This window comes from Chiloscyllium plagiosum, unplaced genomic scaffold (genome assembly GCF_037043375.1).
Source record: "Chiloscyllium plagiosum isolate Xiang-an unplaced genomic scaffold, Cpla_swu_hap1 HiC_scaffold_25, whole genome shotgun sequence".
NCBI classification, from domain to species: Eukaryota; Metazoa; Chordata; class Chondrichthyes; order Orectolobiformes; family Hemiscylliidae; genus Chiloscyllium; species Chiloscyllium plagiosum.
Window position 1 is genome coordinate 16,914,717 of NW_028270163.1, and position 1,153,433 is coordinate 18,068,149.

Consider the following 1,153,433-nt stretch of genomic DNA (forward strand, 5'->3'; position numbering starts at 1 on the left):
TAACATTCCTGGACATTCCTGATGAAGGGTTTATCCTCAAAATGTTGACTATCTTGCTCCTTGGATGCTGCCTAGCCCGTCATGTTTTGCCAGTGCCACACTTTTCCATTAAAATAGCATGAATGTTACAACATCTCAAGCCTGAGTTTTGCCCAGGTCTTGCTACATTTGGACGCTGGCTATTTCAATATTTGAGGAGTTGTGATTAGTGTACAATTATCATCAAACATCCCCACTTCTGACCTTAGGATGGAGGGAAGTTAATCGATGGAAATGGTTGAGCCCAGCACACCACCCTAATGAACTGCTGCAGAGATGTCTCCTCCCACAATCTTGCTTTGTGCATGGCATGACTACAAGCAGTGGCGAGTTTCTTCATCTCCACACCCTCTTCCATCTCCACCAATTCTCATTGACTCCAGTTTTGCTGGGGCTCCTCGATATCACTAGGACAAATGCTGCCTTCATGTATCCAAAATGTCGACTTCTCCACCTCCTTATGCTACCTAGCTAGCTGTGTTCTTCCAGCCTCCAGCCTGTCTATATTGATGTATTGTACAGTCACTCTCACATCACTTCTGAAATTCAGTTCCTCTGTCCATCTTTGGACCAAGGTTATAATGACGTAAGGAAATAAGAGGTCTGGACAGAACCCAAACCGAGAATCAGTGAGAAGGTTTTGCTGCTTGATAGCAGTGTTTATTACATTTTCTATGACACCTTTGCTAATGATTGAGAGTAAATTTATGGGATAGTAATTGACCAGTTGGACAGTACTGCTGTCTGTGCAATTCATGTTTGTGAATTTTCCACCTTGCTTGGTGCAATTGCTGTCCTGTTCTAGATCCTGCCATCATCAGGCCTGATCAGGTTCTTATTGATTAATTATCTTTGATTTAGCCATTGTTCAAACATTCACAAAGTTATTGTCCAGCCCGTATTTATGTTGCCTTTGGAAGTTATTGTTAATTCCATAACCATATTTGCCTTTTTCATTTTCAGTTCATTGTTCCTAATGTATTGGTCATTCTGATATGCATGGTGTGAAATTTATTTTCTTTAATGCCTCAGATGTTCTCGCTATTAATTTGAAATTCCAAAATGCATTTTAAATTAAATTTTGCTCTTATATAAGCGCTTCTCAGAATGCATCATCTGAAGTTGCTTCACATAATTAATCGTTCTGGATCTGCAGTACCTATATGAACACAAAGGTAGAGCAAGCATGACAACAAGATGAAGTGAGTCAGCATTTGAGACATGTCCTCCAGATGAAAATGGAAGAGAAAGGGACCAGAGGTATTTTAGCAGAAAATATTGAATGAAAAGCTATGAAACACTGCAGAGTCAGGTGGAAGACTGCACAGTGCCTGAATCAGATATAAGAACACTTCATATTTGTTTGTTTGTTGTGGAAATGTATCTATACCAGGGGGAAAAGTGGATGAGTCAAGGAAAATGACTGGATTAGTGATTAATGATATTCCTCCTGCACCCACTCTTAGTTAATGCAGATATATAAACGTAAGTGAGCTGGTAAAAAGAGAATGTTATTTATCATCTGTGATTTGATATGATTTTAAGAATATATTGCTTTGACACCTGTGATTTCTGTGTATTGTATTCACCGCACCCAATGTGACTTAATCTACATTGGAGAGACCAAATGCAGACTGGGTGACCTTTTTGTGGAACACCTCTGGTCTGTGCACAGGCAGGGCTCTGACCTTCCCATAGCCAATCATTTTGACACAGCATCCTACTCGCATGCTCACATCTATCCTCAGCAAGCTGTAGAGTTCCAGTAAATCTCAGCACAAACTGGAGAAACAACACTTCATCTTCAGACTACAGCATTCTGGACTTAATATTGGGTTCAACACTTTTAAATTGTGAACCATTTCCCATTTCTTCCTTTTTTTAGCTTGTTGTATTCTGTTATCATGTCCCCCAACTCCACCCAAAACTCCACCCATTCCAGGTGGACTGTCTGTCCTTTCAAGTCAGACAGGAGACAAACCATTGTTCTGACATTCTCACATCACTTAATCTGAACTATCAGCATCTTTTTCCCCACCAGTACCCTACACCCACTAACCCCACACACCCCCCTCACCTCCGCTCCAAACCTACAGCATAAATGTTACTGCCTCCCCACTTCACTTCAGCTCTAATGAAAAGTTATCTAGACTTGAAACGTTAGCTTGCTCTCTCTTCACGGATGCTGTCTCACCCACTGTGATCTCCAGTATTTGATTTTCAGTACTGATTCAAGCACTTGCCGTAATTTACTCCTAATAGAGTCATAGAGTTCTACAGCACGGAGACAGGCCCTTTGGCCCAAACTGTTCCCTGCTGACCAAAATGTCCGTCCACGCTAACCCAATTTCCCTGCACTTGGCTGATATCCTTCTAATCCTTTCCTATCCGTGTATTTGTCCAAATGCCTTTTAATTGTTAATGTACTCACTTCAACTATTTCTGCTGGCAGCTCATTCTATCTGCATACCAACCTCTGTGCAAAAAAAGCTGCGCCTCAAGTTCCTTTTTATTCTTTCCCCTCTAACCTTAGACTGATGCCCTCTAGACCTCGATTCCCCAACCCTGGGAAAAAGGCTGAATGTACTCACCCTATCCATGCCTCTCATGATCTTATGTACCTCAATAAGGTCCGCCCTCAGTTTCCCATATTATAAAGGAAAAGGTCCTAGCTTGCCCAAACTCTGTATATATCTCAGACCATTGAGTCGAGCCAACATCCTTGTAAATTTTGTCTGCACTCTTTCCAGTTTAATAACATCCTTCCTATAACAAGGTGACCAAAACTGAACACAATACCCCAAATGTGGCCTGACCTGTATAACTGCAACATAACTTCTCAACTTTGAGACTCAGTGCCCTGACTGATGAAGGCCAGTTGCCAAAAGCTGCCTCCACTGCTCGGTCTAATTTCAGAGAACTGTGAACCTGAACTCCAAGATCACTTTGTTCCACTACACTCCTTAAGGCCCTATCATTCACCATGAAACTCCTGCCTTGATTTGACTTTCCAAAATGCAAGACCTCACATTTATCTAAATTAAACTACATTTGCCATTTCTCGGCCCACTTCCTCACCTGATCAGTATCCTGCTGCAATTTCAAAGCATGCACTCAGAGCACGTGTAGATCAACTGGCAGACGTTTTCTCGGACATCTTCAACCTCTCCCTATAGCAGGCCACTGTCCCTGCCTGTTTCAAGAGGGCTAGCATCATCCCTGTGCCTAAGAAGGCTCATGCAGCAAGTCTCAATGACTACTGACCAGTGGCCCTAACTTTGATGGTTATAAAGTGATTTGAAAGGCTGGTTATGGATTAATCAACTCCAGCCTCCCCACTACACTTGACCCACTCCATGTCACAACAGATCTATGTCAAATGCCATATCACTTGCCCTTCACTCCTTCCGAGAACATCTTGACACCAAAAACAGCTACTCATTGACTCATCCTACTCATTGACTATGGTTCAACCTTTAACACTATTATCCCCTCGAGACTGAACTTAGTGATCTCGGACTTAGCCCCACTCTCTGCAACTGGATCCTCAGTTTCCTGAACCACAGGCCACAATTAGTGAAGGTTGGGGACAATATTTCATCCTCACTAACACTCAACACTGGAGCCCCCCCAGGGGTGCATACTCTGCTTCCTATTGTACTCACTGTATACCCATGACTGTGTCGTCAAATACCAGACTAATGCCATTTACAAGTTGGCTGACACCACCCCCATAGTCGATCGAATCTCAGATGACGATGAAACAGACTAGACGGGACGTGGAAGACCTAGAAAAATGCCAGCAAAACCAAGGAACTCATTATTGACTTTCAGTGGGATGTTACTCATGCCCCCTACACATTAACAGCACAGAGGTGGAATGAGTGGAGAGTGTCAAGCTCCTGGGAGTGGTCATCCACAACAAGCTTTCTTGGACTCTTCATGTGGATCCAACAGCGTCTCTTCTTCCTCAGCTGTCTGAGGAAATTTGGCATGACAGCAAATAGCCTTGCCATCATTTATAGGTGCGCCATCGAGAGCATTCTTCTGGATGTATCACTACCTGGTATGGCAACAGTACCATTCAAGATTGGAGATGGTTACAGAGAGTGGTGAATTCGGCCCGGAAAATCACAAAGACCAAACTCCCATCTATAGAATCCATCTACCAGGCCCACTGTCAAGGAAAGGATGCCAACATTCTCAAAGATCCATCCCACCATGGCAATACTTTTCTACAACCTCTACCATCAGGGAGCTGTTTTCGTAACAGTTTTTACCCTACTGTTTTTAGAATACAAACCCTTAATATTTGCCTGTACCTGTGTTTTTATTTTTGCCACTGTTTACCTATTATTTACTTATCTATACTACTTATCTCTGTGATTTACCGGTATTGCTCACAAGACAAAGCTTTTCACTGTGTCTCGGTACACGTGACAATAAATTCAATTCAATTCAATTCAATTCAATTTCTCATAATCTTCCTCACTATCCACGATACTACCTAATTTAGCCATTAGCAAACCTACTAATCATGCCTTGTACATTTTCATCTAACATTGATTTAGATAACAAACAGTAATGGGCCCAGTACCAACCCCCGAGGCACTCCACTACTCACAGGCCTCCAGTCCGACAAACATCCTTCCATTATTACCCTCTGCTTCTGAGGGCAATTTTGTATCCAATTTACCAGCTTGCCCTGGATTCCATGCAATCTAATCTCCCAGAGCAGCCTACCATGTGAAACCTTAACAAAGGTCTGACTGAAATCTATATCGACCACGGCGAAAGTGAGGTCTGCGGATGTTGGAGATGAGAGTCGAGAGTGTGGTGCTGGAAAAGCACAGCAGGTCAGGCAGCATCCGAGGAGCAAGAGAGTCGGCATTTCGGGCAAAAGCCCTTTATCAGTAATGATGCTATGAGCTGAGGGGGTGGTGTGACAAAGTGTTCTTGGATATATCTGGTCAGGACCAGGAGATTTATCCACCTTCATATGTTCTAATACATCCAACACCTCCTCTACTGTGATATGAACTGTCCCCAAGATATCACAACTAGTAAGGTGGGGGGTGGGACCCAGGGAGATAGTGAGGAAAGAGATCGATCTGAGACAGGTACAGCTGAGAACAGAAGTGAGTCAAACAGTCAGGGCAGGCAGGAAAAAGGTAGGACTAATAAATTAAACTGCATTTATTTCAATGCAAGGGGCTGAACAGGGAAGGCAGATGAACTCAGGGCATGGTTAGGAACATGGAACTGGGATATCATAGCAATTACAGAAACATGGCTCAGGGATGGGCAGGACTGGCAACTGAATGTTCCAGGATACAGATGCTACAGGAAGGATAGAAAGGGAGGCAAAAGAGAAGGGGAAGTGGCATTTTTGATCAGGGATAGCATTACAGCTGTTCTGAGGGAGGATATTCCTGGAAATACATCCAGGGAAGTTATTTGGGTGGAACTGAGAAATAAGAAAGAGATGATTACTTTCTTGGGATTGTATTATAGACCCCCCAATAGTCAGAGGGAAATTGAGAAACAAACTTGTAAGGAGATCTCAGCTATCTGTAAGATTAATAGGGTGGTTATGGTAGGGGATTTTAACTTTCCAAACATCAACTGGGACTGCCATAGTGTTAAAGGTTTAGATGGAGAGGAATTTCTTAAGTGTGTACAAGACAATTTTCTGATTCAGTATGTGGATGTACCGACTAGAGAAGGTGCAAAACTTGACCTACTCTTGGGAAATAAGGCAGGGCAGGTGACTGAGGTGTCAGTGGGGGAGCACTTTGGGACCAGTGACCATAATTCTATTCGTTTTAAAATAGTGATGGAAAAGGATAGACCAGATCTAAAAGTTGAAGTTCTAAATTGGAGAAAGGCCAATTTTGACGGTATTAGGCAAAAACTTTCAAAAGCTGATTGGAGGCAGATGTTCGCAGGTAAGGGGATGGCTAGAAAATGGGAAGCCTTCAGAAATGAGATAACAAGAATCCAGAGAAAGTATATTCCTGTCAGGGTGAAAGGGAAGGCTGGTAACTATAGGGAATGCTGGATGACTAAAAAAATTGAGGGTTTGGTTAAGAAAAAGAAGGAAGCATTTGTCAGGTACAGACAGGATAGATCGAGTGAATCCTTAGAAGAGTAAAAAGAAAGTAGGAGTATACTTAAGAGGGAAATCAGGAGGGCAAAACAGGGACATGAGATAGCTTTGGCAAATAGAATTAAGGAGAATCCAAAGGGTTTTTACAAATATATTAAGGACAAAAGGGTAACTAGGGAGAGAATAGGGCCCCTCAAAGATCAGCAAGGCGACCTTTGTGTGGAGCCACAGAAAATGGGGGGAATACTAAATGAATATTTTGCATCAGTATTTACTGTGGAAAAGGATATAGAAGATATAGACTGTAGGGAAATAGATGGTGACATCTTGCAAAATGTCCAGATTACAGAGGAGGAAGTGCTGGATGTCTTGAAACGGTTAAAGATGGATAAATCCCCAGGACCTGATCAGGTACCCGAGAACTCTGTGGGAAGCTAGAGAAGTGATTGCTGGGCCTCTTGCTGAGATATTTGTATCATCGATAGCCAGAAGACTGGAGGTTAGCAAACGTGGTGCCACTGTTTAAAAAGGGTGGTAAGGACAAGCCAGGGAACTATAGACCAGTGAGCCTGACCTCGGTGGTGGGCAAGTTGTTGGAGGGAATCCTGAGTTATAGGATGTACATGTATTTGGAAAGGCAAGGGCTGATTAGGGATAGTCAACATGGCTTTGTGCGTGGGAAATCATGTCTCACAAACTTGATTGAGTTTTTTGAAGAAGTAACAAAGAAAATTGATGAGGGCAGAGCAGTAAATGTGATCTAAATGGACTTCAGTAAGGCGTTCGACAATGTTCCCCATGGGAGACTGATTAGCAAGGTTAGATCTCATGGAATACAGGGAGAACTAGCCATTTGGATACAGAACTGGCTCAAAGGTAGAAGACAGAGGATGGTGGTGGAGGGTTGTTTTTCAGACTGGAGTCCTGTGACTAGTGGAGTGCCTCAAGGATTGGTGCTGGGCCCTTTACTTTTTGTCATTTACATAAATGATTTGGATGCGAGCATAAGGGGTACAGTTAGTAAGTTTGCACATGACACCAAGATTGGAGGTATGGTGGACAGCGAAGAGGGTTACCTCAGATTACAACCGGATCTGGACCAGATGGGGCAATGGGCTGAGGAATGGCAGATGGAGTTTAATTCAGATAAATGCGAGGTGCTGCATTTTGGGAAAGCAAATCTTAGCAGGACTTATACACTTAATGGTAAGGTCCTAGGGAGTGTTGCTGAACAAAGAGACCTTGGAGTGCAGGTTCATAACTCCTTGAAAGTGGAGTCGCAGGTCGATAGGATAGTGAAGAAGGTGTTTGGTATGCTTTCCTTTATTGGTCAGAGTATTGAGTACAGGAGTTGGGAGGTCATGTTGCAGCTGTACAGGACATTGGTTTGGCCACTGTTGGAATATTGTGTGCAATTTTGGTCTCCTTCCTATCGGAAAGATGTTGTGAAACTTGAAAGGGTTCAGAAAAGATTTACAAGGATGTTGCCAGGGTGGGAGGATATGAGCTACAGGGAGACGCTGAACAGGCTGGGGCTGTTTTTCCTGGATCATCGGAGGCTGAGGGGTGACCTTATAGAGGTTTACAAAATTATGAGGGGCATGGATAGATAAATAGGCAAAGTTTTTTCCCTGGGGTCAGGGACTCCAGAACTAGAGGGCATAGGTTTACGGTGAGAGGGAAAAGATATAAAAGAGACCTAAGGGGCAACTTTTTCACACAGAGGGTGGTACATGTATGGAATGAGCTGCCAGAGGATGTGGTGGAGGCTGGTAAAATTGCAACATCTAAGATGCATTTGGATGGGTATATGAATAGGAAGGGTTTGGAGGGATATGGGCCGGTTGCTGGCAGGTGGGACTAGATTGGATTGGGATATCTGGTCGGCATGGATGGGTTGGTTCCATGCTGTATATCTCTATGACTACATGACACTACTAACTTCCCCAAGGCCCCAGGTTCCCAAGTCTTCATGTCTTTCTCCATGGCAAACACAGAGGAGAAATATTCATTGAGGACCTCGCCCATCTCCAGCGGTTCTGCACAGACATGTCCACTTTGGTCCTTGAAGGGCCCTATTCTCTCTCTAGTTATTCTTTTTCCTTTAATATATTGAAAATACCTCTTTGGATTCACCCTAAATCTTCTCAGCCAAGTACACTCCTGCAGTTCCTGCATATCTCTAGGGATTCCCTTGATCCCAGCTGCCTGTATGTGAGCCACGTCTCCTGTTTTTCTGATCATAGCCTCAATATCTCTAGTCATCCAGGGTTCACTATTCCTGTCAACTTTACCCTTCACCCTCAAAGAAATATATAGACGTTGAACTCTAGCTATCTCACTGTTAAAGGCCTCCCACTTGCCAGAGGTACGTTTGCCTCCAAACAAATTACTCCACTCAATTCCTGCAAGCTCCTGTCTAATTCCACCACAGTTCACCTTGCCCCAATTTAAAACTTGAACCTATGGACCAGTTTTGTCCCTCTCCATAACTATTTGAAAATTAATAGAACTATGGCTATCAGTCCCAAAGTTCTCCCCACTGTCATCGCTGACACCTGTCCTGCCCTATTTTCCAACAGTAGGTAGTATTGCCCCTTCTAGTGTAGGACCCTCTATATATTGCTTGAGGAAACATTCCTGAACACACTTAACAAAGTCCACCTCATCTAAGCCTTTAACACTCTGGCAGTCCCAGTCTATGTTAGGAAAATTAAAATTGCCTGCTATGACAACCCTGTTGTTCCTGAAAGTCTCCCCAATCTCTAATTTTGCTAATAGATTGGTAACTACAGAGGATATCCAGTATTCTCTGCATTCCTTTCACTTGGAAGATAAATGTTTATTCAAGAATATTTTGAGATGCTAAGAAATATTTCTTAGAGGATTCAGTGGATGATTGAGTTTATATTTCATATATTTTAAGTAAATAAAACTTTGCTCAAGTTTGCCCTCAGATTTATAATTAAAGAAACTTAATAGATGCTGGAAAGTTGTCTAAAAGTGAATTAATACATTGATTACTTGTCTAGTCAAGTTAGGCAATTAATTTTGTACATCTTTGCAACAGTCAATTGAATATTCATGGAAAGCTTTCCAAAATATTCAGCTCAAACTTTAGTTGCATGTAATCCACTTGGAAGTATCAGATCTGTTGTTGTGTCTTTAGTTCAGTCTGAGAGACCTGATACTCACTAGTCTGGACACCATCGAAGGTACATAAGGTTAACCAGTTATGGAAAAGTGAGGCCTAATTCAGTAAACTTGGGGAGCCATTTTACACTTTGGCATAGTGCTCGCTAACTGTCTAATTTTGAAAATGTTTTTGTTCTAGGATTCAATTTCTAGAGCATCATTCTATTTACAGTTAGTTATGTTTGCTATACTTATGTAAAAGGCAGTGATGAATTTACAGGTCAAATGTAAGTCTATAAGTTGGTGCCAATAAATTAACAAGTCTCATTCATAATTCATAACATTCATTTAACTGAACTCCATCTTTTTAAGCAGTTACACACACACGTAGTTAATATAAACAGATGAAACTATTTCTCCCACATAAAATAGAAATTGTGGAAGCTCAGCAGATCCAACAGCAACTGTGGAAAGAAATCAGAATTAACTTCTCAGGTCGAGTGACCCTTCCCCAGCTCTGAGGACAGATGCTGCTGACCTGCTGAGCTTTTCCAGCAATTTCTGTTTTTGTTTCTGATTTACAGCATCCATAGTTCTTTCAGTTTTTAAAAAATTTTCCTAACCTTTTTCCCCTTATCCTGTGCAGCACTTCCAACTGAAACAGATTACAACTGTTATGGGTGAATTCCACCAGTTCTGCAAATTGCAATCTTCTCAAATGTTTGCATCATGATACATGTATATTCCTGAACTGCTGCCGGTGCATTTTGGTGGCGCCTTTAACACATGAGGGACCAGCTCAAGAAGTGGCCTTCCCTGCACTGTATGGGGACATTGTTCCACGAGTGACAAATCGAATTACAGGATAGCACAAAATCCAGTGAGCACAGCTACTCCGAGCCATCCAGCTGTTTGGTTGAAGATGAACTTAAGGGAATTTATATTTGCCAGGAATATAAATTGGAGAGACTGTTAGGTCTGAAGATTGATAAGTCGCTGGGGTCTGATGGTCTACATCCCAGGGTACTGAAGGAGGTGGCTCGAGAAATCATGGATGCGTTGGTGATTATTTTCCAGAGTTCAATAGATTCAGGATCAGTTCCTGCAGATTAGAGGGTGGCTAATGTTGTACCACTTTTTAAGAAAGGTGGGAGAGAGAAAGCAGGAAATTATAGACCAGTTAGTCTGACCTCAGTGGTGGGAAAGATGCTGGATTGTATTATAAAGGATGAAATTACAACACATCTGGATAGTAGTAACAGGATAGGTCAGAGTCAGCATGGATATATGAAGGGGAAATCATGCTTGACTAATCTGGAATTTTTTGAGGATGTAACTCTGAAGATGGACGAGGGAGATCCAGTAGATGTAGTGTACCTGGACTTTCAGAAAGCTTTTGATAAAGTCCCACATAGGAGGTTAGTGAGCAAAATTAGAGCGCATGGTATTGGGGGCAAAGTACTAACTTGTATTGAAAGTTGGTTGGCTGACAGGAAACAAAGAGTAGTGATAAACGGCTCCATTTCGGAATAGCAGGCAGTGACCAGTGGGGTACCGCAGGGATCAGTACTGGGACCGCAGCTTTTTACAATATATATTAATGATATAGAAGATGGTATTAGTAATAATATTAGCAAATTTGCTGATGATACTAAGCTGGGTGGCAGGGTGAAATGTGAGGAGGTTAGGAGATTACAGGGTGACCTGGACAGGTTAGGTGAGTGGTCAGATGCATGGCAGATGCAGTTTAATGTGGATAAATGTATGGTTATCCACTTTGGTGGCAAGAACAGGAAGGCAGATTACTACTTAAATGGAATCAATTTAGGTAAAGGGGCAGTACAAAGAGATCTGGGTGTTCTTGTACACCAGTCAATGAAGGTAAGCATGCAGGTACAGCAGGTCGTGACGAAGTCTAATAGCATGCTGGCCTTCATAACAAGAGGATTGAGTATAGAAGCAAAGAGGTTCTTCTGTAGCTGTACAGGGCCCTGGTGAGACCACACCTGGAGTATTGCGTGCAGTTCTGGTCTCCAAATTTGAGGAAGGACATTCTGGCTATTGAGGGAGTGCAGCGTAGGTTCACGAGGTCAATTCCTGGAATGGCGGGACTACCTTACACTGAAAGACTGGAGCGACTGGGCTTGTATACCCTTGAGTTTGGAAGACTGAGAGGGGATCTGATTGAGACATATAAGATTATTAAAGGATTGTGGGACACTCTTCCGCTGATGGGTGAGTGCCGAACCAGAGGACACAGCTTAAAAATACAGGGTAGACCATTTAGGACAGAGATGAGGAGAAACTTCTTCACCCAGAGAGTGGTGGCTGTGTGGAATGCTCTGCCCCAGAGGGCAGTGGAGGTAGTCCTTCTTATAGCAGTGAATATTAAGGGTACGTTTAGTAGAAGTCTTCAAAATTATAAGACACTTTGATAGAGCAAATGAAAAATCAGAGCAGAAGTAAACTATCTGGCTCCTCAATTGTGCCACCATTCAAAACTCGTGATGATCTTCTGACATTTGAATTCCACAGTCCCATTTACGCCGTTAACCTTCAATTCCCTTGTCGAAGAAGAATTTACCTTTAAGAATACTGAATGATTCTGCCTCCACTGCTTTCTGACAACCACCTGAGAGAAATAAATTCTTCTTTTCTCTGTCCTGAAAGGGTAATCTCCAATTTCACAACAGTGCCCCTCATTCTGACCCACATAAAACACACATTCTTTCCATTTCATCTTGCAAAGACCATTCAGGATCTTGTATGCTTCAATTAAGTCATCCATTCCACTTCTAAACTCCAACGTCTGATCAACCCATCCTCATAAAGCAACCCACCCATTCCAGGTAACAACCATGCAAACCTCTTCTGAACTGCCTCCAATGCGGTTCCATCCTCCTTTTGCGAAGACGACCGAACCTGCATACAGTCTTTGAGGTGGAGTGTCCCACTCAATATCCTATTCAGGTGAAGAATGACATCCTTATTTTTAATTTCAGCTCCTTTCATGATAGAGCATAGTATCCCATTGGTTGGTGCTATATATACACGCTAAATTTGTGACATATGCGTGAGAACACCCAAAGCCCTGTGTGTTTCTGAATTTGATAGTCACTTGAATTTAAGTAATATGCTTCTTTTTCATTCTTCCTGTTAAAGCAAACAACTTCACATTTTCTCAATTTTGTTCCATCTGTGAGGTTGCTGGGTGGCTCAGTGGTTAGCACTGCTGCCTCACAGCGCCAGGAACCTGGGTTCGATTCCAGCCTTGGGTGACTGTCTGTGTGGTGTTTGCACATTCTTCCTGTGTCTATTTGGGTTTCTGCCGGGTGCTCTGATTTCTTCCCACCAGGTTAGATGTGTTGGCCATGCTAGATTGTCCCATAGTGTTCAGGGATGTCTAGGTTAGATGCATTAGTCAGGGGTAAATGTAGGGTACAGGAGGGGAATGGGCCTGGGTGGGTTGGTCTGCTATGGTCTGGCGATGGAGGAGTCCAAGGACCTGCATGTCCTTGGTGGAGTGGGAGGGGGAGTTGAAGTGTTGAGCCATGGGGTAGACCAACCAACCCAACCATCCTGTGGCTCAACGCTTCAACTCCCCCTCCCACTCCACCAAGGACACGCAGGTCCTTGGACTCCACCATCGCCAGTCCATAGCAACACGACAGCTGGAGGAAGAGTGCCCCATCTTCCGCCTAGGAACCCTCCAACCACAAGGGATGAGCCACGGGATGGTTGGGTTGGTTGGTCCACCCCGTGGCTCAACACTTCAACTCCCCCTCCCACTCCACCAAGGACATGCAGGTCCTTGGACTCCTCCATCGCCAGACCATAGCAACACGACAGCTGGAGGAAGAGCGCCTCATCTTCTGCCTAGGAACCCTCCAACCACAAGGGATGAACTCAGATTTCTCCAGTTTCCTCATTTCCCCTCCCCCCACCTTGTCTCAGTCCCAACCCTCGAACTCAGCACCACCTTCCTAACCTGCAATCTTATTCCTGACCTCTCCACCCCCACCCGCACTCCAGCCTATCACCCTCACCTTATCACCCTCACCTTAACCTCCTTCCACCTATCGCATTTCTAACGCCCCTCCCCCAAGTCCCTCCTCCCTACCTTTTATCTTAGCCTGCTTGGCACACTATCCTCATTCCTGAAGAAGGGCTCATGCCCGAAACGTCGATCCTCCTGCTCCTTGGATGCTGCCTGACCTGCTGCGCTTTTCCAGCAACACATTTTCAGATTAGTTATACTAACCAAATAACATAGATTTAAGAGAATTGCTAAAAGAACCAAAGGGATGATGACAAAGAGCTCTTGTTTTTCACAGAATTATAATATGGAATGTGATCAGGAAAGAATCAAGAAATATAATTAATTGGATAGCACTTCCAAAAGGCTAGCACATTGACAGTGTCCCAAAAGGGTTTCTCCCACTTTTACATGAATCTGTAATTTTACAATTTGAAAGGCTCAGTAAAAGTTAGGACTGTAAAGAAGTCATAGTCAACTCAATATTAACTCTGTTTTTCTTTCCATAGCTAATTCTTGCTGAAAATTTCAGGTGCTCTTGGTTTTCATTTGAGTAAAATTAGTTTGTATGTGTCCATTGACTTTTGTTCTGGGAATTCATTAATTGGGCTAACATAATTTACATAGTTATTAGACATGTTACACAGGACTTGATAATGATAACTGCCAAAATGGTTTAAAGCTAAAGTAGTAACTTTGTGATGAGAGGACTATTGCGCTGTTTGAGGTCCAGCAGCATGGAGAGCTGATTAGAGCACAGCCAGCCTCAGTGTGATACACACCAATGTTCTATTCACCCAGCTGGCTAAGTGCAGATAGGAAGCTTTTCTCATGAATAAAAATCTAGCTATTAAACATTTTGAATTATCTTGGACAAACAGACTTTAACTTATTCTTTCCCGTTCCACACTCTTCCCTTCCCTCTACCCACATTGTAGCTTAGTTAAGGGCTAGAGTTCCCTGTTTACATTCGGTCTGGATTAGATTACTTTACAAGATGCAAGCTTTGGTCTACATATTGCATAGATTATGAATCTTGCAGATTCCAAGATAAAAGATAATTAAAAATGACATTTTATTCTGTTCATCTCTACTATTCATCTCTAACTGTTGATATACCCTGTATCATTTATATTTCCAGTGTATTTGTTCTCAGTATCACAAATCAGCATGAAGATGGTGTAAAATCTTGTGCTGGGAGGTCTGTTGTATTCTTTTTATTATCATACATTACTTGTAAAGCACTGGAGGGTGAAATACCGTTTAATGTCTATCCTAGCTTTCATAAAATCTTGAAATCAATCATCCTTTTTAATGATAGTGAGGTTTTTCGAATCTCTGCTCGTTGAGCAGTTTTCTAAAGTTAGTTGTAATGTATACACTGCTTAGCATTTACAAACTAAGAAAGTGCCATCTTGTTGGGCTCCGAAGTAATCATAACTTACTCAACTGCAAACATTTATTCTTTGACCTTCTCAGTAAAAACCCCTGCTGAACATTAGAAGCTACTTTGTCCTTGGTACGTAAATGAACTAATGATTGCAACTTCTGTATGTAATTCTGGAATATTGGTTTCACTGTTGATGAAATTACAAATAAGTTAATTGTGGCCATTTACCTGCTCTGTTGGTTGGGTTATTTTTCCAACCTTTGTTGTAGTTTCTCATTCTTTCCAATCTAGTAGATTGTATTGTATCTTTTATCATGTATATTTCTTCTTCTCACATGGGTGACAGCATCTGGGAGCCACCATCCTTTGTTTTAACATGCTGTCTCTGTTTCACTCTCATCCAAACACATTTAGAAATTCAGATTATACTCTTTTCCCCGGCACATTTCTTTATTTGTTGATCAGATTTGGTCTTGGACACTTGCACTATTAAAATATAACACCTCCCTTATCTTAATCTTCAGCAGATGATGCCTTTGAACTGATGAGTTTTAGCCCAGTGGCGAAGCAGCCCCAACATTCTGATTCCTGCTTCAGAGAGATTGTGAATGCAACTTCTGTTGTGTAACAATGGATGCTGTTAAAGAACTTGAACAAACACAATGTCAATATCATACACCGTAACTGATTGCTGTGACCCTCAGGTTGGAAGCATGGTGAACAAAAGTTTAGCCCACGATTTATGCATCATAGAATCCCTACAGTTTGGAAGTAGGCCATTCAGTCCATAGAGTCCCTACCAATCCTCTGAAGATCACTCCACCCAGGCCCATTCCCTTACCCTACCCCTGTATTTCCCTTGGCTAATCCACCTAGCCTGCATATCCCTGGACACTATGGAACAATTTGGCTTGGCCAATCCACCTGACCTGTACATTTTTGGCCTGTGGGAAGAAACCAGAGCATCAGGAGGAAACTCACACAGACACAGGGAGAATGTACAAATTTCACACAGTTGTCCAAGATTGGAATCAAACCTAGGTTCCTGGTGCCGTGAGGCAGCAGTGCTAACTGCTGGGCCACTCAGTCAACAAAGATCAGGCATTCAACCAGGGCCTGGGATTGAGGAGGTTGTAAATCAGGACCCAATAACTGGGGCCTGAAGTGCATGGGATGACATGGGGTCCAATGCCTGGGTCAGGAGCAGAATTGGGGTGCAGAATTCTGGTTTGTGCCCCTGCACACAAGTGCAAAGTGAGAGCCAAAACTGTCCCACAACTCCGTTCGGGCTTTTCCAGTAAATTGTCTTCAGTTGGTTGCAGCTGGATTTCTGGAAATGTTCTCTGCCAGTTTCGGAATGAAGCTAGCAGGGGAAATGTGACTATATGACCTAGGTGTAGGGACAAACATTGCATTGCCTCTATGACTGCAGACTGGCCAGGAAATGGTCCAAAGGAGGAGAGTGCATCTCCTATGTGAATAGAGGAGGACAGAGGAAAGAGCGTCTTGGACCCCGTGAAACTGGCCACCACTTCAGGCAGTGGATTGTGGGACTTCTCTTCTGCTTCAAGCAACTTCCTGTCACAACCTAAGGAACCACAAGTCTTCAATCCAACTCATACTCCTCAACATAAAGCCTTTTTTCCCCAACATTCAAAAATAAACACCACCAACAAAATGTGCATATCTTTTACACAACAACACATCTGCTGACACAAACAACAATGAACTAGCCATCAAGAAGTGACAGAACGTAGGTGCCCGTATTTAGATAAGTGCCCGACTCACTTCTACTCCAATGCCTAGTGCTGACTTTGGGAAAGGGAGACTATCGGTGGCCATGTCTCTTGAGAAGCTCTGGGCCAAGAATGCCTGACTTTGCTCTGCACCCACTTGACATGGGTGACAGCATCTGGGAGCCACCATCAAGGTGGAGTGGCAATGGGGAGAGCACAGAAGTTATTATTGTGATAGGAGGTCAAAAGATTCATGCTGCATGGAGCTAGTGGTGCTCCTCAAGTTGAGCAACATCAAGGATCCCAGAGGTGTATTCAAACTTTCTGGCCTACTGTGTGAGCCATTTCAAATCTACCCCCACGAATACAGCATTCTGAACATGCGAGTCAGCCACTGGGAATCTCAGCCTGAATTACTGCTACAGCATTGAGCAAGTCAAGAGATTTCCACCTTTGTTGCAGTGTATGTGAGACAGTGGCCTTGAGAGTCTTCATTACAGTTTGATCAGCTGGTGCTAGGGTGGCAAGGTGGCTAAGTGGTTTGCACTGCTGCCTCACAGTGTCAGGAATTTGGGGTTGATTCCAGTGTTGGGTGACTGTGTGGAGTTTGCATGTTCCCCCTGTGTCTGCCTGGGTTTCCTCTGGATGCTCCTATTTCCTCCCACCATCCAAAAGTGTGCAGGTTGGGTGGATAGGACGTGCAGGGTCCAGGGATGTACAAGCCAGATGGATCAGCCATGGTAGATACAGGGTGACAGGGATAGGGTAGGGGGTCTGTATCTGGATGGGATGCTGTCCAGAGGGTTGATGTGGACTTGAGGAGCTAAATAGTCTCTTTCGGAAGTGTAACAATTCTATGATTCTGTGCTGTTACCAAGCTGACCACTATGTTCTTGATGATAATGATGTGTTCTGTACTCTGCATAATGTCTTCTTGGGAAACATATTTCTCTGTGCTCCAAGACAATGTCCAGATGGCTACCAATGCACAATGTCACAGCCAGCCTGGAGACAGTAAATCAGTGCTGGAGTCTCTCAGCCCAACACTACATTCTGTCAGTAACATGAGGTGGGTTAATGAAAATTGTGTTCTGTTCATCCATTTGAATAGGTTGAAACATGTCTCAAACCTCCATCATCATGGCTAATAAAACAAATACTAGGTTCTTAGGTCCATGTCCTTGTAACACTTCAAAAACAATGCAAGACGTTCAGCTAATTCAGCCAGGCTGAGATATGTTGAGACTTCAGTTGAGCGTAGTTTGCGAGATTTAAAGTTTTCTGAGGTCCCAGATGTGCTTCAAATATATTACCTTATTGTGTAAGCACGTATATTTTAATAATTAGAATGTACTTGTCTTTAAAAGCTTGTGAAACTGAGTCTGACATTGTAATGCGCATTCACACAATTGGTGCCCTGCTCAGTGCCTCATTTAATGGAAGCTCCAATTTGAGAATTAGATTGAGAAGACAGCACACCCACTACAAGAGAGTCTTGATTTTCTATTCATTATGTTCATCACCAGAACATTGGGAGTGTGACAGATTGAGCAAATGGACTGCCATGTTCAATACTCAAATTTATGTTCCACTTGACTAAACGGTTTTGTCATGTAAAATTTACTGTGTAGAGTAACTCTGGAGCCTGGCCCAATCTAAAAGCAGAGGATCCTGGTGGAGGGTGTCTCATTTGTGATCTCTAGTTGAGTCCTAACACCACATGTTCACAGTACAAGACCACGTTGCTCAATACTGTAGTATAAAGTGGGCAATTTTAAAACTGTCTCCCAATGTTCATTTCCAATGACATCAAAGGACAGATGCAGAACTATTGGATGATCTAATATTGTCCAATTTACACCATCAACCAGAGTCTGTTATTCCCAAAATGTTTACCATGAGATCAATGTGCTAATTGTCTTACCCCAATGCTAGAGCTGCTGTGCTATAACTGCAAAATGTTAAGAGTTGAAAATGCATCTTTATTCATTGGATGTTCTGTAAACGAAGACGATATTATTCATGGATAGAGAGAAGACCTTCAGAGTTTTGTTGAGTGAGATTAGAATATGATGAATGGGTTGCAATCTTTAACTAAAATCAATAAGTTTCCCAGGGTTTCAAAACAAAAGAGGTCCAGAAATGACTCATACCTTAATCTTAAACAGCACTGATAAATGTTGTCTATTGTGAAAATTTAAGGTACTCAGTATTTTATAAGGAATATTGTAGGCAGCAGTTAATGAGGCTTTCTGATCATTGTTGGACTATGTCAGGCACTCGCATAAGACTAAGAGCTGTACATATTCAGAAAAAAAATCATTTATTCAGCAAAATCGCTGACATTTCACAGTAGAGTCATTGCACAAACAGTATCCCACATGGGAAATAATATAATGCAACTCATGGGCCCTATTATATATTGCCAGCCTGTGCTTATAATACATGTAGCTGGTTCTCATTTATTGTAGAAATCTTAAATCATGCCAAACCCCATGGGCTTACTGTGATCTTCTTGAAAAGGAGCAATAAAATTGCAAATTAATTAAATATATTAATTTTAGTTGCACACACCAAGTGGACAAGATTGTTCAGAAATGTTCAGCAAACAGACAGATTCGACTTTGTCATTGATTCTGTTTCCCCTAAGATTGTCCAGGAAATTTAATTTTAAGTAAATGTATTTTTGATCAGTTGAATCTGGAGAATAAAGGCTCCCGGATTTAGTAAATCATAAGTTACTGCTGTTAAACTTTAAGTTGTTTTATTTTATTTGCAGCTTTGCTAACAGAAGTCAACATGCATTTGGACATTGATGTCTTTGTAACAAATTGGAGATGCACACTTGTCCAATTGACCTTGACCACATTTATTGCAGGTGGCCTTTGCATACTAATTGTCATTAACTGCATGTAGGTTAACTTCTCACATCCATAAGAACAGATCTTTCTCTTTCATTGAGCAACATTTCTCTTCAGGGAGACGTGTAAGCCTTGGGATTTGGAAATATGATTTTGAAGACATATGAAAATCATTAATTTCCAATATGTGCATCTTTAAATGACTGAAGCCTGTTAGAATATAAGGAAACACTTTAACATTCCAGAGAGTAATTGACTATTCCCAATGCTCCTCTGTACACCTTTATTCCACATATGATGAGGCTCCTTTCTATATAATTCCTGAAACTGCCAATGGCGTTGCCTGACTTGCAACAAAACATGTGCGTTTGTTCTGATTAATTAATTACTTGAATAGTGTCAACCCAGAAGCAAGACACAATAATATTCTTTGTTATGGTATTCATTAAAGGAAAGAGATATTCTCCCCTGATGGCTCTCATGCCTGGAGAGTTACTTCCTCAACATTCTATGATGGGATTAATCATGCCCTACTGAGGGAAGTCACCAATGAATCTGTCTTTTTACCACATTGGTTAAAATGGCAGCTGTAATACCAATAATTGAAGCATTTGGAGAAGGTTAGAGAAGCAGAGATTGTTCTCCATGGAGTAGTGAAAGTGACTGGAGCTTTAGAAGAATTATTCCAGATTTGGAGGAGATGTGATCAGATTGGTCAGGGGAAACAGTTTCCTTTGGCAGGTGGGTCGCTAAACAGAGGGCTCAAATACGAGATAATACAAGAACTGCAAGAGACATAGAAACTTTTTTTTCCTTTGAACTCAGTGAGTTGTAGTGATCTGGAATGCATAGCCTCAAAGTGTGGTGAAAATAGTTGTTAACTTACTAAAAGAATTTGGATATGATGCTGAATTGGAACAAAATGTTACTCAGCGTTGAGTCAGAAGGAATGGAATGGAACAAACTGAAGACAGAATGGATTGAATAGTCACCTCCTGTGTTGTATGATTTGATCTTTCTTCTTTGCCAACATACAAATGCTTTAGTAAGTTTCAATAACATGGTGCAGAAAATCAAGTCGGAAATTGTTATTGATTTTTCACTGTCTGCCATGTCCTAATAATGCTCAATTGTGCTTCAAGCCAAACATCATTTTACACTTATTTGGTCCCATGCTCCTTAAAGGTGAGGTAATGAGAATCAGCTTTCCTTATTTGATTACTGAAGTACTAAAACTAATTGGACAAGCAACATGTTCTATAGAAATGACACAGTTTCAGTGCACATTTTTGGCTGAAACAAAAATTAATCAAGATGTTCTCCTTTCACAAGGCATTGCTGAGAATTTAAACAAAACAAAAGCCTTGCTTGAAATCTTCTTATGTACTGTATTAATGTTTTAACCTTGGCACACTAATGTATGTCATGTTCCTTACTGTCCTATGTTATCTATTATTGACTAAATGCATCATTTGATATTTAGATTTCGAATTAAATGATGCATAAAGTCATTCTTGCAAAAGATAAGGGAATGAAAGGATTCTAATACCCATCTGTAAGAATGTCCTTTTGTCATTCAGCCTAAGCAATTTAATTTGGTAGTTATCTTGGAGAAATTAAGGCTCTGTGTTAGTCAGTCTTCCAAAGAAAGGAATACTGCCTTGAGCTATGAGGATTTATTCTGTGAAATATGAAGCACTGGCAGAGTATCAATAAATACAACACATTGAACTGGTTGTATGTTTATTCAGAAGAATATTCCAATGACCTTGCGAACCTTTAATATCTACTCCCAAAGGAACAAACCACAAGAGCACACATCAATTATTCAGCTTAAGGAATCTGAAAATTTGGGGTGTGAGTATGGTATATATATATCAGTACAAATTGTCCAGATTTGCCCTTGATCTTTTATGGCCATCTACCAATTTCTGGATGATTAGATTCCCTACAGCATGGAAACAGGCCCTTCAGCCCAACAAGTCCACACCAACCCTCCAAAGAGTAACCCACCCAGACCTATTTCCCTCTGACTAATTCAGCTAACACTATGGACAATTTAGCATGGCCAATTCACCTAACCTGAACATCTTTGGACTGTGGGAGGAAACCCACACAGACACACGGAGAATGTGCAAACTCCACACAGTCACCCAAGATTGGAATCAAACCTGGGACCCTGGAACAGTGAGGCAGCAGTGCTAACCACTGAGCCACCATGCTGCTTCAAGATGGAGGGCAGAAGAAAATTGTGGTTCTAAGAATTGCTCCATTTTGTTTTGAGGATTTTTTTAAAGTGTTGGAGCGGATTTCCTGGATTTCTTGGACCGGTAATTACTGTTTCATAAGTTGTTGCATTAGTTTGGAATTTTAGAACAAAACAATTGCCATCTTTTCCAGTCTTCATATCTGGGTTGGCTCACTGTCAAAACCCTAATCCAGTGTTCAGAACTGCATTCATAATTAACTATAAAATAAAAGCTTTCAGGGCAAGGTCGAGGCAATGGTAAGTGCTGTGATCCCAGCTGATGGTGATTCTGATCATGTGATTTGATAGACCATAGATTTTATTTTCTAATTTGTTCATTGTTGAACTCATTCAATGAACATGTTCACACAAGGTACTCAGTGTACTTATAATAAAGAAAGATTATTACATAAAAGTAAAGAAAGCTACATGTATACATATGGATAACAATTTGGAATGACCTTAGCATAAACTGATAAAAGGAAGATAAAGCTCACCGGAACGAACTGGTGTTGTGCAACAAACCAGATTTGATCAGGGACCTCAAAGTAAAGGAGCCATTAGGAGGTAGTGACCATAATATGATAAGTTTTAATCTGCAATTTGAGAGGGAGAAGGGAGAATTGGAAGTGTCAGTGTTCCAGTTGAACAAAGGGAACTATAGAGCTATGAGGGAGGAGCTGGCCAAAGTTCAATGGTTCAATATCCTAGCAGGGATGGAACAACAATGGCAGATATTTCTGGATATAATGAAGAAGGTGCAGGATCATTTCATTCCAAAGAGGAAGAAAGATCCTAAGGGGAGGCAGGAGCAGCCATGGCTGATGAGGGAAGTTAAGGACTGTATAAAGATAAAAGAGAAGAAATATAATATAGCCAAGATGAGCAGGAAGCCAGAAGACTAGGAAATTTTTAAAGAGCAACAGGGGATAAGTAAAAAGGCAATATGCAGAGATAAAATGCGGTACGAAGGCAAACTGGCCAAAAATATAAAGGAGGATAGTAAAAGCTTTTTAAGGTATGTGAAAAGAAAAAAAATGGTTAAGATTAAAATTGGGCCCTTGAAGACAGAAATGGTGAATTTATTATGGGGAACAAGGAAATGGTAGAAGAATTGAAAAGGTACTTTGGATCTGTCTTCACTGGTAAGACACAAGCAATCTCCCAGATGTAACAGTGGCTGAAGGACCCAGGGTAACGGATGAACTAAAGGGAATTTATATTAGGCAGGAAATGGTGTTGGATAGACTGTTAGGTCTGAAGGCTGGTAAGTCCCCGGGACCTAATGGTCTGCATCCCAGGGTACTTAGAAGGTGGCTCTAGAAATCGTGGACGCATTGGTAACCATTTTCCAATGTTCTATCAATTTAGGATCAGTTCCTATGGAGGGTGGCTAATGTCCCACTTTTCAAGAAGGGAGGAGAGAGAAAACAGAGAATTATAAATCGGTTGGCCTGATGTCAGTGGTGGGAAGGATGCTGGAGTCAATTATAAAAGATGAAATTATGACTCATTTGAATAGCAGTAACAGGATAGGCCAGAGTTTGCATGGATTTATGAAGGGGAAATTGTGCTTGGCTAATCTTCTGGAATTTTTCGAGGATTGACAAGGGAGACCCACTGGATGTATTGTACCTAGACTTTCAGAAAGCCTTGATAAGGTCCCACATAGGAGATTAGTGAGCAAAATTAGGGCACATGATATTGGGGGCAAGATACTGACTTATATTGAAAATTGGCTGACTGACAGGAAGTAAAGCGTAGTGATAAATGGGTCCCTTTTGGAATGGCAGGCGGTGACCAGTGGGGTTTGGTGCTGGGACCACAGCTGTTTACAATGTACATTAATGATATAGATGAAGGTATTAAAAGCAATATTAGCAAATTTGCTGATGACACAAAGCTGGGTGGCAGGGTGAAATGTGAGGAGGATGTTATGAGAGGGTGACTTGGACAGGCTAGGTGAGTGGACGGATGCATGGCAGATGCAGTTTAATGTGAATAAATGTGTAGTTATCCACTTTGGTGGCAAGAACAGGAAGGCAGATTATTATCTAAATGGAGTCAAGTTAGGTAAAGGGGAATTACAACGAGACCAATGTGTTCTTGTACATCCATCAATGAAAGCAAGCATGCAGGTACAGCTGGCAGTGAGGAAAGCTAATGGCATGCTGGCCTTCATAACAAGAGGAATTGAGTTTAGGAGCAAAGAGGTCCTTCTGCAGCTGTACAGGGCCCTGATAAGTCCTCACCTGGAGTAATGTGTACAGTTTTGGTCTCCAAATTTGAGGAAGGACATTCTGGCTATTGAGGCAGTGCAACATAGATTCACAAGGTCAATTCCTTGAATGGCGGGACTATCATACGTTGAAAGATTGGAGTGACTCGGCTTTTATACACTTGAGTTTAGAAGGATGAGAGTGGATCTGATTGAGACATTTAAAATTATTAAAGGATTGGACACCCGTGTATCTGCTGATGGGTGAGTCCAGAACCAGAGGACACAGTTTAAAAAAAAGGGGTAAGCCATTTAGAACAGAGTTGAGGAGAACCTTCTTCACCGAGAGAGTGGTGGATATATGGAATGCTCTGCCCCCCGAAGGCAGTGGAGGCCAAGTCTCTGGATACTTCCAAGAAAGAGATGGATAGAGCTCTTAAAGATTGTGCAATCAAGGGTTATGGGGATAAGGCCGGAACAGGATACTGATTGTGGATGATCAGCCCTGATCATAATGAATGGTAATGCTGGCTCAAAGGGCCGAATGGCCTACTCCTGCAGCTATTGTCTATTGTCTATTATCTAATATAATTTACAGATACTCAATCTTAGGGAAGTATCATTCCTGTCTTCACTTTAAAATTTATTGCTGAATTGATCAAGTCACACACTCGTATTTCATTTTCAGAACACTTTGCACATTCACTAGATGTGATTCTCACCATCTCTCCCTGTGACACACAGACATGTTAACTCACTGACATTTCTATGACTATCTTGACACTGCTAGAGCAACCTAACACTTCTTTCCAGCTCAGATGCCTGAAGACTTCCTCTGAAACTGAACTCCCCTTCTGCTGATATGGATCTTTTCCTCTGAATTCAATGGAGGTATCCTAAGCCTTTTGCCTCTTAAGACTAAAATTTCATTTAGTAGACATTTCAAGAAATTGCTTAATTAAGCAGTTTATCTAATCATTTAGTTTAATTCACATGATTCATTGGAAAGGCTGTCTTGCATTAACTATTCCAAATGACTTTCTGAAATTTTTTTTTTAAAAAAAGCACTGAAAGCCAAAAATCTATTTCCTCTACTTTAGGAAATAAGGATTTTCCAAGCCCCAAATAATGTGATCAGCTGGGAAATGTTAGGGACATCAGAAAAATAAGATTCTCAAATGCTGAGGGGAAAAAAAATGGTTGATCTTTCACAGAAAGTTTAAAGGCAAGATGAGAATCTTGTTAGTAAGTGTTGAGAGACACATTGTCATGCATTTGCATCTTATTGGTTCATACCCTTGCCTCTTTTAATTGCAATTTGCTGTTCTCCTACATGCCAGAGAGAAACTAGAAGCTACATTTCCTAATGTGGAGGTATGAGCAGATGCCAGGCATGCTCCTCTGAGGCTCCAGCTTGGCCTCTGGCTTCCCAACAGCCTCCTTCTTCTCAGACCATGCTCCATGGTTAGCAATCAGATGCATCACACACCCCCTTGCAAGTGATGATGTTCCCATGTATTCCTTGGCCTGCTAGTCGCAGGTCATGGGTTTGCAAGGTGCTGTCCAAGGATCTTTGGTGTATTTCTGCAGTGCATCTTGTAGATAGAACATACTGCTGGTAATGAGCGACAGTGGTGGAGGGAATGGATACTTATGCATATGAACTACTTTGTCAAATTTCTTGAGTTTTATTGGAGCTGTACCCATCAGGCAAGTGGTGATCATGGAGTCATAGAAGTCCGACAGTTTGGAAGCAGGCCATTCAGCCCATTGAGACCATACCGATTCTTCAAAGGGCATTCCGCCCAGAAGCCCCCACCCTATCCCTGTAACCTTGCAGTTCACATGTGCTAACTCAGCCTGCATATCCCTGGACACTATGGGCAACTTAGCATGACCAATTCACCTAACCTACAAATCATTGGACTGTGGGAGGAAACTGAAACACCCGGAGGAAAGCCAGGCAGACACAGGCAGAATATGCCCAAGGCTGAAATCAGGTCCCATACGCTGTGCGGCAGCAAAGCTAACTACATGAGCCAACATACCACGTCTATTGAGCCTCTGCGCCACCCCTGGGAGTAACCATTATACTCCTGACTTGTGCTTCTGAATTGCCCTACCTTTTAGTGCAGACACTAAATCCTGGCAGCTTGTTATGGTTGTCAGCAGTGATCTGCCAAAGGGGTGGACATGTTGGGCTGTATGACACTGTACTGCATCAATGTCACAGCTAAATATGTGTAGGAACATGTACAGAAAACACACTGAATGTGGTTCAACCAAGGGCCATACCTCAACATCTAAGGGGTGTAGTCCTCAGTCAAGTTGATGGTGATTGCCTTCAGTCAGGAGTACCAACACAGAAGTCAGGGTCATTTCTGGCCTTAGGTTAGGGGCTTAAGCACAGTCAGTCAGCAGTTGGGGCATCCTGAGTCAATGGGTTTGTATTGCTATGGTCAAAGGTTTGGGCTGTGGTCAGTCTGGCAGGCCCAGTTTAACCAATCTGGGGATCAGTGCTAAATCATTTGGGGTACCGCAGAGACAACAGTCAGGGATCTGGTCACTGATAATCGAGGGGGATTATCAGACACCATCACTGTGCTGGGCAGGTTAGTGACGGAATTACGAGGATTGGAGGCTGTTTGCTGGCATTTAGAGAGAACAATACTCGTGAAGGGGACAACTCAATATACAAGAATGGATTTTTTTCAAGCACAGGAGAGCAAAGAGGATACAGGTCATTGATAGTCACCACCAAGCTGACTTTGATGAGAAGCAACAGTACATTACTGTGTTTGGCATGACTAAGCTGTATACTTAGGGCTCAGCCGTAATGTGGGGAGATGAGCAGTTAAATAAGTAGGTTGGGTGGGAATGTAGCGAAGGTCAAAGCTGATGAGGTTGATTTGTGGGCAAGGAAGGAACATAAAGATTTGTGGGGAGGTGGGGGGGGGGGGTGGAATGGTGTCACCTAGTCACCGAGACACACTGAGCCTGCAACCCTCTCCATGTAACTTGTCATCTTGCATCCTCATCGTCATTGAAATGGAAAATGGTTGCCACCATATCCAAAGTGGGTGGTGTGTGTGCTTTTATTTCTCTGAGAGAGGGGACTACATGTTTGTGTAATGTGAGACCCTTGAAAGGCCTCCAGCATTGAACAGACAGTATAGGTAACTGTTATAGCAGAATCCTGCATGTGAACTTGGTGCATTGGCCTATTGTGTTGCCTCGAAATCTGGCCACAAATTAGCTTGACATCACGCAACATTATAAATTAATCCCTCTAAAGACTGTGAAGCTCAATTAACATCATGTGGACTGTAAAGATTCACCTTAGGTTCCATAGCCTGCACATGGTTCGGGAGCTGCTCATTTCACACATTGAGTTATAAAACATCCACACCACTATCCAATCGGCAGTGCTACCTTTCAGGGTGATGTAGGAGCTGAGGTTGAGGGGTAGAGGTTCACATTACTGCTGCCACATATTCAACCTCCTACTGTCTGTGCATTAAAAGGTTTGAGCAACGCATGTCTGAATCAGAGAAAAGTTGTACAATGGAATGGCAGATGGAGTTTATTTTAGATAAATGCAAGGTGCTGCATTTTGGAAATGCAAATCAGGTCAGGACTTAGACACTTAATGGTAAGGTCCTAGGGAGTGTTGCTGAACAAAGAGACCTTGGAGTGTGGGTTCATAACTCCTTGAAAATGGAGTTACAGGGAGACAGGATAGTGAAGGTGTTTGGTACACTAGCCTTTACTGTTCAGTGCATTGACAATAGGAGTTGGGAGGTCATGTTGCAGCTGTACAAGACATTGGTTAGATCACTTTTGGACCACTGCATTCAATTCTAGTCTCCCTGCTACAGGAAGGATGTTGTGAAACTTGAAAGGACTCGGAAAAGATTTACAATGATGGTGTTAGATTTGGAGGGTTTGAGCTACAGGCTGAGTAGGCTGGGGCTGTTTTCCCTGGAGCATCAGAGGCTGAGAGGTAACCTTATATAAGTTCATAAAATCAAGAGGGGCATAGATAGGATGAACAGTCAAGATATTTTCCCTATGGTAGCGGAGTCCAAAACTAGAGGGCATAGGTTTAAGGTGAGAGGGTAAGGACTTAAAAGGGTAACTTTTTCATGCAGAGGGTATGCAATGAACTTCCAGAGGAAGTGGCAGAGGTTGGTACAATTATAACATTTAAAAGGCATCTCGGCGAGTACATGAGTAACAGTGGTTTTGAAAGATATGGGCCAAGTGCTGGCAAATGTGCTGAGATTAATTTAGGGTATCTGGTTGGCATGGATGAGTTGGACCGAAGGGTCCATTTCCACGTTATACATCTCTATGACTCTGTGTCCATGTGGAGGAATCCTACTGGCCTGTTTATGGTGGGCCTATGTCTCACTGTTTCCAGGACACCTTCATTCTGGATTGCAGCTAAAATGATGATGATGATGATGAAGAGTGAATGTATATTGACAAATATGATAATGTATTTACAATGAAGCAACACCTGTGCAAGCTATATACCCTCTTAAGGTTTTCTTTTGCCTTTCCATCCCACTAAGTCTTTGTGCAGTCTGAGGCTAGATTGCTTGCGAGATTGCCCTATGCAGTGGACATTGATGGCCTTGGAATTTTGAGTGGGTAATCCCAGGGCTGTTTGTCAGTAGAGGGCTCAGGCATTCTCAAATGCAGATTTACCCTCCTTGGATTCAACTCCCACAGGGTTGGAGATTGCAGGCAGCGTAGGACTGGAGGAGCCAGGCATCTTGGATTGTCCTGAGGGAAGACCTCTGGGTGATTTGTATGTGGGTGCCTACTGGAGTCAGGACAGTGTGAGTTAGTTGAAAGTTGCATGCAATACTGAGAGTGGGAGGTGAGGACAGTAGGAGAGTTAAAGTGATTGTGAGGGGATAGAGGGAGGATAGTAGCATTTATCCTTGCATTGTGAAGGAAGTAATTGATCTTCTTTCTGCACTACTTGGTATTCTTCAACTGGCGTACATGGCAAACACAAAAAAAGGCTGGTAGAGTCCAGAATGTTGGTCTCCATCGGGAGTCATGAGCAAGATAACAACCCTCATGTCACATCCCCTAGTTCACTGGGGGCTTCAGCTTCCCGTCAGTAAATCATGGTGCTATGTTGCCATTATTGACCATCACCGGGACAATTCCTCCAATGCTGCAAACGTGAAGCCCAGCTCCTGATAGATGATCTGGTGCACAGCTGGGCCTTAATAATGGTGCTGGTGGCTGCAATTCCAGACTGTCCCAGCAGGAGGCAGTGTTTACCCTATTGGTAACTGCAAAATAGAGCCAAAGCACAGCCATTGAAGAACAGTGGACACTGTACATGATAAGGTGAGCAGCATTGAATTGTGAGAAAACCCGCAAGGGGTCACCGACAGAAACCCTTCATGGACCTCCCAAAATTTGACAGGAAGCTGATTTTTCTGAACAAAAATAATTATCTTACAAACCTTAATCATACACCGGAGCGGCATGGTGGTGCAGTGGTTAGCACTGCTGCCTCACAGCGCCAGGGACCTGGGTTCAATTTCCGCCTCGGGCAACTGTCTGTGTGGAGTTTGCACATTCTCCTCGTGTCTGTGTGGGTTTCCTCCCACAGTCCAAAGATGTGCAGGTTAGGTGAATTGGCCATGCTAAATTACTCATAGTGTTAGGTGTAGGGGAATGGGTCTGGGTGGGTTACTCTTCGGAGGGTCAGTGTGGACTTGTTGGGCCGAAGGGCCTGTTTCCACACTGTAAGTAATCTAATAATGAAGCTAAAAGCATCTATTAATCTTCGAGGGCTTCTTCTCTACAGCTACAAAATGATGTGTTTTGATATTTATTTACACCCTCTCCACAATATTACTTATATTGATATCTTGTAATCCAATCATACTCTAATTTTCTTCAAGCAATTTATATCTTCTCCATCTAATTGAATTGGCACATTTCATCCTTTTCAATTAACCATATCTCACTAAACACATCAGAGAGTTGCTTGCATTCCAGCTTGGCCCAAGCTCTGATTTAAACCAGTCTCGAGGCTGGGGCTAAGACCTGCTCATTTCACCCTGACGGATCACTGTGTGACTCTGAACATATGTAATGTAACAACCTGACTGGAACTGGAGCCATTGCTATTTGGAAGTAAAACTTGAAGTAGCTTTATTCCTGCTCTCATCGCCCATTTGTACTAGTTGTAACCATAGCAACTAACTAAACAACTGTCACTGAGCCTTTCTGTAGTATCAATGTCGCCAACAAATGCAATAACATTACACAACTGAGACAAATTAAAATCTGAGCCTCTCAAGTTGTTTTCAATATCCAGGAGCTTGCTACCCGTTACTATGGCAACCAATTGACTGTGTTCACCTAATGTGCTTGAGGATTTATGATCAAAACTACATGCAGCAAAGGTCCCAATTATTTTATTACATCACACGGTCAAGATGATATCTACTGCCTGAAGGTGGGGCCAATGGATAATGAAATCCATAATGAGTCGGACAAGGAAACAGGTTCCAAAACCAGAACATGCCAGCCAGAACAGAGGTTGAACCCCGTACTGTTGTCACCAATTGGATTCATACTGGGCAGCAGCCAACTGTGGCAAGGCACCCTCAACCCTCACCCCCCACCCCACCCTGAGGTGTCCAAGTTGTTGTGGTATCACACACTTGTGCATGTATCTTGTACTCTGGAGCTAAGGAAACTGATGATACAAGTTTCAATAGTCTCCAGCGCATGGCTGAACGAAAGTTACTCCCATCTTACTGCCTGCCAGTGATGTTTGTTGGAAGTATTTGCAAATTGACGATTTACCTGTTTGACTGCATTATGACTGCACTTTTCTTGACCATCAAGCTCTATAGTTGAATCCAAAGCTCCCTGACTGCTCTGGAAACTGGATGTGTTTGCAACATTTGTATTCAATGAGTTAAACAGCTCTCCCACTGAACCTGATGTTTCTTAACTCCTGCGTGGCACAATGTATTGGGTACTTTAAAAGCATTTCCAACCCCATTGCTAATGGGAAAGAAGCAGCACTCTACCTCAATGCTCCTAATAGGCAAAATAGCTCAGGTATTAAGCAAAGTTGGACATATATCTTCCATTTATTCATTGCTGCCTTGTCTAACTCCTCATTAGAAGTCACATTAATACCTCTTACCAACTTTATCTCAAGCTTTGAATAACAAGATCAAACATATGCGACCAAAAGCATAGATTGAATAGTCAATTCCCTCCCCCTCCATCCTCCCTTGAAGGAGGAATACTGGACTCGAAACATGACCTCTGCTTTTTCTCTACCAGACTTGCTGAGTTCCTCCAGCAATCTCTGTTTTCTTTTCAGATTTCCAGCACCCAGAGTTCTGTATTTTTTGTTTGACCAATTGGTTAAGCCTGGGTATTGACTTGGAGGTAAAATAAACAGACAACGTCAAAGCTAAGAGAAGCTAAGCTGGGATAAGCATGAGTGCAAGCATTGCCTGATTACAGAGATAGTTTAAATAACCGATTGCCCACTTAGGAACACACTTGCGTTTGTCTAGGACATATCTAAAATTTGCAACAAACCTGCAAATAGCCTACAATGCCTCACAAAGTGCCAATATCAGTTGTCATCTTTAGCATCTCACTGTTGTCCATTCTTTCTGGGGCAAAGGCCATTTTCTGGTTAAGGGACGGTGTCTTCAGTATGTCCATTCTCACTTGCTCTAGCATCTTGGTCAAAACAAGACCCTTGGCTGATCGCAGTCCACCTCCACACCTTCCATCAACTCAGGGCACTGGGTGAATAACAGTAGTTTTTCCATATCTCTGGTTGCTGATAGTTAAGTCATCTCAGGCTGGATATTGAGTGGGAACAATCTTCTTCTGTAACGTTTAAGTTCCAGGCAATATTAAAGCAGCTATCAATTTGTAAAATCAGGAAAGGTGATTAGCCAAGGTCTTTTCCCTAAGGTAGGGGAGTCCAAAACTATAGGTTTAAGGTGAGAGGAGAAAAATTTAAAAGGGACACAGAGGGTTGCGTGTATATGGAATGAACAACTATAGGAAGTGGTAGAAGTGGGCACAATTACAATATTTAAATGACAGTTGGACAGGTACAAAGGTTTAGAAGGATATGGATCAAAAATAAGCAAATGGGATTAGTTTAGTTTGGAAACCAGGTCTGCATGGATGAGTTGGGCCGAAGGGTCTGTTTCCATGCTGTATGACTCAAATTTCATAATGGGCAATGTAAATAAAAAACACACCAGCAGAGCATCACTTGTAATTTTTGTTCATAGTATTTGAAATGAGTGCTCTAAGATATAAAGAAAACTATTTACTATCACCATGGAGACTAAACTGAAATGTTATTGTCTCGCTGTGAAAAAAATTGAGATAACAAACCAGGAGGGCTCCAGCTTATTGAAGAATAAATTCAAGAAACTTATGTCGATCAAAAATAAATACATATAAATATGTCGGTGTATAACCAGAAAAATTGTAAAATACAAGTACTCAGAACACACACACCAACACACACACTTATATATGGAACTTCACTCCTTCCCCCACTCCTACAACTTAGCTAAAAATTTTAGTTAAAGAATTCAAATCTGAGCATGAGGATTTGAATATTTATAATATGAAAATGAAAGAGAAACAAAGCTCAGGTTAAGGGCCAACAGCTCTGACAGTCACACAATTAGTGTTAAACCATGCACAGCACAGGGCAGATACATCAGGCAGGCAGTGCTCCAAGAGTGTATTTCAGTGGGAGACCTTTTAACTGCTCAACACTGAAAAGGATCTGCAGTCGAGAGTGAAAACAAACCTGTTTCAGTTTGAAGGTTTGTTTCTTGCTGGGGTGTTAGTGCTGCAGCCCACAGCCAAGCTACCACTTAGCGTCACGATCAGCTTCCTGTCCGCTGAATGATTTCTTCCTGTAAGGTGAATGGAATCTTTACTCCCCACTGCAGCATTAAAAGAGTGCTGAACTCTCAGAGGAGCCAGCTTTGAGATAAGACATTAAAATGGGACACTGTCTTCCCTCCCAACTGAATATGAAGACACATTGACATTATTTCAAAGACGTGCAAAGGAGCTCTCTCCTAGCATCCTGGAAAATATTTATTCCCCAGCTAACATTTATATCTAATCATTAACCTTTGCATATGGAAGCTCATACTGTGCCAATTGGCTGCAGTATTTTCCTCAGGATGATGAAGGCACGATGGGCCGAATGGCCTCATTATGCACCGTGACAATTCCGTGATTACAACATTGACGACACTTTGAAAGGAGTTAATTGTCTGGGCCGGAACATCCTGAAATCATAAATGAGTTGTGTAAATCCAACTGTTTAATTTGTTACTTTTTCTCTTTCGCTCTGTTCTCCTTTCTTTGTAGGACAATGTCTGCCATTTTGAGAAAATGCCACTGGCTTACACAGCCTCTTACAGCCCCCACAAAACAAAAACTGAAAAGCTTGACTGGCTGTATCCCCTGCTTGTAAGGCTAACCCTGGCTTTACCTGCAAATGTTTCTTCGAAAGTTCAGAGATTTCTGGGGCTTTTGTCAGCATAACAGCTACAGCATGGACTGGGCTGCAGGGAATCTGTGACTTTTCCACTGTTACCCACGACAACTCTATCCATAAACAACATTCCTGTTTGAAGGCCCTTTCTGGAAATGGACATACAATCACTGGCTACAAGGCTGCAATTTCACAGAATGTAACTCCTTGTGATTGCAATAACTCTACAAAGGCCAGTATCCCATCACCAAGTTACTCTTTATTTACATTTGCATAGTACATGACATGGATTCAGCTAGCTCAGAGTCAGTCTCTACAGTGAACAGAATCACTGACACTCCTGTTTATATCTGTCAGCTAGGGCTCCCTGATTAGACCAGCTTAACAGCCTGAATCAGGGAAATCATATTCTATGTAGTCCACCTGGTTAACCTCTTTCCAATCACTCCAGTGAGTGCTTTGGGTGTTGACATCACAGACTAGCATCCACCACATTTATCAATGTTGTTCCAGATGAGCTGAACCAGATGTGACCTACTGATAGAATTGTCGTGGTCATCTAAAACTTAAAAATGGAAGTGATCTAAAGATGGATCTTAAAGATTTCAAGTGGTGAGCCTCTGAACTAGTTCCTTTGTTTAAGACAGTGGGTAGCATCCCTCCGGCCCCTGAACTACATGGACATTAATGAGGAACTCTGGAAAATCAGGTAAGATTGGCAGTAATGAGGTTCTTGACATTGTGAGGAAACAATCTGGTTTCTCCAGGGAGATGTTGAACAGTGAGACAGCAATCTCCCCAGTGAATGCCAGTGTTCCTATCATGAGTTGGAGATATCGGTGTTGGACTGGTGTGTACAAAGTTAAAAATCACACAACACCAGGTGAAAGATCAACAGGTTTAATTGGAAGCACACTAGCTTTCGGAGTGTCGCTCCTTCGTCAGGTGGTAGCGGAGGGCTCAATCCTAAAACACAGAATTTATAGCAAAAATTTACAGTGTGACGTAACTGAAATTATACATTGAAAAATTGATTGTCTGTTAAGCCTTTCATCTGTTAGAATGCCGTGATAGTTTCACTACTTTCATGTGTAAATCACAAAACCTTTTTTTAAGAAGTTGCATTCTCAGATTAGCTGTTAACAATAGTGACAGCTAGACAAAGTGTCAGTATCTGAGCTGGTGAGGGATATAGGAGGCAGCCTCGAACCCTCTGAGTTATCTGAGGTTTCTTCCTCAAAAGGCCATGCAGATTCTACCAATGCCTGCAGGAGACTAGAGAGGGAAGATTAGATGAGGGAGACACCGTGGTGAATAGGTAATGAGGCGAGCCTTGGAGACCAGCACAAGAAGTCTCGCAAGGACTCACAGAACCAAATCCTCTGTGAAATTCAGCAGAATTGTCACCTTGCCGATTTCCAGTACAATGTGATACAAAGATGAGTTTTAACAACCGGGTTATGTTTCAGCAGTGTGACTTTCCATTCAGATAAAATGGAAGAATGAAGTGGGTCATGTGACCTTTTTCTAGATTGTACCTGACAACAAGCCTGGATGGAAATTGTCAGGGAAGGAAAAAACAAAGAATTTCAAGCAGTAAGAGAAGGGGAAAGCCTTGGATTACGAACAAAGGGGAAAGTCAAAAAACCAAAAATGAGCAGCATGGTGGCTAAGTGGTTAGCACTGCTGCCTCACAGCGCCAGGGACCCAGCTTTGATTCCACCCTTGAGCGACTGTCTGTGTGTACATTCTCCGCAGTGTCTGCGTGGGTTTCCTCTGCTCCTCCCTCACTGCAATAATGTACAGGTTAGGTGGATTGGCCATGCTAAATTGTTCCCATGGTGTCCAGGGATTTGTGGAATAGGTGAGTTATCCATGGGAAATATGGGTTATGGGGATAGGTTGGGGCGTTCTTTGGAAATTTGGAGCAGTCTCCATGCCCCAACTGGCCTATTTCTGCACTGTCAGGATTCAGTAAGCAGGGAGACTTGATGATTCAGCTTTAAATCACAGCTGGAAGTTTGCAGTCCCACACCAGTGGGTTTGAAAAGGGGCTTGTCAAATGCACTGTGTGGCCTTCCCACTGAAGACCTGCTACCACGACATGTCTGCCATTTTACAGCAGTCATTAGCAGCTTCACCTTCCCAGACGAAAGTGTGGACTGCAGATGCTGAAGATTAGAGTTGAGAGTGTGGTGCTGGAAAAGCACAGCAGGTTAGGCAGTATCCGAGGAGCTAGAAAATCGACGTTTCGGGCAAAAGCTCTTCATCCGGAATGAGGGGGCTTTTACCCGAAATGTCTATTTTCCTGCTCCTCAGATGCTGCCTGACTTGCTGTGTGTTTCTAGCTCCACACTCTCGACCCATCACCTTCCCAAACAAGGGGGTCACGACCCCAGTTGAGTCACAAGATAAGATTTTGGAGTCATTAGTTCAGAAGAAGCAATGGTTGCCATGGATCCCCATCAGCTGCCTAGTCCTGTTTAAAATGTGCACCTTTCTTTGTGAAATTGAGGTTGTAACCTAATTGAACGCTTAGCGAGACCCAATTCTTGCTGTGTGAGAGAGTCTGTGTGAAAAGGTAAGTGCTGACTTTACTGAGATTTTGATCAACTATCCCGTGGAGAATGGGAGGGAAGGCTAGAGGGGGAAAGGTGGTCAATGGAGAAAGAAATGGAAGGGAGAAATGGGGATGCGGTGAAGGGAGAGAAGGGTGAAATGGTGGTGAAAATAAGAAGGGACACCAGGGAACATGAGAAGGGGAAATGGATGCACAGTCCTGTTCAGTAACCCTTACACCACGCCCTCCAAAGTGGTGAAATTTTCATCTGGGGCCAAAAAAGACAGGCAGGAAAATCGACTTATTCTGGGAGAAGTTTGGGAAGCATAGGCTGGGGCTACTTTCGCTGGAGTGTCGGAGTTTGAGCGGTGACCTTATAGAAGTTTATAAAATCATGAGGGGCTTGGATAGGGTGAATAGTTATTGTCTTTTCCCCAGAGTAGTGGAGTCCAAAGCTCGAGGGCATAGATTTTGTGAGAGGTGAAAGATTTAAAAGAGACCTAAAGAGCAACTTTTTCACACAGAGGGTGGTGCATGTATGGAATGAGCTGCCAGAGGAAATGGTGGAGGCTGGTACAATTACAACATTTAAAAGGAATCTGGATGGGTATACAAATAGGAAGGGTTTAGAGGGATATGGGCCAAGTGCTGACAAATGGGACTAGATTAGGTTAGGGTACTTGGTCGGCATTGACAAGGTGGACAGAGGATTCTGTTTCCATGCTGTACATCTCTATGACTTTATGACTCTGATAAAAGAAGTTGCTGCTTTCACTGATGTTAAAAACTATTTCACAAACACGCTGATGGGAACAAACACTGAAGTTAAGAACGGGAAAAACCATTTATATATTGCACATATTGTGCTTTTGGGGGGAAAGAAATTGTGGAGACCAGCTTAACTGGCATTAAGAAATTGTGATGAGATACTCTGTGATGTTGACCTTCATATTGCTTAAGAGTTCTGGGATTTTAAAGCAGATTTCTTTTGTTGTTCATCTGACTTCTAAGGAATAGCACATACAGTTATTCTGATACAGTGAAGAACAGCAACTGGCCCAGGCTCCTTCAACAAAACCTTCCAAACCCACAACTGCTACCACCCAGAAGGACAAGTCTAGCAAGTGCTTGGGAACATCAACATCGAGAAGTTTCCCTCAAAGTTGCTCACCATCATGACTATAATCACTGTTAGTTAGAGGAGAAGAGGTAGAGGAGAGGTAGTGGAGATTAATGTTGGCCATTCCAGTGACACAAACATGCTACTGATGAAATAAATAAAACGCTTTGCATCATTTTAAAAGGTCATCATTTTACAAAAGCCCATAAGTAGACTCTGGGATCCTACTGTTCAGCTTATTTGTTTAATTGGATGAAAAGACAATTCTATTTGTTTTCTGGATCTGACCCATTGCAAGGACACCATAATTATATCATTAAGTACAAACAAGCTTTTAATTCCAAAGCTCTGAAATGGACAATATAATCAAAGTTGACAGCACTAATCCTGAAAGACCCCACTGCAATTTTATTTCAATCAAAGCAGACAGCACTAATCCTGAAAGACCCCCACTGCAATTTTATTTCAGGATTTATTTTCCAGTCGTTTTCCATTTTTTATTTTCAACCATTTAAAAAAAATGCATAGCTTTTTTTCCCTAAACAGAAGAGACCTTGAATCCATCAGTGCACTTTTAATGTTGCTTGCCTCCACTTTATGACTTGCATTTCCTTTTCCTTTGAAAGTCTTAGATAGTGCCCCATTAAAGGAAAATGTGCAAGAACAAACACACTATCTCAGCACTCAGACGGAGGATCATATTAGTGACTGGTTTTCTGCATGGAACTAATTTAATATGACATAAGGTTTAAAGAGTTACTGCCAAATGTCAACTGAACTGTGTGTTCTGCATTAGAATTCACATCTTTGCCTCAGATTTACCTTCAACCAATTATTCTCTTAATTATGATGGACCAGTAAGTCTGCTCCTTCACATATCACCATGGGAAAAAAGTGAAATAATTTCTTGCCTGTTTAATGCTTTCTAAAACTGACAGCTGAAGCTGTTCACCCTTTATAGCTCCCAGCAAGAGTTTCTGCTCTTTGTAAAATTATTTAAATTTCTACTTTAAACACCCTTTGGAACCTTTAATCATTAAGTTGAAGGAAGTGTGAACATCACTCGATTCCCTCACAACATCCATCTACTTTCTCATACAGACCTCAATATTGCACATATCTTGCTTATCCTGTCAACTTTTGCAATTGTTCTGAAATCTGTTCCTGGGAGCTCAAAGACTCAGTTGACTGGCTGAGTCAGTAATAAACCACGACCTATATACCTGGAGATTATTTTTTTTTTAAATGCTACAATGTGATCCAGCAAAAATAAATTGACTGGACAGAAAGGATTTGTGCTAAAGCTGCTATTTCAGTGCTACTTCAGCTCAGACTGAGGATGGACAGTCTCCTTTCTCTCTCTCGATTATCACGGCTTTAATAAAGTGGATTTACACAGCCTGAGTTAAATCTACCTTACATACTTCTGGGCTATAATTCTCACCACCATTGAAAGGAAGTACTAAGGTGGCCAAAGTAAAGACAGAAAATGCTGGAGCGACACAATACACCTGGACTTTTCTATAGAACTCTATTTTTCTCTCCACATATTCTACCAGACCTGCTCAGTTTCTCCAGCACTTTCTGCTTTTATTTCAGATCTCCAGCACTTTATTTTTAATTCAGTGGGGTCTGGAGCTGTCAGACTGATTGCACGAATGAGTGCTCTTCTTGGAGAATGAGTCCATTTGTTGGTGCAAGATATTCATACAGTTGTTGTTATCCCTGATCCAGAAGTGCAAGTTGTGGACTCTGAATGACAAAACAGATAAGATTCCATTCTCCAGTACCCTAATGAGCAGCAAATTCCTCTTTCCCTTCTACTTTCATGAAGCCCAGGACCACCAAGGGACAGATGAGTGATAGCAGGATTGGGCTGAAGGGGTCGACATTCAAGGGAGAATGTGGGAGCACAGGTTAGCAGCGGTGTGACTTTCAGCAGGCAATCCCTTTGCCAACAATCAGACCTTCAGTCAGACATTAAGCAGCTTTGAAGGAGGGACCCCACCCCTGAAACTTATAAGCAACCCTGACACTTTTTACATTCCAGGTACATTCCTCACCCACAGCTGGCTGAATACCAGTGGTAGTGGCATGGGACACTGAGGTAGGCTTAAGTTGTCTACTTAAGGTTCTCAGTTGTCAGAGGTGCAGGAAAGCTATTGTGCTTCAAACTTAATCCGGGCAAAGGCTGGCGGTTCCTCAATCACCATTCTCACACCCAGAAAATGCCCCCACTACCAAATTCACCTCAGGGGAACATCAACATCCACCCTTGGAGAAGGATGATGTCAAGTCGAATGAAATACATTAGAATTGTATGTCAATAAAAACAGAGGTTTTGATAAAATGGACACGAACCTCCAGTTCTTCAGTCCTGTGTAGGTTTGTTGCAGTAACACACCCTGAATAAAGCCACAGAGACAGAAGAGCCAGAACCATGTTCAGATCAATCAGAGTTAGATTAGAGTCCTGCTTGGTCTGTGCTTTTGTGGCTAAAGGCTGGATGTTCTCTGAGCAGCATCTGATTTATAATGGTAATGAAAGCTTTTTGTTTCTGTCTCTGATGTAGCAGTGAACATGCAACATATTTCTGATAACTGTATTATCAGCATATATCATTAGGGTTGCAAAGGGATACAGGTTACAAAGGGATATACATAGAGTAAGGGAATGGGAGAAGATCTGGCAAATGGAGTATAATATGGGAAATGTGAAATTGTCCATTTGGCCGGAAGAAAGGAATGAAACATTTGATCAACAGAGGAATCTCAATTATCTGAACAAGATGGGCAGGCACAATTTTGTTCGGATAATTGATTATTCGTTTAATCGATTCAATGCCTTTCCTCTGGGACTTGGAGTTTTCTATTAAGTCTGCTCCCTATTCAGGAGACCAGCAGCAGCACAGCGCACGCGAACCCTTGCCTGCCCCCAACACCACCCACTGCTCACCCGCCCCCAAACTCCGTGCAACACCGCCCCCTGCCCGCCCCCAACACTGCTCCCTTCATGACCCCTGTCTGCTCCCACCCCCCGCGTTACTCCCCGTCCACTACCATCCCTTCTGCCCCCAACCCCTCTCCGGGCTAGCCGGACTGGACATCAACAAGACTGCTGCTGCTGCCATTTGGGGGGTGAGTCTCCAAATAGCATACACACACATCTTTTTAATGTAACTTTTTGACAGGTTCCACCTTTGTCCTGTACAGGACAATGTTAGAGAGATTATCTGGGGAAGGGGAGTTTAGGGTATACACCTGTGTAGAACTCCCGGGAATGTGTAGGAAGAGAGAGAGAGAGAGAGAGAGGGGGGGTGGGACGTCAGTCATTCAAAGATGGTGCTTGCGCTCCCATCAGTCTAGGACTGTTCTTGGTAGCACTTTTAATCACTGTAAACAAAAGATGCAATCAGTGTTGGACACATGTCTTTGATGGAATGTTTCTTTTGGGACGTCAAGATCTCCTTCAGATAATCCAATTTTTGGATAATTGGTATTCGGATAATCGAGGTTCCCCTGTAAATGGTGAGAGATTTCAGAGCTGTTAGATGCAGAGGGATCTGGTCGGCTGAATGCATGAATCACAATTAACTAGTGTGTAACTACAGAAGGTATTAAGAAAGCTAATGGAGTATTATTACTTATTGCAAAATGAGTACAGAAGTGGGAGGTAATGCTTCAGAGCACAGTGTATTGGGGCGACCACATCTGAAGTATTGAGTACAGTATTGGTCTCTTTAATTAAGAAAGACTGTAAATGTGTTGGAAGCAGTTCAAAGAGATTTTGTGAGATTAATACTTAAAATAGGTGGGTTGTCTAATAACAAAAGGTTTGACAGGTTAGATTTGTATCCGCTGGACCTTAGTAAGGAAAGACGTGATTTAACCAAATCATTTTAAGATCCTAAGTGATCTTGACAGAATGTATGTGGAAAGAACAGATTTTTCTTGTGGGACAATCTAAAACTAGGGGTCAGTGTTTATAAATAAGAGTTATCCACTTAAAAAGTGATATATGTTTTCTCTCAGAGGGATTTGAGTCTTTCGAACTCTCTTCCTCAATCAGCAGTTTGAAAGAAAGCAGAGGCTTGGAATATCGCTAAGCAAGATGTGAATAGATTTTTGATAATGAAAGGGGGTAAAATGTTATTAGAGTTAGGTGGAAATATGGGGAAGTCAGGACAGGCATGATCTTATTGTTGGCAGAGAAAGGGCGGAGTGGTCCAGGTTTGTTCCTAGTTAATTTATTTGTACATATGGTTATTTGTATCAATAATCACAATGTTGGTGAGGAAAACTTCTACCTTCCTTTTCGGTCTTGGTCATCTTTTGATATTGAATTGTAGATTTCATGAATGTCTCAATTATTGAAGCCTTCAAAATAAATCGCTAAAATACATTAAGTGTTCCTCTCTGAATGTAGTGTAAACCACTGCATCATAATCCATCAGATGAAAAAAAGATTTGTGCAGCACATTTATCACTTATGGCAAAAACATCAAAGTGTCTTCTGGAAACAAATCATTCAAAATATTTGCAACATTCCATGCATAAACTCATTCTATCCATGTGTTTTATTTTGTATGGTGGGGTGAAATGAATAGGTGATAAATGAACAAAAGACAGTAATTTGCAATGAAATGCCATCACAGAAGGAAATATGTCACAGACCAAGGACTTTACCCTTTCAAATTGTGCAGAGAAATCTCATCGTAGTTCTGTGACGTTTGAAGGTTAATGTTCCATTTCGAGGTAACACAATAAATTATACCTTTCACTTTCTCTTCCGCTTAAATTCAGCCTCTATAAAATCAGGAGCATTAAAGCATCACAAAAGCATGATACCTTGTCATCCGTCTTGCATTGCAAACAAATTGACAGCTTTATTTTACATTACTTTTCACATTGGAGATGGGGGAATGATGATTACAGTGGTACTTACCAGTGTTGATATTATAATTACTTATTTTGTTACTTAACTTTAATGATAAAGTCTGAAGTATATGAGGATAAAGCTTGCATATGACGTAAAGCTCAGAAGAGTCACAGGCATTGAGAATATCAGGGGCTTCAGGAGGTTAAACAGTTTGGTGAAATGGAGAGACATATTTGAAGTTTAACAAGAGGAGTGCAAAATGATACTTTTTTTGATAGGACAGATGATATAAATTAAACGATGCAATGTTAAAAGAGTTGTAGGAACAGAGACAATAGGGTGTGCATTCAATCTTTGAAGGTGCTAAAAGAATTTGAGAAGGCTTTTGAAAAAGCAGAAGGGACAACCAAGATTATTAACTAATTATTAAGTACGAAAGCAAATGCCTTGTACCAAACTATTACTGGGTCTCTGGTGAATGTTGTGTTCAATTCTTAGTACAACGCATTCAGAAGGATGTCAAAGCCTTGGAAAGGGTGCAGAAGGAATTGACCAATATGGTACCAGTGATGAAAAATGTTGGTTATGTGGTAAAACATGGAGACATTTGTGTTGCTTTCCATAGGGTAAAGATAGTTCGGAGGAAAGTTGGAAGCGGTGCTCCAAATCATGAATGGTCTTGATAAAGTAGCTAAGCAGAAATTGTTTCCAGTGACAGAAGAGACACTAACCACTCAGAAAGAAAGTAAAACAGTTCAATTGGTAAATGAGAAATACTGCTTTGTCTTGTTGTGCACACTTCAAAATGGAGGACCGGTAAGATCAGTATGTTGACTTTGCAAAGCACATAGATTTAATACAATTTACACAGGACGTTGCTGCAACCTGGAATGCACTGTCTAAAAGTATACTGAAAAAAGATTCAATTCTAACATTAAAAAATTGTAGATAAAGGGAAAGGAATTACAAGGTGATGGGGATGGAGCAAGGGAAGAAGACTTGTTGGATACAGGTCGTTCTGCTATAACATGGCAGTTGTGTTCCTTGGCAAACTCACGCTAATAAAATCATGCTATGTAGAATGTCAGCAACATAGAACCAGATATTGCCCCATGCTGTTGTCTATCCATCATCAACCACTTTGGCAAGGTTCCCGAATGAAGCCAATGTTTGATCCCCTCATAATTCCCTCTATTGACATTCAAGATCCTAGTTTTGGATTCAACTATTTCACTCTCCACCTTAACGGAAAATCTTATCACATTAGCATCAAGGGAATCTCAACAATTTTTTTTCTCATGACAGAAGTCATGGCGAGAATAGCTTGTTCCTCACAGATTGGTCAAAGAAAACATCACATACTCTTGCAACTCCACAATACTAATACTAGTTTGTTTTGTCTAAATGTAAATTGAACTCACTCATGGTAACACTCCTCAGCAGGAGGCTGAGTTGAATCCTCCACTTGGTATTTCTGGCTGATGATGGGTGCAAATGCTTCAGCCTTTTACACTGATATGCTGGTCTCCCCCATCATGGAGACTGGAAATATTGTGGAGGGTCCACCTAATTGCCCACTCCAAAGCATAACATCCATGTGACAGGATGGCAGAGCCAACATCTGATCTATTGTTGTGGAATCTCTTAGCCTTTTCCATTACTCAGTGCTTCTGCTGTTTGGCCAGCAGGTAGTCCTGTGTTATAGCTTGGCTACTACTCCTGGCATTCCCTCCTGCACTCTTTGCAGAAAAAGCTCTCATCTTGATGATAATGGAAGGTTGGGGGATGTGCTTCACCATAACTTTACAAACATTGATTGTGATGCTGTTGATGGCATGCTGTGCTTATTGAATGCCCAGCTTTGAGTACTTGATCTGTATTTAGTCTATTCGGTTTGGAGTTGGTGGTATTGCCGCACAACATGAGACTATCCTCAATGTGAAGACAAGGCTTGGCCTCCTCAACAATTGAGCAGTGATCATAGATATTCACTCTTGTCAGTTGCCTCCTCACCCGCTGCAGGCTAGCAACCACGCCCATTAAGATTTAGTCAGCTCTGTCAGTACCGGTACTACCAAGCTGTTCTTGCTGATCAATGCTGTTAATTCCCCAGCCTCTGTGTTTCTTCCATATGCCTTGAGAATTACTAATTTATCAGCCAAAGGTGAAAATGGGGGATGATGGTGGTAGCTGATAATCAGCAGAAGGTTTCCTTGTCCACATTTGACATGATCCCATGAGAACTCATGGAGTCCACAGTCAATGTGGAGGACTCCCACTGCTTCCTGACTGTGTACCATTGTAATGATAACTATGTTGGGTTTATTCTGTTGGTGAGTTCAGGACAAGCCAGGGATGGTATCTGGGACATTGTCCATAGCGTCTGATGCCATGAAGATGACTGTTGATTAACTAGCCTGTGAGACATCTGTCCCAATTATGGCAAAAGCCTGTAGATGTCAGTAAGGAGGACTTTGCATGAGCTGTGTTTGCCGTTGTCATTTCCTGAGCTTAAGTCAATGCCATGTGGTCTATTCTGTTTGATTCCTTTCTCTACTGTTGCAGCAATTTTCATAGTACTGTGTGGCTTGTTAGGCCAGTGATGGGGAGAAAGTGAGGTCTGCAGATGCTGGAGATCAGAGCTGAAAATGTGTTGCTGGAAAAGCGCAGCAGGTCAGGCAGCATCCAGGGAACAGGCGAATCGACGTTTCGGGCATAAGCCCTTCTTCAGGGCTTATGCCCGAAACGTCGATTCTCCTGTTCCCTGGATGCTGCCTGACCTGCTGCGCTAGGCCAGTGATGGGGCTTGGCAGTCACATGTAAGACAGATCAGATAAGGATGACCGATTTATTTTCCTAAAGGACATCAGTGAATCAATTGTATTTTTTTAACAATAAACACTATTAGACTTTTTTTTAAGAGTGGAACTGCCGTAAGATGAATAGCAACAGCCAATGCCATTACACTATGAACAGACGGAAACCCAGGTCAGATGCCTGATGCCCAGGTATTCTGAGGATTGACACTCATTGTCGCATTGCCATACCATGACTCAGCTCTGCAGTTGTTGGTGCATCTCCCAAGCCTGGCTGCTGCAGAAATGTAGAGCATCCATTGAAGAGCCCCATTGTGGCACTGTGGATTGGGGAGGACTGGACACACCCCCTCTTTATGGCACTACTTATCAATGTGATTGACTGGGGTGTGTGTTGGGGTGGAGGGGTCAGTTCTGTGATTTCCTAGGAGTTATATTCAATTTTAATCTGTCTACGATTTTCTGGGTAACTATCCAGGTCAGTGTTTGGTATTTCCCACACTAGTTCATAGTCAAAGGCTATTGTGCATGTTCCCACAGAACAGGCAATTTGTCCTTCTGATGTTCAAATTTCTTGGGCAATTCCCACAGAGGCCAGGATTTATAGGAATTTGTTTGGGGTTACAATGTGCATCTTCGTTAGGATGTTGGGGGATTATGAAAGGTGAGTTAATAAGGTAGTCTCAGGGGTCAATACAAACCAGCACACAAGATAACAAGAACAAGTTTGGGAGAATTGCAAAGACAAATGCGTGTAAAATCCTTGAATATCAAATGCTATAATAAATTGCTATAGCTCTAGATCACCAGCTAAAACTTGTAAACTTTGGGTGTTTCTCCAAAGAGAATGGGATCTTTGAGAAAAATCCATGATGACACTAACACGTTTTAGCTGATGATGTAGAACATTAGCTACATTACAATAGTGTTAGATACTAGATTGTACACTCATTTCTCTCTTCCATTGAAATGTATTACAGCATGATTTACTTCAGGTTCCAAACTATCTATTTTTTTGTTTTGCTCGTATGCTTAATTATTTATTTGATTTCTATAATATACAACATCGATCTGATAGAAACCTAGTTTTCTTCCTTGGATACAGGAAGTTTATACATAAATATGTGATTGTGCATATACGGTATGAAAGAATTGGGCAAAAACTCCTGATAGAAAGCTATTTAAGTTCAAGTATTATATTTATACATACTCATTAACTTCAAAATATCTCCAAATGTAGTTAATTACTTTTAGAAGTGTGCTGGCATTATTATGTTGTTCTGCTCAAGGTCATTTTCAGGATATACCACTTTCAAATAACACAGATATGATGTGACACTTTGAAATATACAGTGCATTATATAAAACAAATAATCTGTAGTGCTGTCACTGTCAGAACAACATTTAGAAATAAACATTTTTTCAAGGAACCAACTCTTGTCCATTTTTATTTTTATTCTATCATACACTCCTCATTTGCTACAACGTTAGTTTATATGGTGAATATTTCTACCATGATCCTATTCTTCCTTAACTTGTGACTGCTATCTTGTTCCTATTTACCCTTGATACTATCCTATTGTTTCACATTTTAAGTCTCTGAACCATGGAGACTAGATGTAGAATTCAAGATGCTTGTTGGGACCTCACAGAAATTCCTAAGCACTGGCATCTGTGGGAATTGCCCAGGAAATTTAGACTTTGGAAAGGCAATTCTTCCACTCTGTGGGATCAAACGGGATCCAACTCTGAGCTGGTGTTGGAGACTTCAAATGGCTTTGACTTACTTGGACAGTTATCCGTAAAACATTGAGCAAATTAAAATCTGACTTAACCCCTGGGTTACTACATCACTGAACCATCCCCCAACACCAGTACTTTACATTCTACCTTTCACTGTATTTCTCTATGTGTGGCTCTCAAACACCATTCTTTCATCAGACCCTATCAGTTCATGCACTTCGCTCTTTGCTTGGGTCTGTTCCTGATTTTGGAAGAAAGTGATGACTGCAGATGCTGGAGATCAGAGTCAAAGAGTGTGGTGCTAGAAAAGCACAGCGGGTCAGGCAGCATCCGAGGAGCAGGAGAATCTTTATGGCTTCAAGGCCGAGGAGATGACCTGGGGGATGCAGTGAGAGAGAAAGACTCACTGAGATCCTTGTAGAGTGAGGAGGAATAGCTTATGTCCGAAACGTCTATTCTCCTGCTCCTCGGATGCTGCCTGACTGGCTGTGCTTTTCCAGCGCCACACTCTTTGAGTCTTCCTGATTATGTCTTTTTTTTCCTGCTCTACTTTCCATAACTGTTGAGAATGGCATTGAGACGAAAATCAGGAAAAGGTTTTGTCAAATTCAACAACATTGCAGCACAATTCTTTGTGTCTCAATTGCTTTTTCTAATTAGTTCCACTCTTCACCCTTTCCCCATATTGTTGCAATTGTTTTGTCCTTCGAGTATTTATTCAATTCAATTTAAATATTATTATTGACCCTGTACCAGATAGTGCATTCAAAATTCTAATTATTTGTCACATAGAGAAAAGATTTTCCTCTATTTGTCTAAGGTCCTTTGGCCAGTAAGCTTAAATCTTGACCTCTCAAGGTTTGAGCTATTGCAAAAGGTTTAATTTTATTTACTCTATCTAAACGCATCATGATTTTAAACACTTCTATCAAATGTCTTTTTAGTCTTCTTTGCTCTAAGGAGCTTTTCCAGATTGTACACAACAATAATTCATCTCCTTGGGAATTATTACAGTAAATCTCTTCTATGCCATCACATTCTTCCTAATGTATGGTGCCCAAAATTAGATAGAACACTTCAACAAACAAAGGAAACCAATCTCTATGTTTTTCATAAAATCCCTTAGTTTGGGAGTGGGCCATTCTACTCAGTGAGACCACACTGACACTCCAAACAGCTTCCCACACAGAGCCACACCCCATCCGATCCCCATAGCCGACATATCAGTGGATGCCACGTGTGGCCAATCCACCTAACCTCTACATCATTGACTGTGGGAGGAAATCGGAGCATTCAGAGGAAACCCACACAGACATGGAGAAAATGTGCAAACTCCACACAGTCGTCCAAGAGTGGCATCAAGCCCAGGTCCCTGGTGTTGGTAGGCAGCGATGCTAACCACTAAGCCACTGTGCTGCCCCTTTGGCATAGTTCTTTGTCCTGATTGACATGGATCTGAAATTTAAATGGAGGAACCTGGTTAAATTTGGTATGTGATGGTTTTCCTACTTATTTAGCTGGAGTAGATCAGTAAGGATAACTCCACACAGAGTAGATCAGTGAGGATAACTCCACACACAGAGTAGAACAGTAAGGACAACTCCACAGACAGAGTAGATCAGTGAGGATAACTCCACAGACAGAGTAGATCAGTAAGGATAACTCCACACAGAGTAGATCAGTGAGGATAACTCCACACACAGAGTAGATCAGTAAGGATAACTCCACACACAGAGTAGATCAGTGACGATAACTCCACATACAGAGTCGTTCAGTGAGGATAACACCACACACAGAGTAGATCAGTGAGTACAATTCCACAGACAAAGTATATCAGTGAGGATAACTCTTCACACAGAGTAGATCAGTGAGGATAACTCCACACACAGAGTAGGTCAGTGAGGATAACTCCACACACAAAGTCGATCAGTGAGGATAACTCTACAAACAGAGCAGATAAGTAAAGACAACTCCACACACAAGGTAGATCAGTGAGGATAACTCCGCACTCAGTATAGACCAGTGAGGATAACTCCGCACACAGTAGAGATCAGTAAGGACTACTCCACACACAGAGTAGATCAGTAAGGACAACTCCACACACAGAGTAGATCAGTGAGGATAACTTGACAGACAGAGTAGATCAGTGAGGATAACTCCACGCACAGAGTAGATCAGTGAGGACAACTCCACACACAGAGTAGATCAAAAAGGATAACTGCGCACACAGAGTAGATCAGTGAGGATTACTTCACACACAGAGTACATCAATGAGGATAACTCCACAGACAGACTAGATCATTGAGGATAACTCCACACATAGAGTAGATCAGTAAGGATAACTCCGCACACAATATAGCTCTGTAAGGATAACACCACACACAGAGTAGATCAGTGAGGATAACTCTACCCACAGAGTAGATCAGTGAGGATAACTCTGCACATAGAGTAGATCTGTGAGGATAACGCCACACAAAGAGTAGATAAGTAAGGACAACTCCACACACAGAGTAGATCTGTGAGGATAACGCCACACACAGAGTAGATCAGTGAGGATAACTCCGCACACAGTAGAGATCAGTAAGGACAACTCCACAAACAGAGGATCAGTAAGGACAGCTCCACACACAGAGTAGATCAGTGAGGATAACTCGACAGACAGAGCAGATCAGTGAGGATAACCCCAATCAATAGAGTAGAACAGTAAGGACAAATCCACACACAGAGTAGATCAGTAAGGATAACTCCACACAGAGTAGATCAGTGAGGATAACTCCACACACAGATTAGATCAGTGAGGATAACTCCACACACAGAGTAGATCAGTGAGGATAACTCTGCACACAGAGTAGATCAGTGAGGATATCTCCACACACAGAGTAGATCAGTGAGGATAACTCCACATACAGAGTAGATTAGTGAGGATAACTCCACACATAGAGTAGATCAGTGAGGATAACTCCACAGAAGAGTAGATCAATAAGGACAACTCCACACACAGAGTAGAACAGTAAGCACAACTCCACACACACAGTAGATCATATGGGCAACTCCACACACAGATTTGATCAGTGAGGATAACGCCACCCACAGATTAAATCATTGAGGATTACTCCGCACAGTATAGAACAGTGACGAAAACACCACATTCAGAGTAGATCAGTGAGGATAACTCCACACACAGAGTAGGTCAGTGAGGACAACTCCACACACAGAGTAGATCAGTGAGGAAAACTCTCCACACAGAGTAGGTCAGTAAGGATAACTCCAAAGACAGAGTAGATCAGTGAGGATAACTCCGCACACAGAGTCGATCAGTAAGGATAACTCCTCACACAGAGTAGATCAGTGAGGACAACTCCACACACAGAGTAGATCAGTGAGGATAACTCTCCACACAGAGTCGATCAGTAAGGATAACTCCTCACACAGAGTAGATCAGTGAGGACAACTCCACACACAGAGTAGATCAGTGAGGATAACTCCACACACAGAGTAGATCAGTAAGGATAACTCTCCACAGAGAGTAGATCAGTAAGGATAACTCTGCCCACAGTATAGCTCAGTGAGGATAACTCCACACACAGAGTAGATCAGTGAGGATAACTCCACACACAGAGGAGATCAGTGAGGACATCTCCAAACAAAGAGTATATCAGTGAGGATAACTCCACAGACAGAGTAGATCAGTAAGGATAACTCCACACACAGAGTAGATCACTGATGATAACTCCACACATAGAGTAGATCAGGAAGGATAACTCATCATACAGAGTAGATCAGTGAGGATAACTCCACAGACAGAGAAGGTAATTGATGATAACTCCACACATAGCGTAGATCAGTAAAGATAACTCAGCACACAGAGTAGATCAGTGAAGATAACTCCTCACACCGAGTAGATCAGTGAGGACAACTCCACACACAGGGTAGATCAGTAAGGATAACTACACACACAGAGTAGATCAATGAAGATAACTCCACACACAGAGTAGGTCAGTGAGGACAAATCCACACACAGAGTAGATCAGTAAGGATAACTACACACACAGAGTAGATCAGTGAGGATAACTCAACATACTGAGTAGAATAGTGAGGATATCTCCACAGGCAGAGTAGATTATTGATGATAACTCCCCGCATCAAGTTGATCAGTAAGGACAACTCCACACACAGAGTAGATCAGTGAGGACAAGTTCACACACAGAGTAGATCAGTGAGGATAACTCCGCACACAGAGTAGATCAGTGAGGACAACTCCACACACAGAGTAGATCAGTGAGGATAGCTCCGCACTCAGTATAGACCACTGAGGATAACTCCGCACACAGTAGAGATCAGTAAGGACAACTAGACACACAGAGTAGATCAGTGAGGACAACTCAACACACAGAGTAGATCAGTGAGGATAAACCCACAGACAGAGTAGATCAGTGAGGATAACTCCACAGACAGAGTAGATCAGTGAGGATAACTGTACAGACAGAGTAGATCAGTAAGGAAAACTCCACACACAGAGTAGATCAGTGAGGATAACTCCACACACAGAGTAGATCAGTGAGGATAACTCCACACACAGAGAAGATCAGTGAGGATAACTGCACACACAGAGTAGATCAGTGAGGATAACTCCACACACAGAGTAGATCAGTAAGGATAACTCCACACACAGAGTAGATTAGTGAGGATAACTCCACACACAGAGTAGATCAGTGAGGATAACTCCACACACAGAGTAGGTCAGTGAGGACAACTCCACACACAGAGTAGATCAGTGAGGAAAACTCTCCACACAGAGTAGGTCAGTAAGGATAACTCCAAAGACAGAGTAGAACAGTGAGGATAACTCCGGACACAGTATAGCTGAGTGAGGATAACTCCACATGCAGAGTCGTTCAGAGAGGATAACACCACACACAGAGTAGATCAGTGAGGACAATTCCACAGACAAAGTATATCAGTGAGGATAACTCTTCACACAGAGTAGATCAGTGAGGATAACTCCGCACACAGAGTAGATCAGTGAGGATAACTACACAGACAGAGAAGATCAGTAAGGATAACTCCACACACAGAGTAGATCAGTGAGGATATCTACACAGACAGAGTAAAGCAGGAAGGATAACTCCACACACAGCGTAGATCAGTGAGGATAACACGACAGACAGAGTAGATCAGTGAGGATAAATCCGCATACAAAGTCGATCAGTGAGGATAACTCCACACACAGAGTAGGTCAGTAAGGACAACTCCACACACAGAGTAGATCAGTGAGGATAACTCGACAGATAGAATAGATCAGTGAGGATAACTCCACGCACAGAGTAGATCAGTGAGGATAACTCAAAACAGAGTAGAACAGTAAGGACAAATCCACACACAGAGTAGATCAGTGAGGATAAGCCCACACACAGAGTCGATAAGTAAAGACAACTCCACTCACAAGGTAGACCAGTGAGGATAACTCCGCACACAGTAAAGATCAGTAAGGATAACTCCACACACGGAGTAGATCAGTGAGGATAACTCCACAGACAGAGTAGATCAGTGAGGATAACTCCACACACAGAGTAGATTAGTGAGGATAACTCCACATACAGAGTAGATCAGTGAGGATAACTCCGCACACAGAGTCGATCAGTAAGGATAACTCCACACACAGAGTAGATCAGTGAGGACAACTCCACACACAGAGTAGATCAGTGAGGATAACTCCACACACAGAGTAGATCAGTAAGGATAACTCCACACACAGAGTAGATCAGTGAGGATAACTCCACATACAGAGTAGATCAGTGAGGATAACTCCGCATACAAAGTCGATCAGTGAGGATAACTCCACACACAGAGTAGATCAGTGAGGACAACTCCACACACAGAGTAGATAAGTAAGGACAACTCCACACGCAAAGTAGATCAGTGAGGATAACTCCGCACTCAGTATAGACCAGTGAGGATAACTCCGCACACAGTAGAGATCAGTAAGGACAACTAGACACACAGAGTAGATCAGTAAGGACAACTCAACACACAGAGTAGATCAGTGAGGATAAACCCACAGACAGAGTAGATCAGTGAGGATAACTCCACAGACAGAGTAGATCAGTAAGGACAACTCCACACACAGAGTAGATTAGTGAGGATAACTCCACACACAGAGTAGATCAGTGAGGATAACTCCACACACAGAGTAGATCAGTGAGGATAACTCCACACACAGAGTAGATTAGTGAGGATAACTCCACACACAGAGTATATCAGTGAGGATAACTCCACACATAGAGTAGATCAGTGAGGATAACTCCACAGAAGAGTAGATCAATAAGGACAACTCCACACACAGAGTAGAACAGTACGCACAACTCCACACTCACAGTAGATCATATGGGCAACTCCACACACAGATTTGATCAGTGAGGATAACGCCACCCACAGATTAGATCATTGAGGATTACTCCGCACAGTATAGAACAGTGACGAAAACACCACATTCAGAGTAGATCAGTGAGGATAACTCCACACACAGAGTAGGTCAGTGAGGACAACTCCACACACAGAGTAGATCAGTGAGGAAAACTCTCCACACAGAGTAGGTCAGTAAGGATAACTCCAAAGACAGAGTAGATCAGTGAGGATAACTCCGCACACAGAGTCGATCAGTAAGGATAACTCCTCACACAGAGTAGATCAGTGAGGACAACTCCACACACAGAGTAGATCAGTAAGGATAACTCTCCACAGAGAGTAGATCTGTAAGGAAAACTCCGCCCACAGTATAGCTCAGTGAGGATAACTCCACACACAGAGTAGATCAGTGAGGACAACTCCACACACAGAGTAGATCAGTGAGGATAACTCCACACACAGAGTAGATCAGAAAGGATAACTCCACACAAAGTGTAGATCAGTAAGGATAACTCCGCCCACAGTATAGCTCAGTGAGGATAACTCCACACACAGAGTAGATCAGTGAGGATAACTCCATACACAGAGTAGATCAGTGAGGATAACTGCACACACAGAGTAGATCAGTGAGGATAACTCCACACACAAAGTAGATCAGTCAGGAAAACTCCACACACAGAGTAGATTACTGATGATAACTCCACACATAGAGTAGATCAGTGAGGACATCTCCAAACAAAGAGTATATCAGTGAGGATAACTCCACAGACAGAGTAGATCAGTAAGGATAACTCCACACACAGAGTAGATCACTGATGATAACTCCACACATAGAGTAGATCAGGAAGGATAACTCATCATACAGAGTAGAACAGTGAGGATAACTCCACAGACAGAGTAGGTAATTGATGATAACTCCACACATAGCGTAGATCAGTAAAGATAACTCAGCACACAGAGTAGATCAGTGAAGATAACTCCTCACACCGAGTAGATCAGTGAGGACAACTCCATACACAGGGTAGATCAGTAAGGATAACTACACACACAGAGTAGATCAGTGAGGATAACTCAACATACTGAGTAGAATAGTGAGGATATCTCCACAGGCAGAGTAGATTATTGATGATAACTCCCCGCATCGAGTTGATCAGTAAGGACAACTCCACACACAGAGTAGATCAGTGAGGACAAGTCCACACACAGTGTAGATCAGTGAGGATAACTCCGCACACAGAGTAGATCAGTGAGGACAACTCCACACACAGAGTAGATAAGTAAGGACAACTCCACACGCAAAGTAGATCAGTGAGGATAACTCCGCACTCAGTATAGACCAGTGAGGATAACTCCGCACACAGTAGAGATCAGTAAGGACAACTAGACACATAGAGTAGATCAGTACGGACAACTCAACACACAGAGTAGATCAGTGAGGATAAACCCACAGACAGAGTAGATCAGTGAGGATAACTCCATGCATAGAGTAGATCAGTGAGGATAACTACACACACAGAGTAGATCAGTGAGGATAACTACACACACAGAGTAGATTAGTGAGGATAACTCCACACATAGAGTAGATCAGTGAGGATAACTCCACAGAAGAGTAGATCAATAAGGACAACACCACACACAGAGTAGAACAGTAAGCACAACTCCACACACACAGTAGATCATATGGCCATTCCACACACAGATTTGATCAGTGAGGATAACGCCACCCACAGATTAGATCATTGAGGATTACTCCGCACAGTATAGAACAGTGACGAAAACACCACATTCAGAGTTGATCAGTGAGGATAACTCCACACACAGAGTAGGTCAGTAAGGACAACTCCACACACAGAGTAGATCAGTGAGGAAAACTCTCCACACAGAGTAGGTCAGTAAGGATAACTCCAAAGACAGAGTAGATCAGTGAGGATAACTCCGCACACAGAGTCGATCAGTAAGGATAACTCCTCACACAGAGTAGATCAGTGAGGACAACTCCACACACAGAGTAGATCAGTGAGGATAACTCCACACAAAGTGTAGATCAGTAAGGATAACTCCGCCCACAGTATAGCTCAGTGAGGATAACTCCACACACAGAGTAGATCAGTGAGGATAACTGCACACACAGAGTAGATCAGTAAGGAAAACTCCACATACAGAGTAGATTACTGATGATAACTCCACACACAGAGTAGATCAGTGAGGATAACTGCACACACAGAGTAGATCAGTAAGGAAAACTCCACATACAGAGTAGATTACTGATGATAACTCCACACACAGAGTAGATCAGTGAGGACATCTCCAAACAAAGAGTAGATCAGTGAGGATAACTCCACAGACAGAGTAGATCAGTAAGGATAACTCCACACACAGAGTAGATCACTGATGATAACTCCACACATAGAGTAGATCAGGAAGGATAACTCATCATACAGAGTAGATCAGTGAGGATAACTCCACAGACAGAGTAGGTAATTGATGATAACTCCACACATAGCGTAGATCAGTAAAGATAACTCAGCACACAGAGTAGATTAGTGAAGATAACTCCTCACACCGAGTAGATCAGTGAGGACAACTCCACACACAGGGTAGATCAGTAAGGATAACTACACACACAGAGTAGATCAGTGAAGATAACTCCACACACAGAGAAGGTCAGTGAGGACAAATCCACACACAGAGTAGATCAGTAAGGATAACTACACACACAGAGTAGATCAGTGAGGATAACTCAACATACTGAGTAGAATAGTGAGGATATCTCCACAGGCAGAGTAGATTATTGATGATAACTCCCCGCATCGAGTTGATCAGTAAGGACAACTCCACACACAGAGTAGATAAGTAAGGACAACTCCACACACAAAGTAGATCAGTGAGGATAACTCCGCACTCAGTATAGACCAGTTAGGATAACTCCGCACACAGTAGAGATCAGTAAGGACAACTAGACACACAGAGTAGATCAGTAAGGACAACTCAACACACAGAGTAGATCAGTGAGGATAAACCCACAGACAGAGTAGATCAGTGAGGATAACTCCATGCATAGAGTAGATCAGTGAGGATAACTCCACAGACAGAGTAGATCAGTAAGGATAAATCCACACACAGAGTAGATCAGTAAGGATAACTCCACACACAGAGTAGATTAGTGAGGATAACTCCACACACAGAGTAGATCAGTGAGGATAACTACACACACAGAGTAGGTCAGTGAGGACAACTCCACACACAGAGTAGATCAGTGAGGAAAACTCTCCACACAGAGTAGGTCAGTAAGGATAACTCCAAAGACAGAGTAGAACAGTGAGGATAACTCCGGACACAGTATAGCTGAGTGAGGATAACTCCACATGCAGAGTCGTTCAGAGAGGATAACACCACACACAGAGTAGATCAGTGAGGACAATTCCACAGACAAAGTATATCAGTGAGGATAACTCTTCACACAGAGTAGATCAGTGAGGATAACTCCGCACACAGAGTAGATCAGTGAGGATAACTGCACAGACAGAGTAGATCAGTAAGGATAACTCCACACACAGAGTAGATCAGTGAGGATAACTCGACAGACAGAGTAGATCAGTGAGGATAACACCATGCACAGAGTAGATCAGTGAGGATAACTCCACACATAGAGTAGAACAGTAAGGACAAATCCACACACAGAGTAGATCAGTGAGGATAACTACACAGACAGAGTATATCAGTAAGGATAACTCCACACACAGCGTAGATCAGTGAGGATAACACGACAGACAGAGTAGATCAGTGAGGATAACACCATGCACAGAGAAGATCAGTGAGGATAAATCCGCATACAAAGTCGATCAGTGAGGATAACTCCACACACAGAGTAGAACAGTAAGGACAACTCCACACACGCAGTAGATCATATGAGCAACTCCACACACAGATTAGATCAATGAGGATAACGCCACACACAGATTACATCATTGAGGATAACTCCGCACACAGTATAGATCAGTGAGGAAAACACCACATTCAGAGGAGATCAGTGAGGATAACTCCACACACAGAGTAGATCAGTGAGGAAAACTCTCCACACAGAGTAGGTCAGTAAGGATAACTCCAAAGACAGAGTTGAACAGTGAGGATAACTCCGGACACAGTATACCTCAGTGAGGATAACTCCACACGCAGAGTCGTTCAGAGAGGATAACACCACACACAGAGTAGATCAGTCAGGACAATTCCACAGACAAAGTATATCAGTCAGGATAACTCTTCACACAGAGTAGATCAGTAAGGATAACTCCGCACACAGAGTAGATCAGTGAGGATAAGCCCACACACAGAGTCGATAAGTAAAGACAACTCCACTCACAAGGTAGACCAGTGAGGATAACTCCGCACACAGTAAAGATCAGTAAGGATAACTCCACAAACGGAGTAGATCAGTGAGGATAACTCCACAGACAGAGTAGATCAGTGAGGATAACTCCGCACACAGAGTCGATCAGTGAGGATAACTCCACAGACAGAGTAGATCAGTGAGGATAACTCCGCACACAGAGTCGATCAGTGAGGATAACTCCACAGACAGAGTAGATCAGTGAGGATAACTCCGCACACAGAGTCGATCAGTAAGGATAACTTCACACACAGAGTAGATCAGTGAGGACAACTCCACACACAGAGTAGATCAGTGACGATAACTCCACACACAGAGTAGATCAGTAAGGATAAATCCGCCCACAGAATAGCTCAGTGAGGATAACTCCACACACAGAGTAGATCAGTGAGGATAACTCCACACACAGAGTAGATCAGTAAGGATAACTCCACACAAAGTGTAGATCAGTGAGGATAACACCACAGACAGAGTAGATCAGTGAGGATAACTCCACACACAGAGTAGATCAGTAAGGATAACTCCACATACAGAGTAGATCAGTGAGGATAACTCCGCATACAAAGTCGATCAGTGAGGACAACTCCACACACACAGTAGATCATATGGGCAACTCCACACAGAGAGTAGATCAGTGAGGATAACGCCACACACAGATTAGATCATTGAGGATTACTCCGCACAGTATAGATCAGTGAGGAAAACACCACATTCAGAGTAGAGCAGTGAGGATAACTCCACACACAAAGTAGAACAGTAAGGACAACTCCACACACAGAGTAGATCAGTGAGGATAACACCATGCACAGAGAAGATCAGTGAGGATAAATCCGCATACAAAGTCGATCAGTGAGGATAACTCCACACACAGAGTAGAACAGTAAGGACAACTCCACACACACAGTAGATCATATGAGCAACTCCACACACAGATTAGATCAATGAGGATAACGCCACACACAGATTACATCATTGAGGATAACTCCGCACACAGTATAGATCAGTGAGGAAAACACCACATTCAGAGTAGATCAGTGAGGATAACTCCACACACAGAGTAGATCAGTGAGGAAAACTCTCCACACAGAGTAGGTCAGTAAGGATAACTCCAAAGACAGAGTTGAACAGTGAGGATAACTCCGGACACAGTATAGCTCAGTGAGGATAACTCCACACGCAGAGTCGTTCAGAGAGGATAACACCACACACAGAGTTGATCAGTGAGGACAATTCCACAGACAAAGGATATCAGTGAGGATAAATCTTCACACAGAGTAGATCAGTAGGGATAACTCCACACACAGAGTAGTTCAGTGAGGATAACTCGACAGACAGAATAGATCAGTGAGGATAACTCCACACACAGAGTAGATCAGTAAGGACAACTCCACACACAGAGTAGATCAGTGAGGATAACTCGACAGACAGAATAGATCAGTGAGGATAACTCCACGCACAGAGTAGATCAGTGAGGATAACTCCACACACAGAGTAGATGAGTAAGGACAACTCCACACACAGAGTAGATCAGTGAGGATAACTCGACAGACAAAATAGATCAGTGAGTATAACTCCACGCACAGAGTAGATCAGTGAGGATAACCCCACATACAGAGTAGATTAGTGAGGATAACTCCACACACAGAGTAGATCATTGAGGACAACTCCAAACACAGAGTAGATCAGTGAAGATAACTCCGCAGACAGAGTAGAACAGTGAGGATAACTACACACACAGAGTAGATCAGTGAGGACTGCTCCGCACACAGAGTAGATCAGTGAGGATAACTCCACACACAATAGAGATCAGTTAGGATAACTGCACAGACAGAGTAGATCAGTGAGGATAGCTCCACAAACAGAGTAGATCAGTGAGGATAACTCCACAGACAGAGTAGATCAGTAAGGAAAACTCCACACACAGAGTAGATCAGTAAGGATAACTGCACCGACAGAGTAGATCAGTGAGGATAACTCCACATACAGAGTCGTTCAGTGAGGATAACACCACACACAGAGTAGATCAGTGAGGATAACTCTACAGACAGAGTAGATCAGTAAGGAAAACTCCACACGCAAGGTAGATCAGTGAGGATAACTCCACAGACAGAGTAGATCAGTGAGGATAAGTCCACGGACAGGTAGATCAGTGAGGATAACTCCACACACAGAGTAGATCAGTGAGTATAAGTCCACGGACAGGTAGATCAGTGAGGATAACTCCACACACAGTAGAGATCAGTAAGGACAACTCCACACACGGAGTAGATCAGTGAGGATAACTCGACAGACAGAGTAGATCAGTGAGGATAACTCCACACACAGAGCAGATCAGTGAGGATAACTCCACAGACAGAGTAGATCAGTAAGGATAACTCCACACACAGAGTAGATCAGTAAGGACAACTCCACACACAGAGTAGATCAGTGAGGATAACTCCACACACAAAGTAGATCAGTGAGGATACCTCCGCACACAGTAGAGATCAGTGAGGATAACTGCACAGACAGAGTAGATCAGTGAGGATAAGTCCATGGACAGGTAGATCAGTGAGGATAACTCCACACACAGAGTAGATCAGTAAGGATAACTCCACAGAAAGAATAGTTCAGTGAGGATAACTCCACACGCAGAGTAGATCAGTGAGGATAATTACACACACAGAGTAGATCAGTGAGGATAACTCCACACACATTTAGATCAGTAAGGACACCTCCACAGACAGAGTAGATCAGTGAGGATAACTCCATACACAGAGTACATCAGTGAGGTTAGCTCAACAGACAGAGTATATCAGTGAGGATTACTCCACACACAGAATAGATCAGTGAGGATAACTCCACACACAGAGTAGATCAGTGAGGATAACTCCATACACAGAGTAGATCAGTAAGGACAACTCCACACACATAGTAGATCAGTAAGGATAACTCCACATGCAGAGTAGATCAGTCAGGATAACTCCACACACAGAGTAGATCAGTAAGGATAATTCCACATGCAGAGTAGATCAGTCAGGATAACTCCACACACAGAGTAGATCAGTCAGGATAACTCCACACACAGAGTAGATCAGTGAGGATAACTCCACATACAGAGTAGATCAGTGAGGTTAACTCCACACACAGAGTAGATCAGTCAGGATAACTCGACACACAGAGTAGATCAGTGAGGATAACTCCACACATAGAGTAGATCAGTGAGGATAACTCCACATGCAGAGTAGATCAGTGAGGATAACACCACACACAGAGTAGATCAGTGAGGATAACTCCACATGCAGAGTAGATCAGTAAGGATAACTCCACATGCAGAGTAGATCAGTAAGGATAATTCCACATGCAGAGTAGATCAGTCTGGATAACTCCACACACAGAGTAGATCAGTAAGGATAACTCCACACACAGAGTCGATCAGTCAGGATAACTCCACATGCAGAGTAGATCAGCAAGGACAACTCCAGACACAGAGTAGTTCAGTGAGGATAACTACACAGACAGAGTAAATCAGTGAGGATAACACAACAGACAGAGCAGATCAGTGAGGATAACTCCTCACACAGAGTAAATCAGTGAGGATAACTCCTCACACTGAGTAGATCAGTGAGGATACCTCCACAGACAGAGTAGATCAGTAAGGATAACTACACACCCTGAGTTGATCAGTAAGGATAACTCTGTGGACAGTGTAGATCAGTGAGGATAACTCCACACACAAAGTAGATCAGTGAGGATAACTTCACAGGCAGATGAGATCAATAAGGATAGATCCATGGACCGAGTAGATCAGTGAGGATAACTCTATGGACAGAGTAGATCACTATGGATAACTCCACACACAGAGTAGATCAGTGAGGACAACTCCACACACATAGAAGATCAGTGAGTATAACTCCACACACAGAGTAGATCAGTGAGGATAACTCCACGGACAGGTAGATCAGTAAGGATAACTCCACGGACAGGGTAGATCAGTAAGGATTACTCCGCCCACAGTATAAATCAGTGAGGATAACTCCCCACACAGATTAGATCAGTGAGGATAACTCCACACACAGACTAGATCAGTTAGGATTACTCCACCCACAGTATAAATCAGTGAGGACAACTCCACACACAGAGTAGATCAGTGAGGATAACTCCTCAGACAGAGTAAATCAGTGAGGAGAATTCCTCACACAGAGTAGATCAGTGAGGATAACACAACAAACAGAGCAGATCAGTGAGGATAACTCCACAGATGCGTAGATCAGTAAGGATAACTCCACGCACAGAGTAGATCAGTAAGGGTAGCTCCGCGGACATGGTAGTTCAGTGAGGATAACTCCACACTCACAGTAGATTAGTAAGGATAACGTCACAGACAGATTAGATCAGTAAGGATAACTACACATTCAGAGTAGATCAATAAGGAAACCTCCACACACAGATTAGGTCAGTAAGGATAACTCCACACACAGAGTAGATCAGTGAGGAAAACTCTATGGACAGGAAGATCTGTAAGGACGGATCTGCACATAGAGTAAGTCAGTTAGGATAACTCCCAGATAGCTAAAAAGAAACTACCAATCACAGTTATATGCTAATGGAACTTTACGTTGACATTTTTAAGTGTAGCTCATGATGATCTCTCGTTTATCTCATATCGCACTAAATAAGCTCAGTTATAAGAGAAATCACTGCATTTTGTTGTAAATGCAAATAATGTAATTTGAAGGAAAGCTGAAATTTAATCAAGGGTCATTTTCATCACCTATTATCAAGACCATTCTTTTTTACATTTTAATTAAACTTATTAGAAGAAAAAACAATATTAGAGTTTTGTCTCCAAATTATCATGCTGCGCTGGAGTGCATCAACATGCCAGGGAGAATAAGTCATCATCTGATTCATGAGTCCAGAATTTTCATGTGCATCTCTCAGCAGCCTGAGAGCAGTTAACCTGCCTGCTCTCTCAATGAAGAAATATTGCTTTGGGGGTAAGGGGATGAACGAGGAAATAAATGGGTCAGAAAAACCTCTATGTTGGCTTTCCTCTCAAAGCCTTAAATTATTGCAGATCAATTACTCAATGGCAATTGTACAAAAATCCTCACGTTTAAGACATAGAGTAATACAGCTCAGTAGGAGTCCATTGGGCCCATTGAGTCCACAGTGGTTGGCTGTGGAACAATCCATTCAGCCCCATTACCCTGATCTAGCAAGTTTGTTTCCCTCAAGTGTTCATCCAGTTTCCTTTGATATCATTGATCATTTCTGCTTTGTCAGTCTCATTAGCAGTGAGTTCAAGGTTTATACCACTCGTTAGGTGTTTGAAAATGTCCTTCCTAAAATTCCATCTGTATAACTCGATCACAACCTTAAACCTTCTCTCCCCTAATCATTGTGCCATCAGCTAATAGGAACAGCATTTCTTTGTCTACCTTATCTAAATTTGCCACAATCCTGACCACCTTTAAATCTCCTTTATTCCAGTGACGACAGTCCAGTTCCTCCAAGTTAACCTTGGAGCTAAACTTCTTAATCCTGGACTTATTCTGAAAAATCTCCTCTTCACCCTCTCAAGGACCCTGACATCCTTCTTAAATGCAGATGCAGTACTCTTAGTTCTGGCTTAACTAAAGCTTAATGAAGGTTCAGTATAACTTGCCTGCTTTTGTGCTCATTACTGGTGTAAAAGGAATATTTCCAATTCACTAACTCAAACTGGTATGCTGACACATTATAATAGTAATGTCAGCAAACATAGCAGTCATTCTCTGCCAACAATGCTTTACAAAAAAAAAGTAATGGGCTGACACATTAAACTACTTTTGAAAATATTGGTTTTGGAGAGAAGTTGATCATTCCCTTTATAACCAGTTTTGTTTTAAAGAAATTGGATAAATACTTAGCAAATACAAAATGGCATAGGCATATACAGGAAAATATGGATAAATGGAAAACTTCTCCAGAAAACTAATCCAAACATTTTTGTTGAAATTTGTTCTAAAGCAGGTTATTCAGGTCTTCATACAACTTCAGGGCAGACCTCAATGTTAATGTTAAACAATACTTATTAAACTTCACATGTTTTTTTAAAAAAGTTATTCATGGATTGTGGATATCTCAGGTTGGTGGTTAGCTTGGAGGGCAACATGCAGAGTCAGCATTCAGGAATGAAGGACTTTTGCCCAAAACATTGATTCTCCTGCTCCTTGTATGCTGCCTGACCTGCTGTGCTTTTCCAGCACCACACTCTCGACTCACCTCTGCTGTTAGACCCTGTGTTTGATTTTACCTTTTTTTTGCCAAGGGGTGTTTATGGGGCTTGTTGCAGGAATTTGGAACAGCATCATTAAGTTGGGATAGTCCGTTGAGATTTCAGATAGGGTTAAGTTAATCTGTATTCTGTTCTCTTTCGTTTGTGTTTCATTCAGGAATCTAGCAAATAAATTCTGTTTTGTTTAATGCTAAGCACTTGGGCCAGCTGCATCCGTCCTGGAATATCCACCTCACACCTGCTTAAAATAATAAGAAAATTTAGGGTCTGGGCTACTTTCTTGAAATGTTTTGAGGGGGTCTAGCCTGGTCCATAACAATGAGCTGTAGGACCCACAATGCCACAAGGGAGGGAGTTCCAGGATTTTGACCTATCCATACTAAAGGAACAGAGATATGTTTCCATGTCAAGTTGGTGAGTGGCTTGGAGGGCAACATGCAGGTGTTCCCACATATTTGTTATCCTTGTCCTTGTAGATGAACGTGAGTTTGGAAGGTACTATCTAAGGAATTAGGTAGATTTATGCAGTGCATCTTGTGGATGGTACCCAGTGCTGCTACTGATTATAGGTAGTAGAATGTGAATGCTTGTGGATGTGATGCCAATCAAGTGAGCTGTTTTGTCCTGGATGCTGTCAAGCTTCTTGAGTATTGTTGGAGTGGCACTCATCCAGGCTAGTGGATGTACCTTGAAGCTGGTTGGCAGGTTTTGGGGAATCAGAAAATGAGTTACTTCGTGCATGATTCCTAGTCTCTGACCTTGTAGACAATGTATTTATATGGTGAGTTCAATTCACTTTCAGATTAATGGTAACCCCCAGGATGTTGACAGTGAAGGATTCAGTGATGGTAATGCCATTGAATGTCAAGGAACAATGATTAGATTAGAGATGGTCAGTGGCTAGCATTTGTGTGGTGTGAATGTTACTTGGTACTTTTCAACCTAGGCTTGGATATTGTACAGATCTAGTTGCATTTGAACATGTTTCTACTTCAGTATCTGTGGATTTGGGCAAGGTGCTGAATGTTGGGTAATCACTGGCACACATCCCCTATGATGGAGGGAAGGTCATTGATGAAGCAGCTAAAGATGGTTTGGCCTCGGACCTTCCACTGAAGAACTCCTGCAGAGATGTCCTGGAGCTGAGATGACTAAACTCCAGCCATCTTCTTTTGTGCCAGGTATGAATTGGACCAGCAGAAAGTTTCCTGTAATTCCCATTGGCTCCAGATTTGCCAGGGTTCCTTGATGCCACACATGGTCAATGGTGGTCTTGATATCAAGGGCATTCACTTTCACCTCACCTCTGAAATTCAGCCCTTTTGTCCATATATGAATCAGGGTTATAAAGTGGTAGAACCAAGTGTTTCCAGCCAAACCCAAACTGAGTATTAGTGAACATGATGGTAATGCTGCAGAGCTCCGAGTTCTGGATTCACCTTTTTATGAGAATGCTAACACATGAATTCTGAGGTTGCAGTGACAGACTTTTATCCAGTTTTGAGAAACCCCTTTCTTACAATTAAGATAGACTGCATAATATCATTCTCTGTGGAATAACCCCAGGTTTCCAATTTCTTGCATTCATTCCTGCTGCTTAATCTTCAGCAAACATTTTTCTGGCTGATGGATTAATGGCTAAAATGTCACCAGAGGTGCACTGACTCTAACAACACAAGTCTCCCTTCATACTGCATGCAAGTGAATTGAAAATCCATGCATTTCGGTCCATATATGGGGTCAATCTGTCAACTGAATGTCAGAGGAGCTATTCCCTGAGTTAAGCTAACATACCTATAGAAAGCCTTATTCCCTAAGGCTTTCTATAGGTATGTTAGGAATAAAAGAATGACTAGGGTAGGAATAGGTCCAGTCAAGGATAGTAGGGGGAAGTTGCGTGTGGAGGCGGAAGAGATTGGGGAGACACTGAATGAATACTTTTCTTCAGTATTCACTCAGGAACAGGGCATTGTTGTCGATGAGAATACTGAGGCACAAATAAGTAGAATGGATGGCTTTGAGGTATGTAGAGAAGAGGTGTTGGAAATCCTGGAAAAGGTGAAAATAGATAAGTCCCCTGGGCCTGATGGCATTTATCCTAGGATTCTCTGGGAAGCAAGGGAGGAGATTGCAGAGCCATTGGCCTTGATTTTTATGTCCTCTTTGTCTACAGGAGTAGTCCCAGAAGACTGGAGGATAGCAAATGTGGTTCCCTTGTTCAAAAAGGGGAGTAGGGATAGCCCTAGTAACTATAGGCCGGTGAGTCTCACTTCTGTTGTGGGCAAAGTCTTAGAGAGAATTGTAAGGGATAGGATTTATGCACATCTGGATAGGAATAATGTGATCAAGGATAGTCAGCATGGTTTTGTGAAGGGCAAGTCGTGCCTCACAAACCTTATTAAATTCTTTGAAAAGGTGACGAAGGAGGTTGATGAGGGGAAAGCGGTAGATGTGGTATATATGGATTTTAGTAAGGCGTTTGATAAGGTTCCCCATGGTAGGCTACTGCAGAAAATACGGAGATATGGCATTGAGGGTGAGTTGGAGGTTTGGATTAGGAATTGGCTGGATGGAAGAAGACAGAGGGTAGTAGTTGATGGCAAAGTTTCTTCATGGAGTGCCGTCACTAGCGGTGTTCCGCAAGGATCTGTTTTGGGACCATTGCTGTTTGTCATTTTTATAAATGACCTGGAAGAGGGGTTAGAAGGTTGGGTGAGCAAGTTTGCGGATGATACGAAAGTCGGAGGAGTTGTTGACAGTGAGGAAGCATGTGGCAGGTTACAGCAGGATATAGAGAAGCTGCAGAGCTGGGCAGAAAGGTGGCAGATGGAATTCAATGTAGCTAAGTGCGAGGTGATTCACTTTGGGAAGAATAACAAAAAGATGGGGTACTGGGCTAATGGTCGGATACTTGGTAGTGTGGATGAGCAGAGGGATCTTGGTGTCCATGTACACAGATCTCTGAAAGTTGCCACCCAGGTAAATAGTGCAGTGAGGAAGGCATATGGCGTACTGGCTTTTATCGGTAGAGGAATTGAGTTCCGGAGTCCTGAGGTCATGATGCAGTTGTATAAGACTCTGGTACGGCCGCATCTGGAATATTGTGTGCAGTTTTGGTCGCCATACTATAGGAAGGATGTGGAGGCATTGGAACGGGTGCAGAGGAGGTTTACCAGGATGTTGCCTGGTATGGAAGGAAAATCGTATGAGGAAAGACTGAGGCACTTGGGGCTGTTTTCACTAGAGAAAAGAAGGTTTAGGGGTGACTTGATTGAGGTGTACAAGATGATTAGGGGGTTAGATAGGGTCGACAGTATGAACCTTTTCCCGCGTATTGAGTCGGGTATTACAAGGGGGCATAGCTTTAAATTAAGGGGGGGTAGATATAGGACTGATGTTAGGGGTAGGTTCTTCACTCAGCGAGTCGTTAGTTCATGGAATGCCCTGCCAGTAACAGTGGTGGACTCTCCCTCTTTATGGGCATTTAAGAGGGCATTGGATAGGTATATGGAGGATAGTGGGTTAGTGTAGTTTAGGTGGGCTTGGATCGGCGCAACATCGAGGGCCCAAGGGCCTGTACTGCGCTGTATTCTTCTATGTTCTATGTATGGCAGTAGGTGTTATTTAATTGTGTATTTCAAAGCAATCAACTGTGTATTGAGCTATCAACTCCACAGTATTGTGAGGGTACAAGATGCAGATTCAAAATCTAACAAAATTTAAAACTCAGAAAGTTGAAGATGAAAGTACCAGAGTTAAAGTAAATGTTATACAGAAGGTCTCTTGAAAAGAAACATCTCTACTGTAAAATGGCAATTGGTAAAACAAACAGTTTATAGTATCTGAATGAATTTTTCTCAAAAAGAATTACACAAAATGATCTTGCACTTGCTTTTCCTGAAGTATGTAGGTGCCACCATTGAGCAGGCCTATTGTATTTGTGACAAAGATGAGTGCTCTCACCTCCCAGGATTTAAATAAAATGACATTCTCCTCCTGTCAGTAAATAGCTTTAGAGCTGAGACTTATATCTAGTGAAGTCCACCCTGAGCCTTTCAGTAACGGAATTGGGAAGCTATGAGATCCTTCACCTTATTATTGCAATAAATGTTTCAGTCAGGGCAGCAGAAGGAATCCTCCTGAACTTATGTAACAACTGGAGAAAATAAGTACACCATATGCAAATCTATTTTTTAAAGGTAAGTTTACTGATCATACAAAAGCTGAAACGTTTGAAATTTGGAACTGTAATTACTATATTAAAAGGTGGTAAAGATAGCTAGAGGCACATACTGATATGTTCCAGTAAGCCAGGGCATAAAGTATAGCTAGGACCAACAACACAGTAATTAACGCATGCAAACTGCACTGAATCCCCAGGCACCTCGGCTTCATGTGTTTACTAACCTAGGACATATTTCATTCCAGCTGCTTTATCTCTGTTGCTGCTCTAACTCTTCTTTAGTCTGAGAATTTTCTTCCACATGTTTCATCTGATGAATGATCCTTAACATCTTAATCTGAGTTGGTCCTGATACACTACAGCTTAAAGTACGAAGGTACTTTACAAGGTACATAATTTGTATGTAGCAAGGTCGTCATCAGAAGACAAGTGGCTAATTAATAAGAGATGAAATAAAGGCAGTGGAGCGAATGGAGTTTAGCTCAGAAAATCATGATATAGGATCAGCTTGGTAGAATGAAAAATCAAAGGGACATAACCCACTGGTGGGAGTTCTTTATAGCCTCTCGAAAATAGGTCTAGTGCTAGGAACAGATGAATGTAGGAGGGTAATGGAGTAATCGTGGAAGACCTTAATCTTTTTATGGATTGGATAAACTGAATTGCAGTAACAGTGTTGTTGACATATCGGTGGAATGTATACAGGATAGTCAGCTATATCAGTATTCCACGGAACTAACTCAGAACAGGCTTATTTAAGATTAAATACTGTATGATGAGAGTGGGTTAATTAATAAACTTGCAGTAAATTACTTTCTGTGGAAGAGACACCATGACATAATTTTACATTGAGTTTGAAGACGATTTTGTTAAGTTCAAAATTAAGGTTGAAAGTTATTGCCTCCTCCCTGCTTCAACCCTCCACCACCCCTCTCCCTCTTACACCCCCCTCCCCCAACCTGACAAAGGAGCAGCACTCCAAAAGCTTGATTTCAAATCAACCTGTTGGACTATAACCTGATGTCGAGAGTGTGGTGCTGGAAAAGCGCAGCAGGTCCTCGGATGCTGCCTGACCTGCTGCGCTTTTCCAGAACCACACTCTCGACTCTAATCTCCAGCATCTGCAGTCCTCACTTTCGCCTAGTTGATTATAACCTGGCATTGTGTGACTTCTGACTTTATCCCCCCCAACATAGGCGCCTCTACATCATCAGTAAAATGTCTTCGCTATTCTTTTTCTGGTCTGGCCCGTTACAATAGAAGGTAACTGTCTAAATTTGAAGTCTTTTGTCTAGATATTTGGCCCTTTCTAGCAAACCAGATGAATTTCTTATCCCCATCTGACATGCATCACAGTAATTTAATTTAAAATGTATCCTGTTTATTGGTATTCGAGGAACTGAAAGGAAATTTTGATTCTTCTTTGGAATTCAATTTATGCAGAAATGAACATTTTTGACTTTGCTTGCAATCCCAGACAATAATAATTTGTACATCAAAACCATCCAAAGTGCTGCGTGGATTTATTTGTATTTTTTTATCTATAGCACGGCAGTATTTTTGACAAGCTATATCTTATGTTTATGCAATTCTGAATGATTAAACCTTATTTATAAAAGAAGGGAAAGTAACATTTATATGATGTTTTACCATTGATTCTCAAAAGTGTGTTCCAGGCAAACATTTACCATTTTTCATACTACAAACAATGAAATGGATTATTACACCTTTGTTTGACATCTTGGAAATCTACCTCCATTCATATAGTGTCTACCATTGCCTCAGGATATTCCAAAATGCTTCACAAATAATTTAATCATTTCCAAGGGTTGTGGTGTAAGGAAATTCACTAACTAATGTAGGTAAAATTTAAATTAATCAAGTATCTCTTCTGAAAGACCACTGGCAGTTTGGCATTCCCTCAAATGTGAACCTAGGTTGGGTGCCGAAGTCAAATCTCACCCTTTGAGTGTGCTGCCAAGCAAGCAAACACTAAGATTCTCATATTCTCTCCTTTGGCAGGTTTGGTGGTTTGGAGGGAAACTGAGTCCCTTGCTCATTGTCCATAGATCACACATGTGATTAACCTTGGGTGTTGTTTTTTAAATGGCCTCCCATTGTGGGAGGTGAGGAGGAGGAGGCCTCTTCCATCTTTCATTGGAGGCAATCTAGAGAATCATTTGAATCCCTACAGTGTGGAAGTAGGTCATTCGGCCCAGCAAGTCCACACTGACCCTCAGAAGGGCATCCCACCTAGACCCATCCCCCTACTCTATTCTTGTAACTCTGCATTTCCTGGACACTATGGACAACTTAATATGACCAACCCACCTAACCTGCAATCTTTGGACTGTGAAAAGAAATTGGAGCACCCAGAGGAAATCCATACAGACAACAGGAGAGCATGCAATTCCATACAGTTACCCAAGGCTAGAATCGAACCCGGGTCCCTGGTACTGTGAGATAGCAATTCTAATCACTGAATCACCATGCCGCTGAGTGATGATCCCTGCTATGGAAGGATTGTATGATGTGCAAAGGCTAAACAGGGTTTCAACTCTACTAATTAAAATTTAAAAGAATGAGTGGTGATCTCATTGAAACATATCTGTAAAATCTTCCTTACTGTCCTGTTTTGACATTATAACCTTGATAAATTACTATGATCTTGCTGAGGAGGCTTTGACTACTGAGTCAGTATGGGTGGATGTCAGTAACAGGAAAGGGTATTTTTTGGGTATTTTCTGTAGACTCCCTAATAGCAGCAGAGAGATGGAAGAACAAATTGGACAGCAGATCTTGGAAAGGTGCAGATGTAACAGAGTTCTTGTTATGGGTGGCTTCAACTTCCCAAATGTTTTTTGGAACCTCCTAGTGCAGGTGGGTTAGATGGAGTTGATTTTGTCAGGTGTGTCCTGGAAAGATTCCTAACTCAATATATTGTTAGGTCAACTTGGGGGGCGGGGAGGCCATATTGGATTTGGTGCTAGGCAACAAGTCAGGCCAGGTGTCAGATATCTTGGTGGGAAAGCATTTCAGTGACAGTGACTACAACTGCCTCACCTTTACCGTAACCATGGAGAGGGATAGGAACACACAGTATGGGAAGGTATTTAATTAGAGGAGGAGAAATTATACTGCTATTAGACAGGAGCTGTGAAGTATAAATCGGGAACAATTGTTCTGCAGGAAATGCACAACAGAAATGTGGAGTCTGTTTAAGGAGCACTTGTGCGCGTTGGTTAACTCTGTCCCCCTGAGACAGGCAAGGAATGGTAAGGAAAAGGAGCCTTGGATGACAAGAGAAGAGGAGCTTCTCATCAAGAGGAAGAAGGAAGCTTACTCAAGGTTGAGGAAGTAAGGACCTGGCACAGCCTTAGAGGGTTACAGGGTAGCTAGGAAAGAACTCAAAAATGGACTGAGGAAAAGTAGGAGGGGCACGTAAAAGCCTTGGCAGGAAGGATCAGAGAAAACCCAAAGGTGTTCTACACTTAGGTGAGGAATAAGAGAATAATCAGAGAGAGGGTAAGGCCAATCAGGGATAGTGGAAAGAACTTCTGCCTGGAGTCTGAAGAGGTAGGGGAGGCCCGAAGTGATTGTTTTCCTTCAGTATTCACTTTAGAGAGGGACCTTGCTGATAGTGAGAACATGATAGATCTAGTTAATAGGCTTGAACACATTTATATTAAGAGAGTGGATGTGCTGGAAATTCTGGGAAATATCAAGATAGCTAGGTATCTAGGGCGGGACCAAAAAATCCAAAGTTACTACAGGAAGTGAGGAATGAGATTGCTGAGCCTCAGGCGATGATCTTTGCATCCTCACTCTCCACAGGTGTAATACTGGATGATTGGAGGGAGGCGAATGTTGTTCCTCTGTTCAAGAAAGGGATTAGGGAAATCTCCAGTAATTACAGACCAATCAGTCTTACGTCTGTGGTAAGCAAGGTTTTGGAAAGGGTTCTGAGAGATAGGATTTTTGACCAATTGGAAAAACATAGTTTGATTAAAGGTAGTCAGCATGGCTTTGTGAGGGGCAGATCATGCCTCACAAGCCTTATTGAGTTCTTTGAGGATGTGACAAGACAAGTTGACGAAGGTCGAACATGGATGTGGTGTATATGGATTTCAGTAAGGCATTTGATAAGGTTCCCACAGTAGACTCATTCAGAAAGTCATTCAGAAAGTGCTTGATTGACATAATATGTGGTGGGCCATCCCACAGTGTTTAATCAGCAATTTATTACGAGGAGGGAAAGCATAGTGGTAATGTCACTGGATTAGTAATCTAGAGCATAGATTAATGTTCAAATCCCACAAGACAGATAGTGGAATTTGAATTCAGGAAATATTGTGGAATGAAAAGGTAGCCTAATAACGAATAAGTAATCACTGTCAATTGTCACAAGAACCCATCTCTTTCACCATTCTCTTTTACAGAATGAAACTTGGTGTCCTTGCTCTGGCTGGTGGCTCCAGAATAACTCTTAGTTGCCCTCTGACCAATTAGGAATGGGCAATAAATATTGGACTAACCAGCAATGTCCAAATTTCATTGGCAAAAAAAAAATCCACCTCCCTTCAGACACTAGCAATGTTCCCTCCATTTTGTACTTCTGCTCCCCTCCCTGCAGGCTGCTTTATGTACAGTTCAATCCATGAGTTATGCTGTTATGGTGATTGTGGTGTTATAGTGTTATAGTATCACACACTAAAACAGGATAAAGGAAAGGTTGAAAATTGGATTAAATCTTTATGATGGACAACAAAGAGAAAAGGTAAATAATAATACTGAAGTTCCTATTGGACAAGTGAGCACTGTCAATGTTAAATCTTAATTGGTGTTCTCTTAAAATCTGGCTGAAATAATTAGCAATACTGAAAGTACAGTTGAATTCATTTTAATTTGCATGGAGGATGTTTTCCAAATGAGGCTGATTTCACTCAGATGCACTTTTGTGTTTAAAAATATAAAATAATAAAGTATGAAATAACATCAGGCCAACATTTTCCTTTGAAATTTGGTGTTTCCCATTTGTCTGTGTTAACGCGGGATTGTTCATAGTGATGGGCATGGATGTCTAGTGATAAAATTTGTTTAATGTGATCCACAACCTTGAGTCCCAAGCATCAAACAGAACTCTTCAAATGTGTCATTCATATTGTTAGAACTAACAGTAAATAAAGTAATTTCTCTCCCAGAATCTTTTTCTCTAGATCATCATGGTTGGTAAAAAAATTCGTAATGTAAAAGAAGGCCATTCAGCCCATAATTTCTGACTCGTTACTTATTAAAAAAAAGATAGAGTTCCATGCTGATTCCCTTCATCCTGTAAATTCTAAGTTCAGTTTCCTTTCTTAAGTTACACTTGAGTCGATTTCACCTTTTCAAGAAGTTCCAAATCAGATGCTGAAAGAAAGAATTCTCTTTAGAATTTCCCCTCTTAAAAGCTCTAAACTTTCCAAATTCTGTTCAATCAGTCACAATTTTGTGTCTAAAGGGCTTGAAAATTGGGGCAGTGACTGAATCTAAAGAGCTCACACAATGGAATTGTCGACTTTAATTCCTGACCTTGCCAATTTACAGGTGGCCCAGAACTCCTACTCGAAACAGCGTGAAGCTTTGTTAATATATGCTAATGGAGTGATTTGACATAGTTCTGACCCCTGACACAACTCTCCTGTCTGCCCACATAGCTGCTGCAAACTTCTGCATCCACCCACGAGCCACGGGTGGTATCAATCAAAAGGCAGCCACCTTCAACAAATTTACAACAATCCTTACCAGCTATGGGAAAACTAGAAACATTTAGAAGATGGTTTACTTGCGTTAAGTAATTAGTAGTCTTGCTACTTGGACAAATTCATATCATGTGTTCATGCTGGTGCATCGACTGAATTTGTTTCCATAGGATGCTGTGGTTGTTATGACATGGCGGTGAACCCTTCTGTTAATTAAACCAAACAACCAGAAAAGCTCACCTCATCTCATAATCTGTTAACATATGAGTGACTGAGAACTCCCAAAATCCACTATTTTTTAACTCGAAAAGTGAACATTAAACAACAACTATTCATGACTCTAAGACCCCCTTTCTTTGTACTGCATATTATTTGCCTCCAACTCTATAACAATACGCTGTTCCAATAAGATACTTATTAAAATTACATTAACTTAATTTCAAAACCACACAGTAACTGTTGTCTTCTGTGACTTCACTCTTCCTGCTGCTGAATTCCCTGGGCCATTGTCTTTCATTTTACTGCGAGTATGTTTCATATGGAAAGGCATCTTTGATAGAGAGTGTTTCCTAATTTCTTCGATCTATCTCGATGGCAGTTGCTTTTTCTCCAATTTTCAAGATGTCCATATTTCTATATCTAAAATTGGATTGTTTTGTTGTTCGATGTTGTCAAAACAATAAATTCAAACTCGATTGGGTTTTAATATCCTGGGGCATAATTTAAATTGATTGGTTAAATTCAAATTGTTGTCAAAACAGCAACCAAAACTCAGATGTCTGTTTCACAGCCGAATGTTGCATATTTTCAATTTTCCAGTACACTCTGGGATTGCCATCTAGTCATATACACAAATGCTTGTAATCTCTCAGTTCAGAACAGCATTCATTCTCTCTTAAAGGTACAGTACGCGCCTTCAATATCATTACACTATTTATTTTCTGCATGGTTGGGGATTGGGAAGACTGGGGGCAGATAGTTTGAAAATAGGTTTGCCAGAAACATACAAAGCTGATTGCAAACACTTCAAAAGGTATACAAAGAGAAAATGATTAGTGGTGACAAACCAGAAGTTATCGTGGGGAGTAAAGAGATGACAGGCCAGTTGAAACCATATCTTGGTTCATGTCTTTACAAAGGTGAATTTAAGTAGAGTACCAAAAACGTTGTAGCGTGAGAGGAAGAAACTGAAGTAAATCAGTATTTGTAGGGAAATGGTGTTGGAAAAATTGATGGGATTAAAGGCTGATGAATCCCCAGGATTCGATAAGCTAAATCATAGAGGATGTAGAGTAGGGAATGGTTCTAGAAACAATGGATCCATTTGGTGGTCATAGTTTAAAATTCTAGAGAATCTGGAACAGTTCCAATGGATTCGCAAATAGCTAAAGTAACTCCAATATTTAAAAAGGAAGGTAGAGAGAAAATGGAATCATAAACTATTATCCTGACATGGATAGTGGGGAAAATGCAAGACTCCAAGATAAAAAATTTAATAACAGTGCATTTAGAGAATAATAACAGAATTGGACAGAGTTACATAGATTTATGAAAGACAAATCATGCTTGACAGGAATGTAACTGGTAGAGTTAATAAGGAGGAGCCACTGGGTAGAGTTTACTTAATTTTTTTAAAGATACTTGATAAGATCTCACGTAAGAACATAGAACATACTACATAGAACAATACAGCACAGAACAGGCCCTTCGGCCCACGATGTTGTGCCGAACATTTGTCCTAACTTAAGCACCCATCCATGTACCTATCCAATTGCCGCTTATAGGTCGCCAATGACATCCCCCCTAGACCTTCCACCCTTCACCTTAAATTTATGTCCCCTTGTAACACTCTGTTGTACCCGGGGAAAAAGTTTCTGACTGTCTACTCTATCTATTCCTCTGATCATCTTATAAACCTCTATCAAGTCACCCCTCATCCTTCGCCGTTCCAATGAATTTAACCAATCAATTTAAATTATTCTCAACCTATCCTCGTACGACCTATTCTCCATTCCCGGCAACATCCTGGTAAATCTTCTCTGCACCCTCTCCAAAGCTTCCACATCTTTCCTAAAGTGAGGCGACCAGAACTGCACACAGAACTCCAAATGTGGCCTAACCAAGGTCCTGTACAGCTGCACCATCACTTCATGACTCTTGAATTCAATCCCTCTGCTAGAGATTAGCATACAAAATTAAGGTGCATTAGATTAGGGGTAGTGAACTGAAATGGATAGAGAACTAATTGGCAGACAGAAAACAATCAGAGGAATAAATTATCTTTTTCATAGTGGAGGGCAATGACCAATGGGGTACTATAGAGATCAGTGCTTTGACCCCAACTATGTCTCCAAATTTGCAGATGACACAAAGTTAGGTGGGAGGGTGAACTATGAGGAGGATGCAGAGATGCTTCTGTGTGATTTGGATAAGTTGCACAAGTGGGAATTTGTCTGGTAGACAAAGTTTAATGTGAATGAATGTGAAATTATCCACTTTGGTAGCTAAAACAGAGACAATGTTGCTGTCTTCATCTTGCCTATCAAACCCCTAAGAATTTTGCATGTATCAATAAGATAATCTCTCATTCTCCTAAACTTCAACAAGTACAGGTCCAACCCACTCACCTCTCCTCAAGAAAATGTCTCAAAACCAGAATCAAGCTAGTGAACCTTTTCTGGACAGCCTCCAATGCCAGCACATTCTGTCTTCAATAAGGGAAACAAAACTGTTCCTAGTAAATTAACAGTGCTCTGACGACTGCCTTGTATAGTTTTAGCAATAATTCCCATTTTTTCTTTACTCTGTTCCCATTGAAACAGGGACCAACATTCCATTTGCAGTTCCTATAACTTGCTCAACTTGGATGCTAGGTTTGTATGATGCATACACAACAACTCCCAAATCCGTCTGCACTACGGCTTTCTGCAATCTCTCTCTACTTAAATAAAACTCAGCTCTTTTATTCATTCTGCCAAAGTGCATAAACTAATATTTTCCCACATGGTATTTCACCTGCCAACAGTAGACTCTTACTATCATTCTCACTATGTGCCCTTCCCACCTATTTTACTGTCACACACAAACTTGGCAACAGTACATTCACTTCCATCATCCAAGTCATTCATATGTATTGGAAATAATTGTGATCCCAGTGCTGATCACAATGGTGCTTCACTAGATTCAGATTTCCATTGTAAAAATTTCCCTTTCCTCCCAATTGTCTGTCTTCCATCAATAAGCTAGTCATCTATCCATGCTAATATACTTGGGCACTCGTTAAGTAGCAATATGATACTTTTCAAGCACTTTTTGCCTTTTGGCACTTTTTATTAAACAAAAGTCATAATCATCTGCCACAGTCTAGCTTTAATTCAGATGGTTGCAAATGGTAGTTAAATAGGGTGAGGTGACTAACTCTCTGAATGTGCATATGACATCAAAATTGATGGTGTAGTGGACAGTAATGAAGATTACCTCAGAGCGCGATGGGATCTTGATCAGATGGGCCGAGGAGTGGCAGAAGGAGTTTAATTTAGGAAAAAGTGAGGTGTTGCATTTAATAGGGCAAATTAGGGTAAGACCTATACACTTGATGGTAGGGCTCAGGGGAGTGTTGCTGAACAAAGAGACCTTGGGGTGCAAGTTAATAGTTTTTTGAAAGTGAAGTTGCAGGTAGACAGGGTATTGAAGAAAGTGTTTTGTACGTTTGCCTTCATTGGTCAGTGCATTGAATAAAGGCAGTTGGAGGTCATGTTGCAGCTGCACAGCACTTTGATGAGGACAGGTAAAAACAATGAATGCAGATGCTGGAAACCAGAGTCTAGATTGGAGTGGTGCTGGAAAAGCACAGCAGTCATCATCCGAGGAACAGTAAAATTGACATTTCAGACAAAAGCCCGAATACAGGCAGAAAGCCTGAAGGGTGGAGAGATAAGTGAGAGGGAGAGGGTGGGGAGAAAGTAGCATAGAGTACAATAGGTGAATGGGGGGGGTGGGGATGAAGGTGATAGGTCAGGGAGGAGTGTGGAGTGGATAGGTGGAAAAGAAGATAGGCAGGTAGGACAAGTCATGGGGGCAGTGTTGAGCTGGAAGTTTGGAACTGGGGTGAGATGGGGGAAGGGGAAATGAGGAAACTGTTGAAGTCCACATTGATGCCCTGGGGTTGAAGTGTTCTGAGGTGGAAGATGAGGCGTTCTTCCTCCAGGCATCTGGTGGTGAGGGAGTGGCGGTGAAGGAGGCCCAGGACCTCCATGTCCTCGGCCGTGTGGGAGGGGGAGTTGAAATGTTGGGCCACAGGGCGGTTTGGTTGATTGGTGCGGGTGTCGCAGAGATGTTCCCTAAAGTGCTCTGCTAGGAGGCATCCAGTGTCCCCAATGTAGAGGAGATCGCATCGGAAGCAACGGATACAATAAATGATATTGGTGGATGTGCAAGTAAAACTTTGATGGATGTGGAAGGCTCCTTTCGGGCCTTGGATGGAGGTGAGGGAGGAGGTGTGGGCGCAGGTTTTACAGTTCCTGCGGTGGCAGGGGCAAGTGCCAGGATGGGAGGGTGGGTTGTAGGGGGGCGTGGATCTGACCAGGCTACTCAATTCTGGCCTCCAAAGAAACTTGAAAGGATGCACAAAAGATTTACAAGGGTTTTGCTAGGTTGGGGGGTTTGAGCTAGGGGGCAAGGCGGAATAGGCTGGAGATATTTTCCCTGGAGCATCGAAGGCTGAGTGGTGATCTTATAGAGGTGTATAAAATCATGAGAGGAATGGATAAGGTGAATAGTCAAGGTCTTTTCCCCAGGCGAGGGAAGTCCAAAACTAGAGGACATAGGTTTAAGGTGAGAGGGGAAAGATATGAAAGAGACATAAGGGGCAACTGTTTCACACGGAATGTGGTGTGTAATGGAATGAGCTGCCAGAGGAAGTGGTGTAGGCTGGTACAATTACAACATTAAAATGCATCTGCATGGGTATGCGAATAGGAATGGTTTATGGGCCAAATGCTGGCAAATGGAACTAGATTTATTAAGGATATATCATTAGCATGGATGAATAGGACTGAAGTATCTGTGTGTTTTCTGTACAACTCCATGACTCTCAGTCTCTGATTTTCTGTCTATTCCCATAGGAACATTTCAAGCTTTCATGTCAGCTCTGTCCCTGACTGTTCAGTAAGCTTGGGAATTTACAGTATGAGGAATTAAGATTGCACATCTGCAACCCATCTCTCATGGTACTTTGTCAAAAATAAAATGCCATATGATAAAAGTTGTTCATGATAGTACTTCACAGTACTGTCGATATTTTCCAACATTCAATTGGTGAAGGAAAATTTGTTAAGGTGCAAAAATGTACAGATTCTCAAATAGGGGTCCACAACTATTATTGTTCAAGAAGAATAACTAGTTTTAAATTTTCATCTTTAATAATGAGAAAAGTGGGAAAAGTTAACTACGGGACAATGTACACTGGAGCAGGCAGGGGTTGGCACCTATTGAACAGCAGAACAGTCTCAAGGGGCCAAACAGCCTTCCTATTCCCTATGGTCTGTACAGAAAGACACAGTGATGATATGGAATTTTATCAGTGGGGTTGGGACAAGTATCGATCGGATAATAAAGTGAATGAGAGAAGTAAAACATAATGCCATCTCCATGCCCAACAATACTGTCCTTTTCAGTAGCTAAGCAGTCTTAGCTATGTGTAGAATTGTGGAATTCTGTAATCCATAAATAGTTAATAGTCAAGTTCTGGTGGAATTGCATATGGGTCTCCTCATTATGCATACTTAGCTGAGAGTTCACACTAAAAAGGGATTGGGATGATACTGTGGCTTTAAGATGTGTATTTTGTCCTGGTTTTACTTAGAGAGAGACTTTGGGACAGACACCAAGTGGTCTTTGAGATAATAAACAACTTGTGAAGCCTAGGGTGTTTCTCTTTTAAAGTTGGAACAGTCGAAGCAGCTTGAAAGGGTATGGTCAAGCTCCCACCTACAGAACCAGGACTTTTACATTTTTCAGCACCAGTTGGTGTTGGAGTCTCAGCTGGCTGCAATATTCTCTTTCCGAGTTTTCTCTGGATGCTTTCCTCCTGGGCTGCAATGGGACTGGCATGTGAGACAATCTGTTTCCTGAATTTGCCTTTTTGCCAAGGGCATGTTTCTGGGACGTTACTATATTAGAACAGTTAATCACTAACAGTTACTGCATCTAAAATTCAATTAAAATTCCAATAGAGTTAAGTTTTTCCAAGTTTCTTTTCCTTTGGTTGTATCTTAACTATAGTGTTTGAATAAATTGTGTTTTGCTTACCATCAAGCAGTTTGATCAATCAAATTGCATCTGGAACACAGCATCTCACATTTACCTTTGACATAAGAAAGTGTTAGGGTCGAGACGGTTTCCTGAATTTTTTGATTGGATTTGGTCTAGTCCATAACAGGATGATGTGAGTGGTAGGTTGTTTAAGATAGCGGAGGGTAGAACTGTAGACTTAGATTGACTGATATTGTCATGTGGTTACTGTAATTTGTTCTTTTTACAATCTGTTTTGTCAATTTCTCATTGTTTATTTGCACAACCTTCAGAGGTATGCTGTGCTTAAAGCCTTTGTTTGTAATACTTTAATGGCCCATTTGATACTTATTTTCGGTCTGTAGGAACACCAGTGTCTTCAAAGAGTTATTAAATTTGATCTTTTTTTAAATGGTTTTATATTGATTCTGTCCAAAAGAACTCTGGATGAATGAGCATGGAGGGCCATTAATTTGCAGAACAAGTATGAGTGAACCTGGGGCTGGGTAAGATGATGACTGGGAATTGAATTGGCGTAGGGAGTTTAAATATCTTGGAGGTAGATACGGGCATTAATGACATTGAATCTTCATGGGGTCATGGCAGAGGCATGGGGATTGGGGGTGGGGGGGTGGTGATGCAATGTGGGGAGCAAGGGCTGGAGGACTTGAAGTGGGGCCAACTGGGCTGAAGTTCCAGAGAACCAAAAAGGGCTTTCCAACCAGCCAGCCCAGCACTCACCCAATGGTGACCTTCAATTTGCTTTTGGGTCCAATCTCATTCTGGGGTTGGCAAGCCTATCCCCCTTTTCATAGCTGAACTATGGAAGTGAAAATTGAGTCTAACAGTACACATGTCACTGAGGTGAGTCTGCAGAGTCAGGAAATTTCACAACTCAAGCTGCTTGCCCAAAAGGTGAAAGTTTGGTCTACACTGTCTGGCTACTAAAGAGATAAATGATTAATTAATCTATTATAATGGTATTGGTCTTGTGATATTTCTGGCCAGGCCTTTGTAAGATCTTCCCTTCTCTTTGAATGGTGCTGGGAAATTTTGTGTCTGTTTTAAAAGGCAGCTAGGGACTCAGATTTGCATCGCATTGAAAAGAAGGAATTTCCTGCAATATTGGACTCCTCTAGTATTGCACTAAAATGCCATTCAAAATTATATGCCAAAGTTTTGGGAGTGGAGCTGAACACATGCTCACTTAATGTTCTAATGATAATAGAACTGTACTGAAGAGAAACACACTCTTTGATCAAAGTCGTTCATGCCAGTGAAGTTTCCCAAACTAAACTAGTCTCACTTGCCTGTGTTTGGTCCATATCCCTAAAAATTTTTCCTATTCATATACCTGTCCAAATGTCTTTTAAATGTTGTCACTGTACCTGAATCTATCTCTTCATCTAGCAGTTTATTTCACATCCGAACTACTGTTTGTGTGAAGAAGTTGCCCCTAAGGTTCCTTGTAAATCTTTGTCCTCTCACCATAAAAAATACGCCCCTTAGTTTCAAACTCACCCATGTGAGAGAAAAGATCTTTGCTGTTCACCTTATACGTGCCCCTTCTGATTTTATAAACCTCTGTAAGGTCACCTCTCCAACCTTCTACACTTCAGTGAAAAAAGTGTCAGCCTATCCAGCTTATCCTTATAACTCAAACCCTCCAGTCCCAGCAACATCATGGCAAATCTTTTCTGGACCTTCTCCAATTTAATAATATCCTTCCTACATCAGGGTGACCAGAATTGTATACAGTACTCCAAAAGTGGCCTCACTAATGTTTTGTACAACTTCAAAATGATGTCTCAGTTCCTATACTCAAAGATCTGAGCAATGAAGGCAAGCATGCTAAATACGTTCTTAACCACCCAGTCTACCTATGATGCAACTTTCAAAGAACTATGTTCTTTAACCCCTAGATCTCTCTGTTTGACAACACTCTACAGGGTCCTACCATTAAGTGTGTAAGTCCTGCCCTCACATATATCAAAATTAAACTCCACCTGCCACTCCTCAGCCCACTTAGAGCCAAAAGAACTGCAGATGCTGGAATCCAAGGTAGACAAGTAGGAGCCTGGAAGAACACAGCTAGCCACACAGCATCGTGAGATGGAGAAGTCAAAGTTTCTGATGTACTCAGCCCATTGACCCAATTGAGCAAGACCCCTTTGTAATTTTAAACTATACCACCAATTTTGGTGTCCTCCACAAACTTACTGACCATGCCTCATAAATTCTCATCCAAATCACTTCTATAAATGACAAACAAAAATGGACCTAGCACCAATCCCTGCACAACACTGCTGGTCACAGGCCTCCATCCTGAAAAACAACTCTTCACTACTGCTCTCTGTCTCCAACTGTCAAACCAATTTTGTGTCCAATTGGCAAGCTCTCCCTTAGTTTATCATGTGCAGAACCATGTCAAAGGATTTACTAATATCCAAAAACAAAGACAAGGTCGACTACTCATCTAGCATTTTGGTTGCATCCTCAAAAAACTCAATCATGTTGACTCACGATTCCCCACACACAAAGTCATGCCGACTGTCCCTAATCAATCCTTGCCTCTCCAAGTGCATGTAAATCCTATCTCTCAGAATCCTCTCCAACAACTTACCTGCCACTGATGTCAGACTCACAGGCCTATAGTTCCCAGACCTCTCCTTACAGTCTTTCTTAAATAAAGGCACAGCATTCACCACCCTCCAATCCTTTGGCACCTCACCCGTGGCTGTAGATGATACAAACATCTCTGCTAAGGGCAATGCAATTTATTCCCTGACTTTTCACAATGTCTTGGAATACACTTGATTAGGTCCCAGAGATTTATCTACTTTTATGTTTTTTAAGACCTCCAGCACTTGCTCATCTGTAATGTGGACTGTTTTCAAAACATCAATATTTATTTCCTAAGTTCCGTAGCCTCCATTTCCTTGCCCATAGTAAAATCTGACCTGAAATATTATTTGTTTAGTATCTCTCCCATCTCCTGTGGTTCCACACATAGGCAAACCTTGGTGATCTTTAAGGACCCTGTTCTCACCCTAGCTTCTCTTTTACTTTTAATGTGCTTACAGAATCTCTTTGGATTATCCTTAACTTTATCTATCAAGGCTATTTCATATCCCCTTTTGCCCGCCTGATTTCCCTCTTAAAAATGCCCCTACACCACTTTTACTTTTCAAGAGATTCATTTGCTCCCAGTTGTCTCTATCTAATATATGATTTCTTCTTCTCATTCTTGACCAGAGCCTCTATATGTTTATTCAGCCGTTGTTGTCTACTCTTATCAGCATTACCCCTCACTCTAACAGGAATATAATGCTTCTGACCTCTTGTTACCTGGCTTTTGAAAGCCTCACTTGACAGCCCTCCCTTTACCTGTGAAGAGTATACTCCAAACAACTCTTGAAAGTTCCTGTGTCATATCGTCAAAATTGGCCTTACCCAAATTCTTTTACAAGGCCTTTCCTTTTCCATAACTATTTTAAAACTTAGAGAATTATGATCGCTGGCCCCAAAGTTCTCCCCTACTAACACTTCAGTCACTTGCCCTGCCTTACTTCTCAAGAGAAAGTCAAGTTTTGCTCTTTCTCTAGTAGGTACTTCCAAATATTGATAAAGAAAATTTTCTTAAACATTTTTAATGAATTCCTCACCAACAAAGCATCAATACTGTGGCAGTCCCAATCTATTTTTGGAAACTTAAAATCCCCTACCATTACACCCTATTATTCTTACATATATCCAAGATCTGTCTACATACTTGTTCCTCAATTTCCCCCTGACTATTGGGGTTCCTTTCGTACAATCCCATCAAGATGATCATCCTTTCTTATTTCTGAGTTCCACCCATATAGTTTCACTAGATGGTCCCTTGGAAATATCTCTCTAAATACAATAGTAATGTTTTCCTCAATCCACCCCGCCCTCTCTTGTCTCCCCTTCTATCCTTCATATGACATCTAATACTGGAACATTGAGCTGCCAGTCCTGTTCCCCCCTCAGCCTATTTCTGTAAGAGCTATGATGTCCCAGTCCCATGTTCCCATATGTGCCCTGAGTTAATCTGCCTTACCTGTCGAACACCTAACATTGAAATAAATACAGTTCACTTCTTCAGATTTACCTCATTCTCTGGCTTGCTCGTCTGCATTTTCTAATTAACTTGCTCTCTTTCAATTCAGAAGCATCCTCATCTGTCTTTCTGTCTCACTACTACTCGGACTCACTATACCCCTACTCCCTACTAGTTTTAAGGCTCCCAAATTTTCCCACCAGGATATTGGTCTCCTTGTAGTTTAGGTGAATGACCTGACCTCTGACCCCTGACCTCAGGAATATTCTTGCTGCATCCTGACTGCCAGTAACAAATTCAGTGTAATATGGCTGTCACACAATATTCCGGTTCTGCTTCAATGGCCGGAATGTCACAGGATTGAATGTCACATTCAAATTGGTACCTACAAATGCTGTGTCTTTGGATGTTTAAAGAAACTCAAAGACTTTTTAAAATATAGTCAAGTTATAATTTTACAGAAACATCTTTAAAAAAAAGACACCATTGTGTTTAAATTTCTTAGGTTAAAAATATTTAATTTTTATTCACAATTGGGGTAGCATGATCCAGTTATTCTGTTTGACACAAACCTTGTCTGGTAGAGTCTGATTAATGATAAAAATATTTGATGATTGGATCCTGTGAGAAATTACTTTGTTCACTTTTAATCTGATGGGTCACAGATAATATGGTTATAATGCATAACTTAGCTGACAGTCTTGTTTCTTGGTGTGGGATATGGGTTACATTTGTATGAAAGGAAGTGTTGAGCCTGGATACATAATATCATTGATCTTGAGACCGGTTTAGCCTGCAGCTAGATTCTACTGTATTTGTCTGGTTGATACATTTAGTCAAAAAAGTGATAATGTGTTATATAATTGTAACACATCAACATTCACACATCCAAATGCACAAGTTTCAACAATTTCATTTCACTACACTGTGCACGGAATAGTTTTTAATCTGTCACTTGATATTTTCTTGATTGTATGAGTACATTATTATCAATGCATGCAGTGGCTTCACTTTGAAGTTGCAGATTTCCTGATATGTTTGCGGCAGCACAGTGGCTCAATGGTTAGCACTGCTGCCTCACAGCGCCAGGGACCCAGGATTGATTCTAGCCTTGGGCAACTGACTGTCTGAAGTTTGCACATTCTTAACATTTCTGCGTGGGTTTCTACTGGGTGCTCCAGGTCTCTCCTACAGTCTAAAGACGTGCAGGTTAAGTGGATTGGCCATGCTAAATTGTCAATAGTATCCAGGGATGTACAAGATAGCTGGATTAACCATGAGAAATGCAAGGTTACAGGGATGGGGTGAGTCTGACTGGGTGCTCTTTGGTATGGACTTGATAGGCAAAATGAGGAGAAAGTGAAGACTGCAGCTGCTGGAGATCAGAGTTGAAAAATGTGTTGCTGGAAAAGCGCAGCAGCTCAGGCAGCATCCAAGGAGCAGGAGAATCGACGTTTCAGGCATATGAAGAAGGGCTTATGCCCGAAACGTCGATTCTCCTGCTCCTTAGATGCTGCCTGACCTGCTGCGCTTTTCCAGCAACATATTTGATAGGCAGAATGTCCTGCTTCCACACTGCAGGAATCTATGATTCACCAAATATCACATATTTTGCTTTGAAAAGCAACCAGGTATATGGTTTATAAGATTTACAGATTATCTTGTGAAATCCATATGCATTGCTTAAGGCTATCATTACTTTCAAATATTGTGGGATGAACTATGAGGCCATTTCAATGAAGTGCAAGTGTGTATAAGAAAGTATCTGATAAATTCTGTATAAATTCAGTATATTTCTGTGTCTTACAATTGTGTCCTCCACAACCACCTGATGAAGGAGCGGCGCTCCGAAAGCTAGTGCTTCCAATTAAACCTGTTGGACTATAACCTGGTATTGTGTGATTTTTAACTTTGTATCGGATATATTTATGGATTGCATTGTGGTTTTACTTTTGTATACTTTATGACTGTATAACATTATTTATATCTGTTGTAGCTACCCAAAGAAGTTTAGTTTAAAAATAACAGTAATATTTTGCTGTTGTTTACTTTTGTAAACCTACTTTTTGGCTGAATGTTCAAGTTCAGTGGAACTGTCAGTGGTCAGACAGTGGATTGGCTGCCCATTAAAATCCTAGCCAATTTATTTCTGCATTTGAGCCAAAACCAATAAAAATCAGACATGGTGATTAACCATTAACTGCCCATTACTTGCCTTAGCTAACGTTTTACATTATTCCTTTTGGTCTTACATTAGAATTGCATTTATACAAATCCTTCTTTTCAATCTGTAGAAGACCTTAAAGCGCTCCATGGCTAATTAGTTGGTTTGGAATTAAGGCACTATTGTTATGAAGGCAGGAACAACACACAATCAGTGAATAGTGAAGTTGCATAAACAGCAACTGAAATTGATGTTAAAAACTACACGGAGGATGTTACATTCCATTGGGAAATGCAACCAAATTTAAGTTAGGAATACAGTTTAAATGTATGATTCAAAGAGATCACATCCAGAGCTCCTCCAGACAATATGGTGATTTTTATTTCCATCCATGTTTAGATATGGATGAAATAATTTGAAAGTTTTGGAACCATCTGAAAGTGGTAGCTACAGAATGGATTCATTTCTGACAAAATTTTGTCTCACCCTTTGACTCCTGTATAACTCACAAGCAAACTCTCTCATATGCAAAATTTCTATCATGCTCATTAAATAAATAAATCTTTCTTGATGAAGTTACATTAATTCTGTAAAAGTTCTGAAAATTCCCAGGTCATTTAAGTGAGCCTACTAGTTCATTATAAAGCCCATCTTGACACTGCCTGGATGAGCTGCAAGATTGGATGTCAAATTAACTGATGCTCAATTGCGACTTCCAGGAGAGTCTCGCACTACTATCCTGTGAAAGTATGTCAAGACCAATACTCCATATTTATGTTCCTGTTTTGATTCACTGAATCAAAGCACCCTTAACTGATCATTCCCACCAATCCAGTTCCCTTATCACCATGATGCTTGTCTATAACGGCTCCAGTCAAGCAATGCCTTGATTTTAATCTATCCATCTTATTTTTCTAATCTTTTCATGGCCTTGCCTCTCCCTATTGCTCTGATCTCTCCCAACCCACAATTCTCCAAAAATATATTTGCTTCTCTAACACTGGCATCTTGAGTGTCCCTAATTTTATTCATTTGACTTATGGAGGCTGCATCTTCAGCCCTGGAATTCCCTGCCTACACCTCTTCATCTCTCTATTTTGATCAAGCTTTTTGTTAACTGAATTAAAACTTCTTAATGTGGCTTGGTATCATAATTATGTTTTTTAAATGCTGCTCTATGTTCCTTGTGGTGTTTTAGGGGCTCCCAATGAATGATTGTTGTTAGGATGTAAGGATTAGACTTTGCATTGTTATAAACTCTTGGACCATGCTCAGTGTTTGTCTATTGCACAAATATTCCTGCTCATAGTACTTACAAGTCATTATTAGTTAAAGAAGAGGCAGTGAAACTTCAATATGAGGTGTGAACGGTGGAATGACTGAATATCCGTTCATGGAAGAGAAATATTGAATATTTCCATTGTGTTATAAGCAAGAACATTCCAAGAACTTAAGCATCTGGCCAGTTTGATTTTGTTTAAATTGGTTTAATTTTTTTTTAGTGAATCCATAAATAATTATAACTGACAAAGTGAAAAAATGTCCTTAAGACTATATAAGTTTTACTAAACTCATTACAGTTTTGTATACAGTACATACAGAATGTGCTTTTACAGGTAATTAGAACAACAATTAGTTACAGAGAAAACAGTCAAGTACTGCTCATCCTGAAGCTTACTCAATTTTCAACCAATAGTTTGTGCAAAGTAACAGCTACAAAGGTACATTGTCATGTATACTACCATAAACAATCCATAAAATGACCAAAAACACAAAATCACCACCTGTCTCTCTCTTAGCAAATACATTTTCTCCATACTAAAGTAAAAATGTTATATTAACAATAGTTTGTCTTATAGCCAGTTAAATACTTGCTACAAAAACGTCTAATCTGTATTTTTTTTATTAATCAAGATAATTAGCTATTACACTGCAACTGGTTCTGAAGCTAGTTCAAAACTGTGGATATAAAACTTCACCCAAATTTTATATATGGTGAGAAGGCTGAACGGCTGCTACAAATCCTACACGGAAGAGGTACGCAGAAATAAAGATGCTATTTGTAGCAGACCTCACAGGTCAGTTGGATTGGATTAATAATAAGTAGAGTGAACATAACGTGATACAAGTTTCCCAAGGTGGAGATGTGTCCACTTTGCAGTAACTGTCACAGTTTCCATCAAACAAAGCCACAAATCCTTTACAAGACTTGAAAAAAAAGTGTTGTCTGGGTTTAAACTGTATCTAATTAGAGTAGTAAATCTCTAATTGTTTCTCTGCATATCCAATATTGTAATGTAATCACAGCTTCTCAGTGTTCTTCAGTACAATTTAAACCTTTCATACTCAAAACCTCATCCTCCACCACATTGTTAAACAACACGTAGGTTACTTTTGTTTCTGCGGTGTACATATTTAAATCTTTATTAAACAAGCTTGCTAATCTAAAAGATTACTTGATAATCTAATAAAAAATTCAAAGAAAGGAGATGAACAAGAAACCATCAGATTACAATGTTACACATTCCACTATTTCACACCACCTTCCATTTTGAATGATCAGTGCTTATTCCCTAGACTAGCTTACCTTTCCTTTAATTTTTTTGCTGTCTCTGTTATCTTCAACTACTTTTTCTCCCAGATTTCTGTGTATTAACACCAGTAGAAGGATTGACATGGTTACTGAGTCTGCTGGAGGGCATACATTGCATCTAAAAACCTATCTGTTGCAAAATGTGCCATTTCAGATTATTTTCATTGCAACTCCAGTGAATTATCATTGCAAAATGATTTCAGGAAGTGCTGAATGAACTAAAATGTCACAGTGTTAGTTCTCTTGATTTTAATGCTCTCAGTTTTATACTGGTGCTGTCTCATGCCATGTAGACTGCAAAGAATTAGCATGAGCTCCTGGGCTAATGTTATTAATGTTATGCTCCCTTGTTAATATTTAATTTCGAAAAGTCTTTCCCTTCACTTTGTGCTCCCATTTTCAGTCGTGCTCCCTTTGTGTTTGTGCAACTTTACCTCATTGTTAAAGCTTGTTATCACTGGTGCTTCAATCACTTAAAAAATATTTATTTTTCTTGCTGTTATAGTAGAATCAATCTGCCTAGGGAATTTATTGGAATTTGATCTGTCCTGCACAATGGCTTTCCATCAGCCGACAGTGCACTTCGAAGGAAGTCTGCATATTTTATTATCAGAAGTAACAGCAATATATAAAACCAAACTGCATAAAGCATCCTGCTGTCCCAGTTCTGTGACCTCTTGGTCTCAGTATGGTTTTTGTTAAAGGTGGTTGTGAACTAGAAGATGGTGATAAACCTTTTGGTTAAGAGCAACCTGTTTGAAGACTTAGGTCTAAATCACCTGATTGACATGAGTGAAAGATGGGAATGATCTTTAGGATATGGGAATAAACCATGTGCAAAATGAGGCTGAGAGAAGTACAGGAGACTGATTTACAGAGAGAAAAGTACCCAGGAGTGCAATGAAAATGACTTACTAAAACAACATTTGTGATGTAATAATGAAGGGATCTGATGCTCAGTTGCTAAATATGGGGTGTTCCAAATCTCATACTTCCAAACTGGTGGAAACTCAGATTAAACCCATGGTAAGTGGTACAATTATCTCAGTAAATTGAGTTGGAGAAAAAGCATTTTTAAAATAGTTGTCATGCGAGGTCAGCAATAACATTGAAAGGGGTGGGTGTTTTTCACACTGGGGACAGTTTGAGCTCTTACTAATTGTCAAAGGTTGGCTGCTTGTGGACTGAGGCAGTTAATTGATGCCAGGCTTTTCACTCGTTATTCCAAGCTGAGGCAGCTTCACTGTTGGAATGACAACAAGGATGTAATTTACTTTCATATTCCAAAACCACTGCTAGCACAAGTTATCTCAGAACACGATTGATGATGGAAACAGAAGTCAGCTAATTAGCAAAGCAATTATTCAATTTTAAATCACCTACTGTGTTGACTACTCCTTTATTTGAGAATTATTCAAACAATTATGCTGTCTCCATTTTGCATGCCTGATTTGACCCAATTTATACTTCAGAATGCAATTTCTTAAGAGCATCTGCTTACAATCCTCTCCTGGCAGATTCCAGTTTGATGTCCTCATAAACAACCCAAAACACTTTTTTAACATTCCTTTTAAGACTTGCAACATCACTTTAATATTGTCAAATAGATTATAACACCATCTTCTAAATAGTAAGTTGTACTACTATTGTGCTTTAATCAATAAAATGTATATCAGATGGAAAACATCACTTTTATTTAGGTGGTGTCACTATTATTTACATTTAATGTACAAAGTATAACAGAGGTGTACTCTGTCCTTTCAAAATTACCTTTCTAACCTTCTCCAATTTTCGCCCAACGCTACCTCGGACATTGCAATTCTTATCAATGCCATTCTCTCCATGGCAGGGAACGAATTGATTGAGATTGGTCCTTGCTTTCCTAAGTGACTGAAAAAAAATCTGCAGTGGACAACAAGGCACCAGGTTTGGCTGAAAATTGTCCATGAGATACTATCTAACCACTGTCTTTTTCTGTGGGCTCCTTTTATGTTTGTTCATCTATTTCACTGCAATGACACAACAAAGAACTGGATGGGTGTTGTGATGTTATAAGCAATTAGCTACTCACATTGACAGCCACAAGACTATTGTGACCCACAAGAATTAAGATGTCAGAAACACTGCCGCTTCATCTGCTAAGCAGCATCAACTGAAGAGGAAAATATCTCTGGTGAATTAACCATTTTACAAAAACAAAACTGCCTATCTTAAAACACTATCCCAATCATTTGCCTGAATTACACTCTTTTTAAGTTAGAAAGCCTGGATCATTGATATTAGTTCTGCTTATATACTGAATGATAACTCTATATTGAATGATAGGCAGTTAACGTTCTTTAATGGCTTTTCCTTTGCCTGTTAGTCTTTCAAGTTATATCGATCCATTGTTGTGTACAATATTCTCTGCTAACTTGCTGAATGTGTGGTAAATGTCAGTTTATTTAACAGTGGAAACTGGGATTTGAACCACTGTTTCCAAACTTGACAGTTCAAAATATCACTATAAAATCTACTTGACTCGTCCTGCTTTGTGCCTTGAATAAAAGCTAGCCTTCTTTTAGGTCTTACATCAAAGCAAATTTCAATTCTTTGTCTTCATTTGGTTGCAAGACTCTGAAACGCAATCTCTTCCATGTTTTTGGCTAAAATGTAGTGTTGCTGATAACTTTACGACTTGACATATATCTCCATGTGAACATAACCGGAGAAGGCCCGCTGCCTGTCAAGTTTGGAAATTGGATGATGAAAATAACATTTTGCTTCAAATAAAAATGATCTCAACTGCAGTTTTACCTGCAGTACTTCCACTGCTTTGGAACTGGCTAATGAAGATAAAACCTACATTTAATGCAGTTCATGATCACTTCATGGCCAATTTTGCACATAAACCTACAAGTATATTTCAAGGCAGCTGATATGGTACAGATGACCACATCATTGCTGCATCACAGGAACACTTCTACTTGTCACCACAGGTCATTGCAGAGGCAAAAAGACTTATAAAATGTTCACCACTCTACAATAAATGCCTCACTAGGCTAACATTGGTCCAGTATTTATATATAGCTTCAAACATATGTACCACAATTTTCACAAACTTTAACTTTACAACTCCTCAGATTCCACCATCATCCGAGTAGTAGGAGTCTGAATATTTAACATGCTATTCTGTGAGAATATCAATTTTCAGACCTACTCTCAAAACATCCAGTGCACTGTTTTTAGGACATGCCAAGTTTCATTGTCACATTGTGCTTGCAGGCAAATTTTCATAGCAAGCTTCACTGCATATGCAAAGCCTAGTGCCTAACTAAGCAGAAACGTTAGAAGCATCATCGGCGTAAAAGGAAAACAAAGATGAACAAAATGTAAAACAGCAAGGGGTATTTGCTTCAAAATTGAAGGCCATCAAAAAAGCATGAATGTTTTCAAAAGTGCCAAACATGGAAAAGCAATGAATATTTCCAAGAAGATTGGACTGTCTGGAAAAAAAAGGCAAATGACATGGTGCCATAAAAATATGAGAAGCAAGGTTGAAACAGAGAAATGAAACACAAAAGAAGAAGAAAAGATGAGGATAAAGGGCACATGTGGCATAAAAAGTGAATGGCAAGTCTGCTTCTATTACTTTCTATGGGAAATACTGATTTGTCTGAATGACTTATAGTTCTTGGCTATAAACTATTGATGACTAAGAAATGATGATTTTTCATTTATTTCATATCATATTGTCACTGAATTTAGCCTATTGACCTGATTGATGATTTCAGTATTGGAACGATTGGCAGTCCATAATCCAGCACAAACTTGATAACTAAGTTTTAAAAAACGATAAGTTCACTTTAGCCTCTGGGATTAAAGAAAATCATTTGCACAGTCACATGCTCATGGAATAAGCTCAATATTTTGTCTCTATGCAATGTCCTCCAGGATTCTTTCATTCAGCAAAGAAAAACATGGAGTCTTCCATTCTGTTGAGAACAACATCTCACAACTCACGACCACAGATAGAAAATGGCTGAGCTATGCCCAGTAATGTGCAGTTATGTTCTCGCTAAGGTGAAACTATCCAAGGCATCTTACCTCCCTAGGCCTTGAAGTCAAAGTAACCATCTCATCTTTTGAAGGGGCAAAAGAAACACATGGAGGGAAAGCCAGCTGTGTCCCATACCAGTGTATGGAAATGGTCACCCATGAGTTGGTTGACTTATACTGTACATGCTTAGAAGATGAAATTTTTTTTCACATATTTCGGATGATATGGTACAACCTTCCTTTTTTAAAAAAAAAGAATTGAGCAAACACACCAATTCTGACTATTCAGAAAACTAACCTGGTATCTCCTAACCAAAATAGCTTTAATCTCCAATAGTAGCATTAACATTTGGTTAGAAATTCAACCACTGACCTTGTATCTCCATCAGCCCTTTAAAATTGACTACCATACTACATGGCTTCCTTTGATAGAAACTGTCAGGTGACCTGGATGGTATAATACCATCTGTTGTGCTAATGTACCAACTAAAATGAAAACCTTGAATAAAACAAGGAACTGATGTTACATGTCTCTGGAAAGACTGAAGCCTCATATTGGATGCCACTTTGTTTAGATAAAACAAATGCATTTGTTCGAATAACATGTCAGGAATTAGGGCGTGAGTAATTAGTGTGGTCTGATAGTGCCATTGTCCTCTGGCTCACTGACAAATATTCCAGACTCTTGTTATTATGGAATCGGTGATGTGTTTTTTTTTATTAAGATCAAACAGTTACTTCTGTTTTGCTGGCTGTATGGTAATTACGGTGATGTCCTGGGATATAGTGGAGCTGTTCCACTGTGTTGTGCCGACGTGAAGCAAAGGCATGTCGCTTAGCAGCAGTGTGGTTTGTTTGATTTGTATTTAAGGTATTATAAGAAGAGTTTGAGGCACTGGGATGCGAGTGCATTTTTGTCATCTTATAGCGATCTAAGACGGGCGTGGATACAAAGACATCTGTGTGGGACTGGGACAAGGCCCTGGACATGGCCTTTTCACGGAACCCCGAGCGTTTGAGGGACATAACTTTATCGGGAGAGAGCAGAGGGTCCTGGGACTGAAGACGTTCAGCTGATAGCAGTTGTTCATCAGATAGGATGCGCTCGTAAGTCATGACACATTCTTGAGGCACATCTCTCTCTGGAGACAGGACTCTGTCCTGTGACATTGCTCGCATTGGTCGTCTAGGCCTCTCCCTGGTGTTACTGTGTTCCTGGTTCATTTTCATAATGTGGAGAGGCAGGGTTCCTCTCGCTGCCAAGTCTGGAAGGTGTCGCCTTTTCATGTAATATTCATCAATCTCCTTTTCACCTACAGGAATGATGCAAAAAAAAAATCTTTTAGAATGGCTTTGTTATAGTCATCTACTCAATATTTTACATTCCTGAATGATTATAGTTATCACTGTCAGGGCTGCTAGTTCTTCGGTTTTGTCCAATTTTTAAAATCTTTTCCCTTAGATTTCTACATTGTAAATAAAATGCCAGTTGTGAGAAGTGGGGATCTGTTCTTTTCAACTTTTGTGCAGTTCTATGGTATTGAGGCATTAATTAATCCAATCAGTAGTAAGAAAGGCACCTATAAAATCCTCTGCCATTATATCACTTTGAATGTCCCACCTCCACCAACTTCCTTTACCCAACTTTACATTAATTGAAATTTCAGCAGCCCTGATAACAGTTTCTGTTAGGACAATGAAGCCATAATAGATTTGAGACTGCCTTTAATAACATACATATGATTTTTATATCCTCAGTGTACAGAGGAGTTATTTATATTTTCATTTATAAACAGAATTTATAAACATCTGATGCTCATGCAGAGAAATGTGTAATGTTGAATGTATTTGATTGTGAAATGCATGAACTGCCATTCGTACAGAAAAATGCTGACTGTAATGTCTCCCACGAGGACAGGTATCAATGAAAATACATAGCAGAAGCAGACAGGCATCAGTAGAGTAACTGCAACTCTCATGGTACCCTTTGCTCAGTTGTGCAATATGAAACTTGATCTGCCTTTCTTTTTCCCCAGCAAAGTAGTGTTACCATCCCTCGGGTGATTGGTGCCACGTTCTATGGTTAAACCACATTTGTATTGCAGCATTCACTCAGACTTGTATCTCAAGTGTCTGTTCATCTCCTCTGAGCAATGGACCTGAATGAGTCACAGTTCATGTGCAGCTGCAGTAACATTCTACTTGGAACTCCATCTGGCAGTCAACTTAGCAATTTTAAAATGTTCCAGTAAGCCCAGAATTCCGTAAAAGTTTTGAGAGTTTCTAGTAGTGGGAAAAGATGGCCAGAACTAAGTTAGCCATTTGTGTGTGCTATCAGGAGTTCCTAGTGGCTACTAGTTAGGTTCTACCCTATTAGACTCATTAGGCCTTGCTAACTTCTTCATCTCCAGTACAAAATGCTGCATATTTGTTTTCTTCCTTCCATTTTCAGTTCTCTATATTTTCACATTAAAATGAATATTTACTATTGAGGTACAAGTTTGATTCAAGCACTTTTTTCAAAAAAGAATGTGCTTGATCATTGCCTTTCTTTTTTATATTTCCTTCTCTTATCTCTCAATATCTTACATTTTGTGTGATTTCTCCATGTTACTAATTTCAGCTCAATATAGTTTTACCTCTTCTGTTCCAAATTGCAATCGTTGGGTCTTTTCAGTAATTCCCCGTCCCCTATTTTATTCTATTCTCTTCCCTTTTTGCTTTTTCATGGTTCTGTCTGTTTTTCTCACATTATTCTATTTCTTAATTGATGATTTCCGTTGTTCTGTTTTCAGTTATTTCAGTTTTGTTCTGTTATATTTCTCTTTGCACTGATTCTTTTCCATTTTTAGACAGATCACTGTTTTGAATAATGTGAAGGGAATGGTCCAGAAGGTTTCTTTTCATTAGTATACAGGATGCAGGCATCTCTTGCTAGCCAGCATTTATTGCCCATCCCTAGTTGCCCAGAGGGCAGTTAAGAGTCAACCAAATTGCTGTGGGTCTGGAGCAACATGTAGGCCAGACCAGATAAGGTCAGCAGTTACCTTCCATAAAGGATATTAGTGAACCAGATGGGTTTTCCAACAATCAACAATGATTTTATGGTCATCAATAGACTATGAATTCCAAATTTCTTTTAAAAAAAAGTTTAATTCAAATTCCCCTATGTGCCATGATGGGATTTGAACCCAGGTCTTCAGGACTGTGGCTGAGTTTCTGGATTAAAAGTCAAATGACAATACCACTAGGCCATTGGCTCTCTTGCAGATTTTGAATTTCACTTACATACTCTAATTTCTTACTGCTGAACTAAGACTTCTGGTCTTGCAATGAAACCCTCTACCAGACAAAGCAACTTAATAAAAAAGTGGCTTTGTGATTTCTTGGAAATTTTGCTGCTTGAATGGGCTGTGTTCATATTGCAGGGGGCTGGGAGAAGCTTTTTTAAATGGGAGACAGGGGATGGGGAGATGGGGGTTGTGTGAAATGCAGTGGAGAATGACACTCCAGTAGCAAAAGAGTAGTATTCTGAACATTAGGCTTTCCCAAATACTCTGTCACGTTTTGGACAAACTGAAGGAAAAGCCTGCTTATAACCTCCAGGTGGGTGACGTACATAAAAATATGGGAGCAATGTCACTTGTCACCTCAGAAAGCATATTTAGCTGATGTCCCAAATCTCATTTGCCTTCCGACATGTCAAAGCAGCAGTCAACAACAGCATTGCAAAAGGATTGATGCTATAAGGTGAGGTAAAAGTACAGTTAGTATCCCTTATCCATGGAATATTCTATTGACACTACGAGATTGGCCATCAATGAATGATGGTGCACCATGAAGTTGAACAGTTGACACACTTGCTTGTGCAGCAGCTGGGGAACTTCAAGACTGAAGCAGTTGGAAAATAACAGCCATTAATTACCAGATTTGTTTTCCTAGGTATGATGCAAAATAATGTTAATGGAAGATCATGGAACACCTACTTAACCGCTTTAGTGAAGAATACTTGCTTATGTCAGATTTAACTGCAGATTCATAAGATGGTGGAAGGTGTGAGAGACTCTGGTAGGATCTTGAGAAAGACAGATCATATGGTTCAGTTGCAGAAGTAAGAATACTGTTCATCCGAGGCTTTTCTATGGGGAAGAAGGTAGGAAAAGAGATAAAAAAAAGGAAGAATCATGTGAGAACAAGTAAGTTGTCCAACAAATTTTCAGTTAATTTTCTGTCTCTTCTACTACATCCTTAAAGAGCCTGACCAATGTTGAAGTGAGAGCTCCATTATACCTTTCTATGCAGGCATCAGACCCAATATATCCTCGATCTCCACACATCTCAGTGAGGGGTCATTGTAACCAGTGCTGGGAACCCTGGCTGCATTTTCTCTCCTTGGTAATGGGGAAGATGGTGGAAGAGGCCAATGATGATTGAGACTTTCATTGTCATGAGATAACTAAGCATAGACTGGGGAATGAATAGCTCAGGAACACACTATGTGGACTTAACACATTTGGACTTGACCAACAAGTTAGCAAGGAGTTTCAAAATGCTGCTTCACTTATAGATCAAACAGCAGATCAAATTCTATCTTAAAATATGCAGTGTTGCAATCAGCAAATTCAAAACTCTCAACAGCTTCTGTGGATGAGGTAGCGGAAAGTGCAACATTGAGTTACATCCCTCAAATAGTGGAGGCTGTGATGCTGTTAGTGCAGGGGGCAAATGGACACAATAGCTTATCTCTTGTCCTTACATTAAAAGTCACCATAGATTTATCAGACCACAAGATTGATCTCTCATTGGACAGAGACGACTGTGATGGTTTAATTTGAGGGTCACCAAGCAAGATTAGGGGTTGAGAAGGAGAGTCCTTCATGGTAACTTCAGCCAGTGCAGGAATTAAACCATGCTGTTGGCATCACTCTGCATTGCAAACCAGCCATTTAGCCAACTGAGATAACTGATGTCCAGTCCTTTCATTAGATGAAAACTGCAAGCATATTTTCACAGATGTGTCATGGACTCTAATGTAAATGTTACTACAAATAACAGCATTATTCATTACAGATTTATGCAGCTGATCAGACTAGCCAAATGGTGTATGTTCACCACAGCTATATGAGTTGGGGAGAAATTAACTAGAATTGTATGCACAAAATAGACATCTCCAATTCACTTCACTCATTACAGCTTATACAATTACAGAAGCACTGGGGTTAACTAAGAAATACAAATCACTTTTTTGAAAAGCATGCTATTTACTGATGCCAAGAGTGAAGCATTTAGAGACATTTTTGTATCAAGTTTCAGTTTTCCATCTGCCTAAAATGAGGTGCAGTTTCAGATCCAAAACAAACCCATCATTCTGGAAGTTCCCCAGAGAGCACACGTCTCCCAAAAAAATCTGAGTCATTTAATCAAAACGCAGAAACTGGTAAATGATATTGGTAGATCAGCCAAACAGGAGCTATTGAAGGTTTAACTTGACACTGCCTCAAAGAGCTAAGCATATTGTAAGTTAAAGGGAAAATACCAGTTATTGATATTTGTTCAAGAGAAAGGAAACTTCAATGACTACAAATACACAACCTGTAGGACAATGAGAAAAAAAGCCTAATCTTTCCTTTATAGCTGCAACTGGAAATGTGTGAGCTAGAAATTTTAATGGAAAAATTGCATGTAGTCATATATTTATGTACATAATTATGACTGTAATTACCCAGTGCAAATAATCATTAACATTACAAAATATACATATTTGAATATTTAGCATTATTAATTGAATATTGTCCTAGCAAACTCTTACTCCTGTGTGGCAAATGAAAATGCCTTCACAACATATTAGCTGAGTTTACAAATATAAGACCAAACTATGAAGGGTCAGATAGTTAAAGATATATCTATATCTATACACATTGTTGAGGACAATAATAAGCTTGTAAGACACAGCTGGATACTATGGGGTGTTAAGGTTGTTTGTATAATCCACTCAGTGTAGTGCCTGTTGGTGGGATCACCAAGTGATTGCGTTATCAATACATGTGCAAGATAGCCAAACAGTACAATACCATTACCCAAATGTTATCAACAAATGTGTTCTGTGATTGTAGGAAGTTCATTTTTGCTTAGGCTAGCGCACAAAAGAGCAAGTTGATCATCATGAACTCTGCAAATGAAGTAGGTTTTATCAATTGAATGTAATATTATAAAACTATTATCTAAGTGCAATGCTATCGTTAGTAAACGTATTTAAAGTCTTGCTGTTTAAATTGCACAGGGGTCAATGTCAGGAATTAGTAACTCATTTGTTGCAACTAGAGATTTACTTCCAATTTACAATCTGTAACATTTTACCTTCTGAAGTTGGCTAATAGTGAGACATGGTTCTACCCTATCAAAAAGGATATTAATTTATACTTGATATTGAGGATGAATGACATTCTATCCAAATCACAAACAGTACTTCTTGTGAAGTTTTCTACATAATAAGGATTAAATGGACAATATAGTAATGTATTGTTGTGTTCTCCATAATAAATTGTAAATACCCTCAACTAAAATCTTTTGTCCATGATGAAGGGCTTTTGCCCGAAACGTTGATTTTCCTGCTCCTCGGATGCTGCCTGACCTGCTGTGCCTTTCCAGAATCACACTCTGGACTCTAATCTCCAGCATCTGCAGTACTCACTTTCACCTAAAATCTTTTATTATCAATCAGTGCACAATAGTATGAGTCTGATTCTTACAATTTTTGGATAATTGCAGGTTGTGTTAAGTTTATTTTGAGGGATTTCAGCTGTATGGCCAAGAGAGTTTTCTTGCTGTGAGTGATAAAACACACTTCATTAACTAGCCACCCAATCCCCATGACACCCATCATGTCTGGTTCCAGCCCTATCTTACTTCGCAGTATTCTCAGAACAACACACTACTCAGTGGATATCTGCTGAAAGATTAGCATCCCTTACGTTTGCGCCATCTCCAAAAGGCCTCTGGTCACCTGGACCAACCTTGGCATTCTGAAGATGTTTGACAAGGGAATCTGGTACTGTGCCCTCCCTCAGAGATCCAGAGCTCTTAGTGGAAGGGGTGGTGTAAAGGAGAAGTGTCTTACTCCTAGAGGGCCAGCAGAGGAGGCCAAGCCATCAGACCATAGCAGCCGGGTCTGAGATCACCACCCAGGGCAATGCCATCTCCACAGTATAGAGGAACAGCCAGCAGTGCCTTAAGAAGGGCACTAGGGTTAGGGAATGGGTCTGGGTGGGTTACTCTTCAGAGGGTCGGTATGGGCTTGTTGGGGCAGCATGGTGGCTCAGTGGTTAGCACTGCTGCCTTACAGCACTAGGGTCCTGTGTTTGATTCTGGCCTCGGGTGACTATCAGTGTGGAGTTTGCATGTTCTCCCCGTGTCTGTGTGGGTTTCCTCCAGGTGCTCCCGTTTCCTTCCACAGTCCAAAGATGTACAGGTCGGGTGAATTGCCCATAGTGTTCAGGGATATACAGCTTGGGTGCATTAGTCAGGGGTAAATATAAGGTAGTGGGCTACCCTTCGGATGTTCGGTGTGAGCTTGTTGAGCCGAGGGACCTGCTCACACACTGTAGGGATTCTAGAAAAGGCTAAAGGCTTCCCCAGCTGTGCTAGGGGAAGTGCCACACTCTTGTCTATGCCATCTCATAATCGCTCTATCTCTGTTACTGCATCTACCTCCCAACACGGCTCACGTGCTACCATCCCACAGCTGGCTGCAACATCTGCTCTCAACTGTGCTTACTACAGCCCCGAGCTGAAAATGTTTTGCTGGAAAAGCGCAGCAGGTCAGGCAGCATGCAAGGAGCAGGACAATCGACGTTTCGGGCATGAGCCTTTCTTCAGGAATTCTTGAAGAAGGGCTCATGCCCGAAATGTCGATTCTCCTGCTCCTTGGATGCTGCCTGACCTGCTGCGCTTTTCCAGCAACACATTTTCAGCTCTGATCTCCAGCATCTGCAGTCCTCACTTTCTCCTCCTTACTACAGCCCCTCAAACCTCACACTTGTCACTCCGCACGCCTCATCACCTGACCCAGTACTAACAATGATGCCACCTATTTTCATCTCTACACCAGTGATGCTACCAGCTCTCCTCACCTAGTGGGTACCAGCTTCTATGACTCAGTAGGCCTCAAACATTCAGATCTGCTTTCTGATAACCTATAACTCCCAGAGGCTCCCACTCTCCAGGTCCCCATCCAACCCATTGACGTCAGCCTTAACCTGCCCACCTTTCAACCCCAACCCCAATCATGCCAGGTGTGCTCTGATATTGTACCCCCCTCACCTCCTTGAAGCTAGGGTGCTCCTGAACATGGAGAAAGTGAGGATTGCAGATGCTGGAGATCAGAGCTGATAAATGTGTTGCTGGAAAAGCGCAGCAGGTTAGGCAGCACCCAAGGAGCAGGAGAATCGACGTTTCTTCAGCCCTGCTCCTGAACATGGACCATCCCCTCCCCTCCAACCTGCATGACTCCCTTTCCATCCATGCTTTACTGTATTCACTGCAGATACTGTTCTGCCCCCTTCACAGTTAGCATCACTGCTTCCCCCAAGACTGCAGCTCCACTCCTAAAGAATAACTTGCCGGGTCTCATTCCTGCAGCAGTGGCTTCCTTGTCCCCTCCTTATCACTTTTTTCCCTTCAACCTCTGTGGACAGACCCAATAGATTGACCTCGATCTACACCCTGACCAGACAGCCCGAGATGAGAGATGCCTAGACCCCCGATTGGTAGTTGTCCATCTTTCTGACCAAATTAGACCTAGGCCCCCCAGGCTGGCTGCTGTGGAGCCAAAGAACTGACTCCCACAACTGCAGAGGCATGGGTCCTCTGGCTAAGAACATCTTAACTGGATGCCTGGCTATGGACTATCCCTTAGACTGGTCTGGGAAGCTTATCTTGACTTACTGTGCCAGGACCCCCTGACACATGGGTGCCTTCAATGACTTTGGTGAAGACTACTCCTGAGAGACTTCGAGACATAGAGTCATATAGCACGGAAACAGACCATTCAGTCCAACCCATCCGCGCCAACCAGACATCCCAATCTGACTTAGTCTCATTTGCCAGCATTTGGTCCATATCTCTCTAAACTCTTCCTATTCATATACCCATCCAGATGCCTTTCAATGGTGTAATTGTACTAGCCTTCACCATCTCCTCTGGCAGCTCATTCCATACACACACCACCCTCTATGTGAAAAAGTTACCCCTCAGGTCCTTTTTAAATCTTTCCCCTCTTATCTTAAACCTATGCCCCCTTGGATTGGACTCCCATAGCCTGGGGAAAGGACCTTGGCTATTCATCCTATCCATGTTCCTCATCATTTTATAAACCACTATATGGTCACCCCTCAGCCTCTGATGCTTCAGGAAAAAACTGCCCCAGCCTATTCAGCCTCTTCCTGTAACTCAAACCCTTCAAGCCTGACAACATCCTTGTTAATCTTTTCTGAACCGTCTCAAGTTTAACAACATCCTTCCTATATGTGTTTGCTGCACATGCTTGCGTCTGCCATATAAGTTGCTAACATTTAGAGCAGCTGTGAGATTGGCATAGCACTGCCACACAGCAGCTGACCAACAAGGCATGTTGCCCGATTCTTTGACTGCGCTAATTGGCACATCATGGCATAGACACTGTGAGCATGTGGGTATGTGCTAAATGAGCAAGCATGAAGACAGCAAGTGAGCTTCCCTGGGATACAGCCAAGTCTAGTCCATGTAATTGCTCCTTGTTCATCTGGCAAAAGTGAAGACTGCAGATGCTGGAAACCTGAGTTTAGATCAGAGTGGCGCTGGAAAAGCACAACAGGACAGGCAGCATCTGAGGTGCAGGAAAATCAATGTTTCAGGCAAAAGCCCGAAAGTGTGCCTGATGCAACCTTTCAGTGTGACTTGCTGATCAATCCAGCAATACAAGTCTGCGGTTCCTGTGCAGCCTGCAAGTTTATTGAGAGGTGCCATGTTGATTGTGAGGTGTTGGCAAATGCCAGACACCAACATCTGAGAACGATGGGTAAGTACAGTTTGTGCCCATAGACCATGTCTTGAGATTCCGTTTGCCCTGAGCAACATTGGAAGCCCTTCGAGACAGTTGGTGAGTTGATATCGTCGGGCACTTGCACTAATTTCCATACGGGTTTTCTTGACATCGAACTTACTCGGCACGTTTGTTAAGGTGGGAAGCTGAATGTGAATCAGGTGAGTTCGGCCATTAATAAGGTACTAACAAGCTTTAATTCTTCTTAATTGGCAACTTATTGCTGCCTAACGAGAAACCAACCTTGCTACTTACGAAAAGCATAAAAGATGGAGTGAAATACTCTTAACACTGGACTTCCCATTTGATCCTGTCACAATTCTCCCCCACATTATTCATGATTTGGAGGAGCCAATGTTGGACTGGGGTGTACAAAGTTAAAAATCACACAACACCTGGTTATAGTCCAACTGGTTTATTTGGATGTTATTCAGACCACAATACGATTCTGCCCACGGTGTTGTTATGTTTTTATTTATTTACTCATGAAATGTGGCCATGTCAGTCTGATCAGCATTTATTGCTCCTGTCTATTTGCTTTTGAGAAGGTGGTGACAATCTTCCTTCTTGAACTGCTGCAATCTATTTGCTGTAAGTAGACCCACAGTGCCGTTAGGAGGAATTCCAGGGTTTTAACCTAACAAGGGTGAAGGAACTGCAATATATTTCCATAGTGACTGTATTCATGTCATGTAATTGGTTATAATGAATCTGGTATGACCCTCTTGTCTGAGGGACAACTGGGCAATCTTTTTGGAAGGAGATTTTGAACTCTACACCAGTGGTTTCCGGCCTTTTCGGTATCAAGGCACTCTTCAATGAGATTTAAAAAATTCCATGTCACACTTGCGTTTTTTTATTTGAACTGATTTCTCATACTTACTTGCTGTTTTTATGGTTAATATCTTAATTCAACTAGTTTGCAACATAGTGCATACACGAAACTGAAGAAGGATCAATAGCATTAACGTTTCAAATCCACTGGGAAAAAATACATTGGCATCGACTGTGAGCATTTTCAAATCTGTACAGCTCAAGTATTTTTAACTCTTCATGGCCCTATTTCTTTAAGCAGAAACGATGTTTGTTTTACATTGATTTTTATTCTCCCTTTACACAAAATTGAATGGCACACTTGAACAATTCCACAGCATGCTGGTTGAAAATACTCTTCTGCGCATCTGTTTCACGTCAATATGATCATACTTCCACTTTTGAGCTTTTCAGCATAAGTACTGTGCTTTGATTCATTCAGGGAGTCTAACAGGTTGTGGAAACAAGCACTTCTCCGTGCATGCTGTATTCTGGAGCTACAGATGGTGATAGTAAAGGCTGAAAGATTCTTTCCGTCTCCAGGCTGATCAGGAAGCTCTCCTGCTCTTATTGCTTGCCATTGGTGGGCATTGGGAAGAATTGAAGCTTGATACCCTTTGTCCACATTGTGAATACATCTTCCTTGGGCATTAGGGATGGAGTGCAGCTTATACATGGAGTTCCTGGCTTGGAGGCAGGGACACTATCCATTGCATAGCATTACAAATCCCAGATAAACAGCAACTGGTAAAGCAGCTATTAGTAACTCTCCACTGTTTCCATGTTTTCTGTTTGAAAATGAGCACAGATTGTGTACAATTCCATGGTAGGCAAATGTCGCAGTTTGCACTAATTGGATATTTTGCTACAGCAGCATGTGAACTCAAGTATAATTCCATCAGCTAATCACTACACCTGTACAGTGTAATTGTAATGGTACTTTCCAAAAGCCAACACATTGTTATCTCTCTAGGAATCCATTTCCAAACACGGAGATCACAGGGGATAATTCACAATGAAGAATGTGATACAGCAGACATCTAATTATGAAACAGTTCTGAGGACCACTTCAGTTACCAAGGCTGGTTACCAGATTTCAATTCTAAGTAAGCAACAAAAAAGAAACCAAATGTTGTGGCCTTTTAGGCTTTTTGTTGCTTCGTGCTCTCTTACATTCTTGAGCTGTACTGTGAAAGAATTTGCCATTAGGAAAAATGTTTGAAGGAAACATTGTTTTGATTCACCCACTTTTGGCAACCATTTGTTCATGATGTCCTGACTCAAAGTTCCTGAATTATCTTCTCAAAATTCTTCTCCTTTAAGAACGCGAAACGTACCTCTGTTCCTATGCTCCTTTTTTTGAATTTAAATCATAGAACATAGAACGGAGAACATGGAACATTACAGCGCAGTACAGGCCCTTCGGCCCTCGATGTTGCGCAGACCTGTGAAAATAATCTGATGCCCATCTAACCTGCACCATTCCATTATTATTCATATGTATGTCCAGTGCCCATTTAAACGCCCTTAATGTCAGCGAGTCTACTACTGTTGCAGGCAGGCTGTGACAGTGATTCCCTGATTTCATACCCATGAAACACCTTGAGAGGTTTCACTACATAATTGTTTGGAATGTGAGATTTTATAAGATGGTTTAAATCGTAAATTATAATTCAAGTTTGTAAAGTCAACATCTTTTTAATTTATTTTTTTGGACTGTACACTCAAAAGAAATGATGCTATTTCTTGAAACCAATGTGTCTGTGTAAGTCATTTTAAAAATCATGTTTACTGAACACTGTGAGTTGTATACACAATGTTGCCTTTTCCTGAAACAGTGAGGGCACAGACAGACAGAATGGAGCCCATGGCTCTTGAACTAAGGGACAATTGTTTGACAAGACATCTTAATCGCCTCCTGCCAGGTGTCCACAGGCTTGTATGGAAACAGTGCTGCAAAAATGGCTAGCCTGCAGAGAGAAATTATCTTTCTCTCCCTCTTGGATAGAGACGTTTACAGAACAACTCCTGGTAGCCGTACTCACTCACCATTTCCTTATAAAATGCTTTCTTTGCAAATTTCTTTGTTGAAGGGAAAAAAGGGAAAATCACCTTCAGAGACTCTGAAAGGGACAAAATCTCAAGCAGTGAATAAAAGACAGCATTAGGTTGCAAGTCTAATCAGCCAAAAACTAAAACGAATTGGAAGAGACCAAAAGAAAACAATTTATTAACTCTTATGATACAGACTAAAGTTATTGAACTTTTCCCTGATATTTTTCATCCTTTTTCCATCCCTTAATATTCATGTTTGGCCTGTCTTGTGTATCTATTTGTGAAGGGAGGAATTTAAGAAGGGATAGAGTTCAAGTTCTAAATTAGCATTCAGTTCTTTTTCTTCATTTAAAGTAATTTGTTTGTAATCGACAATTATTTTCATCTTAAGCACATATTCTTTTAATCTGAATTAATCAGGTTGATAGAATTTGGCAATTTGGTGGTTTAACCAATTTTTCACATTTATGCTGGCTTGGGGAATGGTGGGGTTTGATTGCAATAGCGCCGATGAGTGAGTAAAAACTGAGAAGATGACCTTCTGTGAGACAAAACATAGGTGTGACCTATTTCAATGGGGACAGGGGCCAAGAACAAGTACTACGGAAATCCACGTGTCAGATTTAATTCCTGAAAACAAAGACAGAGCAGCAGGTTTTGCCATGGATAGATGACTGATTAAAATAATCCCCAAAGAAAGAGAGTGTGTATGAGAAAAAGAGACAGAGGCAGGAACAGCAACTGCTACAATCAGCAGAGGATACAGTGAGGTTTCTCTGTTAGCTACCAGACAGAATCTAGGTGAATGGATATTCTTTGGTCAAAGAGATGGAACCCATGGAAATTTAAGGACATTGGATGATTTGTCCTGTCATGGCCAGGAGGAGGCTTCAGCAGAGTGGGCCTTACCACTGAAGTTGGTTCAGAGATTCTCAGAAGGCTGTCGGAAATGACCCTCAACTTACGACTCAATGGGACATGGAAAAGCAAGCCTGCTAAAAAGTAGATTTGAACTGGTTTCTACACAGTTAACAACACAGGATACCCCTGTACATTGTTAGTTTGACTCAAGTGCATGATATCAGTGATCTATCCTGTTGTATGGGAATTCAGCTTACAATGTCATACGAGCTGCTGCTGATGAAGATTGCTGCCACCACTCCCATTAAATGTAGGAAACTACAGAGCCTACTTGGTCTAGTGTGGCAGAGGAAAACCACTTACTGGTCAAACTGAAAGAATCTCTTCTAGTTAACAAGCTACAGTTCATTGTTTGCTAACGAGTAGCTATTGGTTATATTTGATTCTTGCTTTTTATTGGTTATATTGGTATGTTTGACATTGTTACAGAGAATTTGAGGAGGATTACACCTTAAAGATCCTCAATTTTTCTGTCGATTATTCTACGTGACATCGTCATAATAGGTGATGCTTAGGCCACACAGCATTAACATTTACAGTTTTATATACCACATCTCCTCCTATGCTTTTTTAAATTTCATACTTAATGGTATACACTTGTACATATTGTTACATTGACCATTATATCATCTCCTCCCAAGACTCTGACATTGCAATGGTAAGTAAGTAAGTGTTTAAGAGGATGCCTCAAGAGGACCTACACAAGTTCACTGCAAAGGCATGGACTGCAGAGGGATGGACAACATCATCCCTCTGTGGGTTTCTTAACTTTTCAGCTCTTCTCTGTTTTTGACCATGCTGTGTGACAGATAACTTAAAGCTAAGTGTAAGGATCTCATTCAGCCTCTCACCATGTGCTGCATGAGCAATCAAATAAAATCGACATCACTGCCCACTATGAGCACAGCCACTGACCACACTAAGTCAGCTGTGGCTCCTGATGAAGGTTCCTGCCACCACCTTCTTTAAATGTAGGAAATGCAGGGTGATTCAGAGGAAACCCACTTCCTGGTCTAACTAAAAGAGTACTTTATAGTTAACAAGTTAAAATTTATTGCTTATCAGCGAATATCTCCAGATTATATCAACAGCATATAGAACGAGGAGAATTTGATGATTGAATAATGGCTAGAAAATGGAGTAAAATGACAGGAATTGGATTTCCAAATATTTGGAACAGCTCTGGAGCAGCTGGGACCTAGATAAGATGGACTGGTTACATCTTAACAGGACTGATACGAACATTCTGGAAGGAAATTGGACAGTCCTGTAGAGGAGGATTTACAGAAGATTGACAGGGGAATGGGAACCTTAGAGGGAGCTCAGATTTGAGAGAAGCAAAACTAGGAAAAGTAGATAAAATAATAGCAAGTAAGAATTTGGATGAAGCAGTAGCAAGAATCAAATAGAGTCAAAATGGATAAAAAAAACCTAAATTACAGGCATTCTATCGGTTTGTGTAAAGTATTTACAATAGTGGTGAATATTTGAGCGCACAAATGAAAGTAAACAGATATGATTTAATTGTCATTACATTCATGTGGCTACAGGGTGACTGAAATTGGGAACTGAATATCCAAAGATATTCAATATTTAAGATGAATAGGCAAAAACAAATGGAAGTTGGCTCGCTCTTCAAATCGCGAGTTAAATAAGTAAGAGAGAACCTGAAATGAAAGGATGTAGAATCAGTTTGAACAGAGCTAAGATACAGCAAGGAAAAGTGAACATTGATGGGAGTTATTTATAGACTATCAAATTCTTGTGCTAATGTTGGAAACTTTATAAAAATGATACATGTAACACTTATAATAGAAGATTCATGCGCAGCTTCACTTTGTGTATAGACTAGGTTGATGAAGTCAGCAGTAATGTTGTGGAGCATGAATTCCTGGAGTTTCAATGAGATGGATTTCTAGAACCCATTCTAAAAATGTAAAGGAAACAAATAGGTATTAGGATTTTTAAAAATTTACTGTTGTGAAAAGAGGAAGGGCTAATTAATAATCCTTCCTTACAGAATCCTTAGGGGAAATAGTGGCTATAACATGATAAAATCTAACATTCAGCCTGTATGTGATATAGTATATTCTGATACTTCAGTCTTAGATCTGTACAAAGATTACAAGAGTATGAAGTGCAAGTTGGCTATGGTGGATTGTGAAAATACACTAAAAAAAATTGATGATAGACAGTCAAATGTTATACTGAATGAAATACTACAAAGATAAGCATTCCTTTAGGGCACAAGTATCCAAAGGGCAATTAATAAAAGAAGTTAAAGATTTGAACAGAGTAAATTACTTCCAAGGATGCTGAGGATTAGGAGCAACTTTGGAAACAGCAAAGGAGAATCAAAACGGAGAAAAAGAAATGCAAGTTAGTGAGGAACAGGCTATAAATGCTTCTATCATCAAAAGGAAAAAGATTAGCAAGAACAAATGTAACTCCGTTACAGGTAGGAACAGATGAGAAGTAAATGGTCAGTTTCTTCACTGTTTTCAAAGAAGAGGGTACAGAAAATCTCTCAGAAATATCAGGTCTTCAAGACACTAATGAAACTGAGGAACTAAACAAAATTATTAATAGAAAAGAGACAGTACTGGAAAAAATAGTTGGATTAAAGATTGATAATCTCCTGGATCAGATGAGCATTATCCCAGCATTATAGCCAGCATGAAGATGCAGCAAACAATTAGGAAGACAACAAAAAAACTGGTATTCCTTTCAAGGGGATATGAGTAGAGGAATAAAAATCTCACAGAAATATTGTGTACAGTTTCGGCCTCCCTTATCTAAGCAAGGATAAACTTGCCATAGAGAGAGTTCATTGGAGAGTTGCTACATTATTTGTTGGGAGACCAAACTAGTCTTACACAGAGAGATTGAAGTAAAAGGGTTTGTATTCCCTTATGTTTCAAAGAATGAGAAAGATCTCATTTAAACTTAAAAAGTTTTTATAGGTGGGCGTGACAGAGTGAAGAAAATCTAAAATGTTTTCTTCGGCAGGTGACCAAGGACCAGGGATATGATATGTCATTTAAAATGTAGATGAGGAGGAATTTCTTCAATCAGAGGATAGTGAATCTTTCAAATTCTTTACCACAGAGTGTGATGAAGGTTCAATCATTGAGCAGAATCAAAACAGAAATTGCTAAGTTTATGGTGACGAATATCATTTAGTCATTGGAGGTAGTGTGGAGAAAGAGATCAGGCATGACCTAATTGAATGCCTGGGCAGTATTGAAGGACTCAATAGCGCTTCTCCTGTTCCAATATTATGATATAATAGACAATATGACAAAGACTTTGAGGAGGAACAAGTGTTAGATCTTACCACTTCAAGAACCTGGGTTGTTGAACCCGCAAGTCAATTTTAGATAATAATGGTGATTGGCACTTTTGGCACTTCTTGATGTTAACCCTTTCAAACCCATAGATAGCAGTTTCTTGCCATGATTGACAGATTGACCTCCAGTCACACAAGGAACTAGTTGTGAAGGCGACAACATCTCTATGTCCAAGCCAGTGAGGATGGGTAGTTGTTGGGAGAGGAGACAAGGGGTAGTCGATTTCCAATGATGGTTGGTTGATCAGGTGACCTCCACGTGAGGCCTTACTGTGAAAAGGTTTTGGGGAAGCATGTATGGGTGAATGATCATAGAAACTGCTCAGGTATCCTGGGATCTAAGTGCAAAGGCACTTACCTCCTGAATCTGCCAAGCTTCCACCTTGGTGAAGTTACCTGCAATCCCAGTTGAGAACTTCAGTGATGAAGATAGATTGAAGAAGTTGGGACTGTTCTCCCTAGAGAGAAGAAGGCTAGGAGGAAAATTTGGTAGAGGTATTCAAAATTATAAGTGGACTAGATAGAGTAGATAGGGACGGTCTGTTCCTGCTCATAAAAAAAAAACACGAATGAGATTTAAAGTGATGCTCAAAAAAAGTAAGGGTGATGTGAGACAGTCTTTTTTGCACAGCAAGTAGTTAGGATAAGGAAAACACTGCCTGGAAATGTGGTGAAGGCAGGTTCATTTGAGCCATTCAAGAGGGCATTGGATGATTACGTGGATAGAAACTGTGCAAGGGTATGAGAAGAAAACAGGACATTGGCAGTGGGTAATGATCTTTGAAGAGTCGTTACAGGCTCAAAGAGCTGAATGCCTTCTTTCTGTGCTATCATACATCTGTGATTCTGTGAATAGCTAAAATCAAAAATCTGAATGGCAATAAGGTCCAGAGTCTCATCATTATATTTAAAATTGCAACCTGTCTTCTTCAATCAGATTGTTGTGCACTTACAATTGAGCCTTTGTCAATGTTAGAAATGAGTGGGAGACTGGTTTGCATCAGGAAATGGATTTCTCAGACTGATTCCTTGACCTCACTAAAAACAGATGTGCCTTTTTGGATTAAAATTCAGGTCCTTAAAGCACAAGTTTTACATTTTTTAACTGTATTTTCTGACTTGACTTATCCGCTCTTCCATTCTTCCTAACTTAATCGTCCTGCACAGTGGGCTGGCCTCTCCCAAGGTTTCTCTAATAAAAAGAATGTACTCAGCTATAAAATGGTGTATGTCAGAGAATAAATCCTTACAGTACAGTGCAATTAAAACCTCACTGTAATGGAAAGAGAAATAAACCCATTAACAGAATTGACGTGAACCTGCAATATATTGCATTTCTTTCCATTTATGCTGCAACAGATATGTTTCGAGGTCACAATAAAATTCTCTTAGTAAAATGATTAATTTAAGTGATTCTCACTAGCCTATGTGTGAATTCCCTGAGCTGTAAATGAATTTCATCTGTTCACTCTGACAAGCACACACTTAAATCATATTAACTCCTAGGTTTTCAGCCCTTCACACATCCTTCCCATTACTGCTTTGGCAGCATTTCTGCACCATTTTTTCTCACACTCCAATTCTATGATCTCTTAAAACATGGCAAACTTTTAATTTCCAAACAAAACATTCTTGAAATAAGCTATCTTGTTATATGTGCCATTATTGTTGGTGGCATCTTGTTGTCACTGTTGGATTAATCCAATTAGTGATGACAAAGTGCTGGTTTAACTCAACTTCTCTGTGTTTCAATTTTATTCCTTGAGAAATAGTCCCCAGCACTTTGCTTCATTGGATGACTTTAACAACATAATGACTTCAATGTCTCTGCACTTTTGCTGATTAATGTAACCATACCCTAAAGCCTCATTGCATTTCTACCCAGTTAGATTCTTATTTTCCATGCAGTATAGTCTCCTTATTCTTTCATCCAAAATTCTATGCCAAGAAGACAGCAGTAAATATATCTTGTACTCATGATGCATGATGCCTCAAAACAAGAGCCATCAGAAGCAGTCACAGTTCCATCACTCCTTTACAGATGATATGGAATGACAAAAAAGGCTCATTTTCTTTTGTTTCGAAACATGATATTTCAGATTAGATTCACAGAGATTAACTTTTGCTTATTGGTGAATGGAAAATTAATAGCTGCAGTTTGATTGCTTCCTATTCCTTATACACCTAAAAAGGTGAAGATAACTGGCTTCTACTTATAATGGATGGTTGATCCAATAACCACCAGCTTTCCACCTGCAAACCATGAAGGAACATGTCCAAATTACATTATTGTCATGATTTTGTTTTGTCTCAAATAAACTTCCTTGCAATTAGCTTCTTCTAATCATTTGAGAAAAAAATGCATGTCTTTGTATTATGGTTGTTCATTCCCTTATTCTCTAATCCGTGCTCTCTCAGGAATATATTTGCTGCTCTACTTCATGCATGCAGGTCTGGGTAACTATAGCTTTGATTTTCCGTTTTTCTTTCTGTTTGCAGGTAGGTCAAGTCTTTTGAATCATCTGACATTTCCTAGATGTCCTCAATCAGGCCATTATTTTGGGCCCAATGTACTCCAGGTAGGGATGCACTTCTAAACAGGCAAGATTGTAAACTCAATATTGGGTTGGAAATTAAAACTGGCGCTGTAAGCTTGGAAGACCTGCAGCTAAGGCTATCATCCAGCCAAGGGTTAACTGGAGCTGCAGGCCAGGACTCATAGCTTTTGGGTCATGCAGGATATGCTGCCAACAGGCCAGTTGAACTCAATTAAAGAGGACATGGGGTAGGTGAACTTTGACTGCACAGGAGTCAGGGTATGGATAGATGGTATTGTCATTGTAATAGCCTCTACAAGGCCCATGGGAAAATTAATTAATCCCCCTGTGGTATGTGTGGAGTATGTGTTTCCCTGAAAACAGGAAGTGCCTGCTTAGCCTGAATCTAATCACCTGAGCCCTTTATGGAGCAGGCCCAGTGGGTGTTTGCACTCCCATTTTAGTTATTTGAAACATGTTTTGTTGTGTTTTTAGTTAAATTTCAGCCCTATGCCCCCTGCTGCTGAGGTGTGGGCAGATCGGTGGGCTCCCTCACAGATCCACTCCAGACCAGGTTGGCCTTAAACAGGTCTAGGCAGCAGGCTGTGGAGGGAGTCATATCTGCCAACTGTCTGTCCCTCTTCCTTGGTTATATTCATGCCTGTGTGACATTGGAGAAGGAGCATGTAGTATCCATTAATATTCTTGATGCTTTCAGAGAGAGGTGGGCACTGTGGAAATATGATACTTCATTTCCCATCCAACTACATTTTGATGTAGTCCCTTCCCAGTCTCCCTACTGCACTCCGCTTGACCTTTGAAGGTTTGTATTACCCATAAAAGGCTTTGCTTGTAAAAACTCGATTGGCTATATGTGTGTTTTCCTGGTGGTGGTCAATAGGTTAAAAAATAACAGATAAAGAGTCATGGTGATTTTGGTCAGAGGGAAAGTCACTCAGTTGTGTGTGATAACATTACTCAGTAGAGAGGGGTCAAAAATTAAAGAAGATAAAGTACGCCCTGGTGTTTTTGTGGCATAGTGGTAGTGTCCCAACCTCTGAGCCAGGAGGCCTGGGTTCAAGTTCTACCTTCTCCCCTTGAAGAAGTTGATTAGAAAATATCTGTATGAGATACAGGTGACTGTCTGAGATATGTGACGATTGTGTTTAAAATAAATAAATAAAGCAGACCCATCAGAAAAAGAAAAAAAAAGACCCAAATTGCTCGCAATGGGCTTCACTTGTAAATATCTAATTAGCTACATGGGTGTTTTCTTGGTGGCAGTTTGTGGTAAAAACAAATTCACGGTGATTTTGGTGATGGGAAAGTCACTTGGTTGTGAGCGATAGCACTTCTGGGTATAACAAAAAGCAGATCTAAGGAGTCCTGTGGCACAGCGGTAGTGTCCCTATCTCTAAGGCAGGAAACCCAGGTTCAAGTCCCACCTGCTCCAGATAGCATCTCACTTCACAGGCAGATTAGAAAATAAGATAAAGTAGACACAAAAACAGAAGTTGCTGTAAAAGCTTAGCCGGTCTGGCAGCAGCTGTGAAGAGAAATCAGAGTTAACATTTCGGGATTGGTTCTGATGAAGGGTCACCGAACCCAAACTGTTAACTCTAATTTCTCTTCACAGATGCTGCCAGATCAACTGAGCTTTTCAAGCAACTTCTATTTTTGTTTCTGTTTGACAGCACTTGCAGTTCTTTTGATTTTTTTACTTAAGGTACAGTGGCCTGCGGGTTCTTGCGGTGCAGCGATAATGTCCCTGCCTCTGAGCCAGGAGGCCCGGGTTCAAGTTCCATCTGCTCCTGAGGTGTGGAATGAAATTTCTGAACAAGTTGATTAAAAAATATGGTAAAGAAGACTCAGGGATGAATCTGCAGAACTATCTGTCCCATGCTGGGAATAGCCTTTGTACACCAAGAGTAGGGCTTTATTTTGATTTTTAACATTACGCCTGGAAAGCGAGCATTCCACCCCCAGCTTACATGATAGAATTATGCCTGCTGATACATGAAGAACTGGTAGGAATGATAATTCCATTAAGCTTCAATTTGAAATCACTGAACAATGACTTACTTTAAGACCATAAGACAAAGGAATGGAATTAAGCCAGTTGGCCCATTGAATATGCTCTGCTATTCAATCCTGGCCTATATATTTCTCAATACCATTCTCCTGCCCTTTTCCCCTTACCATTCAAGAATCTCTCTATCTCTGTCTTAAATACACACAATGACTTGCCCTCCACAGCCCTGTGTGGCAATGCGTTCCACAGATTCACCACCCTCTGACTGAAGAAAGGTCTCCTCAACTTGGTTCTAAAGGGTCATCTCTTGACTCTTGAGACTATGCCCTCAGATTCTGGTCTCTCCAATACTTTAACAAATTCTTTCCAAGCATGTTTCTTATGGACTTATTAACTTGCATCTTTAGATTTCAATATTTTGGAATTGGAATGGGTGCAGAGAAGATACATTAGGAAGGTTCCAGGGACAATGGCTGTTACTTACATAGACAGATTCAAAAATCTTAAATTATTTTCCTTTCTGTAGAGCTGATTAGTGGGAAATGTATTACAGGTTTGATAGAATTACTAAAGAATTGCTAAATTGCTAACTAAAGAATTGCTACTGCAAAGAAGAGTAATAATCAGACTACACAGATTTAAGTAAATTGGGTAAAAAAACCAAGGAAAGGTGATTTTTTTTAATGCAGCAAGTTGTCATGATCTTTTTTTTTATTCATTCACTGGATGAGGGTGTCACTGACTAGGCCAGCATTTATCACCCATCCCTAATTGCCCTGAGGCCTGTTAAGAGTCAACCACTTTGCTGTGGGTCTGGAGCCAAGGATAGGCCAGACCAGCTATGGATGGCAGTTTCCCTTTCTGACAATTGCCAATGGATTCATGGTCATTATTGGACAGTTAATTGAGGATTTTCACTGAATTCAAATTCTACTACCTGCTGTGGCAGGATTTGAACATGGGTGCCCAGAACATGACTTTGGTTTCTGGATTAACAGTCCAGTGATAATACCACTGGGCCTCACCTCCCCTCATGCACTGCCTGTGAGGGCAAAGGATGCAGATTTAATATAGCTTGCAAAAAGCATTCAGATATAGTGAAGAAGGCGTTTGGTATGCTTTCCTTTATAGGTCAATGTATTGAGTACAGGAGTTGGGAGGTCATGTTGCAGATGTACAGGACATTAGTTAGGCCACTTTTGGAATTCTGCATGCAATTCTGGTCTCCTTTCTATCGGAAGGATGTTGTGAAGAGGTTCATAAAAGATTTACAAAGATGTTGCCAGGATTGGAGGATTTGAACTGGAGGGAGAGTTTGAATAGGCTTGGGCTGTTTTCCCTGGAGCATCAGAGGCCGAGGGGTGACCTTATAGAGGTTTTATAAAATCATGAGAGGAATGGATAGGATAAGTAGACAAAGTCTCTTCCTGGGGTGGGGGAGTCCAGAACTAGAGGGCATAGGTTTAGGGTGAGAGGAGAAAGATATAAAAGAGACCTGAGGGGCAACGTTTTCACACAGAGGGTGGTATGTGTATGGAATGAGTTGCCAGAGGAAGTGGTGGAGGCTAGTATGATTGCAACATTTATAAGGCATCTGTATTGGTATATGAAAAGGAAGGGTTTGGAGGGATATGGGCTGGGTGCTGACAGGTGGGACTAGATTGATTGGCATGGATGAGTTGGACCAAAGGGTCTGCTTCCATGCTGTACATCTCTATGACTCTATTACTCTTTATATTTGAATAGAGAAGATTGAATGATTGTGGAGAAAGAGCAGAAAGCATCATGAATTGGACAATTCTTTGAAAGAGCCAGCACAGTACAGATATCTTGGGTTGACTCTACTGCAGTGACTCTACTGCTGTTTTAACTGCAAGCACAATGATTTAGTCATTCGAGAGGGCTCATGCAATTTCAACATGGTATTCAGCTTTTCTTTAGATAATTTGAAGCACAAAAGGCAAATTGTTCCAAAAGGAAAAAGAAAGTGGTCAAATAACTAAAATGTTTTAAAACTACAGTCAAATGCAGAAATGATATTCAAAATAGGAATGAAATTTGTTAGTTAGCAAGGACTCTGTTGTAAACCTCAAGTCACAAATATTCATGGTTTGCTTCTGCGAAAGAAAATTATATATTCTCTGTTTTGTCCTTGAGTGATTTTGAGTTAATCAAACTGTCTGATGAACATTTAATTAGTTGTCTTTACAAGGTGCTGCCATATTAAGCAATTCACAGCATGTCTGCATGATAACTATATAAAAAATCTAATGTGGTGCTTTCTGATAAGAGCATCTACGCATATGAAAACCCCTCTTTGTATTAATTAGGCTGAGTTCTTTGAGTGCATTCACCTAAATTTCTTTTCTATTTTAAGAGATATGAAATTGCTTAGATTTTCTTTGAACTAAATCTTGACATCTATTTCCAATGGATGGAAAGTTGACATTCTCTGAAAAACCAATGGCACTATTTGATAGAAGAACATGGGGGTCAACCAGGGATGTCTTGGCCATTATTTATCCCACAACCATCATCACCAGAATAGTTTATCTGGTCATTATCAAATCTCAAATAGCAGACGTTTCCACATTTTCTGCATTACAACAGTACTTAGGCTTCAAAAATATCAGTTGCTGTAAAGTGCTTTTGCAATGTCCTGGGTTGCAAAAGCTGCGACAGAAATACTATAAATTTTCTATTTATACATAAATCCAAGCTGTTTGTAATGCACAGTACACATGAGGAACTGCAGTTGCTCCGTCTGCTGTTCCTAGTTCACACTAATCTTCCCTGTTACATTTGTGAATCAGCAAAAGAAAAACACCATGGAATTCTCGTCAGCACAACAATTGCCTTGCAATATGGGATGTATAATAGATGGCATATTGAAACCATAAATATTGTACGTGTTAGCAGATTTCATATCACAGTCAATTCCTGCTCAGTGAATAGACCAGCTTTGTGCATTTTATTCACTTTGCTAAACTAGGATTCATGCTGAGCTACTAATAAGTATGTCCAAAGTCGACGTTCTTGCATAGATTTTAACAGCATTGACAGATTTTCCAAAATGTAAAGCACAGCACAATGCCACTGTGTTTACTATATGTGAGATTGCCCTTCTATTCTTTGAAGAGCATTCACTGAATTCAGTTATTCATTTTCATAGGCTTGCAAAGTAGGAGAATGTCATAACAAAAATAGTAGAACTCATCTTTGAAGAGCAAATTACTTGAATAAATATAATTAATAAGAGAGAGTCAGCATGGATTGATAAAGAATATCATGTAATTAGATTAGATTAGATTACTTACAGTGTGGAAACAGGCCCTTCGGCCCAACGGGTCCATACCGACCCGCTGAAGCATAGAGGTATGGGACAGACAGGAGAAATCATGGATAAATATTCCAATTAGCAAGATGTAACTAGAGGATTTGCATTGGGTCCTCAGTTTCAGACTGCATTTATAAATGCTATGCATGGTGTAAGGTGTAACTTTGAGTTATGCATCTGGAGCTTTGTGAATGGTGCTAAGCTAGGTAGCACCTCAACTTCTGCATTCATCAGCGTTAATTAATGGATTCAAGTGGGAAAGACCATGACAAACAGAGTTCTATGTGAAGAGGTCTGAGTTCATTCACTTTAGGCCTAAGTAAGAAAGGTGCTCAAGTGTATTTGTTCAGAATCATTCTGAAGAAAGGTCACTGGACCAGATGCTGCCAGATCTGCTGAGTTTCTTCAGCAATTTTTGTTTTTGTTTCAGATTTACAGCATCTGCTGTTCTTTCTTTTTTTTTGAAAGTTTCATAGACAAGGTGTATACTGTCTTGCTTGTTAAATATTAAGGAGAGATCGAATTGAGACATTTGAGGTGATTGGAGCATTGATAGGATAGATAGAATGTATTATTTTATCTTTGCTGTTTGAATCCTGAATAAGGACTTGATATTAAATTGAGTTAAGATAATATCAGACAGGACTTCTTCATGTAAATGGTAATAGAAGGTCAGAGTTTTATCCCCAACAAGATGGGATTAGGCTCCGACCTGAAACACGATTCTCTTGCTCCTCGGATGCTGCCTGACCTGCTGTGCTTTTCCAGCAACATACTCTTGACTCTACACTACTGAGAGTCCAGAGGAGATTCATCAGGATGTTGCCTGGTCTAGAGTGATTCAGTAAAGAAGAGATATTAAATAGGCTGGGGTTGTTTTCTTTTAGAGAAAGCTAAGGATGGACCTGATTGAGGTCTACAAAACAATGTAAAGGTGGATAGATTGGAAGAAACGTTTCCCCTCAGTAGGGTTGTCAATGACTAGAGACGATAGAGTTAAGATAAGGAGCAGGAGTCTTCGAGGGGATTTAAGGAAGTAACTTTTCATCCAGAGGCTGGTAAGTAACAGAAAAATCATTGCTTGAAATGTTATCACAACATTTAAAGAGTTTGCAGATGAATGCTTGAAGTGTTCACAGCCTACAAGGCTACAAACCAAATGAAGAAAAATGGAACTGGGGTAAATACATGCTTGATATCCTGCACGGACACGATGGGCCAAAGAGCCTCTTCCTGAGCTGTACATTCCAGAGCCTGAATCTTATATTTTTATGCTTAAGTCCGAGTTATGTTGGAAATTTTTTTTGGGAGTGTTTGTTGCCACAAGGCCTAACCAGCTCTCTCACCATATCTTACCAAACTCCCCACTAATTGCCTACCATGCATCTATGGCTTCTCTTACATCTCATTTCTGCTGCATTTTAGCACATGCCATTCCCAGATAAACTCGCCACTCACCAAGTATTCTAGAAGAAACCAGAATCCTACATGCTGGGTACCATCTTTAAAAGCCTCTTGTACATGTAGACAAACCTCGCCATGAAGGAGCTGCCCAATATGGTTCCTGGCATTTGCCCCAGACCTAACAAATGGGGGAAACTGGTGACCTGCTTTGCATGCAGGATTCCGTAGAACTTTCTGGATGGGATAGTGTGAATTTGGGGCTTCCTTTTTTCCCTAGGCCAGCAGTGGTGGGCATGATACCAGAATAATTTCCTAAGATGAGGACTGAATATTAATAGGGTGAGTTGTGTCAGTAACATGAAGTTTAACATATGCTCATCAGTTGACATCTTGACATGGCCTGGTGAATATCTTGCCGTGCAGCTTGTGAAAAGCAATAATGATGTTGCATATTGCTCCCAATGTTGAGATGGGACTTGTCACACTTGTTGCTCGGTTCTGCTGCACATTTTATCATAGCCAATGTCTCTCAGATCCTAATAAGGTTCCACCCTGTGGCTGTACAACCCTAGCAAGACTGAGCATTTCTGCATATGAGATATGATCCTGGTGAAACTATAATACATGACAACCTGAATATTAGACAGCAGAAGTTGCTTTTGAGCACAGAGAAGCCGATGGATTAGGTCAAAGCTCTGCAGTTCTTCTACGTCCAGTTGGGAATGGTGGTGGGAAATTATGTGGAGAAGAGGTGTGAAGCATTTGCAACCATCTTCAGCCAGAAGTAACAACTGGATGGCCGATCTTAGCCTCCTCCTGAGGTGCCCAATTTGATTTACTCTACATGATACCTAAAACCTGGTGGTGGCACTGCATATAGGCATGATTGGGGAGGGCCTTGAAAAATCCTGGCAATAGTGCTGAAGACTGAAGTCAATGTGGAAATTCTGCAGGTACATTCTGTCTATAAAAAGCAGGACAAGTCTGGTCTGATCAATTACCACCTCAGGGTTACAAATGGAGAATATCCGTTCTTTTCTTTTTAACCTCCCAGTAGGTAACACAAATCATTCATTTATTTTTAGCATGCTGCTACAAAGCACTTTGATTGAAACACAATGCTCATAAAAATTATGGAGTCAATTCCAGGGTTTCCTTGACCAAATGAAAGAGGAATTTTATTAGTTACTAATCCCAAGAAAATATATACAATATCAGCCATTCACACAAACTCAAATATAATGTTTAAAAAGGGAAGTGAGTGTCCAATAAAATAGGAATATAAAGAACTTGCAGTTCAAAAAGCTTTCAGAAGTCTTGATTTGCTCCAGTTAAACCTGAGACCATAGCTCTTCAGTTGAGTGGTAGGCAATTAAATAACTCAATTGTTGTTGACGTCTATGTCCTCTGCTGTCGTGAAATTTGTAGAGTCCTTGTCAATGAATGGATATTTCGCCAATTTGCTTTTTCACCCTGCATCTTCTTCTGAGAGGCAGAGTGAGTCTTCTAGTCCTTTACAAAACCATTTTCTTTCCTTGTCTGCTCTGCCCAAAAGCAGTTTTCCTTAAATATCATTCATTTATGTGTTCCTACATCTGGTGTCACTGTTTCTTTGGCTGAATAATCTTGATTAGATTAGTTTCCCTACAGTGTGGAAACAGGCTCTTCGGCCCAACAATTCCACACCGACCCTCCGAAGAGTAACCCACCCAGACCCATTTCCCTCTGACTAATGCACCTAGCACTATGGGCAATTTAACATGGCCAATTCACCTGACCTGCACATCTTTGGATTGTGGGAGGAAACCCACGCAGACACAGGGAGAATGTGCAAACTCCACACAGTCACCCAAGGCTGGAATCAAATCTGGGTCCCTTGGCATTGTGAGGCAACAGTGCTAACCACTGAGCCACTGTGCCACCCACATATCTTCACGTAGTGTTCATCCCAATATGTGAACCAATTACCTTAGCCTCCTCCTGAGGCTCCCAAAGTCATTGAAACCAATTTTCAACCAACTTGATTCACTCCAACTGGAAGCACTGGAGTACGATAGCCTGAAGACAATGTGAAAAATCTGCTGAGGTATTTACTGTCTGCAAAAAGCAGAAGAAATCTAATCTAGTCATTTACTACCCCATGGTTCTGCTCCTGATCATTGGCATAAAGTGATGGAAGGAAATGCTGACAGTGCTAGAAAGCAGAAGTTAGATGGCAATAAATTGCTCCCTATTTTTCAGTCTGAGTTTCATCAAGGCTACACGGCTCCTGAACTCATTACAGCTTTGTTCAAATCTGGAGCTGAACACAAGATGTATGGTGAATTGACATCAAGTTAAAATTTGAGTGAATGCAGTATGAGGGAGCCTGAGCAAAATCAAAATCAATGGGAATCAGTGGGGAACTGGTTGAATTCATACCTACTCAAAGGGACACTAATCATCTCAGTTCCAGACCATCTCTGACTTTGGCATCACTATCTTCAGCTGCATCAATAATAAACCTCTCTCTATCATAGGTTCAAAGGTGGGGATGTTTAAACAAAATTTAGTTCCATTTGCAATTCCTCAGATACCGAAGCAGACCATGTATTTGCGCAGTAATAGCTGGACAACATTCAGGCTTGGCAAAAAAAATTTAAGTCACAGAGGTGCCAGCTCATGACCCTCTTCAGCAAGAGAAAATCAAACCATCTCTCCATGGTATTAACATTGCTGAATCTCCAACTTTCAACATCCTGGGGGTGTTATCATTGACCAGAAACTGAACTGGACCAGCCTTTTAAGTTCTGTGGCTACAAAGGTAGGTCAGAGGGTGGAATTCGGCAGGGAGTAACTTACCACCTGGTTTCCCAAAACTGTCCATCATCAACAAGGTGCAAGTGAAGAGTATGATAGAATGCTCTCCACTTGCCTGGATGAATGGAGCTCCAACAACCCTCAAGAAGATCACTATAGAACATAGTATATAGAACACTACAGTGCAGTACAGGCCCTTTGGCCACCGATGTTGCGCCGACCTTTGGAACCAATCTGAAGCCCATCTCTTCTACACTATGCCATTTTCATCCATATGTTTATCCAATGACCATTTAAATGACCTTAAAGTTGGCGAGTCTACTACTGTTGCAGGCAGTGCATTCCACGCCCCTACTACTCTCTGAGTAAAGAAACTACCTCTGACATCTGTCTTATATCTATCACCACTCAATTTAAAGTTGTGTCCCCTTGTGCTAGCCATCACATCGAGGAAAAAGGCTCTCACTGTCCAACCTATCTAACCCTCTGATTATCTTATATGTCTTAATTAAGTTACCTCTCGACCTTCTAGTCTCTAACAAAAACAGCCTCAAGTCAATCAGTTTTTCCTCATAAAACCTTCCCTCCATACCAGGCAACACCCTAGTAAATCTCCTCTGAACCCTTTCGAAAGCTTCCACATCCTTCCTATAATGCGGTGACCAGAACTGTATGCAATACTCCAAGTGCAGCCGCACTAGACTTTTGTACTGCTGCAGCATGACCTTGTGGCACTGAAACTCAATCCCTCTACCAATAAAAGCTACCACACCATATGCCTTCTTCATAACCCTATCAACCTGGGTGGCATCTTTCAGGGATCTATGTAGTTGGACACTGAGGCTCTCTGCTCATTTACACTATGAAAAATCTAACCATTAGCCCAGTACTCTTTATTACTGTTGCTCCTTCCAAGGTGAATTACCTCACATTTTTCTGCATTAAACTCCATTTTCCACCTCTCAGCTCAGCTCTGCAGCTTATTTATGTCCCTCTGTAACCTGCAACATCCTTCAGCATTATCCACAATTCCACCAATCTTAGTGTCATCCGCAAATTTACAATACCAGCATTCTACACCCTCATCTAGGTCATTTATAAAAATGACAAACAGCAGTGGACCCAAAACAGATCCTTGCAGTATACCAATAGAGACTAAAGTCCAGGATGAACATTTCCCACAACCACCACCTTCTTCTTCCAGCTAGCCAATTTCTGATCCAAACCGCTAAATCACCCTCAATCTCATGCCTCCGTATTTTGTGCAACAGCCTACTGTGGGGAACTTTATCAAACGCCTTACTGAAATCCATATACACCACATTAACTGCTTTACCCTCATCCACTTGTTTAGTCACCTTCTCAAAGAATTATGTTTTTCATGATGAAGTTGTCCACTTATTTCAACATCCATTCAACACTTTGAACAGTCATCCATCTGCCAATGATGCATAATGACAGCAGTATTTGTCACATAAAACATATTCTGCATTAACTCACCAAAGCTTTAGCATCTTTCAAACCTGCCATGTCTACAATCTTGACTTGGCATTATATCACCGTTCATTAATTGCTGGGTCAAAATCCTGGAACTGTCTCCCAAATAGCACTGTGAGTGCACTGATTCAGTTGAATAGCAGCAGTTCAAATAAGTTGGCTCAATGGTCGGCACTGCTGCTTCACAGCGCCAGGGACCCGGGTTCGAATCCACCTTTGAGTGACTGTCTGTGTGTAGTTTGCACATTGCCCCCATGTCTGTGTGGGTTTGCTCTGGATGCTGTGGTTTCCTACCACAGACCTAAGATGTGCAGGTTAGGTTGGCCATGCTAAAGTGCCCATGGTGTCCAGGGATGTGCAAGCTCGGTAGGTTAGCCATGGGAAATGCAGGGTTATAGGGTAGGTGGTAGGTCTGAGTCTGGATGGGATGCTATTCAGAAGGTCAGTGTGGACTTGATGGGCTAAATGGTCTGCTTCCACACTGTAGGGATTCTATTATTCTATATGACTCACAATAATAGATAAAAGCTTACAACAGGAGTTCAGCGTTCTTCATTTTATCAGCAGCAGTTGGAGTGGAAGGATCAACAGCAAGGACCAGCGGCCGGACAGGAAGGTAAATTTAAAATAGATAAAAGTTTACCTCATGTACAGGTGGCGCGCACACTGAGCAGGAGCAGACATGGGACTGCTGGGTAAGTGTAGTTTATATTTGGGTGGTTGCTTTATCCGAACACTACTCGGGTAGTGTCTCCCACCCATCCTCCTCCTCTAACTAAAACAAAAAGTCTGTGCACTGGATTGGTAAGGTGACTAGTTTCTTTAATTTTTTTTAGGTTTACAGAAGTCTCGTTGGGAATTTAGAATAGTGGGAATGCAGGTTAGGGCAGTTGAATGTTCCTCCTGCAGAATGTGGGAGGTAAGGGTCATCACTAGTGTCTCTGCTGACTGCATCTGCAGGAAATGCACCCAACTCCAGCTCCTCAAAAACCGTGTTAGGGAACTGAAGCTGGAGCTGGCTGAAGTTCGGATCATTTGGGAGGCGAAGGGGGTTATTGAGAGAAGTTGCAGGGAGGTCATCACACCTCCGGTGAAAAAAGAAGGTACTGTCAGGAGATGGAAAGGGAACCGCAGGCAGTGTGCAAGGATCCTCTGTGGCCATTCCCCTCAACAACAAGTATACCGTTTTGGATACTGTTGGAGGGGGGGATCGACTTACCAGGGATAAGCAATGGAGCACAGGTCTCTGGCATAGAGTCTGTCCCTGTTGCTCAGAAGGGAAGAGGAGCTGAGCATTCATCATTGGGGACTCCATAGTTAAGCGGACAGATAGGAGGTTCTGTGGGAGTGAGAGAGAGTTAAGGTTGGTGTGTTGACTCCCAGGTGCCAGGATTCATGATGTTTCTGATCATGTTTTTGGGATCCTCAAGGGGGAGGGGGAGCAGCTCCAAGTCGTGGTCCACAGAGGCACAAACAACATAGGCAGGAAGAGAGATAGGGATTTAAGACAGAAATTCAGGGAGCTAGGATGGAAACTTAGAGCTAGAACAAAGAGAGTTATTATCTTTGGCTTGTTGTGGTGGCACGTGCTAGTGAGGTGAGGAATAGGGAGAGGAGTTGAACACGTGGCTACAGGGATGGTGCAGGAGGAAGCATTTTGGATTCCTGGATAATTGGGGCTATTTCTGGAGGAAGGGCTCCTCTACAAACAGGATGGTTTTCACATGAACCAGAGGGGTACCAATATCCTGGGAGGGGAGGATATTTGCGAATGTTCTTCAGGTAGATTTAAACTAATTCAGCAGGGGAATGGGAACCTAAATTGTAGTTCAAATCTCCAGGAGGTTGAGAGTAATGAGGTCAAAACTAAGATTTCAAGGTTGCAAGAAGGCACTGGCAAGCAAGAAGTTGGTTTGAAGTGTGTCTACTTCAATGCCAGGAGCATCCAGAATAAGTTGGGTGAACTTGCAGCATTGGTACCTGGAATTTCAATGTTGTGGCCATTTCAGAGACATGAGTAGAGCAGGGATAGAAATGGTTATTGCAGGTTTCCGGGATTTATAGGTTTCAGTAAGAACAGAGAAAATGGTAAAAGCACAGCAGGTGGTGTCTGGTGGGGTGGGGGGCAGGTGGCATTGTTAATCAAGAACAGTATTACAGTTGCAAAAAGGACATTTGAGGACTCATCTACTGAGGTTGTATAAACTGAGATTAGATTAGATTCTCTACAGTATGGAAACAGGTCCTTTGGCCCCACAAGTCCACACCGACACTCAAAGAGTAACCCACCCAGATCCATTCCCCTACCCTGTATTTACTCCTGACTAATGCACCTAACATTATGGGCAATTTAGCATGGCCAATTCACCTAACCTGCACATCTTTGGACTGTGGGAGGAAACCAGAGCACCAGGAGGAAACCCACGCAGACACGGGGAGAATGTGTAAACTCCACACAGTCACCCAGGAGATTTACTAGAATGTTGCCTGGTATTGAGGGAAGGTCTTATGAGGAAAGGCTGAGGACCTTGAGGCTGTTTTTGTTAGAGAGAAGGTTGAGAGGTGACATAATTGAGACATATAAAATAATCAGAGGGTTAGACAGGTTGGACAGTGAGAGCCTTTTTCCTGGGGATGGTGAAGGCTAGCACGAAAGGACATAGCTTTAAATTGAGGGGTGATAGATATAGGACAGATGTCAGAGGTAGTTTCTTTAATCAGAGAGTAGTAGGGACGTGGAATGCACTGCCTGCCAATTTTAAGGGCATTTAAATGGTCATTGGATAGACATATGGACTAGAATAGAATAGGGTAGGTTAGATGGGCTTCGGATTGTTTTTATAGGTTGACACAACATCGAGGGCAGAAGGGCCTGTTCTGCATTGTAATGTTCTATGTTCCATGTTACACAATTGCCTTCTCAAGGACAACTAGTTAGGGAAATAAATTATACCCATTTCAGCAATGTTCACATAGCACAAAGGTATACTAAAAATATCTCTAGACCATTGAGGACACTCTTCGATATGAACACAGAGTGCTGTCAGTTCACGGCTGATCAAAGAAAAAGGATCAGAAATCACAGAATCACTCCCCACTCCCGGGGGTGAGTGAGATCCAGAATGTCAGGAGAGGAGGAATATAAAACAGGGCGCCGCGCGTGTCACAAACAGAAATGCCCACACTGCCTATTTATAATATTTTATGAAGCATTCTATCTATTTTTGTATATTTTTTCACAAACTCAATTAATGAAGCGGCAGGCTTTCTATTGTCATGTCCATTACTACAATTCATCGAAATCTTTAAACACATCATTGACAACATTCTCCAACCATTAGCATCCCCAATCACACACCACAATGCCATCAGTCCTGCTGTCCACCATTCTTTTTAACTTTATTATATCTTACTCTGGCTCAACCTTGTTGTCATATTTACAAAGTGTAAGATTAAAATGTTTCTTTCCATATCCCAAACCTTCATGTCTATTGCTTTCACTTTATTAATGTCTTTTGCTAATGGGCAACACACTGTTGGCCATGAAGATGTCCTTCCTTTTTTATATATGTCACATATATCATTGATCTATTTTATAAGTTTATTGTTCTCATTGTCCCTAAACCCTACATCCTTTAGTAGGAATATTCACCTGTGAAAAGATGTATGGGTAAACTCCCAAAGTAGTTTTAAAATAATTTGCTTCTTTTCCCCTGGAAGCCCCTATTCCTGATGCTATTATCACATCTTCAATAATTTGATTACAGAATTGAAAGGATTGATGAGATCCAGACATTGTAAAGTGTAAAACCACTGAATTCCCAAAAAGAATTGCCTTATTATGTACCAAATCCAATTTCATTTGAGCCTTTTGTAGATATTGCTCAATAGAAAGGGAACCACAACCATGTTGATAAAATGGTTTACGCCTGCTATTTCACATGAAATCATGACTCATTTCATTGACTTCAGTGTGCTGTCATCCCCATAACTGAAGCATATAGAACTCTTAAACTCCTTTACCTTACTCTGGTCTTCATCATTTAGAGAATCCAGGTAATATTCTTACTAATGCACTCCACAAATTGTGGATTTGCACTTATTATCCAATACAGTGCAATTGAAAATCTAGGTATTCATTACTGGGCAAAATGTTGTGACCAGTCCAATTCCTTCCAACTGATCTGTACCACCCTCTTCTCCTTCTGAACTTTCTGTGTCATGTGTCATTTGGAAACCTTGTTTTTCAATTTAGTGCAACTTACTGCATAATGATACTTAAGGTCACATCTAAAGCACACATTAACCATTCCCTGTCATTCCTGGGGTTCATTCTTCTGTTATAGTTTCCCAATACCTGTTGTCCCAGAGGGAACCTGCAAAAGGTTGGCACTAGAATCACGTATATTTTAGAAGGATTCAGTGAATGGAGGGAGGCTGCAATTACAGGCTGCAAGAAGGGAAAGCCAACAGTGAATACAATAGAAGCATCGGCTAAACATGTAAGACAGCAGCTAAGTTTTGTGGATTGGTAAAATTAGGTGAATATATTAAAGGCAAGAAAATGCACTTAGAGTTTGAAAGTAGGTCCAGAAGTGCCTACTGTTCTAGGAAAAGATCATAGACTTGGAAAAGGAACTTTGGGGGATCTTACAGTAGTCCAGAATGAGCGAGGAGTGTGAGTGAAGGTCATGGTTTGACAAGGACAATAAACATAGAATATGATTGGGATGTCACAAAAAACAGATGTCCTTCTGATTGAGTTGTATTAGTGGTTACAAACTGATAAGAGGTAATAAATGATGCCAAGTGAAAAATTGTGAAAAGCTGGAAAGAATTTGGTGTATGTATGGAGGTGCCAGATAGGTGATCACTAGCCTTACCACACATAACTATAAAGCCAGACTATGGAATGAACTGCCAGAGAAAGTGGTAGAGGTTGATTAATTACAACATTTAAAAGGCAACTGGATGGCTATATAAATAGGGAAGGTTTAGAATGACATGGGCAAAATGCTGGCAAATGGGTCTAAATTAATTTAGGATATCTGGTCGGCATGAATGAATTGGGTTGAAGAGTCTGTTTCTGTGATGTACATCTTTATGACTATAGTGGCTCAGGGATTTGAAGAGAGACTTGGGGGGGGGGGGGGGGGGGGGGTCAAATATTAGAATCACTGATTCTACAGTCTGATGATTGTCCTTGGTCTTTTGGCAATATTCCTGGGAATGTAAATCAATTGATAAGAAACTTTTTTCCAAGTGAAACATTCAAAGGGGAGTCTTTTTGTGCTCCCATAAAGAAGCTAACAATATGAAAAGGAAACTGTAAAAATTAAACAAGTGTGTTTATGAGTTGAATAAAACATCAAGGATATGAAACTTCCTATTGCAGCCTGTCCCATTGAAAGCAGATGGTATTTAATCCAAAGTAAACGCAGCAGTGTTTTATTAGCATGACAACTAGCAGGCATTTTTATGATGCACATTAATGATCTTTTATGAGGAGATTCTGCATATTTCAAGCAATGTTTGATTGATAAAATTTTAAGTAACATAGATTAAAATTGTTCAGAATCCTTTAAATACACAGAAGAGTTAATCAAGCAGAACCAGACCGGAGTGGCCTTCAGTTAACATTCTTTCATACAACAGGTCAATTGTATCCAAATAGTTAGGACCAGATCCTCACAGAAAGACGGTCCTAACTCAAAAGTGGAAACAAACCAGTTGAGAAGTTTGATTGGCCAATTGAACTGTTTGCGCACTTAGACCAGATCCAAAACCTGTTGGAACGGAATACCATATTAAATGTATAATGATTCTGAGACCAAGTACAATATTTTATAAATTGAAATCAGGGAACTGCGCACTCAAGATCCAACCTTTAGTTATGCAGAAGATATTACGTTAATCATTCTCAGTGATGCTTCATCCAGCAATCATCTAGATGGAAAATTCCACAGGAAAATTAATCTTATTCTTGGTGGGAAAGAATAATCAGTTGTCCATTTATCAGAAAAGCCAAGAATACAAAAAAGATGGTTAAATGAGGAGTTAAAGATAAGTAAAAGTAAAGGAAATGGGCGTGTACCAGTCTAATATTCTGAAGGAAACCTTATTGAACTGTTCATCGGAATGAAAAAATGCCCATAGAATATTATATGGGAAATCATTCTATTCGGAACAATATTCATTGTACAAAGGGTGATGCAGAGAAAAGTTTAATAATTGACCTTACTAATTTGAAGGAAACATTGCAAAGAAAAGAGAGTTCTAAAAGAAAATGGGCTGAAACAAGTCACCAAATGTTCCTTTATTTCACAAAGTGAAATACTTGCTTAAGAAATTATTAGATGTCTTCAAAGAGGGATGTCTTGCATTCTGATAAGAACATGGAATATTGAGATGAGAATATGGAGTATTGTGTTACAAAAATATGAATATCATTTTTTCTTCAAACGCTTGTAATTTCTTTGACATGTAAAATACATTTTTGAAGAATGGGGATTATGGGATCAGCTAATGGTTGATAATGTATACCATAGGAGAAAAAACACATTTATTTCTATGGTTAATATTGGAAAGATTGGTACTAAACATTAGGAAAATTACAATTAATTGTATACTTACGTATATATTGGATGTGGAATGACAGTCATAAGACTGAGGTGAGGAAGTCAATAAACTCTGACCACGAAAAGAAATATATATGTGTATATTGATTTCATTCTACCCAACTGGCTTTAAATGTACTAACACTAGCTATTTGTTAGAAAAATATGCTTCTACATTAGAGGCTATTGATTATCTTCTCATTCATTTTATTTATGTAACATGTGCATAAGTGGATGCTCGGTTTTTCTATATTACAGAAGTAACTCTCTTTCAAGTGTGACTCCTTAGTTGTAAAGTACTTTGAAACATCTCAAGGATAAATTACTACATCAAAGCAGTTAATTGTTATTTTGTTTAACATTGATGACCTTCACCCAGAGTGAGCATAAAGAAACAAAGGTGACAAGGAGTAACAGTACAATTGTAAACATAGTGTGTTATCCAACTTTGATATGTATAAATTCTGAGTTTATGTTATGTATTTAAAATAATGTAAAAACAGCCTTAATCTGTTGAATCAGCCAGTTCAGAGAATTTATGTCTGAACATTAACTTGTGTTAAAGGGTGAGCAATGAATGAAAAAAATATAATTGATTCAGAGCCCTTTACCTCAACAATGCAAACACTTTATACTTACCATTTGTGGGAGTTCGAGTTGGACTGATCAGTCCTAAATGGTTATAATTGTGTTGATGATTACCTGCAACATAAGGAAACAAGGAGTAAAGCTAAATATAAGCAATTTATATGTCTCTAAACATAATTTTAATTGTGCATGATTGGGAACAAACTTATGCAGCAAAATACAGACTCAATATTTGCACTATCACTGATTTATTGATTTTCGCATTATTGTTGTAATTCACTTGTGATAGGAACAAACAGAAAACAGAGAAAAGTTGCTTTTCCTTCAGTCATCGAGAAAGGTTCCCCTTTATGAACTAAGGTTCCTCATTCAAATAAAGATATAGGGCAGGTTCTTGTAGCTGGAAGGTTGATAATAGGACTTCCAGTTTGAGAGAAACAATAGAAAGGGTCAATAAGGGAAAGGGCACTTCAATATGGAGGTATTCTCCCTTCAACAAATTAAACTGTTGTTTACTGTGGGGGAGACCCTCAGCAGGGTGACCTGTAAATGGTTGTAAACTGGATCATGTAGGGAAGGTACGTACGCTTGCCTGGAGCATGGGTCCCTCACCCTACCAGTCAGCAGACACGTACTTCTGTCCCTCAGCAGAGCAGAAACATGATCGCCAACTGGAAAGTTTGAGTTGAACTCCTCTAATGGGGCACTGAGGATTGTATCAGTACTAATTGCTGGGTAATGCCGCTAACCTCAATTCTGTCTTAATAAAAATGTCACATGAGTGGGATAGATCCAGGGCATGACATAACACCCAGAGGTAGATTATTCTGAATCTGGTTGAAAAAGGAGCGTTGCTCCGAAAGCTAGTGTGCTTCCAATTAAACCTATTGGACTATAACCTGGTGTTGTGTGATTTTTAACTTTGTACACCCCAGTCCAACACCGGCATCTCCAAATCGTGGTTGAAGAATGACGGTGAAAATTGCAAATGTGCAAACTCCAGATCAACTTGGGAGGGGGGGTGGGAGGGATGGTGTGGAGGCATCATTAGCAATTCATAGTCACTTGTAGCTGATCAAAGTAGAATATGTGAGAAATCATTATCACTTAACTGAACTCTATTGTTCAAACTGATTACCATAATAAGCACAGCACAGAATTGAGCAGATTTGTAATTGGAAGCAATGACAACAAGGTATAACATAATTAATAGCAGATTGCAACACACTGGTATCACAACATGAGCAGTTTGAATTTACACAACAAATGCAGCTACAACAATGTCACAGTGTATGGGAACTACATCCCAGACATAATCTTTAATCTAATCACTCAGACAGGGAGGTTTCAGCAGATCATTTAGTTGATATACAGTTGAACACTTTCACTCATCTCCTTTTCTCGTGCTCAGTGACTTGTGTGACAGCTCTACTGTAGCTGCTCTCTAAACAGTTTGACACTGTTGATCTTGTTTACTTGCACCAGTAAAATTTGGCTCCTCTCTCCACGTTGTTGAAAAGTCTTATTACTTCACACTGTTATCAAATGTTCTTCCTTTGTTGCAATGTTTTCAATTGAAGATTCACTAAAAGGTGCAGAAGCAATCCTCAACAAGAAGATGAAGCCAGAATGGAAAGAAAACTGAATCGGAGGCATAATCAACACTCCAACTTTCTGACCCTGCACTTGGTTCTAGTAGTGATGTTTGCCTAATGCGTTTCTTCATATGGTAAATCCATTTGCAGCTTAACAAGGTCTGTGAACCATCAGAATAAATACTATTCATCTGTTGGAAGAGATCATAGTCATTTTTCAGTTTATGCTGATTTCTGAACAATCAGAGATTGCATTCTCAAAGTTGAGCCAGAAGGTAATTTATACAAATCCCACTCCAACTGTTACTGGGGTGCTGCATTGTCATGGGCATTGTTCTATGAATACGAACAATGCATAAGAACAAGGCTTTTCTTGGGATTATGCACGATGAAGAGGAGGGAAAATGTCTGGAAAATATTCAGGCTAGCATACATTCCTCATTTAATAGGGTCAAAACACATAATTTGGCCATTAATGTCATTGCTGATTGTGGGATCTTGCTATGCATAATTTGACTGCCATGTTTCCTTATAGTACAATAGTAAGTACACTTCAAATGCAATTGTTAATGAAGTCCTTTAGGTAATGCCAAAATTGTAACACTTACAAAAAAATTCAAGTAGAATCATAGAATTTTACAGTACAGAAGAGGACCATTCGATCTATCATGTCTGTGCAGACTCCCAAAGTACTACCCAGCTACCTCCTTTTTCATTCTTATTTTCTTCTCAATATCCTTTTGTCATCCAGGGTATTGTAGCTTTAGATACCCCATATTTATTTCTCATGGCTATGTACCTAGCTTGCACCCTATTCATCTCCTTTTTGAAATTCTCTCATTTTTCATCTATGTTTGTTCTTTTTTAACATCTCAATTTCTTTATATTTCCTTACAAAATGAAGGGTTATGCCTGAAATGTTAATTTTCTTGCTCCTCAGATGCTGTGCCTTTTCCAGTGCCACACTGTATCGATTCTTTCTTTACAAGATTACTGGCAAAATTACTTTTTCACTGACTTTTTGAAATTGACTCATTTAACTCCTGATAAAGGGTTTTTGCCCGAAACATTAATTTTCCTGCTCCTTGGATGCTGCCTGACCTGTTGTGCTTTTCCAGCACCACTCTAATCTTGACTCTAATCTCCAGCATCTGCAGTCCTCACTTTCACCTCATTTAATGGATGTCTAACAGTAGTCAGCAATGCTGCTGGGCTAACTTTACACAATAACCAAAATGGTCTGCAAAGAACAGTTTCAAAATGTGTTTTTATGAAAGTAATAAAAGAACACATTCAATGATATTTCAATCAATTGAACACATAATTGCACTTACATCCATTGATAAGTATTGTGAAGCATCTGTGAGAACCTCTCTCTAAACATTCTGAGAAAGCGTCACTGGACTATGATTTGTCTTCGAGGTAATCTCTCCATGCTCCAGGCTCACTGCCTTTATTCCTGATGAAGGGCTTTTGCCCGAAACGTCGATTTCGAAGCTCCTTGGATGCTGCCTGAACTGCTGTGCTCTTCCAGCACCACTAATCCAGAATATGATTTCTCTTCACAGATGCTACCAGACCTGTTGAGCTTTTCCACCAACTTCAGTTTTTGTTTCAAATTTACACCATCAGCAATTTTTTGAGTTTTTATTCCCTCTAAACATACTTTGCCAAAAGACAATTCATGCTCATTTAATATCTATTTCTGCCAAGTCACTTGCTGCCCTCCTTGAAGTACCTCATCTGTATTTAAACAGTCTCTTTGTAGTACAGAAAGTGAGCATCAGTGAATATTGTTGAACTTTTCCGTTGTATAATCATCAGGACATATGCAAAAATGCAAATTTCAAAAGGAGCAACAATTGGACATAGGGACCTGCATCTTGTCCAAGCACTTCACACTTTTTTAATTAAATAAAAGCTTGGAAGAATACTAGTTTGCTGGAGAACTCTCTATGGCAACCCTTAACTTTTCTGAGTGACTTGCCAACCAGTCAGCTTCTTCTTCCATGCTGTTGGTCCCTTTGAAATTTGGTCCCTGGCCTGATGAGTGCAATCTCACAGGGGAGTGATTTCTTCTCTTCCATGCAGCAATGTTTCTCCTGCAGATTGCGAGGTTGATAATAACCAGAAAGAAATCCATTGTAAACTGAAGGCCCAGTACATACCACATTGAATAGGGAATGTAAATATTCCTTCAGTGTTTCTGCAGAACCGTTATACTGTTATACCCCAGATTGAACTCTCTACAGCCTGGTATCATTCCTCTTCTATCTCCCCCTTATTGTCTCCCTTGTCCTCATTCAATGGATTTTGACTATTTCTCTCTGGTGCTGTCCCCTCAGCCAAATGAAAATTCTGCCTTAGGAGTCTTTAACACATCTTTGTCTTATCCCTCTAAGATGGAGTTAATGCGAGATTCAGAAGCTGGGTGACAAAAACTATAAATCATAAATCTTTTATGAAGTTTAGCCTGCTATATTTTCAATGTCATACAAACTCTTGCACAATAATGCCTTAGAATGGAAGACTTAAAACAATAAGAATATTTTACAATTAGTCCCATATGCAAGAATGTTGCAGAAGTGGTCCACGGAAGCAAAGAATGATTCTTCACAATAATGTTCTGGTACAAATGACTTCTGTTAACAAGGGAGGTCATAAATCGCATCAAAAAAACTAATTGCAGGTACATTTTTGAATCTGACCTCAGGTCATAAACAAAAACGATTGATGGAACATAACCTGAAGTAATTACAGTCTGAATCACATCAGTCACCATTGGTTCTGGGTGAGCACACATATTGGGTTTCCTTGTGTTTGTTTTTTGACTTTTAATATGGAAAGAGAAATCAAAGCATTATTTGCTTTATTTTCTTGTCCGCTAAAAATGTGTAACAACATGCAATTTGCCATAAAGGTGAATTAAATTTTTTAATTGAACAAAGCTAGTTTTATGCTTCTTAATTACTTTGTGATGGTGTCTTTATTGTCGATACATCTTGGATCACCTGACACTTACCGCTTCATGAAACATTTTCAGAGTCATGAAGTCATAGAGATGCACAGCACGGAAACAGACCCTTCAGTCCAACTCGTCCATGCCGACAAGATATCCTAAAGTAATCTAGTCCCAGTTGCAGAGAGTTGGCCCATATCCCTCTAAACCCTTCCTATTCATATACCCATCCAGGTGCCTTTTAAATGCTGTAATTGTACCAGCTTCCACCACTTCCTCTGGCAGCTCATTCCATACATGCACAACCATCTGTGAGAAAAAGCTGTCCCTTAGGTCCCTTTTAAATTTTTCCCACCTCACCCTAAACCTATGCCTTCTAGCTCTGGACTCCCCCATCCCAGGGAAAATACCTTGTCTATTTATCCTATTCATGCCCCTCATGATTTTATAAACCTCTATACGGTCACCCCTCAGTGTCCAACACTTTAGTTGATTAATTTATTTTTACAATATTTGGTAGGCAGATTAGAACGAAAGTGAGGGCAGTGCTGAAACCCTTTAACAGAGGAATATGACTGAATTTATTGAGGGCAGTAAATATATGACTAGATGCTTACAATGGTACAAGGAAGTCATGTTAAAAACCCTGTTACTTGACAATTGGAGTGCCTGCTGTTGGAGACAGGTCACATGATGAATGGTCCATACAGAATTAAAAGTCAGTCACCAGTTAAAACAAAGGTGCAAGCTGTATGGATGAGATCATGGACTGCCTTTGTGCTGTCACTTGAGTCCCTCATAACTGAATCCACATGTCAAAACTTTGCTGGTTTTTAACTAAACATCATATTTGTTCATATTTCTTTTGAGTCCATCAACCCAGACACCAGCATAAGTTGGGAACTCCCACCCCCTCATGAAATATTGTCTGCAGTTGTTTCTCACACTGTTTTATCAAAATAAAGTTGCAGGGTTTGAATGTTGATGAGTAATTGAATGACAGCAAATGACTTCAGAGGCATCCATGCTAAGGTGGACCTTTGTCGTTGCAAGTTTTCCAGAAAAACCAGTGGATTGTATACAGAGCATTGTCCATTTCAGATAAAAGACAGGTCTCCTTTCTACAATACATGAAGGGGGTCCTGTGGCACAATGGGTTGCATCTTTGTCTCTGAGCCAGAAGCTCTGAATACTCAAAGGGTGTTCGTAACAAGGCCATACAGGTTGTGTGTTAATGTGTAAATTCTTTCAACATATGAAAATGATAGATGGCAAGAGTGGGAGACATTTCTCGTCATTCATGTGATGCAAAGAAAATCAGAAACTCTGTCATCACTATTCATAGTTTCTGGACTAAAATATACATGGAAGAGTGCACATTGCCACAAGAACTTGGACTTGAGTATTGGTTGACTCTGATGGTTGATCAGCCAACTTGGTCCAACAATGTCTATCCCTGTTCTGGGTGGAGTGGATTTGGGTCCTGTCTCTTTGCCCTCCGTATTGTGGAGGGTGTGGGACTGTGGATCAGTCCTGCCTTAGAGGAGAGAACTGCTGAAACAATGAGGGCATCACGGTGACATTCTGAATAACCTTTGGTCAATATTACTCAATACTGGAGTGCAAACACATTGAGTTCATGAAATCATGATGTAGATGTGAGGAGCTCTCACATCCATACGAGTGCAATCTTGAATACTATGCAATACCACTTTGAAGATATCTCCTCAAATGTTCACTGTGTCAGGAAGGGGTTATGAGCACTCAAGGTTTCTGACAACTTAACTAGTGCATGTGTCTGTACACATGACAGTGCACATTGCAAATCCAAACAGCTAGAAGAATACACAGTATTCTTCCCATCAAATGAAAGACCATGGAGGTTATAAATTATTCCCATTCCAAATGAATTATAGAGGCATAACCTAAAGAAGAGGCTGATCTCCTTTTCAGTCTGCACTTACTTATCTACACTAGTCCCAGTTACTAGTAGCAGACCCACTGCCTTGAATGTTACGCCATTTCAAGTGCTCATCCACATACTTTTTAAAGGTTGTGAGTTTTCCTGCCTCTCCTACCACCCAGGCAGTGCATTCCAGATTCCCGCTACCCTCTGGGTGAAAATATTTTCTGCAAATTCTCTCTAACCTCCTTTCACCTAATTAAGCCCCATCATTACTGACCCTTCAAAGTAGGGGGACTGTTGTTTCCTCTCCACCTTGTCCCTGCCCCATAATTATATACACTCCGCCAGGTCCACCTAAGCGTTTGCTTCTCTAAAGTAAACAACTTGAGCTGACCCAGGGTCTTTTCAGAATTGAAATGATTCCAGGTAACATCCTGGTGAATCTCCTTTTGCTCCCTCCATTGCAATCACATCCTTTCAATAATGTGGTGACCAGAGCCATACATGATACACCAACTGTAGTTGAACAAAAGTCCTGTAAGCTTCAACATAACCTTCCTGCTTTTATAATCTATGCCATGACTGATAAAGACAAGTGTTTTCTATGACTTTATAACTACCCTATCAACCTGCCTTATCACCTTCAAGGATCTGTGGACAAGCACCCCAAAATCCCTCTGTTCTTCTGAGTTTCCTAATGTCCTGTCATTCATTGAGTACTCCTTTGTCTTGTTACTTCTTACATAGTGCATGACCTCAAATGTTCAAGGGTTAAAGTCCATCTGCCATTGATTTGTCCACCTGACCAAAGCATCTATATCTTCCTATAACCTAAGATCTTCTTCCTCGCTATTAGCAAGAAGCTAATTGGCATAGGATCAACAAAATTAAAGAGGTAAACACAGGGTTCAAAGATTGGTATGGGAGAAATGGGTTCAGATTTTCAGGATATGGCACCAGTATTGGGGAAGAAGGGAGATGCTTCGATGGGACAGTCTCCACCTGAATCATGCTGGGACCAGAACTCTGGTGAAATGCATAACTAGAGCTCTGGTTAGGGCTTTAAACTAAATAGTGGATGTGGGGTGGGGTTTCAGTTACGTGGAAAATTATAAAATCAAAGGTAAAGGAGAAGATTAGATTGCTAGTTAGTGATAGGTTTGATTGTTGCCAGAAAATAAAAGGGATGTGCAGATTGTGTGAACATCACATTGTACCAACGAATCACAAAAGTGTAGGGAAATTCAATAATAGAACAAACGTTAAGACTTTGTAACTTAATGGATGAAGCATTTGGAATAAGGTAGATGAATTGATGTTGCAAATTGAGGTACATGAATATAATCTCACAGTCATTACAGAAACATGGTTACAAAGAGATCAAAACTGAGAACTTAATATTCAGGAATATTTGACCTTTCGGAGAGATAGGGGCATGGAAAGTATGATGGTGGCAGTATTATTAATAAGAGATGAAATTAAGAGAATTGTGGGAGATGGTCAAGGGTCAGATGATGTACATTTGGATGAAGGTTGTAAACAGCAATAGAATGAAGACATTAGTAGGGACAGTGTACAGACTGCCAAACAATAGCCACTCTGTGGGAAAGGCTATAAATCAACAAATAATAGGAGTATGAGAAATGAAAAGAGCAATAATCATGGGTGACTTGAATCTTCTTGTCAATGAGGTTAATCAAATTCATAGAGTATATTAAGGAGAATGTCCCATAGCAATATGTCATGAAGACATCGGAGTACAGGATATCTTGAATCAAGTAATGGGTAATGAGGCGAGTCTAATAAATAACCTCTGAGCAAAAGAATCTCCTCGGGACTAGTGATCATAATATGATAGAATTTAATATTCAATTCGAGAGTGAGAAAACTGTGTCTGATGTAAATAAAGGGAATTACAATGAAATTAGGGTAGAGTTAGCTGAAGTGGCCTGCACAGATAGATTAGCAGAAAGGACAGTAAACAAACAGTGGAAGACACTTAAGGGGGTAATACATGTCTCTCAGATAAAAATACATTCCATTAAGAAGGAAAGATTCTAAGAGAGGGATAAACCAACTATGGCTAACCAAGGAACTTAAGGAGAGCATTAAGTTGAACAAAAAAGCAGATAAGGAAACAATGATAGCCTTGAAGAGTGGTAAAAATTCTGGACAAGTGCCAGAGGATTGGAAAATTGCAAATCTGACACCATTACTCAAAAAGGAAGGAAGCAAAAAGTGGATAACAATAGGCTAATTTTCAAACTTCTATTGTTCAAAAAGTACTGGACTCAATAGCAGAACATTTGGAAAGTCATAATCTAAACAAGCAGAGTCAGCATGGCTTCATGAAAGGAAAATCATGTCTGACTAATTTATTAGAGTTTTTTTTGAGGAAGTCTCAACCGGAGTTGATTGAGTGGATTTCCAGAAAGCATTCAACAAGGTATATCATAAAAGGGGTAAGTCATAAAACAAGAGCCTATAATGATTGAGGTAATATATTGGTGTGAATAGAGACTTAACTAATGGAAAGTAAACAGTGAGTGGGTACATGAATGTACTGTAGCCAAATTTGAAGATGGTACAAAAATAGATGGAAAGGCAAGTTTCAAGAGGGATACAAACTAAGAGATATTGCTAGGTTCAGTAAGTGGGAAAATGTTGGCAAATGGAGTATAATAGGGGGAAATTTGAAGCTATTCAGCTTGGAAGGGAGAATAATAGGACAGAAAATTATTTAAAATAAGAAAAATGGCAGCAAGTGCAACATAAGGGGATTTGGGAGTACTTGTACACAAAGCCCAGCCCCAGTCGGTAATCAGGAAGGCTAAGGCAATGTTGGTCCTTTTCTCAGGGGGTTGGAGTATGACAGTAGGGAATTCTGCAGCTTTCCAAGGCACTGGTGAGACTACATGTGGAGAACTGTGAGCAGTTTTGGTCCCCTTAAAGAAGGACATCGTTTCGTTGAAGGCAGTTCAGAAAAGGTTAACTAGGCTGATCCTGGTATGGCAGGATAGTCTAATGACAAAATGCTAAACAGGTTGGGACAAAAATACCGTGCAAGAACTGGAACAAACACTACATTGGACAAACAGGCAGAATACTAGCCACCAGGATACATGAACACCAACTAGCCACAAAATGACATGACCTCTCTCACTAGTATCTTTACATACAGATAAGGAAGGACAACACATCCATCCTAGGACAAGCCAAACATAGACATGCACGAGAATTCCTAGAAGCATGGCATTCCATCTGGAACTCTATCAACAAACACATTGACCACCTCCTGAGAAAAAGAACCGGAAATGACATCACCACAGGAAATGACATCACCAACCCAAACATATAAATAGAAAGCAGGAATCATCAGCAGTGCTCGCCCAGACATCCACTGAAGATGTTACTTATTAGGGGACGAAACATCTTGGAAATGAACCTTCTATCTCAGCAAGCAAACCTACATCCAGAGATTGAGACTGTCTCTGGAGTTTTGAAGAATGACAGGTGAACACACTGAAACATATAGGATTCTTAGGGGGCTTGGCAGGGTAAATGCTGGAAGCATGATTCCCCTCATGGAAAGTATATGAGCAGAGGGCATAGTCTCAGAATAAAGGGGTGCTAGTTTAAGACTGATATTTGTGGGATTGGGGGGCGGTATTGGACAGGATTGGTTAGACGGGGTTGGGGGACGGTGTCGGACGGGTTTGGGGGGACGGTGTTGGAGGGGGGGTGCTGTGTAGGATCTTTGGAACTCCTTGCCACAGAGAGCTGTAGGGGCAGAGTCCTTGTGCATGTTTAAGTCTGAGATGTACAGGCTCATGAGCAGTAGGGGAATCAAGGGATACAGAGAATACACAGGAAAGTGGATGTGAGGAATGTTGGATCAACCATGGTGCTATTGAAGGCTCAAAGGGCCGAATGGCCTACTCCTGTTCCTATTTCTTATCCTTAACCACTTGGCAAATCCTTGTGCCATCTGCAAAATTTTATTATTCCTCAATTTCCCACAATTTCATTTATATAATTTATATACCTCCAGTTACACAAACAGCCTCCTACCTCTAAGCCAATTTTGGATCTATCTTGCCAAGTTACGCAGGATCCCATATGCTTTTACCTTCTTTATCATTCTCCCATGTGGGCCCTTGTCAAAGGCTTTGCAGAAATTGATATGAAGTATATTAATCATACTTACCTCATCTACACACCTGGTCACCCAGAAAAATTCAGTCAAATCTGTTAGGTGTGACCACCCTCTCACAAAGCCATACTAATTATTCCTGATCAAACATTACCTTTCCTAGGAAGATTAGTTCTTTCCTTTAGAACTCTCTCAAATAGTTTCCCTTTTGGAGTCTTATTGATGTGAGACTCTCTGGTCTGTAAATCCCTGGTTTATCCCAATTACCCTTCTTGAAAAGTTGAACCACATTAGCTGTCCTCCAGTTCTGGCCAGACAGGAATAAACAATTTGGGTCAGAACTACTGTGCATTTCTCCCTCACCTCTTAGATCAACCTGGGATATATCATCTGGTCCTGGGGGTATTTCCACTTTCAAGCCTACAAAACCTCCATGTTAATCTGCTCATGAATCTCACAGTCCCTCTCACCAAAATCTGTATCTACATTGTCCTTCTCCTGGGTGAGGATAGAGGTAAGCACTGGTCAACACCCACCCACACCCCACCCCCTCCCCCACACACACACACCCTGCCCAAAACGTCCTCCACACACAAACTGCTCTCTTGGTCACTAATTGGCCTTACTTTTTCTCTAGTTATCCTCCTTCCTTTAATATATTTGTAGAATATCTTGGGATTCTGTCTAATTTTACCCATCAGTCTTTTCTCATTGCCACTCTTTGCTCTTCAAATGTTTCTTAACATCTTCCCCGGCACTTTTTCATACTCCATAACAGCCTCTTGGTTTGCCCCCTTGCACCTGCTAAGAGCCTCTCTTTTCCTTCTGATCCAGGCTTGAATATTCCCTGATAGGGTTCTCTGGAGAGAAGGAAGAGGGCTTTAGAAAGCCACACCACTACCTTTCACTCTCCCCACCATACCTATTCTATAAGAGGTAAAAGAGAAAAATCTACCTTCTTGCTGTTGGATCTTTGAGTAGGAGGTATTGGTCCATAGTCTTTAGAATCCAGAAACTACTGGATTCTAATTGGCCAACAACTTCACTTTTGAGGCCTGCAATTGGCCAAGGTAATTGCCAAAGCAGACCAATCAGCTCCTAACAAGCTGACTGCTGTGGAGTTGGTTGAGTTTTTTCAAAGGTGGAAGTGGTGAGTTAGTAATCACCTAATATACCTACTTAATCTCAGAAAGAAAGGGTCCCGGCCACAATTTATAAATTTGCAGATAACATCAGGTTATATGAGTTGGGTTTTTGGTGGTTAGAAAGCTGGGGTGGAGAATGCTCATTTATGAAAACTGCAACAAATTAAAAGAAAACATTAGCAATTGTTAATTGGCATATACTTGACAAATTATTTCAACACAGAAAGTGGACAGAACTATATTTTAATATCTCATTACTTAAAAAAAAGAGATTTTAAACAGGATAAAGGAGCAAAGGGATCTGGGAGTGCAATAGCATAAACGGCTCAGAAAAGGGATGTAGGTTCATAAGGCCAGCCAAAAACAAAACAAGTATTAGAGCACATAAAACTAAAATGTAGAGAAGTCATCCTAAAATTTTATAGAAGCTTGGCTATACACAGCTGGAGTATTCTGTAGCAAACAGCCAAATCAGAAATTAAGCTCTTCACCTGCAGAATAGCTGGGGTGTGGAACTCACTAACACAGGGAATAGCTGAGGAAAATTTGTTGATGTATTCAAAGTTAAACTGGATAAGCTTATGTAGGAGAAGATAATAAAGGGTTAATGAAGATTAAATTAGATGAGAGAGGATAGGACCAGCTTGAATGGGGCACAAGTTCTGGCAGGACTAATTGAACTGAATGGTCCGTATCAAAACTGTAGAATCGATGTAATTCTATGTTAATATCTCACTTGTGATTTTTGAGATACATGAGCCTCACAGCAGGAGAAGCCCATATGGCCCTTCAGGTCTACTTCACCACTTGATAAGATCATAGCTGACCTGATTATGGTCTCAACTCCATGTTCCTGTCTGATGCCCTGAAACTCTTGATTTTATTGTTGATCAAAAACCAATCTGACTTAAACCGAATATTTTGAACCATGTGGCCTCCAATGCACTCTAGTAAAGAGAATTCCACAGATTAATCAGCCTTTGGGGAAAACAAAATCCTGATTTAAATTGGAAGCCCAGAATTTTTAAAGTGGGTGCCCTTTCTCCAGGGTAAATTCCTCTCGGCATCCATCACAACAAGTCCCCTCGGGATCTTATTTGTTTTAATAAAATTGCCTTTTACTGTTCAAAATCCCAATGGGTATAAGTCCAAATTACTCAACCCTTCCTCATAAAATAACCCTATATCCCAGGCATCAGTTAAATAAATATTCTCTGAACCGTTTCAAATGCAATTTTATCTTTTCTTCAGAAAAGAAACATTTTTCACACAATACTTCAGATACAGTCTCACCCAGGTCCTATATGGTTGCAGCAACACTTCCTATTTTATATTTGATTCCCCTTGTAATAAGCACCAAGGTTCCATTTGCCTTCTCTAATCACCTGCTTCACAACATTGTTTTTGTGTGATCCATGTGCCAGGACATCCAAATCCCTTCAAGCATGGAGTTCTATAGTCTCTCTCCATTCAAATAAATATACCACCTTTTTTTTCTTCTTGACAAAGTTTACAAGTTTACATTTTCCCACATCTATCTGCAAAGTCTTTACCTACTCACTTAGCCAATCCGAATTGTTTTGGTTTTGAATCCTTAAGACTCCAAATGCCCTCTTGCAAATGAACTGTCCTGCCTATCTTTGTGTCATCAGTAAAGTTAGTTGTCATACTATGGTCCTACATCCAAGTTGTTGATTCAATTTGTAAATTGTTGAGGCCCCAGCACATATCGTTGTGGTACTCTACTCATAACAGTTTGCCATTTATCCCTAGTCTCTGCTTCCTGTTAGCTAATCAAACTTCTATCTATGTCAATATGTTGCAACTCACAATTGATCTCTTATGTTGTCACCTTTGGTGGGGCATCTTACCATTTTGGAAATCCAACCATCACAACTACAAGCTTCCCTTCATAGCTTGTTAATTCCTTAAAGAACACTAAGATATTAATGAAACATGATTTCCATTTCCATAAAGCCATGTTGACTTTGCCTGATTGTATTATATCCGCTTTATATCCGCTATTACTTCCTTAAAAATAGATTCTAGCATTTTTAATATGACAGATGTAAGCATAACTGGCTTGCAGATTTTTTGTATTGTGTCTCCCTCTGTTCTCGAATAGACAAATTACATTAATCATTTTCTAATCTGTTGAATCCCTTCCAGAATCAGGAAAAGTTTCAAAAATTACAATCAATGCATCTGCTATACCTACAACCACTTCTTTTCCTGGGACCTACAATGAAAGCTATCGGATGCAGTGGACCTGTTAACTTTTAGAACTAATCTTTTTCTTTGTATCTTTTCCCTAATGATTGTGATTATTTAACTTCCTTCCTCTCTGGTGCTTCTTTATTTTCAAATTATAGAATCATAGAATCCCTACAGTGTTGAAACAAGCCATTTGGCCCATTGAGTCCACACTGCCTCTCCAAAAAGCATCTCACCCAGATCCAGGCCCCACCTATACCTGTAACCCTGCATTTCCCATGATTAACCCATCCAAATTACATATCCCTGAACACAATGGGCAATTTAGCATGGTCATTCCTCCTAATCTGCACAACTCTGGTCTGTGAGAGGAAACTGGAGCACCGAAAGGAAACGCTCGCAGACACGAGAAGAATGTGCAAACTCCACACATACAATCTGCCAAGGGTGGAATTGAATCCAGGTCCCTGGTGCTGTGAGGTGGCGTGCTAAGCATGGAGCACCATATACAACAAAACCAGATTCAACATTTCTGCGCTCTTTTCTTTTTTAAAACATTCATAAAAAAAACTCTTGCTGTCTGTTTTTATTTTGCTAGATAGCTTTCTCTTAAACTCTAATTTGCCCTTTTTATGAGTCATGCTTTGCTGGTTTCTGAATGACCACTAATCTTTATACTATTGCATATATTCCTATTTAATTTGATGCCATTTTTAACTTCCTTAGTTAGTAATGGCTAGTGCATTCTTCTCCGAGAGTATTTCTGTCTTAATGGAGTACCCATGCTGCAATGAAGGCAAAACAGTTGAATGTCCCCCAAAACCTCATTCTGTTGGTGAAATCCTATTATCTAAAACAATAGGAAATGCCAAAATGTAAAATATTGGGCAGAAAATGGAATGCATAGAAATGTTCCTTGAGGTAAATAAAATTACTCTTCAATTGGAGTTATCCACAGAGCTTTTGATAATAAGGGAAGAATTTAGAGTGTAGATTTTGATGGCAATGATTTATTGAAATTCTTCATTGTGATCTACACTTTGTGAGGTAAAATTAGCGGACAGAGGAAGGTTGCAGGTGTAGTTATACCAATAGACCTCTCTGCTTTATTCAAGTTCAAGAAATCAAACATTTCTACAAATTCAAATCTTGGGAGATCTTTGATCACATTCATGATCCAGCAAAATTACATTTATGCAGTTTTATTTTGCCAGGTTCAATATTTGAGCTTCATGCCTAGTCAGGAATTATCCTGGACAAATTGAGACAATTCATCAATATCTCAATTCTTAGTCAGCAATGTCTGTCAACAATAAATATCTTGAAGACAAAGGTGATAGGAATAGCTCTGATGATCAGGTGCAGAAAAATATGGAAATAAAGAACAATATTAGTTTTTGTCGTAAATATTGTTCTTCTCTTTCTTTTACCCCTTGAACAACAACTTGGTAGTGATATTCTCCAATACCAATTTCTTACCATCTCACTGTATGCAATTTTGAGATCTAAAGCACTGTCCCACATGTTGCAGACTGACTTGCTATCCCACAAATGAGCCACAGACTGATTCTTAACACTTCCCTACTGAGCTACAGAAATCTGGATTCCACATGGAGTCTTGGAGAATACATGGTATATTCAAAATGGCAGCTGGACACCAGATCTGGAAGTTAATACCTCATGTCTCATGGAAACTATTTTCACCCTCAAAAATGTGGCTTCTATGCATGGGAAATTTGAACTCAGCAGAACCATTTGAACAGAGTGCAGAGTTCAAACAAATCCAATTTCTGCTGGGTTAAGCTGAGGGTTAGGGTATTATCCCACAACGTGGAATCTTTTAATGTCAACATGATATCTCTTGAAATACTGAGTACTATATAGAACCGTAAAGTATCAATTTACCCAAGTCAGTCCTATAAAAATGATGGGGAAATAATTTGCATGTCTTTATAAGATTAAAAGAAAACATCTTTGATCCGTTTCAATAGCTGTTTGTTGATATTGGACATGAATACCACCATTACACGTGGGGACACCTCCCACCATGTACGTGGCAAGTACTCATGTGACTCAGCCTATGATGTCTATCTTATACGTTGCAGGCAAGGATGCCCTGAGGCATGGTACATTGGGGAAACGGAGCAAAGGCTACGGCAACGGATGAATGGGCACTGCACAACAATCAACAGACAGGAGTGATCTCTCCCAGTTGGAGAACACTTCAGCGGTCCAAGACATTCGACCTCGGACCTTCGGGTGACCATCCTCCAAGGCGGACTTCAGAACAGGCAGCAGTGAAAGGTGGCCGAGCAGAGGCTGATAGCTATGTTCTGTACCCATAGGGAGGGCATCAACTGGGACCTTGGGTTCATGTCACACTACAGGTGACCACCATTGCACTATACACACACACAGATGCTCCTAAACACATTCATACACACACGCACTCCTATACACACACATACATACAGACACAAGTATACACAGACAAGCACACACACACTCCTACAGATACACACACTACCACACTCTCACATGTATCCTCTCACAGACTTAGACCACTTTCCACTCTCTCTCTCACAGACACTCACAACCTTTGCAGAGTTACACTGTACTTTGCTTAAAAATTGCATGAATCCATGTAAGAGTCTGATAACTCACTTTTTAGATTAAAATCAGTCTAAACATTATGGCACAGACAGGGAACACAGGGGGCTAACACCTTCAACATACTTACATCCAGAACCTCAATCTGAGCTACAAATCTTCTCAAAACTCATGAACAAAAGAATTGAATTCTAGGGACAAAGTCAGAGTAACAGTCCTTTAACTCAGTCCTTTAACTTTACAATCAGTCCTCAGCAGAGGCCTCACCTTCATCCCCTTACACTCCCGGATCAATGGGTTCGACACGTGGCTAGATATCGAGTATTTCTTCTGCCTCCTTCGCCTCCGCGCCTACTTCTTCTATAATGACTCTCGCCCACCCTCTGACGACCTCTTCTCCCGCCTCCAACACACCCCATCCACCTGGACACCCAGTGCTGTCCTCTTACCCGCCCTCGATCTCTTCATATCCAACTGCCGCCGCGACATTGACCGCCTCAACCTGTCCACCCCTCTCACTCACTCCAACCTCTCACCCTCACAACACGCAGCCATCCACTCCCTCCGCTCCAACCCCAACCTCACTATCAAGCCGGCAGACAAGGGAGGCGCAGTGGTAGTTTGGCGCACCGATCTTTACACCGCTGAAGCTAGACGCCAACTCGCAGACACCTCCTCCTACTGCCCCCTTGACCATGACCCCACCTCACACCACCAAACCATCATCTCTCAAACCATCCATAACCTCATCACCTCAGGAGATCTCCCATCCACTGCCTCCAACCTCATAGTCCCACAGCCCCGCACCGCCATTTCTACCTCCTACCCAAAACCCACAAACCCGATTGCCCCGGCCGTTCCATTGTCTCAGCCTGCTCCTGCCCCACCGAACTCATCTTTGCATACCTCAACACGGTCCTGTCCCCCTTAGTCCAAGAACTCCCCACCTACGTTCGGGACACCACCCACGCCCTCCACCTCCTCCATGATTTTCGCTTCCCCGGCCCCCAACGCCTTATCTTCACGATGGGCATCCAGTCCCTATACACTTCCATCCCCCATCACGAAGGCCTCCAAGCCCTCCACTTCTTCCTCTCCCGCCGACCCAACCAGTACCCTTCCATTGACACCCTCCTTCTACTGACTGAACTGGTCCTCAGTCTTAACAATTTCTCCTTCCAATCCTCCCACTTTCTCCAAACCAAAGGAGTAGCCATGGGCACCCACATGGGCCCCAGCTATGCCTGCCTCTTCATCGCATATGTGGAACAGTCCATCTTCTGCAGCTACACTGGCACCACCACCCCCCTTTTCCTCCGTTACATCGATGATTGTATTGGCGCTACCTCGTGCTCCCACGAGGAGGTTGAACAGTTCATCCACCTTACTAACACCTTCCACCCCGACCTCAAATTTACCTGGATCGTCTCAGACTCCTCCCTCCCCTTCCTTGACCTCTCTATTTCTATCTTGGGCGACCGACTCAACACAGACATTTACTACAAACTGACCGACTCCCACAGCTACCTAGATTACACCTCCTCCCACCCTGCCCCCTGTAAAAACGCCATCCCATATTCCCAATTCCTCCGCCTCCGCCGCATCTGCTCCTAGAAGGACCAATTCCAATACCGAACAACTCAAATGGCCTCCTCCTTCAAAGACCGCAATTTCCCCTCAGACGTGGTCGACGACACTCTCTCTACCCCATCTCCTCCACTTCCCGCACCTCCGCCCTTGAACCCCACCCCTCCAATCGCTACCAGGACAAAACCCCACTAGTCCTCACCTACCACCCCACCAACCTCCAAATACATCAGATCATCCTTCGTCATTTCCGCCACCTCCAGACAGACCCCACCACCAGGGATATATTTCCTTCTCCACCCCTATCAGCATTCAGGAGAGACCACTCCCTCCGCGACTCCCTCATCAGGTCCACACCCCCCACCAACCCAACCTCCACTCCCGGCACCTTCCGCTGCAACCGCAAGAAGTGCAAAACTTGCGCCCACACCTCCCCCCTCAGCTCCCTCCAAGGCCCCGAGGGATCCTTCTATATCCGTCGCAAATTCACCTGCACCTCCACACGCATCATTTACTGTATCCGCTGCACCCAATGTGGTCTCCTCTACATTGGGGAGACTGGCTGCCTCCTTGTGGAACATTTCAGGGAACACCCCTGGGACACCCGCACTAACCAACCCAACCGCCCTGTGGCTGAACACTTTAGCTCCCCGTCCCACTCCGCCAATAACATGCAGGTCCTTGGCCTCCTCCATCGCCAGACCCTGGCCACACGACGCCTGGAGGAAGAGCGCCTCATCTTCCGCCTAGGAACCCTCCAACCACACGGGATGAATGTAGATTTCTCCAGCTTCCTCATTTCCCCTCCCCCCACCCCTTAACTCAGTTCCAACCCTCGGATTCAGCACCGCCCTCTTGACCTGCAATCTTCTTCCCGACCTATCCTCCCCCACCCTCTCTCTGGCCTATCACCCTCACCCTCACCTCCTTCCACCTAACGTATTCCCACCACCCCTCCCCCCCTACCTTTTATCTCAGCCCGCTTGGCACACCAGCCTCATTCCTGAAGAAGGGCTTATGCCCAAAATGCCGATTCTCCTGTTCCTCAGATGCTGCCTGGCCTGCTGTATTTTTCCAGCACTACATTTTTCAACTCTTTAACTCAAGGCAGCATTCAATCAAATGTGGCATCAAGGGAGCTCTGGCAAAACTGGAATGAATGGTAATTGGGAACAAACTCTCCCTTAGTTGGAGTCATACCTGAAGATGAGTGTGATTGTGTAGGTCAGTCATTCCAGTTTCAGGCCATCTCTGCAGGAGTTCCTCAGCGTAGTGTTCTAGGCTCAACCATCATTAGTTGCTTTTTTAATGACCTTCTCCACATCATTCAGTCAGAAGTATGGATGCTTACCGATGCTTGCACAATGTTCACCACCATTCATGGTTCTGTACATACCAAAGCAGTCCATGTTCAAGTACAACAAAACCTGGACAATATCCAGACTTGGGCTGATAAGTGTCATGCCACTCAAATGCCAGACAATAACCATCTCCAATAAGCCATATTCTAACCACCACCCCTTGACATGTTACCTTCACCGAATTCCCCACTATCAACATCCTAAGGTATTACCGTTGACCAGAAACTCAATTGGACTTGCTAAATAAATACAGTGGTTGCAAGAACTGATCAGAAGCTCAGAATGCTGTGGTGAGTATCTCACCTCCTGACTCCCCAAAGCCAGTCCCTCATCTACAAGGTACAAATCACAAGTATGATGGAATATTCCCCATTTGCCTGGACGAACACAAATTCAAGAACAACATCCAGGATGAATCAGTCCGCTTGACTATCACAACCAAAAATGCTCCTTCCAATGCTCAGTCGCAGCAGTGTGTACTATCTACAAGATGCACTGAAGAAATTCAGCAAATATCCTTAGGCAACACCTTCCAGACCCATGACCATTTCCAGTTAGAAGGCCAAGGATAGCAGATATATGGGAACATCAGCCCCTGCAAGTTACCATCCAAGCTACTCATCATCCTGAGTTGAAATATATCGCTGTTCCTTCACTGTCGCTGGTTCAAAATCCTAGAATTTCCTCCCTAAGGTCAACCTATATGAAATAGACTGCAGCAGTTCAAGGAGGCAGCTCACCACCTTGTCAAGGGCAACAAGGGATGGACAATAAATGCTGACCCAGCTAGCAATGTCCACACTCCACAAGTGAACAAAGATAAAGTTGCATAGAGCAAAGAAGCCCTTTGAAACAGACTGCTTTGGTCCTTGAAGCTCCTAGAGCCATGTGATGGTAGACCCTCATGAGTTCACCCACTCTGCCCAAACCGTCATTTGGGACACTTTTCCTGACATGGGTGCAATGAGCTGAGAGACTTCCAAGCACTGTACATCCAATTTGGAATGAATGTCCAAGCCTGAATTTCGAACAGCTCCATAAAGCTAGTTTCATTCTCTGATGCACCAGACTATTGTGTCATCCTAGGCCTAGAAGAAGATGATTTCAAAATGAAACATGAAGAGGTAAAATATTATAACTTACCATTCAAACAATTCTCTTTTATGCTGTGCAGTAATGAACAGAGATATCTTTAATCTCAATTTATGATAGTTTGTTATATTTGCATCACAAATGTAAATGTCACCGAAACATTAACTTCATAGGGATAATTTTCTGACTACTGCCACCCTTACCATGCAGAAGCAAGCCATTCAGCCAATATCTATCTCTCTAACCTTGCATTTTTCATCTCTAAACCTGCACATCTTTGGCATGTGGGAGGAAACCCACAAAGACATGGATTGAACGTGCAAATTCCACACAGACAGTTCCCGAGGGTGGGATTGAACTCAAGTCCCTGGTACTGTGAGGCAGTAGTGCTAACCACCGAGCCACTATGTTGCTCACGTCCGATTCTGATTTTCCATTGCAACCTTCTCTGATTCAGACTCAATACAATACCAATAGCAATCTAATTTGCAACCTGTGATTAACTATGGACTGGTACCCATTTGGAGAAGAGTCAAAACTCCAGTAGACTTATCCAACTAATTGATTTGGGCCACAAAAAACTCCAGGTAGGCAGATCACGAAAACAAAAGGACAGAATGTAAACACACTGTTTTTCTCAAATGATTTCCTTTGGAAACTTCAGATGCAAGTTTTATTTTTTTCTAGTACCAGATTGGAATACTTTATTTTCAGAGAATGCTATTTTTGGCAAATGTGAAATCATTAAGTGTTTATGAATGACAGCTCAGAATAAAGTGGTTGGCATGGTGGCTCAGTGGCCAGCACTGCTGCCTCATGATGCTAGCGACCTTGGTTTAGGTCCACGCTTAGGTGATGTCTGCATGGAGTTTGCATATTCTCCCAGTGTCTGCATGGGTTTCTTCTGGGGGTTCTGGTTTCCTTCCATAATCCAAAGATGTGCACGTTGGGTGGTTTGGCCAGATTAAATTGTCCACAGTGTCCAGGGATGTACAGGCTAACTGAAATAGCCATGGGAATTGCAAAGTGATAGAGTAGGAGGGTGGATCTCGGTGGGATACTCTTTAAAGGGTTGGTGTGGGCTGAATGGCCTGCTTCCACAATATAATGATTCCTTATTTTTCAAAAACAGGTTAAAACTTGTAAAACACTGTTACATCTCTAAGTATTGATGCATTTGACCCTTTTTATCTGCAAAAGTAAACTGTAGGTTTGTTACTACAGCCTTGATATTCCTGTTCGTGCTATGAATATTTCATCTGAGCAACAACAGAAAGTCAATACAACACATCACCAACAGCAGCTGGTCACCTAATGTATGTGCATTCTTCACATGCACAAAAGCTCTGCTCTTTTCACATAGCAGGCAAGCGTTTGGAGAACTTTCTTGAAGATTCCATGCAGGCGCAAATATAATAGATATATCTTCATTAAAGTTTTAAGCTGCACTAACAAAGCATCATACTTGACATAAGCATGTGAAAAGATGACTTAGTCTGTTGCTCATTACATTTTTGTGAAGCTGCTAAAAAGGAGCCATCCAACATTTTGCAAGCTTACCTGAAAACATTTTACTGAGAGAGATGAAAATGAAAAATTTACAGATAAATGTTATAGATCTGATTTAAATGGATCTGTTAAATCATTAGTTTTGATTGTAAGCTGTAGGATGATTAAGTAACAATGTTTAATACCTTTTCTTGAAATTACTGTTCTTAATTTTAGCTAAGGTGCTGACTGATTAATTTCAAATGAGTTAAAATTAAAATGTAAAATGCAGTTGAACACATTAATCTTTTTCCATGTTATTTTGCATGGTGTATTCTATGAGGCTTTTTGAATTCAATTCTTAGATTGCTGCAGTTTAAGGTATGTTTATGCTTTTATTAGAATTGTTCAGTGACAGAGTTTAAATGTGTACTGTGTGCTTGAGAAATGGGGTTAAATATTCATGGCATCCTCCTGCATTTGGAACATTGTTCCGGGTAATGGGTAATGTGGGAAGGAAGGGAGGTCAGGGCATGGAAGTTGAGAAATTTGACATACCAAGGGATCCAAGTTCTCTGTATCTTTGGGGAAACCTCTGAACGTTTTTGGCCTCCCAGTCCAGATATGCAATTTGTTCCTTATGGCTTGTTGGTTTGGAATATTGGAAAGGATCTCTGAAACAGTCTAGAAAAAAGGAAAAGGAGTGGAGTCAATTCTGCCCGTCATGAAAGACTGGCCTACATATCAACAGAAAAAGGGCACTGAGTTAGAATCAAACTTTTGGTTTGAAAAGTCATCACTTGGACATCACTAATTTCTTTTGCTTCCCTACACCTTTCAAGTACAGGTGCAAGCTGACCTCCCATTTCCCTGATGGATGGTGAGTGAGCACCCCCTTTTCCTTGATGAGATTATTATACAGTTGACTCGTACTTTGCATGAGAACACTTACTGGTTCCATTATTAATCAGCCAAGAGACAGGCCACATGCCTGTTACCGTACTTCATGATGTGTTTTTGCACATTTATACTTTCAGACAACAGTAAATTATATGACCAATGAGTGCCATTTTATTCTGTGCATGTAATTGAGGGCTAAAAAAGTCATATTTACATATCTGAGTAGCAAGGAAATAATTCCATAAATAAATTATAACCAAACTGAGCAAGTTGAAGTAACAGGTATACTGACATGATGATATAAATACCAATGCATTCAGTTCCTTCAACAGGGATCATCATTTTAAACAATTATGATCTTTGTATAGCCATTAAATCTACATTTTTTTTCCCAACATCAGATATGCTTGTTCAATGTTTGGTGAACATTTTTCTTGTGCAGCACCAGTTGGCCATTTTGCATTTTTATTTCCAAAATGGATTTGGATGGTCTCTGTTGCCACAGTGACCACAATTTTTATAACCGTGAATGGTCTAAATAAAACAAGAATTGGAAGAGGCATGGGCGGGTGGGGGGATAACAATAGTGTGAGGGTACAGAGGATAGATTTTTCTCATCAATTCTGTTGATGGGTTTGTGGATAAGGTTTAAAAAAGGCTGTTAAGTTCAGCACTGATCTTACAGAATGGTAGAGTCAGCGAGAGAAGTCAAATAGTCTATTTGTGCTGCTATTTCTTATGCTAATACGATGAAACATATTGTCCAGCTCATACCAAAGGCCTGAAACTTTTCATACGGCATTCACTTCGCAAATGGCTTTATTAAAGTTCCAGGGCATCCAATTCCAGAATATGTCACAGACTGTATGATTTAATTTCATGATGTTTGTATTAGGCTTAATCTCTTGCCTTTTGTTCATTTTAAATGGACATACAAGCAGCTCTGTTGATCTGAGGCCTCTTAAAGGGGAAGAAGCTTTGAACTACAGTTCTTCCAAGATTTATACCATGTTTCTGGAACTGTCATATTTCTTTTAATGATTTAACAATTTTTACTTGCAGCAGCTACTTTGGGACTTTTTTTGGGACTTAATGCCATTGCTCCATAAACTCTGTTTTTCAAGCCAGTGCCAAAGATGAACTACTGCTGATACAAACTTCAGACTCAGGAGATCCATGTCAGAACCTTGTTGTCCACAGTCATCATAAATCTTCTCAATGAAACTGAAGGTCTCTATTATCATAAACTCATCCTGTACTGACTGGTTGTAATCTGAAATGCCCAGCAGTTGATGAATGCCTCCATCAGCAGAAAGATTAATCTCATCTCCCTTCCCACTAAAACTGTCCAACTTCATGACACTGCGGCATATGATAAACTTTTTATGTTCCTGATGTTGGCCTTGTAGATACCTAACAGATCTCTGCTACTCTTGTGCCAGCACTAGGATGTTTATCGCCACTCTTGCCTTAACTAGCCCCAGTCTCTCAACCTCAAAAAGTACCTCCTCTTGGGATGGGTGTGGGCTGTGATGGTAACTTGTAAAGTAGGTGTTTTATGCTGCTGCCTTGTTCTGAGGCTTTCAGGAACAAATGTTTCAAGCCTACAAATAGACAAAAGGTAGAAATGTTAGAATACCAAGCAGTACTCACACCTTCATGTAGGAAAGGATCATGGAGGTAATGTCTGATGGATGTATTGTAGTTCTTTGAGGAGGTAATGAGCAAATTAGATAAAGGAGAGCCAGCAGATGTGACCTATTTGGATTTCCAGAAGGCCTTTCACAAGTTGCCATACAGAAGGCTGCTAAATAAGGCAAAGTCAGCATGGTTTCATCAAATCTATTAGAATTCTTTGAGGAGGTAATGAGCAGGTTAGACCAAGAAGAGTCAGTGGATGTTATCAACTTGGACTTCAAGAAAGCCTTCAACAAAGTGCTGCACGGTAGGCTGAGATAAGGGCCCATGGTGTTACAGGCAAGGTACGAGCATGTATAGAAGCCTGGTAGTCTGGCAGAAAGCAGAGAGTGGGGATAAAAGTGTCTTTCTCATGATGGCAATCAGTGACTATTGGTGTTCCTCAAGGGTCAGTGTTAGGACCACAACTTTTCACTTTATACATTAACAATGTAGATGAAAGAACTGAGGGCATTCTAGCTAAGTTTGCAGATGGTACAAATATAGGTGGAGGGATAGGTAGTAATGCTGAAGCGGGGAGGCTTCAGAAGGATTTAGATTAGGAAATGGGCACAGAAGAGACAGATGGAATACAATTTAGGAAAGTTTGAGGTCATGCACTTTAGTAGGAAGAAGTGAGGCAGAGACTATTTTTTAAATGGGGAAAAAGTTCATAAATCTGAAATGCAAAGGGACTAGGGAGTCTGAGTCCAGGTTTCTCTTAAGGTCAACTTATAGGTTGAGTTAATAGTTAGGAAGACAAATACAATGTTGGCATTTATTTCAAGAGGACCAAAGTATAAAAGCAGAAGTACAGTTCTGAGGCTCTATAAGACTCTGGTCAGACCACATTGAGAATATTGTGAGCAATTTTGGGTCCCCCCATACCTTAGGAAGGATGTACTGGCCCTGCAGTGAGTTCAGAGAAAGTTTGTGAGAATGATACCAGGAATGAAAGACTTAATGTATGAGAAACGTTTGAGGACTCTGTGTCTATACTCGATGGAATTTAGAAGGATGAGGGGGTGATCCAATTGAAACTTATAGAATACTGAACGATGGCTGAATGGCCTAATTTATACTCCTAAGTCTTATGGTCTTATGGTTTAATGGTCTAAATAAGATAAGCCTCCGTGCTGTTAGTGGCAAGGTACTGGCATGGAAAGCGGATTGGCTGACTGCTAAAAGGCAGAGAACTGGGATAAAGGGGTCTTTTTCAGAATAGCTGCTGGTGACTATTGGGGTTCTGTTGGGGTCAGTATTGGGACTACAACTGTTTCACATTATACATTAACGACCTGGATGAAGGAAGTGAGGGCATTGTTACTAAGTTTTCAGATGACACAAAGTTAGATAGAAGGATAAGTAGTGTTGAGGAAGTGGAGAGGCTATAGAAAGATTTGGAAAGGCTAAAGAGTAGGCAAAGAAATAGCAGATGAAATAAAATGTAGGAAAGTGAAAGAAAAGGTTTTGGGAGAAAGAATAAAGAAGTAGACTATTTTCTATATGGGGAAAGGCTTCAGAAATCTGAAGTACAAAGGGACTTGCTAGTCCTAGTTCAGGATTCTCTTTAATATCCTTTGCTTTTTCATACATGAGGTCTACACTTCCTGGTTAATGTCATTTTTTGACTGCTCTTCTAACTGATTTTATGTGTCTTTTATGTTTCTCTTATTATTATTTAAGTGTCTTTATTTCAGCTTTGTCTTCTTCAGTACTGGCATCTTCCACCTCTTTCTTTCATCATTTGTTTTAGTCATAACCTGCGATTTCCTGATTTCTTTGCTGTCCAAAGCTCTATCCTATTTCTCTCTCATTCCTTGACAGATTCTTTAATCTGTTTCCATTGCTCATTCACCTTGGTGATATCTATGTCTTTTCCAACTCAAGCTTTCTTTACTTCATTTCCAAATTCTTCATTTAATTCATTCAGCCTTTCTAAGTTCCTGTTTCTCCTGTGTATTCCCGCCTTAAATCTTCTTCAACCAGAGGATTGTTTCAATTTTCACAACTTAAAAAGAGCTTGTTTTGATGCGTTGTTGTGAGACTTGGACATAAGGGGGTTGCCAATTGGTTTGGATGAAACTGCAAGGAAACAGCCAACATCACCAGAATCAAGGTCAGATTCCTGCAAAGTCATCTGCGGTGGGTGAGCCACATTGACATTCACCTGTCCGAGATTATGTTATGTGGACACCTGACCACTGGGAAACAGAACACACGGGGCCCACACAAATATTTCAAGGACTCCCCAAAAACATTCCCATCTGTATGCTACATCGAAACTGACAGTGGAAACAGCAGTCCTTAGATTGTGACCTCTGTAGATGCTATATTAGGAGTACTACAGACAACTTTGAGACTGAGCATGAAATAGAAAAGGAGGAGAAGGACAGATCCAGCTGCTCCCAGCAACAACTATACCTTCACTTGAGCTCAATGTGGAAGAATCTGTCAATCCCAGATAGGCCTGATTAACAATCAGTGGGTCTGCAACTGATGAATACAACCTTCCTAAAATCTTTGTACATAAAGAATTGCAAGAGACAGATAAGACATGAATTAATTGAATGATGGAATAAACTCAGAGGGCTGAATGGTCTACGCCTGTTCTTACGTCAAGCCTCTGGAGATGCTAATGTGGAAGACATTCACTTGTAAGTTGCAACTTGAGTGCCTTACTGACAATAGATATAATTGGATGAAAAAGCTATATAGCCTGCTTGTGCACTTAGCAAAGTCAAGCAGTTACAGTTTGTGGCATGTATTCTGGGGCTGCCTGTCATTTAAGACGGTTGGGAAATTTTATTGTGCTAATTTCTTTAAACTTGTTAAAACTTATCTGGGCCAGGATTCTGTTGGGTTGACAGGGTGTCATCCATTGCTCAGAGAACTGACAGAGAACCCCTTTTGGTTTTGTGGGGAATGTCTAATGGAATCTGACCATAATTGAATCAAGTATCCTTCAGAGACTGAGTTGATCTTTCCTGGGAATTCCTGCGATAATTGAGACAACTAGTCTGCTAAACCTGCAAGCCAACTGAAAGCCAGCAGTTCACTGTTGCCTCCAGTGTCAGAGGTGTTGTGGTGGCACAACTTCCACAAGGGATCACAACGGGACCTCCAGACCATGGTTGAGCAATAAATGTGTCAGTGTTGAGAGTGTGTTGCTGGAAAAGCACAGTAGGTCAGGCAGCATCTGAGAAGCAGGAAAATTGACGATTCGGGCCGGAGACCTTCATCAGGAATGATCAAGTTCCTGATGAAGAGCTCGGCCCGAAATGTCGATTTTCCTGCTCCTTGGATGCCTCCTGACCTGCTGTGCTTTTCCAGCAACACACTCTCAAGTCTGATCTCCAGCATCTACAGACCTCACTAACTAGTGTTAGGTGAGGGAGGAGGCCAAGGTGGTGGCTTCCAGCAGATCCCTCAGTTTGGCACAATACTCGTCTCCTGTAAGTCAGCTGGCAAACCCAATATTTTCTGGCGGGTACCCTCTGAGGGCACAGATAATCTCCGCAGCTGCCATCTAATTACTAAATCATCAGTAAATTGCGGTGAGTTCAGGGATATTGGGCATCAATTGACTCAGAGATTAATTGACATCCTGACACAACCAGGTTGGAATCTTGCATCATTCCCTCTGCCCTCTGACTTAATCAGGGATTGGATAAGTTGTTCCTGTCGTTGAGAGACTTAACAGCCCTTTGTACCTTTTCCCAGATGAATAGAATCCAGGCTAGATATGACTGGCAGGACACACTGCCATCTCTGCGGAGTGGTGTCAAAGGGATAAGATTGCCTGTATTCACTTCATGTAGTCGTCTACCATGTCAACCGTCAAATGGTGTGAAACCTATAGGGTCATGTTTGTATTTCTATATTATGCTCATCACACGTATATTCTTGACTGTAACCTCTCTACAAAAGATAGGCAGATAATTAGGAAAAATCCACTAGGGATCTTCAGCCTTTCTCTTTTTGTTATAGAGAGACAATTGGTTATACAGATGGAGAGGCACCACTCCACTTCAAGCATGGTAAGGATGAAGAGGCAGGTCCGAGGACTACCTCAGCTGGAACAGCAGTTGAACCTTCACTACCAATATTTTCCTGAGCTATCAGTTTTAAATATGTAGCCAGCTGAGTTAACTGACCCTGTCCACAGGGGTATAAACTATAAAAAAACCCGTAATTTGTAGCTTTCATTCGCCACTGTCATTTTTAAGCTTGAAGTGTAGCTCCCTCTTAAGAACTACATGTTTATGGGTATTCCTTTCTCCAGGTCCAATTAGATTGTCAAATAAGGTTGGATTGTTGCAGGTAGCTTTGGAGAATCATTGAATGAACTATTTCTGGAGGCTAGGTGGAACTGAGCATTTCACTTAGTGCATGGGATGGAGATTGTACCCAACTACTACTTGCCATTTTAAATTCTGTTTTATCTCATCTTTTATAACTCATGGCACATAGCCTTAGGAAGGAGTGTGAGTTTGAATCTTTTACACTGTATACTATTCAAGGCAGAGGAGCAGTGCTAGGGTACTGTCCATCAGACTTCATATTGTTGTTTACATAAGCTTCAGATTTTAGTCCTTGAAGGTACAGATTCCTTTTGCCTTGTTTGCACAAACTATGCAATGGATAAATATACTCTGAGGAAGAGAGAACTTTGATACTGGCAGTCTTGTGCACTAAGCCCACGGTCTGTAACAAGGAATGATATGTATTTATTTTTGATTCTAAATGATTTATTGACAAGTTTCTGCTTGTGACAACACTTCATTTTCTTCTACTTTAAACTCGTCCCCTGTAAACAGTAGGTGGTTGTAGCATGCTTCTGCTTGGACTTTGTGCTAGGCCTACAGTTTACCATGAATGAGCTGCAACTGTTCAACTTTCAGCATTGTGGAGTTGTGTGTGGGAAATCATATCTCACTAACTTGTTTGAGTTTTTTGAAGAAGGGACAAAGAAGATTGATGAAGGCAGAGCAGTAGACATCGTTTATATGGAATTCAGCAGAGTGTTCGATGAAGTTCCGCATGGTAGAATGGTTAGAGTTGGATCACAAGGAGTACAGGGGGAGCTAGCCATTTGGATACAAAATTTGCTTGAAGCTGGAGGTAGAGGGTGGTGGAGTAGGGTTGTATTTTTGGACTGGAGGCTTGTGGTGCTTAATCCTGTGCTTTTCATCATTTATATACATGATTTGGATGTGAATATAGGAGGCATGGTTAATGTGTTTGCAGATGACACCACAATTGATGATGTAGTCGACAGCAAAGAAGGTTATCTCAAAGTACAATGACACTTAGATCAGATAGGCCAATAAGCTGAGGACTGGCAGATGGAGATTAATTTAGATAAATGTGAGGTGTTGCATTTTGGTAAGGCAAATCAGGGCAGGACTTACACAGTTAATGGTAGGTTCCTAGGGAGTTTTGCTGAACAAATGGATTTAGGGGTTCAGGTACATAGTTCCTTAAAAGCAGAGTCGCAGATAGACAGGATAGTGAAGAAGGTGTTTGGTACACTTGCCTTTATTAGTCAGTGTATTGAGTATAGGAATTGGGATGTCATGTTGCAGCTATACAGGACATTGGTTAGACAACTTTTAGGATACTCTGTTCTATTTGAATCCCTCTGCTATAGGAAAGATTTTGCTAAACTTGAAAGGGTTCAGACAAATTTTAGAAGGATGTTGCCAGGGTTGGAGGGTTTGAGTTATAGGGAGAGGCTGAATAGACTGGGGCTTCAGAGGCTGTGGGGTAACCTTTATAGACGTTTATAAAATCATGAGGGATATGGATAGGATGAATAGGGGAGCCCAAAACTAGAGGACATAAGTTTAAGGTAAGAGGAGAAACATTGAAAAGGGACCTGAGGGACGTTTACACGCAGATGGTGGTGTGTGAATGGAACAAGCTGCCAAAGAAAGTGGTGGAGTGGGTACAATTACAACATTTAAAATCCTTTTGGGTACATGAATAGGTGGGGTTTCAGGGGATATGGGTCGAAGCTGGCAAGTAGGACTAGATCAGTTTACAATATTTAGTCAGCATTGATGGATTGGACAGTAGAGCTATTCATACATTGAGGAGGGTAATGGGGTTGGGGATGTGGGTGCTGATATGAGCTAGTGGGGGTGGGATAGTGGAATTCCTCCAAAGAAACTGTCCAATGTTCCCTTGTCAACCTGATAGCTCCAAACAGATTAACTGGTCATTTATCTCATTCTACCTGTGGAATCTTGTGTGCAGGTTGCATGATGCCCTTGCCAGCATAGCTGCAGTAATTTCAATTTAACATTCTCCACCATCTGTGAAATCCTTTGAGGTGTAGTGGGAGGCATGAGATACTATGCAAATATAAGTTATTTTTCCTTCATAGACAACCATTCTTCACACTTCCAAATAATGGATCTGTTAGGGTAATGCATGCATTACTCAATGTCAAATAACAGTTTTGCAGAAGGTTTTGGTTAGATATTTAGAAGATCGTTTGTGATTCTACTGCCAGCACTATTAATTGAGACATACGGCTTGTTTAATTGCACTTTGCATTGAATCATTTATAAACCCAAAAAATCTACAGATGTAAATACAGTTTAAATGCGCATGCTTTTCAAAATAAGACCGCAGAAACAAGTCTAAAAGCTGCAATGCCACAATATGTAAAAAATTAACTAAGTGCTCTCTCTACATTGTTTTTAACAACTACTAATTTCTTTCTCTACAAACATACTTTTCATTTGAACATCAGTTAAGTAGGAAAATTATCTGGTGCAGATCAGTGCCGCATTAAGAAAAAAAAACAAATGCCTTATAAAAATGACCTAACAAGTCTTATATATCCTTGCAAAGTGGAAATGAATGAATGATGAGAGGGCACTGGTTAATGAGTGTGATAATTCAGCAACTGGAGTTGAAGAGATCTTTTGAATGAATCGACAGAATTAAGATTGGGAAAGTCTCATGAAACAGTTAGCATTGAATCGAAAAATTAAAATGAACGAGAGAGGAGAATAGTGAACAACAGGCAGTGCCAATGAAAAGATCAATTGAAGAACTAATAAAACAATAACGGGTTTATGTGGGAGTGATAAAAGTGTTGATGAAGACCTGAATTAGGAGGGTTGAACAGATATTTGACTTCCACTTTATTTTAATTATTACATGTATGCTTCACACCAACCCTTCTCCCCCACCCACTCACTCACACACCCACCAACTCCTTGCCAAGCGGATTGGGCAAAACTCTAAATCAGTATCATGTATGTAACAAGAGAATTGGTATTCAATTTATTAGAGGGGTCAATATGTGATAAGAAGCAGGGCCTGAATTAATTTATCCCTGATTGCTGAAAGAAATTACAGATGTCTGGTATACCCCAAGTAAAACCTGTTGGGAACTGTTGCAGTGCAAACAGTTTGGAAAGAAGTACATTCAACACCCATCCCATTATGCAAAAGGAACAAAGTCAATCAATCCAGTGATCTACATATCAATTTTGGGAAGTTAATGAAAGCCACCTTAAGAGAAGTCCCATGTGAGCACTTAGAAGATTCTTAATTAGAGAGAGTGGTTAATATAGCTTCCAAAAGCACAGGTCATGTTTGACAATACTGATCCAATTTATTGAAGATGTAATTAGAATTATGAAATAGCAGACTTGAGAGAGATCATCTATTCAAATCTCCAAGAGGGTTTTCATAAAGTGTGACATGGGGATTTGTATTACGAAATCTGGCTTCATGTGGGGAGGAAGAGAATGTGGATTAAAATAGGTGAAAGAGCTGTCAGTTAAGAATAGTTTTAAATGGAAAAACAGCCCATTACATATTGGTCACAATTGAAATGCACCATAATTACATACTAGCGACTTTCTGGGCCGAGTGCCAAACGGCCTGGTCTGCGGTGTGTTGTTCTGTTCATTACATTCATTTTTATGATCAAGAAAAACGGACAGAAATCACATGCATTATTTCTTTAGAAGGTACACAGAAGAGCAAGGAAACTGAAAGAAATTGGATAGAATGAAAAATGAGCTAATAAATGGATGTCATGTATGTAAACACACATTACAAATGGGACTTTATAAATGGTCTCCTTTAATTCAAGGTAAAATTGAATAGTTTGTAAAGGGAGCTATGACCAAAACACCTTCCTGACTATCTTCCTAGAGACTAGCTCATGTAACCTCAAAATAAATCTGTTGGAGACAAGACCATGTGATCTGCTTGTTATAGAGACAGAAACTTAAATTAAAATTTATTAAATATAAGGTGTAGGTTGTACTGTCTTGACATGATGGAAAAGGCAACTGGCCTTTTTACATGTAGATTCAGACCTTGAGAGGTAGTCAGACTGAGGGATTTGGGATGCTTCAATACTGAACAGAAGATAAGGACTGATTCTGGGAGAAGCATCATCAGAATGCTAATGAGGATGGATTTAAAGAAATGAGGCTTGTGAAGAGTTGAAGACCAAAATGTCCCCAGAGGTATGCCCAGTAGATTTATTGAAGAGACTTTGTTTAAAAGCATCCAGAAAGATTTGCCTTTGCAGGTCAGGAGAATAGATCCTGTTAAAGCCAGAAGAATCTTGGGATGTTTTTGGTTTGTCGTTGTGTGACAAAATTAATGGGCAATACTTTTACTGATTAGTTCCTGCTAAGTAACATTCTGCTGATGTTCATTTTTGTTTGGGTTTGTCTCAGAAAAATTGTATAAAATATGAAATCTTAATATGACAATTGCTTTGTGTTGATTGCTGAAGAATTTATATCTCTTTGTAAATGTTCTCAGTGTCCATGGGGATTGTAACAACAGGTAAAGAACATGAGAATGTAAAGTCACAAAGTATGGGCAAAAATCAGTCAAAATTCAGAAAAGTTACTATATCATGGACCATGTACTCAGTATAACTTAATCTTTGAGGCATCTTTTGAGCATAGAGTACTGGTATTGCATTTGTTTTACACATGGAAAATTAGGTCAGCAAGTCCCAGTTTTTAGGTCATGATGATCTAGTTAATATGTCAATATTGCATACTCTGCAATGCATTAGCATTCAAACAGGTATTGGTCAGTGTAAATCAAAAGCAGAATGCAAAAAATGTGGGTCAATTTAAGGGAGGAACCAAATAGAACTGAATTCAGAATCTATAGTGGACCTCAACATTGTAATACTTAGTAAAAGGAGATGTGGACAGAAAGAGTATAGTAAAAGAACGCATCGAGCAGGAAATTCAAAGCTAGCTGAAATCAGATTTAAGGTTTACTGTTTTGGACAGCAGCTCAAAGATAAAGTTCTCTAGTTATGGAGATAAATCTAAAGTACATCTTTCAAATATCAATCTTGAGTATGGCCTTGGTTGCACACAGAAGCCTCTCAGGTAATTATGGTAAGGCAGATAAATCCTTTCAAGGTGAAGAAAGAAAAGGAAGTTTTTCAAATTCCATTCAGATAATTTATTAGGTCAATATAGGTCAGAAAATAACTCTTCTTGTGAAAGTTCAGCTTAATTTTGTGCTGAATGTACTTTCCTCTGAAAGACATTCTATTATAGCACATTAGGGACACCACTGGTAAGAGGATGACACTACATGATTGAATTGAATGGATTATTTTTTATAGAGGATCGGTGAGGTGTATAAAATCTTACCAATTTCTTGTTTCTCAACTTTAAAAAGCGGATCAGTGCATAATTGCATGAACAATTGTTATTGCAGCTTTTGAATGGAACTGTAAAATGGGACGTCAGTGCTTTAAACTGCTGCAACCTTCTTAGAGTCATGGAAATTGCTAGCCTTTATATTTGAGCTGGTGAAACATGTTGCGATGTAATAATAATGGTGAAGACTACTTTTTAAATTAAACACACTGAGTGTCTCTCTGCGGTATTTGCAATTGGAAATATCTTTTGACTAATTTTGTTAAGTTGGAAAGGACTTGGATTCTAAGACATGGTTGTTGCACCTGGATAGGGATAGTGCAGCAAGTGAGATGTGGCCAGAGCTACCTTTGTATTTTAAATGAAAATGTCTTAATTATCAACCTCTCCAAACCATACAGCAAAATGTCATTTGGGAAATAATCTATATATTTTGCATTTTAGTTATTCTTTTTCAAAAGAATCACAGAATGATTACAGTCATTGAAAGAGGACATTCAGCACTACTGGCTCTCATATCAAAATGAGTTACCTAGCATTGTTCCCATGTTCTCTTTCTTCGTTTTGACTTTGCAATTTAATCCTCTTTTGCTTGCCTTTATTGAACCTGCCTCCAAAACATTTGCAGGAATCTAATGCTAGATCCTAATCACTTGCTGTGTGAAAAAGATTTTCCTCATGTTATCATCGATATTTCTAACAATCACCTTTCTTCGATAGCCTTTTCTCTTGATCCATCCACCAATCGGAACAGTTTCTCGCTAATCTAATCTGTCCAGCCTCTCATAATTTTGAATATCATTATCAAATTTCCTTTCAGTCTTCCTCAAGCAAAATGGTCTCAACTTTTCCAACCTTTCTTTGTAACTGAAGTAACACAGCTTATTTTAGAAATTTTCCATGCTTATTTTTCCCAAATCCCTCATCTGCTTTCCTCACCTAGGAATCTATCCTTCCTACATGAATATAGGCTGTCAATGTCACTGAGCTATTTGGTAAAAGAGAGCAAAATCCCAAAAGTTTACTGAGAAAACAAACTGCCCTAAAAATGATGAGACATTAGCAGTCCACTTCTGTTACCATACGTTGAAGGAATTTGTAATGACAATTTGCATCCAAAGTAAATTAATTTCAATCGTGAATAATCTTTTCAATTATGCATTGGATTAAGGCATGTTCCTGTGTATGTACATTGAAGGTATATTGTATTGTATATCTTGTTGTACAGAGAACAACTTATTAGTCATTACAAAAGTACTGAACAAGGGTTTTGATTCTGTTTTTTTACCATCTGTGCATGGCCTATTGCAACATCAGAGCAACAATAAAATAGAGACTCAACTACACATCACCTATTTTTCAAGGCTAAACAGTCTTCTGTACACTCTGTATGGCAGCAAGAAATTAGCTTAGTGGAGATGTATTGGCTGGTGTATTGGAAAAAGTACCTGTGCTGGCAGCAAGAATGCTCATCAAGAAGATTTTAAATACACAATAAATGATCAAACTAACTAAACTGTTGCTTAAATTATATCTGAGTAACTTTGTACATTAACTTTGGAATGAACCTAGCTCCTACAATATAATTGTCAAATATGGATAGAGAAGATGCAGAAAATGAGCTATAGCCCGAGGTCTTTTATTTCCTTTGTACCTATTGAAAATGCTACAAATCTGCATGAGAAGAGTAAGATGCAATTGGCGAGGGGAAATTAATTACTTTTTTATCTAAACTATTGTCTTGCAAGTCCAGCAAGACCAACTTCTGATTGTCCCAATGCTTTGTTCTTCATATATTGAACTCAGGAAAGATAAAAAGACAATTATCAGCAGGAAAGCTCATTTCCCAGACTTAATAAATCCAGGTGAAGGCATGAAATGCAATGAATTCAGCACTGGGAATGTGATGGACATCCCATGATCTGCACAAATATATTTGGACTACCACTTAATTAATCAATGTCCTTAACATTATGAAAATCTGTTGACTGATAAAGTGGGTGTTAGGTATCTTGAGTATTAGGAAAAGATTTAATCAGATCCTTCCCTGCACCCTTCGTTTAAAAAATGTACTGTCTTATACGTTTTTGGCGGTGCAAGCTAAGAACAGACCTTAGAGAACAACAAAGCATCTAGAACCTTGCAATGGGATCAATATTAAAAAATATTACAAGAACTTTGAGTGGGTGAATTCAAGGTCAAATCATGTACAGAGAGCCAGGCAGAGGGTGAAAGTTTGAGTTAAGTGAGAGATTGAAAAATTAAACATGAAGATAATTTAAAAATTCAACACTTTTAAAATCTACAGTGGTAATTCACTGCATGAAGAATGAGGACTCCATAGTTTTTAATTGCTTCTTTCTGAGTCAGAGAAGTTGATTGACAGTCAACAACAATTATCATGTCATTAGTACTTCAACAGTTAATTACTCATCTTAAACTTCTGTGGTAAGTTTAACAGGAAATTAATTTGCAAATGTGGCAACATCCTGAAAATCACAAAGAAGTTAGGCTCAAGATGCTATTTTTACAACATATGGTGAAAATTGTCCAGCAATTTCTGATGAATGATAATCCAAAGGTTTTTTTCCCTTGCCCACATGTTACTGCCTGATTGTGAATTAGTGGCGCTGTGCATTGATCAGACTCCTAATGTTTTTAACAGCTTCAGCTCATTTGTAATGTTTGAAACTCACATATGAATGCAGTTTTTACTTTGTGTTTTGAATGTGCTACAATTTACATTTTGTCGAAAATTCAGAACAATTATAAGCCAGCCATTCATGCTAGCATTTTATTTTTGCAGATTTGGGTAGTCCCCTGTTGTTGTATAACCAATTATTAATCTACAGAGAAGCAATTCTGCTTCATCTGACCCTGGAACATACATAGTAAAATTAATTAGATCTTTTGACATTAAATGGGTGCTGTCCCATTTACAGAAGGGTAACACATTGCGCCTTACAATATGCAATGCTTCTTTGATATAAAACAGTGTTTATTGTGCTATGGGTTTAATCACTGCTAGCCATATACTTCAAAGAGCGTAAGTCATGGTAAAACTGAAGATGTTTCCCTGACTTGGTCAATGTTGGTTGTATTTTCAGCTACTAAAGGACTTGCAGTTCTTAATTTCACCTAACTGACACTCCTGCCTGTCTTTTAAAATGCTAGCATCACCAAATTATTTATGGTGCAAATGGTGACACGATGTTGTTGACTGGCAAAACATTCGCTTTAAAATTTATCTCATTGGCAGTTTCTCATTACAAAGACTGTTCATGTCTAAGATTTAATAAAATACCATAATACTCTAAAGCTAGGAACAACATGTTAGCACTTTCTAAATCCCTTGAGTCTGTTACCCTGAGAGGACATGTTTTGTCAAATACAACTTGTTTATTTTTGGCAATAAAGCTTTATGCATATTGACAATATAGCTGGTAATGGTCCACACTTTGAGTCTGCAATGCCTTCACTTGCTTTATTTTTCAAAGCTAATCAAGTGAAAGATGACTCAATCTTACAATTGACATGAGGAGCATTCTGGTACTTATTTATCAATATAGCCCTGCATATCAAATACATTTCTCAGCTCAAAATTGGAACCTTGAAATGCATTTGTCAGCATAAAATTGAATTCTTGCAATACATCATTAAAAGATATTGGACTCCTGGGGGCAATTTCAATATGGACATCTGATCAAACATTTCAAATGATGTCATAAACTACAGAAGCAATGTTCGAGTTGGTTTCAAACTGTCACCCAAAATTAGATTCATGCTTTAAAATAGAAAAGATTGATTTGCAATATGTACCCACAGTTAATTACTTTACATGAGAATGTAATTGTGATCCAAGTAATCCATGTAAAAATAATGTCAATTATATAAGCTAGGGAAGATCAGAGGTTGTTATAGTTCACAGACCTGAGATTTTTGGATTTTTTTTAGTTTTTAAATTTTTTAAAGTTTTATCTTAATACTTTAGACACATCAAAGATGGGAAACTGCACTACATGAATGGAATTCAGTTAAGTCTCACTGGCAGGACTTACATTTTCACCTTAGAAACATGTGGACTCAAGTATTACTCTCAAGACTTGAGCCCACAGTTTAGCTTGATGATCTGGTGCAATATTGAAGGGGTACTATTGTAGATTTTGTATTTTAGAAGAGATGTCTGCTCTGGTGAATGTAAACTACTTTTGGCGTTCATGTGCAGAAAGTAGTACAAACCAGTGAACAGGGACATAAGGTCATTTTAAATAAAACAAGAGAATGTTGGACTTTACCTCAGGGACTGGCATACAAAGGGATGGTAGTTATACTGCAGTTGTACAAAGTTTGAGTTGGATTGTATCTAGAGCATTGTTTCAATTCTATGCACTGAATATCTACTTTAGTGTGGGGGGGGGGCAGGTTGGGAGGTTACAAAGAAGATTCATTGGAATGATATTTGTGCAAAATGGTTTACTATCAGGATAAAATCACGACGTTGTTACAGCCCTGAAGGAGACCATCATGTAGGCCAGCTTTCCAACTAAGCATCTCATCTTGTGCCATTCTCCTGCCTTCTCCCCATAATTTTGTACATTGTTCCTTTTCATGAATTGTGTCATTGCCTTCAAATGCCTTGATGAACCTACTTGACCATGCTTTCAGACACCCTACCTGACGAAGGGCTTCTGCACGAAGCGTCAATTTTCCTGCTCCTCAGATGCTGCCTGACCTGCTGTGCTTTTCCAGCACCATTCTAATCTTGACTCTAATCTCCAGCATCTGTAGTACCCACTTGCGCCACACTTTCAGACCGTCTAATTCAAAGTAAATGTTTTTCCTCAAATCACTTCTATTTTTTTTGCCAATTACTTTGTAACTTGTCATCAGATTTCTTTTCTTGAGTAGCAATAATTTCTCTCATTTACTCTGTCGAGATCTCTTGATGACTTTGAATATTTCTATGGAATCGCCTTTTTCCCTTCTCCAAGTTGCAACTTCACCAATCTATTAACAAAACTGAAATTCCTCGTCATATGTTGCACAGATAATCCTTGAATTCCCTGGACTATGAAGGGTGAGCTAATTAAGGCAATTAAGATAATTAAAGGGCTTGATTAAATAAGGAGGCAGTGCAGAGCAAGGCAGCATAACTTTGAGGTTTGTGTAACCTGTTAATGTGTTTTGTTAGAAGGCACTCCTTCATATAAAAGATTAGATTACATTACAGTGTGGAAACAGGCCCTTCGGCCCAACAAGTCCACACCGACCCGCCGAAGTGCAACGCACCCATACATTTACCTCTTACCTAACACTGCGGGCAATTTAGCATGGCCAATTCACCTGACCTGTACATCTTTGGACTGTGGGAGGAAACCGGAGCACCCGGAGGAAACCCACGCAGACACGGGGAGAATGTGCAAACTCCACACAGTCAGTCGCCTGAGGCGGGAATTGAACCCGGGTCTCTGGCGCTGTGAGGTAACAGTGCTAACCACTGTGCCACCAATGCAATGGGGGAAAAGATGGGGAAAAATTAGGCACTCTGTTCTTCAGAAGACTCTTGAACCCCTGTCAATTCAAAAGTGAAATTTTGAGATTATTATTATTAGGTAAGAATATTGAAAGACATGAAACTAAGGTGGGTTAATGGAGTAGAGGTGGAGATAGGCCAGAATCTAATTGAATGCTGAAGCAGGCTTGGACACTGAATAGCATACTACACATTCTATTTTTCCAAAAGATCCAAGTGCAGAGTGACATAAGAGAATGTGTCTTATCCCTTGTGCCCTGGAAATGGTTTATTCCATAGCCAAAATCATTTAACAATTATCTGGTCAACATCTCATTGCTGGGAGCAAAAACAGAAGTTGCTAAAAACGCTCAGCAGGTCTGGCAGCATCTGTGAAGAGAAATCAGAATTAATGTTTCAGATCTGGTGACCCTTCCTCCGAAAGGTCTCATTGTTGTGACCTTGCAATGCACATATCAGAAATTGTGTTAGTTACATCACTAATTATGCTTCATATGTATTTCATTAGCTGTGAAGTGTTTGGCATGTGGTGCAGTCACCACAGTGCTATCCAGGATCAACAGAAAAAGCTAATTACAAAATATGGTTGTTGGTAAAACACAATAAGGTGAAATATTGACCTTTTTCGGAGATTTGGATTCAAATCCAACACAGACTGATGGGATAAAAATGTTTTATGCTTGCCTTGAAGAATCCTATTTTACAGTCATAATCACTTCCTAGTGGGCATGGGACCATTGCATAAAACAATATCAAATTTGAGTCAATGAGGCCACAGGGTAACCACTGAGGTGGATGGAAAACAAAGTGCTGGTTTGGCTGGGAACACTTGTGGATAGGGGAGTGATTTATACTGCCTTACCCTGCTCAAGAGATACTGATGGTAGAAGCAATGGAAAATGGTCTGTTTCCCAGAAGTAGCAACCTTCATTTCGAGGCATACAATAATTCATAAAAATGCAACCGCTTTCCTTCCAAGCAGCACACCAAATGCAATGGACACAAGATCAATTTCTTGTTTGGTAGTAGCAAGTCTGTTGTTGCTATTAGCAACATGACATCAATCTGCCAATTTTTGAATGCTTGCTGACAGAGATGGAACAAGAACGGTATTTGTGCATGAAACTAATTGAACCTTCGGTTATTCTGAGGCCAGTAAGAGATAATTGCAATCACTGCTTGCATGTTCCAAATGTATACTCTCTGTTTGTAAGTTGTTCATCGAAGCAGAATTTCATCTGGGGTTGTAGTTCAAACTGGATGGTATTAAATCATCTACCAATGATTTCAGCTGTCTGTTTTTTTTCCTTTATTATTCACAGGATGAGAGTATTGCTAGCTAGGCCAGCAATTATTGCCCATCCCTAACTGCCCAGGGATTAGTTAAGAGTCAATCACATTGCTGTGAGTCTGGAATCACATGTAGGACAGACCAAATGATGATGGCAATTTCCTTCCCAAAAGGACATTAGTGAGCCAGATGGGTTATTCTGACAATCAACAATGGATTCATAGTCATCATTAGACACTTAACTCCAGATATTTATTGAATTCAAATTCCATCATCTGGCAGAGCAGAATTTGAACTCAGGTCCCAAGAACATTATCTGGGTCTCTGGATTAATAGACAAGAGTTAATACCACAAGCCATTACCTCCCCATATTAAGTTCCATGTACATCAATCAGGATGTAAAACTATTGCCTTATGTAATTCCACCTATCATTCACAAATGTTCAGTACAATTTTCTATCCCACAATGCCTGAGGTGTAAGCTGTCTTCATTATCGACTTCCATTGGCTGAGGCTTGTTTTTACCTGAAAGTTCAGGGAGACCATAATTCCTTGTGACTTTTTCCTTGACAATATCTTGGCCAATCAAAATTGTCTTGCCAACCACCCTTTCCTCCTGTAGAACAAATTATTGTGATGGTTGAAATTTGGCATTTTTGCATTTGGCCTGATGCATGCATTGTAAAAATCTTCAATAATGTGGCTTTCTTTTCAGCACTGGGCAAAAAAAATCAATTAAATCTGCATAAATATTTTCATGGTTATCTTATTCCTACTTAATATGGGCAATTTACCTCCAATCACTTGCGGTGAGACTTATAGAGACAAACCCACTGTCCCTGAAGTAAAGTCAGAAGGGTTGGTGATAAGGTTACTTGGTTGCACAACCTAAAATGGATAGAGTTCATCACATTCCTTTCATTCTCACAATTGCATTCTGCTATTTCTTCACCTGAAAGGTCTACAGATAGACTTGAATGGAAAAATCAATGGTAGGCCTGGTGTAGTGAAAGGGATAGACAGTGAGATTTGTCTGGAGTTCAGAATTAATTGGAAAATCATACTAACAATTTGTTTGTGAAAATCATGCCAGCTTTACTCTAGCTGCTATTTTAATTCCATGCTATTCCAAGGCTTCTTGTGGAAGACAAAACTTCACCTCCATAGTCACAAAATTCTTCCAACATATGCTCCTTCAAAGCATTTAATTTATTCTGGTTAAATGCCTCAGATGGAACTGTTTTGCATTGTTGACAGCTGCTACTGCAAGGACAGGGACAACAACCAAATTGTCTCCATCCAGATGATGAAAAGTAGTTTGCGCTTCGTTTTCGCGGTCATAGTAACATTCAAACCCAGGGGAAACATTGGAAGTGCTACTACCAGCTGAATGCTTATTTATCTTGCCAGTCTTGTTAATTAGCTTCTGCAAACCAGTCATCAAAATTCGAGAAGAGCAAATCTGTTTTATTTGTCCATTTTGGCTTGGGTGTGTTTTATAACAGCTGAAATGACACCCAAGAAATGTTGTGTTAAGCCAAGCCTGATTGCACAATAAGACAAACAATTTAGAACAAATCTGTTTCAATGTTTGCAAGCAGCCAGTCTACTATCAGTATTGTTCAGGAAGGTTTGGTATCTTTTGTATTGTCTTAAATTAAAGTCTGGAAAGCCAAGGCAAGAATTTTTTTTCTCTGGTGGGACAAAAGGGCTGGGCAGCACCATGGTTCAGTGGTTAGCGATGCTGCCTCACAGCACCAGGGACCCGGGTTCAATTCCTGCCTCGGATGACTGTCTGTGTTGAGTTTGCACATTCTCCCCACGTCTGCGTGAGCTTTCTCCGGGTTTTCCGGTTTCCTCCCAAAGTCCATAGAATAGATTAGATTCCCACAGTGTGGGAACAGGCCCTTCGGCCCAGCAAGTCCACACTGACCCTCTGAAGGGTAACCCACCCAGACCCATTCCCCTACATTTGACCCCTGACTAATGGATCTAAACTATGGGCAATTTAGCATGGTCAATTCACCTGACCTGCACATTTTTGGATTGTGGGAGGAAACCCACACAGATACGGGGAGAATATGCAAACTCCACACAAAGTGGCACAAGGCGGGAATCGAACCCAGGTCCCTTGTGCTGTGAGGCAGCAGTGCTAACCACTGAGCTACCGTCTTGTGCAGATCAGGTGAATTGGCGATGCTAAATTGCCCATGGTGTTAGGTGCATTAGTCAGAGGAAAGTGGGTCTGGGTGGGTTACTCTTCGGATGGTCGGTGTGGACCTGTTGAGCCAAAGGGCCTGTTTCCACACTATAGGGAATCTAATCTAATCAAAGGTAATATATGCTGGAAGTTCAGTATATGTTGAAGAGAGAGTTGTGCTGGTTTTTCTGGTGCCGTGATCACATGTTTCTTGAGGGTAAGCGTTTTTATGTCTAACATTTAGTTAACTCAGGGATTTGAGAAGGAACTTTGCAGAATATGGTTTTCTTCATTGGTGTCTGCTTTATTTTTGCCTCTCCTTGACGATACCATGGTTGCAAGTGGAGAGAGGAATGGGATGATTGGGGTGGGGTGATTGTGGCAGAGATGGAGGGAAGAATTTAAATCTTGAACACCTGGCCATCACTCATGTCTATGGCAGACTTGATGGACCAGCTGGTTTTTCAAGTTAATGTGTTCACAAATCTGCCTTAGGCTGTTACTGGCTGCTATTCATTACTGCGATTCTTTGGTACCTCATTCAAATGGTCATTCAACAACTATGGACTTTAACATTGCGAACAGGATATTAGTTCAGAATAAAGAGAGAACAGAGGGATTGGTAAGCGATTGGAAACACTACAGATAATGAATTCTTAACTGCAGCACACTTCTAAATCATTTCCTGTAGTTTTCCATCCACAGCTATCTACGCTGACAGGCTGATTGACTTGTGATACTTTTGAGTGGAATGGCCTGCAACACAAGGTCACAAACAATGAGACGAGGGCTGGCCGCTCTGAACGGTGATTTGAGAGAGAGTGTGGGGATGTAGTTTTAATTACAAGTGTGGGTCTACTAATGGGATGGGAATAGAAAGTGGTCAGATTAGGGATGGGGGCTGGGAGGGGGGGCTGGGAGGGGGGGCTGGGAGGTGGGCTTGGGGGGGGGTTGGTTTTGAGTCTACTAATTGGTTCTAGGGTGGGGAGCAGACAGATCAACATTAGAGTTTACTCATACCCATTAGGGAGCTCATGAGGCTGGGAGATGCACACTCACACAAACAGTGTGATAAAGGTATTATTTCATGGATTCAGTCTTCTGCGGTTTCATTTACTTGCTAAAATCTTGACGCCAGCTATATCCATCTGACTGTGGTTTAAAATCTAAACCTTGTCAAAATATAAATACTAAAACATTTGAATGACAAAGCTTCCTCCTGCCATTGGATTGGTGGCCTGGACTTTGTTAAAATCCAAAGTAGCCAGGTCAGTGTTCTTATTCAAAACTTTTTAACTTTTAACTTTCCCACTGAAACCAGATCCATTGCAGTTTGAGGTATTAAAATTACTCCTGAAAGTCAGCAGAGTTTCAATGACATGTTGGATGAGTTGGCAAAGGTGAGCCCAAGTTAGTTCCCATCCATACATTTGTTTTAGAAGGAATTGCTGGAAAATGCAGTGATTCTCAATGATTTCATCCTTCTCCTTTTGCTCTCCTCCCTCCACCCCAGAAATGACACCCCTGATTTACTGACATCTTACTGTGACTCTAACTAGCAATGTGTGTCTGGATTAATGGGGATGTGAGAAAAAGAATGCACCACAAGCTGATGAGACTCTTTAATCTCTCATCTGAACTGTTTCAACCAGGTAGTGTCATTTTCATGCGGGGAAAATGAAAACCAGTGAGATTCATTCGATTAAGATAGGACAAATGAACATTTTGTGCAGGATCCATTAGAACGATTGTTTGAAAACCAGTTTGGAGGTCTGCAGTAACTATAGAATGTAGTGATGTGTCATTTCCAATCTTAATCTGCACATAATGGATTGAAGCAATCACATGTGATGATTCACATCTGTTGCTTTATATCTGAAAACATTCAGGGTTTCACTAGGAGCCCTAGTAATTCATCTGAAGCACTGACTTGCTGATGTTAAGGCTGTCAGTACTGCAACAGTCACAGAACTCATTGATGATTAAAAAGAAAAAAATTGTAATACATTATTCTAGCATTCAGAATCGATAATAACATCAAAGTCTAAATCACAAAACCAATGATCATGAAAATCTTACAACAAAAAACTGATATTTCTTTAAATAGAATCAGAGGATCTTAGGTACAGGAGCAAAAAAATCTGGTGCTTGGTGGAGGTCGAAGGAATAGAAGCCCTTACAGTCATGGTTGGGGATGGTGATGAGGTAGAAAACAGAACACCATGAAGATTTACTTTGCAGACGTGGTGCTTGTTGGAAATATCTCTGCTCCTCTTGATCCACAAGCAGTCCTGCAAAGGCACTTGCATCATAGGTTCAATCCCTGTGTCTGCCTTCACTTGCGGGACCTTAAAGTATGTGAAACCTGGCTAGCTGTGATTAAGAATAGAATCACTATTAAAGAGAATTAAAATACCGATGTAGAAAATTACCTTCTGTTCTCACATTGATTGCAACCTCTCATTCTGCCCAATCCATTTGTACTAACTCTTTGAAGGAGCAATCCATAAATGAGAGATCCATTTACATCCATTCCTTTGTTCATTCCCTCTGACCCAGAAATCCTTTCTCCTTCAAGTATTTATCCAATTTTGTTTTGATGAATACTATTGAATCTTCAACATCCAATGCATTCCAGATCCTTATAACATGCTGCAGAATGTTTTCTCCCTCCTCTTACCTCTAGTTCATTGAATTTCTGCCACAGCTTTCAGAATAACCATGAATTTTGTCATGTAATAGTGTTTTTTTAATAAATTTCAAAAAGGGCTGTAGCTTACTGTGGAATAAATTCTACATAAAGATAAAGCACAGCAGGCTGATTGATGTACTCAGCAACTACCGCCTGTTGTTATCAGCTCTGTGTCTTTTATCCATGAGTAGAAACTTGGCACTGACACAGTATTTCTTTATGTACCTCAGAAAGAATTATTTTGAAGTAGGTTCTGCTAGGTGAAGGTTCATGCTGTTTCTGCTCCGCTTGAAGGTTGATTCATAAGTAGCATGCTCAATGTTCAACTGAACCACATCGGATCAGGGAAGTCCGATGTTTTGGGTTTCAGTCTTTTCAAAATTAATTGTTCTTAAATGACTGTGTATTTGTTGTAATGCAGTTGACTGCAGGACTGCTGACTGGGAATAGTAGATGTCAATCGTAGACTGTGCTCCGAATGGAAAGTGTAATAATCAAGGAAATAGGGTAAGGAAAATAGTCCCATATAGTGACTCTCTCACAAGAGAGAGATGATTAGTGATAGGTTAACCCGAGAGTCACCACACCTCAGGTGAGGGAAGGGTTAAGAAGGAGAGTCCTTCACAGTAACCTCAGCCAGTATGGGAACTGAGCCTACACTTCTGGTGTCACAAGTCAGCCATCCAGCCTACTGAGCTAACCAGCTAAGACTAGAAATAGGAGGAGGTCATTCATCTCCTCAGTTATTTACTTAGATCAGAACTGATCTGCACATCCAGCAAACTATCTTAATTTCAAAACATGTAGTAGCCTTACCTAACAAAATACACAACATTTTGGATTGTGGAACTCATTGCTTGGTAAAACAAAAACTTGAGAATTGCTGACAAATGAGATATGCAATGAAATCTTTTCATCTTGCACTTATCAGTTGTAAGAATGTTGAATTTCAGAGGAGGAAGGAAACATCCTGCTTGGAAAAAGGGATTCTGATTGATTGGTCAGTTGGTTCTGTTCTTTCAATATATTGCCATGGCAAATCCACCAGCAAGCTAATGGCCTTCGTGTTCCAGAACTGAGGAAGTTCTCTATTAATTCTGTTTCTTTCACCGCAGTTGTTGCCAGCTGAGTGATTTTAACACTTCCTGATTTATTTTATTCTACAAATCTATCAGTCTTAGATTTCAACTGAACCACCCCACCCCTCCCTCCACTCTCAAAATGTTTTGGGGAAAAGAGTTCCCTCTTAGTGGGGCTGGTGGGAATGGGCGTCCGGACAGTAGTGGATGGTGATGGTGATGAGGTGGTTTAGAAACCAGAATACAAGTAAGGTTTATTTGGCAGATCATGTGCTTGGAGGAAACACATTCTCCTTTCTTAAAGAAATGCTTCCTAAAGTCACCCCTCAATAAGCCACCCCTAATTGTAAGATTACGTCCTCCTTCTGGATATTAACAATAAGGGGAAATAATTCTTCTCTATCTGCCCTTTCAAGAATCATTTGAACAAACTGAATTAGAGTAGATTTCCCCTTAATCTTTTTCTTTATTCGCTTGTGGGATATGGATGTTGTTGGTTGGTCACCATTTATTGACCATCTCGATTTGTTTTTGAGAAAATGGTGAGGTATCTTCTTGAACCATTGTGTCCACATGCTGTAGGTAAACCCACAATGCCCTTAGGATTTTTACCCAGCAACAGTGAAGGAAAAGCAATATATTTCAAAGTCAGGATGGTCTGTGGCTTCCAGGGGACATTGCAGGTAGTGGTGTTTCCATGTATCTGCTGTCCTTGTTTTTCTATATGGAAGTAGTCATGGTCAAGTGCATCCTGTAGATAATACACAAAGCTGCTATTGAGTGTCATTAGTGGAGGAAGTGGATGCTTGTGGATGTGGTGCCAGTCAAGCACGCTGCTTTGTTCTAGATGATGTCAAGCTTTTTGAGTGTTGTTTGAGCTGCACAATTCCAGGCAAGTGGGGATTATTCCACGACATTGCTGACCTTTGCCTTGTACATGGTGGAAGGATTTGGGGACTCAGGAAGTGAGTTACTCATCGCAGGAGGTGAGTTACTCGTCACAATATGCTGAGCCTCTGACATGCTTTTGTAACCACTGTGTTTATGTGGTAAGTCCGGTTGAGTTTCTGGTAGTGATAACTCCCAGGTTGTTGATAGTGGGTGCTTGAATGAAGGTAACACCACTGAATGTCAAAGGGCATTGATTAGATTGTCTCTAATTGGAGATGATCATTACCTGGCATTCTATGGTGCGAATGTTCCTTGCCAATTATCAGCCCAAACCTGGATATTGTCCACTTCTTGTTGTATTTGAACATGGACTGTTTCAATATCTGAGGAGTCTCAAATAGTGCAATCATTGGCAGACATCCCCACATCTGACCTTATGATGGAGGGAAGGTCATTGATGAAACAGCTGAAGATGTTTGGGCCTAGAACACTACCCTGAGGAACTTGTGCAGAGATGGCCTGGAGCTGAGATGACTGACCTCTGACCACGACCATCTTCCTTGTGCCAGGTATGACTCCAAACATTCTGGATTAGTGGTGCTGGAAGAGCACAGCAGTTCAGGCAGCATCCGAGGAGCAGTAAAATCGACATTTCGGGCAAAAGCCCTTCATCAGGAATACAGGCAGAGAGCCTGAATACAGGAACAGAGCCCACTGTGAATCCTCTTGCAAGGATGCCTGCCTTGAAGAAGTTTTCCTCCTACTGCGAATCCTCTTGCAAGGATGCCTGCCTTGAAGAAGTTTTCCTCCTACTGCAAATCCTCTTGCAAGGGCAAGGATGCCTGCCTTGAAGCAGTTTTCCTCCCTTTTAACCCTGACTACAAACATTAGCGAGTTTCCCCTGACATCCATTAATTCCAGTTTTGCGAGGGCTCTTTCATGCCACACTCAGTCGAATGTAGCCTTGATGTCAAGGGCTGCCACTGTCATCTCACCCTGGAATTCAACTCTTCTGTCCATGTTTGAACCAAAGCTATAATGAGGTTCAAGAGGTCAGGAGCTGAGTGGCCCTGGTGGAACCCAAATTGGGCACAGCTGAGCAGGTTATTGCTGAAGAGGTACTGCTTGACAGCACTGTTAATGACATCTTCCATCACTTTACTGATGACTGAGGGTAGTCTGATGGGATGGTACTTGGTCGGGTTGGATATGTCCTGCTTCTTTGTTTAAAGGATACTCCTTTGCAGTTTTCTACAAGGTTGAGCAGATGCCAGTAATGTACTGAATAGGGGAACAGCAAGTTCTGGAGCACAAGTCTTCAGGACTATTGCTGAAATGTTGTCAGGCCCATATCTTTGCTGTATCCAGTGTCTCGAACCATTTCTTTATATGATATGCAGTGAATCAAATTGGCTGAAGTTTGGCATCTGTATTACTGGGCACCACTGGAGGAGGCCAAGACGAATCATCCAATTGGGACTACTGGCTGAAGATTGCTGCAAAAGCTTCAGCCTTATCTTTTGCAATGATGTGCTGGGCTCTTTCGTCATTCAGGATGAGGATATTTATGGAACTGCCTCCTCCAAAGAATTGTTTAATTTTCCACCATCTTTCACAATTGGATATGGCAGGACCACAAAGCTTAGATCTGATCCATTGGTTGTGGAATCGTTTAGCTGTGTCTATCACTTACTTAGAATCATAGAGTCATAGAGATGTACAGCACGGAAATGACCCTTTGGTCCAAATCATTCATGCTGACCAGATATCCCAACCTAATCTAGTCCCACTTCCAGCACCCAGCCCATATCCCTCCAAACCCTTCCTATTCATATACCCATCCAGATGCCATTTAAATATTCCAATTGTACTAGCGTCCATCACTTCCTCTGGCAGCTCATTCCATACTTGTACCAGTCTCTGCGTGAAAAAGTTGCCCCTTAGGTCTCTTTTATATCTTTCCCCTCTCACCCTAAACCTATGTCCTCTAGTTCTGGACTCCCCCCCCGCCGGAAAAAAAACTTTGCCTATTTATCCTATCCATGCCCCTCATTATTTTATAAACCTCTATAAGGTCACCCCTCAGACTCTGACACTCCAGGGAAAATAGTCCTAGCCTATTCAACCTCTCCCTATAGCTCAAATCCTCCAACCCTGGCAACATCCTTGTAAATCTTTTCTGAACCCTTTCAAGTTTCACAACATCCTTCCAATAGAAAGGAGACCAGAATTGCATGTAATATTCCAAAAGTGGCCTAACCAATGTCCTGTACATCTGCAACATGACCTCCCAATTCCTATACTCAATACTCTGACCAATAAAGGAAAGCATACCAAATGCCTTTTTCACTATCCTATCTACCTGTGACTCTATTTTCAAGGACCCTGCACTCCAAGGTCTCTTTGTTCAGCAACACTCCCTTGGAGCTTACCATTAAGTATATACGTCCTGCTAAGATTTGTTTTCCCAAAATGCAGCACCTCGCATTTATCTAAATTAAACTCCATCTGCCACTCCTCAGCCCACTGGCCCATCTGATCAAGATCCCGTTGTAATCTGAGGTAACCATCTTTGCTGTCCACTACACCTCCAATTTTGGTGTCATCTGCAAACATTCTAACTATACCTCCTGTGTTCACATCCAAATCATTTATATAAATGACTTCTTTCTGATCAGCTACTCATTTGCAAGTATTTTCTGATGGGATCACTGAGAAGTGAATAGGAATCAGGATCCTTCTAATAGTTTGATTTCCCTCTGTGGGTTTGAAGTTGTAAGCCAAATTGCAACGGTCTTACTGCCAGCTCAACTACCTCAACACTGCAGGAATCATATTCAGGCTTTTCCAAGAAATTATATGGCACACTCAGACCAGGTGAAGAAAAAGTAATGCAAATGCTCACCAGCTGACCCACTTAGACAGTTTAGGATCTTATTCCATGTTTTTCAAAGGATGTGGCCTTCCCTCATTCCCCTGGAATACGTAGCGGTGAGCTGGTGTCTTGAATTGTTCGCACTAACTGAGATTTAGGTAGACCTGATTTTGATCCACTGACAGTGAAGGATATGACCCGAGGGTGTAAATGTCTCAGATTCCACCTTAATTGGGGCACATGAAGCATGACCAAGTAGCTTAATATTAGCCTAGGCACTGACATGCCTATGAATACATTATTTTGCATATATTAGTGAGCTATAATTATGTCAGTTGGATTTTTCAATACTAGATTATCGATGTCATAGGTTTTAAGCTACAAGGAATAATTTAAGCATTGCACATCAAGTGAAGACATCCTGCTGGAGGCAAAATGCATATTAGAGATCACTCCTACCAATCCTGTTGTTATAGAGAGATATATTTGCTACAGGGACATCGATCAAGGTGGCTTTTCCCTCTTATTCATTCCCTCATCATCTGATGTAAACACAGTTTAATAATTACATCCTTTACGACTTGACCAGCTTGGTGAGTGATGGTGCTAACCACCCACTCTTTGTCATGAGCATTGAAGTTCTCCACCCAAACTACATTCTGTGTCCTTGCCAGTCTCAGTTTTTACACTTTTTACGCTATTTGATTAGATTAGATTAGATTAGATTCCCTACAGTGTGGAAACAGGCCATTCGACCCAACAAGTCAACACCGACTCTTCGAAGAACAACCCACCCAGACCCATTCCCCTACATTTACCCCTGACTGATGCACCTAACATTACAGGCAATTTAGCATCGCTAATTCACCTAACCTGCACATCTTTGGACTGTGGGAGGAAACTGGAGCACCTAGAGGAAACCCACGCAGACACGGGGAGAATGTGCAAACACAGACAGCCGCCTGAGGCTGGAATCGAACCTGGGACCCTGGTGCTGTGAGGCAGCAGTGCTAACCAATGAGCCAATTTGGCACGCAAGTAGTCTTGTTTGGTAGCTTCACGAGGTTGACACCTCATTTTTAGATATGCCTGTTGCTGCTCCCCCTGGCATAGCCTCCTGCACTTTCCTTTGAACCCCAGAGTTGATTCCCTGGCTTGGTGGTAATGGTTGAGTGGGGGATATGCTAGGCTATGAGGGTATAGATTGTGCTGGAGTACAATTCTGTTACTGTTGATAGCCCACAGTGCCTCGTATGCCTGGTCTTCAGTTGCTAGATATGTTCAAAGTCTGTTCCATTTAGATAGTGCCACAAAAGACAATGGAGGGTATTCTCAATGTGAAGGTGGGATTTTGTCTCTACAAGAACTGTGCCATAGCTACTTTTATTGATACTGTCATGGACAGATGTATCTGCAGCTGGCTGGTAGGTAATGTTGGGGTTGGGTACGCTTTTCCATCTTGGTTCCCTCACCACCACTTACGGAACCAGTCTAGCAGCTTTATCTTTCAAGACTCGACCAGCTCAATCAGTAGTGCTGCTGCGGAGCCACTCTTGGTGGTAGATAATGAAATCCACCACCCAGAGTACATCAGTGCTTTCTCCAAGTGTTCATCAACATGGAGGAGTGCTGAATCATCAGCTGGGCAAGGAAACATCAGCAGGATGTTTCCTTGCCCATGTTTAACCATGGGATTTCATAGCGTTCAAAGTTAATGTTAAGATCTCCCAAGGCAATTCCATCCTGAATATATACCACTGTGTCTCTATCTCTGCTGAGTCTATTCTGTCATTGGGACAGGTCGTACCAAGGGATGGTGATGGTGGTGTCTAAGTCATTGTCTGTGGTTTCATGAGTATGACTATGTCAAGTTGTTGCTTGACTAGTCTGAGAGACAGCTTACTCAATTTTGGCACTGGCCTCTAGATGTTAGTAAGGAGGATATTGCAGGGTCGACTTTCACCTATTTCTGTCTTTGTTGATTCCAGTGCCTAGGTCAATGCCGGGTGATCTGTTTACATTTCATTTAATTGTTCAAACTTCAAAGTGATTGACACAATTGAATAGCTTGCTAGGTGATTTCAGAGAGCAGTTCAGAGTCAACCACATTGCTGTGGATCTGCAGACACATGTAGCCAGACCAGATGAGGACGGCAGATTTCCTTCCCTGAAGGACATTACTGAGCCAGATTGGTTCTTCTGACAATCGACTGTGGTTTCATGGATGCCAGTAGATTCTTAATTCCAGGTTTTTTTCAATAAGGTCAATTCCACCATTTGCCGTTGTGGGATTCAAACTGAAGTCCCCAGAAATTTAGATGAGTTTCTGGATTAATAGTCCAGCAGTAATACCAGTAGGCCATTACCTCCCCTCTAGCACCAAGGAAATACAATCCAGTCTATATAACTTGTCATCATCATTTAACCTTTTAGTTGCAGAACCAGTCAAATAGTCATCGAGTTATACAGCATGGAAAAAGATCCTTCAGTCCAACTTCTCCAAGTTGACCAGATATTCTAAACTAATCTAGTCCCATTTGCCAGCACTTGGCCCATATCCCTCTAAACCCTTCCTATTCATGTACCCATCCCCATGGCTTTTAAATCTTGTAATTGTGCCAGCCTCCTCCACTTCCTCCGCAGCTCATTCCATACACGCACCATCCTCCGTGTGAAAACGTTGCCCCTTTCAAATCTATCCCCTCTCACCTTAAACGTATGCCCTCTAGTTTGGGGCTCCACTACCCTGGAGAAAAGACTCTGGCTATTTACCCTATCTATGCCCCTCATGATTTTATAAACTTCTATAAGGTCTCCACAGCCTCCGACGCTCCAGGAAAAGTAGCCCCAGCTTATTCTGCCTCTCTCTGTAGCTCAAACCCTCCAAGCCTGGCAACATACTTGTAAATATTTTCTGAACCCTTTCAAGTTTAACAACATCTTTCCTTAATGAGGAGACCAGAATTAAATGCAATATTCAATTCTATTGTGCCTAACCAATGCTCTGTACAGCCTGAAATTTCACTGCATTCTCTCCAAGGTCCACAAATCTTCCTGAGAAGGGATTCCCAGAATGTCAACAGACCTCAGGTGGGTTCGAATCAGGATTTTATGTAAGGACAACACAGCTTTCAATTCACAGGGAATGATGTTGCCCATGGAACTGGATCTATCTCCCATTCAATAGTTAGACTCTCATGTGAAGATGCTCTTTGGTGATGACATTACTTCCTTGGCACATCTTGAGTTCTTGATAGGTGCCACTTAAATGTAAGTCCTCTCTTCTTGCATTTCTAATGGACCATTATTGCCGGTTCAGTTAGCACCATCAGGAAAGAAGCAGTGGAAAATTGACAGAGGAAATAAATAGGACAGGGGTTTTCTCTGTGCCATGGCTGATACTGTTGCAAATTGGACAGCTATTTGATCTGAATGACAGAGCCGTCAAATTCTGCTCAAAAATGCCAAGCTGAATGTAATAGCTGCTCATCCAGAACGTATTTTGATGGCTACAGGCTTTATGCTGCAATAGGGGCCTCTCAGCTAATTAAAGCACTCCGACACAACTCTTTATTAAATTAGTTCTCTACATCCCAGGCCAGAAAAAAAAACCTGCTGGATCAGTCAGTACAGAATCACAGAGGGTTTAACTATTGTTGTTAACATTACAGCTCAAATATTTCATCTGAATCCCTTGGCCAATCTTCTGCCTGGTAATTCACTTCCACCTGCTGCAGAGAGTGGAGGCTGGCTAGAGTAATCACTGTCTGATGAAACTCAATGGGATTACTCGGTTAGTCTGATCATTTTCTAAAGCCTACTCTGCTAATAATAAAGCCCATGTTCATAGCGATCACATCTCCAGAGGAGTTCAGTGAATAAAGGAACATGTTGGATGTCTCGCAACAACTGCAGCCTTCTGTAGTTCAATAGGGAAGGCAGAATAGGAGATAAGTACTTTCCCACATTAATGTCACTGACTTTTAGCCAGTCAGTATGACTCCAGTATGAAGTAGAAACACTTCACAACTCTCAATGCAAACTGATAATGGCACTTGTTCTGACATTTATGAGAAAAAAATGAACTTGTTTGTTCTTATTGAAGGTAGCAGTTCTGACAAGAGTGAGAAGAGGGAAATGCATGGTTCTTTGACATTTGTCTCACTTCAAGAAAGAACAGTTTCCTTTAGGAAAGACATCCATCAGAAATTACAGTCCAGATTTTGTGTAGTTAGCCCATGTTAGAATGTTTTTAGCAATGTATTACAGGCTAAGGATAAACATGCATATAGCAGCTCTGCTCACAGCACTCCCACTATAACCAGCTTCATTGTGGGGGTAGGCATTTCAGATTTACCTTCCTCCCCACTTTGGACTGAGCAGGGTCCTTTCTGATAAGTAACATGAGTCATGGCACCCCAGAGGGATCATGAACCACACTGGAATCCTCCTCCCAAATTGGGAACCAAGTTGGATAAATTTTCTTTGTCTTTGAAATACATTGACCCCTCACCCTTTCACAAAGATGTCATTCAATCGTTGTCATTTATCACATCGATGACCAAAAAAACGCTTTTCACCACTTCATATCTCCTAATTCCTTTATATTTCTTAATATTGTGTAAATAAACATATAAATGTTGAAAAACGTTTTAAAGATAGATCAGAATATTACAAAGTAACACATATTTCAATTAAACAAGGCTATCACTTCCTTGAAATCTGTGTCAATGTTCAGACCTCAGCCAAGCATTCATAACGAGACCATCTGGCAACTTTATTAACAAAAGCAAAATACTGCAGATACTGGAAATCTGAAATAGAAATGGCCAATCTGAAGAAACTCAGCAGCATAATCCTGGTGAGAGAAACAGAGTTAACATTTTGAATCAGATATGATTCTTCAGTATTTCTGAAGTTCTGAAGAAGAGTCATATCGGGCCCAAAATGTTAACTCTGATTTTCTCTCTACAGATGCTGGTGAACTTGCTGAGTTTGCCCAACATTTTCTGTTCCCATCACTGTATTAGCAAAGCTGGCTGAACAGATGATCAGATATATTTTTTTAAGTGGCTGGAGGTCTGAATAATGATTCTTACAACTGGGCTAGTGAACAGAGGTTGGCCTACTAGCCTCCTGGCACTGTCATCTGCTCAGTTTTGTTGTGCCTTGGGCCTGCTTCTGGAGGTGGTTGGCCCACCAACTTCTTAAGATTTTAACAGAGAACACATATATCAGCATGGACCCATTCTGATGAGGAGAAAAATCTTTTCATTAAGATACTACTGCTCTTTTAAAACTGTGTGGCAGAAACAGTCTATTTTGCAATAATGACATCTACCATGAACAGCTAAAGTGTCCTAAGGCTGTCAACCTTCCTGGAGTCTCCAGCAATTATAAAGTGACCTCCTGGACTTGCAGTGATCAAAGCAGAGACTGTGGCGGCAGATATTAAATTCTGTTTTTTAAAAATATATTCTCATTAATACTTCCATTAATTAGCTGGCGATTGGAATAAAAGGGCATTTGAATCATGAGATGGTGCTTGCAATGGTCAGGTTTTGTGATCAGGAATGTGTTGAATTAAAGTTGGCAACTTGACCATCTCATCCATTCATTACTTGAGCCATAAATATGTAGTTGTCCATACAGGGACTGGACTGTAAATCAATCCAACACACACCTCAACTCAGGTTCCACTCCTATTCTGTAGTCCTTTCCTTTCTGTGGTCACTAATTTCCATTGCCAGGTTTTCATATGCATTCTGAGCTGAAAATGTGTTGCTGGAAAAGCGCAGCAGGTCAGGCAGCATCCAAGGAGCAGGAGAATCGACGTTTCGGGCATGAGCCCTTCTTCAGGAATGAGGGCTCATGCCCGAAACGTCGATTCTCCTGCTCCTTGGATGCTGCCTGACCTGCTGCGCTTTTCCAGCAACACATTTTCAGCTCTGATCTCCGGCATCTGCAGTCCTCACTTTCTCCTTTCACATGCATTCACTTGGCACAAAATGACCAGGAAACCATTACACATATACTCAGGTGGGACACTGGAATCTGTAATGCTGAAACACGCCAGATGGAAAAATTATGGAAGAAAAATATAGTGATTTGAATTGAATAAAGAAAGTGATGGATGATTGGCTTTTTAAAATGTTCAGAGGAAAATATGCATGTAGTGATATTCCACGTAAGAAATTCTCACGATAGGTCACCCTATATGTAATTCTGTTTAAACAAGCACACTCAAAGAAAAATTATGAAAAGCCATTACTTTTATCTAAACCATTGGGAAATTGAGATTAACTCTGGAACTGGAGAAGAAAGAGAATGAAAACTAGAAAGCATAATGTGCTTGTTACAGGAGTTATAGAAAGAGTAATGACTGTCGTTTCGGTGACAGTGGAATTCTGACTCATTCTCATCTACTTAACCATTTGGATTCAGAAGCTCAGTTTAAATGCTCTAACTTCACAGACATAACTAAATTGAGAAGGATGGTTGAATCAAAACAGACTGTTAACAAACTAACAAATAAATTAAGATAGCAGCTGTCATTTTGAAGATTACTTAAAGTTGAAAATTAATTTAGTCTTGAATCTTTGTCATAATTGAGTTCAAATCTTTTGCACTATTAGAAGCTCATTGAATGGACTTTCCTGATGTCCAGGTGCTAACGATGCTAACTTCTGCTATAAGGTTGTGTTCGGTTTCGAACCAGTGAATGTGATAAAACTAAAAGAAAATAGTCATTGAATCAGATCCATCTTGACAGTTCTTCATTCTGCCTACAGAATGAGAAGTTGAAAAGTTACAACGCACCAAATTAAATGACTATGAAATGGTCCATGTCCAAATGAAGCAAGATCTGGACAATATCCATATTTGGGCTGACAAGTGGCAAGTAACATTTATGTCACAACAAAGATTTTCTCTAACAAGAGAAAATCTAATCATCACCCTTTCATATTCAATGCCATCACCATCACTGAAACCCCCATTATCAATGTCCTGGGGTGGTTACCAATGACCAAAAACTCAACATGACTAGATATTTAAGTACTGGAAGATGGAAACTACAGAAATTCACAAAGGCTGAAAAGGTTCAGAAAAGATTTACAAAGATGTTGGCAGGTTTGGAGGGTTTGAGCTAAAGGGAGAAGCTGAATAGGTTGGGACTGTTTTCCCTAGAGTCGGAGGCTGAGGGGTGACCTTTTGGAGGTTTATAAAATCATTAGGAGCGTGGATACAGTAAATAGACAAGATCTTTCCCCAGGGGTGAGGGAGTCCAAAACTAGAGGGCATTGGTTTAAGGTGAGAGGAAAAAGATTTAAAAGGATCTAAGGGGTAACTTTTTCACACAGAGAGTGGTAATGTATGGAATGAGCTGCCAGAGGAAGTGGTGCAGGCTGGTACAGTTACAAGATGGGTACATGAATAGGAAGGATATAGAGGGATATTGGCCAAGTGCTGGCAAATGGAACTAGATTAATTTAGGATATCTGGTTGGCAAGGATGAGTCAGACCGAAGGGTCTGCTTCCATGCTGTACATCTCTATGACTCTGGATCCTTAGACAGCACCTTCTAAACCTGCCACCACTATCATCTAGAAGAACAAGGGCAGCAGATTCATGAGAACACCACAAACTCCAAGTTTCCCTTCAAAGCAATCACCATCTAGACTTGGAAATGTATTGCCATTCCTTCAGTGTCCCGGAGTCAAAATGTTAGAACTCCCTTCCAAATGGCATTGTAGGTCTGCCTACACCAAATGCATTGCAGCAGTTCAAGAAGACAGCTCACTACAATCTTCTTAAATGTAGCTAGGGCTGGGCGCTAAATACCCACATCTGTGAATGAATAATTAAATTAAAAAAGTCAATATGGAAACAGAGAAAATGAAGTATCGTGTGTGGTACTAGTTAAAATATCCAGAAGATTAACTGTCTCAGTGAGTGGAAATCTAGTTTCATTCTAAATTGAAACAAGAGGTCTTGGTCATAGGCTTTATTCAGTTGCACTTTGGCTTTCAGAATTTTTTTATATAGCTGTTTGTCAAATTTTTGAGACATTGTAGGGTTGCAAAATATTTAAAGGCAGAAAGCATGGCAATTCTTGAAGCTTAATATCAAAAATTATAAACTGCTGCACATAGGGAGAGAAGACAAACAAGATAAATAATAATTCAGGCTGGGTTCTGTAGAAATATCAAGGTGGCTTTTCTCTTTGTACACACTGATTGATCCATGCTCGCCACATTTTTTGTATTAATTTCCAGTTTCATACATTTTCAATGTCCTTTTACTTTGAATACATTCCTGTTTATATAGAATTAATCAGTTAGCACTTGATGGACTGAATGACCCTTCTCAAAGTGCATGTATATTTGACCTGTATAAAAATGTGTAAGAAGCAACTTCATTTTCTGAGCTTTGCTTAAAATTAATGTGTTTAAACAGCCACTTTCTAGTACAACGTTTGGATATTGCTGAAGACACAGTCATGTTGATGAAGGTTTTTGTCTCCCATTCATCAAGAAAAACTTTCGTCAGAGTCAACCAATCACTATTCTTTTTCTCTTATTGTATAACTTGATGTGGCCATCTGTAATCGGCCATTCTTGCATTTGTCCTGATGATTGTAGGGGCAAGAAATGGCAACATATTTCTTTTTCAACAGGGCACTAGATTATTATCTGAAAAGGAAAATTGTGCAAAGTCACAGAGAAAAGCAGGGTGTGGCACGAGGTGAACTGCTCCTTCAAAGAGCCAAAACAGACACATTGCATGACTTCCTTCTGTGCAGTAACCATTCTGTGGCTTTATGAACGTAGTGCCTGAAAGGGTGGTCAGCTGTGGCCAAGTGATAGCAATCCAGCCTCTGATTTAGTTTAAAGTGTGCTCCAGTCCCAAACCTGGACACCTGAGTACAAAATCCTGTGAGATTCTACAGGAGTGCTGCTATATGAAAAGTTAAACTAAGATCTGTCACTCCCTTTTATGAATGTATGGATGGAATTGGCTTTTCTTGTATCTGAAGATGAGCAGAGACATTTTCTCTAGTGCAGTGGCCAAAATTTAATTTTCAAGAAATTTTTCCTCACATGGGATGGCCGAATGTCTCCTTACTGAACCTGTTGGGAGTGTTATGGAAAACCTGGAAGTAGGTTTCTTGTGCATTCTATGGAAATGGCTTCATGTCCAAGGGGAAGCCAGTGGTGTTGGTTGCAGGACCAATTTGGGCAATGCTCTGGAAGACAATAGTGCCTAGAAGAGGGACAGTTGATTGGAATGGGGCTTTGTTAGTCTAGAAAAGGGTGGAATCAAATGAGTTTGCCGCATTAAGTTTTATGTGAATGGATTGGCGTCTCGGAGGAGGAACAAAGGATTATGGTGGAAAGGTTGGTGTTCTGAAACTACAGGAATAAAAACCTTGTGCTGTTAGCTTGATGGAGAAGGTAGAGGCAGAAGTCTGTAGGGAGAGGGATGGAGGATTGTGTTGTGAAATTGAGGTAGGTTGCAATGGACCCTGATGGGAGTTGAGTGATGCTTGTTGGGAGTAGGGGACCCAATTTCAGAATCTCCTCAAATCAAATCTAAATCCAGGAGCTTGTTACAAAGCACTCAGCTGCTGAGGCACTCACCCTTCCGAGTCCTCTCCTTGATGGAGTTGCTGGGAATGCTGGCAGGTCATGATTAAAGGTGAAATGTCAAATAACACAATCTTGCCCTGGCAAGCTCCAATCTCAGTTAAAGACAGAAAGATTAAATTTAGGTTGAGAATGGGATACAGACTTTTCAGATTTTAAAACTCCCCACCTACTCCACTCTTCCATCTTGAGGCATTCTGTTATGTTAGAAATGGATTATCTGATTGTGGCCACATTTGCTTGTGGCACTTTGCTGTGCAGAAGTTGGCTCTGTATTTTTCACATTAGAACAATAAGCATAGGAGAGAAATATTCATTGATTGTTAAGCACTTTGGACAATCCAGTCGTGTATATTGATTAATCTGTGCTTGATTAGGTTAGTCAGTTCTCTGCTCTGTGCAACTGTACTTGATTGCTTAAACCTGGGGTTGGAATTAGAGAATTAAGGAAACATAGTTCCAGAACGATCTGAGGCTCTGAGCTAAGATCATGTGTATGGAAATCCACTAAGTTCTGAGAAATTTGTAAGTAATGTAAATAAATCTGTTCTAGTTTTGGAACTAGTGTCATGTCAGCATTTCTCTGAGATGATATAATACACTTTATGGTAGATGCATAATACTGTGGTGATGAAAATTGTTATATAAATGCAATTTTTTTCTTTTATACAGTCACACCATGTTGTTAATCTCTGATTATTTTAGGCTTTGAGAAGCAGGCCAACATTGGAATATTTCTTCAATGATACCTATCCCTCAAAACAATATTTCTCCTTTGCAAGAGCAGGCAGGTTTACTGCTGTCATGGGGGTTTGCTGTGAGATTGACATGGATGTCCAGCATCCTTAAATCTGATGATAATTTCACTTTCCCTTTCATACCAACACTCTTTTCTAACTGTATTTCTATTTCTTGTTTTCTTGATCTGTGGCGAAAGGCAGTATGCAGGAAAATTTGCTTTCTGACTTAAAGTTTGTTACGTTTTGCCTTCAGTATAATCTGGATGTTCTCTCAAATGGCTTGATTTGTATTCCTAGCAGATGCAGAGCCCCATCCTCCATGATCTAAAGTGTACAGCTCTGTCCACGTCACAAACAGGAGAAGCATGCCACAGAATCCACAATTATCCTTTTTGTTATTACACCAGTGGATTTTCACTGTAGGCACCTGCTTTTTCAAAAGTGAAAACACCACACTCAAACTGCAATAGTGGAAAACAGTGCTTTTCCATTTGTCATTGTTTCTTTGAAGGAAACACAGCTTTTCTTTGAGTAGGGAGATGTTACAGTAAGCTTTCTATAAATTTATCACCATATTTTTATCATTTTATCTACCATGAACAAGTAAGATAAGACACAGAACTTCATGCCAAAAGCTTTATTGCATATTTTTGTTCTGCCTGTGCAACATGATCAAACAAGGAGACTTCTTGATCTTCTCCTTTAGCAACATTGAGTACATTACAAATTATAATCATAGCAAAGATTCTAATAAGAGTTACAAAAATTCAGGTAGTGCATAAAGCAATTGAGCAATTTGAGATACGCTTTGCAGGGAGGTGAACAGTGGAGTGCTGGGGAGTAACTGAATGTCCTCAAAAAGTAAATTTATACCTTTGGAGATCTATTAAATTACTAATTTGTAAATTTCTTAAGTATCTTTTTTTTTTTATAAAATTGCAGAATATTTCAACTTTTGTCTTCAAACCATGTATATGACCAGACATTTAATTGCTGCATTTTTACCTTGTGAATTTTAGTTTCTTGTTTGGATATTTGTGGAAATGCTTAAATGTGATTGGCTGCTTGGACAGTGCGCTGCTCCGTGCTGTGAATGTCTAGTAAAGAATGCTGAACCAGTTGTAGTCCGAGTGCATGGCATTTTCATTTGAGAGATCACTAGATTGCTCAGTGAGTCCTTCTTTGTAGTTGGCCATGAGAGCCCTTTGTTTCCCTATAACTGCAAACTCTTGGCTTAAGTTTACTCTGTTCCCAGAATGGGGACCTTTGCTGGACAGAGGTTTAGGCCAGAAATGCCTTCTGTCCACTCATCTACATGGGATCAAGAGTCTTAGAAAATTACCCACAAGCTTTTTAAACAGGGGCAAAAAAATTGCAATGGTCTTTTTCTGTCCCATTAATTTCTGTGAGCATAAGATCTTGTTAAGACTTTGAATCACGGTCATGTACTGCCATCATTAATGGTGTGGTATTTATAGTAGATTTGTAAGCTTAAAAAAAGGCAATCAATAATGTGAGGACTGGGCAGCAAAGGCAATCTTTTAGTAAGTTGTCAAATTACATTGATGACATTTAAATTCAAACTCTGTGTTAACATAAAATGCGTCATCTGCTTTGGCAAGGCAACAAGAGGAAAATGGTTAGCCACAACTTTTATGAAATGTCATTATCATATCCACTAGCAGAACCAGCTGCCATTTTATAAACATGTCATTAACTTCACCTCTATCTCTCCGTATATTTAGCATAATGTTCAGCCAATAGTCAGCAGAGATTTAATTTTTTTTCCCCCATTAACGGATCCTGCCATTTTCAGAGTTCTAGTGGAATCACTATGACAGCAATTGCTTTTATTATTTCTACACTCTGATCAATTCCATTTTAATCTTTGTCAATCAACTCATAGTTATATTAAAAAATGTTCTTTACATTGCACATCACAAATCTTGATCTCATCATTTGGGAATTACATGCATTCATGGTTTGTCAATTATGCTACTAAGCTATAAAGGCAAAGGATTTTGAACACTAGCACAGGGGTTGTTGTAGTGCAGGACATCTGCTTTCAAGTTTCACCTGCTCTAGAAGTGTGCAATAGTGTCTGTCATCAGGTTGATTCAAAAATATCTCTAGAATACCCATAAAGGGAGACTGCTGGGACACTGGGTTGGTAGGAGGCAGAAGCATCATGCTGTCTTATGGGAGTAAATATATTATCAAGAAGGGAATCAGCATCAAGTGCTGTACTTCACCATCTGGTTTGGGATCTAATTAATGGTGTGTGAGATTAAGAAGGAGGAGACAGGAGAGCGAAATGGAAGTGTGCAGTTTGTACCAATTTAGTGCACTCTCTCTGAGGAAAAGAAGTTGAAATGCTGGTAGCATTCTCTCAATCTATGCCAAATGTTGTGAACCAGTTTTATTAATAAGGCACAAAATGAAACAATAAATCAAAGCTCACTTTCGAGAAACACTCTAAGTCATGAGTTTTCAGTTTGAAAATATGAGTTGTGTTAGCACACAGTGAACCATTGCTGACTGTCACGTACAGGAACTGTCTTATTCAGCTGAATGTTGAAAAAGAAGCCAATTCCATTCATACAATAGATATTTATTAGACATTGAGTCAGCTTGATTTTTCTAAGGAACATTAGACTCAGCAATCCTGCAGATGCCTCTCAGGGTAACATTTTCAGCTCAGTGCTATTTGGGTTTCTTAAGCAGCAGTTAATCACAAAGTTATTCAATATTCAAACTCACTTGATATCATTAGTTGGCCGTTGAAGAACACAATGTACATCTTGAGGACACTAAGCAGCAAGATGACAACTGCTGGTTGCCCCCCACCTTTGACAGTGGCCTGCTGGTTTTAGGGGCGGGGCCCTGTTGATAGGCAAAGTCTTCTCCTCTCCCCGTAACCACGCGACGCGATGACGTAATTCGCGTCGTGATGATGTAACTTGAGTCGAAAAACGTCATCGCGTCGCAAAAACGTCATCACGCCGCCGACGCGTGACGTCGTGCTGGAGGCCGCTGTGGATCTTCGAGGCTCCCTGCTCAATGGCATTTGGAGAATTCACTCTCATGTAGTCACCGTTCTTCCATTGACTACAAAAGTTTCATTTTCCATCAGTTTTGTCTGATAGCTGGTACATCTCACAAATTTCTTCAGTTATATATGTGTTCAGATTAATAATCGAGAAATAATCATCCTCTGCAGCTGCCTGCAAATTTCTCTTGTGCTGTGTCAAGCATTTCTGGACAATTTTTCAATGTCTGTACTACAATATGCTTAATATACAGGTACTACATCTTCCATAGTACATAAGCACCTGTGAACTTGAACATTTTCTATTTGCACCTGGTTTCATCGAAGTGCACATTCAGCACCACTTTTTGTTCACTGACTACAGATGCAATCTGTTTTCCTGTCGACTGTTGGTGATATGTAGATTGCTGAGAAGCAAATCACAGTTGAGGAATGCATTTCATTTTGTCACAATCAAATGGCAGACTTACTAGACCAATCAAGATGACAAACTACAAGGGTGGAGGGGGTAATTTTAACCAAATGTGCCCATAAAAAAACTGATAGGATCTTGTGCAATGCCAGATAAACACCTCAACTTTTACTCTACACTGAAGTCACCCACCACACATTTTTTGTCAAATTTCTCTGCCATATTGCAGCTGTTGAATTAATAAGAATTTGAATCTAAGTTTTGTATGCATGTACATGCTGTCATTTACATTTTCCATATTAATATTCAATTGTAAGTTCAGAACTGCTATCATGATGGCTTAAGTACCCTCAGACTTTTTAGCCTTGTTCGTTTCAATTAATTACTAACCAGTTAGGATGTATTCTAATAGACAGGAATTTCAGTAGGGGTTCCACTGACTGAGTGATTCCACCTCAACTGAGCAGATTTTCCAGATATTTTTGACCTTTTCATCTATATCTTTTGTAAAGAAATAGCTCTTGTCATGTTTACAAGTTGGGAATGCTTGCCATTTTGAATTTGAGTGTGACAAGCAAGAAAATACAAATCTGAAATTCTTGTAGTATATAAACTTTCAGGTCGGCAGAAATTTTGTAGTTTGTTGAAGTGTTCTTTCCAACAAAACGATGAACAGAATCACAAACTGTCATACACCTTGTAGTTTCCCATGTCGAAACTAACTGTTGCATAAACTCATAATATCCCAAATTTTACATAGTGTAAGTTTTACGGCATCAGACAACTACAAAGGTTCCTAATTTTACAGAGCAATGACCTGTGCTTCACTTGCAAAGGTATTCAGGCCAATCCTATTGGGTAAAAACAATGACTGCAGATGCTGGAAACCAGATTCTGGATTCGAGTGGTGCTGGAAAAGCACAGCAGTTCAGGCAGCATCGAGGAGCAGGAAAATCGACGTTTCAGGCAAAAGCCCTTCATCAGGAATAGAGGCAGAGTGCCTGAAGGGTGGAGAGATAAATGAGAGAAGGGTGAGAGTGGGAGAAAGTAGCATAGAGTGACCTGGGAGTTGCAGTGGGAGAGGGATTGCCTGAGATTCTTGTGGAGAGAGGCGGAAAACATCTTCAAGGCAGGCATCCTTCCAAGAGGATTCGCAGTAGGGTTAAAATCAACTAGGTAAAAACAATGACTGCAGATGTTGGAAACCAGACACTGGATTAGAGTGGTGCTGGAAAAGCACAGCAGTTCAGGCAGCATCTGAGGAGCAGGAAAATTGACGTTTCGGGCAAAAGCCCTTCATCAGGAATAGAGGCAGAGTGCCTGAAGGATGGAGAGATAAATGAGAGGAGGGTGGGAGTGGGGAGAAAGTAGCATAGAGTGACCTGGGAGTTGCAGTGGGAGAGGGACTCCCTGAGATTCTTGTAGAGAGAGGAGGAAAACTTCTTCAAGGCAGGCATCCTTGCAAGAGGATTCACAGTCGGGTTAAAATCAACTAGGTAAAAACAATGACTGCAGATGCTGGAATTGGTTAGATCTTTTCTAAGGTGACCGAGAGAACTGTCTCAGCCTGCAAAGGCAGTATTATTAAGTATTTTTAAAGACACAGTTAGGTTCTGAAGAAGAGGTGTACTGGGCTCAAAACAATAACTGTTTGTGTCTTCACAGATGCTGAGTTTCTCCAGCAGTCTCGTGCTTAATTTAGATAGATTCTTGTTAGACAACTGAATCAAAAGTATTAGGAGATAGATGGGAATGTGAAACTTGAAAAAATACAGAGCATAATCTTATTGAATGGTGGAGCAGGCTCAAGGATTCAAATGGTCTTAATCTGCTCCTATTTTGGACCACATTGTAATAATAGAGCCCAAAGATATGTTCCATGTGATCCTTGTATTCTAGGTTCATTCATGCTACTGCTGTGTATTATTGGAGTTGTGCTTGCTTTTGGGCAACAACAATTAGCTACATGGGTATAAGTGCAAAATAAGCTTGTAAGATGGTTAGAAATTAATTTACAACATGATAAATCTTTGTGCTACATGATGTTTCCAAATAAATCCTCCATTTATAAATGATAATTGATTTGACTGCTGCATAAACTCTCAGGGAGCTGTATTTTAGTCGTATCTTACTACTTTATAAACAGCACAGGGAATACACGTGGAATTTTTATATTCCCTTTGATCGATATGTAATACGTTTCTGTAAAAATCATGGCAAATTATGAACTATTGGAGTTATTCAAATTGACTTCAATTTTTAAGTCTTGGTTGACTCTGAGTTTTATGGTCCCACATCTTATTGTCCAGATATACAATTTCTTATGAAAATTATCAAACATTCTGATGAAAACAAGACCATATTAACTCCTCAGTTTTGTGTCGTAAATGTATTTGCTATTTGCAAATTGAAAATGTATTCTATTGTTGTTTTCAATTATATATAATTCTCTTTTAGCATTGCTAGTTGCATATGATTGAGGATGGAAATTGCAACATCACACAGAGCTACTGCAGGTCCAGAATCTTGATTCACAACAAAAGGTTGGAATTTTCATGATCTAAGTTCAACCAAACCAGAATATATAAGGAACTCAAAGGCAAATTTTGTCTTGCACAAAGAAAAGCGAAATTGTAAAAAAGCATCTGTAGTTCTTTGTTTTATTTTGTTTTGTCTTGCAAAAGTTGAGTTTCTGTGATCTTTTGCATAAATGTAAAAATCATGCTGTAATTTAGTTCCAAATATAAAATGAGCCACTCTCAAAACTGAATTAAGAACATAAGAAAGAGGATCTGATCTTTGGAGCCTACTGCACTATCAGACAACTAGACTTTCCCTTATCACCACAACCCTTAATTCTCTTGACATCCACGGGAAGAAAAGAAGTAATCACCAAGGTGAGTTTCCACTATTTGCTCCTATTCCTGGACCTTCAGGAAGACTCTTAAAATTACATCGGGGCTTCACTAGGTGATTTTAAAAAAGATTTTAAATTTGTATTTAGTTTATGAAGAAGCTGAATACCGTAAATTATTGAAACTAACAAATTGTTCTGTATAATTATTTCCATTTATTCAATACATGTTTGTTCATGAGTAATGAATGATAATATCTGACCAAAATTATTTCTTCTTGCGATAACTCCCACTTTCAGCTGCATTATACAACCTGCCTAGGTTGTTGCTCTTAAATAATATCAAGGGACATTTTTTGAATGCAAGTGTTTTTTTAAATTCATGTTCTAAATTGCTACCTGATAGTTTTAACACTATCCCAATGATTTTGAATGGAGTAGAAATTACTTGAAGATTGCTGCTTGTGTCCAAAGCAGAGACTCCTTAGCTAAGTACTCCTCCTTTATCAAAGTGTCTTGTTCATGAATTATCAGCCTGACACATTTTTAGGCATCACTGGGTTTCAGCACTCTGAGTAGAATTATTGGATAATTTTGTACGCATTTGATGTCAGCTTCAAGCCCTACTCGTTCTGGAGCAAAAGTGTTGGTGGCTTTGTCTGCTATATTGTATCACAATAATCATTGAGCTGTATCCAGTGAAGGACAAAATGTAAACTTTGTATTCTGATCTTATTCCAGGCAATTGCACCTGTTGTGGCACAGTGGTAGGATCTCTACCCTGGACTGGGAGACATGGGTTCAAGACCCATCTGCTCCAGAGGTGTGTAATAACACTCTGAACAGGTTGATTAGAAAATAGGTGAATTTTTTAAAAATGCTAATCATTGCACGTGTTTTATTCTACTACAATTTAATGCATTCTCAGGCTTATTTGGTAATGTTCTCAAAATTCACCAAACTGGACATTCAAATAAATAAAACACCTTTTAATGTTATGAGTTGATTTAGCAACTCTGGCATTTAGCCATACTGCCAAACCTGACTTACCTGCTAAGGATCAAACCCAAGAAAATTATCCTTCAAACAAGTGATACTTCATAACTTTTAATACCATGTTAGGTAGGTTTAGCATTCCACATTTTTCTTCTAGTGTCTAAATGTATCTTGAAAGCAATTGGAAAAAGTGCAAGTTAAACCCATCTGGAAACACAAAGTAAAACCAAGTAAAATAAGACAAGTTATTTAACTACATAACTTAAAACTTTGTTCCCTCTTGTCACAGACATATCATAGATGCAGTATGTCCAAAACACAAAAAAATGTATTCAGCTTGTTAACAAGGCTTCTTTTAACAATATTGACAAAACCCATGACCTTGAAATACAGAAGGCTGCAGGCATATGGAAACATTGCCATCTCCAAGTCACTCACATCCTTTCTTGATTATATCGGCATTCATTCATCATCATTGATTCAAACCCCTGGAATTCCCTGCCTAACAATATTGTGGGCTAACATATTCTGGAGCAGTCAAGAAGGCTCTGTACCAACTCTGTGATGAGCAATAAGTTATGGCCTTGCTAGCAATGCCCAGATCCCAAGGATAAACTCATAAAAGTAAGCAAGTTGCCATAAGGCAGTACCTTGTTCATGGAATGTTTTCTTGTAAATATCTTTTCTCAGGCTTAGTGGCTTAGGAGACAGACAAAGCATGTGCTGATATCTGTTTGCAAAGCTAGATATCCCCAGAACGGGTTGCCTGACTGTCACCAAAGGCTATAACTTCAAGAATGTAACCATGGCTGAGCAGGAGACTGTTACCACCTTCTATAGTGAATCAGAGGATTTCCAGTTTGATAATCAAGTAGTTTTGTCATATTACAGATGTGTCTTCTACACTTATCAAGTGCTGGAGTCAGACCTCAAAGCCAGAGCTCTTGGCTTTTTAAAAGTTGGTTCAAGGGCTATGTACAGTGTTGAAAAACTGTGGCCCTGGAAAAGCACAGCTGGTCAGACAACATCTGAAGAGCAGGAGAGTTGACATTTCAAGGATAAGCTCTTCATCGGGTAGGTTGAGGGGGTTGAGAGTTAAGTGGCAGGGGGATGGGGCTGGGGGGAATGCGTTAGGTGGCTATCTTCTCCCCCCAGCCCCAGCCCCCCTCCCATTATCTGTCAGCACCCTTGTACACCCCTCCCCCCCACCTTCCTGATGAAGACCTTACGCTCGAAATGTCAACTCTGCTGCTCCTCGGATGCTACCTGATCAGCTGTGCTTTTCCAGTGCCACACTTTTTGACTCTGATCTCCAGCATCTGCAGTCCTCACTTTCTCCTATGTACAATGCTGGCTAGGTTAGCATTAATTGTCCATCCCTACTTGCCATGAAGGTGATAGTGTTGCATTCCTTTCTTGAACCGCTGTAGTTGTTGGAGTGTGGGGTCATCCATCCATGCTGTTAGAGAGGTAATGCCAGCACTTTGACCCAGCGATAATAAAGGAACGGGGATATATTTCAAAGTCAATGTTGAGGAGCTTGGAAGTGTGAGATGTTCCCATACATGTGATGCCTTTGTCCTTCTAGTTAGTGGAGATTGTAAATTTGGAAGGTAAGGAACCTCGATAAGCTACAGCAGTGCTTAGATGCAGGAGCGCTACCCAATCCATCACAAAACCTTCTGTATAAAACCACTATGTATCAATTTGAGGCCAATCCAATAATACTGATTTCTTTCAATGCTCATTCAAACACAATACAAAGAATAATTCTGAAAAGTATAAAATACATGTCTATAAAGCACACGTCACTGATGATATGTGAAGGTCGGCATCTCTTTCTACCTCAGAGGCATCATCCACTTTTAAACTGAAACATCAGCTGGTCTTCAATTCTAACATCGATTAGATAAATGATGGTATTCAATATCACAATTCCCAAAGTATCCTGTATCAGTGGAATGGATTGATCAAGTATGTTCTGAAAGTAAGTAGGCGTTGTTTGATTTCTCATTTTGTTTCTCTAACTTACTCAAGAGAATGGATGTAACAAACAAATTAGAGCTTTATTCGCCTCTTTCTATTATTGGATGTGTATAATTACGCACAATAGGCATACTTAAAAACAATTTTGAACACTAAACCTTAAAGAGAAAGACCCTACAGGAGCTTTGCAATGTCAAAAACTGCACCATCCCTCATCAGCCAGAGGCATCACTGTGCACTCTGCATCCTGAAAGTAAATGAAAATGATTTGAATAACCTCTGGAGCTGCATTATGCTTATACTAACACCCCACCTTCATCCTCAGGCTATTCTCGACACTGTTGCCTTTTTGGATGAGAATCAATCCTTTCTGTGGAGTCAGAGCACCTTATGATGGAGACAGCCAGGTCAATGTATGAATAGCCAAGCATCTACAAGGCTAAGTCAGGTTCAAAATGTTGCCCAAGAGAACTGAGAGGGAAGCGTGGAGAAGAGAAATATTGGTCAATCGCAAAGCTTACAAGACTAACCTGTAAGTCAGTGTAAGGACATTTCGGCACAATTGGAATATCAAGGATCAGAATAAGATACAGAGTATGGACCTTGAACCCTACAGAATTAGTAAGTGTTGCTCACAAGTGTTGAAGTAATGACTGGAGTGCAGCTTCAGAAAATGGTTTACAGTAGGAGGGGCGTTGCTTTAGGTCAGGAGTCTCGTGGATGGTGTGAAGTTCACTCAGAAATGCTGCACAACATGAAGTGTTAGTGTTTGATAGCTCAGGTGAAACAGTTGCAGAGTGATGTGGAATGCTGAACTGATCTGTGTGTAGGTGAGGCCTACACACATGCTCTGGAAAATAGTGCAGGGAGGACCTGCCGGGTGGCAGAAACTGACATCCAACTCCTGGGGCCCCTACTGACGTAAACCCTAATGTGCAGAGATCCCTAGGAAGGTGCCAGTACAGACAGAGAATATCTTGAGCAATGCTAGCTCTCATCCTATTCTTTACTAGTTCTTCAGATTGGTAGTGCAAGAAGAGAACACTGCCATCAATGTGGACTTGAACATTCTAGGCATCATGGTGCAAGTGAGCTTTCTCATCAAGAAACAACTAGCATACAGTCACTTCTTAAAAAAATCTACAAGCTATTTAAGTGTCACTCATAATTATGTATCAATGACAGAATTAAAAGAACATCATAGCTCTTATCCCGTGTAAAGTAACATCTGTCAAATTGACAGCAGAGATCAGAGAACTCGAGCTGTCAAGCAGGGGTTCAGGTGTTTCAGCAGAGTAATTGATGTCTGAGCTCTCAGTTAAGTCTTATTATACAGCCTTGGCTGAAAGCCCCAGCATTCATTACTCTGCCAAAACACTTGAATCTAGCTTAGTTGACAAGAAATATTTTATAATTGACATAAGATCGAGATTTCAAGTGCTTGTAGTTGTTAGTTTGATACATTAAAGGGTCTGGATGACATACATTTCCATTGGTTTGGCTTGTGTGAAAACTGACTTGAAAGTGGAATCAATGAACAACGATACTTGCATGTTCTTTGTAAATATAGGGTTCATTGCTTCTATACGATGGCTAGAGAAATATAGCCTAACACAAGGGCTTGAGGGGCCACTGAGATGTGTGTGATGGTATAGCCTGAGATGGGGACATGAATGTGACATGGAGCTATGTGGGTGAGTGAGGGGATGCAAAAGCTTATCACTTTCTTTATAGCTGGTATGAATCCCCATGGCATTGAGCACAGCACTGGGCCTTTTAAACAGCCTGCCTCTGCATTCAACAGCCTCTGTTGCTCACCTCCTACTTTTTAACTGACTTAGCTGGCCAGACTGAAGCCTTCAGTCAGCCCCGCCAATGAAGATCTTGTCTTCCCTGGCACTTCCTCACAAGATAGATCTTTCTCCACCTTGGGGATGAAAATCCAGCCCACTAATTGAAAGGTGTGTGCCGACATCTTTAAAAAAATTCAGGCTTTCTCACCTGCTGGACAAAAAGAAACTTTTGTTTTCAACAGCATGAGGACACACAACCACAATCTGTTAATGCCAGCGCAAAGTAATTGAACAAAGCCCTATCTCTCTCCTCTCTTGAATTAGGCAGAAGATCAATGCTTTATGGAACCTGAAACAGGAAATGGCACACAGTTCTCCAGCTCTGCTCCACAACACACTGATGAGTAGATCAATACTTTATAATCCTGTCTGTTGGTCCTTGCTGCTGCCTCAAAGACATTACCATTTAAATTGCTCAGTAGGCATAGAAATTATGGAGTTGGAATAAAATCATTGAATTTTCCAAAATTAATTTTATTTACTGGCCTATATAGTCACATACAGAGATAGTAAGACACTGTCCACGAGATTGCACCAGAGCAGGAGTACATGTGAAGCAATTTGAGATCTCTGGCTGAACTCGCTTTCATCGCATACTTTGGGGACTATTAGTTTTCAGTAGCGTTTATCAAATGTGATACATGCGACAAGAGGTTTGTGTCTGAAACATCAGGAGTCTTCTTGTGAATGGATACCCTCCTGATGTTCTGTTCATGAATAATTAATCTACATATAATTACTTCAAGGCTCCAGGATTGCACACTAGTGGAAGGCAGTGAGATAAGGGCAATTGTTGGCCAGGAATAAAAAGCTGATAAAAAAAATTACTGCAACACACTTGAGACCTCGAGGGATAAAATCCCTGACTAAATCCATCTAAATCGCGAATTATATTCACTATCTGTGAAGTGTTACGAATCATTGTGTCCTGAAGCTATAATTCCTGTGACTTCCATCCTCATTTTTTTCAATACATAAACATCAAGATTCTTGTCATTTACATACCAAATAGCATCTCCTGCTAACAATGCGCATTTTATTGCACAAATGCGTGCGTTAATATGAACTCTGTTGTAAGCTTGGCTGACTGCCTTCTTTCTATTGCTACATTAGAAACTGGTATACAGTATATGCAAAACTGAGACTTTTAAATATAATGTCAGCTGCAAAGGGTCAATGCAGAAGACTTACTTGTCCCTTAAAGAATGCACAATGTGACTTGTTTCACTTAGACAATAATTCAGACAAAGGCTTTCTAGAATATTAGAGTAAACAGCACAGTAAGCAGCAACGTAATGCAAAAAATAATCTTAAGTGCTTAGTGACATCAGGAGGCCGAGACTGTGATATTGATCACATCTTTTGTACTTGATAATGAAGCTGTTTACTACTGATGCTTATAATGCTTGAATGCTTAAGCTTGGTGTGGACTCAGAGAAATGTTAACAAATGTGGAGAAAGAGCTTGAAGCTAGACCTGTATGCATGGAGCAGACATTTTAAAGTACTGTGAATGAAACCTGTTACATTTGACACTAATGTAATCTCTGCACAGCCCTGAGATATGAAATAAATCACAGTTACCAAGGACAGAATGGGAGGCCTGGATGGAAAACATATTAAGTAAGCATTACAAGGATTTTTGCTGTTTGAGAATGAAGGTACAACACAAAATGATATTTGGAGAGAGGATAATGGCAAAATGACTGGGTGATTTATTTTCCATGGTGCTGCAGAAGTAAAGGAATAACAAGGTAAGCCTGTGTATCCAGCCTAGCTTAAGTTTAGTGGAAAATGAACTACATCATGACCTTCACTTGACTACTAGGGAATACAGAAACAAAACAAACTTGAGTGTCAGAGACTGAGTTCAGATTTTGAAATTTTCAAAACGATTACATTCTATACCTCTTCCGTACATGTGCCGGTGAGTAGGTAGGACAGTGAATTTGTAAATTAATTTGTAGCAAGCCTGAACAATCATTCACCACTCCATGTAGCTACTTCAAAGTTGTAATACTAATTGGTTTCTGTTGCCAAAAGGGTTTACGATTCAGGGCTTTATTCTGCACATTGGAGAGCTGGATATCCTCGCTTCTTTTGGGCAGCTTGTGGCCTGTAATGGTTTTGCTTTGCGTAAGAGTGACCGCTGTCTACCCATTGATCTCCCTAAATTCTTTTCATTATACACTTGTATCTAGGACTGCCCTCTGTCAGTATTTCATCCATCATTCCTTCACAATCTCTTCTACATGACTGCTGATGTCACTATTGCATTGTGCTGTATGATCATCATTTCATTTTGTCATATCCATTCTTACCGAAGTTTGTCACTGATCTCCACATGTATCCTACTGTCTACATGAAACGAATGCAAAAAAAAAAATTGGAGGTAGGCCATTTTGTTCATAGGCTGAATCTGAATATGGACATGACTAGCATGAATGGATACAACGACTGACATGCTGCACCAGTTCAGAAGGCAATGAAGAGTTAGTCATGTTGCTGTGGAACTGGAGTTACTTAACAATCAAACTGGATGAAGAGAGCAGTTTTTCTTCTATAAACAACATCAATGAATCTTTTGAGGTTTTGCACAATAGCTTCATGGCACCTTTAACCCATTGCAGCTTTTCTCACTTCCCAATTTTATTACTCTGTGTTCAAGTTTCCAATTTCCTTCAACGATTTTGGAGGCCTATTTGTACTGGTTGAAATTCATTGACTTAAATGGGAATCAGACAAGAGCTGGGCAACTTAAAATCCCACGCTGATCCAAAACAGACTTGGTCTTAAATGGAAAGACAACAGTAAGTAGAACATCTATCCTTATTACTGTGTTTCAGCTAGAGACACAGATTTTTGTGACAAGACCTAGACTGCACATGTACTTGATGCCAAAATGTATCTTTAATGCGACTACATCTGAATGCCTGAAAATTAGTATTGTTCAAGTGATAAAAGATCTAATATGTTCAGTGAAATTTCAATCCATCCTAGATTCTCCTGCTCCTGACCCGCGCAATTAAAATAAATACAATTCTACCTGATAGCCATTGAAATTATTAAGACAAGCAATAGCCCCTCCAGTTCATGTCATTTAAATCCAATCATTCATGTGGTAAATGTTAGTGTTAACAAGTATTTCAGCACTGTTTCTTTTTTATCCCCCCATTAATATGTGGAAAATATGATTTTATTATCTTAGAAAACAGCTCGAGGTCATTTGCTGCATTGTCTTTGCTGAAAAATCCCTAGCCTGATGTCAAGTTGCCAAAACATTTATTTGTCAAGCTGTCATGCTGATTTTTTTTCCTTACAGCCAGCGGGCAACAACAACAGACCCTGCTCCCTGGCAAGAAACAGTCAGTAAATTTAGCAACGTGTGCAGGCTGTATTCTCAAGAATATCCCCTGAAGTAAATTAAAGTCCGTAATGCTAGATCATCTTGGGAGGAAATAACATTTAGAAACCATCTTCAATCTTTACTCCTCAGACCCATAATTGTGTTTGACTCTTCAATGGGATTTCTGGATAGTTGGTCCATATTTTGCCTTTGTGCATTTTTCTGCCCATCAAGTGCCAGGAGAGGGATATCTGTTTGCTGACAGCATGAAGTCCTCCACAAGCATGCACAGAACAGGTCAGCAATAATGGATCATTCAGTGTGACAATACAAGCCAACATTGGAGAGCTCTGCCTGTTCTATTTCACAACTCCAGGATGCTGAAGGTATCTTGATGAGATTGGAATGTTTTGCTCTCTTCAGCCCAATAGGAAGGTGATAGGAATTGCTTGTAGATGTATGAATCTTACAGAGGAGTACTGTTGCGAGGAGAAGTACTTATAGTGAAGGAACTCCTCACTCTCTAAAATAAAACCTTGGCACTGTGATTAAGTCAGCAATGTTGTTAGACACATCCCCTTCTTTATATATGTCAGCACATTTTATTTCCCTCCGTTCAACTGTGGACTCCTCAACCCATTCCCTGACAGGAAGTTGTCGGTGGAAAGATCCACCTGACTGGTTTCCCACTGATGGGATTTTGTGCTCATTGCTGGGGAGTAACATTTGAGGGTATGGAAAATAGAATGATCTCTTATTTGTAGATATTGAATAGGTTTTCTCATCTTGATAGTAGACCCATAGCAAAACTTTACTTACAGCAACAAAAATAAAGCAATGCTGGATTCATCTCACTGACCTGAATTCAAATGAAATGGGGGCAAGTATAGAGTTATGTTTCTTCATCACTGAACTACTACTTTGTGTTCAAAATGCTTCTTCAATGTTATATGTGTGTATGGTAAAAAGATTCAATACAAAGTCTGGTCTCGTTTTTGAACATGGTAGCCTGATGACAAGCATAGAATCCCAACAGTGTGGAAGCAGGCCATTTGGCCCACTGAGCCCCTGTTGACCATCCGAGGAGCATCCAACCCTGACCCAACCCCTCACCCTAGTACTGTAACCCTGCAATATCCCATGGCTAACCCACATAGCCCACACATCCCTGTGTATTTTGGGCAATTTAGAACCTAGAACAATACTGTGCAGAACAGGCCATTTGGCCCTCGATGTTGCACCGACCTGTGAACTATTCTCAGCTCTTCCCCCGACACTATCCCATCATCATCCATGTGCTTATCCAAGGATTGTTTAAATCTCCCTAATGTGGCTGAGTTGACTACAGGTAGGGCATTCCACGCCCATACCACTCTCTGAGTAAAGAACCTGCCTCTGACATCTGTCTTAAATCTATCACTCCTCAATTTGTAGTTATGCCCTCTTGTACAAGTTGACGTCATCATCTTAGGAAAAAGACTTTCACTGTCTACCCTATCTAATCCTCTGATCATCTTGTATGTCTCTATCAAATCCCCTCGTAGCCTTCTTCTTTCCAATGACAACATACTCAAGTCTCTCAGCCTTTCCTCATAAGACCTTCCCTCCAGACCAGGCAACATCCTGGTAAATCTCATCTGCACCTTTTTCAGTGCTTCCACATCCTTCCTGAAATATGGTGACCAGAACTGTACACAATATTCCAAGTATGGCCGCACTAGCGTTTTGTATAGTTACAGCATGATATTGCGGCTCCGGAACTCAATCCCTCTACTAATGAAACCTAACACACAGTATACCTTCTTAACAGCACTATCAACCTGGGTGGCAACTTTCAGGGATCTATGTACATGGATTCCAAGATCCCTCTGCACATCCACGCTACCAAGAATCTTTCCATTGACCCAGTACTCTGCCTTCCTGTTAATCTTCCCAAAGTGTGTCACCTCACATTTAGCTACTCCTCTCCATTTGCCATCTCTCAGCCCAATTCTGCAGTTTATCCAAGCACCCCTGCAACCTGTAACATTCTTCCAAACTGTGCACTACTTCACCAACTTTAGTGTCATCTGCAAATTTACTAATCCATCCACCTATGCCTGCATCTAAGTCATTTATAAAAATGACAAACAGATGGTCCCAAAACAAATCTCATGCCTCTTCATTGTCTCCAACAGCCTACCATGTGGAACCTTATCAAAGGCTTTACTGAAGTCTGTGTATATCACGTCAACTGTCCTATCCTCATCTAAATACTTGGTCACCTTCTCAAAAAACTCAGAGGTTTGTGAGAGATGACCTACCCTTGACGAAACCATGTTGACTATCTGAAATCAAATTGCTTGCTCGATGATTATAAATCTTATCTCTTATAATCCTTTCCAAAACCTTTCCTAAAACAGAAGTAAGGCTCACTGGTCTATAATTACCTGGGTCATCTCTACTGCCCTTCTTGAACAAGGGTACAACATTTGCAGTCCTCTGATACTAAACCTGTAGATAATGACGACTCAAGTATCAAAGCCAAAGGCTCTGCTATCTCCTACCTAGCTTCCCAGAGAATCCTCGGATAAATCCCATCCGGCCCAGAGGACTTGTCGACTTTCACTCCTTCTAGAATTGATAACACCTGTTCGTAACTAATCTTGATCCTTTCTAGTCTAATATCTCGTACCTCATTCTTCTCCTCTACAATATTCTCCTTTTCCTGAGTGATAACTGATGAGAAATGTTCGTTTAGCACTTCTCTGATCTCCAGAGGGTCCACACTCAACTTCCCACTTTTGTCTTTAACTGGTCCTATTCCTACCCTAGTCATCCTTTTATTCCTCACATACCTAAAGAAAGCTTTAGGGTTCTCCTTTATTCTATTTGCTAAAGACTGCTCATGTCCTCTCTTTGCTCTTCTTAACTCTCTCTTTAAATTCTTTCTAGCTGATCTGTAACTCTCCATCACCTCATCTGAACCATCTTGCCTCATCAACAAATAAGCCTCCTTCTTCTGCTAACAAAAAATGCAATTTCTGTAGTAAACCACGGTTCCCTTACCTTATCACTTCCTCCCTGCCTGACAGGAACATACCTAACAAGGACACGCAATATCTGTTCCTTAAACCAGCTCCATATTTCCATTGTTTGTATCTCCTGCATTTTGCTACCCCAATCTGTGCATCCTAATTCTTGCCTAATCGCAGTATAATTGCCCTTGCCCTATCGATAACTCTTGACCTGTGGTATGTACCTATCCCTTTCCATCGCTAAACTAAATGTAACTGAATTATGGTCACTCTCTCCAAAGAGCTCACCTACAACTAAATCAAACACCTGGCCTGGTTCATTATCAAGCACCAGATCCAGTGTGGCCTCCCCTCTTGTCGGCTCTTCGACATACTGTGTCAGGAAACCCTCCTGTAGAGATTGGATAAAAACTGATCCATCTGACATGCTAGAGTTATAGTATTTCCAGTCAATGTTGGGGAAGTTAAAGTCCCCCATAATGACCACCCTGTTCCTTTCACTCCTACCCAGAATAATTTTTCCAATCCTCTCTTCCACCTCCCTGGAACTCTGCGGAGGCCTATAAAAAAACTCCAAGCAGTGTGACCTCTCTTCTGTTTCTAACCTCAGACCACACTACCTCAGTAGGCGAGTCCTCGTCAAAAGTTTTTTCAGTTACTCTATCCTTGACTAACAAGGCCACACCTCCCCCTCTTTTACCGCCTTGCCTGTTCTTAATGGAAGATCTAAACCCTGGAATCTGCAAAGTCCATTCCTCACCCTGTTCTATCCATGTCTCTGAAATAGCCACAACATTGAAGTCCCAGGTACCTATCCATGCTGTGAGCTCACCTACCTTATTTGGGATACTTCTGGCGTTGAAGCAAACACACTTCAAACCAGCTATTTGTCTGCCAGCACATTCCTGTGACCATGAAATCCTGTCCCTTTCCTCCCTACTCTCATCCTCCTGTGCACCTCAGGTTCCCATCCCCCTGCTGAGCTAGTTTAAACCCACCCGAATAGCACCAGCAAATTCCCCACCCAGGATATTACTCCCCTCTGGTTCAAGTGAAGATGTCCCACGTTCCCCTGAATGAGCCCCAGTTATCCAAGTACCTGAAACCCTCCCTCCTGCACCATTCTTGCAGCCACATGTTCAGCTGATATCTGTCCCCACTCCTTGCCTCACTACCACGTGGCACGGGTGACAGACCAGAGATAACAACTCTGTTTGTTCTAGCTCTCAGCTTCCATCATAGCTCCCTAAAATCCTGCCTTACGTCCCTATATATGCCTCATCAACCATGAGTCTCACTTGTTCCCAACAAAGCTTCTATCTGACCCTCTAACTATTGAGTCCCCTATGACTAATAATCTCCTCATTTCCCTCCTTCTCTTCTGTGCAACAGGGACAGGCTCTGTGCCAGAGACCTGGGCCCCACTGCATACCCCTAGCATGACAAATCCACCGAATCCACACATTTTTGGAGTGTGGGAGGAAACTAGAGCACCCAGAGGAAATCCATGCAGACATAGAGAGAATGTGCATTCCCTGCACTGACAATTGCCCAAGGGTGGAATCGAACCTGGGTCCCAGGTGCTGTGAGGCTGCAGTGCTTATGGTAATCGTAGTGATTATGTCATTAAACTGGTTATTTAGAGACCCACGCTAATGTGCTAGGGTCAAAACCTGCCATGATGCATCGGGAAATTTGAATCCAACTTATAAATTTGGAAGTAAAAGCTAGTCGAATGATGACCATGAAATCATTGTTGACTGCCATTAACGTAACTCAACTACAATGTTGTTTAGGAGAGAGAAATCAATCATCTTAACCTCATAAGGCCATGAGGCATAGGAGCAGAGGTATGGCCATTTAGCCCCATCAGGTTTGCTCTGCTATTCAACGAAATCACAGGTGATCTGATAATTCTCAACTCATTTTCCTGCATTTTCCCATAACTGTGGATTCCCTTACAAATTAAAAATGTACCTATCTCAGCATTAATATATTTAATGACCCAGCTTCAGCTAGCCTACATGTGACTCCACAATCACAACAATCTTGATGGGTCTTGTAAGAACTGAGGCTAGCAAGGACACAGAATGTAGTTTGGGTGGAGAACTTCAATGATGGTTAGCACCATCGCTGACCAAATTGGTCAAGTCATAAAGGATGTAAATGTTAAATGTGTTTACATCAGATGATGAAGGAACGAATAAGAGGGAAAAGTCACCTTGATCAATTTCCCTGTCGCAAATATACCTCTCTATGACAGGATTGGTAGGAGTGACCTCTAATATGCATTTTGCCTCCAGCAGGATATCTTCACTTGATGTGCAATGCTTAAGTTATTCCTTATAGCTTAAAACCTATGACATAGATAATCTAGTATTGAAAAATCCCACAGACATTATTACAGCTCACTAATATATACAAAATAATGTATTCATAGGCATGTCAGTGCCCTGGCTAATATTAAGCTACTTGGTCACAAAATTAGAAATACTCCTCTTAGCATGTCATGCTTCATATGCCCCAATTAAGGTGGAATCTGAGACATTTACACCCTCAGTTCATAACCTTCACTGGCAGTGGGTCAAAATCAGGTCTACCTACATCTCAGGTAGTGCGAACAGTTCAATATGCCAGCTCACCACTACGTATTCCAGGGGAATGATAGATGGCCAGATCCTTTGAAAAAAATGGAATAAGATCCTGAACTCTCTAAGTGGGTCAGCTGGTGAGCATTTGCATACCTTTTTCCTCACCTGATGGGAGTGTGCCATATAATTCCTTGGAAAAGCAAATATGATTCTCGCAGTGTTGTGAGGTAGTTGAGCTGAGTGGGGCTGGCAGTAAAACCATTGCAATTTGGCTTATAACTTCAAACCCACAGAGGGAAAAGAAACTATTAGAAGGATCCTGATTCCTATTCACTTCTCAGTGACCCTGTCAGAAAATACTTGCTAATGAATATCTGATTAGAAAGATTTTGCATCTTTATGCTCCCTTTCACAACCTCCAGATGTTTCAACATTCCTTATGGCTAATTAGGTACTTTTGTGGAGCAGTTATGCAAGAAATATTTCAGTCAGTTTGTGAACAGCCAGATCCCAAAACAGCAAAATGATAATGACCAGACTGTCAATAAAATAAGTGATGTCATAGCAAAAAAAATCCCTTAACAGAAACAGAAATTGCTGGAGAAACTCAGCAGGTCTGGCAGCATCTGTAAAGAGAAAGCAGAGTTAATATTTCAGGTCTAATGAATTTTCTTCAGAATATTCTTACCTTTCTTACTTGCCTTGATACACTGCTTAGCCCAGGTGTTACTGTTATTGGGATAAAGCTAGGCAGTGATGCTGCAAGTCAAATAAAATCTGCTAATGTTCGTGTAGGGATTGGCTGCTTATAGAAGGGACTCAGTGTCGGCTAAACTCTGTGACCAAAGGTAACAAATTCAAGCCTCATTTAAAAACAAAAATTCAGACTTGTACTCCAGTGCAGCACCATGGGAATGCAACACTCTCAAGGGTGGCATTTGTCAGAAATGATGTTGAATAAAGACCTGGACATGAAAAAATTCTATGATGCTATTGCAAAGAATAACATGGGATTATCCCAGTTTTGTGGTCAATATTGGTCTTTTAAATAATTTTGCCTAAACAATTATTTGGTCATGATAGCATTATGCTTTAGTGGGTTTGTTATGTAAAAATAGTCTGTCACGTTTCCTACATTACAACGTAACTACAAGCCATTCTTCTGTTGCAACATCTCAATGTCAAAAGCAAACAAAAATAATTACCTAAAGAAGCAAATTTGCATTTAAATTATTGGGAGCAGACTGTGGTATGAAATCTTGTGGAAAATTAAATTATTTTTGGCAAATTATCCTAAGATAAAAAATAAAGTCACTGTAGTCTGACCACATTTTCCCATTGGAGCAAGAGACAACTGGTGGTGGTTTAATCTGGGAGTCAGCATGCCTCAGGTGAGGCATGACTATTTTGTTGGTTTGAAAAGGGGAGTCCTCCATTGTATCCCCTGCTGGTGCAGGAATGGAACTCATGCTGTTGACATCACTCTTTATCACAAACTGACTGTTGAGCCGACTGAGCTAATTGACCCTGCAAATTTTTGTACAGAATTGGACATTTTATGTTGGATTTTCTTTTGCATATGGTAGTTTCTGACTTTTTAGTTCAGTTCCCACTGCCTTTAAAATGCAAAGGCATCTCTGCTGATTGTGAGCAATCCGATCACAGTGGTGATTTTTTTTTGACTATTATGTCTATTTTGAAAAGCAGCAACATAAAATTAGCACAGAAGGGAAGGGAAGCAAAATAACATTGCTAACAAAACCTTGTAATCATCTAATGAAGTTTGAATGAGTATTAACTGGGTGAGCCAGACCAGAGGAAGGAAACACTTGGATAGACTATGGATTAAACATTGTGCTGATAGGAGTTTCATTCCGGTCTTCCCCTCATCCGTGGAAATTATAATTAGAATGTTACACAGCACTGGCTCTATCCATGTTAGGCAAAGTGAAAGACAACTTTCTGATGCACAAATTCATTAAAGAATGAAACCCATCAGCTCTCAGGGGGTGGCATCAGGAAAAAAGATCATCTGTGTCATCACTGAAGATGTTTCTCAGACATTATTATTCAGAAAAGACCAGAAGGCAGTGCACATTAGCCTGGAACTATTATATGAGATTCAATACCAGTTATGTCAGATTGTTGTGAAAACAGAAATTTTAAAAAAAACCTTTTTAAGCCTTGTCCGATCTAAGTATGAAAAATAAATACAAGTTGAAGTTTAAAAAGAGTTCAGACAGTTTACCTAATTTGACTCAATGGGTTGAAGAGAGTTGAGGAGTAGTTCTTCTGAAATCCCCACAGGTCTATTGCCCTGGGTTGCACTCTGATGTAGAGTGGAGTAAAATGTGAAAGAAAGCAAAGTGTATTGTTCAGCTTCTGGTTTTAAATGACTATTTTGTTGGTTTAAAATAACATTTGAGCTACTGTACATAGTTTGACATTCTTTGCACTTCTACAAAATTGAACCATGTGTAAATAGAGTTTTTTTACATCGTTCCCAGTGATGTTGAATGTGGCAAGCTTTTATGTGACCTCTAAGGACTCTTCCAAAATAATGGATGATCTCAAAGCATTATTCAAGGTTGAGCAGGGAGCTCTTAAAATGTCACAATTAACATTTCACCCTCAGCCAATAATTTACTATTCATTTATTTCATGGTTGTTTATGCATAAAACAGCTACCCTGTTAGCATACTTCATAGCTTTACTTGAATGTATTTCATTTTATCTGGAATATTTACAAAGTGTCGATGATGGTAACACTGTCGATCTGGTGTATTTGGACTTCCCTTAAGCATTTGATAAATGCCACACAAAACACTTTTAAGCAAGATTAGAGTTCATGGGATTAAAAAAATATGCAGGAGCAATATGCATATGAAACTGAATGAATGACACAAAATGAGGTAGTGATTCATGGACTGGAGTAAGATTTATAGTGTAGCTCTTCCACAGTCAGTTTTGGAAATCCTACTCTTCTAATTGATCTTGATCTTGATGTATAGGGCACGTTATCTGAATTTGTGGATGATTCAAAACCAGCACCATTGCGAACTGTGGCGAATGGTGTAGAATTCCAAAAGGACATAGACAAAAATTGCTAGAACAGGCAAGAAGATTAACTTTGAGAGGAAGAACATGGATAGCCTATCTTAAATAAAGAGTATCATTCAAAGCGAGTGCAGGAACATCGGAGTCTTTGTGTGATGTATATAATTAATTGAAAATGGTAGGATAAATTGGGAGAACAGTTAAGAAAACAGCTAGCACCTGGCCTTTGCCCAGTAGGGGCATAGTGTACAAAAGCAAGAAAAGTACATTAAACATGCATTAAACATTGATATGTGATCAACTGAAGAACTGTATCAAGATTTGAGCTCCACAGGTTAGGAAGAATGAGAGGGCATTAGAGGAGGTACAGAAAATATTCATGAGCATGTTTCTATGGATGAGGACACTCAGTAATGCAGATAGATTGGAGGGTTTTGTTGAGGTGTTCCATTATTATTTGTTCGACCATGAGAGTCTGGTAGATAATCTTATGATCCATGTTCTTGATTGGGTAAGCCTGCATGATGGCTCAGAGCCAAAATAAACAAAAAGAACTAAAACCTGAGCTGGGATTAGGATGAGAACAAATATTTTGTGATTACTGAGCTATTTACATTAAAAGAATGTAAATAATCCTGTTATAGACTTAGAAACTTATATAGACTTAGAATTTATAATCCTATTATGACTTAAAAACAAGTGTCATCTCTGCAATACTTTGAGGGAAACCAAGTACTTAAAATATATCAAACACTGAAGATACACAGCTTTGGAACTGTTAGAAAAGAGGATTGTTGGGATTCTTGGAAAAGAGAAGGCTGAATGGAGATTTGATCAACTCAACCAAAATTACGAGGGGTCTAGACAGAGTAGATCAAGAAAAACTGGTTCCATTTACAGAAAAATCAAGAACAACAGAACAAAAATCTAAAGTAACTGGCAAACATAAGCAATGGTGGAGTAAGGAAAATCTTTTTCACAGAATAAATGTTTAGATCTGAAATGCACTGCCTGAGGGTGTGTTAGAGGGAGCTTCAATTGTGTCATTCAAAGGGGAATTGGATGTGCTGTCTTGAGGGAAAGCGAGAAGGCAGGGAGTAGCTTGAAGTGAATTGGTCCTTTAGAAAGACAACACAGATACACATCAACCGGGCTTCTTTTTGTGTTGTAACAATTCTATTTTCATTGCATTCTATTGAATTCACTGTTGGCAGATTAATTAGAGAACACTTCATATATCAGTTTAAAACAGATTCGACCTTATGTCAACTTAAAATATGCAGTATAATTGATGAAAAATAAACTTAGGCACACTTCAGTGCCCATTCAGCTTTCACTGAATACAAGAATAAGTTCTTAAGGCAAGATATTTGGTAGAGCATAGAGTTTTAGTTGCTTCCGAATTACCTTGTTTTTTTTTCTGTTAACAGTTGATAATTATTTTATAATTTTACTCCAGTTCCTGTTGAGATGCATCTGGTTAATTTATAACTCATTCACACACTGTCCCGCAGGTGCAAACTAAATAAACAAAGCTAGCAGTGCAGAGAGAAATGTAGGTTAATTCCATCTGGAGCACCGTTTGTTCCGACCTCAATACAATCATTGTGAAAGACTGACTGAGCACATGCGCATGACTCTGGTGCACTGAAGCATGCAATATGTGCCATTGCCAATTGTTCACTACCCCTGCTCAACAGACTCAATAAAATCTTATAATGAGAATTTGCAGGTTTAAACATCGTGAAACTATGCCCACCAATACCATGTGTAAGTGCCATGTTCAGAGTTACTGATGAGCTTGCTGGCATTCTGTTCTCATTCTGAGTTTGATTTATTATCTAGCTATTTAAAGGTACTAGGACACAAATTGAAGTTTGCTTCATAGCACAGAAGAAAATGCAGCTGATCATTGCACAGAAGTAATGCAAGAATGCTGCTTTGGAATGTCTATAATATTGAAGTGTTTTGTTCACTTAGGGAAATGGCCAAATTTGCCCTGTTGTACACTGTATTGACCATTACTGCTTTTCTATAATGAATGTATTTTTATACTTACAGCATTAGGAGAGCAAGCAGAACAGTTTATTTCCCAGTGTTAATATTGTTGCATGCGAATCTAAAATTAGTTTAGCAGCTTAAAAGTTTATGAATCTGATAGGCTGGAATATGATGTACTAAACACTCCCTACTCTTCTTACTTGCAAGCATTTAATCTCTTGGAACACGCCTATGACCAGGAGGTGGTCAATTGTGAGCAAGGAAGAAGAAATACTCTGAAAAATGCATCTACATTTTTACCAATGGACCTTTGTCCAAATTTAAATCAAACAAGTCCCCATTTCCCACAGTTTGGGAACCCACAATGATCAATAGGACCTGATTGTACTAATTCAGCTTCTAGAAAATCCCTAAAAGCTCCTTTGTTTTACATACTGTAATGTAAACAGCAATTCTGTTTAATTCTTCACCTTAAAAAGAGGAATTTTCTAAGCTATCCTTTCAGAAAATGCTCACCGATTGACATCTGAGAAGAGAAAAAATAGTTTGGGGTTTTGCATGGCAACCTTTCTGTGAAAGTGATGTTCAGCATTCTAGGAGGTCACCCATTGTTTGTTGTGGCATACCAAGCATTGGCCTGTGTTTTCCAATTGCCAAATTAATTTTGTGTATATCATGATACCATGGGCAAACATCAAGTAGGGTAAGCCTGCCTACTATTTGGTACCAATAGTATTTCTTAAGACCACAGAAAAGCATAGCAAAAATACTAGCATGACCTGCCCAGTACTATCTTGACAATTTTACTGAAATTTGCTCATGACCAACCGTTAGCAATTTGTCTGAGTTGTAAACTAATCTGTCAGTCAATCTGTTCCATCATGCTTGGTACTTGCCAGTTGCTAACTGAACATGATACACGTTTTAACAACTTCATTCTAGTGTCTTGTATTATTTTGGTGTGATCTAACAGAACATTTGGACTATGGAAGTAAAGTAAACTCCATCAAGTTTACCAAATCAAGGTATTTAATTATTCAGTCATAACAGAGATGACAAGGATAAAGCACTGAATGTAATTAAACAACTGATGTCTTAATCACTTGGTAACTTAGGCTGTTTAACTTGACATTGAAAATGTATTTTTAAATCATGCTAGCATGGTTTGAAGGCACTGCATGGTGTAAAGAGAACAGATATCAGTGGGAATGGATTGCATGGTACAATTAAGAAAATAAACTGCAATGGATAGACAAGCCTGACTGTAGCTGTGGTATAATCTCATTGGAATGGATCAGAGATTGTTTATGAAAGTGGAATCACTGTGATCAGCATCAAAGAAAGTTCTGATTACGGACTGGTGGGTGACTTTAAAGAAGAGCAGTAGAAATTGCTCAATTGAGGGTGCAAGATGTGATATGATTGCAAATTTCCCTTTGGTTTTCAGTTCATACCTGCCAGTGTCCAGAAGCTCAGATGACTCATCAGCAACCAGTAACTTTGTTGCTGAGGAGTTCATCTAGACCGAATTCATGAAGACTCTTTGAATGCTAAACAAGGAGGGGTTGAGATTTCACACTGTCCACTGCAAAGTATTGGAGAAATAAATGTGAAGCAGTTGCTGCTAATACTACAATACAGCAACCATTCTAAAGAGTGACAAACATGCCCATACTAGAGATGTTTCAACAGTTAATGGAGCAGTTTTATCAGACAACAAATTATGGCAACATGGTTGCTTAGCAGTTAGCACTGCTGTCTCACAACATCAGGAACCTGGGTTTGATTCCAGCCTTGGCCACCTGTCTGTGTGGAGTTTGTACTTTCTCGTCTCTGTGTGGGTTTCCTTTGGGTGCTCTGGTTTCCTTCCACAGTCAAAAGATGTGCAGGTCAAGTGGATTGGTCATGTAAAATCATTCAGGAATGTGCAGGCTAGGTGGCTTAGCCATGGGGCATGCAGGGTTACAGGGATGGGGTGGGTCTGGATAGGCTGCTCTTCGGAAGTTTGGTGTGGACTTGACACAGCAAATGGCCTGCCTCCACATTGTAGGGATTCAATGAAATACAAGCTTTCATGATGTTTTATCAAACCATTTTTGCTATTAATTCGTGCCTCATGCATTTAGATTTCTGTTTAAGTTTTGTTTCCTTTTGTTAATGCTTCAAGTCTGAATGCTTTATCACCCCAATTACAACTGTTACTTCATAGTTGTAATTTTTCTTCATTGTTTTGTGTGTTAACAGAAATGCATTTATTCCGATTACAACAGTTGGTAAAGTGTCATGAACCATTCTACTTTCAGTGAGTGGTTCAGGCTAAACAGAGTGGTTATTTACAAAGGCAAATCCTTGGTTTGAAGTAGCAGGTGTCAGTAATGATATTGCTATAAATCACGTACCCCTTTCTTTCTTGTTTAGTGAAGTTATCACCTTTGTTTTTCAAGTGAGGTTTGATGGAAATCAAAGACAGATTGACAATTATGACTGGAGCTGCAAAGATGATGGATGCAGATTCTAGGAGATCTTACGAGGGAATTGGAGTTTCTTTCTTAAAATGCAGGATTGAGGAAACAGCGGGGGAATGTGATTAATTTGATTTCTTTTGCAAAGAACCATTATGGCTATAATGGGCTGAATGGCCTTCCATATTGAGCAATTCAACAAATAAAATTTCACTGTCCCTTGAGAAAAAACATAAACCTACAAAATTCGGAATCATACAGTTCCAGTACCCTGGCTTCTCATGTATTGTCTCCCATTGCACCTGATGTTCCCTCTTCTCTTGTGCTCAATCATGTGAATGACCAGTATATTTGGCACCAAAGCAGTAATGTATTCAGTTCTAATTATTGCACTAGACTGGGGCAAGCTTCCTAAGCCTAGTGCTTTTGAGACCCACAACTATGTTTGCAATCATTTAGGGACTAAAGCAAATTGAGAAGTCAAAAGTGGTGCTCTTTTACCTCTTGTTTGCTCAACGAAAATGGCCGATATGTAGGAAAGAAGATTCTAACTGACAGATGAGCACTGCTGAATGCTTATGACCCTAGTAATCGGTATTGTGAATTAATTCTGAATAATCAGGCAATTAGCTTTAAAAATATTCAATTTTCATCAGCACACAAAATGGCTTTCTCTTAGCAGCTTAGGGAGTTCCAGAATCAGTCAATGCTGTGAAAAGTTTCTCGTAGACATTGTAAGGCCACTGTTTCTACACTCCAGTTTTAGCGCAGTATTCATGGCATGATGCTGTGTATCAAACCAATTCAAAATTACATCTGTTGGTCTAGTTTTGGCAGAGGTGAATGGTGAGGCAGAACAAGATTGCTGCCTAATCATAATTTTTCTTTATTCTCCTTCCCCTAAAGTTTATGTGGCCAGCTGGCTGAGATCCACAAGCTCAGTACAGTCAGGGGATTGAACCTTAGAATCGCCTGGTGGGTGTCACAGGAACACAATCATAATGCCTTCATCCATTGAATCAAATGGATTTAGCACTCCGGTCAGCTTGGGAGGCACAAGAATGCCATAATCTACTATACATCACACCACGCATGGCCTGTTCACCAATTGTTCTCACCTTTCAGACCCCTATAGACTCCTGGTCTGACAATGCTTCAATTTTAGAATTCTCAGCCTTCCTCTGAAATCTGTTCCTAATTTCTCTTGCTCCTTATCTCTGTGATTTCCTTCATCTCAACAAACCTTTTGATAGGGCTGTGCTCTTCCAATTCTGGTTCCTTGAGTATCCACTGTTTAAATCAATTTATCATTGACAACTATGTCTTCTGTGACTTAGGTCCAAACTCTGAAATGAGTTACTGAAACTATCATCTGTTTCCAGCTCTTCCTTTTAAGATGCTCTGGAAAAAACAACAAGTTTAGCAACACCTTTGGTCACCCATTCTAACAGTTTCTTGTGTTAAATTTCATTTGATAACACCCTTGTGAAGCACTTTGAGACATCTAACTCTGTTAAACTTTCCATAAAAAATATTTATGAAATGAATAATTATTGTATGCATTCAGGCACATTATAGTTAGTTACCAATATAAGGATGCCTTGGTTTACTGCATTAAGCACATTTTGCACAAAAATATTGGTCACATTCTAATTAAACAAAGATTCTTTTCTACCTGAGAAAAGGGTTGTAAAAGATTCCACAGTGCTATTTGAAGAGGAGAGGGGAACTATTTGTGTTCTTTCGTCACTATCAATCCATCAGCAAGCCAAAATAGATTAGCTGATTACTTAGCCCTTTACCTGCTGTTGATGCTTGCTGTGTGGAAATTGGCAGCTTGATTCATAGAGTCATAGAGAGTCATAGAGATGTACAGCATGGAAACAGACCTCTCGGTCCATGCCGACCAGATATCCCAACCCAATCTAGTCCCGCCTGCCGGCACCCGGCCCATATCCCTCCAAACCCTTCCTATTCATATGCCCATCCAAATGCCTCTTAAATGTTGCAATTGTTCCAGCCTCCACTACTTCCTCTGGCAGCTCGTTCCATACACGTACCATCCTCTGTGTGAAGCCTCTTAGGTCTCTTTTATATCTTTCCCCTCTCACCCTAAACCTATGCCCTCTAGTTCTGGACTCCCCGATCCCAGGGAAAAGAGTTTGTCTATTTATCCTATCCATGCCTCTCATAATTTTGTAAACCTCTATAAGGTCACCCCTCAGCCTCCGACGTTCCAGGGAAAACAGCCCCAGCCTGTTCAGCCTCTCCCGATAGCTCAAATCCTCCAACCCTGGCAACGTCCTTGTAAATCTTTTCTGAACCCTTCCAAGTTTCACAACATCTTTCCGATAGGAAGGAGACCAGAATTGCACACAATACTCCAACAGTGGCCTAACCAATGTCCTGTACAGCCGCAACATGACCTCCCAATTTCTGTACTCAATACTCTGACCAATAAAGGAAAGCATACCAAACACCTTCTTCACTATCCTATCTGCCTGCGACTCCTCTTTCAAGGAGCTATGAACCTGCACTCCAAGGTCTCTTTGTTCAGCAACACTCCCTAGGACCTTACCATTAAGTGTATAAGTCCTGCTAAGATTTTCTTTCCCAAAATGCAGCACCTCGCATTTATCTGAATTAAACTCCATCTGCCACTTCTCAGCCCATTGGCCCATCTGATCAAGATCCTGTTGTAATTGGAGGTAACCCTCTTCGCTGTCCACTACACCACCAATTTTGGTGTCATCTGCAAACTTATTAACTGTACCTCTTATGCTCATATCCAAATCATTTATGTAAATGACAAAAAGTAGAGGACCCAGCACTGATCCTTGTCGCACTCCACTGGTCACAGGCCTCCAGTCTGAAAAACAACCCTTCACCACCACCCTCTGTCTTCTACCTTTGAGCCAGTTCTGTATCCAAATGGCTAGTTCTCCCTGTATTCCCTGAGATCTAACCTTGCTAATCAGTCTCCCATGGGGAACCTTGTCAAACACCTTACTGAAGTCCATATAGATCACATTTACTGCTCTGCCCTCATCAATCTTCTTTGTTACTTAATCAAAAAGCTCAATCAAGTTTGTGAGACATGATTTCCCACGCACAAAGCCATGTTGACTATCCCAAATCATTCCTTGCCTTTCCAAATACATGTACATTCTGTCCCTCAGGATTCCCTCCAACAACTTGCCCACCACGGAGGTCAGGCTCAGCAGTCCATAGTTCCCTGGCTTGTCTTTACCGCCCTTCATAAACAGTGGCACCACGTCTTCCGGCACCTCACCTGAAGAAAAATAAATGACTGAAGACACATAAGAGCAGAGTAGGCTATTCTGCCCATTGATACTGCTCTGTCGTTCAACACAAGCATGGCTGATCAAACCCTTCAATCCCTTTTCCCCAATCTAGACCCATTGCCCTATATGTTGTTGATTATTTTAAAATGTCAACTTCTACTTTAAATATGCTCAAAGATTGAATGGCTACAGCCTTGATACACTTTAAAAGTGTTAGGTGGTGATGTAATGGCATTATCACTGAACGAGTAATCCAGATTCCCAATGTCATACTCTGGTTTTAAGTCATAACACATGGTGGATTTTGAATTAATTAATTAGCAAAAACTGGAATTTAAAAAAAAATGTTGGTCTAATGATCTTGAATTGATTGTCAAACAAACCCATCAGGTTCATTAATGCCTTTTAAGAAAAGAAAATTTGCTGCCCTCATCTGTCCTGGCCTATATGTGTCTTCAAATTGTCATATGGTTGATTATTAACTATCTTGTGGAATGGCACATCAAGATACTTGATTGTGTCTAACCATAACGAAGCCTGATTGAAGGTAATAAGACCAGATAAATCATCTAGCATCAACAAAGATGCTGGAAACTCAACAGTCCCTTATAGACCCTGGAAAGTACTCCTTATGAACATTTTAGAACTTACACCAAAGGTGGAAGAGATATGCCAAAAACTAGCCAAAAAAAAAATAAAGTTGACAAAGACATTCTTATGGAATCATACCTTCGAGATAATGTAAGAGACACCAACATCACCATTCACAGGTATCCCCATTATCAAGGTATCTGGTCAAAAATGAGCAAGGAAATCTCCTGCTGAGCACCCCTTAAACTAACCCCCACCCCCTCACCTGAAAAATCAGTTCTCCTCCATGTAAAACACCAAGTGGAAGAAGCACTTGAGGATGATAAGAGTACTGAATATAGACTGGCTGGGAGACCTCAATGTAGCTCAGAAGGACTACTTATGATTGAGGTGGCCTAGCTCTGAAAGATATAAGTTTTGGACTATATTTGGGCCATAAATTGTGAGGAAACCAAAGGAGGGAAATACTTAATTTATCTCATCCTCACAGACGTAGTGGTCACAGATGCGTTTATCCATGATAGTATTAATAAGAGTGAACACTGCTGAGTCATTTTGCCATTTGTGTGGCACTACCACAGTGGGATAGACTTCAAATAGATTTAGCAGCTCAAAACTGGGTATCCCTGAGGTGCTATGTGCCACCTACATAAGAATTATACTCAATGACAACCTGTAACCCATATGCTTGGCCTATCCCCCACTCTACCATTGTCATTAAGTTAGGTGATCAACCCTAACCTAATGAAACGTACAAGAGAGAATGACAGGAACAGGGTGAACCCACCATGATGCTACAACACAGGATGACTTGAATGCCAAGTATTGTAAGCAGTATGTAATAGATATAGCTCGGAGATATCACAACTGATTTATCAGATCTAAGCTCTGCAGTCCTGCTGCATCCACTTGTGAATGGTTACTAACAGAAGGAGGATGCTCGATAAATATCCTCAAAGATGGGGAGCCAGCATATCAGTGCAAAAGTAAAAGCTAAAGCATTTTCAGCAATCTGCTGAATGAATTATCCCTGGAGAAACTGAGGACTGCAGATGCTGGAAATCAGAGTCAAGAGTATGATGCTGGAAAAGCACAACCAGTCAGACAGCATCCGAGGAGCAGGAGAATTGACGTTTCGAACAAAAGCTCTTCAACAGGAATAAGGCCTGCTCCTCAGATGCTGAGACTGGCTTTGCATTTTTAGCACCACACTTTCGACTCTGAATGAATGATCCATCTTAGCCTCCTCCAGAGTTCTCAACATCACAGATAACAGTCTTTAGCCAACTCAATTCTTCCCTCACCTGATAGCACTGAATATTGCAAAGGTTATGGGGCTTGATTCAACAGTGCTGAATGCTTGTGCTTTGGAGACAGCTGTGCCCCTGCCATACTATTTCCAGTATAGCTACAACACTGGCAATAAAACAGCAAAATGAAAATTGCCAAGGCATACCATGTCCATAAAAGGCAGGGTAAATTGAACCCAGAAAATTCCTGCCTCATCAGTCTGCTCTCAATCATTAGCAACGTGATGGAAGGGATTGTCAGTTGTACTGTCAAGCAGCACTTGCAAGAGAATAATTTGCTCACTGATGCTCAGAATAGGTTTCATTCAGCTCCTGATTTCATTACAACCTTGTTACAAATATGAATAAAGGAGCTGAACTTAAACATAGAAGTGAGAGTGACAACCATTAAACATCAAGACAGCATTTGACTGTGTGTGGCATCAAGGCGCCCTACAAGAATGAACGTTGCTGGGAGTGAGGGGAAAATTCTCTGCTGGTTCGAGCTGGATGTAGCACGAAGGAAGATGGTTGTGGTTGTTGGCAGCTTCAGTTGTTTCATCAATGAACTTCCTTCTATCGTAAGGTCAGAGGTGGCTATGTTCATTGATGACTGCACAATGTTCAGTACCATTTGTGCTCCTTCGATGCTGAAGAAATACATGCATATATTCAGCAAGACCTGGACAACATCCAGGTGTGGGGGGAATGGTAAATGGCAAATAACATTTGCTTCACACACATACCAGGCAACAACTGTTTCCTACAAGTGAGAACCCAGCACTCACTCATTGACATTCACTGGCATTACCATCACTGAATCTCCCAATATCAACATCCTGAGGATTACCTCTGACCAGAAGCTGAACTAGACTAGACATCTAAATATGGAGTCTACAAGAGCATGTCAAAAGGCTGAGTATTCTACAGTGAGTAACTGATCTCCTAACTTCCTGAAAACTGTCCAACATCTACAAGGCACAAGTCAGTGTTGTGTTTGAATATTCTCCACTTTCCTGAATTAATGCAGTTCCAGAAACACTTAAGAGGCTGAACTTTATCTGGGGAAAATCAGCTAGCTTTGCTGGCACCCCATCCAATAGCTTCAATATTCACTCCCTTCACCACTGACACAGCAGTGTGCTGGCACATAAAAAAATGCAGTGCAACAACTCACCAAGACAGGACCTTCCAGACCCACAACCTCGATGAACGAGAAGGACAGGAGCAGCAGATGTATGGGAACACTATCCCTCCAAGCTACATGCCAACCCTATATTGGCATATATCATTGTTCCTTCACTTACACTGGGTCAATATCCTGGAATTCCTTCCCTACAGGTAATATCTCCACTCCCTGTGGAATACAGTACATCAAAGAGGCTGGTCACTTCAACTATCTAAAGGGTAATTAAGGATTGGTAAAATGTCCTGGGCTAGTTAGTGACACTTACAACATGGGACAAGAATGTGTCCTTTGGTCCATCGTGTTTGTGCTGACCATGATGCTATTCCAAACTAATCCCATCTCCCTGCACATGGTCCATATCCCTCCACTCCCAGTTTGTACATACTTCTTAAATGCTGCTAAAATATGTTTATATCACCTCCCCTGGCAGTGTGTCCTGGGCACCTACCACCCTCTGTATAAAAAACTTGCTTAGCACATCAACTTTAAACTTTCCCCTTCTCACCTTAAAGCTGTGTCCCCGAGTATTTTACATTTCCACCCTGGTAAAAAAGACTCTGACTATCCATATCATCCATCCTCTTATAATTTAAATATTTCTATCAGGTCACCTCTTAACCTCCAAAGCTCTAACAAAAACAATCCAATTTTTCCATCCTCTCTTTAATATACTTCAATCAAGGCAACATGCTTTTTTGTACCCTCTTCAAAGCCTACACATCCTTCCTATGGTGTGGTGACTAGAACAGCATGCAATACTCCAAATGTGGCCTAACTAAAGATTTATACAGCCACAACATGACTTTTCAATTTTGATACTCAGTGCCCCATCTGATGAAGGTAAGCATGCCATACATCTTTGCCACCTTATCCACTGTCTTTCCACTTTCTAGGAGCTATGGGCTTGCATCCCAAGACCCCTGTGTATGTCAGTGCTGCCCAGAGTCTTCCCATTTACTGTATACTTTCCTCTTACATTTCATTTCCCAAAATGCATCACCTCACACTTGTTCGAATTGAACTCCACTTGCCATTTCTCTGCCCAACATTGCAACTGATCTTATCCTTTGACAACTTTCCTTTCGACCCACAATTCCACAATTTTTTATGTAATCTGCAGAGTTTCAACTCAGACCACTTACATTTTCATTCAATCCACTTATTCATACTGCAAACAACAGAAGTCCCAGTACTGATCCTTGTGGAACACCACTACTCACAGACCTCCAAAGTCAGAAAAACACCCCTCATGACTAGCCCCTTGTTGTGTATGAACAAGCCAATTAACCAATTCCCCGAGGATCCCATGTGACTTAATCTTCTGAACAAGCCTACCGTGAGGGATCTTGTCAAATGCTTTAATAATGGAATAGGAGAAAGTGAGGACTGGAGATCAGAGCTTAAAAATGTGTTGCTGGAAAAGGACAGCAGGTCAGGCAGCATCAAAGGAGCAGGAGAATCGACGTTTCGGGCATAAGGAGGGTGTGCCCGATGTGGCCTCCTATATATTGGGGAGACAGGCCGCCTACTTGTGGAACGTTTCAGAGAACACCTCTGGGACATGCAGGTCCTTGGCTTCCTCCATCGCCAGACCACAGCAACACGACGCCTGGAGGAAGAGCGCCTCATCTTCCGCCTAGGAACCCTCCAACCACAAGGGATGAATGCAGATTTCTCCAGCTTTCACATTTCCCCTCCCCCCACCTTTTCTCAGTCCCAACCCTCAGACTCAGCACCGCCTTCTTGACCTGCAATCTTCTTCCCGACCTCTCCGCCTCCACCCCCTCTCCGGCCTATCACCCTCACCTTAACCTCCTTCCATCTATCGTATTCCCAATACCCCTCCCCCAAGTCCCTCCTCCTTACCTTTTATCTTAGCCTGCTTGGCACACCCTCCTCATTCCTGAAGAAGGGCTTATGCCCGAAACATCGATTCTCCTACTCCTTTGATGCTGCCTGACCTGCTGTGCTTTTCCAGCAACACATTTTTAAATGCTTTAATAATGTCCATGTGGACAACATACACTGCTCTACCCTCATCAATCATCTTCATCACTTCCTCAAAATAAAAATCAGTCAAATATGCTGGCTATCCTGAATGATTTTTTTTTCCAAATGTGAGTAAATCCTGTTCCTAAGAGTATTCTCCAGTAATCTCCAATAAGGGCGGCACAGAGGCTCAGTGGTTAGCGTTCGATCCCAGCCTGGGCCAACTGGCTGTGTCGAGTTCGCACATTCTCTCTGTGTCTGTATGGGTTTCCTCCGGGTGCTCTGGTTTCATCTGGCAGTTCAAAGATGTGTAGGTCAAGTGAATTGGCTGTGCTAAATTCCCCGTAGTGTTCAGGAATGTGTAAGTTCGGTGCATTAATTGGGTGTAAATATAGCGTGGGGGAATGAATCTGGATGATATACTCTTCGGAGGGTTGGTGTGGACTTGTTGTTCCGGAGGGCATGTTTCCACACTGTAGGGATTCTATGATAATTTCCCTGTTACTGATGTAAGGTTCCCAGCATCTAATTTCTTGGATTATCCCTGCTACCTTTCTTAAAAAGACAACCAACATCAGCTATTCTCAAGGCTTCTGAGACCTCATTTGAGGTTAAAAATGATACAAAGATTTCTGTCAAGGCCCCAGCAATTTCCTCCCTTGCCTCCTTTACTATCTGGAATAGATCCATGAGAACTCTGACTTGTCTACGTTAACATTTTTCAAGACAACCAACAACACCTTCTTAATATTGACATGCCCTAGAATATCCACATACGCCTCCCAATATCCACATCCTTCTTTGTGAATATTGATGCAAAGTACCCATTTAGGACCTCACCCATTTCCTCTGGCTCCATGCATAAATTCCCTCCTTTGTTCTTAAGGGGATTTACCCTTTCCCTAATTAGGCTCTTGCTCCTAATATAAATATAAAATGCTTTAATTCTACTTTTCATTATCCCTTTCAACTCTGCTTATTTGTCATTTATCTTCTTTCTTGCTTCATTTATATTCCTCAAGGGCCTTATCTGATTTCAGTTTCCTAAACCCTACATATGCTTCCATTTTCTTCTTGACTAAACCATCAATATCTCTTGCCATTCAGGATTCCCCAGTCTTGCCATTCTTATCTTTCATCCTCACAGAAATATGCTGATCCTGAAATCTGATCAATTGGCTTTTAAAAGACATGCACATGTCGGATGTCGATTTACCATCAAACAACCTGTAAATAAATTCTTAAACCTAATTGACTATGAACCACATGGTAATGTCTAAAAGACTTCAGAAGTGTCACATCATAATTCAACAAATTGTGAATGTAATAGCATCAGGACCAGATGCTTGTTGAACATGGCCCATTTTGCTTGGATCTGGCATTGCCACTGGAGGCTCTAGCATCTTAACTCTGTGATGCTTCATGTGGTCTGACAATTTAATAGACTGTTCCAACATCAAGTATAAATGTTCTGTATGTTTTATCTATTACTTATCTAATGCTCATTTTAAACCATTGTTTGCCCCAGAACCTATCAGATTACCTGTCAAATATACATTAGCACTGATAGGCATAATATCAACAGGGATATTATGCCTTGTGGCTTTAAACCTTATAACAATGTCTTGCAATAGCTAAAGTTCCAGTCACATTGCAGATGCCCCATTATCAAATAACTACCCACTCTGTATTCAATTAATTACAATTCAACTCATGAATTTAATCACTGTTGATGCAAAACAAGATCTATGCAACACATTCAAATAATGATTTGTGTGAAGTTTTCTCCCATTCATTTCTGGTTTTGACATATTTCACACTGAAAAGTATCAGTCTAGCACATCAGTTATGTTTCACACACTAGCGATTTCTTGCATAAAGGTCACTTTATTCAATTTGCATCTTAAGTTTCAGGAAAAATATCTGAATAGGATTGGGTATTTGTCATTCCATGTAAGTATTGCAAAGGAATGGAGCACGGAGCATGAGAAGAAATGTATTTAGTGCAAAGCAATTACTTAGTTGAATTGGCTTTTGGCTGTAAGATATTATAAAGCACAAAAATAGGGAAATAGTACTGAAATTGCAAGAAGGAATCTGATGTATGCTTGTCTAATATTTAGCTGTCTTGCAAATACTGCTGAGGAAGTAGGGAGGGATGATTAATAATGATGTCCCAACTATTATATGTTGTCGGGCAGAGTTTATGGACATGTTTGTCCTTTGCCTGTTAATTTCACCCTTATATTATCTGGGAGAGAGGTTGGGGAGACAGTAACACAGAGATCCAGGTTAGTACAATGGGTCTGAGAACATATGTTCAAATCCTGCCACAGCAATTGATGGAATTTTAAAATCTTTGGAATATGAAGATATTTCCAGTTGTGGTGATCATGAAATAATAATAATTTATGCGAAAGACACATCTGGCTCACTGACATCCTTGTTTGGGAGAGAAATCTGAAGTCTTTGGTACGTCTTTACCTACATGTGACTCCAGATCCACAGCTTGTGATTGATTTTTAACTGTTGCCTGGAATGACTGAGCAAGTAGTTCAGTTCAAAAGCCCTAGGTGATGCGTAATAAATGCTGGCCTTGCCCACATCCTGTGAATGAATACAAGAAAAGCACATGGGAAGCACTTGCACATCTCATTGCTAGGCAGGCTGCTAAGAGTTAGAAAGTTCACAGCTTTGAATAAGAGTTCAATTGTATGCCACTTTAAGTCACATAAAGCTCCATTTGACTGAACCTCTTAAGTCAGAGCCTTCAAACAGGTCTGACAAGCACATTGAGCCAAAGCACGCATTTGGCTCTTAATCCTACTTACTGGTTGGTAGTCTTGTCTCAAGCTGTCTAACAGACTGATCGGCATGTATTTCATTTTATCTGAGCCGATAGACTGGCAAAGACGAACTCCAACAACCATTTATTATCATGTTTAACGGGAGCCCTGTGGGGATTCAATCAGCTGTACAAATAGACATGCACGGTCACTCTGTTTGGCTGCAAAGACCATTTGTCATCCACTATTTAAGCAATAGTTGAATTTAGAAAAGAAAAGTTAACCTCTGTATTTCTATCAGTCAGTACTTGTGATGGGATCAGGTTTGTCATATATTCATGTTTGGAGACGGTCATTTTCAGCTAAAATAGCAAGACCAAACCCAAAGTGGATGGAATGTAAAAAACTTTTATGATACCAAAGAAAGCACATTTACTATTCTAGTCCAGTATAAAGTGGCAGTCACAATCCTTATTAGTGAACACATGTAATATGCCAAACTGCATGCTAATGATGCATTCACTCATTTGAATGTTCATTAAATAAAAATTGTTGCACAAAATCCTGGAAAGGTGATGAGGCAGAGCAGAACTCTGGCAGACAGCACAAAGTCAAATTTAGGCAGGCACAGGTTAAGTGTTATGTTGTGCAAGGGTAGTGAGGGAGAGCTGCCCTTAATCTCCCACAAGGTATACAACAGGAGATCATCTCAAAAGTAACCCTGGGGCAATTCAGTAAGGTTGACAGTTGAAGCACTGAGAGGTATTAAGCTACATAAAGTGGTATTTATTAAAATTGATGGTTAGGAAAAAAAGATACTAGTTATCACGAATCAGCCCGTTATTATTCTTTCACGATGTCCATTGTGTTAGCAGTCAGCAGTTGGGAGGTGCATAGGAGTGAGCTTTCAATCATATCATTATTCCTGTTTTATTAAAATAAGAGTCCATTAGATTATTGACAAAAAGAATATAGTCTAATCAAGGAATATTCACAGGTACATGAAGAATTGTTCTTTATATAAAGCAGGCATTAATGACGTTCTTCCTAATGGAGTTAATTACATAAGCCAAGACATTCCAAAATAATTTTGCAGTGTAATGGATTAATTAAACTGACAAATAAAGTTTAAAGGAGATGTTAAATTTGACTGCTACAGATTGGATTCTAATTGATTAATTGCAGTATGAAGTATGAAATAAACTAATAATTTTGCAAGGATTCATCTGATTTGCCCTGGTAAAATAACATAGTGATCATCAAAAGCTTTGAATAGAGAAACCTTTGCTTGAAATTACTGAGTGCATAGTATAAAGAGTCAAAGTGCAATGCAATGTAAATGGAAATTGTTAGCATCTTTAAATAATTTGCCCTATGAATTTGCCTGTCTGAAAATAAGTAGAAAGCATTTGTTCCAAAAATATCATCATGATGCTGTTGCAGTTCAAACAAAAATTAGAAACCAAAAGTTGTTTGCACTTAAGTGTTATAGACCCTGTTTTCTCCACATTTTTGATTCCCAATTATTCTTCTTGCTATTTAAGATAGTGGTTTGTGCTGGACATATTTTCCTAGGTGCCATCTGATCCTTTTCATCTCATTTAATTTGCCATTTATCCCATGGAAGCCTAGACAATGGATTTGACCCTGAGTTCAATCTTATACACACTCATATATGTTTTCTAGCAAAGATTGTTACATATGCAATGCACAGTATGCTTCAGAACCTCAAAGGAAAGTCAGTGGCTAAATGTTTAAGCTCTAATGGGAGTGGTGGGGTTGCAGTGAAGGCACTGTTGGATAGCCCTTTGGGCATACCAGCCTACCTGCCTGGCAATCACTGCAACCACACATCTCCCTTTAAAGGAGATTCCCCTTCATAATGGTGGCCTAGCTATGAAGAGAACTTTTATGTTTTAAATTTCAACAAGTGAGACTCAGGATGCCTCTGCCTTTGGGGCATCCTTATTCCTACTTGAACATGCTTTTCTGCTGCCTTTTTGGTGCTGGAGTGCCTCCTATTGGCCTCTTGGCTTTGAGAACCCACTCACCAAACTGGATTGCTAGTCCATCTTCTGACCATCAATTGCCAAACTTGGGGAATGTCACAACTGGATGACTGTTTCCCACACGATATAATCATTACACTGTATTTTGAGCCTGAAACCAGTAGTTAAATCCTGTCCTATAACTAGTCTCTTTTAATACTAGGACATATTTACCGATCTTGCAATCCCAATAAGTGAAAGGCAGTGTAGGTTAGAGAGAGGGCACGATAATATTGTTCTGACTCCCCTTTCAGCAAGGTTGTCAGGCAAGTGTGGGATTGGTAAACTTACCTGACTTCCTATGCAACTGTGTGATATGGGCTCAGTGGTTAGCACTGCTGCCTTATAGCGCCAGGGACCCGGGTTCAAATCCAGCCTGGGGCAAATGTCTATATGGGTTTACTACGGGTGCTCCGGTTTCCTCCCACCGTTCAAAGATGTGCAGGTTAGGTGAATTGTTCATGCTATTTTGCCCATAGTGTATAGGAATATGTAGATTAGGTGTATTAGTCAGGGACATGTAGAGTAATACGGTAAGGGGTTGTTCGGAGGGTCGATGCAGACTTGTTCTGCCAAATGGTCTGTTTCCATGCTGTGGGGATTCTATGATTCTATTCACAATCACAGTTGTAGTATGACAATACCAATACCTGTGATCTTTCTAACAAATGGGTTTTGTTAAACTACTTTTCATTGGATTTATAAAATATCTTGGCCCAACGTATGTATCAGGTGTCAGTACACATATAACCTTTCTCTGGACCTTACTGAATGCTATAAAATCAAAACATATGTTCACCGCCTTTGCTATATCCTTGAAGAATTCCTGTTTTCTATATATTTATATCTTGTTACATAACATCTCTGTAATGGGCATATGCTGTGATTTCTCCTAGCAAAACTTTAAATTTATTTTCTGTTGGAGACTATTCTATCTCATTTTTCTCTTTGTGTGGGTAGATAGTTGATCTTCTGTTTTTCTGTTGCCTAGTACTGTTTCTGCACATTTTCTGAATGTGACCAATTTTCTTACAATAAAAACATTTAGATTTTAAAAATGGGCACTGCTCAGATCTGTGAAGTTTTTTTGCTGCACAACACCGACAATGGCTTTTAGAGCCTGATGTTTTTATTTCCTATCCATTACATTGGCTTATCTAGTGTGCTATTTGTGGTTTTGCACCTTAAGCATTGAATAAAGTCCATAATTCACTACTCTTGAGATTGATGTTTTGCCTCCAGACCTCAGCTTTGTTCAACATCCAAATGGCTTTCTTTAAAATCAGGTTTTCTTTTGGACTGCAGTAATTCTGAAAAAACATCACCAGTAATGTCTATGACAATCCAGTTTCTGTCTTTAAGTCATTTTAATTGCATCTGTCCATCTCACCTTTAGAAAGCATTTATGAAAACTTAATATCACTTAGAGATTCGCCTGGATGTTGCATTCTTGTATTGAAACTTGTTCTTTCTTATCAAAGGCTTTTAATCCCACTTGCATTTGGTTTAATTTACCTCTTGGCAGGCAAGAATGTCATCTGCTATATGTTCATTTGCATACAGAAGTATATTTGTCCAGCTCCTGTCTTAGTGTCCAGTATGGAGACAATACTATGACTCAAGAATTCTCTTTTCCAGAGTGGCCAATTTTGTTTTCTATTTGGGCCTATCTCTGAAATTGAGTCTTACTGACAATATTATTTGAGGTGCCATAGCTTTGTGATGTGATTAGATATTTTATGTTCTTGCAACATTTTTATTCAGCAGTATTGGTGATTTGATTCACTGCTATATTCAGGTGTTTACCAATGCTTTGAGGCTGTAGTGGAGGCTTTAAGATGCTTCAGCGTTTCCTCATGACTTCCACTGCATTCTCCTCAAAACATTTCTGTGTTGGACTAGAATCTTGTACTTAAAATGATCTTGTTTAGCAATTTCCACTGCTCTCTGCTCTGAAAAATATTCAAACTTTCTCTTGTGGCCCTCTAATTTTGTTTCCTCATCTCTCACTTGTGATATTAGTATGCTATGGTGGCAAGACAAGTTTGGGAACTGAAACTTATTTTTTTCAAATCACTATTTTCAACATGAATTATTGCAAATGTTAAGGTTTCCCTTTTTGTACAAGAGAATATTTTTGTTGCTTTAACTCATGCAGTCTTTCATGTCTGGTCAGTTATTATCGCAACTCAGATACAAGGGCAGTCACACAGATGGCTGCCTCACAATCTAGCCTGTATGTTTGCCTTGGAGAATAGATTTTTCTGATCCTATATATTCTTCTTTCATTCATGCATTCTGTGTCATTCTCTGAAGAATTCTTTAGTGTTGACTATTGCAACAAGGTTTGTGGGGTTCACTGCCAATAGTAATCAACAATATCTGTTTCTCTTAAAGTCTTCTGGGTCACTAGCAGGTTTTTGTTTCTTTCTCTATTTTTTCTGGAAGGTCTATCTTCTCTTAGTTGGTACATTTTCAAAATAGTGCTGCTCACTATGTTGTAACAGGATCCACAATTGCCAGCATAACACTACTCACCATGTTATGTTTGTGAATTCCTACAAGGCTGAAGTGTTACAACGTGGGTGAGGATATCTACCTTTCTGATTCATTCAGAAGTGTCTTGGTGAGTAAACAATAGAAAATTTATTGCATTATTGCAATTTACAGTTTACATGAATTTGACCAGTGTAGACGATAAGGAACACAATGGCCTCCCATCTGTCTCCTGCTGCTCTTAATTTATTCTGGCCAACTTCTTGTGGCATCATCACAAGTTGGTAGTGCTTACTGAAATCAAGCAAGTATTATCCCTTTCAGACCCATGTCTAACATTGCCCAGCTAGGATAGTGAGCAAGTGCTTCTGTCAAATCTGATGTCCAACTGCCTACTGACAGTTTGCATACAGTTAGCTGTAAGACTTGCTAGAAAGCAATCCACTTAAGCCTTTGTGTTATGTAGTAACAGTACAACTGGGGAGGGTTGTCATGATGATAGCTGTAAACATTTCTTTATTTGTATACCAGAACATTAAGGCAAAGATTATGACAAGCAGCCTAATTTTACATTTGTTTTTTTAAGGATTTATGTTAGGAATGTCTCTTCAGTTATTTCAGAATTGTTTATTTAATTGTCACTTTTGTTTGGTCAGGTAGGGATCTTCATGTAAAAGCAACCCTGGTTTTTGTGTGCTTTAATGAGAGAGTGGTTCGTGTCTCTATATTAATGGTGAAACCGGCCAAGGGGGGTCCCTGTATGTGATTGTGCTTTCTGAAGAGAATCTTGCGGTGTTTTTTTTTCTCTTTCACACCACATCCAACTGTTTGACATGAAGACAAGGTTATACAGACCAGGAGATGTATAATCTTTGATTAAATCTTTGATTTTTTTTTGAGGTAAAACAATGGGAATGTAAAATCTTAATCAAGGGAAGGTGGGTGCTATTTTTGAGTCTCACCTTGGTATGTGGCAGCTCAACAGAGCAAAATTACACACCAATTTGCTTGCATAATCTGTTTCATTTTCCCAATTTTCTGCCATTGTTCTTACATACTGAGAATGATGACATGGTAAGTAAGTGAGGTGGAATGATCTTGGAGAACAAGCACCAAATGCGACATTCTATCCTCAGTCGTGATCATTTAACTGGTGTGTGAAAATGAAACCTTTTGTAAGTGCTGTGTATTTCACAATCCCTAGGCATAACAATCATGTTCAAATCTGAGTTATGCATATCTGACAAGTAAACATTAGTGTTTCTCATTGTATTACCATGCAGCAAAGGCTACTTTGGAAACTACATTTCATTGAGTCGTAAATCATGAGCATGCCATTTTGTGTGCCTTACTATAAACAATGTCTTCAGGCATTATATATTTCCTTATTTGCAAATTAGTTAAAAGAGAACAAAGAACCTTACAGCACAGGAACAGGTCCTTTGGCCCTTCAAGCCTGCACCAATCCAGATCCTTTATGTAAACCTGCTGCCTACTTTCTAAGGATCTGTATCCCTTTGCTCCCTGCCCATTCATGTATCTGTCTAGATACATCTTAAATGACACTATTGTTTCTGCCCCTACCACCTCCACTGGCAACACATTCCAAGCACCCACTCCCCTCTGCATGAAGAACTTTCCATGTATATCTCCCCTAACCTTTTCCCTACTCACTTTGAACTTGTGACCCCTAGTAATTGAGTCCTCCACTCTGGGAAAAAGTTTCTTGCTATCCACCGTGTCTACACCTCTCATGGTTTTGTAGGCCTCAATTTACTCAACCTCTCCTCATAGCTAACACCCTCCATACCAGGCAACATCCTGGTGAATCTCCTCTGCACCCTCTCCAAAGCATCCACATCCTTTTGGTAATGTGGTGACCAGTATTCCAAATGTGGCCGAACCAAAGTCTTATACAACTGTAAATATTGAGTCTTTTTGTCCAGACGGGTTAGCACAATTTTGTATTTTTATATTGACTTGACAGACTTGGACTGGAATAATAATCTGTGAGCTATGAAACAATCTCTATTTTTCAAGGATGTCATTGAAGGTTGTGTTTTTTTCTGGGCGATATATATATGGTAACATGCAATTCCTTACACTCAACCAAACCAGATCCTCATGCAAAAATGATTAATGTAAAAAAGGAACATTTGAAAGAGAAGTTTATACCCTTTTGAGATGCTGAGATGACAAGAGGGAGGAGGCGAATCAGGTGGAGCATAAATATCAAGCTGGTCCTTTTGGGATGAAAGACCAATGTTGTGCTGCAATGCTGTGTAATTCTCTGGTATGAAGTAGCAATATATTTGATTGCACCAGGACCAGATTAGAGGACGAATGTCTAGATTTAGCAAATCTACTTGATTCACTTTGGGCGACACCATGAGAGGGCTATGGGCAGGCTAGCATACTGTGACCGTGGTAATGCTCCTAAGAGTTCAGTGAGTTTCAACTTGACCCAGTTCATTGATCAAACCAAAATAATTCCCTGGAAAAAGTCTTCAAAATGGTTGCTTTGAAAGCCAGGAATACCAACAATGGTAAATTATGGTGATCTTTTGACGTAGAGCAGTAGCTTTATCTGACTTAACACGTAGCATCCTGCCTGGCAACTCAACACTGTCAAAAGTGGAAATGTGTTCCATTTCTCAGAACTGATACCCTTGGCTGTGATGAACATGAGAATTCAGGTTTGCAACATCCACCTGTCTTCCCCTCCACCACAGAAACCAGCAGTGAACTGGAATATTATCTGACCTCTATAGACAATCCAGTATTACTATTGATGGTTCAACACCTTCTGAAATTTCTCCAGCTTCAAAATCAGCTCTAAGACAGCTGGGTAGAAATTTCTAGGTGTGGAATTCCAGCACAGTAGCAGTAGGGTCCAATTTATGGTGGAATCTAGTCCTTCTGCTTGCCTACCCTCACCCCTCTTTCCCAATGACAGCAGCAGTTCATGGGCATAGATAGGGACATTCTGAAGAATTCAGAACAACTCAGTTAGGCCTCAGGCTTCTTGTGCCCATCGACAGCAGCTGTACTTGAGCATAATGATGGCCTCAGAGAAGAAAAAGGAGCAAAGATAATCAATTCCAGAGTAGTATTAACAAAGTCATCGTGTCACATAAGATTGATATCTCATCATAGAATTCCTTGAACTAAATATAGTAACAAATGTATTGAAATCGCTCGGACTATTTTCCTCACAATGTTTTCATATGAGGCAGATTTAATGAATGCATGCCCCTAGCAGATTAGACTTCCTGCTGGGTGTGTGCTCTTGTCAAAGTGGATGAGTTTTCAGCATTTCATGGGCCAAAAAAGTTATTTGAATTGGCTTGTGCTGAGGCCCGTCAAAGAAGTTTTGCTCCATTTACATTCTAGTGTCCTGAAACCATTCCAAGTTCCCTAAAAAGAAATTGCTGTGGTGTTGAAATGTTATATTGAACCTTAAGTGCCAAATTTATTTAATTTATGTATGAACTGTGTCTATTGCAAAGGAAATCTCGCAAAGAGGTTGCACACTCATTGACTAACTCTGGAAAGGCTGCTTCAGTAATATTTAATACTAAATTAACTGGAAGTGTTAGAATCCTCAGGTCATCTGTGTAAATCTTTGTTTTATTTATACTATCACTTATGGCATTGCGAAATGAAGGAGTGAGTGGGGAAATGAGGGGTTGATTTGAGTGTGGGAAATCTTTCTGCCATATGAGTCTTTTCACTTAACTGAATTAATATGAAAATCCTTGAATGAGCAAAAAAAAAGTTATGATTGAATCAAATTGCCATTTTGATAATTGTCTGAAAAAGCAACTTAGCCATCATCTTACAAGTGGCAAAGACATAAAATAACAAACTAATTAAAGGAAGTATGCCAATTAAAAATTATTCAAGCTTAGTGCTCAAGTTTTTTGGTTCCCTAAGTTGAATTAACATCTCATATTGCATGACTGGAATACTGTTATTTTAGATGTAATGCTTGGATTTCAGACTTTTTTCTTTGTTTCACCTAAATCTGTACTTGTGGAATTATTGCCATCAAAACTAACACCTTTGTGAAAGACAAAGGACATCTTACATATTGCCCATCTTGCTCCTGACATTATATTTTAGCATTTAAATCACAAATAGCTAGATACCCCTTACTACCCCTCGAAGTATCTCTCACCTTCCTCAAAACAGCTTTTAAAACTATTTTTGTGCATTTCCTTTTCTAGGAATCTATGATAAGCATTCTACCATTAGATGGATGAAATGCAGACATATTTAGATCTAGAACATATTGTAGAATGATAGCCGGAAGCACAAAGCACCTGGAATTATTTAGATGTGACAGGCACAAAACCGACCAATTGGAAAAGTTAGGGGGGTAATTAGCTTAGTTGATTCGAAGATCAGACAATAATGCCAATGGGTTTAATCTTCATACCAGTCTGAGTTCTTTCATGGAGGCCCATCTCCTCATTTGCCCTGTGTTTGTTGAGTAGTGTTCCTCAAGCCATAAATAATCAATGGTTCATCTCCAATGGAGAGAGATGCCTGTGAACTATGACTAATTTCCTCAACAATTCCAGAAACTGAACTTTATATAGTTTGAAGGTGAGGCTTTAATTTTGGGTAGTTTCTTGAACTGATAAATTCTATGGCATGCAAAAATATATCTATTTGCATTGGAACCAAGGCTCTGATTGTTCAGATCCATAAGGATACTGATGGTATTTGAGCTGCAATGTTGAAATTGTCTCCAAAAGTACAAGTAATTTTACTGCAGAAAATATTAGTGGTTGATATAGTCTAATGATACCTTAAGCATGAATCATAAGCAATTCAACATGTTGTAGCTCCACAACAAGGTTCTTGATTTGCAAGCTGTCCTACTTGTACAGAATCATAAAACTGTACAGCACAAAAAGGGGACAATTGAGTTTATGCTGCATCCATTTAATCCCATTCTTTTCCCCATAATCCTGAATTTTTTTTCAAATATACACCAGATTTTCTTTTGAACTTTAGTGTTGAGTCTGCTTATAAAATATTTATTCGGCACTGCATCATACAGAAGAACATAACTCATCAGGTACAAACAATGCTCCCCATGTTCCCTTTTGTTCTTGTAGATCAACTTTCAAACCCCCAATATCATTCAGCAAGTTGTATTATATCAAAGCTATTAGAGTTTCGTAAAGAACTGAGGACAAGAATAGCATTCAATTGGAGCAAGTAGGACCAGACAATTATGGTATCCACTGTTGTTTCTCAGTTAGTATGGCAATATAATTTTAAAGACATATTCATGATATCATCACTGCATGTGATCTAAGGGTATAAAGGTTTCAGTCTCCATCTTACCTCCGATCATTTGTATCATGATGTTGTATTGGAAGTTTCTTCTCTGTTTAAATCTTAGCTTTCTATAAACCAGACACTTGTGTGAACAATGGGTTAATTTCTAAATTCGTAACATTGGGACAATTGAAAGGAAGTTATAAGATCACTGCCCAAAGACAGGCAAGTCCCAAACTGTATGTTTAATTATTTTTATGGACTCTAATTCTATCAACCTATCCATTGCCACTCTGCAATCTATTCATGTGTAAGTCTGGGAATGGACAATTTGTGCTCACCACAAACAAATACATATTAAAATGACTTAAATCATATAAACACAATCAAGTTGACATCTGTCTTTGCTTAGTCTAGGAAAACCTGTCCGATTGGTCTTTTATGATCAAACCACATAAATAGTTGGACAGTCAGAAAATTCGTGAATACATCCTTTGCAAAATTAAAAAGAAGGAGAAAGTGAGGACTGCAGATACTGGAGATCAGAGCTGAAAAATGTGTTGCTGGAAAAGCGCAGCAGGTCAGGCAGCATCCAAGGAGCAGGAGAATCGATGTTTCGGGCATAAGACCTTCTTCAGGAATGAGGAGGGTGTGCCAAGCAGGCTAAGATAAAAGGTAGGGAGGAGGGACTTGGGGGAGGGGCGTTGGGAATGCGATAGGTGGAAGGAGGTGAGGGTGATAGGCCGGAGAGGGGGTGGGGACGGAAAGGTCGGGAAGAAGATTGCAGGTCAAGAAGGCGGTGCTGAGTCCGAGGGTTGGGACTAAGATAAGGTGGGGGGAGGGGAAATGAGAGAGCTGGAGAAATCTGCATTCATCCCTTGTAGTTGAAGGGTTCCTAGGCGGGAGATGAGACGCTCTTCCTCCAGGCGTCGTGTTGCCATGGTCTGGCGATGGAGGAGGTCAAGGACCTGCATGTCCTTGGTGGAGTGGGAGGGGGCGTTAAAGTGTTCAGCCATGGGGCGGTTGAGTTGGTTGGTGCGGGTGTCCCAGAGGTGTTCTCTGAAACGTTCCGCAAGTAGGTGGCCTGTCTCCCCAATGTATAGGAGGCCACATCGGGTGCAGTGGATGCAGTAAATGATGTGTGTGGAGGTGCAGGTGAATTTGTGACGGATATGGAAGGATCCCTTGGGGCCTTGGAGGGAATTGAGAGGGGAGGTGTGGGCGCAAGTTTTGCATTTCTTGCGGTTGCAGGGGAAGGTCCTGGGAGTGGAGGTTGGGTTGGTGGGGGGTGTGGACCTGACGAGGGAGTCGTGGAGGGAGTGGTCTTTCTGGACCACTGATAGGGGAGGGGAGGGAAATATATCCTTGATTTTGGGGTCTGTTTGGAGGTGGTGGAAATGACGAAAGATGATACGATGTATCTAGAGGTTGGTGGGGTGGTAGGTGAGGACCAGTGGGGTTCTGTCCTGGTGGCGATTGGAGGGGCGGGGTTCAAGGGCGGAGGAGCGGGAAGTGGAGAAGATGCGGTGGAGAGCATCGTCAACCACGTCTGAGGGGAAATTGCGGTCTTTGAAGAAGGCCATCTGGGTTGTTCGGTATTGGAATTGGTTCTCCTGGGAGCAGATGCGGCGGAGGTGAAGGAATTGGGAATATGGGATGGCGTTTTTACAGGGGGCAGGGTGGGAGGAGGTGTAATCTAGGTAGCTGTGGGAGTCGGTCGGTTTATAGTGAATGTCCGTGTTTCCCTCCCCTCCCCTATCAGCATTCCAGAAAGACCACTCCCTCCGCGACTCCCTCATCAGGTCCAGACCCCCCACCAACCCAACCTCCACTCCCAGCACCTTCCCCTGCAACCGCAACAAATGCAAAACTTGCGCCCACACCTCCCCTCTCACTTCCTGCCAAGGCCCCAAGGGATCCTTCCATATCCGTCACAAATTCACCTGCACCTCTACACACATCATTTACAGCATCCACTGCACTCGATGTGGCCTCCTATACATTGGGGAGACAGGCCGCCTACTTGCAGAACGTTTCAGAGAACACCTCTGGGACACCCGCACCAACTAACCCAACTGCCCCATGGCTGAACACTTTAACTCCCCCTCCCACTCCACCAAGATCATGCAGGTCCTTGGCCTCCTCCATCGCCAGACCCTGGCAACACGACGCCAGTAGGAAGAGCATCTCATCTTCCGCCTAGGAACCCTCCAACCACAAGGGATGAATGCAGATTTCTCCAGCTTTCTCATTTCCCCTCCCCCCACCTTATCTCAGTCCCAACCTTCGGACTCAGCACCACCTTCTTGACCTGCAATCTTCTTCCCGACCTCTCCGCTCCCACCCCCTCTCCGGCCTATCACCCTCACCTTAACCTCCTTCCACCTATCGCATTCCCAACACCCCTCCCCCAAGTCCCTCCTCCCTACCTTTTTTCTTAGCCTGCTTGGCACACCCTCCTCATTCCTGAATCGTCGATTCTCCTTCTCCTTTGATGCTGCCTGACCTGCTGCACTTTTCCAGCAACACATTTTTCAGCCAAAATTAAAAACAAGTCTGTTGCACTAAAACAAGGAGAGAGTAAAGAGACATGACATATGATTCCCTCCTCACCTGATTGGAATAAGTAGCTTTCAAAAATGAATAGGTCAACCATCTGAAGAGAAAGGATTTGAAAGGAAAAAGGTGAGCAAGTAGAATCAGCTTAGTTATGGATTACTTTGCAGGGAGCCAGCATAGGCAAGACAGACTGAATAGGCTTTCTCTGCGCTGTAACCATCTTACAATTCAAACAGTACTTCACACATTCAGTCTTTTGTTCAGCTTTTTGCATTTCTCAAGACAAACCATGAGCCATTACTTAACCTGGAACTTCTTAAACCCATAATTAAACACCTGTTTATCTGAATGTGTGCTTCTTTTAAGAAGTAGCCTAAAACTTCAAAATAATAATTCAGTTACTACAGGAAGAGAGTTCAGTAGAAGGTGAGAGGAAGGGTTCATTCCAGACGTTATGCTTTTCACTAGATTGATCAGCCTGAACACACAAGGGCACAAGGCTGCACTTAATGCTGTAAGTGTCTACGTTTGACTGAACAGATAGGTCCCTAATTGCATTATGATTGCAACTCAGCATCTGAATAACACTTGAAACTGGTCTCCCTTGTCATTTTATTCAATAAAACTTAACTACATTCACTCTCGTCTTGAAAATGTATGAACATAATAGGGCACTGGATGAAACTGTTAATCTTAGAGAAGCTTGAGTTTTTCTATTATCGCTTGGCTTGGGTTTTCTATTTTTTTTTGTACCCCCTTGGCTGAACAGTCTAGATCAAGAGGATATCAACTCAGGATAAGGGGAAAATCATTTGGAGCTGGATGAGCAGAAATATCTTCACTCAGAGGGGTGTACATTTTTGAGATTTCTTTTTCTTAAGGGCTGAACATGCTCAGTCAATAGGTATAATGAAAACTGGGATCAATAGATTCTTGGATAGTAGAGTTGATGTAGATGCTCAAAATGATCTTATTGAATGGCAGTGCAGGTTTAAGGGACAACTCCTTCTCCTACTTTTATTTCCTAAACACCTTATGAGTGACCCACAAAACTTTGAATCCACTTTATTTAATATGGATTCTAGTTATAGTCCATTTGGGAAAATTTCACGATGACATTTTTTCATAAAATGCAGACATAAAAACCAACCATTCAACCAATCTACTCAATCTGCAAAGGAAATATTTGACATTACTTGCAGTCAATTTTGAGTCCATGGATGGAAAGATACAATTATTGCCAAAGGCATCCAGTGAATAATTAGCAAAATGGTCAGAGGGGTTTCTATGGAAACAATGATCAAGTGGTCAGGGGGATTTCTATGGAAACAGTTGCCAGGTATTTAGTTGGTCAAGAGACTTTTTGAGAAAATCTGACAATGCTCCAACTTGATTTTGTAAAAGATCTTTTCAGCTATTGTTAGAGCCTAGATTTGCCATTATCACTAAAACAGCTATTTATTTTTATATAAGTTACTCAAAAAATAAAATAATTATCACACTTGCCATTGCCTGCTACCCTTGGTCCACACATTGTTGCTTCCTGGTAGATTTTTCCTCGTTAACTTACCCAAAGAACTTGTTAAACATAATAAGTTATTGTGTAACTGTACATAATTAGCAGTGAATAATAGTAGTATATAAGTACTCACTATTAGCAGGAAATCAGCAGCAACTCCAGGTGAATGCATGTGTAGTTAAATGCAGATTTCAAGAGGTTGCAACCTGAGTTGTCCTCTTTCTCAAGGGATTTGTCTTTAATAGGATCTCACTGACTGATTCAGTTTCAAATACATTGAAAATCATGAAGTAGCAGCATTTACATGATGACTGGAACTAAATGCGTTGGAAAAAGTTAGGGCTTGTCCATTCCAGTGTAAGTGAACTGTTACCAGTGTTCAAAGTCACACAACACCAAGTTACAGTCCAACAGGTTTATTTGGAAACATTAGCTGACGGAGGAGCAGTGCTCCGAAAGCTAGTGCTTCCAAATAATCCTGTTGGACTATAACCTGGTGTTGTGTGATTTTAACTTTGTCCACCCCAGTCCAACACCGGCTCATTTTACCAATGTGTTAAGTCTTCATCACTGCCTGAAATAGTGGCACTTATTAGTAATGTTACTAGTGTGGAGTCTCAATCAGGAGGAGAAAGTGAGGTCTGCAGATGCTGGAGATCAGAGCTGAAAATGTGTTGCTGGAAAAGCGCAGCAGGTCAGGCAGCATCCAGGGAACAGGAGAATCGACGTTTCGGGCATAAGCCCTTCCTGAAGAAGGGCTTATGCCCGAAACGTCGATTCTCCTGTTCCCTGGATGCTGCCTGACCTGCTGCGCTTTTCCAGCAACACATTTTCAGCTGGAGTCTCAATCACTATTGTTGTAAAGTTTTGAAAATTAAACAGTTCAGCTTTTCTCATTTCTCTTTAGATTTCTTTCACTCTCTCAATTGTATTTTCCTTTCTCTTCCTTTGCTGTACTCTTTGTTCAAGATTTGACATTGAACATTATTTCAATCACTTACAATTTGATTCTGACTTTTTTCTGCTCCACAAGATGTCTTTTGATTGATTAAGGAGATACATCTGGATGAGGAAGTTAGTCAAAACTCCATGTTGTCTTCAGGTTGGCGATGATTCCATATTGAGTGTCCATAAAACACTTAATTGGTGAATGGTAGGCACCTTGCCTGGGATTTAGAACCCCAGGCATTTGCCCTGATAACTTCTGACCTCCAGTTCTCTCTTTCAGGCAGCATAACTAGGAGCAGTGAAGCACCGCAAAGGCTCAGGATTGCTGACGTTTTCACTGGGGGTGGGGAGTTGTAAAATGGCAGCTCCAGGCTGGGATGGTACAAAGTCTGGTGAAAAGATCGAGGTAAGTTCTGAGCAGGTCATCCATTCCTGCTGCTCTGTCTGTCAAACTGGCACTGGGTGCCTTTTCAAAAGTGATTGAGGCTTTTGTGGATTCCATCATCTACCATTGGTTGAATACCCTTGCCATTTGTGTCTGGATGGGAAGATCATTTATGACCATTCTCACCCCAGACCTAATTTCAGTCCACATCCTCCTCCCCACTCCAATTAAGTGTCCCACCTTAATTGAACAGATTTCCCGATCAGGGAACTGGAGGACTCCATTTACACAGATCGCTGCCATGGAAAGACTGCCAACATCATCAAAGACCCTTCACCTCCCAGCAATGATCTCCTGCAACCTCTTCCATCAGGCAGAAGATACAGAAGCCTGAACACCAGCAGATTCAGAAACAGCTTAATCCCAAATGTTATTATACCGACGAATGGGCTCCCTAGCCTCAAATAATGCTGATCTTGCTTACGTTGATGTTGCCTCATCCATGCCCTGTGCAATGTCATTTGTATGCCTCTATCTCAGTCTTTTTGATCTGTACATCCTTGCTTACTGTAATCTGCCTGTACTGCTCGTAAACAAAGCTTTTCACTGTACTTCAGTCCACGTGACAACAGATAAATCTTTCAATCAGCTTCTTCTTTGAATGCTCCCACTTCCTACAGACAGAGTGTTAGCCATGGGCCCCAGCTATGCCTGCCTTTTCGTAGGATACATGGAACTGTCCATCTTCCATAGTGACACTGGCACCACCCCCCCAGCTTTTCCTCTACTACATCGCTGACTGTAACGTTGCCACCTCATGTTCTCATGACAAATTTGAACAGTTCACATCAATTTCACCCACACCTTCCACCCTGACCTCAACTTCATGTGGACCATCTCCAATACCTCCCTCCCCTTCCTGGACTTCTCCATCTTTGTTTCTGGTGACTGACTCAACACGGGCATCTATTTCAAACCCACCAACTCCCACCTTGACTACACCTCCTACCCTTGTTCCTTTGCTAAAAATGCTTTACTTTATTCCCAATTCCTCCGCCTCTGCTGTATCTGCTCCCAGGAGGAGCAATTCCACTCCAGGACATCCCAGATGGCTTCCTATTTCCAGGACTGCAATTTCCCCTCCCACGTGATCAACAATGCTTTCCAGCACATCTCCTCCACTTCCTGCACCTCCAAACCTCACCTCTCCAACTGCACAACGATCAAATTCCCCCCTTTCGGTCCTCACCTTTCAGCCTAGCAGTCTCTGGATACAGCATACTATCCTCCGCCATTTCCGCTACAGACATCACCACCAAAGATATGTTTCCCTCCCCATCCCTATCTGTGTTCCACAGAGATCATTCCCTCTGTGGCTCCCTCATTAGGTCCACGCCTCCCCCCCACCAAACCACCCTCCACTTCCGGCACCTTCCCATGCCACTGCATGAGGTGGACAACCTGTCCCCACATCTCCTCCCCTCCCCTCTCTCAAGGCCTTAAAGGATCATTTCAAATCTGGCGGAGATTTTCCTGCACAACCACCCATGTCATTTACTGCATCCGTTCCTCTTGATGCAGTCTCCTCTACATCGGGGAGACAGGACGCCCACCTGCAGAGCAGTTCAGGGAACATCTGAGACACACACACCAAATAAATCCACCGCCCTGTACCCAAGCACTTCAACTCTCCCTCGCACTCCCCCAAGGACATGCAAGTCCTGGGGCTCCTCTACTGCCAAATCCAAGCCACCCGCCAACTGGATGAATAATGTCTCATCTTCCACCTTGGGACCCTACAACCACATCAATTTCTTTAGTTTCCAAATCTCCCCTCCTCCCCACCTCACCCCAGATCCAAACCTTCAGCTTGGCACTACCCTCTTAACCTGTCCTATCTGTCATCTTCCTTCCCACCTATCCGCTCAACCCTTCCCACCGACCTATCACAATGACCCCCCCCCCCCCACCTACATCTACCTATCGTCTTCCCACCTACCTTCTCCCCAGCCCTACCCCCATCCTCTTACTTATCTCTCAGTCCCCATTCCCCTCCACATTCCTCATGAAGGGCTATGCCCAAAACTTCAACTCTCCTGCTCCTTGGATGCTGCCTGACCTGCTGTGCTTTTCCAGCACCACACTCTGACTCCCCAGCATCTGCAGTCCTCACTTTCTCCCAATCTTTTGGAGCTGTCTGCACTGTTTGTACAGAAGTCCAAACCACCTCTTGAGCATGTTGCACTGGGAGGGTGCTGTGCTGGTTCAGATTTCAGTAACTGCAAGTTTCATTCCAGATACCTATAGCAGCTCTGGAGTGCATGCAAATACAGGCGGAAGATCCTTTATCCAAAATGCTCGGAACCAGCAGTTTTTCAGAATTTGGAATTTTTCGGTTTTCAGAATAAGTGACAGTTTAATAGTGAAATTTTTAAAAATCTTACCAGAGGAACAAACTTCTAAGTAATAAGTGCTTGGCCACCGCCCAACCCCGCCCCCCACACACACCCGTCGCATCTTAGTGACATGCATCGAATGGTTGTCGACTTGGGTTAACTGTTTGCATGCCAACAACCTTGTTAATGAGAAAAAAAACTTCACAAAAAAACTTCGGAGCTTTTTAGTTTTTGGATGTGCGGATAAAGGATCTTCTACCTGTATAATAAGTAGCTAATGTTTTATGTTTGCTGTCCACACAGTCTGAACTGTTGTCTTATTGTTAGCATACTTAAGTTATAGTTGAAAATTTACTACCTGCTGTACCTGCATGCAGGTAGTAAACACTAAACACAAAACAAATTTTGCAGAAAAATGTTGTTTCAATCACGTTACCATTTCTAAAATCTTTTAAAGTGTCCTTTTTGGATATTTTCAGCACCATTTTCCCCACTCGATTTCTTTATTATTTTCACTTGTAACACAGTGTTTGAGGTAAGTCTGTAACACTGGTGTAATACAATATGTACCCGAGCATATGTCGTCAGAGTTTTAAAAGATAGCAATTTCATGAGCTGTCACTGGAAAGGCATCGTACACAGTGGCTGAAACCTTCCAGCATGTCTGATGGTTTGTGCCCTGAGGAGTAATGAAAGGGCAGGAAATGCACCATATAAAAATTTTAACATTTCGGAATGTTTGCGCAGTGACTCCTACTCTCCAGAAACTGTCTTAATATTCAAAGCGATGTGTTGCCAATGACGGACCAGTTTGTATGATTTCTGCATACATGCTGCAGCTGCACAATGGGGAAATGGCTTGCAACGTGACAGCTACCTTAGTGCCTTCTATACTAAGCACGTGTTGCTCCCTCAGGCATTCCATCTTCTCAATGATGTCAAATGGAAGAAAAAAATCTCTTTCATTATCAAGCAGAGCTTGTCATTTTGTTTTGGGAAGATGATAATGTGAGCTGTATAGTTCATGACAGGTGAATGTGAATACATCTCTTGTATCGAGCACTATATATCTCATGCAACTATCAGATCAATTGGTTCTGTAAAATATTTTGCAATGGAAAAGCTGAGTTTAGCTACTATATGAATAGTTGAGGTGAAAGCTCTGGATGTGTTGAAGGGGAAGCTTATTAAGTACATGAGGAAGAAAGGGATAAAGGAATGTGATAATAGAGTTGAAGAAGTAGACTAGGAAGAGGCTTATGAAGGGCATACTGGTGTAAACCGCTTGGTTGAATGCCTTGTTTCTGCACTTTGGTCTCTTTGCAATGCTCTTTCTAATATTGGGATAGCTTTGGCACAGTTGCCTCGACGGCTGGTTTGTGATGCAGAGTTATGTCAACGGTGTTGTGTTATAGACCAGACCGCACCCCCTCAAAATATATTAAGAAGATAGCTTTGACCATAACTTTTATTATTAAAAGGTAAGTGTAAGGCATTGTGTTCCAGATGCAATTCGATTAGTCAAACTACTTGACTTTAAGCAAAACTCACTTTATTTTTACACGACAGCTAAAATACAGACAAAATAAAAATAAAAAAGTGGCTTAACTGTAACTTTATTGAAATGCTTAACAATATAATAGATATTATTACTACTAATTAATTGTTCCAGTATAGTAATATCCCATTAACTCCCTTAGCAAAAGCAAATTCTGGAAAACAGATTGCCTCACATGCAATTCTAACAGCAGGAAGAGAAGCCCAGCTTTTAACTGTAGCAGGGAGAGGAATATGAGCTTCCACACTAACAAATGCAGAAAGCTAAAACTACAAATCCTTGTTCTGTGGGAGCTTAGTCCCACCCATTCAAGCTGCTTCTATTGTTCCAACTTAAAAAAAAACCCAAGGCCTCACAAGCTGTTTACTTTATTGGCTTTGAGGAGACTGCTTTCTGCCTCTCTCTCAACTTTTCTTCATATAAAAAGCACAGAGTACACCTCTTAAAGTCACAGTATTGGCACATTAGGTTCAATTCCCACACCAGCTGAGATTATCAAGAAGGATTCTCCTTCTGAACCACTCCCCTTGCCTGAGGCATGGTGACTGTCATGTTAAGCCACCACCAGTCATCTCTCTGTAATAAATTTCTATACGTAGAGTTCCTTGATGTCACACAGGAATGACGATGCAGTATTATAAACACCATACAAATTCTGTGCGTGGTATTTAATGGAAGAATAGCCGTATCGTCTGATAAGACAATGGTGTCTTTACCTTACATATCAGTGGAACAGATGTTTTAAATTAGGCTAGCAAGCTCTTTTGAAGTGTTTGCCTCTTCCCTTTTGCAAGTTGCTTGAAGCCCAAATACAAGTGTCCCATGCCCATGGTTACAAGCCATGGCGAATGTCAGAATCAACTATGTTTTTCTTTGATGGTGTTACTTAAAGAGGTTAAATATCAAGAGAAAACGGCTGCTTACAGGGGAGGGTCCTTGAGGAAAGAAATGTGTTTCCTCTAATGACATGATGAAACCAAGGGAAGATCACTTCATATTTCTTTTTTCCTCATCACATTGCCTGTGCTCATTGCAATTGTAAATTCATGACAAACTGAAAAGGAAGTACAAGAGCATGGAATGTTGGAAAAGTGAGTAAAGCACCTTCATAGATTCATAGAAACCCTCCAGTGTGGGAGTAGGCCATTTTGCCTATTGAGTCCACACCAACCATCTGAAGAACATCCCACTCAGACCCATTCCCCTACCCTAACCTATTTGTGGGTGGCATGGTGCCACAGTGGTTAGCACTGCTGCCTCACAACGCCTGAAACCCGGGTTCAATTCCCGCCTCAGGCGACTGACTGTGTGGAGTTTGCACGTTCTCCCCGTGTCTGCGTGGGTTTCCTCCGGGTGCTCCGGTTTCCTCCCACAGTCCAAAGATGTGCAGGTCAGGTGAATTGGCCATGCTAAATTGCTCGTAGTGTTAGATAAGGGGTAAATGTAGGGGTATGGGAGGGTGGCGGGTCGGTGTGGACTTGTTGGGCCGAAGGGCTTGTTTCCACACTGTAATGTAATGTAATCTAATCTAATCCCTGTTACCCCACTTTTCCCATGGCTAACCCCCCAGCCTACACATCCCTGGATACCATGGACAATTTAGTATGGTCAATCCACTTAACCTGCACATCTTTGGATCTTCCCTTAGGCTGATCACCACTACAATGCTCAAAGCATAGGACAAACCATCCCACTGATTGAAAAGCTAATATTCATGTGTTGCATTTCAGATCTTTAAACAATGGTTTGCACACAATATATTTAACTAAACGGTCCGTCACTCATGTTCAAATAGTTTATAGTTTATACATAATTCTGCACATCAGTGTCAGATTTTATGCAGTAACTTTTATATTTTAAATACTTCCAAAGGTTTTGTATGGTGCTTATCATTCTCTCTTTCAAATCCTGCATGACAACATCAAGGAACTCTGTGTATAGCAATTCAAAACCCTCTGCTACATCAAAATTAATTTTATGATCATAGATTTGAATTGGAGATCAAAATGAAGGTGAAACACCAAGAGAAAATATATTTAACATTCACACTGTGTGCTTTCTCATCTCTTAATAACATTGACTCGCATTCAAGCAGTACATTGGCAGGATGATATGTGCCATGCATACATACCTAGTTTATGGTGCAGGATCACTACAACAGCACTACAGACTGCTCACACAGTGTGTAGAGATAAGGCTTTGGAGTGTGAAAGTATCAACAAAAATATCCTGTTGTGCCTCCGATGCCTAACTTATAAACAAACTGTCCAGTGTTGATCTACATTGTTTAGGAGTGTAAGGTTGGATCTGTAAGTTTACTAGAAAAGCAGCAGGCAAGGTATTAAAAAATTATAGCAACTTAGTGCCTTTAAACATAAGAAAATATCCCGAAACACTGAGCAGGAACATAACCCAACATGGAATAATGTAATTATGGTTGACAAGAAATATTTTCCAATAAGCAGATTCTTAATCAGCATTAATAGAAAGTTTAGGGAGGGAATTCTACATCTTAAAACCAAAACTACTAAAGTCATAGTCTTCAATGGCAGAACAATAATAATTGGGGGTTTGTAATAGGCTAAAATTCAAGGAGTATGGAAATTTGGGGGTTGTTGTTATTTGGTTTTATTTGTTGTTATACCAAGGACAGGGATAAAGGGTATATGGAAGATGGTGCAATTCGGATGTTTGCATCTTGGATTAAGTTGAGTTTTCAGGGGGTAGGTAGGGCAAAGGTCAGCCAGCATATTGCTATAGCCAGACTTCACTACTCCAAAGGCATGAAGGATTGAGTAGCAGATAAGCAGAAAGGTATGGCCATATTAAAATTCACATGTTTTTCTTATCTTTTATTTCACTTTGTGTACATGTTTCAAAAGTGAATATGTTAACTGACGATAAATGAAACATACTTTTCAGTCCACAGATCATTCTTCTATAACGCACATTTCTTTAATGCGAATTTGCTATAATGCAGTTGATGAATTGGAGACACTAAAGCACGAACTTTAAAAGCGTGTAAAGGTTATAATGCAATTCTAGTCCCATTAGCTTAAATGGTGCTACTATTATACAATTTTCTTATAACATGGGGTTGCAGGACAATGGAACTACTGTGTTCTAGCCGAACTGACTGCACTTAGTTTAGGTGATACATTGTTTAGATTAGAGTGGTGCTGGAAAAGCACTGCAGGTCAGGCAGCATCCGAGGAGCAGGAAAATCGACGTTTCAGGCAAAAGCCCTTCATCAGGCCCTTTCCTAAACTCTGGGTTCCAGCATCTGCAGTCCTCACTTTTGTTCAGGTGATACACTGCCATTTCCAGTAGAGGGCGCTTTATTGATTTGGTTCTGTAATTTACAGTAAGTTGCATTTGCGAAACCCATGAAAATTTATGTCCATGTACAACTGTTAAAGAATGGTTGATGGGATTTATTTGTTCTTACAAAAAAAATCCTGCTAAAGCTCAACTTATATAGGGCCTGAAAGATAAGTTAGGAATCAGTCGTTTGATAAGAACAGGGTTAAGGATGTAGGAGAAAGGGTTCAAGGGTAAGATGAACTCCGAGATCATGAGATGAAGAAAGGAGAAAATCTAGAGAATTTAGTGGACTGTTGAATCTGTGTTTGAAACGGTGTTTTTATTCCTCAGGCATTACTCAGTAATGAATACAGGGAGCATCTGAAGGAAACACTGAAGAAGAGTCATACCAGACTCAAAACGTTAACCTTTTTCTCTCCACAGATGCTGCCAGACTTGCTGAGTTTCTTCAGTAGTCTTTGTGTTTGATTTAGATGTGCAGTATTTTGCTTTTATTTGATGCAATGATACAATAATGAGTTGTGGTACATTCAGCCTCTGAGTGTGTGGGTTGAACTCTGCTGTAGACTGTATTAACCAGTGGAATTGTGAATCTGGATTGATATCCAGTGGGAATATTAGCTTGTGGGAGCCTAGAAAATGCTCCTTACAGGTGGGCTAACAACATTCAGTAGAAACTGATGTCAAATGCTCTTTCTCTACCCTTTCAGATCTGTTCTGCAAATAGATCATTGATCTGCAACTTTAACTCTTTTTACAGAATCTGTCAAGAGGAGATGAGTGTTTGTCACATTTTCTGTTTGTATTTGTGTAGCATGGAGGTGATAACACAGTATCCATGACCCATATTTCTGTTGGGTCCAAACTTTTGGTTGCAGGGATTTCCTGTACACTCTGTGCAATTTCGTGTGGGATAATGATCTGAATGGGTACAGGGAACTGTCCATGGTGCTGCAGGTCTGTTAAACAAGCCTGTGTCATAGTCATAGACATGTACAGCATGGAAACAGACTCGTCCATGCCGTCCAGATATCCCAACCCATTCTAGTCCCACCTGCCAGCATCCGGCCCATATCCCTCCAAACCCTTCCTATTCATATACCCATCCAAATGCCTCTTAAATGTTGCAATTGTACCAGCCTCCACCACATCCTCTGGCAGCTCATTCCATACATGTACCACCCTCTGCATGAAAAAGTTGCCCCTTAGGTCTCTTTTATATCTTTCCCCTCTCACCCTAAACCTATGCCCTCTAGTTCTGGACTCCCCGACTCCAGGGAAAAGACTTTGCCTATTTATCCTATCCATGCCCCTCATAATTTTGTAAACCTCTATAAGGTCACCCCCTCAGACTCCGACGCTCCAGGGAAAACAGCCCCAGCCTGTTCAGCCTCTCCCTGTAGCTCAGATCCTCCCCCAACCCTGGCAACATCCTTGTAAATCTTTTCTGAACCCTTTCAAGTTTCACAACATCTTTCCAATAGGAAGGAGACCAGAATTGCACGCAATATTCTAACTGTGGCCTAACCAATGTCCTGTACAGCTGCAACATGACCTCCCAACTCCAAAGCCTCAAAAAATAAGAACTGAAATAATTGCCCCTTAATTTTATCTCAATAACACACAAATAGATGGAATAGGAGCAGGAGTATGCCATATGCTCATTTTAACAGCTTCCCAATTTAATAAGATCACAACAGATCTGGGTGTAGCCACAAGTCTACATCCTTTCACCCCCAGGTCCCATGAGGGAGAACTTGCATACGCATGTTCTGTTGAATCTTGGTGACTCTTACAGAAGTAGGTGCCAGATAGATAGCCTATTCTGTCTTTTTGGTTCCTCTTTCTTGAAGGGAGATTCGATGTGTAGGTCCGTCAAGAGGTTTGTATGTTACCAAACAAATTACACGGCTTATCTCAGTCACAGTTATTCAGATCATGTTGATCTTTCACTTCACCTATCGTCAATGGGCACAGGATGAGGGATCAATGTTAAATGTTGCCTCATCATGATCTGTGGGTATGCATTGATAGGTGCTCAATTTGGAGGAGGAAGGACAGTGCCAGAGAAAACACATTACGGGCCGCTCAAAGTATCCAAGATGATTACAACCTTCCAGACCCTCAACCTATAGAGGTTCATTGCCGTTGGAACTAATGAGAAAGGTTAGAAATTGCCAGTGGCAGTACTATTGAGCACTTTAACTCATGGAGGCTTCGTGGGACAACAGTAGTGTTTCTATCAGTGGATTCATGTTAAGACTTGTTGGCTACAGATGGAGCATTCACAGTATGGTTCAACAAGCTGATAATTAGCTCAGACGTTTCCCCAGCATTCCCCAAAAACAAATGATTGTGAGTAAAGGTATGTTTTAAAGCAAACTTCAGCTACATGTCTCTGCTGTAGCTCTGTGATTGCAGTAACCAGTCCCTTGCGTTTCTTTAGTAATTGGTCTTGACTGTTAACTGCTAAACTGTGGGCACATTTCCATATTTGTTTTAAAGTAGATAAACAAGACATTGCTTCAAATTGGAGATGGGTATACTAAGTTCCCTTGTAATGCTAATCAAAGTGAGTACAGGAGTTGGGAGGTCATGTTGCAGCTGTAGAGGACATTGGTTAGGCCACTGTTGGAATATTGCGTGAAATTCTGGTTACCTTCCTATCGGAACGATGTTGTGAAACTTGAAAGGGTTCAGAAAGGATTTACAAGGATGTTGCCAGGTTTGGAGGATTTGAGCTACAGGGAGAGGATGAACAGGCTGGAGCTGTTTTCCCTGGAGCATCGGGGGCAGAGGGGTGACCTTATAGAGGTTTACAAAATTATGAGGGGCATGGATAGGATAAATAGACAAAGTCTTTTCCCTGGGATCGGGGAGTCCAGAACTAGAGGTTTAGGGTGAGAGGGGAAAGATATAAAAGAGACCTAAGGAGCAACTTTTTCACGCAGAGGGTGGTACATGTATGGAATGAGCAGCCAGAGGATGTGGTGGAGACTGGTACAATTGCAACATTTAAAAGGCATCTGGATGGGTATATGAATAGGAAGGGTTTGGAGGGATATGGGCCGAATGCTGGCAGGTGGGACTAGATTGGGTTGGGATATCTGGACGGCATGGACAGGTTGGACCGAAGAGTCTGTTTCCGTGCTGTACATCTCTATGACTCTATGACTTATGATGACAATCTCCAGCAGATTTCATCCTCAACTACCCCTCCAGGACTTGGTGAACCGAAGCAGCATTCTCACCTCCTGTTACTTCCATCCACTTTTTAAAAAAATTCATTTGTGGGACTTTAGTGTTGCTGGCTGGCCAGCATTGATAGCCTGTCCCTATTTGCCCTTGAGAAGGTGGTGGTGAGCTGCCTTCTTGAACCATTGCAGTCCACTTGCTAGGTGGTCTGTCTGGTTTCATTTCTTTCTTGTGACCTTTTTAGAGATTGATACAACTGAATGGCTTGCTAGGCTATTTCAGAGGGCAGTTGAGAGTCAACGACATTGCTATGGCTCTGGGATCACATGTAGGCCAGACCAGGTAAGGATGGTAGATTTCCTTCCTTAAAGGACGTTAGTGAATCCGATGGATTTTTTCGACAATTGACAATGGTTTCATGGTCATCAGTTGACCCTTAATTCCAGATTGTATTTTATTGAATTCAAATTCCACCATCTGCTGTGGACGGATTTGAACCCAGGTCCCCACAACATTATTCTGGGTTTCTGGATTAATTGTTGAATGATAATACGACTGGGCCATCGCCTCCCTAACTATTAGGTCATCACCTAGTAAAGCACCTTTATCACAGTTCCTCCTGCAGGAGGATGTCTAAAGCTATATGCTGGGAAGGTCCATTCATCACCATCGTTCAGCCGGTCCCATAATTCACCAGCAGCAGCAGCATTGTTTAAAATCATGGTCAACCTCTGTCACCAGCTGGCGTACCTTTCGTTGCATGAAATGTAAGGTGTCACAGAGGTTGCTGCAATACTTCACTGTAATACAGGAGTTCATATCTCATTAAAGTACAAGGTCAGATCATAGCAGTCTGTCAGCAAGTATCAGGCAAATCTTTTAGAGGGCAGGGTTCCCCATCCTGTCAGATAAGAGTCAGATGCTGTGCAGCCCTTTAATGCTCCATGAGGTGCTCTCTGTGGGAGATGGAACTCTCACTCTTCAGTCAAGTGGAACTCCTGCCATCTTGCAGGGCTGTATCCCCAGCAGCACCAGATGCAATAGTGGTCAGCACTGGGATTATAAGCAGTGCCTGCTGTCGGGAGTCAAGGATCAGATGGTCTCATAGCAAGGTTTTGGAGGTGATGCATGATGACATGAGGAGAGAGAAAGTAGGAACCTTGATGGAAGGGCCACAGAGGGAGTCACCTCTCAGTATGGCAACCCTTTGAGATGGTGGGGAGGGGGGTGTCCAGTGTTTAAAGGTGGTCATCATGGAGGCAACCCCTCAAGTAGACCCCTTGAGTTCAGCCTGCTAGCCTCAAATTTGAGATTGAATTCCTGAAGAAGGGCTCATGCCCGAAATGTCGATTCTCCTGCTCCTTGGATGCTGCCTGACCTGCTGCTCTTTTCCAGCAATACATTTTCAGCTCTGATCTCCAGAATCTGCAGTCCTCACTTTCTCCTCCTCAAATTTGAGATTGGCAGAGAAACAGCATTTAAGTGGTAACAAATTGCTCACTTAAGGGCCTCATCTGGGCCAAGTGTATGCAGGTCATAATAGACCTCACCCTCTTCTCTACAATAGTGGACAGTTAATGGGTGGGAGATGGGAAAGAAGCCTGGGCAATTTGATGGCCTTCTCACACTCTCAATATCCCCAGTGCGGGGAGCATAAAATTCTGTACTTCCTGTTCCTTTGCCCCCTTATCAGCTCTTAAAATTTCAGCTGTGAGGAAGGGAAATCTTTTCTGAATAGTAATGTTAGTACATAGCACTTTAATAACCTTCAGCCTTCCTGAAAACTAATGGTGCGTATTCATTTTAATACACTGCAGTTATCATCAGTTGTTGATCAGTGGGTTGAATATCTCTATTTCATAGATTTATAACAGCTATTATTGTGTCAGGTAGCTACAAAAATCAACCTGGTATTATGAAACACATGAAGGTCACCATTTTTTCAGTCACTCCTAAGTTATACAACTAGATTGGAGTCTGATTAAAGTTTTGTTTGGTTAATTCAATTTACATTTAATTTTGACAAAGACCAAATGAATATAAAAATAACTTCTGAATTGACCAAAAGCAAAATCTATCACTAATGTGATCTAATCACTTCACTTTGATTATCTGGTGTTGCAGTAGAGCAATCTTCAATCAAACCTGATGAGAGGTAGATACAGTGGAGGATGGGGGTGTGCTGAGAGATGCAAACAAAATGTTCTTAAAAAGTCAGAAATTTAAACTCAATCCATTCCTACTGGAAATGGGTTGAATGGCAAGTAACCAAGCTACTCTGACAAGGTGAATGGGTCAACAAGAGCTCTGTGCTCCTAATTTCGTACAATTTATATGTTTAACAAAGGTTAGCCAGCTTTCACTGGTCAGGTGAAAGGAAGTGGGAGAGGTTGGATTTTTGAGGTAATTTACATAAAGTCTGTGAGTGAAACGGAGCTGCAATTTTTCCTGCCCCCACCCATTGTTATTAGCTAACCCGCAGCTGATCTCCCAATCTTTCCCTTACCCCATGTCCAATTTTCCAGTCTCCCTACTTGATCTCCCATTTCCCCTTCTTACCTCCTACTTCCCTCATATAATGTCTTACTCTCTCCATCAAATCACTCAACTTCCACTCATTCCAAATTATCTCCCACATTACTGACTCCCCCACCTGCACCTCCACTTCACTCCCATGAATTTAGACAGCGCTGACACTAGATTCCATCTTCAACTTCCTCTTTCTGACAACCATCCACCTCTTTCAGTCTCTAATTCCTTCATATTAATAGCTTTTGTGTCTCAAACTGAACCCCACATTCCCTCCAGTCTCAACTTTATTTCTAATTCTTTGTGAATTGTGGAGCGAGTGTAAAACTCAAGTATCTAATCTTATTAAACCCAGACTCTTGCAGCCTAAGCAAAGTTACACTTTGCTCAACACCTATCTTTGTGGCTTTACATATTATTACACTACGCTTAGGGCTGGTGTTAGCTGTGGTGTACAGTTTCTGAAGCTGCAATAAGCCACTGGGCTTACAAGTTATCTTTAGGAAAGTTCCAATGATTAACTTGGGTGCACGTTAAAGTCTTGATTTTGTCTTTGAACCATCCTGATTTTTATTTTCCTCTATTCAATAGAATGGCAATCAAAAAGGCAAGATTATTCGATTGTGGATTCTATTCACTAATTTTTCCCCTAAGGATAGATAATTAATCTCATGCATTGTGCTAATAATTTTGAACAGCAAATATTAATTTATAATTCAAACTGCTCTTCTTCAAGTAGTGAACAGACTCAATACAATAATTGCTGATTTCTCAGCTTGTTATAAGCTCAATCCTCAGATAATATTCATACCACCACATTTTTAAGATAAGCAGAAATCTTTAGTGAGGGACAATCTAAATGAATTTGTCAAAAATAACTAACCCATGCAGAGTAGCTGTTTTGAATCTATCCATTTCTCCTGCTTCCTCTCCTGCCTTCTGTTTGCTAGGGAATCATCCTTTATTACATTTTCCTACTGTGTAGCTTGTTCATTGTAGGGGTCAATAATTGTAGTAAAGCTATCTGCAGAGAATTACAAGTCTGATCCAAATCTCATCTATGATACAGATGGCTATAGGATTGAAAACATTGGCTGATTTCTATTCTGTTTCTTACCTTTCCCTCCAAACTGAATAGCTGAAATAAGTTACAATAATCCCAATAGCCTGTCCTGCATGAAATTAGACAACTAGGGCAGACCAAAGATTAAACTGGGGACCTCCCTGACCTGTAAGTCTTTGCCTGAACCAGCTGAGTGTTGTAAGCTTTTCACCATGAGAGAACATTGCAAATGAGCAACAGCCGTACATGGCTGGAGGCTAACAGATGGTGTAGTAAAGACCATCTGATTCCTCAAGGCAATGACAGAGCACAACTCTGATGCTTCATAACCCAGCAGGAATAGACGTGGGTGGCCTCAAGCTCATGATGTTTCTATTCAGCTGGAGGGGGTGCAGGAGGAAGGTGGTTAGGCAGGGAAGAAAGTAGTCAATCGTGTTCTACTGATACTTTTACTCAACCTATGTATTAAACTTCAATTTGATGAGCAGTTTGAATAATGTTTTACCTACTTTAGGTGAGAACAGTCTATGGTTTGAATATTTTGCTAACATTGCAGATTTACATTTGTGAATAATCAAATTGGAAACTCACTGTAACAAAACTCATGGAAATTATCATACTGATCTCCAGGTCTAACTTGCTTTATAGCCACAATTTATCTTCTTTCGCTGTTTGAGACTTCTAAATCTGTGCAACTAAGTTAAACGTAGAAATATTATCACAGTATTTGAACTAATTTCTTTTTAAGTAATCTTTTTATGTCCAGGAAATTACTCATCCATATTTACTTAATCTCAGTAAACTGCAATTTTACATCCATAGGCATGTAGTGAAATGGGTCAGAGAAACCAAACATGCATTTTGTTTCAATGGCAGATTGACCAGTATAGTCAAGCACTTTAACTTTAGGGCAAGATGGCACAGCATGGTTAACGGATTAATGTAATTCAGTGCAATCTGGGCACACACCCCGATGAGCAAAACAAAATTGTGTCTTCTGTCACTGACACCTGTCAAGTGGACTGTGTTGAGCACAGTCCTGAATTATTATGATGCACAACACAACATATAAAACCATAAATATGGTGTTCACTTGTGTTCACTTACTCAATTGACAAAATGTCTGAGGCAGTTCTGAGGGAGAGTCACTCGACCTGAAATGTTAACTCTGCTTTCTCTCCACAGATACTGCCAGACCTACTGAGCTTTTCAGCAATTTCTGTTTTTATTTCTGGTCTACAGCATTTGCAGTTCTTTCAGTTTTAATTTGATTAAAAAGTCTTGGACATCCTGAAAATGTTTTTTATTTGGGGAGTGACAAGAGTGCAGAATATTTTTCATTGTGAATTATCCAGATGTAACATAGATACAAGGCACAGAAAAAGCCATGTAGACCAAGGACTGCGAGTATCAGAAATAAGTCATTCTACCTCTGTGGCCTGTTCCACCATTTGACAAAATCATAGTTGATCTGATTGTGGCTTGACCTCCCCATTCCTATTTGCCGCCCATAATCCTGAACTCCTTTGTCTCTCAAAAATTTATCTAACTCAGCCTTGAAAACATTCAGTGACCCAGACTGTACTTTTCTCTGGAAAAGATAAGTGACACCCTACCAGTCCACTGAGAGAAAATATTTTTCCCCATCTTTTTTTCAAATGAAAGACTTCTGACTTTTAAACAGTGTTACCTAGTTCTAGTCTCCCAGAAATAGGAAATATTCTCTCAGTTTGCATCCTGCTAAGTCCCCCTAAGGATCTTCCATGTTTCAAAAAGATCCCATTTTAGTCTTCTAAACACTAATGGGAAAAGGTCCAACCTGCTTACCCTTTCCTTGTTAAACTAACACCTTCATCCCAGGAGTCATTCAGGTGAACTGACTCCTCCTTAATGTTTGTGCTTTACTCACGTCTCCTGCCACCTCTATTCATCTCACACATTAATACAATTGGGGCCTTTCTGTCAGTAAGTAATGTTTCGTCAAGCACGTCATTGTGAAAATAACACCCCTATAAAAGAATATGAGGTTACAAACTCAAGCATTTTATTCATTCTTGGCCAATATAAAAGTACTTTGAAATAACGTGTTCTTTCTAATGACTCCTACTTTATAGCAATAAAGTACATTGGCAGCACATTGGCCTGTCACTCCAATTCATGACAATGCCACATTTAAAATTCTGGATTTTTTTCTTTAAATAGAATTCATTTGCGGAGTGAAAAATAAAACAAAAGCTCTTTGAAAGCACGGACATTACTTCTCCTTTCTCTCAATCCATAGAAAGACAATTCTCAACCAAGCACACAAGGACATCAATGGCTCAGTGGTTAGCACAGCCACCTCAAACCCAAGTTCGATTCCACTCTTGGGTAACTGTCTGTGTGGAGTTTGCACATTCTCCTGTGTCTGTGTGGGTTTCCTGCCATAGTTCAAAGATATGCAGGTTAGGTAGATTGGTCATGCTAAATTGTGCATAGTGTGCAGGCTAGGGAAATGTAGGATTTTCGGGATAGGATAAGGGGTGTGCCTGGGTGGGATGCTCTTCAGAGGGCTGGTGTGGACTCTCTGAATAGTCTGCTTCCACACTTTAGGGATTCTGTGAATTACTGGGTCCTTCAGTGTGTTCAGTTCGTTGACACACTGATATCTATGAGGAGACGGTGAGGACTGCCGATGCTGGAGATCAGAATTGAGAGTGTGGTACTGGAAAAGTACAGCAGGTCAAACAACATCTGAGGAGCAGGAGAATAGACGTATCAGGCATAAGCCCTTCATCAGGAATGAGGCTTGTAGGCCGAGGGACTGAGAGATAGGGGAAGCTAAGTGAGAATGTGATAGGTTGATGAAAGTGGGGGAGAAGGTGATAGGTTGGAGAGGAGGGCAGAGCGGATAGATGGGAAAGGTGATCCACTCCACCTTCCTCTCCGACCTATCACCTTCTCCTCCACCTTCATCAGCCTATCGCATTCTCAGCTACTTTCCCCTCAAAGCCACCCCCCTCCCATTTATCTCTCAGTCCCCCAGTCCACAAGCCTCATTCCAGATGAAGGGCTTATCCCGAAACGTTGATTCTCCTGCTCCCCGGATGCTGCCTGACCTGCTGTGCTTTTCCAGCAACCCACTCTCGTCACTTTGATATCTGCGCTGATATCGCTTGGTTAAAGAAAGGAAGCCCTGGCCATGCTTCTTTTTGGCAAAGTTCCCCTTTGAAGACACATGGCAAGAATGAGGTTGGCTTCATTTATGCACTATAACTAAAAATAGCCACGTTCTTTGTTGTCTTGTTTGGGCGGCACGGTGGCACAGTGGTTAGCACTGCTGCCTCACAGCGCCAGAGACCTGGGTTCAATTCCCGCCTCAGGCGACTGACTGTGGAGTTTGTCAATTCTCCGTGGGTTTCCTCCGGGTGCTCCGGTTTCCTCCCACAGTCCAAAAATGTGCAGGTTAGGTGAATTGGCTGTGCTAAATTGCCCGTAGTGTTAGTAGAAGGGGTAAATGTGGGGGAGTGGGTCTGGGTGGGTGGCAGGTCGGTGTGGAATTGTTGGGCCGAAGGGCCTATTTCCACACTGTAAGAAATCTAATCTAAAAGAATGGATTTGTGAGAGTGGAACAACAGGACACTTACTGAAACTAATTTAGTATCAATGGTCACAGTCAAGAAGTGGTTGGGGAAGAATATCTCCATGACCATAGGGATGGGAATAGACCATCCAACCCTTCAAGCCTGTCTCTCTTGAACTAGGTCTCTACCGATCTTCACTCATCGAAAGATCTTGGTTCCTCAATGGAAGTTTTTAGCAAGTTAAGTTTTGATCTAACATCAGTGGCATTTTGAGGGAGAAAGTTCCTGACTTCTACTACCCTTTTATGTGAAGAAATGATCCAGATATCACACCTGAACAGTTTGACTCTAATTTTAAGGTTTATGCCTTTTTGCTTTGGATTTACTCATCTAAGGAAATAGTTTCTCCTTATCTACCCATCAACTCCTTAAATCATATTAACCACTTCAATAAGATCACCCTTTAATGTGTTATACACCAGGCAGTTCATCCCTAGTCTGTAGAACATAAAACACTGATAACCTTCATGTGTTGTTCTGTTTACTACCATGTGGTCCCTGATCCCTACACCACCAGAATAAGTATGTGGTCTAATTAATTGATGCTACATACCTATTTTCTGCCTTTTAACAAATCATACGTAGAGGCAGTGGAAAAAATGTTGGACATATTAATTTGGCTTTTCACTCTGAAAATAAAGTCAAATAAATTCACAAATTAATTTTTGTTTACCAAGTAACTAATGAGAGTGGAATACGATTCATGATTATCTAAACAATGGAATAATCATTCAAATCTATCAATGGATATAGCTTTTTGTCTCTGAGTCCTGTCAATTCATTCTGGAAGCAAACTGCAAACATAACACTCTGAGGCTTTTTGTGAAAAATTTGGATTCATATACATAGAATAGCGACGGGCAACGTCCAAAATGAGCCACTATTCTGGATTTTGCTCTGACGTATTGTAACAACCTTAAAAACTGGACACCATCAATTAGTGGCATGCCAATAGGTTAGATTAACAAACTCTCTAGTCAGCAACTGAATCCACCCAACTACATAAGCATAGTAGTAAGCAACAAAGAACTAGAGATGCCAGAGATCTGAAACAAATACAGAAACTCAGCAGGTCTGGCAGCATCTGTGAAGAGAGAAACAGAATTATCGTTTTGAATATAGTGGGCCTTTGTCAGACAGTTCTGATGAAGTCACTGGACTCAAAATATTAACTCAGTTTTTCTCTTCACAGATACTGCCAGACCAGCTGAGCTTTTCCAGCACTTTGTCTTTGTTTCACATAAGTATAGCATGTGTGCCAAACTGTTTTCTCAGTGTTCCTCTTAAAAATATAATCCAGTTTCTGCAAATTCATAGATACATACAGATTAAAGAATGGTCAATAGAAAGTCAACTATTTTACAGAATGCAATTTGCATGGTAGAATTAGATTTCCAACAATATGACTGTTTATGAGTGCTTAAGGAGATTATAGTATATTTATGCTGCTAGTCTATGGGTTCTTGAGAAAATTAGCATTTGAAATGGTTAGGATTGGATCTGGCTTGTAGTGTTTTTGCATAAATTCTCCAGAGTTGCACTTAAAGGGGAAAGTTCCCCAATGAATAGCTGGGGACAGTTTGACAGAAAGCCATATATTAAACAGCAGTATTGACTGAAATAGAATCAATTCTATTTGTTGACTATTTGTTTGTATTGCTCATAGATGGTAATCAGTCACAGAACGCAACACAGGGGAGAAGCCATCGATTGCATGTCAAATAAGAAGGCTGCACTACAAATCCAATCGGCTATTTACCTGAATATTTTCTCCAGTGGCAAAGCCATTTACACACCAACATCTACTGGCGATAATGGACTATCCACTGTCATGGGCAGAAGAGGATAATCAGAGGAGAATTACTGAAGTACTGGTACTTAGCTAGATTTCACTTTCTTCCTAAAAAAAATGAAAAAGCAAATGATGTTTGAAGTGCTGGCCTTTACTTCCCATGGCAAGGAATTTGTTCTTGTTCAAGAGCTTACTTTAGTAAAAGTCCAGAATGATATCCTCAGTGAGATTGTACCTTGAAAAAATAAAGTGTGGCAACAGTCCCTTCGGCCCAACAAGTCCACACCGAGCCTCCAAAGAGAAACCCACACCCCCTATGTTTACCCCTAACTAATTCACCTAGCACTATGGGCAATTTAGTATGGCCAATTCACCTAGCCTGCACAACTTTGGATTGTGGGAGGAAACTGGAACACACCCACACAGACAATGTACACACTCCACACAGACTGTTGCCCAAGGCAGGAATTGAACCTGGGTCCCTGGCACTGTGAGGCAGCAGTGCTAACTGCTGAGCCACCGTGCCACCTCAATTATTCTGAAGTGTTTGATAACTCTCAGATAGAAGCTTCAGTTTGGCTTTTCCATTAGTGGCATCTTTGCATCCATTGTCAGGGAGAAAAACAACAAATGAAGACTGCTGCTGACAGAAGACTTGAATATTTAATAAAGGAATTTTTATTGAGAATTTAGGGGAAGGGACACAAAAGCACATAAGTACAAGTGTAGGCCGAAAAAGGGGAGGCAATGGCCTTGTGATATTAGCGCTAGTCAATAAATCCAGAAACTCAGCTAATGCTCTGGGGACAAGGGTTAAAATCCTGCTATGATAGATGGTGGAATTTGAATTCAATAAAGAATCTGGAATTAAGGGTCTAATTGTGACTGCAAAACCATTGTTGATTATCAGAAAAACCATCTGATTTACTAATGTTCTTTTGGAAAGCCCCCAAAATGCCATTCTTATCTGGTCTGGCCTACAAGTGACTCCAGGCCCACATTAACACGTTGACTCTTAACTGCCCTTTGGACTATTAGGGATAGGTAATAAATGTTGACCCAACCAGTGATGCCAAGATCCCATAAATGGATTTTTAAAAAAATTGTTCAGCATTTAATATGATCAAGGCCAATTGAACATTTCAGTGCCTTTTACTCACCTATTCCCATAATCAGATAGGCCATTGATAATCAGTAATCTATCAATCTTTACCTTAAACATAAGTAAAGATTGAACTCCACAGCCCATTGTGGTAGAGAGTTCCAAAGGTTCACAGCCCACAAAGTAAGAAATTCTCCTCACCATGAACCTCGGTGATATGCTCCTTTTTTTTTAACTGTTTGCATTGGTTCTAGATTTACAAAGTAAGGGAAATATCGGTAGAGTGTGCAATTCTGGTCACCACTTTATAGGAAGCATGCAATTGCATTGGAGGTGGTGCAGAGGAGATTCACCAGGATGTTGCCTGATTTGGAACTCTTTAGCTATGAAGAGAGACTGGATAGGCTTGAGTTATGTTCTTGAGAGAAGCGAACGCTGAGTGGGGACCTGATTGAGGTGTATAAAATTACGAGGGCCATGGAAATGGTGGATAGCACGCAGCTTGGTTGAAGAGTCTGGAATGGACTGCCGAGGAGGATAGTAGAGGTGGGAAGCCTCACAACCTTTAAAAAGTACACGAATGATCACTTGAAATGTCATAACATACAATGCTGTGGACCAAGTGCAGGAAAGTGTAATTAGTGCAGAAAGGTTAGTGCAGTCCGATTTGACTAAAGGGCCTCTTCTGTGCTGTATGACTCTCTGACTCCTGTACTCAAATCCTCCTCCATTAATGGCTGTTGCATGTTTATTTTCAGTGACTAGGACATCTAGGTCCCTTGTACATTAACACTTTCCAATCTCTTATCATTTAAAGAATACTCTGCAGATCTGTTTCTCCTACCAAAGTGGAAAATTTTTCATTTTTCCACATTATAGTCCAACTGCCATGTTCTTGTTCATTCAGTAAGCCTATTCAAATCATCCTGAATCCATTTTAAATCTTGATCACAACACACTTTGTCACTCTGTCTGGAAGTGACCCCATTCATTTTAGGCAAATCATTCCCTTTTATGCACCATAGAAACTTTTACAGTCTGTTTTTATGTTTGTTACTAGGTTGCATTCACATTCTCCTCTCACTATTAGTTTTTTTGCCTTCTTTGCTGTATTTACAAAAAACTGCTATTTTTGGCAACATTATAGGTCTTTGCTTTTAATCTTACTTGATCAGGCATAGGTAACTTACCCTTCATGAGTTTTTGTACCTCGAAGGAATGTATGGTTGTTGTAAGTCAGTTTTAGCTGTAGTTTTAAAAAATATCCATTGCCCACACAGTCATACCTTATAATGTATTTTCCCAATCCACCTTATCCAGTTTCTGCCTCATGACTCCATCATTTCCTTTATTCAAATTTAACACCTTTGCTTCAGGGTAAACTACCTAATTTTCAGGCATAATATAAAATTCTATCACATTGTAGTGAGTCAACCCTGGAGATTCTTTTACACCAAGATTAATTGGCCCTTTGCCTTACATAATACTAGATCTAAAGTACAACATCCTCTTTTTGGCTCCTCAGGATACTGCTCTCGAAAACCATTCCTAACACACTCCAGTAACTCAGCATCCTGCACAACTTTAGTGCACAATTGGTTTACCCAGTCGACATGCACATTGAAATCACCAAGGGTAACTGTGGACCCATGCTACATGCTTTTTCATCTCTTGAATAATGCTAATATTTGGTGGCCTATAAATAACTCTAAACAATATTTGCTGCTCTTTGCTGTTACTTAGCTTCACCCAAACAGATTCCATGCACTGTTCTTATAATCTGAGATCCACCCTTACCAATGTACTGATCCTATTTCTTACTATCAGTGCAACTCAATCTCCTTTTAATTCTTTCCTAGATTTGGAATAACCTTGAATCTTTAGTTCCCAGTCCTGGTCACCATGCAGCTAAACTTCTATTCTCGCAATTAGATAATTAGATGTATTTCTGTTGTGCCTTTTGATTATCTATCTTGTTGCAAAAGCTCTGTGTGGTTGTTGTCATCATTAAATGCAGAAAATCTGAAAGATACTGCACCTTGAATTCAACCTTTTTGACATCAGTGCAGGGGAGAAGTAACCATATTTGAAGTGTACACAGTGCTCAGCTTTATTTCTGCTGTCTTCTAGTCTCTCTAGCATCTTTTCAAATTCCGCTAACCAATTTACTTCCTTGCAATTTAGCTTATCCCTCAGGTTCCCATTCCCCTGACAAGCTGGTTTAAATCCAATGCAATACCACTAGCAAGTCTCCCAGTAAAGACTCCCAGTCTTGTTAAGATGGTTCATCTCCCACTCCTTGCTCCTTGTTCATGGTCACACTTGCCCCAGAACTGGTCCCAATTCCTCAGAAATCTCTTCCCTTCTCCAGCCATACATTCAATTGATCAATTCTTTTTCTCTCATGCTCACTCATGCATGGCATTGGGAGTTATCCAGAGATTTTGGCTGTTGTTAATTTCCTTGCTAACTCATTAAAATCTGACTTCAGGACATAATTCCTTTTTCATTTGTACCAATGTGGACCATGATTTCTGGTCGTATCTCTCTCCCCTAGAAGGATGCCCTGCACCTGTTCCATAACATTCTTGATCAGGGAAGTGTTACATTGGTGTTTTCTTTGGAACTAGGAACAATATACACAGTCAAAAACTGGTAAATCTAACCAGGAACACTTTATTGACGATATTCACATCTCCACATCTGCTTCTAGACTGTACCCAAGCTCCACTTGATAGGTCACCTGATCAGTTCTCTTAAATGGGCAGCACCACCAACTACATTAACACCAAAGTCCCTTTACTTTAAAAATCCCATCAATAAACATATATTAAAAGATTATACCTATTCAACATGCATTGTAGCTAATATGCATACATCATCAAGCACATTTCCAAAATAAAACATGCAAAAAGAAAACAGTCCTTCCGTTGTCTACATTGACATGATCAATCTCTCAGGCGGATGACAAATTCTCATAAATCGTCCCCTCATCTCAGAAACTTTTTTCTAGTGTAGTCTTCCAAGCTTCCAGAGCTCCTGTGGTTCTGCAGGTGTGTCCATCTCTGATTAGTTGTTGTTGCCCTGTGATGCTGCTATTGTCTCCTCCCTGGTTATGGCCAACCCTGGCTCAGAGACACATAACTCATTTGATACTCCTGGCCCCATCTGGACCAGCTTGGTATTCTGAAGGACATCTCCCCTGTTGGTGACATGCGGCTACCAGCTGGTGCATGTGTCTCCGCCAGACCAGCTCATCCCCAGTCTGGACCGTAAATGACAATGGTCCTGTTTGAGCCATTTCTCCCAAGATGTGCAATTCCAGGCCAACTCAGTCTCTCCTCTTTGGAATACCCCATTGACTGTGAGGTTCCCACCCTTCTAGCCATCTCTTCTTCTTGATTTCATTCTACCACCTCTCTTCCAGCGACAGTAAGTCAAACATGTTTCTCAGCTGGTGGTTGAAAGTTAAGGACACCAGTGAACACTGGATTGTCACGTGACATATTCTTATACATGCTGTAGAACTTGCTGATTCACCATCCCAACGATGCGACCCCTGCTTCAAGGTTTGAACCTGGCTTGGCTGTTTGCCACATGGTAGTATTGGAGCTGATCTCACATGTCTGACTCTGTGATTTTCCAGATACTACTCAAACGCTTGCAACACAAATAGTGGACCATTGTCACTCACAACTTGGTCAGGTTCCTGAATCTGGCAAATATTTCATCCAGTTGGTCTATCATTGCTTCAGGTGGTACTGACTTCATGACCACCACCTTGGGCCACTTGGAGTGGGCATTCCTGATCACGAGTAACATCTATCCCTCTACTGGTCCCATGAAATTGGTGTGAATCCGCTGCCACAGTGTTTGAGGACATTCCCATGGTGAAGGGATGACCGTGGTAGCACCTTCCTTACTAATGCACAGGATCCTGCTTTCTCCTCAGTCTGCAAGACCACATACGGCCACAAAAATAGCTCCTGACTATTTCTTCCATTCGCACCATGCCGAGGTACCCTTGATTAATTTGTTCCAGCAACCTTCCTCTAAATTCTGATTCCCCACATTAAACATTAAGCATTAAATACCTGTCTGATACAGATAGCCTCCACCTCCTGGATGGAGAAGGATGGAATTCTGGGAGGTTTCCATGACTGGTCTCCCCTCTCAGGACTAAGTCCACTACTTGGCTCAAAGTTGGGTCATTCTGAGTAATGTTCCGTACCTGATTCACTGACACCAATACATTGTCATCCTGGGAAAAGTGCATAATTTTCATGTTCCAGTCAGTAACATCTTTATTCCGTGTAGTGGCAGCCTTAATGGGGCATCTGTCCTGCCATGCTTCTCCTCCTGGCTATATTTGATTTCATATGAGTAGGCTAATGAAGCTAATGCTTCTCTCTGCAGGCATTCCGTCCAACATTGATGGAATCCCTGTATAAGGCCATAAGACTATCAGACATAAGAGCAGAAGTTAGGCCATTCAGCACATCGAGTTTGTTCTTCCATTCAATCATGGTTGAAATGTTTCTCAACCCATTCTCCTGCTTTCTCCCCATAACCATTGATCCCCTTGACAATCAAGAATCTATCTATGTTGGTCTTAAATACACACAATGACTTGGCCTCCACAGCCTTCTGTTGCAGTGAATTCCATAGATTCATCACTCTCTGGCTGAAGATGTTTCTCCTTATCTCAGTGCTAAAAGTTCTTCCCTTTGCTCTCAGGCTATGTCCTCAGTTCCTAGTTTCTCCTATCAATGGAAACATTTTCCCAACATCCACTCTGTCCAGGCTATTCAGTATTCCGTAAGTTTCAATTAGATCCTCCGTCATTCTTCTAAACTCCATCGAGTGTAGACCCCAGAGTTTTCAAACCTTCCTCATAAGTTAAGTTTTTGATTCCTGGGGCCATTCTCGTGAACCTCCTCCAAATAGGCCAAAAATGGAGATTAAAGGTGTGTGCTTGATCAACAGCATGCCTGCCATAAAAAAAGGGTGAACTTCTTAACACCGAACACACTACTCAATCCTTCTTTTTCAATTTGAGCATAATTCTTCTCTGCATTGTTAGTGACTTTGATGTGAATGCGATGGGCCTTTCAGTAAGGTGTGCAACAGGACAGTGCCAAACTCATAAGATGAGACAACATGTTAACTGTGGTGGCAACTTTGGATCAAAATGCATTAACACTTCCCACCTTTTTAATGCTTGTTTCACATCCCAGTTAGCATCACATTCCTGAATCAATTTCCATTACATTCCTTTTCCCAGTAACCAATGCTGGGGTTTTAGCATCGTTACCAGATCAGACATGAACTTGCTGTAGTTATTTACAAGTCCTTGGAATTATCTCGGCTAAAACACATTCTTTAGTCCAGGGGCCTTCATGTCAGCCTCCATTTACTTGAACACTTCATGTGTAGTCCCTCTTCATCGATTACATAGCCAAAGTATTCTATGGAGTCCCTGAAACCTCGCATTTCTCTCTTTTTACTTGCAGGCTGTGCTCCTGCAATATTTTCAGGGTTATTTCTAAATTTTTCAAATGCTCCTATTTGGTGGATTTAGTAATCAAAATACCATCTAGGTAATACTGGACAACCCACTTAATATTTGATCATGATCTTCTGGAACATCACGCTGACACGATGCCAAAAGAAGGTGCTTGTAGTGGAACAGTCCCCTGTGTGTCATTATCATCAGTGGTGGCTGAGACTTCTTCATGATGCCTACCTGTAGGTAGGTCTGTGACAGACCAATGTTTGAAAATATCTTTCCCCCTGCCAGTCCACTGAATAAGTCCTCAATGAGTGAAGGGGGTTTGATCCGCACTCTTGGCTGGGTTGACTATGACCTTAAAGTCACTCCAAATCCTCACCGTGCCACTTGTTTTTAAGACTGGAATGATAGGAGAGGCCCATTCACTGGTGGTTACTGGTGCCAACGCTGCCAGATTCACCAGCAATTCCAGTTCTGACTCCACTTTAGGCCAGACGGCATATGGTATTGGATATGCCTTCAGACTCTCAGGATATCCCCCAGGGTTCCTTTGTCCAGGACCTCTTGCAAACTTATGTTTGAGTCCGCCAGCCTATTAACCACATTATTTTTTGTAAACATGAGTATCTGAATAATAGAGTATTTGCCTTGTACTATGTAAAGTGGCAATTCTGTACACTGTCCCATAACTGTACTTTCACTGTACATAGCCCTTCAGTGGCACTACTTGTTCCATGTATGTCTGTAGTATAATCTTGGCAGGCTTCAATGGTAGTGCCCCCAACTTCTTCTTATAGACTGATTCAGGGTTCAGGGACATCACTGCGCACATAGCTACTTCCATCTTTACTGTCTTCTCTTGTAATCAGGGAAGAACCCAGAAATGATCAGTTTCACCCCGTTAATGACAGTATGGTTAATTGAAAGAATGCTGACGCTGGGCATTGTATTTCTCCCACAGATTGAGCTGGCTCCCTGTCTACTCCCTGGCTAACATTAACTTTATGTCGTGTCCTCAGGATTGTTTCTTTCTGACTCCCCTTCTCTTATTTGAGTTGTCCCTGGCAATTTTGGGCAATATGACCCACTCACTTCTACCTGAGTTTCTTGAGTCCAACGCAATGGCTACTCTTGCCGCATTGGGCAGCATTCCAGCACTCTGCCCAATTTCCGCTATTTGATGCACCCTGGCGTCATCAACCAACTGGGTTGCTTCGCTGGTGGCCATCTCCATTGTGGTAGCAATTTCAAAAGCTGCCTGGAAATCCAGGTCTCTTCTTATCAGTAGTTTCCGTGGGATGGCTTTGTGTCAGTGGCCATCTTGGAGGATCCTCTGAATTCACAATGTTCTGCTAACTTCTTTAAGGCAGCCACAAATTAGGCGATGGATGCTCCTTTGTGATGTACCCGCTTATACAAATCGAAATGTTCCATGATCATCAGTGACTTAGGTGCAAAATAATTCTTCAATACTTCACATCGTTCTTGGAATGGCTTGTCCACAGATTTCTCTGGTTGTACCAGACTCCTTAGAACAGTGAAGGCCTTTCTCCTGATGGTATTTTAAAAATAACTGTGTCATGATGTCCTCAGCTATTTTGTTCACATTTAGTAATGAATAATTCTTGAGTCCAACACAATGGTCACTCTTGCCTCATTGGGCAAGATGTTCCATGTATAAAGTCCAATTTTCTGACTCTTCATCAAATGATTCCATTGCCTCAATTGTGCTTTCTTGTCAGGTGAGTCTGGTAGCCATTCACAGCCCAAGTCTTTTGGTGAATGCTCCATGTCAGCCACTCCCTCACTGACTGTGATGGTGTACCATTCCTTCCTGGCTTTGCCACAGCCGGAATCCCCTCATGGCCATTTCCAAATCTGGGCGACGTCGCGTCCAGACATAAGACAAACTATGGTTGCGCATTGTTTGTGGGCCAGATCCCACTTCATCTCCAATTGTTATGTTTGTACCTTGTATGGAACCAGGAATTATATACCAGGCAGACAATTGGTAAATCTGAACAGGAACACTCAATTGACAATGTTTACTCTTGCACAGTAGGTTCTAGACTGCTCCCATCCTCTGTCCCTCTGGGTCATTTGACAGGCTGTCTTAAAGGGGCAGCAACCCCAACTACATAACAGGAGGCATACACCATCCAGGAGTCAGGATTACTTTTACTGCAATAGAAATGCCTGACTAATCGCTTGGCCATGGATTCCCATATAATAATTGTTGTTTCATTCTTCTTGCTCCTACACTGTACGACTAAGTCACATGTGGTGCTGTGCGTTTGGCTCTGGTTGCACTCCTCTGAGGAACCATTGCCCTCACTAGTTTCTAAAATGCAATATCAATGAAAAAGCAGATAGATTCTGGGGACACCTTTACTAGCTGCCTGTTGGGTCACGTTCTTTCTCGGCTGGTACAATTTTAATCTGCAGTGTGATCACCACCCTATATGTGCTATCCATATACATGTTAGGAGGTCATGTTGCGGCTGTACAGTACATTGGTTGTGAAACTTGAAAGGGTTCAGAAAAAATGTACAAGGATGTTGCCAGGTTGGAGGGTTTGAGCTGTAAGGAGAGGCTGAATAGGCTGGGGCTTCTTTTCCTGGAGTATCAGAGCCTTAGGGCTGACCTAATAGAGATTTCTGAAATCACGAGGAGCATGGATAGGGTAAATAGACAAGGGCTTTTCTGAGAGTGGCAAAGTCCAAAACTAGAGGGCATTGGTTTAAAGTGAGAGGGGAAAAATTTAAAAGGGACCTAAGGGGCAACTTTTTCACACAGAGCGTGGTGCATATACGGAGTGAGGTGCCAGAGCAAGTGGTGGAAGCTGGTACAATTACAATATTTAAAAGATTGAATAGGAAGGATTTAGAGGAATATGGGCCAAATGCTGGTAAATGGGACTATATTTATTCTGGATATCTGGTCGGCATGGACGACTTGGACTGAAGGGTCTGGTTCCATGCTGTACATCGCTATGACTCTCTGATTGTGTGTGTCTCCATGAGGCATGGAACTACAACAATGTCTCCAGCCGCTTGAGTCTGCCAACTTAAACACAAACAAAATAACCAATTTTCATATTCCGGTTAGAAATGCTGACCAATCCTACTCACCGATCAGATGCTTCCCCTGCACCGATGATGCCATGCCACCATTGGTTTCCATGCAGGTGGTTGTCTTGATTTGCACCTTATTTCCTCTTCCGCTCACTTCTCACTCTTTCAAGGAATAACCCTGAATTAAAACTCTATTTTCCCCCCGCTCTGAATTCCTACTTTGACCCAAGTTCCCAGTTACTTTCTCTGTCTTTGTCTCACTTCAAGGAAATCCCCTTTTTGTGGCCATGTGCCCTACTCTAAGGGTTAAGATTAGATTCCCTACAGTACGGAAACAGGCCCTTCGACCCAACAATTCCACACTTCCTCCAAAGAGTAACCAACCCAGACCCATTCCCCTACCCTACATTTACCCCTGACTAATGCACCTAACTATATGGGCAATTTAGCATGGCCAATGCATCAGACCTGGACATCTTTGGACTGTGGGAAGAAACGGGAGCACCCACACAGATGAGTAGAGGAAACCCACACAGACACGGGGAGAATGTGCACACTCCACACAGACAGTAGCCTGAGGCAGGAATCGAACCTTCGTCCTTGGCGCTATGAGGCTGCAGTGCTAACCATGATTTGAAAGATACATTAAGGCCCAAAAGGACAGGAGAGGTGAGGTCCTTCTGGAACTTATATTAAAGTTCGATATTAATAGCAAGTGAAATTTAGAAGAAGGGAAAATGTAAAGACTTGCATGATTTTAAGATTCTCAGAAAGAATTAAAGTAGACGACAATATAATGAGGCTTGGACTTCAACACATAGAGGATACAAAAAGGAAAAGTTGTGGAAAAGCTCAGATGATGTAAAGTCAATGACAAACTTTTCAGTCTTTTAGTGAAAAAAGTGGAGTGATTATAAATGTAGACTGATAAACTGGTTTAGATATTTTTAGATGCTTTTATTGCATGTTTAATGACAAATTGTACAATTAATAATTCAGCCCCAAAGCTCAGACATTTCAATTTTACCACAGTAGGTGAGGGAATTGCTAACGGCAATTCTTATTTCCTCTCTCTACTACACACCTGCTAAGAAAGTGGCAGAATGGCATAGTACTGTGTGTTGGCTTTAGAATCTGCATCACTCATGATTAAAGTCTGATTAGTTCTGCTCAGGAGCACTGATGTTTGAATTCATTGACTCCAATATTGAATTTTTCTTTGTTACTGTATCTCCTGTACCTTAGGGAGTGCCCCCTCACAGCTCATTCCCTATCTGAGAAGTGCAAGAGTTTAACATTTGTAAAGTGGCTCTTTACACGTGTGTAGTATTTATCCAACAATTGACAGAGTGAAATGAATCATAATCTTTAACACAGATGTAAAGTCTAAATTTATTGCTAATTGTTTAGCTTGAAAATGTTGCTATTGAATAGAACATACTCTGGTTCTAATAACTTCTAATATATTTGTCTTGATTGCTTTGTCAGGGACATTTTACCAACTGAACGTTTGAAATTTGGCTATCTTTTTAATATCTCAGAAACACTGGTCAGGTAATGTTTCTTTATGGAAACAACAGAAATTGAATTAATTACAGTTGACATCGTCTCTGTTTGCAAACTAACTTCAACACGAGTACAGTAAAGGCAAGGTAAAGTAACCATAATTCCAGAGGACGCTATGGTTGCTCTTTCGTTAGTGGGGTGTGAGAGAAATGACTGGTGGTGATTTACCTGAAGAGCATCATTTCTCAGGCAAGGGGAGAGGTTGAGAAGTAGAGTCCTTCATGTTAGCCTCAGCCAGTGATAGAATTTGAACACACACTTTGGGCAACAAAATAGAACATAGAACATTACAGTGCAGTACAGGCCCTTCAGCCCTTGATGTTGCGCCGACCTGTGGAACCAATCTGAAGCCCATCTATCCTACACTATTCCATTTCATCCATGTGTTTATCCAGTGACCATTTAAATGCCCCTAAAGTTGGCATTTCTACTGCTCTTGCATTCCATGCCCTTACTACTGAGTGAAGAAACTACCTCTGACATCTGTCCTATATCTATCACCCCTCAATTTAAAGCAATGTCCCCTTATGCTAGCCATCACCATCTGAGGAAAAAGGGTCTCACTGTCCACCCTATCTAACCCTCTGATTATCTTATATGTCTCAATTAAGTCACTTCTCAACCTTTTTCTCTCTAACAAAAACAGCATTAAGCCCCTCAGCCTTTCCTCATAAGAACTTCCCTTCATACCAGGCAACATCCTAGTAAATCTCCTCTGCACCCTTTCTAAAGCTTCCCCATCCTTCTTATAATGCGGTAACTAGAACTGTACACAATACTCCAAGTGTGGCCTCCACTGGAGTTTTGTACAGCTGCAGCATGAATACTAAAATGTAGAGCTGAGATATGGAGATGATGCACTTACTCTTATTACATCTATTAATAATTACAATAATTGATATGTAGCTTCAACTGTTTCATGGTCACCTTACTTCAAAGGAGTGGGACAGCCTGGTTTTGAACAAATAATATAAACTGATAGTCAGAATTTAGACACGAGGGATACAAAGACTTTTTTTTGGATTTGGATAGTTTATTTTGGAGAAGTTGAGACTCGGGAATTTTTTTTATTATTCATAGAATGTGAAAACAAGAGTAGTGGCCAGCATTTATTTGTCTGTAAGAATGGGAGTGGAGCGACATTTCTAAAATACAGCAGTCTGTATAGTGCTGTTTGCAGGATTCTCAAGGACAGTAATTTAATTCCAATTCAGGATGTGCAATTTGGAGGCAAACCTGGAGATGGTGGTAAGAGGCTGCAACCCTTGTTCCTGTAGATGGTGGAAGGTGAGTGTTGGAAGGTGACATTGAGGAAACCCTGATGAGTTGCTGCGTTGTACTCTTAGACGGAACATACTGTCTTCGCAGTTTGATGGTGGGAGAGAAGTGGATCAAGTAGACTGCTTTGTCTTGATTGATCTTGAGCTTCTTCAGTGTTGCAGCTGCACTCTTCCAGGCAAGTAAATTCCTTTACACAACTGACTTGTGTTGTGGATGGGAGAAAAAACTTGACATTCTCTTCGAACTACTGAACTCCATTGTTTAAGTTCAGTGTTTGACCATTGTTGTCCCCCAGGATGTTAATGTTGGAAGATTCAGGGTTTGCAATGTCAGTGGATGTCAAGGGGAAATTGATGGATTCTTTCTTGTTGGAGCTAGTCTTGCTTGGCACTTACTGGTGCAAATGTTAGTTGTGACTTGTCAGCTCCAGTCTGACTTTATAAGACGGATTGTTTCAGCTTCTGAAATGTTGCAAATGGAATTGAATGTGATGCAATCATGAATAAACAACTTTGCATCAAACTTAATATGGTGAGAAGATCATGGATGAAACAACTGGATGGTAATAGGCTACTGCACTGAAGAATTCCTATAATGCTGTTCCATGGCTAAAATGATTTACCTTCAAAATCAACAACGAACTTTGTTTGTGCCGGACATATCTCTGGTTTGAAGAGACTTTTTTTCCCCTGATGATAACTATATAAATTAAATGTCAATATATGCAGGTAGAGGGCAATGATTTGGATGATTCCCAAGCACATATATATTCATTGAGAGTGGTGCGGAGTAGCTTAGGAGCAAAGACCTGTAACAGTTCACTTTGTGAAACTGAGTGAAGATTTGTTTCTGTTTCCATCAGCAAATGGCATCAGGTTTTCTAATACTATACTCCACCTGCCATGGTTTTGCCTAACCTGTCTATATCCTTCGTCACTTCCTTCCCACCCATTTTTGTGACATCTACAACTTGGCTTTGTACATTCACTTTCCTTACTCAAGTTATTAATGTTTATTGTAATTGCAGCCTCAGCACTGAACCCAATGGCACTCAGCCTTATCCTTTCTCTCTGTCTTCTATTAAATAGCCAATATTCTATCCAAGCTAATATATCACCTCTAACATCATTGGCTGTTATCTTACTAAGTAGTCTAATAAGTGGTGCTTTTATTTGTATAGGTGGTTCATGTAAAGAAATTACTTTAGGTGGTTGGGGCATATTATCCTTATCAATGAGGCAATAGAAGAAATACCAATATATCTCTAGTGATATGTGATAGTCCTTCTGTTCTTGGCGGGGGTTTGGGAGTTTGACAATTAGTTCCAATCTTTCAACACATTTGAATGCTTTACATACAAGGAGAAGAGCTTTCATTAAGGCTTGCTTTCTGAAAAGAACAAATCAGAGTTCCAAGACATTGCATAAGACCACCTGAGATGGCCTTGAATTCTGGGGAATTTGATGTATATTATAAAAGAAAGCATCATAGGAGTGGATGAGATTGCAATCAAAATGGCTGGATGGTGTTACATTTCTCAAGTATTGTTGGAACTTCATCTATCCAGGCAAATTGGGAACAATCCATCATATTCCTGACTTGGACATTAAAGGTGTTTTGAATAGGCAAGAACGTAGTGACTCATCACAGAATTCCCAGTACTGACCTCTGACATCATGTTCCAAATCCACAACCTCTACTACTTGGAAGGACAAATTTTGATTATTGGAGTGCAATAGTTGTTCTTCAAAACTGGACTTGATCTGATGATGCCTTTGGTGATCTGCTTTTTGCTGAAGGTAGACTATATTTAATTAACAGCAGTTGCTACAATGTTTTCTGGTATTAAGGAGGGGAACTTTCTGCATCTTCTTGATGTATTTTGATGATTACTTATGGGGTGGTACTGCAGAATTTGAAAAATCTGTTATTAATAAGACCAAACTTTAACATAAGATTAGAAATCAGACTTCAAGGGGTTTTATAAATTGGTTTAGATATTAAGCTGAATAAGTCTGGATAAACTTTGGAATTAGCAAAGCTGTTTAGAGAGTGCTTAATGAAACATATAAAAAGACATTTTTCTCTGAACATTCTGCTAACAGATGTGTTGAGTGATATCTTTATTTGTGATCAACTTAACAGTAATACTTGATGAATTACATCTACTGATTTCCCTAACCCCACACAGCAATATTGGTGCAGCCATAAATATCAACTCATGACCTGTAAAAAGCACTTTATGAATATGAAATGATGACCAGTTGGGTAGGCATGTGGTGAGAGAGTTCAGATGATTATCAATGGATGATTTGTATCAATTACAAGCTCCAATGCATTCCAATTAATTCACACATGCAAACCTGGAAATGTGCAAATATGCCATTTATCTATTTCAGTTTATCTGAACACAAAACTTTACAGCCACTTGGCATTTTTTGAATGAATTACAAGCTATTTGATTTAAATTTCATGACAAGAACTTGCAGAATCAATCTGAAGTACTTTAACCTGAGGTGAATAAGGGAGTGCAACAAAGGTCCAGCAGATTGGGATCATTTGATTGTGCAATGAGGAGAGATTGATGATATTGAACCTATATATCCTTCAGAGATTAGAATAATGAGAAGTAATCTCCATTGAAGCATTGAGGGAGGAGATGCAGGAAGCATGTTTCCCCTGAATTTGGGATAGGAGGACAGTTCTAGGATGAGGGGACACAATCTCAGAATAAGAGCTAGAACAGAAATGAAGAGTAATTCCTTACCTCTGAAGACAGTCAGTCTTTGGAATTCTCTACCCAAAAGGGCTGCGGAGGATCAGTCATTGAGTACATTCAAGAGAGAGATCAATAAATATTGAGGAATAGGGGGATACTGAGGGAAAATGGCATCGAGGGAGACAATCAACAATGTTCTAGTTGAATGGTAGAGCTAGCATTGATGAGTGGAACGGCCTACTCCTGTTCACATTTCCTATGTTCCTATGTAGAAAATTCAAGAGATGACTTATCTGTATCGTACTTAACAACATCACACATTCATTCATTAAGTCTTGAACATAATTTGTCAGCCAATAAATAATGTGTTACTGGCAGTATTGAATAGGACACATCATAACAGATATTTAAGATCTTCCAAAATATTTGTTTACAACCAGTCTATAAGGTAAGTTTGACCACTGTTCTGTTTCATTCAGGTTTGATATTTAATTTGTGAACATTTCCCATTTGAACTTCTTTCCATCAAGTGTCACAATACCAGTGTGTGAGGGCATTTGGGACAAATACATGATATTGATTTTGATCTTGGAGATTTGGATATTTTGCACTGAAGCATTGAATCCTCTGCTACGTCTGGTGCTATATTCAACCATGATTAATATTTAATAATGAAAATAACTCAGATGTTCGAACATAGCCCCACCCCAATTAAGAAGAGCACAGACCTCAGCTTCACTTATTTTTTAAATTGATGATGATGAGATAAACAAGAGAGTGCCTCAAGTATCCACACAAACTCTTCAGCCAAATGACACAGTCCTTGCATATACTTTACTGGACAGCTAATAATAGTTGCATCATTTAGAGGTGTTTGTTCCCTTGGACTAACCTACACATACTCCAATACTCCAATTACTCACTTAGCTAATCTCATTTGAAATCAATTTTTGGTGTTTAGTCAATGTTTACACTCCATTAATGTTAATGGCAATGAATCCCAATTAATTCCTATTGGCTATTGAAAAACTTCTTTTTTCTTTCTTCAACATGATGCCTTTTATAAAACATCATAAAACATTTTACAGCCAGTAAAATAAGTTTAATTATAATATCCATGGCGTGTAAAATGTGTTAGCAGCTGATTTCCACACAAAGCTCCAATACTATCAGATTACCTGTTTGTAGTGTTTCTTGAATGATGACCATTCACCAAGATAATATAGAAAACTCCCCTACTTTATTTTTAAAAGTTGTAGCATATTGCTGTCATATTAGTTTTTTTATATTCACTCCTGGGACCAGGACATTGCTCACTGGCCAACATTTATTGCCTGTCAGTGTTGCCCTTGAGAAGATGGTGGTGAGCTGCTTTCTTAAATGTGCTCAGTCCAACTCGTCCATGCTGACCAGATATCCTAAACTAATCTAATCTTATTTTCCAGCCTTTAGCCCATATCCCTCTAAACCCATCCTATCCAGATGCATTTTATTTGTAGTAATTGTACCAGCTCCACCACCGCCTCCAGCAGCTTATTCCATACACACACCACCCTATTCAGGTCCCTTTTAAATATTTTCCTCTCAGCTTAAATCTTTGCCCTCTAGATTTGGACTTCCCTACCCTGGAAAAAAGACCTTTGCTATTCATGTCTCAGGAATGAGATTTTAACTTCCAATCTTCTGAGTCCAATACAAGTTATGGGTCATGGTTGACATAGTTTAGGTTAATTTCAAAGAATAGGACATAAGAAGCTGAGGTGGCAAGGCAAGTGAGGAAGAAATCAGGGTCAAAGTAATACAGGTTTTGGGAGCAAAGTCCAAGCAAGAATTTAACGATGAACATGAAGAATTAATTTTGTGGCAGAGAGAGCTAATGTAGTTAAATATTCACATCAATAATGGGGAAGGGTGGTTTTGGGCAAGTTAGACATTATTCTGAGAACCAAAGGGATTAAAGAGTATGGGGAGTAAGTATAAACAGGATACTGAGTTGGATGATCAGCCATGATCATATTGACTGGTGGAGCAGTCTCAAAGGGCCGAATGGCCTACTTCTGTTCCTATTTGCTATGTTTCTACGTAAACGGAATCAAGGATCAGAAGTCAGTGAGAAGAGTACTGCAATGGTTAAATCTAAAGGGAATAAAATTGTATTTAAGAATCTCAGTACCTAGGTTAGAGGCAGAGTTGTTGCTCAACTGTCAGTGTGTAGTCTTTGATGTTACTCAAAAATTTTAGAAAGGGAACTGTTTGATTTGGTTATCACTCTGCCATAACTCCAGGGTATCCATTATTCTGAACATGTTTCAAATAAATATTCCAAGAATTTAATAAGCAAACATCACTGGATCAGATCAGCCTCTAACACTGCCTCCCTGATTTTGTATACATCCTGCTATGTTCATGAACGATTGTCAAGTTTTAATGAAGATCTCAGCACATCATCTTCTCGAGAAACTTTCTCCACAGGCAGAGAAATATTGGATCCCGAGTGATTGAAGAGATTCACAGTTCACCTTAGCAGGGCACCATCTTATTTAGCATGCTCCCATTGTCGTTCAATAATTTAAAAATGAAGCCAGCCAGATACTGAAGGGTATTATCATTTTCACATTCTCCAAGCCTTTTTGTTCTTGTTGGTTAAGAAGTGGACTTTGTGGAGGGAGAGATGGTACAGAAGCAAAAATGACCTCTCAAATGTTGTATGCTTTTGACTATTGTTCTGACTACATTTATGCCCCAACCAACAGAACTATAACAAATTATTTCATTTCTGTGTGTGTGCAAAATTGGTGGTTATGTTCTATACATTGTTACTCTTATACATATTGTTGGCTATAAAGTACTTTGGGATTTCCTGCAGTTAGGAATACTGCTATACAATATCAAACCTTTTAGATTTCAAGGTTAACATTAACAGTTTGGTCACTTATGGAGGAACATTACATTGGAAGCAGTTCAGGGAATATTCATGTGGATGATTCCTGGGATAAGGTGTTTGAGCTATGAGGAAATTTTGAGCAGGTTGGGCCTATACTCATTGAAATGTATAAGGGTGAGAAGTGATCTTATTGAAATATGGAAGATCCTGAGGGACCTTGCAAGGGTTGGGGCTGAGAGGATGTTTCCCCTCATAATAGTGTTTAGAATTGGGGGCCACCATTTCAAAACAAGGGGGTCTCCCATTTGAGACGGATGAGAAGGAATTTCTTTTCTCAGAGGGTCATCATATTTAAATTTTCTCAACTCCAGAAAGCAATGGGAAACCAGTGATTAAATATATTCAGGGCGGAACTGGGCAGAGCATTGATTGGGTCATGGGGGACAAGCAAGAAAAGCTCAGCAATGATTTTACTAAAATGAAGGAGCAGGCTTGAGGGGCTGAATGGCCTACTCATGCTCCTATTCCTTAAATGTTTTTTTCTTGAACAATTTGTCAAGATTATGACTTGATTGCCTCATTCTATGATTGATTTTTTTAAAAGTATGTCTGATATGGAATGAGCTGCCAGAGGAGGTGGTGGAGGCTGGTACAATTGAAAGATTTAAAAGCCATTTGGATGGGTGCATGAATAAGATGGATTTGGAAGGCTATGGGCCGGGTGCTGGCAGTTGGGACTAGATTGGGTTGGGATATCTGGTCGGCATGGATGGGTTGGACCAAAGGGTTTGTTTCCGTGCTGTACATCTCTATGATACTATTATATCACTATAACTTACAATAAAATAAATAATCTGGAAAACACACATTATTTTCTTTCACACAAAATAATGCCTCACACAAATTCTCATTCAATTCATAAGCTGGTGGCATGCTCTCCTTTGATTTAGACAGAAACAACACTTTACCCACCCGTAAGTCAACACTTGGGTTTGATAATTGCACTGTTTATTTGATTACAAAGGCTGGAATTTCAATCTGAGGCAACTTTTACAGTGAGCAGTCACTTGATACTTTGCATTTTCAAAATGACTCATGCTTACATACCCTTGAGCAGTTAAACCATGGGATCCATAAATGCCAGCCTACTTTTCCTTAATTACTAGGACTCTGTGTTGTTGTTAAACATCCTAGAAATGGTACCACTGGGAGAAAAGCTGTTGTCTCATTTCAGCCAGCAGGTTCTGTTGCACCAGTCAGTTGCAAGTGCCAACAATTTACAATGAAGTATGTTAATCTCCAGTTTATGATACTCATGAAATTGGGTTAGGAGCATACTGTGCCAGATGGACTTCAAGAAAGCTACATATCCACTTGTTATATCAGTACAAATGACCTGCATAACAGGAAAATCTTACAGCAATCCATTCTGGGAGCACAAAATGGCTCTTTGCTGAATTTCTTGCATATACCTGGTTTGAAGTCGTCTTGTCAGGGTAGCACGATGGCTCAGTGGTTAGCACTGCTGCCTCACAGCACAGGGACCTAGCCTTGAGCAACCACCTATGTGGAGTTTGCACATTCTCCCTGTATCTGCAATGGATTTCCTCTGGATGTTCCAATTTTCCCCGCAGTCCAAAGATGTACAACTTAGAGAGATTGGTCATGCTAAATTGCCCATAGTATGCAGGCTAGGTGGGTTAGCCATTGGAAATGCAGGGTTACAGGGGTTGGATAGGGAGTGGGATGCTCTTTGGAGGGTCAGTGTGGGCTCAATGGGTTAAATGGACTGTTTCCACACAGTAGCGATTCTATGCAATGCAACACTGTTTCTGACAAAGACTGAATTAAGGGACTGAATTGACCACAGCCTGTAATATTCATACTTGCTCTTTTTCTTTTTAAGTAATTAATTTGATGATAAAGGTGAGAGTTTCACTTTGTCTAAAGACAAACTAATATTCTGCTGAGTCTGTTATGAATGAATGTTGAGCTTTTAGTTATGGAAAAACAAAGAAACTTTTAAAAAAGCAGTTAATTTCCCATTTTTAATTTGGCAGTGCTCCTTGTGGTATTTCAGCCAAAATGAAACATTCACAGGCAGGTCATCATGCCTCAAACTGCTGAGTTTGGAGCAAGGTTGAGGGAGCAGCTGGTCTTTACCCAACCATCAATTTTGGATGTATCTGTATAAAAACACCACACTGTGATGTGAGGTTGCAGTGGACCACAGTCCAAAAGAGAATTCACTGAGGCTATGCTTGTGAAATGGAATTACACACAGGAATATGAGGTGCAAAATGCCCCAACATGGTTTGTCCATGACCTGTGCTTCACAATTGCGATCCTTTGTATCCTGGATTTTACCTTTAAGTAAAATGTGTTTCGCACTTTTTTACAAAAGAAACCTGGAACAGAGAATTTGTCCATGTCTCAATTCCTATACTGCATCATCCACTACCATTATATAGATAAATGAGGTGAATCTGTCTTACCATTGCATCTCTCAAACTTATTCGATATCTGACCCTTGTCTGCATACACAGTAACAATGCCAGACATTTTTGTTAGTTCCACAAAATGTGCTGATACAACAGCTGTGTACCTGCATAGCACAACTTATTGTCTTGAAGCTCAAGCCTTACAGTCTGCTGTTAAAGCCCAAAACGTCCAACAAATTTATACTTGGTACCCATACATCATCAACAAATTTACCACACCAAAGGCAGTTAACATGGCTATTGCCTTTAGCATTCAGATGGCAAAAGTAGGTTACAAATTTTTGATATAATCCAGAAAATGGCGGCTCAGATTCCATCCTTGGAATCTGAGCCATCATTGTCTTGATAATATCACAAATTCTTGGGATCTGTTAACATTCTTTGCTCAGGCTGTCTTTGCATGGATTTATTTTAAATATTTCCTCATTCTTGCATTTAGATTCCAAGGCTTGACAATTCACAGAGCAATTTCCTCCTCAGTTTTCTGAATTTATGAAAGGCATAGTGATTACAATGGTTAATAACACCAGCCTCACTTGACAACATGGGCTCTCGTTGCTATCTGTGAGCATGTGTTGGGTTGGATATTATGTTATTTTTCTTGCACCCTTGACCTCCCATTCCCCAAACCCACTGTTGACCTTTTAGTTAAGGAAGTGGTAACACAAGTTGGTGCCAGCCCTTTGGAAATCCAAACATTTGGAAATTGCACACAATGGAATTCAAAGTGAATTGGATTCAATTTTTGTTCAGTCCTTAGCAAAATCATCATTTAAATGCATGCTGCAAATTTTGTACTTTTGCAAGTGTTTAACCTGACATCCTTTTGTAAAGGTTTTTACTGTTCATTCTTTGATGTGATGTGGATGTAGCTGGTGAACATTCAATGCCCAACCCTCAATGCCTCCCCTTGGCTGCTTCAGAGAGCAGTTAAGAGAGAATGACGATGATTTATTTATTGACACATATATCTGAAGACCAGTGAAAAGTGTTTTGTAGCCACAATCTAGTGCCTTTTTATAATAGGATAAAAATATATTACTGAAATGAAAGTTCATCTTCTATTCAAATTGGGGTCTTAAGTACAGCTTCAGGGCTTCTGCAAGATCTCTGGTCCACAGAGAGTCCTATTCCAGGAACAGCAACGTTGACACTGATACCTAGGAAACCTAATTCTGCCTCCTTACCAACACCACCAAGAGTCCAGGTTCCAGTCCTATAAGATTGCTGAGGATCTGGACACACTTAGATAGATTTCCTTTCCAAAAGTGCATCCACAAACTAGACAGGTTTTCATGACAAATGATGATAGCTTCATGATTACCATTACCGACAAGCTTTTCATTTCAGATTTTTGAACCAAAAAACTCAGAACATTAGCTTGGGCCTCTGGCTAGAACAGTGACATTACCACCACGCCACTGTCTTCCCACAAGGCTTTTTCCTTTACCCTTGGTATTTGTATATCGTGTCACACTTCAGATGCTTAATGTGAAAGTGAACTACCAAATGCCTTTGAATTATGTAAACTGATGGCTCAGTTCATATTTGTCATCTGGTGTGTGACTGAGAACTAAGTCTTGGCGCTTGTTAAGTTGATAGGGTCACAGGAAATGGCACATTATACCTGGTCAAGGGGACAACACTCCACTGGTTGGAGATATTGCTAGCAAAAAGGAAGATGATTGTTGGAGGTTACTTGTCTCATCATTGTCAAAGATTGATTGTTTCAGACCCGTTCCTCAGAGTAGTTATTTGGCTCAAAGATTTTCAGCTGTATAATCAATAGGATGGCATGGTGATGGCACGGTGGCTCAGTGGTTAGCACTGCTGCCTCATAGCACAGGGACCTGGGTTCGAATCCAGTCTTGGGTGACTGTCTGTGTCTGTGTGGAGTTTGCACATTCTCCCTGTGTCTGCAGGGGTTTCCTCCAGGTGCTCCAGTTTCCTCCCACAGTCCAAAGCTGTGAAGATTAAGTGAATTGGCCATGCTAAATTATCCATACTGTTCAGGGATGTGTGGAGTGGGTGGATAAGTCAGGGGTAAATGTTGGGAAATTGTAGGTCTGGGAGGGTTACTCTTCAGAGGATCGGTGTGGACTTGTTGAGCCGAAGGGCTGTTTCCACACTGTAGGGATTCTATTCTATGATATTCTAAAAGGCAGAAGTAGATTTTGCTAAATTGCAATATTCACAATCACTGGTATTGACTGTTTCAGTATCTGAGGAGATGCCAATGTGCTGCAAGACTTGGACAATTCTCTGGCTTGCACTGATATATGGTGCAAGTATGATTTGTTTCCTGAGTGTGAGGGAATGTTCTTCTCCAAGAAGAGAGAATTTAATTGTCTCCCTTGACATTCAGTGACATTACCATCACTGAATTCCTCAACATTAACATGCTGAGGGTTACCATTCTTCAAAAGTTAACTAGATCAGCCAGATAAATTTGGCAAGAGCATGTCAGAGGTTAAGAATTCTTCAGTGAATAATTCACTTCTGTTTTGCCATCTACAAGTCAGGACTGTGATGAAATACTGTCCACTTGCCTGGATGATTATGTCTTCAACAAGACTGAATTAACTTGACTCTATCCAGCTTGAAACAGACTGCTTGATGGATACCTTGTCCATGAACCTAAATATTCGCTCCTTCTACTGCCATGCACAGTATGTGTACTTAGTACAAATGAAAATGCAGCAATTCAACAAGGCTCCTTTGGTTGAACTTTACAGATATACAACCACGTAGGAGGATCAGGGCAGTAGACGTGTGGGAACACCCAATACCTGCAAGTTCACCTCCAAGCCACATACCATTTCGACTTGGAAATGCATCATATCATCACCTCACTGCTGTGGGATGAAATTCCTGGAACTCCCTTCCTAGAAACATAGATGGATATAGCAGTTCAAGAAGATGGATCACCACTAGCTTCTTGAGGGCAATTACAGATGGGTAACAACTACTGTCCCTGATGGCACACATCCCATGACAGAGTTAAAAAAAATCTTACTGCCTGTGAAGGTTAATAAATATGATCGGGATCATCAAAGAATGCTTCTCTGACTGTCACCTGAATGATCATCATTTGTTCATTTGTACAATAAAATGATTATGATTAAAATCCTCTTGTAATTTTGGAAAATCCACACTCCTTTGGAAGTAGCAGCTACTTTGTGTACCAAGGCTTCTGATTAACTGGCATTAACTATTCCTTAATATATCACCTTTTCTTGTAGTGTTTGCCAAATACTTCTCTGTTGTTAGAAAAATGTAACTGAATTCTTTGCTTCATATTTAAAGCCTATCCTCCCCCATTAACTAAACATAAATAAAATATTACAGCAACCATCTACAATTACTTTTGGGTTTTTTTGCATTGGATAATCTCACTTTCTTTCGTAGTTCTTACAATGTTAATGTCAATGTATTACTTTTATGGATAAATTCGTCATTGATGGTTTGACGGTTAGTGTTGTACCAAGCCATCTTTCAAATATTTAAAACAATTTCTTCTAATCCACTTGGGCTATCAAAAAGATTTGAAATAATAAATCTTGGCAGCTGTTTTTAAAAAAAATGAAGGCGGATGATCAAGACTTAGTTTATTTCATATGAACATTAATTCAGACACCTAGTGTGCCTTCATATCTTGCACAAATCCCTTTCTAACCTCTTTCCTATTTAGAGTCTGTGTTTGTTTTACCATTTATGCTTGCTTTTTGTGTTAATTCCTCAGCTTCCACTTTGAGTAACTAAGGTTAGAGATGTTATCACATAAATGAAACAGGCTGAAAGGATGATTCCATTTGGCCACAGAATGAACAGGGGACTGTTACATTTCTGATTGTCACATACTTTGCCATATGATGTTCACAAAATCTCTACTCAAATTCTTCATCTGCAGAAACAGACGTCTGGCCATCTGTTTTGATTAATACTGTTCCCAAATAACCTCACTGTAAATGCTTGGCTTCAAGGCTTATTAATGGACTGGCTCAGCAAGGCTCTGTTTTCACAAGTCGAAGTGAAGTTTTATAAAGGTTATATAACAAGTTATTCTTTTAGAGTCACAGAATTAAACAGCACTGAAACATTCCCTTTGGTTCAACTCATCTATACCAACCAGACATTCCAATCTGACCTAGTCCCATTTGCCAGCATTGGCCCATGTCCCTCTGAACCCTTCCTATTCATATACCCATCCAGATGCCTTTCAAATGTTGTAAGTATACCTGTCTCCACCACTTCCTCTGGCAGCTCAATTCATGCACACACCACCCTCTGTGTTAAAAGGTTGTTCCTTAGATCTCTTTTAAATCTCTGACAAAAGCCTATGGCTTCTAGTTTTGGATTTCCCTATCCTGGGAAAAAGACCTTGGCCATTCGCCCTATCCATGCTCCTCATGATTTTATAAACCTCTATAAGGTCCCCTTTCAGTCTCCGACACTCTAGGCAAAAAAGCCCCAGCCTATTCAGCCTCTCTCTTTAGCTCAAACCCTCCAGTCCGGGCAACATTCTTGTAAATCTTTTTCTGAGCCCTCTCAACTTTATCAAATCTTTCCTATGGAAGGATGACCAGAATTGTATGCAGTATTTTAAAAGTGGCCTAACTAATGTCCTGTATAGCTGCAATATGAAATCCCAACTCCTATACTCAGTGTTCTGACCAATGAAGGCAAGCGTGCCAAATGCCTTCTACACCATTCTGGCTACCTCCAACTCAACTTTCAAGGAACTATGCATCTTCACCCCTAGCTCTCTTTGTTTGGCAACACTTTCAGGACCCTATCATTAACTGTATAAGTCCTGCCCTGGTTAGCCATACCCAAATGCAATGCCTCACTTTTATCTCAATCAAATTGCATCTGATACTTTTGTTGAATTGTTTCTTTAAATGTCTTTTTTTTTCATTATTTGGTCATAGGATATGGGCATCATTGGCTCAGCCAGCATATACTGAAATGCCCAGATGGAATTAAAAGTCAAGCAGATTTCTGTGGGTCTGGGTCACATGGAGGTCTACCAGTATGAATGGCAGGTTTCCTTGTCAGAAGGACATCAGACAACTAGTTGGATTCTATGATCATCAATCGTGGTTACATGGTCACCGTATGTGAACAGTGAAAGGTGGCAATTTTCTCAGAACTGTTATTTTTTCAATGCTACTGTGAAGAAACATTCACGATATTGAACCTATTCCCTGAAGGGTATATTGTTCACTGGACTGCTGACTGCTGGCAACAAAAAAGGAGTTAACGGTAATCTAAGTTTGTTCAATATATCATTTTAGTTGCATGACACTGTAATCTTTTGCTGTAAGTTCTGTGTCTTATGGTCCTGCTCCACAGCTACCTGATGAAGGAGCGACGCTCCGAAAGCCAGTGCTTCCAAATAAACCAGTTGGACTACAACCTGGTGTTGTGTGATTTTTAACTTTGTCCACCCCAACACTGACTCATCCACAACACAACAAAAAAAAGATTTCATCACACCTCTCTCCTCTTGAAGCGAGAAATGTTAACATACTGAAGCTTTCTTCTTTATGGCATTGAATATACGTGTTCATAAGCAAAGGCACCCTACAAAAAAAATGAAAGATCACACAAATAATCCTTTTGTTTATATATTTACTTGTTCTATTTCCAAAGCTATGAAAACTACTTCAACGGGTGATTTTCTGTATGGTGTTTGCACATTCTCCCAGTGTCTGCGTGGGTTTCTTCCGGGTGCTCCGGTTTCCTCCCACAGTCCAAAGATGTGCAGGTTAGGTGAATTGGCCATGCTAAATTGCCCATCGTGTTAGGTGAAGGGGTAAATGTAGGGGAATGGGTCTGGGTGGTTGGTGGGTCGGTGTGGACTTGTTGGGCCGATGAGCCTGTTTCCACACTGTAACTAATCTAATCTAAAGAAAAGTAAGAACATGTGACAAATGAGATTAGCGGAGTTCAACCTTCTCAACACCAACATAACTGAACTCCTTTTTTAACTCTGCAAAGAATATTCCAGCTAAATCCATAGCTTAATTGCTGCTTCTTAATCTCAACTCTAGGTGAATCTTTAGATTCATTTCCATACTTAAATCCAACAGATTCTTACTTTATTAAAATCATTAATGTCATTAACATCAACATGGGCTCTTAGTGTGCTTACATTTTATTTCAGTTCTGACTGAAATCCCTTTTCACTATTTCAATAGAATTTAAATGGTTGTTATGTTCCAATAAATGTCTGTATTATGGTGGCTTTGGTCTTTGATTACTTTTTTCTACATTCCAGGTGGCCCAATTTAATTCTTTGGATGATCCCAGTAGCTTTCTTGCTCTAGGCCTTCATATTCCTTTTGAAATCATTTAATCTTCTATTCATTTTTAAAAATGTGTTCAAGGAATGTGGGTACTGCTGATTTTGTCTACATTTATTGCCTATTCTTAGTTGCCCTGGAGATGGGGGTGATGAGTTGATTTCTTGAACTTCTGTAGTTCTTGGGGTGCAGGCACATTCACAGTGATGTTAGGGATTGATTATCATGACTTCACCCAATGAAATTAAATGGTAGTGGATATGGTGCCAATCAAGCGGGTTCCTTTATCTTGGATGGTGCCAACCTCCTTGACAGTTACTGGAACCACACTTAACCAGGCAGATGGAGGATATTCCCTCACACTCCTGACGAACAATATTACTAATTTACTTTATTTTATGCATGGCAGTGACTTCTGCATCGGGAAGTCAAAGCTACAAACAGTGTCGGCATGCCAATGGCCGTGCATGATCTATGGAGCAGCTGCATTCATATATGACCACACAACGGATAAGGGACGGTGTTCTTGACTTGTACTTTGTATCCGGTGGACAGGTATTCAGGAGGCAGGAAGAAAACATTTAATATGATTTCCTTTATTGTTCAGAGCATTGAGTTTAGGAGTTGGGAGGTAATGTTACGATTGTACAGGACATCGGTAGGTCACGCTTGGAATATTGCATGCAATTCTCGTCTCCTTCCTATAGGAAGGATGTTGTGAAACTTGAAAGGGTTCAGAAAAGATTTACAAGGATGTAGTTATTTGAGGATTTGAGCTATAGGGTGAGGCTGAATAGACTGGGGCTGTTTTCCCTGGAGCATTGGAGGCTGAGGGGTGACCTTATAGAGGTTTATAAAATCATGGGGGGCATGAATTGAGTAAATAGACAAGATCTTTTTCCTGGGGTTGGGGAGTCCAGAATTAGAGGGCATCGGTTTTGGGTGAGAAGAAGACTTAAAAGGAATCTAAGGAGCAACCTTTTCACACAGAGGGTGGGTGCATGTATGGAATAAGGTGCCAGAGGAATTGGTGGAGGCTGGTACAATTATAACATTTGAAAGGCATCTGGCTGGGTATATGAAAAGGAAGGGTTTGAGAGATATGGGCCAAGTGCTGGAAAATGGGACTAGATTAGGTTAACTTATCTGGCCAGCATGGGCAAGTTCTGCTGAAGAGTCTGTTTCCATGCTGTACATCTTTATGACTCAATTATTCTAGTCCTTGCTGTCTATGTTCCCAAACTAAACTTGACCCACCTGCCTGTGTTTGGTCCATATTCCTCCAAACCTTTCCTATTCATGTGCCAATCTCAATGTCTTTTAGATATTGTAGCTGTACCTGCATCCACCACTTCCTCTGACAGTCCATTCCAAAGGCTAATCACTCTCTCTATAAAAATGTTGCCCCTCATGTCCTTTGAAAATCTTTCTCTTCTCATTTTAAAAATATGCACTCTAGTTTTGAACTGCCTTAGGAAAAAGATCTTTGCTACACACCTTTTCTACGTCCCTCAACCTTCTACACTCCATTGGAAAAGGTCCCAGCCTGTCCAGCCTATTTTTATAACTCAAACTCTCCATTGCCAGCAGCATCCCAAACATCTTTTCCAAACCCTCTCCAGTTTAATAATATTCTTCCTATAAGATATAAACGATAGGGAAATTGCAAAATGTCCATATTACAGAGCAGTAAGTGCTGCCTGTCTTGAAACAGTAAAGGTGGATAAATCCCCAGGACCTGATCAGGTGTACCCTAGAACTCTGTGGGAAGCTAGAGAAGTGATTGCTGGGCCTCTTGCTGAGATATTTGTATCATCAATAGTCACGGGTGAGATGCCGGAAGACTAGAGGTTGGCTAACATGGTGCCACTGTTTAAGAAGGGTGGTAAGGACAAACCAGGGAACTATAGTCCAGTAAGCCTGACTTCGGTGGTGGGCAAGTTGTTGGAGGGAATCCTGAGGGACAAGATGTACATGTATTTGGAGAGGCAAGGAATGATTAGGGATAGTCAACATGGCTTTGTGCGCGGGAAATCATGTCTCACAAACTTGATTGAGGTTTTTGAGGAAGTAACAAGGAGGATTGATGAGGGCAGAATGATAGATGTGATTTATATGGACTTCAGTAAGGCGTTCGACAAGGTTCGACAAGGTTCCCCAAAGGAGACTGGTGAGCAAGGTTAGAGCTCACAGAATACAGGGAAAACTAGCCATTTGGATACAGAACTGGCTCAAAGGTAGAAGACAGAGGGTGGTTTTGGAGAGTTGTTTTTCAGATTGGAGGTCTGTGACCAGTGGAGTACCACAAGGATCGGTGCTGAGTCCACTACTTTTCATCATTTACATAAATGATTTGGATGTGAGCATAAGAGGTACAGTTAGTAAGTTTGCAGATGACACCAAAATTGGAGGTGTAGTGGACAGGGTTACCTCAGGTTACAACAGGATCTGGACCAGTTGGGCCAATGGGCTGAGAATTGGCAGATGGAGTTTAATTCAGATAAATGCAAGGTGCTGCATTTTGGGAAAGCAAATCTTAGCAGGACGTATACACTTAATGGTAAGGTCCTAGGGAGTGTTGCTGAACAAAGAGACCTTGGAGTGCAGGATCATAGCTCCTTGAAAGTGGAGTCGCGGGTAGATAGGATAGTGAAGAAGGCGTTTGGTATGCTTTCCTTTATCGGTCAGAGTATTGGGTACAGGAGTTGGGAGGTCATGTTGCGACTATATAGGACATTGGTTAGGCCACTCTTGGAATATTGTGTGCAATTCTGTCTCCTTCCTATCAGAAAGATGTTATGAAACTTGGAAGGGTTCAGAAAAGATTTACAAGGATGTTGCCAGGTTTGGAGGATTTGAGCTACTGGGAGAGGCTGAACAGGCTGGGGCTGTTTTCCCTGGAGCGTCGGAGGCTGAGGGGTGAACTAATAGAGGTTTACAAAATTGAGGGGCATGGAAGGGTAAATAGGCAAAGTATTTTCCTTGGGGTCGGGGAGTCTAGAACTAGAGGGCATAGGTTTAGGGTGAGAGGGGGAAGATATAAAAGAGACCCAAGGGGCAACTTTTTCATACAGAGGGTGGTACGTGTATGGAATGAGCTGCCAGAGGAAGTGGTGGAGGCTGGTACAATTGCAACATTTAAGAGGCATTTGGATGGATATATGAATAGGAAGGGTTTGGAGGGAAATGGGCTGGGTACTGGCAGGTGGGACTAGATTGGGTTGGGATAACTGGTCGGCATGGATAGGGTGGACCGAAGGGTCTGTTTCCATGCTGTATATCTCTATGACTCTATGATAGAGTAGCTCGATGAAAGGGACTTAATGGAAGGGGTCTGGAGGTCTGGCAAGTTTGTGAAGTGCATGAGAGGGTTCCTGAATCCAGTCTGTGGTTCACAATTCTTCTGAGGGGCAGTGAACTCTTTTCTCCAAGAAGCTGGTCTGATAGTAGACGTGTATGTCTGGGGGCAGGGGAAGGGGAGGGAATGCCCCCTCCTTGCCAATGCCAGATGTGAGCTCCCTATTGAAACCCTTGCTTTATGCTGGCAAAAACTGGAATAGGGCTGGTGTCCCGACCACTATTTTAACCATGTCTGAAGTTGGCCTGACGACAAGAAACTCCAACCGAAACCATTAAATCCAGGTCTGAGAAGGCAGTATTTAACAGATCATTCTGAAGCTTTCACTGACTTGCAAGCATATTGGTTTGGATTAAATGCTTGCTTAAGATCTGTGCTGGGATGGTTGATTCAAACTGAGTCACTACTTATTTTGTATAGCTCTGAAAGGGTTAATACTCAGGTGTGCTATAAAATCACCCACTAAAATGGTGTTAGAAGGACTTGGGGGCAGAACAGCTGAGGATCTTGAAGTAATGCGATCTAACATCGGGTCATCTTTACAATCTCTGTAACAATGAGGAGAAAGTGAGGTCTGCAGATGCTAGAGATCAGAGTTGAGAGTGTGGTGCTGGAAAAGCACAGCAGGTCAGTTGCATCTGAGGAGCAGGAGAATCGACATTTCAGGCATAAGCCCTTTATCAGGAATTCAAGTGGGGCAATGTGTCCACCAGCACAGGAGCACAGCATTGTGGGTCAGTAATGTCAGCAGTCTTAACTGTCCATGTGCCAGGCAGCCATTTTATCAGTCACTATCAGTAATCGCTCTGATATGTTATATTTTGTTAACCACAAGAGACTCTTCTATTTAGACCAGGAATTGTTTTCTCTTTCCCATACCAGACCATTTCCTTTATTTAAGCAAGAGCGCGTAGCCTCAAAATTAGAGACAGCAGATTTCAGACTGAATTGAGGAGGAACTTCTTCACCAAAAGACTGGTGAATCTGTGGAATTCCCTGCCCAGTGCAGTAGTTGAGGCTTCCTCATTGACTGTTTTTAAAGATAAGATAGATTATGTTTTTCAACAGTAAAGGAATTGAGGGTTATGTTGAGAGGATGGGTAATTGGAGCTGAGGCCACAAAAAGATCAGCCATGATCTTATTGAATGGCTGAGCAGACTCAACAGGCCAGATGGCCTACTCCTGCTCCTGGTTCTTATGTTATAAATGGCTTGGTGGCAGCAACCATCACCATGAGCAACAGTTCATAAACATTGGAACAACACAACTGTGAAGTGTAAATCTGTCACATCAATAAAAAAATAGAGCAGTTCTCTGTGTTGGCAGATTGCTAATAGTCGATAGGGGAACAAAAGCAAGTAAAGTACTTTGTGGAAAAAGGCCACTGCTCGATTCAGTCTCTGAGTAGCAGGGTAGACAAGAGCATCAGCTTGAAGCTACAATAATGTTGTGTAACAGCAGTTGACTGGCTCTCGGGGTCCATCGCACAGAGATTTGGAATGCAGCAAAGGTCCAGGAGGAGATGGTGTGCTGCCATGAGCAGCTGCTTAAAAAGGTTTCATTGGGCACGAAATATGACAAATGAGGAAATCCAAAGAAGCCAAACAACATCTGGTGAGTTCTTTGATCTGTATCAGAAAGAGCCCGATAGTTTGTCCATCTGGTAAGAAGTAACAGAGCTTGACAACTTAAGAGAGATGGAAAGAACAAGCTTGGATAATGTTAGGCAACAAAAACAACATGCAGTTTGGGAGGTATTTCACTTAATTCTTTCAGGAGAGAAGAAGACAAAGAGAAAAGTTGATTGATTTGATCTCATTGAACATAAGATTATGGGGACAGGTAAATGGTGGGAGGATGTTTTCTTTCACAGGCAATTAAAGTAAAAAGAAAATGATGGGCTGTTTTGTCTTTTGCATGGTCAGTGCTGTTTGGAATTGTGTCCCTCCAGAAAGCAGTGGAGTCCGGGCAATTGACTGTATTCAAGGCTGAGTTAGAGACATTTTTTGATTAACAAGGAAATCATAGCTTGCAGGGAGAAGTAGGGAAGTGAAGTTAAAGCCTCAGTCAATCAGCCATGATCCTATTGAATGTGCAGCAGGCTTGAAGGTTTGAATAGCCTATTCCTGATCCTCCTAGTTACCTGCTGACCCAAGGAAGGTTTGAAGCTGGGTAGTGACACTCAAACTCTCCACAAAAAAAAGTCTTTACCACCTGTGGGAAAATGTTGAAAATAAAGAGCGTATAAAATAATAGACATTGGCTGTTTCAATGGAGTTGTTTGAACTTTGAACATTTTTCATGTTCCAACACAAGTCTTAGAGGTTGTGTTGTGTTTATCCCCATGGCAACAGTATACTCAAAAGATCATCATACTTGTCACTTGCAGTTCATACAGTCAGTTTCAGTTGGGATGGAAATTGATGGATGTTGTGCGGTAGCTTTTTTTAAATAGTGATTTAAATAAGCGGTTAGGTGATTGTTGTGATACACGCTTATTAATATAGAATGTTAGCAAGCAGGGAATGAGAGAGGAATTGACCAAGCAATAATACGATCAGGGTTATGGTGATGCCAGTGGAGCAGCTTGATGGTTCTGCCATCCTTACGGGTGTGGGTGGATTAATGGAGCCGGTTTCCTTCAGGGTTCTCAGTGGGAATGGCTGCCTGTGTGAGAGAGCTCAGCGGGGTGGCTTAACAGCTAAGTGTTTCTTATTGGGAACAGGTGCGATGCTGTTGGCTGTATCTCAGGGAGATCAGTAAAACTGCATGGCAGATTGAGAGCTCAATATCTCATCAAGAGTAGATAGGCTGCTGGTGCCCACCATGAGAGAGAGAGATCTGTAGATCTGTCTGCTGGCTTGATGCCTACATGTTTTTGGAAGACTTGCATAGATGACGGCAGAACTGAGAGGTTATACCCAACACGAAAGATTTAAAATCCTGGAGTTCCTTTTCTCTTGGAAAGAAGAGGATGCCTTGATAGCAATCTTTAAGATTATGATCATTTTAGTGTAGAGAATAAAGTGAAAATGTTTCTGGAGAGAGGCAAAACTAGGATTTATAAATATAAGCAAATCACTAATAAGTCCTGTTGGGAATTCAGGGAAATGTTGACCATATGCATGGACAATCCAATGGAAATGAGGGATGGAGAAAAAAGAAAAGTAAAAATATCTCAACTTTGAAAGGTAGATTCATGCTCAGGGATTGCCCTGTTCAACTTAACCCTGAGCCCGTCAAAATGATGCTGATGGGACTAAGACCCAATTGTGGTGAGATACTGAACAGGAGTGGTTGCAGCCAGTGCAGGTCAAGAAAGAACAGTGTGGGTAATCTCATAATGAACAGATTGTGGAGGATGCAACAGACTTGGAAGATCTGCTCTGACAAGTTCTGGAAAGCTTCCTCCACCAAAGGTTCAGGCAGAGAAACCATCACTTCAGCACATATATGGTTCACTCAACCATGTTCCCCAAAGCAACAAAGCTCACATTCTGAGAATGGTGACCATGTGTGGTAGGTTTGCAGAAAGGAATAATAAACCAGGCATTTGGCAGACAGACCCTATCCTTGAGCCATCACCTTGTGGTGTGACCTGGTTGCTGGATGCTTTATAGAACTGCAAACTGATGCAGATTGAAAGCATCATAACTGCTGATGGAATAGTGGACATTCATCACCATGAAGTTGTGTGTGACTGCCCGTTAACTGCACTATTGAGTTAGGGATGATCCTTGTAGTTGTAATTTGAAATGTGGCACCTGCAAAGCCAGAAATGTGAAAGTGATAATTTTCTGTAGCATGAGAAGACTGATAATCCTGGCAAAGCCACATACCTCTCCCTTCTGTTGCCTCTCATTCACGTCAGAGCATTTGTACCCTTCCAGATGTAGTTGTTTGCAACACTACCTGTTCCAGATTGGAAAAGTCCGGTGTAGCCTAAATATTCAGAGTTATGGCCACCCTGATGGCCACTGATTGTACTTTGAGGTCATAAATTGGGATCCAGGAGTTGTCACATGAGCACCTTCTCAGTGGAACCTAGCCTGGGAATGCACTTCTTTTGGTTTGGGTCAGGAAAATGTTTCCTGAAAGCCTTTCAGTGGATGAGGCACCTTGCTCCTCCCCCATTTGTTTCCTCTGTTTATTTCCCTCCAAAGTTGCAGTACACAGGGACCTACAACAAGGAGCAGGTGGTACCCTGAGGTTTTTTCAAAATAGGTGTATATCATCACACCCAATTTTTCTTAATTCCCCCATTATCACAACACTTTCATCATCTCCAAAAAGAAAATAGGTAGCTAAAACTAACACACATACTGGACACTATTTTAAATGACATTGAAGGCAAATGATTTCATGCCTTGCTGTGTGTATATGAGAGGTGTTCACTGGAGTGCTGAGGTCCAGAATGGTAGGTTGTGTGTCAAATCAGTGTTAGACATTACATGCTGACATGTATTACAATTGCACTATCATTCACGACAACAGAGATTGGTGTGCGCTGCATCAAGACTGTCGTCCATGACAGTTGTTTTTCAATCCAACCAGCTCCAGTTTCACTAAAACTACTAGCAGTACAGAGATTGCTAGAGGTACAGTAGTACTGAACCCAAAGAGGCTCAAGCAAAGCTTTAAATCTTCTAAGATACAAGCGTTGATCCTACTAATACAGGAAATACATTGTTGAAAATAGTCCCGAGTCTTGAGTTGTCACATATTATTAAGGAATTCCTGGCTGGGAATCCAGAGGCATGAGTTCAGATCCCACTACTGCAGCTGCTGGAATTTACATTTCACTTATAAATCTGGAATATCAAAGTAGTCGCAGTGATGGTAACCCATGGTGACCATCACTGATTGTTGTACAAAGCCTGTCTGATTCACTGTCCTTTAAGGACAGAAATCTGCTGTCCTCACCAGTTCTGACCTACATGAGACAGCCATGGGATTGGCTTTTAAGTGCTCCCTGAAATAGCCGAGCAATTAATGTCACTCAAGGGCAATGAGAGATAGGCAACGAACGTTGGCCGTGTCAACGACACCCATGTTCCATCAAAAAAAAATCAAAAACAAATTGATGTCTTGGAGTGTTTGAGACAGCAGTTGAAATTAAGGCAGTCAAATTATCAGAAACGATCATTAAAATGCAAATGATTTATTTTTGTCATCTCAACCCTGACATGGCATCTTAATCATTTCATTACTGTTTGTGCTATAAGCTTTTAATTTTTGAAGTTTTTTTTGAAAATGCACGTTCAAGTGAATTAATTTGTCATCTATTGTCACTCTTGCTTGATTACTGAAAACTATTCTTGGGGGAAGACCATGTGACAGAATCTAGATCTGAAGAAAAGCTGACAGAAATAGGAGTCAAATAGAAAACCTTCTGTGGTTAAAATTAGCTGCAAGGGTGAGGAGGGGGCTGATGGTGGTTGTTGAAGGCCCAAGGACATCACAATAAAGGGGTAATGGCACCAATACATTAACAATGGATGCTGAGCATGTTTATAAAGATCAATTTCATGGCGATGTTAGGTCATATGGGATGGAGACCTGATAGAAATAGGCCTGATAGTGAAGCCTTACTCCACTGCACTTGCATATTAGCTTATGGGTTAGTAATTAGCACTGACCTTGTGTTAAGACCTCATCTATAGTAAGCATTTAGAAGCTGCTAACAATATTCTGATAACTGTTGCCAGAGTTTGCAGGGGCAAGCCTCATCAATCTTTAGCAGCTTCCCCAATTTATTAATTATTAATAGTTCAAGTCAAAATAGTTCCTCCACCATAATCTTCAACAGTAGTGACTCACAAGGCTGCATACTCAGCCCCCTATTATACTGCTTATATACTCTTGGCTGTATGGCCAAATTCCACCCCAACTCCACTTACAGGTTTGCTGTAGCCACCACCATTGTAGGTCAGATTTCATACAGTGACAAGACAGAATTCAGGAATGAGATTGACTGCTTAGTGGCATGGTGTAAAGACAGCTATCTCTCTATCGGTGTCAGCAAAATGAAGTAACGGGTGACTGACTTCAGGAAGTGGAGTAGAGGGTGCGCCCTTGGCTGCATCAATGGAGCTGAGGTGGAGATGGTCAAGAGCATCAAGTCCCGAGGAGTGATGATCACCAACAATCTGTCCTGGTTCACCCACGTCACTGCGATGCTGAAGAAAGCACAAAAACGTCTCTACTTCTTCAGGAGGCTAAGGAAATTCAGCTTGTCAACAAGGACTCATATCAATTTTTATAGATGCACCATAGAAAGTATCCTAGCTAGATGCATCACAGCATAGTATGGCAACTGCTCTTCCCAAGAAACTACAAAGAGTTGTGAGCACTGCCCAGTCCTCACGCAAGCCAACATTCTGTCTATTAACTTCATATATACCTCCCGCTGCACTGGGAAAGCAATCAACATAATCAAAGACCCTTCCCAACCCAGTTATACCATCTTCCACCCTCTTCCATCAGGCAGAAGATATAAAAGATTGAATAGTGCACCATCATGAACAGATTCAAAAACAGCTTCTTCCCCACTGTTATCAGACTTTTAAGTGAACATCCTAAATGTTAATATCGATATGTCTCTCTGGGCTATACACTGTATTCTGCACTGTGTTCTGATACCCTGATTCAATTTGTATGGTATGATCTGTCTGTGTAGCACATAAAACAACATCTTCACTGTATCTTGGTGCACATGACAACAATAAATCAAGCAAACAAACAATCAAAATCTGCATTTACATTGTTAGTGATGTCTGATCTTATTGTGGTTCTTCCACTGTGGACGTTCAAAAATGCAATATTAATACAAAGAATTTAGGCATAGGATGGAGGAAAACCTGATTGTGACTGGGTAGATTAGGTTAAAGTTTTGCATTTTACATTGATTGGCTAAGGTTACCTCGGAAAGGTTGCCTTTAAATACAATCACCAGTCTCAGATGGTAATCTGTTTGAAGGTTTTTCAGCATGTGATGCTCCCACTATGAACAATGAGAATAAATTATGTAGCTAGGGACAGAATAGCCCTCCTTTGGGCAGGATTCTCATATGATATGCCATTAAAGATGGCTAACCTGTGTAGCTCGATTCTTGGGGCTATCATTATGGTGACAATTGGTCAGGCAAGTAATGAATGTAAGGTATCAATCCAGTTGAAAATGTGAGCTTGTATTTGCAAAGAAACACTACCTCTATGCCTTCAGACACATTTTTTCTCACTCACCTAGAACTACATGTACTGTGTTGGATATTCCCTGGCTGCCAGCCCTTGACCTGGTGCCCTGTTAGGTTTTAAAAATGGCACCTGCACGGGGAATCCTGGGCAGACCCAGCAGTGGTGAATACTTCCATCATTGCTGAGTGCACAACACCATGAGCAAAGCACCCAGGCATGGCATGTAGCTAATGAGGTTGGCTGCAGAGAATAATGTGAGATAACGTCTTAGAGCTCAGTGGGTGAAACCATCTGTGAAACTCCTCAAAGTTGACATTTTGACCATTTTTGGTAAAATTCAGTTCCTTTTAGATTATACTTTGGTGGACTTAATGGCATGACAAAAAGTAGTCCTCATATAGCTATCATGATTTGGCTATGTAGCTTCACTCTACGTTGAGTGTCTATCGAAGGAATGGCGATGTATGATTTGTAATAGATCGGTTCCTGTTCTCTGACATGATATCTTCAATATCTGAGTTATCCTGTATGATGGGTGGTTGATGATATGCATTAGGATATTCAACCTGTTCTGTGCCGAGCTTAACCATTACTCATTAGAATGTCATAATGACCTAGCCTAGACATGACAAAGTAGTGTCTTTCCATCAATCCATATGTTTTTATAAAGATCTCAAACTCTTATGCTTTGTCCTTGTTCAAGTTGGGATACTGTCTGCATGTCTGTTAATCACGCTGTGGTACCACTTTCATCCTTCTTTCTAACAGCCGTCATGCACTTATGTTTGGGTGGTGAATGGGGTGGGGTGGGGGAGTAGAACTATGTGGATCTGTCTTCGCAACAGTGAGAACTGCTGCTAACAGTAAGCTAATGAATGTCTTGAGGAGAAGGAGGACATAATTTAACATATTTAACAATCAACAATCTTGGCTTTATCTTTGACTGTCATAGGTTTTAATGGACAAGCTGTCTACAGTCTGTGAGGCCTTTTGACTGAGGGTTAAGAATGCAAAGATTTTAAATGTTGTTCAGTCCATTTCCTGCATGTCTTGGAAGGGTGCACTTTTGATCAGGAGACTGCTGTCCACAATTTGTTGAGGAAAATCAAGCATTCGGAATATTGTGGTGAATTTGTCAACAACCATTGGCCGAGTGATATCCTGTATTTGTCGCATTACTGATGAAGTAGTCCATCACTAGAATGCTATTGTGTCCTTGGATATGGAAAATATCTGTTATAGTCTTGCACAATGGCTCAGCAGAAAACTTGTGTGGAAGGTGTCCTTCACTTGATTGTTGAAGTTAATGGATCAACTTGATCCATTGCAGGCTGCAATCTTTGGTGTTGCAATTGAAAATGTTTGCTTACCTCAAAGTTCATGATAGATTCTAGATTCATGTATCCTGGTCAACCAAAAATAGGAAGTCCTGCTGTATCAATGATGCAAAGGGTTTTAGATGTCAATTCCAATGATCCGTATTTACATTTAAGTTAGATAATGCCATTGAGAGGGATGTTAGACCCATTATTAGCAGTTAGCATTTTATGTGTAGATTGCATCTCACTATACAATTTCTTGACTGAATATCTTGTAAGATGCATAAAGGGATAGTATTTGCATTTACAGTGGTGTCACCTTGGTATTCAGTGTATATTTGTCCATTCATTTTGGGGTATATCATTGGGGTGGCAGTAGAAGATTCAACTTTTCTGACAATGTACACATTGACCACATGTACTGCCTGACTGTAAGTTGCAGGCACCTTTTGGACTCCGTCGACCTGCATGCATGCCAGAATGGAAGTTTGGAAGCATCCTTAGCATTGTATCATAGTAGACTTCTCTCCACATGCTGCTGTAAAGCATAATATTGCACTTTAGGTTCCCTCAGGTAAGTGGATTGTTTGATATTTTAACTCAATGTCATCCCATAGAACATAGCTTTCATATGTTACAAAATGTTATGAATGAACACATTCTTGATGGGTGAGACAAATCGCATCTTCTGACCCTTTTGTTGGTTGCAGTAGTTATTCTTGAGTCAAGTACCTGAAGATTTTGATGACCAGTTATAATTGCTTTGAACCTGCATGCCCCTTCTATTCTTAAGGACTGTCTGCAAATGCATTCCTGAAGGATTTAATGGTGTAAAAGCAATGAACAGTTCCATCAGCCTTTCAGCTAAGTTAGCTTCAGTGAATTCATATTCAACAGCTGCTAATGGTTTGGTCGATTGTTTCACCTGACTGTTGCTTTTATGATAAGCCTATACATTCTGATGTTCACTCAAATTTAAGTTGACCCTCTAAAATCTGGAAAATTTTGTCAGGATCTTTGTAGTCATCGTGAAATATAGCACTGGAGGATTGTACTCTTAATCCTTCATTTCCCAAAGCAATAGCAAATTTCATTAGGGAAGTCAAGCAGTCACCTATTTATCAATCTAAGTAGTAAAGATTAATTCTTCCTTTAAATAACTGAAATTCTGACTATGTTAATGAAGTGCCAGTCTGTGCTGAGGGGAAGTTAATACTCTTATGAATCAGTGCGGGAAAACTGAGGTGAGAGTGATTGATCTTGATATTAAAGCAGCGTTTGGCTGTGTGAGGCAACAAGGAGCTGTTTAAGAAGTCAAGTCAATGGGAATGAGCAGGAATTTCTCCACTGGTTGGAGTCACACTCAGCAAAAGGAAGATTGTTGTGGTTACATAGAGTCATAGAGTTGTACAGCATGAAAACAGACCCTTTGGTCCAACTCGTCTATGTCAACCAGTCTATTATAAATTAATTTAGTCCTATTTGCCAGCGTTTGGCCCATATCCCTCTAAACCCTTCCAATTCATGTACCATCCAGATACCTTTTAAATGTTGCACTTATACCAGCCTCCAACACTTCCTGTGGCAGCTCATTCCGTACATGCAACACCCTCTGAAAAGGTGCCCTTTAAGTCATTTCCAAATCTTTTTCCTCTCAACTTAAACCTATGCCCTCCAGTTTTGGACTCCTCTACCTTGGTGCAAAGATCTTGACTATTCACCTTATCCATGTCCCTTAAGATTTTATAAACTTCTATTAGGTCACCTCTCAACTCCTATGGTCCAGGGAAAATAGCCCCAGTCTATTCAGCTTCTCCCTCTAGCTTAAATCCTCCAACCCTGGCAACATCCTTGTAAATTTTTTCTGAACCCTTTCAAGTTTCACAACATCCTTCCTATCGCATGAAGACCAGAATTGAATGCAGTATTCCAAAAGTGTCCTATACAGCCACAACATGACCTTCCAACTCCGATACTCAATGTACTGATCAATAAAGTTAAAAATCACACAACACCAAATAATACAGTAGTCCAACAGATTTATTTGGAAGCACTAGCTTTCAGAGCACTGCTCCTTCATCAGGTAAAAAGTGGGGCAGGATCATAACACACATAATTTATAGCAAACGATCACTGTCATGCAATTAAAATGATATATTGTTCAATTGTTCAGCAACACTCTCCAGGACGTGACCATTAAGTGTGTATGTCCTGTCCTGATTGGCTTTCCAAAATGCAATACTTCAGATTTATCTAGATTAAACACCATCTGCCACTCCTTGGCTCATCGGTCCATCTGATCAAGGTCCCATTGTACTCTGAGGTAACCTTTTTTGCTGTCCACTACACCCCCAGACTGCAGGAAACCTTTTGGGTCACAATCTAGACCCAACCATCTCTAGTTGCTTCATCACTGATTTTATGTTCTGATAAAATCAGAAATAGGGATATTCAATGATAACACAAAGTTCAGAACTAAACATGACTTCTCAAATATTGATACAGTCCATGGCCACATGATGCAAGACCTGTTCAACATTCAGATTTGGAACAGAAAGTGGCAAGTAACACAAGTGTCAGGCAATTACAATCTTTGAAAATTGAGAATCAAGACATTAGCCCTTGCTGAATATTGGAGTCCCTTAACAACTGAATTTTCCTAATATTTACTGTGTAGCATGAGATTTAATTTAAAAGCTATTACAGCAGTTCTTAATCTCCAAAATTCTAGCATATAAAACAGAAGGGAGAATTACAAAAAACACAGAGACCTCAATACCCAAGCCTAACATCAACAATTCATCTGGTGCCAAATACACCCGATTGTCAGGGTATTGTTTTTGAGAATTAGCTTAGGAAGAATGGTAAACTAGCCTTCAGATGAAGGTGGGCAAGGGACAATGACTATCCAACATCATAACTGGCTGTCCATTGGTCAGAAGAGTTCAGACTATTGACTGACACTACGTAAGCTATCTGCCCCTCAAAATATCATATAACAGTAACTGCCAGGTTCAGAGCAGGAGTACTCAGAATAGGAGGCACTGCAGAAAGCCCAGGAATAACCATGCTGGGGCACTGGAGGACCTGCACAAGGACCACAAACAGAGCAGACTCAGGGCGAGGGGGAGATTTCTCAGACTGCAGGCATTGGATAAGTCCTCACCAAAGCAGATGGAAGACGCATCAGCAGGCAAGACGGAAGATTGAGGGAAGAGTTCCCAATACTTAGCCTGGAGAGCTGGATGCTGTCCCCAGCACTTTAATGAGATTGAAATATTCTGCACCAATAACCTGTTTGTCCTCTGGTATCAGTGAACCATCTCCAATTGTCATGGTTGTACACTAAATAATGTATCATATCTAAACCCCATAAACTATCAGAAAATTACTTACAAATCATTGACTGCCAACTGCGATCACAAAACCTTAAAACAACTCTCCTCAACATACAATGACACTACTAATATCAATGTTTGAATATAGTGGTGGCCAATCACTGAACATTTTCACTTGAGGCTACAAATATACTTTCACCACAAACATGTAAGATTATTTCACCAAAGTAAAAAAACTCTATATAAGATAATTTGGAAAGCTCTCATCTTAAACAGCATATATTCAGCAATATCCCTAACAGATACTAAACCCCAGTGAAGTATCATGGCTACTTTTACTTTAACATTTCTTTTCAACTGATGAGTTCACAAGCATTTCATTTCACTGACTAGTTGTAAATTCACCAGGTATGATTTCCTCCATTTCTCCCAGAGACACACAAGCATAGGTTAACTCATTGACTTACCTTATTGGGCTCTGAGAGAAGTTCAGGGATCTTTTTCCCAGTCCTGACTCTTTGGACTGCTAATTATAGCTTAAGACCTCATTCCAACTGAATACTGTCCTGAATACTGCTGTAACTAAACTGCCTTTCTGCTGGAATAGATCTTTTCTCCTGAACTGAGTCATGGCTCATAGCCCCAGCCTGTTTCTGCAAGTCACAGGAGTACAACTTTGTAAACACTTCAGCAATCATCTCACCAGGTAGCTTATTTCATCATTTAGCTTAACTTGCCTGCTTTCTTTAACTGTACATCAAAATGCCTGTGTTTTTTTTCTTACAAATAAGTCACCATTGCAGAAGTAAAACATGAAGAGCTAAAACCATTTTCATCCAACCATTTTTAGGATCCAACCTCTTATACAATAATATATTATACACCTACATTACAAAACCGAACAGTACATTTGACAGACTCTGTGAATGAATTTGGATGTAACAAATATGTTAGAGCAGAACCAAATTCAGTGTGCAAAACAAATATCTTCACCATGGCTTCAAGTCATGGGTCCTGTAACACACTGACATACACCTTCTAGTGCTTTCATCAGTGCTACTACCACAGCATCTGCATGACCCTATAATAGAATCACATCACAAAAACACTGACATCCTGGAAACAGTCAACATCACCAGCATTGTCCCCATCCTCATGCAAAGCCAACTACATTGGGCAGATCATGTTGCCCAGATGGATGAGAGTCATGTGCCAAGATCACATTGTATGGAGAGCTGAAGACTGATAAATGGGAGCGAGGGCCTCACTCAAACATTTCCAGGACTCCCTGAAGAAATTCCTGTCGATGTGCCATATCAATCATAGCTAATGGGAAATGCAGACTTTATATGCTACATTGGGAGTGCTGTAGACAGCTTTGAGACTGAGCCAAGAGCCAACATAGAAACAAAGAGAAGTAGGATAGATCTAATTGCCCCCAATAGCATCTAATGTTCACGTGCATCTACTGAGGATGAATCTGATGGTTACAACTAGTTCTGAACAACTGCCAGTGAACTTTCAACAAATGAGTACAGTCTTTGTAAAATCTAGTCCATGAAGAAATGTCAAAAGTAGGCTTACTCACACCTGTGAGGACGGCAGCAGTTTCTCGAGGGCAATTGGGGATGAGCAACAAATGCTAGCCTTGCTATCGAAGCTCTCATCCCGTGAAATAATAAAAAAAAACACAGTGAACAGAAGTAGTTGGCTCCATCAGATCACAGCAACAAAGTTTGAGCCCCTAAAGTAAATCTCCTGTGTTTGTTTTGCCAGAGGGTCACTGTACTGTTTGAATTTGCCTGAAAGAAAGCCAGCTGATTAGAATGTACACTGCTACTTGGTCCATGTTTACATGATGTTACTGACCCGCTAAATTCTGATTTAAAATTAGATGTAAAATTCTGTGTGTAAGTCATTTCCCAGGACTCTGCTGCTGAAAATAAATGTGACTTACAAGAAAAGTCTCATTACTGTACATAATAACCAAGTTTAATTAGCCCTTTACTTTTGTGCCCATGGCATTAGAGTAAGAAAGCTGAGTAATCGTCATTCACACTATATGTATGCAGCAAATGATGATTTCCTCTTACTACCCACTGTGGAGTCAAAACACTGTTGTAAATTGGTCTAAAAGGCTTAACATTTTGGATCACCATAATCACCTCCTGGTATGATGGAGTCAGATGGACTTGTGGGCAGACAGCTGAGGATGTCAAATGAGAGAACATTCTATCTGGTCCTGCTCATAGGCACTGTTAAAGAGACTATAATACAGATCTAATTTGCAGTTGGTTGATAATATGCATTAAACTATATCTTGTTCACTACAAAAGACTCTTCTTGTTAGATCAGGAAGTGATTATCCTCCACCATATTAGACCAGGAAGGACTGAGAGCTTTCTATACTTGTAAAGGATGGTGGCAGTAACCTTCATCATGAACAGCAACTGATGCAGCATAAGAAGCTGCACATCCATACAATAAACACTAGCTAACCATATAACAAATTTCTACTACTATTCTCGTCCTGAGCTCTGTGTTCAAGGCCACCAGAAAGCTACTGGGTGAAGAAAGATCAGATAGTTTTCTTTCCCTATGATGCAGATTGATTGATTTGAGACCAGTTGAGTTGATTGATTTGAGAGCTGCTGGAGCAGGAGATAGTGAGGATTGCAGATGCTGGAGTTGAGAGTCAAAAAGCACAACCGGTCAAGCAGCATCTGAGGAACAGGAGAATCAATGTTTCGAGCATAAGCTCTTCATCAGAGTTTCTCTCTCCTTGTATGCCGAGACATGCTGAGTTTTTCCAGCACATTCTGTTTTTATTTTAAATCACCGCCACAACTTATTCAAAAAATAAACTAATAGCCCACAGACATGTTTTCTTGGGTTAATCACCACTGTCAGTATGAGTGCTGCTCTGTACACTAGCTCATGTAACATACGACAAAGATATTGCATAGAAATCTTTTATAAAGATAGAGGCCTGAATTTTCCAATCGCCAGACTGTCATTTCTGCATTGTAAATGATAGCTGTGTGTGGGAATACTGCAAAATCTTCAACACAGCAGATTCCAAAGGAATTTCCTAGCAAATCAAATATTCCTCTTTACTTGGAACCCTCCATTATCTATCCATTTAAATCAAAAAATTCTGAGGATTCTGCTGCACTTAAGTCAATAGTTACACAGAAAAGTTTAGATAATTAAATCCTAATCTGACTCCAGGCTAGCTGTTAAACTGACCCTCAACTGACCATTCACAAGCACGGCTACACCTCTCCAGACCGCTTATGCCCCTCGGATTCTGACCAGCATCCCATCTCCTCAAACATTATATCTGACAAAACCTCCTCTACCTTGCCAGATAAAACACCCCCTCTAACCCCACCAGACACAATACCTTATGCCTGCCATGATCCACTATTAATCTCCACTTAGCTGGCACCCTACCCACCTTGCACCCTGACCCCTACCCACCTGGCACCATAACACCACACATACTTTGGTCTTTACAGCAGCTCTCAAAGTGGCTTTCTGTGATGCTGGACATGTGAATCACAGAATACAATGACAACTGATCTGAAAAGGGGTGTGGTTTGACTTCCCTCAAATATCTTGTACTACCAGAGACCATTAAATTTCAGGTACATTCTCATTTCTGAAAGAGCTGTGAAAAAAACATCATTTTAAGTAAGTAACACCTGTGGTTCCTGCAAATAGGACTGTGAAGGATGTGTACCTGGTTTGACAATGAACCTTTGGCATTTGCTTTTATTAAACCTTGGCAATGAACCTAAACTTCAGCATTTAAAATGGCAGTTTTGCCTTCAGTCACTTCTCACACTGGCACAAGGTGCATGTTTCTTGGCAAACATCCCATCTGAACCTCCACCCTCAGAGACAGCAGTCATTGAAATGACTGGGCTAAGACCTTCCCATTCTGCTCTCACACAGCTGTTGTAAACCCCATCAAACATTGCGCATTGCTCACTCAGAAGTAAATGATATTTTAATGGAGGTGTTGATAATGACTTCTGCTGAATGACAGGATATGGCTGTCAAAAAATAATTTCCTTACTTTTTATTTGTTTGTGGGATGTGGGCATTTATTGTGTATATTTAGTTACTCTGGAAAAGGTGGTGGTGTTGAGTTGCCTTTTTGAACCACTGTAGGTCTTGGAGTGTAGGAGCACGCACAAAGATTTTGGAACAAGAGTTCCAACATTACGACCTAGCAACAGTGAAGAAGTGATGATTATGGTTAGTTTAGTTGGTTAGATCGAGAGTGTGTCACAGAATAAAGCAATAGTATGGGTTCATACCCTATATGAATTGTACGAGTTCATGGAGACCTGACTCCTCACCTCAATCCACATTTGTGGAGTGGCTACTCTCAAACCATCTACAACTAATTGTTTCTCTGCTATGGGGAGAGCTGCCTGGTCCTTTTGTCTTTACTGAGGACTGGATACCTCACGAGTGACAAATTCCAGACAATGGAGGAGTTAACAGAGTTGGTAACATGAATGAATTGAATAAAAACCGAAAGAACCGCAGATGCTGGAAATCGGAAACAAAAACAGAAATTGCTGGAAAAGCTCAGCAGGTCTGGCAGAGTTAACGTTTCGGGTCCATTTCTGAGGAAGGGACACAAAATGTTAACTCTGAAGTAGCTCCACAGATACTGCCAGACCTGCGCAGCTTTTTCAGCAATTTCTGTTTTTGTAAATGAATTGGGTGATGAACTTAGTGCCATCAACTTCCACACTGATAGGTCACCAAGAGACTGATGTCAATGAGCAACAGATGTGGAAAAAAAGGTCGATCTTCAGAGAAAATCAGTGTGATGCAAGAGGACGAGGACGGGAAACAAATACAGAGGACTCCTTGGATATAACTGGGTAGATAACAATGGAATTAAAGACACGGAATACTGGAAACTCTCAACAGGTCAAGCAGCATCTAATAGGTAAACTTCAAACCAAAGCACACAGAGAGAAGAGAACACAAAACTAATCATACTTGGAAATTAACGTACTGCTCATACTGTTCCAGTTTAAGACATACAAGAGGACCCATAACAGTCTGCTTTATTTCCATGTTGTGTTCGTTCTTTAATCTTTTGAGATGTCACTGACCTGAAACGATTATTCTGTATTTCTCATTGTATGGATGCCCAGTCTGCCCAGTTTTTCCTGCATTTTCTGTCTTTTATTTCAGGTTTCCAGCACCTTCGATATTTTGATTTATCATTCAGTAAGAATGGAACTGAGTGAATTAAATCCCACCTGGCTGAACAACACAGGAGAGGTGTTGGAAGAAAATGGTGTGAAGATAATTATGTCAAAGATAGGTCAAGGAGGATGAGGAGGAATATTGTACCATCTCACCATCATAAGATTACTCAGAGTAATATGCCACCAAATGTCATGTTGGTGTGTCTATCTCCCTTGTTCAATCAGATGTGAAACATTCAAAATTCTTTATAACTTTCTTATCCATTATTTTTTCTATACATCCAAAATGATGATTTTATCAAAGTTTCGAACATATATATTTTCACTGCTATCATTAAATTCATCCATTGGATTCTCTAGGTCAGTATTATATTTGTGGTTGAAAGCCTCAGTCTCCACTAGAAGCCTCTGTGTAAATTTAATATTTTGCTCAGTGCTAGTAAAGTTCTGACTTGTATTTATATTGTGTGCTGAACATGTACAGTATACCTCATTTTCCAGGAACCATCAGTGCTACTCATTCTGATGGGATATTTCCTTTAGTTGTTGCGTGTTGCTGCTGAATTCTTTTCTGCAACATTTTGAAAACAACAAGATGAATTTCATAAATATTCTTAAATTTCTATTGATATTTCCAAAATGGAAAGGATTTCTAAGAATGAAAACATTCTGAATAAATGCTTGTTTTAGTTTTCATTTTGTGGTTTGCAGAAAGTTTATAAAACTGAGACAATGAGATATGGTGCACTTCTTCTGTTTTTAATTAAAAATGCTGGTTGAATTTGAAATTCATCTGATTATTTTTAATTGTGCTTTGTAGACCAAAAGGATCAATGCTAATTGCCTGCATGTGTCGAGATTCTCATTTTTAACAGGAATGAGAGAAAATGGGAAAAGGAGCAATTTCTCTCCTTATTCCTTGTTTGAGTCAAATCTCGAAAGCAATGAAAATAACTTTTTAGAAATTCTTTATTTCATGGGATATGTGTTGATGCCGAGATGAGGAATTATTGCCCATTTCTAATCATCTTTGAAGTGAACAATGTGCTCTGCCCTTCCAGATGGCACGTAGGAACCAGTCACATTACTGTCGGCCTGACTGGAGTAAGGATGGCACATTTCCTTCCCTAAAGGACACTAGTGTACCTGATGGGTTTTTATGGTAATCAGTTTGAATCTATTCATAGATTGGATTGCTGGATTACTAGTCCAGGATCTTACCGCTCCACCATGTGGACTGCAGTCATTCAAGAAAGCAACTCATCACCACCTTCTCAAGGGCAACTAGCGACAGACAATAAATATTAATCCAATGAGCAATTCTCAGGTCCCACAGATAAAGAAAAAAGCACGGTTTTGCTGGTGGGGAACTGAAAGGAAAATAGGGAAAGTTCACTGGCTTATTTCCATGTTTGGGAGTCTGGGGTGGGGTAACAAGTGGCGGTGTTGAGGATGAGGTAAGTAATGAAAGAGGCAGCAAAGGTGGTGGGTGAATGGTTGTAATGGCGGAATGGGTCATTTGAGAGTAAGAGGTAGTGACAGAAGAACGGGAAAAACAGCAAGTAAATGTAGGAAGGTGAAAACATTGGGGAAGTGATGGGAGCAAGAACAAAACTTGAGAGAGGCAATAAGGTAGCCATGGACAGCCATATTTTCCTAAAATTTCCATCACAACTGCAGCCTTAAGTGTTTGGTGGCTTCTTTACAATCCCATTTGTCAACTCCTACGTTATAGGATGAAAGAATAGTACAAGCACACAGTGTGAAGCACATGAGGATGGGCTGTTGGGGAAGTTGCAGGGGAGAAAAGAATGAGAGAGACAAAATGAAAGAGGTAACAGCAATATATTAAAGAGAGATGAAGTCTGTCTGTACTCTCAGCATTATGTGCATTGCTTTGGGCAATTTTTCTAGCCAACCTGTTCAGGGATGTTATTACACATGGGGCTTGAACCTAGACCTCCTGGTCCTGAAGTTGGGACATTACCACAGTGCCACAAGAGGACCTGCACTGCTTTAGATGTTTAACAAGCAAATTAAATAAGCCTGTTTTAAGTGAGAATTGAACAGACATACCAATTAGAAGCAACAGACCACTCCAGCCCTCCAGTCTACTCCCCTGTTCATAATCTGTTTACTCCACATCGAAGATATGCATAAGCTTTAATCTGCGTTTCTGAACATGGCTTTATTTTTGTGAAAGAAACATTCTGACTTATTGAAATAATGCTTAATAAATAAGCCATTTGCATTTGTTCAGAAGATTAATGAGTTGAAACACTCACCACTCGTTCACTGACAGTGGACAACAGTCAAAATCTATCCAATGTACTCCTTCCCTGTTCAGGAAGGTCCTGCCTTGTTCGGTGTACAATGGCCCTGATTTCATGATCACTACTGAAGTAACAAATTCATCGCTGACATTGGATAAAGCCTCCACCACATCCTCTGGCAGCTCATTCCATACACATACCACCCTCTGTGTGAAAAAGTTGACCCTTAGGTCTCTTTTAAATCTTTCCCCTCTCACCCTAAATCTATGCCCTCTAGTTCTGGACTCCCTGACCCCAGGGAAAAGACTTTGTCTATTTATCCTATCCATGCCCCTCATAATTTTGTAAGCCTCTATAAGGTCACCCCTCAGCCTCCGACGCTCCAGGGAAAACAGCCACAGCCTGTTCAGCCTCTCCCCATAGCTCAAGTCCTCCAACCCTGGCAACATCCTTGTAAATCTTTTCTGAACCCTTTCAAGTTTCACAACATCTTTCCGATAGGAAGGAGACCAGAATTGCATGCAATATTCCAACAGTGACCTAACAAATGTCTGTACAGCCGCAACATGACCTCCCAACTCCTGTACTCAATATCTGACCAATAAAGGAAAGCATACCAAACACCACCTTCACTATCCTATCTACCTGCGACTCCACTTTCAGGGAGCTATGAACCTACACTCCAACGTCTCTTTGTTCAGCAACACTCCTTTGCGTATTTACCCTCCTTAACATTCAGGATCTCAACTAGTCATCAGGCATTTTCTTATGTTAAGGTGCCATACAGATGTACCTGCCAGTTTTTAACAGTTGGGTATTTGCCTTAATCCTGACTTAAATTTGCTTCTGATCCTGTCTACACATCTACATCTCCTTACTGCAGTGCAGAAGGCATGACGACAAAAGACCTATCGTGATCTCACATTTTCTTTCTTTATTATTTCATAAGATGTGGGCATCAGTGACAAAGCCAGCATTAGTCCATATCCATTTCCTTTGAACTGCAAGAGCATTTCAGAGGGCAGTTAAGAGACAAACACATTGATGTGGGTCTGTAGTCATTTATGGGTCAGACCAGACAAGGATAGCAAATTTCCTTGGAAGGCATTAGTGAACCAGATGGATTTTTACAATTCGAGATTAATCACAGGCACTGTTATTTAGACAGGTTTTCAATTCAAGATTTTATTAATTGAATTTAAATTCCACCAGCTGCCATGGGGAAATTCAAATCCATGTCCCCAGAACATTAACCTGAACATCTGGATTACACGTCCAATGGCATCACAGCCTCACCCATAAGTATACAGAAGGCAAAGAACTTTAAAACCAGTGCAATTAGTTATTGTTAATGACTGCTGTACTGAGTCTACTCAGAAATATCAATGACTCATTAAGAAAATCTGACCTTCACTCCCATGAAGGTTTTTGCCCTTTCACCATTGCCTTCTGGAAGTAATAAGGACAACGCCTCAGTATTAAAATTAGTCTGTCATCGTGTTTATCTTTAAAGCAGATGATAATTATTCACCATCAGGTTTTGCTCACATAGTGGAATCATCGTTCACATTGAAATTATAAATTTATGTTGAAGGGAGCCCCAGATGAACAAACGTCAGGGACCAATAAGATGGTTTTTGCCTTACCTGACAATTGAGTAAGGTTTACAGCCAGAAATGTCATGTTAAAGTTCCAATGCTGTACCAATTACATACACAGATGCACCTTGTACATAAGCAGTCTGATCTCTATAACATATGCCACATGAACTCAGAAATCTGAAGTATTTATGGAAGGTTCAGTTTGACTGCATGAACTTAATTTCAGACACAGTGCAAACTGGACCCCTGCTATACTTGCCTGCTTCCTGTTCTAAGAGAAACCCTGAAAGGTGAAGAAAACAACTGAAGGTGTGATCATTATCTGTTGGCATTGACAGTCTCAGGATAACATTGAGCTCATCACAAGTACAGTATTATCTCACTGAGCACATCCTTCCTAACTGACTGGGTGTCTGCCTACTTGAGAAAAGTTTCCTGGGAATTTATACTCAGCAGAGAGTGAATGAAAACTTTGCAGTGTTCCCACCATGTTATGGGTGCTAATCAGAGAGATGCTGTGCTGTCAGAAAAGTAATCAGTACAATTTGAAACTGCAACCCTTTGTAGCAGCACATTGCAGCTCTTGTGTTTAACTCTGCACAGAGGAACACATTTTGTTGGCAATTTGCAATTTAGTATTGAGAGCGAAAAATTTTTTTATTTCTGCAGATGTTACCTGAGATGATATCTGGAAAGAAAAGATTACACTGAACAGCTTTGTTTGGCCAGTTGGTTTACTTCACCTTAAGTATACCGTCTTTGCTCATTTGACTGAATGCCTTTGTGAGATTGGTGAAGGCAATAACGTGGACTTCTTCTTTCACAGCATTTCCCATTCAGCTGCCAGGCTAAGTAGATCATTCACTTTTGAAATCACATTGACATTCAGCGTAGATGTGCTCAATCAGGATCTCCAGTTCTGACAAAGGGAACATCAGAACTGTTCAGTCAGTTATTGCAATCACTGCAGTCAACTTTGTTCTTGTGCTAAGCCACAATAGTAGGTTCTATCATCAAAACCAGTAAGTTCCTTAGAGCAAAGCCTACATTTTGTGTTCACATTTCACCTGAACTCTTCCAGATGAATGAAAAATCATTTTCTTCTCAGAGACCCATTCTCAGCGAGCTTTGACTCTCATTTGGCAGCGACATCAATGTTCAGCCAAGAAGTTCCTCTTTGATCACAGCCATCTCACCTGTCATATCAGAAATGGTCAAATCGTCTGTAAGTTCCAGGCTCATGGTCCTGACATTGCAGCTCAACATTCGAAGATTTGACTTTTCTATAATGTTTGGTTGTTTTCTTCACCGGCAGGCATGATGAGTTCAGTTCATTTGTGAAGACTCTAAGCTCCAAGCACCAACTGAAATGGATGGACCATGGTGACTCAGTATCTGGCTAGTAGTTGGGGTCTGTCCAATCTATGGTGATCTGTGCCTGGCACAGTGGCTCAGTGGGTAGTACTGCTGCCTCACAGCATCAGGGACCCGGCTTCGATTGTCTGTGTGGAGTTTGCACATGTCTACATTGGTTTCTGCTGGGTGCTCCGGTTTCTTCCCACAGTCCAAAGATGTGCAGTTTAGATGGATTGGCCAAGTTAAATTGCCTATAATGTACAGGAATGTGCAGGCCAGGAGAATTGGCCATGGGAATTCAGGGTTACAGGGATAGGGTAGAGGGTCGGTCTGGGTGGGATGCTCTTCGGGCATGCAAACTCAATGAGCTGAATGCCCTGCTTCCACGCTGTATGATTCTATGGCCATTAGAATATGATGGTCCAATGCAGTGTTGTTCGATTCAGCCTGGGAGCCATTTCTCTTCATAGATCTAGTTGAACTTACCATTTGTGATTGTCTCTTTTGTTGTGTTAACAGTCTGCAGTGAGAGTGGAACATCCTCTCTAGTGCACAAACCTGGGCAAAATTTATTGGGAACCCAAACTGCTCACTTGTCAGGGTCTCCCTCTCTACCTTTCCATTTGAGTCCAAAGGTATGCATTGTGTTTGGCACTGGTTTCATTGCAGAAGTTGTCAGCAAGGTGACATATTGAGCAACCTTTCAGATCTGGGCTTCACTCCAGATTTTTATTTTGTCAGGATTATTCCTTTAACCTTCGACTCTCCAGAGCTAAACATGAGGCAGTGGTGTACAGCTGGGGATTTGGTCCACGAGTGGCAGGGCATGCCCATATGTTGCTGGACCTGCACACTGCATGAGTTGAAAAGTGTGGCACTGGAAAAGCACAGCAGGTCAGGCAGCATAATATGCCCGAAACGTCGACTCTTCTGCTTCTCGGGTGCTGCCTGATCTGCTGTGGCTTTTCTAGCGCCACACTTTTCAACTCTGACTCACTAGCATCTGCAGTCCGCACTTTCTCCTGCACATTGCATGTCTGGGCATCAAGTTTCCTCATGTTCCTCAGAAGCTATTGTCAGGCTTTGCAAAGGGCATAGCCTCCATGGAAATTTAGCCCCAGGCTAAAGCTGTTCTATGATTCAAATGGAGTCAATCATCCGCTAGTACCAGTCCCATTGTCAAATGTTAACTTCATATAGATTAACGATTCTGCCAAGGATCCTACTTGATGAACACACTTACTAACCAACTGGAAGTGCCTGTCCGTTCTTTAAGCATCAAAAGAACAAACAATGTACTAGGTGACTCTGAAGGCCATTAATTTGAGAAAAGCTGGTATTATAGCGTTCTGAATGCTAGCTACATTTTAAAATTTGTTGGAAAGATTCACTGAGCAAAGTAGTGGAATCAAACTGTCACTGTGCATGGATTGTGTGAGAAGTTCAATGAAGTGACTCCACAGGGGACTTTGCCTTTGCTCAATCAAACAAAAGCTTAGAAACTTTGATGATCTTAAAGCCACATGCATAACTATTGTAGTTTTAATTTCGGGGTGAAAAGCATTATGCTATTACCAAGGTGTTCTTTCCAGGACCAATAAAAACAGTATCATAGATTTTTACGAGCTAAGTTGGATGGACCAATAGTTGATGTTGAGTCATTGCCTGTCTTTCCACTGACTCCTTGCTGAAGTTTCTTCAAGCTATCAATGCAGGCTGAATGAATGACAGGGTGTGGTCATCCCTTATTCAACATTATTTCACATCATTAATACTTGAGCAAATTCAGTGTCTGTCTCTTTCACTCTATTGATTTAATTGTGTTTTTTTAATAGTTTCAGAGGCTACACTTTGATTCCAAGTCTTGAGTGTTGCAACTGAAGGGGGAGGTGAGGTATAAAGTGAGCTACAGACCAATGTAATTGATTTCAGAATGATCAATTATTCTCCCGTAAATGGAAGAATGAAACTAATACCTGAAAAAAAAAATTGAACTGGGTTATTGCACAACAATTTTCTCCTACTTATCCATCTCTTCCTCTCCCACACCTTGCTCCACACCCTCCACTTCCATCTAAGGTTGGCAGACTCTCACTGAACTGGTATCACTTGCCAGAAGTTTCCTAGAATTGTTACAACCAGCCTAATCACAATTGTATGTCAGGATACAACTGCAATGAGATAGGAGGGCAAGATGCATGCCATAACATAAATCAAGGAAGATTCCTGGTATATCCTGCACAATGGATCACTGCCTGATGGCACTGTGGACCATGGCACAATCTGACGAGATACAAAGTTTAACAGATTTAGTTCCCAGAGGATGATGATTGACTGTATGTGGGATGACTGAATTCCATTCCCCTAGATCTGGAAGCAGAAACATCAGGTGGTTCCCAACATTTACAAGGATGTTGCCAGGATTAGAGGGTTTGAGCTATAGGGAGAGGTTGAATAGGCTTGGGTTGTTTTCCCTGGAGCATCAGAGGCTGAGGGGTGACACTATATAAGTTTATAAAATCATGAGGGGCATGGATAGGGTAAATAGACAAGGTCTTTTCCTGGGGTGGGGTTGAAGATCTTGACTCCCGGGGAGGGGTCTCTCGGTTCTGTGATCGGTCAAATAATCAACAGGAATACAGTCTGCTTCAGCAAGATTTCACAGATCATTACAACTTTGGGCACAGGTTTGTCCAGCAACACAGAGGTTAAAAGCTTCTGTGTTCCTTGGAGGAACGGCAAAATTCACTTTGAACAAAGGCAATTTTTATATGTTTCTTAAGAAATAGTACCGCCTTAATTGCAGAGTAAATCCAATAAAGTGTAACAAAATGATATAATGGATAGCAGGTTAACCCAATGATATTTCTTGGGAAACATAGTTGTTTACCACCCATTATCTCTTCGCAGTTGCATTTCAAGGTTAGCTGGGATGGTTAGTAATCTCCTACCTAGTTTAGTTAATTCCATACTCTGAAGGCTCCATTGTCTGCCTTATCTTTTGATTCAGTTAGCTCAGCCAGGCAGGAATGCAGCTTTTAGCAGGGCAAGAAACCATTTTAAACACTGTTAATTTGCAGCCTGAAGCCATTTAGTTTTGTAACTTTGCATTAGGAAGCCATTTTGTGGTTAATAAAAGCATGCATAAAATGGCTGCTCCTTACGACAGCCTAAATCCAGATTTTAGATCCTCAGGGGAGTCCAGAACTAGAGGGCATAGGTTTAGGGTGAGAGGGGAAAGATTTAAAACGGGCCTAAGGGGCAACGTTTTCATTTACAGGGTGGTGCATGTATGGACTGAGCTGCCAGAGGAAGTGGTGGAGGCTGGTACAATTTCAGTATTTAAAAGGCATCAGGATGACGATATTAATAAGTAGGGTTTAGAGGGATATAGGCCAAGTGCTGTCAAATGGAACTAAATTAGTTTAGGAAACATGGTTGGCCTGGACAAGTTGGACCGAAGAGTCTGTTTCTGTGCTGTACATTTCTATGACTCTATGACTCTGTGATGACATGTATGAGAGAATGTGTGGTTCAAAACTGGGTTCAACTGAAATGCCCTGTAAATTTGAAATTAAGAATTTAAAGAATTGGAATGAAAAAATCTGAACATAAGAAGCGTTGATCAGATTGATTAGTTCTTAATTTTGAATTTTTCATATTTGTTTTCAAATCCTTCCTTGGCTTTGAGCCTTCCATAATCTCCTCCAACCTCATAACCCTCTGAGCTATCTATGCTGCTGTCATTCTAACTTCCTGTACTTTCCCCATTCTTGCTGCAAAGGTGTCATACTTTCAGTTGCCTAGACTCTAAGCTCTGGGATACCATTCCTGTACCTCTCTACCTCTCCACCTTGATTTTCCCCTTTTAAGAAGCATCTTAAAACCTACACCTTGACCAAGCTTTTCATCATCTGACGTAATATTTCCTCACGTAACTCAATAGTGTACCTTGAAATGCCTTGGGACTTTTCATTATGTTTAAGGCACAGTATCGATATAGAATCCCACAGTAATTGATAAATAACATGCCAATAGTCATTATCTCAGTTGAAATTTAAAGGATCATTACTTGCAGGAGTTTCAAAGGATAGCAATGACAATGTACCTTAGTCAGAATCACCGTAAAAGGTAATTTTGAAACTTTTCACCCCTCAAATTATCATCACACATGTTCGTAGAACAGCCTTAGGAACTACAGATAATACGACTATGAATAAATACCTCTGTAATCATTCACAGGACTTCAATATCACTGGCAAAGAGAATAGCTCTTGATTCAGCTTTCTTGAATGACTATCCATATAATGAAGGTACTCTGAGAGTGCTGTTGGATAAGAAATCTCAGAATTTTGACTTAGTGAGAATGAAGATGCAGTGATTATGCTTAACTAAGATATTATGTGTGACTTAGAGACAAACATGCATCCATTGAACTTGCTGTCCCAGGTGTTAAAACCCATAGGTTTTGAAAGTGCTCTTGAAAGAGCCTTAGCAAGTTCCTGTGGTGTATCTTGTCACTAACACACACTCAATGCCCAGTGCTGGGAAGAGTGAATGTTTATCATAGTGGATAGGGTGCTCTAAGCAGATTGCTTTGTCCTGGACAGTGTTGAGCTTCTTGACCCATATTTGGAGCTCCACTCATCCAGGCACATGAAGGGTATTCCATCATACTCTTGACTTGTGCCTTCTAAATGGTGATCAGACTTTGGGGTGTTTTGGGATGACTTATTAAGTATGGAATTCCCAGCTTCTGATCCATTCTGATTGTCACAGTATTTATGTATCTTGTCCAGTTCAATTTCTGGTCTGTGGTTAGCCTCAAGATGTTCATAGTTCATAGGGGGATTCCGTAATGGGAATTCCATTCAATGTCAATCAGAGCTGGTTAAGTACTCTCTTGCTGGAAATCTTCAGAGTATGACATTTATATGGCACAAAAGTTATACACCACTTATTAGTTATAGCCTGAATGTTGTCCAAGCCTTGCTACAGGAAGGTGCCATCTGCTTCGTTGTCTTAGAGATACGAATAGTGCTGAGTATTATGTGATCATCAGCAAATATCTCAATTTGGACCTTATGTTGGAGGGAATGTCATGATGAAACAGCTTACAATAATTGGGCCTAGAACACTAGAGCTGAAAATGTGTTGCTGGAAAAGCGCAGCAGGTCAGGCAGCATCCAGGGAACAGGAGAATCGACGTTTCGGGCATAAGCCCTTCTTCAGGAATTCAACAAAACCTAGAACACTACCCTTGTAAAGTTCTACACTGGTGTCTAGGACCTGAAACTGATTTAGATGCACTCAGTGTCGATTCCCCAAAGTATGTCAGTTTCAGCTGTAAGATTGTATTCCCATTTTTTGATTAAATAAACAAATGAGCTCACACCATCACTGTTTGAGGTTTCATGCTGGAAATACATAACTTTACGGATTTGCTTATGTGCATGTTTTTCCAATTTTATTTTCAACAATAATGCAGGCATCTCGAATATCTCCCAGTCAAGTTGGGTATTTTAAATGAATATTAATAAGAAACATCATTTATTTAAATTCCATACTGCCCATGGACTTTTATAATTGGCCAGTTGGGAATTTTACATGGACCAGAGAAAATTTGACAAATGTTTATTGAAAATGAACTGTACAAGTTATACATACTAAAAGGTTCTTATTTATTGGCAAAAGTCCGAGTAGAGCATCCAAGACTATCTGGAAGATTCTCAAATGCAGATATCTGGTGGATATTGAATGCTAGGTTTGCCCTTCACACCTTTTTCAACCTTTCCACACCCACCCCCCACCCTGTTAGGCAGAGCAGTCATGCAAACAATTGCCCAAAGTGTTTGGGGATGTGCAGGCTAGTTGGATTAGCCATGAAAAATGCAGGGTTACAAAAATAGGGTTTGGGGGTGTTGTTTGGATCTGGGTGAGACATTGTTCAGGGGGTCATTGTGGACTCGATGGGTCGATTAGCCTGCTTCAACACTGTAGCGATTCTGTGATTCTAAGCTATTCTTCCTCTGGTTGAATTGCCTTCCAGTGCTCATCAACCAGGTTTATACTTGAAAATTGGTCATTGAATTAAGGCAGCAAAAGACTCACAGAACTATAGTTATTATGATGCTGAGAGAGGAGTGAAAAGGACCAGTTAACAAACTCAACTTCCAAAACAAAAATTGGTGAACAGTGAATAGTGATTGCTGATTCAGCATTCTCAGATATCACGGCTTTTCTGTAATTTTTCTCCTACATTTATCCTTTTGAAGAATTATATTGTAAAAATGTTGAATATTTGGTAGCGATGGGATTATTAGATACAGAAATCCTCACTGTTGCTTATAACTCATACTCAGATTTCTTATTTAAATGCTGGGTTATTAAAACGGTCTTGTGCTGCAGTGATAGTGTCCCTATCTCTGGACTAGAAAGTCTTGTTCAAGTCCCACCAGCCACAGAGATATCTCATAACATGTCAAAAGCCTTCAGTTCTTCCCCAGTTGGACACTGCATTTTGGACAGGGCAAGTTGGAAACTAGCATTGAAGCTAAACTATAGATCAACAATAACATCTTATAATTCTCCGAAAGTATTTTTCTGCCTAACTCAAAGCATTGGTCTCTTGAACTCCTCCCTCCTCAACACCTTTCCAATGTTGTCCAGTTGTGTGGGACTGCATTCAGCTGGTTCACTTCTTTAATATCTAAACATGACCAGAGAATCACATACATTGGCTTCTCCATCTGTTCCCACACCACTATCTTTGCTGTTCACCAAGAATTGATCCTCCTTTTCTTCTCATACATGCTTCCCTGGCACCATTGTTTGAAAACAGCGTTCATTTTCACATGTCTGCTGATGACACCCAGCTCAGTCTTGTCACCACCCCTCTCAACTCCACCAGGGTTACCATATTATCAGACTGTGTATCCAACATCTAGTACTCAATGTGCAGAAATGTCCTCCAATCAAATTTTTGAAGACTGAAGCCTTTTTTATAACTCAATTGAGTTCCCTAGCTACTGACTATATCTTTTTTTCCCAGGCAACAGTCTGAGATTAAGCTTGTTTGTTTCCAACCTTGATATCATATTTCATCCTAAACTGAGCTTCAGACCAATCATTTACGCCATCACAACCGTTTCCAATTCTGCAGCGTGGACTAATTCAGCTCATCTGTTGCTGAAATGCCTTTGCTACCTCTAGGGGCAGCACAGTTGCTGAGTGGCTAACACTTGCATCTCTCAGTGCTGGGGACTTGGGTTCTACTGCAGCCTTGGATGACTGATTGGAGTTTGCACATTGTATGCGTGGGTTTCCTCCCACAGTCCAAATCTTATCTAATCTCCCATATTCTAAGCTCTGTCAATTTTGAGATAATCAAAACATAGCTGCCCGAGCTCTTGTAGAATTCTGTTCCCCCCCCCCCCCACTAATTTTATGCTTCCCGATCTATGTTGATTTCCTTTCAAGAAACATGTTGACTTCAAAATTCTCATCTTTGTTTTCAAATTTTTCCATGGACACATTCTTCTCTATCTCTGTAATCCCCACTAGTTCCCTAGCAAATTTGCAATAGATAGCAACCATTAAACTGGGGAGGGATGGTCTTCTGCACAAATTACACCAGATTGGAACCACAACTGCTCTGCCAAGGAAACTATCAGAAGATAACACAAGAACCAGTGTGGAGTTAACAACATTCATAGGAATACCTGCTTCTGAGAAGTGCACTGGCCCTCGCTAAATTTTTGCTTGCTTTGTATTTCAAGTAAAATGGTGTTCGATAGTAAAGCATTCAGAATACACCCACGCAAGACTTCTGCTGCTGGTTTCTGCCATCTATCGGTATGTAACTATGCTCCTCTTTGTTCTTTGATTTTGATGCATTTGTTTTACGAGGTTTCCACCAAATTCAATTTGTTATGAAACTCAGAATATGGAACAGCTAATTTCTTCTCTGATTCTGATGCATCCCCTACACATCCCCAAGGCTCAGTAATAGCGCTGACCTGTTAGATACAACATAGCACCCCACACCACCCACACAATTCATGTAAATGTAGTGCTTGGCATCGGTGGCATTGATGGTCAGTTTGTCTAATATTTCTACAATTAAATGATACTTTTTTGACAGCTTGCAATTCTTCCAAAATTCAGTGCCTCCTCGAATTTTCTTGCATCTCAATGTGTGTTATCTATATGTACAATGCTTGAATAACACTGGGATGTCTTATGCCTTAACTGAGAATAATCTGACAGAGTCCATTAGATGATCTTAGCTAAGTTACTTCCAGCTGAGTGCAGTGTCATAACTTAAACGGTAATGAAACTGTTTATTATGCTGAAAGATCAGCACTGTTTCTGCTGTCCCAACTCCCACACCTCTAATGCCAATGTGAGTCAATTTGTCCACCCACCCTTCTAACAAATACCAGCATCAATTTACTGCAGGAGTGTCTACAGATGCTATGCTCAAAGCCAAGGGTTCACATTATTTACACACAAATGGACAAAAATGTGAAGTATGTGCCTCAGAACACCAATAAAAATATCAAGACTCCAAGTAATAAAAGATGACATTTGAGTGATTCAGTCACAACAGTACATACTGGCCCTGCTGATTTAGCTTGAAAAATTTATGCAGGCATCAGTTGTGACATCAGTCTGATATATTTTTGCACAGTAATTTGCCACTCACATTTCAATTTTTTGCTACATATGTTAAAAGAAAGGCACTGGTCTTCATGCTGGCTAGAAAAACATACCTTGTGTATTTACCCTAGGGACGAGTGATTTTCCATCTATTCTGGAGTGAAGTGAGTGCATTTTTAATTTCACATCTGTAGCCATCAGTAATGTGTTTTGACTGTATATATTGCATTTTGTTGTCTCATGCTGGGAACCTTTGGATCATATTGCTTGGATTCATATTCTCAATTGCCTCTAGGAAATGCGTACTGACATTTTGAAACTTTACAGTTGTGCTTTATTAGCCAGCTAATTCATTAGTTCTTTTATTCTGCAAAAAAATCTTGTGAGAACATTTTCCTCAGTTTTCTGATCTCTTCCCTGAAGGTATGGTTGCATCCCTCTGCGAAATCTCCTGAATACCTTTCATGATATCAGAGTCCAGACGGTGATTGCTGGTAGGCATTTCAATTACAGTAGATGTTAGAATTGAAATCCAGCCTGTATTCAGTGGGCAGGCTCGCTCTGCAGAAGGACAAACAGAGCTCCTTTTTTGTTCAACTGTTCCTCAGCCTGACTAAATTAAAGCACATTATGGTACCAGCTTGCTATCCTGTGACTAGGTTAGTGCCGTGGTAAGGGCGTTTAACTCACAATCTAAAGATTAAGAATTCAAATCCCATCAGGATATATCATAAAGCTAAGTAAGATAAAGCTGTATTTAATTTCATCAATGTGAATAAAGTGCAGAGCTGGGAAAAGCACAGCAATTCAAGGAGAAGGAAAGTCGACGTTTCAGGTCAGAACCTTTCATCAGGACATCAATGACAATCTTGAGATTCCTGAGGTGATACAGCTTTGATTGCCATTATGAAGGGGTCTGCACAGTTAATCTGTGTGAAATGGCTTCTAAAGACATCTGGTAATTCAAGACTATGAATAAATGTGGACTTCCCTCTGTCTCCTGAGAAACACAGTCTTCGAAACAAACTTGGGATTGTTCCAAAAGAAATGAATGTGGCCTGATCAGCATCACCCACATTCCAAAACTAACTTTGCTTTTAAGAACAGTACAGGAGTCTCTGTGTTGAACTGAGCATATTTAGTCACTAGAGGGGAAGAGCAATGGCTTCCAGCTGATTCTTTAAATCTGAAGAAACAAAGACAGAAGTTGCTGGGTCAGTGGTCTGGCAGCATCTGTGGTGAGCGTTTGGAATCTGGTGACTCTTCATTAGAGCAGTTCTGATGCTAACTCTGCTTTCTTCCAACAGAAGCTGCCAGACCTGCTGAGTTTCTCCAGCAATTTCTGTTTTTGTTTCCAGTCTCCAGCTTCCACAGTTCTTTGTTTTTTTTTATTCCCGATTTTAAACCATTGGTTCTGTTTTTACCTTTTTTGTGCCTCACTTCCAACTAAAGGACAAGTGATTTGGCTGATTCAGGCCCAAGCCAATGACAAGTTGACCAACTGACCCATATTTTAAGGGATTAGCCTTTATTTTGATTGTGTCCTGTGGGACACCTTCTACCCTGTATTCCTCGGGGAGACTGAGCCTGCAGACTTCAGAGTGTGGGTTTGGGTGATTTCGGATAGATTCCAAATCAGCCAGCAGAGAAACATTGTGGCTTGTGAATTGACGTGAGATGCAATAAGTTGTATCTGATTCGAACCATCCCCCTCCCAACTCCACAGTTATTCTGGTCTCAGGAACCAACCTGTCACCAACACCTCCACTCACATCCTCGCAACCACCACTCCTGCAGACAGCAGGCTCCACTCTCTGGGTAAAATGACCTCCTTTTACCAGAGACAGGAAACATACAGATGGCTGATTGGCAACACAGTTTCTATGACTTGCCTATTTGACATCTGTCTCAATGTAAAACATAAAGGAAGTACAAATGGGCTGGCAATTTGCAGCACAACACATTCACTTTCCAAATGACCACAGTTAATCATTATCTGCCTATAAAAAGTTTGCATAACAAAGTTTGGAAACAATGAAAGCCTATTTTTGAACTCAGATAGTACATTTTGGATTTAATGATGAATATACTACATATTAAATAGTTTTACATGTACAACTTCTTATCATCTGAATTAAGTTATTGTCAGGTTTACTTGAGTATTCTATATTGTTTAAGTTTTCTTCCTATGGAAAATCATACCATATGCATGCACAAGATATTGATTGACTGATTACGAAATTCGTACAGTGTAGCTACAGGCCATTCAGCCTACACTGACGCTCTGAAGAGTATCCCACCCACAGTACTCTACCCCTGTATTTTCTACAGCTAATCCAACTTGCCTGCACTTTCCTGTACTCTATGAGCAATTTAGCATGGCCAATCCACCTAATCTGCACATCTTTGGACTGTGGGAGGAAATGGTGGGCTGCACGGTGGCTCAGTGGTTAGCACTGCTACCTCACAGCGCCAGGGACCCAGGTTCGATTCTACCCTCGGCAGACTGTCTCTGTGGAGTTTGTACAATCTCCCCATGTCTGCGTGGGTTTCCTTCCACAGTCCAATGATGTGCAGGGTAGGTGAATTCCCCAGCTAAATTGCCCTTAGTGTTAGGTGCATTAGTCAGAGGGAAATGGGTCTGGGTGGGTACAATTCAGAGGGTCGGTGTGGACTTGTTGGGCTGAAGGGCCTGTTTCCCCATTGTAGGGACTCTAATTTAATCTACATGGCGAGAACATACAAACTCCACACCTGAGTGTGGAATCAAACCCAGGTCTTTGACACTGTAAGAGAGCAGTGCTCGCCAATGAGCCACCATGCTGCCTGTGAGTGCTTTCATGTTGCTAATGCCATGGAAAAGATTTAGAAATTACTCCAGCCATGGAGAACAAAACTCCAATGCTTCACATTGCCTGAATACCTGTTGCTGTTGCATTGCCATCAACTTCTTGATAATTTTTGGAAGATACAATCTCCAGGATGTAGGTTTGCTTGCTGAGCTGGAAGGTTTGCTTTCAGACATTTTGTCACCATACTAGGTAACATCATCAGTGAGCCTCCAGATGAAGCAATGGTGGCATGGCCTGCTTTCTATTTATGTATTTAGGTTTCCTTGGGTTGGTGATGTCATTTCCTGTGGTGATGTCATTTCCTATTCTTTTCGGGGGGGGGGATAAATGGGATCCAATTCAATGTGTTTGTTGGTAGAGGTCCGGTTGGAATGCCATGCTTCTAGGAATTCTCATGCGTCAATACACTAAAGACTAAAACACTTAGTAGAAGACTCATGCCAACACAAGAGTATTCCTAGAAGCATGGCATTCCAACCAGAACGCTATCAACAAACACATTGACTTGGATCTCATTTACCACCCCCTGAGAAAAGGAACAGGAAATGACATCAACAACCCAAGACAACCTAAACACATAAATAGAAAGCGGGCCATGCCATCAGTACTTTATTTAGAGGCTCACTGATGATGTTACCTAGTGTGGTGACAAAACATCTGAAAACAAACCTTCCAGCTCAGTGAGCAAACCTACAACCTCAACTTGATCTGCAAATCTTCCCGAAACTCGCAGATACAATCTCCATTTGGATTTTTGTCTGACTCTTCTTGTCCATATTTATTTTTCTCTTGAATTAGTATCTTTTAGTTTGGTTTGTCTCCATGGTTGCTGGAATCTATCTAGTGCATTATTCTAATATCCATTTGGCTTGGGGGCTGGGCTGTGAATGTTGCCAAATTCTTTAATCTTATACTGAGCCCAATTCATCCGTTCCCAAAGAAAACATGTTGCAAATTAGAAAGCAATTGAAAGGAGAAAACTTGGATGATGACCTCCAAAAGCACTGTCATTAAAGGGGATTAAATCTGACTGCTTTCTGAACTGTCAGATCTAGTACCACTCTCTGGTGCATTTGCCCAACGCCAACATTGGTAGAGCTCCATTAGAAGCATTTCCCACGGGATTAGTACTACAACTAGCAGTATAATATTGTTCAGAAGAAATTTACAGAGCATTTATAATTTTCCTTATATGCATTCTTTAAACAAATAAAATAATACTAACATTTTTAGGAATCCTTGAGAGATTGAATTGAGATTGGAATAAATTCAGTTGTTGTTTTCAAATAAACTTGTATTCAACCAATTAGAAAGAAGGCACATTTCTCTGTGCCCTTATTCCGTGATTTTATTTGTAAACACGCTCCTTTTTTGCTCAAAAGACTAACTGACTACGTTGAGGTTTGCTAAATAATCTCTTCAGTTACTAGTCATTCTATTGGTTTGTCACCAACAGCCAATCATTGTGTTGCTGATCATTGAGAACGGTGTAAATGCACCATGAGAGTGTTACAGCTAGAGAGGGTTGAGTAATTATTTCGATGGATGTGTAGGTGTTCTTGAAGGAGAACGTAGGGAGCTAAAGTGGTGTCATTGTTTAGTGCTTCTCTTGTTATGTTTTCTAAATGAAATTTGGGAGACTCTGGTCTCCTCAGGAATCACTTGGAAGCCATGGCTAAATTCTGACCAGATCATCTCCCATTGCTTTTGTGGAAATTATGGAGACTGAACCCTACCAACGAAGGAGACTGAACCCTACGAACAAAACATTTGAAAAGTAAAGCAGAACTGCTCCTAGAACATGTAATACCAGGTATTGTTGTATTATAATTTGACCCAAAAAAGATTGTGCTTTTAAACATTTCTTTTCTAATTGGCAACAAAATGAATTCAGATTATTTGGCCCATAGAATCCTTGCTATCATTATAGTGAACAGGCTTCTTAAACTTTGAAACTGGACATTTATTAAAACTTCAAAAGATTTAACAACAAGCACTAACAAAAGAAACTATTAAAAAAAGAACATTCTACTCCAACCAAGCTAACTAATTTATCTAGAAAATATTAAAAATAAATTGGCTTACCAATTATCGATTTAAAGGGGATGACACTGTATATATACATGCCTAAGGATATTCACAGTTAAGATACTAGTTAAAATGTTATTTTTTTTAATATTTGAATAAAGGCTGTTAACTATTTGGAGAGCTGATTTCAAAATGGCTGCCCTGCAAATTTAAAAGTACGGTTTGGATTGACAAACTTGACAAATTAACAAAAACGTTTGTTTGTACATGTGGAATGTGCATCCAACTGTTAAATGTTCTACTGTATTTTTAATTATGTTGAACTTCATGGTGAAATAAATACGAGTATAGATGAAAGGGTTGTGATCACTAGATCATCATTTTATTTGACTATTTTCTATTAGAGTCATAGAGTCATAGAGCTGTACAACACGGAAACAGACCCTTCAGTCCAACTCGTCCATGCCGACCAAATATCCAAACCCAATCTAGTCCCACCTGCCAGTACCTGGCTCATATCCCTCCAAACCCTTCCTATTCATATACTCATCCAGATGCCTTTTAAATGTTGCAATTGTACCAGCCTCCACCACTTCCTCTGGCAGCCCATTCCACACACGTACCACCCTCTCTTTTATATCTTTCCCCTCTCGCCCTAAACCTATGCCCTTGAGTTCTGGACTCCCCCACCCCAGGGAAAAGACTTTGTCTCTTTATCCGAAACATGCCCCTCATAATTTTGTAAGCCTCTATAAGGTCACCCCTCAGCCTCCGACACTCCAGGGAAAACAGCGCTAGCCTATTCAACCTCTCCCCTATAGCTCAAATCCTCCAATCCTGGCAACATCCTTGTAAATCTTTTCTGAACCCTTTCAAGTTTCACAACATCTTTCTGATAGGAAGGAGTCCAGAATTGCATGCAATATTCCAACAGTGGCCTAACCAATGTCCTGTACAGCTGCAACATGACCTCCCAACTCTTGTACTCAACACTCTGACCAATAAAGGAAAGCATACCAAACACCTTCACTATCCTAACTACCTGTGACTCCACTTTCAAGGAGCTATGAACCTCCACTCCAAGGTCTCTTTGTTCAGCAACACTCCCTAGGACCTTACCATTAAGTGTATAAGTCCTGCTAAGATTTGCTTTCCCAAAATGCAGCAGCTCACATTTATCTAAATTAAACTCCCATCGGCCACTTCTCAGCCCATTGGCCCAGCTGATCAAGATCCTGTTGTAATCTTTGCTGTCCACTACACCTCCAATTTTGGTGTCATCAGCAAATTTACTAACTATACCTCTTATGCTCACATCCAAATCATTTATATAAATGATGAAAAGTAGTGGACCCAGCACCGATCCTTGTGGCACTCCACTGGTCATAGGCCTCAGTCTGAAAAACAACCCTCTACCATCACCCTGTCTTCTACCTGTGAGCCAGTTCTGTACCCAAATGGCGAGTTCTCCTTGTATTTCATGAGATCTAACCTTGCTCATCAGTGTCCCATGTCAAACGCCTTACTGAAGTCCATATAGATCACATCTACCACTCTGCCCTCATCAATCCTCTTTGTTACTTCTTCAAAAAACTCAATCAAGTTTTTGAGACATGATTTCCCACGCATAAAGCCATGTTGACTATCCCTAATCAGTCTTTGCCTTTCCAAATACATGTACATCCTGTCCCTCAGGATTCCCTCCAACTACTTGCCCACCACCGATGTCAGGCTCACTGGTCTATAGTTCCCTGGCTTGTCCTTACCACCCTTCTTAAACAATGGCACCACGTTAGCCAATCTCCAGTCTTCTGGCACTTCACCTGTGACTATCGATGATACAAATATCTCAGTAAGAGACCTATTCTTTTACGGGATGTAGATACCTGGCAAGATCAGCATCTGTTGCCCATCCCAGTCGAGTTGGTAGTGGTTAGATGCCTTGATGAACCATTGTAGTCTATCTGATGTAGGCATCCCTAAATGCTGTTAGTGAGGGAGCCCCAACCTTGGAATCCAGCAACACTGAAGGAATGGTGATGTAGCTCCAAATCAGGATGATGGGAGGAGTTAGGCTCTTTTCTTTAAACTAAGTTGGATGTGATCAAAAAAGCTGGACGGTCTTGTCCACTCAGGGACATTTGGAGTTATCCCATGTGATTATATCCTTCTTGGCTCATTACATATTCACAAGTGGATAAAATGATCAAATTTTGTGGCAGACATTCAGGAAGTTGTGCCTAACACCCGAACTAACTTGGGCTCCAAATTCTGCGCACCAGAATTAAAAGCACCCAGATCATGCTTCACAGTCTACTGCAGCCCAGGAGTATAACTCAACATCTATTTGTGACCCACACCCACAACTGGATGTGACAGATAATTAGCAGAAAATGGCACCATACTTTAACAATGCCTTCCTTGAGGTTCTGCTGAAGGCAGCTGCTGAGGGAAGGAAAGCTCTCTTCCCCATGAATGGAAACCACAGGCCATTCTAGCTGATGTAGGCCGCCTGGATAGAGGTCAGCACCTGCGGGCAGTTGAAGAGAACCTGACTCCAGTGCCATAAGAAACAGAGTGATGATCTGCCCTGCTAGGGTATGTGCCGCTGCCTATTCAATGTTTTTAGCTTCTGTGAAGGTGAGCCAATATTTTAAGATTTCCACATGAGAATGTTCAAACATGGGCTTATTTTCCCTGGAGCGTCACTGAGGAATGATCTTATAATGGTTTATAAAATCATGTGGGGCATAGATAGGGTGAATATTCAAGGTCTTTCTCCCAGGTAAGGGAGTCCAAAACTAGAGGGCATTGGTGCCAGGTAAGAGGGGAAAAATATAAAAGGGATCCAAGAGGCAACTATTTCATCCAGAGGGAGGTGCATGTAAGAAATGATCTGCCAGAGAGAGTGGTGGGATGTGGTACAATTACAACATTTAAAAGGCATCTGATTGTGTACATGAATAGGAAAGCTTTGGAGGGAAATAAGCCAAATGCTGGCAAGTGGGACTAGATTAATTTGGGATATCTGGTTGGGATCGACGAATTGGATCAAAGGGTCTGTTTCCGTGCTGTACATCTCTTTGACTCTATGAGTTTGTACCCATTGGAGTTTGAAGGAAGAAGTCCACCTGCTGGGATCCCCACCTCATGTATACCTTTAGGTTTGGGAGCAGACATGTTTCCCACTTTTGTCCGATAAGATTGCTGCCATGAATGTAACTCCAGTGAGCTGGGGTTTTGATCAGCAGTACTCATGACATGCAAATAAATGCAATACATTTCATAACATCAAACACCTTAAAGGTTGTGAAAACTTAAGAGTCAAAGCTGAACTCCATTGTTGTAAAATGAAAATATTTGCATCCCACCCAAGTAAGATCCCATGGCCACCCATAAAAACTCTGTGCGAGTCTAGAAAACTCCCCCCAAAGATTGGCTTGGAGGGCAATTTGGACAAGATAGTGGAGATTGCCCACCATGTGTAAACACATAATTAAGGATTATTCAGGCTTTTAAAAAACCTTAATAGCATGGGAGGTTTAGTGGAAGTAATCAGACCTCTTAAAAATGCTTTTTAAGACAGTGGGAAAGAGGAGGATATTTTCTTTGGAGTGTGCTCTTGACTTATAGGAGGGAGCTCCGACCACTGCCCCAGCAAATTTCCATTATGGCAGTCTCACATGTTGAGAATTTCTTGCAATTTCTGTTTTTATTGCAGATTAAGTTAAGCCTGTTTTGTTCTTGTATTGAGGTTGTCCATCTTCTTAAAGCCCATTAATCACTGCATTATGCACCTCAAGGTCTGGAACACTTTGAAACTTTAATTTACAGCCTTTTTCATCATCAGAATGTGAATCCTTCCCTATGGCAGTCATTCAAGTTCCACCTTTATTATTAACACATCTGTCTGATTGGATGGCTTTTATCTGGGATGATACTCTTGTGGATTATGTTAGAAGCAAATGTCACAATAGCAATGCCTGCCTTGGGTTTATTGCTCAGATACAGTATCAAGCTTTCCTTGCCATGAAAAACAGGAAATTAAAGTCCTTTCATAGAATTATAAAACAATTCACCAGAGGAAGAAGCCATTCTGCTGCGTGGAAGCGGGCCATTTGGCCCATTAAGTCCACACCAAATCTCCAAAGACCATCTCACCCTGACCTACCCCATAATACTGCATTTTCCATGGCCACTTCACCTAACCTGCACATCCCCAGACACTACAGGGCAGTTTAGCATGCCCAATGTGCCTAATCTGCATGTTCCTGGACATTACAGGGCAGTTTAGCATGGCCAATTCACCTAACCTGCGCATCCCTGGATGCTACATGGCAGTTTATCATGGCCAGTGCACCTAACCTGCACATCCCCGGACAATACAGGGCAGTTTAGCATGGCTAATTCACTGAACCTGCACAGCTTTGGACCGTGGGAGGAAATCGGAGCAACCCCACACCATCACAGGGAGAATGTGCGAAGTCCACACAGACAGTTGCCTGAGGCTAGAATCGAACCCAGATCCCTGGCGCTGTGAGGCAGCAGTGCTAACCGTTGAGCCACTGTGCCAACTGTACTACCCATTTGCCACCCAAAACACAGGCCAGTGGCCTGTAGTATAATTATGGTGTACAGTAAAGAAAGAAAGCTGATCTTTGCAATGCATCTTAATGCAACAAACCTTCACGCGATGCTAAAGAATGATTTCCTGAACTGTAGCCTTTTCTGTTTTTTTAAAATGTGTTTATGCACACCTTGAAATGTTGTGGAGTTTGTGTTCCAATATGATCAGTAGTGTACTTGCTTATTAAACTGTTAGAAGCCTGTTGTGTATTGTACTTGTTTTTGTTGCTCAAAATCTTCACTGCTGACCCTACTTCTGTTTTCAGTTGAGTACAAAATATATCAGACTCTGTCATTTTACCATTGCAATGAGATTGATTTTTTGATCTTGTTCATATTAGTGTACATTAAAGCTGCAATTTGCATGTCATCCTCTGGAGAGCTGCTTCTTTGCTGACTTTGTTTCTACAATCCCACTTGTTTACTCCAATGTTAATGGTCGACATTTACTTCTGAGCAGTGAACAGTAAGAATAAACAAAAATATGTTATTGAAGAGATGAAATCCTGGAGGTCATATTGAATTAAGTAGAGCTAAAGGAACAATTGCAATTTTTTTTTTACAAGTGCAATGATATTTACATCTCTTTTTTTTATTCAGGTCCATAGACTTTAGAAGTTGTGCTTTGGAGTTCAGCAACCTTGGAAAGGAGTGTTTTAGGTTCAAAACCATCTTCCTAATCCATAGTCTCTATTATTATGGGTGATCTCACTTGAGGCACAAATGCCACGAAGCAAAAGCTGCTAATATAACATGTAATCTACCGGTTAAATTAGTTTATATGAAGTTTCAAATTGCCTGCTCATTCCCTCATAGCTCACCTGTTTGTAAAATATCAATGATGAATTCATGCACAAAACAACACAAATGCAGTTTTAAAGCTCAGTCTCTATGTTGTCGAAGGATCAGCAGCACATTGGTTAACAGAACGATTGTGTATTTGAACTTTAATGCAACGAATTTCAAAATGCCAACATTTGAGGCTAAAATAAAATATGTGTATCCTTGGTTCCCATTTACTTTTACATGGTATAAAATGTTACCACCCACATATGCAATTTATACATTACAACTGATAGGGTTGGAGGTCCTGTATAAATGGAGCTGTGAATTTGCGTCATTTGCACTTTACCAGAGTTCTGAATGTGTCATAATCTCAGAACTGCGCATAAAATCATTCAAAACTCTCAAGCACACCCTTACACCCAGGTTGCTTGTGAAAGTTTATGGAAATCCAATGGCTCTTTTACGTGGGCAGAGGATAGCTGAGTCATTTGTACAGCAGCCGTATCTCTAGAGAGAGGGCCATCAGATAATATAGGTAAATGTACAGTTCTGCACACTGAAAGTCATTGTGCAATGTATTACTTTAAGTCAGACCCTGCATTTTATTATGTCAGTAGTATGCATTGAGTTGGAGGATGTGCAACTTAAAAGGACAAGATCATTATACCATGTAATGCAAACTGTTCTATCATACTGAATTGCAACAATGGTGTGACAACTTGTTTCTGTAAACCAGCAAGCTACGATAGCTGTGACACCTTCGGGTCAGTTAGAGGTTAATTGCTCTTAGGCAGATCCTCAGATTAATTAAATGTCAGACTTGCATTTTAAATGTGACTCCTTCAGATGCTGCTTTCTGTTTCTCCCTGGATTAAAATTGCTTTTCTCTATTTTTTTCTATCCCTTATTTTTAGTTGTGACACAGAATTTGCATTTGAAGCACTACAGGGATTTTTTAAGAAAATTTTCTATGGATAATACATGATTACTCTTCCAAGCCATAACCCTATAATTGCAAAGACCACAGTGTGGAACCTCAGAACAACCAAGTGCATGTGGAAGTATAAAGAATTGTACTTTATTGTTTTAAACATGAATCTACACACATCACAGGGAGAACAGTAGGGAAACCTCAGTGCGCACGATTATGTAGATCTGTTCTGAGGAAGGGTCACTCGACCTGAAAGGTTAACTCTTGATTTCTCTCCACAGATTTGCTAGGCTTTTCCAGTAATTTCTGTTTTTGTTTCTGATTTCCAGCATCCACAGTTCTTTCAGTTTTTAGATACCAACTCTGTTTGATCTAGAAGGATGGGAATCAGTGGATGTCCTTGAGTACACAGGTAGGTTGAGTTGCAGATTTTTTTCTTATGTAACAGAGTCCTTCAGGTGTAAATTAAATGCCTGTGATAAATTTCAATGTATTTCTTTTGTTGTGCTTTTTGGATAATTAACCAATGATTTGTACATGACTGCTTGATTCTTGATGGGTTACATCTAAAATTCACATTGCCCCACAGCTTGGGTTTTGGTTTGACATTTCTATTAATTTATATTATTATTTTTAAGCTTGTCTTTACCTTGAGTAAGCATCTGCAATGATCTCATTATTGACCAAGGTCCACTTACCATAAAATGAATTATCCACATCTAATCCCAAATACTGAGCGCATTCCTGCTCTCATTGGATCCCACTGCAAACAGTCTCCTGCTGTGGCCCTGTCTGTCAGAACGGACCATTGTACCTAAGTACTCCGTCCAAACCTATTACTTCCTTTCCAGTTGTATGGCTCGTGGCTGATGTCAATGAAAGTCACTTGGAAACTTTGTTGGTCCTTAGAGAGAAACTGGGATAAAGAGAAAGAAACATTCAACAGGGAAAAGAGAAAAAAATGGTGTGTGAGGGAGAGAGAAGCAGAAATTTGGGCACAAATGCAAAAGAGAATCAGGCTAAGGAGCGAGGGAGAGAAAAACACAAATTGGGAAAGAGACCCTTCACATTGGCCTGTGATACGTGCTGTTTTGTGGGAATCCAGCAGCTTTTTTTCTATGATATGAATTACATTACGTTTGCTTTAAGTTTAGTTTCATAACTTCCTTTGTATTGCAAAAAGTAATAACATTGTATGAAAACTTTGGAAGGAAGTTAATTATATCAGTTACCACTTTAGGTTTGCTTTACTTGATGTTTCTTGTTGCAGTCAATGTTTCAGAAATGTAAAGTTCATCTTTATTAACTTTTCTTTCGGTAAATCTTTGTATTTTGCATTTTTTGTTACTTATTACAAAATAAAGCTCAAATAATTCACAGAATCACACACTGCATGGGAGGAGGCTGGTCAATCTGTTGTGGCAGTGCTGGATCTCTGCAGGAACAAGTCATTTACTGCCACTCTCCTGCCTCCTTTCCGTGTCCCTGCATATTTTCCTTTTTTGTCAGATAACAATCTAATGCCATTTTGCATGCCTCAATTCATTCTACCTTCACACCCCTATCAGACAGCACATTTCAGATCCTAACCACCAGCTGTGTGAGATGTTTTTCCTCATGTCACCACTGTGTCTTTTGCTGCTTACTATAAATTCATGTCCTTTCATTTTCCACCGTGGGAACAGTTTCTTTACCATGACCTTAAAATATCTCTGTCAAATCTCTTCTCAACTGTCACTTACTCAAAGAGAACAATCACAGCTTCTCCAGTCTTCCTACATACTGATTCAGGTTTGTATCTTCACACACACTTTGGAGAAGTGAGGAGGTGTTGGAAGGATCATCAGAGTGATGACACTGTTCACTCCAGTATGATAATGAACTAAGCTTCTGTGGGATTTGAACCCTGCGTTGCTGGCAGGGGTTGTTACTTCCTAAGTCACAAGATTTGATGATGTTGAGCCAAGCAAGTTTGGAAAATGAAATGACATTTATAAACAGTTGGAAAATGTCATACAATAAGCTGTCAAATGATCAGATCTCCATGAACAATTTACATTAGGCAGCACTCCCTCCAGCAGATACATTTGAAAATCGTTGCACTTTACGTAAATCCCTTCATGCTCTCAGCTCACTCAACCTCTGAAATTTTCTCCAGTCCCACTTTCCCACTTGATGATTACACTGGCATTCAATGTTTCCTCTCTTCCTGTGTTCCAGAATTAAGAACCGAGTCTTCACTCATTAAGCTCCTGAACTGTGGGATTATTTCATTGTCTTGTGGAAATATAGCTCTTTTCATGTTATGGAATCTTCCAAAATCTGGTCATTTCATTTGCAGCCTCAGGTGACCCTTTTGAACATGAGCTTGTCTTCTAAGTCTACATCCTTAGCTTTGTGTGGGGTAAAGAGTTAATTGGAACGTTATGTTAAGAAAAGCAACTGAGCATGTGCATAAGGTGCTATTTCATAGTGACATCAGATCATGCAGAACTTCAGCATGAACCAGAAAGAATCTGAAAGATGTCTTCTCTTAGCGTGCCCCATTTATGTTTATGTTTAATAAAATTCACTCCAAGAATCAACCTCATTTTATTATGTGGTGGCAGAAGGTGACCAGACCCACAGAACCAGGACATCACTGTGGGAGTTGTTCAGGGTTGTGTCCAAGACTCAGCCATCTTCAGCAGTTTCAATGTTCTTCCCACTATAAGATCAGAAGTGGGGGATTGCACAATGTTCAGCACTATTTACGACTCTGCAGATTTTGTGTTCATATGTAGAACAACATACAGACTCGGACAGCCAAGCGGCAAGTAGTATTCACATCACACAAATGCCGGGAAATGACCATCTCCAGTAGAGAAACTTTACCAATTGGTCTTTGATCTTCATTACCACTGTTGAACTTTCCAATATCAATGCCCTGGGAGTAACCATTGATCATAAACTGAACTGGACTAACCAATATAATATACTGGGGCCGCAGAGCATGCCAGAAGTGAGGAATTCTGTGATTAGTAACTCATCTCTTTCCTCCCCAATTCCTGTTCACGATCTACAAAGCACAAGTCAAGAGCACAATGGAACACTCTCCACTTGCCTATGCGGGTACAGCTCCCACAACATTCAAGAAATTCACACTATCCAGGACAGTAACCCTCTTGAATGGCACCACATCCATCATTTTCAAATTGTACTCCCTTCATCACTGTGGCAGTGACGACAGTATGTATCATCTACAAGATGCACTCCAATAATGTACTAAGGTTCTTTTGACAGCACCTTCCAAATCCTTGACCTATACTATGTAGGATGACAAGGGTATCAACACAGGGGGACAGAACCATTTGCAAGTTCTCCTGAAAGCTGCTTACCACCCTAACTTGGAACTATGTGGAACTTTCTTCATAGTTGCTGAGTCAAACTCCTGGAACTCCATTCCTGACTATGTGGACTGCAGCAGTTCCAGCAGGCAGATCAATGCCACCTTCTCAAGAGCAATTAGAGATGGCAATAAATGCCAGTGAGGCCCACATTCCATGAACAAACTTTAAAAAAAAAGTTGTATCTAAATTTGGGTTTTGAAGACGTGAATTATAAATTATTCTACAATGAGTTATTTTTCATTCTTACCCTGCATGTGGGCATCACTGGCAAAGACAACATTAATTGCTTATCCTTATTTGTCCTTAAAGATGGTGGTGAGCCTCCTTTTTATCTAAAACTAGCTTGTGAGATTATTTCATAGGGAGTTGTAGATCCTGCCACATTGCTGTGAATCTGGAATTACATATTAGTTGGACCAGGTAAAGACACCAGATTTCTTCCCTCAAGGTTATCATGAATGAGTTTTTTTTTTAAAAGTGAGTACAGTATTTTTTGGGTTACTATTACTGATATGAGACAGGAGGGCATGTTGGAAGAATAAGAATATTTTGTGCATTGTCACTTTAAGGACCCTCTGGGTGCAGACAACTCCCTGCACTACTTGCGTGTTTCCTCACTTTCCCTTGGGAAAACAAAGTAGTCTGAATAGTACAATTTCACCCACATAAATGTTTCCCGCTAGATTGTAAATTGTAGATTAATTTAGTGAATTGAATTGAAATTCCCCAGCTCATGGACTGGGATTTTAATTCGTGCATCTCATTTACAAGTCCAGGTTTAAAAAAAACTCCCACTTGTTAGTACCAAAGCAAATGAGAAAGCTGGAGAAAAACATAAACACGCCATGCCACAGAAATAGAAATTGCTGGAGAAACTCAGCAGGTCTGGCAGCATCTGTGGATTGGATGGGTCACTGGACTCAAAAATCTAATTCTGCTTTCTCTCCACAGATAATGCCAGACCTGCTGAGTTCCTCCAGCAACTTTTGTTTTTGTTTTGTTCAGATTTCGAGTATCAGCAGTTCTTAATTTTTTTGTGGAGTGCCCCATGCCAAATGACTCCAATAGTGACAACCTAAGATTTCTCACTAATGTTGGACAGCACATTCCAACATGCCAAATCTATGGATCCTAATGAAAGCTGTAGAATAAATGTATTTGGGATTTGGATTTAATAGAAGCAGATGGATGTAGGTCATTTCTGTGAAGATACTTGTTTTTAAACAGGTTAGAAAGTAATTTGGAACAGCTACCTAAATGTTTCAATTCCGAGAATGCATGTGACTGTAGTCAGGTGTATCATCAAATCCGAGCTTCAAATATGCACAGCAATGATTTCTAGAATCGGAAGTCAATATTGTGAAAGACACTAGCAGCTAATCGCTACCTTTTGAGTGGCTGCACAAGAGTATTATGGCCAAGTGCCTGGCTAAACCCCTGTATTGTTGGTGGATGTCATGTTTATATTTCTCAGTTTACAATTGACCGAAATCCCATTAGTTTAGACTTCAGAGCAGAAGTTTCAAGGTTTCAGCTCGAACGAACCAGGAGTTCAATTCAGAAGGGAGAAAAGTTTCTCCTAACGAGAGAATCAAGCTTTACTTCAGAGAACCAGTCACCATTGGTTTTATTTTATGGAGTTTTCAAGCCAAGAGAGTTTGGAGAGTCATCTTCAGGTTGTGAAGTACTGAAAATGTTTCAGTGAAGTACTGAAAAAGTTTCATGCCAGTGGACTCAGAAAGAAATCATAAAATTATCTCCACCATCCAAAGAAAATAAACTGGCAGAACTCAGTTCAATAAAAATGTAGAGTTGAGTTGGGAATGAAAATTCTATGCAATTGAGTATTTACAAAAGGATAGTGTTGGGAAACTGGTTGGAACTTTGTTTTGCAGTTCATGTTAAGATTGTCTTGTGGATATATAGCTTTGTTTTTCTTTGTTTCTGTCAAAGTCCTGTATTCTGTTGTTAATAACATCAGTGGCCTCGAAGAAATATTTTTCAGTGACTACTACCATAGCAACACTGCAAAACTTAAACATGTGATTTATCAAGCCAGTTTTCATTCTGACATCTGACTTGTCCATTGGGGTCATAGCAAGACACGTCCAAAAGGTCTAAACTATTGAGCTATGATTTAGCTCTATAATTAGCATCACACTGGAGGTCAATGTTTCTTTTTATGCTTTGAAATCCCATTTAAAATCTCCATCAGGACCTAGTATGGTGAATCCCTGTAACCATTTGTTGGTGTCTGATCAATACTTCCTGATTTCTCTTCACTGTATGTACTTTCCTTTCTGATCTGACTGGTCAGGTTTTGTATAATAAATGTCCATTTTGAGGAAACAATGAATTCACTTAAATTATCCCAGGGTAAATTTGCAGTGTCTATTTAGTTCCAATATTTGTAGTTATTGTGCAATTGAGGCTATTTTAATTTACAATATTGATCAGATAGTTTCGTCCATGCACCATGATCTGTTGATAGATCTAGATCTGATGACAACCTCATTCCTCGTAGAGTTTCTGTCCTGCTTCTTAACTTTTCTTCTTCTTCATTTCTGCTTGAGCTTGTATTTTAATCCAATAAGGTAAAGATGAGAGAGGCATTGTTTTGGTAGCTGGAATCCAAGAGTGTGCTACACCCTGGCCAATTTACTCCATTTCATAGCCAGTAGCTGGATATTTTGCTGCTTCAGTTTGCTTTCAAATTTTACAAAGAACAGACCATCTTCATCTTACTGATTGATTGCTTTGTTATTATAAGCCATTAGCATTTCAATTGTTGTTTGCTGTCTCTGCAAGTGAATCCATTAAAAGAAACATGAATAACAAAAATATTCCCCTTCCGTCAGCATTTATTTTAAAGGTTTGTGGATTAGACAGATTACAATTAATGAAATGTCAGAAATATTCCTGCACACTATTTTTCCTAAATGAAAGGTGCAAACAGCAGGCAGATTCAGTCAGCTCACCTCAGGTAAATGATCGATGTATATGATAAAATATGTGCTAATAAGTCAAGGAATTAAGTAGAAGTCGTTGAGACACTACAAAGAAATAGGTGATACAAAAGTTAATACTTTCAAATTTTCTATCAATGTAGGATCAAACCTGGGAATACAAATTTCCTGGTATTCTTAAAGATTGACAGATAATTCAGGAGTTGGCATCTAGTTAGACTGATGTCATCAGTATTGACCATTTAGCAAGATACAATCAATGCTAAAGAATGCATTTGGAACTGTCTCCAAATACATATTGTCATAAATAGATGACCAATCACTCTTGTGTTACTGAGACAATGGGAGGTCGTATAATGCAACTACTAAGGGTTGAGTAGTGAGAACTATAACTTGACCTTAATATTCTGGGATTTTCCTTGATTACTTTTGATTGTTGAATGCATTGTCATCTCCCAAATCCGTTCCCGTTTCAACCAGACAAGTGTTCATGGTTGAATCTTTACCATTGAATTTCCACTCCTCCTACAGTACAAAAACAGCTCTTACAGGCTATCATTTGAGACTTGACTGTGATTGTTGTAAAGGGGAGCTGTCTGTCCTTATCATGTCTACAGGTCTTTGACACAGTTGGGCATGATAACCCTTTCACTCTCCACCATTGCTCATTTGGGTGGAACTGCTTTTGTCTGGTCCATAGCCTGTGATAGTTTTACTTCACTTCCCTCCAACTTGGTGTCCCTAAAAATTTAGAAATTGTTCTTCAGATTCCTGGATCCAAATTAATAATGTCATTTGTGAACAACAATGGTGTGAGCCCAATGCAGTAGATCAATATTTCTCATCTTTTGCCTGTCTGGCTAACCGTCCTTAACCTCCTCCCACAAGATAGAAAAACTATTTTAATTAGTTTGGAAAGGAATAAGCTTCAGAGATTTGTCAATCACTGAACAAGTAAGTAACTGCTATTACCAGTCATCACTCAATAATAGTTGATCCTAGTTAAGTGAAACTAGTGATGTTTATGACTTCTGCTTGAGGATATTTGAGGGAAGTAGGTTTATTTTTGTGTGGAATTGTGATGAGTAAATCTGCAGTAGACAACAGTGCTGATGCAATAAGTAAGTATATGTTAATTAAAAGATCAGTTAATAAAGGTATACCATCCATCCTGTTTCTCTCTTTGAAATATAATGTAATCCATCTTGATCTGTATTGGCTTTCAAATCGAGATCAGCAGTTCAAATTCGGCCTAGACAGATAGGGTGAAGGTTTCCACTGTCTCCAGTCTCACGTGGATCATATGTAAAATGAGTTAGATCACTCTTAACTGAGGGTGCGTAGCCAACAACAAAAATTCCACGCTACCTAGGATTGTTTTGCAATTTCACTGAGGTGGTTTGCCTAATTGTTAATGTTTGCAATAAGAGACCATTCAGCCCATCTACCCCAGCCCTTTAAAAGAGAATTGTGGCTTAATGCAATTCTTCTGACTGTTCCCCATAACCTTGAATATTGTTTCTAAGTAATAATCATCAAATGTGCTTTTTTTGAATGCCTCCATTAAACATGCTACCACATGTGGTGCCCAAAATATGTAGAGAATATTTCAACTGAGGTCTAATCAGGTAGTCCCCTGATTTATCTGTTATTGCACAGGTAGTGCCCTGTAATTCATACTGTTTCTCCATGCTGTTTGGTCCAAATAATATCACCTAACACTTCATCTTCCATCTATCTGCCCACTCTGCAAACCTGTCAGCACCAATTTAATGTCTTACACAAGTTCAACACAACCTCCTTGCTGTTGTAATAAAACAAAGGACTGTGGATGCTGGAGATCTGAAACAAATTTCTGGAGAAACTCAGCAGATTGGGCAGCATCTGTGGAGAGAAAACAGAATTAAGGTTTCAAGTCCAGTGACCCTTCTTCAGAACTGGTTGTTTGGTCTTTGCTACTGAACTCTGTTCCAATATTAATGAAGCCAAGAATACCATATGATTAATAGATTGTATGTTTTAACTGCCCTGGCACTCCAGTGATTTATGCACAATTACACCCTGATTTACCTGTTACTGCATAGGTAGTGCCCTGTAATTCATACTGTTTCTCCATGCTGTTTGGTCCAAATGGTATCATTTAACACGTCATCTTCCATCTATCTGCCCACTCCACAAACCTGTCAGCACCCGTGTGATGTTCTATAATGCCCTTCTACGATGCTTCAACATTTTGTATCGCCCACAAGCCTGGAAATTGTTCCATGCACACTAACCTCTAGTTGATTAATATATATCAGGAAAAGCACAGGTCCTAAAACTGATCCCTGTGCAACTCCAGGACAAACCTTCCTCCAGCCTGTAAAATATCTTCTAACCATTCCTTTTTAATTCTCATTCCCATATCCATGTTGCTACTGTCCTATTGAGTCCATGAGCTAAGTATCTTTTCTGTCTGATGTATGGTACTGTATTGGACACCTTTTGCAAATCAATATACACTATATCAACAGCAGTAATCTTACTAACTCACTCTTACCTCTTCAAAAACTCTAGCAAATTAAACATGATTTTCACTTTTGAAATCCACAATCACTCTTCCTAGTCAGCCCACATTTTTATTCCATTCAGAATAACTGTGTCTAGAATTTTCCCTACCATAGAAATGTAACTGACCAGTCTTTAATTGTGGCATTTTTCCTCACAATCTTTTTATAAGAGGGTGGTACGTTTGTAGTACTCCTCTAGCATCACCTTTGAGTCTAAGGAAGATTATTGACAATACCTCTGCAATTTTCACTCTCACTTCCTTCAGTAGTCTTAGATGCATCTCTTCTATTCCTGGCATCTTGTCAGCTTTAAGTGGCAAATCCTATCTTTAATTAATTTAACCCCTTCTAATGATTGAGTTTCCTCCTCTGTCACCATGGTTTGAACAGCATCTCCTTCCTTACTAAGATGTTGGAGGATTTGAGCTATAGGGAGAGGCTGAATAGGCTGGGAGTGTTTTCCCTGGAGCATCGGAGGTTGAGGGGAGACCTTATAGAGGTTTACAAAATTATGAGGGGCATGGATAGGATAAATAGATAAAGTCTTTTCCATGGGGTGGGGGTGTCCCAAACTAGCGGGCATAGGTTTAGGGTGAGTGGAGAAAGATATAAAAGAGACCTAAGGGGCAACTTTTTCACAGAGGTTGGTACGTGTCTGGAATGAGCTGCCAGAGAAAGTGGTGGAGGCTGATACAATTGCAACATTTAAAAGGCATTTGGATGGGTATATGAAAAGGAAGGATTTGTAGGGATATGGGCCGGGTGCTGGCAGGTGGGACTAGAATGCATTGGGATATCTGGTTGGCATGGACGGGTTGGACCGAAGTGTGTGTTTCCATGCTGTACATCTCTATGATGATATGACTCTATGTGGAGGTGCCAGCTTTGGAATGGGGTGGACAAAGTCAAAAAACACTCAACACTGGGTTATAGTTCAACAGGTTTATTTGAAACCTCAAGCTTTACGGTTGGACTATAACCCAGTGTTGTATGATGTTTGCCTTCCTTACTGATGTAGGTGCAAAATATTCATTTAACACCTTAACCACATCCTCTGCCTCTAAATATAAAATCCTGTTTTAGTTCCTAATTGGTTTTACTCCTCCTTTTACTACACTTTTTTTTGTTTATGGGCTCATAGGAGACTTTGTGGTTTCCCTTTGTATTAATCCCTGTTTGTTCTTTCTGTTTGCTTTTCCACATGCCTTCTGAACTTCTGTATTTGGCTCAGTTTATGTAGAGTTGTCGAAAAAAACTGCAGCACAACAGCTTTGAATTATTGTGAGATCAAGAAATATTGGTAATGAAGCATTTGAGGAGCCATCAAAGTGACAGAGGTCAATAGTGGGAAGAAAAAGGTAACTTCCCACTTATAACCAATCTTAGTATCTCCTAGTTAGATATGGAACTGGTTAGTTTCAAGTTGAAGCTGCCTCAGTATGACTGCACTAATAGGCTTAACTTGATACTTAACAATGTGGCATTCTACTGGCCCACATTAGCATGGGGTTCCTTTGACACCTTGGCCATGTACTATCAATTACTAGGAAATTACAGAAGAGATCTATGCTGTGCTCTCATTGCCACTGGAAATTCTAGTGACACTTTACAAACTCATTTCCATGTAATATCTTTTTAAGCATCTCCATGAAATTCCTGACATAATTGTTGCATGGATTTGAATTGGGATTCAGAGAATAGTAAAGCTTGGCTGGCATCAGCTTTGAATTTTCTTCCTTAAAAGAATTAAAACTGTTGCAGAATATTGACAAAAAAAATTATAGATGGTCTTTTATTCTTCAAGACTAAGAGGTGCCCTCGCCAATATCTATCCCTCAGAAATATGATAACATTGTCATCATGACATTGTTCACAATTATATATTTCTTTAAAAGTTGGCTGAAAATGGATAGTAGTCTGTAATGCCAATGCAGCCAAAAATAGAAGGATATGTATGCTTCATATGCTTAGTTTGGAATGCCAATCTGTATTGTATTATTTCTGTGGGAGAGAGAATTCATGTTTTGACATGCTATCTTTGAGCATGCATCTCTCATTAACATAATAAGAGCTGGTATGTAATATTTATGTATTGTACATCTTCTGAAGAAATCATATGGATTTGCTCTGTTTCTTTCCCTACAGACGCCACCTGACCTGTTGAGATCCTCCAGCACCTTTTTGTATTCATTTCAGATTCCCAACATCTACATGTTATCTATTTATAGTATCCTACTGTGGCTTTCTTACTCACTGAAAGACCTCTTTACGTAATGGGAAGCCTTAAAGGGGATTTAATAAGTCGCTTTCTGTTCCAGCTCTACAACCCTTCAGCATCTGTCTGATCCTCCAGCTTCTTATAATGAGCCTTGGTGGTGAATCATGGATGAATATTAGATTACAGGAGGCATCACAGCAGAAACAATTGTGTCTCAGGCCAATATTCAATTTCTAGACCAATGAAGTGGATGCCATGATGTGGAAGATGGTATAGACCAAGTTAAACATCACACAACACCAGGTTACAGTCCAACAGGTTTATTTGGAAGCACTAGCTTTCAGAGTGCTGCTCCTTCATCAGATAGCTGTGGAACAGGATCATAAAGCATAGAATTTATAGCAAAAGATTAATGTAATGCAACTAAAATGATATATGAAACAAACCTAGATTGCTATTAAGTCTTTGCATTGTCTTAGCTGAGATGTCACCTTTTTTCATAAAACCTTAAGTTATCTCGAGAATGTGACGTAAAAGAAGTTCTGGGATTTATATATTAATGAACGGAAACCTGCAACCCATTCTAAAAGATGAAAGACTTAACAGCAATCTAGCTTTGTTCAATATATCATTTCAGTTGCATGACACTGTAATCTTTTGCTATACATTCTGTGTCTTATGATCCTGTTTCACAGCAACCTGATGAAGGAACAGTGCTCTGAAAGTGAGTGCTTCCAAATAAACCTGTTGGACTATCACATGGTGTTGTCTGAGTTTTAACTTTGCCAATCCATACCTTCATTAGCCTATCGGGATTGATAATCTTTTCCCCCCTCCACCCCAACCCCTACTGACTAGAATTACTGATTTCAATAGGAGTTCCCCTGCTACACTCCTGACAAAAACAGAACCAGGATCAACTCATTGAACAAGTGACTAAGTATTTCTAATTTGACTATTAATTTGATCATCACATTATTCCATGAAATACAACTAATCTTTACTGTCGGGAAAGACTTACATCTACACAAGCTAGAGTTCAGTGCCCTTGCAGATTGTCTTGGAATCTCTAAAGAATCAATTATCAGTTTGCCGGGTTCTGCTGTGAGCATTACAGGAGAGAGAAACAATAGATGTTTTAAAATAAGAATCTCTTTCTTATATTTTCAAGAATTTTCATGAATTTCTTGAACCAGTTATAAAATTATTGGAGATAGGACATGAGGTGACAGTTTGGTCAGACGGGATAGTTGCAGATGGATGAGCTTAGGTGAAAATCTTGAAGAAAACATTCAACCAGAGTTGACAACCAGAGAGACATGCCAATATTTTAAAGGGTATGTGCCAGGATTATGACAGCTTTTGTTCCAACAGTGATCTAATGCAGGATCAATATCCCTCTCAGTCTTTCAGGTGCCGTAATAATAAACTAACAAGACTGACTGAAAACATGACTCTGCTGCCCTCGACTGCTGTTTTTCATAAATATATTTACCCATGGGATGTGACTGTCGCTAACTTATATGTCCTTAATTGCCCTTCAGAAAGTGTTTGATTAGAAACAGATGCAAAAGCTTTAGTGTCCTCATTGACAAAAATTATTGCATGTTCATATGAGAGTTAAAATGCAGATAATATTTAGTACACATGAGCCTTACAACAGCAAATCTTTTAACTGTGCTTGTAGCTTGAAAATGCAATAAGCTGAAATCTTCATGTTAATGGGAACTTAAATGCAGTGATGAAGTTTACAATCCCAGCATGTGCTGGCATATTGAGTCAATTTTCAATTCATGGACAGGCACATCCAACACTTCTCCACTGCTGTGCCAGGCACATTGGAATCAGAATCTGTGTTAAATTGGACATTCAGGGATTCCCTGCTGTAACTTTGGTGAAGGATAAACAAAATAATGGGAAGAATGGTACAAATAGTGGTCAGGAAATGGTTTGTAATGCTAAAGCATTCAACTGAAGATCAGGCTTTAGAGAATTCTTATTATATTTACGGATCAGGTTGAGTGCAATTCTTTGATTGTCACTTCTTTAAGATAAACCAACATAGCCTATCAAAATTGTTGAAATCTAATCTCTGTATAAAGACTCAGTCAGACTTCTATCACTTCAATTAAACAGATTGATTTATTGATTATTCCAAGAGTACAGGCAGTGCAATGCAAATCATTATAAGATCTCCCCTTCCACTCTGCACATTCAGTTTTCCTTTGTGTTTAAGGGAAGGGTCATTCTAATAAACTTTAACAGTTAACATGCCACACAGCAAGCTACAGAAATGGTTCTGTGACACTCTTTATTTCTAATCTTTGCCCCCAATTTTGAATCTTTTGATATTCAGACTGAAGTTGGTTTGGCCAATGGATTGGAGGTTGTCGATATGCAATAATATGAGATCTTCTCCTTTGTGTGAAAAAACTTTATTGAGCATTTACAGTGGATGGTAAGAGAGGACATCTTACCTGGAACTCTACAGATCCAGGTTCCAATGCCACGTGATCTGATGTTGCTACGTAGTTCCTTTTCCACATGCTTAGTAGCTACAATAGGATACATTTTCCTTTACAAATGCATATTGTTGCGGTTTACGTTTGCCAATCCTTAAGCAATTGTTCCTTATCAAATATTAGGTTTTCGATTAAGAGTGAGGGATGAATGATCGTCAAGTAGACCTCCATGTTTACACATTGGAAACTGACAGGATCTTCATGGGACAAAGATAGAAAAAAGTTCATTTGCTTTAAGTTACTTATTCTGATCCCAACTGTAAATATCCTTTAAAAACATCATCAGCATCTTCAAGTCCTCACTTTTATTGCTGGCAAGCAAATTTAAGCTGTGATTTGTTGTTTGAAAAATGGGTAGCCAGCGGAGAAACATTGAGATCGATCTTCGACCCTAACATTAGCAGCATTTGATTCACTTATCAGAAAGATTGTGAAAGGCTGTGCAGCCTGTTCATATACTAGATTAGAGTGGTGCTGGAAAAGCACAGCAGTTCAGGCAGCATCCGAGGAGCAGATCTTCCTGCTCCTCGGATGCTGCCTGACCTGCTGTGCTTTTCCAGCATCACTCTAATCTAGAATCTGGTTTCCAGCATCTGCAGTCCTTGTTTTTACCTAGCCTGTTCATATGTTTTGGTGGGAATAGTTTTAAGATGCAAATTACAAACAATTTATCCAACCAGCTTTATCCTGCCGGCTGGCTTGACGTTTGCACAACCAATGAGCAAACTTTTTCCTCATAATTGACACCTCCTTGAACCTTGAACTTGCAAATGATTCCTGCTTTGAGTGAGTACCACTGCTTCTCTGGCGACCTTGGGCACGTTTTCGGCAAATGTGAAAATGTTCTTCTGCAGCATTACTCCCTTTTCCTTACTTCATGTGGTTCTTTCTCCTGCCTTCTTATACATCATCCATTTAAAAAAAAATCTTTTTCTTTTGCAACAGTGTCAGCCCCTATAATTAAACTGTAGCTGTGATAATCATCCAAATGGCTTGGCTGTAAAGGTTTTCCTTTTGATGATGGCTAATGACCAGCAACGCAAATCAATTCTGTCCAGAACAATGGTTGTCAGAGCAATGATTAATCTATCACAGAACATTACATTCTGTGCTCTTCTTATGACAGGGAGCTATTGTAAAGCCTGTCTGTAAAGAACCATTGATGATACTAGAAACTTAGCCTCAGGAGACTATCTCTCATGACCCAGTCTAGTAATTGTATTCTTCAAGCCACAAAGTGATGCTGAGGTTGCCCAGATCAGATGCCAATTATGAATGTTTTCCACTTCAGGTTCATGGCCATTGCCACACAACCAATCTCTGTGACCTGAAGAATGCACAGAGTCCCCAATTCCTGTGTAGCTAAGTATAAGCTTCAATTTGCATTGGGAATTTATTCTCAAATGTTATTTGGGCTGGAGATTAAGGTGAAACAGATTATCTCCAAGACTTCAAATCAATGTCCCTTACAGAAAAGATGTTTTTGGAAACAACCTTACTATTGGTTAGAGTGAATCTATCTGAATTGTGTCATTCAGAGTACTAACAATACTACATTTATATATGTAAAAACAACCATCATTCTTTCGTACAGCTTCACAATAACAGACACTTCAGTGTATTAGTGGGATAAACATGAAACTGACACAATAGAGAATCTGGGAAATAAACTGAGAGCAAAAGGGGAAAAAAAGCAATAAGCAAATGGCTGTCAGTAAAATGCGGCATTACCCTAATGAAACTTGACTGTTCATTCACATTGATCTGGATTGCTGTCTGGTGTGCTGAATAAAGACACATCACATTCATAACTTTAAACATGAACTGTATTCTGCAGAGAACCTTCAGTAATGGCCTTTTATTTTAGAGTTGGGCATCAAAATGTCGCTTAGATGGCTGCAGATGGTCATGTGACTCTTGACATTTGTGCGGAAACTAATTGGAGTCTCCAAAATATTCCTAATTGATTGTTGAGGGTGGGGTGTTCGTTAAATGGCTATAAATAGGCAAAACCATTCCATGAAATTCGCACTTCCTATCTTTTTGCATATTTAATCCAACACTCAAAATCAGTGAATTTTCAGACCCACTGTCTTCAGGCTCAATATTTAGCTAAATAAAACAGAAGAAACCAATTAATCATAAGTAAACGTGAAAGGCCGCCAACTCTCCCATTGCACAGCAATGGTTTCAAACTTTAAATCAGTCTCGATGTGCAGTAGAGGTTGATTATTGTGACCAAACTGGTTACAGATAGCAAATCGTAACACTAAAAGAACCAATCCATCTGTGAACATCAGCAGCAGAAAGAGGCAGCAATCTTTAGAACTAGATGCTGCAAAATTTTATATTCTCCAAGCCTTTCCCTTTCCAAATCCACAAGTATCAAAATCTAACAACAAGACCACCGGCAAACAAAATTGTGACCTGCTGGAAAGCCAAGGGAATCCTACAATAATTCTGATGTAGGACTCGAACAATTGAGCCCATTCAATGACTGCCCTTCAAGAGGAAAACACCATTATTACTGAATCTGCAACATAAGCTTTCGTCTTAGATGAGAATGATGAACCGTTGTTTACATCTTGTAACGGTGCACTCTTCTTTCTGCCTAAACGTTATCTCAGGACTCTTGGGGTGAAGGTGTGAATAAATAATCCTCTTTATTTAAAATCCACAAACACTTGTTCAAATTGACTACATACTCGGGGATTTCACATCTTCCTTTTCAAAAGTACACACTGATTTTCGACTGTAAGAGAAGGGAATTGGGATTCCAGATCTCCCTCATCCCTGCCCATAACCTTGCCAACTACTGGACCACTAAAATCCTTTGTTAGTGGAACATTAAGAAAACCTCTCCTGATTATATAGCACATCATCATAAATTGTCAGCTGTTCTCCTCTTGGCCGAGCCCGAAATCACTAAATATATGGAAAGCATACTGTATTGAGTGCTCATCAGGAACTTACAAGGAGCCAGTAGTGCATTTTCCCTGGGATAAGACTCTAAAGTCCTATTCACCAAACACTGCCAATCAAAAAATGGCAACTATCCACTGCAGATACTACCTGCAGGAGTGATGGCAGATACTGTTAATGCATTCACCAGACACCCAGGAGCTTAAGTTTCCAAGGCCAATAGTGAGTGATGGCAAGCTGAGGGCAATCAAGTGGAGATCATGGGAGTAGGGGCAGGGGTGGGGGAAGAGTTGGCAGCAAGGGTAGGAGAATGGTTCTCAGTGTGCACCCCCTCCCTTCGATGGGTCCTTCAATCAGGCATTGAGTCCCCCAGACACATTCTGGGAGTCTGCAAAAAGTGTTTCTGGATGGCACATCTCCCACACGTTGAAGGTTTAATGATCACTTAAGCTTATCAATAGATGGCAGGGGAAGAAGGCCATTCCATGAGCAGTCCTCCTATCAGTTTAATCAGGGCAGAATCAGGAATTGGCAGCAAGGCCCTGACACATCACTCTCCCACATGATTAAAGACCCCCACCACCAAACTCACCTCAGATCATTAAATTTCACCCTCTGCAACACCTAATTGGTGCTTTCCCAGATGAGTTAATGCATTCCACTGGCATTGCAAGTGGTCAGTATAAACTTATCAGGGCACTAGAAGTGGCCTCCTATCTGTGCAAGCCAGACTGTTAGAGGATAAGATGAGGGTCATTCTCCACTTGCCTTCTCCCATTCTTTGTTATTTGCAAACTTGAGGAGAAAGAAAAATAAAACGTGACTGCTTTCGGAAAGGTCCATTACACCCAGTAACAATTCATAATCACCTTCTAAATAGCTGCTGCCCTGCCTCCAAATTAATTCATTTATGAATGTTAAACTGTTGCCATGTGTGAAATTCCTTTTTTGAATTATCAGCAGGTTCCCTGGTGTGAGTGTATTGACCAGGGTTTATTTCGTGAGGCCTACATGGTGTTTGTGGAATTTATCATAATTTGGAAGCAACAAAGGAAATGGCGTTGGAATGATAGGTCTTATTCAGGGAGATGTATGTATCCTGCTGCTTTCCAAAACCCGGAAAATAAATCTCACCTCTTCAGCATCATTGCCCCTTTTTATCTGCTGTACCTAAAGTGATGGAAGATTGGGTTTATCTGCTGCACAGGTACTGCCAAGCCCGTGTCCTACACAATTTTTAGCCAAACACCTTGTTGTCTTACATTGCCACTTTATATTTGGAACTGTTTCTAAGTAGTTGGAGTTTGGGACTAATTCCCAGATCTTCTGCTGGCTGTCCATTTTCTTAGTTTGGCATATACTCTGTTAAGTTTTAATGACACCAAAACTGAGCATTAATGTTTCATTTGACCAAGGTCACTGCGGATTAAGTGAGCACTTCAGAGACCCAGATTACATATAAACCTATTGACTAATTCTGGACGCTTCTCAACCAAGACAGAAATGGATGTTGTTGCTGTGAAAACAATTTTGATGTATTTTCAAAGCTTGATCGTGCCAGCAGCATTTTTGTTCAGCCTCAGCCACAAAAATGTACTTCTCACTGGCTTAGTATAGTGTTTCGTGATCATCTTTTAAAACTGTGCTGCATTGACTGTTGTCACTTTAAGTGCACATTTATAAATCAAATAGGCTTCTCAAACCAGCAATTTAACCACTTGTATTACCAATGCCTTAAGATGTTATTCTGCCTCCACTTGACTTGAGGTGAAATTGTTGTGAACATCTTTCAGTAGTGTAACATTTTATTTCCTGTATTAGTGTTTATCCATCAATGACATCTTTTATTACACATTTACTGTATCACAATTTGTGAGTCCAGCAATACAATACAGTTTAATTTCCACACTACAGTGAGAAGCGGAAATGCAAGCAATATTGAACAATGCTAAATCTTAATGGAATTATTTGTCATTCAAAGCAATTATGCAGGTCAAAAAAAATCCGAGAACTATCGAAAAATATTGACCAGTTGTCATGTATATCTCACTCCCTACAAATATAATCCACAACAACGTGTTACAAATGTATAAAGCATGACTCATTTACTGGAAATCCAACATGTTCAGATTTAACTATATTGTTTTCATGTGGGAAAAATATGAAAATAGAAAAGGATGTTTCAAAGTACTGTATTAGAATTTTTTTTAAATAACAGAATTGAGAGTTGTATTCCTGATTTAAAATACACACCATCTACATGTTGAATCCCAAGGATTTTCTATTTTCGTATTTTTATTTTATTTCTAGATTGCCTACAATCTTACCATTACCTGCAAGATGGAATTGTCCCTCATTCCTGATATCCGTTCCATGATTTTTGGAATGACTTGCTTGCTGGTGCAGCACTTGAACATATACCATAATTTTAATGAACTTTGATACTTAACTCTTCCAGTAATAAACCAGAGTAGTCTGATTGTCTAAAGGTCAGACTCAGAAAGGGCTACAGCACAGTTAGAAGTCCTTTAGTCCACTGAGTCTGGGCCAATCAAAAACAACCACCTAAGCTATTCCAATCCCATTTTTCAGCACTTGACTCATAGCCTTGTATGCCTTGGCATCATTAGTGTTCATCTAAATAATTATGCAGGTTTCTGTCTCTACCACCATTATAGATAGTGAATTCCAGATTCCCACCACCATCTGAGTGACTTTTTTTCCTCTCATCTAAATTTCCTGCCCCTTCCCTTAAATCTATGCCCCCGGTCATTGATCCCTCCACCAATGGGAAAAGTTCCTTGCTATCTACCCTGTCTATCCCTCTCCTAATTTCATACACCTCAAACATATTTCCTTTTAGTCTCCTCTGTTCCAAGGAGAAACAACCCAGTTGATCCAATCTATGTTCATAACTAAAACTCTCCAGCCCAAGCAACATCCTGGTAAATCTCTGTACCCTCTCCAGTGCAATCAGATTTCCCCACCCGATAATGTGGATTTCAGATCTGCATACAATGTCTAGCTGCGGGCTAACCAATGTTTTATACAGTTGAATGTTAGGGATTCACTATATTTTTTTCCCTTGACAATTTTCACCCTCCAAATTCTGATGGCTCTTTATGACTCTTGATGAGCTTGGGAAGTGGATATAAAATTAACTTGACGATAGGAGACAGAGGGTGGTGATGAAGAGTTTTATTTTCCAGACTGGAGGCCTGTGACCAGCGGCCACAGGGATCAGTACTGGGTCCACTTTTGTTTGTCATTTATGTGAATGATTTGAACACGGATCAGAATATGGGAAGAATGGTTAGCAAGTTTGTGGATGACACCAAAATTGGTGGTATTGTGAACAATGAAGAAGGTTATTTCAGATTACAAAGAGATCTTGATCAATAGACTGAGGAGTGGCTAATCGAGTTTAATTTGGATAAATGTGAGATATTGCATTTTGGTAATACACACAAGGACAGGGCTTATACAATTAATGGTAGCACCTTGGGTAGTGGTGCAGAACAAAGAGACCTAGGTGTTCTAGCATCACGGCTAGACAGGGTGGTTAAGAAGGCATTTAGCATGCTTGCCTTCATTGCTCAGACCTTTGAATATAGAGTTGAGATGTTATGTTGAGGTTTACAGGATGTTAGTGAGTTTCTGGAGTACTGTGTGCAGTTCTGATTGCCCTACCATGAGAAGGATACTGTTAAATTGGAGAGGGTTCAGAAAAGATTTACCAGGATGTTGCCACAAATGGAGGGTTTGAGTTATAAGGAGAGGCTGGATGGGCTGAAACTTTTTTCACTGGAGTGTGCAAGGTTGGGTGAGCTTTTAGAGGTTTATAAAATCATGAGGGACATAGATAAGCAAATAGCAAAAAATCTTTTCCCTAGGGTGGGAAGAGTTCAAAACTAGGGGGCTTATTTTTAAGGCGAGAGGAGAAAGTTTTAAAAAGGACATGAGGGACAACCATTTTATGCAGAGAGTGGTCTGAGTGTGGAATGAACTGCCTGAGGAAGTGGTGGATGTAGATCCAGTTACAACTTTTAATTTGGATAAGTACATGAATAGGAAAGCTTTGGAGGGATATGAGCCAAATGCAGGCAGGTGGGACTAGTTTAGGTTGGAAATATGATCAGTGTGGGCAAGTTGGACCAAAGGGTGTGTTTCCATGCTGTAGGACTCTACGGCTCCATGATGCACATGCACACTTCCTGTCCACACCTAAGTTGTGAATGCTAGTGGTCTATTTGATTCTGGAGGCCTAACCTAATTCTGACAAAAGATTGAATCTTGAATGTTCAGATCTGTATGGCTGCTATATGGTATGCCAACCAACTGAGCCATTAAGGGACAGCTGAACCATTAAGTGTATTAACTTGAGCTTTTTGTGGGAAAATGGACGGGATTAAGGGAACTGATGTTCAAAATATTTAACTCACAATCCCATGAAAATTAATTAGATGTTGACATATTCAGTCACCATAGTCTGATGACCCTAATTGTAAATGATCAGAATCATTGCAAACAAAATACAAAAAAAAAGAACCTCATGTACTATAAAAACAGAATTTGACTTATTCTCTCATTGTAAGTCATCGCCAAGACTACAATTACACCCTGATAATGTCCCTCCCTGTAATATGGTGGAAGGCTTATACTTTGATATAAGATTATAACCATGACCTCCCTTCCATATCAAACACACTGCTATGGTCCTGCCAACTGTCTTAGATTTATTAGACAACAACCCAGTAGCATTGACACCATGGTTTTCATGTTCTCAGGCTGCATCCCATTCATTGGTGGAAAACTTGCTTCATTTTTATGGGTAAAGGCTCAACTCAATAAGTGCGGACCCAGGAGAATGTCATATAACTCCCACTTAATCCTTGAGACAATGTTGGATTTTGGTAGACTTGGGATAATTGGTATCAATGGCTCATCAAGCTGGTGAATTTCCTGTACGGGCCCATTCCTGCCTCCAACCAGATCACAATCAGTTTTCCTGTAGCTAGGTAACTGACCAGTGGTCTTCTTGTACAATTATGTTGACCTGATATCCATGTTTCCTTTTGTGATGGGCTGGATTAAATTCCACCCTATAATATGAGTATGCTACACATCTGTACAATGAATTGCACCCCTTTTGTCTTTGTTGGCATAAGCCTTGTCTAAAAGGATTCATAGTGCTGTGGTGAGAAAGATTTCAAACAGACAGCCCTTAACTTTGTTAAACCAGCTCCATATAGATTTTCCATAAATATGATAATTTAAAATACTACAAACTACTTGTCGCATGTCAATTTTTTGTGAAAAGTTATTGATCATTTGGACTTTCTTCAAATTTATTTTCTTGTTAATAGAAAGTGTTATATATTACACAAGGTTGTGAATAGCCATATTCATATAATATCCCATATTGTTTGCAACTTGTACAAAATCTTGTCAGCATTTCCTGCTGGTGTAACTCTCTCTAATTGATCTTCATGTAGTGACAAGTACGTTAAAACAGGGCAATGTTCAGATCAGAGCTATTGATCATTGCCAAGTTTCAAATTATTGTCTAGACAGTGTCTACAATGAGGCTTCAAATGGGGGAGTGCAAAAGCCTCAAAGCAAACTGATCAAGTACTGCATGCCCCAATGTGTGAGAGTCTGAGATTCTACATTGGCCTTATCAGTCATCCCAACTCCCATCAAACCAGAGTGGAAACAAGTCATTTTTGATCTCGAGGGACGGTTCAAGAAGAAGGATGACAAACAGGTTGGCGTGGTACTGAGTTCAAAGAAATCATCAATAGCTTCCTTGGTGTCAGAAAGCCTCATCACAGTTTTCCTTGGAGTGTATAAATGTAACATTGATGAATATGCAGGGAATACTGCTCAGCCATTACCACAAGGCCATAGCTCAGAGGAAAGGACCCATCAATGCATGCTTCCTGGAGAGGACTCCTGCTGGTTGGGGTGGTGGACAGCTTGAGGTTGGCCCTTTAGCCAGCAAAGTGCCACAAGATGTCATACCACCAGACCAAGCCAGCCAGTCCCCAAACTGCAAGCAGATCAGTTCTTTGACCCTGGGGAAAATAGATGCTTACCAGTGCAGGAAGAAAGTCAATGGCCTTCTGTGCTCTGCAAGGTTAAGTGCCACTTAACCTTGTTATCTCATTCTCACTGGACCACCGCTCACTCTAACTCTGCCACTGCACATATCTCTTCCCAAGGTTTATTGTCTACAGCTTTCACATGATCACTCATGCATCATGATCACTCAACTGCTCTCGCCCATCTCATCCTCCCAAACTACAAACCATTCTTGCCTTCCATGCTTCCTAGTCACTCGCTTGGCCACCTCACCATCTCTCTCACTTGAGCATCACTGTTAACTGTTCTTCCATCTCCTACTATCACTCAGTCCCTCCCTTTGTCTCATTACAAGAAACAATTGGTCCATCCTGATGTCTTCACAGCACTGTGACTGACATATTTGTGCACAATACACAATGATTCAAAATGGCAGCTCACCACCATCTTCCCAAGGCAACTTAAGGATGGACAACAAATGATGTCTTGAAAGTGTTGCCCATGTTCCATGAATGAATAAGAAGAAAATATTGGAGCCAGGAAAGTGGTTTGCGCTTCCTCAAATCAGTGTCTGTTTTGGACTAAGCAGCACCACTCAATGACAGGAAGTTGTTTCTAGCCTGCCATTAGTTGCCCTGTCATTGTTCCCTGTGCTCCTGCCTCTGCAAGTCACAGCTGGTGAAGCAAATGGCCCTAAATCAAGTCAAATATGTTGCCTGTGGAGATAGAGCATGAGCAAGTGGCTGAAATAACTCCACAGAGGCCGGAACCCTATCACCAAGTCACAATTTATTTACATATAGAATGTCCTTGACACTGATCCAGCTCTCTCAGAGCCAGCTTTCAGATTGAACAGAATCGGATACTCCTGTCTATAGCTCACCCAATCAGGGAACTCATAGTCTATGAGGTCCACCTGGCTGACCTCATTACAATGACTACATCACTCCCCCTCTGAGTCTAAGGACATAGGCCAGATATTTTTCTTTTTGTAGCTCCTTCTGGAGTGTTTTAGCAGTGGTCAGGTTCATCCGACTATGCCTCTGACACAGGCATTGTGTAACACGCAGGAGCTCACTTCTTGCACCTGAAGGGTCTTGGGAGAAATTCATTCACCTTTTCAGGTGGCAAAGGTGTTGAGGTATTGGCATCCACCATGTCCATCTCAGACTCTGAGGTATCTTCAATGCCTGATGGTTAGAGAGAACGTACGACTTCTGGAATAGTCAGAAAGGCAGTCGAGGAGTTGGGCACATTTTGCTCCCACACTGTTTGCGGTCTCACACTTCATACGGTCCATGTGTTTGTTCAGGACCATTGCACCTACCCGACCTTCATATGTCACGGGAGCTGACCTGACGCCAACCATGCCTCATACCATGCAGAGCCACTCCTATGGTTCCTATACCAAGCTTCTTCCCCTGAAGTAAACTGTCTCTCTTTTTTGGCGAAGACTTTTGTCTGGCAGTGGCATTCCTGATGCCATTGCTGTCTCCAACTCCTAGGTTCTTAAAGATCGGGTTAAACCTGGTGCAGAGTCTTCTCCACATTACCAACTCTACTGGAAGCTATCTCTGTGTTTGAATGAGAGGTGGTCCTATAATCAAATAGGAACTGGAACAGTTTGGCATCTAGTGAAGCTTAGACTGTTTCCTTAAGCATGCCGTCAAAGTTTGGACAGCTCTTTCTGCCAGACCATTGGATGGTGGATGATATGGAGTTGTCCTTAAATGACGGATATCGTTTGACTTCAGGAAATACTCAAATTCCCTACAGGTAAACAATGGCCCATTATCTGTGACCAACATTTCCAGGAGTCTGTGTATTGCAAAAGATGCGCGCAGTTTTTCTATTATCACCCCTATTTTGACGAATGGGCTCTATGCTCACCCATCACTTTGAGCAATGACTAAGAACACTGAGCCAATGAAAGGATTGGCATAGTCGACATATAACCAGTCCACGGTTGACTCAGCCTTTCCCACAAATGTGGGGGAGCTGCTGGCAGCAGTTTTTGTCTTTTTTGGCACTCTGGGCATTGCCCTACCAACACAACTATGTCTTCATCCAATCCTGGCCATCGGATATAATGTCTTGCCAGTCTTCATTTTAGAAACCCTTGGATGACCCTGGTGGGGTTCAGCTAGTATCTGGCAATGACCTTTACTTGGGACAATCATTCTTGCTCGCCATAATAATATGCTGTCCTCTGCTCTCCCAGGGTCCAGAACATTTCAGTTCTGGCTATGATGGCCCATTATTCCCTCCATCGCCACCAGCTGTTTTAGGTTTGCCGGGACTGGATCTTTCTGTGTTCAAAGTGTGGAAGTGTGCCCAGAAAATTTAAAATCATTACAGACTCTTCCAGTGGTGGTATCACCGGTGGTGTATCTGCCAGTGGGAAGCAGTTCAATACATCCGCATATGTTACTTGGCTTCCAGACAGTGTTTCATCTTGTACTTATACGCACTTAGTATTAGAGCCCACCAATGAATTTGACCTGAAGATTTGGGCGGCACTGCCTTGTCCTCTTTAAGCAGACCTTGGAGAGGTTTGTGGTCTTATTACAAATTTATTTCCGGAAAGATTTATCATTGGAACCTCCTGACTCCAAATATTACCGCCAAACCTTTCTTCTCTATCTGGGTGCATTTACACTCTGTATTCGCCATAGTGGAGGATGCATATACTATTGGGTGTTCCTCTCCATTGGGTCACCCATGAGGTATTACTACCCTGATGCCATACAGGAAGACATCGCATGTCCATTCCAGTTATCACTTGGGATCACAATGTGCCAACATCTTAGAGGATGATAGCTGTTTCTTCACTTCCCTGAAAGCTATGGCTTGGCTATGTGACCATTTCCAAGGCTGACCCTTTTTTAAAAGTTGGTGCAAAGGTGCCAGGATGGAGGCCAGGTTATGAATGAACTTTCCATAATAGTTTGCCAGTCCAGGGAAAGACTTAAGGACTGTACAGATGTGGAAGCTGGGGTACATTTGATCGTCCTCACTTTATCCTTCAACGGGTGTTACCCAGTCTTGTTGATTCTGTAGCCTAAGTGGGGCTACCTGGGGCACCTGGAATACACATTTTTCCATTCTTAAGCATATGCCCACCTGGGAGAAATGTCTAAGGATTATGTCCAAGTTCTCTAAGTGCTCCTTATTGGTCTTCCCTGTTTCTCACATGTCATCTAGATAAATGGCAATCTTGATAGACCTTTTAAAATGTTCTCCATCGCCCACTGAAAAATGGCACCGGCTGACAATACCCCAAACGGCAGTCTCGTTTCTTGATACAAATGCCTATGGGTATCAATTGTAGCATCCTTCTGGGCATTCTCATCTGACCACAATTGCACGTACGGATGGCCCACGTCCAGCTTCGTGAAGGTCAGCCTTCCTGCCAGCTTTGCGTATAAATCCTCTATGCTAGGAACTAGGTATTTATCCAGGTGCAAGAAGTGGTTTACTGTTTGTTTAGAAGCCCCACACAGTTGAACCAATCCATCAGGCTTCACAATCGGTATGACCAATGCTGTCAATTCCATAAACTGTCATGTTTTGATGCTTCATTCACTTTCCAGCTCTCTGATTTCTGCCTCTACTTTTGCCCGTCAGGTAAATGGCACTTGGCAAACTCACAGAATCATGGAATTGCTTCTGGTCAACATGCAATGTGCTCTTCACTCTTTTAATAGTCCCTTGACCTTTCTGAAAAAGTTCCAGGTGTTTAATTAGGACTTTACTCAGGCAGCCATTTTCTAATCGAAAATTGTTGAGCCAGTCTAGTTGAATCTTGCTCAACCAATTTCACCCCATCAAGCTTGGGTCTGAGTCTTTTACTACGTTCAGTGGTAACTCAATCAGCTGCTTCTCATAAGAGACCAGAACCAAAGTTGTACCTTTAATCTGTAAAGGTTCCCTGGTATAGGTTCTCAGTCTAGCCGAGTTCTTGTGCAAACCGAAGACTTGGGAGTCCAGAACAAATTTTGTTAAAGGTAGGTTCCACGCTCACTGAATCAGCCGCACCAGTATTGAACTTCATTAGAACCTGGTGACCATTTAACCAGGCATTTATTTTGATTGGTTTTGATTTGGATGTTGATCAGAAATTTAACTGTCCCAAACCAGATGCAGGTGGGCTTTGCAGGGTGTGCACGATCCTAGATACGGGCCTATGAGTTCCCTTACTCAAATTCGGCCTAGTTGGACACTTTTGTCTACTTGAGTCCACATCCTGGCAACAACTACAGTATTTGCTGGCCCAGATCCTGAAGAAAACTTTAACCTCTTGGCTTTGTTTTCAGGTTTTGATGTGGGCCGACTTAGAGTCCCTCTCTTCAGGATATGTCCTGAATGGCATTTACTCAAGTGGTGCTCTCCAAGCTCAGTTGCACTGATGTGGATGTCCACTTCTATCAGAATACCTTGTAGCTGATATGCTCCACTTGCTGCATTTTCCAACAATAAAGCCAACTGTAGTGCCTGTTTGAAGTCTAGTTGTGGTTCAGCTAGTTGGTGTTTTTGCATGGTTACATCATTAATCCTACACACCAAATGGTCTCCCAACATCACATAAAGGGTTAAACCAAAGTCACATGTCTCTGCCGGTTATCTTATCCTGGTCAAAAATCCCATTATAGATTCCCCTGGTTCGCAAATTGCAGAGTAAAACTGATAGTGTTTCAGAATTAGAGGCGGCTTGGGGTCATAATATTCCTTAACTAAATCCGTCAACTCTTGAACGGTTTTTGTACCTGGTGCCTCAGAGGAAGTTAGGCTCCTCATAACTGAAAAAACTATAGGTCCACAAGCCATCAGGACAATTAGTCATTGCTTTTCACCTGCCCAAATGTAATTTGCCCAGGAAAAATAACACATTCTTTTCACATATTAGGCCCAGTCTTCGATGGCAGGGTCAAACAAGTCAAGCTTCCCAAATTCTGGCATGATGCATAACCCAACTCAAAGAAGACTGTTGTGAGCAAATTTTTTCAGGAACGTGCTTTTGTCTCATCACCACTGACATAACTCCACAGAGTCTGGTATCCTATCACCAAGCCACCCTTTACTTGCACATGGAAAGTCTTTAACACTGATCCAGCTTCTTCAGTGCCAGCTCTCAGTGTGAACACTCCTGTTTAAATTTATTAGCTAGGGCTTCCTGATTGGACCAGATTAACAGTCCCAGTCAGGGAAGTCATATTCCCTAGTTCACCACATTACAGTCACTCCAGTGGCTTGCTCACATTATTCAGATGAAGCCTATTGGGCCCAATTTTGGTGCTATACTCAAGGAGGTCTCCAGTTTGAATGTACAGTGGAGCCAAGCTGCTGCCCTTCATGTGGAAACTTGATGAAGTTTTATCACAATGTTATCCTCTTTCAGAATTCACCCACTTAGTATGTTGTACCACAGTAGCATTCTACAAATATTTGTGAAGTTTTCAGGCAATGAAAGATTGGGAACTGAGAGATTGAGACCCATATCCCTAAACACCTTTAATGACATCACAAAGGAATAGTCTACAATGAACTGTTCATGTGGAATTGAATCCATTACATGAACTATTACATGATCAGGGCTGTGACTGAAGATTCAGCTATCCTAGTTACCATCCATAAGACTCCCTGGGCGTACATTCGTCTTACCACTGTTTTGAGAAAATATTGGTCTATTTCCAACTGCCACAGTAAATATATTTTTGTTACCATTTTCCCCAGAGTGGATATCATGGGTATAATAGTCTTGCATTTCAAGCTATTCCATCGTACTGTTAATACATAGAGATACGAGGGCCACCCCAAGTCCATTAAAAATATAATGGCATTGGGTGAATAACCAGCTTGCAATACCATAACCAGTGATGTAACAAAAGTGAAGTGTTGAAGGAGCTTGAAAAATCAGCTCCTAAGCCAAATTTCATGACTTTCTAATTCTTCGACCAGATTGAACAATTCATTAATAGAAAAGGTTTTTCTATTTGTGAAATCACACTATATCCAAAATAAAACTATTGTGTTCTTTGCCATGATTAGAAATACCTTAAAAGCAGACGAAGCAACCCATAATTCCATTTCATCTCCCAAGACAAATTAAGAAATCTATATCTAGACCACAACATATGTAATAAAATGACTCCAACTCATACATATTGAATTCTGATAATAATAATGATATAAAATGCTAAACTTCACATCTTTAACCCTGCATTCTTTGGCAAGTTTCTCTCCAGATTACTTACTGTTCCAAATTGACTTCCCAAGTGACAGCAGATATATTTGATCATTTTCCAAATCATATTGTACAACCCTGAAGATAAAACAAAACTGCATAGAATCCCCTGCGGTGTCTAAAAATGATTTCTGGCTTGGAAAGTAAAGTCACTGCTAACTTTTGCTTTAAAGCTTTTATTTCAGCTCTTTCTTTCAGATAAGTTTAAGTTTCATGGTGCTGTCATTGTTAGTTGATCAGAAACAACTAAATCAGGTTTTAGATTATATTACATTACAGTGTGGAAACAGGCCCTTCGGCCCAACAAGTCCACACCGACCCGCCGAAGAGCAACCCACCCATACTCCTAACCTAACACTACGGGCAATTTAGCATGGCCAATTCACCTGACCTGCACATCTTTGGAATGTGGGAGGAAACCGGAGCACCCGGAGGAAACCCACGCAGACACGGGGAGAACGTGCAAACTCTACACAGTCAGTCACAAACTTACTGCAGCACTATCAGAATGCTGAGATCTTACTGTCACAATATGCAATACTGGGGGTTAGGAGGGGCGAAGAGTTTTGCTGGTACTCTTTCTGGAATACTTGAGAAGATGATTTTCTAGTTAAGAAAATCTCAGCTGGCCATGTCATTGAGAGAACAGTTCTTAAAGGAGAATTGAATAATATTCAAGGGGGACATCAGTTGATGCAAGTTGGAATGGATGGGAGTGGTGGTGTTGTGGATTGTTAACTAGTTGGGGAAATCATTGAGAGTCAAGCCTGATCTGTTAGGTTAATGAGACAAACTTGATGAGTGAGGTTTGGATTGTGATACTGATTGCAAATTGAATTGGAGGTTTGTATTAATTTGGCTCTGAGCAGAATGGATCAGCTGCACAGGTGTAGTATTCCTACCTCTGAGCTGAGTGCCTGAGTTCTAATCTTACTTGCTCCTGAAGTGTGTAATAAAATCTCTGAACAGAAAATATCTGGAAAAAACGAGCAATGGGCTCTTATGGTGCAATCGTGATATATTTACCTCTGAGCCAAGTTCCACCTGCATGTATGTCATAACATGTCTGAACCATTGATTGAAAGTACCCACAAGTTTGACTTTCCACAGAGGTATGTCATAGCTTTTCTGAACAGGTTGTTTAAATTATTTTTAATCAAAGGTCAAATGTCTTAATGCTTTAGAATTCAGCCTAGAGGACAAGAATATGATCTCACGAAAATAAAAAAAGTAGAATGCTTAAGTTAAACATTACTGTCATCAGTTTTCTATGTTTTCTTTTGATGGTTCGATTTCATGTTAGCAATGTTGCAACTTCATAAAACTTACAAGAGACCACCCAACAAACACTTTGATACTATACACATAAGGGAAGTGATGTTTCTAATGCTTAGGATTTAAGAATCAGCACAGATGGAATTATTAACACTACTGTTAATAATTTAGTTAGTGTAGCTTACCTATTACTTCATGCAGTAGCACAAAGAATTTTAAGTCAAGTGCCAGAGGAACTGTTCAAGTCATACATATTTGTTGAGTACTGTTCAACTCTCAAAGGGAACTGGGCACCCACAATGAATATTTGAAAAGTTAATTGAAAGCTCCCTGTGTATGTGTATAAAGAATCTGACACTTCTCAATTTTTCCAGTGTTTAAATAGGCATAGCCTATGGTTACCAGCAAGATGTGATAATTCGGCATTTTATGATTCCACCAATGGACAATAATTTTAATGGCAGGACATCTGACAGCATTTGACAATAATTAGACTTTCCCATGCATTTGAAGGTTTTAAGGTTTTTGTGTGACAAGATGCTACAACTGTGAGTTGATGACATTATATTGAAGCACATAAGTGAACAGAGAAAGCGACTGTATATTAAAGATTGAAACATTGTGAATCAACAGTGCATAGGCTGAAAAGGAAATATACAATAGAGTGTGTGAATTCAACCTCAGATCAGATACAGAAAGTGAAAGACAGTGAATGAATGGAATATTGGACTAAGAGACGAAGAAACAAAGGAAGGAAGAACAAATGATAAACTCTCCAATAACAACTGAAATTAAAAGTTTATGATTATTTTGGAACTTGAGTTCTAAGGTTGAAGTAAATAGATTTCTGTTTCCAGTTCATGAAGATGACTTGTTTTTTTCCAAGGGTCAGAAACTCTTTTTTTTTGCATTGAGTCAAAATGACCATTTGAAGAAAGCATGTGATTTAACCTAAAGCTCAAGCAAATCACCTGGTAAAATAATTGCTGAATGTTTAGTGATCTGAGATATACAACCCAGAGAGAGAGACAGATGAATAGAGGACATGGATAGGTCTAACTCGGAGAGAGAAAAGATCCATGCCAATACAAGAACAGTTAATTATTGGCAGCTTTCACATCATCAGAACTAGAAAGGGGTATTAATCTGTTTTATCAGTCCAGGTCAACAGGACTAGAAAGTAAATCCTGAGCTTCTCCTAGAACTTAGTGAGAAAAAGTCAATGAATTAGCCTGTGTTTGTGTATCTCAGGAGACAGAATAATGGAGACAATCACACCTGATGAATGTGCAGAAATTTACTGAAAGGAAATCTTTGTACCTTGTCAATTAAGTAAGACATTAAAGCATAAGGAAAGCAGTGATACATCATTGATGTTGAGTATTTATAATGGACATTGCTGGGATAAAAAGGTTTAATTCTTACTTCTTATTGTTTACAATAATATCTAAGCAAATTGCCCACAATTTTCAATTGTCAATCTTTTTTTTTATTTCTGTAAGAAACTTATATTCTTTTGTTAAAATTACATTGGCGGTCCCTTTTGAATTTGTATAGTGACTGAACTCCATGGTAATCAAATGGCAAAAGTACTCACATTCTGTCAAACCAAGTTTCACTCTGGGATCTGACACATCTTGTTTTACCAGATTGCATTTAGAATGTTGTGAACAGTTTTGGACTTTGTATCTAAGGAAGGATGTACTACCCTCAGATGGGTCCAGAGGATGTTTACAAAAATAATAATCCCTGGGATGAAGGCCTTATCATATGAGGAATGGTTGAGGACATTAGGTTTATTCTTGTTGCAATTTAGAAGGATGAGGGATGATCTCGTTGAAACTACAGAATACTGAGAGGCTTGGATAGAATGGATGTGGAGAGGTTGTTTCTGCTAGTAGGGGATACAACCTCAGGGTGAAGGGATGATCCATTAGAACGGAGATGAATTTCTTCAGCAAAGGGGCGATAAATCTGTGGAACTCATTGCCACAGAAGGCTGTGGAGGCCAAGTCATTGAGTGTATTTAAGACGGAGATGGAGAGGTTCTTGTTTCTTAATTGGATCAAAGGTTATGAGGAGAAGACAGGACAGTGGGGTTAAGAAACATATCAGAGCCATGATCAAATAATCAAGCAGACACAGTTGGCGACTGGCCTAATTCTGCTCCATATCTTATGGTTTTATGGGATCATAACATACTGAAACGTGAAGAAGTGAGACTCTGCAGTTCTACCAGCTATTTTCCAGTATCTGGAGGTTACCTGGCAATAATCAACACTTATCATACCATTAGAGTCATAGTCATAGAATCAAAGATCACCTCAATTGAAATGGCAAGAATTGAATATTGGTAATGAGTTTAGTTTGTATACTATATAAATACATACACTTAACACTGTTTAATACATTTCAGCACTGAGGCACACAGTGACATTATGCTTTATGAAGTAATGGCAGAGCATCATGATTTGAGCAATAACATTTGGACAATTTGGTTTAATTGCACGTCTCACTCTCACTTGAAGTCGCGGTACAATCCTGTACAACATTTATCATTGAATAACCAAATTCACAAACAGATTAAAGCAAAGTGCTGTTGATGCTGGAGATCTAAAATAAAAACAGAAAGTGCTAGAGAAACTCAGCAGGTCTAGCAGCATCTGTGGAAAGTGAAACAGGGTTAATATTTCAAAACCAATATGACTGTTCATTCTTTGCACGTTTATTTCATTTTTGATTGGAGATTTTGAATTCCCTTTCTTGCTGCCTGTATTTCATAATTTTTTCAAATTATTTCTTGGGGAGTATGCTCTAAAACATGAGTCTCAGCAGGGTAGTTGGGAGCGTGGGAGAGTTCCAAAGCAGATCATTAAGTTATGGTTCATAACATTTTTAGCAAAGAGTCAATTTTTTCTCTCTGTATTCTTATAATGACTTCTTCAAGTTCTGTTAATTGTCATAGTAAACCTAGTTCCTGTGGTACTGATATTAGCTTGCTGTTATTTAGGCAGAAATATGTAGTTTTGTAAATCAATGAAAATTACTGTAATGCCCTTTCTCAGGTACCTATATCTGGTGATTATAATAAATCTGTATTATGGTTTGTTGTCTGGTCCACATTCTGATTCAAGTAATACTCTACAATCTTCAAATGAGCAGACCCATGATGGATTCAATAAGCTGAATAGGGTTTCACACAGGGTTTGCTGTATAACCTAATATTATTCATATAAATAATTCAACTGTTGAAAAAACCTTGCATTTATACAGTGCAATTTATGACCTCAGGTTACCCCAAAGTATTCCACAAATAATTAAATACAATCGAAGGGTTATCATGATGATCATGTGGGAAATGCAACAGTCAACTTGTTCACAGCAAAGCCCCACAATTGCTGTTATATCAAGGACTCAACAATCTATTTTATTGATGGTGATTGATAGATAATGTTTTTTTGCCAGAATACTGGAGAGAACTCTCCTCTTCTTCAATATTATGTCAAAGGGCCTTTTACGTCCACCTGAGAAAGAGATGACATACTGTTTGAATGGTGAAATGGTGTCCCTGATAGTGCATCCCTCAGTACTGCACAGGGGTGCTGGCCTGAGTTATAAGTCCATGACACAGAAATTAAGTGTGCAGCCTTGTGTGTCAGAGTATAACTTCAAAGTAAAGGCTGATGTATAAGGAGCAAGAGCTCACTGAGTGGTCTTCTTATCTCAGTTTAGTATTAAGACACTATCCTCTAGTCCAGTGGAGTATTAGCAATGTTACAGGTCATTTTTTGATGGAGTTATGGTGTGAGCAAGACAAACATAAGTTTAAATTTGATATCTTGGTTAAGATCTAATCTAAAACAGAAGCTCAGTAACACTGCAGCGAAATCAGTTATCAGCTTTCAGTTGGACTCAGGCTACAGAAGAAAATCAATTCAAATGAGTCATCCCTTACATCGTGAGTGGTGGTTGAACAGGATCGAGATCCTGTCAGTTCCCTCCTGTCAGAGCTTCTTACCATTCAAGGCTGCTGGTTGCTTCAAGAACATTTTGTTATTTAAAAACAAAGTGCATGATGTATTTGTTAATTATATTAGCTGTTATGAGTATGTGTGGTTCAGTGTTCTGAAGTGCATCACTTAACACAGTGTCGATTTGTCATTTCTTAATGGCAGGATACTGGACAGGAGTGATAACCTTGGATAAGGAATTTGTACACATGTATGTTTAGGGAAAGGAAGAAGCAATTTTAAACAATAATCATACTATGTTTATACTTTGTGGGATGTGGGCATTGCTATCAAGGCCACCGTTTGTTGGTGATCTCTAACTGCCTTTGAAATGAGTGACTTTCTTGGTCTTTTCAGAGGGTTGTTCATGTATTTCTGTGGGTCTAGAGTCACATGTAAACCAAAACAGGTGAATATGGCTGGTTTCCTTCCTTAAGGGACATTGGTGAACCAGATGGGTTCTTGCAACAATAATATTTGTCATGATCAAACATGACTGAAACTAGCTTTTATATTCCAGTTTATTTATTATAACTTGAATTCCATCAGCTGCTAAATGCACAACATTAGCCTCGGTCTCAGATTAATCATTCAATGACATATATTGTACCTCTATTTCCACATCTTGAGGACTTGTTCTTATTTTTGTCTGTGTGTATTCACTCATTGAATGTGGACGATGATGGCTAGGCCAGCATTTATTGCCAGTCTTTAACACGTGCTGAGAAAGTGGTGGGAGCTGCCTGCTTGAATTGCTGCTGTATATTTTGTGTAGGTGACTCATAAAGCTGTTTGGGAGGGAGTTCCAGGATTCTGATCCTGTAACATGTACCTTCCTGGCTTTACAATATTTCTTTCAAACCCCTTTCTTTCTGGATTCACATTTTACAGCCTTTTCTTCATTGATTGCAAGGCACCTTGAGATGTCTTGAAAGGTGAATTCTTTTCTCACCTCTTTGCTTAATTATACATAACCACCACACTTTGGGTTAAAGCTTCTGCTTAATCCATTCAATTTTTTAAAAAAAATCTTCAACCTGTTGTTAAATCCTGTGCAATAAACTCTAAATCAGCTTTTTCAATATCTTCCCAATCTTGGAAACTTGCAACAGTTTATTACAGTCTTCTCTTATCCAAATCAATCCAACCTCCTTACTGACATAACTTAAATAGCCATAAGACAAAATCACCCTTGGTCCACTGTTCTACAACTTTGAGGGTACAAACATCCTCCTGAGGATCAAGAGACAAAAATCATGGATTTCTGAAAACATTACATTATAAAGGCAATGGGAGAATTTAGAGGACAGCAGCTGTCAATGATATGGGGTACCTCAAAAATGTAACCCCGCATTTCCCTCTTGGTCAAGCGACTGTGGAGAGAAGTTTCATTTAAATGTGTTAAACAAGATTTACAACAATGTTGACAGGGTTGGAGGATTTGAGCTATAGGGAGAGGCTGAACAGGCTGGGGCTGTTTTCCCTGGAGCATCGGAGGCTGAGGGGTGACCTTATAGAGGTTTACAAAATCATGAGGGGCATGGATAAGATAAATAGACAAAGTCTTTTCCATGGGGTGGGGGGCTGTCCAGAACTAGAGGGCATAGGTTCAGGGTGAGAGGGGAAAGATATAAAAGGGAACTAAGGGCCAACGTTTTAACACAGAGGGTGGTGCTTGTGTGGAATGAGCTGCCAGAGGAAGTAGTGGAGGCTGGTATAATTACAGCATTTAAAAGCATCTGGATGGGTAGATGAATAGGAAGGGTTTAGAGGGATATGGGGCAAGTGCTGGCAAATGGGACTAGATTAGGTTGGGATATCTGGTTGGCATGGACAAGTTGAACTGAAGGGTCTGTTTCAGTGCTGTACTATGACTCTGACTCGATTTGCAGGATATTCTGTGAGCCTGCATGCCCTTCTGGAAACTGTTCTTAAAATACGTAAGCGTCAGAGAATTGGGGTTACGATAATATATCTCAAGCTGTAAACAGTGTGTCTCGGAAGTGGGAGTGGAAAATCATTCCAATCATATGAACATCGGCTTTAGCTTAATTTAAATACATTTCTGTCAATTTGAATTGTGAATATTAGGTTATATTCATATAGCTGAGAGAGTATTGTGAGGGAAAATAAGTGAGTTTTATGTTTTTATGGCTCTTTCCAGAAGCGAGATAAAACATTCCTGAATTTCCATTTTCTCACAGAAAATTAAAGGAGGCACCTAATTAGTTTTAAATCTTTGTTCAATTGGAATTTTTAATATTGCAGAATGATTCTTAGTTAGGCTATTTTGTGGTCTTGGCATTATCCTGCCTCACTCTCCTCCTCACAGATTCAACGTTTCATTGCAATTTGCCTCCCATAGCGAGTCACTTGTACATACAGCTTTGCCTAATTCTGATTGAACTTGAGATGGATTAGCATGGCCTGTCCTTACAAGCTGAGGTTATTTTTGCCACCCTGTATCTCGAAATCTGATTTGCATTTTTAATCTATCAATCTCCACTGCTGTGAGAAACATAAACGACACTTAATTCATTAGTAGCTCAGTGAGATGGTTAAGCTTTCCAAGAACGCTTAAGTTTCAATGAACACTGCGACTGAGAGCCATTGAATCATGCTGCTCAAGGGAAAATAAGCTAATTCCAGCTAGCTGTGCTGTTAATCATTGTTGAGAAATCATAGCAGGACTTCCATCTGTGGATTATGATGGCTACCTACTTTAATGACTATTGCTTTAGCCACAGCATGGGTACCCAGAGATTTTGTTGTTAAGGAGCAGTTTCAATTGACAATCACAAACTTTTTTTTTTAGCTATTACTAAAGCGAGGTCCCGTTCTGGTTGTCCTACATTAAGAGGATAAATTGTCCCATGGAAACTAAATATTCCTCCCTCTTGCCCAGTAGTTTTCTCGTTCTCCAGAAGCATCTTCCTCACTTGAAGACCAATTCCACTGTTGCTGGAAACCTGACTGGGCTATGTTTGTGAGTGTCTGAAGACCAAGTGATAAGAAGATAGCACAATCATATCTGATGCTGCCCCTAACTGATACCCAGGCAAATTCAATTCCAATAGAGATTGCTAGACAATCACCAGATGTTGGAATCTTGAATAATTTTACCCTTTATAACAGTGGGACCTATTGGACTGAGGTTTTTGCTCTGGCAGTATTATAGGTTTGATCACCAGTCTTGGGATCAATACCATGTTGCTCATGGCTTATATTACTCACTTGCTCTGGGGATAAAGACACTGAGCCATCAAGAGAACTGGAACTATTTTAAACCTGATCATGAATCTGTGATCCTTAATGAAATTCCTTTTAGCCCCATGGACACTTGTTACCCCAATATTACCTTGTACTGGTAATTTTTTTCAATATAGGTCCACAATATGTGTGCTGTCAGGCTATATAATGGCTACATCACAATCAAGCCTAATCCAGATCTGCTTCCTTCAGGATAGCACCTATAGCAGGAATTCTTGTTCATTTATCCTCTCCGAACCCCTGAGGTGTGGATGTCTAATGACCATGACTGAGATCAGTTCACTTAACAGAACTAAACAGTTGAGGCAGTGTTCTTTCCCATCTGTCTGTTTCTGCAGCTCATCAGACATGCTCATCCAGCCACTGGAAGGTGCTATGGAATGTTCAATTTCGACACATGAAAATTCTTCTAGATAATGTGTTCTCTGATGAATTAACCATCTGCTCAGCATCTCTTCTAACTGAATTGGATTTTATGCCTCAATGCATGTTAGAGTAGTGTTGTGGTTTAAAAATGGTGGGTGGAAACAAATTCCATGATTCTTGCCCCATTCATGTAATATGGAACTTTTATAGCCTCAAGGACACAGTTGTAAGTAGCAGCCCATATTCTACTGCAAGGATGGGCATGTTAGATTCCTACCTGCTATTTTCACACAGTTGAGTCTGTATTAATTCTTTACACGGCTATTAAGGTGACTTTTTCCATTTAGAAAATAGTCCATGCCTAATGTTCCTCCTTTAGTGATGGCCACTCCACTCAACTCTGCACCCTGACTCTCTTGAAGTTTTGGTATGCTGCTGGTATCTTCCCCTGTGAAAACTGATGCACAGTACCTATTCAGTTCCTTCACCATTTCTTTGTTCCCCATTGCAACATCTGCAGCCTCATTTTCCAGCAGTCAATTGTCCACTGTTGTCTCTCTCTTACTTTTAAATATCTTTAAAAAACTCTTGCAATCTTCTTTTATATTACTAGCTAGCTTACACTCAAATTTCATCTTCTCCAACTCCCTTATTGTGTTCATTTTTAAATTATCCTTTGTTGGTTTTTAAAGGCTTCCCACTAATCTTCAGAACATTGTGTGATTTTTCTTGCTTTTGTGCTGTCCCTGACTTCCCTTGTCAGCCATGGTTGCCTCATCTTCCCCTTAGTTTGTTCCTTCTTCCTTGGGATGAATTTCTGCTGTACCTCCTGAATTACCCCCAGAAATACTACAATTATTGCTCCATTGTCTTCCTGCTCGGCTTCCCATCTAATCAACTCTGGCCAGCTCCTCCCCCATGTCTTTGTAGTTTCCATAACATGTGTTTCAAACTTCTCCCACTCAAACTGCAGAGTGAATTCTATCAAATAATGGTCACTGTCCCCTCGGAGTTCCTTCACCTTACACTTCCTAATCAAGTCTACCTTATTATACATCATCAAATCCTGAACTGCTTCTTCCCTTTTGCACTATACCACAAGCCTCTCCAAAAACAATCTCATAAACATTCACAAATTCCTTTTTGTGGGATCCACTACTGAATTGAATTACCACTTCCACCTGAATATTGAAGCTCCCCACGATTATTGTAGTAGTGTATTTCTTACATGTCTTCTGTGTATCTTGATTTATTTTCTTTTCCATATCCTGACTACTGCTAGGAGGCAGGTGCAGAACTCCCATCAGAGTCTTTTGTGTATTATGGTTCCTCAACTCTACTGATGCAGATTTTATGTCTCCCGACTATGTCACTTCCGGCTCTCCATTTGATTTTGTTTTGTACTAACAAGGCAACCCCACCCTTCCTCTGCCCATCTGTCTACTTTCAATGGACGTGTGTCCTTAGATATTTAGTTCCCAGCCCTCCCCTTGTAGGCATGTCTCCGTGATACCCACATCATACTCAACAATTTCAATCTGTGCTACAAGCTCATTCATCTTGTTTCATGTACTGCTCGCATTTAAGTACAACACCCTTAGTCCTCAGATGTCTCCTTATCTGCTGTGCCTGAAATTAGACTCCTGATCCTTTCCACACTCTCTGTCCTATTACTTGCTCTTGAATCTTTAATAACCCTGCTGAGCCATCCCCCTTTAGCATTTTCCATAATGTTCCATGCAACTGAACCCTAATTTTACAAAACCTTGTTCTCCGATTTCCAGGCACACAGTCTAACTCAAACACTTCAATGCAACACAACTGTAACACCATAGCCCTCAGTAATTACACTACATATAAGCAGCTTTGCTCCGTAGAGTATTTTTCAGTGGCTGAAGCTACTTGCAAATCGCTTCGACAGGCATGCATTGGTGAACATTAGCTTTAACTGTCTGTTACAACTGGTCAATCTGACTCTGTCATAGAAATCTGCTTACACTCCATCACTGTACTCTGTTCTTTTTCACATCCTAATTAAAATCTTGTGAGCTATGATATTGATGGCCAGAATCCAATTTTCTGTGTGAGGACCAGCAGAAATGTTTCTGTTCTTGTTCATGCACCATTCTTTGTCTGCACAAATTTCAGGATTGTAACTCACTTCCTCCTGTATCTCAGCATGCCTGGTTAAAGATGTACTTTCCATTCTCTTCTACGTTTTTCTTAACTTTTGATTTCTGTGAACACTGGAAGTACCAGGAGTGAAAATACTGTGTTTTGCGTCCTTGATATAAGGCGGCAATGGATATAAATAAGTCATTTTCTGTGGAGTGTCAGTTATACTGTGCCATTTACGTTGAGGCAACCCAATATTAGTTATGGATCAATATAAACTGTAAAATCTCAAGTCAGCCAATTCTGTCAAATAGCATTATTCCTTCAAAGAGGTAATCTCTCACATCTTCACTGTCAGGCAGACTGCAATATGGTCAAAAGGCAGAATATGAATGTTCCAAAATGGTCTGTTAGACTACCAAGGAATTTTTTTTAACAAATAAATTTCAAATTTAAAAATCACACAACACCAGGTTATAGTCCAACAAGTTTAACTGGAAGCACACTAGCTTTCGGAGCGATTGTCACAATCACCTGATGAAGGAGCGTCGCTCCGAAAGCTAGTGTGCTTCCAATTAAACTTGTTGGACTATAACCTGGTGTTGTGTGATTTTTAACTTTGTACACCCCAGTCCAACACTGACATTTCCCAATTTCAAATTGTTTAAAATAACAGGTTGCCCTGTTGAAAGAAAGTCCCAAGAATTAAAATGAACAGGTGCTAGAACAAGGGAGAGCAACGCTCACTGTGTACTCATGGACATGTGTATGCAGATTCCCACCTGAGATGGAAACAAAGGTGCAGGGGCTGAGAGTGCAAGTCCAACTCGTTAGACATCTTATCACAGCTAGAGGCCATAAATTGGAAACCAATTGCACCAAACACCAGAGAATACAGGAGAAACTCAGCAGGTCTGGCAGCAGCTGTGGAGAGAGAAAAATGTTAATGTCGAGTTCAGTCTGACCTTTGTTTTAGAGATCTGAAAAAGAGTCATACCAGAATCAAAATGTTAACACTGTTCTTCTCTCCATGGACGCTACCAGACCTGCTGAGTTTCTCCAGCATTCTCTCTGTGTTTGTTTCAGGTTTCCAGCATCCACAGTGTTTTGTTTTTATAGCACTGCATAACATGTTGCAGAGAATGAACCTTCCTCCAATCCGCTAACTAGTTACACCAAAACATATTAAGTGAATCCACCTGGTGTTTGATGTCATAAGACCAGAAGATATAGGAGCTGAATCAGGCCATTCAGCCCATTGAATCTGCTCTCCCATTTGATCATGGCTGATGTATTTCTCAAACTCATTCTCCTCTCCTTTCCCTACAACATTTTACTTCTTTATCAATCAAGAACCTATCTATCACTCTGTCTTAATACATACAACGGCTTGGCCTCCACCAACTTCTATGGCTTTGACTTCCACAGATTCACCACCCTTTAAATGAACAAATTTCTACTCATCTCAGTTCTTTACTCAGAGGCTGTTCCCTTGGGTCCTGGTCTCTCCTAATTGTTGAAACATCTTCCTCACATTCACTCTATTCAGTCCTCTCAGTATTCTATAAGTTTCAATCAGAATCCACCCCCCGCCCCTTCCACCACCCTCCCCATTCTTCAGTGTCCTCCATCGAGTACAGACCCAGAGTCCTCAACAACTATGACAACTTCGTCCCCAGGATCATTCTTGTGCACCTCCTCTGAAACCTTTCACAGCCAGCATGTCCTTCATTCCTACAGAGCCCAAAACTGCTCAAAATATTCCAACTGCAATCTGACCAGGGCCTTATACAGCCCCAACATCTTTACCCTCTTCAAATGAAAGCTAACATTGCAATTGCTTCCTACCTGCCACCTGAACCTGCATGTTAACCTTAAGAGAATCTTGAACCAGGGCTCCTATGTCCCTTTGTACCACAGATTTTTGAAGCCTTTTTCCATTTAGAAAATAGTCCATGCCTATTTCCTCTGTAGAAAACGTATAAACTACACTGAATTCCACCTGCCATTTCTTTGCTCATCTCCTAACCTGTCTAAGTCCTTCCATAGCTTCCCCACATCCTCATCACTACTTGTCCCTTCACCTACCTTTGGATCATCTGCAAACTCAGTAAAAATGCATTCCTTTCCTTTGTCCAGATTGTTAATATATGACATGAATAGTTGTGGTTCCAACACTGATCCCTGTGGAACTCCACTAGTCACCAGATACCATTCTGCAAAGGACATCTTTATCCCTAATCTCTACCTTCTACCAGTCAGCCAATCCTCTCTGCATGCCAATAACTCACTCCCTGGGTTCTTATTTAGCAAACTTCTGTGCAGCACCTTGTCAAAAGCTGCCTTGAGATCCAAGCAGATCCTGACAATGGTTCTGAGTTGTTTAACTTGCTCGTTACTTTCTCAAAGATTCTAACATATTTGTCAGGCATGACCTCCCCATGACAAAGCCATGCTGACTCAGCCCTATTTTACAATGCGCTTCCAAATGTTCCATAATCTCATCCTTAATAAAAGACTCTAAAATCCTACACATGACTGAGGTCAGGCTAACCAGCCTATACTTTCCTGTCTTTTGCCTCCCTCCCTTCTTAAATGTTACCTACTTTCCAATCCTCCTGACTCAGTGATTCCTGAAAGATCACCGCAAATGTCTTACCAAATACCTCAGCTATCTCCTTCAGAATCGTGGGGTGTCATTCATCAAGTCAGGGTGATTTATCTACCTTCAGAACTTTCAGCTTCCCCAGCATCTTCTCTGAAGTGATGGTCACTACATTCACCTCTGCCCATGATTCTTTTGGTATGTCACAGGTGCCTTCCACTGTGAAACCTGTTGCAAAGTACCTATTCAGTTCCTCCGCTATTTCTTTGTTCTCCATTCCTCCTTCTCCAGCCTCACTCTCCAGTGGTCCAATGTCCATCCTTGCCTCTCTCTTACCTTTTTATATTTCCAAAAAAACTCTTGCGTTCTTTTTTTATATTACTAGCTTCCCTCATCTTCTTTCTTTTTTTTGTCGTCCTCTGCTTCCTAATCATCTGGCTTCCGATTAATCTTCACGACATAGTATACTTTTTGGTTTACTTTTATGCTGTGTCTGAGTTCCCTTGTCAGCTATGGTTGCCTCACTGTCCCCTTAGTATGTTTCTTCTTCCTTGTGATGAATTACCCCCAGAAACACTTGCCATTGCTGCTTCACCATCTTCCTTGCTAGGCTCCCCTTCTATTCAACTCTGGCCAGCTCCTCCCTCATGTCTTTGTAGTTACCTTTACTTAATGTAATACCATTTTTCTGACTCCACCTTCTCCCTCTCAAACTACACGATGAACTCTATCATATTCTGGTCACTGCCCTGTAGGGGTTCTTTCACCTTAAAATCATGCAGAACAGAAACACAGGAAGATTTACAAAGTGTATGGAAGCCATTGGCCCAATCATGTCTGTGCAAACATTTTGAAAAAGTATTTTTTCTTTTCCCAGATTCCTGAAAATTATTCCATTTCCTAGTATTTATCCTGCCCTTTTTTTTGGAACTTGGCATTATATCTGCTTGCACAGTCTTTCAGCTGTTCACCAATCTATGACAAGTCCATTGTGTGTAAATGGAAATCCTCATTGCTTTGACATAAGAGTATAAGAAATAGGAGCAGGAATTGGACATTGTCCCCCCTCAAGCCTGCCCTGCTGATTTATACGAGCATGGCTGATCTCCCCAGGTTCAGTCCTCTTTTGGGCCAGTTCTCAGTGTCTTCAACTCCTCAACATTTAAAAATCTATCCAACCCTCTTTAAATATTCTCAGTGATCTCGCCTTTGCACCTCTCCAGGTTTACTGAAGTATAAACATTCACTGCTTCCTGACAAAATAAATTCCTTCACATCTCAGTTTTTAACCTGATTCTGTAGCTTTGTCTTCGAGTTTGAGATTCTGAATTGGTGGAAACATCTTCTCGACGTCTATCCTCTCAAGCCCCCTCAGAATCTTGTATGCTTCATTCAGATCACCACTCATTCTTTCAAACTCTAAGAAAGAACTGACCTGCTTAGCTGTTGATTAGTTAAGGAGGTAAAAAATCAATGACTGCAGATGCTGGAAACCAGATTCTGGATCAATGGTGCTGGAAGAGCACAGCAGTTCAGGCAGCATCCGAGGACAGGCAAAATCCGAGGACAGGCAAAATCGACGTTTCGGGCAAAAGCCCTTCATCAGGAATAAAGGGCTTTTGCCCGAAACGTCGATTTTGCCTGTCCTCGGATGCTGCCTGAACTGCTGTGCTCTTCCAACACCACTGATCCAGAATGTTGATTAGTTAACCCCATTCATCTTAGGAATCAGCCAGGTCTTTCGAGTTGTTTTCAGTCCCAGTCCATCCTTTCTGAAATACGAGGACCTCAACTGTACACAGTACTCAAGGTTTGGTTCACTAGCAACATATACAATCACAACAAGACTTCCCTGATTTTAATCTCCACTCCCCTAGCAATAAATGCCAAAATTCCATTTATCTTCTTAATTACTTGCTGCATGCTAATGATTTGTGTATCATAGACAAGGATATCCAGATCCCTCTGTGTTTACTTTTGTTTAAACACATGGATGCAGGCATTCAGCTCCTGTTGACCTTTTTGCCTCTAGTCCTGTTGGCTTGTCTATTACCTTGTCCATTGTGATAAAGACTACTTTACAAGATCCCTCTCCTATTAATACCTTGTTTATCTGATATCTTTACAATGTCCTCCACCATGAAGCCCAGCGCAAAACTAATGCTTTAATTTTTCTGCCATTCCCTGTTCCCCATTATCAATTCTTCTATGGTTCCCATACTCACTTTAGCTTTTTCTATATCTGTAGAAGCTCTTGCTGTTTGTTGTATTATTGTTTGGAAATTTGCTTTTGCAATAGATTTTCTTTATCTTTAAGTCCCCACTTGCTAGTTCCTAAAAGAAAAATCCTAATCCTCTGGCCTACCAGATTAGATCACTCCTTGATGGCTTGACTTAACCATAGATAGTTCATCCTTCTCATCGAATCCTTCTTTTAGACTGGGATAATTTTTTTGTTCAGTTTTATGAAATATCGGATAATATGCCTGCCACTGCTCATCTACTGATCTGCCTTTTAGTCTATTTCCCTAATCTGCTCTGAACAACTGTTTCTTCACACCTCTTTAATTTCTCTTGATTAAGTTGAGGACATTGGTTTGAGACCCAAGTTGTTCTCTGTCAAACTGAAATTCTGCCAAGTTGTAATTGCTACCCACAGAGGATCCTTAGCTACAAAGTCTCTTATTAAATCTACCTCATTACACATTAGTAGATGTATATAGTAGTCTGTTCACAAGTATGTTGTGAAACAGATGGCTTAAAGGAACAATCCCAGGCGCAACTCTCCAAATTCTTCCATGTTACCCTTGCCTATCTTGTTTTTTTCCAGTCAATATGCAGGTTAAAAATCACCCATGAATACTGTAGTGCCTTTCTTAAATGCCTCCATTATTTTCTGATTTATACTTTGCTATACAGTGAGACAATTCTTTGGGGACCTGCAGGCACTCCCTCATGTGACTTCTTTCCCACGATATTCCTTATTTCTATCCAGACTGATTTCATACTAAAATCAGTAGCACTTATATCCCTACTCACCACTGCATCTATACCCTCTTTTATTAACAAACCATTGGTGAGAACCGCGGCCAGAGGACCGCTATAAAGGCCACACCCACTTGATAAATGCTTCGCCTACCAAACTGTTCCAGTGTATAGAAGAGATCCGACCACTCAACCCAATTAAATGCCTTCTCTGCATCTAAAGAGATCACTAATACCTCCTTGTCCTTCTTGCCTATTCTTCTGAAATGTTGAGTACTCTTGAATATTGAATTCTCAGTGCTGTTTGCCTTGCAATTGTGCAATCACAATCAAGATATATTAATATACTTATCTTTGCACCACCAACTCATCTATCCTTTTGAAAAAATATTGCAAACATTCAAGATAAAGAGCCTTTAGCTTTGCCTTTTTACCATCACTATCCATTCTGTTTCTAATTTTGGCCCTTCCTGTCACACTCTGATTATTGTTCACCTCTTAACTACCTTGTATATTTGCTCTCTTGTTTCTTTTTAGAATTTTTAAACTTCTCTACAATTGAACCACCCCTCCCCCACAAATTATTTTCATGACCTAGTTATATGATTTACCCGGATACCAGTTCATCATGATTCAAGTGAAGCCCATCCCAACAGAAGAGCTTTCTCATTGCCCATCTTGTGCCCATGAATCTGAATCCATTTCTCCCACACCAATTTTCGAGCCATGTATTTCACTCCTGAACCGTGGCACTAGTTATGCAACTCATCCTTCAGAAGGCCTCATCTGGGCTGAAGAGAACTTGGAGTGGCAGGAAATGGATCCAGTTGCCATGGCGCATGTAGGTACCAACAACATAATATTAATAGCAAGGTTCTGCTGAGGGATTGCAAGCAGCTTGGGCGAAAGTTAAAAAGCTCAACTGCAAAACTGAAATGCGGCCTGTCAGAAAAAATTATTGGATAACCCTGCTCTAAATGTTCACAACATTGCAAAATAACACCAGCCTTGCTTTTTGAAAACAGAACTAAAAAGCATAACAATTCTATTGAGATCCATTACTGATGTGCATCGCCCCTCACACATGCACATACAACCAAGCCTTTTTATGCAGAATGCATTATTTATGCCTCCCTCAAGAAGCTCTCTCAATGGCTGCTATTATATGGCTGCTGTATTCGTGACAGAAACTTTATTTTGGTATTGTCATTGGTTACATGAGATCCACATATCGGGATCTAACAGCAATCCACAGAGATGTAGCTTTTGGCAGAAGCACTCGTTAATGTTGAAGGGAACTGAAGGAACTAATAGACAGAGGCAAAAAGTAAAGGAAGCAATTGAAGGAAACAGATGTGCTTTTTAGGATGGTGTTTGGGTAATGGGGTATTTACATCTTAGACAGCCTGCAATTACAGTTAAATCAAGAGCGGCAGACAGTTTTTATTAAAGTGTTTCAGGAAAGGGTGTGGCATTAAAGATGAGACTGTACACAAAGCAAGGAGGCTATTAGACTTGATTAAGTGAATTATCCCAATAGTAAAATGGGTGGACCAGTATTTGAATGTCCAGCAGAGGCCACTGAAACCAAGTGCCTGGAAAAAGGGAAATCAGCAAAATGTGATGGCCACTGGGAGCTGTGAAAATGTTTCCAAAACGACTTGGATGTTCCATCTGGGGATGTAGATGTGACTGATCTTGGGCCCACTGTCTACAATGACACAGGCTGCCAACTGCAGGAGGACTCGTTAAAAGACCCACCTCATTGTTTTGGAACTTTGTTTCAGTTGTGACAAAATAAGTTAATTCCAATTTTAATTCCTCACATTGCCTTGCTCACCCACATGCTCCTTCTACTTCATATGTGCGAACACATCGGTACCTATGCCAATCTATGCCCTCTACACAATGTTTACAGCACCTACACCAACTTAGTGCTAACTCATACCAACCCATTCTCATGTGTGCCCTGACCCCCTCTATGCCAGCTTACCTAGAATCCTCCATGAGCAGAGCTCTGGAGTCATGCTGAGAAAAATCAAATAAAGTTCTATGTATCTCATCAATATGAAATAAAAACTGGTAAAACTGTATCTGAAAACATAATTTAAAGGAAGAATTATACACTTGAAGGGCTGACAAAGGTCAAAGACAACTAAGCCTCTTAAAACCATCAATCAAACTGTGAAGTTGCAGCCTCTTCATTGTGATAATGATAAGTTAGGAAAAGTGTCAAGCAGCATAAATCTACATTGACATAGACATTAGGGATGGCTTTCAACATTGAGTTTGTGAAATTGCCAACATGGATTTCTTTCCTAATCATAGAGACAAGGACTGGCACTTTCTTGCCCAAAAATTAAAGGACAGGAGATTTAAACACTTCAACAGTTTGATGGTTTGTTATGATTTTATCTGGTCTTTATGAGCATTTATGCTACTATTAAGGCATGTGGGTTGGGTAAATTTCTGGTGTGGAAATCAGATTTGATTCTTCTGTTCTCTAAATTTAAGTAGCTCAGCTGAGTTTGTGTTCCCTTAATGTGTGGTTCACACTCTCTGACGTGAAAATGGCAACATTTGGAAATGGGGCAGAGACTTCCTGATCTGGAGCGTGTCATTGTTAGTGTGCCACAGGCTCTCCCTGACTCCATGTAAACCCAGCCCAGGGATTCAACAGAAGTGTGATGTGATGTAGCTCCATTTATTTTGTAAAAAGTAGAGTTGTTTACTCGTCACGAGAAGAGTGGACAATGGCTAAAGAACAAGTGCAGAGCCATTGTGTGATAAGTCAATAACTACAAAGCAATAATGTCGAAGCATCATGCAAATATAAATTGGGGACCATCTTAGAACTCAGTGTACATAAAATAATGCTCACCTTATGCAGAGGCCCTTTCTCGTGTACCAATGCCACCTCCACACTCTCTCCAATCCTTTCCCCAATCCTTAAACCATCCTGTAGACTCACATTCAGGGAAGCTTAAAAAAGTCACAATGGTGCTGTTGGGGCTACACATCCTTCATAGATTTTTATTCATTCATGGGATGAGGACATTGTTGGTGGGTTTCACATTTGTTGCCCATCTCAAATTGCCCAGAAAACAGTTAATCACATAACTATGGGTCTGGAGTTACACATAGGCCAGATTTCCTTCCTAAAAGGACATTAGCTTTTATGACAATCAACAGCAGTTACATGGTCACTATTAGGCCAGCTCTTGCTTTCAGATTTTATCAAATTCAAATGTCACCATGTGCCAAGGTGGGATTCAAGCCCCTTTCTCCAGGACAGTAGCTTGGGGTTCTGGCTTGTTACTCTAGTCTCATTACTGCTACACCACCGCATCCCCAATGATTGAGGCAGTGTTAATACTCATTTACTGGTTAAACAATAACTGTGTGATCCAGAATCATATATACAACATAGCCATTCCCTAACAGTTCAGGTTTTGCATAATCAGATATTGTTACAATAATTTTTGTATGATTTCTCAATAATAAATGGACTTTTGTGGGTGATTGCTCTAGTACCTGGTCAAAAGACAGCAAAAATTGGAACCTAAGCTCTTATTTCAGGCAGCCTGCACCAGCCTCAAACACTCTTAGTGATACAGTCAGAGGCAGACAATGTTCTCTCAACTCCACTCCCTTTGGCCCAGTTTCTACCTTATTGTAGTCCAATGCTTTCCAGTGCCACACTCGCCATCTGTGATCACTGTGAGAATGCAAACTGGATGGAACTAACATGAGGTTTGGAGATCATGCCATAATGATGCGTCAGTAAATAAATAACATTTACAGCACAGTAACAAACGGATCTATGCTGCCTCATGATCACTCAGATTGCATCCAGTGACATAATTAAATACTTCACCTCTTCTGCCTTAGAAAATACATTGAACATACCCAAGGGCTGCAAAATATTGTTGTCTACTTGGGCTTTTAAAATGCAATAAATATTTCCGTCTCTTTCAGCACAAATCTTCATTCTTTATCGTAAGCTTTGTGCGGCAAAAGAGAATGCATTTCCCACACATTGAGTAATCACTGAATATGTTGGCTCTGGCATTTGTTCAACTTGTGCACAATTCACATTAAAATCAAATGCATTCTGCTGCCTGGGGTTACTGTTTAATTATACCCAAAGATTAACCTGTGCGGCAAGCTATTAGCGGTTTTGCTATATGTGTATATTTTTATATATATATATATTTAAATTACACAGACTAATTGGTGTATGCAAATACCAACAAGCATGTTCCAAGGACCAATTTACAGCACAAGTTAGTTTGTCTCAATGATGTCATATTAAGCTGGATGCAAGTGAACAATACATTTTTATAGGTCAAGGTGCTTCTGGCTAGTAAAAGACATCTGGTGGGGATGCAGGTTCCATCTCCCTCAGCATGTGCCTGAAAGCAAGAAAAAATATTTTAGGAAGTAATTGGGAGTAGGTCTGGTGAAGGCAACTGTCTGAACTGCAGTCAAAGCTGAGATTTGTTTTTTTTCCTCTCCTGCTGCAAAACTCAGGTAAAGAATCCAGTGTAAGACACCAACAAGGTCAAAAAGACAAGAAAACAAATACCAGCAATTAACAAACTTGCAGGATTTCAATGCACATAGACTGCACAAAGAAATAGAAGCAGGGAGAGGAGGATTGCATGCTGATAAAATGGACCAACACTTGTAGAATGATCACAATTAGTTTTGTATACAAGGCAGAAATGAACAGAGGGCATGTTGATAGGCTGAGGTGAAAGAAAGTAAGAGGAGGCATACGTAGAGCATCACACCACAATGACATGTTGAGCAGAATGGCCTGTTTGTATTATAAATTTTGTGTAATTCCAGTTCATGTGTTTACATTATAAACATTCCTTTTTATCCCCAGGAGTTCTTGAAACAGTGTTGACAGTACATCACTGTTTCAAAAATGATGAACCCTAATGGCTACTTCTGCTGAGATTAGCTGATTTGATATAAACGAGAAGTTGAACATGTTCTCAGGCTAATCAGACACTATTCATTAAGCTAGTGGTGGTGTTGGGGTCGGTACTTTATCTGCTATGACCAGCTGTGTGGCAGAAATGATTTCTGTCATTGCCAGTGTTTACCATATGAGGCGCACTGCTACTTCGGATGACAATTGAAAATGGGGATGAAGCAGCTGGATTTCCCCTGAAATTGATAATTATCATAATGCCAATAAAATAGCAACACTTGATTTTGAATTTTAATACCAAGGACTTTTTATAGACTGAAATGGTATTAATAAAAAACAAAAGCATTGGCTTAAAAAGGCCAGATCAAATGCCTGACCCTACAGATTGGCTAAGCTTGCGAAACAAATGTGGGATAAACAGAAAACAGTCTGAACTGAAATTAACATTTCATCAAAAGACACTGAAATCAGTCAATACAGACAAGCTTGAAAAAGCCCTCGTCTCTTTTTTTTTTATTTACACCTTTATGAAAATGTTCACATGTTGGAGATGAAAACATTAATTGCAATTATCAAGTTAGGAGACAATGAACTCAGACACAGAAATACATAAACAAACTTGGATTTCAAGCACTTGTTTGTAGTAAAATGGAGGGATTGATTTTTAACTGCAGACCTGAAAGAAGCTGGAGAACTCTCTCTCTCTCTCTCTTTCTGTCAAGAAGAAACAGTTCCTGGTAGCAATACTGATTGGATAGAAACATCAGGACACTGTGAATGTTAAAATACAGTCTACAATACTTCTGACTCCTCTTCATCAAAGGCACTGCTTGCCAATGCAGGTCACAAGTTATAAGCTTACATTATATGGATACACTAAGGATTCTGAACTGCATATTTACCTACCTTTGTTGTGTGTGTGTGTGTGTATGTGTGTATGTGTGTGTGTGTGTGTGTGTATGTGTGTGTGTGTGTGTGAGTGTTTGCAAGAAAGCCCATGTTATTTCACAGAGGCTGTATGCTTGATGTTCTGCCTTTCTTATTTTTCTTGGGATTAGTAGGTAGTAATATTGCTGTACCTTTCACCAAGAAAACCTTGCAATTAGTTCCTTACTGTCTTTGGTGAAAGCAATTCACTACTCTTTCATTGAGGAGAGGGTTAACAAGATGCTAAGTAATAATGTTAAATATTTGTTTCATTAAGTCTGTTGAAACAGAGAGCCATTTACCCATTCTCAGCTAGTCATGACATCATGAAAGATTCAACAATATATTGCATTTATATAGCAGCATTAATATCAAAATATGTTTCAAGGTACCTTAAAGCGGTGTAATCAGCCAAAACTCAATCCCATATCTAAGGACAAGATATTAGGAAGGGTGGCAAAAATGTAGTCACAGAGTTTTAGGCAAGGTCTTAAGAAAGGAGAAGGAGATTTGATTTGATCACAGTTCCAATCAAACCGCAACTAAGATCAAACTTTGATGAGGAAAACTTTGATGACAAAAACTATTCTCGGAATCACAAAGAGCCTGCAACAGTAACTTTGTGATACAGTTGGACGACACTGTACTTTTGTAAAGCTCATTGTTTCGCTTTGAATAATATATTCATGAATGAATTAGGTTAGCTAACAGGTAAATCAATTGCAACAAAAAAGTAACAAATAATAAAAATACCTCACACAAAACTACAACTATAATTTATATTTATATAGTCCTTTGCCATCATAAAATGTCACAAGGTGCATCCCTTGGAATTTATTTTCCTTCTTGGAAATACTTATTCTGTACATTTGGAAATATCCTGTTAAGTGTCTGCCACTGCATTCCTATTAACCTGATTTGCCAGATTATTTTCTGTATTCATGTTCTCATAATTGTCCTTAATTACATTTAAAAGCTAGTCATAGACACACCCCTCTCTCCTTAGTGGTGCCTTCCAAGTGAGTTCATTAATTAACATTATCTCATTGTCTTGGAAAGGCAGCCAACATCAACAAAGACCCCTCCCAGTCCAGTTATAATCTCTTAGGGAGATGCTGAATAGGTTGGGGCCATTTTCCCTGGAGTATCAGAGGCTGATGGGTGACCTTACAGAGATTTATAAAATCATGAGGGGCATGGATTGGGTAAATAGACAAGGACTTTTCTCTGGGGTGGAGGAGTCCAGAACTATAGGGCATAGGTTTAAGGTGAGAGGGAAAAGATTTAAAAGGGGCCTAAGGGGCAACATTTTCAAGCAGAGAGTGGTGCATGTATGGAATGAATTGCCAGAGAAAGTGGTGGAGGCTGGTACAATTACAGCATTTAAAAGGCATCTGGATGGGTATATGAATAGGAAGTGTTTCGAGGGATATGGGCCAAATGCTGGCAAATATGACTAGATTTATTTAGGATATTAGCATGGATGACATGGACTGAAGGGTCTGTTTCCATACTGTACATCTCTATGACTCTTCTGTCAGGGAGAAGATACAAAAGCTTAAACACATGTACCAACAGATTCAAGAACAGCTTCTTTCCTATTGTTATTAGACTTATGAATAGATCCCTCAAATTTCAAATCTTATGTTGATCTTGCTTTTTTTGTGCCTTCTTTGTCGCTGTAACTTTGTATTCCTTGCTTTGTCCAGTCACCCTATGATCTTTGTATGGTGTGATCTGCCTGTACTGCACACAAAACAAAACTGTTCACTGCACCTAGGTACATGTGACAATATAAAGCAAATCAAAATGTCATTTCTGGAATAGTCTGCTCTGATTTGCTCCACAGTTTGCTGTTCATTGAAAACTATCCTAAAAACACTCTATGAACTTCTCATCGAGGCAAAACTTTGCCCGTTTGATTTTTCTGGTTCATATGTAGATCAAAATTCTTCATGATTTTTGCCATACCTTTCTGAGAGATTCCTATTATTTCTTACTTTATAATCCATCTTACTGTGTGGTTACTGTTAGTGTTTTTGTACATCACTCCCATAAATGTTAGGGAGCCTGTACACCAATTACAGGAGTCTCAGACCTGTATAACCAGCAATGGTAGAAGATGCACCACCATTGATCCTTTACAGCAGAGGCACTGTTCGTAGTGTGGTTTATTGCATAATAAAAATAAATACAAGTGCAATGCAAGTCAGGCATAATTACTAGGATTATCAGAATATGTACAGAATATATTCTGCTCACTATGAAAGCTGCTCTGTCTAAGACCTCATCAGAAAGGGTGTAGCTTAATGTAACGTGAGCTTAACTTCTTCAGGAACAGTAGCTTATACACATCTCAAGCTGTTTTCCCAATAACTAACCCATCAGACATTCATGTACATGGCTATATTACATTTACTACTGCACCATAATCCCCCAAGTCTTCTCTGCAAGATGATTCTTTATCTTTTGTATACCCTTTATGGATGATGTTGTTCATTGCTGGTCTTGTCATTGATATACTACTTTATTCAGAAGAACACTTGAATTCCTTTACATTCTTTCCTGATCATTGATAGTTGCCCCATAATGGCCTCTGTGGGATCTTTAACCTTATGAATGCACATCATGGAAGACAGCTGCTTTGTTGAAATAAATACTTTATTCCTTGTAGCATTCTGGATTTCTTGACCAGACAAAACATTTCAGATTGGAAGAGGATGTCTCTTTTTTGCAGTATTCTGAGAATTGCCTTTTCTTTGCCATGTTGACAATGAGTTATTGATCAGGCTGCACTTCTGTGTTTGTTTGACTGGTAAAATAGATTTCTTTGAGACCCACAGTTGAGTTACTGAAGGATTTCCACACACTCTTCGTCTTTGACTTTACCATAACATCAAGGCTATGGGCCTAGTACTGGAAAGTGGGACGATTGTAGAATTAATTTATTTTTGGCAATGCAGACTCAATGAGCCAAAGGGCTTCTTTGTATGTGTTTTTATGATTGTATGACTTCTGTTTTAGAAGACAAAGAATTGAACATTTATACCAGCCCTTAAAAGTCTGTGACTTCGTCTATGTTGACAATATTAAGCAGCTGTCAAATGCCAATATAAGTAATTTCACTGGCATCTTCTCTTTCTGTCTGGCTTCTGCAATGAGTCAAGGAAACCCACTAATAATCTTATCCTGATTTCCCCTTGACTGGTTCAACCACAGTTTATTCCTGGGCCAGTGTCTGGCCAGTTGTTTGTTTCAGTATCGTTATTCTCTGAGAGGTTGTTGATCTCCTCCAACTCTTCAAATGAAGTTGAGACATGGAGGGAGGCACAAACGTGATTGTGGACATTGTAAACATTTTCAACTTGTCTTATGCTCCTTGTGTTCCAGTGTAAGTTGTAGCATATCTGTGCTCTGAACAATAATTCCATCTCTGTCGTGAAGTTTAATCTCATTAGACTATAACTTCTGAGAGTACAGCCATGGTCTGATAGGAACTAAATCAAACTTAAAATTTACAGAATGTCCATTTCTTTGTTCATCATGACAACATCTCCAGACTTATCCAACAGCAAGCCAATGTCAACTCCTGCCTCTATCTTACCTTTAATATTCTAAAAGAATTCTTGCAATCTTCTTATATATTGCTACTAGCCTACCCTCATATATATTGTTTTCCCACCTTATCGCTTTTCTCGTTATCCTCTGCTGGTTTTTAAAGGCTTCCCAATCCTCTGGCTTCCCACTAATTCACCACATTGTATGATTTTTCTCTTGCTTTTATACTGTCCCTGATTTCCTTGGTCAGTCATGGTTGCCTTATCCTCCCCTTAGTATGCTTCTTCTTTGGGATGAATTTCTGCTGTGCCTCCTGAATTACCCCAGAAACTCCTGCCATTGCTGTTCTGCCGTCTTCCTTGTTTGGCTTCCCTTCTAATCACTGCTAACCAGCTCCACCCTCATGCCTTTGTAGTTATTTTTACTCAAGTGTAATAACATTCTATCTGATTCCAACTTCGCTCTTTCAAACTTCAGGCTTAATTTATACTATTGTGGTGACTGGTCCCTAGGGTTCCTTCCCTTCTAGTCCCCTAATTAAGACTGCCTTATCAAACCCAGAATTGTCTGTTTTCTAGTGGGGTCTACCACAAGCTTCTCCAAAAATAAATCTTGTGGACAGTCCACAAATTCCATTTCTTGTGACCTGCTACCAACCTGATTTTTCCAATCCACCTCCATATTGAAGTCACCAATGATTATTGTAAATAGAAATAGTGCCTCTCTTATATGCCTTTTTGATATGCCTTGTCTATCTCCTGACTTATTTTCATCCCTAATCCTGACTGCTGCTAGGAGGCATGTATGTATGCCCATCAGGGTCTCTTTTATCTTTGCAATTCAAATTTTAAATTTAATGTTCTTTTGTTATATTTTATCTTGGTATAGCTTACTGGGGTTTCCCACCCTTTTCATTTTTTGTCCATCTTTTCAGTTATCAAAATAAGGATTGCTCAACTTTTGCAGGGTTTTCTTGCATCTGTAGCCAAGATTTCCCCAATTCCTTGGAAAATTCGATACTTTCCCATCTTTCACAGTCTGAAACACCAAGCACTTTCTTCTCCATGAGTTTCTAACAAAGTTCTCTGACAATGGCCCCCATCAATCTTTCTTCTGAAATTGCTCTAGATTTGATGCTTTCAAATGTTTATAGTTTTTGATTATTTTTCTTCTTCACTAAATTTTTTCTGAATCTAACCTTTCAGCTTAAATGAATTACTATGTTTTCCAGGTTCAGCAGCCCCAGTTTAAATTTATTTTCTGGCACTTATGCTGCCCTTTGTAAATATGCCTCATTGTAGATGTGCCTCACAAAGACAAGTGTTCATAGCTAGCATTAGTATTCTCTTCTCACTCTCTTGCTTTTCTTTACTGGTCTTTGAGCCTATTTTCATAAATTTTTCCTCTATTCACTTATGGATATCTAACTTTGCTCCTTATCGCTTCTGTTGATCCCTCTAAATGGCACCTTTTGATAATGCCTCTGTTGTTTTCTAAGTGTGGTTGGCTTTCTCTCATAACCCAAGTTCTTTTTTTTAAATCTTCACCTCTTACCAGCTTTTTGGTGAAGGTTTGTAATTATGTGGTGGTCGCACTGTTCCCTCCTTTCCTGCTGTGCATGATTTGTGTTCATTCTTCAACTCAGGTACGAAATCCTAGGAGGAATTCATCCATGTCTGGGAGAAATTGCTTTATTCTGGATCATTGACATTACAAAAATGTTTTTTAACACTTGCCACTGTAGTCCATACCTGAAAAATCTGTTAGAATTCTTTGAAGAGGTAACAAGCAAGTGGAAGTGATCTATTTGGATTTCCAGAAGGCTTTCGATGAGATGTCACACAGGAGGCTGCTAAATAAGGTAAGATCCCATGGTGCTAAGGGGCAAGTACTGGCGTGGATAGAGGATTTGCTGACTGGCAGAAAGCAGAGATTAGGAATAAAGGAGTTCTTTTTCAGGATGGCAGCCGGTGGCAAGTGGAGTTCCACAGTTGTCAGTGTTGGAACCACAACTGTTCATCTTATATGTTAATGATCTGGATGAAAGAACTGAGGGCAAAGTTTGCAGATGACACAATTGGTGGAGAGCCAGGTAGTGTTGAGGAATCAAGAGAGGCTACAGACTGTCTAGGAGAGTGGCAAAGGAGTGGGGCAAAGGAGTGGGGAAAGTGTGAGGTTATGTACATTGGTAGGATGAATAGTGACATAGACTATCTTCAAAATGGGGAAAGACTTCAAAATTTGAAGTGCAAAAGGGACTTAGGAGTCCTAGTTTAGGATTCTCTTAAGGTTAACATACAATTTCACTTGCCACTTTGGAAGGCAAATGTAATGATAGCATTCATTTCAATGGGGTTAGAATACAAGAGCAGAGATGTCCTGCTGGGGCTGTATAAGGTTCTGGACAGACTGTATTTGGAGTATTGTGAGCAGTTTTGGGCCCTGCATCTAAGAAGAATTTGTTGTCATTGGAGGGGATCCAGAGGAGGTTTACAAGAATGATCCCAGGGATGAAGGGCTTGTCATATGAGGAGCAGTTGAAGCCTCTGGGTCTGTACTCAATGGAGTTTAGAAGGATAATGGGGGATCTAATTGAAACTTACAGAATACTGAGAGGCATGGACAGAGTAGACATGGAGAAGATGTTTCCACTTGGAGGAGAGACTAGGACCCGAAGGCACAGCCTCAGAATGAAGGGACGACACTTTAGAACTGAGATGAGGAGGAATTTCTTCAGCCAGAGGGTGGTGAATTTGTGGAACTCATTGCACCAGAAGGCTATGGAAACCATCTCATTGAGTATCTTTAAGACAGAGATTGGTAAGGGAATAAAGAGTCACAGGAAAAAGGCAGGAGTATGGGTTTGTGAAAAACATCAATCATGATCAAATGGTGGGTTCAATGGCCTAATTGTGCTCCTTTATCTTCTAGTCTTATGTAGTTTCTTGCTATTTGTAACAACAATAAGGAGCCTCGTGCTCTTGTGTTGTCATAGCAACAATCAGTAAACACCATTCAATTACTATCTAGCCTGAAATGATCACTTTTGAATTGGTGGGATTGGTACTGCATTGATGGGCATCAGTGTGCAAAGTAAGGCGAAGCCAGTTGCTGAGTCATGGAGCTCTAAAATAATGAAGTTTAGCATTAAAGCATTGTTGTAAACTAACTGTCAGGATCAATCTGCCCTGCCAACTTCTGACAGACATACACTGTGTACTCATTAAGACTTGCACCCATATGACATCTAGTAAAATTCACATGCGTGCTTCAGACACATTTCAGACATTGAAGGTCACTCACAGCACCACAAAAACAAGTGCTAATGAACCCAATTTGTTGCTAATCAATTCTCTGTGTTAGATTGCCTGCTGCCAAGACGATGAAATTTAGCAGATTCCTCTAAGTAGATTATTAGGCAGTAATCTGATCAAAGGGCTAAAATGGACCACAAGCCACAAGAACTAATCTTCAATAGGATTAATGCCTTATATTCATTAAAACTGATATGAGGTGACCTGTCTGACTGTTTGTTGATACAAAAGATTTTCAATAACACTTCAAACATTAATGTCACAATCGTTACAAGACAGAATTAGTTTATCTAGTGAATGACGTACAACTTAAGGTGTATTGGACAATATTTTAAAATCGTCTCTAGCGAAGGATTAGATTAAGAATAACTAATATTCTAAATACAGATCGAGGAATAATTGAGGAGTGTTTACCAGGCTGTAATTTCATCAAGAGATTTTGTTGGTTTTGAGTAAATCTGAAATATTTTCTAAAAGACATTTGACCCCAAAAGGAGGAAGGAATATGCATTTTGCAGCATTATAGAGCTAATGAAGCATTTGTGAAGTTAAGTCAGTGTTGTAATGTAGAAACACGGCAATGTGCACACAGAAAGCTCTGATGAGCATTGAAGAGATAAACATCCAATTAAATTGTTTTAGTGATGCCGATTGAAGGATAAACATTGGCAGGACATGAGGAGAACTTCCCAGCTCTTCTTTGCAGAATGCTATGTGGTCTACTTGCAGAAGGCAGCTGCAAACTTGGTTGAGCATTTCTTTGAAAGACAGTACCTCAACCTCTTCAGTACGGCAGCAGATTGTCCACTGCGATCACATGCTCAAGTCTTGCAGTGAAGTTTGCAAATACTGCCTTTTTGACTCTAAGGGACTGAGGAAAAGATGATTCTTGATACTTTACAGTAATAAAATGTGGTTAATGCCATTTGCCTTAATGGTTAGGGTGTATTCCTGTCCAAGGTTGCAATGTGTGATTATCATTATTTCTGAGATTCAACTGATGTATGATCCAACAAGACCATATTCAATGGCTAATGTTACCTTATATAGATAATAAGTTCTCTAATTGCAATTATATACACTGAAATAACTTTTATTATTTGAGAGTACCCAGAATAGAGAGTTCAGTATTTCAATGATAATAAATTATTTCTAACCAATTCAGCTTGGACATTTGGAACCAGTTTGGTAATGAACAATAGCATATTGTAATCCAATGTACTTTGACTTTGACTTTGAATTGTGCTTGTTTCATTATAAGACATGTAGCACTTTACCTTGTGTGAATCCATGCTGATTAACCAAATAACTGGTCGACCTATTTGATCCCAGTTATAAATTATCCATTGGCCCAAGGCATTTAAAAGAGCAACTAAATTGATAGTGTTCCAATAAAAAAAAATTAATCAATTTTCCTTCATCGAGTTTCTTCCTTCAGCAATTTGTAAGATTCTCAGTCGTACAATTAATTATATTCCTCCACTCTGCATTGAGGATTTTCTCTAAACATATGTGATTGTTCGTCAGTTACCTCTCTCAATGGTATTCTTTACTAGAATTTGTTGAATAGATGCGACAGGGCTTTGGAGTTGGTACATATGCCCAGTTTCTGGAAAAGAAATGTACTCCAATTGATGTTATGCCAGTATCACAGTGCAAGGCAACATGAAGTTGATTAGCAATTAGATTTTCACATTATTCTATACTGGTTATACATGAACAAAATGGGATAGGTGTGAATTGAGTTTTGTGTCTTCAGTGAGCAACTAAGGTAGGCAACATAATTTAGAGCTGATGCAGGATTTCTATAGCCCTTTGAAAGTGTGGTCAACATTGATTTAGGGCACTGAAACATTCAGATGCAAATCTTTCATTGCTTCTAAGATAGAAGAGAAACATTTAATCTTCCCCATATGGCTGAAATCCTGAATTAAGGCCTGCCTCATGCACTTCATCTGAAGTGACAATGGAAAAGCCACCAAAAACTCCGGACCACCTTTAAACCAGCAGAGTTCGGACCCGAACAGGACAAACAGTACAGACTACAGATTCAAAAACACCAGCAACAGTTCTCCTTCAAGATCCTCCGCTCCAAGCTTGCAGCAATGCGCCGGCACCTAACCTCTCTACAGTCACCCCTGCCTCAGCTGAGGGCCACACTCTCTCAGAATTGCAAAGGACCCACTCTGTACTACATCCTCAGGAGAATTCATACTCCCAACAAACAGTATTTCAACTCCATCTCAAACATCAAAAACTGTAAGTACAACAAACTTCTTTCTACCCACCTCCATAACCAACGCTCCTCAAACATTCCAGAAGATTCCACCCGGCCTCTGGAACTGCTTGGACGCCATTAGCCATGCGGCTGGTGCAGCTGCCACGCCCACGCTGATTGATGATGTCACTTCCGCCCCCATCATGGCCACTCCCACAACCATTTCCGCCCTACATGCATCACACGTGACATCACTTCCGCTCTCACATCATCGCTGATGTCACACGCTCAGTGACTTCCGCCACCCCTACTACCATGTCTGCCACCACATCCGCCCCCACCAACGCCACTCACCTGCATTCTGCTGACACACACCCCACATATCCCACTGTCACCATTCCCACCCCCAGAACCCTGAGGGGATCACCACCCCTGCTCATGACTCCACTCCCATTCCCCCCAACATCACACCCATTCTGGTTACTGGCTCCGCCCCCACTCCCAGCTCCACACCCACACCAGATCCCAGCTACCAGCCCTGCCGAGTTTTCACCATCCCTCCAGTTCTTCCCCTCACTGAGTGCGAACGATCAGTCCTCAGCAAAGGACTCACCTTCATTCCCCTCCGTCCACGCATCAATGAATTTAATACACGCCATGACGTCGAACTCTTCTTCCGCCGCCTCCGCCTCCGAGCTTACGTTCACAATCAGGACTCCTGCCCACCTTCCGAGGACCCCTTCACCCACCTCCAACACACTGCATCCACCTGGGCACCCGCGCTGGCCTATTACCTGCCCTCGACCTCTTCATTTCCAACTGCCGCTGGGACATTAACCGCCTCAACCTGTCTACCCCCCTTCCCCAATCCAACCTCTCACAATGCGCAGCCCTCCAATCCCTCTGCTCCAATCCCAACCTCACCATCAAGCCAGCGGATAAAGGGGGTGCAGTGGTAGTCTGGCGCACTGACCTCTACACCGCTGAAGCCAAACGCCAACTCGAGGAACACCTCTTCCTACCGCTCCCTCGACCATGACCTCACCTCCCATCACCAAACCATCATCTCCCAGACCATACAGAACCTCATCACCTCAGGAGATCTCCCATTCACAGCTTCCAACCTCATAGTCCAGGAACCCCGCACTGCCCGGTTCTACGTCCTTCCAAAGATCCACAAGCCTGACCACCCTGGTCAACCCATTGTCTCAGCATCCTCCTGCCCCACTGAACTCATCACTACCTACCTCGACACTGTCCTATCCCCCGTAGTCCAGGAACTCCCCACATACGTTCGAGACAGCACCCACGCACTCCACCTACTCCAAGACTTCCATTTCCCCGGCCCCCAATGCTTCATCTTCACCATGGATATCCAATCCCTCTACACCTCCATCCACCATGACCAGGGCCTCCAAGCCCTCCGCTTTTTTCCTCTCCCGACATCCCCAACAGCATCCTTCCACCGACACTCTCATTCATTTGGCCAAACTGGTCCTCACCCTTAACAATTTCTCTTTCGAATCTTCCCACTTCCTCCAGACCAAAGGGGTAGCCATGGGCACACGTATGGGCCCCAGCTATGTCTGTCTCTTTGTTGGTTACGTGGAACAATCGATCTTCCGTAATTACACCGGCACCACTCCCCACCTCTTCCTCCGCTACATTGATGACTGCATTGGCGCCACCTCATGCTCCTGCGAGGAGGTTGAGCAATTCATCAATTTCATCAACACATTCCACCCTGTCCTTAAATTTACCTGAATCATCTCTGACACCTCCCTCCCCTTCCTGGACCTCTCTATCTCCATTAATGATGACCGACACTGATATTTTTTACAAACCCACCAACTCCCACCCTACCTCCTGCAAAAATGCCATCCCGTATTCCCAATTCCTCCGCCGTATCTGCTCCCAGGAGGACCAGTTCCACCACAGAACACACTAGATGGCCTCCTTCTTTAGAGACCGCAATTTCCCTTTCCACATGGTTAAAGATGCCCTCCAACGCATCTCGTCCACATCCCGCACCTCCGCCTTCAGACCCCACCCCTCCAACCGTAACAAGGACAGAACGCTCCTGGTGCTCACCTTCCACCCTACCAACCTTCGCATAAACCAAATCATCCGCCGACATTTCCACCACCTCCAAAAAGACCACACCACCAGGGATATATTTCCCTCCCCACCCCTTTCCGCCTTCCACAAAGACCGATCCCTCCATGACTACCTGGTCAGGTCCACGCCCCCCTACAACCCACCCTCCCATCCTGGCACCTTCCCCTGCCACCGCAGGAATTACAAAACCTGCGCCCACACCTCCTCCCTCACCTCCATCCAAGGCCCTAAAGAAGCCTTCCACATCCATCAAAGTTTTACCTGCACATCCACTAATATCATTTATTGTATCCGTTGCTCCCGATGCGGTCTCCTCTACATTGGGGAGACTGGACGCCTCCTAGCAGAGCGCTTTAGGGAACATCTCTGGGAACCCGCACCAATCAACCACACCGCCCCGTGGCCCAACATTTCAACTCCCCCTCCCACTCTGCCGAGGACATGGAGGTCCTGGGCCTCCTTCACTGCCACTCCCTCACCACCAGACGCCTCATCTTCTGCCTCAGAACACTTCAACCCCAGGACATCAATGTGGACTTCAACAGTTTCCTCATTTCACCTTCCCCCACCTCACCCTAGTTCCAAACTTACAGCTCAGCACTGTCCCCATGACTTGTCCTACCTGCCTATCTTCTTTTCCACCTATCCACTCCACCCTCCCCCCACTCCCAACCTATCACCTTCATCCCCACCCCCACTCACCTATTGTACTCTATGCTACTTTCTCCCCACCTCCACCCTCCTCTAGCTTATCTCCCCACGCTTCAGGCTCTCTGCCTTTATTCCTGATGAAGGGCTTTTGCCCAAAACATCGATTTTACTGCTCCTCGGATGCTGCCTGAACTACTGTGCTCTTCCAGCACCACTAATCCAGAATCCGGTTCCCAGCATCTGCGGTCATTGTTTTTACCTTATGGTGACAAGTTAAATCCAAGACCAATGGGTGGAAACCACTACATGCTGTCAAGTTGTTGCATCCAATATATTTGACAATTTTATTCAATATGCTGATTCCAAAATATTAATTCATTATGCATTCTCATTAATTCACTTTCATTGCTCATCCACTCATTTTGATGAAATTTATTATCAATTATTTATTCTGAATGTAATGCATTACTAAATAGTTACTCTCAAGCTGCCAGCTGTAGGTCTAGTAAGTTTAATTCAATAAAAGTGGATACTGCCAAAGACTTTGAAACTAATAGCCGGGATATAAAAATCTTGAAAAGTAAATAACATGTGTAAGGAGGCCCTGGAACAGAAAATGAGAAATTTAAATAGTTTCAAAATGTTAACTCTGCTGTCTGTCCACAGATTCTGCCAGTCCTGCTGAGTTTCTCCAGCAACTTCTGTTCTTGTTTCAGATTTCCAACATCTGTGGTCCTTTACTTAGATATAAAATGGTGATTGTCTCTGTCTATTGATTCGAATAGACTTTTCCCAAGCAACAGAGGGAGAATACATTGAGAAGTGAACATCTAGATTGTGTGTACAGTTCGCGTTGTGCAGTTTTGTGTTTTAAATTGTTGACAATGGAGTCTGTGCTGCAAATCAAATAGGACTGAAACCAGAGCAACTATGACAAACAGAATTAGAGTTTGTATTATCCATTTGAAAGTGTTTGTGTTTGAAAAAAAAAGCCATGATCCATCCCATTCTGGCATAAATAAAGTGGACAATTGGTCCCTGCAGATACAACACCCTACAATATCTCATCACTCTGTGGCTAAATTACCACATGTGAGAATGCTAGTCAATTTAGAATTCTCATTCTTTTCCCTTTCATGTGATAAATATTTATTTCCTAAGCTTTTTTTTAAAAACTTTGTTATTTCCTCTTCTAAGCGGCTCATGACATGGTCTCAGCTCAGCAGTTAACACCATCAGTCAGATTTTGTCACTTTAACTAGGGCTGATTACAAAGCTATTAACAGTAATCACCACCTTTAGTCATTTCTTTTGTTATTAATTCCCGAGTAATTGGCAATAAATCATCCAGTTTGACTTCAGTACACAGATTTGATGAAACAGAATAAGCAGAAGCATTAAAACAGAAATTGCTATAAACGTTCAGCAAGTCTGGCAGCATCTGTGAAGAGAAATTAAAGTTAACATTTTGGGTCTGGTGACCGTTCCTCAGACGGGTCGTGCAGTTTGGTTTGGTTTGGTTTTGCAGTTAACAAAGGCCCAGTTTTTTTTTACTGTATTGTTAATCTTTCTACTGTCTAACAGTATTTTGGATCTCCTCCTTTGTCAGGCAAAAGTGGCAATACAGCCTCAGCTCTCATATCTCAAGAGATACACCTTGTCAGTCAACCTTGTAAAGGAATCTGTTCTCTTTTGACAACAAGTAACAGACCTGATTGCAGAATCTTTAGGGAGTTTACTAATTGACTCTGATTGCTATCTCCGGGTTCCAATTGACTGTTTCTTCAGCCCTGACTCACAGGATCCCCAGAGAAGTACAGAATTGGTTCATTCCACTTGGTTTCCTGCAAGGGAAAGAAGTTTTAAAAAATAGCAATGTTTGGAAATTAACTAACTAGTCATGCTGGATGCTGTTCTGAGGTTTTCAAAATAAGTTGGACCAATATGCATCATTTGCAAGTGTTACTGGTTTTGTCTGAATGATGTCTAAACTTTCCTTGATCAAACTTTGTTATATTTACACAGCCTGTAAGAAGTGCTCTCCGATCCACCCATTTTCCTGTCAGTGTGCCAGGCCAGCTATGTAGAGTTTCTTTTCTGGTTGGGTCTTAATCGATGCTGACTGAACCTGGACTCCGTGTTTGGTGCCTAGTCTGAAGCTGGTACTCCAGTGCAGTACGTAGTACCCAAGTAGATGTGACGGTCAAGAAGGCACAACAATGCCTCCTCTTCCACAGGCGATTTAGGAAATTCGGCATGTCCTCATCAACTTTTACAGATGTACCATAGAAAATAGACTGTCTGGGTGCATAACAGCCTGGTCCGGCAACTGCTCTGCCCAGGACTGTAAGAAACTACAGAAGGTTGTACATAGCCCGGACCTTCACAGAAGCTACCCTTCCATCTATGGACTCCATTTACACATGTAGAAAGTGAGGACTGCAGATCAGAGTCAAGAGTGTGATGCTGGAAAAGCACAGCCGGTCAGGCAGCATCCAAGGAGCAGGAGAATCGCTGTTTTGGGCATAAACCCTTCATCAGGAATCCATTTACACAGCTGGCTGCACCCCCACCCCCCCCCCCCCCCCCCCCCCCCCCGCACCCCCACCACCACCACCATCAGAAAGGCTGCCAACATCATCAAAGACCTATTGCACCCCGGTAATGACCTCCTACAACCTCTTCCAACAGGCAGATGAACTAGAAGCTTGAACACACACACGAACAGGTTCAAGAACAGCTTCTTCCTGGCCTTTATTAGACCAAGGAATGGACTCTAACTTCAAATAGTGGATCTCATTAATGTTGATCTTGCATCATGGACCTCCTGTGCACTGTAACCTGCATGACTCAGTCTGTCTAAAGCACCCTGTGATCTATATGTCCTTGCTTGTTATGATCTACCTGCACTGCTTGCAAACAAAACCTTTTACTATACTTTGGTACATGTGACTATAATAAATCAAATCAAATCAATACTGAGGGGGCATTGTCCTGTCAGAGGTGCTGTCATTCAGATGAGATGTTACCTCTCAGGAGATATGATTTGAAGAATAAGAGAGTTCTCCCAGTGTACTCACTAATATTTCTTCCTGCACCAAAACTTTTAAAAAAGATGGTCCAGTCATTAAAATTGTTCTTTGTGGAATTGTGTTGTGTGAGCATTGGTTGCCAAGTTACAATAGTGATACACTTTAGAAGTATTCAAGGTGCTTTAGGATATCCGAAGGCCACAGAAGGCACTATATGAACCTATCTTTCTTCTGGATGGCTGGCTGTTACTCAATGTTCTTTAAGGCTGGATATTATTATGGTCGAGGTTAAATTTTTATTCGCAGGCAGATACATGGCCTGCATAGTTAAAAATGCTTTAGCACTTTGTTCTCTTTTAGTCAAGTAACCATACCTTATGCAATTTCTATTACACTTTTTAATTGACATAATAAATATCAAAACATGTTCCATTCCTTCACTAGTTGCCATACTCTCCAGGATTGTCCTGATGTTGATTAATCTAGGAAAAAAACATTCTAGAGACATTAAAAAAGTGCATAATATAGAATAAATAGTGAGAAAGAAACCATTCTGCCGAACTAACTTAACCAAAACAGGTATTTCTGCTTCATATATCCTTCTATTCCTTGCTCCATTGAGCATGGGGCTCACTTCAATTGAATACAACACATGCACAAGGAACACTTTCGACCAGCAGTTACAAAACTATTAAAGATGTGAAGAAAGGCTGTTTTATTAGGCAGGGAGGCCAGAGATTAGAGATTGCATTGAAACCTGCAGGAATACACCTAACCATAGCTGCCAATCCCACTGATCACAAGTATTTATAACTAAATGTAGTGGCATATTATAGTCAGTACACTCAACACAGATCAAAACCATTCTAACAATTGTCTGGTCCATATGCCTACATGTCAAACCAGCAGTGCACTTGCCCACTAAATCACCTAATGGATTTTCTTAATTAAAACAATGCATGCTTTCTGCATTTTTGTCTTTGGGAAATCTTCAACTTGTATAAGATTCCTTTTAACCCCATTCAAGAGTAATTACATAATGTAACAGGTAATGTAAGTATTAAAGTTAGTTTAGGAGCTCTGGTAGTACTTTGACAAGAAGATTAAGTAAATTATGACAAGGTCGCCTCTTTCATTTCAGGTAGATAAATCTATTCTCAGTGCTCATCTAGGTATTACTATTTAAGTCTGAATAGATCCCCTTCTATTTGAATGCACAGTGAATCTTTTAACACTATTCTAATTGAGGGAGCTCAAAAATCAAGCAGCTTTCTTTTGTCATCAGAAAACTGTATGTGAACTTTTGTTTTAAATTCACTGGTAGATAATGTAAACGTTTTTTCTGGCTGTTTGCCAACTCATTGAACAGCTAAATGATGTAGGTCCTTGGGTATTGTAAGAACATAAGTAGTTTTAGGATCACAGGAACACTGTTAGATCCATCTATACTTTTGCGATGTTCCCATTGAAAGGGTGGATGTTGAACTATCCTATAAGGGGCATAACATTTAGGCATAAAAAATGACTATGATAATATGATGGCTTAAATCCACAGCCACCTGACAAAAAATACAGTTCCAAGGTTTCACCTTCACCAGTTTCTTGAGGCAACTCAAAATGGGCTGTGCCTTTAAGTAGCATTGTCACTGATTTAATATTGTTGTTGTCTGTTCACTTAGACTAGAAGCTGCACCTGAGACAGATGCTAAGGTAATGTAAGCTCTTTTCTTGTGTAGTGTCTATATTTATTAACATTTGCATTTCTGTCAGACTTCCAATGACATTTCAAAATGTGAAAGGTAAAGTTTAAAAAAGGAAGAAAGGCGTTCACTTTATATTGGATTGGAGTCAAGCTAAAAGCCCCTTTTTAACTATCCCCCATTGATATGCAAAACCTGCTCGGCATCACCACAATCTTCTGCTATGTTGCTGCTTGTCCACTTGCCTCTATTATGTGAACTGAGTGCCTTGCATTTTAGATTGTACCCATTCTAATTAATATTTCGATATTAATTAGGTTATAACAATATTGACCCTTGTATGATCTGAGCTAGATAGCACGTCTTTAATGCATTTTCTCACATGTACCTGTATGATTTTATTTAAAAAGGTGAACTGAGAATAGCCTAGCAAAGGATTGATTAGATGCTGACATTTATGATCTATATAAGCTATCTCCCATCCTTCTTCTTTTTCTAACTCTATTTGCATTGCATCTTCTTCCTCAAAGGCTTAGCCATCTTCTCCTTAATAGCATGTACAAATATGAATAGATACAAATGTCAAAGTTGCTTTATTTCATAATCTGCATGGACCATGCAGCACAATAATCAACACAAATCCAATTTCCTGAGCTTCATCCCATCTCTTTGCTCAAAGATATGGAAGAAATTGTATAGCACAGGAAATGAAAGGTGGAAAGGCTTGCATTTATAATGTATCTTTATGTTCTCAGGATTCCCCAAGCACTTAACTTTGTATTTCTGAAATGCAGCAATTGCTGTAATGTTGACAATATAAGATATTCTCTGCAAATTTCTGTGGGCTAACTTATGTGTTGGTGCATGATCTTTCTTCCAGATTTCTAACTGTTTAAACTGGCTCTTTGTTTTTGTTTCCAGTACTGGGCCACAAGCCCATGTCTATTTGTCTATTTTCCCATCCACCGTTAGGACTGCAATGTTAAATACAAACTGTCTTTGTTTGAATTGTGCCACTACAATTCCAGGGGCATCACTAGTTTTGCCACAACAAACACTGGAACAACACGTGTAGGAAGTGCGCCCTCTGCAGTCATTGCGTCACCAAACGTGGCCTCAATGAAATTGGCTCCCTGTACTCTCCTGTGGATTTAAAGAGAATATTTCCTGCTCTTGTGAACATGATTGAAGGCCATCTTAGTTAACAATGGGCCCATTAGCACTCATTGTAATAGTTGGGAATCCACAAACTAGCCTCTCTCTTCAAACTACTTTTTAAATACCTATAAACTGTGACCATGTTTTGACATCTGTGCAAATAAATTGTATTCTAAAGCTCAATCCTTTTGCATATATCAATTCCACAATCTTTTCCATTGTTGTGATCTCAAGGGATACAATTAACTCTTGAACTTTGTTACTATCCAAAAGAATTTCATGATAACATTTCATGGTTTTAAAATTTATACTGTAACACTAAACAAAGCATTTACGTATAATTTATTATTATATTTTGTGAAGACTTGTTTTTTAAACCTATAGCTCTGAAGATCTCAGCAGATAACTGCCAATTTAATTTTTTCAATGCTGATGAAGTGTTTCCTCATACTTTGCATGGTCTTAATCTTCACTTTTCTGCTGGGATTGAATTAAGGTATCTGACAGCTCTAAGGAATTTATTTTGATTTTCTTCTGTATCCCTGTCTGCTATTTAGACTTCCAGAGTGTACTTTCTCTCTGCCAGAATTCCAAACCCAATCTCTTCTACTAGCTTTACCAGGCAGATCTGACAATTTCAATTTTTCATGAATTTGCACAATCCTACTGGCCCCTTTGCTCCATGCTCTAGCTGCTGGCAGATACACAACTGCTTCCTCGCAGTCTTCCTAGTTGTTTTAAGAGATAAGACCATAGGAAATAGTAACAGGAGTAGGCTATGAAGAACAAAGGATGTGCTGGAGCTAAGAGTCACAATGCAGGAATTGTAAGTGGAACACATAGTCTTAATTCTTCCTGAATTTGGATGTTTCATTATGAATATCAGACCTGCCTGGTAAAGCTAGTGGAAGAGATTGGGTATGGAATTCTGGCAGAGAGAAAGTTGTTAACTATCCCTGTAACATAAGATCCCGTGTTGTTCCAAATAAAACCATCCTCATGTCTGTGACTGGTGCTTTAACAAGCACAGTGGCTTTCAGTCTCCTTATAACACTCCTAACCAAACAGAACAATTACTTAAAGAATCATCCATCATATTTTTCTTCATATTAAATCAAAAAAGAGTACAGTTAGGACAAGAAGCAGCCCAAAAACAGGAAAGCTATCATCTTGTCTATTTCTCTCCCTACAGAAACATTACTTGACTTCATATCCTGACTGCCAGTACAGGTGAAGTATCCGACAGTGAGGTCACAGGGATATCCAGAAATTCATCCCATGCATAAAATATCACTTCATTTAATTTATAAAATTTACCTGTTCCAACTGAAAAGGTGGACCCTTTTGTATCTGTAATCAGACTTCTCAGTTATATTTTCTGCAATGTGTAACCACCACAGTCCTACCCTACCCACTCTTGTTTCATCTTGAGAAACTTCACTTTCTCAGTTTATACCTCATCAATAATAAACACTCCCATTTCTTGTGCTTTCTTTACTTATATAGAACATAGAACTGTCCAGCACAGGAATGGGCCCTTCGGCCCAATATGTTGTGCCGAACAGGACGCCGAATGAAATTAATCCCTCTGCCTGCCCTTGGTGCATATCCCTCCATTCCTTGCACACTAATGTGCTTATCCACCCCTTAAGAAAAAGCAACTCATGTTTTTCTATCCTCTCCTTATAGCTCATATCCTCTAATCTAGACAGCATCCTGATAAACCTCTTGTGCATCCTCTCCAAAGCCTCCACATCCTTCCCGTAATATGGCAACCAGAATTGAATGCAGTTATTTAAGTATGGACTAACCAAAGTCTTATAAAGCTGCAATATGACATCCCGACTCTAGTACTCAATTCCCCTACCAATAAAGGGAAGCATGCCATATGCCTTCTTCTACCCTATCTTTCGGGGATCTATAGACTTGAACCCAAGATCTGTCTGTACATCAATGCTGTTCAGTGTCCTGCCATTAACTATATACTTTTCCTTAATATTTGATCTCCCAAAGTGCAGCACCTCATGCTAACCTGGATTAAACTCCATCTGCTATTTATCTGTCCATATCTGCAACAGATCTATATCCCGCTGTATCCCTCAACACCAGCCACATTTCCACCAATCTTCGTATCATCTGCAAATTACTAAGCCACCCATCTACATTTTCATCCAACTTATTTATATATATCACAAATAGCAGAGGCTCTAGTATGGATCTCTGCGGAATACCACTAGTCATGGACATGCAGCCTGAAAAATATTTTTACACCACTACCCTCTGCCTTCCATGGGCAAGCCAATTCTGAATCCATGCATCTTAATCTTCTGGATGAATCTACCATGAGGGACCTTGTCAAAAGCCTTAACAAAATCCATACAAACAACATCCATTTCTCTAGCCTCATCGATCACCTTTGTCACCTCCTCAAAAATTTGAAACAATTTTGTAAGATATGGCCTGCCCTGCACAAAGCCATGCTGACTGGCCTTAATTAGGTCATGCTCTTCCAGATGTGCCTAGTCTATCCCAAAAAATTCTCTCCAGTAGCTTCCCAACCACTGGCTTGAAACTCACCGGTCGATAGTTTCCTCAATTATTTCTATTTCCCTTCTTGAACAGAGGAACAACTTGCCAGAGCTGAGACCTCTCCAGTGGCTAATGAGGATACAGAGATCTTGGTCAAGGCCCCAGCAATCTCCTCTCTTGCCTCCCTCAGTAACCTGGGGTAGACATGTCAGAGGAGAAAGTGAGGTCTGCAGGTGCTGGAGATCAGAGCTGAAAATGTGTTACTGGAAAAGCACAGCAGGTCAGGCAGCATCCAGGGAACAGGAGAATCGACGTTTCGGGCATAAGCCCGTCTTCCTGAAGAAGGGCTTACGCTAGACATGTCAGACCCTGGGAACTTATCCACCTTAATGCTCTTCAAGAGATCCAACATCACTTCTTTCTTGATCTCAAAATGCCTCAGCATATTAGCATGCTGCACACAAATCTCACTACCCTCCATATCTTTCTCCTGGGTGAATACTGATGTAAAGTACTCATTTAGGATCACACCCACATCCTCTGTCTCCAAGCACATATCCTCCTTTATCCTTAAGTGCTCCCACCTTCCCCCTAGTTATCCTCATGTGTTTAATGGGTGCATAGAATGCCTTGGGATTCTCTGTGACCCTACTTGCCAAGGTCATTTCTTGGCCCCTGCTTGCTCTCCTAATTCCCTTCTTGAGTACTTTCCTGCTTTGCTTATATTCCTCATGGGCTCTGTCCGATTTTAGCTTCCTAAACTGTACAAATGCTTCTTTTGACTAAATTCACAATCTCCCTTGTTATGTAAGGGTCCCTTACCTTGCCATCTTTGTCCTTCCTTCTTACTGGAACATTCTGATCCTGAACTCTCATCAGCAGATCTTTAAACAATTCCCACATCCCAAATGTGGACTTGCTTGATAACAGCTCCTTCCAACTAACACTCCCTAATACTGACTTATTCTGTTCTCCCCCAATTTAGTACCTTTCTGCAAGGTCCTGAGTTATCCTTGTTAATAGTAACCTTAAAACTTAAGGAGTTGTGATGCCCTCCTACTGAAAGTTCAGTCATCTGGTCAGGCTTATTAGCCAATACAAGGTTCAGTATGGCCCCTCCTCTAGTTGAACTATTCAAAGACTGTTTCAAGAAACCTTTTTGGATGCACTTAACAAATTCTGCACCGTTTAAGCCTTTCTCTAAGGGATTCCCAGTCAATACTTGGGGGCGGGGTAAAGGTCATCCACTATGACAAATCTGCTTTTATGATTGTACTCATCTTATTTTTGAGCTCTGTCCAAAAGTGGACAAGGCCTCCAGCATGTCGTTTCTGAATGCAAATGTAACATTCTCCCAGATTAGTAATTAGCAACTCCTCCACCTTTTCTTACTTTCCTCTCTGTCTCGTCTCAAACAACAAAACCCTGGAACATTGAGCAGCCAGTCTTGTCCCTCTCTCAACCACGTCTCTGTCATGGCTGTAATGGCTGCAACATCAAAGTTCCATGTATTGATGCAGGCTCTAAGCTCATCTGCTGTACCGCTAATACTCTTTGTGTTTAAGTAAACACACTTCAGCCATTAGTACCATCATATTCATTTACCTGTCTCTACCTGCCTTTCTTTATGATTTACTGGTCCTAACATGTACCTTCCCCTCGATCCCTCTACCTGCTGACCTGCTACTCTGGTTCTCAGCCCCATGTCACTCTAGTTTAAATTGTCCCAAGTAGCACCAGCACACTTTCCTGCGAGGATATTGGTTCTCCTCCAGCTTAGGTGCAATCTGTCTTGGTTTGTTTATTTTTTGAGATTGTGGACATGTTAGTTAATTCATAAATTTTGTACAAGTAAAACAAGCCATTATTGGTTTTACAGTATTAATAATTTGAATTTTTTGTTCCTGAAGTGTTTTCCTAAACTTTAACTCCATGACTCAACATTCTTTTAATGAAAGCTCAATTATAACATGACATTTTAACATTTATTTAACTGTGGTCTCTGATCAACAGCTGAGGAGTGAAATTACTTTTGAAATTCAAAATCAAACCGAAGTGAAGATGTTTCAAGGATTTTAAATTCATTTTCAGTTGAGGGAAAAAAATCTATAATCTTACTATAATCTTAAGATTATGAGATAAATTAGAAAATAGAGGCAGAGAAAGCAGAGATTGCCGTGCAAATTCAATCTGTGACAGTTGCTTTTATGCAACTGGAAAGTGATTGGAAAGTGCAGTCAACACAAATTGTGCAGTTTCCTAGCTGCATTTCTGAGCAGGGACTCCATGCTAGCCTACACGTTTTCAGGGGGAGTTACAATATGGCTGGAGCAGGCATTCTACAACTACTCCTTACCGAGTGAAGATAGAAAATGGCAGGAGATGACCAAGAGTGAGCCCTGTGATGTTCTGATGCTGTACTGGAGATCTGAATTGAGAAGGTGAAAAGGAAGAAATGCAAACTTCATCCACAGAGAACAAGGAGATCTTCCAGGCAAATCCAAAGAAGCTGGTGGAAGCAAGTAGTTATATGGATCTATGCCAGCAGTCAAATCCTGAGGACCATAATGTAGTGACATAAAAAGCTCACAGATCTCATTGTAAGTAGTCAGGCCTGTGAATGTATCTTCAGATTGTCACATCTGAGGCACCACTAGCCTCAGATGCCACACCCTGTCTCATTTGCCAACCATCTCTAGCAAACTCATGCCTACCATTCATAGCTTCACATTATCCTAACACTTAGCATTACGGCAAGCCTCACATAAACAGATCAAACTTGCACACATTCCATCTCTTTGACCATGAAAGCCACATGACTCAAACAGCTTACGTCACAGTCATTTTAAGTCCCAGCATGTTGGAAGGGGACAGTCAGTACTCTTCAGCCGCTGGCTTGGAGCCTCCATCTCAACATGTTGGTGAGCTCCAAGCATCTGAATTATTCCTCCTGCTCACCTTTTATATCAATCCTATTGGACTCACACCTCCTCAAGTCCCCAACTGTGTATCTATAGACATCTATGCCAGATCCTGGCATATGAGGTGACCAGGTCAGGTGTGGTAATTCACTGCCTCCCCACTGAAGCCAGGGCCTCCATAAAGTGGATGAATTCCCCATCCCATCCCCATGACCCCCTTCTTACCCATCCTTTGCCCTATCCCATCCTTACAGATATTGTTGCCCCATCTTCACAACTGTCAGCCACTACTGCCTGCAGCTTGCAGCCCTCATTCTTGAAGACTAACTTACCAAGTCTCATTCCCATGGCAAAAACTGCCCTTGGCGCCTCCCTCCCATTTGTCCCCAACCCCACCCCATTTTCTTTTCATTTCTATTGATGGAGCTGATGGAATGATTGTGGCTCAACCCCTGGAGTAACCGTTCTCCCCGTGTCTGCGTGGGTTTCCTCCGGGTGCTCCGGTTTCCTCCCACAGTCCAAAGATGTGCAGGTCAGGTGAATTGGCCATGCTAAATTGCCCGTAGTGTTAGGTAAGGGGTAAATGTAGGGGTATGGGTGGGTTGCGCTTTGGTGGGGCGGTGTGGACTTGTTGGGCCGAAGGGCCTGTTTCCACACTGTAAGTAATCTAATCTAATCTAATCTAAACTTGCCAGCTCCAGACAGAGAGTTCCCAGACCCCTGACTGTATTAGTCCTACCCCTTAGATTGGCTGCTATGGGATCTCAGGACTGACCGTGATCAAGTCCCTGGACTGCAGATGTACAGACACTCACTAAGATTGCTTTGAGTAGTCACCTGACTGGACAATCCACTGAGCTTACATGAGAGGCTGCCTTGACCTATTGTGCCAGGACCCCTGGCTGACAGGTATCTCCCTAAAGATTTGAGACATGGCTTTTGTTTGCAACCTGTGTGATGTATTTGCCACATAAGCTGCTGCTACATTGTGGAGGTGTGAGATTGATGCAGTACACCTAAGGCAAGACTGAGGACTGTTGACCAGCAAAGCCAGATGACTGGTTGTTTGACTGCAGCAGTTCGTAAGGTAGGGCATGGATGGTATTTGAAAGCAGTTAAGTGCTGAGTGAGTGAGTGCTAAGACAGCAGGAGATGCAGCCTGTTCCCTTCTTTGAGCTGTGTCCCTCTCCATGAACATAAAGTGTCTCTGCTGTAGCCTTTCACTGCTAGTGTTGCCATCAAGGCAGCATTTAATGAGTGTAGCATCAGGGGTCGCTAACAAATCTGGCATCAGTGGAAATCAGGTAGAAAATATCTGGCACAAAAGGATGATTGTCCTGATTGTTGGAGGTCAGTCACCTCAGCCTTTGGACATCTCTGCAGAAGTTCCTCAGGGTAGTGTCCTAGGTCCAAAGGTTTTCAGTTGCTTTATCAATGACCTTTGCTCCACCACAAAGTTAGAGATGGATATTTATGCTGATGATTGCACAATGTTGAGCACCACTCACACCCCCTCAGATGCTGAAGCAGTTCATATTCAAATTGAGTAAGACCTGGGCAATGTCCAAACTTGGGGTGATAAATGGCAAATAACATGTGTACCCACAAGTGCCACACAATGACCATCTCAAACAAGGAAGAATCTAACAACGTCCTCCTGACCTTCAATGACATTACTATCATGGTGACACTGTGGCACAATGGTTAGCACTGCTGCCTCACAGCGCCAGAGACCCGGGTTCAATTCCCGCCTCAAGCGACTCTCTGTGTGGAGTTTGCACATTCTCCCCATGTCTGCATGGGTTTCCTCCAGGTGCTCTGGTTTCCCCCCACAGTCCAAAAATGTGCAGGTTAGGTGAATTGGCCATGTTAAATTGCCCATAGTATTAGGTGAAGGGGTAAATGTAGGGGAATGGGTCTGGGTGGGTTGCAATTCGCCGGGTCGGTGTGGACTTGTTGGGCCGAAGGGCCTGTTTCCTCACTGTAAGTAATCTAATCTAAATTTGTCACTATCAACGTCTGGGGATTTGCATTCACTGAAAACTAAAATGTTCTTGGTTACTGTGGATACATAAGTGGGTCAGAAGCTAAGAATTCTGTGGTAAGTGATGTATTGCAATCTCCACGTTGCTTGTTCATCATCTATAAGGCAAAAATGTGATGGGATACTTGTCTGGTTGGGTGCAACTCGCACCATACTCAAGAAAGCTCACAGGTCATAGCTAGGTTGGCAGTTGAAACCCATACAACTATTGATGGAATACAAATATTACCTGAAATGCCAATACCAACAGACGTAGAAACAGAGGTTGTGGTTTTTCTGTGGGAGGGAGTGAATGTTTTAGACGATGAATGGGGTACCAATCAAGCAAGTTGTTTAATCCTAGACAATTTTGAGCTTCTGGAGTGTTGTTGAAGCTGCACTCATCCAGACAAGTGAAGAGTATTCCATCACACTCCTGTGCCTTGTTGATGGTGGATATGCTTTGGGGAGTCAGGAGGTGAGCCACATGCCACAGAATTTCCAGCTTCTGACCTGCTGTTATAGCCATGGTATTTATATGGCAAGTCTAATTCAGTTCCTGACCAGTGGTAATCACTAGGATGTTGATGACAGGGATTCAGTGACGGTAATTTTGTTGAAAAGTCAAAGAGAAAGTTAGATTTTATTTTCTTAGAGACACTAGCACTTGTATGGGCTGAAAATGCATGGACTGGTTCACCATCTGAGAGTTCTGAATGACAGAGTGTTTTGCAACCGTCAGCAATCATCCTGAATTCTGACATTATGTCAGAGGAAAAGGAAAGATCCAGCAGTTGAAGGTGATTCAGCCTAGAGCTTCTCTGCCTCAGAAGACAGTAAAAGCAGGGTCTTTGAATATATTTTAAGACAGAGACAGATAGCTTTTTGTTAGGCAGGGGAATCAAAGGTTATTTGGGGTAGATGGAAATGCGGAATTCAAAACACAAAGGATCAGCCACAATCTTATTGATTGACAGTGTCGGCCCAAGCAACCATATGACCTACTTCTGCTGTCATTTTGATTGTTTTTAATGAGATGATTGGTCTGCAAGTATAGATATCTTTCTTTTTGCTAGATATGTCTCTAAACAGTGAAACATTCTCCCTTGTTGCACAAGGATTTCAGTTTTACTTGGGTTCCTTGATGCCACATTCAGCCAAATGCAATCATTACATCAAGAGTAGCCGTTCTCACCTTGGGAGAACTGGTAGCTCAGTGGGTTGATGCATTGTCTCACAGCCAGAGATTCAAGTCTGACTCCAGGTTTCACTGGCCACAGTGGGAACATCAATGACATGGTTCATTATCAGTCTGCTGAGCCTTACAATTAATCCCCACAGGGACAAAGGTGTGTGTGTGAATATACAAAATGAATGAATTACCTTACCTCTGGAATGTGCCCCTGTTTGATCTTAAATTGCAATGAAGTCTGTGAACAAGTGGTCCTGACAGAAACCAAATTGAACACCAGTGAGCAAGTTGTTGTTGAATAAATGCCCCTTGACAGGATTGATGAGGATATCCTTTTGCTGATGATTAATTGTGGATTAATGAGTTGGTAACTAAACCTATTGGATTTGTTCTGTTTACTGTGGATAGAATATTCTTGGGCAATTCCACATCTTTGAGTTGATGCCAAATTGTAACAGCTTGGATAAGAACAAACTGGACTTGGAGCAAGAGTCTTCCTTATTACAGCCAACGTCAGGGCCAATAGTCTTTGCAGTATTCAGTGCTTTCAGCCATGCCTGACGTCAGATGGATTAGCTGAAGGCTGGCATCTCTGGGAAGCTCAGGAGAAGGCTACGTTAGAGCATTCACTGACACTTCTATTAGCTAGAGTGTGGTTGCAAATGCTTCGACTTTGTCTTTTGCACTGGTGTTTGTGTGTGTTCTAGCACTGTTGTCAATAAGGATGTTTTAGAGCTTCCCTGTTCAGTTAATTCTAGATTAGAATGGTGCTGGAAAAGCACAATAGTTCAGGCAGCATCCAAGGAGCAGGAAAATCGACATTTCAGGCAAAAGCCCTTCATCAGGAACAGAGGCAGAGTGCCTGGCCTGCAGGCACTCAGGATGCTGCCTGAACTGCTGTGCTTTACCAGCACCAGTCTATCTGTGACCTTCATCAGATCCATCTAGAAAAGCTTGCAGAACTGAAATATTGGCTATTAAAGTTAGGGCCTTTTTCATCACAGTGGTTAATTCCTCTCAAGCATATCCTGAATTACTTTTGGGAATGATGACTGTATATTGTCAAGCTGCTTACCTGAAAACCTATACTGGGCAAGCAGAAATCTTCCCCAGCTAAAAATGAAATAAACCAAGCAAAACCCAATATCTTTAGTCCCTGTTGCCAACACTGTTTCTGATAGTAAATCCATCCCTCTCCCAGGTAGTTCTCTGCATCTGAAACACGCTTCATGCAAGCTTGGTTTCGTATTCAGAAACAAGTAACTTCCTAATATGTATCCATCCAATCACTAAGACCGTCTGTGTTCAGCTTTGGAAGATCACTTAACATCATTTCAGCCTTAGACCATCTGCTCCTCATCTGTGCCTTTGTTAACTCTGAACTGGACTATTTTAATGTTCTGCTGGCTAGCTGCCCATATCTACCCTCTATAATCCATAGGTCATCAAAAACTCTGCTGCCCTTTCCTTAATCAGTCAAATTCCATTCACACATTTTTCCTTGATCTAATTGACTCCTGGTTAAACAACATCTCAATTTTTACAGCTCTCATCTTTGTTTATAAATCCTTCTATGGCCTCAAGCAATCAGCTCAAAGCGCACAACTCTCTGAGATGGTGCTGATGCTGTAATTCTAGCTTTTGAGCATCCATAATTCAGTGGGTTCACTCTTGGTGCCTTTGCCAACAACAGCCACAGCTTGAAGCTCTGGAATTCCCTCCCTAAATCACTCCATCTCTTTACATCTCTTTAAGACATTTCTTAAACCTACCTCTTTGTTTCCTTATGTTGCAAACTTTGTTTTGTAATGCTCCTGTACAGTGCCTTAGGACATTTTACTGTGATAAATGCATTGTAGAAATGTAAGCTCCAGTGCCTGATTGTCATTATGCCATGGAATTTTTTTAAAACCTATCTAAGAAGGCAGGGGATGGTTTAATCTTTCTTCTGAAATATGCCTGTTCTGATCAGGCAGCACTTCCTTTGCACACCACTGAGGTAACAGTCTATGATATCCTTACATAAGCAGACAACGCCACATACCTTAGCACCAGTAATGCCATCACAGATATGTTATAGATAAAAGTCTCAAAAAATTATTGTTTTTCTATGGATTGGCACCTATCATCCCCCCAGTTGATTTCAGGATGTAGCTTAGGAAAGAAGAAGGGTCTGCCTGAAGAAGGGTCACGGGCACAAAATTTTTAACTCTATTTTCTCTCCACAGATACTTCCAGACCTATTAAGTTTTTTTCAGCAATTCCTGTTTTTGTACTGAAGAGAAATCTGCCACTGAGTGAGTTGATGTCCCTATTTATAACTCATAAACTCAAAAGCGTCAGCTAAAAATGCATTACACAATTCAATGTTCCTTCCTTAAGAAAGCAACATCTTCTTCTAACTGCACCGAGCAATACTGGATAGATCCTCCAGCAGAACTGAAAACTAATTCTGGACGTTTTCAACAAGGTGAGTATTTGTGAAGTCAGGCAATTTCGTGTGGTTTCAAATACAATCTGGCAATCAGTTTATCATTAAATTCAGGCCTTAATTTAGCACTGCTGCCTCACAGCACCAGGGACCTGGGTCCAATTCCAACCTCGGGTGACTGTCTGTATGGAATTTGCACATTCTCCCCGTGTCTGCATGGGTTTCCTCCAGGTGCTCCGGTTTCCTGCCATAGTCCAAAGATGCGCAGATTAAGTGAATTGGCCATGTTAAATTGCTCATAGTGTTCAGGGATGTGTACGTTAGATGCATTAGTCAGGGGAAATGAAAAGTAATAGGGCAGGAGAATGGGTCTGAGTGGGATACTGTTCAGACAGTTGGTGTGGACTTGTTGGACTGAATGGCCTGTTTCCACACTTTAGGCGTTCTATTTATGAAAACAACCCGAGCAACCTGGTAAGAGCAACTTGGGTAACTAACACGACATCAATTGATCATTCGACTGCATCTGAATAACAATACATTAAAATTTGTGATGCAATCTATCCATATTAATGCTCTCATACCAGCAATGCTTGTTTTCATCTTTCCTCTTGTTTGCATTCTTAGCTAGCTAAAACCATTCCTGTTCTTTGGAGTCTTTATCCAAACATAATTTGACTTTCTCTATAACTTTTTGTGCAAGGGAAGTACAAAATTATTGGTAATAAAGCATTATTTTGTGTCCCAATTTAAGTTGTTAATTAGCCATCTCCCATGAGGAACTGTGGGTAAGATCTCTATCAGAAAGAAATGATTAGTCATATAGCTTGGGGAGGCCCACTCTACATCAAGTTTCCCCCAGCCCCACCTCCCTCCCATTTATGTCTCAGCACCCCGGCCCATAAACCTCATTCCTGATGAAGGGCTTATGCCCCAAAACGTCAATTCTCCTGCTCCTCGAATGCTGCCTGAACTGCTGTGCTTTTCCAGCACCCACACTCTCGATTCTCCATCAACCATGGGACAGGTCACAAATCTACTTCAATCAAAGTAGCAATTGAGGCCACACTGTTAACTTCATTGAACCAAATGCCAGATACAGAGCCAATTGAGCGAACTGAACTCTATTTCCCGATTCACATTGTGCTATCTGATCTCCAGCATTATGCAAGTTCCAGTGGTAGCAGGGTCTGTTAACTGGCAATGGGAAAGTGAGCCTAGATTCCTGGTCATAGGAATAACTTTGAATAGCTTGCTGACAGAAGGAGATGCTTTGGGAGAGGTATTTGAGGACATCCAATGCTGAAAGACCATTATGGAAACCGGTATGGAAAGGATGAGGAAGATTGCAGAAAAGAACTAGAAAGAAAGGTTGCTCAGGAGAAGATGTTGGACAGAATTCCACAGAATCTACCATCTCATTTTCTCTTGATTCCTCCTCCATAAATGAGAGTAAAAGAAAGATTTGACAGTCTGTGTCGGTCCATTATTCATTTTTCCGTATCATGACTGATTTACATTTGTACAAAGAGACAAAACTGCATTGTTCATTTCTGAAGAATAGATATCTTTTTGATCTCTGATATAAGAGTGCCAACCTCATGAATGCCATGGGTGATTTTCTGGAATCAGCAGTCAGAACAGATCACAGATCCTTTATTCACTAATGCATGCAGTGAATCACTTTCATTGTGAAGATGATTTCAACATGACATATTACTTGAGCTGCAATCAGCCCATCGTACTGGATATTGATTTTTCTCTGTTAATTACTGATAATCATCTACTGAGTTAACTCAGCTTCTTGCTGAACTGTATCTCTGTCATGTGCAGGATTCAGTGTGGTTGTAAGATATTGCTCTTTGAACAGGGGTAACTGAGTTGACCCACAAAGACAAAGGAATGGCATGGCAAGTTTCTCACTAGTCTATGGCATGTTGCCAACTAAAAGAAGCTTACGACTTATTAAATGTCTTGTTGATGCCAATATACCTTATTAGTGTTCAGTTTTCTATCTTACCAAAATTGTCAAACAAATCAAACATCTAGGAATTCAAGATGAAAACCAAGTGGGCATCTGGTGAATTCACTCACTGTTTGCCCTGAAGGGCATACACATTAGACACTGAGCATCAACTTCTCAGGGCACTGGATAAATGACCCCATGTCCACGGATATTGGAATTCAATGCGCACCAGCTTCTAAGAAACCTCATGGCCCATCTCTGATGCACATACAGGACACTTATGCATATCAATGCTGCATCTTGGGCTGCAGCAGTGACCATCATTGGAATTCTGCAGCAAGGACGTAGTGGGCTCAGGGACACGCACCCAGCTCATGGACCGAACCAGGCTCTTTGCTCACCGTCATAGTGCTCACTCACTCTGAGCGTACCTGTACTGTTGCAGCAGTCCGGCAATGTATCACCTTGCCATTTTGTCCTCCCCCCCCCCCCCCCCCCCCTCAGCTGTACAGCTACATTGTGTTGCTATTTACTGCAGATTCAAAAGAAGGAAGTTCGCCAAAGCTGTCAATAGGCTTCAGTCAAGTGGAAGAACCTTCCTGACACAATATGACAAGGGCCGCCTCCAATACCACGTCAGGGGCTTGGAAATGCTTACTCAGCTACTCCGATAGTCAGAGTCAATGTGCTGCCCATGTACTTCATATAAGGAACGAAGAGCTGAATGTCAGACAGCTCCTCACCTGGCTTGAGTCATTCTGCCCTATTGTGGGGTATTTTCTTCCTGGGATTAAAGAGAGGCAAGTATTAAGGGAGATGAGAGTGGTTGGCACAGCTGTTAGTATTGGTCACTGACTATCTTCCTATATGGTTGTGCATTCCTCTCAGCTAAGACTGCTTTAACCCATGTGGCGCCGTCAGGACAAACAGGCATGATCCACCCCTGAAAGTCCTGCCTATGCACCATCCCATCCAGCAGGACATTGCCCTCAAAGCAGGGCAGTGAATTCTCCCTGTTTGCGATGTCTGGGGTAAATGTCAGGAAGCATGCAGGGCAGCTCCAGATTGACAGTGCTTGTCCAATTACACAACCACCTTCTTGAGGTGTGGCCACAAGTGACGTTGGTGAATTTCAGGACATCTGCTGAGTGTGTAGTTGTTCCGGGAACTGACCGTAGTAAAATGGGGCCAGAATCAGGTATAATGTGCATCGGAGGAGTGGGATTGATAATCAATGAGGTGAGTACATTCAGATATGCTGAGAAAACTCGCTAGATCTTGTCGCAGAAATTCCTCCAAAAATCTCAATGCAACCCGGATTTAGCCTAAAAGCATAATATTCAGGCTAGTATCCAGTTTGCTTTGTAGTGCTGCTGTGATACCACCTGGGACATCCATTGTGTTAAAAGCACTATCATTATAAAGATTTATAAAATCATGAATGGCATGGATAGTCTGAATAGCCAAGGTCTTTTTCCCAGGGTAGGGTAGTCCAAACCTAGGGGGCATAGGTTTAAGTTGATGGGGGAAAGATTTAAAAGGTATATAAGGGTTAACTTTAACACACAGAGGGTGGTGTATGTATGGAATGAACTGCAAGAGGAAGTGGCGGAGGCTGGTACAATTACAACATTTAAAAGGTATCTGAATGGGTTCATGAATAGGAAGGGTTTACAGGGATATGGGCCAAATGCTCGCAAATGGAACTAGATTAATTTAGGATATCTAAATGATGGGCATGGACGAGTTGGACTGAAGGGTGTGTTTCTGTCCTATACAGCTCTATGCCTCTATGGCTCTGTAAATGCTAGTCACTCTTTAGTCACCCATCCTTGACATGAAAGCAATGGTGTGATTTTTGTGGGATTCATGTGAGTTTTTAAAATCACTGTCACTTAAGAATGATGGTCGTGTTATCCTTCATTATTCACACTGTTAACCATACCCCACTCAAAAGCTCCAGAAATCTGTGGGTTCTCAGCACACTTTTGGAATGTTGTTTTAAACAGAAGCCGTGAGTAGAGACTGGATTGTTGCAAAAGCCATTTCTCAACAGTGCTATACTTAGGCTTCACACTTTCATGAGTTTGCATCACAGCCCCATTCAGAAATGCATTGACATTGGCTCAGAAAGAAAAAAAAATCTGTGCTTCTTCATTGCAATTCTCACCACAGTGTATTTTGATTAGCAATGCAGGGGAAAATGAAGAACTTTATCGAATATGAGACTGGTGTACCTGCATACAGCTAAACTAGCACTGGGAATCGCTAATCTCATGCTGTCAGAAAATCTGGGCCAAGGACAGCAATGGTCAAGGCAGTCCATCGCTATCACCTTGACAGCTAGGGGATGGTCAATAAATGCAGGCCTGTCAGCATCAAAAGAACATCTTTTCTAAAAAAAAAGATACATTGCCCTGCATGGTTATTGGCCACCATTTGCCTCCTGAGTAGCTATAGTTCAGCAAGCTGCATTCAATTCAGATATTCTGTCAGCATCATCAGTGAACTTTGACAAGCCTGTGGACCTCATTCCCCAGATGGAGACATATCATGGAACCCCTGTTCACTTTCTGAAGCGATTGAGATGCTGTGAATTTAATATCAACTGCTCAGCCACAGCATGCTCGGGTGCACGAAAAGACTTCCTAACATAGTTCTTTCGTGAGCTGAAAGTGTGCTCATTACTCATATCACACAGCAGCACCTCAACCCCTGAGCCTTTGATGTACTCAACAATTGCGAAGGTGAATTTCAGTAGACAACTGTCCTAGTTAAAGATGCCTACAGTGCAGCCTGCTGTTATTTCACCACATGTACAAACAGAAAAGCTAACTTAACAGGATATGTAAAAATAAGCAGTCGATGAATTTTATTCATTCTTTCTTTCCACACTGCTTATATTAAAGATGCAGGAAGATTGAACAGTATTTGATCAGGGCAGGGTGTCATTGATAGCAAAATAAATGTAATTTATTCAACAAAGGGATGTCTGTGGTTATTTGTGTGCTGAGTAGGATAGAAAATTCATAAAAGCTTTGCAAAATAAAAATAATCCAACAATTGTTAATTAATAACGTTATCAAAAACCTGCCGGAAATTGGAATCTGTGGTGAATATTAAATGTTCATAACCGGACAAAAACAGCTGAAAATATTTACCATCTCCAAATGGTTAATTTAATCAAAGTGATGTTATCTGCAGCTCTCTTCTCTACCAATTAGGTCAATGCCCAGTGGAGTTTAAGATACATTGATTATACAAAGTCAGAACAGTTTTTTTTTCTGTGGGTCAGTTGCTAATATTAGGATTGTTGTTTTAAGTCACTACTTGTTCTATTAGTTAATAAAATGCTCCATGAGACACTGCTGTAAAATTCTGGACAATGAATCTCTGTCTGTAATGGTAATAAATCAGCCAGACTCCAAGGAAGACACAGATCCCAGCAAGCAGATTTATGGTCCAGGCAGGTATTTATGATGAAATGTTGAAGGCCAATCTTTTGAATGATAAGGAATATACATGTCACATTCAAAATAATATCCAAAACTTTCCACTCATTTGAAAAATTGCTGAGCTGTATTGGCTATCTGGCCCTGTTGTATGTCTGTCTGACTGATGTGTTAACTGTTCTTTTAGCTGGTTGACATGTTGACTTTGACTGTTCTTGGACAGTGTACAAGCATAGCTTGTTGGTTCAGCTTCCCAGCCATCTCATTATATCAGGAAGCTTTGAAAGGGAGCCAGATGGATTGGTACCAGCAAGGCAAGAGGCCAGTGCTTCAAAATCCATGTAGAACAAACACTAATCTGGGGTCAAAGGGGCAGAGAAACAGGACAGGACATATGGCTGGAGAAGATCATTTGAGTAAGGTGGAGAGAGGTCATGAAATAATTACTGTAAGCTGAATGATTAACATCATTGTGTGAGAGGATTCGTGGTACCATAATAAACACCAGAAGCTGCTTGACAATAAACCTGTTGTATGAACACAATAGTTAATTATAGAGGTAATGTTTCATTAGGTTTTAATGCATATTCAAAATCAAGTGTCCTGAAATGTTGTGCGACGTGTTTTGCTACAAATAACATCATCTTGGAACTATTTTGAATTAGCCATTGTAGGGTCAGATTAAAAAACAAACTGAATGTTGGAGATACATGCAAACCTGCAAACAAACCAATTAGGAGCAGGAGTAGGCCACTCGGCCCCTCAAGCCTGCTGTGCCATTCAATAAGATCTGTTCTTATTATTCCACATTCCTGCCTACCCCTGTTAACTCTGCATCTCAGATAGTCAGATAAATGGATCCTTTTCAGGTTGACAAAATGTAATGAGTGGTTGCATCCGTCTCTAATTGAGAATCAACCACATTGCTATGTGTCTGGAGTCACCTGGAGGCCAGACCAGGTAAGGATGGCAGATTTCCTTCTGTAATGGACATTAGTGATCCAGATAAGTTTTTCCAATAATCAACAATGATTTCATCGTCATCATTTGGGGTGGTGGCACAGGGACTCACAACACTAGGAACCTGGGTTTGATTCCAGCCTCAGGTGACTGTCTGTGTGGAGTTTGCACATTATCCCTGTGTCTGCGTAGATTTCTTTCAGGTGCTCTGGATTCCTCCCACAGCCCAAAGAGGTGCAGGCCAGGTAGATTAGCTGTGGGAAATGCAGGGCTAGAGTGAAGGGGTAGGGGTGCTCTTCATAGGGTCAATGTGGACATGATGGACTGAATGATCTCCTTCCACATTGTAGGGATTCTATGAGCCATGATTCCAAATTAGACTGTTAATCCCAGATTTCTTTTTATTCAATTCAAATTCCACCATCTAATTTGAACCTAGGACATTACCTGGGTCTCTGGATTAATAATCCAATGATAATATCACTCAGCCATCACATCCCCTTTTGCTTAAGCTACGAAGATAGAAAAGTAAGTTGTCAAGAGGACTCAAGGAGGTTACAAAAAGATAACAATAGGTTGAGTGAGTGGCAAATGGTGAACAATGTGGAAAAATGTGAAGTTGTCCATTTTGTCAGAAAGAATAAATAAAAACATATTATCTAAATGGGGACAGATTTTATAGTGGTCTGAGCTGAAGTGATCTGGTAGCACTCATGCATGAACCACAAAAGGTTTGTATACAAATAGATTTGCAAAGTACTTGCTGTCCTTGAATATACTAATATTTTGTGTTGCATGAGCTAGGACACCCAAATCCCTCTGCATTTCAGAGCTCTGCAATTTCTCACCATTTAAACAATATGCTTCTTTTTGTTCTTCGTTCTGAAATTGATAATTTAACATTTTGTCACATTATACTCCATTTGAAAGATCTTTTCCATATTAATCTATCTACAATCTCCTTACAGCTACCTTACTCCCTCTTTATGACTTACTTTCCTATCTATTTTCATGTCATCAGAGAATTTAGCAGCCATCCCTTCTGTCCCTTAATCCCAGTCATTTGTAGAAGTTGCAAACGGTTGAGGTCCCAGCACACACCATTCATTCCATATTACCAACCAGAAAATTACCCACTTATGCCTGTTTCATGTTTCCCATTAGCCAGCCAACCACCTTTTCATGCTAATAATCAACATCCTACACCATATGCTTTTATTTTCTGCAATAACATTTTATGTGCCAACTTATCAAATGCTTTCTGGAAATCTAAGCACAATCCATCCACTAGTTAAACATGATTTCTCTTTCACAAATCATGTTGCCTCCCCCTGACTACATTGATTTGTTTTCTAACTTCCCTGCGATATCATCTTTAAACTAGAATCTAACAGCTTTCAAATAGCAGATGTTAAACTTAAATGGCCTGGACTCATCTGTTTTCTGCTTCCATCCCTTTTTGAACAAACAAGTTACATTTGCTACTTTCTAACCACAAGGAACCTTTCAGGAATCTAAGGAGTTTTGAAAAATTAAAAACAATGCATCAAGTATCTCTCCCTAAACTCTATCTCTTAAGGCCTTAGAGTGAAGATTGTCAGTTTTTGGGATTGTATCAACCTGAAGCTCTAACAATTTGTTCAGTTGATTGTAATTTACTTGAATTCATCACTCCCTTCTTTTTCTGGGTTTAACAGCTATTTCTAAACTAACTCTACAGTTACTCGATCCTCTATAGCGAGCTGCTGCAAAATACTTCTTCAATTTATCTGGCAACCCCTTTTCTCCCTTGTTAATTCAATTTCTATGAGACCACTTTCTATAGGAATTCTGTGTGGATGCAGAGGATGTAGGCAGAATTCTAAATGAGTATTTTGTCTCTGTCTTCACACAGGAGAGGGGCGATACCAATATTCTACTGAGAGAGAAGGAGTATGAAATATTAAAATAGCCTAATGCCAAATGAAGTACTGCACAGGCAGACACCCTTTGAAAATGGATTAATCTCCAATGACAGAGGATTAACATAAGTCAGGAGGAAATAATGGATGCGCTGATAATAATTTTCCAATCTTTATTAGATACTGGTGATGTATTACAGGACCAAAGGTCTGTGAATATTGTACCATTATTTAAAAAAAAGGTCATGATTTGGAGATGCCGGAGTAGGACTGGGGTGTACAAAGTTTAAAAATCACACAACATCGGGTTATAGTCCAACAGGTTTAATTGGAAGCACTAGCTTTTGAGCACAATGAAGGAGCAGCGCTTTTGGACTATAACCTAGTGTTGTGTGATTTTTAACTTAAAAAAAGTGTGTGTGGGATAGGCAACATAATCATAGGCCAGTGAGTTTGACTTTGACAGTGGGTTAATTATTGTAACGAATTCTGAGACTCAGGAAAAACTGAGAATGTTTCTAAATGTCACTTAGAAATACATAGAGTAATCAGGGACAGTAGCAAGGTTTTATTAAGGGAAGATCTTGACTTATGAACTTAATTGAAGCTTTTTAAGGAAGTAACAAAGAAAATTGATGAGAGGAGTGTAATGATTGTTGGCTGCATTTGTTTTCCAAAGGTATTTGACAAAGTCCCATATGACAAACTGGTCAAGAAAGGAAAAGCTCACCGGATACAGGGAAATGTGACAAGTTGGAATTTAAATTGATTCAATGACAGAAAGCTAAGGTTAATGGTCAATGGATGTTTCTGCAAATGGAAAGCTGTTTCCAACACATTCCACATGGCTCAGTGTTAGGTCCCTTGCTGTTTGTTGCATATTCTAATGGTTTAGACATAAAAAGTGGGGGTGGGCTGCTCTGGATATGTCATTGACCCAAGGATTGTTTATACTGAAGAGGATAGCCATCAACTCCAAAATGATATTAATTATTTATTTGAATGACTGGATGGTATTCAATGTAGAGAAGTATGAAGTAATACACTTAGGGAGGGCAATAAAAAAGAATACACAATAAACAGGAGGATATTTAAAGGGAAGCTAATGGCTTTCCTTTATTGGTTGAAGGGTAGAATAGCAAAGCAGGAGTGTAATGCTTCAATAGAATAAAACGCTAGTAGGCTGGAAGTTTGCCCACAGTTCTGATCACAGCCTTACAGGAAGGACATAATTGCACCAGAGAGAGTGAGTTGAGATTTATAAGACTGAGGTCTGACAATTGCAGCAAAAATTGGATAGGCTAGGGCTATTTTCCTTAGAACAGAGCAGGCCGACATGTACAAAAAGACCTGTTTATCCTAGAGAGAGGTATATTGTTGGGGTATTGGTCTGTGGGGAAGAGAGGGAGAGAGGGAGGATAGTGGTTGGGGTGTTGGGTGGGGGTGGCAGTGCACAGATTTAAGATACTTGGTGGAAAGGTTACAGGGGACATGAAGAAAATCTTTTTCATCTCGAGGGTGGTGGGTGTCCGGATGTCACTGGCCAGTCTGGTGGAAGAGGCAGAAACCTTCAATTCATTTAAAAAAGTATGTGCATCCCCTGAAGTGCTGTAACCTGCAAAACTGCAGACCAAGTGCTGGAGGTAGGATTGGAATGAATAGCCAGGCATTTTTTCAACCAAGGGTTCAAGGATAAATTCTCATACTGTTAACAGCTTTTTTTAACATGTTCATAAAAACTCTTACTACCATTGTTTATATTTCCAGTTATCTTCCTCTCTCATTCTCATTTTGTCCTTCCTTATTAACCTTTTAGTCACTCTGTTAGATATTTTTATTCTGTCCAACCTACAACAAACCAACAATATTTGCTTTTTCTTTAAATGTGACAATATCTTAGCTTTTTCATTAACCTTTGGTGTTGGATTTGGATCTCTCAGTAGCCTTTTTCCTTTTTCATTGAAATGTACCTATGCTGTGTATTCTGAAATATTCCCTTAAATGTCTGTCACTGAATTTCTATTGGCCTACGTTTTCCCTAATTTGCCAGTTTGCTTTGTTTCTACGTCCTCATAATTGCCCTTACATAAGATTAAAATAGTACTATTGCATTCAGTATTGTCTCACTCAAAATGAATATAAAATTCAACTGTATTCTGTTGCTGCTCCCAAATGCCACCTTCACAATGAGGTCATTAATTAATCCTATCTTGGTGCCCAGTACCAGGTCTAGTATAGTCTGCTCTCTGGTTGGCTCCAAGACATGCTGAACATTCCAAAAACTCCTCATTGAGACAACCCTTGCCGATTTGATTTTTCCAATCTACATGAGTGTTGAAGTTCCCCATGATTATAACAGTAGATTTTTGACAATCTCCCATTATTTCTTCTTTTAATACTCTATCCAATTATGTGGCTAATGTTGGAGAAAACCATGCACCATTCCAAGTGTCTTTATATTTCTCATTTCTATTCAAACCCCTCCTACATTCTGATTTTCAGAACTTAGGTCATCCCTCCTTATTCAGTTAGTATCAGTATTAATTAACAGAGCTAGGCCTCCACCGTTTCCAGACTTTCTGATCTTCCGAAATGCCTTATACTTTTCAGTTTTCACATCCCAACCAAAGTCATCTTGTGGCTAGTTTAAGCCGGGCAGTCATAGAATCTTATAGCATGGAAACAGACCTTAAGTCCAACTCATTGGCACCAACCAGATATCCCAATCTGACCTTGTCCCATTTGCCAGCATTTGGCACATGTCCCTCCAAACTCTTCCTATTCATATACCATCCAAATGCCTTTTAAATGTTGTAATTGTACCCACCTCCACCACTTCCTCTGAAAGCTCGTTCCATGCATGCACCACCCTCTGTGTGAAAACGTTATCCCTCAGGTCCTTTTTAAATCTTTCCCTTTTCACCTTAAACCTATATCCTCTAGTTTTGGACTCCCCCACCCCAGGGAAAAAACTATTTACCCTATCCATGCCCCTCATGATTTTATGAACTTCTATAAGGTCATCTCTCAGCCTCTGATGTTCCAGGGAAAAAATCCCTAGCCTTTTCAGCCTCTCCCAGTAACCCAAGGCCTCCAACCCTGGCATCATCCTTGTACATCTTTTCTGCACCCTTTCAAGTTTAACAACATCCTCCCTCCACAAAGGCGATCGGAATTGTATGCAGTAATCTAAAAGTGGCCTTACCAATTTTCTGTACAGTTGCTGCAGGATGTCCCAACTCCAATAATCAATATTTTGACCAATGAAGGCCAGCTTGTCAAATGCCTTCTTCACCACACTGTCTGCACGTGACTCTACTTTCAAGGAACTATGCACCTGCACCTCTAGGTCTTTTTGTTTGGCAACACTCTCCAAGGCCCTAACATTACAGTATAAGTCGTTCCCTGGTTTGCCTTACCAAAGTCAACATCTCACATTTATCTAAATTAAATTCCATCTGCCACTCCTCGGCCCATTGGTCCATCTGATCAAAGTCCTGTTGTACTTGAGATAACCTTCTTCGCTGTCCACCACACCATCTATGTTGGAGTCATTTGCAAGCTTAATAACTATACCTTCTATGTTCCCATCCAAATCATTTATATAAAAAACGAAAAGCAGTGGACCCAGCACTGATCTTTGTGGCACACCACTGGTCACAGGCCTCCTGTCTGAAAAGCAACCCTCCACTGTCTCCTACCTTGAAACCAGTTTAGTATCTAGTTGGCTAACTTCCCCTGGATCCCATGTGATTTAACCCTACTAGGCAGTCTACCATGCAGAACCTTGTCAAACACTTTGCTGAAGTCCAGATAGACAATGACTACTGCTCTTCCCCCATCAGTCTTCTTCGTTGCCTCTTCAAAAATCAAGTTTGTGAGACATGATTTCCCACTTACAAAGCCACGTTGACTATCCCTAATTAGTCCTTGCCTTTCCAAATGCATGTAAATCCTGTCCCTCAGAATCCCCTCCAACAACTTACCCACTACTAACTTTTTTGTGATTCCTATCAATGTTTAGTAATTTATTTCTATTTAGGCTGTCATCTGATCTGTTTTGTTTTGAATGTTATGTACATTCAGATACAAAGTCTTTAATTTTGTACTTTATTTTTGTAACCATTAGCCCTTGACTTATTTGTGCTACCTGCTCCTTTCTGTCATGGTCTATGTATTATTTCTCACATAAACACTTTTCTCTCTCTTCCTTTATCTTGACCCTTTAACATATCACATTTTCCAATTTACTCTCTTCCCACCAATATTTAATTTTAAACTTTCTCTATGTCCCTAGAATACACCTCGCTAGAACATCAGACCAAGAAAAAGTTATCTCAAAGGAACAATTCCCAATTTCCCAATATTGGTAGAGATTCAGATCAGAAATAATTATGAAAAATTCTGTGCACAAATTCTTGTTATATTTTCATAATTGTGAAATAAAGCACTGTCATGAAGGCTCTGCTCTGCTTTTCTAAGTTGCCATTATTCTGTGAAGTCTCACAAAGAGCACCACGCTGAAAGATCCATCAATCTGTTTTTAGTCATTTTGGTTGAATAAGGAATATTGACTATGATACCAGCAGAGCAGCATCTGTGATAATTAAGTAATCTTTTACAATTGCACAGGGTGGTCAGCCTAGACCATGTGCTCAATTGCTTAATTAGCTCTTGAAATCAGAAACATCAATGGTAAATGTAGAGACCATCACTTTTTTTTATATTTTTCTCATTCTTGGTTTGGAACTGTGGGTTGAAGTTATGAATTGAACTTTGAACAGCAGTTTGTTTAAAAGAAAAGGGAGCAATATTAATGTTTTCTGTTGGGAAGTGGCTTGGAAAATAACACAACTTACTCACTGACCAAAGGACACTCTAGATATAACAGCACTGAGCTGTTGCTATGTTTGAGCTGGCAGCTGGTTAGATGTTGAATTGATCAATCAAAGGAGAACCTGTTCTGCTTGGTTGTGGTAGCAAGCATTGATTTGTTTTGGGAGAATTCCAGAGATAGTGCTGCTTGGTTTTGCTGTCACTCTAGTTATCAAATGGTTGAAGGTTCTGTGAAAAAAATCCCATTCTGTAAGGAATACATAAATATTTCTAGAAGTCAGCTAAAATTGTTTGCATAAACTGGTGACTTTCAAATTCAAGTAAGATATACAGTTCTAATGCCTATAGCTAACACATTGTCTAAGTATTTCATGAGGGCCAGGTATCAATTGTCAAAAACTGTTTATCACACTGGCAAATTACAATTCTTAATTTATACATTATCTGTGAGTAGTGGGTATGAACAGAAGACATTTGGGACTTTAGATCATAGATATTACTTAGATTACCCTGTTGTTTATAAGTATTCTGCTAAAGTTGCAACATTAAAAATAAATTGCTAACTTTTGAGTTATAAACTTGATGTCATGGACCTGCTATTTGTCAGAACAATTGGTCAGTTTGAAGGGTCATTGAATGTTTTAATTTCACTGTGTTGTGAATGCAGTGATTGTGAGGCTGATTTGGTTTAATTTGCTAGTCCTACGTCCAAACGTGTAATGTTTCCAAGCAAGCTAAGAGAAAATGACAACATTTCACATTCTACAGAACTGAATTGACCTTTTCTCATTTCATATTGTGCATACTTACATTAAATTGAAATATGACTTCAGTTCTAATGTAAGCTCAACCTAAAAATTCATCTGTGCCTTATTGATATATTGACTATTTTTCAGTATTTTCCTTCATGATTTTTTTTGTTGCATTTTAAGTAGCTGATTTATTCTACCTCTTTTTTACAAATGAGTGTAGTGCAGTTTCATTTATGCAATGGCTGTGAATCTGTTATTAAGCTGCATTGAAACATTGTCTGCAATTCTTTGAAGAATGACAATGGTTGAATGATGCACCTCCAACATTCATTAGCTCTGGGTATTTATCTACTTCAGAATACAACACATGGGAATTATATCTTACGTGGGACAAAGAAACAAAATTTACAGTCTTGAATGAGATACTGATCTAACACACTAGTAAGGAATTGAGATACTGCCTTATATTTTCTTTTCTATGTTTCAAACTAGATTGTGGAACCATGTGACATCTATCGGAAATTGCATTTTTGCTTGCTCCATCACATCAGGAGTGATGCAAACAGCAGATATCATTGATCAAATTAAGTTCTGCAGCTAAGAGTCAAATGCAGTTTTGTTTTTCTGAAGGAACTGTTTCAACTTTGAATAAAATTCCTGACATCCATGAATTTCCATCGTTTTTACAAATTGTTCCAAAGTTATCACTAGGTGAGGAGGGGGAATTAGCTGTCCTCTTTGTAACTCCCCTCTCACTCAATCAAATTCTTTCTCTAGCACACAGCTATGACACTTCAAATAAAGCATAGATTGCTAGAAAATGAGAGAGCCCAATTACCATGGTTTTCTTGAGTGAGAAAAGGGAAACTTTGTTATCTTCTAACCCATGGAAAAAAATAATAAAAATGTGACATTACACACACACACACACATTGGGAGAATAAAAATTTTGCAGTTTAACAGTTGTGAGAATTTTTGAGAACTTAGATTCTTACTTGAGATGATAGTTGATTAATGTTTGTCTAGTAACATTGGTAGTGACAACGTTTATTGATATCCTTGAGTTTCTGTGATTGGTTCTTTTCCCAATTTGCTTTAGAATGGGCACTGTCTTCTGAAATGAGTGACAAGGAGAGGAGGCAAGAGAGAATCTTCCAATACTTATTAACAAATCAATGATTCTTATCTGTGCTGTGCTGCTCAAAAGCAGTTGCTGAAATATAGTTTGATATGTATTTCTCAGTCGAACTCCGTTGTCTTTTTAAGCTGGTTAACAAATTTTGTTTTAGCCTTTCACCTCCAAATACGTGAAATTATGTGAACTAAAACTGGAGATTTAAATATTTTGACCATAACTTGATTGCCTGGTTTCAATACCTTTACAATAGAATGGCAATTTTAATGTAGATGGGTTTACTTGGGTCTCACAAACAATCCAAACAGCCATTTTCCATCAGTATTTGTCCCTCGTAAGTCTCTGACAAGCCTCAGATACAACAGTCAGATGACGGGTGTTAAAGTTTTCATTACAGACAATTTTTGCAAATGAACTACTTCAGCTTGAGAATAAGGATGCTTCAGATGTTACATAAATATTGTATTCTGACCCAACCAAGCTAAAGGTTAGGTTATAGCTCATCTGGGAAGATGCTGGTGTACAAGTAATGTCATTGGATTAGGAGTGTCAGGCTAATTCTCTGGGAAATGTCTGGAATATAAAGTTAGTGACAGTAATGATGAACATGACAACTATCGATGATTGTAATTAAAAACACATCTGTTCACTAATATCCTTTAGGCAAGTAAATTTGCCATGCTTACCCGACTGCAGATTTACTTTGATGTGGTTGACTTTTAACTGACCTTTAAAAGGAAAGAACTAATTTTAAGGGCTATTAGGGATGGACAACATAGGTATATCATGTTTGTTGTTTAAAAGTCATGCATTTGGCTAATTTTTTCAGGGTAAGCAAAATCTGAAAAACCTATGTTTTAATCCATGTAACGTTAAGGTATCTAAACTTCAAACTGAGGAGAACAGAAAGATGAAGACAGCAGGGAGGATGAGGAGATGGGAAACCATCAGATTAAAGAATTGAAGGTGGCTTTCCCAGTTCAAGGACGGTTGTAGAATTGCAGCACTCAGGAATAGATGAGGTAACCATCAGACAATGGAACAGAATCAAAAAAATAGAAGATGATCATGGTGGTTTGCAGTTTGTTGTCTCACAAGGTGAGTGTGGGACTAGGAACTACAAAGCTGAAAGACCAGATGGCAAGCACCTGAAAGTATAAAGCAGAAAACCTGTGGGAACTTACAGCTGCCATTTGATCAAACTGAATACTTAGTGTAAAAGCAGGAAGCAATAACAGGAACAAAGAATGAGGTTTGAACAATAGTGGACCAGAATAGACCTAATACCTATGTAAATGTAGTAAAGAGAAACTGAAACAGAAAATATCAAATACCCTCTTACAGGTACAATGGCTCATACTTCTCTGAATTGAATTCCATTTGCTGCTTTCCCATCTTCCCGCAGTCTTTAGTTTACTTTCTCAAAATCTACCACACTGCTGATCTTTGTATCATCTGCAAGTTTCTTAAATACACCCCAGACATTTAAATCTAAGTCATTAATGTATTTGTTATGCATATACTTACACAATTATTAAATTTGAATTTGATAAATCACCCTGGAATATATAGCCACCCTATCTAAAGGTGACCATGAAATTATAATTGATTGTTGTAAAAACCCATCTGGCTTACTGATTTCATTTTGGAAAGGAAATCTGTAATCCTTTCCTGGTATGGACTATATGTGACTCCAGATCCACAGTAAAGTGACAGACCTATCAGCTTAGCAAGCCACTCAATTCAAAGGTAATCATGGATGAGTAAAACAAATGCTGACCGTGTCCCATGAAAAAAATAAAGAAAATGCAAAGGAAAAGAAGGTTAAAATGTGATGCCAGTGCTGAGTCCTCTGGAACCTCACTGGAAACAGCCTTCCAGTTATAAAAACACCTTTAGCCATTACCTCTTCCTTCCTGTCATTGAGCCAATTTGGATCCATCTTGGCACTTTGCCTTCGATACCATAGGCTTTCACCTTTCTGATCAGGCTGCCATGTGGAACTTTCTCAAAAGCCTTGCTCAAATCCACATGAACTATATCAAATTTGCTCCTTTGTTGTAAAAGGATGTAGGGGACTGAAAAGGTTAATGATGAGGTGTACACTAAACATTGTCCACTATGGTGATGTTGTGTGAAGTTGAGTGGGAAAACAGCTTTGAACTTTGAAGACCTGGAACCAAACAGCCAGGACTCCCTCACAATCTCAATAGCAACACCTATCATACAAATTGTGTCCAGTTGCTATCATGCGATACATTATATCTTGTTGAAGACAAGAGCTTCTTCTTTCAAGTGGCTCCCCTCTACCATGCTAAATTAACTGGGACCTATGGATCCCTACCATGAAGAGCTTTTGCCCAAAACGTCGATTTCCCTGCTCCTCGGATGCTGCCTGAACTGCTGTGCTTTTCCAGCACCACACTAATCCAGAATCTGGTTTCCAGCATCTGCAGTCATTGTTTTTACCCTATGAAAGATGATTGTGCCTATTAATGTACTAAATGTGTCTTTCACTAAGGCCATCTGTGCTGAGGATCCATCTGACAACACCGTCATCCAGCATCCTTGTTCCCTCCCGAAAAACTGTCAACAAACAAGACTCCTTAACAAAACTCAGCTCTGTCCTCAATTAAGCATTGCTTTCCAAAATGACAATGATTAGCATTCCTGGAAATTTGCCAATTAACTTGTCCAGTGTTAACATTTGGTTGACTAGTCTGTAATTACTTGATCCATCCCTTCCTCCCTTTTTAAACAATATTGCAGTGTTAGCAGTCCTTCAGTCCTCCAGCACCAAACCCATAGCCCAGGAGGGCCGAAAAATTATGGTCAGACCTAACTCTATTTCCTCCATTGCTTCTCAATAGACTGGGATATTATCAAGCTCTGGTTATTTAGATACTTTTTAAAGATTCAAAATCGTTTAATATTTCCACTCTCTTTGTGTTTTGACACAATGGGCTGAATTTTCCTATTTACAATTAAAATGCTTTGTTGACTGAGATTCATGTTGCCTGATCGGCCTAGGCTTGGGGTATTGTGTTCAGTTCTGGGTGCTGCAGTTTAGGAAGGCTCTGAAGGTTTTGGACAGAATGTAGAAGAGATTCATGAAAATGGTCTGTAGGGATGAGGAATGTAAGTCCTCTAAATAGATTGGAGAAATTAAGACTCTTTTCCTTTAAGAGGAGATTTGATAGAGGAATTCAAAGTCAAGCAAGGTTTGGGCGGATAGATAAGGAGAAACTGTTCCTGCTTGTGAAAGGCTTAAGAATGAAAGGGCACAGATTTAAAGTAATTGGATAAAGAAGCTACACTGATATGGAGAAACCTTCTTAACATAATAAGTGGAGAAGGTCTGGGATGTATCTCCTGAGGCAAATTTATTCGAAGCATTCAAAATGGAATTAGACTGTTATCTGAGTACCTGTCGAAAGCACTGATTCACTGGAATACTGCATCCATTTCTGTGCACACACTTTGGGATTGAAGTTGCTAGACAGGCTGCAGAAAAGATTTACAGGATAGTTCTGGGTATGAGAAACTTGATTCATGAAGAAAGATTAGAAATGTTTTCCTTGGAGAAGCATATGCTGGAAGGAGATTTGATGAAGGTATTGAGCATCCTGAGAGGTTTGGACATAATACATAGGAAGGAGGATTATGAATCAGAACTTAGAATTAAAAGTGGATGGCAAAAGAAGCAATGGTGATATTTGTAAAATATATTTTCAGGCAGTAAGTGGTTAGAATCTGGAATACACTGCCTGAGACTATGGTGGGAGTTGGGTCAGCGGAATCTTTTCGAATGGAATTCGAACATTATCTGAAGAGGATAAAAATCTAAGGCAGGGGGAAAGGACAAGAAGTACTATTAGCTCTTGACCGAAGCAGGACAGGTATAGTGGGTTGAATGGTCTCCTTATATGCTATAATGATTCAGTGATTCCACACTATAACCCTTCTTTACAGCTGTAATTTTATTTTTGATTCTTTATTGTGTCCCTACTCCTTTTATTACTCTCCTCTCTATTCAATATGATGACTCTGTAACCAGGAATTGTGAGCTGCCACTCCACTTCATCTTTATGGCTTCTTTCATTAATAGACATGATACCTGGCTGTCTGGCTGTGCCGCCACTTGTTCACAGTTTCCAATGGGCTGCTTCCTTTTTACTTTGCCAGCTAGATACCTTCTAATTCCAGAACTGCCTTGCACTGTGAGTGTTACCCTGTGGATTTTAATCACTAGCTCCAAGCCTCCAAATCTTCAATGTCCCTTTAACTCCTCATGAATGGCTTTAATCTGAGCATGAGTTACCACCCATGTTCTATGTCAGGAATGACAGAATCTATTTTCTCTGTGTGAGAGGCAAGTGTTGCTGAGTCTTTTTCTTGATGTCTGCACCACTCAGGTAACTGCAAACCCCATAAGGCAAATTGTAACATCTGTCTGTCTGCTATATTCTTGGGTTGTAGGGAAGCCTCTAATTCGATCTCAAAATGGGCCCTCTGCTGTTTTCCCCATGGCAACACTTTGTATCATTGATCCAAATTTCCTTTTATCTTGGAAAAGTAATTGGATAATTTAAAGTTTAACTGTTAACAACTTAATGACTATAACATATTCATGGGACTTTGGGAAACTCAGAATCTATTCATTGTAGACTTAGGAATTACAGTCATTGTCCTCAAAGGTACGTTCCTTGCATCTTCCTTTCAATAAAGCAAACTGAATCTACCTCAGAGTTCGAACAATTAAGCTGACCTGCACATCTATTAGATAGACGTCAGCAAAGTTCACATGACCACATTCATCTACCCTACAATTAAATCAACAATCTCAAACTGCAGTAATTTTATGAAGTAACAGATAATCCTAAATTATCAGATCCTCATCAAACTCACATTTGTAACACTTGGAATAGAAAAGGTATTCCTGCATATCTACTCATTTATTTTACTTCAAAAATATATTTTATCATAACAATCTTTATATACATTCATGGACATTACAGCAGTTGAATTATGAACAGTCTTTACAAATGGAGAACAAATGAACCATTTCTTACTTGTAGAAAACTACACTTACAACCATTTAAGGCATCAGGAGAACCCAATAAATGAGCGGACCCCAATTTAATTTTGGCAGAAAGTGGTTTTCCCCCACTGCACCTTGGTGGCAGTTACCCCAACCTTTGGTGCATCCCACAGCATGTAGTCCTGGACCGTGGAATGTGCCAGTCTGCAACACTCAATCAAGGTCAACTCCTTGTACTGGAAGACCAACAAGTTTCTAACAGACCAAAGAGCATTTTTCACTGAGTCAACGGTCCTCCAGGTGCTGGGCGGCACGGTGGCACAGTGGTTAGCACTGCTGCCTCGCAGCGCCAGAGACCCGGGTTCAATTCCCGCCTCAGGCGACTGACTGTGTGGAGTTTGCACGTTCTCCCCGTGTCTGCGTGGGTTTCCTCCGGGTGCTCCGGTTTCCTCCCACAGTCCAAAGATGTGCAGGTCAGGTGAATTGGCCATGCTAAATTGCCCGTAGTGTTAGGTAAGGGGTAAATGTAGGGTTATGGGTGGGTTACGCTTTGGCGGGTCGGTGTGGACTTGTTGGGCCGAAGGGCCTGTTTCCACACTGTAAAGTAATCTAAAGTAATCTAATCTAAAGTGCAGCTGATGTTTGTCTCAGTGTATGTCCCAGGGAACAGACTGAAGAGCATGCAGTCCTGCGTCACGGAGTTGCTCAGAACCAACCTTGACAAAAGCCACTGCATTTGTCTCCAGATTTTCTTTGCAAAAGCACATTCTAGGAGGAGGTGTGTGACAGTTTCTACCTCCCGCCATCTGCTTTGAGGGCAGCATGTGGTGGCACACACAAAATGGGCATACATGAATGATCTCTCAAGTACTGTCCTTCTCACCATCAACCAAACAATGTCTTGGTACCCCACCTGACTAGTTATATTCCTCAATTCTATAAGTGTGAAATTAATTAAAAAGTAAAATATTTTAGAATGTTTGTCATCTTTTCCCACAGTAAATGCTTTTAGCTGAATATTACGTATGAATAATATTCCAGCTTTTTTAATTTTGTAGTCCATTCACATTTGCACTCAACCACCAGATTAACAGAAGTAATTCTCACCTGCAGACATGCTAATGTTTCAAATGTTTATCTAAATGGACTGGTTTAACACCTCATTATTCACTAGTGACTGGAATCCTGCCAGTGGAACTGCAGCCAAAACCTTAAACTTTAAAAGAAAACTTGGACCCTCAGCTGTAAATGTCTTATACTGTGATACTCGCTCTACACTGGCAAGGGAATTTTACTGGGGTCTGGAGAATGTCTCTATGTGGCCTTATAGTGTGTAGCATAGTGATAACGTCATTGGATTAATCATTCAGAAGTTTAGGCCAATGTCTCTGGGACACAAGTTAAATCCCATCAATGAGCTGATGGACTTTAAATTCAGAAATGATTGCCTTAAAACTATCTTTTTTTAATATTTGATTTATTATTGTCACATGTACTTAGGTACAGGGAAACGTTTTGTTTTGTGAGGAGGACAGGCAGATCATATGGTATAAAATTCTGAGGGTTTTCGAACAGAGTGAGGAATACAATGTTACGGCTGCAAAGAAAGTCCACAACGAGTGAGGTCAACATTAGATTTGAAATGTGAGTGGTCCAATCAGAAGTCTAATAACAAAGGGGAATCAACAGCTATTGTTGACCCTATTAGTACGTGTGTTTAAGCTTTTGTATCTTCTGCCTGATGGAAGATGTTGGAAGAGATTATAATCAGGGTGGAAGGAGTTTTTGATGATGTTGGATGCCTTTCCAATGGAGAAGAATAGATGGACATCAAATATTGTAGAACAAAACCCATCTAGTTCACTAATGTCCTTAAGGAAATCTGCAGCCCCTCCCTAAATGTAACTCCAGATCCGCAGTCATGTGGTTGCCTTTAAACTGCCCTCTGAAATGGCTTTGTAAGTCATGCAGTTCAAGGGCAATCAGCAATGGAAAACAAGTGTAATGATAACCCCCTCCATGAAAAAAATAACATTTTTGTAAAGTTTTTTTTTAAGGGAAAGTTCCATTTAGCCTCACAAAAGAGCAATATACGTGAGTAATGCAATCTCAGCTGTTTGCTGGCCCCGATCTTAGGAATCACTTGAAAAGACTTACTATATAGAAGATAGAACACAGACAATTCTTCTTGAAAGGTTGAAGCCAGTAGTTATGACCCATTTGAAGCCCCACCTAGAGGCCAATAACTTGCTTATTTTTCTAATCAGTTGTAGAATGTGGGTGTCATTGGCTGGCTGGTATTTATTGCCTGTCCCTAGTTGTACTGGAAAACATGGTGGTAAGATGTTTTCTTGAACTATTGCAGTCTATGTGCTGTAGGTATTTATGTCGGAAAATATTCCATAGCCTTGTGCAGAAGGCAAGACCAGCTAGCCCAAAGAATGAACAACTAGGAGCAGTAAAAACTTTATCACAGGCATTTTAAGGAATCATAAAATAGTGGCATATGACAAAACAGAAGACTTGAGGGAAGTATTTCCAGAGTGTTTCCTAGATGGCCATAGGCATGATTATCAATGGCCGAATGAAGAGGCAAGGGAAGAAAGCAGAAAAGGCAAAGAAACAGGAGTTGGGAAGTTGTAGCACTAGAGAATAACTATACAAGATATGAAATGGAGGAGCCGGTGTTGGACTGGGGTGGGTCAAAGTTAAAAATCACACAACACCAGGTTACAGTCCAACAGGTTCATTTGGAAGCACTAGCTTTCAGAGCACTGCTCCTTCACCACATAGCTGTGGAGCAGGTCCATAAGACACACAGCTCATTCCTGATGAAGGGATTATGTCTGAAATGTCGATTCTCCTGCTCCATGGATGCTGCCTGACCTGCTGTACTTTTCCAGCACCGCACGCTTGACTATAGCCTGGTGTTGTGTGATTTTTAACAATATAAAGATAAGTGAAGGTGGAGAGGATTCAAATACGAGAGCAAGAATTTTGCATTTTTGTTTTGCAGTAGGTAGTGTTCGTGATTATGGTGCCTGTCTTAGTGGCTCTGGATCAGCAAATATTTCCTTGATGGGATCATTTATTTTATTTGTTAATGGATTGTGGGTTATGCTGGTTAAGCCAGCATCCTATAGCCATCTCTGATTGCTCTGGAGAATGTGGCAGTGAGCACCTTATTTGAACTGCTGTAGTCCATCGAGAATAGGGACACCCACTCTTCAAGAATTTCACCCCAGTGACTGTGAAGGACCATGAAGTTAGTATGGTGTGTCACTCAGAGGGGAACCTGCAGTTAGTGGTGTTCTCAATCAAGTAGTATTTATGTATCCCCTAGCACTCTGAAACGTCTCATGGTTAGTAGGATGAAAGCCTTTCTGTTAGCTTTTTGAAATCCCACTTTCCAAATGGGATAATAAGGCCTAAATCAAAAGGACTGTTCAGATTAACCCCTGCACCTCTATGTTTGGTGGCTACAGCAACTGCTATGAATGCACACTTTGAAGCACTGTTCCTGGCTGCAAACCATATAACTAATTGTGAGTTGTTATTTATGACTACTTTGCATTGTTTTACTTATGGTCCAGTAAATGTAAGAAAAAATGACCTCCATTCTCATGACCTCCATTTTACAATAAAACCTGCAAGAAAACGCATGCTTTTGAATCAAACTCCTAATCACCTATATTTCCAGTCAACATTGAATACTCTCACATCCTACATGAATGATCCTACAATCCATTCCTAATGATATGAGCACACAAGTGTGAAGTGTGCCCTGCAACAGTTTCCATGGCGACGCGAACTGAAAAGTTATTTGAATATCATTATAACAACATAAGAAATATTTTGTGATTCCCTCAGAGAACACTCCAACTCAAAGAGGAGTCAACGTTTGGTTGTGAAGCAAACCAAACTGTTACAATGCTCATTGAAATCATTTTCAACACACCATTTTATGGGATAAGGAGAACATTGGAGAACTCAGCAGGTCTAGCAAGTGTTTTCCCATAGCTGGTCATTTTAACACAGCATCCTGGTTGTATACCTACTTGTCTGTCCTTAGCGTGGTACAATGCTCCAACAGATCACAGCAAAAACTGAAGGAGCAACATCTTATCTTCGGACAAGGCACTTTACAACTTTCTGGACTCAATATTGAGTTAAACAGCTTCAGATTGTGAACCCATTCTTTCCCTTTCTTTTAGTTTTATTTGTTACGTTCTCCAAGAGAAAGTGAGGACTGCAGATGCTGTCGAGAGTGTGGTGCTGTAAAAGCACAGCAGGTCAGGCAGCATCCGAGGAGCAGGAGAATCAACATTTTTGGGCATAAGCCCTTCAGCAGGAATCAGGAAAGTTGTTATGTTCTGTGTTACCATGTCCTCTCTCCCCTCCCCCCATCTCATTGTAAATGTCTGTTCTTCCAAGTTAGACACACCATTGCTCTGCCATTCTCACATTCCAATCACTTCATCTGAACTATCAACATCTTTTCTCCCCCAGCATTCCAACACCACCCTCCTCCCCACTATTGGATGAATGTTGCCCTTCCACACTTCGCATCACCTCTGATGAATTATCATCTAGACTCGAAACATTAACTTGCTGTCTCTCCATGGATGCTGTCTGACCACTGTGATTGCCAATATTATTTTGTTTTCAGGTCTAGCACCATTGTGTAGAGAGAGAAGCAGAGTCAATGTTTTGAGTCTGATGTCACTCTTCATCAATACTCTTCTCCATACGCTGCCAGGCCTGCTGAGCTTCACCAACACCTCATACTTTTATTTCAGATTGCCAGCATCCGCAGTATTTTGTTTTTACATTATTTTATATGATAATGAAAATAATTAAGAAATCTTTCATCCTTCAAAAACTACACTTACCCGTTTATCCAACTGGTCTCATTTTATAGGATAGTAGTTAGCAATAGAAGCAGAATTTTGAAAATGTTGATATGATGATATTTAAGCTGCAAATGGGAGTCCATCTTGAGAAACTTAATTCACCAGAATGCAGTCTGAGCACATTATTTTAGATTTGTAATGATAATGGTATTGGTTGGGGAAGGGGGTGGTCAGAACTCTTACAATGTGATTAATGATGCGTTCAATAATTTCCTGTATCCTGTAGTGTTCTGGATGCCCAGAAATAATGGCAGCAGGATTTCAACATTGTGATGACACAAGAAATGAATGAGTCCAGCTCCCATCTGTTCTGATAAAACTGATGGCTCTGAATAACTTGTGGTTCATTGTTAGCTGCTGGGCCCAGTAAACTGAAGTGCTTCACTTTGAATTCAATTGATCCATTTTCCATTATAATACATTCAGCAGAATGCTATCAATTTATGACTATAACCAGGTTCCAATCCCTTTGAATGTAAGAAAAACATGCCGTATTCCAGTCATGAAAATGGTACTCCTACCTGCCTCTTCGTTCTATTCAATGACCCTGCCACAAAATGCCAATAGTCAAATTGGTTCAGATATATCTCTCTGAGCCTGTCATCTGCTGTAAATCACAGTGCTTGCATTGCTCATTGACTGCTTGATTGATTTCAGATTTCGCATTTATATTCCACCTCATTAACTTTTATTGCCTCCTGTGAGTCTCCTCTTGGGTCATGCTAGAGTCAGTGCTGCTGCTCTCTCTGGACATATGTATTCTAAGTTCAGTGATTTTTACAGGATTTGACTTAACACTGCTGTGTAATCAAAATTCATGAGTCTGCGGTCTGCTTGGAATACTGGCTGATCCAGTTTGTTGTTACGTTAGAGATGAAAGTCAATGTTTACAATTTAAAAAGAAATTAATCTTCATTCTCTCTATGTATTCATTGCTGACACGGCATCATTTCTTGCCTCTCCCTTGCCCTCGAAAGGTGGTGGTAGATCACCCTGTTGCAGTTTTTGTGATGGGATTGTGCCCACCATTGTGTTGGGTCAGAAATTCCAAGTCTTTATTCAACATTGATGAAGGAATAGTAAAATATCTGTAGGGCAGCATGAGAGCTCAGTGGTTAGCATTGCTGCCTCACAGCGCCAGGGTTCGATTCCACCCTTGGACGAATGTCTGTGTGGACTTTGCACATTGTCCCCATGTCTGCGTGGGTTTGCTCCAAGTGCTCCAGTTACCTCCCACAATCCAAATGTGCTGGTTAGGTGGATTGGCCATGCTAAATTGTGCATAGTGTCCATGGATGTGTGGATTAAACATGGGAAATGCAGGATTGTCGGGATAGAGTAGGGGCGGGGGTCTGGATGGGATGTTCTTTGGAGAATCATAGAAATAGACTCTTTAGTCCAATTCATTCATGCTGACCAGATATCCTAACCTAATCTAGTCCCATTTGCCACCACTTGGCCCATATCCCTCTAAACCCTTCCTATTCATATACTCAGTCAGATGCCTTTGAAATGCTGTAATTGTACCAGCCTCCACCACTTCCTCTGGCAGATCATTCCATATACACACCACCCTCTGTGTGAAAACATTGCCCCTGAGGTCCCTTTTACACCTTTCTCCTCTCACCCTAAACCTATGCCCTCTAGCTTTGGACTTCCTCACCCCAGGGAAAAGACCTTGTCTATTTATCCTATCCATGCCCCTCATGATTTTATAAACCTCTATAAGGTCACCCCTCAGCCTCCGACATTGCAGGGAAAACAGCCCCAGTCTATTCAGTCTCTCCCTATTGCTCAAATCCTCCAACCCTGGCAACATCCTTGTCAATCTTTTCTGAACCCTTTCAGGTTTCACAACATCCTTCTGACAGGAAGGAAACTAGAATTGCACGCAATATTGCAAAAATGGCCTACCCAATGTCCTGTACAGTTATAATATGACGTGTTAACCCCTATATTGAAGGCTCTGACCAATAAAGGAAAAAATATCAAACGCCTTCTTCACTATCCTATCCACCTTCGACTCTACTTTCTCAAACTATGAACCTGCACTCCAAGGTCTCTGTTCAGCTATACTCCCCAGGACCTTATTATTAAGTCTGTAAGTCTTGCTCTGATTTGCCTTTCCAAAATGCAGTACCTCGCATTTAGCTAAACTAAATTCCATTTGCCACCACTCACCCCATTGGTCCATCTGATCAAGATCCCATTGTACTCTGAAGTAACCTTCTTCGCTGTCCACTACACCTCCAAATTTGGTGTCATCTGCAAACTTACTAACTATACCTCCTATGTTCACATCCAAATCATTTATTTAAAGGATGAAAAATAGTGGACCCATAACCGTTCCTTGTGGTACTCCACTGGTAACAGGCCTCCAGCCTGAAAAGCAACACTCCACCATCACCCTCTGTCTTCTACCTTCAACCCAGTTCTGTATCCAAATAGCTAGTTCTCCCTGCATTCCATGAAATCTAATCTTGCTAACCAGTTTCCCATGAGGAACCTTGTCAAACGCCTTGCTGAAGTCCATATAGATCACGTCCACCACTCTGCTCTCATCAATCCTCTTTGTTACTTCTTCAAAACACTCAATCGAGCTTGTGAGACATGATTTCCCACGCACAAAGCCATGCTGACTATCCCTAATCAATCCTTGCCTTTCCAAATACATGTACATCCTGTCCCTCAGGATTCCTCCAACAACTTGCCCACCACTGGTGTCACCACCGGTCTATAGTTCCCTGGCTTTTCCTTACCACCTTTCTTAAATAGTGACACCACATTAGTCAACTTCCAGTCTTACGGCACCTCACCTGCGACTATCGATGATACAAATATCTCAGCAAGAATCCCAGCAATCACTTCCCTAGCTTCCCACAGAGTTCGACAGTACACTTGAAATGGTCCTGGGGATTTATCCACTTTTATGCATTTCAAGACATCCAGTACCTCCTCCTCTGTAATATGGACAATTTTCAAGATGTCACCATCTATTTCCTCACATTCTATATCATCCATATCCTTTTCCACTACTCGTTTAGTATCTCCCCTATCTCCTGCAGCTCCACAGATAGACTGCCTTGCTGACCTTTGAGGGGCACTATTCTCTCCCTAGTTACTCTTTTGGCCTTAATGTATGTATAAAATCCCATTGGATTTTCCTTAAACCTATTTGCCAAAAGTTATCTCATGTCCCCTTTTTGCCCTCCTGATGTCCCTCTTAAATATATTCCTGCTATCTTTATACTCTTCTAAGGATTCATTCGATCTATCCTGTCTATACCTGACATATGCTTCCTTCTTCATCTTAACCAAAACTTCAATTTCTCTAGTCATCCAGTATTCCCTACATCTACCAGCATTTCCTTTCACCCTGACAGGAATATACTGTCCCTGGATTCTCGTTATCTCATTTCTGAAGGTTTCCCATTTTCCAGCTGTCCCTTTACCTGTGAACATCTGCCCCTAATCAGCTTTTGAAAGTTCTTGCCTGGTACCATCAAAATTAGCCTTTCTCCGATTTAGAACTTCAACTTTTCGATCTGGTCAATCTTTTTCCATCACCATTTTAAGTCTAATAGAATTATGGTAGTTGGCCCCAAAGTGCTCCCCCACTGACGCCTCAGTCACCTGTCCTGCATTATTTCCAAAGCGTAGGTCAAATTTTGCACCTTCTGTGGTAAGTACATGCACACAGTGAATCAGAACATTTTCTTGTATATGCTTAACATGCTCCTCTCCACCTAAACCCTTAACACTATGGCAGTCCCAGTCTATGCTTGGAAAGTTAAAATCCCCATAACCACCCTATTATTCTTACAGACATCTCCTTACAAATTCATTTCTCAATTTCCCGCTGACTATTAGGGGGGCTATAATACAGTCCCAATGAGGTGATTATCCCTTTCTTATTTCTCAGTTCCATCCAAATAAATTCCCTGGATGTATTCCCCAGGAATAACTTCCCTAAGTACAGCAGTAATGCTATCCCTTATCAAAAACACCACTCCCCCTCCACTCTTGCCTCCCTTTCTATCCTTCCTATAGCATTTGTGTCCTGGAACATTAAGCTGCCAGTCCTGCCCATCCCTGAGTCATGTTTCTGTAATGGCTATGATATCCCAATCCCATGTCCCTAACCATGCCCTCAGTTCATCTGCCTTCCCTGTTTGGCCTCTTGCATTGAAGTAAATGCAGTTTAATTTATCAGCCCTACCTTGTTCTCTGCTCTGTCCCTGCATGCCCTGACTGTTTAACTCGCTTGTTTTTCCAACTGCACCAGTCTCAGATTGATCTCTTTTCTCACTATTTCCCTTGGTTCCCCGCCCACCTTCCTAGTTTAAATCTTCCTAAGCAGCCCTCACAAATTTCCCTGCCAGTATATTAGTCCCGTTCCAATTCAGGTGCAATCCGTCCTCTTGTACAAGTCAATTCTACCACAGAAGAGATTCCAATGGTCCAAAAATATGAACCCTTCTCCCCTCCACCAGCTCCTCAACCACACATTTTACACTTTATCCTCCTATTCCTACCTTCATAAGCTCATAGCACTAGGAGTAATCCAGATATTACTATGCTTGAGCACCTCCTTTTTAAATTCCTGCCTAAGTTCCTATGTTCTCCCTATAGAATCTCATTCTTTTCCCTTCTTATGTCATTAATTCCAATGTGTACAATGACTTCCTGCTAGTTTCACCCCTTCCTCCCCCCCGCCCCTCTTTGTGAACATTCTGTACCCTCTCTGAGATATCCTTGATCCTGGCACCAGGGCAGCATCACACCATTCTGACTTTTCGCTGCTGGCTGAAGAAACATCTGTCTGTGCCTCTGACTAGAGAGTCCCCTATCACAATCAAACACTTGGAACCTGACGTACCCTTCATTACATTAGAGCCTGTCTCGATACCAGAAACTTGGCTGTTCATGCTACATTCCCCTGAGAGTACATCACCCCCTATCTTTTGCAAAACAGCATACTTGTTTGAAATATAGTACAGAAGACTTCTGTTCTACCTGCCTACCTTTCCTCCTTTTCCTGGAGTTAACCCATCTACCTGACTGTATCTGTGGCTTTTCTCCCTTCCTATAACTGGCATCCATCAGACCTCCTTGCTTTTGTGAATTTCTTATTGCCTCTAACTGTCTCTCCAACTGATCTATGCAATCTGATAGGATTCGTAACCAAAGACATTCTTGCAGACATAATCATCAGTAAGGTGGAAACTCTCCGTAAACTCATACATTCAACAGGAAGAGTGTATCACTCTGCTAAAGACCATCTTTACTCCTTCACAATCTACAGACCCAGAAATGTTTTTGCTCTAAAAAAACAGTGCTTCAGGCTAACTTAGTATTCATGGTTTATATTTTAAAAATTAAATCAAGAGACAGATCTCAATAAAACATATAATCAAGAAAGAATCCACTCTACTCACTACTGTAGACTTACAGCAAGGTTACACATTAAAAACTATACACCTGTCTGTTCCTGTGCTGTGAGCTCTCCCACAAAGGTTCCTCCAAGGTCAGCTGTGAATTTCGCTATTTGTTAATTTTTCCTACAAGCATGCCAATGTCCAGACATACATGAATGCAAACAGTAACTGTGCAGATTCATTGCTGTGTCAGTCAGCAGTGTAGGTTTCTTTCTCTCTCTCCCTCACTGACCATGTGGTCACTGCCTTTTGCCTGTCATCCTCCTTTTAAAAGTACGATTGTTTTGAACATTTTCCCCCGAAATTCCAAAACAATGCAACAACAAATAAAATAGTAATTGCTGCTCCTGGAATTCAAGGAAATCATCACCAATAGCTAAAATACCTCAAAAAAAAGAGCAGCTCTTACAGCCACCATTTTTTCTTGTCCTGGATATGAAGGCCAAATGCCTGTTTCCACACTGTAGGGACTCTATGGTTCAGATAATGTGCCATCAGGGGGATCAATTGGAAGTGATGGTGTTTGGATAGTTGTGCTATCCTTGACGTTCTCCATGGGAGACGTCTCCAGTTTGGGATGTGCTGTTATAATAGACTAAATGACTTGGTCATTGATTCCTGCTGATCACACAGTGCATTGTAGGTGGAATGGGTAGATATTCAGTCCACTGGCAGCAACACTCGTCAACATAAATTATGAGCATTACTTCTTACTTGAGCTTTAAAATGCAAATTGCCTTTGAGAGACAAGGAAGTGAGCCAAATATCAAAGAGTGCGTAGCCTCTGCCCACAATGCTGACCTGGCCAGTACATGGGGAAAACATTCAAGATATTAATGACTGGGATTTAGGAATGTTGATGTGATTGAAGATTAGGACGAGATGGTTGGACCTTTTGCTGTTCAAGCTATCATTCCTGGGTCCTTCTGTGGTATGAATGATATGTACAATTTGTTTAACTAAGGTGGAATGTTGTAAAAATTCTCCTGTGTTTGATATGGGCTGTATTATATCGGTGAAGCTTTGAGTGATGCTGAACACTGACACTGCAAATGAACTACCCCACTTTTGAAATAAAAATTAAAACAACCGCGTATGTTGGAAATCAGAATCAAAACCAAAAATTGCTGGAAAAACTCAACAGGTCTGGCAGTATATGTGGACTAAGTTAAAAATCACACAAACAGCAGGTTATTGTCCAACAGATTTATTTGGAAGCACAAGCTTTCAAAGCACTCCTCCTTCATCAGGTAGCTGCCTGTGATTTTTAACTTTATCCACCCAGTCCAACACCAGCACCCCCAGAAAGTCTGGAGACAAAACAGTGTTAACATTTCTGTTCTCGTGACCCTTTCTCAGAACTGATTGTAGCAAGGAAAATGTTGGTATATATGCTGAAGATGGGGTGGGGGTAGGGGGTGGAGTAATCATAGGTGAAGATGGAGCCCAGAGAAAGTGGGCAGACAAATGAATGGGTCAAGGTCAATCTGAGAGAATCAATAGCTGCTAATGAGGATCATGAATGGCTGACAATGGGTTGTTTGTGGTAGTGGCCCATGTGATAACAAGGTCTGGTGTGCGGTGGTTGGGGTAAGGACTTGGGAGAAAGTGCTCAGGCCCTAATATTTTTTGAACTTGATATTGAATTCAGGAGGCTGCAAGGTTCCCAAGCAGAAAATGAGGTGTTCTTTTTCCAGTTTGTGCGAGATGATCTTTACCTATTCCTTTGAATGCCCAACTATTTCTCTCTCTCTCTCTCTCTCTCTAAGCTCCATCTTAACCTATCATTGACTCCTTCCTGCTCCCCCCACCATTCTTCACCACATATACCAACCTTTCCCTAGCTACAATCACTTCTGCTTTCTCTGCACAGCTGCTGAGTTTTTTACAGCAATTTCTGTTTGTGTTTCTAGCCCCACTTTTGACCTTGTGATGAAGAATGACTCCCAAAACAAGCAGCCGGAAATAGTTGGGCCAAGGACCAATGTTCCCTGTTTGCTACATAAATTGGAAATGCCACACAGGTCAGTCACAAGCTGTCTGCTTTAAGGAACTGCAGCGCAAAAACACTTGAAGGTAGCATTCACTCAAAAATTAACTCAAAAGGAAAACAAATGATGGGCCTACTGGCTAGGGAGCTTTCCTCAGGAACTCCTACAGCGATATCCTGGGCCTGCTAATAATTGGCATCCATCAAAGATTGCCTTTCTGTTTGTGTTAGGGGTGACTCTGGGCACTGTCAGAGTTTTCCACTTTACCTCCACCATGAACTTTGACCTATTTAGCTCAGGTTCCTTGTTGCTTACTCAGTCAAGAACTGTACTGATTTCAGAGATAGTTATTCCCATCCATACTTTTAGCTTTGCCTTCATTTTAAGATAACTTTTGCCCCTTTTAGTTTTGTTCATCAAACCAATCCCCAAATCCTCTTCAATAAAAGTATCTTGACCAGATGGGCCAATGGGCTGAGAAGTGGCAGATGGAGTTTAATTTAGATAAATGTGAGGTGCTGCATTTTGGGAAAGCAAATCTGAGCAGAACTTATACACTTAATGGTAACCTTGGAGTGCAGGTTCATAGCTCCTTGAAAGTGGAATCGCAGGTAGATAGGATAGTGAAGAAGGCGTTTGGTATGCTTTCCTTTATTGGTCAGAATATTGAGTACAGGAGTTGGGAGTTCATGTTGCGGCTGTACAGGACATTGGTTAGGCCACTGTTGGAATATTGTGTGCAATTCTGGTTTCCTTCCGATCGGAAAGATGTTGTGAAACTTGAAAGGGTTCAGAAAAGATTTACAAGGATGTTGCCAGAGTTGGAGGACCTGAGCTACAGGGAAAGGCTGAACAGGCTGGGGCTGTTTTCCTTGGAGCGTCGGAGGTTGAGGGGTGACCTGAGAGAGGTTTATAAAATCATGAGGGGCATGGATAAGATAAATAAACAAAGTCTTTTCCCTGGGGTGGGGGAATCCAGAACTGGAGGGCATAGGTTTAGGGTGAGTGAGGAAAGATATAAAAGAAACCTAAGGGGCGACATTTTCACGAAGAGGGTGGTACATGTATGGAATGAGCTGCCAGAGGAAGTGGTGGAGGCTGGTACAATTGCAACATTTAAAAGGCATCTGGATGGGTATACGATTAGGAAGGGTTTAGAGGGATATGGGCTGGGTGCTGGCAGGGGGGACTAAATTGGGTGGTATATCTGGTCGGCATGGACGTGTTGGGCCGAAGGGTCTGTTTCCATGCTGTACATCTCTATGATTCTATAACTCTAAAATTAAGCTGCTATTGGTTCCCAGTTTACGTTGCTTTTCGGTTATATCCTGGGCAGCCAGAAACACCCTGTTCCATGAGTGAATTAAAAAAAAAGGTTGGTTGCTAAGAGACATAATAACTGTGCAGGGTTGGACTTTTTCTGTCATTCTCCCATTCACTCCTGGTGCAGAAATGGTCTGGTTTAGTTGAAGAATTCATTGACTGAAGATCTCAAAGTAGAATGGCCAACATCCAGCATTATTATGATCTCTGTAGAGCAAGTTAACTTTAAAATGAATTAGCTCGCAATTAATATCTGAAAGGATGACATGACAAGATTTCATGTTTTAGGGATTTTACTGGAATAAACAGACTAAAAGCACTATAGACAAAACACCTTTTTTTGTAGGCAGCTTATACTTAAAACTACACAACAGAAATTTGCCTTTTCACTTTTAACACAAGTTGAAAAAATTACTTTCATGGGTATACTTTACAGTGTCCATTCAGAAGTCATTAAATTTTTCCGGGCCCTGATCGAAGTTCCTGAAGGTTCTTTTCCTTTCCCAGCCTGGTCTGACCTCCATGACGAGAGTTTTTTTTTAATTTGGGCAATTCTCCTTCTTGTGCACACTCGGTGAATCTTCCAGACTTTGTTTCAAATCTGCATGGATTGGTCTTCCCAATCTGAGTGCGAGCTCCCACTAGCATTCCTTTGCAGTGAAATATTGAAGCTTGTAACCTCCAGCTGATCATGCTATTCCAGATCCTGGCAGACAAAGTTCTGCGTGCATCAGGGATATTTTCAAAATCCTTCCTGTCTTAAAGTTCATCTCCATGGTGGCAAGAATCATATGGGCCTTGTATCCATGTAGGAATGCTGATGAGCTATCCTTCAGACACACTCTGTCTTTTCGTTTGGAAGTACATGAACAGTTTAACACAAAACAGTTTACAGCCCAAAATTTTCAACATCATCCTGGAACTTTGCAGTCTGATCATCATGAAAACAACCCAAAGCCCCCAGCTTTAGTCTTTATAGGCACATCATTGAAGCCTTTTGTTAGACTTCAGAACAAGTCACATGACCCCTTTCAATTTATCCTCAACTGAAGAAAAAAGTTCCAAAACAACAATCTTATATATGTCATATTATAACATTGCACCATAAATGGGCCACTGTAGAATTGTACCAGAGAAAAAAATATTAACTCATTGTGTCTGCCTGATTGGCTAGTTCATTAAAACACCATTAAAATGAGAAGCATGCTTTAGTTTTTGAAAAATAAATTCATTTTTAAATTTAATTCTTAAGCGTATCACACTCTAAATTGCACAGTGCAACTTTGCTGTTTGTTATATATGGATCAGAATAAGTGACAAATATGATTCATATCAGGCCCCCAACTGTGTGGGTTTGACACAGAGTGGGTAGTAACATACAGCTACAGATTGAACACGTCTCACATTAAATGAAACAGGACCATTTCCCAACTTTTAATTAATTCAAAGATTTTCACTAATGATGAATTGTTGGCATCTGAATCCTAGTTTCAGTAAAGCACTGTGATCTTAAGGGCTGGACAAAAGGAAGCTAATATTGGAGGGGGGCTGGTAAGAATGAATCTAAGGTTGTATTAGGTATATATGGGTGTTCTACAGGGAGAGAGAAGACAAAAGGTGACACGTTGCAGTGGTTTTATCATTCCTTTCTATTTACAGTGTTTGGAATTCTATCCATTGGTCTTAGTGTAATCCAACTTCAAAGAGACTGATACTTTAGGATCAGATAATTTCTAAAGAAAATGTGGTTTTAAATTTTTTTAAAAGTGGAATTTAATTTCATTGTTTATATTTCCCTTGTGTGTTTCAGTGTTCTAAGATGATGCTCTATTTCCAGACTTCACTATTTCCACTCTAAAAACAGCCAGTAGAAAGTGTGTAAGTGCAGGAACATCTGTTTATTCTCTCTATGTCTTGATGACAATGTGTAGAAATTGAAACCTTAGAACAATAAAGTCTTCATCCTCATACCAGACAATGTATACCTTTGCTGTAGAGCTTTCTGAATCTCTTCCAGAACAAGGGTAACAAACACTAGTTTACTGAAATATCTGTTCCAGCAGTTTTAGGTGTCATTTCCTGATAACTTCTTTCAGGGTTCTTTAAGAATACTTGGCTGATTTCAAAAGGTATGCTTATCACTGTTTAATTGGCAGGTACAAAAGCCTATTAAAGGATTAGCTCCCATCATGTGAGATAAGGATTAACAAGGAAACATAGAACATCGAAGCAGGAGTAGGCCATTAGCCCTTTGAACCGATTCCACCGTTCAATATGATCGTGGCTGAGCATCCAAATCAGTACCCTGTTCCCACTTTCTCCTCATACTCTCTGGTCCCTTAAAGTTCTCAGAAACAAATGTGTATCTTGCTTGAAAGTATTCAATGTTTTGGCCTCAACAGTTTATTGGAGCAGAGAATGTGACTGGCTCACCACTCTCTGGGCGAAGACATTTCTCCTCATCTCTGTTCTCAAAGGCCTACGCCGTATCCTTAAACTGTAACCTTTGGTTATGAACTCCCCAGTCATTGGCAATGTCTTTCTTACACCTATCTAATCATAGAGTCATACAGCACAGAAACAGACGCTATGATCCAATTCATCCATGCCGACCAAATTTCCCAAACTAAACTAGTCCCACTTTCCTGCATTTGGCCCATATTTCTCTCAACCTTTGCTTTTCATGTATCTATCCAAATGTCTTTTAAATATTGTAGCTGTACCTGCATCTATCATTTCTACATACAAATCACCCTCTGTGTGAAATAGCTGCCTCTCAGGTCTCTTTTAAATCTTTCTCTTCTTACCTTAAAAATATGCCCCCTAGTTTTGAACACCCTACCTTAGGGGAAGACTTTGCTTTTTACTTTATCCATACCTCTCCTAATAGAAATTTTACAGAATTCTATGAGATCCCCCTTTATTCTTCCAGTCATTGGTGAATATAATCCTAACTGATCCAGTTTCTCGCTGTACACTAGTTCTGCCATCCCAGGAATCAGTCTGGTAAACCTTCTTTACACTCCCTCCATAGCCAGAACATCCTTTCTCTGGTAAGGAGACCACAACTACACACAATACCCCAGGTGTGGTCTCACCGAAGTTGTGTACAGTTGCGACAAGGCAACGCTACTACTGTACTTGAATCTTCTTGCAATGAAGGTCAACGTGCAATTTGCCTTCTTTACTGCCTGCTGCATCTGCTTTCTTACTTTCAGCAACTGGTGCAGACCAACAGTCAGGTCTTGTTGTCTCTCCTTCTTTCCCAACCTATCCCCATTCAAATAATAATCTGCCTGTATATTTTTGCTACCAAAGTGGATAACTTCACTTTATCCTTATTATACTGCATTCCATGTATTTTCCCACTTACTTGTCCAAATCACATTCTGCACCCTCCTTATAACATACCTTCCCACTCAGCTTTGAGTCATTTGCAAACTTGGAGATATGACACGTAGTTTCTTGATCTGGATCATTAATATATATTGTGAATAGCTGGGGTCCGAGCATTGATCCCTTCAGTAACCCATTAGTCACTGGGAAAAAGACCCGTTTAATCCTCCCCTTTATTTCTTGTCTGCCAACTATTTCTGAATCCTTTTCAGTACATAACTTACAAGCCCACACGCTTTAATGTTGTATGTTCAGTTTTTCATGGAGTTTTGATTGACATTCATACATTTTGAGAAAAGATTAAGCACTTGAGATTTACAAGCTTTGAATGAGGTTTCATAAAAGTGAATTTGTTTAATTATCAAGCTTGTATGGTGTGATTTAGATATTAAACTTTCTTTTATTTCATCACTATATGACACCTGAGATCTCCAATGGTCGATATAAGAGGAGTTAGCATTGAGTCAGTGTGGAATGTGTAACAGGCTGTAGGAGATGAGAGGGGGGGTATTGGTTGGCATGAAGGGTGTAAACTGCTATTGGGTGTCGGAGGGTTGGCAAACATGGCTTGGCAATGTGATTATGGAGGTGATGTTAGAGTGAATGGATGTGAGGAATGAGGACCAGAACACTGGAGATCTTCCAACACAACTAGAACAAATTACCAGAGAACCACGGTGGACCTTCTAACCTATTTATCTCGGGAACTCCTGTTCCCCCATCTACTAACACTCTGCTTTAGGGGTGGATGGTCATGACTCCATTCAGGGTCCATATATCCCACCCAATCCCCAAACTCCCCAAAATAAAAACTGAGTCTGCCAGATCATTTTTTACTGTGGCAGGTCTGGCATGTCAAGAAATTTTCAAAATCAAATGACATGCCTTGATAACCAAAATCTGATGCCCGCTGATATTTTAGAGGCATAGCATCTCCCTTTTTGTTTTATTAAATCTTCATTTCCACAAAGGAAATTAGAGAAGTTCAGAAAAATGTCACATGTCTGGGATTGAAGATATAGACTTTGAGGAGTCCAGTGAAGATGGAAAAAGATTTGGTCCCAAGATTATGAGAATGTCCTATGGAAGAGGCTTGGGCAATTCATATTCACTAGCGTTTCAAAGAATAAGACCTAAGAAATAGGAGCAACAGTTGACTATTCAGCCCTTAGAGTCTGCCCCACCATTCAATGGGATTATGATTTATCTGAAATTCCTCATGTCCACTTTCCTGTGGAGTCCCTGTGACCCTTCATTCCCCTACTAATCACGTATCTATCTCTGTCAGACTTAAATATAACAAGGACTCCACTCCCACAGCTCTCTGTGGCAAGAAGTTCTAATGTCTCCCAACTTTCTGGAAAAAGAAATTCCTCGTCATCTCAGTCTTAAATTCGGAAGCCTTTATTCTGAGATTAAGTCCTCGGACTCTAGACTCCCCCATAATGGAAAACATCCTCTCAGCATTTAGCCTGTCAAGCCCCTGAAGAATCTCATACGTCTTATTGAGGTCACCTTTTCTGAATTTCAGTGAGTCCCCCAACCTGTTCAACTTCTGTTCATAAGACAATCCCACTATACAGGGTGAACCTTCACTGAACTGCTTCCAACAAAATAATATCTTTCCTTAAATAAGGAGACCAAATGTACTCTCACCAGCATCTTGGACAGTTTTAGTCTTCCCCATTCTTATACTCCAAACCCCTTGAAATAAGGGCCAAAATTCCTTTAGCCTTCCTGATTACCTGCTGACCATGTACTAGCTTTTTGTGTTTCAAAATCCCTTTGTTTTGCAGCTTTTTGCAGTTTTTCCCTATTTAAATAATGCTATGCTTCTGTTCTCTTCACATTTTCCGACATGATACTCCATTTGCCAAATTTTTGCCGACTTATTTAACCTAGCTCTCTAAACTATTTGTATCCCTCTTGCAACTTGCCTTTCCAGTTAATTTTATGTTGCATGCAAATTTGTTTACCTCCATCCTCCAAGTCATTAAACATACATTGTGAACACTGAAGTCACAGCACTGATCCTGTGGAACCTCACTGGTCACAGGTCACCAACCTTTGTTCTCCCTTACTGTTTCCTGCCCAAGTGCCAGTTCTCTATCCATGCTAATATACTACTTCCAACAACATGATTTCTTATCTTATGACTTAATCATTCATGAGGTACCCTGTCATGAAGGCAACCTTCAGGAAATCCAAAGTATGTCTCGTAAATTTGTCAGACACAATTTCCCTTTCATGAAGCCGTGCTGACTCTGCTTGATCAGATTATGATTTTCCAAATGTTCTACGATTATTTCTTTAATAATTGATTCTAATACTTTTACAACAATAAGCTGATTGGCCTGAAGTTATACACTTTACACCTCCTTCCCTGTTAGAATAGGGCTGTCACACTGGCAATTTTCCACTCTCTGGTGCATCTCGAGAATGTGAGTCAATCATTGAAACTTACAAAGTACTTAAAGATATAGACAGGGTAAATGCAAGTAGGATGTTTCCCTTGGTTGGGAAGTCTATAACTGGGGGAACAATTTAAAAGTACTGAAGTCTACAATAGGGTAATGTTTTTAAAATCAGATGATTTTGAATCTTTGGAATTCTCAACCACAGAGGGGTGTGGATCCTCAGTCGCTGAGTATGTTTATAGTAGAAATCAATAGATTTCTGACTATCAAAGATATACAGAGTTATGGGAATGGTGTGGGCAAAAGGCATGGAAGTGCATGATCAGCCATAATCATACTGAATGCTGGGGCAGACTCTATCGACTGAATGGTCTACTGCTTCCCCCAAATTCTGTTGCAGATGGATTTATGCAGAAATATAGATATCTGAGGTTCTGACAATGACTGTGGAATTAGAGTTGATTTGATTGAATTGACCAATTCAGGTTGATGGTTAAAATTGGGGATTTCAAAAGAAGGTTTTTCTTATTATTTCAAAATTGACGTACATGAATTACTAAGAAAGGGTATAGATGATTGCTAGATGCTGGTCCACTACCTAGACCCTACCATAAGCAAGGAGATTGATTATAGTTTAGAAAATAAACAATTTTGTACTTTTCCATCTCCGATTTCTTTTCTCATTCTTCTGAAAGTAATAGTTCATGGCAGGAACATTGTATGGCTGCTAACTACAGTTAGGTAGTGCAGTCAAATAAATCTGTCATATGTGGGAGCTTTGATGGTATAAGCTGTTGTTCTATGGGGCATCGAAACTGAAAAGTGTTTAGTACACATGCTACTTGCACACAGTGTCTATCTCAAATAACCATAAGTGTTAGACAAGTAGCTCTTGTGGCACAGTGGTAGTGTCCTTACCTCTAAACCAACAGGCCTGGGTTCAAGTCCCACCTGCTTCAGAGGTGTGCTCATTATATCCTGAGCAGGATTATTTAAAAGCCTGGGGAACAGACATATTGGCTTATGCTTTTTATTCCCCACACCCACCCTGAACCTTCACTAAGTCTCGAGCTCTTGAGGCTTATTTATAAGACAACTATGATTAACTATGAGAGCCCACACTAGTTAAGTCCTGCAGTCCTGTGTTGGGACACAGCTTTAAATATCACATTCCTTGGAGGAAGCAAAAGAAAATTTAAACAAAAAGAAAAGACGCACACTTGGAAAATATCAAAGGTTGAAGTGACAGATGGGTGCTTACACATACAACAGAATCTCTACTCAGGATATTTTTTAATCAAGCTACTCAGAGATGCTATTTCCCACTTCTGGGGACAGATAGGACTTGAACTCAGGCCTCCTGGTACAGAATTAGCAACACTACCACTGCACCACATAAACCCTCTCAGAATGTTTGTTTAATGCTACCAAATCTGCCGTTAAGCATTTTGCAAGAGTAATCAGGCCATTGATTTGTGCATCAAGACATTAAACAGATGGTGACATTAGACTTCGCCAAATAAGATTTCAGTTTCATTTCATTACACTGTTGATCAGCTTTGAAGGGCCCAATTGAAAACTGTTGAATAATGGTGGATACTGCCCCAAGTCTTTTAACACCTCCATGCAAGGATTAGCAAAGTGCTAGGCAACATATTTGTTTGTTTTGCTAATGTTAATTAATTAAAACTGATAATGATGTTGCAAGAGAGCTAATGACATGTTGATTTAACACATTACTGTAATTATCGTAAGAAGGACAGAGAATGCAATTTTGTTTGTGATCAGACCTCTGGTTTTGGGAACATGTTCTGAGATTTTTGAGGCACCAGTTCCTGTGATGATGTGGTGATTTGTGGTGGCATTGATAAAAGGCTTGGCTGTCAGTTTCTGTCCTACCCAATCCTCATTTAACAGAGATTATATTGGATTGGACTCATCAGTGTATAAGCAAAGGAAGGGATTTGATTTCCTCGGTGACTGTACATGTGTAGCTTTCAAATAAAGTATCCAGATTTTCAGGTCCAATCATGGGAGAAACCCAACAACATTACATATCCAGTTAGAATCACACACTAAACAAAGCAGGAAGCCATTTTGTGATTTACTTTTCCATCAGATGTGGAACTTCAATAGTTTTCGATTGATGGAGTATTAAACATATATATGACCCTCGTCTAAAGGATAAACTGCAATACTCTGTTGTTGTGAGTATTTCAGTTACTGATGGGACTTGAATTATTCAGATTTGGTTTTACTTCAGCTCCTTGCTAACACTATGAGCCATGTTTAATCTGTTTTTCACAGACCCCTATTTCACTTCTACAAGTGTTTTTTGGAAAGGTGCTTATGCTAAAAGTAACTCCTGCAAATATGCTCGTATTACCATGGCAACATAACAGACCCTAAGAATTGTGTTAAATGTGTCCTTAAAATAGAGTCAGTAGCCTGACTAAATGATGGGAAAGGAAATAGGTAACGTTAATTCATCATAAAAGCTTGCACAAACAAGGTATTCTGCAGAATCGGGCAGTGTTAACATTATCACAATTATGCAGCTCTTCCTTCAGCCTTTTCTCAGGATAATGCTCTGTTACTACAGAACTGGAAAAAGAAATCTTGTTATTAACAGCTTCCATTTCACTGGTGAGGCATCAAACTGATCTACATCCAACATACTGCTCTGAAAAGTCTGCTCCCATTTTGGCAGCTGTGACCTTTCCACCACAGCAAATAAGATAGTCCCATAATATTCCAAAATAATAAATACCATTCTAAATAAAACAACCCAAAACATTCTAAACAAAAATATCAGTTGTCCTACCTTCCAATGTTAATGAATCCTTTAGGAGTCCAGGATCCGGATCTGCATCTTTGCCAAAATGTAATAAGTTCCTCCTTAGACCATACTCTACCTGTATATCAATTTTCATTGGAACCCATTCTAAGGTCTTTGAGACAGATTGTTTTCAAGCAACAAACTAATAAACAGGAGTGAACACATTACCTTCACCTATCTGCATTGTGAAGGTAATAAAGCTATCTGCAATAGGGTTAGAAGACATGCAATTAAGACTACAGTCCTAAAAATAGATTGTTAAGGAAGGTATAAAGATATGCACTCTTATTGGAGTTGTGTGAAACCTTTGTGAACAAAGAACTGAGAGGTTTAGGAGTAACGATGGAATCTGGTATGTCAATTGATTTGGAAAGTCAGAGGGACAAATATGACCGAGTGAGGATATTGAGAAAAAAAGGCCTGAACTCTTCTGTAAAGCTGGCCATTCAGAAATTTCTTTGGAATTAAGGCAATGGAAGATGCTTTTAGACATTAATGTTTCTATATCCAATCCTTCATTTTTAATTTCTTTATTTTTGCATCAATCTTGTAAAAGAAAGTGTAGGTATATATTGTCTGGTATTGAACAAGGTAGTTGTTGTGGATGTTTATTGCAAAGACCATTCTAGCTATTTACTCCTTCTATTGAGCCTATTTCCACCACTGTAATATTGCCTGACTACATCCCTGCCTCAGCTCACCTGCTGCTGCTGAAACCTTCATTCATGCCTTTGTTACTTCTCACATTAACAATTCTAACACATACTAGGCAGGCTTCTCATGTTCTATCGTGTGTAAACTGCAGATTTACAAAACTTTGCTGCTTGTGTCTTACTGCATATCAAATCCTGTTCATCAATCACCCCTATGCTTGCTGATGTACATTGATTCCCAATAAAACAATGTCTTGATTTTATTTTCATGGTTGTTTCCAACTTCCTCTTTGGCCATGCTCAACTCTGTCTTGGCAATCCTCTTATGCCCCACAACCACCAAGATAACAGTGTTTGTCTAATTCGGCCTCTTAAGCATCCCCGATTTCATGGTTTGATAACCTGTGATTAAGCCCTAAACTCTGGACTGATTTTTATTTTACATTTCTCATTTATCCTCATTTATCCTTAAAATCTACATAACTCCCTTCCTAATAGTACTGCAGGGGTGTCTACAGCACATGGACGATAGTTGTTCAAGAAGACAGCTCACCACACAAGAAGAATTAGGAATGGGCAACAAAGGATGGCCCAGCCAGTAATGACCGCATGCCACGAATGAAGACATGTTTTTGAAAACAGCTCTTTGAATATATGTCGTATTATCGTTTTCTGTGCCTAATTTTGAGTTGTAACTCTCCACTAAAACCATACTGAGATTTTATCTTACATTACAGATAATATATTATGAGTTATTAGCTGATGAGGAGATGGTTGTATCCAGTGTAGTGAGTTTGTCATGACCTTGCTTAAGTATAATACAAGTCTCAATAAAGTACACTCTAAACGAAAACTCTTGCAAGTAAAATCAATGTAAAACTCCAGGTTAAAGCTAAGCTAATGAGTCCAATTCTACATCAAACTATTATACATGTAAATGCAGAAAATTCACATGAGCTGTATCAGCTTGTGACTATTTAAATGAATATCAGAAGTTTTCAGAAGATGTTTTCAGGAAATGGTGCAAAGATTGAGGAAATTCACATGTATGCATGCTTCTATGTAAAACTGGTGAAAATTAATCACAGGCTAAGGCCACTTATGTGTCATGGTTAAATCAAGACTTGTTTGAGAATTATGTCATCTCAGATACTGCTGTCTTCTGGGAGTTCATAATCAGTGACAATTAATGATGAATTTTCGTGACATAACTTTAAAACCCTAGTTATTTTGACAGTTAACTCTATCTACTGATTATTTGCCTAATTTTACTCAAAGGTTAATCAGCAATTATTAGTTGATTGCTTTGCTGACTGACTTTACTTTAGACAAATACTAACTTGTTCTTTCAGTCGCTTCAGTGTAGTGGATCTTAATGGCAAATTCGTAAAGCAGTTTGACCAGACAAATAATCAAACTCGTTTGTATGAAAATGTTCAGTGAGTCAAAATTAAGAATCATTCACTCCTGAGCATAAACCAGGTCAGCTGTAAAATAACCTTTGATGAGCAATTAAAAGAAAAGGGAAAAGAATTTGTCAATACCTTTGGCTTTTTTTGGTTTCAATGTTGAACATCCAGACATTTTAAAGTTTGAAATTTCTATCTCCTTATCCTTTTCCAAGTCTTTGCTTGTGTATAGTTCTCTAGGTATGAATGACCCACTAGTGTCTTTGGAATGAAAATCAGCTTTAACCTTCCATTACAACAAGAACCACAATTATTGTTGATCCATGTTAAAGTACAAGCTGAGAAACAAGAATATAAAAGAACATATCTCTTAGACATCAGCAGCTGGTAACCAAGGACAAATCTTGGGTTGCTATGCGATTTGCAGAATGGAGTGAGTGGAAGTGTCTTGAGATAAAATATCACGAGGCATCAACAAGTGAACTGCATGATGAAGTAACCTCAAAAAGCTTTGAACCATCCATGGACACCAAGGAGGATTGGCATAAATGAAGAATTGAATCATTGGGATGTGCTTGTGGGACTCACAAAAAAAATGCACACACATAGAATATAAGAACTGAATATTAACTAGCTTTTTATTGCAGTTGGATAGAGAAAACAGCTTAAAAAAAAAAAGACTGTGTGGTTGTTGATTTTGTCATCTGGACACTTAAGGACCCCAGAACATATTGGGTTGTATACTTTATTTAATCCATGAATTAATGGCTAAACAAATTTCTCGGAGAGATTGTGGGCTGGAATTTGTGGAGTCAGGGAGTTTTTAGACCATAAGACATAGGAGTGGAAGTAAGGCCATTCGGCCCAAGGAGTCCACTCCGCCATTCAATCATGGATGATGGGCATTTCAACTCCACTTACCCGCATTCTCCCCGTAGCCCTTAATTCCTTGTGACATCAAGAATTTATCAATTTCTGCCTTGAAGACATTTAGCGTCCCGGCCTCCACTGCACTCTGCGGCAATGAATTCCACAGGCCCACCACACTCTGGCTGAAGAAATGTCTCCGCATTTCTGTTCTGAATTTACCCCCTCTAATTCTAAGGCTGTGTCCATGGGTCCTAGTCTCCTCGCCTAACAGAAACAATTTCCTAGCGTCCACCCTTTCCAAGCCATGTATTATCTTGTAAGTTTCTATTAGATCTCCCCTTAACCTTCTAAACTCCAATGAGTACAATCCCAGGATCCTCAGCCATTCCTCATATGTTAGACCTACCATTCCAGGGATCATCCGTGTGAATCTCCGCTGGACATGGTCCAGTGCCAGTATGTCCTTCCTGAGGTGTGGGGACCAAAACTGGACACAGTACTCCAAATGGGGCCTAACCAGAGCTTTATAAAGTCTCAGTAGCACATTGCTGCTTTTATATTCCAACCCTCTTGAGATAAATGACAATATTGCATTCGCTTTCTTAATCACGGACACAACCTGCATGTTTACCTTTAGAGAATCTTCGACTAGCACTCCCAGATCCCTTTGTACTTTGGCTTTATGACTTTTCTCACCGTTTAGAAAGTAGTCCATGCTTGCATTCTTTTTTCCAAAGTGCAAGACCTTGCATTTGCTCACATTGAATTTCATCAGCCATTTCCTGGATCACTCTCCCAAACTGTCTAGATCCTTCTGCAGCCTCCCCACTTCCTCAGTACTACCTGCCTGTCCACCTAACTTTGTATCATCGGCAAACATTTTGCAGATCTTTGAAATGTTGGGCAGTTCCCAGATGCACAAATCTTACCCAAATTCTATCAGTTCCAATTTTTCCTAGTAGAAGGGGGTTAGGGTGTATTCACACTGGAAAGAAACCCAAAAATTCCAAGTACCATCTGCACTCGGAGCTGAGCTTAAACAAACCACTTTTTGGCCATTGCAAGGGCTATGTGGGAGTCATGAATTCATGGAATGTGCATAAACACTTTTCTGGAGTTAATAAATTCTTGATAATTATCATGATCAGGTGTGTTCTTCAATCCCCTGCTCTTTAAACGGGCAAAAATATTGCTGCAGCTATCTTTGAGGATTTAAAATAAATACTCAACAAGGGAGGCATGATGGCTCAGTGGTTAGCATTACTGCCTCATAGCACCAGGGACCTGGGTTCAATTCTACCCTTGGGTGACTGTGTGGAATTTTTCCCATGTCTGCATGGGTTTCCTCTGGGTGTTCAAGTTCCTGCCCACAGTCCAAAGATGTGCAGGTTAGGTAAATTGCCCATAGTGTCCAGGGATGTGTTGGGTCGGGGTGGGATGCTCTTTGGAGGGTCAGTGTTGAGTAGTCTGCTTCCACACGGTAGGGGTGCTTTTATTAACAGGCTGTTTGATACAGATTAAAATAAATAGCAGCACAGTAGAGTATAATTAGAATTATTAGTTTTCCAATACAATAGAAACAAATGAGCCACAAAACCAATCTAACAGCCCTTATAGTATTGTAAATAGAGAAAATTCCGATTGAAAAATTAACATAGAAGGCTGTAGAGTTTGGCAATTAAAAATATTCAAGGAGAGAGACAGATTTTTAATCAGTAAGGAAATCAAGGGCTATGGAGAAAAAAATAGAAATGTAGAGTTGAAGATTACTAGATCAACCATGATCTAGGTGAATGGTGGAGTGGATTCGATGGGCTGAGTGGTCTACTTCAGCTCCTACATCTTGTGGTCTTAGGAAAAAATGGTTTTGATGAGTAGTGATGAACTCTAATCTGTGTAGTTCACTGATCATGGGAAGCTTTGGGCATACTTGTGGACACCGTGTCTTTTATTTTTAAAGAATTATTCATTTTGTGGGCATTGCTGGCTGGCCAGCATTTATTGGCCGTCCCTAGTTGCCTCTTGAGAAGGTGGTGGGGAGCTGCCTTCTTGAACCGCTGTACTCCATCTGCTGTGGGTTGACCCACAATGCCATTGGGAAGGGAATTCCAGGATTTTGACCCAATGACAGTGAAGGAACGGCGATATGATTCCAAGTCAGGATGGTGAGTACTCTCTTCTCCAAGGACATCCAGTACAAAAGAGAGGCAGCCAGTCTGAATTACACCCCCACCCCAAACATCTGCTGCATAGACCTGTTTATTATTATAGAGTTATTTATCAGCATTTACCCAAGAACTGTTAGCATGTTATTATGGATGATTGTCTGAGTTTAAAAAGATTATAATTACAACTAAGAAGTTCAGTATTCAATTAGCAATTTAAATAGCTATTAAGTATTAGATGTCTTTGATGTGGGGCCTGAATGGAATTTTGTTCGTTTTTACAAGAGATTAACTACTTCAAAAGCTTTGAATGAATTGTATGAATGGGAAGTGTTTCATATTCAATGTGAGAGATAAAAGTTTACTTTTCCCATCTCTAAATGGTGACTAATGTCTGCCTATGGTGGATAGAGGGAGAGTAACTATCAACATGACATGGAGGGGATGGTAGTCTTGGGAGGATTTAAGTGGGAGGCATGATTTGGCATGGAAAGTAAAAGGTGCCATGAGCTGGGGTGAAGATTGTGAAGGATGAGGGATACAGTGCCTAACTGCTTCTGACAATACTAGAACAGAGTCCTAGAGAATCAAAATGAATGTTCTAACCATCCATCTCACTACCTTCCCACCCATGTGGTCACTATGTTTTGAATCCCAGATTGGAGGACTGGTTCCATCATGTAATTTCCCACACAAGCCCTGAGCAAACATTGCAAAGATCAGAGTACCTTTTAACCAAGGCAGACAAGGCGAGTGGGAAATTTCAGGATTGGTAGCCAAAGTCCAGCTAAGTTTGGTTGATTTTATTGTTTTGTTGTATGTGGATATCACTAGCAAGGCAAACCTTTTTGTCCATCCTTAATTGCCCTATGAAGAGACTGCTTTTCTTGAACTATTGCAGACCATCTGGTGATGGTACGTCCACAATGCTCTTATTCATGTATTTCTGTTAAGATGAATTCAATTCCAAAATCCCACTTTAACGCCTAAGGTGGGAATGTCATAGACAATCCCCACACCCTGTTTATGCAGCCATTATTCATTCATGAGCTTTGACCATTACTGTCAATGAACTACTTCACAGAATTACAGAATTATTACAATGCAAAAGGAGACCAATTGGCCATCATGTTTGCATCAACCTACCAATGAATATGTAGATTCAGTTCCATTCACCCACCTTGCCCTTGAACATTTTTTTCAACTAATCACTGATTGCTTTTTTGAATGCTTTAATTGTCTATGCCTCAATCAAAGTTCCAAGCAGTGCATTTCCAGACCCAAGATATTTATAAGTGAAGAAGTTTTTTTTTACACCTTACATTTGCTATATTTGTGAGTCACTTCAAATCTGCACCCTCTGGTTCTCAGTACAGAACTGACAGCAATGGCTAACCATTACTGCATCTGACACTTACAAATCTGCACTTTTGCCAAAGGCCTCTTGATAACAAACAGCAGTAGGAACCCTGACTAAAATGGGAATACTGAAGTCAGTTGCATGCTTGATCACCACTGTGCTTAAATAAGCAGCCAATCAACAAAGGGCAAACTTCAGATCTGGATTCAGCATGGCTCACATGCACTGATTAAACTTGCCAGAATAGAAGTTCTTTGTAAATATTGGGTCTGATACAATCTCAGTCATACAGATAGAGTTCACCAAATATCAGACTTAATATTCTAAAAGACAACAAAACAAGTCAAACATCATGAACCAGGTTATTCCTGTGACCTAATCCGGCATTGATAAAGCCATGATGTGGAGGTACTGGTGTTGGACAGTGGTGGACAAAGTTAAAAATTACACAACACCAGGTTACAGTCCAACAGGTTTCTTTGGAAGCGCTAGCTTTTAGAGCGCTGCTCCTTCGTCAGGTAGCTGATAGCTAGTGCTCCGAAAACTAGTGCTTCCAAATAAACCTGTTGGACTATAACCAAGTGTTGTATGATTTTTAACCATGTTGATAAAAACACACATCAAAATCATCTATTTCACATTATTCGCCAATCATCTGTGTTTCCAATCTCAGCCTTAGGTTTTACTTTTAACATAACATTTTGCTTAGTTTTAGCTATTTTACTTCAGATTAACCTGATAATTTTCTTTTGTAGTCCCTCTGTTTTCACTGTCCCATTTTAATGATGAATTAATGTTATAAATCTTGCTATTTGATTGCATTAACATTTTAACATTTGGTGTTCATGCTTCAAATAATCAGATTGGACTGACCTGTCACACATATATTTTTGTCAATTTTCCTTCTTGTCTTAAAGATTCAAACATGCAAAAAGCTGCTGTTGAATTTACCCTTTAGAGGCACCAATAGCCTAGCAGTAATTGGTCCATAATGTTGTAAATGATTGTACTCTTCAATAAGGCTTAGTGACATGTCAATGCTTTTGACTTTTGACTTTTAGTTGTTTTTGCTAACAGAGGAACATATAAATGCTCTGATCACAAACTCATTCTCTATAGTCGAGAAAAAAAAAAGCTTTTAAACAGATGTTACTGTTTGTGACACTAAAGCAACACTTGTAATGGACAGTTAGTGAAAATATCACAATGAAAACTCTTTTGATCCACTGACCATCATACCAGTGCAATACAGAAATGAATGACCCCACTTCCATTAGGATTTCCGTTCTCCCAGTGAAGGGCCAATCAGTCATGAGTGGCACCTTTTATATTATTGCATATCATTCAACATAGATTTTAAAAATCCCTGTGTAAATTGATACTTGAAATTCTTCCATTATGTTGAAGGCCAATCCTGGAATTTTGTTAAGTTCTACTAAGGCTGGAAGAACAAGTTTTCTTGGTCCACTGTATTCATTGGCAGTGAAATGCTTTCGGTTTCACAAATATGATGTTAGCTAGATCCCAAACTACTAGAACTGGAGGAGCTATATGCTTTGTGAAAATCTGAGATATTCCCCTTCCCCTACTTTTGTAAAGTTGTAAGTAAATGATGAGTGTTGGCCTGCAAGAAAATCAATGTGACCATGCAACTAAACCTTTGCAAAATTTTCGAAACACGCTCCTGCTTTTGCAGTTCTCTAAATCTGTATCATGGGCTGTGGAAAATTCTGAAAATTATTAAGATCCCTGCATTTTTTCTCAATAAAATCTCTACGTAACAGTTACTAGTGTTTTGCATTGAAGACTATGGTAATGTTAAAACAGATAAGGTAAAGGATTAATGACGCAAGTGGCAGAAGTAAAATAGAGACCTGGGTTTCTGCCTTTAATTGATTTTCCGTTCAGTGTCTCCACAATTAATCAAGCAAATCACAGTACTCTAATAGGCATTTAAACAGCTCATAAAAAACATTCTTTCAGCAAATGTTTTCATCAACACTACCATCTATAATATGGTGACCCACAGGGCAAGAAGAAGATTCACTAGCAGTGACAATGCACAGAATATTTGTCATGGTATTTGCCTATAAGCGCTCAATAATGTTGAAACTCCAATACACAGAACTCTACCATGATAAACACACCACTTCTAAATGGTAAATTAATAAATTATCTCTGAACCAATTTGGATATAATAAATATATCCTTGCATATGTCTGTAAGCATCTTATTCATATGTGTGTACATAATATATATATATGAATATTGAATTTACATGTAATGTATTGTGTGAGATAAAAAGAAAATTAAACTGCTATATTAAACAGCGATACCAATTCCAAATACTAAATAGGGTCGTGCTTACAGATTTTCATTTTAGCATAAGTATTGACTTTTATGATACTCCATCAATCCTACAATCCAATTCAGGGTTAAGATTACAAGCAGTAATTATCATGAGGGAGTGGCTAAGAATCTCAAAATCATGGTGTTGAATATGTACAGAGAATAATGTAGAGCATTGTGAATCACTGAAACGAATAGGACAGGATATATTGCCCTTGAAACACTGGAGTGGGTAGGGGGCAGAGGATTACTTTCTGCCCTGAGGATCACAGGGATGGTCAGAAAGGGGACAGTCACAGAACAATTGTACTTTGAGAACATGCAAAAACAGAATTGGAAATTCCCAACACCCACCATTCTTATTGTTTTCACAAGGCAAAGGGAAATGAATTTCTCTCAATATAAAATGACTCCTTCCCTCCTGCTTTTGTAAAAATCATCTATTATCAATACCTAGGAAACACACTAGGTACTTTAAGGAAATGCCTGTCCTGTGTCTAGCACCTCTTTTCTGAAAACACAGCTGCAACCTGGAAGTTCTTGTATCTTACTTGTTGTAAATTATGAACAAATATATTTATTATCTCACAGTGCGATATTAGCATTACATTTTTTTTGCATCAACATGTCAGTTTTAATACAAACAGGCAACTGCATTGCTACAAATTGACTGCACTCCTGCTGAACATTGTCTTCCATTTGGATGGGCTTATTGATGCAAAGCCCAGCAACATAATAAATGAATCCCATGCTTTGTAATCACAACACAAGAAGCTGAAATAGATTTATTACTGCATATGTGTTCAAATACTCATTTTCATTGTCCTGTGCCTCTGACAATCTATACTAAAATTCCCTTTCCTTCTAATGGGCACACAAACATTGCATCATGCGGGAATGTGGACGGCAGATTATAAGCATGAAGCGCTTTTTGCAAAGAAGTGGTTTCTACTGTACCCTTGAGATGTCCTCGTCCCAGTGTCACAAATCCTGAAGAAATGAAGTTATGCAAGTCTGGTCCTCCACTACGATAGCCATGACTGGTGCTTGAATCTTTTCCATGTAGTCCTGTTAGCAAGAGAAGGAGTGTTCACATTTTCCATTATATTAAATGTGGCACAGCTAGACATTAATAGGTATATGGATGCATCTGCACACAGCAATTATGAACCATTACTTATTTATCGTGTAAAGTTGATTATCAGGAAATTAAGATGGCTTCTATTTGCATAGACCATGTCCAAATTAAGTGGCAAAACATCAACAAGCATACATCATATGGATATAATTAAGCCAGCGAACAACTGCCCTACAGCCAAATCATAAATGAAGGTCATAGAGATGCAGGATCAGATTCACAGAATTGTTACAGTCATTCAATCATTGTCTCAGCACTGGCTCTCCAAGTGACCAACCATTGAGTATCGTTCTCCTGTTGTCTCACAGTAACCCTCCCTTCTTCCTTTTCAGATAATAAACCAATTCTTTCATCCATGCCTTGATTAAACCTGATGTGGCCACACTCTCGGGCAGTGCATTCCAAATTTTAACTACTCTTTGGGGGAAAATGTCTTCATTGCTTCTTCCACTCCCTTAAATCTGTACACTCTGGTTTTCGATCCTTACGTCAATCAGGACTGTTTCTCCCTATCTACTCTAATCAGACTATTTGTGATTTTGGATATCTCCATTATATTAAATCCCATCCTCCTCCGAGGAAAATATTTTCAATTTAGGAACATAAGAAAATGAGTGGGCCTTTTAGCCCATCCAGCCTGCTCTCCCATTTAATTAGATCAAAGCTAATCATCTCCTTCAATGCTACTTTTCTATTCCCATTTCTTTTGAAGTCATTAGTCTCCAGGAATCTTCGAGGAGAAAGTGAGGTCTGCAGATGCTGGAGATCAAAGTTGAAACTTTATTGCTGGAACAGCACAGCAGGTCAGGCAGCATCCAGGGAACAGGAGATTCGACGTTTCGGGCACAGGCCCTTCCTCAGGAATGAGCAGAGAGTGTTCAGCAGGAGAAGATAAAAGGTAGGGAGGAGGGACTTGGAGGAGGGGAGTTGGAAATGTGATAGGTGGAAAGAGGTCAAGGTGAGGGTGATAGGTCGGAGTAGGGTGGAGGCGGAGAGGTCAAGAAGAAGACTGCAGGTCAGGAAGGCGGTGCCGGGCTGGAAGGATCCGGCTGAGACAAGGTGGGGGGAGGGGGGATGAAGAAACTGGTGAAGTCCAAGTTCATCCCCTGCGGTTGGAGGGTTCCCAGTCGGAAGATAAGACGCTCCTCCTCCGACCGTCGGGTTGTTGTGGTTTGGCGGTGGATGAGTCCAATGACCTGCATATCCTCGGTGGAGTGGGAGGGGGAGTTGAAATGCTGTGCCACAGGTTGGTTGGGTTGGTTCGTCCGGGTGGCCCAGAGGTGCTCCCTGAATCGCTCCGCAAGTAGGCGGCCTGTCTCCCCAATATAGAGGAGGCCACACCGGCTGCAGCGGATGCAGTAGATGATGTGGGTGGAGGTGCAGGTGAATCTGTGGCGGATATGGAAGTTTCCCTTGGGGCCTTGGAGAGAAGTGAGGGGGGAGGTGTGGGCGCAAGTGTTGCACCTCCTGCGGTTGCAAGGGAAGGTGCCGGGAGTGGTGGTTGGGTCGGTGGGGGGTGTGGATCTGACAAGGGAGTCGCGGAGGGAGTGGTCTCTACGGAAAGCTGATAGGGGAGGGAAGGGAAATATATCCTTGGTGCTGGGGTCTGTTTGGAGGTGGCGGAAGTGACGGCGGATGATGCGCTGTACATGGAGATTGGTGGGGTAGTAGGTGAGGACCAGTGGGGTTCTGTCCTGGTGGCGGTTGGAGGGGCGGGGCTCAAGGGCGGAGGAGCGGGAAGTGGAGGAGATGCGGTGGAGGGCACCGTCGACCACGTCGGGGGGGAAATTGCGGTCCTTGAAGAAGGAGGCCATCTGTGTTTTACGTATTTTGAACTGGTCCTCCTGGGAGCAGATGCGGCGGAGACGAAGGAATTGGGAGAATGGGATGGCGTTTTTACAGGGGGCAGGATGGGAGGAGGTGTAGTCCAGGTAGCTGTGGGAGTCGGTAGGTTTGTAGTAGATGTCCGTGTTGATTCTCCAGGAATCTATCAATTGCTGTCTTAAACATGATCAATAGAGTAGAGTAGAGTAGATTTTATTTGTCATTTCTACCATATACAACTGATACAGTAAAAAAAAGAGACAGAGTTCCTCCAGGACCAAGGTGCTACATCGACAGCACAAACTACACGATTGTACAAAGGGTGGCATAAAGTGCATAAGAAGTGCAAAACATGCAAATTACAGTGTAATAAAAGAATGATAATTAATAGACATTATTCTCGCAGCAATTCAAAGTTGTGGAAAGAATTTCAGATGGGAAAGACTCCGATCATACAGAATTAAGGAGCCTGATGGCTTGGGGGAAGAAACTGTTGCATAGATTCTTCTAGAATCTACCCCTGGGTAAAGAATTCCCAAAATTCACCTTCCATTGTGTGAAGAGGCCAAAACTGTACACAATATTCAGGTGAGATCTCACCAAGGCAGTAAAACATCTTCAATCCTGTACTCCAGGAACTAATTAATCTATATAAATGATATTCCTAACCATGCAGTCATTCTTATGAATCTTGTCTACACTGCCTCTAATGCCTTTATATTTATTTCAAGTGATAGTGTTGGCTTCTTATATTTGGGTAAGGCAGAATTGTTTAAGGGCTATTTCACACATTGGTATCTTGCCACAGAAAATTCCAAATGTGCAAAAGATCACACTGTTTGCTCTTTTTACACCTAACATACAAATACACCCTCTACACATCGATAGCATGGATATATCACGTATTCCCTCACTGATTTTAAATATATAAGAAACAGTATAAAAAGCTATTTATGCAACCAATACTTGCATTTTCCGGCACTGGCTGAAAAAAAATTAATTGAACTTTTGGGAAAAAGTCTTTTAACACAGACACTGAATTGAAAGCAAAAGCTAAATACTGCAGATGTCGGAGACCTGAAATAAAAAGAATAAAAAGTTCTGGGGAAACTTAGGAGGTCTGACACCATATGAGGACAGTAAAACAGAAATAATGCATTAAGCCCAATATGACTCTTCTTTGTAACAGACTAAAATGATTCAAACTTGCAACCAAGTTGCTATCTAATTTGTGTCATTATCTGTTTTATATTCCAATCCCATTGGGAGGGAAACAGTAAAAGCCCATCAAAAACAAAGATCTCAGAGGAATATAAAGGAACCACATTTGTTACTTCATTAGCATAACATCCAGATACCCGACTGGATAGAGACAAACCATCAAACCTAATCATTTGGATAATGAATCCTGGCTAACCATGGGAAAATGAACCTCTGCAGAAATTCTATATCATTCATTCATGATAACTGAGTTACAATTTAGCAATTATTTCAGCAAGAAACAAGCAGTAATCTCCAAACATGCACTAATACTGAAAATGGGACATGTAGTAGTGCTGGTCATAAAATTACAGGCACAAATCTCAGGATTTCTATCCACTAATTTAAATTATAAAAAAAAATTGACTGTGACCAGTGCTCCCTTGGCAGGAGTGGTGTTGGAATAAAGCAATCAGCCTCAAAATGCAACAGTACTTTTTCAGGTTAATATTTTGAAAAGTAAGTAGTCCCTCCAGATGTTTATGCCCTTTCACACCAAACCAATTAATTATGCCTCTGTCTTTTAAACGAAGACGTCAAAACATGTGAAAATCCAATTGCTTGTGACAATTTGTAGATCTATGAAATAGCTACCCTTCTTTTTGTGAATTTGCAATGACATTCTGTCCTCTGAACAATAAAGTTTCTCTTGAATTCTGTATTGTATTTATTTCTGACCAGCTCAAATTTATAACCTCTGATTCTAGACTTCTCGACAACTGGAAAGTGCATGGCATTTTACTGGTGATAAGCTTCCCTGGTTGGAAGCTTGTCAACAATATTCAATATTTACTTTACCTTCTGATTGTGCAGCTTTTGAAACAGATATATAGGTCAGTAATTTCCTGGGGAATTCTTCTGACTTCTTGCTATAACTTCAGCAAAAGGTCAATGGAAACTCCAGAGAAATAGCAAAATAATTTACAATGATGATACAGGGACAAAGAATTTGTAACTTTCAGGAAAGGACTGTTTGAACTGACACTTGGCACTACGAATGCAGAAGTCTGAGCAATGGCTTGACCAGGTCTAAAACATTATGAATAGGTTTAAGAATGTAGGGTTTTTAGTAGAAAACAAAAACAAATTATTTAAGAATATAGGAATATTCAGTTTGAATGTGATTGAAGGTGGGAGAAAGTTCCTGCAGAGATTAAACACAAATTTTTGGACTGAATGGTCTAGTTATAAACACCAACCTATCAAACTATTTCACAATTGACTGAAATTAAGTGTATGTAATTATGAGGAATCAAGACAAAGTGGACAAGAAGGCTTTTTCCATCTTAAGTTGAAGAATCCATAACCCGGAAGCATATATTTTAGGTTAAGAGGTGAAAGGTTTAAAGGAAATGGAGGGCGTATTTATATTATTTCATTATTTATTGATCACTTAGGGATCTTAATTGGTGGCAGATTGAGAGGAAGCCCAGAACATGATGAGTGAGGTTCCATGAAAAGGGTGAGTATCTTGTATAGATATGAACCTGAATTTTAACAGGCAGTTAAATTAGTAGCCAAAATTAAATTAGAATGAAATCAGGAGATAACATATGAAACCTGGCAATGACCTAATGGTTAGTAATGTCAAGGCTTTTGGAAGTGTTTCTCTGTTTGGCTGAAGGAATGTGAGTGTTTGTTTACATCGAGGACAGGTCATTCTGCTATAATGTGCATTTCGATAATGCAAATTCGCTACAATGTGATTGACAAATTGGGGACACTGTTTCTAAAGTGCAAACTTTTAAAGCGTATATTGGTTATAACACGATTGCGACCACATTAGTTTAAGTGGTGCTACTCTTACAGGATTTACAGGATTGCATGAGAATGGAATACTGCATTATAGCAGAACCAACTGTATAAGCTCAGCAGTAACGGATCGAACTGTTACAGTAATTTTGGAAAAGCTGAAGTTTTGTTTAAAACAGGGATAGTGAATTAGATGTGATAATGTGGATTATTTATCCATTGGATGTGTTATTGTCATGCTGTGTTAGTATCATAAGTTTGATACGACAATAAGAAAGTGATCACCAGCAAGCACAAACTACGTTTTATGTCAAAGCTCATTAAATGCAAAAGCATCTTTCCAAGGAGACACAAGCAAGTTTTAATAATTAATTGATCAAACTGACATGGAAAACCTGACACATCTGTGACATTTACCAGTGGCCAAACTGAACATTTGCGAGAGACTGGATAATGTCAAGACTTTGAATGCATAGCTTCTTTGTATGGAAAGTGTATCAAGCAACTTGCCCTCACAGTAAAAATTTAGACAGCACAGGAAGGTTGATTGATCAACAACTAGAAGTTACGATGGAGTGAGCTGCTTGTCTGTTCTGGTCTGATTTTCAGAGAAGTCCTCATTAAAGGGTTCACTTGTGGTTGTAAGCATTGTACGGGAAAGTTTTTTTGGAGTTTTAAAATTATTTTTCTTTAATGAAGAACATTGGCTATATTCCATTGTTATAGCTGCTGTGTATCATTGATATCTAGCGCAAACCCAATGAATCAATGCACTCACCACAGCCAATTCTCCTAATTATTTCCTTTTCTTGCAACCTCTCTCATCATCTCCATGTTGGGGAGAATTGTGCCCTATGATTCTACCTCATCTTTTAAATCATTCATCAAATTTGAGATGGCAATGTTTTGCATCAAAGCCCATAATGATAAACAATCCCCATGGATCTGAGAGTGAAAAGGCACATGAAGGGAAAAACATTTCTGAGCTCTGGTGAAGGGAATAGGATGGGGACGAGCATGGACCCAACTAGTTGCATTTGTTTTTTGTTCACTCATAGGATGTGGACATTATTGGCACAGAGTGCACTGATTACCCATCTTGAGAAGATGGTGATGAGCTACCTTTTTGACCGTCGTGATCCATTTGTTGTAGGTAGACACACAATGCTGTTAAGGAGGAGTTCCAGGATTTTAATCCAGTGACACTAAAGAAACAATTATATATTTCCAAGTCAGGATGGTAAGTAGCTTGCAGGGGAACTTGTGGCAGTGGTGTTCCCATTTATCCACTGCCCTTGTCCTTCTAGGTGGAAGTGGTCATGGATTTGGAAGGTGCCGAATAAGGATCTCTGGTGAATTTCTGCAGGGCATCTTGTAGATAGTACACACTGCTGCTACACAGCCTTGGTGGTGGAGGGAGTGGATTCTTGTGGATACGGTGTTAATCAAGCAGGCTGCTTTACCCTGGATGGTGTCAAGATTCTTGATTTGTTGTTGGAGCTGCATTCATCCTATAAGTGGCCTCTATCTGTGCTGTAAATGTTCTCAGGTTCTTGGGGATGTGAATTACAAAGGAGGACCTCAAGATTATGGAAGGAATTAATGGTACAGGTTTAGGGTTGCAGAGTTCTGAAGTCCTAAGAAAAATTGATTGAAATTGGAGAGACTGCTGTGAATCTTGACTGAAAAGTATTGACAATTCAGGCCAAAGAGAGAATGAGAGGCACAGTTTACCTGAAGAAAAGACAGATATTTGGAAACCCTCACCATTAAGCAATATTTTACTGGTTGTCTGATAATGGCAGCCATCTTCAGAAATTGGACTTTATTGAGTCAACAGTTGTTGGAGGGAATATAAATGTTTGAGTTAAAGACCAAATCAAACTTCACATTGACAATTTTCAAACTGAAGGGATCATGGGAAGTCCATGCAAACTGAAAGAGATGGTCAGGTTAAAAATGTTGATTAAAGAAAGTATAAAAGTTGAGCTATTAATGATGAGGTAGTTGTTGGTTAGATTCTTAAGAAATATGAAGAAACAATTTATCTAAATACTTGAAATAAACAATATTTTCATTAGTAATGCAGAAGAAAGCAAACATAAGTAACAGTGACAAGCCTCTTTGGCCATAGTGTCTAATCTAACTAAGAAATATATCCCATCATTGTACTACGTAGCATTGAAGAACAGGAGCTTTAAATGCCTTTTTTGTCTCTTTGTATTCTGAGGATTCTGATGTCAATTTAATACCCTGATCGCTGTAAGGCTTAAATCAGATTATTCAGGACAGACCAGAAGTGAAACAGAGAACATCCTAACCAGTATGGCTCAGTTGCTTCCGGCATGGCATTCATTTTCCCATGAAAGCTTTACGGAGGCTTGTTTTATTCAATATTATGTCTCTTTTATTAAAACACATGACTTCTATCAGGGAGAATAATTACTATGGTGCAGACACAGTAGTTTACAGGAAAATGAACAGTTGCATTCCAAGAAAATAACGTTAGCAGGACATTTGATATATTAATTGTTATGTTGTTCATTTTTAGATTAGAATATTAACAAATGTGCAGCCAGAGATTTTAAGTCAGGAAGATATCGTCATGCATAATACTGATTATAAATCATGTCAAAGTACAGAGGAACCTCGATTATCCGGCAATTGATTATCTGAATTTCAGATTATCCGGCGAGATCACAAGGTCCCAATGCTTGGCTAAACTGTGTTATCCGTACATTTGATTATCCAAATAAGATATTCCCTGCCTGCATCGTTCGGAAAATCGAGGCTCCTCTGTATATGAATGGCTTTTGTTGTGCAGGGGATGAAGTGAGCAAGTGACTTGGTAAACTGAAGTTACAGTGATAACATCGTCCATCACTTTATTGGTGATCAAGAGTAAACTGATGGGGTGGTAATTGATTGGGTTGGATTTGTGCTGCTTTTTGTGTCCAGGGCACATCTGGACAATTTTCCATGTTGTCGGGTAGATACCGGTCCGGTTACTGGAACACCTTGGCCAGGGGTGCGGCAAGTTCTGGAGCACAAGTCTTTAGTAATATTGTTGGAATGTTGTCAGGGCCCATAGTCTTTGCAGGTCGCAGTGCTTCCAACCATTTCTAGATATCACGTGGAGTGAATCAAATTGGCTGATGATTGGTATCTGTAGTACTGGGACCTAGTAAAAAAGGCTGAGATGGATTATCCACTCGGTACTTTTGACTGATGATTGTTGCAAATGCTTCAGTCTTATCTTTTGCACTGATTTCTGAATCTTCCCCAGCATTGAGGGTAAGTAGTGGACCTGCCTCCTCCTGTTAGTTGATTAGTTGTTCCACCAGTCATGACTGGATATGGCAGGACTGCAGAGATTAGATCTGATCCATTGGTTAGAATCACTTAGCACTGCCTATTGCACGGCTGTTGTTTCTGTTTGGCACACAGATAGTCTTGTGTTGCAGTTTCATCAGGTTGACAACTCATTTTCTACATTTGTTTGGTGCTGATCATGCAAAGACCTCCTGCACTCTTCACTGAACCCAGAATTAGACCCTTGGTTAGCTGAGAATGGTAGAGTGTGGGATATGCCAGACCATGAGGTTACAGATTGCATATGGGGACAATTCCCCTGCTGCTGATGGTCCATGACATCTCGGACGGCATATTTTGTATTGCTTGAATCTTTTGAAGTCTTGTCCATTTATACAACACAATGGAGGGTGTCTTCAATATGAAGAAAGAACTCTGTCTTCACAAAGTCAGTGTGGTCATCACACTTATTGATACTGTCATGGACAGAATGATCTGCGCAAGATAAATTGGTGAATTTAAGCAGCTTTTTAAATCTCTTTTGTCGGTTCCCTCATCACATGCAGTAGGCCATGCCTAGCAGCCATGCCCTTTAGAAATCAGTTGGAAGGCTGCCAGTTGATATTTCCTTTTGACACCTCACCCTTTGCTCCCACCCATCAAACTCTGGGTGAATACTGCATGCTCAATGAGATTCTTCTAATCTCTCGTGAATACCTCAACCTTTGAGGATTGATCTATATTCTTTATTTTTCTTTTAAAAAACAAATAACTTTGAAACAAATATTTTTATTTTCATTTTCCATTGGTGCTGGTGATCTTGCATTATTTTCTTTAAAAATGAGAAGCCCAGAGAAGGGGTCATATCCCAAGGGAGTGGAAAGGCTTGGAAAGATTACTAAAGCAAATTCCATGAGTCAAGAAGTTGGGTTTTAAAGACCTGTAGAGTTTAAGGGTCAAGGATCTCCAGTTTGTAGTCGTAGAAAATGCACGAGTGGGGAAACAATATGTGCAGAGAATGCAGGATGTGTAATACTAGGGAATATACAAGAAAGGACATTTCAGATGCCCACCAACTATTCATAATTTAAACCATAAAGAAGATGGAAGCTAATGGCAACGGTGACGAATCAACAAATGATATCCTTTCTAAATAAATTGCTCCTTTATTGAAAATGGACTTTGATGGTGCTTGCACAGTACCCTTCTGACTATTTATAATCTATGCACTTTGATTCTTTTGCCTCATATATTTCACCTAGTTATGTCCAGAAGTATTTCATTATATATTTCCCTCCTCCATTCTCTCTCTCTCTACAAGAATTAGAACTAGAATTAGATTTTATTGTCATGTGTACTCAAATACAGGAGTACAGTTAAAATTGTACAATGTCATCATTCTCTGGCATTACCTTGGTTACAAAACTGAAATCTAAAAAAAAACAGAAAATATTTTATTAAAAACAGCCAAGTCTGAAGTCTTATCTCCATAAATGTGTTTGGAATGCTCAGCCACCAGAGCAGGCACTTGGGCCTAGCCACGGCCTGGACTCCAGCTCAGCCTGTGAGTCTCAATTTGATTGCCAGCACAACATTAACTATCACATTTGGATTCTTGTCAAATTCACTGCCTGCTTCAGAAGATTCACTCTGTTACTCGATAAGATAAAATATTGGCAGTCACACTGCATTTATAATGTGTCTATTTTTATTTAGAAGTGCTTTTTGAGTATTAGAGTTTTGTATTGTCCAATAGCGAAATAAACAGTGTTCCCTGTGAATTATTTTTAAAATAATCATTCTGGAAAATAATTTGCCCAGAACTGTCAATGAGTTTTCTACATTAAATGCACTGTATTATAAATGTGTCCACTCATTTGTTACCTCAATTATTCCAAACATTAAACATGGCCATAGGATTCTTGGACCAATTCTCTCTCAAGTTCCAGGAAAATTTCAAACAGAATAACAACCTCAATATGCCTTCTCTGCAAGTTAAACAAATACTTTGTAAAATTAGTTCAGGGAACCTCAACCTTGTCCTCCATGACCTCAAATCATCTGCGTTAAGGACTGTTGTGGCAGCATGGTAGTGTTCCAACTCTTGAGCCAGGAGACCCAGATTCAAGTTCCACCTGCTCCAGAGGTGTGTCATAAATCTCTAAGCAGATTAATACAGAAAATCTCTAGTCTGACAAACTCCTGCAATTAAACCCTGGAATTGGTATGTTTGATTTCCAACTATAATAACCATCTCCCTTTACACTAGGAATGACTCCAAGTAGTGTGGAGGTTCAGGGCTATTGTGGTGCAGAGAGATAGTGTCCCTGCCTGTGAGCCAAGAGGCCTCAGTTCAGGTTCCATCTGCCCCAGAATTGTGAGATAACATATCTGAGCAAGTTGATTAGGAAGGACAAAAGAGCTGGTTCCATTCCATGAGGCACCTTGCTGGACCAGAACATAACTTTGATTTGCATCTGGTCAGTGTTGTGTCTGACCTGGGTGTGCTGGGTGGCAAAATTTGAACGAGTTTTTACTTGGCAACATTAACATCCCTCCCCTTGATGAACACCATCTGCTTCATCATGAACTAATCCCTGGTTGGCTTTAACAACCCATTTGAGGTTATTATTTTGTTTGAAAATTTCCTGTGACTTGAGAAAGAATTGGTCCAAGAATCCTATGGCCATGTTTAATTCGGGAATAATTGAGGTAACATATGAGTGGACACATTCATAATACAGTGTATGTAATGGAGAAAACTCACAGACAGTTCTGGACAAAGTATTTTCAAATGGGCCACTGTGTATAAAATACACAGTTTAATTGTGCATAATTTTGAAATATTTTAGTTAACTGGCAATACTGGCAATGTTTAAAATTAATGGTAAACAGTGTACTTTAATAATTAGTTGGGGATTATTAGTCCTTAAAAACATAGAATCGCTATAGTGTGGAAACAGGTCTTTCGGCCCACTGAGTTCACACCAACTGTCCGAAGAGCAGTCCACCCAGACACATGCCCTACTCTTTCCCTCTAACACTGCCTTCCCCATAGCTAATCCACATCCCTATACAGTATGGGTAACTTCGCACAGCCAATCCACATAACCTGCACATCTTTGGACTGTGGGATGAAGCCACAACATCCAGAGGAAACCCACACAGTCAATTACCTGAGGCTGGAATTAAACCTAGAACTCTGGTGCTATGAGGCAGCAGTGCTAACCACTGAACTATCATACCACCCTGTTGTAAAACTATTACAGTTCAGCTTAGAGATGATTCTCCTTCAGAGGGAGTTGAATTTATTGACAAAGTGAATTCCCATTGTTAAAATAAATTTTCATTACTTCACTGATTAAAGACATTATTCCAATTACTATGGAAGAAAAGTAATGTAAATACAATTGTTTGTTTTAGCTATGGGACTTGAGCAGATGTAACTTATAAATTGCAGTGACATCAATGTATATTAAACATCTAATGGAAGTTGGCTGCTAGTGAGTTAAAGATAGTGCTTTAGTTGAACACTTTTAATAAAGTCATAAACCAGCAGAGCAAAGCCGAGATAATATATGTCAGTGAAAGCTTGATAAATGTCCATATTCATCTTTCACTTTTTTTAATACCAGCTGTTTTTGTGCCATCTCTGAGTGAGATTCCAATTTAGTGCTAATTACTTCCAAATTATGGACAGTTTTGTGCTGTAGCCACCCGCCTGCTCGAATATGGATTGAGACAATGTTAAACTAATTTACCACCTTTGACTGAATTTTAGACAGGGAAGGGCATTTTTCTCATTCACCATTTAGGACCTTTTAATATTTGTTTTCTTAAGAAATTAGATCCATAACTAACAATGAAAGGCCTGAAATTATGCTGCAGGATATTATTAACTTACTTAATTTAAGTAAGTTGCCATCTCAGCCAATTTAACTTTCATGAGCTAATTTCAGCATTCAAATGCTTTTGTTGAAATTGTATACCTGACACAGGCTCTTCCTTAATTCTCTCAAATTAGTATAGGTCCTTTGTTTATATTCATTATTCAGTGAGGAAGTGAATTAAAAATCTCTCTTTTATATGTACATCACTTATAACAATTGCTTCTTGTTATGTAACTCACAACCAGCTGGACAATGCACTGTTGTAATAGCATAGCTGGTAGAACACGTAATGTACAGTAATTCTGCTGCCAAAGCTCAGCTATGTTTAACATGGCATGCCACTTTAAGGCCATCGATTTCTATAATCAGTTTAGAGTATGAGTTCAATTAAAGGTTATTTGTTCGTGCTTGGTGCATGTTTCATTGTTAATGACTTGGTGGCTTATAAATTTCTGGTTCGAGCTCAGAAGAAACCAGCAAGAAATGAGAGCTTTAATGTTTCAATCTGTTTTGAAAAAATGCTTTTTTTTGGCACGTTGAAGTAAAATATCTAAAGTGTAAAGGGTTTAAGTTATACGCAAGATCTTTAAATGTGAAGAAAACATTTGAATTTCTTCAATTGTGGTATACTTATACCTTTTTAATATCTATCTTCTCATCAACATTTTCATGAGATACTCTGACACATCTCTGGAGTAGGTGGGACTTGCACCAGGACTGCTGGCTCAGAGGTATGGACACTACAACTGCAGCACAAGAACTCTTCTAATAAACTTTCTTTCATTTCATATATTTTTTTCCTAATCAACCTGCTCAGAGATGTTATTATAGACCCCTGGAGCTGCTGGGACTTGAACATGGCCTTCGTATCTAAGGGTAGTGACACTACCAGTGCACCACAAGAGGGACCACCCTGGTTATACGTGTTTTTATTTAACCTATTTTCTAATGAACCTGCCCAAAGATGTTAATACATACCTTAAGGATCCACCTCTGGAGCAGGTGGATCTTGAAGTTGTTCCTCCCAGTCCAGGCATAGTGACACTACCACTGCACCACAAGAGGGCCCACCCTGATACACTTATATTTTCTAAATCAACTTGTTCAGACACACCAGGGGCAAGTGAAACTTGATTCCAGGCCTCCTGTTTTAGAAATAAGGACATTACCATTGCATCTCAAGAGCCCCTTCCTGATATGTTTATACAGTACAAAAAGAGTATTTAACCGATTTTTCTGATCGACCTGCTCAGAGATGTTATTACATACCTCTGCAGCAGGTTGGTCTTGAACATTAATCTTCTGTTGCTGTGGTAAGGACACTACCACAGTGCCACAAGAGTCCCTTCCTTTTATACTTATATGTTCTTTTTTCCAATTTTTTATTAACCTATTTTCCTAATCAACCTGGTATAATCTTTATCTGAAACATTAGTGAAGGAAAGCAAAGACACTTACCTCTATTTGTGTCACAAAAATAACAAAGAAAAATTAAGAGTTCTCTTTCAAGTTTATGGACCTCATTGCAACTCTTTAGTATGCTGTTTTGTGCAGCAACTGCTGTTTCAAAGTGAAAAAAAAGCATCTGCAGCATCCACCTGCACACATCTGGTACAAGCTACATAGGAGCTGGCATGTGTTGACATGCAGGCAGGAAGCAGCTGCTGGAAGTTTGCCGAGTAGGTAGATAGTGACGTCAATCTATGCTTAACCCTAGTTTGACACCGGCGCTGTCATTCTGAGCTTAGTGCTTCAGTGAATGCCCTCTCTTAACTTTGCACAGCTGAACATGGATTTATAAGTAGGAAAGAGACCCCTGCCAGCTCCACTTAAATGGGTCATTAACTAATTTCAGGTTATTTTCTGATTGATTTCACTTATAATTGAATTATTATCTGAAAAGGAAGAAAAGGAAGTGGGCGGCACGGTGGCACAGTGGTTAGCACTGCTGCCTCACAGCACCAGAGACCCGGGATCAATTCCCGCCTCAGGCGACTGACTGTGTGGAGTTTGCACATTCTCCCCGTGTCTGCGTGGGTTTCCACCGGGTGCTCCGGTTTCCTCCCACAGTCCAAAAGATGTGCAGGTCAGGTGAATTGGCCATGCTAAATTGTCCGTAGTGTTAGGTAAGGGGTAAATGTAGGGGTATGGGTGGTTTGCGCTTCGGCGTGTCGGTGTGGACTTGTTGGGCCGAAGGGCCTGTTTCCACACTGTAAAGTAATCTAATCTAAAAAAAAAGTGCAGAGCTATAGGGAGATAGCAGGGTAATCGCACAATGTGCATTGCTCAGTCAGAGAGCTGGCACCAACACAGTCAACAAATAGTCTCTTCCTATGCTGAAACAATTCTCAGATTCTGTTTACAATCTCTATTATTTTCCTCTGTTTTGAAGCTGCCACTGTGACCGCAGCCAGGTAACAAAATCCAGTGAGGAACTCTGTACTTAAGCTGAGATTTCTGACACACTGCTCCTGCCTGAGGTCAAGGCATGACATCAGTTCCCTGAGGATATTGGACAGATATGGCTTTCTCCCACTACCCCTCCTAAAGATGCAATGCAACATGCAGTAACTGGATAGGATCTGGAATGCACTGCCTGACATGTGTCCAAACACAAAGTGGATAATTGTCTGAAGAGAAAAAAAATTGCAGGACTACAAGGGATAAGACAGGGCAGTAGGATTTAGTGAGCTATTCTTGCAGAGAACCAGCACAGAGACACATGGACAAAATGTCTCCTTCTGTGCTGTAACCATTCTAATTTCCACTGGCTGAGATTGTATGACTTCCATCTCATACAATGATCTTTTGTGTCATGTTGATCAACTCTTGGTTACGCGTTGCCTGGTTTGGCTCAGGAGCCTAACTCTGGTGTTGTAAATGCTGAGCCTTTTGTTGCAGAGGAAGACAGCGAGATGAGAGAGTCCACATTTCACTGGCCTGTTCTCACTATCTTCTTGGCCAGCTGCATTCTTGCTTTTTGTTTCTGTTTGCCTTCTCCGATATCTGCTTTCTGAATCAGCTTCCAGAGGTCACAGCGTTGACAACTGTCTCCCAGTTGTAACACCTTCTGCATAGCACATTTACAGGTGTCCTTGTATCAGAGGTATGGAGGCCCAGAAAATCATGAACTAGTGGCAAGTTCATTGTGCAGAAGTTTTTGTGTATGTGGCCTTCATTCATCTGGTGAATGTGGCTGAGCCAGTGCAGGTAATGTTGGTTTACCAATGAATGAATGTTGATGGGATTATTACATTCCAGGACCTCTGGGCTGGTGAGTTTCTCATGCCAAAAATTGCCGAAGAGACTTTTGAGGAAGCGAAAATGCAAACTGCACATTCTTTTCTCGTGGTTATCTGGGTCTTATGACAATAGGGGAGTGCACTATGGATTCAGGCTAGGTAGACTCACAGTTTGGTATACTCAATCAGGTTTCTGTTGTTCTCACACCCTCTTACTCAGCTTGAACATAACAGCTGCAGCTTTTGCAAAGTATGTATTGAGTTTAGCATCAATTGTGACGCAATCAACGACTTTCAGTGTCACACTCTCAGTCTGATAGATGGCAGTGTGGCAACATTCAGGAACATATAATTTATCTTCCTGCTGCTGATGGCCACACCCAACCATTTACAGATGTAAGAGAGTTTGTCCATGTGCCTCTGAAGGTAATTCTCTTATGCTATAATGGTATTGTCCCTCTCTCTGGGGCAGAAGGCCAGGACTCAAATCCCACCGACTCCAAAGGTGTGTCATAAAATGTTTGAAATTTGTTTTGATTGATTAAAGACAACTACATACCTTCAATTGAGACAGCACTTATTTTTCTTCAGGATACCTGTGGGACAATCATTATGTCCTTTCCTCTGTGATGGGAAGCTTGCGTTAAAGTCCTGCCTGCTCCAAAGATGCATGGTAATATCTGAACGAGTTGATTAGCAAATATCTGAAGATGGTCCTTGGTATGGAATTCTAATGCAGCATTGTCAGTGTAGAGCAAATCTCTGACAATGACTTGACACGTCTTTGTTTTGGAACCAGGTAGGGAAGGCTAAGCCATTTTTTTGTCAGTTCCGGTATGTTACCAAACACTCTCTGTAGACATATAGCAGCAGCAAAGAGAAGAATATGCAATGAGTACTGGCCTGAGATGTAAAAAAAGCTTTGGTTGATCTGTCTGTGGAGGTCATCAGTCCCATTGTAGCTGATTTGTTGTCATGGAAGGAGAGCTCACATTCAACAGCTTCACTGGTTATCTAATCTTTATTCAGCACCTTAAACAGACTGTCTCAGTTCACATGGTTGAATGTCTTGATGAGACTGACAGAGATCACTTTTCACTCTATTTTTCTTGCAGGTATTAAACTGAGAAGAACATATCAGTGATATATCTTCCAGTTCTGAAACCACTCTGGGATTTCTATAGATGTGTTCAATGTGGATTTACAGTCTGACAAGAGCAACATGGACAATTCATTTCCCTATGAAGCTTAGCCAGGAAATGTCTCAACAGTTATTGTATTCACTGTGAACACCCTGTTCTTATACAGGGTGACAATCTTTGTATCACACATATCCTGAGGCACCTTCACACTTCCTCCAGCAGAGACAGAGAAGTTTTATTTCATTCATTCACTCAAGGGGTGGGGACATCACTGGCTGGGCCAGGATTTATTGCCCATCCCTGGTTGCCCTTGAGAAGGTGGTGCTGAGCTGCCATCTTGACCTGCTACAGTACATTGGGTGTAGATACACTTACAGAGCCATTAGGGAGTGAGTACCAGGAATTTGACCCAGCAACACTGAAGGAATGGTGATATATTTCCAAGCCTGGATGGTGAAAGTAAGTTCATGTAAATGATGAATTTGTTCCAGGTTGCTGTGCTTGATGAGTTCAGGTGTCATAGCTACATCTGGAGTTTTTACATTGAAGTGAGATAATAACATTGTTAAGCTCCCTCACCGAGAGTACTATCTCCAGTTCAGTTCTGATTGGAAGGCTCTCTTTGGAATCTAGAGATTCCTTGGTGATAGTGTTCTCCCCAGAGTACAACTCAAAGGAGAGTTAAACCCATCACTACAACTGTTCATTGCTGTTGGTGATAACTACTGCTGCTTTGTTTTCAAGGTTGCCATTTTATTTGCTATTTCCTTTTTGATTGTTTCATCTCTTCCCTTAGCATTCCCTGCGCAAAGGACTTCTGGGAATTCTGGCAATTTTTGCACCAGCTCATCATTGATTAACTGTTGGTCTTTAACTCTAGTGGCTCTTACTGCATTCAGAGTTTTCTCACTCAGATCTCTTCTGACCAAAGAGAACTGACTAGTTTGCTTCAGTGATAGGGTCAATAACAGCAATGTTTGGCTTGAACCAGCCAGCAATTTTCTGCTGTTTCCCATTTGTTGAAATGGTAATGGGATCAAGAAGTATGTTCCATTTTGTTTCTGCACTCCGTGTGGGAATATCAGAGAATGCCTATTCGAGCAAGTTAGGTTTTATCTAGGGAGGGAATATGGCTGACCTTCATAATGAGCATCCATTTCTGCTTTGAATGAAAAGGTTCCAGGGATGTATCCTCAACCTACACAGCAGGGAATGATCTGTGTTGTGGCAGCTATGTGTTTTGAGAATGGTGTTAGGCCATCATATCTGATGATGATCAGACCCAGCCAGTATCAAAACTATTGTCTTGGATTTCTCCAGGACATCCTATGACTTAGATTGAATGAAAGAAGCTGTTAGTTGCAGAGAGTGTTGGCAGCAATATTCAAGAAGTCTTGGTCTGTTCTAATTTATGTTTCCCAAGCTATGATGTCTATTTCAGGACAGCCAGCCCCCTTGATTTAATAGAGACTCCCCCTTAATGTGATCAGATGAAAACAGAGTCAATTAAGCTCCTCACAGAAGTGATCTTTGTCTCCATAGTAGGCACAGAGTTGGGGCATGGATACCCACAAGTGTTTCCCATGGCAAGACAACTCTTACAATGACTTCCAGCCAATAATTTGGCACGATGGACATTTCAGATATCTTAGCTGACCTTAAGTATTCATTGAATCCTTACAGTGTGGAAGCAGGCCATTCAGCCCATTGAGTCCACTCCGACTCCTCCAAAGAGCATCCCACCCAGACCCACCCCCCCTACCAAATCATTCTGCATTGCCCATTGCTAACCCACCTAGGTTGCACTGCCCTGGACACTACAGGCAATTTAGCATGCCCAACCAACCTAACCTGCACATCTTTGGGCTGTGGGAGGAAACTGTAGCACCTGGAGGAAACCCATGCTAACACGGGGAGAATGTGCAGTCTCCACGCAGACAGTCGACTGAGGTCCCTAGTGCTGTGAAACACCACTGAGCCACTGTGCCACCCCGAGCCACCATGCTGACTGCAGTGTAGGTTAGCTTGCACTTGTGCTGACCTCTTACAAATTTGTGTCCTCGGTTACTTCCAGCAGTCGTTTAGCAGCACTTTTTGTGCAGGCTGCGTTATAAGCTATGGGAACAGCGTGATCCCTCTGTGATTCCTATCCCCATTTTCAGGCCCTTTTGCAGTCATATTAAACTTTTATTTGATGTATAAACCAGCTAACAGGCTGGATGATGCTCACATTTCATATGCAGCACAAATGGAATGATGACCACTGCTTTTAGCACATACACTAGAATGGTGATATATTGTAAAGTATTTGTTTCTAAATTAACTTCACTTAGTGCCAGCTGGTCTGACTCCTATAATTGAGAAGTATTGGCATTATTCACAACTATGAGTGGAAAATCTAAAAGTGCTCTGTATGCAACAGCGTTTCCTGTCATTTTTAAAAAGCAATAGAAAAGCAAAGATTCCCCTTTAGTTAGTTAATGGTGTCTAAGAATGAGGATACATCACAGAATCTAAGCAATAGTTACAGTTGTCACAAAATACTCAATCCAGGCAATATAAAGTAATTGAACGATGACAGAATGTCTCCCTCTAAATACAGTGTTGCTGTTGTTAGCCATCTGCTTGACTGAAAGTGATGGCTCTTTGATTTGCGTCACACACTTTGAAGGTCTCAAGAACTGTGAAGAACAACCACTGAGTAATTGGCCTGTTCCTTGTAAGTGTTACTGAATTCTAAAATGAAACAGCAACTTGTGAATCTAGATTACCGTAGAATCTAGTGTACACATCACAGTTTTATACTTGGTCATCCTGACTGGTTGATGGATGGAGACAACTTCACATTTGTACTGTTATGTAGAATATAATAACCTGAAGGCTGATTATTACACTTCTGAGTTACTGGGAAATATGCAGTTACAGATGTCCTGAAATCATCTGAAAGTATCATCAATGGCTCAAACAGTCACTCAGAAAAGACACAACCGACAGTAAATTGTGTGCAGCGGTTCAAGAAGGCAGCTTACCATTGCCTTCTTCTGAGGACTGGGGACTAGCAATAAGTACCCATTGCCCATATCCTAAAGGGGAATAAAAAATACCAGGTAAATTTTGGCAGACAAGAAGGTGGAACATAAGTTTGGCCTATTGATTTTATTAAGTTTCTTGGTTTTGTGCATTGTTATCCAATAAACAAATCCTGGATTTATAGAAGAATTTGACAAAGATGATTGCTCAGTTAACTTACCCAGAGGGAAAAACTGTAAAACTTGAAAATGACACATCCCGATTCAACTCGACTTGTTTATATCAAAATGGTGATCTAATATGACCAACACTTTGATTTACAAGTATGACTGTTCAGTTTTATCGACTGATTTTTTTGTTTCTGAATAGCAGCACATTAGTTGCTTTCTGACCTACTCTTGGAATTCTTATAATCTAGGCTAATCACTCAGTGTGGTTCTGAGGGTGTTCTGCCTCATTAGAAACTCAAATCTCAGGTAAGACACTAGACTGAGGTCTTGCTTTCCTATTCAGGTGGACATAAACACTCCTATTAACCTTCTTCTGGCACCCTGCTCAACATCCAATCCTCAACTAGTGCTCAGTCCAGATTCCCTCTTATCTGTCTGTGGCACCTTTCTATTCTCAAACTGCATGCTGCACTTGCTTAGAAAGCAACAACAACTATTCACAGGGAGATAGTGGTTTAGTGGGGACATTACTGGATTGGTAATCCTGAGGTCCAAACGAAAGCCCTGGAGAACATGGATTTGAATCCCATCATGGTCGCTGAATTGATGAATTGGGAATTAAATCTATCATCAATTGTTGAAAAGCACCTTCTGGTTCACTGATATCCTCCAGGGAAGGAAACCTATCATTCTTTCCTAGTATTGCCTGTATGTAACTCCAGACTCTGAAAGGGCAACAAATGCTGGCCTTACCTATGAAGCCCACATCCCATGAAAGAATATAAACAAACTCTGAAAATAATTAGTTGTAAGACATCTGAAGATATGAAAGGTGTGCTTTAGAAATGGAAGGCTTCCAATTTGTTTATCAATTAATAACTTAATGTATGTAACCTAGTGATTGATTTGTAAAGTGAATTAGATGCTTAACAGGAACTAATCCTTGCTATATCTCCAAACTATGCATGTTAAGGATCCCACGTACCAGTCACTGCTGTACCCCATTACATCCCACTCTGGGATAACCAGATTCTCATGTTAATCATTGCTAATAGGCCTGACCTGGTGGCAGCAAGAGTGTTAGTGGGAAAAGTAGCAATGAGATGCACCAGGATGATTCCCCACCCGCTCTCTGCTGGGCCGAATTCCGTGGAGCAGCCTGGCAAATGGATTGCCTTATTGCTGCAGACAGAGGCAGACAGAATGTAAATAATTAATTAAGGGAGATACCGCAACACTGCTGGAGAGTCTGTCCCCAAAAAGAGGGTGGCAAAGGCCAGTAAGACATTGCCACATCCTTAACGAACCAACTGGATGGGTCTTTGCTCTGATCGAAAGGTTCTGCCAGCCCCTCCTGTCATTTCTTCTAAAATAGTTCATGTTTACAACTCTTGAGGGTGCTGTCTTACTGAAGTGTCCTCACTTTTGCCCTATGTGCTTCAGCAGAGTGTCTACCTCTCACAGCAAGGATACCCAATCTTTAGGTCTGCTGGCTCTCTAGTCAGGCCAGCAGCGTCCAGAGTCCTAATGTCCTGAAGCCCAAGAGGAAATCCTGCTCACTGAGTTTGCGTTGGTTTGGTTCTAATTTTCCATCTCGGCCATTGAAAAAGTATTCAGCATTTCTAGACTTGTTTTTGACATGATTTCTGGTCTGATCAAAACAAAAGCTCGACGAAACCTAAAACTTGTAGAAGTGAAAACAAATGATTGGCCTGGATAGGAAATTGGCTGAGTGGCAGGAATAGAGTCAGGATAACGGGCAGGTATCTTAATGGCAGAACAGGACTGGTATTCCCTGCAAGGATATGTGCTGGGACATCGCCTATCATTTATTTATTAAAAATCTTGAACACAGGTTAGAAAGGCTCATGTCTGAGTTTGTCAATGACACAAAGATAGACAGCATTGTAAGCAGCTTACATCATACAGACGCACTGATAGATTAAGCAATAGCTATGACATTGGGATTTCAATCTGGATTCATACAAGGTCATTCACTTTGGACATAAAAAGGATAGATGAGTGCACTTTCTGAGTTGAGAAAAGCTAGAAACAGTGGGATCCGAAGTGACTTGAGGGCACAGATACATTGATCATTAAAGTGTCATGAATTGGTACAGAAAATAATCAGAATATTTAATGGATTTTTTATACCTCGCTAGAGAGATACCATTTTCACTGGCTGAGAATTCTAACACTAAGCAACTTATTCTAAAATAAAACTTTTCAGGAATAAAATTAGGAAACATTTCTGCAGGGAAGGATTTGCAAAAGTTGGAATTTATCATTTGCAAATGGAAATTGTTGCTAGGCCATATGATAATATAGATCTGACTTTGAATGACTATTGTTACTCAAAATTTTTAAAAAATGGTTAAAAGGCAGCAGCTGGGGTGAGACTGCTGATCAGCTCTAATCTCAGTGAATACTGGAACCAGCTTCTGCAGGTAAATGGCCCTTTCCTGTCCCTATCTTTATAATCAGAGTGCATGATAGCTCTTGCTTCCCATCCAATTTCTTTAGAAAGAAAAGAATGTGAACATGATTGACTGGAGCCCTGTTAAGGCCCGAAGACCGAACATATAAAGGCTGCTGATACTTGCAGAAATAATGGGAAAGATGCACAGAAATGATGAGGAAGTTGCCGAATTATAAACAAGCCCAATTATGCCTCTGGTCACCGACAGACTTGGGGAAGCATAACGAATAAAATACTCAAGCTTGGAAGGACTTTTAAATGAGCCACATATGACATTTGAGGAAGGCAGTCTTCAAGAGGAACTGTCCTCATCTCCCAACAAGAACTTGATCACTCTTTTGTCCCTTCTGTATAAGAAATTTCTGCTCTCTTGGCAGAACTGTTAAGTTTCAATGTCTAATCAAAAGCTTTGGAGTTAGTAAAGTAACTACAGTCTCATTTGATACTTGACCTTTCAGAACCTAAATGAGCAAACATTCCAATGGTATGCTAACACATTTATTGACTTCTGTTGTCAATCTCATGAATTCTTTATTCATGGTGTGTAATATCATGTTATTTCACAGCACCACACAAAAGACCGTAATGTGTGTTCTTATTGTCTCTAACGGCCAATTATAATGCATAAATTGTTTTTCGAAGTAACCAAAGTCCCAGTGAAAGCCTACTGTCTTGAACATAATGATGTTAACTTTTGTTCACTGAGAGGTTCAAATAGGTCTCTGGCATTTATGACATGAATCTTAGGAAAGTTGATTTTCTTTTCTAATTGAGAAGTGTAGATAAAGGAACAGAGTTCACTGCAAGTCATTTACAAGCTGAGAAGAATAGGTGAGTAGGCTAAATAATTCTCTGCTTTTAGTTATGCAAGCTGACAGGTACATTATTGAACAGTGCAAAAAAGAACAAATGTAATTACATCATAAATGTAATATGGAGAACTCAAAGGTGTAAACAGTTTGAACATACATCTAATAAATTACTCAAACCAATAATCAATTACAATTATTTTTCAATGGCTACTTTAAGAACAGGTTGAATTCTTTTTCCTGTATTAATTTGAGGAATTAACCGCAGAATACAACTGCTTTGATCTCTGTGTTCTCCCTGCCTTTCTCATAAGTCTTATGGATAGTTGTAGTCTCCCAAATTACTTTACATATTAGTGCCTCAGAGACCGAACTGAAATATGAGACACTTTCTTGAAAATCACTGGGCTTTAAGTTAACAATATGTTGCTGCTTTTAACATTTGTACAATATGTGGTTGATTGAACTGTGACTGTAGCTCCATGTTCTTTCCAATATTTATGCGCTGAATCAGAAAAACACATTGCAAGTCTTTGATGTGTGAACTGCAACGCATGACATTTTCTTTCCTGCTATCAATTTTCTCTTCTCCATTCAGCGTCTAAGAGCGTTTACTCTTTACTGAATATGGTTTCTTGCAGACCACTTGTCCAACAGTTGGGAATCTTGAAAATTAGCACTGGATGACTATGCAACCTCGAAAACTTGAATCCTACAATCCATATAGAATGGAAGCAGGCCATTTGGCTCATTGAGTCCACTCCAACTCTCCAAAGAGCATCCAACTCAGACCCATACCTTTACCCTATCTCTGTCACCCTGCAATTTGTATAGCCAACCCACCTAGCCAGCATACTATGGACAATTTAGTATGGTGAAAGTGATGACTGCAGATGCTGGAGAGCAGAGTCTAGATTAGAGTGGTGCTGGAAAAGCACAGCAGGTCAGGCAGCATCTGAGGAGCAGGAAAATCGACGTTTCGGGCAAAAGCACTTCATCAGCAATTTAGTATGGCCAATCCACCAAAATCTGTCGATCTTTGGACTGTGGGAGGGAACCAGAGCACACAGAGGAAAGCCACGCAGACATGGGAAAATGTGCAGGTTCCAGCAGACAGTCACCTGAGGCTGAAATCGAACTCCTGTCCCAGATATTGTGAAGCACTGTGCTGCCCCCTGTAGACCAATTCTATTCACACATGATTTGTAAAACAAACATCATTAGAAAGTTCCCAAAATTAGTTAATTTTACTTGGCCTAGTCCAGGTTTATCACCTCTCCACTATTAACCTAGCTGTTGGTCAAGCTCATACACTAAGTGACCCAAAGATGGGGTGTGCCTGGTGCCTAGTGTACATGGAAAAGCTTGCCCAGCTATTGGGAATGAATAGCATTGCTTTTGTACACATGGAATTAAGCTTTAATTCTGGATATAAGTAGAAGAGAGACACTTAAATTATTTGCTCTAATTTAATGACTGAATTACACCTTAAACATGAGATTTTGCCTCAGGAATGTCAGTCATCTGAATCTGAAGGTTAATGTACAACTCTGTAACCACTATCTGCTCGCAGTTATTTATTGTTGAAGTGCTTTCATCTTCATTCTTTGTACCTCTGTTTTCTCCTGTCATTGTGGAAGAGATGTGAGGTCACTGACTGAGATGACAATATGTGGGGTCACATATTAAGTTAATGAAAATTTGTGAATTGGTGGAATGAGGTTATGAGAGGTCATGGAGGGAATAATGAAAATATGGAAGATCATGGAATGAGAAAACTGTCAAGATTATAATGTAGAGAAATCGTACACAGCAAGATTCGGCAAATAACATTGAGATTACTGATTAAGTGACTTTAGTGATGTTGATTGAGTCATAAATGTTGGCATGAACAGCACAGAATACCCGCACCACTTCCACAAAAACTACAATGGATCTACTTTAGAGCTTTCACATTTTAATATGCCATTTGAAAGACATCACCTCAAACAGTACAGCATTGCCCCCGGTCTACATTATATTATCATCTGAGATTAGGTTCAAATGCTGGAGTAAGGTAGCAAAAGTTTGTGATGTTGTGTTGAAAAATAATGATGTGTGCAACTGTGAGATGAAGCAGGGAAGATGTCTGAAGAGAGGATGTGCGCAAGTTTCATCTCACCAGTATTTGTTTTTCTTTGCCATATTGTAAATTTATGATTGATTCACAAAAACAGTGAGAGTGAGAGGTGAAGATAGCAATGTTCAGCTTTGACACTATGAAACATATTCATTCAATTTCTACCATTTTAACCTACATGTTCCAGTTTGATTCTTTACTGAGTGAGCAATCAACTGTTCAGTATTCACTGAAGCTCATTATAGGGAAATTGTGATAGAATTACTGGAGGTTTGTGAAGAAATAACAGGCTAGGTCTACATCCTGCATGTGTTGGAAATGTATGATATATTATGTCATTATGAATTCTGACTCCAGAAAGAAGTGTGACTGTTGAACTAAGTGTTCAATTTGCATTGGAAATTACAAAACATATTAATGGAAATATCAGGAGTGAGAAATTAGGATTGTTTGTGCTTGATCTTTTCAGTGCTACAAGTATTCTTAGAGCTGCAGAATTATGTCTGTGGCGTGTGGTGCTTACCTGTGGAGTGAATTGACGTGGATGGTCGTGTGCAGTCAGTGAGCATACAGAACAGATCAAAGCAAGCTGATCATGCTGTCAATTGGGGCCCAAATCTCTTTGACATCAGAGGTGCTACTTTAGGAATACAGAAACAGGAGTAGGCCATTCAGCCTGTCAAGCCCATTCTGTCATCTATTCACTGCTGATCATCAGCTGCAATGCCATTTCCCATGCTGTCCCTTTATGCCTTGAACTCATTAGTCTCCAACAATCTAATGATTTCAGTCTTGAAGATTTGAGCTTTGCAGCCCTTCAGTGTTGAAAATTTCAAAGACCTGGATATTCTCAGTCAGAATGCCTTTTTTTAAACATACATCTTTTTAAACTTTAGTACCGAGCGTCACGATTCTAGCTCCAAATTCCATTCCCAGTTCTGTCAGAAATATGGAATGTAGTCAAAATCAAACAAGCCTCCGTAGTGCAGCATAGTCAGGGTGAGGTGGGACAAGTCAAATCACACACCCTTTTGTCACAGTCAATGTGTCCTGTTCTGCAATTCAAATGCCCAACAGCACAGCCAGACACCTTTGGCAGCTCCTGTGAGAGGATTATGAAATTCAAGTGTATGGTTAGGATGTTAGTTGGTTAAGGAGTTGGCATACTAGATAGGTAGGGTGGCAAGTAAGTAGGGTTGCAAGTGGGTAAGGTGCCAGGTTTTTAATTGTCCAACATTTTGCGGGTAACTTAACTGAAGCCAAATCTCTGAATCATTTGACAGTAAGGGATTTCTCAGAGGGGCCATCAGAATCTTCTGTTTCCCAGGTGATTTCTTTTCATTTGTTTATGGGATGGGTTATTGGCAGGCCAGCATTTATTACCTGTCTTTAGTTACCCTCAAGAAAAATGGTGGTGATCTGCCTTCTTGAACTGCTTCAGTCTATTTGCTGCAGGTAGATCCAAAATGCCATTAGTGAGGGAATTCCACTACTTTGACTCAGAAACACTGAAAGCACAGCGATACATTTCCAAGTCGGGATGGGGAATGGCTCAGAGAGGAACTTGCAGGTGATGGGGTTCCAACATATCTGCTGGCCTTGTTCTGTTGATGAAAATGGTTGTTGGTTTGGAAGATACTGTCTGAGGAGCTTTAGTAAATTTCTGCATCGTATCTTGTAGATGGCACACACAGCTGCTACTGAGCAACTATGGTGGAGTGAGTAGATGTTTCTGGATGTGATGCCAATCAAGTGGGCAGCTTTATCCTGGATGGTGCCAATCTTCTTGAATGTTGTTGGAGCTGCACTCATCCAGGCAAGTGGGATACATTTCATCACACTCCTGACCTTTACCTTGTGGATGATGCATAGGCTTTGGGTGAGTCAGGATTTCCACCGAGTCTGCTGTGTCTGCAATTCCACAGGGTGCCAATGTACAACTCCAGTCTGTGCTACTCCAATGATTATCTGTCCATCAGAATACCTGTGCTAAATAGTCATCACCTACTGAGTGAAGAGGATCCTCTACATCTCACTCTTAAATGACTGACCCTTTATTCTGAAACCATGCTCTCTCATTCCAGATTCATTAGCCACGAGAAACATCGCTTCTGCATCTATGCTTTCATAAGCTATAAGAATTTTGAAAGTTTCAGTAAGATCACCTCTTGGTCTTTGAAACACCAGGAAATACTAACCCAGTATCCTCAATCTCTCTTCAAAGACAACCTTGCCATCGTAGGGGTTAGTTTGGTGAGCCCCCACTGCCCTGCCTCCTTGAATAGCATCTTCTTTCTTCACTCTCCAACCTCACTTCCTCAGGCCTCAGTCTCTGACCTTGCTCCACAGCTTTGCTCCCCAGCATCAGCTTTACTCTTTACCCTTGGCCCGTGGTGTCCTTCACTGACATCCCTTGCTGCCCTCACTGGCCTTGTTTCTACACCTCTCTGTGCTAGTTCACAGGTCTCATTTCCCTTCCCCTGTCTATCAGCCTGGATTTCCATTCCTGCTCTTGCTTCCTTTAGCATTGCTGACTACTGCCAGTCCCACTGCTTCTTCAATCATAGGCTCATTCTCTCCCATGGTTGTTATTTATAGGCTCATAATCAGCCAATCAGCAGCAAACACAGGAGAGAATCAATCTATGATTGGAGGAGTGGATCCTTGCCATTTGCTATCACTATTTACAGGAAGTGACCTTTCTCTGATTGGTCATCCCCATGAGTTGATTTTCTTGGGGAATTTAGGGTCTTTGGAGGCAAATTCATCTTCTGCCCCTGTGTATTTTGAGCAGTGCATGAGAACAATTTAATCTTCCACTGCTAATGTAACCCTTATTCAAAAAAGACGGGACACAATAAGTAGGAAACCACAGACCAGTTAGTTTAACATATCAGTGGGAAATTGTTTGAAGTAGCAGCAGGACATTTGGAAAGTCAAAATGCAAGCCATCAATTAGCATGGTTTTCTTAAGGGTAAATTGTATTTGATTAATTTCTTTGAATAAAGGACGAGCAAAATGGAGATGAAAAATACCTGGGATTTCCAGAAGGTTTTTGATAATGTGTTGCAGAAAAGATTAATAGACAAGGTCAGGTCACACTAGGTTAAGAGTAACATATTAGCTTGGATAAAGGATTGGCTAACCAACAGAAAGCAGAGAGTTGGGATAAGTGGCTCTTTTTCTGGTTGGCAAACTGTAACTAGTGGGGTGCCACAAAGTTCAGTTCTTGGGCCCCAACCATTTACTATCCATATTAATGACTTGGATGTAGGGATAAAATGTACCAAGCCAAATTTGCAGATGACGTTGAAATTGCTGGGAAAGTAAGTTGGAATGAAGAAATAAAAAATGTACAAATGGAAATGGATGCATTAGGTGAATAGGCCAAAGGTTGTGTGATGCAGATTACCAGTTTATGTAGTTTTGAAATGTGAGTCAGCAGAATTTTCATCAACAGAATAAAAAAGCAATTTATTATCTAAATGGAGAAAAACCTCAAAATGTTTCAGTACAGAGGGATGTGGGAGTCCTTGTACGTGATTGCAGCAAGCTAGTGTGCACATACAGCAGGTAATAGGGAAAATGAAATGTTGCCATTTATTGTGGAAAAAAATGAACTAAAAGTAGAGAGCTGTTGCTGTAACTGTACAAGACATTGGTGAGGCTGAACCCAGAATACTACAGACAGTTTTGGCCCCCTTACTTGAGGAAAAATGTAATTATATTTTTCAATTAAGTGGTTCAAAGAAGGTTTACTAGGTTAATTCCTGAGATGGAAGGTTTGTTTGATGAGGACAGATTGAGCAGTTTAAGGCCAGACTCACTGGAGTTTAGAAGAATAAGGGAAAATTTAATTGCGTTATGTAAGATGTTAAAAGGGATTGACAAAGCAGGCATAGAGGGAATGTTTCCCTTTTGGGACAATCTAGAATGAAAGGTCACAATTTTAGGATAAGGTGTGGCAGATTTAAAACAGATACGTGGAGGAATTACTTCTCTCAAAGGCTTGTGAATTGTTGGAATTAACTACTCTAGATTCTGGTGAGCACTGAGACACTGAATAAATTTAAGGAGGAGATAGACAGAGGTTTAAGTAGTAACTGGGTCGAGAGTGTGGTGCTGGAAAAGGACAGCAGGTCAGGCAGCATTCGAGAAGCAGGAGAATTGATGTTTCGAGCATAAGCCCTTCATCAGGAATCTTGACACTCATCCACACTCTCGACTCTGATCTCCAGTATCTGCAGTCCTCACTTTCTCTACTTTAAGTAGTAACTGGTCAAAGGGTTATGGGGAATGGACAGGAAAAGTAGAATTCATACCAAGATGAGATCTGTCATAATTATATTAAATGTTGAAACAGGTTAGTGGGGCTGAATTGTCTGCTCTTGCTCTGAGTTCTTATATTCTTATGTTAGTGCCCAGATATTGGCTGGCTGGTGCTTTTGCCATAAAAGAAACCACACATTGGCCATCAGAAACTACATCACAGTTGCTACCATAACAGTGCAAACAGAATTGTCCACCACATTCACGTTAAGTGGATGGATAGTAATCTTTGCCAAAGGGCCCCTTGCCAAGTTAGTTCTGGAGTCCTTCATGATCCTTAAGCTTTCTACACTAAACATTTTGTCACATGTACTCTTTTGCTTTTTCCTTACTTAGTAGAGAACAACAAGGCTGCAACTATACAAAAGGGATTGGTTTTAACACAAAAATGTGTGGCTTTGTTATATTGCATAATTTTCCTCTAATAAGTTGCACAAATACCATGTAACACAAATTATATGAGTGCCATAACACATACCAGTCAGCTACCTTTAGGTGGTTAAAGCTTGATAACAGATTGAGGAGGTGAAAAGGTTCAGTATAAAACACAAGGACAAATAATGGTCACAATGTTTTTTCTCTTGTGGAGAAAGTAGCTGAAACTAACTAAGTTCTGTCTTCTTTTTAAGCAGTTCCGAATAATGGTCACTCCTCTGGAATGGGTCTCATGTGGCCTTACATCCTAATATGCTGGTGCCTCAATTGTTTTTGTCATGGTTGTAGAATCCATGTTCTCACTTCTCACACATGCAAATCCCAACTCCATCCTATCCTCTAAATGTTGTGTAGTGACAGGATTGGAGCTGGTGACTGTGTATGTGAAATTGAGTGATGGCATGTTTTCATTAATGCTGCTTTCATGTAGTTACATCATCCCCTGCCTAGGAAGCATTTATGAGTGTTTATTATGAGGAGAAAGGCATATAGATACAACTGCTTTGTACACTGCAGAGGGAAGTGAGATAGACAGCTGCAGTGAATAAGTGTGCAGTGAATAAGCCTGTTGTATATATTAGTGATTTGGACTTAGATGTGGGAGGCATGATTTGGATGTTTGTCAGTTACATAAAAATTGGCCATATAGTTGTTAGTGAAGAGGATAACTGTTGACTCTGGAATACTATCAATGGTTTCATTGTGGGTGGAAAAATAAAAACTGGAATTCAATCCAGAGAAGTGGGAAGTAATGCATTTGAGGAGGTCAAACAAAGCTAAGGAGTATAATAAATTGGTTGCTTTCTTATTATTTCATGGGACGTAGATGTGGCTGGCTAGATCAGCATTTATTGCCAATCCCTATTTGCCCAGAGGACAGATAAGAATCAACCACATTGCTGTAGGTTTGGATTCACATGTAGCCAGATCAGGTAAATATGTTAGTTACTTTGACAAAACAATATTAATAAACCAAATTGATTTCTTTCCAAAAAAACCCAGAAATTGCCGGAGAAACTCAGCAGGTCTATGGAAAGAAAAGGTCTGAAGAATAGTCACTGGACCCGAAACATTAACTTGGTTTCTCTCTCCACTGATGCTGTCAGACCTGCTGAGTTTCTTCAGCAATTTCTGACAATGGTTTCATGGCCATCAGTAATTCCAGATTTTTTAAATTGAAATCAAATTTCTCCATCTACTACGGCAGAATTCAAGCTTGGGTCCCCAGAACATTGGAGAAAGTGAGGAATGCACATACTGGAGATCAGAGCTGAAAAATGTGTTGCTGGAAAAGCGCAGCAGGTCAGGCAGCATCCAAGGAGCAGGAGAATCGACGTTTCAGGCATAAGGCCTGAAATGTCGATTCTCCTGCTCCTTGGATGCTGCCTGACATGCTGCGCTTTTCCAGCAACACATTTTTCAGTCCCCAGAACATTACCTGATTCTTTGAATTAATAATCTAGAAATAATATTTCTAGTCCATCACATCCATTGAGTGGGTTAGAAGAAGTGAGAAAACCTTGAGATCATGTCCATACCTCTTTGAGAAGGTCTGAAGATGTCAATCTTCACTGAGATTATGCAGAGGCAACAGCAAGGTGTAAACCTACAGCCAACTCAGTTACCCAACCCTTCCAGCACCAGTTGCCTACATGTAGCAGAGTTGACAGATTGAGGATTTATCAACCATCTCAGAACCAATGAACTAGATTGGATGGAAGTTATTCTCAATTATTAGGAACTGCACTAAAAAGAGGACAGAAGTTGGCACTCCAGCTATTTTCTCCACAAGAGAAACAACACTGTGACCATTATTTGTCCTTGTGTTTTATACTGAATCCCTTCACCTCCTCAAGTTGTTATCAAATTATATCTTCCTAAATCCTTCTATTTCTCACAAAACATGCTTTTACAATCCATATTCAAAGGAAAATGCAAGCAGTGCATGAAAATTCAATTCGATTCAAGTCGCATTGATCTAGAATGCTTGAAATCTCTGTGCAGGTAATAGTCTCATCAGCTCAGAGATAGAGGACAGATGAATAATCACATTATTCTGAATAGCAATGTTGTAGTATCTGTAAAAGCACTGACCTAATTGATATGATAGCAGACTGAAAAGCACACAGGGAAACAAAGGGGACTATAAAAGGATTGTCGGAAGAAAATCTACAACCAATTAGCCAGCAAAGGGAGATCGAGTAGGGTTTACAAAAGAGTTGCTCTACACTCGTTCTCAACATTACTCAAGTAACAGTGACTTTCTTACCATCCTTGCTGATTTCTTTATTCTTGTGATGGATATACCACTGTCTTATTGAAATGAGAGGCTGGGTTTTCTCAGAGAGTAAATAGTCCTACCACTGGGAGCATGTGGGAGGGCAGTGGGATTCTAGGTGTGATTTTACAACCAAGTAAGAAGCTGCCACAGGACAGCCATGCAATTGACACCAGTGACCCACCTCCCAGAGCAGCCATGCAATTGACACCAGTGACCCACCTCCCAGAGCAGCCATGCAATTGACAACAGTGACCCACCTCCCAGAGCAGCCATGCAATTGACAACAGTGACCCACCTCCCAGAGCAGCCATGCAATTGACAATAATGACCCACCTCCCAGAGCAGCCATGCAATTGACAACAGTGACCCACCTCCCAGAGCAGCCATGCAATTGACAACAGTGACCCACCTCCCAGAGCAGCCATGCAATTGACAATAATGACCCACCTCCCAGAGCAGCTATGCAATTGACAACAGTGACCCACCTCCCAGAGCAGCCATGCAATTGACAACAATGACCCATCTTCCAGAGCTGACAAGCAAATCAGAACGCCAATGGCTACATGAAGGTAAAGGACAAAAACAAGGTAGGTTTTTCTTCTTGCTGTGCCAAACTCATGTAGGTACACTCTGGCAATCCAGCAGTGACTCCACAGCCACAGACAGGGACTGATCACTGAGTCACAGAGTCATAGCATGGAAACAGACCCTTTAGATTAGATTAGTTTCCCTACAGTGTAGAAACAGGCCCTTCGCTCCAACCAGTCTACACTGACCCTCCGAAGAGTAACCTACCCAGACCCATTTCCCTCTGACTAATGCACCTAGCACTACGAGCAATTTCCCATGACCAATTCACCTGACCTGCACATCTTTGGATTGTGGGAGGAAACCGGAGTACCTGGAGGAAACCCAGGCAGACACGGGGAGAACGTAAAAACTCCACACAGACAGTCGCCCGAGGCTGGAATCGAATCTGGGACCCTGGTGCTGTGAGACAGCAATGCTAACCACTGAGCCACTATGCCACTCTTGTCCATGTTGACCAGGTTTCCTAAGCTGAACTAGCCCCAATTGCCTGTAAGTAAAAACAATGACTGCAGATGCTGGAAACCAGATTCTGGATTAGTGGTGCTGGAAGAGCACAGCAGTTCAGGCAGCATCCAAGGAGCAGCAAAATCGACGTTTCGGGCAAAAGCCCTTCATCAGGAATAAAGGCAGTGACCCTGAAGCGTGGAGAGATAAGCTATAGGAGGGTGGGAGTGGGGAGAAAGTAGCATAGAGTACAATGGGTGAGTGGGGGAGGGGATGAAGGTGATAGGTCAGGGAGGAGAGGGTGGAGTGGATAGGTGGAAAAGGAGATAAGCAGATAGGATAAGTCCGGACAAGTCATGGGGTCAGTGCTGAGCTGGAAGTTTGGAACTAGGGTGTGTTTGGCCCATATCCCTCTAAGCTTTTCCTGTTCATGTACCTGTCCAAAAGTCTTTTCAATGTTGTCATTGTATCCACCTCTACCATTTCCTCAATGGTGGCCTCACTAATGTCTTGTATAGCCACAACATGACATCCCAACCCCTGTACTTAATCCTCTGACCAATGAAGACAAGCATACCAAACACCTTCTTCACCAGTTTGTCTCCCCGCGAGACCATTATCTGTGAACTGTATACCTGAACTCCTCAGAACCTCTGTTTGACAACACTCCACAGGACTCTATCATTAACTGTGTAAGTCCAACCCTGGTTTATCTTACTAAAATGCAACACCTCACATTTATCCAAATTAAGGGCCATGCAGACAGCTCAATGGCTCAGTGGTTAGCACTGCTGCCTCACAGCGCCAGGGACCTGGGTTCGATTCCAGCTTCAGGCGACTGTCTGTGTGGAGTTTGCACATTCTCCCCATGTCTGCGTGGGTTTCCTCTGGGTGCCCCGGTTTCCTCCCACAATCCAAAAGTGTGCAAGTTAGGTGAATTGGCCATGCTGAATTGCCCATAGTGTTCATGGATGCCTAGATTAGGTGCTTTAGTTAGGGTAAATGTAGAGCAATAGGGTAAGGGGAATGGATCTGGGTGGGTTACTCTTCAGAGGGTCGATGCAGACTTGTTGGGCCAAATGGCCTATTTCCACACTGTTGGGGTTCTATAAAAATAAGCTGTCCACAATCTTGCTGGGGAAAGCACATGGTAGTCTCCCCATACAGCGGCAACAGCTCCTTGATGTTGCTTAGGTTTCAGCCACTGATAAGATCTGGTTGTAGCAGAAGACGTCAGGCCCCTCTCTGAACACCTTCCATTGTATTGACCAGCTCTTCTGCCTCGCAGCCCATCTCCAGAGGACCAAGATTCTTAACTATCATTTCTACAAGTGTTCTTCGGAGCAACTATGCATGCAACTTCTTATTTCTCTTATGCTTGATCATTAGAGAAGTAGAAATTTTGTTTTACAGTTATTATACCATGATTTAATCAATGAGAATGATTGATATATGTTGCGGATTTTTTTCTTGTGGGTTAAAACATGACCTTTTTATTGGAACATAGTTAATACTGATTATTTATACAGGTCCAAAACTTTCCTCCACCATGAGGCTGGGAGAGGACCATCTCTTAGTAGTCATACGATCTTACATCACCTAGTGATGACATTGGTTATTTGATTTACATCATCACAACAGTCAATGAGCGTGCACATTAAAATGTTGGGCCTGCTCAAGACCACATTTCTGTTCATCAAACCCAACTAATTACTTCAGGAGCTCCCTTGAAAATTTATGACAGCTCCGAGGACTTCGCAATGAACACAATCTGATTATGTTTATTACGAATTTTCATTTTTCTTCCCTCATCCAATATTTGGCTCAAATTCCCATTCTGAATGGGAGAGTCAGTCTGTGAATGGGAAGGCTTCTTTGAGATGCACGCAATATTGAGGCTGATTGACATGCTCTATTCTTATTGGATTCAGTTGTGATGGTCCCGATTGACAAACGACATACTGGGCACTCTCTATATTAGCTCAAAACAGTGAATATTTGAACAAGGTAACTGACTAGTAGTACTTAACCCCCATGAGAGATATCGACTTCACTTTGGAAACTGGATAAAAATGATTATTCTGGAATTTTTTGACTTCACCCATCATAATGTAAAGCAGCTCCTCCCAGCTGCCTTCTTGAGGAATCATCAAGAACTGTCCATATCTACCAATGCTGCACTAAAATTGAATGAGCATTATTGGCCCATGTACTCAAATGAAAAGTTTACAGCACTTACAGTGCCATTTTAGGTACAAAGGTACCTAGGTACAGATTTAAAGGTACCTAGACACAAAGTGCTGATGAGTTAAGAACTATATGTTTCTTACTTCTCATAGACAAACTTTATAGTAGTTCAAGTACAACAATCCTGCATGAAAGTATATCTGAACAGTGCAATGTTTTATGATTCCATATCAGAGGAATTAAAAGCGATCTTTCAGCATCTTGAGTCTATTCCATCATTCAACCAGATCATGGTCGACTTGTATCCAATTCTATCACCCGCTTTGACTCCGTTGCCCTTCGGGCATTGTCCATCAGAAATGTTTTACTATGAAAATTATAAATCCAGTGAGCAGCAGTTTATTTTGTGGAAAGGCGTTCTTTACTTCTACCAACTATAACATGAAGAATTGGTCCCTAACTAATCTTCTGGAAGGCTAGCTCTAGTTTAAAACTCATCTTGGAAGCCTTGAGTAATGAAAAAAGATTATCTCTATCATATCCCATATGCACAATTCCTAGCATTTCAGTATTTAAAAATACACTGCATCTATTGAGCCAAATTAGACAAATTCACTACTTGTCTCCATCAAACTTATCTGTGCTTATTTTGCTCACTCACTTAAGTTATCATCTGATTTTGTATAATCAACAAACTTAGATATATGGGCTTTCTATTTTATTACCTTAATTCCTTAAGAAATATGGTTTGTTCATTCATGTTTTTGCTTTGAATGTGGTTGAGTATTTTAATAAATCTTTGCCAACTAATTCTTGACTCGTGAAATGACTCCTGTCATAAGAATGGAATAAGCTTATCAATTACTATCAATCAAGGTGTTAAAGCTCCAGTGGAACAACGTGTTGGCTGGTGTTAGTGTATAAGTTTATAAGCTTATATGATTTTTTTTGTCCCATAGGACACAGATGTATGAGGTGTTCCTGTTCATGATACACTGGCTCCACCCATAATACTGATGTTACACAGTCTGTGGTTGGAGACGAGTTCTACTCTCAGTTTTGGAGGGACCAGATGTATTTGTACCAACTCCCTAAGATCGTAGTAATTGGGCTTGACGAAAAGTAGCTGTATTTATTGTGATTAAATCTTCTTGTTATCGAAGAACAGAATAGCACCTCTTTTGTAGATCCTCGAAAGTGATGTACCCATTACCATTAATCACTAGATATGATTGAAACCAGGAAAATTCGAAGCAAGGCTGACGGCTGTGAATTACTTCAAGCCACCTTATTGAGTACCAAAAACTGGTGGAGGTGGCAAATACCACAATGGGCCCAGGAGTAATTATCTGGGAAAATATTATAGATATCTGTTTAATTGAAGTTTTTTTTATTTTGGAATCAACAGACAATGATACTCTATTCAAATCAGCCTATGAATAAAATGCACATGAAGAATTTTAATGATGAGAGACCTGTCGGTTTACATATAAAAATCTTTGAGAGTGGAAGTGCAAGCTGATAAAGTTGTTAAAAGGACACAGGGGTCTGTGATTTTATAAGTACAGGCACAAAAGCAAGAAAGTTGTGCTTATCTTTTATAAGTCACTGGTTAATAATTAACTGTAGTGCTGTATCCAATTTTGGATACTACATATTTGAAAGGATGGCAAGGCTTTGGCAAGAGTGCAGAGCAGGTTTGCAAGCACAATTGTATTGAAGAGGTTACATAGAGAGACTGGGGAAACTGAAAATTCTTCTTTAGAGAAGGTTAAAGGAAATTTAAGAGAGGTGTTTATATTGTTAAGTGTTTTGACAGAATGAAAAAGGAAAAAATGGTTCTATGAGCAGGAAAATTCAAAAGGCAAGGACACTGATTTAACATAATTGGCAAAAGAAAGAGTTGGAGGGATGTGAGACTTATCTTTTTTTAATGCAGTGAATTGTTATGCATTGCCTGAAAGGTGATTGCAGCTGCAGTGTAAGGTATATATCCATCTTGTATCAAGAAGTGTTCCAGGTATTGTATCAGTGTAGCAGTTCAATTTCCTACACCAGCTTCCTGTCTATTTGAAGTGTTAAAAAAAAAACTTGACAAATAGGTGGAGAATTAGGAACAATTTGAACTGACTTGAAGCTGGATTGAAACTGCCCAGCTGGATCTGATTCAGACCATAACAGTTAATCACTACAGGAGATTTTTATCTTGTCCATCTGCAGACCCAGTAGAGCTGAAATAGTTTTCCAGCATTCTGAACCAACTATATTGCACTTAAACCCCCACATCACAGACTAGTGTTATTAGAATGTCATCTACCCTGGGGAAATACTGCCACTTTGCCTCTGTAGAGAGTGCCTCTTGTCATTTGAACGATGTAATGGATAAACTGTGCAGAAGCCCACGGCCTATTCATTGTCTGTGCCAAGAAAGGTGACAGAGGCAAGCAGCTGTGAGGCAAGAAAACAATTATAGAGTTCCTTAAAATACAGCACATATCAAAAGGGAACTCTTTGAAGCCAGTAGAAAAGTACGTTCCTGATGTGGCTGAAGGCATTGGAAAGGAAGTAATGAGATTTCTGATATGACCACCATTGTATTAAATCCCCTACCATCAACATCCTGGGGTGACTATTGAACAGATTTTGAACTGAATCAGCTACATAAATATTGTTGCTAAAAAGAAATGGGTCAGAGGTTGGAATTCCATGGCTTTATTCAATTCCTGAATTCCTAAAGCCTGGCTTCCACCTCCAAGGCACAAATGTGATGGAACACTCTCTATTTTTATGGATGTGTGCACTTTTTACAACAGTTAGGAAGTGTAGTAATTGTACCGAGGTTAGCCTAGTGGACCTCATAGAGTATGAGCTCCCTGATTGGGCTGTTAATCTGGTCCAATCAGCGACCCCTGGCTGACAGATATAAACAGGAGTGTAATGTATAAATGTCATTGTCACTGTCTTGTCATATGTGGAACTGGGATTTGAGGTTTGTCCTCCTCTCCCTGTAAAATGGTTGAACAGTAGGGTTCGGGGCCTAGCTTTGCTGCTCCTCTCCCTTGTAAAATTGCTGTCTTTTGTGTACAGCTGTCAATGTTTTTTGTAAACTGTTTTGTAATTTGTTTAATAAAATAAATATAACCAGGAAAAAAAAATAAACAGGAGTGTCTCCCTACCCTCCCCCTCACTGTTTTGATCACACAGCACTGTCCCTTGATGTGAAGGGCAGTGTTTGTCACTGGCCACTCGGGTGTTTTCCTATCTTCCTGGTGGTGGAAATTGAATAAAGATTGGTGCACTTTGTGTCTTTCACTGTGTCTCACACCTACACACACATACCATGGGTGCTGGGGATAAAATAAGCACTACCGCACTTAGGTGGTAGTGTGGGGGTTAAAGGAAAAAAAAAGAAAAACAGGAGGGGTCTCACAAAGAAAATAAAAAAAAAAATGAAAAGACTGTCGAGGGGGCTTGCTGGGTCTGTATTGTCTGCACTTTTGTATGTAACGGTATTGTCTAATGTACAAAAGTCATTGTCACTGTCTTGTCATACGAAAAAAAAAATAAAAAAAAAAATAAACAGGAGTGTCTCCCTACCCTCCCCCTCACTGTTTTGATCACACAGCACTGTCCCTTGATGTGAAGGGCAGTGTTTGTCACTGGCCACTCGGGTGTTTTCCTGTCTTCCTGGTGGTGGAAATTGAATAAAGATTGGTGCACTTTGTGTCTTTCACTGTGTCTCACACCTGCACACACACACCATGGGTGCTGGGGATAAAATAAGCACTACCGCACTTAGGCGAAAAAAAAATAACCAGGAGATTCACAAAAAAAAAGAAAGAAAAAAAAAATAAACAGGAGTGTCTCCCTACCCTCCCCCTCACTGTTTTGATCACACAGCACTGTCCCTTGATGTGAAGGGCAGTGTTTGTCACTGGCCACTCGGGTGTTTTCCTGTCTTCCTGGTGGTGGAATTTGAATAAAGATTCGTGCACTTTGTGTCATCCACTGTGTCTCATAGCTGCACACACACACCATGGGTGCTGGGGATAAAATAAGCACTACCGCACTTAGGTGGTAGTGTAAAAAAATAGAAAAAAAAATTTTAAAAAAATAAACAGAAGTGTCGCTCCTGATCTTCGGGCACCCGGTACGGAGGAGGGAGGGCAGGTCTGAAGACATCCTCGTGGGTCTGCTCCTGGGCCTGGCCAAACTGGCCATTAACAGGTCCAGGCAACGGGCCGTGGAGGGGGTCGTTAGGGCCGACTGCCTGCCCCTCTTCCGCGGTTACGTTAGAGCCCGGGTGTCCTTGGAGAAGGAGCACGCGGTGTCCACCAACACCCTGGAGTTGTTCAGGGAGAGGTGGGCGCCGCAGGGAGTGGAGTGCATTATCTCTCCCTCCAACTCTATTTTGATTTAGTCCCTACCCTCCCCTTCACTGTTTTGATCACACAGCACTGCCCTTTGATGTGAAGGGCAGTGTTTGTCACTGGCCACCCAGGTGTTTTCCTATCTTCCTGGTAGTGGAATTTGAAAAAAGATTTGTGCACTTTGTGTCTTTCACTGTGTCTCACACCTGCACACACACACCATGGGTGCTGGGGAAAAATAAGCACTACCGCACTTAGGTGGTAGTGTGGGGGTTAAATTAAAAGAAAAGAGAAAAAAAAAATAAACAGAAGTGTCGCTCCTGATCTTCGGGCACCCGGTACGGAGGAGGGAGGGCAGGTCTGAAGACATCCTCGTGGGTCTGCTCCTGGGCCTGTCCAAACTGGCCATCAACAGGTCGAGGCAGCGGGCCGTGGAGGGGGTCGTTAGGGCAGACTGCCATCCCCTCTTCCGCGGTTACGTTAGGGCCCGGGTGTCCTTCGAGAAGGAGCACGCGGTGTCGACCAACACCCTGGAGTTGTTCAGTGAGAGGTGGGCGCCGCAGGGAGTGGAGTGCATTATTTCTCCCTCCAACTCTATTTTGATTTAGTCCCTACCCTCCCCTTCACTGTTTTGATCACACAGCACTGCCCTTTGATGTGAAGGGCAATGTTTGTCACTGGCCACCCGGGTGTTTTCCTATCTTCCTGGTGGTGGAAACTGAATGTCTCACACCTGCACACACACACACCATGGGTGCTGGGGAAAAAATAAGCACTACCGCACTTAGGTGGTAGTGTGGGGGTTAAATTAAAAGAGAATAAACAGGAGTGTCAGGGATTCTGTTCACTGAGAGGAGCAGGATCAGGGTCAAGGACTCTACACAAACATTTTTCAGAAAAGGTTGGCTGTAGCAGCAAACATGTTGCAGCTCCAAACGACAAGCTGCTTGAATGGAATTAGGAATTAGGAAGTTTGTAACACTTCAGAGAGAGGAAAGGTGACCCAGTTTGCGCAGTACAATATTTGGGTTTTGAACACAGTTAGAGAGAAACTGCACAATGAAAACGAGAAATTACCCTTTCTCTCTTTCTCTGAAACTGATCTCATTTGCATTTGAGAGTTAAAATTCACTGGAAGGTCACATTGTTACATGGTGGGGAAGGTGTACCCTTAGGACATGTCTGCATCTACACCACTATTTCTTATAAAAGATAATACACCCAACCATCACTGATCCAGGTAAAAGCCCTAGTATCAGTAGCTGTGTTGAAAGTGATTTCTGCTACAGGCCAGCATTTTGACAATGTTTTATTTTTCCCTGAATTTAATTGATAGTTGACCAAAGTTCTTTTGAGATTATATTCTACAGAGTTTTTATATTTTTTTTTCCCTGTTTGTGGTCTGCGTCATTTGCAGATTTAAACCATTTGTCAAGTTTAACATCTTTGTTTGAGTAAGTTCTTTACATCAAAACTAATTTTTTATTTTGATAACTTGAGAAACCTGACTGGCTTCAAATGCTAAGTTATAGACAGTCGAATGTACATTAATGGCAATATGATCTCCTTTTTAAAGTCAAACTCTGCTTTGTCCACTGGAAGAATGGGACAAGGAGAGGAATCAATCCATCCTTGCCAATTTGCTCATTATGCAGGAGGGAGCTGTTTGCTTGATCAACATTCCCATAAACATTCACTCCTTCCATCCCCTCCTGGCATCACATGATTGTAGTTTGTATCAGCCACAAAAATGAACGCACTGCAGAAAATTACCAAAGATTTTTAACAACACCTCCCAAGCTCATGATCTCCATCATCTAGGTGGACAAGGGGAGCAGATAATACATGGGAATAGCACACCTACAAACCCTCCTTCAATTCACACAAAAACCTAGCTTGAACTTAACATCACTATTCCTTCATTGCTGCTGAATCAAAGTCCTGGAACTCATTTAATAGTGATGAGGGCATACCATACAGACTGCACCACTGAAGACAGCTCACCACTACCACGACCTTCTGAAGGGCAATTAGAGATGGGCAATAAATACTGGCCTTGCCAACAACACCCACATAATGTGAATTAATAATTAAAACTGGGGTTCTTCCAATTTCTCTAGGACTATGTTCAGTGTTTGTTATTTTCGCACCTCCTTCACCCGTCTTCCCTTAGTACAGTGAGTCATTCATTTCCATAATGGGCCACCTTCCACTCTCACAATCAAGCAATCATCCTTCCTGCATGAGCCAAGATCAGGGCTGGTGGGGTGTTAGGCATCAGAGACCTCTGCAGATGAGGCCATCATATCTTTTTGCATGATCTACACATTAGAAGTGGATTTTCCATTTATTAGCTCAGGGATATTGAAATAGTTCTTGATTTCGTGCAATAGTGTAAAATGGTAATAATGAAAAGGCAGCTATTTTCTTTCTGGGAGAAAGTAAGCACTGCAGATGCTGGAGAGCAGAGTCGAAGAGTGTGTTGCTGTAAAAGCACAGCTGGTCAGGCAGCATCTGAGGAGCAGGAGAATCGATGTTTTGAGCATAAGCTCTTCATGAGGAATGAGGGGGTGGCCCAAGGGGGCTGAGGGATAAATTGGAGGGTGGGGCTGGGGGGAAGGTATCTGGGAATGGGATAAGTAGATGAAGTAGGGGTGAAGTTGATAGGTCAAAGAGGAGGCTGGTGCGAAATGGTGGGAAGGAAGATAGACAGGTAGGACAGGTAAAGAGAGCGGAGCTGAGTTGAAAGGTTGGATCTGGAATAAGGTGGGGTGGAGGGGAAATGAGGAAACTGGTGAAAACCACATTGATCTCATGTGGTTGGAGGGTCCCAAGGCAGAAAATGAAGTGTTCTTCCTCCAGGCATCGGTTAGTAAGGGTTTGGCAGTGGAGGAGGCTCAAGACCTGCATGCGGAGTGAGAGGGGGAGTTAAAGTGTTTGGCCACGGGGCAGTGGGATTATTTCATGCATGTGTCCCAGAGATGTTCCTTGAAGTGTTTTGCAAGTAGGCATCCTGTCTCCCCAATGTGGAGGAGACAACCAGGAGCATCCATTGCTCCTGATGTGGTTTCCTCTACATTGGGGTGCCTACCTTCCTACTGGGCACTGCCCTCATGACCTATCCTACCTGTCCATCTTCCATCCCATGTATCCGCTCCACCCTCCTCTCCAACCTATCACCTTCTCCCTCACCTTCATCAACCTATCGCATTTCTAGCTACCTTCCCCCAGCCCCACACCCCGCCCCTCCCATTTATCTCTCAGCCCCCTTTGGCCACCCGGTCATTCCTGATGAAGGGCTTATGCTCGAAACGTTGGTTCTCTGCACCTCATATGCTGCCTGACCGGCTGTGCTTTTACAGAACCACACTCTTCAACAGCTATTCTCTTTCTTCCAATTGTTAACGCCATTAAATAGAAATAGAAATAGAAATAAAAACTGGGAGAGATGAAAGATGGGTGTCAGATCTGCTGTCACGTTTGCACAGAATTCAGAACTTGTCCATTGTGCCCCTCTATAGATCTCAATACCAGATAATTGGAAAGGATTCTCTTCTGTCTTCAACCTTCAATAGTCCTCAGTGAAACAGATTCTGCCAGTCACAACCCAGTTTCTAATGGACATCATTCCCATCCAGAAAGTTACATGGATAGGCTGAATAGCCAAGGTCTTTTTCTTCGGGTGGGGAGTCCAAAACTAGAGAGCATAGATTTAAGGTGAGATGGGAAAGATTTAAAAAGGACCTGAGGGATACATTTTTCACACAGAGGGTGGTGTGTGTATGGAACGAGCTGCCAGAGGAAGTGGTGGAGGTGGGTACAATTATAACATTTAAAGGCATATGGATGGGTACATAATAGGAAGATTTTAGAGAGAAATGGGCCAAATGCTGGCAAATAGGACTAGGTCAGATTGGGATGTCTGTTAGGCATGGATGAATTGGACCAAAGGATCTGTTTCTGTGCAACATGACTCTATGGCTCTTTGAATCTTTGGCCAAACTGTGCATGACAACAATTGATGGAATTATTATAGAACCATACCATGTGGCAAAATATACGCATTGCAAGTTCCCATTCATTGCCTCTTCCTTCACGTTCTGCTATTAAACTGTACCTCATTCTTATGTGCACTTTCTAAAAAGGTAATATTTTCTGATTGAACTACAAGCATTTTTTTTTCTCATGGCGTCATTACATTTTTTTTGCAGGATCATGGAAGGGGAGTTTGTAGAATAATAAGCAGATCTGAACCAAACTCTAATAATATCTACAGCGCATGTACATAAGAAACGATGTCACAATGATGTCAATTCACAAGGGGATGAGGCCTGATGGAAGGAAGCACCGGTGAAGCCTTCCTTCAACAAGCATATATATAAAAGTGTATGTATGCCAAAGGTAATAAATAGTAACCGTTTACAATAAGTTCATCCCTCATATATCTCAAGTTCCCAGAAGCACCTATTGATATTGCTACACAGGGAACTGCTGATCAATGCAGTCAGTGCTGTACTAAATGTTGCCAGGCCAAATATATCTGTCACTCACTTCTGTGCTTTCTGAGAATTTAATTGAAACCATCCTTCGTCATAACCAACAAAGAAAGAAAATAAAGACCTCAATATGCTCTGTGAGACTCTAATCCACTGTGTCACCCAAAATCTTGCTCAACATCTTCCTGACTCAGGTTATTAGATACATCCTTAGATTTTACATTACTACCCAGCAAGCAGAACTTCTTTCATCTTCCAAAGCATCCACCTACGCATTTCCACAAATAAGTACATTTAATGAGACTTCAATTACACATAATAGTTAACACTTCCAAACAAACAGTGAATTCATTCTCCTAGCAAAACCAAATTGAAATAGTTCACTCTGTAGCACTCAAATTTCTCTCAGAACTATTTCATTAAGATTACTCTGATGTGAAGGAACGAGTGTTGGACTGATGAAAGTGCAGCGCTCTGAAAGCTAGTGCTTCCAAATAAACCTGTTGGATTATAACCTGGTGTTGTGGGATTTTTAACTGAGATTACTAGCCAAGGTTTCTACTTCATGACTTTAGTTAGTCTGTCCATGGTGCAAAACACATTCTGCCATTTCTGCAATGTCTACAAAGCAGAATCTTTTGGTTCAAACATTCTAATTTAACAGCTAATTAGCGTCAGTCGCAGTTTTCAACATGACTGATGGTGTATTTCCCCATCATGTTTGATTCTGTTCTGTGTGCTCACTGATTCTTTTACATTGTTTGATTGCTTATGCTGTGTGTGTGGAGATAGAGACTGCCTTCAGAGAGAGCTGGGGAAAATTTGGAGGTTCTGCGTAGATGCATATTTGTAACTTTTGTCAGTTGGCAGATGTTTCAAATTCTGTAAATAAACGGTTTGGATTTAGGGCTTCCTTTGTGCTAGTTGATTGCTGTGATATCAAACAGATAAATAAGACAGGTAGAAACATGGACATTGGTAAAAGTAAACAAGAAGTTGAAGCTTTTCGTCCTGCACTCATCAGAAGTAGGACACAAAAAACAGACTTGAATAAAGAGACACTATTTTCTATGGCATGATTGGACCATTATTGTCATGGAGACACAGCAAGCACAATGACTTTGACATCATAAACCATGGTTGAGTGTGATTGCTCCCCTCTTTGGTTATTTATTAAAAAAACTTTTATACTCCAGATCTTTAGGGCCATTGGAGGTTTGGAGCCATTTGGAGGACTTGCACTTGGATCTGCTCCTGGGCCTGGCCAAAGTAGCCATTAACAGGTCCAGATAGTGTGCAGTGGAGGGGGCCATATTTCTGACTGACTGCCTCTCTTCCACAGCTACGTCTATACTCTGGTGTCCTTGGAGAGGGACACTGGAGTATGCACCAGTGCTATTGAATACGTTACAGAGATGAGGGGCATTAGGAGTTTTAAGTACATTGTTTCCAACTCCATTCTAAATTAATCTCTTACCTCACTCCCTATACTTCCCTTTTGTTACTGTTGCACTGCCTTTTAATTGTTTTTTTTAAATTAGTTATTCAGGTGTCTTGGCAGGATTACTTGAGCTTTTGTGGCACAGTAGAAAAATGAGAGCCAAAAAGTTGGCAGTCCACACTGAGTCTGCCATGCCAGATTCTAAAAGGTTAGATATGAATGCACTCTTAGTCACAGACTCAATCAACCCAACTGGTTCACATGCAAGGGTTATGGACAAGGAGGCCTTGGCAATCACATCAGCACATGTCCCATCACAGTCAGATAGCCTTAAAATAGTTTCCAAACTGTGGAAATGACTCACCAAGTCATAACACCATATAGGCTCAAGTGAAGAAGTTCAAGTCAACAATGTGGAATTATCTTGCAAAGATATGCAGGTCATTGAAGAAGAAGAAGAGTTTGTTGGTCGTCCATTGTTAAGAGTGATGAATTCGTTAGATATACTATCATAAAAAGTATTGTACAAGGTAACTTTAAGGAATACAGAAGTTGCAGAGAAAGATTTTCTCACAGAAATGTATCCAAGTACATCAAAAAACCCACTGGGAAGAGAGAATATTCCAGTGTGAGAAAAGTATGGCTTTGTTTCAAATGATTTCTCATTGTACAGACATCTGCTGAGACAAAACAGTGAAAAAGATGTGATCTATGTGACAAGGACTTTGGGACTCCCTGTATGCTTACCAGTTATAAAATAATACACAAGGGGAAAGTAATAGAGAGTCTATATTGTGTAAACCTGACAGCAATGAACCATTACGTGCACATATTTGGTGAATGCTCAGCAGTGTCCCCAGTGAGCAAGATTAAAACATATATTAGAATGCACACATGGGGTAAACTTTATCAGAATTTAACAAGGCTTTCGCCAGATGGGGCACCGAGACATCCATAAAAAGGCACAGGCAAACGTATGATAACTCATAGCTTTCACATCCTGCTGACCATTATGAAGCCATCACTACCAGTTAATGAGACTGTAAGGTGCAAATTAAAACACAGTCACAAACTGAAGTCTAAGAAACAATTTGACATCTATATATTTGTGGTTTACTGTAAGAGGTAATTTCGGTTTAAACTTTAAGATGTGCCTGGACCACAGACTGATCTATAATAAAAGACAAAACCTTTGTTTCTTTTCTAACAACCATTTTATATACTCAAAAGTAGAGTAGTTTAAATTGTGCAGAATGCTGACAATTTGTGAGCTATAGTAAAAGCATGCAGGCTCTTGATTAATGAAGCCATTCACACAGCAGAGAAGGATGAGTCCTTCGCTGATAAGACTCCAGGATGGGAGTACACTTGAGACATCTGTTTAAAGCTTTTGACTGATAAGACTACAGGGTGAGAAAAACAACAAACTTTGGAGACTCTGGAGCCTTTTGTTGCAGACTTTGTGATAAAAATAATGATGTTTTTAAGAATGTGAACCTCATGGCTTGTTGGAGCCAAGGAGAGGAGGGACTTGTCCTATAAATAATGGAGACTTTGTAAGCCTCAGGGCGCCTTTTCTTTAAGGGTGCCCGACTCTGCAGACTTGACTTGTTAATAAAACTTTGTTTTCCTGAATTTGTCTAGAGCGATTATTGAGAAGCGATTTTCGTTTCTAACAACTTGGGGGCTCGTCCGGGATCAACACTCCGGCCGCAAGGGGAGTTGAGGAAGGATATCGGAGAAGGTGCACCCTGCTGAGTTCAGCAGTCCCTGATTCCTTGCTTGTCGCCCCGCGCGGCTTGAGCGAGTGATATCCGGGAGGCTCAGGAAAACAAAGGAGGGGTGTACCCGAGGCAGTGGGGACGGTTAACGATCGAGTAATTTCGGTGCACCGAACCCAGGTAAGACAAAACTTGCGGGGACCGTGTTTCCGGAGGACTGGGTACCTACGGGGTGCCTGTGGATTTTTTTTCTACAGAGACGTGGGACTCAGGAATCTGGAGACCGGGGCTCGCCTGTGAGGGATTTTGCAGAGACCATGTTTGAGGAGGAACGTGTACCTACGGGGTGCCTGTGATTTGTGTCACAGAGACGTAGGACACAGGAATCCAAAGACCGGGGGTGCCTGCAAAGGAACCTGGGCGATCACGGGACTGAAGGTCCGGGAATTGGCTACATTGTGATAGATTATCACGGGAAAAATACGAAGTCCTCGGAAATGGGAAATAAGGGATCTAAGGTGATTAAGGGAAAGGTAGACTTAAACAGGGACAATGACACATACCCCGGGGTACCTGACGATAGTCCGTTAGGGAGAATGCTAAATAATTGGGATCAGGTTGGAAGAAAGGGAAAATCTAAAAGGAAGATGGTAAAATACTGTCAAAAGTGGTCCCTGAAACCTATTCAGGGCGACTCAGTGTGGTGGCCTAGATTCGGTACTGACGAAGACTGGGTCCGGCAAGCCCTCATTTTATATGTCAATTCAAAACCTGATGTTAATCTGGAAGAAAGTGATTATGCCCTTTGTTGGCTGCCGGTTACGATATCTTGTCAAATGCAGGTAACTAATAAAGACTCGAAAGGGCAGAAAGAATGGGACCCTTTAGATCACTTACCGCCGCCCTACGTGACCCCGTCTGCCCCACAGAATGTTCCTTCGGGTGACGACGATTCAGGGGAAGGGGAAGAAGATGGGGAGGAATCACAAACTACCTCAGGGGTACAGACCAGATCTCAAGCTGAAAAGGGTCACAGACAAAACCCTGTCTCGATTGCAAGAATGAATCCACTCCGGGAAGTGCCCATGGGGGGCGAGGAAGGAAGGACGGGATATGTGAACGTCCCCTTGACGAGTACTGAAGTACGGAATTTCAGGAGGGAGATGAAGGGTCTACTAGAGGACCCCATGGGACTTGCTGAACAATTGGATCAGTTCCTGGGTCCGAATACTTACACGTGGGAAGAGATGTGTTCCATCATGAAAACATTGTTCTCTAGCCAGGAGCGTCAGATGATACGACAAGCTGCGCTCTTGGTCTGGGAGAGAGAGGGGGGAGAAGGAGGGGAGCAGAAGTTTCCCCTCACCGACCCCGAGTGGGATAAGAACACGGAGGGAGGACGGCGCAACATGAAAGACATGCGGGAATATTGGATAAAAGGAATAAAATTGCTCGCGTATGTAAGGGTGATCGTGGTGGTCAGCGAATTCTCCAGAGGAAATGGACCACCTTCTTGAAAGCCAGCCTACTGTGCTCTTCCCCAGACTTGAAATGTCCATTTAACATCATTCAAGATGTTTTCATGCTGAAGACATCAAACTGGAGGAACAATATTTTCTATGCAGTTTTTATTTCTCAGTGGTAGGACTAAACAAAATTACGTACTTACAATCCAGAGGAATGATGTCGCCCAAGATTGTGTAATCTTAGTTTGTCACGAAAGTTTAAATACATCAGTGTCCTCAGTGGTTGTATTTCCTCAACAGCTGTTTTTGTCATTTTAACTTGTGTTTGATGGACTCATCAGTGGCATTCACTGGACATGATGCTAACGAAGATGTTGAATGGGCTTTTCTTTAAAATTTCAAAATTGAAGCAAAAAGGTTTAGCTGTACAGCAAATGCTTGATTGTTTTTACCTTGGACCATTTATTCAATTTCAAAAAAATTTCCTCTTTATTTACTCCTGCTATCCAAACAAAGCCTCAGTTCTACTGAGGTAATATCTGTGGGGACCCAGCTATTTGCTGATAACTTGCCCAAATGATTATTGTGTTGCATTTATATAATAAAATATTCAGAGCTGAACCTTAAGTATTTTTGGTGAAGTGCCAGTGGAGTTGAATATTTTTTGGATGACTCTTTAGCATGAGGTCTAGCCAGTGCTATCGCTGTGTCTTATCAACCTCACCTCATTAACTAATTATCCACCAGCATGCTGTCCCTTTTGTCCAGTTTCCACCGTGTCTTATTGCTTGCTATACCTGGAGGATATTGGAAAATTGACTGGCATCACTGGCAGTGATACCATCTTTAAAAGGCTGCTGTCCACTTGGACAAGAATTTAATCCAGAGTTGCCTGTATGATTCCTGGCATTTGCCCTAGAATTGGCAGACAAGGGAACTTGGGGGCCCTCCAGGACAGGGTGGTGCACACGTGAGACGCCCTCTTCCCTCACAACAAGTAGAAGAGTCCATGACACTAGATCATGGACACTAGATCTGGGCGGCACGGTGGCACAGTGGTTAGCACTGCTGCCTCACAGCGCCAGAGACCCGGGTTCAATTCCCGCCTCAGGCGACTGACTGTGTGGAGTTTGCACGTTCTCCCCGTGTCTGCGTGGGTTTCCTCCGGGTGCTCCGGTTTCCTCCCACAGTCCAAAGATGTGCAGGGTCAGGTGAATTGGCCATGCTAAATTGCCCCATAGTGTTAGGTAAGGGGTAAATGTAGGGGTATGGGTGGGTTTCGCTTCGGCGGGTCGGTGTGAACTTGTTGGGCCGAAGGGCCTGTTTCCACACTGTAATCTAATCTAATCTAATCTAATCTAATCTAATCATGCCAGCCTGATCCAAGATGTCCTCCTGGGTCAGTGCAGTCTCAGCTGTCTGGAGGATTACATAGAAATGTGGGAAGAAAGTTAATAGTCTTCTTCATTCCACAAGTGTGAGTGCCATTATCTTCTCTCTGATATCTCACATTCATTCTGTGTAAGCTTCTGTAGCCACCTCTTATCAAGACTTACACTCTACCATTCTTATTGTTGCCTGCATTCACTCACTCTCATCAGCTTAACTCCTGACACAACTAACCTTGTATGTCCTCTGCACTCCCTAATCACTAGCGCAGGACAACAAACCACCTGCAATGAGCGTAACAACTGTGCCACCTAATTTCTTCTCCCATTATATCTGCCTGTCTGTCGTTCAGGAAGAAAAGAACCCACAGTAGAAAGAGTCTAGATGAATGATGGGTAGCCCAACATTTGGCTCCTCCACTCTAATGTGTAGAGAAACCTTTCTGTGACCACCCCGAGTGGCTGGCTGATTGTGTGCAAGCCGCTAGACAGGAGCTGCCCTTGATTTACTGTGTAGGGACCCCCAGAGCGAAAACTATTTCCTTTGAATTGGCTGAGGATGGCTGTCAACTATGAAAACCTTCCTGGCTTTGTGTCTGTGCTAAAATGGCAAGACAATGCATCAGTACTGTGAGCCTGGTATCTCTGGCTGAGGGGGCACAGTGGACAAAGACAATGCACTGCAAGACAGGGTTGCTGTGAACATTGAGATTAATTGAACATTGTGTGAAAGGAGAAAGTGAAGACTGCAGATGTACGAGATAAGTGTCAAAAGGTGTGGTGCTGGAAAAGCACAGCAGGTCATTCAGCAACCGAGGAGCAGGAAAGTTGACGTTTTGGGCATAAGCGCTTTGTCAGGAATGTGTGAGGGAGCTGAGAGATAAATAGGAGGGGGAAGGTAGCTAGCAAGGTGATTGTTAGGTGCAGGTGGGGAGGGCTGATTATAGGTCTGAGTGGAGGATGGAGCAGATAGGTGGGAAGGAAGATGGACAGGTGGGACAGTTCAAGAGGGTGGTGCCAAGTTGGCGGGTTGGATCTGGGATGAGATGGAGAGGAGGGGGGAGATAAGGAAACTGGTGAAATCAACATTGATGCTGCGTAGTTGGAGGGTCCCAAGGTGGAAGATGAGGCATTCTTCCTCCAGGAGTCAGGTGGTTGGGATTTGGTGGTGGAGGAGGCCCAGGACTTGCATGTCCTTGGCAGAGTGGGAGGGGGAGCTGAAGTGGTTGGCCACAGGGCGGTGGGATTATTTGGTGTGTGTGTCCCAGAGATGTTCTCTGAAACATTCTGCGAGTTGGCATCCTGTCTCCCCAATATAGAGGAGACCACATAGAGAGCAACAGACACATTAGATGAGGTGGTTGGATGTTCAGGAAAATGTCTGCTGGATATGGAAGGATCTTTTAGGGCCTTGGATAGAGGTGAGGGGGGGAGGTGTGGATGTAGGTTTTACACCTTTTGTGGTGGCAACATGAAACTATTGTTTGTCTTAGCTTGCTTTGCCAGGAGTGGAGGATGGGTTGGTATGGGACGTGGACCTAACGAGGGAGTCAGGGAGGGAATGGTCTTTGCGGAATGCTCATAGGGGTGGGGAGGGAAATATATCTCTGGTGTTGGGGTCTGACTGTAGGTGGTGGAAATGGCAGTGGATGATGTGTTGTATCCGGAGGTTGGTAAGGTGGAAGGTGAGGACCGGGGGGGAGAGGGGGGGGTTCTATCCTTGTTGTGGTTGTAGGGGTGGAGTTCAAGAGTGGAGATGTGGGAAGTGGAGGAGATGTGCTAGAGGGCATTGTTGACCGTGTGGGAGAGGAAATAGTTAGTGAATAGACTGGAGATATAGCCTGGTCCAGTCCATGAGTTGGGTGCAAATCCCTGAGCACAGGGTTACTTTGCAGCATGAACGTTGCTCACGTGACCTGAACTACAGCAATGAAGTGCAGAAATATTCTGTAAGTGAATCTGAGATGTGTCAAGAGGGTTCTTAGAGGCTGGCACATGTTGGATGCAAATATGTGTGAATGTAAGGTGCATGTGGCCATTACCATGCAGCTTGCCCTGAGATGTTGGTGCCTGGTATCCTACAGGTGAGGTCCTTTTGAGCAAGTGACAAGATATCTGCTCTGACTTCCATGCCGAATTCTCAATATCTGGCTAATAGGAAGCTGAATATTCCTCTTAAACGAGGAATCAAGCGGGCGAAAAGGGGTCATGAAATAGCTTTAGTGAGCAGAATTAAGGAGAATCCCAAAGCATTTTATTCTTATATAAGAAGCAAGCGGGTAACCAGAGAAAGGATTCGTCCACTAAAGAATAATGAAAGAAGGCTGTGTGTTGAACCTGAGCAAATGGGTGAGATTCTGAATGATTACTTTGCATTAGTGTTCATTGAGGAGAGGAACACGATGAATGTTGAGATTAGAGATAGAAGTTTGATTAGTCTGGATCACATTGACTTAAGTAGGAAAGATGTGTTGGGTAGGCTAGAGGTTGTTAAGGTGGACAAATCCCCTGGATCAGATGGGATCTATCCCAGGTTGCTGAGGGAGGCAAGAGAGGAAATATCTGGGGCCCTGACAGATATCTTTGTGGCATCCTTAAATACAGGTGAGTTGCCGAAAGACTGGAGGTTTGCTCCTGTTGTCCCCCTGTACAAGAAGGGTAGTAGGGATTTTCTAGGCAATTACAGACCAGTGAGCCTGACGTCAGTGGTGGGAAAGTTTCTGGAGAAGGTACTGAGGGATAGGATCTATTTATATTTAGAAAAGAATGGGCTTATCAGTGATAGGAAACATGGTTTTGTGCGGGGGAGATCGTGCCTTACCAATTTAATAGAGTTGGTGGGCAGGACGGTGGCACAGTGGTTAGCACTGCTGCCTCACAGCGCCTGAGACCCGGGTTCAATTCCCGCCTCAGGCGACTAACTGTGTGGAGTCTGCACATTCTCCCCATGTCTGCGTGGGTTTCCTCCGGGTGCTCCGGTTTCCTCCCACAGTCCAAAGATGTGCAGGTCAGGTGAATTGGCCATGCTAAAATCCCCATAGTGTTAAGTAAGGGGTAAATGTAAGGGTATGGGTGGGTTGTGCTTCGGCGGGTTGGTGTGGACTTGTTGGGCCGAAGGGCTGTTTCCACACTGTAATGTAATGTAATCTAATCTAATCTAATCTAGTTCTTCAAGGAAGTGACCAAGTTGATGAAGATGAAGGAAGGGCTGTTGATGTCATATACATGGATTTTAGTAAGGCATTTGATAAGATTCCCAATGGTAGACTAATGGACTGGTTTGGAATGGCACCATGGCTGGCACGGACATGGTGAGCTGAGGGATCTGTTCCTGTACTCGAGAATTGGTTGATAGACAGGACAGAGAGAAGGAAACATAGAACAGCACAGTGCAGGAGCGGATCCCTCGGCTCACCATGCCTGTGCCAGCCATGATGCCATTCTAAACTAGTCCCATCTGCCTACACATGGTCTGTATCCCTCTATTCCCTGTCTGTGCATGTGTCTGTCTAAATGCCTCTTAAACTTTGCTAATGTTTCTCCTTCTACCACCTAGCCTGGCAACAGGTTCCAGGCACCGACCACTCTCTGTGGGGAAAAAAACACCTCCCTCAAACTTTTCTCCTCTCACCTTTAAACATACACCCTCTACTATTTGTCATTTCCAGCCTGGGATAAAGACTCTGACTATCCACCCTATCCATGCCACTCATAATTTTATATATTTCTTTCAGGTCACTCCTCAGCCTTTGATGCTCCAGTGAAAACAATCCACGTTTATCCAACTTCTCCTTATAGCCAATACACACTAATCAGGGCAACATCCTGCTAGACCTCTTTTGCAACCTCTTCAGGGCCTCCACATCCTTCCTGTAGAATGGTGACCAGGACTGCATACAGTACTCCAAGTGTGGCCCAACTAAGATCTTGTATACAGTGTATATAAACGTCTTATAAATGGGTCTTACTTGAAGTGGCAGTAGCTAGTGGGTTATGGGAATGATCAGTGCATGGACCCCAGCTATTTACAATACGTAAATGACCTGCAGGAAAGAACCAAATTCAAAATTTCCAATTTTGCTGATTTGACAAAAATGGATGGGATTGTGAGGAGGGAAGAGGCTTTAAGGTGGTTAGATAAGATGAGTGAGTGGGCAAACTTAATGCAGTACAACATGGCTAAATGCAAAGTTATATACTTTGGTGTGAAAAACAGAAAGGCAGAGCATTATTTAAATGGTGATATATTAATAAGTATGGAGGTACAAAGGGATCCTTGTACACCAGTCAGTTAAAGCAGACAGGCAGGTACAGGGAGCAGTTAGGGAGGCAAGTGCTGTGTTGGGCTTCATTGTAAAAGAATTGTGGGCGGCACGGTGGCACAGTGGTTAGCACTGCTGCCTCACAGCGCCAGAGACCCGGGTTCAGTTCCCGCCTCAGGCGACTGACTGTGTGGAGTTTGCACGTTCTCCCCGTGTCTGCGTGGGTTTCCTCTGGATGCTCCGGTTTCCTCCCACAGTCCAAAGATGTGCAGGTCAGGTGAATTGGCCATGCTAAATTGCCCGTAGTGTTAGCTAAGGGGTAAATGTAGGGGTATGGGTGGGTTGCGCTTCGGCGGGGCGGTGTGGACTTGTTGGGCCGAAGGGCCTGTTTCCATACTGTAAGTAATCTAATCTAAAAAAAAAAAAAAAAGACACGCAGCCTCAAAGGGGCACAATTTTACCAAGGCCTTTGGTAATCATCAAAATCCGGAGGAAACCCCTACGGACTTCCTAGACAGGATTAGGAAGAATGTGCAGCAGTTTGCTGGGGTGGACCCTGAGACGGACTTGGGGCAACAACTCATACGGGTAGAGTTTGTATCAAAGGCCTGGCCGGACATACGAAAGAAGTTAGAGAAAATGGATGATTGGGATAGTAAATCTTTAAGTGAATTACTACGAGAGGCGCAAAAGGTGTTTGTGAGAAGGGACGATGAGAAGCAAAGGAAGGCGACAAAGATAATGATGCAAACGGTGCAACAAATGACAGCTGGAAGAAAGGAAAAGGGAGAGCCGTGGCAGAAACAGGAAAGGGGAGAGTCGTGGCAAGAGCAGAGGAAAAGAGAACCATGGCCGGAACAAAGGAAGAGTGGAGGAACGCGAGACCGCGACAGGGAAACGAAGAGGACACTCAGATGTTACTATTGTAATGAAGAGGGATATTTTAAACGGGAGTGCTCCCGCTACAAGCGGGAGGTGAGGTCGGGGGTTCCTACCCTTGGGACAAGAAGGACAAAAGGTGGACTGGTCAGATGAGGAGGAGCAGCGATTTAATATTATTAAAAATAAACTGATTCGAGCTCCGGTATTGGCTTTACCCACCCTGAAGGAACCGTTCCAGTTATATGTTAATAGCGCCGGCGGAATTGCCCAGGGTGTGCTCACTCAGCTGCCGGGAAGTGGTCAGCCCAATCCTGTGAGTTGTACGCCCTCCAGAGGGCCCTGAAGCTGTTGGAAGGGAAAGTGGGGACCATATATACTGACTCAAAGTATGCATACGGAGTCGTTCATACTTTCGGGAAAATCTGGAAAGAGCGAGGATTGATAACTTCCCGGGGAAAGGAATTAGCTCACGAACAAATGATCAGCCTAACGTTGGAAGCCCTGGCGTTACCTACGGAACTTGCAGTAGTCCATGTACCCGGTCACCAGAAGGGGTCGACACCGGAAGCGGTGGGAAACCGGCTGGCAGACGAGGAAGCCAAGCGGGCAGCGGTCGAAAAATCCGTCCAATTGTTAACGTTAATACCGTTGAGGGAGGGCCTCGCTAAACAACCCGTCTTCACCCAGGGGGAGATTGATAAAATGGATCAATTGGGTGCCCGGCTAGATACTAACGGGAAGTGGACGGTTCCTGATGGGAGACAAGTACTGAACAAACAGATCACCCGGGGTATTCTGCACCGATTACACCATCAGACCCACTGGGGGGTGCAAGCCATGTGTGACACAATCCTGAGAGACTATGTATGCAGGGGGATATACACATTAGCCCAACAAGAGGTAGTCGGATGCCCCACTTGCCGGCGTATTAATCAGAAAACCATGCGTTCTATGCCAGCTGGTGGTCAGCCCCTAGCGATTAGGCCATTTCAGAGGATCCAAGTTGACTTTACAGAATTACCCCCAGTACAGAGATGGAAATATCTGCTAGTAATAGTAGACCATTTCACTCACTGGGTAGAAGCTTTCCCAACTGCCAAAGACGATGCACCAACCGTGGCCCGACTGTTGTTAGAGAACATAATCTCGAGATATGGCATAATGGAATCTATTGACTCCGATTGCGGGACGCATTTTATTTCTAAGCTACACCATTTGATCTGTAATGCCCTGGGCATCCAATGGAAATTCCACACACCCTGGCATCCTCAGAGTTCGGGTCGAGTTGAGAGAATGAATGGCACGCTCAAGACCCAATTGACTAAGCTGATGTTAGAAACTAAGTTACCCTGGCCAAAGTGCCTGCCCATTGCCCTAATGAGGATACGTACGGCACCTCGCCGAGATGTCGGGGTTTCCCCCTATGAAATGCTCTTCGGATTACCGTATTGGAGTAAGGTTGATGGATGTCCCACTCTACAAGGGGGGGATGTATTTATCCGAACCTATTTACTGGCCTTATCCCGTTCTTTTGCAGAACTCCGAAGGAAAGGTCTCCTGGCTCAGACTCCGCCGCTCGACTTCCTCCTGCATAAGGTGGAGCCCGGAGATTGGATACTTGTTAAGACCTGGAAGGCCGAAAAGCTCCAGCCGCGGTGGGAAGGACCGTTCCTGGTTCTGTTAACAACTGAGGCAGCTGTTCGAACGAAAGAAAAAGGGTGGGTCCACGCATCAAGGATAAAGGGGCCCGTTCCGCCTGAAGAAGAAAGCACCTGGACATGCGAGCAAGGGGACAAGCCGTTGTCGGTAAAACTGAAAAGACAGCAATAATGAACTCTACTTGGACTGTATTGGTGGGGATATTGATCAGTTTACTCCTGTATGTGGGGGAGGGTGAGGGGAGATGTGACAAATGTCGAACTACAGTAAGACTTGGGATTCGAATCTATTCGGGATCATTTGTGTCCCATTCCTATGTGGACGATAGGTGTTACGATGTGAGTGCACGCCATGAATGTTGGGAGGATGGGAGACCCTATTATCAGGTATATAATAAAGGATACGGTGGCAAAATCCATGGATGCCCTATAAATGACCGCTGGGTGTGTGTTAGCAAAACTGGGAGGTGGGACCTATCCTCCGTGTTGCTCAGGGAGCAGGTTCACAGAATCAAGGAGACCAAGATACAGATCCCTGATCGGGGGTTGGGGAAAGAGCAAGACCGACAGGGAACGGTCGTGCTCCCTAAAGTGCCATCTGTATACGAAGAGGTAGAAGGACAGATTAAACTCCCTGATGTTACACAAAACCTGTTTATTGATCTCACCTCTAGAATAGCCACTGTCATTACTAACCGGACTGCCCTGGCCCTAGAGCTGTTGGCTCAGCAGCAGGATCAGATGAGGGCTGCTATATATCAAAACCGACTTGCCTTGGATTATCTGTTGGCCTCGGAGGGGGGTGTGTGCGGGAAATTTAACCTGACAAACTGCTGTCTAGAAATTGACGATAATGGTAAAGCGGTTTTGAAAATTTCCGATGAAATTCGGAGATTGGCCCATGTGCCAGTACAATCTTGGCGTCCTCTTAGTGGCATCAGATGGTGGGATGGTCTCCTAGGTGGTAGCTGGTGGCGGACGGCGTTGCTGGTGGTTGGGGGCGGCATGATTCTTCTTCTCGTATTACCCTGCCTAACTCCCTGTATTCAGTTTTTAATTCAGAAAAATATTTCCCGACTCCAGGCAGTTGTGGTTCCACAACATGGGACACGGGAACTTAAAGTGATGTTGCTGCGAAAGACCAAGGATTTCCCGGGCCCTTGAGGGAAGGGGGGGGGCTTATCTTGGTCAGGCACATCTTAAAGAAAGAAAAGGGTGGAATTGTAAGAGGTAATTTCGGTTTAAACTTTAAGATGTGCCTGGACCACAGACTGATCTATAATAAAAGACAAAACCTTTGTTTCTTTTCTAACAACCATTTTATATACTCAAAAGTAGAGTAGTTTAAATTGTGCAGAATGCTGACAATTTGTGAGCTATAGTAAAAGCATGCAGGCTCTTGATTAATGAAGCCATTCACACAGCAGAGAAGGATGAGTCCTTCGCTGATAAGACTCCAGGATGGGAGTACACTTGAGACATCTGTTTAAAGCTTTTGACTGATAAGACTACAGGGTGAGAAAAACAACAAACTTTGGAGACTCTGGAGCCTTTTGTTGCAGACTTTGTGATAAAAATAATGATGTTTTTAAGAATGTGAACCTCATGGCTTGTTGGAGCCAAGGAGAGGAGGGACTTGTCCTATAAATAATGGAGACTTTGTAAGCCTCAGGGCGCCTTTTCTTTAAGGGTGCCCGACTCTGCAGACTTGACTTGTTAATAAAACTTTGTTTTCCTGAATTTGTCTAGAGCGATTATTGAGAAGCGATTTTCGTTTCTAACATTTACTATGATTTAGTTGAAAATATGATCATCAGTTAAATGGAGGAAATTGTTCGTATCTGTGTAGGATTATGCTAGTCTGATCACTGATTTTTCTATGCTGCTTGATTGCTTGAGCCTGTGAGTAGAGTTTGTGGGTCATGTGATTGACTCTCCAGACAGGCCTGTATATTCTGCAGACATATAGATTTGGAACTTCACTAAGTTCTAAGTGGTTTAAAGTTGTGTAAATAAATTGTTTGAATTTAGAGTCGGTGCTGCTTTGTTCTGAGGTAAATCAGATAAATTGATATTCAGCAAAGCAATCCAAATATAATGATGATGAATTTCTGAAAAGCAAAGTGGTGGGTGCTTCAAATGCAGAGACATAATATATTTAAAGTGTGTGTGCAGAGGGGGACCTAAGAGGAACAGCATGCGAAGAAATAAATGCAAATGAGAAAATGTATTTTGGTGCTCAGTTAATAAATAACTTCTATTATCTGAAAGTTAAACAGACAGTGTTGTAGTTTTTAGTATATTATAGTTCATTATGTTTGTCAAAGGGGACCTTACTAACACATCTCTGATTAGGCCTTTGGAGATTTTCCACCCAAATTGTTCCCTGCAGGTACTGACTGTTCTCACAGCAAGCTCCAGTACAAATTGTCACTGTTGGGTTTCTGATGATTATCTCAAGCTCTGTCTCTCTTGTAACCACCTGTTATTATAATGTTATGTGTAAGTGAGAATATGCCATCCAGAAAAATCAGATGCTGATGATGTTTCTCTGGGATTATTCCTCTCTGCAGTTGACTTAGTTGAATCATTGATTTGCTAAGAGCAACTGCGAAAAGCATGAGTTCACAGCTGCTGACACCAGTGTTAGGATCATAAAATATAACTCATAGTATTCAGGGATTTGCATACAGACCAAGGCTAAAAAATAAGTGAAAATTGATCAGTCAAAAGAAGCCCAGGAAATTAATCCTGACATGTGAAGACGCAGTATGGAGTGAAACAAGCGTATTGTGAATTTAAAGTTAATAGGAAATCTTAAATGATTTAAATGAAAAGGTTGTAAATTAAATAATTGGGAATACTGCAACTAATTTAGGAAGAAAGGTTATTTCTCTGGAAATCTGTCTTTCTAGCCTAATAAAGGTCTCTGTTCTTTTTTGTATCCACCTTGCCTGCTGTCAGTTTCATTTTGAACTTTGGCAAAATTTTGCAGAGGTGTTCTGACATCAAAGCTTCGACATCAATGCAAATAATTATGATGGTAAAGCTGTTTTTACATAGGTCTGGAGTTTAATTTACTAACTTGAGCATTAGTGACTTCTGCTGACAGCTCAAAGCTCCTCCAATGTAATAAACATAGCTTAAAGAAATAAATTAATGTGCTCAATTAATTAACCGCAATGGGAAAGCAAAATTCCTGCAAGAAACATATGACAATTAGAAGCCCAAAGCTGTCATGATCTACAGACAATCATTTTAGCAAGACTGTTGGGTTCAGCTTTTTTATTTTTATGTCCCTGCTGTAATGGATTGGACATGACCATGATTTATAAATCTAACCAATCTGCAGTAAGTTACAGAAGTACTCTTATGCAGCTACAGTACGGGTGAAACAAAGAATGGTTTGATAAGTAACTTCTTAAAACTTCCTTGTTGAAAGGATTTAAAGATTCCTTAATTGGGCGACTTATTGATCCAGACAATCTCTGTTGCAACTGTGTATTTTAATACAAGTCTCTAATAGTAACACGCATTTTACATTATTCGGAATGGCTTCAAGCGGTACATCAGTAAGTGTTTGCACCTGAAGCCATGATTTTGTTCCATTTATCCTAATATCAGCTGGGAATGTGTTTCATAAACCTTTGCAACATTCATTCACTAAAATTGCCTTTGGGAGACATATGGAAATGTGCTGGAGTGAATGGATGCCAAGAAGGTGATACCTGATGCTCAGGACAACCCATTATCTGAAATATGGATTTCTGGTCGAAACATATCAAATGCATTAGCATCACAGATCTTGAGAATAAAAATTAAGACTGAATTATTGCATTAGACAATATGCCGGAGTGTGTTACTTTTTGTATAATTCATAGCAGATGTTCTGTGACATTACTCAGAGATAGTCAGTGCCGTAGGTGATTTTCTGACCTTTATGGCAGCCCCACAATCCAAACACAACAGTGTTCAGGCTTTGCTGTAATATACTATATTTAGTAATTCAGGCTGGTGGTGTAATAATTTATAACAAGCTGATACGGGAGCTTTATTTTCCCTGTGATGCCATTTTGTATCAAGAGAAGGTTGTAAGAAATGAATGGTTGTCATGCATATGATGATTGTAACTGAATTTTCAATCTTTAACTCTGTTCCATACTTCTAACACTCAAAATAAAATCTAGAATAGTAAAGATGGGCGGGGGTAATTTTATGCCTTAGTTTACAGAAAGTACAATACACATCTATCGAACAGATTGTACAAAAGCAAATCTAACAGAAAATCCACTCAAATTCATACAAAATAGCACACACACAACATTTAACTGAAATTGATTTCAGCTTAAGTTTATGATTCCCCCTCAACACCCCAAATATAATTGTGACTTATTCTGGGCTCAGTTGACTTTCAAAATGTTCTAGTCAGTTTAATTAATAACTCAGATTTACATCTACATGAGGAAACATCTGTTGATCACATTGCTGGTAAAGCACTCCCTACTGTGGTCATCATACTGTGTCATTGAGTTGCATTATTACAATTCCATTCTTATTTTTCTCACTTAACATTGCTTTTCAATTAGTCCAAATTTTAAATCTTTAGTTGATTGCACTCCATTTTTGAGTGTGAATGCCTTCAAAGGTCACAATGTTGCTCAATGTGACCCGAACAATCTAAAATCATGGATGGTCCAACATTTCCATTCATTTGTGAACCACTTCCATCTCAGTCTGCAGTACAATGCAATAAATCTAACAGCTTTGTGAAATAGGCATTTTGTTGTCTCAACTGTTATTTCTTTTTAGCTTCTGATTTAATCTTAAGCAAGTAAAAGGCAACATTTATGTTTATGCATGCAGGTTTTATCAGAAGTGTTTGACAGAGTATTAACTCTGCTAAGTAGATAATTTTGGATTCAAGACTCGCCTCAAGACTTGGGTAGACTGATGCACTCCAATGTAGGGCTGAGTTAGTTTTAACAAGTGAAATCCCTTGGTGTATACATTAAATATGGTGCTATTCTTGTGTTTCCATGGTTTAGGTGGCCATTCAAGTGCTGTTGCATTTCTTAGTCAGAGTAGAAAAATATCCTAGCTTCCTCCTATCATTTGGTCCACAATTATCATTGAAACATCTTAATGTACAGGGCTCAGTAGTGTCCAATATGTTTGTTGTTGGTGTATAGCAATAAAGACTGTGCTTCAAAATCGTTCATTGTATGTGAAATACTTTGGGATATTTGTAAAAAATGTAATAAAATGATATTTAAAAAAATTAGTTTTACTCATGTATTTATCCCAAAAGGCAAAATATTGAACATGCAATTCTGTAAATTCCTATGCATTCATCAACAATAACCTAACATTCTATTGTTAATGTAGCAAAATGTTCCAAAGCACTTCATTTAAGCATTAGCAAATAAAATGTGGCACTGAACCAAAGAAAGACCAATGACTGAATTTTTTTGTCATTTAGGTGAGTTTTAAGGATACTCTTAAAGGAGGCCAGAAAATGAAGGATACGGAAAGGCTTAGGGAATTTCAAAACTTTTACTGTTATGTTCCTGAAGTCATTAGTAAAATATTTAATGTTGGAAACTAGCATTCACTTGATTTACTTCCTTCCTCGTGTCTAAGTAAAGATGGTAGCCGATCCAACTCAATACAAGTTTAAAGCAGTGCATGTGTAGAGACCCACCATTCTGATTCTATTTTGGATGCGGTTATGTCATGATTATTCAGTGTGACTACTGATATGATTTTTATTGTTGTTGTGACGGCAATGTGTTATCAACTTTTGTTTGGGAGGAATAATGGTTTTGGATGTCTGCATGCAACCCACAAATCCCACCTCACAGCAAATTCACAACGGGGTCTGCCATTCCTGACCTTCTGTTCTACAGTCCAGGCTTGTTTAAAGGAAAGCTGCTCTGCCGTATTACTTATTTATATGTTTGTTTGCAAATTACCAAAACCACCATTGAGATTTGACTCACCAAGTCAGATTTCAAGTGCAAAATACAAATAATTAAGCAGGAATGCTTAACTCTTTTTAGTAAAAAATCGCTAGCTTGTAGATAACATAATGTTCTAATTGCCTTTGTGCTTTGCAAAGGAAAGATGCAAAATGAAATTTTCATTTTTATTTCTCCTACTTGTTTTATGCCTCTCATCTAGCACACAATATACGTTTTAGAGACATGCTGTTAATATCATCACCAAATTAGCAAGATTTGCGAAGTTTTGTAGTTCAGGTTGAGGTTCTGGATGTATGTTTGCTCACTGAGCTGGAAGGTTCATTTTCAGACGTTTCATCTTCACATTAGGTAACATCTTCAGTGAGCCTCTGGATGAAGCACTGGTGGTGTAGCCCACTTTCTATTTCTATGTTTTGGTTTCCTTGGGTTGGTGACATAATTTCCTATGTGATGCCATTTCCTGTTCTTTTTCTCAGGGGGTGGTAAATGGGATCCAAGTCAATGTGTTTGTTGATAGCATTTCAGTTGGAATGCCATGCTTTTAGGAGTTCTCATGCCTGTCTTTGTTTGGCTTTCCTAGGATGGATGTGTTGTCCAATTCGAACTGGTGTCCTTCCTCCTCCATATGTAAGGATACTAGTGAGAGTGGGTCATATCTTTTTGTGGCTTATTGATGTTCATGTATGCTGGTGCTAGTTTTCTGTCTGTTTGTCCACCAGGATGCATGAACATCAACTAGCCACAAAAAGACACGACCCACTCTGACTAGTATCCTTACATACGAATGAGGAAGGACACCACTTCAACTGGGACAACTCATTCGCCCTAGGACAAGCCAAACAGAGACACACATGAGAATTCCTAGAAGCATGGCATTCCAACCGGAACTCTATCAACAAACACATTGACTTGGATCCCATTTACTAGCCCCTGAGAAAAAGAACAGGAAATGACGACACCACAGGAAATGACATCGCCAACCCAAGGAAATCCAAACATATAAATAGAAAGTGGGCTACACTACCAGTGCTTCATCCGGAGGCTCACTGAAGATGTTACCTGATATTCTCCCCGTGTCTGCGTGGGTTTCCTCCGGGTGCTCCGGTTTCCTCCTACAATCCAAAGATGTGCAGGTCAGGTGAATTGGCCATGCTAAATTGCCCGTAGTGTTAGGTAAAGGGGTAAATGTAGGGGAATGGGTGGGTTGCGCTTCGGCGGGTCGGTGTGGACTTGTTGGGCCGAAGGGCCTGTTTCCACACTGTAATGTAATCTAAAAAAAAATGACGAAACATCTGAAAATAAACCTTCCAGCTCAGCAAGCCATCCTACATCCAGACTCATCACCAAATCCTAGCATGTGCGATTGATGGTATAGTGTTCTCATACTCCATCTTACAGTGGTCACTTGCAACATGACATGCTGAGGGATGTATATTGCAGTTTAGAAGTGAATTTCTCAGTCCTATCTTAGACATGACAATGCCTTTGTCAGTGATAAAAGTAGATATTAGGAACTGTAATAAACATTTCCTGAATCTTTTAGTACCACATTACTCATGTTCTTGTTTTACAGGACTAAGCTTAAGCATTGTCTCATCAAGTGTGATTAACCTGCTGAAGGTAAAAAGCCCATCACTGCATCTATATCAGATTAAGAGGGCAGATATATCATGTCTATTTATAAGAAAAGAACTCCCAGAGCTCAGACACCACATTATATCACATCACAACTGGACACCAAAACTTCTCTTTTGAGTTTACATTAAGATAAAACAAACAACTGCGGATGCTGGAGATCTAAAATAAGCACCAAAATTGCTGGTGAAACTCAGCAGGTCTGCCAACATATTTGGGATGTTCCCACAGATGCTGCCAGACCGACTGAGTTTTAACAGCAATTTCTGTTCTTGTTTTGTGTTTACATTCTGGATTAAAAAAAATTCAGCCTGCGTATTTGCATTAAAATGTTTTAAAATTTATGAACACAAAAACTCAAGAATTAGTTGTTCCATTTACGAGATCATCACTTCAAGCAAAATAAAAGCTGCTTTAGAATACAAGTTGATCTCAATATCACCTTCGAGAGAATTACCACAGGGAGAAGTGTCAAAAGTGTATTTTTTCAAATGAAACTATGTAACATGGTGACATCTAGGTCAAAACACAGGATTCACTTGTCAGCAAAGCTGTGGGGTTGGTGCAGTATTATTTGAATGATTTTAAAAATAAGGCCAGTCTCAAGAACATTGAAAAGATTGCCCTGAATGGAATTCCATATTTAGGCGTGCTTCTTGTCCTCGTTCACAGACATTTATTCACAGCAATTAAAGCCTTCGAACATTGACAAAGTACACTGATTTACTGCCTCAGTATATGTTGTCAGCTCCTACTTTGATAATTAGAGTAGTTTACAAGACAGTGATCATCCTGAACCTAAACCTTAAGGGAGGCATGGTGGCTCAGTGGTTAGCCCTGCTGTCTCACAGTGCCAGGGACCTGAGTTTGATCCCGGTCTTGGTTGACTGCCTGTGTGAAGTTTACACATTCTCCCTGTGAGTGTGTGGGTGTCCTCTGGGTGCTCTGGTTTCCTCCCGGGTTGACCATACTAAATTGCCCATAGTGTCCAGGGATGTGCAGGTTAGATGAATTAGCCATGGGAAATGCATGGTGATAGGTAGGGGGTATGGGTTTGGACGGGATGCTCTTCGGAGGGTAACTGTGGCCTCGCTGGCTCAACTGGCTGGCTTCCACTCTGTAGGGATTGAAACTTACTTTTAGAGATGTCTTGCTTCACAGAACACTGTAAATAACTGAGTCATAATCTAAAATAGAACAATTGTGAACTCTTTGAAAGCAATTAAGGATATTGAGATGAGATTCTATTTGATTCTTATGTCATTTCCCGAAAAGCAAAGGTCATCCAAAAAGGATGAGGTCTTGGTCCAACACCTTTCTGACTCTAAAATAAAAGCAATTTACTGCAGATGCTGGAGATCTGAAATAAAAAAAAACAAAGTGTTGGAGAAATTTAGCAGGTTTGGCAGCATCTGTGAAGGAGAAACAGAGTTACATTTTGAATCTTAAATTCTTCAGAAGAAGAGTAATATTGGACTCAATGTTAACTCTCTTTCTCTCTCCACAGATGATGCCAAACCTGCTGCGCTTCCAGCACTTACTATTTTTGATTTCATACCTCTGCCCCTTCTTTATATTGTATCAGATTTCCAATGCTGGGTGAAAATACCTTACCCCTAAACTCTGAGCAACCTGAGGGTACCCTAGCAGAAATAAAATATCACAGTAAGCATTTTCTCCTCTGGGGTGGTGGGAGAAAGCTTGCATGTTTTGTGTTCCTCCCAGACTGATGAGCTGTTATCTCTGTAGGCATTAAGTCTGTCCTGATGGCTAAGAGTCATCATGCAGTGTGAGTGGTGTAGGCTCATCCCAGAATTGGAGCAAATAAATAGATGCACCATATTACCAGGCATGCTACTGAGTAGATTATCTGCATTACAAGAACTGTTTGGAAGCACAGGGTAGGTATTACTTTGAGATTGTTTCACATCAACCTGTTCAGGCATGTCATGAAATAACTCTGGCACAAGAAGGACTGGAACCCAGATCTTCTGGCTCAGAGGCAGAGACACCACCAGTATTCACTGGGGACTCATTTGTCCTACTATATATTTTTTAGATTAGATTACATTACAGTGTGGAAACAGGCCCTTCGGCCCAACAAGTCCACACCGCCCCGCCGAAACGCAACCCACCCATACCCCTACATTTACCCCTTACCTAACACTACAGGCAATTTAGCATGGCCAATTCACCTGACCTGCACATATTTGGACTGTGGGAGGAAACCGGAGCACCCGGAGGAAACCCACGCAGACACAGGGAGAACGTGCAAACTCCACACAGTCAGTCGCCTGAGGGGGGAATTGAACCCGGGTCTCTGGCGCTGTGAGGCAGCAGTGCTAACCACTGTGCCACCGTGCCGCTTTTGCAGCAAATTGAATGTACGGATGCTTGAAGGAGTTCAGAAATTACAAAGCGTGACTTAAATAGAAGCTAATCAGTGTATGAGGACTAAACTCCAGTGGTTCTATCCTTGATCATCTGGCTATTTGACTTTGAATGAAGGAAGTGTGGTGGGTGAACTTCTAACTTCTCTCCAAATCCAGAAGAAATTAATATTTTACAGTACAAGGTTAGTGTCATCCCATTGCAGACAGGACAGTGTTAAGCAAATGTGACCTAATTGCCTTGTACAATGTTTTGTTTCATCTTCTGTAACTTACTAACTTATTATGGACTCTTGTTCTCTTCATAGTCTTAAAAATTTGTGACCTAACACTTACAATCCCACACACATCACACCCTGTTACTCTTGGGGACAACTTATTGAGTTTAATCACCTCAGAAGCAGGGAGTCATAAGTGAGAATTGGAATAGTTAGATTGTCGACACTGTGCTTTCTAGATATGGCTAAACATTTCCCTGGCCCATTTTCTATTTCTCACTTAAAGGCAAGAAAGAATATGCACATCCCATTGGTTTAAGGAGTGCCTTGTGTTCACAACACCACGTCCCTGTTTTTAACAACCCATAGGGAGAAAATGTCCCACTTTTGGTTTACAAAAATTTTTTTTATTCACTAGTCTATTTTGAAAAAGTCAATTTCCACAAGATTTATATTTGTAATTGACTTCTTGATATCAGTGACCAGTTTATCTTTATTTGACACCAAATGTGAAGTATGTTTTAAATTCTATTACAAACGTCTAAAAATATGAATTAGTAGCACACTGCACTAAAAAAAAACTGCCTTTTTTGTTATATTAAATCCCTTATACCATTTTGATGAGTTGTAGATCTCTAGAACTTAAAATAAAAATTCTATGACCCATTTCTCTAATATAGAAAGACTGGAACGAAAAAATGGGTCATAGAATTCTCCTTAGTAAGTTCCGGAGATCTAAATCATATGGAAGTTACTGGAATCTATTATCAGGGCAGGATGACTGAGTACTTAGGACAAGTAAAAGTTGATCAAAGGCCACATAGAATTGTGAAATGATTCTAACTAAACTAGTTGAACTTTTTGAGGAAGTCACTCACATGATAGATAGCTGAGGGTTAAGAAAGATGTTCTTGACTGACTTCCGTAGGCCCTCAATCATGTTCCACAGAAGAGGGTATTCGCAAAAGCAATTGAATGGAAGATAATTGGTTGGAAAGTAGGAATAAAGAGGAGGTAATAATGTAGTGGTACTGTCACTGTGCTAGTAATCCAGATCGGTAAGGTAAAAACAATGACTGCAGATGCTGGAAACCAGATTCTGGATCAATGGTGCTGGAAGAGCACAGCAATTCAGCAATTTTGCTGAAGCTCCTCGATGCTGCCTGAATTGCTGTGCTCTTCCAGCACCATTGATCTAGTAATCCAGATCTCCAGGCGAATGTTCTAGGGATGTGAGTTCAAATCCCACTATGACAAATGGTGGAATTTGAATAAAATTTAATTGAATTAAATCTCAAATCCAGTCTAATAGCAATCATGTAACCAATGCCAATTGTCATTTTAAACAAAACTCTGGTTCACTAATGTCCTTTTAGGGAAGGGAATCTGCTGTCCTTACCTGATCTGGCCTACATAGGACTCCAGACCCATGTGGTTGACTCTCAACTGTTCTCATGAAGTTGCCAAGCAAGCTACTCACTTGTATCAAACTTCTACAAAGTCCAAAGTCCATCGACCTGGGCACTGGAAATGACAATGGCAACTGAGCCCTGTCAGCCCTGCAAATTCCTCCTCAGGCAATAGAACTGAAAGCTTTATGGCCCAGAACTAGCTGTGCCCCCAGCCAAGCTATCCCAGTACAACTATACCACTGGCTTTTAGTCACCGAGGTGGAAAATTACCCAGGTATATCCTGTTTGCAAAAAGCATGAGCCAAGATTTCCTCATTGCTTTCATCATGGAAACACCACAGCCAGTTGAAGTCAACTTGGTGGCTAATTAGCATTCTTTTCTTCTATAGTGTAAACTATTGTGATCATTTCAAATTTGGCAATTTTGCATTTGTCATGATTGTTTAAAGACTACTTTTCTACTTTGCTTTTTTTTATTGTGGATTGAAATGGGAATTTTTTTTTTAAGAAAACAGGGATTGCACCACTTTTTACAAGCAAGCGACCTGACACTCATTGTATGTGTTGCTCATGTAGCTGCTTTTTCAAGCAGTAGTGAAAATCTGGTTACAGGTGAGCTGGATCGGGGGGGAGGGGCAGAGGCTATGTATGATTGGAGCTTTGGCCAACAGTAATTGTTGATTGGTTACTAGTTCACAGCCCAGATAAAGGTTTCCTGCTGCCAACAATTATATGATTGGCTCCCAGGTAGCTGAACAGCTTGCAGGGTGGCCGTGAGCATTTGGGCAGAAGCCATCAGATCTCTGGAAGAAAAGTTTATTTTTGCTCTGCAGTTAAAAGCACCAACAGCCTGAAGATAGTTGGCTTACTTCCCCTTTCCATTCGCTGTAAGGCAAGTCTTTTAAAAAATTTTTATAAGTGTCAGCCAACCACTCTGTGTCTTCAGCAAACAGGTGGAAGTATCTGGAGAAGAAAGACTGAAATGCAACATTCTGATCAGCAAAGGAGAACCTCAGCAAAATCTGCTTCAGGAAACCTTGGCTTTCCAGTCTTTTTCTCTATCTAGAATGCATTATTTTTATTTGAATGAATGTGTGTGACTTGGGGAAACATTCTTAGGGGATTAGACTGTTACCCAATAGAACATGGGAGTATATTAGTAAGTTTGCTGATGACACCAAAATTGGAGGTGTCGTGGACAGCAAAGAAGGTTACCTCAGAGGGCAATGGGATTTTGATCAGACGGACTAATGGGCTGAGGTGCGGCAGATGGGGTTTAATTTAGTTAAATGTGAGGTGCTGCATTTTGGAAAGGCAAACCTGAGCAGGACCTATGCAGTTAATGATAAGGTCCTGCAGAGTGTTGCTGAACAAAGAGACCTTAGAATGCAGGTTCATTGTTCATTGAAAGTAGAGTCGCAGGTAGATAGGATAGTGAGGAAGGCATTTGGTATGCTTTTCTTTATTGAACAGAGCACTGAGTATTGGAATTGAGAAGTCATGTTGCAGCTGTAAAGGACATTGGTTTGGCCACTTTTTGAATATTGCATGCAGTTTCAGTCTGCTTCCTATTGGACGGATATTTTGAAACTTGAAAGGATTCAGAAAAGGTTTACAAGGATGTTGCCGAGGTTGGAGGATCTGAGCTATAGGGAGAGCCTGAATAGGCTGGGGCTGGCGGATGGGTGGTGCAGAGGAGAATTGTATCCTTGACCCCAGGATTGTGGTGGCACAGTAGCTCAGTGGTTAGCACTGCTGCCTCACAGTGCTAGGGACCCTGGTTCAATTCCAGCCTTGGGCGACTGTGTGGAGTTTGCACGTTCTCCCTGTGTCTGTGTAGGTTTCCTCCAGAAGCTCTGGTTTCCTCCCACAATCCAAAAAATGTGCTGGTCAGGTGAATTGGCCATGCTAAATTGCCCATAGTGTTAGGTGGAATTGTCAGATGCTAACTATGGAAAATGGGTCTGGCTGGGTTACTCTTTGGATGGTTGATGTGGACTTGTTGGGCCAAAGGGCCTGTGTCCACATTGTAGAGAATGTATTCTTATATGAGTTGGGAAGTCATGTTGTAGCTTTACAGGACATTGGTTAGGCCACTTTTTGTATATTGTGTACAGTTCTGGTCTCCCTCCTAACAGAAGTAAGTTGTGAAACTTGCAAGGGTTCAGAAATGATTTACAAGGATGTTGCTAGGGTTGGAGGATTTGAGCTATTGGGAGAGGCTGAATAAGCTGGAGTTGTTTTCCCTGGAGATTTGGAGGCTGAGGGGTGACCTTATAGAGGTTTATATAATCATGAGGAGCATGGATAGAGTAAATAAACAAGGTCATTTGTCTGAGGTGGGGGAGTCTAGAACTAGAGGGCATAGGATTAAGGTGAGAAGGGAGAATTTTAAAAGGACCTAAGGGGCAACTTTTTCACACAGAGAGTGGTGCATGTATGGAATGAGCTGCCAGAGGGAGTACTGGAGGCTGGTACGATTGCAGCATTTAAAAGACATCTGGATGGGTATACGAATAGAAAGGGTTTGGAGGGATATGGGCCGGTTGTTGGCAAATAGGACTAGATTAGGTTTGGATGTCTGGTCAGCATGGACGAGTTGGATCAAAGGGTTTGTTTCCATGCTGTACATCTCTATGATTCTATAAGTCATTGATGACAATTTATCTGTGGCTCATCTTTTTTTTTGTAATAAATTGTCATTTGTGTTAAGTACAGAAACCTGGCTCATATTTTCTTTCAACCTAGGTCTGAAAGGCTAGTAAATTGGGGAATTCGGCAGGTTTTAAAAAATCTTTCACTAAATAAATGTAGGGCTTGATTTCCAGCCCTCTAGTCTAATGAGGCTTAACAAGTCCAAGAGAAATAGTCAGCTGTACATCCAAGTGTTCTGAAGGCACCAAAGCTATCAAGCCTGGTAAATTGGGTAGATGGGGATAAGGTTTGTAGTCAGTTAACTTGTATGTTTCCCTATATCTGATGGAATTCATTGTAAGAAAGTGTGGTGCTATTCATTATGTATTTGAGGAAGAGTAGAATACTTTCTTCATGGTGAGAGACCAGAAGCTGTGAATATGAAGAGAGATTTGGATATCCAAGTGCAAAAAAAGCTTTATTTCTGTGTCTGGAATTGAAAGGAGGCTTAAATTTACTCATCAGCCCTGCATTTGATTTAAGATGCTGTGCATTATGAAGAATATATAGGTCTGGGAGGAGGTCCACTGGAAAGATGCCAGCATTTAAAAGGTTAACTTGTGAACAATTATATTGTCTTGTGGTAAGAAGGTTGAAAGGCATTTTAATTGAGGTCTTAAAATTATAAAAGCATTTGATATGGTAGAGAGAAATTATTTTCTCTGATGGAGAAGTGCAGAACAAAGGATCTTAAAATTAGAACAAAGCAATTCAGAAATAAATGAGAAAGCACATTTTTACAGAAAGATGAATAGAAATGTTCTCTAAAGGCTGTGGTTACTGGGTCAATTGAATTTTTCAAGGCTGAGATCAATAGTTTTTTTGTTCAGTAAAAGTATAGAGGGATAAGATGCAAACATCATTAAGAACAGTTGAGGCACTAATGCAAAGTCATATGGTGAAATTTTCTAGGCATTAGAATCCACCTCACCCACTTTCCCAACTGCAAAATGAAGACATGTTCCTCTCTGATCCTAATGGTGGTTCTGCTGCAATTTAACTGGAGGAGCAGTGTTACTGTAAAAATATCATGTAACTTTCTTAAAAGGCACACCTTTGTCTGATCACGCTATCCCTCTTTTTTTCTTCAAAGAGTAGTTTTCGCCCTTGAATATCATATTCAAGCCTGTATTTATACACACGTGGCTGGATTTCTCCAAGAAGTGACCCTTTTTATTTACAAAAGTGGGCCTGCATTTCTAAGAGAATATTTGCAGCCATCCCTCAGAAATGCTGTGCCATACTTCCATTCTGACTGGTCTTATGTGCCACGTGGAATTGACAGGGGTAGGCAAACCACATCCCATTTTCATAGTTATCAGCTGCTGTATTCTGAAATGTCAAAGTCCTCACAACCACTTGGACAGCCGCTGTCAGACAGTAAGTACTTAAGTGTGCTGTTAGGTTGCCACTTAAGAAGGTGGCCAGTGAGGGAAGGGGCAGGGTTCTAGAGGCAGGATACCAGATGAATAAGGGGTAAGGCACCAAGGTTCCAGGTAAGTGGAATGCCAGAAGGCAAGAGTGTATAATGTTAGGGGGTAGGAATCCAGATGAGTTGCTTGCCAGGTAAGTCGAGTGCCAACTGCAGAAAGGATATGGTGCAATGGATAGGATAAGACACCAGGCGAATGAGGTGCTAAAGGAATAGAGAGTAAACTGTCAGGCAAGTAGAGTGCCTGTTGAGTAGGGTGGGGCATCAGGGTGCAAATTGGTAAGGTATGTGATGTCGTGTTATGGGTAGGTCACGATGTTTGTGACCATTAGCAAACCAAAAATGGTTGGATGACTTATTTCAACAATGAACAAGGTTCCTCATGTCCATTCAGAACAACCATATTGACACTGATATTAATAATGCCAATACGCTCAGTCTCCAATCTATTGTAGGAAGTGAAACACAAACAGAAATTGCTAGAGAATCTCAGCAGCTCTGGTAGCATCTATGGAGAGAAAGTAGAGTTGACTTTGCTTTCAGATGCTGCCAGGGTAGGCTTCACACATTGTGCATTTGCCTGCGTACACGTAATCCAGGGTGTGTAATGGGATAACATTATGTTTTGTCTCAGCCGATTTTGGCTTTCAATTAATTCATGCTAACCACTTTCCTGGGATACATTATCAAGATCGTTGTGAACCTTTCAGCTCTTCTAATGTTGTCAGTACGCTGTGTAAGACTGACCAGAATGTAAAATTTGATTCGGCTTTGGAACTAGCTGCTTTGTTATAGGCAGTTCCTGAACTTCAGTAACAATCTTTTATTTCAAGGTTTTTATCTTGGGAACATTCTCTGTGTCGGATGTTGGTTGAACCGTTTTTATGTTTTGTTGAGCTTTATGCTGCATTATGGGTTTTTCTTGATGATTGGATTATCTGCATGTCTTTGTCCAATGCCCCTTTATGGTACATAGCTTGCCTGTGGTAGGAAGTTGAACACTGTGTCATTAAATGGGAGATGCCACACTTTATGCATGATTTGGGTGTTTCATGGACTTTGTTCACCACTGCTATTATTATTGTGGAGTCAACAGATGAGACAATTTGCTGATCTAAACTTTTACCTCCATTTTCAAATAGACAAAGCTATAGGATATGCTAATAATGCACTAAATCTTTTTTAGAATGATTTTGGTTGATGTTGATGCCACTACTATTTCTATAAGTCTTTCAGTCAGTTTTTCTTCACTGAAGTCACTCTCTGCACTTTTGTGGCAATATCTGTGGACAAACTGATAAATAATTTGGCTTGGTTGCTACCTGTAGGCATAAACTAATGTCTGTGAATTCTGAAGTGCATCTTAAACTTGAACTGATCTTGAGTTTATTTGTTTTTCCCATCGTCTTTCTGGTCATTGTTGAAGAAACCTAAAGAATGAACTCTTCTCAAAATTAAGTTCCTAGAGCAATGAGTATGACAGCTTTCTGAATTAAGTATTCTCCTTTGTTTGAATAACTGGAATTCAGGTATGAGGTCTGTAGCCTGCCAATCTATTTTAGGACTTTAATTAATTACCATTGTGGCTTGAGTATTATGCGATGTTTTCAGAACTATTTGAGCTTTCATGAATTCGGAGAAAGTGAGGACTTCAGATGCTGGAGAGTCAGAGTTGATAAAGCATGGCACTGAAAAAAGTGCAGCAGGTCAGGCAGCATCTGAGGAGCAAGAAAATCAACGTTTCAGGCATAACCCTTCTTCAGACTGTCAACTCCCTTGCTCCTCAGATCCTGCCCGACCTGCTGTGCTTTTTCCAGTGCCACACTTTATCAGTTATCACTGATTGAAATGCTTTGTGCTAGGAGAAAGACTCTTACGACTATATCCAGTGTAGCAGATAAAATGGATGTGGATTGTATGCATGTTCTTCACAATTAATGCACCTTCCTGAAAATCAATTTGATAAAATCAAGTGATGATTCAACAGAGCAGAGCCTTGAAAACTCTGAGAACATTCTTGGAAGTCTCATTCATGCTATGATGGGACCTATTATTGCAGTAGAGTTAGGTTGAAATGTTAATAAAAGCCTGCCATTTTTCTCCCATCAGGTCTGGATCGATACAGGCAGTGCTTGTATTTTTTAACTAGTGGTCTCTTCCACTGTGACACATTAATTGAGAAGTTAATTGATGACACTCTAATCAAATAGAAGATACTCAAACCTTTAGACTTGGATAATGTAGCCACCATGATGATGGTGGTCTTCTTGAGTAAACTAAGAGTGTTTATTTGACACATTAGAATGAGCAATCTTTTTTTGTTTTTTAAAAAAACTCCAGTGCTGGGCAATGCAATGCAATTATTACAATGCAATCTTTGGATCTTACGATTATGTTGACTCCCAAACATAGACTGTGTTTTTACTGAGGGCATGTATCAGAAGATCTATTTTATAGAGCAACTAAACATGTTACAAATTTACCATAGACATTGCTTTAATCTGGGGTCAGACTGGTTGATGAACTGGTTATCTTGTTGGATTACAAAGTACAGCAATAGCTATTCAAGTAGAGCTGCTAATTTTGTACAAAAAATATCATGCGACATGACTTTACATGGATGACACTAATTAATCTCTTCAAGATACATGCTTGCCTAATCATTGATCACACAAGAAGAGTCACAACACATACTCCAGGCATGCTGCAACTTGCTGTGGCAACAGCAAGACTTGTTCCACTGCTAACACCCAAAAGTGGCCAATTAATGACAGTCGAAAGGCCATTTCCCCACCCAGTCACAGTTTTCAGCAGGTGGTATGTGGTCAAGGCAGCGAGTAAATCCAGAAAGCTATCCTTCCCAGGCATCGGGCAGGAAGTGGATAGTCTCCATCAATGGCACTATTTCGAAGTTGGGCGCACCCCCACAAGATGCATCCCTTTGGGATTGCTTCCTCACCCTTGACCACTCCACCAATACTGTCAATTCCTGGCCAAACCTGGTTGTGCCTCCAAGCCTGAGACCCTGACAATTTGCTTGTCCTGGACTCCAGGGGCTTAGACTTCTTGAAATGTTTGCATTCCCAGTCCTTCTAGTGCAACTCATGGCACTACTGAGCTGTGAAAGGCATTGGCCAATCAAATTGGCAGGCATTGCACAAGGATGGAATTTCATTCTGAGTCAGGGGTGGCTGTCCTATCTCCAGCTAATTAAATGGCAGTCGGTATCATCTTTGCATTTTCCTGTGGTAGGAAGGATACCCCACCATACATTAAAATCTCAAATTATGAACTTCAGTAAATGGGGTTATGTATAGCATCTACTAACACAATAGATCCTCATCTCATTGTACTAATGAATGCACCTTAACCCTATTTTCAAAACAGTACTATGCCAGATGGTGTGTCACATTGGATTCTCCACTCCAGCCATCCTGCTTACTGTTGAATCAAAACTGTCAATTTGGAGATAAGTTAGTGCTAAATAATGGATGGTTTTGGTGATTATCATCACCACTACAGACTAGGTTAACTCTGAGAAATTAGAAGCAGTAGAAAGTGAAAAAGCTTTCATCCTGAGAGCCAAGATTGGATCTGAACTTGGATCCCACTGTACAAGGACAGTGTTATAACCCAATCATTATTTTATTCAATTGTTTTCCCTTCCCAGGTATTGTCTGCTTGATGTTCCCCGGAGGATAGATTTTGGAACTACTGGTCTGGAACTGAAGACAATTGTTAAAATTGGAATTGGACAAATTGGAATGTGGGTGGGGGATGAATGGGGAAGAAAGTCTTGATCACCCATTAAAAGTTGACAAGGAGATAGATAATTGATCCTTCAAATTCAAAGCTATTGTCAAGTAGAAGCAGTTTGGAAATAATAAATGAGTTATCAATAGTCCTGTGTTTTGTTAATATGAGGCTATAGCTTGCTGTAAACTGTAATTGCTTTGCAATTCTAGACTGCTCCTAATTAAAAATAAAAAAATGAGAAGTATCCTGATTAAGAATTGTTATGAATCCCTGATATGTAACTTTAGTCGGCCTCAAGTATTTTTGTTGAGCTATTCCAAAGAACAATAAATTTGCAGTTAAACTGTCACTTACATGCTAACACTGGCTTTGTTATGAATCATTGAAAAAGTGACATGTCTTGTGGAAGTCACTTCCTGAAACTAATCCCAAAGAGACTGAAGTTTTGTTTAATTCATTTGTGGGATTAGGTGCCATTGACCTGGGAAACATTTATTGGCTAGAAGATGATGCAAGCTTCTTTTTGATTCACTGCAGTCCAAGTGCTATTGGTACATCCCAAATACCTTTAGGGAGGGAGTTCCATGATTTTGACTGAGTGACTGTGAAGGAATGACTGATATCTTTCCAGGTCAGGATGGTCAATGGTTTGGAGGGAACTTGCTAGTGTTGGTGTATCCATATACTGCATCCTTTGTCTTTGTAGATGTTTGTAGTTGTGTGCTTGGATGATGCTGTTTAAAGATTTCTACAGTGCATCTTGTTGATGGTACACACTGTTACTACTGTGCTTGGTGGTGGAGGGACTGAATGTTTGTGGATGTGGTGCCAATCAAGTGGGTGGCTTTGTCCTGGGTGATGTCAAGCCTCTTGACTGTTCCTGAGTATCATCCAGGCAAGTGGGGAGTATTCCAGCACACTCCTAACTTGTACCTTGGAAATGGTGACAGGTTGTGGGGAGTCAAGAGGTGAGTTATTTCCTCAATATTGAGAGTATATGTTCTGTTCTTATAGCAACAATACTCCAAATCTTAGTTCAGTTCAGTTTCTGGTCAATGATAAGCCCCCAGATGTTGATAGTAGGAGATTTAATAACGAAAATGTTATTGGATGTAGGTTTGCTCACTGAGCTGGAAGGTTCATTTCCAGACGTTTCGTCATCCTACTAGGTAACATCTTCAGTGGGCCTCAGGCGAAATAGTGTACATGATTCCTGCTCTCTATTTATATGATTGGGTTTCTTTGGGTTGGTGATGTCATTTCCTGTCCTTTGTCTCAGGGGCTGGTAGATGGGGTCTACAATCTATCAACAAACACATCGAGTTAGACCCTATCTACCAGTCCCTGAGAAAAAGAACAGGAAATGACATCACCACAGGAAATGACATCACCAATCCAAAGAAACCCAATCATATAAATAGAAAGCAGGAATCATGGCCTGAGGCCATTGAAGATGTTACCTTGTAGGGTGATGAAACGTCTGGAAATGAACCTCCCAGCTCAGCGAGCAAACCTACATCCAGAACCTCAAGCTGAGCTACAAATCTTCTCAAAACTCGCTAGGAAATGTTATTGAATGACAAAGGACAATGGATAGCTCCTTTTTGTTGGAAGTGATCATTTCCTGGCATTTGTATGGCATGAATGTTACTTGCCATTCCAGCCCATGTTTGATCTGATACCATGGGATTTTATGTGGTTCTGAGTTGAAGAGTGAAAACTAAAAGAAAAACTCCTCCCCAGCAATGCAGCCAATGCTACTGGCTCTATCCTGCCAGTGGGACAGGGCAGATGGTGATGCTACTGTTTGGGACATTGCCTGTCAGTAATGATTCTGTGAGTATGGAGGTTTATGGAACACTTCCACTCTATTCATAAAAATAACCTTGACATCTAGTTGCCTGCCACTTCAACACACCGTTGTGTTCCTGGCTAACATCTCTGTCTCAGGCCTGCTGTAGTGCTCCAGTGAAACTCAAAGCAAGCTGGAAGAACAACATCTCCTCTTTTGCCAAGGTACCTTACAGCCCTCAGGACATATCATCGACTTTAACAATTTCAGGACGTGAACATCTCCCTCCATCTTCATTACTCACCCCCACACTCCCAGGTCCTATTTTGTATGTGTTGCTCCGAATACATTTTCAATTATTCACACTTCCTGTTAGCACCCATTCAGCATCTACTTCTCTCTGTTTACTGTTAACAATCCCATTGTTTCCTTCCCTTTCTCTTTTCTCTCTTTATCTCCACTCGTCTATCTCACTCATTCTCTGCCCCCACCCAGACCCAGTGATCAACATAAATACTACCTTTGATGGACTCAAAATGTTAATTCTGTTTATCTCTTCACAGATGCTGCTAAACCTGCTGAGTTTCTCCAGCACTTTCTGTTTTTTTTTAATCCCAGGATGTTACCTGGGTCTTCAGTTAATAGTTCAGCAATGGAACCACTACACCATCATCACTCCCAAAGATAATTTCCAACTGGGATACCGAGGCTCATACAGGCATACTGAGACTCATTTACTTACACTGACTGCAACGGTCCATCTTTGAAAGTATCCAAGTATTTCCTGAGATCCCCATGAAATTTAAGAATTTTATGTTTCAATCATTTTGTTGTGATTAATCAAATGAATATTCTCCTTGCCAAGTGCGAAAAGTTAGCCACTGGGGACTAGCAACTGATTTTAATTGCACTTGTGTAGTACTCCTTTGCTCTTGACCTCAATGCGGTTTCTATAAGGAACCTCTTACAACATAACTTCAAACTGCCACAGTTAACAGTGTCTGGTGATAGCATTTCAGCCTAATTAATGATATACTGAAATAATATCCTTACCTAATCTGTAATAATCACAATCGCAAACTCACATGTGTGTATTTGTCCCAATTTTAGTGCATTGAGATTTAGACCTTCACTGATCTTGCTCCAAGTCCATGGCTAGTTTATTAGAAGCCATATGATCTATAAGGTCATAAGATATAGGATGTTGAAACTTTATTGCTGGAACAGCACAGCAGGTCAGGCAGCATCCAGGGAACAGGAGATTCGAGGTTTCGGGCACAGGCCCTTCCTCAGGAATGAGCAGAGAGTGTTCAGCAGGAGAAGATAAAAGGTAGGGAGGAGGGACTTGGAGGACGGGCGTTGGAAATGTGATAGGTGGAAAGAGGTCAAGGTGAGGGTGATAGGTCGGAGTAGGATGGAGGCGGAGAGGTCAAGAAGAAGACTGCAGGTCAGGAAGGCGGTGCCGGGCTGGAGGGATCCGGCTGAGACAAGGTGGGGGGAGGGGGGATGAAGAAACTGGTGAAGTCCAAGTTCATCCCCTGTGGTTGGAGGGTTCCCAGTCGGAAGATAAGACGCTCCTCCTCCGACCGTCGGGTTGTTGTGGTTTGACGGTGGATGAGTCCAATGACCTGCATATCCTCGGTGGAGTGGGAGGGGGAGTTGAAATGCTGTGCTACAGTGTGGTTGGGTTGGTTCGTCCGGGTGGGCCAGAGGTGCTCTCTGAATCGCTCCGCAAGTAGGCGGCCTGTCTCCCCAATATAGAGGAGGCCACACCGGCTGCAGCAGATGCAGTAGATGATGTGGGTGGAGGTGCAGGTGAATCTGTGGCGGATATGGAAGTTTCCGACTGGGAACCCTCCAACCACAGGGGATGAACTTGGACTTCACCAGTTTCTTCATCCCCCCTCCCCCCACCTTGTCTCAGCCGGATCCCTCCAGCCCGGCACCGCCTTCCTGACCTGCAGTCTTCTTCTTGACCTCTCCGCCTCCATCCTACTCCGACCTATCACCCTCACCTTGACCTCTTTCCACCTATCACATTTCCAACGCCCCTCCTCCAAGTCCCTCCTCCCTACCTTTTATCTTCTCCTGCTGAACACTCTCTGCTCATTCCTGAGGAAGGGCCTGTGCCCGAAACGTCGAATCTCCTGTTCCTTGGATGCTGCCTGACCTGCTGTGCTGTTCCAGCAATAAAGTTTCAACTTTGATCTCCAGCATCTGCAGACCTCACTTTCTCCATAAGATATAGGAGCAGAAATAGGCTATTCAGCCGATCAAGTCTGCTTTGCCATTCAATGAGATCATGGCTGGTACGATAATCTTCAACTCCACTTTCTTGCCTTTTTCCTTGATTCCCTAACTGATTAAAAAGCTGTCTGTCTCAGCCTTCAATTGCAACTTTATATTCACTGCTATCTAACTGTAGCAAATGTTTTCACCAAAATTTGTTAAGTCAACAGAATGACAGAAATCACAAAACACATATTAAGATCTCAATTTGGGGATGAAGTTCTGCTCACCGTGATTGCCTTTGGATGTTCGCACGGGTGTAAAATGGTTTTTGGAGGTTCTAACAGGAGAGTTTTCCTTGGGCGATCCATCTATTGCAGTCATGTTCTCTCGCTCATAGTGTGGCACTGGAATCGGTCCCTGGCTTCGTAAGATGTCTGCCAAGGCCCTGTGAAATTTAACAGAAAGTAATGTTTAAAAGATGGCACAGTGTCTTTTTATATGACTCGCTCCTCATGTTGTAGTGCTACAGGTTTTGTCAGAATTGTTGGGATTGCTATTTGGTTGAAAGTTGGTATTACTGTTGTGAAACACCATTTGTATGATTTGTACAGACAATTGAAAATACCATATTACTGCATCATTGGGTATAATTCATTAAAAATGAAATGTAACAAGTATCTGGATAATATTTGCAAACTCTAATGCAGTAATGGTAATAAATAATGATTAACTTGAGGATGTGGATTTTTAAATGTTAATTTTGTATCTATGCAATTACAAATACAACGCTGCACTATGTATTGTAGACAGAGCATAATATCGATTATATAATGCACACTTCAACCCGTGATGAATGTTTGTGTATGGCATGCAGATTAACAAAGGTCCCCCAAAAGGAGGTGTTTCTTAAAGCCCACAACACCAGGGCATAGTCCAACAGGTTTATTTGGAAGCAGTAGCTTTCAAAGCGCTGCTTCTTCTTCAGATTGTTGTCACAATCACCTGATGAAGGTGCAGCGCTCCGAAAGCTAGTGATTCCAAATAAACCTGTTGGACTATAACCTGGTGTTGTGTGATTTTTAACTTTGTCCACCCCAATCCAACACCGGCACCTCCAAATCATTTCTTAAAGCGGGCTTAGTTGCTTTTAACCTCTTTAACCATCCTGAACTTCAGAACAGGCAAAGGTTGATACCACTTCAGAGGATTTTGTGACACAACAAATCTTTTTGCAACAATACGAAACCACTCTTTACCAGTTTTCCAACTTTAAAAAATTGACAATTTCAAGTCGTGGTGTCGGGGGGAGGGGAAGGAGGTGTGTGGAGTTATGGCAAGTTAAAAGATGTTGGTATGAGGCAGCGGGATTTCAGTCTGAAGAAGTAATATTCCAGGGATTATGAGAAACAGGGAGAAAAATACAGTATAGTGAGAAAATGAACATACTTTTGAGCATGGGACTCACAATTCTGTATAACCGTATGCAGACAATTGCTCTTCTCAACACATTTATTCAGTTCACAGATTTGAAAGCTTGTGTGATGTATTAGCATTTATGGCCTATGCTTAACAGATTAGAGGAGATTAATATTCCATTGATGTATTTGCATACTATTCCTTTCTTCATTTCCCCCTCAGGTATTTCATTTGGTTGGGTCGCTTACTGCATACTCATTTGCTTTGCTCTTTGGTTTACTCACATTGTGACACTGTTAAACACTACTTTGTCTCACAAGAAATGTCAGTTTCTACACATCTTTGCCTTCATTATCACCTCATGTACCAATTTTCCACTTTGAGATACTTTTCATCTGTTTTGTCTGTCTGCTTACCATCATTCCTCTTTGCTTGGCTTTTATGTTCAATAAAGTAATTCTTTCTTTACATCACTATTGTTTTAAGTCCTCTGATGACTACATATATGGATTCTGAGTTTTCAATTGTGCTTAAGACTTTCTACTGAATTGAAAGAAACTACAATATTTCAACTCACAGAATGTTTGCTTTTTATTCCAGCAGCTTGTCAGAAGGGGATACTTTATTGCTGGAACAGCACAGCAGGTCAGGCAGCATCCAGGGAACAGGAGATTCGACGTTTCGGGCACAGGCCCTTCTTCAGGAATGAGCAGAGAGTGTTCAGCAGGAGAAGATAAAAGGTAGGGAGGAGGGACTTGGAGGAGGGGCGCTGGAAATGCGATAGGTGGAAAGAGGTCAAGGTGAGGGTGATAGGTCGGAGTAGGGTGGAGGCGGAGAGGTCAAGAAGAAGACTGCAGGTCAGGAAGGCGGTGCCGGGCTGGAAGGATCCGGCTGAGACAAGGTGGGGGGAGGGGGGATGAAGAAACTGGTGAAGTCCAAGTTCATCCCCTGCGGTTGGAGGGTTCCCAGTCGGAAGATAAGACGCTCCTCCTCCGACCGTCGGGTTGTTGTGGTTTGGCGGTGGATGAGTCCAATGACCTGCATATCCTCGGTGGAGTGGGAGGGGGAGTTGAAATGCTGTGCCACAGGTTGGTTGGGTTGGTTCGTCCGGGTGGCCCAGAGGTGCTCCCTGAATCGCTCCGCAAGTAGGCGGCCTGTCTCCCCAATATAGAGGAGGCCACACCGGCTGCAGCGGATGCAGTAGATGATGTGGGTGGAGGTGCAGGTGAATCTGTGGCGGATATGGAAGTTTCCCTTGGGGCCTTGGAGAGAAGTGAGGGGGGAGGTGTGGGCGCAAGTGTTGCACCTCCTGCGGTTGCAAGGGAAGGTGCCGGGAGTGGTGGTTGGGTCGGTGGGGGGTGTGGATCTGACAAGGGAGTCGCGGAGGGAGTGGTCTCTACGGAAAGCTGATAGGGGAGGGGAGGGAAATATATCCTTGGTGCTGGGGTCTGTTTGGAGGTGGCGGAAGTGACGGCGGATGATGCGCTGTACATGGAGATTGGTGGGGTGGTAGGTGAGGACCAGTGGGGTTCTGTCCTGGTGGCGGTTGGAGGGGCGGGGCTCAAGGGCGGAGGAGCGGGAAGTGGAGGAGATGCGGTGGAGGGCACCGTCGACCACGTCGGGGGGGAAATTGCGGTCCTTGAAGAAGGAGGCCATCTGTGTTGTACGTATTTTGAACTGGTCCTCCTGGGAGCAGATGCGGCGGAGACGAAGGAATTGGGAGAATGGGATGGCGTTTTGACGAAGGAATTGGGAGAATGGGATGGCGTTTTGACGAAGGAATTGAGGTCCGCCGCATCTGCTCCCAGGAGGACCAGTTCAAAATACGTACAACACAGATGGCCTCCTTCTTCAAGGACCGCAATTTCCCCCCCGACGTGGTCGACGGTGCCCTCCACCGCATCTCCTCCACTTCCCGCTCCTCCGCCCTTGAGCCCCGCCCCTCCAACCGCCACCAGGACAGAACCCCACTGGTCCTCACCTACCACCCCACCAATCTCCATGTACAGCGCATCATCCGCCGTCACTTCCGCCACCTCCAAACAGACCCCAGCACCAAGGATATATTTCCCTCCCCTCCCCTATCAGCTTTCCGTAGAGACCACTCCCTCCGCGACTCCCTTGTCAGATCCACACCCCCCACCGACCCAACCACCACTCCCGGCACCTTCCCTTGCAACCGCAGGAGGTGCAACACTTGCGCCCACACCTCCCCCCTCACTTCTCTCCAAGGCCCCAAGGGAAACTTCCATATCCGCCACAGATTCACCTGCACCTCCACCCACATCATCTACTGCATCCGCTGCAGCCGGTGTGGCCTCCTCTATATTGGGGAGACAGGCCGCCTACTTGCGGAGCGATTCAGGGAGCACCTCTGGGCCACCCGGACGAACCAACCCAACCAACCTGTGGCACAGCATTTCAACTCCCCCTCCCACTCCACCGAGGATATGCAGGTCATTGGACTCATCCACCGCCAAACCACAACAACCCGACGGTCGGAGGAGGAGCGTCTTATCTTCCGACTGGGAACCCTCCAACCGCAGGGGATGAACTTGGACTTCACCAGTTTCTTCATCCCCCCTCCCCCCACCTTGTCTCAGCCGGATCCTTCCAGCCCGGCACCGCCTTCCTGACCTGCAGTCTTCTTCTTGACCTCTCCGCCTCCACCCTACTCCGACCTATCACCCTCACCTTGACCTCTTTCCACCTATCGCATTTCCAGCGCCCCTCCTCCAAGTCCCTCCTCCCTACCTTTTATCTTCTCCTGCTGAACACTCTCTGCTCATTCCTGAAGAAGGGCCTGTGCCCGAAACGTCGAATCTCCTGTTCCCTGGATGCTGCCTGACCTGCTGTGCTGTTCCAGCAATAAAGTTTCAACTTTGATCTCCAGCATCTGCAGACTCACTTTCTCCTCAGAAGGGGATACCTCAAGTTTTGACGGGACAATTTTAATGGTTCCGAAAGCTTATATCTCCAAGTTTTTTGTTCGAAAGACTTTATAATAAGTAACATCTGAGGACTTTGTGTCCTGTCAACTAATACAAAAATTGACTTTTATATGGTGAGATAAAAGCTGAGAAGGTTCTCAGTAACCATTTATTGTCTGTGATTTTAAAAAAAGTTCCACACAACTTTGATTTTATTGAGAAATTTGAACAAAGTGTTCTACAACCGCACTCTGCTGCTGCTCTTTCTTGTGTTAGATCTTCACTACCTTGTTCCAGCAGATTTTATTGGATAAATGAGGGTTAAATTTCTTACCCAATTTACAACTTGTTTCAGACCCAATCACACTCTCCTTCTAGACTCATTCATTTTAACCTACCTAACATATTATTGATGTAATATTCTTTAACAGTAGTTGTGCCTTTGCTCTCTGGCTGAACTGTTTTTATCTTTCTAGTAAATGAGTCGATCTCAGCTTGTATATTGACTTGTCCTCTTGCAATTCACCTTTTCCCTTGCAGGGCATTCCATTGTCATTTGTCTGATTGCAACCTGCCAGGTGCATGTTTTCTGGACTGTGTTTTTTCCATTCTAACTGTGCAGAAAGAACACAGCTCATTCCACCTCAATTACGTGTGAATAGATAATAATTCTAAGTTGCTATACCTTTTATCTCTTCCATCTTTTCCTATCAAAGGGCACTCGATTCTGACAGTAACAGCTTTTTTTCTTCATCCCCTCCTAGTTCTGGTTATACCTCCTGGGCTTGTTTTCAGACACAGGTTTCCCATTCTCAGCGACAAACTTCAGGTTCAGTCACACAAATATTTGACTTGCATAGTTTAACAAGATCATATTCCCAGATTAGTATTATTCCTCATCATTGACAGCTTTCTGTACTTCTCCTTGCTTTTTTATTTATTGACTAGGTGGGCACGCAAGATCTGATCAACATGGAGTATGTCCTCAGGAAATTCCCATCTGAAGATTGCTCCAATATATTCACCACATTTTTCTTCTTTTATAGTGCAATCTTGAAGAAAAATTGTCTCTTCTAGATTGTTACATTCATCCCTATTACCTTATTGTCTTTACTCAGATTAATTTGTCAAACTGCTTGTACCTGTTCTTGCTTCTGACCCTTCCATTTTCCATATTTGGTATTCATCTAAAGTAAAAGGAGGGAAAACTTTCTCATGTCTTCTTTTAAAATGATCATTTTTTTTGTTATCCTTTTCAAATGATAGGCAATTCCTTCTCGGTTCTCATCACTTTTTTGCTCCTTCCTTTTGCTTGCTAGGATCTCTCATTAACGTATGCTGTCATGTGAAAGGAGCTAGAATCTTGTTTGTCTTCCTTTTCTAACTCACTTCCACATTTCAGTGCTTCCTTTGATGATTGTCATATGGTTGACTTTAAAAGAATGATAAACAGAATTTCTGCTGTTTGCTGCCTGCTTTGCCCAGGAAGGGAAACTGCATTTTGGGAGAAGGAACGTGTCTCAGTGGTTAGCACTGCTGCCTCACAGTGCCAGGGACCCATGTTTGATTCCAACCTCAGGTGACTGTCTGTGTGGAGTTTCTTCCAGGTGCTCCAGTTGCCTCTCACAGTCCAACAATATGCAGATTAGGTGGATTGGCCATGCTAAATTGCCCATAGTGTCCATGGATGTGTAGGTTAGGTGCATTATCTATGGGGAATGCAAGTTTACAGGGATAGGTTAGTGGGTGGGTATGGGTGGGATGTTGTTGAAGGGTTGATATGGACTCAATGGGCCAAATGGGGATTCTATGATTCTAGGTATTCTCTCATGATCTCCAACAGTGGTAATCATTAGTTTAACCAAGACTAATAGAGAAATTGACTTATGCAATAACTTAGAGAAAGTGAGGACTGCAGATGTTGGAGATCAGAGGTGAAAAATGTGTTGCAGGAAAAGCGCAGCAGGTCAGGTAGCATCCAAGGAGCAGGAGAATCGACGTTTTGGGCATATGCCTGAAGAAGGGCTTATGCCCAAAATTTCGATTCTCCTGCTCCTTGGATGCTGCCTGACCTGCTGCGCTTTTCCAGCAACACATTTTTCAGTTATGCAATAACTTTTCAGCTTGAAGAAAGCTTTTTGTTTCCTTTATTGCAAGAGTGCACTGGTCTCAATTATGTTCCCAGGCAGAAATTTACAGTTCATCCCATTTTATTATTCACTATTATCTTTTCAGTCCTTTTTCCCCCTCTGGTAGCATTCTGCAAATCCAGCTGCCACTCATCAGACGTACAAGTGTAAATCTCCCTCTGCTTCAGCTGACTTGATTTCCCTCTCTTAACTTTGGCAATAAGTCAACAGATTTTCTAAGATGCAATGTATTGTGAATGATGAGGGTTCTAACATTCTAAGAAATATTTTATTTTTCAAGATCTCATTGTGTTTTGAACAATTTATGGTAAAAGTGGACACTTGCATAATTTCTACATTAATTCTCCATGTGTAGCTGAGTGATAGCTGTGCAACTTCAAACACACTTAGAAGTTGTAATCTAGCTATTGGCTCCTATTCATTTTTACAGTTACCCTGAAGCATACATCAGAATAATCTAGAATAAACAGAATAATCTAAAATACACACAATTTTTTTAAAAAAATCTACTTGTGGGACATGAGTGTCGCTGGCTGGGCCAGCATTTATTGCCAATCCCTAGTTGCCCGGCAGAAGGTGATGGTGAGCTGCTTTCTTGCAGCTCCTTTTGCACTCATCTCCTCCATATTTACTCCTCTGACATACATGCAAACCTGAAAAATGGCTGAATTACCTCTTTTTGCACCTCGAGGCAGTTTCTGTTGCTTGTTCGGTCAAATTTCTTATGATCTCACCTACCCAGGGTTCAGCTTTGTTTAAGATTGGTTCTGATAGAATGGTGACTTGCAATTATGTTTGAAACTTCAAAAATTAAAATTCCTCTGCCCAACCCCTCACACTCTTCATAAGGTCATTTCTTCCTACTCATTCCAGGATGTTTAAATGATCAAAAGACCAACCCTTTTTGAAAAAAAAATAAGAATATCAATTTTTTTATTTTTCATTATTATTACATTGTAATTCAACATAATAAACGAATGCCTTTAATCTCAAAATTTGAGGAGACCACATGATAACATTCAAGTATAAAAGAAAAGCTGATTGCTAGGATAAACAGCGAAGGTCACAGAACTTCATCTGGACATATTGGAAAAGACTCAATCTAACTCTGAGAAGTTTTCTCAGAATAGATGTCGGGAGGTCTGAAAATGTGTAGGAGAACAGAAGGACTAGTTTGGTGAACCAGTGTCAAGATGCAAGGCTTAAAAGGATTCTGCCAATTTGAAAGGGAATACCAAACAACTTAAAAAAGGAAGTGCCAAGTGAATGGTTTATCTCAGCCTCCACTTGAGGTCCCCAATATCACAGATCCAATTTAATTTGTTCCATTTTATTTCAGCAAATTCAATGCAGCCAATTACCACTAATATAGCTTCCTCTCCTTCACTTAAAAAATAGCAATAACCTTGCTCATTGATATTCAGTTTAGCTTCTGCCTGGGCCCATGGTCCAGTTAAGTTCCTGCTGAAATGTAATCTTTAGGATGTTGTTGGCGAGAAAAGCAGAAACTGAAAGGTTGTTGACATAAAGAGAACATGGTTGTATTCTCTTTTGTTGGTGGTAGTCATTGCTGGGCACTTGCTGAATGCTACTTGCAGACAATTAGCAGACAAACCCTGTATATGGACACAGACAACTTTCACATCCAAGGAGCTGCAAATGTGCAATTGTCTGTGACCAGCCCCACTTCTGACCTTATACTGAAGGGAAGCTCCTTGATGAAACAACTGAAGATGGCTAAGTCGAGGGGACTACCTTGAGGAATTAAACCTGTTGGACTATAACCTGGTGTTGTGTGATTTTTAAATTTGAGGAATCTCCGTAGTGTTGTCCCAGAGCTAAAAAGATCAGACTCGAACAATCACAACTACCTTCTTGTGCTGAACAACAGACTGCAATAAGTCTGAAACCCTCCTCATCGAGCACTTATAAATCCAAAATCGGTACCACAAAGTGGAATATGCATAGCAGACACATAGGAATACTATCACCCGCAATGTAGCCTAAAAGCCATACACATCGTGACTTGGACTCATATCAGGATTTCCTCACTGTCAATGGTTCAAAATCCCAGAACTGCCTCCCTATCAGCACTGGTTGGGGGGGTGGGGGGGGTGGTGGTGGTGGTGGTGGTGGTACCTGCACTATTGAACTGTAGAAGTTCAAGAAAGTGGTTTACCATCATCCTATCAATGGATAGTAGGGGTGGGCAATAATTGTTGGTCTTGCAAGTGCTAATCAGATCGCATGAATGAATTAAAAAAAAAACTATCTGAAGGAAAATGGCACAGCACAAAGATGAATTCAATGCCAAAAGGAATTGTTAAAGTATAAAAATGGCAACAATCTGAACATTTCTTGACTTTAGCATGGCAAGAGTCATAAAGGCTAATAATGCAATGTGTTTTGTCATAATATAAAAATAATGGAGGTGAAGAGGTAGGTGAAAGTAATTTCAGGTGCAGTCACAGAAACTGATCTAACACTGACTGCAAATTGTTATTAACATGTATTTGCCTCAGCCGGAGAAAAAAGAGGTGGTTGTTATTGTATTTGGTCTGAAAAGGGAACTGAAGGATATTGCAGAAGTAAGTTGTAACACTATAGCATTCCTCTGAGCAAGGTTGATGCCCTTGGGCACAACCTTAGGGTAAATTAAATCTCAAAGGCCAGATAAAATGCACCAGAGCATTCTTAAGGAAATATGGAAAGAAATTACAGGAACTCTGGAAGAAAGCTTTCAGAAATTAGTGCATATTGTAAGAGTGCCTTGGGGCTGAAAATAGGCAGATGTTTTTATTTTTCAAAGGTAACAAAAGTGATGCAGGAAATACAACCTAGTGAATAAATGTGAAGCGCTTTGCATCATGCCTAAATTTGTCGACAATACCAAGCTTATGACAGTGGTTGACTTCAGACCTGAAAAAATAAATTACAGAAGGATCTGAATATATTTGAGAATTGGAAAGATGAGTGACCAATGAACTCATTGTAGAGAAATATGAAATGCTGTATGTTAGAATAAAAGTTCCAGTAATGGGTCTTTATGGAAAAGGAAAGAAAATTGTGCCCATGGAAAATGTAAGAGACCTATTGATCTTGATTTACAAAGTGAAGCTATCAGAGCAATTCTCAGGAGCAACCTGTAAGCCAAATCAGACATGGAATGTATTAAAAGTCACTACTGAACTAAAATATTAAAGATCTGTCTGTTTTACAAATCAATGATGTAACTGCACTTAAAATACAAAGTACAATAATGGTCATAGTATGAAAGAGATATTGAAAGGATGCAAAAGCCAGCAAAGAGCAAATTAGTAGCAGGGTGTTCATGGCAAAGGATTGAATTAGGAGAGCAACTCTTGTACATTAGACAAGTTCTTACTTGAAACAAACCCATCTAAAGGTGATATGATGGCTTTTTGTTTGGGAATCTAAATTGATGATATGTCAACCATGTCGAGCTGTTTTACATTTCCAGAACAAAGGACATATGGCCTATGCTTGAAGGGAGTAAATTCAAATCTAATCTTCAGAAATTTTTCAGTGAGTTAGTGATAAATCTGTGGAACTGACTTGCTTAGCAGATGGTAGAATCAGATAGTAATGATTCATTTAGATGCTAATAAGATAGATTCCTTTTTAGAAAATAATTCAGGGATATGTTTTATGTGTGTCTGAAATGTGACAATAGGTAAATGTGGCATACATGGGACAAATAGGTGACTTTGAACCTATAGATTCCAAAGTTATTTGTCAGTGGGGTTTTCTTCACGTCATATCCAGATCTACCAATAGAGATTGTTTGTTATAATTAGTGGTAATTCCATTATCAAAATTTCATGTGACTAACAGGATAATAAAAGGTGAAACAAATGGATTGTGGTTTCTCTTCATCAGAAATAGGGGAGATCATTTGGCTCCTTGAGCCTGCTCCACACTCCACAAACATCATGGCTGATCATTTACCTCAGCTCACTACAATGTCACCATATTCCTTGATGCCGTTTGTATCTAAAAATCATTCTCCTTCACTTAATGTATTAAGTGAATGAGCATTAATTTCTCTTTGCAATAGAGAATTCCAAAGAATCAAACTCTTCTGAGTAAAGAGATTTCTCCTCAACTCAACCCGAAATATTCAACATCTTATTTTGAGACAGTGACACCTCATCACTTTGCAGTAGACCTTTCCAGCCACGGAAAACATGGGTCCATCATCTATTGTGTCAACCTTATTAGGCATTTTATATGTTTAAATCTCATACTTACAAACTCTCGAAAATAAAAGCTCAGTCGACTCAATCTCATCTCAGAGCGATCCTCTTATCCCAGAAATCAGTCTGGTAAATCTTTCTGCTGTCCTCCAAATGCAATATATCCATCCTTAGCTGAGGAGACCAGACTTTTAGAGAGTACTCTAAAGTGCATGATAGCTTCCAGTGATTTGTACAAGGACACACTAATTCCTCTCAATGCAAGCATTTTCTAATATCCCAGCATTTAGGAAAATGAAAACTGAACTGACTACGGGTGCTGTAAATCAGAAAAAAAAAAAAAAAATTGCTGGAAAAGCTCAGCAGGTCTGGCCACATCTGTGAAGAGAAATCAGAGTTAACATTTCAGGTCAGGTTCTGAGGAAGAGTCACCAGACCAGAAAAATTATAGTATCATATAATCCCTACAGTGTGGAAACAGGTCCTTCGGCCCAACAAATCCACGCAACCCACCCAGACTTATTCTCCTACCCTACATTTACCCCTGACTAATGCATGTCACCTACACATCCCTGACCACTATGGGCAGTTTAGCATAGCCAATTCACCTGACCAGCACATTTTTGGACTGTGGGAGGGAACCAGAGCACCCAAAGGAAACCCACGCAGACACTGGGAGAATGTGCAACCTCCACACAGTCACCTGATGCTGGAATCAAATCCAGCACCCTGAGACAGTATTGCTAACCACTGAGCCACCATGCCACCCCAATCTCTGATTTCTCTCCACAGATGCTGCAGGGCCTGCTGAGCTTTTCCATCATTTTCTGTTTTTGTCTAGGAAAAAGAAGTTGCTTCTCAATTTTTCTAGTTAAAACAAATATCATGTGGAGAAACATAAAGCCATTGCAACTGGTTTCTTCCTATGTAACTGATCTAAATCATTTTTCAAACTCTTTGTATCTCTCATTGCTTAAATTCCCTTGGTCTTTTGCATTGTCAGCAAACTTGGGAACATTACAATTGACCTCCTATTTAGGCATTGATTTAGATTGTAAATAGCTGAGGCTCCCATGTACTGATCCATGTCAGAAGTCACACGACACCTGACTTTGTCCACCCCAGTCCAACACCGGCACATCCACATCATAGCTGATCCATATGATAAGGCACAAACCATGGCCTACAAATCCAAAAATATCCTGTTTATTGTGACATTAGTTTCTATCCATTAACTGATCTTCAGTCCATGCTAGTATGTTGCCTCAAACCAGGAGTCCTCATTTTGCATAATATTTACTTGGATAACATCTTACTGAATGATGTGCAAAAATACACAACATCCATTCACTTCCTCTTATCTACCTTTCTAGCTATAAGTTCTAAAGGTCTGACAGTTGTGTGAACAATTTCCCTTTCAGAAATTGGTACTGATTTTGTCCACTGTGTAATTTCTTGCTAAGTGCCTGATTCCATCTTACTCACAGATTCTAGTATTGTCATTATCTCTGTTGGCTACATCAGCAATGATGAACTGGTGTTGAAATAGTCAGCACCATTAAACAGTACAAGGCAAGTTAGAATCATGGGTCATTTGTATGCTAGAGACAGGGTCAAGAGACTGGCAAAATGGTGCATGTGCGCAAAGTGAAAATTTATTACAATCTACGCCATAAGTCAACAGTTCTGCTATTTTTGTGATTCCTATCTGCAGTTAGTGGAATCATACAAGCTGTTAAAAACTGTACATTAGAAAAATAAGAATTGTTGAATGTTCTGTCAGATACTGGGATAACCTATTTTTTTTAATCAACCTGTTCAGAGATATTATTATGCAACTCTGGAGGTGGAACCCAGGCCTCCTGATCTAGGGGTACGGACACAACCACTGTGCCACAAGAGGGCACCAGGGATCATTATTTTCCCATAATAATTATTGCAGATGTGAGTAGGATAGCCACACTAAGGTCCTGGCAAGCCACAACTAAACATGGAATACTTCAAGAATGAAAATTCCTTTTATTAGACTGTGTGGAAGCTTTCTATTAATTTCCACAACACCCAAAGAGGCTGCGTTATCAGTGAAAATTGTTATAGTTTATCACTCTCCTGAGTTTGCCAAACACCCAAAGCTCTGGGGCCATTTGTGGGAAAGCGTGTTCAGTGTGCTGGACATGGTTTAAACTTTGGGGGCAGAATCCCATCAATGGCAATTGCCTAGATTATTTTCATCGCCTTCAGGCTCCACAACATGAATTTAAAATGTACCCTTGCAACGGCACGTGTGCTTTCTGTGATAAACCAATACTTGATTTGTGACAACTGTCACTCAAATGCGAATATGTTGGAAAGGAAATTTATGGTATAACAGCTGGGTTCCAGTAAATGACCATGTGATCAGGTTGCATGCCAGATAGAAAGTAGAGAAAAAGAAATCTGTAGAAGTGAATTATACAGACTAATTCAGTGCTCGAACAGTTTAGATTTGGATCAAATTGACTACAAAAGGAAAAGCATTCCTGTTCATTTAAAGTTTTGTGTTTTGACTGTAAGTTTGTTTAAAAAAAACTTCATGATGGAAGAATTCCTGACAGTAAGGTGAACTTCTGGTATGGCCAAGCTGAGAGAGAGAGATATTTGGAGATGTTGGACTGGGGTGTACACAGTTAAAAAAATCACACAACACCAGGTTATAATCCTGGATAACCTGGTGTTGTTCGTGTGTGTGTGTGTGTGAAACAGAGAGAGAGAGTGAGTGTGTTCATTTTAAAATGCAAAATTCCAGAGTTAAAGAATTTTAAAACCAGCAGTGCTCTGTGCTTAAGATGTTAGAGATACCTGCATTGAAATAAGACATTGCAATAAGCAAATGATTGGTGGGGAGTTGAATGGACAACCTTGCTAGAATTGTACAGCAAATCCAACAAATTTCATTCCTCAAACAAGTCTTTGAAGTAGTAACCTTCAAACATCTGACAAATATTTGACTATGTGCACATCAAATGGGCGTAGTAGGAAAGTGGAGTATAATCAGTTTAGAAAGTAAGTATCTGCACTCATTGTACTTTTAATATCTTTAATATGACTAACTATTTAAAATAGAATATGGTCATTAGGATTTGTGTTCTTTGATTTTAGTACAGTAAAATAGATTTCATTTAATCTGTGAACCCTGTGGGGGTTATTTTATTAAATACCCGGGTGTTTGAATGCTAAAAATAATTAACAAATTACTGGTCTTGACAGAGATCATTACGTTCTTCTCCAGGCTTCTTAGGCTCTATCACTGATGAAACTGGTCAAACAATAGATAGGACATGCTCTAACCAGTTCTTTGCCGAAATGGCAATTAAGGTCCTTTACCATCTGACACCTTTGTGCACCATCTTTGCCAGTCATCACACCTCTCAGCCTGATCTTAAAGAGCTGGTGAGTCTCTTTGTCAACCTCGTGGAGAGGGTAAAATGAGAGAGATAATTTTAATAAGTGATGGAAATGGCACTCAGAGTAATGATCTTAATTGTGCGATATAACATGGAAAATAATGTACTAGTATTTACTGTATAAATTGTAAAATCTTCCAGCTCAATATACATGGGACCTTCCAGAGTTTTAGCATGGGTTATAAGTCTTCAGCACTTGGATCTCCCCCTTCATTATTCATATTCTATATCGTAGTCCCTGAAATAAGTGAATATCCAATATACCTGCTGTAATTCGCAAAACCCCTGTAACTACATGTTTTCAAATGTCAGCCACTATAGAACTATCATATTTATGGGAGCTGTGTTCACTTATTTCAGTGCTGTAGGTCAGCATTTTATCAGTTCTCTAATTCAAACTAACTACAACTTCTGAATGATAGCAATTCATCACATGTATGCAACTCACAAAGGCTAGAAGTTGCTCTCAGATGGAACTGGATAGGTTCTCCATTAAGTGAAGATGCTGATAATCTACTTCTTTACAGTTAATGAAATTAAATGTTAGGTACTGCATATAGCAGCCAGCCAATCCAAAACTGCCTGCTTTACACTATTGCATTCAATGCATATGTATCCCAAATATATATATTATTCGGATTTTAAAAGAAGCCCATTCTAGCCAGTAACACACATTCTCAGTGCTCTATATGGTCAAGTCAAACCCATTGCACTTGACAATGTATTTAATTTAATTAACTTGTTCACACATGTTGCAGCATACATCTGGGACAGATGGGACTTGAATCCAGGCCTTTGGCTCAGAAGTAGGGACGCTACCATTGTGCAACAAGACCCCTGAAAAATCCTTGGCCCCTGAATACAGCAAGCTTCCATGAGCCTGAATGTGGCTTTGTAATGCTCACACTGTTCATTATTCAATGTCTTCCACTTCAGGCAGTTGTGTTTCCATTTCACTTTGAGCACTATGCTGTTAGCTGCACAGATCCCTTTGCAAAACAACTTTATTTTATTATTCAAGGAAAATTTGTATTTCTCTTACGATTGTTCTTTTCTCTAGAAATTGCCTGAGTTCATTATTTTTAAATTGCACTGTTTAAATGACAACTCCCACAATGGAACATAGGTTTCATCAAAACTGTGCATTAAGGAAAATCCTCCTGGGCTCTACATTAATTTCAGAAGTCTGTCTGATAAGTAGGTAAGCAATTATTTGCTTAAGCAAAGCTTTATATGTGATCCCAAATAAGGCTCCCAAAATAAAAGCGTTGGACATCACTTTCGTTGGACTGGTGAAATTTAGCAATGATTTGAAAAAATGCAATATTAATTTTCTTACATTTGCAAATTATGTATATTAAAATACCAAGTGTATAATGCATACTATCTTTGCTTCAAGGAGACTAAAACCCAGCTTCAAGATATAGGAACCTTTTTGATCCATGGATTAGCTACAATATTGAAGCTTAACTCCATGTGCTAATCAAATTATTGGTTCTTTGATGAGCAACAAAGACTTTATTTGCATCTCATTTTCTGCAAATTGTCATTGTTAAGACGAGCAGTGGACAGAGATTGCTTTGCCTCGATGAATCTCTATAGGAGCTTTTATTAAAATATTAAATCTACGTTCAGAGCAATAGTGGTTCGTGGAGTTTTAGTACCCTTGAGTTATCACAAGAATGACACTATCAATCAACCAGGAGATGAAGTTAATCTTATTATCATATAAATTCTCAAGGCAACTGTATGCTTCCTCTGCAGCAGAGGTTACAACAGTGGTAAAAATGTTAGGGAGGGGTGATGGTTTTTATAAAAACTGATAGGACTGTGGATGCAGTAAATAGAAACAAAAACAGAAGTTGCTGGAAAAGCTCAGCAGGTCTGGCAGCATCTGTGCAGAGAAATCAGAGTTAGTGTTTCGGGTCCAGTGACCTTTCTCAGAATTTGATTAGTTATTCAGCTTAGTCATTTGTAGGATCCGGACACTGGTAACTGGGCCAGCCTTTATTAAACATTCATAATTACCCTGAAAAAGGTGGTGATGAGCTGCCTCCTTGAACCATTAAAATGTTTGGGGTGTGTCCACAGTACTATTAGGGAGGCTGTTCCTGATCTGTTGACAGTGAAGGAAAGCAATATTATTTCAAATCAGAATGGCGTTGCTTGGGGGTTGTGTTCCCAGGTATCTGATGCTCTTATTTTCTAAATGGTAGAGGTTGCAGAGTTGGAAGGTGTTGTCAGAGGAACCTTGATGAGTTACTGTAGAAAGTCTTGTGGATGGTAAACACTACTACAACTGTGTATCAACAGCGAAGGGAATTTATTGGGAAGGTGATTGATAATGGTGCCAATTGAACAGACTGTTTTGCTTCACCCATCAAAGTGAGTGAAGGATATTGCGTAACATTCCTGATTTATGCCTTGTAGATGGTGGACAGACATTGGGAATTTGAGTTACTGAATGCAAAATTCCCAGCCTCTGAGTTGTGGTGGTAGCTACAGTATTGGTCATAGCCTGACACTTGTGTGTCCTGATATTACTTCCCTGTTATCAGCCCTGGGCATTGTCCAGGTCTTGCGGTACATTGATACAGTAAATTTAGAATTTGGACTGAAAGAGTGAAATGATTTTTCCATACTAGTAGTAAGAGGAGATTTCAACTTTCTGTATTGAATGAACCTCATGCAACGTCGGGGTTAATGTCAGCAGAATTTTTGTAGCCGCCTGTGTAAATAAGAGTTGTTGTTAATAAAACCATTCTTAGAAGGCCTTAGGGAGAGAACAGAATGGTAACAATAACAAAGAGCCAGCAATATCTAGGTTAAAAATGATTGCTTCCTGCCAGGGCGAACAAAACATTAATGGCATTAACCTACGAAATAGAATGGACACATCGCTTTTTTATGTTTATATGAGGGAAGATTGGAATTTGGACAGTGAGGTACTAACAGAATAAAGATACTCAACTTTCTATTTACTTTGGAGCTCACTTTGGTTTAAAATTGAGGGGAATCCCTTCCTGTATTGAATGAATAAAACAACTAAAACCTGCACTCGATCTCCAGCTATTGCTCATTAAAAAAGGAAGATAACAATATGTACATGACATGCTTCAGTACCTGAAGAGTCCCAAATGGTGCTGTACACTGTGCAATCATCAGTGAGCATCCCCACTCTGAGCTTATGATGAAGGCAAGGCCATTGATGAAGCAGATGAAGATGGTTGGGCCTTTGACAATGCCCTGAGAAACTCCCGCTGAAACGTCCTGGGACTAAAATAATTGAGATGATTTGGATCCATTCTAAATGTTCCTCAGAGATGGAAGGAGCAGAGAGTTTTTAAAAGTTGACAGGGCTTGGATTAATTCTAAAGGAGGAGCAAGTTCCCTTCAAGAGCTGAGTTATAGAGTGTAACATTATAGGAAAGCCATGAGTTGGTTGACATTGAGCAACTGCTATTGCAGATTGCATTTCAATCCCAAGCATTTTGAAAAATGTAAATTTCTAAATTAGCACAGGAGAGGGAGTAGACTTGTCATTAAGGGCAAGAAATTTCTACTTTCTAATAATCATTCGTCAATGGTAAAAGAAACTTAACCAAAATTTATGCCAAGTCGAAAAGTACATGTGAGGAATTTACTTAAAGTATGATAAGGATGTTCAATCCTGTGAGTCACACAGCCTGCAGTATATGATGCTTCTGGCAGTCTGGATGACCACATCTCCAGAAAGTGCTACCAATTTGATCAACTTGAGCCTGAGAGTTGTGTGAATGCTATGTTTTTAGATTATCCTGCAACATAAGGAAATGGGACTTTGATGACAGTGGCATAACTCAGTAAGTTTTAAAGTACTCTCGGAGAAGGACAAAGATGCACCAGAAATAAAGGTTCTGGTTTAGGGAAAGCTGATCTTTACTGTGATAGTATACTATCTGGGCAAAGTGGACTGCAGTACTTAGAGGAAAATATACATCAGAGTAATGGGATTACTTCAAAAAGAAAATAGTGAAAGTGTGGAGTCAACATGTTCCTGAAGAGGTGATAAATGGGACCGATTAAGTCCAGGGAACCCTGGATTTCAAGGAAAGTACAGTATGAGATAAGGAAAACAGGGAATTTTATGGTCAATAGACAGCTCAAAACATCAGAAGCCCCAAAGGTGTATAACAAGTGCAGGGGTTACTTAAGAAATTAGGAAAGCAAAGCATAGGCATGCTAAGCACTGGCATTTAAAGAAATAGTATTCCAAAGACATTGTGTTAGTACATTAAGGCAAGAAAGATTGGGGCTAATTAGGAACCAAAGTGGCGCACTGTTGAACCCGAAGAAATATGTGAGGTTTTAAATGAGTACTTCACATCTGTATTTACAATAGAGAAGGATGAAGTAGGTCTGGGAATCGGGGAGAAGAACAGTGATATATTTGATTCAATAACAATCGGGAGAAAGGAGGTATTAGTGGGCATAAAATTGGTTAAATCCTCAGGCCCAGATATGATGTAATCTAGATTGCCGTGAGAGGCAGGGCTGGGTCAGGGCCCTTGATTTTAATTTTTAAATCCTCTCTTGACACAGGAAAGGTATTGGATGGCAACTAATGCCCTACCATTATTCAAGAAGGATGGTAGGGATTAGCCAGGAAATTAATGGCTGGTGACTCAAACATCAGTGGCAGGGAAACCTTTGGAAAGTATTATGAAGGATAGAGTTAATCTCCATTTGGGGAAACATAAATTAGTGAAGGACTTCCACAATACAAGGGCAAGAACATGTCTGACAAACTGTATTAAGTTTTTCAACAAGGTGACCAGGTGTGTGGATAATGGAGTACAGTGGATGAAGTCTATATGGACTTCAGTAAAGCTTTAGACATGGTCTTGCATGTGAGAGTGGTCAAGAGGTCCATAGTATCCATGGCAATTTGGCAAATTGAATCCAAAATTGTCTTAATGGCTAGAGGGCAATAATCAAAGGTTGCTTTTGTGACTGGAAACTTGTCTTCAGGGACAAGATTCAGTGCTGGGTCCCTTGTTTATAGTGTACAATAATGATCCAAATGCAAATGTAGAAATTTTGATCAGTAAATTTGCAGTTAAATTGGTGGTGTTTTAAATAGCAAGGAGGAAAGCCTTAGACTCTGGAACAACTTAGACTTGCTGTTTGAAAAGTGCAAAATATGCATTTTGGAAGATCTAACATGGAAGGGGAACACATGATGAATGGTAGGACAGGAAAAGTACAGGGGATTAGAGGGACTTGGTGAGCATGTTGAAGGCAACAGCATAGGTAATGAGGAGTTTAAGAAGGAACATGATATACTTCTCTTACTAGTCAAGGCTTTGAATGCAAGACAGAATGCAGGAAGCAAAGCAAGTGCAAGCTCTCAGCCATTGAAATTGAATTCAGTCTGTATCAGCACTTTATTCACTGTTCATTAGCCATACACGAGAGCAGAAGACATGATATCATTGGTAATTTGCTATTCTTAGTATTAGCCTTCACTGCTTAAGTGGGAGGTACATTGTAGCTGCAGCAGGTATTGGGAGTTGGTCTGGAACTGAATCTGACCTGGATAAACGAGATCAATGACACAAAATAGGAAGAGAAGGTCTGGACATTTTCTTATACTGTACTGAAGGTCCTGTTGGAAGCGATGGAGGGGAAAGGAGCCTGTTTACATGGGATGACAGGCGGTGGTCCAAGCACATGCTCAGGAGAATTGGGAACAGAAAGTTGACGAGGAGAATGCCAGGAGCATGACCCTATGGATCAAGGTACAGAGCCAGAGGATGTTTAATGATCTCATGTGAATGTTCCAGATCAGTGAATGCATCTTTGAATGTTGTAACCTACCACTGCTCAATGCATCACTCACACATACACATGCCAGAATTATCGACCAATCACAAATCATACCTAACATTCATAGTTTTAATTCACCTTCTCAAACCAAGCATTGCTGTCACTTACATCTGAGCTTGCACACATTGACAGCATTCCAGCCATGCCAATTGAATTGCATAATGTACCTCATGCTGGCTTTCAGTAGTGGACATACAGCTACAAATAGACTCTAATCAGATGTGCATTTGCACATTCTGAATCTCATGGAGGACATGGTTCTGGGTGTCATGAGACTGAGTCAACCAGCACAAAATCCATTGAAGATAAGGATTTCCATATCGCCAATCCTTCTCCTCTCTTCCTATGTCTCTCTCAACCCAGGGTCTCTTTTGATCGAGAAGCTTAGTGGAAGAATGTAGTTGTAATTACATTCTTCTCTCACTACAATCCTAACCTTATCCATTTATTCTTTCAAAGGAAAAGCCCAAGACTTACAACCTATGCAGCCAGTGGAACAACAGCAAGAAGAGAGTCATGATGATGGGACATGATCATTAAATTTCACCATTATAACAGCTCAGATACTGCCATTGAGTCTAAATATAACGTGTAAGATAGAGGCAGGATCTGCACATAGTGAAGTATTGTGCACAAATGCATTACTGCCTGAATAATGAGTTGATAATGAACATCCCAGTTCACCAGAGGGAGAGATCACGTACTAGTCCTGCAGCACAGGACTCAAAATGACCATTTGATGGAGCAAACTTCAGAAGAAAACTATTGGGTAATCACTACAAAGTCCTTGGTGCAATGGGAAACCTGCCAAAAGGTTTGTGGTCAATTGCCAAATGTTAGCATGGCACCCCAAACTGTACACAATACCCTAGCTGAAGTCCAACCAGTCTTATATAAGTTCTTCATAACCTCCCTGCTCTTGTACTTGAAGCGTCAATTTAAGAAGCCTAGAATATGGTGTGCTCTATTAACAGCTTTCAACATCTGCTTTACCACCTATAATAACTCATTGAAGAACAAAGAAAACATACAATTCATGAAGGTTACTGGCAAATCAGAACATTGGGCAGAATATAAGAAATGCAAAGAACGGTTAAAAAGGAAGGAGCAACTGGAGCATGAGAGAGAGCTAGCTAGAAATATTAAAACAAATAGTGAAAGCCCCTACTGGTATTTCAAAAGGAAGAGTAATTGAGGGAATGTTGATCCTCGAGAGTACATCATAGAGTCATAGAGATGTACTGCATGTAAACAGATCCTTCGGTTCAACTGATCCATGCCGACCAGATATCCTAACCTAATTTAGTCCCATTTGCCAGCACTTGGCCCATATCTCTCTAAACCTTTCCTATTCATATATCCATCCAGATGCCTTTTAAATTCTGCATTGTACCACCTCCACCACTTCCTCTGGCAGCTCATTCCATACACACACACCACCCTCTGTGTGAAAATGTTGTCCCTTAGAAGCCTTTCATATCCTTCCCCTCTCACCCTAAACCTATGTCCTCTAGTTCTGGACTCCCCCACCCCAGGGAAAAAAAATGTTGTCTATTTATCCTATCCATGCCCCTCATAATTTTGTAAACCTCTATAAGGTCACCCCTCAGCCTCCAGCCTGTTCAGCCTTTCCCTATAGCTCAGACCCTCCAATCTTGGTAAATCTTTTCTGAATCCTTTCAGGTTTCACAACATCCTTCCAATAGGATAGAGACCAGAATTGCAAGCAATATTCCAAAAGTGGCCTAACCAATGTCCTGCAGCCGCAACATTACCTCCCAACTCCTGTACTCAATGCTCTGACAAATAAAAAAAAGCATACCAAATGCCTTCTTCATTATCCTGTTTATCTGTGACTCTATTTTCAAGGAGCTATGAACCTGCATTCCAAGGTCTCTTTGTTCAGTAGCACTCCCTAGGACCTTACCATTAAGTACATAAGTCCTGCTAAGATTTGCTTTTCCAAAATGCAACACCTTACATTTATCTAAATTAAACTCCATCTGCCATTCCTCAGTCTATTGTCCTATTTGATCAAGATCCTGTTGTACTCCAAGGTAACCTTCTTCTCTGTCCACCACACCTCCAATTTTGATGTCATCTGCAAACTTACATCCAAATCATTTATATAAATAACAAGACGTAGTGGACCCAGCACCAATCCTTGTGGCACACCACTGGTCAGGCCTCCAGTCTGAAAAGCAATCCTCCGCCACCACCCTCTGTCTTCTACCCCTTTGAGCCAGTTCTGTATCCAAATGGCTTGCTTTCCTTCTAGTCCTTGAGATCTAACCTTGCTAACCAGTTTCCCATGGGGAACCTTGTTGAACACCTTATTGAAGTCCATATAGATAATGTCTACTGCTCTGCCCTCATCAATCCTCTTTGTTACTTCTTCAAAAAACTCAATCAAGTTTGAGAGACATGATTTCCCATGTACAAAGCCATGCTGACTAACCATAATCAGTCCTTTGCAAATACATGTAAATTCTGTCCCTCAACATTCCCTCCATCAACTTGCCCACCACTAATGTTATGCTCACCAGTCTATAGTTCCCTGGCTTTTCCTTACCACCTTTCTTAAATGGTGGCATAACGTTAGCCAACCTCCAGTCTCCCAGCACCTCACCTTTGACTATCGATGATACAAATTTCTCAGCAAGGGGCCCAGCAATCACTTCCCTAGCTTCCCACATGGTTCTAGGGGTACACTTGCCCAGGGCTTGGGGATTTTTCCACTTTTATGCATTTCAAGACATTCAGCACCACTTCCTTTGTAATATAGACTGTCCAGTGAATTGCCAATGAAACAAAGGAAACAGGTGAATTGATTAGTTATTTTTCACTTGTCTTCACAAGTGCAAAACAAGAGATGGAAGTAAGGGAGGAACATTTAAACAATTACAATCACTAGAAATTAGACTCAGAAAATTATTGGAGCTGAAGACTAATGCACCTCGTCCTTGGGTCTTAAAAAGAGGAGTTAGGGGGATCCAAGATGGCGGCGACCCAGTAAGACTGAGTCTATAGTGCTCCTCCCAAGACTTGGGCACAGTGGGTCACCTACCCCCTACCAAGCTTACCAAATCATTTATAAATCATTTATAATAGTTTAGTAACTGAATTAGTTGTGTAATATTATATTTAAGCAACTTTATCCTAAGTTAAAATGACTAAAGGGAAGGGAGCCCGCAGCTCTCAGCAAGCAGGAACCCCTCCCCCACACTCTCCAGCTGCAGCAGAGGCGTCCACAGCCGCCCCGGGGGACTTACCAACAGTAACAAGCCTTGCAGAAATGCTTTCCAAGCTTGACTCGAAGATTGATGCCTTTATCGTCGAATCCAGGAATCGTTGGGAGTCGCTCTCGGCCGCGCTGAAGAAGCACGACCGTGAAATTGATGAAATTCAACGCCGAGTCGGAGGGGCGGAGCTAAAGGCCGCGACCTCGGAGACAACCGCTCAATCGGCCGTGGATCAGGTCCGGACTCTCGAGCAGCGAGTCCGGACCTTGGAAAATCATATTGACGACCTCGATAATCGAGGTCGTCGAAAAAATATTCGTTTGCTGGGCCTTCCCGAACGGGAAGAGGAAGGCCAGCTTACAGCATTCCTGGAGCAGTGGCTGCCACAACTTTTAAATCTGCAAGCTGGATCAGGCCAGGTAAGGGTGGAATGGGCCTACCGGGTAGCAATACGCGGGCCTGGCTCGAACCAGCGCCCACGCCCAGTCCTGTTCCGGCTGCAGAGCTACAGGGAGAGGCAGATACTCCTAGAAGCCTCTAGAAATCTCGGAAAAGACCCCCAAGCTATGATCTACAAAGGATCCAAGATCATGCTATTTCAGGACTTTTCCCCGGCTCTGGTTCGAAAGAGGAAGGCATTCGACGAGGCGAAGAAGCGTTTAAGGGACTTAAATGTACAGTACTCCTTACGCTACCCAGCGATGTTACGCTTTAACCATGAAGGATCTGTATATAACTTTGGATCACCAGAAAAGGCTAAGGAATTCTTGGACTCTCTTAGATAAACTGTAGGACATAATGGATGTTGGTCTGCCTTCCCCCCCCCGTTTTGGTTTATATCCCCTCCCTTTTTTTTTTCTTTTCTTACCTTATTGCTTAATATTATTATGGGGGGTGGGGAGAGGGATTTGATTTCCCCCCCCCCCCCCCTTGGAGTTGTTTTCTGTTATTATTTTATGTATATATGAGGGGTGTATGTATATGTGTGTGTGTGTATGTATGTATATATATATATATATATATGTATGTGTATGTATATATATGTATATATAAGCTGGGGGATTTGGTTAATGTGGGTGGGGGGAGGTGGTTACCTTATTCGATTTTACCTCTGTCTTTAGGAGCGGGGTTGTTTTTCCCTTCGTTATTTTGTATTATCATATTTAATTATTATTTGTTGAACTGGTAATTTTATAGTTATATGTTTATATATGGTATTAACATTACCAAATATACCCAGGTGTTGGTAGGGGTGGGGGTGGGGTGCTCACTGTTAACTCTAGCTTTGTATTATATTTGAATTTTCCTCACTTTATTGAGGAGTGCCTGGGTCAAGGGTGGGGCATTGGTTGGGAGAGGATATGAGGGATTTTTGGAGAGGAAGTGATGCCCCCTGGGAACAAGGGGGAAAGTCTCCACTTAGATACGTTTTATATTTTTTTTATTTAGAAATAGTTTTTTACTGTATTGTTGTGGGTGTATTAAAGAGGGTTTATTTTTGTAAATTTTACATGTTCCATGCCCGGGATGTTCTGGATGGGGTTCCCCCTCCCGAGGGGTCTCGGATTGGCCCAGAGGATTATGGTTGATCAATCGGTTAAGTGGTGCACCTGGAATGTCAAAGGGAGTAATTCGCCACTTAAAAGGAAGAAAATATTATCAAATCTTAAGAAGGAAAGAGTTGATATAGCTCTCCTACAGGAGACGCATCTGTCAGATAAAGAACACTTGAAATTACGACAGGGCGGATTTGATCAGGCCTTTTTTTCTTCTTTTAGCTCAAAAAGCAGGGGAGTTGTTATTCTTGTTCGGAAGAATTTCCCTTTCAAAATCCTAAAGCAGATAAAAGACGAATCTGGACGATATATCTTGATTAAAGCTCTCATAAATGGAGAGGAATATGGGATTTTAAATTTGTACTGCCCCCCGGCACACCCCTTTAAATTTATAACGGAAGCCTTCTCAAAATTGATGGCTTTTGATGCCCGTCATATAATTATAGGGGGAGACTTTAATTGTATTATGGATCCGGAAATAGACAGGATTCCCAAGAGTACTGCAGGAGTATCTCCCAGATCTAGACAATTGATGGATCTGAACAAAGAATTAGGATTAGTAGATGTATGGAGATGTCTTCATCCACAGGGTAGAGATTTTTCTTTCTACTCTAATCCACATAAATGTCATACCAGAATTGATATGTTTTTTGCCCCCTCAATTTTTTTAAATTCCATATCATCCTGTAAAATAGGTAATATAGCAATTTCTGACCACGCTGCTGTATATATGGAAACTAAGGCGAAGAACAGTGGGACATCCCCTCGGCATTGGCGTATGGACCCCTTCTTAATGAAAGATAGTAAATTTGTAAAGTACTTCTCTCAAGAATTTAAAACTTTTTTAGAAATTAATTCAGGTACAGCTAGCAACCCGTCAATGATGTGGGAGACCATCAAAGCTTACACGCGAGGCTTGATCATCTCCTACTCAGCGACCCAGAAGAAATTAAAAGGAGAACAACAGCGTTTGCTTGAAACCCGCTTAAAAGCGGCTGAAACAGCATACATTGATAGACCCTCTATTATTAAATTGCAAAGGATTACAGCTCTTAGGACAGCTCTAAATACTACACTTACTCAAACGGCTAAGAGGGAAATATTATTTGCAAAGCAAAGATTATATGAATATGGCGACAAACCGGGTAGATACTTAGCATTTCTTGCAAAGAAAAAAAAGGCCCCTCAGACTATTATGTCTATCAAGGAAAGTACGGGTATTTTGACTCATGATCATAAAAAGATTAATGCGACCTTTAGAAAATTCTATTCTGAGTTATATAAATCACAGGATTGTGAAGATAGGGCGAAGAGGATGCAGTCATTTTTTAAAAATTTGACTTTTCCAGACCTAACTCCGGAACAAGTATCGGTCCTAAATGCCCCTCTTACACCCCAAGAAATAGCTGATGCAATTAGGCACCTTCAAAATGGTAAGACGCCGGGCCCAGATGGCTTTCAAGCTGAATTCTATAAAGAATTTACAGAAATACTGGTTGGTCCACTTATGGACATGTATAACTATGCATATAGTCAGGGCTGTCTCCCGCCTTCGCTGAAAGAGGCAAATATCTCTCTTATCCTCAAAAAAGGAAAGGACCCAGAAGATTGTACATCATACAGACCAATATCCTTGCTAAATGTAGATTTTAAAATCCTCTCTAAAACATTAGCACTGAGATTAGAAAGGATACTGCCACATATTATAAAGGAGGATCAGACGGGGTTTATTAAGGGCCGTAGATCATCCAATAATGTTAGAAGGGCTCTGAATATGATTCAAGCTTGTCATCAGGGAAAGATACCAGGAGTAGTGGTTTCATTAGACGCGGAAAAGGCATTTGATAGGGTCGAATGGTCATATCTGTTTTACACATTGGAGAGGTTTGGTGTTGGACAGGTGTTTACCAAATGGATCTCAACATTGTATAGTGATCCCAAAGCAGTTGTGGTTACCAATGGATTAGGCTCGGATAGCTTCAGTGTGGGTAGGGGCTGCCGTCAGGGATGTCCCCTCTCACCATTGTTATTCACGCTAATAATTGAACCACTAGCAGAAGCTATACGAGCTGATCCTAATATAGTGGCCCCAAGGATTGGTACAGGTAAACATAAAATTACCCTTTATGCAGATGATGTTCTTCTATTCCTCAGTAACCCTTTGATGTCCATACCCCGCTTAATCCAAGTTATTAATACATTTAGTGCATTCTCAGGCTATAAAATTAATTTTTCAAAATCGGAGGCTATGCCAATGGGTGGCCTTGCTGTGATACCCCGCTTAGCGGACGGTTCCCTTTTTCCCTTTCGCTGGTCCCTGGAGGGTTTCTTATATTTAGGCATTTTTATTACTCCAGTATTTGGTCAGTTGTATAAGGCTAATTTTGTGAATTTATTGGAAAGGATAAGGCAGGACCTCCAGCGATGGGGAGACCTGCCAATTTCCTGGCTGGGTAGAATAGCATTAATCAAAATGAATATCCTGCCCCGTCTCCTATATCCTATGAGAATGCTTCCGGTGATGCTGCCGAGGACAGCTTTATGTAAATTATACGGCTGGCTGAGTTCCTTTATCTGGAACCATAGGCGGCCCCTCATTAAGCTGAAGAAGCTACAGCTTCCACAGGCAAGGGGTGGATTGGACTTCCCAGATTTTAGGAAATATCAATTAAGTTCCCTATTAAGTTATATAGCTGATTGGGTCTTGTCTGATCCACAATCAATCTGGTTGGACATCGAGGCTTCTCAAGTAAAATACCCACTTATTAACCTTTTATTCTCAGACAAGAGGAAAATCATTACAGATCACTGTAAAAACCCTATAATACTGAATACAATCAAGGCTTGGAATATAATGCGGCAAAATGAGGGTAATTCACATAAAACATCCCCCTATGCACCGATAGTGGGAGCATGGGGATTCCAACCGGGGTTAACAGATGCCACTTTTAAACTCTGGAGAGCCAGGGGTATCTCATGTCTCGGGGATTTATTTAAAGATGGGGTCCTGATGTCTTTCGGACAGCTGCGTCAGAAATTCGGATTACCCAATGGAGACCTCTTTCGATACTTCCAAATTCGAGATTTTATACAGAAGAAGACTACGTTATTAGATAGTCTTTATAAATCCGATAGAGAATGTAGTGTCCTACGACCAGTGGGGGTATCTTCCGTCAGTAATATTTATCATTTGCTACATGATGAAGTATCGGGAGATATGGATAATCTGCTTAAAACATGGGATCAGGATCTGGGACTAGAAATCTCCACAGAAACATGGAATGATATCTGGGAAAATGCTAGAAGAATTACTATTTGTAACAGAACCCAGGCTATCCAGCTGAAGATACTTCATAGGGCCCATATAGCACCGGTTCGATTGGCAAAATTTAAGGCAGGAGCATCTCCAATGTGTCCTAAATGCAAAATAGAGGTGGGCACTCTTGTACATTGCTTATGGACCTGTCATAAGATCCGTGGATATTGGACTAAAGTAGCAAGTACCCTGACAGAAATTTTAGGAACGGAAATAAAAGTGGACCCCGTATCTCTCCTATTAGGCTTTTCGAACTTTCCCTCCCTGGACACGTACGGGAAGAGACTATTTTCTATTCTTTCTTTCTGTGCAAGGAAAAATATTTTGATGAATTGGGTGGCGGAGGGCCCCCCTGGACTTTCAAATTGGCACAGACTAATTATGGAATGTATTCCCCTTGACTTCCTTACAAACATGGTGCACCGAAAGACCGAATTATTTTATAAAATATGGCAGCCCTTTTTGAATTACATAAATACAGATATTTCGGCTATCCTAACAAGGGCTTTTATTTAATTGAGACTACAGACCTGGCTGGTCCGCGGCCCCTCGGGGGAGGAATCCTGCACGAATACGGGTTTATCATATCTGATGTTAACACATCCCGAGCATGTAAGAGACTTAAACATACACCCTGGTTAGTTGTAGGTTAGATTAGTAGATAGTTGAGTTTTTTCTGTTTGTTCTTTTTTGTTGTTGTTTTTTTTTCGGTTTTTTTTTTGTTGTTTTGTTTTTTTTGTCAAATTTTGGCTATTGTATATTTGAGCTAATTGTATATCAATGTTTATATCTGAGAGTTTTGTTTATTTTTGTAAACTTGTAAAAATGTTAAATTTCTAATAAAAATATCTATAAAAAAAAAAAGAGGAGTTAGATTGATGTTAATTTTCTGAAGTTCCATGAATTCTGGAAAAGTCCCATCAAATATAAGTCCTCTATTCACGAAAGAAGGAAAACTGATGTAAGGAAACTATAAGTCAGTTAACTTAACATCTCTCACAGGGAAATTCCTGACCTCTATTATTATAGAGGTTGTATCAGGGCACTTAGAGCTTAATGCAAAAGCACAGAGTCAATAACGTTTTGTGAAAAGGAAATTGTGGTCAACTATTTTATTAGAATTATTTGAGGAAGTAACAGGCAGCATGGATAAAGGTATCTTGAAGTGGTTGGATTCTTGACAAAGAGCCACATCAAAGGTTACTACAAAAAATAAGAGCTTATGATGTACAGGTTAACATAGCTCCATGGTAAAGGATTAGTTAGTTAACAGAGTAGATAGAAATGGATCAATTCTGGGTTCTGAGATTAAATGAGTAAAGTCCCATAGAGATCAGTTGTGGGATCTCAACTATTTACAATCCACTTCAATGACTTGGATGAAAAGGCTGAATGTGTAGTCATTAAATTTGCTGAAAGTTCTAAGGTGGGTAGGAGAATAAGTTATGAAGAGTCCATAAGGAGTCTAAAAAAGGATATAGATAGGTTGTGAGGAGGCAAAACTTGGCAAATGGAGAAAAATGTAACAACGTGAATTTGCCAACTTTTGCAAACGAATAGTAACGCATCATATTGTTGAAATGGAGAGGGGTTGCACGACTTTGTGGGACAGAGAAGTCTGGGTATCCTTGTTTATGATTCACAGAGTTAATATACAGATTAAGCAAGTAGTCAGGAAGGCAAATGGAATGTTGCCATTTATTAGGATATAGACTATACAATTATGGAAGATTTACTGCAGCTATACAGAGCATTAGTTAGACAATATTTGGAGCACAGTGTAGAGTGTTTGGTGTCCTTGTTTGAAAAAGCATGTAGCTGCTTTCGAAGCTATTCAGAGGGGATTCATTCAACTGATTCCTGAGATGAAAGGTTCATTTTATCATCTATGAAGAAAGGCTGAACAGGGCAGGCCTGCATCCATTGGGGTTTTGAAGATTGAGACGTGATCTTATTGAATCATAGCAAATTCCATAAGGAATGGACAGGGTGAATACTGAGAGGATTATTCCCCTTCTGAGAGAGACGAGAAAGAGGGGATCCAGATTAAATGTAAGAGGTCTCACATTTAAGAGGAAAATGAGAATATTCTTTTCAAAGGTTTTAAGACCGTGAAATTCTCTTCCCCAGAGACGATTGCAGAAAAGGTCAATGAATATTATGAAGGCAGAGTTAGACAGATTCTTTAAGTGAAAGCAGAAAGTGCTGGAGAAATCAAGCAGGTCTAGCAGCTTCTGTGAAGAGAAATCAAGTTAATATTTTGTGTCTAATAAGATGTCTTCAAGTAGTGCCTTTCTCGATTTTGCTCTTCACAGATGCTGCCAGACATGCTGAGTTTCTCCAGCACTTTATTTTGAGTTCAGATCTCCAGCATCGAACCCAAACAAGCCAGGACTTTGTGAAATGACAACACAGGCTGCCTGATATACATACAACTTTAAATCGTTAATAAAGTACATGAGCACTTGCCAGATAGTAGGTGGCACGGTGGCACAGTAGTTAGCACTGCTACCTCACAGCGCCACAGAGCCGGGTTCACCTCCCGCCTCAGGCGACTCTCTGTGTGGAGTTTGCACATTCTCCCCGTGGCTGCGTGGGTTTCCTCCGGGTGCTCCAGTTTCCTCCCACAATCCAAAAATGTGTAGGTCAGGTGAATTGGCCATGCTTAATTGCCCGTAGTGTTAGGTGAAGGGGTAAACGTAGGAGTATGGGTCTGGGTGGTATACGCTACGGCAGGTCGGTGTGGACTTGTTGGGCCGAAGGGCCTGTTTCCACACTGTAAGTAATCTAGTCTAATAGTACCTGTAGATCACTGAAACTTGCCATTTTCATTTTTAATCAATGTCTAGCTTTCTATAACATCTGCAACCAATATAGGACCATTTAGTTATTTCATTGCTTCAACATTGAAGTATAATTTTAATACCTAAAAGCTTTTAAAAGATGTCTGTCAGTGTCCTTGCATCTAAATTAAAAAAAACTTACTTTAAAGAAACTCCTTGCAAATAGACTTTAATAGTAATTACAAATGTTGGTTACTTTGGATATGGTGTCTTAGCCAGTATTATTGGTGGGGTCAACCTCCAGTATAATGTCTCTTTAAACCAGAGCAAACAACTATGTGAACATGTTTTACACTGCACAGAATGTGAGCTTAAAATTTTATATTTTTTCTTCTCACAGTCATTTAGTTGTGTAGAACTTGAGTATTGATGAATAAAGACACTTTTTGGTGACGCTTTTCATCTTGTACTCTTCAGGATAATTCACAACAATAATAAACAGGGGGAAAGTCAATGTGTATACTGCATGAGAGGGCAGTGCTGATTGGTTAGCAAGTGGATTTTGATTGGTAAAGGCATTGCCATGGAGAATGAACCAATTAATGGTAATAGTTAATGGCTAGGCTTTGTTTAAATGTTAAGCCGGGTAGGAGGTTTACAAAATTATGAGGGGCATGGATAGGATAAATAAACAAAGTCTTTTCCCTGGGATTGGGGAGTCCAGAACTAGAGGGCATAGGTTTAGGGTGAGAGGGGAAAGATATAAAAGAGACCTAAGGGGCAACTTTTTCACGCAGAGGGTGGTATGTGTATGGAATGAGCTGCCAGAGGATGTGGTGGAAGCTGTACAATTGCAACATTTAAGAGGCATTTGGATGGGTATATGAATTGGAAGGGTTTGGAGGGATATGGGGTTGGGTGCTGGCAGATGGGACTAGATTGGGTTGGGATATCTGGTCGGCATGGACAGGTTGGACCGAAGGGTCTGTTTCCATGCTGTACATCTCTATGACTGGTCAGGACACTGCCTGAGAAATGAACAAATGAAAGGTTATCATCCGTAATGCTGAGTTTGAAACAATTGAACTGTGTGTACATGTTCTCTCTGTCTGTTCAAAACAGAGTCCTTTTGTAATAATATACGCAGCTTCGAGTAGATTCACTGCACCATACTGCATGCCTGACTCACCATCCAAAATTGGTCATCAACATAATTCTTTGTGTACATGGATTATCTGGCAAATTCTATCTAATCGTGAATTTGCATCTAACGTTGGACACTGTATTGTATGTTATGTGAGCATGGTTCTGGTTGGGTACAGTGGATCCCATGTTTATTGCGAAGAGCCAAATAAATGATCTGATCAGCATAGCCATTAACCTATAGAATGGCTGCGTTGCACACTATTTAAGCATCAAGTTGGCACGGCAAATAAATGTCTTGTGCTCTTACTCATGAGGTCACCAATAAGACCAGTCAGTGTAAGGGAGCTTCCAATGTGTACACTGACCAATGAAGGGAGGTTTTCAGCAGACAGTAGTAGAGAATCCCCTAGTAATTTCCCAACTGGAACATTGAGGAAAGAGAGCTTATCTGACTGCTCCATTTCACACATGACTACTGACTGGTCCAGCCTGGAGCCCAAGAAGGCATGTTAGGAAATATTTGCATCCTGCTCCCTCAAAGGAAGTTGCTACAGGCATTGCTTGCCTGTGACCTTTCCATCTCTGTGTAAACCTCTTTAACCTTGCCTTAAAATTCAAGACTGAAGGTCTCCCGCTCTCCAGATATTGTTTGGGATATTGTTCTACATATGGGCTACTATGATATTGTACACTGTCACTTATTCGGAAGAACAAAACTCATTTGCTTAAAAGAAAACAGGTCATTTCCTGCGGCGTTTCCATGCTTCTGTTCAACGGGCTGCATCCTGGCATGAGAGGATTGTCTTGTGAGGAAAGGTTGAGCAGAATGGGCCCAAACCCATTAGAGTTTAGAAGAACGAGGTGATCTTATTGGCACACAGAAGATTCTGAGGGGACACGTCATGACAAATGTTGGGAGGATGTTTTCTCTCGTGAAAGAATTTAGAACTCAGGCATTCTTTTTTCACAATAGGTCTCCCATTTAGGATTGAGATGAGGAGGAATTTCTCTCATCCAAAAAGGGCTGGGTCAGTGAATGTATCGAAAACTGAGCCGATGAATGTTTGATTGACAAGCGAGTTCAGGGTTATGTGGGACAAACAGGAAAGTGAAGTTAAGGCCACATCGATCAAGCATGATCATTGGAGGGTGTCCAGAGAAGATTTACAAGAACGATCCTGGGATGAAAGGCTTATCATATGAGGGGAGGTTATGACTCTGAGTCTGCATTTCATGGAGTTTAGAAGGTGAATCTTATTGAAACTTACAGAATACTGAGTGGCCTGGACAGAGTGGACATAGAAAAGATATTTCCAGTAGTAGAAGAGACTGAGACCCCAGGGCACAGCCTCAGAGTGAAGGGATGACCCTTTAGAAATGAGATAAGGAGAAATTTCTTCAACTGGGGGTGATGAACCTGTGGAACTTATTGCCGCAGAAGGCTGTGGAAATCAAGTCATTAAGTGTATTTAAGACTGGGATAGATAGGTTCTTGATGCAAAGGAAATCAAGGGGCGAAGGCAGGAAAATGGGTGGAGAAATATATCACACATGACTGAATGGAAGAACAGACTCAATGAGCTAATTGGCTTAATTCTGCTTCTATTTAATGATCTTCTCTGATGATGGAGCAGGTTCAATGGGCTGAATAGCTTACTCCAGCTCTTAGTTGTTATAATCTGATGAACTTGATGATCATCCATTTTTGGCTCTTTAATCAATACAGCTGTAATAGTGCCTTATTTACCCTATATGACATGATCTGTTTACAGAGCATGCTCAGGATACTTCATCTCCTGGGAGATTAATGATCCTTCTCAACCCCTTTCCTTTGTGTAACACTTACAGAGTCTGTATCACTCTAATCCCTTCATATTCATGTATTTGTTCCAGTGCTTCTTGAATGCTGCTATTGTGTCTGCTTCCACCATCTCCTCCGGCAATGAGTTCCATGCATTCACCATCCTTTGTGAGAAAAACCTGTCTTGCACATCTCTTTTAAACTTCCTCCCTTGCACCTTGAACCTGTCTCCCTTAGTAATTGACTCCTCCACACTGGGAAAAAAAAGCATCATACTTACCACTCTATCCATGCTATTCACAATCTTATAAACTTCTATCAGGTCACCTCTCAACCTCCTGCACTCCAGTGAAAACAAACCCATTCAATCCAACCTTACTTCATAGCTAAATCCCCAATTTCAGGCAACATCCTAGTAAACTTTTTCTGTATCCTCTCCAAAGCATCCACATCCTTCTGGTAGTGCGGTGACCAGAACTGTACACAACATTCCAAGTGTGGCCTAACTAAAGTTTTATAAAGCTGCAGCATAACTTGTCTAAACCTTATGCTCAATGACCCTTCCAGTAAAGGTAAGCATGCTGAAGACCTTTTTTGCTACCTTATCCACCTACACTGTCACCTTCAGTGATCTGTGGACCTGTACACCCAGATCCCTCTGCATATCAATGCTTCTAAGGGTTAGACAATAGACAATAGACAATAGGTGCGGGAGTAGGCCATTCAGCCCTTCGAGCCTGCACCGCCATTCAATATAATCATGGCTGATCATTCCTAATCAGTATCCTGCTCCTGCCTTATCTCCATAACCCTTGATTCCACTATCTTTGAGATCTCTATCCAACTCTTTCTTAAATGAATCCAGGGAGTGGGCCTCCACTGCCCTCTGGGGCAGAGCATTCCACACAGCCACCACTCTCTGGGTGAAGAAGTTTCTCCTGAACTCTGTCCTAAATGGTCTACCCCGTATTTTTAAGCTGTGTCCTCTGGTTCGGCGCTCACCCATCAGTGGAAATATGTTTCCTACTGCCAGAGTGTCCAATCCTTTCATAATCTTATACGTCTCAATCAGATCCCCTCTCAGTCTTCGAAACTCAAGGGTATACAAGCCCAGTCGCTTCAGTCTTTCAGTGTAAGGTAATCCTGCTATTCCAGGAATTGACCTCGTGAATCTATGCTGCGCTCCCTCAATAGCCAGAATGTCTTTTCTCAAATTTGGAGACCAGAACTGCACACAGTACTCCAGGGTCTCACCAGGGCCCTGTACAGCTGCAGAAGCACCTCTTTGCTTCTATACTCAATTCCTCTTGTTATGAAGGCCAGCATGCTATTAGCCTTCTTCACTACCTGCTGTACCTGCATGCTTGCCTTCATTGACTGGTGTACAAGAACACCCAGATCTCTGTACTGCCCCTTTACATAAATTGATTCCATTGAGGTAGTAGTCTGCCTTCCTGTTCTTGCCACCAAAGTGGATAACCATATATTTATCCACATTAAACTGCATTTGCCATGCATTTGACCACTCACTTAACTTGTCCAGGTCACCCTGTAATCTCCTAACATCCTCATCACATTTCACCCTGCCACCCAGCTTTGTATCATCAACAAATTTGCTAATATTATTGCTGATACCATCTTCTATATCATTAACATATATTGTAAAAAGCTGCGGTCCCAGCACGGATCACTGCGGTACCCCACTGGTCACTGCCTGCCATTCCAAAATGGAGCCGTTTGTCACTACCCTTTGTTTCCTATTAGCCAACCAATTTTCAATCCAATCTAGTACTTTGCCCCCAATACCATGCGCCCTAATTTTACTCACTAACCTCCTGTGTGGGACTTTATCAAAAGCTTTCTGAAAGTCCAGGTACACTACATCTACTGGATCTCCCTCGTCCAACTTCAGAGTTACATCCTCAAAAAATTCAAGAAGATTAGTCAAGCATGATTTCCCCTTCATAAATCCATGCTAACTCTGTCCTATCCTGTTATTACTATCCAGATGTGCAATAATTTCATCCTTTATAATAGACTCCAGCATCTTTCCCACCACTGAGGTCAGACTAACTGGTCTATAATTTCCTGCTTTCTCTCGCCCACCTTTCTTAAAAAGTGGTATAACATTAGCCACCCTCCAATCCTCAGGAACCGACCCCGGTTCTGCCATTCACTGTATAATTTCCACCTGTACTTGTCCTTTCAGAATGCATCACTTCACATTTGTCCAGCTTAAGCTCCATCTTCCATTTTTCTGCCCATGCCTCCAACTGATCTATATCTTGTTGGATCCTCTGACAATCCTCCTCACTATCTGCAACTCCACCAATCTTTGCATCATCTGCAAACTTATATATTAGACCAGCTACATGTTCTTCCAAATCGCTTATGTAGATCATGAAGAGCAAAGTCCCAGCACTGATCCCTGTGGAACACCGCTAGTCACAGCCCACCATTCCAAAAAGCATCCTTTCACTGCTACCCTCTGTTTCCTATGACTAAGTAAGTTCTGTATACATCTTGCCAGTTCTCTCCTGATACCATATGACTTCGCGTTTTGTACCAGTTTCCCATAAGGGACTTTGTCAAAGGCTTTACTGAAGTCCATGTAGACATCATCAACTGCTTTTCTATCATCAATCATCTTCGTCACCTCCTCAAAAAAACTTGATCAGGTTAGTGAGGCACGACCTCCGCACAATACGTCACTAATACATCCATTTGCTTCAAAATGCGTACAGATCTTGGTCCCGAGAATCTTTACACATATTTTCCCTCACAGGCCCATAATTTCCAGGATTATTCCTGCTACTCTTCTTAAACAGTGGGGCAACATTGGCTATTCTCCAGTCCTCTGGGACCACCTTGTGGCCAAAGAGGATACAAAGATATCTGTCAATGCTCCAGCAATTTGTTCTCTTGCCTCCCTCAATATTCTGTGATAGATCCCAACAGGATGCAGGGAGCTAGCTGCTTTAAATTGCACAGCACCTCTTCCTTTTAAGTTCCCAACACAGCCTCTGTTTTTGGGTTCTTTATTCCTTCATCAGATGTATAGTCTTTGGTTACCCTTGATCTGAGTGTTGTTGCGAGGCAATTTCACATGGCAGCTAACCGCATTACTGCATGTCTGCAATTAATGTAATGGATTGTTGTTCCAATCAATGATGCTTGTCATAGTCACCATCACTGAGATAGGCTTTTAGCTTCAGATTTTAGTAATTGAATTCAAACTCCACCAACCAATCTTAGTAGAATTTGAACCCATGTTTCCAGAGAAGTAACCAGGGCCTCTGGATGACTAATCCAGTAGCAGCTCACAATTCAGGGCAGTATTCCTTGCATGAATCTGTTTTGCTTTTAAGCAATATTTTTGAAAAACGTTTGTTTTTACAAGTTGCCATTGGAAATGCTAGGTTTCCATTTAGACTGCTAATAAACGTGACAAGATGTCTCCCTTATGTACTTTGCTAAAGAAACAAGGAATGCAGCAATGATTTTTCGATCTGAGATGCAACATTTCAGGTTTAATTGTAAAATCGTATGATTGAGAAATTGGACTGGTTACAGAATGGAGCTCTGATAATCAATATCAAAAGCTTGAAAATTTCACCTTGCCCTGTTTCCCTGCAGAGGTCTGAGAATGGATAAGTTTTGTGTTGAAGTGACTGTCACGGGATCTATGGTCTTTTATCTTTTGAAACTGTGTTGTCTGCATCAATGATAAATGAGTTCCAAATTGGAAAAATTCTGATGGTGTGTTTTTCAGTAACTATTATAAGAATCTCTGCAGCGAGGATTTTGTAAAGAGTCACACTGGCTTCTTGTCACACTCAACCAAGCAAAAAACTTTCCGGGGGGAGAAAGAAACAGAGAATTGCGGATGGTGGAAATCAGAAACAGAAACAGGAATTGCTGGACAAACTCAGCAGGTCTGGCAGCATCTGAGGAGAGAAAGCAGAGTTAATGTTTCAGGTCCTGTGACCCTTCTTCAGAACTGTACAATAGAGGGGTCACTAGACCCAAAGGTTAATTCTGCTTTCTCTCTACAGATGCTGCCAGATCTGCTGAGTTTCTCCAGAAATTTCTGTTTTTAAGAAACATTTGATCAAGGCTCATTGTTTGCAAGATGGAGGTGTGAGAAGGCATGAGCATCAGTGTGCATAATCATCTCTACTAAAGCAAATTTTATAAGGTTAAATTTTGTTCATGTGCCTTTGGAGTGGTATAGAAGAAAAACAGTTTTATTATAAATTCTATTTGGAACATAGTATATTTATCATTACTTCATAGGCTTGACTCACGGACTGACCGATACTAGTGGAAATATTCTGAATTAACCTGCTCCACAATTTGTTGCGAAAACCTAACAAAGCCATCAGAAGTGGGTAAGGGTCAATGCAATATTATTATTTATACTGACATTGGTAGATGAATGTATGAAAGATGTCAGTCATTGGATAGTACCTGTAATCACTGGGACTGGAAATCAACGAAATGTTAATTGCAACCAGGGATCTCATCTTGACCCCAGCTTCCCTGCGAAGACGTGGTTAACAATTAATTAGGAAATTCTGAAGACTGCCTGTTAGTTTCCATTTGTCAACATGTCAGGGTCATAGCAGTTTGTTCAGTGCCATTGATTAAAAACTTGAATGATCTCACAGATAAATCTGCCTCATTCACAATGACTGAAACGAAAGGTCAGAGGTTAGAAATCACTACAATTGGCCATATTGAACCGTGCACAACAGCAGAAGACAGCAATTTAGAAATTCCTTCTACTTAACAAATTACTCAAAAGCACCAACTTACCGATTAGTTAAACAGTAATCTCTCTCACACGGTGAGGCAGAAGTTTGAAAATTCTTCCATAAATAGTAATTGGTATTTACTTCAATTTTAAAACTGAATTGACTTTTTTTTTGTTAACCAAAGTTATTAGGAATATGGAGTGAGATCACAGATTAGCAATCATCCGGCAAAAATAGACTTGAGGGACTGAATGATCAACTTCTGTTCTGTGTTTCTGTTCCTGCCTGGACTGGAATGGCAATCAAGCTTGATCCACAAAATAGTTGGTGATGGCAAAATGTCAAGGTTTGCTTGTGATCTTCTCTGTTCCAATTAGTGCTGAAGTCATTGGAAATAGTGAAGTGACGTTCAGCAGTGGCCAGTGTCACGTCCATGTTGCACATCACATCATATATCAGACAGCACCCCACCTTGGGTGGCTCTACTTGGCATATACCCCCCGATAGAGCTGCTGCTGTGCCTCCTCCTCACTTCCAAATCTCACTGATTCAGATAGTATTTGTAAATACTACAGCATCTTGCAACATTTTCTGTTACCGAGGCTGGAATTTTGATGGTGAGAAATGGTTGCTGGTGGAACCAAGGAGACTGCATGCCATTTTACATTGTTGTAGGTCAGGCCCTGGGATTATGCCACCAGAGAACCACTTGATGTGGGTTGGTACCAGACCAGTGTGAGATTCCAGGCCAGTGCTCAGCACAGGATTGATGAGGAACGTCTGAATTCAACAGGAGACTGGTACCATATAGGAGTACTCATATGATATTTGCGATGGCATTGTAACTGCCCTTAGACTTCATGGGTGTGTCACGGGAAAGGTGTTCCAATGTTATGTGTTCCATTTTATGTTTATGACAGTCTCAATGCAGTGGCAGTGACCATGGTAAGATACATGGATGGGATGTGGTGACCCAGGGGCTGGATTGGGTTGATAGGCGTGTGTGCCAATGTGCTGAGGAATAAATGGCTGAAATGAACCTGAAATCTGGATCTTTTGAGGACCCAGATAACAGTTGTGCTCAAATTCAGGAAGGATGCCTAAATATGCGTTCACTGCCACAGAGGTCTCTGAGCCTGGTCCCCTGTCTGACTTTCTGACGTTTCACCATCCTGCCTATGGCCAATGGGTCACTGTTGTCTATGGCCACTTTCCTTGCCACGCTTCCAGGCTCCCTCCTCTAGCTGTGCCCCTCGCTAAGAAGCCACCACCTGAATATCTGATGCCTATGTCGTCTACATGCTGAGTATATAATTGGGTAGTGGGCACATTTCCAGTCGGTGCTGAGAGGACCCACAACCCCATTGCATCTCCCCTCTTGTATTCATTCGTTTGCCATCGGAAAGCAAGTCTCCCATCCTTAGCCGGTTTGGCCTACATGTGACTCCAGATCTCCAGTAATGTGGTTGACTCTTAACTGCCTCTTTGGCAGGTTTCCCAGGCCCATGCAGCTGCTGGGTCACTGCCACCATGTTAAAGCTACAGAAAGTCCATCCTTCTTTGTGGACTGTGCATGCCTTTTAAAAGGCCACACAAAATACATGCCACTTATTTCAGAGCTATTATAGATGACTGTTATTTGTCAGATGGTGCTTCTTCACTGTCTAAACCAGAGCACACACACCATTTAGAATCACCACCAGATCTTCATACACCTCATGCTGGAATTGCAGCGTCTACAGAGCTCATCATCAGCCCAGGACCCCATTAGGTGTTTGGCCTTGTCTGTCACAGCTTCTGAGAGCCAGTCCCACGCTGTGTGCTGCTCAAACCAGGCAGTGAAACCAAAAGTGAAGTAAAAGATAGGCAATGGCTTTATCATTGGATTATTAATCCAGAAACCCAGAAAATGTTAGCATCCCGAGAAGCATGCCATTTGGCCCATCATGTTCACACTGACCCTCCAAAGAGCATCCCACCCAAACCTACTCCCCCCATCCCTGTAACCTTGCATTCCCCATGGCCAATCCAACCAGCTTGGCCATCTTTGGACTGTGGGAGGAAACCGGAGCACCCAGAAGAAGCCCATGTAAACATAGGGAGAATATGCAAACGCCACACAGACCATCATTAGGGAATGAATTTGAACTGAGGTCTCTGGCACTGTGAGGCAGCAGTGTTAACCACTGTGCCACTCCAAAGATACGATGCACTTCATGTTGTCAGTATCTGCCCTAAATACTGTTCATTAGTTAATGCCACTGCCCAGCTGCTAAGGTTGTTGGCCAGTGCATTTGTGCAACACAAGCAGAGGTAGGAGGCCAGGCCCTTTGGTAACCAGTTCTAAACCATGATCTCATGGATTTGAGATAAATTCTAGTCTATCTTAGACAGATCAGTCCTTTTAAATGACTTTATTTCAGAAGGGATCCAGTAGAGGGCCAGAGTAATTGAGGATCAACATGATTTGTTACCACATCAATAATTTTGCAGTATTTGCTGTGATTGTAACTCCATTAAATACTGTGATCACAATAATTAAGTGGTTGTTTTTGGCTGGTGTGGACACAATGGGCCAAATGGCCATTTTCTGTGCTGAAGGTCTCTGTGAATCTATGATTTCCTCAACTTTGAAAATATTGATACAGATTAAGCAAGGGGAATGAAAGGTTATCAGGGATAGATAGAAATATGGAATTCAGAAGACAAATCGATCCACCTTAATCTTTTGGAATAGGAGAGTGGGCCTGGAGGGCCATATGGCTTACTCCTGCACCTATCTTATATGTTCGTATGATATAATACCTCAGAAAACATTTCCTGTAAATTTCTACCAATAATTGTTGCCACGTGGAATTAGGGAAATGTTGAAAGTCATCAAATACGTAAAATATAAAATTTTGTTCCTCTTTTGATTGTGCCAAGACACTCTGACACATTCAAAGCATAATTGTAAGCTAATTAATTCAGCCAAGAGTGCCAAGGATGTTAGATTAACCTTTCACCTTACCAGTTATGTTTTAGCGTTAAATGTTGGCCTTTTTTTGATGAATACCAATCTAAATCCAACAGTGCAGAGCTTTATTTGAATCAGTTCCAGCATTTTTGTATGTAGCTAGCTCAGCTTAGTTATTTAGACATTAGAACTGAGTTCTTTCTGAGACTGGTGGCCTTATTTTGACATTTAAGTTAAGTAATCCAAGATGCACAATGGATGGATGGGCTGTAGTGCTGATAGTTCCATTTGTTTCCTCACATGTTGCTGCTCACTGTGACACATGCAATTTATTGGTATTTTCAATTTCACTCAATAGTACCCTTTGTGAGTTGCACGATGTACACTCTCTGCAAAATGATACTGTGATGCCTCACTGACACAAACAAGGAGTGTGCACTGGACTGTAAAATAGTCGATGAAATTGGCTTTTATTTTTTGGTTGAAGCTATAACTATCTTTAATAGAAATATCTGCCAGTCACACAAAGGATAGGAGCACATTTGAAACAAAATTCAAATTATGCATTAGCTGTAAAAGTGACTAAATCAATGGACCCTGAAGCCTCTGTTCATGTTCATCAGATTCCAAAATGGACGCCTTGCACATAACAAAATCTAAAATGGTGTCAAGCTGATTACATTGTTATTCCTTCCCCCTGTGGCACTATATTTTGTTTTGCAAATGCTCATTATCAAGAAACAAAACCTAAGGTAAAAGTGGAGGATAAACATTCTATGGGCATAGGGATAAAGCTTAATTCAAGGAAGCCGTTGATGCGTGAATAAATTCTGTGCCAAAAGTCAGAGTCAGTTTTGAAAAGTTATTTACTGACTTCTGAAAGAGTATTAAATTAAGTACTAAATGTTTTTAAGTACTATTTTACCTCAAGTGAAGAGTTAAATGTGTGAGACCATAGGATGGGAACATCTATTACAGAGACAATTGCTGCATAGGTTTCACATTAAAATCAGATCATTGCTGGCCATATTGTAGATACTAACACATTGGCACTACATTTGTGTTGTCTCTGGTCACAAGCAGCTCCATAGGGTATAGGAGGTTTTTTTCTTTCTTTGCACTGTGTGCATGTTGCAGATATTTTTGATCAATCTGTTTTGGTGTATCATATCTCACTGCCAGAGACTTGAACCTAGGCTTTTTGATCCAGAGGTAGAGACACTGCCACAAGACTGTTCAGGTGCATATTTAATTCTTATGCTTTTTGCCTTAATATAAGTACAACTCTCATTCTGCATTGTCAGGAGCATTAAATTTACTGAAAATCTCCCATTTACTTCATAAGCTATTGATTCTTTCCTGTCACAGGGCATCTTATGTACACTGGCTTGCGAGTTCTTGCTTGGATTCGTTTGGGATGCTGGTTATGTGGTATCATCCCCAACATTCTATACTCTTAAAACTGTAACAAAACAATGCAGAGATCAGGAAAAGGAGGCTAGAGATGCAATGGAATGAATCTCATCCTGGAGCACCTGACCAGATTGGGTTTGCATGTGCATTAGAACAAAACGGCAGGGTGTTCCCATCCTCTCAATTCATTCTGAATTTCAGCAAAGGGTGAGACAGCAGGCTACATTATACTTTTACTTTTACACCCATCACCTGGAGTCTGGGAGCTTATCAGGAATTCCAGACATTGATCTCCAACAATTGAGTCCCAAACTCGGGCAGAGTCATTCAGTAGTCATTTGAAGCCTACAAAATGAGTGGTGTTAGATTATTCCCAAGAGAGGACATTCTAGCTAGTTACACTGTCCTTCTCTGTTAGTCACGCACACATTTTTCTCCCAACAGAAGTCACTCGGTAGAAATCAGAGCCTCACTGATTTTTCCTTTCCTATTTGGCAATACTGGGATCAATTGCAGCAAACTATTCTCGATGAGCTCAACTCAGAACAAAAAACAAATTTAGTGTTAGTGTGGCAAACTTGCACACACAGCCCAGTGAGCAGAGCCTGGAGTGACATCCTTATTATGTTATTTTAAGAGAGAGACGTGGCACATTGATCTAGGCCTTATCAGCTTCCTTTATACTAAATCATGGATAATAAAAACAGATTGAATAATGAACAGGTCATCTGAAAACTATGATTGGTCAATAAGTTGTTTAAATGCACTTATGATTTTCAACTAAGTAAATGCTAGTTCACTGCAAAATACAAACCCGATCAGCCAGAGAATGATATCCTCGTATTTGATGAAAGTTGACACTTCCAATGTCTTCCAGGGTTTTTTAAAAATTCCCTCACGGCATTAGGGCAATGCTGGCTAGGCAAGCATTTAATGGGTGGGCGGGGGCAGTTAAGAATCAGTCACATCGCTGTGGGTCTGGAGTCATATTAGGCCAGACCAGGTAAAGATGGCAGCTTCCTTTCCTAAAAGACGTTAGTGAACTAGATGACTTTTCCAACAAATGGATTCATTGTCATCATTAGATTTTCATTTCCAGATTATTTTTTAAAATTGAATTCAAATTCCACCATCTGCTGAACTCAGGTCGCCAGAATCCTCAAATTAACAGTCTCGCAATAATGCCACGAGACCATCACCTCCCGTGTCCTGTTTAAGAATTTGCTAACTTTCTACTACCTTTGATGTCCCAATAATTGATGACTGACTTGCTAATCTGGCCACTGAGAAAGCAGAAGGGATCAACCCACTTCCAGGGAGCAGTGGAAGCTTTTACTTTCAGGGAGTGGCTGGGATTTGACACTAGATCCAACACAAAACCTTCACTTTTAGGGAAGTGGTCAGATGAATCTCGATTGACCATTACCTGGGGCTGTTGGAGTCTACAGAGCTGTCATCCTCACAAACACTGCTCCATGACTGTGAAACCTTGGTGATGACAGCTAAGAAAGCTGAGACTTACCATCCGCACTGTCCGTGGAAGATGTGATATGATGTGTGTATGCTAACAGACACCCTCCAGGATGCAAGTATACTGAGCATTGAAATGATCATTCTTGTGTGGCAACTGCACTGCATCAGAATGCCAACACCCACTCTGCAATAATGCCACGAGACCATCACCTCCCGTGTCCTGTTTAAGAATTTGCTAACTTTCTACTACCTTTGATGTCCCAATAATTGATGACTGACTTGCTAATCTGGCCACTGAGAAAGCAGAAGGGATCAACCCACTTCCAGGGAGCAGTGGAAGCTTTTACTTTCAGGGAGTGGCTGGGATTTGACACGAGATCCAACTCTGCAAAGTGCATTCTGCATTCTCAGCTCATGACCAGTCAAAGATCACAAGGTGGCCAGTTAAAATATTTTGTAGATATCCTTAAAGCTTACTTGCAGAAGATAGGCTTTGACTTCAACAGCTAGGATAAATCAGCACTGGACCCCACACAATGGTGGGCCCTGCTTTGATGCAGGTGAATGACAACCAAAAATACAAGAGCAAGAAGAAAGCTGAAGAAGGTGTGTAATCCCTCATTGGTAACGGACTTCCCAATCGATATGATTGACTACCCATCCAAGTTTTGGATTTCTATTCTGACTTCGCTTTTAACGTTCCAATTCCCACCTCATTTAAATGTCGAATTTCACTTTTATCTCTGATAGCCTTTGAGTCTTTCTTTTCCCTTTCTTTTTCTCTTCTTGGTCACGAATTCCATGATAACTGTCCTACATCTTCCGAAATACCACCAATGAATTTGTGACAGGCTCTCAAGTTTCAATACTGAAAATGTGTTGCTGGAAAAGCGCAGCAGGTCAGGCAGCATCCAATGAGCAGGAGAATCGACGTTTCGGGCATGAGCCCTTCTTCAGGAACCTGAAGAAGGGCTCATGCCCAAAACGTCGATTCTCCTGCTCCTTGGATGCTGCCTGACCTGCTGCGCTTTTCCAGCAGCACATTTTCAGCTCTGATCTCCAGCATCTGCAGTCCTCACTTTCTCCTCTCAAGTTTCAATAAATAACATAATCTGATAAATATACAGAAGAGAGTTCATTCAGTATTTCCTGCCCCTTCCAGATGCATGCGACCAGGGTCACAGGTCAGTAAATTGGGCAGGTGGGGGTGGGCTTCATGGGGTAATGGTCATGAGGAGAAGGGTGTAGTGGGGTGGCACCAAGGACAAGGCAGGTGGCTTTCAGCAGGTATCCTCCCTTCCCAATATCCCTTCAGTCCAACCAGTCCATGCTGCCCATAATCCCAAACTAAACTAGTCCCAGCTGACTGCGCTTGACCCACATCCCTCCAAACATTTCTTATTCATGCCATTATCCAAATGTCTTTTGAATGTTGTAATTGTACCTGCATCCACCACTTCCTCTGGAAGTTCATTCCACACACAAACCACTCTCTGTGTAAAAACAAATGCCCCATTTCTTTTTAAATCCTTCTTCTCTCACCTTAAAAATATGGCCCCGAGTCTTGAAATCTCCCACTCTAGGGAAAAGACAACTGCCATTCACCTTATCTATACTCATGATTTTATAATCCTCTATAAGGTCATCCCTGAACCACCTCTGCTCCAGTGAAAAATGTCCCAGCCAACATTATAACTCAAATCCTCCATTCTTAGCAACATCCTGGTAAATATCTTCTGAAGCATCTCCGGTAAATGGGTAAATGGTCCGTTCTGTTCCTGTGTCTCTAGTTCCATGCATTTTGTTTTATTGTGACTCTCTCATGTCCTGAGTGAACTTTATATCTTGTGTCTTACTCCATTTTTGTGCATTACGGCACTGCACTGTACCCTTTCCCTGTCCTTGCTCTTCCACCTAACCCATTACAGACCTTAGATCATCATGCTTGATTTCTTTGTTGACTCTTTCTTCTCACAATCTGGTACACCCACATCTCTAAAGAATTTGTGGATGTGCACAAGTCCAGAATTAGACAAATGCAATAGTTTTGTAGTATAGTCAGGCCCTAGGAGGTTTCAAAGATAGGAGGGAAAGGGTATGAAGGGATTGGAATATAAGTATGCGATCTTTAAATTTGAGGTGTTTCTGGGCTGAAAGCTGAGGGCAAGTTACTGGACTCAGGAGTGATATTGAACAGGACATTGCTGTGAGTCAGGAAATGATAGTCGAACTTTAAATGAGCTGAAATGTACAGATGATGTAAGAAGAGTGGTTGGCCAAGAGAGCAGAACTATTGGCAAGCGTTGATATGTTGAGTGCCAAGCCAAAATACAGCCTTCAGCTTTCTTCAACACCACCGCTGGCCACTCCGTAGCAAGATCAAATACTTGAAGACAAAACAGCCTTTTTTGTAAAGTGAATTACAAATTGTTTTGAGCTTAAACATCGTTACTTTTTTCCCCAACATGTTCATGACAAATGACATCTAAGAGTCAATGCAGCAAGACAGCACGGTCTTTGTTATGTTTATAGGGTGACCAAAGTCAGATGAGATGTAGGACCTAAATGTATCCACATTCTTCATGTTGATATTGCTGTTTACCTCCAAAGCAAGTAACGTGCTACCCCATTAAATAATTTGTCTAACATATGTGCTTGTACCACAGAGATGGGTGAGGATTCCAACATAACAGTAACTTTGTGCTTTATTCTCCATTGTTATTGAAATATGAAAATGCAAACATTTTAAGGCACAATAGTTCAACTTGCACTTTTATGTATGTTCTGTAGCTAGTGTACGGCAAGTATTTAACCAGGTAGCTGCAATCTCCAATAATTTTCTCACATCAATAAATAATTTAATTTTAACATTATTTGACATTCCTCAGTTATAGAACAGGGCATGTGGAGGCATTGATTTTTCTGACTGTTAATGATTTGTTTTGTTAATTTCACATCTCAGTCATTTGTCTTCGATCACACGAGTAATTTTTACTTCTGTAATGGGTTTACAATTCATGGTCAGGTTTTGTAACGTGTTCCAGTCACAAGCATAGCCATGAGACCAACAATCAACCGCGGGCTGTGTCACAGCACTTATTATTTCAAATTCTGCTGTTGTTATTAAATACTGAAATAAATCCAAAACAGCAGCAGTCTTGATATTTCACCTCTATCTGCAGTGTGGTTGAATGAAGGCAATCAAAACGTCTAATATTTAATATCGAATGCAATTAAAGTCTAGCGAAAATTTATCAGGAGTATATCATTGAAATATTTCCCTCATAATGTCGGCTCTCAGATCCTGGGCTTTCTGCAGGTGACCTTTAAGAAAGCGATTATAGGAATAAATTGCAGAAAGTGAAAGTAATACAACCGAATGATTGGGCATGGTGCTAGTTCGCTTTAAGCAAAAGAGTCGAGTCCTATCCTATTAAAAAAAAGGATGACTAGTGCACTGAAATAGCAGTGTGCATGCTTAGTTGTTTTGGCACAGGATATGGTGTCATTATCATGATTCTTTCTCCCCCTCCCTCCAATATGGCACTTTGCTAATTTTGGTGCTTCTGCCATTCAGCCCCCTAACCCCACTGCAATAACCCCTAGTACCAACTCAGGAGAAATTGAGAAACTGTACAAAACTGCAGATTCTTTGCCATTCTTTTGCTGGGGAGGTTTTTTCAGAAAGAAAGGGAACATCCATTTATATAGTAACTTTTAATAACCTCCGCATGTTCCAAAGATCATGACCGACAATTAATTATTTCTGAAATTAATTACTTCTGGTCGTAAGGTATGAAATACAACAGCCAGTTTGCACACAGTAAGATCCCACAAGGAGTAATTAAATTAATGCCCAGAAAATCCAGTTTACCGACACCAAAGTGAAATACAATGAATGCTGGACATTTGAAATGAAAGCTGAAATTTCTGGAAATACTCAGCGTCTGTGGAATGGTGTGGTAACCTTGGCTGAGAAATACACATTGTTGGGGACACAATAAGATTAGATTACTTACAGTGTGGAAACTGGCCCTTCGGCCCAACAAGTCCACACCGACCCACCGCAGCGCAACCCACCCAGACCCGTTCCCCTACATTTACCCCTTCATCTAACACTACGGGCAATTTAGCATGGCCAATTCACCTAACCTGCACGTTTTTGGATTGTGGGAGGAAACCCATGCAGACATGGGGAGAATGTGAAAACTCCACACAGAGTCGCCTGAGGCGGGAACTGAACCCAAGTCTCTGACGATGTGAGGCAGCAGTGCTAACCACTGTGCCACTGTGCCGCCCACAGTTTTGAATCAATTGACAGGACAGGCACAGTATATTGTTTCATGTGAAAGATGTAGTGACAGAGACTAAAAAGTACCATGTACTGATGTGACTTACAAAATGTAATAGCTTGTGACAGACAAAGGGAGCTAAATAACAAAAGGAATTGCATTGTGTAGACCCATTTTTGAGTTCCATGGTTAAGGCTAAGCACTATTTAATCAAGTTTTAAAACGAAAACAATAAAATTCAAATAATGCCTACCTGCTTATTATACTTCTTACAAACTCCGATGACATCTCAGAGTCAGGAAATTAAGCTGTTGATATAGTCATCCACTAATATGATCTTTCCTCTCAAATCATGTTTCCTCTCAAGACTGATAAGATAAGCAGTTATGGACAGTAAGATTATATTTATGAAACACAGGTAGTGAGATCGAAGAGATTGAAGCTTAACAGTTGTGTTGCCAACCTCTTGAGATTTTCTGGACACATTTTCATGATCTGCGACACGATAAAGAATATTCTGTATTCCAGCAGAGGGCCATTCTCAAATCTGAGGGCAGTTCATTTCTCGCTGGACTTTTGCATTGGTACGTCTCAAATTGAGCATCAGCAGCAGCAGCAAGGGACTTTTCTTTCAAGCAAGTGACTTGTCATGTAGCTTCAGATTGGGCATCGCCAGGACACTTAAATGTGAACCCAAATTCTGTTATGTCACACTCTTTAATGTCTTTTCAGTGCTATTATTTGGCTCTTGTTCCTGATTTTACCATCTGGAGATTCTGGGGTTCATTGCAAGGGGAGATGAAGTGTTAAAGACGTCTGTCTGACATTACAATGTCAGTAAATGTCTGTGGATAGGGCTTCTTCTATCAGTGCTAAACCTGAAAATTCTTGGTTCCAAGACTCTGTACTGAATTCCAGTAAAAAGATGAGTCTTAATAAAACCACAAGTCCCAATTTGAGCATATCTGTAGTAACAATGATCATACCTACCATGTTTTATTCATCTGAAACAAATCTCAACCATTGATCTTAAAATGTAACCACCTTTGGTGTTTTTTGACAGTTTAAAAATAACCTGAGCTCCATATGTTTAAATAAACTGCTGATCCGTCTTACTTTTTGATCATAAATCTCATTCGTAATAGCTCTTCCACCTTGACAGCTATGACTAAACAAGGCATCTGTTGGAAATGGGAGTGACATATTTCAGGGACACAAAATGAATGCTTCTATAATTATGTTGATACAATACACAAATTTAAGATCAGCTGTTACATAACTTGGGTGTTCATAAGCAGGCTTATTTCTCACATCAGTCGGCAGTATTTGTGAAACAATAATACCAGACCTGCCAATGTTCAATGACGATTACTATTTGGAAAGCAAGAAGAAATTTCAAATTCTCAGGATGCCCAAAAATGCTCTGTGACCAATGAATTATGGATAAATACTTTAGTATGAATGTGTATGCATTTTATGTCTATATAAGTAATATATATTTATATTATGCTTTCCATACTCCAGGTGAGACTTAAACAGTGATCATGTTGTCAAAGTCCATTTTTTTGCAATTATGCTTATCATTATTTCAAATAAACTGGAAATTAAGTTGTGAAGTTTGCAATTAATTCAGTCCAACTTTTTTTTGTTGTTTCCTTGATAAAGTACATGCAGGAGTAAGCTGTGTTCCATTTTTGGAATGCCCTCCAGTTCCACTTCACAACTGGGAAAATAATTGGGCAGGACCGATGATTTTCATCACTGCCAAGTTCAGAAATGAATCAAAAGTAGTATTAGTTGACACCAAACTCGAGACTTAAAAGCCTGTAGATTAAAATAAGATGAAACAACTTCTGAAATAGAGAAGCTCAATGATCCATCAAGCTCACTGCATGGTTTCAATTTCCCATTGCCCTCATTACCCCCCTCAACCCCAATTACAGTCATGTGATTTCTTGGGAGGAAAATATCTTGGAAACCATTCTCCAACCCCAAAGGTAGTCGAGTTCTCATAGATGATATTGGTGCAATGCCTGGTCCATTTCCTTTCTCCGTGGTGCATGAATATCTTTGCTGCTTAAAGGATTTGTTCACTTTCAATCTGAAGTCTGGTAATTCATTGGCACTCACCAGCAATTAGTTTCAGAGTTCAGTGACTTTCTGCAAAAAGAATTACCTCTTCACTTCTGACCGAACTTTATATTCATGAATGAGGATGTGTAGATCATTCAGTCCTTCGGACTTATTCATAACTCATTTAGATCATGGCTGGTATTTATCCTAACTCCATTGGTGTGCTTTGGCAAATAATAATCTATCAATCTCTCATTCAAAATCTATGATCTAGGACATTTAAGTTGGAGAAAGTTGGACCGTTTTGCTACTTTTTGCTTGAAGAAATGTTTTTCAACTTACCATAAGTAACTTTACAGGTAAGATAAGATAAGAACACACAGTTTTGGGGTATTTATTAGTCTGGATAGAAGCTTAACTTCATAATAGAAAAGTAAGACTAACTGGGACACATTCAAATACTAAGTGTACTTAGTAAGTGCCACAAGGATTAATGCTGGAGCTTCAACTATTCACTATCCTTATCACTGACATGAATGGAGGGATCAGGTGCGTAGTAGCAAAACTGCTGACAAAACAAAGATCAGCAAGGAAGCAATTGTGAGGAGAATACAAACAGTCAACTCAGATAGAGCGAGGTTAATTAAATGGATAGAGTGACAGATGGAGTATATTGTGGAAAAAGTGCCAGTTATCCCCTTTGGTAAGAAGAATAGGAAAGAAAGTATGATTTAAATGGGGAGAGACTATAGAATTTTACATTAAGAAAGATCTAGATGCCCTCGACAAAATAAGTGCAGTTTGCACAACATTTAGAGAGCTGAATGGAATGTTGGCCTTTATTGCAAAAAGGATAGAGAATAAAAGTAAGTGAAATCTTGATTCAACTGTACATTGGTGCTAATCCACATACTGTATTGTGTACATTTCCGGTCTTCTTATCGAAGGAAGGATCTAATTGCATTGAGCACCATTCAGAAGAGATTCTCTTAACTGAATGATGGAATTAAGGGATTATCTTATAAGGAAAGGTAAAGCTGGTTGGGCAAAGTGATCTTACGGATATGCATCAGATGCAGAGGTGTTTGACAGGGTAAATGCTGAGAGCATTTTTAAGGAAGTATTTAAACTCTGTTTAGGATTAAGGGGTCATTTATTTAAGAGACAGTTGAAAAGGAATTTCATCTCAGAAAATTGTGAAGATTTGGAACTCTCTACTCAGTGAGCTGTGGGTGCAATCAAGTCAGAGATCTATTTTGTGCTACAGGGATGTCAGGAGCTTTGGGGAAAGACAGGAAATGAGTTGAGGCCAACATCTGATGACTAATGATGTTATTGAATAACAGATCAGGTGCAAGGAGCTACACCTGCCCCTGCATCTTAAGGTTTTACATTTATACTCCTTCATCAGAAATTGCAAAATGTTTTAGTGTAATAATCTTCAGGTTACATTTTATTGGCTTCTTGGCTGCTTTGTAATGCAGAGTTATGTCAGCAGTGCGGGTTAATTCCTGCCCTGGCTGAGGTTACCATGAAGGACTCTCCTCAATCTCTCCTCTCACCTGAGGCCTGGTGACCCTCGGGTTAAACCACTACCAGTCATTTGGCCCCTATGGTCTGACAGGACTATGGCAATTTTACCTTCACCTTACCTATCGGATATATTCAGAAGCATTAATAAATACAAATGCAAAACATGACGACGAGAAATATGTATGTTATAAAATAAGGCAAAGCTTGTGTTTAATTGTATCTCATATATATATATATCTTGTTGCGCTCGCTTGTTTTATCATCAGAAATTGAATTCACAGAAGGGTCCCTTTGGCCTGTCGATGTCTGACTCCATTCTGAGCACCTATTTGGAGTTGCCTGCTATTGTTTAATTTTCTCAATATTGTAAGTCCTTTCTCAGCCTTCAAATATTCTTTCAATCATCTTTTATCTTTTATATAATGTATGTAAAAGGAGAATTGTGGAAATTTTTATGGAAATATACTGCTTAGTCACTCAATAAACTGTCCCTTCATGACATATACAAGATTACATGTGGTATTGTTAACAAACCAAAAAAGCAATTCTGAATGTGTGACATGAGACTAGAAAGCAAACCTCACAATAAATGAACAGCAAAATCAAGTAAGGAAAACACAAGTACTGTACCACACAGGGAAGATTACGTCTTATTTAAAAATTGTAAAACTGTAAGCCTATTAAAGAGCTGTTTTTGTCATCTGAGTCCTATGCCCAAATGCTTTTTCACTAGTGCAGTTAGGATTATAACACTGCAGTATTATAGCTGCTGATCTTGGATGGAAAGAACCAAGAGCCATAAAAATGTTGCACCAAATACAAACAAATCTTATTCTGTGTGCTGAGTATGAATTCAGCTTCAAACTGGTGGAGACAGCCTTTCACCTCAGCAAGCCGTGTGAGTGAAGAATTTTGTTCTGAAACTATGCTGATGCCATGGTTTCGGAGAAGGTTTCTCACCCACTTGGAGAGGCATACATTTTCATATGACTAAACGAAATTCACCTGCTGATACATATGTGTATAAAACCCAGTTGCCTCAACATTTTGTTGATACCTGAGCAAGGCAAAAACTGCTTTGAAAGGGAGAAAGGACTGCAGTTGCTGGAGATTAGGGATCGAGAGTGTGGTGCTGGAAAAGCGCAGCAGGTCAGGCAACATCCGAGGAGCAGGAGAATCGACGTTTCGGGCATAAGCCCTTCATCAGGAATTCCTGATGAAAAACTGGTTTGACCAGGACGAACAACTGCAAACGCTGCAGAGAGGTGACGAGAGTGCAGTTTAAAATGCATAATGATGGTGATGACCCAGAATTAGACCGATTTTGTCTTATTTAAATGCCATTATGGCCTTGCTGATTTCTATCTATCTAAACTCCTCCAGCCTTAAAACACACACATTTCCTTTCCCCACACTGAAATTAAAGTCAATTCCTCTGATTCTGGTTTTTGGTGCACCATCTCCTGCCCTTGCCATCCTTTGTTAACATTCCCTGCCGCCAAGTCTTTAGTTATCTCCTCAGGTTGGCTGTGGAATTCCCTTCTCAATCCTCTCCATCTCCTCCATAAATTTGCTCAGAACTCATTTCTTTGATCGAGCATTAACCAACTTGCTATTTTTGTTTGTTTTCCCATCATCGAGTTGTCTGATTATGTCTCAATGATCACTCTGGGACACCCGTCTGTGCTGTAGCTAAATAGGTACAAGTTGTTGTCAATGTTGAAATGTCGATGGTGGGAGCAAAAAACTCATCAAAAGACTGCAAAACCAGAAAAGTGGGACAGAACCAGAAACAAGGCTGAGCGAAGAAAGTTACTAGGCCAGACTTTAAAGGTCAAATAAGAGTGAGTAATAATTTCAAGAAGAGAAGGGAATTTTATAGGATAGATTTTAGAAGGTGAGATGGTCCTAATACAGATACAAAATAAAACAGATTTTGCTGAACTTTTTTTTTGTCTGGAATAGACTAGTAGAGTTAGTTATTAATATAGGAACACAGAAGTCTGAATCTAAAGATTCCTTATACAATAGACTACAATGGTTAGCTCCCAAAGAACTTAAAAAATGGTATTTACTGTGATACGTACATTGTTTGTAGAATCATACAAGCAACTTTTTTTTTCGTAAACCTATTGCCATCTTTCATTTGGTACTGTACAGACAGATTAATTGTCTCCTAGGTGATGGAGAAAATGACCAGTTCTAAGGGATTCAAAAAGTCTGAGACTCCAGTGGTTTTGTCCTCATTAAAACTAGGACATTCCCCCAGTTATCTCCTGTATTTCATGAAGGCAAAAGATACAATTGCACCAGTGCCTCTGGCCTTCCATGACCATTTGCAAGTAACCAATGGTATTGGGCAGGTTTTTGTCCACCATGTTAAAGGTGGCCTCAGAGACAAGTGGACTGGGAAAGTCTTGAAAACCCATGTAGGTTAGGATCCTGATGTGACCTGGCCCTGTTCTCGCTTTACCCAGGGTGTTGTTGAAACAGTGAAGGATTTGGGTCTGTCTGGTAAGCAAATAAATGGTGCTTGAGGTTATGAAGATGACAATTAGTAGATAACTTAGCCAAAAACCCTGAATATCCCAGCCTCAGATCCTGTTTTCTGATCTGTCACCCATTTATCAGGATCATTGAGGCAATTACTAAAGGAACTCTGTGGTACAGTGGTAGTGTCTGTACCTTTGAGCCAGAAGGTTTAGATTCAAGTCCCACCTACCTGAGAGATGTATAATAACATATCTGAACAGATTACCTAAAAATATCTATAATCAATTACATGGAAAAGTTCTAGCCATAGCAATTATGGGACTGTTTGTTCACATCAAATTTTCACTGAGTGTGGTCACTATTGGAAGGCACTTCACTGGGTAGCATTGCCCTCATCTTTGACTGATATTCCTTACTGCCAGCCCAGTCTTCAACACACCATTGGAGCAACGTATGTTCTTCTGTCTTTCAGCACAGCTGAGGGACAAGTGCAGAAGCCATACGACCTTTGTCAGTATTAGTGGCACCAGGAGCAACGCTCGTAGCAGCCTTTTCCTCAGGCACAAGGGAAATGGGATGGACACAAACCCAGCTGAAAGGAGACCTGACTCCAACACAGGGTGCACAGGCAGAAGATCAGCTTTCTTGACATATCTGACTGCCAATGCCTCAAGAGACTTGGGCTCTCATGGTAAGTCTCTGCTGAGATCTGGAACAGGCAAGGAGATACAAGGTTTTGGTCAAAGTGGTGGTGGAAAAGCACAGCAGGTCAGGCAGCAGGAAAATCAACATTTCGAGCAAAAGCCCTTCATCAGGATATCGATTTTCCTGCTCTCCAGGTGCTGCCTGACCTGCTGTGCTTTTCCAGCATCACTCTGATTTAAACTCTGGTTTCCAGCATCTGCAGTCCTCACTTTTGTCTAGGTGGATACAAGGTGTCAATGGCCAATATGATACCTGTAAATGAAGAGACATCACTCCCCTTCCCAGCTCTCTTTCTCTCATCATGTTGTGAGGTTGCTGCTTTTACAAGGTGAGGCGTCAGGGAAGGATGGATGCTTATTATAAATGTGAACAGGAAGGAAGAGTACCATTTTGGGAAATGACTGTGAGGCATATTTGTGACAGACAAATGGGATGAGGCTGAGCATTGACTGTGATTTAGGGTTGTGAGGTGTCTCCAGGGAGAGGAACGTGATGTAAGCTGTAAAGGTAAAAGGTAAAGTCTCCATAATCCTAGAGGATCGCAGGGCTTCTCTTTCATGACAGAGCCAGTGGTATGTGTAACCTGAGGGCCACCATGCCTCAGGTGAGGGGTGACACTGAGAAAGTGGGACCTACATAGTAATATCAACCAGCGTGGGAATTGAACCCATGCAGTTGGTGTCACTCTGCACTGCCAACCAACCACCTGAAATAACTGTATTGATATGAGGAGCATTGTGCAGGGGTGTTATGAGCAAGCCTGAGTGTGGACTTCTGAAAGGTTCTGGCCTCACTTGATGAACTGTCTCCAGGTTGGAGAAAGCATACCCCGTTTACTGACTTTGTTGGCCACATCCGCCCATAACCGCTTGCTTTGGCAGGTTGTCCTTTCCTTCTGAAAGTGTGCCTCACCGTAATCCTTTCGATGCCACAGCTAGGCATCCAGGTAAGAGTGAGAGATCTTGGAGGGCAGTCTTCCTGTGATTATTGCGGCTGAGAAATTCCAAAGGCTGTTGAGCTTTTCTGGCTTATGTTATACATAATGCCTTCTCATAGAAGAGTTTTCATAGAACCCCTACAGAGTGGAAACAGTTTATTGGCCCATCAAGTCCACACCAACCCTCCGAAGAGTAACCCACCCAGATCCATTACCCTACTCTATTACTCTATATTTGCCCCTGACTAATGCACCTAACCCACATATCTCTGAAAACTATGAGCAATTTAGTATAGCTAATTCACCTATCCTGCACATCTTTGCATGTGGGAGGAAACCGGTGCACCCGGACAAAACCCATGCAAGCACAGGGAGAAGTACAAACTCCATGCAGTCACCTGAGGCTGGAATCAAACCTGGTCCCTACCGCTGTGATGCGGCAGTGCTAACCACTGAGCTACCGAGTCTCTGACAGAACGGATACACCATCCAATCCACATCAACTGGGCTAGGCCTGCGGAACTTGAATAGCAGTTGGTTTGCTCTGTAAGGGGCATTGGCTGAGTGTGACAGATGCAGAAAGTCAAGTTTCATATCAGGTAATGGTTATGTTGCTACAGCAGGGGCTAACGTCCTAAGGTTCTTCTCCAAGAGTCTGGACAGTCTCTATCAGAGGACTATCCATGTGTCAGATGTTAAAGCCACAACTGTTTTCTTCTCAACCAATGTTTACACATGCAATCTTTCCAACGGTGCCCAATAAATACTGTAATGGAACAAACTCACTTTTATTTCACTCTTCCTAGTGCAGAAGGATTTAAGCCAAACACTACATCCCTTTTGTTTCCCGCTTAACTCTGCAAAGATTGGAGATGAAATTGTAACCTTTCTACTCTTAGCTTGCTGTACCAGACATTGTATTTAATAAAAATAACTAAAATCTGAGCTACCTCCGATATCAATTATTCTGTAAGCCAAAACACGAAACTCAATAACACTTGATAAGATCAATCGATCGGATACTTTGTGCTCCATTTCTAACTGGTGTTGCATTGTACAGGATTTATCAGCTTGGTGGTGTTGGCATTTAGTAGCTAAAGGTTACAGATTTAGTATTGTGTTGGTGATACGTAATAGAGAATTTAATTTCTCAAAGCTTTAGACTTTTGAAAGATTTAATAGTTTTATTTCAAATAACAAAGACACCATTGTGTTCTCTGGATCACAGGTCAGATAGTCATCTGCTGAATGAGAACAAAAGTTTGAAACTGACCAGCCTATCATTCCCAGGTTTGACTGATCAGATTGGAACACGTTTCTTTCCAATTGACATGTGCTCTGCAACCTATTCTGATTTAAATGGTGTCTACAAGGCTTAATTTCGTCTCTCAACTGGCTTCTGGATTGAACCCACAAAGCACAGTACAGAGTGCTTTTTTATTCTTATTCTGGATTGTTACATCTTGCTACTTTCGCCCTCTGTTTATCAGTGTCACAGCCTGCTCCATTATTCTGTAACTTGGATATTCACAGCTGGCTCTCTCAAAATTAATAACCGTAGCATTGCTCAAACTGAGGAAATATTTTTAGCCCAATAATCATATGAAAGCAATTAAGTTAAACAAGCTGTATATATTAATTTGACATTTTGGTTAGTGCAAACAATTGTGTTGAGATTGGAACAGAAATAAAAACTCTTCTGAATCTTAATAAATTAACAGCAAAACTGCACTTCTTTTACCCTCCCAGGGTTGAGTTTTATTTCATCTCCTGCGTATTATTGTGACCAGGTAGCTATCCAGTCAGCATACACAGGAGCACACTGATGGTACATACACCTGATGTTTAAATCATTGTATAGTGCTAGTGAAATATGACACACAACTGTAGCTCAGCCACCCAGCTGAGAACAGCTTCATTTTGAGAATCAGCTCTGAATACAATAAAGCAGATTATCTCCATATTTTAAAATGTTATTACTTTCCCTTTTTACTTTTACTGCTCAAACTGCTGATTTAAAAAGAACTCAGTTGACCTCATAAAGAAAATTCTTCCAGACATTGTACAGGGATGCTTCATTTTTAAAGTCATATTCAAAATAACTAAAAGAAAAATGTACTGATTTTAACTGAAAGAAGCCAATCAGGAAAAAGACTTTTGATTTCACATTGTGATGGGAACCCCCACAAATGTTTGCATTAATATTTATGGTATGACTCCATAACAAATTACTGCTTAAAAGGACATCTTTACAGGATCAAGTAAATAATTGTAAGCAGCTTTAGGAAATAAAAGCCCAAATTATAATCTTGTATGTATTGCTGGAGTTAAAAGGGATGCTGACCTTTTTCTAAACTGTCTGTTCGTTGGAATACCAACACTATCTATTTTTCACTGTCAGGATACAAACCACTTGTGTCTTAACATCCATGAGAGCATCACTTCTGTATTCATCCATCAAAATAAATGCAGGCCATGGTTAGATGATAATGAGATGCAGGACGACACTTAAATAGAGGGACTCTGAGCTCTGCTTTTGCAGTGGCAACATTAGATTAGTTTTGATCATCAAAACTCTACAATTCGATTGCAAAAAAACACAGAAGACGCCAGTAATGCTCAATGCATCAGGCAGCAAATCTGATGGAAATAAATCTGAAATATGATCTCTGTTTCTCTTTCCACAGATGTTAATGGAACTATTGAGTATTTCCAGCATTTTCTGTTTTTGTTTTGGATGTCCAACATCAACAATATGGTAGTTTTGTATGTTTGAATTAATCATGCTTTCATATCTCTGCTAGTCATACTTCATTCATGAGAAAATATACAAGGTCACACTTATTATTAAAGCTGGCACTTGCTGCATCTTCTGCTGTAGGGAGGTGAGGTTTACAAATGCTGTAGATGTTGGAAAATAAAAGGTAGAATGGCAATTGGTTCAGAGATGGAAATGATGTGTTTGAAATTGCACCTGTAGATCATCTATTAGTTTGACAATAGTAATGTTACAGATGGCAACACTTAGGTTATAGTGCTGACTGGACACCCCTCCCAGTTGTGCATTTCAATAAAGGAGCTCTTTGAGATTTTCTTGGGTAAAGATGCACCATAATATAAATGTTTTTAGAAGAAGAATCTCTACATTGTGGAAACAGGCCCTTCAGCCCAACAAGTCCACGCCGACTCTCCGAAGAGTAACGCACCCAGACCCATTCCCAATGCTCTACATTTACCCCAGTTGAAACTTTATTGCTGGAACAGCACAGCAGGTCAGGCAGCATCCAGGGAACAGGAGATTCGACGTTTCGGGCACAGGCCCTTCTTCAGGAATGAACTTGGACTTCCTGAAGAAGGGCCTGTGCCCGAAACGTCGAATCTCCTGTTCCCTGGATGCTGCCTGACCTGCTGTGCTGTTCCAGCAATAAAGTTTCAACTTTGATCTCCAGCATCTGCAGACCTCACTTTCTCCTCTACATTTACCCCAAACTAATACACCTAACCTACACATCCCTGAACACTGTAGGTAATTTAGCATGGGCAATTCGCCTAACTTGCACATCTTTGGATGGTGGGAGGAAACCCAAGCACCCGCAGGAAACCCACACAGACACGGGGAGGATGTGCAAACTCCATACAGACAATCGCCCGAGGCAGGAATTGAACCGGGCCCCTGGTGCTGTGAGGCATGTTCCGAGAATGGTGGGTAAACTTTAGGTTTCCCTAGACATTGAAAGCATTGAAATATATGTTTCGCATAGCTCATGTTTTATTTATGAGCTTAGAGGTTTACGTGTTCTCCATCCAGTATGAGACAAACATATCCAAAGTGGTCCAGTGTGCTCAGTGGCTGACCTTTACCTGTACTTGCATTTTATCAGTGTGCACCTGAAACCAGATTGTATCAATATGAAAGTGACAGTGCATTGGCAGTCTGCTTCCCATATCATATTGTATAATCGTTCTATTATTTTGACTTTTGTGGATAAAAAACAAAATGTAAAGGATATATCATAGTTAATCAAGGTTATACTATAAACTATACTATTTCCAAGACAATACTATTACAGTCAGCAAAACAAAATACATTGTAATTATATTTTGAAAATAACATTGCACTTTTAAAACAGCAACAAACATTTAAATTAATCTCATTTAATTTAATGACCATAACCCTACCTGATAATTTTACAATATACCGATGTTTCGGCAGGGAGTGGAAATTAGGAATTTATACCAAAAAAAACCCCAAGGTGTGAAACTTCTGCCTATTGTTATGTTTGTTGTGAAACATTTTCTACTGGTTCCAACATTTTACAAATTCTCTTTAGTTAGGTGTTAAAGTCGGCATCACATTGTGTAGACAGTGTCAATGTGGTGGCGAGATTGCCTAGTAGACATTCACTTTGCATGAACTCCTCAGATATTATGGGATAAACCAGGGTAACTGTTAAGAACTATATAGTTTGTCCTGTTTCTGTGCTGTTATGAGCTTAAAAGCTCAACTATTGAACTTGCATTGACAGCAATATATTTCTAGGACACCACGGTAATATTATGACCCTATATTTACACTCTTGGTTTTAATTAATTGGAAAATTCTGCTGGAACTTTACAGTTTGGGAAAAATGAAGATAGCACAGCATCTCTAGAGCTAACAGGGTGTGCTGTAGATATATCACCATAGATACAGAGCAGCTCCATATTCGGACTGCAGAATGTTACCACACTTCTGTATGTTGAAGCATGCTTTTGATATATCCTTTCTGTACATTATTAGCTCGGCTTTATTTTTAGTCTGGATGGATGATTACCAATTTCGGAGGTTTAGTATGTGGCTGCTCTTGCTTTGTGGGTCTTACTTAGTCAGACGCAGTTTTTTTCTTGTGTGCCTGTTAGCCACACTCTCCCAGGGCAGTGTACATGTAAGGGTACTCAACTTCAATCCGCCAGGTCCTTTCCGGCTGCTCTCAATCGAGGGGCGTAAAACCAAAACAATTAAACACTGATAACCCGATAATGAAAGGGATGTAGTTTACAAAGCATCACGTGGCGTTTCAGCAATTGTCATATAAAAAAATTCCTGGAAGTCCTGTTACTGTGTTACATTGTCATTGCTATTCCCCGCCTATGGCTCTGTATTTTACGTGAAATAAAAAGTTTTTTATTTAAATATGGGGCGGTTTGGTCTTTGGGAAATTGTGGTCCCTGAGATTTCCAAACAAGAGAGACAGTGATCTACACGCAAGTTGAAACAAGTGACTGTCACCTCGGAACCACCCAGAACAGGGGCCGGGTCTTACCTGGAGACGTTCATTTCGCGCGGGGGGCGAGTAGCTTTGTCGTAGGCAACTTTCGCGAAGACCCCAGCGATAATCACAAAGGCGATGACTCCGCAGGTGATGTACACCGTGGTGTTGGTCTTGTCTTTGCTCGGGTCATACACGTTGTCCAGCTGTCCCAGATCCGGGTCGGTGGTGACTTGGATCTCCACTTTGGGGGTCACGTAGTTTTTACAGCCGTTCTGCTCCAGCCGGTAGTTCTTGTCCTGGCAGCAGTAGCGCATGTAGCAAGTGCCACAGCAGTAATTGTAGGAAGTCCTGTTGCACTCGAAATCGGGGTCCCACTGGCCGGCCACGTCGTAGTGACCCCGACATTTCTCGGAGTGCTGCAGCACCAGCGGCTTCATCTTGTTGATCTGCAGGACGGGCACCACCACGGTGGCATTGACTGGCGCCGCTTTGCCCCCCTGGCGCCGCGGGGGTGAAGCCAGTGTCCTGTTGCTGCGGCTCCTGCCCGCCCACACCAGCAGGCTCAGGGGGTCCATGTAAACCAGGAAGAGGAGTAGGTGTTGCTGCATGGTCTCTGCCAAGAGGGAGGGGGGGGGGGCGGGGGGGGAAGCAGGCTGGCAGGGCTGGTACCGTTTCTCTTCCCCCCCCCACCCCGCCACCCCCCCTTTACTCTCTCTCTCTCTAACAGTGGCGTTCCCTGGCCCACTCCCAAGGAGCTGGGCTAACAAACAGTTCCCACATGGCACCGATCCGGGAGACCCAGTAGAAACATCCTCCTTCTCTCTCTGTCTCTGTCTCTCTCACTCTCTCTCTCAGTCGGCCGTGCAAATAAATGGCTTCAGGAAGCTTGCTTGTCTGGAGGTTGCCCTGGTAGATATCAAACCGTGTTGCTCTCCACTGCGGCAAAATTGGACTGTTTCCCCCCTCCCATAAAGGAGAGAGGGAATACAAAAGTCTTTGGCTTGTGAGGATCAGGTTGAGCTGGAGCTAAATCCCATCGCTGGGGAGGCTGCAGAGAAGCCCCTTCCTCTCTTTCGGAATGTAGAAGTTTAGGGGGGCGTGGGGAAAGGGGGCGGGAGAGAGAGAGCCCCTCGACACTCACCACATGTTGTGTTCGAGATGGGGGAAGAGATTGAATGCCCCTGTCGGTTTCCACAGCCTGGGCTGGTCTGCCGAGTGCTAACAAGAACAGATAATACACACACAGAAAAAAAACAGGCCGGTTAGAACAGTGGAAGATAGAGAGAAAGCGCTTTCTACATTCAACTGAGGATAGGGATGGGGAGATGCACCAAACTCCAAGCGCACACACACTGACTGAGGCAAGGAGCAGGATGTGAGAACACTATACAGTGCTACTCCCGAGAAGTGACATGGTTTAAAAGAGATTGGAGGGGGTGGGGGGGAAGTGGGTTACGTTTCAATGACGGGAATCCTCGCTGTTGGAGTTGGTGCTGTTCTGGGATCCTGGCCGAATGGCCAGCCATCTCCACCAGCTCACTCCCCCAACTCCCCCCCCTCGCTCCCCCCACATCAACATCGCATTGTTATTCATTCAGAGGGTGAGCACCTTCAAGACTTACCCGCGGCTCACACACACAGGGGCATCTGAGAGAGAGAGAGAGAGACCTCACACACACACACACACAGATGCTCAGACACGGCCCACTCCGCCTCCAGCGAATGTCAAAACCCACTCGAATGCTCCGAACAGCACAACCTCGGCTCCGGTCTCCTACTTAAACAGCCTCCCTTCCTCCTATCACCCACCACTCTCAGGGGGTAGAGAATAGGCTGGAGTGAGAGAGAGAGAGAGAGAGGGGAGGTTACTCACACAGACTCCGCACCGCTGACGTGCGAAGGGTGAACGTTCGCAAACCCCGTCAGGGGCTGACTGCGAGCCCAGCTCGGACTCACTCCCAAGTGGACTCCTTCCTGCCCCAGGCTGCCGCTGAGTGAACGTGAAGGCGCTGCTCAGAAGCTCTTCGGCAAAGGCAGTCATCACACACAGCCTGCTCCACTCAATCAATACCTCACAAAAACAACTGAGCCTTTCATTGCAGGGAGTCTGTAAAACAGTTGGATCAGGAGGTGGCTGTGGTTGACAAATTCTAACGATGGGGTGTACACTGTCAGCTAAGGTCAGATTTGGAGGTGGGGGGGTAGTGGGGTGTTTGGGGATGGGGAGTGCTCTCTAATTGCGGGAATTGGTTTATGGGATGCGGCCTCACTGCAAGTCAGTTCTGATACCTCATTAAAGGCACAACAGCCTGATGTTACAACAAACACTAGAAGGGCTGGAGAAACTCAGCCGGTCTGCCAGCAAGCGTGCAGAGAGAAGACACAGTTAACTTTCGAGTCCTGTGAGCCCCCTTCAGAACTGGGATCCGTGAATGACCCTCTCCATATGCTTCTCAAAGACAGCCCGACACTCCACCGGGCGGAGCCGCTTGTCCCGCTGCTCCCATTCTAAGAGCGGCTGGCCAGTTTGGGATCGAGCCAGACTGACAGCCTTCAGCCAAATCCTTGATCGAGACCGAGCGCTCCAGGGAACGTGGATATTGTGGTGGAGATGGGACAGCCAGAGAGGAGAGGAACACGAGGCTCGCTCTTTTCCACCACAGGCAATAGACCTGTCCCTGTACCTGTTACTCGGACGTCCATAGGGGACGATGGTCCTAGCGTGTGCTGTGACATTGGATTGCGAATATCTAATATACTTTCCCTGAGCATTTAGTCCGCTTGCAGTTTTCAAGGCAGCAGGAGATGTTTGCACGTTGCTTTGAAAAGCTTTCTACCCCAGACGTCCTGCAGGATCTCTGCTCCCATGCATGTTATCAGATTGTATCTACATGCATTTGTAGTCCTAAACCTTGCTTGATTTAAAATAAAATAAGCAGAAGATTTAAGGGTACACTGCTCAACGTTCATTTCTAACCAAATCACAGTTCCCTAGGCAGGGGTAGCCGCAACACTAAGTGGCAGTATTACTGTTCTCTAATTTTAGTTTTAAATCTCATCTGGTCGTTACCACTGACCGACTCCTTTAGTATTTTGCTGGAAAAGCGCAGCAGGTCAGACAGCATCCAAGGAGCAGGAGAATCGACGTTTCGGGCATGAGCCCTTCTTCAGGATTCCTGAAGAAGGGCTCATGCCCGACACGTCGATTCTCCTGTTCCCTGGATGCTGCCTGACCTGCCGCGCTTTTCCAGCAACACATTTTCAGCTCTGATCTCCAGCATCTGCAGTCCTCACTTTCTCCTTTAATACTTTCCCAACAAGTTTTGATTCGTGCCTAATATGTTTCCCTTGCAATGATCAATTAAGGCAACTACTTTGACTAAATGTGGGATATTTGGTATGCATTCCGATTATTTATTTTATATCTAGCCTCTAAGACTCGAATAGCCCATAATTCGACTTGAGCCATATTCATATCAGAATTAAGTGGGAAGTAGGAGATGAAAATAAAACAAAACCGGACTATCAGATAAATTGAATGCAATCAAGAGGCGACTGTTACAGGAATGCGCCACACCACCTCAGGCATATCCTTCAGGGAGGAAGGGATGTGTATTCTGAGGAGAGTCAAACCGGACTCAAAATGTCAACTCTGTTTCTGCCTCTGCACAGATGCTGCCAGACCTGCTGAGTTTCTCCAGCACTTTCGATTTTTATTTCAGATCCGCAGCATCCTCAGTATTTTACTTTTAGTTCAGGTTCTGAGTAAAATGTGGAACTGATTGTTCCCAACTCACGGAGTCCTTTGCCCGGTTTCCCATCAGCACGTTCAAGATTCGTGCTGCTGACAAAGACGTATCTTCACAGTGGGCCCCGAACACGGGAATAGTGTGCGAAATTAGCACTTTAAACTGAGATTGGTTCTCCTATTTCAGGAGCGACTCTTAACATCCCCAACTGCACAATTGCATTGCGGGCAAAATGAAACCGCTTGTGAATTTTGCTTCTTCGAGCCCGGCTGAATGGGATTCAGGAGATCGGTTAACAAAGACAAAAAAAAAAGGCACAGGGAGATAAAACCTGATCTGTCTGCTGAAACATCTCGACATGTTTAAAGATCAGGGGGAAAAGATTTGGAGCCGAAAAGATACAGGCGCTCCTGGTTGCCAAGCAACAGGAGTGTATTAAAGTTAGCAGCGGATTCTCAGATTTCCCCTTGTTTCATATTGATACAATTTTTATTCGATTTACTCGTTTCTGGAGAGACGGTGGCGCCAATTGACTTTTTTAAAAAATTCACTCTCTCCGTGTTTAAATGTGACTGTTAAACTCACTGTCTTGGCTCCTGAAACAGTGGAGTTGGGGGTGGGGGGGTCTCTGAGCAGAGTGCTGTAGAGACCGTGACACAGAATGGACAGATGAGAATGGGGGGGGGGGGGGGGTTAATACAGCCCTGTCATATCCAATATCGCTGCTGCTTCCAATTCATCCTGCGAAGAATTTTTGTCTTGTCTTGTTGAATCACTCCCTATTCCCGATAAGAAGGGCTAGGGACAGTATCCCCCCCACCTCCGAGTGATGTTAATCTTTTCCTCCTGAGGAACTTGAAGCTGGTCAGTGAACCGTCAACTGTGGTATTCCTTTCTGTAGCGCCGCCTGGGCAAAAAATGTATGAAGTGCCATTCTGTTTCAACATGGAATAGTCATTTCCAAATTATAAAAACAAACTAGCTAGTGAATAATATCCCAATAGTTTTTCGGAGTACACAGGTAACATGCCGCTAATATGTGCAATGTACTTGTCACCACTTGACTATGTTAGGATTAGGGTTAGGGTCACCAATCCCTTCCCCAGTGTTTGCATGGACCAGGAAAGTCCAGGTATTAATGTGCATAAGTTTCGAGTATAATTCTAGACTTAAAAACTTTGATAAGCTGCGTGCACACAAACACGCGAGTTTAATTATTGGTTAATATTCACTCTTTATGTTAATTCGCCTAACTTCTGACAAACTCGAATATTTCCGGCTTTGCACAAATTTCCTCCAGGCAGGAAGCTGCAAGAAACAGTGTAGCAAATCGGGGAGTATCGTCCTAGTCTATTCAACGGCAACAAGTTATTCAGGTATCACATTAGCCAGGCGTTTTGGAAAGTGAGGACGCGGACATCCTGTTTCAATACGGAGTATCCTTACCGGGGTTTGAAATCAAGTCTAATCAGGCGATAATAGCTGGACGGTATAATGATGTTACCATCCGCTTGTTTTTTTTCCCCGATCTGAATACAGAAATTCTATGAATTCAATCCATTACTGGACACATCTTAATCAAAGTCGAGAGTGTGATGCTGGAAAAGCACAGCAGGTTAGGCAGCATCTGAGGAGAAGGAGAATTAACGTTTGGGGCATCAGCCCTTCATCGAGAATGAGGCTTGTGGGCCAGGGGGCGATGAGAGATAAATGGGAACAGGATGGAGATGACCTGCAGGGGGTGCAGTGAGAGAGAGACTCACTGAGATCCTTGCAGAGAGAGGAGAACTTCTTCAAGGTAGGCATCCTTGGAAGAGGGTTTGCAGTAAGGTTAAAATTAAGATGCAGTAAGATTAACATCTTAATCAAAGTCAAGACAATTTATATTTCTGGCCATATTTCTGTTTTCTCTTCAGTTCTGATAGACTTGTAACTTCCTGTATCTCACAGATGCTACCTGACCTGCTGTCTTTTTTGTTCTAAAAGCATGTGATGTTTATAAACTGTTTTCTTTTATAATAGGAGGCTTCCAGGAATAGATAATGCTCAAATTTAATAAATAAAATGCTTCTAATCCTGGGTCAAACTTGAACCTTCTACTCTTTATCCCTAATCTTTTTCTATCTGTTTTTTTCACATCCCCTTTAGGATTTTGCATGGCAATTTGTTAAGCAGATGAATTGGACAATATGTTCTAAATAAGTTAAAGAGCTACTGGAGATCTGAAACAAAAAACAGAAATTGCTGGTGACACTCAGCAGATCTGGCACCATCTGTGGGAAGAAAGCAGAGTTAAAGTCGAAATGTTAACTCTGTTTTCTCCCCACATTCTGATTAACTCTGTGTGTGCTAAGAATTATGGAAATAACAAATTTTGGATTTTCAGTCAGGCTCACAGATTGGTACACTTACTGGAAACTATGTGTATTAAGCAAGAAGAAAAACTGAAATTGCAGGAAAAGCTCAGCAGGTCTGGCAGCGGCTATGGTGAAAAATCAGAGTTAACATTTCGATCAAGTCACTCAGTGCTGCCAGACCTGCTGAGCTTTTCCTGCAATTTCTGTTTTTGTTTCTGATTTATAACATCCACAGTTCTTTCGGTTTTATTTTGTATTAGGCAGGTCCCTGTTCATTACAGGCAGTAATAACTTGTCCACACACTGTGTCTGTTACAGCTCAACAAAACACATGATAGCCATTCTCTGGTTCATTTCTCAGGGCAATGCATTGACAAATCAGAATTAATGTGCCTGATTTAAATTTTAAAACAAAAGTCTTGACAGTTTGTTGTCGGTCATTATCTAATGGAGGCATTCTACAAAGCAATCATTTTAAGACCATAAGACATAGGAGCGGAAGTAAGGCCATTCGGCCCATTGAATCCACTCCGCCATTTAATCATGGCTGATGGGCATTTCAACACCTCTAACCCGCATTCTCCCCGTAGCCCTTAATTCCTTGTGACATCAAGAATTTATTAATCTCTGCCTTGAAGACATTTAGCGTCCCGGCCTCCACTGCACTCTGCGGCAATGAATTCCACAGGCCCACCACTCTCTGGCTGAAGAAATGTCTCCGCATTTCTGTTCTGAATTGACCCCCTCTAATTTTAAGGCTGTGCCCACGGGTCCTAGTCTCCCCACCTAACGGAAACAATTTCTTAGCGTCCACCCTTTCCAAGCCATGTATTATCTTGTAAGTTTCTATTAGATCTCCCCTTAACCTTCTAAATTCCAATGAGTACAATCCCAGGATCCTCAGCCATTCCTCATATGTTAGACCTACCATTCCAGGGATCATCCGTGTGAATCTCCGCTGGACACGCTCCAGTGCCAGTATGTCCTTCCTGAGGTGTGGGGACCAAAACTGGACACAGTACTCCAAATGGGGCCTAACCAGAGCTTTATAAAGTCTCAGTAGCACATTGCTGCTTTTATATTCCAACCCTCTTGAGATAAATGACAACATTGCATTCGCTTTCTTAATCATGGATTCAACCTGCATGTTTACCTTTAGAGAAACTTCGACTAGCACTCCCGGATCCCTTTGTACTTTGGCTTTATGAATTTTCTCACCATTTAGAAAGTAGTCCATACTTGTATTCCTTTTTCCAAAGTGCAAGACCTCACATTTGCTCACATTGAACTTCATCAGCCATTTCCTGGACCACTCTCCCAAACTGTCTAGATCCTTCTGCAGCCTCCCACTTCCTCAGTACTACCTGCCTGTCCACCTATCTTCGTATCATCGGCAAACTTCGCTTGAATGCCCCCAGTCCCTTCATCCAGATCATTAATATATAACGTGAACAGCTGCGGTCCCTGCGGGACACCGCTTGTCACCGGCTGCCATTCCGAAAAAGAACCTCTTATCCCAACTCTCTGCCTTCTGTCAGACAGCCAATCTTCAATCCACGCCAGTAGCTCACCTCGAATACCCCATGGGTCCTCACCTTACTCAGCAGCCTCTCGTGTGGCACCTTATCAAAGGCCTTTTGGAAGTCTAGAAAGACCACATCCACTGGATTTCCCTGGTCTAACCTACTTGTCACCTCTTCAAAGAATTCTAACAGGTTTGTCAGGCATGACCTCCCCTTTCTAAATCCGTGTTGACTTGTTCTAATCTGACCCTGCTCTTCCAAGAATTTAGAAACCTCATCCTTAACGATGGATTCTAGAATTTTACCAACAACTGAGGTTAGGCTAATTGGCCTATAATTTTCCATCTTTTGTCTTGATCCTGTCTTGAACAAGGGGGTTACAACAGCGATCTTCCAATCATCCGGGACTTTCTCTGACTCCAGTGACCTTTGAAAGATCTCAGCCAATGCCTCCACTATTTCCTCAGCCACCTCCCTCAGAACTCTAGGGTGTAGCCCATTGGGGCCAGGAGATTTGTCAATTTTAAGACCTTTTAGCTTTTCTAGCACTGTCTCTTTTGTAATGGCAACCATACTCAACTCAGCCCCCTGACTCCCTTTAATTGTTGGGATATTACTCATGTCTTTCACTGTGAAGACTGACGCAAAGTACTTATTAAGTTCTCCAGCTATTTCCTTATCTCCCATCGCTAGCCTTCCAGCATCAGTTTGAAGTGGCCCAATGTCTACTTTTGCCTGTCGTTTGTTTCTTATGTATTGAAAGAAACTTTTCCTATCATTTCTAATATTACTGGCTAGCCTACCTTCATATTTCTTATTTCTCTCCTTCCTTATTTCTCTCTTTGTTATCCTCTGTTTGTTTTTGTAGCCTTCCCAATCTTCTGATTTCCCAGTGCTCTTGGCCACTTTATAGGATCTCTCTTTTTCTTTGATACATTTCCTGACTTCCCTTGTCAGCCATGGCTGTCTAATCCCTCCCCGGATAATCTTTCTTTTCTTGGGGATGAACCTCTGTACTGAGTCCTCAATTATACCCACAAACTCCTGCCATTTTTGCTCTACTGTCTTCCCTGCTAGGCTCTGCTTCCAGTCGATTTTCGTCAGTTCCTCTCTCATGCCCTCGTAATTCCCTTTATTTAACTGTAACACCATTAAATCCAATCTTGCCTTCTCTCTTTCAAACTGCAGACTGAACTCCACCATATTATGATCGCTGCTTCCTAAGTGTTCCCTTAGTTTAAGATCTTTTATAAAGTCTGGTTCATTACATAGCACTAGGTCCAGAATAGCCTGCTCACTTGTGGGTTCCATGACAAGCTGTTCCAAAAAGCCATCCTGTAAGCATTCCTTGAATTCCCTTTCTTTGGATCCACTGGCAACATTATTTACCCAGCCCACCTGCATATTGAAGTCCCCCATGATCACCGTGACCTTGCCTTTCTGACATGCCTTCTCTATTTCCCGGTACATGTTGCGCCGCTGGTCCTGACCACTGTTCAGAGGTCTGTACATAACTCCCATTATGGTTTTTTTGCCTTTGTGGTTCCTCAATTCCACCCACACAGACTCCACATCATCTGACCCTATGTCATTCAGTGCCATAGATTTAATTTTGTTCTTAACTAACAAGGCCACCCCGCCCCCTCTGCCCACCTCCCTGTCTTTTTGATAAGTTGTAAATCCTTGGATGTTTAACTGCCAGTCCTGAACCCCCTGCAACCATGTCTCTGTGATGCCTACCACATCATAATCATTCACGATGATCTGTGCTATTAGTTCATCTGCTTTGTTATGAATGCTACGAGCATTCAGGTAAAGTGCCTTAATGCTAACTTTCTTATCAAGAGAGATATTGGAAGTCATAAGATGTCCTAAGTTAGCCTTCCTTTTTGTTGCATTCCTAATCTGCCTCAAGGTTAAATCCACCTGCATACATGCTATCCTCCTGCTTATCTTTCCATTTAACTCCATACTGCCTGTCACTTTCACTTTCCCTTCCCCCCAACTCAGAAGTTTAAAGTCCTACTGACCACCCTATTTATCCTCTTCGCTAAAACATTGGTACCTGATCGGTTCAGGTGGAGACCGTCCCAATGGTACAGATCCCCCCGGTTCCAAAAATGATGCCAATGCCCCATGAAGTGGAATCCCTCTTTCCCACACCAATCCCTTAGCCACGTGTTTACTTCCCTAATTTTCTTATCCCTATGCCAATTGGCTCGTGGCTCGGGCAGTAATCCGGAGATTATGAACCTTGAGGACCTGTACTTCAATTTCCTTCTTAGTGCTTGATAATCCCCAAACAGGTCCTCCACCCTAGCTTTGCCTATGTTGTTAGTCCCAACGTGGACCACAACAACTGGATCCTCCCCCTCCCGCTCCAATATCCTTTCAAGCCGGTTGGAGATGTCCCGCACCCTGGCACCGGGCAGGCAACACACCATGCGAGACTCCCAATCTGGCTTGCATAGGATACTATCTGTCCCCCTAATTATAGAATCCCCTATAACAACTACTTGTCTTTTTGCTCCCCGCTCTTGAATGGCCTTCTGCACCATGGTGCCATGATCAGCTGGTTCATCCTGTCCAGAGCCCTTTTCCTCATCCGTATAGAGAGCAAGAATCTCATACCTGTTGGACAAGGTCAAGGGCTGAGGCTCCTGCACTCCTGAACTCAGGTTCCCCCTACCTGCCTCACTTACAGTCACAGTCTGATGTCCCTGATCACTAACTGAATGTGAATTACTTAATCTCCCAGGTGTGACTGCCTCCTGAAACAAAGCATCCAGGTAACGCTCCCCCTCCCGGATGTGCCGCAGTGTTTGAAGCTCAGATTCCAGATCATCAACTCTGATCCGGAGTTCTTCCAGCAACCAACACTTGCTACAGATGTGGTCACTGCCATTCACAATGGGATCAGCCAGCTCCCACATCATACAGCTACAGCACATCACCTGCCCAGCCATCTCTGCTTAGTTAATTACTTTATTACTTTGTATAGGTTTGAGTTAAAATACTTTCTGATACCTCTCTGCTATAGTCTTTTTCTAAAAACCAATTAATAGATAAACCATAAAAAGTAAATTTTTAACCATTCACCGATAAAGAAATAGAAAATCCTTACCTTAACAAATCAGAGTCCTATTTTTGGTTAGAGGAGGTGGGGTTGGGGGCGGGTGGGTGGGAGACACAACACGTGTAGTGTCTCGGGTTCAGCCACTGCCCAGATATATTACCGGCAGTCCCCTGGTCGTTGCTCCCGCTCTTCCTACTTATTAACTAGGTTAGAGGAGGAGGGCGGGTGGGAGACACTACAGTAGTAGAGTCTCGGGTTTAGCTGCCTTGCTGATATATATGGTCACTGCTTTCCTTCCCAGCTACCCCTCCGGTCCACATCACTTCCTCCACTGCTCCCACTCCTTCTCCGCTGCTGCTCGCACTTAAAATGGCCGTTGGCGTCGAAGGGTGAGTATTTATACTCACTGCTTACCTTCCCGACTACCCCTCTGGTCCCCATCACTTCCTCCGCTGCTCCCGCTCCTTCTGTGAAAGAGAAAAACACCGCTGCCCGCTACTGGTAAGTAATTTTAATAAAAACTGCCTTCCCTTATCTGCAGTCTTCTGAGTTCGTCCTACCCCCGCTGCTGCTCGCACTTAAAATGTCAAGTCAATTTGACAAATAGTCAACAGTTCTCTTTTATTCACTATGAATGTTCTTTTCCCTTTAAGGTGGCATTCTTGCAAATTGATCTAATGAATGCATGGCAAAAAGTTTCAACAAAATATGTCTTTTTTCAGCAATAATCAAGTTCTGTACTGCCAAACAACTACAAATATTATTGTATTGTTTCAAATTACTTTTCAATTCATGTACATACAGAATTTTTTCAATTTCCTTCACTGTTATACCCACTCTCATTGCCACTCCTGCCAAAAGTACTGACTCATTCTCATTCTAGCTTTAGGGGACGCTGAGACTTTCTTGAAGTGGTCAATCTTCAATTGTTCTTCTAAAGCTTAAATATTCTGGATGTTAATTGGCCGTAGAATGCAACACAGCTCAGATCTTGTCCTCATCTTGAATTTCCACAATCAGACTTCCGATAAGAGTCATGAAACAGTAATCAGACTGAGAAGCCTAGGTTATTGACGCCATGTTTTACTAAGATACTGGACACAATCACTATGATCATGTTTGCCGAATGGTTCAGAGAAATTAATTCAACATTAGCAGATACAAAACGTGCTGAAGAAGCTCAGCAGATCTGCCGGTATCTGTAGGGATAGAAACAGAATTAATTTAAGTATGTACGTTAGCTCGCTGAGCTGGAAGGTTTGTTTTCAGATGTTTCACACCATACTAGGTAGCATCATCAGTGAGACTCTCCAGTGAAGTGCTGGTGGTATGTCCCGCCTCTCTATTTATGGGTCTTGGTTTCTTAAGGTGGGTGATGTCAATTCCGGTTCCTTTTTTTTAAGGGTAGGTAGATGGGATCAAAGCCAATATGCTTATTGATGGATTTCTGGTTAGAATGCCATGCCTCATGCACGTCTTTGTTTCGTCTGTCCCAGGATGTGTGTATTGTCCCAGTCAAAGTGGTGTCCTTCTTTGTGTGTATGTGTGGAAACTAGTGATAGTGGGTTGTGTTTCTTAGTAGTTAGTTGATGGCAAGATTCCTGCTTGTGATATCCGATGTAGTGTTTTTTACAGTTCTTGCATGGTATTTTGTAAATGAAGTTAGTTTTGCTGGTAGTATCTAATGGATCCTTTGGGTTCATTAGTTGCTGTTAACAGGTTTGTGGGCTACCATGATGCCAAGGGGTCTGAGTAGTCTGGAAGTCATTTCTGATATGTGTTTGATGTAAGGTAATGTGGTATTGTGGCTGCTTATTTGGGTGTGTTTCTGAGGAATCCGTGGATTATGTTTATTGGGTACCTGTTTTTCTTGAAAACGTTGTATATTTTTCTTCAGTGCTGCAGTGTGATGTAGCTCATTGAAGTAATGTCTTGATGCAGCTCTGTTTGTGTGGGTTGGTTTTCCTAGTAGTGATGCCAGTGTTTCTTTGGCCAGGTTGATGTTAGTTATTGTGAAAAGGGCTGTAATGTCAAAGGAGATCTTTTCACATTGCCCTGGTCAAAGAAACACTTTGATCACTACTAGGAAAACTAGGACCACAAGCACCAACCTCATCAGCAAAGACAACATCCTCAAGCTAGTGGACCTGTGTCTCACCACCCACTTCACATTCAATTACAAAATCTACAAACAAGTCAACAGAATACCCATGGGATCACCAATATTAGGTTTCATAGCAGAAGCAGTAATGCAGAGACTTGAACAAACTGCATCCCATCTATCCAACCCAAACTATGGGTCCGCTATGTGGATGACACCTTTGTCATCACAAAACGGAACAAATTAGAGGAAACATGCAATACCATCAACAATATTCTGACTGGCATAAAATTCACAAAAGAGGAGGAGAATGACAAAGACTCCCATCCCTAGACATGACAGTTAAACGTATAGTTAGCGGAGAGCTTCAAACCAGTGTCTACAGAAAAGACAACACATACGGACCAAATACTTAACTTCAGAAGCAATCATCCCAATACCCACAAATGGAGCTCCATCAAGACATTATTTCAATGAACTACACTACACTGCAGCCCCCAAGAACTACAAACAGCAGAAGAAAAATATCTATACAACATTTTCAAGAAAACCCAATAAACATAATCCGCCGATTCCTCAGAAAGAAACCCAAACAAGCAGACACAACGCAACCAAAAACTATAGCCATATTACCTTACATAAAAGACATAGCAGAAATAATGTCCAGACTACTCAGACCCCTTGGCATCATGGTAGTCCACAAGCCTACCAACACACTTAAACAGTGACTAATGAACCTAAAGGATCCATTGGATACTACCAGCAAAACTAATGTCATTTACAAAATACCATGCAAGAACTGTAAAGAAAAAACACTACATTGGACAAACAAACAGGAAATTTGCTACCAGGATATATGAACACCAACTACCCACCAAAAGACATGACCCACTATCACTAGTTTCCATACACACAGACAAAGAAGACACCACTTTGACTGGGACAACACACACATCCAGAATTCTTAGAGGCATGGGCATTCTAAACAGAACTTCATCAATAAACACATTGACTTAGATCCTATCTACCTTCCCTTGGGATAAAAAACAGAAATGACATCACCCACCTCAAGAAACTAAGACCTATAAATAGAGAGACGGGACATACCACCAGCACTTCACCAGAGACTTTCACTGATGATATTACCTCTTCATGGTGACATAATGTCTGAAAACAAGCCTTCCAGCTCAGTGAGCTAACTTACATACTTTTCATCAACCTGAGCTACAAATCCTCTTAAAGATCACTAACAGAGTTAATGTTTCAAGTCCAGTGACCCTTCACCGGAATAGCGTTAGCTAAAGTTTGACCTGATGTTTTAAGAATGCGTTCTAATATTTATAACTTTTAAACTTACAGTCTCCTCAGATTTTGTTTTCTCCCCTTGTATTTCTTTTCTGTAGTCTCTGGTTTACATTTGCTGCTTTTTTTTCCCAATTCTGTATGAAATTATTAACCCTTTCATTCAGTACTTTTATTTCCTTTATATTAATATTTATTTTTTATTTCTCTTCCCTTTCCATTCATTGTGTATTTGCTGCATATCATTTTGGAATGTGAACTGCCTAACTAACTATCATGTGCATCGTTAGATTGAAACAGTGAAACCACAACAATGTTCATAGCCTTGACACACTTATTGGCTGGTTTCTTTATTGAGAGCCCATTAGAGATGACTTATTATCCTCTGAGATGGAGAAATTATCAACACTATTGTATAAGCTGGCATATGTTGCTTATACTTTAGTATTTCCTGAAGTTGGTATCAATGATAGCAGCAGACTGCATCCATAATCAGCAACAACTAGACTGAATTATGGAACTAAAGGGACAGTAGCAAAGCATCAATAAGGATACAAAATTGAATCACTGGCAGGAAACATAGAGCAATGTTTAATGAAAAATTTTCTACAGTAGCAAGGTTTGAGTGGAGGTCCACAATGGTCAGCATTGGAACTCCTGTTTTTCTGGAAGTATATTAATGATATAAACCTTGGCATATTGAACATAATTTAAAAATTTGTGGATGATATGAAACCTTTTGTGAACTGTGAGGATGAAACCATCAAGCTTGAAAGCGACATCGGTTTTTGGAAAGGACGGACAAGTGGCAAATGATATTTCACACAGATAAAGGTATGTGGTGCATTTTGTTAGGAAGAACACAGAGTCACAATATGCAACAAAGGGTGCAGTTCTAAAGATTTTGAAAGAGGAGGGGAGTTGAATGCAGGGCAATTTGAGAGAACAGTTAATAATGCATACAGCACCTTAGGCTTCATTAATTGGTGCATACACTATGAAAGCAAGGTGGTTATGTTAAACATACACTGATTTGGCCCAAAGTGGAACATTGCATCCAGTTTGAGGCACCATATTTCAGAAAAGATGGGCAAGTTTTCGAGAGAATGCAGGAAAGATTCTTGTGAATGGTCCCAGGAAGGAGGAGCTTTACAAAGATAAATTGGAGAAAATGGGACTGTATTCCTTGGTGCACTAAAAGTTGAGACGGATTTGGCAATAAAGGTTGGGCAGGGTAGACAAGGAGGAATTGTTATCTTTGTTGAAAGGATCAAGAACAAGAGGGTACAGTTTTAAGGTGTTGGCAAAAGAAAGAAAAGAGGCATATGGAAAATGTTTTCGCACAGTATGTAGTTAGGGTTTGGAATACCTTACCTGATAGACTGGTGGAAGCCAGTTGAATCAAGACTTTCAAGAGGACATTGGATGTTACAGAATCTGCAGGCCTGCAGTGGGAAGATGGGGCAGTGACACTCAATATATACCAAGGGCCAAAGGGCCTCATTTTGTGCTGTAACAATTCTGATTCTGTGAACTAAATCAATCCAGGTCATAATTTCTTGCCCTATGTTTCAAAATCACTTCCCTCTTTTTGTCTAAAGGTTTGAGGGTTTGTGCATCTCCTTTGTTAACTCTCCCGCATCTCCAAGACATTACTTACCCTTAGCATTTGGTTTGGTGCATCATGCTGCAAATCCCTTTTCTCCATGTCACCCAAATCATGTCATCTGCTTTGCTTCTGTTTTCCTACCTCTGCTGAATATTAACTCTGTATGTCCCTCCAGAGCAAACTGAAAGGTGAGAGAATCATTAGACGATGCATCATGATATCAGGCAGGCAGCCAGTTAGTTTCCTTCCAAAACATCAAAAAAATGAGAGCTTATCAAAAGAATTGTTGGCACCTACTCTAACTGAAATACTATTTAAGGAAAATTGTTGTAATGAGGAGGATTAATTAATTTAAATATGAGTCATTACATTTTCAGCACTGGTCTTTTTTACACAGCGAGCTTTCCAACTTCCAGTATGTCGAAAGTGGCAAAGCAGAACTGCCCCAGATGTATTGAGAGATTAAAAACCCCATTCCAGTTTTACAGTCAGTCCCATAATTTAGTGGTAACACATAAATTTATTTCTGAGATGTTATTTTTGGTGTTCTTATGATTTCCTTTGGTATAGAGTTGTTGTTATGATGTTGCATATGGAACTAGAGCTGTTGGTGAGAAAGAGACTGTAGATGAAATCTTCACATATGTTATGTTTCTCTTCAAAACTTATTTTTAAATTATCATTCATTTAGATTTTCTTGGACTCACATCTGAATGTTATCCATCATTTCCATATTTTCTAATATTTACTGAGGTTTCTAAGCAGTCAGGAAGCCAAAAAATAAATTGAACTTCCCATAACCTGACTAAAAATAATCCAATGACAAACAAAAAACGCCACACTGGCGAGTGTCTGAACTATTCATGAGGAATGTAACAGGTTTAATTTGTGCTCGATGATGATTTTACTGCTGGCATTGGAGTTGGTCTGGATGAGGTATACAAGAATGATCGCAGGGATGAAAGACTTGTCATGTAAGGAGTGGTTGAGGACTCTGGGTCTCATTAGAGTTTAGAAAGATGAGAGGGAATCTGATTGAGGCTTAAAGATTAGTGAGAGGCTGGATGTGGAGAGGATGTTTCCACTAGCTGGGGAGACTGGAACTCAAGGGCACAGCGTCAGAGTAAAGGACACACTTTAGAATGGAGATGAGGAAGAACCTCTTCAGACAGAGGGTGGTGATTCAGTGGAACCCAAGGACTGTGGGCTCAAATCATTAAATGTATTTCAGACAGACATAGAAAGGTTCTGAGGAAGGGTCACTCAACCCGAAATGTTAGTTCTGATTTCTCTCCACAGATGCTGCCAGACCTGCTGAGCTTTTCCAGCAATTTCTGTTTTTGATTCTGATTCACAACATCCACAGTTCATTCAGTTTTTATATAGAAAGGTTCTTGATTACTAAGGGGCGGACCAAAGGTTACAGGGAGGAGAGAGGAGAATGGGTTTGAGCGGCAATGAACCATGATCGAATGATGGAGAAAACTTGATGGGCCAAATGACCTAACTCTGCTCCTATGTGTTATGGACATGCACCCATTTTGTCATTATTAATTAGGCTGATGACATTGCCTGACAAGAATATTCCTTACTACTCCAGATATCTTACAGACTAATCCCATACACAAGGCTTCACTCTCCATGGGCTAGAATTCACTTTTACATGGCCAGTGCAGAAGTAATTTCCAGGGTGCTCGAGAATCGAGCAGAAACTCCAGGTCATTGTACTCAAGTTTTCTGATCTATTAAACAATGAACAAGTAAATACACAGAAGCCACAGTGATACGTTAGAGATTTACAGTATTTGCAACTTTAGCTATCCTTCCACAGGAGATAATGAATAACAATAGCACTTCCAATTCCCAAAAAAAAGCTGATGGTCTGAAATATTAATTTTGTGTGGTTTCTAAAAAGAAACTGCTGGCTTCCTGTGTTTTTATCCTGGCTACATTTTTCAAAATGTGACAGGGAGGCAGGAAATTTAAATGGCCTTGTCGCCAGGTAGACCTGTCAATTTAACATCCATTCAAACAAGGTTCAAAGGGTAACTGTATTTGAAAGGGCAGAGAGACCATTCCCACCGTGACTACCTGATCAAGTCCACGCCCCCCAACAAACCATCCTCCCGTCCTGGCACCCTCCCCTGCCACCGCAAGAATTGCAAATCCTGCGCACACACTTCCTCCCTCACCACCATCCAAGGCTCCAAAGGAGCTTTCCCCATCCATCAAAGTTTCACCTGCACATCCACCAATATCATTTATTGTATCCGTTGCTCCCGATGCGGTCTCCTCTACGTTGGGGAGACTGGACACCACGTCCTCGCAGAGCGCTTCAGGGAACATCTCCAGGACTCCCGCACCAATCAACCACACCGCCCTGTGGCTCAACATTTCAACTCCCCCTCTCACTCTGCCAAGGACATGCAGGTCCTGGGCCTCCTCCACCGCCTCTCCCTCACCACCCGACACGTGGAGGAAGAACGCCTCATCTTCTGCCTCGGAACACTTCAACCCCAGGGCATCAATGTGGACTTCAGTTTCCTCATTTCCTCATTTCCCCTCCCGCCACCTTACCCCAGTTCCAACCTTCCAGCTCAGCCCTGTCCTCATGACCTACCTGTCAATCCCCCTTCCCACCCACCCACTCCACCCTCCCCTCCGACCTATCACCTCCATCCCCACCCCCATTCACCTATTGCACTCTTTGCTACCTTCTCCCACCCTCCCCTCCGACCTATCACCTCCATCCCCACCCCCATTCACCTATTGCACTCTTTGCTACCTTCAACCCAGCCGCACCCCCATTTATGTCTCCACCCAGGAGGCTTCCTGCCTCTATTCCTGATGAAGGGCTTTTGCCCGAAACGTCGATTTTCTTGCTCCTTGGATGCTGCCTGACCTGCTGTGCTTTTCCAGCACCACTCTGATCCAGCTGTCCCCACCATCACCACCATAGATATTTGTTGTAGATCCAGCATCTTTTCTGATTTTATGGTGTGCCACAATAAATTGTCATTGTCTACGTTAACTTCTCTTTTGAAACATCTGTGAAAAGCTGAATACATACTCTAACTCAAAAGTGAATCTAATAGTATTGTATCTGAGGAACAGAAGCGCTGTTTCATCACAATGAATGCAACACCAAAAAGATGACAGCATTTATGACAGTATGGAGTTACAGGTCTCAATGGAAGGTTTGTAAATAACAAAGTTGTGTTAGCATATGCTAATTTTGGGTCTCAGAAAATACTTTAGTAATTAACGTACTGTTGAACAAATTAACCTATTATTCACCACCAAGAAATGAAAGAGTCATAAATGAGCCATTACATTGGATTACATATGTTATGAGGCTCAAGAGCAGGACTCAACTAGTTGATGTTGGTGCTGTGTTGCCCTTCAGCTTCATCACATTTTATATATTTCATTATATAAAGTTGCATTACAGGTTGGCAAGGGCATATAAAAGACAAACCAACCACTGGACTTTAGTGCAGTTCTGATTGTCACAATATAAAAAGAATACAGAGAAACTGGGGAGGGTGCAGAGTCAATTTCTAAGGATGATGTGGGAACTGTAGGGGTATAAATTTCTGTAAACTATTATTAAGAAGAGTCTAATCACTCCTCAAAAAGGAAATGGAGGATTGACCTAATGCAGGTTTTTAAAATTATGGAAGTGTGGGCACAGACAGAATATTTACATCAGGAGCAAGGCACTTGCTAGAATCTATCATAAAAGATGTGATGAATAGACACTTGGATAATAATTATCTGATTGGATATAGCTTTGCAAATGGGAAATTGTATTTGGCATATATATAAGACAAAAAAGAGAAGTAGTCCATTCAACCCATCAAGATTGCTCTGTTGTTCAATGAGTTCATGGCTGATTTGATAATCCTCAGCTCCACTCTCTTGCCTTTTCCCCATTTCCCTGGATTCCTTTACTGAATAAAAATCCATCTATTTTGGCCTTAATAACCCAGCCATATTAGCCCTCCATGGTAAAGATGGCCACAAATCCACAATCCTCTGAGAGAAGGTATTCCTCCTCATCTCTGTCTTAAATGTGTGACCTCTTAGCCTGAGATTATGCTCTCTAAACAGGATTAGTAAGTGGGCAATAACATAGCAAGTGGAATATAAAGTGGAAAAATGTGAGGTTATCCATATTGGTGGAAGTAATTGTCATAGTATGTCTTAAATTATAAGTTGTTGGAAAAAGTAGATCTGCAAAGGGATTAAGCCTTCAGTGACAAGGACACCTAACACACAGTTGTAGCAAGTTATTAAGAGGGATAATGGAATGTTAATCTTCATTGCAAGAGGATTTGTGTGTTGGAGTAGTGGAGTTTTGCTTCAATTGTATAGAAACTTGGTTAGACCGCACTTGGAGTACTGTGTGCAGGTTGGTCTCCTTATCTCAGAAAAGATATTATTATCATAGAGGAAATGTAAAAATGGTTCATCAGACTTGTTCCCAGGATGGGAGGACTGCCCTACAAAGGGAGATTGAATAAACTGGGCTTGTATTCTCTGGAATTTCAAAGAACGAGAGGTATTCTCATTGAAGTTTATAAACTATATTCAGGGATAGAAAAGGTAGGTTTGGGTAAGACATTTCCCCAGTTGGAAAGACTAAAACCAAAGGGCTCAATTTAAACATAAAAGAGATACCACTTAGGTCTGAGATGAGGATTTTTTTTTAACTCAAGAGGGTTGTGAATCTTCAGAATTCCTGACCACAGAGGGCTCAGTCATTGAGAATGTTTAAGGTAGAGATTGACAGGTTTCTGCTTACTAATTGTGTACAGGTTATGGTGATGGGGTGTGTAAAAGGCATTCACTGTTCGATCAGCCATGATGTTATTGAATGTTGCGACAGGCTCAGTGGACTGAACAGCTCATTCCTGTTTCTATATTCCTAAATCTCTCTTATTGAGAGAAACCTAATTAAGGGACATCAATAAACATTAAATACCAAGTAATCCAATTGGGAACTCAGGAGGAATTTCTTTGTCCAAGAGTGTTAAGGATATCGTTATCTAGGTAATGCTATGACAGTGAGATTCTGTAGAATAATATTCAGTACACCTTGTGAATTATCAATGCCTTTGTACCAGTTGTTAATTGATACCATTGGTATTTTGAACTAGAATCTCTTTGGTGCACAAATTAGAGAATTATAAGGCTGATATGGTCAAAGTTGAGGGCCTGTTCTCTCCTTTCCATTAGCTCAGAAATGTTCAGATCATGTTAACATTATTCAAATAGACAATAGATTGTAATATGGAACCTGTGCCCCAATTCTATGGCTCAGGAAATAGATTGTAACCTGTTTAAATTCTTTCTGACATCACCAAACCATTTTTGAGCTGCCCGTAATCCTTTGTGGAATTGCTCCCTGGCTAAATTGGAATTATTAATTGGTTTGCATCCAATAATTCTTTGCAGACCTAACCATTGTAATAAAGAAATCCTTACATTTATATCATGGAGCACGATTTCCATGCGTTGTCCCACTTTGCAAGAAATAGATGACTTTTCCATGTGAAATCACTGTCATGTTAGCAAACCAACGTATGAAGAAGAACAACAATTCGTTTTAATATACAGCCTTTAACATTATAAATCATCCAAAGACGCTTCACAGAAACATGATGAAGCAAGATGTAATACCAAACCACATAGTGACAGATAACCAACTGTTTCGTCAAAGAGGAATGTCTTAAAGGAGGAAAGAGGTAGGAAAGCAGAGAGATTTGGGGAAAGAATTTCAGAACTTTGGGTCCAAGCAATGAAGGCTTGAGTATGAATGGAGGAGTGACAAATATTGGGGATGCTCAAGTTGCCAGTATTACATTGCAGGTATCTCAGAAAGTTGTGTCACAGGAAAAATATCACTGAAATGGTGAGGGGCAAAGCTGCAGAGAGTTTGAAAATAATGTGAATTTTAAAATTTAATCAAACCAATTAAGAAGAAATAATATGAAAGTTGTGATGACCTGCAATGATCGCAAACATGATTTTTCTTCCCTTGGAAGAAAGAGAATTGCAGCACCCTTCAGTAATTATAGAATAATAAGTGAGATTATCAGAGCTATGGCATCTGCCTAGTACTGAGAATGACATTCACAAAACTACCAAATTCAATGAGTCGTTAAACCAATGGAAGGAATCAGACATAATCTCTACGTATTACATTGGACATAAATCTTCTGATGTTGTTGAGTATTTCACTCACTTAAGACACCTCACCTGACATTTTAGAGCAAGGCCTATTTTATTTTCTGTCACCTTGGTAGTTTGAGGAGCAGCAATGATCCTCTCCCTAAAAGTCACATCCCTGGAACAGAAACCCAGCCAGCCAGAACTGCTAGTCAAAGGCCAGTACTTTCAGTAGCACCATAACAAAGGCTGTGGCAGCTGCTAGGAGGATGCTTAACATTCTGAGAGCCAAAATCGTCTTGTTGAGACAGGGGATTTCTGGGCTGGGGGTCACATAAGAAGCGGTGTACTGAGAAAGGGGTGTCGGAAGTCAACACCTTCTGCCCTATTTTCAGTCCGTCATTTGTGCAGACCTAGGGACCACCACCACTCAAGCAATACTCAACCCTCCGAGCCCTCCAACACTAGTTCACCAGACAGGTGCGCTGCCTTTTATTTATCCCACCTGCAGCTGAGATCATTGCAGTCCAGATGGAAATAGGTCCTTTACGGGTAACTAATTGACCTCTTCATGGCCCTCAGTTTACAGCAGGGCAATAAGGCTGAATTAGGGCCTTCCTGCCAGAGTTAGCACGGTGGCTCAGTGGTTAGCGCTGCTGCTTTACAGCACCAGGGACCCGAGTTCAATTCCACCCTTGGGAGACTCTCTTTGTGGAGTTTGCATATTCGCCCTGTGTCTGCGTGGGTTTCCTCCCACAGTTCAAAGATACGCAGATTAGGTCCATGAGCCAGAGGGAATGCAGCGTTATCAGTGATGATATGGCTCTGGGTGGGATGCTCTTCAGAGGGTTAGTGTGGACTCAATAGTCCAAATGGCTTGCATCCATATTTTAGGGATTCTATGTGACAATTAATATCCATAATGGTCTGGGCCAGTATATGAGACTGTCATTTGAGGTATTGTCAGCCTATGCCAGTTTTCAGTGAACAATGGAGAACATTTTACTAGGTCCACCCCATTTGGCCATTTATCTAGGTGATGTGCTAATAACGGGGAAACCAATAAGGAGCACTAAGGGAACTTAGATATAGTCTTTAGAGATTTCTCCCTGATGGGTATACTCATTAGAACAGCAAAAATGTTCAAGGCACCCTTTGGGATCGACTTGAGTTATGGAGCCAACGAGACTGGGTTACATCCATCAGAAGGTAAAGTGAAGGTGATCAAAAGTGCCCTGGCTCTCATGTCTATGCTGGAGCTTAGGTCTTTCATTAGGCTGGTGAATTATTACGCAAAGTTCATACATAACCTGGCCTCCATCCTGGCACCTTTGCATCAGCTCTTAAAAAAAGGGTCAGCCTTGGAAATGGTCCTGTAGCCAAGCCAAAGCTTTCAGGGAAGTGAAGAAACAACTTTCATCCTATAAAGAGCTAGCGCACTATGATCCCAGATAAAATCTGGTATCGACATGTGATGCCTGCCCATATGCTATTGGGGTAGTATTAGCTCATAGGTGGTCCAGTGGAGAGGAACACTCAATAGTAAGCATCCAGAACTTTAGCTAATGCAGAGTGTAAATGCACCCTGTTAGACAAGGAAGATTTGGCAGTCACATTTGGAGTCAGGAAGTTCCACTAATACTTTTACAGACATTCATTTTTAAATAATACCAGACCACAAACCCCTGCTAGGTCTGCTTAGAGAGTACAAGGCAGTGCCATCCATAGCTTCAGGCCGAATTCAGCAGTGGGCTGTAATACTAAATGCGTATAATTACAAGTTGGAACACCATCCGGAGGCAAAGTAGGAAATGCGAATGCCTTTAAGCTGCCTCCCGCTGGCAGATGCACCACCGGTGGTACTGCCACTGGACGAGTCAATAATATTTTAAAATTCTCTGGACACACTTCCAGTCACAGTTGACAATATCAGACTTTGGACGCAGAAGGATCTGGTCCTGGCAACGCTGAAACAGCTGGTGGTGATGATGGAAACTGAAAAGCTGTCGCACCAAGAATTGAAACCTTTTTTGGACCCAGACAGATCATATCACAGTAAAGTGTGGCATACAAGTAAAGGTCGTCGCCAGATACTGGCTGAGCTCCACCAGAGTCATCCAGGGGTTGCCACAATGAAGATGTTAGTGAGAAGATCTGTGTACTGGCAAACATTGCCACGTCAGTGGGGCCAGTGCCAGTGACAAAAGTTTCCACCAGCAGCTCCCCCACATTTGTCAGAATGGTTGGATAAACCCTGGACTTGGTTATATGTCGACTATGCAGGTCCTTTCATAGGCTCAATGTTCTTCATCAAAGTGACTGGATGTGATAAAGTTCATTCATCAAACGGGAGACAAGGATAGAAAAACTGCGTACATTTTTTGCATTACAGACAATGGGCTGTCATTTACCAACAGGGAATCTGAGTAATTCCTCAAGTCGAATGGTATTCGTCATATAAGGAGAGCACCATACCATCCATCATTAAATAGTTTGGCAAAAAGAACATTCCAAACTTTGAAGGCAGGTTTAAAGAAACAGATTACAGCTTCATTAAATATTAAACTGTTCCAGTTCCTATTTGATTATAGGACCACCCCTCATGCAACCCAGGAATAACTCCAACAGAGTTGCTAATGGGGAGAAGACTCCCTCCCGGGTTAAATCTGATCATCCTGGACCTTGGGGGTGAGGGAGGATGAAATATCATCAGGAATGCGAATGCTGGACACAAGACTCCAGTCAGCAAGCAAGACCATTTACTTAGGGGAACAAAGTTTGATGTAGGAACCACAGGAATAGCCTAGCATGGGGAAAAGGCATTGTCGATGCGAGGTCATGTCCAGTGATGTATAAAGTTCGAGTAGGTGCGACGGTCCAGAATAAGCACATGGACCATATGAAAGCTGCAAACTTGCAAATGGTGTGGGAGCAATTCCTCAACAACCTTTCTGACTGTTCCCAAACCCATTGGTTCTCCCTATCCATTAAATGTTGAAAATACCTCGGAATCTGAGTTGGACATGGTGGATGCACTGCCTCTATTCCTTTGCAGCTGAAGAAGAGAATTAATTTCTTCCGAGATATTCCAAGCGCAAGAGGTAAGTTACTTGGTGTTACAAGCTGCCCATATCTGAGGTAGAGTTAGTGGAACTTGACCCAGTGCTCAAACGTCCCAGGAGGAGCTACAAAGAAAAGAACTGACCCATGTCCTCAGATTGAACGGGGGATGGATATAATGATTATAACAAGGTCAACCACGTGGATCTCATTGAATATGAGTTCCCTGATAGTCTGGTCCAATCAGGGATTCCCAGCTGACAGATAAGAACAAGATTCTCAGGGGTTTGGTTCACTCTGAGAGCTAGCTCTGAGGGTGCTGGATCAGAGTTAAGGAGTCTCCACATTTAAATAAAGGGTGACTTGGTGATGGAATACCCACCCCTGTGGAGTTATTTCAGTTTTCAAAGACTGACATGGAGAGTAATCAGTCAAGTCTATATGTTTTCATAAGGGAAATGATCATTATTCTACTGTCATAATAGTGGTAAAATATGGCTTACCAATATTCAATTTTCATCATTTACTTTCAATATCTGAAACCTACAGTGTTTTGAAAACAGAAGAAACATGGGTGTAAAATGGGTGCAGCTTTCACCAGTCACCTGGATTCCCTCTATTTTGTTTTGCCTCTGTGTGAATCTCCGAACACTATGTGTTGCTGTGAATTGGCGTGTGCTAAGGGAAAATTGCTGCACATCGATTAAGAAAAGTTCCAGAGACTGATATGAAATAAAGAAAGTTGTTGCACTGAAACTGACTTGCATCAAGAAACCTAAACTTCCTGTTTTCACTTAGACTTGTCTGAAGGTTTGCATGTGAAAGGGTTGGCTATGTCTATCCAGCTTGGAAAGATAATAAAACTAGACATGGGAATACACAAATGAAAATTTCAGTAGCTGTTTGGCTGAGCAGCAACTTCACAGAGAGAGAAAGAGAGAGAGAGAGAGAAAGAAAATTGATTTGTAGTATCAAGGAAGACTCTGTTTCATTTTTAACATCTGGAAAGCCAGAATGAAGAAGCCTCCATTTAACGTGATCCCAAGGATCTTATAAAAAGGAGTTCGATTTCACCTCTGCTCACTCTGGCCCTAATAAAGCATTGTAAGAGAAAAGTATCATTTTTGTGAACCAACACTAAACTACTGAGAGAGCAACTAGAAACCCTGTTATTCAAGAATATAGCCTAATATGATAATTATGTAGAAATAATTTTAAATTATATTTTTATGCAATAGAGAATTAATGGAGATTAATTTTTTGAACACCACAACTACCTTTGTAACTTTTTCAGATGAGTTAAATATTTCGCTATATATCCTATTTAAGTTTTATGAACTGAAGTTAAGAGTTGACACTTACAGCTAAGTAGCAGGCTTGACAATTTGAGCAGAGCTTTCTTTTTTTGAAAGCAGTGTGGAGGTGGTTTTAAGACTGGGAGATACTTATGTTCTCAAGCGGGTTGGGTTTCCCCACACAATTTTATTCTTCTCAAGTTATTATATATTCATGCATGGGCAGGAAGTTCTGAAGCTGCTTCCTGTCTCCAACATCTAGGCCCCATATTTGCTTAGCAAGCAGACAGTACTTCAACCGTTGCAGCCCAGAAGTATCACTGAACCTCTGCTCATGACTCCCTTTCACCACTGGAGATGTCAGAGACCTCGCAAAAATCTGCAGCATGATTCAGTGGACCTATAGGTTCTGAAGGTCATTTGGGAAAGAATGGAAGTACTTTTCCCAAGGAATGGCAGTAAGATGGCATTTAGGGAAGGTGATGGTCTGGTGGACTGTTAATCCAGAAACCCAGGTAAAGTTCTGGGACCCAGGCAGATGGTGGAATTTGAATTCAATAGAAAATCTGGAATTAAGAACCTAATGATGACCATGAAACCATTCCCATTATTGGAAAACATCATCTGTTTCACTAATGTCCTCTAAGGAAGAAAATCTGCCTTCTCTACCTGTTCTGGCCTACATATGAGTCCAAATTCACAGCTATGTGTTGACTCTTAATTGCTCTCCATGCAGTTAGAGATGGGCAACAAGTGCTGGCCTAGCCATTGAAGCCCTCATCCCATGAAAGAATCAAAACCAATGTCCTGACTGCTGAAGGCAGAGCTTGGGCAGAGGTGGTTGTGGAAGCCAACACCCATGGGTGGCTGAAGACAATCTGACTCCAGTGCTGCCAGAGTATGTACCATGTCTATTCAGTGCTTCATGTTTCTGAAAAGAATTGCACACAGGAGGTTGGTGCCAGGCATCTCCATCAAATGTCTCCTGTACAACCAATATCTGCCACTTCATTGCAGTTCCCAGCGTAGCACAACAGTAGCACTACCTCTTGCATATCAGCTGGGATTCACACTTCAAACATCAGCGGCTCATGCACCTCCAGCTCACTGACCTTTCTTTCACAACTGGAAGAATGTACACAGGCTGACAGCTTTTCAGCAAAAAGCTAGCATGGAACAAGGATGCAATCGCCAAGACTGGCCTTTTCAGTTCATTCCCGTATTGAGTTGAGGCACTTCCTTGTTCTGGTTAGGTTTGCTGACATTGGTTTGTATGACTGCTTTGCTTGGGGCAAGCTTGTCGGCCTGGTTGGGTTCTACACCTCACATTTTATGTGTTTAACAACAACAAGCCAGACTGCATATGACTCAGCTGTCTCATGAGCTAATCAATATGGAGAAGCTTTACCCCTAACACTGCAAACATTCACACAAAGTAATAACCTGGTTATGAAGGAGCCCGATTATACAGTCATACAGCTGTACAGCACGGAAACAGACGTTTTGGTCCAACTCATCCATGCCGACCAGGTATCCTATCTAAATCTAGTCCCATTTGTCAGTAAATGGCCCATATCCCTCTTAAACCCTTCCTATTCATATACCCATCCAGATGCCTTTTAAATGTATCAGGCTCCACCACCTCCTCTGGAAACTCATTCCATATACCCACCACCCTCTGTGTGAAAAACTTGCACCTTAGGTCCCTTTTATATCTTTCCCCTCTCACCTTAAACCTATGCCCTCTAGTTTTGGACTTCCCCAACCCAAGGAAAAGATGTTGCCTATTTACCCTATCCATGCCCCTCATGATTTTATAAACCTCGATAAGGCCAGTTTCTGATGCTTCAGAGAAAACAGCCCCAGCCTATTCAGCCTGTCCCTGTAGCTCAAACCGTCCAATCCTGGCAACCTCCTTGTAAATCTTTTCTGAACCCTTTCAAGTTTGCCGACATCTTTATTATTGAAGGAGGAAGATTTCTGCCTTACCAGGCATGCGTCTCATTTATCGGATGGTTGTATATGGTCAAGGTTTTGAACACACACGTTTCTTCTTTGTAGCTGACAAGATGGCGCCGATGAATATAATTGCGGGACACTAGGGTGTTCAAATGAATGCTAAAATCATTTTCGATGAGGAAAGTTGGGAAAACTGACACATCTAAAAGGTTCTGAGAACTTAACAGCAAAATATCTATTCACCATCAGTAAACTGACTTTTTTCCTCCTGAGCAATTCGATGCTTCACCCTCCCTTCTGAAAACTCCAGGCTGAAAAAGTCCACCCCTTGACTCAGTTGAATAAAATTTAATCAGATTTGCTAATATAATGTTTCAGATTGATTTCAGTAATTATTTACTTGTAAATTTGACTAATGCTCCTGAGATCCAAGTTAATGCTCAGGGTATGATGATTACACTGTGATAATTGTTGCCATATTTTGTTGACATTGTCCTTTTGTGGGACCTGAGTATCTCTGGCAAGGCCAGGATTAAATGCTCACTCCTAATTACTCAGAGGGAAGTTAAGAGGCAACCACATTTGCTGTATGTCTGGAGTCACATTTAGGCCAGACCAGGTAAGGACAGCAGATTCCCTTCCTTAAATGATGTTAGTGAACCAGATGTGTTTTTATTACAGTAGACAATGGTTTTATGGTCACCATTAAGAATTTTAATTTCAGATTTACAAATTTAAATTCAATCAAAAGACATGGGGAAATTTGAACGCACATCCCACAACATTAAACTGGGTCTCTGGGTTACTAGTTCAGTAACATTACTACTATACCATGCTTCCCCTAAATTAAAAGTCCCGTTAATTAGTATGTCTAGAATTATAGTGGCTCAGGCTGATTTTTCCCATTGTTTGGTCAAATGATTTTTCATGTGGGATTCATGTTACTTGATCTGTTTTGACCCATGTCAGTTCATCTCATGCAATCTCCTGCTTTTTCTATCATTAATTATGCAACTGCATTCTACAGAGCCCATCTCATTAAATTGCTCACCTGGAGAGGCAGACGTGTTCCCTGCTGCTTGGACTTTACCATCTGCATGTCACTGAGACTCCTGTTTAAATCCCATGCTTCAGACTCTGCTAAGAACTGTTCTTTGCACTGTAAAGGAAATGGCCAAGAAAGGCAAATTAGCTCCTCGGTTCACAGGCAAGGAGATGCTGGTGGATGGGGTGATGGAGAAGAGGACTGTGTTATAACCTGATGACCTCCAAATAAGGCCACACCAGCAGACCCAGCAGCTGAGCTTATTGTAGTGGCCTGTTTGAAACACAGCTCAAAGAAGTGCAGGGATAATGTTAATGGTTATCTGTGCTGTTTAAGGATAAGTACCACCATTTTCTCTCACACAGAACCACTACTCACTTTAACTCCCCCATTGCAAGTGCCTCTCACCAAAACATGGGACATCTCTCACTATTGCATGCATCATATGTACTCAAGGTTCCTACTGACTTCATCCTCCCAAACTACAAACTCCTCCTTATGTTTGCACATCATACTCACTCACTAGAGGCACCTCACCACTAACTGTTCTTCAATCCACTGTCATCATATTCAATACTTCCTTTCCAAGACAGGAGAAATTGGTGAAAGCTTAGACTGATAACTTCACAGCACCCCAACTGACTTCTCTGTCATCCCAGACTGACTGCATTTGACTTGCAGGGCTGACTATGGCCAACTCGACACATTAGAATCAGATGAGCACCTTGGCCTATGGTGTTATCTCCTAGCTGGCTGAGGTTGCACTTGACCCCAATAGGCTGAAGCACACAGAGTCTGTTTGTTGTGTAAGTCACTGGCACATGTTGTTGGTGACCGATTAATGTAGCACAGTGCTGAACAGCAACATGTCTCCCCTTTGACTATGCAGTGCTCTGGACTGTGACAAGCCATCTGTATCTCCTGCAGTGCTAAAAGGCAATGCTTGGAACAAAAGTAATAAGCACAAAGTGAGTGAATACTAAGAAATGAAGATAAGGTCTGCAAGATACATGCTGTGCAGACATGCAGTGGCTCGGTGGTTAGCGCTGCTGCCTCACAGCACCAGGGACATGGGTTCGATTCCAGCCTCGGGTGATTGTCTGTGTGGAGTTTGCACATTTTTCCACGTGTCTGCATGGGTTTCCTCCGGGTGCTTCGGTTTCCTCCCACAAACCAATGATATGCAGGTCAGGTGAATTGGCCATGCTAAATTGCCGGTTGTGTTCAGAGATTTGTTGGTTCGGTGCATTAGTCAGGGGTAAATGTAGGGGAATGGATCTGAATGGATTATTCTTCGGAGGGTCAGTGTGAACTTGTTTGGCCAAATGGACCAAACTAGGGATTCTATGTGTGTGTGTCCCTGCCCGCAAAGTGACCTGCTTGAAGCATGCAAGTTGTAGGTGTTTGTGAGCCCCAAAGAAAAATCCTGCAGAATTCAAGTGGGGTGTGATTTGGTCTGGGAGCAGGCTGGTAGTTTGCCATTTCTTGCTTGGCTGCAGGATGGAATTGGATGGTGACTATGGGGTATGCAGGCATGTTGTGATGAAGATCCAAAGAATTAAGCAATGAGCTGCTGTCACCATGGACTCACTCTGATTTTCATGTTCAGAATTTGCACCATCTACGTTTTTGGATTTGAAGAGCAGAATCAGGAGCTGCATTGAAACGAGGCTAGTTGCGCAATGCAAATGCATAGAAATAAAGGGGTTACGCTCGTTGGTGAGATTCTGAATTTGCTGTTTAAACCACCAGGAGAAAAGTGGCCATTGTTTTCCTCGACGTCGCAGATCTTACTTTCTCATTTTTCCTGATTATTCCATATTTCCCTCCATTGCTCACACCACTCAAGTGGAAAATTCTACCTCCAAATGCTGACATGTGGGACAAGGTCAGAATGGGATGTTAGCGTAGGCACGGATGAGTTGAACTGAAACGTCTGTTCCCATACTGTATTATTATATTAGCTGTGGAAAAACCCACCTGAATCACTAATGTCCTTATGGGAAAGAAATTTACAGTTCATACTAGTCTGTCCTGAATGCGACTCCAGATCTACAGTAACATGGTTGACTCTTAACTGCCCCCTGAAATGGTCCAACAAGTTATTCAATTCAAGAATAAAGGCAATGAACAGCAAGGAGGGGACATGAAAGGTCCTTAGTCGGTAGGATTAGGGAAAACCCTAAGGCTTTCTATAGGTATGTTAGGAATAAAAGAATGACTAGGGTAGGAATAGGTCCAGTCAAGGATAGTAGTGGGAAGTTGCGTGTGGAGGCGGAAGAGATTGGGGAGACACTGAATGAATACTTTTCTTCAGTATTTACTCAGGAACAGGGCATTGTCGTCGATGCGAATACTGAGTCACAAATAAGTAGAATGGATGGCTTTGAGGTATGTAGAGAAGAGGTGTTGGAAATCCTGGAAAAGGTGAAAATAGATAAGTTCCCTGGGCCTGATGGCATTTATCCTAGGATTCTCTGGGAAGCAAGGGAGGAGATTGCAGAGCCATTGGCCTTGATTTTTATGTCCTCTTTGTCTACAGGAGTAGTGCCAGAAGACTGGAGGATAGCAAATGTGGTTCCCTTGTTCAAAAAGGGGAGTAGGGATAACCCTAGTAACTATAGGCCGGTGAGTCTCACTTCTGTTGTGGGCAAAGTCTTAGAGAGAATTGTAAGGGATAGGATTTATGCACATCTGGATAGGAATAATGTGATCAAGGATAGTCAGCATGGTTTTGTGAAGGGCAGGTTGTGCCTCACAAACCTTATTGAATTCTTTGAAAAGGTGACGAAGGAGGTTGATGAGGGGAAAGCGGTAGATGTGGTATATATGGATTTTAGTAAGGCGTTTGATAAGGTTCCCCATGGTAGGCTACTGCAGAAAATACGGAGATATGGCATTGAGGGTGAGTTGGAGGTTTGGATTAGGAATTGGCTGGATGGAAGAAGACAGAGGGTAGTAGTTGATGGCAAAGTTTCTTCATGGAGTGCCGTCACTAGCGGTGTTCCGCAAGGATCTGTTTTGGGACCATTGCTGTTTGTCATTTTTATAAATGACCTGGAAGAGGGGTTAGAAGGTTGGGTGAGCAAGTTTGCGGATGATACGAAAGTCGGAGGAGTTGTTGACAGTGAGGAAGGATGTGGCAGGTTACAGCAGGATATAGAGAAGCTGCAGAGCTGGGCAGAAAGGTGGCAAATGGAATTCAATGTAGCTAAGTGTGAGGTGATTCACTTTGGGAAGAATAACAAAAAGATGGGGTACTGGGCTAATGGTCGGATACTTGGTAGTGTGGATGAACAGAGGGATCTTGGTGTCCATGGACACAGATCTCTGAAAGTTGCCACCCAGGTAAATAGTGCGGTGAGGAAGGCATATGGCATACTGGCTTTTATTGGTAGAGGAATTGAGTTCCGGAGTCCTGAGGTCATGATGCAGTTGTATAAGACTCTGGTGCGGCCGCATCTGGAATATTGTGTGCAGTTTTGGTCGCCATACTATAGGAAGGATGTGGAGGCACTGGAACGGGTGCAGAGGAGGTTTACCAGGATGTTGCCTGGTATGGAAAGAAGATCGTATGAGGAAAGACTGAGACACTTGGGGCTGTTTTCATTAGAGAAAAGAAGGTTTAGAGGTGACTTGATTGAGGTGTACAAGATGATTAGGGGGTTAGATAGGGTTGACAGTGTGAACCTTTTCCCGCGTATGGAGTCGGGTATTACAAGGGGGCATAGCTTTAAATTAAGGGGGGGTAGATATAGGACTGAAGTTAGGGGTAGGTTCTTCACTCAGCGAGTCGTAAGTTCATGGAATGCCCTGCCAGTAGCAGTGGTGGACTCTCCCTCTTTATGGGCATTTAAGCGGGCATTGGATAGGTATATGGAGGATAGTGGGTTAGTATAGGTTAGGTGGGCTTGGATCGGCGCAACATCGAGGGCCAAAGGGCCTGTACTGCGCTGTATTCTTCTATGTTCTATGTTCTATGTAATTGCTGGTCTTGCAAGTGAAACTCACATTTCACTAAAGATTTTTAAAAAGCTTGATGTTGATTTTCAACTTTCAGCTAACCGTTTCAAATGTAATTTCTAATGGATTTTGGCCCTCTATCTCCCAAAATAAATGATTATTTTTGGAGACCATTAAGCTTCTCAATACAGTACTATTGTACATGTACAAAACATGTGCTTACTTAAAATAAGTGGCCAATCCTTCTGGGAGTACTTGTGATGAATCACATTCATTGTGCTTGATTTTGAAAAAGCACCCTTTGGAATATTTTGATAAATCAATTAATGTGATTCATTTTTACGGTTCCCAAAAATTACACAAATTTGTCATTGCATTCTGCTAGAAATATTCACATTGTGGTTTACTCATTGCCAAATTGAATTTTAAAATACCAATGTTCCATTTTTTGTATTCTATATTATGTCCACAAACTAATACATTGCTATCTTAGCAAAAGATAATCTTTTAAGTTACTATACACAAAAAATAGCCTTGTTGCTAAGATGCAGAAAATGCATAATTCTCCCAGTATCAATTTTGAGGCAATCCCACACAAAGCATTTGAAACTATTGAATTGCGATGAGGGAGGGGGGGGAGGGGGCGGGTAGTAAGGATTTATATCTTGGCCTCCTACAATGTAACAGTAGAGTTTGTCACAAAGAAGTCATTTGAATTTGCAGGCAGAAGAATGAGAATATATAAAGTTATTAACATTCCATTATGCAAATCTTATTTCATCCAAAATGAAGCAGAAATGCAGGAACACACTATTGCCATGACATTTATAGTATTGGGGATTTGTCAAACCACAGCAATGTCAATTATTGAACAATAGTGACAATGAATGCCACAATTTCAGGTATAATAGTTATTAATAGGAAACTGAAATGTACTTGTTCAAATGGAAGTTTAAATAAAATCAGTTTGGTGGTGATATGTCAGAGTTGTAATCCAAACAAGTGTTTTAATTAGAAAACATACACTTCATTTTGATTAGCAAATGTTTGGTGGCCTTCCTGTGCTAATCATGGTCCCATAAAGTAATTGGCTTTCAGGCAGTAAATACACTGTGTGCTTTTCCAATAACTTTGCTCATAGTTACATAAATTTAACCATAAACATCCGGTGGCCCGGAGCGGAAAGCAGAGGGCTAGAATTTCTGAGGAGTGGCCGTCTCACTTTGATTACTGATCAGCGGATGTTTTTGTTATGGAAGGAGGGAGTTCTGTATTTATGAGAGGGATCAGCACTCCTTCAGAAATGCTGAGTCATACTTCTATTCTGACAGTTCTTGCATAGATTCAAACTATCAAGGGGAGGCAAACCATGCCCTCTTTTCACAGCAGTCAGCCATTGTATTCTGAAATTCAATAGTCCTGATGGATACTTTGAAAACTGCTGCTAAATGGTAATAGCACAAGATAAGTGGATCTGAGGATATTGGGAGGGTAAAGTGGTAGATGTGTAAGGGGGGTGGTATGATGCCAGATTGGCAGGTTGCCAAGTCAATAGGGTAGACGTCCAGCTTGGTAACAGTAGGGTGTGGGAAAAGGATGCCAAATGGATAGGGGTCAGGGTTAGTAAGGTATTGTTCAGATACGTACAATGGGTAGAATGCCAGATAGTTAGGAGTTGAGATCCTAGGTAAGAAGTGTGCGAGGGAGGTAGGATATCAGTTGGGAAAGGAATAGAGTGTCAGATGGATAGGATGCCAATTAGTATTTAGGATAGAGCATGGTCATTGGGAGAAGTAGTGGGTGCTGGGGTGTGCAGGGCAGTAGGATGTGCGGGGTTGCAGGGAGGATAGTATCGGGGTATGGTAGAGTCAAGTCCAGTGGTGGTGATGGGGGAGGTGCAGAGTGAGGGAAGGATGAAAGGAGGGAGTTTGTCCGATGGTGGTAACAGGAGTAGTTGTGCAGAACTGTGTGTTCGGTGTGGCAGTAAGAGTCAGGTACAGAGCAAGGGATGTCGAGTCTGGTGGCAGGAAAAGCAGGTACGTGGCCTGGGGGCTGATGGGGGTTCAGTTCCACCCAGTGAGGGGGTGTCATTTCCTGGGGGGCTGTCAAGCCAAGATCTGGGATATATAAGTGGCCTAAAGGAGATGTAGTTGGGAGTATGTAAGGTAATTGTGGGGTAAGGTGAACGGTTAATCAGGAGTTACACTGTGCATCAAATAATGTAACATTTCTTGAGTAGCTATTTTCCTAATTTCAACAGAATCCGCTGAATTATCTGATTTAAATGGAAAAGACATTTCAAGTTCCATAGGACTTCAGCCACATATGTGCCAAGGCAATATGAAGCTAACGTCAAGAGAAGTATAATGAGACCAAACCGATTAATGCATTTTGGTTTAATAATGGGGTATAAGTGATAAAAGGGTGGACACATAGTGGTGCAGTCACATCCCTGCCTCTAGGCCTGGAGTTCTGGGTTCAAGGCCCACTTTAGGACTTGATGGTCAAGGAAGTTGCATTTGTAACCTGGCCAAAGAGGTTCATCGGCAACCTGCAACTATTTCCAACGTGTCAATGGCTGGCACTGAGAGAGACAGAGAGAATCTCCTGACCAGCCCCACTCCAATTCTCAGCTCTGGATGGGAAAGATGACCATCAGGAATGGCATGTGATAAAACTACTTGCCAAATCAACAGCAATGGTTTTGATCAACTAACATCATCACAATCCCGTATGATGTAGGATAGCCAAAGTAAGTCAAAAAATAAATCATAAAAGGGAGGACATTTTGCTGCAGCAGAAAGTAATTTAAAATCTCTTCATGAATTGGATAGCCCCACCCAATATTATACACCTTCCATCAGGGAGATTATTTTAGAAGCAATACACAAGGGTTTAGGGAAAAAGCAGGAAGGCATAGTCTTGATGTTCATTTGGAGAGCTGGTGTAGACTCAATGGGCTGAATGGCCTACTTCTGTACTGTAGCATTTCTTTGATTCTGTGATATGATGTCACAAGCACACACAAATAACAGTAACTTGCATTTATATAGCACAATTAATATGACAAAATGTCTCATTAATATTAATATAATATTGCCAGACAAATGTTGACACCATCTGGCATAAGGAGATATGAGAACATGCGATCTTCAACTTTGCCAAAGAGACAATGTGAAATGGAGCTGTTTCTCATTACTACCTGATGTATAAGATAGTACCTGAGAGCATTAACTAACTTCACAAACTGAGCACCACCCATCCGGATGTGAAGGCCTGTCCCTAGGAAGTGCTAACCAGACTTTAGTATTAAGTCCAATGTCACTAACAGAAATGTATATTTACTCTTACACCGACCTGCAGTCTCACAAGAGACTTGCATAAGTTCAGACGAAATGATACTATTATGCAAAAATCTGTATAACAAGATGAACAAGTGACGCTACAGTGGCTCAGTGGTTGGCACTGCTGCCTTACAGTGTCAGAGACTCGGGTTTGATTCCACCCTCAGGCGACTGTGTGGAGTTTGCACATTCATCCCGTGTCTGTATGGGTTTTCTCTCGCAGTGCAAAGAAATGCAGGTTAGGTGGATTAGCCATGGGAAATTCAGCATTACAAGGTTAGGGTGGGTCTGGTTGTGAAGCTCTTCAAAAGGGCAGTGTGGACTTGATGGGCAGAATGGCCTGCTTCCACGCTGTAGGAATTCTAAGGATCATTTCAACTAAAGACATTGTACGGACATTCTTCCCCACTTGGTTCAGTAACTTGGAACTAAGACCATGAAGAAGGAATTGTGGAAATGATACTACCCAACATGTCTCAGATGGTTCTAGTGATACCTTGCCTGTATTCAAATTCTCACTTTGCATTTTGAGAGCAATGAAACCCTAACACTCAACATAATTACTTCAAATATCGGTAGTCCTATTGCGAAGAGTGGTCTGAAATAGCTTTACTGCGCAAACTTTAAAATAAATCTCTGCTGATGACACTGTAATGTTTTTACATGCTTATATCTTTTGAAATGATACATAAGCTTTTCAAAAATGTATTTAATATTGCCCTGTAAAATCACAACTCCATGTGAAATTTGTTCCATAAACTAGTTCATTGTCTGGTTTATGTACAGTGAAATCTAAATTGAAAATGTAGTCTTTTTAATTAGATGTCTCATTAAGAATGTGCACATGATTTAGTCTGTGCAATGTCCAATCTCTACAATTAACTCACATACATCTGAGATGATTATAAACTCATGAGGGCCATGGATAGAGTAAATAGACAAGATCGTTTCCTTGGGGTGGGCAAGTCCAGAACTAGAGAGCATAGATTTAGGGTGAGAGGGGAAAGATTTAAAAGGGACCTAAGGGGCAACCTTTTCACACAAAGGTTGATGTATGTATGGAATGAGCTATAAGAGGAAGTGGTGGAGGCTGGTACAATTGCAACTTTTAAAAGGCATCTGGATGGGTACATGAATAGGAAGGGTCTAGAGGGATATGGGCAAAGTGATGACAAATGGGACTAGATTAGTTTAAGATATTTGGTCGATGTGGACGGGTTGTACAGAAGGGTCTGTTTCCGTGCTGAACATCTCGATGATTCTATGATTGTCCAGCTTATTTGAAATTTGTTGGTAGATTCTCATGCCTTTTTCATGAGAATGCCAATAAATCTACATAATAATTTTATTAATGATCTATTATCTTTCCTTGAGACCATAATATATAAAAACAGAAAGAGGCCATTCGGCCAACCAAGCCTTCTCCACATGCTATATGCAAATCATTTGTGAGACCTCAGACAGACCGAACAGTAAATATCTATTTCTGTTAGTCATATTGAATTTAGTACCCATTCAATGAGGTTATAGCTGATCAGATAATCCTCAACTCCATTTTCCTGCATTATCCCCAAAACTGGATTTCGGCACGTGGCTCATGGTTGGCACTGCTGCCTCACAGCACCAGGGACCCAGGTTCAATTCCCGCCTCAGGCAACTGCGCATTCTCCCCATGCCTGAGTGGGTTTGCTCCGGTTTCCTTCCACAGTTCAAAGATGTGCAGGTTAGGTGAATTGGCCATGCTAAATTGCCCATAGTGTTAGGTGCATTAGTCAGAGGGAAATGGAGGGGAATGGGTCTGGGTGGGTTACTCTTCGGAGGGTTGGTGTGGACTTGTTGGGCCAAAGAGCCTGTTTCCACACTGTAGGGAATCTAATTCGGAATCTGTGTAACTCAGCCTTGAATATAATTAATAACATGACCTGAACAACCCTCCGTGGTAAAAAATTCCACAGATTCACAACTCTCAGAGAAAAATAAGTCCTCCTCCTCTCTGTCTTAATAAGAGAGCCCTTACTGTGATAATTCTCTCTGTTCACAGACTACCTTATAAGGGCAAACAGGTTCTCCACATCTATCCTGTCAAGCCTGCTAACAATTTTATATGTTTCAGTTAGGTTTCTTCTCATTCCTCTAAACTCCAATAAATACAAAACAACCCATTCAATCTCTCCTCAAAAAACAAGTCCTCCATACTCAGGATCAACCTAATAAACCTTCCCTGAACAGCCTTCAATACCATAATCATAGAATCCCTACAGTGTGGAAACAGGCCATTTGGCCCAACAAGTCCACACTGATTCACTAAAGAGCTTATCCCTGTAACACTGCATTTCCCATGGCTAATCCACCTAACCTACACATCCCTGGACACTATGGGCAATTTAGCATGGCCAGTCAACCTAACCTACACATCTTTGGACTGTGGGAGGAAATTGGAGCACCTGGGGGAAATACACACAGGCATGGGGAGAATGTGCAAACTCCACACAGACAGTCGCCCAACGCTGAAATTGAACCCGAGTCCCAGCTGCTGTGAGGCAGTAGTGCTAACCACTGAGCCGCCATGCCACCCTTTCCTTCTTTTTGATAAGGAAACCAAAACTGTTCACAATATTCCAGTTTTGGTTTGACTAGAGACTTGTATAATATCAATAAGATTTCCCTATTTTTATATTCCATTCCCTTTGAAATGAAGGCCACAGTCAATTTGCTTTCCCTATTATGGGCTGAACTTGGATGTTGTCTTTCTGTGATTCATGTACAAGGATCCTCAAGTTGTTCTGTGCAGCTTTCTGCAGTCTTTCCCCACTTCATTAATATTCAGTTCATCTATTCTCCCAACCTAAGTGCATAACCTCATATTCTCCAAGATTATACTTCACCTGTCAAGTTTTTTTTTCCATACATTTCTCTTTAGATTCCTTGTGTTTTTCTCACTACTTGCTTTTCCACTACCTTCTTTTGTAGCATCCGTAAACTTGGTGATAGAACATTTTGTTATCCAATTTTTATCTATTACAACTAATTGTGGCTCCAGTAATGATCCCTGTGGTACTCCATTAGATACAGATTACCATACTGAAAATTTTCCCCTTATCCCAACTCTCTGTCTTCTATTAGTTCGTCATTACTCTATCAATGCTAATGTGCCATCTCTAACACCATGGGATGTTAATTTTTAATTAGCTTTACATGTGGTACCTTATCCAATTCCTTTGGAAATCCAAATATAGTACATTTACTGGTTCCCCTTTATCTATCCTGCTTGATGCCTCCTCAAAGAAGTAGAATAAATTGGTCAGGCATAATTTGTGCCACCCCTGTGAAGCCACACTGAATCTACTTGACGAGATCATGCATTTCTAAATATTCTGCTATTACATTTTTCATAATATACTCTATTATTTTCCCAATGACAGTTGTTAAGCTAATTGGTCAACAGTTACCTGTTTGTCTGTCTGTCTTTTTGAATAAGGATATTATATTTGTAGAATTCTAATTCCATGAGACCTTTCCAGATTCTAAGGATTCTTAGAAGATTACAAGCAGAGCATGAAATATTTCTACAGTTACTTTGTTTACACTCGAGGGAGCATTTTAGCCTTCAGTCCCCTTTTTCCATAGGTAGTTATTGCTTTTGTTAATATTTCTCAAATACTATTTTTGTCCTGTACTGTGAAGAATGGTAAAAAGTATTTATTCAATGCCTCTGCCATTTTCTGGCTCCCCATTATTATTTTCTCAGTTCATCCTTTAGTTATTGTAAAAATTGATTATTGATTATCAAATGCAAACTGAAACTAGTTGAAATCCAACTACACATTCTTTCACAATTGAGACAGACAGGTCAGAGATTCCTGCAAGAATATCATGCTTGGAAAATATATGCAAAAATAACAAAAACAATTGTGGATCATTAGTTCAAACTACAAGGGTGGGATGAGGTGGCTTCCTCACAGTTTTTGTGGCTTCTAGCAATTGTTGCCAAATGCAGTGCTACTCAATTCAATAAGCCAGATAGTTGGACCTAGGATTTTCTTATTTTAGTTAGAAGGTCTTCTTTTCAGAGTCTTTGAATTGCTTCTTTTTCACACACAGAGAAGGACAGAATGAGAAAGAGAGAGAGAGAGAGAGAGACAGAGACAGAGACAGAGACTTAGCTTTTAAGCTTTTGGAAGTCTGAGTACTGCAGTCTTTTCTCTATTCAGTGATGAATGGTAATTTCACTATAATAGCTGTCATTAGGCAGAATTTTAACCCAAAGTCACCCAATTCCAATTTGTTTCACAAAATTATCAAATTTACCATCTCCAAATGTTTTGTTCTTGTGTAACTAGTAAGTGAACACCCAACAGATGCACTCTTATCTTCATCTTAAAGACAATAGACAATAGCTGCAGGAGTAGGCCATTCGGCCCTTTGAACCAGCACCATCATTCATTATGATCATGGCTGATCATCTACAATCAATAGCCTGTTCCTGCCTTATCCCCATAACCCTTGATTCCACTATCCTTAAGAGCTCTATCCAACTCTTTCTTGAAAGTATCCAGAGACTTGGCCTCCACTGCCTTCTGGGGGAGAGCATTCCATATATCCACCACTCTCTGGGTGACGAAGTTTCTCCTCAACTCTGTTCTAAATGGCCTACCCCTTACTTTTAAATTGTGTCCTCTTGTTCTGGATTCACCCATCAGCAAAAACATGCTTTCTGCCTCCAGAGTGTCCAATCCTTTAATAATCTTATACATCTCAATCAGATCCCCTCTCAGCCTTCTAAACTCAAGTGTATAAAAGCCAAGTCGCTCAATCTTTCAACATATGATAGTCCCACCATTCCGGGAATTGACCTTGTGAACCTGTGCTGCACTCCCTCAATAGCCAGAATGTTCTTCCTCAAATTTGGAGACCAAAACTGTACACAATACTCCAGGTACGGTCTCACCAGGGCCCTTTACAGCTGCAGAAGGATCTGTTTGCTCCTATACTCAATTCCTTTTGTTATGAAGGCCAACATGCCACTAAGCTTTCCTCACTGCCAGTTGTACCTGCATGCTTGCTTTTATTGACTGATGTACAAGAACAGAACACCTAGATCTCGCTGTACTTCACCTTTACCTAACTTGACTTCATTTAGATAGTAAACTACCTTCCTGTTTTTGCCACCAAAGTGGATAACTACACATTAATCCACATTAAACTGCATCTGCCATGCATCCGTCCACTCACCTAGCCTGCCCAAGTCACCCTGTATTCTCATAACATCCTCCTCTCATTTCACCCTGCCACCCAGCTTTGTGTCATCAGCAAATTTGCTAATATTACTTTTAATGCCTTCATCTATATCATTAATGTACATTGTAAACAGCTGCAGTCCCAGCACCGAACCCCACTGGTCACCGCCTGCCATTCCAAAAGGGACCCATTTATCACTACGCCTTACTTCCTGTCAGTCAGCCAATTTTCAATATAAGTCAGTATCTTGCCCCCAATACCATGTGCCCTAATTTTGCTCACTAATCTCCTATGTAGGACCTTATCAAAGGCTTTCTGAAAATCCAGGTACAGTACATCCACTGGCTCTCCCTTGTCCATCTTCATAGTTACATCCTCAAATAATTCCAGACTAGTCAAGCACAATTTCCCCTTCGTATATTTATGCAGACTCTGACCTATCCTGTTACTGCTGTCCAAATGAGTCGTAATTTCATTTTTTATAATTGACTCCAGCATCTTTCCCACCACTGATGTCAGGCTAACCGGCCTATAATTCCCTGTTTTCTCTCTCCCTCCCTTCTTGAAAAGTGGGACAACATTAGCCACCCTCCAATCCGCAGGAACTGATCCTGAATCTATAGAACATTGGAAAATAATTACCAATGTGTCCACGATTTCTAGAGCCACCTTCTAAGTATCCTGGGATGCAGACCATCAGGTCCCGGGGACTTATCAGCCTTCAGACCTAACAGTCTATCCAACACTATTTCCTGCCTTATATAAATTCCCTTTAGTTCATCCATTACCCTGGGTCCTTCAGCCACTATTACATCTGGGAGATTGCTTATGTCTTCCCCAGTGAAGACAGATCCAAAGTACCTATTCAATTTTTCTGCCATTTCTTTGTTCCCCATAATAAATTCACCCATTTCTGTCTTCAAGGGCCCAATTTTAGTCTTAACCATTTTTTTTCTTTTCACATACCTAAAAAAGCTTTTACTATCCTCCTTTATGTTTTTGGCCAGTTTGCCTTTGTACCTTATTTTTTCTCCAACAGAGTTATCCTCTGTTGTTCTTTAAAAGTTTCCCAGTCCTCCGGCTTCCTGCTCATCTTGGCTATATTATATTTCTCCTCTTTTATCTTTATACAGTCCTTAACTTCCCTCATCAGCCATGGCTGCTCCTGCCTCCCGTTAGGATCTTTCTTCCTCTTTGGAATGAAATGATCCTGCACCTTCTTCATTATATCCAGAAATATCTGCCATTGTTGTTCCATCCCTGCTAGGATATTGAACCATTGAACTTTGGCCAGCTCCTCCCTCATAGCTCCAAAGTTCCCTTTGTTCAACTGCAATACTGACCCTTCCAATTCTCCCTTCTCCCTCTCAAATTGCAGATTAAAATTTATCATATTACGGTCACTACCTCCTAATGGCTCCTTTACTTTGAGGTCCCTGATCAAATCCGGTTTGTTGCATTTTGTAAAAAGAAACAACCTTATTCATGCTTTGCACCATAGGGCAGTTAAAACTTCTCTTTTCTGATTTATATTTTTTAAAAAACATATGTATCTCCTTACATTTTTTAATTTCTTCTTTAACGTAACAAACTTCTGTTCTGTTACTGAAGAAAAGCTTCTGCCTCATGTGAAAATGTTTCAGTGACTAGCCACCACATCAACTAACTAAACAAAGGAAATAAATAAACAAATCAAGCCAGGTTATATTCTGGGATCTGACTTGTCCAATATACAATTAGCTGGGATTATGATGCATACAAATCCTGCTTCTTTTCAGGGAAGCCTGTCCAATCTTGTTTACCGATAGAGTAAATGCTAAGAAATGGTTGTGAATGCAGGTACCACATAATTTCAGTTATGTAGAAAAATAACTGATGGATAAATTAGATGTTTTGTGTGTTCAAGGTTACAGCACATTTTAGAAGCCTGGATAAATTAGACCACAATAGTTAGCTATACCAATAGGTGTGGGATTATACTGCTTTAAATTTTAAAGACTAATGTCTTCTTAATCTCATTTTAACATTGCAAGCTACTCACCATCCTGACTTGGAAATATATCGCTGTTCTTTCACTGTTGCAGGGTCAAAATCCTGGAATTCCCTCCCTAACGACATTGTGGATCAACCCACAGCAGGTGGACTGCAGCAGTTCAAAAGGTTAAAAAAAAATCACACAATACTAAGTGATAGTCCAACAGATTTATTTGGAAGCACTAGCTTTCAGAGCGCTGCTCCTTCATTAGATAAAGGAGCTGCGCTCCGAAAGCTAGTGCTTCCAAATAAACCTGTTGGACTATAACCTAATGTTGTGTGATTACTAACTTTGTCCATCCCAGTGCAACACCAGCTCCATCTCATCATGGCAGTTCAAGAAGGCATCGCACTACCACCTTCTCAAGGGCAACTAGGGATGGGCATCAATGCTGGCCAGCCAGCAACACTCACGTCCAACAAAAATGAATAATTTTTTTTAAAAAATGCTACTTTCTTGTTCAGAACTTTTGATAGGACTTTCTGTTCTCCATTACCATTGAGATTATAAGTGGAAGATTGTCACTACGGTTGCTATTCTTGCCATGTGATAATATCATGACATTACAGGCTATCCTGACTGGAAATAATATTACTATTTTACTGGAAATATACGTTCTGTTTTATGCATTCCCATTTGTATCATATAGATAAATATCATGATCAGTCCCATTTTTTCTTACTTATCAGCAGAAAGTTTCCTTACCTGTTTTTGACCTGATGTCCTGAGATTTCATGGCAAGCCTTGTTCCATCACCTCTGGTGAGTCTGTTCTGCTGGTGGGACAGGATATACCCAGGGATGGTGATGGTGGTGCCTGGGACATAGTCATGATCTTACAATTATACATTGCAGACAATGTTAGATGGCTGTTTAACCACTTTGTGGGTCAGCTCTCACAATCTTGATGAAAACCCCTTGATCGTAGTAAAGAGGACTGTAGGATCAACAGAACTGGGGCAGTTGTTGTTTCTGTTTGTGTTGTTTGATGCTAGATGGTTCATCTGGTTTCATTCCCACCTTTAGGCTATGTGGCAATTATGACACAAATCACTGATTGCTCGACTATTCTACCAATCTTGATATGGATCTAGAGTCGGCCCGACCAGATAAGAATGGAAGTCTTTCCTTTTCTGAAAGAAATTAGTGAACCAGATAGGTTTTCAGGATAAAGACAAAGACAATGTGGTCACCACTAGACTAACTTCTAATTTCAGATTAATTCAATCAGCTCAAGTCTTGCTTTCTGTAATGCTAGGATTTGAACCCGGTGTCTCCAGAGCATTGGTTTCTGCTTCTGCATTATTAATCCTCTGAAATTACCACTCTGGCACTGCCTACCCGGATTTACACTGGAATAAGCAGGGCAATTATTCTACCCTTTGTTCTGTAGATGCAGCTGACAGAGTAATAATTAAAACGGTGAAGGCTTTTAAAATGAGTTATTTCTAGTTCCCACTACTTTGGTCAATTAACCGCCTGCTTTGTTCGTAATAAATTTGGAATATATCCGTTAACAGAAAAAAAAGATAAACAACAAAACATTCTGCTTTTTCTGTTGTAGTCATAATTACAGCCACTTAAAAGAAGCCTGTACAAACAGGTGGAGCTGGATTTTGTGTAATTTAAGGCTGTAGACATGAAAATATGTGTATGTTCTGAATGTTAAACAATAGAAACATTTCCATGATATGAAAAGGATTCTATATTTTCATTACTTTGTCTTTTGTAGAATTAAATTTAGACAGAACATGAAGGGGCACAGTTCAGTTTCTTTCCTTGTTCAGAAATTTATAGAGATGCTTTTAGGTTCTCTATTTTCCTTTCACTTTATTATCGCTGAGATTTTGATCAGTTCACTTCTGTGAAGAACCTTCTCTTCAACTCCATAACTGCATATATGTTGACATCTAAAAATGTTAGAACATACCCAATACCCCATACTTTGCACAATATCTTAGATTAATGCGAAATCAATAAATCTTATGTTAGCAAATCTAGTATCGCATTTTGACTTTTATATTATCCTTCATTTAAAAATGTTGTTCATTTGTAAAAGTTCCTTCCTATTCTACATTCCACTTCCTCACCAGAGAGGTAAACATCCAATCATATCTGAATGGGAAGATAATTCAGAAAAAAAAACTAGCAGACCAGATCTAAGTGAGATGTTCCACGATATGTTTAACCTGATACCTGAACTTGGTCAATCGACATGGTCAAGTATTTAAACTGATCAATATCTATGTCTCTGAAAACTGTCAGTATTTTCATCTAACGGCTGGAGACCCCACAGAAGGTCCACATGTCCTGCTCTAGGGATGCACAACAGTTTTACATGCTATTCAGGCACTTTCCAGGGTGATAGAACTATTGATCAGTTACTAACTTAATGAGCATCGACCGTGGATACAACCAGAATTATATCTTCCAAATTCTCAGGATCAAGGGTGAGCCAGGCCTCAGGTAGGCAATGGCAGGAGGAGTTTTGTGAGGTAAAGGTCATAAGGAGAAAGATGTAAGAAAGTTGGAAACAAAGGTGAAGGGGTGCATTTCAGCGGGATGGGACCATTCGCCACTGCTGATTCGCTGTTGCCGATTAGCCACTGCCCTTTCACAGCCGAGGACGCTTCGCCACCACCCATTGGCTGCTGAGGACGATTCGCCACCACCAATTGGCCGCTGAGGACGCTTCGCCACCGCCCATTGGCCACTGAGGACGATTCGCCACTGCAAGTGTTTGTAACTTATTTTTATGTATAAACCAATAAAATGATATTTATTTCACCTCTTTTTTTGTCAATATGTACGATGTTGTTGTATAAATTAAGGGGACTGAGAAGTATGAAAGAACAGGTGGGAGGGAAAACAGTCAGTACATATATATATTTCCGATGGCGAATAGTCTCCAGAGGTCAAACGACCCCAGTGGAGAAAAGCTGATGGCAAACCGGCAGTGGCTAATCGGCGGAGGAGAATGTGCCGCGGAAAATCGTCACCAACCTGCATTTCAGCGCCACCCACCCAGGGAAAAGGTATTCTGATCCTTGGGCTTGCAAGACTTTAATATCTGTGTAGACGAAAGTGAGGACTGCAGATGCTGTAAGTTAAGGCCGAGAGTGTGGTGCCTGAAAAGCGCAGCAGGTCAGGCAGCATCTGAGGAGCAGGATAAATGACCTTTCGAGCAAAAGCCCTTCATCAGGAGTGAGGCTGGGAGTCTCGAGGGTGGAGAGATAAATGGGAGGTGGGTGGGGCTAAGGGTAAGGTAACTGAGAGCGCAAAAGTGGATGAAGGTGGGAGTAATGGTGATAGGTCAGAGGGAGGGTGGAGTGGATAGGTGGAAAGGAAGATTGACAGGTGGGACAGTCATGAGGGCAGTGCTGAGCTGGAAGGTTAGAACTGGGGTAAGGTTGGGGGAGGGGAAATGAGGAAACTGGTGAAATCCACATTGATGCCATGGGATTGGGAGTCCCGAGGTGGAAGATGAGGCGTTCTTCCTCCAGGTGGTGAGTGGTAAGGGAGTGGTGGTGGAGGAGGCCCAGGACCTACATGTCCTCAGCGGAGTGGGAGGGGGAATTTAACTGTTCGGCCCCGGGGCGGTGGGGGTTGGTTGGTGCAGGTGTCATGAAGATGTTCTCTGAAGCGCCCTGCGCATAGGCATCCTGTCTCCCCAGTGCAGAGGAGATCACATCGGGAGCAATGGATACAATAAATGACATGTGTGGAAGTGCAGGTGAAACTTTGATGGATGTGGAAGGCTTCTTTGGGGCCTTGGATGGAGGTAAGGGGGGAGGTGTTGGCACAGGTTTTACAATTCCTGCAGTGGCAGGATAAGCTGCCAGGAGGGGAGGGTGCATTGTTGGGGGGCATGGACCTGACCAGGTAGTCACGGAGAGAATGGTCTTTACAGAAAGCGGATAGGGGTGGGGAGGGAAATATGATGGTGCCCATTTGTAGGTGGCAGAAATGGCAGAGGATGATGCGATATAAGTGGAGGTTGGTGGGGTGGAAGGTGAGGACCAGGGGAGTTCTGTCCTTGTGGCGGTGGAGGGATGGGGTTCAAGTGTGGAGGTGCAGGAAGTGGATGAGTTATACTGGAGGGCATAATCAACCATGTGGGTGGGGAAATTACAGTCTTTAAAGAAGGAGGCCATCTGGTGTGTTCTGTGGTGGAACTGGTCCTCCTGGGAGCAGATGCAGTGGAGGCGGAGGAATTGGGAATATGGGATAGCATCTTTGCAGGAGGAAGGATGGGAGGAGGTGTAATCTTGGCAGCTGTGGGTTTGTAGAAAATGTCAGTGTTGAGTCGGTCACCGTTGATGGAGATGGAAAGGTCCAGGAAGGGGAGGGAGCTGTCAGAGTTAGTTCAGGTGAACTTAAGGTCAGGGTGGAATGTATTGGTGAAGTTGATGAACTGTTCAACTTCTTCATGGGAGCACAAGGTGGCACTAATGCAGTCATCAATGTAGCGGAGGAAAAGGTAGGGAGTGGTGCCAGTGTGACTGTGGAAGATAGACTGTTCCATGTAGTCAACAAAGAGACAGGCGTAGCTGGGATCCATGCGGTGCCCATGGCTACCCCTTTCGTCTGGAGGAAGTGGGAGGATTCAAAGGAGTAATTGTTGAGGGTGAGGACAAGTTTAGCTAAACAAATTAGAGTGTCAGTGGAAGGATACTGATGGGGACGTCAGTAGACTTTAATATGAAGAGAGACTAGATTGGTTAGGACACTGGAGTTTAGAAGAAGGACAGAGATCTCATAGGAACCCACAAAACCCACCAGACAAGGTACACACAGGAATGATGTTCTTGAGACTAACTGAGGAGACTAGAACCAAGAGTCACAGCCTAAGGATACGGGTTAGGTCATTTAGGACTAAGATGAGGGGAAATTTCTTCAACCAGAGCGTGGTGGGCCTGTGGAATTCTCTGCCTCTGAAAGTGGCTGAGGTCAGCACTTTTAATGTGTTCAAGATGGAGATAGATATGGTTCTTAGAACTAAACTCAAAGTATCTGGGATGTAAGCAGGAACAGGATACTGAGATAGATGATCAGCCATGATCATATTGAGTGGTGGAGCAGACTTGAAGGGCCCAGTAGCCTACTCCTGCTGCCACTTTTCTATGTCACGCCCCTCAATCAGGGACTTAAGCACCTTTCAATCAGTGACGCCCACCTAGCTCTCAGCGCATCTCATCCATCCCACCTCATTCCCTGCAGCAGCACCCCAAGGAACCACGAGCAGGACACACAGTTTTGTTTGCCATCGTGTACAGCATGTGCCAATAGGCCTGCCCACCAAGCAGGTCTTACCATCTGCAGCAGGATAAGGATTAAGTAGTCATTAATTGCCAGCTAAAGAGCCTCAATGTGCTGCAGGTAGGCGGTCCATTCAAGGGCCTCCCCACCCTCTGACCCAATTCTGACAGGGTTGGAAAGACAATGGATTCAGTCCCACCTAATTAAATATCCACCTCTCCAAACACAGCATGCAAAAGGCCACACTGTCCCATCCATAGTGAATGAACCATACAAATGTAAATAAAACAAAAATGTAACTTCAGTGACTTCAATGTTATTTGGGGCCCTCTGCTGCAACAGACCAGATACCCACAATTGCACCAAGTGCTTCTAACATTGGACTCCATTTTGCCTGTGCCATGTTACTATTTCCTGTCAGTTTATGTTTGTTGTGCTTTAATTCCTTGACTGAAACAAGAGCAGTTAGACAGGTCACTGCTAAACATGGCCCAGAATGTAAACGTGTTTTCCATGGTCATGGGTCACTATACCTCGAATTATGTAAGTTTGGTTTGTCACCTGGACTGACTTGTCACTTTGTTTTGCTGTGCACCTGGAGTCACGTGTAGACCAAATCAGGTGGGGATGACAGATTTCCTTTCCTGAAGGACATTAATAACTCACATCAGTTTTTTTCCTGGCAGTCAGCAATGGTTTCATGGTCAGCAGTAGATTATAAATTCCAGATTTTGTTTTATTGAATTCAAATTCCACCATCTGCCATGGTCAGATTTGAATCCTGGTCCCCAGAACTTTGGCTGGGTTTCTAGATTCATAGTCCAGCAAGAATGCCGCTCGGCCATCACCTTCCCAAGGAGTCTTTTAAGATTCCTGTGGAGTCTTTTAAGGTGGAGTGGCTGTTGTGCTATAGCTATTGCACATTTCTAGCTGACCAAGAAATGCTCTGATTTATGCTGTCTACCACTGGTGTATCTGAAGAGTTTACAGATTAATATCCAACCTGTCTGACCATGTTATGACAGACATCAAGTCATGAGGTGTAACTTGAACCTAGAGCTTCATTTGCAGAGGTAGGAACATGAAGAGGTCGCCAAAAAACTTTACAGAGTGGCAATCCGCACTCATTCCCAGGTTCTGTTTCAGCACAGCCACAAATGATCTTCAGGACAAAATTAAAAATCACACATCACCAGCTTATAGTCCAACAGGTTTATTTGGAAGCACTAGCTTTCAGAGCGCTGCTCCATCATCAGGTGGTTGTATGATTTTTAACTTTGTACATCCAAGTCCAACACTGGCATCTCCAAACCATGATCTTCAGGACAACAGCATATCCTCCCAAAGACCGTATTTATAGCCAGTATATTGTTGCACAATTTGATCTAATTCCATGCTGTTTTATTAAGTCTTGAAATTAAGTGTGCCTGCAAATTATTAGCGTTGAAATTTGCCAATGCAGTCAAATCATAACCAGTTAGGGATTTGTATGAGTTATTAACAAAATTACATTTCCAGTATTAGTGGAGTAATGCTTCTAATTTGATAAGATGAGTAATGCAACAGAAAGAGTATGAAGCTCACCCACAAAGCCAATATACAGGATCAAACAAATGAAATCTAATGGGGTTGCTGCACTGTTTCACTTGAAGTAAATTTTGTACAGTCATAATAATTTTCAGAACAAATCATTGTACTGCCAACAAAAATAAAATGATGAATATTGAAGTAGCCAAGTATTTATGAAATTCCATGAATTTTCATATCTCTTTTCATTGAGGGGAACTGGTGAAATATATTTTAGATTTCAAAGAAAATTAGGAGTGGACAATCAATGCTGACAGTGACACCCACGATACATGAATGGTTGTTTAAAACTCTGAGCATTAATATCTGAAAAGGCAAATTAATAACATTGGCCAAGGATTTTCAGAAAAGGCAAATTAATAACATTGGCCAAGGATTTTCAGAAGGGGCAAAATGTCACACTGTGCAGCTGATAGCAGTGGTGTAAGGTTAGGATGGGGATAACTATGCTTTGGTGGACACTGAGACACATCTTAAGGTGGTAGCTGATCCAATGACTGGCTTCAGGGCAGCCTGTCTCCAAGTGCTGTCAGCCCAAACAATAGTGCCTCAAGAATCCATGGCTACAATTGGAGGATGAGGGGACATTAATGGATGTGCTCCTTTCTAACCAGAGTGGGGGCATGGTGACAGTCAGGCAGATAGAGGGGGGAGGAGAGGATGTTGGAGGAAGGTGACTGAAGGCAGGGGTTGCTAATGCAGGCGGGGAGAGGGGAGGTGTGACATTTTGTAGCGATGTCAACCTATTTCCTTCCTCATGCAATTTTACCAGTGTTCCCACCTCTGAACATAATGCTGGGCTCATAAATGCTCCAAAGGAAATGCTTGTTCTGCCTTAAGATAGGTTTTCATTTTCTGCAACATGCGTAATATTCAGATGGAGCAGATTGGCTCCTCCAGCTACTCATGTCCTGAAATAAGCAGAAAATTCACTGTCCTCTGCACTGATTGTGTGAACCAATCCCATCCAGCAGATTGGTGACAATAGAGTGAAGATGAAAATTTATCCTAATCTGTTGCACCTTACCATGAACAAAGATGGGGAGATCACCTGCTCTTCAACTCCTTTAAATATTATGCAATGGCACTTTGGAGACAACACAATTTTCCAATTCAATGCACAGTGCATTTTGATTGGATTGCTAAGAACTAATCTAAACCACATATTTGAAATGTTAACTCTATTTGTCACACAAACGCTGCCAGAGCTGTTGAGCATTTGCAGCATTTTCTGTTTTTGTTTCAGATTTCCAGCCCATAGAGTCATAGAAATGTACAGCACAGGAACAGATCCTTCGGACCAACTCGTCCATGCCGACCAGATATCCTAAGTTAATCAAGTCCCATTGACCTGCACTTGGCCCACATGAAGTATTTTGCTCTTGGTAACCTACATCTTCCCATGCCATGAGGCAAGTGGGATGCAACATTATTTTTTGAGGAAATCAATGTTGGTAAAAACAGGGCTTTGAGAAGATTTTCCTTCACCTTTGGCTCTTTAGGCCTGCTGCAATTTTCCTTGAAAGGAACTTTTGCTCACCATTCCTGAATTGAAAATTTAAAGTGAAAGCATTCCTTAAAATGTAGAATGTGCAAAATCATTTTACAGCAGTGTTCTGTGTTTGGCCTTGAAGATCCCTACCCACATGTGGGAATATCTGACACTAGCCCAGTTTGTGGAATTGCCCCAGTTAAATGACTGTGAATATTTCTAGTTACCTAATTTGGGAATTGCTTTCTTCGAAGGGGTTGCCCTAGATTGCATTTTCTATTGAACATAAATAACTGTCCTGCCTGTCTTAATGATTTAGTGCAACCCAGATTAAGGTATAAAGTTGTGTACACATTTGCTGCTAGTCTGAAGAACACCGAGAAAGTAGCTGTGATACTAATAGTATATTGGCTTTGATATGAAGAACTCTGGCACCACATTATTGATGAAGTGAGATTGATCGGCTTTGTAATAGAAATTGGACATCTGGATGTTAGAGGCATGTTCATTAGAGCTGGCACTGAATGGCCTATCTTCTGTTGAGAATCTGTCAGCAACCTTTCTTGTCTAATATTCAGTGGCAATAGCAGGCACTTCTGGGCATTTTTTTAACCCACTGTGTGACTTTATGTCCTACAGGTTAAAAAATGAGAGTTAATGTTAATGTCCTGTTATTTGGTATAATGTTACAGCGTTAAATGTTTTCTTTCTTCTTCCAGAAGATGTGGCATCATTGGGAAAGGCCATCTCTAAATGCCCTTGAACTGAGTGGCTGGCTTGGCCATTTCAGAGGGCAATTCAGAGTCACCCACAGTGCTGTGGATTACAGAATCTTGAGTCACATGTAGGCCAGACCAGGTAAGGATGGCAGATTTCCTTCCCTAAAGGACATCAATAAACCAGATGGGTTTTGACAATAATTTTGATAATTTGTCATTAATTTTCACTGCCATATTTTAAAGACTGAATTTCAATTTAATTTGAGGCCTAGCTCCAAGAGAATTAAACTAGGTCTCTGGATTACTACAGATTGCAGCCTTTGTAATTTCAGGGAGTTATCTTTGCCAAGAAAGAATTTGCTGGACCATGTGTCATTTTAGACTGGTGTGGATGCAATGGGCCAAAGGGCTTTTTTCTGCGCTGTAGATCTCTACGACTCTATGACACAGGAAGTGATGTGTCCAATACAGCTTCAGGGCCCTTTTAATGCCTTGACCTGAGCACAGCATCGACTACACCCCCACTCCCAACGCCCCCAAACTCAGCCCTAAACACAGTGGGTGCTGGACCACAGAGGTTGCTGCACTAGAGACTGCTGTATAAAGGAAGTTCAGTGGCATTACCTCTATGCCACCATTTCCCTTAAAATATGAATGTTCAGTGTTGGTATAACAAAGAATCGGCTAAGATATCAATCATAATTCCTGAAGAAATGCTGCTAAGTGGCTTGTTGTGAATAACCAGTCATGCACATTAACCTGGCCAGTATTTGCCCTTATCTCAAAGATTTTTCTTTTGAAAATTGCAAGCATTGCAATCATAAGATATAACCAAGCCTCCTGTGTGGATTGCATTTGTTGCACTTTGACCTGAATTAATCTGAGTGTAAGGCATTGTTTAGGACCTGGTCATTATGCCAATGTTAGCAGGATAATTGCCCTTGAGCTGAGTGGCATCCTGGGCCATTTGAGAGAGAAGTTAAGAGTCAACCACATTTTTGTGAGACACATGTAGGCCACACCAGGTAAAAGTGGCAGCTTTAATTCCCAGAAGGAAATTGGCAAGCCAGATGGTACATAAACGATACTGTATGTTTTAGAAAATCGGAGATACATTTACATAAATACAACCTACATTTACACAGTGCAGCTACACTGCATTCATTCAGAAGTAAGAATGTAAAAATATGTTTACTTATAAGAAATTTCAGTTTTGCTTGAAGGAATAAGGTGATAATGACCTGGTTGTAAAGATGACAGATACTTTTATAGGAAGCAGTTCAGAGAAAGAGAAAATAACCCAAAAAAGAAGCAATTCTATTAGCCGATGGAAATGGGAAAGCAAGGAGCCTTTCCATTTTTACTTATTTTGCGTTTGCTCTTTTTTAAGCTTTTACCTTTATTCTGTACCGTGAATTGTACCCTCATGAATTATAGATAAGGCATTATTATAAAAAAAGAAATTTAAATGGAAGAATAACAAACCGAGTTAATGGAAAATATTATACTACTGTGCTAGTCAATGCCAAAGTCCAAAATAAATTCTGCATGAATATCAAGAATAATGTTCAATGAGACATGTTGAAAGCTATCAGTGGGAAGATCACTACCTATTTTTGATTGCATATAATCAACATTGTACAGAGAGCATGAAATGCAAATATCTTGCTACATAGGGGGGATCTCACTGACCTTCATAGATTTTGAACAGCTTAGCCAATTTAAAATACATTTGTAGATACTAAACCCTCATCTTCTGAGTTTGTGAAGTGTTTGTTTGAAATGGATGGATCTGTGGCAGTACTATGAACATAGTCAAGTTCTCCTTTCTACCTGTGAGGAAGAGATAATTGGCACATGATTTCTCTGTATACAAGATGCTTGTTCGATCACATGGCAGGCAAAGTAGTTGTGGTTAGGTCTGTCACTCAATAATTGATTCACAAATGTACAAGTTAATTTCTGGTCCACGTTTACTAGTCACAGCTAGAATGTTTGTAAAGTTATGATTCAGACTCAGAGCCTTGGAGCTCAAGAGAAAAACATGGAAAAGTCTTGCTTTTAATTGAATGTCTGGCATTGTGAGCTGTGTCTGTTTGTATACTGTAACAAGTGTTCAAGGTTTCACATCTATCATTGTGAAATTTGGAACAGTACTGCCAATGCTACATGTGTTGTTTGGTGTTCAAAATGGTGTCACAAGAAGCATGGGTAAAGATTTGAATGCATCATTCTGGATGCATTGTTGGAGAGAGTTTCAGAGAGTGGAAAGTAATCATCAGCTGGAACTATACAGAGCAGCAAGCTCATGATGTCGGCATGGAAGACAGCATAAGCTTGGCAGATAAACAGAGGCCATATGCTACAGGGCAAATAGCAGGATGCCTTTACACGCAGGGTGATTCGGAGCAATTCCCTGACATGGACCTCAGTGGGGAACAATGTGTGTTATGTCAACACTTAAAATCTGCTACCTGTTGCAGCCACACTGCTCTAATTTCAGAAAAGGGCAAGGATGGCATTGGCAGATATTTATGAAGGGGACTGTGGCATGCAAAACTTTTGTATCTTGCTCTTCCAGGCCAGAGCTGAAAATATTTGCAAAATTGTTTCCCCAATGAGTAGACTGGATGACCCTGAGCTTTCAGTTGCCTGTCACTTTAACGCCCCACCCTATTCAATGGCCAACATCTCTGTCTAAGGCTTACTGCAGTGCTCCAGTGAAGCTCAGTTCAAGCTGGAAGAACAGCACCTCATTTTCTGCTTGGGGACCCTGCAGCCTTCTGGACTCAATATCGAGTTCAACAATTTTAGGGCTTGAACTCCCCCATCTCCTAGCCCCCTGCCAGACCTTGATATCACATAGTCTGCCATTACACACTACCTATTGTTAGCCATTAACAGTCTCCATTAATAGCTATTCACCCTCCCAGTCAGAGTGTTATCAACTTTGTTGTCTGTCCAACTGCTCTTCTCTCTCTTTGGTATCTATGTCTACCTATTGTTTACTCCTTACCCTCTCCACAACCCTATCTTCTGCACATAAACCGACATTTCCTAGCTACGATCAGTCCTGAGGAAGGATCACCAGACCAGAAACATTAATTCTGATATCTCTTCACAGATGCTGCCAGACCTGCTGAGCTTTTCCAGCAATTTTGTTTTTGTTTCTGATTTACAGCATCCGCAGTTCTTTTGTTTTTTTAGTTAATGGCTGTGCTGCTGTTTCCATTGTTGTCAACTGGTTACTTTTGAGTGCAGATTAATTGTGCAATCTGATCCCCATGTCTGCTTTTAGAGGCCTATCAAATTTAGAATATATTTTTAGATTGGTCAGTTGAACATTGGTTGCTGCTCAGTTGTTTCCATTTGTTATTGATGTGCATAGAAATGTCGTTTCAAAGACTTTATCCTTGTGGTAAGTGCATTGTGATTGCAAAGCAAGTAGAAACTACTGAATGGACAGTGATCAAGTGACACTGCTGGGTAATATTCCATCATGGGTTGTAGTCACACATCTGGATAGTGTGCAGGAAATCATTGTGTTCAAGAGTAGTGAAAAATGAGAAGTGAGTGTAGTGAAGACCTGGAATGTGAAGTTGAGCTTGAGGTGGACCTCACCCTTGACTTCAGTCCATCTAAAACTTCAGCTGAGCAAGGGTCACTGGGGAAATGTTTTCATGGTTTTAGAAGGGCACTGTCAAGACACATGTGGATGTAAAATTTGAAAATCCACAATCTCAGCAATACGTCCCTATGGAGCATCAAACAAGAGAACTTTTCAAGCCTTAGATTCCGCAGGATCAATTCTAGACTCTGCATCATTTGGGAGTCAAGGATTTGATCGATCACATTTTCCAGAGGGTGATTACCTGATCGAGTCAGATCAGCAGTCAAGTGAGGAAGGAAAGTTCAGAGATTTTTATCTTACTTGGCAAATACAAGTTGCCAAAGCCAAGTGGTAACACCGTCGTTTTCTGAGTTGAAGGTGATTAGTCCACACTTGGTCTGTATGGCAGACATTCTTCAATAAGACACAAGTGCATTGAGGGGAGGGTACTAAGAACCCACTAGTGGCGATTGGCTGCACAGCGGCTCTGACAGGCAGAAAGGGAGAGAGAAAGAGACTGGAGATATAGAAAAACTTCACCGTCCAACAGCTGCTCAGCAGGTTTGGACAGCAAGGAAAAGGAAATCAACAGGAGTTCAGAGATAATATTAGTGGCTAGTCCCGAATGATGTTTGCACAAAGTGTTGGAGAAAGGGGAGATATGACAATTCCAATAGAGAAGACAGAGATAGTTGTAAATTAATGACTGATTCAAGACAGAGACAGCTTGCTTCGAACCAAAGCAGTGAGTTCCAAAGCATTTGCTGCTTGGAGTCAGGCTGAGAGATACTACAGTCATTAAATATAACACTGACAATAAACAGAAGCTACTAGCTTGGTTCACATTGCAACCCATGATGCAAGCAAAAGTGAGTTTTAGATGTGATAGGGAATTGAGATGAGTTCTGACATGGGAGAGGATGTGCAATCCAGCCTTCAGTGGATTGTCCCGGCATCAATATCATGGCATGGAGGAGATAGAAGGTGAGAATGGATTTAAATGAGTCTGTAATGGAGGGAGAGGAGCTTTATTTCAAGATCCAAGATCAGACAATACAGAATTGAATGACAGAGTGAAAATATTGTAACTTGGAATTTAGACAGATTAACAATATGTTCAAGTTCCTATATCTGTCATTCTTAGAGACTGCTTCAGACTGTTAGTGCCATTTGTTCAGCAAATGCCTTCAATTCTGTTGCAAAAGCTTACAGATTTGGAGTAAGTAAAACAATCCAATGCGTGTCAAAATGGACAGTCCATCATTTTTTGAAGCCATTCCTGCAATTGATACATATGTGTTTTCAAACTCCATTACCGACACTTGGCTTGGTTTGTTGCTGCCTTAATTTTCCACTGTTACACCCACACGACAGTTTCAACTGGAATTACAGCTATTAACTCAATGAGAAAACTGTAAGCTTGATAGATTCTACTCACACGTGTAATTAAGAGGATGTTTGAGCTGCTCATCAGAATAAAGGGTAATAATTGTTAAACAAACGACACTTTGAACCTCCTGGCTGGAACGGTTAAATTATGAGGTCATGTCACGTAGACAAGACTGGTATACCCAAGGGCAGAAGTTTAAAGGATGATCTAATTAATATGATTAAAGGGGTTGACCAGGAAACTAGAGAGAAATTATTTCCTTTAATGGGGGGGGAGTCTAAACAAGAGGGAAATAATCTTAAAATTAGAGCTAGGCCTTTCAGGAGGTCTCAGAAACCATGGTCAGAATCTCATAAAGACTTGCATGGTGTTGGCTGTGGTGAGAAGTATGGCAGAAGTACAATGAGGTCTGTTTCAACATCAGGAGCAACTCACTGCATCTTGTAACCAGGGTGAAGTCAAATTCTCCCAGACAGTGGGGACGTGACTATTAAGGGGAATTATTGTTTGGTAATGACCTTATATTCTATACATCTCATTTGTAAACAACCTTTTATGGAAGTCAGAATATATCCTGGCTTGCCAGGTAGAGCCCAGATGCATCGGGTGCTACTGGGCAGACAAGACCTGATTGACACCCGCTTCCAGTAGATGAAAGCTGGGATGCAGCAAGCCATCGTGGACTGTCAAATAGTCATTGGTCATCACGTCAGCATTTAGTTTTAATTGTGGGAGTGAGCTGCAGCCTGTATTTGTTTTGTTAGTGTTCACATCACCCGATGATAAGGGACCACTCCAAAAGCTAATGATTTCAAATAAATCTGTTGGACTATAACCTGGTGTCGTGTGACTTCTGACCTTGTCCACTCCAGTCCAACACCGGCATCTGCACCTCATGGCTTCACTTTTGCTGAATGTAAGTAAAAGATCGTCTTTGGAATTGTCTGCCTCCTTGCCTAAATATGATGTTCCCCAAATGGACAATGACAAGATGTGCATCTCTGATGGGAAATGGGAACACGTAATCGTGACTTAGCAAGGATGGTTTATGGGATGTAGCTACAGACAGGTAAACTGTGTGGCCTGGTCATTCAACAGTAAGCTGGGTGAAAGAATGGGGCTTGTACATGGGAAGGGATGTCAGCTGTTGGCTCTGTGCATGAGCAGTGTGGCGTTGTCGCTACTGTGTCATTATGTTGCAAGAGTAGGGCAATGCTGGATTGCCAATGTATGTCTGGGAGCATGGCGGCCTGTTACAAATGGCACTGATGCCAGGCATGCTAGTCTTTCAGCAAATACCTGGCAAGTATGAGTTTTTCTGGGAATGGCAGGTGGTAGAATGGGGCAACAATTGGGTGAGGGCGGCATCATAGGTGCATGGCAGGGAGTTGTTGAGTTGAAAGTGAGGACTGCAGATGCTGGAGATCAGACTCAAGAGTGTGGTGCTTGAAAAGCACAGTTGGACAAGATGCAGCGAAAGATCTCACTTGGCATTGTGGAGAGAGGCTGTCTGTGAAACTCGACAAAATGTTGTGATAAAAATGTAAGTTTCGGCCCTATGTCTTCATACCCAGGGAGTAGAAATCTGAAATTTTGTTTCCATGGAAAGCTGGTGAGCTGAGTGAAATAACCCCACAGAGGAGAGTATCCCATCATCAAATCACCCTTTATTTACACATGAGCAGTCCTTGACTATAGAACTGCCTCAGAGTCAGGTACAAGAGTGTCAGTATCTCTGACACTCACCCTTTCTCTATGGCAATGAGGGCTCCCTGATTGGACCAGATTAACAGCCCCAGTCAGGGAACTCATATTCTATGACTTCCAGCTGGCTGACCTCGATACAATCACTACACTGAGGTCATTTGAAAGATTCAGAATTTTAAATATTGTTAGGCAAAGAATTGAGGGCTAAAGATCTAAGCAGCATGGATGGAATTAACCAATGAATTACTCACTAGCTAATGAAATGGAGAAGTGCTTCGGTCACTGAATGGCCTCTGAAGCTGCTCCCCAATAATGCAGAACCACTATTATTCCTCATTGTTCTTTCCTCTGAAGATGGTCTGTTTACAATATATGCTTCCGTTCATTGCAGTTCTATTGTCAGTGGGAAAAGATTCAGGAATCAGTAAAAACCAGATGGAGTCAGAGAATGAGAACTCACAATGGCAGGACAAGGTCCAAGCATTTGAAATATGAGAATGTGTTAGATTCAAGTCACCGGTGCTCTGTTTTATGTTTTGGAGCAGTGACGAGAGTTTAAACTGAAGCACAATTAGGCCACGAAAGCAGACCTGTCAGCATTTACATTTGCAGAAAGACGGAGCAGCCAACTGTGCACTTGACACAAGAAGGGAATGGGTGAAGTCATCTTCAATTGAAGCCTTCTCACCTCAGAAACTGAAAGTTGTGAATTTAAGAATCAGTCCAAAGATTTTTCACAAAATCGAGGCTGGAACTCCACTGAAGTGCTGAACGATAAAACAAGAGTTATAGAGTCATACAGCACAGAAATAGACTCTTTGGTACAACCCGTTCATATTGACTAGCTGTTCCAATGTTAAACCAAGACCCAATTTTCCCTCACTGGTGGGCCTAAAAGATCCAATGGCATTATTTTGCAAAAAGTGCAGGCTCGTCCTGGGCAATATTTATGCTCCAGCCAGCAGATTTTCTGATCATTTTCACATTGTTGTGTGTGGGAGTTTGCTATATGTAAACTAGCTGCATATCCCACATTACAACAATGATTACACTTCAACAATACTTAATTAGCTAGAAAGTATTTTGGGATGTACTGAGACCGTGATAAGCACTATATAAATGCATGTCTGTCTTTCTTTATTGATAGTCATGAAGATGAAATGTCAATCATGAATAAGTAAGTATTGCACTAAACTTTGCAAATAATAACACCAGATTTGATTCTGATTAATATACACCACAGGTACAGATTCTTGAAATATGGCGACATAATTTTGGATTACACTTTATGAATCCTTAAATAAGTTGCAAAATATTATAACTTACTTCCTATTTTTTTTTATAAGTTTCAAGCATATGAATGCTAATATTTCTAAGCAAACAAAAAAGGATATTGAAGAGTATTTGTTGGATACTATATTTAGCTAAAACAAAAAATAATTCCCACAATTTTACCATCACAGCATCATGCAGTCCAATTTAAGAACCTAAAAAAAGGCTAGCTAACCGGGTCAGGTCTCAGCATTGACTGCTGTACAAAATTGCTGTCAATACATTGGATACTGCAGAACTAAAGCAACAAAGCTTTAAAAATGTTCAGTGCTCTCCTCTCCTCTAAAATTCTTGAAAGGTGCAGATAGTGTGGGCTTAAGAGAGGGTTTGTGGAAGAAGGACCTCACCTTTTTGTTAACTTATTCTAGCAATATGAGCATCTATGACAGAGTCAACATTTATTCTCCATCCATAATTGTCCTTGCACTACCTTCTGTGAATTCTGTGCTGGTGGTGTGTTCACCTTCTCCTGATCAGCTGCCCACAGTTAAGGAAATGCTTCAGCAGTTCTGCCTATCTACTTAATGTTGCAACAGTATATCTGATCATTCCTTTCCACCAAGTGTAATTGAGGCAACAGTGACTCTACGCATGTAGCAAGTTGCCACTTGGACTGTCTTTGTTTAGAATGTTGAAGGTTTGTACTCCGACTGGCTGTCTGATACTTGTATCTGGCAATGGTTTAGCAGTCTTGTCAAAATGAAATTTGGATTTACTCTATTTCACCTTGAATTTGGCATTCACACTTGTTACTCGTTCTGGCTTCAGTATTTTTTTTGCTATACTGAATTCAGCGTGTACAACGTGGCATTAATCTTTGTACCAGACTTCTCTCCACTACACAAGAATGTGTATCTCTTCACCTGAAGATTGCCTCAGGTACATTTGTGTTTGATTTCTTTGACAATTTTCACTGCCTCCTTCACCTTTCCATTTGACTTGAGATAAAATGGAGATAACACGTGATGTTGGGTTTGCCAATTGTTTGTGAAGCAACTGAATTCTTCACTGATGAACTGAAGGATATTGTCACTCACGACAATGTCAGAGACATCGTAACAGCTGATTCATGCTTTTAGGCATTCAATAATTTCAGCAGTAGTTCTTGAAGTCAACTGGACTACCTTCCAGTTGTCAGAATAGAGGCAACTTTGACAAGATAATAGCTTCTGCAAGTCTGAAGATGTCTATTCCCAGCTTCATTCATGGTCCATGGGATGTTGTGCATCATTAATAGTTCTCTAGCTTACTTCATATTTCAGCAGCAGTTGCTTGATTTGTGTGAATGCCACTTCTTGCTGAGTACTCTAAGACCACTACACATTCTTGGTCATGCATTGGTATAATGGTTCACGCTGCCACAAAATGGACAAGAATTTTGCCAAATAGTTGACAAATCCAGCAAATAATTACACATTTTTACATCTGATGGTCATGGCATCATTATTACAGCTCTCACCTTATCATGGCCTGAGTGAAGTCCTTCTGCTCTCAGTGATGGAAATGTGTTGCTGGAGAAGCGCAGCAGGTCAGGCAGCATCTAGGGAACAGGAGAATCGACGTTTCGGGCATTAGCCCTTCTTGAGGAATGAGGAAAGTTTGTCCATCAGGCTAAGATAAAAGATAGGGAGGAGGGACTTGGGGGAGGGGCGTCGGAAATGTGATAGGTGGAAAAAGGTCAAGGTGAGAGTGATAGGACAGATTGGGGTGGGGGCGGAGAGGTCGGGAAGAAGATTGCAGGTTAGGGAGACGGTGCTGAATTTGATGGATTTGACTGAGACAGGCTGGGGGGAGTGGAAATGAGGAAACTGGTGAAATCCGAGTTCATCCCTTGTGGTTGGAGGGTTCCTAGGCGGAAGATGAGGCGTTCTTCCTCCAACCGTCGTTTCGCTGTGGTCTGACGATGGAGGAGTCCAAAGACCTGCATATCCTTGGTGGAGTGGGAGGGGGAATTGAAATGTTGAGCTACAGGGTGGTTGGGTTGGTTGGTCCGGGTGTCCCAGAGGTGTTCTCTGAAACGCTCCGCAAGTAGGCGGCCTGTCTCCCCAATATAGAGGAGGCCACATCGGGTACAGAGGATGCAATAGATGATATGTGTGGAGGTACAGGTGAATCTGTGGCGGATATGGAAGTTTCCTTTGGGGCCTTGGAGGGAGGTGAGAGGGGAGGTGTGGGCGCAAGTCTTGCACCTCCTGCGGTTGCAGGGGAAGGTGCCGGGAGTGGAGGTTGGGTTGGTGGGGGGTGTGGATCTGACGAGGGAGTCACGGAGGGAGTGGTCTTTACGGAATGCTGATAGGGGAGGGGAGGGAAATATATCCTTGGTGGTGGGGTCCGTTTGGAGGTGGCGGAAATGACGGCGGATGATGCGCTGTACATGGAGGTTAGTGGGGTGGTAGGTGAGGACCAGTGGGGTTCTGTCCTGGTGGCGGTTGGAGGGGCGGGGTTCAAGGGCGGAGGATCGGGAAGTGGAAGAGATGCGGTGGAGGGCATCGTCGATCACGTCGGGAGGGAAATTGCGGTCCTTGAAGAAGGAGGCCATCTGGGATGTGCGTTTTTGGAACTGGTCCTCCTGGGAGCAGATGCGGCGGAGTCGAAGGAATTGGGAGAATGGGATGGCGTTTTTGCAGGGGGCAGGATGGGAGGAGGTGTAGTCCAGGTAGCTGTGGGAGTCGGTCGGTTTGTAGTAGATGTCCGTGTTGATCCGGTCGCCTGAGATGGAAATAGAAAGGTCGAGGAAGGGGAGGGAGGAATCTGAGACTGTCCAGGTGAATTTGAGGTCGGGGTGGAAGGTGTTGGTGAAGTGGATGAACTGTTCCACCTCCTCGTGGGAGCACGAGGCGGCGCCGATACAGTCATCGATGTAGCGGAGGAAAAGGTGGGGGGTGGGGCCAGTTGCAGAAGATGGATTGTTCCACATATCCTACGAAGAGGCAGGCATAGCTGGAGCCCAGCGGGTGCCCATAGCTACTCCTTTCGTTTGGAGGAAGTGGGAGGATTGGAAAGAGAAGTTGTTCAGGGTGAGGACCAGTTCAGTCAGTCGAAGGAGGGTGTCAGTGGAAGGGTACTGGTCGGTACGGCGGGAAAGGAAGAAGCGGAGGGCTTTGAGTCCTTCGTGATGGGGGATGGAGGTGTACAGGGACTGGATGTCCATGGTGAAAATAAGGCGTTGGGGACCGGGGAAGCGAAAATCATGGAGCAGGTGGAGGGCGTGGGTGGTGTCCCGAACGTAGGTGGGGAGTTCTTGGACTAAGGGGGACAGGACGGTGTCAAGGTAGGCGGAGATGAGTTCGGTGGGGCAGGAGCAGGCGGAGACAATGGGTCGGCCGGGGCAGTCAGGTTTGTGGATTTTGGGCAGGAGGTAGAAGCGGGAGGTGCAGGGTTGTGGGACTTGGGGGAGGTCTATGGGCTTGCTCTTGGGTATCTTTAATTATTATTTTTATTTTGTTAAATATCAGGTTTATCTGGCGCGCAGTGGCATTAGATTTTAATCGTGGTCAGTAATGATTTCTTCCACAACCATAAATCAGCAGATGATTCACGATAGTTACCACTCCAGGAAAATCACCAACTACTTCATATTGACTGCATTGATATTCTTCTGGAGCAGTAGAACTGTCAAATGGCCTGCACAACCATCTGTACCTCCCAAAGGGTATCCAAAATGTGATTAGAAAGATGCGACTTCATTCAACTTCACTTGCCAGTAACAATCATCCACATCTAGGCTAGTGAAGATCCTTGTCTTTGTGTTTGCATGTTGTGGCAAAATTTCTTTGATGGTTGGTACGGAAAAGTGAGATCTCTTCCAGGCTTTATTTTGATTCTTTGGATCGATGTATGCTCTCAGCTATCCAGGTTGTTTCACTGTTACCTTGCTGTTAATCCATTCTTTCTTGATTGCTCCATTCTTTTCTAGCTCTTCTTTCTTTCGGTTGGCTTTGTGAGCATCTGGAACAATCCTCAGAAGATGTTATTTTAGCCTTACATGTGCATCTATTTTGAGAAGATATTTCCCTGAAAACGATCCTAACAGTGTAAACACATTTCACTCCTAAAGGATCTGTTCCATGGTCAATGGTTTAGTGTGTGCATCGCACTGCGAACATAGTTTGACATATTGACAATTACCAGTCTAAGATTTGGACTTGCTCTGGCTGAGCAAGTGACATTTGCATGCCATCTATGATCTGGAACTCCAGATCCTCATTCATGCTGTTGCAGTGGGCTCATGGGGTAATATGGGGTAGTATGGTGTCACCACATAGTCCTAATCTTACTTTTGAGGGTTTTGTTTTTGGATTGCCATGTCAAGCAGACCCGTGAAGCTCATGATGTTGCATGACACACCAAGGTCATTCTGACATTTTCTGGTGACCTGATGTTCTCCTCCTGCAATTCTCATTCCAACAGCCATCAGTCATGTCTCTTCTATTAAATTGACTGCACTAACCTGTTGTATAGTGATTCTTTCGAATCTTCATCTCATTCTTATTAGGTGCCATCTGTACTTGTTTGTTGTATTTCCTTGTAACCATATACTTGTGTGCAAAATTATTTGTTTTCTTGCAGAGAGAACATTGTCTTTCCATTTTCCCATGCAGTCTCCTCCTATGCTGAATGTCCTCTGAATCCTGCCCTTTTACTGTGTTTATTTGCCTGGCAGATCTGTCAGGATAATTTAGGATGTTGTCTGTTCTGGGATGAACATGCTCTACCTGCTGATTTACAACTTCAGAACTTCTTCATATATCAATTGCTCTCCTGAGTGTGGCTTTTTCCTCTCTTCACAGGCATGCTCTCACTGTAGGTTCTGTAATGCCTAATACATACGTGCCTTTAATTAGATCATCCCCAAATTACACAGATTCACAGGGTGAGCTGAGTTATTGATCAATCAACATTTTACTTTGTCCCCGAAAATGGAATCCTCACCATTCATACGGCATGTCAGTTGGTGTTCAATATACACAGTTAATGCTCTTCCAATTTCAGCCATGTGTTGCTTTTTGGCTTCAAAGACATCTACATTGTAATATACCTTGGAACAGTCACTGTCAACAGTGATAAACTGTGCTGGCTTGCTCAACAGATCTATTGCTATTCCATAATTTGTAGAAGAAAGTCAATTTGCTTTGCATCCCCAGTCAGTTCAACCACACCTGGTAGAGTTATAGATCACACAAAACACTTCAAAAGCTAGTGATTCAAAATAAACCTGTTGAACTCTAACCTGGTGTTGTGTGATTTTTAACTTTATCCACCCCAGTCCGACACCGGTATCTCCGAATAATGATACCAGGTAGAGGAAGAGCTGCAGACATTTTCTCTTAACCAGTATTTTAACTGTGGCTTGCTTCTTTGTTCTTCATTTTGTTTTAGTGACAGTACTCTCGATATACCCATGTTTCTGTGTAATGTCTTCTACACAAGGTCTTTATAACAGTGAATGTATGATGTCTGCCAAGAGTACATGTTCATGGTAGACATCACATGAATGCAGCAGACTATGATGGACATTTGTATATAAGGTCATACAGTCATAGTGCTGTACAGCCTGGAAACAGGCCCTTGAGTCCAATTTGTCCATGCCAACCCGATATCCTAAGTTAACCTGGTCCCATTTCTCACTTGGCCTATATTCCTCTAAACCCTTCCTATTCATATACCCATCCAGATGACTTTGTAATGTTGTAATTGTACCAGCCTCCATCACTTTGACTGGCAGCTCATTTCATATACACATCATTCTTTGTATGAAAAAGTTGCCCCTTAGGTCCCTTTTAAATTTTTCTGATCTTACCCTCTTGTTTTGGACTCCCCAACCCCAGAGAAAAGACCTTGTATATTCACCCTATCCATGCCCCTCATGATTTTATAAACCTCTATAAGGTCGCCCCTCAGCCTCCGATGCTCCAGGGAAAACAGCATGATTGCATTTCAATCCAAATACAACTTTAGATTGGAAAGGCTGGGATTGTCAGGTTGAGGAGAGATGTGACAGGTGTGTGTATATGATTATGGGAGGTTTAGATATGTGGTCAAGGAAACATTTCCATTTTAAGCTCATGGTACAAGGACAGAGGGATAAAATTTATAAGATGTTGTGTAACATGAGGAAGAATGTCTTTGCTCCATCAATAGTAATAACCTGCAACTCTATACCCACAAATGTGGTGGAAGGAGAAATGGGGTGATTTCAAAAGGAAATTAGATGGGCATTTGAAAGGAATAAACTTGCAGGGTTAAAAGGATTGAACATGGTGTAGAATTAATTGGGTTTCTCTGCAGAGAACTGCTATGGATTTGAGGGCCTTCTATATGTGTATAATTGGCTCTATAACTGAATGAAGGAAGTGAGTTGTCATGATTGATACATCTGGTACCTTTTGCAACATTTGGATCCAGAATGGATCTGCCTCGATTGTTTGGTCTGTAGTGTGGAAGGAAAACTTAATGGTATTATTAATGCTGCTTTCAGCAAAACAAGAGCAAGCAGTAAAAAGAAGGAAAGGCTTCAGGCAAACTCATAAAATAAGTCCATCAGAGCTGATGCACTTAATGTAACATTGAAGGTAATAGAATATCTAATGCAAAACTTGGCTTTTATATTGCATGGTATCACATTGGAATACATCACACCATGAAATATATTTTGTTGTGTAGAGATTATTAGTGTGGGATATAGGTGAATTAATGTTATTTCTGCAATTATAAGTTTTGATACAGAGTAAATGAATTCACATTAGTTTGGGATTGTTTCGGACGAGAGCTGACTTAGCAAAAATGAGGAAACATATAATCCGTTAAAGAAAATGGTATGTTAGCATGAGACGTGATTACAGAACAATGGTGAATGTATGGGCAAACAGGATAAACATCTGTTTCCCCACTTGTACAGAGACACAGGAACAAACCCCAATTAAAAGGGCTTAGTGATAAGATGCTGTGAGGGGCAGCGCAGATGGAGGGAGCAGATAATGGTAAGCAAAGGATGGGATGACGTCAAACAACCTTATAGGAGGCAGAGATAGACATTTGTCACTGACAAGGCCGGATAAACAGAAGTTGTGGGATAAGTCTTAAGGAAATGAGTGACGTAAGCGAAGCAGGGAACAAACAATGGAATAAGGAAAACATATGGGAAAAAACTGTATAAATTGCAAGAGTTTTTTGGGGTTTACTGTGCATTTGTAATTGCCTTACCTGGCAATTAGACATGGCACCCACTTGCAAGTGTACGAATAAACGACTCTGTTTCAGATATTTGGTCTCGGATTGAAATTATTAAAGTGAGTGAGCTTTTGTTTCTCACAATTGGGGGCGCGTGTCCGGGATTTTCTTCCATCACCGGGGGAGTGGCTGGCCTTGGACACTGGGAAGACGCGTCCTGTTCCCCATTGAGGAGCGGTCTCGTGTCCCGGTTTGGTCTGCTCCCTTGGGTGACTGGTGTGAATCCTACAAGAGAGACATCTGAATCAGACAGTGATGGGAGGTTGATAGACAATACGGACAAAAGGGGCCAGGCAACTCTGTGCACAGACCAAGGTAAGAAAATTGACTTTTAAGTATTGCCTTGGTGGCCGCGATTGAGTTTTAGTAGTTAATAAGGGACTAACGAAGGAACTCAATATGGACTGTGCCGTGGGTAAGGAAAAAGCCTCTGGGAAAACAAAAGAAGAAAAAGGCAATGGAAATGGAAGCAGGGTCCCTTACAACATACCTCCAGAAAGTCCTTTGGGCAGGATGTTGTGTAATTGGAGAAATAATACTTGTACAAGGGAGAAAGATGATTAAATATTGTTGCTTTGTATGGACTAAGGAATCCATTCTTCGTCCCGCTGTCTTCTGGCCAAAGTACAGATCGGATGAAGACTGGGTTTGTGAATATCTGAGTTTATATGTCAATGTGAGAGTGAGAGAGAGAGAATGTAAAGAGCTGTACAGCTGGTAGGAAGTTTAACCCTTTGTGATTTGGTTTGAGTGAACATTTGTTTGTTGGTGATTGAATGTTTGTGTTTTATTCCCTGGAGCTTGAGTTCCAGGACTGTTTTGAATCTGATTTTTGTTATGGAAACTTAACATGATTTCTTTTAAGGTTAAGGATTCTATCGAGATTATGAAGAAAAAAAAAGAATGATAACTCCTGTTCTTTTTACAGATCATGACTGCCTTACTATCAGTTTCTAACTAATCTCTTTTATCTTTACATAAAAGCGATTTATGGAGGACAGTTGAAGTTTCAGTTCAACATTAGATTGTAGTAAAAGCAAAATTCTATGGTTAATATCTGTGACCTTGGACTCAGCCATTGTTCATGCATTAGAAGTTTTTTTTTTAAAAACTTGAGTAGACAAATTCTTTTAAGGCAGCTCTGATTATTTTACGACCTATAGTATTGTAATTGAGCAATGATTGGTCAGGACTATTTAAGAAAACTAATTTTGGATCTAAATTAAAGGACTAAAACCGGGTAATTACAGTGTATTGCAAAATTGGGAACTGTGTGCATTTTGCATTTTAACTATTAAATACTGAAGAAATGAACGTAAATATATAAATATATTTATAAGTTAGGAACAGACTTTAAAGGTTAGTCAAGCATGAATTGATGAATTGGTGTTTGAAGTTATGGGGAGCTAGAAATATTGCAATATTTCTTTAAAAAAAAAAGAAAAAGGGGAAGGATTTACTGTTCCAGTATTTGAACCTATGATGATAGAAGGTCCTAAGGATAGGGTCACAGGGGAACTGCTGTATATCCCTGATATAGGAAGTAACTTACTGGGGAGAGACTTAATTACCCTTTTAGGACTGGAGATTGGAATTCAGGAAAAAGAATTAGTTGTACAACTGGCGATGTTGACAGAGGATGCAGAGAGAAAGATAGACCCTATTGTATGGGCTAAAGAAGGGAATCGTGGAAAACTACAGATCCCCCCCCTTTTAATAAATTTAAAATGGAAAGGGGACGTTGTCTGTGAACGACAATATCCTATTTCCATAGAAGGTAAACGAGGACTGCAGCCAGTAATTGAGGGACTGATTAGAGATGGACTGTTGGAGCCATGTATGTCTCCTTATAATACCCCAATTCTACCAGTGCGGAAATCTGATGGAACTTATCGATTGGTGCAGGATTTGAGAACATTAAATCGAATAGTACAGATCAGGCACCCAGTAGTGCCAAACCCCTACACGTTATTAAGTAAGATCCCTCATGATTACAGATGGTTTAGTGTGATAGATTTAAAAGATGCCTTTTGGGCTTGTCCCTTGGCGGAGGAAAGATTTGGGACTATCCCCCTATGAAATTTTATTTGGATTACCTTATGTGGGAACGAATGGAGAATTGCCAATTCCTCTTTGTCTTTCCTCAGGAAACAGGGCCTATTGGCACAGACTCCGCTCCTTGAATTCGCTGTTTACCCCATCCGGCCGGGAGATTGGGTCTTAGTAAAATCATGGACAGAGACTAAATTGCAGCCGGACTGGGAAGGGCCGTACCAGGCTCTTTTGACTACTGAAACAGCAATAAGGACGGCGGAAAAAGGCTGGACTCATTACACTCGGATCAAAGGGCCAGTGGACCCTCCAGTTGAGGAAGAAATCTGGACAGCCGAATCAACGCAAGACCCGCTAAAACTCAGACTAAAGAGACTTTGAGTAACTGACTATACAGTGGCAAGGCGAGTGTGGGATTATTTCTGTAAGATTGTATATTAAGCCTTTTTGTGCTTCAGCATGATTAGAATGTTGGGAATGTTTAGAGTTATGATGCTAGCCCTCTTGGTATTAGGATTTTGTCAAATATCATTTTCATATGTATTATTAACGGTTCCTGAGTCTGATAATCCACAAGTAATAGACAATGATGTATGCACCTTAGTAAATTGTGGGAATGTAGTTAATCAGAGACAGTACCGCAGCTCAGAGATACATCTTAAGTCCTATGGGGATGGCCTCGGGGATGGTACTTGGTATTATGGTCTCGTCACAATACACCAGGCCCCCTTCCGACCAGCTCGCGATTGTCTCGATAAGAAGTGTAACCCCATATACTTAACGATAAGGAAAACCACATGGCACGAAGCAGTTTTGGTGGGGGGGGCACTTATGAGATACAATTAAATGAAATATTTGGGATTGAAATGAAAACAAATGGGAAGGAGTTGTTTTCGAATTAGTGTAGGACAGGGAAAACGGGTAGAATTACTGGGTAATGAGATACAACCTTTCACCCCTCCCGATGATCCTAAAGTAATAAAAATTATAGAGGTAAAGGATTTGCAACAGACCATCAAGATAGAAACTGGGTACGGGGATGCAAATGCCTGGGTTGAATGGGTAAAGTATACTGTAAAAAGGTCTGAACAAAAGCAATTGCTATGGATGTGCCTCCGGTAGGCCAGTGGCCCAGGTGGTTCCCTTTCCGCTCGGGTGGAAGCGAGACAGGAAGGGCATGAAATGTATGATAGCCCTGTACCAGGATGAGACTGCATGGAATGATAGGAATTGTACCTCCCTATCTCTGATGTTCCCTCCCTTGGAGGAGAAAGATGTAAAAGTTCCCCCCACGTTTTCCGCCGCATTTGGAAATCACACATCGTGTGTGCGCAGGCGAGGTACAAGTCGGTCGAGAGATTTGGGGGAGCTGAAATTATGTACAGAGATTAAGAATGTTACCGAAATGGAGAAAGGAGGGAACTACTCAGCACTAAAGATTCCCCGAGCGGATCTGTGGTGGTACTGTGGAGGAAAAATATTGAGACCCACCCTACGTCTGGATTGGAGAGGGATATGTGCAATTGTACAATTGGCAATTCCATTTACCTTGGCATTTGAGAAGGAAAAGATAGTCGGGAAAAAGGGAAAAAGGGAAGGGGTAAGAGATTACTGTTAGATACTTCTTTTGATGACAGGATTTATCTTGACTCGGTAGGAGTCCCTAGGGGAGTACCTGATGAATTCAAGGCTCGTAACCAGATTGCAGCAGGCTTTGAGTCAGCTCTCTTTTGGTGGGTAACAATGAATAAAAATGTAGATTGGATAAATTACATTTTCTATAATCAACAGTGATTTATAAATTATACAAGAGATGTGGTTAAAGGAATATCAGAACAGCTTGATGCGACAAGTAGGATGGCATGGGAAAACAGAATAGCCCTTGATATGATTTTAGCAGAAAAAGGGTGTGGTGGTTTCTATCCTTACTTCCCTGATAGTAGTAGTCGGGGTATTGGTGGCCATTGGCTGTTGTGTCATACCCTGTATACGGGGGCTCACCCAAAGACTGATTGAAACAGCCTTGATGAAACAAATGCCCCTAAGAGGGAATCAGACAGAGGAACTTTATCGGCTAAATAATGAGGAGATGAGTGAAACCAAGATGGATGAAATCTCTGAAATGATGCTTGTGAATTTTGGGAACGATGTTTAAAAAAAAAAAGAGACAAAAATGCAGAAGATAACAAATGGCAATCAAAAGAAAAAGGGGAAATTGTGGGATATAGGTGAATTAATGTTATTTCTGCAATTATAAGTTCTGATACAGAGTAAATGAATTCACATTAGTTTGGGACTGTTTCGGATGAGAGCTGACTTAGCAAAAATGAGGAAACATATAATCCGTTAAAGAAAGTGGTATGTTAGCATGAGACGTGATTACAGAACAATGGTGGATGTATGGGCAAACAGGATAAACATCTGTTTCCCCACTTGTACAGAGACACAGGAACAAACCCCAATTAAAAGGGCTTAGTGATAAGATGCTGTGAGGGGCAGCGCAGATGGAGGGAGCAGATAATGGTAAGCAAAGGATGGGATGACGTCAAACAACCTTATAGGAGGCAGAGATAGACATTTGTCACTGACAAGGCCGGATAAACAGAAGTTGTGGGATAAGTCTTAAGGAAATGAGTGACGTAAGCGAAGCAGGGAACAAACAATGGAATAAGGAAAACATATGGGAAAATACTGTATAAATTGCAAGAGTTTTTTGGGGTTTACTGTGCATTTGTAATTGCCTTACCTGGCAATTAGACATGGCACCCACTTGCAAGTGTATGAATAAACGACTCTGTTTCAGATATTTGGTCTCGGATTGAAATTATTAAAGTGAGTGAGCTTTTGTTTCTCACATTAGGCAGCAACTCTCTGATGATCGAAGAAGGCATAATGAGGAGCATGAGGAGAAAGTGAGGTCTGCAGATGCTGGAGATCAGAGCTGAAAATGTGTTGCTGGAAAAGTGCAGCAGGTAAGGCAGCATTCAGGGAACAGGAGAATCGACATTTCGGGCATAAGCCCTTCTTCAGGAATGAGGAGCATGCCTGACAATAGTGTGGAGATCGGGTCTTGGCAATCTAACATTCACCTCGGTGGACAATGGGAGCTCTAGTTTAACCTCTTCTTTGACAGTAGCACTTCGAAGCCAGGTTACAATCCCCCGTTACTGCACTGGTGTATTGGCCCAGATTATGTGCTCAAGCTGCTCTCTATGGGTTGAACTTGCAACTTTGTGGCCTTGTACCAACCAAACCAAGATGAATTAAGATAATCCAAGTCTTGGTTTAGTTCTTTGAATGAACAATGCCTTAACTTGGTCTGAAATGTCCCAATAACTCTCTGAAAATACTTGTTTCAGTCAAAGTATGGGCACTACCCTGCCTTTATGCAGTGATGCAATATAGTTTGCTGAGATACACAGGAATGTATCTTCAGGTTCTTTGTCTCAGAAGGATGTCATCTCTCCCTAATGTTAAAATATGTTACAGTAAGGACTGATAAGCATGAATACCAAACCAGTTTCAGTGATGATCATATTTGAACCCCAAATCATTGCAACACTAATTAGATACAGCACCAATGATTTTTGTTGGAAATACACAAGTATAATTTAATGATAGAGAAACCTAGCTTTCAATGTTGTGATAGATTTTTGTTAATTACAATCATCAAGTGACAGAGAGAAATAGTTAGAAAATGGAGTTGAAGTACAAATCAGCTGTGACATAATTGAATGTGTAACAGGGCTGAGTAGCTGAATCTTGCTGATCCTACGCTCAGTAATTGATCGTTAAATTACAGTGGAGCTTGAGACAAGGTGAACACTGAATGCCATTGCAAGGCAACTGGTTAATTGCTGTTTTTTATTACTTGAAATACTTTTTTTGCATCCTGAAAAATACCCTTTAAAAGTCCAAAGCACTGCAAAAATTTGTTGACTGTGCAATGTCAGCTTAAAACACACTGTAACTGAGAAAGCCGAAAGTGTTATTTAGTTACTAGATAATTATACATCTTTCCCAAAAATCTTCTTATTCTGTGCACACATTCACAAAATAACTTATTCCATCAAAAGTCTGTTAAGCAATATTATTCATGAAGAACTTTCAGTCAAATAATTGAAGCCAACATCACATCCACAAATCTTGTGAAATCTAAATGCAGAATAGCAAAATTTAGACAAGTTTAGTAATATTGTTTTTACAGCATGAAATAAAGCACATGAGAGAGAAAAAAATTCAAATCATTGCATCAGCAGCATCCAAATGATAACCTTCCAGAAACCTTCTTGGAGGGTAAAGATTTTTCAGGTTTCAAATGAGAGAGGCTTTGGTCAAATTGACTTGTTAATTTAAATTTGAACATTTTAATGTTGTCATTTTAATTTCAATGTTTTAATTTGAAATTAAAGGGCTTAATATTGATTACAGTCTTAGCTACTGATATGCATGCAACGAAAGAAAGTATGGTTGTTAGGCATATGAGAGCTGCACTGCTTACTTTTATAATTTGAACTCAATCTTTTTTCAACCTATGCCTAGTCTCCTATATGTGAATTGTTGCCATTCCCATGGCTACTCACATTTTCTGAGTGAAAGCAGGACAGGTCCTGTCTTTTCATGAATGAAGTGTTACATTGTGCTATCTATTGATAATAGATCTACATTGAAATGATAGCGCATGACCTTGCATCGATTGTTATTCATGCAATACAAATCAACAGGAATAAAGCTGATCAGCTACACTTCTGAAGTTGCAAAATAACCACTCAACCGTTGTAACGGACTAAGGTTTCAGTGATTTGGCTGTGGAATTGCCAGAATTTGAAGGAATAGTTGCATGCAAATGTAGAAAACACCAAGTTACCCACAGAGACCAGCCATGCAGGCAGAAGAAGTTCTAGGTCTTAGAAGGAAGGTATTTTTCTTCACTTGTTGAGGCAGTCACACAGACTCCAGCACTGTTACTTTACCTGCTACAAGGAAATGACCAATATTGCCTATGCCTTTTATCTATTGGATTATTCCAATGCACCATTGATAATCTGGGTACAGCAGATTACATGATATTCTTTCTTCACTGATATCACAGTGGTGCAACTGTATTGCCATGGGACTAGTAATCTAGACTGGAAGAAAGTGAGGACTGCAGATGCTGGAGATCAGAGCCTAGATTAGAGTGGTGCTGGAAAAGCACAGCAGGTCAGGCAGCATCTGAGGACCAGGAAAATCGGCATTTCAGGCAAAAGACCTTCATCAGGCTTTTACCCGAAATGTTGATTTTCCTGCTCCTCGGATGCTGCCTGACCTGCTGTGCTTTTCCAGCACCACTCTAATCTCGACGAGCAATCCAGACCCTCAGGCTAATGCTGTGGAGATGCATTGGGAGGGATGATGAAATTTAAATTTGAATAGTAAATCTGGAATTGTAAAGGCTAATTTATTAGCAATTATAACCATTCTAGATTACTGTTTAAAACCTATCTCCATCACCAATGCCTTTTAGGAAAGGAAAACTGCTATTCTAACGTGATCTACATATAGAGTACATAGAAAAATACAGCGCAGTACAGGCCCTTTGGCCCTCGATGTTGCACCGATCCAAGCCCACCTAACCTACACTAGCCCACTATCCTCCATATGCCTATCCAATGCCAGTTTAAATGCCCATAAAGAGGGAGAGTCCACCACTGCTACTGGCAGGGCATTCCATGAACTCACGACTCGCTGAGTAAAGAATCTATCCCTAACATCTGTCCTATACCTACCACCCCTTAATTTAAAGCTATGCCCCTCATAATAGCTGACTCCATACGTGGAAAAAGGTTCTCATGGTCAACCCTATCTAAACCCCTAATCATCTTGTACACCTCTATCAATTCACCCCTAAACCTTCTTTTCTCCAATGAAAACAGCCCCAAGTGCCTCAGCCTTTCCTCAAACGATCTTCCTACCATACCAGGCAACATTCTGGTAAACCTCCTCTGCACCCGTTCCAGTGCCTCCACATCCTTCGTATAGTATGGCGACCAAAACTGCACACAATACTCCAGATGCGGCCGCACCAGAGTCTTATACAACTGCAACATGACCTCAGGGCTCCGGAACTCAATTCCTCTACCAATAAAAGCCAGTACGCCATATGCCTTCTTCACCGCACTATTTAACTGGGTGGCAACTTTCAGAGATCTGTGTCCATGGACACCAAGATCCCTCTGCTCATCCACACTACCAAGTATCCGACCATTAGCCCAGTACCCCGTCTTTTTGTTACTCTTACCAAAGTGAATCACCTCACACTTACCTACATTGAACTCCATTTGCCACCTTTCTGCCCAGCTCTGCAACTTATCTATATCCCGCTGTAACCTGACACATCCTTCCTCACTGTCAACAACTCCACCGACTTTCGTATCATCTGCAAACTTGCTCACCCAACCTTCTAGCCCCTCCTCCAGATCATTTATAAAAATGACAAACAGCAATGGTCCCAAAACAGATCCTTGCGGAACACCACTAGTAACTGCACTCCAAGATGAACCTTCACCCTCAATTACTACCCTCTGTCTTCTTCCAGCCAGCCAATTCCTAATCCAACCCTCCAACTCACCCTCAATGCCATACCTCCGTATTCTTTGCAGGAGCCTACCATGGGGAACCCTATCAAATGCCTTACTAAAATCCACATACACCACATCTACCGCTTTACCCTCATCTACCTCCTCAGTCACCTTCTCAAATAATTCAATAAGGTTGTGAGGCACGACCTGCCCTTCACAAAACCATGCTGACTATCCTTGATCACATTATACCTGTCCAGATGTTCATAAATCCTATCCCTTACAATTCTCTCTAAGACTTTGCGCACAACAGAAGTGAGACTCACCGGCCTATAGTTACTAGGGTTATCCCTATTCCCCTTCTCGAACAAGGGAACCACATTTGCTATCCCCCAGTCTACTGGCACTATTCCTGTAGACAACGAGGACATAAAAATCAAGGCCAATGGCTCTGCAATCTCCCCCCTTGCTTCCCAGAGAATCCTAGGATAAATGCCATCAGGCCCAGGGGACTTATCTATTTTCACCCTTTCCAGAATTTCCAACACCTCTTCCCTACATACCTCAAAGCCATCCATTCTAATTATTTGTGACTCAATATTCACATCGGCAACAATGTCCTGTTCCTGAGTGAATACTGACGAAAAGTATTCATTCAGTTGACTCTTTTCTGCCCTCTGAAATTGCCAGCAAGCCACACAGTTGTCAAAAATTGCTACAAGTAAAGAATACCACCATATAAATTATGTAGCATTAACCTCGGTTTTAGAAATGCCAACAACAACTGTTGATCCGTCAAAGCTGTCCAAATGAATATCTAGGGCAGAGAGCCAACATTGGTAGAGCTGTCCCACGGGGTAGGTGAATAACAGCCTGGCCACAGTCATTCTCATGGACCTATTGCTAACAGACAACCTCCCAGAGATCACCAGTGGCATCCCCAGGTATGTCTTGTCCTACCAGGCATGATATACAGTCAGAAGGGAGTTGCTTGGGAGTCCTCAGCATTGACTCCAGATCCCATGGCATGTGGTCAAACATGGAAAAGGAAACCTCCCACTCATTACTAATTGTTCCATCACCCCCTGCTCCCCCTTTTCAGTTGATGAATGAATACTCGTTCATATTGAACCTCATTTGGAAAAGAGCACTGAGGTTGGCAATTGCACTGAATTTGGGTTACTTCAATATCCATAACAAACACTGGGCTGGTAGCACCACTACGGGGTAAGCTGGTCCAGTCCTATAGGACATTGCTGCAAGGCTGGGTCTGTGGCAGGTGGTGAGGGAACCAAGAGGGAAAAACTTACTTGATCCCATTCTCGCCATTCTATTCATCACAGATGAATCTATCTATGACATTATTGGGAGGACTGATCAGTCATTGTGGAGACTAGTTCCCATCTTTGCATTGAGGATGCTCTCTACCATGTGGTGTGGTACTATCACCATACTCATGTTTTGTTTTCTTTTTAGATCCAGAAGTGTTCTTAATCATGCTCAGGGTAGTGTCCTAGGCCCAACTATCTTCAGCTGCTTCATCAATGACCTTTTCTCCATTATTAAGTCAGAATTGGGAATGTTTACTGACGTCCCCACAATGGTCAGCATCATTTGTGACTCCTCAAATACTGAAACAGTCCAAACATAGCAAGACCTGGACAATTTCCAGTTTACGGCTGATAAGAGGCAAGTAGAATTTGTGCTCTGCAAGTACCAAGTTGTGACCATCTCCAACAAGATTGCATCTAACCATTGTCTCTTGAAATTCAAAGGCATGACCATCACTCAATCCCCCACTATCAACATCATGAGGTTACCATTAACCAGAAACTAAACTGGACCAGCCATATAAACAGAAGAAAATGAGGACTGCAGATGCTGGAGACCAGAGTCGAAGAGTGTGGTCCTGCTCCTTGGATGCTGCCTGACTGGCTGTGCTTTTCCAGCACCACACTCTTTGGCAACCAAACAAATACTGTAGCTCCAAGAGAGGATGGAGTCTCGGAATTCTGCTGTAAGTAACTGCCATCCTGAATCTCCAAAACCTGGATGCCATCTAAGTGTAGTTTCAACAACACTCAAAACGCTTAACCCCGTAAAGGCTTGGCACCATGGAAACACCACCACCTGCAAATTCCTCTCTAAGCTACTCACCATTCTGACTTGGAAATATCTCGCCATTCCTTTACTGTCGCTCAGCCGAAATCCTGGGAATCATACCCCGAAGGCACCCAAGGACTGTTACAGTTCAAACAGACAGGGCATTGCTACCACCTTCTCAAGGGTGATTACGGTTGGGCAATAATGCTGACTTAGCCAGCAATGCCCATATCCCATGAATGACGGGAGTTTTGTTGTACCGTTAGTACTGTGATCTTTTTTAGACTTGCCTTATTGTTAACGTTTTTGTCATGGAGTCAGAAGGTTACAGGCTGATTGACCAGTCTAGACACTTATGGAGTCATAATGATGTACAGCACAGAAACAGATCCTTCGGTCCAATCGTCGATGTCGACCAGATATCCTAACCTAATCTAGTCCCATTTGCCAGCACTTGGCCCATATCCATCCAAACTTTTCTTAATCATATACCCATCCAGATGACTTTTAAATTTTGTAATTGTACCAGCCTCCACCACTTCCTCTGGCAACTCATTTCATACATGCACCACCCTCTGTGTGAAAAAGATATATCTAGCCTGGTATTTATATGCAGTATTAAGAGGTTATTGTATATCAGAGAATCTGTCTTTTGTGGCATTAAACTCAGTTGTGATATCCATTCATGACTGGATGGAAGGATTCATCTACCCCCTTAAGTCTCAGTGCCCTGTGAATTGTTGCCGTGTTAATAGCATTACATAATCTCAATCTGAAGGAGAATTAACTGAGGTAATGCAAAAATACAAAACTCTCCTGACCTAGAAGAGATCACAGAGTAATCAGAAGGCAGCAAATGTGGCTCCTTCTCAAATGTCTGTCATCTTGAATAGGGAATTAAATTATTATCTACAATGGAGGAATCTTCTGGGTTATGGAAAGAACATAGGCAGTAGGCCGAGATGAGTTGCTCATTCAGCAAGATGATGCAGACAAACCAGGCTTATTGCTTTGATTGGAGCAAATGCAGCAATGACTGTCCTGCCAGTGTGGAATTCCTTTACCTCACCAGTTGACCACTATGACATAAACTATCATCTCAAAAGGCAGCGAGGTTTTGGAAGATCATGTGAGGTGTTGTTGATGAGCTGTGCATCCTCCTGATGTCTGGACCCCTCAGTCAATCCTCTTACTATTGCCTTTCAATTTAACAGTGCAAATTACTGCTGCCTACTGTTCAGTCACAGCCAGCACTTTCAGGTCCACAGCGGCTTGAGGTCATCCTCTGGGGCCATCATTACTGCAAGTTACAGCCTTCCACCAGCAATGCTGCAGCTACTGTGGTTGCACTGCTCAGAAACACTGGGACAGGCAAAAATAAAGAGAAGATAGTCTTGAGCAGCTGCTGAAACATCAGGCTCCAGGTCCGCATTGTCCATGCAGCAAGTAAGCCGGAAACACATCACCACCCCGACCCTGCCACACTGTCTGCTGTTCTGTTTGGCTGCAGGGGCAGCACAGTGACTCAGTGGTTAGCACTGCTGCCTCACAGTGCCAGGGACCTGGGTTTGATTCCAGCCTCGGGTGTCTGTCTGTGTGGAGTTTGCACATTCTCCCTGGGTCTGCATGGGTTTCGCTCGGGTGCTCCGGTTTCCTCCCACAATCCAAAGATGTGCAGGTTATGAATTGACCATGCTACATTGCCCATTGTGTGTTGCGTAGGTAGGTGCATTAGTCATGGAAAACGTAGGGGAATGGGTCTAGGTGGGATGTTCTTCAGAGGGTAGGTGTGGACTTGTTGGGTCGAATGGCCTGTTTCCAGGCTGTAGGAATTCTATGGTTCTACAATGCTATAGTCAATAAAGGAATGCATAAGGTTGATATATTGACTTTGTATGCAATATGGTATGATTTCTATCTGAAGTTTCACTCAAATTATTGGCTTTTTAGTAGATTGTATTTTGGTATTGTAGCCAGATAGTCAGAGATGGAGGGAATGTAACTATAAGTTGTTGCTAAATGGGGAATTGAGCTTACAGTAACTAAAATGGCACTCCAATGAGCTTTTCACGGGCTATCCTATAGCAAGTGCTCTCTATTCAAACCATTAGCAGATAGTAAAGGGTGCTGCATCATATACACATGTGAGCCGTCATAGGAATATTGCTTAAATATCCCAAGGTATTGGTGGTGAAGGAGGGTGACCCAGATGAGAAAAAAAGTTCAGACAACAAGTGAATCTACTATGTTTTTAAAATCGTTGTGACGTTTATATTTATTTTTTCTCGAGGACTTGAAGGATTATCAGAAAGTGGATTTGTTTCTAGTCCTGAGGATACCAGGACAGGTCAGTGAATGGTCTTTGCACAGTGAAAGATTTTTTTAAACCAATATCTCTTATAATTCTGTAGACCCCTGTTGAACAGTGACTGGTTTATTAAATACATTTGATATTAGAGGACTCTTGTATAGAACATGCTTTTCAACTCATATCTCCTGTTTCTGGAACCTTGGCTATGAAATCAGGCTGAAACCTGATGCAATAGTGATCAGAAGAACTTTTCAATATTCTTTTTTCTCCTGCGAAAGCTGTGTCTGCCAAAATTCCAGAGACAGCTGTGTGTGATTACCTACTTGACCATAAAGGCAAGCACACCCCATCAACAGGCATTGGCCATTTTCGACCTTGCCCTTTTTATGCTTTCACAAATAACCACCAATGGCCAGAAAGTGACTTTATTTTTAACATCTGTACAGGGAAAAAATCTCTCTCTTTTCTCCTTTCACTTGGAGTGTGTTTGTTTGTGTGTCCTTTAGGTTAGTTTGAACAGTAAACATTTTACATTTTTGTGTCATGAATTCTGTTTCTTAACCAATTCTGCATTTTCATAAAGTGGGTTTTATTTAATAACAAATCAAACATTTTATGTTTATTAAGAAAATCTGGTCAATTGATCTTTTTTATTCTAAGTCCAATGTACACAAATTATATAGTTCGCTCTATCCGAAAGTGGGTATAGTATTTTTCATTTTATGTTGAAAGTAGTAGAGTACTGGGACTATAGCAACAGTGTACTCTCCCATCTTAGTCATAGCAGAATATTCAATCAGTCAGAAGCTGGAAGCACTTGGGCAGACAGGGTGGTAATAGGCAAGTCAGTTTTTCCACCTCTTGGCCACAGGACGTACTTAGGCAATGTCCTCCATTGTCGGGTAGCTGCCATTTTTGTAGCTGGACTGGAACAGCTTAGTGAGAACAGCTTGTTCTGGAGAACAAGTCTTCAACCCTATTCCAGAAATTTTATCAGGACTCATGGCTCTTGTAGTATTCAGTGCCTCCTGCTATGGTGTGAATTGAATTGGTTGAAGACTGGCATCTGTACCGCTCAGGATCCCAGTAGCAGGAAGCATGAAACATTGACTCAACACTTCTGACTGAAGATGGATGCACAAGCCCTTGTGCTGGGCTCCCTTGTCATTGAAGATATTTATGGAGCCTCTACCTGCTGTTAGTTGTTTCATTGTCAGTCACTATTCACAAATGGATGTGGCAGGACTGCAGTACTTAAGTTTGATGCATTGATTGTGGCATAACTTAGTTATGTCTGTTTCTGCTGTTTGGGTACACAAGTAGCCACCTCATTTTAGTTGTGCCTTGTCTTCCTTTTGGCATGGCCTACTGACTTCTTCACTGAACCATGGTTAATCTCCCTGCTCAATGATAATGATATAGTGGGGGATGTGCCAAGTATAAAGTTAAAATAGTAATCAAACTGAGTTCTGCTGGTCCACAAGGCATTAAGGATGTCCAATTTTGAGTTGCCGAATCTGTTTGAAGTCTGTGCCATCTAGCACAGTGGGATTGCCACACAACACAATAGAGGGTTTCCTCCATGTCAACATGGGACTTGATCTCCAAAATGATTATGTTATGGTCATGACTACTGATACTGCCAGACTTGTGACTGATCAGTGATGACACGGTCAATTAGATTTTTCCTGTTCTTGGTTCTCTCACCAATGGCTGTAGACCTAGTCTATTGTTATGTCTCCTAAGGCTCAACCAATTCAGTCAATAATTGGGCTACTGAGCCACTCTTGGTGATGGATGTTGAAAGTCCCTTCCAAGGTACATAAGGTGCCCTTGCTTATTGTTCAATGTTCAAAGTTTGTGCAAAGATTTGTAGCTCGGGTGCTCGTTGTTGTGGTTCTGTTCGCCGAGCTGGAAGTTTTTGTTGCAAACGTTTCGTCCCCTGGCTAGGCAACATCATCAGTGCTTGGGAGCCTCCTGCGAAGTGCTTCTTTGATGTTTCCTCCGGTGTTTATTCCTCTAGGAATTCCTAGAGGCATGGCATTCATCCACAAACTCCATCAACAAACACATCGACCTGGACCCAATATACCAACCACTACAGTGGACAGCTGAAACTGACAACCGGAAGCAGCAGGGACAGACCACTATAAACACCGGAGGAAACATCAAAGAAGCGCTTCGCAGGAGGCTCCCAAGCACTATGATGTCGCCTAGCCAGGGGACGAAACGTTTGCAACAAAAACTTCCAGCTCGGCGAACAGAACCACAACAATATTGTTCAATGTGATATGGAATATTGAGGTGTACTGATTCATCACTCAATGGGGTACAGTAGGTAGTAATCAGCAAGAGGTTTCCTTGTCCAAGTTTCACTTGATTACATAAGCCATCATGCATCCACAGTTAATATTAAGGACTCACAGTGGAACGCCTCCCTAACTGTGCCTCCATCTTTGGTGTGTCTGTCCTGCATCACTGGCAGGTGGTGACAATATTGTCTGGAACATTAAAAAGAAACAAAGGACTATGGGGGCTGGAAAGCTGAGAAAAAAACCCCAAAAATACCTGGTGAAACTCAGCAGATGCTATCAGATCTGTTGAGTTTCTCCAACAAATTTCAGTTTTTGTCTGGAACATTGTCTATTGATATGATGTTGTGAGTATGCCAATGTCAGATTGCTGTTGCTTGGTTTGTCTGTGAGACAGCTCTCTCAATTTTGACACTTGCCCCCAGGCATTGGTAAGGAGAACTTTGAACTATAGCCTCCTTCTTCAAGGACCGCAATTTCCCCCCCGACGTGGTCGACGGTGCCCTCCACCGCATCTCCTCCACTTCCCGCTCCTCCGCCCTTGAGCCCCGCCCCTCCAACCGCCACCAGGACAGAACCCCACTGGTCCTCACCTTCCACCCCACCAATCTCCATGTACAGCGCATCATCCGCCGTCACTTCCGCCACCTCCATACAGACCCCAGCACCAAGGATATATTTCCCTCCCCTCCCCTATCAGCTTTCCGTAGAGACCACTCCCTCCGCGACTCCCTTGTCAGATCCACACCCCCCACCGACCCAACCTCCACTCCTGGCACCTTCCCTTGCAACCGCAGGAGTGCAACACTTGCGCCCACACCTCCCCCCTCACTTCTCTCCAAGGCCCCAGAGGAAACTTCCATATCCGCCACAGATTCACCTGCACCTCCACCCACATCATCTACTGCATCCGCTGCAGCCGGTGTGGCCTCCTCTATATTGGGGAAACAGGCCGCCTACTTGCGGAGCGATTCAGAGAGCACCTCTGGGCCACCCGGACGAACCAACCCAACCAACCTGTAGCACAGCATTTCAACTCCCCCTCCCACTCCACCGAGGATATGCAGGTCATTGGACTCATCCACCGCCAAACCACAACAACCCGACGGTCGGAGGAGGAGTGTCTTATCTTCCGACTGGGAACCCTCCAACCGCAGGGGATGAACTTGGACTTCACCAGTTTCTTCATCCCCCCTCCCCCCACCTTGTCTCAGCCGGATCCCTCCAGCCCGGCACCGCCTTCCTGACCTGCAGTCTTCTTCTTGACCTCTCCGCCTCCATCCTACTCCGACCTATCACCCTCACCTTGACCTCTTTCCACCTATCACATTTCCAACGCCCCTCCTCCAAGTCCCTCCTCCCTACCTTTTATCTTCTCCTGCTGAACACTCTCTGCTCATTCCTGAAGAAGGGCCTGTGCCCGAAACGTCGAATCTCCTGTTCCCTGGATGCTGCCTGACCTGCTGTGCTGTTCCAGCAATAAAGTTTGAACTTTGACAGGGCTGTATTTTCCATTCTCATTTCCAGAGACTAGGTGGATGACAGATGGTCTGTCTCAGCTCATTCCTTCACTTTGACCTTACATTGGTGAGATTCAAATGTCATTAGCCTATTTCAGAGGGCATTTAAGATTCAGTTAGATTGCTGTGGGTCTGGAGTCACATGTAAGCCAGACCAGCTAAACAATGCAACTTCCATTACATAAAGAGCATACGTGTCATTAATTTATACAAGAATTGTTCCTGGTGATATAATGAAATTAGGTAGCTTTTAATTCCAGATTTCTTACAGAATTCAAATTCCACCACTTCCTGCGGTAGGATTTGAAACTATGTCCATGAAACATTGACCTAATGCTTTGGATTACTAATTCAACACATTACCTTTATTTCACAATCTAATGGAGATTGCGTTAGGCTGCACTCAATCTGATAATGTCATACAGTAGAGAAAAGAAGAGTTTAGCTCAAGATCCTGATGAGGTTAAATGTATCATCTCTGGCTTTTAATAGTGTTAGTAATTACATCTAAAGAGACAATGTAACCTGTATCTAATGCCATCATAATATACTATTATCTGATAAGTTCCTCCTCTTGTTAAGACTAAATAGTTCCTCCTCTTGTTAAGACTTAATAGTGGTTCACCCTCTTATTCTGTTAACCAAACAAACTCTTTAACCCATTTTGGAGAGCATGCTCACATTATCCCATGTCCGCCTCCACTCTGAGTATGCTCACATATTGCTCTATCCCAACCATTAGCTGGTATTGATTGGTTCCGCAACACACGTGACAAGGAGCAATATAGATTGCCTTCTTCCTTTCTCACCTTCTTCCTCTCCACCTTTCTCCTTCTCATGGTCATTTCTTCCTCCTCTTGCCTCTCACTGGCTCTGGTTTTCCCTTCATAATGGTGAGGCCATGTTGCATGCAGCACACCAATGCAATCCTAGACATTTACATTGCCAGTGACAGTATGGCTTGCACTGGCTGCAATCTGTCCAGCTGCGCTTGGGTTCAACACTGGAACCAATAGAGATATGGTCAACAAAAGCCCTTATCATAATTCAAACATTTCTTCGTTTGCCACAGCGTCTCTGATCTAGTTGGCGCAAGTGTGAGGTTAAAGGGAATTAGCTGGAGCAAGAACTCCAAAAACACCAACAATTATGTCAAATCAGAGTGCATGCAAGTTGAAAATGTGATTTGTTTGCTCCAACAACCATTCACTGCAGGTCTTCCCACAAAGTCAACAACTTGCCCTCTGACCTGATTCACCCCCAGAAATTTGCATCCAGGCTTGGATGTCTTTTGTTTTAGATATAAAGATTCAGAGAAGCTTGTAAAATAAGCTCAGTTTCTTATCCAAGACATTCCTTGTGTGTACTGCTGTAGTTAAGACCTCCTCTCCTTTATATTCTAGTCCTCTATTTACAAAGGCTAACTTTCTATTAGCCTTATTGATTAGTTTCTATCTGGCTCCCATATTTTAGTGATTTGCGTGTATGGATTTCCCAGATCTTTATAGACCTTTACTGTCCCTGGAGTTTCACCACTTGCATTATACTCAGATCTATCCTTTGTTGATTCATCCATACATCTATCTATACTGAAATTCAGGTGCAACAGTTTCATCTATTCAAAGAATCAATCAATGTCATTGCAAGGCACTCTATACCCATCTGTAGTACTTGTTATGCCACTAAACTTTTTGGCATTAGCAAACTGGAAATAAAGATTAGTTAATATAACAAATAGCCTCATAGATTTTTGGAGCCTGTTTTGATACAGCTTCCTTTCTAGGTTTCTAAGTTGTCCTTCTAAAACACAGCATACTCTGATTCTGTAACATCTGAATGATGGCTGTACTGAGAATGGACAAAAATCAGCAAATTATGGATTCAAAGAAGAGCCCAAACCTCTCCTGGTGAGGTGGTTGGTCAAGATAGTGACAAGATGACCACAGATAAAATCTTCTTTTTCTGGTGGTGAGCTTGTGGTGGTGGGGGTTGGGGGGGGAGCGGTGGTTGCGATTTTCATGGGCAGGATAAGTGTGGCACTTTCTCACTTCAACCAGAGTTAAATTGTTTGCAAGGAGACCTGTTGTTGAATTTCCTGCTCCATTACTACTGGATCCCCTTATGTAGCTAGTTAAATAACTCTTAAGTGTGTCTTACACCAAACCCTCCTCCCACAGCAAGTTTTGAGACTAATGAACTTGAAAGACCCTGTACAGACAATGAGCAAAACTAACATCATTTACAAAATACCGTGCAAGGACTATAACAAATAATACATTGGACAAACAAGCAGAATACTAGTCACCAGGATACATGAACACCAACTAGCCACAAAAAGACATGACCCCGCCCTCACTAATATCCTCACATACGGATGAAGAAGGACACCACTTTGACTGGGACAACATATCCATCCTAGGACAAGCCAAACAAAGACATGCACGAGAATTCCTAGAAGCATGGCATTCCAACCAGAACTCTATCAACAAACACATTGAGTTAGACCCTATCTACCACTCCCTGAGAAAAGGAACAGGAAGTGACTTCACCACAGGAAATGACATCACCAACCCAAAGAAACCCAAACATATAAATAGAAAGCAGGAAGTTTCAGCATTGCTTTGCATAATGTCCACTGAAGGTGTTATCTAGTAAGGTAATGAAACGTCTGGAAATGAACCTTTTCGCTCAGCAAGCAAACCTACACCCAAATCCTCCTCCCACATTTCTCCCACTGTTGGTATTAACTCAGCTGCAGGCTGGTCTATCTTGTACAACCTGCTATGCAAGACAAGTGAATTTGTGTGTTCTGCTTTTCATCTTGGGGCATTTGAGGGGGGAGCGTGCTTGGATGCTTTCTCCCAGTCAATCACACTCACTGCCTATTGAGGGCCGAAATATTGGGAAAAGGAACTCTTAGAACTATCCTCTTGCCCCTGTCTCAACCAATCACTACATGCCTCTCACTGTGGTTCCTGCCCTGTGGAAATGTGTTCTCCTGTTTCTGCCCCCCCACCTTGCCACACTATTGGCCTGGGATGCTCCACAGGCTGGGGGTCTCTGCTACCTGTCCTTCTGGCGGAGGCCAAAGCCTCCCCTATGGTACTGCTGAACAGGAGCTGCTGGCCTCTGATTGGCAAGCAGCTCTTGATCGGAAAGACCTCAACCTCCAGGCTCATGACTCCAGTGGCAGGACCACTACCTGATTGGCTTGTGATTCAGTGGGCCTTCATGTGAAGAGGCAGCACTGGCCTCTTGCTAGGTCTCCAGCAAGACCCCTGACAACCCAACAAGATTCTACTGGACATCCTAATCAAAGTCAACACCTCCAGGGGACAAAGGAGGAAACTGGAAAAGAATGTACAAGGTGTTGTCAAAACTGCAGAAGACTTTGAGTTGACCATGCTTGGAGTATTGTGTTCAGGTCTGATCCCCACATAATGGGAGGGATGTAGAAGCTTTGGAGAGGGTGCAGAAGTGGTTTGCCAGAATGTTGCCTAGATTGGTATGAATTACCTATAGGGAGGGGTTGGATAAATGTGGATTGTTTTTGCTAGAGCATTGGTGGTTATGGGGTGGCCTGATAGTATATAAAATTGAGAGGCATGATTGGATGGAAAGTCTTTTTTCCCAAGGCAGAAATGTTGAATACTAGGGGGCATAGATTTAGGGTGAGAAAGGAAATGTTTAAGGGGGATGTATGAGGGAAATCTTTTACACAGTGGGTATCCAATTGGAAACCAATGCACAGAATGCAGTAGAAGCAGATGCAATAACAATGTTTAAGAAGCACTGAGAATGACGCTTAAACAGGTAGTGATTAGAAGGATGTGGACCATGCGCAGGCAGATGGGATTAGTATTAATGACATCATGGTTGACACAGACATGGTGGGCTGAAGGCCTGTTCCTGTGCTGTACTGTCCTATGCTCGTTCAACAACTCAAACCTATGTTTTCACATGAGATGTGTTTCTTACCCTTCCCTGTTTATTTGTGTTAGCTTTAAACAATGAAATGATACAGCCATTCTACGAATATGATGGTCATAACTGGTTTGCATGTGTTTAAAAAGATATCAATGCTACACTCAGACATAATGTTGAAATAGGCAGCACGTGACATTTTGTCACCAATGTTCTGGATGTTCAAGAAGATTTATGGAGTCAGAAAATGCCCAGTGAATTACTGAAGCAATATCACTCTGAAAGCATGCCTGTGTGAACACTTTAATAGCTCATTGCATATCTTAATGCCCTTTTTAAATAATAAATAATAAATTCAGAATCAATTTTGTGCAAATTCAGCGTAACTTTAAAATGAATGAAACATTTGTTTTGCAAAGTGCTAATGAACCTCCACTATAACTTGGCTTATTATTCTTTATGCTCATTAAGTTATACACTGATGGTATGCATGACAGAATCTTAACTTTATTGCACAGTGTCAGGTTTGGGATTTATTAATTATGTACTATTGAAAAGGGCATTACGATATCCAGCACGTCATTAAGTACTCACAAGGTGCTGAATTTAAATTTTTTTGTTAAAGTACTTAACCAGACATTGCACATCCAAAATGCTGGTGATGAAATGTTGTGCATTGATTATTCTGTTACTTCTGAATGTTGCTCTAATTTCTTTTCGCCACTGGTAGCTCTTTGAAGTTGCTTGTCACCTAGGGCTACAAAATGTTTCACTGTCAACCTTAATGCTTAATACTTAGCAGCCTTTCGAACCAAATAAAGGGTAGTTTATGATTGCTGTCTCATATACTCTGCATTATTTTGGCTTTGACTCTGAAAGTTGGATTTTGTGAAGAATTAAACTAATATTTAATGGATATAATAACCAAGGCTGTGTGACTGACTTTTCAAGTTTGAAGTTCATTTACAATTTGATTACATTTTAAAGTAAAGAAAGTCTTTGTTGAGTACCTCATGATGTGGTGCTTCACAACCAATGAGTTATTTTCAAAGCATAACCAATGTAGCTAACAGCCTGCATCCAATCTGCACAGGAACACAGCCTCCAAAAAAAATGGATTTAAAATGGTTAAGGGAGCAATAATAGCTAAAAACAGCTTGATTTTCTTTTTAGAATGTCAGAATTTTATATTTAGGCAGCTGTTGTGCTACTTGGAAGAGTGGAAAAGCCAAGGTTAGTAGGAAGTGTGAAAGACCAGTCATTGGCATTGTGGACTGAATAGATTTCTTCTGCATTGTATGCTCCTATTCCAAGATTGCACTACTACGCACTGTCAACGTTACGCCTACATTTTAACCTAGGTTATGAGCTTAAGACAGAGATTGAGTTTAAAACTATAACCTTCCGAAGGGAGGTCAGAAAGCTAGCACTGACATTATGCACACTTGTTGTTGTGGCATTGCCTACATTTTTCAATCAGGTTGTATCATTGTTAGAGGTGGATCAGGGTGTGACTTTTGCCAATCATTCTGACTCTCCTGTGACCTCAACATATTTTCCTAGGTCATAGGTGCATAGCAACAACGGAGACAGAGTAAAACCCATTTAACAGCTCTAGGCTCTTCTGACATTCAGTGATATGTATGACCTCACTCTATATACCCATCATTGTATCGTATCCCTTAACACCATTCATTGGTGAACAGAAGCATAAGAGGTTGAGGGGGTGACCTAATAGAGGTATTTAAAATCATGGGTAGTATAGATAAGATGAATAGCAGATGCCTTTTCCTGTGGTGGGAGATTTCAAGATTGGGGGCATATTTTAAGGTGAGAGGAGAAAGGTTTAAAACGGACATCAGGGGTAACATTTTTACACAGGGAGTGGATTGCGTGTGGAATGAACTTCCAAAGGAAGTGGTGGATGCGGGTACATTTACAATGTTTAAAAGACATTTGAATAAGTACATGAATAAGGAATGTTTAAAGGGATATGGACCAAGCACAGGAAGGTGGGACTAGTTTAGTTTTGCATTATGGTCGGCATGGACTGGTTAGACCGAAGGGTCTGCTTCCATGCTGTCTGATTCAATGACTGTATGACTCCAGAAACAAGAGTCTAGATTAGATTACTTACAATGTGGAAACAAGCCCTTTGGCCCAACAAGTCCACACCGACCCGCCGAAGTGCAACCCACCCATACCCCTACATTTACCCCTTACCTAACACTACGGGCAATTTAGCATGGCCAATTCACCTGACCTGTACATCTTTGGACTGTGGGAGGAAACCGGAGCACCCAGAGGAAACCCACACAGACACAGGGAGAACGTGCAAACTCCACACAGTCAGTCGCCTGAGGCGGGAATTGAACCCGGGTCTCTGGCACTGTAAGGCAGCAGTGCTAACCACTGTGCCACCGTGCCGCCCAAGTAGTGCTGGAAAAGCACAGCAGGTCAGTCAGCTTCCTCGGAGTGATTTGACCTTACACAATTTTCCTTGCTGATCTAAACTATCTTACTTACATTCCCATATACCCTTTACACCACATATCCCAGCTGTGATCTCAACATATTTTTGTGATTTGTCATGAACAGTGAACTTTACAAGCTAATACTTTAAAATTATGATTTTAACTCAAGTGAAAGAGAGAAGCTCTAAAAAGAAAGGTGGTGTATTCTCAGTAAACAACTTAGAGTCATATAGTCATAGAGATGTACAGCACGGAAACATACCCTTTGGTTCAACTTGTTCATGCCAACCAGATATCCCAACACAATTTACTGCCATTTACCAGCACCCGGCCCATATCACTCCAAACCCTCCCTGTTCATATACCCTTTTAAACGTTGCAATTGTACCAGCCTCCACCACTTTCTCAATCTATACACGTACCACCCTCTGCGTGAAAAAGTTGTCCCTTAGGTCTCTTTTATATCTTTCCCCTCTCACCCTAAACCTATGCCTTCTAGTTCTGGACTTCCCCACCCCAGAGAAAATACTTTGCCTATTTACCCTATCCATGCCCCTCATGATTTTATAAACTTCTATAAGGTACCTCTCAGCCTCTGACGCTCAGGGAAAACAGCCCCAGCCTATTCAACCTCTCCCTATAGCTCAAATCCTCCAACCCTGGTAAATTTTTTCTGAGTCCTTTCAAGTTTCACAGCATCCTTCTGATAGAAAGGAGACCAGAATTGCACGCAATATTCCAAAAGTGGCCTAACTAATGTCCTGTACAGCCGCAACATGACCTCCCAACTGCTGTACTCAATACTCTGACCAATAAAGGAAAGCATACCAAACGCCTTCTTCACTATCCTATCTACCTGCGAATCCATTTTCAAGGAGCTATGAACCTGCACTCCAAGTTCTCTTTGTTCAGCAACACTCCCTTGGATCTTACCATTAAGTGTATAAATCCTGCTAAGATTTGCTTTTCCAAAATGCAGCACCTTGCATTTATCTAAATTAAACTCCGGCTGCCACTTCTCAGCCCATTGGCCCTTCTGATCAAGATCCCATTGTAATCTGAGGTAACCTTCTTCGCTCTACACTACAACTCCAATTTTGGTGTCATCTGCAAACTTACTGACTATACCTCTTATGCTCACATCCAAGTCATTGATATAAATGACGAAAAGTAGTGAACCCAGCACCAATCCTTGTGGCATTCCACTGGTCACAGACCTCCAGTCTGAAAAACAACCCTTCAGCACTACCCTCTGTCTTCTACTGTTGGGCCAGTTCTGTGTACAAGTGGCTAGTTCTCGCTGTATTCCATAAGACCTAACCTTGCTAACCAGTCTCCCATGGGGAACCTTGTCGAATACCTTGCTGAAATCTATGTCTACTGCTCTGCCCTCATCAATTCTCTTTGCTACTTCTTGAAAAAACTAAATCAGGTTTGTGAGACATGATTTCCCACATACAAAGCCATGTTGACTATCCCTAATCAGTCCTTGCCTTTCCAAATACATTTACATCCTATCCCTCAGGATTCTCTCCAACAACTTGCCCACCACCGATGTCAGGCTCACTGGTCTATAATTCCCTGGCTTTTCCTTACCACCTTTCTTAAACAGTGGCACCACATTAGTCAACTTCCCTCAGATATATGAACTCATGACATCATTTTATTTTGTTCACTTTTGGGTTGTAGGTGTTACTGGTTGGCCTGAATTTATTGCCCTCAAGAAGATGCTGAGCTGCCTTCTTTAACTGAAACAGTCCATGTGCTGCAGGTAAACCCACAATGCCATTAGGTGAGGAATCCAGAATTTTGACCCAGCAACAGTGAAGGAATGACAACATGTTTCCAAGTCAGGATAATGAGTGTCTTGGAGAGGATCTTGCATATTGTGGTGTTCCCATGCATTTGCTGCCCCTGTCCTTCTAGGTGGGAGTGATTATGGATCTGTCTAGGGATCTTTGGCAAGCTTCTGCAGTGTATCTTGTAAGCTGTACACTCTGCTGTAACTAATTGTTGGCAGAGGGACTAGATGCTTGTGGATATGATGCTAATCAAGCAGGCTGCTCTGTCCCAAATGGTGTCAAGCTTCTTGGGTGGGGGATATTCCATCACACTCCTGACTTGTGCCCTTTGGAATTGGACAGACTTTAGGGTGTCAAGTGATTGTTACAAGCCTCTGACCTGCTTTTGCAGCCATTGTATTTATACAGAGAGTCTAACTGAGTTTGTGGTCAATGGCAACCACCAGGCAGTCATAATGGTGGATTCAGTCATGATAATGCCATTGAATTTCAAGGGATAATGGCAAGATTGTCTTTTATCGGAAATTATCATTACCTGGCATTTGTTGGCAAATGTTGCTGGACATATTTCAGCCCAAGCCTGAATATTGTCCGTGTCTTGTTGCAGTTAAACATGGACTGCTTTAGGTATCTGAGGAGTTGCGAATGGTACTGAACATTGTGCAATCATTGGCAAACATCCCTACTTCTGACCTTATGATAAATCCAGGAGGACAGTATTTGAGAAGCCAGTGAAACTCAAACAGAAACCCACTAAGGTGTCCAGCTGCAGTTTATAGCACCTCTTAAAGTAGCTAACAGAACAGAAGAACAAGCGGATTCTGCGAAGCAAACAGGAAAGCATTGGAATTCTCCCAGGAATAAGCATTTCCTGTTCTGATGGAAATAATGAGGAGCAGAATTAAAAATTCTCAATGGAGAAGGCAGTTATGCCAGACATGGCTAAACCATTTAAAGAGATTGAGCGCAGGAATCGCCAGAACTCTGGATTGTCAGCACTGCCGTGCCCTGAACGCAGGCACATTTGTTGAGGTGTACCTTCTGATGAAAATTGGTTCCATAAAATTCCAGGGATTAGAATGATTGTCGAAGGATGCAAAACATTTTGGAGTAGTCCGGTGGTGAGTGGTGCACCCACTTCAGGAAACTGGGCCTCTTGAGACTGTCTCTTTTAACGTTATGTATCAGCCAAAAATATTTTGTAAGGAGCATTTTGGTTATGCTAGCTACCTACAAGTCCCTCTTTCTTTAGTGTGGTGTCTAAGTTACCTGCCAATTAATACTTGATCTTTGGTGATCTTAATTTGTTTGTGTGACTATGGGAAGGTGATGGCTAGTGGTATTATTATCACTGGACTATTAATCCAGGCAGTGTTTTGGGTACCCCGGTTCAAAACCTGCCATGATAAATGGTGGAATTTGAATCCAATAAGTATCTGGAATTAGGCATCTAATGATGACCATGAAATCGTTGTCGATTGTCAGGAACAAAAATCTGGTCCGCTAATGTCCTTTAGGGAAGGAAGCTGCCATCCTTATCTGGCCTGGCCAACATGTGACTGCAGACCCACAGCAGGATGAAACTGTTTCCACTGATTGGAGATTCTAGAACCAGGGGTATAGTATGAGAGTTCATTAGGAAGCACTTCGACATGCAAAGTGTGGTAGATGTTTGGGACTCTTCCACAAATGACAGCAGATGCTAAATCAGTTGTTAACTTTGACTCTGAGTTAGATTAGTTATTGTTCAGCAAAGGTATTAAGGAAATGGGCCAAAGGCAGGAAATATGGTGTTAGGTCACAGATCAGCCATGATCTCATTGAGTGGTAGAATGGGTTTAAGATGTTGCATGGCCTATTCCTGTTCTTATGTTCCTAGAAAGTCAACAGCAGCTGTTAGATTAGTTATCTCCAAAACAGTCAGGGCAGAAGGAGGCATGGGAGAGTTTAGAGTTGCTTCGAAAGAAAACTCAAGTAGGAAGCTTGGAGGGGTCAGAGAGGAAGACCTCCAACAAGGCTGTTGAAGACATGAATTTGAGGAAACCATGTCCATAAGGAATAGTGAACTGAGTGAGGAGCTTGTTTAAAGTGCTTCATTTAGGAGAATAGTATTGAATGAATGCATAGAATTTGCCAAAAAGAAAACTGATTAAGCCACACCAGCTGAATTTGAAGCTTTAGTGTGGAAATAGGAGAGACACTTCAATGAGGTTTGATTGACTGCACAGTTATTATTGAAGTAAAAGGGCTAAATCTTCCTGATATTTGTAATGAATTCATTCCAGTCATTTTTGTATAGTGCCATATAATTAGTGATTTTTTTTCTCATATTGTTTAATAATCTTTTATGTGCTTTTGTGAATAATGCATTGACAGCCTCTTGTGAATTTGTTCAGTGATTGACTTCCCCGGTACAAAATATAGAGCAAAAATATAACTTATGGTCTATTAAACTAGGTCTTGCATTGAAATCTGACTTGTCCAGTATTATCGTCAGCTGGGATCATAGCATTTGTTAAAGTAAAAGTCTTAAAAATTGAAATCTTGACCTTTAGATATTCCTTTTGGTACCATGGGGATACCTTTCTTTAAAAGTTACTGTTTTTTTCTGGGGATTGTAATGATAGCTGTAGAATGACTTCTCCTGCCTTTTATACTAGTCCTTTAGATATAAAGGTCAGCATTCCATTAGGAATTTTGATGATTTTTTATCTGTCTGCATGACATTTTAACAATCTTGCTACGAAGACACTGACGTTTAATTGGATCGCCACTGAAAAAGCCCTGTTATATTCTACTTTGGGCCAAATTAGATCCTCACATTTACATATATGAAATCCATTTGCCATTTTGTTGATTCATTTAATTCATTAATATCTATTTGTAAACTGTCACTTGATGGCTCAGAACTTGAATATCACTGAAAAGAGTGATGTTATCAAAATCTTTCGGCTTGCATTCATAAGGCCAAATGCAAGAATGGCAAACTTCAAATGATCACAATAATTTATAGAATAGGCAAAAGGAGCATTGATCAGTTGGAAAGTTGACTGATTGATCATGATGTTGCCATGGAGATAGCAACAGGAAACTACAGGCCTCCAAAGTTCCAAGGTAATTCAAATAAAAGTTGTAAGATTTGAACATACTGCAGTCTACCACTCTCAATCTGATTTTAAAAAAACCTTTACGATGACTCACTGCTTTATTTTATCCTTAGGCTTCAAGCAACCTTTGATGCGGTCCTTGTGAAACTCTGTCTCTAAATCCATGCAAGTAACATTCATTGCATTCCTTTCTCTGCTACTTCACTGGAAGACTTAATTCAAATTCCTGCTCTGGATTCCACCATCTTGACATGGATGGTAGCAGTCAGAGCAACTTGATAAGCCACTTGTAAAGTAGAAGCGTTGGTTGGACAGTTGCTGTCTTCCTGAGAGAGATTAGATTCATGCTCTTTGGAGCCAGGGCAGTTTTCAACAAGAGGTCATATCTGCCTCAGAAGTAGTTATATCTGCAAGGGTGAATCTAGGCAATCTTCACTGTTTAGAGAGAGCCACTGTCAAACCAGCATAGAACTTATTGCAGTGTAAGGAATATAGTCATTGATACTGTCTTTGAACGTCCTACCATCCATTCTGAATATAACTTTGAGTGTAATCCTCTACTCCTGTCTCCTCGTCTTCCTACTTTCCACATTTGCATTATTTGTTTTCCCTTTAAAAATGTCTACTCTATTCACTGTTACTGCCCACTGTGGTAGTAGCTTCCACATTCACACCAGCCTGTGGTAAAAAGGTTTCATTTGAATTCTTGATTTGATTTCTGGGTAATTATCATCTTAACCATTGTAATGTTGCACTTCCCCATAATTGGGAACACACATTTTGCATTGACAATCAAACCTTGCAGAGCGGTAGAATCTGAATTCAGTAAAATCTGGAATTAAAATACAGTAATGACCTTGAAACCATGAAGCAAAAGTGAGGACTGCAGATGCTGGAAACCAGAGTTTAGATCAGAGTGGTGCTGGAAAAGCACAGCAGTTCAGGCAGCATCCGAGGAGCAGGAAAATCGACGTTTTGGGCAAAAGCCCTTCATCAGGAATAGGCCTCTATTCCTGATGAAGGGCTTTTGCCTTGAAACCATTGTCAATTGTCATTTTTTTAAAAATTGATTCACTAATGATCTCTATTGCAGGAAGTCTGCCATCTTTACCTGGTCTGGCCTGTGTACGACACCAGACCCACAGCAATGTGGTTAATCCTTTCCTCTGAAATGGCCCAACAAGCCATTCAGTTATATTAACCACTAAAAATCTCAAAAGAGGACTGAAACCAGTTGGATCACCTGGTATTGACCTAGGTACCAGAAACATTAATGGCAAAAAATGCTGATATTTACTCACTAGTGTGGAAAATTGTCCAAGAATATCCCATGCACAATTAACAGGGCAAATCCAACCCAGTCAGTTTACTCCTGATCATCAGTAAATGGAAGATGTCAAAAACAGTGCAATCAAACTACACTTGCTTAGCAGTAACCTCATACTCAGTTTGAGTTCCACTCAGCTCTTGATCATATTACAGATTTAGGTTAAGTATGGACATAAGAGTTGAACTCCAGAGGGGATGTAAGTTACTGTCCTTGACATTAAGGCCACATTTGACCAAGAGTGGCATTATGTAACTCAAGCGAACTTTGGAGTCAATGGGAATCAGGGGGACACTCTTTGCTGGTAGTGGTTGTTGGAGGTCAGTCATCTTAGGTCCCGCCTCATTCTTAATGAAGGGCTTCTGCCCGAAACATCGATTTTTCTGCTCCTCAGATACTGCCTGACCTGCTGTGTTTTCCAGCACCACTCCAATCTTGCATCTGCAGTCCTCACTTTTGCCTAGGTATTGTCCTAGGCCTAGTATTCAGTGGTCTCACCTTCATCTTCTGGACCTGAAATATTACCTATTCTGCTTTCTCTCTAAAGATGCTGCCAGGCTTGCTGAACTTCTCCAAATATTTCTGTTTTTGTTTCAGACTTTCAACATACTCAGGTGTTGGTTTTATTTGAAATGTTAACTCTATTTCTTTCTCCATGTATTTTGTCAGACTTAATGAGTTTTCCAGCATTTTCTGGTTTTATATTAGATTTCCATCATCCACAATATTTAGCCTTTATTTCAGAAAAATGATTTTGAAAATGTCCACAACAAAACTGTTAAGAACCGTAGGCTGTGAAGAGCCCTGTTAAAATCATAGGCTCTTTGAGTTAACTCAACATAGTGATCTTTACTAATCACAATTGTCTAATCCATCTCTGAAAGCGTGCACAAGTAGATTTTCGATTTTTCTTCATGAGGGCCATGATGACCAGTTTTAAATTGATTTTCAGTCAGTATGTTTGTGTGTACTGCTGACTGAGCAGGGGACATGATACATTAATGATGGGAGGATGAGTCAGCAGGTACTAGACTCAGAAACCTCTCTGATTGATATTGAAAGGACTTCAAATAAAGTAAAAATGGAGAATCTTATTGACACAAATGTTCAGTATAAATGTGACATGGTGATGGCAAGATGCAAGTTTATACCCATGGTGAGATGTAAGATGGGCTGTTGGCGTATCCTTAGAAAATTCTCAGTGATTCATCACATTGAAGGAAGGAAGTCACCCCAATATGAGCTTTTGTCTCTCATTATGTTGACTGTGCTGAGGAACATCTTCATCCAGAGCCTTTGAATAGCTCATAGGCTCGGTCTGTTAGGTGTAGTGGGTAACACAGTAGAAGACAATGGAAATAAGAAAATCATAAAGAAGTTGCCTGCGTCTTTCAGTTTATGCATAATGATGAATATATTAATAATGAAACAATAATATTGTTATCCAAGTCTGCAGGAATTAATACTTAACATAATGTTGGCCAGTCCCATGGCAATGTCTCTTTACAAATATTAGTAAGGAGAATGTCAGAATGGTAAAGCAGGAATTGGGATTTGAACTGATCTTAACACAAAGTACAAGTCTGTGCTATAATACATTATTAAGTGAATTCCTGCACTGTGATTGGATTGTCACCCATCATTCAACAATGACAGGTCACATGATTACATTTATGTTGTGTATTGCTCCTTTACTAACACAGACTGTCAGATGCTGGGGAGAGAGTTGTTGCACACAAAAGTGGGGGTGTGAAACTGAACTATATTGTGTCAGCCATTGAATCACATATTCAAAAGCAATTTGCAAAAAAATTACATTATCAAATGAAATAACTGGAATGACTAAATTCAAGTAAATCTCTCAGTTATTACAACTATATTTTATGATATAAGCAATATGGACACATCTAAATTTATCAGTAACTTAGCTACAGCAGTGATAGGATATCCACTTATTGCCTCAATATCATCAATAAGATATCATAACACACTGTGACAACTTCAGAGTAAAATAATACTTTCATGTGGCTGACCAAGTAGTTTCATTTGACTAGTTATTGACATAAATTAATGAGTTTAGTCTTTCATCATACCTATTATCCAGTAACTTCCATTTGTCACAAGTGCAGAATGCATTAGTTATTTCATGCCTGACCATCGGCTGAGGTATTTATTCTGAATGAGGAAAATTGTTATTGTCCAGTTCAATGATAATACATTAGATCTTCAGAATTAATTTGATCTGAGAAGTAAAAACACAGAATATTTGTCAGAAGCGAAAGTAAAATGCCTCACAATATGTGTTAATTCACTACAAAACAATGCCGAGATGACCACTAGCTTTGAAGTGTGCAGGAACTTTATTTACAGAGTTTTATGTAAAATTTTTAAAAATCCTGGATTCTTGTAGCTTGCCTGTGTTTGTTTACTTGTCCCTGAGTCCACACCCTAGCTGAATCAATCAAGGATCACATACATAAATCAGTTATCAGACTCTCATAGTCACGCACAGAACGGAACAGTGCACTTCCATTTCAGACATCAGAGTTAGATGTTTGGTTCAATCACCTGGATGCTAATTCAGTAGATTTCCCGTCCTTTGTATGGTTTTCTTCCACTGATTTCACCAGAATGAAATTCAGACCAGTTCTGTAACAAGGAGAAAACATGTTCCTCCAGGTTACTGCCTACATGTTTAAACTAATAGCATGCCAATAGCTCTTTATTGGAAATAATGAAGTGTTGACACTCAAAATGTCAACTAAGCAGAGAATGCTGGAAGTACACAGCATAACTCGTTACAGAGTTCAATGCTTTTCCTTTTCTGTGTGTTGAGCATTTAAAAAGTGGACTTGCATTTATATTGCACTTCATGCTGTTCCCAAGATTTACCAACATATTTCCCAACAATAAGCTCAGAATGCAACTCATAGGATGCCATGATTACACTTTCCATTTTGACTCATTAATGTTTATAATCAATTCATCAAGAGTTAATGTATGGTTTTACTCATTCAAGATTTAAAAATTGTGATTAACTTCAAACATGTAAAGCAAAGGAAACTTTGTTTATGGTCATCAATAGTGTAGCAACATTACCAATATAAATAATATTAATATTCTCTTCCATGATGAATCAAATTCCCAAAGGAGAATGCTATGTAATTTGTTTTCTTAAACCTTTTGTGAATCTTTGTGGCGTCAAGTAAATTACTGAGGGCCAAACCGGAATTTGAATGTTTGACTCAATGCAGATATAATATATTGGAAGTCATCAATATACAGTATAATGCTTCCTAGAAATTAAAATAGACTTTAAACTTAAAAATCAGGCCCTTTGTATCTAAATAATATGTTAACTATACTTTGTTAAGCTACAGAGGTGAAAACATTGTTTAATTAGGCACTTCAGACACTTACAAAGAGAGACATCTGGGATTCTGTTTTGTTAAGTAGGAGGCTGACATATGTAATTCGGCATTCTGTAAATTACTCTACCATCAAGAAAGGGATTTGTGCCTAGTTTTATGCTTTACTATTTGGCTTGGGATCCTTTTCTCATTAGTGTCTGGTTACATTTTTGAGCATTCCCCATGAAAAATTAAACTTCCAGTCCATAACCTCAAAGCTGAACTCAGCTTGTTTTTTTTATGCATTGGGGAGAAAGTGAGGACTGCAGATGCTGGAGGTCAGAGCTGAAAATGTGTTGCTGGAAAGGTGCAGCAGGTCAGGCAGCATCCAAGGAACAGGAGAATCGACGTTTCGGGCACAAGCCCTTCTTCAGGAACCTGAAGAAGGGCTTGTACCCGAAACGTCGATTCTCCTGTTTTTTATGCATTGGCCATACACATGGCAGGAACACATTATAAGTGTGGAAATCTCAAAGCAGACAAAAATTGAGAACGGACTGTGGGTATATAAAGAGGTTGGACAAGCTGGAGCTGTTCATTTTAATACAGTACCCTAGAGGAGATGTGATACAGTTATGCAACATAATGAGCAGTTTCAATAGATTAATAGGAGAAACCTTTTCTAATGACCAAAGGACTGGGAGACTCAAAATTAAGTTGATTGCTGACAGAACCAGAAGCAGTATGAGAGAAATGAAATGAATGAAGTGAGTCATTTGATCTGGAGTGTGTTGTCTAAGAGGATCAGATTCATCAATCTGAGCCAGATGTCACCTTAGATAATAGAGTCTATAACAAAAACTAATATTACAGTAGCAAAGCTATTCAGATGTAAGAGGAGCTCAATTATTGGAATTTGAATCCCCCACAAGAAAAATAAATACTGACATAAATCCTTTACTTCTATTTATCTTGGTGTCCCTTTGTTTTCTCCTATTTCAACTCTATACTTCTTTATCATCTACCCTGTCTGTCATCTATCAACCCGTAGACTCTTTGGCTTCACTTTTAGACATGTTTTTCTGTTGTTTTCTCTTCCTGTTTCTCCATCCATTTTGGAGGGAGAAGCAAAAGACACAAAGGATTATGATTGACTTAAAACTGATTGAGAAGACTGGTTGCTCAAGGCCTGTAAATTGATTGGCCTGTGTCATAGATGTGACCTGAGCACCCTGTGATATGACTGCAGAAAAATCTGCTGTAGGCCCGTAAACACAATTGCAATGAAAAGTGAACACATTTTGATATTGTGTCTGTCACAGCCTCAAGACATCCCGCAACACTTTGTTACTTGTTTTGCCGTGAGTCTTGTGGCCTGGGATACTATACACTTTGCACAAAGGACTACTCTTGCTTTTTTCTGGAGTTTGTGGCCTATGATGATTTAAGAACAGCTACTGCCTTACTCTGATCGGTTTCTGCAAAATATTTTATTTTATACTATTGTACCGAATAATGTTCTTTGCAGCTTCATTTCTCATTGAGACATGTTATTTCATGCTTCCTTCACAATTTCTTGCATAAGAATATTGATGTCACACCATGATACATATTACCATTTTACAAACGAATCTACTCTCATTAACCTATACTCTACAGTCAATAAAGTACCATTGAAGTGTAGTCACTGATGTGATGTTGGAAATTTGGTTGCCAGTTTGCACATAGCAAGCTCCCACGAAAAGCAAGATGACAAAAGATCATTTGGTTTTATTTGAATGATGTTTGTTGAAGGATAAATATTGCTCCAAGTGAATTTCCCCTTTTCCGCTTTGAAGAGGCTGACAGGATCGTTTGCATATTCCTGTGAAGGCACGGGGGCGCTGGTTTAACACTTTATCAGACAGGTGGCAACTTTGGCAAGGTGTGAGTGGTTCAAAGGACAATGTGGCCAAATTATAAATAAGTATTGTTCTTTTAGTTGGTCTTACCAGAGGCATAATTGAAGATATTCAAATTGAATAGGCTGTCAGTTAAATATTGATGCAAGATTAATGACCTGTCACTAGGTGTCACTAACGCATTCAATAACAACCATATTTCAACACAAAAAAGGTCGCTTGGGAAAACCATTAATAAGTTTACTGGCTTTGTATTCTAAGTTGACTGTATGAGTCCATGACAATAAATTGGAGGTTGGAATTTGGACACTTTTTTAAGATTCATTGACCAAAACTTCTCAATGTGAGGGCCCTTAACTCAATATTCCTTGTTTATTTTTAACATATTACTCAAATCTGAAGTTAATTCTACTCTTGAAGCAGTATATGTGATGTTGTTTATCTAAGATTGGATACTGTGTGTGACTTATCCAATGATTCTGTGATTCATTGCGATTGAAAAAATAGCATATTTTGGTCTATTGTGGAGCAGGACTGACTGCAAGGTATGTCTTCCCAGTTGTGACTTCTAAATGTGAGGTCTTTTTCAGGGGCTTTCATGGTGTAGTGTGTGCGAAAGTACCCACTATCTGGTCTAAGGATAGTGAAGTCACTCCACAGAGGCTGTTACCTCATAACCAAGTCACTTTTATTTACATGTGGAATGTCTTTGACACTAATGCAGCTCCCTCAGAGCCAGTTTGCAGAGTGAACAGAACCTCTGACATTCCTGTTTATATCTGTCAGCCAGGGCGCCCTGATTAGACGAGGTTAACAGCTCCAATCCGGGAACTCGTAATCTCTACGCTCTGCCTGTCTGTCTCGTTACAATCACTACAGCTAGGCTGTACATAACTACAAGGCAGTTGGGAGGACCTAGCCTTACAACTTGTCACACACAAAATCCTACTTTACAGTCTCCCTCAAGTCATCATCACAGTAGGTGTTACTTATTGAACCCAATTAAGTATTAACCCTTGCAAACCCTTTGAGACTTATATGGAACACCTCCCCTCAAGCCAATTGCTAAATTATTATTGTTATGCATTTGTTTATACAATCAAATGTGCCAGTGTTCCACCTCCTCCCAAGTCTTTGACTTTCCACAAAAAAACATCAAAACTAAACACAAGAGTAGGACCTTCGACCCTTCGAGCCTGCCCCAGCATTCAGTGTGATCATGGCTGATCCTGTATCTCAATGCTATATTCCCAATTTCATTCCATATCCCTTGATGCCAAAATCTAAAATTTTTATCTACCTCTTTCTTGAATATATTCAGTGACTTACCCTCCATATCCTTTTGTGGTCAAGAATTCCAAAGGCTTGCTACTCCTTGGGTAAAGGCATTTTTCCTCATCTCAGTCTTAAATACTCTACCCTATATACTGAAACTGTGCCTCCTGGTTCTAGACTCCCTGACCAGAGAAAGCATCCTTCCTTCATCTCGTTTGTCCAGCCCTGTTAGAATTTTATACATTTCAGTCAGATCCCCTCTCATCCTTCTAAACTCTAGTGAATACAGGAGAAAGTGAGGACTGCAGATGCTGGAGAGTCAGAGTTGAAAGGTGTGGTGCTGGAAAAGCACAACAGGTCAGGCAGCATCCGAGGAGCAGGAGAGTCAATGTTTCGGGCATAAACTCTTCATCAGAAACTTATGCCCGAAACGTTGAATCTCTTGCTCCTCGTGATCTGGTGATTTTCCGTTCCACACTTTTCAACACTGGTGAATACAGGTCCAGAGGAACTAATCTCTTGCCATAGGACAGTCCTGCCATCTCCAGTATCAGCCAAGTGAACCTTTGCTGCATTCCCTCTATGGGAAGTACAGAGCAACCTCAATTATCCAAATGAGATGGGCCGGGAGTATTTTGTTCAGATAGTTGATTGTTTGGATAACTGATTGTTCGGATAATAGATAACGTTTTTATGGGACCTTGAGATCTTGTTCGGATCACCAAGATTTTTCTGTATATCTCTTTTTAGGTAGGGAGACCAAAACTGCATGCAATTCTCCACATGTTGTCTCACAAAGCCCCTCATAAGTAGAATAAGTCATCCCTGCCTCTGAACTCAAAACTGCATGCAATGGACACCAATATACCATTTACTTTCAGAATTGCTTGCTGCACCTGCCTGTTTACTTTCATTGACTGGTATGGACATCTAAATCCCTTTATAAATCTACACTTCCTAATGTACCACCTTACCACTTCCTAATCCTTTCTGATTTTCACCCCAAAGTGCATAACTTCACATTTAGCCATTTTGTACTGCATTTGCGATGTGTTTGTCCATTGTCTCAACTTCTCTAAAACACGTTGAAACCTCCTTGAATCCTCTTCACAACTTTCAATCCAGCAAACTTGGGTCATCAGCAAACTTGCAATCGAATAGAATATTTCCATCATTCAGATCATTTATACATGTTGTGAATCGCTGGGATCCAAGCACTGATCCTTGTGGTACACTGCTAGTTACCGCCTATCACTTGTACAAAGGGCTCATTTATTCCCATTCTCTGTATCTTGCCTATCAACTAATGCTAGATCTATTACAGTATCTTGAACCCTATCCCTCACTACCTCTTTGTGTGTTTGGGTTTTAAATTTGGGTAATAATTCTCCTATGAAGCATTTTGGAGCATTTAACTATATTGAAGGCAATATGCAGTGATAAGTTCCAGCATATGGAATAATAACAGAACATGAACAGGAATTATCACTTGGGTATTTTCTAATGGAGATCATCAGAACTGAGTGCTACAGTATTATAAGTAGTGGGTTGTGTGTTGTTGTCATTGGTAGCACTCTTAACTCTCAGACAAAAGAGCTTATTTTCAAGCTGTACTTCAAACACATAACCCAAGTTGAGGTTGTGCTGCTCTGTGGAGGTACCATCTTTCCAATGAAAAGTGAAACTGCCCTTTCAGATGTCAAAGTACACATCACATTATATTGAAGAGAACCAGGGGAGTTCTTTCTGGTGTCTGTCAAGGAGCTCAACTAACATCAGTAAAACAGTTTATCTGATCCTCATCTCTTTGTTCTTTGTTGGCTGCTCCATGTGCAAATTGGCTGCCGTTTTTATTACATTACATCAATTCAAAGACTATAATTCAAAGTCTGTTAATTTGCTGTAAAGACCTTGGGGACATCTTGGGTTAATGAAAGACACTGCATGAAAGCAAATCCTACCTTTGGACACAAATCAAGAGCACATGTCTTGACTGATTGTAGTCACCCCGAGCTCGGGAAACCCTGAGCTCCTGCTGCGCTGATATGCTCAGCAGAGACCAAAGATTGGAGGCATGATCTGTATTGCCGAGCTTGTATCCAAATAATGTGTTACTGTCCATGTGAATGCCTGTGTTGATAAATTCCCCAGCAATGAGCTTAGGTGCTGCCAAAAAAAATGAAGTTATATTGACAAAGATTCAAGCAAACATAGCACACTATAAAACTTATTGCTTAGGACTTTCTTCTGTCATATAACTATATCAAATTAATAGCCAAGAATTTTCCATGTGAAGCTTAATAAAGTCATCATTGTACTTAGAATAGCACAGTAGTTCAGCAAAGTTGGTATTTTGTGCAGTGATGAACAAACTGTGCTCTAATAAAGGTAAAGTTCCTATACTCCCAGAGATCGTGGGCTGGTTTTCCATTACAGAGAGATGACTAGTGGTAGTTTAACCGGAGGGTCATCAGGTGTCAGGTGAGGGGATAGCTTGAGAAGGAAAATCGTTCATGCTAACCTCAGTTGGTGAAAGGAATTGAGGCCATACTTCGGGCATCACTCTTAAAAAGGCCCATTTATTCCCCTTCGTATTTTTTGTCTGTCAATCAAATCAACTTATGCCAATATATTACACCCTATCCCATGTGCTTTGATTTTGCCCACTAACCTCTCAAGAGGGACCATATCAAACACCTTCTGAAAATCCAAATGCACCACATCCCACTGGTTCTTCCTTAGCTATCCCACATTAGCTCATTTGCAGTAGAAATACACATGAATACCTTTGCTGTTGAACTGATGCTACTGATATCACTCTGCATCACAAACCAACCATCCAACCAACTGAGCTAACTAACCCCTTTGTCCTAGTAATCTACTCAGGAGATTTACCTCAACTTGAAGACTGGTAAAAGAAAATCATTCCTTTTCTTTGCTCTTTTTAAGATTTCCACTATCTAAGGTATTTTGCTTTTGTAACAGTTGTTATTATATACTGGAAATTTAGTTGAAACAAACTTGAGAACACAGTATATTAATTATATAAATTATTTTTGCCTTTTAATTTTTTTATTTTTAGAACTGTTTTAATTTTCCTTAATAACTTTATGATCCTTGGTCATGGATTAAAACCTATAAAATGAGCAGCTGAACATTATTGCACATTCTTCACATGTAAGTAGGATCATTTGAAATACATTATGATTAACACATACAAGCAACATCAGAGGTTGAGTAATCATGAGTATAACCATATGTTTTTCACTTTGTTTCTTCTATCCAGTTTTCACTTTAGCAAAGTTGGTAACACTGTCTCTTTGAAATCAGGTGGTATTTCCAGCCTTCATAAACTTAAATGCATTCAAATTTTTATTACCTGTATCCTAACTCACACCAGTCTCATTTATCTATTGGCCCTGTATTCACTGACGTACATTGGCTCATGGAATGGCAACCATTTCTTGCTCCATCTATAACGTCCCCCAGCCTTATAATCCAACCATTATGTCCGACTCCAACAATTCTGGTGTCTGGTACATCTCTGCTCTTAATTTGTCCACTGTGAACAGTTGTGCCTTCAGCAGCTGAGGCTCTAAGCATTGTCATTCCTTCACTAAGCCTCTTCCCAACATCTCTCTTTTCATTTGCAATTCTTCTGAAAACTTTGAGGTAAGTTTTGAGTTTCCTTTTACTGTCAGTTGCCCTCGCTAGATCAATGCAGTCAACACAATGAATACAGCCTGTACTATTACTGCAATCTACTTCATTATATATAACACTACAGTCTAAAATTGCATCAGGCTTCATTCACTTAGCTGTGTCTGTCCTTTTTCTCTGAATTCCGAGCTCAGGGTCCTGCTTCTGTGATGGTTGTTCCTAGGTTACATTGTTAATGTCTTCAAAATACTTAATGTTATAAGCTTTTTTTTGTAAGTTCAACACTTACCCTTTCCAACTCTAAGATACATCTGTTTCATTTTCCTCCCTCTGTCTTTAATTTGTAGTTTTAGTATCATGAAAATCAAGCAGCCTTTTAACAGGCCTTATCACCAGATTCCTGCTTAAAGCATTGTTTGCTTCTGCCTTGCACTGCAAACTATTGTTCCTGTGACGTTGGCCACTTTTTCCCATCCCATGATGGAATTAGACAGGAGCCTGCAGGTGTTGATTGGAATAGTTTGCTTGCAGGCAGAGGGACCTCTGGCAAGTGGGAGGCCTTTAAAAGTAAGATAGCTAGAGTTCAAAGTCTGTATGTACCTGTCAGCGTGAAGGGCAAGATTGGCAGGAATAGGCAACCCTGGATGACAAGAGATATTGAAACTTTGACCAGAAAAATGGAGGAGGCCTGGCTCAGGTAAAGGCAGCTGGGATCAATGGAATCCCTGGAGGTATACAGAAAAATACAGAAGTTTACTGAAGAAGGAAATCAGGAGGGTGAAAAGGGAGCACGAGATAGCCTTGGCTGAGAAAATTTAGGGAGAATCCAGAGAGGTATTTTAAGTCTATTAAAGGAAAAAGAATAACTAGAGAGAGAATAGGTCCCTTCAAGAACCAAAGTGAACATGTATGTTTAGACCGCAAGACATGAATGAGTTTCTCAATGAATATTTCTCCTCTGTGTTTGCCATGGAGAAAGACGTGAAGACTTGGTAACTTGGGGAAGTTAATGGTGATATCTTGGGGACAGTCCATATCACAGTAGAGGATGTGTTGGATGTATTAGAATGTATGAGGTGGATAAATCTCCTGGTCCTGATCAGATATACCCAAGAATACTGTAAGAGGCTAGAGAAGAAATTGCGGGGGCCCTGGCTGATATTTTTGCATCATCGTGGGCGGCACGGTGGCACAGTGGTTAGCACTGCTGCCTCACAGCGCCAGAGACCCGGGTTCAATTCCCGCCTCAGGCGACTGACTGTGTGGAGTTTGCACGTTCTCCCCGTGTCTGCATGGGTTTCCTCCGGGTGCTCCGGTTTCCTCCCATAGTCCAAAGATGTGCAGGTTAGGTGAATTGGCCATGCTAAATTGCCTGTAGTGTTAGGTAAGGGGTAAATGTAGGGGTATGGGTGGGTTGCGCTTCGGCGGGTCGGTGTGGACTTGTTGGGCCGAAGGGCCTGTTTCCACATTGTAATGTAATCTAATCGTTCGCCACCACGGGTGAGGTCCTGGAATACTGGAGGGTAGAAAATGTTGTGCCATTACTCAAAAAGGGCTGCAAAGAAAAGCCTGGGGACAATAGACCAGTGAGCTTAACATCTGTGGTGGGTAAGTTGCTTGAGAAGATTCTGAGAGATAAGATACACATGCATTTGGACAGACAAGGTTTGATTAGGAGTAGTCAGCATGTTTTTGTGAGTGGGAGATCATGCCTCACAAATTTGTTTGAGTTCTTTGATGAAGTGACCAGGAAGGTTGATGAGGGCAGGGTTGTAGACGTGGTGTATATGGATTTCAGTAGGGCCTTTGATAAGATTCCATATGGTAGGCTGCTCTGGGAGGTTAGATCACATAGAATCTCGGGCGAACTGCCAAATTGAATACAATATTGGCTTGATGGTAGGAAGAGGAGGATAATAATGGAAGGATGTTCGTTAGGTTGGAGACCTGTGACTACTGGAGTGTCTCAGGGGTCGGTGCTGGGACCATTGCTGTTTGTTATCTATATCACTGATTTGGATGAGAATGTACAAGTTTGTAAGTTTGCTGATGACACCAAAACCGGCGGTATCGTGTATAGTGAGAATGGTTATCAAAAATTGCAGCAGGACCCTGATCAGCTGGGGAAGTGGGCTGAGAAATGACAAATGGAGATTAATATAGACAAGTGTGAGGTCTTGCATTTTGGAAAGTCAAATCAAGGGAGGAATTTCATGGTGAATGGCAGGGCCTTAAGGAGTATCATGGAACAAAGGGATCTTGGAATTCAGGTTCACATTTCTCCGAAAGTGGATTCACAGGTAGACAGGGCAGGGAAGAAAGCTTTTGGCACACTGGCCTTCATCAGTCAAGGCACTGAGTATAGAAGTTGGGAAGTAATGTTGTAGGTGTACAGGACGTTAGTGAGGCCACACTTGGCGTATTGTGTTCAGTTTTGGTTACCTTGTTATAGGAAGGCTGTTATTAAACTGGAAAGAATGCAGAAAAAATTTGCAAGGATGGTGCCTGGACTCAAAGGTCTGCGTTATAGGGAGAGGTTGGACAAGCTATGACTTTTTTCTTAAGAGCGTAGGAGATTGAGGGACAACCTTATAGAGGTGTATAAGATCATGAGAGGCATGGATAGGGTGAATGCACTCATCTTTTTCCCAGGGTTGGGGAATCGAGGACTAGAGGGCATCAGTTTAAGGTTAGAGGGGAAAGAATAAAAGGGAACCTGAGGGGCAACATTTTTACACAGAGAGTGGTACACATATGGAATGAGCTGCCAGCGGATATGGTTGAGGCGGGTACATTAACAACATTTAAAAGGTATTTGGACAAATACATGGATAGGAAAGGTTAGCAGGATATCGGAGTCAAGATTAGAGTGGTGCTGGAAAAGCACAGCAGGTCAGGCAGCATCCGAGGAGCAGGAAAATCAACCTATCATCAGGAATGAGGCTGGGAACCTCGGAGGTGGAGAGATAAATGGGAGAGGGGTGGGGGTGGGGGAAGGTAGCTGAGTGTGCAGTAGATGGATGGAGGTGGGGGAGAAGATGATAGGTCAGAGAGGAGGATAGAGCGGATAGGTGGGACGGAAGATTGATAGATGGGATAGGTCATGAGGATAGTGCTGAGTTGGAAGGCTGGAACTGGGGTAAGGTGGGGGAGAGGGGAAATGAGGAAACTAGTGAAGTCCACATTGATGTTGTGGCGTTGGAGGGTCCCGAGGTGGAAGATGAGGCGTTCTTCCTCCAGGCCCCGGGTGGTAAGGGAGTGGCGATGGAAGAGGCCGAACATGTCCTCGGCAGAGTGGGAGGGGGAGTTGAAATGTTCAGCCACGGGGCGGTGGGGTTGATTGGTGATTCTGATCTCCAGCATCTTCAGCACTCACTTTTGCTTTGCAGGACATGGGCCAAATCCAGGGAAATGGTGTTAGCGTGGGTGGACATTTTGGTCGGCATGGACCAGCTTGGGCCAAAGGGCCTGTCTTCGTGCTGTAGGAGTCAATGACTCTATCATCCTTGTAGAGTCTTAGCTGTTAACCATTCTGGTACAGTTTAAGAATTAAATGCAGCCATTCAGTTGCAATGAACTAATAGTTTCCTATGAGGTGTGGTGTTTGCTAATACATTTGTGAAATGCAGGGGAACATTTTATTATATTAGAAGCATTATATAAATGGGAATTGTTGCTATTTCTGGTTCCATCTGCACTCTATGATGCGAACACTTGCTGGAGGCTGACATTGTAGTGCAGCAATGAACAAGGTGGTATTTTTCAGATGAGCCATTAAACCACCCTACTTGGCAATTAGGTTCCCATGTTTCTAATCGGAAGACTTTTTCTGGTATCTAGCATTCTTTCTTCAGCCAAAATAACCATAAAAAGCTTAAGTAATCATTTGGCCTGATTGCTATTTGAGGTGCCTTAAGGTTGGTGAAATAGAAGTTGCATTTATCCGCACAAATGCACCACAGAGAACTTAGTTGCCTTTGACCTTGTGTAGTCTCTTTAAATCAATGAATCATATGCGGTTTTCAGCACCTTTAAAGCATTGTTCCATCAATACTAGCAGCGATTAAGTAGCTCATGTGTCTGTTGCCGATCATTGTGAGGCAGGTTGGTGAGGCTTTGATTGTGAATCTTAACCAGTTGTTACTCATCCTTACCTGCCCAGATCTGTGATGCTGTAGTCAATTTTCGCACATTGCTTCTCTCCTAGTTCAGATGTGCTGACTCAGCACTTGCTGTGCCACTGACTGATCTATTCATTTATTCGCAAGGCACCAAAAGGGCCCTTCAATCCTGACTATTGAGCGAAGTATTTTGCTGAGCTAAGCTTTCAGTGAAAGGCAAGTAAAATGTTAAGACAATAAATGTTTTAAAATATTGTTAGCTAATGGATAAAATCCATTCTAGAAAACCTAATTCAGTCTCCTCCACTTGTTTAAAGCCTCTCAGTGAAACTTTTGCTTAATTGTTGAACAGGAGCATTTTAATTCTCTTTGCATTCTAATATTCTGACTCTCGGTAGAAATCACGCAAACAGAAATTTTGAGATGAGTTTCATTCTGGAACTATTAGCTGTCAGTGGAAGGATCACTCTTGTTGAAGTCATTTTCATGCCAGGTACTTGGAACTAGAGCAATGCATGTAGCTCACTTGAATTGGCTAATCTAGCAAGAATAAACCTGCAACTTTTAGAGATAACCATTCTTTTACTGTACATTAGTTTTGTCACACAATTAGTCAACATTGTCACAACTATATCTGCTCTTCGCTCTGGCATAAGACAGTTCAAGAAAATGGCCAGTGTAAGTTGGTTTGGACCAGTTCTGAGGAAGGGTCATTGGACCTGAAACATTAACTCTGGTTTCTCACCACTGACGCTGCTAGACCTGCTGAGCTTTTCCATCAATTTCTGTTCTTGTTTGTAATCTAGTTGGAAGTTGGAAGGAGAGTTGTGGGGTATAGGTGGGGCAAGGATGTCAATGGTGGTGGGGAATCAGAACTGAATCTGAATCTTTGCAATTAATTTGTAAGCTTTAAACTAAAATAGGTGATATCAGCCTTTTGAGTTGTTCAACCAATTGACGTAATATCAAGAGCAAACTTATTACTTTCAATAAACCAAAGAAAAATAGCACTTAAACAACATCAGTGCAGTGTTGCAAACTTCACTTTTTAGTTCAAATTGAACATAACCACCAGCACTCCATCCAAGTGGAGTCTCGTTCAAAACACTCTCTGAAGGTACAACACGAGATCAGAAGTTCAAAGTCTATAATTGTACTTCCAGCTGAAAATTTTATACCAGAAGTACACTTTACATAAATCCTCATGGTTACATAGCTTGGAAAAAAACCACATCCTGTAGTTTATTTGGGCATAGTGTTGTTTCTACAAAAACATCTTGCCAATAATTTCAAATAGAAGTAGGGGTCTCAAATTGAGTCCATGTGCACAGCAGTTCTGCTTACTAAAACCATTTACTTCTTTGCAATTAGGAAGGCAGATGATAGAAGGAATTCTCTAATTACAAGAAAGGATGTTATATCTCAACAATTAAACAGAGGATTTTAAAGCATCTAGTTTATTCATTAAGATGAATACTTTAATAGCTTACTCGCTACTTGTAAACCTGCCATTTATTTGGTAATGGTGTTTTCTCAGCTGGCCAACGATAGAGAGAGATATTTTGTGTAACACAAGTTATTTTATTACTCATCTAACTAGATATTATGTGTTTACATAATAATGGCTTATAATTTTACACAGGCTTACAGATGCATGATTCTGTTTTATATTAAATCATTTAACATCCTAAATTGCTTCCCAGGTTAGTGATTGTCAACATGCACATCCCAGTGTGTGATGTAAATTATGTTCAATTCACATGGGACATCTATAGTCATTTTGCCCCCTAACATTATGATTATAATCTCTTTCTAATCTCTTGATGGGCACAGAAGCACTGATGCATTTCCAATGACCAAACAGTTGTCTACTAGCAGATTTTAAATTTATCAGCACTCTCTTCATTTCTATGTATGTTCATGTCATGTGTTCACCAAACCTCAGCTTCAAAATCCTCTTTAACTCATTGTCAAATGTAACCCACCTTGACTGATACTCACCCAATATGACTGCACTCTGTTACTGGGCTTATATATCGTAAGAATCTCAACTTGCCTGCCCCTGTGTCCAACTGCCTCATAACATATCAATCAAATTTCAACATCAAACCACTGGTAGCCAGAAGTCTGAACAAAGAGGTATGTTTTAAGAGGCATCCTATAGGGGGGAGAGGTAGAGAAGTGGAGAAATCTAGGGAGGGAATTCTAGAGCTTGGGTGTAGGTAGCTAAAGGCACAACCACCAATACCATACAAATACTGCCCAAACAAACTTTTCAGAGATGTTGGGAGCAGGTTGGACTTCAAACCAGGTCTCCCAACTCTGAGGTAAGGATGCTGCCACTAAGCTGAAGGAGCCCTTAAGATTTGCATCATCCTTTTTAAATGCATTGTAAGACATCCGGGGTAGGTGAGACTTGCACCAAGACCAGCTGGCTCAGAGGCGGGGATTCAAGCACGCCACCACAAGAACCTCTGAATGTGGTGCAATCTCCCATCCAAGTAGTAACCAGGCCTGAGTCTGCTTAGCTTCCACATTCAGATTAAGATTGGATGTTTTCAAACTGGTAGGTCCTGCAAACATTTTATGTTAATTGTATTTGAAGGATGAACCATGGTCAAGTTACTGACTACTGGCCGATATCATTCACAGACTGAATTAGTGTCCTCAGGAGAAACAAAAGAAAATAATGGAAAAACATTTCACTTTTTGCAATTAAGATGATAAACAGACAAGGAAAAATGATGTGCTACGTACCACAGTTACATGTCAATAAATATTTGTCCAGCCATTTAACATATTTACTGAGTTTGTTCAATCTTTTTTTGGTGAGAAGCAGTGAAATATAATTGGAATGTTCCTGGTCATTCATCACTCACTTTAAAGGATATTGTTACCGTCAAGGTCTGTATTTGCAAAAATACTTTCCAAATATCTATTTTGTCAAAGCTGTCATTTTAAAACAGGAATAATGGTTCTTTCTTGGCTAAAGGAGCTTAATACAAACATTTTCCACTAATTTGCAAAAACAAGGGATGCAATGAGAACCTGTACCTTCTCCTTAAATGGATGGGTAAAGCAAAAAAAACGTTACTTTGAAATGTAGCGTTTATGTTGATGCATTTCAGTAAATTCTGATTTCCGACTGTCACACCAATTGTTCTGTGTTCTGAGATTCCATTCCTACCATTACTGCCTCAGGATCTCAGTTCTTGGTTTGGTTTCTTGCAGAGACAACAGGAACAGCAGTAGACAAAGTTTGACCATGGAAAATGTTCCAGATACACGTTCAAGAGCCACAGTTGATCTTTCAACCTTACAATAAGATCCTGAGATGAGATCCCACCTCTAATCTCTATGTCATCTTTATTTTGCAGTTGATTGGAAGAACTTGATGCGTAACAGGCAGGGAGGTCATTTTTAACCAAGGAGTTAGTGACCTGTGAATATTGTTCAGCCAATATAGAACTCATAAATTGCAATGGAACACAACATGGGAGTGATCGAGAGAGGAACCTTAATTATCTAAATATCAATTATTCAAATTTCAGATCATCTGAATAAGATCTCATGGTCCAATAAAAACTTTACATCAAAGAGGTAAATGTATTCGGATTACCTGTACTGAATAACATGTGAAAACAGTGGCAAAAATAAAGAAACACAAGCACCTCAAGCAACAGCGATGGGATTTTTTTTAACATAAGGTTTAGTTACACAACCCAGTGCTTTATACCTGTCACTTTACCAGGCCGTTCATGAAAATAAATGGCAGAGAAAGTAAACACATGCATGAGGTAGTGCTTTTGTCTTTCTATCCAACACTGAATTCAGTAGAAACTGACAAATGCTTTGTGATTGTAGAAGGTGTTTGGGACCTTGCTTAATGCTGGGATTTCATATATTTATGTGATGATAAGGGTTTAGTCCTTCTCGGTTTAACCTGCAATTTGCAGAATGCAAAGATTATTTGTTTAAATAGCAGACTCGTCAAAATGATAGATTTAACCAAACTCTCCAGTAGAGCACAATGTTAGATCAGTATGGCTTCCCTTGTTTAAGGTCAAATCAATTATCCAAATAATCAATTATTCGAACAAAATACTGTCTCCCTGATTTGTTCAGATAATCGAGGTTCCTCTGTTTTCCACTGGCCAATTGGTTCCATCAAGTTACCACCTAATTTGAAATTATCCCCTTTTCATTGGCATATTTGACAGTGAAAAAGTTGCACACCTTGGTTTCCTGTAATTGTTCAATGAAGTGCTGCATGGTAGAAGTGGGTAAGATGAGATTATATGGCATTTTCTAAATGCACTCATGGGTATACGGGCATCACTGGCTGTACCAGTTTTTATTGCCCTTCTCTCATTGCCCTTGGGAGGTTGGTAGTAGGCTGCTTTCTTGTACTGCTGCAGCCCATGTGCTGGAGGTAGACCTGCGATGCTGTTGTGGAGGGAGTTGTAGGATTTTGACCCAATGATGATATATTTACAAGTCTGGATGTTGAATAGCTTGTAAGGGTACTTGCAGGTGATGGTGTTCCCGTGTATCTGCTGGCATTGCCCTTTAAGATGGAAGTGATTGTGGGTTTAGAAGGTGCTGTCTATGCTTCACCGATGAGATGAGAATCTGTTTGCAATCACCACAAGCAGAAGGTAATTATCAATGGAGTTTGATCTGTTTGAGTCTAGTCATGAGTGGAGTGCTGCAGGACTCCACTCATGACATTATTTCTGTTAATAATCCTTGCAAGTGATTGCTGAGGTGATTCACATATTTGGGAGTGACAGAAAAATCTGAATGTGCTCTGAAAATTTAGATTCAATAATGTTCTATTGACATACTGAGAAATGACAGACTTATTCATCAACAGTTACATGAGTAGGGGAGATATCTGGGGCTCATAATTGATGAAACATTACAACTGTGGATTAACATGAATAAAAATAAGTAGAAAGTTTGGCTAAATTGCTAAACAGTGCATGTAAATCTAATTCAATCATACGTTTCTTTATTGAACCTGTAATGCATGCAGTTTTGGTCCCCAGATGATAATGTCATTATTGGGGGGGTGGGAGTGGGGGCTGGGGGGGAGGTGGGGGGAATACCAGTGGGGGTGATATGTTGGAAATCATGGCCCACTATTCCAGAATTTGTCAACAACTTAAATGTTTTATCGAAGTACTTAAAAATTCCCTACTTTTCCTGTCTGATAGCCTCAAGTTAACTGTCAACATGTAACACTACAAGTTAAAACTCTAGTCCACCTCTTCTAAAACTCCCCCCACACACATGCAAACAATTTAAAAATGGCATTATGAATGGAGTGAAAAAATGTGGGAATACAGTTCAATGCCCCTAGTTCAGCTGAGATACTCCTTTTGCTAGGAGTTGCTGTTCTCCAGTCTCTATTCTCCACATTCCTTTCACTTCTTTGCTGGAAATACAGACAATTGGTACTTTCAGTGCAAAATCTCTTAGTTATTGACTTATGGGATACAGTTTACAGCAACCAGTGAAGAAAAAAATAAACTGTTTTTTGCCATGCTTTAGGTATTTTATGGAGAAAAGGACACACCATCTGCCATTGTAGAGATCTAAAGGCTTCTGCCAGTATCATTCATAGCCACAAGCTATACAGCTTCTTAGAAGCCAATCAGGTTGTTTTTCTCAGGCTGCTCACCCTTGTTGTTCATAAATGCTCACAACTGCATAAACCAATCAGCTACTTGTTGCAAGTTGAATCTCATATTATACATGCCCTTGGTGTTGGCCCATCTGCAAACAGTCTCTCTTTAGTTTGACCAAAGCAGCAACGTAAACATGACTTGCAATGAGTTTCAGCAACTTGCTTTTAAAAAGAGAAGCAATTCCTTCCCACAATTCTTGTTTTTAAAACAGTTCTTTCCCCTTCTCAGGCACAATTAAAAACCCACAAATATGAAGAAGATGTAGGCTTTACAATTTAGACTTGCGATGGTATGGAAGTTCTACAATCTGAGCATTTTTAGTCTCTGGGATCAGTGTGAAGAGCTGGGCCTTTTTTAATTAGATAAGCATTAGCTTTCATAATTTAGGATTGATTTTCTTCATAGGACAAAGGGATGGATTGTGGCCAGTTGGAGATTGTGGAATGGAAAAAATAGTTGTAAACTGAGGATAAATATTCCTTTTTCACAGAGAATAAATATCCTCTGAAACATATTATTGAAGAACAAAGATTGCTATAGCCTTTTAATCCTTCAAAGAGCAATTGAGCATCTTTCTAAGAGGAATATTATGAAGTGTCCAGGCCAGTGATAGAATGCAGCAATAAAGAGCATAATGACGTTTATATGTGCTGGACTATTCTCAATCACCCGAGGTGTGGGAGGAGGAATTGCTCATCTATTTTTCTGAAATGAGCTGCAAATTGTTTTTTTTTTTGCCTTTAAAGTTTCACAGGAGACTACATGACGAATTGATAGTTTATGTGGCTACAACATGTGGAGCGAGTTTTAGGAACCTTTTATATGTGGATATACAGATCCATCATAGACACTTCAACAAATTGTTCTGTAGTCTGACTTGCATTGACAAAGATATAAACACATTTCATGTAACACCCACTTATTCCATATTTTCAGAGCAGATCCCACAAGTAGGTGCATCAGTGACAGAACAATAATGAAATGACAGCCTCTGAGTTAGCTGACTGTAGGATCAAGCTCCCATCCAGAATCCAGTTGACATGTCAGTCTACAGAGGTAATGCTGCACTATTGAAAGGTTGAACGTATGTCTTTCAAATGTTATGTTAAGTGGAGACTCTGCTAACTGTGAAAGATATAATGGTTTTATTACAGAATAAGAAGGGAGTTTCTTGGACACAACTTCATTTATCCATCAGCCAACATTGTTTAAATACATCATCTGGTTAATTGTCTTGTTGGCATTTCTGAGAACTTGTGCACAAATATTCTACTACATTTTTTAGCAGTGCAACAGTACCTACTTTAGCAAGTGCTTAGTTGTGAGACAACAAAGTCAATGTAATTATTTCCTTCCTGGATATCTGCATAGGAAAATGGACAAAGTTCTCTGAAGGCAGGAAAGGAGAAGACATTTCTCTCTTGTGCAAGGTATTTGTAGATGATCCAAACATTGCCAGTTGCTTCACCAATGAAATTTCTTCCATTGTAAGATGAGAAATGGAAATGTTTGCTAATGATTGCACAGTAGTCAGTACCATTTGCAATTTCTCAGTTTTTGAATCGTGTTTGTATGCAGCAAGAACTGGATAACACAGGAGAGGTTAGAGCAAATAACAGTTCCTCTATGTAAGTTGCAATGACTTTTTCCAAGAAGGGACAATTTATCATCTCCCCTTGACTTTCAATAGCATCGCCAACACTGAATTCCTTAACAACATTCTGGGGATGACTGTAATTCAGACATTTATCTGGACCACTCTCAACAAATTGACAATATTTTGCCCAAATTAGAATTGCTATTGGTGAGGGTGCTACAAAATAAATTGGTCTCTAGGAAATCAGAGATTTCAAAATGTTAGACTCACCATAGCTCAATGTACTCATGTTTATGAGAGACAAAAACAGAAATTGTTGGATAAACTCAGCCGTCACAACATCATCAATGGAGAGAAACAGAGTTAACAGAACTGATTGTAGTGAGGAAAAGGTTGGTATGTATGCTGAAGATTAGATGGACAGAATACAAGATAGATGGAGATGGAGCCAGAGAGAGAGAGAAAAAGAGGCAGAAAAGGAATGGGTAAAGATCAGCTAGGAAAATCAATAACTGTTAATAGGGACCCTTAGTGGCTGACAATGGGTCGGTTATGCTAGCAGTGATTTCTCTCCACTTCATTCAGTCTAGTCTACAGTATTCATTGCTCACAATGTGGCCTGCTCTACACTGGGGAGATGAAGGGCAGACTGAATGACCACTGTGCAGAGCACCTACATTCTGTCCACAAAACAATTCTGAACTTCCTATTGCATGCTACTTCAACACACCACCATGGTCAATAATCTCTGTCTCTCCTTCTTGCTGCAGTGCTCTAGCAAAGCTCATCACAAGCTGGAAGAACAGCACCTTATTTTCCATTTGGGGACCCTGCAGCTTTCAGGACACAAAATCGAGTTCAATAATTTTAGAATCTGACCACTGTCCCCAAACATCCACGCACCAGATCTTGTCATCCCATGGGTTGCTACCACTGAACCAAAACATTAACTTTTTTCTCTCCATAGATGCTGCCAAATCTGCTGAGTTTTTCCAGCAATTTCTGTCTGTTCCTGATGTTTGTTTTCATGTTTATATGAGAGTCTTTTAGGTATCAGAAATCTTTGGCTGGCTGTAACTACATACAAGTGTTTCTTCCAAACCTCCTGTATCATCAAGAACAGCAAACAGTCAGATTCAGATGGCCTCAGTTATTGTTATCAAATGAGATTTAACACGAAAGTTTGCAATAGTATGAAATGATGGATGCTTCTTTCCATAGTTTGTTGCTCATCTTTCAGTTTTTTCTTTAAACGAATGTCCTCTGAACACGTTACGCATTCGTACAATTTCTAAGCTTCAATCAGACTTAGTCAAGAGAACATTATGATTTTTTCCTGAGCTTTGTTTGTGATTAATCATTAATACAAATAATGGATATTAATAAGTATAATCACTCATGGAAATTAAAGGCTGCCTGACAAGAATGAATTTATTTATAATCACATCAGTACTGCTAAAGATTGTTGCCAATGCAAACAGCTTGTAATTCTTCATGAGCTGAAGATGGACACTGATTGTATGTGGCCCAACTAAATACTGATTGATAATTTAGCTTTCGCGATGAAAATTAAAGAAACCCATCTTTATTTTTATGAAAAAGAGTAGGCATTAAGTTGAACCAATTAAAGTTCACTAGAATATAAAGGGTAATGGAGATGACACAAATAATTATTTTCCATTATGCTGTGGGTTGAACCATTGGGGATGAAGGTTAGAAGTTAAAATTAAGAAAGGAATTTGTTTATTTAAAAAAGAATTGTGAAAGTCTATCAAGCTTAGTCCCACCACTGTAACATCTACAGATCTGTTCTCATCCATCAGTTCATCCTTAATCCAAAATGCCTGAGGAAGATGACTTGTACCAGTTAAAACTTGGAAGAATTTCAAACACCAAGCTTTCTGCACGTTTTTTGTTTTTTTAATCATTTATTGAATCATCCTCCAATGTATTTAATAGCTATTTAAGCAAACTAAATTCACTCTTTGCTTTCACTGTTCTCATTAATATTCAACCTCTTACAGTGAATCGAAGTGTTAAACCTCAGCAAAATCTTTTCTCCAACTAAATTATTTCTGTGAAAAAGGCATTCCTTTGAAATGCTAGCCTTACATCAGATTTGTCTGTCTTCAGGCTATCTCTTCTGGCTTAATTATGTTCACAAAGTCTCTTTTTTTTCTAATAGTTTTGAATACTTCAAAAGTGTTGTATCCTCATGTTCTTCTTCTAATTTAAAATTACACAAATTCAGCAACTTCAGTTTTTTCAGAGTTTAGAGTTCCTGGTTTTATAGCCACCCTATTCTTTCTTTGCTGATACTGGTCCAAAGGATGAATGTGTTTTGTAAAATGTCAAAACATGACCTTGTACCAACAGTTACGTGTATAGAGTTAAAATAAGTTTCTTTGATCTGATATCAAATTCTCTTTTGACACATTCTCAATCCTGATTTCCATCATTAATGTCATATTGACCAGATGATTTTGGTGTAAGCACAATAATCAAAGACTATTCTGTCTCTCCTTTTCCATTCTTATTAACAGATGCCCATCCATGATACATATGATATCCTTGTTCTCTGCATTAAAACTCATCACAATACATTTATATTTAATAAGCTCACTCTGCAATTCCTTAGCCCATTTCAAGAACTGTTTCAATTCTAATTGAATTGGTGTCCCTCCTCTACAAAGGTGACCTCATCACACAGCTTGGTGCCTGTAAAGCTTCATAAAATCACTTATTTCCACCATCATTTGCGAATGGTGCAAAGAAAAATCTCACCCGTAACAGACTGCAATGAATCTCCAATTGTAACTTAACTTCAAGACAGTCTCCACTCTATTGATCAGCAAACTATTACCTCGTCAATTTACAAAGTAGAAGTATGTGCTTCCAAATGCTTTAAAAGGTTCAAGTGCGGAAGCTGATCAATCGTCTTAAGAAAGTCCATTGCAATCAGTGAATACTTATTGGAAGTCTCTCATGAACTCCTTATCCTTGGAGAGTTCTAATAATGTTTGAGGCACAATCTACCTCATTTAAAAGCTTACTGTTGGTTTCAATAGTCTTTGGGTGAATTTCAGTCATATCATGTGGAAAGGAAATCTAAATTTTCTCAGTTACAGTTGCCAGGCTTATAATTGCACATGTTATGACTCTGTAATTTTTAAAAAATATTCAAGTTATTTTGGAAACCTTGCAACCCTTGAGCGTGGTCCAGGAATATTCAGAACTTCTGGAAATGTACTAATCCTCACGTATTTCATCACTCAATTCCTTAATGACTTGAGGGTGTATCCCATCTGGTTGAGGTGGCCTATGCACATTTTTTTGCTTTGAGTTTGTTTATGCAAAATATACCACATCCTTTATGTAATTTGCAGCTAACTTCACTGTTCACCAGCATCATTTGTGAAATGTACGGCGAGAAGCCCATTCAGAAATGAACCAATTATTGATTTTCCATATGTGCCACCAAGTGATATGTGAAGCACCTATGTTAAATATTTGCAAAACTTTCAATTAAGATACAATGGAAAGCCACTGAAACAAACAGGAGAGAAATATTCACCACAAAAGGAGATCTTTTTTGCTCATCTTATAAAGAGCTATCCAACTTTCTTGCTCTTTCTGTGCAATCTTGCAGTTTATTAGTCATACACATTTATTTAATTTTCATGTATAAGTTAGAATTTAATCATTTTGTAGAGTAAATACCTATATCTTTAAGTGTAGCTACTGAACATGTATGATAATGATATCAGACCACATAGACCTGGACTCTGGATCTGTTGGAATGCAGATATGATGCCCTCTCTTATCATTCATATTGTTACATTCAGTAAAATCAGTTAATATTGATGAATGTGGATCTCATATTGCGACACTTCACATGAGCCTTTCAGATAGTGTATTTCAAATCATAACAGCTCAGCATATTCCAAACAAAATCTCCACCTCCACTCTTGTTCTTTTATGAATGATCTCAAATTTGTGTCTTTTGTTTGTTGACTCTCTTTCCAATAAAAACAGATTCTCTCTTTATTCTTTCAAAATCATCCATACTTTAGAATGCCTCTGTTACATACAGTCATGGGCTCATAGAGATGTACAGCGCGGTAATAGACCCTTAGGTCCAACCCATCCACGCCGACCAGATATCCCAACCTAATAGTCCCATTTGCCAGCACTTGGCCCATATCCCTCCAAACCCTTCCTATTCATATATCCATCCAGATGCCTTTTAAATGTTGCAATTGTACTAGTCTCCACCACTTCCTCTGGCAGCTCATTCCATACACGTACCACCCTCTGAGTAAAAAAGTTGCCTCTTAGGTCTCTTTTATATCTTTCCCCTCTCATGCTAAACCGATGCCCTCTAGTTCTGGACTCCCCGACCCCAGGGAAAAGACTTTGTCTATTTATCCTATCCATGCCCTCATGATTTTATAAACCTCTATAAGGTACCCCTCAGCCTCCAATGCTCCAGGGAAAACAGCCCTAGCCGGCAACATCCTTGTAAATCTTTTCTGAACCCTTTCAAGTTTCACAATATCTTTCCGATAGGAAGGAGACCAGAATTGCACGCAATATTCCAACAGTGGCCTAACCAGTGTCCTGTACAGCCACAACATGACCTCCCAACTCCTGTACTGAATACTCTGACCAAATGCCTTCTTCACTATCCTATCTACCTGCGCATCCACTTTCAAGGAGCTATGAACCTGCACTCCAAGGTCTCTTTGTTCAGCAACACTCCCTAGGACCTTACCATTAAGTGCATAAGTCCTGCTAAGATTTGCTTTTCCCAAATGCAGCACCTTGCACTTATCTAAATGAAACTCCATCTGCCACTTCTCAACCCATTGGCCCATCTAGTCCAGATCCTGTTGTAATCTGAGGCAACCTTCTTCGCTGTCCACTACACCTCCAATTTTCACATCATCAGCAAACTTACTAACTATACCACTTATGCTTGCATCCAAATCATTTATGTAAATGACAAAAAGTAGAGGACCCAGCACTGATCCTTGTGGCACTCCACTGGTCACATGCCTCCAGTTGAAAAACAACCCTCCACCACCACCCTCTAACTTCTACCTTTGAGCCAGTTCTGTACATCTACCTTAAAACCTCACTGCTCTGAGGATAACATTCTCACTTTATTTAATCTTTCCACGTAACTGAATCTCACACCCTAATACATTTGGCTCTAGTGATTATAGATATTACCACAACAGAGAGGGATAATCTAAATTCAATAAATCAGGATATAGAAGCAGTCTGGGTAGAGATAAGGATTGATTAAGGCAAGGGGTCACTTCTGAGAATTGGGTACAGGCCTCCTAACAGTAGATACATGGTAGATTAGAATAGCAGCTTATCAAAAGGGTACAGTAACTACATATAGTCAGAAAAATCAGTGGTGGCTGGGGGTAAGGGGTGTTCGGGGTGGGGCATTGACAGGAAGTAGTCTAAATGAGAAATTTTTTGAATGTTTTCAGGGCAGCTTCTGAGATCAGTTGTTATGGCATCGAGTGCACAGTAGGCTATGTTACACTTGATTTTGATCAATAAGAAAGGTTTAACTACTGATCTCATTGTGAAAGCCCCCAGGGTAGGATTGAATTTTTACGTACTGTTTAAGGGGGTGACGTGTGTCCAACACAATTATTTTGAATTTAAACAAGGGCAGCTATGAGGGCATGAAAGTGAGTTTGCAATTTACGTTAAGGGGTGAAATCAATAGAGATACAGTGGCATTCATTCAAGGGGATATTCCAGAAAGCACAAAATAGATACATTCCAACAAACAAGAAAGATTTTAAGAGACAGGCTCACCATCTGTAGTGAGCTAAAAATGTCAAAGGTAGTTTCAAACTCAAAGAAATGACATTTCATTCTCCAAAGGTGGCTAGCAGGTCAAAGGATTAGACAAAATACACAAACTACAAGATTAATAAAGAGGGAAAAATTCTCAACTGAGAATATTTGGAATTCCCTTCTTCAGAATGTAATATATACAAAGGTAGATAGATACTGGATTTTTGTAGGATGATCAATTAAAGCACATGGCAGACAGATAACCATGAGGTTGCCACAGAAGCCATCTACCAGAGCATGCACCACATCAAATACTGAAATATTTCTCTACATCCCATCAACTACAGAGATTTGTACAGAAATCCTGTAACAATGTTATGCTGGTTTATGTATCACTTTGTCGCCAGTCAGCATCAATCTTGAAGATGTGTGCAAAAAAGGAGTTTTTTAAATAACTTATAGCTCAAGTGTACATTAAGGAATACTTTATAAGGTGATTTGGAAATCTGTTGACAAATGTATGCTCATTAATGTTAGTGCTAGAGAACCAAAAACTTCATCCATGACAGCATCAAGCATCTCTCAAATTTAGGTACAAACTATTGAGAAACCCCTTTCAAAAATACTTTAGCAGAGGTTCTGTCAAATGATTGCTGATCAAAACAATATTATCCATTTTTAAATGAAATTGCTTTGTATAGCTGGGATTTTCTACTTTTAGTTTTGGTGTTTAAAATTTTATTTTCTTGCTTTCTAACCTATCACCAGGAGCTAGTGCTGTTTACTGATTTTCCCTTGAAGGACTGAATTAATCTCAGTATATCTTCTCAGTAGCACAAGTGAGATTTATGAATTAGCACTAATAGTAATTAATAATTGATAGCATTATAATTAACAATAAATAAATGCTTGAACTCTGCGCAAAGTGCAGCAAAAGTCAATTGTGTCTGAAGCAAAATAAATGAGTGATGTCTGAGCATGAGTGAGGACACGAGGTAATCTTTTGCTAAACTTATGAACCCTGAAGCAAACACAAGCTATTTTGTTTTGAGATTTACTTTAATAAACGTCTCTTTTTGAACAGCAGCCCTTAATCAATAGAGTGGTGCAAAGTTCCCGTCCATGTTCATAGTCACACACAAACTGTATACTTTGAAAAGTGGAAAATTACAAAGGAGTATCTCAAATAAGGTTTCTAATTGTTCTTAATTAAGTTTTAAAAACAGTTTCTGTGGCTTTTAAGTGCATCTTCTAGTGTTCATACATGCTACCAAAGAGTCTAGGGTAGATTTCTATAGTCCAGTTGACTAGATAGCTCTAGCGTGATGCTGAAGAAAGCCAAAAGTGTGGCTTCCATGTCTATACTAGCTGTGGTAGTTCATGCTTGCTTCCTCACCTTTCTCTATGTTAGTGGAATAATGGCCTTCAAGCTATCCATAAGCAATTGTCCCATGTTTCCAATAGCTTTTTGTTGACTATGGAAACTGAAAATTCCTAGGTACATGGGCTCATGAAACATAAGAAATCAGTCAGTGCTTGTTTCAGCTCTTTGGCAATGGTGACCAATAGTCCCATCCTCCTGCCCCTTCTCTATTGCCACGCAAATTCATCCTTTACACCCAGTTACCCAAATCCCTTCTTAAATTTTTTATCTCATCTACTACCAGCATTTTGGGCTGCATAGTAGCTCAGTCATTAGCACTGCTGCCTCACAGCACCAGGTGAGGCAGCAGTGTTCAATGCCAGCCTCAGGTGACTGTCTGTAAGGAGTTTGCACATTCTCCCTGTGTCTGCTTGGGTTTCCTGTGGTTGCCTCCCACAATCCAAAGATGTACAGGTTAGGTGAATTGGCCATGCTAAATTGTCCATAGTGTTCAGGGATGTGTAGGAGTTGGGGAATGGGTCTGGGTGGGTTACTCTGAGGGTCAATGTGGACTTGTTGGGCTGAAGGGCCTGTTTCCACACAGTAGGCATTCTAATTCTAAGAAAAAAATCTGTACAGGCATTGTACTCCAAATTGTAACAGTTCATGACTTTTGTAACTAAACCTCTTTATTGTCCGACTGGATATTTTCTCACAATTAATACCCCAATTATGCATCTTGTTGTAATTGGTGGCATATTATATATCATTCTAAGATACAATCATTGGTCCATTCTGAACTGAGTTGGAAAACACTTGAGCAAAAACCAGCCAACTGGAAGCCAATCCAAGTAGGATTTCTATTCCTGACCCATTGTTGCCCTCTGGAAAGATTGTAAATGTAGCCATCAGGAACTGTGCCTGGCTTAATGGCCAATCAGTCCCTCAACCTTTGAAGAATTAGTTATGGAACGTACAGAAGACATCAGCTGCACATAGAAGTATGTTTCAGTAAAGAATTATTGCATTCAGGAGAGGAGAGGGAATCATTGAGGAGCAAAAGTAATGAGGCATTAAAAAGCTCTGATCATGCAAACACTAGCCTCATAACCTTGCTTGCGGGAATTGTTAATTCAAAAGTTCACCGCTTTTGCCTCTAGCCAATGTTTATATAAATAAGTAAAATGCAATTTGTTCACAGACCCATTTCAAGAGTAAAATACCTAATTTGTCAAAAGCAGCGAATCAAATTTTTTTATATCTTGGATGATGTGTCATTAAAAAATATATCGCATAAATCTTGTTTACCCAAACTAACAGTTTCCTGTACGAGTGAAATGTGCTGAAACTTGATCCATGGCAGATATTCCAATGGAATTATGGGGCAACTGTTTTTGGCTAACAAATGATCTGGATTGTGCTTAGTATTCCATTTGTTCCTTGCATAAGTTCTATTCTTCGTTTACACAAGGGATCAAGCTGTAAGAAACTGCTAACTGTAATCGACTTTCTTTATTTTGTGAAGCTCAAAGAATTGCAATTTTCTGTTGTTTAATAACCCATTTTGAATGTTTCATTTGATTTCATGCAAGGATGTCAGAGCATTCAGTACAATTAGGCAACATCAGCATTGTATTACAAAGGAGGTTTGAACTTTGACAAGTGCATAGTGAAGGGGAACCAGTGGATGTACTCTATATAGACTTCCAAAACACATTCAATGAAGTGTCACAAAAGAAGTTGTTACACAAGGGCTCGAAAGATTTGCTGTAATCTTATAGAATCCCTACATTGCGGAAAGAGACTGTTCAGCCCAACGATTCCAGATCAACCCTCCAAAGATCATCCCACCCAAACCCAGTCCCCTACCCTATCTCCATAATCCCATATTTCCCATGGCTAATCCACCTCCCCCACACCCCTAGTCACAATGGAGAATTTGGCATGGGCAATCCACCTAACCTGCACATTTTTGGAAGATACCAGAACACTCGGAAGAAACCCACACAAACACAGGGAGAGTGTCGGACAAATTATGTTGACAAATTATGATATATATTTCAGTTAATTCATCTCTCATTCTTCTAAATCCAGGCAGTACAAACTCATCTTACTCAATCCTCATATTGCACGAACCAATCTTGAGAATCTTCATTGTACAGCCTCTGAAGCAAGCACATCCTAAGTTAAGATGACATGTAGATAGTAGTCCTGGTGTAATTGCACTAAATCTCTATCTTATTGCAACAACATCCCCCCCAGTCAGTCGCCCAAGGCTGGAATCAAATCCAGTCCCTGATACTGTGAGGCAGCAGTGTTAACCACTGAGCCATGGTGCTTCCCATAATTTGTCATCATGGAGTGAAGATTGGTTAATAAATAGAAAACACTAGGAATTGACAGGCCAGTTTCAGAATGCCAGGCTAATTAAATGCCAGAAAGATCAGTGCTGGGGTCTTAGCTTTTTCCAATCTATGTTAATGATCAAGTGCTCAAATGGGATGCATTCAGGTTTGCTAATGTTATAAAACTAGGTGGAAAAGTAAACTGAGAAATATTCATGGTTAAGTGAATAGGAAAGAAGCTAGCAAATGAAGCATGATGTGACAAAATATGAAATAATTGGCAGAACAAATGGAAAATTAAAATATTTTAATGTTCTTCTAAACTAGTAAATATGGATATTTGGATATATGTGGAGTCCTTGTATGGGAAACTTCCATGTAAAAAAATGGAAAGAAAATGGTATTGCAATAATGCTAGACCATAAGGGTCTTGTTGCAATAAGATAGAGATTTAGTGAGGTTACACCAGCAGTAATATGTACATGTTATCTTAACTTAGGATGTGCTTGCTTTAGAGGGTGTCCAATGAAGATTCCCAAGATTGGTTCGTGCAATATGAGGATTAAGTAAAATGAGTTTATACTGCCTGGGGTTAGAAGAATGAGAGATGATTTAACTGAAACATATATTGTAATTTTTTAGTGGGGTTTGATAGGGCTGATGTTGATAGAGTGTTATGGATGAGGCCAGACCATTCAAAACATTCTTAAGCAGGCAGCCCCAGACCATAACTTTTCAATTTGTTTCAGTAAGTGTACAGTAAAAATTACCCGGAGTAAGTTAGCTCGGTTGTCTACCAGGTTTTGAAACAAACAAAAATGTATTCATAAAATTACTGAATGATACACAAAGAACAGAATAAAGAACACCTACAGAACTTAGTCTATCCAAACTAGACTTAATTATGCTCTTCTAAATATACACAACAGTCCCATTAAACAAACCCCTTAAACACAGAGCAAAGAAAAATGAAACAAAGGCTTACAGGTCGAGTCAGAAGGGCAGAAGCAGAGAGATTCTAGCAGCCTGTTTCCACACAGCCTACAGCTGAACTGACTCAAATTTAACTAAAGTTCTGAACTGAATACTCTCCTTTCATTATACAGGTCACTTCTAAACATAACCACTTTGATCTGAAGTCTTATCTGTTTTCATATAAACAAAAGGCCTCTCAATAAACTCTTTCAACTCTGTACCAAACCAGTCTGATGGGAGCCTGGAGTACTTTGCATCCCTCTGAAAAAACTCAAGGACACAGTATCCTTGAGAAAAGGAACAGCTTTTAGAAAAAGGGCTAGCTTTGTCACATAGGCTATTTTCCCCTGACTGTGTATATTTAGAAGAGCATAATTAAGTCTAGTTTGGATAGACTAAGTTCTGTAGGTGTTCTTTATTCTGTTCTTTGTGTATCATTCAGTAATTTTCCCCTGATAGGTATCCTCCTATCAGGATAGGTGGGTAGGCCAGTTAGGAGTGAGATAGGGCGATGTTTTTTCACATTAATCATTCTATTTGCTTGGCATTCGCAACCTGGTAGAGCTGTGGTTCTTTAGTGAATGTGCAGATTGAAGATTGAGATGAACAGATTTTTGAGTTGCAAAGTAACGCAAGTTATCTGGTGATTTGACAGAGAGGTTGAGTTCAGGTGCACCATCAGCCTTAACCTTATTCAACAGGACAGCAGATCAGAGGAGCTAGAGATCCAAAACTTGCTCCTGCTTCTTCCAGGCTCATATTGTAAGGTATTTGTTATAATCAAGGCAATAAATGGGTGTATGTCACCATTAGATGGAAAACACATTAGTGGCTCAGTCAAACGCAAGCTTCCCCTTACTAAAATCAATATGACAATAGTCAACACTCATGGATATCAAAGCATCTACAGCAGAAAGTTAACAAAATGTCTGCATTCTTGCAGGAACCTGAGAATCCCTGTTTTCAAGAAGTAAAAGTGCAAAATCTGAATGCTGTGCAACAAGCACTTTAGTGGGATTAATGCAACGTCAACACACTATTTGTGTGTATTGGAAGGATTACCTTGGCAATATTATGGACACAGTTTCATCATGTCCTAAAGTTGGATTTGAGCCTAGAGCATCTGGGGCTGAGGCAGGGGTACAATCATGGCAGCAGAGGACCTTTGAAGAGGTAACAAGTAGGTTAGACCAGGGAAACCCAGTGGATGTTATCTACCTAGATTTCCAAAAGCCCTTTGACAAGGTGCCTCATGGGAGGCTGCTGAGTAAGGTGAGGGTGAGGGTGTTTGAGGTGAGTTTAGAAGACTGAGAGGGGATCTGATTGAGACGTATAAGATTATTAAAGGATTGGACACTCTGGAGGCAGGAAACATGTTTCTGCTGATGGGTGAGTCCCGAACCAGAGGACATAGCTTAAAAATAAGGGGTAGACCATTTAGGACAGAGATGAGGAGAAACTTCTTCACCCAGAGAGTGGTGGCTGTGTGAAATGCTCTGCCCCAGAAGGCAGTGGAGGCCCAGTCTCTGGATATGTTTAAGAAAGAGTTGGATAGTGGAATCAAGGGTTATGGAGATAAAGCAGGAACAGGATACTGATTGAGGATGATCAGCCATGATCATATTGAATGGTGATACAGGCTCGAAAGACAGAATGGCCTACTCCTGCACCTATTGTCTATTGTCTATTACTGGCATGGATTGAGGATTGGCTGTCTGACAGAAGGCAGAGAGTTGGGATAAAAGATTCTTTTTCGGAATGGCAGCTAGTGGCAAGTGGTGTCCCGCAGGGTTCAATGTTGGGGCCACAGCTGTTCACTTTATTAATGATCTAGATGAAGGCATTTTGGGAAAACAAATCTTAGAAGGATTTCTCTATGACTGGGGGCTTTATGGCAAAGTTCACCAATGACATGAAGTTGAGTGGACAGGCAAGTAATTCTGAGGCGGTGGGGAGGTTACAGAAAGATTTAGGCAGTTTAGGAGAATCGTCCAAGAAATGGCTGATGAAATTCAATGTGAGCAAATGCGAGGTCTTGCACTTTGGGGAAAAAAGAACACAGGCATGGACTATTTTATAAACGGTGAGAAAATTCATAAAGCCAAAGTACAAAGGGATCTGGGAGTGCTAGTACAGGATTCTCTAAAGGTTAACTTGCAGGTTGAGTCCATGGTTAAGAAAGCAGATGTAATGTTGTCATTTATATCAAGAGGGTTGGATTGTAAAAGTAGTGATGTGCTATTGAGACTTTATAAAGCTCTGGTTCGGCCCCATTTAGAATACTGTGTCCAGTTTTGGGCTCCACACCTCAGGAAGGACATATTGGCACTGGAACATGTCCAGCAGAGATTCACATGGATGATCCTGGAATGGTCAGCCTAACGTATGATGAACGGCTGAGGATCCTGGGATTGTATTCATTAGAGTTCAGAAAGTTGAGGGGAAATCAAATAGAAACTTACAATATAATGCATGGCTTAGAAAGGGTGGACACTGGGAAATTGTTTCCATCAGGCAGGGATACTAGGAGTTTTGAGAAGATTTGTAGCTCAGGTTGAGGGTTTGGATGTAGGTTTGCTCGCTGAGCTGCAAGGTTCACTTCCAGTAATGCAGAGACTTGAACAAACAGCTCTGCCAACCATCTAACCCATGTGTCATCACGAAATAAGCAAATTAGAGGAAACCTTCAAGACCATCAATAATACCCTTACTGGCATAAAATTCACTAAAAAGGAGGAAAACAAACTGCCATTCCTAGATGTCATAGTAGAGCGAACAGCCAATGGGAGCATCAAACCAGCGTCTTCAAGAAAATAACACATACAGACCAAACATTGAACTACAGAAGCAATCATCCCAACACCCACAAATGAAGCTGCATCAGAACATTATTTCAATGAGCCAACACACACTGCAGCAGAGAGGAACGATGCAGAGCAGAGAAAAATTACCTATACAGCGTATTCAAAAAGAATGGCTACCCAATGAACACCATCCGCTAATTTCTCAGCAACAAACCCAAACAAGCAGACAAAACACGTCCAGAAACCCTAGCTGCTGTCCCTTACATCAAAGACATCTCGTAAATGACTGCCAGACTACTCAGACCCCTTAGAATCATGATAGCCCACAAACCCATCAACACACTAAAACAGCAACTAATGAATTTGACAGACCCAATACAGACAACGAGCAAAACTAATGTCATTTACAAAATGTCATGCAAGGACTGTAACAAACACCACATTAGACAAACAGGGAGAAAACTAGCCACCAGGGTACATGAACACCAACTAGCCACAAAAAGACATGACCCTCTCTCACTAGTATCCTCACATTCGGATGGGGAAGGACACCACTTCGACTGGGACAACACATCCATCCTAGGACAAGCCAAATAAAGGCATGCACGAGAATTCCTAGAAGCATAGCATTCCAACCGGAACTCGATCAACAAACACATCGAGTTAGACCCCTTCTACCACCCCCTGAGAAAAGAAACAGGAAGTGACTTCACCACAGGAAATGACATCACCAACCCAAAGAAACCCAAATGTATAAATAGAAAGCAGGAATTTTCAGTATTGCTTCACCTGAGGCTCACTGAAGATGTTACCTAGTAGAGTAACGAAACGTCTAGAAATGAACCTTGCAGCTCAGCGAGCAAACCTACATCCAGGGGATGCTAGGACCTGTGGGCGCAGCCTTAGAATTAGAGGGTGTCAATTTAAAATGGAAATGAGGAGACATTTGTTCAGCCAGAGAGTGGTGGGCCTGTGGAATTCACTGCCATGGAGCGCAATAAATGCCGGGACGTTAAATGTCTTCAAGGCAGAGATTGATAAATTCTTAATCTCGCAAGGAATTTAGGGCTACGGGGAGAGTGCGGGGAAGTGGCATTGAAATGCCCATCAGCCTTGATTAAATGGTGGAGTGGACTCGATGGGCTGAATGGCCTTACTTCCACTCCTATGTCTTATGGTCTTATGATCTTCTGTATTAATATTAAGTTTTTGAACGTGTTTGCCAAATTTTGGCGAGCAATGATATTTTGTATAAATACAAGGTAGAGTGCAGGTTTGAGATGTGAAATAAAGACAGAACGTGCTGGAGAAATTCAGAAACATCTGTGGGGAGAGAAATGAAATTAATGTTTTGTGTCCAATATGACTTCTTATATTGTATATGTAGTCATTCTGCTTACTAGTAAACACCAATCATGATTCAGTATTCACTATGTGGTCATCATAGCCACAAAACAAGTCTTTTTTTTCTTATAATTGGTGATCATAGTATATGTTACATTTTTATTTAATTCAATTATAAGGCATAATTGCTAATCAGGTAAGAAAATAATGAAATACATTGCTGTCTGATTCTATCCATGCAATTAGTATAATTACCATCTACTGTTAAAGTTGAACTCAGTGCTACTTCTTCACTTTGGAATGTAATATTTGCATGTAGAAAACTGGCTTTCTTTCTTATTGACTATGAATTGATACAAAGATCTTGCTGGTTCATATTCAGTGCCCTTGAAATAAAAACCAGCAGTTTTAAAGCAATGGCCCAGATTTTGCAGCCAGAGACACTCACCCTTCATCATACTGACAGCTGTTAGCTGAGTTTTCCTGGTGTTTAGGTTGAAAACTTTACAGAATCACAGAATAGTTATGGTGCAGAAGGAGACCATTCTGTCCATTGTACCTGCACCAGTTCTGTTACATACTTCCATTATTTTTCCCATATTTCTTTCCAAACTACACCAAATCGACAGTCTGAATTCTGACCCCAACTTGCCTCTGTACTACTCACTTCTAGTTTTAACTGAGACAAGAAGTGTGACAGGCGAACATCCTCTCCTGAGAGATGAGTTGTCAAACTAAATATAAAAATAAGGCTTTTTACCTCATGTTGGTGTCTCATTTCAAATTTAACCCTAAACTATGAGATGAAGATTCATAATATGGTATTGTTATCTGAGAACTTGGGTTCTAAATTGGACCAAAAATGGATCTCAATTTGCTTCCTGTGAAGGTCTGACTTGTTTTTGTTTGAAAAGGTCAGAAAGTCATTTTGAACAGCAAGCTCAAAGTAACATCTCCAAAAAGGTTGTGTGTTTTTAGTTAAATGACCACTCACCCAGGAGATAATTACTCAGCAGTTTGCAGACTTGGGTTTCACAAACCAGAGAAGGAGAGAGAGAGAAAAGGGACCAGAAGCAGAGAGAAGAAGGCCACACCAGCAGAAATGTTGCTATTAGCTGTCTCCAAAATGTCAGGACTTGGGAGATCTCCTGAGATGAAAACTGCTAAAGTAGAAGGCTCTAGATATGTCGGAATGGAAAAAATGCTACAAGGCTCTTGAAAATGTAGGTCTCAGGAACCCACGTTAAATAATAAGTGAGCTGAGTTAGCAGCTTATTTTAAGACTTTTAGGAAGAGACATTATCTTTAAAAAAATCAACTGAATACACAGAAGTATGCTATAAGGAAACTGTCTACAGTAATATCAGCTGAGCACAAAGATTTCAATATGGAGATAGGTAACACCCATCACTGAGGTTTGAATATCTTTACGGACTATAGATATTTTATATGGAAATCTAAATTGTAAAATTAAAGTTTGGATTGCTCTGTAACAGGAAAAGAGCCAGTTATTTTTGATTTTATCACTCAAGCTAAAACAGCAATGTGTGGTGTTCACTCATTGGGTGGTAAGAACATGGAATGTTCAGAAGAAGACTATGTGATTCTTGGTGCCTTGGAAGTGGAAGTGGAAACTGCCCAGCAACCGCTTTATGATTTATTTTAAGTGGCAGTTTGTCACTGAGCTGAGAGGAGAGAGAGGAGTGAGACTCCTAGACCTCAAAAAGCCTGCAATCAAGCCAGAACTCTTCTTCCCTTTCTGTATTTAGAAAACAAATCCACAAAGTGGAAAAAGAAATGAACTCAAGCTAAAGTATAGGTCTGACATGAATTGAGGATCACCACAATTGACAACATTGTGATGCCATCACCAAAAATCAAAATAACAGATAGAATTCACTTAATTTCTCCTTGTGGTTTCGATTCTTGACTCTGTTGCTTTTGACTTTATTTTCCGCCCACAGTATTCCTGAAAATTGACTCATCTGCCTTGTCTGTTTATAATTGACTTTTGCCACATGTTGGGGATAACTTTGCTGTTAAAATATGGTGTTTTGGTTGTGTGTACATTGTACATTGTTGAAATCTAGTGTTTTTTATATCTTAGATCGTGGTCAGCGTCAGGTAAAGTAACCACTGTAGTGATTGAATCGGCATATTCAGAATTGTGATGACTCAGAGATTAATGGATGCTTGATTTCCAGTGCACTCTCACCATCTGGGTTGTGACCAAAAAATATTTCTAAGTCAATAGAATGAGTTTTCTTTCTAATGTTGGTAATGAGATCATTCCAATATTCATTAAATAGTGTGATATACTTTGTGTTTCTGTTTTGTGTAATGAATTTTTCTGTTCTTTTGTTAAAAGAACATTGGCAGCCTCTTGAAATATGTTCAGAGACTGATGTCCATGGCAAGCTAAAAGAAAAATATAATTTATGTTATCACTCCTCCACCAGTAACTACTAAATAACCCTATCGATACTCCCTAATCTTCATCTGGGCTTTCGACCCCTCCCATGGAATTAGGCCCCTACCCTACACCAGGGCTGGATACCCCTGGATCAGAGCACAGACCTACCTGATGCTATGACAACTTCTCTAATGTTCCCTGCCTGACTTTATGCAGAGAAATCTGAACACAAATGTTTCCCTCAGCTCCCAATGGATCAAAACATTGAAACATTCCAGAGAATCAAAGGCAGGATGTTAAAATTAGTCTTAAATCATGTACCAAAAAATGAAATAAAGATTAAGAACAATAGAAAAAATTAAAGAAGGCAAAACAGGTAAAAAGAGGAAAAATTATTTTTAAATCACCAACCATAATTCAGTTCTGAAGGAATGAGACTTCATACCTATCTGTAAATTTTCAGGGGCAGAGAGTTTGTTTTATTGTAGCCATGACTTATCAACCAGATTAAAAGTAATCATTTATGCCTAAATGCACCAGAAGTTTTTTTCCTCTGGTGTGTTTAGTAGGTGAGCACAGCAACTTCAAATGCTTTACTTGACATTGAAATCAATCTATCAATGATGTGCTGTTATAATTGGACTACAGAGGAACAAGGTAACATGGACAGAAACTCCTAGGTTTCTGCAGTCACTTGTATATATGCATTACCTGGAGGCTACTCTCTTATTTGCAGAATAATGATGGAAATAGATAGACTCTGTATGCAAAATCCAAGCCATAGTTTATTCTTTTTTTCTGTCTGCAATGCAATTTGATTTGGAGAAAGTTTGCACCAATTATCATTTGTTAAAGGGTTGATTCACGCCCGATTACACATCTTTTCAAATTGTGCCAAATTGCATACTACAAAGTAAATACAGTAGAATGTCTCCAGTGCCACAGAATTCCTGATATTCACAACCACATCCATTTCACAGCTTCTCATTATCATCTGCCTTCATAGAGTATATTATCTAATTTACCACACGTGATATCAAATTGCTGGGGAAAATGATCTGCTGAAAGGTGGCATATATCAAATTAATAATTGCTATATCAATTTATGTCACCACTTGAATAGTTAACTGTATCCACTGTTTGACATACTGCAGGTTTGAAATGTACTTTAAGCTTACTGAGACTTAGATCTTTGTGAGACAGTAAGTCAGAATAAATGGGGGCCCAGTTGTCTTGGATGACTAACCAGCGAACATGTGGATCAGATTAGAGCCAGCATCATAAGGGTTGATTCCCTAACACGGTAGAAGTAAGCTCTGGGCTTGGCTACTTGCTCTATCTGTAAATGACAACCACGGCATTTTGGTAACTTTTCAATACCTTAATATCCAAGGACATTCTTTCATGCAGAGAGCTGAAAGGGTCAGAATATAATTACAATCCTGTAGGAATTTGAATCCTATTTCCATGTAAATGACATTAGGAAAAATTGTTACATTTGTCCTCCCAGCCGATAACCAACATGTACAAATGAATAAATTACAACGTTATCGGCTTTGTCACACGGAAATAAATAACATAAGATGACAGTAAACTGTTCAGCAATATGTGTGACTCTTTCTTTATCTCTGGTTTAAGTCAAGACATAAGTCATTCATAATTTGGCTGGTTCCAGGTTGTACATCTGACTAATGAAAATAAAACACAGTTTGACATGGGCCGTCAGCATCGTCCAGAGGAGATTGTTTAGCCTGATCTTTGTTTCAATCTGAGCAGCTGTAATAGAGTCCAAGCTGACAACAACTTTTGTACAACTGCCCTTTATTTCAAGAAGGAATGAGCATTAATATATTTCTGTAATTAAAAAGTGATTTAAAGAGAAGTAGAATTGTATTACCCTGTTTCTCCTCAGGGTAGAGCTTGTGCAGCATCTCAACCTCTACCAATCGATGCTGCTTCACCTATATTCTTATAGCTCTTTGATCATATGGCTGTAAAACCATGAAAACTGTCGTGGTTTGCAGCTTATCATTTTGATTTTCCTTCAACGAGACAGTGAGTATACTGTCCACTTTGACTTGACACCTTTATCAAGTTAAACCTTCTCTTGTTTTGGCATATCAAAAGAATATGAGATTATGCACTCACAACACAAATGTTTAGGGTGATCAGGGCCATCTCATAGAATCAGAGAATCCCCACATGTCATGTCATTCAACCCAACAAGTTCACACCGACCCCCTGAAGAGCATCCCACCCAGCTCAATCACCCTACCCTATCCCTGTAACCCTGCGGGACCCATGGCTAAGACGGCTAACCTACACATCCCTGAACATTATGGGTAACTTAACATGGCCAATCCACCTAACCTGCACAGCTTTGGACTGTGAGAAGAAACCGGAGCACCCGATGGAAACCCTGCAAACACGGGAAGAGCATGCAAACTCCACGCAGACAGCTGCCCGAGGCTGGAATGAAATCCGGGTCCCTGGCATTGTGAGGCAGCAGTGAGCCACCATTTTAACAATTCTGTTTTTCTCTTGGTTCAGGTAATCACAGGTACTGGCACTTGTTCATCTGATGGTGACTCTCCTGATGTGGTTATGCAAGTTCCAGTTGTTTCTTTGTTTTTCTGTATATATCAATAGTTATTTTTATGGCATACTTTCGCACCTTGCAGGTCACAACCTTTCAAGTCTGACCCTTCATTAATTAGTAAAAATTGTTTATTGAGAATTAGACATTTTCATGATAATCTCTAACTCACACAATTAAACCCACATAGCAAGATAACAAAATAAACCTACATAAACTTGCTTATACCATTGCAAAATGGACAGGGATTATTTAATAACAGAAGTGAATACTCACAGTATTAATCAATTCCTACCACTCACAATCCCTGCTTTTATTTTAGTCACTGAGCTATCTCATTGGTTTGAAGTAGTTATCTGTGTTCCAGGTTACATCTTATGCTGGTCCTCTTATCCAGTTACTGAACAGATGGTTGTAGGCCTCGACACTTAGAAAAACACTTTTCCTACAGGCATAAATTCTCATAAAAATTTGTTGTCATCAGTTTTAGTGGTCAACTTCAATTCAATTCAATTTTCTTCTATAATGAGCTGAGGACATGGACTAGGCAGTTATTAGCAGAGATGAATTGTTCCTGTTGCTGGGGAAATATAACCGATGGAGGCACTATTAAACAGTCAACATCTTTTAAAAGTTCAATTTTTTTGAAACAGTGATGCTTCCATTATTAATGATCCTAAGCGTTGTGAATTACTGGCAAAAGATTCATCCATTACTGTTGCTCTCTGCTCCTACTAATGGGACAATTTCAGTTTTACAATTAAATTGTTCATTCTCTTAAATGGAAAATTAATTTTCAAATTTGCCTCTTAAATCACAGTTCAATTTATCTCATTCTCCTCTACACTTTTCTTTCCTATTCTCCAAAAGACACTGAGGCATGTATGCCTGGAAGCTGACCAATCTCCATTACGGTCCCCATGACTCACTGTTTTCATGAAGCTGCGAGTGTCAGCAAATGGTAAGAAAAAGCATATTTGTCATCATTCTTGCCCCCATCCAATGTTGACTATGTTGCCCCCATCCTATGTGTGGTAACTAAATGTGCTAATCACACCAGGATTGGTGGCAGTATAACCTCTGAAGGGAAAATGGAGAAGCTGCAAAGGGATACAGATAAGTGTAATAGATGGGCAAAAAAAATGACAGAAATAAGATAGAATATAATCTGGGAAAGTGTGAACTTGTCCTCTTTGGCAGAAGAATGGAAATGCAGCATACAATCTAAAAGGAGTGAGATCACAGAATTCTATAATAAAGAGAGATCTAGGTGTCGTGGTGCATGAATCACAATAAGTTAGCGTGCAGATGATTAGGAAGGCAATTGGAAAATTGGCATGTGTTGCAAGAGGAAAGGAATATAAAACTTAGAAACCTTACTGTAACCTTAAAGAACCTTAGTGAGATTGCATTTGGAATATTGCTGACAGTTTTGGTGTCCTTATTTAAACAGGATATAATTGCATTAGGACCAGTTCAAAAAAGGATCACTTGATTCAGTCCTGGAATGAAAAGCAAATCTTATGAAGAAAGAATGTACAGATGAGGACTTTACCTGTTGGAATTTAGAGAAACTTTGGGGAATACCTCACTGAAACTTATAATATTTTGAGAGGACTGCAGAGGATGGTTACCAGAAGAATGGTTCCCCTTGTGAGGGAGAGAAGAAAACTAGGTGATGTATATTCAGAATAAGACAGCTCACTTGTAAGTCAGAGAGTTTTAATGAACAAGGGAATCGAGGATTATAAAGGGGAGAGAGGAAAGTGGAATTGGGACCATAAGCAGATTAGCCACAGTTATATTGAATGTTGGAGCAGGTTTGAAAGGTAGAATGGCCGACTTTTGCTGTTACAGGAGTTGGGAGGTCATGTTATGGCTGTACAAGAGATTGGTGAGGCCACTTGTGGAATACTGCATTCAATTCTAGTCTCCCTGCTATAGGAAAGATGTTATGAAACTTGAAAGGGTGCAGAAAATATTTACAAGGATATTGTCCAGGGTTGGTTGGTTTAACCAATAGGGAGAGGCTGAATAGACTGGGGCTTTTTTCCCTGGAGCATCAGAGGATGAGGGGGTGACCTTATAGAGGTTTATAAAATCATGAGGGACATGGGTAGGGTGAATAGCCAAGGTCTTCTTCCCAGCGTAGAGGAGTCCAAAACTAAAGGGCGTAGGTATAAGGTGAGAGGGCAAAGATTTAAAAGGGAACTAAGAGGTGACGTTTTCATGGAGAGGATGGTGTGCAAATGGAATGAGTTGCCAGGTGAGCTTGTGGAGCTGGTACAATTACAGCATTTAAAAGGCATTTGGATCTGTATATAAGTAGGAAGGGTTTAGAGGGATATGTACAAAATGCTAGCAAATGAGACTAGATTAATGAAGAATATCTGGTCAGCATGGTCGAATCAGATAAAAGGGCCTGTTTCCGTGCTGTACATCTCTATGGCTCTATGATTCTCAGTCCCAAATCCCATTAAGGAAAATCCTTCAACTCAGTGCGTGTAAGTCATTAACTTTGTGAACTTCATGTTTGATAGACTCATTTCCACACTAAACAGTACATTTACCAGAATTAACTAACCCAACTTAACCATTCCCTGGTATATTTTGAAATCCTGAAAACTAGAAAGGAAAGAAAAAAATTCATTGGTTTAATTTAGAATGTGTATTTATGAATTATCAAACTGTTATTTTGAAATAAATATCATCATTTACACTTCAACCTCTGATTCTTCAACTCCCTGCTGGTAGTTGACATTCAGAAAACCAGTTCCTTGCTATTTGGGTGAATTTTCTCTCTGTTTCTTTCCTACTGCCTGTGAAAGAGAAGATGTCAGCTGCATGTTTGAGTAACTAAAAGCAACCCACTCTCCATTTCTATATTCAGAACTCGTGTTATGTAATTAACCTCTTAAAGGGCTATTTATATTTGTTCTGATTGGATAAATTGCAAAGAAAGTGTGGGCAAATATTATTTTATTTGAATACAAATGTATTCATTTATATTTCAGTTGCAAAGTACTTTGAATTAGTGATGTGTTTGGTTTCTGGCAATACAGTGGAAATATATACTCAGCTCCCCTCTGCAAATTTTCTCCCGATGTCAATGTCTATGATTTGTACCTAAATAATTAACACTTCATTTTATTCATGAGCTCTTCATGTCTTCTATAGCCTTCAGTGCACGAATATCTTTCAGCATATAATCTTTCCAATTTGATGTTTACGGAATATATGGCTACAGAAAGGTTTGGGGAGCATGGACAAATTGAAATTAAGATAACATCAAATATTTTCAATGTGACTCTGTCCTTGGGTAACATGCCCTGAAAGGGAATTGGCATTCATAGTCTTCTGGACTGATCCGTGGATATACTTGCCAAAGCATTGCAATTGTCTAGCTCTGCTCTCAAAGAAGGCATAAAAATGACTAGCTACAAAATATAGATTCAGTAGAGTGCAATAAAAGTACCTATTCTGCAATAAGCTTAAGCCAGTTTGGATAAATATAAATCATGGAAAGAATCTTGTGCTGATCCTGCAAACAGAAAGCAGAGCCCACAAGGAACCTTAATGTGCCAAAAATCAAGTTCACAATAGTAGGATGAACATTTGAAATTAATTTATCAGAAATTTAAAGGTGGTTCAAGCTTCCCATCAGTGGGCTTCAGGATGCCCTTTTTCGTACACGCTTAATAAAAGACCAGCTATATTGAATAAAGTTTCGTTCCAATTAAATTGTCTATAAGCAAACAATTCATATCCTTCAATTCCTCACTGTATGTAAGAGGCATACAATAGGGAAAGTGTTGTACTCGTTCATCTTTGGAGTCAGTAGCCAATGCCTTGACCTCTTCACACTCCTCTGTGCAATGTTCTGATTGGTGGTGCTATGGGGTGCAGTGAATGACTGGGGGATGGGCACTGGAGTATAACAGGGAGTAGTCTAGGAGTCTGACCAATGGTGAAAGTCCATCTGGGACAGGGAAGCAGACTCAGCCAGGAAGTGGAGGAAGGGTTAGTTTAACTACAGGTGTCTACTCCAAGAGGTGGAATTGCAGTTGTAAAGAATTAATATGCGTGCAGATGCCCTTTAAATATGGTGCCTTTGATCATGTAGCTTTGTTGTAGGAGAACTGAATTCCTGACTTCCCCACCTCAAGACTTGCTGAACTACTTGCACTTTTACAATATATATACAATGAGTTTAAAATTAGCTGATTGCTCATCGATAGCCCACTCACCCCCGTTCATGTGATGCTTCCTTCAATCTCCACTTTTGATCTTAGACTGAATAATGGAACATTCCACCCATTTACCTCAGGAAATATTTAGGATTGGGTTCTTGTCTTGAATATACCATAGATTGAACCAAGTAAGTTTATTGATATATGCAATAACCCCATTTTCTCAACTCCAAAAACTAATGCACATAAATTGAACATTCCCTTTCAACAAGGACATACTATATACTATAGTTGGAATCAATTTTTCACTCACAAATGGTTGTTGTACTTACCAGTACCTTATAACTGGGTGCAAAGGATCAAACAGGCAATATGAGCTATGTTGCAAAGACACATGGGAGTTGAGGACATAGCTACACATGGCAGAACCTGGGTAGGGATAGTTCAAGATAACAAATACCAACAGTTCATTTTCATACTCAGCTAACTTCCATTTTTGGAGGGACATTTCACAGCTTTATCCATAGGATCTCTTTGCATATCTGCCCAAGAGCTATGACAGTAGACGAGACAGAGATTCCTTGAGGTTGACTCAAAGACGTATCATCACATTTCCAATGTTAGTACATTCTGGATGAAATTGATCTCATCCATGATTAATTTCTCTATCTCACATTGGATCACTGATTGTAAATTGAACAGTGCACAAAGAAAATTGAAATAATAGAAAAAGAATTAAACTTATCTTGTAAAATTCAACTTTTAAATTGATTTTGAGAAGTACATACTTTACCTTGAACTTTCATACATAACATAATCAGACTATTAAATTGTAACATATGATGGAGTTGATATAAATTAGGAACGATGACTCATCTAATTAGGAGTAGCCTAAGGACCTTTCCGACAGAGCACAGAAAGAAATTTAAAACACTGAAAAGAGACCACCCATTTTCATCTGTGTTGTGCACTTCTGAATGCATTATTGAGTTTAGTTAGTCACCATACATAACTTAAATGGTGAGGATCTTCAGAGCCAAGATGTTACTGTCATTAGTATTGATTTTCTTTATCATTGGGGAACTTAGCCCATTGTCTTGATTTTTCAATGCAGCATATTCCTTGGACTGAAAAGATTGGTAAATCAGATAAATTAGGAAGATTGGGGATGGAAGGTTTAAGTTATAAAGAAAGGCTGGATAGGCTGTGAGTTTTTTTCACTGCAACGTGGGAAGTTGTGAGGTAACCTAATAGAAGTTTATAAAATAATGAGGAGTATAGATCAAGTTGATGGTAGTTGTCTTTTCCCGAAAACGGAGAATTTCAAGACTATGGGGTACATTTTTAAGGTGAGAGGAGAGAGATTTAAAAAAAGACATAAGAGGCAATTTTTTTACATGAGGGTGATTCGCGTGTGGAATGAACTTCCTGAGGAAGTGGTGGATGCAGGTACAATTACAACATTTAAAAGACACTTGGATGGATACATGACCAGGAAAGATTTGGAGTGATATGTACCAGGAACAGGTAGATGAGACTAGATTAGTTTGGCATCATGTTTGGCATGGATGGGTTGGACCGAAGGGTCTGATTCCATGCTCTATGACTCTATGTAATTAGATGAACAATGTTTTGTGCACAAAGTTCTGCAAGTTAAGGATGATCAGCAAGAATGAGAGAGATTATTTACAGTACATTCTCAAAAGTCCTGACAAAACCAGGTAGGAGGATGCCAGTATGGAACATGATGAAATTATTTACTGTGTGTTAGAGCCAACACACCTTTTACATACATGCTATTGTGCAGTAATTTAACACATTAATATGCCTGGATATGTTATATTTCTGTTCTTTATTTGGTTTATGTAACTCAGGATTTCTGGTTACAGATTACAGAATCACTGTATGTATTTTGATTTAGAATTACATAGACAATGGTTTTTTTTTTTATTCTACAAATAAATCCACTTCTATTCAATTATTTGTTCAAATGAATCAAGTGTAAGTGGAGGGACATTTAAGTGACAGTGATCACAATATCATAGGTTTTAAATCAACTGTAGAAAAGATAAGAAAAATCCAGATCCAATGCGTCTCAGGATATTAAAACAAATAAAGGTGGCAATTGCAACGTCATTGGCTATGCCCTGGTAATAGTGCCAGAGGCCTAGAGAATTTGCAATTGTTATTTCTTTCTTCAAAAAATAGTGTAAGGCTAAGGTCAGCAGTTGAAAACTGGTTTGTTTAGTCTTGGTGATGGAAAGATCTTTAGTAACTTTACTCTGAGACAAAAATAAATCACTTCAACAATTGTTTAATTAAGGAATGCCTGGACAGATTTGTTAAAGGGAAATCACATTTAATTAACTTTATTTAACAAGTTAACAGAGAGGATTTATTAAATTAATTGTGTTGATGTTGTGTACATGGAGTTCCAAAGGTGTGTGATGAAGTACTACAAGGCAGGCTTGCCAGCAAAGTTAAACGGGACAATGGTAGCATGGATATGAAGCGAGCTGAGTGACAGGAAATCAAAATCGAATGATAAACACTAGAAGTCGTAAAAGTAGTGGGTTTTGAACAGGACAATGCTATATTATGAGATTCTGGAGGTGTTGTTATTACCTTCTGCTTTGCTTGATTTATATTTATATCTTAGTTTTGGGTGCTTATGGAAGTTTCTCTTCATGACAAGTTATCTGGGAAAAAAAACAGACTATCAATTTATTTCTTTCCTCATGCACTTTTCTTAAAAATTGTCCTCTTGTAATTAGTTGATACAAATGGTAAAATTCTCGTTCGTTTGTGCAATGATAATTGATCAAATTAATGCTCTACTTTCTCAATTTAACCGGGTGGTTCATAGTTCTACCTTAATGGAAGAGATCAAAACATTATTGCTTCTAATTGTATAGTTTTCTTTATTATTTTATTACACAGCTTAATTAACTGCTTCATATGCTAAATGTCCATCATAGAAGGTGTTCACCATTGTTCATGCCTGTTCAGAATGAAGACAATTGAAGGAAGTTTAGAGATTTCGCAGGAAAGTAATAGTCTGCTCAGCTCAAATCTCTCTTGGATGTGTCTGAGCTATTCATACATTAGCCTATAAAGCCAAACTTGCCAAAAATGACTGTTCAGCTTTCAGCGTTAATGCTACTGGTAATTTTTACAACAATGGCCAATCAACTATCTGCTCTTCATAAACAATTCAAAGATTGATCAGTATATCTGTTATTTTATAACTTTTGTCTATTTGGAGTCAATTCATATTTCAAATATGTGTTTTTGTCTAACGGTACTAATTCTTCTTGTGTTTGGTCATTAATAAACTCACTCTTTGTTAATTCAAGTAAGCCTGGTTAAATAAGGTATTTTTAAGAGAAAGGTTTCAGAGAAAGGTATCAGCAAAGGGAAGTGATCCTTTTAAAATTAACCTTGTTCCAAGCAACTGAGGGATGAGTGAAGAAAGAAGAGGTTCCAGTTCATCCATGCTCACTCTGTAACATAATAGTGTGGGTATCCTGTTGGGAGCTATCACGGATTGGGAATCTCATCTGACATCTAGAAGTATCAATATTCCAAATACTTCAATGTCAATGATACACATTTTGGAATGTAGTCATGTTGGAAAAATGACAGTCGAATTGCCTGCAGCAAGATCCCACAAGCAGCAACGTGGGAGTGAATGGATAATCTGCTTTTGTGACATGACCTAAGTAATAAATGTTGGCTAGGACTGGCAATAACTCCCCTACCTTCTTCAATATAGTGCTGTGGGACATTTTTACATTCACAGTAGAAAGCTAACAGGCACTCAATTTAACATCCTATCTGAAAGCCCTCTTTTCTGAAATGCTACTAAGTATACCGTTGAGCATATTTTTGGTGAAAACTAACACATTCAAGTTCTGAAATATTTTATAGCTCCATCAGCAGTTTCTGCAGTGAGGTCTGTATATTCAGGAATGGTGTTGAGTGAATATGTGCAGCCCATACCTAGTGCAGGTAGGGCAGTAGTGTCAAAATAACATCAGTAAAGTGCATTCAAATGTGACAAAACAGACAAATGTAACCTTTGATAATAAAAATTATCTTCAATTTGTTTGTGCGAACTTTGTCAGTCTTTACAATTTTCGGGCAAGTTAACATTTCATTACAACTGCCAATTTATAATCAGGAAGATAAGATTGGATGGCAAATATGAATTGTAGGATTGTATATCATCTAACTAAATAATCATAGCGGATGGTTCATGCACTGAGGGTTGTAGCGCAAACAGATGCTGAAAACATTGACAAGGTTCAATGAATGTTGCAAGCTTTGTTCTGGAAATAGCAGTAGGATTGTAAATTGTTCAGACGAGATCATCTTTATCAGGCCTGATTTGTTTACAATTATTATTCAATTGGCAATTGTAAAAACATACTTCTTATTAAGATATCATAAAACAGAATTAATTAATAGAATTGAGAATGAGTCACTTGTTTATAGCAAATAGCTTTTCTGTTTTAGTTGTTTATTTTCTGGTTTGCATTTTCACCTCCCTGAACACAGCATCATTATCAGATTTAGGAGATGTCGTCCAGGTAACACACACCTCCCTATTGGCTGGTACGTACCCATTGTTCAGTCTTCTTTTGCACCTGGGCTCTTCTAAAGGGCAGTGGGTGTGGAAGTGAGTGTCACTATTGTTGGAAGGAGAAGGTAGCTTTTTTTTCCAATAGTTATCAGTTTTAAGCTCATAAAGTATGCATATGCAAGTAACATGGCAAAACCCACGATGGGGACGGGCAGGAACTTGCCACACCCCGCTGGTGCCAAAGTTAAATGGCATCCTTACAGGTATGCAAACACCGCAGCCCGGAGTAGCTATCTGCCAATTGGTCCTGGCCCCCAGACCCGTCAGAGATGACAAAGACAAGGCGACAAGTGGCCTCCTGTTTCAGCGATTTCTCCTCACCATCCGGAAAAAAGCAGAAGATCCTGTTTCCCAGGAAGAGATTTCATCAGCCTGGCGATGGAGGTAGCAGCACAGGTTGGCCCATTCAGACCTGACTGCAATGCCACAAATGGATGAATAATCTTGAGCACTCCACCAGAGTAATTGGCACTGTGTAATCACTGCAAAGTGACATTCACAAAGGTATCAGGCGTGTAATGATGCAACTGCAGAGGGATATTCGTTAGTAGGAACACATGCAGACCTCAGCAGCAGGTAGAATGTGTGGACTGAATGTGTGTTACCAAATCATGCTGCCAATGTTGAATCAGTTCCAGAATAGTGCGGTTATTCATCACTTACTGGAGAGGGCTCCAGAGCTGTCAAGTGCATGAATGCTCACAAATTACTCATGTACCCATTGGGATAATACTCAATCATTCTGGTTATCTGCAGGAGTAGATTGACCACAAACAGATGGACTATTTGCAGGCTTCATGAGGAGTGCTAGACAATAAGATTCCTCACCCACTGTCAGAAGGAGGCCAAAGAACTAGCAGTGAAGGACAGGAACTGCATGTGTATCGATGGAGAGACTGGGACATCACTGTAAGGATATCTCCACTCTCCTTTTGACACATAAATCTATAGGAGTCATGTTAGAAACACTGCTCAGATTAGTGAGTCTGCATAACCATCAACTAATTCTTTTTTGTTTTTCATTGCAGGTTGTGGCAGGCATGTACATAAAAGAAGAGGTAGAGAAATTCTATTCACTGCTGCAACTCCACCTGCATCTCTACTTCCACTTCTGAAGTGGGGAGGGGGAATGGTGAAGGGGTCTGAGAAATGATGCTAAATCCTCACCTTCTGGCAGCATGGAGACTTCCATCTTAGGAGTTGTGCATTCTAGACCAGGTTTGGGATCAGTACAGGATTCTGTACTTAAGAAGAATGAATGTTTATTCCAAATAAATAGATTTTAAAGAGATAAACAATAATGAATCATCAACATATAACTCTACTAGTTAAAACTGTAAATGCCACCTCTCCACACACACACACACACACACACACAAAACATGACCGAAGGCAATGACTGGGAAGGCAGTTCAATGGTCTCTATTCATAGATGGTCCTTTTAATTTGCCAGGACATGCTACTCCATGACTCTTCTCCATATTCTTTGACTTTTTGAATGTACAGTATGACTGGTTGATGCTTCTAAAGTTTCTGGCTGACTGGTTAAGAGCCATAACTTACAACAACTGTTGGAGGGAGAAAAACTCGCTACCTTTCAGCTTGAGATGCTGTTTACTGCAGTGGAGAAAACATCTTCTTTTCCTTCAGACATCCAATGATTTCTGCCAAAACATTCACACCACCAAGCTGTTCAGCTTCCTGTGAGCCAGTCACAGAGCTGTTGGCATACAGAAGGCCTTTGTCATCGATACTCATCACCAATCCACTGACTAATCAGCTACTTGATGAGAGCCGTTAATTTGTGCACTTCCCTTGCCTCCAGCTCATCTGTAAACTAGGTTTCCATGACTGCTGGAACAATGAGTGTCAAGCTATTTGTTTGAAAGCCACAGCAATCCTTCATTATCCTTGACAATAATGATACAATAAAAAGATTGTTTTATAAATATTATAAACTCATAGATGGCACAGGTATGTAATCAATGTATTTAAATAACCCTTGTCAATATAAATTGCATAGCACTTTCTTTACGCTTGCTATACTCTCAATATCCTGATGGTTTGTGCAATGGTCTGAGGCCTTCAAGGGTACTTCACCTCATATCCTGTCAGTTTCAAATGATGCAGACCAAAGGACATAGCAGTTATTGTCTCGCATCATCAACAGTGCAATCTCTGAGTGTCCTGATTTGTGCACAATTAAAACATGGCAAATTTTGGGATGTTTCGGCTCTGGAATATATCAGCCAACCCGTAGGACCCAAACACCATGTTTTGAATCTTCTGTGATTGTCATCTGATCTGTGTCTGTCATCTTGCTGTGAGTCTTGAGGAGGATGCAGACATCTCAAGGGTCAGCAAACTGGCTAATGGAGTGTGCAACAACATAACAAAGAAAATATGACATGGAACAATGTGAGGGTTTCCACCTTTGTAGGTTCAACAAAAATACAAAACATTTCTTATATGATAAAAGACTGTGAAATGGTAATGTCCATACGCTTGTGGGTGTCCCTGTTCACTGAAAACTTAAATTCAGGTTCAGAAAGTGACAAGGGTCTATTACTCATGGGGACAGGTTTGTCACTACATAACACTATGGTTCAGTACCAATGAAGATAGGTCTGTCTCTGTATAGCATTGGATTAAGCACTGGTAGGAGCAGATCTGTCACTGCATAACACAGAGTACAGTACTGATGGGGTTAGGTCTGTCATTTCATATCATAATCCTAGAATTCTCTTCCTAAGTGCATTCTGATTTACCTACAGAACATGGACTACAGCGGTTCAAGAAAGCAGCTCACCACTACCTTGTCAAGGAGGGATGTTTGCCCAGCCAGAAACACCAATGTCCCATAAGTGCATTTTTAAAAAATTAGGAAGTCAAACATTAGCTGTCAAAGAGTAATCGAAAGCAAGTGTAAAGTTGTGTTGCTGCACTTGTTTAGTACTTTGGGCAGATCACACCTGCACAATTGTGAAAGTGATGGCCACTTATTATAAGGAAGAATATGCTTGCCATTAACAGATTGAAACCAAAGTTACGAAGGGAACGTACAGAGAAAGTGCGATTTCCCGACAAGAAGAGATGAGGAGATTCCACCTGTGTTCTCTAGAGTTTAGAATTACAGGTGATTTAATTGAAGCATGCAAAACTCTCAAGGGATTCTGTAACGTCATTGTGTGAGGGATGTTTATTATGGCTGGAGAGAATCTAGAAGCAGAGAACACACTCAGATATTTCATAGCATTGGAGGCATGATTGCATACAAGTTGACCTAAGGGTCCATGTGGCTTCCGATATAGTATGTTTATGGAACTGCTCTCCTCCCTGAATCAACATCCATCATTGTCCCCATATCCAATCTGATCCCTCCCATGATCCAAGCTATCTTTACCATGACATTCTGCAACTTCCAACATCAATGTATCTCTCACCCAACCTGATCCCTCTCTATGTCTTCCCTCCTAACTGTCACTACTCTCTCTGCGTCCCAATGCCCTCACTTTAACTCCTAGAACCTCACCACAGACAGTATGAACCTTGCCCAGTACTTTTTTTTAGTAGCCTCCCTACCAGGAAACCCCCCCCCCCCCGGCCACTTGGAGAAACTGGACACAATGCTTTGCTTCCCCAGACAATCTGCTCCATGCCCCTTTAGACTGTCTGCACACAATCTCAATTAGCACATCTCAAAACACCTCAAATTGACAACATCTCTCTTTCGACTTCAGCAGTCTGCTCTTAATTAGAGAGCCTTTAGCATTAATTATTTAAGAACCATTATCTGATGTAACAAGCTCAAGCATAAAATGTGGTAAAATCTTAATATGTAGCTTCTGACAACAAATTCATGCATTCTGAAATTATTGGGAGTGTGTAAATCCGCAGTATGCTTGAATATGCTGATCTCAACTGCTGCTTAATTAAACATTCAACTAAAGGGGGCAGAGTGGAGCAAGACAGAAAGAAAGCTTTTTGATTACACTAAATCTGGAAGTCTAATGATGGCCATGAATCCATTGTTGATTGACGGAAAAACCTATAGGGAAGGAAATCTGCCATCCTCACCTGATATCCATCTTTTCTGTGCAGTTGAAAACTGAAAGGTTTACAGAGAACTTAATTGGGAAGGCAAACTTAATTGGCCTCTTAATGAACATGCATAACATGTAAGTACTTGCAAACAACTTTCCAATGCCTACTGCCAGGAAGTTAAACAGCCACACAACACCAGGTTATAGTCCAACAGGTTTATTTGAAAGTACAAGCTTTTGAGTACTGCTCCTTCAAAAGGTAACTGACAAAGAAGCAGTGTTCTGAAAGCTTGTACTTTCAACTAAACCTATTGGACTATAACTTAATGTTGTGTGATCTTTAATTTTATTTGCCCCAGTCTAATGTTAGCACCTCCACATCAACACTACCAAGTATTTTAATTTCTGAGGATTTAATTGAAAACTTTCCTCCTGCCATTGGGAACATGATTTTTACCCTCTCATGTTGTTAACTTCCCCTAGCTTCCTTGCTTACTACTTCCAGAAACATCACAGGATTCCACCCAAATGTTTGGATCTGACCTCTGCTGAGGAAGATCCTGATTTTTTTTCTTTTACGATATAGACTGTTCATGTAAATCATCACATTCATTCACAGGATGCAGACATCACTGGTTCAGCCAGCATTTATTGCCCACCCCTAATTGCCCAGATGATAGTTAAGAGTCAACCACATTATTGTGGGCCTGGAGTCACAAGTAGGCCATATCGGGTAAGGATGGCAGATTTCCTTCCCTAAAAGATATCAGTGAACCCGATAGGTTTTTCTGACAATCGGTAATGGACTCCTGGCCATCATTGGACTTCCAGATTTACCATAATTAAAAATCTCTCTCTTCCTGTCTTGTTCCACTCTGCCCCTTTCAGTTGAATGTTTAATTAAACATCAGTTGAGATCAGAATATTCAACCATACAGCACATCTGTCCAATCCAATAATTTTGGAAGCAATGAATTTGTTGTTAGCAGCTACATATTAAAATGTTCCTATTTTTTATGTTTGATATTGCTATATAAGTTAATGGCTCTGATATGATTAAAGACTGCTCTAAATAGGCTTTACCTAATCTGGTAATGTCTTACAGTCTTAAGAAAAAAGAACAGGTTGAGCTCAAGGTGCCTTTGAGGTCAGATGTGTCTTGAACTGTCTCTTGATAGTCTTTGAAGTTATCATGGAGTAGGTAATTTGACTAGGCTGTATTTCTAGAATGGTATAAAGTGCATCTTGTTAAGACAAGTGCCTCTTTTTACGCGCATTCACTAGTTGTTCAACCTGTACCACTGTTAAACAAACAGACCCTTAGATCCAATCGAGAAAGGAAGATTGAGTCTTTAGAGACTGGCAGGCACTGGAGGAGTTGGGTTGCATCATCACCCTGGATAACATTATTTTGAGTTAATTTTAGTAACCTTCCATTCTAGTTTTATTGAAGTTTCTGTTGAAGATTAGATATTGCTCCCAGTTTAAAGTTTCCTCTTTCAGAGAAAAGAGTAGGAAGGAGAATTGGTGGTAACATCAGGGAAGTTGATGGCCTAGTGATATTATCACTGGACTGTTGATCCAGATAATGTTCTGGTACCTGGCTTTGAGTCCTGCCATGGCAGCTGGTGAAATTTGAAGTCAATAAAAAAAATCTGAAAGTAATGATTTTGTTGTTGGAATGGATTCAACGCCATCTTGTTCACTAATGTCCTTTAGGGAAGGAAACTACCATCCTTACCTGGTCTGGCCTACATGTAACTCCAGACACACAATAATGTGGTTGAGACTTAACTGCCTGAGGGGCTGAGCCAGTGATAGAACATAGAACATAGAAGAATACAGCACAGTACAGGCCCTTCGGCCCTCGATGTTGCGCCGATCCAAGCCCACCTAACCTACACTAGCCCACTATCCTCCATATGCCTATCCAATGCCCGCTTAAATGCCCATAATGAGGGAGAGTCCACCACTGCTACTGGCAGGGCATTCCATGAACTCACGACTCGCTGAGTAAAGAACCTACCCCTAACATCTGTCCTATACCTACCCCCCCTTATTTTAAAGCTATGCCCCCTTGTAATAGCTGACTCCATACGTGGAAAAAGATTCTCACTGTCGACCCTACATGATGTCCGCATCCTCTGAATGAATAAAGAAAAAAACAAATTCTATACGAACTTGTACAGGTCCTGGCTAGATTCACAGCATACACTACAGAGGTATGAAGGCATCACTAGTACCTAATACTTACATTCCAATTTATCAAAATTCAAAGAACTTTAACAGTTATGCAGACCAAAGAAATACGATTAATGAACTGCAGCTCCATTTAATGTCTTGCTTGTTTGTTAGCCATTAAGTGTTTCAATGATGACAAGTGTCAAACATTAATGACTATTTATTGTAGTCTGGCCTCCTGGTTGTAGCCAGTCTTGTTTACTTGCAATTTCTGGGGAGAATTTGATGTCTTGGGTTCTTCCTGAGATTGATTTTAGAAAACTTATAGACATGAACTGAAGACAAGAATTTTCTGACCTTGAGCTATTTGCAACAATAACTTACACATGTCCTCCAATGCTTGATTTAATAGAGGATGCACTGAAAGATGGTTGTATAGGGAAACATAAGTAGGTTTCCTTGTGATTTATTTCAAACGTGGTCATCTTTGTTATTATCTTTGCACAGGTGAAGTCATACAGTGAATGTTATTTCATAGGTCAATCTTCTGATTTAAAAATTTTAATCAAGAATAATTAATACCTCAGAGGCATTACAAAACAATAATTTCAATCAGGATGTTGGACCATATCATAAACTATGACAGCAAGACTCTGAAAATGTCATCTGAATCCTGTGATGAGATTCTGTACTTGAAATATCTATGTACTTAATACTCTTATAGTCTGAACCTTTGGGTGATTTTAACATATTTTAGCTCGAGTTTTAGACCACCAGTGGGTGTCAATGCAGATGTTAACAGTCAATTCACCTTCTAGTGTTGATGTGCATTGTATATTTAATAATTATGATAAATATTAGTGCCAATATGGTTTCTTTCTGCTGTAGTATAATGAGAATTGATGAGATGGTGATGTCTAAATGATAAAACAAAGCGATCAACAGTCACATACGAGAGGTGGTGATGAAAAGATGCAGGAAAGAAGCAGTAGTGCAGTGCTAATGTCATTGTTGTTGAGAAAGGGCTTATGCCTGAGACGTCAATTCACCTGTTCCTACTGCCTGACTTGCTATGCTTTTTCAGTGCCACGCTTTTTGACTATCTATTGAGAAACCCAGGTTAATGTTTCGGGGACATGAATTTGAGTCACAACATGGTAGATGGTAAAAGTTAAGTTCAATAAATTCTGGAATAACATAATAGCCTAGTGATGACCATGTGACCACTATTGATCATTGTATAAACCCATCAGGCTCACTAATGCATGTTAGGGAAGGAAATCTGCTGTCCTTACCATGTCTGGCTGACATGTGACTCCAGACTCACAGCTATATAGTTGACTCTTAACTGCTCTCTGGTCAATTTCAGATGGATAACCAATGTTGGCCGAGATAGACAATAGCTGAAAATGTGTTGCTGGAAAAGCGCAGCAGGTCAGGCAGCATCCAAGGAACAGAGAATCGACGTTTCGGGCATAAGCCCTTCTTCAGAAATCAGATAGACAATAGACAATAGGTGCAGGAGTAGGCCATTCTACCCTTCGAGCCTGCACCACCATTCGATATGATCATGGCTGATCATCCTTAATCAGTATCCTGTTCCTGCTTTATCTCCATAACCCTTGATTCCACTATCCTTGAGAGCTCTATCCAATTCTTTCATAAATGAATCCAGAGATTGGGCCTCCACTGCCCTCTGGGGCAGAGCATTCCACACAGCTACCACTCTCTGGGTGAAGAAGTTTCTCCTCATCTCTGTCCTAAATGGTCTACCCTGTATTTTAAGCTGTGTCCTCTGGTTCGGCACTCACCCATCAGCGGAAACATGTTTCCTGCCCCCAGAGTGTCCAATCCTTTAATAATCTTATATGTCTCAATCAGATCCCCTCTCAGTCTTCTAAACTCAAAGGTATACAAGCCCAGTCGCTCCAGTATTTCAGCGATAGGTAGTCCCGCCATTCCAGGAATTGATCTTGTGAACCTACGCTGCACTTCCTCAATAGCCATAATGTCTTTCCTCAAATTTGGAGACCAGAACTGCACACAGTACTCCAGGTGTGGTCACACCAGGGCCCTGTACAGCTGCAGAAGAACCTCTTTGCTTCTATACTGAATCCCTCTTGTTATGAAGGCCAGCATGCTATTAGCCTTCTTCACTACCTGCTGTACCTGCATGCTTACCTTCGTTGACTGGTGTACAAGAACACGCAGATCTCTTTGTACTGCCCCTTTACCTAAATTGATTCCATTTCGATAGTAATCTGCCTTCCTGTTCTTGCCACCAAAGTGGATAACCATACATTTATCCACATTAAACTGCATCTGCCATGCATCTGACCATTCACCTAACCTGTCCAGGTCACCCTGTAATCTCCTAACATCCTCCCCACATTTCACCCTGCCACCCAGCTTAGTATCATCAGCAAATTTGCTAATGTTATTACTAATACCATCTTCTATATCATTAATATATATTGTAAAAAGCTGCAGTCCCAGTACTGATCCCTGCAGTACCCCACTGGTCACTGCCTGCCATTCCAAAATGGAGCCATTTATCACTACTCTTTGTTTCCTATCAGCCAACCAACTTTCAATCCAAGTTAGTACTTTGCCCCCAGTACCATGCACACAAACCCCATGAACTAATAAATAAAAAAGCTAGAGAGATATACTCGAGATATCAATCAATTGTAGTGAAAGTAAGAGTCTTCAGAAACCTAGCAGAATCAGACAGCAGTTTCTCAGGTAAAGAAGAATCACTAGGGGCTCAGACTGCCAGAAGAGACACAAGGAGTTGGAGATTACAGACTTTCTAACATGCAGGATAGGACCCTGCGTCCCACATCTATTGACAGCTCAAACAATAAGGACAAATCTCACACACACTCCTCCTCCTCACACACCCCTGCCCTTCCCTCACCCCAGCACCACCAAAGGTTCAGCTTTTTTGTTATTCCATTCATGGGGTAAGGGCATCACTCCACAGAATATTACCTGGGTCTCTGGATTAACAGTCCAGCGATAATGCCACTAGGCCATCGCCTCTCACTGCAACATTAGCTACAACATTAGCAACAGGCTGACCTGAGCTTTAATTGGTGTTCAGTTGGTGCACCTTAGTAGGGAGTAGTATTTGGATGCTGCCATTTATCTTGGCATGTCTAACTTCAGGATGAAAGTTGCTAAATACTATCCTCGGACCTCTTGCGGGTGCCTGTTAATGAATATTGATCAGGCTAAGATCAGACTCAGCTCTGATGCCTTTCTCAAAGAAACTGCTCCTCTCGGCTCAAACTAGAGAATAGTCAATGGAGAGAAATGCCAGGCAGCAGTGCCACTCTCTGAATCCATCGAATCACTGTTTTCAGCCCAGGAAAAGTGGAGGGGAGTAAATTGCTACAGCATTAAGAGAAAATGATTACATTAATTTTGAAATTACTTGTTTTGAGATGCTTAAGTTATAAGTTTTAAAGCAATTAAGTATGTAGATGCCTCTGTTCGCTTTTCTTCTCCACAGAGGTCGACTTCAACTCTGCTTCAACTACACTTCCACTTCAAGTAATTTTTTTTCGTCAAATTCCTTTTCTCTATCACCAAAGCAAAGAAGTATTAGAAACTTAAATGGATGACTGTAATTCTGAGTTTCCTATTTAACTATGAAGAGCATTTGTACCTTCAGCTGTCATCCTCAAACACTCTTGAAAGCCCCACGTTCACATCTCACAGCCTGTACTCATTTCCAGTTTCCAACAGATACCCAAGACATGTTATAGGGCCAGGATGCATTAGACAAACAAAAATCAAAAACAAAAGACTGATCATGATGGAACACTGTCACGGGATGCCATATTGACAATTCCCAGCACTGAATAAAACCAAAGTACTGTGGATGCTGGAAATCTGAAATAAACACAGAGAATGCTGGAGAAACTCAGCAGGCCTGGCAGCATCTGTAGAGAGAAAGAGACAGAGCTAGCATTTAGCATAAGATGACTCTTCTTCAGAACTGATAAAGAGTTCTAGAGAGAAGTTATACCAAACTTGGAACTGTACTTCCTTCAACAAATAAAAATCCATGTGTCCACAATCATTCAAATTAAAATTCACAAAAATTATTAAATATGAAGTCTTCATAACAAATTGGAGGCCCTGGTTGGTGAACTGGGGTCAAAAATTTCAAATCTGGTGGAGTTTAAACTCTGCTAAATAACAAAGTAAATTAGTTAATTTTATAAAAGATTGGAATTGAAAGCTAATGATACATGGAACTATCATGTAATTGCTATTAAACTGTAAAAATCCATGCGGAAAAGAGAGCACTCATCATCTTTATTTGGTTTGTTTAGATTTAGATTTATTGTCCCGTATGCTCAAATACTGAAGTACAGGGATACAGCAATAAGTGTATAATGTCACCACACATTGCATCATCTTAAGTTTAAAGGTACCGAGGTATAAAAAACTTAGGTACAAGGTAGTACAGAATCAAAATTTAGAAAGTTAAGCATTACCTTCATAGAATAATTAAAACAAAAGGTGATATTTAACATTAAATTGTTGATTTAATATAAACCAGAAAAATGTGGCCTGAGACACAGAGCAGTGTTGTCGACTCTGACGTAGTCCCTGAAAAGACCTTGCAAGACACTCAGTTCACAGGCAATTAGGGACATGGCATGGCACATCCCAGAAATTTTGAATGAAGGAAGTTTGTGTGGACAATTAGCATTCCTTTCCCTTCATGACTGACAGTAGACAGAATACGGTGTTAAACGTGCCTTTTATTTTGCTGGCAGACTCTTGGTCTACTGCTGAGGAAAGCTGTCCCAAATGCAGACCATTCGCATTTGCCTGAAACAGGCATTCTAATCTAATTTGCAAATGCAGTGGACTGAACACCAAATTCTGACACTTCCCATGAATTGAGCAATACGCACCAAAATGGCGAATGGTTCCCCTCCTGGCACGGAAAGTCTTTAGCACAGAGCACTTTGGGTACAATCAAACTATCTGCCTTGTCATTATTAAAACAATCAGGCTGGATGAGGTCTGTAACAGAAGAACCAATTTCACAGCAACAGTTTTAAAAACATGCACGTTTGGAATGCTAAGACATCATTCCTGCTATAAAAGCATTATATTTCTCAGAGATTTGTTATTTTAACACAGTAGGCAAAATCATTGCAACTTTTCAAATGGATGTTGTTCTTTACCTAAACAGGTGAAGCAGCACTTATTCTCAAATCAATCTATGAAGTTGAGAAGTCAGTGTCTGAATGAAATATGGTTGGGGGCCACAGCTAGACATAAAAAAAGAAATCACTTGGGAGCCAATTTACTTCCTGCAGATGTACCATTATAAAGTACCTCATATACAGGAGGGACAAATTCGGTTTCTGTCAGCTTTTGAGAAATCCTGTTTTCTTCTCCTTGTTTTTTTGTGTCAAGGCGACGCAATTATCTGCAAATATTCTGCAGAATACAGATCCTTAGTGCGTGGCAAAAAGCAATTTGTAGCAGGAATCATGGCTATGTGAGCAGTCAAACCCTCAGAGCGCTTGAGAATCTCACACTTAGGATTTGGACAGCTTGGTGGAACGTGTTTGATTTGCGCCAATCATGGATAAGGCACACTGAGTAAGCGCATTTTTCTCAACACAGTTTGTTAAATGTTTGACTTGTCCAGTTGACTTGGCCAGTGAAAATAGAAATAATTGACAGTGCATTGACAAGCCAGCTCCAACCCATCACATTCCCACATTTAATTCCAGAGCTTTTTGCTGCGAGTATCCAAATCCTCGTGGAAGGTATGGGCTTTGCATTTTAATAGATTGCATCAGATCAGCATATGTCATTCGTGTACTGTCCTTCTGAAGGATAGTTAAAGATGGGCAACAAATGCTGCACTCGCCAATGTGCTCAAATCCCTTGATTAAATACAAAAAAAAATTAATCTCTCAGACGCAGATTAATCCAGCAAAACAAAATCTCCTCCTTTGCAGTAAAGTACTATAAGAATTTTGGAGCTGATGTACAATGTCTATTTCACTGGGCCGGCTGGTTAAAATTAAGAGACAGTGACTAGCTCTAAACAGTATTAGATAGTTGGCATATTCCTGTTGGCCACTGTGCTTGCTCAGACACTTGCTGTGACCAGTTGTGCACTAGCTTGGGCTATAAATGGTTCAGGTTTACTTCCTGTACTGTGCTTAGTTAGAGAAAAGAATGGATTGAAATGGCGTTGCTGTAGCAGACTTGATATGAGAATATCAGCAAAGTACCTGTGAGCCCAGAAGTCTATCTTTGTCCCTGCTAGAAATAAAATGAGTTATGTACCTTCTGGTCCTATCGCTAGGTGAGTTGGCTCGGGCACCAGTGATTCCCCACTGCTAAGGGGGACCCCTATCATTTTTATCAGGCACCCAACTGATCAGAAAATTGAAACAGTCAGGAGTTCCATTTCCAATTCCTTATATGGCATGATTGGCCGTGTATCCTTGCAGATAGAGATCCTAACTTGCCTCACGTACCATTAAGGAAATCTCAGGAACTCCATGAGTAGAGACCATAAGACCTTAAGAAATAGGAGCAGAAATTAGGCCATTCAGCCCATTGAGTCTGTTCCACCATTCAATCATGGCTGATAAGTTTCTCAACCACCTTCTCCCATTTTCTCCCCATAACCCTTGATCCCCTTTACAATCCAGAACCTATGTATCGGCATCTTAAATATACTCAATGACCTGGCCTCCACAACCTTCTGTGGCAGTGAATTCCATAGATTCCCCATTCTCTGGCTGGAGAAGTTTCTCCTTATCTCTGTTTTAAAGGGTCTTCCCTTTACTCTAAGGCTGTGCCTCGGGTCCTAGTCTATCCTGCCAATGGAAGCATCGTCCCACCATCCACTCTGTCCAGGTCATTCAGTATTCTGTAAGTTTCCATTAGATCCCCCTCAACCTTCTAAATTCCAACGAGTATAACCCCAGAGATCTCAAATGTTCCTCATATGTTAAGCTTTTCATTCCTGGGACCATTCTTGTGAATCTCCTTTGAACCTGCTCCAGGGTCAGTACATCCTTCTGAGACATGGGGCCCAAACCTGCACATAATACTCCAAATGTGGTCTGACCAGAGCTTTATAGAACCTCAGAAGTACATTCCTGCTTTCATATTCAAGTCGTCTCAAAATAAGTGCCATCATTGCATTTGCCTTCTTAACTACTGACTCAACCTGCAAGTTTACCTTGAGAAAATCCTGGACTAGAACTCCCAAGCCTCTTTGCACTTCAGACTTCTGAATTTTCTCCCCATTTAGAAACTATCCTATGCCTCTGTTCTTCCGACCAAAGTGCATGACCTCACACTTTCCCATACCATACTCCATCTGCCACTCCTTTGCCCATTCTCCTTACATGTTCAAGTCCTTCTGCAGCCTCCCTGTCTCATCAATATTACCTGTCCCTTCACCTAACTTTGTTTTGTCTGAAAACTGAGCCAAAATGCCTTCAGTTCCTTCATCTAGATCATTAATGTATAAAATGAAAAGTTGTGGTCCCATCACTGAGCCTTGCAGAACACCACTTGTGTGTTCAGCGGCTGCCATCCTGGGAAGGACCTTTTTATCTCCACTCTCTGCTTTCTGCCAGACAGCCAAGCTTCTATCCATGTGAGCACCTAACCTCTGAAATCCTGGGCCCTTAACTTATTCAGCAGCCTCCTGTGTGGCACCTTGTCAAAGGCCTTCCTGAAGTCCAGGTAGATAACATCCATTGGCTCTCCTTGGTCTAACCTGCTCGTTACTTCCTCAATGAAGCAGATTATTCAGGCATGATGTCTCCTTGGTGGAACTAGGGCTGACTATGCCCTATTTTACCATGCACTTCCAAGTATTCAGAAATCTCATCCTTCACAATGAGCTCCAAAATCTCACCCACGACTGAGATTAGGCTAATCGATCTGTAATTATCTGTCTTTTGCCTTATTCCTTTGTTTAAAAATATATTTTCATTTAAAAAAAGGAAAACGTTTTCTTTTGAACATTAAAATGAATACAAAACCAAACAATTAAAACCAATATTAAAGAACAAACCCTTAATATTAAAGAAAAAACCCGCTAATTACAAAAATAACTAATAATTGATAACTAAGCTAAAAAAGGAAAATCTTAACAATAATAACAATGATAATAACCAGATCACAGCTCAGTACAATGAAGCAACAGCCCTCAATTATCGAGTGTATAAATTTCTACATATTCATATGTTCGCAGTTCCTCCCCCCCTGGGTACCAGATTCATTACATAGAATTACCATGGTGATGTCAAGGCTCTTATTAGTATGGCTGACAAATCTGTACCCAGGTCATCCAAAAAGGGCAGCCATGTCTCATCGAAATTCTCAGTGTAATGGTGCACCACATTCCTCAGAAGGTCCAAGGGGGGGGCGTGCTCCATGACTAGCTTACACCAGCCCCAAGGGATTTTCTGACACCCACCCTAATAGAATGTTCTTTCTTGCACAAAAAGTGAAGATTCTGAAGAGCCTTTTTTGTGTGCAAATAATGAAAGTGAATTAACAAAGGCAAGAAGAAGAGATGCTGGATCCATTGTTATGCACTCAGCCAGACCACTCAAAGCATTCTTGAGCAGACAGCCCTAGACCATAACTTTGCAATTTGTTTCAGTAAGTGTACAGTGAAAATTACCTGAAGATGGTTAGGTTGACTACGAGATTTTAAAACAAACAAAAATGTATTCACAAAGTTACACAATGAAACACAAAGAACAGAATAAAAAACCTCTAGAGAACTCAACCTATTCAACTAGACTTAATTATGCTATTGTGAATATACACAACAGTCCCAATAAGCAAACTCCCCTTAAAAACTAGTAAAAATAGAACACATGTTTACAAGTTGAAGTTGAAAGGCAGAAAAGAGAGAGCGAGTTTATACCACAGCTCCCTGCTGAACTTCCAACCTGTTCAGGCCTGAAGTAAACTGCTCAGTTCAGCTAGAGAGCTGACCATTCCCCTTTCATTATACAGGTCACTTCTAAAACATAACCACTTTGGCCTGAAGACTCATCTGTTTACATATAAACAAAAGGCCTCTCAAAATCTTTTTCATCTCGGTACCAAACCAGACTGATCGGAGCCTGGCCTGGTTTATTACCCTTCAGATAAAAATAAAGGACAAAGTATCCTTGAGCCAAGGGACAGCTTTTAGAAAGAATAAGGGACTAACTTTGTGACACCATCTCCACCTCCGTCCCCAAGGCCTTCTCTATTTTACCTACCACAACACTCAAGTATGCCCCCAGTGTGTGGCAGGACCAAAGACAATGAGTAAGCGCGCCCATGTTCATTTTACATTTGGGACACATTGGAGATACTCCTGCTTTAAATATGGCAAGGCAGTCTGGGACCAGGTGGACTCTGTGGAGAATCTTCAATTGAAAGCGTGGGTCCTGTTGCAAATCGAGATCCTTCTGGCATTTTCCCAGGTATCTTCCCGTATTTCAGAAGAGATCTCAATGTCCAATTCCCTCTCCGATACCTTACAGTCTTGTCCGAGGGATCCTCTCCCAATAGATGATGTGTTGCTAAGTACCCTTAGCACTCAACATCCACTTCTCCATGTCAGATCTATAAGAATTGGTTAGAAGTGTGGTCTCTTTTTGTGTGAAGTTGCTAATTTGAAAGAAATGAATTAGTTCCCGACTGGGCAGTTCATATTTCTGGGCAGCTGACCAAAGGGTATTAATATGTCCCTTTGAATAAATCACCCAGACAAGACATGCCCCTAGCTGCCCATAGTTTAAACCCAAAGTCCATCATCTCTGCCTGTAAGCCCAGCATACTAACTATGGGTGTCAAAAATGATGTTTTGGCATTATTGCCCTCACTCTGATGCAATGTACTCCATCCTTGACAATATGGATGATTATTAAGCTATGGCAATATTTCTTAACTGTTCTCATTTTGTCTAAGAACAGCAGGCTAATAAGGGCGCAACTTGCCTGAGATGTTTTGATGTCCAACCAAAATGGGTGAGGCCCCCCCCCCCCTCCCCCCACCAGGCCCAGTCATTCATATAAGATAACAACGAGCTTAACTGATAGTTTTTGATATCTGGGAGGCCCACTCCACCCAGTCTGTAAGGGAACTGCAATTTAGTCAATTTAATTAGGGGCTGCATGCGATACCAGATAGAAGAACTGAATCAGCCGTTCAGTCTTCTAAATATTTGCTTAGTAAAAAGCAGAGGAAGCATTCACGTAGGATACAACAGGTGGGGCTGAATGTTCATTTCAATGAGGGCTATCCGACCTAACCAAGAAATGAGAAGTGCCTCCATCTATGAAGATCCTGCTTGATTCTGTCAAATAAATGGGCAAAATTGGCTTAAAATAGCCAATCAAAAATGGGAGTAATAAATATACTTAAGTAGAGAAAGCCCTCCCGCGACCATCTAAAAGGGAACCAAGATCCACCCCCAGGATCAGGAACTCTGAAACCACCCAAGGGCATGGCCTCTGACTTCACAAAATTGATCTTATAACCTGAGAAGTCACCAAATAGATTGACACATTGTATCAGGTGTGACACTGAGACTGTTGGGTTTGATAAGAAGACAAGAACGGCATCCACATACAGTGCGATTGAATGTGACTTCGTGCCCACTTCTGGAGCAGTTATATTGGGATGCCTACATATTGCGAGGGCTTATGCCCGAAACATCGATTCTCCTGTTCCTTGGATGCTGCCTGACCTGCTGCACTTTTCCAGCAACACATTTTCAGCTCATGCCTACATATTGCCTCCGCCAGTGGTTTGATCACCAATGTGAAAAGCAATGGTGACAAGGGACAGCCCTGTCGAATGCCCCCACAAATATTAAAATTGCTTGACTCTACGCCATTGGTGAGGACTGCAGCAAGAGAAACACTATACAAAACCTTCACCCACCTGATGAAGATCTCTCCCAGGCCAAACCGCTTCAAAGTATGAAAAAGATATGGCCACGCGACCCTGTCAAATGTCTTTTCTATATTTAAGGAGATCACCGATCCCTGTACCAATTGCTGTTGACAAACTTGGATCATGTTAAGTAATCTCCTGACATTATCCATCGATCTGCGACCTTTTATGAACACCGTCTGGTTCTCCTTAATGATGGAAGGTAGTACAGTTTCTAGCCTTAATGCCAAAGTTTTTGATAGGATTTTGAAGTTGACATTCAGGAGTGAAATGGGTCTATGTGAAGCACAATCCTCTGGGGCCTTCCCTTTTTTTAAGAATGAGTGAGATGTTTGCTTCTCTTAGAGATGATGGAGGAGGTCACAACTATTTGAGTCATTCAACATACTAAGTATCGACCCTGACAATGTACTTATAAATTCCTTATCAAACTCACAAGGGAGCCCATCAGAACCCAACGTCTTTCCATTCTGGAGCTGCCTCACAGCCTCCTGCACCTTTTGCTCTAACCATGGGGTATTGAGGAGAGACTCTTGTTCAGGTGTCATTCCCGGAAGGTACAAATTCTTAAAAAAACATTCCATCCTAACCTGCCCACTGTCACAGCTTTCAGATTAGTACAATTCAGAGTAAAATTTCTGGAATGCTACATTAACCCTTTTAGAATTGTAGGTCAAATTTCAAGTGTCCTCTCTGATCGAGGTAATGGCCTGGGGGGCATGCCTGTTCCTGGCAAGGTATGCTAAATACTTGCCCGGCTTATCCCCAAGCTCAAACAGCCTTTGACTTGCAAATATAAGCTCCCCCTTGGCTGTCCATCTGAGCATGGAGTTCAGAGTAGATCGAAATGCCGTGATCCTCTGCAGTTTAACCAGCGAGGGCCTGTCAAAGTATGCCTTTTCAGCTACTTTCAGACGCATCTTGAGCAAGTGTTGCTGCTCATCTGTCCGTTGCTTATTACTGGCTGAATAAGAGATAACCAAACCCCTAGCACAGGCTTTCGCTGTTCCCCAAAGGATAGATGGGCTACTAGCTAAGCCTGAATTAATATTTTAAAAAGCCCTGAACTCAGTAGAAAAGAATTCAATAAACTTGCTATCCTTGGAGATGAAGGGGTCCATTTGCCAGTGCCTCGAGCCTACCACAGTATCCTTGGTCTTAACCATTAAATACACTGGGGCGTGATCGGAAATAGTGATATTTACCAATTGGACATGACACCACCGAGCCCAGATGTGCTCTGGGGGTCATAAAAAGATCAATCATTTATGTGGGTTCAAAAATAATGTGAAGTCCCTGCCAGCAGGGTGAAGGTGCCTCCAAACATCTACCAACCCCAATTCAGCATACAAATCCCTTAATGGTTTAGATTGCAAAGAAGATATCAGCAGGCTTTGGGCAATCTGTCTACCATGGGGTCTATGAGACAATTGAAATCCCCTCCTACAATGATATATTGAGATGTAAGGGTAACCAATCTAGAAAGTGTGTCTGTTAAGAATTTGAGAGGGTGGGCCGGGGAACAGTAAACATTTATGATCCCGCATTCTTCCCCATGTATCAATGCTTTAAGGATTATAAATCTTCCGTGTATGTCTTTAATGCAATCTAGTAACTTAAATGGGAGATTCTTTCTAACTAAAATGGCCACCCCTCTACTCCTCGTATTGAAAGATGAAAAATAAAACCAGTCATACCCATTCTGTTGCAGCTTCAAGTGCTCTGCATCATTGAAGTGTGTTTCTTGTAACAAGGCAACATCCCCCCTCTCCCTTTTAAGGCTGGAAAATACCTTCTTCCCCTTGACAGGCGAATGATTCCCCTTAATATTCCAGGTGCACTATTTAAACACATCCTTAGCCATCTCCTTCTATAGCACCATCTAGGCTCCAGAGAGAAAAACCAGAACTACAGATTGTTGAGCTTTAATGCAAACGAATCCACAAAACTCAAAAATAACACGCAGACTAAAATAATTACAACCAGCAAATCTACAAAACTTATAAAAAATATGTACAGCAAAAACAGAAAAGCAAAAGATCGTCAAAGGCACTGATTGGAGGAATTTACCCCCCATTCAAAGGAGGAACCTACACATCCTACGACCCTATTAACCATCCCAACCACCCTCTGAACTCCTACCAACTAGGTTTGCGTTACACGCACCGACCACCTAGTAGAGAAAGAAAAACACCAAATAGCAAGGTTAGTACAATAGACAAATAAACTAAAAATAAATATGTCACCCATTGCTTAACATAACTTAGAGATTAAAAATAAATACTCTATCCGCCCCGAACATCTTTCCCGCAACTTATTACCAGAAAGGTGACTCCACCAAGTTCTTTTTAAAGAAAAACAAATCCAAACAAGTCTGTCCTCTGCGCCTATTCAGCTGTTCAACTTAAGTCACTGTATCCACGAAGTTCTTTACTTTCTCTAGCAAACTGAACAAATGTATGGATCGGTTATGATTGATCCGAAGCACTGCTGAATATCTTAAAGAATACTGGATCCAAACCTCTCTCAATCTCCTCTTGACGCCATCGTAGGACTTCCTTTTCTGGACCACTGCGCCGAGAAGTCCTGAAAAGACAAGACTTGGAGCAGTCACATTCCAACACCCTCGAATCCCTCCTTTGAGCTCCAGAGGCTTCCATGACCCTCTGCTTGTCTTTAGAATGATGAAACCTTACCAGGACAGGACGTGGGTGCTGATCCACACCTGGCTTTCATGTAGCGATCTGGTGGACTCTTACAATTGTTACCCTTCCCTTCTCATCCTCCAAACCAAGGAACTCCGGGAACAACTTCTCAAAGATCTCCACCGGATGTTCACCTTCCGTCCCCTCCGGTATGCCAACAACAAGCAGATTCTTTCTACTGACCCTGTTTTCAAGATTGTCTACCAGATCCAACAGACCATGGACCTGCATTTCCAGAGCTTCAATCCGGCTCTTGGAGGAGTCAGTCTCTGCCTCTACCCTGCAGCCCAGAGCTCGAGCTCATTGGTCATTTTTCCCTAGTCTTGCAGCAGATTGTTTTCCTGGAACTGCCTCCCCAGGACCTCACGAGATTTGGCCAGTTCCTCAACCCCGATCTGGTGAGTATGCAAGCCCACTGCTTCAGAGGCCAGGGCTGTGACCTGGTCACAGGCAAGCTTCCTCCTTTCTTCGGCATTCTCCAGCTGCAAGGACAAAGGTAAGTTGATTTTTGCAGGTTTCTAGCTCCTTTACTGTGTTTTTACTCACAGAAAAGTGTTTGTGATGGATTCTAGCTCTGTGAGGTCGAAGTTGCAGCTGGGGAGCCCAGCAAACACGATTCGAACTGGACACCACCATCTTGGATACCCCCTTATTCCTTTTTAAACAGGGGTGTCACTTTAGCAATTTTCAAGTCCTCTGGGACCCTCCCTGCCTCTAGTGATTCCTGAAAGATCACCATGAATGCCTTTACTATCTTTTCAGCTATCTTCTTTCAAACTCTGAGGTGTAGTCCATCTGGTCCACCTTCAAGCCGTTCAGGTTTTCTAGCACCTTCTCCTTGGTGATGACCACCATACTCAGTTCTGCCCACTGATTCTCTTGAATTTTTGGGTTATTACTCATGTTTTAGATGGTGAAGTCATTATTCAGTTCCTCAGCCATTTCCTTGTTCCCACTTCTATCTCTCCAGTGTCATTTTCCAGTGGTTCAAAGTCTTCTTTTGGCTTTCTTTTGCTCTTTAATATCTGAAGAAACTCTAACAGTCTTCATTTATATTACTGGCTAGCTTACCCTCATATTTAATCTTCTCCCTCCTTATTTGTTTTTTGTTGCGCTCTGTTGGTTTTTGTAAGCTTCCCAATCCTCTGGTTTCCCGCTGCTATTCACTACACCATATGCTTTCTCTTTTGCTTTTATCCTATCCCTGACTTCCCTTGTCAGGCATGGTTACCTCATCTTCCCTGCACCATGCTTCTTTTTCCTCAGGATGAATCTCTGCCGTGTCTCCTGAATTACTCCCAGAAACTCCTGCCATTGCTGTTCCACCGTCTTTTCTGCTTGGCTCCTCTTCCAATCAATTCTGCCCAGCTCATCCCACATGCCTCTGTAGTTGCCTTTATTCAGCTGTGATACCATTACCTCTGACTCTATCTTCTCCCTCTCAAATTGCAGTGTAAATTCATGTCACGATCACTGCCTCCTAAGGGTTCCTTCTCCTTAAGTTCCCTTGTCAAATCTGCTTCATTGTACAACATTAAATCCAGTATTGCCTGTTCCCTAGTGGGCTTCACCACAGGCTGTTCCAAAACGCCATCTCGTAGACAGAAACAATGATGTGACAGGTCTCACTCTGATTCCTTTATCTCCTGAGTTTTGGACTTTAGAATTAACTTTTCACCAAAGGCAAAAATATCAAAAAAGTTATCTCTATTAATATTTCATCATGGCATCAAGTTGAACAAACCTCCTGGATAAATAAAGCCCTTTGTTTTGATCATCAATCTCCACTTATGGGTGATCCATAATTCTCTAGGCACTAGTACGTGGCAAACCTTCATGATGGACATCAAGATACAACAAATATTCTTTCCCTCAGCACTTTAGGATAATGATCAACAAAACAAAAGGATTTGCTAGTCTTCACGACCCGTCTGATTCATCCGTTGTAGGTCGATCTGTTATAACATGCTAATTCACTACAATGTGATTGACGAATTGGGGATAGTATTTCTAATGCGCAAACTTTTAATGCGGTTCCTGACCTATTAGTTTAAATGGTGCTGCTATTATGCGTGAGATTGCATGAGAATGGACCTATCGTGTTGCAACAGAACCAACTGTGCTTTGGTTATGCCCCAAGATTAGATAACCGAGTGGCCTCCTTTTGCTCCTATTTTTTACTTGTATTCATTATTTTGGACATTAGTGCAGGATCATAATTACCAGAACAACAGCAAGGCAACAGAGTTTTACATACACAAGCAGATCTCCACAGGAAAGGGGAAGCAATGCAGTTTACAAGAGACCAGAGCTGACACACATAATCTCCAAAGAGACAATAAGCTTTCTCCATGTATCAGAACACAGAACCTTTGGCCGGGGGTGGGGATGGTGTTGCTAAGGACATGACAGCAGGTGGTTGCAGACATTTGCACTCTGCTAGTATAAGACATAATGCCAACTGGACCTGGTAACCATGCTGTACTCAGGGCCATCAAGATCACCACTAGAGGCTTAACACAACACAATCTGAATATATCTTCAAGAGTAACATCATCGCTGTGTCTCAAAATCCATCCTAGCTCAGTTCGCTTGAAATGTGACACTGCGAGAAGTATGCTCCTCTGCTGCAAGTTACTAACTTAATGTTAGCCCAGACACTGATGAACGTGTGAATGTAATGTTTTCACGTGGTAATAAATATCTGTCAGATACTGTCAACACTACAATATCAATTATTTTCCCTCCTGGAGCAAAATGTACACCACCCTCAATTTATTCACCTTTGGACCCATTCAGGAATCTAAAACATTTGACATGTCACAATCAGTGATGCATAAATGGCTGATGGCTGATGACTTGTTTTCCAGGTTCGACATATGTGTTCACTTCTCCAGCTAGATAGATTGGCAAGACCTTGTTTTTATGAACCGATGTTAGGCAAATTTTTATCCAATTTCAATCCAGATGTTGAATCATTTTATAAACATAAAGTTTTTTGTAAGATCATCCCACAAATGGACATAAAACAGATGGATCTTTTAGTTTCTGGGAACTATATTCACTGGGCTACTCAAGCTCAATATTGTACCGGGCTGGTGTCAGAGATGGAATGTCAGAAGGTGTCTATCAGCCTTATTGTGACAAGGCCCAACCAGAAGAACTTAGAGGGTTGGTCATCAGAGAAGTCAAATGGTGTATTCTGGTACCTGATGGCTAAAGTCTACCCCAATGTATCCCTTCTGCCCCTGTTGTGTAATTAGTCTATGTCACGCAGAGGGTGGTACGTGTGGTCTAATTGCCTCAGTGACAGAAACACTGGGTTCTGGTTCCAACACATGGACAACTTGATAGTCAAAGAAAGGGCATTCATAATGCAGTCAAACAACTCTAGTTCCCACTTCCAGTGCATGACAATGTCAGGTGGTAAGAGTAGAAGGGATTCCTGGTCAGTCAAGAATCAAGAATCTTGTAATCTTACCCTTTATCATCAGTGAACCCAACTCTAGATTGCACCACACTTGTAAAAGTAACTGAGTGAATGTAATACAGTATTACCAACTTGGTTTTCATAATGGAGTAACATTCAGCTGCACTGCGCAAGAAGGATAAAGTCATTGTCATGTATCATGACCACAGACAAGGAATTCAAAGTGGTCTGTGAACTAAGAATTTGTGTCGATGTTTGTGTAGCCCTCTTATTTAAATTTGCAACTAATTAAATTTAAGAAATAACTGGAATCAAAGTTTTAATTGTCAACAAGATACAGGTTAGGTTATTGTAAAAAGACACTGTTGTAAGTTACTTCAGAAAAGTAATAAAGTTGCTAAAGAAATACACACAACATTAACTGCAAAATGACAAAGGATGCCTATAAAAATGACATTTTCAGCCCTTTAAGATATCATTGCAGGCTCACAGCTTGCAGTTGAACAGTGCTGGTGTCTCTGGAGCTAAGGGGTGATGTTGAGCAGCTTTGTTCAGCAGCTGTAATGGATTATGTAGTCAAATAGTCAGTGTTTGGTGTAAGGTGAACCCAGCAGGGAGTGAGCAAAGGTCCCTTGATCTTGCTGGTTCCCTCGGCTCAACACATAAAGAACACTCATACTTCTTTTCAGCGGATAGAAAATGAATTCTGGACATATTTTCCGAGAACCCATGTTTACCGAGGGGCAAAAAACCCAACCCCACACACTGTTCACCGTTAATACAGTTGAGAACTGTAATTTGGAAATGTCTTCATCCTCAAGTGTCTGCTCAAAGTAAATGTTCCCAGTCATAGAGATGTACAACATGGAAACAGACCCTTTGGTCCAACCCATCCATGCCGACCAGATATCGCAACCCAATCTCGTCCCATCTGCCAGCACCCGGCCCATACCCCTCCAAACCCTTCCTATTCATATACCCATCCAAATGCCTCTTAAATGTTGCAATTGTAACAGTCTCCACCACATCCTCTGGCAGCTCATTCCATACGCGTACCACCCTCTGCGTGAAAACGTTGCCCTGTAGGTCTCTTTTATATTTTTCCCTTCTCACCCTAAACCTATGCCCTCTAGTTCTGGACTCCCCGACCTCAGGGAAAAGACTTTGCCTATTTATCCTATCCATGCCCCTCATAATTTTGCAAACGTCTATACAGTCACCCCTCAGCCTCCGACGCTCCAATGGAAACAGCCCCAGCCTGTTCAGCCACTCCCTAAAACTCAAATCTTCCAACCCTGGCAACATCCTTGCAAATCTTTTCTGAACCCTTTCAAGTTTCACAACATCTTTCCGATAGGAAGGAGACCAGAATTGCACGCAATATTCCAACAGTGGCCTAACCATGGTACAGCCACAACATGACCTCCCAACTGCTGTACTCAATACTCTGACCAATAAACGAAAGTATACCAAACACCACCTTCACTATCCTATCTAACTGCGACTCCACTTTCAAGGAGCTATGAACCTGCACTCCAAGGTCTCTTTGTACAGCAACACTCCCTAGGACCTTACCATTAAGTGTATAAGTCCTGCTAAGATTTGCTTTTTCAAAATGCAGCACCTCGCATTTATCTGAATTAAACTCCATCTGCTACTTCTCAGCCCATTGGCCCATCTGATCAAGATCCTGTTGTCATCTGAGGTAACCCTCTTCGCTATCCACTACACCTCCAATTTTGGTGTCATCTGCAAACTTACTAACTGTACCTCTTATGCCCGCAACCAAAACTGGAGCATCCGGAGGAAACCCACGCAGACACTGGGAGAATGTGCAAACTCCATACAGACAGTTGCCCAAGGCTGGAATCGAACCGGGGACCCTGGTGATGTGAGGCAACAGTGCTAACCACTGAGCCACCGTGCCTTGCCAAAGCTATCTCATGACCCCTTTTATCCCTCCTGATTTCCCTCTTAAGTATACTCCTACTGCCTTTATACTCTTCTAATGATTCACTCGATCTATCCTGTCTATACCTTACATATGCTTCCTTCTTTTTCCGAACCAAACCCTCAATTTCTTTAGTCATCCAGCATTCCCTATACTTACCAGCCATTCTACCTAAGAGGAATAGACTTTCTCTGGATTCTCATTATTTCATTTCTGAAGGCTTCCCATTTTCCAGCCATACCTTTACCTGCGAACATCTGCCCCCAATCAGCTTTCAAAAGTTCTTGCCTAATACCGTCAAAATTGGCCTTCCTCCAATTTAGAACTTCAACTTTTAGATCTAGTCTATCCTTTTCCATCACTATTTTAAATTGAATAGAATTATGGTCACTGGCCCCAAAGTGCTCCCCCACTGACATCTCAGTCACCTGTCCTGCCTTATTTCCCAAGAGTAGATCAAAGTTTGCACCTTCTCTAGTAGGTACATCCACATACTGAATCAGAAAATTTTCTTGTACACAATTAACAAATTCCACTCCATTTAAACCCTTAATACTATGGCAGTCCCAGTCTATGTTTGGAAAGTTAAAATCACTGACCATAGCCACCCTATTATTCTTACAGATAGCTGAGATCTCCTTACAAATTTGTTTCTCAATTTCCCTCTGACGATTGGGGGGTCTATAATACAATCCCAATAAGGTGATCATCCCTTTCTTATTTCTCAGTTCCACCCAAATAACTTCCCTGGATGTATTTCCGGGAATATCCTCCCTCGGCACAGCTGTAATGCTATCCCTTATCAAAAACGCCTCTCCACATCCTTTCTTGCCTCCCTTTCTATCCTTCCTGTAGCATTTGTATCCTGGGACATTAAGCTGTCCATCCCTGAGCCATGTTTCTGTAATTGCTATGACATCCCAGTCCCATGTTCCTAACCATGCCCTGAGTTCTTCTGCCTTCCCTGTTATGGCATTTGCATTGAAATAAATGCAGTTTAATTTATTAGTCCTACCTTGTCCCTGCCTGCCTTGACTGCTTGACTCGCTTCTATTCTCAACTGTATCAGTGCCAGATTGATTTCTTTCCTCACTATATCCCTGCGTCGCACCCCCACCCACCCCCCATTCCCTCCACCCCACCTTACTAGTTTAAATCCTCCCAAGCAGCTCTAGCAAATTTCCCTGCCAGTATATTAGTCCCCTTCCAATTTAGGTGCAATCCGTCCTTCTTGTACCGGTCACTTCTACCCCAAAAGAGATCCCAATGATCCAAAAATGTGAATCCTTCTCCCATACACCAGCTCCTCAGCCATGCATTCATCTGCTCTATCCTCCTATTCCAGCCTGCACTAGCCCGTAGCACCAGGAGTAATCCAGATATTACTACTCTCGAGGACCTCTTTTTTAAATTCCTGCCTAACTCTCTGTAATCTCCCTTCAGACTCTCAACCTTTTCCCTTCCTATGTCGATGGTTCCAATGTGGACAATGATCTCTTGCTGGCCCCTCTCCCCTGTGAGAACATTCCGCACCCTCTCTGAGACATCCTTGATCCTGGCACCAGGGAAGCAACACACTATTCTGATTTTGCACTGCTGGCCACAGAAACATATGTCTATACCTCAGACTAGAGAATCCCCTGACACAATTGATCTGACGTACCCCTCGTTGCATTAGAACCAGAAACTTGGCTGTTCATGCTACACTCCCTTGAGAATCCTTCCCCACCCCCCTACATTTTCCAAAACAGCATACCTGTTTGAAATGGGTATAGCCACAAAAGATTCCTGCACTAGGTGTCTACCTCTCTTACCTTTCCTGGAGTTAACCCATCTATGTGACTGTATCTGAAACTTTCCCCCCTTCCTATAACTGCCATCCATTGCATACTGTTGTTGTTGCAAATTCCTCATTGCTTCTAACTGTCTCTCCTACCAATCCATTTGATCTTTTAAATTTTGCAACCAACAGCATTTATGGCAGATTTAATCTGCTGTAATCCTTAAACTCTCTTTAAACTCCCACATCTGACATGAAGCACATATCACTCTACATTTTTGCTCCTTCACAACCCAGAAAATAACACCGTCTTATTCCTCTACAAAACACTGCCCCAGGTTAAATTAATAATTATGGTTTATGTTTTAAGTTTAATCAAGTGACATATCTCCAAAAACATATAATCAAGAAAGAACTCACTCTCCTCACTACTGCAAACTTTCTGTAGATCACACTTAAAGCAACAATAAACTTATCTACTTCTGTGCTGTGAACTTCACCCAACAGCTCCTCCAAGATCAGTTGTGAATCAAACAATTCAAAAGCCACAAGCACTAACAGAAATTGTTGGAAAAGCTCAGCAGGTCTGACAGCATCTGTGGAAAGAAATCAGAGTTAATGTTTTGGGTCCGGTAACCCTTCCTCGCAACTCAGTTCAAAAGCTAACTACAATCCCCATCTCTCAAATTCTGTTTCCATATGCAACATTGAGGTTTGGAGGATAGCCCTGCACAGTGTGTTTTAGTTGAGGTAATTAACTTTTTAAATGTCTCCACCATTAACTTCAATGGGTCTCAATCCCCCAGGTTTAGTGAAATAGGAAAGAGACATTTAGACATCCCAGGGAAACCAATACAAATGAGATTTTATTTAGCCTTGTGGAAACATGCCTTGTGAACCTTGAACTCCCTTGAGGACTGCAGGAGGGGTGAAGGATCATAGAATCATTCAAGATCCTGAGTTAGTGTCTTCAGTGGCAACTATAATTGGAAAGTGAATCAAATGACAATGATGGAGCCAAGAGTAGATTAGCACCCTGGGTTTTGACTTGCAGCTTATGAATAGATCGTGTTTTGACGACCAGTACAAATTCACAGCTGCTTGTTCACTACCGAAGTAAATTAGCAGCTTGAATATAAATGGCTTCTCAGTTCAGCTTGACATTTATAATTATGAAATTCCTGGACATTTGATCTCCATTAAAGATCAGGTTGGCATTTCCATTTGGCTAAGTCTTTTAACAACCTGTCAAACTCTGACTGTTCCTGGACTTTTTCGCTACCCATCATGTGATTTGCTTCATTTGTAATTGCAAAGTTTACAAGTATAAGATGTAAATTCTAACCCTCAGTAGGATTCTGATGGAAAGCGCTTAAATATTCCATTTTTCTCTTTCTATAAATAATCATTTCTTTTCTTGACGCATAATACATTTAAAAACTTTCAAATTCTTACTAATCTTTTCATGTGTCAGTATCTGATCATAATAAACAAAAGAAACTTGAAAAAAGAGCCTGCCCAGCTTGAGCCAGTCTTGACCATCTCTGCTTGTATTGAGGTTGTGAACAGCAGATGAAGTACAAAGCATGCCCACAACCCACGGAGTGTCCCTGGGCCATCTCAGTGACACCCTTTGACGTCAATTCACTGGCTCTTGCTGGACACTGTGCCCATGGGTCATTGTTGGAGAACAGAATAAGACGACATTGGAATAGCTTCTTATGATAAAGTAGGACAAAGTGAGGACTGCAGATGCTGATTCCTGATGAAGGGCTTATGCCCAAAACGTTGATTCTCCTGCTCCTCGGATACTGCTTGACCTGCTGTGTTTTTCCAGCGCCACACTCTCGACTTTCATGATAAAGTAGCCTGCCACTCACTATAATTTGGTAGTTAGCCATTGTTGTAAATTTCAACTGTTCTGATATCATTATCGTCTCAGAGCCTTTAGAAAAAAAGTGTATTTTTTATGCACTGGTTATGTACATTTGAGCATCACTTGTTTGCATCACACATAGATAGGATGGTTAAGAAGGTGTTTAGTGTGCATGCCTTCCTTGCTCAGACTTTTGAGTGCAGGAGTTGGGATGTTGTGTTGAGGTTATACAGGGTGTTGGTGAAGCCTTTTCTAGAGTACTGTGTGCAGTTATGGTCTTTCTGTTATAGGAAGGAGATTTACCAGGATGTTGGCAGGAACAGAGGGTTTGAGTTATAAGGAGAGGCTGGAGAGACTGGTATGCGTTTCACTTTTTTTTCACTTCTTTTCACTGGAACATAGGAGGTTGAGAGGTGAGCTTATAGAGGTTTATAACATCATAAGGGGGATGGATAAGGTGAATGGCAGGTGGGTTTTTCCCTTTGGTGGGGGATTTCAAAACACGCACATTTTCAAGGTGAGAGGAGAAAGATTTTTTCTAAATCATGAGAGGCATTTTTTTTACTCAGTGAGTGGTTCGTGTGTGGATTGAACAGCCACTTCACCTGACGAAGGAGCAACGCTCTGAAAGCTTGTGATTTCAACTAAACTTGTTGGACTATAACCTGGTGTCGTGTGGCTTCTGACTTTAAATATCCAGAGGAACTGGTGGATGTGGGTACAGTTAGTGTTTAAAAGACATACAGATAAGTACATGATTAAGAAATGTTTGGAGGAATATGGGCCAAATACAGGGAAGTCAGATTAGTTTAGTTTGGAATTATGGTCAACACGGACTGGTTGGGCCGAAGGATTTGTTTCTAGACTATATGATTCTATGACTCTATGATTCTATTTGATGAATAACCACTTGATGGGGATTAGTTCATGGAGCAATGATTTTACTCCCATTTTATTTTTATCCTTCTCTTGTACCTGGAGTTTAGTTGGCCCTTGAAAATATGGGACTGTGTTGCCACACAATCTTGTTAGATTGGGGAGGGAAATCTTTCCTACATGTAGCTCACCTTTGCAGCTGTTCTCCTGCAATGATTACAGTACTAAGAATCTTCGAGTGATTTGGAAACAACAGCCCTGAAATAATGAGAGAAGTGAATCAGAGAATAATGTCATGTTTCAGTAAGCAACCATCTGTTTCTCATTGTAATTCATGAGGTAGATGTAAATGTCTATGTTTTCTTTTCATATTTAGAAACTTTTTTAAATTCATTTTTAACAATGTTTTTTTTCCTGGTGTAAAGTTTTCTTTGTTCTAAGAGATTCTATGCAGTTTTGCATAATATCAAATGCCACTACTCTATGTACACAAGCACCTTTTGCAGCTATGGCACATCTTTGTATAAGTTATTTGTTTTATTATATTGTAAATTATAGAACACTTTTTATCATTGCTCTTCCAAAGTTAGACAAATGCCAATGAGATTCATTTTACCAGAAATTGGCTGAATGTTATTTTTACTGAGTTTCGTGGAAGGTTTCTTCCTGTGAGGCCTAATGAGTTTTCTCATGCAATCATCCTAAGTTCACTTTGTTAATGAGATATCATGCTCCCTGTGGTGCCCCCCTCATCCAATGCTGGTCCAATTCACCCACTGCCATAGTTCAGAAGTACATGCCTCTGCTGGGATATCTCGGGCTCACTGGTACTGGCACCATCTTTAAAAAGCGATTATACACTTGGTCAAGCACTGGCAGTATGAAGCTGTCCTGCATGATCCAAGACATTTGTTATCCTTTTCCTTAATAGCAGGAGAAAATCACCCTCATTTGAGGCAGTAAGAGTCAGGTTGGGTGGTGTTAAAGGAAAACTTGTTGAGGGTGAGGATCAGTTCGGGGAGGCGGAGGATGGCATCGGTCGAGTGGGACTGGATGGGTCTGTTGGAGATGAAGAAGCGGAGATCCTGGAGGCTGTCCTTGTGGGGTATGGACTTGTTAAGGACTGCACATTCATAGTGAAGATAAAGCACTAGGAGCTGGGGAACTGGAAGTTACTGAAGAGATGGAGGGCGTGATTGGTGTCGTGGATGTTGGTGGGAAATGCTTGAACCAAGGGGAACGTCAAGGTAGGACGAGATGAATTCGGTGGGGCTGGAACATGCTGAGATAATGGGTCGGCCAGGGTAGTTGGGCTTGTGGATCTAGGGGAGCAGGTCGAATCGGGCAGTGCGGGGCTAGGGGACTGTGAGTTTGGAGGCAGTAGAGGGGAGATCACCGGAGGCAATGAGGGCAGGGACAGTGCAAGTGATTTTGGCCTGATGGGTCACGGTGGGGTCGTGGGCAAGGAGTGGAGTAGGATGTGGTGTCAGAGAGTTGGTGTTTGGCCTCCACGACATAGAGGTTCATTCTCCAGACTACCACCACACCGCCTTTGTCAGCGGGTTTGATGGTGAACTACGGGCTGGTGCAGAGAGTGTGGAGCACAGCACGTTTGGACGAGGTGAGGTTGGAGTGTGTGAGGGGGTGGAGAAATTTAGGCAGCCAATGTCATGTTGGCAATCTGCAATGAAGAGGTCTAGGGCAGGTACAAGGCTGTTAAGTGGTGACCAAGTGGAGGAGGAAGTTTGGAGGTGGGAGAAAGGGTCCTCACAGGGATGTTGGGAGGCTTTGTCAAAGAAGAAGGCAAGAAGGCAGAGCTGGTGGAAGAAGAGCTCCACGTCGTGGCAGATCCAGAATTCGGTGAGGTGGGGGTGGAGGGGTACGGATGTGTGCCCTTTCCTGAGGACAGACTGTTCAATAGACAATAGACAATAGACAATAGGTGCAGGAGTAGGCCATTCTGCATTTCGAGCCTGTACCACCATTCAATATGATCATGGCTGATCATCCTTAATCAGTATCCTGTTCCTGCTTTATCTCCATAACCCTTGATTCCACTATCCTTGAGAGCTCTATCCAACTCTTTCTTAAATGAATCCAGAGACTGGGCCTCCACTGCCCTCTGGGGCAGAGCATTCCACACAGCCACCACTCTCTGGGTGAACAAGTTTCTACTCATCTCTGTCCTAAATGGTCTACCCTGTATTTTTAAGCTGTGTCCTCTGGTTCGGCACTCACCCATTAGTGGAAACATGTTTCCTGCTGCCAGAGTGTCCAATCCTTTCATAATCTTATACGTCTCAATCAGATCCCCTCTCAGTCTTCTAAACTCAAGGGTATACAAGCCCAGTTGCTCCAGTCTTTCAGCCTAAGGTAGTCCCGCCATTCCAGGAATTGACCTCGTGAACCTATGCTGCACTCTCTCAATAGCCAGAATGTCTTTCCTCGAATTTGGAGACCAGAACTGCACACACTACTCCCGGTGTGGTCTCACCAGGTCCCTGTACAGCTGCAGAAGAACCTCTTTGCTTCTATACTCAATTCCTCTTGTTATGAAGGCCAGCATGCTATTAGCTTTCTTCACTGCCTGCTGTACCTGCATGCTTACTTTCATTGACTGGTGTACAAGAACACCCAGATCTCTTTGTACTGTCCCTTTACCTAAATTGATTCCATTTAGGTAGTAATCTGCCTTCCTGTTCTTGCCACCAAAGTGGATAACCATACATTTATCCACATTAAACTGCATCTGCCATGCATCTGACCACTCACCTAACCTGTCCAGGTCACCCTGTAATCTCCTAACATCCTCCTCACATTTCACCCTGCCACCCAGCTTAGTATCATCAGCAAATTTGCTAATGTTATTACTAATACCATCTTCTATATCATTAACATATATTGTAAAAAGCTGCGGTCCCAGCACTGATCCCTGCCATACCCCACTGGTCACTGCCTGCCATTCCGAAATGGAGCCGTTTATCACTACTCTTTGTTTCCTATCAGCCAACCAACTTTCAATCCAAGTTAGTACTTTGCCCCCAATACTATGCGCCCTAATTTTGCTCACTAACCTCCTTTGTGGGACTTTATCAAAAGCTTTCTGAAAGTTCAGGTACACTATATCTACTGGATCTCCCTCGTCCATCTTCAGAGTTACATCCTCAAAAAACTCCAGAAGATTTCCCCTTCATAAATCCATGCTGACTCTGACCTATCCTGCTACTACTATCCAGATGTGTTGTTATTTCATCCTTTATAATAGATTCCAGCATCTTTCCCACCACTGAGGTCAGACTAACTGGTCTATAATTTCCTGCTTTCTCTCTCCCACCTTTCTTAAAAAGTGGTACAACATTAGCCACCCTCCAATCCGCAGGAACTGATCCCAAATCTATTGAACTCTGAAAAATAATCACCAACATAGCCACGATTTCTCGAGCCACCTCCTTCAGTACCCTGGGGGATGTAGACCATCAGGCCCTGGGGACATATCAACCTTCAGACCTAACAGTCTCTCCAACACCGATTCCTGGCAAATATAAATTCCCTGAAGTCCAGGTCCTTCAGCCACTGTTACCTCAGGGAGATTTCTTGTGTATTCCACAGTGAACACAGATCTGAAGTACCAATTCAACTCTTCCGCCATTTCTTTGTTCCCTGAAATATATTCCCCTGTTTCTGTCTTCAAGGGCCCAATTTTAGTATTAACCATTTTTTTGCCTTTCATATACCTAAAAAAGCTTTTACTATCCTCCTTTATATTTTCAGCCTGAGAGAGTTTGAGCTTGGGAGGGGATAGTAAATATGTAGGAAGGCTAAGGGGTGGGGTTTTGGGAGGGTCCCGAGGTGGCTGATGGAGGGGAGGGGGGGGGGAAGGGTGATGGCATGTAGCTGGCGAGGTTTGGATGTGGTGTGGTGGGGGTGAGTGGATATGGGAGAGAAGGGGGATTGGGAGGGGTGGGCTGGGGAGTGGTGTGGGGGAGTGGTGAAGGGGGTAAGGTGAAGAGGGAGTCGTGGAGGGGTAGGGTGCATTGTGGGTGGTAGGTGAGTGAGGAAGGAGAGTTGCTGCGCTGGCTGGCCAGCAGGTTGGCAGTAGGACCTAGGGGTGACCCTGGGGAATGTTTTCCAAGTCTTGCTTGCAGAGGGGGGGGAGCCAGAGGTGGAGGCAGAAGTTGGACGGCAGTGGAGGTCGTTCCGAGTGCTGTTGTCAGCAGAATCCAGGGCAGCATTGTAGGAGACGTCCAGAGCGGAGACGGAGTTTGTGGGTGAGTACTTGGTGGGCCCAGTATGTGGTTACAATGGCACGGGTACTGACCCGGAACCGGAAGTGGCGTCCAACCTGGAAGTGGCTATGGATTGGAGAGGTCCAGTGCTGGATGAGGTCTTCACATGGGGAAAGGTGGTTGCAGCAGCGGGGCGAGGAGGATGGTGTTGAGCGAGGGGGATGGTGTCTGGAGGCGGCCAGAACCAGGGCGTGAATTTCAAACAGTGAGCGAGTTATCTAGCTGGAGGTGAGAGGAGCAGTTTTGTAAACTTCAAATTTTTAGTATTGGATATGAAACCGAGAAACTGTTTTTTGAGCTGTGGATTCTCCATTGGAAGTAGAATAGTAGAGGTCCTCCAGAGCAGACCTCTATACCACATCCTGTATAACGCAACTCTCTGACACCATGTCCTACCTCCCCCTGGCCCACAACCTTACCGTGACCCATCAGACCAAAATCAAAGACACCGTCAGTGCCCTCATTGCCTCTGGTGATCTCCCCTCCACTGTCTCCAAACACATAGTCCCGCAGCCCCGCACTGCCCAATTCTACCTGCTCTCCAAAATCCACAAGCCCAAATACCCTGGCCGATGCATCATCTTGGCATGCTCCTGCCCCACCGAACTCATCTCATTCTATCTCGACTTTATCCTTTCCCCTTGGCTCAGGCACTTGCAACCTACATCCACAACACCAACTACGTCCTCCAACTCTTCAGCAACTTCCTTGGCCCCCAGCACCTTACCTTCACTATGAATGTGCAGTCCTTAAACACATCCATACTCCACAAGTTCGGCCTCCAGCCCCTCCGTTTCTTTCACTCCAACACACCCATCCAGTCCCCCTCCTCCACCTCGCCAAACTGGTCCTCACCCTCAACAAGTTTTCCTTTAACTCCTCCCATTTCCTCCAAATCCAAGGGATAGCCATGGGCACTTGGATGGGCCCCAGATATGCCTGCCTCTTTGCCGGCTTTGTCGAACAGTCCCTCTTCAGTACCTACACAGGCACTGTGCCCCAACTCTTCTGCCGTTACATCGACAACTGCCTCAGTGCAGCGTTCTGCACCCAGGCTGGACTGGAGCAGTTGATCGATTTCACCCACAACGTCCACCCCACCCTCAAATTCATTTGATTCATTTCGGATACCTCCTCCCCCTTCCCTTCCTCCATTTTCCAGACAGTGTCCAGACAGACATTTACTACAAGCTCACAGACTCCCAGAAGCACCTGGACTACACCACCTCCCACCCAATATCGTAGAAGAACTCCATCCCATTCTCCCAATTCCTCCGCCTCCACTGCATCTGCTCTGATGAGGAGACATTCACTCCTTTGCATCCCAGATGGCCACCTATTTTGAATAATGTGCTTTTCCTCCCTCTGTCATTCAGACAGCTCTTCACCGCACAACATCCATTCCCCATTCCGATGCTCTAAACTGCCTCCTCCAAGCGTAATAAAGACAGAGACCCCCAGGCATGATGCAAATTGCCTTTGATCAGTATCTCTGCCCTTAGCAGATTAAATGTAGCTGTCCTCACCCCACTGTCTCCAAAGCCAACACATCATCCTTAAACACTTCCACCAACTCCAAATAGATCCCACTGCCAAGAACATCTTCCCCTCCCTACCCCTCTCAGCTTTCTGCATGGATTATTCCCTTTGACTGTCCTTGGTTAGCACCATTCTCCCCACCAATCCCACCAAATCTGTAGGTACCTTCCTCTACAATCACAAAAGGTGCAAAATACCACCCCCCTCACCACCATCCAGGGCCGCAAACAGTCCTTCCAAGTGAGTCAGAGGTTCACCAGCCTTTCTTCCAACCTAGTTTACTGCATCAGGTACTCCCGATGTGGCCTTCTCTACAACAGGGAGACCAAACATAAACTTAGGGAACAGTTCACCGAGCATCTCAGCCAGGCCCGTGGGGGCCAACTGAACCACCCAGTCATCACCCATTTTAATTCCTCTAACCACTTCCTTTCCAACGTGACCATCCTTAGCCTCCTCTTTTGCCACAATAAACCAAACTGCAAATTGAAAGAATAACATCTCATCTTCTGCCTGGGTAGCCCAAAGCCCGGAGGACTCAACATTGAGTTCTCCAACTTCAAATAGCATCCCTTCCCATCCCTCATTTCCCTTTCCCCCCCTTCCACTGGTCCCTGCCACCATCCAGATTCATTCCTCCCATTGACCAACTAGGTTGTATCCTCTCCCTGTCTTCACCATCCCCACCCCGTGACCCACTTTATCTGCAGCTCCCCTCACACCCACCCCCAGTCCTGAAGAAGGGTTACACCAGAAACATCAACTTGTCCACCTCCTAATGCTGCCTGGCTTGCTGTGTTCTTCCAACCTCCTGTCTGTCTATTAGTGTCTGCAAACACCAATGGCATGATGCAAGTGCTCTAAACCACCTTCTCCAAGTTTAATGAAGATGGGGTCCCCAGGCATGATGCAAATTGCCTTTGATCAGTATCTCTACCCTTAGCAGCACCTGAATGGTGAAATGATTGGAGATTAAATATAGCCAGAGGTCCTATTGACCTACAAATTTGGATCCCATGCTTTTTCCCATCCACCAAGGGGCATTGTAACTGAAACAACTCCACCGAGTCGCCCTTTATTTACTCACTTTCAAAGTGAACAGAACCTGTGTCAATCCTGCTTTTTTTATTTTATTAAACAGTACAAAATACAGTTGACAATAAACAGAAAGTAGCAGTTCACCAAAAAACAGTATATACAGAAGAAAGGGCAGCAAAGCCAAACCCCAAACCCCACCATTCAACCAGTTTTCAGGGAGGTGAGGACAAACGTCAAATCCCACTTCCATTCATCACAAAGATAACAATAACAAACACAGACAAGACAGTGCAATCAAATGAGAAACAGTGCATAGACCCAATATAGCTATAAAAAACCACCTGACACCCGCCCACTGATCATATCGTCCTTGACTAACCCTCCTGCAGGATAGTCATCAGCCTTCTGGTCTCCGGTCATCCTCCATACTGACTGACCCTCCCCAGGCCCACTTTCCTCCAGGCTGCTTGTCGACCATCTAGTTCCCAGTCACCCCGTGTACTGACCAGACTACCCCGGGCGACACTCCTGTTCATATCTATCAGCAAGGGCTCCTCTTTGGATCAGATTCACAGCCCCATTCAGGGAACTCATTCTGTGTGGTCCACCTGGCTGACCTCCTTGCAATCACCGGAGTAATAACACTGGGCTCCACCTAGTCACCCCAGACCATCCAAATCCCCTATTATGTCCCACCAAACCTCAATTCCAACAGTCCTCTCTGCCCTCTGAGCTCCACATTTACTCAGTTGATGATGCTCAGGCTGCACCGCTCTGCTCCCCTTGTGAAGGTCATAGTGGTGGTCATTACCAGGGTAGGGTCCCCTCCCCCACTTCCAGTAGTATATTGTCATTGTTCCATATATCCCCCATACATCTGGAGTCTCACTCCATGTGTCCTAGTGGAATTCTAACCCAAGTCCCAATTTGAAGCAGAATAGGCAAGTTCTCTTTAGTTCTAACTGATAATCATCAGCTAATTATCATCACTAGATTAGGTTATTTGGGCACATTACCCAAACTGTAACAGTGACTGCACTTCAAAAGAGACCATGGACTGTAGAGACTTTGGAATCTCCTGAGACCATGAAAGGAATAAATTAAATTGGAGGTCTTTATTTCCTAAATAAATTTTCAATCAGATCTTTGCATATTTTTGATTCCCCTTTTCTAATTCTTTATTTCATGCATTAGACTCAGACAATCCTTTATGCCACAATTCCTTCATGCAACACATGGAAGATCATGAATTTTAGAAACTATTGAATAATTGTTGGATTGATTTACTGAATCTTTGGTCTTTAGTAGAATCGGGAGGGTATCAGGGTTCATCGCGTAGTCAAAGCGATGAGAGGTGACCCTGAGAGGTGACCATCGTATTCATCATGCGATATGGTGGCCGTCTGTGAAAGATGCCTGACATCACAGCGATTGCCTCATATCTCAAGTTTCAGTCAATCTGTCACACTTTGAAAAGTATATTTACAAGGCTTTGAATCTATTTGTATCTTCTTGCATTAAAGTAGCATTTTGCTTTTTTGACTTCCACAAGTCATTCCTCTCTCACCTCTTCCCACCTTTATCGTGGTTTTTCCAAAATGAGCCTGATCTACTTAACCATGTCACATCTGAAAATGCCGCCTGAAATATTGATTTATTTACTCCTGCTCTTGTTGTTTTTACTTCAGACTTTTGTCCTTTACTGTACTGTTCTGGGACCACACCACAGGAAGAGTGTGAATGTGTTGAAGAGAGTGCAGAAAGGGTTTACAAGAATGGCTCCAGAGGTGAGGAACCTCAGGTATGAGGATAGATAGAAGATACATTGCAAGTACTCCTTGGAGAGAAAAGGCTAAGGAGACCTGATAAAGTTTTTCAGTCATGAGCAGGCGTGATAGAGTTGATAAGGAGAAACGTCCTGCTTGTAAACGGAGGAAGAAAAAGGTGATAAATTTACATTGATGTGCAAAAGAAGTAAGGATGAAGCGAGGAAAAACATTTTCATTCAACAAGTAGTCAGGGTGTGTAATGCACCACCTGGAAATGTGGTCAAAGCAGGTTCAATTGAGGTATTCAAGATGACATTGGGTTATTATTTAGATGAAAATAATGTGCAAGAATATGAAGTAAAAGTAGGAGATTGGCATGATGCTCAAATAATGAGCTGGTGCAGGCACAATAGATTGAATGGCTTCCTTTTGTGCAGAGTTCTTTGGAATTCAGTGATTCTAACATCCATATAAAAACTTAGGGCTGGGCTTTGAGACCTCATCAGGAATGGGCACAGAAGGGAGGTGGGAAAATGGAACGTTGCCACTAGCCTGTCCCCAGTCCCATCTCATCCCCAATCCAATGTCACAGAGAATGGCATGGTGGAGAGTGGGGAGGGGGTAGGATGTGGATGTGGGGGAAGCTGGTTTGCAGGACACTGCCTGCCTGGATTCTGCAGCTGCCACCTAAATGGGCAGCACGGTGGCACAATGGTTAGCACTGCTGCCTCACAGCGCCAGAGACCCGGGTTCAATTCCCACCTCAGGCGACTGGCTGTGTGGAGTTTGCACGTTCTCCCCGTGTCTGCATGGGTTTCCTCCGGGTGCTCCGGTTTTCTCCCACAGTCCAAAGATGTGCAGGTCAGGTGAACTGGCCATGCTAAATTGCCTGTAGTGTTAGGTAAGGGGTAAATGTAGGGGTATGGGTGGGTTGCGCTTCGGCGGGGCGGTGTGGACTTGTTGGGCCGAAGGGCCTGTTTCCACACTGTAAGTAATCTAATCTGACCACCCTCTGGTGGGGCTCCTATTATCTTGGTGGTGGCCTTGCTACAAAAGCCTTCTTTTATTTGAACTGTGAAAACATTTGATCAGAGGGCGGCTCCTTATTTAATATGCACGCTCCTTCATCTACCTGATGTGGCATCTTGCTCCTGCTGCTTTCAAAGTGAGAGACCTGTTTCAGCTCTGAGATCAGACCCTCTGACCATTAATGGGCTGTTCTGCAGGAAATCACACTGAGCGACCATTTCTTACTCAGTGCAGCTACAGACCTTCATTTGAACATAATGTTGATTTTCAGAGGTACACAGAAAAAGTCTTGCCCTCAAATACAAATTGTGATATGGTTATAAGATGCACTGCTCTGCATTGCAGATAGGTCAAGTTGCATACTCAAACACCAAAATGCAGAGTGGCATGTTTAAACATATTTAATTCAAATTATTATATATTTTGGTTGAACTCTACCATCAAAGTTGATTTATTTAGTGATGCCTAAATGCACAGAAAGAATTCAACAGAGTAACAACTTGTAAAAATAGATTAGCTTCTGCATGGTGAGGATTTATTTCAATAATTAAACTTTCCATTTGTTTAAAACCACATTGATAGAATGTCTCCACATTCCCAAATTCCAGCAAGTACCTCAATCTTTCTCTTGGTCTGTTAACAGTCAGTTGTCTTAACAATGTTGTGGTCATCTGTAGAAAATAGATATTAAATCTATGTGATAAAACTGATGATGGTCAAGCATGCCTTCCCCTTCAGAAACATTATTCGTTATGGATGGCTGATGAACTAAGTTCATACTTCACTTCTGTCTTCACAAAGAAGGGCATGAATAACATACCAGAAATGATGGGGAACACAAAGTTTAGTGAGAGGGGTGGACTGAAGCAAATCTGTTTGATTAGAGAAATTATGTTGGCGGCATAGATTAGATCGATGTTTAATAAATGCCCATAGCCTGATAATCTACATTCCAGAGTAATTAAGGAAGTGGCCATAGAAATAGTGGATGCTGCAGTGATTGCAATGAGGTCAGCCAGCTGGACTGCATAGGATATGAGTTCCCTGATTGGGCCTGTTAACCTGGTTCAATCAGGGAGAGCTGACCAGCATAAAATATTAGGGATATTGAGGCCTGGAAATGCCTCAGTGAGGGGCAGTGCTATTGTTAAATGCTATGCAGTTGTAAATAAAGGATGATTGGTGATGGGATGCTGACCTTTGAAGAGTAATTTCAGATGCATTGGTGATCATCTTCCAAAATTCTTCAGGCTCTAGAACAGTTCCTATACTCTGGAGGGTAGCTATTTGAAAAAGGAGGGAGGGAGAGCGAAAACAGGGAAAATTAAGGACCAGAGAGTCTGATGTCTGATGTCAGTTGTGGACTAGAGTCCATTATCAAGGATTATCAGCGCATTTAGAAACAAGTGGTCAAATCAGACATCACCAATATGGATTTACAAAAGGGAAAATCATGCTTGGCAAATCTATTGGAATTCGTTGAGGATAAAGCTAGTAGAATTGTTTAGGAGGAGTCGGTGGTTCAGTTGGACTTTCAGAAGGCTCTTGACAAAGTCCCACATAAAAGATGAATATGTATTAATATTAATAACATAAGACATTAAATGCGTGGGATTGGGAGTTGCATATTGAAGTGGACAGAAGATTGGTTAGCAGACAGGAAAGAAAGAGTGGGAAGAAATGGGTTCTTTTCTGAACGACAGGCAGTGACAATTGGAGTACCGCAGAGAGCGGTGCTAGGAACCCAACTATTCACAACAGATGTTAATGATTTAGATGAGTGAACTAAATGTAATATCTCCAAATTTGCAGATGGTACAAAGCTAGGTGGAAGGATGAGCTGTGAGGAAGATGCAGAGATATTGCAGTGTGATTTGGACAGGCTGGGTGAGTGGGCAAATGTATGGCAGATGCAGTATAATGTGGATAAATGTGAGGTTAACTACTTTAGTAGCAAAACTAGGAAAACAGATTATTATTTGAGTGGCTCTAAACTGAGAAAGAGGAATCTTCAATGAGATCTGGATGTACATGTTCAGCAGTCACTGAAAGTAAGTGTGCTGGTGCAGCTGGCAGTAAAAGCAGCGAGCTATATGTTGGCTTTCATAGTGAGAGGATTCGAATACAGGAACAAAGATGTCTGACGCAACTGTACAAGGCATTGGCAAGGCCACACCTGCAATGGTGTATGAAGTTTTCATCTCCATATCTGAAGAAGGATGTTCCTGCTATCGAGAAAGTGCAGCAAAGTTCTACCAAATTGATCCCTGAGATAGCAGGACTGACATATGAGGAGAGATTGAGTCGATTAGGATTGTATTCGCTGGAGCTTTGAAGAATGAGAGAGAGAGCTCATACAAACCTATAACATTCTAACAGGACTAGACAGGCTAGATGCAGGAAGGATTTTCCTGATGGGGAGGGAGTCCAGAACTAGGGATCATAATTTAAGGATAACGAGTAAACCTTTTAGGACTGAAATGATAAGAAATTTCTTCAGGGGTGATCTGTTAGAGGTTTATAAAATCATGAGGTGTATAGACAGGGTGAATAGCCAAGGTCTTTTTTCCAGTCCAAAACTCGAGGGCATAGGTTCAAGGTGAGAGGGGCAAGATTTAAAAGAGACTTATGGGGCAACCTTTTCATGCAGAGGATGCAAATATGGAATGACCTGTCAGAGGAAGTGGTGGAGGCTGGTACAATTACAACGTTGAAAAGGTATCTTGATGGGTACATGAATAAGAAGGGTTTAGAAGGATGTGGACCAAAAGCTGGTCGAATGGCTTGTTTCCACACTGTATGGATCTATAATAGTGAGGGTGTAGACATAATTCACAATATGTTACACATTGGCAGGGATAATTCCTGCTTTGGACACAATCAGAAATATTTACTGTATGTAACTTGCACTGGAAATTGTTTAATTTACAGTTCAGACTTTTGCTGCCTTCTTATACAATAGGAATGCTGGAAGAAAGATCATTGAAGATTTCATATTCAAATCTTCTTAACATGTCAGAAATTGCTACGAATCTCCCTAACTAATACAGATATCTGTTTGAAAACAATTAATAATTCAGTACCCAAGGGCTGGGTTTAAAATTGTTCTTCCAGCTTCACTGAACCTCACCAGCAAAATACTTTGCAAAAGTAAACAGTCCTAATATTTCTGAACTGAAGCATTCATTCATTCAATTTGATTAGATTAGATTACATACAGTGTGGAAACAGGCCCTTCGGCCCAACACGTCCACACCAACCCTCTGAACAGCAACCCACCCAGACCCATTCCCCTACATTTACCCCTTCACCTAACACTATGGGCAATTTAGCATGGTCAATTCACCTAACCTGCACATTTTTGGACTGTGGGAGGAAACCGGAGCACCCAGAGGAAACCAACGTAGACACGAGGAGAATGTGCAAACTCCACACAGGTGGGAATTGAACCCTGGTCTCCGGCGCTGTGCCACCGTGCCGCCCATTTGTGTTCATTCCACTTGAATAATTTTGACTGTCCATGGGACATCTCATTGTTGTTGCTCATGTTAAAACACATGCAACTGCAAGACATATGTTGCATGTTAACTTGCTGTGGCATTACGTATTGTAAATCAGAGTACCCAGGGGCTGTCTGACCTCATCACTTTCGTGTTGCTGCGTCTCTCACTATCTCCCTGTCTGCTTCCTTCTTGTTTTTGAAGGTGGATAATGCTTTGCTTGTCAACAGCCAGATGTTATCATCAAGATTCCATATTTGAACTAAACTCTTCTCACAGAAGCAGCACTGAATTTGCTGTTTCAATGCATGTTAGCATTGCTGCATTCAGTTTAGGTGAGTAAATGCCCCAGTTAGTTTTAAAGAGCAGCAGAGATACTTTGGAAAATAGATAGCAGTTTTTCAAATGCCGACAAGTCATCAAGTAGCATGTACAGGAATGTGGTGCCTGATTAAATGAATCCTTTGTCATTTTGAATACCTACAGAGGATCAGCTCAGCCCTGAGGCATTTCTTACTTCTTGTAATAAGGAATGCTGGAGATTAGCTTTTATTCAGTGTTACGACGCTCTTTAACCTTTTAATTGTAACCCATTTCATTAGTGTTGGTAATTTATTAAAATATTTTGATTTTCAATATCATCGCACTTCTCATACATAAAGTGGAATTATGTTGAGGACACGATGGCTTGTCAGCTGATAAGAGACCAGTGCTGACTCCTTATAGCATAACCTGATGGCACTAACGCTAGTCATGCTGTTGACAAGCCCACTGGTGGGTTTTTTGTCAAGACTCAAGGGCAGAAGTCTTGCCCTCTGAGCTGGCAGCTCTTGCACTTGGCAATACTATAGAGTAGAAGACCATGCATGCTGCTGGAAGGACACCCAGGATAGTAGAGGACCAAGAAGTAAATCTATGATTAGTAGGAGAGACGGTGTTTCTGGTCCGGGGATTGTAAGCAAGGGCAGGGGATTTCTGCTCAGGGTAACCCTCTTTGGCCAAAGTCTAGGCTCTTGATCAGACTGATTGCCTTTGTTTGAGGGCCCACTTCACTCCCACCCCAGTTAAGCCTCACTCTGATGAAAGTGAGGATGAGGATTTGGTTGTAACACCACCCCCCCAAATCTAGCTACCTTCTTGTCCCCAAACACGCCACCTCCATAAGTACAAATTTTCAGGAAGAATTAATGTTAATTTTTGACACCAAAAAAATCAACTCTAAATTTAATTTGATTTTTGTTGTCTCTTACTAAAGGTTAAAGTGAAAGTGGAATGTTGTCAGTGACTATGGAGAAATGACAAATGCGTTCAATAATCACTTTGCTTCAGTCTTAACAGTAGCAAAGGAAGATAGCATGGAGGAAGTCCTGAGAAAATCGATAGTGGATGGGGGATAGGGGTTGACTAAAATTAGTATGAGTACAATATCAATAATAAGGAAATTAGTGGAAATAAAGAAGGACAAATCCCCAGGACCTGGCAGTTTCCAACTGAGGATATTATAGGAAAAAGGGATGGCTCATTGTAGATGACCTAACTATAATCTTTCAGATATCCCAAGATACAGGAGTAGTATCTATGGATTAGAAAATTGTCAAGATCATTCCACTTTTTAAGAGAAACCATTAGCCTAACATCTGTGCTAGGGAAACTGTTAGAGTCTATAGTCAAAGATGGACTAACTGAACACCTTGAAAATTTTCAATTAATCAAGGAAAGCCAGCATGGATTCATTACAGGTCATGCCTGGCAAATCTCTTGTTTTCAAAGAGAACTCTAAGGCAATGGATAGGGGAATGTGAATGGATGTTGTTTATATGGACTTGCAAAAGGCATTGATACAGTCCCATTTACAAAAGTGTTAATTGAGGCCTATGAAATTGAGGTCAAATTATTGACATGACTGAGAAGTTGATTGAATGGCAGGCAACAGAAAGAAGGGTTAATGTGTAAATACTCAAATTGGCAGGATGAAAACAATGGTGCGCCACAAGGATCTGAGTTAGGGCCTCAATTATTTACATTATGTATTAAGAACTTGGAAAATGGTTTAGAAAGTCATATATTCAAGTTTTCTGATGATAAAAAAGTTAGGCAGCATTGGAGACAATGTACATGTTAACTTTAAATTATAAAGGGATATTGAGAGACTGGTGAATGTGAAAAATGGTGACAGATGACATTCAATGTAAGCAAGTGTGAGGTTATCCATTTTGAATTGGATATTTATAAATGATAAGAAGTTAAATGCAGTGATGTCCGAACTGACTTGGGAGTTCACGCATAGATCTTTAAAATGCCACAAACGATGGTGGAATTTGAATTCAATATTAAAAAATCCGAACCTAAGAGTCTAATGATGACCACGAATCCATTGCCGATTGCCAGAAATAAACCATCTGTTTCTCTAACTGCCATCCTTACCTGGTCTGCATGTGACTCCAGATCCACATCAATGTTAAACCCCACCTCTGGCAATTAGGGATGGGCAATAAATCCTGGCCTAGCCAATGAAGGCCTCATCCTGTGAATGAATGAAGAAAAAAGTGTGAAAAATAATCAAGAAGGCTCATGGAAAACTGGCCTTTATATCTGAAGCATGAGGATGCAGAAACTACGCTGCAGTTATACAAAATCCTGGTTGCATCCCACTTGGAGTACAGTAAGCAGATCTGGGTACCACACCTGAGGAAGGATATATTGGTCTTGGAGGGAGTAGAATGTAAATTTAAAGGAATGTTACCTGAACTTCAAGGTTTATCCTATTAGAATAGCTTATACAAATTATGGCTGTTTTCTGAAGAATTTCGAAGGTTAAGGGGTAATCTGATTGAAGTCTTCAAGATATTAACAGGAAAAGCCAGGGTAGATAAAGATAAACTACTTACAATGGATTCTAAAATTTTGTTTATTCATTCATGGAATGAGGGTGTCACTGGCTAAGTCAGCATTTATTGCCCATACCTAATTTCCCAGAGGCAGTTAAGTCAACCACATTGCTGTGGGTCTGGAGTCACATGTAGGCCAGACCAGGTAAAGCTGGCAGATTCCTTCTCTAAAGGGCACTCATGAACCAGATGGGTTGTTTCAACAATCGACAATGGATTCCCAGTCACTATTAGACTCTTACTTCCAGATTTTACTGAGCTCAAATTACACCATCTGCCATGGCAGGATTTGAACCTGGGTCGCTGGAACATTATCTGGATTAACAGTCTAGCAATAGTACCACTACGCCATTGCCTCCCTGAGGGGCTGTGGTCTGAGAATTAGAGCCAGACTATTCAGGAGAGATGTTAGGAAGAACCTTACACAGAAGAACAAAAGAGATTTAGAAATTAGTGAGTTTTGAGAAGATTTGTAGCTCAGGTTGAGGTTCTGGATATAGGTTTGCTCGCTGAGCTAGAAGGTTCTTTCCATACGTTTCGACACCCTACGAGATAACATCTTTAGTGGGCCTCAGGCGAAGTACTGTACATGATTCCTGCTCTCTATTTATATGTTTGAGTTTCTTTGGGTTGGTGATGTAATTTCCTGTTCTTTTTCTCAGGGGTTGGTAGATGAGGGTCTGACTCAATGTGTTTGTTGATAGAGTTCCGGTTGGAATGCCATGCTTCTAGGAATTCTCATGCATGTCTCCATTTGGCTTGTCCTAAGATAGGTGTGTTGTCCCAATCGAAGTGGTGTCCTTCCTTATCTGTATGTGAGGATACTAATGAGAGAGGGACATGTCGTTTTGTGGTTAGTTGGTGTTCATGTATCCTGGTGACAGTTTTCTGCCTGTTTGTCCAATGTAGTGTTTGTTACAGTTCTTGTATGGTATTTTGTAATTGACATTAGTTTTGCTTGTTGTCAAGTTCATTAGCTGCTGTTTTAGTGTACAAAATACTGTGCAAGACTGTAACAAACACTACATTGGACAAACAGGCAGAAAACTAGCCACCAGGATACATGAACACCACCTAACCACAAAATGACATGACCCTCTCTCACTAGTATCCTTACAAGCAGATATGGAAGGACACCACTTCGACTGGGACAACACATCCATCTTAGGACAAGCCAAAAAGAGACACGCATGAGAATTCCTAGGAGCATGGCATTCCAACCGGAACCCTATCAACAAACAAATTGAGTTAGACCACATCTACCACCCCCTGAGAAAAAGAATAGGAAATGATATCACCACAGGAAATGACGTCACCAACCCAAAGAATCCCAAACATATAAGTAGAAAGCAGGAATCACATACAATGCTTAGCCTGAGGCCTACTGAAGATGTTACCTAGTAAGGGTGACAAAATGTCTGGAAATGAACCTTCCAGCTCAGCAAACAAACCTACATCCAGATTTAGAATTCTCTTCAACAAATGGCAGTGGAGGCTAGATCCCTTGTTAATTTTAAATTTGAGATTTCTTTTGTTAAGCAAAGGCATTAAGGGATATGGGCCAAAGGCAGGTATATGGAGTTGGACCAAAGGCAGGAATAAGCAGTTAGGCCACAAATCAACCATGATCTCATTGAATGATGGAACAGGCTTGCGGGCCTGAACAGTTCCTATGTACCTATGTACATTGGAAGGCATTGCTGGCATTTTTTAAAAATGAAGAGTTAAGAGAACTCTATCTGGTAGCATGCAACTTTTACAATAAGGTGGGTGAATCGATAACACCAGTAGCAGTAAAAGTGTATGATTAAATTGTCCATATAGAGATATGACTGTAATATAATTGAGTTTGGGAATTGAAAATAAAAGTACTTGCAACATTTCGGAGAGAAAAGAAAGAAGGGCAATGCTGATTGTAAGTAATGAGATGACTGTGATCGTGGAAGTGAATCTATGATTGGGACATCAGGAGGTAAAATGTGTTTGGGTTCAGCTGAGAGCAGCAAAAGGCAGCAAACATTGGTATGTGTGTTTTATTGGCCACCAAACAGTAGTAGCAATGGAGGTTATGGTATTACTCAAGGAATTAGAGATGCTGGTAGCAAGAAGACCGCAATAATCATGGCTGACTTTAATTTACATATAGATTGGTTGAATTTAATGCTATGGCAAAAGGTTTCCTGGACTTAGTTTCCTGGAGCTATAATTTGAGGAACCAACTGGAGAACAGGTTATTTTAGATGAGGTATTACGAAATATGGCCAGGCTAATAAATAATCTTGCTTTAAAAGAACCCTTAGGAAGTAGTAACCTTAGTATGATATAAATCTTTGTTAAGTTTCAAAAAAATGTAGTTCAATTTGAAACTGGAGTCTTAAATCTAAGCAAGGTAAATTATGAAGGTACTAAGAGGAAATTAGTTGTAGTACATTGGAAAGTACACTAAAATGTTAGGCAATAGCTAATCAAAGGCTAGTATTAAAAGTATAAATGCTTGGTCTTCAAAAAAAAACTTTAATGAAAGAAATAAGCAACACGAACAGTTGGTTAACAAGGCAAGTTAAAGTCAGTAATAGATCAAATGGGGAGATTTATAAAGTTACCAAAAAAATAGTTGTAAGCTTGAGGATTGGGAGTATTTTTAAATCAGCTTAATAGGACAAAAAATTGATAAATAAAGATAGAATAGAATATGAATGTAAAATAGCATGAAACTTTAAGAAAGGGATTAAGAAAGCCTAAATAGATATGCAAAAAGGAACAATATCCATAAAGAAAAACACATTTCTGTTTCAGGCAAAAACAACAAAATTAATAAAAAGAAATAGAGAAATGGCAGAGACGTTAAAGAAGTACATTGAGTCTGTCATCACAGAGGAAGGTACAATAACTATTCCTGAAATCATTAAAATCCAAGTGTCTGGTGAGAGTGTACAATTGAGCATAATTAGTATCAGTGCAAAAAGGAGCATGAGAGAAATTAATGGGACTGAAATCTGACAAATTCCTGGGATCCAATAAGCTCCCACCATAGAGTGTTGAAGGAGATCATTAATAATGGAATTGTTGGTCATTATCTTTCAAAGTTCTATTAATTCTGTAATGGTGCCTACAAATTGGCAAGTTGTAAATGTAAATCTGAAATTAAAAAGCTGGCCTAGTTGTACTTATGTAACCACTGTTATTGTCAGATATGCTCATATCCCATGACTAAGTTAAAGAACCCTCAAATTCAACCTTTGAGGTTGACCCTATCTTCTCATTAGATGGTGAGGTGTTAGAAATGAGACCACTACAAGGTGGTGGGTTTGCAATAAAGTAATATCATGGTTCAGTATAAACAATAATTGAAATTATTTTGAGTTATGAGTGACACATCAACTTTATGATCTTGCTCCTAGGATATTTATTTGTCCACAATAAGTACCATTTATCAATTCAAATCTAACACTGTGCCTTCAGTTGACATGAATGAATTAAATTTGTTTTATTCTCACGATGCCTTGATTCCCTTGATTAGTGACCCCATCGTTATTTAATTAAGCATATCTATACACATAGATCAAGTGCCACTATCATGTCACATTCACAATTAATGTTGCTAATGATCATATTGTGATAGTAATTCTTTATTGTGTGTTCTGTCAAATCTGGGAGTGTTTCAATCAGATCTTGACCTCTGCAAAACTGGGCAGTTCTGAAGACCTGGCAGGCACCCTATCGCTCCTAAAGTATTTAAGTAAGTTATTTAGATGCTTTGTGCATTTTGCCTTATAACCCAAGTGTATAGTTGCATATAAATGAGCAGGCCAGTAATGAAAATGCTCATTTTTTTTATGAGTTAGCTGATCAGGGTAGACAAGGTCTGTAAGCAGAAATAATACAACTTGAATAGCCCTGCAAAATATTCAACTTTGAAATGAAAACCCAGGTCAATCTGTATCTGCAAGATATTTTGAGCATGGTTCCAATATGTTGCAACTGATAAACCATTCTCCTCCATGTCAGCAGCACTTTATCTGACTACTACTTGTTATATTTGTCCTGTCATCACAATTCAACATCTGCCTCCATGTTAATTTCTCAATAAACTTATTATTTGTCTGACCATAACAACAAATCACAGTACCAAAGAAGCTGCTTTCTCATCATATTTGCAGTGTGACTGCTATCTGGGTGTATACTACATCTTCATCATAACTTGTTCACAAGATCATGCAGTTCCAAATCTTAAAAAGTATTATCTCCTGAGTAGACTCAGTTTGCTATTGTAAGTAGTAAATCAAGACCAGGTAACTGCATCTCAGCTGTACATCGATGTGCCATTTATTATCTCAGAAATAAAAGACTGCCCTTGAGATCTGGCATGCTGCAGTGAGGTTAAGAGTCTATGAGACACTTTTCACTTTATTTGTCAGTCTCCTGCAGCTAGGATCAGCAACACATTGAGAATATCAGAATGCTTCCCTGCAGACAGCTCATAATTAGGACTAATGCATTCTTAATGAATGCCCAATGCTAAGCCTGAAGTTAAGCCACTTTCATTGATTTTTAATTTAAAAGCCATAATTAGAAAACTTACTAACATCTTTGTTTCGAAGAACATGATGAGAAAACCCTATGGTTATCAGAACGTGGAGCCAGGTAATCTCCCTGAGACTGGCTCAAAGTGCCCTCAATGAAATAAATCCTATTTTCTTAAACCTCAGAAGTAATTGGAACAATATCATTTGATGTAATTTGATAGATTCTGCTTTTGGTGTTCACAGCATTAGGCCCCTATCCATTTAAGATCAACGGCTTTCAATTTAATAAAATAATTTGTTTGAGGACGACTATAGATGATGTGGAATGAACCTGATCTTTTGTCATTTCATAAAGAATAATTTAAGAAGTGGGTTTAGATTCTATGAAGGATAGTGACTAGGTGAGATTGCTGTGGATCTGTTGGTACTAGTGATCAAATTCATGCTCATTCTTTGCATTATAGAATCATAGAGATAGACAGCATGGAAACAAACCCTTCAGACTAACTCATGCATACTGACCAGATATCCTAAACTAATCTAGTCCCATTTGCCAGCACTTGGCCCCCATATCACTCTAAACCCTTCCTATTCATATATCCATTCTGATGCCTTTTATTAGCAGTGACACTTATAGAGTCATAGAGATGTACAGCCTTTGGTCCAACCCATCCATGCCAACCAGATATCCCAACTCAATCTAGTCCCACCTGCCAGCACCCGGCCCATATCCTTCCAAACCCTTCCTATTCACAAACCCATCCAAATGCCTCTTAAATGTTGCAATTGTACCAGCCTCCACACTTCCTCTGGCAGCTCATTCCATACCCGTACCACCCTCTGTGTGAATAAGTTGCCCCTTAGGTCTCTTTTATATCTTTCCCCTCTCACCCTACACCTATACCCTCTAGTTCTGGACTCCCCGACCCCAGGGAAAAGACTTTGCCTATTTACCCTATCCATTTTGTAAACCTCTATAAGGTCACTCCTCAGCCTCCGACACTCCAGGGAAAACAGCCCCAGCTTGTTCAGTGTCTCCCTATAGCTCAAATCCTTCAACCCTGGCAAAATCCTTGTAAATCTTTTCTGAACCCTTTCAAGTCTCACAACATCTTTCCGACTCTTCACAAAAAGAATTTTAGAACTGAAACATGTGTACATTTTCACACAGATTAGAAAGAAAATCTCACACTCCAGTCATTGAACCCAGATCATCCACTTGGTGGATGCCTTTGCAATGAAGATCGATTCCCTCATATCCGGTCCATTTGATGTTTTTCAATCATATTGAAAAAAAGAAGAAAGTTCTTTTCAAATGTGCCACCTGTGGCTTTGCCATACATTCATAGCCCTGAAGGTCATGGGTTCAAGTCTTATTCCAGAGAATTGAACATAAAATCCAGGCTGACATTCTAGTGCAATATTTGTGATGAGACCTTCAACCAATTGCTTCTCAATTGGATGTAGAAGAACATGTAGTGCTAATTCAGCAAAAAACTGAGGAGTTCTCCCCAATCAATATTTATTGCTTAAACAAAATCTGGTCATTATCATATTACTGTTCGTGGGGCCTCAACGATAGGAGCAACTCTCCTCCCTTATAAGTTAGTACACTTCAGAAATGTTGGCTGTACACTGGGACATCCCAGGCTCATGCAAGATGATTCAGTAGTATAAGTCATCTTCTCTGACTTGCAAAATTGACCAATCCACTCCAACCCTTCACTGAAACCCCAGGAGCAGTTGAAACCACTTTAGTTGTCATGCCCACTGGCAACTACCAGGAAGAATGCTAGTGTGACTCTTACAAGATGGACAGGAGAGAGCTGGTAATTGTTTGAAGGATTGTGAGACTCAACACTTGGGCTGGAACTCAAAACTGAAAGGTCAGCTGTTCACTTAAATTATTTCGAAGAAAAACATTTGAAATGAAATGTGTGTGAGATATAAATATATATATAGAAATATCCTTTTCAGAGTTTGGATTTTATATTAGTGTCATATGGGTTGTTGGTATATTTTTGTGAAAGGGTTTAAAAATTGTTTAGGTCTGCCTTTCCGGAGCCATGACTTTAAAGCCAGTATGCATCAGAGAGACCAGGCTACTGCAAGACAACCTGGAGTGTTGATGGAAGTTTGTTTACAATATGCATGTTTACAATAAGAGAAAGAAAACGTTAAGCCATTAGTTTCTTTAATTTAGTTCAAAAGGTTTTGGGTTCGGCTTGCAGAAGACCTGAGTGGGGGACACAGCAAGCATGGCTTGTCCTAGAAAAAGGAGATTGATCAGAACAGTTAAGGAAATGTTACCTCAGTGAAAGAGTTATGTTTGAGAAACTTCCAGAAAAAAACCCAGCATGATCATTATGGACTAATTGACCTCCTTGGAGCTAGCAGGTGGAACCTTCTGAATGTTCTGCTTGCCAGAACAGCAGGAATATTTTCAGGTTAGGAATCCATTTGCCTAATCAGTGGGCTTTACTGAAACTCAGCCACAGTATTATCAGCATCAGAATTTCTAGCCAATTAAAGATGTACGTATTATGTTAAAGATAGGATTTCTGGCTAAAGGTACTTTGAAATGAGTTACAAGGGCTGATCAACACTAGGATTGTAGAGATTGCAGAATGGAGAGGAGACTTAGGAAGATTCCTCACCAGGGAATTCTTGTCTGGAGGTGCTGCTTTGTGATCTAAGGAGATGCAGTAATCAAGCCTTTTCCAAAAAGAAATAAGTGCACAATCTCTCCAACCAACAGGCATGGATGGAAACAGCTGAGAAAGGCAGGAAACTAGATTGACTTCTTCCGACATGACAGACAGTGCACCAAGACAACCCAGATCCCCAGAAGGGCATGCTAGGACAGTAGGGGAGCACTTTAAAGTGCCAAACCCCACATGCTGACTTACATACTATTCTCTTCAGGTCAACATACCTTGCAGTCCCAAAACCGTTATCTTCTGGCTAAGAAAGAGAACCCTTAAACTGAAAGCCCCTGGGGATGATGCAGAGGATGCCTGGTAAGGGGTTGGGTTCTGACTGTCAGTTTCATTGAACAACCTCTTCCTACTGTATACTTGTCTTGGTGACCCTGCAAGGTGAGTTGCTGATAGAACAGAAAACAAATCTCCTGACTGGAATATCCAGAAATGCTTATAAGAACATTGCTAGTTGGTTTTTTAATGACCTTTGTAACCTATTTGCCAGATTTCAAACATCAAACGGGGTATATGATAATGTCAAGAACCAAGGAAATTGATGTCTATATTTTCACAAACCTGTGAAAATCCTTCCCGTTTTGCCTTGTGCTCAGAGTCCTTTAATGGAATTTTATGTAAATTAGAAGGGTAATTCCTTGGTAAATACTACATTTGGTATACTGTTTCCTGACAATTCACAAGATTCAGTTCGAGGTAATTAGGATAAATCCCTGATTTAAAGCCCATACATTATGAAAACATTGTTTTTTGCATTGTGTGTATTGTAATATAATTTGTGTTTTCAAATGTGAAAGCATATCGTTAACTTACTTACAATTTTATTAAAATAAATTAACTAAATTTGCAGAGCTGAAAGAACATGAACACAAAACTTCTAAGTCTATAATTAGAGTTAGAATGAGGTTTTAATGTTATGTGTATTGAAGTACAGACATACAGGAGTACTGTGTGAGTTTACAATGTCACCGTTCCTAGTATCACCTGAGGTACAAAGACATCAATTTTCCTGCTCCTTGGATGCTGCCTGATCTGCTGTGCTTTTCCAGCACCACACACTGGACTCTAATCTCCAGCATCTGCGGTCTTCACTTTCGCCCGAGGTACTAAAACACCTAAGTACAAAAAAACCTAGGTACAAAATCTTAGATACAAAATGAAAAAATAAGGAAATATAGTTAAAAGTTCAACATTGCAGTCCATCTTAGTTGCTGAGCCATGCTGGGCTCACAATTTCCAAAAGGGTTTGATCTCCTCCACATTGGTTCAATCACACCGCACTCAACACCACCATAGATGCCAGGGGACCTCATTCACGTTGGGCTTGCTCTTCCCCGTGCTCTCTCACTGTCCTTCATGCTGGCTTGATCTCTCCACAGAAGGTAAATAGATTTAAAAAAGAAAACAAAAGCTGTGAAAGAAGGAAACAACATGGAATAGCAGACAATTGGCTCCCGGCAGGAGGTTGGTGCTGGGCTGGTACTCCACTGCCATCTTGGGGATGGTCTAGATTTAGACATTGGAAGAAGTTTTATTTTTGCATTCTTCCATAAGACCATAAGAAATAGGAGCAGAAATTAGGCCATTCAGCCAATCGAGTCTGCTCTGCCGTTTGATCATGGCTGATAAGTTTCTCAACCCCATTCTCCCGCTTTCTCTCCTTTACCCTTGATCCCCTTGATACTCAAGATCCTGCCTATCTCTGTCCTGAATATTTGCAATGACCTGGCCTCCATAGCCTTCTGTGACAGTGAATTCCATAGATTCGTCACTCTCTGGCTGAAGAAGTTTCTCCTTATCTCCATTCTAAAAAGTCTTCCCTTTACTCTACTACTCCCTTGGGTCCTAGTCTCTCCTACCAATGGAAATATCTTCCTAATATTTGTCCAGGTGATTCAGTACTCTGTAAGTTTCAATTAGATCAGCTGACATCCTTCTAAACTCCACTGATGATACACCCAGAGATCTCAAATGTTCCTCATATCTCAAACTTTTCATTCCTGGGACCATTCTCGTGGATCTCCTCTGAACATATTCGAGAGCCATCTCATCCTTCCTGAGATATGGGCCCAAACCTTTGCTCAATACTCCAAATGTGTTCTGACCAGAACTTTGTAGATTCTCAGAAGTACATCCCTGCTTTAAAATTCAAGTCCTCTCAAAATAAATGTCATTGTTACATTTGCCTTTCTAAATACTGACTCAACCTGCAATTTTGCCTTGAGAGAATCCTGGACAAGAACTCACAAGTCTCTTTGCACTTCAAACTTCTGAATTTTCTCCCCATTTAGAAAATAGTCCATGCCTCTATTCTTCCTAACAAAGTGCATGACCTCACATTTTACCACATTGTACTCCATCTGCCACTTCTTTGCCTATTCTCCTAACCTGTCCAAACCCTTCAGCAGCCTCACAATCTGCTCAATATTACCTGTCCCTCTACCTAACTTTGTCTTGTCTGAAAACTTAGCCAGAATGCCCTCAGTTCCTTCATCTAGATCTTTAATGTTTCAAACGAAAAGGTGTGGTCCCAATACTGAGCCTTGTGGAACACCATTTGTCACTGGCTGCCATCCTGCGAAGGACACTTTTATCCACTCTCTCTGCTTCCTGCCAGACAGCCAAGCTTCTACCCATGCTAGTACCTTGCCTCTAACACCATGGACCCTTATCTTATTCAGTAGCCTCCTGTGCAGCACCTTGAAGTCCAGGTAGATGACATCCATGGCTCCCCTTAGTGTAACCTGCTCATTACTTCCTCAAAGAATTCTAACAGATTTGTCAGGCATGACCTCCCCTTGATGAAACCATGCTGATTTTGCCTTATTTTGCCATACACTTCCAAGTATTCAGAAATCTCATCCTTCACAATGGATTCCAGGATCTTACCCACAACCAAGGTTAGGCTAATCAGTCTGTAATTTTCCATCCTTTGTCTTACTGTATTTTTAAACAGGGATGTCACAGTAGTGACTTTCCAGTCCTGTGGGACCCTCCCTGATTCTAGTGATTCCTGAACGATCACACTAATGCCTCCATTTTCTCTTCAGTTTTCTTTCTAAGAACTCTGGAGTGTAGTCCATCTGGACCAGGTGATATATCCATATTCAGGCCTTTCATTCTTTCTAGCACCTTCTCCTTTGTGATGGCCGCCATACTCAGCTCTGCTCCTGATTCTCTTGAACTTTTGGGATTTAACTTGTGTCTTCCACTGTGAAGACTGACGCAAATTATGTATTCCGTTGATCAGCTATTTCCTTGTTTCCCACTACTATCTCTCCAGCATCATTTTCCAGCCGCCCAATGTCCACTTTTGCCTTTCTTTTGCCCTTTATATATCTAAAGAAACTCTGACAGTCTTTCTTCATACTACTGCCAAGCTTAGCCTCATATTTAATCTTCGCTCTCCTTATTTCTTTTTTTGTTGCCCTCTGTTGGACTTTGTAAGCTTCCCAATCCTCTGGTTTCCCACTGCCCTTTGCCACATTATATGCTTTCTCTTTTGCTTTTATGCTATATCTGGCTTTCCTGGTCAGCTATGGTTACCTCATTACCCCCCCCCCCCCCCCCCCCCCCCCCCGCACCATACTTCTTTTCCCTCAGGATGAATCTCTGCCGTGTCTCCTGAATTACTCCCAGAAATTCCTGCCATCGCTGTTCCACTGTCTTTCCTACGTGGCCCCTCCCTCATGCCTCTGTAGTTGCCTTTATTCCCCTGTAATACTGTTACCTCTGATTCTACCTTCACCCTCTCAAATTGCAGAGTAAATTCAATCATATTATGATCTCTGCCTCCTAAGGGTTCCTTCATTTTAAGCTCTCTTATCAAGTCTGCCTCATTGTACAACACTAAATCTAGCATTGCCTATTCCCTAGTGGGCTCCCCCACAAGCTGCTCCAAAAAGCCATCTTATAGACATTCCACAAATTCCTTTTCTTGCAATCACCAACGTATTTTACCTACTTATTGAAATCCCCCATGATCATTGTAACTTTGCCTTTCCTACACATCTTTTCAATCTCCTGGTATATCTTGTGCCCCAGCTCCTGAGGACTATTTGGAGGCCTGTGCATAACTCCAACTATGCTTTTTTTACCTTTGTGATTCCTCAATTCTACCCCCACAGACTCTACACCATCTGACCCTACTTTGTTTCTTACTATTGATTTGTTTCATTTCTTGCTAATAAGGCAACCCCACCCCCCTTGCCCACCTGCCTATCTTTTCAATAGGATGTATATCCTTGAATATTCAGCTACCAATCCAGTCACGTCTCACTGATGCCAACCGCATCATATCTGCCAATTTCAATCTATGCCACAAGCTCACTTACCTTATTCCTTATATTTTGTGCATTCAATATAACACCTTCAGTCCTGTATTAACCTTCCCTCTTCTCATTGTCATTCTCCTGTCCAGTGTGCTTGAACTTTGATTGCTACCCCCTTCCATACACTCTGTCCTATTTGTGTCTGTGCTGGAGACTTTAATAACCTCTCCTGAGTTCTGCACTCTTACCTCCTACATTTTCCCTATAAATGAACCTTCCGCCCACCTATTAAGTTTAAAGCTCTGTCTACAGCCCTAGTTATGCGATTCATGAGGATTCTGGTTGCAGCATGGTTCAGGTGAAGACCGTCCCATCGAAACAGATCCTTTATTCCCAAGTACTCATGCCAATGTCCCATGAATTCAAACCCATTTCTCATACACCAATCTTTAAAACATGCATTTACCTTCTTATCTTCTGAAAGATATATCAAAAGTAATGTTGTGTCAATTAAGACATAGGAAGTCATGAATGGCTAATGCAATGAAATACAATATATATCATCAAATATTCAATAGAAAACCATGGTTTCAGTCTTGTTGACTTGGTAACTGTTTTGCTAGATGGACAAAGATGTATCAGATCCTGGTACTTGGCAATAGTCAACCTCAAACTTAAATACATGATGAGTAAAGGCATTTGATTTGTTTCTCCTGCAGAACGATGGGACGATAATCCATGAAATGTAACCAAATAAAACTGAATAACTGAGATTGCAATTTTAGATAGCCCTCAAGGAATTTTCATTCAATTACCTTCAGGAATGAGAAATAAACTGCATAAAGTCTTATCTATTTGGAATTTTCCCTCTTCTTAAATTCCCTCAGGATTTTAAGGATATCTGAGTTTGCAAGCAATATGTGATCTACTTTTGTGATTAGGTTGAACAGCCTCTCCTATCTCATACAGCACTGGACAATTATTTAACAACCAAAAGACCTGACTTGTCAGTGTCATTGGATCATAGGCCAAAGTGGATTCTTCTTGTACTAGTCTAGCTATCAGTGTCTCATTTGAATCTCCTTAAGGATACATCCCAGTCTATAATGTAATTGGAAATGCTTAGGCTGTGAGTCTGATGATTTGTTTTGATAGATACTGGTTAAGATAATCATATTGGTTATTACATAAACTGTGTACTTTCATAATCCCTCTGGATATGAGACCAAACGAACTTCATCCTTTAAGTTTCCCCCTGTAACATGAATCAAGAAAAGTGTTTCATTTTATTCATAATGAATGGAGGCTTGGCTTGCTTGATTGAAATGCCTGTCATGTGCGGTAATAATTATAAAATGTCAAGTTCTGTGCTCCGTACTAGTCAGTCACGTTTGGTTGTTGTTATAATTTGAACAAAGAATGAAATTATGTAAAATGTATTTGAAATTTGAATCCACAATTTTACAGTTTATTTTTTATATTGTTTTGCAGGTTTAACATAGTTAAATCAGAATGGTTTGTGCACAACCAAAACATTTCAAACTTGTTTTTTCAAATATTATTGAAGGAGATCATGAAATAATCAATGTAAAAACATAATTTTTGAAATAATAGAAATTTTACTTATTTGAACCGTCTTTAAAAGGGATTATGGGAGCTCAGATGAAACACGGTTAAGTTCCATTTTATAAAATATTATTATTTGTGAGTACAAAAAGTCCTAAATTCCATTCAGTTTGAGAAAGGAATGTTGACCTTGTGAGGTTAAATAGGTTATTTCCCAAAGTGATTAATACTGTGAATTATTCACACTTAACTGTAAGGGCTAACTTTTCACAATGCTCTCTGATGTTGTAAGGGTGATAAGAAATTGTCTTACATCTCTCACTTTAAATTCCATGAAAGTACAAATTGGGACAGATATTAAACAGATTGTAGATTCCCTAATATCTGTGTTACACCAGTGTATAAACTCAAATCCGAGGTCTATATTTCACAAGCATAACAGATTCACAAATGTCAAATGTTGGCATTCAAACTTCAGGCAGGAATATAAAAGTTAAAGATAACTTGTTTTCACTTAGATCCAGTCACGAACTGCTGTTTCCACTGAACTTTGCTTCCACAAAACTGTAATCACAAGCATTTGGTTGGCAAAAAACACTTCCCACCACCTTCGTAACATTACGCCATGTCTGCCCCGGCCTCAGCTCATCTGTTGCTGAAGTCCTCATCTGTGCCTTTACTCCCTTCAGACATTAGTATTGTTACTTTATACACCAACAATCATTGAATCAGATTAGCCAACAGCTTTCTAAAGTCAGATTTCCCCTCGACTGAGAGACACAAGTCGCAGGTTCGACTAAATAATGTTCTTTGGAGCATTAAATAGCTGCAGGGCTGCCAGTATTAGTGGGAATATCTTCTCCATTCCACCTAAAAAATCCACCTGAATACATATAGTGAGAGAGAGAGCTTGGTGTATCCACTCGTATAAAATTGAGTCTATTAGGGCATTAGGACATTATTCTTATCCTTTCCGATCCATACAGTAATGCTTGGCTTAAGTGTTTCCTGTTATGGAATAACCATATATTAAAACAATTAAAATTATGTTCTGACAAAACCTTGATATGGCTACAGGCCCCAAGTATCACATTGGTTAGACAGCATAGTGTTTCAAATGATAGGGTATGTCCAACCATATCATGCTGAAAATGACTGAAGGATCGTTTCATACACTGTCTTTCCTGCAGAGTTCGGGTTATTTTAACAAACCTTCCTCACAAAACCTTGACTTTTTTTCTCAGGGGACAATGTTCACTTGCAATAAAAAAGATTCTCTGAGCTCATGGCCTGGAAAGGCATAAAGGTAGTCAACAAACGTAAGAAAATCTGTAAAGCATTTCAGTACTTGTACTCATTACCGATGATGTATAAAAGCAATGAAACACTTGAATGACGACACAACTTTTTCACAAATTGTCTTCAGAATATTGAAAAAGATAAGAAGAAAGAGACAGAACAGAAAGGTAGCCATTGGTTATTGCCCTCTTCTATTTTTACAAAGGTAGGAATTTTCTCTTACCAGTAATGGCGAAGGAGGAAAATGGATCTGGGAGATGTGCTCCACTTGAAATTGACAGGGAAAATTGCCTCTGACACACATGCTCCACACTAAAGTAGGGATTCGAACAGCCAAAGAGGGTAGTTCTCCACTATAATTACATAATAAGAGAACAAACAAAACTGGTTGATTTCCATCACCTCTATTATCCAGATGAGACATAACTTTGCCAGGAATAGAGGATTTGAGTTATAAGGAGAGGCTGGATAAGCTGGGACTTTTTTGCACTGGAGTGTAGGAATTTGAGAGATGTCTTTATAGAGGTTTGTAACATCATGAGCGGTTTGATCAGGTTAATGGTAGGTGTCTTTTCTCTAGGATGGGGGAATTTCAAGACTAGGGGCATACCTTTAAAGTGTCCTGATAAACTTGAAACTAGTCCACTGGCCTTCCATCTGCATTCTTTCCAGAGCCGCAATCCTATGCATCATGTGAGGGTGACAAAACTGATTGCAGAATTGTAATTAAGACCTGATCTCGTATTAGGACAAAAAGGAGGACATGTGGTCTCAAATGCAAGCAACATTATTTTTGTCTTCTCCATATGTTGGCTTTTGATGATAAGGTCTGTATAAGGCTGACAGGCATAGGGGAAGAAGTGGTGCAGTGATAATATCAGTGTCTAGAAATCCAGACCTCAAGCTGATGTTCTGAGGACTTGGATTCAAATCCCACTGTGATTGATTTATTGTTGTCACATGTAGCTAGGTACAGTGAAAACATTTGTTTTGCATGGAGTACTGGCAGATCATACCATACAAAGTGCATTAAGCCAATAGAACAGAGTGAGGAATACAACGTTACAGCTGCTGAGAAAGTGCACAAAGAAGGAGATCAACATTAAATTTAAAATTTGACAAGTCGATTTAGAAATCAAATAAGAGTGGGAAAGAAGCTGTTCTTAAATCTGTTGAAAGCTTTTCCACCAATGGAAGAGATTATAACTGGGATAGGAGGGGCCTTTGCTTAGTTGGCTGCCTTCCCGAGGCAGTGACAAGTATAGATAGAGTCAGCGGATGGAAGGTTGGCTTGTGTGATGGTCTGGGCTGTGTTTCACAACTCCCTGTAGTTTCTTACTGAGCAGAGCAGTTGCCATACCAAGCTGTGATGCGTCCAGATAGAATGCTTTCTGTGGTGCATCCATAAAAATTGATAAGAATCTTTATGGATATGCTGAATTTCCTTTGTCTCCTGAGGAAGTAGAGGTGTTATTTTGCTTTCTTGAGCATTCTGTCAATGTGGGTGAACCAGGATAGATTGTTGGTGATCATCACTCTTAGGAACTTGATGCTCTCGCCCATCTCCACCTCAGCACCATTGATGCAAGCAGGGACGTGCCCTCCACTCAGCTTGCTGAAGTCAATGACCAGCTCTTTCATTCTGCTGACGTTGATGGAGAGATTGTTTTCTTTACACTATGTCACTGGTCTACAGGTTTACACCCACAATAATGTGTGATTGACTCTTAACTGTCCTTTGGGTAATGAAGGGTGGGCAGTAAATGTTGGCTTGGCCAGTGGCACTCACATCCCATGAATCAATGAAAAAACAAACACCTAGTGACTCTTACCATTTCAGAGGTTAAAAATGAAGGAGATGAAAAAAAGAAATTGATATACACAGACCATCAAATCAAGTGACAGGTTGGCAACAGTAACAAAACTGTTCAGGTTCCTCTTAACATTAAATTCAGAAAACTTATTTCAGCTCACTGCAAAGAATAATTGAACAAGAAAAATGACTGCCAGAAGGCAAGCAGAGATAATTGAGTATTTTGATTAGTGCTTGACGTATCACATTGTAACTGTTGAAACCTGCTTAATCTTTTACAGTTTCTCTTTCATTTTCATTATACAGTTCTTCACCATTTAAATCACTTGAGATAAAGCAGGTATAATTAATTGTAAAATTATTAAAATAAAGTTGTTTATTTTGTTGGAAAGTTACAAAAAAGTATACCTCGTAGTCATTTGTGGATTACATTAGAGTACATGATGAAACACTATTGAATTAGTAATATTTCAAGCTTTGCTATATAAGGATCTAAAGATTTGAAGCCATGATATTTTCCTTTTTTCCTTCACCCTCAATATATTGAAATTCCTCTTATTGTTCATTTATTTTCCTCTTCCAGCTAAGTGATATTTCTTACTAGAATTAAAAACTTAGAAATGATTTAAGAATTCGGGGAATATGTGGCATCATAAGAAAAAAAAGAGAGGGTTTGAACTTTGTTGGAAAAGGAGATTAAGATGCTAATAGTGAAGTTTGTGTCCAAGGAAAAAGCCAACATCAAATTACTGATTAAAATGCCAATAGCACCATTGGAGTTACAGGGGATTTCTGAGGTATTCTGAATCCAGAGAACATCTCACAAAGTTACTCCTTGCCAAATGGTACAGTACAGACAAGAAAATAGCAATCCTGAGATTGGAGAAGCTCGGAGTTTGGGAAAGCACTAAGTACAGAATATCAGAGTGACATAAAGTTTGACACTGCAATCTAAACTGGGAGAAATAATTTTCAATTATGTGTTTTGCATATTCTTAGATGTTGATGAAACAGACTAAGATTGGTTTGAGAAAATCTCCAAAGGGGAAAGCTGCAAACATAAATGAGAGAACTTTGATGCTCTTGTAAAGGGTGCACTCTGAAGCCAGGAGGGTAAAATAAACAGCTATCTGTAAGATGCTAAAAACATAAGATCCCCTGGTGATCAGATGGGAAATGTCACATGTGTTGTGAGGGATTAGAGACCCTGTACTGGGAGGATCAGTTTTGAGTCAGAGGTTCAGTTTAATACTCACCTCTGAGTAATGCAGATTTATAAACCTTCCAACTTTCCACAGGTAACCTTAGTGAATTAGAAGTTTCAATAATTTTTAATTTGAGGGGGCTTGTTGGGAATGTTCTCAGGAAAAGTGAATTGCCATTGGAATTTTCAATTTCCCAGGCAATCCCCTTGGAATCAGCTGTGTCAGTAACTCAGTATGGTACTGACACATAATTTCATTTATGCTGCCCTGGCACCTATCTGGGCATCAGAATATCTGGGGTTATAAGTAATAAAACAAACATTGCAGTGAGCAAGCTGGTTTTTGTATGTACAACTAGCAAATCCATAGCAAACCAACTGACAGTCAGAGTCACAGTATTGTTTACACACCGGACCTGGAGACTCAAAAGATGAATTCTCTTAAAAGCACAGTATATGTGTAACAATTACTAACTGGGAAACAAGAATTCTGTGGGTACAGGAAAGGAGATAGGCTCTGGCATCTATATTTAACAAATCCTCTATCTTATGGAGCAGTATCTAAAACGGTTTTGCAGAACTCATTTTAGAAAGTAAAACATTTAACTTTAATTTATTTAATAATGCGCTGTAAGCAGAACATCTATGTCAGGTAATAAGGATATTTTAGAAGCATTTGGAATGGCTAAAAATTAAAACAGCTCTCAGTAGGAAAATATGGAGTTTTAGGTGAGAAGGATTAATGACTAACCTAAGCACAGATAGAATTAATAATACTAAAAAGGTCACTTTTCTCTTCAAATTTCAGATAACAGGGTACTAAAATTTTATTCTATCATTCCTTTTAATATACACAGTGCACTGTGGCCCTCTGTGACTTTATAAAACCTCAAACTTTATAAAGCAACTGTTCTCTTGAAGAAAAATGTATCTTTAATATTGGACAATGCACCACCTGGTTTCTCATGTGTCAAAATACTCCAATATGACATGATTGCATTAATAGGTGCATTATTCATGCTAATGAAGGGTCTGTTTCAGACCTTTATTTTATTCTTTATTGTTTCATGAGATGTGAATGTTGCTGGCAAGGCAAGCATTTGTTACCCACTCCTAATTGCTTTGAACTGAGTGGCTTGGTAGGCCGTTTCAAAAGAGTCAACCACATTATTGTGGTTCTGGAGTTACGTGCAAACTAGACCAAGTGAAGACAGCAGATATTCTTTCCTAATGGACATCAGTGAACCACATGGGCTTTTGTCCCAATAAACAATAGTTTCATGGTCACTATTACTGATGGTCAGATTGATATTTCAGAGTTATTTACTTCGTGTAAACTCTGTAAGCTGGGGATGAATTTGAACTCCAGAACAAAATCCTGAGCTCCTGGCTTACATCTCCTAATTTAGGAAACTGTTTGATAATTGACCACAGTGTCTGGCAGCAATTCTGCATTTAGCTTTCTCAGATGAATAGCAATCAAGTTAGAAGGTGTAAGTGCTCACTTCCTCTTTGCCATAAACTCTCCATGGATCCAATGCGAACATCCTTTCTGGCTGATTGTTCCCTTCTTCAGGATCAGTACACTGCCCATTGGGTTGCTATTGGTATCAGCAGCATGCCAATCTCAATCTCACCAACTAAGAAGACCTTGGTACATCAGGTTTGGTGCAATGGTTTACAGCCCTTTGCAGTTTCCTGCTCCATTCTATTCAATTTACAGTACCTCCTAACCTAAATGTGAAGTTTCTCATGCTCTGCAATAACCTACTATGAATGTCACAGGTTGGGAGAAAGTAGAGTGCTGGGGGATATATTCTTATGTCAACGAAAGCAACTATCTTGCATTGAAAATTAAATGCAAGTTTCAACTACTTTGTGCTAGTTTTATTAGCAGAATCGAGTGTGTAGTGGGAAGAACCAGCACAAAGGACTGAAGAATCTAAAACATGATTTATGTAAAGTGTAAAATGATTTTCATTATCTTTCACACTGGTTTAAAAGTAATTTTGCCAAAGCTGCCCCTGTCAGCAATACTATCCACAAGCCCTGATTACATAACAAGATTTGCAAGTTTCCATGGCTTGTACCTATTTACTGACTGTTTTACAACAAGCACCGAGGAAGAAATTGCTGTACTTTTTGCAAGTAAATTACTGAGACTCACTGTAAATCATGTTTCCACCGTTGCTTTGCTAGCAGTGGGAGAAGGCATAAATAGATGGCACAGCACCGAGATGTGTGTATGGACTGAGATTCAGCTGGCAACAAACAGCAGATTGGTTTGTGGAATTGTAACAAGACATAGATACCAAAGATCATCAGCCTGACAGTATCTCTTTGATTGGTTCCTGTGGTGGTGAACAGTTTGTGGATGTTAATGATACAGAAGTCCTCAGACCTCTGGAAGGGAAGGTGATGTGTGTCTCTGCCTCAGACAAAATACTCAAAACCAAAGACATCCAGTTGTTTTCTCCTACCAGTTGCTGTAAGCTGTTGCAAGCTTTAACCCAGTAAGTCAGAGTCTTTATAGTTTTCAAACCAATCGCTTTGCCCAAAGTGTGAAGAAATGAAAGAACCTGAAGGAAAAGATCAAATGACTAGAGTTTGGGAATCGAAAAGAAGCTCTCTACTGAACCTGAGAATTGGTGCCATTGAATTGTTTCTCCAATATGTTTGACCCCTCCATCCAATGTTTTTGATAATCTTTTTTTTGTGTAGGTGGGAGTGGGGGTGATGAGGAGGTGTTACAAGGGTGTTAACCTTTAAGCAGCAGAGTTATATGTCAATGGTTGATCAGTTTTTACCTGCAGTTAGAATCTATTTAATTGTAATAAACAGTAAATACAGAAGCCTGGTTTTCTGTTAACCTGAATCTGTCAGGCTGGGTAAAAAGGAGACTTTGCACACTTAAATAAAAAAGTTTTAATGATTTCGGGAACAGCAGGGTTCGATTTCTAGTGTGCTCTACAGTGAGGTTTAATAGTACTGTGAGCTGAACATGGATCGATGCTCTCATGATACTCAGTTCAAAAGCAATATGGATTGCCTCAGTACCAATCCAGAAGCAAGCAACACATGAAAGTATGATGCAAATGTCAGGAACAACTGGCACAAGATTTTTTTCTGTTAGTTCATGGGAATTGACTGTTGCTGACTAGGCCAGCGTTTATTGCCCATCCCTTAAAAAGAAAAAAAAGGCAATGTCAATTCTTGAAGCAAGTCCTGTCTAGCCAACACAAGTAAAGAGAAAACAAAGACTAGGTCAATATGACATCCAATGTCTTATATGTGGAAATGTTTTCCTTGTCAAAATAAGACTGTTCCATGATATGAGCAGCCAGAGGCTGTCTTCGTTATGGTGACACATACCATCATCATCAAGGCAACTTGCAAATCCTAACTTCATAAACTTTCCTTCCAAGTATTTGGTCTTGCTTAGGTCTTTAAAATTTTGGACTCATGATCTCCAATTCCTACAAATCTCAGTTGAAATTGAATACTCTGCTTTTGTAAATAATTCTTACCCTTTAACACTTTAAAAACACAGTTTGTGTCTGCTCTGAATGCCATCTCCTTCCAATAAGTTCAAAAGCTATCTCTCTACTTTCAATGTTGTGAGTCCAGTTAATCATCCAGGCAACATCACTCATGCAGACACAATCACCTTTATAGCTACAATATATTGGCATCACCCTATAAATAGTCAGGGGATTACATAATTTACAACCTAAGGTGCAATGGAACAAAAGATATCAATTTTGTTTGGGCTGTTTGCTGCTAAGTTACTTCTGGGGAAATAAACACACCCTAGATGGATAGTTATTATTTCTAATGTACTTTTTCACTGTTCCCACATTGGATTTCATTGCTTCTGAGTTCAGTATTTGCTCTCAACCCAAAACTATTCACATGGATTGTGGCTTAATCTGTTTTGGAAGGAACAGCAATACCAAGTATCTATATTGCAATTTTAAAACTTTGGAACAATGGAAAAGTAGAATATTGTTTCAATTCTTGTTGCTTTTTTTCGGGTCTTAACAAGCCAAGTATGTATTTTGCAATATTTACAGCAATCATATGATTTTTAAAAATCATATAAACTTTGAAAAATTCTCTGAAGTTTCATCAAGTCATTAGTTAAACTGAAGTAACTCAATACTTATTTTAAATTATTGTCATACAGAAACAGATTTTTCCTATAGAATGAAACGTGCACACACTTGACAGTGCAGGAATGCATAGTTCAGTTCCTTATATTCGAAGAGAACATAAAGATACGATGTACTTAACTCAATTGAGGTTAAATGAGGAGAAAGTGAGGTCTGCAGATGCTGGAGATCAGAGATGGAAATGTGTTGCTGGAAAAGCGCAGCAGGTCAGGCAGCATCTAGGGAACAGGAGAATCGACGTTTCGGGCATTAGCCCTTCTTCAGGAATGAGGAAAGTTGGTCCAGCAGGCTAAGATAAAAGATAGGGAGGAGGGACTTGGGGGAGGGGCGTCGGAAATGTGATAGGTGGGAAGAGGTCAAGGTGAGGGTGATAGGTCAGACTGGGGTGGGGGCGGAGAGGTCGGGAAGAAGATCGCAGGTTAGGAAGGCGGTGCTGAATTTGATGGATTTGACTGAGACAGGCTGGGGGGAGGGGAAATGAGGAAACTGGTGAAATCTGAGTTCATCTCTTGTGGTTGGAGGGTTCCTAGCCGGAAAATGAGGCGTTCTTCCTCCAACCGTCGTTTCGCTGTGGTCTGACGATGGAGGAGTCCAAAGACCTGCATATCCTTGGTGGAGTGGGAGGGGGAATTGAAATGTTGAGCTACAGGGTGGTTGGGTTGGTTGGTCCGGGTGTCCCAGAGGTGTTCTCTGAAACGCTCCGCAAGTAGGCGGCCTGTCTCCCCAATATAGAGGAGGCCACATCGGGTGCAAAGGATGCAATAGATGATATGTGTGGAGGTACAGGTGAATCTGTGGCGGATATGGAAGTTTCCTTTGGAGCCTTGGAGGGAGGTGAGGGGGGAGGTGTGGGCGCAAGTCTTGCACCTCCTGCGGTTGCAGGGGAAGGTGCCGGGAGTGGAGGTTGGGTTGGTAGGGGGTGTGGATCTGACGAGGGAGTCACGGAGGGAGTGGTCTTTACGGAATGCTGATAGGGGAGGGGAGGGAAATATATCCTTGGTGGTGGGGTCCATTTGGAGGTGGCGGAAATGACGGCGGATGATGCGCTGTACATGGAGGTTAGTGGGGTGGTAGGTGAGGACCAGTGGGGTTCTGTCCTGGTGGCGGTTGGAGGGGCGGGGTTCAAGGGCGGAGGATCGGGAAGTGGAAGAGATGCGGTGGAGGGCATCGTCGACCACGTCGGGGGGGAAATTGCGGTCCTTGAAGAAGGAGGCCATCTGGGATGTGCGTTTTTGGAACTGGTCCTCCTGGGAGCAGATACGGTGGAGTCGAAGGAATTGGGAGAATGGGATGGCATTTTTACAGGGGGCAGGATGGGAGGAGGTGTAGTCCAGGTTTGTAGTAGATGTCCGTGTTGATATGGTCGCCTGAGATAGAAATAGAAAGGTCGAGGAAGGGGAGGGAGGAATCTGAGACTGTCCAGGTGAATTTGAGGTCGGGGTGGAAGGTGTTGGTGAAGTGGATGAACTGTTCAACCTCCTCGTGGGAGCACGAGGCGGCGCCGATACAGTCATCGATGTAGCGGAGGAAAAGATGGGGGGTGGGGCCAGTGTAGTTGCGGAAGATGGATTGTTCCACATATCCTACGAAGAGGCAAGCATAGCTGGGGCCCATGCGGGTGCCCATGGCTACTCCTTTCGTTTGGAGGAAGTGGGAGGATTGGAAAGAGAAGTTGTTCAGGGTGAGGACCAGTTCAGTCAGTCGAAGGAGGGTGTCAGTGGAAGGGTACTGGTCGGTACGGCGGGAAAGAAAGAAGCGGAGGGCTTTGAGTCCTTCGTGATGGGGGATGGAGGTATACAGGGACTGGATGTCCATGGTGAAAATAAGGCGTTGGGGACCGGGGAAGCGAAAATCATGGAGCAGGTGGAGGGCATGGGTGGTGTCCCGAACGTAGGTGGGGAGTTCTTGGACTAAGGGGGACAGGACGGTGTCAAGGTATGCGGAGATGAGTTCGGTGGGGCAGGAGCAGGCGGAGACAATGGGTCGGCCGGGGCAGTCAGGTTTGTGGATTTTGGGCAGGAGGTAGAAGCGGGAGGTGCGGGGTTGTGGGACTATGAGGTTGGAGGCGGTGGATGGGAGATCCCCCGAGGTGATGAGGTTATGGACGGTCTGAGGTTAAATGAACCAAGCTATTACTGTGTGACAAGTAGCATTTTTAAAACTATTGTTCAATTTAAAATATTTGAAACAACCATTTCTGTTATTCTCCTCAGAGTAGCTAATAATGTGATGCAGCATAAATGTCAAATTATTGCAGTCATCACTATTGCTCTTGTCAAAGCAAATACACCTTTTTTGCACCAGTTGCTGAAGCACTTTCAATATTTCGTGCTTTTGCAGTTGATGACACGGCCCACCTCTCCCCACATCTTCTGTTATAAACTTTACCGTGTGGGATCTATACAGAACATAATAAAAAGAGTCTGATTTAGAGGAGCTCCTGTATAACAGGGCATGTATATTATCGGGAACAAATACGTCCTATTTGTTAAGCCATTTAACTGGAAGGAGTATAGGATTAGCATCTAATGCTTTTGCTGTCGTAAATATTGATTCAAAAACAACATGCATTCATACATCTTTCATCTTTGGACATAGTAAACTGTCTGAATGTACTTCGCAGGAATAGTAGCAAACAAAATTTGACAGCTTGTGAGCCGTGCAAAGGTACAAAGCAGTTGATCAAGTCGTTGATTAAAAGGATCTCTATATTAAGGATTGTCTTAAAAATGGAAAGAGGGATACAGAGACTGAGAGCTGTCAGCAAGCAATTCTGGGGCTTGGAGGACTTGACTTACCGAAGGCAGAGCAACCAATGGTGGAGCAATTAAAACTGTGAATACTCAGAAAGTCAGAATTCTTGGAGCATGGAGATCTCCAAGTTACATGGGGTGGAAAGAGTTCACAGGAACAAAGAGAGGTGTGGCTGAGGCCATGGTAGGATTTGCAAGCAACCATGAGCATTGTTTAAAAGGAATCTTTTTTGTTTAGTGAGGACAGAGGTGATGCCCTGCACAAGTTATGATATGGACAGGAGAGTTTTAGACAGTGTTAAGTTTATAAAAGGTAAAAGACGGAAGGTTGGCCAGGAGAGAGTTAACATGGAGGAGCCTAGAGGTAGCAAAGGCATAAATGGAGATTTCAGCAGTAGGTGGACTGATGCAGGTGAGAAATCTGGAAAGTTTGTGAAAATGGAAATGGACTTGTCTTAGAGATGGTCAGGATGTGTGGTTGGTAGTTCACATTGACATCAAATGTGACATTCAAATTGAAGATAGTGTGTTTAGTCTGGGTCAGCGATAAATGGTTGGGGAAGATTGAAGAACAAGTGCCGAATTTTGTAACTCTCCCTCTGAAGGGAAGGAGGTTCTATGATCAGATGGGAGGGGGCAAAGTGAAGGTTCTGCTCCCTTCATGACTCCCTCTGATTAACTCCAGGGTGAATTGGGTTATGGGCAGTACTCTTGCCTGGGGGCAGTTTTGAATTCTGGTCACTGCACATTAAATTATTTTGACCAATAATGGAGAAAAAAAATCTTTCATCAAATTAGTCTGGATACATCCCAGTGAATGGGCAGTGAGCAGTCCATGAGTGTGGTGCTGGAAAAGCACAGTAGGTCAGGCAGCATCCGAGGAATGGGAGAATCGACGTTTTGGGCAAAAGCCCTTCATCAGGAATGAGGCCTCTCTCCTGATGAAAGGCTTTTGCCCGAAACGTTGATTCTCCCGTTCCTCGGATGCTGCCTGACCTACTGTGCTTTTCCAGCACCACGCTTTCGACTCTAATCTCCAGCATCTGCAGTCCTCACTTTCACCTAGTGGGCAGTCTATGGTGAGTTCATGAAAATGGTATTTTTAGATAATATTGTTACATGACAACATATGTTTCAGTCTTTAAGTTTTAAAAACATTTATATTGTAAATTATCTTCTGCCACACAATTGCCAGAAGATATCATATTAAGTTTTGTATTATTGAAAGTAACTATGCTGAGATACAGAAAAATATTTGCCACTTTTTCTAACTAATGTTAAATCCGGATGTTTTTCCTGAAACCAGTCTCATTTAAAGCACTGACCTTTCCACAAAGAGGAATCGGTTCTCCTTTAACTTGCCTTTAACTAAGTACTTTAGTAATTTTCCTTTTGTTATCATCTTTTCACCTTTTACATCCATCTGAAGTCAAGGCAGCAACTAAAAGATTAATCTATTTAGGCTTGGCGCTAGGGTTCCATGAAGCCAGCTATCAAGAGATAATTGCAATCATTTTGACACAATATCATTTTCCCTCAGATTTTCCCATTTCCTTGTGGAGAGATGGTGATGCCTCTGCTCAGCACTTCCCTGTTTGAAATGATTCAGAGCTAAATGGCGCAAGTATCTCTTGGTGAAACTGCAACGGAAAAACACTCCTGTAAATGGAAAAATGAAGTTTAGATTATCAGCATTCATGGAAGATCTTTCCTCCTTTCAAATAGGGCAGTGGTTTAAACCAGTCCTGGGTGTATATAACAATGATATAAAATTTATAGCATAACTGGTTAACTGGCATACTGTGTCTCTTTAAGGTATATTGCAATACTGACTGGAAGAATAAGTCTACAATAACTACAGATAGTCTAGGTGTAACATTCTAGACTTGAAATCTATTTAGGTACATTAAATACTATAAGGAGGCAGTCAGGGGATATGTTTCAGCTGATTCATATGGGAACTTATAGTCAACTTTGTGATTCAGGAAGATTCAGATACTGTGATGTGTTAGGAAAGGAGAAATTTACTTCCACACAGGAGACAATCACTCCCCTGAGGTCAGGTAGTTTAAACTTGCCCTGTGGTCAGAGACAGGAGGCTATGACTGTACAGGAGACTGAGTGGGTTCTAGAAGGTAGCAATGAAAGAGACTCAACCCTTGACATTGTCCAACTGGTTTGAGGTTCTTGTGGCTCATGTAAAAGAGATGATGGTTGAACAAACTGACTAGAACACCATGGTACAATTCCAATGGAGTGAGCTAAAAGGAATGCCATTGGAGTAGATGCTAGAGTAGTGAGAGGGACAGATACCATTATCTGCAGGCACAATTCCCAAAAGTTGGGTTACATGCCCAGTGTCAGGGTTAACACATCTCCTCAGGGCTGGAGAATAACTTGGATTGAGAGCAGGTAGAAAAGTTCAGTTGTTGTGACCCTTGCATGTGCCCACAACATGGGTATGCCAAAGAATAGGATTCTATCGAGGGAAGGGGGGGTGCTGCTGAAGAACAAGAAAATGCACCAGAATTATACAGGTAATCATCTTCTGGATTACTATCCAAGCCACATGCACAATGCAGAGGGTAAACAAGATCAGAAGTTGAATGCTCCACGTGAGAAATGAGTGTTTCTGGACATGTGGCATTGGGAGTCGTACTGAGAAAAAAGGGATTTGCTGGTGCCAATGTCTGGCCGAATCATATAGTGAGTGAGTTTAAACTAAACTGTAAAATAGAAGATTACGGGAGAACTGGAAATCTAAATTGAAATGACAACGCATTCCTTCAAGATAACAATGCTGGTAATAAAAAGCAGAGTTTGACAGGAAGGATCAGAGCATTGAAACTTAATTGTGCACAAGCAAATAAGGTCAGAGTAAGGAAAATGGATAAAAAGTCAGAATTAAAAGCTCTTTATCTAAAGATATGCAGCATTTAGAACAAAAAGGAAAAACTGAGAGCACAGCAGAAATAAATGAGTGCAAAATGATGGCCATTACAGGGACAGAGCTAGAATCTGAATGTTCAAGGGTATTTGATATTTCAGAAGGAAAGCAAGAGAGTAAAAGAAGTCTTGATTTAATATTTGCATAGGATGTGAGTGTCACCACCAAGTTTCAACATTTATTGCCCATCCATAATTTCCCTTGAACTGAATAGTTTGCTGGACCATTTCAGAGGCAGGTCAGTGTCAAATGCAGTATAGTGGGTCTGAAATTATATTTAGACCAGACCACATAAGGATGGCAGATTTCCTTACCTAAAAGATTTTCATGAACCAGATGTGTTTTTTTTTAGAATGGGGAGAAAGTGAGGTCTGCAGATGCTGGAGATCAAAGTTGAAACTTTATTGCTGGAACAGCACAGCAGGTCAGGCAGCATCCAGGGAACAGGAGATTCGACGTTTCGGGCACAGGCCCTTCTTCAGGAATGAGCAGAGAGTGTTCAGCAGGAGAAGATAAAAGGTAGGGAGGAGGGACTTGGAGGAGGGGCGTTGGAAATGTGATAGGTGGAAAGAGGTCAAGGTGAGGGTGATAGGTCGGAGTAGGATGGAGGCGGAGAGGTCAAGAAGAAGACTGCAGGTCAGGAAGGCGGTGCCGGGCTGGAGGGATCCGGCTGAGACAAGGTGGGGGGAGGGGGGATGAAGAAACTGGTGAAGTCCAAGTTCATCCCCTGCGGTTGGAGGGTTCCCAGTCGGAAGATAAGACGCTCCTCCTCCGACCGTCGGGTTGTTGTGGTTTGGCGGTGGATGAGTCCAATGACCTGCATATCCTCGGTGGAGTGGGAGGGGGAGTTGAAATGCTGTGCTACAGGTTGGTTAGGTTGGTTCGTCCGGGTGGCCCAGAGGTGCTCTCTGAATCGCTCCGCAAGTAGGCGGCCTGTCTCCCCAATATAGAGGAGGCCACACCGGCTGCAGCGGATGCAGTAGATGATGTGGGTGGAGGTGCAGGTGAATCTGTGGTGGATATGGAAGTTTCCCTTGGGGCCTTGGAGAGAAGTGAGGGGGGAGGTGTGGGCGCAAGTGTTGCACCTCCTGCGGTTGCAAGGGAAGGTGCCGGGAGTGGAGGTTGGGTCGGTGGGGGGTGTGGATCTGACAAGGGAGTCGCGGAGGGAGTGGTCTCTACGGAAAGCTGATAGGGGAGGGGAGGGAAATATATCCTTGGTGCTGGGGTCTGTTTGGAGGTGGCGGAAGTGACGGCGGATGATGCGCTGTACATGGAGATTGGTGGGGTGGTAGGTGAGGACCAGTGGGGTTCTGGCAGTGAGGACCAGCTATGCCTGCCTCTTCGTAGGGTATGTGGAGGCACCCGCATGTGCCCCAGCTATGCCTGCCTCTTCGTAGGGTATGTGGAGGCACCCGCATGGGCCCCAGCTATGCCTGCCTCTTCGTAGGGTATGTGGAACAATCCATCTTCCGCAACTACACTGGCCCCACCCCCCCATCTTTTCCTTCGCTACACTGATGACTGTATCGGCGCTACCTCGTGCTCCCACGAGGAGGTTGAACAGTTCATCCACTACACTAACACCTTCCACCCCAACCTCAAATTCACCTGGACAGTCTCGGACTCCTCCCTCCCCTTCCTAGACCTTTCTGTTTCTATCTCAGGCGACCGAATCAACACGGACATCTACTACAAACCAACCGACTCCCACAGCTACCTGGACTACACCTCCTCCCATCCTGCCCCCTGTAAAAACGCCATCCCATTCTCCCAATTCCTTCGTCTCCGCCGCATCTGCTCCCAGGAGGACCAGTTCAAAATACGTACAACACAGATGGCCTCCTTCTTCTAGGACCGCAACTTCCCCCCCGACGTGGTCGACGGTGCCCTCCACCGCATCTCCTCCACTTCCCGCTCCTCCGCCATTGAGCCCCGCCCCTCCAACCGCCACCAGGACAGAACCCCACTGGTCCTCACCTACCACCCCACCAATCTCCATGTACAGAGCATCATCCGCTGTCACTTCCGCCACCTCCAAACAGACCTCAGCACCAAGGATATATTTCCCTCCCCTCCCCTATCAGCTTTCCGTAGAGACCACTCCCTCCGCGACTCCCTTGTCAGATCCACACCCCCCACCGACCCAACCTCCACTCCCGGCACCTTCCCTTGCAACTGCAGGAGGTGCAACACTTGCGCCCACACCTCCCCCCTCACTTCTCTCCAAGGCCCCAAAGGAAACTTCCATATCCGCCACAGATTCACCTGCACCTCCACCCACATCATCTACTGCATCCGCTGCAGCCGGTGTGGCCTCCTCTATATTGGGGAGACAGGCCGCCTACTTGCGGAGCGATTCAGAGAGCACCTCTGGGCCACCCGGACGAACCAACCCAACCAACCTATAGCACAGCATTTCAACTCCCCCTCCCACTCCACTGAGGATATGCAGGTCATTGGACTCATCCACCGCCAAACCACAACAACCCGACGGTCGGAGGAGGAGCGTCTTATCTTCCGACTGGGAACCCTCCAACCGCAGGGGATGAACTTGGACTTCACCAGTTTCTTCATCCCCCCTCCCCCCACCTTGTCTCAGCCGGATCCCTCCAGCCCGGCACCGCCTTCCTGACCTGCAGTCTTCTTCTTGACCTCTCCGCCTCCATCCTACTCCGACCTATCACCCTCACCTTGACCTCTTTCCACCTATCACATTTCCAACGCCCCTCCTCCAAGTCCCTCCTCCCTACCTTTTATCTTCTCCTGCTGAACACTCTCTGCTCATTCCTGAAGAAGGGCCTGTGCCCGAAACGTCGAATCTCCTGTTCCCTGGATGCTGCCTGACCTGCTGTGCTGTTCCAGCAATAAAGTTTCAACTTTTTTTTAGAATGACCAATAATATATTGTTTCATGGTCATCATGATTGAGATTAGCTTTTAATCCTGATTTTATGATTGGATTAATATTCCACCACCTGCTATGGTGAGATCTGAACCAAAGTCCCCAGAGGATTAGGCTAGCCCTCTGTATTATTAACGTGGTGTCATTACCACCATGTTACACTTCATCAATACGTTTTTTAATGCATATAGGTTTCAAAACAATGCACCCGGCCGTAATAATCCAATTTTCATCTAAGTAACCCACCGAGGTAGCTCTGTTAATTGAGGATAAGATCAGCATTATTGGTGGAAATGAAGGGTACAAATATAGAATCAATTTGGACATAGGGTGGTTTACAGATTTGCTAGTGGTAACGACACTATGGGGCATAGTATAAATCAAGAAATAATGGAAGCTTGTAAGAAGTGTACTGTAGTCATCATTTGAAATTTTAATCCACTCATTTGATTAAATGAATCAAATTGGTAACGGTAGCCAGGGGAATAAGTTCATAGAGTTAACTCCAGATAGTTTCTCAGAACAATACCTTCTGGAGCCAATTGGAAGGTGACTACTTTAAATCAGGTAATAAGCAATAAGAAAGAATTAATAAATGACAACATAGTAAAGGATCCACGAGATAACAGTGATTATAATATTAAAGAATTCCAGTTCTGGGGTGAAGAATTTTGACTTGTCTTCAACTTAAATAAAGACCAATGGTGCTAAAGTCAAAATTGCCTCAAGTGTGTTAAAAGGAAGGTGATGGAGTTCCAGCAGATTTAAGGAGATATCTCATGATTCTAAACAAAAGGACATTCCATTGAGAAAGAAAGATTCTACAAGAAAGATGCTGATTGTGTGACTAATTTAAAAGGTTATTGATAAGGATTAAAACGAATGTATTTAAAAGAATGAAAAGACATCAAAGGTGGTAGTGATCAGTGGTAGGCTGGAAAAATTGAGAAAAATTTGGAAATCAGCTTCAGATCATCTAGAAATAATAAAGAAATAAATAATAATGATGGGAACCTGAAAAGAAATATTAAAACATACAGTAAAAGCTTCTTTCAATATAGAAAAAAGGAGAGTGGCAAGCTGAGTTTGGTCCCTGGGACAGTAAAACCAGGAATTAATAATTGGAAGCAAGGAAATAACAGAAACTTTAAACAAATATTTTGTATCTGTCTTTACAACAGAAGATCAAAAATCATTCAAGGGTAATAGAAAAGGGGTGGGTAAAGGATAAAGGAAACTTAAGACAATTAGGATCTTAAAGAAAAAATGTTAGTAAAACTAATAGGATAAAAGTTGCCAAGACCCCTTAACCTTACAGGCTGCATCATAAGCTGTTTAAGGAGGTGGCTGTAGAGATAATGCCTTCATACGTGATAATTGTCCAAAATTGTAAGTGTCTAGAAAGTTTCAGCAGATGTATAAGCCACAAATATAACACCAGCATTCATGAAAGGAGGGAAACTAAAGGCAGGAAATTATAGAAATTAAAAACCGAAAGGACTGCTGATGCTGGTAATCAGAAACAAAAGCAGAATTATTGGAAAAGCTCAGCAGGTCTGACAGCATTTGTCGAGAGAAATCAGAGTTAATGCTTTGGGTCCAGTGACCCTTCCTCAGAACCGAAGGGAAAGATTTTTTTTTAATGGACAAGATGGGGTAGGTGGAGGAGGTAAGGTGTAAGGGATAGATGGAGATAGAGCCCAAAGAGAGAGAAGACAGTTGGACAGACAAAGGAGCGGATAATGTCCAGGCTAGGAGGATGAATAGCTGTTAATGGAGATTGTGAGTGACTAACAATGGGTTGTGTGTAATAGCAGACTGAATGATAACAAGGCCTGGTGTGTGGGGGTTGTGGTAAGGACACTGGAGAACTCAAGCCTGAGAATTGTTGAAATCAATATTGTGTCCAGAAGGCAATAGAGTTCCCAAGCAGAAAAGTGTGTGTGTGTGCGTGCGTGTGTGTGTAGGAAATTACTACCAGTTAATGTAATATCTATTTCTTGGAAAATAATAAAATTCATACTTAAAAAGGTAATAGCAGAGCATTGAGAAAATCATTAAACAGTAAAGCAGAGTCAACACAGTTTTGTGAAAGGGAAATTGTGTTTCACAAATTTATTTGTGTTCTTTGAGGATCCATAAGAGAAAGCTTTTATGGGTAACAGTGATGTATTTGTAATTCCAAAATGCATGACATAAGTTGTAATTTAAAGACATGCTACATGAGATAAGAGCATGTGGTATTGGGGGGAATGTATTACTATGGACAGAAGATTGGTTAGCTGCAGCTGGAGGACTGTTTTGATGATCTTCGACAGGAAGCATTAAACTTGCATTGGAGGTGGTTCAACGATATTAACTGTGCTGATTCCTGGGTTAAGAGGATTGTGTCATAAGAAAAGGTTAAGCAGGTTGGGCCCATATGCATTGGAGTTTAGAAGAATGAGATGCAATCTCGAAGAATCATATAAGATTCTGAGGGGCTTGACAATGTGATGTTAAGAAGATTACTCCCCTTGTGGGGGAACCGAGAATTAGGGGCTGCTATTAATAAACGAATAGTATCTCTTTTAAGATGAAGATAAGGAGGAACTTCTTCTATCAGGGATCATTATGCTTTCAAATTCTCCGAGCAGTGGCAGCTGGATCATTGTTTATCTGCAGAGCTGAGATACTCAACTTTTTGATTCACAAGGGAGTCAAGAGATATGTGGGGCAGGTTAGAAAATAGATTTCGGGCCACAATCAGATATTATCGAATGATGAAGCAGGATCAAGGGGCCTAAATTCTTCTGAATTTCCTAATTGGAAAGTTGCTGGCCCTCTCCTTGTATGTGCATGAGACTGTTACGTCTCACCTTGATAAGAACACACAGGGAAATGGTTTTGATCATTGTTTTGAAATTTATAAATGGTTGCACATGGCTGTTTTGCAATTTATTTCACCAACTCTTTGAAAATGACTTATAAAACTTTCAGAGACACAAGCCTTTGTAGTACACCATAAAGGCAGATTGCTGTAAATACATTCTATAATGGGTTTTCATTGAAGGCAGAAATCCTTGTGTATACAAAATAAAGTTACAGGTAACCTTGGCTGTTCAATTAATTTTGTTGTGAATTCTGGAATTTGTGCCTTCTTATATTAGAATAGCAATCAGATAATCAGCAAAGGTGTTCTAGATTTAATTTAACTCTACGTATATTCTCAGCTCATTTCTTTCTACAGTTTGGTGAATTTTGAAACTCAACTGAGGTGAAAGCACAATCACAACAAAAAAATGAAAAAGTTGCAGTTTGTAAGGCATGTAAGCAAAACTTTTGTATCATCTGATTTCTCCAAAGGAACGACAATTTCTGGTGGCTCCATTACTGGAAGAATTGGAAAAGGTGCAGAGGAGATTTATCAGGATGTTGCCTGGTCTGGAGGGAAGGTCTTATGAGGAAAGGCTGAGAGACTTGGGTCTGTTCTCATTGGAAAGAAGAAGGCTAAGAGGGGATTTGATAGAGACATACAAGATGATCAGAGGATTAGATAGGGTAGACAGTGAAATACTTTTTCCTAGGATGATGATGTCAGCTTGTATGAGAGGGCATCACTACAAATTGAGGGGTGTTAGATTTAAGACAAATGTCAGAGGCAGGTTCTTTACGCAGAGAGTGGTAAGGGCGTGGAATGCCCTACCTGCTAATGTAGTCTATTCAGCCATATTAGGGAGATTTAAACAATCCTTAGATCCTTGGATGATTTTGGGATAGTGTAGGGGGACGAGCTGAGAATAGTTCACAGGTCGGTGCAACATTGAGGGCCGAAGGGCCTGTTCTGCACTGTATTGTGCTATGTTCTATGTTCTATCTTCTAAGATTCCAATTTCTAACCTTGTTGAATGTTCCCTTTGATTTCTAATACCCCAGTTGCTCCAACATTGCTTGTCACTCTATTGCCAAGAATCCAGTGACAGTGTCACATCCTGCAATGCCAACTTTCTGAGGGGGGCAGGTGATCTGATTATTCCACCAACATAATTTCAAAGGTCAGAAATATTGACAGTAGCTAAATGTAGATCAGCAATGTTTCATCAGCGTTTTTAGGATATCTTCAGAACTCTGGTTGTCACCGATTCTGAGTGTCATCCGTGCTTTGGACAATTGGCCCAGTTTATTAATAACACTTTACCCAAGCACTCTTGTTGAAGAAGCAGATTAAAGGCCACAGAATTTGGGGTTCAACTTGTTTTTATTAACAAAATAATATATTTTTTTAAAACATCATGTGAGCATTTCCCAAATTCTCACAATATTTCTTCTCTATCCAGCTCTATTTGTCTGGAAAAGTACATTCCCCACAACAATCCATGTGTTTGAGCTGGGTCATTGGAATATCCTCCCTCTTTGACTTAGGGCTGGCTCTCTTCCATGAAGGTGGGTCTCACAGGTCAGGGCAGGTTTTCTCCTGGGTCTTCTTGGGTTGCCGCACAGCCTTCAGCCACAAGTCTTGCTGTGACTCTTTGCTGAGGATGATGGCTTCCAGGTGTGCATTTTTATCCCTTCATCCCAGACCTTCCTGAATATTCTGTGGCCTTTGGTCACAGGCTAGGTTCAAAACACCCAATGGGGTTGTGCCAACACCTGTCACTGTTGTTATGCCAGAGAGGTGGAAAGTACACATCCTCAGGCACTGGCTGGATGTCAAGCTGCCCAGAAGTCTGATCAGCAATTCTCTAATATACATCCCTCGGGCTTGTTCCAGCTGGCCCCCTCTGAACCTTTCTGACCTCTTTGACCTCTGTTTCCACTGTTTTCTGTAGTCAATAACTACTGGCTGCTGTTTAATTTAGTTTGGCCAATATTCAGTCAGGCCTAATTTCTCCAGCTGTTGCCAAATTAGAATGTCCAGTTTTGAGCCCCGGTCACTTGACCACATGACATAATCCGAAATCTTTTGTTTAATGATGACTTAAGACCACAAGACCATAAGACATAGGAGCGGAAGTAAGGCCATTCGGCCCATCGAGTCCACTCCGCCATTCAATCATGGCTGATGGGCATTTCAACTCCACTTACCCGCATTCTCCCCGTAGCCCTTAATTCCTTGTGACATCAAGAATTTATCAATTTCTGCCTTGAAGACATTTAGCGTCCCAGCCTCCACTGCATTCTGTGGCAATGAATTCCACAGGCCCACCACTCTCTGGCTGAAGAAATGTCTCCGCATTTCTGTTCTGAATTTACTCCCTCTAATTCTAAGGCTGTGTCCACGGGTCCTAGTCTCCTCGCCTAACCGAAACAATTTCCTAGCGTCCACCCTTTCCAAGCCATGTATTATCTTGTAAGTTTCTATTAGATCTCCCCTTAATCTTCTAAACTCCAATGAATACAATCCCAGGATCCTCAGCCGTTCCTCGTATGTTATAACTACCATTCCAGGGATCATCCGCTGGACACGCTCCAGTGCCAGTATGTCCTTCCTGAGGTGTGGGGACCAAAACTGGACACAGTACTCCAAATGGGGCCTAACCAGAGCTTTATAAAGTCTCAGTAGCACAACAGTGCTTTTATATTCCAACCCCCTTGAGATAATTGACAACATTGCATTCGCTTTCTTAATCACAGACTCAACCTGCATGTTTACCTTTAGAGAATCCTTAACTAGCACTCCCAGATCCCTCTGTATTTTGGCTTTACGAATTTTCTCACCGTTTAGAAAGTAATCCATGCTTCTATTCTTTTTCCCAAAGTGCAAGACCTCGCATTTACTCACATTGAATTCCATCAACCATTTCCTGGACCACTCCTCCAAACTGTCTAGATCCTTCTGCAGCCTCCCCACTTCCTCAGTACTACCTGCCTGTCCACCTAACTTTGTATCGTCGGCAAACTTCACGAGAATGCCCCCAGTTCCTTCATGTAGATCATTAATATATAATGTGAACAGCTGCGGCCCCAACACTGAACCCTGCGGGACACCGCTTGTCACCGGCTGCCATTCAGAAAAAGAACCTTTTATCCCAACTCTCTGCCTCCTGTCAGACAGCCAATCCTCTATCCATACCAGGAGCTCACCTCGAACACCATGGGCCCTCACCTTGCTCAGCAACCTCCCATGTGGCACCTTATCAAAGGCCTTTTGGAAGTCTAGGTAGACCACATCCACTGGGTTTCCCTGGTCTAACCTACTTGTCATCTCTTCAAAGAACTCCAACAGGTTTGTCAGGCACGACCTCCCCTTACTAAATCCATGTTGACTTGTTCTAATCCGACCCTGCTCTTCCAAGAATTTAGAAACCTCATCCTTCTATAATTTTACCAACAACCGAGGTTAGGCTAATTGGCCTATAATTTTCCATCTTTTGCCTTGATCCTTTCTTGAACAAAGGGGTTACAACAGCGATCTTCCAATCATCTGGGACTTTCCCAGACTCCAGTGACTTTTGAAAGATCTCAACCAACGCCTCCGCTATTTCCTCAGCCACCTCCCTCAGAACTCTAGGCTGTAACCCATCAGGGCCAGGAGATTTATCAATTTTAAGACCTTTTAGCTTTTCTAGCACTTTCTCTTTTGTAATGGCAACCATACTCAACTTAGCCCCCTGACTCCCTTTAATTGTTGGGATATTACTCATGTCTTCCATTGTGAAGACTGACGCAAAGTACTTCTTAAGTTCTCCTGCTATTTCCTTATCTCCCATCACTAGCCTTCCAGCATCAGTTTGAAGTGGCCCAATGTCTACTCTTGCCTGTCGTTTGTTTCTTATGTATTGAAAGAAACTTTTCCTATCATTTCTAATATTACTGGGTAGCTTACCTTCATATTTGATCCTCTCCTTCCTTATTTCTCTCTTTGTTATCCTCTGTTTGTTTTTGTAGCCTTCCCAATCTTCTGATTTCCCAGTGCTCTTGGCCACTTTATAGGCTCTCTCTTTTTCTTTGATAGATTTCCTGACTTCCTTTGTCAGTCATGGCTGTATAAGCCCTCCCCGGATAATCTTTCTTTTCTTGGGGATGAACCTCTGTACTGTGTCCTCAATTATACCCACAAACTCCCACCATTTTTGCTCTACTGTCTTCCCTGGTAGGCTCTGCTTCCAGTCGATTTTTGTCAGTTCCTCTCTCATGCCCTCATAATTACCTTTATTTAACTGTAACACCATTACATCCGATTTTGCCTTCTCTCTTTCAAACTGCAGACTGAACTCTACCATATTATGATCGCTGCTTCCTAAGTGTTCCCTTACTTTAAGATTTTTTATAAAGTCTGATTCATTACATAGCACTAGGTCCAGAATAGCCTGCTCCCTTGTGGGCTCCATGACAAGCTGTTCCAAAAAGCCACCTGTAAGCATTCCTTGAATTCCCTTTCTTTGGATCCACTGGCAACATTATTTACCCAGTCCACCTGCACATTGAAGTCTCCCATGATCACCGTGACCTTGCCTTTCTGACATGCCTTCTCTATTTCCCGGTACATGTTGCGCCCCTGGTCCTGACCACTGTTAGGAGGTCTGTACATAACTCCCACTATGGTTTTTTTGCCTTTGTGGTTCCTCAATTCCACCCACACAGACTCCACATCATCCGACGCTATGTCATTCAGCACCATAGATTTAATTTTGTTCTTAACTAACAAGGCAACCCCCAGCATAATCAGAAAGATCCCTGATACTGTTCAGCTTGGCTGATCTTAAAGTGTGAGAGGACATTGAGATTTCACTTGAATGGATGGAGTTTACCAAGTTAAAACTACACTGCTGCTGCTACTGACACAGATAATGAATGGAAGATGCACTGCAATGAATTTTACTGCTCTAAACTTGACCTTTTGTTGCAGAATTATGGTAATGACTTTGGCAGGCATTGTATTAATAGCTTGTAATTGAAATTGAAACATATTGCAGCTCTGAGCTTATTGATGTCTTGGCACAAGGACTAGGCAAGAATGTGGCTTTTGTCAATGAGTAAAACGCTCCACCGAATAAATTTGAAAACTCACAATTGGTGTCCTTTGCTACATTTAGTCAGAGGTTTGCTTCATCATGTGAACAATTTACCAACTACTTTCTGTTTTATACCATTTAAGACAACTACTCTATTGATCAGCAAAAGAAGGCGACATAAGAGAAAACTATTTTATGTGCATTGCCTGAGCACATAGTCAATGCAGGTCCAACCAAGGCTTCCAATACAGATTTGGATCATTCGCTGAAGAGAAAAAAAAATGCAGGTTATAGGCTAATGGTGAAGAGTGTTAGGGGAATTGTTCTTGCAGAGAATGAAATTAGACACAGTTGTCCAAATAGCCTCCTTCTGTGCGATAACAGTTCAGTTCACTAGTGAGGTTTTGTTTCAGACCTCAATTTGTATCCAAGTTGTACACTTTCCTCAATTGTCATTCTATGATCTTTGTGCAACCGATTCTTGCAATAGATGGAAAAATAATTAACCAGCAGTCAGATTCATGTTTACCTGATTTCAGCTTCAGAGATTTAAAGACATTAATCAGTATGCATTTCAAGAAAATTGAATTGAACAAATATCAGACTTATCAGTTTAGTCAAAGGTAGAGAAGTTAAGCACCTTGTGGTTAACAAGTGAGATGGAAGCAAAGACCAATCTTGTTTCAAGTTCTAAAATTTCTACTCATTTGAAACTTTGATATTTGTAAATATTGAACAGTAAATATATTAATACTGTATAAAAAAATGCTTCTTTGTTGGGCTTAGGGAATGAAAAACGATATGCAAAATTATTTGCTTTAGGGAGGAAGCCATTTTAGTGAGTGATTCAGAGCCAAATGAGGTCAAACTTGATTATCATGTGCCACACTTTCTGATGTGATAGCACCTTAAAGTTTGCAATTGTGAAAAAAAGGTAAGGAAAATTCCAATTGAATTTGGTGTTTCAGCTAGTGGCAAAGGAAATGACTTGGTAGACCACAAAGTGGTTCTATTGTTTAAACTTTATCTACTTAATGAGCATAATTTCTCAATAATGTAGCACATCTAGTGGGAAAAAGATTCCTTTGACTTAGGAGGTTTCTTAAAAAAAGCTCCTCTTTACTTGGAAGAAATGATCACTGATGTATCTGGGTTAGTCATCCTTGGACGATCAGTTCCCTGTCTGCCTGCCATTTCATGTGCAGTAATTGAAATTGTAATTGAAATTGAAACATATTGCAGCTCTGAGCTTATTGATGTCTTGGCACAAGGACTAGGCAAGAATGTGGCTTTTGTCAATGAGTAAAATGCTCCACCGAATAAATTTGAAAACTCACAATTGGTGTCCTTTGCTACATTTAGTCAGAGGTTTGCTTCATCATGTGAACAATTTACCAACTACTTTCTGTTTTATACCATTTAAGACAACTACTCTATTGATCAGCAAAAGAAGGTGACATAAGAGAAAACTATTTTATGTGCATTGCCTGAGCACATAGTCAATGCAGGTCCAACCAAGGCTTCCAATACAGATTTGGATCATTCGCTGAAGAGAAAATAAAATGCAGGTTATAGGCTAATGAAAGGCTATGCTTATCTCTGGGCTGTGGATTCAAGTTCCACTCCGGGGACTTTGGCACAAATTTCCCTGCCAATCCAGTATAGGTACTGAGGCTGTGCTGCCCTTTCAGAGGTGTTGCCTTTTGGGTGAGATGTTAAATTGAAGGTTTACCTGCCCTCTCAATTGGATGTGAATCATCCTTTGGAAGACTTCATAGAATCATTGAATTCTTACAGCATGGAAGGAGGCCATTAGGCCCATTGAGTCCACATTCATCCTCTGGAGAGCATCCCACCCAGACCTACCCCCACCACCCCATCCCTGCATTTCCTTGATAGTTAACTAGGTGACATAATGATCATCCATTGAAACTGGAAACATTTGATATTGCTGTTTCCTTAATAGCATGAAAATGGTTAGATGTGAAAAGAGTTTGACTGGTCTTAACCGAGTGTTTATGGGGCTCCAACACAAAGAGCCCCTGATACTCAAGTGACAAACTCATTCAGAGAGAATCCCGAAGATAGCTTGTGTAAAAAGGAAAGTTTAACCCCAGTTGCACAACACTAGAATTCATCTCTTGAGAGAGTGTAAGAGCACAGTAGTACCTTAAAGGTATTGAAACTAAGCTGGGATTTGTCAGTCAAAATACCAGTTATTTAAACCATTCCAGAATCCCAGCACAAATATCCTTCATCTTGATGAGCACAGAATTAACCAAAATGAAGAGCAGAGAAAAAAAAGTCACGCTGTGTGCTTTGGAATGACTCGATTTCAACTGAGAAGTAACTAATGCCTGATCCTAAATTACCTCCCTCATATCAACAGTTCAAACCACTGCTTCTCAGATCCTAAATATTTAATGTGTTCTCTTTTTATATTCCAGAAGCTTTCCCTGCTGTAACCTTTAATAAAGCCTTTGGCAGCTGGCAGGCTGTGATGTGAAAACTTATTATTTAGGGGCATCATTTTTGGTCTATACATCGTTACTGTACACTAATAGCAATGAAAGACAGCAAGGACATTCATCAGAAAATGGGAAAGTCACTTTGATTAAAAGGAAAGTTCTAGTTTCATTAAGGAAATGTAACTCTGCATTTTGATACATCAGCTACTGGGTATAATTACTACATGTTAAACTGTAAGAGCAGTAAAACTGTCAGCAATTTTAATATCTAACGTAATTCAGTAGCATGAGTATAAAACTGTAATTTATTGCTGATATGCAACCATCTTATTAAACCAAACAGTTGCACTGAGCTTCTTGTTGTCAGAAATGATTATTTTAAAGTTTTTTTGTGGCCTTTGCTGATAGGTATGAATTAGAGCTTCTCAATGTAAAACATCCGCCTTTGCAAATTATCACCTTTCCGCAATCCTGTGATTTAAAGCCAACAACCATAATTAAAAACTTCATTGGACGGGAGGTTTAAACTCTCTTTGTATAGGCTCGTAAAATATTCACTGAATGAAACCTCTGCTGAGTGTTTGTGACTCCATACACAGGGGTGGCAAGGGTTGCCTGGGACTATCGGCCACGATTAACTTATGCTACCCCCGCTGCAATTACTTGTCCTTGGCAGACAGGGTTGTCTGGGATCGAAGTTTTGATAGGGATATCTGAAGCGCAACTGCCCCTTCCTTCTCCCTCTACTTAGTGGGGCAGCCTCCAGACTCCTGGTAGCACCCCACCTGAAAATTGGATTGCTGTTTCTTTAGATATTGCTAGTGAGCTCCCGAAATAACTCCACAAAGGCTGGTATCCCATCACCATGTCACCCTTTATTTACACATGGAGAGTCCTTGACACTGATCCAGCTCCCTCAGAGCAGTTCTCAGTGTGAACAAAACCTCTGACACTCCTGTTTATATTTGTCAGCCAGGGCTCTCTGATTGAACCAGATTAATAGCCCCAATCATGGAACTCATATTCTATGGCTGACCTCATTACAATCACTAAATAACCTTTCCAGCCTCATGCTGCTCAATGCCTTGGGTGTGTATGTGTGTGTTTGTTGAGTGAGTGCAGTCCAAATTTTGAAACCATTGGTGGAGTCTTCATGTTTTCTATTGAAAAGTTTTGTTGAGTGAGATTCATGGAGCCCTGTCTGCTATAACTCACAGGGACTTTTCTCGCACATGATCTTTCACTATTCAGCATCACTATCGGGTAGTTGCGACTGGTGCCACACATAAAGCTCAGTTGTGAACCACTTCAGTAAGCCAGGAACCGCCCTCACACTGTGGTGCTCAATCATTATCACTGAGGATATGGCCCAGAAAGGAAGCTCGCTCCCCACTTTATGGACTGGCACCTGGATGTGCTAATGAGACAATAGAGAGGAGCACCATTGTTTATCCTGGTGACAACCATAGAAGGTTATAACACCAGACACAACTGGCTTAGACTCAGATACAGATTACATGTCTATGTCAGTGCTCTGTCCTGGGTTAATAGGAATATCTATCACTTCAGCAAAAAGGTCAAAGATTGTCTGCACTCTGCAAGGGTATGTGCCACCATCTTTTCTCCACTACCTCGCATTCACAGGGGCACCACTCAGTTTAACTCTGTCATCAAGCTTTATGGGTGACAACTTCTGCTATTGCAAATGTCATGCCCACAGAGTGACATTCACTCCCTTCATCCTCCTAAATTTCTCATCTTCCAGCCCTTTGTGCTTTCCACTCACTCTGGGGACACCTCAATACCTCTCCTTCTTCTTCATCACCACTAACTGTTCTCCAGCCACTTCTAACATTTTCAAACCGTCCATTTGTCTCACTGCAGGAAAAACTGGCCCAGCCCCGGTACGATATCTCTACAGCAACCTGACTAACCTATCTGCAATGCCGACACTGATGTGTAGGCCAGTCCCCATAGTATAAGGACACGGATTCTCAGATACTAGTAAGATGAAGTGCCTGTCTGACCATGGTGAGTCTCCTGGACTAGAATTGAGTGACAGTCCCTTAACTAACAATGGAGTTACTCCCTTCACCCACATCCCCCCCCCAACCCCCTCCCAAGTGACTGTCTTCACCCCTGGCCTCACTAAGCACTGCTTCCCCTTTGATTTTCAGATATGGCCATTTGCTTGAAGCATAAGCAGTGTGATGTAGACTGCTGGCACATGCTGCAAGTGTTTCCCAGAGGTATATATCCACCTCTTTGGCTGTTCAGTTCTCTCTCACTATGATAAGTTGCCAGCAATGTGAAGCTGGCAGCCTCCAACTAAGCTCATGATGTTGAGGTGCTGATATTGGACTGGGGTGGACAAAGTTATAAATCACACAACACCAGGTTATAGTCCAACAGGTTTATTTGGAAGTACAAGCTTTTGGAGCGCTGCTCCTTCATCAAGTAGCTAGTGGGGCAGGATTATAGGACACAGAATTTATAGCAAAAGAACATAGTGTCATACACTGACGTAATAAACCTAGATTGCTGTTAAGTCCTTCATCTTTTAGAATGGGTTGCAGGTTTCAATTCATTAATATGTAAATCCCAAAACTTCTTTCAAGTCATATTCCTGAGATAACTTAAGGTTTTATAAAAAAAAAGGTGACATCTTAGCTAACACTATGCATTAAAGGTTTGAGGTTAGAGTCTATCTGAATTCCAATCTTGAGCCAGACTGGTTCTATTTCCAAAGTAGGAATTTTTAAAATGTCACATGGATCATAAAAAATATTGACTGTCTGCAGATTGTGCTTTTTGCGCAAAATAGAATGTAATTCTGCAAATGCAAATTCACCCCATAAACATTTATGTGTGTGTGTATGCATGAATGTGAGGGAAATAGAGAGTGTGAGAGAGAGAGTGTGTACATGTGTCTATGTGTGTGCGTGAGAGAGAGAGAGTGGGGGAAGAGTGTAAGTGTGTGTGTGTGTGCGCGTGCTTTGGAAATAGAACCAATCTGACTCAAGATTGGAATACATACAGATGCTAATCTCACGCTTTAATGCATTATCTGAGCTGAGATATCACTTTTTTAAAAATAAAACCTTAAGTTATCTTAGGAATGTGACTTGAAAGAAGTTCTGGGATTTACATATAAATAAATTGAAACCTGCAGAAAGACTTAACAGTAATCAAGGTTTGGTCAATATATCACATCAGTGTATGACACTATCATCTTTCACTATAAATGCTGTGTCCTAGGATCCTGCTCCACTAGCTACCTGATGAAAGAGCAGCGCTCCGAAAGCTTGTACATCCAAATAAACCTGTTGGACTATAACCTGGTGTTGTGTGATTTTTAACTAAACTCATAGTGAGTGGGCATTCATAAAGGAAGTGAAGAAATATGTGATACTTCTCATGTAGATGTATAAGGTACATGTCTGGTTCTATGTGCAAACAGAGCTAGCAGAAGCATGCAAGTTGTGGGTGTCTCTGATCATTAAAAGCAAGTATTGAAGGGCAGAAGTGGTGTGTGAGTTTCTCTGAGAGCAGTCTTCCTGGTGTGGTGAGGGTGATGTGGTTTGGTGATGGTGACGTACAGTGATGAAAGGTTGAGGACAATAGTGACCACAGAGCGTGCTGGGACATTGTTGTGAACAAGCAGCCAGGTGATGACCACACAAGGAATCAGTGAACGCAGTATCCACTCTGACTTACTGGCTGGAAACTTCCATCATCTTGTTTCTCTGGGAAGTTGAAGAGAACTGGAAGTGGTTTATATGTTAATCACATGGAGATATGGTAGAGATTCTGAAGTCACCACTTAAACTTAAGGGGAAGATTGGAGCAGTTTTTCTCGACATTGGGATTCTGATTTTCTTTAATTCTCCCCGTACTGTCTGAACTTTCTTGTGATTGCTCCCTACGATGGCAGGGAGAGTAATATTCTGTCACATGTGCCAATTCAATCAGATCAGCTGACTGACCTCACAATCTGAGTATTCCTGTCATTTTCACATGGCACCCACCTGCTAATGTCCTTTCCAGTATGAGGCATCATACAGAATGCAATGTTTAATTGCTCTGAATTTGATTACATGAGCCTGTTTACAATTGAAGCTCAACCTGCTTGATTGATTAATTCTGGGTTTGGACTCAGAGAATGGAAGTTTGAGCTGTGAGTATGGGTGTGTGAGACATTTTGTGACTATTACAAATCATTTTTTACAGGGAAATAGAAACCAGTGTCATTCTCTACATTGATTCAAGACTTAAAACAGGCAACACTAGTCACACTGGAAGCATCCAGACAGTGGTGCCAAGACATTTCTCAAAGTAATTATATGATTTGCCTATGGACCTCTGGCAGGCAGTGACCACTTAAACATTTTCTTGGATGAGGCACGCAGTCTCAAATCAGATGGACTTAGACCTCTCAGTTATGCTGCATTGCTGCAAAACTATAATTCCTGGTACACACACACTTCCAGCAACATTTCTTTCAACCTATTATCAATAACACTCCCAAGCAATAGTGGCTTATCATCTTCAACGAGTTCCTAAATGGAATGGATTCTTCTGTGCTTTTAGATGCTAGCACATGAAAGGTTGTGCTAATGATATGACCTTTCAAAACATGTCTTCATGAACAGGTACATGATCTATACAAGCTGAAGTATACCAAGAAAAAAACCCTCAAATTTGTTATGTGCACGAGCAAACAAGATTTAGACCTGATTCTGACAATGTTTCTCAAAATAATTTGGTATGCTATGTTAGTAAAAAGAAATCTCCAAATCTGTCTAGGTTTCACTCTGACCAGACTTTCTGTCTCAAATCTGACACTGATAGGATAAATGATGGATTTCACAAGGCTAGGGCCAGAGGAGAAGGGCCTAGGGGAAGTCTGAAACATTTATGAGTTGAGCTCCAGATCCTGGCAGCATTGTGAATTAGGTATTCTTTTTTAACAGGATAGTTTCGATGATCCGTGAGAGGTAACTGAGGTAGAAAATCACAAAACCAGATCCTTGATCAATATATTGTCAGATGAATGTTGGTGAGAAAAATATGAGAGAATTAAAGCACAATTGTGCAGGATTTGGACCAGGTAAGATTTCTTAGCATTTGAAATTGTTAGATTCAGTTTATTTAACACTTCTATCATAATGCAGCGTGATTCTAAACCTCCCCCTCAGCTACTGCCATTATTGGTTTAACCACTAAGAGATCAGCAAATCATGCATGTGATTCCTTATGATCCCATTCATTTTGTACAGCACTGCCTATGGGCATCCTTAATAGTCAAGTCACAATATCTATTCATCTCATTGAGGAAGTCACAAACCACCTGCCTCTTGCTTGCAATTTATACTGTCAGACTGAAACCATCACGCCATAGATTATAATATCCCCACTACATTCAGTTTTATCACCCTGAGTTTTCTCCTACTCTCCTGCCAAACCTTTACACACCCCAAATCTGAATATTTTATTTTTGTTTGTTTCCTATTGCAGAATGCCTTGTGATGTATTTACAGAACAATTTAATGAAGTGTGCCGACTGACACAAATAATCAATGGCCAAGTCACATTTGAAATGCAGAAATAAATACCTTCAGCATCAGATCACTGCAGTTTGGATGTAAGAGGGATAATGAAGAGGCTAATATAGGGAACATGGTCAGCAAGGTCAGTTTGAATTCTATCGTTTTTCATTAAAATTTCAATTGAGTAACTGAACTGGAAAAAGAAATGAAAATGTACAGCATGGAAACAGACCATTTGGTCCAATTCATCCACGCCGACCAGATATCCCAACCCAATCTAGTCCCACCTGCCAGCACCCGGCCCATATCCCTCCAAACCCTTCCTATCCATATACCCATCCAAATGCCTCTTAAATGTTGCAATTGTACCAGCCTCCACCACATCCTCTGGCAGCTCATTCTATACATGTACCACCCCCTGTGTGAAAAAGTTGCCCTGCAGGTCTCTTATATATCTTTTCCCTCTCACCCTAAACCTATGCCCTCTAGTTCTGTACTCCCCGACCCCAGGGAAAAGACTTTGTCTATTTATCCTATCCATGCCCCTCATAATTTTGTAAACCTCTCTAACGTCACCCCTCAGCCTCCGACGCTCCAGGGAAAACAGCCCCAGCCTGTTCAGCTTCTCCCTATAGCTCAAATCCTCCAACCATGGCAATATCCTTGAAAATCTTTTCTGAACACTTTCAAGTTTCACAACAGTTTTCCGATAGGAATAAGATCAGAATTGCATGCAATTTTCCAACAGTGGCCTAACCAATTCCTGTACAACCGCAACGTGACCTCCCAACTCCTGCATTCAATACTCTGACCAATAAATGAAAGCATACCAAATGCCTTCTTCACTATCCTATCTACCTGCGACTCCACTTTCAAGGAACTATGAACCTGCACTCCAAGGTCTCTTTGTTCAGCAACACTCCCTAGGACCTTACCATTAAGTGTCTAAGTCCAGCTAAGATTTGCTTTCCCAAAGTGCAGCACCTCGCATTTATCTGAATTAAACTCCATCCTTATTCTCTCCCTAGTTACCCTTTTGTACTTAATGTATTTGTAAAAACCCTTTGAATTCTCCTTAATTCTATTTGCCAAAGCTATCTCATGTCCCCTTTTTGCCCTCCTGATTTCCTTCTTCAGTATACTCCTACTGCCTTTATACTGTTCTAAGGATTCACTCAATCTATCCTGTCTATACCTGACATATGCTTCCTTCTTTTTCTTAACCAAACCCTCAATTTCTTTAGTCATCCAACATTCCCTATACCTAAGAGCCTTTCTTTCACCCTAACAGGAATATACTTTCTTTGGATTCTCGTTATCTCAATTCTAAAGGCTTTCCATTTTCCAGCTGTGCCTTTACCTGCAAACATCTGCCCCCAATCAGCTTTCGAAAGTTCTTGCCTAATACTGTCAAAATTGGCCTTTCTCCAGTTTAGAACTTCAATTCTCTGCTCATTGGCCCATCTGGTCAAGAACCGGTTGTAATCTGAGGTAGCCCTCTTAGCTGTCCACTACACCTCCGATTTTGGTGTCATCTATAAACTTACTAACTGTACCTCTTATGCTCGTATCCAACTCATTTATGTAAATGAGAAAAAGTAGTGGACCCAGCACTAATCCTTGTGGCACTCCACTGGTCACAGGCTTCCAGTCTGAAAAAGAACCCTCCACCACCACCCTCTGTCTTCTACCTATGAGCCAGTTCTGTATCCAAATGGTTAGTTCTCCCTGTATTCCGTGAGATCTAACCTTGCTAATCAGTCTCCCATGGGGAACCTTGTTGAACGCCTTACTGAAGTCCATATAGATCACACCTACCGCTCTGCCATCATCAATCTTCTTTGTTACTACCTCAAAAAACTCAATCAAATTTGTGAGACATGATTTCCCACGTACAAAGCCATGTTGACTATAAGTCCTTGCCTTTCCAAATACATGTACATCCTGTCCCTCAGGATTCCTTCCAACAACTTGCCCACCACTGAGGTCAGGCTCACCGGTCTATCGTTCCCTGACTTGTCCTTACCGCCCTTCTTAAACAGTAGCACCAAGTTAGCCAACCTCCAGTCTTCCAGCACCTCACCTGTGACTATCGATGATACAAATATCTCAGCAAGAGGCCCAGCAATCACTTCTCTAGCTTCCCACAGAGTTCTAGGGTACACCTGATCAGGTCCTGGGGATTTATCCACTTTTATGCATTTCAAGACATCCAGCACATCCTCCTCTGTAATTTGGACATTTTTCAAGGTGTCACCATCCATTTCCCTACAGTCTATATTTTCCATATCCTTTTCCACAGTAAATGCTGATGCAAAATACTCGTTTAGTGTCTCCCCCATTTTCTGTGGCTCCACACAAAGGCCGCCTTGCTGATCTTTGAGGGGCCCTATTCTCTCCCTAGTTACCCTTTTGTCCTTAATATATTTGTAAAACCCCTTTGGATTCTCCTTAATTCTATTTGTCAAAGCTATCTCATATCCCTGTTTTGTCCTCCTAATTTCCTTCTTAAGTATACTTCTCCTGCCTTTATACTCTTCTAAGGATTCACTCAATCTATCCTGTCTATACCTGACATATGCTTCCTTCTTTTTCTTAACCAAACACTCAATTTCTTTAGTCATCCAGCATTCTCTATACCTACCAGCCTTTCTTTCACCCTATCAGAAATATACTTTCTCTGGATTCTCATTATCTCAATTCTAAAGGCTTTCCATTTTCTGGCTGTACCTTTACCTGCAAGCATCTGCCCCCAATCAGCTTTCGAAAGTTCTTGCCTAATACTGTAAAAATTGGCCGTTCTCCAATTTAGAACTTCAACTTTTAGATCTGGTCTATCCTTTTCCATCACTATTTTAAATCTAATAGAATTATGGTCGCTCGCCCCAAAGTGCTCTCCCACTGACACCTCAGTCACCTGCCCTGCCTTATTTCCCAAGAGTAGGCCACGTTTAGCACCCTCTCTGGTAGGTACAGTCACATACTGAATCAGAAAATTGTCTTGTACACGCTTAACAAATTTCTCTCCATCTAAACCCTTCGCACTATGCCAGTCCCAGTCTATGTTTGGAAAATTAAAATCCTCAACCATAATCACCCTATTATTCTTACAGATAGCTGATATTTCCTTACAAATTTGTTTCTCAATTTCCCTCTGACTATTGGGAGGTGTATAATACAATCCCAATAAGGTGATCATCCCTTCCCTGGATGTATTTCCAGGAATATTCTCCCTCAGCACAGCAGTAATGCTATCCCTTATCAGAAACGCCACTCCCCCTCCTCTTTTGCGTCCCTTTCTATCCGTCCTGTAGCATTTGTATCCTGGAACATTAAGCTGCCAGTCCTGCCCATCCCTGAGCCATGTTTCTGTAATTGCTATGACATCCCAGTCCCATGTTCCTAACCGTGCTCTGAGTTCATCTGCCTTCCCTGTTGGCCACTTGCATTGAAATAAATGCAGTTTAATTTATTAGTCCTACCTTGTCCCTGCCTGCCCTGACTGTTTGACTCACTTCTGTTCTCAACTGTATCAGTCTCAGGTTGACCTTTTTCCTCACTATCTCCCTGGCTCCCAACCCCCCCACCTTACTAGTTTAAATCCTCCCAAGCAGTTCTAGCAAATCTCCCTGCCAGTATATTAGTCCCCTTCCAATTCAGGTTCAATCTGTCCTTCTTGTACCGGTCACTTCTACCCCAAAAGAGATCCCAATGATTCAAAAATGTGAATCCTTCTCCCATACACCAGCTCCTCAGCCATGCATTCATCTGATCTATCCTATTCCTGCCCTCACTAGCCCGTAGCACTGGGAGTAATCCAGATATTACTACCCTTGAGGACCTCCTTTTTAAATTTCTGCCTAACTCTCTGTAATCTCCCTTTAGACTCTCAACCTTTTCCCTTTATATGCCGATGGTTCCAATGTGGACAATGACCTCTTGCTGGTCTCTCTCCCCTGTGAGAATGTTCTGCACCCTGTCTGAGACATCCTTGATCCTGGCACCAGGGAAGCAACACACAATTCTGATTTTTCGCTGCTGGCCACAGAAACGTCTGTCTATACCTCGGACTAGAGAATCCCCCAATACAATTGATCTCTTGGAACCCGATGTACCCCTCGTTGCATTAGAGCCAGTCTCAATACCAGAAACTTGGCTGATCGTGCTATGTTCCCCTGAGAATCCATCCCTCTCTACAGGGTTTCCAAAACAGCATATTTGTTTGAAATGGGTAGAGCCACAAAAAACTCCTGCACTAGCTGCCTACCTCTCTTACCTTTCCTGGAGTTAACCCATCTATGTGACGGTATCTGAGACTTTCCCCCCTTCCTACAACTGCCATCCATCGCATACTGTTGTTGTTGCAAATTCCTCATCGCTTCTAACTATCTCTCCAACCGATCCACTCGATCTGATAAGACTCACAACCAACAGCATTTATGGCAGATATAATCTGCAGTAACCCTTAAACTCTCTTTTAACTCCCACATCTGACAAGATGCACATATATCTCTTCTAAAGGCCATTTTTGCTCCTTCACAATCTACAGGCCCAGAAACCTTGTAGAGGTTTACATAAATATGAGGAGAATAGATAGGGTGAACAGCCAAGATCTTTTTCTCAGGGTAGTGGAGTCCAACCTAGAAGGAATAGGTTTAAGCTGAGAGTGGAAAGATTTAAAAGGGACCTAAGGGGCAAATGTTTCATGCAGTGTGTGTAGCGTGTATGGAATGCATTGCACAGGGAAGTGGTGGATACTGGTACAATTACAGTATTTAAAAGACATCTGGATGGATATATGAATAGGAAACAGTTTAGAAGGATATGGACCAAATGCTGGCAAATGGGACTGGATTAATTTAGGTTAATATGGATGAGTTGGACCGAAGGGTCTGTTTCCATGCTGCATAAATCTATGACTCTAATTAATGCATTTTTAACAATGCAGCAACAGCAGGAACCTCCAGTAGATGCTGCACAGCTTCCAGAGGATGAATCCACAGCTGACAATCCCCCGGACAGTGAGATGACAATGACCAAGACCTGAATCTACAGGTTTCACAGTCACAGCTCTTGGAAGCATAATACACAGGTTCAGATTAGGATATCCTGGGCCATCATCTCTGAACAGTCATCCCTCAGAACAGGACTTGTGCTCAGAAGGACTGAGAGACCAACTTATCCTCATGCCCATCAAGGTCACTCCTGCCCTGTATTGTTAAGTCAGTGGCTCATTCCAAAACAAAACTAGGGATCTGTGTGGCTTCTCCCAAACCATCGGTGCCCAACTGCAATTGAGAAGTCACAGTTGACATTTTGTCTGGATTACACCAGTTTATAACATTCCCCCAAGATGTGGAGAGGAAAGCAGCCCCAGTTGTGGAGTTCTCCAACATCGCTGGCACTGGTCCAGAGGCTGCACCTATATCTTTGACAATGGCCTTTAACCAACCTGCAGAGCTCATCAGTAAGAACAGGTCTCCATCCAATCCATTACTGGTCAGGCTCATCTATGACAGTTGATACCAGATTGTGGAAGTATGTGCCAGATAGCCTGGAAGCTGCCTTGATCTCTCCTTTATACATCCTTAGCTCAAAAAGAGTTAGCTTCTGGGAGTTAAGGACTTGACAAATGCTTCATACATGCAGAGTAGTGATACTGCACTACTCCACGCTTCCACTAAGGCCATAGCGGATCTGATTATAGGGTTCTTGAAAGTGAGGTTCTGAATTTGGATCAGCCCAGCAGAGCTTAGTCGTATAACCCAGAAAGGAATATGCCACATTATCATGGTATGTCCTTCTTAACTGGAGCTGGAAAAGTGAGGACATTCTGGATTAGAGATGAAATGGGGAATGGAGAGTGGTCTGGAAGATTTAGATGGGTGAGACTTCATTTGATCACAGCCTAGTTCCTGACATCCTTCCATGGTGGATCCTTGGTAAATTGCATCTGGTTCTCAGGGGCCATTGATATAGGGGCAGGGTTGGCACCAAGTTGGCATAGGGGCTGTAAGACATCAATGGAATGGGTGGGAGGTGTAGATCTGCAGATGTAGGACATCATGAAAAGTGGGACATGGTTTGATATGAGTTGACAGAAGGTTGGGTGTGAATGATAGTTATATGTGAAGACTGAGGGTGGAGTTCTTAATTTTTATAAAATTATCCGGATGAAGTTAGGATTTTTAAACAGCTTGCCTCTGCATTTGACAGCTCTGTGATTTACTTCTCTGGTGTGACAGGCACAACTCAAGCCCACACACACTGCACCCCCTTCTCAAGAACAAAGATCACATTTTTTGGAGCACTTTGTCCTGAGGCATGTGTGGTGAGCCAGAAAAACACAGCCATCAAGGGAGCACAAAGTACAGTCCATTGAGTTTTGGAGGAGCCACAGGCAAGTGAATGCTACAAAGCATAAATCATAAATCGTCTCAGGAGTAATTCACTTGGGCATTATCTTGAGGCATTCTGGGAGGAATAGCCTTTGGATTGTCTCAGAGTTAAATATTGTTGAATTAAATTCAATATTTCAGAATATGATTGGAATTTTTTCTGAATAGCCACATCTCAACAATGTATTAAGAGGTAATAAGACTGGAAACATGCAGAATATCAATAATGAAAAACTAATGAATATTTAGGCGATGTAAACAAGGCCGTAAAATATCTCAGGCAATATGGTTGGGTAATTTCATGCCATCTGTTTCTATCTGGTTATTAATATCATTTATTGGGAAAATGAAAGAACATTACAGTTTCCTAATTGAATTGTCTCAAAGGAGTCAAAGATTTGCATAGAATCATCACAATTTAAAGTGTGGAAGAAGAACACTAACTCTGTTGAGTTTACACTGGGCATCATGTAGCTATGCACCTAGTCTCACTGTCCAACTCAGCCGTGTTGACCACAGTACTTCAAGTGGGGTGGCACAGTGGTTAGCACTGCTACCTCACAGCACCAGGGACTTTGGTTCAATTCCAGCCTCAGGTGACTCTCTGTGTGGAGTTTGCAAATTCTTCCCATGTGTGCATGAGTTTCCGCCCACAGATGTGCAGGTTTGGTGGACTGGCCACTCTAAATTGCCAATAATGTCTGGGGATGTGCAGGCTAGGTATATCAGCTGTGGGAAATGCAGGGTTACAGGGGTGGGGTAAGTCTGGGTGGGATAGAGAGTTGAGGATGGGCTGAATGGCCTGCTTCTACACTGTAAGGATTCTATTCTGAATTCATTTTTAAAATGTTTTGAGAGTCTCTGTCTTGAAAATTGTTTCAGGCAGTGGATTCCAGAGCTTATTCCAGTTTACGAAAAGAGAGTAAATAACACAGTAGATGGAGGAGATCATTTCCCTCTGCCTTGTCTGAAACAATTGCTGTCCACTTTGCATTTTTATGTTACAAAATCATATTTGTCTTTGTTAAAATATCTGCCAGGAGCTAGCCTCTGCAATTATCACATCGACTATTCGGGCTGATGCTTCAGTGCATGGAGCACATGGAATGCTGTCTATCAGCAGAGATCCTGCCTACCTGTGCCATTGGTTATGAGGAAACCATAAGATGCAGGAGCAGAAGTAAACCATTCAGCCCAATGAGTCTGTTCCACCATCTAATGAGATCGTGGTTGAGCTGATAATCTTCAAGTCTACTCTCCTGCCTTAATCCCATTACCTTTGATTGCTTTACTGAATAGAAATCTGTCCACTAAAGCCTTGAATACATTTAAAGACCCAGCCTTGACAGCTCGCTGCGCTAAAGAATTCCATGATACGTTACCCTCTGAGAGAAAAAATTCCTCCTCATCTTTGTCCTAACATGGTGACTTCTTACTCTGAGATCCAGGCCTAGACTTTTCCAGAAAGGGAAACAACTCCTGAGTATCTACCCTGTCAATTCCTTTAAGAAACTTATATGTTTCAATATGGTCTGTGCTCATTCTTCTGAATTCCAATGACTACAAGCCAAACCGTACTCAACATCTCCTCCTCAGAACATCTCTCCTTACCTGCGATCGATCAGGTGGGCGACACGGTGGCACAGTGGTTAGCACTGCTGCCTCACAGCGCCAGAGACCTGGGTTCAATTCCCGTCTCAGGCGACTCTCTGTATGGAGTTTGCACATTCTCTGCGTGGGTATGCTCCGGTTTCCTCCCTCAATCCAAAAATGTGCAGGTTAGGTGGATTGGCCATGCTAAATTGCCCATAGTGTTAGGTGAAGGGGTAAATGTAGGGGAATGGGTCTGGGTGGGTTGTGTTTCGACAGGTTACACTGTTGGTAATCTAATCTAAAAGTGAACCTTATGTGGATTACCTCTGACGGCCTAGGCAACAGGACCAAAACCTTTCATAGCATTCTACTCGTAGTCTTAGTAGTTCCTTGTATATTTTTAGCAAGACATCCCTATTTTTATGCTTCATTCCTTTTGAAAAACTCAATTTGCCTTCTGCTTTACCTACTTCCCTTGAATTTGTGTGATGCACGCACAAGGGCCCCTCATACATTAAATTGCATTTTTAAAAATTCATTCACAGGATATGGGTGTTGCTGGCTGGGCCAGCATTTATTGTCAATGCCTAATTACCCAGAGGGTAGTTAACAGTCAACGACATTTTTATGGTTTTGGAGTCACATTTTCTTCCCTAAAGGACATTAATAAACCAGTTTTTTTTTCCTGACAGTTAGCAACATTTTAATGGTCATTCAAATTCTGATTCAAACCTGGGTCCTTTGAACATTATCTGGGTCTCTGGATTAATAACCTTACAATAATACCACTAGGCCACTACCTTCCCATCATCCCTCATAAATCATTGATATATGTTGTAAATAATTATGGCCTGGGACTGATCCTTGTGATAATCGACTAGTTATAGTTTACCATCCCAAAAATTCCTCCTTTACCCTGGTGCTTTGTTCTATTAGTTAGCTAATCCTGGATTCATGCTACATAATACATATAATTAGCCCAATTTAGGTATTTTAAAAATTTTAATTCAGTTGTGGTACTTTGACATGGCTGGCTGGTCAGCATTTTATTGCCCTATCCCTGGTTGAAATTGAGAAGGTGGTGGTGAGTCGCCTTCTTGCACTACTGCAGTGCATGAACTGTAAGTTGACCCATAATGCCCTTACAGAGGGAATTCCAAGATTTTGATCCAGCAACAATGAAGGAATGGCGATATATTTCCAAGTTACAGTAGTGAATATCTTGGAGGGGAACGTGCAGGTGGTGGAGTTCCCATTTATCTGCTGCCCTTGTCCTTCTAGATGGAAATGGATGCAGGGTCTGAAGGTGCTATTGAAAGATCTTTGATGAATTATTTGGTGAAGTTTGGCACTGTTTTTTTCAGAGAGAAAGTGAGGGCTGCAGATGCTGGAGATCAGAGCTGAAAATGTGTTGCTGGAAAAGCGCAGCAGGTCAGGCAGCATCCAAGGAACAGGAGAACCGACGTTTCGGGCCTTCCTGAGGAAGGGCTTATGCCCGAAACGTCGATTCTCCTGCTCCTTGGATGCTGCCTGACATGCTGCGCTTTTCCAGCAACACATTTTCAGCACTGTTTTTTTCTGACCCAAGTTTCTCATTTTCAATCTGAAAGTTAAATTCCACCATGTTATGGTCGCAGAACCCTCGGAGAGATCGTTTTGCCTGAAATCATTTATTAATCCTGCCTCATTACATATCTCCAGATCCAAAATTAACATGATCCCTGGTTCTTTCAGGAAACTGGGGCTGAGAGTATGGTGCTGGAAAAGCATAGCAGGTCAGGCAGCATCCGAGGAGCAGGAGAATTTGATTCTCCTGGTCCTTGGTTGCTGCCTGATCTGCTGTGCTTTTCCAGCACCACACTCTCGACTCTGATCTCCAGCAATCCTCAATTTCTACACTTCCAGGAAACTGTCTCAAATGCACTTTATGAATTCTTCTTGTTGACTACCTTTACCACTTTAATTTCCCCGAAGACCATATTCACCCATGATTCATGTACTATCTTTTTTACATTCCCTTATTATTTCCTGATTTATTCTCTATCCTGTAGAACAGATCCTGCTCGGGGGCCTATAGACTTCTCCTATCAGTGTCTTCTTCCTCTTGTTATTTCTTACCTCCACCCAAATGGATTCTTTAGCATTATTTAAAGAGCAGCAGTGAGTTTCCTTGAAATGCAGGCCTGCAATCTTACCTCGCACATCCCAATAAAATCAGCTGAAATGGTCATTCATCTCATTTGCTGTTTGTGGATGTAAATTGACTGTAAGGTTTGCCAACATGACAACAATAGCGGCACTTCAAAAATAATAAATAGATTAGGGAATGTTTTGAGACAAGCTGAGGATGTGATTAAGTGTTACCTAAAGTCATAGGTTTTGTTTCATTTAATCAACTCCCTAATACTGAAGTGACATTGCTGTATTTTGTAACATCAAACAGTATTTGTTGCAGAAGTTGTTACTACAGCACTGGTTAATACCATTCAGAATCCATGCTGTTTATTTCTTGATGTATTTATTCATGAGATGTGGGTGTCACTGGCTAGGCCGGCATTTATTGCTCATTCTTAATTACCCAAAGGACAGTTAAGAGTTAACTGCATTGCAGTGGGTCTGGAGTCACACAAAGGCCAAACCAGGTGAGAATGACTGATTTCCTTCCCTAAAGGACATTAGTGATCCAGATACCACAGTATAATTGACTGAGAGCTGTCGGTATTTGTATTGAAATTTTATTTTTAAGTTTTCAAACAAAAGTTTTAATTTGTGTGATTGATTGCCATTGCAGGCATGAGCAGTGATGTATAAAGATACAGGAAGTAGTGCGATCCATTTTTATCAGGTTTTGCTAAATTTAAAAAGGAAGAAAGGTCTTTCTTTAAATTACATGAAGCAAATTGTGCAAGCATATCTAAAGGATTCTGTCCATCAGTTACAGCCTGAATTGAATGCTTTGCAGTGTGGAAATCCTTTACAACAATTCTGCCAACTTTTTGTATTCTTAATTAATCATACTTCCCTGCTAACTGAGGCTTCGTACCCTTGGGCCAATTACCTCTGAAATCTTTTATATTTATGAGATACAGTTGCCCATTAGAGATGTAAATGTTCATCAGAAAGTCCTGGGTAAGTGCTGGCAGTGTAATTCAATCTGCCAGGGAGATCAATAGTTCATTTGATCAATGCTCACAAGATCTTTCTGCATTATAATGATTATAATGATGGACATCTGAAAAAAAATTATACATTATACTTCTTTTTAAAGCCAAGTCACTTTAGATTATGGTTAAAAAATAGCGATTGTGACTGACTATTTTGAATTTTAACATCACAGCTCTCACTGTTAAATTATACAGAATCTTATTCATTTATTTATGTGTTCTTTAGTCTGTTATTTGCTTGCAGGTATGGGAGCACCTAAAATAATTGTAACTTTATATTACAATTAGCAAATTTGCATTCTACTCAACCAGATTCACGTGAAAAGAACCAGTAGGGAGGCACTGGAAGTAATTAGTGATTTTATTTTCTTAAATGAACTTAAAAGTCCAGCAAGTGTGATGCATTACCTGTTAACTACCCAAGCTTGGTAACTCTATTGTCGTTTGAATGGTGGTATTACCTTACACCAAGAGGTACAAAATAATGAAAAAGAAACACGTCTAAATAGCAATCAGTAATCTGTTTGTCATCACCACTTGTTGAGCAGAAATCATTTGAATTTATAAATACAAATGACACTCATATAAACAATAAAGCCTTAAGGCTTGATCGCACAATTTCTGCCACTTGGCATTAATTCAAGCTAGTAGGCCCCTGAGCCTGGGGCGGATTATTCTTCATTTTGTGACAAAAAGGTTTGGGTCTTTGCCAGACGCTGTTCTGCAGGTCAACAGAGCGTCACGAGAGCCAATATAATTGTGTACTTCAATCCTTCACTGGGTTGCAAATGGATTGTGATCAGTTCCACTGACAGCACTGCGACATGCATGTGGGGGACAGTTTATTACTACATCTGGTACTGAATCTAAGTCCAAAGTCCAAATTCTGGCCTTAGGCAGCCTTGGTCAGTTTTGGAATAGTGTGTACAATTCTGGTCTCCCTCCTATTGGAAGGATCTGAGAAACTTAAAAGGGTACAGAAAAGGTTTACAAGGATGTTGCCGGTGTTCAATGATTTGAGCTACAGGGAGAGGCTGAATCAGCTGGGGCTGTTTTCCCTGGAGTATCAGAAGCTGAGGGGTGACCTTGTAGAGATTTATAAAATCATGAGGGGCATGGATAGGGTAAATAGGCAAGGTCTTTTCCATGGGTTGGGGAGTCCAGAACTAGAGGATCTAGGTTTAGGTTGAGGGGAAAGATTTAAAAGGAACATACAGGGCAACTTTTTCACTCAGAGGGTGGTGCATGAATGGCATGAGCTGCCAGGGGAAGTGGTGGAGGCTGGTACAATTCCAACATTTAGAATCTTAGAGTCATAGAGATGTGTAGCATGGAAACAGACCCTTCGGTCCAACTCATCCATGCCAACCAGATACCCTAACCTAATCTAGTTCCCATTTGCCAGCATTTGGCCCATATCTCTCTAAACCCTTCCTATTCATATACCCATCCAGATGCTCTTTAAGTGCTGCAATTGTACCAGCCTCCACCACTTACCTGAATTGTATCAGGTCCCACAGTCTTTGCAGTATCCAGTGCCTTTAGTCGTTGATGATATTACATGGAGTGAATTGAATTCACAAATGGCTAGCATCCTGGAGAATTCAGGAAGAGACCAGGCTGGATTATTCACTCGGCACTTCTGGTTGAAGAAAGGTGAAATGTTTCAGCTTTGTCTTTTGCACTGATATGTTATATTCCCACATTATTGAAGTTGTAGATATCTGTGTGTACTCCTCCAGTGAGTTATTTAACTGTCTACTATCATTCATGATCAGGTGCAGCTGGACTGCAGACCAAGATCAGGTCCATTAGAACATAGAACATAGAACGTTACAGTGCAGTACAAGCCCTTCAGCCCTCGATGTTGTGCCGACCTGCGATATTAATCTGGTGCTCATCTAACCTACACCGTTCCATTATTATCCATATGTATGTCTAGTGCCCATTTAAATGCTCTTAGCGTTGGCGATTCTACTACTGTTGCAGGCAGGCTGTTCCACGTCCCTATCACTCTCTGAGTAAAGAAGTTACTCCTGATATCTGTCCTAAATCTGTCACCCCTCAATTTAAAGCTATTTCCCCTCATGGTAGCCTTCACCTTCTGAGGAAAAGGGCTCTCACTGTCCATCCTATCTAACCCTCTGATTATCTTATGCGTCTCAATTAAGTCACCTCTCAATCTTCTTCTCTCCAATTAAAACAGCCTCTGTTCCCTCAGCCTTTCCTCATAAGACCTTCCCTCCACACGAGGCAACATCCTAGTAACTCTCCTCTGAACCCTTTTCAATTTTCAAGTGTGAATACTGACACAAAGTATTCATTAAGCGTTTCCCCTATGTCCTCAGATTCCACATACAACTTTCCACTACAATCTCTGATTCGTCCCAATCTTACTCTAGTCATTCTTTTATTCCTGATATACCTATAGAAGGCCTTAGGATTTTCCTTGATCCTATTGGCCAACAACTCCTCATGTCCCCTCCTGGCTCTTCTTAACCTTCTCTTTAGATCTTTTCTGGCTAACTTATAACTCTCAAGCACTCTAACTGAGCCTTCATGCCTCATCCTCATATAAGCTTTCCTCTTCCTCTTGACAAGAGCTTCAACTTCTTTAGTAAACCACAGCTCCCTCTCTGGACAACTACTTCCCTGCCTGATAAGTATATACTTAGCAAGGACTCGCAGTAGCTGTTAATTGAATAAGCTCCACATTTCAATAGTGTCCATCCCCTGCAGTTTCCTTCCCCATCCTATGCATCCTAAATCTTGCCTAATCACATCATAATTGCCTTTCCCCCAGTTATACCCCTTTCCCTGCGGTATATATCTATCCCTGCCTATTGCTATTCTAAACATAACAGAATTATGGTCACTATCGCCAAAGTGCTCACCTAACTTCAAATCTAACACTTGGCTGGGTTCATTCCCCAGTACCAAATCCAATATGGCATCGCCCCTTGTTGGCCTGTCTACATACTGTGTCAGAAAACGCTCCTGCACACATTGAACAAAAACTGACCCATCTAAAGTACTTGAATTATAGTATTCCCAGTCAATATTGGGGATGTTAAAGTGCCCCATAACAACTACCCTGTTACTCTTGCTCCTATCGAGAAACACCTTTACTATCCTTTCCTCTACATCCCTGGAACAATTCGGAGGCCTATAGAAAACCCCCAACAGGGTGACCTCTCCTTTCCTGTTTCTAAGCTCAGCCCAAACTAACTCAGTGGATGAGTCCTTAAAAGTTATCTCAGGTGCTGAGATACTACCCTTGATAAACAATGCCACACCCCCATCTCCTTTACCATCTTCTCTATTCTTGCTGAAACATCTAAATCCCAGAATCTGCAACAACCATTCCTGTCCCTCCTCTAGCCATGTCTCTGAAATGGCCACAACATCAAAATCCCAAGTATCAACCCATGCTGCAAGTTCACCCACCTTATTCCGGATGCTCCTGGCATTGAATTACACACATTTCACACCAACATCCTGATTGCCGGTGCCCTCTAGCGACCTTGTAAACCTATCCCTGACCTCACTACACTCAACTTCTTTTCTCTGGAGCTACAGTTCAGGATTCCGATCCCCCTGTTGCATTAGTTTAAACCCTCCCGAAGTGCATTCACAAGTCTCTCCCCCAGGATATTGGTACCCTTCTGGTTCAGGTGAAGACCATCCTGTTTGTAGAGGTCCCACCTTCCCCAGAAAGAGCCCCAATTATCCAAAAATCCAAAACCCTCCCTCCTGCACCATCCCTGCAGCCACATGTTCAGTCCTGTTCCTCGCTTCACTGGTATGTGGCATGGGCAACAAACCAGAGATAACAACTCTGTTTGTTCCAGCTGTAAGCTTCCACCCTAGCTCCTTGAATTTCTGCCTTAGATCCCCACCTTTCTTCCTACCTATGTCATTGGTGCCTATGTGGACCACGACTGGGGGCTACTGCCCCTCCCCATCAAGGATCCCTAAAACACGATCAGAGGCATCGCGAACCCTGGCACATACCAATTGTGAGTCTCTCTCATTCCCACAAAACCTCCTATTGTCTCACTAACTATGGAGTCCCCAATGACTAAAGCTCTGCTCCTCTTCCCTCTTCCCCTCGAAGCAACAGGGACAAACTCTGCACCAGAGACCTGTGCCCCATTGCTTACCCCTGGTAAGCTGTTCCCCCCAACAGTATCCAAAACGGTATAATTTTGTTGAGGGGAACCACCACAGGAGATCCCTGCACTGCCTGCCGGTTCCCTGTCCCACCCCTGATGGTAACTCATCTACCTTCTTCATGTAGTTGTGGAGTAACTACCTCCCTGTAACTTCTCTCAATAAACCCCTCCACTTCTTGAATGATCTGAAGTTCATCCAGTTCCAGCTCCAGTTCCCTAATATGGTTCTCGAGGAGCTGGAGTTGGGTGCACTTCCCACAAATGAAGTCAGCAGGGACACTAGAGGTGACCTTGACTCCCACATACTTAGGGAGGAACATTCAAATGCCCTAACCTCTATTCCCGCTATTCTAAATACTCAAATAGACTGCCCGAAAAAAACTAAACAAATTAAACAGTAAAGAAAACACTTGTCACCTAATCAACCGATGCACACAATGGTTTTTTTGGTTAGAGGAGGACGGTGGGTGGGAGACACTACCCGAGTAGTGTCTTGGGTTAAAGCAACCAGAACTAAAAGAAATTTAAATCATTTACTTACATGTCCCGACAGGCTCCGCTGCTCCCTGGTGACCTTGGGACCTCTCCGACTGCGTCCAGGAACTGAAGAAAAACCAGAACTAAAAAAAATTTAACATGTATACTCATGTTATTTATGGGATTGCTTAGCTCTGTCTACCACTTGCTGCTCACACTGTTTAGCATGCAAGTAGTCCTGTGCTGTTTCTTCACCAGATTGACACTTCAATTTATGTATTCCTGGTGCTGCTCCTGGCATGCCCTCCTGCATTCTATATTCTTCCCATGAATGTTCTCCTGTGCTACATGATTCTCCCATCAAAAATCTGGTTAAGTGTAGACAATTGTATCTCACCAGAATATTTTTTTCTAATATATGAATGCTGTCTTTCTGATCAGAGTGCTGGCATTTATAACATTGACTTTATTTAAGATATTGTAAATGTATTTGAAAGGATTCTATCTCTTGCTGTTTTAGCATTTGATAAAATGAACAGTCAAGGAAAGGTCGGGTACTGTTGTCTGGTAATGCCCAAGGCTAAGAGCGGACTGGCAAATTCTGCCTAGTGCCCTAAAATTTAAATTCAAATCAGGATTAGTAAGTGGTGTACTGAGCAAACTTTGGATCTGTCACAGCATTTTAATTCTTGTGGCAATATGATCTTGCAGTGAACAGCAAATGGAGCATCATCATACATCTCCAGGAATCATTCAGTTAGAGTGAACTTAAGCATCCTTGACACTGACACCAGCCTTGATCAGATAATACAGCACAGACTGGAGGGTTGAAGCATGAAAATAAACGTGCACCAGTTTTGCACTGATATACAGAGGGATGGATTTGGGATTGGCTATAAAATCATCCCTTTTTAACAGATTGACAGTTACAGTCTGCAATCACTCAGTTAGGGACCTGAGAGAGCAAGCTGCATTTAAAATCATGAATAGGCTGATTGCATGTGAAATCACAAGGACACTTGCTACAGACAGAATGTACCACAGGTTGTCAATGAACAGGAATGGAAAACTAAGAGAATAAAACTAGACAGAAATATAACGTTATAATGGAGATTGACTTTAGTGATTCAATCATACTCTGCTTTACAAAATAATACATCTACTTTACCATCTTGTTTATACCTGACTGTCTTTTAACTTCCATCTTCATGAAATCTATGTAATGAATGTTTGAGAAATTATGGTCACAAATCATCAGGTGGAAAAAATATTTTGCAACATGAAAATGACTTGAAAAATGACAAAAATTTATTTCAAATAGCCATTCTGCAACACAGCAGCTAATATTCATGCAACTGATAAGCACAATCCTGATGGACAGAATGATGTGATGTGTGCAGCATATAAACCCATCACTGACCCAACAGCAGAATTCTATGGCTTCGACCTCCTAAGATGACAATACGTTGCATTTAATGGAATTCACTCAGAGCATGCACAATGCAGCCAATTATTCCAGAAGTGGAATTTGAGCAACAATCGAAATTGCCACTTTGGGCATGGGTTTGAGCCAAGAAACACCTCATTTCTTCACACAGCATCTTAGGAGGCCAGCAAACTAAGCATATTAGTGAGTTTTGAGAATATTTGTAGCTCAGGTTGAGGTTCTGGATGTAGGTTTGCTCGCTGAGCTGGAAGGTTCATTTTCAGATGTTTCGTCACCAAACTAGGTAACATCTTCAGTAAGCCTCCAGATGAAGCACTGGTGCCATGGCCCACTTTCTATTTATGTGTTTGAGCTTCCTTGGGTCAGTAATGTCACTTCCTATGGTGATGTCATTTCCTATGGTGATGTCATTTCCTGTTCTTTTTCTCTGTTCTTGCAAGGTATTTTGTAACTGACATTGGATTTGCTTGTTGTCTGTATAGGGTCTTTCAAGTTCATTAGCTGCTGTTTTAATGTTTTGGTGGGTTTGTGAGCTATCATTATGCCAAGGAGTCTGAGTAGTCTGGCTATCATTTCTGAGATGTCTTTGATGTAGGGTGTATAGTGTATTCAAAAAGAACGGGCATCCAATGAACACAGTCCACTGATTTCACAGCAACAAACCCAAACAAGCAGACAAAACACGTCCAGAAACCCGAGCCATTCTCCCCTACACCAAAATACCTTGCTCAGTGAGCAAATCTACATCCAAAACTAAGCATATGACTGTAAGCTTATCCTGTCTTGCAAAGGTAAGAAAATTGCAGCTGGACAGCATTGAGCTACCATTGTCTACCTAATAAGATAACAACATCTGGCATTTATACACAAAGCTCACACATACAGAATTGCTATTTGGACAAGATGTCAGGGAGCAAATGCTGTTACGAAACTGTAATCAAGCAAAGAAAGACTTGCATATACGTAGTACTTGCATGATCTCAGGAAAATTCAACATAACTCACAACTAATGAAGTGCAGCAAAGAGCCTTGTCAAAACAAATTTCAGCAAAAACCGAATGAATGAGAAATGACATTTATGAAAAGATAAAGGAGAGTGACAATGGTGATATTTTCAAAAAAGTGAAGTGCTCTGTACTCATCCCTTCACATAGTGAAATGTTAAGTTAGATGATGTTTCCAAACAAAAATTTAGAATTTATAGTATTATTTCTACTGATTATTTCCCCCAAATAGTTGCGATGCACTTCATCCCAAACGTGGTCTTTCAAAAAAATTATATTGATACCATCAGTGTTAATGTGAAATGTTTCTTTTGTTTTGAGGAAGTCATTTGACTAATCTGTTAAGTACCTCTCTGTACATTGTTGATTAATTTACATTATTCGTAAAAATCTGCTGTAAAGGTGGTGATTTGTTTCTAATATTCAGTTCTGTAAACACTAGAGATCTAATTGAATACCCTGAAGGCTCAAACTGACTGAAGTGAACAATGTAAATTAAATTATACATCAGGCAAAGGTTTCTCTCTCTACCAAAACAGAAAGATGCCTCCACTCCAAAAAGATTTATCGTTTTAGCAAAAATTTTAATGAGATGCATTTGTGACTAACTATACCAGTTATTTCCAAATGTTATGCCATCTGCTGAGGACATGAGCAATTTCTTGATTGCACAGCCAAATATCCTGAATTGTAGACAGCTTGCTGCAATAAGAGATAGCAGAGCATAAATCAAGACTGGACTTGGGCAGTATGGAATTGAGGCAGTGCCTGAAATTTAATTCCATAGACTGCTATGGAACTTAATATCAATTGTTTGCTTTAAAGGACAGCAGATCTGATACTGCCTGAGATGGATTTCTGCCCCAAAATATTCATATTCTCTATAGAAATTTGTGAGGTCATGTTCCTGAAACAATGAGCTGCTTAGGTGGCAAAGAACCAAAATTTAACTAAAACTTGCACTAGCCTTTCAAACATTTTGAGTTAAATTAAACATTTCTAAGATACATGTAAGCATATCATTTTATTGAGGACTGGTGATATTCTGGTGTTAAACTGTCTGGTTAAATCCATTTTATTATTAGTAAACTGTGATTTCAGTTTATGACGTACTGTGTTAGTGACCATATGACTGTGCTGGGCAATACTGTCTAGTACCAATGGCAAAAATAACTGTAATTTGCTATGCTGTTGGATTATTGGTTATGTGAAAGAATATAAAGCACAATCTCTCAGTTGCATCAGCTCCCTAAGCGGCCACAGTCATTGTTGCCAAATATGGAAAGCTACCTGTATATCTGTCTACTCAAAAAGGGAAGGCAAGATAGTGGATGTTATGAGCTTCCAATTAAGCACAAAATGAGTGTGACATATAAAAGCAGACTACGAATCCAGAGATGGCTCATGTTTGGTACATGAGATAAATGCCTGAGCCTACGTATAAATGGCCTGACAGCAGCATTGCAATGTAGAGTATAGGTAATTCTAAAGTGCAGTATTGAGGTGTTGAACTGTGTTGTGAGTCTGAGTGTGCATGTTGATGTATGAGACTGCTGCATTCTCAGGAGCAAACTCTGTAGCTGAAGAATGCAGGCAATCACCAACCATGGAGTGTACTCTAAGATATTAGGAATGCTGGCCAAGCTGGATGCCTGGAGAAGACATCAGCAAACTATTAGACTGAGCCCTAAAGTCAGAAGATTAAGCAATGAAGGGAGGCTGGAGAAATTAAGGCTCTTTAGCCTTAAGATTTTCACATTGAAAATTGTTTCCTATTTCTCTTCATTGACCAGGAAAATAGAATACTGCACGCAAATGAGGCAAGAGGTACGTGAAAATGAAATGTCAATGTATGTACATATGACCCTCATCACTTACTAGTGAGATTTTCATCCAGCCATTAAAACCTCAGGTGGAAAATCAGACTTAGTTTCTCCTCAATGCTGAAAACTTCATTTTTGCATACTTGTCATATTTCCTAGCTGATTCACAAGTACTGACTTCACCATTGGAAAATTCTACCCAACAATTATGGAGGCAATGCAATCAAGCAAGTTGACTCACATTGGTTGGACTTTAGTTAAAGCTTTGACTAATCAGAGCTTTGTTTAAAATTTAGACAAAGCTTAGCAGTTAATGCCAGTCATCACCAAATGGTGCATTCTGAATGGTAGTGCATCTAGGAGAAAGTGAGGACTGCAGATGCTGGAGATCAGAGTCGAGAGTGTGGTGCTGGAAAAGCCCAGCAGGTAAGGCAGCATTCGAGGAGCAGGAAAATCAACATTTTGGGCATAAGCCCTTCATCAGGAATGCCCAAAACATCAATTCTCCTGCTCCTCGGATGCTGCCTGACCTGCTGTGCTTTTCCAGCACCACACTCAATGGCAATGAATCTATCAACTAGAATCTACTTGCCGACCAATCAGCACTTTCTTCCCATAGAGCATAAATACTATTTTCCTTTTACATTGATATTTCTTGTGAATTATCTTGGTACATTCAATGTGAAAAACTGTAAGAAAATAAATGAAGAGGCAATGAGTGAGTGGTATTATCAGCAGACTATTTATCCAGAAACTCAGCTTATGTTTGCACCTTCATAGTGAATCAGTTCTGTTGCTCTTCTGTATTAAGGTTTGCCTTCTCCTCTCAGGTTTTGAGTGGGAGCATTCCTCATTTCTGCTTCTGGCACAATTTGAATTGCATTCTCTAATATCAATTTTTCTTTGGGATAGAATAAATCTGGTAAAAGTTCATTTAATAATTCCAACAATAGTTCATCAATAAATATGTTTCTTGGAATCTCTGCTTTCACATTTTTCCATGAATCTATCCAAGACATTCATGACCTTATTTGCAAATCCCCCTGCATGTTGAACTCTTTTATTAAATCTTGCTATTTCAAGAAGCTTATTTAATCTTTGCCAGAAGTGATTATCAAAAGCTATTCAAACACTTCCAGAAATACCTATACTTTCTTTCATATTTTGACCATTTTTGATATCAGCTTTCAAAATTACTGGATTCAATAATTTAGTTATTTGTTCAGCTTGTGATTTAGTGTTTAATTGTGTATCCAAGAACTGTTTTTTACCATAATATCAAATCCTGTGTTCTATTTTTCCCATCCCTGATAATAAATTTTAATGACAATATTATTCCTCTTGCAATTTCTTCTCAGTGTGAGTATTTACTTATTGTTTTGAAATTTTTTGAATCACTTAGCAATTCAGTGCTGTTTTGTTCTGGTTACCTCAAAGGTTGAATAATTCTATAATATGTAAAATTGCTGGATTTAAAGCTTTCAAACCTGTACTAAAGCGATGCTATTATGATTATTTTGGGAGACTTAAGTATAGTATTAATATTGGTATAGACTTCTTGAGCTAAATGGTCTGTTTCTGTGACATATGTCCTATTTGATCCAGTATAACCCCAATAATTGTCCCATTCCCACCGGCTGGATAGTGGGGCATTGTTGGAATTCCTGCTCAGAGTTTCTGAGAAACAGAGTTACTGAAAAATTATTCAGGTTGAATGATCAGTTCAAAAGAAAGTACAAAGTGAAAATGAGTCTGACAGTATCTTAAAAACTAATTGCAACCAATGACACTTTACTTTGGAATCATTGTAATATGTTTGCTGTCATGCTATAGGTTTACCAAGTGGGAGAAGTGCATTTTAGTGCCATTTAGCTTCGGCAAGTATTCACTAAACAGGAAGTTCTGGCAAGCTGCTCAGACAGGTGTTCAATCAGCATCACATCATCAATTTACTCTAAAGTACAATGTTATTTTTCATTTCAGTCAGTTTTTCACAAAACAATACGCATGAAGCCTCTGTTTAATCTGCTGTTTAGAAATAAGGAAGTGCCATCCTTCTGGGCAAAATGAATAAATTTGATTAGAATTTCAAACAGTAAAGTATCTGACAATGAACTGAAGTAAATCAAATCTTATTTTTCCTTTTAATCCTTGGTTTAAGCTCATGCCCTGATCTGACCCTGCCAAGATGAAACTATTGCTGAATTTTGCTGTACCATACATCAAGCAGAGGAAGAGTTAAAATCAAGAACAGCAGAGATCCTCATTTACGATAGGGAAGAATAAACTCTGTGTTGGCAACAACTTAAATTCTTAGTTTATGACAGAATCATTATTTGCAACTATAATGGTATTATACTAAATACATTGGGTATGAATTAGTCTTGCTTCCTTGCACAAAATGAACATTCTACATCAACATCACATTACATTGCATGCAATTTTCTTTTTCATGACTCTCCAGTTATTCTTACTTTCTTGTTATTCACTCAATTGCCTTAACTTGAGATATGATCTTGTATGTGTCAAATACTATAGAAGTTAAGTTGTTTTTCAGGAGCAATTATTTAAGAACCTGGCTTGCGTAGTCATCAAGTACAAGATGAAACAAAAACAAGAAGTGTTAGAAATATTCAGCAGGTCTGACAGCAACTGTAGAAGGAGGAACTCTCTTTCAGAATCTTCAAAGTTATGTATAGCTCAAAACATTACCTCCTAATGGTCTCCACAGATGCTGCCAGACCTGTTGAGATTTTCTGCACTTTGTATTTTAGATTTCCAGTATTTGCAGCTTTTTTTTTAGTTTCTCCAGTTATCACCCCTGCAAACCTTCACTTGTGTGAAACAATGGTTTGTACCTTGGCTGCCAGATCTATGTTAAAAGTCATAGTGTGGCTCAGGAGCACCACTCTGGTAAGTCAGTCTCTGCTACACTTGGTGCAGATAAAGGAAGGGGGCTGAGAAGGTGCAGGATTCTTTTTGGCTTGTCTTTGCTAAGACCTCTTCTCAGTGGAGCTTTCCATTCTTCCTTGACTATTCTGAAACTCTTCTGAAGAGTCAGCCTCCAGAGGTCCTGGACATTGTTGATTGATGTCCAGATGTTTGTGTTGATGTCTGCATGTAGATAATGTGTAGCTCTTTGTCCCACAGTCGGTGGCAACGGTTCAGATTAATCAACTGTAAATTCCCTCACATTCACCGGAAACAGCACATGTAATATAATACAAGAGGGAGATCCCATCAGATATGGTTTTACTCATAACATCATAAAATCTTTTGGGAAGATCATGCTTCTGAGTTCAGTTACAACGAGAGAAAGTATTTCTGTTATGCTGATGATGTCATTAAAATATAACAAGCTACAGAATATCTTCCCCAAAGCTTTTTAAAAATGCTAATGCAAACACATTTAATTTAATCACTCCTAAAGTTTCATATTTTCTTTCTGTTTACTTATATTCACAATACACATTAGCAGATTGTTAACAGTTCATAGTGCCGTATTTACAACTTTAACAAATGCAGCTCATTTTGCACTGAGATCGCACTGTTGCATATTGAATGCACACTATAATTTTCATCTGTTTGTTTTGTTCTACATTGCTGTGATGCCTTGCTCTTAATTACATGCAACAGATTTCAATGTACAATGTTTGTGTTAAGCCTATGTAAGATGCTCAATGATGTAATTAGTGTTATAAATGACTACAGTAATTGCATAGAATGTACAGAACAGAAACAGTCAATTTGGCCAAACAGGTTCACCCCAGGGATTATGTTCCATATGAAGTTCTCCCAATTCCTCCTTCATCTAACCCTATCAGCAAATGATTAAAAGGTTAAGAGTAGCTTGCGATTGTTTGTTCTTTGAATCACAGTTCAAGATATATTTCTATATGGCTTTGTGAACTGTTATTAATAACAGTATGAGACATACTTGGGAAATGAGACAGGAGATTGAAGAGCATGTAATTTGTCTAATTTATTTCATTATAATCTAGTTTTGGAGAATGATGTTCAAACAGTTTGACTCCTGTTTAAAACAGACATGAATTCAGTAGAACGGCTATTCTGTTTGTCAGTATGAGGCCTGAATCAAAATTAGATTTTGTCACATTTAAATATCACCAGTGAGCTATAAACACCGACTGGGTGACTCATTGCTGTTAGGTGGCTGTGGAAGCTTGGTTGGGAAATATATTGGCTTCCACACTTTGTTGGTCAACCGATCAGATTAATGAACGCAGAGAAGCATTACTTGGAGGGTAGCTCAAAGTGGCCTGCAGCAGGTACATACATCATAAAACATGATACATTTTAAAAATGTTGCCCACGCTGACTCTCTCCCAACTTAATGAGTACATTTAAAGGAACTAAATAATTATAGTAGAAAGCAAATCTCTTTCATTTTCTCAGCACATCTGTTAACTTGAGGTATCAGAAATTTCTGAAATTGAAAAAAGGACATTTAAAGTCAAGAGTGTTTAATTTTCATTGCATTATAATTACAGGAACAGCTCCAAATCCTATGGCACAGCAGGGAAGCCAAGGTAGAGAGCTCTGTAAACTTGATTTTTTGACTGTGTTCTCTGCAGGCTTGATTATCAATTCACGTATGCATAGAAAACTAAGCATGGAAATGTGAACAGGCATGTCATAATTTAGTCTTTCTTTGGCTTTTCATTACTTAATGTCTTTCTCAATAGTTCCTGGTTTCTTCATCAATGATCATCCTTAACTTGTCACAAGGAGATCCTTTTGAGTGGAATCATTTTCATTTCAATTTTCCAACAAACTCCAAGTGAACAATAAGGCTAAAGCGAAAACCGAAAGAACTGCAGATGCTGTAAATCGGAAGCAAAAACAGAAGTTGATGGAAATGCTCAACAGGTCTGGCAGCATCTGTGAGGAGAAGTCAGAGTTAACGTTTCGGGTCTGATTCCTCAGAAGGAAGAGTCACCAGACCCAAAACCTTAACTTTGGTTTCTCTTCACAGATCTGCCAGACCTGCTGAGCTTTTCCATCAACTTCTGTTTTTGTTTATAAGGCTAAAGTGCCTCTGTTATATCAAGATCCAATGGGATCAGGATCCAAAAACATTCCTTCCCTTTACTGAATGCAAAGGACTCCAGGGAACAGTGCTGTAGGTAGCTATACATTTAGAGCAGATTAAGACTACAGCAAATTTTTGTATTGCAGCCTCAAACTTTTATTGTAGGTATTTTTAATCAGCCTGTTTGGATATATTACAAAACACTTCTGAAAATGGTGGGACTTAGATCATTAAGTCATAAGGGATAGGAGCAAACATTGGCCATGCAGCCCATCAGGTATGCTTCACCGTTCATGGCTGAAGTGATAATCCTCAATTCCACTTTCCTGCCTTTTCCCCCTGTAACCCTCGATTCCATTCCCAATTTTTTAAACAAAACATTTCAACCTTGGACTCAGGCTTTCTGGCTCAGAGGTAGGGACAGCAGCTGGAAAGAATACAGCTGTTGACCTTTCTTAAATCAACAGAGAGAAGAGGATTCAAACCCATTTGTGCAGAGCACAAGGAATTACCTTATGCTGTTGACCACCTAGGGTCTTCAAACTTCTGCTATCAGTACAAATCTACCGTGGTATTGAATAACTTAGCTGCCAGCCAAGTATAATCAAACAGAAGAGAAGGGTGGAATGATTTTTCTCTGCAAGTCAGCACATAACAGAAAGTCTTTACTAATCACAGAACAGAAGGCAAGACTGACATCTGCAGAATGAAATATTGTTATTCACATTTTACCCTGCTCTATCGAGAAGCTGACTCCTGAACTGTTCAATGTATATTTGACTTTCATTTGTCTGTTTTAAGATTACTTCATGGATTGTAGTTAAGCAAGTTCTTGAATGAGTGGCTTTCTGTTAAAAGTTTTGAATTAGCATTATGTAAATATGCCCTTTATGTTGTCAATGCCAAATGCACAAAGATAAACACTGGTTTCTAAAATTCATGATTAGGCACTGTGACACTTCAAGAATAGGCACTCAAATGTAATCAGTTGGTTTGTAGACTGTATCAGACCATCTGCCAGTTCTCGTGTAAAGTGTTAACAGGTGCCTCTCCAATTCCCGATTACTGCATTTTATGTCTCCCAGACAGAGTGTAATTCTATCTTGTGTCTTAATGTTTTTGAGCAGGACTTAATGTTCTGTATAAGGTATTGCAGGTGCTCAGGTACCTTCATTAGATTGGTGATATTTCTAGCATAGGGCTGTGTTTTCTATATGTTGGCATTTGAAGACATTTTTTGTGCACTAAAGACTTGTGTGAACATACAGAACAATCCTTGAATAAAGAATCCATGTTACCATATCACTGATCAAGTCTTAAGTTGTGAGTGCCTTGTGCATAAAGTAACAACCATTATGAGGTTAGGAAACACGAAAAACAGAGAGACTTCTCACTCTCTTTCTTCAGATTTAATGGTCATGAGGCAGGAAATCTGTGTGCGAATGATTCAACTGGTCTCTTGGTGAATGGGAATTCAGAGAAATCTTTCCTAAAGATGGTGGAATCATACTAAGCACTAAGGGTAAAAGTTGTGATCGATGGATATCACCACATGATTCCCTTAAGACTGCATCTGAGGCCAAACTAAATATAATCTGTTTCAGAAAAGACCTGCCCTTTGCTGTATATGCACCTTGTCTATAAGAGAGTTAACTTTAACAATTCAATATCCTGTATGTATACAATTCTATTAGCAGTTGCTCTGCTGTGAGTTTGCAAGCTGCACACAATGAAATTAGCTGGTTACTGTAATATTTGCTTCCATAGCATAAGCCCAAAACATCGACTCTCTTGTTGTTCAGGTGCCTGACCTATTGTGCTTTTTCAAATGCTACACTTTATAGACTCTGATTTCTCCAGTATCTGCAGTCCTCACTATCTACTTAAATTGTTTTAAATAAACCAATCCTCAATGTCAGTCAATCACTGATGTTTAGATTGTTATCATTAATATAAAACCCTTCATCATACGTTTCAGTTGGGATTGGATTGGGTAAAGTCTGCAGATAATTGCAGGGGATCAATTCGTTTCCAATTCCTTAGATAATGAAGCAGCAGCCTGTGTGTACATGTGAGACTTACATGACAACCAGGCTTATGCTGATAAATGGTGAGTAGCATTCATGCCACAGATGTACCAGCAACTGCAATCACCAAAAAAAACCCCAAAAAGCTGGAGAAACCCAGCAGGTCTGACACATCTAAAGAGAGAAATCCACTGACCCTTCTTCAGAACTGATTGTCGCTAGGAAAAGGTTCGAGGAGAAAGTGAGGACTGCAGGTGTTGGAGATCAGAGCTGAAAACGTGTTGCTGGAAAAGCGCAGCAGGTCAGGCAGCATCCAGGGAACAGGAGAATCGACGTTTCGGGCATGAGCCATTCTTCAGGAATGAGGAAAGTGTGTCCAGCAGGCTAAGATAAAAGGTAGGGAGGAGGGACTTGGGGGAGGGGCTTTGGAATTGTGATAGGTGGAGGGAGGTCAAGGTGAGGGTGATAGGCCGGAGTGGGGTGGGAGCGGAGAGGTCAGGAAGAAGATTGCAGGTTAGGAAGGCGGTGCTGAGTTCAAGGGATTTGACTGAGACAAGGTGGGGGGAGGGGAGATGAGGAAACTGGAGAAATCTGAGTTCATCCCTTGCGGTTGGAGGGTTCCCAGGCAGAAGATGAGGCGCTCTTCCTCCAACCGTCGTGTTGCCATGGTCTGGCGATGGAGGAGTCCAAGGACCTGCATGTCCTTGGTGGAGTGGGAGGGGGAGTTAAAGTGTTGGGCTACGGGGTGGTTGGGTTGGTTGGTCTGGGTGTCCAAGAGGTGTTCTCTGAAACATTCCGTAAGTAGGCGGCCTGTCTCCCCAATATAGAGGAGGCAACATCGGGTGCAGCGGATGCAATAGGTGATGTGTGTGTCGGTGCAGGTGAATTTGTGGCGGATATGGAAGTGTCCCATGGGGCCTTGGAGGGAAGTAAGGGGGGAGGTGTGGGCTCAAGTTTTGCATTTCTTGCGGTTGCAGGGGAAGGTGCCGGGAGTGAAGGTTGGGTTGGTGGGGTGTGTGGACCTGACGAGGGAGTCACGGAGGGAGTGGTCTTTTCGGAACGCTGATAGGGAAGGGGAGGGAAATATATCCCTGGTGGTGGGGTCCAAACCACCTCCAAACGGACCTTCCCCTGCAACCGCAAGAAATGCAAAACTTGCGACCACACCTCTCCCCTTTCTTCCCTCCAAGGCCCCAAGGGACACTTCCATATCCACCACAAATTCACCTGCACCTCCACACACATCATCTATTGCATCCGCTGCACCCGATGTGGCCTCCTCTATATTGGGGAGACAGGCCGCCTACTTACGGAATGTTTCAGAGAACACCTCTTGGACACCCGGACCAACCAACCCAACCACCCCGTAGCCCAACACTTTAACTCCCCCTCCCACTCCACCAAGGACATGCAGGTCCTTGGACTCCTCCATCGCTAGACCATGGCAACATGGCGGTTGGAGGAAGAGCACCTCATCTTCTGCCTGGGAACCCTCCAACCAAAAGGGATAACTCATATTTCTCCAGTTTCCTCATTTCCCCTCCCCCCACCTTGTCTCAGTCAAATCCCTTGAACTCAGCACCGCCTTCCTAACCTGCAATCTTCTTCCTGACCTCTCCGCCCCCACCCCACTCCGGCCTATAACCCTCACCTTGACCTCCCTCCACCTATCACAATTCCAAAGCCCCTCCCCCAAGTCCCTCCTCCCTACCTTTTATCTTAGCCTGCTGGACACACTTTCCTCATTCCTGAAAAAGGGCTTATATCCGAAACGTTGATTCTCCTGTTCCTTGGATGCTGCCTGACCTGCTGCGCTTTTCCAGCAACACATTTTCAGCTAGGAAAAGGTTGGTATGTATGCTGAAGATGGGGTAGGGGGAGAGGGGAGGAGTAAACAATAAGTGGAGGTGATGCCCAGAGGGAAAGGACAACAGTTGGACAGACAAAAGAACGGGTGAAGGTCAGCCCAGGGAATCAATAGCTGCTAATGGGGACCATCTGTGGCTGACAATGGGATGGTTGTAAAAACAGCCCATGTGATGACTAAGGCCTGGTCTCTGGGGATTATGGGAAAGTGGTCAGGCCTTAAAATTATTGAACTCAATATTGAGTCCAGAAGGCTACAGGGTCCTGAAGTGGAAAATGGGATGCTGTTCTTCAAATTTGCCCTGAGCCTCACTGGAGCAGTGCAGTATGGCCGAGACAGAGATATTGGCCAGGTGACATGATGGTGTATTGAAATGGCAGACAACAGGAAATTCAGCATCACTTTCGCAGACAGAACACAGGCGTTGTGAAAAGCAATCACCCAGTCTGCTTTCTGTCTCCCCAGTTGACAGGAGATCCCATTGTGAGCAGCGGATACAGTAGACCCTACATTGATTGATGTGCAGGTTGAGTGCTGATTCACCTGGAAGGTGAATCTGGGACCTTGAATAGTGAGGAGGGAGGAAGTAAACAGATAGGTGTAAGACCTTCAGCGGCTGCAGGGGAAGGTGCTGTCGGGATGTGGGGAGGTATTGCAATTGGAGAAGGAGTACACCAGGGTCTCCTGGAGGAAATGGGCCTTGTGGAAGGCTGATAAGAGAGGAGAGAGGAATGTGTGTCTGAAGAAGGGCATTGGACCTGAAATGTTAACTGTTTTCTTCCACAGATGCTGCCAGACCTGCTGAGTTTCTGTTTTTGTTTTAAATTTCTAGCATCCACAGTTCTATGGATTTGTTTTGTTTAGCCATCTCCAACAAGGTGTACAGTCTCTTCCTTTGTGGTTAACTATCTTTCCTTGATGGGCAATGGCACTATTGCCAGCAAACTTTCTCCTATAAAATCGTGGGATCTCATGTAGTCAGAAGCTTAATTAAACCAGCCACATATCTTATGTGGTAGGGTCATACAGCATGGAAACAGACTCCTTGGTCCAACAAGTCCATGCTGAACATAATCCCAAACTAAACTAGTCCCACCTGCTTGCTCCTGGCCCATATCTCTCCAAAGATTTCCTATTCATGTACTTATCCAAATGTCTTTTAAAGGTTGTAATTGTACCCGTATGCACTACTTCCTCAGGAAGTTCATTCCACACACAAACCACCCTCTGTCTAAAAAATTTGTCCTTCATGTCTTTTTTAAACCTTTCCCCTCTCACCTTAAAATTGTGCCCCCAAGTCTTGAAATCCCTCATCCTATGGAAAAGACAACTACTATTAAGTCTATCTATGCCTCTCATTTTATAAACTTCTATCAGTTCGCCTCTCAACCTCCTACATTCCAGTGAAAGAAGTCCCAGCCTATCCAGCCTTTCTTTATAATTTAATCCATCCATTCCCAGCAAAAGTCCGGTAAATCTCTTCTGAACCCTCTCCAGCTTAATAATGTCCTTTCTATAACTGGCCAACAGAACTGGACACAGTATTCCAGATGAAGCCTCACCAAAATCCTATATAATCTTAACATGACTTCCCAACTCCTATACGCATAGGACTGAGCAGTGAAGGCAAGTATGCCAAATGCCTTTTTAACCACCCTCACTATATGTGGCGCAAACTTCAATGAATTAGGTATCTGAACCCCTAGATTCTTCTGTTTTACAACACTACCTAAGGCCCTACCATTGATTATATAAGTCCTATCCTTGTTTGTTCCTATGCGTATACTGTTTCCTTTAAAATCTTTTGTCATTCATTCATTCACAGTGGGCCTTTTACCAAGGTCTATATTTATTGTCCTTTCCTTTGTGCTGTTGGACCACAGTGAAAAAACTATACAGGATACACTCACCACATTTTCTTGAACAGAACTTCCTAAACCTCTACCACCTCAAAGGACTAGGGCAACAGGCGATTGAGATCAGCATGAGCTCCATGTTCCCCTCAAAGATCACTCACTCCCCTGACTTTGTTGCTGTTACTTCATTATTTCAGTCAAAATCCTGTAACTTCTTATTGAACAACATGATACAAATACATTTGTTCATGAATGAGGTTTCCTATCAGTTTCTTAAGGGCACTTGGGCAAGGACAATAAATATAGGCCTTGGTAACAAGGCCCTCTGTGAGTGAATGGATGAAAGAATTAAAAAGAAAACAGGAATAGGCACATCAAGAGGATCTCCCTGAATTGGGACTAGATGTTGCATTGAAGATTTTTAAGTGGATGTGAATCTGTGACTGAGAAATGTTGTGTGCAGGCTAAAGATTTCAACCTGAAAACGCAAAAACTCAGAAATGTTCTTCCAGGCCTTGATCACATCTGTTACATTCTTAACTGTGCTTCAGAGTAAATAAATGGACAGTGATTGGTGAATAGAAAATCATGTCTGTGATGATTGACCTGTTATTGTCAGCCATAATTGTGGTGTTAGCTTTTATCTTCATCAGGGTATTTATGCCAGGTGAAGTAATTCTTACATTGGCTTGGTGTAAAATAAGAGCTAGACTTTGGGATGTTGTACCTAAAGATTCGATAAATGCTTATTACAGTTCCTGGTGTATATGAAGCAAACTTTCTTTAAAATGGCACCTTATTAATTGGCATTCTTGATAAACTGGCAAAAATTATATACCTCAAATACCATGGTCTACCACAATGTCCAAATAGTTATTATGTAAATAATGTAAAAATGTGATGTGTATACCCATGTATTATGTTTCTATTACCTATTGTATGATTTTACATTGATTTTAGAAGGCATGTTGATGTTTTACATAGAGTTTCTGAGGAATGGTGATGTCTTACATTGATTTTAGAAGGCGTGTTGATGTTTTACATTTTTCTGAGGAATGTTGATGTTTTACATGGATTTTAGGAGGTGTGTTGATGTTTTACATTGAGTTTCTGAGGAATGTTGATGTCTCAGAGCTTCGCTTGGTCAGAGTTTATTGCAGTTATACGTACCTCTTAATTATCAAGAATACTTGATCAAATGGCACACCTCTAGTCCCATATGCTGGTTAATAAACTCTTTGCTACACATATATCTTAAAATCATAAACACTTCATTGTGTGCGCTAGTACTCAGTTCTTACAAAGAGATGCTCACTTTCATTGGCATGTCATACTTTAAGAGGCCCTGTTAAAATGAAGCCTGAGACTTCTATACTCATACTCACATACTTTGATATGGCAACGGGATCATCAGCATGTTTCTTAAAGGCCTGCTGCATTTTAGCTGTAAGAGATAACACAACAAAGATTATTTTGGTGCTGAGATGGCATGTCAATTTTAGAAGACAGCCATCTAGAGTTGAAATAAAAACAGAATATGCTGGCGAACCTCAGCAGAGTTCCAAAAAGAGTCATGCAAATAGTTAACTCTCTCTTGTTCTCTCTCTCTCTATCTCTCCATTGTTGCTGCCAGAATTGCTGGGTTTCTCCAGCACCTTCTGTTTTATTACATTCTTTCAGCGCTTGCAGTATTTTATTTTGTCTGGACTTAAATATGGTTGAGTAGCACCTTTGGGGGCAATATTTTGGCTTTCTTTGATTGCTTTCAAGTATGTTTGGACATATGTCGATAGTGTTTTAAAAGATATCAACATATAAACCTCTCCAATATCAGAATTCCGAGAGTTGTTTGGACCTAATGGCAATGAAATGACTGAAATAATTGGGCCTGAAACTTGGCAATATCCTAATTCCATACTAAATACAGAATACTAGATTATGGATTGCTATGAAGGATTTATTGTTTTGTTTATATTGAGATGTTTCGTTGATTCGGTGAGATAACTTGTCTTCGGCCACAAAAGCTTAATGGATGATGTCAGGGGTCAACTTCCAAAGGCTGAAGACTTCCCTCCATTAATAGGGGGAGGGGTTCTATTCATATACCAAGTGTAAGGTGAAACAATGGTATGGGGATGGGTGGTCTCCATTTTTAAATGTCATCAGCAATCTATGCGAAGAATAGACGTGCCTTAAACTCTCATGCATCTTCACAACATAGAGTCACAGAGATGTACAGCACAGAAACAGATCCTTCGGTCCAACTTGTCCATGCCGACCAGATATCCTAACTTAATCTAGTTCCATTTGCTAGCACTTGGTCCATATCCCTCTAAACCCTTCCTAGTCACAAACCCATCCAGATGTCTTTTAAATGTTGCAATTGTACCAGCCTCCACCACTTCCTCTGGCAGCTCATTCCATACATGCACCACTCTCTGAGTAAAAACATTGCCCCTTAGGTCCCTTTTACATTTTTCGGCTCTCACCCCAAACCTATGCCCTCTAGTTCTGGACTCCCTCACCCCAGGGAAAAGGCTTTGCTTATTTATCCTATCCATGCCCCTCATGATTTTATAAACCTCTATGAGGTCATCCCTCAGCCTCTAGCACTCCAGGGAAAACAACCCCAGCCTATTCGGCCTCTCCCTGTAGCTCAAATCCTCCAACCCTGACAACATCCTTGTAAATCCTTTCTGAACCCTTTCAAGTTTCACAACATCTTTCTGATAGGAAGGAGACCAGAATTGCATGCAATATTCCGAAAGTGGCCTAACCAATATCCTGAACAGCTGCAATATGACCTCTTAACTCCTGTACTCAATGCTCTGACCAATAAAGGAAAGCATGCCAAACACCTTCTTCACTATCCTATCTACCTGCGACTCTATTTTCAAGGAACTATGGACCTGCACTCCAAGATCTCTTTGTTCAGCAACACACCGTAGGACCTTATCATTAAATGTATAAGTCCTGCAAAGATTTGCTTTCCCAAAATGCAGCACCACACATTTATCTAAATTAAACTCCATCTGCCACTCCTCAGCCCATTGGCCCATCTGATCAAGGTCCCGTTGTAACCTGACATAGCCTTCTTTGCTGTCCACTACACCTCAAATTTTGGTGTCATCTGCAAACTTACCAACTATATTTCCTATGCTCACATCCAAATCATTTATATAAATGACGAAATGTAGTGGACCCAGCACCAATCCTTTTGGCACTCCACTGGTCACAGGCCTCCAGTCTGAAAAGCAACCCTCCACCACCCTCTGTCTTCTACCTTCAAGCCAGTTCTGTATCCAGATAGCTAGTTCTCCCTGTATTCCATGAGTTCTAACCTTGATTGCCAGTCTCCAATGGAGAACTTTGTCGAACATCTTACAGAGGTCCAAATAGATCACGTCCACAGCTCTGCTGTCATCAATCCTCTTCGTTACTTCTTAAAAAATGTCAGTCAGGTTCATGAGACATAATTTCCCACACACAAAGCCATGCTGACTATCCCGAATCAGTCCTTGACTTTCCAAATACGTGTAAATCATATCCCTCAGGATTGTCTCCAACAACTTACCTACCACCAATGTCAGGCTCACCGGTCTATAGTTCCCTGGCTTGTCCTTACCACCTTTCTTAAATAGTGGCACCACATCAATCAACTTCCAGTCTTATGGCGCCTCATTGTGACTATCGATGTTACAAATATCTCAGTAAGAGGCCCAAAACCTCAATTTCTTTAGTCATCCAGCATTCCCTATACCTACCAGCCCGACCTTTCACCATAACAGGAATATACTGTCTCTCGACTCTTGTTATCTCATTTCTGAAGGTTTCCCATTTTCCAGCCGTCCCTTTGCCTTTGAACATCTGTCTCCAATCAGCTTTTGAAATTTCTTGCCTAATACCGTCAAAATTCCTCAAATTTAGAGCCTCAACTTTTAAATCTGGTCTATCCTTTTCCATAACTATTTTAAAACTAATAGAATTATGGTCGCTGGCCCCAAAGTGCACCCCACTGACATCCTAGTCACCTGCCCTGCCTTATTTCCCAAGAGTAGGTCAAGTTCTGCACCTTCTCTAGTAGGAACATTCACATTCTGAATCAGAAAATTTTCTTGTGCATACTTAACAAATGCCTCTCCATCTAAACACTTAACACTATGACAGTCCCAGTCTCTGTTTGGAAAGTTGAATCCCCTACCATAAGCACCCTATTATTCGAACACATAACTGAAATCTCCTTACAAATTTGTTTCTCAATTTTCCATTGACTATTATGGGGGTTGATAATACAATCCCAGTCAGGTGATCATCCCTTCCTTATTTCTTAGTTCCACCCAAATAATTTTCTTGCATGTATTCCCAAGAATATCCTCCCTAAGTAAAGCAGTAACGTTATTCCTCATCAAAAATGCCACACCTCTCCTCTCTTGCCCCCCCCCCTTTCTATTCTTCCAATAGCATTTATATCCGAAACATTAAGCTGCCAGTCCTGTCCATCCCTGTGCCACGTTTCTGTAAGTGCTATGATATCCCAATTCCATGTTCCTAACCATGCCTGAGTTCATCTGCCTTCCCTATTAGGCCTCTTGCATTGAAGTAATTGCAGTTTAATTTATCAGTCCTCCCTTGTTTTCTCCTTTGTCCCTGCCTGCCCTGACTGTTTGACTCACTCCTTCTCCCACTGCCTGGGTTGGGAATGGCACGTCTTGGATTGTACCAGTCTCAGGTTGATCTTTTTCCTCACTATTTCCCTAGGTCCCACTCCTCCACCAGCAGGAGCCATTTCTGGTCTTCAAGACAGTTTTGAGTGCACTGACTTGCATGTGTTCAGAGAGGCAGCAACTGATGGCAATTCCATCAACTTGGAGGAGTACATGGCGTCGGTGGTTTGTTACATTAGCAAGTGTATTGATGATGTCACTGTGTCCAACACCATCACTTCACCCAGAAGCCCCAAACAGAAACCATGGATCACTGCAAAGGTGTTTGTGCGCTGTTGAGGAGCTGTGATTCAGTGCAGATGACAAGGCAGCCCTAACAACAGCGAGGGCCAACCTGACCCGGGCCATCAAAGAGACAAAGCGTGTACACGCACAGAAAATACGCAGCCACTTTCAGGACAGCGGCAATACATGGAGCATGTGGAAGGGCATCCAGGCTATCAGCAACCGCAGAACAGCATCGCCTACTTGTGCTGGTAGTGCCTCCCTCCCGGATGAGTTGAACAACTTCTACGCACAAAACGACATGGCAGCGAGGAAGATGATCCCCCCCCCCACCCCCCCATCCGGGTGCTGTGTCTTACCACGGCCAACGTGGGGAATACCCTATGCAGAGTTAACCCACATAAGGTTGCTGGACCAGATAACATCCCTGGCAGAGTGCTCAGAGGATGCTCTGACATACTGGCAGATGTTCTTATGGACATCTTCAACATCTTCCTGAGCTGCTCCATAGTTCCAATATGCTTCAAGGCCGCTACCATCATCCCCGTGCCAAAGAAGTCTTCAGCATCTTGTCTCAATAACTACTGCTCCATTGAGCTTACACCCATCATCATGAAGTGCTTCAAGAGACTCAAGATGAGGCATATTAAGACCCTGCTGCCCTCCTCACTGGACACCTGGCAATTCAGTATGGCCAATTCACCTTTAGACTGTGGGAGGAAACCGGAGCACCCGGAGAAAACCCACGCAGACACGCGGAGAATGTGCAAACTCCACGCAGATAGTCGCCGAGGCAGGAATCGAACCCGGGTACTTGGTGCTGTGAGGCAGCGGTGCTAACCACTGAGCCCTCATGCCGCCCATAGGAAATATTTTTTTCCCTGTCTACTCTGTTCAGACCCCTCATGGGATTTGAACATCAAGTCTCATCTGAACCATTATTTTTCCAAGGAGAACAGCTCCAATTTCTCCAATCTATCTACATAACAATATTTCCTCATCCCTGGACTGACCTTCTTTCAATTCAGTGGTTCATTCTGATCGCCTCTATCATTGCCCGCTGTGGTTAAGCAGTTCAATTGTTTTAGTAGCAACCAGGAACATGGATAGATGCCAATTTTTAGTTGTAATGGCTTGGTGTGAAGCAGTAGATATGTAGGAATGCTCTCCCTGGAGGGGTGGGTCAGTTAGGTGCATTAGTCATTGGAAATGTAGAGTAATAGGGTAGGGGAATGGGTCAGTGTGGACTTGTTGGACCGAATGGCCTGTTTCCACACTGTAGGGATTCTACAATGGAGGGATTGAAAATCAGGGCACAGAATTAAGATAATCGGAATGAGAAACACGGACACCATGAGGAAATTTTGTTCACACAGTAAATGGTAATGATCTGGAATGGACTGCCTGAAAGTGTTTTGGAAGTAGGATCAATTGAGGCTTTGAGAAACGGATCAATACCTGATAAGGACAAATGCACAGATATACGGGAAAAAGACAGCTGAGTTGCATTAGATGAATTGCTCCTTCAGAGACTGACAACAGCATAACAGTGGCTTCTTTCTGAGCTGTATCCATTCGGTGTTCCAATGCTGATGATCAGCAGCAGGAACAACTCTTCAGACAGCTAGAATTTGCACTTTTTCTTGGAAAGGTGGCAATCTTATCAGAACTGTCTCTGCAATACATTACAATCATCCACTTAAAATGACAGGTCTCTTTCAATATGAGGGAGCTCTTTCTTTCTGTTGGTCTTCAGCTCTTTTCTTTTCTTCTGAGAAACTTACTGACCCAAATAGTTTCTCTCTTCTTCCAGTACTGCTCTATACAAACAAGATAATAATTTCACCAAAGCAAAATATTTGCAAAGCACATGAGATTTAATGCAGTGTTCGGGATTTAATGCTGTGCTTAGCGTCACCCTTCTGTTTGAGCACAGCACATTTTGTTTCAATCTGCTGAATAGATTCCTAATTTGGAATTTACGTCATATATAATTAATTCCTCTAAATGCTGAGGTGGATTTCCAGGTTCCTCTGCCTTAATGTCTAATCTAAAAAAGATTAACCATCCTTTGGAAAATTCCTTACATTCTATGCATGTTTTTTCTTAAGTATTTCCAGCATTAATTCTTCCATATTTGGTGGATATCTCAAACAAAACGTCCTGCTTAGATCCAATGTGCTGAGTACCTCCCTCTGCACTGTAATGACTCCATGACAACTCTCATCCTTCTCCAGCTACATAAATGGTCGCTCTTCTAGTGAAGATCCCTTTCTCCTCAATTTCTCAAATCTCTTGCTGCCATTCTGATGACATTACTTTTCACAATAGAACTTCTGAAATTATTACATTTTCTTCATTTGCAGTTTCCTTTCAAGCATGTCTGACCTACTCCCTGAGGGGTCTATTGTGCATACACACTCCATTTATTCTTTCGTAGAAATGTTAAAAAGCCTCTGGACAATCCATTCTCTGTACTTACATTCTTGCTTCTGTTGTGCTGTTAGTGACGACAGGGTATCCCACTCTCCCTGTCTTCATATTCAGCCATGAATGGATCCTTGGCAATTACAGAGTGCATCTTATAGATGGTACACAGTGCTGTCCCTACAGTGGCAGAGGGAGTAAATATTGACAATGGTGGATTCAGTTCAAGTGGACCAATTTGCCTTGGATGAACTTGTGCTTTTTGAGTGTTATTGGAGCTTCACTCTTCCAGGTAAATAACACGCATTTCATTATGGTTCTGATTTGTGCTTGGAGATGTTGTACAGGCATTGTAGAAGATGAGTTATTCAGCTGAGAAATCTTAAGCTCTGATCTAACCTTGCGGCCATTGTACTTACATGGCTGGTTTACTTCACTTTCTGGTCAATGGTAATCCCCAGATGTGGATAGTGAGGGATTCAGTGATGGTAATGCCAAAGGACGCCAAGGGGAGATGTTTAAATTTTCTTTGTTTTGGAACTTGTGTGGTCTGAATGATATTTTGAAACAGATAGCTTGTGTCTTTCAGACTGTGCATTCCTGATCATGTCAACTTGCAGTGTAAAGAAATACATATTCTCCTCATCTTCCTCCCCCTTACTTTTCTATCAATAATCTTAAATCTGTGACATCAATCCTCCTGTCAGTGAAAACAATTTCTCCCGATGTACTTCATCAAAGCCCGTCATAGTTCTGAACTCCTCTATAAATAAACTGTGACTTGTTAAACAAACTGGCATAAAAGACAATCCCATTTGTCTGGCCCAATAAAACTCATGTGTTTGCATTTGTACAACATGTCAAGCTGACTGTCCTTTTCAAAGCAATGGCTTGATAAACTTGCACTAGCAGTTAGTCTCAATTCTTTGCTCCTCAAGTGGATGGTTTGCCTATCAGCACCTTAGGACTAGGTGAAAGGGGTCAAGCTAGTGCATGGGAGAAGGGTTCACATTTTTGGATCATCGGAATCTCATCTGGAGTGGAAGTGACCTGTACAAGAAGGACGGTTGCACCTGAATTGGAAGGGGCCTAATATACTGGCAGGGAGATTTGCTAGAGCTGCTCGGGAGGATTTAAACTAGTAAGGTGGAATGGAGAAGCGTGGAGTAGCTTTTTATTTGACATTTCTACCATATGAAACTAATACAGTAAGAATGAGACAGCGTTCCTCCCGGACATGGGCAGCACAAACTACACACTTGTACACGGCATAAGAAGTGCAAAATACGCAAGTTACAGTGTAACAGAAGAATGATGAATGATACACATTTTTCTAGCAGCAATACAAAAGAATTTCAGATGGGAAATAGTCCGATTATACTGTGTTAAGGAACCTGATGACTTGGGGGGAAGAAACTGTTGCATTGGCTGGCTGTGAGAGATCATATGCTCCGGTACCGTCAGCCAGATGGCAGGAGGGAGAAGAGTTTGAGTGAGGGGTGTGTGGGGTCTTTCACAATGCTCTTAGCCTTTTGAATGCAGCGTGTGGTGTAAATGTCTGTAATGGAGGGAAGAGAGACCCTGATGATCTTCTCAGCTGTCCTCACTACCCATTACAGGGTCTTACGATCCAAGACAGGGAAATTCCTGAACCAGGCAGTGATGCAGCAGCTCAGGCTACACTCAGTGAACTCACTGTTGAAGATGCTGTTCCCGATCCAAACTGACTGAGGTCTCCCAGTCAGGAAGTCCAGGATCCAGTTACACAAGGAGGTATTTAGGCCCAGCAGACTCAGCTTTCCAGTCAGGTGCTGAGGAATGATTGTGTTAAATGCAGAACTGAAGTCGATGAACAGTAGTCTGATGTAGGTGCCCTTCTTCTCTAGGTGGGTAAGGGCCAGATGGAGGGTAGTGGAAATGGCATTATCTTTTGAGCAGTTGGGCCGATACATGAACTGGCAGGTGTCCAGTGAGGAGGGTATCAAGGTCTTAATATGCCTCATCATGGTCCTCTCAAAGCACTTTATGATGGTGGGTGTAAGCTCAATGGGGCAGTAGTTATTGAGACAAGACGCTGAAGACTCCTTCAGCAACAGGAGAAATGATCATCAATTTGTCTCTGTGGAGATGAAATGCTTGCTGCACATTCATAGAATCATAGAACTCCTACAATGTGGAAGCAGGCCATTCAGTCCATGAAATCAACATCGACCTTCCAAAGAGCGCCCCACCAGAACAACCCCATCCCTGTAACCCTGCATTTCCCATGGCTAGTCCACCTATCCTGAACACTATCGGCATTTTAGCATGGGCAATCCACCTAACCTGGACATCTTTGGGCTGTGGGAGGAAATGGGAACACCTGAAGAAAACTTCAGGGCGAATGTGCAAACTCCACACAGACAGTTGCTCAAGAATGGAAGTGTACCCAGATCCCTGGCACTGTGAGGCAGCAGTGCTAACCACTGAACCATCATGCTGCCATTAGGGGTAATCTCCATCATGATGTGTGACACTAAATGAGACAGACTTCAAACAGATGTAGAAACTCAAAATTTCATGAGGCACTGATGGCCATCAATAGTGCAATTGTGTTCAACCACAATCTGTAATCTCATAGCTGGCATATCCCCTGTTGTACCATTACCATCAATGGTAGCCTGGATGAATGAAGAGTTCAGGAAGTATATCAGGAGCAGCACCAGGTATGCTACTCAGTGGAAGCAACATGCAATAAACAGGGTTATGTGACCCCGTAGGCAATGGATCAGGCCTAAGCTCTACAATTGTCACATTCAGTCATGACTAGTAGTGGACAATTAACCAGCTAAGGAGGATCCACAAACATCCCCATTCCCAATTATGGGGAGTCCAGTACAAAAGGCAAGTCTGATTCAGTTGCATCCATTTTCAGTCAAATGTGCTGTGTGATGATCGATCTTTACCTCTTCCAGAAATCTCCAGCAAAACAGCTCCCAATCTTCAACCAAATCAATTAATTTCACATGATATCAGAAAAAGACTGAAGACATTGGATACTGCAAATTCATCAATGACCTTGCCTCCATCATAAAGCTAGTAAAGGGAATGTTCATTAATAATTGCACAATGTTTAATACCACTCACAGAAGTAGCTCATATGTAGCAAGGCTTGGGGAAGTGGTAGGTAAAATGTATGACATATAACGCCCATGCAACGACTTTCTGAAATAAAATAGAAACTAACCATCATTTCTTAATGTCCAATGCCATTATCATCACTGAAACCACCTCTATGAATATCCTGGGTATTAACATTGGCCAGAAGCTCAAGTGGACCAACCATAGAACTACTGTGGGAACAGAAAAAGATAAGAGACTGCGTGTTCTGCAGCAAGTAACTCACTTGCTTTCTCACCAAAGCCTGTCCACTATCATCTACCTTTTCAAGGTCATTCAGCATTTTATATACCTTAATCAAATCACAACTCATTCTTGTAAACTCTGCTGGAATTGTCCAGTCTGTCAAAACTTTCCTTATTAGACAACCTGTATATTCCATGTTTCAAACCAGAAAACCTCCCTTAGACTGCCTCTAATACATTTTTATCCTTCTTTAAATAAGAAGACCAAGATTATATGCAATATTCAAGATGTGGTTCCACCAATACCCCAAATAACTGAAGCATAACAACCTTACATTGTTATTCAATTCTCCTTATAATGAAGGATAGTATTCCGTTAACCTTCTTGATTACATGCTGTGCCTGTTTACTGACATTTTCTAATCCTGGAACACCCATACCCCTTTGCATCTCAGAATTTGTAGTCATTCTGTGTTTTAAGAAATGCTTACAATAAGTAATACTTAACTTTTTGGTTCTTCCTGCCAAAATGAACAACTTCACATTTTCCCACACTATATGCCATCTGCCAGATTTTTGCTCATTTATATCCATCCAGATGGCCCTGCAAACAACATACTGTCCTGCCTATCTTTGTGTTGTCAGCAAATTTAATTACCATGTCTTCATACTCTTCACCTAAGCCATTGACAGAACTTGTAAAAGCTGAGGCCCCAGCACAGACAGGCCCATGTAGGAGTCCAATCATCATAACCCACCAATCAGAAAAAGGCCCATTTATTCATATTCTCTGTTTTCTCCCAGCCAGCCAATCTTCTATACATTTTAGTATATTGCACCCCAGACCATGAGCTCATGTTTACACAATAACCATTTCTGTAGCATCTTGTTAAATGCCTTCTGGAAATACAAGTACAGTATGTCTACAGCCTCTCCTTTACCTACAATATATGTTATAGAACATAGAACATAGAAAAATACAGTGCAGTACAGGCCCTTTGGCCCTCGATGTTGCACCGATCCAAGCCCACCTAACCTACACTAACCCACTAGACTCCATATGCCTATCCAATGCCCGTTTAAATGCCCATAAAGAGGGAGAGTCCACCACTGCTACTGGCAGGGTATTCCATGAACTCATGACTCGCTGAGTAAAGAATCTACCCCTAACATCTGTCCTATACCTACCACCCCTTAATTTAAAACTATGCCCCCTCGTAATAGCTGACTCCATACTTGGAAAAAGGTTCTCATTGTCAACCCTATCTAAACCCCTAATCATCTTGTACACCTCTATCAAGTCACCCTTAAACCTTCTTTTCTCCAATGAAAACAGCCCCAAGTGCCTCAGCCTTTCCTCATACGATCTTCCTACCATACCAGGCAACATCCTGGTAAACCTCCTCTGCACCTGTTCCAGTGCCTCCACATCCTTCCTATAGTATGGCAACCAAAACTGCACACAATACTCCAGATGCGGCCGCACCAGAGTCTTATACAACTGCAACATGACCTCAGGACTCCGGAACTCAATTCCTCTACCAATAAAAGCCAGTATGCCATATGCCTTCTTCACCGCACTATTTAACTGGGTGGCAACTTTCAGAGATCTGTGTCCATGGACACCAAGATCCCTCTGCTCATCCACACTACCAAGTATCCAACCATTAGCCCAGTACCCCATCTTTTTGTTACTCTTACCAAAGTGAATCACCTCACAACTTACCTACATTGAACTCCATTTGCCACCTTTCTGCCCAGCTCTGCAGCTTATCTATATCCCGCTGTAACTTGACACATCTTTCCTCACTGTCAACAACTCCTCCGACTTTCGTATCACCCGCAAACTTGCTCACCCAACCTTCTAGCCCCTCCTCCAGGTCATTTATAAAAATGACAAACAGCAATGGTCCCAAAACAGATCCTTGCAGAACACCGCTAGTAACTGCACTCCAAGATGAACCTTTACCATCAACTACTACCCTCTGTCTTCTTCCAGCCAGCCAATTCCTAATCCAAACCTCCAACTCACCCTCAATGCCATACCTCCGTATTTTTTGCAGTAGCCTACCATGGGGAACCTTATCAAATGCCTTACTAAAATCCATATACACCACATCTACCGTTTTACCCTCATCCACCTCCTTAGTCACCTTCTCAAAGAATTCAATAAGGTTTGTGAGGCACTACCTGCCCTTCACAAAACCATGCTGACTATCCTTGATCACATTATTCCTGTCCAGATGTTCATTAATCCTATCCCTTACAATTCTCTCTAAGATTTTGCCCACAACAGAAGTGAGACTCACTGGCCTATAGTTACTAGGGTTATCCCTACTCCCCTTCTTGAACAAGGGAACCACATTTGCTATCCTCCAGTCTTCAAAGAACTCCAATAAATTGGTTGCACGTGATTTCCTTTTCACGAAACCATGCAGACTCTTGCCAATTAACCTCTTCTAAATGTCCTCCTTAAAGGTTGATTCTAACACATTCTCCATGATAAACATCAAGCTGACCATCTAATAGATTATTGTTTACAATCTCACCTCCTTTTTGTATAGAGGGCTTTTATTTAATACTTTCTAGTCTGATGGGTGGGACTATTCCTGAAAGTACCAGATTTGTGAAAATTAGCACCAAAGCATGTATGACCTCATTCATAGCTCTTTTACAATCCGAGGATGAAGTCCACCTGAACCTGGGAATTTGTCAGCCCACAGCCTCATCCGTTTGCTGAGTACTGCTTCCATGATGACTATAATTTCACCAAGGTCCTTTCTCCTTTTTGTTTTCTGATTTACAGCTATTACTGGAATTTTTTTGTTTGCATCATCTATTGTGAAGAGAGATGGATTTTTTTTTTATCAGCAATTTCTTTATTACCAAATATCAATCCCCCATTCTCACTTTCCAAGTTGGAGCCCAACATTAGCTGTGATTACATTAAATTGTGAAACAGGCTCAACAATCAGGTCTAGAGTCATAGAGTCATACAGCAAAGAAACAGCCCCTTTGGCCCACCCTGTCTATTCTGATCAACAAACACCAAACTACACTAATCCCGTTAATTTGCACTTGGTCCATAGACAACTTTGCGTAGGCATTTTAAGCGCTCATCCAGATACTTTGAAAATATTGTGAAAGTGCCTGCCTCCACCACCCTCTCAGGCAGCATGTTCCATACTTCTACCACCTTCTAGGTGAAAAACAAATTCCTTAGATCTCCTCTAAACCACTTGCCCCTCACCTTAAATGTATGCCTTCGAGTCTTAGACACATCTGCTATGGGGAAGATTTACTGTGCCTATACCTCTCATTCATTCGATATCTTTCCCTCATCAGATCTCTCAAAACGTAACACCTTGCACTTTCGTGATTAAATTCCATCTGCTATTGCTCTGCCCACCTTACTAGCTGATCAATATCAGACTGGAGCCTGATACCATCTTGGGGGTGGCTCAGTGGTTAGCAAGCTACCTCACAGCACCAGGGACCCAGGTTTGCTTCCAGGTGGGCAACTCTCTGTGTGGAGTTTATACATTTTCCCTTTGTCTACATGGGTTTCCTCTGGGTGCTTTGGATTCCCCCCCCCCATTTCAAGGATGCGCAAGTTAGGTGGATTGGCCATGATAATTCGCCCAGGGGTGTGCAGGCTAGGTGAGTTAGCCATGGGAAATGCAGGGTTACAGGGAAAGGGTTGGGTCTGGGTTGAATGCTCATTGGAGTGTCAGTATGGATTTGATGGGCTGAATGACCTGCTTCAATGCTGTAGGGATCCTATGATCTTCCTCACTATCAAAAACACCACCAATTTTCATGTCATCTGCAAACTTACTAATTATGCCTTCTACCCCTGTTCCAATGTCTGGTGTTTTTGTTCTTGCATTCAGATGTACTTCATCTTTGTTCTTGAAAAACACATCCACAAACTGCTTGCTGTCTCCTCAGCAGAGTTCAGCATCATCCCTAGTTCAGCACTGCCATATAATGTCAATGAATGAAGGTCACATGATCACTTCTGACTAGATGCTGACAGTTTCCCAAGAAAATGACAGATGTGATATACGCAACAATTCTCGGTCAGATGTTTGCTGTTGTCAGTGAATGTTTGTCATCAATCACAGAATGAATGGAGCAGTGCTGCTCTTTCATAGATAATGCAGAATTACTTACTTATTAAATCTTAAATGTGGCCTGACTTCAAGAAACCTGGAACAAGAATAGAGTTTTACTAACTTTACAAAAGAACGTTTCACTTTGAAATTATTGCGGTATATTCACCCAGTCTTTTGAAGACCACCTGCCAGGTAGCTCCCGCTTTAGATCAGCCCAGATTAACCTATGCACTTCAGCAACACCAAATCGACACATTTGGCTTCACTTTTTGTGCCCACCTCATTGTTGGAATTAATCTTATATGTCTGTCTTTATCAGATTTGTTCCACATAGGTTGTGACCGTTTCCTGCACATCCAAACACATCATCTTCTTGCTCTTGATGTGGTCTCCTCAATACTGGAGAGACAGGAACATTTCAGAGAACATCTCTGGGACAGATGCACTAAAAAACCCCACTACCCTGTGTCTGACCACTTCAACTCCCCTTCCCACTCCGCCAAGGACATGCAAGTCCTGGGCCTCCTCCACCACCTAATCCTAACCACCCGACCACTATAGGAACAGCACCTCATCTTCCGTCTTAGGACTCTCCAACCACACCTTCATCTACCTATTGTAATCCTGGGCCATTCAGCTCATCAGTCTGCTCTGTCATGCAATAATCTCATGATTGATAACTCCTAATTGCTATTCTGTGGCTCCTGGTGAGAATTTCTGAATTTATTTCAATTACCTGGACAGATGTCTTCATAGAATATTAGAATCAAGAAGTTGTCTCTACTAATTCAATGTTTTGTGGAACCAGGAATTGTTTATTCTTGATTCCAACTTAAAGTTGGTGACAATAGTACCAATTTCACCACAGTAGCTGGGGTCTTCAAATTCACTTAAGCAAGCCAAAACTCTGGGAAATAAAAGTCATCACAGTAATGGGGACCCTGAAAGTTAAGCACCAATTGGACTCACTAAGAGTCCTTACCTGGTTTGATCTTTATGTGACTGAGGTCTACAGCAAAGTTGTTGATCCTTAACTGCCCTTTGAAATGTTATCCAATCTTATTCAAGAAGATGAACAATTTTCCACCATCTTCTAAAGGGCATTCCAAGAGGCAGCATGTGCCGGCATTGCCACTGACTGACAGATCGCAAAATAAATTGAAAAAACACACATCAATGTTTTATAGCATTGATGATATAAATGCCTATACTGTAGAGAGGTGATAGCATAATGGTATTATCGTTGGTTTATTAATCCACAGATATTGGTAATGTTTGAATCCTGCCATAGCAGATGGTGGAATTTGAATTCAATAAATAGCTGGAATTAGGAGTCTTCTGATGACCATGAAACTATTGTTGATTGTCAGGAAAAAGCTATCTGATTCACAAATGTCCTTGAGGGAAGTAAATCTGTCATCTTACCTCGTCTAGTCTACACATGACTCCAGATCCACAGCAATGTGGTTGACACTTAACTGCCCTCTGGTCATTAGGGATGGGCAGTAAATGTTGGTCTAGCTAATGATGGTGACATCTCATGAATGAATTTTAAACAAAACAAGCACACATGTAGATCGGGATTGTAATGCAGCAAGCCTCCAAAGCTTCCAGACAGAAAGAGAAATTGCTGGAGAAACTCAGCAGGTCTGACAGCAGCAGTGGAGAGAAATTAGCATTAATGTTTCAAATCCAGTGACACTTCTTCAGAAAGTTTACTGTTTTGGCAGTCTAAAAGTCATTTGATTAATTGGGAACCTGCTGGCATTGTACACTGCCCTGTAATGTAACAGCAGCTCTCAATATTCCTTTTATCTCTGGAAATGTCACTGTAGGACTGTTGTCAAGCAAGCATTTGATTATAGCAAACAGAGAGAAGAAAGGAAAGGAAAAGCCTATTACTTCAACAACTAATGCTTTCATCAGAGCTCTACTGAAAATGAAATATTTGAAAATGACCATCTTTCTCTTCACTCAATTTTTTTGGCTTCCAGGCAAATAAGGCCATGTAAATTCACCGTGCTTCAGAACACTGACTTGACATGAATAAGTGTGTACTTTTGACGTGCATTCTTGCATTGAGAGAAAAGGATCTGGATGAGTAAGTGTCGAAAAGCACTTTATTTTTTTAAAAATTTAAGTTAATAAACACTTGTACAAGAGGCCAGTTTGATCAACAATTGATCCTATTTTCTTTTATAGCTTTTCAGCATTGAGAAAGTATTAGTGAAATAAACATAATCAAATATTGTGTTAGTTTCCAATAGGGAAGCTCCAGAATAAGATAGGTTTTAATCCTCGATTTGCCTGATAAAAGCTCAGACATTTCTCTGGGCGTAAGTTAGAATATAGTGTCCTGTGGTTTGAAATTGTGTTTAAACACTCTACTGTCATACAGGTCTTCCCATCTCTCCTTCAGAATCCACTGAATGGTTCAATGTGATGGGACATAATAACATGCTTGGGATGTAGACAAGTAACCAGTTTTTCAATTTGGGGCTCAAAGTTATTTTAACTTCTGTTGCTCTTTGCATGTCATCTGGTTGTGACTACCGTCAAGGATGGATAGAAATCATTACCTTGCTTGCCTGTGGCTGCTCTGAGTTGGTGAACTGATGTTGTGGTTTGGTTGTAATCTTCCACGACTAACAATGGAGCTTACAATGTGCAAGATCCCAAAATTCTTCAAAGGTAGATGGCCACTTGCCTTCCTCTGGGTCATGACAGTGCACTCAGTATGCCTCACACCTTGCTGGCCTTTGCCTTCCTAGCCATTGTACTACTAACATGTTAGGATCTTCTGCCTCATCTGCCATTCCCCAGACTTTATGCACCAAGATAACGGTGACATCCCCACACCACTACAGCTGATTGCCACAGTCTGTTTTTTCCAAGTCAAGATCTTGGGGTATGGCTGCTGGTGTAACAGTTTGAGACAATAACACACACTCTTTTAGATGTGGATGTGTGGCTAGATGATAAGGAGACTACAAACATCTCCCATACACCCTGATTTTGGCTGGTGGATGGAAGCAAAGATCCTGGTGATAGATAGCCTTTGTCCCAAGACCCAGGTTCAGCAATTTTCATTGAAATAGGGCAGGGAGCAATTGCAGTCAAAGAACAAAGAGAAAGAGAAGAAAGAGAAGCGATCTTGGGGGTTGGAGGGTGAGGGAGTTGAGAGACCCATGAGTTAAGTTTTTTATTGGCATACTACAAAACTCATCAGCAGGACCAAACGAGTGCACTGAGCCCCCATGGGCAGACAGTAAGACTGCAGCAGCAAATTTACTTGCCACAGTTAATCTAGAGGTTACAACTGAGATGCTATCTCTTTAAGGACACAAGTAAGCTCTCAGATGTGCTGGCCCAATCATACTCAGGAATAGAGGAGAGGGAGCAGAGAAGATGCCTCTGTATTGAAATGCATTCAATGGGTTGCTAAGAAATTTAAGGATGTTCCAGGGCAAGGCAAGCAGGTCCTGTTGATCAGAGGAATTAATGCTTCTGCAATGATGTCAGGACCATGGGAATGGCTATTGGAGTCCGGTGCCCCCTGCTGGGCCAGCAAAGGAATGCCTCTCGTTCTCTGCAAAGACACTGAAAGGTCACCTAACTACATTTAGCAACTTCTTTACATAACGAGAAAGTGATTGCCATTCCTGTGCCAGTAAAATGAGGACAATTCAGTAAAATGGCAGCCTAAGGTGACAGTCTCACCACATTGAACATTCTCTGGCAATGGGGACACTTGGGCCTTTCCCTCCTGATAAAATTTTGCCATCCATCAATCTCTCAACCCAATATACATAGGACTGGTAAAATTTTGACCCTGGTTTTTGGAAGTGTAAAAGTGTGCATTACTCGGTTTCTTCTGGCCCACTACCCAATTCACAAGTATGGGTTCAGCGGAAAGCTGTCTCTCTCCTTCAGCTCTGGTTCCAGCTACAACAATAGGTCAAACTCTGATGATGTCACATGGTGCTGTAATAAGATCATGTCAATGATGATGTCATCAGCTGAGTTAGTGTGATTAAGTCACGTGATCTTTTTGGCCCATGATGTCATGCAGGTGACATAATTGGATGATTCTGCCTATTAAGGTGGATATTTGGCTTGTAGCAGATGTCCTTACTTTCTCCAAATTAAAATAGCAATTAGTAAGATTGGAGCAGGAAAGGATAAGGAAGTTAAGTTTGGGGCTCATTACTCTTCAGATACTTGTTTGTATTTTTCTTTTAATTTTAAATTTGTTCATTTATTTTCACTTTATGAGCATTCAGATCATAACCTTTATCACGTCACATTGTCAGCTGCAAAATTTACAGTTCAGCAGTAGAAATTAATTTTTTTAAAAAATCATCAACGCTGGCAGTGACTAAACCAGTCCTTAATTTGTTTGGTATATGCTGAAGACTCATTACAGTAATTTGTGCAGACAATAGCCGCCTCAATTATGTGTGAATTATAATTAATTCTTACGATAATCAGTAGATTGTTGAAATATCATAATTGGAAACAAGCAAAAGAATAGGTAAAAGTTAATCGCTTGGATTATCTGTCATTATTTGCCAAGGCAATTATAGTAATCTCCACATGATTGCTCCATTCTTTAAATCTGTGAGCACTGTTAGTGATTAAAGCTGAAGCGCAGACTGTACAATGAGGAACTGTACAATGTTTCTACAAATAATTATCTGTTGTGAAAATAATAGTTTTCTTTCAAATTTCAGACATGGGCTCTGATAACTGCAGACGTAAAAATAAGGTTTTCCCTGAACAGAAATACTGTGGTAGATCCTTGACAGTTCAATAAAAGGCCACTTGACAGAGAGAAATGAGAAGTAGTTCAGGGTCCTGTCCTGTGCCCAGTTTCAAATTTCTTTCAAAACATTGCATACTTTGTGAAAATTGATTCTGAAGAAAGCTTTAAACAATACTTAAACTCACATAGATCAAACATGCCAAGTGTATAACAGCATAAAGCCAAAAAAGTACATGTTGACTTGTGTAAGAATCTCCACTTTTAACAAGAACAATATTTTATTTAAATAGAACTCCTATGACAATTGTGTATTGATGGATAATATTCGAAGATTGTAAGTGGGGTCAAACCATTAATTCAAGGTCAACCTCATAAAATTGCAACAACCTGTACAAAAATAACTATTAAACAGTCTGCATCTTTTCAAAATAGGACAAAAGGAGTGAAAATACAGCAGCTGTTTCTAATGGTCAATATCAAATCACTAAGAGAAAAGACAGTGATCAGTATCTATTTTGGATGTTTGTATGACATTTTGGACTCATTTTTTTCCCCATTTTTCAGCTATTTTTGAAGATTTCCATGTAGCGTTTTCACTGTGGCTCATATCAGCTTTTCTTGTACCATTTTCAGTTGCTCACCTCATTAAGTATGTATCTGGGCTCCTTGACTACCTATCTTGTTCAGTTGTGCGGCTGGAGAGGTAGGTTTGCTTGCCCTTCCTGGAAGCTCCCAGCATTCATACTGTGGAGACCATATTTAGACTCTCATTGAACCTCTTCAAACTCTGTGAATCAGGAGCTGGTCTTTACACCGTTATTCTGTTCTCATGAGGGAAATGACCTGGAAAGGGAAGTCGCCATCCAGTTTTTCTGACAGCAACCTGCTCCTGCTGGAGGACAGGTGGTCAACAGAAGTGGTCTTCCAGACTGACAAAATAATTCATGCCACCAGATGCAGGCAGCCTGGATGGGAATAGTTAGTGCAGTGTCTCAGGTGAAAAGAAAGGCCCAGCAATATCTATAAGAAAGTTAATGGCATTTTGCACTCACTGAAGGTGAGTGCCACCTCTGCTACTTCACTGTCTCAATGTTACCGTACCTACCTGCCACCAAGGTTCAGAGTCTGGAACTCTCACCATTACATGAAGCATCTCTATTCGGTGGTGCTCAAACATCTCATCCCTTTCAGTAACCTTTCCTGACCGCCCCTCAGGAACACCTCACCAACTTTTGTACTGCTGTAGCACCACTAACAGCTATTCTGTTCACTTTCACTTCAATCATTCCTTCTTTTGTCTCACTGTGGGAAAGCTGATCACACAACAGGGCCAAGTGGAAGAGATGGGCTGTGGAGTGGTTGATGTCATGTCTCATCTCCAATAAGGAGATGATCATTGAAATAGCAGGGAAGGGCCATGGCTGCACATGAGGGAATGCCAAGATCTCCACATTGAGGCAACCAAGTCAGCTTCATTGTGCACTGCTGCTCTCCCACCACAGCACTGTGAACACATCTTAAGATGTTCAGGCTTCTATTCCCATTGGGTAACTCTCTTCTCTTATAAAGGCACCCAATGACACTCACAATGCCTCCAGTCAAAAGAGACCATCCCCGAGCTCATCAGCTCCTCCATCACCTCCAAGAAAGGAGCAAAATATCCCTCAGAGCTTGGCCCAGCAATGCTTTCTCCTGAGTCCTCTACCAGCTAGGAGACATTCAGCTCTGAGAAATCTTTATCTAGATTCAGAAACATATCCTGGTCATCCTGTCACTGCTACATCCCCACAGTTGACCAGAAAGAAACAATTCAGGTCACTGAAACTCAGGGGAGTGCGGGAGACCAGCTCAGTCCCAGATAAAAGATGATCCCATGGTCTGGCCATTAACACAAATGCACAAACAGACACAGGAGAAACAAAGAAAGCTTGTTGGGCATGCATGGATATGCATGATAAAATGGATTGAAGGTTGGACGAGCACTCCAATGTCATCAGTACTGTGCTGGTTCTAGTGTGCATGTGTCTGGCTGTCTCCATGGACAGTGTGGCAGCTGCCATAGAAAGCCATATCCAGTAGAATGTTACTGCTGGAGATGCATGTAGACCTGCACTCTCAGACAACAGCAAGTCAGGAGGGAGAAGAGTGACCTTGCTTTTACTCTGGGTTCCACTCCACCTCAGGGGGACATGGCAGTGTGGGCAAAGCACCCAGCTGGAGGATGAGATAATACAGCCATCCAGACATCTGCTCTTCAGACACTCCAGCTGATCAGGACTCCTCCATCCCCACCCTGCCTGTGATCGCCGCAGCTGAAAAAGGTGAGCGTGCGTCTGGTTAGGTTGTGTGTGGCTTCCAGGCACAAACGTTCTCCATGAGTGGTCTGCCCAAATATTCCAGACCAACACACTCCACTACATAGTAGGTGCCCTCCACCCCACAACTGCCAATAGGCATAGTCAAAAGGCAAGGATAAAGACCTCTGAGGGTTCGTAGGTGGCAGGGGTGGCACATATCATAAATATACTTCACGGCTATAAGTGACAATGCACTTTCAATCATCACATATCTGATTACCATTTTAGCTACGCATTAAGTTATATGACTACCTGTTAAAGTTAAGCAGCCTCTTCTTATGTCCCAAGGATAATAGAAGTTCTGATGGTGAGATATTGGTCATCTTTGAGAACCATCCTGGATAGCACAGATTGTAGACATCCTTCAACCCTTATGTCTATGAGTGCAGCCAAACTTAGCAGTTTAATAAGGAGATCATTGAGGCCAAAATTACCATTGACACCTTGTAATTGTTCAGGGCCTGCTCTCATGTTCCGCACGTCCAGCCACATTATGTGTGTGTCGATGTGATCATTCGTGACTGCACACTTCTCTGGGAGGCAATGGTTCTTTCTACTTATGTCTCCCCCAAAGGAGTGCATATTCCTTTAAGGATGAGTGATGTCCAATGTTCAATTAACATCCAAGCTCTGTCTCATTGCATATTGTTCTGATGGGAAAATGCGATAAGTGCAGTCTCTGCCACTCCAGAAGTTGCCGTTAAGCATGCTAATACAGCATGTGCTCATTTAGCGCAATTGCAAAATGGTAGACACTATCAGCTGAACCATGATAGGATGGTCAAAAGGTCATAGAGTCATAGAGATATACAGCATGGAAACAGACCCTTCGGTCCAACCCGTCCATGCCGACCAGATATCCCAACCCAATCTAGTCCCACCTGCCAGCGCCCAGCCCATATCCCTCCAAACCCTTCCTATTCATATACCCATCCAAATGCCTCTTAAGTGTTGCAATTATACCAGCCTCCACCACATCCTCTGGCAGTTCATTCCATACACATGCCACCCTCTGCGTGAAAAAGTTGCCCCTTAGGTCTCTTTTATATCTTTCCCCTCTCACCTTAAACCTACGCCCTCTAGTTCAGGACTCTCCAACCCCAGGGAAAAGACTTTGTCTATTTATCCTATCCATGCCCCTCATAATTTTGTAAACCTCTATAAGGTCACCCCTCAGCCTCCGATGCTCCAGGGAAAACAGCCCCAGCCTGTTCAGCCTCTCACTATAGCTCAGATCCTCCAACCCTGGCAACATCCTTGTAAATCTTTTCTGAACCCTTTCAAGTTTCACAACATCTTTCCGATAGGAAGGAGACCAGAATTGCATGCAATATTCCAACAGTGGCCTAACCAATGTCCTGACAGCTGCAATATGACCTCCCAACTCCTGTACTTAATACTCTGACCAATAAAGGAAAGCATACCAAACGCCTTCTTCACTATCCTATCTTCATGCGACTCCACTTTCAAGGAGCTATGAACATGCACTCCAAGATCTCTTTGTTCAGCAACACTCTCTGGGACCTCACCATTAAGTGTATAAGTCCTGCTAAGATTTGCTTTCCCAAAATGCAGCACCTCGCATTTATCTGAATTAAACTCCATCTGCCACTTCTCAGCCCATTGGCCCATCTGGTGCAGATCCTGTTGTAATCTGAGGTAACCCTCTTCGCTGTCCACCACACCTCCAATTTTGGTGTCATCTGCAAACTTACTTATGCTTCAAGATTTCTCCAGAACATAAACTTTTAATAACAGAGTCTTGAGCAGAAAAAAAGTGAGAAACAAGCAGAATGGAGTATAAAGCCCAGCTGTGTAATAATCAGTTATTATACCATCTGTGAATTTATGATCAGTGTTTGCACTACAAGGGTAGCAAGCCAATAGCAAGGTTAACGTTTCATGGGTTGCAATACAGTGTATTTATCACAAAGCCTGTGGGAGGACAGCTCTGATGAGTTTAGTATTATCTTATATGATTAAAGTTGCTCCTTATGCTGCCCCAGCCTTTATTGAGTTACAGTGACCTGATTGCAGTAATCTGATCCACTTTAAAGCACAGCCTGCTATTGTCCTCTGTCTGATATGCTTAAGAGGTTTTTTTAAGGGTTTCATTCTAGGAAGCTGCTTTAATAATCCAATTAAAAAAAAAACAATGAAACCACAAAACCAGCAATTTGCTCCTCATCTTCCAGCACTGTGATATTTAATGTAAAATATACTACATTTATATCAGAGATGAAAGACTTTAGCTATGAGGAGACACTTGATTAACAAAAAGGAATGAAGTAGAAGACATGCTAAAATAGTCAGAATTATGGAGGGTTTTGATAAGATACAGTATTTAGAAAACTAATTATTTCTATTGGTTGGTGGATTGCTAACTAGATGTATTGGTTTAAACTTATCAAAGACTTGTGAAAGCAGGCCTTTCACATTGACCCTCCAAAGAGCATCCCAATAACCCTGCATTTCCCATGGCTAATCCAGCTAGACACTACGGGCAATTTAGTATGACCAATCCACTAAATCTGCACATCTTTGGTCCTTGGGAAGAAATCAGTGCACCTGGAGGAAACATACACAGACAGTCGCCCATGGCTGGAATCAAACCCATGTTCCTGGCACTCTGAGGCTGCAGTGCTGATGACTGAGCCACAGTGTGGAATGATGAGAGAAGTTTGAGATTTTTTCAATAAGGAATGCTAAGGCATAGAAGGCTCTGTTAGAAATAGTGGACATAGGAACATGTTGATATAGCCGTTATGTCACAAGACTAGTAACCAGACTAACCTTCTGGTGTCATGAGTTCAAATATGGCTGAATTTTCAAATCTAAATAATAAAATCTGAAATTGTAAACTAATCCATCATTTGGTGTAAAAACTATTTGGCTCACTAAAGTCCTTTAGGGAAGGAAAGCTGATATCCTCACTTAGTCTGACTTACATGTGACTCCAGACCCAACTTGACTCTTAACTGACCTCTGAAATGACCCAACAAGTCACTGGTACCAGCACAATTAGGGATGGGAAGCCCAAAACATTATGTGTAAAGGAAGGGAATCTCAAACAGCTAAGAAAATGCAAGTGGATAAAACTTGGAGAAAATGTAACATTCAGTGGATTGAAATGTAAATTAGTGGATAGCATTTTCAGAGTGATGGGATAAATGGCCTCATGCATGTGAAATAGAAGCAGAAGTAGTCCATTTGACCCTGCAAGTCTGCTCTGACATTCAAATTGTCTTGAATTCTAAAGGTGTGTGAAACCTTAGGGCCTCATTCTGGGTGCCATACCAGTACTGGACAATGACAATGCACAGGATGGAGAGATTCAGCTGTCTAACTATCATTGTTCATGCTCTGCCTGCATCAGAATAAACCAGGTTCCCTAACAAAGCACACCGTCCATGCAACATCAAGGCCTTGTTGCCCAAGTGGATGCAGTTGAAGGGAAAGTTAGGCATGGTGACCTACATTTGGGAAGGAGAGCTGTTAACCATTGTTGGTTTATAGAGTATGTTTACTTCTTCTTTCTTTACTGTGGTCCATTTGAGGATTTCTGTAATGAGGCTATCAAGCATTCTTCCACCCTTATGTTGCAATTTGCCCAAGAGTTGGAAAAAGCAGTCACGTTTCTACATTGCAAGCAAAGTGAGGAATCTGATTCTGAAGAGACCTCAGGAACATAATTTCAAGATTAAAATGTATACAGCAAGCAGGCATCTAAATGAAAACCTTGGCCAATTTTACAGTGCCTGAATTCCTGTACAGATTGAATATGGGCCTTTGTAATACAAAATTGGTTAACATTGGTCCATTGTAAGTCCATATGTTGATATGGCTATATTAAATCTATATCCCCATTCATTGCACAGTTTTATTCACAAGCAAATAAACCAGATTTTTGTTGTGTTTCTCCACCACAAAGCAGAAACCTAGACCTCAGCAGGAAATATTTGTTATACAAATACCTCGGGACTTTTCCACTGAGGTGTTCATGTGCAACAACAGAGATGAAAAAAAAATGAAAAGCTCATGAAAATTCTATTTCTGTAAAACGCTATTTTAGATACTGTGAATGTCTTATGCCATCAAAGCAATAATTATTATACAGTACATTAAGATTAGATTAGATTACAGTGTGGAAACAGGCCCTTCGGCCCAACAAGTCCACACCGACCCGCCGAAGCGAAACCCACCCATACCCCTACATTTACCCCTTACCTAACACTACGGGCAATTTAGTATGGCCAATTCACCTGACCTGCACATCTTTGGACTGTGGGAGGAAACCGGAGCACCCGGAGGAAACCTACGCAGACACGGGGAGAACGTGCAAACTCCACACAGTCAGTCGCCTGAGTCGGGAATTGAACCCGGGTCTCTGGCGCTGCGAAGCAGCAGTGCTAACCACTGTGCCACCGTGCCGCCCACATTAAGCCGTGAGATAAACTGTATTTCTGTAAAAGTTCACAAGGACTCCAACAAGAGATCTTTGTCACTGAAATTAGGGGTGAGTGCAATTATATGTCGGCATCTTGGGTTATACGCAACATGACAATGCTACACAAATCTATCATTTCTGTACTACGCCAGTCAAACCAGTTGATGGTTTCAGAAGATCAAGCATCGTGTTATCTTTCAATGAATGCGAAAAGTTTTCATTTATGACCAAGTCAAGTAGTGTGTTTACAGAACTGTGAACCCGTTGGTACAAACCTTACAAATGTGCTTCATTTCTTAAAAAAAAGGTCGTTACTTGAATCCAATGCACATCAACCTTTTAAATCTGACACAACTGTGATCCATTAGCTTTGAGTAATATTTCAATGCAGATAACAGATCTGCAAATAAATAACTATGAATGCAGTAAGATTCTGGGTGAGTGTTTATCAAACAATTCTTGCATCATTCAGTGCATACATTTCATCTACTACATAATTAAACAGCCTTCAAACATATGATTGCTGGGAAGGTGAAAATAAGATGAGAATAAAGTATCAGATTCCAAGTTTTAGTGTTCTGAAAAACTTTGGGGACAAGATAGAAAGACCTTCAGAATTATTAGTCATCATGGGGAGATTCAGCCAGCATGTCTGTCATATGGTTTAAGGATGGAGCTAACCAATGCTTTGTAATCTCCGCACTAACATGTTTGTAAATTGCCTGGAGCTACTGAAGCTTAAAAATTGTTTCTCTTAGCATCCAATAAACAATCAACTGCAGCTTTAAATATTCATAGATGACTAGATTTCCATAAATTGCATACCTTCACTGAAGGAATCCTTGAAAATCCTCAAAGTCCTCATATGAGCAGATGTGAAATTAAAACTGAATGCTTACTGTCTATGTACATTGAGGATTTTAGAAAGACTCTGAAGATAATTCTTTCCATTCTGTAACCGTTTCTTTTCACAGTTAACAAAGTTCAGTTCATAATTAATAAATGTTTGTGTTCTGTGGCTGAGTAAGACAAAAGCTGCTTTTCATCTGTGCAATATGAGCATTTCATTTCCCTGGCATTTTGGATAACTTAGAGCCAGGATTTAAGTACTCCACATTATTTTACCAAACACTGCCTGTTTCACTATTAGAGCTTGGAGCAGTAATCCAGTATCTGGGAACAGGGCTTTTGACATCCCACCGAACTGTCTCCACAAATCCCTATCAAGTATGGTGGCTCACATTGGCCAAACAGCAAAAGCTTTGCCAGTGACATGCCAATGACTTTAGCTGCCACATCAGCGTAGTGAGGAAATACTGCACTGTTAAACATACCTACTTGCCTAATGTGGCACTGAACCAAAGGTCCATCTGCCCTCTCAAGTGGAAGTGAGAAATGGTTTGGCATTACTCAAACTCAATCTGGGATAGCTTTCCCAGTTTTCTAGTTACCAATTATCTCTCAGTCAATAGATGATCTCGACATTTACTTCACTGCTGTGTATGATACAAGTGACTTTTATCCAAAAGTATGCAAATTTTGTAGTAAAATGTTTTTTGATATCCTACAATCATCTACACACACACAAAAATGCATGGCTATAAGGAGAAGGAGGTATATTCGGCATTGAACAAACAGAAATTCTAATTTGTGCATATTTCTCAGTAGCATAAATGTGAATGGTAATGGATCTTCTGCCTAATTCCTCCTCATTACAAAAATGTATTGTACATCTCCCAAAAATAAGAGGATTTTCAAAAAAAAGTCCAGCTCTAAGGAAATTGTGATGCTGGTGTTCAGCGAAATTGGAGGGCATTATGTATCTTAGCAAATACCGTCACTTGTGAAATTGGACGATTGACATTCCATGTTAATATTGCAAAGAATGCTATCAAGGTTTTGTTATTGTTATGTTTCTGAAGGAGTTAATGATCATGTAACATTAGCTCCACCCATTCAACTGATGTCACCCCAGCAGACCGTGGACGATGACAAGAAGATCTACTCCAGCTTTTGAGGGAGCAGATCTATCTGTACCTGTTCTGTAAGTTTCTAGTAGCACTGCATGACCAAATGTAGTTATACTTATTGTTAACATGCAATAAATCATCTTGAACAGTGCCTCTTCTGTAGATATTCCATATTTGTGTATTTACTTCAAGTAATCAATAGATAGAAAATGTAAAAGAAGGTCAGTGGTAGGAAACTACCTCAAACAAATCTGACCCAGCACCACACGCTGTTAGACGTAACAAATACTAAGTGGTCAAGTGGGAAAATATCACAGTTACCTCCAGCAAAGTTACATAGAACATTACAGCATAGTACAGGCCTTTCAGTCTTCAAAGTTGTGCCGACCTGTGAAACCAATCTGAACCCTTCTAACCTCACTATTTCATGAATGTCCATATGCCTATCCAATGACCATTTAAATGCCTTTAAATTTGGTGAGTCTACTATTGTTGCAGGCAGTCCTTCCATGTCCTTATTGCTTTCTGCGTAATGAAACTACCTCTCACATCTGTCCTATATCTGTCACCCCTCAATTTTAACCTATGCCACCTTGTGCTAGCCATCACCATCTGAGGAAAAAGGCTCTCAGTGGCTCCCCTATCTAACAATCTGATTATCTTATATGTCTCAATTAAGTCACCTCTCAACCTTCTTCTCTCTAACGAAACCAGCCTCAAGTCCCTCAGACTTTCCTCATAAGACCCTCTCTCCATACCAAGCAACCTTCTTGTAAATCTCCTTTGAACCCTTTCCAAAGCTTCCAAATCCTTCCTATAATGCAGTGACCAGAACTGTACTCAATACTCCAAGTGCGGCTACATCAGAGTTTTGTACAGCTGCAGCATGACCTTATGGTTCTGAAGCTTAATCCCTCTGTTAATAAAAGCTAACACACCATATGCCTTAACAACCCTATCAGCCTGGCTGGCAACTTTCAGGGATGTATGCACATGGACGCCAAGATCCCTCTGCTCATCTACACTACCAAGAATCTTACAATTAGCCCAGCACTCTGCATTCCTGTTACTCCTTCCAAAGTGAATCATCTCACACCTTTTCACATTAAACTCCATTTGCCACCTCTCAGCCCAGCTCTGCAACTTATCTAAGTCCCTCTGTAACCTACAACATCCTTTGACATTATCCACAACTCTGCCGACCTTAGTGTTGTCCGCAAATTTACTAATCATCTTTCTCCACCCTTATCCAGGTCATTTAAAAAAATGACAAACAGTTGTGGACCCAAAACAGATTATTGCAGTACCCCACTAATAACTAACCTCCAGGCTGAACCTTTCCCATCAGCCATTATCCGTTGTCTTCTTTCAGCTAGCCAATTTCTGATCCAAACCATTAAATCACCCTCAATCCCAAGTCTCCATATTTTGTACAATACCATGGGGAACCTTATCAAACACCTTAACCCAGTTATGAAACTTTTTAAAATGACAATTGACCAAAAAAAAGGATGAAATTGACAAAACCTGGAGATTTGGGATCCCAGACCTACTAATGAGCAGAGGAACTCACTAGCTCTTTATACAATTTTTATTGCTTTTCAGTTTGTATGAAAAATCTACTTAATGTTATAGAATGGATGTTAAATAATGAAACAGTATGCTGTACATCTGAAGGGAGAAAAAAAAATGTTATCATCCTTGGTTTTGAAAATGCAATCACACATTGATTTGACCACTTTTGGAATACTGTGGTCAGTTCTGGTCTCCATGTTGCAGGAAAAATGGACTTAAACTTGAAAGCGTGCAGAAACGATTTACAAGGGATGTTGCTGGGGTTGGAGAGTTTGAGCTAAAGGGAGAGGTTGAAAAGGCAAGGGCTATTTTCCCTGGAGCATCAGAGGCTGAGAGGTGAAATTATAGAGGTTTATAAAATCATTTAGGGCATGGATATGGTGAATAGCCAAGGTCTTTTTCCCAGGATAGGGAAAACTAGAGGGCATAGATTTAAAGTGAGAGGGGAAAGAGTTAAAAGAGATGTAATTGGGCAACGTTTTCATGCAGAGGGTGGTATGTGTATGAAATGAGCTGCCAGAGGAAGTGATGGAGATGAGTATAATTATAACATTTAAAAGACATATGGATGGATACAATAGTAGTAAGGTTTAGAGGGATATGGGCCAAGTGCTAACAAGTGCAACTAGATTGATTCAGGTTATCTGGTCGGTATGGACAATTTGGAAAAAGATCTGTTTCCAAGCTATACAGCTCTATGTCTATGATTCTATATTTGATTTGCCTCACAAGCAGCAAAGCTTGGGTCAGAAGACTCAATGTTTCAATTTGTAAAGAACAGAATAAAATTAACGGGAACCCTTTGCTTTATGCAATGTTGCACCAGTCATTAATTTCCCAGAAGACATCTTAGTACCGCTTTTAACTTTCACGTCAAGTTCTATATGACATAAAGTGTGTGCATAATTCTTGAGTACAGCAATGTTCCACTCACTTTAACAATGATAAATCAGCAGTTTGCCATTCTGTAACTTATTTTGTCTCTTGTAATTGGAAAGTAATAACATAAGGTAAAACCAAGGGCTGCAGATGCTGGAAACCAGATTCTAGATTAGAGTGGTGCTGGAAAAGCACAGCAGTTCAGGCAGCATCCAAGGAGCAGGAAAATCGATATTTCGGGCAAAAGCCCTTCATCAGGAATAGAGGCAGAGTGCCTGCAGGTTGGAGAGATAAATGAGAGGAGGGTAGGGGTGGGGAGAAAGCAGCACAGAGTACAATAGGTGAATGGGGGTGGGGATGGAGGTGATAGGTCAGAGAGGAGGGTGGGGGAAGGTAGCAAAGAGTACAATGGGTGAATGGGAGTGGGGATGAAGGTGATAGCTCAGAGAGGAGGGTGGAGTGGATAGGTGGAAAGGAAGATAGGCAGGTAGGAAAAGTCATGGGGACAATGCTGAGCTGGAAGTTTGGAGCTGGAGCGAGGTGGGGGAAGGGGAAATGAGGAAACTGGTGAAGTCCACATTGATGCCATAGGGTTGAAGTGTTCCAAGGCAGAAGATGAGGCGTTCTTCTTCCAGGCGTCGGTTCCAGTAACAATCTAAGGACAATAACAACAGAAAGAAAAGAAAGGGTATCACAAAGTGCTTCTTAATTTGCAAATAGCAAGCCCTAAAAACAACAAAAAACATTATAAGTGATTCTGTATTTTCTGAGGACAAACTGAAAGGTGTGTATGGACATTTCTTCTTTTCAACTGGTACTAGAAGAGCTTTTGTAAGTAGGGTATTGGTCTAATGCGAAACCTCTAATAAGCAGGACTCTCACCAAATTGTCAACCTGAGCTCAAATCCTGGAGTGGGAATTGAAGACACAATCTCCTGCCTCATTCATGCCAATACCAAGTGCTCCCCCTGATCCTAGCTGAGAAGAACACCAATAATAACTACAGGAGTAAACTGTGGCATACCAAGCCTACTTTGCCAATTATTACAATCACGACTAATCTTTGTCTTCAGCTCTGTATCTGACAGACCAAATACCTGTCTATCCCAGCCTTTACTGAAGAGTACCACTCTGAGGGAGATACTTCCAAAGACTTGTAACTCTTTGCGTGAAGTCATTTCTTCTTGGTCCTAAATCATCAACCCCATATCTTGAGATTGTGACGCATGTTGTAAATTCCCTGAACAGTAAAAATGAAATAACACAGAATTGAATGAGTTTTGAGAAGGAACCAACCCAAGGAAACCTAAACATATAAATAGAAAGTGGGTCACTAACATTACTTCATCGGAGGCTCACTGATGATGTTACCTAGTACGGTGATAAAACGTCTGAAAATGAACCTTCCAGCTCAGTGAGCAAACTTACATCCAGAATTGAACATTTTCTCCAAATAACAAGCAACTCCCTACATCAACAAGGTTGATTCTTTTTCTTTTATCTCAATAAGCATCTAGTTGCCATATTTCCCAAATCACCTCTCTCTGGAAATGAATTCCATTTCTTACTGAACTGTGTAAACTTTGGGTGAAATTGCTTTCACAGGTATCTTCTGGGGAAGTGATGGCCTAGTGGCATTGTTGCTGAACTGTTAATCCAGACACATAGGTAATTTTTTGGGAACCTGGATTTGAATCTCACCACAGCAGAGGGTGGAATTTGAATCTAATAAAGATGATTTAAGAGTCTAATGATGATCATGAATCCATTGTTGATTGTTGAAAAGTCCCATCTGGCTCACTAATGTCCTTTGGGGAAGGAAGCTGATATCCTTATCTGGTCTGGCCTAAATGTGACTCTAGACCTATAGCAATGTAGTTGACTCTCAACTGCCTCCTGTGCAATTAGAGATGGGCAATGAGTGACACCCTCATTCCATAAATGAATATTTTAAAAATGGTATAATGATGGAAATATGAACTAAAATCATCAACATTTGAAAAGACATCATTCCTTTCTTCAAAAAAGGTCCAAGAGAATTTTCTACCACTGAGCTTCAAGTCAGCTATCAGCAAGTTATTCGGGTCGTGGTGAGGGATCAGGAGGTTCCACAAGGTGGTGCTGTGTTTGTTCCAGCAGTTCATTCCCCAAAATTGACCAACCAGCACAAATTATCCAGGAATTTTAAACACAAATTAACTCTAGTGCAAATTGAATTTCCATAATTTTTTGCCCTAGTTTGAAAAAAACATTACTCTCAAAATTGGTTACACCTACAAAATGGGCCAAACACTCTGGTCAAAGTTTCTGTTCATTATTGTTGTTAACTATCCTTCAAGAAGGTTAGAACATAGAACAATACAGCGCAGAACAGGCCCTTTGGCCCTTGATGTTGCGCCAACCTGTGAACTAATCTAAGCCCATCCTCCTACACTATCCCATCATCATCTATATACTTATCCAAGGAATGTTTACATCTCCTTAATGTGGCTGAGTTAACTACATTGGCAGGCAGGGCATTCCACGCCCTTATCACTCTCTGAGTAAAGAACCTGCCTCTGACATCTGTCTTAAATCTGTCATCCGGCAATTTGAAAGTGAAATTTCCTTCAGGGTTAGGGGGTGGCGTGATGTCATTATGACATTAATAGTCACATTTTTACAGCATTTGAATTTTCTTTCCGGTTTATGCAAGTTTGCTTGTAGCAGACAATTTTGGTCCCAACTGCTAACCAATTTGAATTTGAATTTGCCTGGAGGCACTAAGCAGGTACCTACAGATGTACCTGTAATCCTGATGAGGCACAATCTTTGCCTCACTTTGTACATGGGCTCCTTGTACAGGCCTCCACTGAAGTTGCTGTTCATATGGTTCAGGGACTGAGTGAGGGAACACACAAATTCTCAGCTGGTGAGTTCTGTGGGTTAAGTAAAAATTCAGGTTGGACAAGATGAAAACTTTAAATTAACTGCAGAACTGAGAAGGCTCAAAGTTAAAACATGATTATAAATGAGATTAAGTTAAAAATCACACAACACCAGATTATATGCCAACAGGTTTATTTGGAAGAACTGGCTTTTGAAGTGCTACTTCTTCATCAGGTGGTTGTGAAGCAGGATCATAAGACACAGAATGTATAGCAAAAGATTACACTGTCATGCAGCTGAAATGATGTATTGAATAAACCTAGATTAAGTCTTTCATCTTTTAGAATGTCTTTGCTAGTTTTGATTCTTTAATATGTAAATCCCAGAATTTCTTTTAAGTCACATTCTCAAGAAAGATGCCATCTCAGTTCAGACAATGCATTAAAGGTGTGAGGTTAAAGTCTGGCTGTATCCCAACCTTGCGTCAGATTGGTTCTATTCTGAAAGTGGAAATTACAAAATATTGGCTGTAGGTTATGCATTTTTTGAGCAAAGTGAAATGTATTTGCAAATATAACTCTGCAAATATAAATTCATCCCATAAGCTTACATGTGTGTGTGCGTGCAGTAGAGAGAAAGAGAGACAGAGTGAGTGTGTGCATGTGCACCTCACCAAGACCTTCCCTATGCCTCAACTTCTCACCTTTAAACAACTGCCAAACCTTAAACCGATCATTATTCTCAGCAAATTACCCAGCTTTCAGGACAACGTCAACCACGACACCGTACAACCCTGTCATGGCAACCACTGCAAGACGTGTCAGAGCGTCGACACTGATACCACCATTACACGTGGGGACACAACCCACCATGTACATGGCAGGTACTCATCTAACTCAGCTAACGTTGTCTATCTCATACACTGCAGGGAAGGATGCCGCGAGGCAGGATACATTGGCGAGACCAAGCAGATGCTACGACAATGGGTGAATGGCCACCACGCAACAACAACCACCAGGCAGGCTTGTTACCACCCAGTCAGAGAACACTTCAACGGTCAGGGACATTCAGCCTTGGACTGTCGGGGGACCATTCTCCAAGGCGGACTTCAGGACAGGCAACATCACAAAGTGGCTGAGCAGAGGCTGATAGCCACGTTCGGTACCCATGGAGATGGCCTCAACCGGGACCTTGGACTCACCTCACACTACAGATGACCTCACTGCACTATACACTCTTACATACTCACACACTCATGCAAACCCACTCTCATACACAAGCTCTCTTTCATACACATACAAACACCGCCCATACTTACACCCACGCATGCATCCTCTCACAGGCTTATACCCCATCACATTCACACACATGCTTTTCCAAGCTTGCAAACACACAAGCACACATTCTCTCACATGTACTCACATTAACATGCACACACTCACTTTGTCTCTCCCACCTGCACGCACACACACATACATGTAGGTTTAGGGTGTAAATTTATATTTGCAGATTTATTTTTATTTTGCTCAAAAATTCATAATTTACAGGCAGTCAATCCATGTAATATTTTGTAAATTTCACTTTAGAAATAGAACCAGTCTTACGCAAGATTTTGATACAGATGGACTTTAACCTTACACCTTTCATGCATTGTCTGAGCTGAGATGACACCTTTTGTTATAAAACCTTAAGTTATCTTGAGAATGTGAATAAAAGAAGTTCTAGGATTTACATATTAAAGAACCAAAACTAGCAAATCCATTCTAAAAGATGGGAGACTTAATCTAGGTTTGTTCAATATATGATTTCAGCTGCATGACACTGTAATCTTTTGCTATAAATTCTGTGTCTTACGATCCTGCTCCACAACCACCTGGTGAAGAAGCAGCGCTTTGAAAGCTAGTGCTTCCAAATAAACCTGTTGGACTATAACCTGGTGTTGTGTGATTTTTAACTTTGTACACCCCAGTCCAACACCAGCTCTTCCAAATCATAAATGAGATTGAGGACCTCATGGTTGACAATGAAAGGCTGTTTTATTTAATTTCAAAAATATACTTTATTCATAAATGTATCTTTACATACATACATAGTCACTAAAGCAGTCCAGTTCTATATGGTAGCATTTGAAGAAAAAATAAACATTGGAATTTTTTTATAACTTCAAGATTATATTTACATATATTTGAGGCATTGGAATAACTGAACAGACCCCCATTTAACCACAGTAGAAGGTCTGAGCAGTGTGACCAACTGATACCCATCACTTTCTCCACTAACCCATGGGAATGAACAGGAACAGATCTATTTAAGTTTAATGGACAATCTTAGCTTGTTGCCGTCAACTATTTTACACAAGGGATCGAGGAGAAACGGTTACACTCCATCATAAGAGACACAGTTATCAGGGTCTTGCATGGAATCCCTGATATGGTCATTTTGGATTATGGAGCATAGTTTGCTAATGAGTCTTTCAGTAAATTTACAGACATTTTTAGATTTGAACATTAACAAGCTCCCGGACATGCCCACAGTAAGAGATGCCAACCATGACAGTTGCCATCAGAGTTGCAAACAGGCAGAAAACATCTTATCACGGGACGATAAGAAAATATGTAAGAAGGAGCAATCTTATCAAGAGCAACAAACTACCTAGTCTAATAGATAACATATTTGGGAATTTAGCAACACGTATAGAGATGGGACTCCAATAGCATTTCATTAAAGAGGCAACAGACTAGCAGCTATCATATATTGTTCAATGAGTTGAATGAAGTAAGTGCAGATACCTTGTCTCTTTATGGAACAACTGTCCAGAATCCAGTGAGGAACATCACGATGGTAAAGATTTACAGACCTACCAGGGTCAAGAACAGAATCAAGGTCAACAGGCTTCAAGACAAAAAAAAGACTTTCAACGTCCAAAGAAAACATGTTCTTAAAGAACTTTGAAACTTCTGACTGTCTGAAGTGACTTGAAGGACATGCGGTAATTGTTGAATTATAGAATCCCCACAGTGCAGATCAAGGCCACTGGCCCATCAAGATTGCACTCACTCCCCGAAGACCATCCCGCCCTATTTCCATAGCCTCACAATAATCATAGCCAATCCACCTAACCTGCACATTATTGGACTATGGGAGGAAACACAGGCGGAGGGAGAACGTGAAAACTTCACACGGTCACCCTACGCTCGAATTGAACCCTTGTCCCTGGCACCGTTAGGCAGCAGTGCTGACCATTGTGTCACTGTGCCTCCCTTTGCCACCATACCACCCTTATTTGTAAATATAACTAGACATATCATTATATAAATATTAATTATGGAAAAATAACTTGTGGGGAGAAATTGTCCAAACAACTGGTTCTGAAAGGGTTAAAGAAGACTCCATTAAGCTTCACTCAATCAGATGGTGTCATATGGACTTGAGTGGGACAAAGACAGAACAGCTTAGGATCTTGTAGAATGAAGACCTAAAACCTAGGTCTCCTCAAAGTCTTAGTAGCAATATCTAAGCAATGTAACATGTGCCTTATTGCTATCATACAATCAATTGCATGTTGTTTAAGACAGAAATCCTCTTCTCATTAAGACTCATAGAATATATATCAATACAGCGCAGAACAGGCCCTTCGGCCCTCGATGTCAGCTTGTCCCCTGACACTATCCCAAAATCATCCATGTGCTTATCTAAGGATTGTTTAAATCTCCCTAATGTGGCTGAGTTGACTACATTAGCAGGTAGGGCATTCCACGCCCTTACCACTCTCTGCATAAAGAACCTGCCTCTGACATCTGTCTTAAATCTATCACCCTTCAATTTGTAGTTATGCCCCCTCGTGCACATTGACATCGCCATCCTAGGAAAAAGACTTTCACTGTCTACCCTATCTAATCCTCTGATCATCTTGTACGTCTTTATCAATTCCCCTCCTAGCCTTCTTCTTGCCAATGAGAAGAGGTTCAGGTCTCTCAGCCTTTCCTCATAAGATCTTCCCTCCAGACCAGGCAACATCCAGGTAAATCTCCTCTGCACCTTTTCCAATGCTTCCACATCCTTCCCGAAATATGGGGACCAGAACTGTACACAATATTCCAAGTGTGGCCGCACAAGCGTTTTGTATAGTTGCAGCATGACATTGCAGCTCCGGAACTCAATTCCTCTACAAATGCAACCTAACACACTGTATGCCTTCTTAACAGCACTATCCACCTGGGTGGCAACTTTCAGGAATCTATGTACATGGACTCCAAGATCCCTCTGCACATCCATGCTACCAAGAGTCTTTCCATTGACCCAGTACTCTGCCTTCCTGTTATTCTTCCCAAAGTGCATCACCTCACATTTAGCTGCATTGAACTCCATTTGCCACCTCTCAGCCCAATTCTGCAGTTTATCCAAGTCCCCCTGCAACCTGTAACATCTTCCATACTGCCCACTATCCCACCAACTTTAGTGTCGTCTGCAAATTTATTAATCCATCCACCTATGCCTGCGTCTAAGTCATTTATAAAAATGACAAACAGCAGTGGTCCCAAAACAGATCCTTGTGGCACACCACTAGTAACCGGACTGCAGGCTAAATATTTTCCATCAACCACCACTTGCTGCCTTTTTTCAGAAAGCCAGTTTCTAATCCAAACTGCTAAATCACCCTCAATTCTATGCCTTTGCATTTTCTCCAACAAGGTAAAAACAATGACTGCAGATGCTGGAAACCAGATTCTGGATCAGTGGTGCTGGAAGAGCACAGCAATTCAGGCAGCATCCGAGGACAGGCAAAATCGACGTTTCGCGCAAAAGCCCTTCATCAGGAATAAAGGCAGAGAGCCTGAAGCGTGGAGAGATAAGCTAGAGGAGGGTGGGGGTGGGGATAGAGTAGCATAGAGTACAATAGGTCAGTGGGGGAGGAGATGAAGGTGATAGGTCAGGGAGGAGAGGGTGGAGTGGATAGGTGGAAAAGGAGCTGGGCAGGTCGGACAAGTCCGGACAAGTCAAGGGGACAGTGTTGAGCTGGAGGTTAGAAACTAGGATGAGGTGGGGGAAGGGGAAATGAGGAAGCTGACTTGTCCGGACTTGTCCGACCTGCCCAGCTCCTTTTCCACCTATCCACTCCACCCTCTCCTCCCTGACCTATCACCTTCATCTCTTCCCCCACTGACCTATTGTACTCTATGCTACTCTATCCCCACCCCCACCCTCCTCTAGCTTATTGTTGCTTGCGAGATGATTATAAACCTTATCTCTTATAATCCTTTCCAAAACCTTTCCTATGACAGAAGTAAGGTCTCACTGGGTCATCTCTGCTGCCCTTCTTGAACAAGGACACAACATTTGCAATCCTCCAGTCCTCTAGTATCAAACCTGTAGACAATGACGACTCAAATATCAAAGCCAAAGGCTCTGCTATCTCCTCCCTAGCTTCCCAAAGAATCCTCAGATAAATCCCATCCGGCCCAGGGGACTTGTCGACTTTCACTTCTTCTAGAATTGATAACACCTGTTCGTAACTAACCTCAATCCTTTCTAGTCTAATATCTCATACCTCATTCTTCTCCTCTACAATATTCTCCTTTTCCTGAGAGAACACCGATGAGAAATCGTTTAGCACCTCTCTGATTCCAACAGGGTCCACACTCAACTTCCCACTTCTGTCTTTGACTGGCCCTATTCCTATCCTAATCATCCTTTTATTTCTCATATACCTATATAAAGCTTTAGGGTTCTCCTTTATTCTATTTGCTAAAGACTGCTCGTGTCCTTTCTTTGCTCTTCTTAACTCTCTCTTTAAATCCTTCCTAGCTGATCTGTAACTCTCCATCGCCTCATCTGTACCATCTTGCCTCATCAACAAATAAGCCTCCTTCTTCTTCGTAACATGAGATGCAATTTCTGTTGTAAATCACAGTTCCCTTACCTTATCACTTCCTTCCTGCCTGATAGGGACATACCTATAAAGGACACACATTAAATGTTCCTTAAACCAGCTCCACACTTCCATTGTCTGCATCCCCTGCATTTTGCTACCCCATTTTATGCATCTTAATTTCTGCCTAATCGCATTATAAATGCCGTTGCCCCATCGATAACTCTTGACCTGTGGCATGTCCCTATCCTTTTCCATCGCTAAACTAAATGTAACTGAATTATGGTCACTCTCTCCAAAGTGCTCACCTACAACTAAATCAAACACCTGGTCTGGTTCATTACCAAGCACCAGATCCAGTGTGGCCTCCCCTCTTGTCGACCCTTTGACATACTGTGTCAGGAAACCCTCCTGTACACATTGGACAAAAACCGATCCATCCAACGTATTAGAGCTATAACATTTCCAATCAATGTAGGGGAAGTTAAAGTCCCCCATAATGACCACCCTGTTCCTTTCACTCTTACCCAGAATAATTTTGTTAATCTTCTCTTCCACCTCCCTGGACCTCACCAGAGGCCTATAAAAAACTCCAAGCAGTGTGACCTCTCCTCTCCTGTTTCTAACCTCAGCCCACGCTACCTCAGTAGACGAGTCCTCATCAAAAGTTCTCTCAGCCACTGTTATACTATCTTTGACTAACAAGGCCACGCCTCCCCCTCTTTTACTGCCTTGCCTGTTTTTAATGAAAGATGTAAACCCTGGAACCTGCAACATCCATTCCTCACCCTGCTCTATCCATGTCTTCGAAATGGCCACAACATTGAAGTCCCAGGTATCTATCCATGCTGCAAGCTCATCTACCTTATTTGGGATACTTCTGGCGTTGAAGTAGACACACTTCAATTCACTTTGCTGACAGCCAGCACATTCCTGTGACCCTGAAATCCTGTCCCTGTTCTTCCTACTCTCATCCTCCTGTGCACTGCAACTACACCTCCAGTTCCCATCCCCTGCTGAGCTAGTTTAAACCCACCCGAATAGCACCAGCAAGTTTCCCACCCAGGAGATTCGTACCCCTCTGGTTCAAGTGAAGATGTCCTGTTTGTACAAGTCCCACCTTCCCCACAATGAGCCGCAATTATCCAAGAACCTGAAACCCTCCCTCCTGCACCATCCTTGCAGCCACGTGTTCAGCTGATATAGAACATAGAACATAGAACAGCACAGAACAGGCCCTTCAGCCCACGATGTTGTGCTGACCACTGATCCTCATGTATGCACCCTTAAATTTCTGTGACCATATGCATGTCCAGGAGTCTCTTAAATGTCCCCAATGACCTCGCTTCCACAACTGCTGCTGGCAAAGCATTCCATGCTCTCACAACTCTCTGTGCAAAGAACCTGCCTCTGACATCCCCTCTATACTTTCCTCCAACCAGCTTAAAACTATGACCCCTCGTTTTAGTCATTTCTGCCCTGGGAAATAGTCTCTGGCTATCGACTCTATTTATGCCTCTCATTATCTTGTATACCTCAATTAGGTCCCCTCTTCTCCTCCTTTTCTCCAATGAAAAAAGTCCAAGCTCAGTCAACGTCTCCTCATAAGATAAGCCCTCCAGTCCAGGCAGCATCCTGGTAAACCTCCTCTGAACCCTCTCCAAAGCATCCACATCTTTCCTATAACAGGGCGACCAGAACTGGATGCAGTATTCCAAGTGCAGTCTAACCAAAGTTTTATAGAGCTGCAACAAGATCTCATGACTCTTAAACTCAATCCCCCTGTTAATGAAAGCCAAAACACCATACTCTTTCTTAACAACCCTGTCCACTTGGGTGGCCATTTTAAGGGATCTATGTACCTGCACCCCAAGATCTCTCTGTTCCTCCACACTGCCAAGAATCCTATCCTTAATCCTGTACTCAGCTTTCAAATTCGACCTTCCAAAATGCATCACCTCGCATTTATCCAGGTTGAACTCCATCTGCCACCTTTCAGCCCATCTCTGCATCCTTTCAATGTCCCGCTGTCAAAGACACCTCCAACCTTTGTGTCATCTGCCATCTTGCTGACCCATCCTTCAACCCCCTCATCCAAGTCATTAATAAAAATTACAAACAATGGAGGCCCAAGGACAGAGCCCTGTGGAATACCACTCACCACAGACTTCCAGGCAGAATATTTTCCTTCTACTACCACTCGCTGTCTCCCATTGGCCAGCCAATTCTGTATCCAGGCAGCTATGTTCCCCTGAATCCCATTCCTCCTGACCTTCTGAATGAGCCTACCATGGGGAACCTTATCAAATGCCTTGCTGAAGTCCATACACACCACATCCACAGCTCGACCCTCATCAACTTTTCTAGTCACATCCTCAAAGAACTCGATAAGGTTTGTGAGGCATGACCTGTCCCTCACAAAGCCGTGTTGACTGCATTTAATCAAGCCATGCTCTTCCAGATGGTCATAAATCCTATCCCTCAGAATCCTTTCTAACATCTTGCAGATGACAAACGTGAGACTTACTGGTCTGTAATTGCCGGGGATTTCCCTATTTCCTTTCTTGAAGAGAGGAATTACATTTGCCTCTCTCCAGTCCAGTGGAGAGCGAGGATGAAAAGATCTTCGCAAGTGGCGAAGCAATTACATTTCTCGTTTCCCAAAGCAGCCGAGGACAAATCTGGTCCGGGCCTGGCGACTTGGAGACACTCTTAATGTTTGACAAAATTTTCAGCACATCAGCTTCCTCTATCTCTATCCATTCCAGCATGCACACCTACTCTTCAAAGGTTTCATTCACTACAAAGTTTGTTTCTTTTGTAAAGACAGAAGCAAAAAACTCATTTAGGGCTTCCCCTACCTCCTCAGACTCCACACACAAATTCCCTATGCTATTCCTGATCGGCCCGACTCTTTCTTTGACCGTTCTCTTATTCCTCACATAAGTGTAAAATGCCTTTGTGTTCTCCCTAATCCGTTCTGCCAAACCTTTCTCTTGCCCCCTCTTGGCTCTCCTCAGACCATTTTTAAGCTCCTTCCTTGCCTGCCTGTAATCCTCTAGAGCTGAGCTTGACCCTAGCTTCCTCCACCTTATGTAAGCTTACTTTTTCCTTTTGACAAGAAGCTCCACCGCTCTCGTCTTCCAAGGTTCCTTTATCTTACCCCTTCTGGCCTGTCTCAGAGGGACATATTTATTCATCACTTGCAACAGCTGTTCCTTAAACAGTCTCCACATGTCTATAGTGCCTTTACCATGGAACAATTGCTCCCAATCCATGCTTCCTAACTCATGTCTAATCGCATCATAGCTTCCTCTTCCCCAATTAAATATCCTCCCATTTTGCCTAATCCTCTCCTTCTCCATAGCTATGTAGAATGTGAGGCAGTTGTGGTCACTATCACCAAAATGCTCTCCCACCACAAGATCCGATACCTGCCCCGGCTCGTTTCCGAGCACTCAGTCTAGAATGGCCTCTCCTCTCGTCGGCCTGTCAACGTACTGAGTTAGGAAACCCTCTTGAACACACCTTACAAAAACAGCTCCATTCAAATCTTCTGCTCGAAGGAGGTTCCAATCAATATTGGGAAAGTTAAAGTCACCCATTACAACAACCCTACTACGCCCACACTTTTCCAAAATCTGCCGACCTATGCTTTCTTCCATCTCCCTGCTGCTATTGGGGGGCCTTTAGTAAACTCCTAAAGAGGTGACTGCTCCCTTGCTGTTCCTAATTTCCACCCTTACTGACTCGGTAGGCAGATCTTCCGAGGAATATCTCTCCCTATTCCTTGCCTCGCTATCACGTGGCACGGGTAACAAACCAGGGATAACAACTCTGTTTGTTCTAGCTCTCAGCTTCCACCCTAGCTCCCTGAAATCCTTCCTTACATCCGTATCCCTCTTTCTACCTGTGTCGTTGGTATCTACATGGACAATGTCTTGAGGCTGGTCACCCTCTCCCTTTAGGACCCCAAAGATATGATCCGAGACATCACGGACCCTGGCACCTGAGAGGCAACACACCAAACGCGAGTCTCATTCGTTCTCTACAAACCTTCTATCTGAGCCTCTAACTATCGAGTCCCCAATGACTAACACTTTCCTCCTTTCCCTCCTATCCTTCTGTGCAACAGGGACAGGCTCTGTGCCAGAGACCTGGGCCCTGCATACCCCTGGTAAGTTGTCCCCCTCAACAGAATCCAAAACGTTATACATGTTTTTCAGGGGAACGACCACAGGGGATCCCTCCACTGACTGTGTTTTCCCCCTTTGAACAGTCACTCAACTTTCTTCGTGCCTAGGAGTAACTACTTCCCTGTAACTCTTATCTATCACAGCCTCTGCCTCCCGAATGATCCGAAGTTCATCCAGCTCCCGCTCCAGTTCCCTAACACGGTCTTGGAGGAGCGAGAGTTGGGTGAATTTCCTGCAGATGTACTTGGATGGGACACTATTGGTGTCCCTGACCTCAAACATCATGCAGGAGGAACATTACTCTCCCTGCACTGCCATCCCTGCTAGTCCCATCATCACAAAGTAAAAACAAAGAGACGCTTACCAGATATGTCCCTGGTCTTTAAGGTTAGAGGAGGTAGTTGGGTGGGAAGCCTTAAAAAGGTAGTGTCTTGGGTTGAGAAAACACTGACATATATACAGCTGGACAGAAATAAAAATAAGAAGTCCCTCCTTTCCCAGAAACCTCTGCTCTCTGACTTCAAATTTAAAAGCACAAATCAGTGACTCACCGCTCCCGGCAAGCCCCTGATGCAAGCTCCGCCCTTCGAGTTGCTGCTGCCGCTGAAAAACAGAAATGGAGGTCTCCCGCTGGGAGTCATGTAAACCAAGTACTTCCAGTTCATGATGGTGGTGGAGTAGGGCTCCTGTGCTGAAGATTGTTGGCTCTGACTGCTTTTCCTTTTCCTTTTCTTTTTATTTCTTCTTCTGTTCGACTTTTCTTACCGACCTATCTTGGATGGCATCGGTGGCACCGAGAGCACAGTGGGTGGACCTTGGGGAGGCCTACCATGGATCGTCCAGCACACAGGAGAAAGAGCCTCCACTTTCTTTTCTGGAGAAAGGCCAGGACCTGGAATCGGCAGCTGCTACATTGGCAGTGGTGATATCAGCAAGGTAGATTCAGCAGCAACAGATGGCACCTGAGGATTGGCAGCTTTATTATTGGTTGGGTCTGGCACTGGAGGTGACAAAGCAATGGTGAAAGTGCATTACTGTGACATGGATGAGATTGGCCCAGTGGTGAGAGACACGACTCTGACATTGATTGGTCTGACAGTGGGGAGGTAGCGGCAGAGGAATATTGGCCCAGTGGCAAACATGGCACCTGACGATTGGTGACTTTGGTGTTGATTGGGTCTGATGTAGATGGCATGAAGTGGTGGCAGTGGGATGGCAGCACAGGCATCTTCAGCGGTGATGAGCTGGCTCAGGACTGATGGATTCTCTTCAAACTATGTCTTTATCTTCCTTAATCTTAAATTATTCAAAATAGCACCCCATCGTGGTGACAAATGGAAGCTTTCCACTGTATTTTGTTGTGTTCTTACTGTAAAATGCATGTGACAATAAAATCAAAATCAACAATCAAAGAGGCCCTTAGATCCAGACAAGAAAGACGGATGGGGGCAACAAAATCCTACAAGCTCAAGCTGGTAGTGGCTGACATTACAAAACATACACCTTTAAAGATTAGCTTCTGAGCATATGCATAAGGAGCTGTGCTGTGATCACCTCAGTTCATGTGGAACTGAGACCTGCATCTGCAGAAATACAGAGATGGCCTCTGTTACCATCACTTGAACACTTAATAAGGCTTATTGATGTTCACTAACATGAGTGTAGACAACTTCCTATCAGCACCTAATCTTACTATACAGTATACAATGTTACTCCGTCAGGCAACACATGGACCTTTAATTTTCTGGCATCCTAACAGGACATTGATCTTTCTCCTGGTATTTTCTGTAAGATAGCTAATAAGCTTGAGTAACATAGCACATTTTAACTGAGGCCCTCAGGGATTATTCAGAATTAATGTTGACCGAATGTCAGTGAAGGTTTGACCAAGTGTCCCCGAGTTCTCCCAATGTGTTTCAAAACTCCTTTTCATATGTCCAGTAGCAAATGAACAGTAAAAAGAGACACTGCTTTTAAGCAGCTTTCCAAATCCTCCATAACAATTTTTTTTGTTTCCAGTCAGCTAGTCATTTCTCAGAAAGAGCATTCGATCAAGGGTTGGTCTGCAAAATGGCATGCAGCCTTCTTAATGAGCACTAACAGACAACTCAATGATTCTCTTGGTGGTTATTTCCAGATCAAGCTTCCTGAGATGACATTTTTCATTAAATATGGACACAATGTTTCAGTTTAGATTTCATCTTGGTTTCCTTGGAGACCTCTTAGTGTTTTTTCTGAATCACCAGTAAAATGATGGAAGGTATCATACACAATGCTATCTAGCAGCACTCACACAGCAATAACCTTATCAGTACTGCCCAGTATATGCTATAGCTCGAATATGTAATTATTGCAGCTTTAGCACAAACATTGACAAAAGGTTATAGTCCAACAAGTTTATTTTGAAGCACTAGCTTTCAGAGTGCTGCTCCTTCAACCGGTAACATAATAAATTTATGCTATTTATTATAGCATAAATTCTGTGTCCTACGATCTTATACTCCACAACCACCTGATGAAGGAGCAGTGCTCCGAAAGCTAGTGCTTCCAAATAAACCTGTTGGACTATAACTTGGTGTTGTGTGAGTTTTTACTTTGTACATTGCAGTCCAACACTGGCACCTCCAAATCATTGACAGAAAAGTTGAATTTCAGACAAGAAATGACGATGTATCTGCTTGCCATTAAGACAGTATTTGGCCATTTGTGGCATTAGGGATCGCCAGCAAAACCTACCACCCTCTGTGTAAAGTACTTTCCGTGTGTATCCCCCTTAAACCTTTCTCTTCTCACCTTTAACGCATGACCTCTCGTTTTTGAATCCCTCACCCTGGGAAAAAGCTTATCTCTATCCACCCTGTCTATACCCTTCATGATTTTGTAGACCTCAATCAGGTCCCCCCTCAATCTCCTTTTTTCTAATGAAAACAATCCTAATCTACTCAACTTCTCTTCATAGCGAGCACCTTCCATCCCAGGCAACATCCTCGTAAACCTTCTCTGCACCCTCTCCAAAGTGTCCACATCGTTTTGGTAATGTGGTAACCAGAACTGTACACAGCATTCTAAATGCAGTCAAACCAAAGTCTTGTATAATTTTAACATGACCTGCAAGCTCTTATACTCAATATCTCGTCCAATGAAGGCAAGCATACCATATGCCTTCTTGACCACTCTATCCACCTGGGCAGCCAGCTTCAGGGTACAATTGACTTGAACTCCCAGATCTTTTTGCTCATCAACTTTTCCCAATGCTCTTCCATTTACAGTATGGTTCGCTCCAGATTTAGACCTTCCAAAATGCATCACCTCAAATTTGCCCGGATTGAATTCCATCTGCCACTTCACCGCCCAACTCTCCAGTCCAACTATATTCTCCTGTATTCTTTGACAGTCCCCAGAGCTTTCTGCTACTCCACCAATCTTTGTGTCATCTGCAAACTTACTGATCAGATCACCAATGCCCTCTTCCAGATCATTGATGTATATTACAAACAGCAGCGGCCCCAGCACTGACCCCTGTGGAACACCACTGGTCACCGTTCTCCATTTCAAGAAACGTCCTTCAACTACTACTCTCTGTCTCCTGTTGCTCAACCAGTTCTTTATCCACCTAGCGAGAACCTCCTGCACACCATGTGACTTTACTTTCTCCATTAGTTTACCATGGGGAATCTTATCAAACACCTTACTAAAATCCATGTATATGACATCTACAGTCCTTCCTACATCTATCGACTTGGTCACTTCCTCAAAGAACTCTATTAAGTTGGTAAGGCACGATTTCCCCTGCACAAAACCATGTTGCCTATCACTGATAAGCCCATTCTCTTCCAAATATAAATAGATCTTATCCCTCAGTACCTTCTCCAGCAACTTTCCCACCACTGACGTCAGGCTTATTGGTCTGTAGTTACCTGGAATATCCCTACTACCTTTCTTGTACAAGGGGACAATATTATCAACTCTCCAGTCCTCCGGCACTTCACTTGTGTTTAAGGATATGACAAAGATATCTGTCAGGGCCCCAGCTATTTCCTCTCTCACCTCCCTCAGCAACCTAGGATAGATCCCATCCGGTCCTAGGGATTTTGTCCACCTGGGGTTGGTTGGGGAAGGGGCGAAATCTCCAATCGTGGGAATAACATCTAGCAGAATGGTAGTTGTTGTGGTTGTTGGAAGTCAATAATTTCAACACAAGGATATTTTTGTGGAAATCCTTTGGTTTCTTGTCCATGGCACAACCATCTTCAATTGATTCATCAATGACTTTACCTTCAACATAATGTCAGAATTGAGGAATTGCAATGATGATTGAATAGTATTCATTCAGTTGTATTCATACAATTCAGACAATGAAGCAATCTGTACCTCTGCACAGACTGACCTGGATAACATTCAAGCTTGACGTTTGCATTGATTGACTATATCAGGACAATCAGATGGGCACTTGTTGTCTGAATATGTTTTCATTGAATTGTTAAGCTGAGCAACTTGTTGAGTTCAGATCAATTTCAATTACACCTTGCAAGCTTGAATAGGTAATGTTGCCATGGGATACCCTCTCGGCCTAGCTCTTGCTGATAACTTCATCAGTTTCGGTGAGAAACATTTTGCTTGCTGAGCTGGAAGGTTTGTATTCAGACATTTTATCACTATGCTAGGCAACATCAGCAATGTGATTATTAGTCATCATCATAATGGCAAGATTAAGGAACCATGGATGACTGGTGAAATTGTGAGACTAGCTAAGAGGAAAAAGGATGTGCACATAAGGTCTAAGCGACTGAAGACAGACGAAGCGTTGGAAAAATATTGAGAATGTAGGACCAATTTAAAATGAGGAATTAAGAAGGCGAAAAGGAGTCATGAGTTATCCTCAGCGAGCAGGGGTAAAGAAAACCCCAAAGCCTTTTATTCATACATAAGGAGCAAGAGGGTGACTAGGGAAAGGGTTGGCCCACTCAAGGACAAAGGAGGCAAGATATGCGTGGAGTCAGAGAAAATGCGGGAGATTCTTAATGAGTACTTTGCATCGGTATTCACTGGGTGAATCAGGATAGATCTTTGATTACTCTAGGTCAAGTTGGCAGAAGGAGGGAGGAAGTATTGTGTATTCGAAAAGGCATTAGGGTGGACAAGTCCCCAGGACCGGATGGGATCTATCCCAGGTTACTGAGGGAAGCAAGAGAGGAAACAGCTGGGGCTTTAACAGATACCTTTACAGCATCCTTGAAAACAGGGGAGGTCCCAGAGGACGGGAGAATTGCCAGTGGTGTCCCCTTGTTTAAGGAGGGTAGCAGGTATAATCTAGGTAATTATAGACATGTGAGCCTGACGTCAGTGGTAGGGAAGCTACTAGAGAAGATACTAAGGGTTAGGATATATACCCATTTGGAAGAAAGTAGGCTTACCAGTGATAGACAGCTGGGTTTTGTGCAGGGAAGGTCATGTTTTACATAACTAATAGAATTATTTGAAAAGGTGACAAAGTTGTTTGATGAAGGAAGGGATGGAGATGTCATATACATTAACTTTAGTAAGGCATTTGATAAGGTTCCCATGAGGGCTGATGAAGAAGGTGAAGTTGCATGGGGTCCAGGGTGTTCTAGCTAGATGGATAGAGAATGGTTGGGCAATAGGAGACAGAGAGTAGTAGTGGAAGGGAGCTTCTCAAAATAGAAACCTATGACCAGTGTTGCGAAGGATGGGCCTGGCCTCGCTGCCGCAGAACACTCCAAGTGGTTGGACCGTTCCAGATCACCTGCCCTTCATGGAGAAATTTATGAAGAAAAACATCTTTGACCACAAGTCCATCAGAAAGTGGTCAGCACGTAATGTCCTTGAGACCCTTCGGGAAAAGGAGAGGGCGGATCCTTTTGAGGGCAGACTGTCAAAGCCATTTGGCAGAATGCCTCATAGCCAGAACTTTCCAACAAGCACCAAGACATGGCTTGGCTGGTGGTGAGAAGGGCTCTGCCTGTGAGATCCTTTATGCACGCCCAGACTCTCTGCCACACCGCACGCTGCCCACGATGCGGCTGTGGAAGGGCCGAGACTGTCACATACCTCCTTCTGGAATGTGCCTATCAAAGGAAGTCTGGAGAGGAATGCAGTGGTGTTTGTCGAGGTTCATCTCGAGCAGCGCTGTGATGCATGATTCCGTGCTCTACGATCTGTTCCCCGGTTCACACACCGAGACGAACATCAACTGTGCCTGGAGGATCATCAACTCGGTGAAAGACTCTCTTTGGTCTGTCCGAAACCTGTTGATCTTGCAACTGAAGTAGTTGTACCTGACTGAGTGTTGCAGACTGGTACATTCCAAGGTCCAGGACTACGTGTTGAGGGACGCGCTGAATCTTGGGGCAGCTGTCGCCAAGGCGTGGTGGGGAAAGACCACCGTGTTAGGTCTGCCTGCCTAAGAACAGGGGGCCCACCCAGAAATTGGGCTCCGCTGACGCCTCAGCAGAATAGCTGGATAGTCAATGTACAGACTTGTACATACGAATGATTAATTCCGATCTCGGTATGTAAAGAAATGGAATGTATACATATGTATGGCATCACCAATTGTATAGATATCAAATAATTTTATGAATAAAGTATATTTTTGAAATAAAAAGAAGACTGGGAAGTGTGTCCTGTAGTCAATTCCTGTTGAAAAATAAAGAGTGACATCATAGAAATGCTCACATAAACATTCCAATTTAAAGGAGCCTTTCGCAAATCTAATGAATTTTGGAAAATTAATACCAATGCATCACACCAGCGACTTGTGTTAAAACTATAAGATGTAATCTATCAGGACGGAGAGAATTGTCAACGCTTACTTCCAACAAATTACTCAGTACTACTTCTTGGAACTTGTAATTCTCTTCAGGTCCTCCATCCATTTCAATTCCTGGTTTGCAGTTATTTTCAGGATTCTCGTGAGTGAAGTCCAATGCAAAATATCTGTTCAATTCATCTGTCATCTCTTTTCTCTCCATTACTAATTCTCTAGATTTGTTTTCTATAGAACCAGCACTCAATTTGTTAATTTTTTTTCATTTGCATCGTGTTCTGGTCACTGCTATCCCGGTGAGCTTTCACTACAAGATCCATAATTAATCTCATTGATCAAAAACAGGCCTAATTTTGCCTGCTCTTTGTTTGGTGTCATAGTGCAGCACAGATGCAACAACAAAGCAGCTAGTAACAATTTATTACTTCAAAGGCATTATGGAAATACAAGTTGTTATTTGGAATGGACTGGTTTATCTTTTGAAATACCTTCTCAGAAATGTGCGTGTCTATGCAGCCAGATGTTAACGGGGTCTGTTCAACTCCATGATAGCATCTTCAGTTATTACACAAGGGATAAGAAAGCCAGCCATAGACAGAAAACAATCATTCGAAACTAGTCAGCCGTAGAAGTCTACTAATTAAGCAGCAGATTACTGGAATTGTCAGGTTATGAAGGCTTTTTTGAGCATGGACCTTGCTTCACAATTGTGCAAATAGGAGAACGTTGGAGTTAAAGGTGTCGATGTCTAGATTTCCTTTTTTATGGAGGCTTTCAGACTGAAAGCGATGAAGCTATCAATTGTACTTATTTCAAGATAATCAAGAGAATATCCCTTTATGTGATCTCCAGAAAGCAGTCAGTTGATATTGGTTTAGTTGGATCGTTACATTTCAGTTTGATTCTTCTCAAGAAGAATCAATTGTGAGTCCGTGACCAAATGAAAGCAGGTCATTTTAATACCATTTGCGGTAAACTTGCAGGATGTTTGTCACCAATTATTTCTACACTCGTTAAAAGCAGATTTGATTCCTTTTGTTCTTCTAGGATTTGAGATATTGTATGTTGAACTTTTTTTGGGCCTGATGTTATTTCAAAAAGGTGATTTAAAACCAAACCACTGGAAGGATGTGATAAAGGTGGTTAACTATTTTCATAAGAAGTATTCTAGTTTCGCCAGACTGTCAATTGCTGAAGATATTAGGTTTTTTATCTCTCTGGACTGTCTTGTTTAATTGGGTGAGGTATACACATTTTCTGAGCTCACCATTGAGCTAGGTAATAATGATCGGTCCTGAACATCACTTTGTTGGCTCTGCAATGGAGGTTTTACTCCACTTTGTTGCACACTGCGATACTGTGCCTTCAGTTTCTCCAGCAATGGGTGTAGTCTGCTCCTGAATGTAGATATGCAAAGGCCGTGTTTACTCACATTGGCACATGTGTGCAAAACACTGCTTAAACTTGTGAGTTTGCTGATTTTAGGATGAAGACAAGGACAAGCTGGAATAGAGGGAAGAGATTGGGTAGAGGGGGGTGGGCTGGTAGAAGATATTGAGATAAAGTGGGGGAGGGAGCCAGAGTGGGGAAGGGAAGAGAGTTTAAGGGAGCACAGAGCAATAGTACAAGGGGTAGGGGCCACTTGGATGTCGGGGTCTTCTTGTTAACCCCCACCCCAGCGTCAACCCCCACTCACAAATCCCTGGGCTCTCAAAATTGTGTGAGCTTCACTGGAAATGCATTTGTGTTTGATATCACATATAAAGTCCAAGTGATGATGTCAGTACTTGCATTCCCAATGAGAGCTCAGGTGTAATTTCCCACAGTTGCTGGTGTCAGCAAATACCACCTTAAGGAGCTGGCCAGATCATGCAAGCTGTAGGTTTCCCTGTGTGTTAAAGACAAGTGTTGAAGTCCAGATGTGGTAGATGAGTTGCTCAAAGAGCAGTCTTCCTGGTGTGGTATGGGTGATGTGGTTTGGTGACAGTGAAGTGCAGGTTGATAGTGACCACTGAGCGTGCTGGGACATTGTTGTGAACAAGCAGCCAGGTGATGACCACACAAGGAATCAGTGAACGCAGTAGCCACTCTGACTTACTGGCTGGAAAATTCCATCATCTTGTTTCTCTGGGAAGTAGAAGAGAAGTGGCAGTGGTTTATATGTCAATCACATGCAGATATGGTAGAGATTCTGATGTCACATTTAAAATTTAGGGGGAAGATTGGAACATATTTTCTTGACATTGAGATTCTGACTTTCTTCCATTCTCTCCATATTGTCTGAGCTTTCTTGTGATTGCCCCACACCATGGGAGAGAGGGTAATGTTCTGTCACATGTGCCATTCAATCGGATCAGCTGACTGACCTCACAATCTGAGTATTCCTCTCACTTTCACATGGCACCACCTGCTAATGTCCTTTCCAGTAGGCTGGGTTTACTGATATCGATGCATACACACTATATACCACTTTAATTGTGCATGTGCAGATTTCTGGGAGATACCCACCGATTTCTGTCCTGGGATCTCTTTGATGCCTAGGCCCCCAACCTCCACACCCCAATTCCTGGACCATCTTTGCTTCTCATTCCAGGGAGCTCCCCACATCTCCTTCTCCCCAATGCTGAACCCCAGTTCAGAATCACATGTCCTTCTCTGCACATGTGCAGTAACGCATCTGCTTATGATTTCACAAGCAAAGTCTATGTGATGATGTCAGTGCTTGGAACTGTGCGTTCCCCAATGAGTGCACATGCGTAGTTGCCCACAGTTGCCTGCACCAGCAAGCACTGGCATAAACCTATATTGGGGAGACAGGCCGGCTACTTGCGGAGCGTTTCAGAGAACACTTCTGGGACACCCGGACCAACCAACCCAACCACCCTGTGGCTCAACATTTCAATTGCCCCTCCCACTCCACCAAGGATATGCAGGTCTTTGGACTCCTCCATCACCAGACCACAACAAAACGACGGTTGGAGGAAGAGCGCCTCATCTTCCGCCTAGGAACCCTCCAACCACAAGGGATGAACTCGGATTTCACCAGTTTCCTCATTTCCCCTCCCCCCACCTTGTCTCAGTCTAATCCATCGAATTCAGCACCGCCTTCCTAACCTGCAATCTTCTTCCTGACCTCTCCGCCCCCACCCCAGTCTGACCTATCACCCTCACCTTGACCTCTTTCCACCTATCACATTTCCGACGCCCCTCCCCCAAGTCCCTCCTCCCTACCTTTTATCTTAGCCTGCTGGACAAACTTTCCTCATTCCTGAAGAAGGGCTTATGCCCGAAACGTCGATTCTCCTGTTCCCTGGATGCTGCCTGACCTGCTGCGCTTTTCCAGCAACACATTTTCAGCATAAACCTATTGGCTGACATGCTGAATTAATGTGACATGACATTCTTTTCTTGCACTTTCCTAGCCCTTGAAAAACCAAGGGAATTCTTGATGCAATTTTATCACATTATCTTCTTATGATACTGCACTCAGTCTTTCCAAGAAACCTAATTGTCTGCATGCATTCCTATTCTAAAGAGATGTCATTTGAATCATTAAGACTGAAAGAACCTTGTTGGTCTCTCACCCTTTGTCATTAAGTGTAACAGGGAACCAATCTTGTATTTGGTGACATGTGCCCACTAGACCTTGTAGTCTAATGCTCACTGACTGGATAGTTACTGATTTAAGCTGTCAATTTTCAGCTAAATGTGAAGCACTGTGCTGCACTCAAATTTAACCTCTGTCCTGAAGCCTTCCATTTCCATGATCTAGAATCTCTGCTTGCATTTTTTGACTTTACCTACAAAAGAAGTACAGGTATTGTCTTGCTGGTGTTTACCTCCACTCTGCTATATTTTTCCTTTCGTAATAATCTTTCCCTTCTCAGGAATCTTTTCCTTGGTGAGACTATTCATGCTGATTTTGTGGTGATGACATTGAAAATATTCGGCTCCCCCTTCTGGGCACTCATGGCATTTGTGGTAGTGCTTTGATCTATAATGTGAACATACAAGCATAGTCCTTGTTCTTGTTTGCTTGGATAATGGCCTGATCTCAGCCTGCATCCAGTACTGAATCATTTGCTCCAAAATCAAATCCTCTTTTGACAGTAAGCAATCTGACAACTTACCATGGATGAAAATGATGATCTAATCATGACTCTGCTCAACATTTAGAGCTCCCTTGACTCTGGAACCTTTAATTAAATCCTGTTTGATCAATTATGAGTGTTGTTTGGGCTAAAATATGCATCAAATGCCTTTTCGATGGACTTGAAACCTACAGTTGCTTCTTCTACTCTCTGTCACAATGGAGACATTGTTAACTGCACTTTCAAGTGTACATATGATTATACAAAGATGGTGCTTCTCCTCTTTGACATGCAACCCCAATGCTATCTGATACCACTGGAACTGTTTCTTCCACACTTACCAATAAAGATCTCCATACCTAGCTCCTGCATTGTCAAACTGCTACAGCAGACACAGTGATTCAATTGGTGTTGCCATTGCACAGGGTTCAGCACAGCTCTGACCACACTAAGTCTTCTGTTTCAGTTTAACCTTTGACTACTGAACCCTTTGGATGTTCTCTTTGTGGATTGTGATCTGGAACATCAATAATGAAGCCTCCTGAGATGCCACCAAGATTTGTACTGACACTATGGAATAATCTCCCTCTGTAAATGCTCTGTCCCCGTGGAGTTTGCTGACCATGAGGTCTGGTTGTCAGGGTTTTGTCCTGCACTGTAGAACCTTATCTCTTAGGCCAGACTGTCCCTCCACATGAGTCCATTTTATTCCTTCTAGCTTACTTTCCAACAGTTACACTTTTTATTTCAAAGATAAGATTTAAAGAGATAAACTGTTCTGATATAAACTTAACTTGAAGAAATAATTTTCCTTCTATCCATTCAGAAGATATGGTCTGTTAGGTGCTGTACAGAGTAAATAGTCTTAATGACCAGGTGATGAATGAATATGCTGAATAAAAAATAAGTGCACACAAATTCTGGTAACACAGTGCCAGGTGGATTTTGGGAATGTTCCTTCTTAGCCTATAAGTTGTTTTTGTTGTGTAGCATCCCTCTATTTGCAATGTGTGGTAGTTTGGAGGCTTCAAAGGAAATGCACTGCTGAAACATTAAAGAAAACTCAATAAAGGCGTAGAAATCAAGTAAGGCCAATAGAGTGCTAAACTCTTTAAATAGAATTCCTACAGCCCTCACCAACCCTCTGATGAGTAACCAATCCCCCCATCTTATATTTATCCTTGACTAATGCAGCTAACCTACCCACCCCTGAACACAATGGGCAATTTAGCATGGTTAATTCACCTAACCTGCACATCATTGGATTGTGGGAGGAAACCCACACAGACACAGGGAGAATGTGCAAACTCCACACAGACAGTCACCTGAGGCTAGAGTTGAACTTGGGTCCCTGGTGTTGTGAAGCAGCAGTGCTAACCACTGAGCCATTGTGCCTCCTTCAGTGGGTCAAATATAAATTGAGGGAAACATGACTGTTTAGAACAGTGCTGTTGTCACGTTACACATTGAATTCTGTGTACATTTCTGGACAACAGGCAATGAAGACATTCAAACAATTTAGGAGAGGAACATTTTTTATTGCCATGTGTCTCAGTCATTGAGGAAGATCAGAGAAGCCTGTGTTTTGTTCAAACTGGAAGGGATGTATTAGAGAGATGATTGTTTTAAAACATTGTACAAGAAAGTAAATAGCATGAAAAAATAAATCATGACTATTGCCTTATAATAAATTTGGGAAGTAGGATTAGATAACAGCTTTTAAACTATTAAAAGGGCATCTTAATATATATCATAAAATCCTTTTTTCATGAAGAGTGATCAATACGTAATAGACTCCTTAAACAAAGTACAAAGGCATAAACCTCAGAAACTGTTTTGCCTCACCCCCACGGAAGGACCAAATCATTCATACACATATAAGTGGCAATGCTCTTTCTAAATCTGTTAAAATAGACAAACTTGTCGTTCCCTCATAATTGCCTTGCATTATGATTCAGAGAGAAGACAAATGCTCTTTCACAAAGTGTTTCAGAAACATTCTCCGTCAGATAGTAGGACTCCTCCACTACAAATGTTACAATGAAAAATCTAAGGCAAGGTCACTAGCAGCTTTTTTGTACCTGAGCTTGGAATGGGCTGGACAGGATGATGTGGAAACTTGAGAAGAGGGAATATATTCTCTTCAGGTCCAAAGAGCTTTCAGTTTGGGTTGTGATGGCCCTTTGGTTTCCCTCATCACCACCTGAACTGAAACCTTTTTACCAGGACTGGATCATTCTGCATCCAAAGTCAGTTGTGACTAGAGGTATGTCCAAAGCAATTAAAATCATTACGGACTCTTCCAGTGGCTGGAGTAGCTGCCTGCTGGAGGGGCTCAATACAACCATATTTGCTAATTGGCCTCCCGGACAGTGTTCCAACTTGTAATTGTATGCATATGGTATTAGAGCCCACTGCTGAATGCAACCTGAAGCTATGGTCAGCACTGCATTGTCCTCTTAGACTTAGCAAGGGTTTGTGGTCTATTGTCATTACAAATTTACTTCCATAAAGGTATTAGTGGAACTTCCTGACTCCAAATATGACAGCCAAACCTTCCTTACTATCTGGGTATGTTTACACTCTGTATTAGTTAAAGCCCTGAATGCAGACGCTATTTGGCATTCCTCTCTATTGGGCAACCTATGAGCCAATACTACCCGGTGCCTTCCGGGGAGGCATCTAATGTCAATACCAGATCTTGCTTGGGATCACAGTGCGCCAGGCACTAAGTTACCCTTTATTGGCACATGGGGAGTCATTTACACAGATCCAGCTCCCTCAGAGCCAGCTCTCAGAGTGAACAGAACCTCTGACACCACTGTTTATATCTATCAGCTAGAGCTCCATAATTGGACCAGATTAACAACCCTAAGCAGGGAACTCATATTCTATGGGGTCAACCTGGCTGACCTCATTACAATAACCACATTTATTTTCTATCATTAGTGGCTCATAACCCATTGTAGTTGCTTTGTTTTGGTCTCAAGCAGATTATCTTCTCAAACTGATTATATCCATTATCTGCAAAATATAACTCCTGACACTAATATGTAAAGTTATGGAGACATGGGAGTTCAAGCCATATATTCTCAGAGAAGTTATGGTTAAAATTCTATCTTTAGCTTTCTCATTTATAAGCAGCTTTTAAGACAAATAGTCACACCTGTAAGAAACTAAGTTGGAGCCATCTGAGTTCCCAAATAGAGAGTTTTTATAGTTTACACTGAAGAAAGACATTTACTTTTACAATTTGAGGGAGGCCTGCTACTTGCAGTATAGTAGCTAAAGCATTCTAAAAGTAAATGGAACCTTCTTCACAAGACTCCATGAATTTTACTTACTTTGTGTCCTAAATCACCTTTGTTTAATATTTTATCTACGGCATCCTATTCTATGCTCAAGGCCTGTAAAGACTCTGGGCAGAATTTTCCCATTTCCAGTTAAAATGTTTTGTCGAGTGAGAATCATGGTGTCCAGCCTCCAATGGATCAGAACAGCTTATCAGGTGCAACCTTCTGTTCTTCCCCCTCATTAGTTATGCTCCTGGGCACCTTTTTCTGGGAATTTGGGCAGCAAAAGTTGGAGCTTCTGGTGTTCATGCCAGTTGTACCACATTAAAAGCTCAGCTGCCTACCACTTCAGTCACTGCAGTCCAGGAGCGTCCCCTCACACTATGCTGCTCAAGCCTCAATGCTCAAGACCTGACCCAGAGAAGAGGAAAGTTCATTGCCCACTTTGCAGACAGGGTCCTGCAGGCGATTGTGGACAGACTGTTGGAGGGGAGGGCTGTTCTAGTTTCCAGTCGACTACTCCAGGAGGCCACACCATCAGACCCAGCCATTACGGATGCAAATTGCAGCATAGCTCTGTTTTCTGTGAGGTGGGAGACCCAGCAGTGCAGGAAGAAAGCCAGAAATCTTCTATGGCTTCATGACAGTAAGTGCCACCTTCTCCCTAATATCTCACAATCATAGGGCCATCACTGACACCAGCTAAGCTATTGAACACACTTCTCACCAAGGATCATGGTCATTAACTCTCACTAATTCAGGCATCATGTCCACTCAACAGCTTTTTATTAAATTCACTTTTGGAATGTGGATATTGCTGCCTGGACTAGCATTTATTGACCTTGAGAAGGTGGGGGTGATCTGCCTTCTTGAACCGCTGCAAACCATGTGCTGTAGGTTGACCCACAATGCCATTAGGGAGGGAATTCCAGGATTCTGGTTCTCATCCATCTCACCTTACCCTCCCAACTACCTACTCTCCTTACCCACCGAGCTTCCCATTCACTCAGTGAGGACACCTCACCACCTCTCCTGCTTGTGCATCATCACTCATTATTGTGCCATCTATTGTTGTCATACTCAATCCCTCTCTTTGCCTCAATGCAGGATAAACTAGCTCACCCTCCACACTGATGTTTAAACAGCAACCTGACTCACCGATCTATAATCATCACAGTGGTTGCACTTGACAAGCAGTGACTAATCATGGTCCAGAACCTAGACTGCAGGGACATGGATCTACAGGCTCTGATAATACCAAGCACCTGACCCTCTGGACTGAAATCGGAGGAGCAACTTTACTGACTATGGTGGTATTCCCTATTTGACTCTTGTTTCCTTTTGCTTCACTAAGGACAACTCACTTTGACTTTCATAGACAGCTATTTGCTTTAAGCACATGCAATGTGTTTACCATCTAGACTACTGGCTGATACTGCAGGTGTAACATTAATGTAGTGATATAACACAGTGATATATCTGCCTTCTTGAATGTTCAGTGTTCACAAATAGTCAAACTTTCCTTTAACACTGGAAGGCAATGCAAGCATCAGAGGCTAGCAGACTGGAACTGAGCAATGAAGGTGCTGCAAACTGAGGATGCAGTGTGATCCACATAGAAACTGACAGTCTTTAGGACAGATTTAAAATCAGTGATTGTGCACTAAGAATGAAATATAATGTATGTAGAGACTGAACAGCCTCCAAGTCAGTAAAAGTAAGCGAGCACTAACAAAGCAAGCTAAGAATCATAAGCTACGTCCTGTGTCGATGCAAGAGATGTACATGTCTCTCTGTGTGCAAAGTGACCTGGCAGAAGCATGCATGGTGTACATGTTCCTGAGATCCCGATGGAAGCTCTGAAAGATTGAATTGATGCACAAGTTGATCCAAGAACTGGCATGATTGGTGGAGAGAATGGTGCAGGGATGTCGCTGTGGTGAAGTACTTGGATGATGGCCAGGGCAAACATTCAGCAAGATGCAGCCACCAAGAACCCATACTGATTAACATCTCAAGAACGTGTGTCACAGAATTCCTCAGGAAAGGAGAGGAGAATTGGAAATGGTGTACAAATCAGGCAAGTTGGGGCTTAAATGGGAAGCAAATCCATGATACTATGGTATCGGCCATTCAATGATAATCTTCTGAAGGTGCCATTTATGGCTTGAGAGCAAAATTGCAAACCATTAAGATTCTGAGCGGAAGCTAATAAGGATTGGAATAACATGGACAGTGGCAAGATCTGTAGCTCAATTTTGCAGAAATTCTGGTGAGGCCTATCTTGATATCGAGAGTAACTCACTGCATCTTTGCTGAGCTTTGAGGTGAGTTTCTTATTAAAGAATGAGTTGCCAATTAAGCGATTTTATAGCTTAACTAATGCTTCACTAATCTACAACTTCAAGGCTTACCAAACCCATCAAACAAGCAAGACGTTGAGAATTCTTGACATGGCAGTCAGAATATAGTCCAGGCAATTTAAACTAGCCACTTACTCCAAAGAACCCCCATCTTGGACACTGAGCATGAATATCTCAGGGCACACTCCATGGGCAATGGTCACATGCACATTATGTCCACATGCATTGGCATTTGATGTTTGCCAATCTCTAAGAACTCTCGTGACACATCTCCCATCCACTAACGGGATGTTTCTGCACTTTAATGCTTTGTCTCCAGTTGAACTGGTACCAATCAATGTAAGGTTTCTACAAGAACACTGTGTCCTCAGGTGCTATTGATCAGTATGGACTAGTTTGGGCCAAAGTGCCTGTCTCCATGCTGAAGGAATCTATGACTCTATGACTACCTCCACCCTATTCATCTTCTGTCATAGCACTCATTACTTCTGAGTTTATCATGTGCCTGAGATGTTGGTGACTGATGTAGGAGCCACTAGGTAACCATCCTGATTTCAGTGTTAGGAATTGTCACCGTCTAGTTTTTATCTGGTGAGTGGGAGAATGGGAAATGAGATATACCATAAAAATGCAGATTTTGTTGCATTCTAATTTTGAGGCATGCTCCTCACTGGCCATCTCACATAATTCTCACACATATTTCTCCCTAATACTCACATTGCTCAGGATCTGAGGAAATTCCATTTGAGATATTTATTTTGGATCCAGAATTTTTCTCCAAAAAAGGACTGCAAGAAAGGTCACTGAATAAAAAAGTTAGTTGCATTTTATGAGCTTTTTTTCAAATGGCATTTCTACATTACAAGCAATCTAATGACTCAATAACCTTTGTTTAATGTAGTGAGCAATTCAGCATACAGTACTCTATCAAACGTTTTATTTAAGTTTTATATTGGCTCATCATGTTCTTTTCTATTTTCCATGCCTTTTATGATAAAACTTTGAAATCTATTAATTTTTTAAACACATATTAATCTTCTTTATTCATTCATAGGATGACATGGCAGGCAAACCCAGCATTTATTTTCCATCCCTAATTATCCTTGAAGATTTGGACTTGCTGTGTCCACTGAGCTCGAAATGATATTCTCTGGGAGGAGTTAGCCAGTTAATCTAAGTTGGTTCTAAACTAACCAGTTCTGCTATCTAAAGCCATGTAGATTAGACCAAGCTGCTATGTCTTAAGACATACCAACTTCTCTTTATCCAGTACAGTCTAGATAGTTATTCTTAATCTATTGTCACCTGTTCTTACGACTATGTAATAATTCTTTTCTTCTTATGCAATCTCATTCCTCTTTGGCCAAGACATAGAAATGGTTATCTTTTCCCTCTTTTTGCTGGTAAGCCTTGGATATGCACTAAGTACAATGATTGGTTTCAGAAAACTTAAATGAATAAGGTCAGTTGCAAGCATCCCTTGCAGTGCCAGACTAGACATGGATGGCAGATTTTCTTTCCCTGAAGGACATTAGTAAACCAGATAACTTTTTGTATTAATGGATGGAAGTTTCATCGTCATCCATGGACTTGCTTTATATTCCATGTTTACTGTGTGATGTGTTGTATTTAATATTCAGTGAATCCTTACCCTCAAGTCTCTCTGTTCTTACACATCATGGAACGTGCTTCTATTCAGAGCATAGGAACTGATGCTGTTACTTTCTACCAAAATGTGTCATCTTACTGACTTTATCTTCAGCTTTCTTTAAGGCTAATCCCTCATCTCTTCAAAACCTTATATCAGTGATTTGGGGTATAATGTAGAATTAACTCTATGTTCTACTTTTATACAGTCTGCAAATGTCAACATCCAAAACATTGATATATGCAATCATCAGAAGTGACTCCAAAATTGAACCCTACAAGTTACCACATCCTATTCCCAAACACACAGTTTGACTTTTGTTAATGCTTATTTTCTGATGTTTCCCTTCTAACCAATTTTTAAGCCAACTTGGTATTCATCCACGAATTCGATTGCATGTAATCTCCCATGTGACATCTTGCCAAAGGCTGTCCCAAACTTCACGAACTATACATCCGCCCCATTTCCTCTAGTGACCATGTCTATCAGATTCCCAAAACTACTTTTACAAGGTTTGTCAAACATAAATATTCTTTGTGAAATCCATGTAACATCGCACTATTCTCTCCTTATCTAAATACATGGACTTTTTCAACTTACAGACTCCAACATCTGTCGTAAACACAATGTAAATTAAGTGATCTATAAAATATCCAGGTTAACTTTATCCCCTATTTAAAAATGGATACTACATTAGCCCATTCTCTAGTCTTCCACCTCCCATCGAGACTAAGTTGAGCCTTAAAATATATTTTCGAAGGTAGCAGTGTTTTCCTCTTCCATGTTAACTGGGATCCTAGGATTTATCCTTGTCATTCCTATTGAGTCAAACACGATTATATTAAATTTTACAATCTCATCTGTGGGGATGAATAAATTCCTCTCCTTTGGCTTCTGTGTTGTGATTTTTCAATTCAATATGTACTTAGCTGTATGCAAGGCTATGATGGAACAAGTCAGTTAGATTTGTTGAGTTAGCAAGTAGAGACTTTGTAAAGAACGAGTATTAAAAAAGAAAGCAGTTGTCCACACACACACCCTCAACAGAACAAGTTACAGATGTTGGTGAGGGGAGAATTGGATTTAAAACAACGAAGTTCATAAGGAGAGAAGTTAATAGTGTTTTCTGAAATTTCGTTAGTGGCCTGGAAGTTCAGTGATGATGCAACCAATCTGGGCTAGTTATTCAGCTGAAAGTTGTCTCTTGTAAACTGTTATGATGTACTCCAACTTGTACAGATATTGGGTCAGAACTTTAAAAACCCAATGAGAGAGACACTCCTGTTATTCTATCCTGCATGCCTTCTTGATATTCCTCTGGTCAGTAACAAACAGGCAAAATTCTAATTTTGGCTTTTCAGAAGGGGACATTTTAGTCATTTGATAGCTGACTTGGAGCACACCATGTTAATGAAAAAGTTTCGTTCTCCCATTGTCAAGATGTCATTGGAAAAAGGTAAAGGAGTTTTTTTGCGTAACATGTTTTGTCAAGCTTTCTTTCATCTCTTGTCATTCCTGCCAATGAGGTCTGTGTTGCTTAATGCCAATTTCAACCATTCTAATGCAAATCAGTAATTTAATGATGTTTATGTATCCATTTTGTAACTCTTTGTGGAACGTAGCAAGCTTGTAGGTCAGGTGGCTGCTGTGGTCAGTTTTAACACAAGATCCTGGCTTAAAGTTGTTTTCCTTCAAATCACTTGATGGAATTAGAGATTAATAGTCCATATATTATAAATTCACAACCAAAAATGTTAATTTTATCCATCAATATCGCTCATCTGACTCTTAGCCATTTCAGGCTTTCCCTCAGTTTTCCTAATTTAATTTTGGTGGTTTAACTTGGCCACAGTAATGGTAAACACAACTTCAGAATTTGGAATTTTTTTTATGTTAGGGTGCAGGGACTGATTGTTTCATCTAACCCCTCTGTAACTACCTGGGCAGTGCTAAATTTTGTTGCAAGGTGCAAGCACATTGTGGCAAAATATTTCCAATCACTGACACCTACATATTGATGAACAGTATAAGAAACAATGGCGAAATGAATTCTACAGATGTGCAAATATCTATTGACAGACTACAAGATAGCATAGGTATATTCCTGACGATTGGTTCACATCGTTATGAACTCTACATTTATGCATTTCCATTGGTTTTACCAATGTTGATTCTCCAAACTAAAATATTCTATCTCATGGGTGAGAAGATGAACAGGATAGTGATCAGATGAGGATAGTGCAGTTGATGTCATTTATATGGATTTCAACAAAGTGGTTGACAAGGTCCCACACAGGAGATTAAGAAAGAAGGTAAAAGCAGATGGGATCCAGGGTATCTTAGCAAGATGGATCCAAAATTGGCTTAGTGTTAGGAGAGAGAGAGTGGCAGTAGAAGGCTGTTTGTTTCACTGGAGGCCAGTGTCAAGAGGTGTACCACAGGGATCACTGCTAGGTCCCTTGTGACATAAATAAAATATATAGATGAGAATATGGGGTTGGGTAGGAATTATTAGCATGTGTGCAGATGACACAGAGATCTGCTAGCTGGTTGGAAGTGAGGAAGGTCTGAGGTTACAAGAAGATAAAAACAGGTTGGTCAGGTGGGCATATCAGTGGCATTAGAATTTAATCCTGGAAAATGTAAAGTGGTGCATTTTGGAGGAAGTAACAACACAAGACAGTATTCAATGAATGACAGGGCACGAGCAAGCTTAGAGGAACAGAGCCACTTAGGGTTACTTCTCCACAGATCCCTGTAGGTGGCAGGACAGGTTAATAGGGTGGTTTAGAAGGCAGATGGGACATTTTCCTTTGTCAATTGTGGCATAGATTATAACAGCAGGGAGGTTATGTCAGAGCTGTACAAAACTTCAGTTAGGCAACAGCTAGAGTACTGTGTGCAGTTCTTGGTTGCCACCCCATAGGGAGGATGTGATTGCACTGGAGGGATTATTGCCTGAGTTGGAGCATTTTAGCTATGAAGAGAGATTGGATAAGTTCTGGTTGTTTTCTTTAAAGCTGAGAAAGTTGAGGGGGACTTGGTTGAGGCGTTTAAGTTTCTGGGGTGTGAGTAGATGGACAGGAAGCAGTTGTTTTCCTTAGTTGGAGGGTCAATAATAAAGTAGTATAATTTTATGAAGAACAGGCAGCTTAGAGGGGGTTTGAGGGAAAGTATTTTCACCCAGAAGATGGTGGGAATTTGGAATGTACTGTGTGGGAGCAGAGTAGAGCCAGGAAACCTCATAATATTTTTAAAAATATGTGAATGGGCATTTAAATGTCATAACATTCAGGGCCATGGGCCAGGTGCTGGAAAGTGGGATAAGTGTAGAGAGGTCAGGTCAGACTTGATGGACTAAAGAGCCTTTTCTATATTGTATAACTACATTACTGTATAATATGGAGTCGTGGGCAATGCAAACGAAGCAAGAAAATGTATTTAAAGAAAAACTGCATGCGACAAACAAATCATAAGCAATAAATAAGTAGTGCTTTGTAGTGCAGTTAAATGTATAGTGCAAATTAATTTGAGATTACATTTTTAAATACAAAATATATTTGAACACATAATTTCTAATATTTATAGATTTTTGTGCTATGTTTGGTTGCACAACAAACTTTTATTGATTTGCCTCATGCATGGTAATGGGTATATCTGTATTGAACCAAATGCTGTGGGCATCATGTTTTTCGTTTCTGAATGCTAAAGCTAAACAGGAGGTGATCTGGATTTCTCTCTCAATGTGTTTACCCAGTAGAAGCTGCTCGTGTGGTTTAGGTTCAGTTACACCATACATTGTTCATGTCACTGAGCACTGCCTTGGTACCCTATGTCTACTGGACAGTTTTATAGAGTGCAAAAATCAAGAGTATGACTTGGATGCAAAAAATGAAATGAGGAAACCCCCTCTTTCAATTAAAAGGTCAGATACATTTTAATAGGTACCCAAGAGGTACAACATTCATTTGGAACATTGGAAAGCTGTTTGGTCAAGATCATGGTAAGATATTGATCATCACTTTTCAACTTCCATTATCTTCATGAACTAAACTGGTTTTAAAAAGGAAGAAACATGGATAGAAATGAGGAGAGACTTTTCTTCACTCCAAGAGTTCTGTGACTTTGAACTCTGCTGCTGCAGATGGTGAAGGCAGGGTCATTGAATATTTTCAAGGTGGGGTAGATAGTTTATTTTGAGGCAAGGGAATCAAGGGTTATCAGGATTGGATAGTAACGTGGATTCAAAACCAATCAGCAATTAGCTTATTGGATAGCAAACTTTAGAGGCCAAACTCTTCTCTGCTCCTATTTCTTTGTTCATATGACCTAACTCAACTGCAGTAATAATCAGACCACAGATTTAGACAGGGTCTGGAAACTAATGTAGAACAAACAAAATTGACTAAACTGAAATTGTCACATTATCCAAAGACATTGAAAGCAGTCAACTGAGCTGTTAAGAAACTTACATTTCCAGTTTTAATTTATACTTGAATGAGAAGTTGCACATTTTTTGTATATGAAAGGTTGCTGACAACCATCTAGTTGGGAAGAATAATTGTGCCAAATTGGACATTCTCATAAATCAGTAGCTGATTGACAGTTGAGCAGGCAAGAAGAGGTGAAGACTGATTCCAACAGCAGAACCTGCAGGCTTTCTTTCTTTCTTTCTTTCTTTTCTTTCTTTTATTCTTTCTTTCTTTCTTTCTCTCTTTCTTTCTCTTTCTTTCTTTCTCTCTTTCTCTCTTTATTTCTTTCCCTCTTTCTCTCTTTCTTCCTTTTTCTCTTTCTTTCCTTCTTTCTCTCTTTCTCTTTGTTGCTTTCTCTCTTTTTATTCATTCTTTCTCGATTTTTTCTCTCTCTCTTTCCTTCCCTCTCTCTCTTTCCTTATCTCTCTCTCTCTCTATTTGTGAGCTGCTGGAAATGCAGCAACAAGTGATAAAGAAAATTGTAGAAATATCCAGTCACTAAGAGTTCATGGAAATCTGTAAATTTCACCATTATTGAGGATACAAGACATTGGATAAACAACAACAGTGGTCTCAGGACAAAACCTATCTAGTATGCTGAGCAGTATGAGCTCTGAAGTAAGATCAGGTCTACAGCATGTGTGAACATTAGAGGCTTTGTTCAAAAATAATAATAAGGAATGTTAGAGTGGACATCTTCTGCAAATCAACAGGCTTAGGCTGAAATGCCATGTTATACAATAAAACATTGACACTGTTCCTTTCATACATGCTTAGTAGCCATTCTAAGATCAAATGTACAGTTAACCCTTTACAGCACAAACTCCAGCAGATATCTTGTTCAGCACTGAAGGCTCTATCAAAACATGAGAGTGCAACACATTGGAAGATTCCTGAGATAAAAGTCGGTAATTGTGTGGGAGGTGGAAAACTAAGATTAGTGAGAAAGGGTTTCTTCTCCAATTAGGAGGGTGTGACAATTGGTATTTCGCAAGAAACCATGCTGAAGCTTTAGCTTATTGTAACGAAGAATGAAATGATCTATCTTGCATCTGAGAAAGACAAGCTGGAATAATTTTTTTTAATAGTGAGAGCCAAGAAGCTTGTAAGTGAACAAAAGTATTTAAGTGTCCATGTAGAGAAATCAGTAAAATCTAGTGTATGGATCCAAAAATCCATTCTAATAGCTAACATAATATTGTTGATTAGTTCAAGGGAATTAGAATTCAAAACTGAGGATGATGTTTCATTTGCATAGAGCCTTGGTTTGATGGCAAATGGAGAGCTGCATTCAGTTCTGAGCTGGTATCCTCAGGAAAGATAGCAAGATAGTGTTTGAAAGGTTGGAGCATAGATTTACCAAGGTATAACAGAGTTTAAAGGGTTGCGTTATGAAAGCAGACTGCATATAGGTTTCAGCTACTCCATGAGTTAGGCAGCTAATTGGTGATCAAATAATGGTATTTAAATAAATTTGTGAGACGCATACAGAGAAACAAGCTCTTTCGGTAGGGAATCCAGAACAAGAGCCCATCATCCTTAGTATGAGAGCTAGGCCATTTAGATATGAAATCTGGAAGCAACTTTTCAAGCAAGGGGTTGGAAATGTATGATTCGCTCCTGCAAAATATTCGTAGATTTGAAGGCAATTGAAACTTCCAAGATTGAAATTCATAATAGATATTAGACGAGGGTATTTGGGAATATAACAAGACACATCAATGGAGTTAAGATGCAGATTGCCAGTTAACTGATTGAATGGTGGGACAGGTTCCAAGAGTTGAACAACCTCTGTTTGTGTACTTTAAGTCACTCATCTGATCAATGTTCAGAAGTTGAAGTGATTAATCGCTGTGCTTTAAAGCTGCTAAGTTGTTTGAACAGCTATTGTTTCCTCCTTTATTCATCTACATTGAGGTAACCTGATGAATTGGGTTTAACAGTTCAATTTTTCTCAATGTATGAAAATCTGAAAAAAATGGAACAAAGACATATGGATCAAGTGTGAAAAAAAATTCTGGAGCTTCCCTGCTGTGTTACTGACACTATCTATGTTTTTTTTTAAAGTGGCAAAATGTGCCATAAAACTGGTGTTACATAAAGCACATACAGTTCATTGTTGCACTGAGGGAAATGTTTAGATTTATGACTTTATAAAATGCAATTTGTGAGCTTTGAAAACGGCAGTATTGCAATGACCATTTTCAGTAATTCATATCTCCCTATATATGTCTAACAAGTTACTCAATAACAAAAGGAGTAGCAAACATTTCCCATCGATCATGAACGTCAATTGTTAGCAGTGAAATAGGTCAATGGGGGACAGATGCAGTAAGCTTCTTCAGCAAATATTACAGCCATATGAGACTGGGGTGTGATAAATGAGAGCTTCAAAGGAATGGTTAGATTGTATTAAAATGCTGCAAACTATGGATCAGATTACTTGGAAGCAGATTACTTTCATATTGTTAACATGGTTTGTATATTATATCATGAGTAATGGATTCAGTAAAATAGATTATATTGAAAGCAATTCTTTCTGCATGCTGAAATCTAACTACAGCTTCGGGTTTATCTAGATTCAGTGTGACATCCCACAGCAGTGCTGTCAAGAGGTAGCTATTGGGTAACCTGAGTAATTGTAGCTGGTAAAATTACATATCCAAGAGGTGTGCTTGAGGATGAAAATGATGATTACAGATTAATTGTACAGCTGAATAAATATGCAAGACATCATACTCTCACATTTCATCCTCCGATTAAAAGCACTGTCAGATTTTCTTCTGTGCAGGTTTAATGATACGAAATTCTGCTATACAATTATAGAGGACAAATAGGAATCAATCAGTGTATCATAGCTGTGCATTCTTTGAAAGAACTATTCCAACTAGTTCCACTCCTTTACTCTTACACTTTTGTTCTGAAGGTGTGTTTGTCCATTGTTAAAATAAATTTAAAAGCCAGAGGAAAACATTCTCATGAACTCATTAAATATCATTTATATTCAATGATGCAGTTCCAAGATCTTTTCAAGTGTTAACTTATGTTCTGTGATCAATTGTTTTGCATCACATCTTATCAGAGTTGAAAAGTGTGGTGCTGGAAAAGCGCAGCAGGCCAGGCAGTATCCGAGGAGCAGGAGAATTGACATTTCGGGCATAAATGTCGATTCTACTGCTCCTCGGATGCTGCCTGGCCTGCTGCGCTTTTCCAGCACCACACTTTTCAACTCTGGTCTCCAGCATCTGCAGTCCTCACTTTCTCCTACCACATCTTATCAGTTATGGATACCAACTGAATGGCTGGAAATAATTTGATGTTAAAACATTAAAAATCTCAATCCTGATTCCAACTAGCCCATTCCTGGTTTTAATGGGGTAGTGATGGGTCAGAACCACCAGTCCACTCCCTAGGGAGAGTTGAAATCTTCCAGGAGGCTGTTTGCTTCCAATTTAAATGTACCCCTGGTGAGCCAAATTTGAGGGCCTCAGGAGAACACATTTTTAATGAGAGCTGGATCAGAATGAGAGAGGGAAGGGAGATGGGGGAAAAAGTCATCCACATCCAGGAGGTAAATAACCTTTCATTTAGCTTCAAGATCTACTTTTCTTCCTTCATTAAACTCCATTAGCAATGAGCAGATATTTCCCTTGACTCTCGTGAGGCCTCCAATCTTCCCAACCTTCATAAGCCTGGAATCAAATTTGAGCCATGAGCCTCCCTCATTGATCCCGGCCTCTAATAAGCTTCTGGTTTTTGAACTTGCCCATCTCTTTATTCTTGCCTCATACCCTGATAGCTCTATATTCTAGTTCTCCCTAGCCTTTTTTAGCAATAGACCCTGAACATTTTCCTCCACCTCCCCCCACATCATCCTACCACCCCCCAACCTGCTTCCCCTGATCATTTCCAGTTTGGAACTTCAATTTTCCTTGAGCTACCACCTTCCTTGATCATTCATGGTGCCAGACGGTGACCTTCTTGCGCACAACTCCACCCTACACAACCATCTCCAAGTCTCAGTTTGATGGACTATACAATTGAAAATCAGGGTGAATGTAAAAGGTTCAGAGGTGAACTTTAAAAAAAAACAAAAGCAGAAATAGAATGCAAGAAGAGACTGGAAGTTAACATTTTTCCTCAAATTTGCTCTCAATTTCCTGCTCCTTTACTTAAATCTGTGAAATCTAGTTATTGACCCTTCTATTTAGAGGATATGTTACTGCCTATCTTCCTTGTCTATGACCCTTAGAACTTTGTACATCTCAATCAGATGTCTCCTCAGCCTTCTCTGCTTGAAGTGAAAGAACCCCAGCCTATGTGGTCTCGCTTTAAAGCTGAATCACTCCAAATTGACCTTCTCTAGTGCAATTACATCATATTCTTTGAACACCATCAACATTCTGAGTTCATGGATGATTTGCTAGTATGTGACGGTAATCTAATTAATCCACATTTACTTTGGGAAAATATACTGGAAGGAATACACTGGGCAATGGGTAAGCATTGTCAGGGGGAGAACAAGAGTCCAGTCAATGATGTGGTGGACAGGAATTACAATAAAGATTGCAACTCATTATGAAATCTGCAATAATGCAGGATCTTCAGGAATGGAAACCACTCCTGTCAAACGCTAAAACCCAACAAAGTTTGCAAGAAGAATCAAAATTCTGAGCAAAAATGAACAGCACAACCAAATTGAACTCATTCAGGAATTTTTTTTAAAATATATTTTTATTGAAGAATGGATTTTTAAAATATTGCAGCAAATACAAAGCAATACAATTCAAAACAATACAAAGAAAGAACACCAAAAAAAGTTTTAAAAACCCAAACCGCCCTCATGCACAAATATATAAATATATATAGAAAAACATATATTAAAAAAACCCAACTAATTATTTAACTAAATAAATACTAACCAGCAACAAACTAATAAATAGTAATAACTCAGCTCAGCCAAATAAAACACTCATATGTTCACAGTTCATCCTTTCCGGATATTGAACTCGTGAAGCACAATTGTTACAGCTATATAAAAGTCCTGGTTAGTGTGGCAGACACATCTGTGTCCAGGTAGTCCAAAAAGGGCTGCCATGTCTTACAGAAATTCTCAGTTTTGTGGTGTACCATACTTGTGAGAAAATCCAAAGGGATATGCTCCATAACAATCTTCCACCAACCTGATAGGCCCGGGGGATTTTCGGATACCCAAACTAGCAAGATATTCTTTCTTGCACAGAGAGTGAGGATGTTGAAATTTTTTTTTCTTATGTGCATCGACAGGGAACACATTGGGCAGGCCCAGAAGAAGAGAAATCGGGTCCTTCTTCACCCTTACACCCAAATCCCCTCCATTGCACCCGCACAGCGTTCCAGTATGTTTGAAACCTATCACAGGACTACAGACAATGGGTAAGAGTGCCCGTGCAGACCTTGCACTTGGGACATGTGGAAGCTACCTCTGATTTAAATTTTGACAAACATTCTGCAGCCAAGTGGAGAACCTTCAATTGTAAAGCATTGATAGATTTCTTGTGTTTTCCCAAATATCTTCCCCTGCCTCTGGGGAGACCTCAACACTTAGCTCTCTCTCCCACACCCTGCAGAGTCGATCGAACTCATCTGAGGGGGCACTCCCCAATTGATGATATAAAGTACTGACGGAAAGTGTATTCTTAGCACTGAGCACCCTCCTTTCTATGTCAGATTTGTAGCAATCAGTGAAAAGTGTAGTTTTTTTTGTATAAAATCCTTAACTTGAAAAAAACGAAAGAGGTCCCTGTTAGATAGCTCGTATTTCCATGCTAACTAATCAAAGGACATAATTGTGTCCCCCTCAAATAAATTGCCCATGCAAGACAAACCCTAGCTGCCCAATGTTTGAATCCTGAATCTATCATCCCCAGTTGAAAACCCGGAATACCCACTATAGTTGTAAGAGGAGGTATTTTGACAATACAGAGGAACCTCGATTATGCGAATTCCAAAAACCGGATTACCCGAAGGAGATCTCGATGTCTCGACAGAAACGTTACATCAAAGACATGTGTCCAACACTGATCGTACCCCATTAGTGATGACCACAGGGAGAGGGTCACTGTAGAAAACCTTTACCCATCTTATAAAGGCTTCGCCCAAGCCAAACCACAGAGTGTTAAAAAGGTACAGCCACTCAAATCGGTCAAATGCCTTCTCTGCATCTAGAGAAATCACCAATCCCGGTATTGACTGTTATTGACACGCTTGAATTACATTAAGCAGCCTCCTAACATATTGGAGGATCTGCGGCCCTTTATGAAACCTGTCTGGTCGTCTTTAACAATAGAAGGTAAGACAGTCTCCAGCCTTAATGCAAGGGTCTCAGAGAGGATTTTGAAGTCCACATTTAAGAATGAAATGGGCCTGTGTGAAGCACAGTCTTCTGGGACCTTCCTTTTTCTAAGAATAAGTGAAATATTGGCCTCTCTCAGAGATGGCGGGAGACAATCATGGCTGTATGAGTCATTGAACATGTTGATCATCGGGCCTGACAATATGTTTATAAATTCCTTATAGAATCCGCTGGCAAGTCCATCAGGACCAGGTGCCTTTCCACTCTGAAGCTGCTTCCCAGCCTCCTGCACCTCTTGCTCTGATAAGGTGGCGTTCAGGGTCATGCCCAGGAGGTCCAGATCCTTGAAAAAGGACTCCATTTTGGCCCACCCTTTCTCACAATCCCCGGATTGGTATAACTTAGAGTAAAATCTCTGGAATGCCACATTAATCTTTTTGGAGTCACATGCTAGGTTCCCAGACCCTTCCCTAATCGCCATAATGGCTTGAGGGGCACTCCTTTTCCTGGCAAGATATGATAAGCCATGCTCATATAATCTTTGCTTTGCGAAAGCTAGCTCCTTCTTTGCCAGCTGCGTGAGCACACAATTCAATGCAGACTGCAGCCCCATAATCCTCTGTAGGTTGGCCAACGCGGGGCTTTCAAAGTAAGCCTTCTCGGCTGTCTTCAACTGTGCTTTAAGGAGACATTGCTGCTCACCCTTCTGCCGCTTCCTACTGGCAGAGAAGGAAAAACTAACCCCTGGCATAGGCTTTGGCAGTTTTTCCAAAGGACAGATGGGCTACTAACCGAGCCTGAGTTAATGTTGAGGAACGCCCGAAATTCCCTAGAGAAGTACTTCACAAACACATTATCCTTGAGGATAAAGGGATTCATTTGCCAGTGCCTTGGACTCACTGAAAAGCCCTTAATCTTAACCAACAGGTATACTGGAGCATGATCAGAGATGGTAATATTACCAATCGTACAAGATGCCACCAATTCCAGGATTGCCACGGGGATCAGAAAAAATATCAATCCTGGTGTGACATCTTTGCAGATTAGAAAAATAATGTAAAATCCCTGCCTGTAGGGTGGAGACGCCTCCAGACGTCCACCAACCCTAACTTCCCACACAGATCCACTAATTGTTTAGTTTGCACAGAGGGTATCAGGAGACTTTTGGGCAACCTGTCTATCGTGGGATCCATAAGATAATTAAAATCTCCCCCCTATGCCAGGACTCAAAACTGATCAGTTTAGAGAAAGCATCTACCAAACATTTAAGGAGATGAGCTGGAGGGCAATAAACATTTAAAACATCATATTCTTCCCCGTTTATCAGGGCTTTAAGACTGACAAACCTCCCGTGTGAGTCTTTAACACACTCTAATAACTTAAATGGCAGATTCCTCCTACCAATATAGCCACTCCCCTATTTCTGGTATTAAAAGATGAAAAGTAAACCCCATCAAAGCCATTCTGCTGTAGTTTCAATTGCTCCCTTTCATCCAAGTGTGTCTCCTGTAATGAAGCAATATCCACATTCCCCTTTTTAAGACTTGAAAGTACCTTAATTGGTGAATGACACCCTTTGATATTCCAGGTACACCATTTAATCAAGTCATTATCCATAACCTTCTGCAGTAACATTTAAATTCCAGAGAGGAGGAACTCGAACCACAAACTGCCAAGCCTGAGTATCGCAAGATCCATCAAACATTAAAAACTACATAAACTAAAACCACTACAGTTAACAAACCTACAAAGCTATCAAAGAGTACATACAACAAAATCCAAAAAGCAAATCAACATATAAAGCACCAACGGCGCTGAATAGGGGAACTCACCCCCTGCCCAAAGGTGGCAACTACCCATCCCAAAACCAATTTCCCATCCTGCTGCCAAGACTGCAGCCCAGGCAATTAAATACCTGAACCAGGTATAAACTGTTGTAAGTAGGCATCTAGCCATCCCAACCATTTTCCCTCCTCCTAGCTAGAGCTGCACCACAAACAGAAGTCAGAAAAGAAAGAAAATACACCATGGAATAGCAATGTGAATAAAGAATTTGTTTTTAGAAAAGAGGTAAATACCCCACCCATCTTTTGGTATAACTTAATTTTGAAATTGAAAGTACACATCTCAACCACCGCCAAACATAGTTTAAACAGATTGTTACCAATATTAAAAAAATTGGAAAAGAAAGCTCCAACCAGACTTCCTGTTTTTTAAAGAAAAAAAAGACAACACTACTATTTGTACATACTAAATTGTTCAGATTAAGTTAATTTGTCCACAAAGTCTCTTGCCTTCTCCAACGTGTCAAAGCGATGTACAGATCCATCTAAGGTAATCAGAAGCACCTCCAGATACCTCAGAGAGTACTGGATCCCAAGCTCTCTCAGTCTTCTCTTGACACCATGATAGGATTATCTTTTCTGAGAAGTCCTGAAAGAACATGATCTTAGAGCCCTTGTAAATTAGGGTCTTCAGATCCTTCCCCTGGATTCTGGAAGCTTCCACGCTGCTCTCCTTATCTCTATAATGATGAAACCGCACCAAGAGAGGACAAGGACGTTGACCCAGGCCTGACCACCGTGCCGTGACTCTGTCAGCCCTCTCAATCTTCAAGCCTCTCATACCAGCCTCCAAGTTAAGGAATTTCAGCAACCAGTCCTCAATAAATTCCGCTGGCCGCTCATCTTCCTTACCCTCTGGCAGACTGACGATCTGAAAATTTTTTCTCCTGCCCCTGTGCTCAAGATCATCAACTTGGTCATGCAAACTATGGACCTGCATCTCCAGGGCCTGGATCCCATCCTTGGAGGAACTGGTATCAGCTTCCACCACTGTGACCCTGTGCTCAACCTCATCCATCCATTTTTTCCACCACTCCCAACTGCTGTTCATGTTTCTGCAGTATGATAGAGATCGGGGCCAGCTTCTCCTCTATCTACTTCCCAAGATCTCGTGAGATTTCACAAGCTCCCTCACTGGGGCCTGGTAATTAATTGAGTCTGAGGATCCTTCAGGCTGGGCTGCAGTCCTGGCCTCGGACGCTCCTCCTCCCTTTTTCAGCATCCCTTGACGGCAAAAACCCAAGTCAGTTGATTTTCAACAATTTCCTGGGACTCCACGACCCTTCCAGATTCCAAGGCTATTGTGATGGTCTAGGTTGGGTGGGTTAAAAGTTCGTCCCACTTGTGCTGCAGTGAGGAGCTCTACAACGCGATCCTCCTACATCACCACTATCTTGGATCCCCCCACTCAGGAATCTTAACTGATGATGTTTAGAAGACATATGATCTGGTGAGCAAACCTTTACAACAGAACAGTCAATGTGTTCAGTGATGGTGCTGAGTGAACAGACACCTTTCAGTAACACAACTGAGAGTTTGAAAAGGTCTACACCATCGGTCAAAGAACCAGAGAGTGCCTGAACATGTCCAGCTTGATCAATATCCTTATGGAGATAACTTACATATGACGCCATGGGAGCCAAATCAATGTCTACAGATCCAGGACACATTCAGTAAGAAATTGCCTAGTCTGAACACTCAGGATATTAGAGACAACCTCTTCCAAATAGAAAGATATCTTTATTTTATCTATTCATTTGTGGGATGTGGGTATTGCTGGCTGGTCAGCATTTATTACCTGTCCCTAGTTGCCCTTGAGAAGGTAATGGTGAGCTGCCTTCTTGAACTGCTGCGGTCCATCTGCTGCAGGCTGAACCACAATGTCATGAGGGAAGGAATTCCAGGAGTTTGACCCTGCAACAGTGAAGGAATGGCCATATATTTCCAAGTCAGGATGGTGAGTGGTTTGGAGAGGATATATGTTTCCTTCTAGATGGAACTGGCCATAGATGTGGAAGATGCTATCTAAGGATCTTTGCTGAATTTCTGTAGTGCATTTTTGCAGGTAATATACACTGCTGCTAGTGAGCGTTGGTGGCGGAGGGAGTGGATGCTTGTGGATGTAGTGCGGGCTGCTTTGTTGGATGGTGCCAAGCCTCTTGAGTGTTGTGTGAGCTGCACTCATCCAGACAAATGGGAATATTCCACCACACTCCTGACTCGTGCCTTGTTGATGGTGGACAGGCTTTGGGGAGTCAGGAGGTGAGTTACTTGCCACAGTATTCTGAGTCTCTGACCTACTCTTTTAGCCACTGTGTTTATATTGTGGCTTCAGATGAGTTTCTGGTTAGTGATAACCCTCAGGATGTTGATAGTGGCAGATTCAGTGATGGTAATCTCACTGAATGTCAAGGGGGTGTGGTTAGATCACCTGTAATTGATGATGATCATAATGGGGCACTAGTGGGGCACAAATGTCACTTGCCACTTGTTAGCCCAAGCCTGGATATTGTCCAGATCCTTTGAACATGGACTTCTTCAGTATTTGAGGAGTCATGAATGGTGCTGAACATCATGTAATCATCGACATACATTCCCATTTCTGACCTTATGATAGAGGGTAGTTGATGAAGCAACCGAAGATGGTTGGGTCCTGGACACTCCTGAGGAACTCTTGCAGAAGCGTCCTGGAGATGAGATGACTGATCTCCAACAACCATAACCATTTTCCTATGTGCCAGATATGACTCCAAACACTGGACAGTTTGCCCCCCTGATGCCCATTGATTCTAGCTTTGCTAGGGCTCCTTGATGCCATGCTCAGTCAAATGCAGCCTTGATGTTGAGGGCTGTCATTCTCACCTCTGGAATTCAGCTCTTTTGGCCATATTTGAACCAAAGCTATAATGAGGTCAGGAGCTGAGTGGCCCTGGCAGAATCCAAAATGGGCATCACTGAGCAGGTTATTGCTGAGCAGATGTTGCTTGATTGCACTATTGATGACATCTTCCATCACTTTACTGATGATGGAGAGTAGATTGATGGGGTGGTAATTGGTCGGGTTGGATCTGTCCTGCTTCTTATATGTATAGGACATACCTGGGCAGTTTTCCACATTGTCGGGTAGACTCTAGTGTTGTAACTGTACTGGTAGAGCCTGATTAGGGGAGTGGCAAGTTTTGGAGCACACATCTTCAGTACTATTGCCAGAATGCTGTCAGGGACCATTGCCTTTGCAATATCCAGTGTCTCCAATCATTTCTTGATATCATGCAGAGTGAATCGAATTGGCTGAAGACTGGTATCTGTAATCCTGGGGACCACTGGAAGAGGGCAACGTGGATCAACCACTTGGCATTTCTGGCTGAAGATTGCTGTGAAAGCTTCAGCCTTATCTTTTGCACTGATGTGCTGGGCTCTTCCATCATTGAGAATGGGGAGACTTGTGGAGCCTCCTCTTCCAGTGAGTTGTCGAATTGTCCACCATTATTCACGGCTGGATGTGGAAGGACTGCAGAGCTTTGATCTAATCCATTAGTGTGGAATCATTTAGCTCTATCTATCACTTGCAGCTTATGCTAATTCGCACACAAGTAGCCCTGCTTGGTGGCTTCACCAGGTTGACACCTCATCTTCAGATATGTCTGGTGTGATTCCTGGCATGTCCTCCTGCGCACTCCATTGAACCAGGGTTGATCCCCTGACTTGACGGTAATGGTTGAGTGGGGGATATGCCGAGCCATGAGGTTACAGAATTTGCTGGAGTATAATTCTGCTATTTATGGTACCTCATGGATGCCCAGTCTTGATTTGCTAGATCTGTTTGAAGTCTGTCCCATTTAGCATGGTGATAGTGCCTCGCAACACAATAGAGGTTATTCTCATTGTGAAGGTGGGACTTTGACTCCACAAGGACTGAGCGGTGGTCGCTCTTACTGAAACTTTCAAGAACAGATGCATGTGCAGCTGGCAGACTGGTGATGATGAGGTCAAATATGTTTTTCCCTCTTGTTGACTCCCTCACCACCTACCGCAGACCCAGTCTGGAAGCGATGTTCTTTAGGACCCGACTAGCTTAATCTGTAGTACTGCTGCTGAGTCACTCTTGGTGATGGGCATTGCTGTCACACACCCAGAGTACATTTATTGCCCTTGCTATCCTCTAAGTGTTGTTCAACATGGAGGAGTACTGATTCATCAACTGGGGGAGGACGGTATGTGGTAATCAGCAGGGGGTTTCTTTACCCATCTTTAAACTTGAAGCCTCGAGACCTCATAAGATCCACAGTCAATGTTGAGGACTCCCAGGGTAACTCCCTCCCCACTGAATGCCACTGTGCCACTACCTCTTTTGGTTCTGTACTGCCGGTGGGACAGGGCATATCCAGTTATGGTGCTGGTGGTGTCTTAGACATTGTCTGTAAGAGATGATTCCATGAGTATGACTGTGTCAGGCTGTTGCTTGACAAGTCTGTGAGACAGCTCTCCCAATTTTGGCACTAGCTTGCAGATGTTAACAAGAAGGACATTACAGTGTCAACAGGGCTATTTCTGCCATTGTTGTTTCCGGTACCTAGGTCAATCTGTCTGGTTTCATTTCTTTGAAACTTTGTAGCAATTGGTACAACTGAATAGCTTGCTAGGCCAATTTAGAGGGTAATTTAAAGTCAACCACATTGCTGTGGTATCTCGAGTCACATGTAGGCTAGACCGGGTGAGGATGGCACATTTCCCTCCCTGAATTAGTGAATTAGTACATCAGTGAACCAGATGGGTTTTTCCAACAATCGACATTGGCTTCATGATCATCAGTGGATTCTTAATACCAGATTTTTTAAAAAATTGTATTCAAATTCCACCATCTGCCATGGTAAAACCCGAGTCCTCAGAACATAAACTGAGTTTCTGGATTAATAGTCCAGTGATAATACCGTTAGGCCATCGCCTCCTCGGATTGCCTTATCTAGGAATCCATGATACTACCAGGAAGGAAGTACTGCAGCTGGCTTCAAGGATGGACATTCTCCAGATTTCGGATTATCAGATGGTGCTATGGGACAAATAGTGGAGTTAGCAGAGAAGAGCTTCCCTGTGTGAGAAATTAACAGTCCCACTTGGGTCAAAACAACGTTGACAAGGTATATCCGAGTGATAAAAGAACCTCAAATGGAGGAATGATCTGTGAATCAGAAACAAGGTCTACAGCCCTCAAGCAAGAGATGTAGCATTCTTGCAAGATTGAAGAGAGTTCCTTCTGAGAAAACTCCGAAATGTCAAGACTGTCTGCATTGTGAAGTCAGAGATTTTGGGGAAGGGGTTGGGGGGGGAGGGCGCAGAAAGCAGACTACGATAGTGGTAAATGTTTTATATAGGTTTGTTTTATATATATATATATGTAGTATAATGGATTAACTAAAGCGAAAATAGCTTAGGGGGTAGTTATTGCATGAGGTAAGGTATGAATGTATCTTTATATTACATTGGCTCCACCCATTGTCCTGATGTCATGCAGAGTCTGTGGATGGAGACAAACAGTTCTACTGTAGTTTTTAGAGGGAGCAGATGTATTGTAGTAATTATGTTCTTCATAATTGTCTGTTGTAAGGTAGTTGTACTTATGGCTATCCTGCAACAAACCTTTCTAAGTTAAGTGCCTCTTCTGTATAATGATGTATCCTGTACCACAGGATAGGTCCTTGACAAATCAGAGAAAAAAAAGAGGATTGGTGACAATGAACAACTTCGAACGAACCTTACCCAGGGCCACATACTGGTAGAGGTAACAAACCATACAAAGTGCCAGCAGTGGTCACCATGGTGACCATGAAACTAGCATCAGTTGTCATTACAAAACCCATCTGGCTGTCTAGTGTCTTTTATGGAAGGAAGTCTACCTCATCTGGCCTACATGTGACTCTAACTCTACTGCTCTGTGGCTGAATCTCAGTGTCCTCTTGAAATAGCTGAACACTCGATTTTAGGGCAATTAATGATAGGCAACAATGCAAGGTTTGCACAAATCCCATGAAACAATATCTTTTTAAAACAGTGTCCAGCACAGCCAGCACTAGACATAGGCACAAACACCATAGGATTCCAGTGTGCAATTGAAACAGCATTTGTAATTGAAAACCTGATTTTACAAATGACTGAAGAATTTCAGGAACATTACCAGTAAGCGATTTTATAAGCAATCTCCTGAATGGAAACACCATCATTGGAAGCAAGATGTTACATTTATATAACCAGTTATCTACTTTGCTATACTATCTATACCTGTGCTAAAGTAAAGCAGGCTGAACATGGGCTTTCTCAAAAATGTGCTTAATACTCCACATTGATTTGAAAATATATCATTGCCATTCCTTCACTGTTGCTGGCTCAAAGTTCTGACACTACACTGACTTTTCGAGGGCATTTACAGATAGGCAATAAATGTTGGCCTAGTCCACACCCTGCAACCAATTGTTTTGAAAAATTGATAGGTCATTTCATCAGACTGTGTGGTATCTTGCAGTGTGCGATGCTGGCTGTTGTAATTACATGCACATCAGTTCATGTACTTGTTAGCAATTCATTGCAGCTAAAGTATGTTAAAATGCAATGATTATGTTTTAAAGCACAATTTCTAGTTTTTAAAAAGTCTTCATTCATTTAACAGTTAAATGGGATTAAGTGTGGTGACTGTGGAAGGATTTGTGAGTTTCACAGAAAGATATGTTTCACACAAGCCAAGATAACAACTCATAGTCGAGGCTACATTTGGATTTTTATCTTCTGGGTTAGAAAAAAACCAGGTCCATGATCTACCAATTCATCTGAAACTGACTTTTGAAGATCAATTAACTGAATAAGCCTACCACTAATTTATTTTGTTTTGTCTTTCAGCTTTGAATATGAATGCGAGGGATGTGTTATTCTTGTCTCAACTCTTCCTTGCAAATCTCAAGAGGGGCCACGATGAATTGCATAGATTTTTATGTGTTCTGGTCTCTTGGAAGTGTAAATGAAGAACAAAACTGCACAGATCTCTCATTTTCAGAGGTTATGCTTGTCAGACTGAAGTGAAAATCACCTAGTTTCTTCGCTGTTCTGTTTTTCATATTGTTCCAACTATCTAGAATGAGTACAATTATTTTGCTCACTGCCTATTAGACTAATGTCTGCTGATCTCCGTTGGCAAATGGATTGGCAACATGCAGTGTTGTGAATTCAATCCCTACGGGATGGCCCTCAAAATTGTGGCCACAGCTATTGCTGAAAAGCATTGGGGTAGAGATTTTACTCTGGGCACAAATGACTCAGCTACCAATTGAGCTAATTTCAAATATTTCTTTTCTAGGATTTTCAAGGATTTTAGAATACTGTGCACAACTCTGGTTGCCCTTCAAGAGAAAGTATGTCGTTAAATTAGGGTTCAGAAAAGGTTTACAAGGATGTTGCTGGGACTGGAGGATTTGAGCTGTAGAGAGGAGCTGATTAGGCTGGGGCTATTTTCCCTGGAGCCTCAGAGGCTCAGAGGTGATCTTATAATGGTTTATAAAATCATGAGGGGCATGGATATGGTGAATATCCAAGGTCTTTATTCTTGGATATGGGGAGTCCAAAACTGGAGGACATAGATTTAAGGTGAGAGGGAAAGATTTAAAACAGACCTGAAGGTAAGCTTTTTTATGCAGAGGTGGTGCATGTATGGAATAAACTGCTAGAGAAAGTGGGGGAGGCGGGTACAATTCCATCATTTATAAGGCATCTGGATAGCTACATGAATAGGAAGGGTTTAAAGTCAAATGCTGTCAAATGAGGCTACGTCAGATTGGGATGTCTGGTCGGCATGGACGAATTGGACCGAATCTTTCCATGCTGTATGACTCAATGACTCTACTGACTACTAAACGTACCATGAACCCAATGTATTCAGGCAGGTTTATTTTAATCATGCTTCTTTCAAGATATATGTTGATATACTTTAAGAGCAGTAATTCAGTAAAGATTGATTAATCAAGGTAAAAATGCATTGGGCATGGAAAAAAAATAAAGCACTTTAAATCACAGTGCAAATTCACAACCTCTGAATAGTTGGCTGTTTTTGTTACAAATAATGAACTCTAATATAATATACAAAGCTATTTGTTTGGATGAGAACAGTAGTCAGTTCGTTGTTCTCTTCTGTTTTGAATAAAAAGCATTTGAATACTATTAAACCATAACTCTTAGTGTGCTTCACTTAAAATTTTGAACTTAACCTTTGGAGTCTCTTTTTGAAGACTGCAAATGAGCACAATGAGCAGAGATTTCCAATGGTAATTAATCCATCCTGGTGACGCGACCAATTTCATTGAAGGAACACGCTTCTAGCATCAGCTCTTAAAGCAAATGCAATTGGATCATAGAAACACACATGACGTTGGCACTTCAAATTTACTATTTAAGAACTTAAAATAATTTGCACTGGTTCCACCATGAAGAGGGAAGATTTAATTTTGCAGATATTTAGGTTAAGTTCACGGGCAGGAATTTGACCCAGATATGAGTGTGGGAACACAGATGGGCGTGGAGTTCTACCGAACTGGTCTTTGTACCAGTTCTCTGCCAAGGTCCCAAATCCCAGTCATTTTGCTGAAGGTTATGTCAGGTGATGTATGGCTAACCACTTGTAAGTAAAGTGTAATTAGTCAAGTCAATTAAAGGACCATTTATGACCATCGATCAGAAGATAACTGGAATGTGTCATGGCCTGTAGGTCTTTTATGACATTGAGGCCATGGCCAATGCCTGGAGGTAATCTCCAAGCTCTTGAGCAGGATTAAACACTCCAGAATTATATGAGCAACACTCCTTTTCCACATGCACCAGACGCTGGCACTGCAACTCAGCTATAGCAGTAGCCATAGAGTCATGGAGATGTACAGTATGGAAACAGACCCTTCGGTCCAACCGATCCATGCCAACCAGATATTCCAACCCAATCTAGTCCCACCTGCCAGCACCCGGCCCATATCCCTCCAAACCCTTCCTATTCATATACCCATCCAAATGCCTCTTAAATGTTGCAATTGTACCAGCCTCCACCACTTCCTCTGGCAGCTCATTCCATACACATACCACCCTCTGCATGAAAATGTTTCCCCTTAGGTCGCTTGTATATCTTTCACCTCTCACCATAAATCTATGCCCTCTAGTTCTGGACTCCCCCACCCCAGGGAAAAGACTTTGTCTATTTATCCTATCCATGCTCCTCATAATTTTGTAAACCTCGATAAGGTCACCCCTCAGCCTCCGACGCTTCAGGGAAAACCTGTTCAGCCTACAACTCAAATCCTCCAACCCTGGCAACATCCTTGTAAATCTTTTCTGAACCCTTTCAAGTTTCACAACATCTTTCTGATAGGAAGGCGACCAGAATTGCATGCAATATTCCAACAGTGGCCTAACCAATGTCCTGTACAACCGTAACATGACCTCTCAACTCCTGTACTCAATACTCTGACCCATAAAAGAAAGCATACCAAACGCCTTCTTCACTATCCTATCTACCTGCGACTCCACTTTCAAGGAGCTATGAACCTGCACTCCAAGGTCTCTTTGTTCAGCAACACTCCCTAGGACCTTACCAATACGTGTATAAGTCCTGTTAAGATTTGCTTTCCCAAAATGCAGCACCTCACATTTATCTGAATTAAACTCCATCTGCCACCTCTCGGCCCATTGGCCCATCTGATCAAGATCCTGTTGTAATCTGAGGTAACCTTCTTCGCTGTCCACTAAATGTCCAATTTTGGTGTCATCTGCAAACTTACTAACTATACCTTTTATGCTTGCATCTAAATCATTTATGTAAATGACAAAAAGTAAAGGACCCAGCAGCAATCCTTGTGGCACTCCACTAGTCACAGGCCTCCAGTCTGAAAAACAACCTTCCACCACCACCCTCTATCTTCTACCTTTGAGCCAGTTTTCTGTATCCAAATGGCTAGTTCTCCCTTTATTCCATGAGATTTAACCTTGCTAACCTTGGGGAACCTTGTCGAATGCCTTACTGAAGTCCATATAGATCACATCTACTGCTCTGCCCTCATCAATCCTCTTTGTTACTTCTTAAAAAAACTCAATCAAGTTTGTGAGACATGATTTCCCATGCACAAATCCATGTTGACTATCCCTGATCAGTCCTTGCCTTTCCAAATACATGTACATCCTGTCCCTCAGGATTCCCTCCAATAACTTGCCCAGCACTGACGTCAGGCTCACTGCTCTATAGTTCCCTGGTTTCTCCTTACTACCCTTCTTAAAGAGTGGCACCACATTAGCCAACCTCCAGTCTTCCAGCACCTCACCTGTGACTATTGATGATACAAATATCTCAGCAAGAGGCCCAGCAATCTCTTCTCTAGCTTTCCACAGAGTTCTAGGGTACACCGCATCAGGTCCTGGGGATTTATCCACCTTTATGGGTTTCAAGACATCCAGCACTTCCTCCTCTGTAAAATGGACATTTTGCAAGGTGTCACCATCTATTTCGCTACTTTCTATATCTTTTCTGCACAATGGGTTCACCAGTCATTCTTGCTTTCAAATACGTTAAAGATGCTGTGATGGAGACATCTTCTCTTCCCATAGATCAGTAGACTGCAACTCCTTTATTTCTTGAGGGTCTCTTATCTGCCTTCCAGCTTCAGTAGCCTGCCTGCCTTCCTTAGTACCATAGTGAGCACTTTTTTGTGCCATTAGTTAGCCATCCAGCAAAAAAATGATGTTGTTTCAATGGTTCCAATAATGTCCGTAGTCAGGACACACATTTGATCTTGTCATTGGGCATCTTGATCCAAAAGGAGAAGCCTGCACACTTTGCTTATTGGATTGAGTTTATAAGAGTTCTGGTTGCTTCAGGATCTGTTGGTGGTAGTTTGCATCGTACTCAACAAACATCATACTTGTCATTAATCATTTTCAGTAAGGCACCTTCTCCAAGAAATTCATTTTGATTTCCTTTGTATCCAGAGGACATGGTTTCAGTGGAGTCCATTGACATTCAGAAAGCACTTTGTTCCTCACAGAAAGACATCACCACCTGGAGCCAGGTTTCACAGACTGGGAATCAGAGTTACTGCAATCCTGTCAGAAGATAACAGGTTGCTTAGAAAACAGGAATATGATTTGCTGGAGGTAAATTCATTGCTAATTTAGAATATTTTCCTTTAATCGTTCATGGGACAGAATCTGTTGGCTATCCCTCTTTGTCTTTGAGAAGGTAGCAACGTTGTGTCATGAGAACACATAGTATCCTTGATCCTGTTTGATTTGACTCAGGGAGTGTCTGATGAATATCACAGAAGTTTTTCTTCCCATTGGACCATTATATATTTTGCTTATTTTTTGCTTTGCCAGAACATCAGCATGATCAAAGGAGTAAGTAACAAAGATTACATTGTCTCCTGGATAAAATGAAGTTGAAGGGACCAATTTTTTTTTGACTTTGATTCCTGTTTCTATTGTTTGGTACATCATTTTGTTTTACCAAATTCATCAAAATTATATCATAATTTTGTTTGTTGTGGTCCTTCAGACAATAGTTGAATTGAAAAAAGAATCTATGTAATTTTTGACCAAATTTCATTTGAAGAACTTTTCTCTAATCAGATTTCCTTCTTTGGTTAAAAAAAACTCTGTATTACATGTCTTTCTAACATGGCACCCTCTCGCGTCAAAAGTTATTCAGGAAGAATTTTTAAATGTTATTATGCCAAGAGATTATTCCACTTCTGAGAGATCTTTTTTTGATGGACGAACAACTCTTTAGAATCAGAGCACTAATACTAATCAAACAGTGACAGTATGCGAGCAGGGGTAAGTGGTATTACTGTGTCTATGAACAGTGCCAATGAAGATATTAGCTCAGTTGGCTGGACATCTAGTTTGCAATGTGGAGTGATTCCAATTGTGTGGGTTCAAGTTTTGCACCAACCAAGGTTACTGTAGTGATTGTAACAAGGTCAGCCAGGTATACCTCATAAAATATGATTTCCCTTATTGGCCCTGGCTGACAGATATAAACAAGAGTGTCAGAGGTTTTGATCACTGTAGGAGCCGGCTCTGAGCTAGCTGGGTCAGTGTCATGTACTATGCACATGAAAGTAAGGGTAACTTAATGGCAGGATACCGGCCTTCATGAGTTATTTCAGTTACCATGAAGGACTGTCCTTCTTGCCTTTGCCTGAGGTGTGTGATCCTCAAATTAAACCATGACTAAACATTTCTCTGGAATGAAAAAGCAGGACAATGTTGACCTTACCTTTTTGTTTTATTGCAATGCAGGATGTGTAATTTCTATCAAACACTTTTGTGTTCTCAAATACCTCTCTTCCCCTTCCTTCAGTCTGAGAATATCATGCGCCCCATCATATCACTACCCTCTGCAACCGCCCCACTCCCACATCCCTGCCACCCTTCCAACTGTTTTCTTTTTGCAGCAGTTTTAAAAATGGGAAAGAATCTGTATTTATATTTTTGTGACCCTAGATATCTACTGCATTTCAAAGCTTTCTTTTAAGTTTAATCGCTGCTGTAATGTAGGAAAATACAGCATTCAAATATGCACAGCATCTTTGTCATGGTTTCAATGCTGTTGTCATGGTCCATTTCCTCACCAAGTAGTTATTAATCACACATAATATTTTGTGATCATGGGGTTGAATTGCAATTATATATAATTTTCATTACATTGGTGAATATGGAATGACTGCTTTATATTTGTTTTTGGGAATGTTACTGTTATGAAAGAAAAGTTGTGTGTCTGTGCCAGTAATTGTTGTTCAGTAGCATGAATCTTGCTGAAAAACAATGGTTGTGAGACTGATTGTGATCACACGAAGCATCTCCAACGAACATTGAAAAGTCCAGGATAGAGTGGAAACTATAAGGCTTCCAGGACAGATCACTGCTCAATGACTGTACCTTAACAACCAACAGTCTAAATAAAGTTGGTGAGCCACCTAAATGAAGGTAGGATTTCTGGCTTGTCTGGCTCAGCAAATGTACTCTCAAAGTCATCAGGGGTCATGGACAAAAGCAAGATGGACTCCATTACCTGCAGTTTAAGGGATTAAATCTAATTGTGTGACATGCCCCATGAGACACAGTTAAATGTCATAACAGGAAATGATGCAATATCACATGATCTTACACTCTCTTGAAACTTCATGGCAAGATGAAGCTCCAGTCAGATGTTTCTTAAGTAAAGTTAATGTATTCCTTAGCTTAGAAGACTCAGTAAATATTTTTTAATAATGCAGCAAGACTGGGAATGTTGTATCATCAAATAATATAGAAGTATTGGTTCATTTGGTTCATTCAAAGCACATCATGAATGAAGGTCTGTTGCTGAAACCAGCCTATGTTTTTACTAAATCCAAGTGTAAATTCATCACAGCCTGTGTGAATATAGAACAGTGAATTTTGGCTACTTGTTCAACTCTAAGGAAAATCAGAGATAAATCTAATTTCAAAGAACAATACAACACAGGAACAGATCCTTCAGCCCTCCAAACCTGCGCTGATGCATTTTGTCCTTCCAAACTAAAACTGTCTTCACTTCAGGATCTGTATCCCTCTATTCCTTTCCTATTCCTGAATTTGTCCAAATATTCCTTCAATGCTGCTATTGTGTCTGCTTCCACCAACTCCTCTGGCAGCACATTCCAGACACACATGAACCTTTGTATGAAAAACTTGTCTCACACATCTTTTTTAAACATCCTCCCCCCCACACCTTGAAACTGATTACCCATCAAATGAGAGCCCGCAATGATGTCTTCCCTCTCACCAGCCTAAAATCATTAGCATGTCATCCATCTGTAGCATCTCATATTCTGCTTTGGCTGAGATCAACTGACTCAGAACAGACCATTATCCAGCGTTATCAAGTGCGTAAAGGAGATATTTTGTTAAGCATACAAAAGTAGGCATGAGTAGATTAGAACAATATGCAATATGCCACACAATAAAAGTAGCAGGATCATTTTGGCATGTTTTTTTTTGGCAAGCATTGTCTGGATTTTTTTTGATATTTCAGCATTTAAGTAGAGTTGATTGTTTTTATAATTTTCAGAAACACTGCTCAAATGGAGCTAGATAAAAAGATCACACAGGATTTTACTGCAAATAAAATTACATACTGAAATTTAGATAAACTATAAAGTGATAAGTAAGTAGGATTCATTTGGAATAGTTGCAGCATAGAGGAGACCATTCAACCCTTCTTGTGTGTACTGGTTCCCTCTAAAAGCAAGACTGTACCACTCTCCAAGACAGTACCACTCTCCAAGCTTGCTGTTGCTTTATTTTAGTTTGAACTAATTTAAATTGAATCATGTAGATATTTGATTCATAAAACAAAAAGCATTTCATTTTACAGCCACAATGAAAATAGTTGCAATTTGTATTCGGTCTACAGGAATTTGATCTAAATAGATGCCTGTCTTTATTATCTCAACGAAAGCAAGACCATAAATAGTTTTCACTCCTTGCGGTCATTCATACCAGCTCAATCTCCAATGTTTGTGGTTGGTTAAATATGAAAGAATGCCAAAAATGATACATAGGTGAAGGATAAGATAGCATACAACTATTTCACGTTATGAAATGGATTTATTCAATCTGCTTATGAATCAGTAGTCTAACAAGGGTTGAGGAAACATCAGAAGCGGCAAAAATAAAATTAGAACAGCTTGCAGGTATGACCTAAAGATTGGATCAACACTAAAAATTCACTTTAGCAATTTTTGCTGTTATACCTTTTTAAAGAAGAAAACGTGTTTGCTGTTACAGGGATTATAGTCGAACTACGTTGAAAATAAATGTAAGGAGGTAATTTTAATCAATTTGCCAATTTTGAAAGGCATAAGATTAAGTAAAGTTTTATCTCCTACGAGGTATTGCACATATACTGAAATTTAGATAATCTATAAAGTGATAAATAAGTAGAATTCATTTGGAATGGTTGCAGCATAGAGGAGACCATTCAACCCTTCATGTGTGTACCGGCTCCCTCTAAAAGCAAGACTGTGCCAGTCTCCAAGTGGCACCCACCATTTCACTCGATCCTATCAGTTTCCCAAAAGGCAGGTAAAGTTGAATTTACCCTAATCTCTCAAGATCAGACTGCAAAAAGGAATGGAACAGACACCAAAATCATCTAAATAATGCAATGTAGTTTTAATGTTAATATTCTCAGTGCTAGTGGGTTGTTCTCTGCTTGTCTTTACTAGATGTGGTTTATTTTAAAAACAATAATATAATAAAAGCCTCGATATTTTCCAACTGGCTCCAGCAGATCTTTCATGGGGACGACACCACAGTTTCTCAGCTTGGGCTCTGAGTGTGCTCTCTTCCATGAGGTCTTACCAATTCTATGCTGTTGTACTCTAAAAAATGTAAAAATAATTGTCTGTTATCTATTCCAAAACCTTAGAATTGCACAGCATCATTCTTTTATTCTTTCTTGAGATATCAGAACGGGGAAGCTAAAAGATATATTTCTAAATTGATGTTTATTAAAATGTTGAGTGCTTTACTGTGTGGCTATTATACAAAGGCAGAAACTATAAAATCATCTGATTAAAAATAGAAAAAGATCTATAAAAGTACATAGTGATGGAATTAGAAGTTGAGTTTGAAAAGGTGTGTTACTGAAATCTTGATGGTCTTTACTGAATGTTCTGTGTTAATTCGTTTTACAGTAAAATTCATGAGATGGCATTAAAACGTTCCTCATATTTCATGATAAAAGTGACAAATTATGAGATATCAAATTAAGATCCAATGTTTTCAGTTACATTTATGCAAAATATGTTGTGAGAATATACCATAAGCCATTATAAAAAGAAATGTTCAATTATCCCTAGAAAATGTCAGCTAATCTTCGATTCACAATGCATATACTGTAAGTTTCAGTGTTCACTTGACTCAGTTAGTAGTGCCCATGTTTCTGAGTTTGAAGCTATGGGGTCAAGACCCTTCATAGAATTGTGCAAATCATTTAGCAAAGTATTTCAATCAGGATTTGAGGGAGTGTTGCAATATTGGAACATCAAGAGATCATTTTTGTTAGGGGATTCTGTACTCAGAAGTACAGACAGATGTTTCTGTGGCCAGCAGAGAAAAAGCAGAATGATGTGTTACCTCCCTGGTGCCAGGATCAAGGATGTCTCAGAGAGGGTGCAGAATGTTCTCACGGGAGAGAGGGGCCAGCAAGAGGTCATTGTCCATATTGGAACCAATGACATTGGAAGGGAAAAGGTTGAGAGTCCGAAGAGAGATTACAGAGAGTTAGGTAGAAATTTAAAAAGGAGGTCCTCAAGGGTAGTAATATCTGGATGACTCTCAGTGCTACGAGCTAGTGAGGGCAGGAAAAGGAGGATAGAGCAGATGAACGCATGGCTGAGGAGCTGGTGTAAGGGAGAAGGATTCACATTTTTGGATCATTGGAATCTCTTTTGGGGTCGAAGTGACCTGTACAAGAAGGACGGATTGAACCTGAATTGGAAGGGGACCAGTACACCAGCAGGGAAATTTGCTAGAACTGCTTGGGAGGATCTAAACTAGTAAGTTGGGGGGGTGGGACCCAGGGAGATAGTGAGGAAAGAGATCGATCTGAGATGGGTACAGCTGAGAACAGAAGTGAGTCAAACAGTCAGGGCAGGCAGGGACAAGGTAGGACTAATAAATTAAACTGCATTTATTTCAATGCAAGGGGCCTAACAGGGAAGGCAGATGAACCCAGGACATGGTTAGGAACATGGGACTGGGATATCATAGCAATCACAGAAACATGGCTCCGGGATGGGCAGGACTGGCAGCTTAATGTTCCAGGATACAAATGCTACAGGAAGGAAAGAAAGGGACGCAAAAGAGGAGGGGGAGTGGCGTTTTTGATAAGGGATAGCATTACAGCTGTGCTAAGGGAGGATATTCCCGGAAGTACATCCAGAGAAGTTATTTGGATGGAACTGAGAAATAAGAAAGGGATGATCACCTTATTGGGATTGTATTATTGACCCCCCCAATAGTCAGAGGGAAATTGAGAAACAAACTCGTAAGGAGATCTCAACTATCTGTAAGAATAATAGGGTAGTTATGATAGGGGATTTTAACTTTCCAAACATCGACTGGGACTGCCATAGTGTTAAAGGTTTAGATGGAAAGAATTTCTTAAGTGTGTACAAGACAATTTTCTGATTCAGTATGTGGATGTACCAACTAGAGAAGGTGCAAAACTTGACCTACTCTTGGGAAATAAGGCAGGGCAGGTGACTGAGGTGTCAGTGGGGAAATACTTTGGGGCTAGCGACCATAATTCTATTCGTTTTAAAATCGTGATGGAAAAGGATAGACCAGATCTAAAAGTTGAAGTTCTAAATTGGAGAAAGGCCAATTTTGATGGTATTAGGCAAGAACGTTCGGAAGCTGATTGGAGGCAGATGTTCGCAGGTAAAGGGATGGCAGAAATGAGGTAATGAGAATCTAGAGAAAGTATATTCCTGTCAGGGTGAAAGGGAAGGCTGGTAGGCATAGGGAATGCTGGATGACTAAAGAAATTGAGGGATTGGTTAAGAAAAAGAAAGAAGCATATGTCAGGTACAGACAGGATAGATCGAGTGAATCCTTAGAAGAGTAAAAAGAAAGTAGGAGTATACTTAAGAAGGAAATCAGGAGGGCAAAACGGGGACATGAGATAGCTTTGTTAAATAGAATTAAGGAGAATCCAAAGGGGTTTTACAAATATATTAAGGACAAAAGGGTAACTAGGGAGAGAATAGGACCCCTCAAAGATCAGCAAGGCGGCCTTTGTGTGGAGCCACAGAAAATGGGAGAGATACTAAATGAATATTTTGCATCAGTATTTACTGTGGAAAAGGATATGGAAGATATAGACTGTAGGGAAATAGATGGTGACATCGTGCAAAATGTCCAGATTACAGAGGAGGAAGTGCTGAATGTCTTGAAATGGGGAAAGGTGGATAAATCCCCAGGACCTGATCAGGTGTACCCAAGAACTCTGTGGGAAGCTAGAGAAGTGATTGTTGAGCCTCTTGCTGAGATATTTATATCATCGATAGTCACTGGTGAGGTGCCGGAAGACTGGAGTTGGCAAACGTGGTGCCACTGTTTAAGAAGGGCAGTAAAGACAAGCCAGGGAACTATAGACCAGTGAGCCTGACCTCAGTGCTGGGCAAGTCGTTGGAGGGAATCCTGAGGGACAGGAGGTACATGTATTTGGAAAGGCAAGGACTGATTCGGGATAGTCAACATGGCTTTGTGCGTGGGAAATCATGACTCACAAACTTGATTAAGTTTTTTGAAGAAGTAACAAAGAAGATTGATGAGGGCAGAGCAGTAGATGTGATCTATATGGACTTCAGTAAGGCGTTCGACAAGGTTCCCCATGGGAGACTGATTAGCAAGGTTAGATTTCATGGAATCCAGGGAGAACTAGCCATTTGGATACAGAACTGGCTCAAAGAAGACAGAGGATGGTGGTGGAGGATTGTTTTTCAGACTGGAGGCCTGTGACCAGTGGAGTGTCATAAGAATCGGTGCTGGGCCCTCTATGTTTTGTCATTTACATAAATGATTTGGATGCGAGCATAAGAGGTACAGTTAGTGTGTAAATGACACCAAAATTGGAGGTATAGTGGACAGCGAAGAGGGTTACCTCAGATTACAACAGGATCTGGACCAGATGGGCCAATGGTTGAGAAGTGGCAGATGGAGTTTAATTCAGATAAATGCGAGGTGCTGCATTTTGGGAAAGCAAATCTTAGCAGGACTTATACACGTATTGGTAAGGTCCTAGGGAGTGTTGCTGAACAAAGAGACCTTGGAGTGCAGGTTCATAGCTCCTTGAAAGTGGAGTCACAGGTAGATAGGATAGTGAAGAAGGCGTTTGGTATGCTTTCCTTTATTGATCAGAGTATTAAGTATAGGAGTTGGGAGGTCATGTTGCGTTAGGGCACTGTTGGAATATTGCGTGCAATTGTGGTCTTCTTCCTATTGGAAAGCTGTTGCGAAACTTGAAAGGGTTCAGAAAAGATTTACAAGGATGTTGGAGGATCTGAGCTACCGGGAGTGGCTGAACCGACTGGGGCTGTTTTCCCTGGAGCGTCGGAGGGTGAAGGGTGACCTTATAGAGGTTTACAAAATTATGAGGGGCATAGATAGGATAAATAGACAAAGTCTTTTCCCTGGGATCGGGGAGTCCAGAACTAGAGGGCATAGGTTTAGGGTGAGAGGGGAAAGATATAAAAGAGACCTAAGGGGCAACTTTTTCACGCAGAGGGTGGTACGTGTATGGAATGAGCTGCCAGAGGATGTGGTACAATTGCAACATTTAAGAGGCATTTGGATGCATATATGAATAGGAAGGGTTTGGAGGGATATGGGCCGGGCACTGGCAGGTGGGACTAGATTGGGTTGGGATATCTGGTCGGCATAGACGGGTTGGACCGAAGGGTCTGTTTCCATGCTGTACATCTCTATGACTCTATGACTCTATACTGAGAATAAAGAGCCAAACAATACAGCACGGGATTCGGCCCTTTGGCCCATCAAGCATGAGCTGATTCCTAATCCTCATTTAGACCCGCTATTTATTGTCTATATATGCTTTCTATTCTTCTGTTTGTCTCTCATTCAAGCATCTATGAAGATAAGCCTTAAATGTTGCTAACGTGCCTGCTTCCACCACCTCCACTGGCAGTGCATTCTGTATTCCTGGTGAAGGGCTTTTGCCCGAAACATCGATTTTACTGCTCCTCGGATGCTGCCTGAACTGCTGTGCTTTTCCAGCACCACTCTAATCTAAACTCTGGTTTCCAGCATCTGCAGTCATTGTTTTTACCTAGTGCATTCCAGGCACCCACCACCCTCTATGTGAAACGTTTTCCCTGTAATTCTTTCCTAGAATTTCCCCTGTCACCTTAAATCTGTGCTCTCTTGTACTTGACCTTTCCACCCTGGGAAAATGCCTCTGACTATCCAGGTTATCTGTGCCTCTCATAATTTTGGAAACCACTGTCAGGTAACCCCTCAGCTTCCATCTTTCCAGTGAAAACACTCTGCATTTACCCAACCTCTCTCCTCATATCCAAACCCTCCAGACCACGCAACAGCTTGGTAAGCCTTCTCTGCACCTTCACAAAAGCATCCACATCCATGATGACCAGAAGTGCATGCAGTATTCCAAATCTGTACAGTTTTGTACAGCTGTAATATCATTCAATGCCACAGCCAATGAAGGCAAGCATGCTGTATGCTTTCTTGACTACCTTATCCACCTGTGTTACCACTTTCAGGGATCTGTGTACATCCAGATCCCTCTTTATGTCAGGACTCCTAAGGGTTCTGCCATTTATTATATAATTCACATCTGAGTTTGATCATCCAAAATTCATCATCTCACATATGTCAAGATTAAACTCCATCTGCCAAATCTGTAATATATCTATATCTACTGCATCCTTTGACAATCCTCTTCGCTATCTGCAACTCCACCAATTTTGGTGTCATCTACAAACTTACTAATCAGACCACCTATATTATCCTCCAGATCATTTATTATATTACAAATAACAAAGGTCCCAGAATTGATTCAGCCTCAAATGGTTTTAAAAGCCTCAAATTATTCGGTGCAACAATGGAGTGACAGGTAATGTTCATCTGTACAGTACTGAAAGTGATAGGAACCAAAATGATATTTCTCATCTATTAGGATCTTGTAGTTTTTCAATAATTAATGTCAGAATTGTAATTGTTGTGCACTGATTTTCTCACCATTTAAAAAAAAGATCAGAAAATAGGGTGCAGCACGCACCAATATTTCTGACAAATGTCTCTGGATGCACAGTGTGCCCAATTTCCACTGCGCAAAGCTAGAAAATGACTCTGGTATTATGTTTTTATCTCAATGACATCTCCACTGAAACCACAGTAACTTAGATTTCCAGTGATAAAAAGTTTTTTTTAGTGATGTGAATTGGTGACTCAGTGGTTAGTACCACTGCCTCACAGCAGCAGGACACTGGGGTCAATTCCACACTCGAGCAACTGTCCATGTGGAGTTTGCATGTTCTCCCCATGTCTGTATGGGTGTCCTTGGGTGTTCTGTTTTCCTCCTATAGTCCAAAGATGTGTAGGTTAGGTGGATTGGCTATGCTACATTGCCCATAGTGTTCAGAGATGTGCAGGCGAGATGGGTTAGCCAAGGGAAATGTGGGGTTACAGAATAGGGTAGGAGGGTGGCTCTGGGTGGGATTCTCTTTAGAGGGTCGGTGTGGACTCGATGGGCCAAATGGCCTGCTTTCACACTGTAGAGATTCTAGAGTGGAAGAGCACATGGTGCAGTTGAATGTGCAGGGCCTTTCACATAGCTGTTTTCAAAACTAGGAGTTTGTCTTTCTATCCAACTCAAGTGAATTTTGGAAGATTGAGCCAAAATACCCAATAAAACTCAAACATAGTTTACATGAAGAATAGTTGCGATTTAACAGTTGGTGATTGTAAAAACCAGCACAGGGGACATGCCTTCCAAGCTGTTAAATCTGCTTTGTCATTTTTATAGATTAGCTCTAGTTGCAGCCTATAGGTTTTTATGCTTTTAGTCATTAACAAATAGCTTGGCTTTCCCAATGTCCCATAAAGTATTGATGTATTTCAGTTTGTCTCCCTCATTCCATGAAATCTTGCAAGAGTCCAATAATTTTTACAACTGCTGGACTACTTTATCTATTTCAACAATCTCAAAACATTCTAAATTCTTATATCCTTATGTTGAGCATAAAGGCATTCATTAATCACCTACATTTGCAATAATTAACATGTTAATTATACATTCAACTCCTTATATAATATTGACATTGTGGTAGTTGGACTATATTTCCTGGGATAATGACATTGTTCATAACTTTGAAGAATCTCAGCTATTAAAGTTCCCATTCACTATCTCTCAAATGTAGGGGCATGTGTTGTGCATGTGCATCTTGTCTAATTAACATGTTAGTTATGATATCGAAGTATTCCATGTATGCCCAATTATCTTAAATAATTCTGTGACTTTTTCTATTCTTTCATGGAGTATGGGTGTTACCTGGCTAATGTAGCATTTCTTGCCCACTTCTAATGGCCACTTGAGAAGGTGGTGGTAATCTCTCTTCTCGAACTGCTGCAATATTTGGGGTGTAACATACGATTTTAAGAAAATCATTCACAGGATGTAGGCTTTGTTGGCTAAGCCAGCATTTAATATCCATCACTAATTGCCCTGGGAAAGATGATGGTGAGCTGTCAACTTCAATCACTGCAGCCCATGTGATGTACCCAACAGTTCGAATTCTGACTTCATGACAGTGAAGGAAATATGATATATATCCAAGTCAGGATAGTGTGTGGTTTGGAGAAGAACATGTTGGTGGAGGAGTTCCCATGTATCTGATGTTCTTATCCTTTTGCATAATAGAGGTCATGGGTTTGGAAGAAGGTTTCACTAATTTGTTTTGACAAAAATGTAAAATGATACAGTAAATTAAATGATACAGTCGTTATTCACAGAACTGTTAAGGTCTGGAAGGAGGACTTTCAGTCTGTACTACTTCTCTGGATAAGCATCATGATTTAATATCATTCTCACCAATTTTCCCACAACCTTGCACATTATTTCTATTTAATTAATCATCCAACGCTCTCTTCAATAACTCCATTAAACTTGACTCCACCATGTTTCCAGGAAACGCATTCCCCATACCCAAATCACATTTTGTGTGAAAAAAAATTTTCTGATGTTGCATTTACATCTTTTGTAAATCACTTTAAATCTGTGCTGTCTCTTTATTAATTCTCTCACAACTAGATAAAGCTTTCCCCTCTGTACAGACCTCTCGTGATTTTGAAAACTTCTCTCAAATGTCCTCTTTGCCTTCTTCTAGGCAAAAACAATGACTGCAGATGCTGGAAACCAGATTCTGGATTAGAGTGGTGCTGGAAAGAGTGGTGATGAAGGGCTTTTGCCCGAAATGTCGATTTTACTGCTCTTCGGATGCTGCCTGAATTGCTGTGCTTTTCCAGCACCACTCTAATCCAGAATCTTTGCCTTCTTCTGTCTAAGGAAACAGACCCAACTTCTCTAGTCTATTTTCATAACTGAAGTTTCTCATCCCTGGAACCCATCTTAAGACTACTACTTCACTTCCTCTATTGTGTTCACATCTTCCTAACGTGTGCACCCAGAACTGTACACAATATTCCAGCCGAGGTGGAAATAGTGTCTTGTACAAAGTCAGCATCAACATCTTGCTTTTGGACTTTATGCCCTATTAATAAAACCTTGGATACTATATGCTTTATTAACTACTCTGTCACCCTGTTCTTCCACCTTTCATGATTTATGCACTTTTTAAAATTCATTCATGGGATGAGGTCATCGCTGGCGAGGCAGCATTTATTGCCCAACTCTAATTGCCCAGATGGCAGCTAAGAATCAACCACATCCTGTAGGTCTGAAGTCACATGTGGGCCAGACCAAGTAAGGATGGCATGTTCCTTCCCTAAAGGACATTAGTGAACCGGGTGAGTTTTTCTGACAATCGATAACAGATTCATGGTCATCATCAGACTTTTAATTACAGATTTAAAAAAATTGAATTCAAGTTCCACCATCTGCTGTAATGGGATTTGAACTCAGGTCCCCAGAATGTTATCTGGGTCTCTGACAATAATACCATCGGGCCATCACCTCTTTCCAGAGGGACACCCAGATGCCCTTGCTCCTGCACACTGCTCCTGCAATGTATGGATCTATTCTATGCTTTTCTCCCAAAAAAATACCAGCTCACACTTTGCCACATTGATCTTCATCTGCCAATTATCCGCCAACTCAATAACTTGCCAATGTCCATTTGAAGGTCTCCCATCCTCCTCACGGGTTATAATGCTTCCAAGTTTGTGAATCTTTCACATGCCTATGTATCTGCAATTGCTTCCCTCTTTGTGTTTGCAGAACTTTGTTCAGTCTCCCTCAAAGATCTTGAACTAAAATATATCACTTCTCAAATTCCATCAGTTTGTATTTTAATATGGACTGCTCCTAGACCTGTGAAAATACATCAGCAGTTGTTGTAGTGAATAAATCTGGATTATAATGTATTAATGCATCAATGGGAAGTACCTTCTTTCTAATTCTTTCACAGGCTGCAGCCTGTTCCTGGCTCCAATACCATTGTTGAGTTTTTTCAAAACTGCTCTTATGGGTTGAATCAGACTTTGTTGTAGATAAACTTTTCCATTTGATTGACCATCCCTAAGAAACACTGTGCATCATTTATACACTTCAGTACTGGAAGTTCACAAGTATGATGCTTTGTTCTTGGATAAAGTGTTCTGGAAATGTAGCCATTGGCATTTTTTGTTTAGTGCAAAGCCTGTGCTCTGTAAGGTGTTCAGTAGATCTCATGGAATACAGGGAGAACTGGCCATTTGGATACAGAACTGGCTCAAAGGTAGAAGACAGAGGGTGGTGGTGGACGGTTGTTTTTCAGACTGGAGGCCTGTGACCAGTGGAGTACCACAAGGATTGGTGCTGGGTCCACTACTTTTTGTCATTTATATAAATGATTTGGGTGTGAGCATAAGAGGTATAGTTAGTAAGTTTGCAGATGACACTAAAATCTAAGGTATAGTGTAGAGCGAATAAGGTTACCTCAGATTACAACAGGATCTTGATCAGATAGGCCAATGGGCTGAGGAGGAGCAGATGGAGTTTAATTCGGATAAACGCGAGGTGCTGCATTTTGGAAAGGCAAATCAGGACAGGACTTCTACACTTAATGGTAAGATCCTAGAGGGTGCTGCTGAACAAAGAGACCTTGGAGTGCAGGTTCATAGCTCCGTGAAAGTAAAGTCGCAAGTAGATAAGATAATGGAAAAGGTATTTGGTATGCTTTCCTTTATTGGTCAGAGTATTGAGTACAGGAGTTGGGAGGTCATGTTGCAGCTGTACAGGACATTGGTTAAGCTACTTTTGGAATATTGCATGCAATTCTGGTCTCCTTCCTATTGTGAAACTTGAAAGGGTTCAGAAAGGATTTACAAGGATGTTGCCAGGGTGGGAGGATTTGAGCTATAGGGAGAGGTTGAATAGGCTAGGGCTGTTTTTCCTGGAGCATCAGAGGCTGGGGGGTGACCTTTAGAGATTTATAAAATCATGAGGGGTATGGATAAGGTAAATAGACAAGTCTTTTCTCTAGGATAGGGGAAGTCCAGAACTAGAGCACATAGGTTTAGGGTGAAAGGGGAAAGATATAAAAGAGACCTAAGGGGCAGCTTTTTCACGCAGAGGGTGATACATGTATGGAATGGGCTGCCAGAGGAAGTGGTGGAGGATAGTACAATTGCAACATTTAAAAGACATCTGGATGGGTATATGAATAGGAAGGGTTTGGAGGGATATGGGCCAGGTACTGGCAGGTGGGACTAGATTGTGGTGAGATGTCTGGTTGGCATGGACGAGTTGGATTAAAGGGTCTATTTCTGTGCTCTACATCTCAATGACTCTATGATTCTATGGTCCTCTGGTCGTGTTCCTTCTTACTTTCACCATGCACCAAGATGTTATTTATATGCCAAATTGTTCTCTGCTTCCCTTCTATGTTCTAGACATTTCCCTTTGGCAAATTTCTGATACAAAGGAGATCCTAAATTGTAGACAGTTGAAGCAATATTGAACAAACAGTATAATGATTGTAGTCTTGTTCCAGCTTTATCTGTCAAGACCCACTGTTAGCCCCCATTTTTGTGAAAAATTTGCATGTAAACATTAATGTGAAGCGTGATGTCTTGGTAGGACAAATCAGGACAGGGCATACAGATAATGGTAAGGTAGTGGGGACCGTTGCAGAACCAAAAGACCTTGAAGTGCTGCTTCATTGTTCCTAGAAAGTAGTGTCCCATCTAGACAAGGTAGTGAAGAAGACATTTGATACATTTGCCTTTATTGATCGGTGCATTGAGTATAAGAGTTGGAAGGTCATGTTGTGGCTGTACAGGACATTGATTCGGTCATTTTTAGGATACTGGATTCAATTCTGCTCTGCCAGCTATAGAAAAGATGCTGTGAAAGTTGAGAGGGTGCAGAAAATACTTATAAGGATGTTGTCAGGGTTGGAAGGTTTGAGCTATAAGAAGAGGCCAAATATTTTCTCTGGGAGGTAGGAGACTGAGATGTTTATAAAATCATGAGGGGCACGGAAAGGATGAACAGCGAAGATTTTTTCCCCAGGGTAGGGGAGTCCAAAACTAGAGAGCATAGGTTTAAGTTGAGAGGGGAAACATTTAAGAGGAACCTGAGGGGCAACGTTTTCATGCCGAAGGTGGTGCGTGTATGGAATGAGCTGCCAGAGGAAGGAGCAGAGGCTAGTACAATCACAACATCTAAAAGTCATCTGGATAGGTATATGAATAGGAAGGGTTAAGAGGGATATGAGCTAAATGCTGGCAAATAGATTAATTTAGGATATCGAGTTGGTGTGGATGAGTTGGATCAAAATGCCTGTTTCCATGCTGCACAGCTCTATGACTCTATGCCAAGTTGTTGTCAACAGTTGAAATAGGGTGGATTTTGCCTTGTTAAAATGAGTAAGATCCCACACAAAATCTTAGTTCTCCATTTGTCTTGAGAATCCCTGCACTGTTGTGTCAGTTCTATCCCAGGTGGTATGACTTTGCTTTCAGTCATGCTATCAAACTGAGGATGAGAAAGGGTATGTGCAAACAGATGAGCTGAGCATTTTCTTGTAAAGTGATGTGGTATACCTGCTTCAATATACCTGTTCAATAACTTTAGAAATTCTTGCTGAAATTCTCTCCCACCTTTCTTTCGAGGTAATGATTCTACACTCACTAAGATGCCTGAACTTGTTGCGTTCACTAAGACACTTGAGCATTTTTGCTCAACAATGAGATATTTTGATTCCTTAGTGTAAATAGTGCTTCATTGACATCTCATCCTCTGTGACTAAGCTTTGACCACATGCTTCAAGATGTGTGTCTCCTGGACCTTGGAGTTTTATGTTAGCTGGTCTGGCTCTCTCATACTTCAGTCATGGCAAACTGTCCTCCAAGTTGCTATTGAGTTGAGTTCCATTCTGTTTCAAAGCCTTCTACTGTTATAATCCCAGCTGATGATAACACTAAACAATATTGGCATGTTAGTGTCAAAGACCGTTCTGTTCACATGCGTGTTCTAGACAGCTATCTTCACTCCAAGAGATTGTCAGGGTTACACAATCCATTATATTGTTGTGATTTATATGAATCCCATTATATCACAAACTGTTCACCACTTGCTTTAGCCCACACATATGAATCCCACTCCAGCCTGAAAGTGTGGCTATTATGTTCCCCAGTGATGTGCCTAATGGTGCACTAGATCTGATGTGGGTGAATTAGCACAAATATGATTTAGTGCTCCTTAACCCCATTCCAAATCATAATGCATATGTGTGTGTGTGTGGCTCTAGAGCTGTTTTAAAATAGTGTTGTTTAAATTCATGCATAATACTGATGTCCAGGGAATGTTCATTAAATTTGAAGACTGAAACAGAGTATTATACTTTGGAGCTTTTTTTGTTTTCTCAGAGGAGATGCTAAAATGAGAATGCTTTATGCTTTTATGAAGCTGGCTTTGAATTCAATCACTGTGAGTAATAGAATGGTGTGTCTGTTAGTTGAAAAACTGTGATGTATAGAAAGAGAATCAACAGCTGTAGATTTAATGTTTTGTTCTCATTGATGGCAGATGAACAGGATAGTAGCCATATGGTTATTATGAATTTGGTAAAATATATTAGGCCATAATAGCTTCTGCCATTAGTTAGACTTGCCCTTGCATGTTATCATTCCTACATACTTAGTGACAAGTTGCTGAAAATGTGCTTTGATAACAACATAGTGAAGGACATGGAACACTTGGGGCCTGAGTTCATGGGTCAAGCAACTGTATATCTCCTTAACCAACAGACTGAAGATTGTGACATTGATTGAGCTAAGAAGGAAGTGCAAATGAGAGTGGATGTTAAGTCAGGTCCAGGAAGAGAAACAAAGGGACTCAAAGCAAAATTGGATTGAGAGAGAGATTATAGAGAAAGAAAGACACTCATTGTTTAATATGATAAATTTGACTGTTTTGAATCTCCAACAACAATTACAACCTGAATAGATAAGACTCTTAATTTTAAATGCCCGACTAGCTGAAAATAGCATGTTAAAATGATCATTAGAATGAAATGGAAAAGACTCAATTGATGTGACAAGCTTGGTTTGGACCTACCATGCAAGTTTCCATGTAACATCATACATCATTCAAAACATTTACAAAATAAGGCAGATAGAAAGATGCCATTTCTGAAAAGGCAATAATCAGAAAATATGTAGAATTCATGCGTTTAATGATACATTTTGTTAGGTGATGAAACAGTATGCAGCAAGACCTTCATAATCCTGTTTTCTGAAACAGTCCCTCAAGACCAAGAATGAATTTCTTGCACTCCAGAGGTGTGGGTCCTGAGGTGCTGAAACAGTCCAATGTTGGATCCACCCACAATGCTGCAAATGGTGGTGCTTGAAAAAGCAGGTTGGTATACATTTCCTCCATTGTTTGCATTTGGCCACCACTCGGGTCTGCCTCAGATGCTGAATGATTGGCACCTTTGTAAATGCTTTTTCTCCAGTTTGGGCAACTTGGACAACAGCATCCTATGAGTCAGTGACTATGAGTCAGTGGGGATCTTGCATTTTTTCAGTGAGGCTTTCAGGACATCCTTGAAACATTTCAAGTTCCCTCCTGGTAACCACATACTTGACAGAGCTCACAATAGTGAGCTTGTTTTGGGGGTCTTGTGTCAGACATCTAGATGATGTGGTCTGCCAGATTCTCAGGTTACTGGAGATAATATAAACTCTGCTGCATCAGGCAAAACACCCTGATGAAAGTAAACTCTCACATTACCTGCAGTAGCTATCTAAAAAAGTCTCCAGTATTTTGGTGGTAGTTATTTGGAAAGCTGATTAAAGACCAAGCAGACAAAAGAGAATTCAAACAAAGGTAGAAGTTCTGAAAATTTTCAGCAACACCAATTTCTGTGAGTACTTCCAACTGTAGAATCTGCAGGGAGGGCATTAACTGTGAAGAAAACACACTGACTTCCTTTTGATGAGAATTGATTCAGGACAAAATACATTTCTAATATTGCTGTACTTTGAATAAAGAAATGCTGCAGTGCATTTTGAGTTGCAGCACAAATCCAATACAGAAGCTACAACCGAGTAAGTGCTCTTCTTGCTGGTTGATATATAATACAAGTATATCAGAACAGCTGCTACAAAGTCTGTATTTTGAAGGAGAATACACCTTTAAAGTCACACTGCAGTGAAGTTAGGGAGACACTGCTTAAGGTGATAAAGCCGAATATTTTTAACTTGTAATCATAGATAATAGAAACGTCATTGTGGATTGGCCGACATTCAATGACACCTTTACTGAGTTACAACTGTTCAAACAATAGGGCAGACATCTACTTTATACATCAAACACATGATGATTGTGAGAAAAGAGGTCTAAAAATCTTGCTTTTCATTGTCAAAGATAGGCTTCCCACAACTGAATGCAGATGAATCTATATGCTATCCAGTAAATCAAGATGATCAAAAACTTATATTTTGCATTCCTCACATGCATTCATGTCAACCTCAATGGAGAAAGCCTCCACTTACACACCATATTCGACTTGCTCTTTGGAGGTGTTATGAAAGTGTGGAGGTACTGTACCTTTAAGAGAGTTGAAAAGCTAGCAAGGACAAAGCACACAGAATCCAGAACAAGGTAACAATACAACACTTGGTCAAAACAGCTAGCAGTAGCTGTATTGCCATGGAACAAAAGCAAATTCAACTTCGGCCAAACAGTTTAAATTATGCCCCAAGATACCAGAATCCAATCAAGTTTGTATTTAATATTTTGATAATATTAAAACCAATAAAATGATCGGATGTTTTGGGGTATAAAAACAAATGTTTTGAACAGCTAGAGAGAACTGCCAAAAGACCAACAAATGTAGGCTGACAGCTCAGGAGCTCTCTGTGGAAGGAGTTTGCACAGCAGAACATCGAAACTGACTGGGAAAGAATCTACAGAGGAATATCTACAAAGGAGATTCGACAAAGCTGATTGGTTTTGTAACATGATTTTGTTTTTGTGAATTTTAATTGGGATTTTTTTATCAGACTAGTATTGTAGAGTGGGAGGTAAAAGATAGATTTAAGAGGAAGGAGTTGTAAATAGTTGTTGATGTTAAAATACTGTGTTGAACTTAAAGAATAAAGTTGTTAATTTTCACTTTAAATAGTGACCTCAGGGATATTTCTTTGCCTCTTGAATTTTAGCGGATTACAGCATGGGGTGAATCTTTTGTGTGTTGCTGGTTTAAATTAGCAAAGGGGTTTACCCCATGTCGTAACAGTTTTGGGAGCTTTTGTCTGTGATTTGAACAGGTTTAGACAGATCCAGACTGAGATTTGGACAGATTTGAATAGATTTGGGGTATGAAAAAGGCCAGTAGATTTAAACATTTGCCGGTTAGTGTCCTAGACCTTCAAATAAAACATAAATGAGACAATTTGTTTAATTTCGGGGACTTGTTAAATGAAAAGTGAGAGAAATGGCTCATAAAATTGCTAAATAGGTGCTGGGCTTCGAAGATGATTCTCAAATTTGCCAAGAAATTTTAGACGGAAAGAAAAAGGCATACTTTTAGAATTAGCAAATAAGTTAGATTTGAGTTTAATCAAGGACAAAAATAAAGTTGAAATTGTAAAGGGGCTACTCAAAGACTTAGGCATGTCAGAGAAACTTCCAAGTGCAGTAGAGGCAGAAAAACTTAAATTACAATTGCTGACTTAGTCAGCAAAGTCAAGTTAACAGGATGGAGACTAAAACAGAAGATAATGATATATACAACTATATCAAAATTCTGCCACATTTTGATGAGAAAGATATTGAAGCCTTCTTTATTTCCTTTGAAAAATTGGCTAGGCAGATGGAGTGGCCCAAGAATTTATGGGTAATGCTGGTTCAGACTAAACTGGGAGGCAGAGCTAGTGAGGTATTTGCTGTGCTGTCAGATGAGGGACCAAGAGATTATGGAGAAGTCAAACAGGTTATTTTAAGTGCTTATGGATTGGTACCAGAAGCGTATAATCAGCAGTTCGGAAACACAAGTTAGGAACCAGGTCAGATTTATGTTGCATTTGAAAGAATTAAACATAGTAATTTTTATAGATGGGTACATGCTTTAAAGATAGGGCATTTGAGACTCTAAAAGAGATTATTCTGCTGGAGGAGTTTAAAAACTCACTTAGAGTCATAGAGTCATAGAGATGTACAGCATGGAAACAGACCCTTCAGTCCAACCTGTCCACATCGACCAGATATCCCAAACAATCTAGTCCCACCTGCCAGCACCTGGCCCATATACCCAACCAAATGCCTCTTGAATGTTGCAATTGTACCAGCCTCCACCACATCCTCTGGCAGCTCATTCCATACACGTACCACCCTCTGCGTGGAAAAGTTGCCCTTTAGGTCTCTTTTAGATCTTTCCCCTCTCACCCAAAACCTACGCCCTCTAGCTCTGGACTCCTCGATCCCAGGGAAAAGACTTTGTCTATTTATCGTATCCATGCCCCCCATAATTTTGTAAACCTCTATAAGGTCACCTCTCAGCCTCCTACGGTCCAGGGAAAACAGCCCCAGCCTGTTCAGCCTCTCCCTGTAGCTCAAATCCTCCAACCATGACAACATTCTTAGAAATCTTTTCTGAACCCTTTCAAGTTTCACAACATCTTTCCGATAGGAAGGAGACCACAATTGCACGCAATATTCCAACAAGTGGCCTAACCAATGTCCTGTACAGCCATAACATGACCTCCCAACTCCTGTACTCAATACTCTGACCAATAAAGGAAAGCATACCAAACGCCTTCTTCACTATCCTATCTACCTGCGACTACACTTTCAAGGAGTTATGAACCTGCACTCCAAAGTCTCTTTGTTCAGCAACACTCCCTAGGACCTTACCATTAAGTGTATAAGTCCTGCTAAGATTTGCTTTCCCAAAATGCAGCACCTCGCATTTATCTGAATTAAACTCCATTTGCCACTTCTCAGCCCATTGGCCCACCTGGTCAAGATCCTGCTGTAATCTGAGGTAACCCTCTTCACTGTCCACTATGCCTCCAATTTTAGTGTCATCTGCACATTTACTAACTGTATCTCTTATGTTCGCATCCAAATCATTTATGTAAATGACAAAAAGTAGAGGACCCAGCACCGATCCTTGTGGCACTCCACTGGTCACAGACCTCCAGTCTGAAAAACAACCCTCCACCACCACCCTCTGTCTTCTACCTTTGAGCCAGTTCTGTATCCAAATGGCTAGTTCTCCATGGATTCCATGAGATCTAACCTTGCTAATCAGTCTCCCATGGGGAACCTTGTCGAACGCCTTACTGAAGTCCATGTAGATCAAATCTACTGCTCTGCTCTCATCAATCTTCTTTGTTACTTCTTCAAAAAACTCAATCAAGTTTGTGAGACATGATTTTCCACGCACAAAGCCATGTTGACTATCCCGAATCAGTCCTTGCCTTTCCAAATACATGTACCTCCTGTCCCTCAGGATTCCCTCCAACAACTTACCCACCACCGAGGTCAGGCTCACTGGTCTATAGTTCCCTGGCTTGTCCTTACCTCCCTTCTTAAACAGTGGCACCACGTTTGCCAACCTCCAGTCTTCTGGCATCTCACCTGTGATTATCGATGATATAAATATCTCAGCAAGAGGCCCAGCAATCACTTCTCTAGCTTCCCACAGAGTTCTCGGGTACACCTGATCAGGTCCTGGGGACTTATCCACCTTTAACCGTTTCAAGACATCCAGCACTTCCTCCTCTGTAATCTGGACATTTTGCAAGATGTCACCATCTATTTCCCTACAGTCTATATCTTCCATATCCTTTTCCACAGTAAATACTGATGCAAAATATTCATTTAGTATCTCCCCCATTTTCTGTGGCTCCACACAAAGGCTGCCTTGCTGATCTTTGAGGGGCCCTATTCTCTCCCTAGTTACCCTTTTGTCCTTAATATATTTGTAAAAACCCTTTGGATTCTCCTTAATTCTATTTGCCAAAACTATCTCATGTCCCCGTTTTGCCCTCCTGATTTCCCTCTTAAGTATACTCCTATTTTCTTTTTACTCTTCTAAGGATTCACTCGATCTATCCTGTCTGGACCTGGCATATGCTTCCTTCTTTTTCTTAACCAAACCCTCAATTTCTTTGGTCATCCAGCATTCTCTATACCTACCAGCCTTTCCTTTCACCCTGACAGGAATATACTTTCTCTGGATTCTTGCTATCTCATTTCTGAAGGCGTCCCATTTTCCAGCCATCCCTTTACCTGTGAACATCTGCCTCCAATCAGCTTTTGAAAGTTCTTGCCTAATACTGTCAAAATTGGCCTTTCTCCAATTTAGAACTTCAACTTTTTGATCTGTTCTATCCTTTTCCATCACGATTTTAAAACGGATAGAATTATGGTTGCTGGCCCCAAAGTGCTCCCCCATTGACACCTCAGTCATCTGCCCTGCCTTATTTCCCAAGAGTAGGTCAAGCTTTGCACCTTCTCTCGTAGATACATCCACATACTGAATCAGAAAATTATCTTAAGAAATTCCTCTCCATCTAAACCTTTAACACTATGGCAGTCCCAGTCGATGTTTGGAAAGTTAAAATCCCCTACCATAACCACCCTATTATTCTTACAGATTCCAGAGATGATAAGAATTCACATGGAACAACAGAAAGTTCAGGAAGTGAGAAGGGCAGCAGAGTTAGCAGATGAACACATATTGGTGCTTAAGACAAACGTTTGACTTGAATTTCGTCTTGTGAGGGATAGAAGTTAGGAGAAGGGGAGATCCTACACTATGAAACAAAGAATAGAGAGCACTGATAATTGTTTGCCACAGGTCAAAAAAGAAGCCCAAGAGGGTGGAAAGGAGGTGAAAGGCCTTAGATGTTTCCACTGTGGCAAAGTGGGACACGTAAAGTCACAGTGCTGGTCCTGGTCATTAAAGAAAGGCATTTTGGGAGAAGACTTGGTAAAAGAAGCTAAGCCAGTGGCATTAGTCAAAATAGTAAAGGAAGCCCCAAGAAGAGCCGAGGAGCTGCAGGAGAGTGCGCAGCCTGGGCAGGGGCAGGGTATGGAGTTAACACCTGATCTCTGCAAAGAATTCTCCTCTGTGGGTAAAGTTTTCTCAGAAAGAACAGGGCAAGAAGTTATAATTTTGACAGATACAGGATCTAACCAGTCGGTGATAGTAAAAGATTTGTGAATTTGCACTCTTTCTGATCTGTTACTCAAGAGTGTGGTAATTTGTGGAATAGATGGACAGAAATTTAGCATTCCCTTATGGAAGATCAGGTTGGACTGGCAACTCCAAGACTGGGGAAGTAACAGTGGGAGTGATTGACAGGAATTGACAGTTCCAGGAATTTAGTCTGTTGTTGGAAATGATTTAGCAGGATCCAATGTGGAAGTGACACCCCTTGTTGTGGAGAAGCCCAAGGGAAACCAAGAAACAGAGGAGTTAAAACAGAAATATCCTGGCATTTTCCCAGATTGTGTGCTAACCAGATCCTACTATCATAAGTCATAGCATGAAGCAAAAACTAAAGAGAAAGATGAAGGAGTTGAGGTTCAGTTAGTGGACACCCTGTTTGACGTGATGGTGCAGGAAAAACCTGAACAGGCAGAGGATCAGACAAAAGTGTTTAGTCCTGAAGGGCTAAGGGACTTGCAACGGCAAGACAGGACAATAAAATATATATATGTGTGGATGCATACTCCAAAAAGGAGGCAGAGAATATACCAGAGGGTTATTATCTGAAAGGTAGAATCCTAAGGTGGAAATGGAGGTCACAGCGGGTTAGTGTAAAACAGAAATGGGCCAAAGTGTACCAGATTATGTTGCCGGTAGCATAGAGAAAGGAAGTGTCATGGGTAGCACATGAACTACCTGTAGGAGGTCACCTAGGGGTATGAAAGACTCAGGCTAAGGTACAAAAACATTCTTATTGGCCTGGAATGAACAAGGATGTTGTTAACTTTTGCCATACATGTCACACATGCCAAATGGTAGGTAAACCACAGGCAATAATGAAACCAACACCTTTGTTGCCAATTCCCGCATTTGAAGAACCTTTCACGTGGGTTATAATTAATTGTGTATGTCCCCTCCTCAGCACTAAAAGTGGGAACAGGTGTTTGTTAACCATAATGGATTGTCTTCCAGATTTCCAGAGGCAATTCCGTTACAGAGTATCAAGGCAAAAAGGGTGGTAGAGGACTTCGTGGCTTTCTTCACATGGTACGGGCTACCCAGAGAGATTCAGTCGGATCAAGGGTCAAATTTTACTGCTATGCTGTTTAGGGAGGTTATGGATAGCTTAGGTATACAGCACTTTAAATCTAGTGCATATCAGCATGAATCACAGGGAGCTTTAGAAAGGTGGCATCAGACCTTGAAGACCATGTTGAGAGCACACTGTCAGGATTACCCAAGTGATAGGGATAAAGGTATCCCATTCAAATTGTTTGCCATTACAGATGGCCCAAACAAATTTACTGAGTTCACTCCCTCCAAATTAATATTCAGGCATGAGTTAGTACTGTTACCAGTGATAGCAGATCCCTTCAAAGCCAGGTTTAATGGTCCCTATCAAATTGAGAAAAAGTTGAGTCAGGTGAACTATCTAGTAAAGATGCCAGATATAAAAAAAATCGTATCAGATATGTCATGTGAACATATTGAAACAGTATTACACGAGAGAGAAAGATCTGGAGAAACAGGTGTTAGTTACTGCCGTGCAGAGTGAGGAATCAAATCCAGATGGTGTGGATTTTGATGTGCCTCAAAATAGATTAAAAAATGAAGAAGTCCTTGAGGCGTGGGATAGGTTAGTAAGCTATCTATCTCAGGAGCATAGAACACAGTTGAAAGGTTTGTTAGTACAGTATAAGGGCATATGTAAGAATCAGATGGGGATGACTAATGCTATTGTACATGAGGTAGATGTAGGGAATACTGCTCTGATAAAACAACACACCTATCAACTTAATCCTTTCAAAGCCAAACCGGTCCTGATAGAGGTGGAGGCCATGCTCTACAAGGACATTACTGAACCAAGCTGGAGCGATTGGAATTTGCCAATCGTCTTAGTTCCCAACCTAGGCAGGATTCAATGATTTTGCATGGATTATCCGAAGGTCAACACCGTTACAAAATTGGACTCATATCCACTTCTGAGATTGGAGAACTTTATTGAGAAAGTTGGAGAAGCCAGTTACTTCACCAAGTTGGACTTACTGTGTGGTTACTGGCAAGTACCTTTATCAGAGACAGTGAAAGCAATGTTTGCGTTTGTAACCCCAAATCAGCTATATCAGTTTAAAGTGATGCCCTTTGAATTGAAGAATGCACCCGACACATTCCAAAGACTCATGAACAGACTTGTGGCTGGGTTAACAAACTATACAGTCTATTTGGATGATGTAGTGATCTTTAGTAAGTCCTGGAAAGATCGCATGATACAGTTGGCAGAGCTCTTTGAAGAACAATGAATAGCAAAACTGGTAATGAACTTAAACAAAACTGAATTCATGAAAGCAGAGGTGATGTTCTTGGGACATAACATCGGTCATGGAAGGTTGACCCCCACAGAACGCAAAGGCGAATGCCATCGAGGATTTTCCATGATCAACTTCAAAGAAAGAGGTGCTTTGATTCTTGGGACTAAAAGGATTCTATCGGAAGTTTGTTCCAAACTTCAGCAGTGTAGTGGCACTGTTAACTGATTTGCTGAAGAAGAACACAAAGTTTCGGTGGACAGAACAATGCCAAAAGACATTTGACCATTTGAAAGCAATCTTAACCACCACACCAGTTTTAGCTACGCCAGACTTTTCAAAACCTTTTAAAGTTGCCATTGATGCTAGTGACACAGTAATTGGAGCTGTACTGCTACAGGAAGATAATGAGGGGATTGAACTGCCAGCTGGTTACTTTTCAAAGAAACTCAATATCCACCAGAGGAAAAACTCAGTGGTCAAAAAAGAACTATTGAGTTTGGTACTGACCTTACAACATTTTAATGTGTATGTCACAAACAATATGTCAGAGATGGTTGTGCACATGGATCACAATCCTCTTACATTCTTGGAATGCTTTAAAGACAATAATAGGAGACTATTTCATTGTAGTCTTATGTTACAGATTTTTAATTTACATATCGTACATGTTGCAGTTCATAAAAATATAATCGCAGATGCGTTATCACGGATTTAACTGATAAAATGTAGATAAGATTCAGATCTATTCAATGTTATAGTTATGTGGGAAGACATTAATATGAACTTAGATTAAAACCATATGTGTGTGATGATATTGTGGTTAAGGAATAGAGAAAAAAAATGAAGCCATCTTTTCATTAAGGGAGGAGGTGTTATGAAGGTGAGGAGGTACTGTACCTTTAAGAGAGTTGAAATGCTGGTAAGGACAAAGCACGCAGAGTCTGGAACAAGGTAACAATGTAACACTTGGTTGAAACAGCTAGCAGCAGCTGTATTGCTATGGAGCAAAAACAAATTCAGTCAATCAGTTTAAATTATGCCCAAAGATACCAGAATCCAATCAAATTTGAATTTAATATTTTGTTAATATTAAAACCAATAAAATGATCCGATGTTTTGAGGTATAAAACTGGACATTTTGAACAGCGAGAGAGAGAACTGCCAAAAGACCAACAAATGTAGGCTGCCAGCTCAAGAGCTCTCTGAGCGGTACCTGTCTGTGGAAGGAGTTTGCACAGCAGAATATCGAAACTGACCTGGAGAGAATCTACAGAGGAAAATCTACAAAGGAGACCCGACAAAGCTGACTGGTTTTGAAATGTGATTTTTTTTTGTGAATCTTAATCCGGGATTTTATCAGACTAGTGTTGTTGAGTGGGAGGTAAAAGATAGGTTGAAGAGAAAGAAATTGTAAATAGTTGTTGGTTTTAATTTTTCTCTGTTGGACTTAAGGAATAAAGTTGTTAATTGTTACTTTAACTAGTGACCTCTTGGATATTTCTTTGCCTCTTAAATTTTAACAGATTACAACAGGGGTGAATCTTTTTTGTGTGTTGCTGGTTGAAATTAGCAGAGAGGTTTACCCTGTGTCATAACAGATGAAAGTAACAACAGAACTATCCATTGTGGACAGGGAAGACTTGCTTAATGACTTAGGAATACAATAAGCATGACCAATATTGACATATTGCTTTCTTCTGTTAATTTAGTATCCCAGATCAGCTGGTGTCTGACAATGAGCTCGGCATATTGGAAGATAATTTCAAAACATGTTTACAAAGTGCAAAGTGAACCCTATCACATTGTCACCCCACTCTCAAAACTCATACAATCTAGCAGAATGTATACAAAGCACAACAAACTTTGTTTTAACTGGCACCTTATCAATTTTTACTCTGGGTAAGCTGACAAAAATTATATAATTTAAATACCACAATTTATCATGATGTCCAAGCGTTTGTGCTCTAAATAATGTATAACAATGATGTGTATACTCCCTGCATTATGTTTCTGTTACTCACTGTGTGATTTTACTTTGACTTTAGGAGGTGTGTTGATGTTTTACACAGATTTTTGAGGGGTGTTAATGTCTCGAAATTTCACTTGGTCAGGGTTTATTTACTGCGGGATTGCATACCTCTTGATTATCCAGAATATTTGATCAATCAGTACACTTGCTGTGCTTTACGTACTGGTTAATAAAAGTTTGCTGCACTATCAAACCAATACCATTAATAATTTCACACTGCATTGCTGCATTTTCATGCAACACCAATGGAGAAGGGATTAACATGCCCAGCACAGTTTGTGTTCAGATGGGAAGTATGAACAACCTTACCCAGCAACAAATTGTCTCACCATTCTGAGACACAGGCATTGGTCTTCTAAGACAGAGGAGTGTGAAGGAGATACACAACCAGCAGGTGGGAAGAGAGTTACCAAAACCCTGCACAGACCAAAGAGTGAGAGTTAGAAATACAATACTTGGAAACCCCCAAAAGGTTTCAAAAATATGCAGCCAGCCCAGATCATACAAAGTCATTATTGATCATGATGCTAAATTGCAAAGGAACAGAAACTAGCTCAGATCAGTTTCCAGAACACCAATGAAGCATGAGGAGAGAGAGGAAGAACACTTCAGTGATGATAATGTAGTGATATTGAGTGACAGCAACCAGCAACAGGAAAACTGTATTTTCAAACAAGTGCAACAAGGACATGCTGTACCTCTTCAGATTGGTATATGATCATCAGATCAGGGAGAGCTGTTAAACCGCCAAAGCATTACATTGGAGCTTGAAATGTTAGTCTTGTACATTTTGCTTCACTATTTATACAAATGTAAAATCGACAACATGTGCCTATGTGAAAGATGTATACCTGATTGGCATAAGATTTTATCTTTGCAAATAGGGTGATTTTGTGTTGTCTCATGTTCAGTGCATCAGTGTACCGAGAAGAAACAAAGTCCATAATATCATTATTGCATAGCACGTGACCTAAGTGTATAAAGCTTTCAGAATCTCCATTAATTCAGATCATTTGAAGCATAACACACTATTGGAAGCATATTCCTCTGTTGTAAATTAATAACTCTCATTTGGCCAGACACTCAGATGCCTGTAGAAAATAATGTTACTGGGTGGCACGATGGCACTGCTGCCTCACAGCACCTGAGACCCGGGTTCAATTCCCGCCTCAGGCAACTGACTGTGTGGAGTTTGCACGTTCTCCCTGTGTCTGTGTGGGTTTCTTCCAGGTGCTCCGGTTTCCTCCCACAGTCCAAAGATGTGCAGGTCAGGTGAATTGGCCATGCTAAATTGCCTGTAGTGTTAGGTAAGGGGTAAATGTAGGGGCATGGGTGGGTTGCGCTTCGGTGGGTCGGTGTGGACTTGTTGGGCCGAAGAGCCTGTTTCCACACTGTAATGTAATGTAATGTAATCTAATCTATAATTAATTATAAAAAAAATTGTGTTCACTTCTTAATACAATAAATATCCACCCCTTTTTTATGTTATGGGTGGTAACATAAGCATTGCTGCCTCAGATAAAACACCTTGTTGAAGGCAGACTCACACTGAGCTCAAATAATTAAAAGAATCAAAGACCGATATTTTAAATTTCACACAGCATGAGGATTCTTGAAATAAAATGCAGCAAAATACTATGTATTTGCACAAAGGGATATGTCTGAGCAATGAAAGCTGGCAGCAAGTACTATAGATCAATTCAGATTTATATTTATAAAGAACCATAATTTGCTGCCAAGATAACAGTGTGGAAAATGTAGCTCACTGCTATTTGTGTGCAGATAATACAAATTCAGCCACAAGGACTTTTTGTTGCCTCCACAGTTGCTTTCAACTGGTTAGATTTACCAATGATGTTGGGTTTTGATAGGTACTGGAGCCCTGATATTGGAAATTAACCTTGTCTACATTATCAGTGTGAGTGCCAACATGCCCTTGTGAGAGGTGCATGCCCTTATGCCCAATTGACCACCCCAACCCTCACCATCCTACTGGGGACAATGGGCAGCCTCCTGCTACTGATGAAGTGCTTTTGCCCGAAAGGTCGACTTTCCTGCCCCTCAGATGCTGCCTGACCTGCTGTGCTTTTCCAGCACCACACCCTTGACTTGAGTCTCATGCTACTGTCAACCCAATCAGATAGCTCACACCTCCATCGGGAGAGGTGGATATTGACGAAGCAGGCAGGGAAGGGCTTTAAGTGCCTGCATTGAAATTGACAAACAAAGAGGCCTGAGGAATGTCGGCCTATTGGAACGGAAGGTAAAATCCTCTCACAGACTGGCCTGGCAACTTTTCAGCCTCATCAGTGGACACATGGAGCCTCTGACTCTGACAGACACATGTTCTGATGCTGGGGAGCAGCTTCTGTACAGCACACAGTGAAAGGCCACTCTGATGGTGGTCTCAGATTGTATAAGCCCAGCTTCATGGACCAGCCAGCTGAACCAATTCCCAAATCAATCCCGAGAAACCTCCAATTTTCCAAACAGCAACCACCCAATAGGGGCCATCTTATAATCCCACTCCCCACCCTAAATACACCCCCCCCCCCCCCACCCGCCTCACACATACACACACATAAACCCCCAACCTTGCTTCAGAATCTTTTCCCTCAGAAATTCAGCTCAGTAACTGAGTGGCATCTTCTGGGTTTCAAAGATATGATGCACAGGGTAAACATAGGAAGGATGTTCCCGATGAGTGGGAAGTCCCAGGGTAGTCCATTTTGTACTGTGATGAGGAGAAATACTTTCACCCAGAGAGTAGTGAGCCTTTGGAATTCTCTGCTGCAGAAAGCAATTGTGGCCAAAACAATGAATGGTGATGCAGGCTTGAAGGGCCGAATGGCCTACTCCTCCTATTTTATATGTTTCTGTGCCTAAAAAAGTAATGAGACATCCTCACTGTTTCTGACAAAGATGATCTGCAACTGGTTTAATCTTGGATTAATGATTGTCCACCTAAAGGTCTCAATTAACATTAAGGTGGGAAACTGGGCCATGGACCATCCCTTCCTGCATCGAGTTCTGCTGGAGGTGAGAAAATGATGAGATCAGGTGTGCCTCCTCATTACCTAACTAAATTCTCTGTCCACCTCCTCTGGATCTGGAAGATTTCACCCACTTTCCTTCTTTCATCCTGGATGCTGCCAGACGTCTGTTTCCATTTATAGTATTTTGCTCTTGTATTATTTCTGTCGTTTTACACTATGACAATTACTGTAGAATCACAGAATCCCTACAGTGTGGAAAAAGACCATTTAGCCCAACAAGTCCACACTGGCCCTCCAAAGAGTAACCCATCCAGACCCATTCCCCTACTGCATTACTCTACATTTACCCCTTACTAATGCACCTAACCTACGTATCCCTGAACACAATGGGCAATTTTAGCATGGTCAATTAAAATATACATTCAAATGAACAACTGCTTTTGTGTTTTGGATTAATATCTTCAATTTGTTTCTTCCTCTACAATCTCCAGTTACTTTCTTTTAATCCTGCGTGTTGGGATTTTTTTGTCATCTTGTCTGAGTAAATAGGAACCTTTCAAATGGATAAGATCTGTTTTCATTTAAAGCAATTGATCTTCTATTCTCATAATTATGCAAGTTTGACTTATCTCTACAAAGCAGAACAGTTAGCTGGTATCTATTCATTCTGCTTGGATATATGGTATAAATTTTAGATGAGAGTTTAAACTCAAATCCCCATATTTATTTGTTATTCTTAGACTTTAACCATAATGCAACAGGAGACAATCCAATGAGATAAGTCAAGAAACTTTACTTCAGCTATAGATTAATACTTATCAAAATAGGCAGCAATTTTGTGGCATACTATCTCTCTTGCTTTCTGGTTCAGCTTAGGGCATAGTGTGAACACTCAGTCTCTGATCTCTGACTAAACAGGGAATCTTTGGAGTTCGATCTCCTTCCTTGGCTACCGACCAGACTTCAACCGGTTTATTCAAACATATGCCTGGAAGCATGAAATTCGGTAAATCTGACAGGCATTCTTTGAACAATAGAAAACAAGATTTTTGTGAATAATCACTCAGTGGATATAAGCATAATCCAAGTGATAATAAGCCATTAAGTTCATATACCAATCAATCCAGGCCCACACAGGTATGCATGAGTTGTTCATGCATCAGCAATCAATGGCTACTCAAATAATTTCACGCTCACCTTCTATATTTGTCCACGATTCAGAATAACTGCATATACACTGTGATTGTGGTCGCACAATGCTATCACACACCTGGTTTATCTGCTTCAGTGCACACGTAATTTCAAACTATGTAAGCTATTGTGGTTAAGTTACTACTGTATAAATCAATTACCTGTCATAGCCCTTCTTCACTCATAGAGTCATAGAGTCATACAGATGTACAGCACGGAAACAGACCCTTCGGTCCAACTGATCCATGCCGACCAGATATCCCAACACAGTCTAGTGCCACCTGCCAGCACCCAGCCCATATCCCTCCAAACCCTTCCTATTTATATACCCATCCAGATGCCTTTTAATTGTTGCAAATGTACTCGCCTCCACTACATCCTCTGGCAGATCATTCCATACACGTACCACCCTCTGAGTGAAAACGTTGCCTCTTAGGTCTCTTTTATATCTTTTCCCTCTCACCCTAAACCTATGCCCTCTTGTTCTGGACTCCCCCACCCCAGGGAAAAGACTTTGTCTATTTATCCTATCCATACCCCTCATGATTTTATAAACCTCTATGAAGTCACCCCTCAGCCTCCGACACTCCAGGGAAAACAGCCCAAGCCTATTCAACCTCTCACTATAGGTCAAATCGTCCAACCCTGACAACATCCTTGTAAATCTTTTCTGAACCCTTTCAGGTTTCACAACTTCTTTTCAATAGGAAGGAGACCAGAATTGCCCACAATATTCCAACAGTGGCCTAACCAATGTCCTGTACAGCCATAACATGACCTCCCAACTCCTGTACTCAATATTCTGATCAATAAAGAAAAGCATACCAAATTCCTTCTTCACTATCCTATCTACCTGCGACTCCACTTTCAAGGAGATATGAACTTGCACTCCAAGGTCTCTTTGTTCAGCAAGACTCCCTAGGACCTTACATATAGGTCCTGCTAAGATTTGCTTTCCCAAAATGCAACACCTCACATTTATCTAAATTAAATTCCATCTGCCACTTCTCAGCCCATTGGCCCATCTGATCAAGATCCCGTTGTAATCTGAGGTAATTTTCTTCACTGTCCACTACACCTCCAATTTTGGTATCATCTGCAAACTTACTAACCATACCTCTTATACTCCCATCCAAACCATTTATATAAATGATGAAAAGTAGTGGACCCAGCACCGATCCTTGTGGTACTCCACTGGTCACAGGCTTCCAGTCTGGAAAACAACCCTCCACTACCACCCTCTGTCTTCAACCTTTGAGCCAGTTCTGTATCCAAATGGCTAGTTCTCCCTGGATTCCATGAGATCTAACCTTGCTCACCAGTCTCCCATGGGGAACCATGTCAAATGCCTTACTGAAGTCCATATAGATCACATCTACTGCTCTGCCCTCATCAATCTTCTTTGTTACTTCTTCAAAAAACTCAATCAAGTTTGTGAGACATGATTTCCCACGTACAAAGCCATGTTGACTATCCTAAATCAGTCCTTGCCTTTCCAAATACATGTACCTCCTGTCCCTCAGGATTCCCTCCATCAACCTGCCCACCACCGATATCAGGCTCACTGGTCTATAGTTCCCTGGCCTGTCATTATCACCTTTCTTAAACAGTGGCACCACGTTAGCCAACCTCCAGTCTTCCTGCACCTCACCTGTGACTATTGATGATACAACTCAGCAACACCTCTGGGACGGTCTCTGTATCTGATTAGACAGCACTCTCCAGAACTCCAGTTTTAAATTTTGTGTACACCTTGGTCATTGTAAGCTGCTGTTTACTGACACTTTCTATGCCACAACACACAGCGTGATCAATTAGTTAATTATGTTCTAAAATGAGTTAAAAGTCACAAAACACCAGGTTATAGTTCAACAGGTTTATTTGGAAGAAGGAGCTTTCGGAGCACTGCTCCTTTGTCAGGTAGCTAGTGGGGCAAGATCATAAGACACAGAAGTTATAGCACAAAGATCATAGTGTCATGCAACTGATACGATGTATTGAACAAACCTAGATTGCTGTTAAATCTTTCATCTTTTAGAATGGGTTACAGGTTTTAATTCATTAATATGCAAATCTCAGAACTTCTTTCAAGTCACATTCCTGAGATAACTTAAGGTTTTATTAAAAAAGGTGACATCTCAGCTCAAACAATGCATTAAAGGCGTGAGGTTAGAGTCTGTCTGTATCCCAACCTGGAGACAGACTGGTTCTATTTCCAAATTCGGAATTTATAAAATGTTACATGGATTGACTGCCTGCATTGACTACCTGCAGACTGTGTGCTTTTTTGCGCAAAATAGAATATATCTGCAATTACAATTCTGCAAATGCGAATTCACCCCATAGACATATATGTGTATGTATACATGTGAAGGAGAGTGAGTGTGCGTATATGTGGGAGAGAGTGCGAGTGTGAGTGCGTGCATGTCTGTGTGTTGTAAATATATGGCTTAGTGTGAGGCATTTAGAAGCCTTTAATGATATATTTGTTTCGCGCGCAAGAGGAGGTTACGTGGAGACTGTTTCGCGCGCAAGAGGAGGTCACGTGGAGACTGTTTCGCGCGCAAGAGGAGGTCACATGGGGTCAGACATCTGGGAACGCGAGAAGGCAGAGAATGGAGTCAGATCAACAGCCAATCAGAAGACAATCTCACCTCAGTGATTGCATGACGTTCTGTACGGTATAAAACACTGGGTCAGGGACAGGAATAGGTCGGACTTCGTGAACTGACACACTTTGCTGTTTGTCAGGGACGGGAAGACCTAGACCCGGAGCTCTGTATACTTTATCCACTTACTGCTAAAATAAACTAAGAGTTTGAGACCGAATATCTTCTCCTATTGCTTCATTGAAAGAACACGAAGGACTCGGCTCACACATAGAGGAAAGTAAGCTGGTAGATTGAGCCCAAGTCCAACAATTTGGTGACCCCAACGTGATGAAGATGGAGAAGTGACGGAAAAGAGAGAAAAATAGAAACAACGGACGTCTGATGACAACAACAAGCGGCGCCGTATAAAAAGGTGAGCAGGCACCTGTTTATATCGAAGTTCTGCAATTGGAGTTACCAAATTGATTGTTGTCATTATACTGCAAGTGTCCTAGTAATAGTAAGTGGATAAAGTATTGATATAATGACACTGTGTCAGTACTGAGTCCAGTTTTGGTCCCCACACCTCAGGAAGGACATACTGGCACTGGAGTGTGTCCAGCGGAGATTCACACGGATGATCCCTGGAATGGTAGGTCTTACATATGTGGAACGGCTGAGGATCCTGGGATTATACTCATTGGAGTTTAGAAGGTTAAGGGGATTTCTAATAGAAACTTACAAGATAATAAATGGCTTGGAGAGGGTGGACGCTAGGAAATTGTTTCCATTAGGCGAGGAGACTAGGACCCGTGGACACAGCCTTAGAATTAGAGGGGGTAAATTCAGAACAGAAATGCGGAGACATTTCTTCAGCCAGAGTGGTGGGCCTGTGGAATTCATTGCCACAGAGTGCAGTGGAGGCTGGGACGTTAAATGTCCTCAAGGCAGAAATTGATAAATTCTTGATGTCACAAGGAATTAAGGGCTACGGGGAGAATGCGGGTAAGTGGAGTTCCCATCAGCCATAATTGAATGGCGGAGTGGACTCGATGGGCCGAATGATCTTACTTCTGCTCCTATGTCTTATGGTCTTATGGTCTTATAATACGTACGGGTTTAAAGTCCCGTGGGGTTAGAGTCCCCATAAAAGCAACAAGGTATGTACGGGTTTAAAGTCCCGTGGGGTTAGAGTCCTCATAAAAGCAACAAGGTACGTAAGGTGTGAGGAGGTTTAAAGTCCATTGAGCAGGATCTCATAAAAGCAATGCTCACAAAGTTTGGTTTATGATTGATGTGTTGTAAGTTTTACAATTATATTGGGGAACGTACGGAGGGTGGCAGAAAAGCCAGTGGTGTCTCGAAGACAAAGACGGTGGTGTCTCAGCGAGAGAGAGTCGGCAGTGGAAACCTAACAGTGACAACGAAACTGCTGATAATTCTCACTGAAAGGGTCAGTTGCTCGGGTGTCCTCCATACAAACTGACTGGCCACCAGATTTGTCTTTGATTGGGTGGGTTGCTCGGTTATATTATATCCAAACCAACTGACTACTGGACGGAAGGGTTTAAAACAAACACATAAAATGGAAGGGGAAATTGATAGAGAGTGTGAAGAATACGGAGGATGTTCTTCCAACTTAATGTTGCCTGTAAAACATCAGTGGGGTAAAGCCAGAAGTCAGTTAGTCAGTGGGCTCGTAAAGAACAAACAAAAAACAATGATGGAGAAATATGACAAGGTTTGGGAAGAATTACAAAATCAGGGCAAAGTCCGTAAAGATGAGAAGAGGAAGAAATTGTCGTCATACTTAGGAAAAGCAGAAGAGCAGGCTAAACTAGAAGTAGAAGAGCACATGAAGGGAAAGAAAGGGTCAATATTGCTTAGAAGAAAGTGGTTGAAAGAAGGTGAGGAGAAAGAAGAGAGGAGGATTCATCTGCACAACATGACGTTGGCCTGTGTATAGGTAGAGATATCTCAAAAGAAAGTAGACGGTCCCTCTAAAACAGAACAGGCAAAAGAGACAGAAAAGCCAAAAGCATCCGCACCATTATATCCTAAACTGCCTGGGGTACAAGTAATGCCCCCATATCCTGTAGCATAAATGCCACACATGTATGTTCAGGATGGGGTGCTAGATGTGCGAGAAGTAGGAACAAGAGAGTACGAAGCAGCAACAGAGAGACTAGCGGAAGCAGTAGAAGAGAGCATCAGAAAGATAGAAAAACTAACACTAGAAGCTGAACAGAGAGTTAAGGAAGCGGAGGAAGCAAGCACGGTGATAATGACGCACAGCAGAAACAAAGAACAGCCCAAACAGGGGAGACATTCATTAGTGGAAGAGCCAGATGCTCACTCGACACCGTATAGTGTTGAGAGTGAAAGGAGGGGGAGATTACATAGCTCAGGTCAGTTACTAGATGACGGGTTCTCAGACAGAAGAAGGAAAGATTTGAGGGAAGAAAGAGACAGAGAGAAATTGGATGAGGAGGCGTCTCAAAATAGTACGGACATTGAGGACGAAGAATCCCTGACAGGTGATGACCCACACACCTCCCCCATCACTTTGACAGGCTCACTCACAATGCATACCGAACATGGCCCTCCACTGAAGCCGCTACCTGAAACAAGATATAACCTGCGTCAAAGAGACACATTACGACAACCCACAAAGTATCAGCACCACCAAATGCCATTAATTTACAGAGGCTCCTATACGCGGGATGTTTATCAGCCCTTCACATTTACTGACATGAACTGCATCCTGGATAAAATGCCCCCACCCACAAAGGGAGGTGGGCCCTGGATGACTAAATTTTGCCAATATACACTAGGCCACAAGTTAGCTATGGGCGACTGGAGAGTATTGTTGGGCAAGCAATTGAGTATGTGGGAAATACAGCAGATTGAAGCTTCTTTTTGGCCTTTTTGGCCAGATGTAAGGGCACGTGGACAGATACTGCGGGGAGTCATCCAGGGTCGGGGCAGCTACAGACCACGTTATTTAGGACTGCCGTTATGGCAGGGATGCCTAAGGAAGTAAAAGAGGCAATGGAGAGTAATCCCGACATCCCAGGTTGTTCTATAGAACAGTGGGAGAAACACTTGATGCATCACATGAAGCGCTACAGGACAAAACAGGATGAAGATAAATAGAGCAACGAGTCAGCTCAAGTGCAGTTGCTGAAGTTACAGCTCGATGAGGCTAGAAGGAAGGCTAATGATACAAAGAAGGCCTCCCAAAAGACGACTAATCAGATGGTTCAGCGGCCGTCGCCACAAAACAACCTCCCGAGTCTAGACCCAACGCCTGATTGGATGCCACACTACCCCCACCATGGGGGCAGGCCTATAGGCGTAGCAGGAGGAATGCATGGTAGAGGAAGGGGCCGCGGAGGACTCAGAGGTCAGCCACTCAACACCTGTTTTGAATGTGGCCAACCCGGGCATTGGAGAAGAAATTGTCCCATGCTGTGGGGACCCCAGGGAGGCCAGGGATCTAACCGAGGACAGTATGCCCACTCATGTCAGCCTCCTTTTCAACAGGCTGTCCAGCCTTACCAAGCCCCAAATGCAGCTGCAGCCCTGGTGCAAGGACAGTACCCCCAAACCATGCCGGAAGGGCAGGGGTACGAATATTGACGGGGCCTGAGGACTCAGGGACATGCGGGGTTGGCAGACCCCTGCATGTAAATGAGGGTAATGGACAAGAATCTGTCTTTTTTGGTTGACACAGGTGCAAGATTTTCTACCATCACTTGTGACATACCTCGGTCAAACATGTCATCCTCCAGCGTCCAGTTAGTAGGGTTCTCGGGTAAACCAGAAAATCTGCCTTTGACATCGCCACTGATCACATCAGTGGCCGGGCAGACCTTCTGTCACTGGTATATTTCATCACCTGCATGCCCTGTTAATCTGATGGGCCGCAACTTGCTGGTGCAATGCAGGGCCTCGGTTCTGTGCGGACCAGATGGACTGGTAGTGACCTTTCCGAATGGCTACTCTGTCAACTGTTCCATGACAATGATTCTCTCTGGATCCCAAATGAAACTATCAGCGGACACATCACCAACGGCAGAAGGGCAGTGGGCAGATATATACTGGGGACTCCTAGAACCCGAAAGCAGGCAGAACAACTGCATACAGTCTTTATGCAACCAATGGCGACTCGGTTCAGATACTGCATCCCTATGCTCCTCTTGCAGATCCCCTCCATGTTACCCTATATTATGATAGAGATGACAATGAAATCTATCAGCATGCATTTTATCAGCACCTAGAAGGGACTCAATGGGATATTTCCTCCAATTGCATTCTGCTAGGGAAAGAAGGTGTGGCGGGTGTTGTTGAACTAACTGCAGAACAGTTGGAATGGAATGAGATGTCTGAAGAAGCTATACCTCATGTCACATTGGCCATGCATGCTGAACATCAGGCCAAGGATCTGGGACCTAAGTCCAAATGTTTGATGGCGCTAACTGATTGGGTTTGGACTCAGATACCCGGTTTACAATATTCACCATTAGAGGAAGCCTACAGAATTATGTACAGGACGACTGACAAGATACTGCTGGAACATAGGCAGATTGAAAGGTTTCACGGCAGGGAAAAAAACAGACCATCCATAGGCTGCAGCGATGCCTGACACTCTACCAGATACCTTGTGGTCAGCAGGTCCAACGGACGTTGGTCACTGCAAACACGTTACACCAATCACATTCGATTTAATAGACCACACTCCGATTTGGCAGAGACAACACTCACACAAACCAGAGGCTGAAGCCAGCATTGCCGACACAATTGAAGGATTGTTAGCAGCAGGGGTGCTAAAACCCTCCCGGTCAGCCTGGAACGCTCCTATCTTACCTGTAGAGAAGCAGAATACAGGTAAATATAGGATGGCGCATGATCTTGGACAGATCAATTGTGTCGTCTCTACTCCAACAGTTCCAGTTCCAAACCCATACACTGCGATGTCTGTGCTGCCCCCTGATCATAAGTGGTTCTCATGCATTGATCTGGCCAACGTGTTCTTCTGTTTGCCCCTATCTGATCATTTGAGGGACATTTTCTCATTCACCTACAAAGGCCAACAACTACGTTACACAAGGGTCCCTCAAGGGTTCATTTTGTCACCAGGTATTTTTAATCAGGTACTAAAACGGCAGCTGAAGGACCTTACACTCCCAAAGGGGGTGATACTGATCCAGTATATGGATGACATTCTTCTGGCGGCACCCGACCATGTTTCTTGTCTGGCAGCCACAAAGTCGTTGCTGATTCACCTGTATAACATCGGTTTCAAAGTCTCACGGGCTAAATTGCAATGCTGCAGACAAACGGTGTCTTTTCTGGGTAGCACAGCCAGTCAGGCAGCATCCCGGGAACAGGAGAATTGACGTTTCGGGCATAAGCCCTTCTTCAGGATTCCTGAAGAAGGGCTTATGCTCGAAACGTCGATTCTCCTGTTGCCGGGATGCTGCCTGACCTGCTGTGCCTTTCCAGCAACACATTTTCAGCTCTGATCTCCAGCATCTGCAGATCTCACTTTCTCCTCTTTTCTGGGTAGAGTTATTTCCGCTAAAGGAACAGATGTGTCTCCGTCCTACAGATGCTCCATTCTGCATCATACCAAACCAGTCACTGTAAAAGACATGCTGTCATTTCTTGGGTTGGCAGGATACAGCAGACAATTCGTTGCATCATATGGGGAGCTCACTCTCCCTCTGAAGGCCATGGTAAATGAGTAAAGCATGAGAAATATGTCGGCCCATTTGCAGTGGACCACGGAGGCAGATGAGAGTTTCATATCTCTCAAACAGGCCCTAACGCGGGCTGCTAATTTAGCGGTCCCAGATTACAAACAGCCATTTTTCCTCAATATTTCTGAAAAATCACACAATAAATGGTGTTCTTTTTCAGAAAAAAGCGGGAGGCAGGCAGATGCTGATGTATGTAAGTGTTACTCTTGACCCAACAGAGGACAGACACCCACCATGTACAAGACATGCAGCAGGGATAGCAAAAATTCTCCAAAAGGTAGCACATATAGTCATGGGCCATTCACTAATGGTACTGACGACACACAGTATAGTGGCCTATGTGAACTCAACAGCCTTCACAATGACGTCATTGCGGCAAACCAGGTTAGAGAAAATCCTGAATGCACCACATATAACTTTCACACACGAAGGAATCAACATGGCTGACAACATGGGAGAAAGAGAACCACACATGTGTGAGGAAAGGGTACAGAGAGACGTCAAAGTCAGGGCAGACTTACAGGCAATTCCACTAGTAGACCCAGAAGAAGTGTTGTTCACAGCTGGTTGCTGTTACAGACATCCAACTGAGGGACTAAAAGCAGCCTATGCAGCGGTGCGACAGACAAGTGAGGGATTTGAGGAAGTGTTGGTAGGAAAAGTGACAGGCAAAGAATCAGCCCAGTTGGCTGAACTACAGGCGATGATAGCTGCATCAGAATGGTCAGAGGGAAAAAGGGTAAACATCTACATCGACTCTGCATATATGGTAGGGGCTATACAGGTAGAACTCAGTCAATGGATCAGAGCAGGATTCTTAACAGCAGCAAAAAACCCCAACTAAACATGAAAAAGATAAGAAAAGATTAGTGGTGGCCCTAATGAAACCTGCAGAAGTGGCGGTGGTCAAGTGTAGAGGACATGACAAAGCAGATACAGTAGTAGCAAAGGGCAATCAGGAAGCAGATGCAGCAGCAAAGAAAGCAGCAGGGTATACAGCACAGTATATAATGGTGCAAACAGAGAGAACAGTGTATGACCGGCTGCCCACCTGCGATGCAAATGTGTTAATCAAAGAGCAGCAGAAAGCCTCTCCTCATGAACTGACAGTTTGGAGAGAGAGAGAGAGGGGCCACAGAGTCAGAAGGGATTTGGAGGTCACCGGAAGGTAGACCAGTCCTACCCCCAGGTTTGATAGCTTCCATGCTCCAGGAAGCTCATGAATTGACACACTGTGGAAAAACACAGATGCAGAGGTATCTGACACATTGGTGGCATCCGTTCTTGCCAGCAATGATTGGAAATTACATCAGAGAATGTAAAACGTGTACAGAAAACAATGTGAGAGCAACAGTGAAACCACACGAGGGAAAATTCCCTCTCCCAAGAATGCCAGGTCAGGAAATAGTGCTTGACTATACTGACATGATAGAGAGAGTAAACGGATACCGGTACCTTTTGGTAGCAGTGGATGCATACACTGGTTGGCCAGAAGCGATGCCAGTGAAAAAGGAAGACGCAAAAACAGTGATCAAATTCTTGATAAACCATTACATTCCAATGCATGGGTTTCCAAAGAGAGTCAGGTCAGATAATGGCACACATTTCAAGAACAAAGACCTGCAAGAAGTTGAAGCAGCTTTAGGACTGAAACATGCGTTTGGAACAGTGTACCATCCTCAGTCACAGGGAAAAGTGGAAAGAATGAATCAGTCCATAAAAGGAAAAATAGGAAAAGTGTGTGCACAAAGTTAAGCTGGGTGGATGCCCTACCCTTAGCTTTAATGTCCATTAGAAGCTCAGTAAACTCTATCACAGGGTTCACCCCGTACGAGCTAACAACAGGGCATCAGTTCCCAGGACCGGGAACTGGAATACAGATGTTAGAGGGAGGAGGAGCCTCTCTAAGGTACAAACCTTACTATGACCAACTAACAGCTTTGGTGTCAGCTTTCTCCAAACAGCCTGGATCGGCGAAGGGGGACCTACAGAGTCAGGCGCCATCTACCACAGACTGGGTCCTGCTGAAGGTGATCAAACGGAAGTGGTCGGACCCAAGGTGGACAGGACCTTACAAGGTGGTGGAGAGGACACCTCATGCGGTCAGACTACAGGGGAAAGGAGAAAGCTGGTACCATTGGAGCCAGTGTGCAGCCACGGAACCGCCAACGAGAACTCTAGAACAAATAAGGACAGAAAAAGATTAGAAGGGTCTTAAACTTTTAACTTTTGCAGGAAGAGGGTTCTGGAAAAAGGGGGAGAGGTTCTAAAGATCTCCAAGGAAAGGTTTTTCTGGAGAGCATAAGTGAGGACAGGACCTGAAGACAAGAAGATTTTGTTTAAAACATATAGGAAAGTTGTGTAAAGGACATAATGTTCATCTCTGTAAGGAGCCCACACTACCCTAGGCTGTTGTGGTTGGGAGGTTTTGCTATTATTTCATGTATAAGTGTCATGCCGCTGTTAATAGGGGTATCAACCACGAGGGACAAACACACAGGCGAGAGGGAAAGTCCCAGGAACAAAAGATCAACAGGACAAGAGGCGGACAAATGTTTAAGGGAGGCGGGGAGCCGGGTACACATCAGACATGATAAAAAGCGTGGTACAATATACCAGTTTGACTTATGCAAAGTCATTGACTGTGGCCAAGATACAGGGAGCTGGAGGGGTTTTGATGTATATCTTTGCATCTACGGCATTTACTATGACCCATGTCCATCGTGGGATCATGTATTAACATGGACTGGGGTACAATGGACACCCAAGAAGTCATCACCCTCGGATAATAGATGGAAAGTTCGAGACCATGTGAGCCTGAGTAAGGGGCAACTCAATCATTTCTCAGAACTAAAAAATCCACTCTTGTTAACCCTGACAAGATTCGACATTAACCCTGGTCCCAAAGAAGTACAGATTTATTTTGGGACCGATGACAGAAGCTTTTATTTTGTAATAGGTGTTCCCCACGGTGTACCTGATGAATATAAATTGGCAGACCAGGTAGCAGCAGGATTTAAGAATCTCCTTATTATCGGTGTTCTATTCCCAGTCACACCGAATAAAAACGTTGATCGAATTAACTATGTAAATTACAATGTACTCAGGCTAGCCAATAGAACTAGAGACGTGGTGGCGGGACTCTCTGAACAACTGGCAGCGACCTCATTGATGATAGTACAAAATAGAATGGCCTTAGATATGTTGTTAGCATGTTCTATGTTCGGAAATCAATGTTGTACGTTCATCCCCAACAATACAGCACCTGATGGCTCGGTAACCAGAGCCTTGGAAGGACTAAGAACCTTGTCTGAAGAAATGCATGAACATTCAGGTATTGACAACCCTCTAGGAGGCATTTTCGACTCATGGTTTTGGAAATGGAAAGGATTGATTGTGTCTGTGTTTATGTCCCTCGTTGGTATGATGACTGCGTTAATGTTGTGTGGATGTTGTTGTATCCCCTGTATTAGATCTCTGTTGAACAGGGTAATCATCACAGCAATTGAAGGGAAGGCTCCCCCTCCCTACCAGATATCACAGATGGAGACGGAAACCATGGCTCTGGCAGGAAGGGAAGACTATGCATCGGAGAGTGAATGTGATGTATAAAACTGGTTTGTTGGTCTCATGAAAATGAGACCAAAAGGGGGACTTGTAAATATATGGCTTAGTGCGAGGCATTCAGAAGCCTTTAATGATATATTTGTTTTGCACGCAAGAGGAGGTCACGTGGTGCTCTGTTTCGCAGGCAGAAGGAGGTCACATGGGGTCAGACATCTGGGAACGCGAGAAGGCAGAGAATGGAGTCATATCAACAGCCAATCAGAAGACAATCTCACCTCAGTGATTGCATGACGTTCTGTACTGTATAAAACACTGGGTCAGGGACAGGAATAGGTCGGACTTCGTGAACTGACACACTTTGCTGTTTGTCAGGGACGGGAAGACCTAGACCCAGAGCTCTGTATACTTTATCCACTTACTGCTAAAATAAACTAAGAGTTTGAGACCGAATATCTTCTCCTATTGCTTCATTGAAAGAACACAAAGGACTCGGCTCACACATAGAGGAAAGTAAGCTGGTAGATTGAGCCCAAGTCCAACAGTGTGCATGTGAGTCTGAGTGTGTGCATATGTGGGTGTGCATGAGTGTGACAGTGTATCAGCTTATGAGAGGGTGGACGCGTGGGTGTATGGGCATGTTTGTGTGTGTGTGTGTCCGAGAGAGAGTGTGTGTATGAGAGACGGTCTGTGTGAGCATATGTGTGTGTGCGTGCGTGCATGCGTGTTTGTGTGTATATATAAGAGTGTATAGTCTAGTGGGGTCACCTGTACTGCAATATCAACCCCAGGTCCAGGTTGAGGCCATCCCCATGGGTACCGAACTAACAGCCTCTGCTCGGCCATTGTGCGTTACTGCCTGTTCCAAAGTCTGCCTTGGAGGAAGGTCACTCGAAGATCCAAGGCCAAATGTCTCTGACCACTGAAGTGTTCCTTGACTGGGAGGGAACATCCCTGCCTGGTGATTGTTGCGCGGTGACCTCTCATCCATTGTCGTAGCCTTTGCTTGATCTACCCAATGTACCATGCCTCGGGGCATCCTTGTCTGCAGTGTATGAGATAGACCACATTGGCCGAGTCACATGAGTACCTGCCGTGCACATGATGGGTGATGTCCCCATGTGCAATGATGTATCCATGTCAACACTCTGACACATCTTGCAGTGGTTGCCATGACAGGGTTGTACAGTGTTGTGATCGATGCTGTCTTGAAAGGCATACACAGAATCTGTTCAGATGAGGAGGAACGCGATGGGCATCTGAAAGTGCTGAAGGACGCCCTTATAAGAACAGGGTATGATGTACAACTCATCGATCACCAGTTCTGACCGGCTAAAGCAAGAAATCGTAATGACCTCCTCACGAAACAGACACGAGTTGCGACCAACAGGGTACCCTTCATTATCCAGTACTTCCCATGAGTGGAGAAAGTATGCCATGTTCTTCACAGCCTGCAACACATTATCAATGAGGATGAGTATCTCACCAAGACCTTCCCCACATCTCCACTTCTCGCCTTAAACAACCACCAAACCTTAAACTGTTGTTCGCAGCAAACTGGCCAGACTCCAGGATAGCTTCATCTGCACTTTCAGAAATGCCTTTACAGAGATTCACAGATGTAGTCAAAGCTGTAGTCTGGTATGTGCCCTAATTAAATTCCATTTTTTTCCCACTGTAACCTCCAGCAGCTCACCCAGACCTGCATTATCCTTTCACAGCTAAAACAGCCAGGTTTCTTGGCTCCACCTTTTATCCAAGCACCACTGTTTCTGTCATGAGAAGGGCTCCTAGCGCCCCCCCCCCCCCCGACCCCAATGCTATTCTATGGGTGCTTAGTTTCCTTTCACTCTCCCATCTCTGTCCATTGCAGTTGGTTGAGAGTGACTAGAGGAAGGATTTGGGGATCAGCTCAGTGTGATGGCTTGCCTAGACCCAATCACACTCCGTGGGTGTATTCCTTTGGGAAGGGGATGACATTTATAAACCCATCGTGGAGAATTATTTTACAGAAGTTTATGTGAGTGGCTTCCATTTTAAATGATCATACTCATTGGTCAAAAGGAACTATTTCAGCCTTTCAGGCCAGGCTGTTTCGTGAGTGAATGGAATGTTTGATGGCACGCCTCTAGCACTCACTGTTAGTGTTATGATAGCATGACTTACTGCCTTCTAATCAGCAGCACGCTCCTCAGGCAAATGGAAGTATATTTTATGCATTTCCCATAAAAAGAATCAGTGTGTTATAGGACGGAAGGAGGCCATTCAGCCATATGTACCTGTACTGGCTCTTCAAATGAGCATCACTATCTAGTGCTAATCTGTTGCTTTTTCCCCATACCCTTGCATATTATTTTTATCCAAAGTTTTCTTGAATGCCTTCACCATATTTCCAGGCAATGAATTCCAGACTACACAAGGTGAAAGCAAATTTGTTACTTCTTTTGCAAGCTGCTTTAAATCTATGGCTTCTTACACAAACAGAAATTCAGATTTCGTCAACTGCTAGGGTGGAATTTGAACCAGTTGGTTGGAAGTTTCTGGACTATTAGTCCATTGCGTTTAACCACTGTACCAACACCACCTCCTCTCACAGAGTTTGTGTTGGATTGGCCACTTAAACTGCTGTACTAGCCAGCTGAAAGCAATCAAGAAATCTTTCATCTCTATATCCTCATACATAGGAATGAATTGAACAATTAATTTAGTTAACTGAGTTATAGAGCCATAGAGTTAAACGGCAAGAAAACAGACCCTTCGTTCCAACCAGTCTATGCCACCCATAATCCCAAACTAAATTAGTCCCACCTGCCTGTGCTTTGCCGATATCCCTTCAAACATTTCTAATTCATATTGTTATCTAAATGCCTTTGAAATGTTGTAACTGTACCCGTATCCACCACTTTCTCTGGAAGTTCATTCCACACACAAACTGCTGCCTGTGTAAACAAAATATCCCCCATGTCTTTTTAAAATCTTTCTCCTCTCACCTTAAAATTATGTCCCCCCAGTCTTGAAATGCCCAAGGAAAAGACACCTGCCATTCACTTTATCCATACCCCTCATGATTTTATAATCCTCGATAACCTCTCAACCTCCCAGTGATAGAAGTCCCAGCCTATCCAGCCTTTCCTGATAATTCAAGCCCTCCATTCCCAGAAACATCCTCGTAAATCTCTTCTGACCCCTCTCCAGCTTAATAATATCCTTCCCATCACAGAGTTACCTCAAGTCTAAACCAATGGCATCTTCAGGGGACACAGTAGGAGTCCTGTTCCTCAGCTAAAGCTGCCTTTTCATTTCAGGAAAACTCATTTTCTTGCAGTTTTTCCTGAAACTTCCTCTCTTCTCCTCTTCTTTTCCTTCCTCTCTCTCATGCCTTCTCTTTTTTTCCCCAAAATGCTAATTTCCACTGCTCCAATTTTAACTTCTCTACTGTCACTCTGTCCGTTTCATCTTCGAGCTTTTTAATTTCAGCGCTTGTGTATTCTTCAAAGGAAAACAAAGAAAACGTGTCTACAGGGGGTGGCTTGCTGTTGAGCAGGAGCCCGTTATCAATTGAAGTTTCAGTTTACACTGATGTTTCTTTGACACCTTTAGGCATTACATCCCATCAGTCCCACACAGAATTTTTCATTTTATACCTTGCAGTTATTGTCTCTGTAACAGTCCTTAAAAAACACATTCTGGAAGTAAAGAGTAAAAATGTGTACAACACTTTGATGTTTTGATATACATTCATAAATATAATAAAAGTATTCATTTGAATTAAAATCCCATCACATTCCCAGCTTTGGACTATGGTCTGCTCATAATATTATTGGTTTTTACCTCTTCTGTTCTGGATACTCCATTTTACACATTAGTTTATCATTCTGCAATTCCAACACGCAATATTTCTCACTGACCTTTTGGATGTTTTTTTCCAGTTCTTGGTGGTTTTGACAATTCCCTACTGATACATTTTATTCTCAGATTCATAGACATTAGAACTTTACTGACTTCTGAAGATAAGCCTTCATTCAATAATCAGTTCCTTGCAGAAAGTGCTTTGTATTTCATATCTTGAAATCATTCAGAGATAAGGAAGTTGGTGAATCTTTGTAATTCTCTGCCTTAAAGGGCTGTGGAAGCTCAGTCTTTGAGTATATTTAAAGTACAGGTTGACACGTGTTTGGTTAATCAATGACATATGGGATTTTGGGGATAGTGTGCCTAAGAGGCATATCTTTGGGAAAGTGTCCTTTGGCAAGCAGGGCTGCTTTGGAATGCCAGTGCTCAATCAGGTGCACGGCAGCCTTTCAGCGATAGTGCTGGTGCCAGGTATGCCAATTGTTTAGCAGATATCTGGTGAATGATGTACTCTTCTGGGAACAGTAAGTGGTAGAATGGGGCTAAGATCATGCAAGAGAGGTGCATCATGAGGGCAGGATGGGCTGTTCATGAGGAGAGTTGGGTAAGATATGAACGAGCGATTTAATTAGGCCTCGCAGAGAAAGAGAGAGCTTCCATGAAACTCAACAAAACCGACTGACAGAGTCAAACAGTAAAAAGATTCAGTCCATAATATTTTGATATGAACCTGTTAGAATTTTCCGCCCATTAGAATTGTCCTCTTGTCTCCAGCCTTTAGAAATTAATCTCCAATGCAGTTTTCATTAACGATTTAAAAGATATTGGCAATGATTGACTCAGTAGTCCAGCTGGAAGGAGGGAGGTCACAAGATAAAATTGCCTGTAAAATTTCCAAACAGAGTTGGCGATGCGCAGACATATTCAGGCGGTTTGAACTGAGAGGTTACGGCGTTGACTCTTTGATAATTGCATTCAGAAAATAACACTTTTTTCAAACTAATTTCAAGTTGTTTAAAAAACATGTTGTTGTAGTCACAGGGATGTGTTAACTAGGGCACAAAGAACAAATTCGGCAATCATGTTTTATGGTCACACCTGAATATTTTTTAAAAACATGCATTTGACTTAAGTATTTTATATTTGTCCAAAAAGCTACAATATTCTATGGCTTCCACATGAGTTCCACAAATCAGTCGCTTTGCTCACTTAGATAAAATAAAACCCATTATGACATAAGGAGATTATATAAACAGAGAAATCAAGACCATTTCGTTCAAACATGCTCCAACACTTGAACTCACATTTTACTTAGTATATAACTGTATTTGAGAGGTTTTTCAATTTAACACCTTTTAGAGTTTTTGTGAAAATGGATGACACTAGCCAGGCCAGCTTTTATTCTCCATCACTAATTGTCAAGAAAGCATGTAAGGGTCAACCACATTACTATGGGTCTGGAGTCACATATAGACCAAACCAGGTAAGGATGTCAGATTTCTTTCCCTGAAGGACATTAGTGAACTAGAAGGGTTTTTACAACAATTAACAGTGTTTACATGGCTAAATTAGACCAGCTCTTTATTCCAGATGCTATTAAACTCAAGTTTCACCCTCTACCATGAGGAATTCAATGTTCCTCAGAATATTGCCTTGGGGTTCTAGATTGTGTTGCTGGAAAAGCGCAGCAGTTCAGGCAGCATCCAAGGAGCAGGAGAATCGACGTTTCTGGCTTATGCCCGAAACGTCGATTCTCCTGCTCCTTGGAAGCTGCCTGACCTGCTGCGCTATTCTAGCCACACATTTTCAGCTCTGATCTCCGGCATCTGCAGTCCTCACTTTCTCCTTGGGGTTCTAGATTATTCATCTTAGTGACATTATCACCACACAGCCTCCCCTTAAATTAGATTAAACTAATTTGGATTATTTAAAATGTAAATTAATCTTTAGGTATCTGTTGTACTTTTTGTTTTGCCCAAATTTCAATTTATATCCTCCTATTCTACTTGCTTGACTTAGTTGGCTATGATATTATAATATATACCATATAATATTTTCTGTATGTGTCATTGAAGTGCACTATTAAACATTTCTGTTGGCTGCAGAGCTCAGGCTTATCTCAGTCACTGTCAAAGCTCATTGACTATATTCTTAGGTTCATTTTATTTCTTTTTTGTGCACCCTTCCCAATACAACTGTGTCTTTTTATGAAACGTACTGATCAAAATTGTATACCAACTGTACCTCGGGTGTGGTCAGTGAATTAGAAAGTATTGTATTACTACAATATACTTTATATATCCTAACACTTTATTCACTTTTTCAATTGGTATTCCAATTGCTGATAAATCTACTGTTACCAACTAAGTGTCTATGTTCCAATTGAATTATCATTATTTTACAACCAGAGTGCTGGTTTTACCCAAAAAGAAATACTTCATAATTGTTAATATTAACAATTATTTGTTGTTTACTTCTTTAAAGCACAACTAACCCAAATTGTTCTGCTCATTAACAATGCCTTGGGGTAAAAACAATGACTGCAGATGCTGGAAACCAGATTCTGGATTAGTGGTGCTGGAAGAGCACAGCAATTCAGGCAGCATCCGAGGACAGGCAAAATCGACGTTTCGGGCAAAAGCCCTTCATCAGGAATAAAGGCAGAGAGCCTGAAGCGTGGAGAGATAAGCTAGAGGAGGGTGGGGGTGGGGAGAGAGTAGCATAGAGTACAATAGGTCAGTGGGGAAGGAGATGAAGGTGATAGGTCAGGGAAGAGAGGGTGGAGTGGATAGGTGGAAAAGGAGCTGGGCAGGTCGGACAAGTCCGGACAAGTCGAGTTGCTGGAGGTTAGAAACTAGGATGAGGTGGGGGAAGGGGAAATGAGGAAACTGTTGAAATCCACATTGATGCCCTGGGGTTGAAGTGTTCCGAGGCGGAAGATGAGGCGTTCTTCCTCCAGGCGTCTGGTGGTGAGGGAGCGGCGGTGGAGGAGGCCCAGCACCTCCATATCCTCGGCAGAGTGGGAGGGGGAGTTGAAATGTTGAGCCACTGGGCGATTTGGTTGATTGATGCGGGTGTCTCTGAGATGTTCCCTAAAGCGCTCTGCTAGGAGGCGCCCAGTCTCCCCAATGTAGAGGAGACCGCATCGGGAGCAACGGATACAATAGATGATATTAGTGGATGTGCAGGTAAAACTTTGATGGATGTGGAAGGCTCCTTTAGGGCCTCTTGCAAGGATGCCTGCCTTGAAGAAGTTTTCCTCCTCTCTCTACAAGAATCTCAGGGAGTCTCTCTCTCACTGCAACTCCCAGGTCATTTCCTCAGCCCTGAAGCTCTTCAACCATGTCCTGAAACAAACTCGCTACCACAGCCACATTTGCTTCCTCAGTGCCTGCCTCCGTAACCAACTCATCCCACACGGACTCCGGACCACCTTTAAATCAGCAGAGTTCGGACCCGAACATGACAAACATTACAGATTACAGATTCAAAAACACCAGCAACGGTTCTCCTTCAAGATCCTCCGCTCCACGCTTGCAGCAATGCGCCGGCACCTAACCTCTCTACAGTCTGCCCTGCCTCAGCTGAGGGCCACACTCTCTCAGAATTGCAAAGGACCCACTCTGTACTACATCCTCAGGAGAATTCATACTCTCAACAAACAGTATTTGAATTCCATCTCAAACATCAAAAACTGTAAGTACAACAAACTTTTATCTACCCACCTCCATAACCAGCGCTCCTTGAACATTCCAGAAGATTCCCCTGGCCTCAGAAACGCCATTAGCCATGCGGCTGATGCAGCTACCACCCCCACGCTGATTGATGATGTCACTTCCGCCCCCATCATGGCCACTCCCACAGCCACTTCCGGCCCTCACATCATCGCTGATGCCACACGCTCAGTGACTTCCACCACCCCTACTGCCGTGTCTGCCACCACTTCCGACCCCACCAGCGCCACTCACCTGCATTCTGCTGACACGCCCCCCACAGACCCCACTGTCACTATCCCCACCCCTCAGAACCCCGAGGGGAACACTACCCCTGCACATGACTCTATCCCCATTCCCCCCACCATCACACCCACTCCAGGTACTGGCTCCGACCCCACTCCCAGCTCTACACCCACACCAGCTCCCAGCTCCCAGCCCTGCCGAGTTTTCACCATCCCCCCAGACCTCCCCCTCACTGAGGACGAACGATCAGTCCTTAGCAAAGGACTCACCTTTGTCCCCCTCCGTCCACGCATCAATGAATTTAATACACGCCGTGACATCGAACAATTCTTCCGTCGCCTCCGCCTCCGAGCTTACTTTCACAATCAGGACTCCCGCCCACCTTCCGAGGACCCCTTCGCCCATCTCCAACACACTACATCCACCTGGACACCCCGCGCTGGCCTATTACCTGCCCTCGACCTCTTCATTTCCAACTGCCGCCGGGACATTAACCGCCTCAACCTGTCGACCCCCCTCCCCCACTCCAACCTCTCACCCTCACAACGCACAGCCCTCCAATCCCTCTGCTCCAATCCTGACCTCACCATCAAGCCAGCGGACAAAGGGGGCGCAGTGGTAGTCTGGCGCACTGACCTCTACATCGCTGAAGCCAAACGCCAGCTCGAGGACACCTCTTCATACCGCCCCCTTGACCATGACCCCACCCCCCATCACCAAACCATCATCTCCCAGACCATACACAACCTCATCACCTCAGGAGATCTCCCACCCACAGCTTCCAACCTCATAGTCCGGGAACCCCGCACTGCCCGGTTCTACCTCCTTCCCAAGATCCACAAGCCTGACCACCCTGGCCGACCCATTGTCTCAGCATGCTCCTGCCCCACTGAACTCATCTCTACCTACCTCGACACTGTCCTATCCCCCCTAGTCCAGGAACTCCCCACATACGTTCGAGACACCACCCACGCCCTCCACCTCCTCCAAGACTTCCGTTTCCCCGGCCCCCAACGCCTCATCTTCACCATGGATATCCAATCCCTCTACACCTCCATCCGCCATGACCAGGGCCTCCAAGCCCTCCATTTTTTCCTCTCCAGACGTTCCCAACAGTACCCCTCCACCGACACTCTCATTCGTTTGGCCGAACTGGTCCTCACCCTTAACAATTTCTCCTTTGAATCCTCCCACTTCCTCCAGACCAAAGGGGTAGCCATGGGCACACGTATGGGCCCCAGCTATGCCTGTCTCTTTGTTGGCTACGTAGAGCAGTTGATCTTCCATAATTACACCGGCACCACTCCCCACCTCTTCCTCCGCTACATTGATGACTGCATTGGCGCCACCTCGTGCTCCCGCGAGGAGGTTGAGCAATTCATCAACTTCACCAACACATTCCACCCTGACCTTAAATTTACCTGGACCATCTCTGACACCTCCCTCCCCTTCCTGGACCTCTCCATCTCCATCAGTGACGACCGACTTGACACTGACATTTTCTACAAACCCACCGACTCCCACAGCTACCTGGATTACACCTCTTCCCACCCTACCTCTTGCAAAAATGCCATCCCGTATTCCCAATTCCTCCGCCTCCGCCGTATCTGCTACCAGGAGGAGCGGTTCCACCATAGAACACACCAGATGGCCTCCTTCTTTAGAGACCGCAATTTCCCTTCCCACGTGGTTAAAGATGCCCTCCAACGCATCTCATCCACATCCCGCACCTCCGCCCTCAGACCCAACCCCTCCAACCGCAACAAGGACAGAACGCCCCTGGTGCTCACATTCCACCCTACCAACCTTCGCATAAACCAAATCATCCGCCGACATTTCCGCCACCTCCAAACAGACCCCACCACCAGGGATATATTTCCCTCCCCACCCCTCTCCGCCTTCCGCAAAGACCGTTCCCTCCGTGACTACCTGGTCAGGTCCACGCCCCCCTACGACCCACCCTCCCATCCTGGCACTTTCCCCTGCCACCGCAGGAACTGTAAAACCTGTGCCCACACCTCCTCCCTCACCTCCATCCAAGGCCCTAAAGGAGCCTTCCACATCCATCAAAGTTTTACCTGCACATCCACTAATATCATCTATTGTATCCGTTGCTCCCGATGCGGTCTCCTCTACATTGGGGAGACTGGGCGCCTCCTAGCAGAGCGCTTTAGGGAACATCTCAGAGACACCCGCATCAATCAACCAAATCGCCCAGTGGCTCAACATTTCAACTCCCCCTCCCACTCTGCCGAGGATATGGAGGTGCTGGGCCTCCTCCACCGCCACTCCCTCACCACCAGACGCCTGGAGGAAGAACGCCTCATCTTCCGCCTCGGAACACTTCAACCCCAGGGCATCAATGTGGATTTCAACAGTTTCCTCATTTCCCCTTCCCCCACCTCATCCTAGTTTCTAACCTCCAGCAACTCGACTTGTCCGGACTTGTCCGACCTGCCCAGCTCCTTTTCCACCTATCCACTCCACCCTCTCTTCCCTGACCTATCACCTTCATCTCCTTCCCCACTGACCTATTGTACTCTATGCTACTCTCTCCCCACCCCCACCCTCCTCTAGCTTATCTCTCCACGCTTCAGGCTCTCTGCCTTTATTCCTGATGAAGGGCTTTTGCCCGAAACGTCGATTTTGCCTGTCCTCGGATGCTGCCTGAATTGCTGTGCTCTTCCAGCACCACTGATCCAGAACAATGCCTTGGGCCCTACTCTTGTCACAGTTTTAATGTTGTCTGTATATTTAACATATTGTTTTCAACCTCCAGCTTGTCTAAATGTTTGAGAACTAACAGTGGTCTGAACAATCATCTCTGCACCCTAGCCTAACAATGGATATCTAATGTATACTCTTGTTCCCTTTTTTAATCAAACTGCTTATTCAGTTGCACACCATACTTAACTAATATCACTGTCACTCCTGTTGTTTGACTGGGTATTTGCCAAAAAAAAAGTCCTGAAGAAGTGTCACCAACTCGAAACATTAACTCTGATTTATCTTCACAGAAACTGACAGACCCGCTGAGCTTTTGCAGCAACTTCAGTTTTTGTTGCACACCACACTGCCTTACTGTAAAGCCCTCTAAACAAATTCATAGTAACAGATATGGGATAGTTAATCATTAAGAGTAACTTGTTAAGTTACTTATCAAGACTCTGTGTCTTGTAAGAACTGAGCATTTTGTTATATTATACTTTCTGCTGCCTTCTTTGTTGAAGAGTAATAAATAGTTAGTTCAACAATGGTTGCCTGCAGTTGGACATATGATCTGCATGGAAGAAAGAGAAACACAATATCAGCCTTGCATGATATATTTAATAGAAGATAGCTGAAGTTTAAAATAAAGTTACAACTAATTGGATTCTGAGTAATCCAAGATAGAGGACGGGAAAACTTTCTGGTTGTAAGAGCTGCTCCTTTTTTTTGAGATATTTTAGATGTTGGAGGTGATATCCTCGAATTCCAGGAGCAGCAATTACTGTTTTATATGCTGTTGCATTGTTTTGGAACTTTGGAAAAAAAAAGTCAAAACAACAGCAGTTTAAAAGGGAGAAGAGCAGACAAAGGAAGCACATATGGAGAGAGAGAGAGACTCTTCGTGTATCGCTGGACATCAGAGTGCATCTGGGAAAACTAACAAACAGTGAAATTCACAACTAATCTTAGAGGAACTGTTGGGCGAAGTTCACAGCACAGAATCAGATAAGTTAATTGTTGTTTTAAGTCTGTCCAAGAGAAAGGCTGCAGTAGTGAGTATAGTGGATTCTTTCTTGATTATATGTTTTTGGAGATAAGTCTTTTGATTAAACTTAAAATATAAGCCATAGCTATTAATTTAACCTGGGGCAGTGTTTGCAGAGGAATAAGACGGTGTTATTTTCTGGGTCTGTAGATTGTGAAGGAGCTAAAATGGCCTTTGCAGTGATATGTACTTCATATCAGATGTGAGAATTTAAAGAGAGTTTAAGGGTTACTGTGGATTATATCTGCCATAAATACTGTTGGATGCGAATCTTATCAGATCGAGTGTTTCGGTTGGAGAGACAGATAGAAGCGATGAGGAATTTGCAACAGCAACAGTATGTGATCGATGGCAGTTATAGGAAGGAGGGAAAGTCTCAGATACAGTCACAGGGATGCGTTAACTCCAGGAAGGGTGAGAGAGGTCGGCAACTAGGGCAGGAGTCTTTTGTGGATATACCCATTTCAAACAAGTATGCAGTTTTGGAAAATGTAGGGGGTGATGGATTCTCAGGGGAACAGAGCACGAACAGCCAAGTTTCTGGTATTGAGACTGGCTCTAATGCAATGAGGGCTACGTCGACTTCCAAGAGATCAAATGTGTCAGAGGGTTCTGTAGTCAGAGGTACAGACAGACGTTCCTGTGGCCAGCAGAGAAAAAGCAGAATGGTGTGTTGTTTCACTGGTGCCAGGATCAAGGATGTCTCAGAGAGGGTGCAGAATGTTCTCACGGGGGAGAGGGGCCAGCAAGAGGTCATTGTCCACATTGGAACCAATGATAGAGTAAGTGAAATGGTTGAGATTCTGAAAGAAGATTACAGAGAGTTAGGCAGAAATTTAAAAAGGAGGTCCTCAAGGGTAGTAATATCTGGATTACTCCCAGTGCTACGAGCTAGTGAGGGCAGGAGTAGGAGGATAGAGCAGATGAATGCATGGCTGAGCAAGCTGGTGTATGGGAGAAGGATTCACATTTTTGGATCATTGGGATCTCTTTTGGGGTAGAAGTGACCTGTACAAGAAGGACAGATTGAACCTGAATTGGAAGGGGACCAGTACACCAGCAGGGAAATTTGCTAGAACTGCTTGGGAAGATCTAAACTAGTAAAGTGGGGGGGTGGGACACAGGGAGATAGTGAGGAAAGCGATCGATCTGAGATGGGTACAGCTGAGAACAGAAGTGAGTCAAACAGTCAGGGCAGGCAGGGACAAGGTAGGACTAATAAATTAAACTGCATTTATTTCAATGCAAGGAGCCTAACAGGGAAGGCAGATGAACTCAGGGCATCGTTAGGAACATGGGACTGGGATATCATAGCAATTACAGAAACATGGCTCAGGGATGGGCAGGACTGGCAGCTTAATGTTCTAGGATACAAATGCTACAGGACGGATAGAAAGGGAGGCAAAAGAGGAGGGGGAGTGGCATTTTTGATAAGGGATAGCATTACAGCTGTGCTGAGGGAAGATATTCCCAGAAATACATTCAGGGAAGTTATTTGTGTGGAACTGAGAAATAAGAAAGGGATGATCACCTTATTGGGATTGTATTATAGACCCCCCAATAGTCAGAGGGAAATTGAGAAACAAACTTGTAAGGAGATCTCAACTATCTGTAAGAATAATAGGGTAGTTATGGTCGGGGATTTTAACTTTCCAAACATCGACTGGGACTGCCATAGTGTTAAAGGTTTAGATGGAGAGGAATTTCTTAAGTGTGTACAAGACAATTTTCTGATTCAGTATGTGGATATACCTACCAGAGAAGGTGCAAAACTTGACCTACTCTTGGGAAATAAGGCAGGACAGGTGACTGAGGTGTCAGTGGGGAAGCACTTTGGGGCCAGCGACCATAATTCTATTCGTATTAAAATAGTGATGGAAATGGATAGACCAGATCTAAAAGTTGAAGTGCTAAATTGGAGAAAGCCCAATTTTGATGGTATTAGGCAAGAACTTTCGAAAGCTAATTGGAGGCAGATGTTCGCAGGCAAAGAGACGACTGGAAAATGAGAAGCCTTCAGAAATGAGATAACAAGAATCCAGAGAAAGTATATTCCAGTCAGGGTGAAAGGGAAGGCTGGTAGGTATAGAGAATGCTGGATGACTAAAGAAATTGAGGGTTTAGTTAAGAAAAACAAGGAAGCATATGCCAGGTACAGACAGGATAGATAGAGTGAATCCTTAGAAGAGTAAAAAGAAAGTAGGAGTGTACTTAAAAGGGAAATCAGGAGGGCAAAACAGGGACGTCAGCTAGCTTTGGCAAATAGAATTAAGGAGAATCCAAAGGGTTTTTACAAATATATTAAGGACGAAAGGGTAACTAGGGAGAGAATAGGGTCCCTCAAGATCAGCAAGGTGGCCTTTGTGTGGAGCCACAGAAAATGAGGGAGATACTAAATGAATATTTTGCATCAGTATTTACTGTGGAAAAGGACATGGAAGATATAGACTGTAGGGAAATAGATGATGACATCTTGCAAAATGTCCAGATTACAGAGGAGGAAGTACTGGATATCTTGAAATGTTTAAAGGTGGATAAGTCCCAGGACCTGATCAGGTGTACCAGGGAATTCTGTGGGAAGCTAGAAAAGTGATTGTTGGGCCTCCTGCTGAGATACTTGCATCATCAATAGTCACTGGTGAGGTGCCGGAAGACTGGAAGCTGGCAAACGTGGTGCCACTGTTTAAGAAGGGCGGTAAACACAAGCCAGGGAACTATAGACCGGTGAGCCTGACCTCAGTGTTGGGCAAGTTGTTGGATCGAATCTTGAGGGACAGGTTGTACATGTATTTGGAAAGGCAAGGACTGATTCGAGATAGTCAACATGGCTTTGTGCGTGGGAAATCATGTCTCACAAACTTGATTGAGTTTTTTTGAAGCAGTAATAAAGAAGATTGATGAGGGCAGAGCAGTAGATGTGATCTATATGGACTTCAGTAAGGCGTTCGACAAGGTTCCCCATGGGAGACTGATTAGCAAGGTTAGATCTCATGGAATCCAGGGAGAACTAGCCATTTGGATACAGAACTGGCTCAAAGGTAGAAGACAGAGGATGGTGGTGGAGGGTTGCTTTTCAGACTGGAGGCCTGTGACCATTGGAGTGCCACAAGGATCGTTGCTGGGTCCTCTACTCTTAGTCATTTACATAAATGATTTGGATGCGAGCATAAGAGGTACAGTTAGTAAGTTTGCAGATGGTACCAAAATTGGAGGTGTAGTGGACAGCGAAGAGGGTTACCTCAGATTACAACAGGATCTGGGCCAGATGGGCCAATGGGCTGAGAGGTGGCAGATGGATATTAATTTAGATAAATGTGAGGTGTTGCATTTTGGGAAAGCAAATCTTAGCAGTACTTATACACTTAATGGCAAGGTCCTAGGGAGTGTTGCTGAACAAAGAGACCTTGGAGTGCAGGTTCATAGCTCCTTGAAAGTGGAGTCGCAGGTAGATAGGATAGTGAAGAAGGTATTTTGGTATGCTTTCCTTTATTGGTCAGAGTATTGAGTACAGGAATTGGGAGGTCATGTTGCGGCTGTACAGGACATTGGTTAGGCCACAGTTGGAATATTGCGTGCAATTGTAGTCTCCTTCCTATCGGAAAGATGTTGTGAAACTTGAAAGGGTTCAAAAAAGATTTACAAGGATGTTGCCAGGGTTGGAGGATCTGAGCTACAGGGTGAGGCTGAACAGGCTGGGGCTGTTTTCCCTGGAGCGTCGGAGGCTGAGGGGTGACCTTAGAGAGGTTTACAAAGTTATGAGGGGCATGGATAGACAAAGTCTTTTCCCTGGGGTCAGGGAGTCCAGAAGAAGAGGGCATAGGGTTAGGGCGAGAAGGGAAAGATATAAAAGAGACCTAAGGGGCAACCTTTTCACGCAGACGGTGGTAAGTATATGGAATTAGCTGCCAGAGGATGTGGTGGAGGCTGGTACAATTGCAACACTTAAGAGGCATTTGGATGGATATATGAATAGGAAATGTTTGGAGGGATATGGGCCGGGTGCTGGCAGGTGGGACTAGATTGGGTTGGGATATCTGGTCAGCATGGACGGGTTGGACACGGGTTGTTTCCATACTGTACACCTCTATGACTCCATGGCTCTATAATCAAGGGATGTTATTTCTACTCAAAATAGTTAGTTGATCATGGTTCAATAAGTATGGTAACATGTCCAGTAAATGTTCAATATATGTAATAGCTAAACTGACATGGTAAAATATTAATTAACATTGCATTAAAAGATTGTGCACTTAAACACCAAAACAACAGTGTGGATTTTGAGATTTATATGTGCCATATATCTGTATATAAGAGAATTCATTCAAGTAAAATATGCATTATTTTTGTTCGACATTAATCATAATTAGTTACCAATTTTCTTCAATGAAAGTGATGATTTTTCAAACCGTGGCAGGCTGTGGAATCAGCTCTGCCGTTTAATCATTTTAATTACTGGCCCTTTACAACATAAATTATGCATTCTTCCAACACCTCTGTACCCAATAAGGCAATATGACCTTTATAGTATTTGAAATTGACAGTGTTATAGCACTCAGTAAATTGAAGCAGAAGAAGTAATGCCTATTTACTGTAATAAAACATTTTGTAATCATAACATGACTGGAACTGGTCTCAAGAGGAACGAAAAGAAAACAGAATGAGGCTTAGTTATATTGGACCTTGCCGCATATGAGTGACAGTTAAAAATAAGATCCGATTGTATAACACATTTTTATTACATTTAGATTCAAAGCATCAAACCTTTTGAAAACTTCTACACACAACAGAATAGCATGTTCTGGAAACTTAGTATGTGAATGCAACTTTGCAAAAATGAATGCAGTATTTCCAGGAACTGGAACATTTGGAACTTATGTTAGAATAGATCATTGTCCCCGAATCAAGTGGAGATATATGATTTTTTTTTAACTTTCTTCCAGAAGAATAAAATACAAGATCAGCTCCTGGACACTTAAGATAAAAATATGGTTGTTTGGAAAAATAAAACTAGATTAATTGTTGAAGACTCATCCGGTATCAAATCAAAACTGCTGAAGTACCCTTATATATAATTTCCAGAAAAGCCTTGTCAAGACTTTAGAATACTGCATTCATTTCTGGTCTCCCTGCTATAGGAAGGATGTTGTGAAACTTGAAAGGTTTCAGAAAAGATTTAAAAGGATGATGCCAGGTTGGAAGGATGGAGCTATAGGAAGAGGTAGAATAGGCTGGAGCTGTTTGGAGGCTGAGGGGTGACCTTATAGAGGTTTATAAAATCATGAGGGCAATGGATAAGGTTTTTTCCCCAGGTTAAAGGAGTCCAGAACGAGAAGGCATAGGGTTTAGTTGAGAGGGCAAAGATTTAAAAGGGACGTAAGGGGCAATTTTTTCATACAGAGGGTGGAGCGTGTATGGAATGAACTGCCAGAGGAAGTGGTGGAGGCTGGTACAATTACAACATTTAAAAGGCATCTGTATGGGTATATGAATAGGTAGGGTTTAGAAGGATGTGGGCCAAATGCTAGCAAATGGGACTAGATTAGGTTAGGATATCTGGTCAGCATGGACAAGTTAGACCGACAGGACCTTTTCCATGCTGTACATCTCTATGACTCTATGACAAGCAAGATCAGCATTAGTTGCTCAATCCAGTTGCCCTTGAGAAAATGATGATGAGCCACCTACTTCAACTGTTACAGATCAGACACTAAAATGGCAGTGATTAAGCACTTCGAGAATCCTGACACAGCAAAAATGGAGGAATAGAGATGTGTGTCTGTGTAAGGCTGATGTGTGACTTGGAGGAGTTTGAATATTCTCATGTGCCTGCTTCATACCCTTGTTGTCTTGTGGGATAATGCTTTTAAATATTTTAGTAAAATTAATGAATACATGTGTGCTCGTCTAATTCTGGCCCCTTGCGCATCCCTGATTTTCAGCACCTTATCATGTGTACCACACCTTCAGTCGCCTAGGCTCTAGAAATGGAATTCCCTCTCACTACCTTTACCCCTGTTTATTTTGCTTTCCAACTTTAAAACATTCCTTTATATACAGAGAAACCTAGATTATCCGAATGACATGGGTGGGGAGTATTGTGTTCAGATAACACAACAGATTGCCGGATAACACAGTTTAGCCAAAGATCCGGATCTTGTGATCTTGTTCAGATAATCAAATGCCAGGTAATCAAGGTTCCTCTGTATACTGTTTTGACCAAGCTTTTCATTATCTGACTTAGTCCCTCCTTTCATGTCTTGGTGTCATATTTAATGGTCCTGAGAAGCACCTTGGAACATTTAGGTCTGGACTTTCAGTGTCAAGGTGGGGGACCAGAGTTAGGAAAGTTCTTGCGTGGCCCACCTGCTTCAGTTAACAGTGCCATGATTTTCATAGTGAGGGGTACAATTAGGGGTCAGGCCAGTCTATTATGAAAATATTTGGTGGCATTCAGAGAGGCTACCATGTACCAAAAAGGTCTGTTTAACAGACCTACCTTGGAGATATGACACTTCATCCCAATTACAATAAAAACAAAAGTGTTCTTCAGCACTTCAGGGCTCACAGCCCGAAACCCCATGCACACCTTATCCATTCCACCTTTAGCTCCCTCCGCACCTCATTGAATCTTCTGAACCCTATTCCAAGAACGTACAATGAGTCTTATCTGAGAGTCAATATATCCATAACTCTGTTGAAACTCCTGCAGCCCTGTTTGATTTACAGTCCAGTCTCTCAGATCTCTGCTGACAATTCCACAATGTTTACTTACATAAGACAAAGAGGGATCAAGTGCTTGCTGTTTCAGTAGTTATACTTTAATGGATTTGGATTCTTTACCCTTTCATTGAACTAGAGTGATAGAGTCATAGAGATGTACAGCATGGAACAGACCCTTCGGTCCGACCCTTCCATGCCGACCAGATATCCCAACCCAATCTAGTCCCATCTGCCAGCACCCGACCCATATCCCTCCAAACACTTCCTATTCATATACCCATCCAAATGCCTCTTAAATGTTGCAATTGTACCAGCCCCCACCACATCCTCTGGCAGCTCATTCCATACACGGACCACCCTCTGCGTGAAAAGGTTGCCCCTTAGGTCTCTTTTATATCTTTCCCCTCTCATCCTAAACCTATGCCCTCTAGTTCTGGACTCCACGACCCCAGGGAAAAGACTTTGCCTACTTATTGTATCCATGCCCCTCATAATTTTGTAAACCTCTCTAAGGTCACCCCTCAGCCTCCGACGCTCCAGGGAACTGAGCCACAGCCTGTTCAGCCTCTCCCTATAGCTCAAATCCTCCAACCCTGGCAACATCCTTGTAAATCTTTTTTGAACCTTTTCTGAATCTTTTCACAACATCTTTCCGATAGGAAAGAGACCAGAATTGCATGCAATATTCCAACAGTGGCCTAATCAATGTCCTGTATAACCGCAACATGATCTCCCAACTCCTGTACTCAATACTCTGACCAATAAAGGAAAGCATACCAAACGCCTTCTTCACTATCCTATCTACTTGCGACTCCACTTACAAGGAGCTATGAACCTGCACTCCAAGGTCTCTTTGTTCAGCAACACTCCCTAGGACCTTACTTTAAGTGTATAAGTCCTGCTAAGATTTGCTTTCCAAAATGCAACACCTCTCATTTATCTGAATTAAACTCCATCTGCCACTTCTCAGCCCATTGGCCCATCTGGTCAAGATCCTGTTGTAATCTGAGGTAACCTTCTTCGCTGTCCACTACACCTCCAATTTTGGTGTCATCTGCAAACTTACTAACTGTACCTCTTATGCTCGCATCCAATCATTTATGTAAGTGACAAAGAGTAGAGGGCCCAGCACCGATCCTTGTGGCACTCCACTGGTCACAGGCCTCCAGTCTGAAAAACAACCCTCCACCACCATCCTCTGTCTTCTACCTTTGAGCTAGTTCTATATCCAAATGGCTAGGTTTCCATGGATTCCACGAGATCTAACCTTCCTAATCAGTCTCCCATGGGGAACCTTGTCGAACACCTTACTGAAGTCCATATAGATCACATCTACTGCTCTGCCCTCATCAATCTTCTTTGTTACTTCTTCAAAAAACTCAGTCAAGTTTGTGAGACATGATTTCCCACGCACAAAGCCATGTTGACTATCCCGAATCAGTCCTTGCCTTTCCAAATACATGTACAACCTGTCCCTCAAGATTCGATCCAACAACTTGCCCAAAACTGAGGTCAGGCTCACCGGTCTATAGTTCCCTGGCTTGTCTTTACCGCCCTTCTTAAACAGTGGCACCACGTTTGCCAGCTTCCAGTCTTCCGGCACCTCACCTGTGACTATTGATGATGCAAGTATCTCAGCAGGAGGCCCAACAATCACTTCTCTAGCTTCCCACAGAATTCCCTGGTACACCTGATCAGGTCCTGGGTTTTATCCACCTTTAACCATTTCAAGACATCCAGCACTTCCTCCTCTGTAATCTGGACATTTTGCAAGATGTCATCATCTATTTCCCTACAGTCTATATCTTCCATATCCTTTTCCACAGTAAATACTGATGCAAAATATTCATTTAGTATCTCCCCCATTTTCTGAGGCTCCACACAAAGGCCGCCTTGCTGATCTTTGAGGGGCCCTTTCTCTCCCTAGTTACCCTTTCGTCCTTAATATATTTGTAAAACCCCTTTGGATTCTCCTTAATTCTATTTGCCAAAGATATCTCATGTCCCCTTTTTGCCCTCCTGATTTTCCCCTTAAGTATACTCCTACTTCCTTTATACTCTTCTAAGGATTCACTCAGGAGAAAGTGAGGACTGCAGATGCTGGAGATCAGAGCTGAAAATGTGTTGCTGGAAAAGCGCAGCAGGTCAGGCAGCATCCAACGAGCAGGAGAATCGACATTTCTGGCATGTGCCCTTCTTCAGGAATTCACTCAACCTATCCTGTCTATACCTAACATATGCTTCCTTCTTTTTCTTAACTAAACCCTCAAGTTCTTTAGTCATCCAGCATTCCCTATACCTACCAGCCTTTCCTTTCACCCTGACTGGAATATACTTTCTCTGGATTCTTGTTATCTCATTTCTGAAGGCTACCCATTTTCCAGCCATCCCTTTATCTGCGAACATCTGCCTCTAATCAGCTTTCGAAATTTCTTGCCTAATAACGTCAAAATTGGCCTTTCTCCAATTTAGAACTTCATCTTTTAGATCTGGTCTATCCTTTTCCATCACTATTTTAAAACGAATAGAGTTATGGTCGCTGGCCCCAACGTGCTCCCCCACTGACACCTCAGTCACCTGTCCTGCCTTATTTCCTAAGTGTAGGTCATGTTTTGCACCTTCTCTGGTAGGTATATCCACATACTGAATCAGAAAATTGTCTTGTACACACTTAAGAAATTCCTCCCCATCTAAACCTTTAACACTATGGCAGTCCCAGTTGATGTTTGGAAAGTTAAAATCCCCTACCATAACTACCCTATTATTCTTACAAATAACTGAGATCTCCTTACAAGTTTGTTTCTCAATTTCCCGCTGACTGTTAGGGGGCTTACAACACAATCCCAATAAGGTGATCATCCCTTTCTTATTTCTCAGTTCCACACAAATAACCTCCCTGGATGTATAGCTGGGAATATCTTCCCTCAGCACAGCTGTAATGCTATCCCTTATCAAAAATGCCAGTCTCTCTCCTTTCTTGCCTCCCTTTCTATCCTTCCTGTAGCATTTGTATCCTAGAACATTAAGCTGCCAGTCCTGTCCATCCCTGAGCCATGTTTCTGTAATTGCTATGATATCCCAGTCCCATGTTCCTAACCCTGCCCTGAGTTCATCTGCCTTCCCTGTTAGGACCCTTGCATTGAAATAAATGCAGTTTAATTTATTAGTCCTACCTTGTCCCTGCCTGCCCTGACTGTTTGACTCACTTCTGTTCTTAGCTGTACCCATCTCAGATCGATCGCTTTCCTCACTATCTCCCTGTGTCCCACCGCCCCACCTTACTAGTTTAGATCCTCCCAAGCAGTTCTAGCAAATTTCCCTGCTGGTGTACTGGTCCCCTTCCCATTCAGGTTCAATCCGTCCTTCTTGTACAGGTCACTTCGACCCCAAAAGAGATTCCAATGATCCAAAAATGTGAATCCTTCTCCCATACACCAGCTCCTCAGCCATGCATTCATCTGCACTATCCTCCTATTCTTGCCCTCACTAGCTCGTAGCCCTGGGAGTAATCTGGATATTACTACCCTTGAGGACATCCTTTTTAAATTTCTGCCTAACTCTCTGTAATCTCCTTTCAGAATCTCAACCTTTTCCCTTCCTATATCATTGGTTCCAATGTGGACAATGACCTCTTGCTGGCCCCTCTCCCCCGTGAGAACATTCTGCACCCTCTCTGAGACATCCTTGATCCTGGCACCAGGGAAACAGCACACCATTCTGCTTTTTCTCTGCTGGCCACAGGAACGTCTGTCTGTTCCTCAGACTACAGCATCCCCTAACACAACTGATCTCTTGAAACCCGACGTACCCCTCATTGCATTAGAGCCAATCTCAATGCCAGAAACTCGGCTGTTCGTGCTACATTCCCCTGAGAATCCATCAGCCCCTACATTTTCCAAACTAGCATACCTGTTTGAAATGGGTATCTCCACAAAAGACTCTTGCCCTATGTGCTGACCTCTCTTACCCTTCCTGGAGTTAACCCATCTATGTGACTATATCTGAGACTTCCCCCCTTCCTATAATGCCATCCATCACATACTGTTGCTGTTGCAAATTCCTCATCGCTTCTAACTGTGTCTCCAACCGATGCATTCGATATGATAAGATTCGCAACCAACAGTATTTTTATTAAATTAGATTATTTACAGTGTGGAAACAGGCCCTTCGGCCCAACAAGTCCACACTGACCTGCCAAAGAGCAACCCACCCAGACCCATTCCCCTACATTTACCCCTTCACTGAACACTACGGGCAATTTAGCATGGCCAATTCACCTAACCTGCACATTTTTGGATTGTGGGAGGAAACCGGAGCACCTGAAGGAAACACACGCAGACACGGGGAGATTGTGCAAATTTTATTGCAGATATAATCCACAGTAATCCTTAAACTCTCTTTAAACTCCCACATCTGACAGGAAGTACATATCACTGCAAAGGTCATTTTTGCTCCTTCACAATCTACAGACCCAGAAAATAACACCGTCTTATTCCTCTACAAAACACTGCACCAGGTTAAATTAATATTTTTGGCTTATATTTTAAGTTTAATCAAGAGACTTATCTCCAAAAACATATAATCAAGAAAGAACCCACTGTACCCACTACTGCTGCCTTTCTATTGGACAGACTTAAAACAACGATTAACTTATCTGATTCTGTGTTGTGAACTTTGCCCAACAACAGGATTTTCTTTAAGTGTTCAATATGATCAGTGAATGATTTTCTTTAAAAGATTTTTAAAGTTATCCTTCTGTCATTATTTTGTATTATTTCTATGTAGTGTGGGGTGAGTGAATGGCATGACATTTCCATAACTCAGCAGTGGGTGCATGAGGAGATGTAGAGCAGATGAGGTTCATCACAGAAACATGGCTCAGGAATGGGCAGGACTGGCAGCTTTATGTTCCAGGCTACAAATGCGACAGGAAGGACAGAAAGGGAAGCAAGAAAGGAGAGAGACTGGCATTTTTGATAAGGGATAGCATTACAGCTGCACTGAAGGAGGATATTCCTAGAAATACATCCAGGGAAGTTATTTGGGTGGATGGAACTGAGAAATGAGAAAGGGATGATCACCTGATTGGGATTGTGTTATAGACCCGTTAATAGTCAGAGGGAAATTGAGAAACAAATTTGTAATGAGATCTCAGTTATCTGTAAGAATAATAGGGTGGTTATGGTAGGGGATTTTAACTTTCCATCATACGCTGAGACTGCCATAGTGTTAAGGGTTTAGATGGTGAGGAATTGGTTAAGTGTGTACAAGACAATTTTCTGATTCAGTATGTGGATGTACCTACTATAGGAAGGTGCAAAACATGACCTACTCTTGGGCAAGAACTTTCGAAAGCTGATTGGAGGCAGATGTTCGCAGGTAAAGGGACGGCTGGAAAATGGGAAGCCTTCAGAAATAAGATAACGAGAGTGCAGAGACAGTATACTCCTGTCAGAGTGAAAGGGAAGGCTGGTAGGTATAGGGAATGCTGGATAACTAAAGAAATTGAGGTTTTAGTTAAGAAAAAGAAGGGAGCATATGTCAGGTATGAACAGGATAGATCGAGTGAATCCTCAGAAGAGTATAAAGGCAGTAGGAGTATACTTAAGAGGGAAATCAGGAGAGCAAAAAGGGGACAGGAGATAACTTTGGCAAATAGAATTAAGGAGAATCCAAAGGGTTTTTGCAAATACATTAAGGAGAAAAGGGTAACTAGAGAGAGAATAGGGCCCCTCAAAGATCAGAGGAGAAAGTGAGGTCTGCAGATGCTGGAGATCAGAGCTGAAAATGTGTTGCTGGAAAAGCGCAGCAGGTCAGGCAGCATCCAGGGAACAGAAAAATCGATGTTTCGGGCATAAGCCCTTCTTCAGGAAGGGCTGAAGAATTCCTGAAGAAGGGCTTATGCCCGAAACGTCGATTCTCCTGTTCCCTGGATGCTGCCTGACCTGCTGCGCTGTTCCAGCAACACATTTTCACCGCTCAAAGATCAGCAAGGCAGCCTTTGTGAGAAGTACAGAAAATGGGGGAGATACTAAACAAGTATTTTGCATCAGTATTTACTGTGGAATAGGACATGGAAGACATTGAATGTAGGGAAATAGATGGTGACATCTTGAAAAATGTCTATATTACAGTGGAGGAAGTGCTGGATGTCTTGAAACGCATAAAAGTGGATCTGTCCTCAGAACCTGATCAGGTGTACCCTAGAACTCTGTGGGAAGCTAGGGAAGTGATTGCTGGGCCTCTTGCTGAGATATTTGTATCATTGATAGTCACAGGTGAGGTGCCGGTAGACTGGAGATTGGCTAAAGTGGTGCCACTATTTAAGAAAGATGGTAAGGACAAGCCAGGGAACTATAGACTGGTGAGCCTGACATCAGTGGTGGGCAAGTTGTTGAAGGGAATCCTGAGGGACAGGATGTACATGCACTTGGAAAGGCAAGGACTGATTAGGGATAGTCAACATGGCTTTGTGTGGGAAATCATGTCTCACAAACTTGATTGACTTTTTTGAAGAAGTAACAAAGAGGATTGATGAGGGCAGAGTGATGGACGTGATCCAAATGGACTTCAGTAAGGTGTTCGACAAGGTTCCTTATGGGAAACTGGTTAGCAAGGTTAGATCTCATGAAATACAGAGAGAACTGGGCGGCACGGTGGCACAGTGGTTAGCACTGCTGCCTCACAGCACCAGAGACCCGGGTTCAATTCATGCCTCAGGCCACTCTCTGTGTGGAGTTTGCACATTCTCCCCGTGTCTGCGTGGGTTTCCTTCGGGTGCTCCAGTTTCCTCCCGCAATCCAAAAATGTGCAGGTTAGGTGAATTGGCCATGCTAAATTGCCCATAGTGTTAGGTGAAGGAGTAAAGGTAGGGGAATGGGTCTGGGTGGGTTGCGGGTTGGTGTGGACTTGTGGGGCCGAAGGGCCTGTTTCCACACTCTAAGTAATCTAATCTAAACTTGCCATTTGGATACACCACTGGCTGAAAGATAGAATACAGAGGATGGTGTTGGAGGGTTGTTTTTCAGACTGGAGGCCTGTGACCAGTCGAGTGCAACTACTTTTCATCATTCACAGGGCAACCTCAATTAACTGAACGTGATGGGCGGGCACTATTTCGCTCGGATAATTGATTATTCGGTTAATCAATTAAATGCCTTTCCTCTGGGGCTCGGAGTTTTTAAACTCTGCTCCTCGTTCAGGAGACTGCAGCAGCACAGCGCTCGAGGCCCCGCCACCAATCCTGTCTGACATCACTCCCCCATCCCCCAGCCCTGTCTGACACCGATCCCCCGCCTCCAACCCCCGTCCCCAACCCCATCTGAAACCGCTCCTCCCCCAACACCAACCCCAACCCCGTGCAACACTGTCCCCCCACCCCCAACGCCACCCCCAACCCCAGGCAACATCGCCCCCTGCCCCCAACACTGCTCCCAACCCCGTGCAACACTGTCCCCCCACCCCCAACCCCAGGCAACACCGCCCCCTGCCCCCAACCCCGTGTAACACCACTCCCCACCCCCAAATCTGTCCGTAACCCCATGCAACACCGCCCCCTCCTCCAACACTGTCCGCAACCCCATGCAACACTGTCCCCCGCCCCCAACACTGCCCCCCAACCCCGTGCAACACCGCCCCCTCCTCCAACACTGTCCGCAACCCCGTGTAACACTGTCCCCCGCCCCCAACACTGCCCCCCAACCCCGTGCAACCCACCCCCAACACCACCCCAATCCCGTGCAACACCGCCCCTGCCCCAACACCGCCACAACATCGTGCAACACCGTCCAACACCGCCCCCCACCCCCAACCCCATGCAACACATCCCTGCCCCCAAACCCATGCAACACTACCCCTGCCGCCAATACCACATCCCGCTCCCAAACCCGTCCAACACTGCCCCCCCGGCCCCAACCCGTACACACCCGTCTCCTCTCCAGGGCAGCTGGATTGGACACCAACAACAAGACTGCTGCAGTTGCCTTTGTGGGGTATGTCTCCAAATAGCACACACACAGCCACAGCCACACGCACAACTTTTTACTGAAACATTTTGACAGGTTCCACATTTGCCCTGTACAGGACAATGTTGGAGAGATTATCTGGGGAAGGGGGATTTAGGGTACACCCCCGTGTACAACTCCAGGGAAATTGTGGGGAGAGAGAGGGGGCGTGAGGTCAGTCATTTGGAGACAGTGCCTGTTTAATCGCTGTAAACAACAGATGCGATTAGTGTTGGAAACACGTCTTCGATGTAATGTTTCCATCAGGACTTCGGATAATCCAATATTAGGGTAATTGGTATTTGGATAATCGACCTTCCCCTGTATATAAATGATTTGGATATGACCATAAGAGGTATAGTTAGAAAGTTTGCAGATGATACCAAAATTGGAGGTGTAATGGACAGTGAAGAATTGGAGGTATAATGGACAGTAATACCTCAGATTACAACGGAATCTTGATGAGATGGGCCAATGGGCTAAGAAGTGGCAGATGGAGTTTAATTTAGATAAACGTGAGGTGCTGCATTTTTGGCAAAGCAAATCTTAGCAGGGCTTATATACTTAATTAGATTAGATTACTTACAGTGTGGAAACAGGCCCTTTGGCCCAAAAAGTCCACACCAACCCTCCGAAGAGCAACCCACCCAGACCCATTCCCCTACATTTACCCCTTCACCTAACTCTACGGGCAATTTAGCATGGCCAATTCACCTAACCTGCACATCTTTGGATTGTGGGAGGAAACCGGAACACCCGGAGGAAACCCATGCAGACACGGGGAGAACGTGCAAACTCCACACAAACAGTTGCCTGAGGTGGGAATTGAACCCAGGTTTCTAATGGTAAGGTCCTCGGGAGTGTTGCTGAACAAAGAGACCTTGCAGTGCAGGTTTATAACTCTTTGAAAGTGGAGTCGTAGGTAGATAGGATAGTGAAGAAAGCATTTGGTATGCTTTCCTTTATTGGTCAGAATACTGAGTATAGGAGTTGGGAGGTCATATTGCAGCTGTACAGGACACTGGTCAGGCCACTGTTGGAATATTGTGCAATCCTAGTCTTCTTACTGTCAGAAATATGTTGTGAAACTTGAAAGGGGTCAGAAAAGATTTACAAGGATGTTGCCAGGGTTAGAGGTTTTGAGCTGCAGGAGAGATTGACTAGGCTAGGGCTGTTTTCCTTAGAGTGTCGGAGGCTGAGGAGTGACCTTACAGAGATTTATAAAATCATGAGGGGCATGGATAGGGTAAATAGACAAAGTCTTTCCTCTGGGGTGGGGGAACGAGAGGGCATAGGTTTAGGGTCAGAGGAGAAAAATATAAAAGAGACCTAAGGGGCAACTTTTTCATGCAGAGGATGGTGCATGTATGGAATGCACCATCCTGAGAAGGCTAGTACAATTGCAATATTTAAAAGGTATCTGGATGGGTATATGAATAAGAAGGGTTTGGAGGGATATGGGTCAGGTGCTAGCAGGTGGGACTAGATTGGGTTGGGATGTCTGGTTGACATGGACGTGTTGGACTGAAGGGTCTGTTTCTGTGCTGTACATCTCTATGAATCTATGACTTTATTTGGCATGGTGTCATCATGAGGTATATTAGAGCATGGCTGGAGGCATCATTGGCATGAGGGACCATCAGGGAAGGTGGGAGACCCATCTTGGAAAAGAAGATCATCAGAAAGACCTCACGCAGAATGTGTTGCTTGCCTAATGCCTGAGTTCAGGATATCTCATCTGGGCTGCACAAAAGCTTGGAATGGGAGGGGAAAGATTCGAAGAATGTGGTGCTGTAAAAGTACAGCCAGTCAAGCAGCATCTGAGGAGCATGAGAGTCGACATTTCTGATGAAGAGCTTATGTTCGAAATGTCGAGGATTCAAATGAATTCTTGTGGAGGAAGTAACGAATAAGTTAGACAAAGGAGAGCCAGTGGACACGATCTATTTGAATTTCCAGAATGCCTTTGACATGGTGCTGCACAGGAGACTGCTAAATAAAATAAAAGCAAATGGTGTTAGGGGCAAGGTACTGGCATGGATATAGGATTGGCTGACTGGCAGAATGCAGAAAGTAGGGAAAAGGGGTCTTTTTCAGGATGGCAGCTAGTGATTAGTGGAGTAATGCAAGGGTCAGTGTTGGGACCACAACTATTCATGATATGTATTAACAATCTGGATAAAGGAATTGAGGGCATTGTTGCTAAGTTTGTAGATGACACAAAAATAGGTGGAGGGACAGGCAGTGTTGAGGAAGTGGAGTGATTGCAGAATGACTTGGACGTGTTAAGAGAGTGGGCAAAGAAATGGCAGATGGAATACAATGTGGGAAAATGCGAGGTTATGCAATTTGGTAGGAAGAATAGAGTCATGCACTGTTTTCTAAATGGGCAAATGCTTTGGAAATCTGAAACACAAAAACTTAGGAGTCCTAGTTCAGGATTCTCTTAAGGTTAACGTGCAGTTAGGATTGAAAATGTAATGTGAGTATTCATTTCAAGAGGGCGAGAATACAAGCAGAGATGTACTGCTGAGGCTGTATAAGGCTGTGGTCAGACTACATTTTGGAAAATTGTGATTAGTTTTGAGCCAGAGGAGAATGATCCTGGGGATGAAGGGCTTTCATATGAGGAGTAGTTGAGAACCCTGGGTCTGTACTCGTTGGAGTTTAGAATGATGAAGGGGATCTAGTTAAAGCTTACAGAATACGGAGAGGCCTGGATAGAGCGGATGTGGAGAAGATATTTCCACTAATAGGAAAGACTAGGACTCAAGAGTACAGGCTTAGAGTAAAAGGACACCCTTCAAAACTGAGATGAGGAGGAATTTCTTCAGTGAGGAGGTGGTGAATCTGTGGAACTCATTGCCATAGAGAGCTGTGGAGGTCAAGTCATTAAGTGTATGAATCAACAGAGAGAAGGCAGCAGAATAGGGTTGAGAAATGTATCAGCCATGGGCAGACTTGATGGACTGAATGACCTAATTCTGCTCCTATATGTTGTGGGCTTATGGCCTTGTAGAATATATGTCACATTTCTGGGGTGCTGTCACCGAACACCAAGAAATCTGTGGAGATCTATTTCTATCCTCACAATGAGGTCAATTGTATGGAATATGATGGAATACTCTCCCTTTGCCTGTTTGAATGAAGTTCCAACAACACTCATGAAGCCAGATACCATTAAAGACCAAGTAGCCTGATTGTTGGAGTCACAACCACAAGAATTCACTCCTTCCAGCATGGCAGCAATGTGTACCATCTGCAAGATGCATTACAGAAATTCACCAAGACTCCTTTGACAGCACCATCCAAACCCACAACCACTGCCGTAACAAGGACAAGGAAACTGGAGCATATGCAAGCCACTCCAAGCCAGTCACCATCCAGATCTAGAACAAAATCACCATTCCTTCAATGTCATTGGTTCAAAATCCTGGAATTCCCTCCTTACTGACATTGTGAGTCTATCTACACAATATGGACTGTAGTAGTTCAGAAAGTCAGCTCACTGCAACCCAGGGTTGGGCAATAAATGCTGGATCTTCCGATGACACCCATATCCAGTGTATGAAATATAATAAATGATCAGGTACAATGCATCACCCATACCAGCCTGAAGCTCTAATCAAAACTAATGAATATCAAAACAAATGTCTGGGAATAAACATTTGGGGGAAAGTGTGGGAAATCCTGGAATTGGGATCTGGTCATCATTTTTAAAGCGTTCCTGATTGATCCATATTCGGTGAAAATCTATTAAAACTGGACTTGTACTTTCAGTGGGCCCACTTCTGTTTGATAAAATTAATGTCAAATTTTCATGCCTATTTTATTGAACTTCAGCTCAGTTTGGAATCAATTTAGCATATTACCATTTCAATCAAATCAGGAGTGCACTTTATTTTCCAGTAGGCAGGATATTTGCAGTTCATCTTTGATGACCATTTTGTCTCACTGTGGCCATCAATATCAGTCAGAAATCTAATATCTCATTGTTGTTCAATATTCCAATCAGAATAGATAGAAATCTTAATTCTATAATTTTAGAATGTATTCAGGTCCCCACACTTAATAAACTATGTAATACTCCCTGCTATCACTCTTGGATGTGGGTTAAAGGCAAACATGATTGGGAAGGAGGATGTAGACTTTGAACTCTGCTGCCTCCCTACCTCCCCTAGATTAGTTCCAGAGCAGGCAGGTTAGCAGGTGGCCGTTTCCACTTCTACCCTAATTGAGACCCTCAAATGAGCATGCAAAATCAACTTAAAGGCCTCATACTGTCACTCCAGGTGATGGATAAGGGAGTGCCTAATGGAGGGACACAGCATCAGTCAAAGGAAGTGAACACTGAGAGCCATCACCCTCGCCTTTCATCCAATCTCCTACTTCATCTTGGCCGGTGCTCCCCTCTGTATAACTCACTGTCACTTAGCTACTCCAGGGATGCCATGATGAACCCTGGTGAAGGCCCATTCTGTGGTTCTTGGTGGTGCTACTCGTAGTGGAGAGCTATTGGCCAGGATCTCTCAGGGTTCAGGATCTCCAGCACACTGTGGGATGTATTGCAATCACACATTCTCCTTGGAGCCAGGAGCCCAGGTGGGGAGGGGGAGGGGGGATGCTGGACGTTCAGCAATTGAGAATTTAATTCCCTTGATGCTCCTGGACAAACAAGTGGTGTGGATACATCATTAGCTTTGGTTGGTCCTGCTAAATTCTACATTTTGTGTGTGTATCTGGGTATGTGCCATGTTCTCTCTGGTCAAACAACTTAGGGACAGTTCACATCAAGGCCAACACATAGGAAGACTGTTATACTGAAGTTCTGGTGGTGCTTGTAAAAAGTAATGAGCAGGAAAGAAGGTTCAGAGAAAACTGATAAAGAAGAAAATCCCATGTTTTAGAACCACACTCCAGATCTACAGAAGGTAGTTATCAGACTGATTGATAGAAGTGTCTTTATTGATAAGCCCTTTCATACACCCTTTCTGCTCAAAGCAATAATAATAATAAAAGTTGGAGAGAAATGAAGCTTAATTTGAAATACATGTTTCTGTCAGTAGAGAAATGCTATCTTTTGTTTGTAAAGGAGCAAAGAATAGATCTGATATGAATGTCACAATATTTTTGATCATTTATTAGTCATACTTCATCCATAATTAATGTTCAGCTATCACTTAGCTTTAGAACTGTTATTGGTTAGAAAAATCCATACTGCATTTAGATTAAAACAGTTTCACTGTAGCTACTAAGAAATCCTGTACAGTTGAGCATTCAGTCGAACATCACATCTGCAATATGTTTTGTGTCCCTGTGGAAACTCACTCTGAATGAACACAGATTTATGATCAAATATTATATTTCCTGAAATTAAAAAAGATGTTGAAATAACACTGCTTGTTTTGCAAAGCCTGAAAAATGAAAAGGGAGGTAATCATTGAAGGATTGCCAGCCAAATCATTAATTGAACAATCGTTGTCATTAACTTAGCATTCCTGTCTTCAGATGTTTGCGTTACTTGCACATTTCACCCTATTATCTTTTACTTTGAATGGACGGAACAAGTGTGGTCAGGTGAGGAGGGGGTGGGAACATTCCTCTTTTCCCATTCCTTGTTTAACTGTAACAGTTTTTTAAGAGAAAACAATTGCTTGCAATTCAGTAAGTATTAATTGTTCCTGTGCCGTGATTGTAAAAGACAAATCCAGAAAGGTTTCCTTGAGTAATTTTTATAAAAGATGGCAGATTAGATTTTATTGCAGCTTAAACAAACAATACAAAATGCTCTACCATACACAGAAGTGTGTTAAAGTGGAAGGATAGATTAAGCAATTTAAAATACAAGAGAACTAAAGAGCAAACGCCTCTTGAAACACCTGTTGACTCATTTGGCTTCAGCCTGAACTGGGTAGTTCTTTTAGGTTTGGAGTTAAGGTGATGAAGATATTGATGGTCAATTTATCTCCCCTTCAGCAGCTTTTAGGTTGATATTAACTCTCTGACTTTAGCACATGAACAGTCAAACAGCAGACAGACTTCACAACTTGCAAGTCAGATGGAGAAAAAGAGGAGAGATAGGACCAGTCAGGTTTTTTTTCCTTCAGAACTTCATCTGCTTGTGTAATAGTCTGGAGGAAAAAAAAACAAGTGATGAAGTATGCAAGGCATAGCTGGTGTGCCCCATGGCCTTTTGTATCCAATTATCCAGGCAACTAATATGGTTATGGCCAATGGATTCCGGGTGGCTATCTTACATATTAACATTACATCTGAGTAGATTTCTTTCATAGTCCATGGATAGGATGTAAACCACTTTTATACATCTCCAAGGTAATTCTTCCTTGTGAGACTTTGCAGAAATGTTGTCTCCCTTTTAGTCTCTTTGCAATGTAGAAGGTATTGTGATCCAAAAGTCCAGACAGCTCTAAGACTGTGATTTCAAGTAATACAAATGTGTCTTCGGGTTTTCAAAATGAAATTAGGAGTTTCCAGCCAGTAAATTTTGGAAAAATCTTTATTGATACCAAGTGTGGTTTGACTACACCAGCCATGATCATATTAAATGGCAGAGTAAGGTTGAATGTTCTTTTATGTTCAGGAATTGGTGTGTATTTTCTCTTTGCCCTTACAGTTAGATTTAGATCCACTGGGGATATAATGTAAGGTTAATGTATATGCTGCTATGTTGCTCCCTTAATTGACATTTCTCAAACTGTTATATGCCGTCATAAACACAAATCACTTCCCTAGATCAATTATGGACACATCAAACTTAAATTAAAACTTGTATTTTTTAAGACAAGGACTGCATGTATAAATCCAGTGACTGTCTGGAGGGGGATTGCGGAATATCATACCTGCAGCTGTCAAAGAAGCTTTGAAGGGACAAATGCAGTACAGACTGAACTGTTGCCACCCGTATATATATCAGATTGCAAACATGTCAGTAAATATGAAACAGAGAAAAATATTTGCATTTTCCCCTTTCAAGAATACTAAGGGTCAAGGATTAAAAGTGAGTTTCAACCCTGGTCACTGTGTGTGTCAGGAGTCTGAAATGCTGATGTATGGACTAGTGCCATGCGAGCAGCTTTGAGAACAGCCATAAAACACTTTACAATGCAGTTAACGAGAGGGAAAAACTCTTACTCAATGTAGTCAGCCAGCTATTGTTGAAAGGATCCAGGATAAAGAAAAATCAGTTGATCTGCAAAGCCAAACACCTCAATCAACTGATCAACTATCAATGTTAAACTGTTGTTTACACCGAATATAAGGCCCAAAACTTCTATTACCTACCGTTCATGAACAACTCATCTGCATGTCTTCATTTAAATGTTATATTTTTGTTGGACTCACATCTTATTCCCAATCTGTAGGCATGTGTGTTATTTGTGTTATTATTTCTTCTCATACTTAAAAACTAATAAATTCACTCTTTTATTAATCCAATAAGACCCAGTTAAATTGGCTCTCCTTTTAAATTCATTTGATCTGGGAGAAAGAGTCTTTGGAAAATTAACCTTTTTGCAACTAACTGAGGATGATTAGAGCAGAAAAGCCAATTCATCACTCTTCACCCATCAGTTTGACAATTTGGGATATTACATCTGGACCTTTAGAATTATAGGGAACTCGTCCAGCCTCTGGTCACACCAATGGACACACCCACATACACAAAATTAAACAGACACAGGCACCCACAAAATCACATTGTTGCAGTTTAAATGTAACAGAATAATTGTTCTGCTGCTGCTAACTTGGCAAGTCAGCAGATTTGTATGCCAATCCCTCACGCCTACACATTTCTTATGAAGCATGCACACTTTAATATGGTCCAATATAAATAAACCGAGTTAATTAGTGAAAATCAATGGCAGTATTCAATGAATGAGGTTGTGTTTATTGTGCCAGCCACTGGAAGGTATGGGTGATGATATAACAAGCAGAGTTACCCATAATGTCCATGGTAAATTTACATTCTACTAAGTTGCAATGCACATGAGAAATTGTATAGTTTATTCTTATCCTATTCTCCCTTTTGTTTGATTTAAACTGTACGATGTTCAGCAGTGAAGGGGGTGTTGGCAGGGGTGGGTGTACTGCTTCCACACATTGTTGATGTTGATGCCAGTTCTTTTCCTCCATAGCATTGCAAAAAGACTTAGCAGAACAGTGCAGGCAATCTTTTTCCTATCATTGGGAGAAATAGTATGTTGTGAGCAGGACAGCATGGAACAGCAGAAGGAGATAGACAAGTTGGTGGAGTGAGCAAGTACGCTGCAGATGAGTCTGAGGTAATGTATTTTGATAGGAAGAACATTGAAAGAGAATAAAAAATAGAGGGTAAGGGGGTGCAGAAGCAGAGGGGTATGGGTGTATAAGTGCACAGATCATTGAAAGTGGCATTAGAGGTAGAGAGAGCAGTAAGTAAAGTACATAGTATCCTTAACTTTCTTAATCGTGACATAGAGTACAACAGCAAAGTAGTGAAGTTGTCCTCTACATTCTAAATAGTAATGTTGAACTTGTGTAAGACACTTGCTACACCCCAGCAGGAGTATTTTGTACAATTGTGGATACTACAAAAGAGGAAAGATTTGAATGTGGTGGAGAGAGTGCAGAAATGATTTACAAGAATAGTTCCATAGATGAGAAACTTCAGTTATAAGGAAAGCTAGTGCAGGCCAGAAGCACTAGCTGTACTTACAGTTTAGTGCTGTAAGTATACTTACATCTGAAGTTAAATACAATCCAGACCTGGAACTATATCACCATTCCTTCGCTTCCACGGAACCTCCCTCACGACCACGTTGGGTTCGATCTCCAACCATCCAAGTTCCTGATCCAGGCCCCCAGCTGTTGCCACACTCCACAAGCTGTGGTTGTTTCAAATTAAGGTTCATTATAGGCATTAAATGGGAGAGAATGATAATGTCACTGGACTAGTCTTCCAGAAGACCGGGCGCATACTTTGGGGGCTCCAATCAAATCTCTTGACAGTGGTGGTGAACTTTAACTTCAATTATTTAAGTTAGGAATGGAAAGCTAGTCTCAGCCTTCCATCCAGAGTAGCCCTTTCAGTAATGTCCTTTTAAGGAAGGGAATCTTCGATCCACAGAAAGGCAAGACAATCAGTTCAAGGGCAATTAGGAATGGGCACCAACATCCTGTGAAAGAACAAAGACAACTAAATACAATGCAGTCATTAAAAAATTTGCAAGGAAAATTTGTGAGGATCTCTGACCAGCTCTGAATTAGGATTAGTACACTTGAAAGGACTTTAAAATGAGGTCAAAAATATAAAAAGGAAATTGATAATCACAATTACTATTACATTAAAATAACATGTAATGGATCTTTTGGAGGCATATAGACTAACAAATACAAACCATAAGAGCAGAAGAGGACATGGAATGAGAAAAACCCAATTGACAATTGAGCTATCCCACACAAGACCTCACTGAGATCTGTGTGTGATTATTCTATCATGGGGGAGGGGAATCCGTTGAGGATGGCACGGTGTTGGGGTGGCAGGGTGGTTCAGTGATTAGCACTGCAGCATCACAGCTCCAGGCATCTGGGTTGATTCCACACTCGGGCAACTGCCTGTGTGGAGTTTTCACATTCTCCCTGTGTCTGCGTGGGTTTCCTCCCATAATCCAAAGATAGAACACAGAACATTACAGCGCAGTACAGGCCCTTTGGCCCTCGATGTTGCACCGACCTGTGGAACCAATCTGATGCCCATATAACCTACATTTTTCCATTCTCGTCCATATGCCTATCTAATGACCATTTAAATGCCCTTAAAGTTGGTGAGTCCACAACTGTTGCAGGCAGTACATTCCTTTCTGAGTAAAGAAACTACCTCTGACATTGGTCCTATATCTATCACCCCTCAACTTAAAACTACATCCCCTCATGCTAGCCATCACCATCCGAGAAAAAAGGGTCTCTCTGTCCACCCTATCTAACCCTCTGATTATCTTAAATGTCTCAATTAAGTTGACTCTCAACCTTCTTCTCTCTAATGAAAACAGCCTCAAGTCCCTCAGCCTTTCCTCGTAAGACCTTCCCTCCATACCAAGCAACATCCTAGTAAATCTCCTCTGAACCCTTTCCAAAGCTTCCACATTCTTCATGTGATGTGGTGACCAGAACTCTAACAATACTCCAAATGTAGCCGCACCAGAGTTTTGTCCAGCTGCAGCATGATCTCATGGTTCCCAAAGTCACTCCTTCTACCAATAAAAGCTAACACACCGTATGCATTCTTAACAACCCTACCAACCTGTGTGATAACTTTCAAGGATCTATGTACCTGGACACCGAGACCTCTCTGCTCATCTACACAACCAAGAATTTTACCATTAGCCCAGTACTCTTCATTCATGTTAGTCCCTCCAAGGTGAATCACCTCACACTTTTCCACATTAAACTCCATTTGCCACCTCTCAGCTCAGTTCTGCAGCTTATCTATGTCTCTCTGTAACCTACAACATTCTTCATTACTATCCACAACTCTACCGACCTTAGTGTCATCCACAAATTTACTAACTCATCCCTCTATGTCATCATCCAGGTCATTTACATAAATGACAAACAGCAGTGAACCCAAAACAGATCCTTGCGATACACCACTAGTAATGAAACTCCAGGATGAATATTTCCCATAAACTACCACCCTCTGTCTTCTTTCAGCTAGCCAATTTCTGATCCAAAACGCTAAATCACCCTCAATCCCATGCTTCTGTATTTTTTGCAATAGCCTACCGTGGGGAACCTTATCAAATGCCTTACTGAATTCCATATACACCACATCAATGGCTTTACCCTCATCCACCTGTTTGGTCACCCTCTCAAAGAACTCAATAATGTTTGTGAGGCACGACCTACCCTTCACAAAAACCGTGTTGACTATCCCTAATCAACTTATTTGTATCCAGACGATGATAAATCCTATCTGTATAAGCCTTTCCAAAACTTTACCCACAATGGAAGTGAGGCTCATAGGTCTATAATTTCCAAAGTTATCTCTACTCCACTTCTTGAACAAGGGAACGGTATTTGCTATCCACCAGTCTTCTGGCACTATTCCTGTAGACAATGATGACATAAAGATCAAAGCCAAAAGCCTGGCAATTTCCTTCTTGGCTTCCCAGAGAATCCTGGGATAAATCCTATACGAACTAGGTGATTTACCTATTTTTACACTTTACAGAATCGCTAACACCCCCTCCTTATGCACCTCAATCCCATCTAGTCTAATAGACTGTATCTCAGTATTCTCCCTGACCCCATTGTCTTTTTCTCGTGTGAATAATGACGTAATGTACTTCCTCATCTCCTCTGACTTCATGCACAACTTCCCACTACTATATTTGATTGGCCCTAATCTTACTCTAGAAGAAAGTGAGGACTGCAGATGCTCATGCCCGGAAGGGCTTATGCCCAAAACGTCGATTCTCCTGCTCCTTGGATGCTGCCTGACCTGCTGTGCTTTTCCAGCAACACATTTTCAGCCCTAATCTTACTCTAGTCATTCTTTTATTCCTGATATAGATATAGAAAGCTTTAGGGTTTTTCTTGATCCTATCTGCCAATGACTTCTCATGTCCCCTCCTGGCTCTCCTTCACTCTTTCTCTAGGTCTTTCCTGACTAACTTGTAAATGTCAAGCATTCTAACGGAACCATCACATCGTATCCTAACATAAGCCTACTTCTTCCTCTTGAAGAGAGATTCAACTTCCTTAGTAAGCCACAGCTTCTGCGTTTGACAACTTCCTCCCTGTCTGACCGGTACATACTTATTAAGGACTCACAGTAGCTGGTCCTTGAATAAGCTCCATATTTCAATTGTGCAGCAAAGATGTGCAGGCTCAGCGAATTGGCATGCTAAATTGCCCATAGTGTTCAAGGATGTGTGGGTTAGGTGCATCACAAAGAGCAAGGAAGAAGAACAAAGAAAGTTTACAGCCCAGGAACAGGCCCTTCGGCCCTCCAAGCCTGAGCCGACCCAAATCCACTGTCTAAACCTATCGCCCAATGCCTAAGCATCTGTATCCCTCTGCTCCCCACCTACTCATGCATCTGTCCAGACACACTTTAAATGAATCTACCATGCCTGCCTCTACTACCTCTGCTGGCCAGGCACCTAAAGTAAAGTACTTTCCATGTTTATCCCCCTTAAACCTTTCACCTTTCACCTTGAACGCATGACCTCTCATTATTTAATCCCTCACCCTGGGAACAAACTTATCTCTATCCACCCTGTCTATACCCTTCACAATTTTGTAGACCTCAATCAGGTGCCCCCTCAATCTCCTTTTTTCTAATGAAAACAATGCTAACCTAGTCAACCTCTCTTCAAAGCTAGCATTTTTCATACCAGGCCTCAAGCCACATGTTCATCCTGCCTATTCTTCCATTTCTACCCTGGTTAGCCAGGAGTAAATGTAGATTAATAGGTTCGGGGAATGGATCTGAGTGGGCTACTTTTCAGAGGGTCAGTATGGACTTGTTGGGCTAAATGGCCTGTTTCCGCACTGTAGGGATCCTATGATTCTATGGGGGCCACATAAAGTCGTAGTGTCATGGAGATGTACTGTACCGAAACAAATCCTTCGGTCCAACTCATCCATGCCGACTTGATATTCTAAATTAATTCACTGTCGTTTACCACAAGTTGGCCCATATCCCACTAAACCCTTCCTATTCATGTACCCATCCTGGTGCCTTTTAAATGTTGTAGTTGTACCAGCCTCCACGATTTCTTCTGGCAGTTTGTTCCACACATGCACTGCCCTCTACATGAAAATGTTGTCCCTTAAATCTTTTTAAATCTTTCCCCTCTCACCTTAAACCCATGCCCTCTAGTTTTGGATTCCCCTACCCTGGGGAAAAGACTTTGTCCATTTATCCTATCCATGCCCCTCATGATTTTATAAACCTCTATAAGGTCACTCCTCAACCTCTGACGCTCTCGGGAAAACAGTCTCAGCCTATTCAGCCTCTCCCTATAAATCAAGTCCTCCAAACCTGGCAACATCCTTGTAAATCTTTCCTGACCCCTTTCAAGTTTCACAACATTGTTCCTATAGCGGGGAGACCAGAATTGGAAAATATGTTCCTTTTCCAATCTTATTATCCCCTTCCTCTCAATTAACAGGCAAAAGATAAAGCCAGCAAGAGGAACAGAAGCAAAGGAAAATAAATGAATAGAGTTAAGAGGACAGAAAAAGAAGAGGGAAAACACAGAGAAAAGAAACTGCAGCATTAACAGAAAAGGGACAGACAAGAGGAGAACAACGGAGTGCATTTTTGCTCCCAAGGTGAGTAATTCAGATATGAAATTTTGTGGCTCAGGTACCCAGGTTAGGAGACAAGCAACTGAGTGTAATCTTCACCCCTTCTGAGGAGGTGGGTGTCAGGACAGGGTTGGGTCTGTTGTCTCAAGACACAGATTGGGACAGACTAGGAACTGAGTTGCTGGGCGGGTAATTCATAACTTCCGAAAGAAAGTGCTCTGCATCATCTCTATAACATTATCGATCAACGGGAAATTTAAAATATCAACAACACCAGAAACCATTAGATTTTGACACCTCATCATCTTGCAGAAATAAACATTGAGCCAGTGACAAAGTAGATCACAGTAAAACAATTTCTAAAACTATAAATCAAGCAATGATTTACCTTCTGTGCACTTGTTTCAACAATTCTGGATTCTCAGCTCAGTGTGCATGATGAAGCTGGGTACAAATTTGCATGAATTGGCATGGAGGGTATGAGGGGCCACTGTGAGTTTGTGGGGAGCATGAATTTGCATAGGCAAAGTCGTTAGACCTTTCCACTAATGTTTCAATAGGTTCCTGTATCTAAACTATGCTTTGTGACTCTTCTGAGGGCCCATGGCTCATGAGTACTTGAGAAGCTGATTCCATAAAAGTTAAAGGTGACTTGGAGATATTTTATCTGCAATGCACTGGCAAGGATATAGGGCAGAGCATGCAACCATCTCCCAATCCAGCAAATGTTGGGGGTGTTGAAAATGTGGGTAGGAGTCCCAGAAATGAACCCTGGACACTGTGTTTGAATTCCCACTGAGTCTCCGCAATTATGCAAAATTCTAGACAATACTATTTGACTTTAGAACCTCTGGCTTGCCTGCTGTTAACCAACAAGATCTCAGTCAACAATCAGCAAGCTTCATTCATGAATTGTTTTGCCAGCAATAGATTGTTGATATAACTAATCTTGAATTATTTGAACTTATTGCAGACTGCTGAGTAACTGTTATCCTACATGCAATTCATAGTGAGCAATGTTCATATTCTCCTAGAAACAGCAAAAGATAAATCAAGCCTGAAAGAAGAATATATGCTAGTGAATTATACATAGACAATTCAACCTTTATGAATAAACTGACAAGTATAGTTGGTCATGAAAGCAACTAATAAACAGCCTTAACAGAGAAAAATGCTGGTTATTGAAAGTACATGTATTACAATTCTTAGGATATGTACAACATCAACTGGTAAACTATGAGTGTGAGTTTAAAACATCTACTGGATTATATTGAACTAAACTCTTTCTTTATGGTGCATTACGATTAGCTGCATTCCTTATAAGTATAAATTTTGCTGGACAAAATGTCCTGAGCCTGCATTCCACAGGCACTAACTGCAGAAGATTTATCACAGCACTTAATCTTGCTGGCATATAGCACCACAGTTGAAATAAAGTATTGAAGTTACATGGAGAATCTGTATTCTTTTCAAGTTTCCTCCAAGTTTTTTAACTGCAGTAGTGAATTTCGAAATGCATTAAGGACCTAAAAATAACATTTTTAAAAAATAAAAGCATGTTACCTGTCTAGTTGTTCAGACGCATGCCCATTGAAGGTGATTTGCGCTTTGACAATATTTTTAATGTACGAAACATCTTCCTCGTATTCCACTAATGTGAAGAGAATTTGTCAAATGAGCATGTGTGTTGGAGGTGGGTCATGGTAGAGTATTGGTGAGGGAGAGAAGAAAATTATACCGAGATGAATAGAAGAACAGGTTTCAAAGGTGGAGATTGAGAAGGAGAGTTCCAAATTGAAAATTAAATAATTTTGTAGACTCTGGCCAAAGGGCTGGTTGGGATTTGGATTGGATGGGAGTAATGGCACAGGGGAAGATTTTGGTGTATGCAAAAAATATTAACTAAAAAAACTGAAGGATGTTTTAGTGGATTGGCAGGGATAAAAAGCCAGCTCAGGAAAATACAGTTAAAGAGCCTTAAAGACAAGGATTTTAATTTGACTGCAACAGGTGTGAGGAAACGTGTCCAGTCTATTGAAGGTGGAAGTGATTACTGACATGAGTCAGCAGAGCAAGGAATGACAATTCTCTCAACTTATTAGAGTTTAGTAAGTTGCTGGAAAGAGAAACAAATGGTTAAACGTTTTCATCTTGCACTCATCAGGACAGGCCCAAGAATACTACATTTTAAAAAGAGCAATAATTTATTCTACATGAGAAAAGGGTGCTGATTGATTGGCAAGATCTACTCTGATTGATTGAGTTGTCATGGAGACTGTATCAGGGAACAATTATTCTTCATATTTTTGTTTTATTTAAGAGGCACAATGACTTGAAAATACTTACTGTAACAAAATAAATCTTAGAAAATTCGGCAACTCATGCACAAAACTACAGAAAAAGGATTTTCACTAATAACAAATTATGACAACAGAAAACACTATGCTGAATTTAAATGTTACATGCACTCTCAACAGCGTGGCTTTGTACATGAAGTGGCAAACTCCTCCCTTTGCCTGAAAAAAATTAAAATCTAGAGATGTCAAAATCATAGATGAGAGTTTCAAAACCAAATGAGGTAGCAATCAAAGAGAATATATCAAGTAATTTATTTTAATTATGAATGAGGCATTGAGTTTCAACCTCAGCTTTCAGACAAAGAGGACTTCAAAGTTTTCAGCTGAATGATTCAGCTTGAGTAGGTGACTGGCAAAGATCATGGTGAGTGAATGGAGTTCATGTTGAAGGCCGAAAACCTTGTTTCCCATTGCTCCTTTGGTGAAAAAAATGACTCCAATCTGACTTGATGTCTGCAAACTTTCTAAACACAAAAGTGGTCTTGGAGTTGAGACCACCAAAGTATCTTTAAACGAAAAAAAAACAACTTAATTATATATCGTGCCTTTCATGACTTCATGACCTCAAATCTCTTAGTGGCTAGTTAAAGACTCTTGAAGTGTAGTCAGTGTTGTAATGGAGGGAATTCGGCAGCCAATTTAAACAGAACTGCTCCCACAAACAGAAATGTGAAAATGACTGTATCATCTGTTTTAGCAAAGTTGATTGAAAAATAAAAATTAGTCAGAACAGCCAGGATAATTCCTTTATACGTCTTCAAACAAGCTGCCATGAGACATTATCTGAGATAGCCTTGGTTTATTGCGTACATTAAAGGTGTGAACGAAATGTACAGCTCTCCCTCCATACAGTCAGTTCTGATGTTCAAGTCTCAAGGGTTGGAATTGGATTTACACCCTTCTTACTAAAAAGCACGTGTACCACCCGCCAGCAATCAATGGTAACTTGTCAGGACAGTGAGAGTTACAAAAATAAAGCAGTGATCAAAGTCACAAAGCATTATCATACTTTTGGATAATGAAATCTCGATGGAGAAAGCAAATGGTTTTTGGACCTCAGAGATATAAAAAGCGTGCTTTTGAAGAAAATGTAAAAAGCTACACAGCTTAAAGGAAACAAGTGTCCAGTATGAAGGAAAATGAAGAAGAAATCAGTTCAGAATCCACTGTGCGTAAGTGAAGCTAAGGCTTTAACTTGCGTTCAATGTCAGCTTATTAGTTTCTTGGATGCAGTCAGCAGTAGAGAATGTTCAGTTATTTAAAAGTTCATATTTCTTAATATACATCTTCCTTGTGAGTTTTCCACATGTTCTGGGTCATTTCTTTGAGAAGGAGAACATTGGAGACAGCAGCTTCCCTTTCATTAAGCTGGTAAAATCCCTCAGAACTTTCCTTGAAATACTGGTTCCAGTGTATATTTCCCAGAGGTATTTTTCAGCAGCTTCATCTCCATCATCATGTTGTTAACTTCTTGCTGACCCTGTAATATGTTTCAAAGGTCTGGATCCACATTCTCAAATGTATTTGTTTGTCCTCCTATTCCTTCCACTTTGAGATTGCTTTGAATTTTTAAGTAATGTGTCTTATTTTAATTCAGTTTGAATCGGATTCAACCAATTTTAAGTTTTAAAAGTTAGATCTGCAAAATATTTAATGTAGGGCTCTTGACAAGGAAACGGATCACTTTTTAAAAGAGATACCTTATATATACTCGAGTAATAGTCGATCTCATGTAAAGATTGACCCCCTATTTTTGGCCAAAACAGCTGGAATTTTCCATATATCTCATATAAAAGTGCAGCCTAGTTTTTCACAGATAATGATCAACATGCATGATTCAGTGTGCCAGTCGTTGTGCTCCTTTCCAGGTTTCCAATCTGCCAGTCACCCTGCTCTGTTCTGCGTATTCCAGTCCAGCAGCTGTTGCGCAATGCTCCGGGTTTTCAGAATTACCATAATTCATTGTGGTTTTTTTCTTTATTTGTTCAGAGATCAATTGGGATTCTGCTAATGGTAGTATGAATTTGGCAGGCATGAAGTTTAGCCACTCAAAAGTAGTGTCCATGTAATAGTCGACCCCATAAATTTAACCTTAAAAAGTAGACAAAACAATTAGACTATTTCTCAAGTATATACAGTAGGAATTTCCCAGTGACCAATTGAGGTAAAAACAATGACTGCAGATGCTGCAAACCAGAGACTAGATTAGAATGGTGCTGGAAAAGCACAGCAGTTCAGGCAGCATCCGAGGAGCAGTAAAATCGACGTGACCAAAAGAGTGACCAATTGAAAAAATCGCATGACTTGAAAATTCTTACTGTAACAAAATAAATCTTAGAAAATTCGGCAACTCATGCACAAAACTACAGAAAAAGGATTTTCACCAATAACAAATTATGACAACAGAAAACACTATGCTGAATTTAAATGTTACATCGCACTCTCAACAGCGTGGCTTTGTACATGAAGTGGCAAACTCCTCCTAACTATTCCATAGGTTCTCTTCTCCATGCCCCTGCGAGCTTTCACTCCATCTCATGCGTATCATCGATTAACTTCCAACAATAAGGCACCCTCTGGCAATTCCTTTGTCTTCAAGTCTCTACAAGTCTCAACCCTTCAACAAGGAATCAGTTCCCACCAGCATTCAGGTGACAAATCAGCAGCTATGTTCAAGCTCCACCTCCAGTTCTCTCTGACTGCTTAAATCTGACGGGTTGGATCCTGGGTGACCAGCTGCCCTTCCTTTGTGACCAGGTATGAAAACTAGCACTTGAGTTTCACCAAGTTTCAACCTGGATCTCTGTCCACATGACAATCAAATCATAAAAGCCTGTATCTGGGCAAAGTTCAGTAAACTATTCCCCATTCCAGGGTATTCTTTTTTATATTCAATTGTAAATTACTATCTCAAACATTCTGCGTTCATAACAACAATCTCAATCTTAGAAATAGGAAGAAACATTTGCCTCTAGACACTACTTCCAGCTTCATCCAAAGCTTTGCATTATGTACATGATAATAGAGATATGGAAATGAAACTCTTAACTGAGACTGGACTACTACATAATATTTTGTGCCATGACTGACAGAGTGCACTGAAAATCAAGACTCGTTTTTGCAAAGTTATTACAAATGCCAAACATCCTCAATTCTTCCTAATTGTCTAATTCAGATTAACAGAAAAAAAAACACAGCACAAGAAAATACCAGTGAGAAAAATGAGACAAGTTGAATTTTTAATCTCTAATCCTATAAAACTCTACTGTTTTCTAAAAATTGGCACATAACCCACAGAAGAGATAAGTAATTATTATTAATATAAATATGAGTGAAGAATTTAAAAGATGTCAGAGAAGCACAGTTCTAGCACAATCCTGGATCATTAATTGTCAATATGATTTTTTTTCAGGTCTTTTTAATTTCTTCTGATACTTTGATGAAATCAGACCTTGGATATACAAATTCTCAGACCTTCAATCACTGGTTCAGAATTTCTCCTTTCAGCGCCTTGGGGCTGTTTTTCCCTCTTTCAACAGGGGATTTGCAGACAGGTACTTACAGAGGAGTAAGGGCAATTAACTAACTACTAGACATTTTCTTCTACACCTCTACATAAGGCAATAGAAAGAGATGGATGCTTTCTGTTTGTGAGCTGCACATTGCTGCTGGTTTGTCCCCATACAAGGCACTACAAGGCTGCCTAGGAACCAAGAAAGTGTCTATTACTATGCCGAGCCTTCCTGAACCCACAATAACTGCTGGTACTTGAAAAGTCAATCAATAGCTTGTCTCTGAGCAAGATTGCTCAGAGCAGACATAGATATTGAGAATTCTTCACTGCTCAACAAGGCAAAATTGTATGTAAGCAACTCATAATGTTCTCCTGTAATTTTTTGTCAACCTGCAAACATCATCCCAAACAGCTTCTTTGGTTTAAAGCAGTATCTTTGCTCATATTTTAAGTTTACAGAAAAGAAAATCATAATGGTATTTTAATAGCTTTCACATAACTCAAGGTCTATGAGTGGAGCTTTCCTCAGTTCACTTGAGGTAACCCCTGATTCATGCAAGGTGGGAAAAACATCAGGAAGTCTCTTTAAATATTATCCAGCCCTTTACCAGGTCTCTTTGGTGCAAGATTCCAGGTACATGGGAACCTCCTTAGATTTGTTGGTTTTGTAATTAGGAAGCATTTAAGAAACCAGAATCCTAGACTTCCCTGACCTGGGAACTTGATTTCTAATGGTCAACAATTCATCAGTTCACTGAGGTGAGCGCACAGCCCAAGAGCTGTTTCAGTGAAACTGACAGGCTGGGAAGGCTTTGATCAGTTACATTAGAGAGGTCCAACCCTGGTCACTAAAGCATTATAATTCAAAAACTACTTCCCTCAGGTAATGGCCAACTTGTTGGAAGGCATTTTGTCCATCTCGCACTTCACTCTCATTCAGCTATCCTTCCCTGCTGACAACTTTCACCATTGTCCTTGCCTCTGCCAAGGGGGAGGAACAAAAGCCACATCACTGCCAACTGAATCAGCAGCTACAGTACTTGTTGCCTTCTTGGCAACATGACCTTCAACAGGACAAAGGACACTAAAAACAGCAGAGTCTCTAAATTACGATATGCTTATGAGATAATAGGGCTGATCCCTCACTAGAGAGGGGCAACTGGTGGCGGCTTAACATGAGGGTTTCCATTCCTTAGGCAAGGGGAGAGGTTGAGAAGGAGAATCCTTCATGATCATTTCAGCCAGCCCAGGAATTGAGCCCACAGTGAAGGTAATCACTCTGCGTCGCAAGCCAGCTATCCAGCCAGCTGAGCTAACCAACAGGGTCTATTGACAGAGGATCATCTCTCTCTTTCATCAGGTTGTGTTCTTATTTCAGCAAAGAGAGAAATGAAAGAGCTAAAAGTGACTACTTGCGTAGAGAAGAGTGTCAGAAACTTTGTGGATGCTGACTGTGACAATTGGATATGAGTAGATACTCGGCTAAGGGTGGGTGTGAGAGTTGTGAGGAAATGCTGGGCAAATCAGACTGTATTTGAGGGGCCTTCACACCTGAAAGTAAAACCCGCCACTCTCCTGTCTAGCCGACACATCCTAAAACCCAACTTCGACTTCATCATATTTTCTATGTTCCAATCTCATTCAGTATTGCTTCCAACTTTGTCTCTCTCTCAGTTCACTGCAATGTGTGTTTCTACTTTAACATGCTACCTCTTAGATCGCTATCCTTTACTGAACTAGTTTATGCCCTCTGACACAAACCTGTCCTGAGGGTATTAATAGTAGACAAGCAGGAGGCTGGAAGGACACAGCAAGCCAGGCAGCATCAAGAGATGGAGAAGTCAATGTTTCGGGTCTAACCCTTCTTCAGGAATACAACCATTCATCTTGACACCATCTTCCTTGTCACAGATTTGGCTGCAATTGCTCATGGGTCTTTCTCCTAAACTGTGCCTCCATCCAAGTATCAGGCGGTACATCCTTCTGTTTCTTCTCACCAGCATGGAGCAGTGAGAGATATCCAGAAATTAGTGGATTTGAGGTCCTTTTTATTAACTTCCTCCCTAGCTCCAAACCCTGAATGCTTGGCTGACACCTTCATATTAATAGCAGACCCCCAAAATCGTGTGACTTGCTTCCACTTCGGTTTTAATGGAAGCCGAGGTGACTAACACGTTCAACATACAATCTGCAGATTCTGCCACACACCAGGCAGGTAGTGTGAGAAGGATTGGGTAGGTGGGTTAATTTGGAGTTCCTGCACTCTTCCAATGCCTTGACTTCACCCCTGCAGGTTCCTGAGGCAGTCTCTTGATGTATCTAGTGCCTTCTCAAATGAACATTCACCACTTTGGTTGGTTAAGTCCAGGGATTCCAAGAGTCAGCAAGTCTCCCATTATTTTGGAATCCACAATTACATCTGAGTTCCTATACTCTGTTGTACTAGCAGTACTCTCTGCCTTTTCCCCCAATACCCTGCCCCACCCATTCACCGTCCCCAAGCCTCACATTGACTGACAGCATCATTGCACCACCCTCTCTGGCAACCAGTGCTGAGTTGTGGTTTCAGAGTGTCAGATTCCCAAACCATTGCAGTTGTGTATGCCCGCTTGTACTTTATGGGTTGGTCATTGGCTGGACAACAAGTTCATTCCCTGACTTGAGTTTGCTAAATGAGTTTTTAAAGAGTGGCGACATCTAGAAGGAGTGCAGTTCCGAGTCTGGTGTCATGAGGTAAACAATGGCTATAGCAAAGTGGAGGATTTCAGTATTATTGAGATTTATAGTCCTGGGTACAGACAGCAAGCATTGTTAGCCTCACCCTTATTTCTAAAGAAATATTTGTCCCTTTAATTCTCAGTTAATAGCCTCCAGGACCATTTTTAAATCTGATGTAGAATCATTATATTCCATGGATTGACAACAGCAGGAGAAAATAATAAAATTTCAATCGCAAGAAAATTAAGAATGGCCAGGTAACTGAGACCACACTTGTTGCGTATATGAACTGTTGACTTGAGAAACCTTTCAATATACACTAGCCTTCAAAATATCATTGTGAACTCACTTAATCTGGCTAGGGCATTATCCTATGCACAGATCATCCCAGTGCTTCACATCCATTGGAAAAGCAGCCAGAGATCACAGAACCACAGATGTTGAAGCTTTCCATGCCTCTTTCCTGGGTAGGTGATGATAGAATCACAGAATGGGAAAATTTGTTGTTGATCAACACTTAGCGTAAAAGCCTGAAGTAAGAAAAGCTATTCAATCCAATTTTCCCACCAGTCATGTACAATTTACCTTAGCGTGGGCTCACTACTTAACTCCTGAAGTGAAGCTTTGTGCAAAGTTCTCAGGATGAAATCAGCTTAGGCAGGAGTGCAAAGCAGGAATGGCAAATTGGCCCTAGTGAGTGTAAGGAATGCACCAATGAAACATTCAACTTGCTTTATTTTTGCATTACTTCGGGCAGGAAGACTGCGCATTACGTATCATCGGCAGGCTATATGCCATAATCTGTTTTACACTCTTGCCCACGTTGACTTTTATCATCCTTTTAGCCTGACTTTTTATCCTAACACTACAGAATTCTAATCTCTTCCACTAAATCTGTAACAGCTATAGGCTTGAGTGGAAGTTACATGGTCTTGATTAGGTAACAGTACATCATAACAAACAGCAAGAAAAGCAAAGTATGAACTATGAAATAGCTTTTGGAAGTAAACTAAACATAGATCAAAAGGTATTTTTTTAGATCCATTGGTAAAATAACATTCAGTGCACAAACAAATGTACTCAAATATTTGTATTAAAATGTGCTTTAATTCATTTTTCTTGTAACTAATTTAATCAATTGATATCCCACAAGGCAGTGATTCATCAAACAGTTTACTGTTAATTACAAATTTGAGAATAAATCTCATTAAAATCAAATAACTTCTGGTCTCCCTGCTATAGGAAAGATGTTGTTAAACTTGAAAGGGTTCAGAAAAGGTTTACAAGGATATTGCCAGAGTTGGAGGGTTTGACTTATAGGAATAGGATCGGACAATTTTCCCTGGAGCACTGGACGCTGAGGGGTGACATTACAGAGCTTTATAAAATCGTGAGGAGTATGGATAGGGTGAATAGCCAAGGTCTTTTCCCCAGGGTAGGGGAGTCCAAAACTAGAGGGCGTGGGTTTAAGGTGAGGGGGTAAGATTTAAAAGGAACATAAAAGGTAACATTTTCACACAGAGGGTGATGCGTAAATGGAACAAACTGCCAGAGGATGTGGTGGAGGTTGGTACAATCACAACATTCAAAAGGTATCTGGATGGGTAATTGAATAGGAATGGTTTAGAGGGATATTGGCCAAATGGTGGCAAATGAAACTAGATTAATTTAAGGTACCTGGTCAGTATGGACATGTTGGACCAAATGATCTGTTTCCGTGTTGTACATCTCTTTGACTCTATAAACAATGCATTACTTTTTATAATTATTTTTAAATAAACTAATCATAATATCCAACAATTTTTGAGTAGTCATAAACAGCAATCAATCTAAACCAGAAGATTAGATTAGATTAGATTAGATTAGATTAGATTAGATTAGATTACTTACAGTGTGGAAACAGGCCCTTCAGCCCAACAAGTCCACATCGACCTGCCGAAGCACAACCCGCCCAGACCCATTCCCCTACATTTACCCCTTCACCTAACACTACGGGCAGTTTAGCGTGGCCAATTCACCTAACCTGCACATTTTTGGATTGTGGGAGGAAACTGGAGCACCCGGAGGAAACCCATGCAGACATGGGGAGAATGTCCAAACTCCACACAGATAGCAATAGAATGATTGACTGGTTATTTTCTGCTTACTTTCATCATATTTGTTTGTGGGATATTTGACTGATCAGTGATATCATTGCAGCAAAATCACTAGTTGAGTGTCCACCAATTAGGAAAAATTAGTTCCTAGTTGAATGTCAGAGTATGAATGCAAGTATCCTTTCATTACATTTGATATCACTGAAGAGGTGTAATATGACTCACATTTAACATGTTAATGTGCAGTGCCTTGCATGTTTCACCATTCTACTGTGTAAACCTTTAGCTATGTATCTTTACTCTTTACAACAGTACTTTATAATATGTTCAATTGGAACTTGAACAATTTCCCGATTAAAAAGAATGAGTTTTCCTTTCTGTTGCATAAGAACAATCTTCAATAAAAACATACACCTACTTTCTTGCGTGTAGCTGTCAGCAATCTGCATCATAATTGCTAACAAGAGCTGGATGTGTTTTGACATGATTTATTCATCCAGGACAACATTGGAGTGTCTACATATGATTTATGAGCCCACTGGGCCATGTGTAATTAGCTGTTTACTAACTACTAGGATGTTGAATGAGTGCTAACAGGTACACAAAGTCAAAAGAACAAACTTGTTAAAAGGTTCAGAAAAGGGCTAATCACAACTCATTCACTAAAAGTATTAGCTTCATAAAAAGAAAACAGAATGTGTACACACTAAACTGAACCTCATAATAGTTGTGATGAAATTAATATATCAATCATCTGATAATATAGTGAAATAAATTAGCATGAAACTGAGGTGACAGATTTGTACTAAACAGATTAATTGACTTTGATTTTGAGCTTGTCGCAATTGCAGGACTGTTAACATTCACCCATCATTACATATGAATCTGGCAGCATGTCTAGTATCAGCATTGAATGCTGAAATCCAAAGGTTACTATCAGTTGTAATCTACTCTTTCATTGAATATGTTTTTGAAGATATAGCAATAGAAATCAAGTGGAAATCACAGATGCCAATAAATTAATATTACTTATGCATTAGAAAGTTTTGAAAACTTAATCTTTGTGGAATGTGAGCAACTGTTTATTTTTCATGATGTGCAAAGTAATGATTATGTTTGAATAACTACTCTAGCTCTAAAATTAAAATTCATATTTGTGGAATACACTAGTAAACCTTTTATTGTCCGGCACCAAGGGGCAAGGTGTGCACTTATTGATCAAATATTCTGGTGATCAAGAGATCTATATAATCAATGTTAAAAAAAACACACTCGAATAATGGAAATATAACGCAGAGGGTATACACATCACAGCAAACATCAAATAATAATGTGAATTTGTTTTAAATTAAACTTACTGGCAGAGAGCCTTCTCACTCGCACCCTCAACTGATTACTGAGACATTGTGGTAAATTGCTGCATTTGAGGAGAAATTGACACGAAATTGAATTAACTGTTGATATTTTGTGTGGCCATCCTATTAAACAATGAGTGTATTTACATTGAGGTAAATAAATTTTTTTAAAAACTATAATAATTGGAGAGAACAATACAGTAAACGTAATGTTATTTGAGGTATATAAGTTTTGCCGGTGCCGGTTAAAAAATAAGTTTGCTGTATCACATTTCTCCATTCCGTACAAAAATTCCATGTTAGACTTTTAAAATAATAAATAATTTTTATAATATATTTATAATATTTCAGCTTCTACCTCAATTCATACTAATGTTTTTGTTTTACCTTTTCAGAAAAAAGAAGGACAAAACCCGTTTACTACTTTCTGGTTATATAATCTGTTAAAGTGATTGACTATTTAGTTTGTTTGATGGCATCCCGAGAGATCCCATTTTGGTGTAGCGACAACAAAATTAATGTTGGAGAAGGGGGAAGCCACGACACACTGGCTAGGTTTTAGTGGGCAACTTTCTTTGAGCTCAGTGGTATTGTTTCTTTGCTACCCCACATAGTTTGGGTTAGTGACTCTTTTTCACAAAGTTAGAGCACTGACTTTAACTGAACTTGTCCAGTGACTGGAAAGAATTGCTAAAGGGTTAGAAAATGTCGCTCTGTTAGATCCAGTGAACCCTGCAGCTACAAAGTAGAGACAATCAACTGCTCTTAGTGAAGTTGTTAATCAATTGCAAACTTAGTGGATTTTGTTGCCTGAGTTACATTGAGTCCTCAGGCTGTCATAAATAAATCAATTTTTGCAGTCCCAATGTAACTGAAATCTTGAAACTGGAGATCGTTGGGATAAAGTCAGTATGGATTTGCAGGTCTAGGATATAAATCCTGTGAAACTGAATGACTACTTTGTACAGCTCGTACAAATATCACAGGGTAGGCATAAGATCTGTGAAAGCTATTTGTCAATACAATAACAGAATGACAATTCCTTAAAATTGATTTACTTCCATTGTAATGGGTGGTGGCAAGAGATTAATGCTGCTAATATTTAGGAATCCTGATGACATTGTGAAACTTATTGAATGGAGCTATGAATAAGTATAGACTATTCAATGTTTGTTTCTCATTTGTTCTCTCATCTACACAACTGTCTCTAATAAAACAAAACCAGCATAAACGATCAGTCAAATAGAAGTTAGAATAAATTGATTATGAACTTTGAAGCTGATATGATATTGTTGTGTTGCAACATTTGAAATGAAAGTAAAAGGAACAGCATTTATGCAGTGCCTTTCAGATTTGAAGTGCAGCACAATGTAACAAAAGTGTGCACTATTTATTGGGAGGCTGAGAAAAAGAGGAAATTAGTGCAATTCCCACAAGGAGTAAATGAGATAGATGGATGGTTGTTCTGCTTTTGAAGATACTGCTTGAGGAAGGGCTGTTGATTCATCCCCAGAGAAACTTCCTTGACCTTCAAACAATGAAGTGTTTATATCCACCGAAATAGACAGATGGGAATTTAGTTTAGTCTAACCCAAAAGTAGCCCCTTCTGGCGTATTATGTTCTCTCCATCATGCACAGTGTTTTGGTTGGATTGTGTACTCTTGTATTTCATCAACTTGAGACAATATATGTAGCAATGACAAAATACCTAATTTGATTGAGGAATTGGGGTAAGATCAAGCCTAATGCAAGCGGCATTATGTTTATTTAATAATTGTCTTTCTTTCTGATAGAATAACTTTATAATATTTTTGGAAGTGTACAAGAAACTAATCTACAGTTCCTAAAGCATGTCCACCATCTACAAGGTACGAATCAAGAGTGTGATGGAATACTCCCTACCTGCCTGGATGGGTACAGCTTCAATAATATTCAGGAAGCTTGATACCATCCAGGATAAAGTAGTCCACCTGATTGGCACCAGATTCACAAGTATCCACTCCCTCTACCACTGATGCTCAGTAGCTGCAGTGTGTACTATCTATAAGATGCATTGCAGAAATTCACCAAAGATCCCTATGCAGCACTTTTCAAATCCACAACCACTTCCTTCTAGAAGGACAAGGGCAGCACATACATGGGAACACCACTACCTGAAAGTTCCTCAAAAATCACCCACCACCCCGACTTGGAAATATATTGATGTTCCTTCTCTGTCATTGGGCCAAAATCCTTGAACACCACCCCCAAGAGCATTGTGGATCTACCTGCAGTAGATGGACTGCAGTGGATCAACAAGGCACATCACCACCTAGGGATGGGCAATAAATGCTGGCCAGGCAGCAACAACATATCCCATGTGTAAATAAATAAACTTATTAAGGAATCATTACTGTTCTTTGCAAGTTATCTTTTATTTGCCTTTCTAAAGGTGAACTATAAATGGAATTTTAAGATTTTTAAATTCACCTTTACTCCCTTACTGTGGCTACAAATGCAGAACTTAATTTATTCTAGCAACCCACACCCAAATTATGCACTATTCAAGCACAGTGCTCCACAAAGGTGGGAGGGCTGAGTGAGAGTTTGTCTAAGCCAGACTCTTCAGGTTCAAGTCTCACCACAGGTCCTGAGGCCAAAAGAAAGTTCATTCATAATGCAGCCAAAACAGTTGAATACCAACATAAAAATCCTACTAATGCATGCCACTGGCAAGCAGGAGTCGAAAAGAGATATCTGGTCAACCCTGAGAGGCAAATAATGTTGGATTCTCAAAAAGAAAAAGGAGACATAAGGAAGGTTTCAGAAACTGAAGACAGACAGAACCCTTGAGGAATGCAATGGTAGCTAGAAAGATCTCAAACAAGGAATTAGGGGTCTAAAAGGGGCCACAAAATGTCTTTGATAAACAGAATTAAAGAAAATGCTAAGGCATTTTATACATATACAAGGAGCAATAGTGGAGCTAGGAAAAGGGAAGGTACACTCAAGGATAAAAGAGGGAACTTGTGTGTGGAGCCAGAGGAAGTGATTGAGGTCTTTAATGAATACTTTGCATTAGTATTCACAAAGGAGAAGGACATGGTGAATGGTGAGCCTGGAGAGAGGTATGTTGATATTCTGGGGCATGGCAATATTAAAAAAGGAGGGGGTGTTATGTATTTTAGAAAGCATTAAGATAGATAAGTCCGCAAGGCCTGATGGGGTTTTATCCCAAAATGCTGATGGAGGCAGCTGAGGAAATTGTTGGGGCCTTATACAAAATCTTTGTATCCTCCTTAGTCACAGGACAGGTCCCAGAGGACTCAAGATTAGCCAATGTTATTCCTTTGTTTAAGAAGGGCAACAGGAATAATCCGCGAAATTACAGGCCAGCGAGCCTTATGTCAGTGACATGGAAATTATTGGAGAAGATTCTTAAGCACAAGATTTGCTCAAATTTGGAAAAATACGGACTTATCAGTGAGGGGCAGCATGGCTTTTTGTAGGGAGATTTTTGAGAAACTGGCAAAGCTGATTAATAAAGGCAGGGTGTAGATGATGTCTATATGGACTTTAGCAAGGCCTTTGATAAGGTCCTCATGGCAGGCTTATTCAAAGGTGAAGACACATGGGATCAACAGTGAGCTGGTAAAATGGATACAGGACTGGCTTAGTCATAGAAGACAGAGAGTAGCAGTGGAAGAGTATTTTTCAGACTGAAGATTTGTGATCAGTGGTGTTCTACATGGATCAGTGAATCATAGACTCCCTGCAGCATGGAAGCAGCTATTCTGCCCATCAGGTCCATACCAACCCTCTGAAGAATATCCCACCCAGACCCACCCCTCGACTCTATCCCTTTAACCCTATATTTTCCATGACTAACTCACCTAGCCTGCATATCCCTGGACACTGTGGTCAATGTGACACGGCCAAGCCCCCTAACCCGCATATCTTTGACTGTGGCAGGAAACCAGAGCACTGGAGGAAACCCACACAGACACAGGGAGAATGTGCAAACAGGCAGTTGCATGAGGATGGAATCAAATCCAGGTCCCTGGCACTGTGAGGTAACAGTACTAACTACTGACCCCAGCACTAGGACCCCTGTGTTTGTAACATGTATAAATGATTTGAAAGAGAATATAGGTGGCCTGATTAGTAAATCTGCAGACAACACAAAGATTGGGCTAACTCTGGATAGTGAGGAGGATTCCCAAAGGATACAACAGGATGTAGACAAGCTGGAGACATGGGCAGAGAAATGGCAGGTGGAGTTTAATCCAGACAAATGTGAGGCAATGCATTTTGAAGATCTGAGAGGGATGTATCCAGTAAATGAGACAACCCCTAGTAGCATCAAGATACAGAGGGATCTAGGCATACACATCCAGAATTACCTGAAATTGGCATTTTAAGTGCATAAGATGGTTGTTATGCTTGATAGTGGGTTTGGTGAGATGGAACAAAATACTGTGAGTTAAGTGATGCTAATTGTAATGTTTCTTGGTGGTAATATATTTATATTAAGCATTTATAAATGTACTAAGGAGTAAATTGAAATATTGAGATAAATATATGTATGTACATGAAGCAGTAAATATGTATAAATAGCAGTAAATATATCTATAAGCAGTAATCTATTTTCGATATGTTAGAAACACACCTAAACTAATGAATGCTGAAACTACTTTTGACATGTTCAACAATGAACCTCACTGCCCCCTGCCCTTTGGGGAGCCTGCTTTACAGCAGCTAGTCTGGAGAACATGGGGTTTTTGGCTCCATTAGCAATCCCGGCCCAAGGTGAAATCCCCTGAATAGGGCCAAGGCTTCGATTATTAATACTGTTCTGAATCTAAGATGACCTGCCAAATCATCATTCTATGGTACTTTCATGTACTTTCCTGGAGATCCAATATCCAGAAAAAAACAACTCCAGATGGCTCTGTTTAAGGGCCAAACAGGACAATTCTCACAACAGTATCATATCACGTGGTCCTTCCTCAGCCAAAACAAGCTGCTTCTGGTATTCAGCCTGTTTCCCACGTACTTTTCCACTTTATTCAATTGTCATGTCCAATTAACCCTTCATGATCTGCTTTGAAGATATCATTTTTAATCTTACCATGACAGTAGTCAAGAAGGCATACAGCATGCTTGCCTTCATGGTTCTGGGCATAGAATATAAAAATTAGTAAGTCGTGTTGCAGCTGTAGGGAACTTTAGTCAGGCTGCACTTGGAATGTTGCATACATTGCTAGTCTCCACACACCAGAAGGATATGGAGGCTTTGGAGAAGAAAAAGGAATTGTTTACCAGGATGTTGCCTGATTTGGAGAGTACTGGCTATGAGGAGAGATTGGACAGACTTGGTTTGTTTCCACTTGAAAGTCAAAGGATGAGGGGAAACTTGATAGAATTTTCCAAAATTATGAGAGGCACAAATAGAATGGATAGTCAGAGTCTTTTTGCCAGCATAGAAGTGTCAATTACCAGGGAACATAGGTTTAAGGTAAAGGAGGGAAAGTTTAAAGGAGATGTGAGAGAGAGTTTTTTTTTACACAGAGGGTGATGCTACCAGAGGCAGGTGGTGGAGGCAGATACAATAGCAATGTTTAAGAGGCATCTTGACAGATGTATAAATAGGCAGGGCATAGAAGGATAGAGACAGCAGGTGGGCAGAGGTTTTTAGTTTAGAAAGGCATCATGTATTCGTGCAGTCTTGGTGGCCAAAGGACCGGTTCCTGTGCTGTAGTGTTCTTTGTACAAGAGCAGGGGTGTCTTGTTACAAGTGTATAGGCCTTGGTGAGACCACACCTTGAGTATTATGTGCAGTTTTGGTCTCTTTAACTGAGGAAGGGAGTGCAGTGAAGACTTACCCCACTATTCCTGGGATGGCAAGACTGATGAATAAAGAGAGACTGGAATGGTGAGGACTATAATCCCTAGAATGTAGAAGGATACGAGGAATCTCATAGAAGCATATAAAATTCTGACAGGAACAGATAGGTGAACCCAGCAGGGATGTTCAGATTCCAGTGGCTGCCAGCCTTGGAGGGAGAATTCAACTGAGCAAGTTTCTAATTCTGCCTCCTCAACTGGCTCCTCCTGCTTACCTTCCAAAGTGTCCTCTCTCTGGCAGGTGCTCGTTGATTGATTGGTTTCTGAATCTGATACCGTTCGATCTGCACTTAAACTCCTGTTGAGCCAGCCTCAGGATTATGAACCTTCCTAATTCTTTTACCGTAGGGAGGAGTTGGTGCCTAAATTGCTAGTATGATTTAGGATAGTACTGGCCCCTGGTGACCATCCAGCTCCTGCAGCATTGCCCCACTGCGCTTCAGCTTGGTGAGGCATCTCTCACATTATCTACCTGCCTACCTGGGAACTCCCCTGTTCTCTTTCTAATGTTGGAAAGATGGTGTTGCTTAGCCAGACCTCTTGCTCATCCAATAGGGATGTGGTCCCATCGTCTGTTAAATCTAGAGGTTCATATAGTTTTCTCACCAACTGTAAATCTATTTGGAACTTTATTAATCCCCTTTTAAAGTTGAAAAGGTATCAGCACATCCAACAAGGGGTTTCTTATCAAACTGTGGGGGGAAGCTCCTTGATCAGCTGTGGAATGTGGGAAGAAGGTTTCAGATAGCCAGCCACCCTTCTGGTCCAGCAAGAGTATGGACTCTTCTTCTTTTAACTCTAACTGAGATGGCCTCCTCACCAGCTGAGGGGCTATTCCAAAACTTCTTGGGTCTCCATCTAATTGTAGGAAGAAGGTTTCCATCAACCAGACCTCCTGCTCATCCAACAAAACTCAGGGTTCCCCGCCTTTCAAATTTTCCAGCTCATTCTGTGTACTTTTCATGCTCATGCTTATCCCCAGGAAGAAATATCATGCTCGCTGCATTTTGACTGTCTCTGCTTAAAGGTCTGCTAATCCCATTTATACATTACTACTTCCTTCTGGCTCTCACTAGAATGGTGCACACCAGTTTTGGATGCCTGAGAGTTATCAGCAGCACTCATACTGCCTTTTGGGTGACTGTGAGTGTGGTCTTCCTTATGGAGTAACATTTTCCTCAGTTCAGCTGCTGCAGTGTTGCACCAGTACCGAAGGAATCCCATGTCCTTCGGGACACCTTGGCTCCTCTGGCGCTGGCTAATTTCCAGTCTGTCTCTCTACTGTATGAGGCCTTTCTCTCAGCATGGAAATAGCCCCAGCCACCATTTAATTTAAGGAAGGAGCTTGCCCATTTCATTTCTGATTCAGTCCATTCACCTCTTCTGAAATATATAGGTTCTTTCTTCATTCTTTGATTCAATTCTACTGCTTTGACTTCAGCATTTTGACAAACAGGTAGCTTCCCCTGAGTCAGCTTATTCCCGATGAGTTGTTTTAATCTAAGCAGGGTCTTCTAAACCCCCTCCATCATTCTTAAACCCCACAGAACTCTATTCAGTTGGTTTTGTTTGTCCAGCCTTTCTCTCTCCACAGTTTCCGGAGGTCTGACTGGCTCTATTTGATTCTGTAGGTGTTTCTTTGCCTTTTTGAGTTCTGATAGGTTCTATTCTGACCCTTTTAATCTCGCAAGCTCTACTTCCTGTGGACTTGCCTTTTGATTTTCCATTTCTGCTGCCAATTGCATCTCCTTTAGGGTGTTTGGCAGCTCCTTTGGATTGGATAGGCATATGGAGGATAGTGGGCTAGTGTAGGTTAAGTGGGCTTGGATCGGCGCAACATCGAGGGCCGAAGGGCCTGTACTGCGCTGTATTCTTCTATGTTCTATGTTCTATATGTTCCTTTGCTCTCAGTAACTGAACAGAAGCCTTGTGGTTCCCATCTACAACACCAAAAACAAAAACAAAATCAGAAATTGCTGGAAAAGTTCAGCGGATCTGGCAGCATTCGTGGAGAGAAATCAAAGTTAACGTTCAGAGCTGAGAGGGTCATTCGACCTGAGACATTAATCCTGATTTCAGTCCACAGGTGCTGCCAGACCAGCTGAGCTTTTCCAGCAATTTTTGTTTTTGTTTCTGATTTACTGCATCCATAGATCTTTTATTTTTTATTTTTTATGGTTCCCATCCATTTGTCCAATCTCTTTGAACTTCTCTTGATTCTCTGGGTGCAGTACCTTATTGAGCTGTTTCTGTATAATAAAGCTAATTCCCTTTGTCTCACTGGTACTTTATAATGTCATCTCCATCATCGTTTTAGCTGAAAAGCTCATTCTTCCTCTCCTGGTCGTCCCTGAAACTCTAGCCATTTGCTCCTCTTTTCCAGCTGTTGGCAGCCATTGTTTGGCCAGAATTGGTCATTGGATTGACTGGGAGAAAGTGAGGATTGCAGATGTTGGAGATCAGAGTTGAAGAGTGTGGTGTTGGAAAAGTACAGCCGGTCAGGCAGCATCCGAAGAGCCGGAGAATCAACGTTTCAAACGTTAGGTCTTCATCACGAATGAGGGATTGTCTGCCCAGTCAGTTTTAGGTTCTGACAGTCTATCTGATCTACATATGATTGAAGCCCAAATGTTTGAGAAACACCCAGAGTAACTCAAGTTTTTTTGTCTTGCTACATGTTTCCACTTCTATTCTCGTGGTTACATATTTCAAACGTTGCATGATCAGGTTAATGTTTTGCTTGTTAAGACTTCCTCTTCTACATATGTCTTCGTACACATTTTGCTATAATCTGAAGATTAAGAAAATTTGCTATGTCATGTTTATTAGATTTCTTTTTAGAAAATAAGCAATTTCAACCATTGAATTTTCCCACTTGGCTTCCAATTGGTTCTTTTGATATCTGATTCAGCTCATTTCTTAAATTCGGACTCTGGTCAGATTTTAGTTCATTTTAATTCATTGTACTTGAGCCCTCAACTTTCAATACATATACAGGGGAGAGAAGTAAACTTTTTTTTGTGTGTCTGTAATCAATTATTATTTTGAAAAACAATGGCTCAGTGGTTAGCACTGCTGCCTCACAGTGCCAGGGACCTGGGTTCAATTCCAGCTCCATTGACAGTCTGTGTGGTGTTTGCACATTCTCCTCGTGTCTGAATGGGTTTCCTCCAGTTTCCTTCCACCGTCCAAAGATGCGTAGGTCAGGTGAACTGGCCATGCTAAATTGCCCATAGTGTTCAGGGATGTGTAGGTTTGGTGCATTAGGCAAATATAGAGTAGGGGAATGGGTCTGGGTGGATTACTCTTCAGGGGGCCGGTGTGGACTTGTTGGGCCGAAGTGTCTGTTTCCACACTGTAGGGATCCTGATTCTAATTCGAATTTGAAATAGGTTGCGGTGTATGTCCCAGACTATTTGTGATATTCAAATTAAAAATGAGCCACAAGCAAACTCCTGAATATTAAACCGGAGGTATGGTTTATTCATGCAGTTACACCCTGGGGATGAGTGTCACAACATATAAGGAAGAAATAGAGAAAGAAGGAAAGGAAAGAATTTCAAATTATGAATAACTTAAACACCAAATGTATGCACATTAATTCACATATTCTGGAGTCCACAAGGTCAGTGTTCAGTCACTATTATTTTGTAGGTGTTCTGATTCAGATCAGCACAGTTGACTGATCTTATAGAATTTCTGTGAAGTTGACAAAGTTGACTAGGTTTCAAGGGGCATTTAGACTGTTAACAGGCTTAGCTAAGCCTGGATGGAGTCTTTGCTATAATGTAATCATTTAGATTCTTAACAGACTGACTCGCTAATAACAGTCTGAGTTTTGGTCATATGACAGGTTTTGTGAATGAATCCATTTCAATTGAAGTATCTAATAATGTGTTATCTGTAGGAAGAAGGTCAATGATCTTCAACTTTGCCAATGAAAGTGCTGCCATTTTCTCTGCAATACCGTACACTCATCAACTGGACTCACTTCCCACCAAGGCTCATGGTTTAGCACTCTCACTACTGCTTGCAACAACTTCCTTCACTCAGTATCACCAGCTCTAACCCTGATATTATTAACCCCTACATGCCCTCTCTACTGCCTACTCACTTACTCCCCACCTGCACCAAAAGTAGCAGCTGTATCCCGAAAGGCACCTCTAGATAATCCCTGAATCTCTCATTCCAGGAGGAAAGCAGCCTCCAAAGGGGCAGAAAGAGTCGAGATGGGTAGTTGGTGGCCCAGCATTCAGCTCCTTACCACTAATGTGAAGAGGATCCAGATTGTCACCACCATCGTATCTATGCCCCTAGACTGGAATTGGAGGCTGCCCTTAGCTTACTCGGCCAGGACTACCTGAACAAAACCAATTCACTGTGACTTAACTGTGACAAACACAGAGAATGCTGGAGAAACTCAGCAGCTATGGCAGCATCAATGGAGAGAGAAATTGAGAGTTAACAGAGTTGATATATGAGGTAATTTTCTCCATTGCTGGTTGGTGTTGTATCCTGTATGATAGCTGTAAGTGAATAGCCTGCCTTGGGCACAGCATGTTCTGGAGTGTAAGTCTTCAGTCCTGTTAGTGGAATTTTGTCAGGATCCATGCTCTTTGCATAATTCAACCATTTCTTGACATAACATAGAGTGAATTAAATTAACTGGAAACTGTCAGTGTGATGCTGGGAACCTCCAAAGGAGGCTGTGATGGATCATCCACTTGGCACTTCTCGCTGTAGATTGTGACAAATGCTTTAGCCTTATCTTTTGCACTGACATGCTGGAATTATCCACTCTTCGGGGTGTGGATATTTGTGGAGCATCCTCATCCAGCAAGTTATTTAATTGTCCATCATAATTCATGACCGGGTATGGCTGGACTGCCGAGCTTAGATCTGTTGGTTGTCAACTCACTCGGCATTGTCTATCACTTTCTTATTGTTCTATTAGGTTTCCAGGTAGCTGCACCAGGTTGACACCTCATTTTTAGATATGGCTAGTGCTGTTCCTGGCACACTCTCACACACTCTTCATTGAACAAGGGTTGACCATTGGCTAGTTGGCTGAGGAAAATATTAAGTGACATTCTCAATGCACCTATACAGCTCAGTGTTCCATCCACTGTTCTTCCAAATGGTCAACTCTGTAAATATTGGACTAGTATGGCTGTGCATCAGGTAAACCCAGCCCAAACTAATCTTCCAAGTCACCCACTCCAATGACCTATTTGCATTGACATCTTTCCAGCTATGCTCAACACAGCCATTGGGAATTGTTGACAGTACTCTGATTTTTGAGCCCTTTTTTCTCAAGGTCAGAATAGTGCATTGCTTGTTGTACCTCATCCTGAATGGTGAGCCTGGACATTTAATTCCTGATCTTGAAGTAAGCGACAATTATTGACTCTGAAAAACACTGAATGAATGAACAGTTTATTCGTTTTATCTGACCACCATCTTCAGAAGGAATCATGAATCGTTTGTTCTATGCATATTGAAGTATACTTTATGTCCTGAACTTTCAGAAAAGCAAATTTATAAATGATTATAGATTCATAGAGATGTACAGCATGGTCCAACTCATCCATGCCGACCAGCTATCCTAAATTAATCTAGTCCCATTTGCCAGCACTTGGACCATATCCCTCTAAACTCTTCCTGATTCATTCAGATACCTTTTAAATATTTTAGTTGTATCAGCTTCCACCACTTGCTCTGGCAGCTCGTTCCATACATGCACAACCCTCTGCGTGAAAATATTGATCCTTAAGTCTCTTTTGAATCTTTCCCCTCTCAACTTAAACCTATGCCTTCTAGTTTGGACTTCCCTACCCTGGAGAAAAGACTTTGACTAATCACCCTCTCCATGCCTCTCAAGATTTTATAAACCTTTAGAAGCTCACCCCACAGCCTCCGACACTCCAGGGAAAACAGCCCCAGCCTATTCAATCTATCCCTATAGTTCAAACCCTTCAACCCTGGCAACACCGTAGTAAATCTTTTCTGAACCCTTTCAAGTTTTGGAACGTCTTTCCTAGAGAGCAGGGAGACCAGAATTGAATGCAATAGTCCAAAAGTGGCCTAACCAGTGTCCTGTGCATCTTGAACTCTGAAGTGATAACACCAGGGGATTAATGTGCATTATAATTAGTATTAACAATTCTGATTCCACAGTTGATGTCCAATTGTCGAAGTTCAGTTGAGGCAATGAGTCATTCATATGATTGTCTATGACCGGATATGTTCCTCCCACTTTCAATCTTGGTTCATATCCAGATATATATTCAGTTCCCTACATTGTAATGATCAGCCCTAGAAAATGACACTGGATTCTGAAACCAGGGGAAAATAATGGCACCAATCACAGGTCACTGCAGCTCTAAGGCTTCCATTGTCTCAAGTCAAAAAGCACTACATCATTTGATATGTCAGAGAAGGCTCAGTGAAAGCCTTGATTCAGTGATTGATGGGACGTTCAATGGAAAGGTGGAACTAGAGTAATGGGCACAGTCTATCCTTGAAATGACTGTCAGCAAATAAACTATACAAGGAATTTATTCATTTGGCAGCACCCGCAAAGACCTGGACTTTCAGTTTAAAATAGGATCCAAATTGTCAGCCGCTTTTTCAGTATTTTTCATCACAAGACAGAAGAATTAAAGCTCTGTGAATTTCCTTGACTGCTGAGCTCATCAGAGATTTGGTGCATATTAGGAAGCTTACTTTTCGAACTATTCAGTGGTCACGGCTGTACCCCTTAACAGCATCTTTGAACAGATTTAAGGCAGCACTCATTTTGATCTGCCCGATTCTACCCGATTCAGCTATATCTCCTGCTCAGGCACCAACACGCTTCTAACTCCTTTACAGCTGTTGCTGTGCCAGTCTCCAGCAGGGATTAAATTAAACTGCATGCCGCATCTCGCGAAGTATAAACAATTTCAATTGCAAATGTTCCTGCGGACAAATTCTAGGCTGCCTAGCTTATGATGCGAAAAAAGTGACAAACTTGGATGCATCAGTCAATGCCCACGAGGCCCACCTGTCTCGGGTCGGAGTACTTAGAAATGGGCTTCCTAATGCAACTGCTCAAGTATTGAATTGTTCCTGAGAACAAAGGTCCCCAGCGACTTCCTCTGCACCAACCTCAGCTTGTTCTCATAATGCAATCTGTAGTGTTTCTCTGGAGTCTCATAACCTGTACTGCCTTAAAGGGACTTTATCATTCCATGAATATGAGCTTTGCAAAACAAGTAAAAACTAATGGAGAATGTTTAATCATGCCCATTATTGATGGCTTATATTATTGCTGCTCAATGGTTTGCGATTTAATATCAAAGCTCTATGTTAAGTTGAAGTCTGCATTTTCCTTAAGGGTATTTTGTCCAATTTATTTCGTCCTTATCTTCCCATTTTTCCTCCATGGAGACCACCAGTCCCCCAATAATTCTTGCTGGCCTTCTGACATGTGAGCTTTAATTTTGATAACGGTAAGTTAAAGGATCAGCAATAGACAATAGACAATAGGTGCAGGAGTAGGCCATTCTGCCCTTCAAGCCTGCACCACCATTCAATATGATCATGGCTGATCATCCTTAATCAATATCCTGTTCCTGCCTTATCTCCATAACCCTTGATTCCACAATCCTTGAGAGCTCTATCCAACTCTTTCTTAGATGAATCCAGAGACTGGGCCTCCACTGCCGTCTGGGGCAGAGCATTCCACACAGCCACCACTCTCTGGGTGAAGAAGTTTCTCCTCACCTCTGTTCTAAATGGTCTACCCCGTATTTTTAAGCTGTGTCCTCTAGTTCGGCACTCACCCATCAGCGGAAACATGTTTCCTGCCTCCAGAGTGTCCAATCCTTTAATAATCTTATATGTCTCAATCAGATCCCCTCTCAGTCTTCTAAACTCAAGGATATACAAGCCCAGTCGCTCCAGTCTTTCAGCGTAAGGTGGTCCCGCCATTCCAGGAATTGACCTCATGAACCTACGCTGCACTCCCTCAATAGCCAGAATGTCTTTCCTCAAATTTGGAGATCAGAACTGCACACAGTACTCCAGGTGTGGTCTCACCAGGGCCCTGTACAGCTGCAGAAGAACCTCTTTGCTTCTATACTCAATCCCTCTTGTTATGAAGGCCAGCATGCTATTAGCCTTCTTCATTACCTGCTGTACCTGCATGCTTACCTTCATTGACTGGTGTACAAGAACACCCAGATCTCAGTGTACTGCCCCTTTACCTAAATTAATTCCATTTAGGAAGTAATCTGCCTTCCTGTTCTTGCTACCAAAGTGGATAACCATACATTTATCCACATTAACCTGCATCTGCCTTGCATCTGACCACTCAACTAACCTGTCCAGGTCACCCTGTAGTCTCCTAACATCCTTCTCACATTTCACCCTGCCACCCAGCTTAGTATCATCAGCAAATTTGCAAATGTTATTACTAATACCATCTTCTATATCATTAATATATATTGAAAAAAGCTGCGGTCCCAGCACTGATCCCTGCGGTACCCCACTGGTCACTGCCTGCCATTCCGAAATGGAGCCATTTATCACTACTCTTTGTTTCCTGTCAGCCAACCAACTTTCAATCCAAGTTAGTACTGTGCCCCCAATACCTTGCGCCCTAATTTTGCTTATTAACCTCCTATCAAAAGCTTTATCAAAAGCTTTCTGAAAGTCCAGGTACACTACACCTACTGGATCTCCCTCGTCCATCTTCAGAGTTACATCCTCAAAAAATTCCAGAAGATTAGTCAAGCATGATTTCCCATTTATAAATCCATGCTAACTCTGACCTATCCTGATACTACTATCCAAATGTGTCGAAATTTCATCCTTTATGATAAACTCCAGCATCTTTCCCACCACTGAGGTCAGACTAACTGGTCTATAATTTCCTGCTTTCTCTCTCTCACCTTTCTTAAATAGTGGTACAACATTAGCCACCCTCCAATCTGCAGGAACTGATCCTTAATCTATCGAACTCTGGAAAGTAATCACCAACGCATCCACGCTTTCTCGAGCCACCTCCTTCAGTACCCTGGGATGTAGACCATCAATTTACTTCCTGCTCTGGGATGTAGACCATCAATTCATCCTCTGAATCAGAAAACATGGACTAGACTTTCCTGTGGTCGTCAAATGAAAATTTAAGTAGAAAGAGCAGGCATAAGTGAAAAGGTGGATGTTTTGGGATCTTTGTTCTGCTCATGTTTTTAAATCAACCTGTTTAGATGTACTATAACATATTTCTGCAGACATTACATATTAAGGTGAGACTTAAACACTAATCATTTAGTCTGGAGTTAACACCATTATCACATGCCATAAGACACTTGTCTTTTTCTTCACTTTGAGCGATGGTCTGGTGGCTAATGGCTAATGGAGACCCAGGTTTGAATCCACCCTCAGACGAGTGTCTATGTGAAGTTTGTACGGTTTACCCATGTCTGTGTGGGTTTCCTCCGGGCCTCCCGGTTTCCTCCCACAGTCCACAGCCCATAGTTTGCAGGTTTAGGTGGATTAGCCGTGGGAAATGCAGGGTTACGGGGATGAGTCTGGGTGGCATGCTTTTCAGAGGGTTGGTGTAAACTGAATGGGCATAATGGCCTGCTTCCGCACTGTAGGAATTCTATGAATTGCAGCTCGATTCCTCTTACTCTAAAAATAGCTTGGATAGAGGCTGCAGGAAGATTTTCTTTTTAATCTTTATTTACGCATTGTACATTCACATTTCCTGTAATCTATCTGATTGCTTTTCAACTTGTGTCCAGCCCCAGTGTTCACATCGATTGCTGTCACTCTCATGAACATAGAATAAACTGTGTACCCATCTCTACCTCTCTCTAATGAGGGAGCTTGCTGGCCTGGCACTGTTTTGCATTTAGCTCCCATCCTACCATATTTGCCTTGAATTGAATAGTAAACATAAATGTTTGTCAGCTATTAAAGTATTAAACTTGAAATGAATTAGCAGTGAAGTTTTTATGGCCCTTTGCATGATCCAATTATAAGTGTGGCATAGAAGGTAACGATTTGATCTGTCGGATTTGTGTCATGATTTACTTTAATTCAAGTTATCTCATCTAATCGAGTCAGCCCTCTTACTCTGATGGGAAAAAGTAAGTAACAATTTGTTCAGAAATAAAAGAGGCAGTAATCAACAAAAGCGTGGAAACACAAGAGGCACTGTGTCTAGCATCATACATTCTTTCTAATTCCAGTGGCACCTTATGAACAATATAGTGTAGGGTGCAAACCATGTATTTATTAGGTATGAATAGAACACTACACCAGAGGGGTGAATGATGATTCCCAGCAGAAGACATAGCTTATGCATGCTTTTCAGGTCAATTGAGCCTTATGAGTTTAATAGGGATCTTCTTTCATTTATTCCTTCATGAGATGTGGGCATCGCTGACCTTGCCAGTGTACATTTCACTCCATAATTTGCCCTTGAGAAGGTGGGTGATGATTTGCCCTCTTGAAATGTTGCTGTCCTTGGTGTGCAGGTGCAGCCAAAGTGCTCTTAAGGAAGGAGGTCCAGGATTTTGATCCAGCATAATGAAGGAGCAATGATGCATTTCCAAGTCAGACTGGTGTGACTTGGAGGGGAGAATTTGGAGGTGGTGGTGTACATGTTGACCTTGTCCTTTTAGAGGTCATGTGTTTGGAAGGTTCTGTTCGAGGAGCCATGGTGAGTTATTGCGTCCATCTTGTAGATGACATCCTTCTGGCATTGCCAGGATGGTGATTGTGGATGATTCAGTGATGACAATGCCACTAATCATCAAAGGGTAATAGTTAGATTCTGTTTTGCTTTGAGATCATCATTATTTGGCACTTGTGTGGCAAGAATGTTATTTGTGCCTTATCAATGTAGGCCTGGGTCTTATCCAGGTCTTGTTGTATATGAACACAAACTGTTGCAGTATCAGAGGAGTTACCAATGAGGCTGATCAGTATACAATCATCAGTAAGTGCCACCACTTTAAATTGTATGATCGAGAGAAGATCAATGACATAGCAGCTGAACATGGTTGGGCCTAGAACACTGAGGAAGTCCTGCAGACATGTCCTGGGACTAAGGTGACTGACCTCTAACAACCACAACATAAATCACAACTATCTTCCTAGATGCCAGGTATAATTCCAACCAGAATGGAGTTTTCCCCAATTTCTATTGATTCCAATTTTGTTAGAGCTCCTTGATGCCACACTCAATCAAAGAGTATCCTTGATGTCAAGGATAGACATTCTCACTTTATTGGAGTTCAGCTCTTTTGTCCATGTTTCCACGAATGCTGTAATGAGGGGAACTTGCAAGTGAGTGCACGTGACAGAACCAAACTGAGTGTCAGTGAGCAAGTTTTGCTGAGTAAATGATACTAATAGCACTGTTGATAACCCTTTCCATCAGTTTTATGATTAGCATAAGTAGACTGATCAGGCAATAATTGGTCAGGTTGACTTGTCTTCTTTTTATGTAGCGGACATACCAGGACAATCTTCTCCACTGCTGGGTGTATGACAGTCTTGTAGCTTTGCTGGAACAACCTGGCTAGGAGTGTGGCTGATTCTGGTGTACAAACCTTCCATACTATTGCTGCAATAATGTCTGGTCCAACAGTTTTCCAGTATCTAGTGTCTTCAGCCATTTCTTGACATCATATTGAGTGAATCAAATTGGTTGAAGATTGGCATCAATAATGCTGGAGACCAGGTGTTTAAATGTCCACTGCCAGTCGTGATTGGATGTGATAGGTCTGCAGAGCTTAGATCGAATCCACTGGTTGTAGGGTCACTTAGCCATGGCTATTTCAATGTTATCCTCTTGTTTGACACTCCAAAGTAATTCTATCTTGTAGCTTAACCAGTTTGATACCTCATTTTTAGGTGTGCCTGGTGCTACTTCTGGCCTGCCCTCCTCTATTCCTAATCGAACGAGGGTTGATCTTTGCCTTGCCGGTAATAGTGGAGTTACAGAGTCATAGAGCCGTGCAGCACAGCAACAGACTCTTCAGTTCAACTCATCCATGCCGACCAGATATCCTAAATTAATCTAATTCCAATTGCCAGCATTTGGCCCAAATTCCTCTAAACCCTTCCTATTCATATACCCGTCTAGATGCCTTTTAAATGTTGTAGCTGTACCAGTCTCTGCCACCTCCTCTGGCAGCTCATTCTATGCACGCTCCACCCTTAGCATGAAAATGTTGCCCCTTAGGTTCCTTTTAAGTCTCTCCCCTCTCTCCTTGACAAACCCACTTAGGCTGATATTGTCAAACCATATTATGTGCATCATAACTGGTGGCCAAGCACTTTCCTTCCCAGTTGCACCATTTGCAACTTAGCTGCTTGAGAATAGGGAAAGGAGCAGTGTTGCTGCTCATGTTTTGCAACTAACCAGTCTTCTGTTCTTCGGCATGTATTTGTGTTTTGTCACCTCAGAAGAAAAATCAGGTTCAATCACCATTTTGGATTTTGTTAAAATGCGCAAACCTATTGATTTGGAGGTGCCGGTGTTGGATTGAGTGTATGTTAAAAATCACACAATACTAGGTTTTGTACAAACCTATTGAGATTTTAACCACTTCCATTTGAAAGAGAGAAATAGATACACCCATACAGACCGTGCTTACACTGATTATCCCGCTGTCCACCTCTGAATGAGGGAAGCAGAACCATTCAAAATAATGCAGTCAGGGGATATCAAACCACATAATTTATTAAGTTGCAGAATAATTTAGTAATGATCAACATGGACCAACTGGAGGAGGATGTTTTTAAAGAGGTTGCACAGTGTCTTGCTGAAAGGAGCTGGCACTGTAAAAGAATTCCAAACAATGGAAATCATTAACTAAAAGGAAGCATTGCAACTATACCTCCTTCTGCCAGGCACTAATTCTTTATTATATTTATTCATGTAAAATATCCATTAGTATTATCATGCATGAGGATTCAGAAGAAAACTAACAGCTGTTTATACATGATCCTAAATTAGTTTTATATTGTTCAAATGGTTCAAGATACATGAGATTGAGTGGAGGAGAGCAAGCCCATGAAGGGGTGAATAATCTAATAACCCATGAAATCAGCAATGTATATATCCAGGATCATATTGTTCTAATTCAGTCCCATTTGCCTATATCTTTCCTCTTTATAGTTTATGCTGTGGACTTGACAGGGTGAATTTTAATATTTTTCATCCAATAATCAGGTTGTAGACTGATATTGTGATGTAAATGGGACTTACACATACAATTTTAATGACATTTGAGATGATTATGGGTCTTGTTTTTTGAGTTAGGAACCGGTGACTTCCTTGTATAAGCTTTTCTGTAACCATGGCAGCTTTTTTTAAAAAAAAGTCTTCAAAGCCTGGCTGCAGAGTGAATGGATTGTGCACCATAATGGGCTTCTGTTTATTTTAGGTATTTTGACTCAGTATGTTAAATAATGGGGCCTCAAAGGTTTGTTAGGGAATTCTGTAATCCAGTTTTTTTTAAAAGCTTAAGGGAAATGCCCACAACTGAGAGATGCTTGGTTTCACTTTTAACTTCGGGTGGTGTTTTTAGTCTTAGAAAGACATTGGAATGGAATGGTTGCAGAAAGTTGTTCTCCTGAAAACAGAATGACAGATTTAGTGAATTAAATCACCTTGGAATGAAATATTAGTGTTAGTCCCTGACCAAACTGTTGAATACCAACCCAGAAGTACTTATTTAAGATGAGTTCATTGAAGCTCAGGTTATTCTAGCTCCAGAACTCCATTGCAGTTCCACTTTAAAAATTGATGTCACAAGTGACTTGAACTTAGCAAGATGTTAGATACGGGGATTCTGGTGTGAGCATTATGCAGGTGGTATTTTTTGCAAACTGTGCCATAATGTTTTGGGTACTTTAAAAAAGCTGTTCTGTTTATTATCAATTTATAACGATGCATTTTGCGACTAATTAGTTTGTACCTCTGTTGTGTATATAAAATATTTGAGTTTGTATCGTAAATAGATGATTTGAGTTATTCGATTTTATTGTAGTTTGTTTTGTACTAAACTTCCACTTGTTATTAAAACAAAACCTGCAGCAATGTATGCTCACATTTCAGTGAGAGACTACTTTGATAAAATGAAAACAAATAAAATTGTGATCCAGCAAGCTGGTTTCCTGTCTGGGGTCTGACTTGTCCAGTAATAACACCAGCTGGAATCATAACAATATTCTGACTCTGCCCTGTCTCATTTGCTGTTAAAACATTCATCCATATCTTTGTTACCACTAAACCTGACTATTGAAATGCTCTGCTAGACATCTTCCCACCTTCCACTCTACATAAACTCAAGCTCAACCAAAAACTCTCATACCCTGCCATGCGCCAAGTTCCATTCACCAATCAAGTCTGTGCTCACTGACCTATGTTAGCTCCCAAATTAATTATTCAATTTTAAAGTTCTTAACATTGTTTTCAAATTTCTCTATGGTTTCACTCTCTGTAATCCCTTCCAGCTTCACAATCCTCTAAGATTTCAGTACTGATCCAATTCTTACCCCTTGAGCATCCCAGACTTTAATTTCAGAACTACTGGAGCCATACATACAGCTGCCAAGTTCTAAGCTCTGGAATTCTCCAAACAAACCTTTCAGTTTCTTTATCTTTCTTTCCTCCTTTAAGATATTCCTTGAAACCACCTCTTTGAGTAAGCTTTTGATCATCTGCCCTAATATCTGTTCAAAATTTGAAGTAAAAGTTTCTTTGGTAACATTCTTTTAGTACTTTGGGCAGGTTTTGATGTTCAAGGTTTGCAAGTTGTTGTGCATGAAGTAATTAACACTGAATTGCTGAGTTCTCTGAGCACTGGGGTCTGTCAATCCTGTGGTAATATAGAAATAGTGGCAGTAACATAATTAGTTGAAGGGCCATCAACCTTTTCTTAGACATGATGGTATTATAAGATTAAAAATAAATTATGAATTAATTGGTAATGACTTAAATATCAATTTGCTGGGAATACATGCTTCTAGGTACAACCTGAAAGACATTGTGAACATGTCAAAGTTCCTTGCACATCACTGTATATGCACGTGAGAAATAAAATATGTGAGTGAAAATACTTACAGATGTAAATGATAAACTGATCTAGTTTTTAGCAAGAAACTAGGATACTTTTAACCTAATTCACAACCACTGAAGTTAATGTACAGAGCATGTTTCACGTATTTATATGTAATCAAAGCTCTATAACCAGTATGGGATCACAACTTCAATATTTAGAAGCCTTTCAACATGAAATGAGGTGACCTTATGAGACACCTTTACTAATCAGTATATAGACCTTGTTTAAATTATTACTTTTACAGTCACAATAGGAATTACATAAAGACTTTAGAAAGGGTGCAGAGGAAGTTTAATAGAATGTTACCAATATGTGGCAAGACAAGAAAGGCTGAAATTATGAAGATTTCTGATACACTAAAGAGGGAAAACTGGTTAATAGCAACAAAAGGACCTGAGAAAGGGAGGTAATGGCCTAGTGGTACGAGCGCTGGACTGTTCATCCTGAAACCCAACTGTTCTGGGGACCTGGATTCAAATCCCCCTACAGCAGATGGTGGAATTCGAAATCAATAAAGCATCTGGAATAAAGTGTGTAATGTTAACCATGAAACCATTGCCGATTGTCAGAAAAACCTATCTGGTTTACTAGTATGCTTGCCTGGTCTGGCCTACACATGACCCCAGACCTACAGCAGTCTGTGCAATTAGGGATGGGCAATTAATGCTACCCAAACCAATGGTGCCCACATCCCATGAATGAATATAAAGAAAATGACATTTGGCAAAAGAGCCAGAGAGGAGATGAGGTGTAACCTTAGCACATCAGATTGTTATGATCTACAATTTGCTGCCTGAAAGGATAGTGGAAGTATGTACAATGCATAATTCGATATACTTCAATGGAACAAAATGCAGGCTTGTAGAGATGGAACAAGAGAGGGTTAGCCCTTCACAAAGGACTGGCACTAGCTTGTTGGGCCAAATGCTCCATTATTCTCTGAACATCTACTTCAAATAAGGGCCAGGGTTGACCAAAAGCCCAGCAATCTGCTATCGCATTTGGTGGAATTCCATGACAGGAATTTCAACCAGTTAATACTGATTTCATGCCACAAAAGCCTTCAGCCACAAGTTGACCCTTTCAGAGGATACCAGTGTTTTACAGAAAACAGGCGCTGAATTACTGTCAGTACCTAATTTACTCATTTGTTACTGGCATTCCACCCATAGGTTCTGAAAATAAATTTGTGATGCAGCGAACATTATCAGACCCAAAATTCCTGGTTAGGCAGGCACCGAAACCAAAAATTGATAAGAGTTGTGAAATGACAAAAGGGTAGAAAAACATGGAAGATCTTAACTCACATTCTACCTTGGGACTTAAAATTCCACTTTTAAGTTTATATTTTCCATTGACAGATCAATATCAGCATGGGAATTAATTTTATCTAAATCAACTAAAATTAACAAGGATAACAATAACTCAATTTGAATTAAACAGAGACAAAAACAAAGTTCAGGACGAGTTCAGCAGATCTGGCCAAAGACTGTTTTGAAGAAGAGTCATATCTCGCTCAAAATGTTAATTTTGATTCTCTCTCTCCATAGATGCTGCCAGATCTGCTGAGTTTCTCCAGCAGTCTCTGTGCTTGTTGCAAATCTTCAGCATCTGCAGTGTTTTCCTTTTAGAGATACTATGTTTAAGACAAATAATGTAATAGAGATAACACAATACCTTTCACAAGGGGACTGTAAGGCAAAGTTTATATTCAGCTACATGAGGTATTACTGGGGCAGTTGGTCAAAATCTTAGTCAAACAGGGGTTTAAAGGGGGTTAGAGAGGTTGAGAGCCCAAGAGGTTTAGGCAGTAAATTCTGAGCATGGGTTAGCAGCTAAAGGCTGATATTGGGACAGGCAATTAAATTTGAGGATGCTCAAGAGGTCACAATTAGGGGATGACATGTGTTTTGGAGCATTGTGGACAAGACAAGATTACAGACCTCAGGAGGGGCAAAGAAATGGAAAGATTTCAACAGTAATCTAATTGACCAGTGAAGCAGACTCAAGGAGTTACTCCTGGTCCTAATCCATATGTTAGTGCAGATTTGAAAATTAGGTGATATTTTTAGAATTGGAATATTGCTTACCCAGGAGCCAACGTAAGTCAGACAACATAGAGATATTGGGTGAACGAGACCCGGTGTGAGTAGGGATGTGAGCAGCAGAGTTTTGCACAGCCACAAGTTTACATAGGATAGTTGGGAGGCAGGTCAGGAACACTTTGGATCCATGATATCTGATAGTAACAAAGTCATTGAAGAGGGGGGTCTCAGACATTATACTATAATGTTGGATTCAGTGCAAGATGTTGGATTGCCTCTTCAGTAAATGTAAGTGCTAATTAGAATAAGAGAAAGGCAAATTACACCATGTGGTCAAATACAATATTAGTTTTATATGGAAATGTTGTGAAACTTTTAAAAAAATCTATTTAGTTAACACTAAACGGGTTTAGGCATCATGATGCATTATTAACCTTTGCCCATTGCTTCCAATATTTACAAGCAATGTATTGCAGCAAGTAGTCAATACTAAGCCCAATGCTGAAGGGTTTCATGCCTTCGCTGTGGGTGGAAAAATCATGAGAGGCCAGCCCAAGCTCAAGCTCACCTGCACCTCAGAAAGGGGAGAATATAATTCACTACAAGTTGTTCAGAGAAAGTGCACTCAACTAATTTTTGGGATGAGAGGGTTATCTTATGAGAAGAGTTGGACAGATTAGGTCTGTATTCATTTGAGTTTAGAAGAAGCAGAGGTGATTGCATTGAGACATGCAAGGGAGCTCTACAGGTTGGATGCTATTTCCCCTCAGAGGAGAGATTAGAACAAAGGAATATGGTTTAAATATAACAGATCTTCCTTTTAAGACAAAGAGAAGGAACTTTTTTTTCTCAGAGTTTAGTAAGTCTGTGAAATTTCTTTCCCAGACAGCGACGAAGACAGGGATACTAAATGTATTTAAGGCAGAGGGCAATAAATACTTGACTAACAAGGAGGTCAGAGGGTATCAGAAATAGCCAGGTAATTGGGTTGAGACCATAGTCAGATCAGCCATGCACTTATCGAAAGGGAGAGCAGGCTGAATGGGCCAAATGGCTTCCTCTTGCTTCTAGTTCATATATCTATATATTATCAGTATAGAAGCCAAGAGGTCTGGCCTTTTGACTGGGTAACCTTTGTAGGCACCTCAGTATTATGACTGTTCTTGTTAACCCTGACACCGTTGGTTGCATACTTACTGCTATGTCATAAGGTACCAGTTCCAAGGGCTGAGTGCAAAAGGCCAGACACACCCAATAGTGGTATTATCTTTTGATTAGGATGATAAAAGATTCCATCTGCCTGCTCAAGCAATTGTGAAAGACCACAGGCACTATATTAAAGAAGAGTGGGTAGTTATCTCTGCTCTAATGGTCAATATTTATCCCTCAAGAAACAAAATCACATACAAAAAGATGTTCTGTTATTGTCATGTTGCTGTTTGTGTAAGGTTACTGAGTGCATCGGATGAGAATCTCACTTAGGTATAATTTAAGCAACTTCCTAACCATGTGATTGACCCTGTCAAGCACATTTGAAAAACTATAATTATGATGTTTGAAGCTGTACCCAGATTAATTGACGTTTTCACACATAGCAAATTTATGTAGTGAATAGTTAAGATATAAAATATCAAGGCAGACATTGCTGAAGAAAGCAAAAAGCACTGGAGACCATGCAGCATCCATGCAGAAAGAGAGCAAGCTAATGTTAAGCCGAGATGACATGAACCATAGCATAAATGCTGTCCCCTCCACCTTTTACCTTAGCTGTAATGAAGAGTCATCTCAATTTGGAACGCTGACTTTCTTTCTCTCCATGGATGCTGCCTGACCTGCTGTGATCTCCAGCATTTTTTTTGTTTTCATTACAGAATCCAGCTTCTGTAGTAATTTGCTCCTAGCTTGCTGGAAAAATCAGCAGGTCTGGCAGCATCAGAACCTGAAAAACAGTCATCGACTATGTCTCTCTCTCCACACATCCTATCAGACCTCATGAGTTTCTCTCGCACTTCCTAGTTTATTTCAGATCTTCAGCATCCATATTGCCTTTTTTTTAAATCATTATGTTGCACTGGCCTGGAAAGTCCCAAGATTTGTACGGATGTGAAGTGCTTTGAGACATCCCGTGATTTTTTTTAATAATAATGAATCTTGGACCAAATCAATTTCGAGATGATGAACAACATTTACTGCAAAGCCACACAGATTGGCTCTGTTTTTGTATGTTGCTTGCCCATATAGTTTGACACTTGGACTTTTATGACTTGATGCCAAAAAGCTGACAATGTGAATGATCAACGACACCTATAGTAAGTGCACCAAGTGAATTCTCTAATACTCCTGAAGAATCCCACTGCCTCAAAAGTCAAATATGTTAGGTTTGCTTCTTTGGAGAGCGTGTTCCTGCAACATCTTTGTTATTAGAGGCAAACAAGACCAACATTTCCACAGCTTCAGACCATGGTAAAGGTAAGACTGATTAAGAGGACGCCATAATTTCTTTCAATTCTCAGACGTAAGCATAAAACACCCATTCGGAATAAAGGAGGTTTGGACAATTACTGATTCTTGGTCTTCAGTGTTCCAAATTCCTAAATATCCTTTGTTTCTTCTTCAAAATTGGCAAACCGTGGTGGCATGCTCATAACTGTGACCTGAATCATCTTAAACTACGTAATAAGAGCCCTGAGTAGTGGAACACCTGCACTGGTGTTGTGCTGGCTCGATTGTAGCAAATTAGGATGACAGAAAATGTCACTGTTTAATGATAATTGGCACGTTGTGTAGCAAGATGCATCTGGTTAGGTCGGATGCTTATTACCCGTTAATTGCAATGACCTAATTAATGGATTACTCAAGATTTGAAGATGATAAACTATGACAGGGTGTGTAAATCTATTCCAAGCATTACTGCTTTGTGTGTGTGAAGATTTTGTTTTAATCAGAGAGAATAGACATCACTCCCATCACCAACATTGCTTCACATGTGTGTGCATGTGAATTCCAAATAATTATTGCTGTATTAAAGATGGTGTCTGACGTGTTTCTGGTGTTTCAAATGAGCCACATGCTCTAAAATTAAAATGTTGCCCCAGTGTCCTTATTCCCCTCCTTCTCTGAGTGTCAGCCTCCAACATTTTCTGGAATCCTAGCTTTTGAATGTAAGTCTCATAAATCACGAAGTGTGCAGTGAATTTATACCTGAAGTTATAAGGAAAATTATCTTTTTTTCTCTTGCTTCCAGCAATAGTTGTGCATTCAAGCGACACTTGTCCAAAGGAATAGGATAAGCTTCAAAATACAAGGGATGTGTATTCATTTTCAAAATTACTCATGTGGTGAGGCATTCTCTAGTGACTGCACAGGCAATTGATGTAGAAAGTTAAAGGGAGAGATGGGTGGGTGGGACTTGACATAAATAATTTATTCATTGGATACAAATCTAAAAAAGTGTTTCCACCAAGAATTGGAAGCACTGATTCCTTGAGGCATCGTCTAGAATAATAGGCAGTTCTCCCTGAATGAATATTCAGCAACATATCACTTAATGGAAACTGCCAGTTATCCTATCTTGAAAAATCTTGCAGATCCAGCAGAACATTCAATTTCAGTTTTAATGTGATACTATCTTCTGTTCTAACACGTTCTCTTTCAAGACATAGCAATTCATCTCGTCAGAATAAAACACAATTATAGCAAAGACAATTGCGTATCACCCGAATGTAGCAGTCCGACCACGTTACAATTTGTAATTTGTCTGAATTGCAGAACACATTTTCAGCACAAGGTTTGTAAAGTGGCTGTTTGGAAAGTTAACATTTTGAACAGTTTTTTTTATTCCAAAGCAATTGTTGGGGAGACAGTGGTGCAATGGACTGAGGTGCATCCAGAGAAGCAGACTATTTGTTACAACTGTGACGGGAGGAATGTATTGAGAATCAAGCTTCACCACTCCACCAGTTGCACCATGAAACTTGTGGATTCAATCAACAAAATGTTGAGTTCCACTCTTTTGCAATGCTACCTAATGTAAAAGAAGCATTCTTTAACTAATGCAAAATGATCCATTTATTATAAACAGAACTTATTCTTAAAGCAAGTGATAAACTCCAGTTAATAAGCAGGCTATGATCCAGAATTAAACTATATCCCCTTAGAGGAGGTGCTAGATGTCTTGAAATGCATAAAAATGGACAAATCCCCAGGACCTGATCAGATTACCCTTGAACTCTATGGGAAGCTGGGGAAGTGATTGCTGGGCCCTTTGCTGAGATATTTGAATCATCGATAGTCACAGGTGAGGTGCCAGAAAACTGGAAGTTGGTTAATATTGTGCCACTACTTAAGAAAGGTGGCAAGGAAAAGCCAGGGAACTATAGACCGGAGAATCTGACATCGGTGGTGGACAAGTTGTTGGAGGGAATCTTGAGGGACAGGATTTACATGCATTGGTAACCCAAGGACTGATTAAGGGTAGTCAACACAGCTTTGTGCATGTGAAATCATGTCTCACGAACTTGTTTGAGTTTTTTGAAGAAATAATCAAGAGGATTGATGAGAGCAGAGTGATGGACGTGATCCAAATGGACTTCAGTAAGGCGTTCGACAAAGTTCCTCATGGGAGACTGGTTAACAAGGTTAGATATCATGGAATACAGGGAGAACTAGCCATTTAGATACAGAATAGCTTGAAGGTAGAAGACAGAATGTGCTGACGGAGGGTTGTTTTTCAGACTGGAAGCCTGTGACCAATGGTGCACCGTGAGGATCAGTGTTTGATACACTGCTTTTTAGAGTCATAGAGTCATAGAGATGTACAGCATGGAAACAGAACCTTCGGTCAAACCTGTCCATGCCGACCAGATATCCGAACCCAATCTAGTCCCACCTGCCAGCACCCGGCCCATATCCCTCCAAACCTTTCCTATTCATATACCCATCCAAATGCCTCTTAAATGTTGCAATTGTACCAGCCTCCACCACATCCTCTGGCAGCTCATTCCATACACGTACCACCCTCTGTGTGAAAAGTTTGCCCCTTAGGTCTCTTTTATATCTTTCCACTCTCACCCTAAACCTATGCCCTCTAGTTCTGGACTCCCCGGCCCCAGGGAAGAGACTTTGCCTATTTATCCTATCCATGCCCCTCATAATTTTGTAAACCTGTATAATGCAGCACCTCGCATTTATCTGAATTAAACTCCATCAGCCACTTCTCAGCCCATCTGGTCCAGATCCAGTTGTAATCTGAGGTAACCCTCTTCGCTGTCCACTATACCTCCAATTTTGGTGTCATCTGCAAACTTACTAACTGTACCTCTTATGCTCGCATCCAATTCATTTATATAAATGACAAAACATAGAGGGCCCAGCACCGATCCTTGTGGCACTCCACTGGTCCCAGGCCTCCAGTCTGAAAAACAACCCTCCACCACCCTCTGTCTTCTACCTTTGAGCCAGTTCTGTATCCAAATGGCTAGTTCTCCCTGGATTCCATGAGATCTAACCTTGCTAATCAGTCTCCCATGGGGAACCTTGTTGAACACCTTACTGAAGTCCATATAGATCACATCTACTGCTCTACCATCATCAATCTTCTTTGTTACTTCCTCAAAAAACTCAATCAAGGTTGTGAGACATGATTTCCCACGCACAAAGCCATGTTGACTATCCCGAATCAGTCCTTGCCTTTCCAAATACATGTACATCCTGTCCCTCAAGATTCCCTCCAACAACTTGCCCACCACCGAGGTCAGGCTCACTGGTCTATCGTTCCCTGACTTGTCCTTACCACCCTTCTTAAACAGTGGCACCACGTTTGCCAACCTCCAGTCTTCCGGCACCTCACCTGTGACTATTGATGATGCAAATATCTCAGCAAGAGGCCCAGCAATCACTTCTCTGGCTTCCCACAGAGTTCTTGGGTACACCTGATCAGGCCCTGGGGACTTATCCACCTTTAACCGTTTCAAGACATCTAGCACTTCCTCCTCTGTAATCTGGACATTTTGCAAGATGTCACCATCTATTTCCCTACAGTCTATATCTTCCATGTCCTTTTCCACAGTAAATACTGATGCAAAATATTCATTTAGTATCTCCCCCATTTTCTGTGGCTCCACACAATGGCCGCCTTGCAGATCTTTGAGGGGATTAGTGGTGCTGGAAGAGCACAGCAGTTCAGGCAGCATCTGAGGAGCAGTAGCCCTATTCTGTCCCTAGTTACCCTTTTGTCCTTAATATATTTGTAAAATCCCTTTCGATTCTCCTTAATTCTATTTGCCAAAGCTATCTCATATCCCCGTTTTGTCCTCCTGATTTCCCTCTTAAGTATACTCCTACTTTTTTTATACTCTTCTAAGGATTCACTCGATCTATCCTGTCTGTACCTGACATATACTTCCTTCTTTTTCTTAACCACACCCTCAATTTCTTTAGTCATCCAACATTCCCTATAGCTACCAGCCTTCCCTTTCACCCTGACCGGAATATACTTTCGCTGGATTCTTGTTATCTCATTTCTGTAGGCTTCCCATTTTCCAGCCGTCCCTTTACCTGCGAACATCTGCCTCCAATCAGCTTTTGAAAGACCTTGCCTAATACCATCATTTATATTTGTCATTTATATAAATGATTTGGATGTGAACATAGGAGGTGTAGTTACTAAGTTTGCAGATGACACCAAAATTGGTAAGGGATGATATTCAGTCCCTTGCGCTGGGGGACCTAGAATTAGGGGGATGTAAAGTCAGTGTGAATACAGCTGAGAAATATTAAGGGTAAAAAGACCCTCTTGGGAGTTATCTACAGGCCCCCAAACAGTAGTCTGGATGTCGGATGTAAATTGAATCAGGAGCTGAAATTGGTCTGTCGCAAAGATGTTACTACTGTTGTTATGGGGGATTTTGACATGCAGGTAGACTGGGAGAATCAGGATGGTATTGGACCACAAGAAAGAGACTTTGTGGATGCCTCTGAGATCGATTCTTAGAACAGCTGGTGCTGGAGCCGACCAGGGAGAAGGCAATTCTGGATCTGGTATTGTGCAACGAAGCAGAATTGATCAGGGACCTCAAAGTGAAGGATCCATTGGGAAGTAGTGACCATAATACAATAAGCTTCAATCTGCAATTTGAGAGGGAGAGGGTACAATCGGAAGTGACAATATTTCTGTTGAATAAAGGGAACTATGGAGTTATGAGGGAGGAGCTGGCCAAGGTTCAATGGTGCAATACCTTAGCAGGGATGACAGTGGAGGAACAATGGCAGATATTTCTGTGTATAATGCAGAAGTTGCAGGATCAGTTCATTCCAAAAAGGAAGAAAGATCCTAGGAGGAGGCATGGGAGGCCATGGCTGACGAAGGAAGTAAAGAAACATATAAAGATAAAAGAGAAAAAGTATAACACAGCAAAGATAAGTGGAAAAACGAAGGACTGGGAAGCTTTTAAAGAACAACAGAGGATCACTAAGAAGGAAATACGCAGAGAAAAAGTGAGGTACTGGCCAATAATATAAAGGAGGATAGTAAAAGCTTTTTTAGGTGTGTGAAAGGCAAAAAAATGGTGAAGACTAAAATTGGGCTCTTGAAGACAGAAATAGGGGAATATATTACGGGAAACAAAGAAATGGCAGAAGAATTAAATTGGTACTTCAGATCTGTGTTCACTGGGAAAGACACAAGCAATCTTCCTGAGGTAACAGTGGCTAAAGGACCTGAACTCAAGGGAATTTATATTTGCCAGGAATTGGTGTTGAAGAGACTGTTAGGTCTGAAGGTTGATAAGTCCCTGGGGCCTGATGGTCTACATCTCAGGGTACTGAAGGAGGTGGCTCGAGAAATCGTGGATGCGTTGGTGATTATTTTCCAGAGTTCCATAGATTCGGGATCAGGTCCTGCAGATTGGAGGGTGGCTAATGTTGTACCACTTTTTAAGAAAGGTGGGAGAGAGAAAGCAGGAAATTATAGACCAGTTAGTTTGACCTCAGTGGTGGGAAAGATGCTGGAGTCTATTATAAAGGATGAAATTATGACACATCTGGATAGTAGTAACAGGATAGGTCAGAGTCAGCATGAATTTATGAAGGGGAAATCATGCTTGACTAATCTTCTGGAATTTTTTGAGGATGTAACTCTGAAGATGGACGAGGGAGATCCAGTAGATGTAGTGTACCTGGACTTTCAGAAAGCTTTTGATAAAGTCCCACATAGGAGGTTAATGAGCAAAATTAGGGCGCAAGGTATTGGAGGCAAACTACTAACTTGGATTGAAAGTTGGTTGGCTGACAGGGAACAAAGAGTAGTGATAAACGGCTCCATTTCGGAATGGCAGGCGGTGACCAGTGGGGTACCGCAGGGATCAGTACTGGGACCACAGCTTTTTTCAATATATATTAATGATATAGAAGATGGTATTAGTAATAACATTTGCAAATTTGCTGATGATACTAAGCTGGGTGGCAGGGTGAAATGTGAGGAGGATGTTAGGAGACTACAGGGTGACCTGGACAGGTTAGGTAAATGGTCAAATGCATGGCAGATGCAGTTTAATGTGGATAAATGTATGGTTATCCACTTTGGTAGCAAGAACAGGAAGGCAGATTACTTCCTAAATGGAATTAATTTAGGTAAAGGGGCAGTACACTGAGATCTGGGTGTTCTTGTACACCAGTCAATGAAGGTAAGCATGCTGGTGCAGCAGGTAGTGAAGAAGGCTAATAGCATGCTGGCCTTCATAACAAGAGGGATTGAGTATAGAAGCAAAGAGGTTCTTCTGCAGCTGTACAGGGCCCTGGTGAGACCACACCTGGAGTACTGTGTGCAGTTCTGGTCTCCAAATTTGAGGAAAGACATTCTGGCTATTGAGGGAATGTAGCGTAGGTTCACGAGGTCAATTCCTGGAATGGCGGGACTACCTTACGCTGAAAGACTGCGCTTGTATACCCTTGAGTTTAGAAGACTGAGAGGGGATCTGATTGAGACATATAAGATTATTAAAGATTGGACACTCTGGAGGCAGGAAACATGTTTCCGCTGATGGGTGAGTGCCGAACCAGAGGACACAGCTTAAAAATATGGGGTAGACCATTTAGGACAGAGATGAGGAGAAACTTCTTCACCCAGAGAGTGGTGGCTGTGTGGAATGCTTTGCCCCAGAGGGCAGTGGAGGCCCAGTCTCTGGATTCATCTAAGAAAGAGTTGGATAGAGCTCTCAAGGATAGTGGAATCAAGTGTTATGGAGATAAGGCAGGAACAGGATACTGATTAAGGATGGTCAGCCATGATCATATTGAATGGTAGTGCAGGCTCGAAGGGCAGAATGGCCTACTCCTGCACCTATTGTCTATTGTCTATTGTCTATTGGAGGTGCAGTGGACAGTGAAGAAGGTTACCTCAGAGTACAATGGGATCTTGATCAGATGGACCAATGGACTGAAGAGTGGCAGACAGAGTTTAATTTAGATAAATGTTAGGTCCTGCATTTTGAAAAGGCAAATCAGAGCTGGACTTACACACTTAATGGTAAGGTCCTGGCGAGTGTTACTGAACAAAGAGACCTTGGAGTGCAGTTTCATCACTCCATGAAAGTGGAATTACAGTTAGATAGGATCGTGAAGAAGGCGTTTGGTATGCTTTCCTTTATTGGTCAGAGTATTGAGCACAGGAGTTGGGAGGTCATGTTGCAGCTGTATAGGACATTGGTCAGGGCACTTTTGGAATTTTGTATGCAATTCTGGTCTCCTTCCTATGGAAGGACATTGCCAGGGTTAGAGGATTTGAGCTTTCGAAAGACGCTGAATAGGCTTGGGGCTGTTTTCCCTGGAGTGTCGGAGGCTGAGGGATGACCTTATAGAGGTTTATAAAATCATGATGGGCATGGATAGGGTAAATAGGCAAAGCCTTTTCACAGGAGTGGGGGCGTCCAGAACTAGAGGGCATAGGTTTAGGAAGAGAGAGGAAAAATTTAAAAGAGACCTAAGGGGTAACTTTTCACACAGAGGGTGGTGTGTATGGAATGTGCTGCCAGAGGAAGTGGTGGAGGCATCTAGATGGGCATATGAATAGGAAGGGTTAAGAGGGGTATGGGCCAAGCTCTGGAAAATGGGTTTAGATTAGTTTAGGATATCTGGTCAGCATGGATGAGTTGAACCGAAAGGTCTGTTTCTGTGCTGTATGTTGCAATGACTCTAATCCCACATACAGAAGCACACATGCCACATAAAAGGAAAACTCTCTGCAACAATTATGGATTTTAAAGAAGAGACAAGAGGGAACCAACATAACGCTGTGTGGGCCAAGGGTCTGGGAATAAATGGGATGAATTCTCACATTTGCTTTATCTTGCCAATGAAGCTGAATGACTGATATCTATCGATTAACAGTAGACTTCCAGCTCTGGTTCCAATCAACTTGGATACACGTCTATGAGAATTGGTCACTGTCCACTATTTCAGGTTCTACCAGGTAGACAGATATTTACAAATACTATCAAATTCCCAGGAATTTTTTTTGAGAAACAGGATTCAGGAGATTTCTGCTTCTGGGATGTCTTCCTTCCTGTGACACCTGGGTCTGCAAAACAGAATTCTAAGGCCTGAGAGGGTTGCTAGGCAACCATCAGCAGTGGGGTATTAGTCCACTCATGGCTAGATTTCTTTTCCAGTATTTAAAGCAATAAACACTTCTCTTATCTCCTTCGGCTTTGTTGAGGAGCTTTTCCAAAATCACTTGATTTCCAAAGAAAAAACATGGAAGCTCACATGACACATCAGACTGTTGACATCAATTTCCAAGATATCACATGGTAACCCCTTTCCTAATACAGCGATTATCTAATCTATCCAAAATCTTCCAGTATTTCCCAAGATGGTCTTTAATTATAACAGCATATTCCTGACATAATTCTCTGAGAATGTGAGTTCAAATACCAACAACAGCAGCTGGAGTAATTAATAAATCTGGATTTGAAAGCTATTTTCTGTAATGAGGATCATGATACTTTCCATTAGCTGTTGGAAAATCCCATCTAGTTCATTGACTTTCAGAGGGAGAAATCTGCAATTCTTACAGTGTCCAGCCTCCATGTGATTTCTGATCCACTTCTAGATAAATGCAAGGTGCTGCATTTTGGGAAAGTAAATCTTAGCAGGACTTAGGCACTTTATGGTAAGGTCCTAGGGAATGTTGCTGAACAAAGAGACCTTGGAGTGCAGATTCATAGCTCCTTGAAAGTAAATTCACAGGTAGATAGGATAGTGAAGAAGGCATTTGGCATGTTTTTCTTTATTGGTCAAAGTATTGAGTACAGGAGTTGGGAGGTCATGTTGCGGCTGTACAGGACATTGGTTGGGCCACTGTTGGAATATTGCGTGCAATTCTGGTCTCCTTCCTATCAGAAAGATGTTGTGAAACTTGAAAGGGTTCAGGTAAGATTTATGAGGCTGCTGCCAGGGTTGGAGGATTTGAGCTATATGGAGAGGTTGAATAGGCTTGGGCTGTTTTCCCTGGAGCGTCAGAGGCTGAGGGGTGACCTTATAGAGGTTTATAAAATCATGAGGGGCATGGGTAGGATAAATAGACAAAGTCTTTTCCCTGGGGTGGGGGAGTCCAGAACTAAAGGGCATAGGTTTAGGGTGAGAGGAGAAAGATATACAAGAGACCTAAGAAGGCGGTGTGTGTGTAGAATGAGCTGCCGGGGGAAGTGGTGAAGGCTAGTACAATTGCAATATTTAAAAGGCATTTGGTTGGGTGTATGAATAGGATGGGTTTGGAGGGACATGGGCCGGGTGCTGGCAAGTGGTCTCGATGAGGCTAGGATATCTGGTTGGCATGGACGAGTTGGACCAAAGAGTTTGTTTCCATGCTGTACATCTCTATGACTCTATGATAAGTTGTTGGTTTTTAATTGGTTTATGAAATATCAGAACAAGCCATTTAATTCAAGGAATTTTTAGGATAAACAACACTTTTGAGCTTGCCAGTAACACCCATATCCATGAAAGAACGAAGAAGGACGTCTAAATAGAAATACATCCTACAATAATGTCTGTTTAAGTACAAGCTGTAAGTCCCTCTGGCATTTTTTGCTGGTAAGGTCTTACACAAGGACATTTATTGGTCAGGAATGATTCAAGCCAGTGGAAGTTCTCATTACACTAAAAGTTAGGGATCGATTTTAATGCCTGAAGAACAGAATAACTGCATTGTAAAGTGTAATCTTAATCATTTTGTAGCACCTTCTTATGCTTGCTGGACCTTCAGCATCTCAAGGAGAGTTTCTCCTTGTTAAAGGCACTGTTATAAGCAAGTTGTTGTTGTTCAAGCAGTGTCTTTTTCCCCAGAAGGATGAGAGCCTGTTGGACAATATATTCTAATATGTGTGTTTGTACTAATGATCACACTGACTTCCAGTCCAGCTATGTCTTGATTTAAAAATTCTCATCCTTGTTTTCAAATTCATCCCGAACTTCTAGGTTCCACTCTGTAACTTCCACCTGTCCTCAAATCCTCCTGGATTTCTGTGTTCATCGAATTCTGGCTCCCTGTGCAATCCCAATACTTTCACCTCTCCACCCTTTGTTAGGCCTTCAACTGTCTAGGCCGTAACTTCTGAAACTGACATGACAAGTCTCTCTACCCATCTACCTTGCTCTCTTCCTTTAAGATGCTCCAGAAAACCTGCCTCTTTGCCCTGAGCATTTGCTCACCAGTACCAATATCTTCTTACGTGACTTGATGCAAATTTTGTTTAATTGCACTCTGATTGGATATTTTGCTATTTGACAGCCACCATATTGATGCAAGTCTCTGTTTTATCTTCTGTTGCTGGAATTAAAATATAGCTGTACCTTGAAGAAAATGCTGAATGACTGTTTTTCTTTGTTGCTGTATGAGTACTCCAACACAGTGAATTGTATTTAGTCAAATAAATAATTTGGAATTCATTTTTTTCATTGACATAATGTTTATTTTCCACCATATTGTCACTGTTGTGAATATTTTTGGGCAGAAACAATTCTACATTCTGCCATAAACATTGACAATTAGAACTGCATGAGCTGTTAAAAAGGTATTCCTTTTTTTAATTATTCTCTTCCTGGTAGACTTCCTCTATTGGCACTTGTGTATGGTAGCCTCAAATGAAAAAAATGCATAAATTAATTTTCAGTACACGACAGACATTGTTCCATTATGAATGTGATGCAAGTTCATGTAAAAATATAGTAGCTATAGTACTCTGCCTCTGTATCTGAAAGTCAAAGGTCTGAAGCAGATGACTTAAGTTAGCATTTAAGTGCCGTACTGAGTGACTGGTGAATTTTGGAGACCACATGGTATTCTGCAAAGAAAGTCATGGTAATTTTGCCAATATTCCAGCCTATATTTATTCCTAGATGAGAAAGTGAGGTCTGCAGATGCTGGAGATCAGAGTTGAAAATGTGTTGCTGGAAAAGCGCAGCAGGTCAGGCAGCATCCAAGGAACAGGAGAATCGACGTTTCGGGCATAAGCCCTTCTTCAGGAATGACTCTAGCAACACTGAGGAATTGATCACAGGCTCCAAAGTGCTGACCTAAAGATATTGAACATATTCTATAGAAACAAATAGAGGACGATCCAATAGCTTTTTTTTGCAAAAAGTAAAATACGCACACAGGTAATTATCACTTTAATGTTAACATTTAATTGAGCTCAATGGAAATAGTCCATTCTCTAGCTAAAATACCAAGTAAAGTCTGCACTATAACAAGGGTCTGCTGGGTACATCTCACATTCAATATCTATTGCCTCAAAATCAGGGTTAGTTACATTTTAGCAACAATATGCCATACAAATGCAGTAATGTGAATTTTCATTTTTAAAGTATGTGTGTAATTTACAATGTTGCCTTTTATTCTGTTCCTTCTATTATAAGGAGCAATAGTTGCTGTTTCCTATTCCAATTGACTGATTAAACTTTGCTTATGTGTTCCCTATAAACCAACTATTCCAATTCAATGTCTTCCTCACCTCTGCTGCCTTGGTACAGAAATTGGTTTCACATCGAGCTCATCAGCTTCAGATGATTCTGACATATCTGACTGAGCATTCTATAAAGTGATATCATCCACAACAATATCACTGGCAGGTAGCACACCTGTAGCCCAAGTCACATTACCTTCAAATAGTTGACTTGCACCATTGTTCATGTTAATAGCTACTTTCCTGAACCACTCAAAACATCCTCTATGCATTATGACATTTTTGTTTTCGCTTTTCCCTGGCATCCTCCAACCACTACTTATTCATTCTCTTTATACCCACTGATATTGATAATTAGTCATATTTCATGGAGGATTTTAGGTATCTCTCTGCATTAGAGGGTGACCAATGTTTAAGTTGTTTCAGACATACCATTCCACAGCAAGTTTGGGGCAAAGTGCAAAAGTAGACCTTCATGAACAAGCATAGATAGTACAGGGATTGAGCCAAAGTTTCTACACCACAGCCAGCCATCTAGCCAATTCGGCGAACTGACCACTGCCACCCCACCCCCATAACCACCACTTTTCAGAGAATCATTTCTCAGGTTTTAAATTTGTATTTCAAAAGCCTGCAATTACTCCTTTCATTATGGTCAACTCAGCCAATTTCCCACCTATTTCAAGCAATTCCTCTATGTCCTACTCAAATGAGTAAACTTTAGGTCACTTGCCCTTCATGCCGCCTTCCTACCTGATGGTTCAAAATTGGATAATAAAAGAATTATGAAAAAATACTTCTAATATTATGACACATGTGGTTTGTGAATTTGTTGCTAGCTTGTGAACATATTGATTTTTACTACTTGTTAATTATGTTATATGACCTTATCTCTAACCTACTGCATTACTCAGAATGTACCAAATAACTTGCCACTTAAGCTGCTGGCAGAGTCAGAAATGAGCACAGATCAATGAAAAAAAACTCGCAACTCTGAAATAGCAGAAATTTCTGCAGAATTAAACAAAGGCTGTTGCCTCAAAGCATGTAGACAATAATATTTAATCCCAAAGAAGGAAAATAAAATAAATACCAAGAGAACACACCAATAGTTATTGCAGTTCAATTATTCTACTAATCAGCACTGAAACTAAGCAATTCCTGGTGCGATAGCAAAACAAAAGCAACGAACTTTAATTACACCCACCCCCAATGTAAATGTTGCAGAGTGGGAAATTCTTGTCTGGATTTAATCAATAAAACTTTTCACTTTCATTTCAATTTCAAAAAACTAAATAACTTAAGCTCATTATTTATATGTAAGTGTATGCATATTTTGTTTTATTTATTCATAAGATGTGAGCATCAGTGGCAAGGCCAGCAATCATTGCTCACCCCTAATTACCCCAGAGGGCACTTAAGGGTCAGCCACATCGCTGTGGGTCTGGAGTCACATGTAGACCAGACTAGGTAAGGATGGCAATTTCCTTCCCGAAAGGACATTAGTGAACCAGGGAGGCTTTTTCCTGACACTCAACAATGGTTTCACAGTTATCATCAGATTCTTAATTCCAGCTATTTCTTTTCATTCAAACTTCACTATCTGCCATGTAACACTCGCAGTTATTTCACATTACAAAAAGTAATTGAATTTATTAGTTCAATTTATAAAAATGTGGCTGCTTCACAATTTGAAATAATTCCAGCTGTGAAACTCTTGCAGATAGATTGAGGGCAACAGTAATGTTGTAATGCATGAAATGTTACAAAGTAAGCAGATTATGAAATTAAATGCAGAAGAGATCAATTTGGGAAATGTTAACTTAGAGGTTTGGCCTCCACTGCAGAATGTGACTTCTCTTAATGTTTGGTACTAGCTGACAAAATATAAGAACCTGGAAATTGAAGATAAAGTAGGCATTTGACCGCTCCAGCCTGCGCTGCCATTCAATAATATCAATGTTGATCTGATTGTGATCTTAACTTATCCAAAACCACATGTCCTTTGGTAGATAAAAGGTGTATTTTATTTTGCCTAAAAGGAATTCAATAACATAATTTCCACTGCTCCAAAGGCACGGAATTCCTGATGTTCCTCACTGTGGTTCCCACACTAGAAAGAATGGCCAATGCCAGGAATTCTGTCTGGAGGTGCACTTCAACCTTTGCAGGAAACTCCAACTGCAATTGCTGTTCATATTTTCTTTCTGTTATTTGACTAGCATTACGATGGTTGTTATTATTCTGATCCATCCCTTCCTACTCATTCCAAATCCCAAATACTTACAAATCTTCCTCTTCTCTCCATCCTCCTTGGTATTCAGTTTTTGCTCAAACTCACATTCTTCATTCTTTAATAGGTGACATTTCTTAATTTCCTTCTACAACCTAGAGGCATTTGAAAATCAACCACAGATTCTTGGGACTTGCTTTATCTTCTCTCCTAACCTTTCCAAACCTAGTTGTCCGCAGTTCTTCACTGATATTTTTCCACAGAATAAACATGATTGGCATAAACTGCTGAAGTTCAACTCAAGGCTCCCCACAACACTTAAAGCCCTGAAGAAGTTCACAATATTTCACCCAATTTGTCTGTCCTTCATATCACAAACATATCAATTTGTTAACTTTGCCAAAATTCTATAGGAAGCTGAATGAGGAAAACGTAATTGAAAGTGTGGACAAGCCAATCCCACATAATTTGTTTCCACAAACAAAAAGCTCATTAAAAACATCCATCTCTTTCTTCTCTTTGGATAAACTTGAGTGAACAGCACTAATTACTGACACATCAAGCAGAATTCAATTCAAAACTAACATGTTGATGAAATGCAAATGAAGAGAAAATGAAAAGATCTCTGACAGATAATTTTCATTTTGGAATTGTGCTCAAGACTCTCCAAAGTATGGACATCTGTTCATTACATTTATCTATTGAAGTTGGTTGTAAACAGAAACCATTACTATTCAAAATAAGAACTCGAGCAGATTACAGCAATAATTGGTCCCTTCATTTAATTTTTTATCCAACTTTGAGAACAACCTTTAAGTATAGCTACTTTATAGCTGGGAATTAACGTGCAGATCATGCATTATCACCAAAATATTCAAGTGAACACAGTTTATTTGAAATAGGTTTGCACTTTAAGATTTAAATGCACCATCTTTTGTCACTTTTCATGTGAAACAAAATAACAGTAACCTCCACTGCAAGAAAGAAAGTAGAATCTTCATTCCAACATGAAATAAGAAAGGGATGATCACCTTATTGGGATTGTATTATAGATCCCCTAATAGTCAGCGGGAAATTGAGAAACAAATTTGTAAGGAGATTTCAGTTATCTGTAAGAATAATAGGATGGTTATGGTGGGGGATTTTAACTTTCCAAACAGAGACTAGGACAGCCATAGCATTAAGGGCTTAGATGGAGAGGAATTTAAGAATGTACAAGAAAATTTTCTGAGGCAGTATGTGAATGTGCCTCCTAGAGAAGGTGCAAACCTTGACCTACTCTTGGGAAATAAGGCAGGGCAGGTGACTGAGGTGTCAGTGGGGGAGCACTTTGGAGCCAACAACCATAATTCTATCAGTTTTAAAATAGTGATGGAAAAGGATAGACAAGATCTAAAAGTTGAAGTTCGAAATTGTAGGAAAGCTAATTTTGATGGTATTAGGCAAGAACTTTCAAAAGCTGGGGTCAGATGTTCACAAGTAAAGGGATGGCTGGAAAATGGGAAGCCTTCAAGTATGAGATAATGAGAGTCCAGAGACAGTATATTCCTGTTAGGGTGAAAGGAAAGGTTGGTAGGTGTAGGGAATGTCGAATAACTAAAGAAATTGAGGGTTTGGTTAAGAAAAAGAAGGAAGCACATCCCAGGTGAGATCGAGTGAGTCCTTAGAAGAGTATAAAGTGAGTAGGAGTATACTTAAGAGGGAAATCAGGAGGTCAAAAAGGGGCCATGAGATAGCTTTGGCAAATAGAGTTAAGGAGAATCCAAAGAGTTATGACAAATACATTAAGGACAAAAGGATAACTAGGAAGAGAATAGGGCCCCTCAAAGATCAGCAAGGCGGCCTTTGTGTGGAGTCGTAGGAGATGGGGGAGATACTAAATGAATATTTTGCATTCGGGTTTACTGTGGAAAAGGACATGGAAAATATAGAATGTATGGAAACAGATGGTGACATCTTGAAAAATATCCATATTACAGAGGAGGAAGTGCTGGATGTCTTGAAACACATAAAAGTGGTTAAATTCCCAGGGTCTGATCAGGTGTACCCTCAAACTCTGTGGGAAGCAAGGGAGTGATTGTTGGGCCTCTCACTGAGGTATTTGCATCATCAATAGTCATAGGTAAGGTGTCGGAAGACGGGAAGTTGGCAAACATGGTGCCACGGTTTAAGAAGAGTGGTAAGGACAAGCCAGGGAACCATAGACCAGTGAGTCTGACATCGGTGGTGGGCAAGTTGTTGGAAGGAATCCTGAGGGACAGGATGTACATGTATTTGGAAAGGCAAGGACTGATTAGAGATAGTCAACATGACATTGTGCATGGGAAATCATGTCTCACAAACCTGATAGAGTTTTTTGAAGAAATAACAAAGAGGATTGATGAGGGCAGAGCAGTTGATGTGATCTATATCAACTTCAGTAAGGCATTTGAAAACGCTCCCCATCGGAGACTGGTTAGTAAGATATACATGGAATACAGGGAGAACTAGCCATTTGGATGCAGAACTGGCTCAAAGGTAGAAGACAGAGGATGGTGGTGGTGGGTTGGTTTTCAGACTGGAGGCCTGTGACCAAGTGAGTGCCACAAGGTTCGGTGCTGGGTCCACTACTTTATATAAATGGTTTGGATGGGAGCATAAGAGGTATAGAACATAACTTTGCAGATGACACCAAAATTGGAGGTTTAGTGGACAGCGAAGAAGGTTACCTCAGATTACAATGGGATCTTGATCAGATGGGCCAATGGACTGAGCAGTTACAGATGGAGTTTAATTCAGATAAATGCGAGGTGCTGTATTTTGGGAAAGCAAATCTTACCAGGACTTATACACTTAATGGTAAGGTCCTAGGGAGTGTTACTAAACAAAGAGACCTTGCAGTGCAGGTTCATGGTTCCTTGAAAGTGGAGTCGCATGTAGATAGGATAGTGAAGAAGGCATTTGACATGCTTTCCATTATTGACCGGAGTATTGAATACAGGAGTTGGGAGGTCATGTTGCAGCTGTACAGGACATTGGTTAGGCCACTGTTGGAATGTTGCATGCAATTCTGGTCTCCTTCCTATCAGAAGGATGTTGTGAAACTTGAAAGGGTTCAGGATTTGAACTATAGGGAGAGACTGAATAGGCTGGGGCTGTTTTCCCTGGAGCGTTGGAGGCTGAGGGGTGATCTTATAGAAGTTTACAAAATTATGAGAGGCATGGATAGGATAAATAGACAAGGTCTTTTCCCTGGGGTGGGGGAGTCCAGACTGAGAGGGCTTTTATATCTTTCCCATCTCACCCATTTCCTTGCCCTCCCAGAATAATGATTGATCCCTGGATAGCATTTGCCAGGGCCATTCCCTTCCTGGTAAGCTAATCCACTCCTCCATCACACCCTATACTTACTCACCAACACCCCCACCATTCCACCCCTCCCTCCCCCAATGGCATCTTCCCAGGCAGTCACAGAAGCTGTAACACTTACCCTTATACATCCTCCCTCCTCAATGTCTGGGCTCTCAAACACACCATCTAGGTGAAGCAACATTTTTCTTACCCCTCTTTTGCCTAGTCTGCTGCATTTGCTGCTCACAGTGTAGTTTCCTCAACTTCAGTGAGACCAAATGCAGACTGAGTGGCCAATTTGCATCTCTTCTGCTCAGTCCACGATCCCAACTTTCCACTTCTTTCTCATTTTAATGCAGCATCTTGCTCTTAGGCTGACATTACTGACCTATGCCTGCTGTGGTGTCCCAGTCAAGCCCAATAAAAGCTCAAGGAGCAGCACCTTATTTTCCATTTTGGCACTTTGCAATCTTCAGGAAACAATATTAAGTTCAACAACTTCAGACCATGAACACTATCCTCCATTTAGAGTACAGCACCCTCCACCTCCATGTCCTATTTGTACAGATTGTTCTCAGCAGAGCTGTTCTACTTTCTATTATTCACACCTACTATTCGCACCTATTTTGCATCTATATAACTCTCCTCTATTACCAGTTGCATTCCCTTCATTTTTATCTCTGCATACCCTCATCATCCGTTCCACTCTCTTTTCCTCATCCTTTCACAGTAACATAAAAGCCATCATTTCCAGCCCCCTTCAGCAGTTAAGGAGTGTCATATCGAACTCAAAATGTTTGCATTGTTTCTTTCTCCACAGTTCCCAGACCTGCTGTGATCCTGTAGAATTTTCTGTTTATATTTCTGATCTCTCACATCTGCATATTTTATTTTAATTTTTCATCATTCTTCCGGAGCACTTGTTTGGAAATAATTTACTTCTGTTCCATAAACCCAATACATTAATGCTTAATATGATTTACTCTACTTAAATAAAGACACTTGCAATTCTCTATAAATGGGTAATGGAATCAAATTCTCCAAATAATTGGGTTATATCAAAACTAACAGTACTAATGGAGAACTCCAGTATGAGGATATCACTAGCCAAGCATTTTTATAAGAAAAGTTCTCCCTCAGAATTTTCTTCGTTTTGATCTATCTGGTTAGAAATAAGTAATAGAAGGAATATCAGTGAGGTGTCACATTATTTGAAACATAAATACTTGAATATTGTTGGAAAAAGTAGATTGTGCCAAAATGTTTCATCATGCACTGTCCAGGACAAATGCAAGAATGCCAAATTTCAAACCATCATAACACCTTTTTTGTCATTCATTTATAGGATGTAAATACTGGATAGATCAACATTTATTGCACATCCTTAATTTCCCTGGAGCAGGTCACTGTGAGCTGCCTTCTGGAACCACTTCATCTCTTCATGCAACAGGAGAACAGAGTACTGATCAATTGGCAAATTGACTCCAATTCCCCAGGCCTTGCAACAGAGATTGGGGGACGAATAGGCTCTTGGATAGTTGATCTCTCCAATTAGTGATGGTTTGTCAACTATTGAGCAGTCACTTCTCTATCAGCATAAATTGTGGCAAAGGAAAATTAATGTAAATTCTTGAAATAGAGAAGAAAAACAGAAAATGTAGGAGAGACTCTGAAAGTTAGGCAATGTCTGTGGAGTGAGGAATAAAGTTAACGTTTCAAATCCAATATGGCTCTTCTTCAGAAAAATCTTCATTGTTCAGATGAATTTGGATTGGGTTCAAAACATTAACCCTGTTTCTCTCTCTCTCTCCACAGATGCTGCCTGACCTGCTGAGAATCTATCATCAGATCTGTACACATTGCTACAATCGTTTCAATTTTGCAGTTTTACATTTGTCCTGAGTGCAATATGTCTCTCAATTCGTCAATACCTTGGTGTTATATGACCAAGATATATAGCTACTGCTTTAAAAGGTCCACAATAATATTTAAGTTCCCAGGAAATGCTATTAATCCTCATGAATAGTGTGGGGGCATGTCGTGAAAACAAATATTTAGCGCTAATGAATTGCATTGCTATGTTCTGGCCACAGTATTTAGCAAGTGTTTCAAAGCCACCACGTGGTTAAGCATTTCTCAGTTCCAAACAGACACTATTAATCTTCATGACCAGTGAGGGGGCAGGTCTTGTAACTCCGTACTTCATACTAAAGTATTTAATCTCCATGTCGTGGTCTCAGGTATGACTCCAAATACTTCACAGCAGGAAACAAATGCCTTTAAAGAACCATATGGCTAAGCATTTTTCAGTGGCCAAGAGACACTATCAGTCTTTTTGAGCAGTATGGGGTAGAACTTGAATCCTAATACTTGGTGCAAAAGGTGCTGCACCTCCATGTCCTAACCTCAGATACTGAGGTTTCAAAATCCTGGTATAATTCTATGTAAAATTGCTTGATGCATTTGTAAAATTTATGCTTCTGGGACGTTATCAGAGCTATTAACCCATTTAAACCAAATAAGCCCTCATTAAAATAGTCAAGATAACTTGTCTAGCTGTGTCCTAGAATGTTAACCTCAGGGCTAAAATGGGAACACATATACTTGCAAAACATTGATTTGCGTCTGAGATTTGAAAACAACGTATCGAGTGTTTTGAAGAAGAGATATCATTTTGAAATTTCATAAAGGTCAGATGAGAATAAACATATTGTAGAGTCTTAGAGTACAACATTAGCAAATAATGCAGAACCCGTTTTCATTTTAATTAGTGATGCACGGTCTCAATTTCCTGATGCATCATCAATAGGTTCTTTGTTGAGAGCATCTGATGTGTTCATGTGTGGTTAATCACATTCATTCAGGTTTGTTAATGTCTTTATTTAAGGTTAAGAGAAGCAGATGAGTGGTAATTATTTGCCTGAGCAATATAATGGGAAAGGTTATGTTAGAGCCCGGGTGTCCTTGGAGAAGGAGCACGCGGTGTCCACCAACACCCTGGAGTTGTTCAGGGAGAGGTGGGCACCGCAGGGAGTGGAGTGCATCATTTCTCCCTCCAACTCTATTTTGATTTAGTCCCTACCCACCCCTTCACTGTTTTGATCACACAGCACTGCCCTTTGATGTGAAGGGCAGTGCTTGTCACTGGCCACCAGGGTGTTTTCCTATCTTCCTGGTGGTGGAAGAAAAAAAATAAAAAATAAAAAAAAATATAATGGGAAAGGTTACAGTGCTTTACTGTCCCCTCTGACTCCATTTCGATTTAGTCCCTTCCTACTCTCCCTACCCTTCCCTCACTTTGATGGTTTGCATTGCCTGTGTTGGACTTTGCATGCCAATTTCTATTCAGGTGATTTACTGGTGGCACCTAGTAGTTAAAAACACAAAGAAAAGTCAGGGTGAGTCGGTGGTGAGAAAGCCAGTTAGTGGTGAGTAAGAGGACTTCGAGACATGAAAAAAAGCATAAAGGTAAAGTTCTACCTTCATTTTGATTTAGTCCCCTCCCTCTCTCCTGACCTCTCCCTCACCTTTGCCGGTCTGCATTGCCCTTACCAGGCCTCGTACATAAGTTAATTAATTGGAAAACATGGGTGATTTACTGGTCGTGATTAACAGATTTTAAAAACATTACCACAGGTGATTCAGTGATGGGGGGAAAATAATGTCCTGTTATGTGTAAGAGCACTTCTGAATTTTAAAACAAAAAAGTCAAACTACCTCTTAGCCAGGAGAGTTCAAGTCACATCCATGTTTGAGGTGTGTGAAAAATATTTCTGAATAGGTGGATTAGAAACGTCCATAAAAGTAAAGGGAGGGGCTGTTGAGATGCAGTAGCCATACCTACACCTCTGAACCAGGAGGTCAAGTTCAAGTTCCGCCTGCTCCAAAGGTGTGTATTAACATCTCGAAACAGGTTTATTCAAAATCCTTATAAGGGTAAAGTTACCATCGTTCCAGAGGTTTATGCAGCTTTTCAGAGAGATGTCTGATGGTAAGTTTAACTTGAGGATCACCACAACTCAGGTGAGGGATGAGGTCGAGAAGTCAGGAACTTCATAGTAACCTCAGCCTTAACAGAAATTGAAGCCATGCTGTTGGCATCAATCTGCATTGTGTATCAAATGAATGTTTGATCTAGTTTAGCAAAAACAAAAGTAAACCAATAAAAAGATTGAACCAAAGGAAATAATTTCTGAAAGGTCTGTACTGTTATTTAAGTAATTACATGCATTTTGGATTTAAAGTTCTGTAGTAAACATACTATCGTAGCAAAAGGTCATGTTTATAATTATATAATGTTAGATGAAGTACTGTTTTGAGAATTCTAGGTGACGCTTATTTTATAAATTATATCTGTGCAGAGATGACATTTGTTTCTATGTGTGAGTTTTATTCAATATTTTAAAATGTCTAATCCGTGCATCAGCTGGGGCTTCCAACTCTTTTTTTTATAGTTTGTTTACATCTCCCTGATTCCACACCCAGACATAGCTTATCGAGCACAATGAGTTTCAATAGGAAACAGACTTATATAATCAAATGCAGAACCATTGAACTTGGTGACTGAAGGGATTTTTTTTAGGTTTTACATTGTGTTAATTTCATCCATAAACATACATATTGCCCTAAAGTAAGTGTAGAATTGAAGACTGTCTTAAACATTCTGCTTGTTTAGTTTTGTAGATTAGACTGAGAATCAATTCTGTCTCTGAAAAGTATTATCAGTTCTAGCAATCAGTTCATGCAAATTTATTTTGTAGCTTTGACAATGTAGTAGGCATGGAAGGAACTGTAAGTATAGGTTATTTAATACTTGACTATTCGCGGATGTGCTAATTATTTGCATATTTGGCACTGACTATGATCAGAATAAGCTACTTCTGTAGAAATAAAAGTTTTTTTTAAAACTACTGTAGCTTAACTCTAAATAAGACAGAGAGAGGAGGGAAGGCAGAGATGTGTTAAAAACAATGGTGAGACCTCCAAAGACACAATCTGGAGTACAGTGGGAACTGCACAGGTATGTTCTGGAGTTGCTGTCTCCTCCCCATGACACCAGCAGCTGATGTAGTTATTCCCAAGTTTAGCTTTTAACCTCAGAACTGTCGATCAAAACAACACCTCAAACAATGGTAGCAGATGGGGCTTATTCTAGTGGCACCTGGTGTATTATGGTAACTACCTTTGCTTGTCTCTGTCACAAAAGCACATGACCTCTGAACAGATTTTTTGTCAAATCAAACAATCCGATCTGCTATCCCTCAAAGCAGGTTGCTATTCATTCTCAAGCGAAAACAACAAATGCTGGCGATCATTGCAGGTCAGACAGCATCCATGGAGAGAGAGCAAGCTAACATAATTTGTTGCAGTATTCATTCTCAAGTGTCTGACCTGTAAGGCTGGAAGTATTCTTTACTTTTAACAATAACTCATTAAAGAAAATAATATATTCAAAAATTGCAGGTGTTGAAGAAGAAATACATAATTTCTCCCTACAGGTCACATCTGTGAGAATTTGTGTGCTAGACATGATGATGAGTACAATGTGGGCAGGGTAGGTCAACTAAACACAACAAACCTTAAATGTATTTCTTAGCAAAACCTTCATTTACATGTAAGCTTACGTAAAAAGCACCAGTCCAATCACCATAGAAGTCAACAGAATTGGCACTTTACTGGACACTGGAGTGTTTTTTTGCAAATAACCTACTAAGTATCCAGTGAAAGGTGTTTTTTTGCCACATCCATTTATATTGTCAATTATTTAACTGATAGCTATTATTCCTTAAGTAGTACATACATCAGGACCAATATTTAAAAGCATGCCTTAACATCTGTATTTGTACGGTTTAAATGGGATCAGCTGCTTGAACTGGCTGAAAGCATCAATATGGTTTTAGCTGCAGCTTTGTGGTACATACAACTGACAATTGCAAATGGGCAGCACTTTAAAATTATCTCTGGCCGTAAAGTGCTTTGAGAGGTCCCAAGGTTGTAAAACCCATTATTCAAATGCAAGTAATTTCTTTCTCTGGGACAAATCCACAGGGTGCTCGGATATATAGATCTGTCTCACCGATGTACACTGTTGCAGGCTTCCCCTGATGGGTCCAAGAACTGTGCAGAGGTATTGTTAGAGATTTTCATATCTTATTTCCCTCAGGAAATGTTGTGTGTCATGAGCATTCAGTACAAGATGTACCTACCTGCATCATTCATTACGGTGGTTATGCATCATCTCAATATTAAGGGAATTGAACTTTTTCTGTTAATAAATGGCTTACCATTACCTGGAGGTACAAGTGCAGCGAAGTGAATGCAATAAGGAACTGTCATTGATGCCTCCTCCAGCAGTTGTGAGAAATGACAATGCACCCTCCCTGCCTTAAACCAAAAGGCCCTATGATGTTTAGTGATTGTTACTCCTGTTCCTCTGAAGTGGCTGACAGAGAGGTGCGATGTGCACCTGCAGTTCATTGAATAACTCCACTCTATTTGCTAAACTGCTTCCTGCCGTGTCCACCCATCAACACCACTCTTTGTCATTTTTTTATACCAGTCTCAATTGTACAAAATTAATGCTACAAGCTAATCAGCCAAATCCTTTTGGAACCTTCATGACTCCTGTTCATTTTCCTTAATGATCATTTTACAAAGCAAAATTAACACTAGGCCATTGTGTTAATGTGTGTTCTAGTTATTTACTCGCAGAAGTAATTTGAAAACTCAGGGCAATAGTGGCCATAAAAATTAACTAACAAAATTACTGGACCTTAAAGCACAATTAACAGTGTAGTCCAACTCTCTTGTAACTGAACCCCCTGTGAAAACAAAATCAAATCCCAACCATTCTTTTTGCCCAAAAATTGAATGGTTTTAACCACTAAGTCATTCACATTTTAATAGTGATGACATAGTGAGAGGAATAAGATCCTGATTGTAACTGGCTTTATTACAGGTGCAGCAAATAAAATAATCCTCCAACTTCCGATTACCATCTATAGCAAGATACAGTCCAATGGAGAGTAATTCGTCAAAGATTAGAGAGCACTATGGAAGAGCACTCTTTAAATATGTCTAAAAGTTGTCGCAATTGTATCATATTTAGTTTAGAACAACGTGAATCAGTATATCAACTAAAATCCCAATTACATAGTTAAAAATCACACAACACCAGGTTAGAGTCCAACAGGTTTATTTGAAGCACTAGCTTTCCGTGCGCTGCTCCTTCATCAGGAGTTGTGGAGTACTTGTAAAATTGCATTTTATTTTGCTCAAAAGCTGCATGAATCCATGTAAGATTCTGTAAGTCCCTTTTTTAGATTAGAATCAGTCTGAACATTGGGGCACAGACAGCCTCACACAGGGCACCTCACACCTTCAACTCATTATCTGAGCTGACATGGCACCTATTTTTAAAGTTCACTTGAGAATGTAACTTTAAAAAAGGTTCTGGGATTTACTTATGAAAGAACTGAAACCAACATGGTCACTCTAAAAGATGAGATACATAACAAGCAATCCAGGTCTTTTTCAATATCTAATTTCAGTTGCATCGCACTGAAAACTTTTGCTATAAATTCTGTGTCTTACGATCTTATACTTCACAACCACCTGATGAAGGAGCAGCACTCCAAAAGCTAGTGCTTCCAAATAAACCTGTTGGACTATAATCTGCTGTTGTATGATTTTTAACTTTGTGCACCCCAGTCCAACACCAGCACCTCTAAATCACAATAGCTTGGCGTGTGGCTTTAATTATGGACCAAATAGAATTCTATAGCTTGCAACTAGGACAATAGCATTATACTATTGTTCTGGTTGCACAACTTTGTCATTAATGCTGTAAACTGATGCATGAATCAAAACAGTTTGTGATATGACATGCCTGTGCATTTAATCAAGACAGCAACCTTGTACTGTGACTCAATGGGTTATTTTCAAATTCATTGTCTTGGAGGTTCACAACCAGGAACAATACAGAACAGGGACAGGCCCTTTGATCCTCCAAGCCTGCGCCAATACATTTTGCCCTTCCATATTAAAACTGTCTTCATTTACAGGATCCATATCCCTCTATTCCCTTCCTATTCATATGTTCGTTCCGGTGTTTCCTCTGGCAGCGCGTTCCAGGCACTCACCACGCTTTGTGTGAAAACCTTGCCTCGCACATCTCTTTTAAATTTCCCGCCTTGCACCTTGAACCTATAATTGACCCTTACACCCTTGGAAAAATCATCATCATATTCTCCACTCTATCCATGTCATTCACAATCTTATAAACTTTTATCAGGTCAGCCCTCAACCTTCTGCATTCCAGTGAAAGCAAACCTAGTCTATTCAACCTTTCTTCATAGCTAAAATCCCCCATACCAGGCAACATCCTGGTAACCTTTTCTGTATCCTTTCCAAAGCATCCACATTCTTCTGGTAGTGCGGTGAGCAGAACAGTACGCAATATTCCAAGTGTGGCCTAACTAAAGTTCTATAAAGTTGCAGCATAACTTGTCTAAACCTTATACTCAATGCCATTTCAATGAGGGCAAGCATGCCATAGGCCTTTTTCACTACCTTATCCACTTGCGCTGCCACCTTCAGTGATTTGTGGACCTGCGCACCCAGTTCCCTCTGCATATCAATATTCCTCAGGGTTCTGCCATTCACTGTATAATTTCCACCTGTACTTGACCTTCCATTTGTCTGGATTAAACTCCATCTGCAATTTTCCTGCCCATGTCTCCAATTGATATATATCCTGCTGTTTCGTGACAATCCTCTCACTATCCACAACTCCACCAATCTTTGTATCATCTGCAAACTTACTACTTAGACCAGCTACATTTTCCTCCAAATCTTTTATGTAGATCATGAACAGCAGAGGTCCTAGCACTGATCCCTGTGGAACATTACTAGTCACAGCTCACTATTTCTAAAAGCACCCTTCCAATGTTACCCCCTGTCTCCTATACAGCCAGTTCTGTATCCATTTTGCCAGCTCATCCCTGATATCATGTGACTTTGCCTTTTGTACCAGACTGCAATAAAGGACATTGTCAAATGTTTTTCTGAAGTCCAGGTAAGCAACATCAGCCACTTTTCCCCCATCAATCATCTTCATCACCTCATCAAAAAACTCGATCAGGTTAGTGAGGCATGACCTCCCCTGCACAAAACCATGCTGTCTATCACTGGTTAGTCCATTTTCTTCTAAATGCATATAGATCTTGTCCATGAGAATCTTTTCCAATAATTTCCCTCCCACTGACATGAGGCTCACAGGCCTGTAATTTCCAGGATTATCCCTGCTATCCTTCTTAAACAGTGGGATATCACTGGCTATTCTCCAGTCCTCTGGGACCACCTTGTGGCCAAAGAGGATACACAGATGTCTATCAATGCTCCAGCAATTTGTTCTCTTGCCTCCCTCAATATTCTGGGATAGATCCAGTTAGGACCCAGTGACTTATCTACCTTAATACTTTTTAGAATGCAGAACATCTCTTCCTTTTTAATAGAAACTTGGCTTAGAAACTCAGACTCCCTTCCCTAAGATCATTCCCTACCAATTCTTTCTCTTTGCTGAAAAACCAACACAAAGTATTTGTTTAGGGCCCCACCTACCACTGCTGGCTCCACATATAGATTCCTTCCTTTGTTCTTGAGTGGGCCAATCCTTCCCCTGGCTACCCTCTTACCTTTTGTAGATTAAAGGTTTGGGATTTTCCTTAATCCTGTTTCTTAACAACTTATCATGAACCCCTTTTAGCCCTTCTAATTCCTTGTTTAAGTTCTTTCCTACTATCCTCATATACTTCAAGGGCTGTGTCAATTCCCATCTTCCTAGACCTTACATTGCTTCCTTTTTCTTTCTGACCAAGATCATAACAACCCTGGTCATCCAAGGTTCATGTAACCTGCCATACCTACCCTTCAATCTCACAGGAACGTGCCACTCCTGAATTCTTATCAACTGCCGTTTGACATATTCCCTTATGTCCAATGCAGATTTACCCTCAAACAGCCACCTCCAATCAACACTCTCTACTTCCTGCCTATTATTGTTGTAGTTCGCCTTCCCCCATTTTAACACCTTCACCCGAGGACTGCTATTGTGTGTATATCTTAAAATGCATGGTTTTATGGTGACTACTCCTGAAGTGCTCTCCCACTGAAACTTCACTCATCTGGCTGGGCTTTTTTCCCAAAACCAGGTCCAGTATAACCCTTGGTTGGAGTGTTTATATAATATATCAAGAATCCCTCCTGAATGGTTCTTACAAATTCTGCCCCATCCAAGTCCCTAGCATATAATGAGTCCCAGTCAATATAAGGGAAGTTGAAATCACCCAGCACAACATCTCTGTTTTTGCATCTGTCCAAAATCTGTCTCCATATTCTCTCCTCTACCCCTTGCTAGCTGTTCTGAGGCCTGTAGCATACCTTCAGCATTGTGATCATCTTTCCAATTCTTGAGTTCTACCCATACTGTCTCACTGTAGGAGTCCTCCAATGTATCCTCCCTCAGTACAGTTGTGAGATACTCCTTTACCAGTGATGCAACTCCCCCACCCCTTTGACATCTCTTTCTATCAAACCTGAAACATCTACATTCTGGGACATCCAGCTGCCAGTCCTGTCCCTCTTTCATCCAAGTGTCTGTAATTGTAATAATGTCATATTCCAAGTACTAACCAATGCTCTAAGTTTATCTACCTTGCCTATTATACAATTTAGTACAATGTGCTCTATCAAAATTGTGGTTGGAACAGGTCTGCATAAAAGAGTGAGTAAGCTTTATTGAACAACAATTAAAGTTATTTAAATAGGACACAAAATCCTACGCATTTAATTGTTCATTGTAAAATCTAACACGTTTGTTGTGTTTTTCCTCTCTCTCTCTCTCTGTCTCCCTTCTCCTTGTGATTGATTCAGTGGAATTAAATGTAGAGATTGTTTTTGTTTCTCTGCTGAAGCTGCAATTCCTTTGTGTTGGGGAAAGCAGAATTTGGAATTTCTGTTGGACATGCATGAAAAAAAGGGATCAGCTCAAAATACCATACAAGCAGAAAATAGTGCTGCTTGTAGTTTCTGCAAATCAATCACCAACGTTAAAGGATGAAGATGTGTCGAAGGATTTGTGCTTTACCTTTCATCCATTTACTCTCACACATAAATACATAGATTCAGTGAGAATATTCAGAACTACATCAAAACTGGCACACGTTGATATTCTGTGAAGTTACTCATGAGGTCACAGGGTAATCTGTTCCTTCATAACAGGCGTGCTATACCATACACTGCACTATATTTACTCAGAATAATGATCAGCATAGCAAATGATATTTCGACGATGTGGTATTGTCACTATTAAGATATTTATTTTCTCTATTCTGCCTATTTTTGTGTTAAAATCAAAATCTGTCATTTTGTTCCTTCAACCAGCTACTCCCACTTTTATTAACACAATGATAGATCCCAGTGTCAAAACTTTCCCCTGTGATTGTTAAAGGGATATTGGGTAAAAACCCACAAAGGACGTAAATGTATGAAAGCAAGCATTAACCCCACTTTTCTATGTTTTTCACCAAAGTTACAGCTGGTTTATGAACATTCCTGGAAAATGTCTCCCTCTGTCTCTCTCCAGTATTTAGTAAGGGATAGAAGAGATACTGAAATAAGTGATTGAGGAGTAAAAATGGGATGTTCCTGGTTTCTGGCAGTACAATGAGGGGAACTTTCTCAGCTTCTTATGGCTGTGTTGTTAATGGCACACAATTTAGCCAAAATTAGTCAAGCGTTCCAGAACTTGACAAGGCTAAAATGGATTTAACAGAATGGATTAAATTAACATTAGGTTTAGTAGAATGGAGTAAAGGAGAGAATTCTTGAATTGGTCCCAAATACTGAGGATAGCCCTAGTATTTTATCATTGTCTGCTGGCTTTTGATTCAAGTATGATGTCTGTGAATGCTTCAAAAATATTGAGAATATGTTAATAGTGATTATCTATGTGATTAAGTCATTCTGACATCAACAGTCACTTATATGAAGACTTAGAGAAGAGAAGAATGGAAGAGCTGTGCAAGAGTTGTAATTAATATTCCGTACACTAGTATGGAAGGTCACTAATCACTCCCGGATAAGGTAGAGATAAAGAAGGCAGCAAATGCACAGCAGGAGCAGTCCAATGAAGTGGAACGGGCTCAGAAATAGAGTATAGACACCCAATGACAGATATCATGGTGGACAGACTCAGCAAGGAATTAAATCCATGGAAGTGGCTCAAGCCAGCTGAGGGTCATATGTTTCTGTCATGTGGATCATGTTGTGATTGAACAAGCCAGTTCTTGACTCTCAGATCTTTCAAGTTGTCCTGTGAAATACTGGGATCCAGAGGGCAGGCTATCCCATGAAATAGTGAGATCCAGAGAGCAAGACATCCCACAAAATAATGGAATCCAGAGAGCAGGATATGCCATGAAATAGTGGGATCCAGAGAGCAGGATATCCCATGAAATAGTGGGATCCAGAGAGCAGGATGCCCTGCAAAATAGTGGTATCCTGAGTGCAGGCTATCCCGTGAAATAGTGGGATCCAGAGACAGGATATCTCATCAAATAGTGGGATCCGGTGAGCAGGATATCCTGTAAAATAGTGGAATCCTGAGTGCAGGATGTCCCATCAAATAGTAGGATCCTGAGTGCAGGTTATCCCAAAAATAGTGGGATCCAGAAGCAGGATGTCCTGTGAAATAGTGGAATTAACAGAGCAGGATTTGCCTTCATTCTCTGCTCTTTTGATCATTATGATGTTGTGATTCAAAGCACGATGCAGATTGATGGACTGTGAGCCTTACTATTGCACAGTAAGGTTAGAAACTTGGGGCTGAATCTTACTATTTTTGGCAAAGTCCAAATTGCGTTGAGATTACTAAAGAGATTTTCAACACATGGCCTGGTGGGTTTTCTCACCATATCTTACCTAGTACATCTGATTAACTGCCTATCCTATCTCCATGGCATTCCTCACATCCAATTCCAGCTCCATTATAACCTGTGCCATTTCCTGAACAACTCACCACTACCAGGATATCCCAGAATTCACCAGAATCCCTTATGTGACCCTTTTAAAAGTACATTGTGATTGTCCGGTTGCAAAATCAATCTAAAGCTGTCTTGGACGGTTTCTGACATTTGCCCTGAACACAGCAGTCAAACGGGAATCAGTGCCTTGCTGTGCAGACAGAGAGCTGGCGGGTCCTGCTGGGTGACATGGTGCAGAGGTGGGGACTTCCTTTTTTCCCCCAGGATTGGGAATGGAGGCTCCAACAACAGGTAATTCCAGCCTTACTCCAAGGTTACCACCTGGCTTAAAATTGTTTCAGCTGTCCAGAGGAATGTTCAGCACTACAGGAAGTAGGTCAATGACCTTCGCCACTCTGCCAGTGTGAGTGCCACAATCTTCTATCCGATACCTTACACACACACACTGTCTCTGCTATTGTACCCACCTCCCAACAAAGCTCATGCTCTACCAGTCTCACTGTTGCCTGCAACATCTTCTCTCACTTGCTATCACCAATGTCAACCCCTGACACCACTAACTCTGTGCTGCTTACTCACTCACTCAGAATACCTCCTCACCCATACCAAATGTTATAGCTATGCCACCCACTCTCATCTCCTTTCTAACTGTTTGTCTCTCATTCCAGTTGCAGAACAGCCCACAATTGGGCAGGTAGAGTCAAGGTGGACTTCCTGATGTTTGGCTCCTAATCCTTTATATAAAGAGTGTCCTGACTCATACCGTCCCAAACAGCTGATTGATCTTGGCCAGGTCTTAAGACGATATCAGAGGCTGCCCTTGTGACAGGGCTCCATGACCAGAGGCTATCTCTCTTCATTGAGACATGCTGACAACCATGACAAGTGTCTGCCTTTGTGTCTGCACTAAATGGCATGGCGATATACAAGTAATATACATCTTGTATATCTCTCGCTGAGGGTCAAAGTGCAAAAGGTTTTTTTTTGTTTTCTCAATTCAAGCAAAGTGTTAGAGTTGCTAATTATCCATATCTCCATATGTAAATCTTTTTCTGATGTCTATTGTTCATTTTCTCTCAATCACCTTCTGGAGTAAAATATAAACTTATTACAATCATTCTAGCATTAGTTGAAAAAAACATTTTACCTTCTACTTTGTTTGGTTTCAACTCAGAGTCATACAGCACATAAAAAGATCCTTAGGTCCAACTCATCCATGCTGACCAGGTTTCTCAAACTAAACTTGTCCCATTTGCTTGGGTTTGATCGATATCCCTCTAAATCTTTCCTATTTGTGTACCTGTTCAAATGTGTTTTAAACTAGGAGAAAGCGAGGATGCAGATGCTGGAGACCAGAGTTGAAAAGTGTGGTGCTGGAAAAGCGCAGCAGGTCAGTCAGCATCCGAGGAGCAGGAAAATCGACGTTCCTGAAGAAGGGCTTATGCTTGAAACATCGATTTTCCTGCTCCGCGGATGCTGACTGACCTGCTGCGCTTTTCCAGCACCACACTTTTCAACAAATGTGTTTTAAATGTCATAACTGTACCTGCATCTACCACTTCCTCTGGCAATTCATTCCACATACGAACCACGCTTTGTATGAATAAAATGGCCCTCAGGTCCTTTTAAAGTCTTTCTTCTCTCACCTTAAAAATATACCCCCTAGTTTTGAACTACGTCACCCGAAGGAAAAGACCTTTGTTATTTACTGTAACTATGCCCTTCATGATTTTATAAACCTTTGTAAGTTCACCCCTCAACCTCTTACTCTCCAGTGAAAAAGCCCCGGCCTATCCAGCCTATTTTTATAACTCAAACTCATTTGAAGCAATAAGTCAAAATGCTTTTCTGTCAAGTAAGCAAAGTAATACTACGCCATTTTCCAAGAATAATATTTTGAATTCGAAATGTGAACACAAATGTTCGAAATATTTGTTCTATTTACTCTTTCCGCTTCCTTAGGCTCTCTTTCTAAGGTGTGAAAAATGTACATCGTGGGTTAACTGTAGCGACAAGCCTGAATGAAGCAGCGAATGTTTTATTCCAAGACTAGGTTTCAAACCATGAAAGAAAAATAGCAATTTAAGCTGTACATCCACAGAGTGCTAACCCAGTAGAATACCTCTGGGAAAATATTTAATTATACATCCAGCCCTTAAAGCCCTTAAAGTCTTAAATATAAGACTTTGTAAATGACTCCAGTTTAAGTAGGTAAGTTTCTTTGGCTGATTATTAAGTAAGAAATTTGTAAGTGATTTGCTATGTAACAAATCATATTTTGAATCCTTAGTTAACTGATTAGAAAGGGATAAAAGCAGTAAACTTAGTTAAAAAAGAACAAGTGATTTAATTGGTTGATGTTGAGATTTGGTGCATCTTAATGAAGACCAATAGCTTGGATATTTACAAACTTGTGATTTTTTTATTTATGTTCCATTCAATTAAAATATTTGCGCTGGAGAAAAAGCTGGCTCAGGTATATAGACATCCTCAACTCCAAAATAGCAGTGCTGGAAATCAGAGGGCCTTGAAGTGTGGAAATGTACTCCATGCCACCTCCAGTTCCTGATTTAGCCCATGCAGCAACCCGCACAGGATTGAGTATTTGCACATGTGCACCCTGTATGTACCTTAAGTATCTGAACTGATGCTGACATAACATCACTTAGCCTTAGGAACTCATTTGTCATTCCCTGGAGGATTGACATTTCTTAGGTATCTGAAAGCAGGAAATCAAAAATGAGAAGGCTGAGCTGAGGGGATGGGAGAGGAAGGAAAGCAAAAAAGGTCGAAGGTAACTTCTTTCTCATGTCCAATCATAGGATTAGGATGGGCTGGATGTTAAGAAGGGACATAGACAGGAAGACATTCAATCACAGTTTTCTCAGTGAGACCGGCTCCTTTTGGAACAATGGCACCTATTCCCCTGATCCCGGACATGGAAAATTCCGAAACATGAGAACCCTCCATCTCTGTGATTCACCAACTTTCTTCTGAATTGTTGCTATAATGTTCAGTGAATGATAAAATGCAGATTCCTTTTAAGAAGGACAGAATGCCTTTCACAAGAGAAGGCTGGTGATACCAGCAGACACTGTTCAGCTCTGAACTGAGTGGTCAGGTAGCCTGCAGTTGATTGGATCAGATCAATTTGGTTACCAGGTTTAAAGAGGCAGGATGAAATTTATGTGCTGCCTATCTCTGTGGCAATAGGGGCTGGTAGGTGGAGAATGACAACCACTTGGTGTAAACAATTTGATCATCCAATTTTTAGCCACTAATTCTAAGGGGTTACTGATAGATTTTGAGTCATAGAGATGTACAGCACAGAAACAGACCCTTTTGTCCAACTCGTCCATGCCGAACAAATATCCTAAATTAATCTAGAGCCATTTTCCAACACTTGGCCCATATCCCTCTAAACCCTTCCTGCTCGTATATCCATCCTAATGCCTTTTAAATGTTGCAATTGTACCAGCCTCCACCACTTTCTCTGGCAGATCAATCCATACATCACCACCCTTTGCATGAAAAAGTTGCCCTTTAGGTCCCTTTTAAATCTTTCCCTTCTCACCCTAAACCTATGCTCTCTAGTTCTGGACTCCCCCAACCCAGGCAAAAGTCCTTGTCTATTTATCCTATCCATGCCCCTCATGATTTTATAAACCTCGATAAGGTCACCCCTCAGCCTCTGACGCTCTATGGAAAACAGCCCAGACTATTCAGCCTCTCCCTCTAGCTCAAACCCTCCAACCCTGGCAATGTCCTTGTAAATCTTTACTGAACAGTTTCAAGTTTCACAACATCCATCCTGTTGGAGGGAGACCAAAATTGCACACAATATTCCAAAAGTGGCCTAACCAATGTCCTGTACAGCAGCAATGTGACCTCCCAACTCCTTCACTCGATGCTCTGACCAATAAAGGAAAGCATACACCGCCTTCACTATCCTATCTACCTACGACTAATAACGATCTAGATCTTCATGTAAATATAACCATGATCTGATGTTGCTATTGTGTTATTAAGAGAGCAACTTTTAATGAATGTACACAAAAAACCCTAGAAATTGCTTTCTGAAATGCCTTCACCTCCATGAGCTTCCCAAAAATGCTATCTCACAATCAGGCTCACTGCTGAAATACAATGGCTTGAACATATCTCACAGGCACAGATCAAACTGGCCAGAAACTCAAGATTTGTCCAATCATTATAAGCACCCTTTTAAGTATGCAGCAATCTAAGCTACTAAACAACCCTTCCGGCATGTAAAATTAACTTTTATAGATAGGAAAGATAAAAAGAACCAAATTCAAATCAAATGCTGTTAAAAATATTTTCCTTACATCTCTTTATCACATCTATCTTAATCCAATCCAATTTTCTTTCAATCAGTTTAATTCTATACCAGATTTAGTTTGATTTAAATACCCCAGCTAATATTAGAGGATTTAGTAAAGGCAATGCCATTGCATATCAATGGGGCGATGGTTAGACTCTCCCTTGTCAGAGTTGGCTCTTGCCTGGGACTTGTGCAGCATAAGTATTATATTCTACATATCAAATCCAGCATGTGTGTTGTTTAGGTCTATTGGATGTCAATTAGGACTGTTAATTATCTGACAAGTTGGGATGGGAACTGAATACTATGCAGTGATTATTGAACATCCCCACTCCTGATCTTATGATGGAGGGAGGTGATTGATAACATAGTACAAAGTAGATACTACAAATCATGCTTAGGGCTGTTGGCTGAAAAATATGATTCTGTGAATATGATGATAAAGATAGTTGGGTTGAAGAAACTCATGCTGTGATGTTCGTGGGCTAGGACAATTAACCTCCAACCACAAGCATCAATCTTTATACTGGATTTGAGTCCAGCCAGTGGAGAGATTTCCTTCTGATCCATTTGACTTCAATTTTGCGAGGGTTTCTTGATTCCACACTTGGTCAGATGCTGCTTTGAAGTCAAAGTCAGTCACTCTCAGATTATTACTGGGATTCAGCTGCTTTGTTCAAGTTAGAACCAAGGTTTAATTGAGGTCGTGTGTTATGACCCTGGAAGAACCCATTGGAATGGAATATTATTGAGCAGGCTTTTGGCATATCTACTGTGTTCAGTTGGTCATTTATTGATATCAGATGAAGTCAAGTTAGTTGTCTGATGGGTATATCGGTAATGTTGGGTATATCAGGAAAGTGATTCATTCCCTTGGCACTTCCAATTAAACATGATTGCAAACCTTTCAGTCATGTATCTTTTACTCAGATGCAGACTGTACCATCATTGAGGATGGGGCTATGGATGGAGCATAGAACAAAGCACAGTACAGCACAGAACGGGCCCTTCAGCCCTCAATGTTGCACCAACCTTTTATCCTACTCCAAGATCAAAGTAACCTACATTCTCTTCATTTTGCTATCATCCATGTGCCTATTCAAGAGTCACTTAAATGTCCCTATGTATCTGACTCTACTACCACCACTGGTAGTGCATTCCACGCACCCACCACTCTACCTCTGACACCTCCCCTAAACTTCGTCAAATCACCTTAAAATTATGTCCCCTTGTGATAGCCATTTCTGCCTGGGAAAAAATTCTCTGGATAACCACTCTATCTATGCCTTTCATCATCTTGTACTATCAAGTCACCTTTCATCCTTCTTCACTCCAATGAGAAAAGCCCTAGCTCCCTCAATCTTTCTTCATAAGACATGCCCTCCAGTCCAGACAGCATCCTGGTAAATCTCCTCTTCACCCTCTCTAAAGCTTCTACATCCTTCCTATAATGAGGTGACCAGAACTGAACACAATATTCCAAGTGTAGTCTAACCAGAGCTTTATAGAGCTGCAGTATAACCTTGCAGCTGTTAAACTCAATCTCCTTGTTAATGAAAGTCAATATACCATATACCTTTTTAACAACATTATCAACTTGGGTGGTAACTTTGAGGGATCAATTGACGTGGTCCCTAAGATCCCTCTGTTCCTCCATACTGCCAAAAATCCTGTCTTTAACTCTGTAATCTGCATACAAATTTGACCTTCCAAAATGAATCACTTTACACTTTTCCAGGTTAAACTCCATCTCCTACTTCTCAGCCCAGCTCTGCATCCTGTCAATGTTATGTTACAGCCTTTAACAGCCCTCCACACTATCCACAACTCCACCAACCTTTGTGTCATCAGCAAACTTACTAACCCACCCTTCCTCTTCTTCATCCAAGTCATTTATAAAAATCACAAAGAACAGCAGTCCTAGAACTGAGCTGGTCCTAGAACCACCACTGGTTACCAAGGTCCAGACTGAATACTTCCCATCTACTATCACCCTCTGTCTTCATTGGTCAGCTAATTCTGTATCTAGACAGCCAAATTTCCCTGTATCCCATGCTTCCTTACTTTCTGAATGAGCCCACCATGGGAAATGTTTATCAACCACCTTGCTAAATTCCATATAGCTAAATTACATCCACTGCTGTACCTTCATCAATGTGTTTGTCACATCCTCAAAGAATTCAATAAGGCTTGTGAGGTATGATCTGCCCCTCACAAAGCCATGCTGAGTATTTCTAATCTAACTAAGCTTTTCCAAATAATCATAAATCCTGTCTCTCAGAATCCTCTCTAATAATTTGCCCACCATCAATGTAAGACTGACTGGTTTGTAATTCCCAGAGTTATCCCTATTCCTTTCTTGAACAAGGAAATAGCATTTGTCACCCTCGAATCATCTGGTACTACTCCAGTGGACAGTGAGGATGTAAAGATCATCACCAAAGGTGCAGCAATCTTTTCCTCTGCTTCCTGTGGTAACCTCGGGTATATCCCATCTGGCCCAGGGGACCTATCTATCCTCATGTTTTTCAAAGTTTCCAGCACATCCTCCTTCTTAACATCAACCTGTTTGAGTGTATAAACCTGTTTCATGCTGTCTTCACAAACGCCACGATTCCTCTCAGTGAATACTGAAGCAAAGTATTCATTAAGGACCTCCCCTACCTCCTCTGACTCCAGGCACAAGTTCCCTCCCTGATCGGCCCTATCCTCACACTGGCAATCCTCTTGTTTCTCACGTAAGTTTAGAACACCTTGGGTTTTCCTTAATCCTACCCGCCAAGGTTTTTTCATGCCCCCTTCTAGCTCTTCTAAGTGCATACTTCAGTTCCTTCCTGGCTACGTTGTAACTCTCTAAACCCCTGTTTGATTCTTATTTCCTCAACCTTAAGTAAGCTTCCTTCTTCCTCTTGACTAGATGTTCCATATCTCTTGTTATCCAAGGTTCTTTCAACCTACCATTCCTTCCTTGCCTCAGTGGGAGAAACCTATCCAGGACACGTAGTAAGTGCTCCCTATTTCTGTCGTGCATTTCCCTGAGAATATCTATTCCCAATTCATGCTCCACAGTTCCTGTCTAATAGCATTGTAATCCCCACTCCACCATTTAAATACTTTCCCATACCATCTGCTCCTATCCCTCTCCATGGCTACAGTAAAGGTCAGGGAGTTGTGATCACTATCATTGAAATGCTGTCCCACCGAGAGATTTGACACTTGGCATGGTTCGTTGGCAAGTACCAAATCCAATATGGCCTCCCTCTAGTCGGCCTATCTACATATTGAGTCAGGAATCCTTTCTGGATACACCTGGACACAGCCTCCCCCTTCTGTTAATTGTTTAACTACCCAACCCATTCATAACTGGATTTGATAGGACTGCAATCTTTGGATCTGATCACTTGATTTTCAGATCACTCAATTGCCTATTGCATGTAGGTTTCACTGTTTAGCATGCATTTGGTCTTGTGTTAATGGAGTCATTCTTGCTGAAGAACATTATGGTTCTCTATCCAGAGAGCATTAGGTTCCTTTGCCAGTCTTAGTGTCTCCAGTAAGTGGTGTTCAACAGGAAGGAAGTTTGATTAATTAGCTGTGGGAAGATGGTAGATGGTAACAAGCAGGAGGCTACCTTTGACCTGATGCTATGAGTCAATGTTGAGGACTCAAATGGTTAAGTCTGTGCTGTTTCCTCTGGTAAGTTTTTTTTTTGACAGTGGTGCAAGGTATACCCATTGGCTGAAAAATAGGGTTTGTGAATAGTCTTGTGAATATGACAGGTTTATTTTTTGCCATAACCTATAGAAGAATGCTCCCAATTTTGGCAAAAAGTCTCCAGATATTGGTAAAGCAAACTTTGCTGGACTTGGTGTCCCTTTGCCCTATCTTATACTTAAGTAGATGCCTGGTGATTCATGTAATTTGATTGTTTCTTGTAGCAGTTTACTACAAGAAGGTGACTTGGTGGATTATTTTTAGAAGGTAGCTCAGAGTCAACCACCTTGCTGTGGGTCTCGAGTTGTTACATTAGGGTTATGGTAGATTATATCAGTGAAGTGTAGTACTAGAGATCCTGGCTCTGAACTTGTGTATAGTGGGGGAAAAAAGAGCATCTTTTCACATTATTCTTCCCCATAATCAATGTAATCATATTTCTTTTTACATTTTTTGCCAAAACAAGGGTAAATGATTGAAACTTCAGAATCATGTAACAAGATGTCAGAAACTACTTTCTGATTGCAGAGGCCTACCTTCTATATTTAACATCAAAATTAATAGCAACACTTCAAAAATTTGAAATCTTCTATTTCTCAGCTGCACACGAGATGTCAACATTGAAAGATTCAATCTTCTTAAAGATGTATCTCAGTGGAATTATTGAAGAGATCGTCATCTGTCACCTCCCACAGAATGATTTGAACTGTCGTTCTATTTTGCTCCAAAGAAATTAGCAAATCCTTTTCTTCATATGCTTGCAAATCTGAACCTGGAAGTCAATATTCAGCATGATTCATTTGTCTCATTCAATCCTTGGCGCATCATAGTAGCAACCCAGTTTCTATTACCACTGGAAAAATGGATAGCCTCAATTATCTGCTTAGCCGATTCCATTTATTGTCATTTTCCATTTGGCACCAAGAAGACAGTGAGCAAAAAGATGCAGTGCCAGGTCACATTCTGGGCTGAGATTTTGTGTCCTCAGCAAAAGTTCACAGTTCAACACTTTAGGATAAAATGAGTGTGAATCGATGACATAGATATTTGGCAGAAATCAGTTTCTCACTGAGAGTAATGCTGTCAAACATAGAACATAGAACATAGAACATAGAAGAATACAGCGCAGTACAGGCCCTTTGGCCCTCGATGTTGCGCCGATCCAAGCCCATTAACCTATACTAACCCACTATCCTCCATATACCTATCCAATGCCCGCTTAAATGCCCATAAAGAGGGAGAGTCCACCACTGCTACTGGCAGGGCATTCCATGAACTTACGACTCGCTGAGTGAAGAACCTACCCCTAACTTCAGTCCTATATCTACCCCCCCTTAATTTAAAGCTATGCCCCCTTGTAATACCCGACTCCATACGCGGGAAAAGGTTCACACTGTCAACCCTATCTAATCCCCTAATCATCTTGTACACCTCAATCAAGTCACCCCTAAATCTTCTTTTCTCTAATGAAAACAGCCCCAAGTGTCTCAGTCTTTCCTCATACGATCTTCCTTCCATACCAGGCAACATCCTGGTAAACCTCCTCTGCACCCGTTCCAGTGCCTCCACATCCTTCCTATAGTATGGCGACCAAAACTGCACACAATATTCCAGATGCGGCCGCACCAGAGTCTTATACAACTGCATCATGACCTCAGGACTCCGGAACTCAATTCCTCTACCAATAAAAGCCAGTACGCCATATGCCTTCCTCACCGCACTATTTACCTGGGTGGCAACTTTCAGAGATCTGTGTACATGGACACCAAGATCCCTCTGCTCATCCACACTACCAAGTATCCGACCATTAGCCCAGTACCCCATCTTTTTGTTATTCTTCCCAAAGTGAATCACCTCACACTTAGCTACATTGAATTCCATTTGCCACCTTTCTGCCCAGCTCTGCAGCTTCTCTATATCCTGCTGTAACCTGCCACATCCTTCCTCACTGTCAACAACTCCTCCGACTTTCGTATCATCCGCAAACTTGCTCACCCAACCTTCTAACCCCTCTTCCAGGTCATTTATAAAAATGACAAACAGCAATGGTCCCAAAACAGATCCTTGCGGAACACCGCTAGTGACGGCACTCCATGAAGAAACTTTGCCATCAACTACTACCCTCTGTCTTCTTCCATCCAGCCAATTCCTAATCCAAACCTCCAACTCACCCTCAATGCCATATCTCCGTATTTTCTGCAGTAGCCTACCATGGGGAACCTTATCAAACGCCTTACTAAAATCCATATATACCACATCTACCGCTTTCCCCTCATCAACCTCCTTCGTCACCTTTTCAAAGAATTCAATAAGGTTTGTGAGGCACGACCTGCCCTTCACAAAACCATGCTGACTATCCTTGATCACATTATTCCTATCCAGATGTGCATAAATCCTATCCCTTACAATTCTCTCTAAGACTTTGCCCACAACAGAAGTGAGACTCACCGGCCTATAGTTACTAGGGTTATCCCTACTCCCCTTTTTGAACAAGGGAACCACATTTGCTATCCTCCAGTCTTCTGGCACTACTCCTGTAGACAAAGAGGACATAAAAATCAAGGCCAATGGCTCTGCAATCTCCTCCCTTGCTTCCCAGAGAATCCTAGGATAAATGCCATCAGGCCCAGGGGACTTATCTATTTTCACCTTTTCCAGGATTTCCAACACCTCTTCTCTACATACCTCAAAGCCATCCATTCTACTTATTTGTGACTCAGTATTCACATCGACGACAATGCCCTGTTCCTGAGTAAATACTGAAGAAAAGTATTCATTCAGTGTTTCCCCAATCTCTTCCGCCTCCACACGCAACTTCCCACTACTATCCTTGACTGGACCTATTCCTACCCTAGTCATTCTTTTATTCCTATAGAAAGCCTTAGGGTTTTCCCTAATCCTACCGACTAAGGACCTTTCATGTCCCCTCCTTGCTGCTCTTAGCTCTCTCTTCAGGTCCTTCCTGGCTACCCTATAACTCTCAATCGCCCCAATTGAACCTTCACGTCTCATCTTGAGATAGGCCGCCCTCTTCCATTTAACAAGGGATTCCAATTCCTTATTAAACCACGGCTCCCTCGCACGACCCTTTCCTCCCTGCCTGACAGGTACATAATTATCAAGGACACTCAATAGTTGCTCCTTGAACAAGCTCCACATATCATTTACACTCTTGCCTTGGAGTCTACTTTTCCAAGCCACACATCCTAAGTCATGCCTCACCGCATCATAATTTCCCTGACCCCAGCTATAACTCTTGCCCTGTAGTACACACTTATCCCTCTCCATCACGAGAGTAAAAATCACCGAATTATGGTCACTATCCCCAAAGTGCTCACCTACCTCTAATTCTAACACCTGGCCTGGTTCGTTACCCAGAACCAAATCCAGTATGGCCTCACCTCTTGTTGGCCTGTCTACATATTGTGTCAGGAAACTCTCCTGCACACATTGAACAAACACTGACCCATCTAACGAACTTGAGCTATAGCTTTCCCAATCAATATCAGGAAAGTTAAAGTCCCCCATAACAACCACCCTATTACTGTCACTCATCTCCTGAATCACCTTCCCTATCCTTTCTTCAATGATTCTAGGACTATTAGGAGGCCTGTAAAAGACTCCTAACAGGGTGACCTCACCTTTCCTATTCCTAACCTCAGCCCAAACTACCTCAGATGGCAAGTCCTCATCCATCGTCCTTTCCACCGCTGTAATACTATCTTTGACAAGCAATGCCACACCTCCCCCTCTTTTACCCCCACCTCTGACCCTACTAAAACATTTAAATCCTGGAACCTGCAACAGCCAATCCTGTACCCTGTTCTAGCCATGTCTCCGTAATAGCCACAACATCGAGGTCCCAGGTACCAACCCACGCTGCAAGTTCACCTACCTTATTTCGTATACTTCTTGCATTGAAGTATACACACTTCAAGCCACTTTCCTGTTTACAGGCACCCTCCTTTGAAATTGATGTCATGTTCCTAACCTCCCTACACTCCAGGCCCTGCACCCTGAAGCTACAATCTGGGTTCCCATGCCCCTGCAGAGTTAGTTTAAACCCCCCCCAAGAGCACTAGCAAACCTCCCCCCAAGGATACTGGTGCCCCTCAGGTTCAGGTGTAGACCATCCTGTTTATAGAGGTCCCACCGTCCCCAGAAAGAACCCCAGTTATCCAAAAACCGGAATCCCTCCCTCCTGCACCATCCCTGTAGCCACGCATTTAAGTGTTCTCTTTCCCTATTCCTCGAATCTCTATCACGTGGCACGGGTAACAAACCAGAGACAACAACTCTGTTCGTTCTAACTCTGAGCTTCCAACCTAGCTCCCTGAAAGCCTGTCTAACATCCTCGGCACTCCTCCTACCTATGTCGTTGGTGCCAATATGGACCACGACTTCGGGCTGCTCCCCCTCCCCCTCCAGGACCCGGAAAACACGATCAGAGACATCACGTACCCTTGCACCTGGGAGGCAACATACCAAACGTGAGTCTCTCTCGTTCCCACAAAACCGCCTATCTGTGCCCCGAACTATCGAGTCCCCAATTACTACTGCTCTGCTCTTCTTCACCCTTCCCTTCTGAGTAACGGGGACAGGATCCGTGCCAGAGACCTGAGCCCCGTTACTTACCCCTGGTAAGTCATCCCCCCCACAAGTATCCAAAACGGTATACTTGTTCTTGAGGGGAACGGCCGCAGGGGGTCCCTGCACTGGCTGCTTCCTCCCAGTCCCCCTCACTGTCACCCATCTATCTGCCATCTTTGGAGTTACTACTTCCCTATAACTCTGATCTATGACCTCCTCTGCCTCCCGAATGATCCGAAGTTCATCCAACTCCAGCTCCAGTTCCCTAACACGGTCTTGGAGGAGCTGGAGATGGGTGCACTTCCTGCAAGTGTAATCGGCAGGGACGTCGATGGCATCCCTCACCTCATACATGTATACAACTTGTATTTTTGCCTCAATCTCACTCTATGCAATGAGGGGAATATTGGTTCTGGTCAATAATGCAAACCACTGTCTATTGAATTGGTTAAGTGTTATTCACCATTCCTCTACTCAGTTCCACAAACTTCACTAGTGTAGCACATTAATAGGGTTTATAACAAATAGTCGATACAATATAGCACTTTAGACTTTACCATCCAAAACCCATTTGTGTGTATGATTAACTGGTACATGGAATCTTTTGTAGGTTTTTCTTTACATGAAATGTCATACTATTGAGCTGTTGCACAAAGCAATTCATTTAAGCATCTTAACTTATTCTGTGCTTCTGTGAAGTAGTTTTGTTCTTAGTTATAGTTTCAGTCATAGCTTTTTCTTCAGCAAGTGCCTCTGGCTCTGACTTTGACCACACAGATTCCTCCTAAAATCCCACTGAAAATCTCATGGTTGAGACCATCCGTGCTTCCAACTATCTCTGTGATATTCAGTGTTTCTCAACCCACAGTTCTCACAACTTCATGAGAATAACACTTAATACCATGGAGGCCTCTCTTCAGCAGCACCAACTCCCTCATTTCCTCCTTCAGCTCAAATGCCACTTGAACAAAAGCATTCTTTTTATCCTAAGGACCACAAGCTTCAACAGTACTTGAATAACACCTCATGTTCCTCAGGATTCTCCTTCCCTCTCAAATTTCTCTGACCCCATTCCTTCTTTCAGACTTTTGAATAAGTTTCACTCTTATCTTACCCTCTCTGTCCTGAACAGTCAACCCTCAACAAAGATTTCAGCTTCATATTTGAATTTGACATAGTTTTAATCACTTTTTCCATCTCTTTTCCTCAACACCTAATATACTGCCATTCCTTCACAGTCGGTGGGTGAAAATCCTGGAATTCCCTCCCTACTGGCATTGTGGGTCAACCCACAGCAAGTGGACTGCAGTGATTCAAGAAGGCAGCTCGCCACACCTTTACAAGGGCAATTAGGGATGGGCTATAATGCTGGCCAGTCAGTGATGCCCATGTCCCACAAATGAATAAAATCAATCTTCTTTGGCCATGTTGCTTTCCCCTTATTCAGCAAACACTTGTGTCTACTCTTCGCCACCTGTCTGGTTTCTTAACCCTTCTAGATATTTTCATTCTAAATTGGTGATGCATTATAGACTATCTTAAGGTCTCTGTTCCCCTTTCTCTAACCTACTGGAACAGCAAGAGGATTCTTCTTTCTTTAACGGCAGCCTGACTAGGCTCCGTCCAGCACCACCCTCCTATAATGTCTGAATTTGTTCTTACATTGAACAGCTGCTCCTTTGATTCCACTCATTTCCTCAAAACAAAATGGTCTTGCGGTAAGGACCTGTGTTGGTCTTGGCTGTAACTGCCTTCTCATGCAATACATGGAACTTTCTTAGTTGTAATCAGCTTAGGTGACTTAACTCACCTTTTCCTTTCCATACTGATGCCAATATTGATGACAGTATCAGTTGTTTCCTGCTCTTGCCCCAAATAAGAAATACTTAACATCTTTTGCATCCGACCTAGACCTTCACATTATCCACTACTGATTCATCCATTTTCTTTTTCAATTTTCTATCTCCATTTCTGGGTCTAGGAAGTCAACCATTAACTACTGTAACCCCACCACCTATCGTGACTACAATTCATCCCGTTCCCATTAGCTGTTCTACTTCTTGATTTTTCCACGTTGATTGCATCTAATTCTGATGATGCCACCAGGGATTTTGATGTACCTTCCTTTTCCTTAACTGTGGATTTGAATGATCCCTATGCTCAGCGTGGATGATAGGGCCTTGATTCTGCCTGCTCCCCTTCCTGTGCTTCTGTCTCAGCCTTTCCCTCCATCTCAGAACCATGACAAATCTCCCCTTCACTTTAAACACTTCAAAGGGTCTGCCCCTTCATTCTTTAATCACTCTCAGCAACAGTTCCTCTTTCCATGTCACTTTTCCATGCAATCACAGGAATTGCAACAGCTGCTGATTATTATCTCTTGTTTTTCCACCATCTAGAGCTTCAAACACTTTTCTTGAGGTTTAACAGCAACTTGTGTCCACTTCAGTGTTCATTGTTCATAATGTGATGTCTTCTGTAGTGAAGTGTCTGCAGATTTAAATGAGATAATTATACCAGTAAATAAATCTGTTCATAAACACAACACAGACCTTCTGCCACTTGCTGATTTGAGGTTCTTCCCACACCACTGTGATCTCACTTTGACCTCCTACATTGTTCCAGTGAAGCTTAATGGAACCAGAAGAACAGCACTTCACCTTTCAATTTGGTATCTTACAACCTTCCAGATCCCTTTCCTGATGAATGGCTGCTCCTCGGATGTTGCCTGACCTGCTGTGCTTTACGAGCACCACACTTTTTGACTTTGATCTCCAGCATCTGCAGTCCTCACTTCCTCCGAGCCTTCCAGATCCAGCATTGAGATCAAAGTTTCAAACAACAACCATCATTCTCATTTTTTTCAATCAACAGACCCTGTTAACAATTCTGCTATTGGATTTAAACTTCCTTTTGACTCATCTTCAGTTTCTTTAAATACCCTCTCATTTTATCTCCTACAATCAACACGTTTGTCCTTTACTCTCTCTTACCTTCAAACCTATCACAGATGTTTTGCTCATCCCTTTCTACTTAGAAAAAATATATTGCCTCTCTAGCATCTTTTAGTTTGGATAAAAGACAGTCAATCTGAAAGGTCAACTCTGTTTGTTTGGAACAATTGTTTTGTCATTAACATTAGACAGATGTAAAAGGCGGTCACCCATGCAGCGCTGTTACAGCTCAATAGCCACACTCTCACATCTGAGGTAGAGAGTCTTTGTTCCAAGTCCACTCCAGACACTTCAGTGCAACAATCTAGATTGATACTGCAGGACTACGTGCTGAGGGACGCGCTGAAGCTTGGGGCAGCTGCCGCCAAGGCGTGGTGGGGAAAGATCACCATGAAAGGTCTGCCTGCCTAAGAACATGGGGCCCACCCAGTAATCGGGCCCCACTGGTGCCTCAGCTAAATACTTGGATGGTCAATGTACAGACTTGTACATATGAATGATTAATTCCGATCTCTGTATGTAAAGAAATGGGTGTATACATATGTATGGCATGACCAATTGTATAGATATCAAAATAATTTTATGAATAAAGTATATTTTTGAAATTTAAAAAAATCTAGATTGATACTGCAGTGTATTATTGAGGGAATGCTGCATCAGTGGTGGTGTTGATTTTCAGGTCAAATGTTAAATCAGACCTGTCCGACCTTTAGGACTGACATTAGAAAATCACAGCGTACTATTTTAAGGAAGAACAAGCCAATTATTGTCAGTGCCAAAGTCTTTGCCCTTAAACATCCCAAAAATAAATTGTATGATCATTATATTATTGTTTGCAGGGTATCGTCATATACAAATTGGCTGCTGTGTATCCTACATTACAGCAGACTTAATTAACTGCAATGAATGGACAGACACCGTGATGTGGTGAAGCACACTGTAGAAACTGTGAGTTTTTCTTTCTATTGCATCTTAAGGTTCACAGTGTATTGATTGTACTTGTGATGTTATGAGGGTGAAACTGAAGCAGCAAGAAACTGCCTAAGATAGTGAAAATGCCCAGATTTCATTCAAGCAACTTTACCATGTGTTAAACTACATTGGCTGAGCCACTGTAACAATGAAATACAACTGAGAAGCAATTTCAAGTTTTGATTATGTGTCCCATTTCAAAGGAGCAACAGACACTGCAAATAACAGGTTAAGCAGTGAGTTACAGAAGCAGGAAAAGGCATAGCACATTGCATCTGAATAGACTCCACAGAAATTGACTGTGGCTCCCTGACCTCCTGTTCAAATGAGATGTTTCACCTGACACCTTCCAGAGACAGTTTGGTGATTGTCATTGGTCTGGCTGGAATAGCAGACTACAATTGGTTATGTAACCTGTGATTGGGGTGACGAGTGCTGTCAAAGCTGACAGGTTGAAAGATTGAAAGAATACCAGATGAATAGAAAACAACTCAGGTGTCATTCAGAAGAATTAAGTGAACCATCAGAGGAAATAGATCTCTAATTACTTGGTAATGGTGAGGTTAACTGACCCAGCTCAATCTGAAGAATGTGTTCAAATGGTTAGATCATAAACAAAACAGTCTCTGTCCCTGGAGGGGGAGATGCATTTGGAGCAGAATCCAAATATATTATAAATTAAGAAGGCATAAGGAAGTCTTAATAATTAATAAGTTACTAGGAAAATGAGTAATTATTTATCAATAACTTGATGAAGCAAAAATCGCGTGAAAATGAAAGCAGTATACTAAGTGATTAGAAGATTTCGGACCATATTTGTTTCATTCCTTCCTGTTGATAAAATATTTACATAAATCAGTGAATCTTAATGAGGTTGATTTCTATAAGCTATAATATATATAATCCATATGTTTAACTGCATACAGAAAGGGCTCTTGTGGTATTGTCTCTACCTCTATGCTAAACAGGTTAGGTTCAAGACCCATCAGTGCTGGAAACGTGTCACAATATGTTCCACTTGGTTGATTTCAAGCTATTTTATTGAGAGGTCTTCTAGCACAGTGAACCGGGAGGCTGGGGTTCAAGTCTCATGTATTCCAACATCTCTGAGTAGGTTTAGTAAAATCTATTGTATCAGAATATGGGTGGTATGGTGGTTCAGTGGTTAGCACTGTTGCCTCACAGTACCACAATCCTGGGTTCAATTCCAGCCTTGGGGAAACTGTCTGTGTGGAGCTTGCACGTTCTCCCTGTGTCTGAATGGGTTTCCTCTGGGTAGTCTTGTTTACTCCCATGGTGCAAAGATGTGCAGGTTAAGTGAGCTGGCCAAGCTAAGTTACCCAAAGTGTCCAGGGATGTGTAGGTTAGGTACATTAGTGAGGGGAAATGTAGGGTAATGCATCTGGGTGGGATATTCTTCAGAGTGTGGATACTCAACAAGTATGGACTTGTTGGGCCTATTTCCACACTGTAGGAATCCTAATGTTATAGCATATTAATATTATTTAATATCTTAATATTATTAATATCAGGAGGTATTTATTGTGCTGCTAAACCATGTTTAAGGCTGAACATTATAATTACTGTACCTTGATACAGGTTAATGTCACTTATAGCATCATAGTTATTCACTCAAAGATTTTCACTGATCAGAATGTGCTTCATAGTTTACATTAGAGCTTAGAACAACCTAGCATTTTAAGATAATTTTGCATCTGAAGAAAGATACAATGTTTGGAAGGTAGTGCCCAGGACATGTTGACTGACTGCAAATGTTACAACACAACCACATCTCGTCCCCCCGTGCATGGTATGTTGTGATTCTTTTTTCTCTCTTCTCAAACTTCTGGCTTATTCTTTCCTCTCGTTTGCTTGCTTCTTCCATGTACTTCTTCACTTATCTTCTTGGTTTAAGTTTTAGGCTGCACTCTGTACTCTGGACTGAGGACACAGCAGGGATTTTCCAGTGTGGAAAGCAGGCCATTGGTTGTGGGGCAGAGTATGGGCCAACTTGGAGACCTGCATGGATGAGTGGGAGGGTCTTTGTTTTGTGATATAGTCGCGCAATTGGGAGGCAGGAGGACTGCAGGTCATCATCCAGAAGAATGCATGATTGCACTAGGGAATGAAAACAATGTGAAAGTGCTGCTGTTTTGGTGCACCTAATTATTTTATAGTTTTTAGTTTGGATGGTAGAATAGTTGAAAGACAGGAAAAGTAATAATTTTATGGGAAATCTGAACCTCGCCCGACTTAAACTAATTCTAATCACAAGCATGTTGTGGACAGAAGAAGCTATTTTACATGAAACATTTATAAAATAATTTGTAAATGTTGTACACGTTGTTTTCTGGTGGAGGCCATTTTGTCACATTACTAATTGCATTACAATTTGCCTCAGCTGAGTCACCTGAAAGTTCTTATTTTTCATCACCTTTTTGGCACCCCCCTAACAGACGAATGATCTCGGTCACTTTGTAGGACAAGTGCAGCAGAGACAAAGGAACACCACCTCCTGCAGATTCTCTTCCCTGCCACATACCATCCTGACCTGGAACAAGATCACCATGCCTTCACTGCAACTGGGTCCAAATCCTGGAACTCCCTCCCTTATGCCATTGTAAGTGTTCCTACACTAAAAAGTGTAGTCGTAACAAGAAGGCAACTCACACCATCATGTGTGGGGCAATTAGCGATGGGCGCTGTATATTAATATAGCAACATACATAACATGTTGCTAATCTAGACAATAAATATTGGTACAAAACAAAATATTATTACTGCTGAGTATCATTTTGTGCCACGATAAGGTACCCCAAATAAAGGAGTAATTCACCATGAATATTGTTCTTAAAACGACTATAACTTTAAATTATGATGGTCTAGGCTCCATTCAGGCTACAGTGATCAATTTGACAGAGCTACGCTGTTTATTCTATCTATCCAGAATACTTTGGGTGTACTGTATAAGCAGGGGAAATGTTCAGCAGTAGCCATCAGAGGATGGGTATAATCAAGTGGTTGAATTAGGCAATATGTAATAGGCAGTCAGAAGACAGCAGCACCATATTATGACTATATCAGTCAGCAGTGTTGCAACGCTGACACTGTTGATATATTATAAAAGAGTCAATAATGAGTGTCCCTCCACTTGCTTCATTGCAATGCTGCTGAAGCTTGCAGGAAACAAATGGTCCCTCAGTGATCTGACGGCTGCCAAATGCCTCTCAGCAATCAAACATACCACTCTTGTGGTGCTGATCTTGTTGTCTCCTCATTGCTGCAAGAGTTTAGTTGTCATTCTATCTGGATTATGTCTCAAAATGACCATACATCAACAATCATAGGGTATAGGCTACTGTGTGTTTAAACAAAAAGGAAAGACTCTAAGTTCTTATGGTAATGTGAATTTAAATACACTTCCAATAGACTCACATGGCATACTCTATCAGTTTCAGAACATAATTGCAGGCACTGCCACATATCCTGCAGGCTAAGACCTACTAGAGGAAGATTGGAAGCTCCTCTTTACACATCATCCAGAAAACCATGCACCAGAGATCAGAGATGTTAATTCTTCCTACAAAGCTTTAGATCTGGCAGTCAGAAGCCTTTGGCTACTCAGTTAGACACGTAATTCTCACATCTGAGAACTGTAGGAGCATAAAGCACAGAAGCCTCCTCAGCTCCTTGTACCTCTTAAGTAAAGCTATCCAACTAATCCCACTCCCTGAGCTTCTCACATAGCCTTGTACCTGTTTTTAATCATGTATTTTATTCAAGGGTTTTATGAAAGTTATTTCTGATTTTGTATCCACTACATTTTCAGGCAATGGGTGGCACGGTGGCTCAGTGGTTAGCATTGCTGTCTCACAGCGCTAGGGTCCCAAGTTCAATCCCAGCCTTCGGCAACTGTCTGTGTGGAGTTTGCATATTCTCCCCATGTCTGCGTGGGTTTCCTCAAGGTGCTCCGGTTTCCTCCCACAGTCCAAAGATATGCAGGTCAGGTGAATTGGCCATGCTAAAATGTCCATAGTTCTGGATTAGAGTGGTACTGGAAAAGCACAGCAGTTCAGGCAGCATCCGAGGATCAGTAAAATCGACGTTTCGGGAAAGCCCTTCACCAGGAATACAGGCAGAGTGCCTGAAGGGTGGAGCGATAAATGAGAGGAGGGTGGGGTTGGGGAGAAAGTAGCATAGAGTACAATAGGTGAGTGGGGGAAGGGATAAAGGTGATAGGTCAGGGAGGAGGGTGGGGTGGATAGGTGGAAAAGAAGATAGACAGGTAGGACAAGTCATGGCGACAGTGCTGAACTGGAAGTTTGGAACTGGGGTGGGGAAAGGGGAAATGAGGAAACTGTTGAAGTCCACATTGATGACCTGGGGTTGAAGTGTTCCGAAGCGGAAGATGAGGTGTTCTTCCTCCAAGTGTCGGGTGGTGAGGGAACGGCGGTGAAGGAGGCCCAGGACCTCCATGTCCTCGGCAGAGTGGAAGGGGGAGTTGAAATGTTGAGTCACGGGGCGGTTTGGTGATTGGTCCGGGTGTCCCAGAGATGTTACCTAAAGCGCTCTGCCCAGAGGCGTCCAGTCTCACCAATGTAGAGGAGACCGCATCGGGAGCAACGGATACAATAAATGATATTAGTGGATGTGCAGGTAAAACTTTGATGGATGTGGAAGGCTCCTTTAGGGCCTTGGATGGAGGTGAGGGAGGAGGTATGGGTGGAGGTTTTGCAATTCCTGCGGTGGCAGGGGAAGGTGCCAGGATGGGAGGGTGGGTTGTAGGGGGGTGTGGACCTGACCAGGTAGTCACGGAGGGAACGGTCTTTGCAGAAGATGGAAAGGGGTGGGGAGGGAAATATATCCCTGGTCGTGGGGTCCATTTGGAGGTGGTGGAAACGTCGGCAAATGATTTGTTTTATGCGAAGGTTGGTAGGGTGGAAGGTGAGCACCAGGGGCGTTCTGTCCTTGTTACAGCGGAGGGGTGGGGTCTGAGGGCGGAGGTGTGGGATGTGGACAAGATGCGTTGGAGGGCATCTTTAACCATGTGGGAAGGGAAATTGCAGTTTCTAAAAAAGGAGGCCATCTGGTGTGTTCTGTGGTGGAACTGGTCCACCTGGGAGCAGATACGGCAGAGGCGGAGGAATTGGGAATACGGGATGGCATTTTTTCAGGAGGTAGGGTGGGAAGAAGTGTAATCCAGGTAGCTGTGGGAGTCGGTGGGTTTGTTAGAAATCTCGGTGTCAAGTCGGTCGTCATTAATTGAGATGGAGAGGTCCAGGAAGGGGAGGGAGGTGTCAGAGATGGTCCAGGTAAATTTAAGGTCAGGGTGGAATGTATTGATGAAGTTGATGAATTGCTCAACCTCCTCGCGGGAGCACGAGGTGGCACCAATGCAGTCATCAATGTAGCGGAGGAAGAGGTGGAGAGTGGTGCCAGTGTAATTACGGAAGATGGACTGTTCTACGTAGCCAACAAAGAGACAGGCATAGCTGGGGCCCATATGGGTGCCCATGGCTACCCCTTTGGTCTGGAGGAAGTGGGAGGATTCGAAGGAGAAACTGTTAAGGGTGAGGACCAGTTCGGCCAAACGAATGAGAGTGTCGATGGAAGGGTACTGTTGGGGACGTCGGGAGAGGAAGAAACGGAGGGCTTGGAGGCCCTGGTCATGGCGGATGGAGGTGTAGAGGGACTGGATATCCATGGTGAAGATGAGGTGTTGGGGGCCGGGGCAACGGAAGTCTTGGAGGAGGTGGAGGGCGTGGGTGGTGTCTCGAACGTATGTGGGGAGTTCCTGGACTAGGGGGGGGATAGGACAGTTGTTAGCTGCATTCGTCAGAGGGGGGTGGGTTACTCTTCGAAGGGTTGGTGTGGACTTGTTGGACTGAAGGGCCTGTTTCCACAATGTAGGGAATCTAATCTAATCAATGCAATAAAGATTACAACTCTGCATATTGCTTTTACACTTTCCTTTTTTAATTTATTTTTTGGCAAATCACCTTAAATTTCCAGTTAATTACTTTGTTGTCATTATAAGCAGTTTCTCTATATTTCCACTTTCAAAACTATCACATCTCCTCCTAACCATTTCTGTTTCAAGAACAATCCATGATTTTTTCTAGTTTCCTGACGTCTGTTATCCCTGTTAATAGCCGAAACTCCTCTTCTTGCCCCCTGCAAGGTCTTGACATGCTTTCTTAAGTGTGGTTGAGGCATAATGAAAGTTTTAAAGATTTGGCATAAATTCATATGCCTCTTTCAAGAAACATATTGATTCAAAATGCCATTACTTTAATCAGGTTCCTGCCACGTTCAAAGATTTGTATGCAGGAATCTCCAGACCTCTTTTCTCTTGTGCTAATGAATTTCCCATTGCCTCCATTCATCCTTAAGATAAAATGTATCACTTCACACTTCTGTGCATGAAATTTCATTTATTAATCCATCTACGTCCTCCTGAAATTTGCCACTATTGTCCTCTTCCACATTAACTACAGTTTCAAGTTTCATATATCTGCAAAGCTCACAATTGATTAGATTAGATACTCTACAGTGTGGAAACAGGCTCTTTGGTCCAACAAGTCCACACCGACCCTTTGAAGAGTAACCCACCCAGACTCATTTCCCTCTGACTAATGCGGAGAAAGTGAGGACTGCAGATGCTGGAGATCAGAGCTGAAAAATGTGTTGCTGGAAAAGCGCAGCAGGTCAGGCAGCATCCAAGGAGCAGTAGAATCGACATTTCTGGCATAAGCCCTTCTTCAGGAATGAGCATTCATAATGTCATTCCTGAAGAAGGGCTTATGCCCGAAATGTCGATTCTCCTACTCCTTTGGTGCTGCCTGACCTGCTGCGCTTTTCCAGCAACACATTTTTCACCTCTGACTAATGCACCTAACACTACAGGAAATTCAGCATGGCCAATCCATCGAACAAGCACATCTTTTGACTGTGGGAGGAAACCGGAGCACCCGGAGGAAACCCACACAGACGGAAGGAGAATGTGCAAACTCCACACACAGACAGTAACCCAAGGCTGAAATTGAACCCGGGTCCCTGGTGCTGTGAGGCTGCAGTGCTAACCACTGAGCCACCGTGCTGCCCTTTTGACCTAAAAGCCAGAATCAAAATCATTGATATACATATCACGAAAGATGGTGGTCTTAAGAATTACATCTTTACTAACTACATGTTTTCTGGAATCAACTTGATGTTCTATTGTAGTTTGAATCATAATTTTTTCATGTGTTCCCTTCCCCTGTTTCATTTTTATCTTTATTACATTACCTTTAACACTTAGATTCTCTTCTTTACTCCATTCCTACTTATGTTAACTAAACTCTTTGAAAGCCTTTTAATTAATGTTTTGTCCACCTATTTTTGATTCAAATTGACCTTTTCCAGACACTTTTCCAGTCACTGAAATTAGACGTCCTCCCATTAAGATTTTTATATGCCATTATTTCTTTTGATTTTCCATGATGACATCGGGATCACTAATCGCATTTAAGGTTTTCTCCTTGTTTTTTCTATTCTCCAGAGTCATATACAGGTATATGGGTCTGGCCCTGTGATTCACAAATTCAAAAATCAGGAACTAATTTGGTTAGAATTTTTTTTGGATGCGATTGCAAATGGGCTAGTCAGTCAAGTTTATTGATAACACCTGGAGGAAGAGATTTCTAGTCACAATCTACCATATTGGCTTCAGATAATTCCAAAGGTCTCATTGCCCAAACAAGTGAGACCTGACTGGACAGCCAATTGCCCAAAAGTGAGCCTTTTCTTGGGCTCTCCAGAATTATTCCTAAACAAATTCAAAGGGCTTATAAACATTGGTATTTGATTCAAAATTCTTTATATCCCAGTGGAGTATATCAAACAAACAGAAACTCTGTTTATGTGCTTTTGTCTGTACTTTGGTTTAAGAATCTTCAATCACAGTAATACTAATGCATCTTTATACTTGGCTGAACAAATGTTTTAAATTAATTTGATAGACAAAATAAACATTTTTGGTGTAGCTATAAAACGGAAAATTTTTATTTACTAATACAGAAGTGGATGTAATTGATTGTAATTTGTAACAAAAAATCATCAAAATCATTCCCTGATCGCCATACACGAGTCAGAAGACCAAAGGATATTCTTCTATTCTATCTTGGCATGGTCAGGAAGGAGAGATCCCATCCAGAGTGAGACACAGTCTAAGTGAATGTAAACAATTTGGTGACAATGTGGGAATTCAACTAATAAATCTATCTTTTCTTTATCTGTTTTAAAGATTTTAAATCCAGTAGTCTAGTGCAAAAGTTAATAAGGTAGCTGACAGTCAATCCCTGAAGCTTGAGTAGATCCTTAATCGGTGTTTATTTACTATTGAAGCTTCACTAATGGGAGTCATCTCAGCTCTATTTAGAAAGGGCCTGTTGAAAGTTCACAATCAATAATTTGCATGATCAGGAGGGAGAGATCACATCAAGAGTAAAACACAATGAGTACATAATTCACGGAATTTAGAGGCAACATGGCAATTCAGTGCAGAAAGGAATGAGGTGTTTTGGGGTTTTTTTGGCTCATGATTTGTAAGATTTTTTTTACCCAGGAACCCAGGATCGGGGCCCAACACAAGGGTGACATAACAGGTAAACCATACGTTCATTGGATGGTGATAGCTATTAATTTGACTATCTACTACAGCTTACTTTCAGCTTGAAGATAAATAGGGGAAACATTTACAGGCTATAAATGAAAAGCCCCAGTATGAATTTTTTTCAAAATCAAATTAACAACTATGTCATTAAAATAGAGATGCTAGACCAGGTGATCTGTTGTAACTGCATGGTGTGGGAGCTGATAAATTACAAAGTCATTCATAGTGACCACATCTGTAGCAAGGGTTAGTTGCTTAAAGAACTCTGGCTCAGAGTTCATGAGCTGGACTCTGAGCTTCAAACACTGCAACACATCAGGGACGGGGAGAGTTACCTGGATGGGGTGTTTCAGGAGATAGTTATACCCTTTGGATTAACTGCTTCAAATGTGGTCAATGCTCAGGGGTAAGAGGGTGTGACTACAAGCAAGGCAGGTAGGGGGATCCAGGAAGTAGTGCCAAAGAAGCCTCAACTCTTCTGCTTGTCTAACAGGTTTGAGATTTTTGCTTCCTGTGTGGATGAGAGTGGGGGCTCTAGCGAGGATGAGCAAACTGACCATAGCACCATAGTGCAGAAAGCCATTCAAAAGGGGGAAGAAAAGACTACTAAATGTAGGTGTAAACAGGAATAATATAGTCAGGGAATAGACACTGTCCTCTGTGGCCAGGATCAAGAGTCCCAAAGGTTGTGTTGCTTGCCTGGGTTCAGGATATCTCATCTGTGCTGCAGAATACAATCATAGAATCCCTATAATGTGGAAGGAGGCCATTCAGCCCATCGAGTCCACAGTGACCCTCTGAAGAGCAAAATCCCTACACCCATCCCCCTATCTGTAACCCTGCATTTTCTATGCTAATCCACCTAGCCTGCACATCCCTGGACACTATGGGCAATTTAGCATGGCCAACCCACCTAACCTGTGCATCTTGGATTGTGGGAAGAAACTTGAGCATCGAGGGGAAGCCCAGAGAGACACGTGGAGAATGTACAAACTCCATGCAGATAGTTGCCTGAGGCTGGAATTGAGCCCAGCTCCCTGGCATGGTGAGACAGCAGTGCTAAGCACTGAGCCACCATGCCGCCCTATGGAACTTGGAGAGGCGGAAGAAAGATCCAGTTGTCATAGTCTACCAACAACATAGGTAGAAAGAGATAAGGGGTTCTGCTGAGGGAAAATGAGCAGCTAGAAACTAAATTAAAAGGCAGAAGCCAAAAGGTAATAATCTCTGGATTACTACCTGAGCCATGGACAGAATTTTTCAGAAAGGAAATAGATAAAGTAGAGAGTATTGAAAGGGTCAGGAATCTCTAATTTCAGGCATAGCAGGTAATAGGACAACTATGAAAGGGGGAGCAGTCAACACAGGACTGAGGATGCTGTACTTAGATACAGACAGTATACAGTGTACAAAACAAAATACATGAGCTGGTAGCGCAGATTGAAATTGGTGGGTATGATGTTGTGGGTATCACAAAGACATGGCTGCAAGAGTATTGGGGCTGGGAAATAAATGTCCACGTGTCCTATCAAAAGGACAGGTAAGATTGGGCAGAAGGGGGAGTGTTGCATTTTTAGTAAGAAATGATACTGAGCTGGAAGGCACAGAATCTGTGTGGGTAGAGCTGAGGTACCACAAAGGAAAAAAGTCTCTGATGAGAGCTGTGTACAGGCCTCTCGGCAGCAGTCAGGATGTGAGGGAGAAAATAGATCATGAATCAGAAAATGCATGTCAGAAAGATAATAATACAATAAAAATGGAGTCTCTGATATGCAGGTAGACAGGGAAAATGATGCTGATAAAGGGTTTCAAGAAAAGGAAATCATGGAATGTCAACACAATGAATTTGTGTTTGTGGTAGAGCCCACTTGGGAGCAGACAATTCTGGATTTAGTGATGTATGAGGAAGACTTGATTAGGGGCATAAGGTGAAGGAACTCTAGGGGCAATGACTGTAATATGTTAGAATTCACCCTGCGGTTTGAGAGGGAGAAACTCGAATCACAAGTAACAATATTACAATTGATTATTGGTAACTACAAAGGTGAGAGAGGAGCTGGCCAGAGCTGGACTGTACCCCAGAGTTCTGAAGGAGATAGCTGAGGAGATTGTAGAGGAACGGCCAGTCATCTTTCAGCAATCACTAGTTTCAGGGAGGGTCTCGGAGGACTGGAAAGTAGCTAATGTAATACCCCTGTTTAAGAAGAGATGGAGGCAGAAGACAGGAAGCTATAGGCCCATTAGCATGACTTCAGTTATTGGTAAGACTTTAGAGTTCATTGTTAAGGATGAGGTTATGGAGTTCTTGAAAGTGTATGGCAAATTAGGGTAAAGTCAGCACAGCTTCAACAAGTAGAGATCATGCCTGAAAAATCTGTTAGAATTCTTCAAGGAGTTGTGATAGTACAGTGCCTTTAAGAGAGATGGATTCTGTCCTGTTTCTCTTGCAGAGGAGTATTGTCAGTTGTGACAGAATGTCTCCTTCAGACAGACAGTTGGTAAACAGTTTGGAGGTATCCATGAGTGTTTGTTTAAATGAATCAAAAGAATCTTGAGTGGGCAGGGTCAGGGCTCACAAAGACACAGGAAGGCTTTTAGTTTTGCTTTCAATTGATAAGAAGGTATTCTGTTAGCTGCTGAGCTAAATGCTTGAGTTCTCTGTTGGAGTGAAGGCTTTCTCTTATATATAAAGAGAAGCAAACTGTTTCTTTCAGTATTTTGATCTGCTGGACTGAAGAAAGACAGCACTTGAGATTCCTAACTGTTTTGCTAAATTGCCTTGCCAAGGATCTGTTTATAGGCTGCTGCTATATTGGAACTCTGATGTGGTTAAGTAATACATTATCTTGTTAAGTATTTCAATGGAGTTGAGGTAATTTTTTTTATTTTAACTGGGTTGTCAGACTAAAGTGAGTTTTTATTAAAACCTAGTGGTAGACCAATTGAATCACATCTGGAACACAGCACCTTACACTTACCTTCAAATAAATATGGAAGTTAGAGTCTAGGCTATCTCCTTATAATGCTTTTGGGGGCAGGAGTGTTCTGGTCTGGTCCATAACAGAGGTAACAATCAAGTTAGACAAAGGAGAGCCAGTGGATGTGGTCTATTTGGACGTCCAGAAGGCCTTTGGCAAGGTGCTGTACAGGGGGCTATGCTCATAATGTTAGGGGCAAGGTACTGATATGGATACAGGATTGGCTGACTGGCAGAGAATAGGGATGAAAGGGTATTTTTCAGGATGGCAGCTGGTGGCTAGTGGAGTTCCACAGGCGTCATTGTTGAGACTACAACTATTCATGTTATACATTCACGATCTGAATGTAGGAACGAAGGGCATTGATGTCAAGTTTGCAGATGGCACAAAGATAGGTGGAGGGACAGGTAGTGTTGAGGAGCAGGAAGGCTGCTGAAGGACTTAGATAGGCTAGGAGAGTAAGCAAAGAAATGGCAGACAGAATACAATGTGGGAAAGTATGAGGTTATACATTTATCCTAGAAGTAGAGAAGCATGTACTATTTTCAAATGGGGAAAGGCTACAGAAATTTGAAGCACAAAGGGAGTCTTAGTTCAGGATTCTCTGAAGATTAACTTCCAGGGTCAGTTAGCAGTTAGGAAGGCAAATGCAATATTCGCCTTCATTTTGAGAGAGCTAGGAAACAAGAGCCAAGACTTTTGGCCGGGGCTGTATAAGGGTTTTGCGGACTGCATTTGGAAAATTGTGAGCAGTTTTGGGCCCCATATCTAAGGAAAGACATGCTAGAATTGGAGGGAGTCCAGAGTATGTTTACACGAATGATCCTGGGATGAAGGGCTTGTCATATGAGCACCAGTTGAGGTCTCTTGGTCCGTACTTGTGGAGTTTCAAAGGATGAGTGGGATTCTGATTGAAACTTACAGAATATGGAGGGGTCTGGGTAGAGTGGGCATGAAGAAAGTTGGAGAGACTAGGACTCAAGGGCACAGCCCTAGGGTGAAGAGATAGCCCTTTACAGCTGCAATGAAGAGGAATTTCTTCAACGAGACGATGGTTAATCTGTGCAACTCATTATCACAGAGGGCTGTGGAGGCCAGGACTTTGAATGTATTCAAGACAGAGATAACCAGGTTCTCAACCGGTATGGGGATTCAGGTTTACAGGTGGAAGGCAGGAGAATGGGATTGAGAAACATATCAGCTATGATCACATGATGGAGCCAACTTGATTGGCTGGATGACCTGATTCTACTTCTCTATCTTTTGCTCTACATGGGATTATATTGGCTGAGAATGTATTGGCAAATTTAAAATTATGTTGGAATTGGAGAAAACTGATAAAATGTAATTACATTAACTGCCAATTTTTAAACTCCTGTTTCCTTAAACAATAATGTTTGGTTGCCTTGAAAAGTGGTTTTAAATTCTCTACCAGTGCACCGATGTAGTGTTTTGATTTACCAGGCCTTTTGATTTTCACTATTTTTTTCCTTGTCGTCTCTTCCAATTTCCTACAATTATTAATAAGTGGCTTCACGCATTTTCTTCCTCCAGTGAAACAAGTTTCTGTGCCATGCTAAAACTTTGATTACTAATCTCACAGTACATTAAATGGATTACCAGTGAGGAGCACAGTGGTTGTGTAATCAATGATTACAGCTTGTATCAAGAGACAAGACCAACTCTTTTGCTTGCCAACATTATGTAGTGCCAGTTTTCCTGGACTTCAGCAGAGTCTGAATTGGAAGTGTCCAGCTGTTTTTGACAGCTACTTTATTATATTCAAAACCTGTGTTAGGAGTACTGCTGTCAACCACCCACAAAGGAAGATAGATTTTAGTAGCGCTATAGGCATCCTTCAGGATATCTGGATTCTGATGTGTTTATATATACACACCATAGCACCAATTAGATACTTCAAAGTCACAATTTATTTTCTTCATATTAGTCCAGTGCCTTTAACCTTTTTAATTGAATGCCAGATTGGAAAACGCAGAAGAGATGAAATAATGATTAAGTAGTGCTAATTTTCTTGCTCTTACATTAAATGATCAGCATTGGTAGTTGTATTTTCATTTTCATTTTATTTCTGTTTTCCCGTGTTTATCTAAAAAAACTTCTTTGAAAATTCATAATCTATCCTACCGAATGTACAAAACATGCTGCTCAACCTCTTTCTGTAATCTAACAATAACCTTTAAAAGTTGCCCACTATAAATGAACACTATACATTCATGACCTCGTGCCCACAATCTTGGAGTATAACAATTTATTCAGTACATTTTGACCTCCATTCAGTGCCTTTCAGTGAAAGCAGAAAATCATAACCTCATGCAGTTTTTTTGAACATTGATTCTTGTTATTTGAAATCTAACCAACAGTTCTGAACCTTTTTTTTCTGAGATTACTCACCTTTGTGTCTCTGTCTTCCTACCATGTTGATTTCAAATGGAGCCCTCACATCTCTTCTAACACCATTCCCAAAAACAGGTTGGGTCAGAAGCATCAATGCAGCACTTTACACACCACATTTATGGATGTACATATTCATCTTATCTTGTAATAGTAATGATGATATCTATTTGAATTGGTGCCTTAAATGCCCACCAAATCTCAGGGTCCAAACCATTTTGACATAGAACTTGCATTGCATTTCCATGTGCTGGTGCAGCAGAGAGAAATTGTTGGGATTTGCTTTTGTGTCAAGTGTCCTTTCAAAGTTATTCACATCTTGAGGTCATTGTGAGATAAGGATACATGTTGATATCAGACCTTAGCTGAAAAAAACTGCAGCATTGACCTACCAGTAATCACATTAATGATCTGAGTTTGTTCAAGGCATTTCTGATTCCTCTATAATGTTAAGCAGGAAGTTAAATTGGTCTGAAACCAGATATGGAGGAATTGTCTTATGAGGAGAGGTTGAGTAGATTAGGCACTTGCTGACCGGAATACAGAACCTAATTGAAACATCAAGGATTTTTAAAGTACTTGATAGGGTAGATGTGAAAAGATTGTTGTGGGAGATTCTAGGACCAAGATTATAATCTCAGAATAAGAGGAAATGCATTTGAAATATAGATGAGGAGGAATTTCATCTCTTATAAATCTTTGGAATTTCTTACCAGGAGGCTGTTGAGCATATTCAAGGTTGGGATAGTCAGATTTTTAATCAGTAATGGAATGAAGGGTAATGGGGAAAAAAAAAAGAGTGAAGTGGAGTTGAGGATTAATCAAATCAACCATGCTCTCATTGAACAGGGGCAGAGTAGACTCGATGGACTGACTGGTCTATTTCTGCTTCTGTCTTGTAATCTTATTCAATGAACAGTTAAACCAACAAGATAGTTATTATGCAAACGAATCTCACTTCATTATATTGCCTAGATGACATGTGATATGACTCAAATCCCAAAGGATATATGCATATTCAGATGTATTTAAAGAAGGATCCATAAGAACAGGTAACAGCCAGTCTTAAAGTTAGAGCTCCTGGGACTTCAGGCAAAATTTACTCACATGAAAACCAAGCTTGAAAACTGTAGAAATCCAGATGTTAAGGGTTTATTATTTAACGATAATAGGTTTCACTTTCTGAGAAATAAACTTGAATTTGAAATGTGTTTGAGATAGAACCAGGTGAAGTCATTTACTTGAGCTGAAGAGATTTCCTTACAGGTCACAGAAGTTTGTGTAGCATTTTCACATTTGTGTGTGTGTGTGTGTGTGTGTGTGTGTGTGTGTGTGTGTGTGTGTGTGTGTGTGTGTGTGTGTGTGTGTGTGTGTGTGTGTGTGTGTGTGTGTGTGTGTGTGTGTGTGTTATATGTGGACAAGGATGAACAGTTTGAGAACCCTTTGGTTCTGAGGAAGTGAAAATTGAATATTTACTTCAAATCAAAGCAGAGGTCAGTAATATGGGCATGTCACCCAAAGGTGGAATCATTGAAGACTTACCTCATGGATTTTGCATGGATCAAGTGCAATACTTTTCTCTATCTTTCTCCTGCTCAAGAAATTATGGTACGAGGGGGAGAGGGAACAGAAATAAGTACTGAAGATAAAAACAATCACCACTTCAAAACAATGAGAAATTAAACAGATGTGCATATTTTAAAACCCATTTTTATAGCTCATCAGGCTGCTAAATGCTCATAGTTTTGATTAAAACTGCAAACCAATAATCCAAAAACACACCTGTGAGGTTTGTGAAGTTCTACCCCGTAGAAATTAGTCACTAAACCCTAGACAATACTTCTAGACTTTTGGAGTGTCACAATATGTTGAATTGCCAGTTGTGGCCCAGTTGGTCAGCTCTGAATCAAACAATGTAGTTCCAAACCCCACAGCAGAGCCCAGTGCAAAACAAATTCTTCTGACACTCCAGTACAATGCTGAGGAAGTGCTAAACAATAACCCAGTCTGTTCTCTAACTTAGATGTAACAGATCCCATGAAGGTACTCTGAAGAAGAACAGGTTAGTTATTCCCAGTGATCTAGCCAATATTTATCCATCAACTAGCGTTACAAAAACAGATTGTATTGTCAGTACCATGTTACTGTTTATGTGACCTTGATGTGCAAAAACTGTCTACTACATTTCTTAGGCTACAAGTGAATATATTTCAAAAGTGCTTCATTCACAGTAAAGTGCTTTGTTGCTAATATAAAGTCCTTTGCTGCTTTATTAAAGTGTTTTCTGATGTTCTGAAGAAATGCACTAGATAATTGCAAGTCTTAGTCTTTTAGAGTACAATGATGACAAGCCTACAGGCACAATCCATAACTGTGGTCCAACCTCCTTTTTTAGGATCACTGTTCACCTCCCTTTGCATCATGGGGTGCAAACGCACAATGACCTCACCAGAAAAGGTCAAAATGTTAAAAGACAGAATAGTGTTAATGGAGATATTTACCAAATAACACTTCCTTGTATTCTACAAAATGGAAGGGAGGGAACCTGATCTCAAGAAAAAAATAGAGTTGAGGCTGCAATCAAAACAACCATGAGCTTATCAAATGGTGAAGAAGTCTCAAGGGGTCAG

General features: G+C 41.1%; 1 protein-coding gene and 1 long non-coding RNA gene across 5 annotated transcripts; one reads left to right on the forward strand and one right to left on the reverse strand.

Moving 5' to 3' along the window:
• Positions 1-87,502: 87,502 nt before the first annotated feature.
• shisa6a (shisa family member 6a) lies at positions 87,503-614,720 on the reverse strand. Of its 4 annotated transcripts, none has more exons than XM_088000481.1 (8): positions 614,642-614,720; positions 612,820-613,986; positions 551,304-551,461; positions 470,313-470,423; positions 153,289-153,414; positions 130,672-130,734; positions 96,580-96,732; positions 87,503-93,906 (listed from the first exon to the last, which is right to left on the reverse strand). In XM_088000481.1, exons 2-8 carry the CDS (start codon positions 613,374-613,376, stop codon positions 93,320-93,322), a joined length of 1,755 nt encoding a protein of 584 aa, XP_087856607.1. In that variant the 5' UTR covers positions 613,377-613,986; positions 614,642-614,720; the 3' UTR covers positions 87,503-93,319. The 4 variants fall into 4 exon arrangements, with proteins under 4 accessions (XP_087856607.1, XP_087856608.1, XP_087856606.1 ...); XM_088000482.1 differs by lacking the exon at positions 614,642-614,720 and adding an exon at positions 614,391-614,613 and having other exon boundaries at positions 96,607-96,732; XM_088000480.1 differs by lacking the exon at positions 614,642-614,720 and adding an exon at positions 614,391-614,613.
• Positions 195,019-199,116, forward strand: LOC148145286 (uncharacterized). The gene is made up of 3 exons (XR_015761450.1): positions 195,019-195,236; positions 197,852-197,937; positions 198,990-199,116. It is a non-coding gene; the product is annotated as an uncharacterized LOC148145286 (long non-coding RNA).
• Positions 614,721-1,153,433: the final 538,713 nt, after the last annotated feature.

What these genes read in the sequence shown, in the direction of transcription:
- shisa6a (XM_088000481.1), bottom strand. Translation starts at nt 613,376, where the DNA reads ATGCAGCAACACCTACTCCTCTTCCTGGTTTACATGGACCCCCTGAGC. An exon ending in CGCGAAATGAACGTCTCCAG is followed by an intron (nt 551,462 to 612,819) that starts GTAAGACCCGGC and finishes TAAATTTCACAG; the next exon opens with GGCCTTGGCAGACATCTTAC. An exon ending in AACTCGAACTCCCACAAATG is followed by an intron (nt 96,733 to 130,671) that starts GTAAGTATAAAG and finishes TCTTCCCCATAG; the next exon opens with AAAAGCCTCGGATGAACAGT.